At 40.3% G+C, this 1,153,433-nt stretch overlaps 8 protein-coding genes and 4 pseudogenes across 31 annotated transcripts; 7 read left to right on the top strand and 5 right to left on the bottom strand.

Annotated features, from left to right (window-relative positions):
- Positions 1-97,579: 97,579 nt before the first annotated feature.
- On the top strand, positions 97,580-97,934 carry LOC119507244 (60S ribosomal protein L36-like). Its single transcript, XM_037800384.1, has one exon. The coding sequence runs from the start codon at positions 97,596-97,598 to the stop codon at positions 97,911-97,913; it is 318 nt and encodes a 105-aa protein (XP_037656312.1). The 5' UTR covers positions 97,580-97,595; the 3' UTR covers positions 97,914-97,934.
- A 140,448-nt stretch (positions 97,935-238,382) lies between these two features.
- On the top strand, positions 238,383-670,847 carry FRY (FRY microtubule binding protein). Of its 6 annotated transcripts, none has more exons than XM_037799978.1 (64): positions 238,383-238,553; positions 330,718-330,890; positions 468,072-468,271; positions 490,872-490,925; positions 496,815-496,954; positions 502,666-502,756; positions 502,951-503,030; positions 503,144-503,224; positions 509,758-509,926; positions 513,009-513,101; positions 513,197-513,295; positions 514,904-515,005; positions 527,178-527,281; positions 527,736-527,844; positions 529,429-529,515; positions 533,017-533,188; positions 534,965-535,097; positions 539,296-539,403; positions 549,526-549,784; positions 551,072-551,254; positions 553,096-553,182; positions 555,281-555,540; positions 555,957-556,146; positions 556,762-556,886; positions 559,135-559,192; positions 560,031-560,122; positions 560,405-560,577; positions 561,693-561,853; positions 563,144-563,254; positions 568,024-568,178; positions 574,239-574,338; positions 574,655-574,826; positions 588,082-588,335; positions 589,246-589,392; positions 590,454-590,622; positions 599,882-599,972; positions 603,678-603,760; positions 611,642-611,792; positions 612,311-612,414; positions 613,465-613,650; positions 615,548-615,746; positions 617,097-617,218; positions 623,868-624,055; positions 625,059-625,153; positions 626,209-626,816; positions 627,671-627,768; positions 628,137-628,307; positions 629,673-629,813; positions 632,204-632,383; positions 634,147-634,317; positions 636,305-636,379; positions 638,847-639,017; positions 641,691-641,699; positions 644,876-645,076; positions 645,586-645,747; positions 648,087-648,235; positions 649,470-649,659; positions 651,843-651,992; positions 652,977-653,075; positions 654,879-654,962; positions 663,039-663,056; positions 664,885-664,995; positions 667,681-667,883; positions 668,419-670,847. In XM_037799978.1, exons 3-64 carry the CDS (start codon positions 468,152-468,154, stop codon positions 668,675-668,677), a joined length of 8,907 nt encoding a protein of 2,968 aa, XP_037655906.1. In that variant the 5' UTR covers positions 238,383-238,553; positions 330,718-330,890; positions 468,072-468,151; the 3' UTR covers positions 668,678-670,847. The 6 variants fall into 6 exon arrangements, with proteins under 6 accessions (XP_037655906.1, XP_037655907.1, XP_037655902.1 ...); XM_037799979.1 differs by lacking the exon at positions 238,383-238,553 and adding an exon at positions 265,480-265,586; XM_037799974.1 differs by lacking the exons at positions 238,383-238,553; positions 330,718-330,890 and adding an exon at positions 419,744-420,830.
- Positions 387,089-390,948, top strand: LOC119506968 (annotated as a pseudogene).
- Positions 548,342-549,053, top strand: LOC119506969 (annotated as a pseudogene).
- LOC119506967 lies at positions 620,144-621,270 on the top strand (annotated as a pseudogene).
- Positions 670,848-679,412: 8,565 nt separating the features above from the next.
- Positions 679,413-685,239, bottom strand: ZAR1L (zygote arrest 1 like). The gene is made up of 4 exons (XM_037799838.1): positions 684,721-685,239; positions 684,057-684,149; positions 682,124-682,198; positions 679,413-679,741 (listed from the first exon to the last, which is right to left on the bottom strand). Exons 1-4 carry the CDS (start codon positions 685,237-685,239, stop codon positions 679,595-679,597), a joined length of 834 nt encoding a protein of 277 aa, XP_037655766.1. The 3' UTR covers positions 679,413-679,594.
- An 8,208-nt stretch (positions 685,240-693,447) lies between these two features.
- On the top strand, positions 693,448-767,081 carry BRCA2 (BRCA2 DNA repair associated). Of its 3 annotated transcripts, none has more exons than XM_037799822.1 (27): positions 693,448-693,556; positions 694,253-694,359; positions 695,663-695,911; positions 700,076-700,184; positions 701,708-701,754; positions 705,318-705,358; positions 705,768-705,879; positions 711,122-711,171; positions 711,460-711,568; positions 714,265-715,377; positions 716,894-721,942; positions 723,905-724,000; positions 733,775-733,844; positions 736,493-736,926; positions 737,372-737,553; positions 738,672-738,859; positions 740,335-740,505; positions 741,064-741,418; positions 745,787-745,942; positions 746,046-746,190; positions 747,113-747,234; positions 749,448-749,646; positions 752,155-752,318; positions 752,455-752,593; positions 761,962-762,206; positions 763,828-763,974; positions 764,806-767,081. In XM_037799822.1, the coding sequence occupies exons 2-27, from the start codon at positions 694,293-694,295 to the stop codon at positions 765,454-765,456; spliced, it is 10,410 nt and encodes a 3,469-aa protein (XP_037655750.1). In that variant the 5' UTR covers positions 693,448-693,556; positions 694,253-694,292; the 3' UTR covers positions 765,457-767,081. The 3 variants fall into 3 exon arrangements, with proteins under 3 accessions (XP_037655750.1, XP_037655753.1, XP_037655752.1); XM_037799824.1 differs by lacking the exon at positions 693,448-693,556 and adding an exon at positions 693,575-694,016; XM_037799825.1 differs by lacking the exons at positions 761,962-762,206; positions 764,806-767,081 and having other exon boundaries at positions 763,828-763,967.
- On the bottom strand, positions 766,890-788,168 carry N4BP2L1 (NEDD4 binding protein 2 like 1). 7 transcript variants are annotated; one of them, XM_037799831.1, is made up of 5 exons: positions 787,575-788,168; positions 772,442-772,569; positions 772,124-772,212; positions 770,131-770,325; positions 766,890-769,258 (listed from the first exon to the last, which is right to left on the bottom strand). In XM_037799831.1, exons 1-5 carry the CDS (start codon positions 787,748-787,750, stop codon positions 769,034-769,036), a joined length of 813 nt encoding a protein of 270 aa, XP_037655759.1. In that variant the 5' UTR covers positions 787,751-788,168; the 3' UTR covers positions 766,890-769,033. The 7 variants fall into 7 exon arrangements, with proteins under 7 accessions (XP_037655759.1, XP_037655764.1, XP_037655761.1 ...); XM_037799836.1 differs by having other exon boundaries at positions 770,249-770,325; XM_037799833.1 differs by having other exon boundaries at positions 770,131-770,199.
- A 2,278-nt stretch (positions 788,169-790,446) lies between these two features.
- On the bottom strand, positions 790,447-873,461 carry N4BP2L2 (NEDD4 binding protein 2 like 2). Of its 5 annotated transcripts, none has more exons than XM_037799828.1 (10): positions 873,299-873,461; positions 870,766-872,024; positions 863,760-863,884; positions 859,980-860,068; positions 859,517-859,593; positions 857,239-857,385; positions 799,550-801,285; positions 793,557-793,642; positions 792,571-792,616; positions 790,447-790,639 (listed from the first exon to the last, which is right to left on the bottom strand). In XM_037799828.1, the coding sequence occupies exons 2-9, from the start codon at positions 872,022-872,024 to the stop codon at positions 792,593-792,595; spliced, it is 3,543 nt and encodes a 1,180-aa protein (XP_037655756.1). In that variant the 5' UTR covers positions 873,299-873,461; the 3' UTR covers positions 790,447-790,639; positions 792,571-792,592. The 5 variants fall into 5 exon arrangements, with proteins under 5 accessions (XP_037655756.1, XP_037655755.1, XP_037655757.1 ...); XM_037799827.1 differs by having other exon boundaries at positions 793,567-793,642; XM_037799829.1 differs by lacking the exon at positions 792,571-792,616.
- On the bottom strand, positions 808,227-810,298 carry LOC119506729 (annotated as a pseudogene).
- Positions 873,462-919,658: 46,197 nt separating the features above from the next.
- PDS5B (PDS5 cohesin associated factor B) lies at positions 919,659-1,117,658 on the top strand. 5 transcript variants are annotated; one of them, XM_037799752.1, is made up of 35 exons: positions 919,659-919,783; positions 969,630-969,756; positions 973,005-973,208; positions 974,423-974,509; positions 974,626-974,723; positions 975,340-975,466; positions 984,138-984,218; positions 988,284-988,424; positions 990,961-991,076; positions 995,394-995,488; positions 999,387-999,532; positions 1,001,696-1,001,847; positions 1,002,982-1,003,095; positions 1,011,897-1,011,978; positions 1,014,697-1,014,745; positions 1,017,228-1,017,367; positions 1,018,829-1,018,944; positions 1,044,449-1,044,554; positions 1,046,919-1,047,079; positions 1,064,824-1,064,947; positions 1,067,498-1,067,656; positions 1,082,255-1,082,323; positions 1,083,681-1,083,817; positions 1,086,585-1,086,708; positions 1,091,309-1,091,513; positions 1,093,804-1,093,918; positions 1,095,707-1,095,839; positions 1,096,084-1,096,203; positions 1,097,225-1,097,287; positions 1,097,867-1,098,012; positions 1,100,791-1,100,896; positions 1,112,509-1,112,942; positions 1,113,011-1,113,121; positions 1,115,159-1,115,297; positions 1,116,734-1,117,658. In XM_037799752.1, exons 2-35 carry the CDS (start codon positions 969,649-969,651, stop codon positions 1,116,767-1,116,769), a joined length of 4,344 nt encoding a protein of 1,447 aa, XP_037655680.1. In that variant the 5' UTR covers positions 919,659-919,783; positions 969,630-969,648; the 3' UTR covers positions 1,116,770-1,117,658. The 5 variants fall into 5 exon arrangements, with proteins under 5 accessions (XP_037655680.1, XP_037655681.1, XP_037655684.1 ...); XM_037799753.1 differs by lacking the exon at positions 919,659-919,783 and adding an exon at positions 936,324-936,335; XM_037799756.1 differs by lacking the exon at positions 919,659-919,783 and having other exon boundaries at positions 969,649-969,756; positions 1,100,791-1,100,890; positions 1,113,014-1,113,121.
- Positions 1,117,659-1,133,760: 16,102 nt separating this feature from the next.
- On the bottom strand, positions 1,133,761-1,143,068 carry LOC119507130 (annexin A11-like). Of its 3 annotated transcripts, none has more exons than XR_005211141.1 (3): positions 1,142,101-1,143,068; positions 1,139,128-1,139,494; positions 1,133,761-1,134,257 (listed from the first exon to the last, which is right to left on the bottom strand). XR_005211141.1 is itself a non-coding variant. In XM_037800234.1 (3 exons), exons 1-3 carry the CDS (start codon positions 1,142,437-1,142,439, stop codon positions 1,134,171-1,134,173), a joined length of 603 nt encoding a protein of 200 aa, XP_037656162.1. In that variant the 5' UTR covers positions 1,142,440-1,143,068; the 3' UTR covers positions 1,133,761-1,134,170. The 3 variants fall into 3 exon arrangements, 2 of the variants coding, with proteins under 2 accessions (XP_037656162.1, XP_037656163.1); XM_037800234.1 differs by having other exon boundaries at positions 1,139,318-1,139,494; XM_037800235.1 differs by having other exon boundaries at positions 1,139,345-1,139,494.
- Between the last annotated feature and the right edge of the window lie 10,365 nt (positions 1,143,069-1,153,433).

Below are 1,153,433 nucleotides of genomic sequence, written 5' to 3'. Positions count from 1 at the left end.
TTATTTGCAAGGGTAAAGGGCCTTGAATTGCCAAAAACATCCTGAAAAAGAAGAACAAAGTGGGAGGAGTTACATTTCCTGTCTTTAAAGATTATTATAAAGCCACAGTGGTCAAAACAGCATAGTATTGGCACTAGACAGACATATTGACTAATGAAATTTAATTGAGAGTTTGGAAATAGTCCCCCAGATCTACAGTCAATTGAATCTTGGCAAGACCCCCTAATCCACTGAACTGGAACAGAACAGCCTTTTCAACAAAAGACTTGGGAGAACTAGATATCCATACCAAAAGAATGAAAGAGGACTCCTACTTCACAACCCCAAAAAAGTTAACTCAATGTCAATCAAAGACTTGATCAGGATATAGAGGACTGGTAGTTTGATGGGCTAAGCCCTCTACCATGCGACTTTCCCTTTGTAAGATTGTTGCTGCAAAGGAGAGGCCAGGCCTGTCTGTAATTGTGCCTAAGAGCCTCCTCCCGAATGCCTCTTTGTTGCTCAGATGTGGCCCTCTCTCTCTAGCTAAGCCAACTTGGCAGGTGAAATCACTGCCCTCCCCGCTACATAGGATCTGACACTCAGGGAAGTAAATCTCCCTGGCAACGTGGAATATGACACCAGAGGAGGAATCTAGACCCAGCATCATGGGATGGAGAACATCTTCTTGACAAAAAGGGGGATGTGAAAGGAAATGAAATAAGCTTCAGTGGCAGAGATTCCAAAAGGAGCCTAGAGTTCACGCTGGTGGGCACTCTTATGCATAATATAGACAATGCATTTTAGGTTCTAATGAATTGGAATAGTTAGCAGTAAATATCCGAAACTATCAAACTACAACCCAGAACCCATGAATCCTGAAGACAATCGTATAAAAATGTAGCTTATGGGGGTGACAATGTGATTGGGAAAGCCATATGGACCACACTCCCCCTTTGTCCAGTTTATGGATGGATGAGTAGAAAAATGGGGGAAGGAAAAAAAAAAGGCACCCAGTGTTCTTTTTTACTTTAATTGTTCTTTTTCACTTTAATTTTTATACTTACTATTTTTGTGTGTGTGGTAATGAAAATGTCAAAAATTAATTTTGGTGATGAATGTACAACTGTATAATGGTACTGTAAACAACTGAATATATGCTTTGTTTTGTATGACTGCATGGTATGTGAATATATCTCAATAAAAATGAATTTAAAAAAAAAAAAGACTTGATCAGGGACATTACAATAAAACTCCTAGAAGAAAATATAGGGAAAATATAGGGAAACATCTTCAAGACCTAGTAATAGAAGGTACCTTAGATCTTAGACCTAAAGCACAAGCAATGAAAGAAAAAATATATAAATGAAATAGATAGAAAATAGATATATGAAAGAAAAAGTAGATAAATGGCAACCCCTCAAAATTAAATGTTTCTCTGCCTCAAAGAATTAGTCAAAAAGGTGAACAGGCAGCCAGTACAATGGGAGAAAATATTTGGAAACTATATATTTGATAAGGCTTTTATATCCAGTATATATAAAGAAAACCTTCAACTCAACAACGAACAAACAAGCCAATTATGAAATGGACAAAAGATGTGGATAGACATTTTTCCAAAGATAAAATACAAATGGCTAAAAAGCACATGAAAAGATGTTTGCCTTCATTAACTATTAGGGAAATGCAAATCAAAACCACAATAAGATATCATCTCACTCATAAGAATGGCTGCCATTATACAAGCAGGAATCTATGAATGTTGAAGAGGATGTGGAAGAAGTGGGACACTTATTCACTGCTGGTGGGAATGTACAATGATACAGCCACTGTGGATGACCTTTCGGTGATTCCTCAGAAAATTAAATATCAAGTTGCCCTACGACCTGGCAATTCCACTACTCAGTATACATACAGAAGAACTTAAAAAAGTGACACAAACATGTATTTGCACACCAGTGTTCATAGCAGTAGAATTCACAACTGCCAAAAGATGGAAACAATCTAAGTGTCCATCGACAGATGAGTAGATAAACAAAATGTGGTACATACATACAATGGAATATTATGCAGCAGTAAGAAGGAATGAGGTCCTGAAGCATGTGAGAATGTAGACAAAATTTGAGGACATAACGTTGAGTGAAATAAGCCAGGCTGAAAAGTAACATGAACCCCCTTAAAATGTAGTTTTTAAGTGTTATTCCCAAATTCTAAAATATGAGTGGTCATATTACTTACACAAAAGTAATATGAAACCACTAAAAATGTAAACATAGAACATTAAAATGTAGAATACAGAGGACCCAGAGACAGAAGCTAGAGAAGGGGAGCAGTTACATAGTAGGCACAGAGTTCTTATGAGGTTGAACGCAAGTGTAAGGGAATGGATAGACGTGATAGCATTTCTTTAGTAGGATTATAGGTAATAGTGCCATAGTGAAGGTGAGTATGTTTGAAAAGGGTTGTTTAAAGTTGCACTTATCACTGATTAGCACTACAAATATAAGGAAGTCCTTACATGAATTATTTCAAAGGTATGACACTTGGTATATAGAGTTAATAACAGAGGGGCATATGGGATAAACTACCTACTGCATGTTATGGACCACAATTAACAAGGAATAGCTCACTAGTACCACATTAATACTAGGGATAAAGTGGGTTTTCTCTTTGCTATGGGTATGTCTGTTAGTTCTCTTCAGAACAATGGAAGTTGTCTAAAATTGAGAGTGATGATGGTACAGCTAAATGAGGATAATCTGAGACATTGTTTTGAATAGAATGCATGCTATGTGAATATATCTAAAAAAAAATCTGCAGTCATAAATAACTAAATGAATAGATATAAAAATTCAAGTGCTAGAGGAAAGATGGGGAGAGAGGTAAACCTATTCAATGTTGGTAGGGGAGTAGAATGGTGCAGCCCCTCCAAAGGGTAATGTAGTGGATCCACAGGAGTCTAAATATAGGGTTGCCTTTCAATTAGGGAATCCCATTTCCAGAAATATAGGAGAAAGAACTGAAAGCAGGGACTGAAACAGACATTTGCACCCTGATGGTGAAGGTGGCATTATTCACGATACCAGTGGATGGAGGTGGCCAAGGGTCTATTGACTGAGGAGCGGGAGGGCGAGCTCTGACGTATGTGGACAGTGGGATATTGTGCGGCTTCAGAAAGGCATGAATTTATGAGACATGCAAAGAGGTCAATGAACCTTGAAGACATTATATTGACCAATATAAGCCAGAAACAGATGGACAAATATCATATGGTCTCATTTAGAAAATACATAAAAGAAAATTGGAGCCTAGAATGGAAGCTCTTACAGCAGTCCCATTTATTCCTGAGTTTTTAAATGTTATTTCTGAATTCTGAGATGCTGTGCTTTATGTGAATAACCTGGTATTTCTGTGGAACTTTGGGTATCTGTGTGACAATTAAGACTCAGAGTTCAAGTTCTGCAGTTCTGAAAATCACACTACTCCATACAACAACTGTTAAAGACGCCAAAAAAGAGATCAGACTTCAATTAGATATATGAACAAAGCTGATCTGGTTGGGATTAAGGTGAATCAGAATATAGGATAAAGGATATCAAGATCTCTATTTTAAAACTTCACCTTCTTTGTGAGTCCAAAGGAAGAGATTTTTATTGTGTACAAAATTTAAACAGTCTGTAGCACACAATATAAATTAACCTGTCTGGCCAATTCATTTAAACAACCTAAGCACATGAAGCCTAGAATACAGAATGAGATAGCAGAATTCTGTGTTGATTAAAGTAAAATTCTTATACATTTCACAGTATATTGGACAGATAATAAAAAAGTATAAGCAGTGTCTCTTGAGCGACTGTAGAAAAAATATGGAAGTATTGAAATTCTGACCTGGGAAATTCCAGCTGCTCTCTCAAGCATTAGGGATTCCCAATTTAGTCAGCCAAGCCCTCGATCATCAGCCTTGCCCTCAGGAAACTTCATACTGTAATGGGGAAGCTAAGCCAACCTATAATTATGACTAAGAATTTTTGCAGAGAATTTATTTTGTTGCTCAGAATTGATTTTTAGAAACTTAGATCCAAATTGGTAGTCCTCAACTTAAATCCTTTAGAGGATATGTCCCAAAACCCAGGGGCAATGACCTCTTCAAGAATATCAACCATACACATCCCCCTTCCCCATTATGTTGACACCTTTCTACAATATGAACAACTTAGGGTGGTCACTGCCCAGATATCTCTGAGGATTGAGAAAGTGATCAAATGAGAGGGAAGGGTAGGAACAGATAAGACAGTATTTAACAAAAGATTATGAACACTGAATCTTTATATAAATATTGTTTTTCACTTTCTGGATATTAGAGTAGCTATAAGTAAATAACTGACATGGTGGAACTTTAACCCAAAACTTTATATTATATTATTCATATAATCCAATCTTAATATTATCCTTGTAAATGTCCCACCTTGGAAAATAACTGTTATAATGTCTACTTAACACTGATACCTGAAAAAGTCAAAGCTGAGAAATAAACTTAATGATTAATTAGAAAGTGGACCAAAGTCAGTTCTTTTTGCTCAGATGAGTCATTTCTGATTTTATATACTGAACTACAAGTACACAGATGTGAAAGAAGGTGTGGAAAATACACAGTGATAGCTAGACCCTATTAATTCATAATGACATGAGAATAAATTGCAGCAAATCTTAGTACTTTATTCACTCTTTAAGAATGACTTTATACACCAATAAATCAAATTACATTCTTAAGGGATTTTCTTCCTGAACAGTGGCTTTTATTTATAAAGCTCCAAAACACAGTAACAGTGTCATTCCAAATATGCGGTCATGGAATCACAATAAATCAGTTCAGGTTGACTGGTGGGAACACTGAGTGTGATAAAGACTGTAACATACAGACCGAACCTTTTCTGAATGCCAGGTGCCTGTTCCTCAGTGAAAACATTTGGGATAAATGAATGGCCATGCAGCATTCCTAGGGTGAAATCAATAGGAAATACGATTTATGAGACTTGTTAGAAATCCCCATTTCATCACATTTAATACAGCATTTTATACCTATAAAATACTTAATGAAAATTAAAAAAAGTTATTATTTTATTCCTTAAATAATGGAAAAATTAAATAAAACAATACTGTGATGGCATATTGCTGGGTGGAAGATCATCACAAGTTTAAAAGCTATAATCACCTTTGTTTTCATAGTGGGTGTATATTAAAAAATATTTATATGAATACTTTTTGCATGCAATATTATCTTATATGGAAAACAAACAAACAAAAAGCAAAAATCCAAGCAATGTTAAGGAGTATTATATGGGTGATTTTTCTTCATCTTTATAATTGTACTTCACCATACACATATACACAATTAATTTTAAAAAGAAAATATAGAGATATCTTCCCTTTATTAGCAAATCTAACTTTAAAAGTTATTTAAAATGTGATTAATCCCACTAATGGAATACTAGGGAGGGGTTGGAATGGGAACATTTAGGCTGTATATATGTTTCCACAATTGGAAAAAAAAAAAAAAAGACAGTCTAAATAGATGACAATTAAATGCCAAGGATGATTCTGGATGGGATCTGAGGATGGAGGAGAGGAGGCTCAAAGGGACACAGATGGGACATAAGAAAAAAAAAGGAAATATAGAATGTAAGCTTTGTATCAATGTTGAATTTCTTGAACTTCTTAGCTGCACTTAATGGGATTGCATAAAAGAATGTTCTTGTTCATGGGAAATGCATATGTGAATTATATTGTTTGTTCAAAGATATCTGCAGCTTGCTCTCATATGTTCAGAGGACAGAGCAATAGATGATGGATGACAGATAGGGAGGGAGGGAGGGAGGGAAAGAAAGAAATGGTGGTGTGACAGGATGTTAAAGTTGGTGGATCAGGGTATCAGGGGAGGGGGGTTGGGGTATGCTGGAGTTCTGTGTATGGGGTTTGTATTGTTTTTGCAACTGCTCCTGTAAGTTTGAATTTATTTCAAAACAAAATTTTAAAAAATTATTTAAAAAAGAACACTAAAAAGACAGAAGAAAAAATAAAAACAAAATACCATGCAATTAGGTCAGACAACAATACCACCACCAAGAAGCCCACAGCCTTTCCTTATATCCCCCTCTCATAGACATTAGCTTTGGAATATTGTCTTTGTTGCATTTAATGGAAGCAAATCAGGCCAAAGGGTAAAGGATGATACTGACTGTGTGTACAACTTCAACTTCCGTGGAAGAATAAAGGGAAGAGATTTATATTTGGTGCAGGATCTGTACTTTCAGTGGCACACTAAATAATTTCACATGTATCATCAGTTTATTCAAACACCATAATTACAGGGGACTTTGTATAGATTTGTACAGGTTAGTGTGACATCCCGATACATCCCAGAGTAATTTGGGCAGAGAATAAAAATCTATTTTCAGGGCCTCCCTGAGGAACTGGGGAAGAATGCCAAAATATTAAACTTACCCACCTGGATTACTACTGATGTTCTAGCAAGCATTGAGGACTACCAATTTGGTAGGCTGGGCCCTCGATCTTGGGGCTTGCCCTTATGGAGCTTGTTATTGCAAAGGAGAGGCTAAGCCCAATTATAATTGTGCCTAAGGGTGTCCCCCAGAGAACCTCGTTTGTTGCTCAGTGTGGCCTCTCTCCCTCTAAACCCACTCAGCAGGTAAACCCACTGCCCTCCCCCATATGTGGGACATGACTCCCAGGAGTTTAAATCTTCCTGGCAATGCGAGACATAACTCCTGGTGATGAACATGGACCCAGCATCATGGGATTAAGAAAATCTTCTTGACCAAAAGAGGGAAGCAAAATGAAACATAAGGTTTCAGTGGATGAGAGACTTCTAATGGAGTTGAAAGGTCACTGGAGGATATTCTTATGTGCTCTATAGATATCCCTTTTTAGTCTTTAGTGTACTGGAATAGCAAGATGGAAATACTTGAAATTGTCAAACTGCAACCCCAAAACCTTGATTCTTGAGGCTGATGGTATAATTCTGTAGGTTACATGGTGTGACTTTGTGATTGTGAAAACCTTGTGGCTCACATTCCCTTTATCCAATGTATGGAGAGATGAATAGAAAAATGGGGATAAAATTTAAATGAAAATTAGGGTGGCATAAGAGATGGAGTTTTTTGGGTGTTCTTTTATACTTTCATTTTTTCATATGTTTATCTTTTTCTAGAGCAGTGGAAGTATTTAGACATTGTGGTGATGAACGCACAGCTCTATGATGGTGCTGTGAACTGACTGCACACCGTGGATGACTGTATGGTATGTGAATATATCTCAATAAAACAATATTTAAAAAAAAATTATTATGAGTGGCATGTAGTGGGTCTATGAATTTGTCCATATTTGCCTCTTTATATGGTAATCAAATAATTACACTAAGATTAATTAATGTATAAACACCTGGCTTAAGAATAACCTACCCTATTGTTAAAAAAGATTTCTTTCCTGAATGTGTATTTCCTTTTAAAGATTTACACAATATTAAAATTCTAAGGCATGCTTGCTCAGTGAGGGTAGTATCAGCCCCAAGGGAGTACAAATTGGCTATATATAGTTTTAAAATTTCATTGAGTGAGAATTAGAAAAATTAAAATGCAGAATAGATAGCTTATCTTAGTGACAACAATGAAACTACTGTATATATAATTTCAAGTTAAAGCACCTTGTAGTAAAAATATGAGCTTTATATGCATATAAGTTGCTCTTCTTTCCTAGAAAATGAAAATGAGCTTTTCTCTTCTTGCTGAGTGACTTAAAGGCATTCCTCCTCAAGATGTGGCCAAAAGCCTGCACTGCATAGGAGACATATCCACTTGATTCTACCAACAACCTGAGAAAGGTTGTTTGAAGATCTATGGGTCATTTTTTTTTTAATTCAGTTTTATTGAAATACATTCACACACCATACTATCATCCATGGTATACAATCCACTGTCCACAGTATGATCACATAGTTATGCATTCATCACCACAATCTGTCTCTGAACATTTTCCTTACATCAGAAAGAACCAGAACAAGAATAAAAAATAAAAGTGAAAAAAGAACACCCAAACCATCCACCCATCCCATCCCATTTGTCCTTTAGTTTTTATCCCCATTTTTCTACTCATCCATACACTAGATAAAGGGGATGTGATCCACAAGGTCTTCACAATCACACTGTCACCCCTTGTAATCTACATTATCATATAATTGTCTTCAGGAGTCCAGACTGCTGGGTTGGAGTCTGGTAGTTTCAGGGATTTACTTCTAGCTATTCCAATACATTAAAACCTAAGAAGTGTTATCTATATAGTGCATAAGAATGTCCACCAGAGTGACCTCTCGACTCCATTTGAAATCTTTCAGCCACTGAAACTATTTTGTCTCATTTTGCATCCCCCTTTTGGTCAAGAAGATACTCTCAGTCCCATGATGCTGGGTCCAGATTCATCCCCGGGAGTCATATTCTGCATTGCCAGGGAGATTTACACCCCTGGGAGTCGGGTCCCACGTAGGGGGGAGGGCAGTGAGTTCACCTGTTGAGGTGGCTCAGAGAGAGAGGGAAAGAGGGCCACATCTGAGCAACAAAGAGGTACTCAGGGGGAGACTCTTAGGCACAATTGCATGCAAGTTTATCCTCTCCTTTGCAGTAACAAGCTTCTTAAGGGCAAGTCCCATGATCAAGGGCTCATAACATCAAACCGCCAGTCTATGGGTCATTTTTAAAGACCCCTCACAACTGATGGGAGAATTACTCCCATATACATGGAGAACATCTGGGTATAGAGTAGGAATTGGCTGGTGTTTAAAAATGTGATTCTCCAATGCAGGAGCTACAAAGACTTTTCTGGAGCTGAATGAGGGACAGCACCCTACCTACCCTATCTTCATTCCACTCAAAGCTATTAAATGGGACATATGGCATTCTGAAAGCATAAATGCATTGCATCTATTTGGAGTTTGCCCAGAAAGGATAAAAAAAAAAAGCAAAAGGAAAAGCTTCAGTGATTTAAAACCTAGAATAGAGGCAAAAAGACTGTATCTTACGTGATTTATCTGATCTCTCCAAATTAGTCTGTGTGTATGAAGAAGGGCCCAGCATCAAATTTTATCTAGAAAGATAGGATCATTACAAAATATTAATAACATATTACTCAATGCTGCCCAGATTTTCTCTCTGATGAATTATACATTACTATTAATCATAGAAATAAATATTAACTTTATTACAAATTAAACAGAAGCATATCACAAATTAAAGAGAAACAATGCAACATGTTTCATAGACACAAACTACTCCAAAATTGATGGGATTAGGAAAAGACTAGACACAAACTAAATGTGGGTTAACAGAAAAGAAGTGGTTACATAAAGTATGATACCTCCATAATATGAAATCCTTGCAGCAGTCACAAAGAATAATGGAGGGAGAGTTGGATGGACTATCACAGAACTCTAAGGCAATAGCAGGGAAAAAAGCAATTTGTAGCATATTGCATACAATGTGTGTGTGTGTGTGTGTGTCCCCAATCTACATGTGTGTGACATTATACATATGCATCCATACATAATTATTAGGAAAAAGGTCTTAAAGGAATCACGGTGATTTGTTAACAATGATTATCTCAAAAAAGGAATGAGGAAATGGGAGGAAGGGAAGCAAATGGCCCCTTTTGTATTCTTTACACTTCAGCATTGACTGAACTTTTTACAATGTGGTGGGATTCGTGTATAGCACATATAATTTTTAAAAACAATTTTTAAATAATAAGAAAATCCAGAAATAAACACAAACACATGCAGGAGTAAGTGCAGATGGACAGTCAATAAATGGCACTGGGATGACTGAGTTGCCAAGTAGGAAAAAAAATGAAGTTGGATTTATACCTAATTTATTGTTACAAACTAAATTCTAAATGGGTTTATCATTTAAGAATAAAAAAGAAAATTAATTATAAAATGACTAGAAAAATATGAGAAAGGAGGTTTTTCAAAGGGAAGCATTAAACCCATCATAATTTGGAGAAAAGACTGGTACACAGAAGCCCCACTCACACACACAGATTCCTCCTGGGAAGTCCACAGAGGCAGAGACAATTATGAGATGGCAGACAGGGAAACAGAATTGTAACATAAAAGACAAAAGGTTCATTTCCTTTTTAAGTATTCTTACAAATCAAGGAGAAAATAGCCTGTAATCTACTAGAAAAATAAGGGAGGACTACTCACAGAAAATTCACAAAACAAGAACTACAAATGACTCTTCAACACATTAATAGGTGTCCAACCTTGCTAATGATAAGAGAAGGCAAATTAAAAGAACAACATTAAGATACCCCATGGGCCTGACAAAGCACCAAAGGCCTGACAGCAGTCTGCTGCTGAGATGTGGGAAAGAGGCATTCTCATGTATTCACGAATGGAATGCCATCTTTCTTTTCATTGCTTTCTACCTGTCATTTTTTTTTCCTCTCCCTTTTTTCATTTTCTTTTGTCTCTCTACCTTCTTTGACTCTTCCTCCTTCTTTGGGGAAGAAATGGAGATGTCCTTATATAGATGGTGGCGCTGAATAAATAAATACGTGCTGAATAAATAAATACGTGACTATACAGGAACCCAACGACTGTTTACTTAAGATGGAATTTATGAACAAAACTGTTTTAAGATAAATAGGTTGATGAAGAAACCCTGAGGGACTATATTGAGTGAAATAAGACAGACACACAAGGACAAATATTGCAGGGTCTCACTGATATGAACTAACTATAATATGTAAACTCATAGACATGAAATATAAGTTACCAGGATATAGAATGAGGCTAAACAATGGGGAGTGGTTGCTTATTATGAGCAGAATGTTCAACTAGGGTGAACTTAAATGTTTGGAAATGGACAGAGGTGACAGTATCACATTGTGAGAATAACTAACAATGCTGAATGGTGTGTGCAGGGGGTGGAAAAGGTAAGCTCAGAGTCATGTATGTTACCAGAAGGAAAGTTGGAGGTTAAAAGATGGTAATGTATAAAATAGTGCATCTTGTGGTACACAATGCCCATGATTAAATGGACAAATATTAGAAATCTCTCTCATGGACTAGAATAAATGTATTATGTTATAAGTAGAAGTTAATAATAGAGGTTCATATAGGAAAAAATATATATACCTATCACAAACTATATACAACAGTTAGTAGTATTTTAACATTCTTTCATCAACGGTAACAAATGTACTATACCACAACTATGAATCAATAATGGAGGGAGGGTGGTTATAGGTATGGGAGGATTTGAGTTTCCTTTTTTTTTTTTTTTTTGATCTTGATCTCTTTTCTGGAGTAATGAAAATGTTCTGAAAATTGAAAAAAAATTAATTGTCATGATGGATGCACAGCTGTATGATGGTACCATGGGCAACTGATTGTACACTTTGGATCTTTGGATAGTTGTGTGGCATGTGAACAGAATAAAAAAATAAATAAAACAAGGATTTTCACGTCAGGAGTGTAAGCATCCCCAGGTGGGGGGTAACACACGGGGCTCTTGCACTGTCACAATGTCTCAGCATCCTAGACCCTCAGTGACCACCCCCAACACCTGCTTGAACAAGACAAACAGCTTCCTCCTCCCCTTGCTATGTCCCACCTGGGTTGAGCCCCTGCAAAAGTCACATGCACACTCCCCACCCCACTTCTGCTTGATCAACTGCTGTGACTGTAACTCTGTAAGCACAGGCCCAGGACTGCTGTAACCTCATTGTCCCCACAAACTTGGCGGGGACCACACTCCTGACGTGTTTCCCTGCACAGTCCTGCAGGGCGCACCACTCCGTGTTCCAGGACCTCTGAGGTTTAAAAAACTTTTGTTTCACAAATCTCTGGTGTTGCTCATCCTTGTTCCACCTGACTATCTAGATAAAGAGCTTTACAATGGAAATATGTTTAGAAAATTGTAATTAACATCCAAAAATAAAACTTGGTACTAAACAATGTAAAACATAAAGCTTATTAAAATCTTCCAAAGTAGATAAAGACACAAAAGACAAAATCATGGCTCCTTCTTTCCCACACTCTTTTCATTTATGAAAAGAAAGAGGCCTGTTCTAAGCCCAGGAGATCTGGTCAAGGAGCACGGGGTGCCCAGCTCCCTCCCATGGGTGCCTGCAATTGCTCCAGGGAGTGAAGGCTGACCACCTTAGAGATCCTTGAAGATGTCCTTAAATTTGAAAAATTGGCAAAACTGTTTCTCAAATTCCTAAGTCATCACCCATTGTGATGACCACAGAGAGCACTGGAACATCTGACCCTGGCCCCAGGGTGTCTTGGGAGAGTTCACCGTCCTCCTAGCCCTGGAGAGAGAACAAGTCAATCCTGACCTCACCTTGAGTACCAGGAGGGCCTTTGGTCACCTGGCTGGATGGCGTGTCCCCATCCACAGCCAAACCTCAGCCGCAGCCATGTCGCCATCCACATTCACGAGGCCACCAGAGGCCTCAACCCCATTCAGGTGTGCCCCATCCCCATCTGGTCCCAAGTTCCCATCCACAGTGGTGACCACATTCATAGTCATGTCAGCATCTGGAGAATGTCCTCACCTGATGCTGACTCCCTGCTCGGAGCTGCATCCTCTTTAGTCTTTTGCAGTTGTTCCTGCTGACAGCTGCAGACCTGGACAACTTGTCACTCCTCTGCTTCTTGCTGATGCTAATGTTGACCCCAAACTGTGGGGAATCTGATTACTCTGGATGGCATCCTGATGCTTTGGGGTCAAAGCAATGGGGCTGCCAGAGTTCAGCAAGTTCAACATCAGGGTCTCTCCAGGGCCGAATCCTCGGGCAAGGTCTCCTTGGAGGGTAGCAGCAAGGCCTGCAGGTTGAAGGACCCCAGGGGGCAACATGGAATGCCTGGCAGGCAGGGCAGCTGTCCTACTGCAGAACAAAGAAAACACAATAAGATGCTACGAGGAAGCTCTTCAGAAGAGGGGCTGTGTCTTTCAAGCGCCCCAGGTCCCTCAGAGCACAGGTGGAGCTTAATGCATTTGGGAGGGGGCCCAGGACATGGCTGCAGTGCACAGAAAAGCTAATCAAGGTGCACCTTGGGATGGCTGCTGTCAGTTTGCTGGGGGGGTTGGAGCTGGTTTCTGGATGGAATCCCCAGGTTCAGGCAGGGAGCCCCCATTCAGATTGCCCCCTCACCACCAGCAAGGTGACCCTCCTAAACAGACCTGATCCATTTTGCTCCAGCTGCTAGAAAGTGTAGAAATTACTTTATTGCCTACACATAGATTATTTTCTGATATTCCTATTGTGAAATATATCTTATATACAGAAGAATGGATAAAATATTCATTTACAATGACAAAAATAACCAACTGAAAACCCAGCTGATCCCCACCCCCAATATGTAAGAAACCTGAGGCCTCCGTGCTTCCTGGAGGGTCCCTTCCATCTCTGTCCAGGGGTCAGCTTTCTGCCCACCCCCACCCCTTGTTCCCTTCCTCTCCTTCCTCACCTGGTGATAACATCAGATACAGTGGGTATGTGAGAAGCATTCCTTTCCTTTTCCTAATATCTAGTTTACCACTTATACAAGCATCCCTAAACCACTCGTCTAAGTAACAGAACTAGAAAAGAAAAACAAAAGCAAACAAAAGAAAGATGTACACACCCATAGGAAAGGACATGATATAAGAACATGACTTTCTCAGGTACAAACAACTTCAAGTCATCACACTGTGCAGGGATACACATCTCTCCTAGCTCTACCATGTATGTTCATGTAAGCAGGGGTGTGTGTGTGAATTTTCCCACCCCTCCTAGTCTACTGTGTGTGCACACCCACCCAGCTGTCCCATGTGTGTAGTGTGTGTGTGAGAGAGCATGTGCATAGCTCACAGTTTAATGCAGGAGTTTGTGTGTGGTGCATGTGTGTGGGGTCTGAGGCTGGACTTCCCAGTGGAGAAGCCTGCAGGGCAGACACCCCAGATCACTGACCCAAGCCAGACACATGGGATCACTGACCCAGTGGAACGCTCAGGACAGCAGCTCTGACCACTTGCAGGTGCCGTGAGGAAGATGCAGCACCACGCTATGATGTTCCTGCCAGCGGGACTCACCCCACTGCCCCAGGAAAGGGGGAGGCATGACACCTGGCATGTGATGGACATTTAATATGGCCACATGAGCTGGAGGATCAGACCCTGCCTGGGGCAGACCGAAAGCTATGCACAGTTCTGAACCAGGCTCTCCTGTGATGAAGGACCTTCCAGGGCAAATGGGAGAACTACAGTGGGGTGTGGAGACTAGCTGGTGGTAAGGCATCAGTGTTAGCCTCCTGACTCGGATGGCTGAGCTGGGGCTTTGCTGGCAAATGACCTGGTGTTTTGAAAATACTCACTGAAGTATTTAAAGCTGATGGAGAACTGGTCCCCAACTTACTCTCAAATGTTCTATACCAGTAACCTTTCCAAAGTTTGAGACTGTTTTAAAGGGAAGCCTAAATAAACTTGTCACTGGCTAGAAAACAACATCCCATTTGAAAAGCAGTTTGGGAGAAATGTCACCTCTTTGTGGGAGGCCCAGCCCACCTTGCTGCCTGGGAGGGAACTTCTCATCCAGTCTGAGATCTCGGTGGACACGTCCTCCAGCAGCACCAGCATGGGCCCCTCCGCAGCCTGTTCCCCAGCTGCAGGCCTTCCCTTCGGGCTCACACACGCAGCTGCAAGGCCGGGAGCACCGGGAGAGCAGCAGCGCCCGGGCCTCCTCCCCTCCTCCTGCCTCCTCTGTCAGCCTCCACCTGGAAGACACGGAGAGCACTGGAAGGAGAGGCAGAAAGGCGGCCTCCAACCCTCCCCTCCTCACAGCATCCTTCCTGGTTGTCACCAGAAAAATCAAGACGATTTTATTAAAATGAATAAAGGAAGAGCAAGGGAAAGCCAAGTTGACATTCCATATTTTCACATCTCACTTGAAACATTTCAGCCAATTTTGGGGCAACAAGGTGATAAGAGCCTTGCTAGCTACAATGTCATTAAAGACACATGTGGATAAAGCGACAAGAATCCTGTGCCAGGGGAAGGGAGCACAATCATGGCAAGGCCGGGCACAGGGCAGACAGGGCTCCCAGGCTAGTGGTGGGAGCAGCTCCAGCTGCGGTCACCAAGGAGAAGCCACGTGGACACAGAGGCCTTCAACAGGCAGGACTCGGCTCCCGCAATGGAAGGCTCTCGGTCCCACCAGCTGACAGGTACAGGCCCCACCCTGATGCACGTGCCACAGCTGACTGCACCCCAACCACACTGACATCCAGCTGGGACCAAAGACCCGCACCTCTCAAGCAACACCATACAGGACCTTATGGCTGGATCATGAGCAGGTACAGACAGAGGAGTGCCAGGCGGGAGGCTGTGCGTTTACTGATGTAAACTCTGTGAACAACGTAAAATAAACATCTTATAACGCAGAATACAGGGAGCCTAGACAGAGACAGAAGCTAGGGAAGGGGGAATGATGGCCTCATATGGACAGGCATGATGATGAGGGTGAGCTCAAGGGTATAGGAATGGATAGGGGTGACGATTTGTTAATGGGATTATAAGTATCAGTGAAGCTATTCCTTTTACCTGAAGTGCTCCTTTAATAAATATATGTAACAATTAAAAAAACAGTCTCCATGAGGTCTAAAGTCCAACAATGTTTTTCTTTTCAAAAGATTCATGTTGTATGTTTGAAGCCCCGAGAAGCTAGGGCAGGATGGGAAGCTGATGCTGACTGTCTACCTTGTTGGGGGACCCCTGGCCCCCACCCACTTCAGGAGACAAGCTGTGCCCTCCTGGACCCTCAGGGCACTGGGCAGTCCCACGGGGCAGGAAGGGAGGGGGGGAGGGCATGTCTAGGGTGGGGATGGAGCTGACGGCTGAGGGTGGCGAGGCCCCTTCACGTTCCCAGCGGCTGGACCTTCCCCAGAGCCTGGACTGAGAGCAGGGAAGAGGGCATGTGATGAACGGGTTAGGGCTTCTCATAAACCAACAAAAAACCAATAAAGGAAAAAATAATGTCTTTAAAATAAAGGCGCAGCTCAGGTAAGGCTGGCAGCCTGTCGGTGTATGGCTTCCTTCCCCAATACCTCAAAAACCAAATACCAGAGAAATAAGCAAGGACCCTGCGGTTTCTGCCAGCTAAGGGCCCACAACCACCCACTGCCACAATGGCCCCGAGGGGAGCAGGTGGGAGCTACTTCATCCCGCCTGTGTGCCCGCCCACGGGAGGACCCCAGTCAGGAAGGGAAGGAAGGAAAGAGAGGGGACATGGGGTGGGGATGGGAGGAAGCCACCGTGGAGCACGCTGGAATCATCACTGCAGACATCCCCTGGAGAAGAGGAGGATGGGGTGTTCCAGACAGAGAGTCTCCCGGAAGAGGAAATACTCAGTGTCCCTTCACCAGGGAGAGAAGCAACCCGAGCAGCCTCCTGGGGGACCAGAGGGGCCCAGCCGCCCTGCAGCCCCTGCCCACTCCCAGCCTGGGCCACCACCATCTCCCCAGGAGGGCTGTGGGAGGTGAGGGCACAGGATCTTCAGAGGACAAGAGCCCAGGCTCAGGGGCTTGGGCAAGAACATGCCCAGGTCTGGGGAAGGAGGCAGGACACAGGGCTCAGTATGGGGGGTGGTCAGAGCCCCCCACCCTCACCTCTGAAGCCCAGAGCACCTGCCAGCCCCACCTGCTCAGGACTGCACTGGGCCACGGCCACAGGTGCCCAGGCATGGAGCCGAGGGTCCTGAGGTCAAGGCCAGGCCAGGCCGATGGTTCATTTGCAGGGCATGGAGGGAGGACAGGGTAGAAGCCTAAGGGAGCTGGAGGGGACCGACAGGGGCTCCATCACTGGAACTGACAGTGCTCCACCCTGAGCCAGCCTCACAGGAAACCCAAAGATACAGTCTCCACTTTCTCCCTCAAGCCGGAGAAAAAGTGGCCCTGAAAAGGTGTTTTATTCTTAATTATTTGTTGTCAGAGGAAATTCCCTGTACAACTGGTTTTGTGGGAGAGCCCTGAAACCCCTTCCCTTTTCCACTTCCTTGGATGCTCATAGGGGACAGGATGGGAGGGGGCACTTCTGGGCAGAGGAAGAGAAGGGAGAGACCCCAAAACTCTGCAAGCCTCAGGCCCAAGAGGGGAGCACACTGGTGTATGATGAGCAGCCTCCCTGTTTCTGCCATGCAGCTCTCACCCACTGTTCCAAATGAGGGCCTGTCACGGGAACTCAAGCTCCCCAAGCCATCACAGAAGATGCCGTTGGTCAGCCCTCCTCTGCAGTCCTTGCCAACACCTTTCCATGGGGGCATACCCGAGCCTTCTTGCTGCTCACTGAAAAGTGTTCCTTTGGTCCTGCCGACCTTGAGTTCTCTTCCAAATGCATCAGATGGGTGGCGGACCCCCTTGCTAAAGAAAAAGATTCTGTTCTCATTTGAATTCAATTTATGTCTCCCTATCCAACTCCATTCTCCTAGAAACAGATGAAAAGATGCAGAAAGGCAGGAGAGGGGAGTAGGGCAGCAGGGGAAACACACCAGGACAGTCTCTGCAGCCCCCCTGGTGGGGTGAGTGTCCACATGGCAGCTGGGGTCTGCAGTCCCCTCCTCTGCTCTCCCAGATGCTTCCTCACAAGCTTTGGAAGTTGAAGGCTCTTGCATAGTTTGGAGTCGACGCTTTCCAAGGCTAAGGAGGTTTGCCACAGCACCTGCTCATCTCCATCCTCCGGTGTCGCAAGTCCTGCAGATCGGTGTGCTGCACATGCCCAGCAGACAGATTTTATTGTTTGGCTCCAACCTACAGCTGTGCATCCAGCACCTGCCAATCTCTGGCATCACCTTTTTGTGCTCTGTGGAGCCTGTGACCCTCGTAGTCCATGGAAGGCCTAGTGAGCATAGCCTGACCTCTTGATGTGGTTTTATCTCTCAGTCACTGCCTCTGCTGCCCACCAAATGTGGTGGGAGCATCTCTTTTCACTTGTTGCTTTTGGATTCAAAACTAGAAGCTCTAGAGCCCTGGCCACAGGCTGCACTGGAATGTCTTCTCTGGATGGAGTCCAAGTGGGGATTTCCTGCTTTGATTTGTGCAGGTGTTGAGGTCACTGTTCCCTGAGGAAAGAGAGGTGGTGGTCTCCATCACCATGAAAAGGAGGGGCTTTGCAAGCACGTAGCTTGGGCTCCAGGCCTACTGACATCTCTGGCCCTCCATAGGTGACTTGCGTTCTGTGTACTTCTCAGTAGTCTTAGCATATTGACTGGAGATGCTGATTGACGTGGCTCAGGCTTGGCAGAGATGCTATGCTGTCTCTTGTTGCCTGGGGAAGGACTGGGGCCATTTTCATTTTTTTTTTCTCTTCCACATTGTCTTGTTGTTCAGTTGTTGGAGTTCTTTATATATTCTGGAAACTAAACTCTTATCAGATACACAATTTACACTTATTTTCTCCAGCACTGTAGCTTGTCTTCTCACATTTTGATACTCTCTGGAAGTATTAATGTTTTAGTTTGGATCAAGTACCATTTACCTGTATTTTTTTGTGGCTTGTGGTTGTGATATCACATCCATTGTTTAATACAAGGTCATTGACCACAGACATAGGGGACTGGTGGTTTGATGGGTTGAGCCCTCTACCATAGGTTTTACCCTTGGGAAGACGGTTGCTGCAAAGGAGATGCTAGGCCTCCCTATAACTGTGCCTAAGAGCCTCCTCCCAAATGCTTCTTTGTTGCTCAGATGTGGCCCTCTCTCTCTAGCTAAGCCAACTTGAAAGGTGAGATCACTGCCCTCCCCCCTACGTGGGATCAGACACCCAGGGGAGTGAATCTCCCTGGCAATGTGGAATACGACTCCCGGGGAGGAATGTAGACCTGGCATTATGGGACGGAGAACATCTTCTTGACCAAAAGGGGGATGTGAAAGGAAATGAAATAAGCTTCAGTAGCAGAGAGATTCCAAAAGGAGCCGAGAGGTCACTCTGGTGGGCACTCTTATGCACACTTTAGACAACCCTTTTTAGGTTCTAAAGAATTGGGGTAGCTGGTGGTGGATACCTGAAACTATCAAACTACAACCCAGAACCCATGAATCTCGAAGACAGTTGTATAAAAATGTAGCTTATGAGGGGTGACAATGGGATTGGGAAAGCCATAAGGACCACACTCCACTTTGTCTAGTTTATGGATGGATGAGTAGAAAAATAGGGGAAGGAAACAAACAAACAAACAGACAAAGGTACCCAGTGTTCTTTTTTACTTCAATTGCTCTTTTTCACTCTAATTATTATTCTTATTATTTTTGTGTGTGTGCTAATGAAGGTGTCAGGGATTGATTTAGGTGATGAATGTATAACTATGTAATGGTACTGTGAACAATCGAATGTACGATTTGCTTTGTATGACTGTGTGGTATGTGAATATATCTCAATAAAATGAAGATAAATAAATAAATAAATAAATAAATAAATACATACATACATACAAGGTCATTGAGATTTATTCCTACATTTTCCTCTAAGAGTCTTTTTGACAAAGGTCTTATATTCAGTCAACAATCTATTTTGAGTTAATTTTTGTTCATAGCTTAAAGGAGGTATCTATCTTCATTTTTTGCATGTAGACATGCAGTTGTCCTATTGAATGGAGTTGGAATCCTTTTCAAATAACAATTACTCATGGATGTCTGAGTTGATCTCTAGGCTCTCAATTCTATTCCTTTGGACTATATGCTTCTCCTTAGGCCAGTGCAATATTGTAAGATGACAGTAGCTTTGTAGAAAGTTTTGAAATACGGAGGTGTGACTTCTCCTAGTTGCTTCTTTTGAAAATGGTCTTATCTATGCAGTCTCTTGCAATTTTGTACAAATTTGAAGAACTGCTTTTCCAATTCTTAAAAATAATGCTTTTGATAAATCTGAGATGGTGTTAAGTAGACTGCTCTATGTTCCATACACATTACACTGTAAGAAGTCTTCCCACCCATGAGCACATTTGTCCTTCAGTTCATATATGTATATCTTTAATTTCATATAGCAATGCTTTGTAGTATTCAGCATATAGATCTTTAATCTCCCTGGCAAAATTTATCCCCTAGGACTTTATTCTTCCAGATGATACTGTACATGCAACTGCTTCCTTAATTTCCTTTTTGAACTGTTCATTGCAGGTGTATAGAAACAAAGCAGACTTTTTTTTTCTCCCAGACCCACTCACTAGCACCAGGAAACAGAGACAGGTGGCAGCAGAGCTCACAACACCGCATCAGGGACTCCAGATGGCCCCATAATACTCACAAGGAAGGGCTGTGATCCAGCAAAGCCTGCAGCATGGTCCCGTGGCCTCCCACTCATCCACAGCAGCAACAGCAGGAATGGAACTCCAAGGAGGACCACTGTCCCCTGGGCTGAGTCGCAAGAGAGCCCTGTCTGTGCTGGGCAGCTCCCACAGGTAGGGGGGACAGGAGAGTTTCTTCTTGCTCTACCAACAGCCGGGGCCAGCATGGGGCTGATGGGCTTTTCCTTCAGGTTATATGCAGAAATACGCATGTCAAGTTGGCCAGAAGGAAACCCAAAGGAAATACCTACGGGAGATATTCAATCCACAGGAGGCCAAGGTACACTCGCTAGACTTACCATTGAGGATGAAGATCATGAGCCCAATGGAAGCCAAAGAGATGTGGGAGATCGGCAGTGGCTGGATGCAAACAGCCATGAGTGGGACCTGAACAATGACCATGTGCTGCTGTGACATGTGTCAAGCTGGGCTGGGGGAAGTTGAGCAGGGCAGGATGGAGTGTGAAGATGCACTGGTGGGGTCTCAGGGGGGTTCCACTGAGGAGAAGTTCACAACCTCCGGAGCCTTCAGAAACACTGCCACCAAATCACTAAGGAGCTTCTGCTTTAACAGGCTCCCAGGAGACACAGGAGAGACAAGATGAGGGCCACTGGCCCTCGCCACCATGCTGGAAGGACAAAGGAACAGGACCCGAAGGACAAAGGAACAGGACCCAGGAGGGGTCTGTTCTCCTAGTTGCTGCTTCTTTTGAAAAATGGTCTTATCTGTTCTGAGTCTCTTGCAATTTTGTATGAATTTGAAGATCTGCTTTTCCAATTCTTAAAAATAATGCTTTTGAGTAATTTGAGATAGTACTGAGTAAGGAGATTGCGCTATGTTCTATAGACATTACACCATAAGACGTTTTCCCACCCATGAACATGATTTGTCCTTCAGTTTATATACTGGTGAATGGGGGCTGGTGAGTAGGTCTGGGAGAAAAAAAAGTCTGTTTTGTTTCTATAAACCTGCAATGAACCATCTGAAAAGGAAACTAAGGAAGCAATTGCATGTACAGTATCATCTGGAAGAATAAAGTCCTAGGGGATAAATTTTGCCAAGGAGAATAAAGACCTGTATCCAGTCTCTGGAGCTCCACCCAGGCAGTGTGTGGAGTGGTCTGCAGGCCCCTCCTCTTGTCTCCCAGTCGTCTCCCACCCTTTAAACCTGAAGCCATTTCTCTAGGTTGGTGGCAATGTTTTTGAAGGCCCTGGAGGTCCCAGATATTTTTTTCACTTGGACGCCATGAAGACCCTGCCACGGCAGTCTGCAGACCTCCACCCTCCACTGAACGAAGTCCTCCCGGCCCGGTGTCCCACACATGCAGACCAGCCTGTAGGGCTCGGTCAGGTCCCACTCACAGCCCAGCGCATTGAGCACTCGGCAGATCTCACCCAGCATCTCCTGTGGAGCCAGGGAGCTCATGATCTTCATCCCTAATTTAAAGTACCTTGAGCGTGGCTGATCCTCCTCACGATAGACTCTCTCCTTTTGGTATTTCCTCTCCCCTCTCTCTTGCTTCCCCCTGGCACATCCTTAGCATGCACCACTGCAGATGTCCTGCAGGAACTGCCTCATAGCCCCTCGCCTGCCCTGGTTGTTACCAGAAGGGGAGACTGGCCGTACCTCACAGGGAACATTCTGCTGCCCCCCCAAGTGGCACTGCCCCCCAGAAACAGAGTCTCCCCAGGAAACACCTAGGGGGGAATTGGTGCTTTCAGGGTGGCCCTCCCCACTGCAGCTGCTGTGGGCAGAGGGTGAGGCCACAGGGCCAAGCTGGGGCCTGTGCTGGGCTGGGTTCCTTCCGAGGGATTCTCCCTGGGGCTGAGCCCTGATGCCAGGCTGGGCTGCACCGTGTCCGTCAGGGATTCCTGGTGCAGGTGGAACAGGAACAAGCCTTCACAGGTGAAGCAGCTGTTTTGAAGGTTCCTGCCTCTGGTGTCTTTTGTCTTTCACTGACCTCATCAGTGAGGGCCTGCTCCAGGCTGATCCTCTCTATGAGATGGACATCGCACAGCTGACCACTGCTGGTGGAGAGGTTGTGTGTGCAGGAGACAGTGGTGGGCTTCTCCCAATCCTGGCCTGGAAGGGAGCTGGCAGGAATATTGGCTGTGCTCCAGGCCTTCCTCCTGGACTTGAACTGCATGTCCTTCTGTCCATTTTTCACGAAGGAATATGAGGGGAGGATCACGGGCTCACTGTACCTGTGCTACATGTGCTCAGCAGACACACCTTGATGTTCCTTGTGTTTGGGGGATGGAGAGCGACTGCACTTCTGAACAGGTGAGGGCTGGGGCTGCAGGGTGAGGGCAGAGTCCTCCTGCTCCTGACTGCCCAACAGCAGATATGTGCCCCTAATTTCACCATGCTGTTGCATGCTTAGGGATTCCCTAATTTCGTCGGTACTGTACCCCATTGATAGCAGCTGTGCAGTGTGCCATGCATCTTCATAATCGGGGAGGGGCTCCACATAGGGCATTAATTCTTCTTGATAGCCCAAATTTACCCAAGGGTCGCTGACTATGATCTGGAGGGTGGCTCTCTTACTGGCATCTATCGTAAGACATTTTTTTATCAGGCTTACACAGTCCACAGAAGGGTATGAGGGGACACAGAACTGCCCACTCAGTACCTTATCCTGCAGGTCATCAAAGTTGTTGGCATCAAAGGGCACGTCCCCACTCACCATAGTGTAGAGTATCACGCCCAAGCTCCACACGTCGGTGGCGGGGCCATCATAGTTCTTTTTTTTTTTTTTTTAATCTTCATTTTCTTGAGATATATTCACATACCACGCAGTCATACAAAACAAATCGCACTTTCGATTGTTCACAGTACCATTACATAGTTGTACATTCATCACTTAAATCAATCCCTGACACCTTCATTAGCACACACACAAAAATAACAAGAATAATAATTAAAGCGAAAGAGAGCAATTGAAGTAAAAAAGAACACTGGGTACCTTTGTCTGTTTGTTTCCTTCCCCTATTTTTCTACTCATCCATCCATAAACTAGACAAAGTGGAGTGTGGTCCTTATGGCTTTCCCAATCCCACTGTCACCCCTCATAAGCTACATTTTTATACAATTGTCTTCGAGATTCATGGGTTCTGGGTTGTAGTTTGATAGTTCCAGGTATCTACCACCAGCTACCCCAATTCTTTAGAACCTAAAAAGGGCTGTCTAAAATGTGCGTAAGAGTGCCCACCAGAGTGACCTCTCGGCTCCTTTTGGAATCTCTCTGCCACTGAAGCTTATTTCATTTCCTTTCACATCCCTCTTTTGGTCAAGAAGATGTTCTCTGTCCCACGATGCCAGGTCTACATTCCTCCCCGGGAGCCATATTCCACGTTGCCAGGGAGATTCACTCCCCTGGGTGTCTGATCCCACGTAGGGGGGAGGGCAGTGATTTCACCTTTCAAGTTGGCTTAGCCAGAGAGAGAGGGCCACATCTGAGCAACAAAGAGGCATTCGGGAGGAGGCTCTTAGGCACAACCATAGGGAGGCCTAGCCTCTCCTTTGCAGCAACCGTCTTCCCAAGGGTAAAACCTATGGTAGAGGGCTCAACCCATCAAACCACCAGTTCCCTATGTCTGTGATCATGTTAGCAACCATCGAGGTGGGGTAGGCCAATACCCCTGCATTCTCCACAGGCTCCTGAAGGGGGCACTATATATTTTTTTCCTTGTTTTTTTTTTTTTTTCTTTTTTCCAACTCTTTTTTTTTTCTTTTTTTAAATTAACTGTATGGAAAAAAAATTTAAAAAAAAAAACATACAATAAAAGAACATTTCAAAGAGACCATAACAAGGGAGTAAGAAAAACACAACTAACCTAAGATAACTGCTTTACTTCCAACCTGTTCCTACTTTACCCCAAGAAAGTTACCTAATATAGCAACATTTCTGTGAACTTGTTCCTACTATATCCATCAGAAATTAACAGACCATTGTCATTCCTGGGCATTCCCAGAACATTAAATAGCTTATCTGTTCTTCTTGGATTATTGTTCCCCCTTCCTTAATTGCTCTCTATTGCTAGTTCCCCTACATTCAACATTATAAACCTTTTGTTTTACATTTTTCAAAGTTCACATTAGTGGTAGCATATAATATTTCTCTTTTTGTGCCTGGCTTATTTCGCTCAGCATTATGTCTTCAAGGTTCATCCACGTTGTCATATGTTTCACGAGGTCGTTCCTTCTTACTGCCGTGTAGTATTCCATCGTGTGTATATACCACATTTTACTTATCCACTCATCTGCTGAGGGACATTTGGGTTGTTTCCACCTCTTGGCAATTGTGAATAATGCTGCTATGAACATTGGCGTGCAGATATCTGTTCGTGTCACTGCTTTCCGATCTTCCGGGTATATACCGAGAAGTGCAAACGCTGGATCGAATGGTAACTCTATATCTAGTTTTCTAAGGAACTGCCAGACTGACTTCCAGAGTGGCTGAACCATTACACAGTCCCACCAACAATGAATAAGAGTTCCAATTTCTCCACATCCCCTCCAGCATTTGTAGTTCCCTGTTTATTTAATGGCAGCCACTCTAATCGGTGTTAGATGGTATCTCATTGTGGTCTTAATCTGCATCTCTCTAATAGCTAGTGAAGCTGAACATTTTTTCATGTGTTTCTTGGCCATTTGTATTTCCTCTTCAGAGAACTGTCTTTTCATATCTTTTGCCCATTTTATAAATGGGCTGTGTGTACTATTGTCACTGAGTTGTAGGATTTCTTTATATATGCAAGATATCAGTCTTTTGTCAGATACATGGTTTCCAAAAATTTTTTCCCATTGAGTTGGCTGCCTCTTTACCTTTTTGAGAAATTCCTTTGAGGTGCAGAAACTTCTAAGCTTGAGGAGTTCCCATTTATCTATTTTTTCTTTTGTTGCTTGTGCTTTGGGTGTAAAGTCTAGGAAGTGGCCGCCTAATACAAGGTCTTGAAAATGTTTTCCTACATTATCTTCTAGGAGTTTTATGGTACTTTCTTTTATATTGAGATCTTTGGTCCATTTTGAGTTAATTTTTGTGTAGAGTGTGAGGTAGGGGTTCTCTTTCATTCTTTTGGATATGGATATCCAACTCTCCCAGCCCCATTTGTTGAAAAGACCATTATGACTCAGTTCAGTGACTTTGGGGGCCTTATCAAAGATCAGTCGGCCATAGATCTGGGGGTCTATCTCTGAATTCTCAATTTGATTCCATTGATCTATATGTCTATCTTTGTGCCAGCACCATGCTGTTTTCACAACTGTGGCTTTAAAATAAGCTTCAAAGTCAGGGAGTGTAAGTCCTCCCACTTCGTTTTTCTTTTTAGAGTGTCTTTAGCAATTCGAGGCATCTTCCCTTTCCAAATAAATTTGATAACTACCTTTTCCAAGTCTGCAAAGTAGGTTGTTGGAATTTTGATTAATTGCATTGAATCTGTAGATGAGTTTGGGTAGAATTGACATCTTAATGACATTTAGCCTTCCTATCCATGAACATGGAATATTTTTCCATCTTTTAAGGTCCCCTTCTATTCCTTTTAGCAGAGTTATGTAGTTTTCTTTCTATAGGTCTTTTACATCTTTGGTTAAGTTGATTCCTAGGTACTTGATTTTTTTAGTTGCTATTGAAAATGGTATCTTTTTGTTGAGTGTCTCTTCAGTTTGTCGATTTCTAGCATATAGAAACATTACTGACTTATGTGCATTAATTTTGTATCCCGCTACTTTGCTACATGTTTATTAGCTCTAGTAGCTGTATCGTCGATTTCTCAGGGTTTTCCAGATATAAGATCATATCATCTGCAAACAATGACAGTTCTACTTCTTCTTTTCCAATTTGGATGCCTTTTATTTCTTTCTCTTGCCGGATTGCCCTGGCAAGCACTTCTAGCACAATGTTGAATAACAGTGGTGACAGCGGGCATCTTTGTCTTGTTCCTGATCTTAGAGGGAAGGCAGTCAGTCTCTCACCATTGAGTACTATGTTGGCTGTGGGTTTTTCATATATGCTCTTCATCATATTGAGGAAGTTTCCTTCAATTCCTACCTTTTGAAGTGTTTTTATCAAAAATGGATGTTGGATTTTGTCAAATGCTTTTTCAGCATCTACTGAGATGATTATTTGATTTTCCCCTTTCGAATTTTTAATGTGTTGTAATACATTGATTGATTTTCTTATGTTGAACCATCCTTGCATGCCTGGAATGAACCCCACTTGGTCATGGTGTATGATTTTTTTAATGTGTCTTTGGATTCGATTTGCAAGTATTTTGTTGAGGATTTTTGCATCTATATTCATTAGGGAGATTGGCCAGTAGTTTTCCTTTTTTGTAGCATCTTTGCCTGGTTTTGGTATTAGATTGATGTTAGCTTCATAAAATGAGTTAGGTAGTGTTCCATTTTCTTCAATGTTTTGAAAGAGTTTGAGTAAGATTGGTGTCAGTTCTTTCTGGAAAGTTTGGTAGAATTCCCCTGTGAAGCCATCTGGCCCTGGGCATTTATTTGTAGGAAGATTTTTGATGACTGATTGGATCTCTTTGCTTGTGATGGGTTGATTGAGGTCTTCTATTTCTTCTCTGGTCAGTCTAGGTTGTTCATATGTTTCCAGGAAATTGTCCATTTCCTCTACATTATCCAGTTTGTTGCCATAGAGTTGATCATAGTATCCTCTTATAAATTTTTTAATTTCTTCAGGATCTGCAGTTATGTCACCTTTCTCATTCATTATTGTGTTTATATGGGTCTTCTCTCTTTTTGATTTTGTCAGTCTAGCTAGGGGCTTGTCAATCTTGTTGATCTTCTCAAAGAACCAACTTTTGGTGATATTTATCCTCTCTATTGTTTTTTTGTTCTCTATGTCATTTATTTCTGTTTTAATACTTGTTATTTCTTTTCTTCTACTTGGTTTAGGATTGGTTTGCTGTTCATTTTCTAGCTTCTTCAGTTGATCCATTAGTTCTTTGATTTTGGCTCTTTCTTCCTTTTTAATACATGCGTTTAGGGCTATAAATTTCCCCCTCAGCACTGCTTTTGCTGCATCCCATAGGTTTTGGTATGTTGTGTTCCCATTTTCATTCGTCTCCATATATTTAGCAATTTCTCTTACTATTTCTTCTTTAACCCACTGATTGTTTAGGAGTGTGTTGTTTAACGTCCAGGTATTTGTGAATTTTCTAAGTCTCTGATGGTTATTGACTTCCAATTGTATTCCATTGTGGTCAGAGAATGCGCTTTGAGTAATTTCAATCTTTTTAAATTTACTGAGGCTTGTTTTATGGCCCAGCATATGATCTATTCTGGAGAAAGTTCCGTGAGCACTAGAAAAGTATGTGTATCCTGGTGATTTGGGATGTAATGTCCTGTATTATGTCTGTTAAATCTAATTCATTTATCAGATTGTTTAGGTTTTCAATTTCCTTATTGACCTTCTATCTAGTTGATCTATCTATAGGAGAGAGTGATGTGTTGAAGTCTCCCACAATTATTGTGGAAACACCAATTGCTTCCTTTAGTTTTGCCAGTGTTTCTCTCATGTATTTTGTGGCACTTTGATTGGGTGCATAGACATTTATGATTGTTATTTCTTCTTGTTGAATTGCCCCTTTTATTAGAATGTAGTGGCCTTCTTTATCTCTCAAGACATCCCTGCATTTAAAGTCTATTTTATCTGAGATTAATATTGCTACACCTGCTTTCTTTTGGCTGTAGCTTGCATTAAATATTTTTTTCCATCCTTTCACTTTCAATTTCTTTGTGTCCCTGTGTCCAAGATGAGTCTCTTGTATGCAACATATTGATGGTTCATTTTTTTTTGATCCATTCTGAGAATCTATATCTTTTAATTGGGGAGTTTAATCCATTTACATTCAACGTTATAACCGTGAAGGCATTTCTTGAATCAGCCTTCTTATCCTTTGGTTTATGTTTGTCATATATATTTTTCCCCTCACTCTATTAATATCCTTTATTGTACCCATACCGAATCTCTTTAGTACTGAACCTTTCTCCAAGTCTCTCTCTCCTTTCTTTGTTTCTCTGTCTGCAGGGCTCACTTTAGTATCTCCAGTAGGGCAGGTCTCTTGTTAGCAACTTCTCTCAGCATTTGTTTGTCTGTGAAAAATTTAAGCTCTCCCTCAAATTTGAAGGAGGGCTTTGCTGGATAAAGTATCCTTGGTTGGAAATTTTTCTCACTCAGAATTTTAAATATATAGTGCCACTGCCTTCTCGCTTCCATGGTGGCTGCTGAGTAGTCACTACTTAGTCTTATGCTGTTTCCTTTGTATGTGGTGAATTGCTTTTCTCTTGCTGCTTTTAGAACTTGCTCCTTCTCTTCCATGTTTGACAGTGTGATCAGAATATTTCTCGGAGTGGGTTTATTTGGATTTATTCTATTTGGAGTTCGCTAAGCATTTATGATTTGTGTATTTATGTTGTTTAGAAGATTTGGGAAGTTTTCCCCAACAATTTCTTTGAATACTCTTCCTAGACCTTTACCCTTTTCTTCCCCTTCTGGAACACCAATGAGTCTTATATTCAGACGTTTTATATTATCTATCATATCCCGGAGGTCCGTTTCGATTTTTTCAATTTTTTCCCAAGTCTTTCTTTTATGCTTTCATTTTCCATTCTGTCACCTTCCAGGTCACTGGTTCGTTGTTCAACTTCCTCTAATCTTGTACTATGAGTGTCCAGAATCTTTTTAATTTGGTCAACAGTTTCTTTAATTTCCATAAGATCATCTATTTTTTTATTTAGTCTTGCAACGTCTTGTTTATGCTCTTCTAGGGTCTTCTTGATATCCTTTGTATCCTGTTCTATGGTCTCATTGTTCTTTAGTTCTTTGAGTAGCTGCTCTAGGTGCTGTGTCTCTTCTGATCTTTTGATTTGGGTGCTTGGGCTTGGGTTATCCACCTAGTCTGGTTTTTTCATATGCTTTATAATTTTCTGTTGTTTTTGGCCTCTTGGCATTTGCTGAACTTGATAGGGTTCTTTTAGGATTTGTAGACCAATTGAAGTCCTTATCTCTAATTTATCCGATCTACAGCTTTGTGGAGTACTCTTTCTCTAACTAACCAGCAGGTGGCATCCACGAGCCACCTGTTCTCCACAAGCCAGTTCTCCCCTGCTTTGCCTTTGTGGTGAGTGGGGGAGTGAGTCTTGTGGGGTCCAATTGGTGTACCAAGCTTGCGTGTGTAGTTGGTGTTGCCTGCCCTGTATATGGGGTGTGTTTCTGGGCAGTTGGGGGGGGGTGGCTCTAACAATCAAATCTCCCTGGTGATCCTGGAGTTTTAAAGCTGCTGCAATAGTCTAATCCTTCAGTTCAGTCCTGCCAGTTTGTCTCTGCCACTGACCCACAACTCGTTGGTATTGGCATATGGCTCCTGAGACTTGTAAGTGGTTCCCTCTTCCAGACCATGCACCCCCTGGTCCTCTGTTGAGGGATGACTGTGCTATGTCACAGGTGAGGGCCATCTCCCCAGGGCGGTTCTGGGCTGCTGGGCTGTGTAGGGAGGCTCCCAGTCTGCTGAAATGATGGCTGAATGGGGCTTTGTTAATTCTCACTGCTCCACCTTCCCAACTCTGGGACAATCAGTTGAGGTTGCAGGGAAGGCTAATGTCCATGCCCAGTTTTGTGGTGTGTGCCTGTTATTTGAAGCACTTCCGTCACACTGGGTTGTCTGGGGCAGCTCTGGGCTATGGGGCTGGCGATGGGCAGGAGTGTTTCCTGTCCACCAGGATGATGGCTGTGAGCGGACACCCCCTTTTTCTTGGGAAGTTGTGGTGTTTAGTGAATTTTCTCAGCCACTGGAGTATTGCCTTTTGTCTCAGAGCTCCCTTAGTTCTACTCTTGTCTTGACCTGCCCAAACTGCAAGTCTTTGAAGCTTTCTGTATTGGGCTTCTTAGAGTAATTGTTTTAGAAAAAGAAAAAAGGATTTAAAAAAAAAAAAAAAAAGGGGCCCTCCTCAGAGATCTAATGGGTTATTGAAATGCTAAGAGACAAAGCAATTAGGGCCATTAAGGAAAGGTCCACAGGGCAGAGAGATGAGCTTTTCTTCGGGATTTGCATATGAGCCTCAGGGCCTGAGCTCTGCCCTTCCCCTTTCTATGTTCACCAGAATTCCAAAAATCCTCCGCTTTTATTTTGGAGTGTTTCGTGCTGTTTTTTTCTATGCCTGTCTCCTCTCTGCTGGGCTGGCTGCTCTCAGATTCTCTGGTGTCTGGTCTCAGTCTATCTATGGTTGGAGTTTGGATCAGGAGAATGAGTTTCCGATAAGAGCTGCCACTGCAGTTCTCCCTTCTCCTTCCCGGAGCTGACAGCCCCTCCTCCCACGGGACTGAGCCTGGCAGGGAGGGGCGTGGGTCCCCTGGCCGCAAAAATTTACAGATTTCGCTGATCTCAGCAATTCCACGTTTTCATGAGCGTTGTATGAAGTATGCCCAAAGTCAGATTGCTCTGCAGTGTCCAGTCCACGCAGTTCCTGGCTTTCTACCTACTTTCTTGGAGGAGTAACTAAAACATACAGCTCACCAGTCCGCCATATTGCCCCGCCTCCTCCGTCATAGTTCTTTCCCAGCAGTATTTCAGGGGCAGCATAAAGGATGCTGCCGCACAAGGTTTTCAGCATCTGGCCGCTGATGAAGGGGCTGCTTAACCCAAAATCTGCTACTTTAACATGCCCACTGGCATCCAGGAGCAAGTTTTCAAGTTTTAGGTCCCGGTGCACAATACCTTTTCTGTGGCAGTAATATATGGCCGATAACGTTTGCCTAAATTTGGCTCTGGCTTCCCGCTCTCCCAGAGGGCCTTGGTCCACTATGAACTTAAAGAGCTCTCCTCCTCTTGCGTACTCCATGAAGAGGTACAGCAACTCGTCTTTCTCGATGACTTCAAAGAGCTGGATGACATTCGGGTGTTTCAATATCTTTAAGATGCTTACTTCTCGCGAAAGCAAGCGGAGGCTGGTGGAGTGAGCCTTGTTTTTATGCATGATCTTCACAGCGACCTCACGGCCGGTGAGCAGGTGCCGTGCCAGTTTGACTTTGGAAAAGGCACCCTTTCCAATGGTCGTCAGGAACCGATAATTCCCAGCGTGGGTCTCCTCCTCAGCACACAGGGCTGAAAGAGCCTGCAGCATAGTGAGCTACTGCCCGGCTGGAGACCCAGCAGCTCTCGGTAGACTTTCAGATGGAAGAGGTGGTGACAAGTTCGTGAAAATCACCAAAAACACAACTCTTCCCAAGTCTACCAGATGAAACTATAAACAATGAAACAAAATGGAAGAGGAAAAAAAAAAAAGAACAAAATAAAAAAATAAAATAAAAATAGAACAGAAAAGAATAGGATTGAAAAAGGAAAAGGAAATTATTTTTAAAATAAACAAAAGAAAAAACAAAAATGGAAAAGAATTTAAAAAATAACAGAAAAACAAAAGAAAATCTGAGGAAAAATAAGTAATGGAAAAATAAAAAAGATGGAAAGAATAAGGAAAACAAAAAGACTAAGGAAAACAAAGAAAGAAAAAAATCAAAATAAACAAAAAACCACAAGAACAAGACATAAATGAGCTACAGTTAGTCCTAGTGCCACAGGTCACCAAAAACAGCTTCCTGGGTGAGCGGACCACAAACCAAAGATGCGGGGCCTTATATAGGGGCTCAGAGCCCTCTAACAATGGCTCCTTGTGAGGTCATCATAACCAGTGGACCAATCCGGTCTGTGGATCAACCATAGTGGCTTCTCCTTACTTTTCAGTCTCAAAATCCCTTGACACTTTTTTTTTGTTAATGAACATAAGCTTTATTACATCAAATAATAAATAAATACAAAGATCCAAAGAGTGTTAGTCATTTTTTCCCAGACATTTTGATCAACTTACAGGAAACACAGAACAGAAATCTACATATAGTCTCAGTATGAAAATTTTCAGGGATCCTTGTTACCTATGGTAGGATGCTCTTTCTCCTGTATTTGTAATGTGTGCACTTTTTAATTGACTTCAAAGAACTAATAGTTATGCATATGCTTAAGCAAAGAAGCAGCTCTATTAAGGAGACTCTACATTGTACTGCAAAACTGGAACCAGCTACTAAGTAAACTATACTGTCAGTATTTACTAAAAATAGAATCCTTAAAGTTATATTAGATTGTGAAATGGAACAAAGAACAATTTAGGCAACATCAGGACCCAGGGCCTGGTACCAAATTTTAAAAGAAACTGTTGTAACTAAATCTTGCAAGAAACTCCTACAGTCATGAACTTTATAAGACCCCTCCCCTTGGCACTCCTCTCTCTTCTCTCTCTCTCTCTCTCTGCACAGAATGGTGGGACACTGACTGCACTTTCCCAACCCACTGCCATCTGGGAAAATCATCTCCTGTAGTGTAAGCCCCTAACTAAACTGATGGGTAACTCCATGCTGGGTGTGTTCTCTGGTCTTGGGTCTAATCTGGGTTGGCAGATCCGGTGTGCCAGCTGGGAGACCAAGGAACTGTCAGTGGTAATGGGGGGAGTCCCAGAAACGTCCATGTGGGGAGGAGTGGCAGTCTTTCTGGACGAGAGAGGGCCACTGAGGGAGCCCCCACTCAGCAGCTGGAGGTAATGTGAGGATGCTGCCATGCTGGTGGAAGGAGCCTGGACACTTCCAGCCATGTTGAGGGGGGTGGCAGGCATGTGCGCTTTCAAGTCAGTTTCTCAGATATCCCCAGAGGCCGCAGGGTGCAGGGCATGCCTAGAAAAGACCTATAGTAAATTTGAAGCTGATGCAAAATCCTGAAGAACACACTAGCAAAAAAATCCAATGGCATATTTAAATACTTACACAACAGAGCCAAGGAAGATTTAACCCAAGGATGCAAGAATGGTTCAATATAAAAAAATTAACCAATAATGACTCACTATAAAGCTTTAGGGATTAAAACTCTATGGTAGTGGTGAAACACCAGACAAGGAGAAAATTGGAAAAGAGAGAGAGCAAAGAATATACAGTCAACAGTCAAATAAACTTTGAAATGGATCAAAGGCAATTCAAGGGAGGAAGTAGTTTTTAAAACAAACAGTGCTAGAAAATGCAACACAAAATGTAAAAAAATGGAACTTACACATAGACTTTACAGCTTTCACAAAAATTCACTCAAAAACAATCATAAATATAGAATTAAAAAAAAATACAACTTATACCACATAAATCATGGGAGAAAATTTAGGTGAAACTGAATATGGCAATAACATTTTATACCAAATACCAAAAGCATGATTTGTGTTTTTTAAAAAAAGATAAATTTGACTTTATTAAAATAAAAAAGAAAAAGAAAAAAACTTTGTTCTGCAAGAGACACTGTTAAGAAAATGAAAATATAAGCTACAGCCTGGGATGAAATATGAGCCTAAGTTTTCTATAAACTAGAAATTCTCTAATGAAAATTTTTGAAAATACTCTGTAAAAAAGCAAAGTAACATGCAACATTAGTTCAAGAACAAAAAACAAATGTAATCCCATGAATTGCTGCAGAAAATCCTTTTGAGAAAATCCAATACACTTACACGATTAAAAGCAAACACACAAAGCAAAGAATGCATAGCAAGTATCATACTCAATGATGAAAGAATAAATGCTTTCATGATAAGATTAGGGATAAATCAAAGATGCCTGCTTTCATCACTGCTATTCATCATTGTCCTGGATGTTCTGGCCAGAGCAATTTGGCAAGAAAAAGAAAGAAAAGGCATCCAGATTGGAAAGGAAGAATTAAATGCTATATGCAGATGACATGATTTATATATTAAAAACCCACCACAAGAAAGAGGCAAACTTACTCACTGTTGGTGGGAATGTAGAAAGGTACAACCACTCTGAAAGACAGTGTGGAGTTTCCTCAGGAAGCTAAGTGTAGATTTGCCACATGACCCAGCTGTTCCATTGCTAGGTATATACTCAGAGGAACTGAAACTTAAGACACAAATGGACATCTGTTAAGCAATGTTTATTGTGGCATTACTCAACATTCCCAAGAGATGGAAACAGCCCAACTGTCCATCACTGGACAAGTGGATAAACAAACTGTGGTATACACACATGATGGAATATTATGCAGCTGTAAGACAGAACAAAAACATGGAACATAATAATGTGGATGAACCTTGAGGACATTATGTTGAACAAAGTTAGCCAGAAACAAAAGGACAAATGCTGTATGGTCTCACTAACATGAACTAACATTAATGAGCAAACTTTGAGACTTAAAAGCTGATAACACATGCTACCAGGAGATAGAAAAAGGGTAGAGAACAGGCATTTGAGGCTGAAAGACTATAGAACGTTCAGCAGGATTGATTGCATAGATCCAGAAATAGATAGCATAGTACAGTATGATGGTAGCACAATATTAGAAGTACACTGAACAAAGATGTCTGTGAGGAAAGCTGAAATAGCTGGGATAGTGGAATGTAGGACACCAGAGGTAAAGATGGATGATAAAGACTGGGATTGTGTAACTTGGCAAAAATTGGAATGGCCAATGACTGTCACTAAATGTACCAATATAAACATGTTTTTACATGTGGTAGAACAAATGTATGTCAACCCATGCAGAGTGTTGAAAAAGGATGGTATTTGGGAAAAAACATAATCAAAGCAAACTGGAGTCTACGGTCAACAGTAACTTTGCAATATGCTTCCAATAAATGCAACAAAGGCAATATACCAAAGCTAAATGTGTATGAGAGGGGGATATAAGGAAGGGATACGGGGTTCTTGGAAGTGGTGTTGTTTTCTGTTGTTACTATCATGCTGTCTTTATGACATTTTAGTTTTCTTTCTACTATCTTTTTTGTTTGCTAAAAAAACAGCCTGTTTTTGTAAAACCCTCCACAATTCACAAAAACACAATTAGTTATAATAAAAAATGTCACCAAAGGTGCACAAAAATGTGTTATTTGTATACTACAACAGCAAATCATCCTAAAGGGAAATGAATAAAAACTACTTCTTTTACAATAGCATAAGAAAGAACAAAATAATTAGGAAGAAATCTAATGAAAGAGATGCAACCTTTGTAACCTGAAAACTATAAAATATTGCTGAGATACATTAAAGGAAGGGGACCTTCAGAAGACATTTTAGGAAGCTAACATGAATGAAAACATATTTACCACCATTACTAGTTCATGAGAAATTTTTAAACATTACAATTATGCCTACTGAAAACACGAGCAAAAATAAGAAAATTTAAAAATATTTTTGAGAAGTTAATTGTCACTAAGTGCAAGAAATTAACATTACAATAAATACAGGATTTGTAATAAATACAGTTATAACTTAAAATAATGTTTTATTTCAAATTTCACTTAGTTCTCAATATTTCAATAAATTTCAACAATGTTGCAAAAAAAAACTGCCATTACCAATTAACTGTAGTAAATGAACAAATATAAAAATGTTCTCACACATGGGAGAACAAACGAATGTTAACCATGCAGAGTGCTGAAAAAGGGATGGTATTTGGGAAAAAAATAATCAAAGCAAACTAGAGTCTATGGTCAACAGTAACATTGTAATATGCTTCCATTAAATGTAACCAAGGCAATATACCAAAGCTAAATGTGAATGAGAGGGGAAAATAACGGATGGCTATGGGATTCTTGCTAGTGGTGTTGTTTTGTCCTTACTATTTTACTGAATTGTATGACATTTTATTTTTCTTTTTATTATCTTTATTGTTCACACACACACACAAAACACAACTTTTTCATAGTAATCAGTATGTTCAAGTGCTGACTCTGGTGATAAATGCACAACTAAATGATGACACCATGAACAACTGTACATGGTGGATAACTGTATGTTAAGTGAATATAAATATAAAATTGTAGGAAAAATATAAATGGGGTAAAAGCACTGGAGAAAACATGGAGAGAGGGATGTACCTATTTAATGCTGATGAGGAGGCAGAATGGTGTAGACTTTCTGGAGGTCACTGTGGTGGTGCCACAAGAACTAAGTTTGTGGGGCCATAAGGTCCTGCAACCTCATTCCGGGGCATGAACTTGGAAGATCCGAGAGCAGAGACACGAATGGACATTTGCACATGGATGTTTATGCAGGCGGTATTCATGATTCGCAGTGGGCTGAGGTGGCCTGAGGGTGCACTGACTGAGGAACGGAATGGTGAACTGTGGTGTGTGCATACAATGGAATATTGAGCAACTGTGAGAAGGAGTGAAGTTGTGAGACAGGTAACAAGGTGAATGGCAACTGTAGGCAGCATTCTGAGTGAAGTAAGCCAGAAAGAAAGGCAAACACTATAATTTCATCACCAATATGGACTAACTACAATGTACAAACTCAGAATTGAATCTCAGAGCACAGCCTAACAGGGAAATGATTATTGTAATGGTCCCTTGATTGTAAGTTCTTACAGCAGTCAAATCTACTCCTGAATTGTAATGGCTATCTCCAAACTCTGAGATGTTGATCCCTTAGTGTATAACCTGATGGGTCTCTGGAATATTGGGTATCTGTGTGACACCCTGAAACTAAGAGCTAGAGCTCGGCAGATATGAATGCCAGTATTAGTGCATATAGCAACTGTTAAAAAAAAAAAAAAAAAGCTGAAAAAGAGCCCAGACTTCAATTAGAGATATGAATGAAGCAGATCTGTTTAAGACTTGGGCAAATAGGGCCAAAGGGTAAAGGTTGAAACTGTGCGTGAAAACTTCAACTTCCATGTGAGACCAAGGGAAGAGATGTTTACTTAGTGTAGGATCTATATTTTCTAAACAATATAACTTCTACAGTCAGTTTGTTCAAACATATTTTACATGGAACGTTGACTAGGAAGTGAGATAGGGTAGGTCTGTATAGGTTAGAGTGAAATAGCAGCACATCCCAAAGTAATTTGGGTGGAGAATAAAAGTATATATTCGGGGTCCCCCTGAGGAATTGGGGAGGATGCGGAGGTGTTGGACTTCCTCACCTGGATTGCTGCTCTGGTGGACATTCTTACGCACTATACAGATAACCCTTTTTAGGCTTTAATGTCGTGGAATAGCTAGAGGTAAATACCTGAAACTTCCAAAGTCCAACCCAGTAGCCTTGACCCTTGAAGATGATTGTATAACAATGTAGCTTACAAGGGGTGACTGTGTGATTGTGAAAGCCTTGTGGATCAGTCCCTTTATCCAGTGTATGGCTGGATGAGTAGAAAAATGGGGACAAAAACTAAATGAAAAACAGGGTGGGGTGGGGGGATGGTTTGGGTGTTTTTTTTATTTTTATTTTTTATTCTTATTCTGATTCTTTCTGATGTAAGGAAAATGTTCAGAAATACATTGTGGTGATGAATGCACAACTATGTGGTGGTACTGTGAACAGCTGACTGCACGCCATGGATGACTGTACGGTGTGTGATTCTATCTCAATAAAACTGAATTAAAAAAATTAACAGAATGGGCAGGGCAAGATGGTGGAGTAGTGAGCTGTGGAGTTAATCACTCCTCTAGGGTAATTAGCCAGGAACTGCATGAAACAGCGTTTTCAGGGTCTCCTGGGACGAGTCACGCATCGGACAACAGACTGGAACGGGTGGAACAGCTGAGATCCCAAACTTGTAAGCTCCCTGGCCACGGGTCTCATGTCCCTCGCTGCCCAGAATTAACAAATTAATTAATTAGCTTTTGAAGTTGGGGGACTTCAGGGTGCTAGAGAAGGGCTAGGCTCTGGGAAGGGGGGGGGGGGCACATAGAAGTGGACACCCTTTCCTTGGCACCAACACTTCTTGTTTTTTTTTTTCTACATTTTGTCCCTTTACTTGCTCTCTGACCCCTTATCCTTCAACACTTCAGTAGTCCCCCGGTAAGGGCCAATGAAAAGTGTTGCAGAGCAACTATCCAGACAACAACCTAAAGCACTAGGCAAGGCTTGGGAGCTGGGGAAGAGCCCTAAAAAGGGATTTCTTCTTTTTCCTTTCCTTTTTCTTCCTCTTTTTTGTGAAAATACCTATTTCAAGTAGCTCTTTACAGAAAGCTGAGCTCCCGGAAGCGGGGGTGGATGGGGTGGGAGAAGGGGGCACCCATTAGATGGCTCAAAAAGGCTTGGTATTTTTTCGACATCTTCTTTCTTTTCCTTTGTCACTCTCTGACTCCATAATAGCCCCTTGGAAAGGGTGGAATTAAAGCTCTTGGAAAGTAACTACACAGCCTAAAGCACCAGGCAAGGCCTGAGGGCAGGAGAAGAGCCTTAAAAAGGGATTTCTTATTTTTTCTTTCTCTTTCTCTCTCCCTTTTGTTTAGAAGCAAATATTCTAAGTAGCACTATACAGAAAGCATCAGGTATTTGCAACTGGCCTCTGCAAGAGAGAGCTGAGATAGGTCCGACAGAAAAAGCAATGTACCTAGTGGGGGAGACAGTTCCCTGAAGGGGATACCTTCTCCAAGAAAAAGGGGGCATGGTCCAGCTCAACAGGCTGCCCTCCAAGAACTCAGATCCCAGGGTCTGGAAATCAGAAACCACCTTCAGTCAACAAGCCTCCCAGTAGTAAGAGAGAGAGTCAGCTGGAAAACTAAAGGCCCTGCACCTCTTCACACTGGTGGGGGAGTTGTGGGCTGGCAAACGCCACCTGCTGGACAGGACAGGAAAAACACAGAGTCTAAAGACCTCACAGGAGGGTCTCATCCTCAGGGAAACTCCATAGCCTCCTCCTGAGCCCAGGGCCTCTATGGATTGGGAAAAACTGACTGCTGTCAACCATATCTGAGGAGACCATATCACAAAAAGCTACATATAGGCAGGGCAAGAAACAGAAAACCAAGAGGTGAAAATACTGATCAACAAAGTAGAACCTAAGTTAGAGGTCCGGAATAAGTTGAACTGAACACCAAAGGACAGAGAAAAAAGCCACCCAAGAAGAAATCCCTAGTTAAGAGAGTGAAAATGAGTACCCAAATAAACTAATCAAGGAAATCAGATGCCTAGACAACTTAATATAATGAGCCATACTAGGAAACACGAAAATATGGACCGGCCAAAGGAACAACTAACAGTTCAACTGAGATAGGGGAGTTGAGACAACTAATTAAAGATGTTCAAACAAATCTGCTAAATGAATTAAAAAAAATCAACTCAATGAATTTAGGGAAGATATGGCAAAAGAGATGAAGGATATAAAGAAGACACTGGATGAACATAAAGAAGAATTCACAAGCTTGAAAAAAGAAACGGCAGAACTTAAGGGACTGAAAAGCACAACAGAAGAGATGAAAAACATAATGGAGGGACACAACAGTAGATTTCAACAGACAGTAGATAAGATCAGTGAACTGGAAGACAAGACATTTGAATTCATAAACACAAAAGAACACATAGCAAAAAGAATGGAAAAATACGAGCATGGTGTCAGGGAGATGAATGAGCACAAGAAGTACACAAAGTGTTATGAGTGTCCCAGAAGGAGAAGAGAAGGGAACAGGGGCAGAAAAAATAAGAGAAAAAATACTCACTGAAAATTTCCCAACTCTTATGAAAGACAGAAAATTACAGATTCAAGAAGTACAGCGTACCCCAAACAGAATAGATCCCAATAGACCTACTCAAAGAAACTTACTGATAAGATCATGAATGTCAGAGACAAAGAATTCTGAAAGCAGCAAGAGAAAAGCAATCCATTACACACAAGGGAAGCCTGATAAGACTCTGTACAGATTTGTTAAGAGAAACCATGAAGGTAAGACAGTGGTATGATATCTTTAAGATACTGAAAGAGAAAAACTGCCAATCAAGAATTCTACATCTGGCAAAAATGTCCTTCAAAAATGAGGAAACAGGGCTAACACTAGCCACTACAGACTACAGGTGGTGGGTCTATGGCTCTTTTCTATAGGATCTTTTCATCTTTTCTGCAATTGAAATTTTTCAAAATGAAATGCTGGGAGAATAACTGTGTGGGAAAGAGACGGGGAATAAAGATGGTGTGTGTGCATGTGTGTAGCCGATGGGATAAAGATGAGGCATGTGGTGTCATACATGGTGCCCACAGAAGGGACAAAACAGAAGTACCCCAGGTGGAACCCCAGCCTGGGTGACAGGGTAGGAGAGAGAAGCAGGTGAGAGCAGAGACTATGGGGAGACGACAGCAGATCCAACTGCCTCAGGCCTGAAGGGACCACAGGTACCCCCAGGTCTCCTGGGTGTGCTCGTCTGGAGAGACCTTTGTGGCCAGGCTGAGGACACATGTCTTCACCAAACGTTCTCTTCAGGCACTGAGGCCTGGATGTTGCTTCTCTGACACAACATATTCCTTCTTAATCATGAAATCATGTATCTCTATTTACTGGTGACCTCCTTCATTTCCCTTAATAATATTTTACAATTTTGTTCCTTTGAGGTCTTGCATGACTTTGGTTACATTAATCTGTATATATTTGCTATATTTTGAAAGCATATACATTTTCTAGTTTGTGCCATCAAGATACAGAAATACAAATGATTGTCTATATTATTCTTATCGTCACTTACCTTGTATCCTAATACTTTTCTAGTAGATTCTTTTGAGTTCTCTATGTAAATTAAAATATAATACAAACAATTTTATTTCTTCCTTCCCAAATCTTTTGCCTTTACTTTCTTTTTCTAATCTTTTTTGCTCTCCCTAAGGACTGATAATATAATGTTGAATAGACGTCTTACAGAGCATCCTATTCTTATATCTTGTCCCTGGCATTAAAGAGAATATGGTCAATGGTCTAGGATTGTGTTTTCTATTGATATTTACCTTTAAATCAGATTAAAGTAGTAACCTTTGTTTCCTAATTTAATAAGAGGTGTTTTTCAAAATAAATTGATGTTCAATTTTGTCAAAATGTTTTATTGAATCTTTTATTGAGTTAAATATATTAGTATTTTTACTTTTTTAACTGTTTGCACAGTAATAATAACATATTGATTTTCTGCTATTAAATTATCTTTGCAGACCTGAGATAAATATAATTGGTTAAGAGGCATTCTACATTTTATGCACTGATAAACTCATTTTGTAATATTTTATTAGCTTTTGAAAGTTTGCTTCCAAATGGTTGGTAGCACCTGCTACATGGTGGTTGTGGAAAAGAAATAAAGTCATATCCTAGCCATACCCAACTGAGGTAAAGGTTAACAGGGAAAGGAGAAGAGAGACCTCAATGCCTTAGATGGAAGAGCCTGGTGCAAAAAAATAGATGGAAGCATGAAGGTCTTGCCAAGCTCCTCTATAAATCAGGGAAATAAGGAAGAAAGTACATGTCCAGGGCTATATATATGCTCAGAAAATACCAGGAGAATATTTCTCTTGGTTTGTTTTATTTCATTTTGGTTTTGGATCTATACATTTATGGAAATATCTTTCTAATAATTGCTACCCAGTAAGGAAATCTGACAAAAATTCAGCGACCACACATGACATATATATGTCTTTAAAAATAGTTTAGAAAAGTCACAAACAACTACAGACAACAAGCAGCAACAGAAACATAGGGAAGGGAGAAAAAACAGACTCCCACATTACAATAGTCAAAATTTTCTGTTTTCAAAAATAATTAGGAGCCATGCAAAGAAATAAGAAGTTATGGCCCATTTTCAGGAAGACTAAGAAGGAACTAACAGACACTGTCCACAAAGAAGCACAGACACTGGATCTACTAGAAAATTACTAAATTTATCTCTGAAATATTCTAACAGATCTAATGAAATCATAGGCAAAGAAATAAAAGAAAGCAGAACAAGAGTGTTTTACCAAATAGGGAATATCCATAAAGGGAAAGAAATTATAAAAGAAACAAAACTCTGGTGCAGAGGAGTACAATAACTGAAATGAACATTTCACTAGCGACCTACAGAAAAAGATTAGAGCACTCAAAATAAAAGGAATCACAAGTGATTCAGAATGTTTGGAGACAGTATTGTCCAGTGTGAGGCTCAAAAACGAAGGAAGAAAAGTACAGCCTATGGGACATCATCAGGCTTACAAAGTTTGCATGCACATGTCCAAGAAAAACAGGAAAGAGAAAGAGGTGGACAGAATATGTGGGAAAATGTGGACAAAACATCTCAAATTCAATGAAAGCCACTATCTACACATCCAAGAAGCCGAAAGAACTTCAAGGATGATGAATTCAACAATATTCAGATGTAATATAATCAAAATGTTACAAGACAAAGTCAAAGAGAATTTTGAAGGAAACGAGGGAAGTGACTCATCAGATAATTGGGTTCCTTCATTACATTAGCAGCTGATTTCACAGCAGTAACATACAAAGTAGAATGGCATAAAACTATCAAACCAAAATTTCACATCCAGGAAAAAGAAAATTCTACAATATAAAAGAGGACTTAAAATATTCATAGATAAACAAAGGTGAATGAGTTTTGTGCTAGCAGTCCTTCCCTACAAGAAATGCCAAAGGAAGTCTTCCAGACTCACAGGTGAAAACATAGGAGAAAAACTAGGGAACACTGAGTTTGGTAATACCTTTTTATATACAACATAAAAAGCATCAAAAGATTTCTGTAAGAAAACAGAAGTTGGACTTATTTATTATTAAAGCTGTTCTGCAAAAGAAACTGTAAGAAATGGAAGATAATATACATAGTGGAATGAAATATAATGAAAGCATACATCCCATTAAAGATTTGTATCCAAAATGCACAAGGAACACTTAAAACTCAAGAATAGCAAAACAAACCACCCAATTTTAAAATGCACAAAAGCTCTGAACAGATACTCCACACAAGCAGATATACAGATGACAAATAACACGATTAGATTCTCATCATGTCATTAGCAAAATGAAAACTTAAAGAAATGGGTTACCACTACAAACCTACTCAAATGATTAAAATCCCAAAATCTTAGAACTCCAAAAATGGGGGAGTATCAGGAGCAACAGAAACACACATCCACTGCTGGTGGGAATGTGAAATGGTACAGTCATTTCCAAAGACAGTTTGGCCGTTTCTTGCAACAAAGGAGAGGCCAGGTGTTGTAGTTTGCTAATGCTGCCAGAACGCAAAACACCAGAGATGGATTGGCTTTTATAAAAGCGGGTTTATTTGGTTACACAGTTACAGTCTTAAGGCCATAAAGTGTCCAAGGTAACGCATCAACAATCGGTACCTTCACTGGAGGATGGCCGATGGCATCCAGAAAACCTCTGTTAGCTGGGAAGGCATGTAGCTGGCATCTGCTCCAGAGTTCTGGTTTCAAAATGGCTTTCTCCCAGGACTTTCCTCTCTAGGCTTCAGCTTCTCTCCAAAATGTCACTGTCAGTTGCTCTTGGGGCATTTGTCCTCTCTTAGCTTCTCCAGAGCAAAAGTCAGCTTTCAAAGGACATCTCCAAAATGTTTCCGTAAACTGAAGCTCCTCTCTCAGATCCAGTGCATTCTTCAAAGTGTCCCTCTTGGCTGTAGGCAACACTGATAACATCTGCCCACACAAGATTACATCAAAGATAATGGTGTTTGGGAGACACAATATATTCAAACTAGCACAACAAGCCTGCCTAAAATTGTGCTGAAGAGCCTCCTCCCGAATGCCTCTTTGTTGCTCAGATGTGGCCTCTCTCTTTAGCTAAGCTAACTTGGCAGGTGAAAACACTGCCCACCCCTCTATGACATGGTATCTGACACCCAGGGGGATGAACCTCCCTGGCAACATGGAGTATGACTCCGGGGTAGGAATCTAGACCTGGTATCTTGGGATGGAGAACATCTTCTTGACCAAGAGGGGGATGTGACATGAAATGAAATAAGTTTCAGTGACTGACAGATTCTAAAAGGAGCCGAGAGGTCACTCTGGTGGGCAGTCTTATGCACAATACAGATAACCCTTTTTAGGTTCTAAAGAACTGTAATAGCTAGCAGTGATTACCTGAAACTATCAAACTACAACCCTGCACCCTTGAATCTTGAAGACAATTATATAAAGGTGTAGCTTATGAGGGGTGACAATGTGATTGGGAAAGCCATGTGGATCACCCTCCCCTTTGTCCTGTGTATGGATGGATGAGTACAAAAATGGGGGCAAAAAACAAAACAAAAATAAACAAAACGAAACAAAAAAACACCCAGTGTTCTTTTTTACTTTAATTGTTCTTTTTCACTTTAATTGTTATTCTTATTACTATTGTGTGTGTGGTAATGAAAATGTTCAAAAATTAATTTTGGTGATGGATGCACAACTGTATGGTGGTGTTGTGTACAGTTGCTTGTATGCTTTGTATGACTGCATGGCATGTGAATACATCTCAATAAAATTGAATTATTAAAAAAGCAAAAACAAACAAAAAAGAACAAAGGAAAGAATGAGGAAAAAATCAAAGAAATTGCAATGGACCTCACGGATATGATAGATAACATCCAAATATAAGACTAACTGGTGTCCCAGAAGGGGAAGAGAAGGTTAAAGGTCTAGAAAGAGTATTCAAAGAAATTGATGGGGAAAACTTCCAAAACTTTCTACACAACATAAATACACAAATCATAAATGCCCAGTGAACTCCAAATAGAATAAATCCAAATAAACCCACTCCAAGACATATTCTGATCACACTGTCAAATACCGAGAAGGACTGTCAAATACTGAATGAACATTGGTTCATTCAAGGACAATGAGAGAGAGAGGGAAAAAATATATCTGACAAACATAAACCAAAGGATAGGATGGCTGATTCAAGAAATGCCTTCATAGTAATAATGTTTAATGTAAATGGATTAAACTCTCAAATTAAAAGATATAGATTGGCAGAATGGCTCAAAAAATATGAACCATCAATATGTTGCATACAAGAGTCTTCTTAGACACAAGGACACAAAGAAATTGAAAGCAAAAAAGCAGCAAGAGAAAAGCAATTCACCACATACAAAGGAAACAACATAAGACTAAGTAGTGACTACTCAGTGCCACCACGGAGGCGAGAAGGCAGTGGCATGACATTTAAAATTCTGAGAGGGAAAAATTGCCAATCAAGAATTCTTTATCCAGCAAAGCTCTCCTTCAAATTTGAGGGAAAGCTTAAATTTTTCACAGACAAACAAATGCTGAGAGATTTTGCTAATAAAAGACCTCCCCTACTTCAGATACTAAAGGGAGCCCTACCATCAGATAAACAAAGAAAGGAGAGGGCGAGATGGAGAAAGGTTCAGTAATAAAGAGATTCAACATTGGTTCATTCGAGGACAGTAAGAGAGAGAAGGAAAAAATGTATCTGACAAACATAAACCAAAGGATAGGATGGCTGGTTCAAGAAATGTCTTCACAGTAATAATTTTGAATGTAAATGGATTAAACTCCCCAATTAAAAGACATAGATTGGCAGAATGGCTCAAAAAATATGAACCATCAATATGTTGCATGCAAGAGATTCATCTTAGACACAGGAACACAAAGAAATTGAAAGTGAAAGGATGGAAAAAATATTTCATGCAAGTTACAGCCAAAAGAAAGCAGGAGTAGCAATATTAATCTCAGATGAAATAGACTTTAAATGCAAGGATGTTATGAGAGAAAAAGAAGCCCACTACATACTAATAAAAGAGGCAATTCAACAATAACCATCATAAATGTTTATGCACCCAATCATGGTGCCACAGAATACATGAGACAAACTATGAGAATACATGAGACAAACTAAAGGAAGCAATTGTAGGAGACTTCAATACATCACTCTCTCCTATAGACAGATCAACCAGACAGAAGACCAAAAGGAAACTAAAAACCCAATCTGATAAATGAATTGGATACAACAGACATATATAGACTATCACATCCCAAATCACCAGGATACACATTCTTCTCTAGTGCTCATGGAATTTTCTCCAGGATAGACCCTATGCTGGGACATAAAACAAGCCTCAATAGATTTTAGAAAATTGAAATTATTCAAAGCACATTCTCTGACCATGATGAAATACAATTAGAAGTCAACAACCATCAGAGACTTAGAAAATTCACAAATACCTGGAGGTTAAACAACACACTCCTAAACAATCAGTGGGTTAAAGAAGAAATAGCAAGAGAAATTGCTAAATATATAGAAATGAATGAAAATGGGAATACAGCATATCAAAACCTATGGGATACAGCAAAAGTGCTCCTGAGCGGGAAGTTTATAGCACTAAATGCATACATCAAAAAGGAAGAAAGAGCTAAAATCACAGAACTAATGGAGCAACTGAAGAAGCTAGAAAATGACAGCAAACTAATCCTAAACCAAGTAGAATAAAAAAAAAAAGAATAAGGATTAAAGCAGAAATACATGATATAGAGAACCAAAATAAAATAAAATAAATAGAATCAATAACACCAAGAGTTGATTCTCTGAGGTCAACATGATTGACAAGCCATCAGCTAGACAGACAAAATGAAAAAGAGAGAAGATCCTTATAAACCAACCAACTAAAAACTGGGCAAAAGACTTGAACAGACATCTCTCCAAAGAAGATATACAAATGGCAAAAATGTACATGACAAAATGCTCAACATCATTTGTCATCAGGGAAATGTAATTCAAAACTACAATCAGGTGCCACTGCAAACCCATTAGAATGGCTGTTATTTTAAAAAATGGAAAATAAGTATCTACATGATGCAAAGAAATAGAACACTCCTTCACTGCTGGTGGCAAAGTAAAATGGTGCAGCTGCTGAGGAAGACAGTTAGGAGGTTCCTCAGAAAGCTAAGTATAGAACTACCATATGACCAAGAAATCCCAGTACTAGGTATATACCCAAAAGAAAAAGGAGGGACTAGAACAGATATTTGCACACCAATGTTCACAGTAGCATTATTCATAACTGCCAAAAGATGGAAGCAACCCAAGTGTCCATCAACTGATGGATAAATTAAATGTGGTATACACATACAATGGAATATTATTCAGTCATAAAAAGAAATGAAGTCCTGACATATGCAACATAATGGATGAACCTTGAAGGCATCATGTTGAGTAAAATAAGCCAGACAGAAAAGGACAAATCTAGTATGACCTCACTGTTTTGAAACAATTAGCATAAGCGAACTCCTGGGGTTAGAGTCTAGAATATAGGTTTCTAGGGGAAGGAGTTGGGGATAGAGAATGGGAAGTGAAGGCTTAAAACGTACAGAGTTCTATTTGGAATGATGGAAATGTTTTGGTAACAGATGGTGGTGATGGCAGCACAACATTAACGATGCAATTAACAGCACTCAAATATACATCTGAATATGATTAAAACGGGAAAGATTACATTTGGTAAAAGAAAAAAATCTATGGAACTATACTACTACTACTAGCAGTGAACCCCAAGTTAATCCACTGACTGTAATTAATAGTGCAATTATGAAAATGTGCTATCAATTGTAACAAATGTTCCACACCAATGCCAGGTGTTAGTGGGGGAGCAGTATATGGGAAACCAGTATTGTACGCATGACTGTTCTTAAATCCACAAATTCTCTAAGTAAAAAAAATATATAGGGCAAAACCTTGTATACTTTACAATATTGTCTTCTATCATATTAAGAAACAACAAAAAATACACATATTCCTAAGTCCAATTTTCTTCATAAAGAAACTTACCTCAATCTGGCCATGTTCTTTGAAGGAGAGTTTGATATAGGAATTCTCACTACTTTGGAATGGACCTGGTTCTTTGTGAGGAGGTGCTGGGTGAAGATGAACCACTATTTTGGCACTAAAGAAAGAACAAATAGAATGCATTTTGTTGTCTTTTTAAAAATCATTAATTCTATTATTACAAATTATAATACACTGCATATCTCTTTTAAAGTTCTGGTAGAAACAAAGATGATCCTGAAAAGCATCCTTTTAAAACTGTATTAATTTGAAAGATTTCTACATAACACTTACAAGTTATGAACCAAAAAGTTTCAAGTTACTAGCTCTATGGATTAAATAAAAATGTGATTTTAGAAAATAAGTTCAAAGAAAGCCAGCTAAATTTTGGGTGGTGTATGATTAGGGTTTTCTGTCTACAGAGTCATTGCCAGAAGTTATAAAGGGGACTGTGATTTCTGCCAAATCATACTACCATACTCATTTTGAAAACAAAATGTAAAAACTTATCTGTGTTTAAATGGCCAGCTAACAATTCATTAAAATTTCCTCCAAGACTAACATTCTACAGTGTCATTTGTTGGAAAATTCACTAAGTCAACAGCATGATTTAGAAAGATACCCAATAGCAAAAGCAATTCTCAAAATGCTGCTGCTCTTGGAAAACAAACCACCATTATCTTTAGGACTACATTCTCTCCTATGCTATTAAAAATGCCACCAGATTTATTCAGCTTTATAAATCTGTTTTCTTCCCTTTATTCCCCATATATTCAATACACAGTGCTCTATAAAGATTAGAGAAATCATGAAACTCATAATTCAAAATATTCTGAATATCTACTTTACAGCATTTTCTTCATGATCACATTATAAATAAACCTATTACTAAGTTCTACTTTCTGTTGTTTAGACCCACATGGTTGCCTAAATATCACTGTAAAAAGGAAACCACAAGTTTTAGGTCTTTTCAATGTAACAAATGCTTTGGTTAGCAAACTCTGGCCAGCCTTGTAAGGACTCTTCCTCTATTACTTTGTGGTGAACATCAGTAAGGGAAGTGAGCAAATTAGCAGAATAAGCAGAACAGGACTCTTTGAAAATCATTATTTAGTGATCTTCATCATCCTTTTTACCTTAAAGTCAAATCTGTGTACTTCTGTATGGTTACCTAGTTGTTGCTGTTGTTGGGGTAGGGGGGCAGTGGGACTGCTCACAGCCTGGCTTATTCTCCAGCATTTTGCCACCTTGTATTTCTTGTGAAAGGCCTACACCTTAATTCTCCCACGGCACCAGCTCAGTCGTGTACAGTTACATGCAGTGCACTACCATTTACTGCAATTACTAAGACAGAAACTTTTTCTACCACCTTTGTGCTTTTCATCCATTTTCTATTCATTTTTCTCCTTTCTTGCTATTTTTGGATTGAGATTCTGAATTGTTAATCCACTTCATTATAGTCAGAGAATTCTGTTTTTATTATTTCTACTCTTTGGAATTGACTGAGTTTTTCTTATTGCTCTATAATATATTCAATGTTCATTACTATCCATTCTACCTGCACTTAAAATCAAGATGTAGTCCTCTAATATCAGCATTTACAATTTTTAAGGTATTCTATAGACTTGCTAATTTTTCATGAATTTGATCTGTCTTGGGTACAAAAAGTCTCCAATTATTCATTGTCTGCCTCTTTCTCCTTACCGATCCTACAGTTTATGCCATTTGAGAGCTGACCTGATGCAGGAGGTGTAAGAGTGTTTCCCTTATAGCTTCACCAGGAATTGTAGCTTTTTAGCATTACAAATTGCCTTTCTTGGTCTCTTAACGGTTTTTTACCTTTCTTCTACCTTCTAAGAGATCAAGACTATAACCCCCTGCTTTCTTTTTATTTGCATTTGTCTGGTATTTCTATGATCATCTTTGTATTATTAACCATTCACAATCATTTTGCTTATACATGCCTTTTATACATGGCATAGATTTGAATTTTGTCTTATTAGCCATGTTGAAAATTTTTATTTTAGTAAGTAAGCTAAGCTCATTAATTTTTATTGTTGGGATCACTGTTTACTCTCAGTTCTATCGTATAGCTTTATAACGTCTTTTATAAATATTTGAATTATTTCAAATGATGCTCCACTTACTGCTCTAAATCTCTATTTTGTATTTCTTGTGGTATTAACAAAGGTTTATATTTTCTTCTAGCAATCTCCTTTACACTAATATATTTATATATGTTTACATAATACCCCTAATCCAGTCTAATAGGTACTCTTAATGATTTCCACTGTTATATTAAAATTAACTAGTAACTTCTTCATCCATTCCTCTCCCTATCCCAGAACATCTATTTTTAAGTAATATAATTTATTCCCAGGAAATGCCTTAACACAAGCAGCAAGCTTACTCTCCTTTCCATATACTTTCCTTTTTTTTTTTTTTACAATTATGTGATGTTCTTCACAAATTAAATTACAGTAAACTAGTTTTGGATTATACTAGCCTATAACCTTTGTCTCATTATTCAATCTTACTTTTCAGTGAAATATGTTCAGTGCTCATCTGCAGTCTTTATGCTCTAATCGTTTTTATTTTTTATATGAAGCTTGTTCTCCGGTTGACTCCTCAGGAAGGGCTTGGGGGAAAACAGTCTCTGGGTTCTTGCAGGTTCCTGTTTGTGACCTTTATCCTCGAATGTCAATTCGACTAGACATAAAATCCTTGTCTTCTACCATCTCTATTATTTGCCCGGATGCCCAACGTACTTTTTTTCTTTGAAGTCTAGTAGTTGAACTAAAATACATCTGTCTTGATGATTCTGGCTCTTCCAATACATAGATCCAAATCCTCTATTAGTTATTTTTCTTAGATTGCAGTTTTAAAACTCGTTCCGTTCCAGTTCTCTATAATTTTCTTCCATTGGCACTCTATCAACCATATTTTCTTCCTTGCCTGTCTTCCATACTTCCTCTAGAGTCCCTGTCTTTCCATCAGTTTGCTTTTTCCTTCTCTTCCTTTTCATCCCACGACTGCCTCGCTGCACTCCGTGGCATCTCTTCTCCCTGTGTCCCACCCAGTTGAGTCTTTACTTCCGCTGGTCTTATTTTCACTTCTTCCCAGGGTTCTGTCAGGTACCTTTTCCCGTCCACTTGTACCACCTCCTCCATAGGCTTCCCACCACACTCACCGTGTGCGTCAGAGCTGCTTACTCTCCTTAATGTCCAGTATCTCAGCTTGTGATTTCTGACTGGGTCCTTCTCTGCTTGTGGCCATATATTTCTCCTGTCCACGTTTTAGGTAGACATGTTATCCAGGTCATCATCATCCTCCTTTACCTTACAATGCATTTTATGGAGATGGAAATGCACTCAATTGCTAATGCACGAGAAACTGAGATGGTTTCACCCTATCTATTAGAAGGACAGAGCCGGGACGACAGGATTGATTTTCTAGCTTCACCGCTGTAAAGCCTCTGCAGTGCTTTCTAAGACAGTCATCTGCTGAGGAGATGACAATATTGACAAAACTAGTTACTGTAGGAAGATGACAAAAACAGGATTGGGCTGGAGCACACACTGGTAATACTCTCAATCACAAGTTAGAGAGTGGGTCCGTGGATACCATTTTATTACTGAGAATGGGAGTGGATGAGGAACAGAAAATAATCACCAAACGCCTACCATCTGAACTCCTCGACTCAAGAGTTCCTGCCCTGATCAAACTGTGTTCTACTTCCATAGGTTTCTCCTCACTGCAGGACTCGGCCCTGTGGGTATTTCAGAACTGTCCACAGTGCCCCTGCTCACAAGCCACAACCTGCAATGCACCCCTCTTCTGGAAGCGAGCCTCGTGGGGACATCTGGGTCACCCACAGTCATCTCCCTCCACTGCCCCCGGACAGCGGCTGCTCCAGCACAGCTCCTGGCCCCTCTCTCTGGCCCCATCCAGGCATGGAAATCAGGGACCACCATCATCCACTTTTATTGAAAATGCCGTCCAGGTTTTTTTTCTTCTTTTGGTCTCCTAGTTGCTCTATTTTTTTTTTGCGAGAAATTCAAAGAGATTTAAGAACACTGCCACCACTGCTGGCACCTAGCCAAGTCTCTCTCTAGGCTTTTATTTTTATTTTTTGAAATTAAAAATTACACAAAAGTACAAAGAAGGAAATAAAAAATAAGAGTTAATTATATATTTGGTATATTTGCTGAGACTTTTTTCCTTTAAGGAAAAGCATTTTTTTTCCTTTAAAAGCCTTTATAAAGATAAAAATAAAGTCCCCCCCCCCCCAGCCTCCACAATTCCCCATATCAATTCTTTCCCCTCCATTTCCCAAAGGACTCATCTGTTAAATACTTGATAGGTCTCCTAAGATGGGTTCACGTTTTTAAAATATTTAAAATATATGTATATAGCGTCTTGTAACTCATGTAAAAGATTTACAAAGTATCTGGCTCAGAGTAAATGCTTAGTAAATTTAAGTGGCATTATTATTATTATTATTGGCAGTTTATACTTGGGTTTATTTTTCTTAGCTAAGTCTAATGTTAGCAACTTTTCTACCTTTTTGCACCTGGAACCGTCCCTTAGCTTACTCTTTTCTAAAGTTTACCCTCTCCCATCTCCCATGTAATTTTTTTCAATTTTATTTGGATTTAACATGTTTTACTGCTCTCTTTGTGCATCACTGCATCCTCTGTCACATTATTTTATCTCGGTTCACTGCTCTCTGAGCTAGAGTACATCCGTTAGTAATTCTTCCAGCAGTGATACATGGACAGTACAGTTTCTGAGTACCTGTACGGCTGATACATACACCTTATTTCTATCTTATTCTAAAATGTTAATTTGCCTAAACAGGGCATTTCTAGATTTGAAGTCATTTTCCCTTAGTGCTTTACAGACAGAACCCATCTTCTGGAGTCCAGTGGTGCTGATGAGGAACATCACATCCCTCGGACTCCCCATGCTCCACGGGAACCTGCTGGTACCGTAAATGCATATAAATGTGAACGGACATGAAGATGGGTGGATACAGGCACATCCACAGCCTGGAGGCCTCACTTTTTAGTCTGCACTGCCCTGGGTAGTGGTTAAGGATCTGGGCTTGCACAGACAGCCTGTGTTAAACTGCAGACAGGGACACTCCTAAGCAAGTTACTCAGGCACACGTGTGCTCAGCTTCCACACCTGTGAGGCACACGCAATGACAGTACCCATTGCACAGGGTTATTGTAGGATAAGGGGAAATGATCAAATGAATGAATTCGAACCCAAGACGTTGATTCAAAAAAGAGAATCACAGAAAAATTCACACATAGGCTTCATTTTTGTAAAACTTTTTTTTAAAAATCATAACTAAACAACAAATGGCTGACATGAGAATACATCTTAAAAACCATGTAAAAAGGAAGGGAATGATAAATACAATACTGACAAAACTAGTTACTGTAGGAAGATGACAAAAACGGGATTGGGGTGGAGCACACACTGGCAATGTTCTCGATCACAAGTTAGAGAGTGGGTCCGTGGATACCGTTTTATTACTGGGAATGGGGACTGGATGAGGAGCAGAAAATAATCACCAAACGCCTACCATCTGAATTATTACCACAGTGCACCTGACCACAAGGCTTTACATGCACTGGCGGTCCCAGAGTATCTGCAACAAGAACTTCAGCATGGCAACTCTTAGTAACAGAATCAGAGCAGATACTATTTTGAGCTCTATTTCCTAAATTTTCTGCAATAGGCACACCACCCATGCAATAAATAGAAAACAAACACTGAAAATTACTGGGAGACACTAAGAGTCTAGGTAAGATTGGAGACACACATTTCTGACAACACAGTCTACATGACGGTGTCAGGCAGCCCAAACCAAGTACAGAGAGCACACAGATACATGTCTCCATGGGACTGTCCAAAGCGGGGGGGGGGGAGGGGGGGACGACTGGAAAGGGCAAACATGCCAAAGAATCCTTCATAACAGCACTCAATTAGATCAGAATTTGGCATAAAGAAGAACGAAGTCAAGAGACTGAAGAAATCAGATGTCTTAATGAGAATAAACAGCAGGTTACTGGGAGGGGAATGTGGAAAGATACAAGGTTAATACAATAGGCAAGTAAACAGCATTCAAGACTTTGAAAACCACAATTTGGGTTGGAACAGGGAGGGACTGAGAGCCGTGCTCTGCACCCATGGAGTGCAATTACCTGCAGTGCTGGGGGCGAGGCAGGACACACAGGTGAGCCAGGTGTCCCGAGTCCTCGAGTGACAGCACAGAAATTAACAAATGGTGGCAGTATATATAGGAAGACGAGGCAAAGCACAGATTTCAGTGTGAGAAGAAACTGTTAAAAGAAGTTGATAGACGCAAAAAAAAATAAATAAGAATTTTAAAAGTGGTCTGAAAGCAAATATTAGGACAATGCTCTTGAGGTACAGAGGCCTTGGGGAAATGTAAAGTACTCAGATCTCAGGTAAGCAGGTAGTAAGGGTACTGGAGGGAATGGGTGAGCTACAGAGAAGCTTTTTTATAGAAAAGGAACCAACAATGGAGAAACGGGGCAGAGAAAGAAAAGGCCATGTAGTCTCACACCTCTAAACTTCTGTGCATGTCTACATGACTTTTTTAATCCCCTTGATCTCGCTGACAACTCCTCATCTTTCAGGATTCAGCACAGGAGTTATTTCCTGCAGGACAGCATTCTCCAGCCTACCGCTCCGCTTTAGTGCCATTTCCTAAATGCTTTTACCTTGTGCTTGTCTATGAAAGCACTCACCACTGTGCAATGGCAACCATTTCATTATGTGTCTCCAAACAGATTAATGCGTCCTGAGTGGAAACTGGGCATTACCGACTGTTTGGAACCTCTCCTAAACGGCAACCACACGCCGCATCACTGACCTTCACCGAGGCCACAGGAGAGGGAGGAGAGCCGGCCACTGTGGGGTTTCTCTTGGAGGAAGCCCACAGAAGGGTGGCACCTGGGGCCGCAACACGTGCAAGCCTGGCTCAGAATTAACCTCGGGGTGCCTACTGTAAAGTAGCACTGCAGTCAAATTTAATAAAACTTACTTTAATTGTTTAATGCATTTTAATCTTCAAATCTGCATCCATATTTTAAAATATTGAGCTTAACAAAAACTAAACTGAGTGTTTTCTATGCCCACTTTACACTTAGCTTTGTCACCCCTGAGTCAGTGAAGGACACAAGCAATGGGTTAAATAACTCACTGATCAAAAACATTTTAAAATGCTATTCTTATAAAACATCTATTGAAGAATCATTGCAAGTTTAAATATTATCCAATTTTATTTGCTTTTTGTCCGAATAAGCAGTTATATTTCTCCAGTTCTACAGTAAGACAAAAGCATGCTTTATTATAATAAGTCACATAATGTCACCAAGATCACACGGAAAAATGCCTGATAAGCACGAAGCTGAGGTATGCCCATGTAAATAGGGTAAAAGTGAGCCAAGTGGGCTCTGTAAAGGGCATCACAATGCATCCCAACAGCTTCTGCACTGGTAGAGAAACACAAATGCTCGTGGATGCTAGGAAACCCCTCTTTTAGTGCTTAGTAAGAACAAGTAAAAGCACCTGACAGTAGAAGATGGATAAGGTGACAGCAGTTACAATAATGAATGCGAATACGAACACCGGTGTGCCGGTTTATATACACTATGTCCCCCAGAAAAAGCCATATTCTTTGATGCAGTCTTGTGGGGGCAGATGTACTAGTGTTGATTAAGCTGGAACCACTGGATTAGGTTGTTTCCATGGGGATGTGACCCCCCCCAACTGTAGGTGATAACTCTGGTTCGATCATTTCCATGGAGGTGTGGCCCCACCCATTCAGCTTGGGCCTTGTTTAGTTCACTGGAGCCCTATAAAAGCTCAGACAGAAGGAGCTCATAGCTAGCTGTTGCTGAAACAGACATTTCTGAAGACAGCTGTTGGAAGCTGATGTAGACATTTTGGAGAACGCCATTTTGAAATGCAGCCTGGGAGCAAGCAGACACCAGCCACGTGCCTTCCCAGCTAACAGAGGTTTTCCAGATGCCAATGGCCTTTGTCCAGTGAAGGTACCCTTTGTTGACAGACACTTTATGGCCTTAAGACTGTAACTGTGTAACCAAATAAATCCTCCTTATAAAAGCCAATCCATTTCTGGTGTTTTGCATTCTGGCAGCATTAGCAAACTGGAACAACTGGCTTCAGAGTAATCTGCCTCAAAAGTGAAAACCTCACAAAACAACAAGATTTTGGGATACGAGCTTCAGAGTTATTTGGTTGGGAGAAGTCAGTAAAAATACAAAAAAAAACTTTATGCTTAACTATTAGCATAAAATGGATTATTAGGCCCAAAGAATATGATAAATTTGAGGACTATGATTTGTGTAACTCATAAATTACTTACATTATGCAAAACAAATTATTAAATAACCATGTTCATATTCAAGAATTTTTGATACATTAGCTTGCGGGTTAGGAAAGCAAACTAATTACCATTTTAAGAATAATAATAAGGAAGAATGAGTTCATATCCCAATATGCAATGGAATCACAACATCAGCATTTCAAATCTGGAAAATATTTTATAGACCATCTACTCCAACTGTTCTCTTCACAGAGCTCCTAAGCCTTTAGAGAAACAAATGAGCATTGCTTAACCTACCTTTAGTATTTCTCAAAAGTCTGGCATTCCATGAACTCCGGAACTAAAAATACATGAAATACGGGACTTCCGGGAAGATGGCAGAGTCAGTGAGGCTAAACGGGCTTCTCCTCAATGAAAGAAACGAGAGAGGGGCTGCAGGACACCCAGCACTGTGGTTTTGGGGTGTAACCAGCCATAGAGGGACCCCTACAGTACACAGTTGGGACATGGACAAAAACGTGGAGAGACGGCACCTCAAGGAACGTAGTAAGTGCCTTTCGCATCCAGACCACAACCCCACCCCAACCCCCAACCAAGGTCGGCAGCAGCAAAACCGCCACCAAGCAAGGGAGTGAGCAACGGCTCTCCACTCCTGTGCACCCACCTTGATAGTTTACTGGGAGGTGACCCTCCACTGTCAGACAGGTGGGAACTCCTGTGACGGAACCTGGGAGGCAGCAATGACTTTCCCCCACGGAAGTCTAAGGGTGCACTGGCAAGAAGCGGGACAGGGAGGGGCGCCATACTGATGATCAAGAGCCCCTCCCACACCCCAGAGGCTTGTGGGCGCAAGGAAGGCAGGGAGCAGGGCATGTCTGACCTGGAGGGTGCCCTTCAGTGGACTCCCGACCTGCATGCACAGGGTCCATATTGCAGCCCCAGACTGGGATTCTGCAGTGCACAGGGAGAACAGGTGCACTGATTGGTTCTCCACCCAGTTTGGAACCCACCCAGTGTACAGGTGAAGTTTGGGGAAGGCTGGCTTGAGAGTAAAAGGTGACTCAAGAATGCCACCTGCTGGTAGGACAATGAAGAGTGCACTCCAGCAAGCTGTAGCTCTGCCAAATCATATATAAATGCTCAAATAATCCAGCATTTCCCAAAATAACCTTATCAAGACATGCAAATGCCCCAAAGCAAACAGAAAGTCATAAAGCACCTGAAGAATCTAGAAGACATGGACAAGCCAAACCACAAATTAAAAAACAAGAAGAGTCACAAACTTTGGAGCAATTAATTAAAGAAGTGCACACATATCTCCAAAACAACCTCAATGAGATGGCTAAAGACATAAAGGACATCAGGAAGACACTACAAGAGCACAGACAAGAATGTGAAATAGTAAATTAAAAAGTAGCAGAACTTATGGAAATAAAAGGTACCATTGGTCAAATTAAAAATATAATAGAGACGCACAATAGCAGACTTTAAGACGCAGAAGAAAGGATATGAGAACTTGAGGACAGCAAAATTTAATGCAAAAACACAAAAGAATAAATGGTGGAAAACAACTGAAAAATCTGAAATGGTTCTGAAGGAAATGATGGACAACATAAAGTGAACAAATATAAGAATCATTGGTATCCCAGGAGTAGAAAAGGTTAAAGGGCTAGGAAGTGTGTTTCAAGACATAGTTGAAGAAAACTTCCCAAACCTTCTAAATGACATAAATATGCAAATCAAAGATGTCCAATGAACTCCAAACAGAATAAATCAAAATAAACCTACTCCAAGACATACTGATTAGACTGTAAAATGCTGAAGAGAAGGAGAAAGTTCCGAAAGCAGCAAGAGAGAAGCAATTAACCACATACAAGGGAAACCACATAAGACTAACTACTGACTACTCAGCTGGCACCATGGAGGCAAGAAGGCAGTGGTATGACATATTTCAGATTCTAAAGGAGAAAAAATGACAGCCAAGAAATCTTTAACCAGGAAAGCAATCCTTCAAAAGTGAGGGAGAGTTTAAAATTTTCACAAACAAATGCTGAGAGGATTTGTTAACAAGAGACCTGCCATGCAGGAAACACTAAAGGGAGCTCTACCAGCTGAGAAAAAAACAAAGGAGAAAGAGGTCTGGAGAAGGGAACAGAATTGAAGAGTATTAGTAAGGGTAGCTTAAAAGAAAAAAAGAGAGAGAGGGAAAAAACAGATCTGACAACTAAACAACCAAAGGATGACTGATTCAAGAACTCCCTTCACAGTAATAATTTTGTGAATGGATTAAACTCTCCAATTAAAAGATAAAGACTTGTAGAATGGATTAAAAAGTATGACCCATCGATATGCTGTCTACAAGAGACTCATCTTAAACCCTGTGACACAAAGAGACTGAAAGTGAAAGGATGGGAAAAAAATATTCTATGCAAGCTGCAACCAAAAGAAAACAGGGGTAGCTATACTAATATCAGACAAAATAGACTGTAAATGCAAAGATGTCATAAGAGACAAAGAAGGACAATATATAATAATAAAAGGGACAATTCACCAAAAAGAAATGACAATCGTAAATGTTTATGCACCCAATCAAGGAGCTCCAAAGTACATGAGACAAATATTAGCTAAACTGAAAGGAGCAATAGACACGTCTACAATAAGAGTGGGAAGCTTCAATACAAACCACTCTCTTATATAGATAGAACTAGACAGAAAACCAATAAGGAAATTGAGAACCTAAATAATACGATAAATGAATTAGACTTAACAGACATATATAGATCGTTACATCCCAAAGTACCAGGATATCCATTCTTCTCTAGTGCCCATGGAACGTTCTCCAGGATAGATCATATGCTGGGGACACAAAACAAGTCTTAATAAATTTAAAAAAGATTGAAATTATTCAAAGCACATTCTCGGACCATAATGGAATGCAACTAGAAATCAACAACCACCAAAGAACCAGATCTTTCACAAATGTATGGAGGTTAAATACACAACACACTACTGAACAACCAGTGGGTCAAAGAAAAAACTGCAAGAGAAATAGGTAAATATTTAGAGATGAATGAAAACAAGAACACAACATATCAAAACCTATGGGATGCAGTGAAGGCAGTGCTGAGAGGGAACTTTATAGATCTAAATGCATATATCAAAAAGCAAGAAAGAGCTAAAACCAAAGACCTAACTGAATTGAAGAGGCTAGACAATGACCAGCAAACTAACCCTAAAGCAAGTAGAAGAAAAGAAATAACAAAGATTACAGCAGAAATAAATGAGCTGGCAAACAAAAAAAAAAATAGAGAATAAATAAAACCAAAAGTTGGTTCTTTGAGAAGACAAACAAGATTGGCAGATTCTCAGCTAGACTGACAAAGTCAAAAAGAGAAAAGTCCCAAATAAACAGAATCAGAAATGAGAGTAGGATAATTACTACAGATGCGGAGAAATTTAAAAAATCATGAGGATGCTATGAACGACCGTATGCCAACAAGCTAGACAATTTAGAGGAAATGCAGAATTTCCTGGAAACATACAAGCAAACAAGACTGAAGACAAAGACCTCAAAAAACCAATCACAAACAAAGAGATCCAATCAATCATCTACCTACAAATAAAAGCCCAGGGCCAGATAGCTTCACAGGGGAACTTTTACCAAACTTTCCAAAAAGAATTGAGATGATTCCTGCTCAAACTCTTTGAAAAAACTGAAGAAAAGGGAACACTACCTAACTCATTTTATGAAGCTAGTATCACTCTGATACCAAAAAAGATAAAGATTCTACAAAAAAAAGAAAACTATAGGCCAATCTCCATAAGAAATACAGATATAAAAATTCTCAATAAAATACTTGCAAATCGAATCCAAAGGCACGTTAACAGAATTATACACTACAACCAAGTGGGTTCACTCCTGGCATGCAAGGGTTGCTCAACATAAATTCAATCAATGTAATACAACACATTCATAAATAGAAAGGGAAAAATCAAATGATCATCTCTAGAGTAGCTGAAAAAGCATTTGACAAACTTCTACATCATTTTTTGATAAACATTTCAAAAAAGGAGGAATTGAAGGAAAATTACTCAATATGATAAAGTACACATATGAAAAACACACAGCCAGCATAGTACTCAATGGTGAGAGGCTGAAAGCCTTCTCCCTAAGATTGGGGACGAGACAAAGATGCCCAGTATTATCTGTAATATTCAACACTGTGCTAAAAGTTCTAGCCAGAGCAATTTGCTAAGTCAATGAAATAAGAGTTATCCAAATTGGAAAGGAAGAAGTAAAACTGTTATTATTTGCAGATGATATGATTTTATATTTGGAAAATCCTGGGAAATTGACAACAAACCTACTTGAGTGAATACACAAATTCAGCAGAGTAAGATTAATGCACATAAATCAGTAATGTTCCTGATTTATGACCTAACTGAAGAGGCAATCAAAAACAAAAAAATTCCATTCACAATAGCAGTTAAAAAAATCAAGTACCTAGGAATAAACATAACCAAAGACAGAAAAAACCTCTACACAGAAAATTACAAAACTTTACTAAAAGTAATAAAAAAGAACCTAAATAGGTGAAAAGATATTCCATACTCATGGAGGAAGGCTAAACGTCATTAAGATGTCAATTCCACCCAAAGTGATCTTCAGATTCAATACAATTTCAAACAAAATTCCAACAACCTACTTGCAGACTTGGAAAAGTTAGTCATCATATTTATTTGGAAGGGAAAGGGGGCTCAAATTTCCAAAAACATCCTAAAAAAGGAAGAACGAAGTGGTAGTACACACATTTCCAGACTCTAAAGCCTATTATAAAGCTAGAGTAGTCAAAACAGCATGGTATTGGCATAAAGATAGACATATTGATCAATGGAAATGAATTTAAAGTTCAGAAATAGAACCCCAGATCCATGGTCAACTGATTTTTGATAAGGCCCCCAAATCCACTGAACGGGGACAGAACAGTTTCTTCAACAAATGGGGCTGGGAGAACTAGATATCTATAACCAAAAGAATTAAACAGGATCCCTACCTCACACCCCACAAAAAAATTAACTCAATATGGATCACAGACATCAATATAACAGTGCAATAAAACTATTAGAAAATTATACTATAGGAAAACATCTTCAAAACCTAATAATAGGAGGTCGCTTTTTAGACCTTACACCCAAAGCACAAGCAACAAAAGAAAAAATAGATAAATGGGAAATCCTCAAAATCAAAAGCTTCTGTGCCTCAAAACACTTCGTCAAAAAGGTGAACAGGCAGCCAACTTAATGGGAGAAAATATTTGGAAACCATATATCTGATAAGAGACTGATATTCTGCATATATAAAGAAATCCTACAACTCAAAAACAATAGTACAAACAGCCCAATTATTAAATGGGCAAAAGATGTGAAAAAGCATTTTTCCAAAGAGAAAATACAAATGGCTAAAAAACATGAAAAAATGCTCAGATTCGCTAACTATTAGAGAAACACAAATTAAGACCACAATGAGATACCATCTCACACCAATTAGAATGGTTGCCATTAAACAAACAGGAAACTACAAATGCTGGAGAGGATGTGGAAAAATTGGAACTCTTATTCATTGATGGTGGGACTGTATAAGGGTACAGCCACTGTGGAAGACAGTTTGGCGATTCCTCAGAAAACTAGATATCGGATTAGTCTACGATCCAACAATTCCACTTCTCGGTATATACCCAGAAGATCTGAAAGCAGCAATACAAACAGACATTTGCACACCGATGTTCACAGCAGCATTGTTCACAATTGCCAAGAGATGGAAACAATCCAAATGTCCTTGAGCAGATGAGTGGATAAACAGATGTGGTATATACATACAATGGAATACTACACAGCATAAGAAGGAACAAGGTCCTGAAACATACGGCAACATGGATGAACCTTGAAGATAAAATGCTGAGTGAAATAAGTCAGACACAAAAGGAGAGATACTGTATGTTACCACTACTACGAACTCCCTGAACAATGTAAAACTAATGTTTTTTAATGTAGAATATTGGGGACCTAGTGATAGACACAGGCTAGTGAAGGAGGAATGATAATGTTATATGCTCACATATGTTAATGAGGGTGAAATCAAATTATGGCAGTAGGGCTAAGGATTGTTTGTTAATGGGATTATAAGTATCAGAGTCTATTGAAGGCGAATAGGAATGAAAGGGGTTGTTAAAAGGCATATATCCCACAGATCAGCACTACAAATATAGACAGTTGATTACATGATACACTTCTAAGGTATGACACTGGTACAGAGTGTTGAAAACTGAATGGTATATGGGAAAAATCTACCTATTGCATACTAGGGACTATAATTAATAGGAATACCTTACTAGTAACACACAAATACTAGGGATAAATATTTGAGGGTTGAAAAGAGCTACAGAATGTTTTGGGTAATGAGAATTGCTTAAAATGGAGAGTGATGAGGACTGTATAACTAAGTGATACTAATGTGAGATATGGATGGACTATCATGGACACAACATCTGCTATGTGAACTTAGGAACCCCTTGCTTTATAAGTCAACCCCTCAATCTTAAGGCTTGCTCTTGTGAAACTTATAGTCTTAAAGGGAAGGCTACGCAATTTCCTCCAAAGAACCTCTTTTGCTGCTCAAATGTGGACTTTCTCTCTCTAACCCTAAGCCTGCAAATAAATTCATCACCCTTCCCCTAACATGGGACAGGACCACCCAGGTAAATGAGTCTCCCTGGCAACAAGGGACACGGATTCTGCGAATGAGCCTGGCCCTGGCATCAACAGGTTGAGAATGATTTTTACTAAAAGGGGGAAAAGAAAGGCAGCAAAATAAGGTTTCAGTGGCTAAGAGATTTCAAATCGAGTCAAGAGCCTGTCCTGGAGGTTACTCCTATACAAGCTTTGGCTAGATATGCCAAATGGCCAAAGTACAATAAGCCAAAGTCAACAGTAGTCCCAAAAACCCTAAAGAATACCCGGATTCCTGTCTATGACTTTATAAAAGTTTCACTCACTAAGTATATTCTTCAGAAACTTAAATCCTCCAGAGAGCTCCTATGCCAGCTAAGTCCTAAGGCAAGAACTGAAATGGTGGAACTGTAACCTATAGCATCCTTTGAAATTTCCTCTACAGCTACTTAAGTTGTAATTAGAAAGTTATCACATTTTTGTGTATATGGTATACCTCACAATAAGGAAATAACTGAAACTATGGGACTGTTAACATAACATTTTTGGAAATTTCCTATATAGCTACTTGTTAAATTGTACTTTGAAAGTTATTACCCTTTTGTATATATGTTATATTTCACAATAAGGAAATAACTGGAACTGGGGAACTGTAACCCATAACATTCTTCGAAATTTGCTAACTACTTGTTAAATTGCACTTGGAAAGTTATCACTTCTATGTACATATGCTTTATCCCAAAATAAAAAGTGATATAAAAAACCCCACATGAATTAGCCTGAAGACCACCTTCCTTGTTGTTTGCTTAGTGTAGATGAATTTAGCGTTGTTAAAATAGTTATATAACAGGAAATCAAAGTAATGCTTATTTAATAAATGCAATTTAGTAGAACTCAAAAGACAAAGGAGAGTAAAAAAAAAAATCCTTCATGATTAAAAAAAGTAAATTAACAGCCATCCAGAACCCCCAAGGAGAGGGACGGGCAGAATGCCCAGGACTCCTGCTTTGCCATCCAGGGTCTGGTGTCCACACTGCTCTGGAAACAGGACTTAACAAATGGCATTAATAAGCACTAAATGTTTACAGTCAGAGCCATGGAGGGACGAGACCACTGGTAGTTTTTAATGTCTTCTTCACATACACATTTTCAAAATGATTTGCACTGGGCATATATACTGTTATAATTCGGCGGGGGGGGGGCATGTTTAAGACTGATTCTTCCTAAAACCCCATCTTTTAAAAATACACAAATCATGTTCAGAAGTACGATTTTCCCATGGTCCACTATGATGCTGTTCTCATAACCTCTGTGTACATTTCCTCATTCATAAAGCAATGATACTGGTTGCTTCTACTTTTATGTTTCAATAATTATTACCATGACAACTCAAGATCAACTGTCAAAGTAAAAGTCTACGACAGATCACTTCTAAAATCAAATTAATTTTTACTATGGTTTACCCCTTCATGGCTACACCATATCTAGATTTATATCTATACCCTCTACTTATAAAGAACTCTTTCAAAGACCCAACACCTCTGACTACCATTTCAGGTATTAGCATTCATTCAACATTTATTGAACCCTAGCACTGCTTAAAGATCAATAAAAGGTGGCAGGGATCCAGGTAATTACCACGGAATAAATATGAATGTAAAACAAATAATAAAGAAACACACCAAGAGTTCTGCGTCCCTACTTTTCCAAACGCCAACAGCACAGGCGACAAACGCTTGGGCACTAAGCTGTGTGGCAGGCGCAGGAGAACGGTGGAGCACCAGGTCCCATCAGCAGGTGGGACTGAGAAGAGTCCTTCTGCCTTACTCACCAATCCGGTTTTCTAAGGGTGAGCCTTTAACCCCAAGTGCTCGCTGGATTTACTTCATTCTGGAAAATCAGTTTCCTGAGCTGCCACAATGTCAGAGGCAGGGCCACCTACAAGCTCTCAGATCTGCCATCATTTCCAGCCATCAACTAAATTTCTATTTAATACTTCTTCTTTGCAGCCATTGAGCCACCAACAACTCAAACATGAATATTATCACTTGCCATACTACTGGGTCAGACCCTTTGGATAGCACAGCCAGCCTAACACCCCACAGACATGGTGATGAACGGTTAATCATGATTATCACATATTTCAGCTGAATTCTCTGTTGCATAAGGGCCCTTCCAATGCTGACCAATCTGAGAGTTACCTGGTGGCCAAGCCTTACAGGAGTCACGATAAAGAGCCTCATTTTGTCATTATGTAAAGGTAAAGGTAGAATTTTCTCCAAATCAGGAGGTGAAAAAAAAAATTAAGAACAAAAATTTGTTATGTAGCTGAAAAATAACCATTAAAACAAATTACACCTATAAAAACAAGTATCAAAATGTACTGCAAATTTGGTTCCAAACTGGAAAATGCAAGAAACAATTCCTTAAAAACTATACCATAGGCAGTGATACTGTGAGCCACTAATTGTATACTTTGGATGGACTGTAAGATGTGTGACTATATCTCAATGAAATTGCATTTTAAAAAATGTTTTAATTGCACAATACTTCTGTAAAGCAAATTGTAATATGTATGAAGAGCCATAAAAATATTCCCTTATTTTAACCTAGGACTTCCACTTTTTGAAATCTAGCTTCAAATAATAATCCTAATGATGAAAACATATTTATGTAAAAAATTTCAGTGTAGCATGTCTCTAATAGTGTACAAATGGAAACAACCTAAATTTTCAAAGTTAGAAGAATAATATAAATGCATCACATATCCAATTAAGTAGAACACTACACAGCCATTCCAAATTAGGTTGACACAGGGTAGGTAATAACAAACCCATTCATAAAACAGAGGAGGAGAGAATACTTCCAAATCTAGTTTATGAAATCCCTTGTCAAAATCTGACAAGGACACTGCAAGAAACTAAAATTTCACACCAAAATCTCTCACAAGCAAAAATGCAAAAATCCTTTAAAAATTTTAGCAAATTGAATCCGGAAATATATAAAATGGAAATAAATCCTGGGGTTGTCATAAAAATGCAATAACTGTTTTAACATTCACAAACCAATGTAACAGTTGGTACAAAGTCAGGAACTGCGCGGACCGGACACCGCAGAGGAATCTGAGACTGGACAAACTTCATACAACACTCACGAACATGAGGAACAGCTGAGATCAGTGAAATCTGTAAGTTCTCATGGCCAGGGGTCCCATACCCCTCCCTCCCAGGCACAATCCCGAGGGAGAAGGGACCATCCATGCTGGGAACCAGGAGGGCAAACGAAAGCTGCAACCATAAATAAACCAAGAGCAGACACCGGAAAATCTGGGAGCAGTCAGCCCATCAAAGAGGAGAGAGGGCCCGCAAAATAGCAAGAAAAAAATAGAAAACGAGATAAAAACAGAGACTTTTTGGAGTCAGGTGAACATAAAAGGGAGAAGGGCAGGGCTCAAAGAGAATCTGACATCTGTGCAAATCCAAGGAGGGAGACCCCTTGTCTGAAAAGTCAGCTTCTCTGCTTTCTTGATTGCTCCTTAATCGCCCTTAACTCCTGATCTTTTAGTATTTCAATAGCCCATTAGAGCTGCAAAGACTGTAAATCAGTCCATACCAGGCCCTTCCTTTTTTTTTTTTTTTTTCTTTTTTTTAAAATTCCTTTCTCTTTTTCTAAAACAATTACTCTAAGAAGTCCACTACAGAAAGCCACAAAGACTTGCAATTTGGGCCCAAGCAAGAGCAGAGCTAAGAGAGCTCTGAGAAACAAACCAGTAAGTATAGTTGCAGAGAAAATTCACCAAACACCACAGCTTCCCAGTCCTTTCGGGAACTCAGATCCCAGGGTTTGGAATTCGTTAACTAGCTTCAGTCAGCCATGTCCTGGACTGGGTCAGGGTCACCTGGAGAACTAAAGGCTCCACACCTCCTTACACTGCTGGGGGAGCTGCAGGCTGGCAAGCACTACCTGCTGGACAGCATAGGAGACGCACAGATCTAAAGGCCTCACAGGAGGGTCTCATTCTCAAGGAAACTCCTTACCCTCCTCCCGAGACCTGGGCCTCTCTGGACTGGGAAAACCTGACTGGGGCTGACCATATCTGACGAGATCACCACACAAAAAGGCTACATAGAGGCAGGACAAGAAACAGAAAAACAAGAGGTGAAAAACTCTGATCAACTAAACAGAATCTAAGTTAAAGGTCTAGAATAAGCTGAACTAAACACCAAAGGTTAGAGGACAAAGCCAATCAACAATAAAATCCTAGGTAAAAGAGTGAAAACAAGCTCCAGGATAAATTAATCAAGAAAGTCAGATGCCTAGACAGCTCAAGATAACAAGCCATACTAGAAAACACGAAAACATGGATCAGCCAAAGGAACAAACTAATAGTTCAATTGAGATACAGGAGTTGAAGCAATTATTGCTAAGTCAATGCAATGAGCTGAAGGAAGAATTAACTGGAGATGTTCAAACAAATCTAAATCAATTCGAAAATCAAGTCAATGAACAGAGGGAAGACACAGCAAAAGAGATGAAGGATATAAGGACACTGGATGACCATAAGGAAGAATTCGTAAACTTGAAAAAACAAATGACAGAACTTATGGGAATGAAGGGCATAATGGAGGAGATGAAAGACAATGGAGGCATACACAGTAGATCTGAACAGGCAGAAGAAAGGATCAGTGAATTGGAAGGCCAGACATCTGAATTCACACACATGAAAGAACAGATGGTGAAAAGAATGGAAAAATATGAGCAGGGTCTTACAGAGCTGAATGACAATATGATATGCACAACCATACTTGTTATGGGTGTCCCAGGGGGAGAAGGGAGGGGATAGGGGCAGAAAGAATAACAGAAGAAATAATCACTGAAAATTTGCCAACTCTTATGAAAGACAGAAAATTAGAGATTCAAGAAGTACAGAGAATCCTAAACAGAATAGCCCCAATAGACGTACTTCAAGACACTTACTGATCAGATTGTCCAATGTCAAAGACAAAGAGAGAACTCTGAAAGCAGCAAGAGAAAAGCAATCCATCGCATATAAAGGAAGCTCGATAAGACTATGCAGATTTCTCCACAGGAACCATGAAGGTGAGAAGACAGTAGCATGACATATTTAACATACTGAAAGAAAAGAACTGCCAATCAAGAATTCCATATCCAGCAAAAGTGTCCTTCAAAAATGAGGGAGAGATTAAAATCTTTTCAGACAAACACACACTGAGAGATTTCGTCAATACGAGACTGGCACTGCAGGAAATACTAAAGGGAGTACTACAGGCTGATAGGAAAAGACACGAGACACAGGTGTGGAGAAGAGTGTAGAAATGAAGATTATCAGGAAGGGTAAAAAGACAGAGAGGAAAAAATAAGACATGACATATAAAATCCAAAAGACAAAATGATAAAAGAAAGTACTGCCCTTACAGTAATAACGCTAAATGTTAATGGATTAAACTCCCCAATAAAAAGACATAGAATGGCACAATGGATTAAAAAACAGGACCCATCTATAAGCTGTCTACAAGAAACTCACCTTAGGCACAAGGACAAAAATAGGCTGAAAGTGAAAGGTTAGAAAAAGATATTTCATGCAAAAAGCAACCAGAAAAAAGCAGGAATAACTATACTGATATCAGACAAAGTAGACTTCAAAAGTAAAACAGATAAAAGAGATAAAGAAGGACACTATGTATTAATAAAAGGGTCAATTCATCAAGAAAACATAACAATCATAAACATTTATGCACCAAGCCAGAGTGCCCCAAATTTCATGAGGCAGACACTGAGAACACTGAAAGGAGAAGTAGCTAACTCAACAATAATAGTTGGAGACTTCAATACATCCCTCTCATCAATGGACAGAACATCTACACAGAAGATCAACAAGAAAACGGAGATGTTGAATTGCATGATAAATGAACTAGACGTGACAGACATTTATAGAACGCTACATCCCACAACAGCAGGATACACATTCTTCTCGAGTGCTCATGGAACATTTTCTAGGACAGACCACATGCTAGGTTACAAAGTAAGCCTCAACAAATTTTAAATATTGATATTATAGAAAACACTACCTCAGATCATAATGGAATGAAGCTGGAAATAAATAACAGGCAGAAGACTGAAAATTTCACAAATTTATGGAGACTAACAACACACTCTTAGAAAACCAGTGGATAAAAGTAGAAATTACAAGAGAAATTAGCAAATACCTCAAGGCAAAAGACAATGAAAACACAACATATCAAAACATGGGATGCAGCAAAGGCAGTGCTGAGAGGGAAATTTATTGCCTTAAGTGCCTATATTAAAAGAGAAGAGAGAGCAAAAATGGAGGAACTAACTGTCCACCTGGAAGAACTAGAGAAAGAACAGCAAATAAACCCCAAAGCAAACAGAAGGAAAGAAATAACAAACATCAGAGCAGAAATAAATGAAATTGAGAACAGGAAAACAATAGAGAGAATCAACAAAACCAGAAGCTGGTTCTTCAAGAAACTCAACAAAATTGATGGATCCCTACCTAGGCCAACAAAAAAAATAATAATAAAATAAAAATAAAAATAAAAGAGAGCAGATGCAAATAAATGCAATCAGAAACGCGAAAGGAAACATTACTGAGTCTGCAGAAATAAGGGAGATAATGAGAAGATACTACAAACTATAAGCTAATAAACTGGACAACTTACATGAAATGGACAACTTCCTAAAAAAGCATAAAAAAACAACATTGACCCAAGAAGAAACAGAGGACCTCAACAAAGCAATCACAAGCAAAGAGACTGGCTCAATCATCAAAAAGCTCCCAAAAAAGAAAAGTCCAGGACCAGATGGCTTCACATGTGAATTCTACCAAGCATTCAAGAAAGAATTAATACCAATCCTGCTCAAACTCTTCAAAAAAACTGAAGAGGAAGGAAAGCGACTTAACTCATTCTATGAAGCCAACATCACCCTAATACCAAAATCAGACAAAGATACTACAAAAAAAGAAAAATATAGACCAATCTCTTTAAAGAATATAGATGCAAAAATCCTCAACAAAATACTTGCAAATTGAATCCAGCAGCACATAAAAAGAATTATACACCACTACCAGGTGGGGTTTATTCCAGGTATGCAAGGCTGTTTCAACATAAGAAAATCAATTAATGTAATACACCACATCAAAAAATCAAAGCAAAAGAACCACACGATCATCTCGATCGATGCAGAAAAGGCATCTGACAAAATTCAACATCCTTTCTTGATGAAAACACTTCAAAGGATAGCAATAGAAGGGAATTTTCTCAATATGATAAAGGCAATATATGAAAAACCCACAGCTAACATTGTACTCAATGAGGAGAGACTGAAAGCTTTCCCTCTAAGAGCAGGAACAAGACAGGGATGCCCACTGTCACCACTGTTATTCAACATTCTGCTGTAAGTTCTAGCTAGAGTAATCAGGAAAGAAAAAGAAATAAAAGGCATCCAAATTGGAGAAGAAGAAGTAAAACTTTCACTGTTGGCAGATGACATGAGTCTATATGTAGAAAATCCAGAAAAAATCTACGGCAAAGCTATTAGAGCTAATCAGTGAATACAGCAAAGTGACAGGCTACAAGATCAACACACAAAAACCTGTAGTGTTCTTATACACAAGTAATGTGCAATAAGAGGAAGAAATAAAAAAAAAAATTCCATTTAAAATAGCAACCAAAAGAATCAAGTATTTAGGAATAAACTTAACAAAGGCCACAAAAGACCTATACAAAGAAAACTACAAGAAATTGCTAAAAGAAATTGAACAGGACCTAAAAAAAACTGAAGAACATATCGTGTTCATGGGTTGGGAGACTAAATATAATTAAGGTGTCAACTGTACCTAAACTGATTTATACAGTCAATACAATACCAACTAAAATCCCAACAACTTACTTTGCAGAAATAGAAAAATCAATAACCAAATTTATTTGGAAGGGCAAGGTGCCCCAAATAGCCAAAAACATCTTGAGAAAGAGGAACAAAGTGGGAGGTCTCACACTACCTGACTCTGAGGCATATTACAAACGTACAGTGCTCAAAACAACATGGTACTGGCATAAGGAAGAGATACCGACCAATGGAATCAAATTGAGTGTTCAGAAATAGACTCTCGCATCTGTGGACAATTGATCTTTGATAAGGCAGCCTCTTCAACAAATGGTGTTTGGAGAACTGGATATCCATTTCCAAAAGAAAGAAAGAGGACTCCTACCTCACACCTTATACAAAAATTAACTCTGATTAGATCAAAGACCTAAACATAAGTGCTAAGACCATAAGACTCTTGGAAGAAAATATAGGGCACTATCTTAAAGATCTTGTGATAGGAGGTGGTTTCCTAGACATTACACCCAAAGCGCAAGCAACCAAAGAACAAACAGACAAATGGGATCTCCTCAAAATCAAACACTTTTGTATATCAAGGGACTTTGTTAGAAAAATAAAAAGGCAGCCTACACAATGGAAGACAATATTTGGAAATCACATACCAGATAAGTGTTTAATATTCCGACTATATAAAGCAATCCTACAACTCAACAACAGAAAGACAAACAACCCAATTAAAAAATGGGCAAAAGACATGGACAGACACTTTTCCAAAGAGGAAATACAAATGGATCAAAAACATATGAAAAAATGCTCAACTCCACTGGCTATTACAGAAATGCAAATCAAAACCACAATAAGATACCATCTCAAACCTACCAGAATACCCATTATCTAAAAAACAGAAAATTACAAGTGCTAGAAAGGATGTGGAGACAGAGGCACACTTATTCATTGCTGGTGGGAATGTAGAATGGTGCAACTACTCTGGAAGACAGTGTGGAGGTTCCTCAGGAAGCAAAGTATAGATTTGCCATATGACCCAGCTATTCCATAACTAGGTATATACTCAAAGGAACTAAAAGCTAAGACACAAACAGACATTTGTAAACCGTTGTTTGTTGCAGCACTATTCACAATTGCCAAGAGATGGAAGCAGCCCAAATGTCCATCAACGGACGAGTGATAAACAAACTGTGGTATATACACATGACGGAATATTATGCAGCTTTAAGACAGAACAAAGACATGGAACATATAATAACGTGGATGAACCTTGAGGACATTATGTTGAGTGAATAGCCAGAAACAAAAGGACAAATACTGTATGGTCTCACTAATACGAAATAACACTAATAAGCAAACTTTGAGAGTTAAAAGCTGATAAGACAGGCTACCAGGAGATAAAAAGAGGGTAGAGACCAGGCATTTAATGCTGAAGGACTACAGAAATGTTCAGCAGGATTGATTATACAGATCAAGAAATAGATAGCATAATACTGTGTAATGGTAGCACAATATTGTAAGTACATGGAAGATGTCTGTAAGCAAAGCTGAAAGAGGTGGGATAGCAGAATGTACGACACCAGTGGTAAAGACAGATGATGAAGACTGGGACTGTATAACCTGGCAAAAACTAGAGTGGACAATGACTGGTGCTAAATGTACAAATATAAAAATGTTCTCCCATGTGGGAGAACAAATGAATGTCAACCATGCAGAGTGCTGAAAAAGGGAAAGGTATTTGGGAAAAAACATAATCCAAGCAAACTGGAGTCTATGGTCAACAGTAACATTCCAATATGCTTCCATTAAATGCAACAAAAGCAATACACCAAAGTTGAAATGTGTATGAGAAGGGGATATAAGGGAGGGATATGGGATTCTTGGTAGTGGTATTGTTTTTTATCCTTAGTATTGTATTGACAACATTTTATTTTTCTTTTTATCTTTTTTATTATTCACCAAAAAAAAAAAAAAACCACATTTTCATTATAATCAATATGTTCAAGTGCTGACTGTGGTGATAAATGTACAACTATGTGACGAAGCCATGAAAAAATGATTGTACTCTGTGGATGGTTGTATGTTATTTGAATATCTCTCTGTAAGATTGAGGAAAAAATATAAATAGAGGTAAAAGTTCTGGAGAAAACATGGAGAGAAGGATGTACCTATTTACAGTTGATGAGGAGGCAGAATGGTGTAACCTTTCTGGAGGTCACTATGGTGGCTCCAACAAAGCTAAGTATGCAGGTCCATAAAGTCCCACAACCTCATTTGGTATATGTATTTGGAAGATCCAAGAGCAGAGACATGAATGGACATTTGCACACTGGTGTTCATGCAGGCAGTATTCATGATTTGCAATGGGTGGAGGTGGCCTAAGGGTACACGGACTGAGGAACAGAATGGTGAACTGTGGTGTATGCAAGCAATGGAATATTGAGCAACTATGAGAAGGAGTGAAGCTGTAAGACACGCAACGAGGTGAATGGATCCTGTGGACAGCATGTTGAGTGAAGTACGCCAGAAACCAAGGCAAACACTATAATGCCTCACCAATATGGACTAACTACAATGTGTAAACTCAGAATTAAATCTTAGAGCACAGCCTAATAGGGAAATGATTATTGTAATGGTCCCTAGACTGTACGCTCTTACAGCAGTCAAATCTATTCCTGAATCGTAATGGCTATCTCTAAACTCTGAGATGTTGATCCCTTAATGTATAACCTGATTGGTCTCTGGAACATTGGGTACCTTACAGCAGTCAAATCTATTCCTGAATTGTAATGGCTATCTCCAAACTCTGAGATGTTGATCCCTTCGTGTACAACCTGACTGGTCTCTGGAACACCGGGTATCTGTTGTTACACCTGAAACTCAGAGCTAGAGCTCGGCAGATATGAATATCAGTAAACAGCAAACAGAACTCTTAAAAAAAAAAAAAAGGTGAAATAGAGCCCAGACTTCAATTAGAGATATGAATAAAGCAGATCTGGTTAAGACTACAGCAAATCAAGCCAAAGGGTAAAGGTTGACACTGACTGTGTTCAAACTTCAACTTCCATGTGAGACCAAGGGAAGAGATTTGTAGGATCTAGATTTTCTAAACAATATAACTTCTACAGTCAGTCGGTTCAAACACTACAATTACATGGAACTTTGAATAGGAAATGAGCTATAGTAGGTCTGTATAGATGAGAATGAAATAGCAACATATCCTAAAGTAATATGGGTGGAGAATAAAAACATATATTCCGGGCCCCACTGAAGAGCTGGGGGCAAATGCAGAGGTGTTGGGCTTCCTCACCTAGATTGTTGCTGATGTCACAAACACTGGGGACTGAGGGCTTGATGTGCTGAGCCCTCTGTCTTGGGACTGGCCCTTATGAAGCTTGTTGTCCCAAGGAGAAGCTAAACCTGCTTATAATTGTGCCTAAAAGTCTTCCCCTGAGTGCCTCTTTGTTGCTCAGATGTGGCCCCTCTCTCAAACTAAGTCACCTTGGTGGGTGATCTCGCTGCCCTCCCCCGTACATGGGACCTGACTCCCAGGGGTGTAAATCTCCCTGGCAAGGCAGGATATGACTCCCGAGGATGAATCTGGACCCAGCATTGTGGGATTGAGAACATCTTCTTGACCAAAAGGGGGATGCGAAATGAAATAAAAGAAAGCTTCAGTGGCTGAGAGATTTCAAATGGAGTTGAGAGGTCACTCTGGTGGACATTCTTATGCACTATATAGATAACACTTTTTAGGTTTTAATATATTGGAATAGCTAGAAGTAAATACCTGAAACTACCAAACTCCAACCCAGTAGCCTCAATTCTTGAAGATGATTGTGTAACAATGTAGCTTACAAGAGGTGACAATGTGATTGTGAAAACCCTGTGGATCACACTCCCTTTATCCAGTGTATGGATGGATGAGTAGAAAAACGGGGACAAAACCTAAATGAAAAATAGTGTGGGATGGGGGTGTGTGATTTGGGTGTTCCTTTTCTTATTTTTATTTTTTATTCTGATTCTGATTCTTTCTGGTATAAAGAAAATGTTCAAAAATAGACTGGGCAATGAATGCATAATTATAAGATGGTACTCTGAACAGTTGATTGTACACCATGGGTGATTATATGGTATGTAAATATATCTCAATAAAACTGAATTAAAAAAAAAAAAAAACAATGTAACAACAGTGGAAATATAAAGTGGTACAACTACTCCTGAAAACAGTTTAGCAGTTTCTTAAAAAGTTAACATAGATGTACCATATGACCTAGCAATTCCACTCCGAGGTTATCTATGAACGCACGGGCCCGCACTAAGACAGACATGTATGGAAGTGTTCAAAGTGTTATTTATAAAAGCCAAAAGCTGCAAAAAATTGCATGTCCATAACTGGTGAACTGGTAATCAAAATGTGGCATATCCATGCAATGGATTACTATTAGTGGCAAAAAAAGAACAAAGTACTGACACATGCCACATGGCTGAGCCTCGGACATATCACACTATACAACAGGAGCCATACATAAAAGACCACGGGCTGCGAAATTCCATTTACATGACATGTCCAGACAAGGTCAATCTGGAGACAGTGAAGTACTGGTTTCCTGGGGCTTAAGGTGAGAATGGGGCTGACTGCAAATGGGCAGGAGATTTCTTTTTGTGGGTGAAGGTTTAGGAATATCGAAAATTTAGAGACTGAAAATAGCTTTCAAAAACATACATCTGACAAAGGGCTGGTATCCAGGATACATAACCAACTCCTACAACAGAAAATAAGTTCTTTTATTTTAAAAATTGGCAAAAGATTTGAACAGACACTTCACAAAAGAAGATTTACAGCTGACCGATAAGGGCATGAAAAAGCACTCAACTTCATTAGCCATCCCAGAAATACAAATTAAAACCACAATGAGATACCATTATAGACTGACCACAGCAAATGCTCGGGAACCAGATCTCACCCACATTGCTGGAAATTGAAAATGTTTCAACAAATTTGAAAAAAATGTCTGGCATTTCCTTATTTAACCAAACATAACCAAATCTGATGGCCCACCAATTACATTTTTAGACGTTTACCAAAAGAAATAAAAAATATATATATCCCAAAAAAGACTCGAGTTGCGCCTGAATGTTCAAGGAAGCTTTATTCATAATAGCCAAAAACTCAAAACAGCCTGGAATTCCATCTACTGGAGACTGGAGAGGGCTAACCCAACTGTGGTGCATTCAAGCAAGGTCTCCTGCTCAGAATACAAAGTACAAACTGCTGATACACACAGTATGGACAAATCACAAAAACACCACACTGAGTTCAAGAAGCTTTACCCCAAAGAGTACATGTGTACTGTGGATTGTTAAGATTCTACAGCAGCCGAAACTAATAGGGGGGTGCGGGCAGGGTGGGGGGAAGGGGGCCGGGCATAGCAGACTGGATGACTCTGGAGGGCTCAAAGCAGGGACTAACCGGGAAGCCACAAGAGAGAACTTTCCGGGGTGACTGCAATGCTCTTTATTTTGATAGATGTTTGTATTACTCATTCCATATCCACTGAATAATATATTTAAGATGGATATATTTCATTGTATATAATTTATAAAGGAGGGGGAATCAAATATTGAATCTGAATTAATAGATACACATGTTGAAGAGTTTAATAATATGCATGTTGAAGTACATCTGTCTGCAAACTTAGTTAGAAATGCATATAAAAGAAAAGGGGGAAGGAAAAAAAAAACAGATGCACAACCTATACAATATGGGAGAAAACAGCTGCAAATCACATACCTTGTAACAGTTTAACATCCAGAATATACAAAGAATGCCTATAACTCAATCACAAAAAGACAAACAATTCAATTTTTAAAATGGGCAAAGGACTTGAATAGACATTTCTCCAAAGAAGATACACAGATGCCCAGTAAGCACATGGAAAGACACTCAGCATCATTAGTCATTAAAGAAATGCAAACCAAAACCGCAATGAGACTCCCCTTCACAACCACTAGGACAGCTGCGATTTAAAAAACAAAATAATAAATGTTGGCAAGGATGCGGAAAAACTGGAACCCTGTACACTGCTGGTAGGAATCTACATTGGTGCTGCTGCTACATAAAACACTTTGGCAGTTCTTTAGGAGGTTAAACATGGAATCACCATACGACCCAGCAATTCCACTCCCAAGCATATACCAAAAAAACTGAAATCAGACTCAAGCAGACACATGTACACCAGCATTCACAGCAGCGATGTTCACCACAGCCAGGAAGTGCCAACAGCCCAAGTGCCATCAACAACAGATGAACGGAAAAACACAAGGTGGTATATACACAGCAGGAATATTAAGTCATAAAAAGGAATGAAGTTCTGATAAATACCACAACATGGATGAACCCTGAGGACATGATGCTAGATGAAAATAGCCAAACACGTAAGGGCACATGCACTATGATTCCACTTAAATGAAATATCTAGAAATATGTAAATTCACAGATACAGAAAGGAGATTAGAGGTTACCAGGGGTCAAGGGGAGAGGGAATAAAGAGTATCATCACTTAATGGATACCGGGTTTCTGTTTACAATGATGAAAAAGTTTTGGTTGTGGATGGTGGTGATGGTAGCACAACATTGTGAATATAATTAACACAGCTGAACTGTACACTTAAGAATGGTTAAACCGGGCAATTTTGTGTTATATATGGCACCACAATAAAAATTGTTAAAGATGAAACAGTGGGTGGCCAGAGGAATTGGTGTGTGACAGAGCAGGCCTAGTAAAATGTGGCGTCTACATGGTGGGCAAACCCTGACTGGCAGAGGCACATGAGCCCGCACCAAACCTTGCCAATAACAGATGTGGCCAACAAAGAATTGTTCAGAATTTCCCCAAAACTCATTGTTACTCACGTTTACTCACTGTTTAAAATGCCTATCCAAACGCTGGAAGACTGGCTAAAGAACAACTTTTAATTAAACGTACATGCTTCTGTCCTTGGCACCCTCCTCTCACAGTGCCTGAATGCCTACTGTGTGCGTTGTAAGACGCCTTGGATTGCTGCACAGTGGCCGCGCCAGCCTCTGGTCTGCCCACGGCAGCCATGCACAGCCCACACCCAGGTACATCCACACTGGACCACACAGGCAAGGCCTGCCGCTGAGCCGGAGGTCCTTCCAAAGCAAAATGGCACTGAGCTGGAAAGCCTCAGGAATCCCAACACTTTTCTGGAAGAAAAGAACGGCAGGGAAGGGCTTGCAGTAGCCCACAACTAGCAGCGGGAACAGCCCCAGGCGGCGGGTGACTCCAGAGCCTGCTGGCTCAGGCCTCACCTTGCATTTTCAGGTCACTTTACCTGGGTCCTCAGGAAGCTGTCTGGAGGCTCTGTTCCCTTAACAAGATGGTATCACTCCATCCTCAGGAAGTCCAGAATCCTTTATTTTTCTTTTACTAAATTTATGAAATCGTGTCTACTGGGGAGGGAACTGTTAACGATTTGGGCCTCGGGCAGCCAGCTCTAGCTGCATGACTTGGATTAAATTACTCACTCCTGTTTAATATCTAACCGTGGACAGCAGCAGTTTCTCTCACAGGGCTACTGTGAGGCCACATGCTCTGCATCACACAGAAACCGCCGGGTAAAATTGCTATTATGACTCTCCTATTATTATTTCCCACTGGCCTAACTCAGTACCAACACTATTTAACAGGCATTCCATTAAAAAAATACCAGAAAGAGCAAGTGAACAAGCTATTTATGTGTTGCTGACTGACAGAATATTTCTGTGGTCCATATGTATAAACATATTCAAGTAATCACCCTTCATATTCAAGGATACTGCTACTAACTCTTCTGTGTTTACTGGCAAAAAAAGGATGAGCTCTATCCCCAGCTTCCGAGATGTGGATCCCTTTGTATATAACCTGATTGATCCCTGGAACTTTGGGTATCTGTGTGACACCTGAAACTCAAGAGCTAGAACTTGGCAGATATGAATGTCAGTATCAGCATATATCACAACTGTTTAAAAAGCTGAAAAGGAGTCCAGACTTCAACTAGAGATACAAATGAAGCAGATGTGGTTAGGACAAATCGGGTGAAAGGGTGAAGGACAATACTGACTGCATTTTAAAACTTCAAATTCCATGTGAGACAAAGGGAAGAGATGTTTAGTTGGTGGGAGATCTATATTTCCTAAACAATTTAACTTGCACAGTTTGCTCAAATACCATAATTACATGGAACTTTTAATAGGAAGTGAGACCTGTAGGTTTGCGTAGGTTAGTGTGAAATAGCAACACATTCCAAAGTAATCTGGACAGAAAATAAAAATATATATGCAGGGCCTCCCTGAGGAGCTGGGGGAAAATGCAGAGGTGTTGGGCTTCCTCACTTGGATTGTTGCTGTTGTTCTCGCAAACACCAAGGACTGGTGGTTTGATGTGCCAAGCCTTCTATCATGGGACTTGCCCTTATGAAGCTCATTACTCCAAAGAAGAGGCTAAACCTGTTTATAATTGTGCTTAGGAGTCTCCCCTTGAGTACCTCTTGGTTGCTCAGATGTGGCCCTCTCTCTCTAGTTAAGCCACCTCGACAGGTGAACTCACTGTCCTCACCCCCGCCCCCACGTGGGATCTGACTCCCAGGGGTGTAAATCTCCCTGGCAACATGGGATATGACTTCTGGGGATGGATCTAGACCCAACATCGTGGTACTGAGAATATCTTCTTGACCAAAAGGGGGATGCGAAACGAAACGAAATAAAGCTTCAGTGGCTGAGAGTTTCCAAATGGAGTCGAGAGGTCACTCTGGTGGGCATTCTCATGCACTATATAGATAACCCTCTTTTGGTTTTAATGCATTGGAATAGCTAGAAGTAAATACCTGAAACTATCAAACTGCAACCCAGTGTTCTTGACTCTTGAAGATGATTGTATAGCAATATAGCTTATAAAGGGTGACAGTGTGATTGTGAAAACCTTGTGGATCACACTCCCTTTAACCAGTGTATGGATGGATGTGTAGAAAAATGGGGACAAAAAACTAAGTGAAGAATGGGGTGGGAGAGAGGGATGATTTGGGTGTTCTTCTTTACTTTCATTTTTTATTCTTATTTTCACATTTTCTGGTACAACGAAAATGTTCAAAAAATAGATTGGTTCTTCTGAGTTTTGTTTTCATTCTACCCCTAAAACACAGGATCCATTTCCCGTCCCCCTCTCATTTCTGCATGCTCCCTCTACTTGCAGCCACATCTCCTAAAATGCAAGCCTCTCCATTCCTGCTCGAGTCAGTTCTCGCCTACCCCCACGGTCCTTGCTTACAGGACTTCCAAATGTTTATCTGTGGGAACAGATGAGGATCCCAAACATACAGGCTGACTGACTTGGAACATCTCGTTTAGTAATACATGAAATTAACAAGTAGACAAGCTATTGTGTCTGCATAATCATTCATCCCATTGTGAACGAAACCTCCAGGCAAGAATGGGGGCGACTTTCCATTCTGGCAAAAAAAAATGGCAGAAACCAAGCCTCTCAGCGTTGGGCCTGGGCCCATCACCCCGCAGTAACACCGACTTCTACTCCCTGGCTGGCAGTTCTGGTAGAGGAACCTGCCCACCGTCTGGCCCGTCTGGTAGAGTGGCACAGAACCCCAACCCAAGGCTCTGGCTCCTGTCACAGCTTTGGAAATAAAAGAACGAGCAGCAAGACAGCAATGACAAAATCACATTCTAATTGGAACAGATGACTCAAAGTATCACTCAACAAGGCATGAGATGGAAAGCATGGATGCCCGGCAGCTGTGACGGCATTTCTGAGCCTTCATGATCACTAGAGCTAAGGAGGGTCAGCGGCTCGGAGGAAGAAGGTCTTCTCCAGTTGGATGATATGACACGCGTCATCAGGGCACACATGCTGAGAAAGGTCCTTGGTCGCTAAGCACTGAAAATATATAAATATCTCATCCAATCTGTCGGTTGGTTCTGCCAACGAACTAACAAAATTCTCTTCTGAAATTATATCACTGGGGTTGTAACATAGCATTCTTTAAATTCTGTAAAATAGTAGAGCAGTGACAAAAAGTTCAAGAGAAACAGAAGATGCAATTCAAAGTCACCTTCCTTGAGCAGCCTTTCCCATTTTCCAGAACAGGGTCTGCGAACCACCGCCTCAGCCCCGTCCTGCCACCCACACACCCATTCATCTCCTACAACCGCAGCCTAAAATTCCTGGATCTTTATGGAAAAACGTGCCTCCCACTGGTCCTAGACTCTCTCACAGCCTCCTGTTTAACGCCGTTTTGTCTTTATTTCTAACATATCACTAGTACATGCATATATTTACGAGCACATATATATTATATTTACTTATATCTCCCGCACAAGATTACTACTTGAGGACAAACAGCATCCTTTAGCACCAACTTCCAGGCATACAGTTTACAGGGATTTAATAATACACCTATTTCAAAATAAAAACTTCTTAAAGCATGTTTCTATTCCAGTCCTTCTCATCTTTTACTTTAATACCAGGCCTATGCTCTGCTAAAAAAATAAAAAATAAAATAAAAAAACTTTAAAAATCATAGATTATTGGAAAGAAGAAGGCAGCACAGAGAGGAGTGGAAGTTAGTTAGTCCCCCTAGAACAACTAGTAAATAAACCGAAATAACTGCTGGGGGACAAACGTGACAACCTGAACTGGGAGAAATGCCCGAGATCACAGAATAAATCTGTAAATAAAGACTGAGGACCCGCACCGAGAGCCACTCCCCCATGGCAGCCTGAACTGCAAAACCTCTCTGTGACAGAGAGCAGCACTCTCTGAACAAGTGACTATACCTCAGCCCAGCTCCAACTAGGGTTTTGATTAACAAACGTGGACTGCTGAATACAAGCTACAAATCCCCAACAAGCAGACAGAGGCTTTTGGTGACGACTGACCTTAAAGAGCCAGCGGACTTCTCTGTGCCGGGAGGGGGAGCCCAGAGGACACGGTGCTGTCTCTGGACAGCAGGTGAAGCTGGGGCGGCTGTGAGCTGGCCCCGAAGAGGGGCTTTCTGTGCCTTTTTCTCTCTCTCTCAACCTGAGCAGTTCAGTGGAGAAAGCCGCAACCATTTTCGGTTCGCAGTGCTCTGACCCAGACAAGGGTGGAGACAGGAGAGTCAGAGAGACAAAGAGCCTATTTAAATGCAAATGAAAACTCCCTAGATGGTATCTTCTCTATGAGGAAAGAGGTGGTGCCCAGCTTGACTACCCACCTTCCATTCAGAACCAGACCCCAGAGCCTGGGGGGAAAACAGCCACGGGCCACTCCTCCTTACACCAGTCTGGAGCTACAGGCTGACAGGCACCACCTGCTGAGCAGAAAAGCACAATGACTTGAGGCCTCACAGGGTGCACCAATCTTCTAAAACACCCTCAGGGAGACCTGATACTATTGCCTCCTTCTGAGACCTGAGCCTGCTCTGGTCTGGGAAAACCTGATTAGGGTAACCAAGGAAACCAGATGCCTAGACAACAGAAAACTACAACCTACACTAAGAAAAACGAAGCTATGGCCCAGTCAAAGGAACAAAGTTACATTGAGATACAAGAATTTAAACAACTAGTACAACTAGTACTAAGTCAAAAAAGTTTAGGGAAGACATGGCAAAAGAGATGAAGGCTATAAAGAAAACACCAGGTGTACATAAGGTAGAAAGAGAAAGTTCCAAAAAACAACTGGCAGAATCTATGGAAATGGAAGGCACAACAAAAGAGATGAAAGACACAATGGAAACATATAACAGCAGATCTTAAGAGGCAGAAGAAAACACTCAGGAACTGGAGAACAAGACACCTAACTCCTACACACAAAAGAACAGATCGGGAAAAGAATGGAAAAATATGAGCAACATCTCCAGGAACTGAATGACAACATGAAATGCATGAAAGTGTGTGTCATGGGTGTCCTAGAAGAAAAAGAAAAGGGAAAGGGGGCAGAATTACAGATCCAAGAAGCACAGCGTACCCCAAACAGAACAGATCTGAATAGGCCTACGCCAAGAACACTTAATAATCAGATTATCAAACGTCAAAGATGAAGAAAGAATCCCGAAAGCAGCAAGAGAAAAGCGATCCATCACATACAAAGGAAGCTTGATAAGACCATGTGCAGATTTCTCAGTAGAAACCATGGAGGCAAGAAGGAAGTAGGATGATATATTTAAGATACTGAAAGAGAAAACCACCAACCAAGAATCCTATATCCAGCAAAACTGTCCTTCAAATATGAGACAGAGCTTAAAATATTTTCTGACAAACAGACAATGACATAGTTTGTGAACAAGATACCTTCACTACAGGAAATACTAAAGGGAGCACTACACACAGATAGGAAAAGACAAAGTGAGAGATTTGGAACACAATCTTGGGTGATGGTAATACAGCAATGTAAGTACAACAAAGATGACTGTGAGTAGGGTTGAAAGATGAAGGTTAGGAGCATGTGGGACACCATAAGGAAAGATAAAGACTGGGACTGTGTAACTCAGTGAAACCTAGAGTGCTCAACAGTTGTGATAAAATGTACAATTGTGATAACTGTACAATTGTGATAAAATTTAATAAAATGTGATAAAATGTTTCTCCCAGGTTTGGGCCCATTATCACCATGTGGACACTTCAGCTCCCACTAACCTTACACACATCTCCTCCTTCTCTTCCCCACCAAGTGTTTAGGGATCCTTCGGAGTTTAAGACCATCCAAGAATGCTGCTGAATGCCCCACGATGTTAACAAAGACCACAAGAAGTACCACCAGCAGTCAAAAAACACAATTACCCAGAGGTATAAGTTGTCCTGTACAAGTCATGCACAAGGCACTGCTCTGGAGCACCAAAGTGCCACTTTCCACAGTCGTTCCCCCAGCCCACGGCTCCCAGGCCTCCTGGTCTTAATTGGCTGCAGAACGGGCTTGATCAAGCTGGGGTCAAGGATCTGCAGGCTGACTGACCCAGGAAGCAGATCCTGCTCTGCCAGCTCTCCGCCTTTAGGCTCAGTTGGTTGGAAACAAAAGGGTATTGTCCACATCTGCCTGTGAAAGTTTCCTTTTTGATCCTTGAGCATTAAGTATCTTTTGGGCCCCAATATCACTCTTAGGAGTGCAGAGACAAAAGCAGCATTCTTGCACACAGCCTCAATAAGGTCAATGAAAAGTTCCTGAATGGAACTTAGGGACAGGCACAGCAGCATGGAGCCACAAATAAACTCCAGAAAATAAAGGTAGCACATCTTGGCTAACGTGTGTAGAGCCCACAGAGGAAGGCTCAGATGCCCAGTGTGGGGCAGGTGGTGACACGCCAAGCGAGCCAAGCTGCTGAGCCTGGTCCTCCTTGGTCAGTGAAGGGGAGACACGAGTGATCTCATGGCCACAGGCCTCAGTGTGCAAACATGAACCAAATCTTCAACGTTTAAATTCTTGCCATAGCAAACAACAAAGTTATTTCAGAAGCTATCAACATGGGATGCTATTTGCATACCTTAACGAAGGGCAGTTAGGATTTGAGACAGTGGCAAATTAAACTTTTAAGAATTTGGAAAAAGAGACGTTAAGAATTCTAATTTAACACTGATCAGCTGTTAAATCTTGTTAAAATCCTCAACTTCTTTAAGCCTGGTTTCCTCATCTGTAGAACATTACCAACTTCAGAGAACATAAGCTATTTAAGAGAGAAGATGCATGTAAAGCACTCAGCCCAAGGCCTGGCACTTAAGAAAGATCAACATGGCTTCAATACTATTTTTACTATTACAGGAGAGCGAAGACCCCAATTTTCTACAAACACTGCAGCAGATAATTTTACTTTCTTTGTAATTAGCGGAAAAAAAGACTCAAAACTGTTTGGAGTGAAAGTGACATCAGGGAATCAGAAATGTGTGTGGTTGCACAGATGAAGGCACAGAAGAATGGAAACATGAGGGAGTAAAAAGTACAAGAAAGGAAAAGGATGAAATAATGCAAAGTAAGAATGTACCCTGTCTACATAATGGAAAACAGTGTCATTTTTTTAAAGGGAATTAAAGTTAAGCATTACTGAATAGACGATGTTACATTTTTATCACTATCACTGATTTTATCCTTATTTTCGCTTTGGTTAGAACCAGCCAAACCCAAGATAATACATATTAATATAAGAGCAGGGATAATTACTAGCCTAGGAAGTCAGAGTCCTGAAACCTACTCCTAGAGGACAGAAACGTAAAACCTGAGTAGCCCAGATTAAGTCACTAACTTTTCTGTGCCTAAGTTCCCCCTCTGAAAAACTGGATAATCTTAGAATCTTATCAGCCCTAGCCTTCCAGAATTCTAGTATTCAATTGGAGTCCTGTTTAAAATATAGAGCTCCTGATAATTAACATCAAAAGTAGCAATCAAATAAGAGCGGGGACTCATGTTCCGATAAGTCAAGTAAACTTTCGCAAAGTCTACATTGGCTTTCCAGGTAAAGGTAAGGGCTCCATTCCAGGCTTTGGTGACTAGGAACGTGCGGATTTACGCAGAAAGCTTATTTTCACTTACATAGTTTCTTTCTAGTAGCTCACAATTAACAGTTGTTTATTTCATTATGAAAATGAACCTACAAATAATATAAGCAAAGCATACTAAAAATAACAGTACTTTCATCCAACCGTAAAGCAGACTCCTATATTTATTCCAATAATTGTTTCCTCAACTCTGCAGCAGTTTACAATTTGCCATCCAACAGCATTTGCTGACAATGAAATGCATTTTAATTTGTTGCCATATTGATTTCCATGAATTATTTAGGCAACTTTTACCAGAGCAGGAAGAACAAGTTTTCCCCAATGATATGTGGTTTTTAAATTGTTGCTATTAAGAGAATTCATTAGTTACGATGAGGTTTACTGACACATAACAGGAAAACCCAAGTTATGAGTAACTCATACAATATTATACAAATATCTGTGAGTGTATATGTGAACACACACACACATACAGAGGGCACACTAAACTATTAGTTTCTTTCTATACTTCAAATAGTCCATCAACTTTAGAGATGTCTCCTCTGGACCAGTGCTGCCCAATAAAAACATAATGCAAGCTGCACATGCAAGACTCATAGATAATTTTTAATTTTCTACTGGCCACCATAAATAAAAAATGTAAAAGATGAAATTCATTTTAATAATATAGGGTATGTAACCTAATATATCCAAAATATCACTTCAACATGTAATCAATATTTTTTAAATTATTAATGAAATACTTTTATTTTTTTCATACCAAGTCTTCAAAATCAAGTGTGTGTTTTACACTCAGAGCACAGCTCCGTCCGGATGAGCCGACACAGGGCTCAGCAGCATCGGTGCCGCGCGGCTCCCAGCAGCCCGGCACTGCCACCTGCATGCAGCCTGGCCTCGGCCTCCCACAGCAGATTTCTCCCTGGGTGGGCTCGCCTCACCCTCTTCTGCTTCTGTGGTGGGTGCACACATTTCATGGCCTCCCTGTCACCCTCTACAGCACTAAGAACTCCAGGGCAGGGAACGCGGTCCTCACTGTATCGTAATGATATATACTCAAAAAATACTCGTGGAATAAAGTGCATTCATGTTCAGATAGGGGGTTAGATGGAAAATGAGTACACACATTCAGACCCAAGAAACTAGTACCTAAATAGTGGGCAGGGGAGAAAGGCAGGGGGGAGGAAAAGCAACCACAGAACAAAGAACTAGCTAAACTCCAACTTAAATATAGCCATCCATCTGAACATCTGAACACAACTGCAGAGTGATGTAATTCAATAACTTAACAGTGTATGTAAAACCCTAACATCTAACCATGTGCTGGTCATACAATAAAGCCAAACTATTGTAAGACGCCTGGATTTTCTCTAGGAACAACCTGCACTAAAACGAACAGCACAGTCCACAAGTATGATATGCTCTTATTAAATACTATTACCATAAGCTCCCTATTGATATACCTTTAGATACTTCACAACAAAGGTAAGTAAGGTGCTAAGATAAAGAATGCATTACCGGAGGTGGGGCAAGATGGCAGACTGGTGAGCTGTATGTTTTAGTTACTCCTCCAGGAAAGTAGGTAGAAAGGCAGGAACTGCGTGGACTCGACACCACAGAGCAATCTGTCTTTGGGCATACTTCATACAACACTCATGAAAATGTCGAACTGCGGAGATCAGCGAAATCTGTAAGTTTTTGCGGCCAGGGGACCCGCGCCCCTCCCTGCCAGGCTCAGTCCCGTGGGAGGAGGGGCTGTCAGCTCCGGGAAGGAGAAGGGAGAACTGCAGTGGCAGCCCTTATCAGAAACTCATTCTACTGATCCAAACTCCAACCATAGATAGACTGAGACCAGACACCAGAGAATCTGAGAGCAGCCAGCCCAGCAGAGAGGAGACAGGCATAGAAAAAAAACAACACGAAAAACTCCAAAATAAAAGCGGAGGATTTTTGGAGTTCTGGTGAACATAGAAAGGGGAAGGGCAGAGCTCAGGCCATGAGGCGCATATGCAAATCCCGAAGAAAAGCTGATCTCTCTGCCCTGTGGACCTTTCCTTAATGGCCCTGGTTGCTTTGTCTCTTAGCATTTCAATAACCCATTAGATCTCTGAGGAGGGCCCTTTTATTTATTTATTTATTTTTTAATCCTTTTTTCTTTTTCTAAAACAATTACTCTAAGAAGCCCAATACAGAAAGCCTCAAAGACTTGCAATTTGGGCACGTCAAGTCAAGAGCAGAACTAAGAGAGCTCTGAGACAAAAGACAATAATCCAGTGGCTGAGAAAATTCACTAAACACCACAACTTCCCAAGAAAAGGGGGGTGTCCGCTCACAGCCACCATCCTGGTGGACAGGAAACACTCCTGCCCATCCCCAGCCCCATAGCCCAGAGCTGCCCCAGACAACCCAGTGTGACGGAAGTGCTTCAAATAACAGGCACACACCACAAAACTGGGCGTGGACATTAGCCTTCCCTGCAACCTCAGCTAATTGTCCCAGAGTTGGGAAGGTGGAGCAGTGTGAATTAACAAAGCCCCATTCAGCCATCATTTCAGCAGACTGGGAGCCTCCCTACACAGCCCAGCAGCCCAGAACTGCCCTGGGGGGACGGCACTCACCTGTGACATAGCACAGTCATCCCTCAACAGAGGACCCGGGGTGCACAGCCTAGAAGAGGGGCCCACTTGCAAGTCTCAGGAGCCATATGCCAATACCAAGGACTTGTGGGTCAGTGGCAGAAACAAACTGTGGCAGGACTGAACTGAAGGATTAGACTATTGCAGCAGCTTTAAAACTCTAGGATCACCAGGGAGATTTGATTGTTAGGGCCACCCCCCCTCCCCGACTGCCCAGAAACACGCCCCATATACAGGGCAGGCAACACCAACTACACACGCAAGCTTGGTACACCAATTGGGCCCCACAAGACTCACTCCCCCACTCACCAAAAAGGCTAAGCAGGGGACAACTGGCTTGTGGAGAACAGGTGGCTCATGGACGCCACCTGCTGGTTAGTTAGAGAAAGTGTACTCCACAAAGCTGTAGATCTGATAAATTAGAGATAAGGACTTCAATAGGTCTACAAAGCCTAAAAGAACCCTATCAAGTTCAGCAAATGCCACGAGGCCAAAAACAACAGAAAATTATAAAGCATATGAAAAAACCAGACGATATGGATAACCCAAGCCCAAGCACCCAAATCAAAAGACCAGAAGAGACACAGCACCTAGAGCAGCTACTCAAAGAACTAAAGATGAACAATGAGACCATAGTACGGGATATAAAGGAAATCAAGAAGACTCTAGAAGAGCATAAAGAAGACATTGCAAGACTAAATAAAAAAATGGATGATCTTATGGAAATTAAAAGAAACTGTTGACCAAATTAAAAACACTCTGGACACTCATAGTACAAGACTAGAGGAAGCTGAACAACGAATCAGTGACCTGGAAGATGACAGAATGGAAAATGAAAGCATAAAAGAAAGAATGGGGAAAAAATTGAAAAAATCGAAATGGACCTCAGGAATATGATAGATAATATGAAACGTCCAAATATAAGACTCATTGGTGTCCCAGAAGGGGAAGAAAAGGGTAAAGGTCTAGGAAGAGTATTCAAAGAAATTGTTGGGGAAAACTTCCCAAATCTTCTAAACAACATAAATACACAAATCATAAATGCTCAGTGAACTCCAAATAGAATAAATCCAAATAAACCCACTCCGAGACATATACTGATCACACTATCAAACACAGAAGAGAAGGAGCAAGTTCTGAAAGCAGCAAGAGAAAAGCAATTCACCACATACAAAGGAAACAGCATAAGACTAAGTAGTGACTACTCAGCAGCCACCATGGAGGTGAGAAGGCAGTGGCACGATATATTTAAAATTCTCAGTGAGAAAAATTTCCAGCCAAGAATACTTTATCCAGCAAACCTCTCCTTCAAATTTGAGGGAGAGCTTAAATTTTTCACAGACAAACAAATGCTGAGAGAATTTAATAACAAGAGACCTGCCCTACTGGAGATACTAAAGGGAGCCCTACACACAGAGAAACAAAGACAGGACAGAGAGACTTGGAGAAAGGTTCAGTACTAAAGAGATTCGGTATGGGTACAATAAAGGATATTAATAGAGAGAGGGAAAAATATGGCAAACATAAACCAAAGGATAAGATGGCCGATTCAAGAAATGCCTTCACGGTTATAATGTTGAATGTAAATGGATTAAACTCCCCAATTAAAATATATAGATCCGCAGAATGGATCAAAAAAAATGAACCATCAATATGTTGCATACAAGAGACTCATCTTAGACACAGGGACACAAAGAAACTGAAAGTGAAAGGATGGAAAAAAATATTTCATGCAAGCTACAGCCAAAAGAAAGCAGGTGTAGCAATATTAATCTCAGATAAAATAGACTTCAAATGCAGGGATGTTTTGAGAGACAAACAAGGCCACTACATACTAATAAAAGGGGCAATTCAACAAGAAGAAATAACAATCGTAAATGTCTATGCACCCAATCAAGGTGCCACAAAATACATGAGAGAAACACTGGCAAAGCTAAAGGAAGCAATTCATGTTTCCACAATAATTGTGGGAGACTTCAACACATCACTCTCTCCTATAGATAGATCAACCAGACAGAAGACCAATATGGAAATTGAAAACCTAAACAATCTGATAAATGAATTAGATTTAACAGACATATACAGGACATTACATCCCAAATCACCAGGATACACATACTTTTCTAGTGCTCACGGAACTTTCTCCAGAATAGATCATATGCTGGGACATAAAACAAGCCTCAATAAATTTAAAAAGATTGAAATTATTCAAAGCACATTCTCTGACCACAATGGAATACAATTAGAAGTCAATAACCATCAGAGACTTAGAAAATTCACAAATACCTGGAGGTTAAACAACACACTCCTAAACAATCAGTGGGTTAAAGAAGAAATAGCAAGAGAAATTGCTAAATATACAGAGACGAATGAAAATGAGAACACAACATACCAAAATCTATGGGATGCAGCAAAAGCAGTGCTAAGGGGGAAATTTATAGCACTAAACGCATATATTAAAAAGGAAGAAAGAGCCAAAATTAAAGAACTAATGGATCAACTGAAGAAGCTAGAAAATGAACAGCAAACCAATCCTAAACCAAGTAGAAGAAAAGAAATAACAAGGATTAAAGCAGAAATTAATGACATAGAGAACAAAAAAACAATAGAGAGGATAAATATCACCAAAAGTTGGTTCTTTGAGAAGATCGACAAGATTGACAAGCCCCTAGCTAGACTGACAAAATCAAAAAGAGAGAAGACCCATATAAACAAAATAATGAATGAAAAAGGTGACATAACTGCAGATCTTGAAGAAATTAAAAAAATTATAAGAGGATACTATGAACAACTGTATGGCAACAAACTGGACAATGTAGAAGAAATGGACAATTTCCTGGAAACATATGAACAACCTAGACGGACCAGAGAAGAAATAGAAGACCTCAACCAACCCATCACAAGCAAAGAGATCAATCAGTCATCAAAAATCTTCCCACAAATAAATGCCCAGGGCCAGATGGCTTCACAGGAGAATTCTACCAAACTTTCCAGAAAGAACTGACACCAATTTTACTCAAACTCTTTCAAAACATTGAAGAAAAGGGAACACTACCTAACTCATTTTATGAAGCTAACATCAATCTAATAACAAAACCAGGCAAAGATGCTACAAAAAAGGAAAACTATCGGCCAATCTCCCTAATGAATATAGATGTAAAAATCCTCAACAAAATACTTGCAAATCGAATCCAAAGACACATTAAAAAAATCATACACCATGACCAAGTGGGGTTCATTCCAGGCATGCAAGGATGGTTCAACATAAGAAAATCAATCAATGTATTACAACACATTAAAAACTCGAAAGGGAAAAATCAATTGATCATCTCAATAGATGCTGAAAAAGCATTTGACAAAATCCAACATCCATTTTTGATAAAAACACTTCAAAAGGTAGGAACTGAAGGAAACTTCCTCAACATGATAAAGAGCATATATGAAAAACCCACAGCCAGCATAGTACTCAATGGTGAGAGACTGAAAGCCTTCCCTCTAAGATCAAGAACAAGACAAGGATGCCTGCTGTCACCACTGTTATTCAACATTGTGCTGGAAGTGCTAGCTAGGGCAATCCGGCAAGACAAAGAAATAAAAGGCATCCAAATTGGAAAAGAAGAAATAAAACTGTCATTGTTTGCAGATGATATGATCTTATATCTAGAAAACCCTGAGAAATCAACGATACAGCTACTAGAGCTAATAAACAAATTTCGCAAAGTAGCGGGATACAAGATTAATGCACATAAGTCAGTAATGTTTCTATATGCTAGAAATGAACAAACTGAAGAGACACTCAAGAAAAAGATACCATTTTCAATAGCAACTAAAAAAATCAAGTACCTAGGAATAAACTTAACCAAAGATGTAAAAGACCTATACAAAGAAAACTACATAGCTCTACTAAAAGAAATAGAAGGGGACCTTAAAAGATGGAAAAATATTCCATGTTCATGGATAGGAAGGCTAAATGTCATTAAGATGTCAATTCTACCCAAACTCATCTACAGATTCAATGCAATCCCAATCAAAATTCCAACAACCTACTTTGCAGACTTGGAAAAGCTAGTTATCAAATTTATTTGGAAAGGGAAGATGCTTCGAATTGCTAAAGACACTCTAAAAAAGAAAAACGAAGTGGGAGGACTTACACTCCCTGACTTTGAAGCTTATTATAAAGCCACAGTTGCCAAAACAGCATGGTACTGGCACAAAGATAGACATATAGATCAATGGAATCGAATTGAGAATTCAGAGATAGACCCTCAGATCTATGGCCGACTGATCTTTGATAAGGCCCCCAAAGTCACTGAACTGAGCCATAATGGTCTTTTCAACAAATGGGGCTGGGAGAGTTGGATATCCATATCCAAAAGAATGAAATAGGATCCCTACCTCACCCCCTACACAAAAATTAACTCAAAATGGACCAAAGATCTCAATATAAAAGAAAGTACCATAAAACTCCTAGAAGATAATGTAGGAAAACATCTTCAAGACCTTGTATTAGGCGGCCACTTCCTAGACTTTACACCCAAAGCACAAGCAACAAAAGAGAAAATAGATAAATGGGAACTCCTCAAGCTTAGAAGTTTCTGCACCTCAAAAGAATTTCTCAAAAAGGTAAAGAGGCAGCCAACTCAATGGGAAAAAATTTTTGGAAACCATGTATCTGACAAAAGACTGATATCTTGCATATACAAAGAAATCCTACAACTCAATGACAATAGTACAGACAGCCCAATTATAAAATGGGCAAAAGATATGAAAAGACAGTTCTCTGAAGAGGAAATACAAATGGCCAAGAAACACATGAAAAAATGTTCAGCTTCACTAGCTATTAGAGAGATGCAAATTAAGACCACAATGAGATACCATCTAACACCGGTTAGAATGGCTGCCATTAAACAAACAGGAAACTACAAATGCTGGAGGGTATGTGGAGAAATTGGAACTCTTATTCATTGTTGGTGGGACTGTATAATGGTTCAGCCACTCTGGAAGTCAGTCTGGCAGTTCCTTAGAAAACTAGGTATAGAGCTACCATTCGATCCAGCGATTGCACTTCTCGGTGTATACCCGGAAGATCGGAAAGCAGTGACACGAACAGATATCTGCACGCCAATGTTCATAGCAGCATTATTCACAATTGCCAAGAGATGGAAACAACCCAAATGTCCTTCAACAGATGAGTGGATAAATAAAATGTGGTATATACACACGATGGAATACTACGCGGCAGTAAGAAGGAACGATCTCGTGAAACATATGACAACATGGATGAACCTTGAAGACATAATGCTGAGCGAAATAAGCCAGGCACAAAAAGAGAAATATTATATGCTACCACTAATGTGAACTTTGAAAAATGTAAAACAAATGGTTTATAATGTAGAATGTAGGGGAACTAGCAATAGAGAGCAATTAAGGAAGGGGGAACAATAATCCAAGAACAGATAAGCTATTTAACGTTCTGGGGATGCCCAGGAATGACTATGGTCTGTTAAATTCTGATGGATATAGTAGGAACAAGTTCACAGAAATGTTGCTATATTATGTAACTTTCTTGGGGTAAAGTAGGAACATGTTGGAAGTTAAGCAGTTATCTTAGGTTAGTTGTCTTTTTCTTACTCCCTTGTTATGGTCTCTCTGAAATGTTCTTTTATTGTATGTTTGTTTTCTTTTTAACTTTTTTTTTCATACAGTTGATTTAAAAAAGAAGGGAAAGTTAAAAAAAAAAAAAAGAAAGAAAGAAAAACAAGGAAAAAAAAAATATGTAGTGCCCCCTTGAGGAGCCTGTGGAGAATGCAGGGGTATTCGCCTACCCCACCTCCATGGTTGCTAACATGACCACAGACATAGCGGACTGGTGGTTTGATGGGTTGAGCCCTCTACCATAAGTTTTACCTTTGGGAAGACGGTTGCTGCAAAGGAGAGGCTAGGCCTCCCTATGGTTGTGCCTAAGAGTCTCCTCCTGAATGCCTCTTTGTTGCTCAGATGTGGCCCTCTCTCTCTGGCTAAGCCAACTTGAAAGGTGAAATCACTGCCCTCCCCCCTACGTGGGATCAGACACCCAGGGGAGTGAATCTCCCTGGCAACGTAGAATATGACTCCCGGGGAGGAATGTAGACCCGGCATCGTGGGACGGAGAACATCTTCTTGACCAAAAGGGGGATGTGAAAGGAAATGAAATAAGCTTCAGTGGCAGAGAGATTCCAAAACGAGCCGAGAGGTCACTCTGGAGGGCACTCTTACGCACACTTTAGACAACCCTTTTTAGGTTCTAAAGAATTGGGGTAGCTGGTGGTGGATACCTGAAACTATCAAACTACAATCCAGAACCCATGAATCTCGAAGACAGTTGTATAAAAATGTAGCTTATGGGGGTGACAATGGGATTGGGAAAGCCATAAGGACCACACTCCACTTTGTCTAGTTTATGGATGGATGAGTAGAAAAATAGGGGAAGGAAACAAACAGACAAAGGTACCCAGTGTTCTTTTTTACTTCAATTGCTCTTTTTCACTCTAATTATTATTCTTGTTATTTTTGTGTGTGTGCTAATGAAGGTGTCAGGGATTGATTTAGGTGATGAATGTACAACTATGTAATGGTACTGTAAACAATCAAAAGTACGATTTGTTTTGTATGACTGCGTGGTATGTGAATATATCTCAATAAAACTATGATAAAAAAAAAAAGGTAACAATTTATTAATTATACCCCTGCTCTGTTCCAGAAAGGATTTAAACTTACAACTATTTATTAAAATGGGACCTGATAGCATAAAATAAATGTCGGAGAAACAGGGTGAAACATATTAGCATTAAGTAGAACAGAAACCCACCTTCCATATAATGGAATTCTTGCTTTGGTAGCATTCTGTTTCAGTTGGTCAAAATCTCCTATGACATAAAGAGTTAATGAATCCTTAAAGTTGAGAATAAAAATGACAGAAAACAATTTTCAAATTTCAAAACATTACCTGCTCTGAATGTGTCTCCACTGATAATAATATGCTGGCTAGGAAAGGAAGATTAAAATAAACTTATATCAATAAGCATAAACTATTATACTTATAATTTCTTTTGTTTATCCTTTTTATTCACTTGAAGAGTAAATTAAAATTGCTCATAATTCTCTTGAAAGCAATATTTTTAAAGATTTTCGAACACAGCAAATTTCCTAAGGAGTTTAAATTCTAATTATCATACAGTCACATTCAAAGGATGTAAAATGATCAAGCAGCAAATGACCAATGTAAAAAATGTTAACTACTGTTAATTAATTAAAAACAAACAATAACCTCATAAGAAATCATTCCATCTTTTTGTTTGTTTGTTTTTAACTGTAACATATTTGAGGTTTGTGAAAAAAATCTGGTGACAAAGTTGAGGCAACAGGGTGATGGGGTAGTATAATGAATTTTAAATTAGCTAAACATATTCAAAATTATATGTATTATGTGGGACACTGAAGAGTCTTCAGCCATAGGAGATAAAATAAATAAATTTTCCTCCCCACCTGGGGAATTCCAGATATTCTCCAACCATTGCAGTAGGTCAAGCCCTCTATCTTGGGGCTTGCCCTTATGAAGCTTGTTACTATAAAGGAGAGGCTAAGCCTACTTATAATTGTGCCTAAGAGTCACCCCTAGAGAACCTCTTTCGTTGCTCAGATGTGGCCTCTCTCTCTAAGCCAACACTGCAGGTAAACTCACTGCCCTCCCTGCCTACTCCCAGGGGTGTAAATCTCCCTGGCAACGTGGGACATGACTCCGGGGGGTGAGCCTGGACAGGGCATGATAGGATTGAGAAAGCCTTCTGGACCAGAAGGGGAAGAGAAATGAAACAAAATAAAATTTCAGTAGCTGGGAGATTTCAAATGGAGTTGAGAAGTCCTTCTGGAGGTTATTCTTATGCATTATGTAGATATTCCTTTTTAGTTTTTAGTGTATTAGAATAGCTAGAAGGAAATACCTGAAACTGTTGAAATGCAATCCAGTATCCTTGATTCTTGAAGACAATTGTTTAACTATAGAGCTTATATGGTGTGACTGTGTGATTGTGAAAACCTTGTGGCTCACACTCCCTTTATCCAGTGTATGGACAGATGAGTAGAAAAAAGGGAGACAAAAAGTAAATGATTAATAGGGGGTGTGGAGGAAGGAGTATGGGATGTTTTGGTTGTTCTTTTTTACTTTTATTTTTATTCTTTTTCAAAAAAATTTTTTTGGAGTAAAGAAAATGTTCAAAAAATTGTGATGATGAATGCACAACTATATGATGATACTGTGAACAATTGATTGTACACTTTGGATGATTGTATGGTATGTAAATATATCTCAATAAAATTGCATTTTAAAAAAAAAAAAAAAAAAAAAAGAATGCATTACCACACCAATCCCCAACTCCTCGTCCCCTGGAAGGGAAACCTCTGTTGGAAGTGTCCATACTCCACATTTTCTAAGCAGGTCATCTTCCATTTATCCTAGAGTTTGGCAGCATAATTTTTCGAAGTAATTGGGTTCAGCTGTCACTCTGAATGACAGTTTGTCATGCAGCAACTAAAGTACATTAGTTTTCTTTTTTAGAGTGCAGATCACTCATCAGGTTAAACATTTCTAGAACTGAAAAAAAACTCCAATATAATTAATGTAAAAATCCAGAAAATCTGACCGAAATCTAGTTGTTCAACCTACTCCCTATAAACATACCTGAGAATCTTTCACAGAGAAAAAAAGCTTCTTAACAGCCACCCAGGCCACTGCTAAGGCCTAGATGAGACGATGTGCATGGTGCACACGCCCTCCTGACAAGTCAAGCGATTTGCTCGGCTAGTCCCCACGTGGGGCTGGTCAGGCTGAGGACACCGGTGACATCTCCACCTTGGGAACCTCCCACCTGGGCCTGCCGCCAGCCAGGTGGGCGACTTGACAAGGACAGCAGTGAGCCAAGCACGGGAAGAGACAAACACCTGAAAGAAACAGGAACCCTCGCCTTCGCCTGACAGCATATCTGATTCCTGGGAACGGGCAGCCCAAAGAACCTAAAATGTGCGAAGTCACCAGTCACACTCTGGTAAAAAATGAAACACTAACTCCCAAGACAAGCACGTATACTACTTGATGGACAGGTGCTGCCTTTCTACACACGGTATCATGTGACCTGGCTTCTAACATTTTATTTCCGGAACAATTTTTTCAATTTTGTAACACAAGTTAATAAAAAATATAATTTGATTTACAAAGAGGAAAAAACCAAGCCCTTAGGGAGTGAGGCCAGGGCAGGACGAGAGAGGAAGGAAGATTCGTCTAAACAGTTCTGATACCAGTTGACAGGTGCTGCCTTTCTACACACGGTATCATGTGACCTGGCTTCTAACATTTTATTTCCGGAACAATTTTTTCAATTTTGTAATTCAAGTTAATAAAAAATATAATTTGGCCTTCCACCGTGGCAGCCACTGTGAAGCAGCAACCATGGCTCTGCGCTACCCCATGGCGGTGGGCCTCAACAAGGGCCATAAGGTGACCAAGAACGTGAGCAAGCCGAGGCACAGTCGCCGCCGCGGGCACCTCACCAAGCACACCAAGTTCGTGCAGGACATGATCCGCGAGGTGTGTGGCTTCGCCCCCTACGAGCAGCGCGCCACGGAGCTGCTCAAGGTCTCCAAGGATAAGCGGGCCCTCAAGTTCATCAAGAAAAGGGTGAGGACACACATCCATGCCAAGAGGGAGAGAGAGGAGCTGAGTAACGTCCTGGCTGCCATGAGGAAAGCAGCTGCCAAGAAAGACTAAACACCCCTCTCCCTGTGTGTAATAAAAGACTTTGCAGGAAAAAAATACATATATATAATTTGATTTACGGAGAGGAAAAAACCAAGCCCTTAGGGAGTGAAGCCAGGGCAGGACGAGAGAGGAAGGAAGATTCGTCTAAACAGTTCTGATACCAGTTAGGGAAAAGAGCTCAGTCGTGGTGATCCAGAACTTATAATGAACCATATGAGACCAACCTGAATTTTCTTCTAGATACTAGTAAACCATTAACTCCACTTTGATAAAATGTTACAATTTTTCAGAATCCTGATTTCATGAGACCGTACCTTCTCAGTTCACTTCCCTTCATCCCGTCCACCACTTACTCCCTGGTTCAAGAGCCACCAAGTCCCCGACAAGACCGAGCTCCCGGCCCCAAGACTGACAACCAAACACACCGCCGCTCTCCCCAGGGCCCAGCTGACACCTGTGCACGACAATCATAACCCCACCCCACTCGGAAAAGGTGGGCTGCACGCTCCCTAACACCACTATCCTTCTGAATTTCAACACACACTTTGGAAAGTGAAGGGTGTGTGTGAGGGCTGCCTCTGCGTCAGGCCAGTCCCCAGGGCACACCCTTCTCGGGCAGGGGCTCGGCGGTCTCTTCCCGTCGTCCTGCCCCCCAACCGCAACTTAAAAATCTGAATCTGTCATCTCTTTCTTACTGATGAACATCTTCTAATTTCATTAGAGGCAAGAGTGAAACTTTTTTTCTCTCAAGTTAAGATAAATGACTCCGTAATAGTTTATAAAAGCATGCAAAATATGGATGTTTCCCAAAATCCTCAATGTAAGACCAGCATATGAGCTAGCAGAGACTAGTGCTGCCCAGCAGAAATACAACAAGCCACATATATAATTTTAGGACTTTTAATAGCTACATTAAAAGAAGTAAAAATACAAGTAAAATTAATTTCAATAAATATATTTTAGTTAACCCTACATATGCAAAACATTTCAACATGTAAACTATATGAAAATCATTAATGATATATTTTACATTCTTTTTTTCAAACTAAGTCTCTGCAACTTGATATATATTTTATACTTAAAGCACATTATCAGTTCACACTAGCCACATTACAAGTCCTCAACAGCCACAAGACTCAGTGGCTTCCATACTGGATAGTGTAGTTGTAGACAAACAAAAGGAAGTAATACTCTAGAGCAAGTATTACATAAAAATAAATGTGTGTGTGTATATATATATTAAATGAGACAAAACTATGAATAGGCTCAAAAAGGGCATAAATACAGCCATGGTTAATAGACCTATAGTAACTTATTTAAGATACCATTGGAGTATACTGCAATGGTATTAATAAAAGTGATCAAACGTATGTTACCATTTCTTCAAAACACAAAAATAAAGGGCTAAAACTAAAGCAATCATCTTCAGAAGCTACAAGCTATATAAAATGATGCCGAATGAAATAAGCCAGACAGAAAAGGACAAGCACTGTGTGATCCCACTTACACGCAGAGGCCAACTCAGAGTGGAAGCGAGCAGGTCAGAGGCTATCAGGATGGGGAGAGAGGGAATGGGGGTTCACTGCCTAACAGCCACAGAGTTTCTGTTTGGGGTGGTCAAAAAGCTTTGGAAATAGACTGTGGTAATGGTTGCCCCAGATTGTGAATGTAATTCATGCCACAGAACTATACGTTTAAAATGGTAAAATGGAAAATTTTGTTATATGCATTCTGCCACATTAAATTTTTTTTAAAAAGAGTTCAAACAGATATGGACCATGCTCTCTAGAAGCTTGTTATCCAGATAAGTAAGATGAAAGGTAAATTATGTAAGTAAATTTATGTTTTTATTAAAATCTGTGATAAAAAGAAACTTTCACATTATAAATAAAATTAACACATCATAGTTATACAGCATTTTCCTTCAAGGAAGGAAAAAACCTCATGCAAACAGGTGAAATACATTCACAAAAGAAGCACTAGATGACATAGCATGCTTGTTTCACACCTGAAACAACTAACAAAACCCATTTTCTGTAAACTCTTTGATACTGCCACTTTAAACAACATCTCCCAGGGTCAAAGTGGGTTGATGATCACTCTCTCACCCTGATAAAACTACAATGCAAAATCCTTGGCAATATTCTTTGTTACTAATGTTATTTAAAACAAACTTACTCATCTTCTCAAAACTATACACCTCATGTTTGAATATTTTACATAAACTACAGCATCACTATATAAAATACACAGCATCCACAATTAATGTCATTCATTTTGTTTTCTCATCACATTGGTGAATCTTCAACAGACCCCAGCACAACCGGGTGGTGGAAATGACTCTCCCCTTTTAGCATACAAAAGCAGAAAAAGTACAGCCACAGCCGTGGTGAACAAGTGATGTACTTGACTTTACTGCAGGACTAAACTTTACTCTGTAAAACTTTTCATTTTGGGGGCAAGGCACAGGAGAAACAGCACCTAAAAACCAAGTATTAGTATTTCCACATTATATATGGAAAAACAATGTTCAGGGTGAAAGAAGAAAGAAAACTATTTTGACAAAGCATTATTTAAGGTAGAAACGCTATTCTGTTTCTTGAAGTTTCATTAGTTCCCTTTCTTTCTTTTGTCATACAAAGCACTTTGATACATAATTTTCCTATTTCTACCTTACATTATCATTTAATGTTTTAAATTCAGATTGAAAATTATAAATTCATTCTACAGATATTAGAGGATTCTAACCTCTACTAAGCCACTGAGTGCCCTAAATGGATTTTATTCATTTACTTATTAAATAAGTAGAATTAAGTTTTGATCATTGTTTTAAAAATGTCTATGATTTTAAAATATGTTCGGAATTAGCTTAAATTTTCACATGACACTTTCATCATAAGTATACTGGAAAGATAAAGTCCCAACATTACAGTGCAAGAACTACTGCACTTCAAATGACCAATTCATATTCTACAAGCAATATAATTAACAACAGCTCCTTTTGTCATTCATTCTTTTCCCCAAAAGTTTCCACTTAAAAAATCTACTGCATTCTTAAAACGTCCAAAAATAAATTTTAAACCTAACTTTTTTATTCCAAAAATCAATGCAATTACAAGCCTTAAGTGGATATGGGGATATACCATTTCGATATTGCCTTATTTCTAATTACCCAAGCCTAACAGTGAAGTTAATCTCTAAAATAATGTTGCAATACTTCATGCCAGATTTTCATAACACTGAAGAAAGTAAAATTTCTTTTTACATGAAAATAAGTATTTTGCTTCCTTTCTTAGTCTACTATGTATCTACAGAACCCCCATCCGTTAAGAACTGATCCAGCATATATTGCTCCTGCTGCAGAGTCCCAACTGGTTACACATTCAGATCAGTTTCCAGCTTGGAGAGCTCTTACTGCCTCTTACCAGGCTAAAATGTACTGAGTAAGTACACAAATACTCATCAGAATAACCTAATATCACATCATCTAAAGTAAAAATTGTATTATTTAGATGAAAACTGGAAGAAACGTAAAATGTGTTCCCTTAAATTTACAGAAATACAGTACCTGCTAACGTATTAACATTTTGAAATGTCATCTCTTTTCTATGAAAAAGAATAAGGGGGGAAAAAAAGCAAGCACTGACCTCCTATTTGCAGCTGGTTAAAATTAAAACTCCCAAGAAAACAATGTTTGCGGTCGCGGTTACTGCTTCTAGGGGGAGGGGCGGCCGGTAGCTAAGCCCTCAGCTCTCGGGGCTGCTTAAAGGGTACCGGCGGCGGGGGCTCTTTCCCGGAGGCGAGGGCGAGGCGGAGGACGTGGCCGGGGTCCTCGGCGGGAGGCGTGCAAGGTATGGAGGGCGGCGATAGGGACAAGACACTCTTCATCCAGTAGGAGTATGCGCCAAAGAGATTTATTCAGGGGTGATTACAGGTTATATAGGCTGGTAAGAAGGGCAGGGCTGGAAAAGAGGTGAAGTAGCCTTAAATGGCAATATTGAAGGGATAGGGGCTAGGATTGGTTCTGAGAGAACGCCGGAGCCGTTGCAGCGGGGCGGGGGTTGTTCTGGCCACGGTGCATGCGCGCTGGCGGTGGCAGGAGTGGCCTTGGCACCAGGGAGTGAGTGGGTAAGATAAGGAAGTGGGGAAAGGGCAGTTGGGAGAAAGGCGGTTTCCTCCGGCAAGCCTCCCCTGCCAGTGGCATTTTGGGTGAGGAAAAGGGAGCTGCCTTGACCTCGCTCCCCAGGCTCGGGGGGGCTGCAGAGGGCACTCACGCCCGTACCTACTACCCTCCCCAGGGGGTGATATCAGGTCCCCTGGCCCAGGCCTGGTAAGTCGAGGTACAAGCTCAGTCACCCGCAAATGTTTCTATTAGTGTTTTAAAAAGAATTTGGTTTTATCTACGAACATAGTGACATTTTCCCAAAGTTACATTTGACTTTGTGTAGTGATGTATTTAAAGGGAATGTGCCTCAAAAGGAGAAAGTGGTGTTTTGTGTTTAAACAGCAGTAAACATAACAATATTAAGACTGCTATTTTCTTAGCAAAAAGAAAAGAAAATCAGTTTAACTTTTTTGTGAACTTAAGAGGTTCATAAACCGAAGACATTATCTAATCCAGGTCTCAAGGAACCACTGCTGTAGCTGCAGCTTTCTTTCAGTTCTCCAACAGATCAAATAAAAATAATTGCTTAGCCAAAAATTCAGATGGCACAGGCGTTATAGAATCCCCCGGCAAGCATATTTTTATATCCTTGTGACTCCACATCAAATACAAGACTCAACTGATTGCTCCTGACTCAAGCCTTGCCTTCCAAAACCCAGCCTCACAGCACGTCAAAGACTAGATATTGTAAATGAAATTGTCTAAAAAGCTTCGCTGCATGCAGCAAAAACTGCAATCTACAAAACACTGAAATCGAACTAGTCTTAATTGCCTGCAATTTGTGAGTCTCCTCTCCCCACTCCTCTCCATCTCTTGCCCTGACACACTGTAGCTTCCTGGCCTATCCACGGACGGCGCAGAACATTAAGTCATGCTCAGTCCTGCAGTGACTCTCTCGTCGGCAAAGAACCCGAACCGAGCGCGGCGCGGACGCCTTTCCGCTGCTCTCCATCCCCAGGCCACGCTCTCGCAAGGCAACCGAAACCAACCTGTGCGATTGGTCTTCCCATTTTAACACCTTGTGCGCCCAAAAATGGCTAAGAGACGCGAGGACTGGGGGCAATATGACAAAGGAAGGCAGACTGCCCCAAAAGGGGGTGGGGGAGGTGGGAGGACAGCCTCGGAGGACATTTAAGGGCCGAGGCAAGCTGCGGCGCTGCCCTCCCGGCTGGAGAGCATCACGCCCCGGCTGCTCAAGTTGGAGCCGACGCGCTCCTCGCGTCTCGGCAGCGCGGGGTTCGGAGTCCAGGGGCGTTCACCCTCCGGGCGCAGCCCCGCCGACAATTCAGAGTGGGGAGCAGAACCCGGGGGGGAAGGCGGCCTCCTGCCCCCTCGCGACCTCTCCCACCGACCCCAAGCCCTAGCGGCGCGGGATGGTGCGCTCGCAGCCGTGGGGGTGCTCACAGCGGAGCCGGGTGGCGGGGAGATCCGCGGCGCGCAGGGGCCGGAGGGGAGCTCGCCCGGGACCCCGGGGCGCCGGGGCGCGGGCCCGAGGGGCGCGCAGTGGGCAGAGGAGAACTGGCTCGCGACCCAGGGGCGCAGAGGCGCCAGCCGGGGAGGCCGGACGCCGCTCGGGACCGCCGGGCGTGGGCCCCAGGGGCGCGCAGGGGACCCTTACCAGGTTGAGCACGGTCTCCACGATGTCCCTGTTGCTGACCTCTCCGACCTGTATGAGTCCGATAAGCACGGCGAATTTCATGCGGATGTTGCGGATCGGAACCGAAGGGTTAATCATGCCCGCGGGGAGCACCACCGCGCCGGGGCCGCACGCGCCCCGCGGCTCCCCCGGGCCGCCGCCCCCGACGGCGACGAGCGCCGCGGGCGGAGGCTCCAGCCCCGGGCCCGGGCCCGGCTTCTCGCTCGCCATCTGCCCGCGCTCGGGCAGCGGGCACGAGCCGCCTCCGGGACCGCGACACCCGCCTCGGCCCCCGCCCCCGGCCGGCGTCTCGGAGCCCCGGCATCCACTGGCGCCGGGCCCGGCCGAGGAGGGGTTCCCGGGAGGCTCCCCGGCGCTGCCGGCGGGCGGCAGTGCCCGCCCCGGAGCCGCCGCCTCTGCGCTCCCCGGTTGCGCCCGGCCTGGCCCCGGCGGCGATGCGCGAGCGGCCGCGAGGAGCCCCGGCGCTGGCGCTCGGGCTGGGCCGACGCTGGGGACGCTGCGCCCGCGACTGCGGCCGCCACCGTTGTCGCGAAGCCCCGACGCCGCCGCTCACGCCTCCATGTTGCCGCCCCCCCGCCTGCGGTGGGGCCGCTGCGCCTGCGCGCCGTCTGGGGGCGGGGCCTGGGCGCGCCCCCTCCCCGCCCTGCGCCCGCCCGCCGGCGCCCGGCGTCCACCCCGACCCCTCGGAGCCGGCCGGCAGGTGAGCGGGCGCGCCGCGGCGGGGGCGCGGGCGCGGGGGCCTGGGGGCCCGTCCCGTGCGCCGATTCCCCTGGGGGCGCGCACGGCGTGCGCCCGGCCGCCGCTGCCCTGCGCGGGTGGGCTCCGCTGGCGGGGGCGTCGTGGTCTCGGCGCTGGCACCCGCTCGGGCGCGCCGCACGTGCCGGGCCAGGTACGGGAGTGGCAGCCGCCGCCGCGTCCCCTCGCCCTCCTCTCGGCCGGGCCTCCCCGGAATCCCCCAGAGGAACCCTGGCCGCGGGAGCAGGGAGCGGCGCCCCGCGGGGACGGCCTGCGCTGTCGGGGGAAGGAGGCAGACGGTGGCCCGGGCTTTTCCCCAGCCGTGAGAGGCTGACTCCTGCCCGCGCTGGCACGAGAGACAATCGTCCCACAGCCGCGCGCTGGCACCCGCCCGGCAGCCCGAGAAAGGCTGCGCTGTGTCACTCTTGGGGTAGGTCAGTGGGAGCTACAAGCCCACCTTTTAAAAATCCCCAACATCCTCAGGTCTCAGGCCAGTGAGCCTCCTTCCTGGGCACGTACAGTTCAAAGGAATTTTGAAATTATGTAAAAATATGGATGATTCTCACTGCCAGCCATGATCCGAAATAAAACTAGATTTCTGACTCTGCACAGATCTAGAAGCAGAAAAAAAAGGAATTTTAATAAAAAAATGAAAATATACACAGTCATCTTGCTGCTGGTATTGAATAAAAGCTAAATAAGCATGACTGTGGTTTCATCCTCAAAATGAAGGATGTCATTTTCTTTCATCTATCATGAGGTATGCCCTTCTCAATAAAGATGCATTACAAGCTACCGGAAATAGTATGTATACTGAGGTATATTCAAATCATTTTAATTTTCATTTCCATTGAAAAAGTCAATATACAAATCCATTATAATCCAGTTTGTTTTTCTCCATGTGTAATCTAATTCCACTAATCAGATTGACTCCCATGATATGCACAGGCTATGTATAAAATAATTCCTCAAAAATAGTGCTAAGGATTCATTTTTGGTTGTGTGTTTGTTTTAACTTGCACTGAAGTGAAAGAATTATTAAAATAGTGAAGAAGAAATTTCTGAAAGAAATGGGTAACTGGTATATCCATTTAAGTTAAATAGTAATTATCAAATGCTAGAATAGTTGAAAGTGTATGGGAAATTTAGGAAACCTGTAAGTATTGACAGTGTCACTTGAGATATGATGTAATTGAAAAATCCTGTGACATTTATAGCCCTCTGTAGAATTTTGTCTCTCCCAAGTATCACCTACTGTCACCAGCATTGTTTTCATTTGCTAATTTAAAATGATATATCTGTTTTAAATACATAAATCCAGACTGAAAGGTATCACTCTTGCTTTATTTCACTCCGCTGTGTATATACTTGGCAGCCGGTTCTACTTCTTGCTATTTTTAGATTTCTACAGCGTGCTTTCAAAAGCAGTGACAACCTGAACTTCCTGTTTCCTTTCTGAATGAATAACTTAACATCATTTAAATATTTTCACTTTGATTTGTCCACTTTTGTTTCCTAAGAAGTATGTGTGTGGTGTTGTTTTTCATGTTTGTTTGTTTTTTTTTAGTATAGATAGGGAGTTGGTAAAGAAGATATTGGTATTTCGAAGTAGGAAAACGTCACTTCTTTTGTACACTTAATTCAGTTTTAAAGATAGTTAAGAGTCTGCCAATTTAAAAGTGCTCCCCAGTGGAATATGATTCAGCCATAAAAAGGAATGAAGTTCTGATACATGCTAAAACATGGATGAACCTTGAAGACATCTCATGTTGAGTGAAAAACATCTCATGTTGAGTGAAAAAGCCGGACACAAAAGAGCAGATACTGTGTGATAGCACTTAGGTGAATATCTAGAATAGGCAAATTCATAGAGATAGAAAGTGGGATAGAGGTTACCAGAGGTGAGAGGTGGGGCATAATGGGGAGCACTGGCTTAATGGATACAAAGTTTCTGTTTGGGTGATGAAAATGGTTTAGTGTAGTGGATGGCAGTGGTGGTAGCACAAGATTATAAATGTAATTAATGCCACTGAATTGTACACTTAAAAAGAGGGAAACTGTATTTTATATATGTTACCACAATAAAAATAAAAACTAAAAAATACTCTCCAGAAGACTGTCAGCTCCTCATCGGCAGTATGGCACCATGGGAAAGTGCACAGGCTTTTGAATCACACTCACAACTTACTAGCTGTGTTGTTTACACACACTATTTGAGCTTCAGTCTCTTCGTGTATTAAACAGGGATGATCAGTCCTGCCCCACAGGAAGTGAGACTCCAAGGCAGTAAATTAAACTCCAGCACAAGTGTACAGTAAATGTGTCACCGTGTCCTCAGCACCCAGGCTCAGTATATGTCAAGTGACTGCAGATGCATCTAAGACCAATTATAGCCATAAACAAGTCTTCATAACTGCAGTTATACACTTTCAGTACTATTCCCCAAAGCATGAAGATTAAAAAAGAGAGCATGTCTGTTTCCTTCTGGCTTACAAAGCTTATTACCCTGCTAACGTGCAAATAACTTTTGCATCTGCACTGATTTTTTTGAAATAAAAGACAGCTATATGATAATAGAAGCTACCTAAAATGTTCATTTTTAAATCTCTAGATTTAAAAAAAATTATGTGTGAATATTAATTTTGTATAAATTTTTGCCTTAATAGATATACACACATAATTCCAAAGATAAGAAGCCCATGAGTCTGGGGTTTCACGAGAAACTGTTGCTTGATGGCCGAGAACGTGTGCTCCAGTTACAAAGGAACCTGGGTTTAGATTTCATTTACACTTTTCTGTGTGATCTTGGGCAAATGACTTAGTTTCAAAACCAACCAACATCTTACAAAACCCAGAGTAAGGGTATTAGTACTACTTAAAAGAATTAAAGGAGAACGTTTAAAGTACTTAGTAGAGTACCAAGTGTCAATAAATAATATTTCCCTTTGTTTACTGTGTGAAAACGCTATGGTATAGTTATTTTTGTGTTTTCAGCATCTAATATACCTGGTGTGTAATTTACATTTAATACATGTGTTCAAAAAATAAATGAATGGATAGATAAATAAAAACAACAGTTCTCCAGGTTAATATTCCCATGTTTAAAGATCAGGTTTCTCACTTTCCTCTAAACTTTTATTTAATTCATCCGAACACAATACTCCAAATTCTAAGTGGGTTCTCATAAATATAAATCAGAGGGAAACTCTTTCATTAACGTTTAGAGATATAACTTCTGATAATGTAACCTCAGATTGAATTAGTTTGGTTTGGCTTGGTTTGGTTTTCTCTAGCAACATGACACTAATAGTTCAGGTAAATGCAAGCTGCCTTGTGTTTGTCATGATATCAGCTCCCCAAAATTGTTGGTTCCATTCCCCTCTCATGTTGAACTTACTGTCAACTCAAACGACATGGTTTTTGTTTTGTTTTGTTTTGTTTTGTTTTAGATATACTGCTGCTAAGCCACATCTCCTCCAGTCATTTTACATGTTGATTTGAAGATCTAAGTGCAGAATTGCACATATCTATTTAAATTTCCTTTGCTATTCATTATCTTCTGCTAAAGTCTTCTTAATCCTGATTATATCATGAAAATCATTTACTGTCTTATTATTCTTATTATCTTGTTATCTGCAAATTTGAGAACATTCCTTCTACATCATCCAAATATTAGATTGAATAGGATAAAAATAGAGCTCTCTAGTCACTAAAACATTCTGGTTAAAATCAAATCACATTCTTTAAACTGTGGGTCCCAACCGTTAGTGAGTCATGAAATCAACTTAGTGGGTTGCAACCAGCAGGGTTTTGTTTTATTTTTTAATGAAATAGAATAGAAAATCTAACATTGGAAATATCAATATGCATCCATTTTGTAAGGATAGGTACTGTTTTATAAAACTTTTGTTTTAATTGTGTACACACATAAACATACATATATATACATATGCTTACTGGGTCATGATAGAAAAACGTGTATCTTACTGTGGGTCATGGTCAAAAAGTTTGAAAACCACTGATTTAAGTTGCTTGTAAACAATCGTATGCTTTAATTGTTCAACTGTTAAGTTAGTTACCATACTGTGCTAACAACTAGCCCATATTTCTCTAACTTGTCTGAAACGATGTCATAAGGGATTTTGACAACCAGTTAACTGGGGTCTGGATACACTCTGCCTACCTCCAGTTGAGCAAAATTAAAATAAGAAATACATCAATGCAAATTATCATGATCAGTTTTTCCAATAATTATATTAAAAACCAAACAATGAGTTTATTCTCCTTACACAACTCAGTGCTTCCTTTTCTGATGAGCTAACCATCCTCTAAGCTCACCTAGAAGTGATACCAAGCTACTTGCTCTGAATTTTCAAGAATCTACCTCCTCCTTCTCCCTGTGGCACTTCTGCTTTTCTGTGACTCCTCAAATGCCATTGAGAGCTGTTCAGTGATCTAGTTTTCAGATTCTTTCAGGATCAATAGGTATAATTTGTCCTGTCTCAGAGTCTTGAAGGCATTTAGTTAAGTGCCTATTTATGATTTCCTCACCAAACTTAAACTTCAGTTTCTTCCAATTGCTATTAGTGCTGCCATTTTCACTCCTCTACTTTTTCTCCTGAATAGAGAGCAGAGACACAAAATAGAAATTCACTATTTATTACCTAATTTAACCCTGTGTGGGAATGATGAAAATGTTGATGCTTAAAGATTGGAATACCTACTGTGTGCAAGAAACTAGATTAGTTGAAATAGAGAATGCCAAAGTTTCCATTTAGAGAAATATTGGGTTCACACATGGAACATCAATCAGCAAGTCAGTACAAGAAAAAGGTCAGATGAATGGTACAGAAACAATAAGTACCCTGGAATTTCAAAAGAACCAGAGACCATAAAAACATCCTTTGCGCACATGTACCTCACACCTTTACTTGAATATCCACACAAATGCACCAAACACGCATTCCTATTCTCCATCCAGTCAGCCAGTCTGCCCGTTCTCCCTTGGCAAGAGGGCTGGCGGGCTCGGGTTCTTTCCTTCTCACCGCCGTCATCCCCGTCCTGACTCAAGTCCTCGTCACATCGTACCAGCTCTCATCTCCACACTCTCCCTTCTCCAGTCCACCCTGGACGTGGCTGGTCTCCCAACAGCTCCACCTGGGTAGATGGATTGGTGCTCAGGAATTACTTTATTAATCACAACAGTTTCTACATGGATACATGTCATCAGCTCAACTGATGACATGTCTCCACACATTCTCTCTGCCTGGCAAATGAAGTCCAGGGTCCTCTCTCTTCCCCATCGCACCCAGGCTGCATCGAGACCCAGCCTGAGGCCACTGTCACATTTATATCAAATTTGCCAGATGGAAGATACTAAAGGAGATCAGGAAAGGTCATTAACAAAAAGAAGAAAACCGTCTTGTTTTGCCTGTTTCAGGAAAAGCTGCTCACCAAAAGACGATGTCTAGAACCAATCTGGTTTTAGACTTCTGTGCCTATCACCATTCAGAAAATTCCATCAACCATTTCTTTCCCTAGAAAACATTTTAATTTTGGTAAAGTATATTGGACAAAAATCACTCAGAATAAACAAATTGTTTTTAATTATATTCATTAAAATTAACCAAAATCTAGTTTCATACTTCCCTTAATATATTACTCATTTTGCTTTTCTAGCAAAGATTTTGTGTGTCTAACTAACCACAAATCTCCTACTTCCTCTTGAAAAGTATCACCATTAGATTTCTATATAGTGAGAATAAAAAGCACAGACCATGAGTGGAGGGAGAAGAAGACATGCAAAGTGGAAATGTCCAAGTGACCTTTAGAATAGTCAGGCACTGACCAGAGTCTCCTCAGAATAAGAGATGGCATCTTATAAAACTGTAGCCCTACTAAGAAAGAGCGCGTAGGATCAACCAGAGCCTGTCCTGGTGCATCGAGCTTTGTGTTGCAGCCCTTCTCGGGTACCAGTGCCATGGACAAACCAGTGGAAGAAGGGTGTAAGATGGCCCCTCGGTGGTCCGTTAGCAGCTGGTACATGGAGAACCTGAAGCTTGACTTCCCAGGGCTATGACAGATCTCCTGTCGCTTAACAGGTAGAAATGTAGGATCAGGGTCAGAAAAGAGAGAGAGGTAAAAGGAAGGTAGAACAGGGAATCTGACCCATACCTTCAAACCAAGAGTTTAATCGCATGTGTGTTGATGTATACATTTGATATAGCCCCTTTGTTAATTGAAAAACAGCTAAAAAAGTAAATAGCACAGATAATCATATGGTTAAAGGGAGAGCTTAAAGGATCAAGATGCTTAGTCACATTTAGTGTTTGAGTATCTGTTAAATCTACATGACCATGTATATAAAAATTCATTTCTATTTGGCTAATCTAAGCTTGTGAGAAGTTGCTGGAAGGTCATATGTGGGCCAGTTTTATCACTCATTTATTTGTTTATGGTAAAACAAGCTCAGCCAGATTTCTTTCACAGTGGTGAGAAGACTATGTTTCAGGGCTATTTGCATTCAGTGAGGCATAGTAAGAAAAACCACCTGGTTGCCCTCATAATTCATAAAAAGTGTTTTCTTTTATAAGCACAAGAAATACCTCATATGGTTATGTTATGAAATTAGATGCTTCTCCCAATCATTTCACTGCTTTTTTACCATCCCCATCCTAATCCAATATAATCCTTTGGCATATGGTATATAACTTAAGGAATCAGTTTTGAAATCAAATAGATAGGGTTCAAATCCAGACAAATTGCTTGTGAGCCTATTTCTGCACCCGTAAAATGTAATTACTTCGGAGGCGGGGCAAGATGGCAGACTGGTGAGCTGTATGTTTTAGTTACTCCTCCAGGAAAATAGGTAGAAAGCCAGGAACTGCGTGGACTGGACACCACAGAGCAATCTGACTTTGGGCATACTTCATACAACACTCATGAAAACGTCGAACTGCTGAGATCAGCGAAATCTGTAAGTTTTTGCGGCCAGGGGACCCGCACCCCTCCCTGCCAGGCTCAGTCCCGTGGGAGGAGGGGCTGTCAGCTCCGGGAAGGAGAAGGGAGAACTGCAGTGGCAGCCCTTATCAGAAACTCATTCTACTGATCCAAACTCCAACCATAGATAGACTGAGACCAGACACCAGAGAATCTGAGAGCAGCCAGCCCAGCAGAGAGGAGACAGGCATAGAAAAAAACAACACAAAAAACTCCAAAATAAAAGCGGAGGATTTTTGGAGTTCTGGTGAACATAGAAAGGGGAAGGGCAGAGCTCAGGCCCTGAGGCTCATATGCAAATCCCAAAGAAAAGCTGATCTCTCTGCCCTGTGGACCTTTCCTTAATGGCCCTAATTGCTTTGTCTCTTAGCATTTCAATAGCCCATTAGATCTCTGAGGAGGGCCCTTCTTTTTTAATCCTTTTTTCTATTTCTAAAACAATTACTCTAAGAAGCCCAATACAGAAAGCTTCAAAGACTTGCAATTTGGGCAGGTCAAGACAAGAGCAGAATTAAGAGAGCTCTGAGACAAAAGGCAATAATCCACTGGCTGAGAAAATTCACTAAACACCACTATTTCCCCAGAAAAGGGGGGTGTCCGCTCACAGCCATCATCCTGGTGGACAGGAAACACTCCTGCCCATCGCCAGCCCCATAGCCCAGAGCTGCCCCAGACAACCCAGTGTGACGGAAGTGCTTCAAATAACAGGCACACACCGCAAAACTGGGCGTGGACATTAGCCTTCCCTGCAACCTCAGCTGATTGTCCTAGAGTTGGGAAGGTGCAGCAGTGTGAATTAACAAAGCCCCATTCAGCCATGAGTTCAGCAGACTGGGAGCCTCCCTACACAGCCCAGCAGCCCAGAACTGCCCTGGGGGACGGCACTCACCTGTGACATAGCACAGTCATCCCTCAACAGAGGACCCGGGGTGCACAGCCTGGAAGAGGGGCCCACTTGCAAGTCTCTGGAGCCATACGCCAATACCAAGGACTTGTGGGTCAGTGGCAGAGGCAAACTGTGGCAGGACTGAACTGAAGGATTAGACTATTGCAGCAGCTTTAAAACTCTAGGATCACCAGGGAGATTTGATTGTTAGAGCCACCCCCCCTCCCTGACTGCCCAGAAACACACCCCATATACAGGGCAGGCAACACCAACTACACACGCAAGCTTGGTACACCAATTGGACCCCACAAGACTCACTCCCCCACTCACCAAAAAGGCTAAGCAGGGGAGAACTGGCTTGTGGAGAACAGGTGGCTCATGGAAACCACCTGCTGGTTAGTTACAGAAAGTGTACTCCACAAAGCTATAGATCTGATAAATTAGACATAAGGACTTCAATTGGTCTACAAATCCTAAAAGAACCCTATCAAGTTCAGCAAATGCCAAGAGGCCAAAAACAACAGAAAATTATAAAGCATATGAAAAAACCAGACGATATGGATAACCCAAGCCCAAGCACCCAAATCAAAAGATCAGAAGAGACACAGCACCTAGAGCAGCTACTCAAAGAACTAAAGATGAACAATGAGACCATAGTACGGGATATAAAGGATATAAAGAAGATCCTAGAAGAGCATAAAGAAGACATTGCAAGACTAAATAAAAAAATGGATGATCTTATGGAAATTAAAGAAACTGTTGACCAAATTAAAAAGATTCTGGACACTCATAGTACAAGACTAGAGGAAGTTGAACAACGAATCAGTGACCTCGAAGATGACAGAATGGAAAATGAAAGCATAAAAGAAAGAATGGGGAAAAAAATTGAAAAAATCGAAATGGACCTCAGGGATATGATAGATAATATGAAACGTCCGAATATAAGACTCATTGGTGTTCCAGAAGGGAAAGAAAAGGGTAAAGGTCTAGGAAGAGTATTCAAAGAAATTGTTGGGGAAAACTTCCCAAATCTTCTAAACAACATAAATACACAAATCATAAATGCTCAGCAAACTCCAAATAGAATAAATCCAAATAAACCCACTCCGAGACATATTCTCATCACACTGTCAAACACAGAAAAGAAGCAGCAAGTTCTGAAAGCAGCAAGAGAAAAGCAATTCACCACATACAAAGGAAACAACATAAGACTAAGTAGTGACTACTCAGCAGCCACCATGGAGGCGAGAAGGCAGTGGCACGATATATTTAAAATTCTGAGTGAGAAAAATTTCCAGCCAAGAATACTTTATCCAGCAAAACTCTCCTTCAAATTTGAGGGAGAGCTTAAATTTTTCACAGACAAACAAATTGCTAACAAGAGACCTGCCCTACTGGAGATACTAAAGGGAGCCCTACAGACAGAGAAACAAAGAAAGGACAGAGAGACTTGGCGAAAGGTTCAGTACTAAAGAGATTCGGTATGGGTACAATGAAGGATATTAATAGACAGAGGGGAAAAATATGACAAAAATAAACCAAAGGATAAGATGGCTGATTCAAGAAATGCCTTCACGGTTATAACGTTGAATGTAAATGGATTAAACTCCCCAATTAAAAGATACAGATTCACAGAATGGATCAAAAAAAATGAACCATCAATATGTTGCATATAAGAGACTCATCTTAGACACAGGGACACAAAGAAACTGAAAGTGAAAGGATGGAAAAAAATATTTCATGCAAGCTACAGCCAAAAGAAAGCAGGTGTAGCAATATTAATCTCAGATAAAATAGACTTCAAATGCAGGGATGTTTTGAGAGACAAACAAGGCCACTACATACGAATAAAAGGGACAATTCAACAAGAAGAAATAACAATCGTAAATGTCTATGCACCCAGTCAAGGTGCCACAAAATACATGAGAGAAACACTGGCAAAACTAAAGGAAGCAATTGATATTTCCACAATAATTGTGGGAGACTTCAACACATCACTCTCTCCTATAGATAGATCAACCAGACAGAAGACCAATAAGGAAATTGAAAACCTAAACAATCTGATAAATGAATTAGATTTAACAGACATATACAGGACATTACATCCCAAATCACCAGGATACACATACTTTTCTAGTGCTCATGGAACTTTCTCCAGAATAGATCATATGCTGGGACATAAAACAAGCCTCAATAAATTTAAAAAGATTGAAATTATTCAAAGCACATTCTCTGACCACAATGGAATACAATTAGAAGTCAATAACCATCAGAGACTTAGAAAATTCACAAATACCTGGAGGTTAAACAACACAATCCTAAACAATCAGTGGGTTAATGAAGGAATAGCAAGAGAAATTGCTAAACATATGGAGACGAATGAAAATGAGAACACAACATACCAAAACCTATGGGATGCAGCAAAAGCAGTGCTAAGGGGGAAATTTTTAGCACTAAATGCATATATTAAAAAGGAAGAAAGAGCCAAAATCAAAGAACTAATGAATCAGCTGAAGAAGCTAGAAAATGAACAGCAAACCAATCCTAAACCAAGTAGAAGAAAAGAAATAACAAGGATTAAAGCCGAAATAAATGACATAGAGAACAAAAAAACAATAGAGAGGATAAATATCACGAAAAGTTGGTTCTTTGAGAAGATCAACAAGATTGACAAGCCCCTAGCTAGACTGACAAAATCAAAAAGAGAGAAGACCCATATAAACAAAATAATGAATGAAAAAGGTGACATAACTGCAGATCTTGAAGAAATTAAAAAAATTATAAGAGGATACTATGAACAACTGTATTTCAACAAACTGGATAATGTAGAGGAAATGGACAATTTCCTGGAAACATATGAACAACCTTGACTGACCAGAGAAGAAATAGAAGACCTCAACCAACCCATCACAAGCAAAGAGATCCAATCAGTCATCAAAAATCTTCCCACAAATAAATGCCCAGGGCCAGATGGCTTCACAGGAGAATTCTACCAAACTTTCCAGAAAGAACTGACACCAATCTTACTCAAACTCTTTCAAAACATTGAAGAAAATGGAAAACTACCTAACTCATTTGATGAAGCTAACATCAATCTAATACCAAAACCAGGCAAAGATGCTACAAAAAAGGAAAACTACCGGCCAATCTCCCTAATGAATACAGGTGCAAAAATCCTCAACAAAATACTTGCAAATCGAATCCAAAGACACATTAAAAAAATCATACACCATGACCAAGTGGGGTTCATTCCAGGCATGCAAGGATGGTTCAACATAAGAAAATCAGTCAATGTATTACAACACATTAACAAGTCAAAAGGGAAAAATCAATTGATCATCTCAATAGATGCTGAAAAAGCATTTGACAAAATCCAACATCCGTTTTTGATAAAAACACTTCAAAAGGTAGGAATTGAAGGAAACTTCCTCAACATGATAAAGAGCATATATGAAAAACCCACAGCCAGCATAGTACTCAATGGTGAGAGACTGAAAGCCTTCCCTCTAAGATCAGGAACAAGACAAGGATGCCCGCTGTCACCACTGTTATTCAACATTGTGCTGGAAGTGCTAGCCAGGGCAATCCAGCAAGACAAAGAAATAAAAGGCATCCAAATTGGAAAAGAAGAAGTAGAACTGTCATTGTTTGCAGATGATATGATCTTATATCTAGAAAACCCTGAGAAATCGACGATACAGCTACTAGAGCTAATAAATTTAGCAAAGTAGCGGGATACAAGATTAATGCACATAAGTCAGTAATGTTTCTATATGCTAGAAATGAACAAACTGAAGAGACACTCAAGAAAAAGATACCATTTTCAATAGCAACTAAAAAAATCAAGTACCTAGGAATAAACTTAACCAATGATGTAAAAGACCTATATAAAGAAAACTACATAACTCTACTAAAAGAAATAGAAGGGGACCTTAAAAGATGGAAAAATATTCCATGTTCATGGATAGGAAGGCTAAATGTCATTAAGATGTCAATTCTACCCAAACTCATCTACAGATTCAATGCAATTAATCAAAATTCCAACAACCTACTTTGCAGACTTGGAAAAGCTAGTTATCAAATTTATTTGAAAAGGGAAGATGCCTCGAATTGCTAAAGACACTCTAAAAAAGAAAAACGAAGTGGGAGGACTTACACTCCCTGACTTTGAAGCTTATTATGAAGCCACAGTTGCCAAAACAGCATGGTACTGGCACAAAGATAGACATATAGATCAATGGAATCAAATTGAGAATTCAGAGATAGACCCTCAGATCTATGGCCGACTGATCTTTGATAAGGCCCCCAAAGTCACTGAACTGGGTCATAATGGTCTTTTCAACAAATGGGGCTGGGAGAGTTGGATATCCATATCCAAAAGAATGAAAGAGGACCCCTACCTCACCCCCTACACAAAAATTAACTCAAAATGGACCAAAGATCTCAATATAAAAGAAAGTACTATAAAACTCCTAGAAGATAATGTAGGAAAACATTTTCAAGACCTTGTATTAGGCGGCCACTTCCTAGACTTTACACCCAAAGCACAAGCAACAAAAGAGAAAATAAATAAATGGGAACTCCTCAAGCTTAGAAGTTTCTGCACCTCAAAGGAATTTCTCAAAAAGGTAAAGAGGCAGCCAACTCAATGGGAAAAAATTTTTGGAAACCATGTATCTGACAATAGACTGATATCTTGCATATATAAAGAAATCCTGCAACTCAATGACAAGAGTACAGACAGCCCAATTATAAAATGGGCAAAAGATATGAAAAGACAGTTCTCTGAAGAGGAAATACAAATGGCCAAGAAACACATGAAAAAATGTTCAGCTTCACTAGCTATTAGAGAGATGCAAATTAAGACCACAATGAGATACCATCTCACACCGATTAGAGTGGCTGCCATTAAACAAACAGGAAACTACAAATGCTGGAGGGGATGTGGAGAAATTGGAACTCTTATTCATTGTTGGTGGGACTCTATAATGGTTCAGCCACTCTGGAAGTCAGTCTGGCAGTTCCTTAGAAAACTAGATATAGAGTTACCATTCGATCCAGCGATTGCACTTCTCGGTATATACCCGGAAGATCAGAAAGCAGTGACATGAACAGATATCTGCACGCCAATGTTCATAGCAGCATTATTCACAATTGCCAAGAGATGGAAACAACCCAAATGTCCTTCAACAGATGAGTGGATAAATAAAATGTGGTATATACACACGATGGAATACTACGCAGCAGTAAGAAGGAACGATCTCGTCAAACATATGACAACATGGATGAACCTTGAAGACATAATGCTGAGCGAAATAAGCCAGGCACAAAAATAGAAATATTATATGCTACCACTAATGTGAACTTTGAAAAATGTAAAACAAATGGTTTATAATGTAGAATGTAGGGGAACTAGCAATAGAGAGCAATTAAGGAAGGGGGAACAATAATCCAAGAAGAACAGATAAGCTATTTAACGTTCTGGGGATGCCCAGGAATGACTATGGTCTGTTAATTTCTGATGGATATAGTAGGAACAAGTTCACAGAAATGTTGCTATATTAGGTAACTTTCCTGGGGTAAAGTAGGAACATGTTGGAAGTTAAGCAGTTATCTTAGGTTAGTTGTCGTTTTCTTACTCCTTTGTTATGGTCTCATTGAAATGTTCTTTTATTGTATGTTTGTTTTCTTTTTAACTTTTTTTTCATACAGTTGATTTAAAAAAGAAGGGAAAGTTAAAAAAAAAAAAAAAAGAAAAACAAGGAAAAAAAGATGTAGTGCCCCCTTGAGGAGCCTGTGGAGAATGCAGGGGTATTTGCCTACCCCACCTCGATGGTTGCTAATATGACCACAGACATAGGGGACTGGTGGTTTGATGGGTTGAGCCTTCTACCATAGGTTTTACCCTTGGGAAGACGGTTGCTACAAAGGAGAGGCCAGGCCTCCCTATGGTTGTGCCTAAGAGTCTCCTCCCGAATGCCTCTTTGTTGCTCAGATGTGGCCCTCTCTCTCTAGCTAAGCCAACTTGAAAGGTGAAATCACTGCCCTCCCCCCTACGTGGGATCAGACACCCAGGGGAGTGAATCTCCCTGGTAACGTGGAATATGACTCCCGGGGAGGAATGTATACCCGGCATCGTGGGACAGAGAACATCTTCTTGACCAAAAGGGGGATGTGAAAGGAAATGAAATAAGCTTCAGTGGCAGAGAGATTCCAAAAGGAGCCAAGAGGTCATTCTGGTGGGCACTCTTACACACACTTTAGACAACCCTTTTTAGGTTCTAAAGAATTGGGGTAGCTGGTGGTGGATACCTGAAACTATCAAACTACAACCCAGAACCCATGAATCTCGAAGACAATTGTATAAAAATGTAGCTTATGAGGGGTGACAATGGGATTGGGAAAGCCATAAGGACCACACTCCACTTTGTCTAGTTTATGGATGGATGAGTAGAAAAATAGGAGAAGGAAACAGACAAAGGTACCCAGTGTTCTTTTTTACTTCAATTGCTCTTTTTCACTCTAATTATTATTCTTGTTATTTTTGTGTGTGTGCTAATGAAGGTGTCAGGGATTGATTTAGGTGACGAATGTACAACTATGTAATGGTACTGTGAACAATCGAAAGTGTGATTTGTTTTGTATGACTGCGTGGTATGTGAATATATCTCAATAAAATGAAGATTAAAAAAATATATATATGTTCCTTAGACAGAAGCAATGTGTGGAATCCCATTGTTGTAGATTGAATTGTGATCCACACCCCCATTAAAAAACGTATGTTGAAATCCTAAAAAAAAACAACAAAAAAAAAATGTAATTACTTCATATGCGTTGCTGTGAGGGTTTGAAGAGATAAGACATGTGAAGCATTTAGAACAGTGCTTGTAGTCAGCCCTCAAAAAATATAGAAGTTGTGATTATACATCAACACAAAAAGAAGGCTTAGCAGAGCTTTGTGAGATTTCAAATTATATAATTAGAACACACTAATCTTCTCCACATATTTTCTCTAACTCATTGACTCAATTTTCCCCTCTTCAAATAGCAAATAAAACAGTAGTGTCTTCTTTAGTTGTTTTTTTTTTTTCCTAATTAATAGCCCTATGTGTATTCAACATTTGTTGTCAAGGTTCCTAATAATTTGCAGTCCTATCTCAAACTTAAATGGTATACCTCTTAAGTACATTAAACCAAATTAGCAATATATCATTTCTTTATCTTTAGCTAATCACAGGGAAAGAAGGCATATTAAGAACTAGGTATTTTTCTCTAAGGCTTTTTAAAAATAAGAAAGCTAAAATAATAAACAAACAATAACAATCATCCTTTATAATTTGCTAATCCACAGAAGTAAACAGTCTACCAAAATATATCTGAGGGATTAAAACATACTTTCGTCCTCTTGTTTCAATATCTGACTGTTTCTCTACTTTCAGTTTTCATTAAAATCTTTTGTAAATAAATAATAAAGTTCAGCACTTTAAATTTATCCCTAGACAGAGAGCTTTCCTTGACTTTCTTTTTAAAGGGACTAGCAGGATTTCATGGGATTAACATTTCCAAATTCTTTCTTAGGTGTATGTGTTTAATTTTGACATCACCATGAACACACGACACTAGTAGCTTCAATCATATGCCACAAACTTTCTTGTTCTTGTTATCCACAGAGCTTCCAGTTTTTAAAATGTGAGTCAGCAATGGATATTTTGGTACCCCTGCTTTCTTTTCCTATCTATTATTTCTTAGAAATTTTCCTACTCAGGAATATTTGTAAAATTCACCATGCCTTTCGTTGTCCCAGCACCTCTGCTCAGTGCCCGGATAGAAAATGTCTTATCCCCAATCACTGTAAAGTATATATTAAGTTTGCACTTAATAACACTGTTGACTATTCAAAAAGCTAAATCCAGAGACATGGTCTTGGCACTCGAGAATTGTAAACTGTGGTAGATTTAATTTTTAAGAAAGGAAAATGCCAAGGAAATATAATCACATGGAACAGAACAGAGTGAGAGCAGAGATGCAATGGAACTTAGACACAGAAACTATAAACATTTTTAAAAAGCCAGTGTAATTGCATCATCAACCCTTAGAGCTTTTTGACCACCTATTACTCAATCTCTATTAACCTAAAATGGTAAATGAATAAAAACTTTCCTCCGAAATTATTGCATAAACAAACAGCAATTCTAACAATCACAGATTCATCGAGGGCAAACTAAAGGGCCTCAAGCAATGAAAACATGCAATGAGACTACTGTAAGGAGACATCCTGTATTTATAACAGGACGTGTGTGTGGGTGAATGGATGAAGGGAATTCAATGTTTAAAATATTGTGTGTCCATTGAAGAGCATAACACATGTGGCCTTGCTAATAAGGCTAGAAAAACTTAAAAAGAATTTCAACATAACCAAAAACTTAAGTGAAATATATTGAATTCATGTGTCTAATAAGTAATCTTCATTCACTAGAAAAGAAACATGATTAACATTATTTAGAAGGCGTAGAAGAGAACTGACATTTTATTTCTGACTACACTTGTCTGTCGAGTGCATTCTGCATGCCACGGAGACTTCCAGGGTTTGGGAAATAAAGCAGTGAACACAAGGTCTGTGTCCCCATGGACCTTACCTTCTAATAAGGAGCACACCCACTTGAAGGCAAAGACTATGTCTTTCTTACAAACAAAAGCTTCAGCAATATGCTGTGCTCATTGGCCAATGCTCGGCACATACTCCAGAGATGTTCGAATGAGCGAAAGAAAGGAGGAAAGAAATTAAAGGGTAGAAATTTTAACAGTTCAATATTCAACCATTTGATACTAATTGTTCACAATACAAGGCAATCTCAGCTATTAAAGGAAGAACAAAGACTTTTTAAATCAGAATAAAATCACTCACCTGAAGGACTAAGTGCTTTATAACACTAATTTTGAGAAGTGCAAACTTCTTTAAAACATGAATTTTGAGGAGGGATAAGTTTCTTGAAATTAGAATTCAAAGTATCAGATCTCCACTATGTGGTATTCAGTTAACTATCCAACCTCTTTGAATCCTGGTTTTCTTAACATTAACTGGGAATGTCTGGTAGGGATGCTGTGGGCACAGATGAGATAAATTGGGACAATTCTTTGAAGAGTATGGCGTCTTAGAGAGAAATCGATAGCACAGATTCTGGAGCCATCTGGGGTGAGCACTTCTCACGATTCTGCCAATACAGGCAGTCCACCGCAGGGTTGCACACTCAGAGCACAAACCTGGTTTTAATCAACTCTATGACAAGCTGTGGGGGTGAGGTTTAAATGGGGGTATATGGGCAGGTTCAATGCCCAGAGCCAATAATGGTCAGGAATCACAACTGGTGAGACAAGACACAATTGGGGCAAACCTGCTGTGGTGGTTGGAGCTATATGTACCCCAGAAAGCTATGTTCTTAAATTTAATCCATCCCTGTGGGTGTGAACTCATTTTAAGTAGGACCTTTTGATGAGTCTACTTCAGTTAAGGTGTGGCCCACCTCATACAGGATGGGTCTAATCCTATTACTGGAGTCCTTCGTAAGAGAATGAAAGTCAAAGAGATAGAGGAGAAAGCCATAGACAGCAAGAAGCTGAGACAGAACACTGCAGAAGGAAGAAACCAGCAGACACTGTCATGTGCGTTGCCATGTGGCAGAGGAACCAAGGATCGCCAGCAGCCGGCTCCAGAATGCCATGGTCTTCAGGGAGAAAGCATCGCCTTGATGATGCCTTGATTTGTACATTTTCCCAATCTCAAAACCATGAATGAATAAATTCCCATTTTTTAAGTCAAAACCATTTCATGGTGTTTTCTTGAGCCGCCCGGGAAACTAAAACACCTGGCAAAGTAGTGTCAAGGCAATCACAAATTCTGGAGAACAGGGCAAGCAGGCAAAGTTGTGCAAATGATCAAGAATCTGGAAGTATAAATGAACAAAAAGAAAGATAAAGTAAACAAGAGACCAAAGTTGAGATCCTAAAAAAACTCTGCAGGCAGCTTTCCTGCCTCAGTTTCCTCGTACTCATGGTTCCTTTGGTTGAAGGCATCAGTCCCCAAGGTCAGATGCTCCTGACTGCATGGGATGGAGCCAACAACCCAGTTCTCACAGGAAGATTTGGCAATAAATAGCCAGTTAAAAAAAAAATCCTATAATCCATTTTCTACTGTGAGAACAGGGAAAAGCTTTGCAGAGTATAGACAAATTCCCCTTGGAATTTATGTTTTCTTGCCACTACAAACATCCTTTGAAAGGAGAATTATTGGATGCTCAATGTGCCTGATTTCACCTGGGATAGAAACCATTGGCTCTACTCTCGTTTCCATTGCCTGAGTTCACTCACATGGGCTACATTTAGGAGGTGGATGAACCGCACTGTAGCAATGCACTGCACGTGTGAATGCTAGACCAACCCTCGTGTGGGTGGGGACCAAAGCCTGCCACCGGTCACTGCTGCTTTCTCCCTCTGACCAACCAGTGCAGCCAGCAAAACAATTTGCAGCCGCCAGCGGACCCCAGCTCGCCTCTCTCAGTCTTGATTCTCTCTAGGGTGGACGAGTGGCCAGTAAAGGTCAGGCCTCAGCATTAAGTTATTTGTTCTGCAAGTATTGTGTGCCTCTTCTCCAGCAACTTTAGTCCCTTAGTTCATGGGAACCTCTCAGTTACTGGCTGTTGGGTTAACAGACCATTTTTGTTGAGGCCACCGAAACCCGACATATTGTTAATGGGTGGAACCACCATCTCTGCGCTGAAATATCGTGGTTATTGCACTCAATTCACAGCCTATTTCCTGAACGCTGGCATTCCACCAAGCATCCCTGGTCCTTGAGCTTATGAGTCCCAGTTTCCCAAATCCAGCATCCTACTCAGATACCGATTAACTGTGAATTGGTGTGAAAAACCACGATATTTCAGTGCAGAGATGGTGGATCCACCCATTAAAAATATGTTGGGTTTTGGTGGCCGCCACAAAAATGTATATTTCTTGCATGCATATAAATAAATATTCTCCTGCTTAATGTATCTACCCAGTTCTGTATTCCTGACTAATAAAATCAGAAATATAGTCTAACCTCTCTTTATGGGTTCTCTTTTCGTTAATTTTTATGTGATCTAAGAGGTATGTGTGTATCATATAAAAGTTTCCTGTGAATGCTATTTAACCATTCATTATTTTATCGTATAAAATTTTAAGTGTTTTCTTCTACAGCTAATTTACTTGTTAGTAGTGAGTTTCTTTATTTCTAACTTTACACCTGAAGCAAGACTCTGGGTAACCCTTGCAAACTGAATTGGACCTATATTTGTTACTGAACATGTTAATTTCTTTTACTGAGTTCATAAGATGTGATTTTACTAGGTAAGCAACTTTTTCAAAGCCTGTTTCTCCCCTATACTCCTCCGTCTGTGGCTGGTGGCCCCCGCCCCTCTAGCCTACCTCTGCTCTCTGTTACCTGCGAATTTCTCACACCTGTCCTTCCTCTCGGCTCTAGATTAGGCTGATAGTCCCTTTCTCAGATTGCTGTGATTCTTGTAATAATCAGAGTCAGTCTCTTGACCTCAGGCCTCACATCTTCTGCTCTGTTCATTGAAAACCCACGAACCCACACTTTAAGCCCTTCCGTAACATCGTGATTATACAAAATAGGAGGCACTTCTTGATCTGGCCTCCACCTGCCGATCCAGTCTTGTCGCCTGCCGTCGTCCCCCTTGCACGTTACACCCCAGCGATTGCAGAATAATCGTGTGTAGGGAGCTCCTCCAGGGTTCGCACCACTGACGGCTCACCAACATCCTCCGGCAGTTGCTGGTATTGTCCACAGTGTGGATAACAAAAGAGAAGCTGGACATTTGTCAGAGTCCATGGCCACTCCCTGAACTTGACATTTCCTCTCAAACCCACACAGCTTTCCAGGCTGTCCCCTCGTCCGGAAGGCCGCTCACACCCGCTCACACCGTGTCTATCGTGGACCACGCTCGTGCCCCCAGCCCTAACTCCAGCTCTCCCTCCCGCACTGACGCTTCTCTGTCCGCAGACAGGGGAAGTCGCAGCAGCCCGGCCCTCGCGCCCGGGAGACCTCGCGGTCCAGTGGGAAGAGTGAGGCTGGCCAGTGGGTGCAGGGCTTCGGGAAAGTCACTCAGTCTCTTTGAACCTTAGTTTCTTTGGGGAGTAATAATGCTTTTTCACAGAGTTGTTTGGAGGTTTGCATGGGTGACTCTCATGAGAAGCATCTACTGTGGCAGCTGGACCATGACAAGAATCCGTTGTTCTGTCCTCGCCGTCGCTCCACGGCAGCCCTGACCACCTGCGTTTGATTTTTCCTCCTGACTAGACCATGAGCCACTTCTCTTTCCATCTGTCTCTGCAGTGCCTAGTGCCAGGCAGGTGCTGACGAAATGTGTTAGATGAGTGAATGAACAACGGAATGCTTAATACTCAATGACATGATTAAATGAACCCTCCTGTTCATTGTGTGGCCTGGAAGTAAGTAATTAAGAAATAGCAGTTGGCAAAGAAGAGAAACTTCAGCTCACCTCTGTCCTTTCCTCACACAATATCTGAAACTTTTTCCTTCTGATTAAAAAATTATAACTAAATGATCTCCCTGAATATGTCTCAAATTCTTATGTAAATAAACTAGATGGCTGCAAACAAACCAGCATAAATTTAAAAGATCATGTGATTTAAAAATTCAATTCATACCATTGGATCATATACACACATATGTATGTAAATGTGTACGTGTATGTATTCTTATATATATGAAATCTTCTCATCTGTTTAAGCTGCTTTGCTGAGGCTATTCTATCATTTCATTTATTTTTTTTCAAGATTTGATATTGACTAGATATGTATTGGCTCTAGCTGCCCAGGGTTGGAGAAGAAATGTCCTAGGAATAGCTCCCCAGGATTTTGAATTAGGAGATAAGAAACTAGACATGAAGGCAGGTGTTGGGGATTGAATCACATCCCCCACAAAACACGCGTTCAAGGCCTCACCACCCTCCCGTGGGTGTGAGCCCATTTGTAAACAGGACCTCGAAGATGTGACTGTTAGTTAAGGTGTGCACTCATTTGTGAATAGGATATTCAAAGACCCTGTTAGATGAGGCTACATTGAATCAGGGTGGACTTTAGCCACTGATGAAGGCTGAAGTCCTTAGAATAAAGGAAATCGGGTGCGGAAATAGAAGTCAGAAGTGGGAGAAGCCAGAGAGAGAAGCCACCAAGTGACAAAGGCTAGCCATTGCCAGAAAGCTACAGATGACACCTCAACTCTGGAAGTCCACTCTCCAAAACTGTGAGCCGATGAATTCCTGTTGCATAAGCCAACCAATAAAGTGGCATTTGTCATAGCAAACCAAAAAGAAGGCCACTCAGGTGGTGTGTTTGAAAAGGCCGTATATTGATGCTTCTTGCATCAATTTGTCCCCAGCCATCTGCATACCTGAATAACATGCATTCCAAGCCCTGTGTCTGTGTCTGGGTGGGCTGTGGGCTCAGACCATCTCCCGTTAGAAGACGCCGTGCCTGAGAAGAGGTGGATGGTCATTTGTGAACAAGTTAAGAGACCTACAAAATTAGAGATCATTCCAGGACAGACTTAATTGCTTTTTACAGGAATTAAACCATGGATAATCAGGAGACAGACTGAAATAGGTCAGGTTTTCTAAAGATCATTTTATGTAAATTTTCTACATAAATACATTAAAATATGAATTATTTGAAAATGAATAGCAGGTCCTCAGAACAATCTTCTGTGGAAGTAAATAGTAAGAGCACGGATTCAGGAGCAGAATTCTAAGGAACTGCCTGTCATGGTTAGATTTTTCCATTCTGCCTTCTGAATCTGTAGATTATAGTCCCTTATAAACCTTGCACTGAGTTAAAAGTAAGCCTTTTTCTTCTTTTTTCTCTAGTTCCTGCTCTTCAGTCCTAAGAGGTTAAAATATAGTTGTAAAAGCCCATCTTTAGTTCTAGAACATTTCGGTGTGAGCCCAAGAAAGGCTGGGAGGTGCTGAATTTGATAAACTGAGCTCCATTCTGCTGAGAGTAGAGGCTCATTGTTATTTCTAAGATCTATGCATTGACAAAGAATAGAAAATAAGAAACTAGATGCCCAAGAAGCTCTTTAAGCACATGAAATACTGCTAAATTTAAAAATAACAAAGTATCTACTAATACAAAGATACACAATCTCATTTCTCAAAGAGTTATTTCTAGGATTATGTTGGTCACATGTGATTTGTCCTGAGAGTTGAGCCTTAGGTAAGGGAAGTGGAAACGAACAGTGTAAGGGATACATTTTGGCTGGAATCCTGACACACATTAAATTCAATAGAGGGACTTTGTGGAATATCCTCTAGGGGGATCTTTTAAAACGGGAATTATCTATGAAATCCTAAATGCACCCCTGCCCAGACACAGAGGGAAGAACCAAGTAACTGTTAAGTGCTTAGCCAACCTTTTGATTCAGTCATCGGGAAAGGGTTTGGGGAATAAAATCAAGTCCAAATCTTGCTGTTTGGCTGACCTCTGACTCATCTCTGAGGGCAAAACTCCATCAAGGACTTGGGTTCCGCGAAGGGGAAGGAAAACACTCTCTGGTTTGTTTGTGCATCTTTTCCTTTACTATTCTAATTTGCATAATGTTTAAAATGAAAATTAAACTGATCACCTATAGCTCTCAGCACCGGGGGTGGCCCACTTGCCCCTCCCCCCTGGAATTCTGACTCACGGGATGCAGGTAACGTCTTCCACCTCCCCTGGGGCTGCTCAGCCACGTGACCCCACTCCGCACATGGTACGGGAGATGAAGTGAAGACTTCTCCTCTTCTCTCTGGAATGGAAGCCAGAAATGGGTTCAGGAGGGAAGGGGTATCTCAGGAACCTTCAGGCACCTTGAGGTTCCTTGGTTGCAAAAGAGAGAAGGACAGGTGGCCTAACCTAGAGGCGGACATGTGGGTGAATAATCTTGAGGTGAGAGAAACTCGAGCCTGTTTATATATGCTAAAGGGGAAGCACCCCTGAGAGTGCTGCTGGGTTTGGAGACTGCACGATCTTCTTCTGGATTTTCCCCACCAGTTTTCAGCAACTTGGGTATAGGAATGGAGGCGTCAACAGTAGTATTGACTCGGGATTAAGACTTTCCTGGCATTCATGGCAGAACAATCAAGAGTTAGGGAGTGAAAGGCATTGGCTTGAGTGCAGTTGTAATGATGTATCATGTGGTTTGTTCTAAAGGAATAGGAAAGTTAAGACAGCAATACCTGATACCTTTGGAAAATAGATTTGGATCACCCTGAAGTCAGAGAACAGGTAAAGTAGAAGTTAGGAATAAGATATTTTGAAAGATAGGTCAGAGAATAAGGATGCTGACTGAAGCTTATGATTTTTTGATACAGATTAGTTGTGGGCCATAAAAAGTATCTAGAATATTGGTGGTGGGAGGTTGAATTTGAAAAGTTCAGAATCTCGGAGCTGAAGAAATCAAGAAACTGTGAGGTTAGGGTGGTAGATGTGTCAGCCTCATGGGCATGGAAGCCAAATAAGACAATTGTGGGACTTGGGAGGAGAGGAAGTTAAAAAATGAATGGGGCAGTGGCTGTTAGAAGATGATCTCACTGGATGGCAACATCCTCAAAAGACAGAGAGTGTTTATACCATGGTAGAGGAGCAGTGATTTGGAAGAGATGGTGTGGGGCTAATTTTATATCAACCCCCCTTCTAAATCCTGTGATTAACTAGTTGTGGGAACAATGAGCAGTCTCCAGTTGAGAGAGATTCAAAGGAAGCAATATTCCTGTAGAGAAAGCTGGAGTTTAATTAAAGCAAAGTACAGTGAAGATTCTGTGATGAGGTTTCCAGAAATCACAGAAAAAAGGGTTTGGAAGGGAGGAAGGGTTTGATTCAGAAGTAAAGCTCAAAGGAGTATGGAGATGGGAGAATGGAGAGGCTGGGTGACTGGCAGGCTCCAAACAATAGGATTGTGCCGGTTTGAATGTATTATGTCCCCCAAAATGCCATTATCTTTGATGCAGTCTTATGTGGGCAGACATACTGGTGTTGAACAGATTGTAATTCTTTGAGTGTTTCCATGGAGATGCGACCCACCCAACTGTAGGTGATAACTCTGATTGGATAATTTCCATGGAAGTGTGGCCCTGCCCATTCAGCGTGGGCCTTGATTAGTTCACTAGAGCACTATATAAGCTCAGACAGACAGAAGGAGCGAGCTTGCTACAGCCAAGAGGGACACTTTGAAGAACGCACAGGTGCTGAGAGAGGAGCTTCAGCTTACAGAGACATTTTGGAGACGGCCTTTGAAAGCAAACTTTTGCTCTGGAGAAGCTAAGAGAGGACAAACACCCCAAGAGCAACTAAGAGAGACATTTTTGAGGATCTGAAGCCTAGAGAGAAATGTCCTGGGAGAAAGCCATTTTGAAACCAGAACTCCAGAGCAGACACCAGCCACGTGCCTTCCCAGCTAACAGAGGTTTTCCGGACACCATTGGCCATCCTCCAGTAATAGTTGGTGACTTACCTTGGACACTTTATGGCCATAAGACTGTAACTTTGTAACCAAATAAACCCCCTTTTATAAAAGCCAATCCATTTCTGGTGTTTTGAGAAAAGGCATCATTAGCAAACTGGAACAAGGATAAAACTATTTTCAAGCTATTTGCCTGTTGCCTTCCCTCATGGTACTGAGGAGGATGTAATTAGAGGGCCTCCAAAGAAATCCTAGTCTCTATAGGGTACAGAATAAATTCATTTCCAAGATCCCCTCCTCCAAGAATTAATATTTGACTTAAGCCAGGAGATTGGATGTAAATAGTAACAAACCTGTCTCGGAAATTAATTCACTTTTTAAATAAATAGAATCTTTTCTACAAAGGGGGATGACCCACTGCCAATTTTAGGGATAGTCTTCAGATCCGGAAATGCTGTTCCCTGAGCACCTCACCAGGCCTTTTTCAGTAAAACTGAAGTGCTCCCTGCAGGGGACACAGCCCCCGTGAGATCAGTAAGATCAGCGAGAAATCTGATGTCTATTTGTCAGGAAAGACGGGCGACGTGTGATGGGTCTCTCGGGACTGGACCACTAGTTAAGGATTCTAAAGCAAAATTAAGTGGGGCACGGATGCTGCAAATCTCAAGAGACCTTTGAAGAACGACACATGAAGTGTGGAGACAAATTTAGAGAACTGCTGCTGGAGTAGATCTGAACTTTCAGAGGAAGGTGGGGATGGTATATCATAGAAAGAAAAAAAGAAGAAAATATTAGCAGTAGTCTATTGCAAAAAAGGGTAAGAAAAAGTGTTGAAGAAGGTCTTTTGAAAATGTTTAAATGAATAAATGGTGAAATTTGAAGAGGAATATCCTTTTAGTGTGATTTTAAAAAAAGTCATTCTTCAGTAGCTCCTGCCTAATTCCTAAAGCATTATTGTGCCAGTTTGAATGTATTGTGTCCCCCAAAATGCCAGTATCTTTGATGTAATCTTGTGTGGGCAGATGTATCAATGTTGATTAGATTGTATTTCTTTAAGTGTTTCCCTGGAGATGCCCCACCCAACAGTGGGTGATGACTCTGATTGGATAATTTCCATGGAGGTGTTACCCCACCCATTCAGGGTGGGTCTAAATTAAATCACTGGAGCCATATAATGAGCTGACAAACAGAAGGAACTCAGTGCAGCTGAGAGTGACATTTTGTAGAGGAGCTACAGCCAAGAGGGACACGTTAAAGAATGCACAGAATGCAGATGAGAGACAGTTTGAAGACGGCCGTTGAAAGCAGACTTTTGCTCCGGAGAAGCTAAGAGAGGACAAGCACCCCAAGAGCAACTGAGAGTGACATTTGGAGGAGAAGCATCCTGGGAGAAAGCCATTTTGAAACCAGAACTCTGGGACGGATACAAGCCACGTGCCTTCCCAGCTAACAGGGGTTTTCTGGATGCCATTGGCCATCCTCCAGTGAAGGTACCCAATTGTTGATGCCTTACCTCAGATACTTTATGGCCTTAAGACTGTAACTTTGTAACCAAATAAACCCCATTTTATAAAAGCCAATCCATCTCTGGTGTTTTGCATTCTGGCAGCGTTAGCAAACTAGAAAAATTACCGTTAAAGGAAGCTAAGTATTTATACTCATGTAGGTTAGGAGAAACTATTTTCAAATCTTTAAAATTTATTTTATTAAATGTTTTAATTAATCTACTTTGGAATACGTATTCATGACCCAAGATTGGTTTATCCCCACCCCATCATCCCAATGATTTACTTTTATAACATCCCCAAACCTGCTATGAGCTCTGCCAGCAGTTCCCTTCAAAACCCAACATCTCAGATTCTTCCTCTTTATAATCTCTCTGTAGGTAATAAACTGTAGCCCTCTTTTGTTAGAATCATTATAGGAGAAATATTACTTACTTAAGGTAAAAGACCAACTTAAAGGTAATCCTTTTGTCACAGTAAATGGGCTCATCCTAGCAACTCGGAAGTATTAGGAAATTTAACACAGTTTAAAAGGGGGTAACACAGTTTGAGTCCAGGCTTAACTAGACAGTTTGCAAACTGTGCAGTTCGGGTGTCACCAAGCCTTGGTCACAGCTTTCCGGAGGCAGCAGCGATTGAACTGCAGATGTTTCTTTCAGATGTTCTATTTCCCTGCGATTGTAGAGGCAATCCTTGAACCTGCAATAATGGCATACCTATTTTTTGTTCCTGTTCGTGGGCAGCACTAAATAAGATAAAATCTCCAACAAAGAGATCCTAAAAAGAACCCAGTCTCTCATCACTGAAGTTATAATCTCAGCAACTCAGCTATGAAAACAGAGGGTGCCAGGATCCTTGACTGTGCGTCTTGTGATTCGCTGAAGTGAAAAGCTGCCGGTGGAGAGCAAACACAGGAGGCCGGGCAGCTCACCACACTGGTCTCAATATATAAATCCGATTAGAGTAAACCCAGTGTCTTCTCTGTCCCTTGGTGAGGACCTGCTTCATTTAGTTAGTCAACAAACTTCCAGAGGGCCCCTGTTCCGGTTTGCTAATGCTGCCAGAATGCGAAACACCAGAAATGGATTGGCTTTTATAAAAGGGGGGTTATTTGGTTACACAGTTACAGTCTTAAGGCCATAAAGTGTCCAAGGTAAGTCATCAACATCGGGTACCTTCACTGGAGGATGGCCAATGGCGTCCGGAAAACCTCTGTTAGCTGGGAAGGCACATGGCTGGTGTTTGCTCTGGAGTTGTGGTTTCAAAATGGCTTTCTCCCAGGACGTTCCTCTCTAGGCTGCAGTTCCTCAAAAATGTCACTCGTAGTTGCTCTTGGGGCGTTTTTCCTCTCTTAGCTTCTCCAAAGCATAAGTCTGCTTTCAACAGCTGTCTTCAAACTGTCTCTCATCTGCAGCAACTCTTCTCAGATCCTGTGCATTCTTCGAAGTATCCCTCTTGGCTGTAGCAAGCTTGCTCCTTCTGTCTGAGCTTATATAGTGCTCCAGTAAACTAATCAAGGCCCATGCTGAATGGGCAGGGCCACACCTCAATGGAAATTATCCAATCAGAGTTATCACCTATAGTTGGGTGGGGCGCATTTCCATGGAAACACTCAATCAAAGAATTACAATCTAGTCAACACTAATATGTCTGCCCACACAAGATTACCTCAAAGATAATGGTGTTTTGGGGGACATAATACATCCAAACCAGCACAGCCCCCTTGTTCTAAACACTGTGGATACAGCCATGCCAAGACAGACACCATCTCTGCTCTCACGGATTTGGGACAGACAACAAACAAATATATAAATCCAGTCATGATGCGAGCTATGAAAAAAAAAGAATGATGATGCGTGGTGCTACGATAGGAGGGGCCAGGTGGGCTGGCAGTTCTTTAGTTGGAGTAACTCTCTGAGAAGATCGTTTGGAAATCAGGAAAAGCAGTAGGAGCACCTGAAGGAACAACATCTAGATCTAAATCCCAGATCTAGAATGAGCGTGAGTTTGGCTTGTTGCAGGAGCAAAAAGAAGGCCAATGGTGGGCAAGTATTGACTAGTTACCAAACTACACCTGCCCATGACCACACATTGCATCCATATGTTACTGAATTTCCCGGAACAGTCTATCAACTTTTAACCAGGTATTTGTTGATTCTATTTCAGGGAGCATCTTATGGGCTGGGCTAGCCATCGGGGATGTAAGGATGAATCAGACATGGCCTGATTGTTGCAAGACAAGGAAGGCACGAAGACAAGAATAAAATGTGATAAGCACTTTATCAGAAGTGGTTGAAAATGCACTGGGTACAACAATCACACATAATTCTGCTCATTTGGGTCAATGAAAGCAGCCATTTGAGTTGGGCCTTGAAGAATCAGTGGAGTCGACAGTCAGACACGGGGCTAAACGGCCTAGACTTCTCAATTGGGTGCCTGACTCATATCCCAGCTGCCTGCTGGACACCTTCCCCTGGATATCCCACCACATCCAGAAGAAAGAGTTCTTGCCCCAAACGTGTATTCTGTACTTTAGTGAATGGTGCTGCTCTGAAAGCTGTTTTCAGTTTAACTCCTCTCTCCCGGCCTCCACATGGACTTCGTCACCAGATACTGCCAGTTCTGCCTCCACACAGCTAGTCCACCTGGCTCCTGTCACTAAGCCCAACCCTCTAACTTTCACCTGGATTCATTCTCCTGTCTGAAACGCCTCTCACACCTCCAAACCCAATTTCAGTTCAAGATGCCTAGAACATTAGATATGGTCCCCTGTAACTGGAAAGCACACGGGGCTGAAATGTAGGCCGCCAGAGTCCTTCCTCTCGTCTCCCAAGGCCTGCTGCTGCCAGCCCTCCTCTTGGATCTCCATCACCCAGAAGGAGGAAAGGAAATCAAGGGTCAGAGACAAGGTCTTTAGGTCACGGGTTTCGACTCAGCAGGAAGACTGTCGAGTTCGGAAGCTGGGCCTTGTTTGTCCTGTTATAACTTTGGTCTCTGGTGTCTCAGATGTAGACCGGATAGTGCCTCATCTTTGGGCAAGTCCAGTCAGGTCTCTCTCTTTCTCCATTTCTGACTCCTTCTACATTTGCCTCTGCTTGATAAATGAAACCAAGTTGCTAAATTCAACTAGGGCTTACGCGAGATAGTTAGCCATGCTTCTTCCTTTCTTTAACTTCATTGCTCACCCTGGAAAGCTATGTAGTTGTGTGGGTTGGGAGGGCGGGTGTGGGGCCTGGGTGTGGAGTAGGGGCTCAGGATAGGCTCTGTTCTTGTTTGCTAAAGCTGCCGTTATGCAAAATGCCAGAAATGGATTGGCTTTTATAAAGGGGGTTTATTTGGTTACAAGTTTACAGTCCTAAGGCCATAAAAGTGTCCAACTAAGGCATCAACAAGAGGATATCTTTACTGAAGAAAGGCCGATGGCATCTGGAACATCTCTATCAGCTGGGAAGGCACATGACTGGCATCTGCTCCTCCTTTGCTCCCAGGTTGGGTTTCAAAATGGCTGTCTCCAAAATGTCTCTGGGCTTCTTTTGTCTCTTAGCTTCTCTCAGCTCTCTGCTTGGTTCTCCCAGGGCAGTTCTTTCTAAGCATCTGGGGGTCCTCTCTTAGCATCTCTAGGGTAAACGCTGGGCTTCTTCTCTTAGCTTAGCATCTCCAGACATCCTTCTGTCTGCATCTCCAAGCATCTCCAAGTGTCGTCAGGCATTTGTGTTGGCTTGTGAGCTCTCTTAAGTACTCCAGTGAACTAATCAAGACCCACCCTGAATGGGTATGAACTAATCCACATCTCCATGGAAATAATGTAATCAAAGTCTCACCCGCAGTTGGGTAAGTCACATCTCCATGGAAACACTCAATCAAAAGGTTCCACCCAACAAGATTTGATTAAAAGATCATGGCTCTTCTGGGGTCTGTCACAGTTTCAAAACTGGCACAGGCTGTCTAATGTAAATCTTGGTCTCCAACCCAACCTTGTTTAAAGCTCTCCTAGGTGTGTCAGATACTTGTTCGGCCATTAAAAAAGTGTTATTTTGTTCCCATTTTGCAGTTGTTCTTTCTCAGTAGAATTTGTTTGGCAACCTCATGCAGCTGGGCTTGGGGGTGGGGGGTGGTGCCAGGGCGGTGGTGGATGGTGATGAATATTTGATGAAGACAATTTGCAAAATGCTTGTGAGGTTCCTGTGGAAAACAGTGTGCCAAGCAGATAGGGGTTAATCTGTGGCCTTGGGGCTCAATTTCTGTGTTTCAGGGACCATAGCAATAAATTCCTTATTATATCAACAAACTCCCTTCCATTCCTAATTTTTCAAAACTGTACAAGGCACCGTGCTAGCCTGTTAAGGGAAATGATTTTGGTCCATTCCACTGTGTCGCTTGGGTCAACTTAATAAGCCTGCTAATAAAGAGATCTAAAGAAGTAATATTTCTTAATAAGGAGGACTATTAGCATTTTGGATGAGACAGTTCTCCTTGTGCCAGGATATCCCAGGAATCGCGGAACCTTTATCATTCCTGCTGTCTCCCCCCACTAAATGCCGGTAGCACCCCACAATCATTGCAGCTATGGAACTACTCCTTCCCATTTCCAGATGCTTCTGATGGGGGTGGTACTACCCTGAAAAGGGAAGCAATCAAATCTGTTACGGGCTTCTAGACTAGCTTTGGAAACATGGACCTTAGGATCTGAAGTCAAACAAATCATCAAATAGAAAAACACGTTCAGGATTGCAGAAGAAAGCAGAGTCAAATTAACCATTTTAAGGAAGATATGAAGTCAACGAAGAGAAGTAAAGACGATTCATAAGCCCAAACAGAGGGAGGTGAGACAACCAATTATGAATACAAGGGAAGGAAGGGTCTTTATCCCCTTGGGCTTTTCCTCTTCCACCTGACCCAGATCCACAGGCTAAACCCTGTTTGCTTTAGTGCCCCATTCCCACCTTCCCCCCAACACACACAAGGGCTTCACAGCCATTTTGCAAATCATCTTTTCCTTATGAACTTGCATTGTTATCTTCCACCTATTGGAAATGAGGGAAGTGGAGGAGAATAAAGCAATATGTCCAGACCTGTGGCTCATTGTGAGAACAGTGATTCTTTATGTATAAATTATATTAAAAAGTCATTCAGGTCATTTAAATTCAGAATTTCAAGCCTTCCTTACACTAGCCTCTTCCTCCTCCATGTCCCTTCGATGCCGTCATTCCACCCACACCTTCCTTTCCCTTCCTCTCATCGTCTGTCCAAAACCACCCACCAAGGCTTGGCTCCAGGGCCACTTCCTACAAAAGCCCTTTCCAAACTCCCATGGTTCTTTTCTTTTCTCTTCTTATGGACATCAAAGCATTTTGCTTTATTTTATAGTTTTTGGGTATAGTGGACTGATGCCTTTTTCATTGTCCTTGCCTCCACACCTGCTACTTCAGAAGTCCTTAGCTGCTGTGCTGAAACCTCACAAGGACGCCACCTGTTTTAGTGGTGGATAAAATTGATTTTGCTATAACTAAGGGCAGACTTTGTTGCAGCAATATCTGCAGATGAAACAGAGTTCATGGCTCGTGCCTGAAGTCCACAGCAAGGTCTAATTTGCTGCAAATAAGAAAGAGCTTTAATATTCTCAAAATTGCATCAAAGAAAGATCATCAGAATAACTGAAAGAAAAAATTACCATTTAAGACAAAACTGACTGCAACTGCTTCTGCCATCTTGGACAGTGACAAAATTCATTTCTTGGGTGAGTGGTTACTTTTATTTAGAAAAGTACCTTGACGGGTAAAGACAGGAAAACAAAGGAAGCTGAATTGCTCTGCCAAATAAAGCAGGCGTGGTTTGCCATCTTCAGGAGGCAGAGCGAGTGAGTCGGGTGATTGGGGGTGGGGGCTCGGGCCCTCACTTGGAGACGGGCTGGTTTGCAGGTGAAGAGGACTGAGAGAGGAGGGCTTTACACAGTGGAGCCAGGAAAGACCAGCGCCTGGATGACACCACGAGAGAACCCTTAGGATTCCTTGATTTATGGGAACAATCCCAATTACCCTTCGTTTTGAGAGTTTCTTCCTGTGTTATTATATCCGTGATTATATACAAGCCTTTAAAAAGAAGTTTGCTGTACATTAGAGCTTTCTTTTAGTCAAGCCTGGAGAATTAAGAAACAGGCTGATACACCAGGCAGGACAGATGGTATGGAAAAGGGTGGTGATCCAACAAGCTTCTCCAGTTATTTATTTGTCTATTGCCTCATCCCTGCTCCTATCTTCCCAGCTCCCTTTGAATCACAGGGGGTTGAAAGGATGCAAATGATAGATCCCAAATCTCCTTGCCGAATTGTTTAGGATTAGGTCCTGCCCAAGGGGGGCATTGAATGGAAGTTTGGAGGAAGGGCAGAAGAGGGGCGAAACCATTTGTCCTGCTTTGGAGCAGCACCTCTGCACTTAGCAGCAGCGGCAGCTCCTGGGTTCCTCCTCCTTCGTGTTCTGGAAGGCTCTGGCTTCAGCAGCAGCCACGGGATGACGGGCATCATCTGCAGGGGCAGTCGGAGCAGCCCAGCATCACAGGGTGCTGGGCTCCAGGTAACGCTGGTTCCCCTTCGGTCCTTCCACCCCTGGTCAGCCACACCTTACCCCTTTTGGCTCCATCACCCGCCAGCATTTTTGTGATGAGTTCCTCGTACTGAGTTCCTGTGTTTCAAAAACCTGGACTGGTCTCTGTTTCTTTGATTGGACAACAGCTAATAGAGAAGCCACAAATAATGGTTCCAGGTTGAACAACGGGGGAGAGCAGCTGCAATGCAGACAAACTAAGGCAATGTACACCTCCCAGAAGTATGAGAAAATATGGACGGAGGGGAAGGGATGGAGCTGGGACCCCTACAGAGTGGGGAATTTTGTTTGGATAGTATCAAAAGCATGAGTCAGACATTTAGACAGCTCAGGGACATTTGGATTGCATGTGTCTACTATAACATGAAATAACCCTTGCCTTGAAGCATGGCGGAAATAGACAAACACCCAAATGAAGGGAAACAAAGGCTGTTTATTCAGAGCTGACCATACAGCAAGGGAGTCATTGCCATCACCTGTGTTTCCTGGAGACTCAGAGGCAGGCAGGGGAGTGGGAAAGCTTGATGGTGGGAGAAAGGGGAGACTTCAGGGTGCCCTGATGGGGACTGCGGGCTTGGGGGGACTGGAGGCAGCGACCAGGAGCCGGACGTCCTACGCCACTGGTCAGGGGAGCAGACTGGGCTTTCTCCGGCAGCTCCTCAGCTGGAAGTGGGGGCGAAAAATTAGGGAAGCTGCCAATTACGATCCAGGCCTGGCTCTTTGGGGCTGGTCGTTGCAGGGACTGTGGCTTGGCTTCCGGGACTGGCTCTAGTGCAGAGTGGCCGGCCGCTGGGGCAGTGGCTGCAGGTGGGACAGGGCTCCCTGGCCCTCGTCCATTCGTATTTCACCCTCTCACGTATGAAAGACCGTGGCCATAGAAGCAACAATTTCTTTCATCAAATGCTCCGTGAAAAAGGGCAAACAGCTGAATGGTGTGGTGACCACATGCTTTCCTAGACTTCAGGAGGCGTTATAGTCTGGGACTGAGGTGTAATTATTGCTGACTTGTGTGGGGCTTTAATCTTATCAAGGTTGTTGCTCCAAACACTTGTTTTCAAATACCCAACCAAAAACAAAGAGGTTGAGAGCCAGAGTTGCACACAATGGATATTTAATAAATATTTGTTCAATGAACTCTGAACTTCACGTTATCTAAGAGGTTTCAAGAAAGAGATTACAGGCGTAGCATCACTATAATTTTTCTGTTATCTAAAGAATGCTTCAATATTTGCCTCTGTACTACCGACATTTATACTGAACAATAAGAAGTTATGTCACTATGATAAATAAAAGAAATATAAAATGTTATCAATTATAGCATATCTGTGGCATCAGAGTGAAGAGTTATAAAAGTCCATCTTAGAAGTGGAATTAATGTTCAAAAGGAACAGCTAACACAAAATGCTATAGGTTTTTATTTTTACTGAATGAGCTAAATTGGGAGCATTATAAAACTAATAGAAATTATTTAAAGAAAATTGAAAGTATAAAACAGAAACAAAAGCACCAACTGACAATTGTAGTTTTTAGAGTCTATGAATCAGTGGTTATAATATCACAGAAGACTTCTGGGAAAGTGCAGGAAAAGAAATGTAAAACTGTTTTATATAAGCCACTTAAATGCTTGACTATATAATCCTTCATATTTAGAAAATGTGATTTTATTTGTGGACCCTTTAAAAGCAATGATAAATTACTCACGCTGTCTTTTTATTACAGATGTTATTCAAGTACCTCAGCTAGCTTAACTAGCTTAATTATTAAAAATTTCTTGATATTCCCCAGTTGAAGTCCTCAACCTTACCTACCTATGGAAGGCAGAACTTCCACTGAATATTATTTGAAGATTGCTAAGGAACTCCCCTGTAAAATTTTTCTTCCCTACGTTATTGGATCCCACCCCCTCTTCTGCTCTATTGCTTTAAATCCCACCATTAAAACTTCATTTCATTGTCTTAGCAAGTGCTTCGCTTGAAAATATGAATACCTTTTAGAATTATATTGAACTGTAATTAATTATCAGTTGATTAGCTCAGTTTCATCAGTGTCAGCAAGCTAATGGGGCTGTTTAGAAATTGGGATTTTTAATAGAGGAAGAAATAAGATAATCATTTTGAAGTAAGGTGCTTTTCTGAAGCCCCTGAAGAAGGGAAATGACTCATTTTTTAATTCACCCAAACAATCATTTACTGTAGTTTCACAAGATGAAGCACTGTTTCTGGAACTGAGAGTACAAAGTTGTGCCCTGCCTTTAAGGAACCCGCGGTCTGGTATAGGAGAGATAAATATGATCAGTATAATCCAGGGTATTGCGTTTCAGGTAACTGTATCTACAAAGAGCTCTGGAAGCACACGGGGAGCTGAATCAGATTGGAGCGGAGAGGTCAAGGAGGGCCTCCTGGAAGATGTGACAAGAGAAGATACTTAAAAATAAGTGGGCATTGGCTAGATGAAGAACGGGGGGAGGCACTACAAGCAGAAGAAGCAGCACTGTGAGAAAGCCCAAAAGGAGGCTGTATTTGGAAATGTTGAGTAGCTGTGTATGGCCGATGAAGGGACAAGAAGGGAGATGGGTGAGAAGTATGGTAACAATGGCAGCTGCTTTCAAAATCAAGCCACCCACTGGGCGCCAGGCACTGCTGTGAGTCTTTACATGTCTTGCCTCACTCAGTCCTCATAACAATCCCGGGACACGTGTGCTGTCAGCATCTCTACTGTACAGGGAGGTTAAGTGGCCTGACGCCAGGTATTTAACCCCGTGCCTCGGCTCACAGTGGGCTGTGTGCCAGGCTGAGCAATTCGCTATCCATCCTGAATGAGTCTGAGCCTCAGGGGTTTAAGCAGGAAGGTGCCAGACAAGAGCTGATTTACAGTTTTAGGAGAATCACCCCCGGGGCAGTGTGGAGGTGGAGAGAGAAGGAGCTTATCCAGTCTAGGGACTGAAGGAGTGACATTCCAGCCAAGAACAGCGAGGTGCATCGAGAAAGTGCATACACAGCCTAGAGAAAATGGGAAGAAATAGTTGCTAATCATATATCTGATAAGGGTTTAATATCCAGACCTATAAGGAATGCCTATGACTCAACAACGAAAAGACAAACAATCCAATTTTTTAAATGGGCAAAGGACTTGAGTAAACATTTCTCTGAATAAGACACACAAATGGCTGGTAAGACCATGAGAAGATGCTCAACATCGTTAGTCATTAGGGAAATACAAACTAAAATCACACGAGGATGGCTATTATTTAAAAACAGAAAATAACAATATTGGTGAGGATACAGAAAAACCCTTGTACACTGTGGGAATGTAAAATGGTGCAGCTGTTGTGGAATTTAGGCATTTCCTTAAAAAGTTAAACATAGAATTACCATGTGACCCGACAATCCCACCTCTAGGTATATACCTAAAAGAATTGAAAACAGGGACTCAAATAGATACTTGTACACTGTAAAAAGCAAAGGGAGCCTAAACCAAGACCATGGCAGCTCCACTGGAGGAAGAAAAAAGCCTAAATATATAAATATTTAGAAAGTCAAATCAGATTCTTAGAAGAAGAGGAAATAAGGGATAGAGTTTAGAATGACTAGAATACTTGGTTTTTTGGATTATGTCTTCAACTCTGGGAACACACCAGGAAAAGGGGGTTTTAATTCACAATGAGTATGGAGTATTGTCCTAGTATCCTATAGCTGCCCTAACAAAGCAACACAGCTGGTAGCTTAAACAACAGAAGTTTATTGTGTATAGTTATGGAGACGAGAAGTCTGGACTGGAGGTGCACAGTGGGCGTGCTGCCTCTGAAATCTCTCCGGGCTTCCCGGGGCCCTGGGGGCCTTGGCTGACAGATGCGTCAGGCTCGTGTTCTCAGTGCCCTCCCCTCTCTCCATCGGGTCTCCTCTCCTCTTTGGAAGGACACCAGGCACATGGGTTAAGGCCACCCCTCCACAGTCTGACCTCAGTTTAATTTGCCTAATTCCATCTGTCCCGCTATGTCTCCAAGTAGGGTCAGATTCTAAGTTCTGGGGATCAGGGCTTCAACCCATCTTTTTCAACCCATAGCAAATGTCTCTTCAATTTTCTGGTAAAAATGATTAGATGGCAGAGACCAGCAGCCATATCCAAGATGGACACGAGAGCTGAGAGCATGAGTGGGGGTGTGTGGAGAAACAAGCACTATCCCTAAAAAGGAAAAATGCTCACCCAATTGTGGAGAAGAAAAGAATTTATTCACCAACTTGCAAGAAGGTACACAACCAAAATGTGGGGGTTGGCGCACAGAACAATAGACCCAGCAGTATTTATTCCTACGCCTACCTTGCAAGTCCTCCCCTGTTTCTCCAGTGGCTGGATACTTCAGAGGTTACATTCTATTTGACAAGCCTAACTAGCCCATGCAAATTTGAAACATGCAGCCCGCCCAAATTGGAAACATTTGAAAAAAGTCTGCAGAGCAAACTTGAAACATTTGAAACAAGTCTCCACCCCCTTTCCTTTGTTCTTTAACTGCAGAGCCAGTCTGAGCTAGTTTGGTAACAACTTATGAAGCTATTTTAGGAACCTCTATCCCCCCCAGTCTCCATCTTGCAAGGACAGTGGGCGGATAAACAGCAGGACTGGCCACCAATTACAGCTTGGCTTCTTGACCCTCTGCCATCCCCCCAAGCTGCCCCCACCCTGTGTGAAAGCTAACTTAATCTAATTCTCACAGTGGGAGCGAGGAAGGCTTGGGCACAACTGGTCGCCCACGAGGACACACGCTGAAGGGCAGGGCCACACCTCCATGGAAATAATCTAATCAAGTCTCACCTGCAGTTGGGCTAATCCAAATATCCCACAAGATTGGATTAAAGAATATCCAAACTGGCGCATTCCACCCCCTGGATCCAAAATGACATGTCTTTCCATTTATAAAATGCACTCATCCATCGCAATATCACAAAAACTTAAATCCTTTCAGTAACAATAGTTAAGTCCAAGATCTCAAAATCAGTTACAGGCGTGGTCTGTCCAAAAGCAAAATTCCCCTCTGGCTGTGGACCTGTGAAACCTAGAACAAGTTATCTGCTTCCAATATACAAAGGAGGGACAGTCATAGGATAAACATTCCCATTGCCATAGGGAGAAACTGAAAGAAAACGGTTCAAGGGACCAAATAGTTCTGAAAACCTGCAGGGCAAACTCCATTAGATTTCAAAATCTGAGAGTCACTTATAGACTCATGTTTTATCCTTGTGGCTTGAGAGACCAGCAGTCCAACCCTTTCCGAAGGCCTTCCTGGCAGCCCTTTGCTGGGGTGAGTGCTCCAACATACCTGCGCATTGGGGAGACCACCTTCTTCCGGCCCCACCACCTCAAACATCGGGGTGCCACCTGGACTCTTGCTGAGGGTTGCCTTGCAGTTCACCCCATCGAGGGAGCTGCCACCAGGCCCTTCTGGGCTGCTGTACATGACCTAATGGACGGCTCCAAAGAGCTGGCAGGGATAAAACCCCCTGCCGGAGCCGGGCCAGGGAGGACTCCAGAAGCTGGTCTAGCTGTGGAAACGCGGCCGTCACACACGAGCTCCTTTCTGCTGCTGTGGCCGGGGGACGGTCCGAGACCCTTAGAGGACTCCCAAGCATTTGAGGGGCAGAGGGCTGGACTGCAGGCAGGGGGAGCACCGACTGGACAGTGCCAAATAGGAATGCTACCTGCCCCGGACCGAGTGCTCACCTGGGAGAGGCTCAACTTGAAATGAGCAGCAACTGGAGAAATTCCTCGCCTGAGATGTTTTCTGGTTGGAGAAGTTCTCGTCTTTCTGCGTTCAGCAGTAGCAGCTTGTCAAAGGGAAGTACACGTGGTCTTAAAGTAAAGTGGGATTTATCTTTCCACGGAGCTAACTGGCGACCTTCAATTCATTCTCACCCAGCCTTGCTAAAAGTTGCAAAGCTGTAGGGAAGTTTGGGGCACTGCAGGAGGAAGCTGAAAGACTGTAGAGAACCCCCTGAACATCGCCTTTGGAGAATGGAGCTGGGTCCCTAGTCTGGCTGCAAGTCCTCAGTTTCTCAGAGCTGCATGGAAGGATGATTCGTGCCCATCTGCTCACAGGGGGCCTAAGAACTGGGACAGTCAACTCTAGATCCAGGAGCACTGTGTCCCTTATCCTGGGGATGTGTGCGGGGAGGGTACCCAGATCAGACGGATCATCTGAACACGGATGAGTGAGCGTGGAGAGGGGTTCACTCCTCTGCGGCGAGGCCGGACCACTCATCCCTGCTCCACTGACAGCTGCATTTGCAGCTCCTGGGGGCTTCCTCTGGCCTGCTTTTGGTGTTTCTCTCTGGGGAGTGAAAAAATGCTCCAAGTCCCCCCACGTCTCTCCTCTCTGACCCACACTGGATCCATGTACTTCCGATGTTCCCTTCCAGCTCATCAGTGCCCTGCCACCAACAGCTCAGGGTGGGTGTGAACTGCCTGTTTATTGGGTTGATTCCCTCTCAAAACTAATCCCTCTGGGGCAGGACGGTTGTGCTGTCATCTTGCTTATCTTGCCCCCACTGCTGATTCCGGACTCGTCGTCACGCGAAAGCCCCTCTTGGACTGATAATTCAACACAGTGCTCTTCTCTGCTGTCCCAGAAACAGCCTCAGATCCTTCTAAACACAAAGCTTGGAGCAGCCACCACAAATGAATCAGAGCTGGCGTGCAATTTAGAAATTATTTCCATCCCTACCCACCTCTTGATTGTGAATCTCAGTCTCCCTTCAACACCATGAAATCAGCACCGACTGATGGGCATAAAGCTGGCTCTTCCAGAAGATACAGGAAGGAGCCCCAGGCCGAACCCAGGCCACCCCCAGATTTTGTTTGGCCTAATTGAAGAGCAGTTTTTGTTTTTAGTGTGTTTTATTTTTCTTTTGAATTATTTTTTAAAAGAAATATGTAAGCTTTCATGCAAATATTCAGATTTCTGTCTTTTTAAAAATCAGATCTGGCAACGGGACCTTTATTTCCAGGCGGCAGCACCCGGCGGGCCTGAGAGGCGGCTCTTGTTTGCTGGGGCTCCCCCTCTTTGGGAGTCGGGCGTGGCCGCTGAGGTTGGACGGTGGGGCCATCCTGTGCCGCTGCCACCCGGAGCCTTCGTCCCTCCGGCGCCCAATCTGAGGGACAGACTGTGGGGGCCCCTTCGTGGGGAGGGCAGCTTCGGGGTGAGGAGGGAGACGACTGGGAATTCCTGCCCGGCAGCCTCGTCCCATCAGAGTGGGGCCCACGTTTCTCAGCAGAATGAAGAGTCCAGCGGGCCCAGGCCCCCAAAGGGCGACTGGTGGAGGGTCCGCAGCCCCACACCTGTCCATGAGAGCACAGCCGGGGGTAAGAAAACACAAACGTCTTATGGTGGTCCCCAGGCTTAGAGGAAACGGTGAAGCAGCTGTTCTTAAACTGGCCTCAGCGTCAGGAGAAGTTGAAGGAAGCTTCTAGAGAGTTCGCTCAGGCCACTGAGTTCCTAAGGCCGCCTGAGATCGCCGACAGTGGGCAAGGAAGGCGTCAGGACACGGGCTCCCTGCAGTCGCCTTGTATCACGCTTTCCTGCTCTGAGGAGAATGGGACCAGGAGGATCTGTGGGCTGCGTGTCTGGGTTCTCCTCTCCGCCTGCTCCCCGTCTTTCTAACTCCAGACGCACCCCATTGCAAGGCCTGAGGCCATCCTGCCTGTTGGTCTCCGCGGGATGTCCCCACCCCGCAGCCCCGTCCCCCTCCCTGCCGTGTCTTCCTCGGGGCACCGAGAGCTCGCTAATGTGCTCAACTTCCCCAGGTTTTAGGGTCATCCATCCCCCAGCTCAAGGAGGGGAGGAGTTTTTGTCTTCTTGTTCAGGGATGGATCCCGGGACAGGGGGATCACAGTCAACACTCAGCAGACTCTTGTTGAATGAGTGAAGGCTGCAGGAATGCAGCTAAGGCAGAGCACAGGGCCTGAGGGGCTCGCAGAACTCGCATCAGGGTCCCCAGGCCCATGAATCTTGAAAGAAGCTGCGGGCAGGGACGGCAGAGTGCCAGCTCCCCTCTCTCTCAAATTCCATCATTTACAAACTAAGTTTTTCCTAGGTGAGAAGTGGCGACTGCAATCCACCTTCAAGGTAAGCTGCTCCTTCATCATGAGCTAGAGAGCTTAAAGTTATGCAAATGCAAAAAAGATCTCATGAATAGAGAAGGAGGTCAGAGGAGCTTAAGTGCTTTGGTGGTGACAGTGGGGCCAAGGCAGAGTGGCCTCTTGATGGAGAAAGAAGCAGGGGGTCTTTTTGTGAACAGCAAAACAAAACATTACAAAACAAATCAAAACAAGGGGTGGCCCACTTTAACCTTTGTACAACAGGTCTCTGTTTTATAGTTACTCCAACTGTTCTCTTCCATTTTAATGGAGAGGAAAGCTGGTAAAAGAACAAAAGATGTTTCATCCTTCCTCGTTACTTGGTTGGGTGGTTGGGGGCTGACTTGCCCCACTGGCTAAGGTTAAAGGTTGCTCTCCAACTTGTTCGGAAGGTGCTTAACTTCAGTACCTGTGGCTTCTGGCATCAAAGCATTTGCTGTCAGGGAGTGGTGTGCAGTGGGCTCTAGCTAAGAAAAGTTGCCAGGCTGAAAAAGATCACCTCTAATTAACTTGAAAGTCCAACTTGGAGGAATCTAGAAACACGAATTCTTTTATATTGTGGGTCATTATCACAGTGTCCAATCCTTCAGCGGCAGACAAAGGCCTGTGAGAGGGCTGAAACATACTTTTAAATGATGTGCCCATCTATTTTAATATGCTGTGCAGTGATCATAACAAGAGGTTAACAAGCAAAAAATCACCATGACTATCAAAAGAAATCACTGTGTTTGGTGGCACAAGAGTATGACCTTCTGGAAATGTTATACAGCAGAGGATATAATGGCATACCATCTGGTTATCCCTTATTTCTATAAGAAGTGAAAAATAGGGTGTCTCCCTGTGCCAGTTTGAATGTATTATGTCCCCCAAACACCATTATCTTTGATGTAATCTTGTGTGGGCAGATTATCAGTGTTGATTAGATATAATTCTTTGAGTGTTTCCATGGAGATATGATCCACCCAACTGTAGGTGATAACTCTGTTGGATAATTTCCATGGAGTGTGGCCCTGCTCATTGTCATGGGCCTTGATTAGTTTACTAGGGCACTATATAAGCTCAGACAGAGGAGTGAGCTTGCTACTGCCAAGAGGGACACTTTGAAGAATGCACAGAAGCTGAGAGAGAAGCTAGATGAGAGACAGCTTGAAGATGGCTGTTGAAAGCAGACTTTTGCTCTGGAAAAGCTAAGAGAGGAAAAACACCCCAAGGCAACTAAGAGTGACATTTTTGAGGAACTGCAGCCTAGAGAGGAACATCCTGGGAGAAAGCCATTTTGAAACCAGAACTTTGGAGCAGACACCAGCCACGTGCCTTCCCAGCTAACAGAGTTTTTGAACACCGTTGGCCATTCTCCAGTGAAGGTAAAGTGTTGATGACTTACCTTGGACACTTTATGGCCTTAAGACTGTAACTTTATAACCAATAAAACCCCCTTTATCAAAGCTGATCCATTTCTGGTGTTTTGCATTCGGCAGCATTAGCAAACAGAACACTTCCCAAAAGGAAAAATGACAGAATCCAATAAATTAAGCTTAAACCATGAGTGCACCATTCAAAACTCCATGCTAAGTGAACAAATATTGTAACACCAAAGAGGAAAACAGAATTGGCAACCTGGAGAAGACAACTGGGATGCCCCAATATACCAGACTATAAAATAACTATGAAATAATAATGGAAGACTTTGAAAATAAGCTGACACTCTACTCTGGAGAAGTAATAAAAGAGGAAACAGTAATTGCAGAAAAGGAATTAGCAGATGAACCAGTCGTATTTCTGCAAGACACAAAGAGCAGTGATAAAGCAGCTGAAGGAAACCTGACCAGAGCCACGTGCCTCATCACGATGAAACACAAACTAATTACAACAACTCAAAGAGAAAATGATAGAGCTAGCAAATAATTTGAGGAAATTTAGTCTACAAATAGAATTAAAAAATTCAATGATTTAGAAAGTCTCATTTGAAGAATAATTTAAAGCTTTTTCTTGAACTGGAAGACCAATTCATCAAAAGAGTACCTGGACCTATTAAAAATATCATCAAAGGCAATAAAAAAGGTATTCAGTCATATAAAAATGTAAAGCTTACCAGATGAATTTACTGAAATGCAATACATATTTAAAGAAGAGTAACAGAAATTGTTATATGGCTCGTATAAGTAACGAAAGCTTATTGTTTTTGCTGATGTGCTCACAGACATAGGGGACTGGTGGTTTGATGGGCTGAGCCCTCTATCATGGGACTTGCCCTTGGGAAAACAGTTGCTGCAAAGGAGAGGGTAGGCCTCCCTATAATTGTGCCTAAGACCCCCCCCTAATGCCTCTTTGTTGCTCAGATGTGGCCCTTTCTCTCTAGCTAAGCCAACTTGGCAGGTGGAATCACTGCCCTCCCCCCTATGTGGGATCAGACACCCAGAGGAGATAATCTCCCTGACAATGTGGAATATGACTCCCGGGGAGTCATGTAGACCCAGCATTGTGGGAGGGAGAACATCTTCTTGACCAAAAGGGGGATGTGAAAGGAAATGAAATAAGCTTCAGTGGCTGAGAGATTCCAAAAGGAGCCGAGAGGTCACTCTGGTGGGCACTCTTACACACAATATAGACAACCCTTTTTAGGTTCTAATGAATTGGAATAGCTAGCAGTAAATACCTGAAACTATCAAACTACAACCCAGAACCTGTGAATCTTGAAGACAATTGTATAAAAATGTAGCTTATGAGGGGGGACAATGTGATTGGGAAAGCCAAGTGGATCACACTCCCCTTTGTCCGGTGTATGAATGGATGAGTAGAAAAACAGGGGCAAAAAAATAAAAAATAAAAAGGCACCCAGTGTTCTTTTTTACTTTAATTTTTATTCTTATTACTGTTGTGTGTGTGGTAATGAAAATGTTCAAAAATTAATTTTGGTGATGGACGCACAACTATATAATGGTACTGTGAACGACTGAATGTATGCTTTGTATGACTGCATGGTATGTGAATATATCTCAATAAAAATGAATTAAAAATAAAAGAAATCTTATTGTTTAAATGACATGTTTCCATCAATTTTATGGGTGAAGTCATGAAAGCCCAGAGCCCATGTGAGAAAGGATCAAAAGAGAGGAAAGAGACTTTAGAGCCTCATTTCCTGAAAGCGAATGGCATGCTTCGTTTCTAGGCGGGGAAGACACCGACACCCAGAGTAGGGGAGGGGAGGGAAGGGCTAGGAGAGAGGGTTTTTCAAAATATCCATGAGGCGTTCTCTCCTGCTCTTTGAGAATCACTGCATGTAGAGAGAATATTTTGAAGGCATTGGGTTGTATTTGTGCACAGTGTGCAGGGAGAAAAAAAGACAAAGAATATCTGGGTTAGGCACAGGGAAAAATAAGCAGTAAACGATCATTACAAGTAAGCAACTTTGCCAACCACTCATACACAAATTAACGTAGTTTTAGGTATAGGTTGGCAAAAGTAAATGAAGGAGGATCCGTTATTGTAAACACATTTGTGTATGTAGATCAATGAGCTAAGCATCCAGCAACCTGAAAATAGAATTTAATTGTACGTAGGCTCTTAATTTGTATGTGCTTATGTTTATCTGTGTGTGTGTTATGTACGGAGAGAGAGACGCACAGAGAAAGTGTGAGAGAGGGAGCACCTGATTAGAAAAATTAGTAAACAGGCCTTTAATAATATATTAAGTTCTACTCTAGTAGCACTTATTTTCCCTGGGCCCTTTCGTGTTCCTTTCTTTATGTATCAGGCCTAATCCTGAAAGTGATGCTCAGAAAAGGAGGACAAAGTAGAGATGAAAACACCATGGGGCGTTCACAGAACTCAGGGACCGTTTGGTTGGGCCAGCGGGCTGGGGTTGAGAAAACTGTCTCCTGAGGCAGGTGCCCCCAGGGTGTTCCCAGGAGAGCTCTTGAGATGGTTGAAAATTCATACCCTTGAAATTCATCCTCAGGATGAATTTATTCTTTTCTAAAGCAATATGCTTGGAAAGAGATTTTCTTAGTGGCAGCTGATATAGAAACATTTTCGAAATAAAGCAATAATTCAAATTTCAGCTTTTAGTGAATTCTAAACAGGGCAAATTTGGAAAAGGGGAATTGAAGCACAGAGTGGAATCTAGGAGATTAATATATTAAATCTCATAGAGAGGGACTTAGAAAAATGGAAGAAATAAGCGCCATCTGAAGAATTCCTGCTCACTGCTCTGCCTGCTTCTGCTGATGGTTTCCAGATCTGAGTTCATCTAAGAGCTGGTGGTTCTAGTTCTTTCAAAAAGGCTCCCAGAATTTTAGAGTCTGGCTGGAGAAAAATTACCCTACCTGTTTTAACTCTTTGTTGCAATAGTACTTATCCTTTGTGAATAGATTTCTGTGTCATTTGCAAGAACATAGCAAAAGCAACCACTTTTTAAGAATAAGAAGAAACAATAGTCCACATTATAATAGGAAAAATATATTCTTTAAAGTGATGATAGATATTGTGAAATTTTTAAAAAGAAAAAAATATGGTACACAAACCTTCTCAAATAAACTGAATACAGATTAATGACCCTAAAAATGTCTCTGCTGTATTTTTATACCCCTCTGATTCTGCTTTGTATCCTTCTTTGCACTTGTATGAAGGATGCGATTTAGGTAGAAGAGATACTTGTAGAATGGAAATAAGGACGAATACAACTTTCTGTAAATATCCTGGGATGGAAGTAGCTGAAGAAAAAAAGTAAGTTGCTAAAGAACTACAAAGTATGCTTTTTTTTCTGAGGACAAGATTTATAGTTCCAGATTGCATTTTTGAGTTTATAAGCGCCAACCAAACTTTAGTGAAATATGGAATATATTGGGCCAAAGAGATTTTTAAAAGAATCTTGTTCTAGTTTGCTAATCTGCCAGGATGCAAAACACCTGGCTTTCTTTTGTTGTTGTTGTTGTTGTTTTGTTTTGTTTTTCTTTTCTAGGATTTATTCCCTAAAATATTTTAGCTCTAGCCAAAATACTTTCATACATTTACGTCTGAATGACTATATTAGATTAATAATCACTGCATTTTTATAAAGCTTAATATTAAATTGATTTTTTTTGAAGATTTGCATTATGTATGGATGACAGAGCAAATAGTCCAAGGTATATTAGTGTTATTCTGATCTTACAATTTTTATAAAAACATAACTTAAGATCATGAGTCTACATTGTATTACAATTAGTATGCATTTTTGAATCATAAAACGATTCCAAGAACAATTATTTGAAGGTGAAAAGGTTTAATTCTTTGAGGATTTTATTATTTATAAATGCTAATGAACATGACTGTTAGCCAAATTCTTGCTTCAAGATGTGCATAGTAGTATTGAGTCATAGTTTTAAACTTTGAATAATCTATTTGTTATGATAAGTATATAAATAATTAGTTTCCTATACTATAAATTTCATTCTAATAAAAATCTATTTTATTCTTTAATAACATGGGTTCCCTTCTTTTAACATGCATAGCTTCAAATGCCTTTTTTTAATTAAATTCAGCTTTATTGAAATACATTCACACACCATACAATCATCCATGATATACAATCCACTGTCCACAGTATGATAACATAGTTATGCGTTCATCACCACAATCTATCTCTGAACATTTTCCTTACATCAGAAAGAACCAGAACAAGAATAAAAAATAAAAGTGAAAAAAAACACCCAAACCATCCCCCCATCCCACCCCATTTGTCCTTTAGTTTTTATCCCCATTCCTCCACTCATCCATACACTAGATAAAGGGGGTGTGATCCACAAGGTCTTCACAATCACACTGTCACCCCATGTAATCTACATTATTATATAATTGTCTTCAGGAGTCCAGACTGCTGGGTTGGAGTTTGGTAGTTTCAGGTATTTACTTCTAGCTATTCCAATACATTAAAGCCTAAGAGGAAACACCTGGCTTTTATAAAGGGGGTTTATTTGGTTACAAAGTTACAGTCTTAAGGCCATAAAGTGTCCAAGGTAAGTCATCAACAATTGGGTACCTTCACTGGAGGATGGCCAATGGTGTCCGGAAAACCTCTGTTAGCTGGGAAGGCACGTGGCTGTAGTCTGCTCCAAAGTTCTGGTTTCAAAATAGCTTTCTCCCAGTACATTCCTCTCTAAGCTGCAGTTCCTCAAAAATGTCACTCTCAGTGCTCTTAGGGCGTTTGTCCTCTCTTAGCTTCTCCGGAACAAGAGTCTGCTTTTAATGACCGTCTTCGAACTGTCTCTCATCTGCAGCTACTCTCTCAGCTTCTGTGCATTCTTCAAAGTGTCCCTCTTGGCTGTAGCTCTTCTTCAAAATGTCACTCTCAGTTGCTCTTCAAAATGTCACTCACAGCTGCCCTGAGTTCCTTTTGTTTGTCAGCTCATTTATATGGCTCCAGTGATTTAATTTAGACCTACCCTGAATGGGTGAGGTAACAGTCCATGGAATTTACCCAATCAGAGTCATCACCCACAGTAGGGTGGGGCACATCTCCAGGGAAACACTCAAAGAATTACAGTCTAATCAATACTGATAGGTCTGCCCACACAAGATTACATCAAAGAATATGGCATTTGGGGGGGCATAATATATTCAAACAGGCACATTCCACCCCCTGGACCCCAAAATGACATGATCTTTCCATGTACAAAATACATACATCCCACAACAATATCACAGAAACTTAAATCAAACTTAAACAATAGTTAAATACAAGATCCCATCAAAATCAGTTGCAAGCATGGTCTGTCCTAAAGCAAAATTCCCTTCAGGCTCTGTACCTGTGAAACTTAGAAAAAGTTATCTGCTTCCCATATACAAAGGAGGGACAGTCATAGGATAAACATACCCATTGCCATAAGGAGAAACAGTAAAGAAAGCAGGGTTTAAGGGACAAAAACAGTTCCTAAAACCTGCAGGACAAACTCCGTTAGATTTCAAAGTCTGAGAGTCATTAACAGAATGACATTGCATCCTTGGGGCTTGAGAGAGAGGGAGTCTAACCCTTCCTAAGGGCCTTTTCGGCAGCCCTTTCCTCTCCAAACACTGGGGTGAGTTCTCCAACATATCCACACATTAGGGAGACCACCTTCTTGGCCCCACCCTCCTCAAACATCGGGGCTGCTCCCAGATTCCCTTCCATCTCTGGGGGACACACTCAACCTCTTCAGAACAGTGTGGTGGCAGCCAGGCTCTCCCCATTCCCCTTGGAATGTGCTCCACTCTCTTTGGGTCCTGGGGTGGCAAAACTCTTCCAGAGCATTGAGGCGGAAAGCCCACCCTCGACCTCCGGGGCAAACTCACCTTTTCCATGCGTGTGAGCCACTCTCCTCTCCAGCCTGAGACCTCTTGACTCCAGACCTCAACCTCCATGGCTCTGTCTTTGAAGAAAATTTTCCTACACTTTGTTCCTTGTCTGTCCCATCCAGTTCAGACTGGCAGCACCTCCATCTATAAAGATCTCACAAAAATTCTGTTGGCTTCACACGAAGCACACAGTGGTTAAAGCTGTGAGACAATAGGACTTTCCACAAATCCTTTCTGGATAACTCCATCTCCAATCTTGGCTTGTACTGAAATGGCATCTGGATTCCATATTTGGTTAAATCCTCACATTGGGCTGTTGCTTCTGGGGTTCCACCCCCTGGAAGCCTGGAATTTTCCAAACCATCAGTTTCTGGTTTCTTTGAATCCAAGAGTTCAGTTCTAAGTTTATCTCTGTCCTGTCGCATTTTACTATAAACTGCAAGTAGAAGCCAGGCTACTTCTATATTTTGCTTTGAGAACTCATCAGCTAAATATTCCAGGTTGTTGCTTTCAAATTCTGCCTTCCGTCCAACACCAGGAGTCAATTTTACCAAATTCTCTGCCACTTTAAAACAAGGATCGCCTTTCTTCCAGTTCACAACAACACATTCGTCATTTCTGCTCAAGGCTTCATCAGAAGAATCTTTAGAGTCCATATTTCCACAGTCTCTTCAAAGCAGTGTAGGCCTTTTCTATCACGCCCCTCACAATTCTTCCAGAATCTTCCCCTTATCCATTTAAAAAATCATTCCAACGTGTTTGGTGCTTGCAAACTCAGAGGCAACCCACTTCTCTGGTACCGAAATCTGTTCCAGTTTGCTAATGCTGCTGGAATGCAAAACACCAGAAATGGATTGGATTTTATAAAAGGGGGTTTATTTGGTTGCCCAGTTACAGTCTTAAGGCCATAAAGTGTACAAGGTAAGTTATCAACAATCGGGTACCTTCACTAGAGGATGGCCAATGGTGTCCGGAAAACCTCTGTTAGCTGGGAAGGCATGTGGCTGGTGTCTGCTCCAGAGTTCTGGTTTCAAAATAGCTTTCTCCCAGGACGTTCCTCTACAGGCTGCAGTTCCTCAAAAATGTCACTCTCAGTTGTTCTTGAGGTGTTTGTCTTCTCTTATCTTCTCTGGAGCAAGAGTCTGCTTTCGATGGCTGTCTTCAAACTGTCTCTCATCTGCAGCTTCTCTCTCAGCTTCTGTGCTTTCTTCAAAGTGTCCCTCTTGTCTGTAGCTCTTCTTCAAAATGTCACTCTCAGTTGCTCTTCAAAATGTCACTCACGGCTGCCCTGAGTTCCTTCTGTTTGTCAGCTCATTTATATGGCTCCAGTGATTTAATTTAGACCCACCCTGAATGGGTGAGGTAACACTCCATGGAAATTATCCAATCAGAGTCATCACCCACAGTTGTGTGGGGCACATCTCCAGGGAAACACTCAAAGAATTACAATCTAATCAACACTGATAGGTCTGCCCACCCAAGATTACATTAAAGATAATGGCATTTTGGGGACATAATATATTCAACCCGGCACAAATCTCAAATCATAAAAAACACAGAGGAGAGGAGCTAAGATGGCAGTACAGAGAGGAGTGGAAGACTGTTGGTCTTCCCCTGGAACAATTCATAAATGACCAAAAATCTAGTAAATAACCTGGAATAACTGCAGGGAGACAAATATGACTGACCACTCATCATTCACCAACCTGAATTGGGAGGAATGCCCAAGATCACAGCATAAAATCTGTAAGTAAAACTGCGGACCCGCACTGACAGCCGAGAGCCCCTCCGTCATGGAAGCCTCGTGGTGCTAGAGAGCACCACTCTCTCATCCCAGCTCCTACTGGGGTTTTAATGTTAACTGCTCAATACAGACAATCTAATCCTCAACAAGCAGACAGAGGCTTTTAGTGACAACTGACCTTGGGAGAACCGGGGGACATATCTGTCTCAGGACAGGGAGCCCAGAGGATCAGGTGCTATCTCTGGCTGACAGGTGAATCTGGGAGTTTTTCTCTCCCTTTCTCTCTCTGTGGAGAAAACCTCAGCCGTTTTCAGCCCACAGCACTTTGCAGTAAAGAAAGCCTCAGCCATTTTAAAATCACAGCACTTTGCCCAGCAGAGTCAGAGAAACAAAGAACTTACTGATATGCAGATGACCTCTGTGGAGGGGGCATAGCTTTCCAAGAGGAAAGGGAGGGGCCCAGGTCTTCTATCTGCCTTACTGGAATCAGACCCCAAAGCCTGGGGGAGGAGAGCCATGGGCCACACCCTCTTACACCAGCCGGTGACAGGCTGACAGGTGCACCTACTGGGCAGAAAAGCACAGGTGTGTCAGCCCTCTAAGAAAAACCATCAGAGAAACCAAATACTGAATATTTCCCCCTTCTGTGACCTGAGCCTGTTCTTGTCTGGGAAAACTTGATTGGGGTGGCCTATGAGGTCAGATGCCTAGACAACAGAAAACTACAACCTACACTAAGAAAAACGAAGTTATGGCCCAAACACACAAACGTACACTTCAACTGAGATACAGGAATTTAAACAACAAATGCTAAATGAATTCAAAAAGTTTAGAGAAGATCTCACAAAAGAGACAGAGGCTGTAAAGAAAACACTGGTCATACATAAGGCAGAAATCGAAAGTTCAAAAAAGCAACTAGCAGAATCTATGGAAATGAAAGGCACAACACAAGAGATGAAAGACACAATGGAAACATACAACAGCAGATCTCAAGAGGCAGAAGAAAACACTCCAGAAATGGAGAACAAAACACCTGAAAGCCTACACGCAAAGGAGCAGATGGAGAAAAGAATGAAAAAAATATGAGCGACGTCTCCAGGAACTTAAGGATGAAACAAAGTACAAGAATGTACGTATCATTGGTGTCCCAGAAGGAGAAGAGAAGAGAAAAGGGGCTGTGCCAGTTTGAATATATTGTGTCCCCCAAATGCCATTATCTTTGATGTAATCTTGTGTGGGCAGAGGTTATCAGTGTTGATTAGATTGTAGTTCTTTGAGTGTTTCTTTGGAATGTGCCCCACCCAGCTGTGGGTGATGACTTTGGATAATTTCCATGGAGGTGTTGCTCTACCCATTCAGGGTGGGTCTAAGTTGATCAGTGGAGCCATATAAATGAGCTGACATAACAGAAGGAACTCAGTGCAGCTGTGAGTGATGTTTTGAAGAGGAGTTACAGACAAGAGGGACACTTTGAAGAAAGCACAGGAGCTGCAGATGAGAGAAAGTTTGAAGATGGCCATTGAAAGCACTCTTGCTCTTGAGAAGCTGAGAGAGGACAAATACCACAAGTGCAACTAAGAGTGATATTTTTGAGGAACTGCAGCCTAGAGAAGACTGTCCTGGGAGAAAGCCATTTTGAAACCAGAACTTGGAGCAGACGCCAGCCACGTGCCTTCCCAGCTAACAGAGGTTTTCCGGACACCATTGGCCATCATCCAGTGAAGGTACCCAACAGTTGATGTGTTACCTTCGACACTTTATGGCCTTAAGACTATAACTGTGTAACCAAATAAATCCCTTTTATAAAAGCCAGTCCATCTCTGGTGTTTTGTATTCTGGCAGTGTGCTGGTTTGAGTGTATTGTGTCCCCCAAATGCCATTATCTTTGTGGTCTTGTGTGGGGCAGAAGTTTTGGTGCTGGTTGGATTTGCTTGGAATGTGCCCCACCCAGCTGTCGGTAATGATTCTGATGAGATGTTCCCATGGAGGCGTGGCCCCACCCATTCAGGGTGGGCCTTGATCGGTGGAGCTATAAAGGAAGCTGACTCAGACAGAGGGAACTGAGTGCAGCTGGGAGAGATGTTTTGAAGAGGAGCAAGCTTCCTAGAGAGGAACGTCCTGGGAGAAAGCCATTTTGAGGCCGGAGCTTTGGAGCAGGCACCAGCTGCCTTCCTAGCTAACAGAGGTTTTCCAGACGCCGTTGGCCATCCTCCAGTGAAGGTACCCGACTGCTGAGATGTTACCTTGGACGCTTTGTGGCCTTAAGACTGTAACTGTGTAGTGAAATAAACCCCCGTTTTATAAAAGCCTATCCATCTCTGGTGTTTTGCATTCTGCAGCATTAGCAAACTAGAACAGATTTTGGTACCAGAGAAGTGGGGTGCTTTTGTTGCTGAGTTTGCAAATACCAAACATGTTGGAACAGCTTTTTAAATGGATAAGGGGAAGATTCTGGAAGAATTGTGAGGAGCTTGATAGAAAAGGCCTAAACTGCTTTGAAGAGACTGTTTGTGGAAATATGAACTCCAAAGATACTTCTGACGAGGCCTTGAACAGAAACGATGAATGTGTTGTTGTGAATTGGAAGAAAGGCGATCCTTGTTTTAAAGTGGCAGAGAATTTGGCAAAATTGAGGCCTGGTGTCGGATGGAAGGAAGAATTTGAAAGCGACAACCTGGAATATTTAGCTGAGGAGATCTCCAGACTACGTGTGGAGGATATACCCTGGCTTCTCCTTGCAGCTTATAGTAAAATGTGAGCGGAGAGAGATAAACTTAGAACTGAACTCTTGGGTTCAAAGAAACCAGAAGCTGATGGCTTGGAAAATTACAAGCTTCCAGGGGGTGGAATCCCAGAAGCTACAGCCCAATGTGAGGATGTAACCAAACATGGAACCCAGCCACCATTTCAGTACAAGCCAAGATTGGAGATGGAATTATCCAGAAAGGATTTGTGGAAAGTCCTATTGTCTGATGGCTTTGATCCCTGTGTGCTTCATGCAAAGCCAGCAGAATTTTTGCGAGATCTTTATAGACAGAGCCATTGCCAGTCTGGACTGGAGGAGAAAGACAAGGAACAAATTGAAGGAAAAATCTCTTCAAAGACAGAGCCATGGAGGTTGAGGTCTGGAGTCAAGAGGTCTCGGGCTAGGAGAGTGGAGCAGCCCACATCCATGGAAAGGGTGAGTTTGCCCTGGAGGTCGAGGGCGGGCTTTACACCTTGATGCTCTGGAAGAGTTTTGCCATCTGAGGTCCCAAAGAGGGCGGAGCACATTCCCAGGGAATTGGATAGAGCCTGGCTGCCACCACACTGTTCTGAAGGGGTTGAGCGTGTGCCCCGGAGATGGAAGGGAATCCGGGAGCTGCCCCGATGTTTGAGGAGGGTGGGGCCGAGAAGGTGGTCTCCCCAATGTGTGGGTATGTTGGAACACTCACCCAAGCGTTTGGAGAGGAAAGGGCTGCCACAAAGGCACTTAGGAAGCCTTAGGCTCCCGCTCTCTAAAGCCCCAAGGATGCAACATTGTTCTGTAAATTACTCTCAGACTTTGAAATCTAATGGAGTTTGTCCTGCAGGTTTTAGGAACTGTTTTGGTCCTGTGAACCCTGTTTTCTTTTCAGTTTTTCCTTATGGCAATGGGAATGTTTATGCTATGAATGTCCCTCCTTTGTATATTGGGAGCACATGACTTGTTCTGAGTTCACAGATCCACAGCTAGAGGGGAATTATGCCTTAGGACTGACCATGCCTAAATTGATTTTGATGGGATTTTGTACTTAACTTTTGTTGCTGAAATGATTTAAGTTTTTATGATATTGTGATGGAATGAATGTATTTTGTATTTGGAAAGATAATGTCATTTTGGGGTCCAGGGGGTGGAATGTGCCAGTTTGAGTGTATTGTGTCCCCCAAATGCCATTATCTTTGTGGTCCTGTGTGGGGCAGACGTTTTGGTGCTGGTTGGATTTGCTTGGAATGTGCCCCACCCAGCTGTGGGTAATGATTCTGATGAGATGTTCCCATGGAGGCGTGGCCCCGCCCATTCAGGTTGGGCCTTGATCGGTGGAGCTATATGAGCGAGCTGACTCAGAGAGAGGGAACAGAGTGCAGCTGGGAGAGATGTTTTGAAGAGGAGCAAGCTTGCTAGAGAGGAACGTCCTGGGAGAAAGCCGTTTTGAGGCTGGAGCTTTGGAGCAGGCACCAGCTGCCTTCCTAGCTAACAGAGGTTTTCCGGACACCATTTGCCATCCCCCAGTGAAGGTACCCGATTGCTGAGGTGTTACCTTGGACGCTTTGTGGCCTTAAGACTGTAACTGTGTAGTGAAATAAACCCCCGTTTTATAAAAGCCTATCCATCTCTGGTGTTTTGCATTCTGCAGCATTAGCAAACTAGAACAGGCAGCATTAGCAAACTAGAACAGGGGCAGAAGCAATAATAGAGGAAATAATCAATGAAAAAATTTCCCATCTCTTATGAGAGACATAAAATTACAGATCCAAGAAGCGCAGCGTACTCCAAACAGAATAGATCTGAATAGGACTATGCCAAGACACTTAATAATCAGATTATCAAATGTCGAAGACAAAGAGAGAATCCTGAAAGCAGCAAGAGAAAAGCAATCCATCACATACAAAGGAAGCTTAATAAGACTATGTGCGGATCTCTCAGCAGAAACCATGGAGGCAAGAAGGAAGTGGTGTGATATATTTAAGATACTGAAAGAGAAAAACTGCCCACCAAGAATCCTATATCCAGCAAAGCTGTCCTTCAAATATGAGGGAGAGCTCAAAATATTTTCTGACAAACAAGACAATGAGAGACTTTGTGAACAAGACACCTGCCCTGCAGGAAATACTAAAGGGAGCACTACGGAGTGATAGAAGACAGGAGTGTGTGGTTTGGAACACAATTTTGGGAGATGGTAGCACAACAATGTAAGTACACTGAACAAAGATAACTATGAATATGGATGAGAGAGGAAGGTGGGGAGCATGTGAGACACCACAAGAAAGGAGGAAAGATAAAGACTGGGACTGTGTAACTTGGTGAAATCTGGAGTGTTCAACAATTGTGATAAAATGTACAAATGTGTTCTTTTATGAGGGAGAACAAGCAAATGTCAACCTTGCAAGGTGTTAAAAATGGGGAGGCATTGGGGGAGGGATGCAATCAACATAAACTAGAGACCGTAAGTAACAGAATCGTTGTATTATGCTTCCTTTAATGTAACAAAGGTGATATACCGAGGTAAATGCAGATAAGAGGGGGGGATAGGGGAGGCATGTTAGACACTTGACATTGGTGGTATTGTCTGATTCTTTACTCTACTTTGATTTAAGGTTATTTTTCCTTTTGCTGATTCCTAGCTGTCATTTTTTTTTCCTCTTTCTTTTGCCTCTCTACCTTCTTTGACTCTCCCTCCTGCCTTGTGGAAGAAATGTAGATGCCCTTATATAGATAGTGGTGAAGGTGGTGAACACATAAATATATGACCATACAGAGAACCATCAATTATTTACTTAGGATGGAATGTATGGTGAGTGAACAAAACCATATAAAAAAAATGGGTTGATGACAAAACCTCGAGGGCAATATACTGAGTGAAATAAGCCAGACACATAAAGACAATTATTGCAGGGTCTCACTGACAGGAACTAATTATAATATGTAAACTCATAGACATTAAATATAAGGTACCAAGATATAGGACGAGGCTTAAGAATGGGGAGCAGTTGCTTAGTATGAGCAGAATGTTCAACTAGGATGAACTTAAATGTTTGGAAATGAACAGGGATGTTGGTAGCAAGATGTGAGAGTAACTAACAGTGCCGAATGGTGTGTGAATGAGGTGGAAAGAGGAAGCTCAGAGTCATATAAGTCACCAGAAGGAAAGTTGGAGGTCAAAAGATGGGAACATATAAAACTGAATCCTATGGTGGGCAATGTCCATGATCAATTGTACAAATACTAGAAATCGCTTCCATGAACCAGAACAAATGTATGACAATACAATTAGAAGTTAATAATAGAGGGGCATATAGGGAAGAAATATAGACCTATTGCAAACCATATACTACAGTTAGTAGTATTTCAACATTTTTTCATAAATAGTAACAAATTTACTATACCAACACTAGGAGTCAACAATTGAGGGGGGTTGGTTAGGGATAGGGGATGATTCGAGTTTCCTTTTCTTTTTTTCTTTTTTCATCTTTCACTTTATTTCTTGTCTGGAGTAATGAAAAGTTTCTAAAAGTTGAACAAAAATTAAGTGTGGTGATGGATGCACAGCTGTATGAGGGTACCAGGGGCAAGTGATTGTACACTTTGGATCTTTGGATGATTGTATGGTGTCTGAACAATCTCAATAAAAATTAAAAAGAAAACAAAAACAAAAACAAAAAAATAACATAGTAGGCTTAAGAGAAGCAAAATAACTTCAAACACATGAACTTAACACGTGCTTGCCCATCCTTTGGTTTAGAGCCAATATCTTTCATTGAATGTGGATTGGCTATGAGAGTCCTCATGATTCATAAAGCATTTCCTTATTGCCTCACCTGCAGTTTTCAGTTTCAGTTTTCTTAAAATGTGAGCTGAATGCAGAATCCTTCCAGACTCTTTTCCCAGTTTTTTACAGTTGTCTCACCCTCACCTAATTTGATAGCAGTTTATTTTAGTGACTTGTCTGCTTAAAGCCTTTCAAAACTTTTCACTTATTTGTCACATAATCAACATTCTTTTAACACTCATATTTTGTCAATTGACATAATATTTAACTAAATTATGCAATTAGAGTGATAAGTACCACTGACATAGAAAGCTGGTAAACAAACACAATCGATTCTTGGTGTGTGGAGTGCTGGGGCACGGTGGAGGCGGGCCCCCCACCCCGAGCATTCAGTGCATCACAGCATCAGTACAATCTCAAGACACAGGGAGAGTGATAATTAATTCCCTTAATTAATTAACTGGAGGTCAACTACAATTTCTACTCTATTGTCATTATAAAAGTTATTTTTTTTGGTTTTTAATCACTTTCAGAAAATAAGAATGGCAAACTACATAAAATATTCAAATAATTTTGTCTTAGAATTCTTATACAAACAGATGACAACTTTCATTAAATCAGATTGAATGGAAGTCCACAGAGCAACATGAAGTCCTTGTGACTTGATTCATGAAAGCCAGGGTCTGGTAAAAGAAAGGGCAGAGGGAGGCGGGGCAAGATGGTAGATTGGTGAGGTGTATGTTTTAGTTACTCCTCCAGGGCAGTAGGTAGAAAGCCAGGAACTGCGTGGACTGGACACCACAGAGCAATCTGACTTTGGGCATACTTCATACAACACTCATGAAAACGTGGAACTGCTGAGATGAGCGAAATCTGTAAGTTTTTGCGGCCGGGGGACCCACGCCCCTCCCTGCCAGGCTCAGTCCCGTGGGAGGAGGGGCCGTCAGCTCCGGGAAGGAGAAGGGAGAACTGCAGTGGCAGCCCTTATCGGAAACTCATTCTACTGATCCAAACTCCAATCATTGATAGACTGAGACCAGACACCAGAGAATCTGAGAGCAGCCAGCCCAGCAGAGAGAAGACAGACATAGAAAAAAAACAACATGAAAAACTCCAAAATAAAAGCGGATGCTTTTTGGAGTTCTGGTGAACATAGAAAGGGTAAGGGCAGAGCTCAGGCCCTGTAGGCTCATTTGCAAAAGCCAAAGAAAAACTGATCTCTCTGCCCCCTGGATCTTTCCTTAATAGCCCTAATTGCTTTGTCTCTTAGCATTTCAATAACGCATTAGATCTGCTGGGAGGGCTGTTTTTTCTTTTCTTTTCTTTTCTTTTTTTTAATCTTTTTTTCATTTTCTGAAGCAATTACTCTAAGAAGCCCAATACAGAAATCCTCAAAGACTTGCAATTTGGGGAGGTCAAGACAAGAGCAGAACTAACAGAGCTCTGAGACAAAAGGCAATAATCCAGTGGCTGAGAAAATTCACTAAACACCACAACTTCCCAAGAAAAGGGGGGTGTCCACTCACAGCCATCATCCTGGTGGACAGGAAACACTCCTGCCCATCGCCAGCCCCATAGCCCAGAGCTGCCCCAGACAACCCAGTGTGACGGAAGTGCTTCAAATAACAGGCACACACCACAAAACTGGGCATGGACATTAGCCTTCCCTGCACCCTCAACTGGTTGTCCCAGACTTGGGAAGGTGGAGCAGTGTGAATTAACAAGCCCCATTCAGCCATCATTTCAGCAGACTGGGAGCCTCCCTACACACACTGACAGCCCAGAACCACCCTGGGGGGATGGCAATCATCCATGACATAGCACAGTCATCCCTCAACAGAGGACCAGGGGGTGCAAGGCCTGGAAGAGGGACCCACTCACAAGTCTCAGGGGCCACACGCCAATACCAAGGACTTGTGGGTCAGTGGCAGAGACAAACTGTGGCAGGACTGAACTGAAGGAGTAGATTATTGCAGCAGCTTTAAAACTCCAGGAACACCAGGGAGATTTGGTTGTTAGAGCCGCCCTCCCCCCTGACCACCCAGACACACGCCCTTTATACAGGGTGGGCAACACCAACTACACACGCAAGCTTGGTACACCAACTGGACCCCACAAGACTTACTCCCCCACTCACCACAGAGGCAAAGTGGGGGAGAACTGGCTTGAGGGGAACAGGTGGCTCACAGACGCCACCTGCTGCTTAGTCACAGAAATTGTACTCCACGAAACTGTAGACCTGAGAAATTAGAGATTAGGATTTCAATTGGTCTACAAATCCTAAAAGAACCCTACCAAGTTAAGCAAATGCCAAGAGGCCAAAAACAACAGAAAATTTTCTAGCATATGAAAAAACCAGAAGATATGGATAACCCAAGCCCAAGCACCCAAATCAAAAGATCAGAAGAAATACAGTACTTAGAGCAACTAATTAAAGAACTAAAGATGAACAATGAGACCATGGCACGGGATATAAAGGACATCAAGAAGAGCATGGAACAGGATATAAAGGATATCAAGAAGACCCTAGAAGAGCATAAAGAAGACATTACAAGACTAAATAAAAAAATAGATGATCTTATGGAAATTAAAGAAACTGTTGACCAAATTAAAAAGATTCTGGATACTCAGCACAAGACTAGAGGAAGTTGAACAACGAATCAGTGACCTGGAAGATGACATAAGGGAAAATGAAAGCACAAAAGAAAGAATGTGGGAAAAAAATCGAAAAAATCAAAATGGACCTCAGGGATTTGATAGATAATATAAAATGTCCAAATATAAGACTCATTGGTGTTCCAGAAGGAGAAGAAAAGGGTAAAGGTCTAGGAAGAGTATTCAAAGAAATTGTTGGGGAAAACTTCCCAAATCTTCTAAACAACATAAATACACAAATCATAAATGCCCAGTGAACTCCAAATAGAATAAATCCAAATAAACCCACTACGAGACATAGTCTGATCACACTGTGAAATACAGAAGAGAAGAAGCAAGTTCTGAAAGCAGCAAGAGAAAAGCAATTCACCACATACAAAGGAAACAGCGTAAGAGTAAGTAGTGACTACTCAGCAGCCACCATGGAGGCGAGAAGGCAGTGGCACAACATATTTAAAATTCTGAGTGAGGAAAATTTCCAACCAAGAATACTTTATCCAGCAAAGCTCTCCTTCAAATTTAAGGGAGAGCTTAAATTTTTCATAGACAAACAAATGCTGAGAGAGTTTGCTAACAAGAGGACTGCCCTACTGGAGATACTAAACGGAGCCCTACAGACAGAGAAACAAAGAAAGGAGAGAGAGACACGGAGAAAGGTTCAGTACTAAAGAGATTCAGTATGGGTACATTAAAGGATATTAATAGAGAGAGGGGAAAAATATATACAACAAACATAAACCAAAGGATAAGATGGCTGATTCAAGAAATGGTTTCACGGTTATAACGTTGAATGTAAATGGGTTAAACTCACCAATTAAAAGGTATAGATTTGCAGAATGGATCAAAAAAAATGAACCATCAATATGTTGCATACAAGAGACTCATGTTAGACACAGGAACACAAAGAAATTGAAAGTGAAAGGATGGAAAAAACTATTTCATGCAAGCTACAGCCAAAAGAAAGCAGGTGTAACAATATTAATCTCAGATAAAATAGACTTTAAATGCAGAGTTATTTTGAGAGACAAAGAAGGTCACTACATACTAATAAAAGGGGCAATTCAACAAGAATAAATAACAATCATAAATGTTTATGCACCCAATCAAGGTGCCACAAAATACATGAGAGAAACACTGGCAAAACTAAAGGAAGCAATTGATGTTTCCACAATAATTGTGGGAGACTTCAACACATCACTCTCTCCTATAGATAGATCAACCAGAAAGAAGACCAATAAGGAAATTGAAAACCTAAACAATCTGATAAATGAATTGGATTTAACAGACATATGTAGAACATTACATCCAAAAACACCAGGATACACATACTTCTCTAGTGCTCATGGGACTTTCTCCAGAATAGATCATATCCTGGGACATAAAACAAGCCTCAATAAATTTAAAAAGATTGAAATTATTCAAAGCACATTCTCTGACCACAATGGAATACAATTAGAAGTCAATAACCATCAGAGACTTAGAAAATTCACAAATACCTGGAGGTTAAACAACACACTCCTAAACAATCAGTGGGTTAAAGAAGAAATAGCAAGAGAAATTGCTAAATATATAGAGATGAATGAAAATGAGAACACAACATACCAAAACCTATGGGATGCAGCAAAAGCGGTACTGAGGGGGAAATTTATAGCACTAAACGCATATATTAAAAAGGAAGAAAGAGCCAAAATCAAAGAACTAATGGACCAACTGAAAAAGCTAGAAAATGAACAGCAAACCAATCCTAAACCAAGTAGAAGAAAAGAAATAACAAGGATTAAAGCAGAAATAAATGACATAGAGAACAAAAAAACAATAGAGAGGATAAATAACACCAAAAGTTGGTTCTTTGAGAAGATCAACAAGATTGACAAGCCCCTAGCTAGACTGACAAAATCAAAAAGAGAGAAGACCCATATAAACAAAATAATGAATGAGAAAGGTGACATTACTGCAGAGCCCAAGGAAATTTAAAAAATTATAAGAGGGTACTATGAACAACTGTATGGCAACAAACTGGATAATGTAGAGGAAATGGACAATTTCCTGGAAGCATATGAACAACCTAGACTGACCAGAGAAGAAACAGAAGACCTCAACCAACAATCACAATCAAAAAGATCCAATCAGTCATCAAAAAGCTTCCCACAAATAAATGCCCAGGGCCAGATGGCTTCACAGGAGAATTCTACCAAACTTTCCAGAAAGAACTGACACCAATCTTACTTAAACTCTTTCAAAACATTGAAGAAAATGGAACACTACCTAACTCATATTATGAGGCTAACATCAATCTGATACCAAAACCAGGCAAAGATGCTACAAAAAAGGAAAACTACCGGCCAATCTCCCTAATGAATATAGATGCAAAAATCCTCAACAAAATACTTGCAAATCGAATCCAAAGACACATTTAAAAAATCGTACACCATGACCAAGTGGGGTTCACTCCAGGCATGCAAGGATGGTTCAACATAAGAAAATCAATCAATGTATTACAACACATTAACAAATCAAAAGGGAAAAATCAAATGATCATCTCAATAGATGCTGAAAAAGCATTTGACAAAATCCAACATCCATTTTTGATAAAAACACTTCAAAAGGTAGGAATTGAAGGAAACTTCCTCAATGTGATAAAGAGCATATATGAAAAACCCACAGCCAGCATAGTACTCAATGGTGAGAGACTGAAAGCCTTCCCTCTAAGATCAGGAACAAGACAAGGATGCCCGCTATCACCACTGTTATTCAACATTGTGCTGGAAGTGCTAGCCAGGGCAATCCGGCAAGACAAAGAAATAAAAGGCATCCAAATTGGAAAAGAAGAAGTAAAATTGTCATTGTTTACAGATGATATGATCTTATATCTGGAAAACCCTGAGAAATCAACGATACAGCTACTAGAGCTAATAAACATATTTAGCAAAGTAGCAGAATACAAGATTAATGCACATAAGTCAGTAATGTTTCTATATGCTAGAAATGAACAAACTGAAGAGACACTCAAGAAAAAGATACCATTTTCAATAGCAACTAAAAAAATCAAGTACCTAGGAATAAACCTAACCAAAGATGTAAAAGACCTATACAAATAAAACTACATAACTCTATTAAAAGAATTAGAAGGGGACCTTAAAAGATGGAAAAATATTCCATGTTCATGGATAGGGGATAGGAAGGCTAAATGTCATTAAGATGTCAATTCTACCCAAACTCATCTACAGATTCAAAGCAATCCCAACCAAAATTCCATCAACCTACTTTGCAGACTTGGAAAAGCTAGTTATCAAATTTATTTGGAAAGGGAAGATGCCTCAAATTGCTAAAGACACTCTAAAAAAGAAAAACCAAGTGGGAGGACTTACACTCCCTGACTTTGAAGCTTATTATAAAGCCACAGTTGTCAAAACAGCATGTTAGACATATAGCTCAATGGAATCGAATTGAGAATTCGAAGATAGACCCCCAGATCTATGGCCGACTGATCTTTGATAAGGCCCCCAAAGTCACTGAACTGGGTCATAATGGTCTTTTCAACAAATGGGGCTGGGAGAGTTGGATATCTATATCCAAAAGAATGAAAGAGGACCCCTACCTCACCCCCTACACAAAAATTAACTCAAAATGGACCAAAGATCTCAATATAAAAGAAAGTACCATAAAACTCCTAGAAGATAATGTAGGAAAACATCTTCAAGACCTTGTATTAGGCGGCCACTTCCTAGACTTTACACCCAAAGCACAAGCAACAAAAGAAAAAATAGATAAATGGGAACTCCTCAAGCTTAGAAGTTTCTGCACCTCAAAGGAATTTCTCAAAAAGGTAAAGAGGCAGTTAACTCAGTGGGAAAAAATTTTTGGAAGCCATGTATCTGACAAAAGACTGATATCTTGCATATATAAAGAAATACTACAAGTCAATGACGATAGTACAGACAGGCCAATTATCAAATGGGCAAAAGATATGAAAAGACAGTTCTCTGAAGAGGAAATACAAATGGCCAAGAAACACATGAAAAAATGTTCAGCTTCACTAGCTGTTGGATGCAAATTAAGACCACAATGAGATACCATCTCACACCGATTAGAATGGCTGCCATTAAACAAACAGGAAACTACAAATGCTGGAGGGGATGTGGAGAAATTGGAACTCTTATTCATTGTTGGTGGGACTGTATAATGGTTCAGCCACTCTGGAAGTCAGTCTGGCAGTTCCTTAGAAAACTAGATACAGGGATACCCTTCAATCCAGCGATTGCACTTCTCGATATATACCCGGAAGATCGGAAAGCAGTGACACGAACAGATATCTGCACGCCAGTGTTCATAGCAGCATTATTCACAATTGCCAAGAGATGGAAACAACCCAAATGTCCTTCAACAGATGAGTGGATAAATAAAATGTGGTATATACACACGATGGAATACTACACAGCAGTAAGAAGGAACGATGTTGTGAAACATATGGCAACATGGATGAACCTTGAAGACATAATGCTGAGCGAAATAAGCCAGGCACAAAAAGACAAATATTATATGCTACCACTAATGTGAACTTTGAAAAATGTAAAACAAATGGTTTATAATGTAGAATGTAGGGGAACTAGCAATAGAGAGCAATTAAGGAAGGAGGAACAATAATCCAAGAAGAACAGATAAGCTATCATGGGTAAATTTAATGTTCTGGGAATGCCCAGGAATGACTATGGTCTGTTAATTTCTGATGGGTATAGTAGGACCAAGTTCACAGAAATGTTGCTATATTAGGTTACTTTCTTGGGGTAGAGTAAGAACACATTGGAAGTAAAGTAGTTATCTTAGGTTAGTTGTCTTTTTCTTACTCCCTTGTTATGGTCTCCTTGAAATGTTCTTTTATTGTATGTTTTTTTTTAATTTTTTTTATTTTTCATACAGTTGATTTAGGAAAAAAAAAGTTTAAAAAAAAAAAAAAAAACAAGGAAAAAAATATGCAGAGCCCCCTTGAGGAGCTGGTGGAGAATGCAGGGGTATTCGCCTACCCCACCTCGATGGTTGCTAACATGACCACAGACATAGGGGACTGGTGGTTTGATGGGTTGAGCCCTCTACCATAAGTTTTACCCTTGGGAAGACGGTTGCTGCAAAGGAGAGGCTAGGCCTCCCTATGGTTGTGCCTAAGAGCCTCCTCCCGAATGCCTCTTTGTTGCTCAGATGTGGCCCTCTCTCTCTGGCTAAGCCAACTTGAAAGGTGAAATCACTGCCCTCCCCCCTACGTGGGATCAGACACCCAGGGGAGTGAATCTCCCTGGCAATGTGGAATATGACTCCCGGGGAGGAATGTAGACCCGGCATCGTGGGATGGAGAACATCTTCTTGACCAAAAGGGGGATGTGAATGGAAATGAAATAAGCTTCAGTGGCAGAGAGATTCCAAAAGGAGCCGAGAGGTCACCCTGGTGGGCACTCTTACGCACACTTTAGACAACCCTTTTTAGGCTCTAATGAATTGGGGTAGCTGGTGGTGGATACCTGAAACTATCAAACTACAACCCAGAACCCATGAATCTTGAAGACAGTTGTACAAAAATGTGGCCTATGAGGGGGGACAGTGGGATTGGGGGGAGCCATAGGGATCACACTCCCCTTTGTCTAGTTTGTGGATGGATGAGTGGAAAGGTGGGGGAAGGAAGCAAACAAACAAACAGACAGACAAGGGCGCCCAGTGTTCTTTTTTACTTTAGTTGCTCCTTTTCACTTTAATTATTATTCTGGTTATTTTTGTGTGTGTGGTAATGAGGTTGTCGGGGATTGATTTTGGTAATGAATGTACAACTACATAATGGTACTGTGAACAATCAAATGTATGATTTGTTTTGTATGACTGCGTGGTATGTGAATATATCTCAATAAAATGAGTAACAAAAAAAAAGAAAGGGCAGAAACTGGCACAGGAATTATTGAGAGTGAAGATGTGTCATCGTCATCATCATCATCATCTTAAGTCATCTTCATCATCGTCTTCGTCATCATCTTCACAGCAATTACAATAACAACTAACATTTATTGAGCTCTTCCCATGTGCCAGCACTATTATTCTAAAGAGCTGTACACACATCATCTCTTATTCTTTAGGTGAGAAAAACAAGGAGCAGAAAGTTGAAGTAAGTTGCTCAGGGACCCCCCAGTGCGTAGGGTTTGGGCTGGGTTTTGAACTGAGGCAGCTCCGACTCCAGAACCAGGCTCTTGGACAAACACCATGTGGTATGACCTGTGAAAACCACTGGGTACCAGCTGCCCCTGCACTCACTACTATGCACTATGCATTCCGTGCGTTTATCTGAGGCTTGTTCTCTGACCCCATCCCTTCTTGGGCTTGCAACTCATCTGTGGCTGAGGGAGAAAGAGAGGGAAGGAGGAGGAAAGAGAGGTAAAAAATCTCTCTCTTTCTTTGAGCACTCTGATTCACAATCTCTTATTTCCATTGCCTCTACCATTGTAGTTACCCTTAGGGTCTTTATAAATTTCTCCAGCACTTGGTGCTGTGGACAGCTTTCATGGTGCTGTGGAATGCCTGAGCTCTGTGGGGCGGGTCTTGCTTGGCAGCTGGATAGGGGTCATCTGAAGGTCCCAAGAGATGGCTGGCACTTGATGCTGACTCCCAGCTGCGAGTTTAGCTGTGGACAAGAGCACCTCCACGTGGCCTGTCCACGTGCCTTGGGCTTCTTCCCGGAAAGATGGCTGCAGTGTAACCACATGTCCTTCACAGGCTCAGGGCTCTAGGAGGGTGGGGTGGAAGCTGCCAGCCCTCTTAAATGCTAGGCCTGGAACCAGCAAAGCGTCTAGTCCTCCACACTTTATTGATCAAGCAAGTCTAAGATTAGTCCAGATTCGAGTGAGGGGACTGGACTCCTGTTCTCAATGGGAAAAATAGCAAAGACCTTGCAGCCATCTTTACTCCGCCACCCCTACCAATGCCTGCCAGTTGTCAATATCTTCTGTGTCAAGGACCCCAGAAATGTCAAATCATGCTCAACGGATTTAGGCATCTACCTTAATGAATTAAGTTATCAGAAAGTTAGGAAATCATTTCAGTGCACTATAGCTGTATTTTGCCTTTGTATTTAAAATGCATTCTTTTCAGAGACCCTCTTCTTTTTATTGCAATTTAGATAGTTTTACTGTAAATATGAAAATGCACATTGTGAATGAAAAATGTTTTTTTTTTTAAAAAGCAAAATTAGGAAAACATTTACAGCAAGCACACACACACACACACACACACACACACACACACATATAACATATGCATACATATAGTCCCGACAAAAGTTTTTTAGCTACAGGTTGTCCTAAACACATAGTAGACCATCAGAGTTTGGATGCCCAGTTCAGCTTTAAGTACTCAGCTGCCACCTGCAAAGGGGTACCTGCCAGAGATACCCCATCACCCTTCCCAGCATGAGAACTCCTGATTTTAACAAGGCACTGGCTTTCTTTTTCATATGAAAAATACTTCTCTGCAATGCATCAATCTCTCTGATAATGCATGGCTATTATGCCTATTTTATTTCTCTTTATAAAAACTCAATTTTGTGTCCTGGGACATTTAAATGCTACATGTCAAGCTAATGTGCAAAATACATACCCATTATTACCTATTTACTTGGGTTGTTGTCCTAGGTAAGGTGTAATTTTCCACCAGGCATTTGCTTAGAAATTTGGCAGCACACAGAGAACATTTCCATATTTAAAAAGCATCCAGAATTTAGAATGACATCCAGTGATATTAAACAAGTGTAGATAACGCTCTCAAACTTCATCAAATATTCATGATTAGTTATAGTCATAATATTTATGTTGCTGTGAAAATTAAGGTTGCGAGCCTCTTGTATGCTGGCTAAAATACAAGCTTTACAGACTGCTCTTGCTTACCCCTTTCACTATCGGAATTTCTCATTGTCATCGAATCGAACAACAAGCGCCGTGTGCTTTGGCTCGCGACTTCACGTGGCAGGTTTGGTTCCCCCATAATGGGCTGCACAGAATGTGTCTAAAGAGTTGAAGAACCCTAAATCATCCCTCTCAAGAGGAGAAGTATGTGGTTGGAGGCCCAGCAGCTACATTTTCTGGAACAAAACTCAGAACACATGGGCCAACACTTCTGAGAACACTTTGGGTAGCCACAAGACAATATTTGAAATTCAAAGAGTCTTGGAAAATGTGAGCCATATGGTTATCACATATGAAGGCAAATAGGATCCCATGGTACAGAAGAAAGAAGGGTTTGAAATGTATCTTCTATTTTCCACTCAACAATTGTTGGGAATAAAGGTGCAATTGTAAATTTAAAAGACAGTTATGGAAAAATCTTTCCAAAATGTGTATCTGGTGTTAGTGTCTGTCTCTGAAGACTGCCAATCAGAAATAGTCTGAATTTCCTAGAAAAACTTAAACGTTACCTTCTCTCCTTGCCTCCCACCGTTCCCTTCTGAGCATTTGTAATTCTCAGTCTGTCACACCTCTGGGCCATTTCCTACTCTATTCCTACTTTTAGGAACATCCATTTCCATGTGGCCTGCCAGGCAGAGTTCTGCTTATCTTTAAAATCCAATATCTGTATCCTCTGCACTGTGGTTCCTGAACCTTCTAGAATCTAGACAAGCTGAGCCAGATGCACATTCTTCCAAGCTCCTTTTATACCTGTTCATGTCATCCTAAACTACTTAGCACCTTTTAATCTAGTCATGGGTCTGCATGTTTGTCTCTATTAACAAATAGTCAAATCATTCATTAAATTTAAAGATGACCCATATTTTGGAGAGCTGATGAATGCATTGAGTGACAAAATTAAGTTTCAAAAAGATCTTCATGCATCAAAATGACTAGCCAGGACCTGTGTGATGAAATTCATTGAAGTAGACGTAGCATTCTTCACTGGCTTCCCAAATAGACACTGCAAAATTCAGTGGAGACCTAGCAGTGAATTTGAGAGAAATAAGTGTAATTTTCAGTTCATTGTCATAAATAAACCAAATAAGCCAAACTGGAGCCATCCTCAGTTGTCTTAATACATGTACATATTCAGGTAGAGAAAGGTTACGGTCGTCCCACGCTCCATGCTGGATGCACTGTTCTAGAATACATTGTCTAGTCTAGAGAGCAGCAGACGAGTCCATTGACAGGCACTACTGGTTGCCTAGCAATGTCAATATTTATTCACCACCTTCCTTACAATTTTTTCAAAGAGATAATGTTCCCAGATCAAATACTGTGTTTCCCAGCACCCCTTGCAACTCTGTGATGCCGATGTGGTAAGTCAGATGATTGAGAAAGTCTTTCTGAGAAAGCCCTTTAAAGAGCACATTTCCCCAGGCACAGCACACACCTCGTGCTTCTTGCCATTTCTCTTCTGGTTTGCATGGAGATGCTGTCCTCCAGTGTGGCCATGTGACAGCAACAGCAGTGGGTGCAAGAGCTGCATGCTCAGGATGCCTGGAGGCACCTGTGGATCTGAGGGCATATAGCTGCTGCCAGGACCCCCCAACTCCAGATTTCCTGCTACTTGCAAAATACAGCTCTAGTGCACTAAAACAGGATTTCCTAATCTTCTGGTGATTTAAGTCATTGAGGTAGATGCCTAAACCCACTGGCCATGACTTGGCCTTTCTGGGGTCCTTGGCACTGAGGAAGACAAAGAATGGAGGCGTTGGTAGGGGTGGCAGAGTAAAGATGGCTGCAAAGCCTTTGCTATTTCTCCTATTGAGAACAGGGATCCAATTCCTTCCATCTGATCTGGGCTGACCTTGGCTTTTAAAATTCAGGGACATTTCACTTTGTCTTTCTATATTAGCTCTCTCAGCCTCCTGCAATGCCTCAGAACTCAGCAAAGTCTTGTGCGGATAATCAACTTTGTGTTTGAGGCTTCTCTATATTCTAATTTGTCATTCTTGCCCTTCGTGGCTGCCAAAAGCTCTCTTGATTTCTCTCTTCTCCAGTAGAATTGCTCTTTTTGTGCTAAGCCTGATTCTCAGCTCACAGTGAGAGCTGTCAGGTGACATCAAGGAAGAAGACAAACAGTGATAGTTAGCTCACATAGGAAGGGGCCATTTGTCTCTGGAATTTTAGCTCATCTAGTCCTTGTTGATTCTACAGCTCACTGATATCCTTACAAATATGATCTTTGCAATGTGCCAGTGTTCCACAGTTGCTGCAGAAGGAGTATTCACCTGCCATTGACTCAGTGCATCTACCTTGAAGCAAAAGCCAAGAGCAGGTGTGCTCAATGCACCTCTCTCAGTAACTGAGAATAAGGCAAAAAATCATGAAGGAGATAAAAATTTGAACAAGGATATGGACAGGTTTCATCTTATTTACATTTGTTTATAGTTTACACCCAACATGTGCAAAGTAAATGATCTTTTAAATTGCATTTGAAACATTAAACAGAACTGACAATAGGCAGGGTTATAAACTAAGTCCCAAAGGTTCTTTAAGAGTTAAATTGAATATATGTATGTTCTATGATCAAAGTGGAATTTCACTAGAAACCAATAAAAAAGATAACTAAAGGGAGGTGCAGTGAAGGGCAGAGACTTCGTAGAGTAAATGTACTTACTGAAAAATTAGAATTTTCTTTGTCATTTATTCTTGTATCGCAGACCTTCTTTCAGGTTTCAATTTTCTTCTTCATTAAGTACACCCTTTAGAGTGCCTTTAGTTACGGTGCTTATTAGTGGTGAACCATCCCAGATTTTATCTATGAAAATGTCTTCATATTGCTACTTTTGGCTTAGCATGGAAGGCAACTGTAGTCTGAGAGTTACCTCACTCATCACAATAAAGGTATGTCTCTACTGTTTCCTGGCTTTTGCTCTTACTACTGAGAATTCCCCTGTTAACATAATTTTTCTTTTAAATATTTTGCCCTTGTCTCTGGCTGCTTTTAAGATCTTCTCTTTGTCTTTAGTGCTCTAAACTGCACTTATATGATGTATCTAGTTGTAAATTGTGTTGTGCTTCTTAAATCAGAAGTTTCATTGCTTTCATCAGTTCTGTAACATTCTCAACAATTATCTTATCAAATCTCTCCTCTCTCCAGTTCTCTCTGGCTCCTCTTTCTAAACTCTAATTAGATAATATATGTCTTCTTCTATTATCCACGTCTCATCTCTTTATTTTTCTTTCTTATTTTGCATCTCCTGAAGTCATTGTGCTGTTTTCTGAAAAACTCATTAAGATCAATGTTACAGTTCATCAATGTTTGCTTATTCTGTTAAAATCACTCACTGAGTTTTAAATTTCAATGATGTTTTTCATCCTAGAAGTTCTTGATTTATCCTTCAAACTGCCTAGGTTTTATAAACTTATATTCTCCTTTTTCTTTTTTATTAATTCTTCCTATAATTTATCAGCCATTTAAACATCTGCTTTGTAATCTGTATCCAAGAATTTTGTTGTCAAAATATTCTTGAATTTTCATTAAATTCTGTTGTTTGTTTCCACTTAATCTATCATGTCTTATTTGTTTCCTACAACTTTTGAAATTTTGTGATAGATTCCCAGTCCAAGATTTCTTAGGCCAATTAGGAAGTGAAAATCCCCAGAAACTTGGTAGTTACAATTTCACAGTGGAGAATTTTCTTATGCAGAACTCAGGCCAAAGCTGACGAGTTTTCTTGTTATCTTCTTATGCTGAAACATTAATAATTTTTCTGGTCAAACCTTTTCCTGAAGATATAACCATCAAAAGCTCTGGATTTATGTGGCATTCTCATTTCTAACTCCCTACCTCCTATCTTTCTAACAAAAACCAAACAGCTTTGTTCCCCAGGTCTGCGATCAACTCCAGGTAACCTACCACTTTGGTTACAGTCCACCTCTCCATTTGTTCTTCTTAAATTCTTGACATCACAGCCTGCCCTCGTGGTACATGAGCCTCCTCCAAAGAATGCAGCCTTATTAGCATGGCCATAAACATTCGTTGCTATTCTTCTGTCGGATTCTTCCCTTTGCCATCAGGAGATTTGACTCCAAAACATCAGCAGAGAGAAAATGTCCCTTCTGCATCCTTCCTGGATTGACCTTGAAGCCAGGCCTGCTCTGTGCGGGTTGATGGCTTCCATCCACGGAGCTGTGACTGCCGTTCCGGATGCAGACCACACACCAAGTCCTGCTCAGGGCCTCCTCTCCCACAGCTCCCACCTGGGACGGGACCCGAGGAACAGCTGGACACCAGCGTTCCTGCTCCCCTCGTCAGAGGGGTGCATCTGTCACAGGGAACTGTGAAGCCAATGACGTCAGCTTTTCCCAGGTTTTCGGTACAAAAAAGGAAGGAGAGAAGGGGAGAGGGAGGGATGGAAGGGTGGAGGGAGGGAAGGAAGGAAGGAGGGAAGGAAGGAAGGAGGGAAGGAAGGAGGAGGGAGGGAAGGAAGGAGGGAAGGAAGGAAGGAAGGAGGGAAGGAAGGAAGGAGGGAAGGAAGGAGGAGGGAGGGAAGGAAGGAGGGAAGGAAGGAAGGAGGGAAGGAAGGAGGAGGGAGGGAAGGAAGGAGGGAAGGAAGGAAGGAGGGAGGGAGGGAAAGAAGGAAGGAAGGAGGGAGGAGGGAAGGAAGGACGGAGGGAGGGAAAGGGGAGGGAGGAGGGGGAGGAAAGCTGCCGTTTCCCGTGTTATGTAACACCAGAAGAAGCTGTTGGGAAAGAGTCGATGGAGGCTCCCACGGTCCACGGGACCTCTTGGCGGTTACCTTGAGTGAGCGTGGACGGTCACTGGGTCTGTTGGTTTCCCAGGGCCGCTGTAACAAAGCCGCACAAGCTGGGGGGCTTAAGTCAACAGAAACGTGTTGTCTCCCAGTTCTGGAAGGCAGAAGTCTGACGTCAGGGTGTCGGCAGGGCCCTCTCCTTCTGAAGGCTCCAGGGACCCTCCCTCCTGGCCCCTTCCAGCCTCTGGTGATTGCTGACGGCCCTCGGTGGTCCTTGGCTGGTGGCATCCCAACTCCTGCTCTGCCTGTGTCCTCATGTGGCTGGTTCCCCCGTGTGTGTCCTCTTCTTATAAGGACACCAACCACTGGATTAGCCCCCACAACCCTGCAGGGCCTCATTTTAACTGACTGCGTCTGGAAATACCCTATTTCTAAGTGAGGTCACATCCACAGGCTGCAGGTGAACATGAATTTTGGGGTACACTACTCAGCCCATTACCCTGGGCACAGACCATGCCTGAGAGTATCCAGCAGCCTCCTGTCCTTGACAAATCATCAACAAATAACGATGGGCTGGTTTCTTCCTGTCGGCCGTGGAACTTGAAGGCAAAGACTGCAAGCATCAGCATTTCCGAGAGGTCACCTGCGCTGTGCGTGGTGCTCCTGGTTACCATGACGACCTGGACTTGCTGGACTCTCCTGCTGTCCGCTCACGAGGGGCCACGTTTACTGGATGGGGAGGCAGCTCAGGATTCAATGCTTTGGCCTCCTATTTCTCAGCAAAATAACCACTGCTCTTGAAAAATCGCCTTCTGTTCCATCACCTTTACTTTGCCCATTGTTAATATCCATAAAAGGAAAGACAAACTTCATCTGAACACTTTCCACATCCCTTTAAATGATGCAATGTATCAAAAACAGAGAATGTTAAGCAAATCTGAAAAGCATATTACATACTTGAGTTAACAGCACAGAAAAGAAGTGTGACTTGTTCACTGGCACGGAGCGGAGATTAAGCCTGATGCATCTTTCTGCACACTGTCTCTATCCGTGCTATCTTCGGCTGACCCTGTGGTTCTCTCCGATGGTTTCTAAGGGAGGAAGTTAATAAACTTCCTCTCTCTTTTCATTTAAAATCCTGTGTTTTGTGATTGCTTTAAGATAATACATCTCACAGGGTGTTTTTCACCTACTGAAATATAAGAACAGTAATAATTTTTAAAGAAGCCATCGAATATGAATATTGAAATCAGCTTACTGTCATACAGTTTTGCTCATCTGACTGTTTTTGCAGATAATTGAAACTATATCAATAGTTTCTGACAATTTCTGAAGTTGGCAATACAGCAGGGACCAAGCCTTACAGTGAATGTTTCAAAGGTGGTGTAATGTATCTCTGGAGAAGATTTTGGACCAAACAATAAAGCATTAATCAAGTCATGGATAATACAATTTCCTGAACCAGAAATCTGCAGAAACTTAATTCCATAGAGAAGAATGAGATTTTCCTTCTCGCTGGCAGCTCAGGTGATGAGAGTGAGGGATAAAACTGGTTCTTAATGGATGGATAGTAAATGGATGGATAGTTGTGTGGCCCATTCATTCTTTTGGGGACATTTTTGCAGTTGATGGAGAGTCCAGGGCAGTTGCTATCCACAGCAATTGTGATGGAAAACAGATAAACTTGCCGCCTTGTTATGAGATAAATGATTGTTTATTTTGGCAAATTATAGTCACCACTGGATTCCTGATATTTAAATTGCCCATTTAGACTGTATCCATTCATTTATTCGGATAAACAGCGCATCTCTAGCTGATACTGTGTAGACAAATGCTTCTGCCATATGACCTTTTTTTTTTTATCTTCATTTTATTGAGATATATTCACATACCACGCAGTCATACAAAACAAATCGTACTTTTGATTGTTTACAGTACCATTACATGGTTGTACATTCATCACCTAAATCAATCCCTGACACCTTCATTAGCACACACACAAAAAAAGAATAATAATTAGAGTGAAAAAGAGCAATTGAAGTAAAAAAGAACACTGGGTACCTTTGTCTGTTCGTTTCCTTCCCCTATTTTTCTACTCCTCCATCCATAAACTAGACATATGACCTTTTATTACTAAAGAGACAAAATATTTGGTACTTTCACTGCATTAGATTTAGTCTTGAGGGTTAAAAAAAATGATGCTGTGTATTAGCTGTCCAACTACATGATATCAGTTCTGATGAGGCAATTCTTCGTCTCAGGTAACAGTCTCGTTGGCAGGCATCATGTAAGCTCAGATACAGTGATTAGTGGTAAAAAAATCTCCAGGCATTAATGCACACCCAATTCAGCCCTTAGCCTGTCAGAGTACATCATTTCCAGGGAAAGTCACCAGGGGAAGCAAAAATGCTCAGCATGAGGGTGTTATAATTAATGTTGTAAGCCAAAAACTTCATGGCCAGTTCAAATACTAATTGACTGGGAGGCACTAGACTCACTTTAAAAATTTCATTTAATGCTATGATGAATATTAGTTGTCTCTAAAATTTGAGATGTCAAAACATTATATACCATGCATAATTTACATACTAACTTATTTTATTTTTGAAGGCAATTGTAAGGTATGAAATTATAAGGAAAGTACAGTTTCAGCAACATAACAGGCTCTGATGGGAGAAATCCTTAATGCTCTTTCCAATAGGGTAATGTATTAATGACTAAACTCCTCATGTTTATTGTACCAATTATTTCTAAAGACTCAAATAGAACAACAGTATTGGTGTTTGTGAGGGAATGAGTTGTGGTTTTCAAGCAATAAATTGAATTTTTTAATCTAAAGTATCTCATTTGAGAAAGAGCAACCAAGCTATTGAGTAAATAATGGAGTGCAAAAGATACAAATAAGTGTGTCAGTAGCATGCTGCCCCGTGAAAGGAAAAGGAATTAAAATATTTTGAAAGCCAGAAGGCTTTATGAATAGCATCTTGCACAAGGAGGTGATTGATTCATTTACTGAATTGGTTTGAACTGAATTAAATTAATTCAAGGAAGAAAAGATTCATTTTAGAGTTTGAGTATTTTTATAACCATGATGGTGAGAACAAACAAGAATCCTTCACATGCATTCCCATTAACAGGTCATGGAGAACAACAGAGACCCAATTTCCTACTTCTCATCAGAAGAGCTGGAATGCTAATTTTTTATCACATGCATTTTAAAGATTAATGATTTAAAGGCAGATACTTAAGAGTGAAAGTCACATCTCCAGTGCATGTTCATACTTGTTTAGTGGTTTCTAAATCTGTGCTTGTAAACAAAATTATTCTTAGTCCTTTGACAACTGTTATTTGTCCTGTAGAAAAATTACTGCCTAAGGAGACGCAAATTGTTTGGTGGTACTTGATGGCTTTGTAGTAATTACCATGCTATCAGACAGCTCAGAATTAAGATAAGCCTTGGCATCAAAATTCCATATGGTTGATTCTAAAATAAGATGGTTAGACGGGTAGAATACTAAATGACATGCATTGAATAAATACAATTCTGGGACAAGTCCATCTCAAACCCGGGGCTACTGCAAGTTGAATCTGGGATCAAAAAAAGGTCAGTTGAATGCTTCCAACATTTAATAAATGGTTGAGAAATTCGGTGTTTGAAGAAACTCACAGGTCAATAACATTAATTGCTACATAATTCCTATTCCTATATATCTTAGTTCCCAGCTGCTAAAACGAATACCATATTTTGGGTTGGCTTAAAGAGTGGGATTTTATTGTCTCACAGTTTTAGAGGCTACAAGAAGTCCAAAATCAGGGCATCAGCAAAACAACGCTTTCTCCGAAATGACTGGTATTAGGGGAGTGGGTGCCAGAAATCCTGGGGGTTTCTTGGCTTTTCCGTCAGATGGTGATGTCCTCTCCTTTCTCTTCTGGGTTTTGCCAACTTCCAGGCTCTCCTCCTCCATGTGAAGGGGCTTCAAATAGTCAGACGGAAGGACTTTCCACAGATCCTTCTTGGATAGCTATCTCCAAACCTGACCACTGAAGTGGCTTACTGGATCCATGATCAGCCACATGCTCTTTAGCAAAGCGTTTTGTTTTTAATCTTCATTTTATTGAGATATATTCACATACCACGCAGTCATACAAAACAAATCATACTTTCGATTGTTTACAGTACCATTACATAGTTGTACATTCATCACCTAAATCAATCCCTGACACCTTCACCAGCACACACACAAAAACAACAAGAATAACAATTAGAGTGAAAAAGAGCAACCGAAGTAAAAAAGAACACTGGGTACCCTTGTCTGTTTGTTTCCTTCCCCTGTTTTTCTACTCATCCATCCATAAACTAGACAAAGTGGAGTGTGGTCCTTATGGCTTTCCCAATCCCATTGTCACCCCTAATAAGCTACATTTTTATACAATTGTCTTCGAGATTCATGGGTTCTGGGTTGTAGTTTGATAGTTTCAGGTATCCACCACCAGCTACCCCAATTCTTTAGAACCTGAAAAGGGTTGTCTAAAGTGTGCATAAGAGTGCCCACCAGAGTGACCTCTCGGCTCCTTTTGGAATCTCTCTGCCACTGAAGCTTATTTCATTTCCTTTCACATCCCCCTTTTGGTCAAGAAGATGTTCTCCGTCCCACGATGCCGGGTCTTCATTCCTCCCCGGGAGTCATATTCCACGTTGCCAAGGAGATTCACTCCCTTGGGTGTCTGATCCCACGTAGGGGGGAGGGCAGTGATTTCACCTTTCAAGTTGGCTTAGCTAGAGAGACAGGGCCACATCTGAGCAACAAAGAGGCATTCGGGAGGAGGCTCTTAGGCACAACCATAGGGAGGCCTAGCCTCTCCTTTAGCAAAGCGTTTTTGAGTTAAACACACACGGAGCCCTGTTCTCCCAGCACTCACTCCCCAGAGTGCAGGACGGTCCCTGGTAGATCCGCTTCTGGCCCTAGGCTCAGAGCACACTATCCGGTTAGGCATAGAATTTTCCATATGATCAATTCCCGGTTCCTCTGTGCTTAATAGTTTAATTCTCAGGTTATCCCTTTCCTCTTGCACTTTACTATAAGCCGCAAGGAGAAACCAGGCTTCACCTTCCACATGCAGTTTGGAAATGTCCTCAGTTAAATACCCAAGTTCATCGCTTTCAAGTTCTGCCTTCCACTCCATATCAGAACTCAATGTCACCAAGTTCTCTGCTACTTTATAACAAGGATGGCCTTTATTCCAGTTTCCAAGTACAATGCATCCTTTCTTTCTAAAGCTCCATCAGGGGTAACTTTGGCATGCACATTTCTACCAACAGTCTCTTCTAAACCATTCAGGTGATTTCTAGCAAGTTCTTCACAATTCCTCCAGCCTCCACTATTACCTTCCGCACTTTTAGGTATTTGTAAGAGCAGCACCCCACTTTCCCGTAACAAAGACTGTCTTTAATTCCCAGCTGGTGAAACAAATGCCATAGAATGGGTTGGCTTATGGAAAGGGAACCTATTGGCTCATGTTGGGGACAATTAAGGTAGCATATATAATATTCACCTTCAGCGATACTGGTAACATGCAACATGGCCGCCAGGGCTGATGCAAGAACAGCCTAAGCTATAATTAGCCTTCTTCAAGGAAGTAACGGTAGTTCACGCCAAAAGCTCTAACCGTATTTCTGCCGCCCGCCCTAGCAACAGCAATCACCAATCCTAGACCGCCACCCGCCCTTTGCAGCCACCAATCCTAGGCCACCACCCGTTTTTACTAGCCACTCCCTCTACCTTAGAGTATATATACCCTGCCTCTTCAATAAAGTTTTGCAGCTTGATCAGAAACCTGTCTTGCTGTCATTCCTCGTGTCTCTTGTCCCATACCATTCTTCCCTCACAGGAGTCAGAGCCTCCGTTGATCGTCCCGCGGGCCGGGACAGGCTCAAGGTTTCAGGGCCCTGGAGAAGTCTGAAATAGAGGCGTCAGCAAAGAATGCTTTCTCCCAGAAGACTGAGTTTTCTGGTGCTGGCTGCTGGCGATCCTTGCTCCTTGACTTTTCTGTCATGTGGTGATGTCCTCTCCTTTCTCTTCTGGGTCCCGCTGACTTCCAGCTTCCTCTCCACGTGGCCTCGTCTTCATAAAGCCTCCGGATGGAGGGTTGAAGCCCAACCTCGCTCAGCTGGCCACACCTTGACTAAAAGGAACATCCTCACAAGGTCCTGCTTTCAAGGTGGGGGATTAAGAGTGAGAACATGTTTCTTCCGGGGTTGATAATGCAGCCCACCTGTACTTAGAGGAATCTGCAAGCCTACTAATCACAGTTTATTAGCATAGGAGAAATGATGATGGGAGGAGAAGAAAATTAAATATTTCTGAGTTCTCCTTAAGTAATCAATGTGGGAAATCACCGTACTCCGTTCGTCTTTCTCTGTGTGCCCTGTTTACAGAGACTGATGATTCCCAGGTGTTCTACACCATTTTTATGGGGGAACATTCCTAAGCACATAGCTCTGGACTTGGTCACTTATTTGACATTAATCATTCTTTCTTTCAAGAAATATTTGTTGAGCATTAACTCCGCATTAGGCCCTGTCCCAGCTGTTTGGGTTATTTTGGCAAACAAGCAGGGAAAAGCCCCTACATGTATTTTTTTTTTTAATTTTTTTTTCAAATTATTTCAACTTGCAGAAAAGTGGGAAAAGAAGTACAAAGAATTATATTGTATACTTTTTACACAGATACTCAAATGTTAACACTTATCAGATTTGCATTATTATTCTTTCTCTGTCTATATATGTATGTATATTTGTGTATGTATATATATATTTGTAAATTATACATGTATGGAAAACTTTTCCTGAATCACTTGAGAGTAAGTTACAGTCTCTTATAATACCCCTTTATTCTTAAATACTTTAGTGTGTATTTCCTAAAACAAAGGGCATTCTCTGATACAGTACAATTATCAAAATCAAGACATTATAATTGATGTGGTGCTATTATTCAGATTTCTCCAATTGTCACACTGGTGTCTGTTATAGCAAAATGAAAATATTTACTTTTTTTTCCTGATCCAGTTCAGCATCTCATGTCGCATTTATTTATCCAATTTCTTTAGTTTCCTTTAATCTGGAACAGTTTCTTAGTCTTTCATGAACTTGATATTTTTAAAATGTTCTGACCGGTTGTTTTGTAAAATGTCCTTCATTTTGGGCTGGTTTAATGTTTCTTATGATCAGATTCAGGTTGTACACATTTTGGGAGGAATAACAGAGAATGAAGGTGTGTGCTCAGAGCATTGTATCAGCACCTGTGTGATATCTGAGACTGGGCCAATATCGATGCAGAAGTGTTGACGTCTTGGTTAGGGTAGTGTCTGTCAGGACTTGCCACTGTAAAGTTACTATGTTTCCATGTATAAGTAAGCAAGTATCTGCTAAGGAAAACCTCATAAGTTTATGAAATTAATATTATAGGAAAAGGGAAGATGAAAAAATAAAGAAGATAATTTTAGGCACCAAAATGAAGAAAATAAAGTAATAGAATAGAAAGTGTACTCTAGGGGTGTTAGGGACATTTCATTTGCTTGTTTACAATTTTAACAATTTTTTAAATAGGTAACACATTATAAACTAGATATTGTTACCTGAGACACAGAGTTTGAGAAACATATTCAAAGTCACACAGCAAATAAATGATACAAATAAGATTTAGATCACCTGTCTGGCTCCAAAGCCAGACTTCGTGCTTTTCTGATTACACATGCTGGATAGATACAAGCTATGTCTGATGGGCTTTATCTGGGCTCTAGGTCTGAGACCATAATGATCAATATGGGCAGGGCTTTCTGCAAAAATATATAACGCCATCGATCGTTGGTTTCTCATTTGACAGCCTTTGGTGAGGGTGCGGGAAGGTTTGCAGTGCCTTTGCCAAGTGTAGATCGTGGAAGTGTGACGCGAGTTTGCCTTCAGCCGTGTGTGACTGGCGGTCATGAGTCAGCATTCCGTAGCTGCGGATCTCCACCTTCGGAGGGCTCTCTTGTCACATGTGTTTCTGGCTCTGCATCTCCAACGGGGCCCACAGGGCTGCACGCACAGCTCCCAGCTCCTGGGACACATCCGTCGTGGGGCAGTGGGAGGAGGAGGGGCCGGGCATTCAGGGTCACAGCTACCAGCTCTGTGGTTTTAGGACGGAGCTCTTTTCAAGATAACAGGATTGATTATCTGGCTCTGGCCCATGTCTGTCTGCCCCAGCGTTTTCGTCAGCATCCTCCAGCCCCCCGCTTGCCGGGTCTCTTCTCAGTGGTTAAGCCTTCTCTGCTGCGCCCATCGCCTCCGCCTCCCCATCCTTCCATCCGATGGCAGCCACGAGAGCAGGGCTGTGTGTTTCCACCGACCAAGGATGCGGAAAGGTTCTCCATCCATGTTGTTCTTTACATCTCGTTTGTTGAATGTCACCAAAGCAGGCCTGGCATTGCAACTTCCTTATAACTTCAATGCCTTTTTTTTTTTTTTTTTTTTAGCAATTGGAGCATGATCTTCCCGAGCAGAGACAGAGGAGTTGCAGTGCAGGCTCCCTGGACTCACTCTTGCCTGGGGGGTAATTTCCCTGGACTCTGGATGCTTCCTGAGGGGTGGGCTCAGTGACTGTTCCCACTTGGATTGAGATTCTTAATCCCAGTGTCCCAGGGCCACAGAGTCAGTCTGAAGCTCCTGAGTTCCTGTTTCCAGGAGGCCTTGAGGGTGTCCTTCCCAAAGACCCCTGCAGAGTTCCCTGGCAAAATGCAAACCCCCTCTGCCTCTCCTCCCACGCTCCAGGGCACTCTCGGTGTGGCTCCTTGCAGCTCAGCCAGCCTGGTCTCCCTGCCCAGGTGGGCACAGATCGACGAGAACGATGCTTTGGGAAGTCAGATGGAGGAGGCTGTACAGAAACAGCCTTGTTCCCCAACTACACTTCAGGTAACAGCCTACGGTCACGGGTTCTCCCAGCCGCTGTCTCTGCCTTGGAGGCAAGAAGCCTAGAAATATTTGCAGCTCTGCAGCTCACCTGTAAGGCAGGAATAACAGTGTCTGTCTGTTCGACTGAGTGAGCCTGGCCCAGGAGCAGCTCACGTTCCCCCAGGTCTAACGATTAACGGATTGGCAGGGCACAGGGCCCCGGACGCAACCTAATAAACGGAGTCACTGACCACGTCCCTTGTCTCAGCAGAAGCTGGAGATGGTGCGTATATCTTCTGTGCAGGGAAAATCACCATCAGGGGCTGGTGCAAAGTGTGCCTGAGGGGGCCTCAGCAGGGAAAGCGTTACTCATCGTGACAAACCCTCTGCTCCCCGGAGGTGATAACGCAGCCGTTATTGCTCTTTATAATTTAGCCAAGAACCACTAACACAGAGATTTTTATTCAAGGATTTAGCAAATTCAAAATAACGGAGCATACTAACAGAGCAAATTGTACACACGGTCAATACAATTTTACTCAGATAGAAAACTTGCATTATATTTTTTGACGTTAGGTGATATATTGGAGTAATGAAATTTTTAGTCCTTGGTTTTCAGTTTGTAGAATATACTTATTATTTTGCCTTCCCACAATTCTTTATCCACTTAACAGAATCTTGGAGAATTATAAAAGGACTTCATTAATGCTAGGAGTTTGCTCATATAAATTAAGCTCAAAGAAAACTACCTGGGGTCACATTTATTTAACAAACTGGTCATAATTGGAAGTTTCATTTTCTATTTTCGTTCAATATTTCCTTTCCTTACATTGCACAAGAACCAAAGAGAGATATGCATTTAAATTTTACCTCCATCAAAATGGGCAGCAAGATTGTGGATAACTAATTTTGTGCATGTGTGTTGGGGGAGTGTGCCAGATTGCTTATGGGTTTATTTAAAATGTGTACCCAAGAAGAAAAATGGAAAACACATACAAAACAAGGTCTTGCAATGTCAGCATCTGAATAGAGTCAGGAACTTTTAATTTAGCATCATCACTAATACATATTTAAAGAGTACACAGACACATGACACCAATTACATGTTTTTATTTTGGTTTAAAATTGAAATAGAAATATCAAATACTTTAGAATTTAAATGGAAGTAGTTCAGCCTGCAAGAAGCTGCAGATTTAATCAGGAGAAAATAAGGTTAATGCCATTTATTCAATGCTTTTATCTTTTTCAAAGCATTTTTTAACATGTGTAATCTTATTTTATTTCCAGAATTCCCTGGGACTTAGGGAAAATGATATTTATTATTAACCACTTTTGCTCTTGGTGACAGCAAGACATGTAAGAGAGAAGAGAGAGCAAACTAGCATTTACCAGAATTTTTACCAGCTATACATCGAATCTATTTTAATTTTCATAACTAGCCTGTAAAATAGACATTCTTGTTCCAATTTCTGGACAAAGAATCTGAGACTGAGAAATCTTCAACTTTTTACCCAACATTACACAGCCAATTGGGGGTGCAACCAAGGTTAAAAACCCAGGTGGGTCTGATTTCAAAATCTACTACACAAAGTTGCCTCTACTAGATGCTAAATCACATGTAATACAATAGCATCTAACAACTTAATTAAATTCTACCCAAGTCTAAAGGAGTGCTTCTCAAACTTTGGTGTTCATCAGAATCATCTGGGGAGCTTGTTAAAAATACAGATGCTACCATACAAATCAACTTGTAGGAATTTAGACTAAAGTTGCATTTCCCCAATTGTATGTCATCTGAGGAACCAAAGTATGATCTGGGAAAAGAGGTTTCCATGGACAAATAAGTATGGGAAACGGTGCTTAGTGTAAATTCTACAAGCTGGTTTTATATTCCAATAAGCTTCCAGTCCATCCACTCGAGATGAAGAACTAGATATAAGAGGTAGGGTCCTGCAGATCGGGCAGCCCGAGGAGAGGATCCTGGCAGCTTTAGCATCTCTGAGCTGGGGAGAAAAGGCAAAGCTGCGGCCAGCAAGCTAAAACAGGATCAGAGGCTGAGAGAAATTGATTTGTACACCAGCCTGAAAGGGCTTAGCCAGAGGCAACAGTAAAGGCTGGGTCAAGAGCAGGAAGGAGCAAGATACAGGGCAGGTGAAGATAACTGGCTCAGGCTCTTAGCCCAGGAATTAATTGTTTTTTCACTTGCTTTAATGTGCGTACATGCTTCATCTCAGTGAGTGGAGACAGTCAGACCTGGTCACCCTTGGCCACTGGCCTAAATACTACCCATCCTTCAAGACTGGCTCATGGCTCCGCTCCTAGACGAGGATTACCCTGAATATTCGAAACACCCCTTCCCCAGGGACCTCCATTTTTGAACTGACGTTACGTTTACCTTTTCCCATTTCCCCTTCTCACTTGGTCATGTATTGTCTGGTATAGGTCAATAATTTTCCACACATCCTTTCCTTGCCAACTAAACTGTAAGTTTTTTGAGGGTGGAAACCATATTTTTGACTTCCCGGGAGCCCCATAATGGCTAGGACGTTGGCAGCCAGCTGCTTCAGTTATCAAGTGCCACGCAAGACACACTCCCCAAACTCAGCAGCTCAGAACAGACACCCTGTTATTTCTCCTGGTTCTGGGGCTCAAGGGTAGCTCCTCTCCTGGGGCTCTGGGAGGGCCCGTGGGACCCAAATGGCCTCTAGTAAACAGTTGGCAGTTGGTGCTGGCAGGGTTGGCTTCCTGGGCACGTGTGGGATCTGCGTGAGAGCAGAGGGGCCCTGCACGTGGGTGTGAGGCTCTGTGGCCGCCATCTTGAAATCCTTCATAGTTTTTCCTTTGGGTTTGTAAAGGCTGAGCCTGAGGTGGAGACCCAAGTCCCAGCTCATGCATGGCCAGCCTCTCCCTGCTTCCCTGGGTGGGGATCACCATGGCCTGCTGCCTCTCCCTGGCTCCCTGGGTGATGCAGGGTTAGAATTAGGGCAGTAGCTGACTAAGCGAAGGACAAAATCCCAGAAGCATCAGGTACCAAGGAAAAAGAGATCTCTGAGAAGAACAGCAATAAACAGCACCTGGGGGCCAAACGACCCTACCTGAGTGAGTCACCTGTGGAGAGGGGTGAAGCCAACTACCCACCCCAATGCACCATCTACCACCAGCTCCGCCCTGGAGAGAAGGGAGGGAAAGAGAAATCCCGAACAAGGAAGGGGGAGGGGGAGTAAGTAAAAATGATTCATGAAAGCAAATGGCCCCGCACTGCCGGGGCCTCTCACCCCTCTCCCCTCTGTCCCGGCGAGAGTGCCCGCATGTCCTCTCACTTGCTTTCTCTTTGGTCCGTGCCCTTGAATTCTTTCTTGCGGCATGGCCAAGAACCTGGGAAGCTGAAATCTGGCAACATGGGCACCCCACGACCTCCCCCTGTGACCCCGTCCCCTCTGCCCGCTCACAGCGAGAGGCCAGCCTCCAACAGTGCCCTCTGCCGTGGCAGGGGTCTGGGCTCGGAATCCGGCCAGCCCGGGCCGGGGAACTAGCAGCATCTCGGGCAAGGTAAAGCGGCCTCCATTCCCCAGGCTGGCAGCACCTGGCGCCCTCGGTGGCCAGCTCAGCAGGGCCTCCTGTCCCCAGGCCGTGCAGGCGCTGAGCATGTTGAGGCACAGGTTGCAATCCCTGGGGGAGAAGGGATCGACCCCTCTGACCTGGGCTAGTCCCACACTTTCATTTTGCAACGGGCCCTGCAAGTGATGTCGCTGGCCCTGGGCGCTGGCCTCCACCTGGGGTCTCAGCTGGGGCAGTTGACTGGGGGTCACATGGGCCCTCTTACCTTATGGCAGATGGTTCCAGAAGGAGTGTTCCAAGGAGCCGAAGCAAAAGCTGCAGATCTCTTAAGGATCACTCTAGGAAGTTACAGTTTTACTTTTGCTGCATTTTCTTCATCCAGTCACAGGGACAGCCCAGAGTCGAGGGGAGAGGAAATATAACCTAGCTCTTGAAGAAGTAGGGGCAAGGTGGCAGGGAGAACATGTGGGATGGGAGAGAAGGTGAGACCCCCACACAGCCGAAGCGCATCAGAAGAACGTGATGGTTGAGAACACGTCCTTTGGGGTCAGTCTGACGGGGCTCGTCTCCGCTCCACAACTGTCTGACGTCCCACAGCTGACTAGGTTTCCTTTCCTCGTTTGTAAGATGAAGCTGAGGACGAGGTACACGGGGCTTGGCACAGGCCCAGCACCCAAGAGAGGTCAGTTATACTCACGTAGGGCCAGAGAGGACCTTCCCACAAGGGTGTGATAAATTCTACTGCAGAAAACTTTAGTAATTAGCATTTCATTATTCATTCCTTTGGCTAGTGTTTGATGGTGCTTGGAAGTCCAGCTGGCTGTGGCTAAATATTGACTGAAGATGGTGCTCACTCTTGGGTACCTGAGAGGGGTCCTATTATTTGAAAGCACAAAGAACCCTAGCAAAGGCAACTTTCTAACATGGAGTAATTTTTCAGAATTTGACCAACAATTTTAATAGTGGGAGAGGGAGCACCAGGGGATGCTGGGTATCTTTCCAAGAAGCCGGGGCCTCACTGAAGGGAAACAAGGAGAGTTGGGGAATTGAAGACAGTGTTCCCTTCCTGAGCAAGTATGGTGATGAAGAAATAGGCATTGGGGGACTGATCTTTAGCTTAACTTGAAATCATGCAGCACACACCTCTTAGTAAATGTTTAAGAAATTTGATGTTTTATTACCTACTATTTATTCTCTGACATGATGTTGAATGCAGACAATTGTTGCTAAACCCTAGGATCTCTGACCTTTAGCTTCTGCTCAAGCACTGCTCACTTAAACAGCAACAAAAATCTTTCTCCTCTAAACCTAAAGTGTAATTCCTACTATCATTTCAATAACAGCAATTGCTGATGATAACTTAAAGTAATGTAACCTCTCAGGCAATCTGTCACTGTTATAACTGGAAATGAACCAGTGAAGAAAGGTGAAGAGAGACCCTTCTGGCTAAATTGACTGAAGCATTCAACAATGGAGAATAATAAAATACAATTAAGATTGCAAGTGACCCGAGGCTTTTCCGCACCCAGGCATTTAATGGGACGTGAAGACCATTTACAGGTCAGCAGCTCAGAAGTGACCTCCTGGCTAGAGCACAGAGGCTCAAAAGGATCCAACCTCTTGGAATGTTGTAAATTATCACTGGAGAAATAGAAATTTGACTCAATTTTCAATAAGATGAAGTAGGATTTTTCATTTGCTAAGTTGACAAGGATTTTGAAACTGTAGCCACACTGTGAAGATGGGGCACGAGGAGCAATGAGGCTGGTGGGAGTTTCCATTTTTAAAAGTATCAAGTACCCCAAGAAAGTTTGTGCCTTTGCATTCATATTTCTTCTTCTAAAAAACTACTTTGAAAAAAAAATAGAGCTGTGGAAAATACATGTGTGCAAAAATGTTCATTATAGTAGCATCCGTGATTGCAAGACTTGGGAAATGAATTAAACAGCCAACAATAGGAGAATGGTTGAATTACAGCACATTCTGGGGGTAAAAGGTACTGCCATCTAAAACCAGGTTTTAGAAGACTGAAATGGCACAGCAAAAATTCTCACAGAATAATATTTGGTTTTAAAAAAAGCAGGACATAAAATTACAAAGCAGTAAGCTTTTCATTAAGTCTCCTGAAATGAAACAAGTGGAAGAGAGAGAAGCGTGGAGATGAGTTGGCAGAGAGCGTGTAGACACTCTGGACAAAACCCACGCTAATAACACAGTAAAAGCCTCTTCCAGGTAACGTGGCTCTGCTCCAAAGAACTGAGGCGTAACTCCTGGGGCCAGGGTCCCCTTGGGAGCAGCAGTGGGGTGCAAGGGATTAATGCAAACCTGCAGTAAAGAGGCAGCACCTTGGACAGAGGTGAAGAGAGAAGCCACATGCCCCAGCAAGGGACAAAACCACTCGTGGCCACACCCAACAGGGACCGAGAGATGCAAATCTCTCTAAAGAAGGTCAACTGTGAAAGCTGCAATTAATAGTTGTTTCTATCAGAAATTCTGTTTGGTAAAGCCCACTGATAGGCATTATGCTGAATATAAATTTCACAACCCAATATTTACTTCTAATTCATTAAAAACAGTTTAGTAGTATCTGAAGAAAAGGTCAACAGATATCATAAGAGGCTGTCAGACTTCCTGCCGGTGCAATTTATTCTCCAGGAACATTAACGCTGCCCTCGGGATACCTAATGAGTCTTGAATATTGATCATGAGAAGCCAAATGTCATTAAAATCAGCATGTAAAATCTGATGGCTTCCAAAAGCCTATTAGGAAACCTTGGATTTAAAAGATAGGGTGCTATCTGCTATCAGTTCTACACTAATACAATGAAATGAAAATTTCCATACACAGCATTTTTGCCGCAAAGTCTTCAAAACTTTAACGAATGTGTCACCCGGAGTTTAAGTTGAAAAGACGAGCCCACTCCATCTCAAATAACCTTCTTTACTTCTGGGGAGCATGGGCTGAAAGATGATTTAGAAAATAACATGTACAAATCACATTTCCCACAAAAAATGAGCGCATTGCTTGGTTAAATATTCATAAAATAATGTCTAAAAATGTTCATCTTCCTATGCTAGCTTACATCCTGCCAATAACAGTGCTATGAGAGTCGTAGTATATTTTAATCTCTAGGAGAGTACACATGCTTCTGGAAGTATATATGGTGTAAATCTTAAATGGGGAAGGCTCTAGTCAAATAATATCAGTATGGTCTCCCATCCACAAGGTTGTCCTTAGTTTTGCCCCAAATCCTTATTTATGGGTGAGCTAGTCATTCATTCAGCAACTAAAGCCTATTTCTTGTCTGTCCTGTACCACGGTGAACAGGAGGGACATGGTCTGGACTTACCATGGATTATGTCTAGTGGGGATGATAGACAGTAAGAGGTGAGGTAAACAAGTAAATAGAGCCATCACTGATCTTATGAGGCCGATGAAGAAAACTGCTAGCCTGGACTCAGTATACCACGTAGGCTTGGGCACTGAACTTGGATTTGAGAAGTATTTTCTTTCAAATATCTTTACCACATTTCACTGTAAGAATGGAAGACTCTGAACCCAGAGGCTGTAGTCCAACACATGCTGAAATATAAGGATTAGATTCCATTTGGTACCTATTTTGAGACAAATGAGATGTCTGGAAGATCCAGGCAGAATTCTAGTGCAGGTCAAGGTATGTTGGAAATTACATAGTGTGGTGGATTGAATTGCGTACCCCAGTTTGGACATGTTCTGAACATGTGGCACCACTGAATCAGGCTGGGCTTTAACACGGATTACTGGAGTCCTTTATAAACAGAGTGAGAGTCAGGTGGAGAGAGAAGCCATGGGGAACAGTAGAAGCTGGAAGTCAACAGAACCTGGAACCCAGAGGAGAAAGGAGAAGAAACCACCATGTACATTGCCGTGAGACAGGAAAGCCAAGGACCAAGGATCGCCAGCAGCCAGCCCCAGAAAGCCACAGTCTTTGGGGAAAAAGCATAACCTTGATGATGCCTTGATTTTGGACATCTCCTGGCCTCAAAACTGTGAGCCAATAAATTCCCATTGGAATTTGTTTTAGCAGCAGGGAAACTAAAACACAGGTTCTGGTGATTCATATAGGGTTCAAATTTTGGGGTTCAAGGGAGGTTAAAGCCAGAAAAAGGCTAGATCATACTCTTAGAGAGCATACATGATTGATTGTTAGCAATTATGCTGGGTCTGACTGCTTGGTTTGTGTCACACACTGTCAGATGGATCTAATTTTGTTCCCAGGTTCCAATCTTGTCTCTCATCTACTTGTCAAAGTAGCAGAAGTTTGCCATCTGGCATGGTCATTTTGAAATAAGGATTCCTGGTGTAGACATGGAAATCCTTGACTAGGGGCTTTGAAGAGAGGCAGGAAGGGTGTTGGAGTGGAGAGCAGAATGGAGAAGGTGAGCAGTATCACCAGGTGGGTGGAGATGTATCAAAATCTCAGTGAGGAAGAGCATGCATATTCATTCGGTCATTCCTTCTTTTCTCAGTATTTCAATAAAAACAAAGAGAGGGTCTACTATATGCTTGATTATTCTGAAATACGTATCTCACTACCTACTCTGTTATCCACGGTTACATCCTTACACAGGAGAACCAAAGCCCAAACCTCACAGCTATTCTCAACTCCTTAATATACAAACTTGTTTCCAAATAGGATAGACTAACCAAAATATAACCTGTCTTGAGAATGCTTTGGCAACTTGTGTTGAAAGTGTTAGAAAGGTTCATATTTTCTGACACAGAAATTCCCCATCTCAGTAAATGGCAGCTCTCAAAACCTTGGTGTTATCCTTAACTCCTCCCTTTCCTTCAACTCATTTCCAATCTATCTGCAAATCCTAAGACCTTATATCTGCAAGAATCCAAACATCTTTCACCAGCTCTCTCACTAATAGGCCCCCATGATATCCAACTGAAATCCCTACTTCTGTCTTAGCTCTCCATCTCCCTGTGGCCTCACACAGCCAGAGGGATTCTTTTAGAATCCAAGTGTGACTTGCTCATACCTGGATGTCTGCCCAGGACCCTGTGCCACCCTGTCCTGGGTGGCCTGCTGGCCTCGTCTCCTACCTCTCTCTGTCTCACTCTCTCTGCTCCAGCCACAGTGTCCTCCTTTCTGTTCCTCAGATCTGCCAAGCACACGTAGGCCTCGGGGCCATGGCACACCTCATCTCTTCATCTTGGAATGCTCTTCCGTCAGGCACCCACGAGGCCCATTCCTTGCCTTAGTTTACCAGAGCTGCTCTGACAAGTACCGTACGTGGGCTGGCCTGAACAGCGAGCATTCATTGTCTCGTGCTTTTGAAGACCAGAAGTCCCAAGATCAAGGTGCTGGTGAGGCCACGCTTTTTCCTGGAGTCAGTAGCTTTCTGGTGAGGGCAGGGTGCCACGTGGCGCTATCCTCCACTCCCCTGCTTATGATTTCTGGTTTCTTCTAACTCTCTGCATCCGAATATCCTCTCTTTGTCGGCCTCCAGTCAGAGGGATTTAGGCCCACCCTGATTCCATTTGGCTGCACCTTAAGTAATAATAACATCCTCAGCAGGCCCTGTTTACAGACGGGGTCACACCCGCAGGAGCGGACTGAGATGCAAACACGTCTTTTGTGGGGTTATGACTCACTCCCCGACACTCCTCCCTTAGTTCAGAAAGACCTCCAGACTCACCGGGCGTCAGCTCATCACTCAGCCTCTGCCAGGCCCTTGCCTTCACTCTGCTTTGTTTTGCTCCATAGCCCCCATCACCCCCGAGTTCTGCATTTGTTTACTTCTCTCTCTCCTGGCTGGAAAGTGAACTCATGGGGGCAGAGGATTTGTTTTGTTCTCCGCTGAATGCCCAGGACTGAAACAGTGCCTGGCACATAGTAGAACTGCACTAGACATCTGGGGAATTATCAAGCGGGCTTTGTGAGATTCCTTTGGTCCCTGCCTCCATCCTTCTGGGTTCTTCTTCAACGCACGCATCAGGGCAAAGTCCAGGTCAAGGTGATGCTCGGAGCTTTAGGCCAAGTGTTTGTCTGGTTGCAGTTACAGGGGTTGGCTCTGCTGCTCTTCAGAGAATACACAAGTGACACGGATTCCAGGGATTCATGAAAATCACACCCTCCAGCTTTGGGGTTTCTCTTCTTCTTGCAACACCCCCCACCCAATGCCTTGTTCATTGCTTTCAGGTGTGAGTGTACAAGCCATGTCCTGTAGTTCCTCACCCCTACTTCCAAGCCCACCCCTAGATACATTATTTTCCTGCTCTATGTTCCACAATATTTTAGTTTCCCCTAACAAAGGGGAACAAAGCACTGGCCACTTTTCATTTTTATTCATAGGTAATGATGGTTCTTGCCACTGGGCTGTCAGAGTTCAAATAGCAGAGACCAAATCTATCTTGCTCGTCAATGTCCCTTTAGCGCTAAACACAGCGGAATTTAGACCATTTTGTCAGATGAATTAAAAACAGAATAAGTGAGTGAAAGGAATGAATGTACAACTGCTCAGGGCCCTGCGTGCCAAGTCCCCTGTGCGGTGATTACTGGGCCTCCTTTGGGATGTAGAGAAGCACTGGTTTCAGTTATGGTGGCTAATATTTCTGGCTCCCACAGAAAGCAGCTCCCCTGCGGGTGGGTGTCTGGCCAGTGGCCTCACCTGAAATCTCTGACCAGGACATGCCCTGGAAGTGAGCAGAAACCTGCTGCTCCATCCCCTCTGTGAACCGTCACAGATGGTTCTCTATCCAGCCCAAAGGTGCTTTATCTCAGGGTAATTTCTCCAAAGTATTTTCAACTCATTCAACAGTTTGCTTAGTGACTCCTGCTGTGTAGGTTTGAGGTGTTCTCTGTGTTGTCAAGGCTATCGTAGAGCAAAGTCATGGAACAAGGTTCCAAGAGTCAGAGGCAATCCCCAAACCCAACTTTAACAATCCCCAAATGCAACATTTTAACCCAGGTCTTGATAAAGATCACAGAAAGATTTGGCAAGAGTTGCAGAACTCATACTATGAAATGTACTGTAGAGACTTACTAAGACAATGTTGGCAGGTGTTTATGTACATTCTCATATATGATTCTAATATTATCCTCTAGGAAATTGGTCTGGCTCTGTCTTGTCCTCTATGGCCTCAGCTGGACTGCTTTGAAACATTGTCTTCCTTAGAGCAGGTCTAACATGTAATTTAGAAAATCATCTCTCTTTCTTCCATGGGAGCAGAGTATTCACCAACGTTATTCCACCTTTCTAGCTTGTAGCTCCTCTTGTTCCTAATTGGCTACTGAATAGATTAATTTAATGCTAAAAAAATTCAATGTGCCTCTTGTGTTTTCCTGGACAACTTTTTCTGTATGTTACTCTCCCCCTGCTTGCCTTATTTTGTGTATTCTCTCTTTGTGATGACATTAGTGGTGAGAATTATGTAGTGTTCTCTGGCTTTTTGCCTAGAAGAGAGCAATTTTCAGATTGATGTACTTGAAAAAAATTCTCCTTATCTGCACAGAAGTCGCTGACTGTGCCACTGCACCTCCTGTGATGTTTGATCAAAAAGCCCAGTGGCTGCAGCCGCCTTGGGCTCTGCTGTTTAACCATTTCCGGCCCAGCTCATGTGGATTATATGTACTCAGTGCTGACTGACCTTACGGTTCATTCTCAGAAAGTTTGAGGAAGGTTATAATGTTTTGAGTTAAATGCAACTCACTTGAGTCTTTGCTTTACTTTAGCCCTTTATCCATTCAAAATATAATGAGGGTATTCTGTGCACCAGAACTAAATCCTGGAGATACAAAGATAGAAGTTACAGGCTAGTGTGGGAAATAGGAAAGAAGACAATCAAGCTCACTGCAACAAAGGGGCAGTAGTCGAGATGGTTACCGTGTTTAGGGGCACTTAATCTATACCGGACATTTCCCTAGGGAGTATTGTTTTGCGAGAAGGATGTATGTGACATCTTTTTATATATGTATTTTGGAAGCACCGAGTTTGATAATACAAGGATATTTGCTTTTAGTGAGGCCATCTCCCTGATTCTCTGGTGTGTTCCCCTCCTGCTATCTTGTGCTATAGAAAGGTAACAATCCAGTCGAAGAAATCCCAGTTCTGTGTCTTTGGTCAGGTCTTTCCTCCTTTCTGGAATGTCCTCTTCTTCTTCACCACCTGTCCCATGATCTCTGCCCCTCAAGGCCCAAGGCAAGCCCTGCCTGAAATCCGTCCTCTTCCATGTTCAAATCACCCACTTCAAGGAACTCTCCTTAAACTTGAGGACTGCACCGTTCACTGGGAACTCAGCATCTGTCTCCTTGCAATGCTATTCTACCTTTACTGCATCAATCCTATCTCACCAACAAGGTTCTCAATCCCTTGAGGGAAGAGACCAACTTTTAATAACAAATAAAGTAAGAAAGATAGAACCTTCAGCATGTATTTAGAATTTACTGAGCAAATAGAGTGTGCAGGGCATCATATTAGATACCGAGGATAGAAGATGTAACCCTGTCCTCGAGAATCTCACTACACTGTGCTTTCATTGACATAACTCTTTCCTCTTAAAAACATCTGTCTGATACTTAGGGAAGACCTTATTATACTAGTTTTATGATAAAGATGCAGGGACTGAAGATTTCAAGTGATCTGCTGAAGGTGGAGCCCAGCCCAGCACTGTTTCCCAAGCAGATACAACACAGCAAGGTGGAGGGGGTAAGGGTTCTGAACCTAGAGACACAGGGTTTGGATCCCAACTTGGGTTAATTACCATATGAGTGAATTGGGGCAAGCCATTTAAAATCTCAAAGCCTCATTTACTTCACCCATGCAATGGGGATGATAATGCCTACTTTGTAGAGTTCTCTGGAAAAGTAAATGAAATAAAGGGAATATCATGAGCAGGTTCCAGTACCCAGAACCCCCTCAATATTAATGATAGCTATTCCTACTACTGCTACTGCTATGACTAACACCACCACCACCATCATCACTGCCATCACCACCATCACCACCACTGCCATCACCGCCATCACCATCATCACCATCTCATTACCACCTCCACCATTACCATCATCATTACCATCACCATCAATCACCACCACCATCACCATGACCATCACTGCCATCAACATCATCACCATAACCATCATCACCATCACCACCACCACTACCATTACCACCAATACTACATCACCACCATCACCATCATCACCATCATTACCACCTCCACCGTTACCGCCATCACCATCACCACCATCACTACCGTCGCCATCACTGCCACCACCACCATCACCACCATCACCACCATCACCATCACCATCAATCACCACCACCATCACCATGACCACCACTACCATCAACATCATCACCATAACCATCGTCACCATCACCACCACCACCATTACCACCAGTACTATATCACCACCATCACCATCATCACCATCATGACCACCTTCACTGTTACCACCATCACCATCACCACCATCACTACCATCGCCATCACTGCCACCACCACCATCACCACCATCACCACCGTCACCATCACCATCAATCACCACCACCATCACCATGACCACCACTACCATCAACATCATCACCATAACCATCATCACCATCACCACCACCACCATTACCATCATCATTACCATCACCATCAATCACCACCACCACCATGACCACCACTGCTATCAACATCATCACCATAACCATCATCACCGTCACCACCACCACCACCATTACCACCAATACTACATCACCACCATCACCATCACCATCATTACCACCTCCACTGTTACCACCATCACCATCACCACCATTACCACCATCACCATCACCGCCACCACCACCATCACCATCACCACCACCAGCCCTGCTACAACTGCCACTGTAACAGGCTTCTCTGCCTGCTATCTGTCCCCAGTGCCCAGCATAAGTGCCTTGTGCATGGCAGGTCTTCATTAATGGTAATTGCTTTTGATAGCTGCATATTTTGACAAGCAAGGTTAGTATTTAAGCTGTACATGTCAGCACAAGTGCTGATTCCTTACAGCGGGTGTCCATTCTGACTGGTCCAGGGTCTGTTTTGATTGATAGGTACCTCTGGGAAATATTTTGCACCACACCCCACTTGTAAGTGCTGGGAAACCATCATTTTATGCACTTTCCACAGCGTGGCTCCACCTTTCTCCTTCAGGCCACACCTGTCACAAGAAGCTTTCCCTCCCAGAGAATTCTGAGAGTAAGTAACACAGTTTCAAAGGTTGTACAGAATACTTGGCACACAAACAACCTGGGCCATGGAGAGCCAACTTGGGGTATTGAGTCTCTACAAATACTATCCCAGGCTGCAGGGTAGCAGAGAAAGACCTTGCAATTGGGTCTAATCAACCACCAACCATGGAATTGATTTCCTTATCACCCTGGTTCAGTAATTTCTGCTTGGCTATATTTCTGACAGGGCTGACATTTCCTACATGTTATTTTACTTAATTCAATTTACGATCCTTTTTCAATCATCATGACTCCAGGCTAACAGAGGTTTGAGGAGGACACAGAGCAGCAAGTGGGCCTTTCAGACACCTCAGAGCCCCCCTTCAGGTTTCAGGTCATTTCCACCACACCTCTGGCCTTTACAGAGCCAGGTGGGTTTTCTGCAGATGTGGGCAGAAAAGGATCCCCATTTAACATCTAGGGACTGTGCAAACATAAAACCACTAAGCTGGACGGGACCTCATCAATTAACTTGTATAACGTGACCGGCAGTAACGTTGATCTTTTGAGCGAGGCCTATGGCCAGTGGCCCAAATGCAAATGCACACAGAGGCTTTTCAAACTCACTCTACCCCAGGTGCCAGGAGCCAGGTCCCGGCCACGCAGCCTCCCAGACCCTCGCTGCAGCCCCTCTCTAACAAAGAAGGCTTGTCAAAACCCGAGTGGGGAGACGGGCTGCTTGGGGAGCAGAGACAGGGATTAGGGCCATAAAATGCAAGTGAGCACTTGTGATGAAGTTGCCCTTACTTACTGCCTGGTTAGTGTCTGTGATTGCCTGCGGTGCCTCTGTCATCAGTCTCAGCATAATGAAAAATAGCAGCAAACCATATAAAATGGCTTATATTAGAGTAGTTGGGAGTGTTTTCAAGGCTGAGGTGGTAATGGAGGAGAATCCCTGATGCAGGGAAGAGCGATTGACGCTCCTTCGTGGGGAAAGGAGAGCTTCTCCGTGTGACTGACGCATTGGCAGTTGGACTCCTGCACAAGGTCTTCCAGATCCAATGTCTCTGCCCAGATGTCAAATTCTTACCGGGTTTCTGACTATCCCATCTTCCTGATAGATTGTATCATGTACATTGAGAAGTAATACAGCTTTACTGCAGGTGAGAAACTAGAAAGGTACAACTTTTCTGAAATAGGATTTAACTACACACGCGCGTGCATGTGTGCACACACAGCATGAAACAGCGATCCCACATCTGGGTATTTGTCCTAAGGAAATATTCACGGATGTGTGCAAAGGTTTAATTGTAAGGCTATATATTGCAACACTTTTTTTTAATAGTGGAATAGACTTTTCCCCCACCCAGATGACTAATAATTGGAAATTGGTTCCATAGATCATGGCACTTTTACATAATGGAATATCATGTGGGAAAGAAAATACGTGTAGAGACTGTTTAATGACAGGAAAAATGTTTCTAATGTATTATTTAGTAAAAAATATATGTGTAGCTACAGTAGATGATAAAGCTGGAAGGATATAAGTAAAACGTGACAGCAAGTGTTTTTGGCTGGAGGATTGTGACTGCTTTTTATTTTTTTACTTTTTTCTTAATAATATAAGAAAATATATAACCTCTCTTGTCTCTTTACAGAAAAAAATAAAGGTAACTACAATAATAAGTTTATGAATCAATTGTGGACATATATAGACTGTTGGGCTAAATGCATATCTATGTTCATGAATATGACTCTACATTAATATATAATATATTTTAAATTTTTAATTTTGTCCATAATTATCGTGTTTCTTAGGCCATGCACAGAAGAAAATTTGTATGTCAGACTAAAATGCTTTATATTTGGAAGGTTCTTAACCTTTGTGCTCCCGCCATAGTGGATAACTTACCACTTCCCAGAAATGCCCCTATTTTCCCATCTTCTGTGCTGTTTCCTCCCCTTGGAACACCTGTGCTCCCTCATCCTCACGAATCCTCCCCATTCTTCAGGGCGGGGTCCATACCTCATGTGGTAGGATTTGCTCTGATCCTCCTCCCTCAGAAGTGGATTCTAATGCTTCATCTTTATGGACTTTCGGCATTTTACATTATGAGTTACCCATGTACATATCCCAACTTCTCTAATGGATCGTAAGTTTATGGAGGGCAGAGGCTTTACTCATCTTTGTATATTCTAAAAATGGAAAAAATTCTCAGACTAGGTATTCAGAATTGGCTGAATATATAAGTGAATTAACTGAGTTTTCAGAATATAGAGAGATTCTTAAGTCTGATTGATCGAATTTTTACTGCAAGTCTGACCCTCCTTAGCACTGATCTTCATGTGAAACCAAAATTAAATGTACATTCCTGGCTATTTTGTGATTTTTAGAAATGTTTTTTGGTTTCATTAGGACTCACTTTTTGAAATTGTCCCTAATAGAGACAATATAGTTTATATTTTCGTTGTCCATGTCAACTGTCCATTGCAGTTGGTGAAAATAGCTTCTTGATAGTGAGGAGTTCTAAATGCAATTGCACAGATTTGAGCTTTTATACACAGTTGGCAGTGTCACCTTTCCCCACCCTCTCTTTGCACCCCACTCTGAGGCTTTGTGCACCTGGTCTCCAGAGCAGCAAGGGGCCACTGAAAGCTGAGCCACACCCCAACACTTGCCTCTTAAGGATGACTCTGTTGCCAGATCACAGCTGTATTTGGTGATTTCTACATGTCTAGTCATGCTACAGTTTCAAAAGTTTATCTCACCTAAGGTGATTCTTCATTCTGCTTTACTGATCAACTGTCCTCCAGTTAGCAAGCCATGCACAAATCCCGATACTGCATGACAGAAATGAGAGACGATAGAATGTCATCAATTATCTCTACCTTCTCCTTATGTAAATGCCCCAGAGGAGTCTGAAGGAAATGTATCTTCCAAAATTAGCCAGGAGTACATGTGAGACATATTTCTTTTTAGTTTTTTTATAATGTCACATAAATGGGCATATGGTTATATTCAATAAATAGTCTTAGGTAACTTTACACAAGAAACTAAGTATTGAGGGCAAGTATTCATATTTTCTTTCTCCCCTGCCCTGGGGAATAAGAAAGGAAAAGTAATTTGAAAGATCTCTATTTTTTTTCTGTTTAGTTGTCAGAAAGATGAAAATTAAAGATAATGTTCATTTCTGAATATTAGACTATCATTCTCCTTTTAAATAGCTTTTCAGTAGAAGACCTCAAATTCCTTGCAAAATACTACCAAAATCCCTCTATATGGATTAAAACCTATTACTCAATATATTTCATTAGAATAGTCTGCAGGATATTTCCCCACATGGCACATACGACAGAAAAAAACCACAAACAAAGAAATCAGGAACAACAAGGCTGCATTTAGAAAACTGCAGATCCAGGAGCACACACAGTCCGAACCAACAGCCTTGCCCAGCCTGGTGAAATCCCTTACCTCTGAGCCCTGAACAAACTCAGAACCATTATGAGTTATAAAGTCATAACTAGTTAAGACTCAAGAAGAATTATTTCTGGACCATCTGGGAACCAATAAAACTTTCACCTGTTTAGCAAAATTATCTGAATTCACGATTCTGGAGTTTTAAATTCAGTATTGGTTTTATAACAGAAGCCACATCTTATCCTACTACAGCAATGCCAACTTAGCGTGAGGAAAAATAGAACTGAGGGTCAGGAGGCTGGTGCTGTAGTTCCATGTCAGCCACCTTACATGACCTTCCTTGACCTTAGACAGATTATCTTTAAATCTTTTCCCTTCTCTGTAATTGAGTTTCCTAAAGATCTTATCACATGAACAGCTGTCTGTTCCCCTTTCTGGTAAGATCTATTATGTGGATAACACAATACACTGAACCACTACAAGTGGTTTAAAAATCCAAAATTCCACCTAAAATGCAAGGAGCGGGCAATTCTCGATTCCCCTGGGAGATCCCACACTTTTCAGGAAGAATCCATGCACAAGGCACCAGTTTTCAGAAATGCACTTCTTACCCTGGAGGCCTGCGGGGCCCCTTCCTGCTCCGGGAAAAATACTGAAGCAACACCTCGGCGGGAAGCTTGTCTAAGAAATGGCGACTTTCAAGAGGACAACTGTAAATACGACCTGAAAGTTAAGTGACCCGTTGCTAGCAAAATTTAGTAATGCAGAGATCAGAGTGATTAACCACCAACGCATTTAACTACAAATCTAAGACCGGTCTCTTCCCATTAACTGTCAAAGTATCTTCTATGCTATCCTCTAAAACAGACATAACTGCAGCGGCATGTCCAGCCCTGTTGACTGCGTGTGCTCCTGGAAACGTGTTGTAAGACAAAGGGACAAAGACAACTCTAACTTTCCCACGGAGCCAGGGAGGGACATATTGTTCCTGACCCACGATGACACCCACCTTGGACCTTACGTCATCGGCCATCCCCTCCCACTCCCTGCACTGGCTCTTTCCCCTCAGCTCCCAACACACATTTCTCACAGCTAAAAAGCTGCACCCTCCTTTGGCTTCTGCTTTATTCTCACCTTCCCTTGATAGCTGAACATTTCAAATTGATGGTAAACTCTTTGTCATCGACATCTCACCTTGCTTTGACTTCTCATCCAGCAGGACACGGGCTTCTACCGTGATACCAACCAAATGGACATTTTTCTATATTTAGCAAAGGTCTCCTCTCTGAAGAATATCTCACTGGAGATCACTTCCTCTTTCTTTAAACACCCCTCTTGGACTCTAGGAAACCGCTTTTTCCTGAATTACACCACCTCTCTGGAATTTCCTTCCAGTACCTTCATGAGTGTCCTCTTCTTTCATTCCTTGAGATTATACATACGATTCTGGGATTTTATTCTTGGCTCTGTGCTCTTTGCCCTCTCTACACCCCTTTCTGGCTTCAACCTCTCTGTAGCTGTCATAGCTAAATAAATTAATATTTTAAAACTCTCATTAAAAAACATAAATACAAAGGAAAGAAGCTTATTTTGGCTATTGTTACTGAATCCTGATACTCATATTTTTTTTTATCTCACCCACCAATCATACTACAATTTTTGTTGACATTTCTATCTTCCCTTATGAGAACCAGTTATACTTGCAAACTCATCCAATGACATTTTTATATGTTTAATAAATGGGTTCAAGCCTACCAAAACTATTTGGAAGATTTCTCAAAAAGATAGAAAATTCCATAAGCTTAAACCAAGTAAGACAGCCAGGAGGAAATAAGGATTCCGGTGGCTTGACATATGAATTCCCTCTCAATTTCCCTGTTGTTAGCCCAAGACCTCAGTTTACACAAAATTCTTCTTACTTCCCCTTTGTTTTTACTGGACTACCTTAAAATGTGCAGATCTCTCCCCTGGAGGTATAAGCTCCAGAAGGGAATCAAGGAAAAGTTTTACCGACATAACTGAAGTGACACTCGATGGGGTGGTGTGGTGGATTGGATCATGGATCCCAATTTAGACATGTTCTTAATCTTAATCTGCATTCCTGTGGGTGTGGGCCATTGTAAACAGAATTTCTTGAAGATATTATTTTTAGCTAAGGTGTAGCCCAACTGGAAGGGGTTGGGTCTTAACCTGGATTACTGGAGGCCTTATAAAGAGAAAGAAACCAGAAACGACACTTAAGAGAAAGCCACAGGGAGGATCCAGAAGCTGGAAGTCAATGGAATCTGGAAGAGAAAGGAGAAGATATCACCATGTGGTGCAAGGCAGGGATACAGTCCAAGTGACCCCAAGGATACCCAGCAGCCAGCACCAGAAAGTTACAGACTTTGGGAAGAAAGCATCACCTTTCTGACATCTCAATTTTGGACTTAGCCTCAAAACTGTGAGCCAATAAATTTCTGCTATTTAAGCTAATACAATGCATGATGATTTTCTTAGCAGCCTGGCAAACTAAGACAGTCAGGGAGTTAGCTTCCAATCACATTATAGTGTTTCTAGGGGCAGGGATAGAGATGGTAATTAATTTGTCTCCTCTGTTTTTACATAGCAGGCAATAACCTTAGAGATTAGGACTGTATTGTTCTGTTGCTTTTGAAAGAGCAGATCTTTTTTTAATGCAATTTTATTGAGATATATTCACATACTATACAATCATCCAAAGTGTACAATCAGTTGTTCACAGTATCATCATATAGTTGTGCATTCATTACCACAACCAATTTTCTGAATATTTTCATTACTCCAAGAAATAAAAATGAAAATAAAAATAAAAATAAAAGTAAAAAAGAACACCCAAAACATCTCCTACTCCTTCCTCTCTCCATTATTCATTTACTTTTTGTCCCCCTTTTTTCTACTCGTCTGTCCATACACTGGATAAAGGGAGTGTGAGCCACAACATTTTCACAATCACACAGTCACACCATATAAACTGTATAGCTATACAATCATCTTCAAGAATCAAGGACACTGGATTGCAGTTCAACAGTTTCAGGTATTTCCTTCCGGCTATTCTAATACACTAATAACTAAAAAGGGATAGCTATAAAATGCATAAGAATAACCTCCAGAATGACTTCATGACTCCATGTGAAATCTCTCAGCCACTAAAACTTAATTTTGTTTCATTTCTCTTCCCCCTTGTGCTCAAGTAGGCTTTCTCAATCCCATGATGGCAGGTCCAGGCTCATTCCTGGGAGTCATGTCCCATGTGACCAGGGAGATTTACACCCCTGGGAGTCATGTCCCACGTAGAGGGGAGGGCAGTGAGTTTACCTGCAGTGTTGGCTTAGAGACAGAGGCCACATTTAAGCAACAAAAGAAGTTCTCTAGGGGTAACTCAGGCATAATTATAAGTAGGCTTAGCCTCTCCTTGGCAGTAACAAGCTTCATAAGGGCAAGACCCAAGATAGAAGGTGTGGCCTACTAAACTGGTAGTCTCCAATGCTTGCAAGGTTACCAGGAATTTCCCAGGTGGGGAAGTTTAATATTTCCAATTTTTCCCCAGTTATACAATTCCAGTCATAATCTTCTATTTTTCCTTCTGGTGTCATACATGCCATTAGCCTTCCTCTTTCAATTGTACTCATACTCATCTTTGTTCAGAGTACTTAAAATATTGTGTGACCATCACATAGCATTATCCTATCCATTTCTGGATCTATACAATCAATCCTGTTTACCTTATTTACTCCTTCAGCACCAACTGCCCAATTTCTACCCTCTTTCTATCTCCTGATAACCTGTGTTCTCAACTTCAACTCTCAAATTTAACTCATCAATTTTAGTTCATATTAGTGCATCCATAGAGTAGCCATCATTTTGTTTCTGGCTAATTTCACTCAATGTAATGTCTACTGTCTATCATTTTCACTATTCTATTCTATTCTATTCTATTCTATTCTATCCTATCCTATCCTATCCTATTCTATTCTATTTTTTTTTATTTTATTCCACCCTCTCTTTTTACTCTCACTGATAGTCTTCATTTCTACTCTTCTCCAAACCTCTCTCTCCTGTCTTTTCCTGTCTGCCTATAGTGCTCCCTTTACTATTTCTTGTAGAGCAGGTCTCTTCTTAACATACTCTCTCAGTGTCTGTTTGTCTGAAAATATTTTTAACTCTCCCTCATTTTTGAAGGACAGTTTTTCCAGATATAGAATTCTTGGTTGGCAGTTTTTCTCTTTCAGTATCTTAAATATATCATCCCACTGCCTTCTTACTTCCATGATTTCTACTGAGGAATCTGCAAACAGTCTTATTGAGCTTCCTTTGTACATAATGGATTGCTTTTCTCTTGCTGCTTTCAGAATTCTCTCTTCGTCTTTGACATTTGATAATCTGATTGCTAAGTGCCTTGGAGTAGGTCTATTTGGATCTGTTCTGTTTGGGATATGCTGCACTTCTTGGATCTGAAATTTTATGTCTTTCAGAGAGATGGGAAATTTTCAGTGATTTTTTTTCCTACATTATTGTTTGTGACACTTTTTATTTCTCTTCTCCTTCTGGGACACTTATGACACGTACATTCATGAACTTCATGTTGTCATTCAATTCCCTGAAATGCTCATATTTTTCCATTATTTTCCCTACTGTTCTTTTCTATATAGGATTTCAGATGTTCTGTCCTCTAGTTCCTGAATCCTTTCTTCTGCCTCTTCAAATCTGCTGTTGTATGTATCCATTGTGTTTTTCATCTCTTGTATTGTGCCTTTCATTCCCATAAATTCTACCAATTGTTTTCTCAAACTTTTGAGTTCTTCCTTTATGTTTACCCAATGTCTTTATGTCTTTCATCTCTTTTGCCATATCTTCCCTCAACTCATTGACTTGATTTTTCAATTGATTTAACATATTTGCTTGAAGATCTTTAATTACTTGTTTCAACTCCTGTATCTCATTTGAAGTGTTTTTTCCTTTGATTTGGCCATATCTTCATTTTCTCTAGTGTGAACTGTAATTTTTTTGTTGTCTAGGCTTCTGGTTTCCTTGATTACCACAATCAGATTTTCCCAGACCAGATAGGCCCAGGTCTCAGGAAGAGGGTATATTCAGCATCAAGTTTCCCTGAGGATGAGACCTAGAAAGTTGTCAGACTTTCCTGTGAGGCCTCTAGACTCTGTGCTTTTCCTATCCTGCCCACAAGTGGCACTTGTCAGCTTGCAGCTCCCCACTGGCATAAAGGGGGGTGGTGCCTTTAATTCTCAGTATACCCTGTCCCTGCCAGGGGCTGAGAGTGTCAGAAGCCAAGCTTAAGCTGTTTCTGTTGCTTTTTCCCCCCAGGCCCTAGGGTCTGAGTTCTCTGTGGGACAGTAGACACTTGAGTTGGGTCCTGCCTCCCCCTTTTCTTAGGGAAGATAAGCCCTTTAGGGATTTATCTCCTTTATTTGGTGTCTTCCTTTGTCTCTCTATCTTAACTCCACCCTTGTCTGGGTCAGTGTTGACAATTAAAAGTGCCTGGGGCTTTCTCTAATGCATTACTTAGAATGGGAGGAAAAAAAGAAAGAAATTCCCTTTTCAGAGACAGTCCCCAGCACCCCAGTTTTGCCAGTCACCTGGTATTGGTACCCAGTTCTCTGTGCCCCTTTTCTTGGCACACAGTCCTTTTTCAGTATTCCGAGCTCAGCTGACTTCAAAAGCCTCTCTTTTCATTTATTCATGTATTTTTTTCCATCAGCCCTGCCTCCTCTTAGCTGAGAGAAAACTCTGGGTTCCTTTCCTGCTTGGTCCAGAGTTATCTGTGCTCATAACTTGTATTCAGTAGTCCAAATTCATTAACTAAAACCACAGTTGGAGCTTGGTTGAGCTACCTTCCCTTCTCATAGTAAACTGCTTCTTTTTCCCACAGGGAATATTTCAGCTCAGCCTGCTATGCTGATCAGGAAGGGGCACCAGCTCCACAGTTTGGGGAGGTTTACTTACAGTTCTTATGCTGCAACCTCAGCCATTCCACCCATTCCAGACTGGTGTACAATGTGTGCCTGGTAACAGATATCCCTAAACAGTTGTTTCAGACTATTTACTAGTTGTTCCTGCCTATATGCTAGTTGTTCCGGAGGACTAACTAAATTCCACACCTCCCTATGCTGCTATCTTGACCCACCAATTGAAACAGCAAATCTTTTTTGTCTTCAGTGTTCACTTCTCTAAGGCTTAACTTCTTCCTTAAAAAATGTTGGTTTCCTCACTTGTTTTGAATTTTCATTTCTACCTCCCTTATATTATTATTATTCAAGACATTTTTAAAAAAAGCCTCAAGGGTTTGTCATGAATTGAGATGAAACCTAAATACCAACTGCACTGAGTCTGATCTTGATTCAAAAATCACATCTCTCCATCTCTGCCCTAAGTCCTGCCCTTTTCCCTACAACCCTGGACCATTTGAAGTGTTTTTTTCCTTTGACTGGGCCATATCTTCATTATATGTAGTGTGAATTGTAATTTTTTTGTTGTCTAGGCATCTGGTTTCCTTGATTACCACAATCAGATTTTCCCAGGCCAGATGGGCCCCCATCTCAGGAAGAGGATGTATTCAGCATCAAGTTTCCCTGAGGATAAGACCCAGAAAGTTGTGAGACTTTCCTGTGAAGCCTCTAGACCCTGTGCTTTTCCTAACCTGCCCAGCAGGTGGCACTTGTCAGCCCACAGCTCCCCACTGGCATAAAGGGGGGTGGTGCCTTTATTCTCAGTAGACCCTGAGACTTGCCTTGCTCCTTACCAGCTTTTTAGAAAAATCTTTCTTAAGATTTTTAAGAAAGTTAATTTCACCAGAAGGCAGACACCTAAACCTATGTTGTGATTCACTCATTCATTCATCAGCAAACAAGCACTGCAGAGCTACTTGGAGCTGACTGCCAAGGTCATTCCCAAGGGCATGTAAACTCACATTGCAATGAAATAGCCATTGTGTGACAATGGTGGAACTTCTTTAGTGTTCCCTTCAGAGATTAAGTCCCACAAGTTTACTGGTCTTATTAGTTTTATTCACAGGATACACCTCTTTAGTGCAACACCATTTTCTCTCTGTTTTCCTTCCTCCTCCCTCTTTCAAACTTTTTGCTGGCACTTCTTCCCTTTTTTCTCCCTCTCACTGTACACATATGCACACATACATGCACATACACCTCTTTACCTCTCTCAATGGCTTTTTTTTTTCTTTTCTGCCTTTCCATCTCTGTCCTATCACTGTCTTTCTGTCCCTCCCCATGTATACACAGTCTCTGGGTTATGAAGCCAGACTCAGGTCCCAGCCAGATGGACATTTGTGTTGAGTACATCCTTTAATAGACAATTGATTTAAGTTCATTTTTATGCTCTTGGCTGCTGTAAGTGCCACAAATTGATAATGTGGGTCTGACTGGCTGACAAACAACATGCAGCAATAGAATAATAATAGAAACCCATTATATCAGCATGGCACTATACAGACTTCCATATGCTTTCACACCCTTAATCTGCTGGAGGTCAAGCATTGTTTATTTATGAGTGCTTGCATGCACTCGCAGACATGTACATATACAGAAACACCTCACTAAGTTAGAATTAATTTATTTGGCAACCTCACCTATTTGGAACATGGCTAATTTAAAACAATAAATTCATAAATTTTTAATGGTCTCTAGGGAACTAAAGACAAAACAGTTGTCACATACTCATAAATTAAAGTTCAGAAGTAGAGTAGTGTAGGAAAAAGCACAGAGCATCTCACTTGAATCTTTCATTCATTCACAAATATTTATTGAGTGCCCACTATGCAAGGCACTCTTCTAGATGGTGGAAATGCAGCAGTTAACACATAGACCAAAACTAATTCCCATCTTAATGGAGCTTGCATCCTCAGGGTGGAGAAGAGAGGAGTAACACACAATCATTAAGAAAAATGAGCCAAATGTAGAGAAATACATAGGCTACTAAATAATGAAAAGTTCCACAGAGAAAAATAAATAAATCAGAGGTGTAGGAGAATTAATATCAGGAGAGTGGAAATTGGCCATGGAAGTCCTCACTTAACAGTAACATTTGACTGACTCCACCATTCTTCCTCAGTTTAATTAAATTTAAAATGGATAAAATAATAACTATCTCACAGAATTACTGAAAATTTTAAGTGAACAAATATATATATATATATATATATATATATATATACAGACACACACATGCATATATTCCAGCATATAGCCTGACTTATTAACTACTCAATAGTACTGTTTCCTCAATATACAACTCTACTCTTTAATTCCTATAAGAGTCGGAATTCAATTTAATAAGAAAAGGGCATTGTTCTAGTTTGCTAATGCTGCCAGAATGCAAAACACCAGAGATGGATTGGCTTTTATAAAAGGGTTTTATTTGGTTACACAGTTACAGTCTTAAGGCCATAAAGTGTCCAAGGTAACACATCAGCAATCAGGTACCTTCACTGGAGGATGGCCAATGGTGTCCGGAAAACCTCTGTTAGCTGGGAGGGCATGAGGCTGATGTCTGCTCCCGAGTTCTGGTTTCAAAATGACTTTCTCCCAGGACGTTCCTCTCTAGGCTGCAGCTCCTCAAAGTGTCACTCTTAGTTGCACTTGGGGTATCTGTCCTCTCTCAGCTTCTCCAGAGCAAGAGTGCTTTCAACGGCTGTCTTCAAACTTCCTCTCATCTGCAGCTCCTGCGCTTTCTTCAAAAAGTCCCTCTTGGCTGTAGCTCCTCTTTAAACATCACTCACAGCTGCACTGTGTTCCCTCTGTCAATCAGCTCATTTATATGCCTCCAGTGACTCAACTTAGACCCACCCCGAATGGGTGGAGCAACACCTCCATGGAAATTATCCAGAGTCATCACCCACAGTTGAGTGGGTTGCATCTCCACAGAAACACTCAAAGAATTTCAATCTAATCAACACAGGTAACCTCTGCCCACACAAGGGTACATCAAAGATAATGGCATTTGGGGGCACAATATATTTAAACTGGCACAGGCATATTTCCTGATAATGGACATTCAAAATATAAAGACATAATGTGGGAAAACAAAAACAACATAAAGACAGGAATTGGAGGGATGCTGGAGCAGAGAACATGTATGCTATTGAAGTTAAGTAGATATACTTTCAAATTAGTAGGTTATAGATATAGGTTGTGTAATACAAACCCCAGGGTAAACACAAGAAAGTATCTAAAAAAATACGGGAACAGAAATGAGAAAGAGATCAAACAGATACATCACAAAAGATCAGCTATACAGAAAAGGAGGTTACAATAAAGGAAAAGGGAACAAATACATACATATATATATATATGACATACAAGAATCAAGGGACAAAATGGCTGAAGTGCTGCCTTTACAGTAATAACACTGAATGTTAATGGATTAAACTCCCCAGTAAAAAGACACAGACTAGCAGAATGAATTTAAAAAACCATGATCCAACTATATATTCTTTACAAGACACTCACCATAGACCCAAAGACACAAATAGGCTGAAAGTGAAGAGATTTTGGAAAAAGATATTACATGCAAATAATAAACAAACAAACAAAAAGCTGGGGTAGCTATACTAATAACAAAATAGACTTTAGCCAAAAGCTGTTACAAGAGACAAAGAAGGATCCTATATATATTAATAAAAGGGACAATCCACCAAGAAGAAATAATCATAAGTATTTATGAACATAACCACAGTGCCCCAAAATACATGAAGCAAACACTGGCAAAACTGAAGTGAGAAACAGACACCTCTACAATAATAGTTGGAGATTCAATACACCACTCTCATCATAGATAGAATGTCTAGACAGAAGATCAGTAAGGAAATGGAGGATTTGAATAATATCATAAATGAACTAGACCTAACAGACATATACAGAACATTGCATCAAAAACAGCAGGATATACATTCTTCTCAAGTGCTCATGGATCATTCTCCAGGATAAAGTACATGTTGGGTCACAAAACAAGTCTCAATGTATTCAGAAAGACTAAAATCATGCAAAGCATCTCCTCCTACCATAATGTAATGAAACTGGAAACTAATAAAAGGCAGTGAACTGGAAAATCCACAAGTATATAGAAGTTAAATAACACCCTCTTAAACAAATAGTGGGTCAAAGAAGAAATCACAAGGGACATCAGTAAATATTTTGAGATGAATGGAAACAAGAACACAACATTTCAAAACTTATGGGATAAAGCAAAGGCAGGGTTGAGAGGGAAATTTATAGCCCTAAATGCTTATGTTAAAAAAGAAGATCTAAAATCAGAGTCCTAACAGCACACCTGGAGGAGCTAGAAAAAGAAGAGCAAACTAAACCAAAGCAAGCAGAAGGAAATGACAAAATTTAGAGCAGAAATAAATGAGGTTTAAAAATAAAAAAACAAAACAGTAGAGTGAATTAACAAACCAAAAGTTGGTTCTTTGAGAAGAGAAATAAAATTGGCAAACCTTTAGTCAGACTGACGAAGAAAGAGAGAAGATGCAAATAAATAAAACCAGAAATGAGAGGGGAGACATTACTACTGACCCCACAGCAATAAAAAGGATCATTGGAGGATACTAGGAACAATGGTTTGCCATCAAATTGGACAACCTACATGAAATGGACCCATTCCTAGATACACACGTACAACCTATGCTAGCTCTAGAAGAAACAGAAGATATGAACAGACCAGTTACTAGTAAAGAGATTGAATCAGTCATCAAGAACCTCCCCAAACAGAATAGCCCAGCACCAGATGGCTTCAAAGGGTAATTCTTCCAAACATTCCAAGAAGAATTAATACCTATCCTGCCCAAACTATTCCCAAAAATTGAAGAGGAGGGAACACTACCTCACTCATTCTATGAGGCCATCATTCTAATACCAAAGCCAGATAAATATACTACAAGAATAGAAAATTACAGACTAATTTCTCTTATGAATACAGGTGCAAAAATCCTCAGCAAAATACATGCAAATCTAATTCAACAGCACATGGAAAGAATTATACACTATGATCAAGTGGGTTTTATCCAAGGCAGTCAAGTGTGGTTCAACATAAGAAATTCAATTAATGTAATACATCACATGATGATCTCAATTGATGCAGAAAAGGCATTTGACAAAACCAGCATCATTTCTTGATAAAAACACTTAGGAAAATAGGAACAAAAGGAAACTTCCTTAATATAATAAGGGCATATATGAAAAATCCACAGCTAACATCACATTCAATGGTGAAGTACTGAAAGCTTTCTCTCTAAGATCTGGAACAAGACAAGGATGACCACTGTCACCACTGTTATTCAATGTTGTACTGGAAATTCTAACCAGAGCAATTGGAAAAGAAAAAGAAATAAAAGCATCCAAAATGGAAAGGAAGAAGTAAAACTTTCACTATTTGTGGATGACATTATCCCTTATATAGAAAATGCCCAAAAAATCTACAATAAAGCTACTGTATCTATAAATGAATTCAACAAAGTGACAGGGTACAAGATCAACATACAAAAATCAGTAGTGTTTCCATACACTAGTCATGAGCAGCTGAGGAGGAAATCAAGAAAAAAATTCTATTTACCATGCAACTAAAAGTATTAAATATCTAGGAATAAATTTAACTAAGGATGTAAAGTATTGGTACATAGAAAACTACAAAACGTTGCTAAAAGAAATTAGAAAAGGCCTAAAAAAATGGAAAGATACTCTGTGTTCAGATTAAATACTGTTAAGATGTCAATTCTACCCAAAATGATTTACAGATTCAAGGTAATCTTAATCAAATTTCCAACATTCCACTTTGCAGAAATGGAAAAGCTAATTATCTAAGTTATTTGGAATGATAAGGGAACCTGAATAGTCAAAAACAGCTTGAAAAAGAATGAAATTGGAGGACTCACACTTCCTGACTTAAAGCACATTATAAAGTGTCAGTGGTCAACACAGCATGGTACTGACCAAGGGTAGATATATTAACCAATGGATCAAATTGAGAATTCAAAAATAGACCCTCACACCTACAGCCAATTGATTTCTTAAAAGGCTGTCAGTCCACTAAATTGGGAAAGAATAGTCTCCTCAACAAATGGTGCTTGGAGAACTGGGTATCCATATGCAAAAGAATGAAAGAGGACCCCTAACTCATACAATACACAAAAAGTAACTGAAAACATATCAAAGACCTAAAATATATAGCCAGGACTATAAAAATCCTAGAAGAAAATGTAGTGAAGCATCTTTAGGATCTTGAATTAGGCAATGGTTTCTTAGACTTTACACCCCAAGCACAAGCAACAAAAGAACAAACAGATAAATGGTACCCCCTCAAAATTAAAAACTTTTGTCCATCAAAGAGTTTGTCACAAAAATGAAAAGATAAATATTGTATGGTCTCACTGACAGGAACAAATTATGATAAGCCAACTTTAGAGTTAGACTCTAGAATATAGATTACCAGGGGATAGACTGGTATAGTAGAGAATGGGGAGTTGATGCTTCATTTGTGCAGAATAGCTATTTGGGTTGATTGTAAAGTAAAGGTTTGGAAGTGGATGGTGGTGATGGTAGAAATTACTGTGAGTATAATCACGAGTGCTCAATTATGTATGTGAATGTAGTTGAAAGGGGAAGTTTTGGGTCATGTATGTTACTAGAATAAAAGTTAGAAATACAACATAGGACTGTATAACATATAAGAATGTTCTTTCATGAATTGTAACAAACATACGACACTAATGCACGGTATTGGCGATGAGATGATACATGGGAAAAAAATACACCTAAGGTAAATTATGGAGTATAGTCAATAGTACTATTTTAATATTCTTTCATCAATTGTAACAAAAGTACCACACCAATGCAAAGTGTCAACAATGGGGACATATACAAGAATGTTGTATTTTTATGTGGTTTTTCTGTAGACCTACAATTTCTCCAATTAAAAAATAATTTAATTAATTAATTAATTAAAAAACAAGTTATAGACTTATGTAAATAAAAATACACAGTTTTCAGAAATATCAGAAACACCTACAAATCGATAGGGAAAAGATAAACATGCCAGTTTATAAAATGGACAAAGGACATGAACAAACAATTCACAGAATAAGAAAGCCAAGTGGCCAATAAATATAAAATTATGCTCTTCACATTATTAATCAGATAAAGCAAATGTGCACAGTTATGATATACTGGTTCACACCAGTAGATTAGGAAAAATTAATGTCTGAACACCAAGTTTTGCAAAGATGTGGTGAAACAGAAAATCTTGTATGCTGCTGGGTAAAAGTGTAGAATGCCACAATTTTGAGACATACTATCTAGTGCCAAACATGTATACCAAGTTGGACATATCTTATGGACACATCTTACATGCCTCCCCAAATCCTCCTGGATCATCAACTCCTTGCTCATGCTTGGTTGCTATCACCAAAACCAACACCATACAGGCCTGTGAAGTTTTCCGTCCTGAGAGCAGCTCCTGAAGGGGCCGGGTGATGCAATCTGGGAGTGCAGGACAATTTATTCACCTTAGAACTAATGTTGTCCATAGGAGAGAGAAGTGAAGTGGGAGCCAGCAGGTACTGTCCTCTTTTCCTCCTCCAATGGACTGTTCCTTCAAATAGCGTTCCTTATAGCCTGGTCGGTGACACTCCATTGGCCAAGTGGGCTCACCTAACCAGACGCCTGCTGCATCTCTTCTGGGCTTGTTGTGAAGCGGTGGCATTCGCATAATTTTTCATTTGCTTCTCTGCCTTCCCTGCCTGGCTTCCTGCTTCCCTCACTGTCACTGCTAGAGTATCGGTTTCCTGATAGAGCCTTACCACTTAAGCCTTGCCTTGGGCTCTGAGTTTTTAGGGTTTCCAGGCTAATGCATCCTACAACCCAGCAATTCAACTTGTAGATGTCCACCTAAGATACACACACACACACACACATACATACTCACACACATTGTCCCTGCTCTGACTGCCAGCCTCCAAAGTTCTGCTAATCCCCTCTGCAGAACAGGGGATTGCTCTCCACCCGTGCCCCAACTAAGTTTCAGTCCTACCTTTGCATATCCAAAAAACGAAGCTGTGGTGCCAAACAGAGGGCTTCTTATCAGGGTCCTTACCTTTTAGCTGAACAAAACACAAGGAAAAGCATAGCTTTTCCTTTAGCATGATCAAAGTACACGAAAGATAGCTTCCAGTCATAAGAATGTCTCTAAGCAGAAGGGAAACAGTATGAAAATGAAAACTCCTTCTGTCTCCTCTCCAGCCAGAATAAGTCCTCAAAAGTGGTGAGTCACTGTCGTCCCCCCCCCCCCCCACACACACACACAGGACATGACTCCAAGGGGTGTAAATCTCCCTGGTGACATTGGACATGACTCTCAGGGATGAACCTGGACCTGGCATTGTGGGACTGAGAAAATCTTCTTGACCAAAAGGGAGAAGAGAAATGAACAAAATAAAGTTTCAGTGGCTGAGAGATTTCAAACAGAGTTGAGAGGTCATTCTGGAGGTTATTCCTATGCATTATATAGATATCCCTTTCTAGTCTTTAGTGTATTGGAATAGCTAGAAGGAAATACCTGAAACTGTTGAACTGCAACCCAGTAGCCTTGACTCTCGAAGATGATCATATAACTATGTGGCTTACATAGCGTGACTGTGTGATTGTGAAAACCTTGTGGCTCACACTCCCTTTATCCAGGGTATGGACAGATGAGTAGAAAAATGAGTATGGACAGATGAGTAGAAGAACTCAAAAAGTAAATGAATAATGGGGGGAGGGGTATGAGATGTTTTGGGTGTTCTTTTTTTACTTCTATTTTTATTTTTATTCTTATTCTTATTTTGGGGGTAATGAAAATATTAAAAAATTGATTGTGGAGATTAATGCACAATTATATGATGACACTGCAATCAACTGATTGTACACTTTGGATGACTGTATGTTACGTGATTGTATCTCAATAAAATTGCATTTAAAAAGAAGTGATGAGTCTCCCCCAGTCCTTCCACCCACGATTTATCCAATCCCACTCCCCTACACATAAAAAAAGTTAAAATCTTTGAGATCTTTGACCATATACCTTGCTTCATAGTAAAGAAATGTCTATACAATTTCCCAATATTGAAGTAAATATCTATAATGATGGTGCCTTAGGTGGAACTTTCACAAAAAACAACCTATAAAGAAATATATAAGGTCCCACAAATAATTTTTAGCTGTGCTAAACCAGTTCCCTTGACTGCTAACAGAGGGCCTTGTCCATGCCACCATGCTGCTCCTAGCCCCACATCACCAAGAAAAAGTTAGATTAATATCAAAGTACTACAGAAAAAAATAAAGGGAAAGGAAATATTAAAGGTTTTAGAAAGGGTTCATTTCAAAGTTCAAAATTTGGTGGATAAATTTTTCTAGAGTAATCTCTAACACATAATTGGTGTTTAATAAATATTTATTGAGTGAATGAATGAAATACATATATTCTCAGTCATCCAAAATCACAATCCAGTTATCCAGAATGATGCAAGGGTTTTACCTGCTGAAATGCTGTTCTACAGGACAGAGGGAGATATGTATATATGTAGAGATATATATGCATCCATAAATTCTCCATCCCCAGGATAGATTGCAAAGAAATAAGAAAATGTACCTAGGGATATGTAAACCCACTTAGAGGAAGACACTGAGATTCATAACAGTTTTTTTCTTCAAATTTTCTTACACATCATATAGAGCATGTAATTTTTTTCAAATTTTCTTACACATTATATACAGCATGTAATCTGCGGTGAAACCAAACCTCCTAGAAAGATGCCTGACATCTTGTTTCCTAGTACTGGGAGTGCTTGAGGCTGAGCAGAACTCAGAGAAAAAGGAGGTGAAGTAAAACCTTTGACTCTGGCTCACAACAAGAGGGGTCAAAATCTGATCAGAAAATGGGACACATCAGGGGACAGACCTCAGTTCCAGGCTCAGGAGGACTTCCAGATGGCTGAGCAAACACCAGAGAGTAACTTAGCAAAATTTTCTTCCAAAAGTAAGAAAAGAGGGACAGGATTCAAGGAGAAAAAAGTGAAGATCAAATTCTAAATTCCTAATACAAATACTGGAATCAGATGGAAGGACACTAGAGAATTTGGAACACCAACCAAAATACAAGCAATGTCCATCTAGTAAAAATGACGGAGTATTATTAAGACACCTACAAAGCACATACAGGAAAGGAAGGGGCTCTCCATTTTCATCAAACCAGAATAATCGCTGAATGGGTTCTTAGTATACATCCATCAGAAGCTTCTAGAACACTGCCAAGGATCAAATGTGTTGTATCATCATGTTGAATTAAAAACTTGTGAAAGGATTCAAACATCCTGTGATAACTTAAAATGAATACAAAGAGAAACAAAGTCTCTTAAATTCAATGCAATTTTGAATCAGTAGATATTAAAGATACAATTTAAAAGGTAATGATTTTGGAACAGCCTCTAGCAAAGGAGAAGTCTTTCCTGCAGGTGGTTTTAGGAAATAAAGTATAATTTTCTCGGCATTCTGCAGTGGCTGACTGCCCACCCCCCCTCGCTGCAGCATTACTAGCTACATGTGGGAGCTGGGGGCCCCCAGGCTCACACTCAAGCCAGCTGCGGTGCTGAGCCACAAAATGGGGGTTTGCTTTCTTTTTCTTTTTAACAATGTAATTAGTATTATACAAACTAAATTGTGACAACAATGAAAGAAATTTAAATAAAGAAATGCAATTTACCCATAATCCCACCATTTGAACATAATTACTATTTTCATCTATTTTACTTGTTGGGTCCTATATATATGTTTTCTGTTATTGAAAACCCAGCATACATACAATTGTATTTGTGATCTTTTCTTCTGCAAGACTGTGACATTTTTTTCATGATACAACACGATTTCTACAATTGTTATTTTTATAGAGAGAGATGCATTATTTTCCATCGAAGTGTTATTCTTACTGACATAACCGTTTCTCTACTGTGAACTATTTCGGTCCTCTCCAACTTCATTCATTCATTCAGTAAACATGGATCTTGTGCTTTTCATGCCCCAACACTCTCCTAAGCCATTAGGGTTATAAAGATAAATAAGACATAGTCCTTGCTCTTGAGAAGCTTGTGGTGAAAGTCTGGGCTGCTGGAGGGCAACCACAACACATGGAGAGGTCAAATGTATGGACATGTTTAGGAGTCTAGTTGGCATTTCCCAAAATGCTTTGGAAGGGGTATAATAAATAGATGTCATGAGAAAAGGGGGTTCCAGCATTAGATAAGCCTCAGGAGAAATAGAATGAAACCAAGTCAATCGGTGTTTAAGAAGTGTGTGCTGGTAAAGAGCCATGTGCACCACGCATCTCCAGGAGGAGAGACCTGCAGCCTCTTCCTAGTTATTCAATCTCAGGGCCCTTTGCAAGATGACCTTGAGACCCACCAGTAGACCCTGAGAAAAGTCTCCCAGGATGCCAACTGCCCAACGGACGCCCAGACTGGGCAGGGTAAACAGATCATCCCCGAGTCTGAGTTTGCCGGTTCCAGCCACACCATTTATCATCTAGAATTTTATGAATTAAATACATGTAAAAGGTACCCTAGTACTGAACTGATTTACTGCTAATGCTTCCTCAATTTTTAAGTTTCTTGCTGGAATCCCCAACTATGAATGTACATCACAGAAACAACCTTCAGAAAACCTGTGATAATGAGAAGGCTACCTCTGGATCCTTTACTCTCTACACTGAGCTGTTTCACCCCAACTCCCAGCACCCAAAATGCTGCCTCCTTGCAAAACCCCTAGGTGCCCAGTACCTCTTCCCCTTCTGCTTATAAACACCCACACTTAGGACACTTTCTGGAACTAACACCCACTGCATTGTAAATGACCCCTCACAGCTAAGATCAGGGCTGTAGCAAGGGTCAACTGTACGTTCACCAGGTTCTGCAGGTCAAATGATTAGCGGTGAGTGAGGTGGAGATTCGCCAGCTGGTTAAGCAGGCCCTCCCACCACACTGTTTGGGTGAAATCTGGGCTCCATTTTTCTTAGCCTTCTGAGCTCTACCAAGTCTCTTGAAACTTGCTGGGGCTTGGCCTTCTCACCCCAAGCGTTATTTGGAAGATTAAATGAATTAATATAATGTAGCACTTAGAAGAGTGCTGGAACATAGTTAAGTGCTCAGTAAATGCTAGTTGTTATTATTTCATTCAACAATGAAGATTGCCCAGGGGTTCATTTTCTAGAAAGAGTGTTTGTTTTATTTGTTTTGTTTTGGTTTAAGAGGTGTGGTCAAGATGGGAAAATAACCATAAAAGAGGAATGAATATTTGGTTTGGTTTTTGACTCTGCCACAAATATGCTGTTAAACAAACCTCAACTTTTCCACCTGCCAATGGGGACGGCAAATACTTGCCATAAGAATTCTGTAGGAATATCACAGAGGCATGATACAGTGGAGAGAGAGTTACTTTAGAGCTGTAAAACAAACGTCTTAGCTCCGGATTCCCTTTAAATAGTTGTATGACTCCTTGCACCTTTTCTGAGAATTAGGGGGTTGGATGAGGTAATATTCAAGGGTGTCTGCCTATGCCGCAAGCTTATTATTATAACAGAAGTGAGCTGAGCACTAGGGAAGAAAGACTCTATGTTAATTCATGTTATTACTAAGTATGCATTTTGGAAAGGATCCCAAAACTTTGGTTAGGATAAAATTTATACCTTAAGAAAATTAAAGAATAACAACCCAGAAGTCAGTTGGCAACATAACTGTCTCTGGAAGACTCACCTTAACATACAACTAAAAGAAAGAAAGAAAGTCCCAATAATTTCTGAACCAGTGGCTAGTGAATACAAGCACTTGGATAGCCAAATGGACATGCTCTTTCTCATGACACTGCTCACTCCGGGCCATCACACGTGGGGCATCGGAACAGGAAACTTCCCTGCCAGATAGTGTCTTAGTGTCCCCGGCTGTCATAACAAAGTACTGCAAATGGGGAAGTATAAACCAACAGAGATGCATTCTCCCACAGTTCTGGAGGCCAAGAGCCTGAAATTGGGGGGTCAGCACAGCCACATCCCTTCCAAAGGTTCTAGGGAAGAGTCCTTCCTTGCTCTTCCAGCTTCTGGTGGCTTCCAGAAATCCTTGGCATTCCTTGGCTTGCAGATGTGTCACCCCAATCACTGCCCCCTCCATTGTCATGAGGTTTTCTCCCCAGTGTCTGTCTGGGTCTCCTCTCCCTTTCTCATAAGGACCCCAATCACATTGGATTAGGCTCCCCTTTAATCCAGTCTGGCTTCATTCACATCTTCAAAGGCCCTATTTCCAAATAAAGTCACAGTCACAGGACGGGTGTCAGGACTTGAACATGTCTTTTGGGGGAACACAATTACCCCATAACAGACAGCACTTAGGAAGCATGGCAGAGGCTGATTGAAGGTGTGCAGTCAACACATCTTGAAGTCAGACCCGAAATTTCCATGTGGATTAGGGCCCTGGGGCCTGGCTACTCAAAGTGTGTCCAAGACCCAGCAGCAGCAGCCCCAGAGCACTTGGTAAGATTGTGGGAGCTCAGGCCCTGGCCCAGCCCCGCTGTGGCAGAACCCGCATTTTCACAAGATCCCCAGCTGATTGGCAAGATCCTACGTCTTCTCAGAGCCCTCCAGGCATTCCAGAGAGGGTCGCCGGGCTCCTGCTCTTTATGGTGGAATTACGTTTAGCATAAAGCCTTCTCTTCTGACTCTCTTTTAACATCTCTCTGGACTTAGCCTCTTTTCCTTGGGAAGGGAGACAAGCCAAGCTGAGACGACGATGGTGAGGTTTGCAGAATGTGAACCAGAGTTTTCTGTTATTCTGTGTCCATCCTCAGCAATTATTCTCCAGAGCTGCTAATTGAGGCTAAGGGTGCCATGAGCTGCTTTTCATTTTTCTTTCTGGAAGCTAAGCAGAACGAGCCTCCACCCAGCCCCTATTCACTCTCTGTGGTGGCGATGGAGATGTGCCACCCACCCAATGCCTTTCCCAGGAAGGCCCTGCCCTGCTGCTGAGAGCACAGTCACCAGCCTTCAGCTCTCCTCCACCCCCTAGGTCTTGTCCCATCTGCAGGGAGCCGCCTCGCCTGCACTCATGCCCTTCAAGGGCAGCTGCAATCCACTAACTGTGGAGATGGGGGCATAGAGGTCCAGCCATCCTGGCCCAGTGCAGCCCAGTGCATGACAACACCGAGGGTCATCTCCAGAGCAGAGTCCCCAAGGCTGTGGCCGAGCTGTGGCTGAGCTGCGGGGCCTACATCCTAGTTCCTCCTCTCCCTTTGCCTAATCTACTTTCTTCCTCTGCCTTCCACCAGTGGTGACCCCAAGGGCACTCCCTAAAAACACCCTGAACACTAATCTCTGTCTCAGAGCCCACTGTCTGGAGATTCTGGCCTGGGACACACTGTGTTGGTTTCCTAGGGCTGCTGTAAAAAATTACCACTAACTGGGTGGCTTGAACAACAGAAATGTATTGTGTCGTAGCTCTGGAGGCCAGCAGTCTGAAACCAACATGCTGGCAGGGCGGTTCCTTCTGGAGGCTCTGAGGGAGAAACCTCCCCTGCCTCCTGGCTCTTGGCAGCCGGCCATCCTTGGCATTCTTTGTCTTGCAGAAACATCACTCCGACCCTTGCCTGTCTTCACATGGCCTTTTCCTCTTCATCTGTGTCATCTTCCCTTCTATTCCCTCCTAAGAACACTGGTCACTGGCTGAGGACCCACCCTGATCCAGGATGATAATATCTCAAGACCCATAACCTAATTGCATCTGCAAAGACAGAGTGAACAAGTTATCGTTGATGTTACTCCCCCAAAATATCAGTGAATGATGAATAGAGAAAGTGTGTTGGCTTGGAGCTGTGTACCCCAGGAAAACTTGTTCTTAAACTCAATCTATTCCTGTGGGTGTGAAAAGGACTTTTTGATGAGGTTACTTCAGTTAAGGTGTGGCCCAGGATGAGTCTTGATCCAGAAGGGTCTTCATCTTTTGTAAGCAGAATGAAATTCAGATACACAGAGAGCCATGGGAAGAGGCAGGAAGTCAATGGAACCCAGAGAAGCCAGTAGAGGTTGCCATGCACATTGCCGCAGGACAGAAAAGCCAAGAACCAAGGATCACTAGCAAAGCCAGCCCCAGAACGCCACGGTCTTCTGGGAGAAAGCAATGCCTTGATGACACCTTGATTTTGGATTTCTCCTAGCCTCAAAACTGTAAGCCAACAAATTCCCATTGTTTAGGCCAAACCCATTTCATGGTATTTGTTTTGGCAGCCAGGAAACTAAGACAGAGGGTGAAGGTCAATTCAATAGCAGGTAGAATAAGGCTCAGGCTAAACTGAAAGAAAAATGAAAAGATCAAAGACTCTGGTTCTCTCTGCTTTCTCTCCTCCTAAGGGCCTCCCGACCTTTTTCTCCCATTAAAGATCCCTCACAGCAATTTGGTTTTCCTTGACTCAGTATCTTTATTTTAACCCCACCTGCTCCCAACAGTTGGTGCTTGTACTCCTTCCCCATCCTTAGCCCTGAACCAACAGTTATGGGTCCCATGCCCTTAGGACTTAAGGCCTAACTAGTGAATCCAGAGCTGAGTGGATTTGGGCTGGCACAGACAGCACGCAGCTTGTGCATGTTAAAAACAGCCCCGTACAGACAAATGGCCAATGGGAACCCTTGGCGATTCTAATGGGGGATCTTTCAGACATGACAGCTGTGGAGAGCCAGACTCTGGGATCATGGGGTGGGGGGAGATAACTGCAGCCAGATGGATAACCTTCAACCCCTGACTGAGGAGGCTCCTCCCAGTCCTAATCTTTTGATGTGGAAGTCTTCACCTGCTCGCTTCCTTCCTTCAAAGTTCTGGGAAGTTGATGCTATCTTGCCAAAAGCCTTTTTGATTTCTTTAATTCCCATTAGTCTAGTAGTGTACTTGGCTGTAGAACAGAGATTCCGATATGTTGGTGATGGTCTCTTCTGATCTAGCAGTTCTGAAGGATAAACTTGCCACAAAATGAGAAAATTAAATGTGGCACCCTACCCAAAGGAACAATTAGGCACTGTGTAACGCCCAAAAGAGATATCGTAAACATAAGGACCCAAATACACTTACAGTATTTTAACATTCATATTTTAAAAATCATGCACCTTCTCCGTTTACACCATATAGTCGTTCTGCATTGCATGGAGTAGAAGCCGTGTGAAAAGAGGGACACTGTCAGGGGATATTTGGGAGCTGAACAGCACTGACAGTAAGCAGCAGTCTTCCAGGAGACGCACAACACCTCCCATTTAGATGAGATGGGAAGGCAGGAGACCAAGCAAAGAGGACCTGAGGGAGGAGCCACTGCTCTGGGAAGGGAGGAGGGAGATGGAGAAGCCATAAACCACAGGCGGGAAAGCACCAGCCCGGAGTGCAGCAGACCCCACTGCACACAGCGCACACCACTGCACACAGAGCACACCACTGCACACAGCTCACCCCATTGCACACAGCGCACACCACTGCACACAGTGCACACCATTGCACACAGCACACACCATTGCACAGCGCACACCGCTACACACAGCACACACCATCCGCTCATCTTTTATGTCTTTTAGCACATTTACATGGCATGACCTATGGAGAGGCCCTGATCCCAGCGTCTGGAGCACAAAAGCCAGTGGGGTCCAGAATGGCACCTTCCCTCCCACTTTGGTTCTTGCTCTCACGAATGGCAAACAGAAGGCCTGCATCCCTCTGATTATTCCTGAAAGGTCCTGAGTATCCAAAATGACTGAATGCAACATTTATTCATTCATTCGGTGAAATGAATGAAGAGGAAAAGGGGAGCCCAGGGGAAGGAAAGACAGGTTTCACCAACCCGCACATATTCTAGAATGATCCCTGGGTCTGCCTCCCACTTGGATGTGACACATGAACATGGTTTAAAGAGAGATTTCTCTCTCCGTTAACATGTCGGTAGGTACGCTTCACATGATTAACTTTAAAAGAGTTATGTCGAATGTCTCAAATCTGGTCAACTTTGTCATAAAGAAACTTCATTCCTGGAGGATATTTTCCTTGAGTTATTACTGTATCAAGAAAACTTTAAAATACAAGACAAAAAAAAAAACAAAACCTCAGATTCAGAAGTGCTATTTACCTTTGCTTAATATCAGATTGTCAAAATTAGTAATCATCAACTGTAAGAAAGAAATAATTCAATGTGTTTCTTTATAAATCTTGAGTAAAGATTCAATTTTTCCATGGTAGAGCATAAGTTATATGGAATTTAATAATATTTTCTCTTGGGATCTATTTTTTTCCACTTACGAAACAACATTTTCAACAAAAAATCGACTTTGTCAATGCATATACTGGGTGTTATAAAATAAAGCCAGATTGCTGATTTGGTATCTCTTTTCTAAAAGAAACAAGAATGGACCACGAATCGATGGACCAAAATTATGTAGTGTTTTGATTGCCTAGAATGTAAAGTAGGAATATTTCCATGTATTTGTCTATTAAGCAAATGTATAATGTGCATATGCATCTGATGTTAAATTGCTCTTAAAGTGAAGTACATTTTTTCTCTGATCCAGCAGCTTTTACTGAGTATGACAGAGATACCTCATACTGTGTTTGGAAGCACAACATAATTGTTTCTAAAATGTATTTTTAAAGTCAATATCTAAAAATATTCTAAATGTACTCTTGGGCATTCCTCATCCTAGATGAGTACACTTCTCATTTTCTAGAAAAATCAGAAGCATAGTCCATCAAAACAAAACCTGTATTTTCAATTCTGTTTACATGATTTGATTGTGCAGGAATAATACTTAGGATTAACCAACCTAAGTGGTTAAACTAAAAGATGATATTAAACTTGAGTAGCTTGCCACAGATTTTATATAGCTAGAACTCTGTCTCTTACTAATGTGTAAATACCAGAAATACTGACTAACAAAGAAATGAATAAAGTAAATATTAAGTATAAGGTTCTTTTATCTTAATATTTCTAGAAAAAAATAAGGAAAGTCAGTTATATTATGCATGAGTTCAACATTGTTATCCTCCAATTATATCTTTTATTTTTGTAAGGTATATTTGAAGAAACAAGATGACTTGATGTTGTACAAATTAAATCAATGAAGAGAAACTGCTAAAGGATAAAGCAACAACATTTATCACAACAAGTATAATTTCTTTTGGTTTTAAAGTCACTAGGAATTTTGGAACACTGAAAGTAAGACAGAGCAAAGAGATTAAAATATATTTTGCTTTAACTGACGCTGGCAATTTTTCTTTCCCTGCATATTTTTAGGGAAATTAAACTCATCTTTTGAAAAAATATTTATTCTATAATTATAATTGCTCTAAGATTTTAAATTCATTCTCTGGCATGTAAATACGATTGTAATTAAATCAATTAATACATTATTTGGGTTTAAAGCAAATCAGGCTACAGTTGGTTCACCACCCATTACACTTTCATCTTTAGTCTACAGTTGAATCTATTTTTTTTTTACTGAGCAAAAAGGTAGTGAGAATGACGTTTTTATTTATTTAGAATCAACAGTCCCAGATTCATCCGAATAATTTATTTTGCTGATTCTTTGGCACTTCAAAGCCTTTAGTTTGTGTGTATTTTCAGCACATGCCTGAAAATCTTATGTTTGCAATTTGGTGGTGGTTTTAGCAGGCATTTAATTGTGACTTCAGATCGGATGCTTTACTTATAAAGTACTTCGAGCCTCTTACTACAGAATTTGGGAGACACTGGTTTGAAAAGACAATTACAGAAATACATCATGTATAAATGCATAGTCCAGAGGAGGAAAATAATGAAATACATAAATACATCACAAGCAGTGAATAACGTTTCATGTCTTTAGGCAAACCTCATGCATGGGCAACTACCTCCTTAGAGCAACTTTCAAGGCGGTGCCAAGCCACTGCCAGCCCACTCCCAGCCCCCAGAGGGGGTGTGCAAGCAGGAGTCAAGAGCAGTTCTACCAGATGGTGCTAAAAAGTCCTGGAGTCACATACCTACAAACCTTCTGCCCCTGAAGCCCAATTGGGAAGGAATTCTCCATGCCCCAGCCTCCCTACCTTTCTCAAGCAGTACTTTAACCTTCTGACTTCAAGGTGGTTGTTAACCTGATTTCACTGCCACAAAACTGTTGAGGGGGAAGCACATTGTTGGACTTTATCGTGCTGCACACACATAAAGAGACAGCCCTGCCCCAGTTTTTACCTCTCCAGGCCTTTGCTGCTGGCCAATTCCCACATGAGTCCCCTAGGCTGCCTAGCCAACAAATATCTGATTTTATCAGCAAAGCTCCAGAGTTTGCTCTATTTGTAACATTCCTGAGGTTACTCTCTGACAGCTACTGTAATTCAATGCGTCCTAGTTCTGAATCAGGCTGAGGGCTGTGGATGCAGAACATAGAACCCACCTCAGGAACTACGCTGCAGCTGCTTCTCAGAGTAGAATATTTACCTGGCTCCTCCAGAGGTTCAGATGCCGTCAGCCTGATGAAAGCTGGACGGGAGGGCTGCATCTGCAAAACGAGCTCAGATGATTCACACGCCCCTGAAATATTTACCCCGACTCCAAACCGATCCTGGACAGCACTGCCCTTACTGTGTTCTCCTTTAATGTCGGAGATCTGCTTGTTTCATTTCATCACTAAAATGACAAACTCTGAAAGGAGTAACGGAATGCTATCACATTAAGCAGTGGAAGACAACCTGCAATGGCACATTTTTAATGGCAAAAAGATAGAAATTCTGGTCTCCAGCTTCTCTCAAGATTTCCATTTGCCTACATACCGTGTATTATTTTCCGTGCTCCCACTGCCATGAATTCTCATAATTCTTTACAGCTGGCCCTGTATGTGCATGGCAAATACATTTACAGTTATTCTGCAAACTCAAATGCCCACCGCTATCAAATAAAACAGTAACAGAGACTGGAGGTCAAGTTTAATTTCAATTCACTCTTCTTGTTCTTGCATCTTTTAAGAAGGAGAAACATAAATTCATTTACTTATTCACTTGTTACATGTTTTAAATCTCCCTAAAATTCCCTATAAAAACAGACTGAGTAACCATTTAGCAAACTAAAACCCCATAAAAGTCAACATTTAGAATAAACCTAGGTAGGGAAAAAACTACAGACAGCAAGAAGCCCTCCATGTGTTAGCAGCTGTGCAGTGAGAAGCAGAGGGAAGCAAAGGCATATCTGACCGACTTAAGGAAAACCCCACACAGTCAGCAGGTAGTCACAGGGAAGTACGGCAGGCCAACTTGAGAGCAGCTGCTGAAGCCGAGAGAGGTTCTGTCCACTCCAGTAGCCTGTGGATGCAAGGGGTACACTGGAGAAAGTCTGGGGGGACTGGGACAGTCTCAAACCTGACCAGCCAGAGCTCCCGAAGAGAAATTGCAGAGGAGAGTCAGGGAGACAATAGAGATGAATAAGGGAGACTGTACAGAGAAGTGCAAGAGAAGAGCAGAGACGGGAAAATCAGAAAGCAAGTTGTTACACTTTGCAAGACCACAGGAAATTACAAACAAGGGGTCTCTGTGAAGTTAGACAGGGATCTTGAATTCTGCCTCCTTTTAACAATTTAGGAAAACTGCTTTCACATAAAACCAAGCACCAGAGAACTACTGAGGTCAAATTCCATAAAAGGTTATTAAAATAAAAATAAAAAAATGAAAAGCAAATAACATCAGTGCAGGCAATGAAAGCTTGTCAGATAGTCAAAGCCCACAAAACCAATCAAAACTGCAAACTACTATTTCAAGATGATTTAAAAATATGAAGATGATGTAAGAAGATAAATCAAAGAAAAAATCAGAAATAAGGAGATAGAGTTGAAGAAGAAATTGGTAATTTTTAAAAAATAAAAATAACAGATAATGCCTTAAAAGAAATAAAAGGTGAAAGGTGAAAATTTTTAAATCAGGAAAAAATGAAGAAAGAGACAAAGGATTTGAGAGAGAATCACAATTTTGAAGACAGGCAAAGAAGAGCCAACATAAAGATAATAGGATTCAGGGGTGGTGGTGGTGAGCAGTGGGAGGGCACAGGAAAACAAAATAAACTCTAAAACTATTATTTAAGAAAAGTTTCCAGAAATTAATAAAAAATATTTAAAACTGTTTTCAGTGATCATATAATTATTCTGTTCTGTGTATATTTCTAGATTAAAACAAGTGAATAACTAGGGGATGTGCTAATTCTAATAACTCCTGTGTTGGTCCTTGCGAACCAGATTCTCAGCGGGTAATAAAACAGATAGAGTTGTAATATGAAAGAGGTTAAATAAAATCCCTGTAGACTGTATTTGAATTCTAAGTATCATTTACACACTTATAAGTCAAATATGTATTTATTATTACATATATAATATGTCGTATATATTCTATACATCATTCTATATATATATATTTCTATTTCTGTCCACTGAAAAGACCTAGGAACAATGATCAACCCAATACCAATGAGCAGTCCTAGCATACAGACTATATCTTGAAATACTTTTGCCAACTAAAAGAAACTAGATAAGCCTGGAGCATCTTGTCATAAAATAGCAAGAAACCTATGGAAAACTGCTTAGCATCTTGTCAAAAGACTCTGGATAGAACAAAGGAAAAAAAAATGCAATCATTTCAATTGACACTGAAAAAGCATTTGACAAAATCCAACACTCTTTCATGATTAAAAAAAAAAAAAAAACTCAGAAAACTAGGAATAGAAGTGAACTTCCTCAGTATGATAGAGCATCTCTAAAAAACCTCCCCCTCCCCCCTCCCCTCCCCCTCTCCCTCCCCCTCCTCTCCCTCTCCCTCTCATCATACTCAGTGGTGAAAGACTGAAGGTTTCCCCCCTAAAATCAGGAACAAGACAAGGATACCCACTTTTATCTCTACTATTCAACATTGTGCTGAACATGCTAGCCAGAGCAATTAGGCAATGAAAAATGTATTCAAATTGGAAAGGGAGAAATAAAACTATCTCTATTCACAGATGACATGGTCCTCTATGGAGAAAAGCTGAAAGAGTACAACCTACTAGAGCTACTAAATGAATTCAGCAAATTGCAAGCTACAAGCTCAACACCCCAAAATTAGTTGTGCTCACTGGCAATGAACAATGCAAAAAGCAAATAAAAAAAAAATTCCATTTACGATATCATCCAAAAGAATAAAACACCTAGGAATAAATTTTATCAAGAAGGTGCAAGACTTGTACACTGAAAGCTACAAAATATTACTGAAAGAAATTAAAGATCTAAATGAATGGAAAGACATCACTTGCTCATGGATTAGAAGATTTAATATTGTTAAAATATCAATACTGCCCAAAGCATTCTACAGATTCAATGAAATCCCTATTAAAATTGCAGCAGCCTTTTTTTCCTTTCAGAAATTGAAAAGCCAACCTTCAAGTTCATTTGGAATCCCAAAGGGCTCTGAATACCCAAAACAATCTTGAAAAAGAATCAAGTTGGAGGATTCACACTTTCCAATTTTAAATCTTACTTCAAAGCTACAGTAATCAAAACAGTGTACTACTGGCATAAGGATAGATATATAGACCAAAGGAATAGAACTGAGAGTCCAGAAATCAACCCCAAAATTTATGGCCAACTGATTTTTTGGCAAAGGTATCAAGACCATTAAATGGGGAAAGAAATGGTTTGGGGACAACAGGATAGCCACATGCAAAAGAATGAAGTTGAACCCTACATCACACCATATATAAAAACTAACTCAAAATGGATCAAGAACTTAGAGCTAAAAACATTAAAATCATAAAGAAAACATAGGGGTAGATTGTCATAATCTTGGATTTGTCACTATATTCTTAGATACAATATTAAAAGCACAAGCAATAAAAGAAAAAAATAGCTCAAATAGACTTCATCAAACTTAAAATGTTTGTGCATTGAAGGACATTACTAAGAAAGTGAAAACATAGTCTACATAATGGGAGAAAATATTTGAAAATCATATATCTGATAAGCATCTAGCATTCAGAATATATAAAGAACTCCTACAACTCAATAACAAAAAGGCAAACAGCCAAATTAAAAATGGCAATGGACTTGAATAAACATTTCTCCAAAGAAGATATACAAATGGCTGAGAAGCACATGAGAAGATGCTCAACATTATTAGTCATTAAGGAAATGTGAATCAATACCACATTGGGAGGAACATTTCAGACCCACTAAGATAACTATAATCAAAACAACAACAACAACAGAAAATAAGACGTGTTGGCAAGGACATGGAAAAATATGAATCCTCAATGTGAGAATGTAAAATGCTTCAGCCATCATGGAAAAGAGTTTGGTGGTTCCCCAATAAGTTAAATGAAAAATTACCATATAACCCAGTCATTCCACACCTTGTTATATACCCAAGAGGACTGAAACAAGGAAGCAAACAAACACTTGTACACAAATTTTCATAGCAGCACTATTCACAATAATGAAAAGGTGGAAACAAATTAACTTTTTTATTTTTTAAGCCAGTGTTGGTGAATGTCTTTGTAACAACAGCTTAGTCTGTATCCTACCTCATATTCCTATGGTTGCTAACTCAAATGCTTTCAGGTGCTAAGCAGTGAACACAAATATATGAAGAGACAGGGTTAATACAGCAGGAACTGTGGTGAGCTGAAGAGTGCATACTGTACTAAAAGCACTGAAATTAGAAAAACAATTTTTTCCAATACACTCTATGGAAAACAAAATAGCTGTAGTGCCAAATCCACCTGAAGACTATTGTCTACACTCCTGCTTAATCAGCACGATTTGGATAATGTTATCCTTCCAGCTACAAATTTACTTAAACGTCTTACACACATTTCTTCTCTTTGAATAGAGTTTTGCAATTCTCATAGGAAAATTAAGCAAATATCTTACTGAAGTTCATATATTTTTTTAACAAGGATATGAACTCTTATTACATGGAGACTCAAAAATTCAGTGGCTCAGACAAAATAGGAGTTTAATTCTCTCTCTGTTGGATTTTCTTCATAGGGTCATCTAGAGACCCACCCTCCCCTGGATGTTAGTCTCTCCTACTGGGCTGAAGCTTCCTCACTACCTCCAGCCTGCAGAAAGGGAAGAGGAAGTGGAGGGGAGCGGATTCCTTATAAAGATGAGCCAGGGATGGACCACATCACTCCCGCTTGCATCCCATTGGCCAAAACCTAGTTACGTGACCACACCCAACCACAATGGGGTCTGTGGCATCTACAACTCTCTAACTAGGTTGCCATGCTCAGATAAAGCTCAGGGGGTTCTTTTAATAAAGAAGAAGATGGGGAGAATGGATATTGGGAAACAATGAACAGTTTCTGCCATGTAGACTCTAGTCTAACACATTTCTGGCTTATCTGTGTAATCTGAGGGAACTCAGAGGGTAAATACAACATGATTCCTTCTTCCGTAATGCTTGCTGGATTCTGCTGATCATTACTTTCTAGTAGGTGCTCACATGCAGCCTTTTAATAATCAGGTCTAGACCCTAATTCAGAATCATGGTTGTGCCAGTTTGGATGTATTATGTCTCCTAAAACTCCGTGTTCTTTGATGCAGTCTTGTGTGGGCAGATGTATTAGTATTGATTAGATTGAAATTCTTTGAGTGTTTCCATGGAGATGTGACTCAATCAACTGTGAGTGAAATGTTTGATTAGATAAGTTCCATGGAGGTGTTACTCCACCCATTTGGGGGGGGGGTGTTAATTGGTTCACTGGAGTCCTATAAAGGAATTCACAGATGAGGACCTCTGAACAACTGAGAGTGACATATTGAGGAGGAGCTGCAGCTAAGAGAGGACAAAACAGCCCACAACATTTTGGAGAATGCCATTTTGAAATGCAACCTGGGAGCAAGCAGATGCCAGTCACATGCCTTCCAAGCTAACAAAGGTTTTCTGGATGCCAATAGCCATCCTCCAGGGAAGGTACCCTATTGCCTATGCCTTACCTTGGACACTTTATAGCCTTCAGACTGTAACTCTGTAACCAAATAAAGCCTCTATATAAAAGCCAATCCATTTCTGGTATTTTGCACAACAGCAGCACTAGCAAACTGGAACAATGGTCAACCTTAGTCTTACTTTGCAAAACCTTTCTCTTTTTGTTTTGGAAAATTGGATTTAAATTTTATCTTTTCTCGTCTTCCTAGAGTGTGTTCATAACTCAGATTCTTCAGAGAGCAACTCCTTCCTGACCATGTTCAAGGCCATAATTATAACCCTTACAGGCAAAAGACAGAAAAAGACAGCAGCATAGAGGAAAGCAGTAAAACCATTTCAAATGGTCTAGGAAGTAAGGAGAGAGTGAGGTAGTGTGTCTGAGAGAGAGAGGGCGAGGAAGAGAGGGAAAGAGAAAATTAAGAAATAAAAAATAAATTAAAATCCATCATTGAGAGAAGTTTAGCTACATCAAGAAAATGCTTCAAGTCTTTGATTTAAAAGATGGATTAAAGTGTTCAATGTCAATCTCCTTTATACATATGCACTCATTACACACACACACCCACACACACACACACACACACACACACACACTCATACCTGAAGGAAACTAGAATTGTAAGCATCAGCTTCTCTGAATCATTACCTTGAAGTCTTTCAAAAGAAAGGCAAGAGCTAGAATCCTAGTCTAAATTTTCAGTTGTCTTCCCAGCTAAATGTCAAAACAGTAGCTTGCTTTTGGGATAACTATTCTTTATTCTGCTGAATTCTGAAAAATTACATATCAAGCTTGACTTTCCTTTCACATAATATGAGTATTTTCTATTTTCTTATTCTCTATTGTAACTGCTAAGTTGCTTCAACTCTTTTTCTTTTCTCTCTTAAGTACGTACCTATTTGCCTGGGGCAGGGGTGAGGAGGATCTGCATATATACGCAGAAAAGATAGTTCAAGCCGTTGAGGTGAACGGAAACATGAACTTCCAGATTCATCTCGCCATAGCCCCTTCACACTTGCTCCATATCACGGCTGCTTGCTTCTTCCTGAAACCTGTATACATGGTTATTCCCTGCACCTTTCCACCCACTGTCTCCTCTGCCCCTCTAATTTCAGATTACTGAACCTTCACTCATTCTTCACTGCCAGCTCAAAAACCACCTCCACCATGAAGCCTCCCTTGATCATCCCAGATAAAATCAGGTGTACTTGTCTCAGCTCAGGAAGAACCTGCCACCATTAATTTATTAAAGAGTATGCAAATGTAGCATTATTTTTATTTTAAAAACCTTCATAGTTATCAAGTTCATACTACTTATAAAAATTTTTCTTTTTCAACACGTTCCCTACTTTTGTAGTCACTATCTGCTGGTACCCTCCCTTTCCTGAAATTTAGGCTCCTGAGCCACAAGGTCAGCTGACTTTCCTAGAACAGCAGGGAACCCCAGGCTGGCTGATTTAAAAGCTTCACAGACAGCTCAGCAGGTCAGCATACGGGGTCCGCCCCTCCCTCCTATCCAGAGGCAGTCCCATAAGCATCCTAAGGGACAGCAGATCGCCAACCTTATAACTCATTCCTGGTGAACCGGGAAGGAGAAAAAGGCTGCTTGGAAAAGCTGAAAAGCCATGGCTGTGGAGCGGAGTTGACAGCTGACAGCCAGCTGAGTCCGCTCAGGAACACACTTTCCACTTGTGAAGACTTTTTCCCCATGCTATCACGTGTGGCCCAGTTAGGTCCATCCTTTAGCTCATTTTTTTTTTTTTCCTGAATATATTTAGGAAGCTGAAATGCTCGTCTGCTTTTACTTTTATCAGTAAGGAAAACTTACTCATTTAGCTATCTAACTGGCTGGTGCTGATGATATTTGATAACATTCACAAAGTAGCCTGTTTATTTTCATTATCTCATTTCTTTCTATCGGTAGTAACTCCTCTGGGAAGGACAACATCTGTTCCTCCAAAAGAAATAGCTACAGCCTTCTGGTTGGTTTTATCCAGGCTTTAGACTCCACAGAGATTAGCACCCCCAGTCCCCACCCCATTCTTTTTGATTCCCTAGATTTCTGCACAAAAATTTATGGAAAAGATAATTGTAATGCAGAGGTGTTAATTAGATATCAGAATCCTATGAAAGGAAAAAAAATGTGACTAAGAGGTACTGAAAAAGGAAAAGAAGAGAGGGAAGATTTAGAAAAGATTTCAAAGACCTTTAAAATCACTAGTAAATTATCTCTTTAGGAATTAAAAATTTTATAAAAACGTGACTTTCTGCTCCCAAGTGTTCAGGTTTTTTATTGCTAAAATATTAATATTGTGCTTTCCTAGAGAGAGATTCAATTTTAAATTCCAGGCATTTGGATTTACAGTTCAGTTCTCAGTTTATCAAAGTGTGGAAAATGTTTGTGTAATTCTCTAATGTTCTTGCAGCGAGGTCCCAGAGCTCCGGAGCACAAATGTTATGTGGGCCAATTAATACCCAAATTTCATAATGCATGTCAGCACCATAGACAATTAGTATTGGGGAAAAAAAGACTCCCCTTCAGATGATAACATGAAAGTGAACATTTAGCAGTCACTCACTGAGAGCCTGTTGGATCCCAGGCTCTGAGGATGGGAAAGAGGGTAGAGAAGGGGTGAGTTGAGAATGGGGACACAAGGAGTGCAGTAAAGAAATTAACACAGCACAGTGCCTGCCTTCAAAGGTGTTTACAATCCCATGAGGAAAACAGACCTGTAGACAAATGACACAGATGAGGGAAGGCCACATGGAGGAAAAGGAAAGTGCTGTCGCTATGCTAACACTAGTATCCTGGCAATAGACACAGGTAGCTTCCAGTTTTCAGATTGCAGAGTCACATTTCGTTAAATGCTGCCCAGATCCCATAAAGTTACTAAGGAGATCAGTAGCCAAGCTCTCTTCTTTGGGCCTGCAATATTCCTACTTCCCAACCAGATAGTAGATAAAACTGGTTTTCTTTGCACTTGTACAGGTTTACAACTTGGGAGGCTGAGAATATCAAGAACCTGGGACCCATGTCAGCAGATGGAGGTCTGGTCCGAGCTCCACCCCTGAAGCCAGGGGGCCCTGAGTGAGTCCCCTCACCTCTCTGAGAAGGCTTGGCAGTGGTTTGTATATTTCAAGGTAGAAACAACCATCAGTTGGTGATGGATCAGGGTATAAGTGAAGACGATTCACCTAGCCCACACACTCCAGTAGGCTAGGAAGAGACCCAAAGAGGAATCCACATTTTCACCTTCTAGTTAGGCTATCCCTCCTGAAGTCCACAGCTCTCCTTCATCCTGGGAGTAACTGTCCAGCTTTACACTCGGCCATGTCAGCCACTGCTGAAATAACTCTTTGTGACCGAGCCGAGCTCCTGGGGTCTTAGTGCTCTGGGTAGGCTGAGTTAGGAACCAAGGTGGGGAAAGTTCTAATCTTAATCCCATTCCTGTGGGTGTGAACCCATTGTAAATAAGACCTTTGGAAGATGGTATTTCAGTTTAGGTTGGAGAACTTAAGATCTGGGTGGGTCTTAATCCATGTGGCTAGAGAGAGGTATTATAAAGAGAGAGCCACAGGGATGAGCCAGAAGCCAGACATCAACAGAACCTGAAGAGAAAGAAGAGGATGTCCACATGCGACAGGAAAGTCAAGGAACCCAAGGACTGCCAGCTGGCCAGAATGCCAGTGAACCCAGGAAGAAGCAAGCCTTCCAGTCTCCAAAACCCTGAGCCAATAAATTCCTGCAGTTTAAACCAAACTGTGGTATTTGTCATCCAGCCTGGCAGACTAACTACCCAAAACAGGCACTTCGCTTACCTACTTAACCTTACTTTATCATAATGACTGCCCCTCAGAGGGCTGCAAACTTCTTGAAGAGAGAGACCTTGTATTACTAGCCTGTGTATCCCTGTCTGAGCACTCGGTAACCATGGACATGATTTACCAAATGAATGGATGGGTACAAGCCCTAATTTCTGCCCACTAAGAACAGAACCGTTGCATACTCCAACACTGTGCTTACATGCATTTCCCTATAGGACCCATCAGACTCTCTATATATTTTTTCTTATTCTGGTAAAATGCACATGAATGAAATTTACAATTTTAACCATTTTAAGTGCACAACTCAGTGGTGTTTAGTATGGGCAGAGTTGTGCATCCATCATCACTGTCAAATTCCAGAACAGTTTCTGGAATTTGTAAAGAAGCCTACAAAGAAACCCTATATCCAGTAGCGGTCACTCCCCTTCCCCTCCCCACACCCCCTGACAGCCACTAACCTACTTTCCATCTTTATGGGTTTTCAATTAATTTCTTGTTACACAGTATTCGTAGCGTCGAATATTAGAACACATCTCTTCCCACGACTGAAGAGAAATAAAATCTGGAGCCGCTTTGATTTAGTATAGAAGTATAGATTCGATCTCCAACTCCTCTATGATCTTGGGCAAGTTGCTTAGCTGAATGTAGCTTCTTCATAAAGAAGTTTAGACGGTGTGAGGGCACTTTCAAGTTAACAAACGAACAAAATAATAAAAGCAAAAATCTCTCTGGCTATAATTTGACGGTCTACCCTGGGGATCCTCCTCCGGGCTTCCTTAATGAAAGACTTCACCTAAGTAAGATTTCGCACCAGGGCTGCTGCGGCCACGCCCCGCCCGCGAGAAGATTCTTTTTCTTTTCTCTCACGTGGTCTGTTCATCTCTCGGTACGGAAGGAGACCGACCCCAGCACCGCAGGAAGCCGGCGACAGCCGCCCGCGCTCTCCCGAGGCTGCAGGGCGGGAGGTAGTGGGCCAGGGCCGGGGCGGGCGGGGCTGGCGCTGTGGAGGGGCGGGGCGGGGCGAGCGCGGAGGTGGGGCCAAAGCTGGGATGGGGCGGGGCTGGCGCGGAGGTGGGGCCAAAGCTGGGATGGGGCGGGGCTGGCGCGGAGGTGGGGCCAAAGCTGGGATGGGGCGGGGCCGAAACTGAGATTGGGAGGGGTCGACGCGGGGCGGGGCTGGCGCTGAGGTGGGGCGGGCACTGGAATAGGGCGGGGCCAGCGCAGGACGCGACTGAAGCAGAAGCGGGGCGGGCACTGAGATGGGGCGGGGCCGGCGAAGAGGCGGGGCCGGCGCGGGGCGGGGCCGGCGCGCCCAGCCAATCGCGGCGGCGGCGTGTCCCGGGAGGGCGGAGGCCGGAGGACGCCGGGGGCGGGGCTCCGCTTGACAGCGGCGGTCGCGGGCAGCTGAGCCCGGGCGCCGCGGAGCCGAGCGCAGCGCAGGGATCGCGAGAGGCGGCGGCGGCGGCGCCCGGTTCCCGCCGGCTCCTGCTCTGGGCGCGGCCGAGTCCCCTCCCGCGACGGCGGCGGCGGCGGCGTCTGGGCGATGCTGCGGGCCCCTCCGGCGCCGGTGCCCCGGCTTCTTCCTGAAGGTACCCCCTCTCGGCCCTCCCGGGGGCGGGCGGCGCCGGCGGCGGCTGGTGGAGCGCGGGCGCGGCGGGCAGCGGGCGGCGGGGCTGCGCGGTCGGGGGCGCTCCCCTCGGAGGAAGAGGGAGGCGGCCTGGGGGAAGAGGGCGGTCTCCGGCGTCCCCGACGGCCTCCCCGCGCTGCACCCCCTCCTGCCTCCGAGGGGTTCCAGGAGGTCTTGTTCCAGCAGCAGGAGCAAGTTTGGCGCCGGGACGCGAGGGGGCAGCCCGGTGTCCCTGAGGCATCTTGAAGGAGCGTGTGGGCGCGCGGGGACCCGTTCACTCCGACCCAGCGGCGTTCCTGCCGAGGTAGAACCCCCGCTGTGGAAATTCCTCGGGGCCATTCCTTGGGGAGGGGGCTCTCCTGGGGCAGGCGGCCCGAGAGCTCCCACAGGACGGCCTTTGGCTGCACAACAGGGCAGCAGGTGGTCAGTGTCCCGCTCCTCTCCGCGTGGGCTCTACCAAGGTCGCTTCTCTTAGAACTTCAAAATTTAACTCTACCCCCCCCCCCCGTCTAATTAAAGACCCCCAACACCAATGTGCAACGATTACCTTCGAATCTTTAATGTGCTCTTATTTTCCGTGGGCGCTGGGGGGCGCAACAGTGGATGTAGGAGTTAGGGTGAGATTGGGATTGGTGAATACAGAATGCATGCACCCCCTCAGCAAGTGAGAAAGTTTCAACCTTCAGAACAAGTTAGATTAGGTGAGGATTATTTGCTTTACAAAACTTCCTCTAATGCAGAGAAATAGTTGTTTGAGTTCGAGTTACAACTGCCTTGCACAATTCATAGGAATACATTGACCATAAATGGTTCAGAGTGGAGATGGTACATGGAGGTGGCACATACAATTGCAATTAGCAGACCTCAACAAATTGATGTTGAATTCTACTTAATTGCAGTACATCTGGTACCCTTCAGATCATACATGCGGATTCTCACATTCACTCTATGCATTTCTTACCAAGATGCATTCATACCGATAGACAATTTCATAATAACAACTTCCGTGCCCTTGAAACACCCTTAGCCAGTGACATCACCGTCTTGTTCTGGTCCACATGATTTACCCCCATACCAGGTAACAGGGAAGAAGCTGTAAGAACATTTGCATCATAAAGGGAAGGAAACTTCCTTAGTTAAGGATAACACATTGAACACATACTATGTGCCAGGGATATACTATCGCTTTAATTCTCATAGTCACCCCAATGAGGTATTATTTTCCCCATTTTAGAGTTTAAAGAGCTTTTGTAACTCTCCAAAGGAAATATGGCAAATAAGGAATAGAGGTGGGATTTGAACCTGGATCTGTTTGACTCTGTGTCCATGCACTTTATCACTACCCTATGCTGTCTCTAACCCCCTCTTGAGAGAAACTTGCACTTATTAAGATATATTAAGGAATCCACTTACATCACCCTATCCTGTCCCTACTGGCCTGGAGCATCAGCCCCTGTTGCAGAATGTCTTCACTCTTGGGGAATCCACTACTTATGCCATCTCAGTCATCCAAATCTATTCTAGCTCTGCAAGTTTAAGTATATCCCACAAATTGGCAACAGCACATCCCCTGCTGTATCCTCCTGGCACACTCGTCCTCCTGTACCAACTGTCAGAGAATTCCTAACACGGGCCGACCTACTTAGGAGGAGAGACTGGAGTGAGGTTACTAGGGAGGGTGATATTAGTCCAAGAATCCCTGAATTTTCCACTGCTGACCATAAAGGAAATTAATGTAGGGCCCTTGGAACAGGAAGCAGGCCTTCTGCATAGGGTGAAGTGCATATATGGGATAGCTCACTGTAAGCTCTATTAAAGATCATGTGTTCACCATTTAGACCCCTTTACTCATTGTCCTGGTGGTGGATGTGGCCACATGTCTACTCCTGATTCGATTACTCTTTAAAACTAATGCAGTTATTGCTTGGCTGAACAGTATCAAAAATTGGTATAATGGTTGTGTCAGTAATTTTTGAAGCCATGTCTAAAAATTTGTATCTATTATAATCCATGGTATTTGTTTTATCATTTCTCTTCCTGAAGAGGGGTGTGTGTGTGTGTGTGTGTGTGTGTGTGTGTGTGTGTGTGTGTTTTATCCCTTGGTAGAGTTTTCAACCAGATCTGGTTCCAACCTGATTTGCAACATTAAACTTAAAAAGAAATAAATGCACTTTAGAGCTGTGACCATATGCCGCCTGGAAACATATTCCTCCGTGTGGCATTTTACTCATGTTACTCCAGTGCTAAGAATCTCAAAGTCCCATATCCATGCTTTGAGATTTCAAATGGGCTTTCCTGTCTTATCATTTCATTCCATCCTTTGTAGTAGTGGTAATGTTTGAGATTAGTATAGCGCCCTGGAATCTCCTCTCTAATGTCTCTAAATTGACAAAAACTGAAGCAGCACCAGTTAAAGATGGGAACATAGACAATGATGTCTAGACAAGAATGGAAGATGGAAGATGTACCAAAAAAGTGCCAGGGATCAGGGATGAAGTATACTTCCTTACTTGTGATCTATAGAACTATTCAAAATTATTAAAATCATGCATTTTGACTAATGGCAGATGCATGCAAATAACTTGTTGACTAAAAACTGTCCAGAATTAAGTAACTTCCACTCTGCATTCTCTTCTATATAAATATCTTCTCACTAATGAGCAATACATTTTTATTTCCACATTTCATCAACTCTTAAGTTTCTGTCAATTATAAGACATAACATTACTTTTATATAACAAGAAGAAAGGAAAAAATACACCACTTTAACAACCGTCTTTTCCATGACATAGCATGCATTGGCTACACCTTGCTTTCGAGTTTCCTTCATCTCTTTCATGGGTTTTGGTACTTTTCCCTGCCGGTGTCTTCAGGAGTGTTGCTTGGCATGGGACGGGCAACCCGTTTGCTAATATCTCAGCAACAAACTACACCACAGTTCCATCCACTTGTTTCTTTCTTCAATCCTGTAAAGCACTTGGACATTGCTTTGCAAGGTATTATGGGAATGCTGTTCGTTCTCCAAAGATAAGTCTCCTTCAGGAACGTAACATTTATGCCTAACTGTCTCTGTGCACTCATGCATACAATAATGCCTCCGTTCAGGGCCAAATCAGAGTGCAGTCTTTCTGAAAACCACTTAAATAACAGCCAAGCAGAGCATGTACAGTTGCAACAATGCCCTAACGTGGTCAAAGTGATAAGGTGCCAAGCTAAGACCAAGTTTACGCATGTGCGGGGAAATGATGAAAGTGTTGTGACTGCTAAGTTGTCAGCAGTTTGAAAATACCATCAATATTAAGATTCATCCTAATTTCAGAGATGTTAAAGTGTGAAAAATAAATGAGCCTTATCATCAATGTATATGGTCATCTGTCTCCTTTTAGGATGAGCCCTAACATGTCTGCCTTCTTGAATGTATTCATGTGTCCATCGTTCATCCATCCAACCATCCATCCAACCGTCCATCCATCCACCCACCTGTACATTCTTTTTGTTGTTGTTAGATGTGTCAAACTCCAGGAGGGCAAAGACTTTTCCTTCTTGTTCTGTACTATATGCCAACCATGTAGGACAATCCCTGGCACACAGAAAATATGTGTAAGAGCAACATATTAGTAGATATGTGCTAATGAGTAGTTGTGGAGTGAATGCATGACTAGCCTCCTAAGGAAGGTATAAAGGTACATCAGGTAGCTCCTTGCCCTCCTGCTGGTTAGAAAACATATTCTTAAAATTATGACACTGACATGGATGACACACATAGAAAAAGGAAAAAGTCCAGCATTGTGTCTTTGGTTTTATTTACAGAACCCTATTCAAAATAGTTGATCCACTACTAAACCAGTATAGAGTAGAAAGAATTTCTTTGCAGCTTTTATTGATCTTTGACTACTGAAGGACTTTATAACAACTTATATTTTTTAATATAACTCAGAATCATAAATTGTTTGAGTTCTATTCTTAGTCTTATTTCATTTGCATGTCTTATTTTATACTTACATGTATCGGAAGTAACAGGGAAATACCTTTCCCTTCTCTGAAACAGAAACTCAGTGCTGGTGACCTTGTCTGGATGTACGTCCCCAAGAAGATGTAAATCAGCTTAAGGACCTTGCCTTAAAGTCCATTTTTTAATCCCCCAAAAGGCCATCTTTACATTTTGGTCTTTTACAACAAAACAAAATAAAACCGAAAGACTTGATGGGCGACACAGACCTCCATCGGTCAGTGTCTCTGCTTCCCTGCTGCCCCCTGCTCAAGCCGTGCACTTCCAGACCCAGGCCTGAGAGCCAGATCTGGAGAGCAGAGGAAGGAGTGGCAGGAAGCTGGCTTGGCTTAGCTTAGCCACAGGCCCCGGAACAGCCCTGAGGCTCTGGTGTGAAATAGCATTTGCCCCCCAAATCATACAGGCACTGGACCTACAAGGGCACACTCAGCTTCTGGTGCAATGTCATTTGGGACCTCTGAAACACACACCTAATAAAATAAGGCCAGTCATGGGTTTCTGAGATATATTCAGTCTTCTAGATCAAAAGGAGGGTAGATGATGTAGGCAGAGGGCCATTACTGCCTCCCCCCAAGTACAGTTGAAGCAGTGTGGCGTGGTGGTGGATGCCGTGAAGTGACAAGACCGGTAGACCAAAGCTGGCTCTTTCACATAGTAGAAAATGAGCATTAAGCCTTTTTGTTTCTACGCAAAAAGAAAGTGCCTATAATTACTTTTATTAAGTATTGTCCGCATGGGCCAGATAGGATAGCACAGATGACAAATGATTTTACTGAACACAGAGGGTGGGATGAAAGAGAAACAGAATGATCTTAGTTGCCCATTCTATGATTAGGTAGAATTTTCTTGATGATCAGCTAATGTATCAGGCCCACGTGCAAATGGAATATTCAGCCAAATAAGATAATGTGCAGAAAAGCCTCTCTCAGGGTCTGACACATGGAACTCACTGAACAAGTTAGTGCGATCTGACTCTTGGTGCCCACATGGCCCAGCCTTGTTAATAGTCAGTCCTCGATGGTTTCTGCATCCTCTTGAGAAAAAGGAATACTGACAATCTGCACACCATGAAAAAGATCCCCAAAGAAGGATGAACCGCCCAGTATGAAAAGGAGGCAAAACCTTGTCTCTTAAAACATAATTGAACCCTTAAGCAAGTTCATTTTTAGCTGTGAGACCTTAAAACCTATAAGATAATTATATGTTTTGGGGACCCCTTATTGATTGTGGATTTTGAATATCAATTAAAGTCAGGAAAAATGAAAAGTTACTTGCAACTTTAAAAAAAAAAACAGGTTTCTCCGAGTAAACTTTGAGTTGCAAAATGAATTATGTGTGTTGCAGGTGTGCTCAGGAGTATGCTTCTAAGTGTTAGGTACTCAAAACAGCATGAAATATATTTTTCTTCCCAACTGCATGTCAGTATAGGTTGAGTTATATGTACACACATAAAGTAATGATGCTGGAGAGGGTTATATGTTGCCAATTAGCAGGATCTTTGTTAGTAGGATCTGTGTAGCACCTAAGCCTAGGCACAGAATGTTTAAAACATACCTGTATAAACACTGCCCACTCTGATCAGTGATGGAGATAAGTGGGGTGTACCTGGCGTTAAACTCAAGTCATTGCTTATAATGTCGGGGTGCGCTGCTAAGTAACTGAATGCCCTGTTTCTCTGGTCAGCCTCAAGACTTTTCTTTATGTGGTTGGTTAATGAGTACCTTTAAAGTCCTCCTATTTTTCTTTACAATCTTGACCCTGTATTAGGAAATAATGGGAAAACATAAACAGTAGGTCAGTCTAATCTAAGGAAGGCAATTCCTTCACACCAAAAACTCCTAGATTGCCCTCGGCTTACAATTCCTTCCACCTGGTGACTTTGCACAAACCTGTTCTGCATTGTGTAGGAACTTATCAATGTTGTTGGGAATTCTCTTAATATTTTCAGGGGAGCACGGTCATTTGTTCCCCCATTGTGTTCCAAAATGACATCATAACTCTAATTAAGTAGCAGTGTTAGCCTAAACTGGCCAATGAAAGCATTTTTGCCTGTCTGCTTTTGCTGACCCAGGTTTGATGCTGATCAGGATACTCCTTGGATTTATCCATTACCAGTGACACAAGTCTCCTAAACCCTAAGACACATTTTACAATCCAAGCTTTTTTGGCCTTTTAGCCTCTGATTCCATGCATGAATTAGGCCTGTGTACAAGTGGAGTATGGATGTACTCTGTACATGTGTACAAAAAATGTTTCAATTGTTTAAACAATGTAATGAACGGTTAGAATGACCTGAGCACTGCGTCTTGCTTTTAGGTATTTCTTGGCATTACCAACACCCCAAGTCCTTTGCTTCACAGAGCCCTTTCTTTATGTTGATTCTATAAATGAGACTTCAGGATTGGGGAAGGGGGGGGGGCCTTCCTGGAGCTGTCCTAGGTAATTAGGTATTTGCATCTCTTCAAGCTTTCACTTTAATGAATGTTAATTACCCTCTTTTGGGAGGGTTGAGGGTTGGAGAAGAGGCATACCTTCTTCACCTCACTAGAGTCTAGCAAAGTGCCTGCAGATAGTAGAAGCATAAAAATGTATGAATTAAAATGTTAGTTGAAGTTGACTAATTGATGCAGGATTTCCTAATGTTCTTTGGCTCAAAGCTTCTTATTATGAATAAAAGTCCTCACAAAATAAAAATCCTCACAAAATTTCTTGGACAAAGGACCTGTACTTAAGGTAGCTTACTAGAACAATAGAATAACAGTTTGAGGAAGAAATAACAGTAAGAAAAAGAAATGCTTACATTTTGGTCATAACCAAATATTGCAATAAATTCCAGATGGGTAAGAATGTTAAATATTGAGGAAAAAATGAAGAGAGAAAGAGAGAGAGAGACAGAGAGGAAGAAAGAGAGGGAGGGAGGGAGGAAGGGAGAAAGGAAAGGAGGGAGGGAGGGAGGGGAAGAAGGAGGAGGAGGAGAGGGAGGAAGGGAGAAAGGAAAGGAGGGAGGGAGGGAGGGGAAGAAGGAGGAGGAGGAGAGGGAGGAAGGGAGAAAGGAAAGGAGGGAGGGAGGGAGGGGAAGAAGGAGGAGGAGGAGAGGGAGGGAGGGAGGAAGGAAGGAAAACCAAGTAACTTATTTATCACAACTATGAGGGCAATTAAGATTTTTCTGAATATTCATGTCATCATACAAATGACAGATATATTGGAATATAGAAAACTGGGAAACATGTAAATAATAAAATATAATAATTCTGAAAGGCAAAGTGACAGAAAAACCTTGGCTGATGAAAATTTATCTAAATATGTAAATAATTGATATGAATATGGAATATGTGGCAAATATACTCAGATTCCAGTCCATGGTGATTGAGGGAGATGAGCAGATATATTTGGTATTGAAATACAAATGTTAGCTCATCACATAATAGGTCCAGGGTATAAAATAGGCATATTTGCCACCACTTAAAGGTGTAATTTGTGCTTTGACAAAAATCAAAAGCAATTTATATGGCTGGAATTTTATGACCACTTACTTCTTTATTCATTGAACTAGCAAAACAGAAATAACAATAATACTTGACCTATCACTAAAGAAAATAAATGATAGGGACTTGATTCAGAAATTACTTGAGAAAGAAATACACATCAGCATTTTCTTCTTTTACTTAGATATTTTTGCAGATAAGAGGAACCAATTCAATGTGACAATTCAGTTTGGGTACTCAGCTTACACTAGTAGCACATTAGACAGTGTGTCTCAAAAACACACGCATCCAAACACCATGTTAAGACTTTGAAATTTGGTCCCAGTCTCCACAGAATGCTCACTTCAGCATTGTTTTACTTTTGTGGGAAACAGGTGGAAACTGTCTCTGTGACTAGTGCATAGAAGTGGAGAATGACTTTCCTGACCGTCAAAAGGATGAGACTAAGCACTGGGAGACCCCCTTGAGCAGTGGCTCAAGTAGCATTGTGGTGGGACATGTGTTTGGAATGGAAAGGCTGGTCTGGACTTGCCAACCCCCTCCTCCACTGAACGAGAAGGAGCCGTCACTCCCTGTTGAAGGCTAACCGTGTGGCGAACCCCAGGCTAAGGGCTGTGCATGATCTCCTTATCTCATTAATCCCCACAACAGCCCCCTGCAAAGCAGACCCTGTTACCATCTCTAGCTTATGGATCAGGAAACTGAAGAATGAAGATGTTAGGTGTTTTGCCCCAAAGTCACCCTGCTAGCTAGGAAAGAAGCTGGGAGAAGAATCCAAAGGGTCTAACTGCGGATACAAGCTTTTAAGCACAACACCACAATAGCATGGAGGAGTGTTTAACATCCCTCATCCTACAGTGGCTTTCTGCAAAGCAGGGCTATTTGTTTCTACTCGACAGGTTTGTTCTGAGTTTGTAAGATACGTATAAATTATCTAGCGATTTCTAAGAAGTATCTAGGGTACTAATGGGTAGGCAAAGAGTAGCTGCCCCTCATTGTTGCTTTTGGAACTGGTGATATAATGGTCTAGTGACAGTTGTAGCTTGTCTTTTTTTTAACTTTTTATTGTAATAATATATATTCAACTCCAAAATACCACTGAGCCATAGTATTCTTATCTCGCAGATTTAGCCCGGTTGCGTCCATGCTATAGCAACCACCCAATCTTAGCTGCTCAGCCTCATCCTGAGGAGCTTCCTCAAGTCCAGTCTAGAACCCTCTCTCCTACACCTGGACCAATCTTTTTTGCTTTACACGGAGTGACTAGGTGAGTGCAAAGAAGATGAAAGGAGTGGAAAAGGAAGCACCTTGAAAGGGAGGAGGACAGAGTCACATTATTCTTTGCAGGAGTCTGCACCCACTCGGCAGTAAAGTGGAATTCAATCCACCAAAAGTAGAAGAGGAGGAAAGTTTCCATCCAACACTCATGCTAGAAATGAGGGAACTTTCATCCCCTTCTGCTATCCTTTGCATCCTGGGTATATTATCTTCTCAAGTAAGGAAAAAACAAAAGGTCACCTCTAGCTTATTCTTGAAGCATTGACTAAATAGAAAGAGTGCATTTAGTTACAGGTTCCATAAGATCTTAAGCAGTTAGTAGAGTTTAAACACTCTTACAAACCTGTTGTAGCCATTGAAAACTACATTGTGTTCCCCCTGACCTTTCCTTAAGGGGATTCTGTACATACACTTAGTAGTTTTAGGACTCCCCTATAAAATTACTCCTTTTTTCTCACAGGTCCAACATCTTAGAATGTGACACCTGAAATTTATACATTTAAAAATATTTTTATTATGCAAGCAATGTGTTCAATGTCAAAAAATTAAAAGATTTAGGTTAGCAAATAGAAGAAAATAAAAACCAATCCTTCCTCTTAAATATAATCATTGCCATTTTGTATACTGTATGTCCTCCCAGATTTTTCCAAATATAGATCTAATTTTTAAAATGGAACTGAATAAACCTTTTTCACATAGTGCAACTTATCCTAAATGCCTTGCCATGAAAGTAAATCATTAGATATACTTGCAGACAAACTGGAAGTCATAAGAACTTGGTGCTTATGTTTTGAGACACTAAAAAAGCCTCCGTTCTACCCCTGAAGCCATGGACTTTGTCCATCCCTGCAGAAGATTAGCACTCCCTGTCCTGTGGCGTTTTCACAGAGCCCAGGCTCGGTTTTACTTGCAAGGTGAGCCTCTCTGGGCTCCCGCCTCTGCAGGTGGTGCTCGTTCTGGGATGTCCAGCATTCTTGTCACCATGAGCCTCCCATTATTCTCATGATCTACAGGGGCTCCAGCCATCCCTGTGGTTCTGGCATGGAAGCACAAACGAGCTACTCCACCTTGCATCTTGTGATATATGAGTGTCAGGAGACACAGCACTGCCAACTGGCCTCTTAAAACCAAGCCCATCTGCTGATAGAAAGCTGCAATTCACATTGCTGACACCCTCCCCATCTTATAATTTCCACTTCTACAGCTGTGTCTCTACTGCTTCTCCTGGGAGACAAGTTGCCAATGATAATGAACCCCACAGATAATAACCAAACTTCATGATAGTTTATACCCCCTTCCCATCAATCCTTCAACTGGAGCTGTCCACAGATGGACCAATTTGAGTTTCTCCTCCTTTATTTCCCCTAATTAGCCATGGATTCAGAGCCTAATGAGCAATTAGGTAGCCAAAATTTGGTTGCCACAGAGAAAAGGAGAACCAGGGTGTCTTTATAATCCAGCAGTTTGCATATATCAGCCTCTGTACCCTCAAGTGACTAAAACACGAAGAGCAAGACATTCTGTTCCAGTAGCATCAGACGCTTACCCTTCCTTCTTGTTTCTTTATCCAAATACTTTACCCAAGAGAATATATGACTTTTTGTTACCTAGGTTCTCCAAAAGCCCATCAAAGCTCTGCAAATGTTCCAACTAATTAATGTTCTTTTTTTTTTTAACATAATACCCTGACCTCCCATTTCCTCAGTCTTCCTCCATTTTGTACCATCCTTGTGCAGAAAAAAAAATATTGTGTATGTGTATTTGTGTGTATATGTATACACATATGTAATACACACAAATGCACATTCTTAAAATAAGTCAGAGTCATCATTCTCTAACCTCCAGTATTTTTCTACTTTTCACTTCCACACATGGCTCCTGTGGGACCTGAAACCCCCAGCCGCCGCGTTTGCCCACGAGTGTACCAACATCCTCTGCTCCCTGCCGACGTGAGGCAGCTGCTCACCTCTTCAGCGCTCTCCACCCTTTCCTTCCTCCCCCAACTTTGTCTCATTTGTGAAATCCTCTCTTTTCTCAGCATTTCCATTTCTTTTCTCCCCTTTCTTGACTTTCCTACAATGCCTGTTTCAATTCCCCTGACTTTTTTGTCCTCTCAGCAAGGACATAGGATGTATCTGAAACAACAAACCTTAAGATCCCGGTATTTTATTGTGGCCATTACAGCGAATACAGTTTCCTGAAACAGTGCTACCTATTCAACAGATTTCTTTTTCTTAAGGAAAGTCATAGGGCAGTTGGCTTCCAGGACACCATGCAGCGAGCTGATTGTAATTGTAAGAGAGGGTTACTGCCCTCTGGGGTTACGTCCCACAAGCTAAGGAGGGCCATTTTGATTTAGGCATTGTAAAGCGCTTATTTCCAACCATGTTCTCTACATCCTTGCTTTTATCAGTGGCTTATTCCTTAGAGGAGCAGTGATTCAGGTCCTGTGGGACCACTCCAGCCTATTTCAATAACATTAAAAGCCTTCCCAGACCCTGCCATTTGTCAGCACTTACAGGCTAGTGCAAATCGGATGAGTCTCTTTTCCTTATTTGCCCTTTCTCTTCAATGTTTGTTAAACAGTTGAGGTATTTGTCAGGAATGTCAATTAAACCCAAACACATTGTAATACGTCCTTTTAATTGTACTTTCACTGAAGCTTTAAAATTTAATCCAAAAAAAAAAAAAAAAAAGAAAATCTCTTGTTGGATCATGTCCTTAGCATTGGAAAGGAGTACCGAAAGTGTTGAAACGAAATTGTATGTGAATTACTCCCATTTAGTAGAAGACAGTCAGAGTTGACCCAACCTTTTATGCTTCCAGCTGGGACTGAGTCCTGGGGACAATTGGTTAGGAGCAGGGAGGGGAGGAGCCCAGCATGGGTGCCCTCATTCTCTCACTGACAACCCTGGAAAGTGCCCAGGCCACCGATGCAGCAAGGGGCCCCAGCCTGCAGGGCCCTCGACGAGAATACAAGTAATACAATAATGGGCCCCGGGAAAATGGCCACAGAACTATTGATTCCACCTGGAGTTGGGATTCAGGGTGGCAATGATTTCTCCCTTGAAATCTGTATGACCCTTAAATGCATTTGCTTTTTCCCCCCAGGGAAGGTTGCCTATAGCTTTGATCAGGTCCTTAAAGGAATCCATGGCTAAAAACTGTTTAAGAACCACAATTTTAGTTTTTCTCCCTAGTTTTAAATAATATCCTCTTTGCTGACTATGAGCAAATTTTAGTCAAGTTGTTCCTGGAAGGAAAGAAACTTGAGGTGGCCTCCCAAACTCCCAAGTTCAGCAACCAGGGAGAAAGCAAAAGAGCTTTTAGACCCACAGCACCTGGTGAGTCCAGGAAATTACAGACTTGGAGGAAAGCTGCTCTGCTGAAGCTGAGAAGTGTGGAAGGTGGTGCCTTCCACTCCCAGCATGGTCGGTGGTCATGGGGAGCTCTGAGCTCTCTGGCAGACTGGGTGCACTGGGCCACCATCCAGCCCTGAGAATGGGCCTCTATTGTTTTGCTCAATTGGGCATCCATTCTCGCAACTTTGGCTGTAGCCCTGTACAACTGTAGGTCCAAATACACCTTCAGAATTCTAAATTCTAAAATATAACCAACAAACATAGTAACTTTTAAAATAATGACTTTTTGGCTTATAAGTGCAGTGAGAATTGATTATATTTATTTTGTTTTCCATTCAGGATATAAGTTCCTCAAGAATACTGAGTTTGGTCTGAGGTTGACTGGGTACTTGAATGACACAGATAAATTAACAGACTGTTCTTTTTAAAAATGACTGCTCTGAAAGAATATACATCAAAATGAAATCAAGTCCTGTTTCATATGCCATTAGGTTTTGAGGGTTTGAAGATTGTCCTTTATTGCATCTCACATTGTCTGTGATGAATTAATCAGATATATATGCAGGGTTCAGAATTAAAAATGAGAAATTTTCAGTTTTGGAAATTATTAATATCAGTATTGTAGAGAAAGCTCTATCTTATTTTAAAAGGGAGATTCTAAGTAAACGTTTATTTTGAACTGCTTGGTTGGCTCAATTCCCTTTTGCTAAACTTTTGAATTATCGGGTCTGTTCATGAGTTTTTATCTGTGATCTGGAGTGAACTTACTTGATTTTTGTGAATGGATTTATTTATTTGAAAATATGGCCAGTGAAACTCTGTAAGGAGCTCTCTATGTTACGTGAACACTCGGTAAATAAGAGCGTATGCTTTGCTGAAAGGAGAAGATCTTCATTGAGCATTAACTAATCAAAGCAGAAGAAAGTGATGAATGACTAATGTTTATCTAATTGCTCTGTGGTCGATCCTAAGCCATTACATCATGGGCCAAATAGAGCCCTCTGTTTACAAATAAGGTACTTTGTTTGACATCGACAGTAGCTTAGTGTACTGTTTGGAGGGCTTATACTTTCTTTTTTTAGGACAGACTACCAAATCTGCCACATACCATATCCCATGAAGCCTCATTTAACCACCATCACAGGGGAATGTGTTCCAAATATGTTAGTTTTTCAGATAGTTTAAGCTTCTACTTTGTTGGGGATCTTGAAGACACTTTCCTCTATGTTTTGAAAGAGGGATTACTGACGCTCACTTGACCTCTTTTGGATGAGCTGGGCCACCGTTGTGAGCATGGCCATGTGCCTTCTGAGGCTGTAAAACCCTACATATGTAGGACTATTTCCCCATTAAGCTAAGTCATCCCATATGTCTGTGCTTTCGTACCTATTCTCCCTGATGTCTACAGACCTTTTTCCTCCACAGGTCATTATGGTTACTTTTCATACCTGTCAGAGTTAATATACAACTATTTTCTACAGTTACCTGGGAGGTGCCACACCTCTCATGCTATAAACAGCACTTTCAACATGCTACCATTTAAAAAGAGTATGTCAGGATTGACAACACTCAATTCAGGGCAGTGAAGCTTATTGGTTTAAATTCTTCTCATGAACCCAGTTTGAAATGAGTTGAAGTTAAAGAATAGCTTCTGGTTCATTATAATGAAATCGGTAAAATTCTAACGTAAACCGTACAGTTTTTAAGTTTTGAACTCTTCAGAAATTTTAAGTGCAAAGCCCCTTAACCAGCTCTACCTGAAGTCAGTCTACTAAGTTTACACTGTTCAAAGTTCTTGTTTGAATTTATGTCATGTATTGTATATTGCAAATAACATGAATGACCAAATCATGCAAATAATAAGGGCCTGGAGGGAATAAAATGAGGTTTGAAGAGTTCACATCACTATGCCTGAAAATATAAATTTTCGATAAATAGGAAGAGATTCCAATGCATTTAGAGTTGTGTGTCTCCCACATACAAAGTACTTGCCACACACCAAATGTCTTGAGGGTGATATATATTTCCCTACAGAAATAGTCTTTCTTGGCACATGCTTAATAATCCCAAAAAAGGTAATTTTTATGTATTTTCAATTAATTAACTCTTTTGTGGAATAGAGATAATACCTCCCTATTTTATTGCACCTCTGTAATGTTTATTTACTTCCAGTGCTATTTTCAGCATTACAGCAGATATATTTTAGCCTGTAAGAATTTATACATCTACAGTTTGTTTTCTCAAAACTTGTATAGCTTCTGGTGGCGGTGGTTGTCCATAGCATAATTAGATGCTCTTTAATTAGATGAAAGCATATTTTAGTTATACAGAAAAGTCTGGTTACTACAGCAGCAACCACTCTTTTCCTAGAGTAGCATTTAATTTTTGTTTTTCTTTTCACTTCCAGACTAGAGTTGTTCATCTTTTTCCCCACTAATGTAAGTCGCCTAGAGATAAGGCAGTTGTGCAACAAAACTGGTTACTCTGCAGCTTGTAACCAGATAATTTGGGCTTCCTTACCATTCTGGACCAGAAATATCTAGTTGCTTTTTTCTACTACTCAAGTTTGTAGGATAAATATAAATCATCCCTTTACATTTTGGGTTTTTTTAATAGAACAAATGTTTTGTTTTCCCATTAAACTATCCATTTGATTCCAACAGGAAAACATATCATCCAGTAGTTTCTATGTTCCATTTACCGAAATGATACTTCTAACTGCCTCCCTCATTTCATTATTAACCAGCCCTGGGGTTTACTGTGTAAAATCCTATGTACTGCTGGACCCACCTTGGGAATGGGAACGGAGAGGCAGAACCCCCCAGATAGTGGTCACCAGCTCAAAAATTTGATTTGGGGGCAGACTTTGCAGGCAGTTCAGTAGTAGTCCATGCAACACTGTAGACAATCCAGATTTGTTCCTGATTGTAAGCCTCTGTCTTGAGTCTGGCTGTTGGGTTTCCGAGAGCTGGTGAACTTAGCAGCCTCCTGCGTGGTGGACCATGAGTTGGCTCCAGCCCCTTGCTTCTATTTGTGCAAGCTACTCTCTTCCCCTGCACCTTGACCAGGGCCTGGCACAGAGTCGGTGCCTAGTTCCCTCCTTCATAAAGTGGAGGCTATAGTGCCTGCTTCATGGGTTTGCTGTGAGGAGTAAATGAGAGTACACAAGAGTATGTAAAGGATCCCGGGCTGATCCCAACACAGAGCAGGCTCTTGTTCTAGAAATAAAGTCAGAAGCTCCTAACTAACTTAGCTACATATTATCTGGGGCAATTGAGTCTCTTGGCCTGGGATGGTGATGGATGGAGGAGGCCCTCGCTTTAATACATTTAAGTTGTCCCTAAACTATCGTGAATGCTTTCAAGTGTTTTTGGGTCTAAATGTTCTTAAAACAAATGTCATGCAAAAAAATTTGAAAGCCACAACATAGATTCCAGTGATAAAGCAGTTTGATCCATTGCAAGTAGGCCTGGTGAAAACCTCCTTCTTCTTGCTCCGAGACCAACAGAAGTTCATTTAAACATCTCTCTAACATGTATGAGAAGCTGCAGGACCACTGCAGGCCTCTCTTCCTTTTGGGGGGTGGGGAGAGGGGGGGGACTCGATGTAAAATCGTGAAGCTCTGGGTTTGCTAATTAGAGCCTTATCACAATTCCTCTTAGCAGGTTCAGATGGGAGCCTTGGTAATGCAGGCTAGCCATCTAGAGGAAGTGAAAAATCAATAGGTTAGAGCAAGAATGAGATTTATGGGGATCCTCCAGCATCATTACTGTTAGAGAAAGGCACTTAGGGGCCCCCACTTTATCTGCTCCACTGATGGGGGAAGATGACCTCATCACATGTGACTTTTGTTATAATGCTTTAGTGAACTCTGCAGTGAGGGGAAAATGAACCTCGGAGAATGGGTTTGGGGAGTGTGTGTGTGTGTGTGTGTGTGTGTAAGTAAGTAGCATCCTAATGATTCTGAAAATTTCACAAAGAAGCCACTGTAATCAGCTAGACCACGCTGGCTTATCAACATCAAGCCTTGTATTGTGTTTCTGCATTTCTAATTTCATTACCTGGAAACTTGTGTCATCAGACTAAAAGGCATCCACATTTTTTGCTTTGATAGGAAAAGAGAAAGATTAATGATACTTTATGTTAGGAAATGATCTGTCTACTTTACCCAGGAAATGATCTCTCCTCACTAATTTTGCATTCCAGCCTAAAACAGCTCTTTCCCCGACTCCATAATTAGAAATACAATACTCAAATGCAGACATGAGGAAAATTGTTGGACTCATTTTCTCCACACCCCTCCCCCATATGCTATATTTGTTCAATTTATTGTCTCTTGCTCAAAGAAGAAAATTTATTTAAGTATGAAGGTCAGAAAAATAAAACTAAATGACTCACCAAATTTACCATTTAGGATATTTTCCAGATTTTATATTAGCTAATTGTGTTTTGAGACATAAGGCACAGCTTTCCTATAGTGTTTATATAGGAACTTTTAGAAGTATGTTTTACTTTGAACTCACATGACAAGTAAACATTTCATCTGAAAGTTATTCCTGTCCATGACAATGTGTCTCAAAACACTGACATGAGGATTACAAGGCTTCTTAGTTTTGTCTTCAAACCAACATCAAATCAAGAGAAATTAAAAATTAGCTGGCATAAAGCAATGTATTGTTTACTAGAAATAACATTTTAAAAGGTCCATAGCCTAATAATCTCTTCTGATAGTATTTATTAGGTACTTTCCCACAAGTATGTTGTGGTCTGGTGCTTGGACTCGATATTACAGCATTGCAGACAACTGCTTTCTAAGAGGAGGAGGAGAAAGAGAGGCGGAGAGGGGGAGAGAGAGAGAGAAAGGAGAGAATTAAACCACCTCATTTGCATGTTATTCTTCCAAGGAAAAAAATTTTGCTGATTGCAGCTTTTCCTAACTCAAAATTAAGAAAATAAATGTACCTGTGGTAGACAATTTAATTGACTTTGGTATGTATATTCATATTATTTGGGGCAAAAATACAATTATGCGAGGAGAAAATGTGCCCTTGCAAGCATGCTTCACCCTGCCTCTTACTTTGGAATATATAAGGTGTTCATCTTGAAACCTCTCTCATGGAGATTTCAAGTTCCCAGTGGGCTGCACTGTCTTTGACTGCTGGGAGAAAGCAGTGTGGATTCATCACACTACATTCACCTTTTTGGCTATCTGCTATAAAATGATTTGGGCCATGTTAGTTTCCACAGGCTCCCAGGCTTCACCTACAACCTTTTAGTGTTCGCAGATGATTTGCTAGAGTGTACAGTGAAATGATGCAAGGGGTCTGGTTTCTTGTTTTGAATCACCTCATTCCTTGCTTAAAGTACTTTTCAGTGGGGACAATAACCAGAGTTCCATGTAAACAGGAAATCTGGCAGCAATAACTGGACCAAGGACTAACTTTGGAAGCCAAGTTTTAATGAGTAATTTGCAAAGTAATTAATGAGGAGGCCATTGTCACTAGCAAATGGGGTAAATGTACCCCACACTGACTTGGTGCCTCTCTTGGCTGCCTGAGGCCACCGTTTTCTATGAACCTTCCCACTTTATAACCAGTGAGCGTCTCTGAGTTACCCAAAGTTTACCAGGATCAGAGAGAGGGAAAGCTGTGGACTCCAGAGTTCACTTCTTCAGGGTTGACAAACTGCAGATCATAAATCATTAATGACTCACAAATAGATCAGAAAATCACTTTAGTGGTCATGGCCAGCTCTTCTCAAAATATTAAATAAAATAGACGAGAAATATCAGAGTACGTTGTGAGTTTTAAGGTAAATATTTTGCATAATTTTTTCAATTACACGGAAATATGTGAATACCTATGCAGATGCTGGATTGTTATATATGTATTTCTTACTGGGGGTCTTAGTCAAAAAAGTCTGAAAGCCGTTAGGTTATTTAATATTTTTTTGAAATATGGAATGATAGTATTTTTCCAATTACATTTTAAATATTGATAGTGACACAGGGGATAGTTTATTCTTGTGTTCAGGAGGGAATTACTCATTTGGGTAAATAATGAATTTGATTTAAAGTTGCTATATTCAGTCAAAATAAATGAATGTGTTTCTATAATCCTTCTTCCAAAAACTATGACATCAGGTGCAAAGTGTTTGATATCTTTCACTATTAATTCAAGTATCCTGAAAGATTTCAAAGCTATATTTAAAATTATATTCTTGTAGACACCATTAAGATATACGCAAAAGCCATTATGATAATTCAAGTAATTTAAATATTTAAGCATTCTAAATAGCATTTCAAAATTTAGACTACTGACATCAAAAAGAAAAATATAATCTAATAGAAAGGCACAAACAGGGCAAGTCTACAAATTCTTTCAAGCAGTTGAGAACACAATTGAGCTGTTTCAAACCTCTACTAATAGTTTCTTCCATTCATTGTCATAGAAATTCTAAAAACTCCTGTTACTTTTACTTCGGTAGTTTGCTTCACTTTGTACAATGACACATTTATTTCCTTTTTTCTGGGGGGAGTGCATTTTGTTTTAAATATTTACTTGTAGTTTAAATATATAAAACAGAGAAGCACATAGTGTGGTGATTAGAAATAGATACTCCCGAGCCAGACTGCTTGGGTTATGTGGCCTGGGGCTGGTTATTTAGCCTCTCTGTGCCTCAGTTTTCTCATCTGTAAAGTGGGAACAATAGCAGTATCTATCTTAATGAGCATTAAATGAGCTGATATTTGTAGTCTGGCACACAGGCAGTGGTCTCTCAGTGTCTGCTGTGGTTATGGCACTTGGTCAACTATCGTTCATTCAATAAGCATGCATTGAGTGCCTAGACAATCAGGCGCTGGGCTAGGGAGAAAAAGGTGACTTCCAGTATCTCAAGGGTACGGTGGGAAAATCAAATTTCTAAGCAGGTTTAGATAACAGTGACATAAAGTTAAGAGCCAATTTGGTGGTGGTGGGATGGGTGTTTGGATTTCAGTGGGGGTTAAAATAAAAGTGTTATTTAACCAATTGAAACTTAGTCTAAATGTGGACATTTATTTGGGATTTTTTTCCCTCAGCCAAGCAGCCTAATTCCTGGCCTTTTGCCTCCATAGCAGCTTATAGAAGTTTCTTGTTGCCATTTCCCTAGTCTGCCTTTTCTCTGAGTCACCCTCCTAGAGCTTCGAGGGGCTGCAGTTGTGATGGAGCTGCAGCTGACCACACAGCAGCCCTGGTGGCAGGTGTGGTTTTCTCAGGGCTGATCCATATGCTGGCATGGGATTGGCCTACCTGTTAGAGATAGAAAAGAGGAATTACTGCTTTAGTTTACAGACCCCATACCACTTCCCCACCCCACAAGCCGACAACTGAACTTGTGAACTGTAACACATAGTCACTAATCATACTGGTATATGGCACAAATCCTCTTAAGTACATTTTACCCATGAAAATGGAAGCCCTGGACTCTTCTGATTTCCCCAACGACGTCAATATGACCACATGGAAATTGAGCACTGGGGCCCCGGGTTGAGAGGAAAGAAGCCCTTGCAGGGCAGTAGGAGTCATATTTGTTAATCACACCTTAAGGCCCAACAGTAGGGATCCAAAAGTGGATCAGACACTCAAGGAGCTCTTAGCTCAGCAGGAAACAGATGTGGCCGCTAGTGTTAGGAGCACGTAAATGGACTCACAAGCCTGGTTCTGTGGTGACTCCAAGGAGGGAAAGGTCAATTATGCTTAGGGTGGGGAGGTACCATTAGAGACCCTTTATGGATCATTATCATGCCAGGCAGCAGCACATGTCACTGGGGACCTACTGCACGTGGGACACAGCACCCAGGCACCCAGGAGCTGGGTCATACACCAAGGTGGGACAGTGGGGAGGTAGACAAGGAAGCTGCCCCCATAGCCACATCTACCTCAGTCCTGTATGCACATCTGCACACCTGTAGTCACACCATTTCTGTCCCTACAGGGATGACTTAGAAGTTATATTCCTGTTTACTGAGATGGTGACTATTTTTATCTTATATAAGATGTGCAGAAGGTGCTAAAAGAAGAATTGAAAAGGTAAAACCCTACCCAAATGGCCAACATTATCAGCAAAGCAGAAACTTGATCCGAAGATAACCACAGAATGTTAACATTGGAAAGGAACAGGGAGAGAAGCTTTGGGAAAGAACTGAGTCAAATGAGATATGATTCATAAATGAGAATAAATGATAATTCTTAAAACTAAAAATGAGATTAATTTGATGCAAAAGGGGAAGCATTATGATAAAGTATTCAAGTGACTAATTGCAGTGGAAATTGATACAGCTGGAAACTCAGTAGTCCCATCTGGGGGAAAAAAAGGAGAAGTTTACCTATTCTAAGTGATCTCCACTGCCCAGCCGGGAAAATAAAAGAGCCTTGGCAGGAAAAATAAGGGAATTTTTAACTATGCATAGAAGAAAAGTTTCCAGGTTGGGATAAAGAAACCAACATGATCAAATCAATCCAGAATACTGTGTGTAAATATGAGGGGTATCTTCTCAAACTGTCTCCTGAGCAAGGGAAGAGCCAAGATGGGGGTGGCAGAGATACGTGCAGATGATAGAAAATGACTGGTTTTAAAGAGTTTAGAAAGGTGGCAATAAACAAAAACAAAACAAAACAAAACAAAAAAACAATGACAACAACAACAACAACAAAACCTTTACATACACACTTCCCCACGTAAGGAAAATTTAAGAATAAACTCAAAGGTACTAGACTGCCTCTTTCCAAGCCACCCCAGGTGTATGTGTATGCTTGGTCACCTGTTTCATGAGCCAGGAAAGGCGCCAGATCCCCAAACAAAACATGGCCAAAAAAAGAAAAAACAAAAACAGAAAACAAAAACAACAACTAAAGATTCAAGATGGGAGGTTAGTTGATTCAAACCTGGACTAGAAAGAGGGGGCAGAAATGTCGTAACCGAGATAAGGAAATGGTCACTGGAACGTGGGCCGGTTTGGCCATGGACTGGGAACTGGGTAGCCAGGGTCCCTGAATTCTATTTTCATTTCTGCGCCAGCCTAGCTTTGTGGCCTCTGGAGGGAGCTGGCCAAAGTGTTTCTGCTTCCATGCTTGTAAAACAAGGGGATTGGATTAAATGAATTCTAAGATCCTAAAGCCCTTATCCTTTGAGGATATAAGGAATAGAAGAATATAAAGTGACTCCAATTCTCATGACAAGTTCAAAGTGAATTCGCCACTCAGGAAGTAAGGATCAGGTTTCTATCAATTAGTCATATACTTATTTCTCTTCTTTTTTGGATTTCCAACCCAGTCTTGATCTAGGTTCACCAAAAACCTATTCCGTCCTTTCCTCAAAACTTTCCTGGAAAGCCATGTTGTTTTCACAATACTTCTCTCCCAATTTCAACAAGAAGAGGCATGTTTTGAATCATTAAAACCAATTATGTCTAAAGTTCATACATATTCGGCCTGTTTTGCTCCTCCCTGAACTTCTGTTGAAAATGCTGGAGCCTTTTGTTTACCCTGCTCTGCCGATGCTACCCTTTTGGGAATATACTCACCAGGGGGTTTAAACAGTGTCTGCTTAAAGTTGCATCGTAGAATGTGTATAGAATATTACTTGATGACATCAGTTATGTTTATAAATTATCAAATATAAAACGTGAGAGACAAATTGCCCTATTTCTGCTGTAAAGTCAAGCATTCTTTCTCTTGTTCAATGTAATTAAGCAATAACACACATCAGAAGCCGAAGGATAGAAAAGTTATTTTAGCCTGCTAGTATTATCATTTATTCCATGTTAATGGAATTGCACTGACTTTGTATCCCTAAGGAGCAAATGGGATCCTGAGGAACCAGGATAGTGGGTCCCCTCTCTTTTCTGGAGGTTCCCCCCAAATGGCAAGGTATTTAAGAATATTGTCCAGCCTTCCATGAAAATACACTTTTGTTAAGATTGAAAGAGGCTGCACAGCCAGAAGGGCAAATCAATGAGTGTGGAGTTAGGGTAAGATGCAAGAAAGGCATGAGTCAGATGACAAGACTGAGTAGCAAGCGGGGAAAGTCCTGGTAAGTTGCAGACAGCAATCTTCGTCAAGTTACACTTGAATTGCTGATGAGCTGCCTGGTAGGAGATGATGCAGCAAGAACAGGGAGGCAGGATTGCACAGGATGAAGAGATCTGGGGTGGGCAGTAACATTTGGGACCTGTAAACGCAGAGCGGATGGTAGAATTTGAGTTCAGGCAATCAAAAAGGGTTGGCAGTAGACCCACGGTGGACTCTATTTAAAACACACACGCACGCACGCGCGCACACACACACACACACACGCAAGGAAAAGCAGAGTTTCAAAGGCTATGTCTACACTAAACTTGCAAGTGAAGTTGAAGGGTCTGGAACATCTTTTGGTGCTCACTGCAATCCTACAACCTGGAGTTCCCCAAGAAGTTTTTGAAACGGATGCTCCGGCTGCATTCCAGGTAGGATATTTTATGGTGGGTGCTATTACTTTGTGTTTTGGTTCCCTTATTGGATAATCCACCAGAATGAATTCTGATACTCTGTTGGGATCGTTAGACCATTGGAGTTCCATTGGAATCTGAAATTTGAGCCTTCTAGTGGGTTTAAGTTTATAAATGACCTGACTGGAAAGTGCAGTTGGGAATACTAGTGGGAAATCCTGAGAAGACAGTGTCATTGAGAAAATTCCAGGAGAGAGAATCAAGGATGAGGAGAGTCTCAGCTAGAAAAATCTCATAGTTTGATGAGGATAAAAGTAGAATAGAGACAGTTAGCATTGTTTGCAAGAAGCTAAATGCTGACTTTAAGAAAATAAAAGGCATTGGTTAAAGAAAATTTTTTATTATATTCAATAATGTAACAGAGAGGAAAATGATTATCACTGAGTATATCACAGGCTTCTGTTAAAGGGGAGGGGAAAAATGAGCATTAACAGTAATGACCATTTGTGTCAAAAGAGGCTTTTATGAAAATTGGTTAGAGAAAGTAACATTCATAATTGATGACAGGAAAGGTCATAAAGTATTTCCTGCACTTTCATATCTTTTAATTTAATTACTCTGCATTCTCTGAGGTGTCAGGACGTTAACGATTTTGCAACATTGGTTTTCTGTCCAAGTTAAATACCGTAGATGGACATGTATATGCATGTGCATTGCATAACAGAGCAAGAATTTGTGTCTGAAATTTCTGTTTCAGTTCTGAGATTCTTAGCCTGGGTTGCTTCTCATTAATAGAATTTAAGACATCTTAAATGGTAGTCAGCTGATTATATCCTAATCCTTGAGATTCAAATGAGGATATGTCTTTTTTCCTTTTTTAAAAAATTTTCTACTTTAATGGCATAGTGGGAAATTCAAGATGTTGGCAGAGGGAGAGTCCAGTTGAAATTTTAACTCTGAACTAGACTCATTTTTCTCTTGAGAGTGTAGGGAAATCTACAGGGGCCTTTTGTTGCTGGTCAGATGGAAAAAAATCCTATTTTGGGAATCAACTCTATTTTTAAATAGTTCTTGGACATTACTTAATCTAAGGCATTGCTCTTGGTCCACTGCTCAAAGGATTAAACAAAATTCTGGGCTTCGAGTGAAAGGTCAACAAATGTCACATACGCCCCATGTTCTAAGAAGGCCACGTCCGGTGGTTAATTAACACTGGTCCATCAGAGATGCATTTGTGTGAAACTAGCTATTCGTCTTAAGCTTTTTTGGTAAATGTTGTATTGATCACATTTTAACAGTTTGATTTATTTAAGATTCTGTAAGGAGGTATCCAAATTCAGTGTGATTATTATTTACCTTAAAGTCTCTTATCTATAATAAATAAGTCTGGATATGGCTAAAACACAGTCTTCAAAGTATAATGTCTCAAATCATGACCATGATTGATGGCTGGATGTATTTGCAAATATATCCATACCTTTGGCTTTAGAGTAGTTTAATTGACTGCAGATTGAATAACAAGTAGAATTGAGATGCAGTGGAAACTTGAAGCTAAGTCCGATAAAGAGCCCTATCATTACCCTTGAGTGTGGACCGGAGGGGAGGGGGACTCTGGGGTCCTGATGTCCTGATAGCTAACCCTGAAACATGATTCCTTCAGTCTATGAAGAGACCTAATCATGTTTATGCAAAATATTTAAATATATGTACTTTAAAGGACTATGTATGATACACATATAAACAGAGAGAGAAAACATTCTGTGGACAGATATGAGTATTCATTTATATGGATATATATATCTCAGATGGCTGGAAATCATTTTCAAATTGTTTCCATGCTTTTCAAATACATTCCTGGGTAAGATGGAAGTTGTAAATAATTGGAAATACCCAGATACCCCCAGGCTCACAGAACATGTAGATGAAAGCCAATTCTGGGTACATATTGCCTGAGTTTATTTATTAAAGCCTATCTTTGCTTTGTCTTTAACAGATTTTTAAAAATAAATAGATAAAGGCAGCAAGAAGTTTTTCCGGGGGTTTTTGCACCTGAAATTAACTGTCGACCTCAGGCCTAAGAACCTTAGGGCAGATATCTTAGAACCCCAGAGCCATCCTGCCATCCTGAGATTAGGTCTCACTTTGAAATATAATTTCTGTAGGAGCCCATGGTTCAAATTTAAGGTGTTCTGAGCTGAATATGGAATTTTCAGGTCATCATAGAAGTAAAATTTATTTTGATGAGAAAAACCTCTGCCTAGTAGGAACATCAGCTCAGGGACTCCAATATTCATCTGTATCAGGGTCTATTGTCAACCTGTAAATGGCTATTTCTGAATCTGTACCTGTTCAGCAAGAAAGTCTAGAGATTTACTTTCAAATTAAAGATTATATATATAATGGTATTAAAGATACGTTAGTCTGGATCAAGTGAGTTATCACTAAATATTGTCTTAAACTATGACTGTAAATATATTGGAAGAAAAAAGTTGTCACTGAGATAATGTAATTAGCCTTTGGGTTATTACTATAATTATTAATGCAGTGAAATGTCATGATAGTTATTTCATGAGACTGTGGCATGTTTCTAATTTTTATTTTTAAATAAAAGAAGAAATAAATTATGTAGATAAGACAGGCCTGCGAAAGCAGAGCACGATGGTGAGTGTTTTGAAGACTTCAGCCCCACAAATGTGTGACCTAACTTCATAATCACAGGTAGCCTGGGAGGTAGATGATATTATATATATTTCACCAATAAGAAATGTGAGGCTTATGGTCTATGTGACTAACGAAGGCCATGCAGCTAAAGAAATGGACTGAAGTTTTGATCTCGGGTCCTGAGTTTGTCTGAGTACCATGCCTCTCTCTAAATCCTTAGAAATTTTCATTCCTTTCTTCGGTAGCTATTTACTGAACAACACCGTGGGCTTCACACAACGCTAGGCATTATTCTTGTGAGCCATAATGCTTATTGTCTTCTTTACAAATTCTTCTCATCTGGGCACTTGAACAGCTCTCTCAAGGACGTCAATGTGCTAGCACTTTCCTTGACTGGCAGACTCTGCTCGCACATGTGAAATGTTCATATCACAGTCATTTATACCAGAATCACTGGTCTAATCAGTGCTAACTTACTCCGTTTATGTTGTGTGTTCATGGGACTTCTTCCTCCCTAGAAGTCAATATTCACCGTAGGACAGAATTTAAGTCCAGACCAGAGAGTTGCCACTTCCTGGTCCTGTTGTCTGCAGAGGCTCTTACTGACCCTAAACCCTGAAAATGCCCCCGGAATTTGAGCTGATGCTAGCACAAGTGAATGCCAGATACAACTTTAAGGTAGACTCTTTGCTGAGTGTCCAGTGGGAGGAAGCAGCTGTGAATATGTGTCATTTTAGAAAAGGTTTTCTCATGTTGTGCTGTCAACTTCGTGTTTCAGAAAATAGTTTGACTCTTTTGATAGTCAAGTTCATAAAGGAATGTAATGCATCCTTCTCAGCTGAGACTTCAGTAGGCTTTCAGGTTCTTAGAGGTGTCTAAAATGTCTCTCTCCCATTTAGTGAGGCATAAACATTCTCCTCAGTCAAATGCCCAGAAGGCCCAGCACAGGTCCTGCCATTGTGTAATTAGTACTCAGCAAGGCAGTCTTGACTTTTTTATTACCACTGTTGTGTAAATCATGATTTCTTTAGAGCCTTTTTTAACCTTTGAGATACACTGGATTCTAAATGTCCCTGTGAAACGTCAGTGAGTAGAAGTAAGCAGAAAATTAAGCGGAGACAAGCTACAATGGCATAACTAGACTTTATCCTGTATGTTTTAGGAAAAAAAAAAATAGCTCAAGAGATGGAAAAGTTGAAGTATTTTAAACGATGCTTAGTATTTGTTAGCAATTTATGCTCTATCGTACTATTTTTTTATTCCACACTTTTTATTGAAAGAATGATGGAGTTTTACGATAAAGACTTCCCTAAGCTTCTGTGATGGTTAGGTTCATGTGTCAACTTGGCCAGGTGATGGTACCCAGCTGTCTGGTCAAGTAAGCACTGGCCTAAGCATTGCTGTGAGGACGTTTGTGGCTGGTGAATAAACCAACAGGCTGGTTTATTAAGTCATCAGTCAACTGGCTGCAGCTGTGACTGATGACTCACCAAAGGGCGTGACTTCCACAATGAGAGAATGCTAGTTGGCTGGATTTATTCCAATCAATCAGTTGAAGACTTTTAAGCAAGACAGATAGAGGACCTTCACTTCTTCTTCGGCTGCCCAGTGAAGCGTTTCCTGAGGAGTTCGTCGAAGTTGCCGGTTCATTTCCTGAGTTCCTCGAGCATCTTCATTGGAGTTGCTAGTTTGCTGACTGCCCACGGAATTTGGTCTCGGGCATACCCACAGTTGTGTGAGTCACTTTTATAAATCTTATATTCATAGATATCTCTCATTGATTCTGTTTCCCTAGAGAACCCTAACTAATACAGCTTCTAACAAGCAATTGGCTTTTATTTTCTGTCACTTCTAACAGACATAGGCCTTCTCTGCTCTCTGCCACAGCTTCATCTGTCCAGTTCCCAGTTCATGAAGCGTGTCCTTTCATGTCCCATGACCAAATGGAAACACTTCCAATGAGAGCTTCACACGTGGAGGAACGAGGCATTGGTGGGCATTCAGGGGTCTAGTCTTTCCTCATCTACTTGCTCGAAAGTCAGAAATAAATAGCCGGTGGACCTAGAACCTGTAGCATCAGGCTGTCTACATCATAACAGAAATATCCCTTATAATAGCAAGAAAAATTGGAATAGAGATGTTAGAGTGGTTAAAGTAAGAGAAAGAAGGGGAATCAGAAAAGAGAAAGGAGGAGAATAAAACGAAACTTCTATAGTGCACCAGTGAAGTGTTAGAGGCTGCACCCCAAGGATTTCTCTAATAGTTACAAAGGTGAAGGAAAGTGGGGAGTTACGGATGAATTACATCAGTGTAAACTAGCAAACTGGAAAGTGACTGCAAAATGTGGTTTTGCTTTAGACTCGTGTTCTCCTTTTTCAGTTACACCTAAATTGATCATGCAGTTGCCGCAATCCTTCATTTTCCTTTATGCGCCTGTCGAGTGAGTGTCATCTGGAAGCTTCTGCGTCAGCTTACACATCTATGTATTCTACACATTTGAAGTTAGAAACTGACTGAATTTTAATCCACCTTATTTGTTAAGAAAATAATAGTAATTTTGAAAGTTGTCTTTGCCACAAAAACAACTGACCAATTGGAATAATACCTTGTTCTTGGCTTAGCACCCTGTCCACACTGTTGGAAGTTAATTTTAATAGACAGTCATTTATATGAGTAAATTATAAGAGTTTTGAAAAGTAACTTATCCCATAAAATGCCCCTGTGAAATGCTATGCATGCCAGCAGTCTTTAAGCTTTTAGCAAAAGGAATTGTGAAAACGGTTTACATGAATGGATTAGATTTCATTTTAAAGTGCATTTAGTGATATGGACAGACAAACATGAAAAACTTACCTCATAACTCACCAAGTAACTTAGGTTACTCATGTGCTGAAATAGAAGTTAAATCTCTGAGTAGTAGAGCAGGGTTTAGGTATGTTATTTTAATATATCCACATGAGAGAAATAAGTATGTTTTAAAATGATGTAAGGCCTGTCATGGCAGATTTTTTATGTGCACATCACTTTCTGCAAATGATCAGTTTCCCCTTTGGGATTGTTTCCTTGCTTAATAAATTGAATACGTGGTTATGAATTATAGGAAGAAATTAATATGACACCGTTCACATGACGATTCCTTATGGGGAGAAAGATCCCAATATTCTGTGCTGGAAGAGGTCCCAGAGCAGCACTGTCCACAGAAATACGATGTGAGCCATATGTGTAATTTTATATTCTCCAGTGACATTTTAAAACAAGCAAAAAAAAAACAGGCAAAATAATTTCGATAATGCATTTTATTTAACCCAATATATCAAAAATATTTTCATCTTAACATACAATCAATATAAGAAATTAATAATGGGATATTTCCCATGCTTTTTTTCCTACAACAGCTTTATAATCGGTGTGTGTTTCATGCATACAGCACGTTGCAGTTCAGACGAGCCACACTTGTGCGCTCACTGGCCTCGCGTGGCCCACGGCTTCTGCCCTGGAGAGCGCAGGGCTAGGGCAAAGACTTGCAGGAACCAGGGAGGTCAGGCAATGCGCCCAGAGGCCAGCCAGGCCTGTGGCAAGTGGCGACATTCCCAAGTGGGCAGGGCTCAGCCGGATTTCCCCATCTTTCCAGGGACGCCAGAAAATGCAGAGACTTATGGGACATTTCTTGATTCTTTGGGTGTGGCAACTAATTCAGAACTTTTAAAACACTCATACTGGTCCAGCCCTCAGATTGCCAGTTAGTGGCAAATTTTAATCCGTGTAAAGCTTCCCTGGCTCATCTAATATGCTATATTGGGCTTGGTTAAGGATACTAAAAGGCTCCCCTTTTTTCATGAGTGCAAATGTGTTTGAGTATATTTCAAAATGTATGGAATGTGTGCAGCATTAGAATCTGTTCTGTGATTCCCTTGCCAGCTGAGCTAGTGCCTTCCGGAAAGAAGATTCCGTGTGTTCTAGAGCCGAGGCAGGAAGGGCCCTCGGATAAAGTGCATCATCGTTCTGCTGAGTGCTCACCCCTTTTTAAAGCATGCGTCCCACCCATAGCTGCATGCTCAGCATCTCTATTCATGTCGGATGGCAGGCCTTCCAAGGGCAGGCAGAATCTGTACCCCCAGCACCTGGTCTATGGTGGGCTTTGAGCCAGTAGTTGCTGAATGAATGAGCAAGTAAATGAACAAACAATTGAAAACCCAGGGAGGGTAAATGGCTCAGCCATGGTCACTGTACACCTCTAAAGGACTGGTGTATTATTAAGCTGGAAACTTTCTGGTAACAGCACATTTGTAAGAGTCTTGCAAAGTGATGCTCCAGGATAATGATCTCTCAGTTCCATCAAAATGGTGGACCGAATGTGAAAATTTACTTCAGTGGCTGAGTGAGTTTCTTTTACTTTGTTGCTGTCTTTAGGATGATGGTTTTATGTCAGAGACGTCTTCCAAGTGTGCTTAAATGCCCTTGGAGTCAAATTCTTCCTCCCTTCCCCTCGGGGTAAGGTGAGGTGGAAGCGAATCCACATGCAGTAGGGTATCCAGTCTCAAGATGCTTGGCCACCAACCCCGCCCCGTCCCCAGGCTCAGCGGCCTCGGGCGCCTTCACTGGCTCTGGGGCTACCCGAATGTCGTTTGTTCAGAATAACCAGTTTATTGGAGAATAATGATGCACACGTGTTTCAACATTGCCCTTCTCTAGAGATTTGCCTTCTTAAAAAAGCAAGGCTCTCACTTTTCTGTCACATGCGGTATCAACTCTTACTGTCAAAGGAGACGGACACTATCTTGAATGTGAGAAAGCAAACAAGAGTCTCTACAGTTCTAAATCATAGATGGCCCAATTTATTCACCCTCATGTTTTAAAAATGAACGCAGCTAAATGCCTTGCAGGTTGCTCCTTACATATCATATGCCTCCCGTTGTTCTTAGAGCCTTAGGTTACATCGTGACCTAAAATAAATTCAAGATTGGTTAAAACAGTTGAATGCAGGAAACAAAACTAGAAGAAAATATAGATGAAAAGCAAATCTTAGTTTGGGGAAAGACTGTTGAAGAGTAAAGTCAATGAAAAAAAGTTGCAAAAGAAAATTAGGTAAATCTAACTGCGTACAAACTCAAATTTTCTACGTATCAAAAAACATGATAGATAAAATTAAAATGTGAACAACAAATTAGGGAAATATTTGCAACAACATTACAGCTAGAGGATTAATATACAAATATCCTTTCAAATCATTTAAAAAATAAACCTTACCATCCCAATAAAATAATGGACAAGGGACATGAATAGATAATACTCAAAAGAAGAAATATAAGTGGCTAATAAATGTGAAAAAAGTCAATTTCTCTGGTGACTAAAGAAATGCAAACTATTTGATAAAGACAGGTTCTGTTTACAACATAATCCTCAATACTGGCTGCATTACAGGGAGGTGTTAATGTACTGCCTGGAAGGTATAAGTTGATAAATACTTTCTGGAAAATTATTTAGCAATAGGTCAAAGAACTTTAAAAGTGTTCCTGCACATAGACGCAGCAATTAGTTAGTGTCCTAAGGAAATAACTAGAAATGCCAACAAACATTTATATATAAAGATGTTCACTGCAGCATTATTGGCATTAGTGCAAAATTAGAGATAAGCCAAAGGAACAACAGGGAATTTATAATATAAATTATGGTTCATCAATGATGCTGACATTAAAAACCAGATGTTGAAGAATTTTTATTAAAATGGGAAAATGCACACAATGTAAATTGTGTATAATTGTGTAATTGTGTAGATGCATAGTATTGGTATACTCTTTAGCTTAAGAGTATACCAGTCGTGTTAAATATATGTGTATGTACCAAAAAAAGATGAAGTGAAAATCGGCAATATGTTAGAAACAGTTATCTAGATTTCCTTTATACTTTTTCTTATAATTTCCTTTATGCTTTTATTCCTTTTCCAAATTTTCTAGAATAAACATGTATTTTAAAAATGGAAAAATAGTTTTTAATAAACCAAGTTGCTAACACAACCAATTTATCATGAAAAAGACTCTTGGTCTTTCTCCATAAACTTTCTCCTCTCACCATTATCTACTTCATAGTTAATGACCCCATTTGTCCCCTAGAGCCCCCAAATTGGCAAGTTCTATAAATTCTTCATCTTCAGTGCTTCCCAGACGTGTTCCTTCCTTTGCCTTCCTAGAGTCAGCGCCATCCTTTGCTTTGTTTCCTTACTTTTTGCCTGTTGGAAAGCCTCGGACTCTCCACTGCCCTTGGTGTTAAATCCTGATTCCTAGGCCTGGCTCCACCATCTCAATCATACGCCATGATCTTAGCTCTCTGGAGTTAGTCCTGAAACTGCCCTCCACACTTCAGCCAGACCATCCCCACCATCTACGTTACTGCTACTTGCAATGGCCTTTGTTCATTTATTCATTCACTCAACTGACAGTGAAGTTTCTTCATGTACCAGGCACACAAAAATGAATGACAGCAAGTCTCTGCTTTACAGGGGCTCTCAGTCAGCTTGGGAAGACAGACAAATAAGTGGTTGCATGTTCTATGGTTCATACTAGTTAAGTTAACTCCAGTGGTGGAACCAAGATTTGAACCCAGGCCGCCTGCCTCCAAAGCAGGAAAGATAAAAGCAGGGCTACTTTAAGAAAATGCAAGTGCAGGTGATATGGCTGGAGGCTGGGGATGTGTTGGGGAGGAAGAGGAGAGGAGGCTGCAGAATGGCCTTTTATGCCAGGCCAAGGCATTAAAACGGAGTCCTCTTCATAACTGAAAGAAGGTAAGAAAGGTGCCGCTCTGTTCTAAGGGTCTGCATTTAATAACTTAGTTAATTATCACTACATCTTTAGGAGGTAAAATAACTTTATCTTTCTATATATGAGGAAACTGAGGCACTGAAATATTGCACAGTGCCACAACTGGCTGAGAAGCTGAGCTCTTCACTGTCCTTTACTAATCTCTTGTATATGCTCAGTTATCTTAATCTCTGCAAATTGATTATAAACCATGTAAGGTTAGAGACTGTCGGAGGTACTTTTGTATCCCTAGAAGACAGACCTCTCCTTATCACCCCACAAGCACACAATGGACACCCAGTAAATGTGAATTGAATTGAATTGAACCAAGAGTTTTCAAGGATAAACTCCACTTGTTTTGATAATTACGCAGCCCTATGATGGAGTGGGGGGGGGGGGTGAAGAAAAAGAAAGGAACTGTAAATTCCACCCTTTGAATTTGGCATTGCATGTCCTTCAGAAACAGATAACATATCTGTGTTGGCTAAATTTGCGCTACATGGTCCCTTGCCTCACAGAATTGGGGTCTCTCCCCTTTGGAAGGGATCATACAGTCCCGTAGCAGTCGCCTTGTTGAATCTCCCACTTCACTGACTGAAAACTGTAACTTGACTGAAGGGCTCTAGAAACATGACTTCTAAATGTGGGAAATTCTAGCTTTTTAAACTCACTTGTTTTAAGCCTTGGTGGGAAAGGGCAAGCTCTGCTAGGTCAAATTCCAGCATAACGGAGTCATAATCTGTAAGTTTAAAGGGGATGTTATGCAAATACACACTTGGTTCCTATTGAAGTACAAAGATATGGCAGCAAGTGTATAATGTCTAACATTTTGCACTATGGGAATTGGGTGATGGAGGTGCACAGCTGCAATAAGGCATGCTGCTAGCAACTTGCACGCCTGTGTGCACAGGAAGAGCGGACTCTGTTAAGCCTGTTCTCTTCACCCCTTACCCGCTCAGGCTCATTCACAGGTGTGGAAGGAGCACCCTGCCATGAACTCAGCACGTCTCCTTCCAGCCTCCGCATCGGGGATGGCTTTAATGGTGGGAGGGTGGGGAGCAGACAGGGAAAAGCAGCACCACAGGCCCCCACGCCCATGCCCTGCCTCTGCCCTAGCATTCCCCGTCATGGGGAAGGCTACGCCAGCCGTTCCGCATTCCCCAAATCCAATCATCCTTAGCCTTTGAGACCAGACTCAACAAAGGCCTCCTCTTTAATAACGATAATGACAGCTGGCATTGATTGAGGACATTTACCAGGTGCAAGGCCCTGGGATCTGTTGGGGCATCAGTACATGCAACCCTTGCTCCTGTCTGCATTTATGCATTGCAAGAATAAGGTTCAAAGCAGTTTGGTGAATTGCCTGAAGTCACAAAGGCAACAGATGGAGGAGCCAAGTTCAGATCCGAGCTGTCAGTCCAAAGCCCAGGCTTTCAGCCTTTGTACCACATTTTGTCGGCAACAAAACTTCTGGCCTCCAAATTCTCCCTGCTTCGATCTCCAGCCAGAAATCGTTTACCCTTCTAACAAATGCTCACAGTGCTTTGTCTGTGTTTCTTTCATGGGACTTACCAGTTTTTTTTTTATCCTATTGTAGTTATTTGTATACAGTGTTTACTTTTCCTAGTAAATGGGGGCATGAAGGCAGAGTCCATTTTGTATTCCTTGGTGAATTTTCCTTGGCATCCGGTGTAAAGCCTGGTGCCCTCAGATGAGAATAAGGGTGTTTCTTATCAGATCTGCCCATTATGAGCACCTGTATCTTGATAGGAATTTGGGGATCTGTAAAAATACTCGAAGAAGTCCTTCAGCTCAGTTTTCCTCAAAGTAAGGATTTAGCTGAGAAAGATGGAATCCACAGTAGGTAATCATGATTTTCCTAATAAAACGTTGCAAATCACATACTGTGGTCCATCTTACGGTTCCTTTCCCTTCCTGCCCCTTGATGGTCCTCTGTGGATCAGAACTCATCAGCACTCCAGACAAGAGTCTGCTCAGAACCTCTTGTTTAAGGTTCCAATTTGCAAATCCTGTTCTGCGAGTCTCGTTTGTTTGGGGCATGGTGGAAGCTTCCTCGAACCTTTTGTGGCAGGTTGTGGAGGTGCCTCAGTCTTAGCCCACGTTGCTTCAGACTCAGACTTTAGAGAATCCAGTTGCCATTAACTGTACTTTGAAGTTCTTGTATTACATAAATTTATACACTCCCGAATTTCAAAACATCCTGTGAAATACCTACTGCAGCTTTTTATTGTGCCAGGAATGCCCACTCTCTTCTGTCTCTTCCCCACCCACCCCCCCTTTCTGCTGGGTTGCTTCTCTCTAATCTTGGTTCTTGGGCTGTGACAATTGAGAAGGGCTTTAAGTTCATATCCTGATCTGGTTTTTGGCAGAAAGATAGATTTTGAGAATGAACCCAACTCTATAATGCTTCTCGCATTCCACCCTTAGACATCTTTCTGTGTATCTTGCTCAAGGTTTTATGTTTTTCTCTTTATTCTTTTCATAATCACTGGTTCTAAGCTATACCAGCCAGTATTTCACTCATAGTAATTATGCATAAATATTTGCCAATAAAGGAAGCAGCAACAGAAAAAGAAAGCAAAGGAACTAGGTCCAGGTTCACCAGGGTGAGAGAAACTGTCCCTGCTCCTCAAAGGACAGCCCTGAGCTTGGCGTCCTTCCTTTCGTGGCCGCACCACCATCACTCATTCCTGATCATTTCAGTAAGTCCCAGAAGTGCTTGCTGTCATCCTAGGGTCAGTCTTGATATCTGTGCTATGAGACAAAATCCAGAGCTGGCCCAGATGTTGCTGCCACCACCTCTGCTTCCCTGTACCAGCCTAGCAAGGGTTCTGGCAAGTCTCTAATGCTGTCCTTGCATCTTGATGCAGAGCCACACACTGCGTTCCCCATAACAAAGGAATAGGGTTCCCTCTGCGTTAGACTTGCTTGAGACAGGCAGGAGACAAAGGAAGTACCCTAGCAAAGCTGCTTGGGCCCCTTTTAGAGACCCAGCTCTTGCTGTCACCACATATCCTAAGGGAAGTGAGTACCTGGCACCCCCCATGGAGATGGGGTTCTGGTGGAGCCACTCAACCCTCATGGTCCTAATTTCCATTCACTCCTGTGGCTGAAGAAAGAGATCTGGTCTTGCTTCTTACTGAAGTTCAGGGCCATAGGGAGGTAGCCCAGTAGGGCCACAGCTGAGTCACAATGACAGCTCACCAGCAGTGCCCCGCTGCAAGTCCTGCTGTTCACCCAGCTGCAGCTGCTCCTCGAGGGGCGAGAGCAGATGTGTCTTCCTCAGAGTTGCAACCCATCATGAGTCCAGTGCCATGGCTGTTTTATTTCACTCACGGAGGCTGAGAGCATCATCCTGCCACCTGCCTCCACCTGCCGTGGAGCAGACTCTAAAATAGGCCACTTCTTGGGCCTAGACTAACGTCCCCTGCAGTGCCCAGACCTTGGTGCCAAGGCCCTGGTCCCTTCTCCTCCTGCCTTCAGGGGGTTCCCCTCTCAGGAACCTCTTTGTCCTCTTCCATCTAGCCATGTGCAGGTGCTACCATCAGACAAGTTTAACTTTGACTCTGAAAGGGAGGACTGGGGCTCAGATCATGCTGCTCCTAAACGACCTGTGTGCTTCCAGGTAAACTAGTGGTCCAACTAGATGTGTAGGCAGAAGACCCCACCTGGCAGTGTAGGGAAGGGGTGAGGCTCCTCCACTCCCCCACAGGGTCTGCACCCAGGCCTTGGTCCCACCAGATGGACGGCCATATAGAAAATCATCTCATTGCTTATAAAGGAGGGGAAATCTTGGTAACAGAGTCCCAGAAGTTTCTTCCAAGGAGGTTATTTACATTTGCCTCTTTTAATTTAGAAAAAATATTTATTATTGATAGAAATTGTTCATAAGTAAATATTAATAGAGAATTTTTTAAAAGAAAATTTCCATATGAAAAGGGCATTTGAGATAGAAAGCCTTTTTTCCAAAGCAATACCGTAATCTAACACGGTAACTGGGGTTAATCAAATAAATCAAATTTAGATGCCACTGTTTTCTACAGAGAGGATTATGAACCATGGGTGGTCATGATCGGCATTTTTAATGGCATAAAATAGAATGAAATAGAAAGCATGAGCGCCTTACACCTAGCAAGGCTAGTTATAGTTCCATGCGACTTTTGTTTCAGCTACATGTCTGTGTAACAGTGAGTAAGTACATAGGTCACCTGTCTGTGTGCCCTGGGCTACTGTGTGAAACGCACGTCTTATCATGGGCCTGTGGTCAAGGAAAGGCAGAAAGTCTCAGCTCACAGGGCTGAAAAGTTAGCAGAAACTAGATGAATGGCATTTTGTTTTCCCCACTTGAATATCATATTTAAAAGAATTCCTATTGCTATTCTAGAAAGTTTTTCAATTTGACAGGGTGTTTCTGCTGTTCGGATTGCACACGTGCTCATAATGCCAGCCAGTGCTGCGGCACCTGGGCCCGGCCTGAGTGACGTCTGCCACGTTCCACCTGCCTGATGTCAACTGAGCCTGGTCGATACAGACAGGCCTCAAGCATGCTTAGGGATGTGTAGGACAGCCATTTTCACAACTGAATTCCCTTTTGGGGGCTCAGTGGACTCTGGCTGAGCAGGGGCACTGGTGAACAAACCAGTGAATGTTTGTCAATTGAACCAACAGTTAAGCTCCTACTAAGTGCCAGCCCCTCGGGTACCGGATTCCTGCAGTGAGCTGCTGGTGGCTTGCACAAATGAAAGGGTACAGAGGCCCCCTCTCAGATGCCAGCCCTCATCTCAGGACCGGATGCCTTTGGAAAACATCACTATCAGATATGGCAACTCATTTCCTTAAGAAGAACTCTGAGTTGAAGGGAGGTTAAATGAAAAGGAACCCAACAGGGCCAGGTTTCCAGTCTTTTCTTTTGTGCTTAAATATTAATAGATACTTGGCAGAATCATCTAGCTTTTGGAGGACAGTTGTCCCTCATGACTGTAACAGAACTTGGGCTGGGTGTGCACTATGAAGTCTCCATTTGCTTGTCTTGGGTTACTCAGCATTTGTCCAGGTCACCAGATGACAGTGTGACAAAGCAGTGCAGTCCAGCAAGTAGAAGCAGGGGAAGGTGAATCTATGGCCTGGATTCTAGACCTTTGCTCCTGGAATTAACAGAACCGTATTTAGCTGGGGATGGGAGGAAGTGCAGGCTTTGCGTTGTGAATGCATTCAAAGTACTTGTGTTTATCTAAAACTGAGGGTTGACGTGAAAACATCCCCAAAGCAAATTTATATCACAGGGGCTTATTTTCCAGGGAGAAAGGGAGGGAAAAGGCTTGCGTTCTGTGCTGGCTGCGAGAGGTGACCTTGGCCCAGCACTAATCCTTCTGAGACACAATTTCCTGATTTTTAAAGTGGCAGTGAGTGTGCAGCCCCGTGTGTCTGACGGAGCAGCTGTTGAGCACCCAGCGAGCGGGCTCCCTGCAGTTGTCTTTTGATTGCCTAATTGACAGTCCCGTGTAACCCATGTAACTGAAAAGGTAAAGCAGTTCTGCTTTTCCCCTGTCTGCAACACGGTTCTCTGGGATTAATAGCACAGGACTCTGAAAACTGCATTACGTGTTGCCAGCCCGTTGCTCGCTCATTTGAGACTTTGTCGTGCATGCCACATAGGAACAGCCTGTAAATGAGCTTTCTAATCTTAGACTCATATCAATTATGCACCGGCCTGGCTCCTCTTGTACTTAATCTTAGAGACGTCACCATGGCAACATTGCACGTCACATATAAATCTTAATCAGAAACTGATACATTAATACTATGTTTTGGGGGCCTTCGATTATTCTACAAGTCAGATGATGCTGATAAATTTTTTTCTTTTTTTCTACCCCGCCTCCCCCTTACTTAGGTGAAATTTCATATGAAGGTTAGGAAACTAACAGCTGGCATCATTTTCTACTTTTCAGTTTCAATTTGGGATCATACTTCTGACATATCAGGCATTTTGCTTTTGAGATAAAGAGAATATATCAGCCAGAATTCTGTGTAAATTGATTTTACATTAAACATCAGGCTGTTTGCAGTATTGAGTGAAATAGTGTGAAATGAATGTACTGCTCTTTTCAAATAAATGTAATTCAAAATTACATATATTTGAGTTATCTTCATTGCATAAAGATAAAATAGTGTGCATAGCAGCTCTCAGATGTTTTCATATGTGAAGCACAATTTATAATATTAAATCCATGATTGTCAGAAAAGTGAGAAATTCATCCTGTTCATGATTTTTTTCCTTTTTTTTTTTTTCTACCATGGATGCCAGAAAAGTAAACAAAACCCTGTTGAGGCAGAAACTGTATAATGTCGTTAATTGGCTGTTTGACAGGGCAGATGATTATCCTCTAAGCATAAAGGATATGACGACTCCTGAGACAGTCTGGAAGCTCCAAAGAAAACACAGGGAGTGCTGTGGAAGGGACAGTGTCAGGCAGCACGTGTGGCTGGAAGTGGACAGCGTCAGGCAGCACATGCGCTGCGCCTTTGGGTGGACAGGTGCCCCTTGGGTCCTGCACAGCTCAGCACAGCCGAGCGACTGCCCTGGGTGGTCATGGGGATGAGATGGTGCGTGATTTCTCGTGGGAAAGGTAACGTTCTCATGGGGACATCACAGCAGCACAGGTGGGCCTGTCACATATCTAGAAGTGTGTCTGATGTGCCCGTCTTGGGCTGTGGCCCTTTAGTAAAATTGCCGCTAAGTCAGTAAACACGCACACAGCAGCCAATGCCCCTCCGTGAGGGGTGGGCAGAAAATCAGATGTAGTAAGGGGCTATCACAGCCTGGAAAGTCAGGTGTTTGAATTAGTGACATTTTGAAAGACAAGTTAAGGTTTTAGTCAATCAAGGGTCTAATTGCATAAATCAATGAAAACACCATTGAACACCATGGAACATTTTGCCTATAGTTTGACATCTTTAGAACGTCAAATGGATTCTAAAGATGTGTCTTCAGGGTCTTTTATGATAACGCAGGATATTTTACTCTGCCCTTGGAGAGGTTAGACTATATTGAATAAAATATTCTGATACCTTTCTATATATTTTCATGAAGCGAAATTTTGGGCAATATGTATCTATTCAAATCTTTCCATTTCTTCCTAAGAAGTTTTTCGTATTAAGAAATAGCCATTTGTTCAGTAAAAATTTTATAAGCATTTATTGTAAGCTAAGCACTGTGTTAGGGTTAGGGATATGGGTTCCATCACCTGGCTTAGTGCTCAGTGCCTAGGGGACACTTGATAAGTGTGGGAAAATTGCATAACAGATGAATAAAATGCATCCTTGAGAAACTTGAAAAACTCATAATCTCGTAGGTGGGTCAGGAGATGTGAATCAAAGAACCACAATGAAGCAGAGTTAAAGGCTATAGTAGAGACCGAAAAGTGCCCCAAGAGTGAGTGGCAAATGAAACATCATCTGAAGAGATTAAGGTCCAGGGGTATCATATTTTATTGCAATTTACATATAAAAAAGTTCACCTTAAGGGGTACTCAAAGTCACAGCAAGTTATATTTCTAGGGAAAAAAATTTAAATGAGGTATGTTCGATATGATTTTCTCAGAAATAATACAATGGGGATTGGCATTTCTAATCAAGGTCTTACTACTCCATTTGTTTAAAAACATGGCCACAAACATTGCATTTAATCAATCATTTTAGCCACTATAAATTACATAACTTTTCATTATACAGATTAAATATTCTACCATATGAAACCATGTTTAATATGACACGGTATTATGCCCAGTTCTCATCTTTATCATTCTTGCTTTATTTTTCTTACAACTATTGAAAAGGTTGAGTGATTCACAGGGTGGTAGAATTGAGAGTGACTTGTGACAGGCACCTTTGAGGGGCTTTATGGAGATGCTTAGTGTTTCTTGATGACTGTTTGAGAAAGTCCTATGGTGTGTTTTGGTTATTTTTAGTTTTAGGTTTGTTTTTTCCCCCTCCTTCCCATGTTGAATTGTTCTGCAGCACGTATATAGATCAGAGCTCAATCGGTGCTCCTTCAGTGGGGTATATGAAGACAAATCCTTTCTTTAGGGGCTTCTTGTCTAGAGCAGCTGTTTTACCTTGAGCCCCAATAAAACACATCATACCAACAGATATGATTTCATATTCCAATTTTATTACTTGTGCATTATTTGCAACAGCATATGGCTTCCTACTGTTGTGTTGGGTTCGTTGCAAATATATAGTGTATTAGCTACATTAACCAGATGTGGGTTGGAGTGTGGATTCCAGCTTACTTACTAACTGCATGACTTTGCACAAGTTACCTAACCTCTGAAAATCTCAGTCCTTATCTGTAAAATGGAAATAATCAGGTGTTTGTGGGTAAATAAAGGAACTAATTAATCCATATGGTATGCATAGCACAGTGCACATGGTACCCTCAGTAAATGCTAGTTACAGGACTGGCATAGAGCGTGCCCCTTGGAACTGTACAGAGCTCAACCCACACAGCTCTCTGCGGTGGTCCTGGTGGGCTGTCATGGTTGTTGCTACTGTTATCTGTGCTATGGAAAAATGTGTCCTGAGTTTGAAACACCTGAATTACCTAGAGACTCTAGAGTGTGACTTTAAGTGGAAACTTTTTAACTTAATAGTTGGGAAGACCAATGTTAGGGAAGTCCAGGCGTGGGAAAGCCCTGTTGTTGCTGGAGCAATCAGGGAAGCATCCCCAAGGCTTTGGTCCATGAAGAATGGGCAGCAGGAAGGGCTGTTTGAGTGAAAGGAGACTGCTTTGTGCTCACGCGAGTAAAGGTTAGATGGGGCTCAGTGCTAAGTGCCAGGGAAAAGGTCCCTTCGGGTACTTTTGACTGGCAGAAAATTGGAAGGTCACCAACCTCTTGGAATTACGCTGAAGGAGTCAAGTGGACAGGCTTGTTGTGTGGAGAGCCCTGGAGGTGGGAAGTCTGTTCGGATGGCACACAGCTGGAGTGACACTGTCAACCAGAGGGAGGCCACAGCCCGGAGACCGTGCCCTCAGAAGGGTTTCCTCTCGGCAACTCGGGCGGTTGTGGGCGAGGCAGAGCCTCTGGCAGGGAAGGCAGCAGGGCGGGACCTCTGCTGGCTCCTGGGATCATCCTGGGAGTAATAACATTTTTCCCACCCTCAGAACAGGAACTCCGCCCTCAGAGTAAAGCTCTCTTCCTAGCTGCCTCCCGAGCAGTCCCAGCGGGCTCCTGGGAGCTAAAAACCACAGCAGGGCTTTCTCAGGACTCTAAGAAAAGAAAAACAGGTCATCTCAGACCACAGACTTTGACCTCAAGAATAGGAGAATGATGTAAACAAAAGAAAATATAGTGGGAGAAACACATAACAAGCAGAAAAATGGTAGGGTTTTAGCAATCATCTATCAATTTAAAATGCTTTTTAAATTAATTGTATTTTCAAACACTCCCTATCCACCAAGCCAAATACAATTTTTAAATCCCCTAAAACCTAAATACCAATGAAACCTTCTCCTAGCTGTTGTTACTTTTGTTTGTCTAGGAGCTGCTTACTATTATATGCTGTGTTGACACCTGTTATTTCTTTACAGTTTGCTTTGTGCAGACAGCCCTGCATCGAGGGGCACCTCCCCATGCCTGTTGTCCAGCTCAGGCTGCACTCTCCCTGGGGGTTCTAGGGGAGAATCCTTCCTTGCCTTTTCCAGCTTCTAGCAGCCACCTGCAGTCCTTGGCTCGTGGCGCCTTCCTCCATTTGCAAAGCCCTCACTCCAACCTCTGCTTCTGCCATCAATCTCCTTTGCTGACTCTGCTCCTCCTACCTCCCTCTTCTGAGGACCTTTGTGACTATGTTGGACCCACCCAGGACCATCTTCCCCCCTCAAGATCCATAACCTAATCACATCTGCAAACTGCTTTTTGCCATGTCAGATATTCCTAAATTCCAGGGATTAGGATGTGGGCTTCCCTGGGGGCCATTGTTCCTTTGGGAGGCCTTGGAACATGTTAGACCAACAACCTAGACTGAAATCAATCCATGGAGAGAATGGCAAAATATTGAAAGTGAAAGGTTGTGCAAGGCCAGTTTGACCCTGTACAGAAGTCTGCAGTTCAGTCCATTTTAACGTTATGTGGTAAATGAAAGTGCATTCAAGCATTTTCTTCGGAAAGAGGGAGCTCCTACCTTAACATTCTCTGACTATTTTCTGTGTGGTCCAGAGCCTCTCCGACATGTGCTTTGCAGCATTGGACCCCTTACCCAGCCTAACCAAGGGCCCACGCCACACTAGGTGCTACTGTAATCTCCCAGAAAGTTGAGTCAACTCATTTCCTTTGGGTGTTGAGTGTGTCTTTTCCTTTATTTAGCTCATAAATTGCTTGTCAGCTAAGCCATGGGGCAGTAGCATTAACATGCAGTTTAGCACAGCATATCCTTTAAAGTACTTTAATTGTTTTTCTGGCTTCCTCTCGTGGTGGTGGCAGCAAGATGGTGTGGGGAACAGCAGGAAGAAAGTTCTCCGTAGACAGCTGCCCCGGAGCTGAGGGCAGAGTCAGCAGATGTTACCCTGCTGCAGAGACGGGTCCCTGGGGGTTGGCGGGTGACAGTACCCACGGTGGGCGCCTGCAGGGACTCCACGTGGAGAAGAGTGTGGGATTTGGGGCTGGACCAGGGCTCCTGCATTGAAACAGATGGAGGGACCCCCTGTGGAGGCTCCCAGAGGCTGGGAAGGGGCACTTGGCACAGATCCCACCTGCAGCTGCTTAGGCGCTGCTAGCAGTCATGCTTTCCTCAGACAGCAGGTGCTTGTGCCAGTCCAGGGACACCCACCAGCCCTTCTTCTATCCCTGCTTCTGCACACGTGAGCAGTGGGGAAAGCCACGCTGCCCGTGGCCTCTGCTCTCAGGATGGCGAGGAAGCCACTCACGCCTGGGTGCCTCCCCATGTATAAGAGGGATGTGTGGATTCCTAATTAGAACTCATGTTTACTGAGTATTTACTAATGGGCTCTTCATGTGAATGATATCATTTAATCCTCAGAACTATATATTGGAAGTGGTCCTAATATTTTACAGAAAATGGGCCCCGAGCAGTTAAGTAACTTGCCCAAGGCCACACGGCTGGTGAGTAGTAACATTTCCACTGCACCCAGGCGGTCTGACGCCAAAGCCCACACCCTGGCCTGCACTGTCCCCCCACCCAGAATGAGATAATGAATGCTGTCGTGTAAAGATCTTTAAGAAAATTCTAATGATGATGCAAATGCTTGTGAGGGCTCTACATATATTAATTCATTTAATCCTCAGGAAAACCCCAAGGGAGGCCCTGTTTATAGGTAGGGAAGCAAAAGCATGGAAGGGTTAAGAAGCTTGCCAAGTTCACACAGCTGGTAAGCAGTGGAACAGGGATTTGAACCCAAACAGCCTGCCTGTGGGTCCTAGAAAGAGAATACAACTGCCACTGGCTATAAAGACAACACCCAATTTAGAGGCTAAAATGATGGAACTTGTTCAGATGGGAGAAGGCAGTGTGATTGGAGCAATACACAAATGAATCCAGGAACGATAAAGCTCCTTTCCATTTTCCTGGAGTTTACACCCCGAGATAGATGGCGCGGATCAGCCAATGATGAACTCAGTGCCTTTGGAGCGCAGAAGACACCATGACAGGAAGAAAGAGGGGCTCTGGTCCTCTAGGGACCCTCCTTCTGAAGAGCCAGGCCGATGCCCACACGTCACAGCCCCTCTGCCTCCCACGTCTGATCGCCCCTTGGCATTCGGTGCTCGGTGGCACCGCTTCCCGCAGGAAACCAAAGTCCCAGGGGAAACTGAAGGTGATGAAGGTGCTGGCTTCAGCTGTGAATGAGGTGAGGAAGTTGAAACCACCCCAGGTGTGGGGACCCTGGGATGACAGTGGCGTGAGGCCGAGCACCCACAGGCATGCAGTCAGAGGGGCAGAGGACAGAGGGTGTAAAATGGACTCGAGGTGGACAATAACAGTAAGTTCCTTAGAGGCCTTTACCAAATGGTGCAAGAAATAATTATTAACTGCAGAAGTGAGAAAATCAATTAAATACACTAAAGATTATCTGCTCCCCTGACTTTGGGGTTTATGTTTTTGCATAGGAGAAACAAGTTTCCACAAAAATCAAAGTGGACAAAAAAGAGAGAGAGAGACAGGCAGATTTTATTACACTTATTTTTGTCCTTTTCCTTAGTGTGTCCTGATTTATTTTAAACCCTAATCACATGGGGCCAGAATTTATATTTATGCCTAAATAAATAGAGCCATTAAGCTTCAGTCCATAGAAGGAAAATAATGCCAATCTTGATTTGAGTGTCAAGTGGTATTTTAAAATTTTAACATTCTGGATTGGTTTAGTAGCTTTAGGCTGGTTCTTTTTTTATTTTTTTAATTAAAAAAATTTTAAGGCTTCGTACTCAAATATAATTGCCATCTCTTCTTCATCTTTCTCATTTCTTGTATCTCCTTAAATTTCAAAAGGGTGCCTTTCCTTAGAGGACAGTATTCTCTTCCCTCCCTATTCCTCCTTTATCCCAGTCTTGACTTTCTTCATTTGCCATATATCTCATACTTCCCCTGGGAAAAACTCCTTCTATTTCAATGGATGGAGAAGCCAAGCACAAAACTCCATCCTTGGAGTAAACTATTGACCTAATTTATATACCAAAGTCTCTTTGAAAAGTCCACAGTTTCTCTTTGAGCAGCACATTAGTTAAATTCTAAATGTCAGCAAGTGCTATCAAAGGCTGATAACTACATACTTTTCAAGATGAAGCACTGCTGTTGGCTGTAGTTTTCACATTTGAGCAGAAAGCATTAATCGTCCCTTACTTCTGCCTCAATTGTCACGTGATCCTTTGCTTGAAAATTGCATGAAGATGACTGGGTTTGGTTGATAGTGAAAGAAGGCAGGTCTACACAGAATACCAAAGACCTGTGCAGACTGTATTTGAGCTGTTCTTGCTACAGACACACTTCAACTCCTGTGCCAAATCTGATGTGTTTGAAGCCTGTATTGAGAATCCTGTGTCTGTGATCAATTAGTAATGTCTGCATGGCTGCAGAATTGGGGAGTGGAAATAGGAAGTGTATATGCCATGGATCTTCCATCCTTGCTGAATCTTGATGAAGTCAGCATAACAGTTTTTGTTTTTGTTTTTTTTAAAGTTAACATCGATTAGTGGAAAGTACATGGGCTTTGGAATCCAACCAATCTATGTGCGAATCCTAACTGCTTTTTTATCTAGTTGTATGACAGTGGAAATGTTAGTTAACTCTTCTGAAATTTTATTTCTTTATCTATGAGATGACATAATAATGCCTGCACTACCTGTTGTGAAAATAATTAATCAGAATAAAACATGTAAAGCACCTGGATGCCAGTAGAGCCTCAATAAGTGACAGCTGTAGTGGCTATTTCCTGTTTTATCTGTCCAGCCTGGCACCTGCTTTTCTTCCAGAACAGTCTTCATCAGGCCATGTGGCTCTAGTGGGAGGGAGGGAAGTTCCAAGTTCAGCCAACCCTGTTCCCATCTTCCCAAGCCACAGCTTTTGCTCAGGGATAAGCTTTCCCCAGGAAATGTGTGAAATGAAGCTGAGGGAGGAGAGCTGATTCCTCTGTTAGCACGTGGTCCCAGGAAGCCACTTCTCCTCCGTGTGACAGAGCCTGTCTTCCGTGGAGAATGAAGTCAGCCTTTGAGAGTCTAATTCCGGTTACTGAGGCCCCTGGAGTAGCCTGTGGCCCTCTCTTTCTAGAGCCTGGGTACTGGGTCACCTTTTCCTTTGATTCCTTAAGTTCCAGCCCTTACCCCTGCCCCATACACCCTCAGTAGACTTCTAAGCCCACCCCGTTCTTTGTGGAAAAGTTAGAGAAGGATTGGTGTTAATTCTTCTTTGAATTTCTGATCCCCTTTTAACCTTAAACTAGATACAGACCCAAAACAGTTCTAATATAATAACTGCTATTGTATCTGTTTTTTAAGACGCTTGATTTCTGTATAGATCTGTAGATCTATCACATAATCATATCATTGTTCTTCTCTTGACTTTTTTTCCATTTTAGTTGTTCAAGGCCTCAAACTCCAGACTAAGTGGCTTTTGAAGGCTCTGCTTATAAGCACGTCATATCAAGTAGCTATGCTATAAATATTTATGGATGATTACATAGTGAGGAAATGTATTTCTTGTGTTGGAATAAATAGATTAAAAATCTATTTCCTAAATTAGATGTTATTGAGTAGTCCATCAGAAAAGTTTGGTAACATATGATGCAAATAAAATCACAGTCATCATTTAGAGCCTGTTCAGGTGAGTTAGTTGGAGAGGTTTGTTTGATCAGAGCCACAAATATAGAGAGAAAAACACCTTCAATGAAGGCATCTTTTCCCTGAATCTCATTGCAGCCATTGCCCCTCCCTCACCAATATCCTCAGGCTTCTTCTGTCTAAAAACCCCTTCCCTTTTACACTCACAAATGCTGTTCTCAACTCTCTTAAAAAGAAATTTCACTTCCCCTGGTTTTTCATGCTAAATTAAGGACAATGATTTCCTATAAAATATATAGAAAAGTCAGATCTAGTGCTTTCAACTTATTACTCATTTAAAAAATAACCCTGCCTGTAAGAAACTCCCCATATTATTATAGAAATGAATATGCATGAAATGATTGGAAAATTACAAATTCAAATTCATAACCAGGAAAACTGAAAATGAGGCAGCCATGGAAGGGTCCTTTTTTATTTTCCATTTTCCTCATTATAGTGCAAAGAACTCATGAGTAGAACAAACATTTGCTCATCACCTTGCACTTTAATTAAATGCCTATATAATCCTTTCTGTCTGTTCCATCCAATTCTGCTTTTCATTGATTTTTAGTTGTTCCAACCTGGTTTGTGTTTTATATATTATTTTTTATAACCTTTTCATGAACTGCATTTGAATTGTTTCTAGAATTATCTCTAAATTCCTAGATGAATTAATTGATACTTGATAACTGAGTAGAGCACTACAAATAAAATAATGTCTTTCAAAAGCTGAAAATCTAGTGGAAACCCCAGGATAAACTCAAAGATGTCTGTAATTCCCCAAAGAGCAGTAAAATTAATAACTTAATAAGCTTTTGCTTTTAGAGCTAAACTATATTGCATCACTTGGTGTGACTGAAACTGCTTTTTGCCACCAAACCATTGAGAAATACAATTTGTAGTACAAGCATAGTAGGTGAGTAGAATATTCTGGTCATGTATTCTGGTTAATACAATTTCATAATTGTGGGAGACTTTAATTCAGTCTTCATTTGCAGATGAGGAAACTGAAGTAGAAAGAAAAGGGACCTTCCCACGATCTTCTGCTTAGTAACAGCCAAGAGCTCTGCCTCCAGTCTAACCCCGTTAACCCTTTTCAAACAACAAGGATAAAATAAAATTGACCTACTCTTTTTTATCACTTTATCTTCTTCACGTTACAGAGCTGTGGCATGGTGAAAAAGAAAGTGGACTCAGTCAGAAAATGTGGTTTTGGGTCTCAGCAGCTTTTTTAATTGTGTGACCTCGGGAAATCCTTTATGTCTCTAAGGCTCGGTTTCCTCTTCTGTAAAATGGAAGTGACAGCTGCCCCACAAGGGGATTTGAGTATCAGATGAAACAACATGTGTGAATATACTTTGTAAACGAGGAAGCTCTGAGTAAATGCGAGGTGTTTTCGTTTCTGTTCTTGGGAACTTGTTTCACCTCAAGGCCTTTGTATGATCATCAGTTATGTGGAATTCCTGGCAGTAGAGAGGGCCAGATGAGAAGATGCAGAAGACACCGATTTTCCTCTATACTTAATTCCTAAGTGATATGATTTGAAAATATCATGAAAGCCAAGGCTGCGTTGAGAGTTAGCTTTCAAGAGAAGTGTGATAATTTTTCAAAAAAATGGCTCTCCATCCAGCGCAAGAAAGAAAACAAACATTAGAAAGTGTTCTGATTAGTGTCTTAGCTGGGAGTCACAATTTTTATTATTTCCTCTAAGGAAAAGGTCTATGAATTAACTTATTTTTTCCATTGCAAACTGAATTTTCAGCTCTGTTATTTTCCTGCTCAAATCAGGCAGCCTGTTTGAGTTAAGGTAACTGAATTTCCCCCACTCCCCACTGACAAATGGTGACCACATGCTTCAACTGCTGCTTGGATAGTACTGTGGTAGGTACTCGCAATGTGGCAGTTGTGGGGAAATTTTAAATTGTCCCAGCGACAGCAGCAGCTTGTGACTGGGCTCTCTCGGAGGGACCGTAGGGGCAGCCAGCATCTTCTCTTGTGTTCAGGGGACAGACAGGGACCACTCAGGGGCACTACCACCAGTAACTCTTCTCAGTGGCTCGCGAACTGGGAATCCCTCTGGTTCTGAAGGTGGAGACTGTACAAAATGAAAAGACTATTGTCCAGATAAGAAGGAAAACATATGAATTCTTGGGCAGAACACGCAAGTCCCCCTTCCAATACATACTGAGATTCCACTGCAAGATTACCCAACGTTCACCCTGCTTTTTGTGTAGCAAAAAAGGGATAATGTAAGTTTGAATTACTGAAACCGAGGGACAATTGCCAAACTTTATTTTAGCCAACAGTTTCAAATTTCTTTTCAGGAAGAAATGTTTCTGCTAAGGAGGAACAATTGATTGATTTGAATCTTACCTCTTTTTCTGCATTAACTGTCCTTGATTTGAAATAAACTAATTGCAAGTAAGAAAGGAGAAGGGCAAAGAGACTGACAATGTCAAGTCTCCATGTATGTATTACAACATCTGCTCATAAGGTTGGAAATTCATAAGTTCGTGTTTAGATGGTGGGTTTGTTTCCTAGGGCTGCTGTAACAAATTACTGCAGGCTGGGTGGCTTAAAACAATGGAAATGTCTTCTTGCACAGTTCTGAAGGTGGGTAGTCTGCAGTCAAGGTGTGGGCGGGCCGTGCTCCCTCCAAAGCCTCTGGAGGGGGGAGCTTTCCTTGCCTCTCCCAGCTCCTGGTGGCCCAGGTGTTCCTTGCCCTCCATCTTCACGTGACCAACTTCCCTCTGTGTCTCTGTGTTCAAACTTCCTTTTTCTTATAAGGACACCAGTCAAATTGGATTTAGGGTCCACCCTAATCCAGTATGACCTCATGTTAACTAATCACTTGTACAAAGACCCTATTTCCAAATAACATCATGTTCTGAGGTTGCAGGTGGACACCAATTTTGTGGAACATTATTCCACTAGCACAGATGGTTTTAGAAATAAGAAAAGACGTGAGCTATAGGAAGTGAAAAGATCTTCGTATAACTTAGAAAAGAGAACGTATGCTTCTAAAACACTGCAGGTATTTGTAGTTGTTTGACTTTTTTAAACACTTTTTTTTTAGACCCCATCTCCATTCAGTCTGGCATGCTGTCAAACCCACCGGTCACCCTTCTCTTCCTGTCTGACTGAGATACCTGCTAGTATTGGTATGTTCCCTCCTCCTTTCCTCACGGGTTCTCTGGACACCATCCTCTCCTCATGTGCTCTGTGTCACTGTCTGCTCCTTGCCATCTTCTTCTGACTCCTCCTCCCTCCCAACCACCTGGAGTGCTCGAGGACTCTGGGTCCCACGTCCCCTCCTCTCCGTTATCTACACCCATAAGCTGATGAGACCTGAATCCTGTCTGTGGCCCTGGCACCTGCCCCAGATTCTCAACCCATGTTCTGATGGCTCTATCAGGACGTCTTAGAGGCATCGCAGACTTGACACAGCCCAGCTAAAAATCACTTTTCTCTCAAGTACCTCTCTTTCAGTAGACGGACATTATCCAACATCATCCAAACAACTCTTAAGAGTTACCCCTGATTCTTTTCTAACCTTTACCCTCCACATTCAGTCCACCAGTGAATCCTGTCAACACTGCCTCCCAAACAGTTCCCAACCCATCCGCTCTTTCCTATTTCCATTGTCAACTAACCTGGCCCCAGCCACCCTCGTCTCTGACGTCACCTGCCAGAATAGCCTCCTAACCACTCCCCCTGCTACTGTTCTTGCCTCCCTACAGGACTCTCCACCCAGCAGCGATGGTGATCTTGTAAAAACATAAATAAAAGTGTAGTGCCCCCCCATTTATAGAACCCCAATGGCATCCCAGCTCACTCCCAATGAAATCCAGACTCTGCCCTGGTTTGCAAAGCCCCTCCATCATCTGGGCTTTGCCTTCTTTTCCCACATCATTTTGCATCCCTCTTCCCTTTTGACACCCAGCCATATGGGTTTACTTATTTCTCTGACCCATCAACACGCCCCCACCACAGCACCATTACGTGGCTGGATCCCTCTTAATCTTCTTATCTCAGCCTAATTCATCCGCTCAGAGAGGCCTTCTGTGACACCCAGTCCTAAGTGGCCACTCTCTGTCATGCCACCCTGCTGTAATTCTCTGCAGAGGAGTTGTTTCTGACATGTTTGGATTTATCTGTTGATAAATTTGTACTCTGTTGATAAATTTTTACTCTTTAGTCAGTGTGCACCTATATGCGTGCACATGCACGCAACTATAGCTACAGTAACCTCAGTGGTTGGAAAAATGCCTGACATATAGGGGCTCAAAACAATATTTTGAACAAGTCAATGAATGAATTTAAACAGCTCAGTGGGCAACTGATGACATTTTCAGTTTATAGTACTAAGAGCTCCTCTATCGGATGCCCAGATCCTTCCCCCCGACCCCCTGCCCTGCTTTCTGCTGATGCAAGATGAAATGGCAAGTACAGCAGGCACAGTAGTGGGATCTGTTCTCGCTCAGAATGAACTTTATTGGGGGTTCTTGCCTGTGGGGTCAGAGCTCCTGTGTGAACATAAGTTTTTCTGACTCTTAGCCAAGCTACACCCCTCCCCTAAGATTTCTGAGGCAAAGTGCACCGACCCATTTAGAGATTAAGGGTAAGGAACTTTTTATTTATTTGTCATTAAAGCACTATTTATGGCATTCTAATCACGTGGGCTCTCAAGGCTATAATTATGGAGTTCGGGTTCAGAAGAATATGGAGCATTTCTCGTTTTGATTTATTCTTAGGGGATTTAGTGCTTGATTCCCCACCCCCACTCTTTCTCTCTCTTTTACCTCGGAGCTAATTTATATGGCTTCTAGCCAGGTCCCCATTTTTCCTCTCACTTTACAGTTGCAGAATGCTGCTGGTATAGCTTGCCTCTGTTTTGAGCCCCACCCTTCCTGTTGCTAAGCAAATAAACTGGGTTGCATAAATTATCAATTACTCAGCTGCCACAGTGGGAAAGACAGGGCAGCAGTAGCTACTTCTGGCACATTGGATTTAGGATTAGATGATGCAGAGAGAGTCAAAAGGCAATATGTGAAGTTATGAATAAAAAGCTGGCTTTATAAAGTTAGCAGTTGGGAGGATTTGGAAACAGGTCAAAATGCCCCTCCTCTTGTCCTAATGTCTTTCCATATGTTTTCAGCAAGATCTGAGCAAGTGGTTCTCCTTTCAGAATATTTATTCAAAGTTGGTTTTGTCTCCATTACAAAAGCAATTTCCCACCATGATCAAAAGGAAAAAAAAGAAAAGAGAAAGAAAAAGAAATTATAGAAGGGAGAAAAAGGAAATTATAAAAGAAAAGAACACATAAGTCTTCTATTTTAATACAAACCCTATTAGCATTTGAGTGTATTTCCTTCAGAGATTTGTACACATTATATTAGGGTGGATTGATTGATTGATGTCTAGTTATAATTTACATACATTTTATCCTCTTAGAATATTTATTGAGTGGCAGTTATTAGTTTATTTTAATATTTCAGGGCAGGTTGAACCCTAACTGAAGTCGGCTGTAAATCTGCATGTTTTAAGGGGGCATATTTGCATTTCTGGCATGCAAAAAAGGGCTCACATTGCTTTTGGTGATAATTTGTCACTCATTTATTCAATGTCCTTTTTAAATACAACAGATTTAATCACGGCAGGTCCCAACTAAACGTCAGCTCTCATCTGATCACCCGTGGCTTCCCATGGACATTTTCCACAAAGCAAGCACTGAATAGGATTACAGAGGTTTCCTTCTCACGCCTCATGCTTCCTGCCTCCGCTCACCTGTGCAACTGAAGAAGCGCAAAACCGGGAGCGGCTCCCCGCGGCGAGCATACTTAGCACACCTTCAGGCTGTAACATCCAAGTGCTGGGTTTTCTTCCGTGAGCCCTTCCCTCCAGACGCATTAGTGGTTTCCCCGAAAACCTCCTTTGCAAATCGCTGTACAAACAGCGAGGAAAGAACGCAGAGGCGCGCTGCCCCTGCGACGCCAGAGGGCGCCAGAGTCTCGTCGGGGAGGCGGCTCTGCTTCCCGGCCGGGGAGGCTGCAGCGCCGCGGGCCGAGGAGGGTGGAGCTGGGAGTCCTGCGTTTTATGCTTCGCTGTCCGGTAAACCCACAACTTCTCCGGCAAAAAAGTAATAAAATTTTAAAAGCAACAAGAAGCCTTTATTAATGCATTACTTGTCTTGAGCACATTTGTTTGAATTGATACAATGTAACTTTATGGTGTGAGGCAAGCATTGTTATTCTGATGAGTTTCTTCTCAAAAGCAGGTCTTTTCTTCCCAGGCCGAAGTTTAAAAGATGTTCTAACAGGAGTCTCCTCTCAAAGTAAAGGTTTCTATTTTAATGAAAACAGATTATTGTTTTTCCAAGACTGTGACTTTACACTGCCCCCGCCCACAGGAGACAATCACAGTTGTTAACACGTTCAGGGGTTCTAATCTCTTAGCTATTGAGGAAATATTTCATTTCCAAACTTGCTGTTAGAATCTTAGATTCGATCATTTGCTCAGTATGTGCCTACTGCTGAATTTAAAATAAAACATGAATGCATCAAGATAAAACAGCAGTGCTGAAAAAATGTAAGTATAGGTAGGTAGAAAATTATACTCTACTTACTTGTAAACAATCATTTTAGCTTAGCCAGGAGGTTTTATTTTTCACTGTTAAGCTATTTTAAAATCTGAATAAAGTATTTTGGTTCTACATAATTTACTTATAAAGTACATATTTAGTGCATAATGTGTTCCTAGACTTGTCTTACAAACCATCCCTTCTCCCAGTGACCTTGCAATCCCTGAGGAGACAAGATTCTCATGACAACTTATTCAAGAGATGAGTGATACATACCGAACACCATAAAGAACTAAAGAACGGTGTGCTTAAAAGATGGAGATACTACCGGACTGGGGAGTTAGGGAAGATTTTGTTGACTGGGTGGAACTGGTTGTGCTTGAAGATGGGTAAGATTTGGTTAGGCAGAGAGAACAGGCAACCATAATCCAAAATCTTAAATGTTTTTATGCTGCTAGTTTTTAATGTTGTGCTTTGCTTTGGTTTGGGGTTTTTGTTTGTTTGTTTGTTTATTTGTTGTTTGTATGTTTATTGTAGTGGTGTTTCACCAGGGAAAAAAAAGTAGTCCCAACAGTCTTTAAGATGGGAAATCATTCCCCATATCCCATCTCACCAGTGCTTTTCCCAGCTTTTCACAGCTCTGTTCTAAGCAGTTGTGCGCATGCTCAGCTCCTCCACATTCCCACAGCACTTCATGCACACGGATAAAACCGCTCTTCCCAGCCGTGTCCAGTGCACCAGTGCGCTGTCTCCCTCCTGGGACTGAATTCCTTATGGTGGGATGTGGCCTGATTTCACCTTTGTCTTCCTAATGCTCTGTGTTCATGAAGAACTGAATAAGTATTTCTTTTTTTATTAAAAATATTATTACAGGAGCACTATAAGTACATAGAACATTAGAAAAAATATATAAGCAAAAATAATTTTTGAGAAGCAGCATATTCCTACTAGTTGCTGTTAACGCTTAGTGCCTAAACTTATCCAAACTTTTTCCTATGACTATCTACATTAATCTGCCATCTGTCAAGGTTTTTTTATTTCATTTTTTTAATTAGAGAAATTGTATATTTACAGAAAAATCAAGTAAAAAATAGTGTTCACGAATACCTGCCCCGATTAACATTTTGCTTTAGTGTGGTACTGATAAAATGCATCAGAGAATATAATCGTACTATTAACTATAGTCCATAGTTTACATTGGGGTGTATTTTTTCCCATATACCACACTATTATTAACACCTTACATTTGGTACATATGTGGTACATTTCTTATAATTCATGAAAGAACATTTTTATAATTGTACTGTTAACTACAGCCCACCATTTACAATAGTGTTCATTGTGTTGTACAGTCCTAAATATTTTGTCTTTTAATTTTTATTCCAACAACATATATATAACCTAAAATTTCCCCTTTTAACTACATTCACAGATGTTAATTTACTGCTGTTAATTACACTCACAATATTGTGCTACCATCACCACCATCCATTTCCAAAACTTTACAATCAACCCAAGTAGAAATTCTGTACAAATTAAGCATTAATTTCTCATTCCCTACCCCCAGCCCATCCCCTGGTAGCCTATATTCTAGATCCTATGAGTTTGCTTATTATAATTAGTTCATATCAGTGAGATCATACAATATTTGTCCTTTTGTCTCTGGTTTATTTCACTCAGCATCAGGTCCTCAAGGTTCATCCATGGTGTTGAATGCATCAGGACTTCATTCCTTTTTAAAGCTGAGTAATATTCCACTGTATGAATATACCACATTTTATTTATCCATTCATCTGTTGATGGACACTTGGGTTGCTTCATCTTTTGGCAATTGTGAATAATACAGCTATGAACTTTGGTGTGCAAATATGTGTTCAAGTCCCTGCTTTCAATTCTTTTGGGTATATACCTAGTGAGGGATTTCTGGGGCATATGGTCAGTCTATAGTTATCTTTCTAAGGAACTGCCAAACTATGTTTCAAAGTGGCTGCACCATTTTACATTCCTCCCAGCAATGAATGAGTGTTCCTATTTCTCTATGTTCTATCCAGCACTTGTAATTTTCTGTTTTTTTAATACTATCCATTCTAGTGAGTGTGCAGTGGTATTTCATTGTGCTTTTGATATGCATTTTCCTGATAGCTAATGATGTTGACCATCTTTTCCTGTGCTTTTTAGCAGTTTATATATCCTCCTGGGAGAAATATCTGTTCAAGTCTTTTGCCCATTTTTCAATTATTGGTTTGCCTTTTTGGTACTGAGTTGTGGGATTCCTTTATATATTCTGTATATTAAAACCTTATCAAATACATGGTTTCCAAATATTTTCTCATGTTGAGTAGGTTGTCGTTTCCCTTTGTGATAATGTCCTATGACGGACAAAACTTTTTAATTTCGATAAAGTCCCATTTATCTATTTTTTCTTTTGCTGCTTGTGCTTTGGGTGTAAACCATTGTCTAACACAGGATCCTGAAGATGCTTCCCTACCCCTTTTTCTAGGAGTTTTATAGTCCTTGTTCTTATATTTAGGTCATTGATCCATTTTGAGTTAATTTTTGTGTATGGTACGAGATAGGGCTCCTCCTTCATTTTTTTTGCATAGAGATATACAGTTCTCCCAGCTCCATTTGTTTAAGAGACTATTCTTTCCCAATTGAGTGGAATTGGCAGCTTTGTCAAAAATCAGTTGGCCCAGGTGTGAGGGTCTATTTCTTAATTCTCAATTCAATTCCATTGGTCAATATATCTATCCTCGTGCCAGTACAATGCTGTTTTGATCACTGTAGCTTTGTATTAAGCTTTAAAGTCAGGAAGTATGAGTCCTCCAAATTTGTTCTTCTTTTACAAGATGTTTTGGCTATTTGCTAATTGGCTTTTCCATTTCTGCAAAATAAGCTGTTAGAATTTTGATTGGGACTGCACTGAATCTGTAAATCATTTTGGATGGAACTGATATCTTGAAAATGTTTAGTCTTCCAATCTATGAGCATGGAATGTCCTTCCAGTTATTTAAAAGTTCTTTGACTTCTTTTAGCAAAGTTTTGTAGATTTCTGTGTTTAAGTCCTTTCCATCTCTTGGTTAAATTCATTCCTAACTGTTTGATTCTTTTAATTGTTACTGTAAATTGAACTTTTTTCTTTATTTCCTCCTCAGTTTGCTCATTACTAGTGTTTAGGAACACTACTGATTTTTGCGTGTTGATCTTGTACTGTGCCACTTTGCTGAATTTGTTTATTAGCTCTAGTAGCTTTTGTTGTAGTTTTGGGGACTTTCCATATATAGGATCATGTCATATGCAAATAGGGAAAGCTTTACTTCTTCCTTTCCAATTTAGATGCCTTTTATTTCTTTTTCTTGCCTAGCTGCTAGAACTTCCAGCCCATTGTTGAATAACAGTGATGACAGTGGCCATCCTTGTCCTGCTCCAGATCTTAGAGGGAAGGCTTTCAGTCTTTCACCATTGAGTATGATGTTAGCTGTGGGTTTTTCATACACACTCTTTATCATGCTGAGGAAGGTTCCTTCTATTCCTCGTTTAGTAAGTGTTTTTATAAATGTTTTTGTCAATGCCTTCTTGTGCCAATTGAGATGATCATGTGTGTTGTTTCCCTTCGTTTTGTTAATGTGGTGTATTATATTGAATGATTTTATGTTGAACCCCCCCACCCCTTTCGTACCTGGGTTAAACCCACTTGATCATGTGCTTTTGGATTCAATTTGCATGTATTTTGTTGATATCTGCATCTACATTCATTAAAGAAATTGGTCTGTAATTTTTTATTCTTGTGGTATCTTTATCTGGCTTTGGTGTTAGGGTAATGTATGCCTCATAGAATGAGTTGGGTAGTGTTCCCTCCTCTTCAATTTTTTGGAAGCGTTTGAGCAGATTGGTATGTATTCTTGGAATGATTGGTAGAATTCACCTGTGAAACCATCTGGTGCTGGGCTCTGCTTTGTTGGGAGGTTTGTGATGACTGATTCAATCTCTTTGCTTGTAATTGGTCTGTTGATGTCTTGTATTTCTTATAGAGTCAGTGTAAGCTATCTGTGTGTTTCTAGCAATTGGTCCATTTCATCTAGGTTGTTGAATTTATTGGCATACAGTTGTTCCTAGTATCCTATTGTGAGCCCTTTTATTTCAGTGCAGTATGCTGTAATGTCCACCCTCTCATTTCTGATTCTATTTATTTGTATCTTCTCTCTTTCTTTGTCAGTCTAGATAAGTGTTTATTAATTTTACTGATTATTTCAAAGAACCAACTTTTGGTCCTGTTAATTGTCTCTAATGTTTTGTATTCGCCATTTCATTTCTTACTGCTCTAATATTTGTAATTTCTTTCTTTCTTCTTACTTTGGGATTAGTTTGCTTTTCCTTTTCTAGTTCCTCCGGGTATACAGTTAGGTCTTTGATCACAGCTCTTTCCTCTTTTTTTAATCTAAGCATTTAGGACTATAAATTTCCCTCTCAGTACTGCCTTTACTGAAGCTCATAAATTTTGAAAATTGTGTGTTTGTTTTCATTTGTTCCTAGATATTTACTGATTTCCCTTGCAATTTCTTCTTTGATGCATGGATTGTTAAAACAGTGTGTTAATTATACATCTGTGGATTTTCCAGATTATATATTTATTGATTTCCAGTTTCATTCCATTATGGTCAGAGAAGATGCATTGTATGATTTAAGTTTTTCTGAATTTATTGAGACTTGTTTTGTGACCCAACATGTGGTCTATCCTGGAGAATGATCCATGTACACATGAGAAGAATGTATATCCTACTGTTTGGGGGTGCAATGTTCTGTATATGTCTGTTAGGTCTAGTTCATTTATCATATTATTCAAATCCTCTGTTTCTGCCTTAATGTTCTATCTATTGATAAGAGTGGTGTATTGAATTCTCCAACTGTTTTTGTAGAAGTCTATATCTTGCTTCAGTTTTACCAGTGTTTGTCTCATGTATTTTGGGGAACTGTGGTTAGGTGCATGGATATTTGTGATTGTTATTTCTTCTTGGTGAATTGATCCTTTTATTAATATACAGTGTTCTTCTTTGTTACTTATAACAGCTTTTGACTTAAAGTCTATTTTGTCCAAGATTAGTGTAGCTACCCTAGCTCTTTTTTGGTTATTATTTGCATGGAATATCTTTTTCTATCCTTTCACTTTCAAACTTTGTGTTTTTGTTTCTAAGGTGAGTCTCTTGTAAAGAATATATAGTTGGATCATTTTTTTTTCATTCAGTCTGCCAATCTGTGTCTTGATTGGAGAGTTTAATCCATTAACATTCAGTGTTATTACTGTAAAGCAGTACTTATTTCAGCCATTTTGTCTTTTGGTTTCTATATGTCATATATATATTTTTTATCTCTCTTTTCCTTTATTGCATCATCCTTTTCTGCATAGTTGATCTTTTGTGATGTATCTGACTGATCCCTTTCTCATTTCCATTCCTGTATGTTTTTAAAATACTTTCTTTGTAGTTACCCTTGGATTTGTATTACACAACCTATTTCTATAACCTACTCATTTGAAAAGATACCAACTTAACTTCAACAGCATATATGTTCTCTGCTCCTATATCCCTCCAGTTCCCCACTTTATATTTCCCCCATGTTACCTCTTTATATTTTGAGTGTCCATTATCAGGATATATGCTTTTTCTTGTTCAGTTGTATTCTGACTCTTGTCGGAACTAAAGAGTAGAATTATATATTGAGTATACAGTACCATTTTGTTTTGCATTTACCCTTTAAGTTACCTTTACTGAAGATCCTAATTTATTCACACCCCTCCAAGCCAGTCTCCTGTCTTTCATTTCAACCTGCAGAACTTCCTATAGTAATTCTTGTAGGGCAGATCTTTTGTTGACAGACTCTCTCAATTTCTTTTTACCTGTGAATATTTTAAACTCTCTCTCATTTTGAAGGACAATTTTTTCAGATAAAGAATTTTTGGCTGGAAGTTTTTCTCCTTCAGTACCGTAACTATATCATACCACTTCCTTCTTGCCTCTATGTTTTCTGATTAGAAATCAGCACGTAGTCTTATTGAAGATCACTTGTATGTGATGAATTGCTTTTCCCTTGTGGCTTTCAGAGTTCTCTCTTTATCCTTGGCATTTGGCATTCTAATTAGTATATGTCTTGGAATAGATCTATTAGGGTTTATTCTGTTTGGAGAATGTTGCCCTTCTTGGACATGTATGTTTATGTCTTTCATAAGAGCTGGGAAATTTTTGACATGATTTCCTCAAATATTCTTTCTGCCCCTTTTCCCTTCTCCTCTTCTTCTGAGGAACCCATGATACATATGTTTGTGTGCTTCATACTATCATTCAAATCTCTGAGCCACTGCTTAATTTTTTTCTATTCTTTTCTGTCTTCTTCTAACTGTGTGATTGCACTTGTCCTCTAGTCTTATTCACTGATTCTTTCTTTATTTTTTCCTGTTCAGATTTGCTGTTGAATGCCTCTAGTGTATTTTTAATCTCCATAATTTTGCCTTTCATCTCCATAATTTCTGTTATGTTTATTTTTAAACTTTCAAATTCTTCTTTATGCTCATGTATTGTCTTCTTAATATCCTTCAGCTTTCTATCCATGTTTTACTTCACCTCCTTGAATCGATTTAGGATATTTGTTTGAGCATCTTTGATTAGTTCCAAATACTGAGTCTCCTCTGAAGTTTTAATTTGTTACTTTGACTGATCCGTAGCTTTCTCTTTCTTAGTACGGTTTGTAATTTTTTGCTGACTTTGGGCATCTGATTACCTTAATGAGTTTACCCTGCAGGTCCATTTCTCCCTCTTGTCTAGGGTTTTATTGTTGATTGGCTTTGTGTTAAGGTTCTTCTTTGATACTTGGTCCAACTTATTCTGGACCTTTAGCATAGCCCGTGTTTGTCTGTTCAGTTTTTTTCAGCTCTTCTTCATCTAATTCTTGCCTTGAATGTGCCATATAATTTTTGTAGGAGTGCCTTTTTTGTGCAACTATTTCACCTTCAGAAGAGAGCTTCCTTTCCTCCATTTCTGCTCTGGGAATCTTGACCTGTTCTGTTTGTTTTTGTGGAGAATTTTCTCCTCAGTTTCTATGATTTGTTTCAATTCTCTCCCTCATTAGCACCCCTCTTTCCTTACACTTTTCAGTTCTGGGACCCAGACCCCCCCCCCCCACCTTTTTTTTCTATGATACTTTCCTGCTCCTATTTTCTTCCCCATTAGGGTGTTCCACCCCATGGACTCAGATGGAGTCAATTCAGAATCATGGGTCAATGCAGAAAAGTCCGTTGTGCGTTTAGGTGGTCCAACCAACAGAGGCTGGAGTGAGCACGTGCACCTGTTGCCAACAGTTCTTCTGTGCCCTCCTCCCCCACCTGGGGGCACTTTTGTATGCAGCCCTCCTCAGCCATTTGTGTTATGTCCTGGGTTTCTGTGGATCTGGGTCCCTGAACCTGGATATGTGTGGGGTTCTAACTCACTGCTGTGAGTGGCTCTGTGTTCTGCATCCATGACAGGGGGGACCCAGGCTGTGCTGCCTCTGAGCAACTGTTAAGCTGTTTGTGACTGAGTGAGGGGAAGGGGTCCAGACTGGTCCAGGATGGAAATCTCCTACCTGGTCATGGAGATTGTTTTCCTTTATTCTATCATCCTCTAGAATTCTAAGCAAGAGGGTTTTGTCCTTTTATTAGTAGATTTTGAGGGGAGACATTCCCAGGGGATGTCTTACATTGCCATGTTTATGACATCCTATCTGGGTATTTTTTTAATGAGATCAAACTGCACATACTTTTTATAGCCTGTGTTTTTCTGTTAATAAGCTCCATATTCCTATGTGAGTAAGTATTCACCTCCACACTCTGATCCCCTTTAACAAACCGGCAGCATAAACATCCTCCTGCAGATGCTAATGAAATGCAGATTCCTGGACTCCAGCCTGGATCTGCAGCTTCAAAGTCTCCAGGGTTATTACTCTGAAATTTGTAATTTTAGAAAATACTTGCATGCTTATATGCCATGCACTTGTCTACAGCATCAGTTTTGGCCAGAACAGATTTCCATTTTATACACACACACAACACGCACAGTAATTTATTTAACCAATTTCAAAGGTTAAATTATTCATTATTATAATTCAGGTGATAAACATCATAAGTTTAAGTGATGAGCACCACAAGTTGTGAGGATAAACATGCTAAGTGTCTGTAAATTTCAACACATTTATCTATTATGTGCTACCTTAAAAAATTAAAACCTGGATGTGCTATTGATAGAAGGAGACCCTCTTTGGTTACAACGTGGTGTGATCCCAAAGCCTCACGAAACAGACTGAACTGAAACTACAGCCTGGGTGTGTGTTGCTTTCTTCCTTTTTTCCCCAATCTTGGGCCACAGGAGCATGAGTCCATGTGTGTTGCTAGCCGGGTGACTCAAGCCCCTAGATTTAATTCTCCTTCCTGTAGCTCGTGCTGAGCACATTGCCCAGCTTTGCCTTTATGAACTCTTTTGATGTCTGTTGAAAGGTTCTCTCTTAACATCACTGATTAAGTTATAATACAACAAGTCTGCCCAACCCATATTATTTCATCCTGATATGTGTTATAATTGGTTCAATACTCCAAGTTCTGGACTGCCTCAGAGAAAACATCTGCCCAGGTTTTTTTGTATCTATTTTTCTCCCTTCAATTATTTTCATACTTCCCCCAGTTTGATGATGTAATGTCAGTGGAATTAAACTTGAGCAGTGTAAAACTAAGTAATTAATTACATGTAGATTCAATTATAATTACTAACTATTCCTGCCTACCTGCATGACACCAGGTGACAGTGAGTTTTACGATGGTATGAAGGACAGATTTTGAAGCTCCATTTGGCCTGCAATTTATAGCATTTAGGTAATTAGGTGAAAAATGTTTTACAGAGATGGGCCATCTTTTCTATTAGACTATATCTGAACACTCAAACATCACTAGGTTTCTATTTCCTAATCTATTAGGCATAACATTGCAGAATGCCCTCCACACAGAGTGGATGGCACTTGTCGATCCGTTTATTTACTCATATTCTCTAAGTATTTATTGCGCCCCTACCAAGCACCAGGCACCACGCCAGAGAGCTGGTGGTGAGCAGGTAAGGCATGGTTCCTGACCTCACACAGTATATGATCTATAGGGATCAATGAAGAAAACAAATAGGCAATTCCTACAAATGCAAGAGAGCACTTGGGAAAAATGAGGAGCCCAGACCCAGTGTCAGGAAAAGCTTCTCCCATGAGTGATGTCCCAACAGAAACATAAAGGACAAATAGGAACCAGTCATGAGCAGATAAGTCATGTCTATTGCAAAAGGAACGGCATATGCAGAAGTCCACGAGACATCATGCCACAGTTCAGGGACTGAAAGAAGTTCAGCATGTCTCGAGGACGGGGCTTGACCAGAGATAAAGCTGAATAGGTCAGCCGGGCCGAATTACAGGTCCCTGGAGCCCTGGTAAGGAGTTTGGGCTTTATTATAAGAGTAATGGGGAGCCACTGACGGTTTTCAAGATGAGTGTTATAATCTGTAGGAAAAACGGATTGAAACAGGGCAATACAAGAGGCAAGGAGAGTGGATGGAAACGTCCTGCTGTCATCCAGCTGAGAGATGCAGTTGACTTGAGAGAAAGAATTCATTCATTTTTTTTTTTACATTCATCAACTATTACCATTTGGTTTATAATATGACACTTCACTCACGCTATTACTTCCATGAGCCTGGCACTGTTCTATGTTACTGTCTCCATCCTTTTGGAGCTTAAATTCAGGTGAGGAGAGACAGAAAATAAGCAAGTTTTAAAAATTTATACAGATTGTGGTAAGTTTGCCTGAAGAAATGAACCAGACAATGCAGTAGAGAGCAATGTGGCAGGGCAGGCTGGATTGGTCTGTCCTTAGTTGAGGTGGTAAGAGAAGGCCCCTGAAAAGGTGACATGTAAGCTGAGACCTGAAAGACATCCCTGCTCAGACGTCACAAAGGAAACTTCTAGGCAGAGCGAACAGAAGGGACAAAGGCCCTGAGGTGGGGATGAACTTGGCAGAGATAGAATGTGGAGCCTGCTGCCATCACCCTGGTGTAGGTGGCAAGGCTCTGTGCTCACACTGTTGAGGCCTGGGTCCTGCTTCTCGACAGGGAGGCAGAATTTGGGAGGAAACATGGGGTAAAAGTTAGGAGCAGTGGTTTTGGGGTCAGCGGCTTGGGTTTGAGTGACAACCACTTAGTAACTTGGAGAAAGAGGCTTAATCCATTTGGACCTCATTTTTCTTGTTTGAAATGAGCCTAATAATATGAAATCTGGGTGTAATAGGGCCCCCAGAAGTGACTGATGCCCCTTCCTTCTGGGAGCTCCACAGCACTGGCCTCACCAGACGAGAATTATGGGCTCAAAAGTGAGTAATACAAGGTCTCAGAAGATGGAGAGATGCCTGATTCTGCACTTCCCAAAGGAAGCGGAAAAAGAAAACACACTGCATTTGCCTGCTGCCCGCAGCTATGCCTTGGGGAAGCTGTAAACCCCAGCTGCCAGAGACAGGTCAACCTGCACAATTTGTTTTTGGCAACTAAAAGAAATTTAAGTAACGGAAAAAAGAACTCATTCACAATAATACCAAAAGCTAAAGTGTACCTAGGATTACATCTAAAAGATTCTTAAGTCCTGAATTATGTGCTGAAGAAAATAAAATACAATGCAAATAAAAATATTTTTAGATGGGAAGTTTCAATATCAGAAAGAGTCAGCTTTTACTCAATTGATTTAAAAACTCAATGAAATTCTGATCATACTCCCAGCTGGCTTTGTGTGGGTTTGCGAGAGTGTGGAGTTTTATAAACTGATCTTAAAATTTGTATGAAAGAGTCATGAAGATGACTATCTGAAGAAACTTATTCTCTCAGATATCAGAACTTATTTTTAAGCCGTTCTAATGTATTCAGCATAGAATTGATGAAAGGGTGGAAACCTCGACCCAACAAAATAGGGGGCTGAGAAGTACTTTCATGCATAGGGTGAAAGTCAGTATTGGCTTTGCAGATCATGTGGGGAAAGTGAATGATAGGCAATAAGTGATGCTAAGATATTTGGCTTTCTGTATGAAAAAAAAAAAATTGATTGTTCTCTCCTCATACCATACCCAAAAGTAAATTCCAGAAGGATTAAAGACCTAAGTGTGGACAACAAAAATGTAAGAAAATATCTTCAAAATCTCATCATATGGAAGGGTTTCTCAGACAGGACATAGAGAGCACACTCACAATTGATAAATCTGGCTACGTTAAAATGAAGGATATCTGTTTGACAGAAAATACCATAAACAAAATGAAATGGTAAGCTATTTAATGGGAGAAGATATTTGCATTGAATGCAATTGATAAATGATTAGTATCCAGAATATAACTTAATACTATAAATCAATAAAATATAGAAGTATAGCCTAATATAAAACTGAGCACAGAAAATGAACATAAATTCACAGAAGAAATTTAACTGGGTATGAAAAGAAGCTCAGCCTCCCCAGGGATATAATACATAAAGTGATGCAATTGCTCAAAAACCTATGACATTTGTGGTCGGTCCAAGACCCAGAGATCTTTAGGAGTTTACAGAGTAACAGCATGATTTAGAGCAAGATGCGTAGTTGATGCCCAGCTCTGTAAACTTTGCCAAACCTTAGGAGGTCAACAGCCAGGGAAATGTGGAACTCGTGTCTTAAGCTAAACCAGACAGGGTTTTGGAGAAAGCAGAATTTGCATGAAGACTTGGTAAGACAAGGAGACCTAAGGCTGTAGGCATGAAAAACCCAGGAAGCCAGGTCATGAGCTGAAGTCCATTCCACAGCAATCCCAAAGGCCTTTAGGGTTGGGCAAATGAAGGCTGGAGCCTAAAGTGAGCTGAGCACCCCAGCAAAGACACAACACTGAAGATGATCCGGCACCAACCAAATCCACCTGGCCACTTTGGTCCTGGCTGCAGACTTTTCTCAGCCTTAAAAAGTCAGCACTGTCTCTTGAGCAAGGTGATTTCCTCAGAGTCAGAATTGGTATCCTCGCCCAGTTAGTGTTGAGGCTTCTGGGTAAAGTCATTTGCTCATTCACCAAATAATTATTGAGTGCCTTACATGCACCAGACGAGGCTCTGGGTGCTTGGGGTATGTCAGTGACTAAAACAAAGGGCCTGCCCTCCTGGAGCTCACATTACAATGGGAAGGGGAACATTATACCTAATCACAGTAAACCAATTATTTATCTCAGGCCCACCCCAGACCTACTGAGAAAATAATCTGTATTTTAGCAAGTTTCTCTAGGGATTCGTATGCACATAAATGTTTGAGAAGCATCATGACTCGAGGAATCACTGACTTTTCCGCTTGAAATCGACAACTGAGCTTTCTGCCAAATCCATGCGGAGCCTCTGCTTGGTTACAGACCCTCAGGTATGGCCAGGTGGCGGTGGTAGGGAAGAGGGCGTGTGAGCAGACATTACAGGCTGCATTTCTCAGGCCGTCTGAATTCAGGGCTGCTTTCTTTGTTATAAACATGCCTATATCTTATACTGAGCAACCAGGGGATGTAATTAAGGCAACTTTAATAGCAGCCAGTGGTTTTGTATTTTATGTACCTTGCTATTTTGAAACAATTTATTTTAGTTCTGGTACATGTGGCTATACCAAAAAAGCATAGAATCCTTTGCTAAATAAAGACGTTCCTGCTATTTTCTTCATCACAAATGTAGAGAAGACAAGCAGGTACCAGTGGGAGTGGAGAAAGCAGATATGGCCTGAAGTGCTTTTGCACCTCCACACTTCCGCTTCTACCATTCACATTTCTAGAATGTTCTCTTCATGTTTCTCTGCAAATCCTATCCATTCTTGGATATCGAGTTCCTACTTAGTCTTTTCCATAAATATTTTCCTACCCATCCCCAAATGAAGGAATTATATTTCACCTTTAACTCCTATAACAGCTACTCTCTCTGTGTTCTATTTTTAAATGAATCATCTACTGACTGAGAGCAGCTCCTTCACACTTGCCGTGAACTGTCACTTAAGTCTTGGATTGCTGTTTGTATTATCACACTTTTATATCATGTCTTCTAGTGCAGAGTTTAGATTCCTTAAGGACAGGAATTACATCTTACGTATCATAATGCACTTTTCTTAATACCTTGCCTGATACAAAACAGTCATTCAATAAATACTTGTTGATTTTAGTATGTTGATCTATGGGTAAAAATATTTTTCTTTTGAAAGGTCAAGAATATGGTTTATAAATTATAAAACTGGATGCTGACATCACACAAACATTTCCATTTCCTAGTGGCGTAGAGCTTTATAAAATATTTTAAGAGTTGTAGCTGAATCATACTGAGCTTGGTGCACACATTTCCCAGGCTGCTAAGTACAAGGCTTTGACTATATACTGGTTTGTTCTCAGTTTCTGAGATGACAGGAGCAATATTACTTTTTGAACAGCAAGATACGCGGCCTCTACCATTAGAAAACAGGCAAAAAAGGAATTTGAAATTCAAATTGAATGCAATTTATTTTTGGTATCTTGTCACTTGTATAATGTTATCACCAAACATTTGAAAAGTTATAACCCAAGCCTAAACAGAGTTGTCACAAAAGCAAAGGGAATGTGAAAAGTATACAGAGAATTTTTTTCCCATAGCAATAGTTTTCAATACTAAAAGTGCACATTTCCTAAAGATTTGGTACAGATCAGTACATTAAGCATTTAATCAGTTTACTTTTAATCATGCAGTTTACCCAAAAGAACAGACCAGTAAGTACTACGGAGTAGTTGAGACGTTATGCTAGAGCTAAGAGAAAAGGATACTTTCCCCATGTATTCATTTTTTTTCAAAAGACACACATTCTTGCTGTATCTGTTTTCCTTTTTCCAAAGATTTCTCCTTTATATTGATGAAATGAAAAAATGGGCTAGCCCATTCTTTGATTTATTTTTAATGGCTTAGCACATCAATCTATGCTACATTGGTCCATTTGGAATCTTGTTACAAACTGAATTGCCAAACTTCTAAGTGGGATGAGCTGAAATTGTCTACAGAACTGAATTTTTGGAAGACTTTGAAAACAATAACTCCAAACACTAAGAGCTTATTTTGGAAAGCTCATAGGCTCCTTTTATTCCATGACTTTTCCAGAATTTTCACATTAACTGTAAAGTTTCATATTCTAAAAATATATCCCCTGCTCATCTAACTCATAGTAAACTGCAACCAGTGTTTTTATGGGTTTAAACTGTGGAAGGAGAGCATCAATACTTAGGATTTTCAATAATCGGGCTGACCCCACTTCCCAGACTCAGGCACATCTCAAGAGAGAATGGACTTGGAGTAAAGGCCAAGGGTTCAAGAATCCCATTACTCCCAAACCAACCTTCTTGTTCGTACATTACTTCTCAGAATGAATTTGTTCTTCCTTTCATTTGGTTCTTCAAATTATAGATGTCTTTATCCACATGTAAATTCCAGGAGAAAGGTGAAAAAGATGAAACTTGGTAACTTTTGCAAGATGTTTCATATGACCTTCATGTGAGTTGAAAAATCAGTGGCCATCCACCCGATCAAGATGGCAGAGTGAGACGCTGCAGGACTTCGTCCCCACATAAGCTTTGAACAAACAGCAAGTACTCGCCAAAGCATCTTTCTCAAAGCCCCAGAAACAGTTAAAGGACTGCAGGAACAGGACGAGCACCGAATCACGGAAAAGGCCATTTGAAGGTAGTAGGATCTCATGGCTTCCTGGTTCTGGAGGGAGCATAGTAATCCTCGTGCACAAACTGGGATCACGTATGTCTGGCCCAGTCTGTCTGGTGGTGGCCTGAGGAACTCTCCGTCCCAGAACTTGCCTTGCATGTGGAAGGTGGCTCACTGAGCTCTCCTGCAGAAGGCTGTGGGGGAGCAGTCACGGAGTGCTGCCTGGGGCAGGGGATTGCTGGCTGCAGGACATACAGCGCAGTGCCCGGGACCACGAGGAAACCGTTTCCTAGGGAATAGGGGACATTCAGAACCATGTAAACATGGGAATTCCTGGGACCAAATGTGCATGCTCAAGATAAGACACGTGTACACAAAAGATCGGGGAAAAGGATCGGGGAGGCATCTACACTTTAGCCTGGAGCAGTTCTTTAAACTCATTGTAAGGATAAACCTTCAAGGAGAGCACTCTTGCAGGCCAATCAACAAAGACTGGGAAGGGTGTTCTCTTTTTTCCATCATTATTATGATTGTGATTATTATTATTATTATTATCTCCTGGATTCAAAGAAAGCTCTGTAAAAACACCAGCTGGATACAATCTTAAGGAACAGATGCCTCAAAGTCTAAATCCCAGCAATAACACATTAAGAAATCAAAATGTCCATGGTTTCAATAAAAGATTACAAGACATACAAAGAAATAGGAAGCAATGACCCAGGCGAAGGAGAAGATTAAAGCATTAGAGGCCATCAATGAGGAAGATGAGACCTGGGAGATTCCACACAAAGACTTTTTTAAAAATGGGCCTCAATATACTCAAAGAGTTAAAGGAAAATGTGGACAAAGAACTAAAAGAAATCAGGAAAAAGATAGATGAACACAAAGAGGATATCAATAGAGAGATGGAAATTATGGAAAGGAACCAAACAGAGCTGAAGACCACAGTAACAGAAATGGAAAAATTCCCCAGAGGGGTTCATTGGCAGATTGGAATTGGCAGAAGAAAGAATCAGTGAACCTGAAGATAAGGCAATTGCAAACATCCAGTCTGAGGAGAAGAAAGGAGAAAGAATTAAGAAAAGTGAACCAAGTCTGGAGAACCTGTAGGACACCATCAGACATATACCAGAACACAAAGAGGATATCAATAGAGAGATGGAAATTATGGAAAGGAACCAAACAGAGCTGAAGACCACAGTAACAGAAATGGAAAAATTCCCCAGAGGGGTTCATTGGCAGATTGGAATTGGCAGAAGAAAGAATCAGTGAACCTGAAGATAAGGCAATTGCAAACATCCAGTCTGAGGAGAAGAAAGGAGAAAGAATTAAGAAAAGTGAACCAAGTCTGGAGAACCTGTAGGACACCATCAGGCATATACCATTCTACTCACTGTGGGAGTCCCAGAAGGAAAAGAAAGAAAGGAGCAGAGAGAATATTTAAAGAAATTGTGGCTGAACATTTCTCAAATGTAATGGAAAGATATGAATATTCACATCCAAGACATTCAATGACCTACCTCCAAACAGGATAAACCCACATCATGTTATAATCAAACCACTGAATGTCAAAAATAAATAGAGAATTCTGAAAGCTGTAAGAAAGAGGCAACATGTCATGAACAAGGGAGCCTCAGTAAGATTAAGTGCCAATTTCTCATCAGAAACCATGGAGGCAAAAAGGCACTGGGATGACATATTTAAAGTGCTGGAAGTAAAAACAAAAATGCCAACTAATAATTCTATATCTGATGAAACTGTCTTTCAAAAATGAGGGAGAGATTAAAACATTCCTAGGTAAACAAAAGCTGAAGGAGTTCTTCACCATTAGACTGGCCCTACAAGAGATACTAAAGAGAGTTCTGCAGGTTAAAAGGGAAGGACAGTAGACTGTAGATCAAAGCCATATGAAGAAATGAAGATCTCCATAAAGATAATGAGATGGGTAAATATAAATACCAATACTATTGTATTTGTGGTCTGTAATTTCACTTTTTACTTCTTACAGGATCTAAAAGGCAAATGCCTACTGTACTGATAAATCAGTGGTTTTGAACTCATAACGTATAAACCTGTAATTTGTGTCAGGAACTACATAAAGGTGGGGGGATAGAGAGGTATAAGAACATAGTGTATGTATACTAACAAAGTTAAGTTGGTAACAAAGTAAATGAGATTGTTAAAAATCTAGGATGTTAAATTTAAGCCCATGCTAACCACAAGAAAAATATCAGAGAAAATGTAAACTCATAAAAACAGAAGGTTGATTACAGGTGATGAGGGGTAGGGGACAGGGGCAATAGGAATTTGATCCAAAATGAATGTAGGTTTCTGTTTGTGAACATGATTAATCCCACTGAACGGTATGCTTGGGAGGGGTTGGGATTAAAGATTTATGTTGTATATATATATTTTCACAATTAAAAAAGAAAGAAAGGGAAACTAAGGAGATAATGACAATTAAATGTAATACATAATCTTGGATGGGATCTAAGAATAGAGAAGAAAAGGCTCAAAAAGACATTATGGGGACATAAGAAAAAATTAGAATATAGAATGTGAGTTTTATATCAACATGTGCTGATTTGGATGTATATATGTCCCTAGAAAAGCCATATTCTTTAATGAAGTCTTGTGGGGGCAGACTGATTAGTCTGTTGATTAGGTTGGAACCTCTGATTACATTATTTCCATGGAGGTGTGGACCCCACCCATTCAGGGTGGGTCTTGATTAGTTCACTGTAGTATTTAAGAGAGAAGTTAAGAGCTGACACAGACCCAGATGCTTGCTGATGCTTAAAGATGCTTGGAAATGTGGGCAGAAGGATGTTTGGTGATGCTAAGCTAATAGATGAAGCCCAGAGTTTGCCCCAGAGAAGCTAAGAGAGGACCCCCTGATGCTTAGAGAGAAATGCCCCAGGATAACCAAGCAGAGAGCTGAGAGAAGCTAAGAAAGACAGAAAGCCAGAGACATTTTGGAGAAAGCCATTTTGAAATGCAACCCGGGAGCAAAGGACCAGCAGACACCAGTCACATGCCTTCCCGGCTGACAGAGGTGTTCTGGATGCCATTGGCCTTCCTTCAGTGATGTCGCCTTAGTTTGGACACTTTTATGGCCTTAGAACTATAAACTTATGTCCCAATAAATCCGCATTATAAAAGCCAATCCCTTTCTGGTATTTTGCATAACAGCAGCATTAGCAAACTGGGACACAACATAACGTCTGGAACTTGATAAAACTGCGCTAAAACTTCTGAACTGTCAAATGTTCAGAAGATCATCAGATTAGATAGATAGATGATAGATAGATAGATACATGGAAAGATAGTGTTTGTTTCCTAGGTTACTTAAAGCAAATACCATGAAATGGGTTGTATTTAAACAATGGGAATTTATTAGCTTACAGTTTTGAGACTGAAAAAATATCTCAAGCCAGGCGTCATCAGGGTGATGCTTTCTTCCTGAAGAGCAGCTGCCAGCAACCTTTGCTCCTCTGCCTCAAGGCCAGGCACCTGGCGGTGTCTGCTGGTGTCTCCCTTCTCTTCTGGGTTCCATTGCTTTCATCTTCTTGCTCCCATGGCTTTCTCTCTGTTTGTCTGAATTTCATTTTCTTATAAAGACTCCAATAAGACGATTAAGACCCATATTGAATGAGGTGGGTCACACCTTAACTGAATAGGCTCATCAAAAGATCCTACTTACAATGGTTTCACACCCATAGAAATGGATCAGATTTAAGGACATGTTTTTCTGGGGAACATACAACTTCAAACCACCATAGATAGATAGATAGATAGACAGACAGATAGATAGATAGATAGATAGATAGATAGATAGATAGATAAGAAAGAATGATACTGTACAGGTGGCAAAATTCTAGAATTGGTAAATCTGTCTATCTGGGGGTGGTAGGGGGTACAGATGGGGTTTGTATGACTTTTTCAACTGTCATGTAAGTTTGAAACTATTTCAAAATAAAACCGAGAGCATTTCTCATAAAAAAAAATGAATGGCCATATTGCAAATGATTTAATAGGGTTAGCACAAACTACATTTAAAAATGTAAACCAAAATTTTTTAAAAATCTAAATTACTGATTATTTGACTTAGGCAGCCTAAGTTCTCTCTGAAATATCAAATCCATGGCTCACATATTATTTGAGGGAGTTTTGCAAAAGTTGAACTAAATTTAGAGGAGTTTGTCATTAAACCACAAGATATTTAAGCCACTTGTCATATGACAGAAGATTTTAAGAAAGCAAGCTCACTAACAGAGGTTCCACAGTCTGCTTAGAAGAGAGAAGGGACTATTTACAGAAGGAAAGAATGAATTTAAGACATTTCAGGGTTGATTTATTTCTATATTAAATTATTTTTAAGATACTTTCATTGTATCCCCATCCTCCTGAAACTTAAAGAATCAAATAATTTTACTTTCTTGGCAATGTGGGCTACCACTAACTAACTTAGCTGCTTTATATCATAACCATTTGGGTAGAAGAAGTTCCTTCCTCTGAACCTAAATAAATTGATAAAATAGGACAAAGAAAGCAAGACTAGGAGACATTGTTAGAAAGACCATTTCACACGGCAAGGGCCAGGCTTCTCTCCACTATTTATTATTAAATGCAGGAAACAAAGAAGAGGATTTTATTTCAACGAGCTGACACATGTTTTGGGTTCAGGTTCTGACATTAAACAAGTCAGTTGAAATTAATTTCTTCATTCAGTAGATGCTTACTGAGAACCTTCTTTAGAACAAGCACTGTGCTCTCCAGTAGTTAGGGTGCACACAGTCCTGCCCTCACACAGCTAGCAGGTGACTGGGATGTTCCTTTGGAGGTTTTCTGGGTTCAAAGGGCAGAGTCACTTTCCAGCCCAGGGATTCTACACAATATTTTACTTTACTGACCCCTTGAAAATCTTTTCTCCCGTGAATTCTGTGATACTGTCTTCAGATCTTTTGTAACTCCAGGGGCTGCTTTTTCTCTTTATTTTTAAGTTAAATGTTGCTGATACTGCATTTACTCTAACCTTTCTTGTTTTTCTAAATGCTCTTTGGGGACACTTTTCTATTCTCTTTGGTTTCAACTATCACCTAGGTCTCATTGTTATCAGGTGCTGACAGCTCCTAATAATCTTCATCCCTGACACTCTGGAGCTCCAAATCCACGCATCAGTAGGTCACAGAAGATTTCATCATCTTGTCTCTCAGGTACCTCAAAGCCAACATATCCAAACTGAGCTCATCCTGTGCTTTCCCCAGTGTTCACCTCCTGTCTTATGCATCTTAGCAGCGTTATCCATCTCCCAAGCAAGAAATCTCAGTCATCCTTGACCCTCCCTTTCCTACAGTGTGGCTTCCACCCATTTTGCCATTTTGTCCTTTATATCCTAATTGTAAATATCTTTATATTTTTAGTTCTCTACACCTGTATTGCCCCAATCTCAGGGGCTCATCCACCATGTGAGTTGCTTTGTGACTGGTCCCCGGCCATCAGCTTTCTCTGAGTGCCCCTGTCCCTTGGTGCCATGAGAAAACACGGGTGTGGAGATGGGAGAGCTGTTTGCCACTAGCATAATGCCTGGACCTTAAGTAGTTTCGACCACTACTTCCACTTATTTTCTCATGTTTCTAAATCAAGTTATCTAAAACACTGATATATTAATATCATTCTATTTTTTGAAACTTCTCCCATACCATTTGTCTTATATAATGGTGTGTATTATGTGTGCACACACACATTCACATGCATCTTTTTACTAAAACAGGATCCTATAAAATATAACATTTCATAAATTCTTTTCTCTTTTTTGTGCTTTTTAATATTTTTTATTCTTTTTGTTTGTTATTTTTTCTCTTCTCTTTTAAAAGAAATTTGCTCAGCATCTCCTTTGAGCCAGCCATCAGTAGCAGACGCTCGTTGTGCCCTGTTCACTTCCCTGCAGGCCCACGTCCGCAGTCTGCACACGCCAGCTCCCTATCTCAGGCACACGCAAGGTTTAGCCCCGTGTTTCCACCTTGGGCTTTTGATGATGCTCCAGAAGCTCACTCTGCTCAAACACAGGCGCATCCCAGAAGCAACCCTCAGTTGGTGTGGATGGGAGCTGGAGGATGTGGCGGCTAAATGCCGCCGTCACTTCATGGAACACTTGGGAGGTGTCCTCAGCAGAGCGGAGCTCCAATTGTCCACAGACTAAACCAGCTCAGGAATCAGCCTTTAGTGGCTTGTCCTCCTTCCCCGTCTCACTCTCTCCTCTTCCTTACTCCTGTGTCCTGGGGCCACCTCCCAGATAAAGCCCCTGCACCCAGGTCCTTGTCTTCGTCTCTGCCCGAACTAGGACACCTTCAAACAAACATGATTAATTTAAATTGTGGTGAGTGAGGATGATGAGCATAAGAGTCTGTGAGTGTACATAACCAGGGAGAGGTTTTTGGAAAGGGATGTTGAGGCCATTGGGACATTACAATTTTTCCTGACACACTTTGGTAACAGCTTCTGTACAATTGCCTATTTCTTACAAATTTCCGAATCTGCTAACATAGAGTGTTAAGTATTATTCTGTGTCTATATCTGTGGATACATCCACCTTTTCATTTCTAAATTAGTGTGTTTGTGCATTCTCTTAAGTTCTCAAAGCTTCTCGAGTTTTGCTCTTTTATTGTCTTTTTTTACATTTTTTATTGTGAAATATAACATATGTACAGAACAGTGATAACTTTCAAAGTACAATTTAATGAGTGGTTAGAGAGCAAATTTCAAAGAATGTTATGGGCTACAGTTACACAATTTCAGTTATCTCCTTATTGTGAAATATATCATATACACAGAAAAGTGATAACTTTCAAGGTACAACCCAATGAGTAGCTATAGATCAGATCTCAAAGAATTTTATGGGTTACAGTTCCACAATTTCAGCATTTTCTTCTAGCTATTCTGATACCCTAGCATCTAAAAAAAAAGTCTTAATATAAAGATTCAGTATTTGTAATCCTTTGTTAAATTCCATCTTGTTTGTTGCTACCCTTCCTCTCGCTTAATTATTTTCTTGGTCTTCGGGGATGTCTAGGCAGTGACCACCCTAACTTGTTCATATTGAAAAGGGTGTCAACATTATGGGGAAGTGGGCTGCATCTGGTTGGTGTTCTTGAAGAGGCTATTGCCTCTGGGTTTTGGGACTTATCTGTCATAGGAACACTCAGGAGGATTTAAGTTTCTGAAAAATAAACTGAGTGAGTGAAACTTTTATAGAGTCTCAGATAAGGACCTAGGTATTTCGAGACTACCGTTGGTTAGGGCTTGGCATACTGTGGACATTTGGGGATATCTAGCTGTAACTTGCATAAAAGTAACCTCCAGGATAGCCTCTTGACACTATTTGAAATCTGTTAGCCACTGTAACCTTATTTTGTTACCTTTCTTTTCCCCCTTTTGGTCAAGAAGGCATTTTCAATCCTTCGATGCCAGGGCCAGGCTCATTCCTGGGAGTCGTGTCCCACATTGCCAGGGAGCCTCACTCCCCTTGGAGTCATGTCCCATAAAGGGGGGGAGTTTAATGAATTTATTTACAGAGTTGGGCTTAGAGAGAGAAAGGCCACATCTGAGCAACAGAAGAGGGTTTTTGGAGCTGCCTTTTGGGCATAATTTTAGATAGGCTTAACCTCCTCTAAGTTTCACAAGAGCAAGCCTCAAGATTAAGGGCTTGACTTATTAAGTAGGGGATTCCTAATTTCACGTAGCATATATTTGTCCAAGATAAAAAATCATTGTCTCACATTGACTTCACTTAGTTGTACAATCATCATCACTCTCAATTTTAAACAATTATCATAACACAAAACACCTCAAAGCTCTTTTCAGCCCCTAATTATTCATCCCTAGTACTTAATGTAGTACTGGTAAGGTAACCCTATTAAATATTGTCTATAATATGTAATGGGTAGTTTTTCCCATGTACCATTCTGTTGTTAATTCTTTGTGCCAGTGTCATTCCTTAGAAGTATTTCATGCAAACATTTATTTATATTTGTAGTGCTAATCTGTGGGTTACATGCCTTTAAACAACCACTTTTAATCATTTTTGCCTTCAGTGCAGCACTGTTGCTTATAATCCCATTAACAAACAATCATCACCCCTGTCCATCCCCATACCTTTAGGTTCACTCTCATTAACATGTCTTTACATATTAGGTAATCATTCCCTCTTCAGTAACTTCTGTCTATCTCTAGGTCCCCTATATTCTGCATTATAAGATACTGATTTTACATTGTTCTGGGAGTTCACATTAGCAATAGGATACAATATCTCTCATGTGTCTGGCTTATTTCACTCAGCATTATGTCTTCAAGTTTCATCCACGTTCTCATATGTTTCATGACCTCGTTCCTTCTTAACTGCTGCATAGTATTCCATCATGTGTGTATACCACATTTTGTTTATCCACTCATCTGCTGAAGGACACTTGGGTTGTTTCCATCTCTTGGCAATTGTGAACAATGCTGTTATGAACATTGGTGTGCAAATGTCTGTTTGTGTCACTGCTTTCATATCTTCTGGGTATAGACCAATTTTATTGTCTTTTCAGAGAATCACATCTTAGTTTCATCCATTCTTCTATTGTCTAACTCAGTTTGTGGTTATATATCTTTAAAATCTTTCCTTCCCCATTTTCTTTAGATTTATTTTTTTTTCTCTGTCATCTTAAGTCATCTACTTTATTTATTTTAATTTGTCTCAACTTAATAACAAGAATATCAATTTCAAAATTTTATATCATCTCTTCTAGAATTATAAATGTTTTGGAACTGATGGGCATTGTCAAAAGACAACCTTTCATTTTCCAGACTGGGAAAGCAAACTAAATAGGTCAAGAGGCTTCTTTCACAGCTAGCAAGTTGTAGAAACAAAGTAGGGTTTGAACAGTTTTCCTGATCCTCTTTTCCCATTGTACCACTCTCCCTGGCTGCCTAATCAAAAAAGATGTGGAAACAAGGTAAAGGCAGCTGCCTTGCCTGGAGAACATTTCCAGTGGGAATGTAACCTGTTTGCCGTGACAGGATGAGAAGCATCTCTGAGTCGCCAGGACTTAGAGCAGCCAGCTGGGTACTTTAGGAGCAGACTCATTTTTCCATCCTCTGGGACAGAGGCTCATTTGTGTTGACACAAGCTGAATAAATAAACCTTCTGTTTATTCAGGTAGGGTGCAGGGCCCATAGAAGGCAGGGTTTTCTAACCACCAACCCATCCCCCCACCACCCAGCCACACCTGCCTTAAAGGAACAGCACATTCCTTCAACTGCCCAGCTCTGATCCAGACCTCCTTGGTTCTAGAACCTTATTCTTTCCACTCAGTGTTCCAGTCCAAAACCACACTCCCTCCATTCTGTGTATTGTTGCCCCATCACAACCTGATTGGATGTTTATCCCAGAGCCAAATTGGAGAAAGATTTCCATCTCCTTGAATTATAGTTCTCAGAGAAGAGCCAATAAGCTTAACAGTGAGTGAGGAAAGGAGAAGAAGGAATGGAGTAAGAGCTGCTTGATTAGTAAACAACACAGCCTGCTCTCCACGCTTTCCTTCCTTGCCCGGACTTGTATGAGCGAAAAGGTGGAGTGAGGTGAAGCAAAAGCAAAGGAAGTGTAGACACTGAGTCAAAAATAAGTTTTCCTCCCTTTTTACTCAGGATTGTTGTAGTTAAATAAAGTATTTCATTTAATGTGGGATATTGATGATCTCTCAAAAGGATGAAGCTATAAAACAATGGGTGTGTGTATACAGATATGTAATCATACACATACATTTTATGCACACTCACCCACCCACACCCATGCACACCGTGGAGGACTTGTGTCATAGCATCTTTATGTAAAGGGAAGAGGGTTTTAGTAGTAGGAATAATTTCACCTCTTCCTTAAGTGTCTGTTTTGTACAGGTTTGTACTGAACATTATATATAGAATAATACTCAATATGTTTGTATCTCTGTTTCTTTTTTTCTTAAACTTTTTATTTTGAAATAATTTCAAACTTACAGGACAGCTACAAAATCCATGCAGAGGCCTCCAGTGTAAGCCCCCCTCCCAGAAACCTAGATCCACCAATTTTTTTTGCTATATTTGCTGTATCATTCTGTGTATCTATCTATCTGTCTGTCTGTCTGTCTAATCTATTCATCTATCATCTATCTTTTATTTCTGTTTGTTGTCTTGCAAGAAGGGAGCATCCCTTTGTCACTTGGAGTTATCTATGACATTCAGTGTGACTCACAAAGATTCAGAGTGAACTGTTGTTTATTAAGGCCCAACTCCGTGCCAGTGCCGGGGGCTTTCACCAGGATGGTCTTTTCTGCTCCGCCCATAACCACTTCCTACACAGGTGATGCCATCATTCTTTATAGATGAAGAACCAGAAGCTCCGAGAGGTTAACCAACTTGCTCTAGAACACACAGCTAACAAATGCCGGAATCTGGAATCAAACCCAGATCTTCTGATTCCAACTCAGTTTTCTTTCATCTGCCTCCAAGATCAAGGCAATTTTGTACCAGATGATAAATTCCTTGAAATCCAGGAAAAAAGCCTTTGTATGGCATCATGTTTACCTTCACATGTTGTCTTAGGGTTCTCCAGAGAAACAGAACCAACGTACGTCCATGTGTGTGTGTGTGTATGTGTATGCTTGTGTGCATGTGTGTGTGTGTGTGTGTGTATATGCCTATGTGCGGTGTGTGTGTGTGTGTATGTGTATGTATATGCCTATGTGCAGTGTGTGTGTGTGTATGTGTATGTATATGCCTATGTGCAGTGTGTGTGTGTGTGTGTATATGTATATGCCTATGTGCAGTGTGTGTGTGTGTGTGTGTATATGCTTATGTGCAGTGTGTGTGTGTATGTATATGCCTATGTGCAGTGTGTGTGTGTGTATGTGTATGTATATGCCTATGTGCAGTGTGTGTATGTGTATGTGTATGTATATGCCTATGTGCAGTGTGTGTGTGTGTGTGTGTATGTATATGCCTATGTGCAGTGTGTGTGTGTGTGTATGTGTATGCCTATGTGCGGTGTGTGTGTGTATGTATATGCCTATGTGCAGTGTGTGTGTGTGTATGTGTATGTATATGCCTATGTGCAGTGTGTGTATGTGTATGTGTATGTATATGCCTATGTGCAGTGTGTGTGTGTGTGTGTGTGTATGTATATGCCTATGTGCAGTGTGTGTGTGTGTGTGTATGTATATGCCTATGTGCAGTGTGTGTGTGTGTGTGTATATGCTTATGTGCAGTGTGTGTGTGTGTATATGCTTATGTGCAGTGTGTGTGTGTATGTGTATGTATATGCCTATGTGCAGTGTGTGTGTGTGTATGTGTGTATATGCCTATGTGCAGTGTGTGCGTGTGTGTGTATATGCTTATGTGCAGTGTGTGTGTGTGTGTGCGTGTGTGTGTGTGTGTGTGTAAATATTAAAGGGTGTATTATAGGAATTGGCTCATGCGACCGTGGGGATTAACAAGTCCAAATTCTGTAGAGCAGGCTGCAAGCTGGGAACTCCAGTGAAAGTTTTGATGGATTCCCTATGAGAAGCTGGCTGCTGAAGTAGAGCTAGAAATTCTTCTTTCTGACTCCTGAAATCCTCAAGTCTCCCTTTAAGGCCTTCAAATGACTGGATGAACCTTCTTTCATTGCGAAAAGCAATTTCCTTTGTTGACTGTAGGTGTAATCAGCCTTAGAAACAATCAACTGACTAATGGTTTAAATCTATGAAACACCCTCAGTCCATTGCTTGCTTGACCCAACAACTGGAAACCATTACCTAGTCAAACTGACTCGTGAAATTAGCAGTCACATATGGTGTGTGGTCAGCAATTTTTGTAGTTTATCTTTTATTAATTTTTATTTTTATCTAAGTATTATATAAGCATTCTTTGAGATTATCAGTAACAACACTGTAAGACCTTTAAAAACTAGCCACCCTGACTAATATGTTTTTACTAGAATTATTCCGTGAAGTTTGTTATAATGTGAAAGGGGAGTGAAGAAGAAATTGCTTTGACTTAACAGCTCTGTTCCGGTTTGCTAATGCTGCTGGAATGCAAAATACCAGAAATGGATTGGCTTTTATAAAAGGGGGTTTATTTGGTTACACAGTTACAGTCTTTAAGGCTATAAAGTGTCCAAGGTAATACATCGGCAGTTGGGTACTGTTCTAGTTGGCTAATGCTGCCGAAATGCAAAACACCAGAGATGGACTGGCTTTTATAAAGGGGGTTTATTTGGTTACACAGTTACAGTCTTAAGGCCATAAAGTGTCCAAGGTAACACATGAGCAATCGAGTACCTTCACTGGAGGATGGCCAATGGTGTCCGGAAAACCTCTGTTAGCTGGGAAGGCACGTGGCCGGTGTCGGCTCCAAAGTTCTGGTTTCAAAATGGCTTTCTCCCAGGATGTTCCTCTCTAGGCTGCAGTTCCTTAAAAATGTCACTCTTAGTTGCACTTGGGGTATTTGTCCTCTCTTAGCTTCTATGGAGCAAGAGTCTCCTTTCAACAGCCATCTTCAAACTGTCTCTCATCTGCAGCTCCTGTGCTTTCTTCAAAGTATCCCTCTTGGCTGTAGCTCCTCTTCAAAATATCACTCACAGCTGCAGCTGCACTGAGTTCCTTCTGTTTGTCAGCCCATATATATGGCTCCACTGATCAAGGCCCACCCTGAATGGGTGGGGCCACACCTCCAAGGAAATATCTCATCAGAATTATCACCTACAGTTGGGTGGAGTGCATATCCATGCAAACAACCTAATCCAAACATTCCAACTTAATCCCCACTAATATGTCTGCCCCTCAAGATTGCATCAAAGAGTATGGCTTTTTCTGGGGGACATAATACATTCAAACCAGCACAGGTACCTTCACTGGAGGATGGCCAATGGACATCCGGAAAATCTCTGTTAGCCGGGAAGGCATGTGGCTGGTGTCTGCTTGCTCCCAGGTTGCGTTTCAAAATGGCATTCTCCAAAATGTCTGCATCAGCTTCCAATGGCCATCTTCAAAATGTCTGTCTCTCAGCTGCAGCTACTCTTTCAGCTCCTGTGCTTACTTCAAAGTGTCCCTCTTAGCTGTAGCAAGCTCGCTCCTTCTGTCTGAGCTTAGATAATGCTCTAGTAAACTAATCAAGGCCCACACTAAATGGACAGGGCCATGCCTCCATGGAAATTATCCAATCAGAGTTATCACCCACAGCTGGGTGGGTCACATCTCCATGGAAACACATAAAGAATTACAGTCTAATCAACACTAATAAGTCTGCCCACACTAGATTGCATCAAAGAATATGGCTTTTTCTGGGGGACATAATACATTCAAATTGGCACAAGCTCTATGTCTCAGGCTGTGTGTGCTGCGCTTTCCATAGGGTATCTAATCCTCAAGACAACTCCTAGGCATCAACTAACCTATTATGGGATTCCAGCCCCTTTGCTACTTTTAGCTCCCCAGGTGCCATCCAGTACTTTCATTATAAAGTGGCAAGAATATTAACAGGATCTTCTATATGCTATTTAAAAATCCAGCTGAAGGTCTTCCCTCTAGTCATGAACTGATTGATCAGCAAGATGAGAAACATGAATTGAAAGCACATCTTTGTTAGTTTTTCACAAAATCTAAGTATTCATTCTTGCTCTCTTCCTCCTGAAAACTGATGTACATCTTATCGCTTTATTTTAATTTTTGTAGTTTTTTAGAAGCTATACAGACTGAAGTATTAGATCACTTTAAGTAAATGTTCTTAATTTGGTGTCCAAAATATTGCATTATTTTTCCTGCCTGCAGAGTGGCACAGAGATGATGACCCTTTGAACTTGTGAGTCGGCAGCATGGTCTGCTGCATTTGTGAAATTCAGTGCAAATGCTGGATCATTTGTTGGCACAGAATATGTTTACTAAGTTTTGCTTATATTCACTTCTGTGTTTGCATTGTTCATTAAATACACCTGATGGAAAGGTCTTCTCTCCTCCTTTTCTTCCTCCTTTTCTCATTCAAGGTGTTCCCTGGCTGCTCTTGATAGTATACAGACAGTTAATCAGGTCACACAGGGTTATTCTCCTTGGTTCATTAAATTGTAAATTCCTGAGCTTGGGAACTCGGCCAAATTCCTTTATTCTCCACCTCCCACCCCTGAACTTACATGCCTGATACATAAAAGAGCTCAATACATGTCTGTTGCATGGAACAGAGTGGAATTCTAGCAACCATGCACCCTCTGATATCCCTGGCAGTTGTCATTTGTTCTTCCCCAGGCCCCCGTGTGTGCCCAGGAGACAAGCAGTCGCAGAAGGGAAATGGGTTCACTGGGAAGCACAGTTCTCTGTGGCAGATGGTGAAGCCTTGGGTTCTGCAGTCCAGCCCACTTGCCCCCTTCCTCTTGCCGTAATCAAAGCCTTATCCTTCTTTGCTCCTGCCTCTTCCCTTGGAATGAGGCAGTCAGTGGCCAAACCTGTCAGGTATCATTTAGAGTCTGGAAACGTCCCCTGAATGAAACACACTAAAATTCTTCCTCTTTTTTATATGTTACTAAAAGAAGCTAACTTTGTCATTATTTCTTGCAGTCACTCATTTTGAAACACAACCAAAGCAAATGTTGGGGATTGGACCTCAGCTATTTGTGAATCAGGAAAATCCAGAGTCATGCGTTCAGCTCTTATCCCACCATCGCAGTCTTTTACCTAGATAGTTCACTTTGTCTTGAACCCTTCTTATTATTTTTCTTTTCTAAGTACCTTTCTTCTGCTGATGTATTCATGTCTGTTTAAGTGTATGAAAATATAATGTCAACAGCCCCAACCTGTTCTTGGAAGTTGCAAGAGTTTAGAAGGCGCAGCGCCCCTGGTGCCCACCATCGGCCCTGGTGTCTGCCTTTATCCTCAGAAGCCTCTGCCTTCTGCAGGGCAGGTGCCCTGGGCAAGGCCGGGCCTCCCTGCAAGCCAGTCCCAGGGTTCAGCAAACATTTGCTGAGCACTTACTGTATGCCAGGTACCATGCCAGCTTTGAGGGTACTTTACACAGATGAGTAAGAAATGAGATATTCCAGCCAGGGAGACTGATACATAAGCAGACAGTTATAAAACAGCTTCCGAATGCAGAGGTAGATCATGGTTTAGAGTGAGGTAGGAGCACAGAGGAGCAGCGAGCTGGAGAGAGCCAAAGATGGTTTCTTGGGGAGGTGACACCAGTACAAAGTCTTAATGGAACCTGGGAAACAGGGGTGGGAAGGAAGGGGAGGGAATTAATGAGTGAGAAGAAGGTAAAGAAAGGACTCCAGCAGGAGGCAGTGACATTGAGCATAGGCGCCAAGTGAGACAGGGCCTGTGGGGAGCGGGGGATAGTCAGGGACTGACCACCAGCTGTTTATGATGCTGAAGAGGCGCGTGCCACACAGGTGATGGTAAGGGGGAAGTGAGAAGAAGTCAGCTGAGCCAGTTCTGAGGAAATTCTTGGTCAAGTCAAGGTGTCGAAATGGAGATAACATGGGATTTCTAGTCTGTAGGCTACAGGGAGCCCTTGAAATGCAGAGTGGCAGGTCCCTGCGGCGTCAGCACTGAGGGCACCTGCAGGGGGGAGAGGGGGATGGCAGAGTCCAGGCACGAGCGAGCGGATGCGAGGACCGAGGAGGTGGACTTGGCAGCCCCTGGGGAGCAGAGCGGGTGGCGTGGTGGGAGGGGGGTTTCGAGTCGTTCCTGGGTGAGAAACAGTGGCCATGAAAAGGCAGCAGCAGCAGTTGAGAGAGCACGCCGGTTTCAGTTCTGGATGCCGAGTTTGGGGCGACCCTGAGCATTCAGATAGAAATGTCCATCGTGTAGGTCCATATCTGAGCCCAAATCTGGGTAGAAATATATAGATTTGAGAATTATGTAGATGTGGATATATAAAAAACACACAGCCAGTATTTGAGAAGGAGAACACAGGAGTTGATAAAATTATATCCATCAGTTAATAATTCCTGTTTAAAAAGTCCAACGCCACTTACACCCCCACATCTATGTAGATAAATATAGATACATATAGAATATAGATATGTAAATATACATGCACACGCACATATATATAGCATGTAAATATATACACACACATATATATGTGCACATGTGTGTATACTGTTCCCCTCCCTCTAAGGATTAGTAAGATTGTGAATATTCTGTGAAGCACTGCGTGAGTAGAGAAGCTTGCAAGGATTGTAGACAAAACAATGTAAACCAAAACCGCGCATCTCCTCCAAAAAAGCGTGGTGCCTATTTAAAATTACCGCTTTGAATCCATGTCAAGAAAGAGTGTTTGACAGCTCCAGGATATGAAAAGGAGATCCAAATGACTACCTTGGTTGATTTGGGGAAAGAAGAAAGAATGTTCACAAGGTATCTTCTAGTAACTAGTGAAGTTGCCATTAATACATCCCACCCCACGCCTTAACAATTTGTGTTTACCCCACTTTTTTTTTTTAAACCTCATAGTAAGAATGAAAGTACAAAATGCTGTCTCTTTTTAGATAATGTTTACTTTAAGTCATTTCAGTGTTTCAAAGTGGAAGTTAAATTTTAGATATTTTCTAGGGAAAAGAAGAAGCTATGCATTTCTCTATAGTGTGATATAAATGACCTTCCAAAATGGCAACTGCAGCCACACAGGGAACTGTCTACTGAGTGTTACAAAGGATTTTGTTTCATCTGGTTCATCTCTTGGAATGGTAGAAGAATAAATATTTGTAACAGTGGGCAAATACTGTATTTTATTTTCAAATAAGGATTACATTTGAGGATTCCAGTATGGATTTTCCACAATTCATTACTGTAGGCTCCTTGAGAATTATCTCTCAACTTAAAAAAAAAAAAAAAGGAATTTAGAAAATCCATAGTTAATTACCTGACCTTGAAGATAAATAATAAATAGGAAATAAAGGCCTGACAAAAATAGAGACATATTAAGCTCAAGTTGATGTAGAGGTTCATCTCTTGAGAATTTTAGAATTCTTGTGCAAAAATGTAACACCATAAAGTAGTTTTTATGAAATTACTAGTCAAACTTCTATGTCTCTGTAAAGTCTGAAAGGAAACCACAAGCAATCACAGATGGAAAAAAACTGACCTCCCTAATAGGATATCTTTTCATAAACATGGTGTGATAGCTGATCCTTTGTGGAGAAACTTGTTCAGCAACAAGAAAAATACAGGTTTGTGTATAATCAGAGCAATTACTGATTTAGTGAGAACATTGCTAATTGTCAGTTATTTTCTGCCTACTTAGAGAACAATCTACAGAAAAATAAAAATTTCATTTTGACTTCACTTGCGCCTTCCATCCATTGCTGTGTGCTAGAGGAGTACAAATTCATCTCTTTATTTGCCTATATAAATTATAATTATAAAGACAACATTTGGCTTGTATTGGGCTACCGAGGCTCATAGAAATTATTTGAAAATTTCTCTGGTACACCTACTTCAGCACAGGTAAAAGTGACTAATCGTACATTGGTTACACCTCGCCTGCTTGCAGGGAAGGGGCACTTGGTGAGCAACGTGCAGGAATTTAAGGGACATCAAAAAGCTTGTTTCAGTTGCTTCCCACCATGGCCTGCCACGGCCCCTAATTAGAATAACAGCTTTGTGCTATGGCAGCACTTTCCAAACTTTGTTTTACAGAACATCAGAGCTGAAGGATATCTATAATTACTATATTCAAATAAGTTTGGAAAAAGCCAGGTTAAATGAAGTTAAGCAGGGTTCGCAAGTCTCAAAAGCTTAAAACATGCTCCCTTCCGTGGTGAATCGCTAAGAGGAGATGATTGTTTGCAGAACTTCCTAGACATTTCTGGCCTGGGAGCACTTCTGAAACTGACTTTCAAAGACCCGCAGTTTGAAAATGATGGATTAGGGCCTTGAATCCAGAAGCCCTGAGAAAGTATAACTGTTTTAGCCCAGGGACAGAGGTTAAACCAGAGGTCTCAATTGCTGCACAATTTTGATTTATTTGGCCTATATAGTGCTTTTAAAACCCTGCAGCCAATATTTAAAACTCAGAATATTTCAACATAAAAATCTGGGTTTCCAAAGCATTGAAAATAGGGACTCACACAGATCCTTGTAGGCTCATGTTCATCGCAGCATTGTTCACAGTGGCCAAAAGTTGGACGCAACCCACGTGTCCATCACAGATGAACGGATAAATGAAATGTGGCACATACATGCACAGAAATTGCTGTTCAACTACAAAAAGGAACAAAGTTCAATACCTGCTAAAACATGAATGACTCTTAAAGACATCACGTTGTGTGAAAGAAGCCAGATGCCAAAAGACAAATATTGCATGATTCTACTCATATGATGTATCTAGAATAAGCAAATTCATAGAGGCAGAAAGTAGATTAGAGGGTCCCAGGGGTGGGGGAGGAGCGGAATGGGGAGTTGTTGCTTGATGGGTATGGAGTGTCTGTTTGGGTTTGATGAAAAGTTTTGGAAATAGACAGCGGTGATGGTAGCTCAACACTGAATATAATTAATGCCACTGAATTGTACAGCTAAAAATGGTTAAAATGGCAAATTTTATGTTATGTATGTTTTACCACAATTAGAGGGTTTTTTTTCAAAAAAAGGAAATCCGGGATTCAAGCTGCTCTTATAAAACCAGAGGATGAGACAAGTATGGGCCTCAGTCCCCCGCAGCCCCAGGCCAATAGAAGTCAAGAAGGCACTGCCCCTTTGGGGGCGTGGGGCCTCTGCAGTGTCCCAGTGTCAGCTGAATCCTGCTCATTTGTCCCACTCGAGCTGTGCCCCTGCCTCCCCCCAGCCCCGTGGGACCAATCACATGGAGGACAGCGTTTGGGTGGCTCAGGGCCAGCCCTGAGGGTGAATCAGGGTGGGCGGTGGGTGGCAGGAAAGGCCTGGAATCTGGAACCAAATACACCAAAATGTTGACAGTGGTTGTCTGGATTGGTGGGGTTTCAACACTTTTCTGCTGCTTTTTATTTCCTTTTATTATGCTTTCCAAATATTCTGCAACAAATAAGTTTTTCCTCTGCAATCAGAAAATAGAATTCAGAAAATTCACTGTAAAGAAGGAAGTATGGAATGTTTTTTGAGATTTAGCCTCTATGGAAATGTCTGTCTTCCTCTAAGTTGTAATTGCTAATTACTAATATTAATAAAATGAGTAAGAGAAATATGAACTCTGCTATGAGAGTTAAGATCCTGTCTCTCAGCTATTCATCATAAAATAGTAATATAAATTTACAGTCATCTTTTATAGGGATAGAAAGATGTTGGTTTGGCTTATACGAAGTTGTTTAGTTTCTAATATTTGGTCCTTCAATAGCTTCTAGAATATGATATAAAGTAGACCACTTTTTCATCTAGAAACTGATAAAAATAAATAAATAGATGGATAGATCAATCCACCTGAGATGATAGGGGAGCCTGGGGCAATTGAAGTGGAAATTAAGGCCCACCTTTCTGGCTACGCTAGTTCCAACTTTTGATCAAGTGTCCTTGAAGCTGGCGGGGACTCCGTAGTGAGTCACACCTTGGATCTAAGGGTATCGACCATCACTTAGGTAAATTCACACAAGGCCTTGAAAAAAGAAGCAAACATGACTTACTTTTTAAAGATCAGAAAATCAAGACACTAGGAAATCAAATAGCCCCGACAATGATTTATTTGTGAATTCTAAGTCCAAAATGTATAAGTTTGGATTTTTAAGATCAGAGAACCCTTTTGGAATAAAAATGATTAAGAGAAGCTTATGAATACTACCCTTTATGCCTCCCCGATAAAACCCTAAACATGTAAGAGAGAGAAAAATCTGGAACCAAGAACCCAAACCAACAAAGTGAAATGTGGTCGCGGTAACATAAAAGACTCTTGGTTCCCGTCAGAGGTCTTCTGCCCAATTCGGAGCCACGTTTTTTAAGAGGAAAATGGACTCACCAAGGGAAGCTTACGAAGATAGGAAGGATCAAATGCCATCAACGGTGCAATGTGTGAGGAAGTCCAGACTGCTTGGGAATCTAAAGCAATAGCCCAGGGAGGAGAGCATGAAGGCTACCACTGGCTGTGCCTGCAGGAGTGTAGACAAGGGAGGAGAGCATGAAGGCTGCCACTGGCAGTGCCTGCAGGAGTGTAGACGAGGGAGGAGAGTATGAAGGCTACCACTGTCTGTGCCTGCAGGAGTGTAGATGAGGGAGGAGAGAATGTGGGCTACCAGTGGCAGTGCCTGCAGGAGTGTAGACAAGAACACAGATGGGCGGATGTGTAAGGGTAAAAATGACATGATGCAGATCGTCATTGCCAGGTTTACAGCTGGAGTCATCAGGTAGATAGATGGTGATGCCATTTTAGTGAGATCAGAAGTTCGGAAAATTGGGAGCTGCAGGTTAGGAGAGTCCAGTTTTGGAAATGCCGAGATCCCAACAGGAAATGTTCAAGATGCCATTGAATGTGCAAACCTAGAACTCTACGAAGAAGCTTGGGATGGAACATGGGCTGGGATGGCCTTGGCACACGGGTGGTAGTTAAAGCATAAGTGAGACACCTGACAGGTGCTGTCAGTCCCCAGGCCATTCTCAGCCACCGCAGTTGCTTGCCAATCTGGTTTTGCCAACCACACCTCTGAGTTTACGTTGTCTGGTTTTTGGACAAAATATTTTAAAAGCTTCCATTCTTGGATAATGTACATTTCAGTTCAATCCCTCAACAGAAGAATAAGACAAAAACCGTGACTCCTTCCTCCAGACGCTGTGTGGTGTGTCGGAGGTGTGGGGTTAGTATAGAGAGGGATTTTCGTTTCCATTGGATCCTCTCACCAGAGCGATCCACAACCAAGCCCAGAAAAATGTGCCCTTAAGCCTTACCTGAATTTGAGAAAAGGCCAGGCAGTTACACTGGCATTTTGCTCAGACTTGCAGATTGCATGAGGAAGAATGCAAGTGGAAATGAGTGGATTTCAAGCCAGTAAGGGCTGGTTCTAAAGCTTTTCTAAAAAGTTTACAGTCTGAGTGACATTAAAAACTTACTTGAGACTCCACTTCTGCAAATTCCTGTGTCACAGTTTCTGGAATAAATAAAGATGATTCAGAAGGAGTGTTACTTACTGGAGCCAGATTTTTTATAATTTCTTTATACATTTTGTTAGGCATTACCAACTTGTTTGAGTAAGTTGGAGCCAGTTTTTTAATACAGATCATTCATTGTTTTTGTTTTTGTTTTTTTAAGTGGGTACATTCCAGCTGTCTAAGTTATAGTGGTGTTTAAAAAATATATAATAATGCCATCTTATTGTTTTTCCTTCAGCATCCTATTCTCCAAGATTGACCAATTTTTTTTAACTTTCTATTTTAGTAACATATATATGTAAATATATACAACTCAAAAATTCCCATTGTAGCCCCTTTCAAGTGTACAACTCAGTCGTATTAATTACTTTCATGGTGCTACCATTACCAATATCCATTACCCTGATTTTTTTCATCACCGCATACGGAAATTCTGCACCCACTAAGCAATAATTCCTCTTTCCTCTCTGCTCCCTGCCTGATCTTGCTTGCTGATTTCTGTTCTTTTGCACGATACAATGTCCCATTGTAGGTACAGGATGGCTACCACTGATACTCCTTGGGCATTTTGTGCTAGGACACTCAGTGCCTTTGCACGTTTCCCATCATCCGCCTTGTAACCTAGCTCCCTCTCACCTATAGAGAGGGTAGTCTTCTCCTCTGAGAACGTGTGGCCCCAGGCCTTGGGGTACACATCTGTAAAACGGAGTGAGTAAGAGGAATCAACGAGACAGGGCATGTCAAAGGCTCAGCGTAGAACCCATAGAACCTGGCCACTAGCATTAAGCATGCAATAAATTATGCATGATCATCATGCATTCCAGACGCAAATGCACTGGACTGTGCTTCCGGCCAGCATCCCAAAGACAAAGGCACGATGATATGCTCATGATGCAGACCTACCTGTTGCACACCGTGTGTGACAACACCTTTCCTCGGAGACTCCCATTTTATCCCAGATGCTCTTATTCAGTCCCATGATGGTGCCATGAATTGGGAAACAGTTTTTATCATCTCTGTTTCACAGTTGAGGAAACTGAGGCATGAAACATTGAGGGATCTGTTAAAAAGTCCCAGGGCCAGGCTGGCAATGTTGGGATTTCAACCCCAAAGTGTTCTTACGGGGGTGCTGCCCTCTCTTGGCTGTGAAAGCCCACTGGGGACTCTTTTGAATGAAATGCAGAATGTTAGGGGTTAGAGATTCTTATAAATGGACCAGCTTGTGTCTGCCTAGAAAGAGTCACTGTGGGGCTTGAGTTCCTGCTTGTCTCTTGCCATTTTCCTCCCTTCTAGCATTTGATCCTTTGAACCCTGAGACTCTTCCCTGCTCTATATTTGAAAATGAAACACTTTTCTTGAGGTTTTTGAGGTTCTTGAGGAAGTATATTTTTTCTGCTATTTAATCATTGTCTCAGACTTTTAAATATGCATTACTTTTTATTTCTTTACTAGAAAAAAGGTACATTCATTAAGCAAAGGGAAGTTCAAGCAGTTTCATGGGCTTTAAAAAGTAGTTTTGTATAAGCCACTCATTGTTTTGAAGTTCATGTGTAAGTTCCACATTGACAAACTAGTTCTAAGTCCTGGGAGGGAAACGGTGCAGGTGGTTCTCAGAATCGGTGAAATAGTTTAATAAGCTAATATGTGAATAAGACTGCAGGATTATAATGCCCCTTAAGGGAAAAGAAAAATGCATCTGGACCAGGGTTGCCAGATTTAGCAAATAAAAAAGTAAGAGGAATCAATATTGTGTGATATATATTTATACTAACTATATAAATTTTATATCTGAAGTCCAAATTTAGTTGGTATCCTGTATTTTATCTGGCAACCCTACTTTGTAAAAAAATAAGTAAATAAATAAATGCTTTTCTGTCTAGAAAATCTGTTGTAGTTTGAAGAACTGTTGACTGAAAGGAAACGAGGAGAATAGAGACTGAAAATGCTATTAGTGTGGAAGCACGTCCTCAGTTAGGTAGAGAGACCCAACTCCTGAACTTCAACAAATAATGAAACCTACTTGGCATCCGGGAGACCAGAGGAAACAGTGATTTCAGAAACAACCCCTAAATCCTCCATAGTTTTATGTATCTGTTGATCCGAGGCACTGGGAAGGGGGAAGGCAGATCTTATCTCCTGACTCATACTTCTGCCAGACAGAGCACAAGAGGGGTGTGTGTGTGTGTGTGTGTGTGTGTGTGTGTGTGTGTGAGTGTGTGTGTGTGTGTGTGTGTGTGTGTAAGAGAGAAAGACATGAAGGCCCCAGCCCTGGGGGCTAGCTGGAGAGGATTGATTATGGCATTGTGATTTCTGCCAGGTCTGTTGCAGAAGAGAACGCAGGACATTTCCACATAAATAGAGCAAGGGGAAGGGAATAGAGTTCACAAAAATGCAAAATCCCAAAGAGAAAGAAAATATGTGACAGGTCAAGCAGAAATCTTTATTGAGGAAATGATGTTTGTTTCTCAGACCACCTAACCACTTGCCCCTTTAGTTTCCCTGCAGGGATAACAACACTGGCTTCTATTTGTTGGGTGGAGGCTGTCGTCACGTCCATGGCTAAGTCTCCTGTGCTGGACTCTGACTTCCCTGCCAGACAGCCTGAACTTTCAGAGAGGCCCTTGCCAGCTGGGGCACCGGATGGGAGGGCTGGGGTGGGGAGGGGAGCGGGGCTGGGTTCCCGGCACTCACAGCAACGGCTTCCTTCCTGATCACGTCCAGCCGTCGCTCATCTCCTTCCATCCAACTCCCAGTTGGCTGCCTGCCAAGGGAGAAATTGAATAAAGAAGGATGTTTGTTCCATGAATGTAGTTTGAAACACCAGAGTATGGGGGGATGTAGGAACGATGGCTGAAAACTATTTAAAATCCCTAAGAATGTGAGAAATAATAAGAAAAATTAGACGTGCAATTCGTTCTTAAATAGTCAGCTGCGTTTGCTCTACGGCATTGCCCCAATAAGCAGAGAAACTTCATGAAACTTCACACAGCAACGCTTACACCACTTGTGTTACTGCCATATCTGTTCAAATTCCCCCGTCTTCTGCACCTAATGATTTTTTTGGATCGCTCCTCCCCTGTGCTATTAACTGTTGAAAGGAGGGGTTACTTAGTAATTCTACACCTGTGTGAGTCCACGCCTACTAACTTGCTAAGCTTCCCAGACAAGTGCCAGCTAAAGCAGGAGAACATCTGAGTCCGGGGTGGTGGCAGCAGTGGCTGCGGCTGCAGCTGGGTTTGGCTTCTCAGATTTGGGGGAAGAGTCTCAAATGTATTCCTATAATGGCAGTTGATGACAGCAATTTATATTCCAGAACGAAGAACAAACTAAATTCGTCTCAAAATGATTATAAATCATCAAGACGAAGTAGCCTGCCACCTGAACTGCTCATAGGAAATGACATTAGAGGAAGACTTCAAAGAAACATTAAGAACTTGGAACCGGTTCACCTAAGGCGCCCGAGAAAGAGACCATCCATTTTTCCAGGTAGGAATTTTTTTAACTTTATGTCTGCTGGTTGAACAAATAAGGGCTATATTTCATGGTATGATTGGACGTGATACCTTTAAAATTAACTTGGGATATGTTTCAGAGCTTTCCATAGCCGAGAAAACATGTTTGAGTGGAGAAAATTAGAATAATTCTTTGAGTTGAAAGCATTGATCTTCGTCCTTTTATTTTCTTTATTTATTGTAAAATCTTTATGGGTCAGTAAATAGAGCTATGTTGTTGATTGTCAGGATCAGCCGGACTAGGGAGCTGCTTTGCTTGCAGTCCTGAAGAATTCCACGTTGCATTTCTTCCTCTGGCTTATTTTCTTTATTTTGCAAGATTATTGGCTTGTTGAGTGAAGCTGATGTTAGTGTGCACCAGAAATTCACACCATTAAATACTCAAATGCATGCTTCAGATTCCTGTCTTGCATCAGAGCCTAAAACTATTTGTAGTGAAGGACTCACTAAAACAATGTGGACTGCGAAGTGTGTTCAAGCACAAGAGACCCTTGGATTCTGAGCTTGATAAAGGGACTCCAGGGTCTGCCTTCTGTGTCCATGGGTGGACATTACAGGTGTGTGGATCATGTAAGACACCTGTGGCGGAGAAGCCTAATGGAGGTGTCGAAGTGATCTTTGGAGGACACAAATTATTGAGTCGATTTCATTTCAAGACTCTGCATTGGAATTTTCAGGAAAAACTGGAAGTGGTTTTTTTGTGTTGTGATTCATTGATTGATTGATGGATTGATTGATTGGAGTCTTCTTTATAGGATAAGTTAGACCCAACTGCTTAGGTATTGATGATGATATAAAATGAAAAACATAATTCATTCAACTTTTACTTTATAGAAATGATATTGACTCCCCTGACAGCTGACTCTAGACTGCTTTGGGAAATAGCTCAGAGATAACTAAGAGATGCATGTCTTAAGGAAGCTGTTGTCTTGATAAATTTCTTCTGGGTTTGGTGATGCTGCCCTGATGTCAAACTCTTTTGTGGGGAAAAAAAAACAAAAGCAACCCTAGCCTACAATGGACCACAGGGTGTAAGTTTGTGTGTTGGGAGGAAGGGAATGGGGTGACATGGAAAATGCTGAAAGGAGGAACATTCAAGTGTCTAAAATATCTTTAAAAAACAATTCAGTCACTTTCTGCCTACTCTTTGATCTCCTGAGGGTACAAGATGCTCAGGCCTGCCTTGTTTTCCTGAAATCGCATGACATGAAACACTTTCTGTTGAGTTGCCTGACTGGCACTTCTTCCGGAGCCTTCTCCCAGGCCTGCTCTTCACTTTTGACTTTTTGCTCTCTTCCTTTATTCTCTGTTTTAACATTTGGACCCATGCACATTATAATTTACCCTGCTTTTATCTACCACCACTGACACAAGCTACTCCCATTTTTCAGGAAATTTTCTCCTTCTTTCAAAGCAATCAAATCCCAAGAGCACACCTCCCCACCTACAGCCAGGAGTCCTGGTTTGCCGTCTCTTACCATAACGTCATCTAGCTCTGGGCTCTTAGCTACAGCTACAAAACTGGGACAGTGCCTCATTGCTTGGACCTCACACAAGTTATCATTTCTAAGATCTTGAGCAATCATAATTATATCAACAGGACAGAGTAGTGGAAGGACACTGAACTTAGGAGAGCCGAGTTTTGTCTAGATGGTGTCCCTAAATGGCTGTATGTGTTTTCCATGCCCCTTCACTGACTCTGGGGCCTTCAAGTGTGTCACATGTCTCTGCCTATTTCAGTCCCCATTCATTCCTCTCCTCGGGGACAGCAGCAGGAGGGGGCACTTCCCACCCCTCCTCCAACCTCTGTTGCCCCATAACTGTGGAGTCGTCAATAGAAAACTTAGAGTTACCTGCACAAACTTTGAAAATTATTGATGATTAGATTTCTAAATCCCCTTTAAACTAAACTATGATTCAATGCCATGCAGTTGCACTAACTTCTTTCTGCTGCGAATGACTCAGAAACCCCACTGGGCTGCAAATCCCACCACAGCTCCCAAAGACCACTTGAAAACAGAAGTCTACACAGATTGTGGTCATCATTCACATTGTCACATGTACACTGCTATATAGTTACAACACAAGGAGAGGTCCAATGGGTGTGAGATCTGAGAGTCAGAGAAATAATGAAAAGACATCTCAAAATTAATAAATGGCAAAACTAGGGCTCAGATCTGAGTCTTTGACTCCATCGCTGAAGGTGCCTCCCCTCTGTCATATTGCACTATATTGTCAGCTGTTGTTTTCATTTGTCTGATGAGATTGAAGACTTGAGGACACATCAGTGTTTCAATCAGCTTTCACTCTGACCTTGCACACACACACATATGTGCACGCAACTTTATTTTCTTAAATCCTCCACCTCAGGTCTCATATTTTCAGTCCTGATCTGAATGACTGATTGATGGATCCATTCATTCATTCATGAAATATTCATGTCGTTCTTGCACTGTCTTTAAGATAGTCCTTCACGACTCTAGTTCCATGTTACCCTTCTCTTCTTATCACCTACTTCTCCTCTGAGGGCCATCTCACACTTCACATCATTATCTATCTAAAATGCAAATATGTTTGTTTCATTCCCTTGCTTAAATTCAGTGGTTACCACTGCTGTTAGGATAAAGTCCAAACTCCTTCAGGCAAAGTACCCAGGACTGCGTAAAATGCCCACTCTTACATCTCCAGCCTCATCTCTTTCCACTTCTTTCCTTTGCATTCCAACAAACTCAGCCAATTTCTGCTCCCTCCGGGCCTTCTCACTGCTGCACAACCCTACTCGCAGCTTCACCTAATTCCTACCCTGGTTTTAGATGTCGGCTTGACATCCCTTCTTCTGAAGTTTTCTGGTTGGGTCCATTCTATGTGCTTCCCATAATCCTTGGACTTTGCCCTTTGACAACACTTATCTCAATGTATTGCGATGCAATGACCTGTTTGCTTGTCTGTATCTCCCATTAGCCAGCGAGCCAGGGACCATATCAATCTTGTTAACCATTATATCCCTGGTATCTTTCACAATACCTGACGTGTAGTGTGCACTCAGTATGTATTTATTCAGTTGACCCAGATTGCACTGAATTACTCTTGGCATGCCTCCTAAGTATATCTTGTGAGCTCTGCCATCTTTCAGATATTGTTTATGCCTTTCTCCCTCACCTCCCAACACACACACCCACACCCACACACACACAGCTGTGTACATGTTATGTCTTTTCTTCCATTTTCCACATGAGCTTCAAGGCTCAATTCAATTCTTCTGTCTTCTGCAATCAGCCAGCCTTCCTCTCTGACCTCTGATAGTTCTTTATGCCTGCCTCCTCCTTGGCCTCAGTATTGCTTTATGCTGTTAACTCTCAGTTTGTACAGAAACTCTTTGAAAACCGGAATGATTTCTTATACTTCTTTGAGGGTCCCCATTGTCTAGGAGGAGGGAATTGTACAAAGTAGGTGTCTAGTCAACATCTCGTGTTAACTGATTTTCTGTGAAGCCGCGTCTGTTCCATAAGGCCTGCCTGATTCGAGCTCCATAGAGATTGTTGGCAGATAGCGATTGTCGAGGGGGAAGGTCTTTATACTGATTTCCACCATGGCATGAGCTCCTGGTGGGGGGGGGCGGGGAATGCAGGTACCAGTTTTCTCAGTGTTGTGCCATCATTCCACGGATTCATGCATTTAATCATTGAAAAATGTGTTAGGATTCTACTACATGCCAGGAACTCTTCTAAACCTTGGGAATAGTGTAGAATATAGGACAGCTCTGCTCTAGGCTGATGGGAAAGAATTTTCCCAGCAGGAGGTTCTGCACATTGTGCAACTCAGTAAATACCTCTTGAATAAAGAAATGAATGAACATCATACTCACAGCAATGACGCTATATAAAGGAAAACCTATCCATTTGAAAATCATATTTGTGCAAAAGCTAACATTTTTCTCCCCTTAGAGACCCATGCAGAAGCCTCCACACTAGAAAGCGAGGGTGAGCTACCATGTGAGGGGCCAGAGGCTCGTGTCCCAGGGGGCCAGTTGGCGCGTCCAGCTCTGTAGCGAGCAGCCCGGTCCCTTCCTCCCCCCCGCAAGGACTCCGGCAGCTCCGTCCACTGGCGTGGGCTCCACTCCTTCAAAGAAAGCAAAGTGGGGACAGAGATGTGGTCCTGGGGCGCACCACACCCCTGCCACCCGTGGGACTAAATGAGCATCTCGCCCAGTGCCTGGAAGTTGTTCATTCACTCTTGAGCAAACAAGGTGGTGTGTTTAATCAGGCAGTTCTTAAAATATCCTCCTGATTTTACAGTCACCTGTTGTGAACGGCAAGGAGTCATCTGCTTGGAGGAAGCAGGCGGCTCGGTGTACTCCCTTCTTGCTTAGTCAGAGGACGAGCTCTCTGAGGATGGCTCACAGCAAAGGGGGTAGGGAAGCCTGTGTAGCCTCTCCCGGCTCAGATACCAGCATGGAGGCTAACACTGAAGCTCGCTTTTAATTCAAACTTCTGTTCCAATGGCAAGGGTTTTTTTTTTTTTAATCTTAAAAAATCTAAAAAAAAGTTATTTAAAATCAGTTATTTTTATAAATGAACAAATTTTGAACCAATCTAAAGCTTTATTCCTTTTCTTGCTGTGTGTAGGATATTTTTTGTTTCTTTACTCATTTTAACTACATTTTATTACAACATCAAGGAAAATATTTGCAGGGGAAATGGGACTGGAGATAAACACAGATTAAGTGACTCATAATCTCATTGTCTCACACCGTTCTACAAGGGTAAAAGCATCATGGGGTTCTGTACGTGCCTTTTAGGTTGGCTGGGTGTGTGCAGGTCATGTGAGTTTGCCTGCTTTTTAAGGTGTTGTTCTTTTTTTTTTTTTTTTAATTAAATTCAGTTTTATTGAAATACATTCACACACCATACAATCATCCATGGTATACAATCCACTGTCCACAGTATGATCACATAGTTATGCGTTCATCACCACAATCTATCTCTGAACATTTTCCTTACATCAGAAAGAACCAGAACAAGAATAAAAAATAAAAGTGAAAAAAGAACACCCAAATCATCCCCCCATCCCACCCCATTTGTCCTTTAGTTTTTATCCCCATTTTTCTACTCATCCATACACTAGATAAAGGGGATGTGGTCCACAAGGTCTTCACAATCACACTGTCACCCCTGGTAATCTACATTATTATATAATTGTCTTCAGGAGTCCAGACTGCTGGGTTGGAGTTTGGTAGTTTCAGGTATTTACTTCTAGCTATTCCAATACGTTAAAGCCTAAGAGGTGTTATCTATATAATGCATATGAATGTCCACCAGAGTGACCTCTCGACTCCATTTGAAATCTCTCAGCCACTGAAACTATTTCGTCTCATTTTGCATCCCCCTTTTGGTCAAGAAGATACTCTCAGTCCCACGATGCTGGGTCCACATTCATCCCCGGAAGTCATATTCTGCATTGCCAGGGAGAGTTACAACCCTGGGAGTCGGGTCCCACATAGCGGGGAGGGCAGCGAGTTCACCTGTCGAGATGGCTCAGTTAGAGAGAGAGAGGGCCACATCTGAGCAACAAAGAGGTACTCAGGGGGAGACTCTTGGGCACAATTGCATGCAAGTTTAGACTCTCCTTTGCAGTAGCGAGCTTCATAAGGGCAAGTCCCACGATCGAGGGCTCAGCACATCAAACCGCCAGTCCCGATGTTTGTGACAACATCAAGGTGGTGTTCTTTTAAACTCGACAGATGAGGCTTGACTGCGTTACCTTGCTGACAGGGCTCTCACTGGTCCTGAGACCCAGCCTTTTTCTTCTGAGTTGTTTGAACTGAGACTGAATGGCCACCATCCCGCGTTCTGTCTCTGGCACATCCATGTCAATGTCACGTTCTTCTTGACCTTTCTTCTGCCCGTTGTTCTCGCCAGATGTCTTGTGCTTTCCATTGGTTGCCCCAGCACTTTGTCGCTCACTCGTGTTGACTTTAAAACAACAGTCCCCGTATCTCCACAGCTCAGCAGAGGGGACTGGTGGCTCTGTGTGTAGGTTTTGATTGGAAACACAGGGTGTCCTAAAAACAGTGGCGGCTGGGTGCCTTCTGGCCTCCCTCAGGGGAACGGCCCCCCTCCAGGTGGCTGTGGGGATGGGGCTTCTATCCCAAGCACAGGGGCAGTCGCTCTGCAGTTAGACACGCTGCCTGACTTGTTCTGTCATTCCGGAACCCTGGAGACTAAAGCGTGTGATGACATTTCAGCCGTGCCGTCAAACGACACGGAGAGCTTGGTCGGGTCCCCCAAAACATGAGCTTTCGGAAGGGTGCTTCCCATGATTGTTTCAGTCGCACCAGGTTATGAATCGGTTCCACTTGGTGACGACAGAAATGTGTTGTCATTCCCCAGACACCCACCACGGGGCTTAATGCGTGCTGGTGCTTGAGAAGAGGTGAATGAGTCAGGCGAGGTGGAAGAGGAGCTGGCGAGAAGACGTGTGTCACCAGCAGGTGCCACAGCCCTGCTTGGCTGCTCCTCGGGCTTCCTTAAAGGGCTCCTGGGACTTCCTGAGGCAGCAGGCGAAGCTGAGGCCCAGCAAAGGGAGTCTGAAAGGCCATAGTTCGAATCTTCCCTGTCGTGAATGGATGTCAGCCCAGGAATTTCAGAAAGTAGATTCTACTCACAGCTGGGCTCAAATTCTGATCCCCCATCCTACTTAACACGTAACTAGGACAAGTCACTTATCTCCCAGACTCTGCATCTTCATCTGTGAAATGGAAATGAAAACACCAGTCTCTGAAGTTGTGTTAAACTCAAATGGGATAATGTGTAACTATGAAATGATATAGAACTGGAGTTTATTATGTTGCTCTTATTTATGGTAGTATTTAAAGGTTGTGTTTTTAATACACACAGTACTTTTTTTGTAATGGTGTGGGAGGGCCATTGTAAAACTTTTGCAAATCTACACGGTTGGAAATTTATCCAAAGTTGCTAATCAGGCCCTCTGCTAACCTAAGTTCAATATAATGAGACACTACTAAAAGATCTATTAATTTTCACTTTCTCACAAAAAAGGATGGCATGGCAACGTCTTCATATATAGCTATCTATTTCGTTTCTCATAGTGAACCATGAAACTTGAAAGTATTGTCAGGTATTGTCTCTGAAAGTTAGTCAATATCAGAAACACTGATGACTGTGTTTAATAAACTTACTTGCAGCCTTGCTGTGTTTACTTTAAAGCCTTGCTTTTTTTGAACTAAAATTTGTAATAGAAGGGAAAGGAGATAATTTATTTATACTTGTGATTTAAAAAAATAACTTGTATATAATATTATATATGCATTCACCACTTGAAATTAACCTAATATTGGAAGTGTTTGGACTTTGAAAACTTTTTGAAAGTTGACATTTGACATTTTTATTTAATAAGAGATATTTATGGCATTTCTTACTCAAAAATACTGATACAGCAGAAAGCTAAGGTAGCCTGTTTATTTAAATAATCAGATGTATTTATGGGACAAATTTATTAAGGGAGATGCAGTTTCTGGTTTTATTTTGAATTTTTTTAACTTTGTTTTGTTTTCCTAAAACAAAAACAAACTTTTAATGAGGTAATTAGTAATAACCTAGTTATTTTTAAGTAAGGAAAATAAAAATCCTAATACTCTAATATTTATCGGAAATAAAACACACGAAAATGGGGTGCATGATTCATAAGCAAGGGTAAAATGGTTCTATCCATCTGCAGGAACTGAATGCAATGCCAATATAAGAAGAAAGTATTAGAATTATTAGCTTGACTTCAGGTTTCTCTCTGTCATTTAAGAACAATAGTAATAATACAGGATCCTGAATTCAGGATATACCATATGAGTATATTGCTAAATGGATTAAACACTTCTGGCCTGAAGGGAGAAGTGATCTATAGCAAATATACAGTTTTACAGATTGGACAGCTCCTCTCCCCCACCCCATTTTCTTCACATTCTTAATAATGTTCTAAATGTGTATACACATCCAGACTGCGAAAACAGTATTTTTACATACATGGAATTTTATGTTTTCTCAACATACTTCAGTGTTGCTTTTTTAAGCACTTGTAATTGTTTGTATCAATAATGTACTTTAAAGAATTGTTTGGCAGGAGGTGAGGGGGTGGGGCATGACTGTCCAGTTATTCAGTTGCAAAAGAAATAGCCATGCCCCAACATTCTTTTGCTTAATACTTTGGCAAAAGTAACTACCTGAAGAATCTTTGCCTTCAAAATTTAATTAGAATGCCTTCATCTTTTCTTCATAGTCTGGAAAAATATGGACTGGGAGTAGGGGTTTAAAGAATGATTCTAAATGGATGCTCATTTTTAGGTGACAAGTACGTACATGCTCTAATTACAGGATGGTCAGGGTACTTGTCAGTCACCGTTTTAAAACCTTCCAATCCTACGTGTGGCACAAGTTAATCCTTACATGCTGATCAACTGATGGTAAGATACACCTTTGATCATCCTGGGAGTTCAAAGCCCCATAGATGGTGAATCACAAAGTGTGCACTTCCATCATTGGATCCGATTTACTGATGTTATTCCCTCCACTGTCAAATAATGTACTCTTCGCCCACCCTGATACTTTAGAAAAATGAAAGACATCTTAATGGGGTAATCAATACTGGAGGGGTTTAAGAGTAGTTGACTTTTCCAAGCAAGAGAGAGACAATTTAAAGAAACACTGATTTTAGATTTTGAGCAACGAAATAGATGCCCAAGGGTAAATGGGAGATAGACGTGAGAAAGACAAGCACTGATTCAACAGGGTCTAAAATTATCCTGTCAAGTGTCATTTGGGTGCCAGACGCTGGGCCAGGGAAGGGCCAGCTGTAGCTCTCGCTGATGTGCAGCAAACTGTTTTCATGCCTGTTTTCACTGGGAGAGCCGGGCCGGTTGATTTGGGTGTTCATGCGTTTCTGGTACCGACCCTTAAGACCCCTGTCACACCAACTAAAGGCAAGACTGACGCCGCGTTCTTGGCACAGAAGCCCCTCTTGGCAATCAATATTTCGCTACAGAAAGTCCCAGGGGCGTTGATTGTCCTGTTCGTCAGGTTTTCTTTGTTGGGGGGTTGTTTACTTTTTGTAATTTGTGCCTCTAAAGACAGCCGAGTGGGAAAGGGTTGTAAGTTAAATGTCCCGTCATAAGGCCCAACTTAGGAAGTGTTTCCAGTCTTCTGAGGGCTTCGAACTCCAGCTTAACTAAGGGAATATTAACTTATCGACTTAGGGCAGTGGTTTCCAAACAAGTGTGAAAGTCTGAATTATTGGAGGAGTTTTTTCAGAAGCCTCGGGCGCTGGCCCTGGAGATTTTATTTAGTAAGGGTGGGCTGGGGCCAGGCTTCGAGCTGCCGTGTGAAAATTCTTCCTAGGGGAATCTGATGTTTGTCCTATTTGCTGGTCAAGAGCTATTGACTTATGGGAAGTGGGAAAGATACCCAAAGATCAAAGCTATCCTTGAACTATTCCGTGTTTTACATGTAGGAGGCAGGAAGCAGCTATTGATGGGAGACCCCATTAAGTACCCGAGCTGTCCCTGTGTTCCCCTCCCCCAGACACACACCCCACACACCCAGCCACCACCACCCCCGAAGCTCCTCTCCCAGGAGGAGAGCCTGTGTTTTCTTCCCTAGCACTGCCCTTGTCTATGCCCACATCATAAACAAGCTCCCTCCTGGGCCCCACACCTATTTCAAAAGGCAGATTGGCAGAGACAGGTCAAGACCCCCCATCTCAAGGTCTTTGTCCCACCTCTGCTCACACCATGGGGTAAAACACTAGGACTTTATCTGTCTCCTCCTAACCAATTTTTAAAATGCCTGTTTTAAAATTGTTTTTACAATGCCTCTTAGAGGCAACCAATTAGAATAAATTACATGGATGAGAAACATTTTAACTTCTTAAAAATGAAAGCTCTCCAACAATACAAGGAATATAAAATATAGAAATGTTCAATGAAGAGAAGTTAATGAATACCAAACATAACATTGAGAGCTGTGCAGAACGTGCAGTCTTCAGAAATAGGGTAAGCTATAGCAACGTGTTACTAAATCACATTTGTCCAAAATAAATAGGAGTGTCTGCAATTTCTAGAAAGAAATATTGCTGAAATGAAATTACTTTTAATGAGGTCACACAAATCACTATATTTCCTATATAATTAACTAAATAAAAGGCAAGGCAGTTTGAGAAGAATGTAAATATTCCAAAGGTATGGCCTTGCACCATTGTCTTAAAATTTCTGCTAAATTAGAATGGACTTTGCTGTTTCAAATGTACCCTTGCTGCTCAGTCCTTCTTCAACACAAAGAAGAATGAAAACTGTATGCTTAACCCTAGTTAATGTTTACAATAATGATAGAAGGCATTTTATTGGCAATAAAATCAATTTCTGGTTTCCACACCAAGTACCCCACATGCACACATATGGACAGGCAGGAGAGAAGAAAGTGGTTGTGCTGGTTTAAATATATTATGTCCCCCAGAAAAAGCCATATTCTTTAATGCAATCTTGTGGGGGCAGATATATTAGTGTTGATTAAGTTGGAACCTATTGCTTGAGTGTTTCCATGGAGATGTGACTCAATCAATTGTGGGAAAGACCTTTGATTGGATAATTTCCATGGAGGTGTTACCCCACCCATTCAGGGTAGGTCTGAATTAAACCATTGGAGCTATATAAAGAGTTCACAGACAGAAGGAGCTCAGAGCAACTGAGAGTGACATTTTGAAGAGCAGCTGCAGCTAAGACTGGACAAAATGCCCCAAGAGCAACATTTTGGAGAATGCCATTTTGAAAACGCCACCTGGGAGCAAGCAGACACCAGCCACGTACCTTCTGAGTTAACAGAGGTTTTCCAGATGCCATTGGCCATCCTTCAGTGAAGGTACCCCATTGTTTATGCCTTATTTTGGACACTTGATGGCCTTAAGACTGTAACTGTGTTACCAAATAAACCCCCTTATAAAAACCAATCCATTTCTGATATTTTGCATAATGGCAGCATTAGCAAACCGGAACAGTGGTACAGGATGATTTCCTTCAGAGACAATTTGAAATGAAAATGCAAAAAATCTGCACCAGTGGACTGGGTGGGGGAAGTGCGGGCGGCAGGGGGAGGTGCGGAGAAAACCCAGAGGGAATTTGTCTAACATTCTCGGCATAGCCAAAGGAACTTAAAAAATGTATATGAGCAGAGGGAAACTAATGTGGCACCCACTTCCACCAACACTCCCCTGGCGGGGAATATGGGAGTGGTTTTTATTTTGAAAGTGGTGTTGATAACCTGCTGGACAAGATTACCTGTAGATGTGAAACTGGGTTGTGCTTGCCTGTGGGAAGAGGGGAAGCTAAATGTCACCTGGATGGCTAGGATGGAGGGCGGCATGAGAGTAATAATTGCTTATTCATTAAATGATTGTTCCCTCTTAAAAAAGGTTCTTTCAAAGTTTCCAAACCTTGAAAATAATGATGAGTTAACACAAGATTGCATCGAGTGAGATAAGAAAGGTAGAAGGTTTCTGTTTCATCCCTACTCTCCAACTCCCCCCCCCCAAAAAAAACAGCAAAAACAAAAACAGATTATACAGCTCAATTGAGATTGATTGAAGCTGTTAAAAAGTTGATTGGATTCTTCTTAGGTTCGTCTCCTCCTTGAAAGTCCCCCCTGCTCAGTCTACCCCTTGTTGCTTTAAAATAATTAGGATCTATCTGTCTTGAATTTGGGTAAAAGAGGTAGAAATGGCCAATATACAAAATTTTGCTGTTCAGACAGAAGTCCAGCATTGCCTACTGCTTTCACTGTGTTGGAGAATGCAGTGTATGGAAGGAATGAAAATGTTACCCCAAAATCCACCACACTTTCAGGAGTGATAGGAGAGTTGTCTATTTATAATTTGGCTTCTTTTAAATGTAGAACTTTGAGATTAACAAACACTATAAAATGGATTAATAAGGTAAAAGTCGTGAGCAAAATGCAAATTAATCTGCTGACTGGGCTCTGCCCCTACTCTGGATCCGTGTGTTTACAAACCCCTAATCTCCTGCACCCTACAATTTTGACCTTGGTGTACTGCTCTGCTGTATACTACTCATTGCTGAATGGAGCTGTGCATAACAGCTGTTTAGATGCTGTACAGAAGGACCATGGCATGGTTTAGGACTTGGAATAAAAGTCATAAAATTTGAAATGCCATGGCATTTCATCCAAAACAGCAGTGTTTCTTCAATCAGCTTTTAAGGAATATGATTAGGCAAGAAGTATTCTCCACTTTCAAAAAATTTATTGTAATTATTGGGCAAATTAGGAAGAATTGCACTTTTTTTTTTTAGTATTAGATCGTAAGGATTCTTCAAGCTGGGATCTTACCAACTCAGGACATCAATGAGCTATTACAGTTTGTCTTTGCTGTGGTTGTTTGGTCAATGACATGGCATCTTGGAAAATCTCTGGCATTTCCTCAAAAGTTTTATTCTTAATTTCCTTCCTAATTTTTCTTAGAGATCTGCCTGGGGATTTACTAGTTTTTCATGGTTCAAGCACAGAGAGTGGCTGAGAGTTGTGGCCCTGATGTACATAGACGAGAAAATAATTCACTATACACCAACACCATGGAGAATCCCAGACTCGATGAATTGTGGACCTGATGGGAATCTTGGCAAGCATCTGCTACAATGCTCTCACTTTACAGATGGCAAAATACAGATGACAGGTTGCTCACTTCCAGGCTCTCCTGAGTCCCAGTCTAATGCTCCGTGACATCCACCATCTTTTGCTCATCACAGAAGCCTAGGTCAAGAACCTCTGGGTCATTGTTGTGAACACGGCAAGTGAGGAGAAAATGACACCCACAGTTTTCCTTGCAGATCCCAGAGACAAGCCATCAAGGCACCAACTTGCATTCATTAGGCACCTGCATGTCCCCCTCTCTGTCCCAGTCAGGTGGTCAGAGGAGTGCGCAGGTGGGGACTGGAAGTTTAAAAAGTAGTGTCAGTCACCATTATTGAGACACCTAACTGTACAGCACTGGGATCTCAACTGGTTTTATTTTCCATTAATAGTCTTCAGAGATAAAAGTCTGTTTCTTTGAAGGAAATAGCCATCAAATGAGAGAGAGGGAATTTTTAGTTCAAGGTAACTTTAGTTCAGGGAAACACACAAAAAATTATGATTCTCCCCAGAGATTTGATCCAGGAGAAAACCAGGAATATTTCCATTTTGGAGGTAAGAGTCTACCTTTTGAAAAGTAAGAGTCTATTATTGGGGATTTCCCAATGCTTGCACTACCGGATCCTTCAACCTGTGCCCTGTTGGCAGCTCCTTTCTCCTTTTCTTCTCCCATCTGTTGGTGTAAACGCCTCTCTCCCACAATATCCCTGAATTCCACTTGGCTCTCCCTCTATTATATGGAGCAGTTCAGCTCTTTCAAGGCCTTTCCCGAGCCTTTCCTCAGACCTCTTGCTGCATATCCAGAGCCCATCAAGGTGCTCATCAGAATTCAAGGACCACCTGTGATGACTCACCTTATACTTTAAGGGTACAAAAGAACCATCTGCACATCTCATTTGAAAATTCAGATGCTGGCTGATCAGGTTTAGGGTTGGCCTCGCAATCTGTACTTTCAGGAGTCACTCCCCCTCCCCATGCTTTGGATAGGGGGAATCTTCAGCTCATTCTTTGAGAAACACTGCTTGTCTAACAAGATTCATCCTCCATGGGGGGCAGCTGGAGTTTTATTATTTCTGTCCCCTATTTCCAGTATACCTTATTCTAAACAGAGCTCTGAAAAGACCCCCGTATCACTGGAGTTACACATCTCCCCGTCATCCTGTTGCTCAGACCATCATATGGTATAAATCAAAGATTACTCTCTTGTTAGCAGCTCTGTCCATGAAAACTTTGGCAGACTCAGTAGGGGATAAGACTCATATTTCTCCTGTCTTAAGAGAACTTACTCTTGCCAGAAACGTGTTTGTATTCACTTGAACAGGCTCAGTGACCCATGTAGCCAAGTCACATGGAGGACAAAGCCTGCTCTGGGACACGCTAGGGGACTTTGCTGATGATCTCCCAATGGGTATGTAACAGAAAACAGTCGTAAAATTCAATGAGTAAGACCATCTTGAATTGGCAAAGTACTACCTGAGTTTCTATTTTTAATACCCAGCATAGTTAGTGGAAAGATCACATTGAAATGGGCAGCCTTACTCAGTAAGGGTGGCTTTGTTTTCAACCTGGTTTACAGTCTAGGTGTCCCTTTTAAAAGATGATTTATTTACAGGATTAGAAAGCAATCAGAGGTTTGTTATAAATTACATAGCTCATCCATACTATGAATGAATAAATTCCCTTATATAATGCATTTTAAAGAATTTGTTTTACACTCTTCAGAAGACATCAACTCTAGCATATAAAGAAATGTTATGTCTATACTATTCCTCCTAATAAGTTTGCTGTCTTTTGTCATGCTTCTGTCGTCTTTCTACCTTAGTTCTCTATTTCAGCCTCTCCCTGAACCACAGTGGGTACTCAGGAAGTGCAGATGCACTCGAGTGCTGGAGCACCCCCCTCCCCCCTTTCATTAGCAACAAGAATCTAAACAAGCAATTCAGCCGCCCCGGATACCCCACACTCTTCCCAGTGTAAAGTGGGATAAAAATAACAGCTGATCCCAGCAATTTTCCCTGTTTAAAGGGCCCCTCTGGAGCCTAAAACTGCACCTCCAAAGCAATTCTCTTGTCTGCTGGTCAATACTCTTCTCCCGGACATTGAGACGTTACATAACACCCTGCATTTTCTTTGTGATAGTGCCTCCATCATGTTTAAGCCCTTTATTTTCAGAATCAAGCCCACACTGTTGAACCTGGCACTGGAGACCCAGGGCCCCTCCCAGGCTGACCCGGTGCACCAATCGAAGGCTTTGTCTCTCCCCGGCCCTTCTGCACCTGCTCCGGCCACACCGACCCCTGGCTCTCGGACCCTGCCACGCTGTCGCTATGTGTGCATTTGCACAGGTTTCCTCATCCGCTACCCTTCTCCTCTCCTTCGAGGCCACATTCCATTTCAAGGCTGAGCACAAGTGTCACCTCATCTCTCAGACTGTCCCTTCCACCTGACCTCAGATAATTTAGTTGTAGCCCACCCTTTGTTCTGTCGGTCTTTACCCATCAAGCTGTTATAGTGTTTAATTCTGTACGTGTATATTTGTATTGCCACCCCTCAGGCTCTGAGCCTTTGAAGGCAGAAACTGTGTATCCCTTGAATGAATGAATGAGTGAGTGAGTGAGTGAATGAGTGCTTGCCTGTCTGCATTAACCTAGCCTGCTCTCTCTTAGCCATCAGTAACATGCTCAGAGTTAAATTATTTTCTAATCAACAGTTTTCCTTAATATAAGTTTTCTGATAAAATTACTTCCCCCCTTCTCCCCAAATCCCTTATCACTCGGACTCCTGTTTTTCTACTCTTGCCTTAATATATCCCAGTTCTACAATATTTTTGTCTTATAAGCTACCTTAAATCCCATGCAGATTTCAGTAAGTGATCAATATAATACAATGCCTGTGAGCATCATCTGAGCCAAATAAAATCATTTTCCATCGAAGGCATCATCAGTTTTTCCACTTCCCTTTCTCCACTTACTGAATCCTAGATAAGGCCAACGTCAGTTTGTCACGTGTCAGTTGTTACCTAAAGTTTTTTGATTCAGTAGCCTTTACTAATTTATTTTTCTTCTGCATACATGATTGACCACAATTATTTGACAATGTCTTTTTTGGCTAACGCAGATTTACAAAATCAAAACTCTCTAATGCAATTTTTTTTTTGCTGGTGTCGTGTTTGCTGCAAGCAAGAATTGCATTTTATACAATAGTGTAGGAGAGTAAAGTAGAAAGAATGGAGAAGGGCTCAACAAGGAGAGAACCATAAACTTGTCAGAGAATAAAAGTGAATTGCCTAAAAATTAGTAATATGGTGACAAGTATATACAACTTCCACATTAAATAGTCAGAGGTAAAGACTTATTCCTAAGAAAGCTTGTTGGAATGCAGATTCTTTGATATATGGGATGGATTGTTTACCTGATGAAGCAACATAACGAATATCTCAGGAATAACCAGCTTTTCAACTAACATCAAACTCCTTAGGGCAAGGACTTTATATGTTTGGCACAATTATACTTATTGTACATCGGTGCTATGTAAATATTTAATAACAGTTCCTCCCACATCTACTCCTAGCAGATCTAGCCTTCCTGGCTTTTCAAATCCATAATCCAATATGGATTTCTGCATTAATCATTGTGGGTGTGGTGCCACTTTTAGGCTGGTTTCTCTGGACTGTGCTATCTTTTCAAGGTCTGGGTGTGGGTTATATGTCCGGAATACAGATAATTAGCTGTGACTATCCAACTGTACTTTATTTTTTCTTTCTTTTTAAAATCTTTTCATTTGCAGAAATGGGTGACTGACAGAATGAACTATATTTTCTCCTGAAAGTAAGGCATTCACTTTTTTTTGAAGCTATGCTAACACCTGGGCTTTCTCATCCCAGCCTTACAAATAACCGTGTGATCTCTGGCAGCCCCCCGTAACTCTCTGGAGGTCAGTTTGCTCATCTGTAAAAAGATCCTCCTGGATCCATTGCACATGTTGTTTGCAGCCCCAAAGTTCTGGTGTATCACCCATTTCCAGGTGTAATATTTGTACTTATGCACTTAGAAGAAATAAATTTGCTTCTTTTAAGGTTTGTCTTTCTGGGGCATGCCTCGTAGTGTTACTACTTGTCTTATTTTCCAGGCTGCTATGACAACAGGAGTTTATTGGCTCACAGTTTTGATGCTGGAGAAGTCCAAAGTCAAGGCACTGGCAAGACCACACTTTCTCTCCCAAAGACCCATGTTCTGGGGCTGACTTGCTACAGTCCTTGGGGCTCCTTGGCTTGCATCTTGCCTCCTATCCCATGGCAATATCTTCTTCTTTCCTGCTTTGGTGACTCCAAATTGTCTTTATAAGGCCTTCAGTAGTCTGAATGAAGGTCCATCCTGGTTCAGTTGCCAACCTTAGCTGAAAATAACACCTTCAAAAGGCCCTATTTACAGTGGGTTCACATCCACAAGGACCTGGACTAGGATTAAGAACATGTGTTTGCTGGGGTACATAATTCAACTGATATTTCTTCTTAAAGTGTAATTTACCCAATATTTATTATATGGAAGAGATTCTTTGGGCAACAGTTTGGAATTCAAAAGCACCTATGTAGAGAATAAGCTAGCTCTTTAATTGTGTGAATTTTTTTAAAATCAAGAAAAAAGCAGAAAGAAAAAAAAAATCTCATAGATCTGGGAGACAAAAAACAACAAATTGTGTGAACTCTGTCTCTTGGTTTCTTTATCAATAAAATGGGAATCTTGTTTTTCTGTTTACTCGAGATCAAGAAATGAGATAAAGACATAAAGGTTCGCTGCAGTTATAAGAGTTTAAATTGGAGTTTTGCATGTGCAGAGATGCTGTTCCAGTGTGGTGCATCAATTGTTTCCAATAGTGGGAATGCCTTTGTCTCCATCCGTTCACTTTCTCTGCCAACCACTCCCCTGACTTTTGAAGCAATTTGCTTATTTGGCTGCCTTTGGAACTGCTATCTTTGCTCATGCAAAGTGATTGTTTGTTGTTGTTGTCCAGCAACACTAATTAGCCCACTTAAGGGTTTAATCTGTTTTTTGTTCATCTACAAGTTCTTCCAAAGGCCCAGGCTTAGCTACCAAAAAATGAAGTCCTTAAGGCCCCATGAAAGTGTTGTACAAATCCTTTTAGTTTTACTCCCCTTTGCTTCCTTTCCTCTCTGGGAATTCTCAGCCTGCAGAAGTTCTGTGTTTGGGCATGCTGAGGTTTCCAAGGGTGACTCAGGTGAATTGGAAAATCCCTTGGCCCTGGCCAGTATCAGGAGACTTTCTACCTTAGCCACTTTCACTTTTGTGAAGTTAAGGGGTCTTCCAGGGAGGTGAACCCCAGTTAGGTTTTTCTGCAGGAATACTGAGGGATCTGATTCCACCAAATTGTCAGAGTTAGTTAACCTTCAAGACCTAGTAGCAAGTACTTTGCTTCTCATCATATGTATTTACATCTATGTCACTCTTGACTTTGAATTATTAATATTATGTATAGATGCATGGATACACCCAGAAGCATATAAACCATGGACACATTTTAAATTCCATTTTATTGAGATATATTCACATACCATACAATCATCCAAAGTGTACAATCAACTATTCACAGTACCATCATATAGTTGTGCATTCATCACCCCAATCTATTTTTTGAACATTTTCCTTGTACCAGAAAAAGTGAAAATAAGAATAAAAAAATAAAAGTAAAAAAGAAAACCCAAGAGTCAAGGCTACTGGGTTGCAGTTTGATAGCTTCAGGTATTTACTTCTAGCTATTCCAATGCATTAAAACCTAAGAGGGGTTATCGATATAGTGCATAAGAATGTCCACCAGAGTGACCACTCATCTCCACTTGGAATCTCTCAGCCACTGAAGCTTTATTTCGTTTCACTTTGCATCCCTCTTTTGGTCAAGAAGATGTTCTCAATCCCACAGTTTGGGTCCAGATTCTTCCCCGGGAGTCATATTCCACGTTGCCAGAGAAATATCCCCACGTTGGGGGGAAGGGGGGAGAGCAGGGAGTTCACCTACCAAGTTGGGTTAGCTAGAGAGAGAGGGCCACATCTGAGCAACAAAGAGGTACTCAGGGGGAGACTCTTAGGCACAATTATAAGCAGGTTTATCCTCTCCTTTGCAGTAACAAGCTTCATAAGGGCAAGTCCCAAGATAGAGGGCTCAGCACATCAAACCACCAGTCCTCAGTGTTTGTGAGAACATCAGCAACAATCCAGGTGGGGACATCCAACATTTCCACATTTTCCCCAGCTCCTCAGGGGGGCCCTGCATATATGTTTTTATTCTCTGTCCAAGTTACTTTGGGATGTGTCTCCATTTCACATGAACCTGTACAAACCTACCAGGCATGGACACTGTTTTTAAGTGTAACACTCCTTATTTCTCTCTTGTAGCATCTTTAAAAAATGTATACTTCTTCCTTGAAGTCTCTCACTACTGACTGACCTTTAATCATTGCCAAAGTTCACCTTGCCTGCTCCGACTTTCATTGCTGTATCAGAGATGCTTGTGATTTTTGTTATTATGATCATCATCCACATCAATTTTTTTCCCCAAGGCTGTGATCTGCAGAAGAATCACAGCCCAGCTCATTCATTCATTCGTTCAGCAAACATGCATTGAATACCTACTGTGTGCTCGGCACTGGACTAGAACTTGCTCATAAGTAATTCATAATTCAAGGGGAAAGAGAAATGCAAAAGAATGACATAAACACTTTGTGTTTCGGCAAAAATACCTCTTAAGATTATATGTCTTTGTACAAGAAAAAATAAACTTCGGAGCAGGGTGACCACCAGATGTGTGGGTGTTGGACTAGGTAAGAGGTGGTAAGGCTGAATCAAGATAGAGACAGACTTCCCCAAGGTGGTTAGGAGGTAGAATTCTAAGACTCCAGAGTCTATTGAAAGCAGAGTCTATTGAAAGGCCAAGGAAGTGAAGATGTTGGAGATACAGGTATCAAGAAATAGACAAGAAATATATGATTACCCATACGGCAACTGTTTAAAAAGCTGAAAAAGAGTTCAGACTTCAATTAGAGATATGAATGAAATGGATCTGGTTAGGACTAAGGCATATCAGACTAAGGGGTAAAAGACGATATTGATGGTGTTTTACACTTCAACTTCTGTGTGAGACCAAAGGCAGAGATGTTTATTTGGTGCAAAATCTCTATTTTCTGTAGCACTCTAAATAATTTAACTTGTATGGTCACTTTATTCAAACACCAGAATTACATGGAACTTTGAATAGGGAGTGAGATCTGGTTGGTTTGTACAGGTTAGTGTGAAGCCCTGATACTTCCCAGAGTAATTTAGGCAGAGAATAAAAATGTATTTGCAAAGCCCCCTTCAGGGACTGGGGAAAAATGTGGAAAAGTTAAATTTCCCCACCTGGGGAATTCATGATATTCTCTCAAGCATTGGGGACTACCAATTTTGAAGGCCGAGCCTTGATCTTGGGGCTTGTCCTTATGAAGCTTGTTACTACAAAGTAGAGGCTGAGCCTACTTATAATTGTGCCTAAGAGTCACCCCCAGAGAACCTCTTTTGTTGCTCAGATGTGGCCTCTCTCTCTCTCTCTCTCTCAGCCAACTCAGCAGGTGAACTCACTGCCCTCCCCCCTACATGGGACCTGACTCCCAGGGGCGTAAATCTCACTAGCAACACAGGATATAACTCCCAGGGATGAGTCTGGACCTGGCATTGTGGCGTTGAGAAAATCTTCTTGACTAAAAGGGGGAAGAGAAATGAAACAAAAAGTTTCAGTGGCTGAGAGATTTCAAAGGGAGTTGAGAGGTCACTCTGGAGGTTATTCTTATGCATTATAAAGATATCCCTTTTTAGTTTTTAGTGTATTGGAATAGCTAGAAGGAAATACCTGAAACTGTTGAACTGCAACCCAGTAGCCTGGATTCTTGCAGATGATTGTATAACTATATAGCTTACATAGTGTGACTGTGTGATTGTGAAAACATTGTGGCTCACACTCCCTTTATCTAGTGTACGGACAGATGAGTAGGAAAATGGGGGCAAAAATTAAATGAATAATAGAGGGGGATAGGGAGGATGGGATGTTTTGGGTGTTATTTTTTACTTGTATTTTTCTTGTTTTTTTTTGGAGTAATGAAAATGTTCAAAAATTGATTGTGGTGGTGAATGCACAACTATATGACCGTAGTGTGAACAATTGATTGTACACTGTGGATGATTGTATGGTATGGGAATATATCTCAATAAAACTGAATTTTTTAAAAAAAGAAATGGTTCCATTAACTCTGTGATTTTAGCCAAGTTTCCTAGCCTTTCTGAACTCATTTCCTTCTCTGTAACATAGGATTTTTTTTTTGGCAAGGTTTATATGCAATAACACATATAAATGCTTAGTATATAGTAGGCAACTAATAAATGTTAACTTCTCTTCTTTCCCCCTTCACCTGCCCCTGACCAAGTTTTCCAGATCATGCAGCTAAGTGGCTGGCGATGCTACTAAATGAAACAGAGACTAGGAAAGGTGCAGCTGAACTCTGAAATCTCTGGGCTTTTAAAATTCCTGCTTTTCAGTAATAATACACATTAGACAGGCTCTATATAAGGAATTTTTTGCATGTATGTTTATCCTTCTCAAACAAGCTGTTCTGAATGTCCAAAATTATTATCTGATTCCCAGAAATATTCTCTTTAAATTGGGAAGGAAGCAAGGTCAGTTTTAGAACACTGGCTAGTTCCAGGTTATTCAGTAAATTTGGAGCAAAGGGATAAAAATAATTCCGGTCTCCTGGATTTTGAGCCAATGCATTGTTATTAACACTGAGGCCTTTTAAAAATGCTGTGTGAATATTCCCCAAATGGCTCTAATTTGACAGATTTGCAGCCATGTAAATATGTGAGTGCATTCATGATGACAGTTTAAATGATATGTTTAGAGATTATCAAAGGAAAATAGTAGAAGGAATCTCAACTAACCCTTTTTTTTCCCTTAAGGGACCTTTTTTTTATAGAATTATGTTTCTATAGGCTAACATTGAAATTGCTATCAATACTGAGTATGTAGATTTTCATGTAAATAGTGTTTTATGTGGAATACATTTCTAGCTTTATGAATCACAATGTGGCAGTGTTTAGAGGATGAAAAGGAAACAATGTTAAAATCTATTCTCGGCATGTTATCGTTGGAATAATCAGGATAATGTGTGTAACCCTTGATAAATAGCAGTGCAGTTATGATATATACATCACATTTTAAAAGACGATAATTAGGGATCTAGATATTCTATTCTGATATGAGGGAAAAAAAACTGTTGACTTGTAAAATATGGAAGCCCAGGGGATGGGGTGATGCTCCTGCCCAGGGAGTGATGTGAGCTGAACTCAGGCTTTTTCTAAAGTCGGAACTCACCCTCCCACACCACCAAGAAATAGCATTTCCCACAGTCCTGCATTCGATTTATCCTTTTATATGCTTTGAGTGATTTCTTAGGAAAAAACAGTGGTAAGGATATCAAGTAGCAGCATTAATTCTTTTCTCTGATCCTGTGGCTGTGGTACGTTCCCTGCATCTCATTTCTTAGCCAGTGAAATAGCCAAACATGTCAGCAGATGTCACAGGCACTCCCCTGCCCCCCACCTTGCCCCATGGAGAAAGCAATAGATACTTTTTTTTTTTTGGTACTGGAAATGATGAAACACTGATGGAATTCTTATTATCATTCATTCTCTGTTACACACACAGAGAGATTGTTGTTTAGAAAAGCCCTGATAGCTGGGAAGACACAGTCGCTGGCTGGGTGGTGCCTGGTCTATTTTAACATGTGATATTGTATTGTTCAGAGATTTGACTTAAGAGCAGCTCCTGTGGTGGCTGCATTTGTGCGAGTTGACACGTGGACGTGCACAGACACAGATCATAGTTCTATTGAGTGGAGCCTTCTCTGTGGAAACCACCTCTCAGGTGAGCAGGTTGCCTTAGAGGAGCTGAGGTGGGGGGGCCAGTGCCTGCTGACTTCCCAGACTCCTCTCTGCGCTCGGGCACGCTGGACGCGAAGCCTCTCCAAGCGGACACGGCACACTCTGCCGCAGCTCATCCCACCGCCCACCTCCGTGCTCCCCTCTGCCTGGCACAGCTGCTTCCCTCCCTGACCCAGCTCATCCCCAGGCTCCTCGGAACTCTGCTCAGGCACGAGCCCTCTGGGAAGCTCCTTGACCCCCAAGCCAGGCTGGGTCCTTTCCAAGCCTCCCCAGCACCTGTACAAACCTCGGTTCTACTGTCCTGGTCACTGGCCCGTCCCCTCGTTGGTCTGGGAGCTCTGTGAGGCCAAAACTGTCAAATTTGCCTTCTTTCTAGAATACCTAGGATTCCGCCTGTCACTGGGCAGGACTCAATGAACATGTGCCAAGTGAATGTGACGCATCCGGTTCTACAAATGCCACACTGACCTGCCTACACCAGAAAAGTCGCTAACTCTTTGCAAGTCCCTTCCATGTCCAGGCACCACTCTGGCTTTTCAGAGGTGTTCACTCATCGGATCCTCTTCCCAGCCAAATGCTGTAGTCCCGTTATTTCCCGGGTTCTATGGATGAGAAGGAGTTAAAACGACCAAGGTCACACCATGCAGCCAGGCTGCAACCTTCGATTGGCTGGGCCCTACACACCAGGCTGAACTGAAGTTATATGACACGAATCATCAAAATCCTTTGACATTTCCAATGCTGAAGTAATAGCTATGACTCTGATTACTGCTATTTGTACAAATAGAGAAAAGGAAAAATCAATAATCCTTAACATGACATACTCTCTAATATTTTGGTTCATTTTCTTCAATCTTTTTTCTTTGCACTAAAAAAAGTATTGCTGTTGTCTCCTGCATGTATAGTTTTATATTGTTTCTTTTCATTTGACACTATATTATCTTCATATTTGTGTTTTTACATTGTCTTTATAACCATAATACTTAATGGTGTGATAATATTCCTTTGTGATTTGACATACTTAGCCAATTACCTGCCACTGGACATTTTACATGTTTCTCTCTGACGATAATGGGATGAGAATATATGTGCATATAGGGATTTTTGTATAACTTTTCCTTAGCTTTTCAGAAAGGGAATTTCAGAATGGAAGCCACACTAATTCTTCAACAGGAAAAGAGTCAGGACCCTGACAGCCAGCTCTATTTCTGGGGTTTACAGAGACCCCTTGTGTGGGAAAAATGACTAGTGCTGATGGGGTCCATGGTCCCACCGTTGACCCTCATTTACTGGGAGATCTGCCCGGTGGGGAAATGCCCCAGATCCAACAACCCAGGCAGAGCACAGCCCAAGCAACATCCATATAGCCCGTTACACGTGGTAATACAGATTAAAATCTCGTTAAAACTGGCCTCGGTGGCAGCCACAAAAGAGGAGGGTGGGGAAGAAATTGTCCAAAAAGGGCAGAGTACATTGTGAAAGATTTGCATGGAAAGGAGGGAGAAGCCTGCATTGGTTTGGTGGTCCTGGGGTTTTAGACTATCAGTATCTGGCTTTAAAAAACAAAAAATAAAAGCACGAAACACCAGCTGGCGTCACTGATGGCTGCATCCTGGCATAGGCAGCTATGGAGCCATCTTAGATGGTGGCTTCTTGGAATGTGTCAAAGGAGGGTGTGGGGCTCATGTCAGTCTTTGGGTTTTTATCTGATGCTGTGTGCCTAGCACAGAGCACAGTACATAGGAGGTGCTGGGTGAAGATTTGTTCAATGAAGGAGTAGGAAGGGTGGAAAGCAGATGATTTAGAATGAGAAAGATTTGGGGTTGAAACTTGTATCCATAACTTAACTAATTGGCCTTGGGAAAGTTACTTTACCTCTGAGAGATTCAGTTTCCTCATGTATAATGAAGACATATGATTTACTTTATGTGCTGGATTGAATCTGTTATGTACCCCATAAAAGACTATGTTGTTTTAATCCACTCTTGTGGGGGCAGACCTATTGTGGGTGGGACCTTTTGATTAGGTGTTTTCCATGGAGATGTGACCCCTCCTATTCAAGGTGGGTCGTGATTAGTTTACTGGAGTCCTTAAGAGAGTTCAGGGAGAGAGAGCGAGCTTAGAGCCGACATAGACCCAGACGCTTGGAGATGCAGACAGAAAGACGTTTGGCGGAGCTAAGCTAAGAGGTGAAGCCCAGAGTTTGCCCTGGAGGAACTAAGAAGGGCTCCCAGATGCTTAGAGAGAAATGCCCTGGGAGAACAAGCAAAGATGTACAGGAGCTGAGAGAGAGAAGCTAAGAGAGACAGAAGCCCAAGCAAGGATGCACAGAGGCAGAGAGAGAGAACGTGAGAGAGACATTTTGGAGAGAAGCTAAGATATGTAATCCAAAGTTTGCCCCTGAGAGAAGCAAGGAAGGACCCACAGGGGCTGAGACAGAAGCCCAGAGACATTTTGGAAAAAGTCACTGAAACCAGAAGCTCAACCCAGGAGAGAAGAATCAGCAGAGCCAGCCATATGCCTTCCCATGTGACCGAGGAACCCCGGATGCCATCAGCCTTTCCTTAGAGAAGGTATCTTCCTCTTGGTGCCTGACTTTGGACGTTTTCATGGCCTTAAAACAGTAAATTTGTGGACCAATAAACCCCCATTGTAAAAGCCAATCTGTTTCTGGTATTTTGCATTCCAGCAGCTTTAGCAAACCCGAACACCCTACTTAGCAGTTCATTACCTTGCTCAGGTGAGTGTGATCAATAAATGGTAGTCAAATGGGGAGATTTCAAAGACAGCCTGTGGCACAGCAGTGTCTGGGGTAAGAAGTGAAATACACGGGAAGAGAGGGGGAAGTGGGCAGGGAATGGGACCATGACCTTATCCAAAAGGAAGAGAGCTGCAGGAAAAATAGGAATAAGATTTTGGAGGAATTTGCGAGAAATACAAAAGAAAGTGAAAGAGCCAGAATTTTCCATTATTCCCTCGGATTCTTTGCAAAGCTGATTTTATTTCCCACTTGTTGATATTTCAGTCCCTCCTTTAAGTAGTCTACCATTGTTTCATATGGGTTCCTTTTTTTACCCCTAGATTGGTTATAATTATAACTCACAAACATGGGAAACAGATTTTATAATAAAGAGGTTTTAAAGTATTGTCTTTTAATAGATCCTGCCATTTAAAAAAATATGTGAAATTTATCTTGAAACGCCCATTTGGCCTCCAAAGCACTTCCTAGAAATATTTTTAGAAGATTAATTTGGCATAAAATAGAAATTACAATTTGGTCAAAATCCTAGAATCCTAACTTGTTCCTTGATTTAAGGATATAATGTTAGTGTACTCCATTTAGGCTTGTTTTGTTTTGTTTTGTTTTGTCTTGTCTTGTTTTGGTAGAATTCCTCAGAATACTATTACGTATTGCTAATGCTGGATAAGGACTCTTAAAAAACAAAGACTAAAACTAAACAACAACAAAAGCCTCTTAGCTCTTGCTGTGCTGACTGACCTGCTAAAGGCTCCTTCCTCTCCAGTCAATTCAAATTCAAGGATAGCTGACAACCCTGAACCTCCTGTAGAACACTTCTTTCTGATTTTCCAAGCACTCTTCCATCATTTAAATAGCACCTACAATTTCATAGTCCAAACACTGATTAGAAAAATAGCTGATGGGTTTCCATATACACCTCAAAACTTTCAGGATATCAACTCTAAGAATGGATGTGTCTTTCCCTTCAACTCGTAACATATGTTTTCCTTGTTTCAGTTGTGGATTGTATAGCTTTATATATTTTTTCCCATAAATTAAAAAGAAATAACTATGAAACATTTCAAAAAGAAAAGGATAAAAATACTATAACAGACACCTACACACCTGCCACCAAAATAAAACAGATGTTAATAGTTGAAAGATTAAAACCTCACTTATACCGCTAGAACTCTATGTCTACCCAGTCTTCATTCCTCTCTCCCAAGAGATAACCACTAGTTCCTGACATTTGTGTATTTCCTTCCCATGAGATGTTTTAGTATTTTTACTACATATATAAATATCTGCAGGAATGAATCTTCTCATGAGCACAGGGCCTGATTTCCTGTCCCCTCGTGGGCCTTAAACTCAAGCTCCTGGGTTCCTGAGGCCAGCCCTGCTCCCCCACACCTTCTCCTTGGGCTCCCACAGTGCTGCCCCACGTGCTCGCTGGTTTGCAGTGCCGGGTGCATTTTTTGGTACCCACTTTCTTACAAACTCAGCTCTGCATGTTAAAAACTGTGTACTACATTTTAGCCAGCCGATCGAGGTGATTGTAATGGGAAGGCTTTCGTTCTCCACAACCATGTGTACAGTTTCACACTCCTTTCACGTCTGGTTTTAATGTTTCCTAGAACTATGCCTAGCACCACGCTCTTTGTCAGTGTGTATCAGTGTCCCGGCCCGCGGGACGATCAACGGAAGCTCCAAGTCCTGTGAAGGAAGAATGGTATGGGACAAGAGACACGAAGAACGACAGCAAGACAAGTATTCTGATCAAGCTGCAAAATTTTATTGAGGAGGCTGGGTATATATACTCTAGGGAAGGGTGGGGGTGGCTAGTAAGGATAGGTGGCGGCCTAGGATTGGCGGCCGCTGTTGCTAGGGTGGAAGGCAGATGTAAGGTTAGCACTTTTGGTGCGAACCACTACTTTTGGCGCGAACCACTTCCGTAAAGAAGGCTGAGGGCAACCCAAGTTGTTGTTTTAGTCCTGGCGGCCATGTTTCCGGCATTGCTGACAAGTGCACTTCATGCATGCTACCTTAATCGCCCACATATCAGGGCCTCTGTCTAGAATAGCAAGGCCCCCAGCCTCAGTTTCCCAGTAATTCTCTGAGTGTAAGATTCTGTGATTTTCATGAACTGCCACATAAGAATTTAAGTATTTAGAACCCAACAAATGTTTTGAATATAATATTAACTAAATGTTAGCATAATCACACAAGAAGTATTTTATAGAAATTTTCCAATAAAAACAACTTTTATTTCTTCTTTTGAAAAGAATACTTCCTGAAAGTGACTATAGATCTTTTCTAAGAAAGACCCCTATGATCGTGAGGGGAAGCTATCTGTTAAATAGGGAATATGCTCGTTTTAGCATACTGCCTCCAAAGTTTACATTCTTTTCCTTAATATTGGGTATTTTGTATTTATTTCTTAATAAAGCTGGTTTTGTCCATAGCCACTCCCTGGTCAAGACTACTTCTGAGTTTTTAATTATATGTTACTTATTTCATAAGTTGAGGGAGTTAGATGGTTACTGATGACTGGAAGGATGAAACTAGAAATCCAAGTTCAGTACAGTTTCACCAGAACATTCTGTTCTGACAGAGTCACTTCTCCTTGCAGAAAGTCTGGCATTGGGCTCTGTCATCTGAGCCAGGCTACACCTGTGCTCCCAGGTTCCCAAATGCTTTGCTAAATCCACGTGCCCTTTGCTTAAAGGCCAGTGAGCTTGAGGTGTACAGCAGCTTTTAGCCAAAATGAGGACTAAGACTGAGCAATTTAATATTACTCCTGATTAAAATGTGGAGTTGTGAATTTGGGGAGATAATGCTCTCCTTGGGCTCCACCGCCCCCTAACCACACATACATGCTCAGCCCCACCCTTGTCCCTACAAGCTTCCCACCGGAAACTGCAAAAGGTATGATATTTACTCACAGAGCTCCAGGGCCACTGGCACAGCTTTCTGCCTCCTCCCTCTTCCCAGCACTAACATTGGCACAACGTTTCAAACCGTGACTGAATCTATTTTGGTATTTTTAAAATGCTACTGGTAGTTATATTTCCTCCACATTTTCTATCACTTGGGGGAATGAGCAGAAGCTTAGGAAAACTGATTATGATGGAAAGTAAAGAGCCTGTTAAAGGGGACTCTAGAGTAGGATCATCTTGGCTAATGGTTTTGGAAGGTTTAAGAAAACCATGAGGTAGAACTGTGCACAGTCCCAAGGACCTGGGGAAAGCAAGCCCTTGAGGTCCCTGGTCAAACAAGGATTGTGACTGGGGCTCCCTCTTGGAGCGCAGGTCAAGAATTGAAGTGGCACCCACAGAAGGCAACAGAAAAACTGGATTCTAACGCTGGTTCTTCTGCAAAATTCCATCAGATGGTGCAGGGCAAGACCCAGACAGTTCTCCTTGTCTGGAAATCTGCTAAGTTAGATTTTGGTGACCCAGTGAGTTCTTTTCCGTCTTTTTGTGTGTGTGCACAGCAGACACATTTCCAAATACAGTATAGTGAGCTTTAATTTTATTTCCTTTAGTATAGGTACAAATGCTATGGAAGTCTGGCACATATTTGCCTCTTTGCTTCTCGTCAACAGACTACTTTCACCTCATTGACTTACACCGGGGTTGAGAAACAAGTTCCTCTGTTCACTATAAGCCATTTCATTTCCTTTAGCATCATTTCTTAATGTCTTTACTTTATTTCAACACTGTCATAAACTTTTTAAAAAAAACTTTTTGTTGTAGTAACATATATATATACAACTCAAAGTTTCCCATTTTGACCCCTTTCAGGTGTATAATTCAGTAATGTTAATTACATTCACAATATTTCCTACCATCACCACCATCCAGTACCAAAACTTCTTCATCACCTCTAACAGAAACTCAGCACCTGTTAAGTGACAATTCCCTCTTCCCACCCCACCCCCACCCCTACCCCTGGGCCCCTGTTAACCTGTAATCTATTGTCTCAATGAAAATTGCCTCTTCTAGGTATTACATATAAGGGAGATCATACAATATTTGTATTTTTTGTGCCTAGTATATTTCACCCAACGTGATATCTTCTGTTGTAGCATGCATCAGAACTTCATCCCTTTTTATAGCTGAATAATATGCCGTTGCATGTATAGATCTCATTTTGTTTATCCATTCATCCGTTGGTGGACACTTGGGTTGCTTCCACCTTTTGGCTATCATGAATAATGTGCAGTAAACACTGGTGTACAAACATCTTTTTGAGTATATACCAAGAAGTGGGATTGCGAAGTCATATGGTAATTCTGCTTTCAACTTTCTGAGGAACTGCCAGACAGATTTTCACCATGGCTGCACCATTTATATTGCCACCAGCACTGTATAAGGATTCCTATTTTTCTGCATGCTTGTCAACACTACTTTCTGTTTTTTAAAAAAAATAGCAGTCATCCTAGTGGGTGTGAAGTGGTATCTCATTATGGTCTGATTTCCATTTTCCTAATGACCAGTGATGTTGAGCATCTTTTCATGTGCTTGTTGGACATTTGACTCTCTTCTTTGGAGAACTGTCTACTCAAATCCTTGTCCATTCTTAAATTGGGTTATTTGCCTTTTTGTTCTTAAATTGTAAGAGTTCTTCACATATTCTGGATTTTAAACCCTAATCAGATATATGGTTAGCAATTATTTTCTCCAATTAAGTAGGTTGTCTTTTCACTTTCTTAATAGTGTTCCTTGACATACAAAAGTTTTTAATTTTGATGGAATACGTTTTATCTATGTTTTTCTTTTGTTGCTTGTACTTTTGGTGTCATATCTAAGAAATTACTACCAAATGCAAGGCTACGAAGGTTGACCTTAATGTTTTAACACTTCTAATCTAGTGGGATTACCAGAGACATCTATTGCTGAAGTTTCAACCTTCCCACCATGCCACTGACCTGGTTCTAGGTCCATTGATTCATTCGTGTATTCATTCAACAAACATTAAGCATCTCTAATATTGCAAGCCCTATCCAAGGCTGGTGCTAGGGTTGCAAAATGGTAAGAATATAATCCTAGTGATAATTACAACATCATAAAAACTTTTCTAGTAGAAGTAAATAAGATGTCATAAGAGCACACAGGAGGCACCTCTTCACCCTATTATGTTCCTGAAACAGAAGATTCCAAATCTGACCCTTAAATGTAGTATGAGCCAATAGACTACATTTCCATCATGCCTCTTTACTTTTTTGTATTATGTATTTTTTTGTTTATGTATTATTAAATTTCATCCTGCCTTATTTTCCAGTTAGTCACTGAAACATAGTCAGTCATTTACTTGTCTGTCTGCCACCTAGTTTCTTCAGATAATGCTACTTACATTTATTTATAATTTCCCAAATGGATATCATTAGGAAAATGGCAGGAAGTTGGCTACATTTGAAACCACTCTGCATAGAAAAGTTGTCCTCAAAGACATTGTACTTCTAATAAAGACATAACAAAAATTACAGATAGAAATGTAATACTCAACCAATTCTATTTAGAGATGGTTTACTTGTATATATTTGTGTTCTTAACAGCATACTCTGGAGATATTTGAATGTCTTGTTGGTTAGGATAAGTCTGGAGATGTTAGATTTGTTTATAATGTCATTAAAAGTGAAGGAAATGAGTTTGTGGAGAAGAGAAGCAGAAAAAGAACTCTGGATAGAGATATGCTGAATGATGGCAATCTAAAAAGAAGACAAACTCCTTACCTAAGTCCTTTAATGTCAAAAATAGGGGGACACTTAAATCTGAGCAGACCACCATCTACCGGAGAAAGGGGGTAATTGAAGGTTAAAGTGTTTGCTTATAATTAAACACAGCATAGAATTAGAGACAAATAGTTTGGCCAGAGTTTTCCAAGAATATTACAAATGTTCATATTCAAAGGCTATGACTATAGAAAATATAGGGATAAAAAACCTTAACATATTAAAGACAGTTTTTACTAACAAAGTTTAAGATGGAGTATACAGTGTCTATAATGGAAATTATACAGAAATTTGAAGTATATAAACTGAAGGCAATAACAGAATAATGCCTAAGAGGGAATAATGCCATTGAAGCCAAATATCAGAAGGATGCTTGGTAGTCTTGTCTTCCAATACAGGAATGCCCTCAGTAATAACCCCTGAGATTTCTGTTGGATTGTTAAATGGTCATAGACTCTCCTGGAGATTTTGAGAGACAAGTTGCTCCCTTCTTTGCAAAGCAGTCCATTCTATTAGTGAGCACCTCTAATTGTTCGCACCTTTTCCTCACATTGTATCCAAATTCACTTACCTGCGTCATTTACTGGGTTCTGTGCTCTGAAGCCACATAAAGTAAGTCCATCTTGTAAATACTTGAAGGAACTGGTCATGTTCCTTCTAAGTTTCTCTTCTCAACTTAAGTATCCCCAATTTCCAAATCATTCTTCCTAGGAGCTTGTTTCCATACTTTTCAACATACTGGGCCTCAGTTTGTTGAAGTCCCTTTTAAAATATGGTGCTGGCAACTTTAGATGTAGTCAGGGCACCACCAAGATGGCCAGTGGGCTCTTTATTATACCCATCCAGCCCAAGACAGCATTTCTTGTCACATTATTATTTACAAAGAGAGTTTAGTACATTTAGTCCCAACCTTTCTAAGCCTTGGATATTCTACTTTTTAATTTATTTGATTCACACTGTGCATTGTGCTTTTTCAGACATAGTTTTGGTCCCTGGGGACAACAGATGAATAAGACTCTGGCTGGAGGATCTCATGATGTTCTAGTGGGAGTGTCAGACACATAAAAAATAATTACAGTATGATGTGTGATACACATGAGGACCTCAGTGCTCTGAGAACAGAGGAGAGGAAATGAACTGCCTGGGGAAATTGGTAAAGGCTAATCATTCATGCATCATTCGATAAATAAGTATTTACCAAGTACTTTCTTGGTACTTTTATGCAAGGCTCATAAAAGACACTCATTTGTATAATTATGAGTAATCTCCCTAAGTATGGTATCCAGTCTATATTTTTCTAGATTATTTATGAAAGTGTAATGAAAGGTTTTTGTGAACTACCTTGCTACATTTCTTTGATCTTTTAATCTGGTAATTCTACCAAAATATGAGAGGTGGTTAATACAGTGAATAACCTTTGGTTTCCAACAATTACCAATTTCTTTTCGAAGTGCTTAAAGTTTATTTGTTTTATAATATGTTCTGGAATTGGACATAGACAAAAGTCAACCATATTATGTCATTTCTAGAATAGGCTTTTCTCTTTCATTGAAATTTACCACTTCTCATTTTTGTAATTTCTCCAAGACAAATAGCATTAGTTTTGTGATCATGTCTGTAGGTTTTTCAGGATAGTCATCATGATTCATTTGGGTCTGAAGACTTGAACTCATTTTGAATGGCCAGTGCTCCCTTACTATCTTGAACTTATACCCAAGTTGTATTTCCTTTGACTCATAGTGGTTATAACTTAAAAATAAGGTTCACTGATGGAGAAGATGGACCCCAAATACTTGTGACCACAGTCCTACAGCCACCTCTTCTTTCAGCAGACACTGATGGGTGTGAGCTGTGTTCCAGATGCTGAGCTTTGATTGTACCTTAAATAAAACATTTTTAGTTTAAACAAATCAGTCTTTTGTGCCTTTAACTTTGGTTCATCCTGAGCTTTAGATTTCCTGACATAGAATGCACAGATTTGGGTCCCTTTTGTGGTACATCCTAGTTATGTGCCTGACTCTTAGTTTTCGTATATCTGCTTCCGAAATCCTTGCTCCCAAGAAAGTTGACTTTGCAGGCACATCATTGTCTTTATATGTCTCTGCTTTCATTTGTCTTTAAGATAACTTGAGAATTTTGTAGTTTAAAGCTTTCTTTAAGCCATATTCCCTTTAGAATCTCTGGCAATAAAATTGTGCTCATCTTTTCTTTGAAATAGTAGTGAAGGGTAAGAAAAGAATAGAGAGAAATTTTGGGAAAATTGTTGGGGAAAAGCATCACAGGGTTGTGGGAAAGAAGAGTCGATAGTCTGGGAGTAGCACTTGGTTGAAGCAGGTCTCTACATGATAAGGAGCTGTGCGTGGCCCCAGGCCTGGGTAGCTCCCTATCTTAAATACACCTGATTTTTCCCCCTTAGTATTTAATTTATGTTTTGGATATACAGTTTTGAATATAAAAATATATTCCCATGGCATGAAGCAAAAAAGTGTAAAAACCATGCAGCGGAAAGCCTCCCTCCCATCCCTGTACCCTGTCTCTCCAGCTCCCACCTCCCCTCTCTTCCCCAGGTGGCCACAGTTGTTGGTTTCTTTATGCAATGCAAGTAAATATAAACAGAGATCATTATTCCTCTCTTTTACACCAAAGGTAGCATAATATAAAAATGGTTTTGTATCTTGCTTTTTGTCACATAACATATCTCGGAGATTTGTCCCTATCGGTACATAGAGAACACCTTTGTTATTTCTAACAGATATTTGTTTTCCATTGATAGATGCACTGTTATTTACTTACCTACCACCTTGTTGATGGGCATTTGGGTGCTTTCCACCAATTTACTATGAGAAAGAGCACTGCAAGAGTACCCTGGTGTGTAGGTCATTTCCAGTGGGAGCCAGTGTATCTGTAGAGCCAATTTCCAAAAGTAGAATTACATGTATTTGTAATCTGCATGGAAATTGCCATAATGACCTCCATTTCGATCTACCAGTTTACACTCCTACCAGTAACTTGTGAGTGTTCCTATTTCCCCATAACCTCACCAACAGAATGTATTCTCCAACTTAAACTAATTTATTATTAGAGCTTATTATAAACACGTTTTAGAACTAAAACATATTTTTTTAATTTCTCTGGTGCCTACAGCTATGACATTTCTTCCTGTCACTGCTTGCCTCACTTTCTGTCGTCTCCGAGTTTCCGATGCCCCTCCTCATTCCCCCAAATCCATCAGGATTTTTCTAATCGTCCCCTTTCTTGTCTGGCTCTTCCATATGTCTCTTTCTATTCCTTCCCCTATGCCATGAGCTTGCTGCCAGGCAGCAGACCTTGAGGGGTGCTCTCGTGTGAAGACATCTGATTCAGAGAGGTTGAGGATAATTGTTTAATAAATGCAAAGTAATCTATCAGAGTTCTTACTCTTCTTGTAAATCATAAGCAATTCATTTCTGATCCTGTTCTCTATTCCTTGTCACTGAAGAATCCCCAATCTAGAGCTCCAGCACAGATGTCTTCAAATGCCAATCCTGTTAGCTAATTTTCTGCTAGACATCTCCATGTGGATGCCCCGCAGTCCTCTCATCTCAAACTCAACATGCTCAAAAGCAAACTCAACTTCTCATCTGAACTGGTCGCCCTGGCCCTCCGGCCGTTGGCGAGATCACTATTCATCCAATCACTCCATCTCACAAGCAGGGAGTAGTCCTTGGCTCATCTTTCTCCCTCACTCTCCAAATCCAGTCCTTGCTTTTCAGTTACCCCCTAGGTTCTCGTTGACCCTGCTCTCCCTGCACCCCCACTACCACCAACCTTGTCAGGCCCTCATCATCTCCCTGCTTCCATTCTTGAACCCTTTATCCATCATCCACCAGGCCGAGTTCCCTGATATGAAAACTTTCCCCCACTTCTTAAAGCCCTTCACGTCCCCCTTCCACGTGCAGGTAAAGGGCTGCTGAAGGCCTGGCTCCTCCAGCTCCCCAGTCTCCTCTTGGAGACTTCTTGCCCCTGGATCTTTATTCCAGCAAGCCCAGTTGTTTTAAATTCACTCTTGATGTCATGTCTGCTCTCAGCATCTGGAAAAGCTTTCACTTATTGAACACTTAGTGCGTGCCCAGCACTGCGCATGGATGTGATACCCACTTCCCCACCTGGCAGGTCTTTCTCACCCTCATTCCCTGTACCCAGCTAGCTCCAGTCCTTCCAAACTGAGCTCATGAGTCCCCCTCCAGGAAGTGTTTATCAATCCCCACTCACCAACCCTCGCCATCCTGCCCCACACAGGTTTCCTGTTTCCATAACACCCTGTGGCTACTTCCTTCACTCCCCACATTATCATTATTTCATCCCTCGACTAGCAATATAGTGAAAGCCACATATGTAACCTTACATTTTAAATAAATTTTCTCAAAGGCACAAGAAAAAGGAGAAACAAGTGAATTGATTTTAATAATTATTCCCTTTAACATGTCAAAAATGCTGTCATCAACACGTAATCATAAAAATCATTGGTGAGATACCTGACATTTTCTTTCATGCTAAGTTTTGAAAACAGGTGTGTATTTTACACAGTAGATCCCAGTGCTCAGTCCCACCTCCAACTAGTGCCCATATTGGATCGCACAGGTCCAGGCTGACTCCATGTGGACATGCACCAGGCCAGGCCACGGGTCCCCAGTCCAGAGGGCAGGGCCTGGTGTGTAGTAGTTGCTCAATAAATGTGGCAGTGGAAGAGAGAAAGGGAGCAGCCTGCAAAATCTTTGTGCACACACAAGGACTAGCTGAGTTAAGCTGCTTTTCTCTTTTGCATTTCCTTCTACTCAGCCTCTCCCTATTCTGCAAGGGGCATGTTTATTTCCAGAGGATTAGGTTTGTTGCAGTAGAGATACAAAGTGGTATAGAAAGGAATTGATATTTAGCTTTCTGACATCCAAAGCCAGGCATTTTTTATGGAAGTAAAGGGATTTTCTGAAACTTTCTTTTTTGTGCTCATTGACATATTAAAATTTATGCCTTTCTGTTTAGTGTTTCAACACATACAAAAAGGCCCTGATGCCTATCCTGTTTCCTGTGAAAATAAAAAACATTTTGTATGCAATATATATAACTATGTGTAGATTATTTTTAGTATATGAATACATTAAGAGACAAATGAGAAATATGACCATGTGAGGCAGTCAAATGACGCCAAGACCTGATCACATAGTGTTTAGATAGAAGATGTATTGCTGAGTCAAGGGAAAGGATCATTATTTTTAAAAATCAGATTGGAGTATAGTAGAACACATTCATTACATTCTAGATATTTTTCTCATCCAGGCAAGAGGTGCTTTACCATGTGGATTCTTTCTCCACCTTTGACCTCATTCAAAATGTTCTAACACTGAAAAAATGCTGCAAGATGAGAAACCCAGGAGAGCGCTAGGGAGGGAGAGTGGGGTTCAGCAGTTTTTGAATGAAGACAAAGGGCTGGTTTGTTGCTCTTTTAGTTATGAAAAAAGATCACTAAGGCCAGGTGGGCTGCACCCATGTAAGGAAGGCACCTGAGCAAACAGGTATTGAATTGAGAGGATGCTGCCGAGTCTGCACTGGGCTTGGCTCCCAAGGCAGCCGCAGGAGGGGCCTGCCCTGCCAGGGCCCACGATGCAGCCCCCACCAAAGGGAACATTTTCTCCATGACTGACTGAGCTGCCTCCTGAAGGCTCACGTCTGACTTTTTCCTACCTCCTTAATTGGCACAGTGCTAAGTGTTGACTAATCATATTAACCGGGTAATTTATGATAGTGGAATGAATCCAGAATTCCCAGAAGCTGTACTAATGGACCCATGTGGGGGACTCACTTCATCGCCATCTCTGTGTACCTGCAACTACCTGCAGGCCTGTGGCCCCTGGAGAGAAGGCAAAGTCACCGTGACGTTGAAGACGGTTGGGAGATGCCATCTGGGGCATCAGAAGCTGAACTCCTTATTTATATTCTTGGTTGTCTCTTAGCCCTCTACTCAGAATTGTGAAAGAGAGATGCCTGGCAAAACATTCTGGAATAAACTACTTTGGCTCCAGATTTCAAAACTGAGCTTGAAAGATAATGTCAGATATCTCATTAATAATTTCTATATTGATTGCATGTTAGTGACAGCGTTTTTGACATGTTAAAGGGAATATATTATTAAAATCAATTCACTTCTTTCTCCTTTTTCTTGTGCCTGTGAGAAAATTTATTTAAAATGTGAAGTTATATATGTGGCTTACACTATATTTCTAGTCTAGGAAATATCTTTTCCGCGTGATCTTGTTATTTCATTCTTACAGAATATGGACAACACGCTGAGTGCTGCACCCCCACTATTTTTCACCCCAGGCATTTAACAGGACCTCGTTTTTGAAATGCATGGTCCTGCCAATTGCTCCTGCACCTGCCTCCTGCGTGGCAGGCTTGGAGGTGAGCATTTCCCCCACTGGGGGCTCCTCCCAGTACCCCACGGCCTCAACACTCTATCCCTCTCGAAATGCTTTCCAAAACTATGATCTGAAACTTTTACATAACACTAGTGGGGCCAAGTATTTCATCAAAGTCTTGACTAGTGGGTTGACCAGTTGTGAATTCTGTGACTGTGTGTACTCACGTGCTTATTTCTAATGACAAGGGGTCTTGCTGTCCATCCTTTCCATGGGATGAGGAGAGGGCTTGACTGGGAGGAAGGATTGTGGGTTATCAAGGACAATCAGCTGTTCTTTCTAGGACTAAGAATAGGCCTTTTAGGTGGGGAGGGGGAGTTCTAAAAGCTAGCCCCTTTTCCTGCTGAGCTGTCAAGTGTTACCATCTGAAAAAAGGGATGAGATGAATTTTTGGGTCGGGGTGGAGGGCGGGATGGGGGTAAATGCAAAGCAGCGGACTTGGTCACCACCCTTTTGGACTCGAAGGGGAGAGCTGCAGGTGTGCGGAGAGGTGGATGCCCAAGGGTGCTTGCATCGGGGCTGGGAGGCAGGACCTCGTGGGAAAGGGCTTTGGGCTCCCTGAGAGACATGCCCCAGAGCTTCATGCCCTCAGGAGTCAGAGCAAGGGGAATCTGTGGGCAACTTCAGGCACAGGGAGTGGAGTTACTGTGGGGAACTTCACCCCATTCTGGGCAAAATGTGACTCCCACATGGAGGAGCAATAACGTATAGTAGGTGTATTAGTTCCAGAGAAATAGAACTGACAGATGTATATATAACTAAATATTAAGAGATTTATGGTAGGAATTGACTCACATGACCTTGGGGATTGGCAAGTCTGGATTCTGTAGGACAGGCCACAAGTTGGAAACTCAACAAAGGTGACACTGAATTCCCCAGGAGAAGCCGTAAGCTGGGAACTCCGATGAAGTTGATGATGACTTCCCCCGGGGAAGCTGGCTGTCTTAAGTGGAGATAGAAATTCTTCTTTCTGACTGCTGAAATCTTCAGTTCTCCCTTTAAGTCCTCCAGTTAATTGGATGAGGACATTCCCTGCATTGTTAAAGGCGACCTCCTTTGTTGATTGTAGATGCAATCAGCCGTAGATGCAATCAAATGACTAATGATTCAAATCCATCTATGATATACCTTCACAGTGACAATCAGGGCAGTGCTTGCTTGACCAAACAACTGCATATCACCATGTAACCAAGTTAACACTGAAATTAACCATCACAATGGACAAGCGAGACTTGACTTCCACATGGGTTTCCACATGGAAGAGAATGTCAGACAGCAGAGTGGCCCTGTGCCTAGTGGCAGCATTGTGGGGCAGCTATGCTGTCAAAAGGTTTATTGGTGAGGATTTAACCCTGCTCAGGACCTGAGAGTCTGACAAACATTTGTAGGGACTGGTTGAAACTCCCAGGGGTTCTCAGATGATCCAAGGGAAGGGGAGGAAACACCAGAGACTGAGTGACAGTGGAAACAGCAGCTGGTTCTGGCTCTGATCTAGTTGAAGAAAATAAAGAAGTGTGATATTGTATCGAGCAATTCATATCCATGGCCTTTAGAAATAAAAAATCTGAGACTATTATGTGGCACTTAAGGCTCTCTATGTGAAGCTTCTACTCTCCCCTTTGAGTCTTGTTTCTTGCCTTATTCCAGCCACCTGCTTTCACTGCCACTCCATAGCTCGCTGCCTTGCTCCTGTGGTGACAATGGAAAAAGACGCCAGTTTGGAATTGCTGATGGCTCAATGTGTGACAAACAGCAGACCTATTGTCCAGCTCTGTCTTTCCTACCTTCTGTTTGTCCCCTACCTGCTACCTCCAACCTGATGCCCTTCCTGTGCCTCATAAATATTTGATATCTCAGTGAAAAAAAACTCTCATCCTGCATGTTATCAGACAATCACTTTGTTGTTTCTTGGCCTGATATATTCATTCATTCACACAATAAATATCTAACAAATACACCAGGTACTATGCTTGGTCCTAGGAATTCAAAGTTGAATAGGTCATAGAGCCAAAAAAGTCCTGCTGTCCTGAAAGAAAGAGCCAGTTCCCCAAGAAGGAAGGCTCACCTTCCATTATGAAAGTCAAAGTCATTTCACTCTGTGGATGCTTGCTTGTGTTTATTTTAAAGGCTTAGAGAGTACAAGTGACCTAAAGATAGTTTGAAAAACTATTTTTATTTTTATGCACCTCATTGGCCCAGGATTTGTTTGCTTTAAGTATTGAACAATGAAAAATAATTTCTCATCATCCATTAGGGTGCCTTATGTCTTTTAAGTAAACACAATGGCTAAAAGTCTACATAATCTGAAGCAGGATCATTCAAAGTCCCTTTTTCCAGTCCATTGCATCACTAATTATGAAGTGTGCAATGCCTGAAAAAGCAAGTCATAGGAGAGATGGTTTTGCCAGAATAGGGCATCAAACAGTGTTTGTGGTTTTAAGCTGAGAAAACCTGGATATGCCTAGGCATGTGAGCATGTTGTTTTTTTTCTCTTCCAACCTATGTGCAAAGGGAAGGAAGAACGATAAATCAGATTTACCAATTAGGATAAAAACTATATGAGGAAAACAAAGACTGACCAGGACTCTGATTTTCCAAAGAGATAAAGTCTGGGTGGGTAGAGATGATGAGTGTTCTCCAAGAGACAGAAACATTCCCTGGAGAGATGCTGAGTACTTCTCAAATTAATATCTCTATTCCTATGCTAGGATTCTTCTGTTAGGTGGAATATGTTAACATTCTAATTTATTCTGAAAAAATAAGGGCATAAAAATACATCTTTATATTCTGTTATTTCTGTGATGTGATTTCGATTCATTTCCCATTAGTTTTGTTCTTTTCTATAGTGGTGTTTACTGGGCTTGTCATGAGAGGGAAATGCTCTGTTACAGGTTCATCACCTGGGCAAGGGTAAATAGATGATGTGGAAACTTAGCTCACACAAAAAAGTACAATTCTGGAATGTAAATTACACTTTCTCCATGGCATTGTGTTTGTGACTTACTGTTGCCTATTTGTACTGATCTTCCCAGCCCCTAGAGTTTATAAGGAAGAATAGCTGTTTGGGTTTGGTAGAGCAGCTGGAATGCAATATATCAGAAACAGGTTGGCTTTTACAACTGGGATTCACTCTTAGCTTACAAATTTACAGTTCTAAGGTGTGAAAATGTCCCAATCAAGGCATCAACAAGACGATACCTTTTCCGAAGACCGGTTACCCTCAGCTTCGGCTACTCTGTCGGACAGCAAGACACATGGCAACGTCTTCTGTCCTCCTTTCCTGAGTTTCATTGGTTCAGATTCTGGCTTCTCTGTCTGTGGCTTTTTCTCTAGACTTCTACGGGTGTTTATGTGAATTTCATCTCTTTGCTTCTATAGTTTTTTTTATCTTATAAAGGACTCCAGGAAGAGGATTAGGACCCACCTTGAATGAGTTGGGTAACATCTCAATTGAAATAACTTAATCACAAGGTCCCACCCACAAAAGATCTCTATCCACAGGAATAGATTAAAAGAACATGGCCTGATTTTGGAGAGAACTCAGAGAAGCTAAGATATATAATCCAGAGTTTGCCCCCAGGAAAAGCTGAGAGAGAATTGAAGACGGAAGCCCAGAGACATTTTGGAGAAGGCCATGGAAACCAGAAGCCAAACCTGAGAGAGGCCCAGCAGACTCTGGCCTTGTGCCTTCCCATGTGACAGAGAGCCCAGGTGTCATTGGCCTTTCTTTAGAGAAGATCATCACATTGAATGGATGCATAACTATGATTATGCAGGTAAAGAACAGCAGCATGTTGAAACACATCTTTGCTAAGAAAAGTTTTCAGCATCAACAAGAGGGAAGCCCCCTATTCCAAAAAAACAAAGGACTTGAAGTTGACCACAGGAATGAGATATGACAGCCATGGTTGCTGATACCTGATGGGCCAGCTCATGGGTGATGATTTTGGTAACCAGTTTTCTATCCGTCACTGAAGAAGTATTATTGTCATACTGAAGTCTCTCTTCTCAAAAGGCTGAGTGCATAAGTTAAACACATGAAGTGACAACTGCAAATGTCTTATTCAGTGGATATCAAAAAGCAAAATTTAACAACTCAACAATAAAAAGACAAACAATCCAATTTAAAAATGGGCAAAAGTCATTAATAGACATTTTTACAAAGAGGAAATACAAATGGTCAAAAAACACATGAAAAGATGCTCATTCTTCACTAGCTATTAGAGAAATGTAAATCAAAATCACAGTGAGATATCATTTTATACCTATTACAAGGGCTACTATTAAAACAAACATGACAACTCAATAACAAAAAGACAACCCAATTTTAAAATGGTCAAAAGAAATAGACACTTTTCCAAAGAGGAAATACAAATGGCTCAAAAGCATATGAAAAGATACTCAACTTCACTAGGTATTAGGGAAATGCAAATCAAAACCACAATGTGATATCATCTCACATCTACTAGAATTGGCCATTATCTAAAAAACAGAAAACTACAAGCGCTGGAGAGGATGTGGAGAAATAGGTACAGTTATTCACTGTTGTTGGGAATGTGGAATAGTGCACCTGCTCTGGAAGGCAGTTTGGTGGTTCCTCAGGAAGCTAAGTATAGAATTTCCATATAATCCAGCAATCCCATTGCTAGGTATATACTTGGAAGAACTGAAAGCAGAGATACAAACAGATACTTGCACACCGATGTTTCTAGAAGCATTATTCACAATTGCCAGCAGATGGAAAGAGTCCAATTGTCCATCAACTGATGAGTGGATAAACAAATTGTGATATATACATACGATTGAATAGTACGCAGCTGTAAGACGGAATAAAGTCATGACACATGCAACAACATGGATGAACCTTGAGGACATTATGTTGAACGAAATAATCCAGAAACAAAAGGCCAAATACTGTATGGTCTCACTAATATGAATCAACTATGATGAGCAAACTGAGAGTTAAAGTTGAGAACCCAAGTTATCAGGAGATAGAAAGAGGGCAGAGATTGAGCATCTGATGTTGAAGGAATATAGAATGTTTAACAAAATTGAGTGTAAAGATTAAGAAATGGATAGCACAATACTGCATGATGGTAGCACAATACTGTAAGTACACTGAACAAAGCTGAGTGTAAGTATGGTTGAAAGAGGAAGGCCAGGGGCATATATGACAGCAAAAGGAAAGATAGAGGATAAAAACTGGGATTGTCTAACTAGTGAAACCTACAGTAGACAATGATGGTGGTTAAAACATAAGAAAGTTTTTACATGAGGAAGAACAGATGAAATGTCACCATTGCAAGGTATTAAAAATGGGATGGTATATGAAAAAAATATAGTAACTCCAAACTAGGATCAATAGTCAACAGTAACATTGTAATAGTCTATCATCAAGTGTAACAAAGGCAATATATCACAGCTAAATGTCAATACGAGGGGGATATAAGGGAGAGGTATGGCATTTTCATTGCTGTTTCTACTTTTTTTTCTTTCTTTCTCTTCTTCTTTCCTTGTGGAAGAAATGGAAATGTTCACATATAGACTGTGGTGATGAATGCATAACTGTGTGATTACACCAGGAGCCACTGATTATACCCTTAGGATGGACTTTATGATGTGTTAATAAAACTGTTTTAAAAATTAAAAAAATTTAAAAAAAAGAATATGGCCTTTTCTGGGGTACATGACAGCTCAAACTACCACAATAGCTCTGACAAAAACAATATTTTTCCATCTATTCTATTGGTTGGCTAAATATTTTTACCTTGAATTTTCTGTATGGAGTTCTGTTTTATGCACTAATGGTTTAGCCATTAGTTTTGGAATGGTTAAACAGTTTTACTGGTCATAATAAGTCCAATAATACTACCCCAGAGCACATAAAAGCTAAGGAAGATAATAGTAAGGATAACATCCTAGCTGTGTTGCACATTATACATGCATAGGCATTGTCTTATTTAATTATTAAGGTGAGGAGTCAAATGTATCACTACCTATTTGTAAATGAAAATCCATTTTCATTTACAAATTTCAGTGATGGTACTGTATTTTACTAAGACACCCACTTATAGATGCCAGCTCTGGGTTCAAGCTAAATTCTTTTGACTCCAATTCCAGCACTGAGTCCATCTTTTCCCTTGAAAGTTATTATTATTTCTGGTTTTGATGCAATACAGCTTCAGCATCAGGAGACCTGGGTTTGAATCCCAGCTCTCCCAAAGACGAGACCTGTGGCCTTGGACAAGGAGCTTCGCCTCCCAAAGCCTCACCTATCTTGATGTTGTAAAGTCTGGCCAATGATTCACCTGTTTCTTAGGGTTGTTGTGAAGATTAAATGAGATCATGTTTGTATAGCTCAAGCATGCTGTTGCCACTCAATAAATGTTGCTTGTTTTTATTATTATTCTCTGAACGGTTCTTCAGGAGACACTTTAAGTGTTGATATGACTAATTTCCATTCTTTTAACTCTCAAATCTAACAATATTTATCTGGCCTAGCTCTTCAACTTCTTTTCTTGTTGTGCAGGTTTGAAACCTATGGATCCCAGAAGAACCAAGATCTTTTAATTCAATCTTGTTGGGTGGAAACTTTTGATTGTTTCCTTGGAGATGTGACTCACCCAACTGTGGGTGAGACCTTAGATTAAATCATTTCCATGGAGATGTGGGCCCCTCCATTCAGGGTGGGTCTTGATTAGATCACTGGAGTCCTTTAAGAGAACTCAAAGGAGTAAGGAGCTCAGAGAAGCTGAGAACCAGCACAGACCCAGATGCTTGGAAATACTGGGAGATGCAGACAAAAGGACAATTTGTAGATGCTAAGCTAAGAGACGAAGCCCAGAGTTTGCCCCAGAGAAGCTAAGAGAGGACCCCCAGACACTTAGAGAGGAATGTACTGGGATAACAGAAAAACAAGCAAGGATACACAGGAACTAGGAGACAGAAGCTAAGACAGAAGCCCAGAGGCATTTTGAAGAAAGCCATTTTGAAACACAACCCAAGAGCAAAGGACCAGCAGATGCCAGCCACATGCCTTCCCAGCTGACAGAGGTGTTCCAAACACCATCGGCCATTCTTCAGTGACGTTTCCTTTTGCTGATGCCTTAGTTTGGACCCTTTTATGGCCTTAGAACTGTAAATTTGTAACTTAATAAATCCCCTTTATAAAAGCCAATCCATTTCTGGTGTTTTGCATAATGGCAGCTTCAGCAAATGAACACTTGTTATTTCCGCCACTGGTTTTCTTAGGCAAAAATGCTTCTAACCATGTGCTATTGCACATTATTTCTGTTTGGTCCTCTTAGCAAACAATAGCATTGATCTGGTATTCATCTATACCACACTGAGGGTCAGTTCTTTCTTTCTACATTTCTTTCACAACATGAATTTACCCTGCCTGTAATTCAATTTAATTGACAGGCACAGTAGGGTAAAGTCAAAATGTCAATTCTGGAACTATGTGTGCTTGAACTTCTCTTTCTGTCCTCTTTGTTCTGAGTACCTCTTTCCTACTTTCTGCCTCTCCCTCTCTCTGTGCTGCATTCTGGATCGTTTCTTCAGATATATCTTCCAGTTCACCAGTTCTTTCAGCTGTTTGAATTTGTTGTTAACTCTGTTCTTTTATTTTCTAATTTCAATTATTGTACTTTTTATTTCTGGAAATTTCTTTGTTTCTTCTTCTAATCTACTTGGATATTCTTTAATGTTTCTGGTTTTCTTGCACATATTTTCCAACTTTTATTTGTTCAATTATAGTAAATACAGTTATTTTGGAGTCTGTATTTAGTGATTCCATTATCTAAAATCCTTGGGGGTCTGATTCTGCTTCTGCTGCTTCTTCAAATTGTTGCTTGGGATGCCTTGTTCCCTTATATGTTTAGTTAGCTAGTTAGCTAGCTAGTTAGTTTTTAACTGTGAGCTACTTATTTTCCTTGAAATTTTATTTCTGGGAATTCTTTAGATCTAAGAAGAAGACGCATTCCTTCAGAGTGATTTTGCATCTGTTTCTACCAGGGGCACCACTTGGGGGAACAGCCGGGCCAGGGTCACTCAAACTCAAACTTTTGGTCTGAGATCCTTTGGACTATGCAGGTAAAGTAATTTGAGCTCCAAACTAACATGGGGACCAGATGGTGTTTCCAAATTCTCAGCCGTGATTCTTTTACTCTCTGCTCCATGCCTAGGTTTGAGAGCTTACTATTTTCTCCTGTGGGATTCGGGGTGGGATGTCATAGTCCATTCGCTTCCACTGAGTGTGGCACTTTAGAGTCTCAATTTTATGTTGCAGGGGAGGGGGATTATTAGACTCTTCCCCAGCTGGGGTACTCTCTGGGGTATTTTCCTGCACTCTGTGAGGTCAAAAAAATCAAAGCCAAATTTCTTCCAGTTTAGGCAAATGCCCCCAGAAAAGAAGTCGGCTGCAGTGCTCCACTTAACTTAGTTCTTTCACTTTAGGTTTTAGATCTAAGGATTACTTACTGCTTTACCAACTCATCAATGAATTTAAGATGTTTTTTATCTTGTATCTAAAACTTTTAACTTGTTTCCAGCAGGAGGGTTGGTCTATGTACCTGTTATCCAAATTACCAGAAACAGGGTCCTCTCCTCATATTTTTATCAGTTCAACCTTTTGTTTCAAATTTGGTTCAACTTTCTGTTTCAAATTTGGCACATATTTCATGAAATTAGCAATTTGTGGAAAAAAAATACAATCCAATAAAAACCAGGAAAAGGTGGTTAAGCCATCAACTAAGTTACTCCTTTAGAAGATTATACTTTCTGTGCACCTGAGCTCACTCCACCACCACCGTACAATAACATGTCTAACGGAGATGACAACCACAACTGTCCATGCGCAAAGGGCAACTTCAGACTGATCCCGTAAAGGCTCGTGTTGTTCAGTCACCGTCACTCTGCAAGGTATGGCGGATCCTCGACCTCTGGCTCGGCCGTGTCCAGGACTGCTGAGTATCAGTCTGAGGGTTGTCCATACTGGAAAGGCCAGTGGACAGTGGGTAGGGATGGGAGGGGGAGTGGGGGAAGATGAGGGGGTGGGGGGTGGTAAGTAGAACTTTGGGGGCACAGTGGAGCATTGTTTTCAGAGAAGCAGCTCAGAGAGCTAAGGGCTTAACCTGCCAGCCAGTGTCCTCCCCAGAAAATAACAAGACAGATGGGCCTGGGTGGGTTAAGCTTCCCCATAGCTCTCTAGTGCTCCCGACCGAAGAGCCGTCCGCCTCGACTACTGCCGCCCGCCCTCGCGGTGCTCAGCTCTCCTTTCCTAGCCCTCTATTATTTGTCCAGCATAAAAATCTGCCTCTATTAATAGACATTGAACTCTTTCTCTCTGGAGCAGTTTTGAACCTTTTGAGCAGGACAAAGACATACTTGGAGCTGGGGTTCAGGCTATAGTTCCAAGGTATTTTTATTTCCTGTACCAGCCAAATTTTTAGAAAATTATAGGAACTTGCAAAGCATTTTTTAACATTTTTGTTTTCTAGGTAAGAATATTTAAACAACAACAACAACAACAAAAAACTACATGAACTACCATCTGCTATTGTCCCACTTGCCTTTCTCTGCATATGAACCCACCCCCAAAACTTAATGGCTTAGAACACCACCTGCTTCATATTTGCCTTGGTTCTGTGGGTTCTTCTTGTACTGGACCTGCTTGCTGGGGAAGGGTGGTCTCGGAAACTCTCAGTCACACATCTGGGTCCTTGGTTTGGGCAGCTACGATGGCTGGGCCTCTCTCTACCTGGTCTCTAATCCCACAAGGCCAACCTGGGCTGGCTCACACGGTGGGGAAAGAGTTCCCAGCAGCAAGAGAAAACCAGTGTGCAAGCACTTTTAAAGCCCTGGCGTCACCTTTACTCATGTCCCATTGGCTGAAGCAAGTGGCTCAGCCAACCTAGATTCAGGGGGTGGAGAAATAGATTCCTCCTCTTGATGGAAGAAGCTTTTAAGTCCCCTTGCAAAGAGACCATCAAACAGGGACGAATTTGTGACCATTGGTGCTGCAATTACCATATCAGTTCACAGAAAAAGAACATCTTAACAGAAAAGGTAAAATAAAATTTCTTCAAATTTGTTATGTTTAGCTTGATGGGAAAAAAAAAAATCTCACTGCATTCTCCTTTCTTTTTCTCCTAATGCCATGGACTGGTGAAAATTTCTTTCCTTTCAGTATTATTCTGGAGAGCAGTGTTTGGAAATCTGATGTTAGGAAACTGAATCTGCATTGCTTAAAATCAGAGAAAACAGTGGGGTGGCTGGGGCCAAGGAAGCCAGATAAGAATCAAGACAGAAGACAGTGAGAACAGGAAGTGGGTTAGTGGCCACTGGAATAGTGAGAGTGGGGATAAATGTGATAAAGAATTCAGAGTAGAATTTGACACCTCTACAGGACTTGGGGAGAGGGAGGGTAAGCGAAAGGATGGAGTCCTAATTCTGAGGCCTCCACTTTGGGATGATCCAAAACTTTGATAATTGTTTCAGTTTCCTTGGCTTCTCAAGCAAATACCATGCAATAAGGTGGGCTTAAACAATGGGAATTTATTGGCTCACGGTTTTGAGGCTAAGAGAAAGTCCAAACCAAGGCACCATGAAGGTGATGCTTTCTTCCCGAAGACGGCTTCTCTGGGCTGGCTGCCGGTGATCCTTGGTCCTGGGCTCCTCTGTCACACGGCCATGCACATGGCGGCTCTCCCTTCTCTTCCGGGTTCTGTTGACCGTCAGCTTCTTGCTCCCCGCGGCTTTCTCTCTCTTTGTCTGAATTCCATTCTGCTTGTAAAGGACTCCGTGAGTAGGATTAAGACCCATCCTGATCAAGTTGGTCCCATCTTAACTGAAGGAGCCTCATCAAAAGGTCCCACGTGCGATGGGTTCACACCCACAGGAATGGATTAAGTTTAAGGACATGTTTTTCTGGGGTACATAACTCCTAACCACCAGAATAATCATCTCTATTAGTTCTCTATGGTTGTGTGACAAGTTGCCACAAACTTAGCAATTTAAAACAACACCCATTTTGGTGATGGCAGCACAACAGTGTAGCTGTGATTAATACCATTGAATTGTATCCTGAAAAATGGTCAAAAAAGGAAATTCTGTGTTCTATATATGTTACTACAACAAAATTTTTAAAAAACTTAAAACCTTCATCCTCTACCCTAAGTCTCACAAGTGATAAATCTGGCTCTCACCTGGAGGCTCTGGGGAAGAATCCATTTCTGAGCTCACTCCGGTTCTTGGCAGACCCAGTCCTTGTGGTTGTAGGTCTGCGGTCCCCGTTTCCCTGCTGGCTGTCAGCCAGGGGCCATCTCCCGCCCTCCACCCCCCAGGGTACCCGTGTTCCTTCCCACATGGGCCCCTCCACCCTCAGGCCCGCAGTGGTGCATGGAAGCCCCTCCTGCTCTGCTCTCAGATTCCCTCTTCATCTGCCACCAGCCAGAGAAAGCTCTCTGCTTTTAAGGGCTCATGTGATTCGATTGGGCCCATCTGGATAATCGCCCTGTTTTAAAGTTCACGGATCTGCAGTTTGGGATCCTCCATCACTCACAAGCTGGACGATCGTGGGCAGGTCAGTGGGGTCAAAGGTCTCTCTCCTCTTGGTTTTATTCTCTGCTGCTGCTAGATGTCACAGTTGGGGGGAAGATAAGCTCTCTGTGGCTCTTTCCTTTGTCACTAGGGATTGGTTTGGCCTGAGACCAGTGCATCCCCAGTGCTGTGGATTCCAGAATGCACAGCTCCTTGTCCTTGAGGGATTCAGAGGCCTGGAGTAATCTTGAGAACTCTAATTTTTCCAGAGGTGTGAGCCACTCATTTACTGTGAGATGGAGCTTATCACCAGTGCAGTGGGGGGAAAGGGGCAGGGGAATCCCTTTGTCATGCTTTGCACCACCCCACTAAGACCCCGTGGCCCCGTGGAGTATCCTCTTACCCTTCCGGACTCAGCAGTGTGGTTCGGCACTGTTGTTACAGGAGCTGGGTGGGATGAGCCAGCGTGAAGTCTAAAATGCTGGTCTGAGGCACAGCGGTAGAATTCCGTGTTGCAGAGGACCACGTGAAACTCGGCTTTCAGGGCCTGGGCCATGTTCTCGGTTCTTTTCTGGGTCAGACAAGGCCCTGCACCCCCAGGTTCTCTCCAGATCAGGAATCTGGCACAAGGGGGCAGAGCCGCTTCAGGAGACTTGAGTCCAAGCCTACTGCAGTCGGTTAATGGGATAGGGCTCACTTACAAAACAGAAAACTTGCCATGAAATGCTTTCTGCCTGCATGGTGTGGAACACACACTTAGAAAGACACAGCATCTCTAAATGTATGCTTATCATCTTCAGTAGTTATATGAGTTACAGTGTGAGAGAAGAATCATATATACTTTTTTAGCCTAGACCCTAATTATCAAACTTATCTAGAAGTAATTGCTGCATATATCCTTACAAACCCCATGCCACTAAGGAAAATATAGACTTCACAAATTAAAAAGTATATTTTATTAATTCATATAATCTCTATAAAGAAATCACTGATGTTTCAACAACTTAATGTTACATGGAATGACTAAAAGAAACAGAAAAATATAAAAAGTGAATTAGGAGGAAAACGACTTTTTTTTTTCCTTAGCAGGTATTATGAGAAAATGTTACTCTTGGGAATTATTCCTAGAAGCTGGGTCTGTAACTTCTTATGCCATTTTCAAAAGGGCATTAAAATATGAGGAAATAGACAAACAAATAAGTTGTGTTTTTTTGTTTTGTCTTTTTTTAAATCTCCCCAAGCAGCTAATGCAACAACTAAATAAATTAGTCAAGGGCTGCAAAAGACTTCCCATGAGTTGCAAGCATGCACCAGCCATCTGAAGTGAGGCCAGGGTCAGGCCCCAGACCCTTCGCTTGGCTGACTTGGTCTCTGGTGAAGACTGTTTCTTGGGAAAGGAACTATTTCTCTGTGCCAGTGAGCCTTGGCTTGTATCTGTCCATAAGGGAACTGCACAGAGCAGCGTACAGCCCCACCTGTCATCTGCACATAGGCCCATCCCTGCTCTTTACGTCTTATAATCAGATCCTGTCTCCAGGGAGCCTGGTTTGGGTTCTGCCATGGTGGGCCTAAGCCTCGTTATTGGTTATCGTTTGTAAGTGTTTAGTCATGAGAGAGCTTTCCAGTGGTACTTGCAAAAGTAATAATGATGTCTGGCATATTCAAGTTTTTACTGCGCATTGATGTAATCCTCATAATGGCCCTGAAAAAGACGCTTTTATTGGCACTTCCTACTTTATAGGAGACCGGGGCACGGGGAGAGTGAGTAGGTGAGTGACCTTCCCCGTCCCATGTCACAGGCTATTTGTGAAGGGTCACTGACCCTTCAATTGTACGAGATGGGCTTTCACCATCATAGGTACTTTCCACTACCCATTTCAAAGATGGAACTGATTTTTCAAAGCCTCAGTTTCCTCATTTATAAAATGGGCCTACTTTTAGCTCTGCTGAAAACTCCAGAGGGATATTATGAATTTCATTCATAATATGAATTATGAGTAATGTTTACGCACTGCTCTTTAAACTATAAGGCATGGTCTAATTCAGGTATTATTGCTATCATGATTATCCCTTGGAACTCTGCTTTAGTGAACAGGTGAGGCCTAAATTATATTTTTCCTTGAAATTATCATTCCAAGGAATGGTAAGGAATTACTGTTAGAATTTTCTAAAAACCCCAGATTGTATTTTGCTTCTTGACAGACATTTTCTGGGTTTTGTTTTTCCTCTGGAGGGAGCAAGGAAGCACGTCATTAGGAACCCTGCTAGAGAGCTTTCTGGCTTGTCTCTAAGAGCATTTAATTCAGAAACTCTACTCCCAGGGTTGTGCTGATATCCTCATTCAGCCTAGTGCATGAGGACATTTTGAGATAAATTCTTAATCATGTAGAATGAATTCTTTTCAGAGCAGAGGCCAGGGGAAAATATGCTTCCTGGCTTTAATGATTACTGTTCTAGTTTGCTAATGCTGCCAGAATGCAAAACACCAGAAATGAATTGGCTTTTATAAAGGGGATTTATTTGGTTACACAGTTACAGTCTTAAGGCCATAAAGTGTCCAAGGTAACGCAATTGGGTGCCTTCACTGGAGGATGGCCAATGGCGCCCAGAAAACCTCTGTTTGCTGGGAAGGCGCATGGTTGGCATCTGCTCCAAAGTTCTGCTTTCAAAACGTCTTTCTCTTGGGATGTTCCTCTCTAGGCTGCAGTTCCTCAAAAATGTCACTCTCAGTTCCTCTTGGGGTGTTTTTCCTCTCTTAGCTTCTCCGGAGCAAAAGTCTGCTTTCAACGGCTGTCTTCAAGCTGTCTCTCATCTGCAGCTCCTTTCTCAGTTCCTGTGCGTTCTTCAAAGTGTCCCTCTTGGCTATAGCTCCTCTTCAAAATGTGACTCTCAGCTGCACTAAGTTCCTTCTGTTTGTCAGCTCATTTGTATGACTCCAGTGGTTTAATTCAGACCCACCCTGAATGGGTGGGGTAACACCTCCATGGAAATTATCCAATCAGAGTCATCACCCACAGTTGGGTGGGGCACATCTCCATGGAAATACTCAAAGAATTACAATCTAATCAACACTGTTACCTCTGCCCACACAAGATTACATCAAAGATAATGGAGTTTTGGGGAACATAATACATTCAGACCGGCACAGCTACCTTATTTGTGCATGATGAAAGTGCTTGCTTGTAGGCTGCTTTTTCTCCCAGAACATTCTAGAATGTGAGTTACATGATTGAATTACAAGAACACTTGAAGTCACAGTAAATCAAACGCCATCACCTGAACCTCGGCGAGGGCTGCGGCAGGTGCGGGACCGAGTGGCCTGGCTGCACACTGAGCTGGCCGCGTGACGGCCTCTGGCATCAAGAGGAAGAATCGAGTATCACTGCAGAGATGGACAAGGGGCCGGGATGCGCCTCTTCCCAGACAACGCTCAATCCCATGCAATAAAGAGATAGGGAATGGGGACCAATTAGGAAAGATCACCTTTCTTAAACTCGGTCAAACCATTTTTTAAAAAAGAAGAAATCAAAACTGTGTTAGTCTTTCAAAATGGGGACTTTTTTTGACTCCACAAGTACTCAGGACTAGATTTGTATACAAAATGCTTTTTAGCTGGTAATACATCAAGACCATTTTTGTGGGTGAGTGTTTTCCTTTTCTCCCCCCCCCCCAAATAATTTTTGAGCTACAACTTTTGCTCAAATTATTAATTTGTCAGATTTTATAGCCACACCAATGTGATTTTATTTAGTCTTGTTAAAGTGCTATGAAGTTCAATGTGACTCAGTTCTTCCTTAGACTTCTCTGTCGGATTCAATATGCTATTCATTCATCATAAATTAATCCTAAAATCCAAACTCATGTAGCTAGCTCAAAGGGATCAGCATGCAAATAATTTATTTGAAAAATAAAGTTTCCTCTTTGAATGCTTAGAACCTCATCTGTACTTGTTGTAAAGTAACTTAAAACACAAAACTGTGCAACTATCCAGAATGAATCTTTATTAAATTTACTGGGTATATATAAATATGATTTTGTTTTTGATGTTGACATAAAATCAGTCTATGCAGTTATAGTCTTCATGTGGATATTCCTCATGTCGACGTCCCCCTTGGGTGTGTACTGCCTTGTTCTCCTGTCCACAGTTCAGCCTGCTGCACTTTTCTAGATGAGCCCCCCACCCCCACCCCAGGGCCCTAGACACACCCTGGGGACGGGATTAACCTTCTCTATCAAATTCAGTTTCTTTTATTTCAGGATACTCCTAGTTCTCAAGAAACTGCATATAATCTTTCCCATTTGATTATGTTTCAACCTCTCGAAGGCAGTGGAATATTTTATACCTCTTTCAGTGCCCATTGCTTAATAGACGTGTCTTTATAGTATGAATTATTATGTCTTCTTACTTTCTGACTCCTCTCAATTAAATTTTTTTTTCCTCTTGGGCAGACAGTAATGGCTTCATTTGTGTCTATCTTTCTTCTCTTTTCTCAAATCCATCCCAGCGTCACCCATTGCAGGAAAAATTCAGAGATCAAATGGAGTCTGCTGACATTTGCCGTGACACAGAAGTATAACTGACCATAGAAGGCCCTTTCATGGCAGTCAGAGATAAAGGGGGAAAAGCTTAAAAAAGAAATGTGATCTCTTAAGTTAGGAACATTGTCTTTAAATTTCTTTGAAAAGTCTAGAGCTGGTGATTCTCAGCCCTATTGAAACTAATTCCCCCTTTTATTTCCAATTTTTTGCCATGTCTCCTTTACTATCCAAACATACTCCAATACACCCATACATCTAACTTTTAAACAAATCTATATTTAAATACCTATCTGTAATATTAAAGGGAAAGGTAAGGAAAGTAATTCAGGGTAAACTGACACTGTTACAGAGGAAGACATGCTGAACTAACTGAACCCCGAGGCCACCGTGAATGCACAGCCCCCAGGCAGACCAACACAGGTGTGGGCCATACGTGAACTAGACATGTCACAGTTTTCCAAATTGATGACTAATTCTTGTTAAAGCTCTAAACAAAAAAGTACAGTCTTCCCTCAACTTGCATAGTAGTTGCATTCCTTGAAACTTGAAAAGATACTGAAACTGTAAAAAAAAAAAAAAACACTTTGTTTAGATGTCAAACACTTAGATTTCAGGCTTAGATACTTGTAAATGAGTTTTTCATTTACAGGTTTGTCAAAGGGAGGTGGGACATGGGACAGCTCTTCATTGCGCAGGTAGCTCCCTGCTTTGCAGGACAGCTAGCAGTTCTGCCTCCTGCCCACGAAGTGCCAACGACACCTGCCCCCATGACAAGGATGACCGAAAACATCCCCATAGATTTCAAAAAAGTCCCCTGAAGGGCAGTATCACACTCACTGAGAACCACTCCTGCAGAGCATTGACTTTGCCTGGTGGTAAGTCAGGTGACGATTATAGAAGCCCACCTGTGATGGCCACCGTGCTGAAAGATCACCATTGGTCTCACCACTAGACTATAAGCATCTCGAGTGCCAAGACAGTATCTTACTGCATCCAAGGGTCCAACACTGTGAAGGCAGTTAACTGGCGCTTGATAGCCCTCTGTTGAATGAATGAAACTCCTGTCCTCTATCCTATTTTCAGAGGAATTGATATCACTTTCCTTAATAATACATACCAATTTTATGAAACTTCATTGTTAAGATGTTACTATCAAGCTATTAAATGCTGGATCATATAAACCTAGAAAATAGCCCTTGATCTGTGCCTAAGGAGCAGATTGTCCTTCTTTGCATATTGGATTTTTTATTAATATCATTTTAACACATGTTAAAAGAGAGAGAGAGAGAGAGATGTTAGCAACATCTACAGACCCCGTGGGGTATTTTTCCTTTTTTTTTTTTTTAATTCTTTCCCATTATTATGCAGAGCTTCTTAAGTCCAGTAGGGCTTTATTATCTATTTGGAGAGGTGGACTACCAAATGCAAAACCATTAGTCAGCAGCCAGGTGCCCGTGGAGTGTTCATCATTAAATTCAGCAAGAGACGAGGGAAGAGATTTTCATGAGCAATCAGGATGGTCAGAAAGTTCATAGGATGGTAGGACTTGAACCCTTCGGTGATGGATAGAATCTCAAGTAGTGCAGAGGACCACATCCTAGACGAAGGGGGAGGGATGTGACAAAGGCTTGTAGTTGGAAAGGAACGTCATAGTTTTAGAAGGGGGGCATTGGCGGCTGGAGAGAGGATCCTGGTGGTGGTGGTGGGTGGGAGGCGGGGGTAGGCAAGCAGGCCTAGACCAGAGTTTGCCTGCAGGGAGAGAACGGTAGGGAAGATGGGTTGGCAGGGTGGGGACCAGATCTGGAAGATTATTCAGACTTGATCAAGAATTACTTTAAAAGACTTTATGTTAACTATGTTACTTTTTTATTTTTTAATATTCTCTTCAGAGTTTGCTTGTTTTCCATTTTATGTGTTGGTGTCAGTGAAAATGTTCTTGGTCAGAGTTTGGATAGAATGCTGAGTGGTCATATTAAGCAAGTAGCCAAAAGGAAGAATTAGATAAGAGAAAATGTTAACTTGTGTTATTATATTATATTTTATTATCACCATTCTTGCTTTCATTAACACAAATATTTTCTCCTTACAACATTCTGTAAATGTTGAATTTGGGTGGCAAAAGGGACAAGAATAGGGGGGATAAGAGGTGTATAGTTTAGGTTTTCTTTTTTCTTTTTCTTTTTTCTTATTTTTTATTGGAGTAATGAAATGTTCTAAAACTGATTTTGGTGATGAATGCACAACTATGTGATGACACTGTGAGCCATTGACTGTATACTTTGGATGAATTGTATGGTATGTGAATATATCTCAATAAAATTGCACTTAAAAACCAAGAGGATAGGAGCTGCCTTTCAAATGTTCTGGAAGTCAGTTCTCCAGTTATGCTTTTGCAATTGGTCAGGTTTTTTCTGCTGCGTGCTTTCAGTTTTAGAAGAGTCTGATAAGATGAGTAAGCACCGTTTCTCAAAGTGCCCTCTTGGAAATGCTGGTGGCGCTCGTGTTCAAGCACAGCCCCCTTGGGTGGCTCTTGGGCAGCAGCCCCGGCCCTTCCCACCCGCCCTGTCCCGGGCTCCGTCTTGGGCTGCGGGCTCGCTTAGAATCTGCTCGGAACCACCCGGCAGCCTGTCACGTCGGGGCCAGGCCACCTCTTCTGCTTAAAGGGCTGCATTTCTTGGTGGGGACCTTATTTATCCACCTCAGGAGGACCACTTTATATGATATGATACTAGGAATGTCGGCAAGAAAGCCGAGAATACATTAAGGACAGACTCTCCCTCGATTCAACAGTGATGATGGACATGAGGAACTTTTGCTCTCCCTTTTCCGCTCTCCCCAAGCCCCGTGGGACGAGCTCCAGCACGGACTGGCCCTCTTTGGGGGCCTTGAAGTAACCTGGAAGTAAGGCCAGTCAGGGAGTCAGTGGAGTCATCTGGATTTAAAAGGCTGTAAACGTTATTCCGGACAATATAAAAGATCCTTTTCCCAAAAATTTTCAGAGAAGGATATGAAATCCAAAATATATAAGGGCAAAGACTGACAGTGGCAATCTAACACAAAATTTTAAGATATTCTGATTGGCTTAAGATACCACTTAAGAGAAAATATTTGTAATTTATATAATATACAAGGGTTAAGATCCTTAATGTACAAATTAATAAATTTGTTCCTAAGATCATTATGAAAAAGACTAACAGACCAATTTTTAACATGGACAAAGAAAATGAGCTGGGAATATACAATAGTGTAAACAGAAAAGGCTAATCATTATATGAAAAGATGCTCAAAATCAACTGTCATCACAGAAATATAAATTAAGACAACAGCAAGGTCCCATTTTTACCCTTATCAGAATCAGAAATATTTTTAAAAGACTGATATATCAAGTGTTTGCAAAGATGTTGGGAAAGTATATTATTGATAAAGTCCAAGTTTCTACAGCCTTTGTGGAGGACAGTTTGGCGGTACCTATCAAAATATTGAATGTGCATAAACTCTGTCTCAGCAAATTGAAACCATTCTCAGGCCCTATCTTTTTTTAATTTTTTAATGCAATTTTATTGAGATATAGTCACACACCATATAATCCATCCAAACTATATAGTCAGTGGCTCACAGTATCATCATATAGTTGTGCATTCATCACCACAATCAATTTTAGAATATTTTCATTACTCCAAAATAAAGAAACAAAAAAGAATGAAAGAGGACCCCTGCCTCACACCTTATACAAAAATTAATTCAGCATGGATCAAAGATCTCAATCTAAGAGACTGCACCATAAAGCACCTAGAAGATAATGAAGGGAAACATCTTCAAGACCTTGTTTTAGGAGGTCACTTCTTAGACCTTACACCTAAACACAAGCAAAGAAAGGAAAAACAGATAAATGGGAACTCCTCAGAATTAAAAGCTTCTGTACCTCAAAGGAATTTGTCAAAAAGGTAAAGAGATAGCCAACTCAATGGGAGAAAATATTTGGAAACCATCTATCTGATAAGAGACTGATATCTTGTATATATAAAGAAGTCTTACAACTCAATGACATTAGTACAAATAGCCCAAATATAAAATGGGCAAAAGATATGAAAAGACATTTCTCTGAAGAGTAAATACAAGTGGCTAAAAAACACATGAAAAATAAATGTTCATCTTCGCTAACTATTAGGGAGATGCAAATCAAGACCACAATGAGATACCATCTCACACCAATGAGAATGGCTGCCATTAAACAAACAGGAAACTACAAATGCTGGAGAGGATGTGGAGAAATTGGAACTCTTATTCATTGCTGGTGGGACTATATAATGGTTCAGCCACTCCAGAAGACAGTTTGATGTTTCCTTAGAAAACTAAGTATTAAGTTACCCTACAATCCAGCAATTTCACTTCTCAGTATTTACCCAGAGGCGCTGAAGCAGTGACACGAACAGATGTGTGCACACTTATGTTCACAGCAGCATTGTTCACAATTGCCAAGAGATGGAAACAACCCAAATGTCCTATATCAGATGAGTGGATAAACAAAATGTGGTACATACATATGATGGAATACTACTTAGTAGTGAGAAGGAACGAGGTCATGAAGCATATGACAACATGGATGAACCTTGAGGACATAATGTTGAGTGAAATAAGTCAGATACAAAAAAGAGAGACATTGTATGTTACCACTAATGTGAACTCTATTGTAGAATATAGGGGACCTAGAGATAGCAGTTAGTGAAGGGGGAACGATAATCTAATCAGAATGGATAAAATATTGAGGGTAATCTTAATGATATGGGAATGCTCAGGAATGACTATAGTTTGTTAATTTTCTTGTGGTATGGTAGGAGCATATTAAAAGCAATGAATTTATTTCAGGATATTTGTTTTTCCTATTCCTTTGTTTTATTTTTGCTGGATTTCTTTTTTAATAAAGTTAATTTTTAAAAATTCATTTAAAAAAGAACACCAGGCTTTGGGGGTCAGCGCAGAGATTCAGTCGTGAAGTCTTAGTCAGGGTTTCTCCATCAGCGACGCGGTGAGCTAGCCTGCTTGTCTTCTGGGGCTGGGCTTCCAGGTGATTTTACGAGGTGCTGCTCTCCGTAGGATGCTGACATTGTTGGCCGCACAGGTCTACACCATCTTGACTGTCCAGTTCTTTGCAATCTTAAAACTGCTGCCTGAAGAAACAGACATTTTAGCATATAATTTTGAAAATGCATCTCAAACATTTGATGAATTTCCTGCAAGATTTGATTATAGACTTCCAGGCAAAGGTTTAAAGGGTTTTCTGATTAACTCAAAACCAGAGAATGCCTGTGAACATATAGAGCCTCCACCACTAAAAGATAATTCATCTGGCACTTTCACCATATTAATTAGAAGCCTTGATTGCAATTTTTTTTCCTTTTTTTTTTAATTCAGTTTTATTGAAATATATTCACATACCATACAATCATCCACGGTATACAATCAACTGTTCACAATACAATCATATAGTTATGCATTCATCACCACAATCTATTTCTGATTGATTGAAATTTTAATATAAAGGTTTTAAATGCACAGAGAGCAGGATTCAAAGCAGCTATAGTTCACAATGTTGATTCTAATGATCTCATTAGCATGGGATACTGCTACATTGAAGTGTTGAAGAAAATTGACATGCCTCCATCTTTACTGGTGAATCATCAGCTAATTCCTTGAAAGATGAATTCACATATGAAAAAGGAGGCCACATTATTTTAGTTCCAGAATTCAGTCTTCCTCTGGATACTACCTAGCCCCCTTCCAAATCGTAGTGGGCATCTGTCTCATCTTGATAGCCATTTTCATGATCACAAAATTTGCCCAGAAGAGACACAGAGCTAGAAGAAACAAGACTTCATAAAGAAAATCCCTATACATAAATTCAAGACAGGAGATGAGTGTGATGTGTGTGCCATTTGTTTGGACAATTATGAAGATGGAGACAAGCTCAGAATCCTTCCTAGTTCCCATGCTTATCACTGCAAGTTTGTAGACCCCTGGCTAACGAAAACCAAAAAATCCTGTCCAGTCTGCAAACAAAAAGTTGTCCCTTCTCAAGGCGATTCAGACTCTGACAAAAATAGTTAAGGAGAATATGAAGTATCAGAACACACCCCTTTACTTAGACCTTTGGCTTCTGAGAGCACCCAGTCATTAGGTGCTTTATTGGATCACACTCACATCAGAACGTGACGGAATCTTGAGACTATGAGGAAGATGACAATGAAGACACCGACAGTAGTAAGGCAGAAAATGAAGTTAATGAACACTGTGTCATGGTTCAGCTGCAGCCTAATGGTGAACGGCATCACAACATAGCAAATACAGTTTGGCCTTCAGAGGGCATTTGGTTTATTTCCTTTTAAAATGTTTATTTAGCTATTGTTCCGGTTTACTAATGCTGCCTTTTCGCAAAACACCAGAAATGGATTGGCTTTTATAAAGGGGGTTTATTTAGTTACAAAGTTACAGTCTTATGGCCACAAAGTGTCCAAGATAAGTCATTAGCAATCGGGTACCTTCACTGGAGGGTGGCCAATGGTGTCCGGAAAATCTCTGTTAGCTGGGAAGGCACGTGGCTGGTGTCTGCTCCAAAGTTCTGGTTTCAAAATGGCTTTCTTCCAGGGCGCTCCACTCTAGGCTGCAGCTCCTCAAAAATGTCACTCTTAGTTGCTTTTGGGGCATTTGTCCTCTCTTAGCTTCTCCGGAGCAAAAGTCTGCTTTCAACAGCCGTCTTCAAACTGTCTCTGTAAGCTGCAGCTCCCCTCTCAGCAACTGTGCGTTCTTCAAAGTGTCCCTCTTGGCTGTAGCAAGCGCGCTCCCTCTGTCTGAGCTTATATAGTGCTCTAGTAAACTCATCAAGGCCCACACTGAATGGGCGGTGCCATGCCTCCATGGAAATTATCCAATCAGTTATCACCTACAGTTGGGTGGGGTGCATCTCCACAGACACACTCAAAGAATTACAATCTAACCAACACTGATATGGCTGCCCACACAAGATTGTGTCAAAGATAATGTCATTTTGGGGGATATAATACATTCATACTGGCACAGGTATATATTTTGATTGTTTTGCTCCCTTCAGAGATTTCTATAGAAACAAATTATTTGGTATTCTACAGTTTAATCAAATGACTGAAACAGGTTTTTTGTTCCAGTATTTATCTTCAGGAGTGTACTTCCATTTTCATACGAAGTAAGAGAAAGGTGCTGTTCCTCAAGCATCAAATCAATTCTCCTTTTGGAGTGAAATATATAGCCAAAATGTTTAAAAAAAATTCCTTAGTAAAGCTTGCAGACCTAGATCACAGTATACCAGTGTTTTCTTTTACCACACAAGGTCCATGCTGCTGCCACCTAGCATAAGCTAAGCTAACTGCCATCTGCATAAGTCACAGAGAGTTGCTGAGCTGAATAATTTCTGTTTGGTATGTCCCCAAATTGCCACCATTAGTGAGAGGCAGCAAGGTACCGTTGTAATGCTTTTTTCCTCCCATCAGTACCACAAAGAAAAACATATACGTAAAGCTGTGTTTTTCCCTCCTATTCCCAAGTAGTCTGTTCCTGACAGAACAGTCTATACTAGTGCAGATTTCAGAAGTTTAAGGTTTTTAATACTATAGTGTTACGTATGAATTTGATTCAGCAGCTAAAGTAATAAGTCTCTGAACTTTACTTACTGAATTTCAGTATTATTAAGGGTTTTATGTGGTTGTGATCAAAGTAAAAAGAAAACTCTGCATAAACATAACAAACTTCAACTGTTGACACTCAAATCGTATACCTTTTAATAAAGAGCATCTTATGCTTATTAGTGCTGTAAACTATGTACAGAAGAAAATCATTTATTTCAAGTATTGGATTTGAAAATAAGTGCCTATGTTTAACAGAATTAAAGATGTATTTAACAACATATTATGAAAAGTTAAATTATATAACATCATAACTACGTAAACTATATAGACCTATGTATAATCAAAAATCTAAGGATTTTTACATGGCCTTGTATGAGGGGAGTTTGAATGTTAATAAACACATTTTCCACTTTAAGAACCAGCAAAAAGAAAAAAGTAAAAGAACACCCAAAACATCCCATACCCCTCTCCCCCCCCCATTATTTATATATATTTTTGCCTTTATTTCATTGCTCATCTGCCCATACACTGGATAGAGGGAGTCAATCACAAGATTTTCACAATTACACAAACGATAAAAGCTATATAGTTATACAATCATCATTAAGAATCAAGTCTACTGGATCACAGTTCAACAGATTCAGGCATTTCCTTCTAGCTATTCTAATACACTAGGAATATCTGTATAATGCATAAGAATAACCTCCAGAATGAACTCTTGACTCTATTTGAAATCTCTTAGCCACTGAAACTTTTGTTTCATTTCTTTTCCCCCTTTTGGTCAGGAAGGCATCATCAGTCACATGAAGCCAGGACCAGGCTCACCCCTGGGAGTCATGTCCACATAGAGGGGAGGGTAGTGGTTTATTTGCAGAGTTGCATGAGAGAGAGAGGCCACACCTGAGCAACAAAAATGGTTCTCTGGGGGTGACTGTTAGGCATAATTATAAGTAGGCTTAGCTTGTCCTTTGCAGGAATAAATTTCATAAGGACAATCCCCAACACCTAGGGCTTGGCTTATTACATTGGGAGTCCCTAATGCTTGCAAGAATAGCAGGAATTCCCCAAGTGGACAAGCTTAATATTTCCACATTTTCCCCCAGTCCCTCAAGGGGACTTTGCATATATATATATATATATATATATATATATATATATATATTTATTTTTTGCCTAAAATACTCTGGGATGTGTCTGGGTATTACATTAAACTGTATAGAATGACAAGATCTCATTCTCTATTCTAGGTTCCATGTAATTATGTTGTTTAAATAAACTGACCACACAGGTTAAGTTAGATAGTGCACTACAGAGAATATGAAATTTGTACCAAATTAACATCTCTTAAATAACAGTTAAAACTCAGGAGCAGATGTGATGCTGAAAGAGCTCTCAGTCTAGGAACCTTTACAACAAGCCTCACTGAACACTCCACACTCCCGCATCATCGATTGCCCAATCTCTGTCCACATTCTGTCCCCTGCTACCTACACTCTGGGACTCAAGTCTCAGCATTTGCTCATTATAGTAAGTTTATATTAGTGAGGCCTTACAATATTTGTCCTTTTGTTTCTGGCTTATTTCACTCAACATAATGTCCTCAAGGTTCATTCACCTAGTTGCATGCCTCACAACTTCATTCCTTCTTGCAGCCACTCAATGTTTTGTTGTGTGAAAACACCTCAGTTCGCCCTTCCCTTCAGCCGTGGATGTACCCTTAGGCTGCCTCCATTCATTGCAAATCGTGAATATTGCCTTCAAGCCCTATCTTATAGCTATGCAAATATGACATTAAAGATGTTAAATGCCACATTATTTGTAGTAGCTAAAATTCCTTCATGATCTAAATATTCACCAGTAGGGGACTGTGAACTCTTACTATTCAGAGGTTGTAAAGATGGAGTAGATTTTGATGTTGAATACAAAAGAAACAAAAGAAAAAAGAACCTTCTCCTTTAGGGCATATGAATGAATAAATAGTCCTGTAAAAACTATCACTGCTTGTGTAAAGTGATTGATTCATTTGGTCTTTTATTTGATAAATATTTATTGAGTGCCAAATAAGTGCCAGGCACTCTCTTTTTCTTTTCAAAGGTGTCTGTATTTTTGACCTACAATATAGGTTCATACAGCAAAACACCCTGTGATGGTTAATTTCATGTGTCAACTCAGCTAGATGATGGTGTCTAGTTGTTTGGTCAAGCAAGCAAAGCACTGGCCTGATTGTTACTGTGAGGGTACTTTGCAGATGGATTTAAATCATTAATTGGTTGATTGCATCTATGGCTGATTGCATCTACAATCAACAAGGGAGATTGCCTTGAGCAATGAGGAGGAGATATATATATATATATATATATATATATATATATATATATATATATATATATATCCTGTCAGTTCTGTTTCTCTGGAGAACCCTAATATGTACTCTCATCTCATTTTTGTGGGTTTCTTCTTCTCCCTATTTTCCTCCATTCTAAAATGATCTTTCCACAGGAACTGCCAGCTCCAGCAGAGCAGAAAGTATAGGAACGATGATGAGCAGAGATGACCTCTTGGGGTTCCATTGCAAACATTCTGGAAAGTGAGGTTGGCAGTAGGAAAAATATATGTACTATATACCCAAAGCAGACATCAAGAGAGTAATAACAATTGCCCTCTTTAAAGTGCTTGCTGTAAACCAGATTTTATTCTAAGCTTTTTATATATGTATGACTTTTTTTTTAATTCTTGTGACGACTCCACAAGGCAGCACTGTTATTACCTCCATTTTAGAGATGAGAAGGGGCACAGAGAGTGCAGGAACCTGCCCAAGATACACAGTGGAGCCAGGGCATGGGCTCAGGCAATCTGGGGTCAGTGCCCACTCTAGAAAACAGACCACTCAAGCGAGAAATGGCAGGTCTTGGATTTGACTCTTTAAACAACTAGGGACCCAGTGATTCTGAATCCATTTTTTCAATCTCCCTCTTTCTTTTCTTCCAAGTTATATTTCCAAATGAATGTGTGTTCAGCATGGCAGCCAGCCTCACACCTTTTCTGGATTGACTCACAAGCTTTCCTGCCTCCCCACATAGTTTGCCTTGAACCACTCCTGCCAAGTTTTCACTTCTCCCATTACCCTGAAATTGCTTTTGACTGGGTCACTAATGAGCATGTTCTAAATCCAGGGGCATGTGCTCAGCTTACGTGTCCTCTCAGCATAACTTAACGCTTTTCTCAGTTGGCTTCCGGAACACCATAGCTCCTGGTTGCCCCAGCCCGTGAATATCTGCTGAGACCCTTGACTGCTTCTCCTCTCACCCGCTATGTAATCCAATTCAATGTCAGCACTTTAAATTCCATCTCCATGTAGATGATCCCCAAATTTATATCCCCAGATCCAACCTTTCCCCTGGACTCCACTCATATCCAAATGCCTGCTCCTTGTCACCACATGGACAGTAAATAAGGTCATAAATTTGCTCTACACAGACAAATCTTCTGAAAGCCCCACAGACAACTCCTAATCTTCTTCCAGTCTTCCCATTCCTTTGCATTCATCCAGAAGCTCAGGCCCCAAAACTCAAAGTCATCTTTGACTATTCTTTTTCTCTCCCACCCAACATTTAACCCATCAGAAAATTTCTCAGCTCTATTTATAAAATATTTCCAGAATCTGATCACTTCTCACTATTTTTAGTACCATATCCTAATCCAAATCACATCATCTTGTCTGCACAAACACTTAGCCTCTTCACTAGTCTCTCTGATTCTCCTAGAGCCCTCACCCCGCCTCACTTTCTTATCCCTCTGCTCCAGCCTCACTAACCCGCATGCTGTTCCTCAAACACGCCAAGCACATGCCCATGCCTGCCTCCAGGCCTTTGCACGTATCCCCTCGGTGTGCAACACCCGTCCCACACACACCCACACTCCCACAGTTGCAGGGCTCCCCCTAAATCCATTTGGTTCTGGGTGCTAACCTCATCTCCTCATTGATAATTTCTTGTCTGCTCCACCTAAAGCCTTTCCCATCTCTCTTTGTTATTCCTGCTTTAAAAATTTTTTTTCCCATTCACACTCATCCCTTACTGACACAGTAGCATACATCTGTCCAATCTGTCCATTTATTTGAGCTCTGTCTCCCTGCAACTGTCAGGGATGTGTCTGTTTAGCTGCTACTTTACCCCCCACACCTACAGCAGTTCCAGGCACACCGTAAGCATTCAATAATGTTTGTTAAATAAATGGGTGAACATAGTTGATAGTTTCAGCTGCCTTGATAAATAAAAAGTGAATTTTGAAAGTTTGGGGAGGCCTTTTTGGCTAATATTTGGGGCAGATAAAATTTGGTTTAAAGGATTAACTCTCAGTTAACTAACATCAGAACAGATGAGAACACAGTTAAAGGAAGGCTGTGTGCTCAGCTGACCTTGGGTTTTGGAATCAAGCCTCTTACAGCTATGTCACTGTAGGCCATAACTTAGCCTTAGGATCCTCAGTTTTCCTGTCTTTAAAATGGGGACAGTGCCTGCATTTGTAAACATATACACAGTTCTGTGATGAAATGCAATTAAAGATTAAAATATTTAGTCTATAACCTGGCACCTAGAGGACACTTAATGAATTAAGGATTAAAATAAAGAATTTTACCCATTTAAGGTTAGGTTCAATTTGTGTTCAGTCATGGAAGTATCAACGTGCATAACAATTACATCTCATCAGTCAAACAGGTCTTTATTATCCGAGTGACCTTGGATTCCCCAAACCCAGTTTCTTCATCTATAAAACAGAGATATTATACCAAGCTCATAGAGTTACCACGAGGTGATGCATGAAAAGCACTTAGCCTAGTGGTACACACATAGCAGTCTCCCCAAAACTACTGTCATTATTATAATTGTAGCGTTGTTACCATTATGATACCTACTACGTGCTGTGCCATATACTGTCTCTTTCCATCTCCGGTCCTAGGTGATGTGTACCATTAATGTTCCTACTTTTATACGGGCAGGAGCTGATGTGTAGGGAGGTTAGTTAAGTGACCTTCCCAGGATCACCAGTTGGCTGTGGGGAGGTTGGACTTGAACACAGATCCTCTGATCCCAAATCTGGTACCGTTTCCACCATGCCAACTCCACCCAAGCCTTTGTCACATTCAAGGATCACCCTTTCCTTCAACCGCCCCCCCGCCCCGAAAATGATCCACAGAACAGTCCGGAAACCACGGGACAGCTTAGTCAGCATTGCTTGAAGACCCAGAGTCTCTAGTAATGTTTTTTATAGTAGTGACCTGGCCTCGAGCTGCGTGCCCAATGAAAAAGTCGAAGATGACGCAGATGGCCTCATAGATAGCAACTCTCCTCTGTCAGCAATGTCTTTCTGCCAGTGCCTTCGTGCCCACATCACGGACTGTGGGAACTGGGTGGGAAATTTTAGTTATTATCTACTCAGCATCATTTACTTTTCAATATTGATCACTGCTACCTAGGAGTATAAATATGATTGATTTATCACCATCCATTTCATAGCAAAGTTTTAAAATCTGTTTGCCAATCAGTGTTAGTGAATACTTTCTTTGGCTCCGATTAAAGTGATAATTTTCCCTACAAAAATAAATATTTTGGATGCACAGCTAGAATGTGAGCAAATGTGGAAGCAGAGGTTCCCCGTCAGCTTAGGCATCTGTTGGGTTGCAGGAGCCCCCGTGTTGGATCCATGTGTACTATTACTTTTGGCATGTGGCAGAATTTTAGCCAGTTGGAAATAAAGTTTAAGAGAGCAGGCAAATGTTAAACATCTGCCCAAGTGAATTATGAAATGGAAATTGTATTCATTGAAAATGTTTGCATTTTTCAATTACTGGAACATTGTGATGATTGGTAGTTCTGAGCGATGTGAAAGGACAAAAAAACTTGGCATTGAGACTGGAATTCCTCAATCGGATGGAATTAGACAAGTGTTCTCTCCTACTTCTTTTGTATTCAAGGACACATATATTTTTTTTTTTTAGATCTCTATAAGGTCATCCTGTGACTTTTTTTTTAACTGAATCACTTTGAGAAAATATACAGGCTCATCTGCTGGGGCAGAGTCTTGTGCCAAAAGATCCTTTGGAACAACAACAAAATTCAATGAGATTCTTGTGACTTTCACTGTGTTCTTGGAATGCTGACTTCTTGAAAGGTCTGTGGGCAGCCACAGTTACAGCCAGAATTAGGCACAGCCAGAGAATTCGCCATCTGCCACTGCTCTTGGAAATATGAGAAGAAGATGATAATTCTTAATATTATTGATTATTCATTATAGATGTTTATTAAGTCTCCACAGTCTTCTGCTGTTGGAACTCATGTTCTAAATTAAACAGACATAAGAAACAGAAATGGAACCAAAAGAAATGCCTATCTCCTTAAAAGAAAAAAGCAGAAAAGAGCTGGCCTCAAGAAAACAATTTATAGTAAGTTTTATGTGAAATTTTATTATTTTCTCTTGTATTAGGAGGTTCAAAGGATGAGTAATACATTAAAGTCAAAGAAATGCAAAATATGAGTATATGGCCCAGATACTTTGCCTAGAATCCTTGTATGAGGACAGAGGTTTAAATGTGGACCTTTTCTATGAGGTGTGCCTATAATTTAATTCCTCAGTAGAAGTAGAATCAGATTAATAAAATTTCAACTTCCAGAAACAGCTTGAAGTAACCTAACCCTGGGCTCTCAGCAAGAATCTTCTCTAACCTTCGTATATGAGGTGGAACTCGAATGAGAAATATCAGCAAGAATACAGCTGCTCACTGCTCTGTTTCTTTACCACTAGCCTGAGCCTTAAGGTCTTAGTCTCTGGCTGTGCCACTTTTATCACAAGAAGCCTTGAAAATTGTCTGCCTAGTGATTTTTAATGATGAGTCTTCATTAGTAATGCAGGAAATAAAAGTTGTTTTTAATCAAACCAGAAAGAACAGCCCCAAGGGCAAAACAGAATGCCTACGTTTGGCAGTGCCAAAGCTCAAAGTCATGCCCACTCGAGAAGCCTGTGGCAGCACAGGTTCCTTTCCAGAATGTACCCAGATCTTCTCTCCCTGATGCCGTCTCTTCTCACCTTGGGATCTAATGGCCAGCTCTGCCCAACTTCGTCTCCCCACAGGTACCGTCCCCACACTTGTCTTCTGCCACCACACTCAATGTTTGGGACCAAACGCACCCCAGATCTCACAGTGGCCAGTCCACTCCACCAACTCTCTTTTTAGTCAATCAAACTTAGAGAACTGAGCAAAATCATCCAGCAGGCAAACCAATCTTGGCCACCACGGGGTTCCCGACAAAGAAGCTATGTCACCCTCACATACATAGCAGCAGAGAGCAGTGGAGGAAATGCTTTCTGAGAGTCAAACCTGACCGTTAATTTAGCATGGAGCAGAGCTTGCCCAGGTTCACGAGCAGAGAGATAGTCTTAAGTATTTGTTAATGCAGAAATGATTTGACATTAATCTACATAATATAAAGTGATTTGGCACTTAGTATTACATGATAGAGAGTGAGTTAAATTGCAACAAAATTCATTCATCCATTTATTCATTCTTTTCATATTCCTTGAGCACCTGCTGATCTGAGTACTGGACTGGGGTTATTCTGGAGCATTGTTCCACGTCCTAAAATAACAACAGCGAATAAAACAGACAAAGCCCTTGTCCTTGCAGCTCTTATATTCTGGTACAGATGGGAGACAGACATGTAAATATATATTATTCAGAGAGTGAAACATGCTTTGAATTAAATAAAGCAGGAGAAGGAGGATAGAGGGGCAGGAGAATGAAATCCTACCCTGTGTTTGGTGGTCAGAAAAGACCAGGCAGAGAGCTGAAGGAAGAGAAGGAGCAAGCCACGCAGACATCTGGGGAGAGAGCTCCAGGCGGGAGGAGGAGCACGTGCCAAGGCCCTGTGCTAACCTGCTGGGGGGTTGGATCACAGACATGTGCCTGATCTTAATCCGTGTCCCTGTGGATAGGAGCCCATCATAAATAGGACCTCTAAAAGATGTTATTTTCAGTGAAGGTGCCAACTGAACTAGGGTGGGCCATCATCCAGATTACAAAAAGGCTTTATAAGGAGAGACCAGAAGCCAGAGTAGGAGCAGGCCACGGCGAGAAGCTGGGAGTCAGCAGGGAAACCGAAAGAACAGACGAAAGAAGAGGACATTCCAAGTGATGTAAAGCCGGGATTCAAGCCAAGAAACCCCGAGAATTGTGGCAAGTCAGCACCAGAATGCTCCCACCCCAGAAGGAAGAAAGCCTGCTAGCCTCCAAAACCATGAGGCAATGAATTCCCGTGGTTTAAGCCAACCTGGCAAGCCGGGGCACCTGCTCATGGAATAACAAGGAGGCCATGACGGCTGAAGGGGAGCCAGTGCTGGTTCCTCCTTGCTGGTGTTGCAAAAAGTATAACAAAGAATTTATTGATCCTTCACTAGACTTTCCCTGTTTAATTGCTGCTTCTCTGGCTGTTACTGTTTACTAAAGCTACATGAGAACGAGTATTCTGTTTTACTAAGTTTTTGCTCTTAATTGGTTAAGGAGTTAACCCCCAGGTGTATGTGTGTGCTGTACCTACACCCATCCACATAGACATGTTTAACACAATCAGGAGAGAAATGGAGACATATAATTTTATGCTTGAATGTGAGAGTTACTAATCTTAATGGACATAAAACCCCTTTGTAGCCTCTTATGCAATCTGTTCTTAGCAATCACTCCTGCATGTGCTATTATTTTCCATTTTCCGTCCATCTAAAGCATAGGAGTTGGATAAGGGCCAGAGTAGTTGGAAATTTGAACAAGAACTCTGATTCTTTACAGGTTTCCCCCACACCTATGTTTACCTACTGCAGGGGCCAGCCCCTCGGTGGCAGATAATTTAATAAGCAAAAACTGGGGTAAGTTTGCTTCCTGAAACCAGTCTTGTTTTCAAGCATAGTTGGCTTGCCCTGAGCTACTCATTGCCCAGCTCTGGGCACTGTGCATCCTGAGAAATGCAGGTACGGAGAAAACACTTCTCAGACTTCCAAGTGCTTGCCTGTGTCAGGGTCTAAGAGATGGCCTGTGTTGGGCCCAGGGTACGTGTGCAAGGTGGGTTTGGCTCACCTGGTCCAGCCCGAGTGGTTCCCCCATCCCAGCAGGGCCATGGCTGCCAATGTGCCGGCTACTGCAGAGGACACTCTAGCATTGCAGGTTCAAGAAGAACAAACAAATAAGAATATAACTGGTTGGTAGTTGGACTCTGAAATGTCACCAGCATCATTTCAGTTGGTCTGAAGAGCAGCATCTACAAAAGGAGGGAGAACCCTTGGACTCATCCTTTGGCCATAACCAACTTTTTTAAATGCCTCCATTTCACCATTTGTGAAACTCAAAGACATGGTGGACCTTCATGTGATGTCAAGGCATTATTAATTAGTTAGTTCCTCCTTGGAAAAGAAAGCCTTATGGTGAGACTGGGTGGTCTTTCTTGGTTGGAGCTGCTGCTGCTAAATGACCAGCTCGGTTAAGTGTAGTCCAGCAAAATTAAGCCTTGTCACTGACAGGTCTTTGGAGAGCATTATAAGATTTCTTGGGTCACAGCCTGCGCCTGGCCTTGTTTTGTCAGGGATGAGCAAAACGGCATTGAAGGGAATTTTGCAGTAACAGCAGAACATTTCAAAAACTAATCTCCAGAATTTACATCACCCTGATTGGATAGTTTAAACAAAACAAGATATTCCATCCTGTTCTGTAATTTTTAGCCCTTGGTTTATATGATACTATTCCTTTGCTATCCTTTCATTGTTTCTGTAGATTCCTACAGAAAATCACTTGACAGATAGATGCACAGCAAAAGAATATATATCATGTATTTAATGGCTTGAGAGGGATGTATCTTACCCATTGCTTCTGGGCTCACCTGCAAAAATAAACGTCATGCTTATGTTTAAGTTCACTTATTCCTCTAGCATTTTCTACACTCTGTTATGTGCGAGGCAGTATTCTAGAGCTGGTAATTTGGAGATGAGGGGCACAGCCTTACGCTTCCTCCAAGGAGCTCACAGTCTAGTGAGAAGACAGACAAGGAAACAATGACTACAGGTCCTTTACCAAATGCTCCCAAAAGTCGGAGGAAGAGCGTTTTCCTTGGCGTGGAGGAGGCCATTCAGAGGTCCTCCAGGAATGGAAAAGGTTAAATCCAGAAAGTCAGAATGTGTGGGGCACAACAAGATGGGTCAGCCTGAAGGTTGTTGGTTTGTTTTTTTTAAATCCCTGCCACTTACTGAGCTAATACGTGCCAGTAAGGAACTGTCCTTCCCATGCAGTTATGTTTACTCTGTACAACGATCCAGAGAAGCAGGCTTTATGAACCCCATCACAGATAAGGAAACTGCTGCTTGGAGAAGTTTCCTCATTAGGTCATAATATGCTTTCATAAGTGACCCGGGGCTGGAGACACAGGCTGCGCTCCAGGGATTGCCTTTAAAGTCTCAGGAGTTTGTTGTAGCCCCTGAGGCCATCGTCGTCAGGGGATGAGAAGAGCTGATGGGCAGGAATGAATTGTCCCTTAGCCAGTAATTAACTAGAGAAGCCGGATGTTTTTGAGGACTTTTGCAGACAGTTCCCTGTGGCTGAAGCACAGGGCTACATGTGGAAGCCATGAGGTGGGAGAAGTAGGCAGGGATCTTCCAAGGCAACCTACGGTTGGTTAGACGTCATCCTGAAAGAGATTTGGAATCACTGAGCCATCTGGCAGCACAGAGAGGATGGAGAACCAATAAGAAGACTCCTGAATTGAGCTGAGAGAGGAATTACAAATGCCTGACTTAGAACAGCGATGGTGAGAATGAAGATGAGAGAGTTGACAGGGTTTGCTGAGTCCTTAGCTCTGGGGGTGAATAAGACATTTCTTGAATTTCTAGCTCAAGTCACTTAGTAAACAGAAATGCCAAGGTAATAAGGAAGTAGCTGGAAATCTGGGAAGGAAAGTGGTGACTTCAGATTTCACCCACATTTAGAACCTGAGCAGTATCCAGATGGAGATGGACAATAAAAGGTAAAGATGTCCATATGGATGTGGGCCTCAGCAGTGAGGTCAGAGCTGAAGGAATAATGGAGAAATATCAGGCAGGGGGTGAAGGGATGGGTTGAGATGAAGGATCCTGGACAATATTTATATATGAGATGAAAAGGGACTGAATATAGAACTCTGAGTTTCTCCCACCCTTTAAGGGAGGGCAAGACAAGGAGCCCTAAGGAGATGAGACCAAACAGTCACAGAGGTGAGAGCAGAACAGAGGATAATGATGTCAAAGAAGCCAAGTGAAGTGAAAGCATCAAAAAAGAAGAATTGGCCAAAGTGCCAGATGCTGCAAGAGGCCAAGTAAGGTGAGAAGTGAAAAGAGTCCATGGGGGACAGGTGATTGTAGCACACTCGTTTCCAATGAGCTGGAATGGCATTAAGTTGAAAAGGAGGGGTAGGAGGGTGGTAGTAGGAAGGAAAGATGGAGAGGGTGTTCTTTTGAAAAACTTGACAGCGATGAGGAAAGAATGTTAAATAACTCAGTGTGACAAGGCAGAGTTGTTACGTGTCTCATAAGCTGACACTGAGTACGTAACACCGACCACTCCCAGTGTGCTAACCAAGAGCAGCAAGTGCCCTAACCCTCTGTCATTCCAGCCAACGGGCTCTTAACAGCTTGGCTTGAAGGATAAGGGTCAACATTTTTACGTTAAAAGTCAGACACCTGCTCTGGGAGGTTCTAACACCCCCAGAGTTTCAGAATCTTATTAGAGATGTTATGGCCTCAATAAAAACAGTACAATCCTGCTTTGAATAGCACTGATCTGAAGTAGCTCAAATGATAAACCTCTCCCTTACATGCAAGAAGCAACAGAAATAGTGTCCTGGCCATTTGGTGATGTGATTCCAGTCCCATCCGGTTCTCCCACCAGTGGATACTTGGCTGAGTTCCTTACATCTCAGGCTTGAGTTTTTCATCTATATCACAAGTAGATTTGACTCAATGACGTATAAGATCCACCCATTCCAGGCCTACTGGACTTTGATTCTCTCTTTATAGCTTCTTTTCGTTTCCCTTTCTGCATGCCGCCCTGCTCTGCCTTCTCCACACGCAGCTCCCACGGTCTCCAGGTCTACAACCCACGGCTGGGAAAAGAGCCTCATCTATTACTGACCTAGTAATGATGCATGGTCAGAGGTTGTGTCAGGGGAGTAAGGGGTCAAATGCCAAGAAAATAGGGGCTCGTTTATCCCAACTGACAGTCCCGCTGGCGTCTCGCTTCCCTTTCCTGCCAGTTTACTCTCCATCAAGGCTTTTCTTGACCAAAATGGGAGTTTGTTCAGATATCTGAGAGCGTGAAAACATATGAACAGCTGCATGGAAAAGAATAAAAGGCCTGAAGTGAGCCACGTGAAGTGTCCAACCTTCTCCATCTTCCTGTCCCTGATTAGAATGTTGCTCATTCATGCACTCACCTATTTGTCCATTCCATAATTCCTTATTGATTGCCTCCTATGTGCTATGTTTATTGTGTTCACCTGGTGTCCTAGGATGCAAGGAGCAAAACGGTGAGCCACGTAACCATGGACTCTGCCCTAGTGGCGTTGAAAGTCAAGAGAGGAAGAAAAGTATATTGGGAAAAAAAAAAAAAAAGCACACAATTAGTGTGTAACTATAAATTGTGATGAGGACCATTAAAGAAAAGTAAGAGTCGCAATGAAAAATTTTAACAGTGGGACTGAATTTAGACCAGGGAGTCAAAGGAATCTTCTTGGGGAAGTTAGACTAGACTGATGGAAGGACAAGCAGGATTTCGCCAAGTGAGGAGAAGAGAGAAGAGCCTCTGGGCAGGTGGAAGCCCTGTAAGTCCCTGCGGTGGAGGAGCACAGGGTGGCCACAGAGCTGGGAGGCAGGGACCGGGAGCAGAGATGAGGCTGGGGAGGAAGGCAGGGGCCAAACCCAGCGAGACCTGGAAAACCAGGCAGGTGTGACGTCATGGAAGGGAAGAAAAGAACAGCAAGGAAAGGGTGCAGTTCCGCAGTATCGGATGCTGGAGAGACCATCTAAGGTAAGCACCAAGACACGCCCATTGGCTGGAAGGAGGTCGTTGATCACCTCAGCGGGAACGTGGCCTCGGGCATCTGATGAGAGTGGTCCGAAGGGGACATGGAGGTGAGGAATTGAAGGCAGCCGTGCCAGGTGGCTAGGCTGTGGTTGGGAGGCCAAGAAAATAAGGTCGAGATGGAAGAAAATGTGGGATAAAGGGAAGGCTTTTGTTTTGTCTGTTGTCTGTTTTACAGATGAGAGATATTGAACGTGTTTTGATGAAGAGGGGAAAGCCCTCAGAGAAAGAGAAAGGTGAGATACAGGAAACCGAGGGGCGGGAAGTCTCTGGAAGAGAGGCAGTGATGGGATCAGGAGAGACGGAGCAGGAGAGGGTGGGAGGCCGGCTGTGTGGATTTGGTGGCAGAAAAATGGAGGGTTCCCAGCTGGCACCATCTATGAAGCAAGGTTGTCCTCGGGAAGCAAGATGGATGGAGGGAAGTGGGAGGACTGCTGAGCAGAAGAGGCGAGAAATGATTTCTACAGAGTGAGGGAGCGCAGGCTTGCTCTGGGAACGCGTGGCGTGGAGACCTGGTTCTTCACACCTATTTGTGTGATTTTCTTTTCTACTCACCACCTGGCTGTGGTGCCTGGGAGCATTTCTTAGAAGGAGATGAGACTTGTGTTGTGATTTTGTTTCTGAGTTTCTGGCAATACCTCAAATGTCTGATCCTTCTTTTCCTTCTGTCCTCCCACTCCTCTTGCACACCTGGCTCTCCCCAGTTTCCTGCTGCTTTCCGTCTCTTGATTGTGGATTATCTTTAGTTTCTGCTCTGTGTTCTATGCTTGTGCTCTCTCTTCTCCTTTTCACAGTCACTCAGATCCCTGCCACTCCACCTACATCCTTCTTCCAGCAACAATCTGGACAGGTGTCCTTCTTGGAGGTACGAGGCCTCTCATTTAGGGCTCATAAGTCCATACCAAGTATCTTTAGAACACGGAAGCATGAGGAAAGAAACGAACATTTTGTGAGCATCTACCTTCACTGGGTGCTTTCTTTTGCTATCTAAAGTTAACCCTTGTAGTAATAATCCTGCAGTAGACAGTGGTGTTCCCATTTTACAGACAGGTAAACCGATCCCAGAGAGAGAGATTCAGTGACTTCTTGAGAAATATTTCAGGGCCAGGACTAGACACCTTCCTTTGTTCCTCCCTAAAGCTCTGGGTGGCTGGTGGTTATCACTGTCACCCAGACACTCGTGAAATACCCGCCCAAGCTAGGGCTGGGCCTTGGCCTGATGTCCGATCTTGAGCCCTGTGCACGCTGCCTTCTGGGGAGGCGGCGTCTTTGCTCCTGGAATCCCCGCGGAAGGCGCCGTCACCACTAGGTTCACCACTAGGGGGAGATGGAGCAGCGTCTCAGTGGACACAACGCAGGTGCAAAGCCGGCCTGGTAGGGACCCCTAGAGCCAGGGCTTTCCTTTTTTTTTTTTTTTTTTTTTTGTTATAATTTATCGAGGTGAAGTTCACATACCATAAAACTGATCATTTTAAAATGAACAATTCAGTGGTCTTCAGTATATCATAATGTTGTGCACCTCGATCAAGTTCCAAAACATTTCTACTACTCCTGAGCAAGACCCCTGACCCATTGAGCTGTCACTCCCCTTTCTCCTCCCTGCAGCCCCTGACAGGCACCGATCTGTGCTCTTTCTCTGTGCGTTTACCTATTCTGGATATTTCATATTTGTCCCTTTGTGTCTGGCTTATTTCACTCAGCATAATGTCCTCAAGGTTCATCCATGATGTGGCACGTATCAGTACTTTATTCCTTTTTATGGCTGAATGATATTGCATTGTATGTGTATACCAAAATTGGTTTGTCTCTTCCTCTGTTGATGGGCACTTGGGTTACTTCCACCTTTTGGCTATTGTGAATGATATTGCTGTGAACATTGGTGTACAAGTAGCTGTTTAGTCCCTGGTCTCAATTTTTTGAGGCATATACCTAGGAGTGAAACTGCCCAGTCGTTTGGTAAATCCATGTTTAACTCTTTGAGGAACTGCCGAACTGTCTTCCACAGCAGCTGAACCATTTTCAATTCCCACCAGCAGTGTACAAGGGTTTCAGACATTTTTGATCATGACCCACAATAAGAAATACATTTTGCATGGCAGCCTAGCATTCTTATAAATACTTGTAACTAAACAGAAGTTTCGAGACACTGAACTCACTCTTACTGTCTATGACGCATGCTGATGTGTTCCTTCGTCTTCTATTTCATTGGGAAAATATGCTGATTGCAACCCACCAGATTAATTTCACAACTCAAAGCAAAATGAAATCCTAAAAATGAATTCACTGTTAAGGTCAAAGTATTATTCTATGTGTATAAAATAACATAATATGTCTTCTTTCTATTTGTATATTCAAAGAATTTAGGAGCTCTTAATCCAACTGAAAATTGTATCAATACATGTAAGTTCCTTAGAGATGCTCATTCAACTTGTGAGGATAGCTTGCTTTTTTATATATTATATTTGCAGACATGGACAATGTGGGTCACGTACAAATGTGAATTATACTGCATTTGGCTAATATAATGTGATTGTCATTTGTTACATTGTCAAACAACAATCCCATTTTCTGCAAGTATTGGCCTGTAGTTTCTGGGAAGAATCATATATTTTGTTATTTACTGCATGGCTCAATTTTTCAAATATCACTTGGGTATTTCATACCAGAATAAGAATCTGAAGGGTATGGTGGGGATGACAAAAAGAAACCGGGATAGAAGCAGTGGGAGAAAGAAGCAGAATGAACAAAGTTGGGAGAAAAGCATGGGAAGCTTCTCATGTGCACAGCAATTATTTATGACCATTTTCTAGAATCATCTAAAATGGTGAGCTGTCCTGGAAAGAGGGGTGGTCGGGGGGGTGGGGGGCATTAGGGGATAGTGGTTAGAGCACACGCTCTCCAGTGGCTCCATGGATGGGATTAAGGGGCCCATGGACGTGCATGGGAAAAATTTACATTTTTCTTTTCACTAACCTCTAACTGAAATTTAACATTTTCTTTAATTTACAAACATAGGCAACAAACTACAATAGTATTAGCAGCACCTGTGCCTTTACTTTGGTACCAGTTGAAATCACAGATATTTTTATCACATTACAGTTGCTGCAGATATATTGAAATATTGCCTGTGCTCATTATTATTCTCATCATGGTATTTTAAATTATTGTAATTAGTAGACCTGCCTCTGAATAATGTTATTTAATGTGTTATTAAAGAAGCTCATGTATATAACACCACAATTTTGTGGTTTGTAAGATAATTCGATGACTGTATTTAAAAATAATTGGCTTCCTTTGTAATCCTATGTATTTTATTTTATTCCTTTAAACACACTGTTTTGAGACGGCGCTCATGGGCTTCACCAGACTGCCAACAGAGTCTGTGGTACAAAAAAATATTTAAGAAAATGGGGACAAAAATTAGATGCAGAAGAAGGTGGGATGGGGGGGATGAAAAGATTTAGGTGTTCTTTTTTGCTTTTATTTTTATTTTGGAGTAAGGAAAAGGTTCAAAAATTTATTCTGGTGATGAATGCACAGCTGTATGATGGTGCTGTGAATAATTGTACACTGTGGATGATTGTGGGGTGTGTGAATATATCTCAATTAAACTGTATTTTAAAAAAGTAAATGAACAATGGTGAGAGGAGGGGAATGGAATGTTTTGGATGTTCTTTTTTATTTTATTTTTTGGAGTAATGAAAATGTTCAAAGTTTCTGGTAATGAAAGCACAACTATATGAAGACACTGTGAACAACTGATTGTACACTTTGAATGATTGTATGCTATGTGACTATTTCTCAATAAAATTGCATAAAAAGTAGGTAAGAACCCTTCAGAGCTCTCCTGTCCAATAAGGGAGCCACTGACCACAACAGGTATTGAGCACTTGGAAGGTGGCTAATCCAAATTCAGATGTGCTGTAAGTGTAAATACACACCAGATTTTGAAGATTTAGTGCAAAAAAATGAATGTTAAATGTCCCAATAATTTTTATACTGATTGCATGTTGAAATGATAGTATTTTGGATCTGTTGGGTTAGATCAAATACATTACTAAGGTAAATTTCAACCATTTATTTTTAGTTATAGTAATGTAGCTACTAAGAAATCTGAAATTGGAAATGTGGCCCACGTTACATTTCTGTTGGACATTCCTGGCCTGACAGCAGACCTCAGCTGCACACTTTGCTCTTTCACGTAACCAGCAATTATTGTCATTATTGTGATTTCATGACTCTGCCGTGTCCTAGCTGTGGGATCCCAATAAAGTTCTTCTGTCTTTGGTGACAGAAGAGAGTATTACCGTGTTTATTCCAGATTCAGCCTTTTTGCCAGTGCTTTCTCACTATCAGCAATGCTCTGCCATCTAATCTTGTAGCCAAAAGTCCAACAGAAGGTCCACATCTGTAGCCCTTTCCCTTACCTTCCTGCTACCCAGTGTTTTAATGAAAAAAAAATTTAAATTTTCTCTGTAAAAGTTATATGCAAAGGTATGGATGTTGGAATTCATAGACGAAGTCTATTTTTTAAAAACTTTTAAAGAATACAAAAAAAAGTAAAATACCCTTGGGTAGCAAGGACGATGGAAAATAAGGCTTGAGGTGGGGTGGAGTAGACGGCAGACTGCGGTTGCCACCCATCCTGTATTTATCCAAGAGGCTGGAACTGCATTTGAATAAGACCCAGGCAAACCACCAGCAACTTGTGGAGTTGGGGAGTAGCCACTGAAACAGCAGGACAGCCCTGCTGTGTCCCTAAACCAAAAACTGAAAGCCCAGCAGGCTGTGTCCAGTGGCCGGGCAGGTGAGGGTGTGCTTCTTTAAGGGTTGAGAGGGAGCTTCTCCTACCACCCCAACTTTTCTTTGTCCATCCTTACACTGACAGTGCCCTGAACACCCTAATACCAGCACCCTGGAAATAAAAAGCCCTTCCACCTCCATGATCTCCCTTGAGATAATGAGACAACTTGATGAAGAGCCAGATAGTACAGCATCACGTGCACCTTATAAATGAGAAGGGAAGAGCTCAAACAAATTAGGGACTCGCTGCAGCCAGCACCTGTGCGAGGAGGGGCTGACCATGAGCTTGGCTTTCTCCAAGTCTGACGCCACTGGGGGCAGAATCACGACCCTGCAACTCCATTTCCCTGGGCTTCTCACAGTAACCCCACCCACCCCGACTGTCTGCAAAGAACATTAGTCACCACCTCCTTTTTGACTCCAAGGCTGAGCCGTGCATTTGGAAAGCTCCCTGGCAGCCTCTGACGCTGCTCCGCCCTGCCTCACAAAGACCTGTCTGTCCTGTCAAAGTAAGAAATCGCCACCCTTTCTGAAAACATGCCTCGCAAGATTTTCTCCATCCTCCAAAATATACAGATGCCTCGTGTGTAATAACATGAATGAAGTCACATTTTCTATATGTTTAAAATCATGCCCGTGGGTTGAGAAGGTGATGTATGAGTTTCCCTGCTTCACTGTTGTCAGGCTTAGACCAGTCTTCTAGAAGGCAGCAGTCTGTACCGCTTTACTGAATGCCACTTGGAAGATTTTGAAGGTGAAAGCTCAGTGAGGTATGTCTTTTTTAAGAATGAATTCCAAGTGAAGCAATGGGGTGTATACTTTGAATTCCTTAGTTTAACTTTTCTTAATCGGCAGTAATAGCCTGGCCTTGGGCTATCATTTATCCCAGGTTTACATAATGTAGGACTTATCTTGCAGAGTTTTATCAGTTTTTCTCTAAGCCAGGCAAAGCACTTTGGTATTGCCTCATTAATTTCACAGTCATCAAGTCTATCATTTTCATGTTGATTTATCTCTTTCTAATTCCCAATTATTTTTTGGTCCTATGTCAACTTCTTTCTATCAGTCAGCTTTTGGTACTAGCTTTATTAAAACATAATTGAGAAGGTAAATCTGTTGCCAAAAATTCAAAAATTTATGCCAAGGACTTACATAAAATAAGTCATTACCCGGTGTTTTGCTTTTACCATGCCATGCTTCTTCCCAATAATCAAAGGTTAGCCTGCCCCAAGAGATGAAACAGTTTGGTTATAAGAAGCGGCATTCTGCATTTAGTGGAGAAACAACTTGTCTACAGTCATACCATCAGGGTCAAAATAAGTAGCAGAATAAAGATTTTCCTGATTGCCAGTCCTTCAGCCTTTGTTGGTAGGTAACTGTAAACATGGGATCATACCTAAAAGAAAGGAAACGGTTTTAGTACATATAAAGCCTAAGTAGCTAGCATACTAAAAAAAAAAAAAAAAAAAACTAATCAAAATTTCTAATTTTTCTCAATTTCATTGGTTTTAAAATTTTAGATTTCAGTCACTATGCAAATTAAGTGGTACCTTTGAGAAAAAGTTGCCCCTTTTGACTTAAATGCTAATATTTATTTGTGTGTATGAAATCAGAAACATTAGTAGGAATATTAGCTCTAACCCCAAAAGGTACTTAATTTTTATCATCGAATAATGGAAATATTCTACTGCCCAGTAGTTTTAATGCAACTGTGAGCCTGCCACATTTTAGTCTTGTTAGATTATCATTCTTATGTGGAAGAACCAGTGTTCTCTTAGTTCTCCTTTATATAGCAAATAGTGCTTTGGGAAGGGTAAGAATGATTGATATAAATGTAATTGTTTTTTTATCCCATTAAGGGTTATCTACCTGTGCATTGTTGGATAAATAGTAAAGTGCAAAGCAAGTCCCATTTTTTTCTTCTTCAAAGAGGCCTTAATATTTTATAGTCATTAATTGTCAGCCACTATTGCCGTTAGTTATACTGGATCTGTTTGTATCTCTGTACGAATGATTTCTCAGTTTCCTGGTGGTATTTGAAAACAGGAGTAGTAACATATTCAGTACTATTGTGTGCTTTCACATGAGGGGCAGTGGGGCGAGGGAACCTTCCATTTTTTTCTCTTTGCACATGCATCTATAAAACAATATTAAATACTAAGTGTGCCTTGCCTTTACTCTGCAGAAACTGAGGTAGAACCTTTATATTTATAGGTACAAATTATATAAACCTGATTAATCTGCTGGTTTCGGCTCTAGGTTAATAATATTCAAATATACAGGGCCCACCTTGAAAGGCCGATAGGAAGATTAAATTAGGTAGCTATTGTAATGACACTGAGTTAACCAGAAACCCGACTCAGACACGGTGACCCCAGCTTCACCCTGAGCACCAAAAGTTAGACGAGCTCCCTTAGTTTGCCTGAGCTGCTGTGACAAACACCACACAGAGGTTGGCTTCAGAGGCAGGAAGTTGTGTCACGGTTGTGGAGCCTAGAAGGCTTGCTTCCTGCCAGGGTTGGTAGGGGTCTCCAGCTGTCTGCTGGAGTCCTTGGGGTTCCTTGGCTTTGATTTCTGCTTCCTGTCCCTTGGCAATGTCCTCTCCTTTCCCACTTCCGGTAACTAAGTGGTTCTCTTCCTAAGGCCTCCAGTAATCTGAATGAAGACCCCGCCTCGTTCAGCTGGGCCACACCTTAGCTGAAAATAACATCTTCAAGAGGTCCTATTTGAGTTCACACCCACAGGGTCATGGATTCGGATTAAGAACGTGTTTTTTGGCAGTACATAATTCAACCTACCACATGAGCTAAATAATTAAAATTAAATAATATCTTTTGTATATGCAAAATGTTTAAGTTTTCTTTACCTTTACCAAACTGCCTCACCCTGGCAGCCAGCAGAGGTGGCTGGAGACGGAGCCCTCTGTGATGAGCAGAGCCCCTCTCTCTCCTTTTCCTAATCTGACATTGGGGTTGGGCAGCATTTTCCTGGTTGCATTGCTAGCTGTAGAGCTGCGCCTTAATGGGCGTTAACTGCCTCGTTACAGACTTGTGTGAAGAGTATTATTTTACAGACGAGGACACTGAGGCTATGAGCTGCTCAGCAACTTTGCCAGTGGTCCACAGCTGCTACATGGTAGAGCAGAGACTCGAGTCTGGTATACAAACCTCCTTCCAATTCTGAATATTTGTTCTTTAAGTTGCTGTATTAGTCAGGGTTCTCCAGAGAAACAGAACCTATACAGAGAGAGAGTCAGAGAGACAGAGAGAGAGAGAGACTTATTATGAGGAATTGGCTCACATGACTGTGGAGCCTAGTAAGTCCAAATTCCATAGGTCACGATGTAAGCTGAAAACTCCAGTAACGTGCTTCTGAGATCTGGCAAGTCTGTATTCCCCAGGGAAAGCTGACTGACTGAAGTTGAAGCAAAAACTCTTCTTTCCGACTTCTAAAATTTTCAGTTCTGGCTTCTAAGACCAATAACTAATTGGATGAGGAAACCCCCCACACTGCTGAAGATGACATCCTTCATTAGTTGTAGATGCAATCAGCTGACTAATGATTTAAATCTATCAATGAAATGCCCTCAAAGTCACGTCAGACCAGTCTTGCTTGCCCAAACAACTGGACGCCATAGCCTTGCCACGTTGACACATGTCATTAACCATCACAACTGCCATCCAATTGTCCGGAGCAGTGTTGGGGGAGAGGCCCAATTTTCATTTCATGGATTTTGAAGGTGCTAGGGGTGGCGACCTGAACTAACTGGCATCTTATTTGTAACTCATTCTAATGAGGCCTCGGTGCCCGTTTTCGAGGGGAGCCCAGCAAGCACCCGGCAGGTGGGCCCCTTCGTTCAGCTTTGTCCATACAGGTCCTCAGATGCAGTCGAACACAGTACTCGACATTAAGTGCTCAGTAAATGCCAATTCCCCTACCCCACTCTAAACTCGTAACAGATGCCTTGGGTGACAGTGGGGGTTTGGAGGGGCCTCCCCTGTGTGGAGCAGAAGTAGGGTGGACTCTGGTTTTTTCCCACTGCCTGCTGCCGCTTCTCAGCTTCTGTGATTGCCTTCCCCTGCCGAAATCCTTCCCACTGTGGGCTAACATCCAATCTCTTTGTCATGGCCTGCAGTTCTTATAAGACTCCTTTGCAGGGCCCAGTGGGGAGAAGAATGGGTTATGCTGCTATTTTTTAATGAAAATGACCATTTTAGGGGACATGATTTTCTTTTTTTAGTCTGAATCTAAAATAGTCTCTGCTTTAATTTACATGTAAATTCCAAAATTTTACATGTATTTCAATTCATTTGAAAAACATTATACTGGGTTCTATTGGAGTAAATGTTTTCAAAACTTGGCAGAATCTATGTTTGTGAAGATTGTACTGTGGGTTGGAATTTTTTATGGGAATGCTTGTGAAATGAACATTGAGCAACATCATATCCTATTTTTTCTCTGATATTTCCAAGAATGGGATAGATCTGCCCAAAGCATACATCTAAAATAATTCGTCTTGACACTTTATTCTTGAGGTTATTGCTAAAAGGCCTCTTATTCTCCTGCTTAAAGGAAAACAAAACCTTTTCTCCATACTTGTCACTGTTCATCTCAGCTGCTGTCTTTGTGACTCAGTCCAGGTGAGGCTAATTTGATTTGGAACGGTTCTTATGACGAAACAAGGTATAGCAGTAAGAATAATATATCTAATGCCTTATTGGGGTTTGAAACTGCCAATCAAAAATTAAAGCGATTTTTTTCTTACACGAAGTAATTTTCCTTTGTTTCCTTGAGATGCTAGTAAAATTTTCTCTTCTGCCTCACTCTGTTAAAATAATTACACGTGTGTACCCATGTACACCCATCCATTGGGAAAGGGGGTGGATCACAATACTAACCCAATCAGATCAGTCAGGTGCTTTAAAATCGTAAAATCGTTAGGTCGCAGTTCTTGGTGTTGGCAAGCATCCAGATTGTTTGCCTAGCTTTGTTTTCACTTCTTTTTTTGAACACTGCACATTAGTCTCAGACAATTGCCAAAAATGCTCTAGAAAAGGGACGATTAAATATGAATTAAAATGCAAACCGATACACTTGTGTTCATCTGAATTTAGTTCTTTAGAGGTGTATTAGTTAGGGTTCTCCTTGGAAACAGAATCAATGAGAGACGTCTCTTATTATCAAATTGTAAAAGTGACTCACGCAACTGCGGGAGCGCACGAGTCCAAATTCTGCAGAGCCGTCAACAAGCTGTCAACTCCAAGGAAGACGTCCGACGAACTCCTCGGGAAACGAACCGACAACTTTGACGAACTCCTCAGGAAACGAACTGGCAACTTCGACGAGCTCCCCAGGAAAAGCTTCACTGAGCAGCTGAAGAAGAAGTGAAGGTTCTCTAACCGTCCGGCTTATAAGCCTCCAACTGATCACCCGGACCAAATCCAGCCAATTGCATTCTCTCACTGTGGAAGCACGCCCCTTGATGAGTCATCAGTCAGCTGCAGTCAACTGACTGATGATCCGACAAACCAACCAGCCTCAAATAGCCTCACAGGAATCGTCAGGCCAGTGCCCGCTTGACCAGACAGCTAGGCCACCTAGCCAAGTTGACACATGAACCCAACCATCACAAGAGGATTTTTCCATTGGCAACAGTTAACGATAGGCAAGTACGGCAGGGCAAACGCAATGCGTTCACTCAGTATGCGTTCATTGCATGTGGACTTACTGTGGAGGATACAAAATTGAATAGGGTACAGTTCTTCAGGAGGGAGATGTGGGACAGACAGCTGTCACAGGAATCAAGGCAGGACACGGGTAATGCCATGGACTGTAGGGCGCCATCCTGCCACTCGGCAGTCTGCGGCATAGCTGACCAGTTGACCAGATGGCCTTTCCCTTCCTGAAACACTCTCATCTCTTGGCTTCTCATGCACTGTGCAGGACTACTACTAGCCTGTGAGGTATCTGTATGTGATCAGGAGACATCCCTTCCTCTGTATTGAGTATCGGGTGGATGTAGCCCCTTACCAGGGTAGACAGCTCATTGCACCCATTTGACAACAAGGGGAGTGGGGTTCAGACTAGCGCTCCATCCTCACCCACTCCACCCCACCCCAGGTCAGGCATCCTTGTTTAGTGCACAACCTGCACAACATTATCCTGGATAATCCCCTGCATCTTTCCCCTCTACGTCACTGCCCACTTCATTTCAGGCCCTTCTGTTGCCTCCTCCTGCTTAAATCTTTCAAGGCCCTCTCATTGTTTTAGACCAGAAGTCAGCTGATTTTTTTCTGTAAAAGGGCCATATTGTAAATATTTTAGACTTTGTGGGTCATAGGATCCCTGTCCCAACTACTCAACTCTACTGTTGCAGTGTGAAAGCAGCTGCAGACAATGCATAAGCAAATGAGCATGGCTGTGCTCCAATAAAACTTTACTCATAGACGCTGAAATGTGGAATTGCATATAATTTTCACACATCACAAAACATAATTCATCTTTCTGGCTTTTTTTCAACCCTTTAAAAATATAAAAAATCATTCTTAGCTCTCAGGCCTTGTAAAAACAGGTGATGGGAGGTCAGATCTGGCTGCGAGCTGTCACCTGCCAACCCCCAGGTTAGACTAACATCTACTGTCCTATCAGGGCCTGTGAGCCTAGCACCCAGTGTCCCTGACATGTCCCCACCCTGTCAAGGACCTGCTCTCTCCTGTGGTGACATTTCAGCCACCCGCCAGCCTGGCCTTTAGATGACTCCTTCTCAGGGTTTAGGCTCCCCTTAAATGTCACCTCCTGAGGGGCTTCTGACCTCCACCCACACACTACTTGTCATCTTGTCTAACTGCATTTGACCACGTCCTTAACGGCACATACCGCAATCTGCTGTTTTACTGGTTTCTGCATTTGCTCCCTCTCTCCACCGGATTCGAAACTCCCCGAAGTCCAGAAGCATTCTTGTCCTGACTATCATTGTATCCCAACATCTGACAACGTGCTTTCATTCAGTAGACACAAAATAAATATTTGTTGAAGCAATGAGTCAATCAAATTAATGTGAAAAATAATAGCATCTCTAGTTTCCTTTGGAAGGGGGCTACAGCCCCTGGGGAACAGTCTCTCTCCCCATGGGCTGATGCTGGGCAGGAGGCAGCAGTTAGGGGAGAACCCCTGGGGCCAGAAGCATCCCCTCTCATCATAAAGAGGGTCTTAGCATCTCTTCCTGAACTTTCTCTAAAGAAGCTGTTAACCACGGATCTTGCCTTGCTTGTGTTTTGGGCAGTGAGCGGTGGGGGTGGGGAGTTGGGATAGATGACTCAGGTTCTGGAATTTGATAGACTGCCAATCTAGGAAGTCCTGTTTATATGTTGACCTGAATTTTACCTGCTGTGTGACTTTGACCTCATTTTATGCCTATTTAAGCCTCAGTCTTCTCATCTGTAAAATGGGGCTATTGATAGTACTTAAATCAAATAGGATTATAGATAAATTATAAATAAATTATAGATTTATTTTTATATAAATACATATATTTGCTTATAATTAAATAAATAAAACATATATATGAACTATGTAACACCCGTAAATATAAGTTTATTATAGATTATAAATAAAATCTGTATTTTTAGCACAATATTAATACCCAGTAAGGGTAGATGTTGCCATTAATTGTTATTGCTTATCTCAGGTCACTTTCTCTCTTCTTTCTACCCTTTGATACTGTTTTCTGCAGCCCACCGCTTTTCCTGTGTTACTGTTACCCCTTGATCCCCCATCTAGGCCTAATTCCTTGCTTAAAGATTAATTGTATGTTTTCAAAGATTTTTAATGAAGGGTCCCAGATCTTTACAGAGATAGGAGCTAAGCTAGTTTCAGACTACCAGAAATGACTGAACTGAAGTCCAGTAGTAAGCCAGAGACAATGTCAGATTTTATTGTGTTTTAAATACCTCTGTCCAGGTGACCGTTCTGACCTCATTTTTCTAACCCCTCAAAGACACGGAGAGAAAGAAGGACAGAGACAGAAAAAAGAATAAATGTTTTGTCAGAGCTTGCAGCAGGTGTCACACTATTTGATTTGCAGAACTTTCAACAAAACAAAAGGCCTTTCAGTTCTTTTACAACATATGCTCTTTTTAAAGATACTCAGAGAAAGAAAAAAAGCATACGCCAGAACAGATTTTGGGTTTTAATGGTCAGAAACTGGGCTCTTATGATTCACTCTTCACAGGGAAAGCTAGATGCCGTTAAAACATTCTTTCCTAAATGTAAAGCTGTATGATAGTTTCCTCTTGAAATATATTTATAAGCAGTGGCATTCTCAGCAAAGTAGTATTTTTATTGTAAGCTTGAAAACTTTTTAAAGTCAGTTAAGATTTCTTTTTGCAAAGTCAGTTGAGGGAAGCTCTATATGTTTGAGTGACAATAAACAATAGCATCTTTGCTTTTTGTAGCTGTTTTTAAACGTTTCTAACTTGCTATCTTCAAATGGTTACCATTGGTGTTTAAAAGTAACATACCTTCTAAGTCACATAAATGGTACAAAAATCTGTTTAACTTAAAAAAATAATGGTTCTGTTCTGGAGTCCTTAGAGCTCATAATGATAGAAATCAAAATAGCTAAAGTTGACTGGAATGTTTACTATGTGCAAGACACAGTGCTGAACACTTTTCATTCATAACATCATTTCATCTCCTCAACAGCCCTAGGAAATAGAACCGCTATAATTCCCATTTTACAGATGAGGAAACTAATGTTTAGCAAGGTTGATAACTTGCCTGAGGTTTCTTAGCTATGAAGTTACAAATCAGGGCTGTCCACATTGAGAGCCTGTGAGCTCATACATTATTAATTCCAAGTGCTTGGGGGCCTTGTGCTCATTCATTGAACTTGCATCGGCCGTTTACTGTGGGAAAGGCAGTAACTGTTTCAAGTTAGAACATCTGGGTCCTATTTCACCTAGAACCCATGCATTCAAAGAACAGGTGACAAAGTGAAATTCGTTCATCAGCTCTAGCATGTGTGTGAACGAAAAAGAAGTCAACCTGATCAGAGATTTCATGAGAATAAAGTGCTCTTGGTGGAGCTGGAAATCTTATTGGTTGAGTGCCTGCCTTTTGTGTAAGTTTAAGGAGTTTGAGGAGCTCCTTATATTGATAAAGCGTCTCGGGGCATTTCAGGACATAGCCCTAAAAAGTTCTCTTTTGTATTGAAGGTCCTAAATTATCAGTCTAATAAAAAGGCATATTGTACCCTTTCCATTGCTAATCTAGGAAGTCCTATTTCTATGTTGATTTGGGGGGCGGGGGTGCCCAATATTTGTTATGTTCAATAATTACCAACATGGTTTATTAATTCTTTCAGAAAACATTAATAATAAAAGTACTGGGTGGGGGCAGGAGGAGAATTGCATGGTTTGTGGGGGAGTCGGCTAGGGCCCACCCACCTACATTAGCCTGTCATTATTAAAGAACAACAGTCCTATTTAATCCCTAGTCAAGCTAAATCATAACGTGAAACAAAGCTACCCCAAAGCAGGGAACCTGATATCAAGAATCCATGAAGTAAAAAGCCATGGTACATGGTAATGCCTGTGCTTCTTATCCTTCTAAGAGAAATAAAATAAGCCCCGTCGGCCTGGGCGACTATCAGAAAGGAGCGGTTTGAGAACCAGATCCAACGTGGAGTCTGGGGCATCCTGTGGACAAGCCCACCAAGCCGTGCGCGCCGTCCTCTAAGGACGCATCTGGTGCCTCCCCAAATGACTGCGATCCCCGGGAGGGAGAAGCCCAGAGGGCAGGTTCTCTCGTGCCCTTGACCGAGGGGGAAGCAGCAGCCCCCGCGCCCGTCTCACTGTGGCCGCGCTTTGCTACTGCAACCAGGGGCCCTGCAAACGTCACCGCCGCCACCTCCAGGGGCGCAGCCCGCTCGCCGCAGCGCGGGGCGGTGGGTCCGGCTCCCCAGGCGGACGCCAGGGGCGCAGCGGCCAGGGCGCACGGAGGATGCTCACGGGGCGCGTGGCTGAACCGCGGGGACCCCGGGCGCCCTGAGAGTCCTCCCCCGGCAGAGCGAGGGGCTGCGCGGTGCCTCGGGGTGAGCCGGCGGGCAGAGAGGGGGCGGCGCTGCAGCGGCCCCGAGGCCCCGAGGACCCCCGGCCGCGCGCCCCCTGCAGCCGGCGCCCAGGTGGGGCCTTCCGGAGAGCGGCACCTGGCGGCAGCGGGGCCCGCGGGAGGCCGGCGGCGGGCGGCGCTGGGGATGGCAGCCCAGAAATGAAAGCCGCGGCGGCCGCCGCCTCCGAGCACTGCGGGGAGAGCGGCCCCCAGCAAATGGGAAGGCAGCCCTGGGCCCGGAGGAGGAGGAGCGGCCGAGCATCTCTCCCGCCCGCCGGCGCCTTTTGAGTGAGGATCGCTGCCAGGGCGGCGGCGGACCTGCAGCCCCTTCCTCTCCGCCCCCGACCTCGGGCCGGCCTCGCCCACCGGTGACAGCCGCCGCGCCGCTCGCCGACCTGCTCCCCGGCCGCCGCCAGCCCGGGGCGCCTCTTTGTGCGCCGCAGACATGGCCAGCCAGCAGGATTCCGGCTTCTTTGAAATCAGCATCAAATATCTACTGAAATCCTGGAGTAATAGTGAGTAATAGAAAATAACCTGTGTGTGTGTGTTTCCTGAATGTTGCATAAGGATCCAGAACGACAGCCTCAACCCTGGGTACATGTTTGCGAGCAGAGGAAGTTTTGGGCTTCCATCTGCTGTGAAAATCAAAATGTCAGAGATTGCACTAGCTTTCCTGAAGTGCAGAGCTTGCCATGGAATGACAAGTAGATTTGGTTTGATTGAATTCTCAAGTTAGTCTGTCTTCCAGACGCGGGTGGGAGCCGGGGCTCAGGGATTCCAGCCTGCATTTCCTCCCTCTGTTTATTTGATTTGTCCAGGTTTTATCTAAATATTTGGTGAGTGCCATTTAATCAAAGGGGTGTGGCAGGGGTTTCAGAGTACTTTGTAGTTGTTTTATCAGGGTATTGTCTAAGAGGGGAAAGTACTTAGCCCAAAACCAGAGACATCTTTTTTGTACAGAGAGGTATTTGCAGATGTTTGATGGCTCCCTTGTCCAGGTGGATGATGTTTGGAATGCTATTTAATATTTGAATTTTTGAAAATCCTATCATTTGTATAGTCTCTGTAATGTACTTCTTCTGAAATGTAAACAAGTGAGGTCGTGACCCTAATCATTTATTAGAATTAGATATTAGAATATCAGAATATTGTGGCTTCTGAAGTTCCATTTCTGACCTACTTAAAGATTTTAGTCTTATGGTATTTCAAAAAGACAATCTGGAGCTAGAATCAAATTAAAATTAGGCCTTTAGGTGATCAGTGATGCCTTGGATTTTCTGTACCCTTTAAAAACAAAGTCTTCTCTATTTCACCAGCAGCCTTTGTGCTCGCTTTGGATAAAAGACCAGCAGATGATACAGATCCTTAATTGTTTGAAATTTTAAAAAAATTTTCCAAGAATATTCTGATACTGTATTACATGCATGCCAATTAATCTACCTGTGCTGCTAGAACTAGCAATTAATCATCTCCTGTACAAAATGACCTGTGGCCAAGATTGTTCTTATGTAAACAAAACCTGGGCAGGACAGCCTATGCTGCAGTTGTTTGAGAAAAGGGCCAAAGTACCTCCACCCTTAAGGTATTTAGGGATCTGCATCACTCAATGATATCCATAGAAACCCTTCCTCCCAGTTCATTTTGCACCACTGTATACACTACAGGCTTGTCTGAAGCTGTTTCTCTGCAAGAGTGAAGCCATTTGGGAGCAGCACTGTTGCCTCCAGACTGCAGTTCTTTATTTGTTACAGTCGTAAATCATCTAACTTAGACTCATTGTTTGTGTAAACTCCACACTCAAGGACGAACTATCGTCTATCCACCCTTCAATTAATGAAAAGAGTCTGACACACAGCCCTCTTTATACAGCCATTATCCAGTAACTGAAAAGCTCCCTTGTCCTGGACATCAGTGTGTGGCTCCTAACCTTCATTTTGAGTATCCCAAGGCCAGATTACTTTCTTCCATCATTTTTGTCACGGCCTCATTAGATAGGAAATTCTGTCAAGACAGGACTGAAACCAGCGGATTTCTTTTATAATCTCTCTCCCCTTGAATAATTTCAAACAACTGTAGACAAAGTGCATGTTCTCTCCACTCTCCCTAAACTCACCCCCCACCATGCATCAGGAAATGGTTCCAAATGACTTGTTCATTTCTACTTTGAGAGTATCTGCGATACAATTATGCATTCTTTCAATTCATTCAGCAAATATTTCTTGAACGCCTACTGTGTGCAAGGCTGTGGGACTACAAAGGTGAAAAAGACACAGTACTGCCCTCTGTCTTAATTTCTTTATTTCTGAAGAGTGACCCTGGCGATTCTCTAGTGTTCTATTTATTATTTTATTTATTAATTTATTTTGCTGGGGGGTAGCGGTCAAGTTTTGCAGCCCTTGCTTGCAAGAGGAAGGGGAAATGTACTTGTTGCTCTGTCTTCCTTTAGCTTGTTGCAACACCAACCTGCTTACAACCTAGCGTAACTCTTAACACCAAGTTTCACATATTTTCAGTAGTGGAGAGAGAAAGGAATTCGTGTGCAAGAAGGACTAGAAGAGAGAAGCCTCAGGGCTTCAGCCTGATCAGTGTAACCTCCCCAAGGGTTGCCCCCAGGGCCAGCGGCCGACTGTGCTCAGGCCTGCCCGGCATCTCTTTCTGGGAGGAGCTGGACAGAGGCTCAGCTTACTGACACAAGTGCAACCATTAAAAAGCAATAAAACCGCGTCTATGCCTGTGGCTGACTGCTTTGCAGGGCGGTGGTGATCACAGGAAAGATGACCCCATAAGCACTTTCGGTTTAAGGTTTCCCTTTAAAACAACACAGGTGGGGGGAATGGAGCCTTCTGTAGACCTGTGTCCCCTGAAGAATTAACAAGCCATCTCAGCCAGTCCTTGCCTGGTGAGATGAACTAGCTCTTTATTCAGTGTTGGTTTGCATTCTCTCCGTTGGCACACGCTCTCTGCCCGGCTGCCCTTTCATGCTATTGTAGTCAGGAATTCAAATGGCCTTGATGTCCGGACCTGAAACGTCCTGTGTGGGCCTCTGTGCAGAGGCTTTCCCTGTCCCCTTGCACACCTGTGCTCCTGCTCCTTCCCCATCTTGTCCAGGCCACTCCAAGGTACTCGCAGCTGCTGCCTCTTGGGTTCCCATGGTTGCTGCAGATCCTCCTCAGTTTAACCTGGGATGCCCAGTGGTCCCCTAACGGCACCCCTGCTTCCAGTGTCCTCTGTACCTAAGCCCCTGACACAGAGCCACCTGAGGAGCCCCCCAGCATTCTGCTGACTGTTGCCCTGCAGTGGCAGCGACTCAGGACCCTCTCTGAGCTGCTCCTCAGCCATCCTCTCTTGTGTTGCTTTTCTGCTCTGTGGCCAGGCATCAGCTTCTTGTCCTCCTCTGTGTTTAATCCACTTGCTCCCCGAAGCTCGCCCGTGCCTGTATCAGCCCCCAACCTGGGCTGCTGTGCCAAGCATGCATGGTTCGTACCCCTGGGACAGTTAATCACTTGCTTGGCCTCAGTTTCCTCATCTGTAAAATGGAGGCAGAAAGAATGGGTACCTAATTGGAGTAGATGCGGTGTGAAAGCACTTAGCACAATGTCTAGCACATTGGAAATGCTCAATAAATGTCAAAATACATTGATGTATTTTCATGCTCCCCTCTCTTCTAAACCCATTTAATACCAGACTTAGATCATTCCTTCCTTTAGCATTTACATCCTCAATGGATTATTCTATGAAAAGCCAATGCTGGCTACACTCCTCCAAAGGGAACTGCATGAATAGATGCCAAAACAAGTTGCTTGCTTTGGGCCATTTTTTTCCAGAAGTACTTTTTATTCTTTCCCTCCCTTTTCGGCCTCACTACTATTAGAATATTCCTGCCTTCCCTAATTGCATACTTCCCTGCAGCTTGGGAGGTGGCCTGGGAATTTTCTCTGGGCCAGAAAATCACCTTGGCCTTTCTGATATGCTACAGAAAAAGTTTACAGCAGATAATCCATAAACGGATGATCAGTACTAACCTATTTCTTGGGAAAGGAGGGCTTGCTTCTTATTGACAGAGCTGGTAAGGGTCCTCTCCCACCAATTCAAAGCTCTTACGGGATTCTTTTGTATTTCTATTCACCCCATGATGCATTTGAACAAGGGTGCCTATGACTGATGGTGTCCTTCAGAATCATTTAACAAGATCACCCTGATCTCTTTAAGGTAGTTTGCATCTTTCCTATAACTTTTGGGAAATGTTGCTGTCCCTTCGAGCCCTTCTACCAGGGAAACTTGAATGCCCATTTAGCTCTTGAGAATTCCATTGGTAAATAAACTGCAATGGGCACTGGACAATCCCTTTGCAACAGGAAAGGGTCAGTGCACATTGTGAGATGTCTAATGTTGCTATAGAAAACCTTGCATCAGTTGGGAAAACCAGATGCCGCACTTTTCAGGTATGTTGCAGTGAGATAAGATGTGGTGATAAGGAGATTATTTTCGTACAGTGTGGAAATGCTGGCTAGTCTGGGGTCAGCACCGGGGCCAGGGAGAAACCATGCACAAGTGACGGTTGCAAAGGCCTCTGATTCGCTGCAGAGCAGCACTCTCTGATGCCAATTTATGTGAGGCGTGTGCCTCAAGGACACAGAGAAAAAAGCTTAAGGAAAATTGCCACTCTGGCTAGTTTTAACCTCTCTGTAGAGTTGATTTAACAGAAGTGGAAATCTCGGGTGGTACCAGAGCAGCGCAGCCCCAAGACAGCACCCCAAGAGTAGTTACTCTGGGTCCCCGCGGTACATTAGCTGCTCGGCAGGGGTCAACTCTTTTAGGCCATGGTCACTTCTGCCAAAGTAGTTGATAGCCCTAATGAGAAACAGAACCCCAGATCAGTTCTGGGTAGAAAAGCTCTGTCCCCGGGTTTTTTGATGGAGACAAACTAAAGGTATTTGCTCATATCAGTGCATCATCAGTCCTAGAAGACTTTCTAGAAGGACCCACTTTCCATCAGATGTTAGGCTAGGTGGTTTATATGTAGGACAACCAGATAATTATTTGTCCAAACTGGGACGGTTCTGAGAATGAAAGTTAATAATTACACTGGAACTGATAAACTGGGACTGCCCTGGGGGCCGTATGACCCCTCTGTTTATTATCTTCACTCCTTCCAGTAACCCTGCGAGGTTGGTATCATCCACGTTTTACAGATGAAAACAAAACGAGACTTGAAACAGTGATTTGCTGAAAGCCAGTAAGTGCCAGGGTGAAAGCCAGAACCCCCTCCCCCAGGCCCACCGATCATCCCATTGATTTCTTACCGGATTGAAGGATCAAGAACACTTCTGGTTACCTTTAGAGGCACTTCGATTATTGTTTGTTGATGCTGCTGCCCGTTCACCTCCTTCTCCCTCTGTCCCTGTGCCTGTGAATCGGTCTCCCCGCCCCCCCAAGAACCAGTGCTGGAGAACACCATATCCTCAGCACAGGCCTGCTCTCAAAGGCTGAGCATTCACTCATCTCCTCCATCACTGTTGCAGAGAATACAGAGGTAGTTCTATGGCCTGGGCTCCACTGATTAAAACACACACACACAATACAATCGAGCCATTCCTTCTATTCAGTGTGTTTTATGCTGATTTTTCCCTATTTTTAACAAAATGTATATAAAGAAATAATTTAAATGGCTCCAGTAAGTGCAATAAATAAAAACATATTTATTATCTTTACTTCTTTTACAGTGGTGTTTTGCTTCTCTTCCTGAGCAGCTGGTTTCTCTGATGTGTTACATTTCTGTTTAGGAAATGGTAGCAAACTTTTAATCATCTTCAGCAGTGAGAACAGGGGGAATATTTTCAGGGATAATAGAAATCTAACTAGAATCCAAGTGTTTCATTTTACCTGATAGCTTCAGTCTCCTCCACCATAAAACCATCTATGGAACTGACAGCACAAAATGATTGAATTTCAACTTCTTTGCCCACTTTTGCATGCTGCACGGTGAAGTGGCCAACAAGAGCTGAAAAAGTCAGAAAGGCAAGAAGCGATAGGCAAGAAGGAGGGATGACCTGGATAATTTTACAAACTGAGAACAGCCCAGGAGATTTGAGAAAATTGCCAGTATTTAGATTTTCAACTGATATAACATGCAAATAGTCTCTTTATTTAAAAGATACCACTTTTAAAGCATTTTAGTACCTGTGGCTTATTAGTTCACTTTGGGGAACAGTTCAAGAACTGATTAGTTATATGTGTCCCAATCACTGCATTAGTAATGCCAGTGTCTTTGATCCCTGTGTGATGTTCAGGTTGAGCTGAGCTCAGACGTGAGCTTGGGGTAATGAGAAATGACATTTTCCTGGAGTGGGGCTGTTCTGTGGGTTGACAGCTCCTCTACAAGCTTTCTGGGCAGGTTCTGTTGCTGGTAACTTAAATTTATTTAGTGCCTTGTAGTTTGCTCAGCACCTTCAAAACACATGAACTCATTGAAGAATGAAATGCATTGATTATGAATAAATAAGCTTCTTTTTAAATGTTCCTGGTTTTCAGTGATAAGATCTAATTCTCCATAAGTTCAACATCCGTGTAATGAGATACCCGTTATGTCATCACATCAGTATATTCTGTGAAGTTTCAGATCAGATGCAAATGAACAAATAATGATCTTAGTCCATGGTCTTTACCTTTGGATAGGACTTTTTATGCAAGGAAGCCTGGTATTTGTCACTTAAGGTATACCACGGTGAGTTCATCCAAAAAGTACATGTATTAAGATTTCCTGGATTTATTTGTACCCTACCATTTCTCTTAGCCCTCTTCTTTAAATTCTGAGGTGTTTCTACTTTTCCAAAAGGGGGTGCCCTCTGGGAATCACCCACCATTTGCACGCTACCCCAGTGCAGAAGTTTGGGCAGGCAACCGCTTCCTGGAAACGTGAGTGGCATTTGTGGAAGAAGATAGTACATGATTTAGCCTCATTTTTTCCCTTACTGATCTCTCTCATTCGGTGCATCCCACTCATTATTCATTTAAATATTGCTCTGCTGTAGAACTGTTGGCTCTGTGAATAAGAGAATACTTTCTCTTTCTTTGAGTTGACAGGTTGTAATTCCCAGGCTTGGTGGAGCAATGGGAATAGCCTTTTCCATAAAAACATCTTTACGTACTTCTCAATGCTGGATTATACTCAAAATCTTACTACCTTGGCATCAGGTTTTTTTTGTATTATTGCTTCAAAATGCTAACTAGTTAAACAGTGTTGGAGAAGCAAGACAAACGCTACCATGTACAAGACACACTTTGCTTTGCGAGATTGATAGATGAATCATTACCATGAAGGATCTCAGAGCCTCCCTCCCTTCGTCATTGGGTGCAGAATTCAGAAATATTAATGCAAACATTCCCAGTTCTTAAAGAACCCTGGGGAAGGGTAACAGATGGTGTTTCAGACACAGTGCACATCACAGAGAACTTTATTTGGGATGGTGTGCTTGAAGGCTTCTGATGAATTTGTACTTTCACTGCATGAGAGAACTATTGGAAGCCCAATGTTTGCAGGCAAAGTTCAGGAAGATAGTCTTCCAATATTCTTCCTAGAGGATAGCTAAAGAAGGGGGAATGTAAACAATTTACCCTAGGACACTTAACCAGATTTCAATATATGGAGAAGCAAGCATTTCAGATAGGCATTCTTTATATTAGAAATGTGTGGATAATGGTTGCTGTGTTTATCATTATTTTGCAAATGGGACAAATTTTAATTAAGCAATCCTTCATTTTGCATGTTCCTTTTACTCTTCAGAATATTTGGAGGATTAAAGAGAAGGTGTGTGTGTGTGTGAAACAGAGAGAGAGAGAGAATTTAATGAGTAAATATCTTAACATATTCTTACAAACACGTTTCTTTTTTTTTTTCATAGAATATACAAGCACAGCATTTAAATGTTAGTCACCCAAAACTCCAGATGCTAAACAGTGAAAGTTTATATTCTACCAGCATATCAGACTTTGTAATGAATCTGATTTGGTTTAATTCCTTTCTACTGTATAGTCATTTGATGAGCTGCAGATGGAAATTTAAGCCAAAGCCATAACATTGTAGCTAATACATTTTACGCTGCTTTAAGAATTTGTTGTCGTGTCAGTTTAAGGGAGTTGAGATCTTTTTTGAGAAGACATTTAAATCTACTTAAGTGCTTTTATAAACTTTAATTTGATATACAACTCTGACTGCTTCTGCTGTTTCAAAGTGCAAGTAGTTGAGCAGTGGAAGCCAGCTTTGAAATTTCCAGGATTTCTCAGCTAATGCCACAAGCACAACATTGTAGAAATATACAATTAAATTTCCAGTAGATTAGCAAACTCATAGGGTTAGAATCTAGAATGTAGGTTACCAGGAGACAGGAGCAGAGAATGGGGAGCTGCTGCTTAATTTGAGCAGAATTTCTGTCTAAGTTGTTGTAAATATTTGGAAATGGATAGAGGTGATGGTAGCACATCACTATGAGTGTAATTAACAGCGCTGAGTTATGTGTGTGAATGTGGATGAAAGGGGTAGTTTTGTGTCATCTATGTCATTAGAAGGAAATCTAGAGGATAAAACATGGGGCTGTAAAACACAGTGAACACTGTGGTGGACAATGTCTGTGGTAAATAGTAGAAATATAAGAATGTTCTTTCATTGTCTATAACAAATGTATGTCACTCTTACAAGGTGCTAATAATAGTGGTAGATGGGAAAAATACACTTGATGCACACTATGGACTATAGTTAAGAGTAATATTTTAGTCTTCTTTAAATATATATAAATCTGTAAAGACAGAATTAGATTAGTGGTATGCAGGGATGGGGAAGGGTAGAAGGATTGAGAGGTGTCTGCTAAGGGATATGGTTCTTTTTTTGTTTGTTTGTTTTGGGTTTTTCTTGAGTAATGAAAATGTTCTAAAGTTGATTGTGGTGATAAATGCACAACTCTGATTATACTGAAAGCCATCGATTGTGTACCTTGGATGGATTGTGTGGTGTGTGAATATATCTCAATAAAACTGCTAAAACTTTCTTTAGAAATTTTTTCCTAAGTTAAGACACACTAGGCTGACTTCTTTGAGTTTAGCCTTAAACAGGTAAATATTTACTTTGGCAGCCATAAAAAGGGCAGGGTATTCAGTTAACTAGGGCAGTGCTTCAGTAAAATTCCATTTGAACGTTGTGCTTAAGTAGAAAAGATTCAGCAAATCAATAAAATGGTTTATTACACAAGAGTCAAATCAATAAAATGCTTCAGTTATACAAATACATGATTTGGTTTTCTTCCCAGTTTTTCTCTTATTTTTCTGAGTGTGACCTTCATCGTCCCCTTCTCTTACTTCTCTATATAAAAGGAACAAGCATGATCCTTTGTTTCTAGCTGATTAATGGGAAGAGTTTTGAACAATGCTACTGCAGAATGAGCGTTATGTAAACTTCATTACATTTGTCAGCTATTTTCTCCTACACCAGTAATGCCGGGACTGAAGGAGGCTGAATTGTACATTATTGAACTTGTCTGCTAAGTAGAGGATGGATTTCAAGCCTGACTTTCTAAGCTTGGTCAATTTCTTGGACTTGCTTGCTTTTGAGTATTCTGAATAAGAGAAAGTTGTCATACTAGACAGTCTATCACTTTCTTTTTATTGTTGTTTTTTACAAGTAAATGCCTGTGTGTCTGTCTCAGTGAATTGGGACAGGGTTGTCTCTAATCTAAAGTGCCAGCATTCTTGGGCCTGGAAACTGGCATTTTTTTCCTGTAAAGGGAGATAGGGTGTTAATGGAAGTTGCTGGAGGTTTTATAACATATGACCATGTAGCCAAAGGACACTCTTCTAGGTTTTTTGGTAGATATCACATTCCAGTTGAGTCATAAGGATCCAAGATTCTATTAAGATAAACATACTGGTTAACTATACATGAGATTAATGAGGCTCTGGTAGGAAATATACTCTGTAGTAAGTTATCACAATATATGTCAAAAAGCTGTGGCACCAGAAGGAAAGAGGAAAGATAAAGACTAGGACTTTGTAACTCAGTGAAACCTACAGTTGTGATAAAATGTAAAAATGTGTTTGTACATGATGGAGAACAAATGAATGTCAACCTTGCAAGGTGTTAAAAATAGGGTGGTATTGGGGAAAAAATACAGTCAATGCAAACTAGAGACTATAGTTAACAGAAACATTGTATTTGCTTCCTTTAATGTAACAAAGGCAATATACCAAAGCTAAATGCCTATGAGGGGGTCATAAGGGAGGGGTATGGGACTCTTGGCATTGGTGATGTTGTCTGACTCTTTTATTGTACTTTAGTTTAATTCTATCTTTCCTTTCATTGCTTTTTAGCTGTCTTTTTTTTTTTCTTTTTTTTTTTTTTCTTTTGTATCTCTACCTTCCTTTGACTCTTCCTACTGCTTTGTGGAAGAAATGGAGATGTCCTTATATAGATAGTGCTGATGGTGGTGAATGCATAAATACGTGATTATACAGGGAACCATCAATCGTTTACTTACGATGGAATGTATGGTGGGTGAACAAAACCATCTTAAAAACTGGATTGATAAAGAAACCTTAAGGGCACTATATTGAGTGAAATAAGTTAGACACAGAAGGACAAATTCTGTATGATCTCACTGATAGGAACTAATTATAATATGTAAACTCATAGACACGAAATATAAGTTACCAGGATATAGAATGAGGCTAAAGAACGGGGAGCAGTTGCTTATTAAGAGCAGAATGTTCAACTAGGTTGAACTTAAGTGTTTGGAAATGGACAGAGGTGACAGTAGCAGTTATTGTGAGAATAACTAACAGTTCTGAATGGTGTGTGAAGGTAGTGGAAAGTGGAAGCTCAGAGTCACGTAGGTCACCAGAAGGAAAGCTGGAGGTTAAAATATGGGAATGTATAAACAGTGAATCTTGTGGTGGACAATGTCCGTGATTAACTGTACAAATATTAGAAATCTCTTTCATGAACTAGAGCAAATGTATGACACTGTTCTAGTTTGCTAATGCTGCCAGAATGCAAAACACCAGAAATGGATTGGCTTTTATAAAAGTGGATTTATTTGGTTATGCAGTTACAGTCTTAAGGCCATAAAGTGTCCATCCACAAAGGTACCTTCACTGGAGAAAGGCCACTGGCATCCAGAAAACCTCTGTTTGCTGGGAAGGCACATGGCTGGAGTCTGCTTGCTCCCAGGTTGCGTTTCAAAATGGCGCCCTCCAAAATGTCAGTGTTGGCTTCCAATGGCCATCTTCAAAATGTCTGTCTCAGCTCCAGCTAGCTATGAGCTCCTTCTGTCTGAGCTTATATAGGGCTCCAGTAAACTAAACAAGGGGTGGGGCCACACCTCCATGGAAATTATTCAGTCAGAGTTATCACCTACAGTTGCATGGGTCACATCTCTATGGACACTGAACCAGTAGGTTCCAACCCAATCCACAGTAATATGTCTGCCCCCACAAGAATGCATTAAAGAATATGGCTTTTTCTGGGGGACATAAATATACAAACTGGCACAGACACCATGACTAGAAGTTAATAATAGAGGGTCATATAGGGAAAAAATATACCTATTGCAAACTATGTACTACAGTTAGTAGTATTTTAACATTTGTTCATCAACAGTAACAAATGTACTATACCAATACTATGAGTCAATAATGGAGAGTGGGGTGGTTAGGGTATGGGAGGATTCGAGTTTTCTTTTTTGTCTTTATGTCTTTTCTGAAGTAATGAAAATGTTCTAAAAATTGAAAAAAAAATTATTGTGGTGATGGATGCACAGCCGTATGATGGTTCTGTGGGCAATTGACTGTGCACTTTGGATCTCTGGATGATTGTACGGTATGTAAACAATCTCAATAAAATTAAAAAATACATAAATAAATAAATAAAGGCAAAAAAGGCAGTGCCAAAAATTTTTGAAAGTATTTAAAATAAAAATTCTGTATCTCTTTGCCTCCAGTTTCAGAAAAAAAAAATAGGGAGCATTTTCTGACGCTTGCTTTCTTGTGCCCCCTTAAAAAATGTTGTCTGTTTTTATTGCTGATTGGGAGGCTGGCATTAGATCGATAACTTGAGTCCTTCAAGACTGCTCCTCGTTTAAGTTCTCAGCTGGAGAGAAAAAACAAAGAATATATTAAGTTTACAGAAATATGTTGTCAGGTTGAATTAATGTACACAGTATTATTTGCTTGCGTGCCATTCAATGGTAGCAGACGAGATGTCCTTAATATGTCCCTTTGATACCAAAAATGACAAAGTATTTGCCTGTTTCAGATATTTCCAGTATTTTCCAGTGAGGCTTCAATTTCCATCTAGCTGTTCAGATGTAGCTCTTCACTTCAAGGTCTTTATCATTGACTCACACCCTATCCACTGCGTCTCTAAGTTGGACCTCCCCGTGGTGTATCAGACAAGCAGCCACCGTTTGTGACGTGGCTATTCAGCCACTGCACTAAGCACTATCTCATTTAAACTCCATCATCTCCTGTGGAGACAAATACCATTTCATAGGTGAAAACCCTAAAGCTCATAAATAAATAAGGATTTTCCCCAAGGTTATACATCCTTGAGGCCAGCAGACAGATTCAAGCCTGCGTCCGGCCCCAGCAGCCATTCCCGCCGGATCTTCTGAACAAGCCAGGTGCTTGCTTGGCCTTCCTCGCAAGCTTGCCACTGGGATTCAGTTGCTGGAAGAAGTTTGGAACGTGTTTTTTAGTCCTCAAAATAGGAGAAATGCATCTTTTGCACCTTGTCCTTTGGACAGAGTTTGTTTAGACAGCAGAAAAATAAAAAAATTTCTAAGTTTGAGAGGATTTTCTGCTGGACATGAGTCAAGTTCCTACCCTTAAGAAAGAAACCTAGATAAAGAATGACTACAGTAAAATATGACCTGTAATCAACCCCATGAAAGAGTTATTGTGTGTGTGTGAGTGGGAGATCATTTATGCATATGTATCACTCATTGGCTCTTTGACCAGATCTCCCCCATTATGGCTCATTGCCGGTGTTCGCCTCCAAAACGGGATCTTTTCTCTCCAGCTGGTGAAGCGAGGATGCCATCTCTGTCCTCCAGGTCCCTCACTGCTCCCAGCTTCCTCATCGTGAGTGCTGAATTTCTCTCTAGGTCAGCCCCAGGCAAGAAACTAGAGTCCTTTTCAACCCTTCCTCGTGGTTCATTCAAAACCTTGCTGAGGCTTGTCATGTTTTCCTCCCCAAATGACATCTTCCCACATCTGGATCTCCGTTACCACCACCACTGCCAAGCCCATGCCAGACCTTAATCACCTCCCATCCGGAGCGTTCGAACTCCTCCTCGCCGGCTGTCGGCTGCCACTGCCTTTCTAGCACACTCTCGCCCTTCCTGCCGCGTGGAGCGTTTTTCCCCTTGAACCCCGTAATTGTGCTTCAGCACTAAGGGTTATGTTTCCGTAGACAGATAGTGCAGGGCAAATGCTTTTGATCTTGATGGTTGCAGATACATTGAATAATTAAAATATCATTATAAACTGAAAATCATTATCTGAGTTCATTTTTTTTGACCATATATAGCTACAGCGCTCGTTTTGGTAGATTTAAGAGTTCCACGGAATGCAGAAATGGACTCAATCCCTGACCCTATCATCTAAATACCAGTGATATCCTCAGAGTATTACTCGGGGCCCTGGGCCCGGGGTAGGATGAGAGCACTCTTATAATGCTGGGAATGCATGTTAGGGTGAAAGGAAGAGGACCTTCTGTTGTGTATATTTTTACGCATGTGAGATTTAGGAGACTGGGTTTGATAGGGCATGATGCAGAAAGTAAGGAAAAGCTTATCTAAAGTTAACAAAGAGCCCTAAAACCAAGTATAATTATTGGATTGATCTACTAAAGGGTCTTGGACAGAGGATATCACTACCCATGCTGTGTGCACCCTTCAGTGATGGAAGGCCCACTCAGCAATTCTCGAGTGTCCCTCATACACAGAATGACTGGCCCCAGTGAGCTGGTTCAGTATCATATTGTTCGGCCAGACAAGACCCTTGCTTTAGGGAGTGACTAAGACACTGTCACTTCTTGGGCCAGGAGGATGAAAACACTCTTTGGCTCTGGGAAAAGAGATAAATTGTTGATTCTGTTCCTAGGATGTTCCTCCTCATTTCGATCGGCCCTGACTGGGCTGTGTCTTATACTGAAAGATGACTACTCAGCTCATTCGTCAGGCTCAGAATTTTCTGCCACTGACCATGCAAGAGAGAGGTTAGAATGGCCTCATGGACAGTGTTGAATTATATGCAAAGATCTACCCAATGCCTGATGGTGCCGGGCCTGACGGAGTGTTCAGTCTGAGTCCCAGGCTCCGTCTCCCCTACTTAGAGCGGAAAGTTGATAAGTACAAAAGAGTCAGCCAGGAGGATCATCCCACTTGGGTTATTGGCTTTTATTTTCTTCTTGCTGAAAACAGAAATGAGTCACACTCTTCGCCAACCACTGCTGCCAAGGGAAATGATGCAACACTGGTCACGTGGCACAGAGAACAAAGGCCCGTTGTGCCAGCCGGGTCCTGCGTGGCGTTCCCCTGGAAGGAGAGGTTCAAGACCCAGACTGGGCAGCAACACAGACCTGCCGTTCCTTAAATGGGGACCCTTCTGTATGGGGAGCTGTGATGTTCCACTTTTATGTATTTATTTATCTGGCCTTTTTTCATTCTTCTGCCTTTTTGACCATTGGACTCATAATTTTGTATGTGATACAAAATGTGGAAAGGGTTGGTTTAAGTTTGTGTGATTTACTCTCGACCAAACAGGAGTTTTCTATGTAATTTGTGATGGTTACAGACATGCATTTTTCTTCAGTCACTTACTGGCTATGTGACTTTGGACACATTACTTAAACTCTCTGATTTACTAACATAATGTTGGTAATGCAAATGTACTAACATAAAGGGACTATGTATGATATATATGGATATATTGGTTCTTATAAATAATATATTGATATATTAAATTAATACTATCAATTAATAATAGAATTGTTGTTATGATTATATATTGTATTGATGGAATATATTAAATATTTATTAATTAAATACATTAAAATTATCTTCAGTTATTTTAATTATATACACATTAATTAATATATCGTTTACATTGCTATATATTATTGTATAACATATGACAATTGTATATATAAATTAATTATATATAAATACCTACCTATAGAGTCATAATAATTAAATGAGTTAATGTTTCTGAAATGTTTAGAATATAACCTCACATAGTAAGTGCTACAATAAATGGTTGCTGCCAGTATTATTATAAATTGAATCACTAGTAATGAATTAATTGCCAGGACAATAATGCCAGCTGAGAAGCCCTGGCATCCCTTCTGGAACTCTTCTGGGCTTGGAGACTTGAATGTTACCTCCCCTTTGGGGGCTGTTTGGGCAGATGGGTGTGTCTCTGGAACTTCAGAACACAGAGCATCTGCAGGTGTCCCAGGTAGAAAACTGTCCTTCCAAATTCCATCAATACCCCTGATGTACAGTGCCTGGCACTAGTGTCTGGGGTAATGGAGTATCCTCTGTGAGCCCACAGGAATTGACGCTTAGGCCTGTGTTTTCTGGACCCAAGCCACACTGCTCCCCTAGGGAGGACTTCCAGCATCCCCTTCCCAGCAGTGTCTCCTCTGGCTGGCCCAGTTCCCCACCCCCCTCCATACCCTACTGAGGCTGTGGTGGCATCCTTGTCTAACTGCGCCTTGCCTGGCTAAGTCCCTCCTTGGTGGAGAATCAGCTGTCTTTTATTTTCTATACCTTGGCACATTCCCGGGCACAGCGGCTCTTGTTGATAGTCTGCCATATACTGACTGAGTGAATGAAATTATTGGGTGTGGGGGAGGTTTACAGCCAGACTTAACTAGCATTTGTCACAAATGTTTTCCTTTTGGGGTCTCTTTGTCCTTTACTCCAAGCATAACTGAGCATCTCACCTTGGCTATACAGTCTTTCCTTCTGCGACCCTCACCTGTTTTCTCTGCGTGCATTCAGCAAGCTAAATTCCACCCTGGTGTGGACAGAATGCTGGACAAACATGCTTATGAGATTCAGAATGAAGTTAGCATGAAACAGTTTTGTGTTTATGTAATGATCAGCCAAACTTGAGAGGATATGCCTGAGCTAGATTTTCTTTGACCAGTCAACACTGTCAAGGATTGCTTTCTGTAAAAATATTAACTTCTTCCTATACATACCTAAATGTCATTTCAATTATATAAATTCAATTTGTTTACTTTCTAAACCTTCCAACCAGTTCTGCCAAACTGGAAGAACCACTCTCCAGGAAATCCACTAGGTAGGTTTAATTCTTTATTGATCAAGATCTTTTTCGAGGTAGGGAATGCTGCTGTTTCACATTTATTTGGAGAACCTATTACCTTACTAGGAAAAAAATAATTATGAACCCAGAGACTGTATCATGATGATGAAGGTGCATGTGTCAAGGCATCAGTCCAAACTGGATGCACCTGAATAAGATTCCAGACGTAGCTGAAAGTGAATCAACAGTCCTGACTCTCCCTTCTTATCAATTAGTAAATGCCTACGTGTGGGGGCCCCCCCAGTAGATAGCGCTCACACTGATTCCACAGGCCCAGCTCCTGCCTTCCATGGGCTTCGCCAGCCAAGCCTCCCTGCTTTGATGAGAGAGGAGACCCGGGAAGTGGCAGAGTGAACAGAAACACAGGTGGAATGAATGTATTCCTTGTGTCAGGCACGTGCTTGGATCTCGGGGTACTGACATCAGTAGCCACCCCAAGGAGAAGTGATCCATCATTTTGGGTGACCTGGGGTAGTTTTATAGAGGCTGTGGCATTTGAGCTTAAAGAGTGCTCCAGAGCACAGGGGAGAGTGTGAGCAAATGCAGGGAGGGCGGGGTGGGGGGGGGGGTGCCGGGGCAGTTCCGGGAGTGAGCTCTGGAGCCCGGGGTGCCTGCGGGAGAGGACAGTGGTACCATGCAATGGCAAGTTGGGTCAGATCAAAAGGATCATGAAGGACCCAGGTGAGGACCTGGCCTTTATCTGGAAAGCACCAGGCTTTTTAAATGGGAGCAACCTGGACAGATCTGTGGTTTGATTGCTGTTTCTTGGAGTTTGGGCTGAGAATGGAAGTAAGAATAACGGGGAGGGAGGATAACTCTGGAAGGAGAGAATAAGGACTCAAAGAAAAGTTGTAGCAGAGGCACTGGAGAGGAGGGAACAGATTCAGGTGTCTTGTTTGAGGTAGAAGTGCAGGGTTTGGTATTTTCCCTGCACCCAGTCTGCTTTTCACTTTATGCGTGATGTAAATGGGTATGATTACGTACAAGCTGCTTTTAAAAATATAGAGAGACAAAAGCAATTACCTGAGGAACAATGTTTTGAAATTATACTTTACATAGAAACTGTGCTCTTTAAATAGAATATTTGTGTTGAAGGTAAAAGGTGAGCGTCGAGTTATCTCTTGACAATACTCGGTTGATTTAATGCTCCAGAAGAACACACCGGTGGTTTGAAGCTGCTGTCTAGAGCCCTCTTGAATTTATTTCATGGTTATTCCCAGGTTATAGATAGGCAGGGGTTTTGTTTGGTTTTGATTTTCAATGAAATTTATAATGTATATGACCAAACAATCTTGAATCATTTAAATGTACAAATAAACACTTAATGGATGCCCCATAGCCCACTGGAATCCTTTGGGATAGTTTTGGGGCATCAGTTCAATAAGTTGTTGGACCACATTTTATGTATGGAAGTCTCCCAGGAAAATGTAGTGGAGTCTTCCCAGGAAAGCAGAGCATCGAGAAGGTCATGAAGATAGCACCTCTTAAGAAACCAGGCTCAAGATCATCTCTGTTGGCTGTTGTTTGTTGTATTAGTAGCCATACATCATGTGGTCCTACTTCGACAGACAGATATTGTCAGTTGTCTGACTGTTACCCTGTCAGCGCAGCCGTGTACCCTGGTCTGAAGCCTCTGTCTACTCCAAGGAAGTTGTGAGGGAGAGCAGAAAATTTCTCCTTGTCCCACGTTGACCCATGGAGCCATAGTTTCCTGTGTTTTTATACCAATTCAAAGGCTATCGCCTTAGGCCGATGGAATCCAGTGCTCCAACTGCCTCCTCCCTGCCCATGCAAGACGAAACTTTTGTAAGTTGCATTAACCTTTCCTGGCCTGCCAGGGCATGACGGGAACTGCTTCAGAATGCCACGGGGCGTCCTGGTGACAGTCAGCAAGTGGTGACAGTTCATCAGCAAGTAAGGAGGAAGGCGGAGAGGCCCCTCATTGCTGAGATAAAGCAGAGGGTCGCCAACCTGACACCTGTACTCTCTGGTGTTCTTTCAGATCTCAGAATGAATATTGCAAAATAAAGGAACTTAAAATTCATTTTTGATTATATATCCACCATGTACAGCCCTTCAGGAAGACATGTCAATTCTGAAAAAGCTGCTTACTGTTAAGGATTATTCAGACGCACCTATGGTGACACGGCTGAGAACAGAGATAATAATTCAGCCTGGAGATTATGCAATTATAAGACTCCATTTACATAGATATATGCTTAAATATTCCCATCCCTTTGTGATTCGGGAGCTCAAAGTTCTCTCATTCCTTGGTTAAGGAAAATAACCGTTTCCCTTTTATTTGGTTAAGGGAGTTTTTGTGGTACCAGTGAGATTTGTAAAAGGTCTTTGAAGGAGAAGATGGGTTGGCCGGATTGGGGGAAAAGGCTTGTGAAGCAAAAAGTGTAGTTTGGAGTAAAAGAAGCAGAGGACGGGAGTGGGGAGGTGGCTGGGAGAGCAGACGGAAGTTACTTAAAAAACTACCCACCGAATGAAAAAGCAGCCCAACAGAATTCCATAGCACACTTGCCAGTTTAGCTCCCTGCTCACACGCTGAACCCATTTTTCCTTGTGCTTGGATAACTCCTGAGTTTTCAGGGGGGTGTTAACTCTGAGATGCTGAGCTGTGCATGCAGTGTAAATGACCCCCCCTTCCTCACAGTGAAAATCCTAATAGAGATTCCCTTACCCTCTGCCTGGTTTTGCTAATGCAAGTTTGTATTAGGAATTCACATTCTTCTCAGTGCAATTTTACTGCCTTTTCTTCACACACAAATGTGGCTTAAAAAAATAAAAATGTAAACAAATCAACAAATATTCATAGAGGCCCCACTCTGTGTAAAACTCAATGGTAGGAACCACCGTGAATTGCAAAGAAGTGTGGAGTGCTCGCCACAAAGAAGCAGGCAAGGCAGAAATGTAATGAGATGTGTAGTAAGGAAGATGGCAGTACACGACACAAACAGTGTGCGATCAGTTGTAACGTGGATGACGTCACGTCGTTGGGCAGCGCTGAGAGAGGAGTAAGATGCTTAGAAATCTGTTCCCTAGTCAGTTTTATATTTTTGGTTTGATAGGGATTTGGGTGCCATGTGGAAGCATTTGATATCAGAAATGTCTTCTCTGGTGTTTTTCCTTAACTCCTAGGAGGCAATCTGCTAGAGTGGGAAGAGGACACGCTCTAGAGCCAGAAAAGCTGTATTTGAGTCCTTTCTTTTTTTTCTGGCATGTAGTGGATGTGTGATCTTGGATGAGTTCATTCAGTTTTCTCAGCTGTAGTGTGGGGATAAAGGTAACCATCTCTCAGTCATGCCCAGACTGACACTTTTTGAAGTGATTAAGAAATGTTTGCTTATTGAATCAATATTTTCTTCACTTATTTGTGAATACATATAACTACATATATTTAGTAAAACATGAATATACCACACTCTGGCTTTCCTTAGTGGTTTTGCATGTTTATCCACAAAAAAATTTTTCCCCTGTGTGTGTCTAAAGAACAGTACATCCAACAGAAATATAAGACACATATATAATTTTAAGCTTTCTAGTAGCCCCATTAAACAGTTTAAAAATACTGGAAATTAATTTTTATAGTGTATTTTACCTACTTCAATATACCTAAAATAGCATTTCAACTTAAAATAAACATTAAAAATTGTTGATGAAATATTTTACATTATTTTTTTAGGTTAATTCTTCAAAATTCATGCTGTAATACATCTAAATTTGAATGCCACATTTTCATCAAAATACTTAATCTGTATTTAGGTTTCATAATATTCCCAGGTGAAAAGTGGTTTCAACCTATGCAAATTGTTCCAAATATACTTACTTAAAATGTTTCCAATAACTGAATCAAGTGTCAGTTTTTAAATTTGAATTTAAATCAATTAAAATTCAATTCCTCAATTGCGCTAGCCACATTTCAAGCAATTGATAGCTGTATGTGGCTAGTAGCTATTATATTGGACAGGGTAGGCAGGGAAAGATCTTGAATTACTTTTCAATAGCTCCCTAGACATTTAGGTAGTAGAATGATTTTGTCATATAAAATAAATGCATTCTGAACCTGGATCTCATTTTGGGAGTTGCCTTATGTTGACTATGTTTGATAGTAACTTCTTACACTCAGCATGTCATTCTAAGCCACTAGATTTAAGAGATGTCCTTTGAATGACGCTCTCTAGACTAACCCAAGGAATGCTTAGTTGCTTCTACAATGCTACCTAACGATCGATGGTCTCTCATAGTACACATCTGTATTCATAATCTTTTACAGATGAGCAGTCTGTGTCTCAGGCTTCAGGACTTGCCCAAGGTCCCCCAGCTGGTCCAGCAGCAGGGACAGCCCTTGAACCTGGATTTATGGTTCGATGGTGCCGTGGAGTCTGTATTTTTGCCTCATTGAGGTGCAGGTGGGCCCCTCGTGCCCAGCTTTGGACACTTAGAGTCTAGGGAAGAGCCTTTCTCAGCTTATAATTTTTGATCTTCAAAACTATCACCAACCCCAAAGACCCAAAAGGTAGAGTTTGGAAAGAACATAATGTAGGCTGTTTCTCACAGCATTCTTCTTGGGCAGTACAGGGTTGTGGGGGTGAAGGTGGTGGGGAAAGAAGCTTCCTTAGTAGTAAAAAGCTTGTGGCTATGTGGTCTTCTGTCTACTCTATTCTGCACTTAACTGCAAAATTTAACTAGACAGAAAAACAACCATATAACCCAAAGAACAGTACTTGCTCTTACTATGTACATTTCTATGTATAAATTTCTCTTTGGGGTTTGCTTCTAAATAAAACCGTCAAGGATGATTCATAAGTATTGTGTGGTTATAGATACATGATATTTAGCTGAATGGTTCCCTAAGAGTCAACATAACCCATTCTTAAGCCCTACTGGATCCTATATGCTTAACAACTAGACAAAAAGGATGCAAGCTCATTCCCTGAGCACTTGGCATTAACTGTTTCACCAGATTGTGCACACTTTATAGAAAAGGTTAGTGTTTTAAAGACCAGTCAACACTTCAAGTTCCAAAATCTTGGTTTGTGATGCTTTCTTAGATGCAAATAATTGTTTAATGTCGTTAAATAACAGAGCCTACTTGGACCCTAGTGAGCAAGTCGTTCAGAACTGAACTCTCACTGTCAGGTTTAATTTTTAAGTGTTTAGATGTTTGGATGAAAATTCTTCTGAAGTTTCCACCCTTTATTGAGCACAGCCTTTTTTCGCTCTGGCAGCTATTCAGAAATATCCTTAGAGACTATTAAAGGGGAAAGGAGCTTTAAGGGAAGGTAAGTGGCTCCCCTGCCTTGGTGGTGGTCATCGTGGTTGTGTGAATGCTTTTTAGAATCTTGGCATCTATCAAGTGATCATTTTGTTACATCTTGCCTTTTGATTTTCTGCATCCAATTCACTGATGGTTGAAAACCTAGACAGATAAACTTGCTTGAATAGTCTGTAAGTAAGAGTTAGGCTTTGAGTGAGAACTTTGCCTTAGTCTATGTATAAAGTGTATGGATTTGGTAACACCTATTTGGGGCAGAAAAAAAGCAACCTGTGAAACTGTTTTAAATTAAAAAGCAAATTAAAGACAGTGTAGCAAATACCAAGTTGGTTTGTTTTTTGTTTTTTGTTTTTTTTTTTGAATTTACTTCCTGAGTCTTCACTGTGTTTTGAGTAGGAGGTGTGAGGTTACCAGCTAGATATCTCCGTTTGTGATAGTAACTATTTTAAACCCTCCCAGGCATTCCCCTGTCTGGGGAGCCAGTTTACTGGATACTCAACAGTCATTTATTTATTAAATATTTCCAGGGGCCATCAGTAGATGCCAAACCTGGCTGCACATCAGTCACGTATGGAACCTTTAAAATAACAGAGATTCTAGCCTCATTAGAGGTTTAGATTCGATAGGCCTCCTTGCGGCTCTGAAATCTGTACCCTTTACAGAGCTCCCCAGCTTTGGGCAAACATATGTCAGGCCCCTCTCAAATAATAAATGAGGTAAACTCAAGATATAAGGTCAATGCACTAAGCCTCAGAGGTGACCAAAGCCTCTTTTGGTCCGGGAAAACCTGGAGTAACCAAGGAAACCCACCTAGACAATAGAAAACTACAACCTACACTAAGAAAAATGAAGTTATTGCCCAGTCAAAGGAACAAACTTACACTTCAACTGAGATACAGGAATTTAAACAACTAATACTAAGTCAATTAAAAAAGTTTAGGGAAGATATGGCAAAGGAGATGAACTGTATAATGAAAACACTGGGCGTACATAAGGTAGAAATTGAAAGTTTGAAAAACTAACTGGCAGAATCTGTGGAAAGGAAAGGCACAACACAAGAAGTGAAAGACACAATGGAAACATAAAACAGCAGATCTCAAGAGGCAGAAGGAAACACTCAAGAACTGGAGAACAAGGCACCTGAAAGCCAACACACAAAAGAACAGATAGAGAAAAGCATGGAAAAATACAAGCAACATCTCCAGGAACTTAAGGACAAAACAAAAATCAGAAATGTACGTGTCATCGGTGTCCCAGAAGGATAAGAGAAGGGAAAAGGGGCAGAAGCAATAATAGAGGAAATAATCAATGAAAATTTCCCATCTCTTATGAAAGACATAAAATTACGGATCCAAGAAGTGCAGTGTATCCCAAACAGAATAAATCTGAATAGGCCTATGCCAAGACACTTAATAATCAGATTATCAAACATCAAAGATAAAGAGAGAATCCTGAAAGCAGCAAGAGGAAAGCAATCCATCACACACAAGGGAAGCTTGATGAGACTATGTGCAGATTTCTCAATAGAAACCATGGAGGCAGGAAGGAAGTGGGGTGATGTATTTAAGACACTGAAAGAGAAAAACCACCAGCCAAGAATCCTATATCTGGCAAAACTGTCCTTCAAATACGAGGGAGAGCTTAAAATATTCTCTGACAAACAGACAATGACAAACTTTGTGAACAAGATACCTGCTCTATAGAAAACACTGAAGGAAGCACTGCTGGCAGAAAGGAAAAGACAGGAGTGAGAGGTTTGGAAAACAGTTTTGGGAAATAGTAGCACAGCAGTGTAAGTACACTGAACAAAGATGACTGTGAATATGGTTGAGAGGAAGTTTGGGACCATGAGGGACACCAGAACAAAAGAGGAAGGATAAAGACTGGGACTGTGTAACTCAGGGAAACCTGGGGTGCTCAACGATTATAATAAAAGGTACAAATATGTGTTTACATGAGGTAGAACAAATGAATGTCAACATTGCAAGGTGTTAAAAATAGGGTGGGATTGGGGGGAAAATACAATCAATGCAAACTAGAAACTGTAATTAACTGAAACATTGTATTATGCTTCCTTTAATATAACAAAGGCAATATATCAAAGCTAAATGCATATGGGGAGGGGGGGAAAAGGGGAAGGGTATGGGACTCCTGGCATTGGTGATGTTGTCTGACTCTTTATTCTACTTTAGGTAAATGCTATCTTTTCTTTTGTTATTTTCTACCTCTCATGTTTTTTGTTGTTGTTTTCTCTCTCTTGTTCTCTTTTCTTTTGTCTCTCTACCTTCTTTGACTCTTCCTCTTTCTTTGTGGAAGAAATGGAGATGTCCATAAATAGATAGTGGTGATGGTGCTGAAAAAATACGTGACTATACAGGGAATGAATGATTGTTTACTCAGAGCAGAATATATGGTGTGTGAACAAAACTGTCTTAAAAGGAAGGGGTTGATGAAGAACCTTGAGGGCACTATATTGAGTGAAATAAGACAGACAAATAAAGGCAAATATTGCAGGGTCTCACTGATATGAACTAATTATGATATGTAAACTCATAGACATGAAATATAAGTTACTAGGATATAGAATGAGGCTGAAGAATGGGGAGTGGTTGCTTATTATGAGCAGAATGTTCAACTGGGGTGAACTTAAACGTTTGGAAATGGACAGAGGTAATAGTAGCAGGTAGTGAGAATAACTAACAGTGCTGAAAGGCGTGTGAAGGTGGTGGAAAGGGGAAGCTCAGAGTCACATATGTCACCAGAAGGGAAGTTGGAGGTCAGAAGATCAGAATGTATAAAACAGTGGATCTTGTGGTAGACAATGTCAGTGATTAACTATGCAAATATTAGAAATTTCTCTCATGAACTAGAACAAATGTATGACACTATAACTAGAAGTTAATAATAGAGAGGCATATAGAAAAAATATATATACCTACAGTTAGTAGTATTTTAACAGTCTTCCATCAACAATAACAAATGTACTATACCAAAACTATGAATCAGTAATGGAGGGGGGGTGGTTAGGGGTATGGGAGGATTTGAGTTTCCTTTTTTTGTCTTTATTTCTTTTCTGGAGTAATGAAAATGTTCTAAAAAATTGAAAAAAATTAATTGTGGTGATGGATGCACAGCTGTATCATGGTATCATGGGCAATTGATTATGCACTTTGGATCTTTGGATAGTTGTATGGTATGTGAACAATCTCAATAAAAATATATATATATGAAATAATGTAACTGAAAGCCTGTGTGCAAGGGAAAGATCAAGTTAGACACCACACTTAGAGTGGTGGAATTTGGAGGATTATTGTGAACTGATTCCTGCAAACCATCAGAGAAAACCTTTTGAGGAAAAAGCAGAGTATTTCTACACATTTAGGTTCTTTCACTCCTCTTAGCACAGAATTCCTCCTGATTGTCTTCTCCACAGATGAGTTTAAGAGCACATGGACATTTACAAGAGAATAATGATACCAGGAGGTTCAGAGTGAGCCTCTCAGAAGGTTCGGGGCGTCTGGACCCCTAAGCATCGTGCACCTGGTTCTCACAACACTGGCTGGCTTCCAGAGGCGCACCCTGTGCCAAAATAAACCCATATCTTCCTAGAGGCCCTCCTGGTAAACACTTGCAGGTTGCAGTTCGTTGCTGCACGCATCTTTAGATAATGGCATGTTTGGCAAATGCTCCTGACAGCTAGAAGCCTTTTTGATAGCCCAGTACCTCCAAGCACAATGGTACATTGTCTTTTGTGGGTCCTCTGCCCATGTTAGGTTTTCCACAAGGAAGAGTCATGGCTGCAGGTGATGTCTGCTGATGTTGAAGGCGGCCTCGGAGGTTCCTTGTTGCTAAAAGATTTGTTCATACGAGTGAGTGAATGTGCTCTACTATGTCATGTCATGGAAAAATAGTGAAAAGATATAATCCTTTGGCACTAGCATCTATTGTTAATTGCCATATTTCTGTACTGATATTTTAACATTTGCATTTACTAAATTTCTTGGAAAACTCATACATATGTAGTAATACAGATACAATGTAGTCATTTTATTACTGAAATATTTCATTAAATATTTCATAAACTTATTCTGAAACCTCAGCGAGAAATTTTGAATTTATAAGACCAATGATAAGAAAATCAATCAATGTATTACAACACATTAACAAGTCAAAAGGGAAAAATCAATTGATCATCTCAATAGATGCTGAAAAAGCATTTGACAAAATCCAACATCCCTTTTTGATAAAAACACTTCAAAAGGTAGGAATTGAAGGAAACGTCCTCAACATGATAAAGAGCATATATGAAAAACCCACAGCCAGCATAGTACTCAATGGTGAGAGACTGAAAGCCTTCCCTCTAAGATCAGGAACAAGACAAGGATGCCCGCTGTCACCACTGTTATTCAACATTGTGCTGGAAGTGCTAGCCAGGGCAATCCGGCAAGACAAAGAAATAAAAGGCATTCCAAATTGGAAAAGAAGAAGTAAAACTGTCATTGTTTTGCAGATGATATGATCTTATATCTAGAAAACCCTGAGAAATCGACGATACAGCTACTAGAGCTAATACACAAATTTAGCAAAGTAGCGGGATACAAGATTAATGCACATAAGTCAGTAATGTTTCTATATGCTAGAAATGAACAAACTGAAGAGACACTCCAGAAAAAGATACCATTTTCAATAGCAACTAAAAAAAATCAAGTACCTAGGAATCAACTTAACCAAAGATGTAAAAGACCTATACAAAGAAAACTACATAACTCTACTAAAGAAAATAGAAGGGGACCTTAAAAGATGGAAAATATTCCATGTCATGGATAGGAAGGCTAAATGTCATTAAGATGTCAATTCTACCAAACTCATCTACAGATTCAATGCAATCCCAATCAAAATTCCAACAACCTACTTTTGCAGACTTGGAAAAGCTAGTTATCAAATTTATTTGGAAAGGAAGGTGCCTCGAATTGCTAAAGACACTCTAAAAAAGAAAAACCAAGTGGGAGGACTTACACTCCCTGACTTCGAAGCTTATTATAAAGCCACAGTTGTCAAAACAGCATGGTACTGGCACAAAGATAGACATATAGATCAATGGAATCGAATTGAGAATTCAGAGATAGACCCTCAGATCTATGGCCGACTGATCTTTGATAAGGCCCCCAAAGTCACTGAACTGAGTCATAATGGTCTTTTCAACAAATGGGGCTGGGAGAGTTGGATATCCATATCCAAAAGAATGAAAGAGGACCCCTACCTCACCCCCTACACAAAAATTAACTCAAAATGGACCAAAGATCTCAATATTAAAGAAAGTACCATAAAACTCCTAGAAGATAATGTAGGAAAACATCTTCAAGACCTTGTATTAGGCGGCCACTTCCTAGACTTTACACCCAAAGCACAAGCAACAAAAGAGAAAATAGATAAATGGGAACTCCTCAAGCTTAGAAGTTTCTGCACCTCAAAGGAATTTCTCAAAAAGGTAAAGAGGCAGCCAACTCAATGGGAAAAAATTTTTGGAAACCATGTATGTGACAAAAGACTGATATCTTGCATATATAAAGAAATCCTACAACTCAAGGACTATAGTACAGACAGCCCAATTATAAAATGGGCAAAAGATATGAAAAGACAGTTCTCTGAAGAGGAAATACAAATGGCCAAGAAACACATGAGAAAATGTTCAGCTTCACTAGCTATTAGAGAGATGCAAATTAAGACCACAATGAGATACCATCTAACACCGGTTAGAATGGCTGCCATTAAACAAACAGGAAACTACAAATGCTGGAGGGGATGTGGAGAAATTGGAACTCTTATTCATTGTTGGTGGGACTGTATAATGGTTCAGCCACTCTGGAAGTCAGTCTGGCAGTTCCTTAGAAAACTAGATATAGAGTTACCATTCGATCCAGCGATTGCACTTCTCGGTATATACCCGGAAGGTCGGAAAGCAGTGACACGAACAGATATCTGCACACCAATGTTCATAGCAGCATTATTCACAATTGCCAAGAGATGGAAACAACCCAAATGTCCTTCAACAGATGAGTGGATAAATAAAATGTGGTATATACACACGATGGAATACTACGCGGCAGTAAGAAGGAACGATCTCGTGAAACATATGACAACATGGATGAACCTTGAAGACATAATGCTGAGTGAAATAAGCCAGGCACAGAAAGAGAAATATTATATGCTACCACTAATGTGAACTTTGAAAAATGTAAAACAAATGGTTTATAATGTAGAATGTAGGGGAACTAGCAATAGAGAGCAATTAAGGAAGGGGGAACAATAATCCAAGAAGAACAGATAAGGTATTTAATGTTCTGGGGATGCCAAGGAATGACTATGGTCTGTTAATTTCTGATGGATATAATAGGAACAAGTTCACAGAAATGTTCCTATATTAGGTAACTTTCTTGGGGTAAAGTAGGAACATGTTGGAAGTTAAGCAGTTATCTTAGGTTAGTTGTCTTTTTCTTACTCCCTTGTTATGGTCTATTTGAAATGTTCTTTTATTGTATGTTTGTTTTCTTTTTAACTTTTTTTTCATACAGTTGATTTAAAAAAGAAGGGAAAGTTAAAAAAAAGAAAAAGAAAAACAAGGAAAAAAAAAGATGTAGTGCCCCCTTGAGGAGCCTGTGGAGAGTGCAGGGGTATTTGCCTACCCCACCTCCATGGTTGCTAACATGACCACAGACATAGAGGACTGGTGGTTTGATGGGTAGAGCCCTTTACCATAAGTTTTACCCTTGGGAAGACGGTTGCTGCAAAGGAGAGGCTAGGCCTCCCTATGGTTGTGCCTAAGAGCCTCCTCCCGAATGCCTCTTTGTTGCTCAGATGTGGCCTTCTCTCTCTGGCTAAGCCAACTTGAAAGGTGAAATCACTGCCTTCCCCCCTACGTGGGATCAGACACCCAGGGGAGTGAATCTCCCTGGCAACGTGGAATATGACTCCCGGGGAGGAATGTAGACCCGGCATCGTGGGACGGAGAACATCTTCTTGACCAAAAGGGGGATGTGAAAGGAAATGAAATAAGCTTCAGTGGCAGAGAGATTCCAAAAGGAGCCGAGAGGTCACTCTGGTGGGCACTCTTACGCACACTTTAGACAACCCTTTTTAGGTTCTAAAGAATTGGGGTAGCTGGTGGTGGATACCTGAATCTATCAAACTACAACCCAGAACCCATGAATCTCGAAAACAGTTGTATAAAAATGTAGCTTATGAGGGGTGACAATGGGATTGGGAAAGCCATAAGGACCATACTCCACTTTGTCTAGTTTATGGATGGATGAGTAGAAAAATAGGGGAAGGAAACAAACAGACAAGGTACCCAGTGTTCTTTTTTACTTCAATTGCTCTTTTTCACTCTAATTATTATTCTTGTTATTTTTGTGTGTGTGCTAATGAAGGTGTCAGGGATTGATTTAGGTGATGAATGTACAACTATGTAATGGTACTGTAAACAATCGAAAGTACGATTTGTTTTGTATGACTGCGTGGTATGTGAATATATCTCAATAAAATGAAGATAAAAAAAAAAAAAAGACCAATGAGGGGGGAGAAAGAGAATTGTCAGCTTTAAGTTTCTAATCACTTTAGGTTTTTGAATGGTACAGGTAGTGTCACAGTGTGACTATTTTAAATGTTGACTTTTCCTTCAAGCTGTTCACAGTAAAAACAAATGGTTGTGTTGGCACCTAAAGGATGTTTCTTGCTTCCCATAGCAGAATAGAGTTGATTGGTTGTACATTGAGGTAGGTGAATAGATTCCAATGAGTTAGAACCAGGGAGGGTGGCTCTGAACTTCTAACCTTCCTACTGATACTCAGTCTGCCGTGGCTGATGAGCAGGTTGAGTTTGGACTTTCATTTACTCTTAATAATATTTTCAATCATGCCACCATGTCACCCACGAGTGGAAAGGAAAGTTTTATGAATGTTAGATTAGCCGTTAAAGAAAGAAAAGCATCAGTTTTAAAGCCATTCATTTACTTAATATGTGGGGATTATTAAGGAACTATCAATTAAACCTGCCAGCAATCCAGTTTATTTTATTTATTAAATTTAGATGATGTTAAAGTAGTTTAAAATACATGACATTTATTTAGCATCATCTGAGAACAAGTGATCTATGAGTAAATTTCTTGCAGTCCTGATGCTTATCCCTTAAACTGTCAAAACAATTTCAGTTTAATAATTTTGAATAGAATTCTTTCTAACTGGATCTTATTGTTCTCTGTGTGATCCGGGATGCTCTCATAATTTGAACCACATTTAATTATGAATTCAAAACATGAGGAAATGTATCAGTTATTCTTAAGTGTTAACACGATGTCTTTGGCCTTCTTGAAATGTGAAGGGTTGTTTTTTTTAGTTTCTAATTTTATTGTTATAGCATTATATATATCATATATGTATACATGCATATATGTATATCTATCATAAAATTTACCATTTTAAATGTACAATTCAGTGGCATTACTTAAAATGACAATCTTGCTTGTCACCACTATCCATTATCAAAATGATAGCATCGTCCCAAACAGAAATTGTATATCCATTAGGCAATAACTCCCCATTACCTCCTCTCCCCCCTGCCCCTGTAACCTGGGTCTACTTTCTGCCTCTGAATTTGTTTATTCTAGATATTTCATCTAAGCATAATCATAAAACGTTTGTCCTTTTTGTGTTTGGCTTCTATCACTGAGCATAAGTTTTCTAGGCTCATCCATGTTGTAGCCTGTACCAGAACTCCATCTTTTTATGGTTGAATAATATTCCATTGAATGGAGTGACCACATTTTGTTTATCCATTCATCTGTGGATGGACACTTGGGTTGTTTTCCACCTTTTGGCTACTGTGAATAATGCTTCTAGGAACTTTGGCATGCAGCTATCTGTTTGAGTCCCTGTTTTCAATTCTTTTGGGCATATACCTTTGCATAGAATTGCCAAGTCACGTGGTTCTATGTTTACCTTTTTGAAGAACCACCAAACTGTTTTCCACAGTGGCTACCTGTGGAACATAACAATCATATGTATGAGGTTTCCAATTTTTCCACATGCTTGCCAACACTTATTTTCCTTTTTTTTTTTTTCTAATAGCCACCAAGGTGGGTATGAAGTGGTATCTCATCGTGGTTTAGAGGGCTGTTTCTGTACTAAAATATCCTTGAGCTTCCATGCTTCATAAGTTTTCTCTCTGCTTTTTGTTGTTATTGTCCTTGTTTTTTCTGATATTTTCTGTCGTTGTCTGCTGTCAGTATACCTGTCTTTAGGAGCCTTCATCTACCCTGATTTGTTGCTTTTAATTTAGCATAAATTGGGGTCAAAAAAACAAGGTCATTAGAATTATGTCTCATTAGGAGAAAATAGGCTCCGAGTGAGGATGGGTGAAGTGAGGTGGGGCCTCTCTGGTAATAAAGACTCTGAGTTTCAGTAGATGTAGATGGACTTTGTGGCACCTGCTTTGACCCTTGAGAGACCTTTTATTATTCATTGATTCGGCTTTTACTAGACCCTCAGAATCCAAAGATAAGAAGATGTGTCCTAGCCATTAGGGCACCCTTAAAACCAGTGAGGGACCTGGGTTAAAAAAGAAAAAGTAGATTATTTTGTGGCAACTCTTAAATGTATACAAAGATAAATACTCTAAGGTTATCATTATACAGAAGTCCCAGTCCATCTTAGGGAAAGTGCTATAATAAAAATGAGCACATGTAATGGCCCTGGAGTCTGATGTACCTGTATTTGAAATACCTTGGGCAGGTGACCCCACCTTATCTTTACTCCTTTCCATGGACTCTAAAAGGAAGTGAGGACCTCATAGGCCCACCTTTCAAGGTTGCCATGAGGACTGAATGAAACTGTACATGCCAAGCACTTGGATCAAGTTCCGTGCTCCATACATTTTAGTTCTCTCTTCTACTTTTTCCCCCTGCACTTTCCTTCAATGTTGTTTGTTAACTGTTATCTATAAGAAAGGTGAAAAAATAAAATGATAGAAAATATTTTTTTCATATTTCAAAGAAGCTTTCTTAAATCATGATACAGTCACATCGTTTGAAAGGTTGATCTAATACTAACATTAGAGCCTTGAAGCTGACAGCGTGCAAGTTTTCAGCTGAGTCTGACTCCAGATGAGATCCAGGAAGAGGAGAATGGAGAAGACTTATTACTGAAAATGCAGACACAGATACCTCCATGAGCACGCTATTGTGTTATAGTTGCATTAACCCCTTTTAGTAAAAATGTAAACCAAATGCCACCTATCTACCTCTTCAACTCTTGAAATGGCATTGTAATCTCCAAATGCGTAAAACGCAGTGGGACGTCTTTGTGGGCCTTGGTTTGCCAGAATCACTTGAAGTGTTCACTTGGGTAACTTGGACATTTTTTCCTTCCTGTTAAACATTTCCAGTTCATCAGTCAGTGCTCTGCAACCTGCTGTTTTGTGATTCCAACCTAGGCTGCTAAAGGAAACCTGTAATTGCCCTGAGTAAATCAAGAATAGAAAATGACTCGTGTTTCATACGCTTCACAGCTGTGCTAGTGGAGAAAGAGATTTTCATTGACCCTCACAAAATTCTTCCATCAGAAATGATGCCCCCTGAAAGATCAGTTAGTCGTATTTTCATTTTGTTTTTAAGTAACTTTTGTCTCCTCCATCTCCTCATTAGCCTAAACTTGCTTTCTTTTGAAGGGTAGAGCGCTTAACATTTGCCAATATTGGCTCCTTCTTGGTCTTATAAATTGTTTGCAACGAGTCTGTTTATGCCGCATCTTTTAAAATAGTAAAATTATGTATTTAAACCCAGTCACCTTTCTTTACGACACAGCAGGTGTTCTGTGTTTCATTTTCCTCCAGGGTGTTTGTTTCTCACTGACTCTTGGCTACCAGTAGGGTTTGTCTGCTGTTGGTTTTGCCTGAGAGAGTCTAAGCTGCTTAAAAGCTGTTTGGACTTGTGGCCAAAAGCCCCCAGCTCCCCAAGCAAGGGTTCATCACCCCTGCTGTGTTGTCTTCACTCTGACACTTCAGTCCCGGAACCCGACAGCCGGGCAGCTGGGATCTGCGGGGCCCTGCATGTGTTTAGTGCATGTGGACAGACCCCAGCAGACAGGGCAGCTCGGGCTCGTGTTCCTGGAGTGCCCTGAGCTGCTTTGCTAATCTGTCGGCATAGTATGTTCTTGGGGATAAATATAGACGCACGGGCACTCTGCGAGTTGTGGGCCACTGTCTCACTGTGCAGCTAAAAATTGTCCCATTGGAATGAAGAGCCTGCCCTGGATGGAAGGCCTGTTTTAGTTCGTCTTCTACTGTATGTCTTTAGCACCTGACTAAAAATACACCTTGAGCCCCAAAGAAAAGAGGCTTCCCCGGTGGCTGAAGCCCTTGGGGTGGCGGGTGGGCCCTGGGGTCGTGGAGCCCGTCATGATGGTGTTTTGCTTTGGAACGTAGTCTGCTGTGCAGTTCCCACCGTGCGTTTGGGTTCCTTTCCAGGCTCATGGAGATTACAGCAGCTTGTTGGAGACGATCCTGTGTGATCAGCTTCATAAAAGGGCTTGGTAGGTATGAAAGACTGCTCAGGGGGTTGGGGGGTGACCCACTGGAAGGATTCTCCTAGAGGGTTCAGAAGATGGGGGTGGGGGTCTATACGTGCAGGGGTTTCCTTAAAATGCCACAGGCAGGAATGACACCTGCTGGGTTTGCTGTTTGTGGCTGTAATACTTCAGGGGTGAGATTTGCACCTTTGTGTACCGGCTTGTGTAACAACAAGCTGTGATGTGATGGGATTTTTCCGTGCACTGAACTTTCACTAAAAGATTTGGTGGAAAATTGCTCATCTGTAAAAATAACTATTACATATTTAGAATATAGTTAATATCATCATATTTAATATTATTGCAGAGGTGGGACTTATGCTTGATTTCTTCTAAATATTAACGTAACCACCCTTATTTGTTTGGTTTTAAACTGGTTTAAAGCAGTTTTTCTTCTGCTTTTGGCTTTGCCTTCTCCAACGTTTAAAATGTAAAATGCTTTTCCTTCTTGTGTGTGAATTGAAAAGCAGGACACCATGTCTTGACCAGCATTCAATTGGTCCAGATTACATACTGCTGCTTTTCCTTTATCAGAGTAATAGCGTGGTTACATTTTGTTTTAATATTGTGCAAAAGTTCTGAAGAATGACTGAGCGGAAACTTCCGTGACATGGGGTTGATTACATGCACCTTGGATATTGACTGTTTAACTTTTTATTTGTAGGAAAAGTTAATTTGTAAATGTTTAATGCACAATATGTTGCTCCAATAGGGGTGAAACATTTTTTCTATTAAAGATTTGGAAGATTTAATTATGTGTTAGTTATTCCACTGTAGTCTCGCTAATGAAACTGTTAGACGATGACATATGATAGCATATGGTTTCCTGGGATAAAATCCCTATTAGACATTAATTTATCCCCTGCATTTGTGGTTTATAGAATATGTCAGGGAAGTTTTTTTTTTCTCTCTTAAGAGATTTTTTTTTTTAATGTATACCAAGCTTACAAATTATATGATGATGAAGGGTTTTACGTATTTGGAAAAAAATGCTGCATCATGGTAGGATTTACGTGAAATGCTTAATGTTTCTGTTATTTGATATCCTTTGGAAATGTCACTGGCCCTAATTGTGTTTCAGCTGAATAGACCATCCCCATGGTCTGGAAATTATCTTAAATTCTTTTTCACTCATTGCCCTTCTAGCTTATAGTACATAAACTTTGCTTTAATAATTGATCAGTAACAACTAATTTGTTTCTTTGGATTAGTAGATTGATCACTGTCTTGGATAATAAACTCCTGACATATATCAAATGAATTATAGGTGATCATTGTACATTTCATTACAATAATACTTAAAATCTTTTTTTAAGTGAGCTGGCATCTAAATAAGCATATATAAACCAGGAATTTAATAAATATATTGAGGTCAGTAAGATATAAAGCCCTCCAGGCTGTAAAGGATTTCAGTTATTCATTTAACAAATGTTTACTGAGATTCTATTGCATGCCCTGCACTGGAGGTCCTTCCCTCACTAAGGATGTTGGAAATTTATATTATCATGTATATTATATTATGTACATGCATAATGTATATTATACATGTGCATATCATTGTATAAATAGGTAAGTGTGTATTATTTTTAATGGTTTGCATATTATAACACCCATTGCATCTGGGTGTATGTACACTATTTTATGATATACACTATTTTATCAAAGACATCTGAAGGATTGGACTCTTCTTCCAGTCACTTCCCCCATCATATGATTCTGAAAGGGATGCTGGGGATGCTGAGGGGTGCTGGGGGTAGGGGGTAGCGATCCCTTTGATTTGTGACTCTTGTTTGTCAAGATAGGGCAGTTCCTGGCCCCGCCCTCTGGCAATGGGTGCCCACACATCCATATGTACTGCCTTCATTGCCATTTTATGTTGGGTCCCTATGTGATCTTCCCACTAACTCAGCTGCAAAATCTCCACCACCATTCTTCTCTTGCCCTTTACGTTGGGCTTGATATGCTTCTAATCAAGTAGCTCAAGAATCTGGGTTTGTGTAACACCGAGATAACTGCTTGCAAATGGCTGCTGTTCCCTCAGCTTCTAGAGCAGCGGATCTCACATTTTTGGCCATGACCTACCATAAGAAACACAGTTTACATTGTGACCAAGATCATGTGCACACACATATCTATGGACCCAGACAGAGAGACTGAGCACAAGTCTCATGAAACAGTGCCAACCTAACTATGTAGGATGTTGTCACCTTGCTGTTGTCTTTTCTGTTATTTTCTGTTCTCTTTTCATTCACATCATCCTGGTCATCACCCACTAACCTGCTTTTATGGACCAGTAATGGGTCAGAACATGCAATTTGACAAAGTCTGACATTCCCAGTACACCTTTAATCAGGTTCTCACCTGAGATGACATGCTGTCATCTCCCATATGATTTTATCCCCCTTGGCATACTCATGCATTATTTGTCAGAGTACTGCTTGTTGCAGAAATAGCTCTTTCTCTTGATATGACTCTTGGGTTGCATGTTGGGTTTCCAGGATGGAGACAATTCACAACCTGTACTTCTGAATGTTTCCTTAGTCCTTAATGCAACACATATTTATTGAGCGCTCAGTACTTGCCTCGCACTGAGCTGGCGGTTGAGGCTGCAAGAGTGATACAGCGAACTCCTTGCCCATGATGTACTAAGTGTTGTGGGGGGAGATGGATAGGAAATAGATACCTAATATGGATAAAGGTAAAGCTGGGTAAAGGGGATGGGGAATGTCGGCAGAGGGAAGTGCCAAGGAGGGGCCGTGTGGGAAAGCCTGGAGGAGAACCAGAAGGAAGGGTGGGAGGGAGAGAGCCAACCATGAGGCAGTCCCTCAGTTCCCACTTGTACCATTCCTATACTCCTCCTACCTCAGCTCCCCCTCCACCTTGAAGCCTTCCATGACTTCTATCATCAGTCATCTCTAGGTCTCTACTTCCAAGTCACATTCCCAGAAAGCCCTGCCCTGGACCCATAAGAGATAGCCTTCTGGTTTCTCCCTTGTGGCACCTTCATAGCTAGCACTTCCCATTGTGTAATTATGTTTCTTTGTACTTATTTTAATGCTGCCTCCCCTTTATAGGGGCAGGAGTCACGCCTGTTTTGTCCCAGTGCTTGGAGTAGAGTGGGCGGGCCTTCAGTAAGTATCTGATGACTGAATAAATGAATAAGTGGATGAATGAATAATCTACATCCATATGTCCTGTCCTCTTCCATTGAGCGTTCACCCTACACTGCCTTGTGGCAGCTTGGGCTGAATGTATTAGATTTTAAACACCTTGTGAGTTATTTCATTTTAAAATTTATCTTTTTAGTCCCCACCAAGCTTTGTAGAGTGCCTTATGCCCATTAGGGCCTCACTGGACATTTGTTAATTAATGAATTGATTAATTTATGATACTCATAGTCCTTGGAGACAAAAATTACTTCTTAAAGGATCCAAACTGTATTATAACTCAAGTACAGTAAAGGATCCTGTTTCAGTTTGCTGAAGTTTCTCTGAAGAAAGGCTGCTGGCATCCAGGGCTCCTCTGTCACATGGGAAGGCACAAGGTGATGTCTGCTGGTCCTTCTCTCCTGGGTTCTGGTTTCAATGGCTCTCTCTCTCAGCTCCTGGGGGTCCTTCTTGCTCTCTCCAAATGTCTCTGCCTTTTATCCTCTCGCAAAGGACTCCAGTAAAGGATTAAGACCCACCTTGAATGGGCTGGGTCACATCTCAAGTTAAACAACCTAATCAAAAGGTCCCACCCACAATAGGTCTGCCCCCACAAGAATGGATTTTAAAAAATGGCCTCTTCTGGGATATGTAACAGCTCCAAACTACCACAGATCCCTATGTCAACGATCCCACCTGCTTCCTTATTGTTACATGTTCTAAGTGTAGATGCCCCAAGGTCACGCCATTCAGCCCAACACATTCAGTTGTGCAGAAGGATATAGTTGGACTTGAAATCTTGGTGGGTACTTTTGATCATCCAATCCTATATGATGGAACCCAGATTACAGATGGTGTTACATATGCATATATGCGTGTGTGTGTGTGTGTGTGTGTGTGTGTATACATATATGAACTTATTATTTTAAAGTGAGACTCAAAGATAGTACTCCTTCATTGTTGCCATGATGAGAGGTAGACCATTTTTTATAAATGAGCCTTATGTTCAAAAAATGCTTTATTATGAAATTTTTCAAACACAAAAGGAGAAAAAATACAGCAGTAGTAGAACATATTCCCATCATCCAGACTCAACAGTTATCAAGATTTAGTCATGTTTGCTTCATTTATAAATTTTTTTTTCTTTAAAGAGTATTTAAAATCAAATACAATTGTAGTTTCATTGCATCTCATATAAGCTATATGTATTCTAAAAAATGTGGATATTTTCTTATCTACCCATACTGCTATTACCATACCTAACCAAATGGACCATAATTCCTTGGTATCACCCAATATCCTGTCCATATGCACATTTCTTTGATTGTCATAAAAATAGCAGTTGAATCAACTCAAATCAAGATTCAAACAAAGTCCATACATTGTACTGGGTTGTTCCATCTCGTTAATCTCCATTAATCATCCTCCCCATTTTTATCCCTGCCATTGACTTGTAGAAATCAGTTCCATTTTCTCCTAGGATGAATCTAATTGTGGATTATCTCTTTTGCTTCCTTGTGGTGACATTTAACTTGTTCCACTGATTCCTGCAAGTGGAAGTTCATCCTGATGTTTAAAAGCTTGATGAACATGGCTCAAGGGCAAGACACAACTCCCTCTTTGCCAACCTGCAGGGTCCTTTCTGTTTGGCTGCAGGGAGGCTGAAAGCCACACGGCTGTGGCCAGGACTACATCGCCAAGAGTTTTCAGTGCTTGGTACAAGAACTCTGATCAATGGCCTGCCACAGGTAGAAAGAGAATTTGGGAAAGGCTTCTAGAGTCAGTATTCTTAAAAATCTTATTAAACACTCTTATCATTATAACATCTCACCGGAAGTGTATTTTGAATGTTTCTTTACTGGGAAAGGGTGATGGGCCAGAATTTATCTATTTGTGTGCAAAGCAGGAGCTTTCTTTCTGGTTCATTGCTTTTCTTCTGAAGATGCAGTCATCTTTTAATTTGTGGTGCCCCTTGAAACAGCCCTTTTTTATCCCGTCCTATACAACATCAGATCAACCTTCTAGGCTTTCATGATATCATCCTCCTTCTCAGAAATTTGCTAGCTCCAAGTGCCCTCCAAATGAAGTCCAAACTCATTAGCTTACCATTCAACACCTTCATTCTAATAATATGAAGAATTTAAAACCTCTGTGTTTGTAAGGCTTAAGAGTTTGTTAGCTTTTTCCTATGCATTCTTATTTAATTATTTCATCCACACAAAGAATGTATTGTAGAATCATATGGGTTCAAAGCAGCAAACATTAATTAAGCACAATTCATTGATTTAATGTGCCCTGTGCTAAGTGCTTGGGATAAAGACAAAACATAGTTGCTGCTTTTGAGGACCTTGCAGTTCCTTGGTGAAGACAACATTTGGATATTTGTGCTAAGATCAGGATGCGTCCAGGTGATGGGGAGGACAGAGGAGGGGAAGAGGAGAGGCAGGTAACAGATGTCCCCTTTCTCATCTCTCCCTGTCACATCCTACCTGTCCTTTAAGACCTGGGTCAGATGCCACTGAATCCACACTATCCATCCACTCGGCCTGGAACAGAGATGATGGCTCAGTCCTTCACCAAGCCTCGCACAGGATATAAAGTGATTTTTTTTTTTTAATGTTAAAATGAATCTTCAGTTTACAACTGGGAATGGAGAGGCCTTGTCAGGTGTCTGCATATGGTCTCAGAAAGGTGAGTGGAGGGGTCAGTGGAAAGGTCAGGGTTATTTGCAGTCTTTCCTCTGTAAAGAGAAGAGATGATGGAATCTCACTAATTCATGTAAATTCCAAGGAAATTAAGGTCAATTGTTGAGGGTTTGAATGGTGGAAGTTTTAAATAACTGATGTTTCCTTGCATTTTCAGGGCATGTTTTTGTCAGGCCATAGAACACTAGAGCTAGAAAGCAAAGTCTGATTATTTCAAATCCGTGAGATCATACAATATTTGTCCTTTTGTGTCTGGCTTATTTCACTCAACATGATATTGTCAAGGTTCATCCAGGAGATAATTAGAATAAGAAAATTCATAGTATCAGGAGCTAGAATACAGGTTCCCAGGGGCTGGGGTGCAGGTGGAGAATGGGAAGCTAACGTTTAAATTGTAGAGTTTCTGTTGGGAGGTGGAAGAGTTTTGGTGATGGATGGTGGTGATGGTAGTGCAACGCTGTGAATGTAATTAACAGCAGGAAGTTGTATACTTGAATGTGGTTAAAGGGGAAACTTTAGGTTGTATATATGTTACTAGAATAAAAGTTTTTTAAAAACCTATAGGGCTGTACAACACAAACAATAAACCCTAATGTCAACGATGAACTGTAGTTAAAAGTAAATTATAATATTCTTTCACCATTAATAACAGATTTACCACACTAATGCAAGGTGGTAATAATGGAGGGGGTACATGGGAACTCTGTATTTTCTGCATGGTTTTCCTGTAAATCTACAACTTCTCTAATAAAAAGAAAGAAGCAAAGAGAGAGGGGTGGGAGGGAGAAAAAGGAAGTCTGGCCTGGCCTCTTCAGGAGTAGTAGATAAGGAAACCCAAGCCCAGTTTGTGTAAGTACCTTCTCCAGAGTCACACGGGGCAACACGACAACTCAGACCTCTGACCCCAGACCAGCGTTCTTTCGTCTCTACATTTTGCCCTGAAAGTGTTACCTTAGCTGGAGTTAATGAAGCTTATTGGCTTTGTTATAGGTAAATGGGATCAAAAAACAGTCTTGTCAACTAGCCTAACTGGTCCCCCCTGCCTTCCTGTTTATTTACATCAGTGGTGTCAGAGTGAGGTCCCTGGACCAGCGGCCTCCACAGCCCCTGGGAACTTACTAGAAATGCAAATTACAGAGCCCCACCCAGAGCAGCTGAATCACGCGCCCAGCCTGCCAGGGGATCTGCTGTGCTGAAGATCCCCAGAACCACTGATTTACACTGTAGGTCAGCAAATCTTATTTCAAAGTTCACCAAAAAACACAAAGGCCTCATCCAAATTATCCCACATTTTGAATTAATGGGAATCAAATTTATGAGATGTTGCTACATAAAATGAGCAGGAAGAGAGAGAAAAAAAGAAAGGGGGAGAAAATGGAGAGAAGAAAGGGAGGAGGGCCAGCCAGGGGCAGGTGAATGAGAGCAGTTTGTCATTTCAGTTGGGGAGAAAGACGGAGTTGAAATTCAGGATTATCTTGCCTCTGGCAGGCTATCCAATCTCCTTTTGGTGAGAAAGGACCTTGAAATGTCAATGTAACCTCATCTTCCGTTGCTCACAGACCTTGGCAGGCGTTCTTTCAGGCTCTGATGACAGCACCCACTTTGGAAATTGGGGGAAAGTCCATGTAATTGCATCTTAGCAGATGACAGACATTTATAAAGGCTATCACTGAAATGTTACTGTCATTTCTCTGAGATAAAGTACTGGAAGGCCGAGGAAGAGAGAAATAAAATAGGGCAGTGGCTTTATGTTAACTTTCTCCTTATTGAACTGCTTCATTCTCTCCAAGGTATTCAGTCTTCAGAGACCAAAGATAAAAGTGGTTTTGAGAGGCCCCCATTTAAATCAGCACAGAAGGCTTGTACCTTCAAATACATTTGCTCATTTTAGGCCAACAGCCAATTAAAGGTTATGTCATTGGTATATCGAGGAAAGAACAGTCTCTAGACCTTTCTAAAGTTTGTCATTAATCAGATTTCATATATTTTTATGGGTCCTCAATTCTTGACCCTTTTTTGTATGCTGGGTTTTCCCAAAGTCCTTCTAATGGCTGAAAGATGCATTTAAATTCAAGAGAGCAAACAACCTTGCAGGAGCGACACCCCAGGCCGAAGATTATACTAGTCTTTCCGGAAAATAACCAACCATATAATCTACGTGAAACCTCATTCTCCAAATTGAAACATATGTGTTTTTTAATTTGGCATCCCCCTAATGCCCCCAAGCTAGCCTAGGCTAGGGCAAACTCTGGGGCAAGGGGACTGTAAGTCCATCTTCATCATAAGCAGCTGGTTTGTTTTAAAAGGCCATGTGATGTGGAAAGCTCATAGAGTATGTGGCCAGGCGACAGGGGTTCAGAGCCTGTGTGGACCTCTCCGTGACCTTGGGCAAGTCACTTAACCTCTGTGAATCTGCATGGTCTTATCTGTAAAAGGAGATAATTTGACTTCCTAGGATTCAGTTAAGAATTAAAGAGATTAATTACCATGTGCCTAGCAACATATCTAACCCATCCCTAGAGACGCCTTGTGGACCCTAAAACTTGATGGAACAGAATTTGAAAACTATAGGATTAGAACTGAACAGTGTAAGAGAAAAGAGAAATGTACTTAACTAGCAAAAATTGGAAGAACATTTCATATCATCAGATTTTTATGGAAATTAATTGAGCAGAAGTTAAGGTATCATTGAATGTATTTTTCATCCAAGGCAAAAGTTGTTTCTGGGTATTTTTCACAAGATATCCTTTTCCTGACCAGCTTCAAAACATACAAAAATTAAGAGTCATCCATCTCTTTGTTAAGAAATCTTTTCTGTAGCTGAAGCTAATTATTTCTTCTCATCCCAACATTTTCCATTTCTTAATAGTATTCTTCAGAGTAAAATAATAATTTCTGTCATGTTTGGCAGTTTGGTTTTTTTTTGTTGTTGTTGTTTTTTTAATCCTAATTTACTTTGCATGACTTTCAGGTTTTCTGGTCATTTTGAGTATTTGCTGTACCTTTTAAAATGCCATTTCTTAAGCACCCTCATAAATGCATTAGTGGGCAATTTGTTATTGCTCTATACACAGTGTGACAAGTTCTCACAGTAGCTGCGTCATCCTTGGTTTGTTATGTTTTATAAAATGTTCCTGTAATGCCAGTAAAGGACAAAAGTCTTACGGGAAAAGAGGCATTGTGGATGGAAAACATGTCCCTGGCGAAGGATCTCAGCTTTATTTACTAAAGAGGCTTGCCCTCAGGACCTCCAGAATGAATGAGGTGCTGAGACCTAGCAGAAGGAACAATTTATATCAAACTGTGAAAAAAATCCAATAATTTGACTCCTGTGTTAAACAATAAGGTTGCACCGATCTCTAGAAGGTAAAGTTGTCTCGGGTGGAATGCATGGGGCCATCACTTCTACCACCAGCTCTCTGAAGAGTTCCTACTTCGAAAAGTTACCACTCAGAGTCTCAGGGACACCTTTAAAAAGGAACTCATTTTTCATTTCAAATGTTCAGGGTCAGATTCCAGGAATAGAAGCATCAGAAAAAGCACTGAGTGTTTTGAAAAACTGGCTCTATGCACGTCTTTCCTTGGAAGCCAGTGAAACACAGGTAAAGACGTTCCTCTTTTCTGAGCCATGGACTTTGTCAAGAGAAAGTGGTGGAGAATCCACGTGTACACTGGGCATTTGATTCATGCCCTTCCCAGGCTGTTTAAAATCCTCGTTTCTCCCAGAACTGACACACACACACACACACACACACACACACACACACACACACGGGGCAGGCCAAAGGATGGAGCCCAGGAGCGGATCCTGCCCAAGCCAGGGTGTCTGGATTTTCTTTGGCACCAGGAATCCAGGAATGCATTTTGCTTTCGTCCCTCTCCACAGCATATCCCATCTGGTTCTCCTTGAGTAGATAGAGAGGATCAGTTTCCTTTATCTACCCTGTTTAATTTTTCCTTTTTCTTTTAGAACTTATTGCAACCTGACAAGCTGTGTGTGTGGTGTCAGAGAGAGAGAGAGAGTACACACCACAGACTTGCTTATTGTGTCCTCAAGCCTGAGCGGACGTGAGCTCCATTAGGGCAGGAGCCATCTTCTCTGTTCACTGCTATCCTCCATGCCTAAACAGTGCCCAGAATAAATGAATGAATAAATGATAGCCTGTTATGAGAGATGGTATGACTTCTCTACAAATCTGACTGAAAAAAAATTTTAAAAAAACAGAAAAGCACTGCTTTCCTGTGATATCCTTAGCCATGTTAGCTTTTAGGACTCTTACGTGAGAAAACTCATTACAGTATCCTAAGTGTAGCTTGATGATGAGTTTAGAGGTTTTGTATTTATTGGTGATCCAGTTAGAAGGTCCATTATTCCTGGAAATGTTGGTGACTTAGGGAAACTGTTTATACCTTAGCCAGCTAAGAGCAAACAGCCTAAAAACTGAGCTATTGCTCGAGAAAAACAAATAATGAAACCGTATTCAAAAGATTGTCATCTGCTCTCAGAAATAGATCTAGGAAAGAGGAAATGAATGTGCCTCCAAAGCCTGGGGTAAACTTCTCATAGATGAGGGAACGGACTTTGCTTGATATAAAAGACCGAGACCCAATTAAAGAGGGAGAACACCACCCAGAACCATCCAGCCAGCCAAATAGAAACAGAATATGGAATAAATATAATAAAATAACATCAACAAAACCCATTTAAGGCAAAAGAGGGCTTGGAGAAAAGTGGGAATGTGTTTAATCCAAGATTGAAATGTAAATTAGAAAATATTTTAAAAAGCAAATTCCAAAAGGATTCAATAATGAGAACCTGTGTGAAAGTAATGCCCTTCTTCTCGGCTCCCCCTTCACTACCCACCCCGGCCCCAGAAGGCAACGTCCGCAGCTCTTGGTTTGAATGACTTCCTAGGGACACTGATTTGTTGGTGACAAGAGAAAGATGGAATGAGAAAGGAAAGGAGAGAATAAAGACAGATGAATTCAAAGCTAAAAAATTCATGACATGCAAGAAATTTCAAAAGAAGCTTTTAGTACCATCAACAAATATTTGGATGGGGAAGATGAGAAAAGCTGGCCTGGCAGGACCATTTGTCATGAAGGATCTGAACATCTCGGGGACCCAGAGAAAAGGAGAAAGACCCAGAAAAGGAGAAAGCTATGATGCAGGAGGCAGCTGGGGCGGCAGGGCCCAGACTCAGCCAAGTGCCCGAGGTGATGTCGCCCTTGAAGGAGGGGACGGAGCAGGGAAAACCCTCCGGGAGGAGAGGAGTAGACCCATATAGTAACTGCCGACATTTGCAAAGCTAGGCCATGGAGCCGCCCTGTGGCTATTACCCAGTCGATGCTTTTTCCCGTCAGAAATAAATTTCACTTCAAAATCGGACATGATAAACCAGATTGAATTCTTAAGAGCTAAATTCTTTGGAACTGTGAGCATTTGCCCTTTTATACGCCAAAACTTTCTTTTTAGTTTTATCATTTTGCCTAGAAATCTTCTGGAAATTTACACACTCTTTTCTCTGCCTTCTGAAATACAGGACTGTATATCAGACTTATTTGAATCTTTCCATGGGACCCAGCGTCCTCATTTTGGGCATCAGCTGGGACAACAGGCTGGCTGGAAGGATTGAAACTCTTGAGCCCAGGAGAGGTGTTGGATGCTGCAACCCTGTGCTAAATGGCTTCAAACAACTGCACTTCTTAAGTTCTTGCAACATTTGTTTCTTCTTTTTCTGTTAGTGTTTCTACCACAGGGGTATCACAACTCCCTTATAATTATAATTCTCCTGATAATTTTCTGTTTCCAGACCACTGTGAACTTAGAAACTAGACCATCACTCTTAATTATGTATAAATTAAGAGTAAGCAGGTCCTGGGGGAAGATTTGATGATTTTTCTCATAGTAGTGTTCTAATGGTTAGATTAATATGGACTTTGTGACTAAATTTTGACTACCAGGGAACATTTATTTCCTGGTCCTCAACTGTATTCTAGATAGTTAACATCACCAAATAACTGAAAAATGCCATGTCAGAATGTTTAGTTTTGAAAATGTCCTGACGGTAGGCAAGGATTTGTTATGGATTAATTACATTAGGATGAAGAGGGGTTACTGAAATGGGATTGGCCCTGTTCAAGGACACATACCCCATTAACTTTCCCAGCCTCTCCTTCTACACAGGCAGATCTGTGCTGGAAACCCAGAATGATTGCCAAGGGCCCCGGTGTCATTTTCTGCTCTGGCACAGGCCTCAACTGGGCTAGGATGGTTCCGGCTCACGGAGGCTATTCGCCCAGCCCTTGTGCTTGCAAACATGCCTGACTTTGAAGGAATGATGGATAACATGTTTTAGGATAGCGGTGAATTGGTACTTTGGCCTTGTAAGATTTATCTGGGACATATGCGGGTATTTGGCTTTCTGCTACCTGGTTCAAAATGCAGCTTTGCAGGAGGGCTCCCTCAGGGCACACTCATGAAAATGCTCTCGCTCTGGTTAGGATTTTGATGCCCCAGAATCTTCTAATTATGGAGCTGGTCTTGCAGTTATATACTACAGCAGCCCAGTTAATTGTTGTCTTCTAGAAGTGGATTAAATCCTTTGGAAAACCAAAGATGAGCAGGTGAGTTGTCCTGCAGATAGACTTTGCAAAAGGTTCCTATTCCAGCGTCCATTCCTGTGCTATGACACCCTTGATATATTAGGAAGACATCTTGCAGGGATGTTATCCCCTTTCTTAGGTAGTGTACAACGTAAAAGGCAAAGCAAAATACCAAATGGCTTGGGTTAAATGTTTAAATCCTGAAAGACAAACTTACTAAGTTTGTAGGCAGGATTTATGGAGATGAGACCAGAAGTGGCTCTGAACAAAGAGGAAGTTTAGAAGGCTAGAGAAGAATGGAAAGGAGCAGCAGGAGAGAGAGAACGAGGGCCTGAAGGAGAATGGTGTGCTCCTGAGCCCGTCAGGACATCAGTGTGGCTTGGGCCCAGATGGAGGCAAACCATGGAAGGCTCTCAAAACAGGTCCATGTGTTTGAGGCTTGACATCTTGGCAATTGGAAGCCCTTGAAAATTTTGTGCAGAAAAGTGTTATGATGACAGCCATGCTGAAGAAAGACCTTTTCATTACATAAAATGGATGAAACAAAGTCAGCAAAGAGGCTGCTGTGCTAACGTAGTCACACATTCCCAAGGGCCTAGATTAGGGTAGAACTAATGGGAGTACAAAGAAAATGAAATAATACATGCTTTATTTTATTTTTATAATTTGACAGGTCCTGTTCTTAAGGTTTAGTGGTAGTTCAGATCCGGAAAGATCTTCCAGATGTAAGGGGCCCCTCAACTATCTATGGGGCTAAATGAATTAGTGAAGAAGGGGCTTATGAAGGGAGAGGCCAAATGAGGGCCAAATGTCACTGAGGACACGTTTGTAATTCAATAATATAAATACAACTTTTGTATGGCTCCCTTGGCATTTGACTTGGGATAGAAAGAAAGAAGATAAAAGAAGCCTTAAATTTATTTGTAGATTTAAGAAGATTCTGCAGCTTGCATGGAGAACTTTGTTCCCTATTAGCAGTGACACAGCATCATTCTCTTGCTATCCAAACCAGTAGCAAAACTGGGAAGCCACCTCTTTCTTTACTCTTTTCCTTTATCTTCTGTATGTGGTCACCCACCCCTGTGCAGCCCTCCTTGTGCAGGCCTATTGTCTCGTTATCCTGTTCTCAGCATCCTAACGTCTATATCCTAAGCCCTCTTTCTCTTACATTTCTTTCACTGAATGTTGGTAACTGACCTTTTTACAATATTTGGGTGAAAAGGGATGGTGCAGGTTTGAATTTAACTGTAGAAAGTGGAGACACACAGAATTTGTAATTGTGGACAACAAAAAATTATTTTTCAGTAACTCTCTGGTTAAAAGAGTTGCCTGGCTTGCATTCTGAAGAATGCACCAGGTCTCTGTTCAGGATCTAATCCAGGGAGGCAATCTACCCACTTTATAAAGGATGGAGACAGGCACCCAAGGTGAACCAAAGAGTAGGTGGGGAGAGGGGTAAGTTAAGCCCACACTGGGAGCACTGCCTGACTCTTTTATCTTTCACGAAGTACATCTCTTTCTGGAGCAAGAGCCAGCTGAGTTTCTGAAAATTAGTTCTCGGAAGCTTCTAGAAGGCATTGACCCTAGAGTCTTTTTTCATTATTAGAATGAAGCAGAGAAGACAGAGATCTGGCCATTAGGGAAACCTGAGCAAGAAATCACATTTCTTTCCATAGACATTTTCTTAATTCATTTCCCTGGAGCATTAAAAAAAAAAAGCCCAAAACTTCTTAAACTGTACGATTTATCAGCTGTGTTATGGACTTGCAAAATAATTTACCTAAAGCAATGTAGTGAGCAGAAGTATTCTGAGCTTATCAGATATTGTGTAACACAAGCATAATGGAGTCAAAACAATTAAATTTTGATGCCATTGCTGAAGTAAAAGACTGGGTTGTAAGATTAAATGTGACTCTCTTGATCTGATTCCTATCATTATATTTATGATTTAACACAGCCTATCTTAGTAGTTGTGCTGTTCTATTTTGCCAGTAAGAATATCCATTCTATCTTTCAGCTTCTCCAGTTGGCAACGGTTATATCAAGCCCCCTGTCCCACCTGCTTCTGGCACACAGAGGGAGAAAGGGCCACCAACAATGTTGCCCATCAGTGTGGACCCAGACAGCAAACCGGGAGAGTACGTCCTCAAGAGCTTATTTGTCAACTTCACCACGCAGGCCGAACGCAAGATCCACATCATTATGGCGGAGCCCCTGGTGAGTGTGTGCACGAGAACTGCTCTGTGTAAACTCATCTTTCCTCTGAATACAGTAGGCTTAACTGCTTTCAAAATGGTAGACTGCTCTTCTCCTCATTTCCAAAGGTTTTTGTGATGCCATAAGGTGGTTTTTAAGAGATAGTAGCTAGGCTTCTTGAATTTAAAAAAATAAATGAAGGCCTGGGGGCTTTAAAACAATCCTCAGCAAATTCAGTTCAATAGTGTGCTTCACTGCTGCATTTAGGACTAATAAGCATAATTCGACAATAAATACTAATCACAGAGAAATTGTGTTCAGAGTCTCTGCTATGAATATACACCTTTGTCAAAATCTTTTGTCCCATTTTTAAAGTAATTGAGAAAAAATATAAAGCCTTCCAGTGTGAGAAGGCCTGGACATCCCCTGTGAGAACACGCGTATATAGGGTCTTGCTGCCATTTTATTGGGGGACTTTTTTTGGTAAGTAATCTGGAAGAACCACCTTTGATTTCTGAAAATGGGAAGACAGGAAATTCTTGGCTCACCTGCTTTTTGGTCCCTTATTAGACAAACTATGTCCTTGGACGTCAGTATCTTTTTTTGCAGGTGTTTTTGTTAGAAAAGAAGGAACGCTCAATCTCATGTTACTTGCTCTTCCAGGGCTCTAAGATAGCATGCCGAATCTCCAAGGGACACTCAGGGAGGAAGACAGTCCAATTGGTAGATTCAGATTACTTGTTGTCTGACCTTGGTGGGGCCACACACAATAAGAGAAAAGGAAAGGAATTCAGCGTGACACAGCTCTCTCTCTCTCTCTCTGAAGGTTGCCGTGTGCTTCCTATGAGGAATATAGGGCTGAGGAGAAAATGATGTGAGTTGTGCATGATCTAATAACACAGCATAAACTAATTGATTCCAAACTGCAAGTCTCTAAAAATGACCTCTGCAAGAATCACAACTTAGAGTTTGGGAATCAAAATTCAAGAAAATTTGTAAACTGTCTGGTTACCTGAAAGTTACAAACTTGGTGCTTTAGGGTTTTTATTAGACCAATGGAGGTTAGCTTTTAAAATTCTGATTTCTTAGAATGGAAAAATTCTCTTGTTTTTGCAGTTTAAATTATTTATGTTAAACCTTGATACAGTACCTTGTTTCCTTTTGCTCTGTTGTTTTATTTTTTAATATTTCTGCTACTGTTACTACTATTAATAGCTAATATTTATTTATTTATCGGGAACTGTCTTAGTTGCCAGGGCAGCTGTAAACTAGTACCACAGGCTGCTTGGCTTAAACAACAGGACATTTTTGTCTCACAGTTTTGGAGGCTGAAAGTCTGGAATCCAAGTGTGAGCAGGCCATGCTTTCTGCAAAGTCCACTGGTGATCCCTAGCTCAGTCTCTGCCTCCAGCACATGGCCGTCCGTCTCCCTCTCTCTTCTCCTCCCCACCATGTCCACAGCTCCCTGCTTATCAAGACTCCAGTCAGATCAAACTCCCTGATGCAGTTTGGCTACCCCTTAACTGACAGCTTCAAAGATTGGATTTGCAAATGGGTTCACATCCGAGGACTATGGGTTAGGATTTGATTAGTCTTTGTTGAGGACGTGGTTCCATCCACAACATGAACTTACTGAGTGCGGAGCACTGTGCTTAACTTATTGTTTCCTTTAACCTTCGCAGTGACCTTAAGCAGGTACTCTTTTTTATATATACCTGCTTTACAGCTGGGAGGATATCTTCTCTAACTTCTTAAAACAAATCAGCACAGGCCTCCCCTGAAACTTGAGTCAGCCAAGTCATGGACCCAAATTCCCATTGCCCAAGACAGTGGTGATGCTGGGAACTCTCTGTGCTGCTTGAGAGATGAGGAGGCAGCCTGGACACCTTTCCCCTGGAGGAGGAAGGGAGGCTGCCTTGGCTCCAGGGAATGGGGGCAGGTTGCGTGGTGCTGCAGTGATTCATTTCACTCCTTACAGTAGAAAAGGACAAACATGGCAGGTCAGTGCTATCTGAAATTGCATAGCATAGTCGAATTTTCTTGAGGAACTGGGAAATTGTACACAAGTTGAAAGAGCCGCTTAAAGGCTAGGTCCTGATGACTTTTGAGCCAAAATAATAGTTTAAATACTGTTATTTAAGAATTTATGAAGCAAAATAGTTTGGAATCTTTACTCAGCTTTGAATTTGTTTGCAAGGCATTTTTCTTCTAGGGGAAAGCATTATATCTGCAAAACTAGCCAGCATCCTTTTGTCTAGAGGTAGAAATTACTGTTCCTTTCAATGAGGTGGCTTAAGTATCCCTAAACTATAAAAATTGAAAGACAAAAGTATAAGTTATCTTCTCAGCAAATCTTTATCATGTGTCTAGTGGGAGAGACGCTGCTAGTGCTAATGGCCAAGTAGACATGCATTATGTTTTTAGCTGAAGGAGCATAACTTCCCTGCCATATCTGTTTCTTGTCTGTTGAAAAAGTGCTTGGTAATATTTTGTCCTTTATTTGCTTACTTAGGGGACAGTGAATCCTAGAGGATTCTGTGGCTTGTTCTTCCAATCTAAAAATGTAAATGTGCATTTGACATTTGTTCTGTAGCCATAACAAAGAGTCTTATTTTTGATGTGTGTATGGTATATATAAAGTGGATTCTAATAAATGTCCCCTACTTTTTCTCTTGCTGGGTGAGTTTCATTTAGGAAGACATTGACACCCTCCATTTATGTGGGTTTGTATTAAATCACAAAATTGTATTCTATTATCTTTAATGTAACAGATTTTTATAGGGGTGGCAAAGGTAATTTTCAAAAATTTCAATTTGGAAGTGTAGATTTATTATTTATGGGGGTATTCATGTATCTGTATTTTTCAGTTTTATTTTTAAAAGGCTAACTCCTTCCAAATTCCACACCAGTTAGACTCTGTGGAATAACTTATATACAAGATTAAATGAAAGTCCAAATAGCTAACTTGAAGGGAGAAAAGGGACAAGCAACAAAAAAGTTCTACCAAAATCAAATTTTAGGTGGCTTTTCTTCATAAGTATCTTTGTAAACATCTTTCACTGATTCAGCAGTATGGTTCTTTGTACCTGAAATATGCTGAGGTCATATTCATTAATATGGATGGGCAAGACAGTAATTTTATTCTATTTCTGTTGCTTCATGCAGATGTTTCATAGTATTTACTCTTGTCCAGCTTTCCCAAGAAGAGTGTTCTAAACAAACTAAATGGGGTCACACCGCAAGTACAAATATAAAATAATGGATACCTTTCCTTCTTGCATCCCACTCCTTCCCTCTGGTTTCTGTTTTCTTCTTCCCATAGTGTATCTTTCTGTAGTTCTTTAAGCTAGAATCAGTGGATAGTAAGTCTATCAGTCTTGTTCACCTGAAATGTCTTTATTTCCCTTTCACTTATCACTGATGGTGTAGCTGGGACTAGAATTCTAAGTTGATATTTATTTACCCTCTATTATTTCACTGCATTGTCTATGTCATTGTTGTTAAAAAGTCTTTGGTTGGTCTATTATTTCTTTGTCGGTTATTTACTTTTCTCCCTGTTTGCTTTAGAGTTTTTCTCTTTGTCTTTGGTGTTCTCCAATTTCACTACACTATGTTTGGGTGTGGATTTATTTTATCTTCCTACTTGAGACTCTCATGATTCTTTTATTTTTATTTTTATTTTTATTTTTTAGTTAAAGTATGACAAGGGCTTTTATTTTATGACTATAACCAGATATACTAGAGGATTTGTTGCTGATGGAGATTCCCTACCCAGTTCCCCTTCAGGAAAACACTCGATCATCATCTGCAAGGACTGTGGTTAGTTGACAGCCTCCAGCTGTCAGTTTCATCAGAGTCCGTCTCAGCTTTTCATCCAAGGGCACAGTCTTCTCAGGGTGGCCCTGAGGCCATGATTGAGCAAGAGCCTGGCTCTTTCCACCCAACGCAGGACTCCTCTCAAGTGCACCCTTTGCTCAGAGCTCCTGGCTGGGCTGTTGGACACTGTGTGCTCTGCTTGGCTATCTCATGGCTTCCCTGCCCAACCACTTCTGCTTCCTCTCTTTTCTTTGCAGAGGTGTTAGACTGAATAAACCTTTTGCATCCCTAACTCCACCTCAGAGTCTGCTTCCTATAGAATCCAACCTGTGACAGAATTTGTCTGAGATTTTACTTTGGAAGCTAAAGAACTAGCCTGCATGTTGATTTTGCAGGGGTAGTTGGTAGAATAGTTATTTTTTGCTTACCCCTTATCTATTCCAGTTTCTTACATGTATAATAGGAGTCATGGCTCACCACCACCGATTTGGGGTTGTGGTGCTTTCTGCTCAGTGCTCTGCCATACTTGTATCTAGTGATTCTTGATTTGAGTATGCATATCTTTCATCAATTCTAGAAAATGTTTAGCCATTAATTATTTGAATATTGTCCTTTCTAAACTTTCCTCTTCTCTTTTTTTGGCACTCTTATTAGATGTTTATTGGAGCTTCTCATGCTATATTACATATCTTCTTACCCTTCTACCATCATTTCTACCTCTTCACCTTTCTCTGCTACATTCTGAATAATTCTCTCAAGTCTATCTTCTTATTTATTAATATTTTCTCAGTCTATGTCTAATCTATTGTTTATCCTGTCCATTGAGAATTTTAATTTTGGTGATGATATTTTACATTTCTAAAAGTGCTGTTTGCTTCTCTTTTAAAATCTATTTAGTTTTTTCCTCATTGTTTTTTATTCCTTTTTAAAGTTTATTATTTTCTCTTTTCGTCTTTTATGACCTTTAATATACATTTTATATCCTCTTTTAGATTATTCTTCTATTATGTCAATATTTGGGAGCCTCTACTTCTGTTTGTTGTTTCTGCTAACTCTTGCTTATTGTAGATTGTTTCTTTTATGTATTTGAAAATTTTTCTTATGCGTTCTTCAGTGGGGCTTATTTTTCTGTGAGTCTTCCCCAGCCATGGTTGGGTGAGAGCTCCTCCAGCATGGTTTTGCTTTCGTTTCTTTCTTTTGCCTCCAGGTTGTCACAGTCTGGGGCAAGTATTATGTTAATTTCTCAGCTTCAGAGTTTCTGCACCGAGCAGATGACGTAACTGTAAACCCCAAACCAATGTAAGACTTGGGCACATGGTTTCAAATTCTCAGGGCTCATTTTTTGTTGTTTTTACCTAGAACCCAGGCAGTGACCAACAGAATATCTTGTCACCTTCCTGTACCAGGGGACAGATTTTTCCCTAGTCCATTGTTTCACTGTTTAGGTCCAGACTTTTTGTAGGTATCTCAGTTCCAGTTTCCCACCTCACAAGGTCCACAGCTTTGCTTCCTGCCCCCAAGTCAACTATAAAACAAAGCATCCAGAATAAAGTCCTTTTCCTGGGCAACCACCATGTCAACTCATCTCCACCTGATTTTCTTTTCCCTTTGTTCTTTCTTGTGAACTCTTTTTTGCATTAAAAAAACAAAATGTTATATTCCATTCAGCATTCCCAAGTGTTTGTAATGTGTGAGATTTGGTGTTTTATGAGTCATCATCTTGCCAAACTCCTCTGCAGAATTCTTGGTTTGCTTCTCATGCAGATAGAGCCAGGGTGGACTCTTGTACCACGGGGCCTGTATGCAAGCAAAAGTTCCCAGGGCAGGGGAGGGTGCCACCAAGGGGGATAAAAGGAAGAGTGAGGGGTTTGCCACCAATTCTTCCTCCTCTGATCCTATCTGATAAATCATTCTATAAAGAGGGAATGTCCCTTTCATTCTCTTGCTCAGAAGTCTTCATTACATTTCTTTCATCCTTGATTTAGACACAAGCTATCAAATAGCCACCACCCACCTTTATGGACCTCAGGTTTCAATTCTGCACTTACTTGTCACCGTGATGTGCCCTCTTCCTGGATGGCCACTCAGCCCTCACCCTGCCGGTCTCTCAAGGCCAGCGCAAACACCACTTCCTCTGAAATGGCTTATTGGGTGTCTTCCGTCTTCCCTCCTGTCTCCTCAAAATTACCCAAAGGCGGACGTACTTGTAAATCTCGCCTTCTTCTGATCCACCACATCATTCCCTCAAGCAAACCGTGCTATCTTCATTGCAATCGAGTCTTTATGTAATTGTCTTACGTCTTCTACTAGGCCAGTGTTTCTCACAGTGTAATTTGTGACACTTCTAATGAATAATGACCAAACAGGAATCATGTACTACTATTCAAAATTTAGAAATTTTTTAATGAAAAAAAATGGTCTGGAATAGAAGATATCGGAGTACATTATAGGTTTTCAAGGGGTTAAAGTTTTGTTGTTTTTGTTTTAAGTTGGAGAAACACTCTACTAGCCCATAAGCTATTTGGAGGCAAGACCTGTGTCTGATTCATCTTGTTGCCATCCCCCATGTCCAAGACAGTGCACTGCACATAGTAGACAGTAAATAGTCCTTGAATGAATGAGTATATGAATGAATGAATAAAACATTAATATAGTCAATTGAGAGGAATGTTTTTGTAAGAAATTCTGTTTTTCGAAGGGTCATCTTTCCAACCCTAAACAGATAACAGTGGCTTTTGTTCTCACCTTTGTACTCAGCAGATGGATGCCCTACAAAGCGCTGAGCACAGGAGCCATTGATTCTTATTCCTGCCTTGGGGCATCTAAGGATACCTCATTAATCATTGATGTAGTCATCTGCTCAGTCCCTTCACCTCCCAGCCCCTCCCCCACCACACACACACACAATATGTGAAGCAGAGTCAGGTTGACTCTTAGCAGTTGGACTTGGAGTCTCAGAATATACTCTCATTATCCACACACCTCTCTTTAAAGAGCATCTGTCACTGTAGTCACTGGCAATTACCTTCTCAAAAAACTCTTCCAAACACCAAACTCTCCAGCTTTTCAAAATTCAAGCCTCCTATAATCTTTGCTTTGTAGATTTAATGGACAAGAAGACATAAAGTAAAAAAAAAAATGACTTTTCATTCCGACAGATTGAGATTTGAATCCTGATTGCACCTCTTTAGTGTTGTATGGCCTCGAGCCAGCCAGGCATTTGCAAAGGGGGAGCCCCAGTATATAGCTCCCTGGGTGCTGGAGAGGATGAGGGGTAATGAGTTGGAACACCTGATGTAATCCTTAGTTTGTGCTAGGTTCTCAGTCATCATCATCGTCATCCTTATCTTTATCATGATCATCATCATCATCATCATCATCATCATCATCATCATGGGGGAGCTGGAACCAACCAACCACATTGCCTGGTATATTTTTTCAGAGTCAGCCTGGTGCTCCCACTCTTTGTGTTCACTCACAGGGAACGGGGGCTTGAGCAGGGCTTTGCCACTCATCTTTACCATCAGGTGGTCATCCTCAGCTCTGCCACCATGTGCAGAGGCAGAGCTGAAGGTGGTTTAAGCAGACCCGGTCTGGGCCCTTTGGGGACATGTGCTCTAAGATGTGACAGAGGCAAACAAAGGAAAGTTCCCAAGAGAAGACAGCACCACCACTCACTGTGTCTCCAGCGAAATCCTGGAGGTGCATCCAGCTGGGAATCATGAGGGCCTGGGCACGGAGACCAGCCCACCTTGAGTGGTTTTCAGAGGCACTGAAAAGGAAGTTTTATGGGCTCTTTTTTTTTTTCCGCGTAATTTTACTGAGGTATGTTCACACACCATATAATCCTTCCAAAATATGCAATCAGTGGTTCACAGTATCAGCACATATTTGTGCATTCATAACCAGGATCATTTTTTGAACATTTGCATTACTCCAGAAAAAGAAATTAAAAGAAAAAAGAAAACCACAAATATCTCATACCCCTTGCTCCTCCATCTTATTGACCAGTAGTATTGCACTTTACCCAATTTTAAGACTTATACAATAGAGGTAGGTTAACTAAGACAGTGTAGTATTTTCAGAGATAGATATATAGATCAATGGGACAGAACAAAACATCCAGAAGTAGATCCATACAAACACGGGCAACTGATTTTTTTTTTTTTTTTTTTTTTTTTTGCTATATAGTTATACAATCATTATCAAAAATCAAGGCTACTGGATTACATTTCAACAACTTCAGGTATTTCTTTCTGGCTGTTCTAAAACACTAGACACTAAAAAGAAATATCTATATAATGAGTCAGTATTCGCAGCCATTTGTTAAATCCAAATTTCTCAGTTACACCTCCTCCCTCTCATTTGATCTTTCTCTCAGTTTTCAGGGATATCTGGGCCATGACCATTTTAACTTCTTTTTGCTGGAGAGGGGTGTTGACCTTATGAGGTAGAGACATGAAACTGGTTGATGTTCCTGGAGAGACTGGTACCTCTGGACTTCAGGGCTTATCGGGCATAGGATCAATATGGAGGCCTTAAGTTTCTAAAAACATAAACTTACTAAGAAATACTTCTATAGAGACTAGATGGAGCCCAGTGCACTCCCTAAGGTTTTCGGGAATATTGTTGATTGGGGCTTGGCATATCGTGGTAGTTTGCAATATCTGGCTAAAGCTTGCTTAAGAGTAACATCCAGAATGACTTCTCAACTCTGTTTGAAATCTCTTAGCCACTGAAACTTTATTTTGTTCCATTACTTTTCCCCCTTTCAGTCCAAGATGGCATTCTCAATCCCACAATACCAGGGCCACACTCATCCCTGGGAGTCAGTCCCACATTGCCACAGGGATTTAATCCCCTAGGAGTCATGTCGCACGTAGTGGGGAGGGCAATGAGTTTACCTGCAGAGTTGACTTAAAGAGAGAGGCCACATCTGAGCAATGCAAGAGGCTCTCTGGGGGTGGCTATAAAACATAATTACGTGCAAGCCTAGCTTTGCCATTGCAGAAATACGTATCATAAAGGCAAGCCTCAGGAGCGAGGGCTTGACTTAATCAGTTGAGGTTCACGGGTTCTGGAGCGTAGGAGTCCTGGAGACAAATAGGAGCACTGTAGGGCCAGGTCACTCTGGGAGCCCAGAAGCACTAAAGCGTGATAGGCCAGGTTATTCAGCTAACTAAAGCAAGCTCACGGAATTTTAAGACTCTTCCTCCACACTTCCCAGGCTGCCTCTTTTGCCTGCCTCCCTTCCTGTAACTTGCCCAGTATACCAGAAACTTGGTTTCTCGTCACAGCCCTGCCACGAGCCTGTGTTTCTGACAGACTCACTTACCTGTGACCCATCGTTGTTTTCTCTCCTGTAAAATGGTAAATCGGGCTAAGTTGTAGCTCTAACGCATATAACAAATAAAGCATAAGCATTAACTCTATGCATGTCTGGGCTTGTAAGTCTTTGTGAATCTACGTTGGTTTAATCTTCCATTGCCCTTGTGAGGAGTTTCGCTGGAGGCTAAATCGGGGATTGGTCGAGAGATTTCATCTTTATCTGCAATCGAGCAACATAAAACATCAACAGGAAGAAGGAGAAGAAATTTTAACTAGGCTGACAAAGAATTACTCATAAATCAAGTAATTTATTCTCTTTCAACTTTGGTTGAAACCTGGAAAAAGGAAAAGATCTGCATGACTTCAAAAGAAGACGAAACACTATCTAACTTTCATCCTGGCCTGTAGCAGAGACTATGACAGAATGGAGAGCAGTGGTCGTCTTCCTTTAATACCCTGGAATTCCAAAACACTTTTATTATGGGCATTGCTTGAGCCTTGGTAGCCCTTGCTCATGAAATAGTCAGTGGATAAGATGCAGGCAGGATCTTTGAGATGTTACCCTCGTGTTGAGTGTGGAGCACAGCTGCAGGGGGATCGACACTGTGATAATTCATGCGTGGGATAACTGTGTCATACTGGAATGGAGGTTTACAAAAACAGAACATGATCTAGCTGGTTTGCTAGCAATTAAGAAACAATTAAGGGGATTGCTATTTTAAAGTCAGATTAAAAGTAAACTAGAAGTAACGCAAAATATTTTGGGGATGGTACAAAGTCTTTGAAGAATCCAGGATTCCAAACTATTGCAGCACACAGCATGAATCTGTAATGAAATATGTCATGCTTAAAGACCAAGCCTACAAGGACGCTGGTCGTGGCCAGCTGGCACAAGCATCCAAAGGCCAAGCAATTAGCTCATGACAGCATCACAGCACCCTAATATTCTTGGTTCACAGAGTAACATCTGTTGGCATGCGTTTGTTCCTTGCCCTGTGTGTCCAGCTTCTAGTTCCTCCTGGTGCTGATGTTTCAGGGCTGGCACCAGGGCAATCTTCTGGTGGACCCTGAAGTTATCCAGGTGTCATAATGACCGGAGTGGCCCACCACCACCAAACCGTATTTTGTTGAGCTATAGTCATTTCAATGAATCTGATTATGGCTCTAAGTAAACAAGGATTTGGCAAGTGAAATGGACACTCACCCCAGCTTCCCTTTGTGATTTTAGACCATATCTGATGAGAGATAATGGACCAAGGTTGGGATACAGTGTATTTGTAGTTATGAAATAGCTGTTTCCCCTCTGGTCCACATAGAGACTGAACATTCAGCTCTAATTGTGTTTCACCCCTTAAGATAGCACGGCTGTCTGCAGACTTCCAGATATCAGAAAGTATCAGGTATTGGAGAAGATCCTCTATTTTAGAACCCTCTTTGATAAGGAATTTATGGATTAGGAAATCCTGCTGCACTTACTTAAGTACAGAATGACTGCCTGTAATTATGGTGGATCTTCATGAAGCCTATTTTCATTAATCATGTTCGTAGCCTTATAGCCCTCCAGCAACCTCAACCGTGTGATAGTTCGTGACAGTATTTCATCAAGCCCAGATTTGCAAGTTGGTGATTTCTGTGTCACCTGGCTGTTTGACAAAGGAAGTGTAAATAGCAGGAACTCCTGCTTTAATGCCACGCACTCTGCACTGTGGGTTCAAGTCAGCCTCCAGAAGGACAATCAGCTAGTCTTTTTTGGCCAAAATCCTCTATTTAAAGAGGATCTGATGGCTTCAACAAACCTAATAAGGGAAACATAAAGAGAATAAAAAGCTTTTCTAAATTTAGTTCCCTGTTAAGGATAGTAATGGAATTAAAGCAATGTTGTCCTGCAAGGAGACTAAGAAACAGTTTTGGTCAGATAAGGGATATTTATATTAGACTTGACAAAATACAAGCTTATTTTCCAAATTATCTATAGATAAATAGATAGATAGATAGATAGATAGATAGATAGATAGATAGATAGTTTTTAAAATAGCCATTTCTTAGCAGAGTGTATCATCCTGCTTCTTACTTAATCTACAAAGGCATCCCCCAGAAACCTGGAAACTCACCCTAATCTAGGAACAAAACATTGTTAATAGCTAAAACCAGAGGTGATGGCGGAAACGTCTCACTTAGCTAATGAATGAGGATGCTCTTTCAAATGAGCTCCCAAACTTGCTTTTTTCAGCTCACTGTTTGTCTTCTTTATTATAAAGATGCTTGGATACATGAAAAGCATTTCTTTTGTGGTTCCCAAATCAGACTTTTTCAGTTGTGAAATGAAATTTAATGTTCCACAATAGTAAAAGTTTGAACCTTATATCAAATAAAACATTTGAAAAGTATCTGGAAGTAATAAAATATATCAAAGCCCTTTTTACTTCAGTTTAATAATATCTAATTCAGTTAATCTGTGGATAAGGCCATAATTTTTTTTCCACTAACCTATTTCTATCTCTATATTTATATTTACATTTTATATAAATGTAATCATACAATATATAGTAGTACTATATATCTGGTTTCTTTTGCTTAGCATAATGTCTTTTTTAATTATTTTTTTAATTACAGAAGTTGTAGTTTTACAGAAAATCATGTAAAAACTGTAATATTCCCATATGCCCCCCATTGTTGGTGTTTACATTAGTGTGGTACCTTTTTTACAATTGATGAAAGAAAATTAAAATAATACTATTAAGTATAGTCCATAGGTTACATTAAGTGTTATTTTTTCCTCTATACCACCCTATTATTAACACCTTGTATTAGTGTCATACATTTGTTATAATTCATGAAATAACATTCTTATACTTGTACTATTAACCCCAGTTACTGTCCCATGTTTTATCTTCTAACTTTCATTCTAGTAACATACACAACACAAAATGTCCCGTGACACTGTGATAAGATTATCAAAGTTCCTCCTCTTAGAGAATATGAAACCCCAAGCTAGAGTTATTCCTCAAATGATTTCAGTCTAGTTCTTTCTGATTATGTTCTTCTTTTTACTATATGTGGAGCCATCATTTTTAATGCAAATAAAATGGGATCATTTGACTATATATCACTGTGTTTTTAGAGTGACAGAAAATGCCAATAAAATATGACATGGTACTAAGTACTAAAGGCCCGTTCCATAGATTACTATGATATACTATAATGCATTTTGCATTTTTATATTCCTGAAAGTCATTAATTCAATTTCAGACAGCAGCAATCTTCACTGTAGCATTGAAACAGTTTTAACCAGCGTAAGTCTTGATTTCCATGGGTCATGCTAGCAATAATAATAGCTTATGTTGTATTAGTTGTTTCTGATAGTAGTGTGTAAACTACTACTACAGTATTTACAACTGAAAATATTTATTAAAATACATTATCCCATTTGATGATATTTGTATGCCTTTGGGGATTTCTACCCAATTCATAAGTTGTAATCATATAGGTTGAGGGAAGGCAGAGCTGGAGTGTTCTAGAAGTCACCACAGGCTGTGCCCAGGAATCAAAAACACCAAATAAAAAGCCAGGTGCTATAATTTTTAAATACTTTCAGTTGACCTCAAATGTGTGTATTGCAATTTTTCATTTGGATATAATTCACATGCCATAAAATTCACCCTATTTGAGCATGCAATTCTGTGGTTTTTAGAGTAGTCACAAAAGTGTACAACCATCACCACCATGTAATTCCAGAACATTATATATTGCATTTTAGTAGCACTTTAAAGATAGAGTCAGGTTTTCACTTGCAGATAAGTAGATTGAGATTCACTCATTTTTTTTTTCTATTCTCCATCCTTTATGGAGAATTTTTCCTTTATTTTGCCAAAAACTCAAACCTTTTTTGTTTTTTTTTTTCTCAAAGTAATTGGATCGTTTAAGTTTTAACTGAGTTGTTTTTTTTTTTTTTTTTTTTTTTTTGCTGCATGCATTTGGGTTTGCAGTAAATGGTATATAAAGAGAATCATGAAGAAGATGCTGTCTGTGATACTGCCTCTTTCAGCTCACGTAGAAATCAAAAACTCAAGGTGCTTGAGGACTGCAGAACTTTAAGAAGAAAACTAGCCCTGGTTGTGGGCCCCATTCCCATCAGGACCAGCAGAGCCCCCCTGAGGGCTCCCCCCTCGTGGAGAAGCCTCTGCACACACAGTGAGGGCCTCGGCTTCCCCGGCGCCAGCTCCCCGCCTGTGTCGCCACCCTGAGAGGCACTCGGCCAGAAAGGCTGGTAGAAAGGGCACATCGTTCATTCCTTCCCATCTGAATAATGCCTCATGCCGGCCAAATTTGGTCAACCCAAAGCTCTAATTCTAGAGATTCCCAGCCCTGGGTTGGGAGCAACGTCTGTCCCAAAGGCAGGAGTGGCCGGGGTGCAGGCAGCACCCTTGGGGACCACCCGCCCTGCCCCTCCCACCTTGTGGTCTCCAGGGAAATAAAATGCCCCTCAGACAGTAGGAATTCCCATGCTCATTCATTTGATGAGGAGTTTTATTTTAAGTCAACATTATTGAAGTGTAATTCACACACACAGTAAAGGGCGCCTGTTTTAAATGTACAGTTTGGTGAATTTTAGCAAATGGAAACACCCGTATCATCGCCATCACGATCAAGATACAGCGCCTTCTCGTCACCTCGGGAGTGCCCCGTGCAGGCCATCCCCACCAGCACTGCTGGCCCGTTTCCCGCCACAGCACACTAGTTTGCAGTTTCCAGCTCTTCATATAAATGGAAGCCATGTGGTGTGTGCTCTTTTGGGTCTCATTTCTTTCACTCAGCATAATGTTTTTCAGTTGCATCCATTTTGTTGTTGTTGTTTATCAGCACTTCATTTTTATTGGTGGGTAGTAATTCATTTAATGGAAATACCACAATTTGTTTATTCACTCACCATTTGATGGGCATTTGGGTCAACATTTCATTTTTGATCCATGTTGGGTACAAGTGGCATAGTACTTGAGGCTATGCATGATACAAAGAGGAATGATAGACCTCTGGAATAACTGCCATGTTTTGGGTGCTCTGATTGTCCCAATGACCCTGAAGGTAGGTGACAATAAGGACAGTCATTGTTTAGACAGTGCATGCTAAGTGCCAGGCTCTGTTCGTAATGCCCACCAACATCACCTCACTCTGTCTCCACCTCAGCATCCTGCGGTACAGAGAAGGTCACTGAGACCTCAGGAGGTTCAGCAGCTTGTCCCCATTGCACAGTTAGTAAGTGAAGGCACTGGCATTCTGTGCAGACCCTCTCCCTTTAGGGTCCTTGTTCTTAGCCACTGCACTCATGGCTTCTCTGTTAGCCTTAGTTTTTGGTCAAGAAAATTAGAACTGAGAGATTCAGTATAAATTACCGAGCTGACTCAGTTCATTAGAGTTAATGTTGGGATTCACATCCAGTTCTGACCAACTCCCAAGTCCAAGCTCCAGTCTACTCGAGAAATGAATGTAACTGAAGACACTGGGTGAGCACACGAGGGCTGGAGAGAATACCAGAAGAGCTACTGAAGGGTCAGCCCGGGCAGTCACTTCCTAGAGGAGTGATGAGGGACAATGTTTGGAGGAAATGAACCGTGAAGGACAAGTAGGATTTTTGGATAAGTGGTGATTTGGCTGGGTCTGAAAAGGATGAGTGTGTGTGTGTGTGTGTGTGTGTGTGTGTGTGTGTGTTAGTAGTACCAGAAGATAAATCAGAACATGACTGATTTCGAGTTCCCAAGGACAGCCCTGGGGCATACACACAAGCAAGGAGAAAGACCAGGAAGGACACAGAGAAGACATGGCCAAAGAAGTACCAGGAAAATGGACAGGGGGTCGGGTGATTAGAGTGGAAAGAAGAGGGGAGCAGCTGAAAAACCCAGAAAGGAAAGTAATGAACCATGGCTCCTGGGTCTGTCGTTTGGATAGTCACTGGGGCCTTAGTGGTGAGAAAAAAGGCCAGATTGTAGATGGTTGAAGAAAGGTTAGGGGAGGAGAAGACAGAAGGCATAGCCCACTCCTCTACATGACCTAAAGATGAGGACAGGGACAAGAGGACCAGGAGCTGGAGGTGTGGCCACGGAAGGCACTAAGATGAAAGAGTCTTGGGCATGTTCATGAGAGAAGGAGCCAGGAGGGAGTGGACAGCCCGGAGCCCGCAGCTGGAGAAGGGCCAGGGGCAGGAAAAGGCCAGTCCGCGGGGGCTGGTGCCCCCTCAGTGGCCTTGGCATGCATCATGGGGGGCACTGGGACCAAAACTTTGAAAATACCAACAAAAGAGAATGCAACCAGGGAGTGACGGTGATAACTTACACTTCTTGGTAGCTGCTGTAGTTAAAAAGAAGCAAAAAAAATCTGCCTGTGAGAGCTGCTCTTTTGTTCCCTTAAAATGCAGATTAACTTTGTAGCCGAAGTTAATTGAAGTTTCCCCTCCACCGTTCAAATAATGGGTTTGTACTTGAATTGTTAAATTTGGCAGAGAAATAGGCTTTGCCAAAATGTGCAAAACCAGATGTAAACACGGTAGATTACCTCTAGAGTTTCAGTTAAAAAAACAGTGCCCAAATGTTCTTGCTTTGTAGATTTTATGTCACGGGTACTGAGCAGCCTCTTACTCACTGGCTCCTTTAACCGACTTCAGACTCTCCCCATGTCAGTCTCTTGACAATGGTTTTCCCCCAATGTTTTGGGTGGAAACCAGCATTATTGTTTTGTTTAAGGAAATTCATTTTAATAACTGAATGGAATAAAAGGGGAATAGGGTTTCTTCCATTTGGAGAAGCACTTTTCTTCCACAGATTTCCAAGGATTTTTAACCAGCAGTCGCAGGTTCTGATTAGGAAACTTGTCAGAAGGCCACGTGATGATGTTCGTTGTCACCTGTGGACAGATGGAGGTGGGCGTAAAGGGGGTTCAGTCTGCCGCCAGAGGTTCCATAATCATGCAGGAAATCAGCCTGACTGGATTATATCCGCAAGACAATCCGGATTCCCAGGTCCTTGATGGTCCCTGATGTCGCGGTCATCTGGGGAGAACAGGTCAGAGTTCAGTGCTCAGGCTCATTCCTTACTCTGTTTCCAACGTTGAGTCAAGCACAGGAGAGCCGGCACAAAGGAGATCTGAGGAGAACAACTTCTGGCCGACGTGAAGATGTTTTGGACCTCGCTTTCCTCTGGTTCACCTCGAAGCAGGAGGTCCACCACCTTCGTGCCGATAGGACCGGATGACGAGCTTGAACGACGTTTCAGCAGTCGGTCCTCCTCCGCTCCCTGCTCTGACCGAGCGGTCCCCAGTGCCCCTTCTCGGCCTCTTCCTGGGGTTCCGATCCCAGCTGCAGCCATTCAGAAGTGAGTCTTCATTAACCACTCAGGCTGGACATTTACATGCTAAAATTCACTGCGATGCTATCCAAACTTCAGTCATCTATGCATAAACATGTTCATATAATGAAAAACACCATAGTTTCAGGACTCAAGATGTTCGTTTGTTTTTTAACTGGGATGTTTTTACAGCCACCCCGTTATTAAATTAAAAGGTTTCCTCTAAATTATATATTGAGTTAAATTCATTATAGGAATGTTAGGTTTTTTTTGTTTTTTTGTTTTTTTAAGAGAGAAGAGCAATTACCCTTTATAATGTTTTCCCTATGTTCTGTAACACAACTTTCTAGCTACTCTTGGAAGCTTCCAGGAAGCTAAAATTAAAGTTTTAATTAACGTTAGTGGGAGTGGGTACACTGCCTCAGGAAAATGCATGGACGTGCGTTTCAGCTCCTGAATATGCTGAAAGAGGTTACAAGTTTTAATTTTATCTAATTCCAGTGGTAATGATGTTAAATGGAATTTTAGTCATGATAATCACTTGAGTACCTTATGCCACTTATCTTTTAGTTCTATGCGGTAGGTTGGTCTCATTTATTCCCATTTTACGGGAAAGGTAACTGAAGTTGAGAGAGGTTACGTGAAGTCCGTGTGTGCTAAATGAGGGGACTAGGATTCCCTCAGATTCCCAAGTCCTGCATTTAGTGACTGTTAAGATAATTAAAAGGCGTGAAAATAGCATCTGTAGTATGGTTAATGATATATTTTAGAAAGCATATAATTCCACATTAACTACAGTTGCATTTCTAGGTTAAACATGTTTATGGAAAAATCTCTGATAGCCGTAATAGTTTGGATCTCTCTAGATTACTGAAGCCCTGCCTGTGAGGGGCATGCTTGGAATTTTGTTCAGGCAATGAAAAAGTCAGAAGTAGAAAGTGATTTATTAAATGAGCCCTTTGTAGCCTGTGAATCCTGCAACGAAACCCCCTTTAGATCCGTAAGACCCTTGCTAGACTTCTCGGGCATATCTGCTGCACACTGAAATTGTGCAAAAATTGAGGTGGAACTCAGTGGCTCTCGTCTGCCCCTTTTAGGCATGTATGGACACAAAGAGCTTTTAGAGCCTGTATTTTCTTAAGGCGAGGGTGGGGAGATTTGGAACTGGCCAAGGTGTGAGACGCACAAACAGGGGCCTTGCTCTTTCCCATGGAAATACTGAAACCCCTACAGGATCCTCCATGACACAGAAAAGCTCCCCTGGGTGCGTCCAGACAGCAGTGCTCTTTGATTCAGTGGGAAGTGAACCCAAAGAAAAGCCCACTGTGCAAGCCGAGAACTGAGCTCACCGCTCACACAGCAGACAAGATATTGGCCACTCAAATCCTATCTGTAAATGGGAAGAAATGAAGAGTGGATCCTGCTTACAGCTTCATCAGGAGAAGACAGAAAGTCAGATAAATGCTATCAAAATAAGTTTTAAGACGTGGCTTGTACCATCCTGAAAAGTGAGACGTTGTAAGATTTTTTTAACAATGACAGAAATAATGCATCACGTCCTTGATGTTTTTATTGTTTTACTTTTTGTATTGGAGACTTTCGAACGTATGCTTAAGTGGACAGAACTGCCTGATGAATCCCACGTATGCATCATCTTCAGCAATTATCAGCTCACGGCCAATTTGTTGCATAACTCCCTACACCCTGCCCCCCAATATCATGTGAAGAAAATACCAGAAATCATATCATTTCATCTTTAAGTATTTCAGTGTGTGTCTCCAAAGAGTAAGATTCTTCTCTAGACAAAACTGCAATTTCATCACCACACCTAAAAAAAGTAACAATAATCCCTAAACATCATCAAATATCCATGAAGTGTCCAAATTTCCAACTATCTCATGAACAACATACTTTATTTTAACAGATTATTTGAATCTGGATCCAGATAATTTCCACACTTTGCAATAGTCTTTTAAAAAACCAATAGGATCCCCCTCTATTTCTTTTTTTTTTTTTTTCTTGCAACTTATTTATGGAAGAAATTTTTTTCCTCCACCTTCCTTCAATTTAGATTTTGTTGACTGCAGCCCTGTGGCATGGTGAACATATTCCTCTCCTAAAAACTGGTAATTACATCTAAAGTCTTGATCAAATTCAGGTTTGATTTTTTTTTTTTTTTTTTGCCACAACTATTTCATCGCATTTTTTTTTTCCCATCATAAGGGACTTAGTATCTAGTTTTCTCCCTTTTTTGTGCTGTTAGCAGCCACTGATGCTCAATGCCTATGTTTCCCAGTGTTTTGAGTTTCCCCAGATCATCTCTTGATCACTTTCACCCAGTGAGTTGGAGCTTCAGGGTAAAATAGAGTCATGGACTTAGCTTTCCCAGCTCTGGAAAACTAAGTTATGTTTTTTAAAAAAAAAACAAACATATTCAATTAATGAACCTTTGGTAAGTAAATAAAATTGTACCAAAATATATAACAAAGAGAAATAGAAAAGTATAAGTCCACTGTTCTTATTTGACAAGTGATGCCATTATTTTGAGCCTGCTCTGCCATAGTCTGTTTCCACTGGTTCTTTAAATACCCACTGTTTATTCTGCGTTAGTTTTGCCTTCCTCCTTATTTAATGTTCTTAGAGAAACAGAATCTCTTGAACATGCAGACCTTGGATGCGTGTAGCTGGTCTTCCCAGGAGAACCTCCAGCAGAACCACACCTCTGGGCTTCTCTTTTCCCAAGTGGCCTGAGCACCACTGACCTTTGCCCTGTCATCACAGGGCCTCTCGTCTAAGCTGGAGCAAGCTGGCTTCCCTCCTCTCCTCCTCTCTCTCCTTCCTTCCTTCTTTCTCCCTTTATTTTTTGGCCAGCATGATATTCTCTTCCCCAGGTCTGCTCTTAAACCCTGTGACACTGACAGAATCTGTATTGGTACAAAGATAATCTTGGTAACACTCAAATGTGAACTTGATTCTCCGTGCCTGAAGCTGTCTTTCCAAGTTCACAGGGATATACTGTCATTCAGCAAACCCCAATGAGTTCCACCTGTGTACCTGGGGTATGGGGGACAGAGAGATTATAACATGGCGGACAGGCTGACAAGAAGCGATGCAAACAAGGTGCCCTGTGGCAACTCAGGTGACCCTGCCAGGTAAATCGGAGAGAGACTTAATCTTGGAAGCGACATTTGAACTAAGCCTTCAAAGAAAATGGTTAAGCAAACATATTTGTGTGAAAATAGGTAAGGAAAACTTAATGTAAGTGTATGTTACTTTATTGAGACACTGAACCCAAGTTCTTGACTAATAGACCTGAGTTTCGTGTATATCAACAACTTATACCAACTTTGCCTACTAGAGAAAGTGAGACTTGCAACATGGTGCTTCCTTCATACGTTTATGAAAATGTATAAGCATAAAATATGTTTATTAGCATTCCCACCCAATTGGTAGTGGGTGGAAATAGCTTTCAGGGATGGGAAGCTGGGTGGTGTGGGTGGACATGGTCACTCTCCCTCCTACCTTGACCGGAGCTGTTAGTTTGGCAGCATCTTTTAGGCGGTGGTGATAGAGGACACTGGTTCCCAAGGTCCCAGCTCCTGAGTTACTGCAAGAGGTCTACAGCTCCATGTGTACTAAGCACTGTCTTGGGCTGCGTGTAGATGTGTACTATGATCAGATGTATATGGAGTACAGAGGTATTCCCATTTCTCTAATGTCTGTAAAATAGATTCATTGCTATGATAGTACAAAGCCACGTGAAGGTATTCTTGAAATCATAGTATTAACTCTTTGTCATTATGTATGCTCTTAAGCAACAAATACCAAAATAGAATTTCTATTATCTATGTTTTGGAGTGTGAGTGTGTATTTGGGGGGGGGGGGGCAGATTTTTTTAAAACTTTTGACGTTGATCTCAAAAGAGATCCTCCTAAGGTCTGATACGTGCTACAAGTTGGATGAACCTTGCAAACATTCTGCTAAGCAAAATAAACCAGATACAAAAGGACACATACCATATGATCCCACTTATATGAAATATCTAGAATGGGCAGATTCATAGAGACAGAAAGTAGATTAGAGGTTACCAGGGATCAGGGAGCAGGATGGGGTAGGATGGGGAAGATATTGCTTAATGGTACAAAGTTTCTCTTTTAGGTGATGAAAAAGTTTTGGTAATGGATGATGGTGATGGTAGCATAACATTGTGAATGTAATTAATGCCACTGAATTGTACATCTAGAAATTATTAAAATAGCAAATTTTACATTATATATTTGTGTTGTTACAACAGTAAAATTTAAAAAAATTTAAAAAATGGGGTGTCCTCATATTTGAAGAAACTGGGCACCACTGGCCTAGAGCTTTTATTAATTTGGCAAACGTTCAGCCAGCACGAAGCGATGGTCTGCCCTGTGGCTGTAGGTGTTGAGAGAAACAGAGAGACCATACAGCATTTCTGAAGCTTGCAGACTAGTGGGGGAGGCACTCAACCCGTCACTCATGAATGTGAAACTGGACAGTGTGATTGCACTATAGGAAGTAGTAGGACAGCAAAGCAGACGCGCTTTGTGGACATAGAACAAGGGTCCTGACCCGGTACTGGGAAGAAAGCTTCCCTGACGAAGTGACAGTTGAGCTGGGATTTGAATAATGAATGAGTGCGGCTGACACCGATCAGAGGCCCTTGACCACTTCCAGGCTCTCCAGTTCTTGTGAATCACCTGTGTGTTCTTCAGCATTCCACCCAGTGTGCAGCATTTGACACACTGTCAGCCCTCAGCTACTCTTGAGTGATGAACAAATAAAACGTTGAGTAGACATGTTTATACTGGGTTTTTCCCCAAGGGTGTTTGTTGGAACTGGTACCACCCATTTTCACTGCCTTAATTTCCATATTTGGATTTTAATTGGTTTCAAAAAGAACTTCAGATGACTTTTTAACTTTCACATATACATGAAATGCTTTCAAATGTAATGGCTGAATTTGTCTTCTTGTACAATCAGTTAAATCTATTGCTTCTTATATTGTTCTTTTCTTTTTTTTTGGTTCTCACCTATATTTTTTTATCCACTGCCCTATGAGCATGTTGTGGATAGTGTACTTTGAAGAGAAAATGTTTATTAGCCCTTACGAAGACAGTAGTCCCTTCATTTTAGCTGAATGCACATTTTGAAGCTGCAAATTGCAAATGAGACAGAGCAGTGCATTCATGTGACTCTTGATGAAGCTCCAGAGCCCCAGGCTGAGACCACCATGTACATCTCTTCAAGAGCAAAAGCTCTTTGGGTTGGGGGTGGGGTCTTGCATTTGACTTACAGAATATATCATATCAGTGGGTGGAACAGAAGATTGAAGAAGATGATTTGATCAACAAAATGGAAGTGTAGTCTTTCTAGGGCATCTAAACTGGCTAAAGTAAAAGCATTGTTTTTTCAATACATAACTGTTGCATGGTTTCTAGTCCTAAGTCAAATTCTGGGTCAGTGTTAACTTCCATACTAGAAAATACATGTATATGAATAAGGATAAGTAGTTATAAAATGCCCACCTGGAAGGTCAGTTAAGGCTTCTTAATGTAAACAGAGATGTAATAGGGAGAAGTATTCCTGTCGACCCTTACCACTACCTAGATTATTTTTGCAGAGATTTGGATGTAGTGCAAACCAAATCACATGCCCCAAATATACCAATTACATCTAGTAAATGTATGGTTGGTAGGTTGTCCCTCATTACCAGTATAATGAGTAGACTTTATTTTATTTCTAAATCCAGAGACTTGGAGCAGTATGTTCATTTTGAACATTTTATTATCTGTTGAGTCCCAAGATAGATACTAAAATATTTCAAATGAATTCCACAGTTTTTATCATGTGGTTCCCACGGAAAATGCAGAACCACTTGGAGCAGCAGGTTTCTAATGTTTTGGTCCGAGATGGATGTGTTAAAATGAAGAGCAAGAAGCACCACATGTTCAAGTCAGGAGAGCTCAGGGGAGTTTCCCCCTCATTTAAAGGCTGACACCTCTTCATCCCGTAAAGGGGGAATGAATGAGGAAAACAGTAACAGTAATGGCATTTCTTTGATGACATGTCAGAGCCACTAATAATTATTCTTACATGCATATTCTTTTTCTTTCTAGGAAAAGCCATTGACAAAATCTCTGCAACGTGGAGAAGACCCTCAGTTTGATCAAGTACGTGATGGGTTCTCTGTGTTGTATACGGGTTTTTATTTATTTCAGAATGCACAGAAGACCAGGTGTGGATGCTGGCTACGCATGAACTTCCTTACAGAGGATTCGGGTACATGATCTTAGGAAGTGTGTCTGATTTATCTCAATGCCTGTAGCACCTACAGTTTGGGCTTATAGTCAACAGTCAATAAATGTCTATTAATTTAAATTGGTAAGAACTGGAAAGCATTGGAATAATATGAGTAGCCCCCAATTAATTTGTTTCCTAAATCTTTGTAAACCAGAATTAAAGAAGCTGAGGAAAGGTAGTTTAAAGGAAATTCCATTCAAAATGTTTATTGGGATTCTGCAGAATAAATGGCACTGTGGGATAATCAGATCTCTGCACAAAAACTTAATCATGTTTTCATCCAATATTTTTTTTTAAATACCTACTATTTGTTTGACCCAGTGGTTAGGCACTGGTGATAGAAAATCTGGGACAAGTTTTGGCCCTTCAGGAATTAAGTCTTACGAGAGAGGAATCGTCTAAACAATAATTATAAAACAAGGTACTAACTTAGATGCAAATAGAGAAGATAATACATGACCAGAACAATTGAAGACAGAACAAATACAAAGAAAGCCCTCTGAAAATAGATCAGGACAATGCTGAACAGCAGGTAGCAAAGAGTTGAAATCAGGATCCAGTAGGGCATGAGGAAGCTGATTCAGGAAGACTTTAGGGGAGTTGAGAATTGAAGCATCAGAGGACATCAAAGGAAATCGGAGATGTGCTTGTGGTATTTCCCTAAACTTCTGAAGTCAGTGACAAAGAGGACGGCGTGCCAGAGACAAAACACCACTGGATACCATGACCTGAACTACTATGGCGTGTTTTGTGTTTATCGTCTTACCATCTTACAGAGAATACACACGGAGTACAGTTTCTGTAGGGCTTTGAAACTGCCTTCAGCGTGGAATCAAGAGGAAATTTCTCTGGCTGTTAAAGTCCACACTTGTGTGATCCAGAAATAGCAGGACTGACTGTGGAGTCGGAATCCGCCATTTTCTCTGAGCTGTTCTCTGAGGCTGGTGCTCACACCCAGCTCCCGAGGCCGGATGCCCCTGGGTTCACCCTGTGGTGGCCGAGCTGGCTGCTCTGTGGCACACTGGTGGAGTGGAGGATGGACAGAAGTCCCGTCTCCGTGTCCTGGCCCAGTCTCCTCTGGTCACATCATCCTTAGTTGTGTTGTCACCTGGCAGGTGCTGGGATGAACAGCAGCCCTGGGAGAATATGGTACATGATTCAGTGGTTCTTAAATTGTCCATTAGTAGAACAGTGTGTTCCGCAGAATGGACCAAGATGCTAAAATCAAATGCCAATGATCTTTTCCTAATTTGCAGGAAAAGTATATTTATTGTATAGAATTTTTGCCATTTTTAAAGTTTTTAAAACCCTTCATGTCTGTTATTCATTGAATGCTATACTCTAGCCATAGGATGATACAGGATTTAATACAAAATTAACTTACTTTAATTGGTCAGTATTTTGTGATGTTACACAGAGGGTACCCTGAACCCCAGTTGCTTGGCCACCTGAACTACTTGGAGAAATTAAACCATCAGTGGAGTTACTTTAAAATTATTCATTCCTGACAAGTCAGCCTTAGTACCATAAAATATGGACTGACTCCTCTGAGTAATTATTCAAATATTTATGTGTGAAGTTTCCTTCTTTGCATTTAGCAAGTATAATAAAATGCTTATGAAAAATTAATGTCTTAGCTATGAAGTATAAAGGACAGTCTCTTTTAGCCTATTTATACACAAGATGCCAAAATAAACATTAAGAAAACCTTTACAAAGTACATTTAGTCTTCCCCTCCATGCCCCCAAGAAAGAAAACACCAGCCTGAGCTGGTTCTGTGATTCCCTGCGTCCCCTTCCCATACTGTCCAGCCCCCAGCTCATCCACGGTAGAAGAATAGGGTCATTTAAATGCAACAAGGACATCTTTGTGGCGGTGTCTGCCCCCTCCAGCAGCAGCACAGCCGAGAATCCACCTCACCATCGGCCTGGCTGCCCGTAAATGAAGGAGGTGAGGAGCCAAGAAGCCAGCTAGGCCTGCCACCCTTCCTGAGCATAGAGGCCCTGGGCTTGGCGAGTCCACCCTTCCTTCCTGGAAGCCTGCGCTCCAAAGGGCCGTCACCGAAAGATGGAAAAAGCACACACATCCACCCCGGGCTGGCCTGCAGTCCTTCCAAGATGGTCTGGCTGAACGTGGCCATGGAAGGTGTGCCCAGTGCATGTAAGACCAGAAGTGGCTTCAGGGTGACTTTCTAATGGGCAGATAAATGATTCTAGCTGGGGTTTGAAGAACATGATTGACTTTCTCTGTGGAGAAGGTGGGTCACAGCTAAGTGAAATAGCTGAATGTCGTGGGCTACCCAGAGGTGTTGGGCGTCAAACTTGAATTTAGCTCTCCTTCCTGGGTCCGCAGTGAATCATGGTCTATCCCAGAGGAGGATTCTTGATAACCTTTCATTTTAGATCAGCTTTAGGCTGACAGAGAAGTTACAAAGATAGTACAGCGAGTTCCCAATGCCCTGCACTGATTCCCATATGTATTCATATTTGTTACAGTGATAACCGAGTTTCCTCTATGGGTACATTTGTCACGATTGAGACATCAGGACATTCATATTAACTGAACTCCGTATGTTATTTAGATTTCATTAGTTTTCCCTGGTGCCTTTACTTCTGTGCCAGAATCCCACATTCCATTTAGTCGTCATGTCTTCTTGGACTGCTCTAGACTTACACAAGGATTTTCACATTATTGAAATATAACAGTCAATGCTTTGGGATTTTTTTACATCTGTAATAATTAAAACAAAAGTAACACTGGTCAGGGACTCTGGGTCTGGATCTCTTTTTCCCCTGTGGGAGGGACCCCCTTCTTTTCCCCGCTTAAAACGTTTCAGATGGCAGTGACTTAGGAAAATAACCTTGCTGTGCTGGAGTAATTGAGAGAGAACTAGTAAACTACTCCCATCTCATACCATGATTCTCTCTCCTCCTAAAGTTTTCTCCTTTCTATCCATAGCTACAACCCGAAACTATGTCACGGCTGTGGATATTACAGTGTGGGAGGTAAAGGGATGGTTTTTAGACGTAATTAGATTTTTTCAATTAAAAAAAAAAGTGGTGACTAGAGTCACAGAGCAAGCTGTAAAAGCCTGTCTACTTAATTCATATTAACCTATAACTAAAGACAATGTACAGTTTCGTGTATGTATAGATGACCATCATTATAGGACAGAGAGCAAGAATCAAGAAATAGAATCTGAGGAAGGAACCAACCTCTTTTTAAAATCTTGGGCCTTCTTTGAAAGGTGACCAAGAAAGTCCTATTGTCACAAAGCACTTTCACTCCCTTTCTCTAGTTTCCTGCGTAATAAAAGGAAGTGAAGCTGAGCCTGCTTAACTTAAGAAATATTTTAAGTTAACTAAGGTTTTCCGTTTCTTCTGCACTTCCCCAGATCAGGCTGGGTCCCCACCTCCTGAATGGCTCCAATACTCTCATTCATTTAAGCCTGTGTGTGCGGAAACGCCTCTCGGCGCAAACCCCTGGTCCAGCCGACACATCGCTGCTGGGCTAAACCTCCCTAAATGCCATTTTCACGCACTGATTTCTCTATTCAGAAGTCTTCAGGGGCTTCCCATTTTCTAGAAAAGAAGATTGAAAATTTTCAGACTGGCATTGACTACCTTCTGGATTTAGATCCAACTTAAATTTGCAACAATGTTTTCCTCTACTCTGATACACCAAAGCCCCCACACCAGCCAGATATTTCTTCTTTTAGTCTCTCAAAACCTCCACCACATGAATCATAATCATTGTTATCAACAAACAGTTACTTTGCATCTTTACTGCCATCAGTCTCCTGCCTTGAGTCATTGCTTGCTGTCTTTCTAGACCCTCATCTCAAATTTCTACCCTTTCTAAAACAGCCCAGACAAAACCCTCCCTTCATTTCTCCAGAACCCTCCACCTGCTCTCTCCTCCTAGTGATCTGTCTCTCCCAAGTGCTCCTAGTTTCAGGGTGCATTTTCAATCACGTTATGCATGTGTAGACGCCCCAGGGAGCCTTGATCACACCCGGGGGTGTGTCGGGAGCTCCTTTCCATGGGTGCTTGTCACCTCCCCTTCTAGGAGCTCAGCTCCCTGGTGGCAGGTTCTGGTGGCTACCTGTGCTTCCCTTCCTTCTGTCATCTATTACTGTGCCTAATTATAACATAAGAAGCCATTAATTGAGCACCTACTATTTGCTGAGAACTGCAGTGGAGTTCCTTAATCTACTAAACCACGATGCTAGTAAAGCCCAAGTTCATAAATTTATTCCCTGAAGTCAATTCCCTCTCTCAGTTTATGGTCCAACATTGTAACTTCCACCACAACAAAGCTGATTTTTGTTTACCAGTATTTCTCAGATTAAGAAAGTAATATATTTCATGGTAAAAATAAAACATCAAAATTATAATAGAGGAAATAAAAATCACCTATAATCTTGTCATATACTTATAACCACTGTTAATATGCTAGTGTATTTATTTCATCCTGGTCTTATTTTATGTATAGGTGTATGTATATATACATGTGTATGTATATAGTATCTATATCAAATTGGGATCGTGCCAGTTAACTGGTTCTTCATTCTTTTTTTGTTCAACATATCATGAACATTTTCATGTCATTAAATATTTTGAGATGTGACTTTTAATGTTTTCATAGACAATCTAACAAATGGATGTGCCACAATGTATTAAGGCCTATACTTATAGTTGGACATTTAGGTTGTTTCCATTTTTTTTTGTTCTAATAAGTAATTCTATCCTAAATGTTGTTGCTCATCTCTTATTATGTCCTTGAGATACATTCCTAGCAGTGGGCATATTAAGAGTAGTTTTTATTACACTCTTTATATATGTGTTTCCAAATTACCTTCCAAATATGCCAATTTTTTCTTCTATCAACAGCATGGAAACATGCAGTTTACTGTCAGCACTGAGCGTTATAATTTGCTTATGCTATTTGTTAATTAAATGATTAAAACCTATCTCATTATTGTTTTGTATATTTTGGATATAAGACTTTTATCAGTTATATGTTATGCAAAAATTTTCTCCTTGTCTGAGGCTAGTCTTTTCATCATCATTTTACACAATATTTAACAATATTAAGAGCAGACTTTTAATTTTGACAAAGTCCCATGGATCAACTTTTTTGTCATGGATTTTGCTTTTGGTATCATATCTATGAAATCTTTGCCTTAACCCAAAGTCATGGAGATTTTCTTCTCTGGATTTGTTTTTTTTTTTCCCCAGAAGTTTTATAGTGTTCGGTTTCATATTTAGGTCTGTGACCCATTTTGGGTTAATGTTTGTAAATGGTATAAAGTATGGGTTGAAGTTCACTTGTTTTGTGGTCCTTAGTAAAAGATCAGGAATCTTTTGGGATAGATTTGCAAATTTTTCCCAAACAATGAAGGTAATTGCATGAATTAATGTATCTATTTGTACAACAAGTATTTTTGAGAACCTAAGAAATCCAAGGCCCCTTCTGAGGGGAAATCATTTCTTTGCAGACCCATCCTTAACTTCTAAGCAATTAGCATCTGATTTCTAGCATGAAAGGGGGTCAAAGTAATTCACTTTCTTGAACCACAAAGTTATAAGGAATATCTGTCAACACTAAGATGAGAATGAACTAAAAAGAATATTAAAGTCTGTGATAAATAAGAAAATATCATAGTGAAGATAGCGTGAAAGTTACTTGTAAAATGGAAGTTTCTTGGTCATTGGCGGTGCCACGAAAGCCTTTTAATCGACCATCTTTCTCTGCAGGTCATCAATTCTATGAGTTCCCTTTCTGAGTACTGCCTGCCGTCCATTCTCCGCACACTGTTTGACTGGTACAAAAGGCAAAATGGCATTGAGGATGAATCACATGAATACAGACCAAGAACAAGCAATAAATCAAAAAGGTACATTTGTTGTGGTGTAAGGACTGTGGTTTCTTTTTCTTTCCTTTCCCTCTCCTTCTTTTTCTTTTAAGAAACACAAATCACACCCAGCCCTTCCTGGTGACACTGCCCTTGCCTGCCGCCGTTGGCACGAGCTGGGTACCCACTTGCTGCCATGCCAGCTGCTGTTACCTGTTGAAACTTCATTCCCGACCTTGTTGCCGCCTCAGCGGGGACCGGGTGGAAAGGGCCTCAGCTCCCCCCCAGCCTGCCTCTGCCCCTTGCCCATTGTCCTCCCCACCACGCTGCCTCGGTGTTGGGGTCCTCCTTGGAGTGACCTTGGCTCAGTGGACGGTGGTGGGCAGGAGCCAGCCAGGTGTCGCCAGGCGCTGGGGCCGTGCTCACAGGCCTGGGATCTGTCCCCAGGGTCCTGGAGAGCAGACCTGGGGGTTGGAGTGCACCATCTCCAGCTTCCCTTGCAGCTGAGAGTTATTGTATTTGCTTGTTCTGTGGTCCCGTTCTCTTGTGGATTTGAAAAGTGGAACTCACCACCCAAGCATTTCAGCAGCCATAAAATTTAAGACTCTTATACAGTCAAATTAATGTGTATCCTCCAAGTTTTAGGTAAATATATATGATTTCAGATGTTTGAAATGAACCTCCTTAAAAAAGGTAGTGAATATAAGGAAGTTTAATACATGTACCTTTTTTAAAAAGGAGATTATTTGAAAAGCAGTTAGATTTTTCCCCATGAATCGGTTATGTATTTTTTATGCCTTTAAAGAAAACAAGCTGAAATTAATCACTCAGAAAATCAGACATTAACTACTTCTTGTGCATGGTTTACCCCTCTCAATTTTCTTGACAGTCCTAATACATTTTTTTAGAGACTTTTCTTGAAATGAAGGACCTGCAATTTTACCAAATTACATTTCATCTGAAATTGTGATTTAGTTTTATAATATGCTTGAGTTCGTGCAAGATTCAATCATTTATTTACCATCTTGTTGGGGTAAAAGATTAGGAAGATACTAATAACTCTTTAATATTGAATAGCTTTTTTGTTAAAAAAGGAATGTTTTTTCAATTAAGATATAATTCACATACTGTAAAATTCACCCTTTTAAAACATACAGTCAGTGTTTTTTGGTATATTAATGAGGTTATGCAGCCATCACCACTATCCAATTCCAGAACATTTTCAACATCTCGAAACTAAACCCCATACTCATTAGCAATCTCTCCCTATGAACACTTTTTGAATTTACCAAATATACAAGGTAGAATTTCAATTCTTTATCTTAAAATGATTCAGATTAATTGGTTCCAATTAATACATTAATGGGATCATATTTTTTCCCCATAATTTTAACTGCAAATGGGGAGCTGGGGTGATTTTAATAAGTTGAATAGAGTGAGTTTTAGTTTTGCTCTTCCCTTTTATCAGAATTTAGTTTTCAAAGCTAGAATTTTAATTCATTTATTTCTTTATGGATTGATAATGATGAACTTTTTATTCGTGTTAATGATAATTTTCAGGAGATCAGAGTGACTGCTGAGATCAAATACAGAATCAGGACAGTGAAATTAGACTCATTGGCATCTTAATTAGGCTTGGAACATTTGAAATAAGAGAATGTTTAGCGAAAGCCAAAAGAATGAGGGTTTCTAGAGCAAGATGTAGCTAATAATGTGGTTTTCTGTTATTAGCAAAAAAGGAAAGAGGAACTTTAGGGAAGAGCATAAACAACTGAAAATAGTCAAATGTGACGGGTGTGCATTTGGGTTATAATTTCTAAGATTAGTATAATATCAATATTTTAACAGCCAAATGTATTTTGTCATATGCCTCTGGCTCCTGACAGTTAGACCTCAAACCAGTAATAGAATTGAATTCATTATTGGAAAAGTTTATGTCTTGTACTTTATATGAAAACATAAATTGGCTTATTAAAAAGAATGGAATCAGTTTTTTTAAAATTTTCTTTTCTACAAAGAATTACTACTCTCCTTGGGACATTTTGAAGACCCTATCAATGATCCTGCACAATCAGTTTTCTCTTTCTTGCTGCTAGCTGTCTTTCAGAGTTTCTTCCCTTTATTTCCTGGCTCCTAATTCCATGGCATAACCTCTAAGTCATATTCCGAGAGCCCTTCATCCACTTTCCTCTCCCCCTGGAGGGCAGTGGCATTTTCTGGTTCTTTCAGGGATGATTTTTTCCCACTGCTCTTCCTCCTGGCAAACTGTCCCAAAGGATCTTAAATGAATGCGTCCCTTCCCTCTCGGTAAATTTCTCCTTGAAAGTCAAAACTGCAGCTTCCCTTGCTAACCCATTCTGTCATCCATCAGCCTTAATTTGACTTGGTCAAGGAGGCAGAGCTCCTCCAGAAATTCTTTTTATATCTTATATATCAGCTCCTTTATTCCTACTCCCCTTTGAATGAAGAGGAAAGCATTCAATACTTTACATGATTTATCATATTTAATATTTAAGCAAACCTGTGTATAAGTACTATTACTCCCATTTTATAAATTTGGAAATTGCTGGTAAGTAGAAGAGACGTAATTTTAACTCAGGATTGTTATTCTACACCAAAGCCAATAAATGCCCTCACCATTATTCTGTACTAAGGAACTCAGCAATCACTTCATTATCTTTTTCTATTCAATTCAAATTAGCCCTAAGTCACTGTGTAGGTAAGCGGAAAATGGAAAATGGGGTTGGAGGAGACAGGAAAGGGGCAGCGATGGGTGTAGACACATCTGTCCTTCTGACAGTGCTAATTCTGCTCCCCTCTTTTTTAAAAAAATGTATTGTGGTAACATGTATAACACAAAATGTCTCATTCTAACCATTTTTCAGCATATAATTCATTGGTATGAATTACACGCACAATGTTGTCCTATTATTGCCACCTGTCATTACCAAACTCTTCATCACCCCAAACAGAAACTCTGCAGCCATTAAGCAATAACCCCCACCTCATCCCACCTCCCTGCCCCTGGTAAGCTCTATTCAATTTTCTGTCTCTCTGATTTGTTTATTCTAGATATTTCATATATGTGGAATCATAAAATATTTGTGTCTAGATTATTTCATTCAGCATGTTGTAGCATGGATCAGAACTTTGTTCCTCTGTTATGGCTGAATAATATTCCATTGTGTGTATATATATGTGTACATTTTTATCACATTTTATTTATCCATTCATTTGTTGATGGACACAGGTTGTTTCCATCTTTTAGTTATTGTGGATAATGCTGCTATGGTCATTGGTGTGCAAGCATCTGTTTGATTCCCTGTTTTCAGTCCTTTTGAGTATATACCAAGAAGTGGGAGTACTGGATCATATGATAATTCAATGTTTGACTTTTTGAGGAATTACCAACCTGTTTTCCATAGCAGCTACCTCACTCTACATTCCCACCAACAATGTACAAGGGTTCCGACTTCTCTGTATCATCTCTAACACTATTTCCCAGTTTGTTGTCATTTAATAATAGCCACCCTGGTGAGTTGAAGTGGTATCTAATTGTAGGTTTGCATTTCCCTAGTGACTAATAATGTTGAGCATCTATTCATGTGCTCATTGACCATTGGAGAAATGTCTATTCAAGTCTTTTACCCATTTTTAATTGGCTTGTTTGTCTTTTTGTTGTTGAGTTGTAGGAGTCTTTTAAATATTCTGTATATTAAGCCTTTATTGTGTATGATTTCCAAATATTTTCTTCCATTCTGTAGGTTGTCTTTTTACTTTCTTGATAATGTCCTTCAAGGCACAAGAGTATTTTGATGCAGTCCGTTTTATCTTCTTTTTCTTTTGCTGCCCATGCTTTTGGTGTCCAGTGCCCAATCCAAGATCATGAAGATTTTTTTCTCTATGTTTTATGGGTTAACTCTTATATTTAGGTCCTTGATCCATTTTGATTTAGTTTTTGTATATGGTGTGAGGTACGGATCTAACTTCATTCTTTTGCATGTGGAAATCTAGTTTTCCCAGCACCATTTAATGATGAGACTATTCCTTCCCCATTGCATGTACTTTGTACCCTTGTTGAAAATCAATTGGCTGTAAATGTTTGGATTCATTTCTAGACTCTTAATTCTCCTTCATTGGTCTGTCTATCTTTATGCTGGTACCACATTACTTATTAGTGTAGCTATGTAGTAAGTTTTGAAGTCAGGAAAAGTGGGACCTCCAACCTTATTCTTTTTCAAGATTGTTTTGTCTATTCAGGGCCCCTTGAGATTTCATATGAATTTTAGGATTGGCTTTTCCATTTTTGTGAGTGAGTCTACTGGAATTTCGATAGGGATTGTATTGAATCTGTAGAGCACTTTGGGTACTGTTGACATATAAACAGTATTGTCTTCTCATCCATGAACATAGAATGTCTGGTCTTTTATTTAGGTCTTCTCTGCTTTCCCTCAGCTGTGTTTATAGTTTTCAGTGTACAAGTCTTTCACCTCCTTGGATAATTTTATTCCTAGACAATTTATTCTTTTAGATGCTATTGTAAATGGAATTGTTTTCTTATTTTCCATTTTGGGTCTTCATTGCTGCTCCCCTCCTTTCTTTTAACTCAGTTTTATTGAGATATATTCACATTTCATACAATCGTCCATGGTGTACAATCAACTGTTCACAGTGTCATCATATAGTTGTGCATCCATACCCCAATCTATTTTTTGAACATTTTCCTTATACCAGAAGAAGTAAAAATGAGATTAAAAAATAAAAGTAAAGAAGAACACCTAAATCATCCCCTCTTACCCCCCATTTTTCATTTAGTTTTTTTGTCCCCATTTTTCTACTCATCCATCCATACACTGGATGAAGGGAGTGTGATCCACAAGGTTTTCACAATCACACTGTCACCCTTGTAAGCTACATTGTTATACAAACATCTTCAAGAGTCAAGGCTATTGGGCTGCAGTTTGATAGTTTCAGGTATTTATTTCTAGCTATTCCAATACATTAAAACCTATAAAGGGTTATCTACATGGTTTGTTGAGTGCCCACCAGAGTAACCTCTCAACTCCATTTGAAATGCTGCTCCCCTACTTTTCAATAAATGTAAATGATTCCACTTTGCCTACCCCACCTCTTCCTCCACATGCTTTGTTTTACTCTTTCTCTCCTCTACTATCCCTTCTCTTCTGCTTTCCTTTCACTAAATCTCAAGTGGCAAAAGGGTAAGTGGAAAAGGACAGGTTAGGAAAGGAAGGAAGGAAGGAAGAAAATTCTGACCCTTTCTCCCTACTTCTAGTCCTGTCCCAGTAGGGAATAGTACTATTTCCTTACATTCTTAGCTCCTCATGAAGGCTTTCCCAAGCATCACTTCTTTTGTTGTTTGATGCACACCTCCAGTATGGAAACCCTGCCTTGTGTTTGCATCACATTTTACAGGTGATAGAATTCTTGGGTTGAAAGGAAAGGTACCTTAGAAAAGTCCACAAGATGAGGACAGAGATTCACAGATAGCTCTGTAAGTTAATGTAGCTGAAAATGTAAATTTGAAGTCAAATATCCTGCCTTCAAATCCGATGTTTGTCTTCTGCACCATACCTGTAACAGGAACAGCTTTTGCAAGTACTTAACACTGCAGTCTTGTGGTAATAACAAAATTGGTTTGCAATCCATTGGGGATGCGTCCTAGATTTTTGATGAATTATATCACTCTGAGAATATCTTTAGTGATTTTAATTTGGATATTTTAAATTTTTCAGTGATGAACAGCAGCGAGATTATTTAATGGAAAGACGGGACCTCGCCATTGATTTTATTTTCTCTTTAGTATTAATAGAAGTTTTGAAACAGGTAGGTAATTAAGCTATTTAACTTTTTTAACACTCAGTTTATTAAATCACTCATGAATTCTGGATATATTGGGTGATAGTAATTATGTTTACTGATCATTAAAGGTCAAACACAGTTATTGGAAGTACCGTTACTAATTTGATCTTTAATGTTTCTTCCAAGTTGAAAGCCGTATTTCTTTTTATTTTTTTCAGATTCCACTTCATCCTGTTATAGACAGTTTAATCCATGATGTTATTAATTTGGCTTTCAAGCACTTTAAATACAAAGAAGGGTAAGGTTATTTTTCACCTGAGAATTTGGAGGAGGTTGGGTGTTCAAGCTAGATGGATAGTTTGCTCTTGGCGGATGACCAGATGTCCCTAATTGTCTGATCACGTCACCTAGGTACCTGGGTCCCAACACGGGCAACATGCACATCGTGGCCGACCTGTACGCAGAAGTCATCGGAGTGCTGGCACAGGCGAAGTACGTGAGCCTCAGGACCCTTTACATAAGGACAGACTGGCCTCTTCTACACCCACCCTGAACCTAGGAGGGGGTTGTGTGTCAGGTGACGGGGAGCCGAGCTTCTTTTTTCCCACGTGTGCCTTATCTCTGAAACTAGTCTAGAAGCGCCTCCACGCAAGTACCACATCTTTTTTCCACTGTGATCTTTTTCACTTTTCAGTTAGGCCAGATCCTACCCAGGGCCTATGGATTTCAGTCTACCTCTTCAAAGAAACCCAAGGTCTAACCAGATCAGTTTTTTCTCAGCCCAAATGTTCCAAAGCTTATCAGTCTTGAAAGTTTTGTTTTCTATATTCTGTGAGTGGGTGGTGACGATATATCATCCATGAGTGGGAAAATTCCATTCTGGCATGTCCCTTTACTATTGACCTAACTTAACTCAGCTGAGCTAAATAAGTCCCAGGCTCTGTCACCCTGTCATGGAAACAAGTTGGGGGTGGGGGATGGGGTTGCTAAATTTACTTATTTGGCCTCATAATACTACTTAGCAGGCTAGAACAAAGTAGTGTTAGACTTTTAGCAATAATATACTTTTTCCAAAGATGATGCCCACCCGACTCATCCTTCTTCATCTTATCCAACCTGGAGGCAAACAAAGCAAGATCTAGTGCCTTTAGTGTACACAGAATGAGCCAGAGAAAGAGTGAGAATTCAAACTGGGAGGCCAGCTCACAGCAACACGGATGCCAGAGCCTTGTGAGATGATTTCTTCATAGACAGAGACAGATATTTATCTCCACGAGATAGAGGCTCCTACGTATAAAGCAACCCCCTCAAAAAAAACAAAAATTACTCACCAACCTTACCTAGCCAACACATAGTCAAGAATCAGGAAATAGACACCCCCACACCAGAAAAAACTCCTTTCCATGATTTATTTAATCTAATTCAGTTTTTCTATTAAGCCCTGCCACCTATTAGCCCTATGTAATGCATCTGGGTTAGAAGGAAGAAAAGGCACTGCTGGTGGTGGATACTGATGCTGGTGGTAGATATACTGATGCCAAGGAGAATGGCTCAAGGACTAACAGCAACAAGAAAGAAGGAAAAACCGAAGGAAAAAAAAGAAAAGAAAAACTGGCCAAAGCACACATAAAAACTAAACACTAGAATTTATCTGGGCCATTTTGCATCAGACTATATATTATACTTTTATTGTAGCATTTTATAATAATTACAGTTCATTAATATAATAAAGGTATAATGCATTTTGAAGAGATTTCCATTTCAAGTGAATAATAAAAGTATTAGCATTTTGAAGAGATAATCTGCAATTATCTGACAAATTAATTCATGTGTATCTACCTCGTTCCTAGAAAAGACCAGAAGAGTGAGGTGCTGCAATGCATATTTGCTGATATGTCAACCCCTGAAAACCCCAACATGCTCCTTGGCAGTTAGTCCTACCATAATTCTTTTATGCTATCATTTGGAAAGTTTAATAAGCCAAAAAATGGCTTTTTGTGTCTTTCTTAGTTTTCATGGATTTTGCACAATGATATTGGTTACTGTGGAAAGACCTTCCTCGGCCACGTTGATTCAGGATTGGTTGTCAATGAATTGAGAGCAGCATTCTAAGGTGTAGGGATTTCCACATTTGGTCAGATTTATGTTCTACTAAGCCAGAGTTTTCTTGCCAACCATGGCTTTTAACATTTTTCTAATGTCAATATTGGTCCCATTTCTGCATGAGTACGTGTAAAAAAATGCCTCCATTTGGTCACTGCCCCAGTCACCTCTAATCCCTAGAGAAGCCTCGGCCAGTCTTTAAAGTAATCGCAGACTCAGATAGCCTAGGCTGAGGTGTAGTCAAGCCAGTGTCACACCACAAATTAACGCATCGCTCCCTTCTCCTGACAACACCTAGAACATTCCTTTATCATTGCCATAGTGACGTCAGCTTCCTTTGTTCTCAGGAAGGAAAAATAAAATAAAATTTATGTTTGTCTGGCACAGTACAGTTTTTTTTTTTAATAAAGTTAAGGAGTTAATGTCACAGCTCTAATTTTCGATTTTAAATCTAGCCCCCAATGGTAACAAAGCATAAGACGTATTTTCCTTATTATGACTTCAGTTATTAATGCTTAGATTGGTCTTTACGTTTTAGCAGAATCACTCTTTTCAGTCTTACTAGTGATAATGCAGCTTAATTCCTGTTGTTTAGGAATTTTACTGTTAAGAGATATTCACACTTAGTATTGAGCTTTTCAAAGTCAATTAATTTGAAATTAGTTTTCTTTAAAGTACTTTGGTTAAGATCTAGCATATTCATTTAAATAGTGATAATTGTTTCTAAGATTCATAGATTTTAAAACTTCTTTCTCTTTGTGACATAATTTTAATATATACTATATATTCTTATATTCTTGCTTTTATAATATACACTTTACATTATAAAGCAGATATTTATTTTTATGTTTATTTTACAGAAAATCAAAAACTGAATAATCATTTAGCTACTGTATTCACTTAAGTTTAATGGCATGGGTATTGAAAAAAATTAATTTTCCTCTAAAATTATTTCAAGGGACAATAGAGTTATCTGAAAATAAATTGTTAAATTACTTTTAAAGTAAAATAACATTTTTATGTCATGTGGAACTTTTTAAAGTAAAAGTTAGCCATATTTATTTTTAAATGAGGAATAAATAGATTTACAGCCGCTACTCATCAGAAAGTTGATACAGTGAGTTATACAAATAGTCTGCCTCTCCCTAACATTCCTTGTTATAGTCATAGATTAGAAATGGAAAACAGACTTTCCAAAGTATTATATGGTCTTTAAAACTATACAATTCTGACCTATAGTATAACTTTTTCCCTTTAAACTCTTACAATTCAAATTCAAACTACAGGCATTTTTTAAGTGCTTAAAAATAATTTTAATTAAAACATAATTTTTGGAAATCCAGTTTGAAGTTGCTACATTTTTGTCATTTTGATTGAAAATGCCACTTCCATTGTTCTCCTGTTGCCATTTCTGCTTCCTGCCCTTTCTCCATCTCTGTCTGAAGATGCCGGCACCCTCCACCCCAACTCAAGGCTTCCTGAAGTCTCCTCTGATTTCCCAGCTGAAAAGAGTCTCTGGGCCTCCAATGCCCTGTAGCCTTTTAAAGTAAATTACTCACACAAAAGGCAGCGTGAATTAGGAGAAAGTGGTGGGACCGGAATTAGGAGAAAGTGGTGGGACCTGGGGCTCCGGGTCTCCCTGAAGGGTCAGAGAGGCCCAGAGGGGCCCGGGCATGGATGTTAGACCCAGGGCTGCTCCATGCCAGCAGGCCCTGGAGGTGGCAGATGACAGTGTATTATTATCGATGGGGCTCAGTCGTGTGGCTGGGTCGATGCTACCTGGTTTTGTCTTCCCAGTTGACTGTAAACCACCCCAGCAGAGCAGGGTCTCCATTTCATGGCCCATGACTGGAAATTCCTGGAATTTGCATCGCAAGTCCTGGGTTCGAGCCTCTTCTGGGTCACTGTGATCTTCCAAATATGTTTCTTCCTTTGTGAAAGGGACATGCATTCATTGCCTGACTCACAGGATGGTTGTGAAAATAAAAATGTAAAACGCTATAGCATGTATACAGCGTAAACATCATACTGATGTGCCTTTTTATCCCTAAACCCATCAAAACCAGTGGCTTCTCAGACTTGAGTGCGGCGGAATCACCTGGAGGGCTTGCTGAGAGCCAGGTGGCTGGGCCCTTCCCCAGAGCTTCTGATTCCATGGGGTGGGCGGGAAGGTGTGCGCTTCTGGTGGCTTCCCAGGAGATGCTGCTGCAGCTGGTCCAGGGACCCCAGTTTGAGAACCACTGCTCTGGATGTAATGTGCATGTTGTGGAGATTAAGAGCAGAGGGATTCACAAGGGTGCAAATCCCAGCTCCACCACCGGCCAGCTGTGTGACTTAAAAGTTACAATTCCCTGCCTCAGTTTCCTCCTCGGTCAAAGGATATAAAAGTAGTACCCTACTCACAGGCTTGTGAGATTAACTGAATTTCTCTATGTCAAGTGCACTCAACTGTCCCTGGCATATAGCAAGTGCAGAATGTTTACTTGCTGTCATCACTATCATCATCATCCATTTTTTTTCTTTAAGAAGTAAAAAAGAATGATGACACTGGGCTTTAGAATTCATATTCTAAAATGTTCAAGTTTGTAGTTTCAAAAGCCTCAGATCAATGTTACCTGACACGGAATAGATTATTGTAAATATAATGAATAAAGTTTGTATTTAATTTTTGCTGATTCCCTAATCTGAACAATTAATACCTAATTTTGCAGTAAATCCCCATGATCTATTACCTCAAATTAAATATGACTAGTATTTTGAATCAGATTTTCATATTTTAGGGATGCCCTAATGAGCCAGTTCAGGCTTGTGTCCTGAAAGCGGGTGTTTTGTGGAAAGCCACAACGTCACCACCAATGAAGAAGATGCCCTAAAATACCCTCCCTGCCCCAGCAGCCCATTGGGGGACAGCTCATTCATAAAGTATTTAAATCTTCTTGAAGCTTTTAATATTTCGAGCCCTGTTGCCTTCATAAACTCCTTTTTTGTAGTGAAATACATACAGCAAACACAGAAAGTCCCTACAACATAAATATACATTTGAGCAATATACAGTGAAGAAAATGAGTACATGTCCCCCCCCCCACTCTGTCAAGAACTACTCCCTGTTGGGGTCCGAGACACCCCTCACACCCCACCTGACAATCGTCAGTCCCTTCTTCTGCCTTGTGGTGAAACAATACCCATGTGTTTGCCACCTACGTTACTTGTCCTGAAATTTCTATTTTGAGGTATCAAGAGTTGTTCCAGACTTCAGGGATTCTTTCCGTTTTCCTTTTACTTGAATAATCAAAGTCGCCCTTTCCGTCAGGCCTTGCTCCGAGCTGACCCTTTTCAGCTATGTGGAGCATCAGGCTAAGAGTCCCAGAAAAAAAAATGCAATAGCCTCAGAATGTTTTCCTTGTTTCTTTGTTTTAAACTGAATCAAAACAGCCATCTCAGAAGTAATTTAGATAAGCTGCATGTAGCTACCCTTAGGTACTCTGAAGATCTGCTACTGCTTTCTGCCCTCTTTGCCTTAAAATCTATTCTTTTTTCTAAATTCTGTATGGTATTTTATTGTCATTGTAGCTACTATTATTTTACTTTCAAACAATGCAAATACTTTATGTTCCTTGGGGATAGAGACTGTCTTTTCTTCTTTTCCTTTTTTTTTTTTTTTTTTGGTACCCACCAGGTCAAATTGTATAGTCTCCATGTGTGTTGTAGAGAGCCTATTCATATTTTAGATATGATTTGAATTTTACCATTTATTTGATTTTTCTTTAACCTAAAAAATATATTCTTCAATAATCATTAGCCTAAAACTGTAAAACAACATTAGTATATTTTACAACAATGGAAATGGCTGAAGTTGTAGAACTGACCCGTGACATTCTTTAAAATTTGTTCTCTAACAACTTGTGAAATTGTACTTTGAAGGTTATCACTGTTATGTATATATGTTAAAGTTCACAATAAAATATATATATTTAAAAATTAAAATTAAAAAAAAATAGTATCAGGACTAGCAAGTACTGAGGTAGCCTATTTTAGGGGTGGAAAGATCACCAACATTAGGGCCAATGAGACCTGATGCCTGAGCTGAACCCAGACAGTCAGCTCTTGCCAGCTGGGGACCGTAGGCAGATAGCTTGCCCTCTCTGAGCCTCTGTCACCTCACTCATAAAATGCGGATAATGTCCAAGTCCCAGAAGTGCTGCTCAAGGATAGCAGAATGCATGGAGAGCAGAAACTCTGGGGTCAGATGCCTGATTTGAATTTTGGCCCTGCCATTTATTTGCTGGGTGCCTTAGGTAAATTACTTAACTTCTCTAGGCACCAGTTTCCTTATCTTAGAAATGAGGATAAACAGAAACTTAACTCTATCATTGTCGTGTTGATCGTGTTGGATAGAGTCAATAAATATAAAGTGTTTAGGATAATAATAATAATAAAAACAACCACAAAAAAACTTTAGGAATGGGTGTAGGTATATTGCTTGTCATTATTTGGAATACAAATCCAAAATCATTTGCTGTCACTGTTAGAAATAGCTGACCTAGCATGCTATTTCTCAGATGCTCACAATTGGATATCCAAGCCCCCTGGGTCTCAACGTATGTTGGAAACTGCAGATTCTGAGGAAATGGAGCTTTTCATCATGCTCAGTTTAAGAGCCTGGCCATTTTGAGAGCATCTAAATAACCGTGTATCTGCTCCGAAGCCGGAAGGAGATGTTGAGCATCTTATACAATAAGAGAGGGGAGGAGAAAATCGAACACATTACCAAATGGCAAACAGCAAATCCTTACAAAATGAGGTCATTACCCTTCAGCTCATTCAAAGGATCACATCACTTGTTCTCTGTCACTCTTAGATGCTTGAGGCTCTGTTACAGTGGCTTTCCTACCCATTATTTGATAAATAACATGTTCTCTTAGATTCCCTGCTGTAAAGAAGAAATTTATGGCAGAGCTGAAGGAATTACGGCATAAGGAGCAGAGTCCGTATGTGGTTCAGAGCATCATCAGCTTGATAATGGGGATGAAATTCTTTCGAATTAAGATGTACCCAGTGGAGGACTTTGAAGCTTCTCTCCAATTTATGCAGGTAACGTCCCAGGCAGGAGAGCCAAAGACTATCAACTGGAGCAATTCCTTACCTCTGACTCTCAAATAATTATTGTTTCATTTGTTCGAGGTTTTCCCTTGTGGTCTGTTCTGCCTAGCTGAAACCGGGGGCAGTAGTAACTTTTCATTTTTGTGTTGCACTGCAGGAATGTGTTATCATGCTTAATTCCTCCATTGCTAAATTAATAATCTGTATAGAAAACAATACAATAGCTTTAAAAATACATAATTTGGAGTAAAACAAACATATTTGTGCCCAAGTCCAAGATTTCTAGAGGCATTACTTCTTGTTCTCTTGCCATACAATTAATTTATGTTAACAAGAAGATTCCATTTGCAGAAATTTAATTCCCAAATTAAATTTAATAACTGAACTTGTTCTCTTATCATGGTATCATTCCAATACATACATGAAAGCAAGATAATATACTGAAATAATGCACTAAAACTGATCCTAAGATTTTTAAACTCTGGATATATAATAAATCAATTTAAAGTTAAAAAATAAAAAAATAAATAAAAAAAGACTGACCTAGAATGTGAAAATCCATTCACTTGTCAGTATGGAAAAAATCCTACTTTCTTCTCAATAATTAATGATGTGCTTTGTAACAACAACAAAAAATAGTATCAGGCACATCATTTCATTTTAAAACTTACATATTAGCTTTGGAATAGGGTGTACAGTGGGATGTCTTGTCAACTATTTTTCCTCTTTTTCACTTATTGGCTACATATTGCTCTGTCAATGCAATTGACCTGATCTTTTTTACTTTTTAGAATTGATAGCATGGAGTTGGCTTTATTGACATTCATAGGTGCAAGAACTTTAATTGGATGAAGAAATAAGCCTCTTTCACTCATACTGTAGAAAGGAATCTTAGCTAAAAATCAACCAGACGGTACAGATTTACATGTTTATTGCACAGTTTTCAACATCGTGTACTAATAAAAGAATTCTAACAGGAATTTATCAGAATGTGCAGCTCTATTAGCACTGACACACCTTTAGTATCTGAAAGGAATTTTTTAATGCTACTGTGAATTGGGTTTAGATGAGGATCTTAATAGGGTTTAAGAATATAGCTGTACCCCCTTCACATCCACTAGGATGGCTATAATCTAAAAGACAGACTATAACAAGTCTTGGCGAGGATGTGGAGAAACTGGAACCCTCAGACACGCTGATGGGACTGCAAAATGGTGCAGCCACTTAGGAAAACAATCTGGCAGTTCCTCAAGGGTTAAACGTAGAATTATCATATGACCCAGCAATTCCACTCCTAGTATGTACCCAAGAGAAACAAAACATATGCCCATGCAAAAATTGTGCATGATTATTCATTGCACCTGTATGCATGATTGCCAAAAAGCAGAAACAAAGTAAATGTCCATCAACTGATAAATGGTTAAACAAAATGCGATACATACATACAATGGAATATTATTTGGCAATTAGAAAAAGGAAGTGCTGATACATGCTGCAACATGGGTGAACCTTGAAAACAGTGTGCTGAGAAAGAAGCCAGTCACGAAGGACCACTGATTATATGATTCCATTTATATGAAATATCCAGAATAGGCAAATCTTTAGAGACAGAAAGTAGATTAGTGATTGTCTAGAGCTAGGGAGTAGGATTGGGACACTGCTAAGAGGTGTGGAGTTTCTTTTGGGGGTGAAGAAAATGTTCTAAAATTGATTGTTGTGATGGATGGATAAAAAAATGCTGAATATACTGGAAATCACTGAATTGTACACTTTAAAAGGGGAAATTGTATGGTATATGAATTATATTCCAATAAAGCTGTTAAAAAAAAAAAAAGAAAGAAAGAAAAAGTGCAAAGTTTGAATTCAAGCCCCTTAGCAAGTCACATTAAACAGCCCCCATTCTCTGTTACCGTATCTGAAAAGTGGTGATAACGACTCTAGCTATAGAGTGGTTTTGTGAATTCACTGAAGTAATCCACATAAAGCCTGGCACATGGTAAGCACACAGTAACTGTTAGCTATTCTTATTATCCCTCTTGTATTAATAATTCACATATCTATGTACTTGGATGATTACCTGGGAGAGTATTTTCATACATGTGCAATATAACGTAGGAAAAATGCCACAATCCTTCTGGGAACTGGAAAGTTCCTTGTGGTCCTGGTAAAACAGTCCCAGTGATTTTCCATGCTGCTGTTACCAACTTCAGGTTGAGGTCTTAGTGTGAAATTGATAGACTGAGGACGTTAGGGACCTGCTTTGTCATGGTCCCAACATTTACAAATGGTAATAGCTGATGTGGGTATTAACATGTTATCAGATACACACTTGGCATTGGACTCTTTCCCATGAAAACAATACCTGCTCTAGACCATGGCAAGTTACCCCCAAAATAAGACCAGAAAGCAGAAAGGCTGGCAGGTTTCTGAGCAGACCAACTTCCCCCCAGAATGTATTCCTGTGCACCCCTGTCGTAGGCTGGAGCCCACAGACACGGGCAGCCTGGCTTGAGGAGCTCCAACGGTTTCCTCCTCTGAGTGGGGAGGGGATGCATCCCAGGCTTGCTTATGAAACGGTCTAAATAATAAACACACCTAAAATGTCAGGGAGAACAAGTAAACAGCTCTGTGCCCAGCTGTCAGGCATAGGGCCTAAATTAATAAATTTAATGTCTTCTGCCTGTTCCCATGTTTACCTTCCCACGTTTGTGGGCTAGTTAGGAGCCCAGGGCCCCACACACATAGGGGCTCAGTAGAAATTTGTTGACAACGAATGACTGACTTAATGAATGAGTGATTCCGTGAGTGAATGCCTGCTTGCTTTGTCCTCTCAGTGTAGTGATTTGAGTTGGAATTAGGAGGGAAAGAAAATCAGCCTTGTCAGATGGCATGGGCATTGTAGGATTACATATGAATGTTTGAATCCAGTGATTCTTTAGTAGGTTATTTGGTATGTTATTTTAATATAGTCACTGAATTAAGAGTGATTTGTTTAAATGTGTTTAAATACTTTTGTGTGTGTGTGTGAACATTTCAATCTCCTCCCCCTCTCAACTCCTTTTCTGCTTCCTAGGAATGTGCACATTATTTCCTCGAGGTCAAAGACAAAGATATTAAGCACGCCTTGGCTGGGCTTTTTGTTGAAATTCTTGTCCCAGTTGCTGCCGTGAGTTACTTTTTTTTATTTTAAGAACTTCTTCTAATTGGATTAGCAAGTCAAAGGCTTGATTCATATAATATTACCGTGCATCTCTATTTCAGGCTGTTAAAAATGAAGTGAATGTTCCCTGCCTTAGAAACTTTGTCGAAAGCCTCTATGACACCACGCTGGAACTTTCTTCTCGAAAGAAGCATTCCCTGGTTAGTAACTATGAACAAATCCAAGAGAAAAAAAATCTATGGAGACTAAAATTCCTAAGCAGAAATCTCTGAGAGTCGTGAGGGTTCCATATGGGAAAATTGCCTGCAGCCCCCTCCAAAGAGGCAGCATTTCAAAATTTGGAGCTTGTGTTTCATATTGACTGTGACTGAATCTCTGTCATCTAAGAGGCTGAGACCATGTCCCCTCCAGAGGCCCTTCTGGTCCTGTTGTTTAGTTTTAACATGGGCTTAACTTGATTTTTTTTTAATTTCTGAGAATTTGCTTCCAATCTGAAGACTAAAGTTTCTAATCACAGTTTCTCATCTCAATCTCCATGTGTCTTCACTGCATAATTCTTAGACTGGACTTCGGAATCAAAATGGAACCTGGCAGGAAAGGGTGTTGGGAAACAGGCAGGAAAGATTCTCAGAAGGCTGGGAAAACAGTTCTTGGGAAGCCCTTGGTATTGAAAGGTCTTTTAAATTGCCACACTGTTTTGTCCTCTGTGGCCAAGCTCTGGGTTGTGAATCGGCCAGTGGTTTACCAGCTGTCGTCGTGACAGTCTGGGAGGTGGCTGCTTAGGTAGCTGGTTACTAGTAAGGCTTACGCGAGTCTTCAAAGTATGAATGCTGCCGCCATCTTTGAGCACGTATTTGGGGTTGCTTTCCCTGCAGTGGGCATGAGTTTGCTCATTTATCTACTTTCTCTGATTTGGGGTCCACTGTGCAATTGCATGCACTTTTTTTTTTTTTTTTTAGATTACTGACTAGAATTAGAGTTGCATTCAAAAGTCAGTTTAAAACTAAGTTAATAATTGTTAAGCACTGAATCTCATTATGACATTGTTTCTTGCTAATGCAAATTAATGGATGAGTCAATTACATTTTTAACTCTTCATTAGCTTAATTTATTGGGAGCCCTAGATAAAGATGTGTGCTATCTGATTTAGCAAAATGGTAAGTGATTCTGGCTGCATATTTTTGCGGGGTGGCCACCCATTAGCTTCTCTGACATCCCCAGTTTCTGTGGGAGACCAGTCCAGTCGGCAAGGAAAGCACAGGGGCACCTCTGTTTATTTGGTCATAAGCAAATTCCTCCTGCGGTTAAATTTGTCTTGGTAGAGTTTACCAATGCAATAACAATTTCTTTTAGGAATCTTCCTTAATTACAGGAAGGTTGTAGGCAAATGAAAATATATACGCCTACCTCTAAGACAGGAAAAACTAGTAGATGTTTATAAGCACAAAAAGCCAGTAACGTTTTCAAACTTGGTATGCTTTTCTGTTTTTGGAGGGATTGAAATAGTGAATTAAGATGGTGAGCTTGTTTTTTAAATTCGTAATTGGGGGCTAAATCGGTGAATTCAATTCCCACATTATTATACAGAAAATTTACTATACATCATTCATAACTCCATTGTCATCAAAAAACACTTGCAAATGCTCGCCTCAGCCCGGCACCCATGGGCCTTGTCCTGTCGGGAAGTCTCCTGCCTGTCCTGGCTGATGCTGCCCCAGAGGGAGAGGGCTGGAGGGTGGCCCCGGAGAACGTGTGACGTGGCTGGTGGAAGTACAGACCATCCGTGACCTCCTCTCCTTGCTCCTCAGGCCCTGTACCCGCTGGTGACCTGTCTGCTCTGTGTCAGTCAGAAGCAGCTGTTTCTGAACAGGTGGCACATTTTCCTCAACAACTGCTTATCCAACCTCAAAGTTAGTATTTATTGTTTGAAAAAACTTTTGTGAAAATGTACAGTATGATTCCCAGGCTGGTATGTGTGTTTCTGAGAATGATTCCTACTGTGTTTTTTTATTTTCTCTGGGGGGGGGGGGTATTCTGTACTATTGAAATCATGAAAAACAAGTCTTCTCTTTACTAAACATAGTCAGTGTATAGAAGATTATGGATAAGAGAAAGCACTTCAGACTTGGAAAAGATAGTTCTCATAGGATCATTTTCAAGGTAGAATTAAATGCCCCTTTTTATTCATCTATTTTCACAGTGTATCTGAATGAGTTAAAAAATCAATGGGGGTCACACTTAGCTGACAAAATCATATGAATTTTCAGACGCTCCCCTGTGTCTTCCCACACCCTTCTTCCACCTGTCGCCAGTCCAGGAAAACTATTTTAGAGGAAAAAAGTTCCATTCTGTGGGAGCATTGACCTAGTAACAGAGAACACTGATTTCCTTGACTGTTATTTCTGATTATTTGACGGTGTTTTACTCAAGCCACAGGACAGTTCCTTAGCCCTAAGCATTCCCCGAACACCTGTTTGGCAGGTGGGGAGCACAGGTGCTGGGTGATGTGAGGGATAAAATCACACTCCCTGAGGTTGTGGACCCTCCAGTTAAAACAGCTGTAATGACAAGTTTTAAGATCAGCATTAAGACTCTGAAGTGGTGAATAGGCTTTCAGGTTTTCATAACCTAACAATAAAAGAAAACTGAATGAAAACACCCCTAATGAAAGTGCAAATGGGATGTATTTTTCACAGTTGCTCACAGTTTGGATGGCATTTCTTTTCCAGGTTTGCTATTTGATGACTTAGGGTTTTTTAAATAGACTGACTTATAAAATTCTGTATGTGCTTATACTGGTTATCTTGTTTTTTTCTAAGACACTTTAATTTTGATGAAGTGGTTAAGATTAATTATATTATTTGGGCATTAACCATAATTACACAATAATCTGCATTAGAGCTTTTACTATGTACTGGCTCTAAAAGCTGATTGTGAAATCTAAGATTACTATCACTCATTTTCTTCAAACTGGCAGTGAACTCTAAATAGCAGTGGATAGAATAATTAAGCTTTTAACTATTTCAAAAATTGAAATGCTTTTTAGGGTTATCAGCTATTATACAATGGCCACTTTCAGATAGTTTATTTTGTGGCTTTATCCATCTATCATAACTCTAAATCACAGCCTAATGCCATTTTAGTCATTTGGTTGACTTTTAAGTTAACTAGTTATTTATTACTTCTATTTAAATATGTCATTTCTTTACCTGTCATGAAAATAGAAGATGGTCATTTTGTCAAAAAAGAGGTGATAAGAATTTTTCACAATGCAATGTCTGCATTTATTATGCTAAACGTGTCTGATGAATTTTTGATAAGAATTAAAAATAATAATTTGCATGACAATTATTGCCATGGCCAAAAAGGCCAAACATATTTGGTCCAATGTTGTTCTTGAAACATAGCAGCATAATCTCACTCTGAAAATTAATTATTTCAATGTTAGCATATTGTTTGGAGCTGTGGCCAAAGCACACCAGAAAGGCTTACTGGGAAAGTTATAAATCGCCAGTGAGGGAAGCAGGCCAGGGCACTGAGGGTGTTTCCCCATGCAAACAGATTTCAAGCTTCAGTATTCTTTACAAAGAGAGGTAATAAGATTGTGAAGAGTATACAGAGTGAATAGTAGAGAAAGACTGAACCACATTCCAGAATTCAGGTCAATTCACCAAGCACTTGTTACTTGCCCACTGTGTATGTGAGGATTAGAGAAGGGGCTGGACGTGGGAAGGATGAGAGGAAGGCGATTGTATAAAAACAACATATGGAAGATTGCCTCTGTCCCAGAGGAGCCTGGCATTTCATTGGAGAATAAGTAATGAAGTCTCAGACTGCATGATGTCGGCAGTGAGAGATGCCAGTGCGTGGAGAAGGGAGAGCCTTGTGATTTGGAGAGAGCTGGTGTCCAGTGAAGCCTGAAGGAGGTAGCGACTGGGCAAACTCAAGGCAGTGCTCTTTTACTTTATGGGTAATGAACTGTTGGAATTCACTATCTCAAGGCTAAATGATATAAAAAGATCCTTGATGAATAGTAAAATGGAATGAAACTGTACCATGTATACTTGGAACTGAACCCAGTAGGTATTGGAATGGGAACATTTCAAATTGGGAGGGCTGTGGGAAGATGGCAGAGTAGGAAGCTGCAGGAATCCATCCTTCCACCAAAACCACTATTGAGCTGGAAGAAATTTCTGAATCAATGTTTTGAAACTCTGGAGTCTGTTGGAACACTGTGCAGCATTCAGGGAAGAGCTGGAGGAAAAGGCTGGTAAATTGTGTTAAATTTTGGTAGTTTCACCTTTCACACAGCAGCTACCAACCACATGGCAGGCAGCAGTGGGGAGTCAGCCCAGGCTCCTGGAGCCACTTGCTAGTGCCAGGACGGGCTATATGGATCTAGTCCTCCGAAATCCAGGGGTGCATGGTCTGATCACTGATCACTGCTTCTTGTCAGCTTCTGATCAGCTACTTCAGATCACTGAAGGAGGCCAGCTCTGAGGTGGCTTATTGTTCCAACCCCCCACCCCCACCCCAGGCAGAAGCAGAGGAGAAGTCTTAAAGGGGCAGTACCTTTTTTTTGTTCCTTTCCATTCCCTAATTGTGAGCAACACACAGTTTGGAAAAGTCACAAATTGAAGGCTCCAGTCCTCTACCAAAATAAAAATTAAAAATTAAAAAATTAAAAAATCAAACTGGCAATCAATCACAGAGGAATGGGAGAACTAGATTTCCAGAGTTGTAACAACATGATCCTCAGACTATCCAATTCCCAATGAAAAGATACAAAACACACAAAGAAACAGGAAAATATGGCCCATCCACAGGTAAAAAAGAACTTGCTAGGAACCATCCCTGAGGAAGCTTATACATCGGAACTATTGGTTTAAGACTTTAAAACAACTGCCATAGATGTGTTTAATGAACTAAAGGAATCCATGTACAAAGAACTAAAGGAAATTAGGAAAACTTTATCTGAACAAAACAAAGAAATGGAAATTATAAAAAGGAACCAAACAGAAATTTTGGAGCTGCAAAGAAGGTAATTGAAATGAAAAACTCATTAGATGCTTTCAACAGCAAATGTGAACAGGCAAAAGAAAGGACTGGCAAACTTGAAGACAAGACATTTGAAGTCATCTAGTGTGAGGAGCAGAAAGAAAAAATAAGAAAAATGAACAAAGTCTGAGGGACCTGTGGGACACCATCAAGCATAAGAACTAAGGCATCATTAATCCCAGAAGGATTAGGGAGAGAGAGAAAAGGGCAAGGAAACTATTTGAAAAAAACATAGCCAAAAATTTTTCCCAAATCTCATGAAAGATATGAATATGCACGTCTAAGAATCTCAACAAACTCCAAGCTGGAGAGACTCTAAGAGATCTAACCCAAGACACATTATAGTGAAATTGTCAAAATCCAAAGACAGGATTTTGAAAGCAGTGAGAGAGAAGCAACTTGTCACATATAAGGGATTCCCTAGTAAGATTAACAGTGTATTTCTCATCAGAAACCAGGGAGGTCATAAGACAGTGGGATAACTATAAACTATCAACCAAGCATTCTATATCCAGCAAAATTTTCTTTTAGAAGTGAAGAAGAATTAAGACATTTACAGGTGAACAAAAGCTGAAAGAGTTCATCACAAGAAGACCTGCCCTATAAGAAATGATAAAGGGCCAAAATAAAAGGACAGTGGACAGTAATTCAAAACCATAAGAAGAAATAAAGAACATTGGTAAAGATATTTACATAGGTAAATATAAAATCCTGTATTATTGTACTTTTGGGGTTGTAACTACTTTTCCCTCCTATGTGACCTAATAGGCAGACGTGTAAAATGACATTTTAATTATATTAATGTGTATATAATGTACAAAGATGTAATTTGAGACAATAACAATATAAATGGGGAGGGAAGGAGATCTATAGGAGTAGGGAGTTTGTATATGACTGAAATTAGGTTATTACTAGTCAAACTAGGTTGTTGTTATTAGTTTATGATACTAATTGTAATTATAAAAGTAACCACTAAGAAAGTAACTAAAAAATGTAGACAAAAGGTAAGTAGACAGGAATCAAAATGGTATACTACAAAAAAGCAACTAAGTACCCCAAAAGGCAGTAATGGAGTAATTGCAAGGAAGTTTTGGATTTTACACAGAAAGCACAAATAACAAAAGGAAAAAATATATAAAATGGTCTTCACCAAAATTAAAACTTCTTTGCATTAAAAAACGTTATCAAGAAAGCAAAAAGATAACCTACAGAATGGGAGAAAATATTTGGAAACCATATATCTGATAAGGGTTTAGTATTCAAAATATATAAAGAACTCCTGCAACTCAACAACAAAAAGACAAACAGCCCAATTTAAAAATAAGCCAAGTATTTGAATAGACATTTCTCCAAAGAAGAAATTCAAGTGGCCAATAAGTACATGAAAAGATGCTCAAAATCATTAGCCGTGAAAGAAATGCAAATTAGAACTACAGTGAGATACCACTTCACTCTCACTAGGATGGCTATTAGTTTTAAAACTGAAAGTAACGAGTATTGGCATAGACACAGAGAAATAGGAACATTTGTACATTGTTAGTGGGAATGCAGAATGCCACAGCCTCTAAGGAAAACAGTTTAGTAGTTCTTCAGAAAATGAAACATAAAACTACCATATGCCCTAGCTATATACCAAAAAGAATCGAAAGAGGGGACTCGACAGATATTTGCACAGCAATGTTCATTATAGCATTATTCACAATAGCTAAAAGGTAGAAACAACCCAGTGTCTGTCACTGGATGAATGGAAAAACAGAAGGTGGTATATCCAGACAATGGAATATTATTCAGCCATAAAAAGAAGTGAGGTGCTGGTACGTGCTACAACACAGATGAGCCTTGAAGACATCTTGCTAAGTGAAAGAAGCCAGACACAAAAGGCCACACATTATAAGGTTTCTCTTATATGAAGTTCTTAGAATAAGCAAATTCATAGAGAGAGAAAGCAGAGTAGTGGTTATGAGGGGTGGGGGAAGGGGAGTTATGGCTAAATGAATAGGAGTTTTGGTTTAGAATGATGAAAATAGCCCTGAAATAGTGGTAAACGTTACACAGTATTGTCAGTATACTTAATGTCAAAGAATTGCCACTTAAAATGCTTAAAATGATTTTCATGGTTATGTGTTTTACCACAATTTTAAATTAATTAGTTAATTATTTAAAAAAAAGCCTCATAACTATAAAAGAAAAACTTTCCAGCTTCCCCATGGAGTGCTCACAAAGGAAGAAATAACTGAGGAAAAACTTAACATGACTTCAGAGGCGTACTTACCGCAAATAGCTCCACTATGTTAACGGGATTTAGAATTGGCTGTATCGTTTCATAAGGGACCACCAAACCAACCCCACCTGCCTTTACCTGTTCTAGAGATCTCCCCCCATTCTCCCTCCAGCACCCTTTCCCCGCTTTGCTCCCACCCCTCCTCCACATAGGTGCCTTAAGAATCATAAACGCGGTGTTTGGATCCTAAATGACTAACTTTGGTAGCCATATTTGATATCTTCTGCAGAAGCAAGTCATCAGTGTGGCAGCTTGACATAGAGCAGAATAAAGCGTGTGTGAGCAGTAAAACTCTTCTGCTTTCAAAGTAAACAAGCTCTTGGCATCGACTCTCATTTAGCATCAGTGCCCTGATTTATCCTCAGCGTCAGTCGGTCTGCAGCAGGCTGGTTTAGGAGCACAAACTTGACTTCTTTCATACTCACACTTCATTAACTTCATCAGCCATGTAGTAGCAATACACCATTATAAGGTGGCGAGAAATTTATGGCCCCTTCTTACCAAGACTTTTGCATCTTTCAGGAGTGGACCTTCAGTGACCACTATTTTTTCTTCCATGTACTTTATGTCATAATCTGAAAATATTGAGCTATAAAAAAGTCATACAACACCTTCATATCTGCCATCACACCTAATTCTGAAAAAGGAAATATGCTCTGAGAACTTGATTTTAGTAGTACTTTAAAATTTAATATTTAGTAAGTGTTCAGAACAACTACACGCTAGTTTCTGATCCTTCCAAATAGATGTAATTGGGAGAAGGCTTCAATTTCTTTTCTTTTACAGTAATGAATATAATGTAACAGTGAGGTCCAGATTACAGAAACAGAACAAAACCAAAAAAGAAATCTCAAAGTTAACAAACATGTTTATCATATGATTGACAACAACGACTCTCATCAATTGGAGATCTCTTCTAGGCCAGGCAAGCGCAGGAGCATTCGGACACAGTGGATCACCGTGACTAGGCCGCAGGCCACTCTGAGCTCTCCCTGTGCTTTCACAGGCATCCTGAATGTTTTTCTGAAAGTTTCAGATAGCAATACTCCATGTGAAAAGTCAGGCTTTAGTCAGCCTAGTTTCACAGTCAGAGAAACCAAGATACAGAATTAAGAGCGATTCTCCTTTTGTCTCAGTCACAGCTTGAGCTAGCAGTTGAATTCATTCATTGATTCTGTCTGTCCATCTGGTCATCAAGTCTCTAGGGTTCCATGCCAGACACCATTCTAGGAGCTAGCGATAGTAACAAACAACACTAATCCTCCCTGTTCTCTGGGACCTTGCAATTTAGTGGGGGAGACGGACAATCAACAAAGAAACAAATGCATAAGCAAAAAAAGTTCAGATAGTGATGACACTATAAAGAAAAGTAAATAGAATGGCTTTTGCTCAGCAAGGGTACAAACAAGGTCTTTTGATTTCCAGTACAAATCTCAAGAAAAGTGTGTTGCCATAGATAGATGGACGAAATTTGTCTTCAGCACTTAGTAAACATTTTGGTGTAATAATCACAGTGGAATTTAAGGGTTGCTTTTTTTTCTTAGCTTTTAATATAATAATGTTATGAGGATTGATACCTTTATTTTATAATTGAGTGATACATTAAGGATTCCACAGTTGTTGCCTGAAAGCAGTGAAATGGATGGCATCATTTCTTTTAAAATAGCTACTATTCTCTTTGTAAATATCAAAGTTAAATGGTACCATATTAGCTGTTTCAAATATTAATTTTCAAGTCATAGTTAATCTGCTTTTATATAAACCTCATTTCTAACCTTGAGAATATCTCTTATCATCTATGTTTTCAAATCTGTCGAAATAAAGACAATTTCAAAGTGGAATTTATGAAATCTAATAGTGCACATGAACTGGGTCTAAGAATTAGTGGTCAGATGACAATGCATGGTTTTCCATGAATGCCTTTTCCAGCCTTTGAATAGAAAAAAATAGTCTCCTTCGATTGTTGCTATGGTAATTTTAGAGATTATCCTAACCTGCATGCATATGTAATTTGCATAATACACAGTCATCAAAAATATCAAATATGATTAAAGTAAATTGATTTGAATATCCAAAAGAAATACCAAAATAGAAGGGAGGTGTTGACTATGATATGCAAAGAAATATAATTTAAAGAAATAGATTTACTTAAATGCCTTTAGCTAAAAAGGAAGCAAAAACCAGAAGGTATTTGATTATAAAAAGATCAAAAGATGACTAAAATTGCTTGATTATCAATCTATAGCAGTAGTTCTTTAACACTAAATTGCTGTTAACTAAATTAAAGGCAAAATTTTGAGGAGGTGGGCGTATCGTTCAGCAGGCTGACATCACAGGGAGCATGTCCGTGGCTGCTGCCGAGGTGTGGTTGGTCAGGGGACATTCTGCTCAGTGCGCTGTCCTAGGTTTTTTTTTTTTTTGGCAGCAGGTTGGAACATGCCACTGAAGCCACTAGTTTCTTGAACAATTTTTTCACTATAGCCTCAAAGTCATAATTAAGTAATAAAACAACTGAGCAGATTCCAACAGTGAACTTGAAGCAGAGATCTGTGACAAATCAATGGTTTGAGGCATGTGCTAAAAATGTGTACCACCTGAAAAGACACGTTGAGCCTTGCTGTGTTAGATGTATGGGGGTACAAAGACATAGGGGGAGGAGCCCTGTCTTCAAGCAGGGTGCAATCTACCAGGCCCCAGCAGCATTTCTAAACAGCTTCCATGTACTATTAAGCTGAAGAGGGAAAATAAAGCTTTGAAGACACTGGGGCCAGACTACCTAGTTTGGATTCTGGTTCTGCCATTTAGCTGTGTGGTCTTGGGTAAGTTATTTAACTTCTCTGTACCTTGGTTTTGTTATCCTTGACATGAGAACGATAAAGTGCCCACTCCGTAAGGTTATTAATTAACCACAACATGAGAATTAAAATGAGTTAATATGTGTAAAACGTGGATGACAATGCCAGATGTAGTAAGTAGCTATAAGCCATATGTACTGGTTGCTAGGATTGGAGCAAAAGTCAGTTCCCGACCCAGCTGTCATTTACTAGCTTGATGACCCCAAGCAAGTCATTTAGCTTCTCTCATTATTAAATTCCTCAAATGTCATCATGTTACATGAAAACACTTTTGAAATAACCAAAATGCCATCCAAGTGTCAGATGATTAATGATATCATTCTATTATGAAGATTAGCTTCAGCTACCTACCAAGGGCAGCCTTGTGTATAGGTTCTGTGTAAAGAAATCTTGCTTATGCATCAAGTCTTTCAGATACTACACACAGTCCATTTTTTGTTTGTTTTTTTTAATATTTTTCATAAATATTTTTAATATTTACTGATACTGAATTATTTATTTAATATTTACTGATGACCATTCCTGAGGACACGCAGATGAGCACACCCAGAATCCTGGAGGTTACTGCCTGCAGGAAACACACAAGTAAAGCAATGGAACAGCCTCTAGGAAACACGGCAGGTGGCTCCTGGCTGCCTCTTGAGGATGGGGGAGGGAGTGGAAAAGCAGGGAAATGTAATAAAAGGGGGTGGCATCTATACTGAATTTGCCAGCTGAGTAGGAATTTTCCAAGTAGACCAAAGGTGGGAAGGCATTCCGGGCATTCAGGGAATTGCAGAAAGGATGTCAGAGCATGAGGTGCTGTAGCAGGCGGAGGAGGCAGAGCTGGCGATGGAGGGGCCAGGCCACGAAAGGCCTGTCATGTGCCATTTTAAGGAATTTGGGCATCGTCCAGGAGATGCTTGGAAGCCACCAAAGGACTTTAAATGCAGGGAGGTCAACCATCAGATTTGGATTTTAAGAATGTCATTTGGCAGTGTAGATAGTGGAAGAGAGGAAAGAAAATCCATTTAAGAGGCAACTGCAGTGATCTGCGACATCATCTGGAGATGCGAAAAGTCAATTACCAGTCCGAGATCCACAGGCAAAACGAAACAACTTAAAGGCGGCCGTTTGCTCTTCAGTCTCTGTGGGAGCAAAAATCGACCATTCCAAATATAGTCCTAAAAGTGAAAGGACGTCAGTCACAATCACCCCGAAAAGGTAATTGGGGGCAGGAGAACAGGGAAAAAAAGTATAAAAGAAGTATAAAAGTATAAAACAAAAGACACTAATGTTAATCATGTAAACAAGAGATCTCAATTAATTGGAATGATACTTGCGTTACTTATCATGCTATGAGGTAGTATACATGAAAATGCTGAACTACGCGCTCCAGAAATAGAAAACACTGTTGATTACTCTGGTAAAGGGAACGATCCACAAAGGGGGAGCCGTTCCTGCTAGAATGGACGCTCCGTGAAGGCAGGGGCTGCCTTGCCTGATCCCCACTGGATGCCTGGCACCCCGCACGGGGGAAGAGCCCTGGTGCTGGGAACGGAGCCGAATGCCTCACGTGCATTAACACATTTAATTCTGTAACTTTCCTGTCAGGTAGGTGCATTTTTCATCTGCATTTCAGACTGAGAACATGCAGCCCTGAGAGATGAGCAGTTGCCCAAGGTCGGCCACATGGCTCATAAATTAGAGACCTGGTTAGTCTGAATCCCGAGCCTGCTCTTAACCACCGTGCACCCATGTCATAGACACGGGCTGATTTGCAGTGATCGGAGGAAATTTTTTAAGGATGGAATAGTTTCAGTGCAGCTTCACTAGTTTCAAGTCCTTTTTGTTAACTAAAATTTTTGACGAATAATGAATTATATCAGACCAGTCTTACTAATAGGCAAAAAAAAACAAAACACAAAAAAACCCACTCTCTAAATGTGCACTTCTAAAAAGCTGTTTTATGACAACATAGACATAAGAAATCCGTATTTCTTAAATCTAAAATCTACTCCTTGTAGTCTTTTCCATAGAGTTCATTTGCTTGGTTCTTCTTTTTTCAGTAAATAGTTTAAAAGTAAGCTTTATCCCCGATTATTTCTTAACAGTTGTTAAGTCTACAGAAATCAGTGCCCTAAGAAGAAAACAGCTAAAACAGTTATAAAAAGATAAATAAATAAATAGAGGAAGAGATGTAATATAAAAGCAAAAGACCTATAAGAAGGTCAAGACCATCATTTAAAGACTGTTTGGCAAACTGTTAATGATCCCCTGCCAAATGCCAGGAGCTGTAACAGATGTCAGGGAAAAATAAGTTTTGCCCCCTCCCTTCTGAGGACCCACCATTTATGTGGGGGCTGATGTCTAAACAAGAAACCCTACGTAAAGAGTTGAAAGGCTACCGTGGAGGTGTGGATGAGGGTCAGAGGACACGCAGGAGGGAATGGTTTTAATAAGAAGAGGTTCAGAACATCAGGGAGGAACAGAGAAGGATGCAGGAAGGAGGGGACATCCAAGTGGACGGTAAAGAATGAGTAGGTGTCACCTGGTAGGAAAGGGGGGTGGGGTCTGACATGGAAATAGAATGAGTCAGAGTTTCTGGAACTTGTAGGAGGACAACAGGATGGGAGGCAGAAAAGGTAGAGTTAGAGCCAGATTGTGAATGGCCAGTTATGTCAAGAAAGTTTACCCTGAGCCCCGAAGCATCAGGGAAACCGCCCAATGAATGATCTTTAAATAGGGAGGATTATAACTGGTGTAAGTTGGGACAGTGGAGGGGGACCCCATTAAGGAGACTGATGAGTTTACTGCAACAACCCAGGAGATAGTGCTGAAAGCCTGAGCTGTCGCTGAGGAAGTAGGCATGGAGAAGGCATAAAACTGAAGAGACATTTTGTGGATAAATTCTTTAGAATCAGGTTGAAAAGATGGAGCGAGAGTCAGAAGTGAAGGAATGAAGGAGCTGTCCATCTGATGGTGACAGCCATGCCCTTCTCTCTGGCCTGACTTGGCATTACCTGGAGGCCACAACTGCACCCCAGCAGGTCCCCTGCCTCGACTCCATCCCCTGCAGACAGAGGGCTTCATACACAGGAGCTCAGTCTCAGTGGCTCCCTGTTGTCGTCATGACCAGAAGCCATGTAAAGCCTTCACAGGCCCTCCACCTTCCTCTCGGGCCTCATTCATTCCTCACGCCAACCTACCAGCTGTTCCCAGGCTCTGAGACAGGCATGGCCCCTCGTGGCCAGTGCTCTTTCCTGGGTGTGACTGTCTCTGCCTGAAGAATTTTCCCTCCCCCTTCTTTTTCTCAACACCTTTCAAAGGTTTTAGTGCCAAGCAGTGCTTCACACAAAATAGGCACACAAATATTTGTCAAGTGAATGAATATTTGTTAAGCGAATGAATTTAAAGTTCCTGAGTTGTCATCTGCACCTGGAAACCTTTCCTGACCCCATTCCTGGGGCTGGCCATAGGTTGCCCCTCTTTCTGTCCCTACCTTCTGTCCCTACCAGTTTGTCCTACTGTCTTCAAGTTGATTGCTGATTGTCTGGCACCCGAACCCCATAGATGGTGAACATATAAGGGAAGGGATCATCTTTTATCTCTCTGTATCCCCAATTCTACACAGTGTCATGTATCCATTAGGCACTCAATAAATGTACAAGGGTGATTCAGTGGTGAGTCAAAGTGATAAGAATGTTTCAAAGGACATAATCACAGTAGAAAGAACAGATTGGTTCTCCTCTTGGCACCAGGGGATGTGCATTCCCTGGGCTGGCAGGGAGAGGATGCAGCGTGAGCTGCAGGCACCTGCCCCTCCTTGGCCCCCCATTTCCAGGTTCTCAGAACAGTCACCATCCATTACCACTGAATTGGAGAGCTTACATTTGGTTTTTGTTGCAGAATAAAGACCCCAAGATGGCCCGAGTTGCACTGGAATCTCTGTACAGATTACTTTGGGTGTATATGATTCGAATTAAATGTGAAAGCAACACGGCGACTCAGAGGTAAGGAGTTAGCTTGGGTCAACGGCGGCGACCACAGGACCCGGCCAGTGCAGAGGGTGTTTTCTTTTTATTGCTGCCTGTGCTAACTCCATGAGAAACTGTTTGAGGCTGACCGTTTCCAAATGATCTAAATCCTGAGAACATTTTCAGGCTGCCCTTGGGCCTGAGCAGATAGTACAGGCACAACAGCCTCTGTCAGGACCCACGAGTTCCGCGTCAAGGACTGCATTTGTCACTGTGACACAGGAAACAGCCGTCGTTTCCCAGCTGCCCTTAGTTTTCCAGAAAAAATTTTCAGAGTAATTACGCTAATGGCAAAGGGGTGAGGTGGCTTGTTTTTCTTTTTCTGAATCCTCCCTGATGCTTAGATAAGATGAAACATCTGACATTTTCTCTTAAGGAACTGGAGCTCAGCCAATCTTGCTTGTTTTCTCTTTTTCCCCTTATCTTTCAGCCGACTTATAACCATCATCACAACACTTTTCCCCAAAGGGTCCCGCGGTGTGGTGCCAAGGGATATGCCCCTGAACATCTTTGTGAAAATCATCCAGTTCATTGCCCAGGTAATGGAGAAGCCTCTGGCAGTGAGAGTCTTCTAATTGCTGCTGTGTAGCCAGCTCCTTCTTATGAAATACTAAGAAGCAAAAAGTCTAAAATAATAAATATCTTACATGTATAGACTTTTCAGAAAGATTTTGAAAGTATTTTCACACATCTTATTTTTTTGCTTCAAAACAAATTGTGATGTGGGTGAGTCATATATTTTCGGCATTTGAAAAAATGATGAAACTGAAAGTCATTTGTGATTTATCTGCGGCGATAAAGCCCATTAGGTAACGACCCTCTCAACTCTTAGTGCCTCTTTTCCCCCCAGTTCTCTGCCTTAGATTCGGCAAGTAAAGAGGAGGCAAAGTTTGAAAGAGACCGGGAGAATATAATCTAGTGAAATTTGAGGAATAATATGCTCTTTCACCCTGTGAAAAAGAATACTATTAATGAGTATTAGTTTTTATCAAGAACTTACTCCTTGCCAAGAACTGTTGTAAACACTTTACACATATTAATTTACTTAAAAACTAGTCTAATAACACTAAGTGTAGTTTAGTGTGCATTTGATTTTTTTAGACCCAAGATTTGTACTTTCAAAGCACTTTGTGAGTGAATGGTTGACCCCAACTTGTGATTTTCAGAGGAGAGTGGAGAGGCCATTTTGTCCAGTCCAGCCTCTCTCTGCCACGAGGCAGCTCTGTAACTTTAAGCAAGTCTGAAAACGTCTTTTTTCTCAGTTGCTTGATCTGTAAAATGAGAATGAAAATGCTTGCCCAGCATACCTCAGAATGTTGTAGAGCTAAAGTGAAATAATAATGCATGGAAATACTGTTGAAGTACAAGTGATTTAAAGATGCAAGTTTCCATTATTTAACAGATGACTTCAATATATGATATCTCTTTGTGTGTTTGGTACAATGAAATGCCTTTTTAATATTTGTACTTAGGAATAGGACATTACTTGCTTCATAGGCAGGTGAATTGATGTAACTTTTGTACATGTAGTTATCAGGTGGTTAAGAATGGGCTTTGATTATTCCGGAATATGTTACATAGCATTAGCCAATCATTTCTTGGTAGCCACTGTCTCATATTATTAGAATCTTGCTTAAACATTCTCATTTTTGAAAACCTTAATATGTCTTGTTTGTTGATTTTTCATCTCATTTTCAGAATTGTTTGTTATGAGCAAAAGGATTCTCAGTGTTACAGAACAGAGGAAAATGGTCATTTTGCAATAGTATTTTTAAAAATACATTTTAAACTGAGTTTCAAGAAGTTACCAGCATTTGCAGTACATACATGCAGAGTTTAGATTTATGAACAAGACATGCCAGGTGTTTTTTGTTTGTCTTTAGCCATTCACTGCTTTAGGGGCTAATTACGTCTTAAATGACAAAGACATTTCTGCAGAAAGACATTTCAGCTCCACCACAGGTCCTGAGGGGCATGGCCTTCAGGGATTCTCCGTGACCCAGAAAATGTATCCGTACCCCTCTTCCTTTAGCGTTCCCCTATTTGTGCATATGACCAAAGCAACCATTTCATGTTGAATTAGTATTTTAATGCTTTGTTTTGTTTTCTTGTTTTCACTACAGGAACGTTTAGATTTTGCGATGAAAGAAATCATTTTTGATTTTCTTTGTGTGGGGAAACCAGCAAAAGCTTTCAGCCTCAACCCAGAGGTATGAAAGGCCATTTTATGTACTTCTAACGCAGCAGCTTTTCACCTGGCTGTAACTTTGAGACTTTGGGGAGTGGGTTGCAAGATGTCTTCTCTGATACTTCTTCTCTTTGTTCGTGTCCCATGTATTTGACTAACTAGTACAGATAATGGAATTTCAGAAGTGAAATTTTGGATGACTAGACTTAGAATAACAAAAGGTAGATGTGCTACCATTTCTGTCCCTTTATAATAGTGTATTTCTTGTCCAAAAAGATCATCTGTCACTACCAGTCAGGTTGTTTTATTTAAGAAAACTCAGCACATTTAAATATAACTATTTTGGTGCAGATTAGCAAGGTTGGTATTGAGAAGTGATGAAACAGAGAAGAATAGGCACCTGTATATGAAAACATAGTGAAATTATACATGCACATAGGTTTCTGTGGCAGGATCCCAACTCAAGAGCCAGGCAGATCATGGAAATGAATAGATATGTATATAACAGGCATTATATGCAATATGGAATGGGGGGGGTAGCACGATGCAAATGAAAAGCAGATTCAATTTCAAATTTTTGAAAAACACCATCAGCCAATAAAAACATGCCTGCCACTGCCTCTCTGCAGAACTTTCCCTTGGGATTGTAGAAAGAACGCTGGACGCAAGTCAGCAGAGCTGGATTTTCAGTTGCCGCAGACCCTGCCACTCTTACTAGCTATGTGACATTGACTTCTGAACACCAGCAAAATGGCAAAATATTGGCCTGACCTATCAAACAGAGTAATTGTGATATTGGGAAGACTACATTACAAACTCTTAAGCAAACAGATATGGAATAAATCCCACACCATAAAAATTACAAAGTAAAAGAGATTGTTCCTCATTATAATATAATCTGGCTCCTTCATTCCATTAGGGAGGCGGGAAGCCCAGAAAACAGAGGCTCACCACAGGCAACTTGTTAGTAGCAGAGGGAACCCTGGGCTCACCGTTTCTTGCCGCCACACCTGTCACGTGACTAGTCTCTATCTGGTGTCTCATGACCGTGGAGGCTTCTGGAACGGCTGCGGCCAGGGGTAAGGGGTCACCAGGAGGGGCCCAAGCCAGTGCAAGTTACCAGGGCCTTTTACCAGGGGCCGGTTGTGCAGAGGGTCTTCCCGTCCTGGGGAGGGTGTCACACTATTTTTCACTTCTCAATAGTCATGGCTGTAGCATCATTAACAGTTAATTCTCAGAATTACCCAGGTTATTCATCTGAAAAGAACATGTTGACAGCTACTACCATCATTATCACTGTCTAAAATTTTATCCTTGACTCGTCCCCCAAACTCCTCATTCAGTCAATGATTCATTAGGTAACCTTTCTGTGCAGAGCAGTTGTATTTGTGTTTTTAAAAATTGGAGGAGATATTTGGGTATTTCTGACAAAAATAGGAGAAAATTGGGTATCTTCTTCCATTTGTCTTGATCTTATAGGGTTATGGAAGAATTTATTTGTCAGTAGTTTGTGATTATACGCCCAAAGACATACCCAGGCACCAAAGCAGGCCAAGGATGAGAATAGTCTATGAGCAGATGTCAGACATTTGACCAATGAAGAACAGATGTGGGTGCAGATCAGATGTGGGTGTAGATCAGGGTGTGGGTGCAGATCAGATGGGGGTGCAGCCTCTCAGGAAGCAAATACAGATTGGGTCTTAAAGAATGGTTTGGGGGAAGGAGCTTGTGGACAAGGCCCAGAGATCTAAAAGGTTATCGTAATACTACAAAGTCTGCCTTGTGCCACCGCTCAATACTTAGGTGACTTCCAGATAATCACCTTGTTTTAGGTAAGACTTAGATAATATCCTGTGTACACCCTCATCATCGTAAGAGCTTGCCCTTCTGTAAGGAGATTCTTGGTCATCTATTTCTCAAATTGTTTTCTCTGATCTAAAATAACATGGAACTTGAGGTCCTACCCAGTGCAAGAAGGCAAGAAAAAGAAATAAAAGACATACAGATTGGAAAGGAAGAAATAAAACTGCTTCGCTTGCAGACAAAAGGATTGTCTGTAGAAAACTCCAAAGAATCTGTAGAAAACCTGTGAGAACTGATAAATGATTTTAGGAGGTTTGCAGGATACAAGATAAATATGTAAAATCGATGTATTTCCATATTCTACTAATGAACAAATGAAAACTGAAATTTAAAAAAAAATACCTTTTACCATAGCAATGGAAATCTTGAAATACATAGTGGTAAGGATAACCAAATGTATGTGAAACATTTATGACAGAAATCAAAGAAGACTCAAATAAGTGGAGAAATAGTGAGTTTGTGGATTGGAAGACTCAATATTGTTAAGAGGTCAGTTTTCCCCAAATTGGTCAATATAGATTAAATATAACCCCAGTCCAAAGCTCTGTAGGTCTTTCTATAGAAATCAGCAAGCCAATTTTAAAATCTACACTGAAAATCCAAGGAACTAGAATAGCCAACACAATTTTTAAAAAGAAAAATAAAGTTGGAGAACTAGCACACCCTAATTTTAAGACTTACTGTACAGCTGCAGTAATCAAGGCAACGTAGTATTGGTGGAAGGATTAACCTAAAAACCAGTGGAACAGAATGGAGAATCCAGAAATAGGCCCACTCACATATGGTTAATTGATTTTCAACAACAGTGCCAAGTTAATTCAGTGGATAAAGGATAATCTTTCCAAGAAATGGTGCTAAACAATTGGACATCTATATGCAAAATAATGAACCTTGGTCCATAACTCCCTCTGTATGCAAAAATGAACTCAAAATGAATTGCAAACTTAACTAAAGCCCACCACTATAAATCTTCTAGAAAAAAAAATAAGAAAAATGATTTTTTTTTTTTACCTTGAAGCGGGCAAAAGTTTCTTAAATAGGACACAAAAAGCATAAGTCAAAAAATTTAAAAATTGATGAATTGGACTGCGAAATAAAATCAAAATTGAAAATGTGTGATCTTTGAGAAAACACTGTTAAGAAAGTGAAGAGCCACAGAGTGGGAGAAAATATTTGCAAAATACATATCTGAAAACATACTTCCATCCAGAATATATGAAGAACTCTCATAACTCAGTAAGAAAATAAATAACCCAATTTATTGGACTAAGTGAACAGCTTCTTCACCAAAGAAGAGAAACAAACAGTCAATAAGCATATGAAAAGATATATAACATCATTTGTCATATACATGACTTTTTTCCCTCAGGCTGCCTTAGTTGCACCTGTTTCAGAGGATGGCCCTTCCAGGTGCCCCCAGGAAAACGTACCCTCCAAACATGGCAGAACCACCCCAGTTGCTTTCTTGGGATGCAGCATCAAACAGTGACAGAAACCTAATTTTATTTTCATAAATTTCCCCATACTCTTGTCTCTTTGTATTCCTTTCCCTTGCTGATCTAGAAGGCGAGCCAAGCTGAAGTTGTCCAAGAGACTGATGTTTTAATCCCACTGAAATAACTGGGTCTTTGTTTTTACTGTGACATCCTGTCTCCCACAGAGAATGAACATTGGTCTCCGGGCCTTCTTGGTGATCGCCGACAGCTTGCAGCAGAGGGACGGCGAGCCCCCCATGCCCGTCACAGGAGCTGTGCTCCCTTCAGGAAACACCCTGAGAGTCAAGAAAACATATTTGAGCAAAACTCTAACTGAAGAGGAAGCCAAAATGATAGGTGGGTTTCAAAGGTGTGAGAGCCGGGCCCTGTGAAGCCTTGAAAATGAGCGGGAGATACTGATCCTTAACGAGATGCACTTTTAGAACAACTTTTATAAAAGCAGCTGAGGCGACATTCCAACATGAATGCTTTTGACTGATTCTTGCTGTGTTTTGTTTTACTGCCCTTTAAACCTTGTGGAACTTCCTGGTAAATATTTTGCTGTTGAAATGTTAGATTTTTGTCTGTGGTCTTTTCTATCCTCTACTATTGATTGTCTGCATTTTACAGTTGATTTCCCAGACATCTGTGTAGTTTGGTAGATAATACTGTTTATCAAACAAACCCGCGTGTGTGTGTGATATTAAATATATATAGTCTTTCACTGATTCATTCATTCATCCACTCAGTTTTAAAGTTCATTTCCTTCCTTTTTTTCAGTAAAATTAGTCTAGTCTACATTTTAAATATCCCCACACCCACAGCAAGCCAAATATATCCTGAATTTAGTCTACATGAGATTTTTTTGAATCTGTCTCTAGTAATCTAAAGGGATGATTTTTTCTTGCATTTATTTATTTCTACTAAGTACTAGAATTTAAAAATCAGATACAAACTTTGTTAACATAGTTCCTGGATTCCAAAGACATGAAAGAAACATGAGGAACCTTTTTGCTTTTAAATATTTATCTTTAGTTACGCAAACCTTAGGTGATTTGAAAAAGATTTAATGCATGAGAAATAACTATTAGTAATTATTTTATTAAAGTACAAATCTGAAATACAAAGCTGTTTGTTTTTTATTTACCTACTATATATAAAATACATATACATATATAAAATATGCATGCTATTCATATTTTCTTGCACGTAGGACATTGACACTATATCTAATGAGAGTAGTAAAAATAATATAGCTAAAATACATTTTTGCTTCACATTAAAAGTTATAATGTGAAGTTATTTTTGTTTATTTCACTAAAAAAACCACACATGTATTTCCGAGAATAATATAAAGTTACTAAAATCCTAACCCAAAATGAGAATTATTCTTTATTCACATGATCACCAACGATGGTGAAGTTTCTTATGTTATCTAGGAAGTTAAATATTCTAAAATGAAAATTACTACTTCCTGTTTACTTTAACTCTTCTATAAATTTTTTCCTTTGAATATCTGAATTGTGGTTAATTGTTTTTAAATGATTATTTGTGGAACACATGCTAAATGCAGGGCACGATGACAAGAGCCACAGAGAAAGAAGTTGACTCAGATTCAGGCCCTTGGCTCAAGGATGTCATTGACCCATAGAAAGTTTTCAGTAAAAAACTGCCACAGAGGACAAACAAAAACATTCAGCCATAGAAAGGAAGGAAGTTCTGATCCATGCTATGACATGGGTGAACCCTGAAGACATCAGGTTGAGTGAAGTAAGCCAGACACCAGAAGACAATTATCGTATGATCTTGCTTACATGAAATACCTAGAATAAGCAAATTCATAGAGACAGAGTAGATTACAGGCCACCAGGGACCAGAGGGTGAGAGAAGGGGGAGTTATTGTTCGATGGGTGCAGAGTATCTGTTTGAAGTGATGGAAAAGTTGGCGTGATAGATGTTGGTGATGGTTGCCCCATGTGAATATAATTAACACCACTGAATTGCACACTTGAAAGTGGTTAAAATGGGAAATTTTGGATTGTATATATGTTCCTACCAAAAAGAGTCTAAGAAATGGGATGTCATCCTTTGGTAGATTTAGTCAAAGGTGTAATTATAATGCATGTTTTCCAGGTATGTCATTATATTACTCTCAAGTACGAAAAGCTGTGGACAACATTTTAAGACACCTTGATAAAGAAGTAGGAAGGTGCATGATGCTGACCAATGTCCAGATGTTAAACAAAGAACCGGAAGACATGATCACGTGAGTATTAATGAGAATAGGTTTACAAAGAATTAACCAAAAGACTGTAGCACAGAGTCTTCTCATTTATTCTTCCCACTTATATTGTATTTTGTTTGCATCCTCTTAGAATCTATATTCTAAGAAGTGTTAAAGATGGTAGAAATACTTTGACAGTATTTGGCTAACTATAAAAATGAGGTCAAACTTGAGATTGATCTACTTTGGCTAAATCTCAAGTATCAATAGACCAGGAAGGTAAAAAATGGGGCCCAAGAAATCATAGACTGGTCCACATTTTTCAGAAGTAATGTGTAGTTCCCAAACTCTATCACAACCTTTGGGATAGAGTGACATCACCTATTTACAGATATTCCGTCTTTGCAAACCTTAAGTTTGCTTGTTTCCAGTGACAGTTCCTGAACTCTGAGAGTTAAGCCTGCTTGATACTCTCCACATAACTGTCAGAGTTATCATGTATTTCAAGGAAACATTTGTAGCTTTGAATGTAGAAATCAAATGTTCATAGCCAAAATCTACAGATCTAGTTTTCTAATTAGAGATTTGCAGAGGAAATTTGAACAACTTGTCTTCATTATTTTTAATTAATTATGGCAGGAACTAAGATTAGGTTATAATTCTACACTTTAAGAAAGTTTGGACTTTGTTGTAGGGTTGTGGATTAAATTATTTTTGGCAGCTATGTCATAAATTTCCAAAAATATAATTAGGAAAACTTCCTTTGTCACCCAGCATATACAGCACCAAATAGCAGAATTAAACTGAAGGTTGTTACTTATAGAGACAATTTCATAATGTGAGCTTTTATTTTTATAACAGTAGTAAAGTGTTCATAATTTTAAAAATTCAAAAATACAGAATCATTTTAAATATATATTTATCAGTATATGAAGTTAAAATGAAAACCTCCTCTTCACATCCCACTTGATGTCAGCAACCATTCCTTGGCTCAGTGTAATTCCTTCCAGACTTTTTCCTATGCCAACACAAATATATACATCTATGTAAACATACACATTTTTCTACAAAAATGGGATTGCACAATGCATGTTTTCCTGCAGTTTGCCAATCATTTGATTTAAATGATATGAAGATCATGTCACTTTAGATTTTTCTGCCAAAATGATAGCAGACTCAAGATTGGCCAAGGCTAATAACAGTAAATACATCATCTAAAACTCTGGTTCTTACTTCACAAATTGCCAGATTGTCAATAAAACCTTTAACCTCATTATTTCTTACTTCTTTTTTTTTCATTGAATAACATTTAGTGTTTTTTTATTGTAGAATATCACATTTATACATAGCAGTGATAACTTTCCAAGTGCAATTTAACAAGTAGTTAGCAAATTTCAAAGAATGTTATAGGTTACAGTTCTACAGTTACAGTTATTTCCTTATTGTGAAATATAACATATATGCAAAAAGGTAATATTTTTCAAAGTATGATTTAACAAGTAGTTATATAGAAATTTCCAAAACTGTTATGAGTTACAGTACCATAGTTTCGTTTATTTCCTTATTGTGAAATATATCATATATGAAAAAGGTGATAACTTTCTAATTATAATTTAATGAGTAGCTATAGAACAAATTGCAAAGAATGTTATGGGTTACAGTTCCACCATTTCAATTCTATCCTTCTAGCTATTCTAATACCCTAGCAACTAAGAAGAAAAAAATTATTTAGAGATTCAACATTCATAATCCTTTGTTAGCTTTCATCTTGCCTGTTGCTACCCCTTCCTCTCTAGTTTAATCACTTTCCTGATCTTCAGGGATGTCTAGGCAGTGACCACCCTAACCTGTTCATGTTGAAAAGAGGTGTCGACATTATGGGAAAAGGGACACATCTGGTTGATGTTCTTGAAGAGGCTGTTGCTTTTGGGTTTTGGAACTATTCCTTACTTCTTGAATATAATGAAACAATTTACAATTTAATATGTGGAATATGTAAATTTAATATAGATGAAATGTCTTTAAAACTTCTGCCATAATGTTTCCTCTAAAAAATATTGAAGAAATTAAAGACCTTTAAAGATGAGCTATAATCAATATACATTATAAAAAGAAGTCAAGACCGAAATAATAGTTATTATCAGTAGTACAGGTTTAACTATAAATATAAATTTAAATAGTTCCTTTGTATTTTAACCAACACTTGAAACTTTTTCAGATTCTTCTTGACTTTTTCTGTTCAGCCATCTTAAAACTCCAAATAAGGCTAGGAATATTTTTCAGCTAGACTTTAAGGCAGATCCCTGAGTGGAAAATAACTAATTGCTGCATTTCTTAAAAAAAAGGAGAAACATTAGGGAATCATATAAGCATTTAGGAAAGCAGGGTGGAGGCCCACGTTAAGCCAATGGAAACACCCTGTAAGCGGCTATTTTGCGACTGGCCCACCACTTTCCCAGGCCCTGCTTAGGGCACGAACTTGCACACTGAGTGTTCTGTGTTGCGCCATCTCCATTCCTCAACTCTTTTGTGATTCATGCTAGCAAAAAAAAAAAAGTAAATAAAAAATAATAATTTTAACATCTGTTAATAACTTTTTCTTAATTATGTTATTTTGTGGGTTCACATGCTTCCCATAAAAGCCCAGAGAACAAGGACTGCAGTAAAAGGAAACCACACACCGATTACAGTTTCTAATCCAGGCTTGCTTTATCAGTTTGGAAGTCTGGCAAAGTTTGCCTTACCCTTCAGGCCAGACAGGATCATCCGTTTTCCAACAGATATGAAAATAGCCCCAGCTGTTGAAACACCTGGCGAGCTACTCTCTGAGTTGCAAATGAACAATTAGGAGACATCACTAACCCTTCCCCGCAGGGCTATTGAGGATGTCATCTGAAGACTTCCTTTCCTTGAGCTAGTTGAAGACCACTGTGCAACTGCTCCTTACGGGCAAGGAGTATGGCAAAGGAGAGAAAATAACCTTACGATTTCCCACAAAAGTAGAGTGATTTTAGAAGTCAACCTGTATATGCTATATTTTTCACATAAACGGTTTTGTAATTCATTCTTAACAAACTTGCAAAAGCACACTGAAAGGTATTGCCACAGAGCAAAACTGCTGTTTGATTATGATCTTGAGATGACAAAGAGAACGGGTTCTGCTTGTTGCATTTCTATTCTGTTTACAGTTTATGTTCCAAGAGTGGATTAATTCTCCATAGAGTTCAAGCCCATCAGTGTAATTTTAAAATTAAAAATGATTGCACAATTGGAATAGCTAGAAGTAAATACCTGAAAATATCAAACTGCAACCCAGTAGCCTTGACTCTTGAAGCAATGTAGCTTACAAGGGGTGACAGTGTGATTGTGAAAACCTTATGGATCACACTCCCTTTATCCAGTGTATGGATGGGTAAGTAGAAAAATGGGGACAAAAACTAAATGAAAAATAGGGTGGGTAGGGGGGATGATTTTGGTGTTCTTTTTTTATTTTTTCTTATGTTTACTTTTTGTGGTATAAGGAAAATGCTCAAAAAATAGATTGGGGTGACGAGTGTACAACTATATGATGGTGGTGTACAATCAGCTGTGAACAGCTGATTGTACACCATGGATGATTGTATGGTAGGTGAATATATCTCAATAAAAGCAAATTTTTAAAAAATGGATGCACAACTATATACATTACAAGATTTTACTTGTCATTATGAAAGGCTTATTTTGAAAGAATTTTTTTTAATGCATAGAATGAGGATCTAGAGGAAGAAGCATAAATCCTCAGGGAGAGAAGCTTCCAGTTGTCATTCCTGTTAGAGGCATCTTTCTTTGTCTTCGTCAAAATCCCATTTTAAAATACTGATTGTGGTAACTACTGCAACCTTTTTCTTACGTGCTGATGCATTTAGGCATTCTTATGAATCTGATAATTTAAACGCTGCCCCAAAAGGACCAAACCCCATGGGTTTCAACTACATGGCAGTCAGATGGTACAGTGCTATTAATATCTGCATTTTTCCTTCCAGATTTATACCTCTGTATTACATTTCCGTTTTTAAAGGGACTCTGAGAACTGGCCACGCTAAAAGAGCATAAGCATTTGAGAGTGATATGGGCGTAACAACAGCCTGTGCTTCAGGAGACACAGATTCTAGTCTTTGTTCACTGATTTGATTGACAGATATATATTTTTTTTATTTCCATAACCTATTGACCTATGTTTAAACTTTGTTTTTAAATCTAGGGGTGAGAGAAAGCCAAAAATAGATCTTTTCAGGACCTGTGTGGCTGCGATTCCTCGGCTGCTCCCCGATGGGATGTCAAAACTTGAGCTTATTGACTTGCTGGCTAGGTAGGTGATAACAGTGGTGGGCCTTAAATGACCAAAAGTGGTTGGAATCCTTTGTCATGATTCCTAACAAATAGAATAATCAACAACAGATTCATGTTTACTGAATGAGGCATTGGCTAGGCACTCTATACAGGCAGGGAGGAATAAAGAAATACATTTTTTTTAATTTTCACATGGTCAAGGGGTTAAAAAATCCAATTTAGAGGCTAATACATAAGCATATAAAGAGGAAACCAACAACCCAAAGCCCAGAGTTGTGCTAATTATTGGCACAAAATGTGTGATGCTTGAGTTCAGCAGGGAAAGGGATTACCGTGGACTGGGGAAGCCCACAGAAAGCTCCTGGGAGAACCACCATACAATTCAGAAAGGGAAGGAGAGTGACGTGAGCAAAGACACAGAGGTGGTACTGGGAAATGAGATGAGCCTGGCAGGAAAAGAGTTAATTCAGAGTCCAGTCCCCAGTTGGAGATCCACAGAATCCCAGGAGCCTCCAAGGTGGCTAATGGGGACCTCAGGCTGGTTTTAGTACTTAAGCATCTGTTACCACCCCAGCCCCCACAAACATGCACAGTCCAACTAGAACCTGAAGTGTATTTGCTTTGAGTGGAATATACCATGGTAGTTTAGTAAGCTTGGTTATCTCACGTTGATCTGAAGCTCTGGTTAACAGTTATCCACGTCTTTAGTTCAGAAATAAAAAGTGAATCATTGCCCAAATGCAATTTGGAAGGAAAGACCATTGGAAACATGGGGGGCATGGAGGGAATGGAATGAGGAAGAACTAAAGTCCTCCTCGGCTTAGAAAACAGGAAAGACAGAAGTGCTAGGAAATCCAGAGATGAAAGAAGATAGAAAGACCTAAGACTGGAGACTCTGTAGAGTCTCAGCTAATCTTGACCGTTAGCTGAGGCATTTGGACTGATGAAGTTTTTAAGCAGAGGAAGAACATGATAAAAATGTCACTTTAAGCTGGCTGACCCAATGGTGGTGGAATAAAGGAAAGCCTGGAGGAGGGTGACAAGTCTGGGTATAACGTAGCTCCCCACATCCTCTATTCTTCTCAGAGCACCTTCTATCAGTGTACACATGAAATAACTCCGTCCTCCATCCCACAAAACTACAGGTCACGAGTGGCCTCCACAAGGCTCCTGGGAACCCCCTGGAGTCTTCTGTTCTCTGGGTTATTATGGTTCTCTCTCGTCCTGGACAGCCAGATTGGACTGCTCTGTTGGTCACTTCTAGTTTTATAGCCCATTTCTCTTCTCTCCCAATGTGGACACAGCCATTCCCTTCCCTCTCCCAGGCACCCCTAGCACAAGGACGATGCTGGAATTTGAAGTTTACTGAAGGTCTGTGGCTTTTGAAATCACTAATTCAAGAACTATTCTCTCTGACCAAAGCCTGCAACCCTCCTGCTGGCCTTTCCCACCTGTTATCACTGTAACCTGTTTTTGCTCTCATCAGCAACCTCTAGACTACTGATCCTTCTTCTTTCTTTCATGCTATGTTTAGGATCTACTTTTAAGAAGAAAACAAGCTTTAAAAATCACAGGCTAGGTCTTTGTTGAGGGAAGTAGAGTTTAAGCAACTAGTAACCAGAAGGAGAATAAAGAGCATGTTTCTTGAAAGTAGGGAAGCAGTGGGAAAGAGGGAAAAAAACTTGGACCCAAAAGCAGTTTCCAAAGTTTGACAGTTCCTCAGAAACTTTAGCATTAAATTCCCATAGGACCTGGCAATTCCACTCCTAGATATACTCCCAAAAGCATTGAGAGCAAGGGCTTAAACAGATACTTGTACACCAATTTTCATAGCAGCATTATTCACAGTATCCAAAAAGTGAAAGCAACCCAAGTACCCTTCAAAAGATGAATGGATAAACAAAATGTGGTGTATACATGCAATAGAGTATTATTTAGCCTTAAAAAAGGAATGAAGTTCTGATAGATGCTTCAACAGAGATGAACTTTGAAGACATCATACTGTATGAAATAAGCCAGCCACAAAAAGACAAATATTATAGGATTCCACTTATGTGAAATAGCTAGAATAAGCAAATTCATAGAGACAGAAACTAGTTTAGAGGGGCTGGGAGAGGGGGAGATGGGGAGGTAATGCCTGATGAGTACAGAGTTTCTGTTTGGGATGATGAAAAAGTTTTCGTGGTGATGGTAGCACAGTGTTATAAATGTAACCAATGCCACTGAACTGTACACTTGAAAGTGGTTAAAATGGAAGAGTGTATGTTTCATACATATGTTACCACAGTAGAAAGGGGTGTGGTTTTCCAGAGAACTCAGTGGTGCCATTATGATGAGAAGATCCAGGACAAAGGGTGGGATTTCCAAAGAATAATAAATAAAGGGTGGGGGAGGCTCAGATACTGTGTCGGACACAGGATGAAGGCAGGGATTCAGAATAAAGAAAAATGATGAGACGAGGACCACGGTTACCCGGAAATCTGATGGAGCAGTCGCGGTCATGGGTGAGAGTGCAGAGGACGTGCTTCCAGGAGACACGTTTCCACGAGGGGAGGAGGGCTGCCAAGTGAGCAGGCCGGACGTGGCCGTGAGAATCCGGAGCCAGAGGCCTGCCTGTGAACCCAGGAGAACCAGCCGCCACCCTGGGAGAGGCTTGGAAGAAAACTGGCTTCAGAATCATCTGGAAATCCTGAACTTCTCATCCCTGCTTTGCCTTTTTATTAGCTGTGTGATCTAGACAAATTACTTAAACACACCCCTTGCCAGCTTTCTTCTTGGTAACGCTGGAATAATACCACCTACCTCAGAGGACTTTGGGGGCACTAAATGAGGTAAGGGGTGTGCACTCTTTGGTGAATCGGAGGGAAAATGTTAAAGACAGTTATCTGTTAGATTGAAGCGTGGGAAAGTTCACTCTTCTCAGTAAAGTTCCGTTTGGTGATTAAACATGCCAAGGCCTGAAATATTATTTTTACATTTTGCGTAGCATTCTGGTACAACCTCTAACGTGATTTTTCTGTGATTCTGGGTGGGATACCCTGACCTCTGGGAGCCCCTCAACAGCCTTACCCGGCGATGCAGGAATCTGCAGCCCTGATGCCCGGCGGTCAGGAGGGAATTCTGTCGGACAGGGAGGGAATGGGAATGCTGTTTATAGCTGGCAGCGTCCATTAGTATGTAATCTTACAGAGCCGAAAACAAGGGTGCTGCTTTTATTAGGGAAAAGAACAAATAAATACTCTTGAGAGTTCAAGTCTTAGGGAAGAAATTAAGAAAATGACTGGAATTATTTGGGAAGCCTGAGAAGAGGCCTTTTCATGCTCTTCAAAAGCAGCCAGAAGCCACTCTCCTCAGGGAAGATAAGGAGCTCACGACCTGCACATGGGGGCTGTTAACCGATGAGAAAACGAGCCCCTTCAGGTCTCCTTGAGGGGGTCAGAGGACACACGTGAAGCAATTCAGTAGCGACACGTGGTTTTCAAGTGCCACACAAGACGTCTTTAGTCACTTTACATCCCCATGATCCAATCACTGTTGGATTAATTTGATTCAATATATGGTCTCCTCAGAGAGGTGTGAGACTTTTTATTTCAGGCATTCACAGCCACATTCATGGTACGTTTTTACTGGAGAAAAACTTGGTTTTCTTCACACTTGGCAAGAGAAGCGATGTTCACACAGGCTCCCCTCCCTCCCAGCTCTGTTCCCAGAGTAAGGGGTGGCACAGCAGTGTCCCTCGTAACTGGCTTATGGCCCCTTCCCTGAATTTCCGGTCATGTATAAATACCACAGCCACTAACCACTGACTTACATTGGTAAGTTCAGATTGTCAGTGGTGTGTGGAATGCAGCTGGCAAACCCCTTTCTCCAAGCTGCTAACTTTCTGAGTGTGTATGTGTCGGTCAACTAGCAAGAAAGGCTAAGTGTGAGGAATCCATCTTGTGGGCTGTCTGGCTGCCCAGGCCTTCCTGACATCCAGATAAGATCCCTGGAGGCACTTCCTGCCTGCCCACGCCAGAGCCGGCCCTTCTGCACTCTGGGTCCCTGAGGGCTCCCCATGTGGAAGGGGGAGCATCCTTTCTTCCTTGGCAGCCTCCATCTTTTTTCTCTCGCTCCTCCCAGACTCTTCCTACTCTATCCCTAGGCCAAGGAAGGACATTCTCCCCCAAAGGCCATATATGTGCCAGGGGTTTGCTGTTCAGCACTTACCCTCCCCTTTTAAAAATGTGACTGCTATATACACTGATACCCACCTCATAGGGTGGTGAGAAGTGGATTAAATAGTGTGTATCAGTCGCTGGGCATGGCGCCTAGCACACAGTCAGCTTTTAGCAACTATCAGTCGTTATTTTTAGGTATGTTTGCATTTGAAAAATGGTGTACCATTTTGTACAAAGTGTTTTCATGTACATTAGGTGAGGTAAGCTGGGCATCTCTTCATCCCTATTTTTCAGATTAGGAGATGGAACTTTAGAAGGGTTAATTCAGTTGCCCAAATTTATAGAATGTTCTTGAAGCCAAATGGAAGTGATGTGTCACTGGTTTTGTGCAAAATAACCATTGACACATTCTAGGCACTGTTTCCTTAAAAACTGTGGAAATTTCTGAGGTCATACATACTTAATGCTGCGACGGTCTGTGATATCTGATAAATATTTAATATTTATTCTGTTTTTACTTTTCAGCTGAGGGAGAGCTATGTTCTCAGTTGCATGGATTGCTTAATAAGCCATTTCATCTTGTTTCTTTATTTTCAATTGCTCTTTGGCTCAAAGCATTGAAGATACATGGAAGATCATTCTTGAATGCCTCCAGAGAAGGACTTCTCACCACTTGTGGTGAACTAGCCCAATAGCCAAGATCGAACTTGTCAGCAAGTTCATCCTTTTGGAAACCCTGGTCTCCACAGGTTTCACAAGTCTTCGGAATAAACTTTTGTTATCTTGCCATCTTCTAGAGGAGGATGTTTCTTCTAATTGATCTTTTCGTTTAGATATGGTTTGTGAATTTGAAATCACCCTTTTTATTCATGCACCTCTTTACGACAACATTATTAAAAGCTCCTGTGCCGATTGGAGCTGATTCTGCAGCTCGCCTCTACAGAAGTGTTTCCCATTAAGTGTGCTTTGTCCAACCTGGCCAACCAGGAGGGTAGCTTTGTTCAAGTTCTGTTTTTTCCCCATTTTGTAGCGTGTCCTCGCTTATTGGACCTTGTAGATCCGCGCGTGTCCTGTGACCTCCCCACTTGGCCACCCCGATCATTCCACACGGGGCTGCGGGACTGTTTCCATCCGCACACCGCAGCAGCGTGTTGGCCGGCTGAGCTGAGCGATTACAACCGCACAGGCCTGCTCGGTGCCCCTTGCGCCAGCTCCTGGAAGGGGCAGCTGCAATTTAGGCTGGCCATACTGGTTTCTTTGGGGGACTTCTAATGCCGTGTCACTGTGGAGGCTTTTTAAGCCCCCTGGAAAGCTTCATTCTTGTGTGACCGTGTATCCCGTGAGCCGGATTTAGATTCCTGGCAATCAAATCATCTTCTAGGACGTTTTGCCTTGGTTGCACGTAGTCAGGCTTCTTCATGAGCTGCTGTGTTCAAGTCTCGTTTCTCCTTCATTTGCTGCCTCCAGCTCCACTCTTGCAGAAGTTGTTTTGCTTTATTTTAATTGCAGTTGTTTATTTGTGGCTCAAGAACCCGTCCTTTCTTTCTGGTCGGGTTTCTGTATGTGATGGCCCAGCCCCCAGAGGGAAATGGGGGACACTGGGTGATTGCCCTCTTCTCACCCTCCATCCTCAGTTTTAAGACAAGGGAACATCAGAGGACCTGCAAATACGCCACCAGCACTACTCTGCTTTCCCGTGGGTCCTCGATACACAGAATGGCGCTATGTCTTTCTCAATGCATTCTGAGTCTCCTCTTCCTCTTTAGATGGCTAATTATCTTCCTGTTTCCTGTTTTGTAATATTAAATCTCATGTGATTCCCAAGATGATCTGTAATAATCTGGTTAAAATCTCATAAATCTAGAAATGAGAAAGATCCGGGTGGAAGAAACGGCAGATCCGTTTAATAGGCAGCTCTCTAATCCTGCTCTTTAGTGAACACACACTGGGAGGGACCCTCTCCCTGCTCACAGTGTCCTCCTTTTTCCTCCTCACCCGCTGCCGCACAGACATGCCCGACAGCTCTCAGTTCCTTGGCGGTTTGGGTCTTTTTTTCAACAAACGTTCCACTTTGATTATCAGCTGGGTCTTGTGTTCCCAAAGCTCCTTCCCCTCCCTGGCCCTGTATGTCTCTCAGGCACCAGGCCTATGTTTTTGACCTTTTCACTGGTCGAGTGTGTGAACACCCTCATCTCAGGAGGAGCCGCCCAGAATCCAAGGAGCTGGGGCTGCCCTGGGGCTCCAGGGTCCTTGAGATGATGATCCTTCCTGGTGATGATCCTTCCTGGTGGGTTTGAAGTTAAAACACATTCCAGATTGCAAATTGTGCCTGAGAGCCAAGTGAGCTGGAGAATAGAATTAATCTCATGTGGAAAGCTGAAATCTCAGCCCTCGCTTAAAAGCTTCATCTGAATAGACCATGACGTGGCTTTTATTCTTAACTCTAAAGTTAGATGCTTGGCTAGTTTCATGACCAACATGGTCATCTGTTATCTTCGTGTGTGCCTGTAGTCCCTATATTACTACCTGGCCTAAAAAGGTGTGGATTAATTAGGGTTCTCTAGGGAAACAGAATCAACAAGAGATATCTATAAATATAAGATTTATAAAAGTGTCTCATGCAACTGTGGGGACACACGAGTCCAAATTCCATCCGGCAGGCAGCTAACTGGCAACTCCAATGAAGATGTTCAATGAACTCCTCAGGAACCGAACTGGCAACTTTGACATATTCCTCAGGAAATGCTTCACTGGTCAGCCGAAGAAGTGAAGGTCCTCTGTCTTATTTAAAACTCTTCAGCTGATTGGATTAAATCCAGCCAACTGCATTCTCTCATTGTGGAAGACACGCCCTTTGTTGATGTCATCAGTCACAGCTGCAGCCAATTGACTGATGATTTCATAAACCAGCCTGTTGGTTTATTAACCAGCCACAAACATCCTTGCAGTAATTGTTAGGCCAGTGCTTGCTTGACCAGACAGCTGGGTACCATCACTTGGCCAAGCTGACAAGTGAACCTAACCATCACAATAAATAGGAATAAATAGGAATAATAAACTTAAGATGGGAAAAGAACTTCAAGGGCTTTTCATCCACAACTTTCTTCACACTATGGACTGCAGATACCTCCACGCTTCTTGTGGAGTAAAAGAGGGTTTCCTCCCCAAATGGGTGGGCTTTGGGCCCTTTATCTCAGCTCCTACCAGAGGAGCTCAGGTTTTATGCCTTACAGATTAGAGTTATACCTGAGATTTTCTTGGGAAAAAAATGAATCTGCTGCTAATAGAAATAAAAAGAAAATTTGAAAGTTCCTGCCTCTGATAATCCTTAATTGAAAGCCCAGGTTGAAGGCCTCTAACTTTTCTTTCAACAACTCTGATCTATTTAAGCATCATCGAACTAATTGGGTGAGTCTTCCCTAAAGAATTACCTCAGATCTTCCTTCTCAGTGTCTTTGTAGAACTTTACTTGCTTTCTGAGACAGGAAATATATTTTCCCTGACTTGGTATAAAGTCTGCTCATTAAAGAGCTTTTTGCCTCATTTGTTTTGTTGGATGGATCAATTAGTGTACATTATGCTTTAGGGAAAAGGAAAGGTGCTTTCTTATTGACCTTTTGAAATACTATCAATTCAGTAATAACTGAGACAACTTGTACCAGACTTGTTTTGTGGAGAAAACTTTGGATTAAGGATTAGAAGTCCTGGGCTGAATTCCTTTGGGCAACTCACTCTGGGCCACAGTCGCTTCTTGTGGGAATTGTGTCTGTCCCGTTTGTGGGACCCTCACTGACTCAGTCACTTCCTTCTCTGACGCCGAGTCCCTCCAGGCTACACGTCCTGGCAACTCTATCTTCTCAAGACCTTTCATATCCATCTCTTCCTTCCTTTCCTGCTCCATCTCTGCCGTGGGTCGGGCCTTCCACTGGATGCCTCCATCCCTGCAGTGACCTCCTCACTGGTCTCTGCCCCCGGTCTTGCTGCTTCTCCAAGGCATCCTCCTTTCTCCTGCCTGATGTCTTTCTAAACTGTGACCTAATCTCATTTCCTCCCCATGGCTGTCAGGATAAAGTTCATTTACTGAGTGCTTTCTCCATGCTTGGCCTGGTGCTAACCACAAGGCAGCCCATCTCAATGACCCTCACGACAGGTTTGTGAGATGCAGTAACAGTTTCAAGTGAGGGATCTGGGGCCCAGAGATTCAGCAACTTGCCAAGGTCACATAGCAGATAAGTGACAGGCAAGATATGGGTCCAGGCCCTCTGATCCGAGAGTACACGCTCGTCACCACTTCCATGCTGTGCCATGCTGCGTTGCCTCTGGGGAATCCGCAGGCCCCTCAGGCAGCTGCCCCTCCTTCCTCTCCAGCTCCGTCTCACATCTCGCTCTTGCAAGCACCCTGCCCGGAAGACCCTCCAGCCACACTGAACGAATGCCTTATCCTAAATGCTGGGTACAATCAGAACAATGCCTGAAGCTTAGGAGGGGCTCACAGAATATTAGTCTAGTAAACAAATGCAAGAATGCAACAATCAATAAAAAAACATTGCGTTTACTATAAGGCTCCAAACCAATGTCAAGATTTAATATGATTCTGATGTTCTAAGTTTAACCCCAAAGAAATGATATTCTTTAATTGCCTAACTCAGGGTTTCTCAGCCTTGGTGCTATCAACATTTTGGGCCAGATACTCCTTTGTTGTGGGGGACTGTCCTGTGAATTTTAGTATGTTTACAAACATTCTTGGCCTCCACCTATTAGATGCCAGTACCTGACCCCAAGCTGTGACAACCAAAAACATCTCCAGACTCGGCCAAATATCCTGGTGGGCGGGGGAGGTGTGGAAGAAGGGGAGGGAGCAAAGCCAGGTGAGGCCCTCTGGTCACCTCTCGCTGCTCACTTGTACTGAACTTCTGAAGAAGTCCTGAAGCTTCTCCAGTCCTCAGATTTTTCATCCTTAAAAGTAGTAGGCTTTCTTTCCTTCCCTCTCTCCTCCTCAGCGCTGCCTACGGAGGTGGCAGCCATCTCCTACCCGGCGTCATGGCTGCCCTCAGACCCCTTGCGAAGCCCAAGATCATCAAAAAGAGGACCAAGAAGTTCTTGCAGCACCAGTCAGACTGATACGTCAAAGTTAAGCGTAACTGGAGGCAACCCAGAGGCATAGACAACAGGGTGCAGAGAAGATTCAAGGGCCACATCTTGATGACCAACACTGGTTATGGAAGCAACAAGAAAATGAAGCACATGCTGCCCAGTGGCTTCCGAAAGTTCCTGGTCCACAATGTCAAGGAGCTGGAAGTGCGGCTGATGTGCAACAAATCTTACTGCGCTGAGACTGCTCACAGCATTTCTTCCAAGAACCACAAAGCCATCATGGAAAGAGCAGCCCAGCCATCAATGTCCGGCTTCACGGAGAAGAAAACGAATAGATAGCCCATGCACAAGTTTTATTTGTGTGAAATAAAACCATAAAACATCTGCCAAAAAAAAAAGGTAGTAGGGTTTGATACTGATTTATTCTGTAGTGAATAATGTATTAGGAAGTATTCATATACAGCTAAAGGCACGGTGGCATCCTAGATTGCATTCTGAAGTAGAAAAAAGCCATTAGTTAGTGGGACACTGGTGACATCTGAATGAAGTCTGTAGTTTAGTTAATAGTGTTGTACCAGCGTTACTGGTTTTGACAGACGTACCATGGTCACATGGATGTTACCATTAGAAGAGGCCGGGTGAAGGGTACAGGGAACTCTTTACCCCCTTTGCCACTCTTTGGTAAATCTAATGTTGAATGGTTTTTTTTAAGTACTCATATAAATCATTTACTAAACAAAAGGAAGGGAGACCCATTTCTCCAGACACAAGTAGAAATAGAGATCTATATATTTTCTTTCCTTTGATCCCATGTGAGTAAAAGAAAGATGGGCTAGAAGACAAATTAATAAAATAAACGGTATTATTGTGTTCTGTTCCCTTCACAGGCTTTCCATTCATATGGATGATGAACTGCGACACATTGCACAAAATTCTCTTCAGGGTCTGCTGGTCGACTTCTCAGACTGGAGAGAAGACGTGCTGTTTGGCTTCACCAACTTCCTGCTCCGGGAAGTGAATGACATGCACCACGCACTGCTGGATTCGTCCCTGAGGCTGCTGCTGCAGCTGCTCGCCCAGTGGAAACTGGCCACACAGACTCCGGGAAGAGTCTGCGAGCGAGGCAGCAGACCCAGGGACTCCGAGGTGGTCTTGGCTCTTTCCCCGCCAGTGTGCTCCCTTCTGTGTAGCCCGTATGTAAATGACCCGCAGCCTAGAGGGGCTCTGGGGGTCTTACTGGGGCCCCCTGGGAGCTTTCTCCCTGCTGGGGGCCTTAGCTCTTCCATCAGCACCAGTCGTGACCCAAAAACTCAGGTCAGGTTTCTGAGCTTGGCAAGGCTGTTTAGGGAGTAGACACTGCCTTTCCCAGAGAATTCGGTTTACAGATCTGTTTGTAAGAGCAAATGACTCGAGGCCGTGGAGATAGAGCTAGACGTGGACATGGATGTATGGAAGTTAGCTGCTCACCAGTTTTTTCCTAGTCAACAATATATTGGTTGCTTTGCCCATTAAGGATGGTGAAGAAAATGCAGCTTTGTGGTTTCCTTTTTCTCTCATGTCTCAGGCCCGAGTGTAAAAGTGAATGCTGCTTCTGGGTGACCTTTTGGAGGGCAGGTTGTGGGGGGGTTGTCAGAGGAGAATCCAGAGCAGTGATGAGACATTGGCCATGAGCAGGTGGAGACAGGGGTCTGGCTAGAGCAGAGCGTGACCCAGAGTCCGAGGGTCAGGGAGACCCCGGGCAGCCGAGCAGTGTGTGGGCCACAGTGAGGGTTCCGGACGGGCCAGCCTCAGAGATGCCCTTCAGCCCCGCTCCTTCCTGTGGGTCACACACAGACCAAACGGCGACAGGTAGAACAGCAAGGAAAATACGCTCGTAAAGGGAAAACGGAATTCAAGGTGGAATCCACATTATTGTCTGCTTTCTGTTTTGTTTTAGACTCACTTGTTTGCAGTTTGGGCACTTTCCAAACCCATCTCATAAATTTTCCAAACCTAGATTAGCATCTAACAAGCAAACAGTTAAACAAGTCAGAATAGAAAACAGATGTTTCAAAATTTACTTAATAGTCTCCAAAAATCTATAGATAATCACAGTTAAACAAATTAGGCCACTTTGTACGTATAGTATAATCTCGAATATGGGATAGAAGCAGTTTGGTTTTTATTAATGTCAATATTAATATTCTTTGAGAAATTATTTCTTATCAGAGGTAACAGTGTTAATGGCAATCCAGAACAACAATTGATCTGAGAAATAAAAAGGGGTCTATGATATTTTGTGCATAATAATGAATTCTAATTTATAATTGTATTCTATTTTAATATTACGTGGTCAAGTTGGTCAAAATATACCGAAAGCCACGACATATAGGAGCATTTGCTTCTCCTTCCATCGTGATTCTTCTGCAATGTTCTGTTCTGATTGCCTGGCAGCTCATTGCGAACGGATCCAGCCACAGAGGTCAGTCGGAACGTGGCCCTCACTGCAGCGTGCTCCACGCCGTGGAAGGCTTTGCCCTCGTCCTGCTCTGCAGTTTTCAGGTTGCCACACGCAAACTGTCAGTTTTAATCCTCAAGGAAATCCGAGCGTTGTTTATGGCCCTGGGTCAGCCTGAGGTATGAGTTTTCCTTCTGAATTTTCTGATTCGTATCTTCTTTCAGCAATTTTGAAGTTTAAACAAAAACTATCAATCCTACATTACTATTCTGTGTACTTTTGTTTCACACAATGTCAACAAATAATCTTTTACTCGCTGTTGTGGTTTTTTTATTATGTAATACCACTCTTAACATACCAGAGAAAAATCATATATCCTGAGAGTAGTAGAAGAGGTAATTCCTGGTTCTCTAGGAGATGATGCTTTGCTGAAGAAGTGAAGATGTTTAAGATTAATTCAGGTTATCAATTGTTTTTCTTCATAGTCTTCCACATATGTCTGATTAAGATATGATTGCATTTATAGTAGAGGATGAACTTGAGAAGGTGCTCCGTCTCACTTATAATGATCGAGGCACCAAACATCCTGACTGAAGGAACGTTGTTTAATCTTGATGGGGGTAGAAACTCATCCCCTTGAGCTGGAAGAAGCAGCCATTTATTGAGCACCATCAATGGCAGCTAACCTCGTGCACTGTCAGGGGCTGCGCGCCTGGATGTGCAGCTCTTTGCCTGCAGCCACAGATGGTCCCATCCTGTGCATGAGTTGATGACAGAAGGCCCATCTTTCCCTGTCACCTGCTTCCTTAGGAAAATGCTACTTTCCATTTTCTTGTTTTAATGTACTGGACTTGGTTTCACGGTCCTCAACATGGTTCTTGTCTCCTCAAAATATTTTCAAGCTCTTCATGATCTTTCCCACTCAAATGGCTTCCAATATTATTTCAGGACCCCATCTCTGGTGTCCATTACCTGGATCTCTAAGATTTGCTGGTTTGGGGTAAACCTCCATTAGGTCTCTAATTAGGACAGTAACTAGAATAGCAATCCCTTATGGATGTGTGAGGCCCTGTGCTAAGTGCTTTAGACATATTATCTCATTTAATCTCACGATAACCTTGGAATGGGTACTGTGATTGTCCCCAGTGTGCAGATACCGAGACTGAGTTGTGGGGAAGTTCAGTGCTTTGTCTAAAATCAACAGCAAGCATTTGACTGAGCCAGGATTCAAATCCAGATACATATGCCTCGAAAGCCCCATGTTCTTCACTGCTGTTCCGCCAGACTGTGTGAAGGACGTTTCTTGTATGTTGTCTTCTTTGACCAGCCACAGCTTTCTGAAACCTCTCTCCTTTATACATATCCCAAACTTTCCACTCCTATAAGGTTTCTAAGTAAGCAATTTTGCATTGCTTCCTTTTGCTATAATAAAGGATGGCAAGCATGTAATATTCATATCCATATGCACTGTTCATGTAGAAGAATTTCCTATGATGCTCTAACTTGTGCCCTTTGTAATATGTTTGTTTTATCAGATAGCTGTATACAACATAGCTACCACAGTCCCCAGCGTAGTGTCATTTGGCACAACAATTCACTCACAGTCAACAATTTATCAGTTATTTTATCAGGGGCTAAAATAAGTATCATTTTCATAGTCTGATAATGCACATTCTTATAAGATTTCTGTTCCTTAAAATTAATGACCATATAAGCCCTTTAGTGAATAACGTACTGTTCTCTTGTACACATGCAAGTCTTTGCAATGTAGGTAGCAGCTCTTCAGTGCAGTGTGAAACTGGGGCTGTATTTATCTTCCACTGCAACTTGAAAGGCTAACCACAGAATCACAGGGAGTTGTATCCACTGCCCTCCCCCATGCTGGTGCTGTCGTTTCTGTGAGGGAAGACATCACTATCTTGCAGGCTGTTCTGCTTGGTGTATTGGACACAGGCAGTGGGGGTGGGTGGGAGGCTCCATTTTCCCAGGGAGAGTAATTAATTGCCTGTCATTTGTGCAGGACGATGACAGGCCTATGATTGATGTCATGGATCAGCTGAGTTCCGCCATCCTCGAAAGCTTTATCCACGTTGCAGTTTCAGATTCAGTGAGTACGCACTCGATCCTGGTTGCTAGTAGTTTGTAAATAAATGCTTTGGACCTGTCTTTAAAAGAGAGACAAAGAAAATTTAGGTGGAAGAATTTCTGGGGTCTTATGTCAGAATAGTCAACTGACACAAAGGTGCTTAGGAAAAGAAGACTAGCTCAGGAGATACTTGGACAAATCCCAAATGTTATTGATAACATTTTAAAACTGCAGTTTCAAGAAAGAATTGCTCAGGATTATTCAAGAAAAGTAATTTGCCTGTTGACTATACTTCAGCTATATGTAACTTACATTTATGTGGCATTTTACAGTTTATACAGTGCTTTCAGGTTTATTGTCTTATTTGACTCTGTTATTGCAACTCAAAAATGTTATGTGGCAGGGCCACTGTCACACCAAAAGACAGCATCCAAGCCAGGATTTGAACCTGTTTGGATCCAAATCTAGTAGAGCTTTATTGCCTGTATAAATACATTCTTCCTTTTAAAAAGCATATTAGCAGCTTTCAATTTCCTGAATAAGTAGAGGAGAAATTGAAACTGATTTTAATTATCTGGTTTTTAAAAAGCGAAAGTACAGTAAGGGACCCTGGATTCATTTCAGCTGAGTAGCTGGAGAGAGGCAGGGTGGTGGATCTGAGACTGCAGAAGACATTGCCGATGCCCCGTGCAGAGAATTGTCAAATAGCTTTCAATGAACACAGAACTATGAGCTTTTCTTGGCCTTCTCTAGCTGAGATTGAGCACAGATCCCTATTTTTAGTAGCCCCGTTTTTCCTCAGGGTATTAATAATAATAATATTTGCTAAAACCATCAGCCAGCACTGCAGACCTTAGCAGTGATATTGACGATGCCCTCCTTCTTCTTTTAGCAATTCAAATTGTGCTAACGAGGAATGGTCAACTTTAATTGTTTTTCCATGCATGTCTCACACACCTGCAGATAATGCTATTCTCACTTGTTCATGTGATTTTGTTCTGTGTTTATCTGAATCAAAGCACTGAGCCATGGATAACTAAATCTGCATTTAGGAAGATGCACAAAAAAAGGGGAGAATAAGGATGTGGGAAAGCAGGGCCTGCTTTGTGCTAGGCGTTTTCACATGCGTTATCTCATGTCATTCACTTAAACATTAGGTGAGCTCCACGTTGTAATCCCCAAGTCATTAATTAAGGAGACAGAGGCTCTGGGATATTCAGTAATTTTCCAAGTCACACAGCTTCGGGCACAGCCTGATTTGGAATCTAATCATTCTTGCTCAGAAGCCCAAGCTCTGCCCATTACAGTCCATGAACTACTGAGGCTGCTAATTGTAGCACTCTCATCCAGGGCACTCAGAGTCCCAGCAGAGCACATGGATCACTTTAAATGCCCAAGAAATGTAAAAGCGGTTTCCTCTCCTGGTATGCAAACCAGATTATTTGAAAATTGGTCTCCTGTAAGCTTTGATATTCTGGACCTACAAGATAATGAACTAAAATCATATATGATTATGTATATACTTTCTATCTTTCAAGAGTTTTTGGAATGTATTATTTTGGCTTGGTATTAGAAGACAAGAATAGTTAGGTGTCACCTCAAATGTACCAGTAGAACACCCTTCATAGAAAGAATTGCACTTAGTCATCCTCCTAAATGAAAGGGAAGATATTTCAGTCTAAGTAAAGATAACGAAGATTATGGCTAAACTATATTATTTACAGAGATAAAACCACATTCATGACTCTCATAGATCCCTAACTTTTTCTGCATTTCAGAATGGTAAATTCATGGTCAAGTTGAAATGAACTAAGGTCATGTGTTTATTCAATAAATATTTAGGGAGCACCTCCTGGGCACGAGTGCACAGTGCCATTAACATCTAAAACTGTAAAATCCAAGCCCTGCCCTTCAGCTTTGCCCTTAGGCTGCTGACATCTAGCATAGGAAGCACTGATGACAGTGGACCGAGGCCATATGTGGTGAGCAAGGACAGGGAGTTCAGGTTCAAAGCCAGCCCGTGGCAGAGGGGGTCAGCAGGCGGGCGCTGAGGCTCAGCCCTGAAGGGGTGTGTGGCCGACCATTCGTCTTGAAGGGTTGCCCGTGTCTGTACCCACAGGCGACGTTACCGCTGACACACAACGTGGACCTGCAGTGGCTGGTGGAGTGGAACGCAGTCCTGGTCAACAGCCACTATGACGTGAAGAGCCCATCCCACGTGTGGATATTCGCCCAGTCCGTCAAAGACCCCTGGGTCCTCTGTCTCTTCAGTTTCCTGCGGCAGGAGAACTTGCCCAAACTCTGCCCCACGGCCCTCGGCTACGCCTGGCCCTATGCCTTCACTCGGCTACAGTCGGTCATGCCCCTAGTGGATCCAAAGTAAGGCACCCATGGGGCTTTTTCCCCGCATTGCTTGCTCTACCATTTGGCTTCTTGCATTATAAATGTGTATAAGGGTTTGGCTTATTATTATCCTCTCTATTTTCTGAACTGCCTAATGCAGAATTCTTCATGTTGGGTAAAAACAGATCCAGAGCCCTTGTCTAGAGCTAATTAACTTTTTTTCTTAATTATCAGTATGGTTGTCTGCATATAGATTCTGAAACCCTTAATGGTGAAAGGGACCTCAAAGCTCATCTGTTCTACTTCCCATCCAATGCAGAAATTCCCTGTCCAACATCCTGCACACACAGTTAGTCAATTCTATTTGAGCTCTTCCTAGGAGCTTGATTTAATATGGGATATTTAAAATCAGGAGCCTAGTTTCAATCTTGTTTTCAATTCCGTGTTTCCAGTAGCCCGATCAATGCCAAGAAAACCAGCACTGCCAGCAGCGGAGACAACTATGTCACCTTGTGGAGAAATTACCTTATTCTTTGTTTTGGAGTCGCAAAGCCCAATATCATGAGCCCAGGACACTTACGCGCATCCACGCCGGAAATAATGGCAACCACGCCTGACGGTACAGTGAGCTACGATAACAAGGTGACGTGACATGCTTCAGAAGAATTATTCTGTAAGGTTTTTTTTAGCTTGTTTGTCTAGAGTTCACGGTGCAAACTGCCCTGTGCCTGCCATCTGGACTGTATGGGATCAGATTTTCATCCTACACATTTCTAAGTTCCACTAAGAGTCGTTGTGAATAATTTATTATTCCTCTCTGACAAGTGGACAACTGAAGATAAGGAGAAATTAAGCAATTTGCTTAAGACCATAGAGTGGCTTGTATTTGTTAGTGCCCTGAGGTTGGGTTTGTGTCCTACCTACCATATTTGACACCCTGTTTGCTAAGTATTCACCTTTAAACCATTCCTTGATTAAATTATTTTGCTAAAGATGGTTTTATAGATTTAAATAGTTTAAAGAAAAAGAAGATTGTTATAATAAAGATGTTCTTTAGTGTTTGAATCCCAGGTGAGAAAGGCATTCATTGTGCTGTATTAAACTAGTGGGTTTGCTGAGTTTTCTTTCCTGAAATGATGGCAGTGCTTTGGGATGTGGTTCAGTACTTTGAAACTGTTGTAATGGGGACATCGTTTGAGTAAAGGAACCGTCAGTTACGACATGACCTTGTTTTCACTTTTTATCCACTTGTTTCAGGCGATCGGCACCCCGTCCGTGGGAGTTCTGCTAAAGCAGTTGGTGCCTTTGATGAGACTAGAGAGCATCGAGATCACAGAGTCCTTGGTTTTAGGATTTGGCAGAACAAATTCTCTTGTTTTCAGGTACAGTGGTCTCAATGAGTTGCTCTAATTCGTCCGTGCTGCTGCTGTCGGGTGTTTTTTCTAACTCTTTTTTTTGCGTTTGCACACTGACTCGTGCCTGGAGAGCATGTAGGCTTTGCACAGTTTCCTTTATGTGTTCCTTGGTTGATGTGTATGTAACAATCGTTCCTTGCAACTGCCTTCCGTTTGACTTTTAGTCCCCGCAACTGATGAAACCACTCAGATTCTATCTCACTTGCCAGCTTTCTTTTAGATGACTATAAACAAAGAGATTCAGTGTCAAGTCCCGGTTAGCCAGACTGCTCAAGGGCTGTAACAATCAAAACAATAACAGGTCCTGTTTATCGGCCATTTACACAACAGACTCTCAAGGGTTGGGAGCTGATAGGATGCTCTTTCAGATGTGTTCAGTTACACTGGTTGATCTTTCTCCAAGGCACTCTACCTGCCTTAATAGAGCCAGTTTATATGGCTTTCTTTATTCTTTATTTCAAATCTTCGATCAAGTAACCATTCCATCTGTGGCAGCGTTCAAAGCCTTTTGAAAGAGGCCTAATAAAGTGTTAGTTCAAACTGCCTCTGATGACTTCAGCTAAGCAACAAAAGCCTAAAAGGACAAAGAAAATCTTGAAGTCTTTCATGCAGATAGAAAAGGGAAAGATCCAGGCCTCTGTGAGAAACCGTAAGTATTTCAAAAGTAATGATCCATTAGAAGTTTTAGAGGCAATTGGGAAGGAGCTGTTACATTATTCCAATAGAGAGTCAAGTTTTATCCTGGTCTCAGTAAGTTGCTCTAATTCCTATGTGCTGCTGCTGTCGGGTCTTTTTTCTAATGATTTGGGGTTCTGTCTACTTCAGTGTCAGGTAGCCAGTGTGTTTTACTAATTATGAGTTAATGAGCTAAGACAAAGAATCATATAGAAATACTACCGGAAAACAACAATTCCCTGGAATTACCTAACATTCTTTCCTTAAGAACCTGAGGCTCTTTTGCATATCCTACGTTCTCAAGATTGCTAGAGGTAGGTAAGATTATGCAAATCACTCCTACTGTGGCTCTGGAAAACTTAATCTCCCAGACCCTCGGTTTCCTCACCTGTAAAAATGGTAGAATAAATAAAAAGAAAATGCATCTTTCTTATGAAAAAAGACAAAATTGGTATAATATTAGAATCTGTCTCTTAGATGCGTCATGGGGATCAAATGTAAAATGCTCATAGTGAATATTCAGTAAATGATGGCTTTAGGTAGAGGAGACCATTAATATTATTCCCATTTCAGTGATGAAGACATTCTAGCACCTGATTTTTATTAGAGAAATGGAGAGTAGAACCCAGACCTTCTGTCTCTCAGTGCAGAATGCCCGTTTACTTTTCTGTCCTTGGGTTTTCCTGGAGGGTGATGTCTAATAGCACAAAACATACTGTCAGAAAGTAAAAAATTCTGAAACATGGTGCATACTACAGACAAAATACTTACATACTAGTCTAATGACAACTTAGATCTCATAATTTGGTCTGGTTTGACATAGCAGTCCAGAACTTACTTCCTAATGAAGACAGCTAATTGGATTAACAAGTATGCAGCTGAGAATTGGAGATAATGGGGACAAGTTATGTATGTGTAATATAAGATACATATTAATGTGATCGAAACTTTTATTTTACTACACAAAAGTTTTCAATGAGAATTTTGTTATTATAGTACTCACCATAATCTTTATTTAACTTATAGCTCAAATAAGACTTCATTTTAAAATGAATTATAGTCTCCCGAGCACAGATCCCCAAGATAATGTCCAAGTAACTGCACCTGTCCCTTTTCCTGTAACTGAACTGGAATTTTCTCATGTGCAGAGACTCCATTTTATTTCTCTTCAGTCCCACAGCTTGTGGTAAAGTGCTTTGACTTTAGTAAGCACATGGTAAATACTGTTTGTTTAATTGCTCAGATAGAGTTATTTTTTGCAGTTGAGGTCTGCAGAACTTTAAACCAAAAGCAAGTCAACAAAATATTGAACAGAAATGACTTGTCTAGCCCTGAGACTAAGACCAGAACAGAAAGTATAGGCCAGTACCTTCCTCCTGGTTCACCAAAAGATTGGGAAATGGAGAATCCAGGGGAGATTTGCATGTCAGAGGCAAAGCGAGAAAGGCAGGTAGTTTAAGAGTCAGTGGATATATATATTTGGTGGCAAGTTTGGTGTCAATAGCAAGAAATTTCAAATGCTGACCCTTTTTCTCCACAGAGAATTGGTAGAAGAACTTCATCCTTTGATGAAAGAAGCCCTAGAACGGAGACCAGAGGTAAGATTTTGAATTTAATTAAATTGAACCCCATGGTTCCCCTAGGGAATACAAATATCCCAACTTGCTTTTAGCAATGAATCTTAATACTTTTTGTTATCTTCATTGTTAATCAGTATTTAGTGAGTACTTAATATAACATGGTTCCTATTTTAAAGGATTTTATGTCCTAAAATTGTAAGAGCAAAACAACTTAAGTAGTCACAGAAATGAAAAGTTGTTTCATCCTTTTACAGGGGGATAAGAGTTGAGACTGAATTTTGGTTTTTAGTTTGCTTTCCTTTTACAAGAAATTAAATGGCAAAGAATATTATTTGTCTCACCCGGAGTATAAAGCATTTCTCTCAACATTAATTTCCATGAAGCGACTTCTGGAAAGAATAAACTTATAATGGATAAAAAGATAAAAGAATAAGACAAAAAAGAAACTTCACATAGAACAGATATGATACAAGAAGTAGCAGAAATTCAGCAGTTTAAATAAGAGAAAGCAGTGTCGTCTCCATGACCAGATCTGGCGAGATTTATCCATGTCCCGTATCTCTTTCCACTAGTTTCAGATGCTTCAGTCTTTCACTAGACAGTGGGAGCATCTGGGAAATGAGCCTTGTTATTTCTCAACATTTCCATATTATGAATATTTACTGATCTGTTTCTCCTACACCTTGTAACAACAAGCATTTTCTCTAATGTTTAGGAAGAAAGAAAAATACATTTTGTCTTTCATGCTTAGAAAATTGAAAATGGCTAGACTACAACTTCCTGGAATGCACTTTTCTGAAGCAAATTAACGTTGGTTTTCCCATGTCTGTAAGTGGCATTACCTCTTTCCACACAGAACAAGAAACGCCGAGAACGGCGAGATTTGTTAAGGCTGCAACTACTAAGAATTTTTGAACTTCTGGCTGATGCTGGTGTAATAAGTGACAGGTAGGGTCAGAATTTTTCTGAGCTGATCTCTCCTCACGATAACACTCCTATGGCCTAGCTATCCCTCTCTCCCTCCCTCCCTCTCTTTCTCTCTCTTTCTCTTAATATACCAGTTCTTACTGTTGTTCAGAAAGGTCTGAGAAAGCTTACTTTCTTCCGTAGTCTACTCCCACTGCCTATAGTTCAGGAACAAATTCCATGACCATGACTCTCAGTTCTCATTCCTTGCACTGCTTTGATGAAGGACAAACCATCTGAAGGTTTGCTCTTCCTTTATTCCAGCACAAACGGGGCCTTGGAGCGGGACACTTTAGCCCTCGGAGCTCTGTTCCTAGAATACGTGGACTTGACCCGCATGCTCCTAGAAGCCGAAAATGATAAAGAAGTCGAAATTCTTAAAGACATCCGGGCACATTTCAGCGCGATGGTTGCCAACTTGATCCAGTGTGTTCCAGGTACCGTGATCGACTCTGAAAAACCACTCATGTTCTCCGTTACCGTCCTACTGGCCTCTGTACTGGTCTGGGATGGAATGGGTTCTTTATTCTGAAATGCTTGGAAGTATGTACGAGAACAGCTTGTGGTAATTCAACAGAGCTGGAAAGGGAAGAATAAGAATTAAAGTTAGCTTTGTGCTTGTCATTATTTTTATATTTTGTTTTGGTCCCCATCTGAAAGCAAACCTATGTGATTTCCGTAGGAAGGAAGTAATTCAGAGGGAGCATTCACAGAAATTCACTTGTTCTCACTGTCTCATTGTGCAAATCTGTGAGCCCATAATCACATCAGAACTCCTGCACTCTGACTCTATCAAAGCCACACTTGACGTAGAATTCTCTATAGCCCGATAAAGTTTACATTGGAGAAAGAATTATCTTTCACAGAGCAAAAGGGTTTGAAACATTTTGAATCTAATGGAAGCATGAAGAATAAAAAATAACTGGTCTGTTTGGTTAATTAATTAAAATTAATAATGAATTGAATTGAATAGAGGGGATTAATTAAAATGGATCCCTTTAATTAAAAGTTTGGGTATATTTGCAAAAAGCAGCAACTCAACTAATATTTCCACTGTTTCATTATTTTGATGTTTGATAACCTTTCCTTACCAATTCTCCTCTTTGATGGCCCTAAGTTAAGATTTGAGTTGATTTCTTCAAAGTGTATCTGTTTGAAATAGACAGTCTGTACATTATTTCATGGTTCTTCCTAAAGACAGGCAGCAGCAGTCAAGAAAACATTTTCTGTGTCAGCAGCAGCTGAGTGGAAAGCGCTGTGGTTTTTCTGGACGTTGATGAGAAGGCTGCGCTCGCCAGGCCCATTTCCTACCTCTAGTTCCCACTCTGAGTCAAAGGCCTTTCATTACTGTACAGTGAGGGAGGAAGCGTAGACACGTAAAAGGAAAATTAGTCTTGACTTTTTAATTGCATGTTTCATTACCTAAAGAAAGCCTGAGTTAGGAAATGACATCGCTCCTTTCCCCAACACGTAGAACCGTGTCATAGTACCGTAGACCGTGTTTGCTCTGCTTGCAGTCTGGTAGACTCCCAACTCTTTGTTTTCCCCCCAGTCCACCACAGAAGGTTCCTGTTTCCCCAGCAGAGCCTGAGGCACCACCTTTTCATCCTGTGCAGCCAGTGGGCAGGGCCCTTCAGCATCATGTTCACCCCCCTGGACCGCTACAGCGACCGCAACCACCAGATCACGAGGTACCAGTACTGCGCACTAAAGGTAGGTCACGATTTCCTCGCTGCGTGGCTTCCGTCACGGTAGTCTCCTTTCTTAAACTCTGACAGCCGTGCCTTTAGAAAAGGCTAAACCCTGTAGTGTGTCTTTATTTGATACATTATCATATAATTTGGTATAGTATACTATATTAGAGCCACATCCAGAAAAACAGACAGACACACAGAGAAACCCACAGACATATATAAATGCATAAGGTGACTTTAAAAGTCCCAAAATACACACAGTACACATGCATAAACACAGACAATGATGATAGACAGCTAGATGATAGATAGTCACAAATGTTTAAATACATCAGTTGGTCCCAGAGTTTCAAAATGCCAAAATTTCCAAACTCCCAATTTTGTCTAATGTTTCACCTATTCAATTTGGCTTTTTTTTTAATCCCTTAAGTGGCTGCCTTTTCAATTAACTTCTAGCCTGAAATAAAATTTACCTCAAGTTCCTGCCTGCCAAGAGCCACAGACCCATCGTCATTCCCCTTGTCTTAGAAGACTGCCAGAAATAACTGTCCACACTGCTGGGCTGATCAGCATCGTCAGGGACAGGATTCCTTACAGCCTAAGTTCCCTCAGGAGCTCACCCCTGTATCCGCGCTGCCTTATATACCATAAGTGTCTGACTCTGGGGTTGACTTTTGACTTAATGGAGAGAATATAAACCAGGGCCTGATATTCAGCAGGACCCGCTAATTGGAAAGTTGGTCCAGATCACCCTTCTCTCACCTTCCCTCACTTCCTTACTCCACCCAGCTCCCTCCCACTCTCTCTTAAAGGAACAAAAGTTTACGTTCTTCATTTCCTTTACCTTTGATTCAAGATAACAATTATTTTCCAGTTTTTCATAGTTTGTCAGTTCAGTACATTAGTCAAAGCTTCATTTTCAAAGCAAAATTTGAAAAGTTCTATTTGTCTTATAAGCAGAATTCATTCACTTCAAATCTTTGGAGAAAAGTTTATTTTAAATACTGTGAAATAGTGACTTTGTTTTGAATAACTTACTCTTTCATCATGTGATTTGTTATAATAATAAAAGTCATGTTCACAAAGCTGAGTTTATGAGTTTTTAAACTCCCATGAAAATGAGCCCAAATTTGGACTCTGGTATTTTATATTGAATCTGCTAAGGAATGTTTTAGAAGCTTGTGGAAAATGACTTCTTTCAAAGGACTCCTGTCATTTATAAACCTGATGATCACATTCTATAAAGACAGTTAAATGCCATTAGATTATTCTGGTTTCCTTCCATGTTTCGCGGTGTCTTTATTACCAGGCAATGTCGGCAGTATTGTGCTGTGGCCCCGTCTTCGACAACGTCGGCCTTTCCCCAGATGGCTACCTCTACAAGTGGCTCGACAACATTCTGGCCTGCCAAGATTTACGGGTAAGTGAAGACACATTGTTCTGAAATGTCTTTGGTGTTCTGCGTTGTCTGCTTTGCCGAGATGTGTAAGCATGGTTCACGCCACCATCTCTTCACATGCCAGCGCACGAGTGCAGATTTATCTGTTGTTCACATTATACCAAGATGTGTCAGGATCAAGGAACATTTACCAGAATGGACCATCAGCTGGGTCAGAAAGCAAGTCTCAACAAAGCTTAAAGGATTGAAATGACACAGAGTAAGTTCTCTAATCACAGTGGAACAAAGCTAGGGGTCAACAACAAGAAGTTAATTGAGAAATGCACTTGCAGATAACCAGTGAGTCAAAGAAGAAATAATAAAATGGAAAGTAGAAAATATTATTAGCTGAAGAAGAATGAAAACAAAACATACTAAATTTGTGGGCTACAAATAAATCCGTGCTTAGAATGAAATGTATTGCTTTAAATGCATAAATTAGAAGAAAGGGAGCTGATAATCAATGACCCAAGAATCCATCTCAAAAAGTTAGAAAGAGAGTAGCATATCAAACCCAAAGAAAGTAGAATAAAGGAAATAATAGTAGAGATAAGGGCATAGGTTAATGAAAGACAAATTCAATGATGGAAAGGATCACCAACACCAAAAGTTGATTTTTATAATGATTAATAAAATTGATAAATCCATGGCAAGGCAGATCAAGAAATAAAATAGAGAAAGAAGGCACATGTAACCAATATCAGCAATGTAAAGGAACATTACTATAGATCCTACAGACATTAAAAATAAAAGAGAACATGTGGACACCTTTGTGCCAATAATCTTGAAGATTTAGGTAAAAGAGACAAATTCCTAGAAAAGCACAACACAAGAAAGAAAGGAAAATCTGAATAGTTGTTTAAGTAATAAAGCGATTCGGTAATTAAAATAAACCCACAATGAACACTTTAGGGCCAGATGGCTTTATTGGTGAATTCCACCAAACATTTAAGGAGTAAGTTGCATTTATCTAACATGAATTCTTACAGAGAACAGATCAAAAGGAAATATTTCTCAATACATTTTACAAGACAGCATTGCCTTGATACTAAAAGCAGACAAGGGTATAACAAGAAATAAAATGAAAAGTCAATCTCATTCATCAGCATAGATGCAAAAATTTTCAATGAAGTAATAGAAGATTGAATTCAGTGATATATTAAAAAAGACAACTTTTCACAACCAAGTTGAACCTAGTCAAGAAATGCAAAGTTGATTTAATACTCAAATATCTATCAGTTCATTAGCATATTAACTGTATTAAAAGAATAAGGGGGAAATATATGATAATCTTGATGGATGCATAAAAAGCATTTGATAAAATTCTAAATCCATTCCCAATAAAAACACCTAGCAGAACTAAGAATTAGAAATAACTTCCTTGATTTGATACAGGGTATCTTGAAAAAAAGTATCCTGCAGTAAACATCATAATACTGAATATTGAAGGTGTTCCCTCTGAGATTAGAAAGAGGAAGGTTGTCTACTTTCACCACATCTATTCTGCATTATGCTGACAATCCTAGCCAATGTATTAGGAAGGAAAATAATAGCATACAATATAAGGAAAAAATAAAACTCATTATCCACAGGTGACACAATTGTGTATGTGAAAATACAAAAGAATATATAGATAAAGTGTTAGAATTAATAAGTGAATTTAGCAAGTTTGCTACAATGAAAGGTCAAAATAAAAAATGAAGCATATTTCAATATAGATAGAAAATAAAATTATACCATTTACAGTAGTATTAAAAAATTAAGAATTAGCATTAAATACCTAGGAATGAATCTAATCAAAATGTGCCCAATGACTTATACAGAAATGTATGAAACATTAATTAGAAAAATTAAAGACCTAAATAAATGGAAGAATATATCATGTTAGAGAATTGGAAGATTCACAAGTATAAAGATGTCAGTTCTCCACCAAAATGATACATCGAGATAGTGCAATCCCAGTCAAAATCCTAGCAAGATATTTGTGGCAATTGAGAGGTTTCTTTCAAAATACATATGGAAATGCAAAGGACTAAGAGCAGCTAAGACAATTTTGAACATAGGAAAGGAGGAAGGCATGCTTTACCAGAAACAGAGACTTATCATAAACATATAGTCATTAAGACACTGTGGTACTGGCCCAAGAACAGATAATTAAGCCCGTGGAACAGAATGGACAGGCCAGAATATAGACCATGCATATGTGGACACTTGATTTATCTCAAAGTGACACTTTTGAAAAGGAAGAAATAAAACTCATTATCCACAGATGACAAAATTGTGTATGTGAAAATATAAAAGAATCTATAGTGGTAGAGTTATGGGGAAAGGAAAGTCTTTTCAATATATGAGTTGAGATCAGATGAATAGCCATATTTAGAAAAAAAAAAAACAAATGAAACTTGACCTCTTCCAAATACTATAAGCAAAAATGCACCACAGATGGATTGGAGATTGAAATGTGAAAGCTAGGCTGGTGAAGTTTCTAGAAAATGACACAGGAGAATATCTTCCTCCCTGAGGTTAGGGAAAGATATCCTGAACAGAATGCAAAAATTACCAACCATCAAGAAGAACTAATTCAGAAAGTCTCTTCACCAAAATGCACCATGAGAGTATGAAGAATCTTGATAGGGAGAGGGAAGGCTTGATAGGTGAGGGAAGGTGAACCCCTCAACAAAGGGTTTCTATCTAGAATACATGAAGAACCCTTTTCTAGAATGTATAAGGAATTGGTACATAAGACAAAGACAGAGCCAATAGAAAAGTGGGCAAGAGACTTAAACAAGCAATTCACAAAAGAGAATAAATGGCCAATAAACATAAAAAATCCTCAAACTCATTAATAATCAGGGAAATGCAAATTAAAGCCACATGAGTAAAAAACCACATGAACTATTACCCGGCATCCACCAAAATGGCTAAAATGGAAAAGATGGACAGTGTCAATTATTGAGGAGGATATGGGGCAGTAGGACCTCTCATAATTGTAATTGTAAATTGGAATAACCACTTTGGAGAACTGATTGTCATGTTAGATAGATAGATAGACAGATAGATAGATAGATAGATAGATAGATAGATAGATAGATAGATAGATAGATAGAGGGATGGATGTAGATAATGATAGATTGATGGATAGTTAGAATGACATGGCAAATGTGATAAAATGTTACAATTGGTGGATCTGGGTATATGGTGGGAGAGGAGTTCTTTGTATGGGGTTTGAATTATTTTTGTAACTGTCTTGTATGTTTGAAAGTATTTCATACTAAAACATTGAAGATTGTTTTTGAGAAAAGTTAAAAAAAATAGTGGTTTAATCTATTCAAGTCAAACATAGCATAACCCTACAGCCCCACAATTTCATTCCTCTGTATTTACAGCATCCAGTATGTGTATCAGAATATATGTACAAGAACAGTCAAGGCAGCATTATGAAATAAAAATCTGGAAACAACCCAAATGTCTGTCAATAGTAGAATAAATAAATAAATTGTGGAAGAGTCATAGATCAGAATACTCTACAACAATGAAAATGACTGAATGTAGATGACGCTTGCAAACAATTACAGCTAAAACTAACCAGTGGGGCTGGAAGTCGGGAGAGGGTTGTGTTTGGGGGAGGAGAGTGGGGCTTCCCTGGTAGGAGTCGCTCAAATGCACGCAGTTCAGATAATCCCCTGTATATTTTACGCTTCAATATAAAGTTTCTACAGCACAATAAAAACCTGCTAGTTTTCTTCCAAGTCAAGCTAACATTTTCATAAATATTATTTTTAAGCCTTTGCAATAGTATCATCAGCTTTTATATGCTGCTAATTATTGACCATTCATCTAGGACATCACTCCCATCTGGGCCCAGACCCTGTAAGCAGAAAAAAAAACGAAATTGGGAGCCCAAATCTTTTCTTCCTTCTCTGCCTGATGGCAGTTCCAGGGGGAGGCAATTTACTTTTGATTGGGGTATAGCCTCCAAGCACCAGGCTTCTCCTGGACAAAGGGACAGATGTGTGTATGTCACTGACCTTGCAGTGTTTGACAGTGGTTTCAGGAATCATTGATTAATTATCCAATAAATTCCTTCAAGCATCATGGCTTTTTTCATATGAAAGGCTCTGATTAAGAAGAAAGATTCTATATTTCTTTTTGAAAGATTGCCAGCTAAGTTTTACATGGTATATTTAATAATCAACCCTCATAAACATATTCCCTCTGCTTTTCTTTTCCTTGAAAGACTTTGCATACATAAAGGATATCTTTTGGTATATATGACTTTTTTAATCAAGTAGATGTATTTTTCAGAAATGTTGGAAATGCAAAAGTGAGGCAATGCCAGTAATGGTTGCCACCTTTTCAGAGTTAAAAGTCAAGAATGAGTGACCCTATATAACAGATTTACATAGAGTCAAATTTAATTTATACGTTTCAGTTGCAACACTGCACCCTTATAAAGGGGAATACACTGCACAAAAATTAATCAAAATGTGTTAAAGTTGGTGGATCGGGTATCGGGGGAGGGGGGTTGGGGTATGCTGGAGTTCTGTGTATGGGTTTTGTATTGTTTTTGCAACTGTTCCGGTAAGTTTGAATTTATTTCAAAGTAAAATTTAAAAAAAAAATTAATCAAAATGAATACTTGGTCTCCACTTTCATTGTACCTGATCTACACTGGCAAACCTTGATTGTATTTCTTTCCCTGGGATATTCTTGCATTAAACATGAACAATTGATTTTCTGCTTGAATTCAGGTTCATCAGCTTGGCTGTGAAGTTGTCGTCTTGCTCCTGGAACTTAATCCTGACCAGATAAATCTGTTTAATTGGGCGATTGACCGATGTTACACAGGTTCCTACCAGCTTGCATCTGGCTGTTTCAAAGCCATCGCAACCGTGTGTGGAAGCAGGTAGGGAATTTCGCAAAAGGAAGACAGTGGACAGGTGGGTGCTCTTTGTGATAGGGGCAGTTGAAAGCTTGGCAGTGATCTGAACAGAGTGAAAGCTGGGAGCGCACAAACGGCCTCAGGTTCCCCAGCAGAGAGATGAGTGCCCCCTGTAAGTCAGCAACTGTGTGGATTTTCCTCAGGCAACCAAGAGAGTGGTTGGTTGCAATAACCCCCTTCTTTTGAATTGCATGTCACAGTGTTATATCTATATACTTCAATATTTGAGGAGGGTCTGAAAATGATAAATAAGACACATTCAAGGAATCTCTAGAAATGTTTGTGGTAGATTCATCTTTAGACCAATCTAAACCCAAGAATTGATCTAAAAATCTTAATGCCCCTTTGTCCAAAACTTTAGAAAGGAAGAAAAGAAAATGTGGTTCTCCAGAGTTCCATAGAACACACTTTTACAATCATTGTCCTGTTATATAATTTAGTACACTGAAGTAATCCAGCACCGTAATGTAATGAATGAAATAATTAATTTCAGAGTGAAGATGAGAGTGTTAATGAAGATTCCCCAAATTGCATAAGTTATTCCCAAGAAAGAGTCTATGAATTGGAAGAATCCGGAGAAGACACTTAATGTTTATTTTTGAAAAGATTCAAATAGACTGTCAATTTTCCTTTTAAATTTAATGTTGTATTTTCAATACAACTGGATGAAGGGAATGAAAGAGAATTGGTTTTGCAAATGTGCCTCAGTAATGCAGGGTATTAATAATAGGGTGGTATATGGGAACTCTGTATTTGACATATTTTATGCATGATAGTTGTGTAAACCTACAACTTCTCTAACAAAAGTAATAAAAAATAAAATAAATAAAAAATTTTTAAAAAGTGAATTCATTTTAAATTCCAACCTATTAAGATTCTAAGTTAATTAGAACAGAATTTTAGAAGACATCTGATTTTGGTAAGTCTAAACGGAACTTGCCAGTTAGTTAAAGAGGTAGGTTTCTCTTTAAAAATTTTTCTTGTTTATAAAAATAGTAGATAACATTTCATGTCTAAACCTTTCATTTTCCACAATCTAAGCAGTAGAAATTTTCTTAAACACTTTAAGCTCCATAAAAGTTATAGCACATGAATATAAGCTAAACTGGCTGGTTTTCCATTTTTATTTCTTGACATAAACATTACCAAAGAATATTAATATCTATAGGATATTACCAAAATAATGTTTTTGCAAAAATCTCCTTGCTCCTGAGTGGGTTTTTGTTGTTTTTTGTTTTGTTTTGTTTTCACTTTTCACATATTTTGATATTCTAAAAATAAAGTTTTGTTCAAACAACCCTTTGATTTTTAAAAATGTATTTAGAATCTGTGAATTTGCATCTCTTTCTCTGACAAAAACAAGAGTAATAAAAGTTGCCCCTCTTCACTGCCCTTCTCCCATTGAACTTGTTTTGAACTCCCCTCCTCAAATTGGCCATCCCATAAAATATCACACTGCATTCCTCTAAATAAATGTAGGTATTTTTCCTTAGGAAATGCAAAGAATTACTTCAATCTAGCCTCAGTTTCAATAAAAATATCACCAATCACAAAAATATTAGGTCATAAAACCCTCTATGCTTATAGTAGGCTTTTTAAGAAATTATCCTAAAATACTTTGGTTTCTTAGACAAATGCATATTGATTTACATTCATGACACATCCATTCTTTAACCTGGGAAGATCCCAACCGTGGTCCCTCCATCAGAGGCCCAGCCACCATTTCTGCCATTTTTCCCCACAGAGCATATGCAAAATGTGGCGTTTCTGCTCCCTTTCCCCACAGAGTCTCAGCCTGTGTGGTCTAAATGGGCCTCCTCATTTGCTGGAGCAATATTGGCACTTATGTTTCCAGTACGTTTCGTCCAAAAGCAATTCTAGTGTTTTAGCTTTTTCCCCAGTTGTTTTCTATAAAGTCTGCTTCTAGAAAGCAACTAAATACCTTATCTTATGGTATAATATGTTCCTGAAAATCATAAATAAGCTGAATCATATTTTAAATGTCTCAAATAAGTTTCCTGTTCAGTAGCTCATGCAACAAATCATTTTCTAAAGTGAAGAGTCCTCTTTGCAAAGCAAACGATTACCTCCTAGTTTTCAGGTAGGATTTGTCATATTCTGGGTTTATCTCCCGTGGAATATGACAGTAATAAGCAGGTTCACTTATTAAAGAACCACTTATAATTGACTGCAAAGTACCTATGAGATGTAATATTTTTTAAAATGCTCTTATCTGTTTAAATTTTCTTTCTCTAGTTACAGAAGAGGGAATTAGCCATTTTTGAGTAGTTAATATAGAGAACCTAATAGTCATTAGCTGTGATAATGGAAAAAAAAAAAAAAAGCTGATTCTCCACATTCTTCTTTTTGGATCCTTTTATTTCTGTAAGAGATTGTAAGACATGCTATCCCTGGACTGTTCATTCCCCAAGATAGCTAACTGAAAAATATATTGTATGGAACCATATAAAACAGATCGTTATAGTAGAGGTTCCTCCTGATAAAATAGAATTTTAAAATATATATGAATTTCAAATGCCTTTTAAATAATTATCTAGCTTTAATTTATTCTTCTCCAAAAAGATTATTGTGCACTTGCAATTCTTATTTTTCAAAGCCACGTAAATTAGCATAAGCTCAATGTTGAGAAAAAAATTAACTTAAAGAAAAAAGCTATTCAGAGCTTATTAAATGAAACTTTAAATCTTCTGGATTTTTGCTCTGTGTGTGTATGAGAGAGAGAGAGAATTTGTTGGTCTGGAGTCAAAACTATAACTATCACTGTGATGTGGCAAAGGTAGCAGTGTAGGACCAGGGGAAGTAGAGATTAAAGAATCAAGTGATAAAACTCACAATATTAATTCTGAGGGATTTTTCATAAAATATGTCTATAAATTTGATTTAAAAAAAAAAAAAGCTATTAAATGCAGCTCAGTAGTACACTCACACACACACAAACAGCTCACCCTGCCAGGCAGATTTATCTCAAATAACTATTTTGCTACTTTTTTTTTTCTTCAAAACACCTCAGAGTTACCCTGAGCTCTGTCGTTAGTTCTAGGTAAGCCAGCGCTAGTAGGCATTTCCCAAATCCTTCAAAAATCTCTTTTCAGGATTGAAAAAAACAGTTTCTTTCTTGTTAACTTTCTGAGTCGTATGTACCTCTCATATTTATTTTATCATTTGATTTTTACTCTGTATGATCACAGCTATTTATTTATCTTTTACCCTTTTACATCCTATCTTGAATAATTAAATACTGAAAGATTTAAGACTCTGTTTCCAAGCAGATCGTAAACATTTAAGTACAGATGTTTTATCTGCAGTCTCTCGCTCATTTGAAATTTTTCCTTTTTTTTCCTGCTCTGGATTTCTTTCATTTTCTTTATTTATGTTATTTCTTTCAATGAGTTCCAAAGATCAGGGCAGACTTAAGCAGCAAGTGGAATACCTGAATGACGTGGTCAAGAGTGTGGTCCCACAAAGAGGGAAGCTTTATCTACTCGGTGCCCGCTTTTGAGTCCACGATGATCCAGCAGTATTGCCCACTGCTCCTCTTTTATCCAGACACTTTCACCAATTTCCCATCAGATACGTCAACCTCATGCTTTATTGATGTAAAAATAAAAGTTCTAGAAAAGTAATCATTTAGGAGTGTAAATTAATGCAACTCTTTTGGAGGACAATATGGCAGTATCAAAATTTTAAATGTGCCCTTTTGCCCCTACATGACCTCTTCCAGGAATCTGTTCTTAAGAAGTACTTGCACATCTGGTGTTTGTGGCATCGTGATAGTGAAAACTTGAAACCTGGCTTAACTGTCTACCAGTGCATGTCAACGGCTGGATTCCCCAGAACACAGATCTGAGACAGATTTGAGTGCAGGAGATTTGTTAGGGAGTGTCCTTGGTGTTGACAGCGATGGGGACGTGAAGCAAGTAGAGGGAGTAAAGCTCCTCCAATGCAGAGAGGCCGCCATGGGGGCAGGCGTGGCCTTGGACCTCAGCTGCTCTCCTTGGCGGAAGGCAAGTTCCAGAGAGAGATTCAGCTTAGAGCTGCCAGCTGCCAACACCTTAGCTGGAGGACGGAGTGTCTTGGTCCTGAAAGGGGGATCCAGGTGGCACGTCACAGCACCCACCACATGAGTCACTTATGGAGTGGCTGTGCCAAGGAAGGCCGTGCAGCTGTGCAGATGGCTGCGTGAGCCTTATGAGGTGAAAACGCAGATCTCCAAACAATATATGCGGGTAGTATGCTCACATTTATGTTTAAAATCTTGTGTTGGAAAAGGTGTATTTACCTGCACAGATTTGTGTAAATACTTAGAAAATGGCTGGAATACACACCCAATGTCGACAGCAGTTTTTCTGGGATAGGAAGTAGGAGTTGAGCAAGGGAAGGAGATGGGCACTTGCGTATTTTATTCTGAACACCTGCCTACAGCCAGCGCCAAGCTGCCCGCCAAGAGTGAACCATCTCCAGAGAGGATCCTCCAGCCGGATGAGTTACTTGACTCTTTTAAAAGAAGAAAGCAGCCATATGTTACTAGTCTAATACGTTACAATGATAATATTTGAGTAATAGCCAAAAGAAAAAGTGAAAAGTTATCCTTTTCCTTGAGTTCAACTAATTTTCACTAAAATCTTCCATCAAACTTCCTATTAACTGGGGATGTATTCTTAGTAGGATGATGCCTTTGCAGAAGGGTGATTGATTGCTCTAAAACAGAGCTTCTTAGACAGTGAAATTATATAGAATTTAAAAAGGAACCCACAGGGAAAACAATATGTTTTTCACTTCCATCCTATCTTCTGCTTTCTGAAGGTTACCCCCAACTAAATACCAGTCACCCACCTTGTACACACACACCCTTCGCTAATTGCTCATCTCACCCAGTTTTCTATTTGTGACTTCTTTTCCACTAGAGATACAGTGAACAGATGCCATCTTTAAATAGTGTAACATAGCAAGAAAAAATGGATTGAATCCCTGTATTCCATTTGGTAATCCTGCTAATGGCCACATCATCCATTCTCCAGGTTCCTGTTCTCCCCTAACCCCCATCGCACGCTACAGACAAATACCAAATCCTGCTGGTGATGTCCCTTCCCAAGGGTTTTCTGCTCCCTCCCCTCCTCTCTGCCTCTCCTGGGTCCTGACTCAAGCCCTCCTCCCTCCCCACGTGGTTACTGCAGCGGCTTCTGCTCTCGGCCTCTGCAATCCGTTCTCCACGTGGCAGCAAGAGTGAGTTCCCAAAACCAGCCCCATCGCCTCACTCCCCCACTTCGCATCCTCTGGGGGTTCTCCATAACTCTCGGGATGAAGTCCATGGCCAGTCGGGGTCTTCCCAGCCCATCTCCTTCTCCTCTCCTTACTTCTTTCAATCATCTGCACAGAGAGTCTTCCCTTTTCCAGAAGGGCCTTGCTATTCCATTCCGCAAATCCTCCGAAATGCGTCCCCTCTGCTGCTCGCCCCTTCCACAGCCTGGTGGTTCTTCTGGTGTTTCCTCCCAAGGTGGGGTTGGCGTCCCTCACCCGGACCCTTGTCCCAACTGTGGACACTCCGATCACAGCACCACCATGTCTAGACTGTGTAGTTTATCCCTCCAGCTAAACTCCGGTATATGTTCAGTGCTTAATAAGTGTAGATGGATTGACTGAAAGTATTACGCCTGTGAGCAGTTGAGAAATTCAGTGACACTATCCTCTTTTGTCTTTTTCACTTGCATTTGATTTTCATTAAAATCTCTTTCTTTAATATCTATGTGCATCAGATTGATTTTTTTTTGTGTTCTTTTATCCTGGTGTGACAATATTTAATTTTAAACAGAACAGAGTCATTTTGCTTCATCTGCTAATACATGAGGGAGGCAACAACAACCACAAAAAGGCCAAATGGGGGGAAGAATGTCATTAGTCAGTGTGACTAAGGCCGGTGAACCATCTAGAATTTTGAGAGCTGTTGATTTATCAAGATTACTAGCCAGTCTGTCTTATAAATTATGCTATTTTTTTTTTTTTCAGGAACTATCCTTTCGACATAGTGACATTGTTAAACCTCGTTCTGTTCAAGGCCTCGGACACCAACAGAGAGATTTATGAAATTTCTATGCAGCTCATGCAGGCATGTATCATTTCCTTGCTTAGAAAACCTCTACCCTTGGACACGGAAAGTAGAAACAGTAGTTGAGCACTGATTTGTCGTTCATTCATATGCATTTATTTATTTCTGCATATCGTTGGTGGATATGAACAGTGTGAAAACAATTGCTTCATCTTCTGTAAATCTTGGACTTAACTGATACTTTTCCTTTGGTGCTTCATTAGAATATGTACTAATCTGTCTTATTGCTACTAAACTTTGTTAAACATAAATGCTCTCAAGGTAGCCAGCTAATATTTTTTTTTCATACAGCTTCTTCTTTCCTACCTCTTTTTAGATCCTCGAAGCAAAACTTTTTGTGTACTCGAAGAAGGTTGCCGAACAGAGACCTGGCAGCATCCTGTATGGAACGCACGGGCCGTTGCCCCCCCTCTACAGTGTGTCGCTGGCACTCCTGTCGTGTGAACTGGCCAGGATGTACCCCGAGCTCACCCTTCCTCTCTTCTCAGGTACCAGGCAACACGAAAGAGGACACATGCGGTCACTTCTCCACTGTAAAAGCAATTTGCTTTTTAAAAGTTCCAGTGTGATTTGAGAGTCAAAATTATTGATGCTAAACTTGTAGATCAGAATTGCTGGGAGCTAAGTCCAGGTACATATAAAAGTAAGTTCTAGAATCTTTAAAATGTAAAAATGCATTTCTATAAAAAAAAAAGTGCAGGTATAAGTAAATACATGACATGCAAAGATGCCAAGATTAATACTAATACTTTCACATATTTGTGTATGTAAATTTCTCCCCAAGAACTTAAACACGGGTATTGTAAGTACTGCTGCAAATTATTGTCATTATTTTGTAGCTTATATGTTGCTATATGTATAATTTCTCAAGGGTTTGACTCTTGGGCACATCTTTACAAGTACTCTTCATGAGTAATTCTTGTGAAGATCCGTTTTTAGAGAATTGCGCTTGTCGGTCAGCTTCTTGCCTGAGTTCACATAGCTGCTTGCCTTTGGCCTCTTGACTCCACCCTCTGTTTCCCTCTGCTCCCCGCTGCCTTGGCCCAGATCTCATCAGCCACCCCCACCTCTGTCATCGCCCGGTGACAAGCCATCCTCCAGGCTGCCACCCATCCACTATACCAGACCAAACAGGATCCGGCACTTCTCAGCTCTGACTTCTCTACTCAGGGGTCCTAAAAATCAATTGCTGATAACACCAGCTTCTGTTTATCAAGTGCTTAATATGTGCCGTCTTCTATCTCAGGCACTTTATGTGCATTTCATTCTTCATTGAATCTTTACAACCCCATGGGGTGGCTTCTGCAGCAGCGCTGTCCTGTAGAGGTTAGAAATGAGGCTCTGGAGTCCAGCCGCCTGCACTCAAGTCCTGGCCCTGCCATGCACTTTTTATTCACTTGGGCAATCACAGAAGCTCTAAACTTCATTTCCTCATCTGCACTAATAGTAGCTGCCCCCTGGGTTGAGAGGATTACAATGAACCAGTGAAAATCAAGCCCTGGCCAGGTCCTGGATGCAATTAGCAGCAGCAGCAGCCCTCTTTTACAGATGAGATACTCCAAGGCTTGGAGATGGTAAATAATTTGCTCAAGACTATAGCTAGTCTTCTTGACCAAAAGGGGGATGCAAAATGAGACAAAATGGTTTCAGTGGCTGAGAGATTCCAAATGGAGTCGAGAGGTCACTCTGGTGGACATTCTTATGCACTATATAGATAACACCTCTTAGGCTTTAATGTATTGGAATAGCTAGAAGTAAATACCTGACACTACCAAACTCCAACCCAGCAGCCTGGACTCCTGAAGACAATTATATAATAATGTAGATTACAAGGGGTGACAGTGTGATTTTGAAGACCTTGTGGATCACACCCCCTTTATCTAGTGTATGGATGAGTGGAGGAATGGGGATAAAAACTAAAGGACAGGAGGCGGGGCAAGATGGCAGACTGGTGAGCTGTATGTTTTAGTTACTCCTCCAGGAAAGTAGGTAAAAAGCCAGGAACTGCATGGACTGGACACCACAGAGCAATCTGTCTTTGGGCATACTTCATACAACACTCATGAAAACGTGGAACTGCTGAGATCACCGAAATCTGTAAGTTTTTGCGGCCAGGGGACCCGCGCCCCTCCCTGCCAGGCTCAGTCCCGGGGGAGGAGGGGCTGTCAGCTCCAGGAAGGAGAAGGGAGAATTGCAGTGGCTGCTCTCATGGGAAACTCATTCTACTGATTCAAACTCCAACCATAGATAGACTGAGGCCAGACACCAGAGACTCTGAGAGCAGCCAGCCCAGCAGAGAGGAGACGGGCATAGAAGGAAAACAACACGAGAAGCTCCAAAGTAAAAGCAGAGGATTTTTGGAGTTCTGGTGAACACAGAAAGGGGAAGGGCGGAGATCAGGCCTTGAGGCGCATATGCAAATCCCGAAGCAAGGCTGATCTCTCTGCCCAGGGCACCTTTCCTTAATGGCCCTGGTTGCTTTGTCTATTAGCATTTCAATAACCCATTAGATCTCTGAGGAGGGCCGTTTTGTTTTTTTTTTTTTTTTCTTTTTTTTTTTTAAATCCTTTTTGCTTTTTCTAAAACAATTACTCTAAGAAGCTCAATACAGAAAGCTTCAAAGAATTGAAATTTGGGCACGTCAAGTCAAGAGCAGAAATAAGAGAGCTCTGAGACAAAAGGCAATAATCCAGTGGCTGAGAAAATTCACTAAACAACACAACTTCCCAAGAAAAGGGGGGTGTCCGCTCACAGCCACCATCCTGGTGGACAGGAAACACTCCTGCCCATCGCCAGCCCCATAGCCCAGAGCTGCCCCAGACAACCCAGTGTGACGGAAGTGCTTCAAATAACAGGCACACACCACAAAACTGGGCGTGGACATTAGCCTTCCCTGCAACCTCAGCTGAATGTCCCAGAGCTGGGAAGGGGGAGCAGTGTGAATTAACAGAGCCCCATTCAGCCATCATTTGAGCAGACTGGGAGCCTCCCAACACAGCCCAGCAGCCCAGAACTGCCCTGGGGGGACGGCACTCACCTGTGACATAGCACAGTCATCCCTCAACAGAGGACCAGGGGTGCACAGCCTGGAAGAGGGGCCCACTTGCAAGTCTCAGGAGCCATACGCCAATACCAAAGACTTGTGGGTCAGTGGCAGAGACAAACTGTGGCAGGACTGAACTGAAGGATTAGACTATTGCAGTAGCTTTAAAACTCTAGGATCATCAGGGAGATTTGATTGTTAGGGCCACCCCCCCTCCCCGACTGCCCAGAAACACGCCCCACATACAGGGCAGGCAACACCAACTACACACGCAAGCTTGGGACACCAATTGGGCCCCACAAGACTCACTCCCCCACTCACCAAAAAGGCTAAGCAGGGGAGATCTGGCTTGTGGAGAACAGGTGGCTCGTGGACGCCACCTGCTGGTTAGTTAGAGAAAGTGTACTCCACGAAGCTGTAGATCTGATAAATTAGAGATAAGGACTTCAACTGGTCTACAAACCCTAAAAGAACCCTATCAAGGACAGCAAATGCCACGAGGCCAAAAACAACAGAAAATTATAAAGCATATGAAAAAACCAGACGATATGGATAACCCAAGCCCAAGCACCCAAATCAAAAGACCAGAAGAGACACACCTAGAGCAGCTACTCAAAGAACTAAAGATGAACAATGAGACCCTAGTACGGGATATGAAGGAAATCAAGAAGACCCTAGAAGAGCATAAAGAAGACATTGCAAGACTAAATAAAAAAATGGATGATCTTATGGAAATTAAAGAAACTGTTGACCAAATTAAAAAGATTCTGGACACTCATAGTACAAGACTAGAGGAAGTTGAACAACGAATCAGTGACCTGGAAGATGACAGAATGGAAAATGAAAGCATAAAAGAAAGAATGGGGAAAAAAATTGAAAAACTCGAAATGGACCTCAGGGATATGATAGATAATATGAAGCGTCCGAATATAAGACTCATTGGTGTCCCAGAAGGGGAAGAAAAGGGTAAAGGTCTAGGAAGAGTATTCAAAGAAATTGTTGGGGAAAACTTCCCAAATCTTCTAAACAACATAAATACACAAATCATAAATGCTCAGCGAACTCCAAATAGAATAAATCCAAAAAAAACCCACTCCGAGACAAATACTGATCACACTGTCAAACATAGAAGAGAAGGAGCAAGTTCTGAAAGCAGCAAGAGAAAAGCAATTCACCACATACAAAGGAAACAGCATAAGACTAAGTAGTGACTACTCAGCAGCCACCATGGAGGCGAGAAGGCAATGGCACGATATATTTAAAATTCTGAGAGAGAGGAATTTCCAGCCAAGAATACTTTATCCAGCAAAGCTCTCCTTCAAATTTGAGGGAGAGCTTAAATTTTTCACAGACAAAGAAATACTGAGAGAATTTGCTAACAAGAGACCTGCCCTACTGGAGATACTAAAGGGAGCCCTACAGACAGAGAAACAAAGACAGGACAGAGAGACTTGGAGAAAGGTTCAGTACTAAAGAGATTCGGTATGGGTACAATAAAGGATATTAATAGAGAGAGGGAAAAATATGGCAAACATAATCCAAAGGATAAGATGGCCGATTCAAGAAATGCCTTCACGGTTTTAACGTTGAATGTAAATGGATTAAACTCCCCAATTAAAAGATATAGATTCGCAGAATGGATCAAAAAAAATGAACCATCAATATGTTGCATACAAGAGACTCATCTTAAACACAGGGACACAAAGAAATTGAAAGTGAAAGGATGGAAAAAAATATTTCATGCAAGCTACAGCCAAAAGAAAGCAGGTGTAGCAATATTAATCTCAGATAAAATAGACTTCAAATGCAGGGATGTTTTGAGAGACAAAGAAGGCCACTACATACTAATAAAAGGGGCAATTCAGCAAGAAGAAATAACAATCGTAAATGTCTATGCACCCAATCAAGGTGCCACAAAATACATGAGAGAAACATTGGCAAAACTAAAGGAAGCAATTGATGTTTCCACAATAATTGTGGGAGACTTCAACACATCACTCTCTCCTATAGATAGATCAACCAGACAGAAGACCAATAAGGAAATTGAAAACCTAAACAATCTGATAAATGAATTAGATTTAACAGACATCTACAGGACATTACATCCCAAATCACCAGGATACACATACTTTTCTAGTGCTCACGGAACTTTCTCCAGAATAGATCATATGCTGGGACATAAAACAAGCCTCAATAAATTTAAAAAGATTGAAATTATTCAAAGCACATTCTCTGACCACAATGGAATACAATTAGAAGTCAATAACCATCAGAGACTTAGAAAATTCACAAATACCTGGAGGTTAAACAACACACTCCTAAACAATCAGTGGGTTAAAGAAGAAATAGCAAGAGAAATTGCTAAATATATAGAGACGAATGAAAATGAGAACACAACATACCAAAACCTATGGGATGCAGCAAAAGCAGTGCTAAGGGGGAAATTTATAGCACTAAACGCATATATTAAAAAGGAAGAAAGAGCCAAAATCAAAGAACTAATGGATCAACTGAAGAAGCTAGAAAATGAACAGCAAACCAATCCTAAACCAAGTACAAGAAAAGAAATAACAAGGATTAAAGCAGAAATAAATGACATAGAGAACAAAAAAACAATAGAAAGGATAAATATCACCAAAAGTTGGTTCTTTGAGAAGATCAACAAGATTGACAAGCCCCTAGCTAGACTGACAAAATCAAAAAGAGAGAAGACCCATATAAACAAAATAATGAATGAAAAAGGTGACATAACTGCAGATCCTGAAGAAATTAAAAAAATTATAAGAGGATATTATGAACAACTGTATGGCAACAAACTGGATAATGTAGAAGAAATGGACAATTTCCTGGAAACATATGAACAACCTAGACTGACCAGAGAAGAAATAGAAGACCTCAACCAACCCATCACAAGCAAAGAGATCCAATCAGTCATCAAAAATCTTCCCACAAATAAATGCCCAGGGCCAGATGGCTTCACAGGGGAATTCTACCAAACTTTCCAGAAAGAACTGACACCAATCTTACTCAAACTCTTTCAAAACATTGAAAAAAATGGAACACTACCTAACTCATTTTATGAAGCTAACATCAATCTAATACCAAAACCAGGCAAAGATGCTACAAAAAAGGAAAACTACCGGCCAATCTCCCTAATGAATATAGATGCAAAAATCCTCAACAAAATACTTGCAAATCGAATCCAAAGACACATTAAAAAAATCATACACCATGACCAAGTGGGGTTCATTCCAGGCATGCAAGGATGGTTCAACATCAGAAAAACAATCAATGTATTACAACACATTAAAAACTCGAAAGGGAAAAATCAATTGATCATCTCAATAGATGCTGAAAAAGCATTTGACAAAATCCAACATCCCTTTTTGATAAAAACACTTCAAAAGGTAGGAATTGAAGGAAACTTCCTCAACATGATAAAGAGCATATATGAAAAACCCACAGCCAGCATAGTACTCAATGGTGAGAGACTGAAAGCCTTCCCTCTAAGATCAGGAACAAGACAAGGATGCCCGCTGTCACCACTGTTATTCAACATTGTGCTGGAAGTGCTAGCCAGGGCAATCCGGCAAGACAAAGAAATAAAAGGCATCCAAATTGGAAAAGAAGAAGTAAAACTGTCATTGTTTGCAGATGATATGATCTTATATCTAGAAAACCCTGAGAAATCAACGATACACCTACTAGAGCTAATAAACAAATTTAGCAAAGTAGCGGGATACAAGATTAATGCACATAAGTCAGTAATGTTTCTATATGCTAGAAATGAACAAACTGAAGAGACACTCAAGAAAAAGATACCATTTTCAATAGCAACTAAAAAAATCAAGTACCTAGGAATCAACTTAACCAAAGATGTAAAAGACCTATACAAAGAAAACTACATAACTCTACTAAAAGAAATAGAAGGGGACCTTAAAAGATGGAAAAATATTCCATGTTCATGGATAGGAAGGCTAAATGTCATTAAGATGTCAATTCTACCCAAACTCATCTACAGATTCAATGCAATCCCAATCAAAATTCCAACAACCTACTTTGCAGACTTGGAAAAGCTAGTTATCAAATTTATTTGGAAAGGGAAGATGCCTCGAATTGCTAAAGACACTCTAAAAAAGAAAAACGAAGTGGGAGGACTTACACTCCCTGACTTTGAAGCTTATTATAAAGCCACAGTTGCCAAGACAGCATGGTACTGGCACAAAGATAGACATATAGATCAATGGAATCGAATTGAGAATTCAGAGATAGACCCTCAGATCTATGGCCGACTGATCTTTGATAAGGCCCCCAAAGTCACCGAACTGAGCCATAATGGTCTTTTCAACAAATGGGGCTGGGAGAGTTGGATATCCATATCCAAAAGAATGAAAGAGGACCCCTACCTCACCCCCTACACAAAAATTAACTCAAAATGGACCAAAGATCTCAATATAAAAGAAAGTACCATAAAACTCCTAGAAGATAATGTAGGAAAACATCTTCAAGACCTTGTATTAGGAGGCCACTTCCTAGACTTTACACCCAAAGCACAAGCAACAAAAGAGAAAATAGATAAATGGGAACTCCTCAAGCTTAGAAGTTTCTGCACCTCAAAGGAATTTCTCAAAAAGGTAAAGAGGCAGCCAACTCAATGGGAAAAAATTTTTGGAAACCATGTATCTGACAAAAGACTGATATCTTGCATATACAAAGAAATCCTACAACTCAATGACAATAGTACAGACAGCCCAATTATAAAATGGGCAAAAGATATGAAAAGACAGTTCTCTGAAGAGGAAATACAAATGACCAAGAAACACATGAAAAAATGTTCAGCTTCACTAGCTATTAGAGAGATGCAAATTAAGACCACAATGAGATACCATCTAACACCGGTTAGAATGGCTGCCATTAAACAAACAGGAAACTACAAATGCTGGAGGGGATGTGGAGAAATTGGAACTCTTATTCATTGTTGGTGGGACTGTATAATGGTTCAGCCACTCTGGAAGTCAGTCTGGCAGTTCCTTAGAAAACTAGATATAGAGCTACCATTCGATCCAGCGATTGCACTCCTCGGTATATACCCGGAAGATCGGAAAGCAGTGACACGAACAGATATCTGCACGCCAATGTTCATAGCAGCATTATTCACAATTGCCAAGAGATGGAAACAACCCAAATGTCCTTCAACAGATGAGTGGATAAATAAAATGTGGTATATACACACGATGGAATACTACGCGGCAGTAAGAAGGAACGATCTGGTGAAACATATGACAACATGGATGAACCTTGAAGACATAATGCTGAGCGAAATAAGCCAGGCACAAAAAGAGAAATATTATATGCTACCACTAATGTGAACTTTGAAAAATGTAAAACAAATGGTTTATAATGTAGAATGTAGGGGAACTAGCAGTAGAGAGCAATTAAGGAAGGGGGAACAATAATCCAGGAAGAACAGATAAGCTATTTAACGTTCTGGGGATGCCCAGAAATGACTATGGTCTGTTAATTTCTGATGGTTGTAGTAGGAACAAGTTCACTGAAATGTTGCTATATTATGTAACTTTCTTGGGGTAAAGTAGGAACATGTTGGAAGTTAAGCAGTTATCTTAGGTTAGTTGTCTTTTTCTTACTCCCTTGCTATGGTCTCTTTGAAATGCTCTTTTATTGTATGTTTGTTTTCTTTTTAACTTTTTTTTTCATACAGGTGATTTGAAAAAAGAAGGGAAAGTTAAAAAAAAAAAAAAAAAAAAAAAAAAAAAAAAAAAGAAAAAAGACAAACAAGGGGAAAAAAAAAAAAAAAAAAAGATGTAGTGCCCCCTTGAGGAGCCTGTGGAGAATGCAGGGGTATTCGCCTACCCCACCTCCATGGTTGCTAACATGACCACAGACATAGGGGACTGGTGGTTTGATGGGTTGAGCCCTCTACCATAAGTTTTACCCTTGGGAAGACGGTTGCTGCAAAGGAGAGGCTAGGCCTCCCTGTATTTGTGCCTAAGAGTCTCCTCCTGAATGCCTCTTTGTTGCTCAGATGTGGCCCTCTCTCTCTGGCTAAGCCAACTTGAAAGGTGAAATCACTGCCCTCCCCCCTACGTGGGATCAGACACCCAGGGAAGTGAATCTCCCTGGCAACGTGGAATATGACTCCCAGGGAGGAATGTAGACCTGGCACCGTGGGACGGAGAACATCTACTTGACCAAAAGGGGGATGTGAAAGGAAATGAAATAAGCTTCAGTGGCAGAGAGATTCCAAAAGGAGCCGAGAGGTCACTCTGGTGGGCACTCTTATGCACACTTTAGACAACCCTTTTTAGGTTCTAAAGAATTGGGGTAGCTGGTGGTGGATACCTGAAACTATCAAACTACAACCCAGAACCCATGAATCTCGAAGACAGTTGTATAAAAATGTAGCTTATGAGGGGTGACAATGGGATTGGGAAAGCCATAAGGACCAAACACCACTTTGTCTAGTTTATGGATGGATGTGTAGAAAAGTAGGGGAGGGAAACAGACAGACAAAGGTACCCAGTGTTCTTTTTTACTTCAATTGCTCTTTTTCACTCTAATTATTATTCTTGTTATTTTTGTGTGTGTGCTAATGAAGGTGTCAGGGATTGATTTAGGTGATGAATGTACAACTATGTAATGGTACTGTAAACAATCGAAAGTACAATTTGTTTTGTATGACTGCGTGGTATGTGAATATATCTCAATAAAATGATGATTTAAAAAAAAAAAAATAGTCAAGGCAAAAAAAAAAAAAAAAAAAAAAAAAAAAAAAACTAAAGGACAAATGGGGTGGGATGGGGGGATGATTTGGGTGTTTTTTTTTCACTTTTATTTTTTATTCTTGTTCTGGTTCTTTCTGATGTAAGGAAAATGTTCAGAGATAGATTGTGGTGATGAACGCATAACTATGTTATCATACTGTGGACAGTGGATTGCATATCATGGATGATTGTATGATGTGTGAATGTATTTCAATAAAACTGAATTTAAAAAAAAAAAAAAAAAAAAAAAAGACTATAGCTAGTAAGTGGCCAAGTCGGGGAATTAAATGTAGTTCTCTCTTCCTCCAAAACCAGTGCCATAAAATTGGAACTCCTTAACCTATAGAAAAACTTCCTTTCCCAACTTTGTTTTCTACCTCTTCATGCAAGAGCCCTCTATCCCAACCTTTCGTTGACATGCTAGGCCCTTTTGCTGCAGTTTGAATAAAGAATAGAAATTTGCAGAACAGACAAGTAGTTGGTGGGCACTGCAGGCCAGTCAAAGAGCCTATGCACTGGCTTAGAGGTAAAAAATAGTATGATGCATTTAGAACATGATTTAGAGGTCAGTTTGGCTAACATAGCTTGCAGGAAGGGGAAAAGTTAGAGATGGTCATGGACAGAAGGAGAGGCAGACATCAACTCTTGGAAGGCTTCATATTGCAGGCTAAGGAATTTGCAGGCCAGTGATTTTCTCTATCTGCTTCTTGAAACCCCTTCAGAGCCCTGGGAACAGGGATGTCCACTAAGCTGCTAGGGTTCTGGAAGCCACTCTTGAGTTTTATACAAGAAGAGGGACTGGCAAGCTCAGAATGCATCTTAGAAAGACCAGCTGCAGTGTGGAGGACAGATTCGAGAACATCAAATCTAGACAGAGGAGACCAGTTGAGAAACAATGGTAGTAGTCCAGGGAGGAAATTATGAGGGCTGGCACTAAGGCAGCCCAGCAGAACCCAGAGGCAGAAGAGACCCAGGGCAGAGTCCACAGAGAGCGTACATGGTGTGATATTTGGGAAGTAGATGGTGATAACCTCATCATGATGGCCCATACAGGGAGAAGTTTTAGGAAGGCTTAACCAGGGAGAGGGGAGGCCAGGCAGCTGTCAGACATCCCCATGGACATACAGACCCGGACTCCAGAGAAGGTCAGCCCTGGCAACCCACCACAGAATAAACACAGGTAGAAAGAACCCAGGGAACAGGTCAGATTGTGAATGGAGAGAGCACAGCCGGAGAAGAAGGTGCAGAACAGGAAGAACCTGGACCCCAGCTTCTGAGGGCTGGGCAGGGGGAGAGTGAGGGCACAGCAAGGAATGAGAGGTGCCAGGAGGCAGGTGGCATGGAAACCCAGAGGGAAGAGAGGATTTGGAGGGAGGGAGGGAGGGGACAGTCCACAGTCTTGAATGGAATAGGACGATCCCTGGAGGAAAGGTCCAAGAACTGCCCTTTGGATTTCACCAGCAATTGGTAAGTGCCAATAGTTTCCATGGAGAGGGAGCAGTGGAAGCCAGATTTCAGTGGCTTGGCTGGGAACAAAGGAAAAAATATTGGCTGGAGCTACAAAGAGGACTGCAGAGTCCAAGGAGGAGTGTTTGAGGATGAGGGAGATATTTGTTGGCTGAGGGGGAGAAGCAGACAGTGGGGGATTTGGACAATTCCAAAAGAGGAGATAAACCTTAAAGCAAGCTTCACAAGAAAAGAAGCTCATACCAGTATGCTGCGAGCAGGTTCAAGCTAAATTCTCTTCAAGAATTTACCTCTTGGCTATTTTGATTTATGAAGAATAACTTTTTTTTTTTTTAATTAACATGGAAAGGAGAAGAGGTTATAATAGGTCCCTAACTCGTGCTTTTACTCCCTTTGCTCTTATAAACCCTGTGGTGAGCATTTTATTGCCTGTAGTTTCAGCTGAACTAGTGACTTGTAAGCAGCCAGGCGGTGACTCAGGTCTCACACAAAGGAGCCATGAAAAGTATAGCGCATCCCCGCAACACCGCCTCAGGTTTTATTTCACTTGTTTCTGGAGAGGTGAGGGGGGCTGTTGGCAGGCTGCAGCACTGGTTTCTCTCTTCTCCCTTCGAAACCTCCTCTTGCCTAGAAGCTTCAGAAACCCCCTCCCTCGCAGAGCTTTTAAGTTCTAGCAGACAAGGCTCAATAAACACAATAAATAAGTACGTTACTTTATGTGTTAGAAGGTGGTGATTGCTATTAAAAATATGGAGATGTTTATGCCATTAATAAAAGATAAGTATTTTTGACAGCTGTTCTCCCTCTGGTGGAAATGGCCTTTTTCTCTCCATAGTCCAGATCCTGTCTAGAGGAGTTTAAATACTTCTTCCTCCAGAAACAGTCCCCAGACTTCGTAGTTCGTTGTCATTTCCCTGTGCCCAAGCCCCACAGCACTCCCTTTGTGCCTTTCTGTGTCGCTCATCACCTCCTTCCTCATCCCAGGGTTGTAAACTTGGCACTCACGGGTCTCGGCCCCAGGGTTATTTGTCGCATCACCTGTCTAGGCATCCTCCAGGTCTCCTCCTCCAGGGCAGGAGAGGGTCGTCGCTCAGTCTCTGCTGCCCCTGTGGTGCAGAAGGGGCTGGTGCCAGGAAGTGCTTCCTGTGAAGGATCCGGTACATGCTCTAACTTCATCAAGCTCCAACTTCATCAAGCTTCGACATCAGTGTCACAACCACAAAATTTAGAAGTATATTTTTTGTTTGACTCATGTGAAACAGAACCTCTTAATTGCCTGCATATTGTGATACGGTATTAAATATATTTTTATTCTTCAAAATAAAAAAAAAATGTAACTTTAATTTTAGGCAAAAGGCTAAAATCAACTACAGCTACAGTTTCAGGGACCCAGTGATTTATTTTGGTGCAATTCCTGGCAGCTACACTGTTCTATTCTTAAGCAGCTGTGAGCTCTAAATGACGCCACAGGCTATGCTGGATAATAACAAGTGCATCAGGACAAGCTTCCTAATTTCCCTTGGGATGAACAGTTTCTTCTCTAGATATTAGAAACGGGAGATAACTTTAGAGCTTACAGCGTGTACATAAAGCTAGGCTTTTCTATTTACAGAAAACTTATTCCTATCATAAATGTTAAATGCTGCGGGCATTGAAATAACACAAAACATTATCAGAGAAAGTGACGGTGAAGTGAATGGGTTGGACATACAGCTTTACCCTTTTTAAAGGGTTATGTCGCAGCACTTAGTACCCTCCCTTCCACATTCTTCAAGGAGACTCCGAGATCACAAGCAGAGCAGGAGGTACTGCCTTTATTTCTCTCAGGCATTTGCATCTCCTTTTTCAACAACTAGTGTCTCATGGAAGGCCCTTTGTAAAGCACGGGTTCAGTGACCAGACAACCACCATCATATTAATCCTACTCACCATTTATTAAGACCATGCTAGGGGAGAGCACCGTGCTGCGTGGATTGTGCACATGGTGATTTTATCTTTTAATCCCCATGTTAGCCCAATACGGGGCCATATCATCCCATTTGACAGGTGAGGAAACTGAGGAAATGCAGGGTCAGATAACAGCTGGGGTCCCTTGCAGCTAGTGTACGCTGGAGCTGGGAGTGGACCCCGTATTCTGCTGACCCCAGGGCCTCGTTTCCTCCACTCCAGCATGCGCCTTCCGGTTGCACTGGTTTGGAGTCACAAGTCTCCCGACTCACCCGCTTACACACGGCTGTGCTTTCTCCTCTGGGTGGTGCCACTTGCCCCAGCAGAGCACCAGCCGTGAAGCCAGAAAGCTCGAGGACCAGCCTCCGTGTGGCCATCCTGTGGCCCTGGGGACAGGCTGTCCATGAAATGCTTGGTAGACTGAAGGCAGCGTTGGTTCTCTAAGTTGGTGTGAACCCTCTCGTTTATCTTGATGAAGTAACCTGCCGCTGCGATTCTCTTTAGAGGTGAGCCAGCGGTTCCCCACGACGCACCCCAACGGCCGCCAGGTCATGCTCACCTACCTGCTGCCCTGGCTGCACAACATCGAGCTGGTGGACAGCCGGCTCCTCCTCCCGGGCTCCAGCCCCAGCAGCCCCGAGGACGAGGCCAAGGACCGGGAGGGAGCGAGCGCCTGCCCCGGGCTGAAGGGGACCGGCTGGGGCTCTCCGGAGGCGACGTCACTGGTGCTGAACAACCTCATGTACGTGACGGCCAAGGTACACGCAGAAGAAATGCGCCCTCAGGTGCCGCGGCTCCGTCCGCAGAGGAAGCCCCCGGGTTAATCGAACCCCGTGCTGCACACCCAGGGGAAGGGGCATTGGGCAATAAAACTGCATGACTGGCTACCCCCTTCCCTAATGTGGGCATTGTAAATGGCTCACTACTGAAAAATTGTGTCTTTCCAATGAACGTCCCTGTTTCCTTCTTACGACTCCAAGATAATGATGACACTTAGAACTGCTTCACATCAGACGTTTTGCTTCCTTACATTTTTTCCCATTTTTTTATTGTAGAATATAACATATGCATAATAGTGACAACTTTCCAAGTGCAATTTAACAAGTAAAGAGCAAATTTCAAAGAATATTGTAGGTTATAATTTCACAGTTTCAGTTATTTCCTTATTATGAAATATAACATATATACAAAAAGGTAATATCTTTCAAAGTATGTTTTAACAAGTAGATATATAGGAAATGTCCAAAGCTATTATGAGTTATAGCATCATAGTTTCAATTATTTCCTTATTGTGAGATACAGTATATATACACAAAGGTTTAGCTTTCAAATTACAGTGTAACAAGTAGCTATAGAACAAATTTCAAAGGAAGCAATATGTTACAGTTCCACCATTTCAATTTTTTTCCTTCTAACTGTTCTAATACCCTAGCAACTAAGGAAAAGAAAATTATATAAAGATTCAGTATTCATAATCCTTTGTTAAAGTCCATCCTGCCTGTTGCTACCCCCTTCCTCTATCTAGTTCAATCACTTTCCTGGTCTTCTGGAACGTCTAGGCAGTGACCACCCTAACCTGTTCATGTTGAAAAGGATTGTTGACTTTATTGCTTCCTTACATTTTTCACACATTTCTCCTGTGCCTGTCTTTATTCTGTTTTACTACAGTATGGAGATGAAGTGCCTGGGCCCGAAATGGAAAATGCTTGGAATGCTCTGGCCAACAACGAGAAGTGGAGCAACAACCTGCGCGTGATCCTGCAGTTCCTCATCAGCCTGTGCGGGGTCAGCAGCGACACGGCCCTGTTGCCCTACGTGAGTGTCATCAGCACCTGGCAGGTCCGGAGGCGCTCTTTGCTCCGACCAAGAGAGATGTCACCTGTGTCCCTCATGTCAGTCTCCCATGAGCTGTTGTCACCCAGCAGCTCCCATTCTGTCCCCTGAGAGTCCGTCCCCAGGGGGCCACTGATGTCTCCTTCAACCACCTTTTCTAAGCCTTTGGACACAGACGCTTATGAATTGAGAAGCCAAAAGGCACCGTCCATAAACATTAGCCCCATTATATAGGAGAAAGGTTGAGGACCATGTAGAACGTTGGATTATAACTAATAACAACTGTTTAATGTTTACATCACAGTGCTCTTGAAACAGAATTAAAACACAGAGTATCCGCATTGTTCTCTTCAGATTTAGGTGTTAGAAGAGAGAAATAAGTGGAGAGCAGTCCTTGGATGTTAGAGAAATTTCATTTCTGTGTTTAAGGGTTGCATTCTGTGTTGCTTCTCTTTTCCAAGAGATTTTATACCCCCTGCTGCTTGGAGCCACGTAAGTTTCATTGCAGATTGTGTGCTTCAGGTTCAACTATGAGGCCTATTACGATGTAGAATATTGATCCATAGCTATTTTTAAATTTTAAAACCATAAAAATAGCTAAAACTCATTTTTTTCTAGGGGAGAAGAGAATAGCAGGGGACTGGATTCCTTTGAAACAAAAATAGCTAGCAGTGTTTTCCCCAAGATTTTGTATAAATAAAACGCTTTCTTCAAATAAGACTTAGATATCAAGGTTTCAGTTTAGACAGACTCTGGGGCCCCGAAAGTAATTTTCTTCAATGCTGCCATTACAAAATGTTAGGCCTTCAGAACCACACACTCCTGCCAGACATACGTGTCAAGATGAGTGGGTCGTAATCCAAACACTTGGTTTATCCCAGGCTGGCACAAGTTTAATGATCAGGAATCCAAAGTCCCAATGGGAGTTTCCTAGATGAGACACTTATCCCAGTGAGGGGTTCACTGGCTTGGCCATGGGTAACCTGGACTTCTGGTTGACCAGGCTCCAGCAAGCATCCCTTCTTTCCTTTTATTCTCCTCAGATTAAAAAGGTGGCGATATACTTGTGCCGTAACAACACCATTCAGACCATGGAGGAGCTCCTCTTCGAGCTCCAGCAGACAGAGCCAGTGAACCCCATCGTCCAGCACTGCGACAACCCCCCCTTCTACCGCTTCACGGCCAGCAGCAAGGCCTCCGCTGCGGCCTCCGGTAAGGAGATGGGGGGTGGGGTGGGCTCCTTGGCGCACACCTCGGGATTGTCTCTGAAGTTGAGCAATAAAAGGATAGGAGTATATGTCTGTTACTTTTTTTATTCCTGTGTATATATTTATTTAAGAGATAATTAGACAGTGGAACAACCCAAATGTCTATCAACTGATGACATCATAAAAAAATGTGGTACGTTTGTGCCTTGGAATATTATAAGCTGTAGAGAGGAATAAAGTTCTGATAGAGGTGACAACATGGGTGAATCTCGAAGGTGTCCTGCTAAGTGAAAGAACCAGCCACAGAAAACTATGTATTATGTGATTCCATTTATATGAAATGTCCAGAATGGGCAAATATATAGCTATACAGAGACAGAAAGTAAATAAGTGATTGCCAAGGAATTGGGGGTGGGGGGAGGTCAAGGGGCAGGAATGTGGAGGGTGACAGCTAAGGGGGGCAGGCTTTCTTTTCGAGATGATGAAAATGTTCTAAAATTGATTGTGGCGATGGCTTCACAACTCTGCAAATTTAAATTTTGAAAATTTTTACAACCTTAGTTGCCTGAAACAACAATAAGCATTTATGATCTCAAAATAGAGGGAGAGAGATGATCAGAGACCATCTAGCTTAAGAATAGCTAAGCGAGGTAATCTTGTAAGGATGATCAAGAGTGAATGGTCCTGGAGGCGGGGCAAGATGGCGGACTGGTGAGCTGTATGTTTTAGTTACTCCTCCAGGAAAGTAGGTAGAAAGCCAGGAACTGCGTGGACTGGACACCACAGAGCAATCTGACTTTGGGCATACTTCATACAACACTCATGAAAACGTGGAACTGCTGAGATGAGCGAAATCTGTAAGTTTTTGCAGCCAGGAGACCCGCACCCCTCCCTGCCAGGCTCAGTCCCATGGGAGGAGGGGCTGTCAGCTCCGGGAAGGAGAAGGGAGAACTGCAGTGGCAGCCCTTATCGGAAACTCATTCTACTGATCCAAACTCCAACCATAGACAGACTGAGACCAGACACCAGAGGATCTGAGAGCAGCCAGCCCAGCAGAGAGGAGACAGGCATAGAAAAAAAACAACACGAAAAACTCCAAAGTAAAAGCGGAGGATTTTTGGAGTTCTGGTGAACATAGAAAGGGGAAGGGCAGAGCTCAGGCCCTGAGGCGCATATGCAAATCCCGAAGAAAAGCTGATCTCTCTGCCCTGTGGACCTTTCTTTAATAGCCCTGGTTGCTTTGTCTCTTAGCATTTCAATAACCCATTAGATCTCTGAGGAGGGCCCTTTTTTTTTTTTTAATCCTTTTTTTCTTTTTCTAAAACAATTACTCTAAGAAGCCCAATACAGAAAGCTTCAAAGACTTGCAATTTGGGCAGGTCAAGTCAAGAGCAGAACTAAGAGAGCTCTGAGACAAAAGGCAATAATCCAGTGGCTGAGAAAATTCACTAAACACTACAACTTCCCAAGAAAAGGGGGGGTGTCCGCTTACAGCCATCATCCTGGTGGACAGGAAACACTCCTGCCCATCACCAACCCCATAGCCCAGAGCTGCCCCACACAACCCAATGTGACGGAAGTGCTTCAAATAACAGGCACACACCACAAAACTGGGCGTGGACATTAGCCTTCCCTGCAACCTCAGCTGATTGTCCCAGAGTTGGGAAAGTGGAGCAGTGTGAATTAACAAAGCCCCATTCAGCCATCATTTCAGCAGACTGGGAGCCTCCCTACACACCCAGCAACCCAGAACTGCCCTGGGGGGATGGCACTCACCTGTGACATAGCACAGTCATCCCTCAACAGAGGACCCAGGGTGCACGGCCTGGAAGAGGGGCCCACTTGCAAGTCTCAGGAGCCATACGCCAATACCAAGGACTTGTGGGTCAGTGGCAGAGACAAACTGTGGCAGGACTGAACTGAAGGATTAGACTATTGCAGCAGCTTTAAAACTCTAGGATCACCAGGGAGATTTGATTGTTAGGGCCACCCCCCATCCCTGACTGCCCAAAAACACGCCCCATATACAGGGCAGGCAACACCAACTACACACGCAAGCTTGGTACACCAATTGGACCCCACAAGACTCACTCCCCCACTCACCAAAAAGGCTAAGCAGGGGAGAACTGGCTTGTGGAGAACAGGTGGCTCGTGGACGCCACCTGCTGGTTAGTCAGAGAAAGTGTACTCCATGAAACTGTAGATCTGATAAATTAGAGATAAGGACTTCAATTGGTCTACAAATCCTAAAAGAACCCTATCAAGTTCAGCAAATGCCACGAGGCCAAAAACAACAGAAAATTATAAAGCATATGAAAAAACCAGACGATATGGATAACCCAAGCCCAAGCACCCAAATCAAAAGACCAGAAGAGACACAGCACCTAGAGCAGCTACTCAAAGAACTAAAGATGAACAATGAGACCATAGTACAGGATACAAAGGAAATCAAGAAGACCCTAGGAGAGCATAAAGAAGACATTGCAAGACTAAATAAAAAAATGGATGATCTTATGGAAATTAAAGAAACTGTTGACCAAATTAAAAAGATCCTGGACACTCATAGTACAAGACTAGAGGAAGTTGAACAACGAATCAGTGACCTGGAAGATGACAGAATGGAAAATGAAAGCATAAAAGAAAGAATGGGGAAAAAAATTGAAAAAATCGAAATGGACCTCAGGGATATGATAGATAATATGAAACGTCCGAATATAAGACTCAGTGGTGTCCCAGAAGGGGAAGAAAAGGGTAAAGGTCTAGGAAGAGTATTCAAAGAAATTGTTGGGGAAAACTTCCCAAATCTTCTAAACAACATAAATACACAAATCATAAATGCTCAGTGAACTCCAAATAGAATAAATCCAAAGAAACCCACTCCGAGACATATACTGATCACACTGTCAAACACAGAAGAGAAGGAGCAAGTTCTGAAAGCAGCAAGAGAAAAGCAATTCACCACATACAAAGGAAACAGCATAAGACTAAGTAGTGACTACTCAGCAGCCACCATGGAGGCAAGAAGGCAGTGGCATGATATATTTAAAATTCTGAGTGAGAAAAATTTCCAGCCAAGAATACTTTATCCAGCAAAGCTCTCCTTCAAATTTGAGGGAGAGCTTAAATTTTTCACAGACAAACAAATGCTGAGAGAATTTGCTAACAAGAAACCTGCCCTACTGGAGATACTAAAGGGAGCCCTACAGACAGAGAAACAAAGAAAGGACAGAGAGACTTGGAGAAAGGTTCAGTACTAAAGAGATTCGGTATGGGTACAATAAAGGATATTAATAGACAGAGGGGAAAAATATGATAAACATAAACCAAAGGATAAGATGGCTGATTCAAGAAATGCCTTCACGGTAATAACGTTGAATGTAAATGGATTAAACTCCCCAATTAAAAGATACAGATTCGCAGAATGGATCAAAAAAAATGAACCATCAATATGTTGCATACAAGAGACTCATCTTAGACACAGGGACACAAAGAAACTGAAAGTGAAAGGATGGAAAAAAATATTTCATGCAAGCTACAGCCAAAAGAAAGCAGGTGTAGCAATATTAATCTCAAATAAAATAGACTTCAAATGCAGGGATGTTTTGAGAGACAAAGAAGGCCACTACATACTAATAAAAGGGGCAATTCAGCAAGAAGAAATAACAATCGTAAATGTCTATGCACCCAATCAAGGTGCCACAAAATACATGAGAGAAACACTGGCAAAACTAAAGGAAGCAATTGATGTTTCCACAATAATTGTGGGAGACTTCAACACATCACTCTCTCCTATAGATAGATCAACCAGACAGAAGACCAATAAGGAAATTGAAAACCTAAACAATTCTGATAAATGAATTAGATTTGACAGACATATACAGGACATTACATCCCAAATCAACAGGATACACATACTTTTCTAGTGCTCACGGAACTTTCTCCAGAATAGATCATATGCTGGGACATAAAACAAGCCTCAATAAATGTAAAAAGATTGAAATTATTCAAAGCACATTCTCTGACCACAATGGAATACAATTAGAAGTCAATAACCATCAGAGACTTAGAAAATTCACAAATACCTGGAGGTTAAACATCACACTCCTAAACAATCAGTGGGTTAAAGAAGAAATAGCAAGAGAAATTGCTAAATATATAGAGACGAATGAAAATGAGAACACAACATACCAAAACCTATGGGATGCAGCAAAAGCAGTGCTAAGGGGGAAATTTATAGCACTAAACGCATATATTAAAAAGGAAGAAAGAGCCAAAATCAAAGAACTAATGGATCAACTGAAGAAGCTAGAAAAAGAACAGCAAACCAATCCTAAACCAAGTAGAAGAAAAGAAATAACAAGGATTAAAGCAGAAATAAATGACATAGAGAACAAAAAAACAATAGAGAGGATAAATATCACCAAAAGTTGGTTCTTTGAGAAGATCAACAAGATTGACAAGCCCCTAGCTAGACTGACAAAATCAAAAAGAGAGAAGGCCCATATAAACAAAATAATGAATGAAAACGGTGACATAACTGCAGATCCTGAAGAAATTAAAAAAACTATAAGAGGATATTATAAACAACTGTATGGCAACAAACTGGATAATGTAGATGGAATGGACAATTTCCTGGAAACATATGAACAACCTAGACTGACCAGAGAAGAAATAGAAGACCTCAACCAACCCATCACAAGCAAAGAGATCCAATCAGTCATCAAAAATCTTCCCACAAATAAATGCCCAGGGCCAGATGGCTTCACAGAGGAATTCTACCAAACTTTCCAGAAAGAACTGACACCAATCTTACTCAAACTCTTTCAAAACATTGAAGAAAATGGAACACTACCTAACTCATTTTATGAAGCTAACATCAATCTAATACCAAAACCAGGCAAAGATGCTACAAAAAAGGAAAACTACCGGCCAATCTCCCTCATGAATATAGATGCAAAAATCCTCAACAAAATACTTGCAAATCGAATCCAAAGACACATTAAAAAAATCATACACCATGACCAAGTGGGGTTCATTCCAGGCATGCAAGGATGGTTCAACATAAGAAAATCAATCAATGTAGTACAACACATTAACAAGTCAAAAGGGAAAAATCAATTGATCATCTCTAGATGCTGAAAAAGCATTTGACAAAATCCAACATCCGTTTTTGATAAAAACGCTTCAAAAGGTAGGAATTGAAGGAAACTTCCTCAACATGATAAAGAGCATATATGAAAAACCCACAGCCAGCATAGTACTCAATGGTGAGAGACTGAAAGCCTTCCCTCTAAGATCAGGAACAAGACAAGGATGCCCGCTGTCACCACTGTTATTCAACATTGTGCTGGAAGTGCTAGCCAGGGCAATCCGGCAAGACAAAGAAATAAAAGGCATCCAAATTGGTAAAGAAGAAGTAAAACTGTCATTGTTTACAGATGATATGATCTTATATCTAGAAAACCCTGAGAAATCGACGATACAGCTACTAGAGCTAATAAACAAATTTAACAAAGTACCGGGATACAAGATTAATGCACATAAGTCAGTAATGTTTCTATAAGCTAGAAATGAACAAACTGAAGAGACACTCAAGAAAAAGATACCATTTTCAATAGCAACTAACAAAATCAAGTACCTAGGAATAAACTTAACCAAAGATGTAAAAGACCTATACAAATAAAACTACATAACTCTACTAAAAGAAATAGAAGGAGACCTTAAAAGATGGAAAAATATTCCATGTTCATGGATAGGAAGGGTAAATGTCATTAAGATGTCAATTCTACCCAAACTCATCTACAGATTCAATGCAATCCCAATCAAAATTCCAACAACCTACTTTGCAGACTTGGAAAAGCTAGTTATCAAATTTATTTGGAAAGGGAAGATGCCTCGAATTGCTAAAGACACTCTAAAAAAGAAAAACGAAGTGGGAGGACTTACACTCCCTGACTTTGAAGCTTATTATAAAGCCACAGTTGCCAAAACAGCATGGTACTGGCACAAAGATAGACATATAGATCAATGGAATCGAATTGAGAATTCAGAGATAGACCCTCAGATCTATGGCCGACTGATCTTTGATAAGGCCCCCAAAGTCACTGAACTGAGTCATAATGGTCTTTTCAACAAATGGGGCTGGGAGAGTTGGATATCCATATCCAAAAGAATGAAAGAGGACCCCTACCTCACCCCCTACACAAAAATTAACTCAAAATGGACCAAAGATCTCAATATAAAAGAAAGTACCATAAAACTCCTAGAAGATAATGTAGGAAAACATCTTCAAGACCTTGTATTAGGCGGCCACTTCCTAGACTTTACACCCAAAGCACAAGCAACAAAAGAGAAAATAGATAAATGGGAACTCCTCAAGCTTAGAAGTTCTGCACCTCAAAGGAATTTCTCAAAAAGGTAAAGAGGCAGCCAACTCAATGGGAAAAAATTTTTGGAAACCATGTATCTGACAAAAGACTGATATCTTGCATATATAAAGAAATCCTACAACTCAATGACAATAGTACAGACAGCCCAATTATAAAATGGGCAAAAGATATGAAAAGACAGTTCTCTGAAGAGGAAATACAAATGGCCAAGAAACACATGAAAAAATGTTCAGCTTCACTAGCTATTGGAGAGATGCAAATTAAGACCACAATGAGATACCATTTAACACCGGTTAGAATGGCTGCCATTAAACAAACAGGAAACTACAAATGCTGGAGGGGATGTGGAGAAATTGGAACTCTTATTCATTGTTGGTGGGACTGTATAATGGTTCAGCCACTCTGGAAGTCAGTCTGGCAGTTCCTTAGTAAACTAGATATAAAGTTACCATTCGGTCCGGCGATTGCACTTCTCGGTATATACCCGGAAGGTCGGAAAGCAGTGACACAAACAGATATCTGCACGCCAATGTTCATAGCAGCATTATTCACAATTGCCAAGAGATGGAAACAACCCAAATGTCCTTCAACAGATGAGTGGATAAATAAAATGTGATATATACACACGATGGAATACTATGTGGCAGTAAGAAGGAACGATCTCGTGAAACATATGACAACATGGATGAACCTTGAAGACATAATGCTGAGCGAAATAAGCCAGGCACAGAAAGAGAAATATTATATGCTACCACTAATGTGAACTTTGAAAAATGTAAAACAGATGGTTTATAATGTAGAATGTAGGGGAATTAGCAGTAGAGAGCAATTAAGGAAGGGGGAACAATAATCCAAGAAGAACAGATAAGCTATTTAACGTTCTGGGGATGCCCAGGAATGACTATGGTCTGTTAATTTCTGATGGATATAGTAGGAACAAGTTCACAGAAATGTTGCTATATTATGTAACTTTCTTGGGATAAAGTAGGAACATGTTGGAAGTTAAGCAGTTATCTTAGGTTAGTTGTCTTTTTCTTACTCCCTTGTTATGGTCTCTTTGAAATGTTCTTTTATTGTATGTTTGTTTTCTTTTTAACTTTTTTTTCATACAGTTGATTTAAAAAAGAAGGGAAAGTTAAAAAAAAAAAAAAAGAAAAACAAGGAAAAAAAAGATGTAGTGCCCCCTTGAGGAGCCTGTGGAGAATGCAGGGGTATTCGCCTACCCCACCTCGATGGTTGCTAACATGACCACAGACATAGGGGACTGGTGGTTTGATGGGTTGAGCCCTCTACCATAAGTTTTACCCTTGGGAAGACGGTTGCTGCAAAGGAGAGGCTAGGCCTCCCTATGGTTGTGCCTAAGAGCCTCCTCCCGAATGCCTCTTTGTTGCTCAGATGTGGCCTTCTCTCTCTGGCTAAGCCAACTTGAAAGGTGAAATCACTGCCCTCCCCCCTACGTGGGATCAGACACCCAGGGGAGTGAACCTCCCTGGCAACGTGGAATATGACTCCCGGGGAGGAATGTAGACCCGGCATCGTGGGACGGAGAACATCTTCTTGACCAAAAGGGGGATGTGAAAGGAAATGAAATAAGCTTCAGTGGCAGAGATTCCAAAAGGAGCCGAGAGGTCACGCTGGTGGGCACTCTTATGCACACTTTAGACAACCCTTTTTAGGTTCTAAAGAATTGGGGTAGCTGGTGGTGGATACCTGAAACTATCAAACTACAACCCAGAACCCATGAATCTCGAAGACAGTTGTATAAAAATGTAGCTTATGAGGGGTGACAATGGGATTGGGAAAGCCGTAAGGACCACACTCCACTTTGTCTAGTTTATGGATGGACAAGTAGAAAAATAGGGGAAGGAAACAAACAAACAAACAGACAAAGGCACCCAGTGTTCTTTTTTACTTCAATTGCTCTTTTTCACTCTAATTATTATTCTTGTTATTTTTGTGTGGGTGCTAATGAAGGTGTCAGGGATTGATTTAGGTGATGAATGTACAACTATGTAATGGTACTGTGAACAATCGAAAGTACGATTTGTTTTGTATGACTGCGTGGTATGTGAATATATCTCAATAAAATGAAGATAAAAAACAAACAAAAAAAAAAAAAAAGAGTGAATGGTCCCATCCTCCTAGGCCACAGGGCTTCGTAACTCCAGGCTGCATCCAAGCAGCACACTGCAGTTAGTTAGGAATCTCATTTCTGGGCCCTCTTTCTTGTATCCTTGGGATTCCCTTGGTTAGTTCTCTCCAGGGTTGACTAAGATACCACCTAACAGTATTATCACTTTCAACAATTTGGTCTCTGAGCACGAGTTCATGAAATATATACCATCAGCCAGCTTCCCTCTGATTTACCTGGTGTAACTGCCTCCAGCTTTCTCTCCTCCTCTGCTCTCCTATCTCCTCTATTTGCCCTGTACACGGCTGCCAGAGGAGTGTTCTTGAAGAGAGGCACTAGCCTAAAAATCAAAAGCCCTAGGTACTTGGCCTCGCTTCCCTAACAGCTGTGCAGTGCCCCTGGGGCCTGGGAATGAATGCCCAGGTGTCCACGGCAGGCCCGGCCGCGGTGAACAAGCTCGTGGCCGACGTGCGCAGGTGGAGCGGGTTCCAAGAATGGTGCGGCCTCGCTTCCCGAGCTCGCCGAGGACTTGGGTTTGGCCAGAAGAGATGTCTGTGATTCTCCCACTTCAGTGGTCTGGGCTTTGGGGTTTGTTCCGAGTACCTGAGATTCTGCAGACGATGTAAGGAGTCTTTGAAACATGGGGTTTTATAGGAAATCCTTTCCCAGATGACTGGAGACTTACTCTGGAGCCCTCAGGCTGCCTCTTCCTCTAAGTATCTTTCTTCAAATCCCAAATGCAGGGACCACCTCTAGCAGCGAAACCGTGGTTGCTGGGCAGGAGAGTTTCCCCGACGCCGAAGAGAGCAAGATACTGAAAGAATCTGATGAGAGGTTGGTGCAGGGATTTGGCTTAACATTCAGTGTAACTTTCAGCAGCAGTCTGTGCAAGGGCACCGACAAAAATGTGTGGGGTTTCGTACATTTCACATGCACCCCAGAATCCTTCATTTTTTACAAAAACACAGACTGACTTTCTGCCCCTGCTTTATATATCCATAATGATAACGATTTCTTCCAGAGCAAAGCAGAGAAGAGAGAGATACAGGGGTCCTGCTCTGGCAGCCAAGTTCCACTTACCCCTGAGCTTAATAAAAACCACTAGTTGTTCTAGTGGCACAACCGTCTAAAATCAGGGAGATTTGCCACATGAACTGTTCATATCTGATTAAGTAATTTCTTAGCGGTAGAGAAGTTGCCTTGAGGTGAGTCTTATGATGCATCATAATTCTTACTTTGTCTTACTACTCGGTGAACCAAGAACACCACATTTTCCTGCTAAAAGAAGGCTCCATTTCCTTTAGACTAGTTCTTTTAATGATAATATCTCACTTGCCACGTCCCTGCCTTCTCACTGCCCACAGACTTCTCAGAAGTAAATAGAATCTGAATCACCATTTCTGCGGTTGATTGTGAAGAGCAGGGAAACAGATGAGAAGTGATCAACACAACTCAAATTTAAAAATAAAAGTTAGGATGAGCCTCATGGTGGTGAATTTTCTAGTGAAAATTAACAAGGGCGCCCTTTTACTTAAGAAATTATTAATGTATAGCAGTTTTCTAGAATGTGCAGGAAAATAGCTTCATAAATATTTTTAATACCTCAACTCTTAATAAAAGCCTATTTCATACATCTGCAGTCTACTATTTATGCATTTGCAGTTCCATGAGAAGAATTTTCACAGGGTGCTAAAGCAATGAACTTCAGCTGATAAGTTTCTGGAGATCTGCACTGATAAAGGAATAGAGATCAGAGAATCTACGGACAGTTGCCTAAGTATTAATTTGAGCTACATCAGCAAGAAAAACCTTAGGGGAAACATTTCATTCTTCTAGTTTTTCTCTTATCAGAACTGTTTTCATGATACATTTCTTAAAGCATGTCCCTTTGACATGAAAAAAAAAATATTCAGCCTACTTAATCCTTGAAATTCCTCCAGGGCTCAGACCCAGAATTATTTTCAACAACCCAGGAAAGCAAAGGAAACATAACAGGTTTTACTCCTGGGAGCCATGGTTTACTCTTCCTTTGCCAGGTGTGCACACACTGCACTCAGCTTTCCGTTTTCCCTAGAATCAAGAGAGCATTCTGGAAGGTGCTCGCTCCTCCCTTTTGTACTGGCCTCATTAAACCCTTAACTAACACCCCCGTAGACCTATCTGAAAAAGGAAAAGGCATTCCGTTCTGTAATGCCTCCCCACCAGGGTTCTCCTGAGCATGGCTTAAAAGCTGACGACTGTCACAGTGCGTCGGTAGCCGCGAGAGCTCTGCTGCTCCCCATTCCCTGGACAACTCCAGATGTGGAATTCTTTCTTCGCCCAGCTTTTGTTCCTTGCTGAATGGTGTCTGGGCTCAGTAAATGTTGTTTATTACTTTGCACTTATCAGCATAAATATGATAAAAGAACTTCTTCAGAAGGTAATAGATTTGTTGCTTTCTTAATGTCACAAGTACCAGTCTGATTTAGACTTTGCATGGCCCAATTTGTATGAAACTAAGCAAGTGTCCTAGATAGTTTTTTGTTTTGTGAATTCACAACAGAATAGCCAAAAAATATGACAGAGAAGAATGCCTACAGTACAAAGTTACTGGAAACAAACAAACAAAAAAAAAACCTACTAGAATATCTAAGGGAATAAAACCAGTCATTACAGCCTGTCACTTTTCTATAATTTAGCAAATGCAAATCACTGATGCTGTGCTCTGAGGTTACACACCTGGGACAAGGTAGGCATCTTCCTGGCACATCCAGTACTTTTCCTGAAACGTCACTCTTTCTCTGTACTCTAGTGAGAGACAGCCATGTCCCTGTACCCCCAGTGTTCCAGAGGGAAATGGAGTGTTGATCTGTTGCTGGTTTGGTGAGACTACCCACTCAGTAATTGCCACAGTTTTGTCAAGCTGCAGTTACAAATACCACAAACTGTTTTGGGCTTAAACAACAGGAATTTATTGGCTCACAGATTCAGAGGCTGGAAGGCTTGCTTCTTCCAGGGGTCCTCTCTTCTGGCTGGCCGGCAATCTTGGGGGTTCCTTGACTTCTGTCATGTCTGTCACATGGAAATGCCCATGGCTGCATCTTCTCCTTTCTCTTCTGGGTTCTGTTAACCTCCAGCTGCTTGCTTCTCCAGGGGCATCTTTCTGCCTGCCTCTCACTCTGCTTATAAAGGCCCCCAGTGATCTGTATCAAGGCCCCCCTCATTCAGTTAGACCCCACCTTAACTAAAAATAACATTATCAAGAGGTCCTATTTATGATGGGTTCACAGGAACTAGAATGCAGATCAAGACCGAGAACATATCTAAATCAGGGTACATAATTCAATCCACCTCAGTCAGGTAGGGAGACACACTTACTTTGAACTGAGTTTTCCAGATACTTCTAGGTAGCCTGAGTTCTTGGCTTTGGTTGCAAATATATGAAGTAGATAAAACTTGCTGTGTATCATTTTATATAAAATAAAGGTAGACATACTAGTTTACCCACACTTCCCTTTAGCCCTCTGTAGAGGTCTTTGGATGATAAATAAGTGCTGATATGAAAACCTTTGGTGCTCTGAGGACAAGGTGTCCTAGCAATGCAAGGACATATAATAACTAATACTTCCTATCCGTGTGGTTTCTCCCCACTTTGAAAATGCTTTTGCATCATTTCTCTTGAGCCCCAAAATAACCCAATGAAATAAACAGTGAATATTATTAGCTCATGTCAGCAGGCGAGGAAACAGAATTCCCCAGGAGTTAAATGACCTGGCCTGGGTCACAGAGCCACCGAGAGCTCAGTCTTCAAGTCACTGTGTGGAGGCAGCTTGGCCCTGGAAATCCCCTGCACTGCCACCTACCCGCTCTGTGACTTGGGACTCTTGTTAGGCCTTGCTCAGCCTCAGTTTCCGTGTCTGTAAGATAAAGAAAAGGATGCTCATCTCAAAGATGAGAGGGAGGTGAAATGAGATCATGTATGGGAACTTACCATACATCAACTTGCTTTTTGCTTATTTCTTAATCCACAGGAGGAGAGAACAGGCAACAAGGGCCCATCTGGTCATATTGCATCACAACTAAAACACTCAGGTCATTTTAAGGGAAACTTTAAAGCCAATAAAGCCAAAATTTGTTATGAAACTACTTGTTTGTTTAAATTGGAAATACTGTCTCTTTTCACTTATTCAATCATTCAACAAATATTTATTGACCACCTACTATGTGCCTGGCCATGTGAATAAGGGATTCACATTATTCACCATTATGTCCACTTTCTCTCCAAAGCATATGTTATAATTTTCTCATTCAATTACAATGTTAGCTTTAAAATTATCCTTTCAAGGTTTGAACTTGGATTTATAAGCAAGAGTGACCACTGGCCCTGTCAAGGAACAAAGAAGTGTTTGGGGATGAACCTTTTACAGCATTCCGATAACAAAAGCACCACTGGAGCTGGCTGCTGAAAAATCAACTGCTAAATAATGTTGCGTGTTTATGAGTAATAGCACATACACCACAAGTGTCAATATTTCATGGCAACTGTTCTTTTATTTGCAGGTTTAGTAATGTCATCCGTGCCCACACTCGCCTGGAGTCAAGATACAGCAACAGCTCTGGAGGGTCCTATGATGAGGATAAAAGTAAGTACCAGCAGACTGGTCGGAGAATGGTCGGAGAATGTAGAATCAGTATTTTAATTACTCTTTTTCCAACTACTCCAAAGAGGCCCATAAATATTACGTAACTGTTTAATCCCACAATGCAGGTGAGTGTAGAGTCAGAATCTTTAAAAAAGAAATTCAAGCTGTGGACAAATTGAAAGATAAACAACTACCCACTCCTCTGTTTCCATATTCTTGGCATTTTTCCTTGGCAACCCAGAATCAACAAGACACAAGAAGGCTGGGAAAAGGCCAGCAAAAAAATTGTCCCATTAGGAAACAAACGTTGCTGTTTGATTTTTCTACCTATCTTGCTAGTGGTTGTAACCTTTGTGCTTTGTGACACTGAATCTCTCAATGCACAGCCTCAGTAGCCCAGTGAAAACCTCACTGAACTTGGAGATAGCTTTGTTGCAGGAATGTATGAGTTCTTTGGGCATTTGGGCAATAAAAATATCAATGCATTCACTGATTTTGTTTAAGCCCCAGACGGTAGCGTCTGAGCAGGTACAGAGTATGACTTGGCCACGAGTTACAGAAATTCTGGAACAAAAAACACTCCCAGTGACATTTAGGTGTGCTGAGAAAATCAGTGGACTACCTTGTGGAATGTGTTTTTCTGTTTTATTGGAAATTATGAATATGGTGATATTCCATGAGTTATGTTCGTTTTGTATGTTAGTACGTAGGGCCTTTGTAATCGTTGTCTTGAATTATTTTGTTTACATGGGAAATGTGCAGAGTGGGGAAGGACTAAGCAGTTCTAATGACACCACTTTTCAGCTGCCCTTATCCTGCTTCTTAATGTTTAGATAGACAGTTCTCCACCATCCAAAATGCTAATGGCAGGAATGCCTAAAGACTCTTAGATTAAGTTTCCACTTCTTCCATGTAAGACTTTATGGTAGAGCTGCCACTGTTTGTATTTTCTTGCCTTTCTGTGCCCCTTCAGGGAAACTAATTGTCCAAAAAATGAACGTTTGCTTCTCAGAACCACAGAACATTATTCCAGCAGGACCAGACTCTACAGGGAATAGTGCCTGGGAGATGGAAAATTGTTGGTTTGAGAAACATCTGGTTACTCTGGCAATATTTGGTAACCCAAAATTTGAAGACAGAGAAATTGTATCACAAAGGGGTTAATCAGTTACATATCCTGACTGCCCCGGAATGTGATATCCATGGTAAAACAAAACACAACACTCGATAGCAGAGGATTTTACATTAGGGAGATTGCTGTACTTCGACCAGTTGATTCCTTTAAAGGATATCTCTTTATTCTGCATACAGAACATAGAATTTGGCAGAAACACTATAATAACTCTTGTTTTGAAAATACATCTTTAGAGCCCTCTGGTATTAAAATTTCACATCCCTTACGTTCATTAAAACAGTGAATTTCAGAAGGCAATATAAATAAACAAGGTAATTATGTCATTATAAAAACACAGATCGCTGATGTTAGGGACAAAAAGGAACAATAGGGCAATAAAAGTACTGATGAAGGAGAGAAAAGGTTGTGAATTCAGTAAAGGATAAAAAGAAATCTCCTCCTGTCAAACAGGCTCCGTTTTGCCTAGAAATGTTTATAAATGTGTGATACGAGCAACATTTGAACAGGAAAATCTGGGTACAGCATTTGAGTTCAGTTCATCGCTGAGTCGTGTGCCGATGCCATCCTTCACCTGATTGTTGTCACCGACCAGAGAAGTCAGAGTTCGCAGCATGCCACTTTGACACTGCACTTGTGTTTTAACTTATTCATTATCAGAGAAAATGAAATCAGGCTGCCCAAACAGAGGGTCATCACAGAAAGCCCATAACATACTTCCTAAGATCCTTTCCAGGGTGTTCGAGTAATAGAACTTGACTTTGGTTGTCTTGCAAGGAGCAGCCTATCTAATATGGCACAAGTGTCCTCAGGCCTTCTGGGCCCCCCTCCTGTATTCTTGGTTCCAACCACACAGTTCTGGGTGTAGACGATGCCACGAAGGAGTGAAGGTTAGTAGGCTCAGCTCGGAAACCGCACAGCTGGTTGTCTAGTATATGTGAAGGGTGATTTTCCTCCCTGAATTCCTAAGGGGCTCAGCAGAGGTAGGAAGAGTGAGAAGGTTTAGGAGAAGCCTGATGCCTCAGTGCTGCACAGTCTGGGTTGATCTACAATGAGGAGTTGAGTGCACCCTCTTAAATGTATTTTATTTTTAAAAACCTGGGAGATGTGATGGAGAAAGCAGAGAGAGATTTGAAGATGTTACACTGCTGGCCTTGAAGATAGAGAAAGAGCCCATGAGCCAAGGAACGCAGATGGCCTTTAGAAGCTGGAAAAGGCAAGGAAGCAGACTTTCCCCAGTGCCTCCAGAAGGAACACAGCCCTGCTAAACCTTAATTTTAGCTCGGTGAAAGCCAGTTTGGACTTCTGACTTCCGGGACTGAAAGATTTCCAAGAAGGGAACTTTCTCCAGGAGACTAATTTGGAGACCTCTCTTTGCTAGAGAAAGGGTTGTCATGAGCACTGTCACTGTGAGCCTGGGTCTGCGTTGGAAGCGTTTGGGATTTCCAGGACTCCTCAACAAACAGGGTTTTCCATATTCCCATTGGCTTCTCAAATCTGGATACTTCCCATGTTCCTCAGCATCTCCAAAGTTTAAACTCCCAGTTCCACCTCTGAATTCTCCTCTTCTGATCCAGGACCTGGGCAAAGCCTTAGAGAGTAGCTTAACCACAACAACCCAAATGCAGACACCCGAAATGAAGAAATGCATGGACCAGAACTCAGAAGCTGAGCCCCCAAAACAATATGTTGAGGGAAGTAGGAGGGAGCCTTTGATGAAGTAAACTCATATTACAACTCCAAAGAGGAATAGAAAGCTAATAAGAACACAGAGAAGACACCGACAATGGTGGAATCTCCCTAAAGGCAGCAGACATAATCTGATCCTAGCTCCTTTGATTAAAAAATAGGGGAAAAAATGACTACAAATGGGAACTAGCAGGGATACCAAAAGACAGCCCTGAACTTTTAAATGTGATAAGAGACCTAAAGGATCACTGGAGAACTTTCACCAGAGTAAAGAATTAGCTGCAGAAGCTCATGCATATTCAGCCCATGGCCCACAAAATTGTAAGAACATTGGATACAATGCAAAAGAGAATGGAACTTCCGGGAAGATGACGGATGAGGAGAGACAGAGCAAAATCCTCCTCTGTGAAAAACACTAGATAAAGGATGGAAAGTGCTCCAGAACACCAGTTCCAGGGTTCCACCGGCTGGGCAGGGACTTCTACACCCATGGTGAGCGTGGACTTGGAAAAAGCAAGAGAGTGCATTTAAGACTGGCGACTGTTCAGACCAGAACGTCACCGGGGAACGGACAGTTGGAGCCAGCTGATGAGCGGTGGAGGGGAGCAGACTTCCACACCCCAGGCACCCTCCTCAGGACAGGCGTGGATGATAACCCTTCACAGACTCATGGCCAAGAGCCCCTGTGCCAGGGATTGGCAGTTGGAGCAGACAGACGAGTGCAGAAAGGGGCAGCTATCCATGCCCCATGCAGCCATCTTAGCAGTTGGCTAGGAGACACCCCTTCACAGCACCATGGCCGAGAGCTTCCTTGAGGGAATTCGGGATTCAGCGAAGTTGTGATGGTGTCCACTCTTCCTCTGTGGAAGCCCGCAGTGTGCACAGCCTAAAGGCAAGGGCACTGCACGGAAGTGCCAGGAGACCCACCCCAACCCCAGGGACTTGCAGGCACATGGCAGGCAGGGACTGTGGGGCATTTGAGCTGGAAGATGAGATGCGCAACTCTGCAGCCCTCAAGTACTCCACCCACAGCCGTGGGAATGGCCGGGGCAACTGTGTCCTAGGGCAGACACCTGCCAAGCTGCACAAGGCACGCCCCCCACCCACAGGGTTGGCAGTCCCCAGTGCACACAGAAAATTAGTGCACTGATTGGATTTCCACATGGTTTGAACATCAACTCAGTGCATAGACAACGCTGGGGGACAACTGGCTTGAGGGTAAGAGGTGGCTTGAGAGCGCCATCTGCTGGTAGGACAGGGAAAGTGCACTCCACCACACTGTAGCTTTGCCAAATTACAAGGACAAGGATGCCCACTGTCACCACTATTATTCAGCATTGTGCTAGAAGTTCTAACCAGAGCAATCCAGCAAGACAAAAAAGTAAAAGGCATCCAAATTGGTAAGGAAGAAGTAAAACTGTCATTATTTGCAGATGCTATGATTGTATACTTGGAAAATCCTAAGAAATCAGTGACATGGCTACTTAAGCTAATAAGCAAATTCAGCAAAGTGGTGGGATACCAGACTAATGTGCAAAAGTCAGTAATGTTCCTATACACTAGAAATGGCCTAACTGAAGAGACACTCAAGAAAAAGATTCCATTCACAATAGCAACTAAAAAAATCAAGTACCTAGGAATAAACTTAACCAAGGATGTAAAAGACCTCTATACAGAAAATTACATAACTTTATCAAAAGAAATAAAAGGGGACCTAAAGAGATAGAAAAATATTCCATGTTCATGGATAGGAAAGCTAAATGTCATTAAGATGTCAATCCTACCCAAACTGATCTACAGATTCAATGCTATTCCAATCAAAATTCCAACAACCTACTTTGCAGACTTGGAAAAGCTAGTTATCAAATTTATCTGGAAAGGAAAAGGGCCTCAAATTGCTGAAAGCATTCTAAAAAAGAAAAACAAAGTAGGAGGATTTACACTTCCTGACTTTGAAGCCTACTATAAAGCCATGGTAGTCAAAACCACATGGTATTGGCACAAAGATAGGCGTATTGATCAGTGGAATTGAACCGAGAATTTGGAAATAGACCCCAAGATCTGCAGTTGACTGATTTTTTATAAGGTCCCCAAATCCACTGAACTGGGACAGAACAGTCTCTTTAAAATGGGGCTGGTAGAACTGTCTAGCCATATCTAAAAGAATGAAAGGGGATCCCTTCTTCATACCCTATACAAAAATTAACTCAAAGTGGATCAAAGACCTCAATATAAGAGGCAGTGCCATAAAACTCTTAGAAGATAATGTAGGGAAACATCTTCAAGACCTAGTATTAGGAGGTAGTTACTTAGACCTTACATCCAAAACACAGCAAAAGAAAACATAGATAAATGGGGAATCCTCAAAATCAAAAGCTTCTGTACCTTAAAGGAATTTGTCAAAAAGGTGAAGAGGCAGCTAACACAATGGGAGAAAATATTTGGAAACCATGTATCTGATAAGAGACTGATATCTTGTACGTATAAAAAAAATCTTACAACTCAATGACAATAGTACAAACAGCCCAATTATAAAATTGGCAAAAGATATGAAAAGACGTTTCTCTGAAGAGGAAATACAAACGGCTAAAAGACACGTGAAAAAAATGTTCATCTTCACTAGCAATTAGGGACATACAAATCAAGACCACAATGAGATATCATCTCACACGAATAAGAATGGCTGCCATTAAACCAACAGGAAACTACAAATGTTGGAAAGGTTGTGGAGAAATTGGAACTCTTATTCATTGCTAGTGGAACTGTATAATGGTACAGCCACTGTGGAAGACATTTTGGCAGTTCCTCAGAAAATTAAATACCGAGTTACCCTACGATCCAGCAATTCCACTTCTCGGTATATACCCAGAAGATCTGAAAGCAGTGACACGAACAGATATTTGCACACTGATGTTCATAATGGCATTGTTCACAATTGCCAAAAGATGGAAACAATCCAAATGTCCTTCAACAGATGAGTGGATAAACAAAATGTGGTATATACATACAATGGAATACTACACAGCAATAAGAAGGAATGAGGTCATGAAACACATGACAACATGGATGCACCTTGATGATGTAATGCTGAGTGCAATAAGCCAGACACAAAAGGAGAAATATAGTATGTTACCACTAATGTGAACTCTGTGGAAAATACAGAATAAGTGTCTTATAATGTAGAATATAGAGGACCTAGAGATAGACAGAGGCTAGTAAAGGGAGAATGACAGCTCTGCAAACTGTCAAAGCTGGTGTTTCTACACTGGGCAGGAATGTAAAATCAACTCTTTCACAAATATGTACAGATATGATAATGCAGGTAAACATAATGATATGGGAATGGGCAGGTGTGACTGTGGTTTGTTAATGGGATTATAAGTATCAGTGATGTGTTGAAGGCGATCATGTTCCTAAATGGTGGTTTAAATGCAAGTAACCCACAGAGTAGCACCACAGACCTAAATAAGTGTTACCAGGATATACTCATAAGGTATGACACTGCTGCAGAGAGTTAACGACAGAGTGGCATATAGAAAACTACCCATTACATATTATAGACTATATTTAATAGGAATATCTTACCACCACTACATTAATACTAAGGATGAATAATTAGCAGCTAATTAGAGCTCTGGGACATTTTGTGTTATGATAATTGTTTAAAGTTGAAAGTGATGATAATTGTCCAAAAGTGAAGATGATGTAAGAAACTGACCATTTATCCTGAGATAGAATATATAGTAAGTGAAATTAGGAACCCACTACTTAGTAAATCAGGCCCTCGACTTGAGGCTTGCTCTTGTGAAATTTAGGGCTGTAAATGGGAGGCTGAGCCCTCCTGTAATTATGCCTGAGTGACATCTCCAGGGAGCCTCTTGTTGCTCAGATTTGGCTTTCTCTAAGCCCAAATCAGCAAATAAATTCATTAGCCTCCCCACCCACTCCCCACCCCCACCCCCCAAAAGGGTCATGACAGGGTGGCTTAAAGTCACAGGAATGTCATCTCTCACAGTTCTGGAGGCCAAAGTCCAAATCGGGCTCAGCAGGGCCACGCTCCCCTGAAACCTGTAGGGGAGAATTTCTCCTGGCCTCTTCTGGCTTCTGGCATTTTCCGGCCATCCTAGGTGTCCCTGGCTTACAAGTGCACATCACTGCCAACTCAGCTTCTGAAGTCACATGCCCTTCTCCCCTGGGGCTGTGTCTGTTGGATTAGGGGGCCGCCCTAGCCCAGTCTGATCTCTTCTTGATTTAACTAAATCCATCAGCAACGACCATATTTCCAAATCACAGCACATCCAGGGGCCTGGGGACTCGACCCTGAGCATGTCTTTTGGGAGACACAGTTCAGCCCATGACACCAGGAAAGGGATAATGGTGGCTGAGACGAGGCTCACAGTGATGGAGATGGTGAAAAGTCGTCGTATTCTGGACTTATGTTGAAGATGGAGCTAATTGAATGTGTCGATGATGGCAGGATACTTAACCTCAGTTTCTCCATCTCTAAAATAGAGATAATGACTGTTACCTATTATGAGGCTGTTCATAGATGAGATGCTCAGGACAGTCAGCAAGTACTGTATGTGTGATCTCGATGCTGTTATTACTATACTGTCCTCATCTTCCTCATTACAGGTTGGTTGTGACATGCGAGAGAAAAGTCAGGAGTGATTCTAGGGCTCCTTTTCTGAACAAACAGGAACTGTGGGATTGCATTTTCCTGGGTGGAGAAAATTGGAGAAAGAGCATGTTTTCGTAGTGATGGGAGTTCACCTGATTTAAAATTTTTCTTTTTGCACATCTGTATTTTCCAATTGCTCTCGAATGAATAGCCATAAATTAATTATCAAAACATAAGGGGCCAAGAAAATCAAATCAAGTCATTTGAACCCATTTGATCAGACAATTTATATTCACCAAACTGAATGCTTACAAAGTTATTTTTACAAGCTAAAATTTGTAAGATTCTTTTGAGAGAGAGAAAAAAAAAACACCAAATATAGGAAACAAAGTTTCTCTCTCCCTGAAAATAAAGCGCATTCCTCTTTCCCACCCTGCAGATGATCTGGTGACTCCCTACATGAGCTGGCTGCTGAACATCACAGAGGCCAAGCAGCCACAGCCTCTGCCGATGCCGGGTACCGGAGGCTGCTGGGCCCCCCTGGTCGACTACCTCCCCGAAACCATCACTCCCCGGGGGCCCCTCCACAGGTGAGCAGCGCGTGTGCACGGAGGGAAAACACCACGTAGCTTTGACTGGACTTTTCTTCCTGGGAGAAGAGGGACGCCTCTTCCATGTCCCATCCAACGAAATGACCTTTGAAACCAGGGGGCCCATGGCTAAAAGCCAGCTGCACACATCTGGGCAGAGTCCCTGGAATTTTCCCTTGATACAGTCTTGCTATGGATGGTGACGCTGTGAAGCTTTTTGAGTTTTAAGCATCTGGAAGAGAGGGACCCCGTCTTCTATTTCTCATCCTCCCACAGCTCGTTTTACCTAGTGGCAAGTAGACGCTCCATTCTGAGATTAGGTTGGCCAGTGTTGCTGCTTCCTGGGGAGACGTATGGCACTGCTGAAGTTAACCTCCATTTCCCTGGAATACAAGCCTTGCACAATTCATAAATCTTCAGCCAGGTTTAAGAGTTATATTCAAAGGTGACTTAATGATCTATCAATGTATTGCTCTCCTCTGCAGAAATTGCATTAATCTCATCGTTTCCTTGATCAGGTGCAATATTGCTGTAATTTTCATGACTGAGATGGTGGTGGATCACAGTGTACGAGAAGACTGGGCCCTTCATCTACCATTATTACTTCATGCTGTCTTCTTAGGTAAGACTGGATCTAAGAGGAATTCTAGCCAGGAGGGTCACAAGCATACAGAGGTAATCCACAGGGATTTCCTTTCACATTGGCATCTTGCTTTCCTCATTTCCAAAATATTTGACCTTTTCTGTTTTTCACTGCCTTTTTGTAATATCGCATCAGCCGATCCATCATCATTTAAAATTATCCTGTTACCAGAATGTAAATATAGTGTACCTCACAGTTGCTGTATCTGTAAAGATACCCAAATGAGTGGGGCCGTTTTGAGGGTCTTTGGCTAGAGGTGATAAATTTAAAGCCAAGGGACATGGTCAGAGCATAGAGAGAAAACAGAGAGAGCATAGAAGGCCAAGGACTGAGTTTCTAAAATACCCAAGTTATACAAATGTAGTATACCAACACTACGAGTCAGCAATTGAGGGGGGTTGGTTAGGGATATGGGAGGATTTGAGTTTCCTTTTCTTTTTTTCTTTTTTCATCTTTCACTTTATTTCTTCTCTGGAGTAATGAAAAGATTCTAAAAATTAAACAAAAATTAAATGTGGTGATGGATGCACAGCTGTATGAGGGTACCTGGGGCAACTGACTGTACACTTTGGATCTTTGGATAATTGTATAATATCTGAACAATCCCAATAAAAATTAAAAAGGAAAAAAAAATACCCAAATTATAGAGAAAAAAAAAAATGGGAAGAGGAACCTGCCAAAGAGACTCAGAAAGTTCAGTTAGAAGGAGATGAATAAAGTGAGAATCTTTGGAAAAGGCAATCCAGGGAAGAGAGCCTCTAAAGAAGAAACGCTAACCATGCCCGATGCTACAGAGGGGTCCAGGAAGGTCCCTCTGTCAGCAATTTATGAGAACAGTTGATTTAAGAAATGCAGCATTTTATTCTTCCTAAGCCCAACTTCTTTATGTTGGTAACACAAATAGTAACAAAGAAAACTAAACATTCTTTTAACATGTTCCCCTTGGGTATCCTGGAATCTTTACTATCCCTGGAATCTAAACCAGTTTAAAATATGTTTACACCAAGAGATTCCTCCATTTCCTTCCAGGTTTGGACCATTACCGGCCTGAAGTCTTTGAACACAGCAAAAAATTGCTCCTTCACCTCCTGATTGCCCTGTCTTGCAACAGCGACTTCCACGCCATTGCTTCCGTGCTCCTGCAGACCCGGGAGATGAGTGAAGCTAAGACGCTGACCGTGCAGCCCGCTTATCAACCCGAGTATCTCTACACAGGTACCCGGGTGGGCACAGAGAACCCCAGGCAGGGGCACAAAAGCAAACAGAAGGCATCAGTGGAAAGCAGGTTAACTTCTCCAATGCTACTACCTCCCACTTGCCAGGGGATAAAATAACAGCACGAGATATATGCACGTCATTCAATGTCTTCTTGCCTCTCAAAATCATCCTTCATTATTGAGTATTTTTAAATATATTTCCCTTGTTATGATGATCACTGCTCACATTGAATATTGATGTATCCACAATTAAGATGTCCATTGGCCAAGAGCACATGACCAAAATGAAAAAAAAAGTTTCATTCATAGAAACTTACCCAGAAAGTTTGACCAGTGGTTTTCACTTAGAATCAGAATGTTTAAAATATCTTACAATGATGGTAGAGATTACCAATTAACAGAGTTTAGGGGCTACTTTATTACTTAATTATTTTATCCATCACATTTGCATTGGATGTGATGTGACACTGCGTGGGTCACCACAGACTTTCTTCATTGCTTTGGAAAGGAGGTACCTTTTCTTCATCGCTTATACTCAGCACTGTTTTGTCTTCTGACCAGCTAACCTCTTTCTAGGGAAAGCACATAAGAAGTCATCAGTAACTCTGAGAATGAAGGGTCACTGACCTCAGTTTTAAGTTCTTTGTTTTGAACCAAGCTACATGTAATTGAAAGTAACCCATCAATAGCCTCTCACAGAGGCCCACATTACTATAGGCACTTAAATTAAAAGAATCTGAAAAGTTTTAATGTGGCTGTTCTACCTCCCAAGGATAAGCACCATCACTTAATTCTCAGCCCTAGGCTGAGAAAATTGTAATGGCTGTTACGTTGTATAAATGTTGCATTTATTACACCACCAGTGTGCTGTAAGTGGTTTGGAATACAGATTTACTATACATGTAAGTAAACATTGTCTTGCTCCATAGGCAAGACAAACTGCAAATAGCTGAAATGACTGGATTTACAGCAGACATTGAATAATTGCTCAAAGGGTATTGGAAGTTTTAATGTTCACGTATAAATATTCATTGGCACCACGTTTCAACTATAGCTGCTTTCAAATCCACACTATAAAGCTGTGTGATAGGAATTGTTGTCCTCATCTCACGTAATGGAAAATTGGAGTTCTAGAAGCTCTCTGATGTCACTCAGTAAGTGGCAGAGATGATACTCAGACCCAGTGTGCCTCACTCCTAATTTGGTGTATCTGTCAGACACAGCCACTTCTGTGCTGTTTATGATTATTAAGGAGGGGGAAAGAGATGATCAAGTACACAGATTTTCAGACCAGTGACATACCCAGAGATGTGTAACATCAACCAAATACGGTGGGGAAAAAAAAGTAGTCTTTGCTCATACCAAATTTCCTTGAACACCATAAGATGTACTTTATTAAATCATGTTAATGCACACTTAATATACAAGCTTATGAGCAAATTTACTCAGAAACATTACATATAACTTACTTGTAGGGCGTTAAGTGATGGATAGCCTCGAAACCACTACCATTTCACATGTTAAGTAGTCTAACACCCAGGAATAACTTACAGGGTAGGTAGGTACAAATGTGTAGTCAAACTGTTCATCAGCCTGCATGCACACACACACACATACACACAAGCTTTCACACATGAACATGCACACGTGCGCGCACACACTTGTTTTGCAGAGAGCATTAACTAAAGCACCAGAGTAGAAAATAGCAGAATAGAAAGGAGTAGAGTACACACTGGCTTACGTGACGGTGCAGCTGATCCCAGGCGAGGAAAGGTTAACGGTCTCATTTAACCATAGCCATAGCCAAAATCAAGTGTTTTCTCCAGCAAAACGTCAAGGGCTGCCTGCTTCTGGGTGCTGGTCCCCCAGCCCCACCTTGCCCTTCCTCCTCCCAGGTGGCTTTGACTTCCTGCGGGAGGACCAGTGCTCCCCAGCGCCGGACTCGGGGCTGAGCTCCAGTTCCACCTCCTCCAGCATCAGTCTGGGGGGCAGCAGTGGGAATCTCCCGCAGATGACCCAGGAGGCTGACGACGTGGACGCCACTGCCGAAACAGACGAGAAGGCAAACAAGCTCATTGAGTTCCTGACAACCAGGTAACGAGGGGCCAGGAGTCAGGTTGCCCTTTCCAGAAGGGTCTTTTGGGAAAGTGCTAACACCTGAAACCAAATGGATGGAAAAGCGACCCCAGATTCAAACAGAGTCCTAGTTTTCTCTTCTAACTTGCATCTGCTGGAGTCTGTGTGAAAGGCAGACACTGGTAGAGGTCGTCTAAGCTCCCTCTGACGTCCCCACTGAGGGGCAGGGGTTTTTGTGACCACAATGCAGCACGTGCAGGCAACGGAGCAGGACTTTAATCGTCCATCCCAGCTGCTGGATCTGGGAGTTCTGGGACCTGGCAAAGAATCTCACCCTGGAAACCAAGGATCTGAGCCACTGTCAGCCAGGAGCAGCTGCCGAGGGGAACATGGGCTGCCCATCAAGTCGAAAGAGCCATTTAAAAAGAAGTCAGAAACCAGAAACAATAGGAAGCAAGATAGGAACAGAATCAAACTAATAATAACGCAGAATCAGGAACAACTGTGAGCAATCTTGTTTTCTCAGGTCTTCTGGTTCTTCTGATTAATCATTTCGGTTGCAAGGCTTCCATTTCTGGCCGCCGGGGGCCCAGTGTGTGTGTAAAGTCGCGCTCCTCTGCAACTTGGGGGTCTGCTCTCCTCTCTCAGGCTCCATGTCAGCTAATAGCTCACATCATTTCTCTTTTACCCCAGAGAGCACTTTCTTTCTTCAGTTGATGAAGGAGAAGGGAGCGCAGGCGGGAGGCTGAGGTCCTGCCCCTGCACACTGAGCGGGCATCCAGAGACTGGGGTGGCAGGTGGGGAGGGAGGGTTGCCCAGCACCATCCGTCCACATGGCTGCCGGGGCCTTGGCCAGGAAAAGCAGAGCTCGGGGTTTCTCACGCCTGGCCCCATCCCCTTCCTACCCTGGAAAACCAAGTTGGTGGCAGAGGCTGTGTCTTCAGTTCGGGTCTCCAATATTTGACAACTTAATCAGGGGACCCTGATAAAAGCCTCAGCTCTGCAAATGCTAAAATGTGCAAATCAAGTCCATGTCTAAATCTATATTTTATTTAACATCGTATATCCTTTTACTAAAACTAACACTTATGGATGCACCTGTTATATGCCAAGTACTATTCTAGTGATTTGAGAAGGTTCTGATTTTGGAAATAAATTCCATTCAAAACAGGAAAAAAGTGTGCCTCCATAAGTTAGTTAGAGCCATTCTGAGTATGCTGTTAAGCTTTAAAACACCTAAATTTACCCCAAAATTAATTAGCAAAAAATGTTAAAATATATTGCACTTCTGGAGTTAGAACTGATTTTATGGTTTTAAAAATGCAAGATGATAGTCTTATTTCTGACATTTTCTGTGTTCTGTTTTAGGGCATTTGGTCCACTTTGGTGCCATGAAGACATCACACCCAAAAATCAAAATTCAAAGAGTGCTGAACAACTCACTAATTTTCTACGTCACGTTGTCTCTGTATTTAAAGATTCCAAATCAGGTACCTCATCCTATTTCCCCAAGTCCCACTTTCAGCATTTTTCCATAATAGAACTCACCATCCCCATGTGACCACCCACCTTACATCAGCGTCCCGACACTCTGCAGTGACAGCAGAAGCATATTCTATGGAGAGTTTTTTTTTTTTTTTATTAAATTCAGTTTTATTGAAATACATTCACACACCATACAATCATCCATGGTATACAACCCACTGTCCACAGTATGATAACATAGTTATGCATTCATCACCACAATCTATCTCTGAACATTTTCCTTACATCAGAAAGATCCAGAACAAGAATAAAAAATAAAAGTGAAAAAAGAACACCCAAATCATCCCCCCATCCCACCCCATTTGTCCTTTAGTTTTTATCCCCATTTTTCTACTCATCCATACACTAGATAAAGGGGGTGTGATCCACAAGGTCTTCACAATCACACTGTCACCCCTTGTAATCTACATTATTATATAATTGTCTTCAGGAGTCCAGACTGCTGGGTTGGAGTTTGGTAGTTTCAGGTATTTACTTCTAGCTATTCCAATACATTAAAACCTAAGAGGTGTTATCTATATAGTGCGTAAGAATGTCCACCAGAGTGACCTCTCGACTCCATTTGAAATCTCTCAGCCACTGAAACTATTTCGTCTCATTTTGCATCCCCCTTTTGGTCAAGAAGATACTCTCAGTCCCACGATGCCGGGTCCACATTCATCCCCGGGAGTCATATTCTGCATTGCCAGGGAGATTTACACCCCATGGGTCCCACGTAGCAGGGAGGGCAGCGAGTTCACCTGTCGAGATGGCTCAGTTAGAGAGAGAGAGAGGGCCACATCTGAGCAACAAAGAGGTACTCAGGGGGAGACTCTTAGGCACCATTACATGCAAGTTTAGACTCTCCTTTGTGGTAATGAGCTTCATAAGGGCAAGTCCCATGCTTGAGGGCTCAGCACATCAAACTGCCAGTCCCAATGTTTGTGACATATGGAGAGTTTTTGACAATTCTTTCATATGCTGCCTAACTGAATAATAGTTAATGCTATGGACATTTGCATTATGCTCTGTCAAATAATTTCCCCAGGGTCACTTGTTCTCCTTGCTTCATTTACCTTATTAGAAGTAATCTGTGCTCATAAGATTAATTTCATTCAAAGAAGGCCATGAAAAATAAATCTCATTAAATGACTGTCATCAGACTCAAGTATGAGAAATAGTCATCCTTGCACACTGGTTGAAACAACAACAGAACCTGGGATAAAATGTTTTTGGCTTTGAAAGTGTTTGCTAACCATTCCTTTCCAGGCCTTGTACTGTAGGCCTGTGTGAATGACCGTTTAACATTGTGCACGCACTCTGATTCCTGTTTAGGCTTAATAGCAACAGAATTTTTAAGCATTTACTCTCAGCTGAATTCCTTTAAGATCCAGTGGGCCTGGGCTGATTTGTGTGTGAACTTTAAATCTGGTTCCTCTCTACCTTTTTTCATACAACAGCGTAGAGATATTAAATCTGGCTCACCAACCTTCCCAGCTGCTCAGATAATTAGCACATTTCACAGTCTGAAACATTTCAGATTAGCCACATCTCTTTTCATTATCGTAGGATTACTGATAAACCGAAATGGGAAAGTCATTCCAGGGATAGGAGTGCCATTTATTATTTTGCGTTTCTCCTTTGGACATTCTTGAAATATTGAGACCTCTTATACTGATATTTTCCTCCACTTAAAAATCACTTAGTAATTGAACACAAATCAAAGGGAGAAATTCACTAGCTGTATATGGATGATTAATTTGTCTAAAACCCTTGATTGAATGAAGATAATTTAAAAATGGGAAAATATATGAAAACCTTAGACTGTATTCTCAGGGTACTTCAGGAAACCTAGAGTCTTAAATCTTTTCACACCTTGCCAAGCTAGTTTTACCCACTATAACTCACTGCTTTTGGCCTGTTTCCATTATAGCACATTAAAATGTGTTCCAGAAAACACTCATATTAGTCAGGGAAGCATAGCTGCTATAACAAACAGTCCCCAAAAGTTCAGAGGCTTAGCCCAATAGGTTTTTTCTGGCTCACATAGCAGTTGAGTGTGCTATTTGGCAGGCAGCCTCCCATGTACTGCTTCTTCTTGTGTTCCATAAGAGGCCAAACTACCTCTAAGAGCAGTGACCCTGAATGATCCCTCCTGGTCCACTTGCATGGGACAACCAAACGGGGCGTGAAGCCAGCCAACCATTTTCACTGGGTTCTCTGACTTTCAAAGCCTGGTTTTCTACCTGCAGAGATGTGCAGAAAGTGCACAACTTAATGACCCAGAATTCAATCTGGGTTTTGTCTTACATCTTCATTTCCGTCTGAGCAAATGCTTTTCTCATGCCTGAGATCACCTTCATGCTATTGGGAGAGCAGACATTCAGGAGAAAGTCTAGATCCCAGTTGCCTTCTTTGCATTTTCTGCATTTCTCTATGTGCATCTTTATAGACTGTCCCAAGGTGCAGAGGCCTTGGTTGTGCTTAGAGCAGACAAAATCCACCACCATCTTTACTCAACATGCACATGTACTCTGAAGATGCGTTTCTGCCAGACTGTCTTATGGAAAAAAGGAGTCAAAGCATTCTACATAAAAAGCAGTACAGAAGAATAATGCAGAAAAAAATAGCTGGGTAGTAGATGATTCATTTTGAGCACGTTATGCCAGATTCTGTACAAAGTGCTTTATAAGTTTAATTTTCACAGTAATATGATGAGATAGATACTATTATTCACAAGTTAAAGATGAGTAAACAACATTGTGAGTGGGATTAATGCCACTGATTTGTATGCCTGGGAGTGGTTGAGTTGGGAAATTTTAGGTTGTGTGTGTTAACACAATTTAAAAAGAGGGAGGACCCGTGAAGGGGGGCTGGTTGGCTCACACTTCCTTGGGGGTACCTGAGGGAGGAGGGCCAGTGGGTACAGGAGCTTCTCCTATGGGTCTTTGAAGGTGAATTGTGTAACCTCATTATGCTGGATGTAGCTCACGGTCTGCTTGAACACCTTCCAAAGGAGATTGAAAACTGCACGCTGATAACCAACCTTAACTTGCAGCACAGTGAACTGCTACACTTCTCAGATACTACAGGAAACCTGTCCAGTTTAAGTCGTCTTGGTCTAAGATATAACATACATTGGCAAAATGCAATGCACCTGAAGAATTAAATTTAGAAAACAATAATATTTCTACTTTGCCAGAGAGTATTTTGTCAAGTCTTGTGAAACTGAATAGCTTGATCCTAGATAGAAATTGCTTCCAGTTATATCCAGTGGGTGGTTCATCTCAGTTTTCCAACCTCTGTTCTCTCAACATAGAACACAAATCAATAAAGTCCCATTTGGAATTTTCTGCAGAGCAAAAGTATTAAGTAAGCTGAATATGAAGGACACTCAGTTAACATCACTTCTGTTGGATTTTGGAATTTGGCCCAGTATGGTAGAGTTTAATTTAGCCATTCATCAGCTCACAAAGATTCCTGAGGATGTGTCTGGTCTTGTTTCTCTTGAGGTCTTAATATTATCCAATAATCTTCTGAAGAAACTTCCCCATGGTCTTGGAAACCTTAGGAAGTTAAGAGAGTTGGGTCTAGAGGAGAACAAATTGGAATCCTTGCCAAATGAAATTGCTTATCATAAAGATTTACAGAAATTAGTTTTGACAAACAACCAGTTAACCACTTTTCCCAAAGGCCATTGGTCTCCTTACCAATCCCACACATCTAGGCCTTGGCAAGAACCTACTTACTCATCTCCTGAGGAAATCGGTACACTGGAGAATGTTGAAGAGCTGAATTTGAATGACAACCTCAACCTGCCCTTCTGTTTGAGCTGGCTCTCTGCAGCAAACTTTCAGTCATGAGTATTGAGATCTGTCCGCTCAGTCCCCTTCCACCTCGGATTGCTTCCAAGGAGGCTGCTTTCATCATCCAGTTCCTAAAGATGCAGGGACAGTACCATGCCGTGGTCTAATCCAAATCCTCTGGTCCCACACACTGTCAAAATGGACTGCCATTAATGTTTCGTATCTATATCTGTATCTATTTATGTAGATATATATGGCAGATTTATAAAGACCACATCATGTGTTTCTGCTAATAGAAGAAACATAGCCATTTAGTTGTTTTGTGTTTTTTTTTATTCTGTACAAAAGGCTTATATAAGTAAAAAAAATTGCTGACTATAATGGATTTTTTTTGGTTGTTGTGTGAGCTGATATGCCAGTTTGCTTAACACATCTGCCAACAAATTATGAAGTTATTAAATTTAAAGGACGGAGGTAGTATAGTTGACCTACCTTCTCTTAGGAAAAGTAGTGGGCAAACAATTTTGTTGCAAGTTTTCATATACATTTTCCCCTTACCAATAGTGAGATCTCTCTAGTATGATAGGCCCTAAAGGTAGAATAATTGTTTTGAAATTTGAGATTTAAATTTTATATATTGTTTACAGTTAGGGTAATTCACTGGATTTCTTTTTTTGGTGGGGGGTTTGCTTTCCTCTGTTTTAATCAATCAAATCCAGAATTTATATCATCTGCTAAAGAATTTGTGTCAGCTTATTTAATTATTTAAAGATATTTGCTCATTGAAACAACTGGCAAAGTGAAAAGATGCAGTCAAAAATTCTAGAATTCATTTCATTGTGCTTCTCTGACCAGTGGTGAAGCAAAATATCTGAAGAGAGTGTCTCTGGATGGTGGGAGGGTATTGAGACTTTTCTAGTATAAATATCTTCTGAAGTTTAGGGACAAAAACTTGTCATGAAAAGGAGTTTTCACTCCTAGAAACTGCAGATCCAAAAAGCCTAAAAGAATAATTTGGCAAAAAAAAAAAAAATTTCACATGCACACACACGTTCTATAGATGTATATACAATGCTGTATAGGTATGTATTTATCACATCATAAACTACAGTAGATAACTCTAAGGATTTCTCCCTGTCCTTGGACGATGAGATGAATGTCTTTCTTTGAACACTGCAGTATATGTACATTTCAAGGTAATTTAGCAGTGTACTATGGTTTTATATCTTGACTTGCCTTGTGCATTTTTAAATTTTGGAATATTGCATCCCAACTGTGCTGTATTACTGCTGAACTGAATGCACTTTTCCCTACATGTGGGGCACTGGCTTCAAACAATTCAGTACAGTATCATTAGCTTTACTTTCATCTTTCCTTTCTTGGTAGTTAATACAAGTATGGAAAAGAAGCATATTGTGTAGAAGGCACTAATAGATCAGTGGAAGTTCTGTAAGATGTGCACGTGCTATTTGACTATTTAATATATTTTCTTTCACTTTACTGCTTTTAAGACTAGCAGTATTGTAAATGTGTGCCCCTTACCCAGTACTCTTACTTTTGGCAGTGTCTAAGTCAGTGTAATTATTGGGGAGACTCAAAAAGCAAGTGTATTCTAGATCCTAAAAACGCTTCCCATTTAGTGAATATTATGTATAATTATGCATTGCTGCTTGGTTTTGTGTTTTTGTTTTTGTTTTTGTTTTTGCCATTTAAATGGGCATTGTGTTTCAAATAAGAGACCATTTTTGAAACAAGGTGTTTTAAGAGTATAGTTTTGCTTTTCCAGGTACACAAATTCAGGGCTAGGTTTGAGGTCAAACCTGTATTCTTAATTGGCATTTTTAAAAGACTCAACTTAGAAATGGAAGGTAGGTGAAGATACAAAATGCCAGGATGCTTAAATGTGCTCTAAAACTATTGTAGATGTCACTGGATTTTACCAAGTAATATCTTTTCTTTTTTTCATTCACTGTGGTTTTTCAGTTAAACTTTTGTTTATAAAAGGAATTTGTTTGTTACAGCTCAACCTAAAAAAGAGAGAGAGAAAGAGACTAAAGAGACAGTGATAATTAAATGCAAATATATGATTATGTGATCCTGGAATGGAGGAGAAAATGCTCAAAAGGACACTATTGGGACAATTAAAAAATTGGAATATAGATTGTAATGCTTTTTATCAATGTTAAATTTCTTAAACTTGATAATGGTACTTAATGTGGTTATAGAAGTGAATATCTTTGTTCTTAGGAAACATACATGGAAGTATTAAATGGCAAAGAAGCATGATATATGCAACCTACACTCAAAGGTTGGAAAATGATAAAGCTAGGTAGATAGATAGATAGATACATAGAGAATGCTATAGCAAATGTGGCAAACTGTTAAACGTTGGTAATGCAGGTATCTGGGTAGAGGGTGTATTGCATTTCTCTGTATTATTTTTGAATTACATTTGTAAATTTCCCCTTAGTTTGAAATTATTTCAAAATAAAAATTGTTTAAAGAAAAAAAAAGATGAGGAAACAAGTTCATGGAAAAGAATAAGTTTCTTTCCCAGAATAAGTCACAAAGCCACAAATTCAAAACTAGGACCATCTTGCTCCAAGTCTTGTGCTCTTTACACTGCACCAGGCCTTCCTAACATATATTCAAAATTTGCTTTTTTTTTTAAATGATTAGTTTTTCAGTAAGCCCCACCAGCAGGTAGTTGTGTCCAGTTAGGCTGTTCTAAGCTTATGGGTAGCTCTGATGCCCCAGAGTTGGATGCAGTTCCGAGGCTGACCGGTTCTCCTGGCCCTTCTTGTCCTAGGTTTCCATCTGGAGCAGCACTTGAGTGAGGTGGCCCTGCAGACTGCCCTGGCGAGCTCCTCGAGGCACTACGCCGGGCGGTCCTTCCAGATATTTAGGGCCCTCAGACAGCCTCTGTCAGCCCATGCCCTGTCTGACCTTCTCTCGAGGTTGGTGGAGGTGATCGGAGAACATGGAGATGAGATTCAGGTATGGAAGGAAAGACCAAGGAACTCACCCTTCTTCTCTCCATTTCAAATATGACCAGTTGACAGTTTTCTTTGAGCCTCCTTTCTCTTGCCAATTATTCCAGCCATTTGGACATGTGCAATTTATAAAAATGTTCTTTGAGGTTGACTTTTATATTTACAAAAATCACTCCAAGGAGCATTGGTCTAGAAATGCAACAGATTCTCTGTTTTACTCAAGCCGACGCCTGAAAATCCTTTGGCACTTCCTTCTTTCTTAGTTTTGTTGTTGGTTTTTGGTTTGTTTTTTGCTGGGGGGTAGGATTATTTTATATTCTTTTGGTTTTTTGCCACCAACCTAGGTTGCAAGTTGTCCAACTCCCCACCCAGGCCAAGGATCTCCATCCTATCTGTGCAAAGTACTTCCACTCTCAGTATGGGTAGCCTGAAGAAGGTCAACCCCCAAGACTGGGGAGCTGGGCAGGTTGAAAGTCAAGGGCCTTACACGTTTTGTGGCTTGGCGCAAGGCTTTCTTTTCCTTGAAAAAAAGTTCCTGCACATCAGGATGCTTGCAAGCTTGTAGCCCTTAACTTCTTGTCCTCCTTTCAGCCATGGGAGGTGCTGGCTGAATACCACTGAGGCACAGCCCTTCCCATACTTCATCTCTTCGCCTCTGACTTTCAGAAAATCAACTCTGTATTTCACATGCACCTCATTCCCCTCCACCATCAGCCTTGCCCCCCTCCCCTCCCTGTTGTATTTCACTAGATAGCTCAGTCAAGGACGTTGGGACCTAGGGAAATACTAGATCTTCATGTGTATCTGCTACCTCCTAAGCCATCGGAATTTCCCAGTGGCCCTTACAGACTGTTTTTAGACTTAGTAAATTAGAACAGTAATGACCATCTAGCTTTCAATGGCATTAACATTATTTGAATAAAATTTGCTTTAATTAAATTTTTCTTCAGGAAGTTAACAGTAGCTATAAGAAGTAAAAAAAACTCTTGATTTTGTGTGTTTGGCAGGGTTATGTAATGGAAGCACTCCTTACCTTGGAAGCTGCCGTGGATAATTTGTCAGACTGCTTAAAGAACAGTGATCTCCTAACAGTTTTATCTCGGTGAGAATTAGCTCAATGACATTTGAAAGCAAGTATGCAGTACGGAATATTTGGGAAACACCTGGATTTCGGGCAAAATCCAAAGAACAAATATAATTTTTGAAGACTATTTATGACATGAAAAAGCATTATTTTCTTAAGTTAAAAAAAATGGAAAATACAAACACACATACTTTACACAAATATTTTAAAACACCAGGAAGATGGACACCAAAGTGTTATCTCTAAATGATATCAGATTTGGTGATTTTTAATTTCCTTCTTGATATCTTTGAATGTTTTTTCAAATTTTATACAATAATTATCCTACTTATTACATTGGTAAACAAAAACTAAAACTAAATTATTGAATAAGTATTAATCTCATTTGTACCATCACTATAAAAACATAAATAAATGTTGGCTTTAATAACTTATCTTGTGATCTTTCTGTTTTTTTTCTCTTCCCAGAGTTTAATAACCCATTTCATGACTCCATATTCTCTTTGTTTAACTGAGCTCATATTCCTTCAAATTCAGTCAGAAATGTTTTCTTATACCCCACTGAGCCTTGTTTTGGTCTTAATTGCCCCTACCAAAATTCAAAGAAAAATAAATATAAATTCCACAAACTTGAAGTCTGATTTCTTCAGACTTTCAATTAATGAAGTCAGTATTGGGTGTTGTTTTGGTTTTGTTAGTGGAAAGAAATTAACAGAAAATTGTGATCCCCAAGAGTGGTTTCCCTCCCTTTATTGTTCTTCATTCTCCTGAAAGGACTGGCTTTTTGCTGAAGCATGTTGACATTCTAATGAATATTTTTCATCTTTCTTCTTTCCTTCCTTTCTTCTTTTTTCTTTCTTCCTTCCTTTCTTTCTCTATCACTTGACAATAACCTACAGATTTCTTTTTTGTAATATATATACTTTGTATTAGAGAAATTGTAGATTGATAGAAAAATCATGCAGAAAATATAGGTTTCCCATATACCTCCCCTATTATTTATTCCTTGCGTTAATGTTACAACTGATAAAAGAATATTATTTAAATTGACACTTGTTTATTTTTATACCCAGCTCATCATCACCGGATTTAAGCTCCAGCACAAAACTAACAGCAAGTAGAAAGAGCACAGGACAACTAAATGTGAACCCTGGAACTGCTGGTGGCAATACAACTACTGCAGAACGTAGCCGGCATCAGAGAAGCTTCTCTGTACCCAAGAAGTTTGGTGTTGTTGACCGATCTTCAGACCCACCTCGAAGTGCTACACTGGACAGAATTCAGGCTTGTACCCAACAAGGGCTCTCCCCAAAAACCAGAAGTTCATCCTCCTTGAAGGACAGCCTCGCTGACCCATCCCACATAAACCACCCAACCAACCTGTTGGCCACCATCTTCTGGGTCACAGTGGCCTTGATGGAGTCTGATTTTGAGTTTGAATACCTAATGGCCTTAAGGCTATTGAATAGACTGCTGGCACATATGCCACTCGACAAAGCTGAGAATCGAGAAAAACTTGAGAAACTCCAGGCACAGCTCAAGTGGGCTGACTTCTCAGGGTTGCAGCAGCTGCTGCTGAAAGGATTCACATCCCTCACCACCACAGACCTTACTCTGCAACTTTTCAGTTTGCTGACACCAGTGTCCAAAGTATCCATGGTGGATTCATCCCAGGCTATTGGTAAAGCCAACATTGCTTGTTCCCTTACTAGTCCTGGTGGTTGGTGCATTCACGTTTAGTGTAATAAGACTTGCTGTTTTTAACAATTCTGCTTAGAAATGGCTCTTTGGGAATCGTTTTTTTGTTTTTTGTTTTTTATTTTTTTTTCTTTTAGACTTCTGTATTGTGTAAGTCTTAACTATTTATGTCATTAAAGAAATTTTTAAGACAATAATGTAAAAGGGGAAGATATTCACTTCTTCATCTTTCAGGATCAAATAGTAGCTATGGTTAGTTCTTGTATAAACATTTTTCTCCTTAATTCTTAACTCCCAAGTATTTTATTTTTCTTTGCTTTCCTTTTCCCCTTGAAATTGTCCCCCCTTGAAAATGTACCATGATATGTGGCCCAGAATTCTTTTCTTGATGTTAGAGCTTAACACTGTGATGCAAAAGCATTCATCATCATTTGAAAATCTTTTCAATTACATGAGTAAAATCTAAAATTGGTTGGCCCATTTCCTCTTATACCAACTTTTCTTAAAGTAGGCATTTAATAAAGAACTTCAAACCAGAGCTTCAGTTAATTTCAATCTGTTTTTTAAATTCTATTCTACTTACCTGAATTCACAAAGAGTCCTTAACAAGACACCCATTGTATCTTAGAATTACAAGTCTTCCTCAGTGCCTCCTTTGTACCTGCCGCCATTGGGGTTATAAATCTTTCCTGGATTTGTGTTAGACCATGTTAAAGCTGCTTCACGAGGACTCCTTTTGCATTCTGTCAGATGCAAATCTGTAATATGCCTTTTCATTGTTAGCCGTTAAAATGTACCTTACCTGCAGCTATCTCCATTGTATCTTCTTTAATCCAGGGTTTCCACTGAATGTCTTGTGTCTCCTGCCCCAACTGATTCAGCATTTTGAAAATCCCAATCAGTTCTGTAAGGAGATAGCCGAAAGGATTGCTCAGGTATGAGTTCTAGTTTCTCACTCAGGCAGATCTTCGTGATACTTCGGGAAAGCATGATGTCAGACAAAATTTCCAGGTCCAGAGAGAGCAGCAATTTTCACAAAACCTGAAAATACTAACTGCTCTCAATAGTAATGTACATTTCTGGGTGGCTGGTGCAGATTGTCCTTTTCAGATTCATTATGGAGACAAACAGGTGGAAAGAGTGTGTGAAAATTTTATTAGCTAATGAGACAGCACTTCTGCAGCCTACCAAAAAAATATAAACCAACTTTCCAGACTGCTGAGACTTATCGTAAAGTTGCTAACATGTCTTCCTATTCATCAGGCTATTATTTTACACCTAATCGACTTTCTTTCTTCACAAGGTTTGCTTGGAAGAGAAGAACCCAAAACTCTCAAATCTTGCACATGTTATGACTCTTTACAAAACACACAGCTATACCAGGGACTGTGCCACCTGGGTCAACGTGGTCTGCCGCTATCTTCATGAAGCCTATGCTGACATCACCTTGAACGTTGTTACCTACCTGGCAGAGGTGAGCTGTTCAGTTAAGGTTAAAATCTGATAGAGCTTCCATGGGTAAATGTTTACATGGAACTGAGAATACTACTCTTAACTTCCATTCATGGAGGCCTATTATATATTATAATAGATGCTGTACGGCAACATTGCAAATGCTTACAACCACCCAGTACTGTAGATACTATTAAAATAAAGAATCTGAGGCTGTGCCAGCTTAAGTAATTTGCCACAAGTTTAGGGAGGGAGAGCCAGCCTAGAAATTAGACCTAGGTATAGCTGACTCCAAAGCTTAAACGCCTGCTGTTTACTACACTAATCCCTGGCAGCACATGTATTTCTGATTACTCTGGGTGTTCAAATATTATTTAAGGAGTTCTGTGGCTTGATATGTTTCCTGGTTTTTGCTCTGAACTAATTAACAAAGCACATATTTTGAAATAAGCTTTCATATTTGCTTTTTGTATGTTTTTAAAACTGGAATGGGATTTTTATCCTCAGACAAATGTATTTCTAGCATATTCCTTACAAACCCCTACTCTGACTCTGTGTATATTGATGCTCAAAATGCAAAGCATATTGGGCAAATGATGAAACGTGTTCCACTTAGCAACTCCAATCCCCAACAAGGTCATGAGATCTAGGAGGCAAATGATTGATTCAAGAGCTACCTTGTTTCAGCGTTGTCCACATCGCTTTTCCTTTGGGGATGTGCATTTGTACCTCTTCCTAGGGCCCTTTAAGAAGACGTTAGGACAGTCACTCCCAGTTTTTCCTTTAGTTAAGTCACCAATGCAGGGACCAGCTAGATCATAGATCAGCCACTTTCTCAAAGGCTCCACAAGGCTGAAAGGCTCTACCTATTCAGCACCCCATCCACCCTGCACTGGTGGACCCCCACCGTCCGCATTCGGAGCAGCCCACGCAGGATCTCGAGGTGCAATGTGGTGCAGCCATGTATGGTCAGCGTTCAGATGATCATCGGTCCAGACCCCACCCCTGACATTTAAAGACCCTCTCATAAGTGCCACTCTGATGCTTTTTGATAGTCACCATGCTTGCACCTGTCCCAAGAGTTGCCAAGCAAGCACACACGACCCCTACACACATGTAGCACTGGGATAGCCACGGCAGTAACCCACTTATGAAGGCACATGATGCCTGTTTTAAAAGAAGGTAAAGTGTGAGACAGCAAGGAGGCAAAACAGGTTTGAATCACTAAATATAAACGTTTCTTCAGTTTCTTCATTTCTTCAGTAGTTAGGGATTTATTTTCACTCCCATGGAAATGTGCAGTCCTAAAATACTGAGAAACACTGGTCCTTCCCTGAAACTCAGGGTAACACTGACTCACCCCTCTCGCCCTCTCGCTGCCCCCCAGCTGCTGGAGAAGGGCCTCCCCAGCATGCAGCACTGCCTCCTGCAGGAGATCTACAGCCTGCTAAGCTACATGGACCTTTCCGTCGTCCCCGTAAAGCAGTTTAACGTGGAAGTTCTGAAGACCATTGAAAAATACGTGCAGGTGAGTATGTGAATACCTTCACTTCTGAACTGGGATGTTTCCGGAGGGTTGTTGCAGAGGGACCGCGGCTTTGCACGTAGCTCGTACTTGACTCTGCACCTGCACAGTGGCACAGGGCCACGCCAAACACTCAGCCACCACATCTGAAACACTCTGGGCATGGTGCAGAGTGGGCACTGGCCCCTCTGTAGACGGAATGCTGAAGAGAATGAGAAGACAAGGCCAGGCCTTCCAGAGCCTTCAGAGGGGCACATTCTGCCCCTTTGGGCTCACAGGCTGCATGTTGGAAGACCACACCTGGCTGGGCGGGCAGGAGGAAGGCCTATTTATTATCCCATTTCAAAGCAATAGAGGCAGGGGAGGGCACTGGCCCATGCCAGGCGCTCGGTCAGGTGTTTCACACACAAAGGGTTATTGGGAGGTTCAACCACCACTTCAGAGTTGAGAGAACTGAAGTTAAGACACTTGCATAAATGTACTTTAAAAGACTCCAGCCAACCAACAAAGAGTGTTGGGGAGTCAATAAAACAAGATGGCACAATGCGAATAAGTGAACAGTGTGCGGGGCTTCGTTACACTGATCTGTCTGTTTCTGTGTATATTTGAATATTTCCATAATAAAATGTTGAGAGAGAAAGAGAGGAGAAAGAAACTGGCCCCAGATTCAGTTAGGAAATGGTGGAGCTGGTGTTTGGGTGCATGCCGCCTGGCTGCAAAGCTGGTACATTTGTCTCGTTGTAACCGGCAGCCATCCTAGCCGGACACCTGGGTGAATATCACTGAATTGATTCTTTAAAGCCTGAGACTACCAGAAAAAGAAATAAAGGAAAATAAAAATAAATAAGTATCAAGAGAGCAAAACCAACCAGAACAAGTTTCTGGAGCCTGGAAGCCAATCTGCAACAAGACTGGGGGAGCAGGGCAGGGCCCCCGCTGGGGATGAGTGGGGAGAACCAAGCTCAGGAGACAGGCACCCTTTCCCGGCGTCACCTTTGGTCTCTGTCCTTCTCAGCAGTGTCCGTGATGAGTTGCAGAGTTCAAGGGCAGAGGCTGGGTTTCCCGTGGACACACTCATTGACAGTGCAACACCTTTAGACATTTCTGCCTCCACTTTACCAATCACATTACTTGCAGAAATTATTTAATGCTAACGTGATCTCCAAGCATTGTTTTGTTCCTATTTCAGGTGGCTTTGCTCAAATAACAGTCGTGCCTCCTGGTAGGCATTCCCAAACAGCACCCGAGGCAGCACAGATCTTGCTATTTGCAGTATGCCCGGTTTCCTTGTTCCGTTTGGCTGCCCTTCTGCCTCAGGCCTCGGAGCCATCTCGGGGACTCCATATCTTATCTTTAACAGCAACTAATTCCACATTCAAATCATGGCCTCCCTTGGGCAGAGTTTAACAGCACAGGAAATATGCTTTATTTTCAGTGCCTTGGCTCCAACACCTTGGCAATACGTAACTAACTTCCACCAAGTTGTTTCATCTGTGTCCAGTTTTTGTGGGAGAAGCAGATCAGTCTGCCTGGGTGTTGCCAGGGAACAGGGATGGTGAACAAACTGTCTTAAAGGAAGAGCCGGAGTCTGATCAGCCGGGAAAAGGAGAAGATGGGGGAAGAGCATGGGTTAAGGTGCAGAGGCTGAGGGATCTCGCCCCACAGGCGAAGCTCAAAGAGTGGGGGCTCTACCCCGGCTGAAATGGGGAACGCTCAGAGGAGTTTGGGTGGGGAAGTGGCATGGTCTGAAGAGTTTTAGAAAGTCCACATTAGCTGGAAGGGGTGCGATGGGTTCTCCTAGGGCCTGGAGGCAGGGGGCAGTGAAGACGCCATTGAGAACGTCCAGAAGCTGGAGAGCTCTGGACTGACCAGTGTCACAGGGATGGAGAAGAGTGAACAGTTACCAGGAGGGAGGGAAGGAGGAGACTTCAGAATGGCTAAGACCATGAGGAAGACAGAGAGTGAGATGGGAGATGGCTGATAGCCCAGGACAAGCAGCCCAGGACAGAAATGGTGCAGGAGAAAGCAGAGAGCAAGGAAAAGGACCACGGCTGAGAACTGGAGGCGGGGGGAATTCTGAGAAAGGGTCGGTGGTCAACAGCGTGAAATGCACTATAGACTCTTTTCCTCAAAGTAAAGCAGTACCTCATTAATGAAAATGGTACCTCGTGATTTTAAACTTTCGCTTATTTGAATACAGACTAAATTTGGTCATTTTTTTTGTTTGCTTGTTCCTGAAAAATAGCTCATCTTATTTAAACTGTCTTTTCATGCTATTTGTTTTTATTTATCAGGAAATTTCCTGGGCTGCTTTAAATCTGTGACTTCCTAGTCATACTTTAGCTTTAAAAAATGAAATTATTTTTAACCATCGAATGTTTTCTTTCCTTCAGAGTGTTCACTGGAGAGAAGCCCTGAATATCTTGAAGCTGGTAGTTTCCCGGTCTGCCAGCCTGGTCTTGCCCTCCTACCAGCACAGTGATCTTTCAAAAATAGAAATCCATCGCGTATGGACTAGTGCGTCTAAGGAATTACCTGGAAAAACCCTGGACTTTCACTTTGATATTTCAGAGGTACTTAGCACGTTAACTGTTTCCTTGATGAATTTATGGTAGCAAAGGTCCAAAGTGGTTTCCTGGGGAAAGGCAGACTTAATCCTTTTCCATTTATTTTAGATAAAGACTTCTAAGGCCCCAGTTTGGATTCTGTGTATTAAAAACCACCTCGAGTGAAACATTCCCTGGAGCTCTGAATTGGTAGCTTTTAAAAATAGAAACTAGCCTCAGTTCTATAACAATGAATTTGAAAAAAAAAATATTTAAAAATGGAATGATTGTAAGCATTTTGAACCATGACCTTCATTCGTTTTGTGTCTACAGCTGTCATGTCGTGTCTGTAGATCCATAATCTTTCTCCCTGCACTTAACCAGACCAGCCAGGGGCTGAGACATCCGGGAACACCAAATCTGCCCTAACTGTGGTTTCCACGCCACACTGCATTTTAAACGAGTAAAATGATGATTCTCTGGCGGGGGGAGGGGGGCAGGGAAAGGGACCAGGGCACCAAGTTAGGGAGAGGGGGAAGAAAGGAGAGGGCAGAGAGTGGTCGGAGATACTTGCTGGTCCGTGACTGAGCACTCGGGAGGCCCGTACTTAATTATTTTGGTCTCAGGTGCAAAATGTCTTTCCTTTCGTGGCTCTCTCACCCCCATCCCACGAGTCCCCAAAGCAGAAACTGCACCCTGTGCATCTTTGTATCCAGAGCCGGGTACACTGCCTGGTACATGGGAAGTACATAATAAATGTTTTCTAAACATTGCTGAGTAAATAAACTCACTAAGGAATCAGCCTGACCCACTTCCATGGAGCCCATTATACTGTGAAATAGGTTCTCTGCAAGCTGGGTGTCTGGACATAATGGTACTCATTGGCCTTTTATCACTTTGGAATTCAGGACAAGATAATTTTTTGCTGCCATGTGATACCTGCGTCTATATTTAGCATATATTTGGTATTAAGTTATTGATTCAATCCTTTTCAACTTTTAACATTTTTTTACATTATTAAGGGGGAAAAAAGGTAATTTTTGCTTTGACTTGAGTTTATTCTGTTCCAAGGAGGTAAGAAAGCAGGCCGTCTCTCAGCTGCATGCCTCAGAGACCCGCACTGCCACACAATTACAGGCCTTGGGAGCAGGTGCAGAATGGCCAGTGTCTGCCCCTCGGGGGGCAACCCTGCCGCCCATTTCTGCGGAGGATCCCGTTGGGGCTAAGGTCCGAGAAGGTCACCCACCCAGCCATCAACCTCCAGGACTCTCTGAAAGTAAAATTTCTAAAGCTCTCCCCGAGAACCTGGCCCTGATCTTGTCCATTTAAATAATTGAAAGCATATCAGTAATTTACATAATTGTTTAAATAATTGAGAGCATAGAAAAATTGGTGACTAAAGGTTGGGAAGAGGGGAAGGGGCTTTGGTCCCTTGTCATAACTATGACGGATTCTCGCCAAGCTTCAACATCTGAAAACTGACTATCTGCTTTCCTGAGTGTGTTGCTTCTAAATCTTTAGCAGTGGTTTCCAAAGCCTGTTTAAGGACAAGCAGTTGGGTTTGTTTTCAGCCACTCAAGAGGATGGGAAAACGAGGAAGATGCAAAATTATTCAGACTGTAGCTTTGAACATCAGGAAAATGAGCCCGTTTGGAACACAGAACAAACAGCCTCTCACCTGATGTTTAGTCACGTGCACAGGGCTTGGGTGCTTCTGAGGCAACAGCCCCTTTACCACGCAGCCACTGATGCACTAGCAGAACCTGTGCTTTGTGCTCTCTGTCCTCCAGACGCCGCTCATCGGGAGGCGGTACGATGAGCTGCAGAATTACCAGAATTCCTCCGGGCGCGACGGGAAGCCCAGGGCCGTGGCCATGACCCGAAGCGTGTCCTCGACTTCTTCAGGCTCCAACTCCAATGTCCTTGTTCCCGTGAGCTGGAAAAGGCCTCAGTATTCTCAGGTAGAGAATCCTAGCTTCCCAGGAAGCTGTTTAGAAGGGATTGAACCCATCCACCAGGGCTCTCCGGGAATCCTCTGTTCAGCTCCCAGTGTCGCCCATCCCGGCTTCGGTCCTTCCGGGGATGAGGCTCTCAGAGCCTTCCAGAAGAACCCGTTTTATCTTTGAACAGCTCAGCATGGTGAGCCGAAGTCTGGCTCCTTGTTGCTGTACCCAATAGTCCTAGTTCTCTTCCTTGTGGATTAGAAAATGAAATCTCTCTTCCACACGGCAGCTCTTCAAGCATTTAATGAAACACTGACCCTCTGATCATGAATAGCAAGAATCTTTTCTTCTCCAGATTACACATCCTTAGTTCTCTCAACTTTTAGAAAAGGTTCCATACCACTTCCCCTTCTGGCTTCTGTCCTTGAACTTGTACGTATATCAGGGTTTCCCTGACAGAGCACAGTGGGCTGTAGGTGCCTCCGTGCTTGTTATCACCCCCTGCACTCTCTGGGTCCCTGCATCTCGTGTTGACTTTACTCTCAGGCAGTCGTTCTCCGTGGGAGGTACCAACAACCTCTGGCACCTCCAGATTTACCTGGTCTTTGGCTCTGATGATCTTGGAAGGACAGAGGCCTTCCCTCCCCTGACGTCCATAGCAATCCTATAAAGAGCACTTGCAGGGTACCTGAGGGAGGCAAGGCCCTATTTTGGATACTGTGTAACCAAAGAAGGGGTCGTGGGTGCCGAGCAAGGAAAAACCCATTTGCATGGACTCCCCTCACTCTCAGGGTTTAGGGGAATAGACTGTATGGGGTTGTGCCTGCCGAAACATAGCAGGTTCTCAATAAGTGAGTGTTGAGTTGAGTTGTCAAATAAGGGAGCCCACCATACTTTGTTGTGGATCTGGAAAAGCAAAGAAAATTTACAGTCCAGTTTTGTGGTTTTCTATATTGATTCCTTCCCAGAATTGCAAAATGACCACTAACTTAGGGAAGTAGTTTAGCCAAACTCCTGCCACCCTCTCAACAGCAAGGTCCTTCTACCCTCTGACATGAAAAAATACCATCAGGAGTATCCCTTCTACAATTTGGAAAGAAGAATGCAGCAAACGAGTGCCATTAAGAAGGAAAATCCAGGAATGGTACTGGCCTCTAGCAGTCTTCACATAAAGGGGAGAAAACAGCATTCTAAAGAGATTAGGAAGACTGCTTTAAGAGCAGTTCTGAAAGACATTAACATTTTTTAGGCTCGGATTCCTTTCTTTTCATTTTCAATCAGCAATAATTCTGAGACATCTGTTTATCTGTGTCAGTGGATAATGTGATAGTTTATAGAAGATTCTCAATGCTTAAGGGGCTGGAAAACAAGGTTTATGAAGAAAAACAAAAGGAATGGAATCTGCTTAACTTTAGAAAGAATAAATTAAGAAAGATTTAACATGGCTTTCAAACAATTGAGTTTTCATTCTGCGAAGGAATTAAGTTATTCTCCCGTTTGAGGAAAATAGACTTGTGCTGTAACATAATAGATTTAGTTTAGGTGCGAGGAAAGCCTTGCTAATACTTCAGTTGTAACATACAATAAACAATTATCAAGGAGAGTAATAGAATATCCTCTGAAGAAGTTCTGATTTTCACCCTCCTAGAATAGCTTAGATCAGCACTGTCCAACAGAAATGTAGTGTGTCTCATTTTAAATTTTCAAATAGTCACCTTTAAAATAGTAAAAGGGAAAAGGTGAAATTAATTTTAATATTTTCTTTAACCTAATATGTCCAAAATATTATCATTTCAGCATGTAATCAATATTTAAAAAATTTTGAGATATTTGATATTTTTTGCATACCAAGGCTTCAGAGTACAGTGTGTGTTTCACATCTCCAGTTCTCACTGGCCACAGTTCAAGTGCTCAGTAGCCACGTGTGGCTAGTGGCTACAGTCTTAGAGCAGATTCGGATCACAGGACTCCACAACTGAAACCCACCTGCATGTTTCTTTTCCAGAAGAGGACAAAAGAGAAGTTGGTGCATGTCCTTTCTCTGTGTGGCCAAGAAGTAGGACTAAGCAAAAACCCATCGGTGAGTTGTAACGTGTTCTCACGTTGATTTTGGAATCGTATCTTTTTTGCCTTTGTTCTGTTCTTGGTTTTGGTCGTAGAGTTGAGGGGATTTGACTATGAGAGACAAGTGTTGGTAATATAGCCATCACCTAGATCAAAACCCAGGTCACTTTCCCCACTCCAAGGTTTTCAATTTCAGTTCAGAAACAATGAAAGATACTGTTGGCTGTTTGCTCCAGTTTGTCTGGGACTACTCAAGTTATATTTTATTTTTTAAACTTATTGTGTTTTTTGATAAACCCACCCAGACTTCCTTAAAATATATGTGCTACTACCTAACGCATCACCATACCTGGCACATGTGCCTTTGGGATGTGATTTTGCTTTCTGTCCACATACATCTTACTGTGATGTCACTACATGCTCACACACAACAAACAGGAGAGTAATGACATATCATCATATGTATTTTTTGCATATAAAGTTTTACTGATGCTTTAATTTTTTAATGCAATTAGGTTTTAAGTGAATGAAAGTTTGAAATATTAAAAGTACACTTCTGAACCTTTTATAACACTTAGAAAATTCAAATTGCATGTGTGTGTTTGAGTATATTGTAGCAAAAAAACAATAAAAATCTCAGGATCTAGATTCTCCAGGTGTTTTTTTTCATCTGTGTCACAGCATCTTTATTAACCACATAAGAACTAGCAAACTGAATAATATCCCAAATAAAGTAAAAATTATCCAGCAAGATCCTCTGCAGAGCTATTTTTAAAATCCCAGAATGTATCTTTTAATGTCGTTCATGAACAGGTGAAATATTAGAGGCTCATAAGTACTTGCTAAACTGTAAATTGATATTTCTTATCATCTGGAGAAGCGCCCAAGCCTCTCTCAGCCAAGCTTTGTCTGCATTTAAGTAACCTTTTTAGCGTTATTGATTGGGGGTTTGTTGCTGCCCCAGTGGCATTGTTTACAGCACAGGGGACAGGGGACACGGTGACAGAGGCCTGAGCAGACAGAGCCCCCAGGCCCGCAGAGAGAAACAGGCCCTTGGCCCCTGCCTGCAGCCGCTGACAACCAGGGCCGTTGCAGCCCCCTTTTTCCTTCAGACCCCCAGCCCGCCTCTGGGCTGTGGCCCTTCTGGCTAGAGAAGGAACTAGAAAAGAACACTGCAACTGAGGACATCAGAATTCTAGTCTCCCGTCTCTCGCCGACTGATTGACTGACCCTCGGTGCACAATCTCTGTGCAAAATTATGTGTAATGCACCTTTTTATGAAAATATAACACATATAATACATTCTGCAACACTGGAGAAGAAAAATACAGTTAAAATCCATACTTTTTTTTTTTTTTACTTTTGAGAGATGTTCATTATATTTAAATTCTTATAAATATTACCTACTTTCCAAGGAAAACTGAGACGTTACAGCGGTTATACAAAAAGTACTATTGATCTTATTTAGTAACAATCTGCGCTCAGTAGGGGCTGGGTAGCAAAACATTTAGGTTCATTTGCAGTTTCTTATTTCTATAAAGTTCTATGAAAATGACCCAGTGGGAAAGAATTCTCAACACAGAAGTGAATTTAACAATGTTAGCATACTAAAGATTTTAATGTAAAAATGTTAAATATTTTTGTTTCAATCAACAGGACAGGAAATTCAAGTATAAATTTAGATGCATGGTTGCTCAGCTACTCTCCTGTAATTCAAACAAACAAGCACTGTACTTATTGGCTTCTTTTCCTAATTCCTTAGCCAGTTCCTGGTTTCTTTCTGAAAGGGTTAAATCCTTTGCTCTCACATTTCATTCTACAATAACATATCTTGGTATCTTGGTCTCAGTACCCCTTAAACCATTATTTAAATGTATGTGGCGTGTATGTGTGTGTGAAATAATTTTTAGCCTCAGTCAGTTCAGAAACAATGGAAAATTTTGTTGGCTGTTCCAGTTTGTGAACACCGGCTCAGTTTCATACACTCACACACATAAACACACACTCAATACACACACACGCACTCACCCCTCACACTCAGACACCCTCACACACATACCTATGCTTACACACACACACACACACACACACTCAATACACACACACGCACTCATCCCTCATGCTCACACCCTCACACACATACCTACGCTTACCCCCACACACACTCAATACACACTCACTCCATACACACACACACTCACCCAGTCACACACGTGCAAATCCAGGTAGGATCCAGCCTTCGTGAAGAGGCAGCAATCTGACTCTCGAACATTTTCCTGGTGCATGAACCGGCGTCTCTGCAGCCGGTTTAATCTGAAGGCACCTGTCCAACATAAATAATACAAGAATGTTCTAAAAATACCCACTTAAGGAATTAGGTGTGTACTGGAAATACAGTGCTATGAAGAGTAACTGCCGTTTGTCACAGCACAAACAACTCTAGGGAGGAGGGATTCTCAGGAGAGGGCTCCTTTCATCCGTAGGTGATTTTCTCGTCGTGTGGGGATCTGGATCTGCTCGAGCACCAGGCGAGTTTGGTGTCCTCCGAGGACGGCGCCCGGGAGCAGGAGAACATAGAGGACACCAACAGTGAGCAGCAGTTCAGAGTCTTCAGAGACTTCGATTTCCTGGACGTGGAGCTGGAAGATGGAGAGGTACGGGGCACTCTCTGTAAAATAATCTGCTTGATCTCTTTCTTGACTAACAGTTTCTCTTTACCTGCTAAATAATGAGTTTTGGTAGCAACTGTAAACTTCATTTTGAATCCACTTATTCAAAATGCAGCAGCTTAACTCTGGCGGCCGGCCCCCAAACCCTTCCTGCCGCCACGCTGCACACAGCAGACGGCTTCCTCAGCTCCAGAAGCACACAAAGGCTGGGTGTGTGTCGTCCAGAAGGGAACTTCCTAACGAATCACAAAACATTCACATTCTGAGCCTGTTCTTTGGTGCCTGAGGAAAATATGCGAAGCATTTAGTTATTGTCAATGCGAAATTGCTCTAATTCAGTTACTTCAAAGCTTGCCTGCCACAACAGATCAGAGCCTGCAGGCTCCAGCATTTTGGGGCTGTGTTTGATGAAATCATTAAGGCTTTAAGCGAAACATAGTGCACCGGGAAGTCTTCCTCTGCTTTAGGTTGGTAGCTAGCGTCCCAGACACGCAGCGCGGCGGAAGGCAAGTCTCAACGGGCCAATGCAGACGCGTTCATTTTGAATGATCGATCAGTGTCATGAGATGCTTTCAGTTACGAAGCACGTTTTTCCACACTAGGGGTGGACAGAGGAGCCTCACCCGTCCCCATCCCATCAGTGGCTTGGGGCAGGTTGCAGCTGGGGTGCTTGCTGCCCACGCTACCCCAAGCTCACTGGTTTCCCAGCCCAAGAGTGCTCTGCCCGTCTTACTGTTAAAACGGAGGCCCACATTCAAAGTTTATGACATCCTGTAGCTGGGAGGCCCCTTCTCACTTAACTGCAAGCTTTTGGGAAATGATGTTTTGAGCAGCCACTGGCCTTCCCTAAAAGGATATGATTTCTGGCCAATCCGCTTACATTAAGGTGAGGCCAAAGAGCCACCACTGTCAACCACACCTCCCTCCCCTCCCCAGATTCTTTCCCTGGAAACAAGTTTAGCTGACACAGTCCTTAAAGAGTATGAAGGCACTGCCTGGTAGGAGCCCTTAAAATAAGTGTCGGCTTCCCTTCCGCCTTGAGCTGTTCCATTGCCAACAAGCAGTTCGCTGGCCGTTAGCCCTAACTGGCGATAGAGAAAGCATATGCCACATGTGGCGAGGAGGGTTTAAAAAGTCTAAAGCAAAGTGTGGTTGTTTTGAACACTGTCAAAGTACCTCTCGCCAGAGCTGCATGGAGTGTCCAGTATTAGCTCCCTGATGCTGGCCACGGACCGGATCTCAGCTCTTAGGTGAGACTTTAAGTCTGGGCTGTGTCTTCACTCCAGAAGGGAAACCGGGGAGGAAAAAGCTGATGAAGCAGCAGAGGCATCACTTTCCTGTCTCGACCAAAGATAATACGTGACGGGACCTAACAGGAATGATGTAAAGTGGAGAAATCAGGCACAATTTTAGAGCAACCAGCAAATTTAATCTCATCAAAATAAAGGTAGAAAATCTGAAACACACATTACTTGAAAATAAATATGACACTAATGTTTTTCAGGGAAAATATAATGAATATTATACCTTCTTATCTTCTCTCTGTTTTCCTACCCAACAAAAAAAAATCAATGATTATTTTATTGATAAAGATTTTATAAGAAACTCAAGCAGGTGAGAGTGCACATTTTATCCAGATAACATGAACCATTTGAGAATACCCTGCCACTTCTCAAGGTAGTCTGATGAGGAGCTCACAGAGAGGTGCAGGGGAAATGGTTTGGGCTTTGGGTTGGGCAGATTCAAGTTTGAATTTCACCTCTGCTGCCTTCCTAGCTGGCTGACCTCAAGTATGGATGCAAGTTCTCTTGGTTTCTGCTTCCTTCTCCATTAAATGGGTATCATGATACCTACTATAGAGTTGATGTGAGGATTAAATAAGATAACCAATAGAAAGCTTAGTGTCAGGCACAGAGTTTTGTGTTTTGTTTTGTTTTGTTTTGTTTGGCATTCCAAATATTAGTTCCCTTGTATTCCTGCCATTGGTGGATAATTTTAATATATCCTCATCTGAGAAAGTTAAGCATCTTAGACTCACAGATCAAAACACTGTTGTCAAAATGGAAGACAAGTTTATTTATTTTTTTCATGTCTATTCCTTTTCAGAATTTATTGAATAACATCTGTCAGGGCTTGTTTGCCCTTGAACTTTTCAAAATCTTTAAAAGGTGCTGGGTCTGGGCTATTAATTGCACATCAGCAGTAAAAAGATCATGATCAAAAACACTTTTAGCTTCGTGAGCAGTATCAGGTGATGACATTTTTTCCCCCATTTGATGACCCTCATTCTTTTTCCCAAGACATTTAACAGTTTTCCCACAAATAGACATTTAAGCATTCCAAAAAAAAAGGTGTCAAGGAGCCCAAAGTTGTCAGTGAAGTGGAGAGCTATTTCAGAAATTGCATTTATCTTTACCCCAACTACATTGTCCATCACTAAGAGGTTTTGAATTTCTGATGTTTCGTTACTGATTTTTCTCTTTGGAGTTGGTGTGTCTTTACCTTATTTTTGTAAGTTGCATCTACTGAAGTATAAATTGTTAATACTGTTAGTTGCTATCATGTTAAAATTAAGACAAATGCAGCTTGAGAATCTTTAATATAATCATTTTAAATAGACCTTTTATTTGTTTTTCTGTCCATTCAATCTGCTCCCAGGAACTTCAGGTAAGATGATGCTATTTTTAATTCAGTTACACTAGTAGATGTTTGGCATCATTGTGGATTTGTAACAACATAATTGCTTTTTCCCTCCTTTCTAGCATATGTATGCCTATTTGCCTGCATATTTACATGTAGGTGTGTGTGTTTTTAAGGGCATTTTTCTTGGCTACTCTAGAATGGAAATATTTCTAAAGTCTAAATACAAGATTTCTTTAAAACCATCTTATGCCTAGTTCTGGTAGATATGACAGTATCTCTGGAGAGAAAGTCGGTTTTTAAACATGATCCTTGGGAAGCCTACAATTTCTGATTAGGCAGTTGCACAACTGGATTGCTTTTGTCACTAAATTTGTTTATTAAAAATGAAATCAGCAATCTACATGTAAGAATAGGCCATATACACTTCCAGTGGAATCCTTTTATTTTCTAGGAATTAGGAGCTCGCTCTATATATGATGACTATATAATTTCATCCAAATCAGGACCTGTTTGCAAGCAAAAGCAGGTGCTAATAATTCCTCGCAGACAACAGGCCTAAGCTGGGATCCTGCCGGGCTTTGGGGGTCCCAGGCTCACCCATCCCCTCTGTCATATCGGACTCACCCTAAGTTGTCACCCTTCAGGGAACATACTTTGGCACGATGCACCAGGTTTCCTCAAGAACAGCACTTGTATGATGGCGTGCAAATATTTATATGTACATGTGAAAAAAAATTACTTCAAAGAATAGTATTTCCAACATTTCTAAAATGTTCAACCATTAATACTTTCTCATCTCAGCATAAATCCTGAGTGGTTTGTTTTAGTTTGATAACCAAATTGATAACAAATTTACCACTAGGAATAGTTTGCCATCATCTAAATTTTCTTCACACAGAAAATCTTAGTCAATAAAACACTGTTTTGACTTTTAACCTCGTATAGAGCATAAAATGCAAAGAGCATCTTGCCGTCAGAGAACAAATCTGAGGTTCTTTTGGGGGGGATCTGGGAGTCTCTCCCAGTGGGTGTATTCCTGTCCCACACTGAGAAAGCCTCATTATCTCGTTATCATCGCGGACTTGACGTTAGGGCCCTGGTCTTCTCGACCCCCTAACCACACCAGGGAAGCATCAAATTTCAACACTGCTGCCTCTCAGGACGCAGCTGCATCCTCTGGCAAACAGCAAGAGCTTCTTCCTGCAAGAGCAGGTGTCCCCAGCTCCCTGTTCTCGTGCCCACGTCGGCTCTTCAGCCACCCAGCCAGCAGCACCCGCAGTCTGCACCCTGGGTGGCCTTCTGTCACCCCAACGTCTGCACCGCCCCAAGTGCAGGGCCCCATCTCAGGGGCGGCGTGGGAGAAGCCAGACTCGCTGCTTCATTTAGCCCGTCTGCCCCATCCCTTGGTCTGGCACCAGAGAATCGGTTTTGTGCACTTCTGTTCATACAGTTCTCCCAGTTACTTTCGCATTCTTCCTTTTTTTCTCTGTAGAGTAGTCTCATTTTTCTTCATTGCTTTCATTTCTTCACACGTCATTTTCCTATTCCTTCCAGCACTCTAGCCTCTTGGTCTTTTTCCCACTGCAACTGTTATTTTAAAATCCCAGCAGAATATTTGGCCATCTCTCCCAAGGGGAAAAAAATGATTCAGTGGTAATTTATCACAGCAGATACAGAGAAAAGGTTCAGAGACAGATAAAACAGCAGATGCAGATACAGAATATGGAAACCGTCTTCTGAGTCTGCTTTCTCTTTATCATCAAACAGCCCTAAAAGCCACCGTAAATAATCATAAATGGGATGAATAAACATAATTTCTGTCTCATATCCAGAATGTATTTAGGACTCTTAACCTGTTACCTTCTACCATGATTAGCTCAAACAGACTTTGGAAAAGCTAAGCATCTATTATATGAAAGATCTGTGCAGGGAATGACCAATTTTGTCTCATTAGAAGCCAGGAAAGATAGACCCTTAAACCAGGGGCAAAGTAATATATTTTATATTCACTAATCTTAACATAATTTGCATCTTCCATACTATAATGTTTTGCTGTTCATAGTCCTCATCAGAAAAAGTTATTTTTCTTTTCTCTGTCTACATAGATGTTGCTGCAAAGTCAGTTAAGCTACATCTACTTATTGCCTGTCAACAGGCACAGCCCATTAGTTTCAGTGGATTCCAAATCAACCTCTCCTTTTCTTTTCTTCCTTTTCTTTTTTTTTTTTTGGCTACCAAAAGCCTTGACCATCAAAGACTTTTTAATTGTGAACCATCAGACAGTGTTTCAAATTACCAATGAGTAAAAGTGTCTTGTAATAGATTGACTGTTTGTTTACATTAAAATGTGCTTATCGGTGGAGCTGGATAATATTTCTCTTCCTTTCTTTTTATCTTAAGAAACAGAAGAATAAAGCCCAAGTTCATTTCTAGGGAAAATTATTTATATCAGACAAATAAATGTACTTACTATCTGAGGGTTTGTAGAGAAAGTTTGAGATCCAACTAAAAGCTTTCTTTAACACTTCCATGGCCGTTTAGCCCGGTTCTCGGTAGCTCAGAATGTACAAGCAGCAATAATATTTTACCAAGCCAATCAATCGCTTCATGTCCAAGAGGGTGACTATTGTCCATTTTGTGACAGTTATTTAAAAATGAGCATAAAGCAAAAGCTGAGCCCCACTGCTTTGGCCTTTGCGTTGTGCATTATCCGACATTGTCCAGCTGCTCTCTGATACTCTGTGAGGCTGCATTTTATCCATGGAAATCGCTGTGGCAAAAGCAGGCTGGAATGTTTACCTAATGCTCTTCTACTTAATACCGAAAGGACATGGAATGTGCTACAAGCAGAGCGCTGCGGGGCGGGGCGGGAGGCACTTTTGAAGTCCTTTTAATTTTAGCCTCTTCTTTACAGATTTTCAAAACAACAGATTCTTTAGAGTTTCCCAAATTCAACCTTTAAAAAACGTAGTATTCCCCACCACGCCAAAGAAAAATGTGTCATCGTTTGCACCTAGGGTTCAATATGCGTTCATGTGAAAAGAGCATGCTTGTCTTGTTTTTCCCACACCAGTGTGGGTCCCGGAGTGGGAGGGTTTGTGAGTGTGTAATGGAAACATTTCTCCCTGAGCTGTGGCTGCGGGCGGTGAAGGTGAGCCTGCCGCTCCTGGCCTCTGACCAGCGGCCGGGTGTGCTTGCAGGGCGAGAGCATGGACAACTTCAACTGGGGGGTGCGCCGGCGCTCCCTGGACAGCCTCGACAAGTGCGACCTGCAGCTGCTGGAGGAGCGCCAGCTCTCGGGGAGCACCCCCAGCCTGAACAAACTGAACCCCGAGGACTCCGATGAGTCATCCGAGGAGGAGGACCTCACGGCCAGCCAGCTCCTGGAGCACTCGGACCTCGTGAGTAGGAACTTTCCCACTGCGGGCTTTTCACTAAAGCAGTCTTGTCATTTCCAGCTGCAGCCAAAGAAACTTTCCCCAGCTGCTTAACTAAAATCTGAAAGGTCACCCACAGATTCTAATGGGCCTCCTCTCTGTGGGTTGCAGATGTCAACCAAGGCTGGGCCGTTGGCTGTAAACCCTGAAAGCTATCACTACTGTGAGGCCTAGAATTTCCCAAGTAACTTTCATTGGGCTGGAAACTTTTGGTAAATAAATCGGACAGATATCTAAAGATTTAGGAAATCCAACAGACATGTTGGTGTGGTTATTTGAAAATCTAGGCATTCACGTTTTCGAGAGCTGCCCCCAAATCCTGAATTGCCCACTGCCGCGTTTAAGGCCCAGGAATGAATGAAATGTGTCACCGCACAGCGAGCGAACAATGGTTTGTACTCTTACGCAGGGAACAATGAGAGCTTTTAAAGAAGGGGAGCCTCACGCTGTGTGTTATTTCCTCTGCTTTTCAGATGATGGCGCTCTCCCCCTCTGACCGCACAGACCACATGGACTCGCTCACGGCCACCTGCGCCCTCACCGGCGCCGACACGCAGCCCTTCAGCACGAGAACGACCAGCTTCGACGCGTCTCTGCCCGAGCTGAACGCTCTGCAGGTTGCCGAGAGTTCCAAGGTGAAGAGAATTGGGCAGTTCAGATTGTAGTTGCCTTAAAAAAGGAAACAGGTCTTCCGAACTTCTGCAACTTCTTAGGGTTAAAATCAGAGGGACCGTCTTTTTCTCTTTCTGGACGTTTGTACGAGTGTGGACACTGCTGACTGATGGCAAAACTAATGGGTGTGTGTCTGAGATGAGTGGGGGTGGGCACTGCTGTTCTTGGTTGTGACTTTTATGAAACAATCTGCTGAGTGAAGTGTGGGTGTACACACATGCTTGAGGAAATTTTTTCCCACGTAGGAGCCAATTATACAATTTGTTCATTGATTCAGTTCACACGTTATGGCAAACTATTGGAATTTTCAGTTCAACCACAGCATTATACTTAGATTTGCATAGAACTGTCCTAGACAGAGTCTAAGGGGAAAAGCGCCTAATGGATATAATTTTCTTATTTAAAAAGGTTGGCTTGAAAAAAAACTTAACAGTTTATATTTTATTTAAATTTGATTTCATCAAAATTGCCTATCCATAAAACTATCCAAACTCCCACACTTTGCTCACATATATGCCCATCATATTGAATTTGATTTTTTTAAATTAGAACTAGCAAATTAACCTGTTGCTGGTAGGATAGGGTAGTTTTCTTTATCCTGAGTTTACTTCTGCACATGTAAGTTTGAAAGAGAAAATAAAATGGAAAAAAAATTATAAAACTATTTTCTTTCTGAGACTTTGAAAGGAAAAAAAAAATGACACCAACTACTCTGTATTCTCTTTCAGTATAGTAAAAGCAGATCCAACATTAGGGGAAGTCTGTACTCTTTAAAGCAGGTGCTACCAGATTACAGTGATCTAAAAATGTTGAAGCTTAAATGGGAATTATTTCTAATATTGTCCTATTGCTAAGGGACTGTGTGTGATCAGAACTCCTAGAGCTAGCAGAATCCTCCTTTCAGTTCAAAAAAAAAAAAAAAAAAAGGCCAGGAAAAAATTTATCTGAGGTTAAAATGCCAGAATCCTGGAATTAAGAAATTAAATTTTATGAAAAAGACATCACAAAATAAATGTGGAGCTTTTAGAATTTTATTCTTCTCAGTCTTGGTATGGTCATTCTCACAATTTTTCTATTTTGAATCCTAAAATATATAGATTTCTCATACAAAGCACTACCAAAGAGGTAATATTTTATGGACTCATAAAGAAATCGTCTAATTCTATCAAGGAAAGGTTGAGTCTCATTTCTGAAATGCTCCCTCCCTTTTCCACATGAGCTGGGTTTCTGCAGTGTTTGATACATCTATGATGTTAGGAATAGAAACTAAAGGACATTTTCCATAGATAGATGGAGTCAATGCACACTAACAGCCTGTGCCCATCACCCATGGCCAGCCACATGGGTCCCACTGTAGTTTTAAAGTGCAGCAAGAAGCAGATGGGGATAAGCCTCTGAAACTCAGTTTTTATTAGCAAATCCTTCAGTGACCTGAGAAATCCTGCCTCCCTAACATTACTTTATTCCTGTTGGTTGCCCTCTTCATCCTAGATTCAAAATACTATGTGCTATGTGGGCATCCAGTTGTTAACTCAGAAAAATGCTCTCATTCATGTACATACACGTTTTTATTTTGCCCCGATTTTGTTTTCGTTTCAGGAAAATGACTTACTGAAACGTGTATGTTCTTCTCCTCTGTCATCCAGCGGCCTTCCTTCCTCTCGTAAAGAACGGTCCATTCTCTAGCTCATTTCCCTCTGGCCCACGCTCAAGCCCGGCCTCTTTTTCCCATTTTTTTTTTGCTACATCTTCTTCCTGTCCCTCACTGCTCTGGACACTGATGGGTCTAAGTTCTCGTTTCCATAGGTGAGGGGATTCTGTATCAGAGGCTTGTCTCCAGATAGGCCGGCTTGCCAGGGCTGGGTGGCACAACAGAAAGAGCTGAGTCCAAAGGGGGCTGTCTCGTCCCAGCTCCAACTTGTTATCTGCCTGACATTAGATGAATCCCTTTCCCTGGTGGAGCATCTGTTCCCTCATCTGTAAAATGCGGAGGTTGGATCAGGGATTCTATGGTCCTTTCCAAGTTTAAGCACTTTAAGCCTGGGCTGAATGTGGTAATCTACTGCAAGCCCCCTTGGAAACTATTGTGGAAAAGATTAAAAAGAAGATAAAGCATGAACAGTACTTCAGAGACTTCCTGTGTCCAGTTATAGAAATGGATTGTATTGTACACTAGAAAACAAATGCCCCAGACTCAGTCACTCTCAGGATTTCAGTCTCTGCTTTTTCCTTTCGTTGAACAGGTTTCCCAGTATAGATTCTTACGTGCTGGGGGGATTGTTTTCTCTTTTTGTCCTTCCAGGCTGAAGCTGGAGGTGAGCAGGAAGACGAGCTTTCCGGCTCTGTCAACGAGCTCCCCGCCACGTTCGAGTGCAGCGACAGCCTCAGCCTGGATACAACTGAGGCGGAAGAGAAAGGCGATCCGGCCCTGGACCAGTTTACCCTTGCGAGGTACGGATGTCGTGGGTGGAAACGGGTGGTATCTTTATACTGCGTTCACTCTTAACTCAAGTTAAATGGCTCGCTGCACTGCTGGGGCTCCCTGATGAAGGCGTCCAAGCTGACACCCCAGCTCTCAGCTGGACAGAGACATCTTACCCCAGTGCAGGCCTCACATGGAACCAGAAAAAGATACTCCTGTGGAAACTCTGAAAACTGCAGAATCACATAAAAAGCCAAAGAGGGCCCTGGGGACATGGTCCAGGCCTTGTTAGTGCTGAAGATAAGCAAAATTTGTCAAGCCTTGGAAATGAGGAGTTCTTTCCATTTTAAGTTAAAAGACCACAACAAGAGATTCTTTATAAGCTAAATACCTACTTCTTTTAAGTGGGTGACTTTCAGCCTGGTGGCAGATATTTCTGAGACAAGTGAGACATAGATATAAATAGAAAAAGCATATAAGAAGAATGGTTTAAAATACCATTGGCTAAAATAATGCAGCATCTAGGAGAAATCACAAATAATGCTGCACATTTACTTGAGGAGAAGAAAGTTGAGCTCCTAAAAGTCACTGTTCTGAAAGGTGAACCTAAGAACTAAGTAAAACCTTCTGATATGGCTGGACAAAGGCCTTTTATTGAAGTGAGAAGTATCTGTCCATCAAAGAAAAAGGAGGAGAAGGTAATATCTAGAGAAGAATTTGACTTTTCCCTTTTTATTCATTCTCTTTCCTTTCTTCCTTCCTTTTCTGCCTCTCAAACCCTGCATTTCTCTCTTGTCATTCCCTTCTCTCCTCCTCCTCCTTTTATCTTTGAGGGATTTGGGCATATGCATTCATTAATACTCTCCCTCTATAGAAGAAAATTAAAAGATTTGTAATTTTTAGTACTTTTTCATAATTAAAAATGAAGAGGAAAGGAGGTGCCAGAGCCTAGGAACTGATGTTTTACCTTGTCAGGGGAGTGCCCCCCGCCCCCAGGAAATTGAAAGATAATTCATACAGGCTAAAAGAGGGGCCCAGTCCGTATAATGGAAGTCAGAAGTGGAGGAATTCCAGAAATTCTAAAAGTGAAAATTCCGTTTCCCAGAATCGAAAGAGAATGGCGGAGCGCTCTGAGTGAAAGCCGGGCCCCGGCACGCTCAGAGGGAAGGACGGGCAGACGTTTCCCGTGAGCTGACTCAGGGCTGGGATTTTAGCTCGGGGTGAAGGAGCACGTCGTGACTCGGTCGTTTCCATCCTTCCCAGCTCTGGGGACGGGGACCGGGGCGCGTCCCCACCGCCCTCGCCCTTCCTCTCGGCCATCCTGGCGGCCTTTCAGCCCGCGGCCTGCGACGACGCCGAGGAGGCCTGGCGCAGCCACATCAGCCAGCTCATGTGCGACGCGGACGGCTCCTGCGCCGTCTACACCTTCCACGTCTTCTCCTCGCTGTTCAAGGTGCGGAGCCGGCGCGCTGACGCCGGGCGGCTTGCGGTGTGGTCCTGGGGGGCGCCGTTTCCTCCCCCACGCGCCCCTAGAGCCCCCAGGCTTCGTCCCGCCTTCCCGGGGGGGGCGTCGCGAGACCGGTCCCAGCTGCAGGCCGCGCCCCTCCCGCCTGCCGCCCTGGCTGTCCTGAGGGCCCCCACCCGGGCGGCTGGGCCGAGGACCCCCGCGGGCCGCCTGTCGGGTCTCTCCACCCCCGCCTCGTCCTCCCTCCGAGACCTGTCCTCGGACTCCCTTTTCTTCTTTGTTCTCCTTTCTTCCTCTTGTGTCTTTTTCCCCACTGAGGGCTTTAAACATTCCAGCCGCAGCAACGCCCCCGAGTTGCTTCTGAACAGAGGACCCGACAAAGGTCACTCTGCATCTCCTGTGTGAGCAGCGTCCCAGATGGCAACTGCACAAACCAGAAACCAGCGGCCTCTGTGCAGAGGGCCGTGGCGCCACGCCCGGCCGGTAGAGGGCAAGCAGTGGCACGGAAAGGGGTTACAATACGGTCTGAGTGAAAACTGGTTTTTAAAAATGCTATGTAAGGTAGTGTTCCTTTTTAAAAGCATTGAAGGTGGTGAAGATCATACACTGGAGTTTCATCATGATGTTCTCAGGGTAATGAGATTATGGGTGTCTCTTATTTTCATCCTGCTTTCTTTCAAGTTTCTGTTTTCCTATAGTTAAAATGCTTTTCTTTCAGCATTTATCTAATCTTTATATTTAATAACCCACAAAACAGAACTACCACTAATAATATAAGGAAAAAATGGAAAGAAACTGGCAGGTTGATACTCCCTAAATATTGCCTGCTCTGAAGTTCCCAGACAGATCTAGCTGTCTCAGTATGACTTATAAGAAACCCAGATCTTGCCTTGTCCTTAGATAAGAAGTCAAACCCTCCCCCCCTGTCTGGGAGACCGGAAACTCCTCCCAGCTCTGCCTCCCAAGTAGATGTGTGTTGCTAGACCCAGCATCTCAGCCGTCAGGTTCCTTTCTGCACTAACATTTTGTCGCTTTTTGGCATGTAATTTAATTGCACCTAAAACTAACCGAGCACCGTAGAGATGTATGTGCATTAGTCATTCTACCAAGATTCTCACATATATTAAATAAACAAATAATATGCAACACAGTTGGCTTCTTTCTGAAGTAACTTATAAAGAATCTGCAGTCATTTCAGAGACACATTAATTTCCCCATGACAGTGCAGATAGTGTTTTGCATGGATTAGGTTCTACCGTGTTCTACAGAGTTTCCACAAAGCCAATACCTAGAATTGGAATGATTTTTTATTAAACATTTTGTTCTTTTTGTTAAAGATGGGGTGTGCCGAAAGTTTAAAAACTTTCTCAATGACAGAATTTTCATTGAGATACAAACTTTCTCAATGACATAGGCATGTGAGTTGGAATCTTTCTAATTATAAATTGCCTTTCAAACAGAGTGGGAGGAGCAGAAGCTTTGGGGCAGCTTTTAGGTGCATGAAAGGAATGTGGAGTTGGCATCAGACTGACCCTTACTCTCCTGCTTCTGGTTAATGACCTTTCAAGGGTCATTGAACCTCCCTGAACCTCTCTTTCTTCTTGTTGTGAGAGTAATGAGTCGATGTATGTAAAGCTCTAGGACAGCGTTTGGTACATTAGAGGCTCCTGATCAGACATGCTATGAAAGGAAGCTATTAGAAGAGGTCCCAGGGAGCAGTTACTGTCATTTGTTGCTCAAAGGCTCAAGATGCCACTGTTTCAGTGCTCCTTCTCTGGCAGCTCTAATCTGGGGAAACAGGAAAGAGTTACGTCTCAACCTTTTTCATCTCACCCACATTGATGTAATCTCAGTAACTTCTCACTGATCGGGACAACCAGCCAGGAAGACTCAAGCTGCCCACCAGCCCTGCCCATCAGCAGAAAGAAATGCCACGTTCATTAAAACGATGGCACGAGCCTCCACTCATTGAGAAATGACATTTCAGGAACAAACTTTGTGCACCCTGGATGACTCTTGAGTTGATTGGAGGCAAACACTCAATCTGCCCCTTCTGTACCCCGTACCCCAAGGACCCAGGCTCATTGGATAGTTGAGATTAGAAAAATTGTTTTTTCTGATAAGTAAGTTAAAACCTGGCCTTTACAGACGGTGATTATTTTGCCTTGCAGAATATTCAGAAAAGGTTCTGCTTCCTAACCTGTGATGCCGCCAGCTACCTCGGAGACAACCTCCGGGGAATCGGGTCCAAGTTCGTCAGCTCTTCCCAGATGCTCACCTCCTGCTCGGAATGCCCTACGCTTTTTGTGGATGCCGAAACGGTGAGCGTCCCCAGGCCCGCTCTGACAGCGTTTAGCTTTGAAGACACCTTGCGTGTTTGTGAGCAGCACTGTGTTGTGACGGGACTCCCAAAGGTTCCTGGGTTTCTGAGCTGGCAGAGTAGTTTCTGCACATTGCCAGCCCAGACCAAGGCATAGTCATTTCAGAGAAGCAGAAGGAAAACACCCATTCTGTCCCCTCCACGTCCTTGGCACCTCTGCCTTATGACTTTGTCTTTGACCTTGAGGCTGCGAAATCATTGGAGAACCCAGTGCCTGAACAGTAGAAGATGAGTTTAAAGGATGATTAAAATAGCCTGTATCCTAATGTTGAATCATGACTTTATGACTATAACTAACTCTGCAAATCCAACTAGTTCCTGGAGGGCAGGGTGTGTGGTACCTTTTTTCAATCCCCCATGCAGGTTATAGACCATCATATTTGCTGAATAATTAGCAAGGTTTAGAACCAAGGAGAATGTGCTTTGATTTTCAGTCTCTGAAAAGAATCAGGTCTTTCAGAACTTCATCGGTGGTTGGCTCTCTTGCAGCAAAAACTATAATATGAGAAATCATTCTGTTTTAAATTGTTTGAATTGTTGACTAAATACAGAATAAGCTTGAAAGTCTCTTTGAGGTCTGTTTCCACACTACATGGAGTCTTATTGCATGACGCTACTAGAGTTCATGACTAAATAGAGATGTATTAACGTGGGCTTTATGGGTAGTTGTTAAGGCTTGTCCGTCTATACTAATATGGAAAAATTAATATTTTCATGGCATGCTTGGATTAGCAAACTAGTATTCAGTTATAACTGCTGCTGATAGTGAAGCAAAATGAAAAATATTGCAGCTATTGAAATGGATGCCATTGCCGTCCCTTCATGTTACTTCTAAAGATACTTCTCTTTTCTATCTGTGTTGCTGTGCCTTTCTGTTGGTGTTTCTCTCCAGTTATTTTAGTAGAAATTATTTTCCTGTCTTTAGCTCCTTTCTTGTGGACTTCTGGACAAGCTCAAGTTCAGTGTTTTGGAACTGCAAGAATACTTGGATACCTACAACAACAGAAAAGAGGCCACTCTCTCGGTAAGTTTTTGTTTTTCTGTGCAGATACACTCGGTTAAAACCGATTGAACCCAATCACTATGGGCTCTTGGGAGGAGCTGGGACCAACCTCAGACAGGCCCTTTGGGAAGAAGACAGATTTCATCTTTTCCTCGATAGGGATTCAAATTCCAGTTGAACAGTGGCAGAGCTGTCAGAGTATTGATTATTCAAGTGATAGCTACAAGAAAAGAAACCAAGATATTAGAAAAAGTAGGCATCTGCTTGAGAGGTTGCTTTGTCAATGTCATAACTTTTATTCAGAGATTTGAAATTGCTGATTACTTACTTCCAGTAGTAGCCACCCCAAAAATTAATGATGGTGGGTCTCATCTCTCTCCTCCTCTTAACCACTCTTGGTAGCCGCTCCTCCTGTCCCAGTGGCTTGTTGGCTTCTGTTGGCCTTGACTCCTGCTCTTTGCTACATTGAAAATGTTAAGAGACAAAAACGCTCTAGAAGCCTCCACTTAAATCCCTGATTTCCAACACAGCACAGTTTGAGGCCCAGAGAACTCACGTGGTCCAATAAGGAGAATATTTTTTGAGCACTCGCGTGAACATGGGTTTTGAAGTCAGATGGACTTGAGTTAAATCCCAATTATTTAAGGTCAGGGACCCTGGGGTGAGTGACTTCCCCCTCATCTCAGATTCCCCATCTGTAAGAGAGTGATAATAACAATATGCAGGGTTGTTGTAGGAATATAATAGTTATGATGGTCAAAGGTGCTGCCGTTTGCTGCATTCTCTCTATGGCTCCCTCAACCCCCTAAGAGTTTTACACACATCATCTCACTTAATGTCTACAGCTACCCCATGAGTCACTGGCATTATCCTCATCAGCTGGGAAGTGGGAGAGAAGGATTCAAACCCAGGTCTGTGAGAGTCAAAGGTCCCTGTTCCTAGCCACAATACAGTGTTGCCTGAAAAATAGAACCTCACCTGTAAAAGGCCCAGCAGTGCCTCGCACACTGGACCTGTTCACTGTAAAGCTGGTGTGTTATTGTTTATTATGGCTGTCATGACTGGTCTTCTCGTGTCCTGCCTGAGGGCACGAGTTCTGCTTTTCTTCCTTAATGGCTTGTTTGTCTTCTGCTCCTGTAGCTCTTTACCAGTCACTGTGTTCCTGCTTCTCAGTTGTCAGCTAGAAAAATAATCCTTTCATTCTGGTTGATGAACAAGCCAGTCTTTTCATGTCAGGTGTGAATTTCAGTGCTAGTTGTTTCTGCCCAAAGGTTTCTTTGCACATCTGTGTTAGTTTCTGTCTCAGAGGCTTAAGACAGGCATAGCTACTATTATGATAATAGCTTTTCTTACAGTGAGGAGGACCTGCCCCATAGACGTCATTGCAACAGGAAGTGTGTGCCGTGAGCAAGGAACCAAATATGACAATATAACGTAAAAGTTTGAAATCATTCAGCTGGTCCTATCTTCTAATCTCAATCATATAAGAGGTTTCTAACCTAGTGCAAATTTGTTTTAATGAATAAGTAAATCATGAATGGTCTGGAGAAACCTGTTCCAGGGGGTGATTTATTACAATGTTGAAATTATATTTTTAAATGACTATCCTTGAGCCTACATAAACAGACGTTTCATTTCAAACAATTAATCTTAAAAAAAAAAAGAAAAGAAAAAAATCAGATCTTTTCCAAAAGTCACTAGAGGGAAATTTTATTTTACTGTGATTGGGGGCTTAATAAGTTTTCCCTCATGGAACTGATGTTAAGAATGTTCTCAGGACAGCACTGAGTTGACTTGTGTATGTGTCTCTTTCTCTGACAACAGTGGCTTGCAAATTGTAAGGCAACATTTGCAGGAGGATCAAGAGATGGAGTAATTACCTGTCAGCCAGGGGACTCGGAAGAAAAGGTAATAAAAGCCTGTTAGATTGTGTCTCCTCTGTGCGCTGACGCTGTGTGTTGATTGTGACCTGCCCAAGAAGCTGGAACTTGAGAAAGGAAGAGGCAGTGAGTCACCCCTTCAGACATTCTCATGAAACCAATAGAGTAAGGCAGAGTGACACTCAAGACAAGCATGGCTGTGCACTGGTGTGACTTGGGGTTATTTTTTCTTCTTTTGGGAAAAGTAGAGGTGTAAAAATAACCTATTATGTTGCTGGACTCTGTCTAACTATACTAATTACTTCCTAATAAATATGTTCTTGATTCAGAAGACAAAACGAAATTTCATTAATTCTTCACTGAAGCACTTAGTTCCTTCAATGAAGGAAGTCTTTCTCGATCTTTCACCAATCGCTCTAAAGCAGATTTCCTCATTTAAAGTTGCTTTGAGTACACACCTTGGGCTTGCTAGCTTGTAAAGATATGCTATCGTAAAAGAAATCAGGGAGAAGAGTGTGAATGGATTAAAATCGTTCATTCCACAGCTGTGTGCTGAGAGCCTTCTCTGTGGCCCACGCGGTAGATGCAACAGTGAACAGTAGATGCGATAGTGAACAGTAGATGCAATAGTGTACAGTAGACGTGGGAGCTGAGGTCTTGTTAGGGAGAAAGGTGCAATCAAAAATCATTCATGTGTTACCTGCGATGAGCACCATGAAGGAAAGGAAAGAGCAGATAGCAAGGGAACCTGATCAAATGGGAAGGGTATTCTGGGATGGCTTCTCTGTGGAAGTCCATGAAGCTGAGATCTAAACTCTAAGCTCCGAGTTCCTGAAGTAAAGAGGGGCAGGAAGAAAGCCTGTGTAAAGACCCCGAGGCAGGAGAGAACCAGCCCCTCGTGAGAACTGAAGCGAGCCCATGGCTGCTGGCGTGCAGAAGGCAACATGGAGAAAATTTGAGAAGGGTCTGAAGAGGCTGGCAAAAGTCGGCCCGTGCAGGGCTTGGGTGTTTATCTTGGCAGCAGTGGTAAGAACTGCAAAGTTTTAACAGGGCCATGGGATTAGATTGGGGCTCTCAGGCCCTACTACAGAAGCAGACTGAAATAGGAGGCTGCTGTAGAGGGTAGCGGGGAGAAGGTGTTACTCAGAATTACCCCATCACTAGTGGAAGAGCATTTCAGATGGTGCACACTCCAGAAATCAGGAGTCATCTTCCTGGGTTAGAAGCAGGGCTTTACGGGAGTGGAAAGAACCAAATTAAATTTGGGGTAAAAATTTTCCACTGAGTAACCGTGGTTCAATTACAACGTTATAGAAGAAATTTGAGAGTAACTCTGCATGTCATCTTTGAGTGAACCTCTGGATAAGTTTTAGTGAAGAGAGCAGAGACTGAACAAGCAAACGACAAGGCTGAGAAAGATCTAGATAGCATATTAAAGGTGAGGAAACCGAAGCTTGCCTTATCCGAGGCTACGTGGCTGAGAAGTGAGAGCTTGGCCACAAAGTCTGGAAACGTGGGCAAAAATACATAAGAATTGGTTTATTTATATTATATTTTAAAATATGTGTTTTAATGACATTACATAACACTCTCTACTGCTCTTTTAAACAATGTGTAGTTCATTGTGCAGCTCAAAATTGCAATGAAGTCGGTGCACTAACCTAGCAATTCCATCAGTCTCTGCATATTGCTCTGCGGTGTGAGCCTCAGAGAACTTGAGACTCTGATTTTCACTGAAATACTCCGGAAGAAGTAACCAAGGAGGGTCAATATATTAAAAATACATATATTATCAGTTTCAGTTTTCATGGCCACACCGTAGCCCTCCCATCTTCTGATTCCAGGCCCACCTCCTTCTCTACTACATTCTGAAGCCAGATTATGAATCAGCTGAATGCTCAACTGTTCCTCATTTTTTTTTTTTTTTTGTCTGCTAGCTTTCTGAGAGATTTAGGAAAATTACAGAAGTTCAGCCTCACAGTAGAAATTTTGTCCAGAAAACAGCTACCAGGTTATGACTTAGAATTTGCACTAACCTAGTCCAGTTCACATTGTAGTTTGTATGGTGGTATATAAAACTAATTAGCTATCTAAATATTTACCCTCAATCATCAAATTCTATTCTATTCTCTATAATGAAAATTCAATCAGGAGAGTGCATTAATACTTTGCAGATTTTCCCGAAGAAGGATTGGAACCAGGTCTATTATTTGTTTGTTTGTTTACGGTTTCCTGGTTAACCCTGAGATAACCAGAAAGTCTAGTTAAATACCCTATTTCCCAAACATTCCAGTTTAAAAATATGTGATTCTCTCGTGGTTTTAGTTTATTTCTGTTGAGTTATTTTTCTTTGTTTAGTTGTTTCCTTTTGTTTTTTTTTCCCCCCTGGATTTCTCCATCCTCCCTGAACCAAGCTTTCCCTTGTTTTTGCCTCTACTTCTTGCTTCCTACTTATTTATTCTTTCTTGTTTCCACCTCACCCACCTGTATCTTTCCTTGCTTCTATTTTGCAGAACTTGTTCCTCCCCATCTTTTGACTTGTGTTTTTACTAAATCCAAGGATTAAGAAAATAGAGTTCATCTATTCATTTATTTATTTATTTATACATGGCAACTTTTTTGACGTTTAATTAAGACTTAAGAATACAAAAGTGGAAAGAAGGAATTAATGTTTTCAAGCAATATACATTAAAAAGCTCATTTGATCCCTTTCAACAATCCTTTGAGGTAGGGGCTGCTCTAGTTTTGCAGGTAACATGCCCACATTTTCTCTAATTTAGTTTTGGAAGCAAAATGTGCACATAGGAAAAAGCTAGAGAATAATTTCTAGCATACATCTAAATGACTAATATGGTTTTAGGAATCTGCATGAAACACTGAGGAATGACGAGCGAGGATGGGATTTGTTAGGAAAGGATTGATGGAAGGGCAAATGCTAAGTCTGGTGTTTCTGAAGGTTTGGCAAAACCAACCAGGCTGTGGCCCCATCATTGGTATTAGCTCAATGTTTCAGAACTTTTCTGAGCAGCTGGTACTCACTGGTGACCAGAGAACTCAGGCATAGAACACGTCTTGAGGAAGAGGTTTATGGCCCTATGTATGTGACAATTCTGGGGTCTGAGGCTGGTCCAGAAGGTAAATTGAATGCCTCCTAAAGAGACAGTTGACTCCCCTCCTAAGTCAGAGAAGGCTGCATGACTTGTTTAAATTATCTGGATACTTGCTTAAATTCTCTGTTTTAATTTGGTAAAATTAAAGTACTGTGGCCGCTGGGCATTCGGCTCCCACACATTCTTCTAATTCTCTCAGCCTTGATTGAACTACTGCTGCATTTGAGGCATGGCAAGGCCCGGTGGGGAGTGGAAAATTAGGAATATGTAGTTCCCATCCTGGGCAACACACAAGGCAGAAAACGGGCTATGAGAGCAAATCAGTAAGAAAGCTGTACACACTCACGGCGGTCTTGGAGGAGAAATGGTGGCGTCACTCCATTTAAATATCAATCTTATGTTCAGAGTCAGTGGAGAAACAATTTTGCTGATGAGAGCTACCATTTGACTTCCATCCCAAAGCAAAAGCCAACTAATATTTGACCTTGGAGTACTACCTACCTTCAAGTGATTCTCTTCAACTCCCTTTTTTAAGTCAGGTCCTCTGTCTTCTGGAATAATCTGATGTGGCCAATTATCCTGAGAACCCCCTGCATGGGGACCAGTGGAATGGAACCAGGAAATGAACTTGTAACTTGCAGAATCTATGTCTGGATGTAAATTGTGAAATATCTATTTCAGAGACGTGTGTCCTATGAAAGGGTTAGTACCCACCTTCCTAAATCTAGCAAATCAAGCTCTTGAACAGTTGGAGCTATCCCTCGGTCAGAGGTAACGACAGTGTACAGACAGGAATCAGAAGTCTTCTTACCCCCCAAGCCCTATGCAGTTTGCTCTGGTTTCTGCCAACAGCTGATTTGTAGCCACCCTTAGCAAGTGACATGGTGAGGATTGCAGCAAAATTGTTTGTCAAAGAGACTATAACAAACTTGTTTCTGGGTGTTGAATCTTTGTTTTCCAATTTCTCTTCTACTCCTTCAACATGAAGCCGTAGCCATCAATACAATGAAGAGAAGTTACGTGGCGGTGGCCTGTAAGCTGTAACCAATTCATAGACGTGTTTTATTAAGCTCGCACAGTTTTTATTAAGCTTGCACAATGATTTTTTAATTGACTCTACATCTAAAAATTAGAAGCCCCCCTTTCCCCCACACACACACACCCAAAACTGGATCTCTGGCATCTCTAATGAAGATGATCTAGCAACGCTGGGCCTGCCTTCCTCAGTGGCAGCCATCAGCTGGAGCTCGATATCAGTTGCTGCACGTGAACCGTTCTCCACGGGCCCTGCGGCCTGTTGACTTCCTGCACTCGAGGCAGGATCTGGTACCAGCCATCACCGTGCTCAGACTGTCCTTCTTATAGTAGGAAAGCATGTCTCTGCACCTAAATACCAAAATGAGAAATGAAAGCTACAAAAGAGGGTTGTGTGTTTCAAGACAAATGGGGAGAGCATTTTTTTTTTTTTTGCAGATGTGAGAAACTTTTTTATGTATAAACTATGCAGGCACCTGTCTGCTTAGCTTCCTGACAGAGGGACATGCTGGAGGAGTGCTTTCAGTGCCTGAATGAAACAGTGAAACACTGTTTCTAAGAAAAGTGGTTTTAATACTTGGGAAAGTATTAAAGTTTTCAAAAACACAGAGAAGATTAGTATATGATTTAGGCTTCTTGGTGATTATGGTATCAATTCTCCTAAAATAACACAGCAGAGAGTAAATAGGACAGAAACAGGGAGTGTGATTTGCATGTGTCTCGTGGAATCAGTTGTAGACTGTTTTACAGGTGTTTTCTCAGCCCACACACATCAGGAAGAGAGAAAATCTCTTCAGAACTTAGAACCAGCACTTCTAATTAAGGATTTGGGATTCTGTTGATCTCTCCACCTCTCATGGAATTCATTCTGGAGTGACTTCAATTAGGTGGTTTAAGTTCATATAAATGCAGATTAGGGAACAAAGTCTCTAGATAGCTCAGCTCTGAGTTCTCCAGGCAGTGGCTTCACTCTGGGCCCTAAAACTAGTTAACACAGATCATCTCCCCAGTTCTGCAGAGCTGACCCTCGGAAAGCTGGAGAAGGTTCCACTTCATTTGTTACAAGAGATTTTAGTTGACACATTTATAATTTAAGAGATATTCCTAGCACCTACTTGAATGCTTAACGTTTTTTGGACTCAAGTGCAGTAATTGACATTCAGCCCTCCTACATTTCAACTTATTATATTCAGATCCTCATTCTGACCATTACAGTCTTTTTGGATGTTCACCCTCTCAGTTACATATTTGCTGTCCCTGCATAATCCATGAACGAGAAGCCTGTCTCATACGAGTTGATAAAAAATGTTGAACAAGATGAGATTTTTTTCTCTAGTTCATTGGGAAGATATTAAACATCAGCCTTCGGGTACAGTCAATGCATCTTCCTTCTATTAGGAATCCTCTTCTCTAAATTAACTAAGGAAATGCCTGCTGAAGGACACATTGTTCATTCCTGCCTAGGAGAGTAGATGCATAAATGTGTTGTGGAACAGAAAAGCCATGTCATTAGGCCAGATTATCTAAATTTTATCCTGTTTAGTTTAAACCAATGACTTTAAGAGATTAAATGTAAGAATAATAGCCTCTACCGTGGCTCATCTTGTGTCGTGTTGGAACTTTCTTAGGTAGGTATTCACTGACTCATTATGTTACAAACATAGGACCCATCAGAGAGCAGAAGACTGAGAAACAAGATATGGTTGTGCTGCTATTCATCCACAAGAATTAGGCTGTTCTGGGCTTTTTAAGCTTCCTTTGCCCGTGGTCAGCAAGAAGTTGGCTTCTTGATCTTTTTTTCTCACTTTGAGAAAACTTTCCTCTAAATCAGATTTCTAAATCCAGCCATACCAGGAGCACAGGAACAGGCCTGCCTGAAGAAAATCCTTGTGTCCAAATGAAGCAGTGACTTTCCCACCACGCTCTTCAAAAGAACCTGAAGCCACTGAAATATATCAAAGTTTATAATGATGGGGGTGATTTTTAAAAACCGGACGCAGGAAAACATTAGCACAGGAAAAAAGTTTTAACGGTTTCCCTGAAATGGCCCCCTAAAAAGGCATTTTTCACTCTCTCTTTAAAGCTCTAAATTGCAAACCAGGTCCAAGCCTGCGGACCAGGAAAGAATTCTGAGATAAATATTGAGGCGGCTTGCACTAGCCTACCTAAAAAGGAGAGTTTAGGAAGGACACTCTGAGACTGGTGTTCATCAGAGCTGGCCATCTCCCCAGAAATACACTGTGCTGCGCTCTAAGAGCTGAGAAGGAGACACTCCTTGGCAGGGAAGTTCCCTAGCACCAAACTGGAGTCGAAAGGTTTCATTTACCGCCATCGAACAGAGATTTTACTTTAACTTATTTGGTTAACTTCTTGGATTACAACCTGCTTTTGGAAAATGGTAAAAAGATAGTCTTCTTCACACAAGACCACGTAATTTACTCAGCATTTGCTTCATTCCACGCCTCTGAAAAGTAAATTCCATGGTAGAAGTAGTTCCTTCCTAAAATGCATACTAAACTTTTTGATCAAATTTAAAGTTTTCCTCAAATTCTTCACAATGGATATTCTGTGGACATAGATGTAGGCTCTGGCCTGTTCTCCTTTCTGGTGTGACATCAGATTTCAGTGCATATGGTTTGGTTATAAAACCTCTACATGTAGTTAGTTCAGAGTTATCTTGAAAACAGTAAATACCTCAGGCTGTGTAACCTACATTCAGACTTCTATTCATTGGACATCATATGATAGTCATCAGTGTGCCAGACTCAGGTGATAATAGCTACAGGTGAGAGAAGAGGAATTCCTTGGAATTGGAGGACTGTGGCAGGGGTGGGGGTAATCCTTTAATTATTTTTGTAGAAACCAATTAATAATAATCCAATCATTTTATTTGTTCTTATGCACTGTATCTTATGTTACTCTATGATATGTTAAACTGATGATATCCCAGAAATTTATTGAAAGAGCTTTAAAATGTGGGTTGTTGTTGTTAAGGATGAGAAACTGAGTTAGGTAAGTCCTTAAACATTTTGAAAATTCAAAATGCAGATATATTAGTCTATAATTAGGCATGGGCAAATCAATTTTCAAAATAATATTCTAAGCCAAGTTGTGGTCATCTCTTCCCACCTACTCAAACTTCCCTTAAACTGATTCTATGTTTATGATATGGAGAAACCAAAAAATGATCCTCTTGTGGACATAGATAAACATGGCCCAGTTACAAATTTAGATTATTTTAGACTAACCATCAGTTCTGGCTTACTTTTAGAAATTTTCTATTTTAAAAATAATAAAAAATAAAATGCAAGAAAATTATTTGTCTTATACCTCACATTTGAGAGTGTGCAGACAATGTTGAGTCCTTTGAAATTCCAGTATCTAGCAGTCCTATAAAATATTCTCAGTGTGGAAGGCAATCTGACTCTGTAAAGAACATGCCACTTAGATTGTTAATCATCTAGATAGCAAATGTATATTCATGGTTTAGTAGATACGAAACAATATTTTGAAGACTCTGCCTTAACTAAGGTCAAGCAATATTACAATGTGTTTGGGGCTATAGTTCTTCAAACATCCTATATTACTCCATTGGTCTCTTCACAATTTTACTGTGTTCACATATCCACATTTATACCCTATAAAATCTTCAAGCAATGGAAGTTTGTGACTTCTAGTCTCTAAAACTGACAAAATCTAAACCAACTAATCAGAGAATCTAAAGATTACAGACTCTATTTTTCAGTGACATGTTTCCCATTAGAGCTTGTTTTTAACTGGACTGCTGTGCATGTTGAATGGGTACAACATTTCCAGCCATGGATCAAGTCGGGGCGAGCAAGCTAACACAGCTGACAGCTCTGCTCTTGGAAGAGGGCCGTGCTTTCTGTTGCATGCATTCCACTGACCCTGTACTTTCTTTCCTTTCCTTTGTTTCCCGTGCCGTGCTTGCTGGGTAGCAAATGGAATCTCTTGCAGTAAGTTCAAGTTCTTTCATACTCTGTGTCCATCTAAACATGGACTCATAATAAACCTTATTTTTACTGTTACTATTATATCTCTTAGCATGTTTTCCCTTTTATGTTTCATTTTGTTTTATTTGGTAGATTAAAACATGCAGTTACTAGTAGCATTCTGGGCTGCTTTTGTCCCAAAATAGAAACCTATGTTGCTATGAATTCTGATCTTATCGGTGGGATACTTTGAATAAGAACTACCATTCTCTGGTATTTAGAAAATTCAGAGTATTCATAGCTCGGTTTCATGATAAATTGTGAAGGTGCCATTATGTCTGTGAACAATATTTTTTTATCTGTGTCTCTGGCAGTTATTCATCTTAAAAGGTTTCTGTAAAGAAAAGTTTGTTAAATAATCATTAAATAAATTGCGTTACTAAAATAACCAAAGATTCAGGCTGGGTTCATTAGTGAATATAGCTACTTCTTTAAATCTGGGCTGGTTATCAGACAGAGAGGTCAAATAAATTTGAGAAACTTTTTCCCCTAAGGGTCAGGGCAAGGGTGGGAGAAAGGAGAAAAAAACTTCATTTGACATAGTATTAGCGTGCATTTTGGTAACATTTTTAAATTAGCATCAAAAGTCTGTTAATATTAATATAACATCGTTTCTAAAGCCTAAATGTAGATTCTTGTAATTTCTCTTCTTAGACTGATTTGAGGAACAGTTTTTCAGTTGGGTCAGAACCTCTGAATTATGAGCCCAGTTCTTGATAGTCTCCACCCATTAATAAAAGAAAGCGCCTGTTTATCCTTACTGAACGCCATTTGCAATCTCAACAGTGAAGGGTTTACTGTAAGCCACATATCAAACCCTGTTCACTGGTCACTGCTGAGCCATGAAATCCTGTCTGGTGGAGGCGGCTCCCTTCCTCTCCCAGAATCCCATTCACTAGCCGGGAGCTAACCCGTCTTTGGAATAACTTGGGCCAAGTTCAGAGGACAACACACAGACGCAGCTGAGAGGGTAGCGGGAGCCCTGGCGTTGGGATTACTTGTGGTTCTTTTTCACTCGTAGTATATGGAAATGAAAATATTTTAAATTCTGGAGCTATCTATGGGACTCTAGGGCCATTTTCTTGGATTGTTTTTTAATGCTCTTTCCACAGAAAATGTTGAATGTTTCCATAATTTCTCCTCTATGTAAAAGCATTTTTAGCCCCATTTTCAAATCTCCTGAATTCAGAAATACTTGTTGAGCGCTGAGTGGAAGCCCAGTGAGGCAGACTATCACGTGACCTTCGCGCGTGACCTTCGCGGCTCGTGTGACTCCTGTTCACACACTTAGGATGCGTGGCTGTCCCCTCCACCAGCCAGAGCCGGCAGCAGGGTGCTGGCCCTAGCCCAAGCGTCTGCTCAATTTATAAATGTAACACTTAGAAATGTGTTTATAAGCAACACTTATAAGGCTACTTAACGTCTTGCCTTTGAAATATACTTTTAATAAAAAGAAATTCTTCATTTTTAAAACACTTTATAGCTTATAAAAATTAAGACAGCCACGCCACTATAATTTGCAGCATTTAATTGGCAAATGTAACGGAAATTTGGCAGCTCACTGGGTTCCTTTATAACCACCATTCCTCTCTAATTGGTCATCTCTCAGGAGCTATTTTATTCTGTATTCTACTGTGAATGTCTTATTGGTATTTGTCTGGATTTTGTTTTCTGATATGTTTCCTTAATTTAAAAAAATGTATTTGTCGCCACTGAGATTTCCTTTGTACAGAAGGAGCCGGGGCACCTGCTCCGTAGTAACTGCTCCGGCCCCTGTCGATTCTCTCCCTAGCAACTGGAGCTGTGTCAGAGGTTGTACAAGCTCCACTTCCAGCTGCTGCTGCTTTTTCAGTCCTACTGCAAACTCATCGGCCAGGTGCACGAAGCCAGCTCCGTGCCCGAGGTGAGTCTCCACCACCTGCCCGCTCCTGCCCTCAGACTCACTGTCTTTTGTTCTCTAGATTATTCGGTGATTTCATTCCCACAGAATTGTTTTCCTCAGGCGCCCATCTTAAATGAGTGCCTCAGATGCATCTCTGGTCACACTTTTAGGACGTTTCCTGGTGCAGGACCAGGTCCAGGGGAGGCGACGGAGGCGCCGGGGACTCTACGCGCCAGGCCTGCCTGCGGGGAGGGCTCCCTCGAGTCCGCGCCCTGGAGCGGGGGGGAGGGGGCCTCCCTCGAGTCCGCGCCCTGGAGCGGGGGTGGGGAGGGCTACCTCGAGTCCGCACCCTGGAGGAAGAGTAGGGGGTGGGGGGGGCGGAGGGGGCCTCCCTCGAGTCCGCGCCCTGGAGCGGGGGTGGGCCTCCCTCGAGTCCGCGCCCCGGAGGCCGCGCCTGCCTCCAGCTCACCCCGGGCCGGTCTGGCCGTCCTCGTTTGCAAACATTCCTCGCATTATGGTTTTTCTTCCTTGCCTTTGGCTTCTCATCCTTGCCCTTACCCTGCGACCAGAAGGAAATGTTTATGTGATCCCTTCGATTCCCTGCCTGGCACCAGGGCATGTAATATTTTTAAATGTAGAAAATGTAAAATAATTTAAAGATCCTGCTTCCCGAGTGAGCCACAGCCTTGCTGGAAGTGAGGGAGCGCTGCCCCCGCTGCGCGCCGAGGCCGAGCCCCCGTGCGGGAGCGCTGCGGGGCAGCTGCGGGAGCCGGGCCGAGGCCGCGGCGGGTCCGGGGCGGCGGCCGGCGGGGGCGGGCGGGGAGCGGAGGCCGGGACGAGCGGGGCGGCGCTGCTGGGCCGGGCGTGCAGCCCGGGAGGGGGCGACAGGCCGAGGCGCCGGGCGGGGTCTGCTGCACTGCGGTCTCCACGTGGAGGGCGGAGCGGGGACGGGGAGCAGCTGGGAGGCGACCGAGCGCCCCGGAGGGGTGAGCGCTGGCCGGACTGAAGCGCCAGGGACAGAGGGGCGGGAGGAAATGGGAGAACCTTTCGGGACAGAGGCGGCGGGCTGAGACTGGGGGTGGGCGGCAGGGGGCAGACGGGGCCGGGAGGATCTGAGTCGGGGGCGCCTCGATGGTCGCCGGGGCGGTGGGCGACACCTCCGCGGACCTCGGAAGGAGACCCTCGAAGCCTCCTCGTTAGACGACCGAGGGGGCCAAGAGGGAGGATCCGCAAGAGGCCGGGATGGCAACGATTTTATGGTATTTACTACTCGCTTTTTAAAAGGGGAAAATAGTATGTAACTCAAGCATATTTTCCAACGCTAATTTCAAGGGAGGCCTGAGTTAGACTTCTGTTTGTGAGGCTCACGCTCAGAAACCAGTTTTCCTCCCAGGAATGACAGATTATCGAGTAAACAAGGAAACAGTTGATAGTTGTTATTCCCTACCTTGTCAAAATAAAATGTACTTGCCTTACTCTTCAGGGGGCATCTTTGTTCAAGAAATAGAGGACATGCAAATGCAACTCATTGTCACTTGCCATATTAAAAAGCATGCTGTTCACATTTCGCTTTTGTAGGTTATGTGTGACATGCCGTGGATACACACGTGTTTATATATTTTGGTACAGTGTTTAAAACTTTCCCAGATTGAAAATAATTTAGGAGAAACTCATTTTCAAACTTAAAATCTATATACAAAATCAAGAGACTCTAATATCTCATTCAAAAGAATTTCCTCAGTAAATTTTAAACCTAGTTCTGGAGTCTGTTAGATAGGATTTAGGTGAAGAAAACAGTCCTTCTAAGCGTCAGTTCTGTGGCAGGTACAGTGAGTGCCCCGGGTATGAAAAGGAAAGATAAAGGTGTTGGGTAAATCACTTTTCCAGAGGAAACAGGCTTATCAATGTGCATTGCAAAGGCGGGGGGGAGCATTGTTTTCATGTCTGACTTTTTAAAATTCTCCTGAAATCTAATTGCAAAACAGTTGTACATTTTGAAGGGGCACTAAAAAGTGGCATAAGTCTCTTCTTAGAACTCTGGACCTTTGGTTCCAATCATTTTGCAGGAAGACCCCACTTACCTCTGTAACATTAATAATAAGTTTACTTTGAAATTTTTCCTAGATCTCCTTACACTCTTTTCCCAGGGCAAAGAATAAACAATGAGAAAGGAGGCTATTGTTAGAGCAGAGTCCCTTATTTACAGTGGCATTCATTGATGCCAGACTATGCTAAGCATTTGACACACACATGATCTCGTTTAATAAAGTAGCCCTAAAACAGCCTGATGAGGAGGCAAAGGCTTCTATCTACAGATGAGAAAATGGAGGCCCATAAAAGTCTGTTTACTTGCCTCGTTGTCCATCTCAGTTGGCATTTGGATGCAGACGTACCCAACTCCAAAGCCTGCTCTTGGGTGCATTTTTTCTCTGCTTCTCTGCCCTTCTAACTGAATCAGAAACCTTTTAAGTGAAGTCTTGATCTTTTATGTAAGAAGAGCATCCCAGCTGTTAGTCCATGAACTTACCCTGTACACACAACCTCCCGCACACTCCAGATGGAACAGTGTCACCTGTCCTATTTCGGCTTACCCCGATTTTAAGCTTGCGCTTAACCCGACACCCATATGATCAAATTTCTTTCCTTTTGGGATGGAGAATCCAACCTGCAACTAAATACAGTTAAAAAGACATTTTTTTGTGACAGCTGCTGAATATGTCCAGGGAACTGAGTGACTTAAAGAAAAACCTGAAAGAGGCCACCGCAGCCATCGCGGCTGACCCCCTGTGCCTGGAGGGCGCCTGGGCTGGGCCAGCCTTCCCCTCCACGGAGGCGGCCATCCAGTCCCTGCTGGAGTGCCTGCGGAGCAACGAGCTCGGCAAAGCCCTGCAGCAGATCAGGGAGTGCAGGTACCCGCCCCGCTCCTCGGAGGAACAACTCGACCTTGTGACTTCTCCTTCTTGGGTCTCGACCCATTGCTGTGCCAGAAACACTCGCATTTCCTAGTTCAGATGTTTGAAGTATTGGTGTTAGTTCTGGCCATCCCTAAAAGATCAAAACATTTCCAAGTATATCCCCCTGTAATTTGTAAACTGTTTGACCGTGTCCTGTTTGTGTGTGTGTGCGTGTGTGTGTTTCCCCTACGTTTGATGCTGTGTTGGCATAAGATAAGTGTTTTTAGATTATCAGATTCCATTCTGATCTTTTTATCAAAAGTCCTAATATTCAGTGTTCTGAAATTTATTATGATTGCACAACTCTGAATATACTAAAACCCTTGAATTGTATCATTTAAATGGGTGAATTGTATGGCATGTGAATTATAGCTTCATAGAGCTACTTTAAAAACACAAAACCGATATCCTTATGCCAACAAAGACACAGAACCTCCCAGCTTTGTGGCCAGTGGTGCCCCTAAGCAACTCGATTCTTTTTTGACTGCAGAAGCCTGTGGCCCAACGACATCTTTGGGAGCAGTGCCGATGACGAGGTGCAGACGCTCCTGAATATTTATTTCCGCCACCAAAGCCTGGGGCAGACGGGCACGTACGCGCTGGTGGGCTCCAACCAGAGCCTGACGGAGATCTGCGCCAGGCTGATGGAGCTGAACATGGAGATCCGCGACATGATCCGTCGAGCTCAGAGCTACCGCGTCCTCACAGCTTTCCTCCCAGACTCCAGCGTGTCTGGCACCAGCCTCTGACAGCAGCCTCTGGGCCCCCGGGGGTTCCAGGCTGGGGGTGCTGCCGGGCCGGGCCCACGTCGTCTGGTGTCCTTTCTGTCTTCCGAGGGCTTGGTCAGACTGTTCTCCCTCTCGCTGCCTGCAGAACTTTCTCTGAAGAGGAGGGCAGAACCCCCACCGTGTAGCAATACCACAACCACCCAGGTGGCCCAGGACACGCGAGGACAGGTGCCGTCCGTCGTGCTGATGGGTGCCCGCTTTGCTGAGCAAATGCAACGCACTGCTGAAGAAGCAGCACCCATTGCGTACCAAAGCCAACCGTACCGAACGATACCTTCCTTTCTAGAACCTGTTTTAGATTGGCCAAAGTGCAATGTTTTCTTCACGAAAAGAATATTTTGTATTTGGGAACTTGTACATTCTTTCCCTTTCTTTTTCCTCTTTTTCTTTTTTTAATCCCCCGTATTTTGGTGGGCTGAGAAAGGGGCAGGCAGAATGAAGCTGGCCACTGAAAATGGTAAGACGGTCAAAAGCTGACAGCCTGTGTAGGCAAAAAAGGAGTTGTGAATGGATTACAAGTTAATGTACACTGTAATTTGAGTACAATTACTGTATCTGAAAGGAGCTGCTATGAAGTACTTCCTTGTGTTGCTAGGCTACTGTTCCTGGAGCCCCTGGGTCTCTTTGCAAGGGGTCTGTAGTAAGCCCCTAGTACCAGAAATGGTCCAGATAGACTTTTTTTTAAGGATCTTGGCTGCTTTTTACCAGAAGGTTGCTTTTATGAGCATATTTATATTATCGAAGGATGAGTGTTGATTTTAATTAACTTTGCCATTTTGTAGGAGAAAAAGACATTCATGTATAAATTCCAAGCCTTGACCTGTCACGCATGCATATTTTAAGATCCTTTTGGATTGCTGAAAGTAGAATCATAAAGGTAAGATGTAAGTTCTCACTTTGTCGCTTAAGAAATGTCATATTTGATTTGTAATATATATGTAAAAGGCCATTCTTAAGTTCTCTCCTTAAACCCAATGCTGTCAAGTGTTAGATGTGTGCATGTGAACCTGTTGCACATCAGAAAACTTATTCAAAGTTTATGTAACTTATTCACTCTGTAAATACATTTAAAGGTTTTGTGACGTAACCTGGTTGATATTCTGTTCAGAACTTCTTTAGACTGAAAAAAAAAAGACAAAATACTTATTGATCGTGGGTTTGATTTCTGGTCAGTGAAGATTTCACTTGGACACACGTTTACAGTTTGCACGAGGGTTGCCACAGTGACAGGCGGAGGGCACAGTTGGTGTGAGCTCTGCCGACGGCCGCTGGGCTGTGCCACACGATGCCCTGGGAAGCAGGAGGTGCCTATGATCTCTTCAGAAGGGGGCACAAAGCAAAGACCATCACCCTCATCCGTTTCTCTCTGTAATCAACCAAAGGGAAAAATCAGGAGCGAGCGTGAGTACTAGTATTCTGCAGCCTACCATTAGCATAGCCTCCTTAAATGTTTAAATAGATGCTGTAATGGGCAGGAAAAAGTAGGAGGAGTTTTAACTGTCACCATATCTGTCCATTCTCCACCCCCATAACAAGCAGCAACACGGAGACACATAATCTCATTTACGCAGTGTCTTCCTGCTCGTATTTTGCTTGGTCTAACAAAAATAACTGCCTTTCCTTACAAACCACAGCTGGATCACCAAGGAGCAGTTTTTCCAGGAGTATCCTGGAGTCAGGAGTCTGGTCCTGGAATTTTTTTTTTTTTTTTTAACGTTACCCTAGATACAGCTGTTAATTATAACTAATTTCCGGATGCTGCTATAAAGATATTCTGAAATATCTGAAAGATCATTTACTACAATTTATAGAAAACAACTGAATCATGATCTCTCTGAGAAATGCCTCTTTAAATACAGGTTTCTGAACCACAACAGTCAACGATCAGAGCGCATCGTTGGCACTCATGGTGGAAAGGAATGTCAGCTCATGACAGACTTTTCACCCACACCCTCTTGACCAGCAAAGAACCAACATGATTGTTTCCTCTTAACAGCAGAGGATATCAATAGTACATTGCAATCTGGTATATCACACTGTGGTCATAGGAAGTAGTGGATTTTGGTTTTTGTTTTGTTTTGTTTTTTACTTTTTTCTTAATGTATTAAAAACTGAGATTTATTCATGTGAACGGTTTCTCCGACTTTTCCCTTGTTTCTTCATCTGCTCTCCCTTGAGTGGAGTTGTGAAACACTGAGTAGAAGGGCACTGGAAAGCTGCAGCCCTGGCTTGATGGACCCAGAAATAGCAGCAATTAAATCAGGTATTTAATCTCCCTGGGTGATTTGAGCAGCAAAAGACTCAAGCAGTCAAATGTCCCTGGGTGTGGTGCTGTGCATCTCTTACTGACCCCTGAGTCCTCACTGCCTTCCCCAGGAGAGGAGAAATAGCTGACAGAGGCTTCTGTGATGAAGGGCAGGAAGTCCTCCACGCTGCTCAGTGCTTTCTGGTGCCAAACATGATTCGCTTTATATCCACTGGCTTCATTCATCATTCAGCTCTGTCACCTTAGGCATAACTTGATTAAAGTTACAGTCTCCAACATGGCATTTTAGCAAAAGAACCATATAGGCTTATTCTTTAAAAAACAAAACAAACAAAAAAACTTTATTTTGAAATACTTTCAAACTTGCAGGACAGTTAAACAAAAAATAATACAAACCCCATACAAAGAACAGCATATGACCACACCCCTAGATATGTAGATCCACAAACTTTAATATTTTCCACATTTGCCAAATCATTCTATCTGTCCATCAATTTATCCGTATATATATCTATCCAACTATTATTCCATTTTCTGAACACTTCAATATAAGTTGTATATATCCTGCTCCTTGAACACTTAATACTGCCATGTATATTTGCTAAGAACAAGGATATTCACTTATGAATCCACCTTAAATGCAGTTATCAAGTTCAAGAAATTTAACACTGATACAAAGCTGACAGTGCATATTCCAATATTTCGTATGTTTCAATAATGTCCTTTAGAGTCTTTTCTCCTCTCTTGCTAGATCCCACCCAGGATCATGTTTTACCTTTAATTGTCACTGTCTCTTTTGTTACTCTCATTTTTTTTAATTGTGGGAACATTTACACAACACATACTTTCCCTTCCCAGTCCTTCCCAAGCACACCATGAATTAATTGTACTCACTATTTTGTGATGCCCTCACTACCTTCCACTACTGAAACTTTCCCGTCTCCCCAAGCAGAATCCTTGTACCCATTTTGCACTAACTCCCCACTTCTCCTGCCCCCTGCATATTCTCCAGTGTTTTCTTTGTATTTACCATGGGGCTTAAATTTAACATTCTATATCTGTAACTATCTCCTTTGCTTTGAAACCAACTTAACTTCAATGGTGTACACAAACTATGCTCCTATACCCCTCCATCCCCACATTTATGTAGTTTTTGTCACAAATTACTTGTTTATACATTGAGTCCAAAACCACTGATTTCTTATTACCTTTTGTGCATTTACCTTTTAGACCCTGTAGGAAGTAATGAGTAGAGATACAAACCAAAAATACAATAGTGTAACTGTACATTAATGCATGTCGTTAACCTCACCAGAGAAATGTATGTCTTCATGTTGCTTCGATCTATTGTCTATTGTCCTTTCCTTTCAACCTGCAGAACTCTCTTTCGCATCTCTTGTGGGGCCAGTCTGGTGGTGACAAATTCCTCCAGCTTTTGTTTATCTAAGAATGTCTTAATCTCTCCCTCATTTCTGAAAGACGGCCTTGCCAGGTATAAAATTCTTGGTTGGCAGTTTCTTGCTTTAAGCATTTTAAATATGTCTTCCCTCTGCCTCCTTGCCTACACAGTTTGCAATGGGAAATTGGCATTTAATTTTATTGAGGCTCTCTTACACATGACACATTGCTTCTCTTACAGCTTTCAGAATTCTCTCTTTGTCTTTGGCATTCAACAATCTGATTATTAATAGGCCATGGCCTGGTTCTATTTGGATTTATCCTGCTTGGGGTTCATTGAGCATCTTTGATGTACGCAGTCATGTCTTTAGTTAAATTGGGGGAGTTTTCAGCCATTATTTGTTTGAATACTCTCTTTGCCCATTTCTTTCTTCTCCTTCTGGGACTCCGCAATGCGTGTGTATTGGTCAGCTTGACAGTGTCCCACAGGTTCCTCAGGTTCTGTTCATTTCTCTGCATTCTTTCTTTCTTCTGCTCCTTAGACTGAATGATTTCATTTGTTTTATCTTCAAGTTCACTGTTTCTTTCCTCTGCCAGCTCCAATCTGCTGTTGAACCCCTCTAGGGAATTTTTAATTTCTGTTACTGTGGTCTTCAGCTCATGTTTGGTTCCTTTTGATCATTTCCATCTCTCTATTGATATTCTCTTTTAGTTCATCTATCATGTTCCTGACTTTCCTTTAGTGCTTTTTCTGTTTTTTTCCCCTAGCTCTTAGCAAATTTATGACCATGTTTTCAAAGTTTTTGTCTGGTATGACCCAGGTCTGGTCCTCCTCATTGACAGTTTATAACACTTTAATCTTCTCCTTTGCCTGGGCCCTCACTTCCTATTTCTTTGTATTTTGTAATCTTTTACTGAAACCTGGATGTTTTGATATTTTAGTGTGTTATCACTGGAATTTAGACTCTGAGCCATCTGTTCCTTAAGTTTGTATCCAGCTACTGTACAGAGCTTTCCAGTCTCCTGTTGTTAGCCGGGAGCTAACAACGACAACAAAAAAGATAACACCTTTCCCAGTCTGCACCTTCACGTGTACAGGTGCTTATCTATACAAGGGGCTTGCAGAAAAGCTCCAGGCCAAAGTGGGGGCCTCCCCAGTCCTTTCTTGCATACATCTTGTCTTGGGCATGTGTGTGTGGCCCTGGGGATTCCCCCAAATGCCCCCTCTTCCTAAGAAACAGTTTCTTCACAGTCTGGGCACTGCACCGAGGGTCCTACAGCCAAGAATCCCCTGCACCTGGCAGCACAATTTGACTGCTCCCCCACAGCCTTCTGGAGGAGAGCTCTGTGAGCCACTGTCCACCCACAGGGCGAGTTCTGGACGGCAAGTCCCTCACGTACCACCAGACAGCTTGGGCCACTCATCCATGCCCCAGCATGTGCACGAGAGCCACTCGCTCCCTCCAGACCCAGGACCAGGAATCCACAGTGTGAGCGCAGGTGCCTCTGCCCCAAGCCAGTGAAAGTGGAAGAGAGGTACAGCCAGGGCAGCACGAGATCCTACCACTTTTAAGTGGCCTTTTTCTTGGTTCAGCACTCACCCTGTTACTGCAGGCCTTTAACTGTTTTCTGGAGCTTTGAGGAAGATGGTTCTGCCAGTTCTTGCTGGTTGTTCAAAGTTTCTGTGCGGAGACAGAACCTGAAGCATCTCACTTCACCATCCTGATCGGAGCAGAGCCAACCATATGTTTTATTGGCTTTTGAATCCATCAGTAAGTCAGTCCAGGTGAGAACATTAAGAAAATGTGTCAGTGTGTCTGTGAAATAAAAACGCTTGAACTGTCGGTATCACACATACGGGGTTAGGTCTTAGGGCTCTTCTGGTTCCAAATCCTAACAAACACTGGTCTTTTCAGTGAATTTAGTAGAATTAAAGGAAGGAAAGGGCACCTCCAGACTCCTTACATCAATGGGTTGCACCTACTTCCAAATACCTGCCTGAAGAGCAACATAAAATTTCTTTTCCAAGGGTGCATTTGATGTCTGTTAATTATATCTCAACTAAGCTATTTTTAAAAAAAGTTTTCAGTTCAATAGTTAGGTCCAATTAATATTTGAAAACTTATCATGAGCTGAGATTTTTTTCCATCATTCAGCGAATATTTACTACCAACCCACTCTCTGCCAGGCCCTGTTTTAGGGGACACTACAGCTATCAAAGCAGGTAGGGTCTTGGCTCCATGGAGCCTACATTTTAGTGAGGGACTGTTTGGGACTGAATCGTGTCCCCCACCAAAGGCCTGTCTGGGTCCCAACCCCGGCCCCGTGGGTGTAGACCCATTGGTAAATAGGGCCTTGGAAGAGGTTGTTACTTGTGGTGCCCAAACGGAAAGGGAGGGGGGCATTAATCCAATAAGCAAAGGAAATTGGACACAGAAAGAAGCCCTGGGGGCAGCCAGAAGTGGGTTGAGAGTCACTGGGCCGAGGTGCTGCTTTAGCGAGGGAGTGGGAGAGGCCTCTCCGCTGTGCGATACCCAGTGTTGACGCGGAGTCTGAGTGAAGCGGGGTCCGGCATGGCTGCCTGGGGGAACATGCATTCCGGCAGAGGAGCGCAGGCACAGACTCCCGGGCTCCAGCGCGGCTGCCTGGGGGAACATGCATTCTGGCTGAGGAGCGCAGGCACAGACTCCCGGGCAGGAGGGCGAGGCCCCCATTTAAGGCACAGCAAGAAGTCAGTGCTGGAGTGAAACAACGGAGAGGAGAGTGGCCAGAGAGGAGGGAGGGAGCGGGAGAGAGAGGGTGGAGAGGAGTAGAGGAGGTTTCATGGGCCACAGGGAGGACTTGGTCCTTGACAGAGGGAGACGGGGAGCCACGGGATGATTGGGGAGGGGAATGACTGTGTTGACCTTTGACCTATGTTTTTAGAGGACCGCCTGGCTGCTCTGTGCAGACTAGATGCCCCAGGGGCAGAAGCAGAAGCGGGGCGCCCTGTTGGAAGGCGCTTGGAACTGCCATTGCCTGGGATGAGGAGGCACAGGTTTGGGAGGTGGGGATCGAAGTTCAATTTTTAGACGTGCCTGTTAGACATCCGAGACAAGAGGGTGAGCAAGCAGCCCCACAGGGGAGTCTGCTGCCGAGGACAGGAGTGTGGGCTGAGGACACATGGATTGTATTTAAAGTCCCTGAGGATAAAAATGGGGCACTCATCTGTTTGTCGAGTTTAGTGCCATGGATTTGAAACCTTAGCTGCACTTAGGTGAACATAAAACAGCAACCCCCAGACCCCTCCGGAGATCAATTTAACTTGTCTGAAGTGACACCCAGACTCCAGAACTTTCTAAAGTTCCCCAGGCAATTCCAATTCGCTGCCAAGGGGGAAGCCCGGCTTTAGTGGTTCTCAGACCTAAGAACCACTCAAGGGTGCTTGTCAAAAATGCAGATTCCCTCGGGTTGGGTCCCCAGAATCAGCATTTTAATAGCCACCCCACTTTGAAAGACACTGAACTAGGAGAAACTTAGTATTCTGCCACTGCTGTTTCTTCTTAGGCCCACTGCCCATCGTTTTTCCACGTAGACTGTGTACTGATTGTAATCTAAATCTGATAGTAATTGTTTCATTACTATGTTTTATATTTGAGGTCACAGGAAGTGAGTGACTAGAATTTATTGCAGGCAGCTTGCAGATCTGCTTCCTGGCAGCCGTTTCCTGTGTCACCATCTCCCCTCACCCGGACCCAGCTTTTAACAGCAAACCTGTGCTCTAGTATCATGTGCTAACTTCTGGTTCCGAGAATGCAAGCCACCTGCCCCAAAATTCCAGAAATTCCTGGGCCAGCAGGAGGAGGAAACCCCACCTTGCTCCCCTCTGCTCTTGCAAAGCCTCCCTTTTCTATTTCCAAAAGGCCGTTGGCTGAAATTCCCTCACCCAGCTGCACTGGCCATCCTCCTGCCTCAACCCCACCATCATCGTCCTCAGCAGTGCTTGGAAACCTTGGCTGCATCTCCAGCTTTAAAAACTTCTGAGGCCCAGGCCTTCCCACCGAACCCCTCAATAAAAAGAGAGCGAGGCCCTGGCTCCGGTTATTTTCAAGTCCCTGGGATCCATCCGTCACAGGTGAGAACCGCTGATCTGCAGCTCCCCGCACCTGCCCCCCTTATCACTGAGTGAACTTGACTCTCTCGCTGTCTTCCTTCCCACCCCTACTTCAGACCCCAGGCTCACCAACTTCCACACCCTCATGGAGAAGCCACAGGAAATCTTTTTCCTCTCAGTTTTATATTCTCACCTCCCAGACTCTTTGTTTCTCTGTCTTTTAGCCTTCTAAATTTCATGGCTATTCCAAAAACCTTATCCACAGCGGTGGGTGTGCCATCTCCAAATCTCACTTTCAAGCATCCCTCTGAGGAATTCTTCCAGTTGCCTTTTACTCTAGCATATCCACACACCCCACCCTCCACCCACTCCGACAGTCCTTCTCCCCATCATGAGCAACAGTCTGGGGACACCAAGACTTCTCCCACCTCCGAGGCCTGTCTTCACTCCTCGGAACAAGCTTGGGTTCTGCAGATCAATTAATCATCCCCTTGCTGATATTCACAAATCGCTTATCCCTCTGTCCGACTCACCTGGTTAAACCCCTACCTTGGTTAGTTCCATGATATACCTTTCCCACACCTACACCAGAAGTGCTAGAGGGTGACATGACAGAAGGTAACTGCAACCCCAGCTTGCTGGTGGCACCAGCAAACCTCAAGTCGTTCCAAATCTCAAATGAGCTCTCGCCTATGGATGACAATCTATGATGATAGGTTCATGTGTCAATTTGGCCAGGTGATGGTGTCCAGGTGTCTGGTCAAGCAAGCACTGGCCTAACCATTACTGCAAGTTCATTTGTGGCTGGTTCATAAACATGAAAGTTGGTTTATTCAATCATTAGTCAATTGACTGCAGCTGTAACTGATTATATCAACAAAGGGCATGTCTTCTGCAATGAGAGAATTCAATCAGCTGGATTTAATCCAATCTCTCCTTTTAAGGAAGAGAGAGAGAGGACCTTCACTTCTTCTTTGGCTAGCCAGCGATGCGTTTCTGGAGTAGTTCATCAAACACCTTCATCGGAGTTGCCGGTTCACTGTCTGCCCTACAGAATCTGGATGTGTACATCCCCACAGTTGTGTGAGAAACTTTTATAAAATCTCATATTTACAGATACCTCTTGTTGGTTCTGTTTCCCTAGAGAACCCTAACTAATACACAATCCTATTAAATAACCATGCCTCCCTGCTAATTTCTACTTCCCAAGTCCTGAGATAGTTATTCCAGACATTTCTCTTCCTATTTACCTTAGCTGATGACTTTGCTTCATAATTCATTGACTAAACACAACAAGCCAACGGTGTCATCTTTACTACCAAATCTACAAACTTTTTATGTGACTAAGCGATGTTCTTGGTTCATTATTTTACGATGAAAGAACCACCACTGCCCCTAAGAAGGACTACTATCTCCACTTGTGCTTGGGACCCCATCTCTCCTCCCTTTCGGAGGGGTTTGCTCCAACAGCATCCCCTCTCTGGCTGGATCGTCATTCCTCTCTATCAAACTATTCCTATCAAGATTCACATGCTCAGTTCTTCCCTTTCCCCAGATATCCTTCCAGTTATCATATTTCTCCGCTTTTTAACAGCAAAACTTTTAGAAGGTATTACCTATGTTTATTGTCTTGACTTTATTACCTCCCACCTAACTCCAGCTTCCATCTCCACCATTCCAATGGAGCTTCTCTTTCAAGATCACCAGCAACCTCCAAGTTGCCCAACCCAATGGACACCTCTCTCCTCCATCTTTCTCCGTTTCTCAGCAGGATTTCATTCAGTTGACCACTCCCTCCTCAAAACACTGTCCTGTCTTGGCTTTTGTGACATCATCCCCTCCCGGTTTTTCTTCCTATTCCTTTTGTCCACTTAGCTCTGTCTCTCCTCTAGATTCTCACTACTCAAAGTGTGGTCTGGGGACCAGAAGAACTGATGGCCTCTGAGAGTTTGTTAGATTTACAAGGTCTCAGGCCCCAGACCTACTGCAGTAGATTGAATTACGTGCCCCGGTTTAGACATGTCTTTAATCTTAATCTGCCTCTCTGTGGGTGTGAACCCATTGTAAATAGGACCTTTTGAAGATGTTATTTTAGCTCAGGTATGGCCCAAATGAATCTGGATTACTGGAGTAGTTTAGAAGCAGAAGTTCAAACATGGTAAGAAAAAGCCACAGAGAGGATCTGGAAGCAGGAAGTCCCCAGAAACCCAGAGGAGAAAGTAGAGGACATTGCCACGAGCAGGAAAGCAACGGAACCCAAGGCTCATCAGCCAGCCAGCCCCAGAATGCCACAGGCTTCAGGGAGAAAGCAAGCCTTGCCAATTCCATGATGTTGGACTTCTGGCCTTTGAAACCTTGAACCAATGAATTCTTGTGGTTTAAGTGAACCCATTGTGTGGTGTTTGTCATGGCTACCCGGCAGACTTAGACACCTACTGGAACACGAGAAGGACATCCCTCCACCCCACAGGTTTTTGCTTTCACTGTTCCCTTGGATCCAAACTGTCTTCTCCCATCCCCACTGCCGATCCTGCAGATCTCCTCTTCCTAACACCCGAAAGGGGTTATTCTGCCATAGCACCTTGTTTCCATCATAGCGCTTACTACAATCAGGATCTGAGAAAGTACATGAACGTGGTTGTTCCAACCATGAGCTAGGCCTAGTCAGACCAGGTTCAAATCCTGGCTCTCCGTGCACCTCCATCATCTCTAAACGGGTACAGTAGTTCCTATTCACAGGCTGCTCTGATGAGTTACAGCAATGCCTGGCACATGCTAAGTGATATTTAAGTGTTTACTGCAGTTATTACAACTGCTTTTTCCCTTGATCATCTTTATATTCCCATTGTACAGGTGTCCCGTTTCATGGAAGTGATGGTACCCACCATTTCCCAATGCCATATTGATGTTTTTTTACCCCTAATTAACATTCCTTCATAGTCTATTTTATATGCATTTATTTTATCCTATTTACAATGTACAATTATATTATACAATCTACAAAAAATACAAAAGCCTAATTCATTTTCCATGCTGAGTCAGAGCCAAGCTGCAAAAAACATCAACACATGGCACAGTTAGTTACAAGAGCTGAGGTGTCCCGTACAAGTGACACTGCCTGTCACAAGATATAGTTAGAGCTGTAAACTGTGCCGCCACAGGAGAATCTCTTGTCTTTGCAGCGACCACACAGCTCCTGCCGATGAGGCCTCCTTAGATCGACGTGCCTTTTCTTTTGAGGACAGGAACAGTGAGACTTTGAACAGGTCTGTAGAAGACAGGGGACAGTTCAAATGATCGAGTTAGCGTTTCATAGCTAAGCCCCAAATCGAAATACTTCTCCCCATCCCCCAGCCCCGAGGCCTTCACCCTCCTTTGAGTCCTACGAGAAACCCAGGACTGAGTTGTACAAAATCACGTTTATCCCTTTAAATGTCATACATTTTTCAAGATGAATGACCAGAGAAGATGATCAAGAGAATACTGCTGAGCCAATCAAGAAGGTATAATTGTATGAGAAAAGTTTTAAAAGTTAAAGAGTTTTGTAGAGGGTCTTCACCATCTAGGTTTTTACATTTGTAGCCAGGTGGGAATGAGAGACAATGGCTGGCATAAAGGGATCGATTATCTAGACTGGAATGTTTAAAAGTCCTAAAGAAGTGGTTCTCATTCAGGGTTTTCCTCTCCAGAGGACATCTGGAGATATTTTAGGTTGTCACAACTGGAAACAAGAGGAAGCTAAATTTTCTTTTCTTTCCAGTTATATCCAATCTTTACTAGGATTTAAAACCATGTTTTTCAACCATTACCCCGTTCTGTCTTCTCATAAATAACTGGCAACCATTGCAATTAACAATCGCTGCCCTATTTTCTGCATATGTCTCATAGCCAAGCAGAATTAGTCAAGTTTTACCTTTTTATATTGTGAAAATAAGCACTTTTACTTTTCAAATGAGATAGTCTTAAATATGCCTTATCAAACATTATATAACATCCACATCTTTTCTCCTTCAAATGAGAAAATTCTCATAACTAATATATGGTGTTTACTATATGCCTAAAACTGTTCTAAACACTTTATATAAATTAATTCACTTAATTCTCACAACATGCCCATAAGGAAGAAAAAGGCTCCCAATAAAGGATTTAGTCTAAATGTCGATGTCTCGTTCTGGCCATGGGGAACCAGGCCATTCTGACCAAGCCCCCTGCTTAGGACAGCTAGAAAAGCTGAACTTCAAAAAAAGAACAAAAACAAAGAAAAATCTGTTTGAAGACTCTAGAAAGTTATCAAAGCATTCTTAGACCAGGAAACCCAGAAAAAGAGGCGAGTCTGATATTTGGGACTATTTTCCCTCAAAAAAGTATCTGCCAATTCCGGAAGAGGTAAAAGACAGTAGTAAGCTACAAAAGATTTTAACAAGTTGTAAAATCTTAAATCTGCCAACTCAGGCTTTGTGCCAGACCCTGAAAGCTACACCCCGAAAGCAGGGACAAGGCACAGGCTCCCCTGCCTTCACAGGCGCTGACGCCTAGTTTCCAATCAGACCAACTCGGATGGAAAAATAGTGACCTGAAATTGCTACCGTTTCTATCTGCCTGCCAGAAGCAGAAGTTAAGAGTGTGCTAAGGTCATTGCATTGTGAGGGAGAGGTAAAGTGAACAATTTAGAGTAGACTTCGATCAGTCAAGAAGTCATGTTGCAATCTCCAGAATGACCATAAGAAAAATGTTAAAGACTGTCAAGCTAATAGACGGAGAAAAATGGAATAATAAAAATCGACCCAAGTGAAGGCAAGAAAAGAAAGAAAAAGAAGTATAGAAAAATAGTAAAATAGATTTAAACCCAATTTAATTAACCATAAACTGAGAATGTTGTACTGGAATGTCAGAGGATAAATCATTTGTGAACTACTAGACAAGTTTTTAAAACATTTATTTCCACTAAGTATACAAACAGAAGAAATGTTTTTAACTAAAGCAAAGGATTTAGTTTAAAAAAAAAAAAAAGTGTTAACTCTGAAAATCAACTGTATCACACTTTCCTGAAAAGCTTAAAGAGAGATTTCCTTCAAGGTGTTTCCTATGGGTTTTTGCCTAAACTCAAGAGGTAAAGTTAACAGGAAGTTAAGGGCTCATCCAGTTCTGTGTTCTCCAGACACTGGAATCACTGTGGAATCCAGTTACAGCTGTAATACTTACTGAGCCTTATTGAACTTTAACTTTCTGATCTGTAAAATGGGAATAAATCCTACCACAAAGGTTGGATTATAGGAGATAATGTATGTAAAGAACTTAGCCGAAGGTTCAGCACATAGTAAAAGCTTAATTAGCTTAACTATTATATCATACCTCCCAATTATACACAGGGTGTTTTGGAGAAACACACACAAATGCCAAACACACACACACACACACACACGGCAATTTGAAATGGTGACTCTCCCCCTGCCACCCTAAAAAATGCAAACTAGAATTTATGCCCTTCTTTATTTTTCTGAAGTATTTATTGTGAAATTTCAAACGTAGAGAAAAGGTAACACTCCTATCCCAATATCCAATTCTAACAGAGCCTGATATTTTGCCATCTGGGATTCGTGTCTGAGAACAAACACGTGACAGACACAACGAAAGGGTTCTGTATGCTTACCTGGCACTGTATTGCTTCCACTTTATAAGGGTTAAAGCTCTTCTGGCATTTGCGACAGAGTTGTTTGAAATAAACCTAAACAGAAAATGTCTCATTAAGATACAGAGATTCCTAGATCCCAGTTCTTAACTTACATACGTAATCCATTCCCAATCCCCGAACCTCGCTTTTGCCCAGCCTCTACCTTAGAGGCTCTACTGGTGCTATCAGTCACTTTTTCTTACTCTTTGAACCTCATTTCTCTTACCTGCAGAATCAGGATACTATCGTAGTTCTGACATTGACCCAAATGTACACAAAGTACCATAGTAAGTTTCAATGGGAAGTAGCTGCTCTTATAACTTTACTCGTGTGTGTCAAATGCTTGACCTTCTGCTTTTGTCCCAGTCTACTATTCTGTTTTCCAACATTTCCCACCTGAACTTTAAAACTCCTTCTAGCTACCTGCCAATACCAGGGGGTTTTAAGGCTTTGTGCCTTTTCACATGCATATTATCTGGGTGCTTTACATGGTAGACGACCCCTCCTTAAAATCCTGCTTGGACAGTGTGACGCCATCCCACAGACAGGCTTAACCAGCCTCTGTGATTTCTGAACCACTGCCACACCCTGATCGTGGGTGCCACCGTGCGTATCACCAAATCGCATTTTGTCTGTGTCACTCCTATCAGAGGAAATGCCTTGAGGATGGGTTCTATGCCTTGTTCTTTATATGCTAGTGCTTTGGAATGTTTGAATTAAACCCATTGTTTTTTCTTCTGGCAAGAGAAGGAGAGTAAATTTAATTTAGTTTAAAAAATATATTTGCCTCCAGGGTCTCGTAAATGACTAGTCTGGAAAGTCAAGTTTTCATTCCGATCTCGGCTTACTTCCTTGCCCTCTCCCTCCACAGTCATTTATCCTGAAAAGCATCTAAACATGCAACAGCACAGAGGACAAACTCAGGTGCTCATGGAAGCTGGTGATATGGGCCAAGTGTAGATTGCGGAAAACAAAGGGCACAAACCAGCAGAAGGAAACAGCAGCTACTCAGCCCCAGGCCACTGTTCTCATACTGAAATGAAGGCCTACTTTTTTCAAGAAAACCCAGAAATGCAGAATTTACTGTAACATCTTTCCTAGTCTTAGTATGTTGGCAACTAACCCAAACGAGGAAAAAAAGAAACTGATGAGCTTAAACTGAACTTTACAATAAATTATTTCTCTTATTGCTCCCTCTTGTGGACAAAGAGTGGAAATTCCCTACACTTAAGGCCCACACCTGTTCAAAATAATAGCAAATAAAAAACTCTTATAGAAAGTCCCAATGTAGACAACTGTTCATGCAAATAACCTGGCATTTTGCCCAACAGAACTACCAAGCCAAATATATCACCAGGCTGTGTGGTTCAGGAGCCTCCAGACGGCCTGGCTGAGAGCCACTATTTGCAGTGGGGGCGAATAATCTGGAGCACACAAGTTGTGGGATTACTTTAAATCTAAGTCACACCCAAATGTGCTGAGAGAAGTTAGCTCTCTGAAACAAAACACGAACGTGTTGTTCATCTACTAATGAATGGCAGAAAAGACACTCGACTCTGGTATGAAATATTAAGCATACTACTCGAGAAAGATTGTTTTTTTAAAAAAAACAGCTTTACAAATTAAATTTTAATATCACAAATTTGCCAATTAATCTTCATTGAGACCACTTCCACCAATTCTGATCATGAGTCTTGTTTAGTAACAAATAGTAATGAAAAAGCTTGTGTGACTGTCCCATTCAGCTCAATTCCAGCATTTACTGAGCATCTATTACAGGCTGGGCACAGAAGTTGCAGAAATGAATAAGACACAGTTGTATCCATTCTCCATTCAGAAACAAATTATTCCTCCAAATATTTCTCTCCCCACCCCATCCTCCTCCTTCCATGTCCCAATCAGTTTTACTTACCTTATTAGTTCCCGAAATGCACCACACGTAAGCACTCTCCCATCTGGTCTTACAATCTTTGCAGTGAAAGTAGCCATATTTTGGATCCAAGTACTGCAATTAAGGGGAAAAAGTCTTTAACCATCTGAGAGAAAGAGAGAGAGAGGGAGAGAGAAAGAGAGAGAGAGGGGGGGGGTGGAGAGAAGTAAAAACTAAAACAGATCCTTTTTATTTTGTGGCTTTGTATGAGCAACCAAAAACAAAAATCTTGGCCTCACTCATCCCTGCTGCAGAGCTACAGTCATTTAGCTTCCCACGTCTCTCGGGGCTTGCTCTGGGTTTTTCTGCCTGCTGCCACTCACACTTTTCCCACCCATTCCCCACGATGCCGCCAGCACAGTCTCCCCCAAACGAAAATGTGACCCCACATTCCATGTACTTAAACCCCTTTTTTGTCTCACCATTCCCAGAAGCAGTGGTTCCAGACCTGGTTTTCACAGGTTTAGGGTTGCCGCTCATTTCACCAAAAAGTGGCAATGCACAGGGCATGTAAAAATGCACATTTTCGGAACTCCCTCGCCTTCACCAAATAGCGGGAGGGCGCGAGAGGCGTTTTGGCTCCTCTACGCGCCCAGAGAGGGGAAGGAGGCGGGAGAGCGCGCCCAGCGGAGGGAGGAGGCTTCACCTGGAACTTGGGCTTCCGGAGCAGATCGGCTGCGCCTCCCGGTGCCTGCGGGCTCTGCCTTCCCCGGGGCCCCGGGGCGTCTTCCTCCCGCGGCTGCTCCGGCAGCCCGGGGTCCCCCTGCCCGGCCTCGGCGGGGCGCCCCTGCGGGTCCCGGCGCCCGGGCGCCCAGGCGGGGCGGCTGCGCAGCGTGCGCGGCCCCAGCGAGCACTGCACGGCACGGTCCACCCGCGGGCTCACCTGCACGCCCGCCTCGCGGGTGTGGACCCGCCCCAGGCGCAGGCCCAGCCCGGGGTTCATCTGGGAGAGCACGGCCTTGAGCTGCGCTCTCCGGAAACTGTCCATGCAGTAGTTGGGGGCGTTGGCGGGCACCAGCAGCCCCGGCCTGGCCAGGAAAGCGGGGGGCACGGGGGTTTGCCTCCAGCCGGGCTGCTTGGGCTCCGAGAGAGCCGGCTGGCCCAGCGGCACCGCGTTCCCGTAGCCCTGGTACAGGCCGCAGGGCACGCGCACCAGACGCTCCATCGCGGCCCCTGCGCCCGGGCGCGGCCCGGGGTCCCGGCGCGCTCGGTGCGTTCCGGCGCCTCACCCTCCGCCCTCATCCAACCCCTCGCTCTCCCTGCCGGCTCGGTGCCGCGCCCACCCGACCCCTCCATTTATTTCAGATTCTGATGGGCGCTGCGGCCTATTACCCTGATTGAGGGCGGTGGGGAGTTGCTTCCTCTCCGCCTAATTGCCACCTGATCCCTAATTGCTTCTCCCCGCCTCTTCAACTCACGGTTCCCGGATCTTTTTCCCAAGGCTGTTTTTCATCTATGACTTCTTATTCACACACATGCTTTAATTAGAAATTCATTCATTTACTCCTCTGGTGACTTTCCGTTTTAGAGATCCTCTTTTTTTAAAGCATATAGTAAATCGAATACAAATAGGGAAAAAAGTATATTAGGGCAGAGCAAGTGAATGTAAAGCTCCCAGGACCATGAGGCAGGGAGCATAAAGTTAGGCGGCCGTGTTCACAGCGAGAGGAAATACTTCAGAGGGTTGTGTGGCATAAAACAGTTCTCATTCGGTCACTCCTAGCGAGACCAAAAACCAAAAAAGGATGAAAAAGCCCATTGTTCTGATTTGGAGAGTAGATGCAGATGTAATTGCAGGGCCCCTTAAGTATATGGGGACCCCAAAGTCAAATGGACTTGAATGCAAACCTGAGCCTTGTTAACTGGCAAGCTGCTTTACTTGATCTGGTATCTCCAAGTGACGCCCTAAACAATGTGTAGGTTGTTGGGAGAGCAAACGTGCTGGTTTTGCTGGTAAATCACAAAGCAGGCTGCTTAACTCGTGGTAAATGTTCGGGAGGTGGTAGCTCTCGTTTGTTAGGTAAGGATCACTGGCCTATGCTTCTCTGCTCTCTGGACCTTCCAGATCAGACGCTTTGGAATCCAGCTCCCGTCAGAAGGCTCCCGCAGCACCTAAGGGCTATTGATTATCAGCCTAAAATGATACCGAAGACTCAAGTGGGGTCCACCTTTTTCTCTAATCCTCTTCTATTGTTTACTGCTCAAGAGCGTCTGGAAGCAGCTGTCACCTCCTGGATCCAGTGGAAGGCTTTCTAAGGTCATGCAGCAGAGCCGAATCTAGCCCCATGCTAGGCATGGCACAGAGACGAGGCCGGAGTTCTTCTACTGGGTCAGTGTGGGGGGGATACAGGCAGGAACCAGGGCAACCAGTGCCCCAAGCATGGAAAAGATACTTGGGAAGCCTGTGGAGAGGAACTCCTGATGTTGCAGGGGTGGGTTAAGGGGGCTTCACGGTTTCTCAAGCCCGGGAAACAGGTTCTGAGAGGGGCTTGAAGCCCTTCCACCTACAGGCCACCGGGGACTAGAGCTCGCATCCTCTGACTTCCCGCCTCAGCTCCTTCCACTCTCTGAGAACTTGCAGCTGCCAAGGGAGCCAGCCAGGACCTGTGTTGTGGGGACTTCTCAAGAAATTCCGGAAGCTTAGGGGTTACCAGGTCAGCTCACTTTGGGGCAGACAATCATCACACACCTGAGGGAGAGAACAGTGGCCTTTTAGGAGTCCGGGGTTGTGTCCCCAGGACGAGACTGAAGGGGGCGGATGGGGCAGGGAGTAGACAGGAGCGGGCCCCTCCAAGTGGGTGCCTGGCACTCGGAAGGCTCAGGGAGAAGAGACCAGCATGGCTGTCAGGGAGTCAGACAAGGAATCCTCCTTCGCCACGCTGAGATGCAGCCGAGGTGGCAAATGGTGGTGGAATGTAGCAGTCTCACCAAGCTGAAATAAAACCATATGCATCGCCTTGGGCCCTCCGGAATGAGACAGGTTTAATTCAAGATATAGAACCAATAAAAATAGCTTACCTGAAGGATAAAGTATGGCCATGCATAAAAAGATAATGTTTGCTGAGGGCTCAATTAAAAAGAATAAAGCCAGTTATAAAAGAACTAGAAAATCAAGGGTTAATAGAAAAGGACACTCACGCTGTCAACTCCCATACTTCCAGTAAAGAGGGGAAGCAAATTTGATAAAGATGGTCAACCACCATAACAACTCGTAAAAGATCTCAGAGAAATCAATAAATTTGCTCTCCCATCACCTCATCCTGCAACAGTGTTCTGACTTTGATGTCATTGTCTGCAAAGTTTTTCTCTGTAGTTGATCTATGTCCTGCTCTTTCGATTTTTTTCTTTCTTTCATTCCTTTTGCAGACTAATTCCTCTTAGCAAACCAAGGCTAAATTCTTTGTGTTTGCTTATGAGGGAGTCCAGTATTTATGGCAAAGTATTTCTCGAGGGTTTCTGAACTCTCCTACTATTTTCTCTAGGGATTTACAGAAAACTTGAGAGAAATCTGTCCCATCAGAGGAATCTGTAATTTTCAATAAGTAGATGATTTGCTGGTAGCTCCAGAAACCGAAGGGCAATGCAGAACTCACACCTTGGCTTTATTATAATTCCTTGTTTCACACAGCATAAGGCCTCACTAAACAAATTGCTATATTCCCAACTGAGGTACAATATTTAGGACATTGTTGTCAGCTGAAGACCACAAAGTGTTACATCTTGGGAGTCAGACCATCTTGCCGACAGAAATGGCCTATTGTGTTCATAATGCATATTTGATCATGTTTACTGACGGGTCACATATGCAGGATAAAAGGGGCCAACTTAAGGCTTCCTGTGAAGTGGTGACTTCTCAAGAAATTATGGAAGCTTATGTTTTGTGTGGAAGTAGGTTGGCACAAGTATCTGATTAACAGCAGTTACTAGAGCTGCAATTCTTGGTTCTGAATTTAAAGTGAAAGATAGATAGATAGATAGATAATAAATGTGTTTAGTGTCTGTCATACAACAGGGCAAATGTGGGAAAACAGGAGATTCTTGACTTTGATGGAAACTAAAAAAACCTCAGGGAAGAGCAATACTGATGAGAGGCTTTACAACTGCCTGCCTTTACAACTGCCTGCCTTTACAACAGTAATTCATTGTCGAGTTCATACTGGGAAGAATGGCAAAGTTTCTAAAAGCCATGATTTTACTGACAGAACCACTGTTAGATGGTGATAAATCCAAACTTAGAAGCCCCACTCTTGTTTTTTGTGGTGACATGTATACAACATAAAATTTCCCATTTTTATGAGTTTCAAGTACACAATCAAGTTTACCTGAATCAAGTAATCAAGTATTAATTACTTTCACAACCTTGGCTAAAACTTTTCCATCACCCTAAACAGAAGCTCTGTACCCATTAGGCAAAAGCTCCCTCCCAGCCCCCTACTTTCTCCCTCTATAAATTTGCATATTCTAATTACTTTGTGTAAGTGAAATCATACAATATGTGTTTTTTGTCTGGTTTATTGCATTGAACTGATGTCTTCAGGGTTCATCCATGTTGCATATGTATCAGAACTTCATTCCTTTTTATGGCTCATATCCCTCCCACTGAATGTATAGATCACGTTTCGTTTATCCATTCATCTGTGGATGGACACTTGCGTGGCTTCCACCTTTGGCTATTGTAAATAAAGCCACCATGAACATTGGTTTAAAAATATGTTTGAGTCCCTGCTTTCAATTCTTTGGGGTATATGTCTAGAAGTGAGATTGCCAGGCCATGTGATAATCTATTTTTAAATTTTGAGGAACTGTCAAACTGTTTTCCACAGCAGTTGCACCATTTTACACTCCCACCGACAGTGTAAGAGGGTTCCTATTTGTCCCCAGTGCTTGTTATTTTTCACTTTTCAAACGATAGCCTTTCTAGTAGGGGTGAAGTGGCTCTCATTGTGGCTTTGATTTGCACTTTCCTGATGGCTACTGATGCTGAGCATCTTTGCATGTGCTTATTGCCCAAGTCCTTTCTCCATTAAAAAAAAAAAATGTGTTGTTCGTCCCACTTTGACACAAGAAACTTTTGTTCATTTTCAAAAATATACTTCATAAAAGGTAATAGAAAAATAAATTGAAAAGGAGGCCAAAATAAATTCGACTGAGCCATGGGAATTAGCTAACAAAATAATTCCTTATTTGTTTGGTTAGTATTGTTGTGTTGTGGTTAGTAGTGTTGTGTTATCAACAAAATCATCTGAGTAAAAGAAGGATTTTAAGGGCACTAGACTCTTCCTATGCCACCAGAAGGATGAAATTATTCAAAATATATTAAAGAGACATGTTATTTGTCAGCAGAATTCTTTACAGGACACTCCCAAGGTAAGTGCAGGATGTTTTCCCAAACAACTTTACCAGGCAGTTGGATTTCATATAAGTAATCCTTATGGAAGTTAAGAATTTTTGTCTACTTATAGAGTATATGCTGGATGGCCTTTCTTTTCAACAACCAATACTCATGCAGTGGTAAAGACTTCCTTCGTATACATAATCACACTCTTCGGATACCAGAGCATATTAAATCAGGCAGAAGAAGTCATTTTATTTCTGCTGTCACCCAGAAATTGTCCTAGTTTGCTAATGCTGTGGAATGCAAAACACCAGAGATGGATTGGCTTTTATAAAAAGGGGGTTTATTTGGCTACACAGTTACAATCTTAAGGCCATAAAGTGTCCAAGGTAACACAGCAGCAATCGGGTACCTTCACTGGAGGATGGCCAATGGCGTCCAGAAAACCTCTGTTAACTGGGAAGGCACGTGGCTGGCGTCTGCTCCAAAGTTCTGGTTTCAAAATGGCTTTCTCCCAGGACGCTCCTCTTCAAAACGTCACTCACAGCTGCACTGAGTTCCATCTCTGAGTCAGCACGTTTATATCGCTCCACTGATCAAGGCCCACCCTCAATGGGTGGGGCCACGCCTCCATGGAAATATCCCATCAATTATCATCCACAGTTGGGTGGGGCGCATCTCCATGCAAACAACCTAATCCAAACTTTCCAACTTAATCCCCACTATTATGTCTGTCCAAGATTGCATCAAAGAATATGGCTTTTTCTGGGGGACATAATACATTCAAACCGGCACAGTAATTAAGCTAATGTTTTCAAATTCCTACAAGTCTTGGCCATCTGGACAACTAGAGCAGATAAATCAAACTTCAAAAATCCAATTGGCTAAGTCCCTAAACTCTATTGAGTTAAGTAGCTTTACCACTAGCCTTGTTAAAAAAATAATAAAAGCCCCTACAAGCAAGAACAGCATTGCTTTGAACTTTGAATAGGTTTGTGTCTGCAACCATGTCCTGTGCATTTTCTGTCTTCCTAGAAATCCTGAGACATGAAGTCCAAAGGACCTGGAAGGACCCAACAGGAGGGCTGTCACTATGCTGGGAGGGCCCCTTTCCAGTGCTGCTGATCAGCCTTACAGATATGAAAGTGAATGAAAAGTCCATCTGGATTCATGCTCCCAGGTGAAGCCAACACTTCAGGAGAACTAGACTGTGGTTTCCACAAAGGACATGAAACTTTTGTTCCGGAGTAACCGATAATGGCACTGATTGCAACTGAAAGGAGGTATTCTAGTGAACTTACTACCTTTCTCAAGGATTGCCTTGCTGTCCTATTCATAGTGGTGATTGCATCAAATTAAGAATCACATTACTAGAAAACAATAGGGTATTTGTTAAAATTTGGAACTGAACTGCTTGGATGGTTTAATGCTGGAACAACAACAAAAAAAATCCCACAAGCTCGCAGAGACACTCATTTGTCTAGTTCAACAGCAATTTGCTATGAAACAGTTAAAAGATAACATCACTGGTTCAGAATTAGAGGACTGTTCATATTTTGGTATTGGGACTTTGACTATTCCAGAAGCAATGGAAGACTTGTGTAGAAGAGAATCTAATCAATAGACAACAGAAATATGGCACTTATGGAGAAAGACTGCAGAAGACAAGTCTAATGTCATTTAGTTAACTTTGGGATGCAAGTTCTCTCCATTCCCAGCACAGACAGATAAAAGCAGATGCCTATTTTTCATGGAGATTTAATTGACTATTGTAACTACTGATTTAGACAAATGCAAAAAAAAAAAAAAGTTGCCATAGATTAGGTTTGTCTTCAAGATTTAAAACAATTAGAGTTGTGTACATTAAACACTGGGCGATCAATCTGTATCCTTGACTGAGACTAGATAATGGCCATGAGTGTCTCTGCATATGGTATCCGGAGAAAATTATTTGGGAAGCTGGAACAACTATACTGAAGGGTCTAAGTTGTCATGTAAATGTGATCTTACTAACTCAGGAGAAATTTATTAGGCCTTGGGAAAAAAAAAAACAACTTTTAGTTAAAAATTTAAATTATCAGTCTCCAGAGTTAAGCTACTCTTTAAGCTTGGATTGAATAAGACCTCCTAAGACACTACAAAATAATATTCAAATAGTTAATCATTTAAAAGCAAGCAATAAAGAAATCACAATTTGTAAAATTAACTTAATGACTAAGGAAAATGTTTACACACTGCTAATTAAGAATCTAGTTTAACCATTCTAGTTGGTATAATATACTGAATTTTAAAGTTCATCCTATTGAGATTCTGATAATTGCTTTGCTTTGTATTTTATTATGAACTTGCTGGATATTTAGATGACTGCAATTTGCCCAGAGAAAGGCAGAAACAGCAATAAGGATCATTAGAAAATTAGTATTACTATTTGTTCTAGCTTGTTAATGCTGCTGGAATGCAAAACACCAGAGATGGATTGGTTTTTATAAAAGGGGGTTTATTTGATTACACAGTTACAGTCTTAAGGCCATAAAGTGTCCAAGGTAACACATCAACAATCTAGTACCTTCACTGGAGGACAGCCAATGGTGTCCAGAAAACCTCTGTTAGCTGGGAAGGCACATGGCTGGTGTCAGCTTCAAAGTTCTGGTTTCAACTTGGCTTTCGCCCAGGACGTTCCTCTCTAGGCTGCAGTTCCTCAAAAATGTCACTCTTAGTTGCACTTTGGGTATTTGCCCTCTCTCAGCTTCTCCAGAGCAAGAGTCTGCTTTCTACGGCCGTCATCAAAATGTCTCTCATCTGCAGCTCCTGTGCTTTCTTCAAAGTGTCCCTCTTGGCCACAGCTCCTCATCAGAATGTCACTCTCAACTGCACTGAGTTCCCCCTGTCGGTCAGCTCATTTATATGGCTCCAGTGACTCAACTTAGACCCACCCTGAATGGGGGGAGCAACACCTCCATGGAAATTATCCAATCAGAATCATCACCCACAGCTGGGTGGGGTGCATCTCCACAGAAACACTCAAAAGAATTACAATCTAATCAACACTGATAAGTCTGCCCACACAAGACTACATCAAAGTTAATGACGTTTGGGGGACACAATATATTCAACCTGGCGCACTATTTTACAATAACAAAGAGGAGGGATTTTTGTGTCTATACATTATCTTTAATAATGATTCTCTTTGGTGCAGAAAAGGGAGACTCCCCACTTTTTCTTAGAGCATTTACTTTAGAAAACCTATGGTAAATTATTTTTCTGCCTCTTGAGATGAAGTCTTTTTTAAAAGCTAGATGAGCACTTGCCAACTTTACAACCTAAGAAAATTTTTCTTAAGGACCTGGGAGCCATCTCTGAAATGTAATCAAGGGAATTAACTCTACATCCCAGTTTCTGTGGGAAGGTAGTTGAGGTTCAGCAGGCGCCTGGCTCCAAGTAGCAAAAATGCCTCCTGTCATAGATCTGAGAAATTTGTTTTTCCTTTGGATAAAAGCAGTTAGCAAACCCAGATAGTTAATTCAGAATGAACTATGGGCGACAAACGATGCTCTGACGTCCTTTTACTTGAGGACAAATCACCCTGCGTCTTGAGCACAGTCTTGGCAATCTTTTTAGCGGCCTGCCTGAGATGTGCACCACATTCTGGTTTGTTTATACAATGACAACAACACTGTTTTCTTTTTCTTCTGCCTTTGTGGAGACGCTTTCTGACTAGCGGGAGATTTCGTTTTTAATTATAGCTCCCCAACACCACTCCAAGGCGAAAGTGGGCGGTGGGGAAGGACGAGAAGTAGACGGGGGCGCGGTCCCCTCCAAGCAGGGCGGCCTGGTCCCCAGAGGACTCAGGGAGAAGAACACAAGCACTCGGGGCCAGGCCAGCCAGAGAGCGCCTATTACAGACTCGAAGAAGCAATTGGCTCAGAGTCCCTGAAACATGGAGGCGGCAACAGCCTGACTTCCGGGGCGCGCACGCTGCGTCTTGCGTCACGCGCTGTGCGTCACGCGTCACGTGCCCGGACAGCGGGCTTTGGGCGCGAGCTTCTGAAAAGCGGCGCGCGGAGGCGGTGCTGCCGGGACTCGGTGCTTGGGGACGCGGCGGAGAGGCTTGAGGGGCTGCGTCTCGGTTTCTGCGCGGCTGGAGTCGGTCAGTGGCGGCCGGGGTGGAGGCGGGACGCCCGTGCGCCTTGGCTTCTCGGCCTGTCGGCTCTCCAGGCGGCGGCCGGCGGGGAGCGCCCCTCGCCCGGGATGGGTGCCGCGGCCTCGGGCCTCCGGGCTGTCCCTGCCACCCCCGCCGCGGGCGGGAACAGGGCTGGGCCCCTCCTGGGACGGCGAGGGCCGCCCCAGGGCCCCGCTCGGGCTCTGCTCTCCCCCGGCCCACGGTCCCCGCCTGGAATGGCCTTTCCTGGAAACCCGATGATGTTACTTTAAGGGGATGTTTCCTTTAGAAAATGCCTTACTGCATCTGGCCGCTCTCTCTTCTGCCTGACTTAACCCCCGCCAATGGCCGTATCCCGAAGATTCCCTGCTCTCCGCTTGTCAGGTGGTGGTGATATCTGCAAGATACCCCGTAACCGGGCAGCCACCAACCACGCGTGGCTGGTTAGGTTAGTTAAAATTAAATAACGTCAGAAATGCTGTTCCCGAGTCGCACTAGCCTCGGGGCTTCGTGTGGGTCAGCACAAACAACGTTTCCATCATCGCAGGAGGTTCGAGTCTTGGTATGAAAGGTGGGACCGAGGCAGACACATCGTTTAGGCAGGTACCAGCGCCGATGATTAATCCAGAGTCACTTAACAAGGACTGCTCCCCGCGAAATGTATTTTGGTTTTCTCTTTTGCAGACTTATTTGCCAAGCGTTGGAGTAGTATTATTAGATAAAAATGCCTGTTCGAGCCAAAAAGAGGCCAACTTTTTTTGAAGTTTTTAAGATGCGGTGCAGCAAAGCAGGTATTGACAGGTTTCATATAACTTGAAAAATTTGTAAGGATGCATGCTTGCTAAAAAGAAAAGACTTCACTTTCTTATTTACACTTTGAGCTATTCCCTATGGGATCATAAATCCAATTCAGAACATGACAGTTTACAGTTAACCAAATGATAAATACAGGTCTCCTGCCTGGTGGATAAAGAGGAGCTTGGCCCCTTGAGCAGCAGGAGGATTTTTAAAGCAATACCAGCAAATCAGAAGCATTGATAGTATTACTTTATGGCAGACGTCTGCTTTTTGGTCTCAGTCCCCCTTTACAAAACTCCTAGAAATGATTAAGGACTACAGAGAACTTTTGTTTATGTAGATTAGCAAATTAAACCTAAGAATGTTAAAAAATATTTTTTATTTCCTTTAAATTTGGGCCCATTACATATTAACATTAATAGCAGATAGTTGCATTCTCATATCTGTGTCTGCATTTAATCTGCTCAATATGCTCTTTTTGTTGAAGTATATGAAGAAAATCCAGCCTCACACAGCCATGTAGTTGGAAAAAGGAGTATTTTAATAATCTTCAGTTCATTGTCAATATTTTTCTCTTATACTGCACTATAATATGAGACAGGTTGTGAGTTTCTTAAAGGTTAGTTGCAATGTGGAATCTAAAAGCATATGAATGAACTTTTCATACTCTTGTTACGTTAAAATCCATTATATTTTATTGTATTTTGAATGGATCTTTAACCCACATATGATTTTATCATATCATCCATTGGTTATTTGGAAAATATTGATGTTCTGAATTACCTAGCTCTTCCGAATGTTACATTATACAGTATCAAAAAAATTACATTCATTAATATCACCACTGAGCTCATTAGAAAAGTCTTTTTAGTATTGGGAAGTTGTTGAGCTCACAGCAGCAGAAAAGTGTTTACCAGAATTCTAATTTTTATTTGAGAGCTCACATTTTATCATTGGCAACAGATTCTTTTATTTTCCTTGCATTGACAGGCTCACTTCATTCATTTACAAGAAAATGTCTGCCAAATTACCCAAGCATGAATAATATAATATGTCATAAATTGTAGAAAAGCTGATATAGCTAAGAGCTATCTCCTTGTGAACTCTTGGTGTACTTTACTACAGATTCATAAGAGATTGGTTTAATGGTCTTGTTTAATTAATATGCCTCAACAAAAATGATCCACAATCAAAATCTCAAGCATCTTTTTCTTTATTATGGTTTTTAATTACTGGCTTACCAACTTTTCTGCGTCACTGGTTAAAACCAAAATGGGATTCTTATTTTTCTTACAGATTTAGGACCAATAAGCCTTAACTGGTTTGAAGAACTTTCATCAGAAGCTCCACCCTATCATTCTGAATCTGCAGAAGAATCTGAATACAAAATCAGCAGTTATGAACCAAACCTATTTAAAACACCACAAAGGAAACCCTCCTATAATCAATTGGCTTCAACTCCAGTAATATTTAGAGAGCAAGGTCTAACTCTGCCACGACACCAATCTCCTTTAAATGAATCAGATAACTACAGATTAGACTTAGGTAAGTAATGTGATGTGGTAGACTCAGGAAAAGCAGGAAAGCAGGAAGTAGGAATTGAGGCAAACCATTGCTTAAAATCTCAGCTCTATCATTAATTGTGTCATGGTGGACAAATCAGCCTTTCTGGTCTCAGTTTTCCCATCTGAAAAATGAACACGATGATACCTGATAGGTTTGGATTAAATGAAATAATGTAGGTACTTAGTAAATATTCCTTTTCCTCCCTCCTTGGATTAATATATCCAGCCTCCTGAGATTTGCTAGATTATATCTCTCCTACACAGAAAAACCAAGGAGTTGTTTTGATGTTAAACTAAACTATATTTTTTTAAGCTTTCATAGAAGACAGAGAAAATTATTTTTGTCAGTTTGCTATAACTATCTTTTGATTTGGTAGCAGTTTCCCTAGTGCAAGTGCTGGAAATTTCCAAGCAGTTATGTTGTAAGAATATGCATATATTTGTTTAAATATCTGCTACCTACTTGATGTAAGTAACGTACTCTACCTTTCTTTGAAGTATCACTCTCTAGGAAGGGTAATATATGGTACACAGTATACAGTTGAATGTTGTACCTGCCAAAAGAAAAGTATAAAAAGTATACTGAGAGTTGAGAAAGAAGACAGAAAATAGTACTGGGGGGAGTTAGGGAATGATTTCATTTCAATTGAACCAGGAAGGATGGGTGAGATTCAGAAATCTGAAGATGCGGTAGAGTGATGATGTTCTAGGCATAGGAAGTACCTTAAGGAATAATACATGATTTTTTCCCGGAATAGCAAGTCATTCAGATTGGTGTGGAGTGTTGCATGTCTGAAAGGGACGACAGAAAACCTAAGGCTGAAAAAGAGACTAAAGGCAGGTGTTGAATGCCAGACTAAAGAAATTGAAATTTTTTGATAGGTTGTTGAGCAGTGAAGTCACATCCAAATTTGGTCCTACTATTTCCTACTTCAAAACTTTGATGACTTCTCTTTGCCCTGTTGATAAAATCCAAACTCCTTAATATGATTTACCAGGTCCTTTGTAATCTGATTCCTCATTAGCCCTCCTGCCTCATCTTCAACCTCTCCCTTCCCCCCACCATGCCTCCCCTAACCCCCAGGCTGCCATTCATTAATACTGAATTTCTTTTAGTGTATAATACCAATATGCTCTCTAGCTCTTTACATGTACTGTTACCACTGCCCAAGATTTATTTTCCTCTGTTTTGTTTTACTCATCTTTCAGATCTTGGCTTATCTGGCTCTATTTCTAGGACACACTCTCTGTCTGCCCTCACTGAACTTTTATTGAAGGAGATATACATTAGCAATTATAATACTATGTAATATGTGCTATAAAATGAAATTTATGGTACTAGAAAGTTTCAAATGAGGGGATAAAGGTAATGGGCAAAGAGAATCCTATATGTTATTGGATACCGAGTGGCACACATAGTATTCAGTAAATATTTGTAGAATAAATGAATATTAATTTTGCCTTAGAAAATCTAATAATCTGGCAGCAGTTTTTGGAGCTCTGTTTTTCAAAATTTGATGTCTGAACCATCAGAATATCCTGGAATGCTGATTCAAAGGGCAGATTCCAGGCCCCACGCTGAATCTGTTGGACTAGAATCTCTGGAAATGGAGCACATGAATCTCCACTTTAAACTAATTCTGGGAGATTCTATGGAAAAGGATGAGTAGAGGTAGAGAGACCTGTTAAGAGATGTATGAGGCTCTCAGTGATAGAGGCAAGTAATGGCAGTCGAAGTAGAAATAGAAGGTAGAAACCACGAACTCTGCAATAGCCTAGAAAGGATCAAATCACAAGTTTAGGGCATGACTAAGTTAAAACGTAATGTCGACATTCATAGAAATTGGAAGCACAGAAGGAATAGGCTTGAGAGGGAAAAGGTTGAAAGAATGAAAAAATTAAGTTGTGTTTTGGACTGCAGTTTGAAATAGCCATGGAATGTTCCAGTGGAGATGTCCTGCAGGCTTTTGGCAAGAGGAGGCTGAAACATAGAGAAAGAGTTCAGGCAGGAAAGAAAGCTGCAGGAATCAGCTTTCTGTTTCAAGAGTGACAGAGTCATCATGTGTGATTCGAAAATTGATTACAGTGAGGCTTAGGGTAGAGTCTTAGGAAATATTTAGCAGATGAAATGCAGACGCGAATGTGGCATTAAATATTTCAACAAATATTTAATGTTTACTTTGTGCCTGGCAGTTTTACTTTGTGCTTGACCCAGTAAGGATATAAATAATAAGACAGATGGCCCTTGACCTCTAGGAACTCAGTCTTACATAGGACAAAATATATAAATAAATGTACTAGGGTGGTACATGTTATACTAGGATTCTGAACAAACTGCTATGCCTGTAGGGAAAGGAGCAGCCATCTGTCTTAGTGTGTCAGGAAAAGTTTTTTAAGGCAGTCGATACTGAATCTACTAAATCTTGAAGGACATGCTTAGAGTCAGTAGGCTATTCTCTAATTGTAGCCTGCTGGGATTAGTCTATCTATAACCAGGGAAGAAGAGGAAATAATTAATAAGGTCCACTCTGGACCTTATTTTCAGATTATAGTGCATAAGTAATTCTGTTGTCTGAGGTCTCTTGAGACCTCCTTTTGCTTTTAAGTTGATTTTAAATTCGGTATTGAAATGTAAGAGTAATAGACTTAAACTGTGTTTTTAGCCTACTTTTTTTCAGTTCTAGAGAACAGTTGTCCCTAAAGTTTCTTGGAGAAATGTACTGTTTCTGCTTCCCAACAGCCCTTCCTTCTGCATGAAATCATGAGTTTATCTTACCCTTCTTTAGCTTGTAATGTGCGCTTTTCAAGCTATTTGGGAAACGGTTACTTGGGAATGAACTTGGTTTTGCCTGGTCTATTTTTTTAGTCCATGCTCTTCCTGATTAAGTTCTTTATTAAAGTGAACAGGGAAAAGATGAAATTTCAAAAAATTGGTTTAGCTCCTTTTTTGTATCTAAGTATCTCCTTAGAGAAGGAGATTGGATATTTTGTTGAAGTGGGGCTTTTAAATTACATGTACATTTGGTTTATTAACGATTATCTCTAGTCTCTGTTAGTTGAGAAATGAAAATATAATGAGGTATTTTGTATGTGCTGGTACAGATAGTTTTAAATTAGCTTGGTCTTCATTTCATTGTTATTTTAAAAACACTGATAATGTTTATTTTTCCCAGAGCTTCTCTAAGTTGGGATTTATTGGATCAAATCAGTTAAAGTGACTATTTTTAAGAGCGTTTTTAAAGAGTAATAATAAATTAAGTGCCTTGAGTGCCAAATTTGTAGTCCACCATCAACCAGTAGAACTACATGAGTACTCCATGCCCTGGACAAATATATTTTTTAATACAGAAAATAGGCATATTGAAAACTAAATTGGATTTGGTAGAGCCACATATACCTTTAGAAACCCTGAGTTATATTTTCTTAGAAAGTAAATATGGTCCATTGAGAACAGAGAAGTATTATGTTTTGTCATCTATACCACTTTCTCTAATTATTACTAATTCATTCATTCAGCCAGTATTTGTGGAGTGACTGTTACATATCAGGCATTATCATAGTGACTAGAGATACAGTGATGAATGAGGTGAAACCCCTGCCTCAAGGAGGCAGTCTACTAGGGGGAAGCAAGAGCAGTGTGTAATAAATCTGTGGCAAACCTACAGGAGAGGCAGGCACTTAATCTCATCCAAGGGACTAAGTGGAAGCCTGAAAGAAAACTAAGAACCAAGAGAACCAAGGGAAGAGGGAGGAGGATGTTCCAGGCCAAGAGAAACACAAAAATACCTTGTACAAAGGCCTGCAGGTAACACAGAGCCTTCTTTCAGGATACACATGAGCTTGAGAGTGGAAAAGTGGAATGGTGCGAATTATGTACTCTTCAAGTTAGACTTGCATCTTAAATGGCATCCCCTAAAGTGTCTTAGGTATATTATGTGCTTAATGTGGTCATGATTGGAGGGATATCCCTTGAGACATCCCTTTTGGGAGAATCATCAAACTGGAAAATCTCTACAGGCTGAACTCCCCATACATTCTCCTTCCCAATACAGCTGAGGCTTTTTGCTTTTAAATACTAACAAAAAATGAAAATTCATAATGCAAAGCATATACATCCTCACTGAATTTTTATACTGTATTTCAGGAAACGATATTGCCCACAGTAAACATAGAAGTCACTGTACAGTGAGGGCTAAAATGGACCAAGCAAGTGATGTTACCAGTCCACCTCTAAATTCTTGTCTTAGTGAAAGGTATGATGACACTATTATATTACATAAATGAAACTTTTATATTAAAATAAATAAATCATTGGTTTTTCATATATTCTAAGAATTTTTAAGTAACAAAAATATTGATGGAAAGCATTAAGTTCTTGAAATACCAGTTTTAAAGGGTTTATTTGTTTATTTTGAATCTTTGAACAGAATATGATGCTATTACAGATTTACATTCACTTTACCAAATTTTTAAGTTCAAAATACACAAATTCCTAGCAGATGGGAAATTTGTGAGTATATTATACTTTTCTTCAGTGGTCATTTTAAATATCACTTAGTGGTTACTTAATTCTTCCAGAGGTATTTTTTTTTTTTTTATTAAATTCAGTTTTATTGAAATACATTCACACACCGTACAATCATCCATGGTATACAATCCACTGTCCACAGTATGATAACATAGTTATGCGTTCATCACCACAATCTATCTCTGAACATTTTCCTTACATCAGAAAGAACCAGAACAAGAATAAAAAATAAAAGTGAAAAAAGAACACCCAAATCATCCCCCCATCCCACCCCATTTGTCCTTTAGTTTTTATCCCTATTTTTCTACTCATCCATACACTAGCTAAAGGGGGTGTGATCCACAAGGTCTTCACAATCACACTGTCACCCCTTGTAATCTACATTATTATATAATTGTCTTCAGGAGTCCAGACTGCTGGGTTGGAGATTGGTAGTTTCAGGTATTTACTTCTAGCTATTCCAATACATTAAAGCCTAAGAGGTGTTATCTATATAGTGCATAAGAATATCCACCAGAGTGACCTCTTGACTCCATTTGGAATCTCTCAGCCACTGAAACTATTTCATCTCATTTTGCATCCCCCTTTTGGTCAAGAAGATACTCTCAGTCCCACGATGCCGGGTCCACATTCATCCCCGGGAGTCATACTCTGCGTTGCCAGGGAGATTTACACCCCTGGGAGTCAGGTCCCACGTAGGGGGGAGGGCAGCGAGTTCACCTGTCGAGATGGCTCAGTTAGAGAGAGAGAGGGCCACATCTGAGCAACAAAGAGATACTCAGGGGGAGACTCTTAGGCACCATTAGATGCAAGTTTAGACTCTCCTTTGTGGTAATGAGCTTCATAAGGGCAAGTCCCATGCTCGAGGGCTCAGCACATCAAACCGCCAGTCCCAGTGTTTGTGACAACATCAACACCAGTCCAGATGAGGATGTCCAACACATCCGCACCTTCCCCCAGATCCTCTGGGCTGGGGAGGGGGAGGCTGTAAATATATTTTTTATTATCTGCCTAAATTACTCTAGGATGTATCACTACTTCACTCCAGCAAGAGGTATTTACTTTTTAAAAAATAAAATAAAAATAAAAAAAACAACAAAAACCAAACAAGTAAGATACAAAAATGTAATTATTTAAAGTGGTATGATTGAGATTTTTAAAATAAGATTGTTAACTAGTGTTTTGTCACTTTTTGCCATTTCTGTTATCTTTGGAATAATGAGAATGATTTACTTTGTTTTGTTTTAGTCCTGTTCTACGACGTACACATGTAACACCACAAAGAGAAAAGTCAGGTATGATTAAAAACAAAGCTTTGTATTCTTAGAATACTAGAATTTTGAAACAACTCTTAGAGCTTTATATATAAAACTTAATGTGGAGAACCTAAGATGGCGGCTAGTTGAGACAGAGCAAAGAAACACCTCCGTGAAAAATACTAGATAAAAACCAGAAAGTGACCCACAACACCACTTCCAGCAATGCACCATATGGACAAGGTCTGCTAAAACCACAGGGACTGTGCACTTGGTGAAACCGGGAGTCTGCATTCTGAAACAAGTGAGTAAGCTGGCTGAAAGTCCTTCGGCCGCGCTGCGGTGTGGGGAAACCAGGGGTTGGTGTTTGGAGACGGACTAGTTCTTTTCAAAAAAAAAAAAAAACTCCAGGAGCGGCTGCAGTTACAACAGTGAGAACCATGCAGTGAAGCACAGCAGGAGCGGGCTGTGCCAACCTCTTGGTGTCTGGCATGGAGGATAGACCACTGTTGATTCCCTCAGGGCCAGGGGGACAGAGGGGAGTGCCAAAAGGAGAAAGAAACTGCGCTGCTTGCAGCCGGGCTCCCTGACAGGCTTGAGACACTCCTGCCCGGGGCCGGACCCACAGCCCAGAGCCACACCAGGAAACCCAGTGTGATGGGGAGTGTATCCCACGGCACTGCGCACACGCCACAGTATCGGCCGTGGACAGTGGCCTTGGGTGCACACACAGCTAGTTGTCCCAGAGCTGGTAAGGTGGAGCTATGCGAAAAGAGGGGGCTAGGGTTGAGATGCCCCATTCAGCCACCTTTGCATCAGGCTGGGAGCACCCCTGGACTGCCTGGCGGCCCGGGGCTTCCCTTGAGGGACGGCGCATACTTGTGACGTAGCACAGCCTTCCCTCAGCAGAGGTCCTGGAACATCACAGCTGAGGAGGGGGGCCCGCTCAGAAAACCCAGGGATGCTACGTCAATGCTGGGGACTTGTGGGTCAGCGGCGGAGAAAATCTGGAGCAAAACTGAAATAAAGGCTTAGACTCTTGCAACAGCTTGAATCTCTGGGAACACCTGGGAGGTTTGAAGATTAAAGCTGTCCTGCCTCCCTAACCACCTAGACACACGCCCCACATTCAGGGTGTCCAGTACGAAGAACACACCCAAACTGAGTTCACCAATTGAACCCCACAAAAATCATTTCCCCACACACCACAAAGACAAAGTTGAGGAGAACTGACTTGAGGGGAATAGGTGACTCGTGGGGACGCCATCTGCTAGTTAGTTAGAGAAAGTGTACACCACGAAGTTGTAAATCTGAAAAATTAGATTGGTATTTTTTATAACTTCAAAGAACCCTATCAAGCAAAGCAAATGCCAAGAGGCCAAAAACAACAGAAAATCTTAAAGCATATGATAAAACCAGACAATATGGAGAACCCAATCCCAAACATCCAAATCAAAATTTCAGAAGAGACAGTACTTGGCGCAATTAATCAAAGAACTACAATTAAAGAATGAGACCATGGCACAGGATATAAAGGACATAAAGAAGACCCTAGAAGAGCATAAAGAAGAAATTGCAAGAGTAAATAAAAAAATAGAAGATCTTATGGAAATAAAGGAAACTTGGCCAAATTAAAAAGACTCTGCATACTCATAATACAAGATTAGAGGAAGTTGAACAATGACTCAGTGTCCTAGAGGACCACAGAACAGAAAATGAAAGAATGGAGAAAAAAATCGAAAAAATTGAAATGGTTCTCAGGGTTATGATAGATAAAATAAAACGTCCAAATCTAATACTCGTTGGTGTCCCAGAAAGGGAAGAGAAGGGTAAAGGTCTAGAAAGAGTTTTCAAAGAAATTGTTGGGGAAAACTTCCCAAACCTTCTACACGATATAAATACACAAAGCATTAATGCTTGGCGAACTCCAAATAGGATAAATCCAAATAAACCCACTCCAAGACATATTCTGATCAGACTCTCAAATGCTGAAGAGAAGGAGCAAGTTCTGAAAGCAGCAAGAGAAAAGCAATTCACCACATACAAAGGAAACAACATAAGACTAAGTTGTGACTACTCAGCAGCCACCATGGAGGCAAGAAGGCAGCAGCATGACATTTAAAATTCTGAGAAAAATTTCCAACCAAGAATACTTTATCCAGCAAAACTCTCCTTCAAATTTGAGGGAGAGCTTAAAATTTTTCACAGACAAACAAATGCTGAGAGATTTTGCCAATAAAAGACCTGCCCTATTCAGATACTAAAGGAGCCCTACCGACAGAGAAACAAGGAAAGGGGAGAGAGATACAGAGAATTTTAGCAGACATATATAGAACCTTACACCCCAGATCACCAGGACACACATGTTTCTCTAGTGATCATGGATCTTTCTCCAGAATAGACCATATGCTGGGACATAAAACAAGCCTCAATAAATTAAAAAAAAAAAAAAAAAAGCAATTGAATCTATTCAAAGCACATTCTCTGACCACAATGGAATACAGATAGAAGTCAATTTTTGAATTGTAACTCCACTATTTACTTCCTACATGATATAAAATACACAAACAATAATGACAAATCAGTGGTTTTGGACTCAATGTAAAATATGTAATTTTTGACAAGATCTATATAAAGGTGGGGGAATGGAGGAGTATAGGAACATAGTTTATGTGTCCTATTGAAGTAAAGTTGGTATCAAAGAAAAACAAGATTGTTATGGATTTAAGAGGTTAATTTTAAGCCCCACAGTAAACACAAAGAAGTTATCAGAGAATATGACCATAGAGATGAAAAGTAGAGTATGGGTTATGAGAAATGGGGGAAGGGGCAATGGGGAGTTAAGAAATGAGTGTAGGGTTGCTGTTTGAGGTGAAGGGAAATTTCTCGTAATGGATGGTGGGAAAGAGCATTACAACATTCTAAATGTGATTAATCCTACTAATGGAATGCTAGGGAGGGGGTGGAATGGGAAGATTTAGGCTGTATATGTTTCCATAATTGGGAAAAAAAAAAAAAAGAAGAAGACAGTCTAAATAGATGACAGTTGAATGCCAGGGATGATCCTGGATGGGATCTGAGGATGGAGGACAGGAGGCTCAAAGGGACACAGTTGGGACATAAGAAAAGAAAAAAAAAAGGAAATATAGAATGTAAGCTTTGTATCAATGTTGAATTTCTTGAACTTTCTTAGCTGTGCTTAATGGGATTGCATAAAAGAATGTTCTTGTTCATGGGAATTGTATATGTGAATTATGGTGTTTGTTCAAGGATGTGTGCAGCTTGCTCTCTTTATGTTCAGAAGACAGCAATAGATGATGGATGGTGAGGGAGGGAGGGTAAGAGAAATGGTGGTGTGACAGCATATTATAGTTGGTGAATCGGGGTGTTGGGGGAGGGGGTCAGGGTATGCTGGAGTTCTGTGTATGGGGTTTGTATTGTTTTTGCAACTGTTTCTATAACTTCAAATTTATTTCAAAATAAAATTTAAAAAAAAACAAAAACTTAATGTTTCCAAGCTTTTTATTCTTAGAATAGTAGAATTTTAAAACATCTGTAAGCTTTACATTTAAAACTTAATATTTTTTCCTTTTCCCCCCCAGTGGTATGTGGAAGTTTATTTCATACCCCAAAGCTTATAAAGGTAAACATTCTGCCTGTTTATTTTTATTCTCGCATTTGCCTGGTTTATTTTTATTGTGGAATAAAGGAGAATTTGACAGCAGTATCATATTTTTGGCCTGAAATTTAAAGATACATACCTAGCATATTGCTTAATATAGGCTTCAGTAAATAATAATGTGATAAACATAAATAAGTAAAAAAATATTCTTAATCATGAGTGCATTTTGTGCTTTTCTATGAAATAAATATTGGACACTAATATAGTCCATTTTAAAGTTAAGAAAACTAAAGCCTTAAAAGTGTGGGACTTAACAGAGTTAGATGATATTTTGGAAGCAGAACAGAAATGGAACACCACGCTTAGCATCCCTTATTGATGGGAGCATGTTAGAAGTATGTATATGTTTAATAAAATATTTTATTTTCAGGGTCAGACACCAAAACGTATTTCTGAAAGTCTAGGAGCTGAGGTGGACCCTGATATGTCTTGGTCAAGTTCTTTAGCCACACCACCAACCCTTAGTTCCACTGTGCTCATAGGTAATGCTTGCAAATGTGTATGACATGAGAAAAGGTAAAGGATGTAAAGGATGTTAATGAATTGCCATCTCTAATAGAAATCTTTCTAAAAGGAAAATATGAAAATAAAATGTTATATGATACTGTTTTTGTTAAATGTGTTAGTATTTCAAAATAATTTTGTTCTGTTTAGTTTGGATTGGGATAAGTCACAAGTACATTAAGTGGTATACTGTAGGGATCAAGCATTATGTTTTAGTATTGCATCAGTAATCTAGAATATCTTTATAAATACTCATTTACCTATAAAAGTAAGCACTTAAGAGCCAGTATTTGTATGGAATTTTGAAGTGATTTTGCAAATCATTTTGATACTTTGGGCACTAAAGAAGCATTAAATAAGTTTTTCTCTCTACTTTAATCTCTTCTACAGGTTTACATTACCAGTGTTACTGAATTGAAGTTTTATGTTTCACAATTGTAATTGTAATCCATGTACTTATCTGAAGTGTTTATCATTCCCATCCAAAAGACTAAGCTCTCTTGCAGGCTTACCATGGTTTCTTGACACATAATTAGTATTTGAAAAATCTGCAGGCAAATGAGTATATGTTAAATATTAGACTGGAATACTTCTGATATTTGAATAAATGGGTCTGTGAATAAATTAATAATTTCATTAACTTACTAGAATCTGGAAATATTTCCAAAGGTAAAACAACTTGAAATCCCTGAGGAATTGAGATTTAGCTAATCATGACAGCATTTGAGGAGGCTATCACCATTCTTTTTTTTATATATATACATTTTTTTATTGTGAAATTTAACATCTGTACCTAACAGAGGTAACTTTCAAAGTATGATTTAACAGGTAGTTAGAGAGCAGATTTCAAAGAACGTTATAGGTCACGATTTCAGTTATTTCCTTGTTGTAAAATACAACATATATACAGAAAGGTGGTAACTTTCAAAGTACAATTTAATGAGTAGCTACAGAGCAAATCTCAAAGAATGCTATGGGTTACAGTTCCACCTTTTCAGTTATTGCCTTCTGGCTATTCTAATACCCTAGCATCCAAAAACAAAATTATTTAAAGACTCACTATTCATAATCCTTTGTTAAATCCTATCTTGTTTATTGCTACCCCTTCCTCTCGTTTAATCACTTTCTTCATCTTCAAGGGTGTCTATGCAGAGAGCACCCTAACCTATTCATATTGAAAAGGGGTGTCAGCATTTTGGGGAAGGGAGCTGCATCTGAGTGTTGTTCTCAGAGAGGTTGTTGCCTCTGGGTTTTAGAACTTGTCTGGCATAGGAACACTGGTGAATTTAAGTTTCTGAGAGATAAACTTAGTGAGTGAAACTTCTATAGAATCTCAGGTAGGGACCTAAGTAGTTTGGTTAGGTCTTGGCATACTGTGGCCATTTGGGATGTCTAGGTGGAGACTGCATAAGAGAAACCTCCAGGACAGCCTCTTGACTCTATTTGAAATCTCTTAGCCACTGTAACCCTATTTTGTTACCTTTCCTTCCCCCGTTTTGGTCAGAAAGGTATTTTCAGTCCCTCGATGCCAGGGCCAGGCTCATTCCTGGGAGTTGTATCCCACATTGCCAGGGAGCTTCACTCCCCTTGGAGTCATGTCCCATGTAGGGGGGAGATTAATGAATTTATTTGCCATTTGGGCTTGGAGAGAGGTCACATCTGAGCAGCAAAAGAGATTCTTTGGAGGTGCCTCTTTGGCATAATTATAGGAGGGCTCAGCCTCACATTTACAGCCCTAGGTTTCACACGAGTAAGCCTCAAGTTGAGGGCTTGACTTGTTAAGTATGGGGCTCCTAATTTCACATAGCGTATATTCTGTCCAAGATAAACAATCAGTGTCTCACATTATCTTCATGTAGTTGTACAATCATCGTCACTCTCATTTTCAAACAGTTATCCCAGAGCTCTTATCAGCCACTAGTTACGCATACACTATTCAATATTAGTGTAGTGCTGGTAAGATATTCCTATTAAATATAGTCTATAATATGCCATGGGTAGTTTTTCCATATACCATTCTGTTGTTAACTCTTTGTACCAGTGTCATACCTTAGACATACTATCATGCAAACATTTATTTATATTTGTAATGGTACTTTGTGGGTTACATGCATTTAAACAAGGACTTTCAGTCATATTTGCCTTTATTGCAGCACTGATGCTTATAATCCCATTAACGAACAATCATCACCCATGTCCATTCCCATACCTTTAAGTTCACCCTCATTATCATATCTGTACCTATTAGGTTATCATTCCTACTTCACTAGTTTCTGACCATCCTTTTTCTCCTTTTTTTTTTTTTTTTTGACAATTTCATTTCTTTTATTTAGATGTTTTTTAATTCTGTTTTACTGATATATGTTCACATACCATAGAGTCATCCAAAGTGTACAATCAGCTGTTCACATTCCATCATATAGTTGTGCAGTCATCACCCAAGTCTATTTTTTTGAACATTTTTCTTGTACCAGAAGAAGTAAACATAGGAATAAAAAATAAAAGTAAAAAAGAACACCCCCCAAAAATAAAAAATAAAATAAAATAAAAACACCCAAATCATCCCTCCTCCACCCTATTTTTCATTTAGTTTTTTGTCCCCATTTTTCTACTCATCCATCCATACACTGGATAAAGGGGGTGTGATCCACAAGGCTTTCACAGTCACACTGTCACCACTTGAAAGCTACATTGCTATTCAGTTGTCTTCAAAGAGTCAAGGCTACTGGGTTGCAATTTGATAGTTTCAGGTATTTAGTTCTAGCTATTCCAATGCATTAAAACCTAAAAGGGTTATCTAAATAGTGCATAAGAATGCCCACCAGAGTGCCCTCTTGACTCCATTTGTAATCTCTCAGCCACTGAAACTTTATTTGGTTTCATTTTGCACCCTCTTTTTGGTCAAGAACATGTTCTCAATCCCACGATATCGGGTCCAGATTCATCCCTGGGAGTCATATCCCATGTTGCCAGGGAGATTTATACCCCTGGGAGTTGAGTCCTATGTAGGGGGGAAGGCAGTGAGTTTACCTGCTGGGTTGGTGTTCTAGTTTGCTAATGCTGCCAGAATGCAAAATGCCAGAGATGGATTGGCTTTTATAAAAGGGGGTTTATTTGGTTACACAGTTACAGTCTTAAGGCCATAAAGTGTCCAAGGTAACACATCAGCAGTCGGGTACCTTCACTGGACGATGGCCAATGGTGTTCAGAAAACCTCTGTTAGCTGGGAAGGCACATGGCTGGTGTCAGCTTCAAAGTTCTGGGTTCCAAATGGCTTTCTCCCAGGACGTTCCTCTCTAGGCTGCAGTTCCTCAAAAATGTCACTCTTAGTTGCTCTTGGGGCTTTTGTCCTCTCTTAGATTCTCCAGAGCAAAAGTCTGCTTTCAACAGCTGTCTTCAGACTGTCTCTCATCTGCGGCTACTCTCTCAGCTTCTGTGCATTCTTCAAAGTGTCTCTGTTGGCTGTAGCTCCTCTTCAAAATGTCACTCACAGCTGCACTGAGTTCCTTCTGTTTGTCAGCTCGTTTATATGGCTCCAGTGATTTAATTTAGACCCACCCTGAATGGGCGAGGTAACACCTCCATGGAAATTATCCAGTAAGAGTCATCACCCACAGCTGGGTGGTGCGCATCTTCACAGAAACACTCAAAGAATTACAATCTAATCAACACTGATAGTGTCTGCCCACACAAGATTACATCAAAGATAATGGTGTTTTGGGGGACATAATACATTGAAACCAGCACTGTTGGCTTAGCTAGAGAGAGAGGGCCACATCTGAGCAACAAAGAGGTACACAGGGGGAGACTCTTAGTCACAATTATAAGCAAGTTTAGCCTCTCCTTTGCAGTGAAGAGCTTCATAAGGGCAAGTCCTGAGATAGAGGGCTCAGCACACCAAACTGCCAGTCCTCAGTGTTTGTGAGAACATCAGCAACAATCCAGGTGAGGAAGCCCAACACCTCTGCATTTTCCCCCCAGCTCTTCAGGGAGGCCCTACATCTATATTTTTATTCTCTTCCCAAATTACTTTGGGATGTCTGGCCATCCTTTTTTAATTGTATAAGATTTCAACAAAAATACAAGTTTAAAGAAATGACTCTGAGTACAGTAATCTGGATTAAATTTGGAATTTCATCCAGAAAAAGTTGACAATTTATAGGCTAGGCATAAAAGATTTAGGAATAGTAATGGAAAAAAAAGTAAATATTGACCCACAACATTGTTCTTTTTTTAGAAGACATTGGACTAGATCATTGTTTTTCACATTATAAATTATGGTCCATTAAAGTTTGTGAAATTTATTTTGGGATTCACACAGACTTTTTTTTTTTTTTTTAATGAAGTTAATAGACTATAAAAAATCAGAGTGCATTACACATAAATAGGGTTGCCAGATTTAGTAAATAAAAATATAGGACTCCCAGTTGCATTTGAATTTCAGATAGATGATGATTAATTTTTTAGTACATTATTACATGGGACATATTTATACTGAAAACTTATTTATCATTTATCTGAAATTCAGATTTAACTGAGAATCCCCTATTATAATTTCTGGCAACCTAATATTTGTGAAACTTTTGTTTTACTTATATGTGTTATACATATGTATAGTCATAAAATATATGTATCGCTGTGGTTTGTATTCAAAAGCTTGAGTTTAAACTAGTTGGTACTCAAATCAGGATTTTAAAAAATTATTTTGTTTTTTCTAGCAAAAATATATTCCATTTCAATTTCTCTTTTACTGAGTGTAATTTAACTGTCTTTTTTTGTTCTTCAGATGAAATAATATGTGTAAAAGCATTTTGAAAAGAAAGAAGTGTTTAACATGATCTGCCTTTAGACAGCACAGTTGTCTAAATAAATGCTAAATAAAGTCTCCAAGTTTTAGCATTTATGTTTGACCACACATCTTCATCTGAATTTTCAAGTCTTGATGGACAGTTACGCTGTAAAATCAGAATCACCAAGCCATAGTTCCTTACCACCTTAAGAGTGGTAATAAGGGAGTGTAGCTTATTCACTGTGTTGATTGACTTTTCTGTTGCTATACTTGGGTCAATTCATTTTGTTTCAAGTGTGTCATTTAATTCAATGATGTATGTGCTTTTTGAAGTCTTACTTAAAAATGGGTAATTAACCATTTAGTAAAAGTTTTTTTGTCAACTTTCATATGTAATATACAGTACAGGCAAATTGAATTTTTTTTTACAGTCAGAGATGAGGAAGCACCTGAAACCATCTCTTTTAATGATACTACTGATGTAAGTAAATAAGACAAATTGATTTTGCTATTGAAATTGCTTGTAATTTTATAATGCCATGATAAATTATTTATCTTGTGTTTTTCAGTCCCTATTTTTTGATTTACTAAGCCTTGGTGAAAATCTCTTAATCTGTTCCTATATGTGATTTTATTGACTTCCCATGAAACGGTGTCTCACTATTTAAGAATAAATTGCATGTATATGCACATTGAACACCCTGTATATATTTTTAATTGCAATAGTTGGAGTTTTTACACTAGTGATTTTTAAATATAACTTTCGCAGATTTTGAAAAGCTGTTTTTCTAACCAAGATGAAAGTCTGAAGAAAAATAAGTTTATCCCTTCAATGTCAGACAATAAAAACAAAAATCAAGTGGAAGCTATACATCATGGTAAGTCCCTGTGTTCAGTTGAACTTCTGTTTGTGTTTGTTTGTTTTTTAACTTTTTATTTTGAAATAGTTTCAAGCTTTTCCTGTTGTCTTTTCCTTTCAACCTCTAGAACTCTCTTTTTTTATCTCTTGTAAGGGCCAGTCTGCTAGTGATGAACTCTCTCAATTTTTGCTTACCTGTGAATGTCTTAATCACGCCCTCCCTTTTGAAAGACCATTTTGTCAGATATAGAATTCTTGGTTGACCATTTTTGCTTCCAGCGCTTTAAATATCTCATCCTGTTGCCATCTTGACTACGTGGTTTCTCATGAGAAATTGGCACATAATTTTATTGAGGCTCCCTTACATGTGGCACTTTGCTTCTCACTTGCAGTTTTCAGAATTCTTCTCTTTATCTTTGACGTTCATCAGTTTGATTATAATATGCCACAGCAAGGGACTGTTTGGGTTTATCCTATTTGGAGTTCGATGAGCTTATTGGATGTGCATAGTCATGTCTTTCATTAAATTTGGAAAGTTTTCAGCCATTTTTTATTTGAATAGTCTCTCTTTCTCTTCTCTTTCTGGGACTCCTGCAATGAGTGTGTTGGTACACTTGGTAGTGTCCACAGGGTCCTCGGGCTCTGTTCACTTTCTTTAAATTTTTTTCTTTCTGCTTCCCTGACTGAATGATTTCCATTGCCTTATCTCCAAGTTCATGGATTCTTCTGCCAGCTCCAATCTGCTGTTGAACTCCACTAGGAAATTTTCAATTTCCGTTACTTGTGGTCTTTAGCTCTGCTTGGTTCCTTTTCATAATTTCCATTTCTATTGATATTCTTTTTGTGTTCTTCTGTTGTTTTCCTGATTTCCTTTAGTTCTTTGTCCATATTTTCCTTTAGCTCTTTGAGCATACTTAGGCGCATTTTTTTAAAGTCTTTGTCTGGTATGCCTAAGGTCTGGTCCTCCTCATTGATGGTTTCTAATGTTTTAATCTTTTCCTTTGGCTGGGTCATTGCTTCCTGTTTCTTTGTATGTTTTGTAACCTTTTCTTGAACCCTGGACATTTTGATATTTTAGTGTGTTTTCACTGGAATTTAGACTCTGAGCCATCTATTCCTTAAGCTCATAACCAGTTAGTGTTATTATGATAGAGCTTTCCTTGAATGCCAGAAGCTAAGAAAAAAAAAAGAAGAAGAAGAAGAAAAACAGAAAAAGAAGAAAACTCCTTTTCCAGTCTTTACATGTTGACCCGTGTGAATGTTCTCTGTCAGGGCTTATCTATACAATGAGTTTAGAGAATAGCTCCAGACCAAAGCATAGGGGCCACCCTGATTCTTTGTGCACATATGTCTTGTCTTGGGCATGTGTGTGTGACCCTAGGAATTCCCCCATTTACGTGCTTCCGAATTTCCCCTCTTCCCTAGGAAACAGTTTCCATGCATTTGTGAGCACTGCACTGGATCCTATCGCCAACAGTCCATTTCCCCAGGCACCCAACTTGACTGCTCTCCCACAGCATGCTGTAGGAGAGCTCTGTGAACTGCCTTCTACACCCAGGGCAAGTTCGGGGACAGCAAGTTCCCTCAGGCCATCCCTAGACAGATTAAGCCAGACAGACATGCTCCCAGTTTGAGCACAAGGGTCACTGTGCGCCCTCAGAACTGGGGCCTGGAATCTGCACTTTGAGCCCAGGCTGGCTCTACGCTGACTTGGGGAAAGGTAGGAGGAGTCCAACAAGAGCACCATGAGATCCTACCGCTTTTAAGTTGCCTTTTTCTTGATTTGGTGCTTGCCTGTTTCCGCAGGCCTTTAAGTGTGTTCTGGAGCTTTGAGAAAGATATTTCTGCCAGTTCTTTCTTGTTGTTCAAAGCTTCTGTGGGGAGACGGAGCCCTGGAGCTTCTCCTCCATCTTTATTGGGATGGACCAAAAAGACCAAACTTCTGCTTTTAATAGACATCATTGAAATATTGCTTCTCTTTTCTTAAAGAGAAAACACATTGTTTCTCCTTTCTTGATTACCAAAGTAGTGTTTTCATCTCAAAGTGTTGAGGGTAGAAGCTAACTTAATTTAGATGAAAATGTTTAAACATTGTACTAAGACACTGCTATTTAAGATTCTTTTGTGACAGAGAAGAGTCATTAGTGAGAACCTTCAGGATGAAGAATTAGACTTAAAATTAACAAAATGCAAATGCTTCATTTCCTAATTAGGAAATACATATGGGTGTAGATACAAAATTCCTACCTAGTTAGGTCATTGTAACTTACAACTTTTCTTAGTATGTGTGTATGTGTTTATATTTGTGTAGGATTGGGTATCTCTGTGTGTGCTATCATATATGTATATATCAGATTTTACTCTCAATTGTTATAGGGCCACAAAATTGATTTGGAACATCTAGTTTGGTATGTTTTAGAATATTAAAATGTACGTATAATTAAGATGAAGTGAATTTTAACTGTGGAGAGCTGGTAAAGAAAGGTTAATAAGTATTGGAGTATAAATAAAAGGCTTTGGGTTCAGTGAGAAGAACAAGGACAGGGTTACTAACCAAGAAAAGATAGCTAGCACTCAGATAACCTTTACATGCTAAATTCTGTGCTGTTTAGCATACATTACTTCTAGGAGGAAGGTTGTGAGAGTACTATCAATTGTATGATTACATTATAAAATGTTTATTTCTTAATGTACTTTTGTTTTAAATTTTAACAGAATTGGAGAAAACATTAGAGAATTCATTTGATGAAGTGAATAGCTGTGAAGACCATTTTGGAAAGTCAGTGCCAAATGTCCTAGAAGATGACATACGTGAAACAGTTGTAGACATTTCTGAAGAAGATAGTTTTTCATTATGTGTTACTAAGTATAAAACAGAAAATATAAAAGAAATAAAAACTGGCAAGACTAGGAAAAAAAAACTGAGTAAAACTGTAACTGATAAAGAAGCTAAAAAAGAAATGCATGAAAATAAACATTCATTTGCATCTGAAATGGAACCAAATAACAGTGATCCATTAGACTCACATGTCACAACTCAGAAGCCCATTGGGAATGGTAGTGACAGAATTTCCAAGGAGGTTGTACCCCCCTCAGCCTCTAAACAGTCTCAGCAAACCCCCTCAGGTCCAAATAGAACTCAGATAGATAAAATACCCCTAATCTGTATTTCTGCTTGTGACCAAAATAATCCCAAAAAAGACCAAATAGGTACAGAAAAAGAATGTGCCAACTTTATTTCTTCAGAAAATTCTTTGCCACATATTTTAAGTCTTCAAAAACCAGAGAAGATACTGAATGAGGAAATAATGATAAATAAAAGAGATGGAGTGCAGTATCTTGAATCTCATGAAGAGTGTGTTCTTGCAGTACAACCAGCAATATCTGGATCTTCTCCAGTAGCTTCTCCATTTCAGGGTATCAAAAAATCTATATTCAGGATAAGAGAATCACCTGTCGAGACTTTCAGTACAGTTTTCTCAGGTAATATGAATGATTCAAACTGTAAAGGAGAACTTGAAGCCTCTGAAAGTGGATTGGAATTATATGCTGTTTGCTCCCAGAAAGAGAGCTCTTTATGTCCAAGTTCAGTTGATAATGAAAGCAGGCCCACTCCTAGCAAACAAACTTCTGTAACTTCAAAGAATGCAGGTCTAATATCCACTTTGAAAAAGAAAACAAAAAAGTTTATTTATGCTGTAAATGACAAAACATCTTGTGAAAGAGAAAAAGTACAGAAAGATCAAGAATCAGAGCTGACTAACTGTTCAACCCATCATGAAGTAGATGCTTTCGAAGCACCACCTACATCCACCCAGGCTGGTCCAGGTACCTCTTTTTATTGCAAACAGTGCATATATGTTTATGCACGGTGACTGGTTCTCTTTTTTTTAATATGCAACTTTCTTTTATATCTTTTAAATCGTTAACATTTTAAGACATATTGCCAGCTTTCTCTCTGAAGTCTTTTTTGCTTTTGTTTTTGTTCTTAATCTATATGTCCTTTAATCAGTCTCAGGCAGTGTCTTGATACACTGTTGTTTAGGCATTTACTTACCAGTTTCCAAAATCAGTCACTTCAAACTTGTTGGATCAGTTTACATGCTTGAGATGGGGCATGTGATTCACAAACATCTAAAGCTTAGCTACTAAATTCCTGCCTTAATTTAAAAAGGCTTTATTAATATATGGTAGCAAACTGGACAGCTCTGTAAATAGGTTGTGTTGTTTTACTATGTAGTTTCTCTGCAGCATGTGGGAAAAAAAAAAGAAGCTAATTACTACCTACATTTAATGTAAGTCAGTCCTAAAATAAAGTAGACATAGTTTTCTTAAATATTTAGAGGTTACTTAGAGTTATTGCTATAGCTTGGAATATCCAGAGTATACACAGTGAAACTCATTTTTTTGTTTTACTAACTATTCACTTGGTTGTTAAACTGTATTAAAAAGGGGTAATTTTATCTCCCTACTAGAAGATTTTAGTGAGTATTCTAATGAATAATAGGGTTGGTAGTACTGGAGTACAGAAGAGCTGTTTTAAGTTTAGATTAATTTCCAGAGAAAAATGAAAATTTTTTGATGCTATGTATATATCAGCCTTAAAGCCAGTGAAATAACTAGTATGTGGTAGTGGCTGCTGGTTAAATTAACTGAGATTAAGGAATTTTGACTTGTTTATAGAAAACTCAGTGGGTCAAGAAAATTAATTAAACAATGCATATAACTCACTTGACTTTATAAATGAGATTAAGTCATCTTTCAGGCACTTCATAAGTGTAACCTGCTTTTAAAAATTGTTGGATTTTTTTTCAACATCCGTGGAAGAATTAACCAAAGGAAATGGTTACTTTTCTTATCCCGTTCTTCTGATTGCTTTTCTATCTCCTTTTATACTAATATTAAGAATGGACTTATTGTCCAATAAAAATTACTTTTGAGGGTTTTTTTTTTACATTTTTATTGTGAAATATGACATATATACAGAAAAGTGATAATTTTCAAAGTATGATTTAACAAGTAGAAATTTAACAAATTTCAAGACTGTTATGGATTACAGTTTACTTTTGAGTTTTATGTGTGGTAGCTTTCTTGAACTACCTACTAATTTGATTGACTTGATACATTTTGCAAAAAAAAAAATACTTGGTTGCATTATCTTCAACTGGAAAATGTAGTACCTTCAAAATAGTGTTTAAAATTCTTTCTGTTTAAATCAGTGGCATTCACTTCTTTTCATGTAAATCTCATTTTAGACACTACCTTTTTAACATAGTGAAAATATTTATTGAATGTGATTGTTGGTGCTTAAATTTATTTTGTAATTTTATTTCTTTATGCTTAGGTATATTGCATTCTTCTGTCAAAAGAAACTGTTTACAGTATGATCATGAAAAACAAACCTGGTCCCTAACCAGCTCTTTCGGGATGACTCTGAGAAAATGTTCCAATAATGAAAGCATTTTTTCTAATAATAAAATAACAGCTCAGGATCTTGATTATAAAGAAGGAAAAAATAATAAGGAAGAACTCCAGTCATTTATAGCCACAGAAGCTGATCATCGGTCATGCCTACAGGGAAGACATTGTGAAGATGATCCAAAAAGCCAAAGAATTTCAGATATAAAAGAAAAAGGCTTGGCTACAGCATGTCACCCTATAATACAGCCTTCAGGAGAAGAATGTAGTGACATCCACATTCAATCCCAGAAAAGCCTTTTATATGACCATAAAAATGCCTGCACTTTTCTTTTAACTTTGAGTTCCAAGGATCCTCCATCAAACCCAGTTATGATTTCTAGAGAAAAGGAATCGTATAAAATGTCAGGGGAACTAGAGTATAAGAATTGTGAAGCCAATTTTGAATTAACCAAAAATATTCCCACAGAAAAGAAGCAAGAAATACATGTTTTAAATGAAAATTCTGAAGAAGCAGAGCTCTTGCTACCTAAAAAATTGGTAAAAGTTACATCACCTTCTATGAAGATACAATTCAACCAAAATACAGATCTCACAGTAATCCAGAAAGACCAATCCAATTTCAAAAAAACTAGTCTAATTTCAAAAATAATTATCAGTGCAAATTCGGAAGAACTTTTCCCAGAGAATGAGAATGATTTTGCCTGTCAAATAACTAATAAAAGGAATATGACTATTTTAGAGAATACCAAGGAACTTAATGAGACAGACTTTAGATGTGTAAAAGAACCTGTTCTCAAGAACTCTACCACGGTAGTATATACAGACAGAGGTGACGAACAAGCAGCCCAGGCATTCATTACAAACAGTCTTGACTCACTGAATGTAGTTCCTCACCTCACAGAGAAGGACGGCAATAGTGTAAAGCAGCATCTAAACATGGCTCTAGGTCAAGGCTTAAAATCATACATCTCCTTAGATATAGAAGTGAAGTCAAACAGAAATCATGATTACTTAAACAGATGGGCAGGTCTCTTAAATCCAATCTCAAGTGATAATTTTGGATGTGGCTTCAGAACAGCTTCTAATAAAGAGATAAAACTCTCTGAACACAACATTCAGAAGAGCAAGATGCTCTTCAGAGATATTGAAGAACAGTCTGCTAACAGTTTAGCATGTATTGAAATTGTAAATACCTTGTCATTAGATAATCAAAAGAAACTAAACAAACCTTGTGCACTTGATTCACAGGCAGCTAATAATGTATCCGTGGATGTGCAGAGTATTGCATTTGTTTCTGATAGTGAAAATATTAAAACCACTCCTCAGAATTTATCTTTAAAGCAAGGTTTTAATTCAAACTATAATTTAACACCTAGCCAAAAGGCAGAAATAACAGAACTTTCTACTATTTTAGAAGAATCGGGAAGTCAGTTTGAGTTTACACAGTTCAGAAAACCCAGCCACATAATGCAGAATAATAAATTTGAAGTATCTGAAAAGCAGATGACTGTATTGAATAACACTTTTGAGAAATGGGAAGATGCTGATCCCGATCTCACAATTAATGCTCCACCTATCACTCAAATAGACAGCAGCAAGGAATTGGAAAGGACAGTCAGGAATAAACAGAAGAGTGCTTATTTGTTGAAAAATAACTGTAACAAAAGTGCTTCTGGTTGTTTAACAGATAAAAATGAAGAGTTTAAAGGCTTTTATTCTGCTCTTGGCACAAAAATTAGTATTTCTAGTGAGTCTCTGCAACATGCTTTGAAACTGTTTAGTGATATTGAGAGTATTAGTGAGAAAACTTCTGCAGAAATTGATCCAAGAAGCTTTTCTTCACGTAAATGTCATGATTCCATTTCAGTGTTGAAGACAGAAAATTGTAACAATGATAAACATTTTAATGAAAAAGATGATAAAAGCCAGCTAATATTACAAAATGATATTGAAATGACTCCTGGTGTTTTTGTTGAAGAAAATACTGAAAATTACAAGAGAAACTCAGAAAATGAAGAAAACAAATGTACTGGTACCAATAGAAACCCTTGTCACTTAGGAGAATCTGATGGCAGTGATTCAAGTGAAAATGATACAGCTTATATTCGTAAAGATGAAAATGGCTTGCCATATATTGATCAGCATAACATATATCTAAAAATATCAAGCCAGTGTATGAAGGAGGGAAACACTGAAATTAAAGAAGGTTTGTCAGATTTAACTTGTTTGGAAGTTGTCAAAGCTGAAGAAACATTTAATGTTAATACTTCAAATAAAGAACAGTTAACTGCTAATAAAATGGGGCAAAATGGGAAAGATTTTGATATTCTTTATTTACCCTTTCAGACTGCAAGTGGGAAAAATATCAGAGTCTCCAAAGAGTCATTAAATAAAGTTCTAAATTTCTTTGATGAAAACTGTACAGAAGAACTGGAAAATTTTTCAGCTTCTTTTAATTCTGAATTACTTCCTGGCATAAAGAATGAAATGGACATTTCAAATCTCAAGGAATCGAACTTGGTTAAAAACAACATACAGAAAGGAAGTATCCCAGTTGGTACTGAAAATCAATTACCAGTTCTCCAGCAACAACCTGAATGTGAGCTGGAAAAGATCAAAGAACCTACCATGTTGGGTTTTCATACCGCCAGTGGGAAGCAAGTAAACATTACAAAGGAATCTTTGGACAAAGTGAGAAATCTTTTTGATGGAAAAATGCAAGATAACGTTACTGAAATCACAGACTGTAGCCATCTAGGGACAGAGACTCTAAAGGAGAGAAAGGAATGTAAAGAAGGGCTTGAATTAGCATGTGAGACCTTTGAGGTAACAACTCTCCCAAAGCAGGAGGAAATGCAGAATTCTCTAGATGATAATGAGAAAAACCTCATTTATACCGAGACTACAATGCTACCCAGGCTCTTAAATGATAATTTATGTAGACAAACCAAAATTCTCAAAACATCAAATAGTATTTCTTTAAAAGTTAAAGTACACAAAAATAGAGGAAAAGAAACAGCAGAGAGTCCTACAGCTTGTTCCACAAATCAGTCCACTTGTTCAGCCATTGAAAATTCAGCTTTAGCGTTTTACACTGGACATGGAAGAAAAATTTCTGTGAATCAGAGTTCACTATATGAAGCAAAAAAATGGCTTAGAAAAGGAGAGTTGGAAGATCAAACAGGAAAAATAAGTGCTGTCAGGGTTATACATTCAAATCAATGCCCTAAGGATTGTGTAGAAAATCCCTCATACGAAAATAGTTTGAACAGTATCATAACTGGAGATGACAAAAACCATCTCCTTGAAAAAGCAGATTCAGTTTATTTAAGTAATAGTGGCATGTCCAACAGCTGTTCTCATCATTCTTATTTTTGTCATTCTGATGAGGTATACAATAAATCAGGATTTCTCTCAAAAAATAAGATCGATAATTCAAATATTGACCCAGTAGTGGAAAATGTCAAAGACAGAAAAAATACTAGTTTTTCTGAAGTACCATCTACACTAAGAGAAGCAAACGCGTACCCACAAACTGGAAATGAAGATACTTGTATTCAAAAACCTGTTTCTGCCTTTTCTCCACAAAAAAGTAAAAATGCAACCCTTAAATTGGCCATATCCGATTCAGATAATTTTGTTGTGGGGCCTCCTGCATTCAGTACAGCAAGTGGTAAAATCGTCTGTGTTTCACATGAGACAATAAAAAAAGTGAGAGAGAGATTTACAGAGAATCATGGTAATGTCATTAAACAAAACACTGAGAGTAAATCCGACCCTTGCCAAACAAAAATTGTGGCAGGTTGCTATCAGGCATTGGAGGACTCAGAGGATGTTATTTTTCCTAGCTCTCTAGAAGGTAAAGAAGGTGCTATGCATTCACATAAGGATTTTGCTGACATTCAGAGTGAACAGATTTTAAAATATAACCAAAATATGTCTGGATTGGAGCAAGTTTCCAAAATATCATCTGGGCAGGCTAATTTGAAAACTCCTGATACATGTAACTTTAATATAGGGAAGCTTCCTAAGTCACCCACTTCTACAAATGCTTGTGGGATTTTTAGCACAGCAAGTGGGAAATTTGTACAAGTATCAGATGCTTCATTACAAAAGGCAAGACAGGTATTTTCTGAGATAGAAGATAGTGCCAAGCAGTTCTTTTCCAAAGTATCCTTTAAATGTAATGAAGAACATTCAGACAAATTCACAGAAGAAAGTACCATGACACACACCAACAACAATTTACCATTACCCCAAAAAGATTTTTTATATAATGTGGTAAAATCATCTGCTTACTCTGGATTTAATACAGCAAGTGGAAAACAGGTTTTAATTTCTGAAAGCTCCTTAAACAAAGTTAAGGGGATGTTAGAGGAATTTGATTTAATTGGAACTGAGTATAATCTTCAGCATTCACCTACATCTAGACAAGATGTATCAGGAGTACTTCCTTGTGTTGATAAGACAACTCCAAAACACTCTGTAAATTCCAAAATGAAAAAAACCTGCAATAAAAAATTTGAGTTATCGAATACCTGCAATATTGAAAGTGGTTCTTCAGAAAATAATCACCCTATTAGAGTTTCTCCAGATCTCTCTCAGTATGAGCAAAACAATCAACAGTCACTATTAGGAACCAAGCCATCACTTGTTGAGACCATGCATCTTTTGGGTAAAAAACAAGCTTTACCTAAAAATTTAAAAAAGGAAATTGGTAAACCTGAAACTTTTACTAATCTTCCTATGAAAACAAATAGAGAAGTTTGTTCTACTTACTCCAAAGATCCAGAAAACTGTTTTGAAACAGAAGCAGTAGAGATTGCCAAAGCTTTTATGGAAGATGGTGAGCTGACAGATTTTGAACTGCTGAGTCATGCCAAACATTCTCTTTTTACATGCCAAAGAAATGAAACGGTTCTGTTAAATCCAAGAATTGGAAGAAGAAGAGGAAACACACTTGTCTCAGTTGGTAAGTATCTTTTTTTTTTTTTTCCTTTTGGTTTAAATGTGACGTCCTTAGTAGCCTTGATAAGCTAACTTGAAGTTACAGCGTTCGGAGTATTACAAGCTAACTGTATTCTCTCAGACTTTTATCTGTAGTTTGGGGGAATATGCTTTGACTCTTGATATGTCTGAGTCTGTGTAGCAAGAAGTCATGTTTTGAGGATCTCTTAAGGTATTTTTAGAGATTATTAATATAGTTATAATTGAGAAATTACTGTTAAATTTGAGGTTTTTTTTAGAAAAGTTGAAATCTTGCCTTCTTCGTGTTATAACAAAGTCTGCATGATACCAATTTATTAGCTGTTCTTTTATATATAAAGTAAGTTCAGACTGGTTCTTGTGAACTTTTTAAAAAGTTGGTTTCCAATTGTACCATTAACTGGATGGTGTAAGTTAGTTTCTCTGAGCCTGTTTCCTTATCTATAAAATGCCCATAAAACTCTGATAAGGTAATTATGAAGATAAAATAATTAGCATATCTAAAGCACTTAGCACTGAACCTAACACATAGTATACCAGTAGTATTTGGTTTGCTTCCCTTTTTTTCATCTAAAGTCACTTAGCCTTAACAAATAGTATCCTGGTCTTAATGACAGTAGGCTATATTCTAACTTCTCTTTAAATGTGTATTTCACAATTTAACTTTGTGCTACTCTTACGTTAATTAGATGTGTGATTTTTTTCTGTTAGTGTCTCTGAATAGGAATAATCTGAAATAATTGAATCTGTTGATTTACAGTTGAAGTAAATGCCAAAATTAATCTGTAACTTTTAAGTGGATGATCTTAAATGCTCTGCACCTTCTAAAAAAGTTACAGACTCTTCGAATATTTGATGAGAAGTCTTGTGCAATCCCTTTTTACTACAGAGAAAGAAATTGAAGACAGTTTATTCTTAACCACTTGGTACCTTTTGCCCTTCAGCCATCCTGAAGGATAGTTTTACTTAATCCAGTATTATCCAACTTTCTTTTATGGGCACAGTAGTTTGTTTATAATGTTTACCTTAGACTATTTTCTGTTTTCTAGTGCAGAATTCTGAAATGCAGATGCTTGAAGATATTCACAGTTCTTTTATAGGAAATAATGGCTTTATTTATAGGAACCGTGTTCTTCATATGTATACTGATACGGGTTGGCCTTCTGCTGGTAAAAAAAACAACCCAAGACTAGAACATTCTCAACAACATCGCTATTTAATTTTTCTTTCTTCCGTTATATATAAAAGTATGTAGCTTCTGAGCAGTATAGGTTCTTGTTAAATAATTAAATTATTTTATAATGATATAATGCATAATAAAGCCTTGCTTGGACATTTTTACTTATTAAATCCTACAAATTCATTCCCCTTAATAAAGCATTCAAAAGCAAAGTACCTGTTAATCACATATTATCTCAGTATGACATAAAAGCATAACCTGAGTTATGGCTTAATGTAATTCTCTCAGCCTTTATAGAATTGTTAATAAAAAGTGTTAGTTTTACTAATATTTTTATGTAATTTGATCATTAAAATCCATTCTCCTACTCTTGAACTCTAATTTAAGAACCTATATAATAAATCCCTCCTTGACTTAATGTCAAGAAGTTGTTTCTTTAGGGAAATTTTGTTTTCCTTATTGCTGGTAAACCTTGAGTTATATTCAGCAACAATTTATTAAAAAGTAATTTATTTGTGGTACCTTGTAACTTCTGTTTATTCCTAACACCCATTTGATTAATGGTATTTTAAACAGTCAAAAATAATCTAAATTGAATTGATATTGAAAAAAGAATTTTCTTTTTCCAGATACAGTGGTCACTATTTATAATTATGTATTTTTTACTTAACGTAAGAGTCGGTGCTTTACTTTTAATAAATGGACTAGTCTTTGAAACATAAAGTAGATATCATTTGCTTTAAAAACATGTATGGAAATTTCTTTTAGGAGAACCCCCAATCAAAAGAAACTTATTAAATGAATTTGACGAGATAACAGAAAATCAAGAGAAACCCTTAAAGGCTTCAAAAACCACTCCAGATGGTAAATGTTGCTTTTTCTATACCTTTTCTCCCTGAACAGATGCTATACGCAATATTTTTTGGTGATCTTTCTCAGTTCTCTTGAGTATATATGTATTTTGAGAAGGATTTTGCAGTGTGGTTTAATTGTTAAACTTATATCTTGCCATGTTTCTTATTTCAACTTTTTCTTTGTAATGCCTGCTATAACCCTGAAATTCACTGTTAATAGGAAGCATAAAATGATTATAAAATGACATTTTTGTATTTTTTCCAAATTAAATTTTATTTTGTTAAAATATACATGACACAGAATTTGCCACTTTAATCATTTTTAAGTGTACAATTCAGTAGCATTAATTACCTTCACAATGTTGTACAACCATCACCACTTTCTGTTTCCAATACTTTGTCATCACCCCAAACAAAAACTCTGTACCCATTAAGCAACAACTTCCAGTACCCCACTCCAACTGGCTCCTTGTTACGTGTCATTTACTTTGTCTATGAATTTGCCTATTCTAGATATTTCAGGTAAATACAAGCCTACAATATTTGTCCTTTAGTGTCTGACTTATTTTACATAGCATAATCTTTACAAGCTTCATCCATATTGTAGCATGTATCAGCAGTTCTTCATTCCTTTTTATGGCTGAATAATATTCCATTGTATGGATATACTACATTTTGTTTATGTATTCATCTTTGATGGACACTTGGGCTGTTTTAATATGTTACCTCTTGCATTTAGGTCTTTGACCCAGTTTGAGTTAAATTTTATATATAGTATGCGGTAAAGGTCCAACTTCATTCTTTTGCATGTGTATATCCAGTTTTCCCAGTCCCATTTGTTAGGAGACTGTCCTTTCCCCCATTGAATGTGGTAGGCACCCTTTTGAAAATCAATTGGCTGTGGATGTGAGGGTTTATTTGTGGGTTCTGAATTCTATTCCATGGTCTGTTTGCCTATCCTTATGCCAATATGGTAACTTTGTAATAAGTTTCTAATTCAGAAAGTGTGAATCTTCGAACTTTGTTCTTCTTTTCCAGGTTTTTTTTGTTGTTGTTGCAGGGGTTGGGGGGTGGTAGCTATTTGGGGTCTGTTGAAAGTCCCTATGAATTTTAGGATGGAATTTTCCATTTCTCCAAAAAAAATGCCATTGGGATTTCAATAGGGATTGCATTGAATCTTTATATTGCTTTGATCATTATTGTCATCTTAATGATATCAGGACTTCCAATCCATGAGCATAGGGTGTCTTTCCATTTATTTAGGTCATCTTTAATTTCTTTCAGTGATGTTTTGGAGTTTTCATTGTGTGAGTCTTGTGCTTCCTCGGTTAAATTTATTCCTAAGTATTTAATTCTCTTTGATGCTATTGTAAATGTAATTGTTTTATAATTTCCTTTTTGAATTGATCATTGCTAGTGTATACAAATACAACTAATTTTTGTCTGTTGATTTTGTATTGAACATGTTTTCTGAATTCATTTATTACATTTAAGTTTTTTTTGGTTTTTTTTTTGTTTCTTTTGATGGGTTCTTTAGATTTTCTATATGTAAGATCACATAATGTGCAGTTACAGTTTTACTTGTTTCTTTTCAATGTGAATGCCTTTTATTCTTTCTTTTGCCTAATTGCCCTGGCTAGAACTTCCAGTATTTTGTTCAGCAGACGTAGTGCAAACAGACATACTTCTGTTGTTTCTGATCTTATTGGAAAAGCTGTCAGTCTTTCTCCATTGAGTGTGATGCTAGCTGTGGGTTTTTCATATATGGTCTTTATAAGCTGAGGAAGTTCCCTTCTATTGCCAAGTTATTGAGTGTTTTCATGAAAGTGTGTTGGATTTTGTCAAATGCTTTTCTTCATCAAGATTATCATGTGGATTATTTTCTTTCATTCTATTAATGTAGTATATTGCATTGATTGTTTTTGTATGTTAACCAACTTTGCATTCCTGTTACATAAATCCCACTTGTTAATGGTATATAATCATTTTAGTATGCTGCAGAATTTGGTTTCCTAGTGTTTTGTTGCAGATCTTTGCATCTATATTCATAAGAGATATTGGTCTGTAGATTTCCTATAGTATCTTTGTCTGGTTTTAGTATCAGGGTAATGGTGGCCTCATGAAATGAGTTACAAAGTGATCCCTGAGTTCCAACCCAGCTCTTGAAGGGCTGGGGTCAGCACAGCCCTAAGATCAAACAACACGCCAGGCACAGAGTGAAATACAGGTTTATTTGGACTTACGAACAGGAGAAGATTCTTCTCGGTGGCAGTCAGCCAAGGAAAATGGAATTAGCAGTCCGCAAGGTGGGGAGTGCAAGGGGCAGCTTATAAGAGTTTAGGACAAAGACGTTCCATAGGGTATAAGAACAGAGTTTCAGCAATCTCATGACACAGGGTTCTGGAGATGTGTTATCAACAAAGGGGAAGGGAGTAGCAATGCTTTCTTTATGATACCATTTGTGCAGACTTTTCCTTGAGGAGGTCTGATGACATTCAGCTTCTGTCCCCATCACGCAGACTGCCATGTGCTGTGGGGCCTCATTCCCCATTAGAGAGGGGAAGCCCCGGCCCTGGGTCCCCACACCCTCTTCCTTGGTTTTTTAGGAGAGTTTGATGATATTGGTGTTTATTTTTCTGTAGTTCATGGGTAAAGCCATCGAGTCCTAGATTTTTCTTTGTTGGGAGGATTGATTCACTCTCCTTACTTGTTAAAGGTCTCTTCAGATTTTTTTAGTTCTTCTTAAGTCAGCTTTGATAGTTTTTGTGTTTCTAGAAATTTGTCCATTTCATGTAGGTTATCTAATTCATTTGCTTACAGTTGTTCATAGCATTTTCTTATAATACTTTTTATTTCTGTAAAGTCAATAATAATGTCACCACTTTCATTTCAGATTTTAGTAATTTTGAGGCTTCTTCCATTTTTTCTTAGCCAGTCTAGCTAAAGATTTGTCAATGTTGTTGCTCTTTTATAAAGAACAAATTTTAGTTTTGTTATTCTCACTATTTTTCTGTTTTTTTACACACTTATCTCCACTCTTTATTATTTTTCTCCCACTAGCTTTAAGTTTAGTTTTCTCTTCTTTTTCTGGTTTATTAAGGTGTTTATATAGGGTATTGATTTGACATCTTTCTTCATTTTTAATGTACACACCAACAACACACCAACAACAATTTACCATGTATTTACTGTTACAAATTTCCCTCTGAGCACTACGTAGATTTGCTGCATGCCATAAGCTTTGGTATGTTGCACTTTCGTTTTCATTCATTTAAAGGTATTTTCTAATGGCTGTTGAGATTTCTTCTTTGAACCATTGGTTGTTTAAGAGTATATTGTTTAATTTCCACGTTTCCTTATTGTTCTTCTGTCTATTCTGTCCATTATTGATTGTGAGGTATTGAAATCTCCAGCTTTTATTGTAGGAAGTGTTTGTTTCTACCTTAAATTCTCTCAGTTTTTCATTAATATATTTTGGGGCTTTACTTTTAGATGTGTGTGTGTTTATCATTGTTATAGCTTCTTGATAGAGTGAACCTTTTACAGTATATAATGGCCTTCTTTGTCTCTCATAATCTTTTTTTACTTAAAATCGATTTTGACTGATAATTATTAGCCACCCCACCTCTCCTTTGGTTACTATTTGAACGAAATATCTTTTCCGTTCTTTTTCTTTCAACCTCTTTGTATCTAAAGTAAATCTTATACAGACAACATATAGATGGATCATGTTTTTTATCCATTATGCTAATCTCTGCCTTTTATTTGGACAGCTTAATCCATTTACATTAAAAGTAATTACTGGGAGAACCTAAGATGGCAGCTAGGTGAGACAGGGCAAAAAAACACCTCCGTGAAAAATACTAGATAAAAACCAGAAGGTGACCCAGAAGACCGGTTTCAGCGATGCACCAGCTGGACAAGGTCTGCTAGAACCACAGGGGCCATGCACTTGGTGAAACCAGGAGTCTGCATTCTGAAATGAGTGAGTAAGCCAGCTGAAAGACCCACGGCTGCACTGCAGTGTGGGGAAGCCAGGGGTTGGCGTTTGGAGATGGACTGGTTCTTTTTAAAAAAAAAAAAAAAGGGAAAAACCCAGGAGCGGCTGCAGTTGTGACGGTGGGAACCGTGCAGTGAAGCACAGCAGGAGCGGGCTGAGCCAACCTCTCAGTGTCTGGCATGGAGGATAGCCTGCTGCAGATTTCCCTCAGGGCCAGGGGAGCAGAGGGGAGAGCCAAAAGGAGAAAGAAACCCCGCTGCTTGCAGCTGTTTCCCCAGCGGGCTGGAGACACTTCTGCTCGGGGCTGTGCCCACAGCCCAGAGCCACGCCAGTTGTCCCAGAGCTGGGAAGGAGGAACTGTGCCATCTTTGCATTAGACTGAGAGTGCCCCTGCATGGCCCGGCAGCCCGGGGCTTCCCTTGAGGGACAGCGCGCACTTGTGACGTACCACAGCCTTCCCTCAGCAGAGGTCCTGGAAGATCACAGCTGAGAAGGGGGGCCCGCTCGTAAAACCCAGGGACGCTACGTCAATGCCAGTGGTTTGTGGGTCAGCGACAGAGAACATCTGGGGCAAAACTGAAATGAAGGCTTAGACTCTTGCAACAGCCTTGAATCTTTGGGAACACCTGGGAGGTTTGAATATTAAAGCTGCCCTGCCTCCCTAACCACTCAGACACACGCCCCACATTCAGAGCGGACAGTTCCAACAACACACCAAATTGAGTTCACCGACTGAACCCCACAAGAATCATTTCCCCACACACCACAAAGACAAAGTTGAGGAGAACTGACATGAGTGGTATAGGTGACTTGCAGATGCCATCTGCTGGTTAGTTAGAGAAAGTGTACGCCACCAACTTGTATTTCTGAAAAATTAGATTGGTATTTTTTTTTTTTTACAACTAGAAAGAACCCTATCAAGCAAAGCAAATGCCAAGAGGCAAAAAACAACAGAAAATCTTAATGCATATGATAAAACCAGACGATATGGAGAACCGAATCCCAAACACCCAAATCAAAATATCGGAAGAGACACAGTACTTGGCACAATTAATCAAAGAACTACAATTGAGGAATGAAAACATGGCAAAGAATATAAAGGACATGAAGAAGACCATGGCACAGGATATAAGGGACATAAAGAAGACCCTAGAAAAGCATAAAGAAGAAATTGCAAGAGTAAATAAAAAAATAAAAGATGGAATTAAAAGAAACTGTTGGCCAAATTAAAAAGACTCTGGATACTCATAATACAAGATTAGAGGAAGTTGAACAATGACTGAGTGTCCTAGAAGTCCACAGAACAGAAAATGAAAGAACAAAGGAAAGAATGGAGAAAAAAAATCGAAAAAATCCAAGTGAATCTCAGGGATACAATAGATAAAATAAAAATCCAAATTCAAGACTCATTGGTGTCCCAGAAGGGGAAGAGAAGGGTAAAGGTCTAGAAAGAGTATTCAAAGAAATTGTTGGGGAAAACTTCCCAAACCTTCTACACAATGTAAATACACAAAGCATAAATGCCCAGCGAACTCCAAATAGAATAAATCCAAATAAACCCACTCCTAAGACATACTCTGATCAGACTGTCAAATACTGAAGAGAAGGAACAAGTTCTGAAAACAGCAAGAGAAAAGCAATTCACCACATATAAAGGAAACAACGTAAGACTAAGTTGTGACTACTCAGCGGCCACCATGGAGGCGAGAAGGCAGTGGCATAACATATTTAAAATTCTGAGAGAGAAAAATTTCCAACCAAGAATACTTTATCCAGCAAAACTCTCCTTCAAATTGGAGGGAGAGCTTAAATTTTTCACAGACAAACAAATGCTGAGAGAGTTTGCCAATAAAAGACCTGCCCTACTTAAGATACTAAAGGGAGCCGTACTGACAGAGAAACAAAGAAAGGAGAGATACAGAGAATTTTAGCAGACATGTATAGAACCTTACATCCCAAATCACCAGGACACTCATTTTTCTCTAGTGATCATGGATCTTTCTCCAGAATGGACCATATGCTGGGACATAAAACAAGCTTCAATGAATTAAAAAAAAAATAATTGAATATACTCAAAGCACATTCTCTGACCACAATGGAATACAAATAGAAGTCAATAATTCTTGAATTGTAACTCCGCTATTTACTTCCTACATGATATAAAATACATAAACCCTAATGACAAATCAGTGGTTTTGAACTCAATGTAAAATATGTAATTTTTGACAAGAACTGTATAAAGATGGGGGAATGGAGGAGTATAGGAACATAGTTTATGTGTCCTATTGAAGTAAAGTTGGTATCAAAGAAAAACAAGATTGTTATGGATTTAAGAGGTTAATTTTAAGCCCCACAGTAAACACAAAGAAATTATCAGAGAATATGACCATAGAGATGAAAAGTAGAGTATGGGTTAAGAGAAATGGGGGAAGGGGCAATGGGGAGTTAAGAAATGAGTGTAGGGTTGCTGTTTGAGGTGAAGGGAAATTTCTAGTAATGGATGGTGGGAAGGAGATAGCATTACAACATTCTAAATGTGATTAATCCCACTAATGGAATGCTAGGGAGGGGGTGGAATGGGAAGATTTAGGCTGTATATATGTTTCCACAATTGAGGAAAAAAAAAAAAAAAGACAGTCTAAATAGATGACAATTGAATGCCAAGGATGACCCTGGATGGGATCTGAGGATGGAAGACAGGAGGCTCAAAGGGACACAGTTGAGACATAAGGGAAAAAAAAAAAAGGAAATATAGAATGTAAGCTTTGTATCAATGTTTAATCTCTTGTACTTCTTAGCTGCGTTTAATGGGATTGCATAAAAGAATGTTCTTGTTCATGGGAATTGTGTATGTGAATTATAGTGTTTGTTCAAGGATATGTGCAGCTAGCTCTCATATGTTCAGAAGACAGAGCAATAGATGATGGATGATAGGGAGGGAGGGAAAGAAATAGCGGTGTGACAGCATGTTAAAGTTGGTGGACTGGGGTATCGGGGCTGGAGTTCTGTGTATGGGGTTTGTATTGTTTTTGCAACTGTTCGTATAACTTTGAATTTATTTCAAAATAAAATTTTTTAAAAAAAGTAATTACTGGTAGGGAAGGACTTAGTTTTCCCATTTAGCTATTCATTTTCTTTACATCTTATGTGTTTCTTGTGCTTGAATTCCCCCACTGTAATCCTTTTATCTATTTAGTTGATTTTTTTTTCTAGTGTACCATTTTGATTTCCTTCCTCTTTCCTTTTCTCTATATTTTTCAGTTGTTTTTGTTAATGTTTACCTTGGGAGTTACAATTAACATCTTTAACTGAAAACCTTGTTTGAATGACACCAACTTAGTTTCAATGGTATTAGAAAACTCTGCTCTATACATCTTTGTCCCTTCCCCTTTAGGTTGATATTGTCACAGATTATATCTTTATACATTGTGTGTCTGTTAACATAGATGTATGATTATTATGTTATTTGCCTTTACCGGTGTTCTTTATTTCTTTGAATTGCTTCGAGTTACTGAATAGTATCCTTTTATTTCAGCCTGAGGGGCCTCCTTTGCATGTCCTATAGAGAAAGTCTACTAGTAACAAACTCTCTTAGCTTTTATTTTTCTGAAATTGTCTTAAGCTAAATTTCTGTTCCATTTTTGAAGGATAGTTTTGTTGGATATAGAATCCTTGGTTGGCATTTTTTTCCTTCACCACTTTAAATGTGTCATCCCACTTCCTTCTGGCCTTCGTGGTTTCTGATGAGAATCAGCTGTTGATCTTAATGAGAATCCCTTGTATGTGACATGTCAGTTTTCTTGCTGCTTTCAAGATTCTCTTCTCTTCTCTGTCTCTTGACCATTTGACTGTGTGTCTCAGAGTGGATATCTTTGAGTTTATCCTGTTTGAAGTTCATTGAGCTTGTTAGCTATGCAGATTCATGTCTTTCATCAAATCTGGAAAGTTTTCAGTCATTGTTTCTTCAAATATTTTCTTTTGCTCCTTCCTCTCTCTGTTCTCCTTCTGGGACTTCCATGATACCTATGTTGGTATATTTGATGGTGTCCCACAGGTTCCTCAGGTCTCATTCATTTTTTTTTCATTGATTTTTCATCTACTTCTCAGACTGGAAAATTTCAGTTGCCTTCAGGTTGGCTGATTATTTCTTCTGCCTGCTCAAATCTGCCACTGAATCCCCGTAGGAAATTTTTTACTTCTGTACACCCCTAAAAATTATTGAGGACCCCAATAAAAGCACATTTGTTTATGTGGATTATATCTATAGATGCTTACCATATTAAAAATTGAAACTGAGAAATTTTTATATTTGTAACATTGTATATTGGTTATTGTTAGTGTGTGCGTGTGTATTCATTATTTGGAAGATATTATTTCACCAACTTATACAGATCTTCCAAGTGTTGACATATTTCATTATATAATATCCAACAGTCATTCTCGTTAATGTCACCACTGATCTCATCAGAAAAGTCTTTAAGAAGTTGTCTGGCTTACAGAGCTAGATACTTATTTTCCAGAATTCTAATTTTTGCTTAAAAGCTTGAATTTTACCACTAGCAACAAATATTGCCACTTGTTTCCTTGTTGTAGCAAGGTCTTTTCATTCATTTTGAAGAAAATGTCTGCAGAATAGCCAAGTCTGTATAACTGTAATTTGTTGTTTCTTCTTTCAATTACTAATGGTATTCTGTGAAAAAAGCAGCTAGTGTTACTCACAACTCAATCATCTGAGGGCATTTTCTTGAGAAAACCATCACACTAAAGTATGCAGCAGAAGTGCTTTATGCACCAGTGGTGCATATGTCAACATGGTGAAACAGGCGGTTATCATGGTATTATTAAAACAGTTTGGGCAGCCTGGATCCATTAAAAGGGTTTTGGGTACCCGCCCGGAGCCCATGATCACCCTTTGAGGACCACTTTGCTATGGTATATAAGTAATAGTTTCAAATTTACAATATCAATGTTACTACTAACAATAAAGCTATTAAGGTAAGTTAAAAAATCCTCTGCAGTTGGCTTTATCCTTAGTAGATACATCATTAAGGATATACATTCAAAGTACTTTGTTCGGACATCACTTAAAATACTTCTGTATGTGATCACCAATTTGATAATTAGATTAGGTTCATTTGTTTCTGTTTATTTTCAGTTTTAGGATTTTTAAAAAAATTTTATTTCATTTTTGAGTATGTAAACCTTTACGTAGTTCATACTTCAAAGCTCTGGAAAGGTAAACTTGGAGAAGTCTTGTTTCCATCCTTATCCCCTCCATGCTATTTCCCATCGCCCCAGATCCCCACCATCTGCTCACCACAGGTAACCATTTTTAATAGTTCTCAATTTATCCTGCTAGGGTTTCTTTTTGTAAACATAAGCAAATATACACATATATATTTTCTTCTTCTCCTTCTTTCTTATTCAAAAGGTGTTATACTATATATACCATTTTGTACATTGTTTACTTTTACTAAAGAATGTATCTGAAGATCCCTCCTGTGAGGAAGTATATGGAGATCTTCCTCATTCCATTTTACAATTGCATAGTACATCATCATGTGGCTGTATTAATGTATCATGATTTATTCAACCAGTTCCCTACTAATGGACTAATTAAAGGTTTCATTGTCATTTACTGTATGCGTTGAAAATTTAAAAGTCTATAATTGTCTCAATTTCTTTTTTGTGTAAATATTTTACAATAACATAATAAATGGACATAGGAAATAAAATCTCCCGTTAAATTTTCATTAATGTATAATGTAAAATAATTTTTTCTAGGCACAATAAAAGACAGAAGATTGTTTATGCATCACATTTCTTTAAAGCCAGTTACCTGTGGACCCTTTTGGTAAGATATGCTTAAACTGATTTTTAATTATCATAATATAGTGTGTTTTTTTAAAAAACATTCTAAAAATAATGGCTATTTTGTGTTGTTAATGCATGTTTTACACACACACACACACACACATCCCATGCCCCAAACATAATCACCCCCAAGGACAGGAAGAATGGAGAGGAGACCATAGCCACTAAATTTTTGAAAGCATGCAGTTGAAAACAGTCAGAACTGGTAGTGGGGAGAGATGACAACCAACCCCACCAGCCCATTTCTTTGTTCCCCTTTACAGCCTAGGTCATATGAATTGTCCCTATGCACCCTCTCTGCTTTGTCTCTACCCATTCATTCCAGAACTCGCTCTGGACAGCCTTTCTCCCTACCACTAGCACTCATCAAGAGTGCAGTTACCTCCACATTGCTATCCTATCAGCTCTTGATTTGCAGCCTGACCTCAGTAGCATCGACAGTTGATCTGGTCCCTCCTGCTTTCTTAACAGTTTTTTCACTCTGTTTTCCGGGACATTTGTCTAATTTCTCCTCCACTGGCTGATCTTTATGTCTCCTTTGCTGGTTCTTCCCCTTCCGCTAAATGTTGGATTCCTCCAGGCTTCACTCCAAATGTCTCCTCTTCTCACCCTTCCTCCCTAGTGATTTCATCCATTGCCTTGGGTTATATACTGTTGATTCAATGATGGCTCCAAATTAATATCTTTAGTCCAGATATCTTCCCTGAACAACATACTTTTTCATGAAGCTACCTACTTGAAATTTTTATTTTGGTGATTAATAGGCATCTCAAACTTAGTATCTCCAAAGCTGATATCTTGCACCATAATCTGTTCTTCCTGTAGTCTTCCCCATATTAATAATCCACCTCTGATTCCTGGTTCAAGCCACTATAATCTCTTTTCTGGATTATTTCAATAGAACTTGTCTCCCTGCTTCTGACTTTGCCCCTTGCCCCTTATACATAGTGAATTCTCAAAAAAGAAGACAGAGGGATCCTTTTAAACATGTCATTTCTTACTCAAAACTATCCCATGGCTTCCCATCTCAAGGTAAAAGCCCAATGCTCTATCTTTGCTGCCCTTCCAGTCTCATGTACTAGCTTTCCCCTCACTCACCTGCTCCAGGCACACTTGTGTCTAAGCCTTCACACATGGTATTCAGTCTGCGTGCAACACTCTTGCTCAAATACCTGCATGGCTTTCTCCCTCACCTCCTTTAGGTCTCTACAAATGTCACCTGTCAGTAGTGTCTTCCTCACCACCCTGTATGAAATAGCATTCCCCTTAGTTCTGCCGGATACTTCCTATCCCCCTTGCCATCCTTTGATTTTCTCCATAGCTTTTAATACCAAATAGCATATTTGTCTCTTTCTCTCCACTAGAATGTAAACTCTCTGATTTTATTTTGTTCGTCAACTAAATTCCCCAGCCAAGACAAGGCCTCACACACAGTAGGGATTCAGTATTTTATGGATGGTGAATGGATGACTGTTGAATTCCAGAGTGACTTCAAGTTCCATGGTCCAAAGTTTGGTAAAAGAAAGAATGGGGATTTTCAACAAGATATCAAATCTTAGGAAGAGCGTGTGTGCTGGGGGAGGTGATGAACTTAGCTTTGCTGTGAGTGTGGAACATCAAGGTGGGGAAACCATGCTATGTGCAGTTTAAAATGTAGGAGTAATATCTAGGGGAAAGGTATGGTATGAGGACATAGATTATTTTAAGCCATGGAAATGAATTACATCAACCAGGAAAAGTGTCTTGGGAAGAAATCCAGCTTTGGAGATACGAATATTTTTAAGAATAAAGAAGACAAAAAATCAACAAAGGAACCAGAAGAAATAGAGGGACAGTGTGTTGTAGATATTAGAGGTGAGAATTGAGAATTTTAAGGAGGAACCTGTCACAACTGTCAGATCAAGTAGAATGAGTTTACATAAGAAGCTTTTTTTTTTCTTCTTTTTTTTGGACTCTTGGGAGGTCTTAGTGACGTTATTGAAAACAATGTCTCTAGAGTCGTCGAAGAAATAAGTTGAATGAGCAGAAATTGAGGAAGTAAAAAGTCTAGTATACTCATTCGATAGGTTGACCATGAACAGTAAGTAATAGTATTAGTTTGAGTGGGAGATAATTCTGAGAAAAGCAAAGTGTTTTAAGGGTGGGCAAAGCTTTCAGGCTAAATGAAAGGAACACTTTAAAAAAAATGATGTAACGGGGCGGAAGAGACAGAAAGGAGAGAGTTGGAATAATAAGCGAAGGAGTGGGGTTCCTGGGAGACTGAATTACTAGATGAGGAGTACAGGTGCAGGTGCTGGCCGCAGAGGTGGGTAGCCGTTTCTTTGACAAGGAGGTAAGGAGCACTGGGGTAGAAGTGGACTGGACACTGAGAGAGAATCCACGTTTGACGAACTCTCTATTATGTGAAGTAGGTGATACAGTCAAAGGCTGGAAGTAAGAGTGTGCAAATATAATTACAGACTTGAAGTGTGATGTTGACTTGCAGTGGTAGCCAGGATAAATATAAAACAGTTACTAGATAGAATTGCTATGTAGCAATTGAGAGTCTGCAAAAAAATGCATATTTCAAAACATTTATATGTGTACATTTACTGATTAATCAAACCTAAATATTTTTTCCCCTTGTAGCACAACTAAAGAAGGGCAAGAAATACAGAATCCAAATTTTACCCCACCTAATCAAGAATTTGTGTCTAAATCTCATGTTTTTAAACACCTGACTTTGGAAAAATCTTCAAGCAATTTATCAGTTTCAGAGAAGCCATTTTATAAAGTTTCTGCCACAGGAAATGAAAAAATGAGATACTCGATTACCAGCAAACAGACCAGAGTCTTTGTCCCACCTTTTAAAACTAAGTCACTTTTCCAAAGAGATGAACAGTGTGCTATTAGGAATATAAATTTGGAGGAAAACAAACAAATACAAAAAAATACGGATGAACTTGCCTCTGGTGGTGGTGGTGGAAATAATATTAGTGATGGTGAAATTCATCTATTTAACAAAAATAACTCCAGTCAAGTAGCAACTATAATTTTCGGAAAATGTGAAGAAGAATCTTTAGGTATTGTATGACAATTTGTGTGACACATTTTTACCTTCTTAGATATTAGATAATGCTTAGAGTGTTTTTCCTCTGTTGTGATGATTTATGATTTCAAAACCCTTCTTAATGCTTTAGGTTTTTCTAATTCTGAATAAATATTTGTGTTCTAATGCTTTCTTTTCAGAAATAACTATTGTGGAACACACAATCTATACTGAATTATATTTTTTATCAGGCTACTAGTTTTCTTCCAAATTTGAGATTCAAGTATAGATCTATCTCTACTCTTTATGCATCTTTACAAGTTGAAACTTTTTTCATCTCTGAACATTTAAAAAGAGGACTATTTTTTCTGTGCATTTAAAATTAAAGCAAACTGATACATTCGATTTTTTAAAACAGCTTTTGCTTTTTAAATTTTATAATCAATTTTATTTTTTGCTAATTGTTTATTCTTTAATAGATTTTATTACAAAGCTTCAGAATGCCAGAGATACACAGGATATGCGAATTCAAAAGAAACAAAGGCAACGAATTTGTCCACAGCCAGGCAGCCTGTATCTTGCAAAAACATCCAGTCTGCCTAGAATCTCTCTGAAAGCAGCAGTAGGAGGCAAAGTTCCCTCCACGTGTTCTCATAAACAGGTATGCTTTTGTCTACAAACTATACATAGCTTTTGTATAAAGCAATGTGTAATTTTATTTTATTAACCACTGTCTCCGTGTTGTTTTGTTCAAAGAATGAACAGATTAATGCAAGAATGGATGAATGAAATTGTCGTACTTCCTAATTAGCATCTCCTGGTAGCCTCTCTCTACCACAGTGATCTCTGCTTCAAAATTATTATTTCTCTTCCACCATCAGATCTTTCTTATCTTATTACTGCAAGTGCTGTCAGCTACACGTTAAAGGAAAGTAGTCTGACGGAATTTCAAATGTAAATAACTCAGAGCGCTGAACTTTCTAATAGCTATTTACAGTTTTAAAAGAGGATTCTTGTTAACCTAGTACTATGTAGGTAGAATTTTAGGCAATGGAGCGGTGAAAATAATGTTGATAATATTAATAACTAAATAACGTGTTGAGGATTTTCTATATGCTCGGCCATCTTCTGAGCACTTTACTTCCATTAACTATATCTCACTGAATCCTCACAACCACCCCAAAGGAAAGCCTCCATTGTTTTATTCATCATTTTACAGATGAGAAAACTGAACACAGAGAGGGTTAAGTAACTTCCCCGAGGTACCAGTAAGTGGGAGAGCCAGGATTCCAAAGCTAGGGGTCTGACTCCAGAGGCAGGCTCCGAACCAGGGAAAACCTCCTCGGGGGTTAAGCCTGCTGGGGTGAGAGTTAGCCGGTTGGAGGTAGGCCGGGCCATGTAGACATCTGACCTCCTGAGGTCATGTTCCCTGAGATACGTTCTTTCCTTTCTAAAATTTTGAACATAAGAGATGTCTTTAAACATTAATTTATTTATTTTTCCTCACAATGACTTTCTGTGGCAGATATGGCAGGTGGCATCACACCAATAAAGGGGGATGAGAAAGGTGCAGCAGACTCTTGAATGTATGAATCATTTATATTAAAATGTTTAGCCTCTGATAAATAATTATTTTTGCAGTGAATATTTTAATATTGAAATGAAAATTTGTTAAATTTGCTTTTGATTTTTATATTGTATTCATTCTATTAAATGTCCATTTTGGTTGATGTTACTTTTCATTCATTATCAGACTTTTCTCTCCTTTATTTTGTGCAGCTATATATGTATGGTGTTTCTAAACATTGCATAAAAATTAACAGCAAAAATGCAGAGTCTTTTCAGTTTCGTGCTCAGGATTATTATGGTAAGGAATGTTTGTGGGCTGAGCAGGGAATTCAGTTGGCTGATGGTGGATGGCTTGTACCCTCCAATGATGGAAAGGCTGGAAAAGAAGAATTTTATAGGTACTATATTAAAAAAAAATATTTGGGGTTAACTTTGATATATTCCACCTTCCCTCTTTTCCCCACAAGTTTCTCTTTCTTTTCTTCCCAAATTTTTGTGCATTGAATCATTTTAAATGCATTGTGGACCAGGAGCATTCTGTTGGACTCTTTAGAAAAGTGAATTATGGTTTGTCCTGGGATTGAATGATTTAAGTTTTCTTAAAGTAGGTCATTTTTAGACCTTTTTAAGAACCTTGGTTTTTACACTGATGGAGATGGAAACCATTAGAGGATTCAAAGCAGAGAGCTGGCATGATGTGACTTTATTTGTAAAAGCGTCACGGTCTACTTGTCGAGATTAGTCTGTGGGGAAGAGCAGAAAGACCATGAAGGAGGCTACTGCAGTGATCTAGATGAGAAAGGTTGCTTGGACCAGGGAGGTGGCAGTGGAGTTGGTGGAAAGCATTTGGATTCTGGCTATGTTTTGAAGGCTATGTTTTGAAGGTGGCACCATGAGGATTTGCTCAAGAATTAGGTGTCGTGTAAAGGAGGGGAGTAAGAGTGACTCCAGAGTTTTTAGGCGGTTGGAAGGATGGTGTTTACTGAGAATTGACAAGACCAAAGATGGAAGGGAAATCCATTTTGGACATTTGAAGTGTGAGATATCATTAGACCTACAGGTAGAGATATTGAGTAAGCAGTTACATATGCAAGACTAGAGTTCATAAATAAAGTATAAGTCAAAGAAATCAATTTGCAAGTCATCAGCATATAAGTGGAAGTTAAAGCCATGAAAAAGAGACTGAGAAAGAGCAAACAGAAAGCCAGGAAAACTTTTTTTTATGCCAATGGAAATCATCCAGTAGAGAGGAAAAAAGATGATGATGCAGGAGAAGGGTGTAGGCAGAGGCAGTTCCTAGATCAGTGTCCTTGAGTAGGAAGAAGCCAGTATGCAGAAGGAGGGGTTCATCTCTGATAACAGGGAGAAAGGTAGAATGTGAGGAAACAGGTGCTGGTGGGTAGGTAGAGGTGAGGGTGGAAGCTTCTGGAAGTTCTCTTGATTCTTTTTTCTTAATACAAAGAGTAAGAATGAGGAAGAAAGAAGAGTTAGAGATTTGAGAAAAGAGGGGAAGATATCAAAGAGAGCACCAGGACTAGGAAAGGGAGCTATTAGGAGTGATTTATAAAAGCAATCTCTATAATAAAAAAAGTCTAAAATATGATTATCTTAAATTAAGGATCTTATTTTCTAGTAACAAATTATGTATGAGTTGAAATAGTTATATTGACTAATATGTTATGTGGAAGTGTTATTAGCCTGCTATTTTGATACATGTTAAGTCATTTTCTACAATTATTTATTGATATAACTCATAAAAACTTACTGTTGGATCATCTTGTACATTGTGGGTTTTTGTGCAGAGAATATAGTTGGGGAATTCAATATCATCTTAGGTGGTTTTCAATATATTTATCTACCTTTATTTGTTCAGGGCTCTGTGTGACACTCCCGGTGTGGATCCAAAGCTTATCTCTAGATCTTGGGTCTATAATCACTACAGATGGATTATCTGGAAACTGGCAGCTATGGAATTCGCCTTTCCTAAGGAATTTGCTAATAGATGCCTAAGCCCAGAAAGGGTGCTGCTTCAGCTGAAATACAGGTGAGTGTAAAGCATTGCGTTGTGTGATCACATACGTGCAGCCCGTAGCGTCCAGGTCAGGTGGTCCCCAAGCCCGGGGTCAGTGACAGCTGCCCACCTCCGCTGCTCTCGTGCTTTAAAGCTGTTCTCTCGAAGGACGAAGGACGAGGGACACACATTCATGCCCCTCTTGATCTCCCCCTCCTTACCCTCTTGGCCTAGGAGAAGAATAGGTGTTAATCAACTTGATCTGCTCTTCGGGGATCGCTGACAAAGCATTTTTGCTATTTTGTTTGTTTTTCTAGTTAATTCATATTTTAACAATATAAAACTTAAGATATTGCTAGCTACCAAGTTTTAGATTTCCTTCTGTCTCAGAATTTATTTGATGAAGTTATTTAATCTTTTTTTATTAGTGAAGTCATGGGTTTACAGAAAATCATGCTAAAATACAGTATTCCCATATACCATCCTGTTATTAAGTGTGTTCAATTTTTATTCTCAATTATTCAGTGATTTTTTTCTTACAATGAATTCTAGATTCACAATTCCTAAATGTGCATTTTTGTTTATTCTTAGATATGATATGGAAATTGATAGAAGCAGAAGATCAGCTATAAAAAAGATAATGGAAAGGGATGACACAGCTGCAAAAACACTTGTTCTCTGTGTTTCTGAAATAATTTCATTGAGCACAAATATATCTGAAACTTCCAGCAGTAAAGCTAGTAGTGTGGATACCCAAAAAGTGGCCAATGTTGAACTTACCGATGGCTGGTATGCTGTTAGGGCCCAGTTAGACCCTCCCCTCATGGCCCTCATCAAGAACGGCAGGCTGGCTGTGGGCCAGAAGATAATTGTGCATGGAGCAGAGCTGGTGGGCCCTCCTGATGCCTGCTCACCCCTTGAAGCCCCCGAATCTCTTATGTTAAAGGTAAGTTGCTGTAAAGTACACTCGGGAAAACTAGTCCCTGATTCAGTAAAATTCTCGAGCATTTTTACATCTTAAACTTTAAGTTCACTTATGCCTAGTCTAAGGATTCTACATTTCTTGAAATCATTGCTGGAAATCATAGTAAAGGAAGCAAATTCTTCAGGTAATTAAAATTTTTTGTGCTGTTTTGAAAGAGTCAAATTTATTTCTTGAACTAATGTGCAGTTGATCAGTTTACTCGATAGGATCACTATCTCAGTAAAGAATTAAATTACAGATTAAATTAATTACAGATTAAAGAATTAGATTACAGTGCTTTGCGATATCTAGTAATCAAGTAGACCTTTCATCTCTGTGAATGTTAACCTACAGAACAGGACATTGTCCTGTTAGATCACCTGCAATATTGCTACCAGTAATTACTAGAAATACTGCAATTAGATTCACTTATGTGTTGTCCTTGTGGAGAATTTACTTCTGTTGTATTCTGCATCAGTCTAATTTAGAAAAGCATTTTATAAATCAGACATTTTTAATGTAAAGAGATATTTGCCATTAAGTCTACATTTGATTTTTACTTAAAGCCTTCAGTCAAGCTGAAATAGGCTTTTGCTTTATGTTACTTAGAATATGAGTTCCAGTGGCTTTCAACGTTGTTAGTTTATACATATACATAATTTCAGAATTCAAATATTGTAAGTCTTAAGACCAAATAAGTAGTCATGGTGCACCTCCTCACCCCCATTCTTGCTCCCTACAGCCAGCCACTTCCAGTCCCTCTGGCTGTTCTTTTTCCTTTTCAGTTTGCACAGTCAGTATTAACTTCCTACTGTGGAAGATGGGGGGTTAGCTCTGTTACACCAACATTGCCACATGTGTTTCTCCTCTTGTCTTCCCTGAACTGACAGACCATAATATTTGGTGAAGTCTGTATTCAGTGTTTACTTATACTGCTATGAAAGATATTGTTTGCAAGTGCGCACCTAATTTGCCATGATTACATTTCCTTTCTTTACAACTTATGGCTTTGCCTAGAATCACCAACTGTCCTGCTTTTTTATTTTCTTAATTTTCTGTATCCTTATACAGAAATTTATCCATACACAGGAGCTATAATAATGCTCTCAGGATAGTAAAATACCTCTATCGGTTTCATTTCTTTTTCTTGGAGACCTCCTGGGCTGCTCCATACCCCTGCTCCATTCTGGAGTGGTTATTTCCTACATATGATGTATAGCTTTCATTCTGGAAATTCCTTTCACCTCTTTCCTGTGTTAGAAGCCCTATTTCCTATAGTCCATGTCTTCTTCCTAGACTCACTCTGTAATTTTGAAGGGACACAACTCCCTCCAGCTTCTTGAGAAAGGGAGCACGCAACCTTTTGAAACCTTATTGTAAGGTTGGCTGAATTCTAAGTTAAAAATCATTCCTTCTAACTTTTCAGTATAGTTCCTGCTAAATTCAGTGCAATTCTAATTCCCAGTCCTTTGTTATGTGAACTCTTTTTAGGAAGTTTTAAAATCTTTTTGTCTCCAGCATTCTGAAATTTTACACTAAGGTACTTCAGTGCCAGACTTTTTTTATTCAGTTACTCAGCACTCAATCTAGAAACTCATGTCCTTCATTGAGTTCTGGGAAATTTTCTTGAAGTGGTTCTTTGATCATTTCCTCCCTTCCATTTTTTCTTTTTCTTTTCTTTTTTTTTTTTTTTCCTGGAACTCCTGATAATTGGGCAATTATCTCGGTTGCTTCTTTAATTTTCTAAGCTTTTCTCATATTTTCAATTTCTGGTTTTGGTTTTTTTTTTTCTATTTTCTGAGATATTTCCTAGCTTTATCTTAAAATCTTTAAACTATGCTTTTGGCTGCTGGCACATTTTTCAGTTTTCAAGTGATCTTTATTATTCTCTAATTGTTTCTTTTTTTTTTACATCCAGTTCTCATTTCATAGATAAAATATCTTCTCACTCCTCTCTGAGTATGTTGATTGTTTTATTTTAGATTTTTTCTGCTCCCTGTGTTATTTTTCTGTGAGAATTTCTGTTCTGGTTTCTCTTGCTGGAAATTCTCGTTAACGGCTGATCCTTGGCTGTTCTTTTCTCTTCAAAAGTGGGTTACTACTAAACTGCTTACAAGCTCTGTGAGGCGGGGCTTGTTCACCTGGCATGGTGGTAAGGCAGGGATTTGACTTTTTCAATAGGAAAATCTCACCAATTAAACACTAACTACCCATTTCCTTCCTCCTCTGGCCTCTGGTAACCTGTATTCTAGTTTCTGACTTCATGAATATGCTCATTTTGCTTATTTCATGTGAGATCTTACAGTATTTGTCCCTTTATGTTTGGCTTATATGACGCAACTTGTCACAGTTCATCCATGTTGTAGTATGCATCAGAACTTCATTCCTCTGTATAGCCAAATAATATTCTGTGTTTGTGTTTGTGGGTGTGTGTGTACACCACATTTTGTTTATGCATTCATAGGTTGGTGGACACTTGGGTTGCTTCCACCTTTGGCAATTGTGAATAACTCCACTGTGAACATTGGTGTGCAAATGTTTGTTTGAGTCCCTGCTTTCAGTTCTTGGGAATCACGTTGAACCATCCTTGCTTACTTGGAATAAATCCTACTTGATTGTGGTGTATAATTCTTTTAACGTGCTGCTGGAGTTGATTTGCTAGTATTTTTAAAGGATTTTTGTGTTTATATTCATGAAGGATATTGATCTGTAATTTTCCTTTTTTGTGTATCTTTATCTGGCATGGTATTAGGGTGATGCTGGCCTCACAGAATACGTTGGGAAGTATTGCCTCTTCGGTCTTTTAGAAGAGTTTGAGCAGGATTGGCGTTAATTTGTATACTGAACCTGTAGAGCAGCCCGTTTTTAACAGTGAGATTTTCGCAGGTCCTCTGCACTGTCTCTTGCCCTGGCCATGTTTCCCTGTGATGTAACTACAGGAATTTTACTTTGCTCTCTTCCTCCTCTGGGGGGTCCTGGCCTGGGCCGTTCTGTTTGCTTTTATGCAAAATTCCTCCCCAGTGGCTCCGATTTGCTCAGCTGTTCTCCCATACTCAGAGCTGCCTTTTCACTACAGCTTTCTGCCCTCAGTTTGCTCTGTCTTACAGCAGTTCAGTTTCCCCTTTCTCCTATGTGGCTTTTCTGCCTCCAGGAACCTCTGTATTAAGTGTCCTGCCCCCAGGAGCCAGACAGGGTCAGCATTCATGGCACCCATGTTTTCACTTAGGTGCACCAGCAGTTAAAGGCCAGGAAGGGTGAGTTCTCTGCTTGCATTTGTGGAGTCTTTCTCCAGCCTTTATCGTCCTCCAGAGTTCCAAGCATGTGGCATGTGCCCTTTTATTTAGTTGTCTCTGGGGAAACTTTCCTGGGGATGTCTTATGCCGCCATCCTGATGACATCCCCGACTTCAATCTTGTCTTGTTTTTAATATAGCATCTCACTCCCAGCTGTAGCTGCCTGGTATTCCAGAGTCCATGAGATACGTGGCACTCCAGGCACTCCAGAAAATAAAGTCCCTTGGGTTCTTTTTAGAGTGAGGGATGGCAGCCACCTGGATGCTTGGGATAGGAGAGGAAATTTGGAGTCTAGCTTTCTTTAGTCAAAATTTCAACCATTCCTCCTATTTTCAGCCGCTTCTCATTGCTCCTGCCTTTAGAGGTACCTGTTGCCTCCGATTCCTGAGTGTTTTCCTTAAATTATTTTGCTTCATATTGGCTCCCTACAGGAGGTTGAGTCATGTATGTAATTTCCCTTGCAGGTTGAGTCATGTATGTAATTTCCCTTGTTCTTCAGTTTTAGCCTCTGTAAAATGGGGATAATAAGGCTTAGGGTTGTTGTGAGGATTAAATGTTAATATATGTAAAGTACTTAAGCACCAGGCCAGGTACATAGTAAGTGCTCCAGAAATGTTTGCTGTGCTTATTAGGTGTCCAAATTGCTTTGTCATTTACCATTTGTCCAGTAAATATTTAGCTTGCAAAATTTAAGTGACATCTCTTTACTGTCCTCTTCTCTCCAGGTTTCCTTGTCCTTACAGGTTTTTTGAGAGAGCCTAGATAAATAAAATATATTTTAATCCATCATGTTTAAATCAAAGTCTCTCTTATCCATTTTCTAATAGAAATATTTGATTAACATTGAGGCTTTATAACAATATAAACGTTAATTTTTGAGAAGTACTATATTTTGAAAATATTTTCACTTTTGTACAATTTTTCTGCTTATTTTCGTGAGACTTTTAAAAGTGAACGTTTTTAATCTAGCCCTAAAAGAATGAAAATGTTATGAAATCTGTAATAGAGTTGAATATATATTTAGCTTCTAAATCAATTTATTCATCAATTTGTCTAGATTTCTACCAACAGTACTCGGCCTGCTTGTTGGTCTGCCAAACTTGGATTCTTTCCTGACCCTAGACCTTTTCCTCTACGCTTGTCGTCACTTTTCAGTGATGGAGGAAACGCTGGCTGTGTTGATGTTATTATTCAAAGAGCATACCCTACACAGGTATGAAGTGTTCTTGAAACTTACTGTGGACTTCTTTCTTTTGAGAAAAGTAATTTGAATGTTCCCTCCCTATCATATACTTTTGTTTAAAACATCATAACAGTGGATGGAGAAAACATCATGTGGATTATACATATTTCGCGATGAAAGAGCAGAAGAAAAGGAAGCAGCAAAATATGCAGAGGCCCAACAAAAGAAACTGGAAGCCCTGTTTGCGAAAATTCAAGTGGAATTTGAAGAGCAAGAAGGTAAAATGAGTTATATATTATAAGTTTTTACTTTTTTATATGAGAACAAGTTTTAGAGTCTTCTAATTTAATATTTGTAATTGGGTGAATTGTCTTTATTTTGGTAATAAATTGGTTTGTTTTCTAAATCTGAATATGAATTTTTTTTGACATTTAAAAAATCTTATTAGATAGATACAGATAAGCATTGAACTGGCCCTAAATTGTTACATTTTTATTCAACACACTAAGCTTTTAGGTACTATATTTATAACTGTCTTAGGTAAGAAAACATTACACAGCCATAGCACTTTTCACATGTCTTAAGGAAACTCCCTCTTAAGCTTCAGTACTAAAGTATTTGTGGTATCCTTGTTCTTTTCAGTATTAGAGAGAAAATAGCAACAAGGAGAAAACTATCAAATAGTTTCCCCCTAAGCCATTACGTCACTGTTTCCTCAACATCCGTGTCTATATTATATAACCTTTGCATTTTTGTTGTTGTTAATTGATTTTCGTTTGTTACTATACGTGCAGCTAGAATTTGTTTTCCCTATGGCATCAGTTTTAATAAACGTCGTAGTGTTTTTATGCTGAAAGAACATGAAATTTAACTTTTTCTATTCTTTTTTTATTGCCTGATGATTTAAATTTTTTCCTGTATTCCTAATTTTCATATTTAACATAAATTTAGAGAAAAAATTAGACTCTGACTATTTTATTTGCTTCAAATTATCACTAACTCATGTTATTTTCATACTTCCAACTGTGGTAAACTCTTTTATGCGTCTTTTTTAACTGTGAGTACACTAGTTTCAAATTTTCCTAGAAAGTTTTTAACATATAAATGGGTTCTTATTTTTTAATCTCTCTGTTTTGGATGTTTTTGTTTCTATAGTTTTCAGTATTTTTAGTTTTGTGATGACTTTTTTATTTTACCTAGAAAATGCAACAAAACCATGTGTGCCCTCACGTGCACTAACAAGACAGCAAGTCCATGCTTTGCAAGATGGTACAGAGCTCTATGAAGCAGTGAGGCATGCCGCAGACCCAGAGCACCTCGAGGTGAGAGTCCGAGAGCTGTAGTGAGCCTCAGGCTCTGTCCCCCAGTGGGTCGCTGCACTGGCCCTTCTGGCCCTCACGGGAGAGCTGTCCACATGTTGAAATGTGTGCTTCTCGAACGGGGGTCCTCAGTGATGTGCCAAACCAGTGTGGTGCATTTTTTATTCTAGACCAAGTGGAGGATGGGAGAATGAAATATTATTTATATCTTAAGGTAAATACAGTTTAAAATACAAATTTTTTATTTTATTTATAAGGTGAAACAAGTATCTTCAAAGCAGTGTCTTAGCTTCTATGGTCTCAGCTTTGTCTTAGGTGCTCCTAGTGTTTATTTCCTTATCTTCTACCTTAAAGGTGCATAGATGAAATAGATTCCCAAGCACTAAATTGTGTTAGAAATAGCCCAGGCTTTAAAATCACAGCTCTACTGTTTGTTAGCTTGGCAAATTCATGATTAAAATAACTATAAGATACATTGTTTTGTATCAAATGAGAAAATGCATGTAAAAGTGCACTATAGCCTATAAACTTCCATATAAATGTTACTGTTATTAGACAATTATTTCATACATTAAGGTAAGCTACTACTTAAACTAAACTATTACACACCTGGGTATCTAAAATAATTAATGCAATTTCTAGAATTAGTTTGCTAGACTGGGAGGCTAGTGCAAGTATTTTAGGAAAGCCTTTGGGGTTTATTATTGATTAACCTCATTTACCTGATGACTTAATAAATCTTATCAATGTAGCCCTTAAGTTTCTTAGATAGTGGAACTATGAAATAAATAGTAGTCCACTAGGAATGTGAGCAGTGCTGATCTGAATAGAATTCCCTCATGATCCCAAACGTTACAGCTTGGGTTCTCTCTGTGAAAAGTGAATCCAGTTTTTAAACCTGTGCATATATTGCTGCACGTCTATACGTTAAGGTTTTATTATACTTTCCTGAAAAATTATTTGACTCTTCTCTTACAGTACTGCATTGTTGAAGCTTGTACTTCCTGAAGATCATCATGAAGATAGTTTATTTTATCCACAAAATTTAACAAAATGTTTATTAGTCTCATTTCCATTTATAGAATAACCAGTATTAGGAGAAGGAAAGGAGGAGGCAGAGTGAGAGCTGGAGGGCTGAGGTCTGGCCCTGGCCCCGCCACTGTGTACCTGGACCAGTGGTCTATGTCTTTGGGCCTCTTTCCCTCCTTGTTCAAGGAAAAGTCTAAGAGTAGGTTGTCTCTAAAGTTCTGAGATTTGACTTAGATAAAGTTACCATTGTAATTCTTGGAGGGAAAAATAGCTACCAATTTCTAGAATAGCCCTGTTAGAGGATTTGTTTTAAGGGATATGTTGAATGTTGTGGGATATCTGAAATCACAGATTTAAAAAAAAAATCATGGTTACACCAAACACTGTCTGCATATTCCCAAAGAACTTTATGGGGTACAAAGATCTTATGGTTTCTATTCCCAGTATTGATTAGGACACTAAGATGTGTAAGGCAGCAGCAAGCAGTCTAGTATGTTACGTGTCTAGATTCTATTTCCTGTTTAATTTGTTTGTTTATTCATTTATTTATTTTTGTTACACTGGATGAGATTCCCAAGAGGTTCAGGCAGTAATTTGCCAAAATGCTTGGCAGAGAAATATAGAAGCAAAGATGCAAATGCTTTGTAGTACATGTCTGTTTTAAATTGTACCTACTGTTCCAAAGAGTCAGTGAAATTACACTACAGGGGCCAAGAAGGAGGGCTCTTGAGCCAGCCCCTACCCATGTAGCCCAGGCACGATATTTAGCCTCTCCGCGCTTCAGTTTCATCGTCGACCACGTGGCAACCATAGTGTCTGCCTCACAGGGTAATGTGAGGATTAAATGGATGAGTCCATTTACCACAGAGATCCATTCCTCAAATATGGTGAGCACTCAGCTGTTGGATGTTAGCTATTGACAATGATGATTGTGGTGATTATTAAAGCACATTTATAATTAGGGATCATGTGGCCCTAGGGGAATTTGTCACAAGGATTAAGGCACATAAGAATTTTTGTTATGTGATAAACTGAGTACATTAATCTCAATTTTTATATTGTCACACCCTTAAAGTGAACTCAATTCTATTGTATTTTATCCCCATGTCAAGTGATCCAGATGAGATTTTTCTTTTGTTGGCTTTTTATTCTAATATTATCTGCCTTAATATTTTAAATGGTCACAGAGTTGTTTTAGTGAAGAGCAGTTAAGAGCCTTGAATAATCACAGACAATTATTGAACGATAAGAAGCAAGCACAGATGCAGTTGGAACTCAGGAAGGCCATAGAATCGGCAGAACAAGGGGTACAAGGTTTATCAAGGGATGTGACAACTGTGTGGAAGTTGCGTATTATAAGCTACGAGAGAAAACAAAAAGATTCAGGTCAGTATGTTAATGTTTTGTTTTTATCCACTTTAAAATTTTTAAATTATTAACTTCCTTATTAATAAAGTGATTTCAAATGCTAGATAAAGTTTCAAGTTAGTGTATATCAGAACTGCAAATGGGCCACCATTGGCCACAAAGCAACAACATAACCCTTAGATCTTTGTTGTTATAACCAGTTATTTTAAAGTGATAACTTTCCAAGTGCAATTTGAGTAGAGAATATTATAAGTTACAGTTCCACAGTCTCAGTTATTTCCTTATCATGAAATATAACATATACAAAAAGGTATTATATTTTAAGGTTTGATTTAACTAATAGATATATAGGATATTTCCAAAGTGATTGAGTTATAGTAGCATAGTTTCCGTCATTTCCTTATTGTGAAATCTAACATACAGACACAAAGGTATAGCTTTAAAATTACATTTTAACTAGTAGCTATGTAACAAATTTCAAAGGATGCTGTGGATTACAGTTCCACCATTTCATTTCCTTCCTTCTCACTATTCTAATACCCTGCAACTAAGGAAAAGAAAATTATATAAAAATTCAGTATTCATCATCCTTTGTTGAATTCCATCTTGTCTATTGCTACCCTTCTTCTGGTTTAATCACTTCCCCAATCTTCAGGGATATCTAGGCCGTGACCACCCTAACCTGTTCATGTTGAAAAGGGGTGTCAACTTTGTGAGCAAAGGGGACATATCTAGTTGATGTTCTTGAAGAGGCTGTTGCCTCAGGGTTTCACAGCTTAGCTGGCATAGGGGCATTCTGAAGAAGTTAAGTTTCTGACGAATAAACTTAGTGAGTGAAACTTTTATAGAATATGGTATTCCTATGAATTATAGTCCCTAGTACTCAAGGTGTAGATTTTTCATGTAGCCTTCTATTGTCAACTCCCTATGCCAGTACCGTACCTTAGAAGTATATCATGCAAGCACCTGTCTATATTTGTGGTCCTGATCTGTGGGAAACATGCCTTTAAACAACCCCTGCAACACTTTTCATTCCTATTCGCCTTCAATACAGCTCTGATGCTTATAATTCCATTAACAAACAATCGTCACCCCTATCCATTACCACACCTTTGAATTCACCATCATTAACATATCTGAACATATTAGACTATCATTCCCCTCACTAGCTACTGTCGATCACTAGGTCCTCAGTATTCTTACATTATAAGACATTGATTTTACTTTGTTCAAATAGTTCATAGAAGTGGTAACATACAATATCTCTCCTTTTGCATCTGAATTATTTCACTCAGAATTATATCTTCAAGGTTCATCCATGTTGCCATATGTTTCAAGACCGTATTGCTTCTTACTGCTGCATAGTGTTCCATCATATGCATATACCACATTTTGTTTATCCACTCGTCTTTTGAAGGACATTTGGATTGTTTCCATCTCTTGGAAACATTGGTGTACAAATGTCTGGTCGTGTCACTGCTTTCAAATCTTCTGGGTATATACCAAGAAGTGGAATTGCTGGATCGTAGGGTAATTCAATATCTAGTTTTCTGAGAAACCGCCAAACTATCTTCCACAGCGGCTGTACCATTATACAGTCCCACCAGCAATGAATAAGAATTCCATCTTCTTCACATCCTCTCCAGCATTTGTAGGTTCTTGTGTGTTGGGTGGCAGTCATTCTTATTGGTGAGATGATGCCTCATTATGGTCTTGATTTGCATCTCCCTAGTGTCTAGTGAAAATGAACCTTTTTTCATGTGATTTTAGCCATTTGCATTTCCTCTTTGGAGAGATGTCTTTTCTTATCTTTTGCCCATTTTATAATTGGGCTGTTTGTACTATTGTCGTTGAGTTGTAGGATTTCTTTATGTATGCAAGATATTAGTCTCTTATCAGATATGTGGCTTCCAAATATTTTCTCCCATTGAGCTGGCTGCCTCTATAGAAGCTTTTGATTTTGAGGAGTTCCCATTTATCTCTTTTTTCTTTCATTGCTTGTGCTTTGGATGTAACATCTAAGTAGCTACTTCCTAATACTAGGTCTTGCAGATGTTTCTCTACATTATCTTCTAGGAGTTTTATGGTACTGTCTCTTATATTGAGGTCTTTGATCCACTTTGAGTTAATTTTTGTATAGGGTGTGAGGTAGGGGTCCTCTTTCATTCTTTTTGTTATGGCTATCTAGTTCTCCCAGCATCATTTGTTGAAGAAACTATTCTGTCCCAATTCAGTAGATTTGGGGGCCTCATCAAAAATCAGTCAACCGTAAATCTGGGGGTCTATTTCCAAACTCTCAATTCGATTCCATTGATCAGTATGTCTGTCTTTATGCCAATACCATGCTGTTTTGACCACTGTAGCTTTATAGTAGGTGTCAGAGTCTGGAAGTGATAGTCCTCCCACTTTGTTCTTCTTTTGTAGAATGTTTTTGGCAATTTGAGGCCAATCAGTATTGTTTTTGAAACAAGAATTTCAATGACGGTCTTTTCTTCCACTGTATCTTTTTCATCTTTCACTGAACAGTTATATTGAGTATCTGGCGACCATCATCAGATTTATATTCCCTGTTAACGGAGGGAAGGAGATACAGAATCTATCATCTTGCAACATCAAAATCTAAAAGTAAATCTGGAAGAGTTAATATACAGTTAACAGCAACAAAGAAAACTCAGTATCAACAACTACCGGTACAAACTTTTTCCTTTTAATTTTTCAATTTTGAAAAATACATATTGGTTTATATAATCTACATGTACTAAATGTTTTTCTGTTTTTGTTGTTGTTGTTGTTTTTGTTTTTTTTGTTTTGTTTTTTTTTCTGTAGACTTCAGATGAAATCCTATTCCAGGTTTACCAACCAAGGAAACCCCTTCATTTCACCAAATTATTAGATCCAGACTTCCAGCCACCTTGTTCTGAAGTGGACCTAATAGGATTTGTAGTTTCTGTTGTGAAAAAAATAGGTAATGCACATTATATTTCATTGTAGCTTTTTACTGATTCTTTTGAAAAATATAATCTTTAAAATCTTTTGGTCAGTTGTAGCTACCAGTTGGCAAATTCGGTAATTAGAGATTTGAAAGTAGGCCTGTTTTAACCTTTGATTCTTAATGAAAGCAATTCTACATTATTTCAAGGTAACAAAACTTATATCCCATTCTGTGCTGCTTAATTTTAAAGAAATCAGTAGGACGATGTTTTGCAGCATATTAGTGATTACTAAACAGAGTGATGATCCACCTCTGCTGTTAGCTGAACATTCAGACCTTTACTCTACATCCTGTTTTTACTACTCCCCAATATCTTAGCCAAATACATCTGTACTTTATTTCTTAAACGTGGCATTGTACTTTTATGTTTCCATACCTCTTTGCATACACTTTATCTAGAAAGCCATGCTGTCTTCTCTGCTGTAGATACTGCACAGGTGACAGGGCTCTGTTTAGACCCCCTACTTAAGCAGAAAATCTTCCATTTACTGATTATCGGTTGTGTGCCAGGCACTTCCGTCTCATCTGCTACCACTCTCTCCCCCACTCCACCCAGCCACATTGGGATCTTTCTTGTTCTTGAGCCCACCAAGCCCACGTTCATCTCAGAGCCTTTGCACTCAACTGCTTCCTCTCCCCGAACCCTTTCCCCCAGACACCACATGGCTGGCTCTCTGACCAGATGAAACTTTATAAGAGACTTTCCCTGACCACCCATTGTAAAACAGCCTCTACTGCCACCACTACCTCCACCACCAACCCAGCACACTTTCCTCCCTTCACCCTGCTTTACTTTTCTCCATAGCACTCATCAACACCTAGCATTAGGCGTTGATCTTTTTGTCTCCCTCCTCAGAATTTAAGCTCTATAAAGGCAGGGACTTTGTTACTGCTCTGTCCCCAGCTCTGAGAACTGTGTCTGGTACAGGATAGGGTTCCAAATATTTGGTGAGTAAATGGGTTCCTTGTTTACCAGCTGCCCTGTTGTGGCTTCTCCTTTCCCCAGTTCTTTGGCTGTTTGCTGTCAGTATTTTTTTTTTCCCAAGAAGGCCGTGTTTTCATGCCATATTCCATGGGTTTCTCATATTTGAAAATGTGTACCTCTTGCTTTAATATGGAATCTGTTATCTAGTCTAGGTATAATATTGGGTCTGGCCTAATTCCCACCTCCCCTATTTGGATTATCTTTTTCTGTCCAGATACCTAAAGAATATTTTCTTTATCTTTAAAGTCCAGTAGCTTAACAAGGCTGTATTTTAGTATACATTCTATATACAGTTCTCATGAACTCGGGATGCTTTTATAATCTACAGATTAAGTGCTTTCTTTGGAGAAATTCCTTTATATTTTTTAAGATATCTACTGTTCCTTTATTGGAATCTCTACTTCAGAGATGCCAGTTAACCTTATGTTGGATTAATATTTTTGTTTTTTATCTCTTCTCTAATGGCTTCTATTTATGTGTCTTTTCCATATGCATTCAAATGATTTTATCAAACGCTTATGTCAATACTTTTATTTTCTGCAGTATCTGTTTTATTCCTTGTTTTTAATTCATGTATCTTTCCCATTATGATGATATGTTGGTGTCCTCAGGTGTTTCGTTGGTCCTGTTCTCTCCTTTTCATCTCACAGGACTATTTCTCATCTCATAGTCAAGCTTTTATTTTATTAAAAATACATTCTTGTTAAGTTCAATAGCGTGAGTCAATTGAGAAGGAGTTTTCCTTGGTGTTTTCTTATGGCTTGGGCTCTTTGTCCTTTGCTATGCTCTTTTCTCCTTTTTTTTAAATATGATTTGTTTGGTTAGTTGTGTTTTAGTGGTTTTTGGAAAGGTTGGATGTAGTATGTTAATATGCTACATTGTTGCTATGGCATTTCATTGCATCTTGGTAGTATTTAGGTGACTCTCTCCATGCCTTATATTGTTTTTATACGGTGTGGGTAATTTTTATTCATGAAGTCAATCATATTTATTGAATGCCTTATTATGTGCCAGGCACTGATCTAAGGGCTGGGTGTGTAGCAATGAACAAAACAGGTAAAAATCCCTGTCCTCCTGGAACTTACTTAATGGCAGAGGAAAGAACAAACAAAATAAATAAGAAATATACCCACTTTTCTTACTAAATCCTGAGTTAAAAGATAAAGTAACGAAGAGGCGGGTAGCACATTTTGGGGAAAGAGGGGAGGATATAATTTTTGATAGGTAACAGGAAAGACCTCATTGAAAAGTTGGCATTTGATTGAAGACTTGAAGGAATCAATGGGGGTGAGGCATGTGGACATCTGAGGAAAGAACACACCAGGCAGAAAAAAATGGCAATTACAAAGGCCCTTGTGAAGCAGGACCCTGCCCGTTGTGGTGAAGCATTGAAGCAGCAGCCAGAGAGTGACTGTTGGCAGATGAGAAGAGAGGTGGTGAGGACCAGATCACGTGGTGGTCCTTGATGGACTTTGGCTTTTATTCTAAGCATGACAGGAAGTTGCAGGAAGGTTTCAGCCAGAGGAGGGACACCATCTGACAGGTTTTAACAGATCACTCTAACAAGCTGCTCTATTGGGAATAGACTGTAAGGGGCATTAGGGTAGAAACAAGGAAACAAGTGTGAGGCTATTGCAATTATTTAGGCAAGAGATGAGGATAGCTTGGTCCAGACAAAAGCAATGGAAGTTGCTAGAAGTAGTCAGAATCCAGCTGTGTTTTGCAGGTAGAGGGACGGTGGTGTGACAGAGAGAGGAGCCAAGGAGTCCGTGCCAAGGTTGCTGGTCTGTGCAGCTGGGAAATCAGAGTTCCAATTCCTGAGAGGGGAGGACTGCCAGAGGAGCAAGTATGTGGGGAAGATCACAAGCACAGTTTTGGAGAGTTAACTTTTAGGTGCTTATTAGACATGTAAGTTGAGATGTCTTCCTGACATTGGATACATAGAAGTCTCTTTAGAGAAGTGGTCTGGGCTGAAGGTGTAAATTCGTGAGTTGTCAACAAGTGGATGCTGTTTAAGCCCTGAGACTGGATGAGACCACCATGATAGAAAAAAGATTCAAGGCCAGAGTCAAGCACTGTGATGCACAGGGGCAGGGGAGATGTTAGAAGAACCAGTAAAAGAAACAGGAGTGGCAGCCAGGGAGGTGGAAGACGCTCTTAAGAGAGTGAGGTATGCGGAAAGCCAAGAGAAACATGGATTTCAGAGAGGTGAAAGGGATTCACGCTGTCACCTGCATTATTCTAATAAGGTGAGGCCTAAGAAGGTCAGTTGTTGGCAGAGTGAAAGACTGGTTGAGTGGGGTAAGGGAAAACGGAAGGAGAGGAAAACAGACAGTGAATATCAGCATTTCAAGGGTGTTTTGCATTAAGGGAAGAAGAGAAATGGAGCAGTAGCAGGAACAGGAATTGGGATCCAGAAATTTGTTTTTTTCACGAGAAAGTGCCAAAAGCAGACTGATGAGATACTGTATGCTGATGTTTCCCGGAAAGAGCCAATAAAGAGGGGAAAGCAGTAACATTCTTCAAAAGCCATGTGGGGATGGTACCCGATGGATATGTGGTAAGATGGGCCTTACTAGCTAGTAGCAGAGACAGTTCTTCCATAGTTAGAGAGCAAAAAAGGTCAATTTTATGGGTCCAAATGCAAGTGGAAGCGTTGACGTAGAAGTGCAAATGTGGGGCAGTTCCCCTCTGATTGCTTCTGTTTCCTTGCCAAAATAGGGAACAAAATCATCAGCTGAAAGTCAGAATGGAGGAAAAGGTATTGAAGGTTTGAAGTGAGAAGAAAGGCATGAAATAGTCATCAAAAAGTGAAGAATGAATGGACTAAGTAAATACGTTATGGCTGCCAGGGTCCAGTGGAGGTTAATATTCATGAATTTAAAATGAAACGGGTCAGCATGGTTGTGTGCTACTACTCCAGCCATGTTCAGCTGCGATGGGACAGGCATGGAGTCGGTGGAGAGGTGGATTTAACCAGGGTTGTAGTTGAGCCACGTGAGTAATTCCAAGCAAGACTGACAAAGCATTTGGGGGTGTGTGCAAAGGAGGGATGTTAGTGATTGACCATGGAATTTAATCAGGATCCAGAAGACAAAGAGGACATTTTGGGGACTGGGGGAAGGACAAGTGACCAGAAGATAAGAAAATGGATTGTAGGTCCTGGTGGAGTTGAAGGATTGCTTAGCTAGGGCTCTGCAGAGAGTGTGCTGGAAGGATAAAAGATGGTGGTCAAAGGATGAGATATTTGAAATTGAGATTATGGAGGGGATAAAGTTATTGGAAATAACAAAGTCTTGGGTATATCTGTTGGAGTGAGCAACTGACAGAGAATGCAGGACCATATCCTTCAAAGAGAAGAAAAGAAGGAACCTGGGAGCACAGGATATTGGAAGGATAATCTATGAGGATATTGAAATCACCAAGAAATATGGCAGAAGTGATGGCAGAATGGCAGTGAGTTATGAATTAAAAACTTCATGGTACAAAAGGGAGTGAGTGACCCAGGGGTCTGTAGATGCTACAACAAGGAGAGTTAGTGAATGACCAAATCTGCAACAAGAGATTGAAAACTGAGTGTTTTTAGGGAGGGAAGAGCTGTAGCAAGAAACAAGGAAGACATCCACCCCATCACAACCTCCAGGAGGACAGGAGGTCTCCGGGGCGTCTGTGTCATCAGAAGAGAGGCAAGTTTCCATTACAGCAAGAAGGGAAAGAGAACGGAGATGGGAAAGGCTGCAGGGGTGGAGCTTCTATGCATGAGAGGCTGGGTTGCAGGCAGCCCAGTGAAATGGTTCCAGGAGGCAGTGAGAGGTAGGAGGTCGGTCAGAAACGGCACTGCACAAGGTCTTCTGCAGACTGAGTCCAGAGAACACAGACTGACATGAGATTAGTTCCGTGGTGCCATGGCAGATGGTGTTAGCGCCGGGCAAGGCTTCTGGGGAGAAGAAAAAGTGAGGATACTTGCCAGGGTCCCATGTAGTTCTTGGCTCTCTTCCTACTGTATCTAAAACTAATTTGCTTTTCCCTCTTAAGTACATTGTGAGGGCTGGGTATTTGGGTTTCTATCTACTGTATATATGTATCTCTGGAAGATACTATCTCTGGTTCCAAATCATTTCCCCCAGTTCAGTTGGTAATCCTGGAACTGAATTCTGTCATTCAGTCTTGGGCATCTGTTTTTCTCCTGCAGCCATTTTTCTATTATTCCTGATCAGAAGAGGGAAAAGATAAGGATACCCATTTTATTTGCTTTTCTTCCAATTTAAGGTTACCAGAATTCTCTACATTTTTGTCATTTCCCAGTTTGGCTTGGGGAAGGAGAGTAGAAGCTGAGCCTTCCTGTTCTTCTTGGCTGGACCCACAATTTCCTGTTTCTTTCCATAATAACTGATTTTTAAGTTTTAATAGCAGGATATTCCTCATTTGGAGGTTTTTGGTGAACCCGCCCACCTGCCTGCCTGCCTGCCTGCCTTCCTCCCTCTGTTCCTCCCAAATCAGTTCAAGGAGATGAAGGAAAATGGCTGAAGAGTGAAAGGATATCAAGAAGACAAAGTGTAAGCGTAAAGAAGAATCTGAAAGTATAAAAAGAAACAACAGAAATTATGGGGATGACAGGCACAACAGAAGAGACTGACAGGCACAACAGCAGATTTGAACAGGCAGAAGAAAGAATCAGCAAACTAGAAGAAAGGATGATAGAAATCTTACAGACAGAAGAACAGATAGAGAAAAGAATGGAAAAAAGTGAGCAGTGCCTCAGGGATTTGAATGGCAAACATACGTGTCACGGGTGTTCCAGAAGGAGAAGAGAAGGGAAAAGGGGAAGAAAGAATATTTGAGGAAGTAACGGCCAAAAATTTCTCAACTCTTATGAAACACATAAATATACATGTCCAAGAAGCACACCCTACTCGAAACAGAATAATTCCAAACAGACCTACTCTAAGACACATACTAGTCAGAATGTCAAGTGCCAAAGATAGAAAAAGAATTCTGAAAGCAGAAAGAGAAAAGCAAGTCGTCGTATACAAGGGAGTCTCAATAAAACTAAATGCCGATTTCTCATCAAAAACCTTGGAGGCGAGAAGGCAGTGGTGTGATATATTTAAGGAACTGAAAGGGGAAAACTGCCAGCCAAATATTCTTTATTTAGAAAACAAGGGATTGTGTAAAATATTCACAGATTAACAGAAACTGAGAGAGTTTGTCAGCATGAGACCTGCCCTACAAGAAGTGAAAAAGAGAGTCCTACAGGCTGAATGGAAAAGACAGGTCAGAGAGGTGTGGAGTAGAGTGAGGAAATGAAGATTATCAGTAACGGTAACTAAAGGGGGAAGAGAGACCAAAAAAAAAAGTATAAAAACCAAAGGATAAAATGGCCAAGTATTTGTGGCCTTTACAGTAATAACATTGAATGTTAATGGGTTGAACTCCCCAATTAAAAGACACAAAAAAGTATGCTCCAACTATATGCTGTTGAAAAGAAACTCACCTTAGAGCCAAGGACAGAAATAGGTTGAAAGTGAAAGGTTGGGAAAAGATACTCCATGCAAACAGTAACCAAAAAAGAGCTGGGGTGGCTATACTGACATCAGACAAAATGGAATTTAAATGCAAAACTGTTTAAAAGACAAAGGAGACCATATATCAATAAAAGGGGCAATCCACCAAAAAGAAATAAGAAGTAAATGTCTATGCACCTAACCATGGTGCTCCAAAATACATGAGGCAAACACTGGCAAAACTGAAGGGATAAATAGATTTATCTACAATAATAGTTGGAGACTATCAAACACTGCAAATCAAAACCGCAATGAGATATCATTTCACACCTACTAGAATGGCCACCATTAAAAAAAAATTACAGGTGTTGGAAAGGATGTGGAGAAGTAGGAACACTCATTCATTGCTGGTGGGAATGTAAAACGGTGCAGCTGCTATGGAAGACAGTTTGGCAGTTCCTCAGGAAGCTAAGTATGGAGCTGCCGTCTCCTCCAGCAGTCCTGCCACTAAGTACATACCGGAAGAGCTGAAAGCAGGGACTCGGACAGACATTTGCACACTGATGTTCATAGGGCATTCTTCACAATTGCCAAAAAGATGGAAGTGCCCCAAGTGTCCATCAACCAAAGAATGGATAAATAAAATGTGGTATGGACATATGATGGAATGTTATAACCTGTAAAAGGGAATCAAGCCCTGAGGCATACAACATGGATGAGCCTTGAGGACATGATATTGAGTGAAATAAGCCAGATACAAAAGGACAAATATATGATTTCACTGTTAGGAACACATTATAATAAGCAAACTCATAACATTAGAATCTAGAATAGAGTTTACCAGAGATAGATTGGGGTTTAGAGAATGGGGAGTTGATGCTTAACTTGCACAGAATTTCTACTTAGGCTTATGGTGAAGGTATGGAAATGGGTGGTGGTGATGATAGTACATTATTGAGTGTAATCAACAGCACTCAACTGTATCCATGAATGTGGTTAAAAGGGGAAACTTTAGGGCGTATGTATTACTAGAATAAAAATTAAAATATAAAACATAGGACAGTACAGCACAGTGAATCCTTTTGTAGACAATGAACTATACTCAATATTATAACTATAAGGATGTTCCTTTCACGATTTATAAGATGGTAATAATGGAGTGGTATATGGGGGAAAACACCTAACGTAAATAATGGTTGACAGATAGAACTATTTTAATAATCTTTCATCGATTGTAACAAAGGGAACTACTGTTAAAAAAAAAAGTACAATTTATTTTAAAAATGCTATCATTAATAGTAACAAAGGTTCCACACCATTGCAGGGTGTTGGTGGTGGGGTGGTGTACGGGGATCTTGTATTTTATACACAATTGTTTTGAAAACTCACAACTTCTCTTAAAAAAAAAAAATTATGTACCTTAATTAAAATGTGACACAGAGACGTGACAGTGAGTACATGCTATTAGACTTGCTTGATGGCCCAATGTAATGCGGTATGCCTGTGTTTCTCCTTAGTCTCCTCCAATCTGTAGCAAATCCTTGGTCTTTCCTTGTTGTTTTCATCTTTTCATGACATGACTGAAGGGACTGATAAGTTGTTTTGTAACACTCCCTTAATTTGGGTTTGTCGGTTGTTTTCTAATGATTGGAATCAGATTTGCATTTCTGGCGAGATTAATCTAGAAATGATGATGGTCTTTCTTGGAGCATCTTTTCAAGGGGTTGTGACACTGACGTATCTTATTCCTGGTTACGGTGACCTCAATCAGTTGGTGAGGGTGGTGTCCCAGGTTTTTAATGTGAAGTAATAAGCATCCTGGAGGAGAATCTTTGGGACGATGCAGCTCTTACTTCCTCCTCAAACTTTCACCCACTAATTTTAACATCCATCAGTGGATTTTTTTTTTTTTTTTTTGCATCAGTTATTACTGTGATATTTGCCTCGTGATTTTCTGTTTTCTTTTTTCATTCTACATTTTTATTAAGTGGAATTATACTGTAAGGAAAAGCTGCCCCTTTTCTACAAATTTATTTATTCAATTATTTGCATCAGTATGGATTTAGGAATATTTATTTTATTCCATGGGTGAAAATTCTTTGCATTCATTATTTTGTTGCTCAGGTTGTTTCAGCTTTGGCCATTAGGAGCTTTTTCAGGTTGGCTCCTGTTTTCTTTCAGCAAGCCCCTTCCGGCTAGGAAATATGTATTTGTCAGTAGCCGCCACATATACTCACATCTCTTCCCTGGAAATGAGTTCAGAGAGGTCATCTCGTTCTTTTTACAGCTGCATGATATACCGTTGTCAGGATGCACCATGGTTTATCCAGCTGTCCTCCCATGTCTGGGCTGTTAGGTTGCCTCTAATATTTTGATATTTTGCAATTACAAACAATGCTTCAGTGAATAATCTTATTCACAGCTTTTTTCATGAACCACGTTCATATGTATTTTAATGTCGTTAGAGGTTATCTTCAGAGTAAAGTACAGGAACTGGGATTGCTGGGTGGAAAGGTAAATGTATATGTTGTTTTGTTAGGTATTGCCAAGCTTTTCTCCAGAAGGGTTGTACAAATTTGCCTTCCCATCCCTAATGTATGAGTCTACCTTGCAATGCTTCCCCTAGAGCCTCAGTAACAGGATGTGTTGTCATGCAGTCATTGGAATTCTAGCACCATAAGCAGCAGGTAATTGGGGGAATCCTGAAATCTCCCTAAATTCAATTACTTTGATTTGTTTTTAACATTAGCATATACCAAAATAATTGGGCACATTAGGGATTTCTTGCATTTTTAAATCTACCTGACGTATGTAATGAAAACATACTTTTTTTTTTTTTTTTTTCATTCTAGGTCATGCTCCTTTGGTCTATTTATCAGATGAATGCCATAATTTATTAGCAATAAAGTTTTGGATAGATATTAATGAAGACATTGTTAAACCTTCTATGTTAATTGCTGCGAGTAACCTCCAGTGGCATCCAGAATCCAAATCAGCATTTCCTACTTTAGTTGCTGGAGATTTTTCTGTGTTTTCTGCCAATCCAAGGGAGGGCCATTTTCAAGAAACATTCAACAAAATGAAAAATACTGTTGAGGTAAAATTACTTTTCAGTATCACCACATTTATGGTATTTTCCTATTTCAACAAATATCAAGGAATGGCTTTTGTGAAAGTCAGGTAGTTGAGAGAAACTGTAAGATGAGGTTTCATCATATATTAATTGCCCATGAAGCCAGGTGGGTAGGGGGGTGAGGGGGTGGGGAGGGTTGGGATGACAGTTCCCAGGGATAAGAGAAGATTCCGAGGAGATAGAGGTAGGAGGAGCTGGGAGAAGGATGTTTGGAGCTGCAGACCCTGTAGGCGAACTGGAAACAGGAACTCAATGTGTGTATCCTGTGGCTTGTGGCATTTGGCAGCGTAATTAGTTAAAACCCTCATTAATATGTAAACTATGAGTTTGCATTTAAACTCCTACATCCAGTGTCTTATATAGCTTATGTCTGTCTTTGATTTGAAGTAATCCCAAATTTGAGAACATTTACACTTATTTTCCCTGGATCACAGATGCATTGTGTACTTAAATCTATATACATGATACGATAATGTCAGCTAACATTTATTGAGTACTTTACTGTGTGCCAGGTGGTTTTCTAAGCCTGTCTCATTTAATTCTGCCAATGACCCCATGAGGTAGGGAACTGTTTTTCCATTTTCTTGGTGAGAGACAAAGAGGTTAAGTGACTTGACCTAAGTCACACAGCTGGGTGGTGGAACCAGGATTCAAAGCTAGGCCAGCTGCTGTGCAGTGCCACCTCCAGTAAAACGTCGGTCTCACACATCGGTAACTAGTGAAGAATCCACAAAAGATAGGCCGCTTAGTTCTACTGTTCAATATCTGAAATGTTTGTTATTCTACCTCTATGTAAATAAAATTATATTTCAAATATATTAGGATAGCTGGCTGTGTAGAGGAAGTTTGTGTTGATATTTTACCTGAAGACCCAATCCACATGATAAATATCAGCTTGGTTTACGTAGTTTCTGACTTGGTGGCAGGTGTGGTGTCGCATTATTCGGCTCATCAAGGTCCTTGCTGTTTCCACCCAGGTTTTCTCAGAGAGGCTGCTTGGGGGGAGTTTGTTTCAAATTTACTTTTAACTGTCAGTAACCCGCCAAACAGAGAACCGATAACTGCCATTGGCGTGGCATTTTATGAATTAAGTAAAACCGTATGAAAGTGCTGATATTGACCATTTGTGACTTCAGAAACAATGATTTAGCTTATATGTTATTTAATTCGTAAAACAGAAGTGAGGTAGGCGAGGCAGTTAGCTCATGTACTAACCTAAAGCGTTCTGTGTCGGTGTTGGGTGACTCGTGGTGTCCGACTCCGGGCGCTGTCTCACGTGATCCCTGCCGCTCAGGCTAGAGCTGGGGAAGATCCTGGCACACCCACACGTTCATCCTCTCTCCTCCCTCCTCTCTCCCTCCCCCTTCTTTCTCTTTCTTCCCAATAACCTAGTTCCTCTATAGCACTGTTGCTGCTTTTGCATTTTTGTATTGGTATATTATATGAGAGTTGCTATCAAATTCAGGGTGTCTCATTAATTGTTTTGTTCTGGTCTGGATTTTTAATTTCTGGTCTTAAACACTTTCTGAAAACAAAGGTACAGGTTTGCAATTTACAAAACAGCTTTTCCAATTTATTTTTTTAGAACATTGATATGTTTTGCTGTGATGCAGCAAACAAGCTTATGCATATACTTAATGCAAATGGTCCCAAGTGGTCTACCCCAGCTAAAGACTACACTTCAGAGCCATACGCTGCTCCAGCAGTTCTTGGTACAGGAAATAAGTTTCTGGTAAGTTAAGTAAATTTACAGAATATTATAAAATATTATGTATGGAGGCGACAGTGTATTCTGATGTATACCCTAATAAACATGGCAAAATATAATTAAACTTAATTAGAAAGTCGGTTGATATGTGACTCCTCTATGTATAGGATTTCTGGAAATTACATCTTGTTTATTGAAGCAAGAGCGTAACACTGGGAGTGGGGGGGTCAGATTTTACAAACGTGCTTTCTAAGTTCAGTTTGATTTAACTCTTTAAACCACAATAGATGCTTCCATGTATTAAAAAGTAAAGCTAAGTTCTGTAATATTAGGTAATGACTCATTCTTACATAGCTAACATTTGCTAAGTGTTGCATCTCTGTTAACTCATTTAATCTTCACAGCGCTATGAGGTAAGAACTATTATCCGTGTTTATGGATGATGAAGCTATGGCATGGACAGGTTATGCACTTTGCCTAGTGTTTACAAAGATGGTAGATTAGGTGTATGAAACCAGGCAGTCGTGCTCTTAAAATGGTTTAAAAAATGTTTGCCTTTGTTTAACCTGTTAATAAAGAAAACATGAAAGCATAAGTTCTCTTCCCTACCCCTTTATCTTTTATTATGATTAGGCTTTCTCTTTCTCTTCTTTTCTTTTGATTGACATTTCTGTGTCCTCTTGTACAAAATTCTTACTTCTGGAATAGGAATAATAAATGAGTGTCTCTGAAATCATCTGACCTAACAGAATGTGTGTGTTATGTGTTTAAATATTTTTAATAAAAAGTTAATTTGATTTTGTTTTATATGTTAGTACATAATTATAATAGTCTGCATTTTCATTTTTTTATTAGATGTCTCCTCCTATTAATGACACAAATTATCAAAGTCCTTTATCACTTTGTAAGACAAAAGGGAAGTCTGTTCCTACACCTCTGTCAGCCCAAATGACTTCAAAGTCTTGTAAAGGGGAGAAAGAAATCGATGACTCAAAGAACTGCAAGAAGAGAAGAGCGTTCGATTTCTTGAGTAGACTCCCTCCACCTCCACCTGTTAGTCCGATCTGTACATTTGTTTCTCCAGCTGCACAGAAGGCGTTTCAGCCACCACGGAGTAGTGGCACCAACTATGAAACACCTACTAGGGAAAAAGACTTGAAGTCTCCTCGGATGACTCCATCTCAGAAATTTAGTGAAATCTCTCTTTTGGAAAATGACTCAATAGCTGATGAAGAGCTTGCATTGATAAATACCCAAACCCTTTTGTCTGGTTCAGCAGGAGAAAATCAACTTATTTCTATCAGTGAATCCACAAGGACTGCACCCCCCAGTTCAAAAGATTGTCTCAGACGGAAAAGGCGTTGTGTTGCGTCTGTGACCGCAGAACAGAGTTCCCAGATCGGCACCGAGGAAGGGCAGGCTGCTCTGCAGACCACAAGTACCACAGAAAACGCAGCGAAGGGGCTGCCACGGCAGCAAAAACGGAAACGGGTTGTTGACTGTTAACCTTTCCAGCTGTGAAGCAAGCCCAGTTTCAAACTGCACATCAGCATTTGCATGAGACAAGAAACGAAATAGTTTCAAATGTACCTAAATGTTTCTGTTGCAGGTGTTCTCTGCCTGCTTCTGTATCGGTGTCCTTTTATTGCAGTGGTACACCTTAGAACTGACTTGTACATTTGTTAACTGATAGAGAAAATACAAATCTAACTCTCTAGGACTGGATTTGATCACTGCAAGTATTGCTTTGCAAATGAAGGACACACACCTTTTGCTTTTGGAGTGTGCTGTTGATTAAATGAACCTCCGTTTCTGAGTACATTTTGCCTCACATGGTTCCTTTCAGTGTTAGTTCCTACTTGAGGTTTTTTTTAGGAGTAACACCTGGGAGCCAGCTTCCCTTCGTGCACACGTTCATCCTGCTGTGTCCCCCCCGTTCAATGTCAGGCCAGAGAAGACAGCACAAAGGTGGTGGCTTTTGACCAGTTCTTCATCCTTAAGTCAGCATGACTCTAGGAAAAATAAAACCCTCAATGTAATTCCTTTTTTTTTTAGCGTGATCTCTGAAATTACTCAGTTAAAAATTCAAATACGTTGTCAGAAGCAGATTTTGGAATGGGTTTGAGGTTTTTTGTTTGTTTTAACAAAATGATCATCTGGATTTCAACCTCAGAGAATGTCTTGCTTTCACATTGGTACTGACTCTTCCTGCATTGTCTCGTTTCCTCTTTAGCACTAACAGGACCCCCTTTTAAGCCTAGTTTTCTCTAACCTCCAAGGCAGAAGAAAAAAGTTGAGTTTAAGATGATATTCTCATTGTTTTCTTTGTGTTTAGTAGACAGAAGGGAGCAAGCAGTTCTAACTAGGAGCTAACAGCATGGAGAAGCTTTTAAGTTGGGTCTTTTTAAAATTTATATATAATATCTTGTTTTCAAATCTAGTTATAAACACATTTCAAAACCAAAATAGATCCTTTTAAAAATCAATTTGTTTCCTTCCATAAATGATTAACTGGAATCTCATTTTTCTCTCCTCAAAATCATTAACATAATTGTCTATTCTGCTGCTGTTTTGTTTTTTTTAATTTAAGTAATCTGTAGTCCTATTAATGTGATTTAAGTTTTGTTCACCAAATAATTTGGTCCTAACATCCTAATCACTTTCACGGTGATCCACTCTAAAATAGGGAATAAAACTTGAGTCTCAGGTGAACAAAAAGAATCACAACAATTTCATTTTTTTTTTTTTTTGAATCCTGGAAAAACTGCTATTCCCTCCATTCTCCATTACTGTTCACTGCACACACTCCTTTTTGTAAATTGTAATACATCCAAGTCATGTGAGCAAATATGATGCTTGAATATATATGGATGTTATCCTCCCCCAAAAAATGACCAATTTAATGATTATAAAGTCAACAATGTATGCTGCATAAGAGATAAATGGTAAAAACAATTTATTTATTCAGTAATCACTTAATGAGAGCCTGTTGAATGTACACAGCAATATGCCAGCTCTGTGAATGATGCAAACATCAATAATACATGAAACAGTTCAAGTCAATGTTGGGTGTTCAAAAAAATGTATGAATCAGGAGCCATGGGATTCAAGAGGACAAATAAATCACTTCTCGCTGGGATAAAGTTGGCAGCATTTAATCAATTATTCTTATGCTTCCAAGCCGGTCTTCTAGGAAAAGACAAGGCAGATCAATAGCCTGGGAAACTCTCATTCCGAGCTCTGTGACATTCCAGAGCCCTGCTCCAGGAGCGGGCCTCCCTCAGCGGAGGTGACCCAGCGCGCGCAGAGCCACACGGGCCAGGAGGCTGGGCCCGCCCCTCGGGGCTCTGACACTTCCCTCCTGACCTCGACTGGCCCCGGTCCATACCGAGCTGGCTCCACAGTGACCCTGCCGGCAGGAGGCCTGCGGTGACCGGGCCAAGCCGGAGGAGCCAACCGAGGAGGGCACAACTGTGCTTGGCACCAACAGTTTAGTGGAAACCAGAGTAACACCTTAGGGTGATTCAAATTTACTGTATTTTCATTTTCTCAGCCAAACTGTTACTCAGAGGAGGTACCAGGTGACATAGTGTTCAGGAAGAGCATCACGGCTTGCGTTGCTGGCAGCCACTGAGACGCCCGGTAGAGTACAATATTGTCAGACAATGGAATGTTAAGTAAAAGTCTGAGGTGCACAGTCAAATCATTTATATAAGCAAGTAAAATATAACGTTGCTTTCATCAGTTTATTTTTGAGCCTCCTATTTATAAAGTAGAGGGTCAATAAGTTTTTGATATAGAAAACTTTTCTATATTCTTTGAGATTTAGGTAAATTTTTATATTTTTGGAATTTTAAAAAGCTTAGATTCAGTAGCAAATCTGTAGAAATGCAATACCATATATAATTTTCAATAACTAACAAAGCACCATTATATGAGACACTTAAAATAATACTTCACGGAACTTTAGAAAGCTGTTGGCCATCAGGAACTAAAGCCCAGTACCACATGGTCTTGTCTGTCGTGTCACACCAAATTAATCTGATTGCAACCTGCTGGAATTTGATTTGGATTCATTAATTCGCTATTGGTATAAGGGACACTCCAGAATTATGGTGGAACTTTGTAGTGAATAATGAGATGTAAAACACCAAGACTGATCGACCATCTGTGGGTGAGCACGGCTTTTCACGGATCCTTCTCTGTCTGACATGTTGTGGGATCCTTACAGCCTTGCAGTCCCAAATATTGAGGCTGCCAACTAACTACACACATTTATAGACATAATTTTTTAAATCCCTTAATTATTCCTTTTAAAAAAATAGTGCTTTATGAAGGCAGGCTTGTTTTATTTACACTACTTGAGCAAAAGCCGAAAGTTACTCAGGTTGAAGCCTCTTGAATAAAGTGGAAGTTAAAATACAAGGTGTGACTTCAGATAAGGAGACTGATTTTCCTCGGTAGCTTCTATAGCTATTAAGAAGGTTTTGCCAGACATTTTAAACCGATAACATCATTAAAATAAAGGAATAACTTCCCAGAGTCTACTTGGAAAGACTATTCACTTAGATGTATATTTTCTGGCATATTGGTTTTAAACTCAATATCATCATTAGAGTCACACATCTCACGCTTTTGGCGTCGTAGATATCAAAGCAGCAATGGAACTAAACCTTCCCCGCCCACCACCACTCCACTACCTTTCCAACTTTCCTGAAGGGGATGGATTTCCTGAAAAAAACAAAACAAAAACAAAAACAACATGACTTCAGCGCAAGTGGTACTGAAGTTCATACATAATCTAAACACTTCATTTCCTTTAGGGGCCTATGTGACTAATTGACTGTGTTCCTGGGTATGTTCTGAGGGTTCCATTTCAAATTAATCTCCTCCCTACAGAAACGGACTTTGTTGTATCAGCTCTGCAGAACTCCCAGCATGGACCGTGCAGAACGGAGCCCTCCGACAGGTGCTGCCGGCGCCGATGAAGAGGAGGAGGACCGCTGAGGACCCGCGGGGCTCGGCGACTTACACCGCAATTAGAGCTCGGGCTAAAACTGAACGAAGAATAAATACCAAAACTTTACATAAAACCCGACTTAGGAAAACTGACGCCGCAAGGGCAGGCGCAGCAGCCGGGTGACGCCTCCCGGGTCACAGGGGCCCCCGGGCGGGCCGTGCGCGCTCCTGGCTGCGGCTCCCGCGGCTCGGCCTCTGGGCGCGCAGCACGCTCTGGAAGGTCACGTTGTGCTCGTACCGCTCTTTCATTCGGTGGATCTTTTCCCGGGAGACTCCGTGAATATTTCTTCTACATGGGAAAAAAGGCAACCATTTAGTCCCGGCAGCGGTTGCATCTCACCAGCCCTGCGCTGTCAGACGCCGCGGGCTCCCTCCAGGCCGACGCCGCGCCCGGCTCCCCCAGACCCCTGCGGCAGGCGCGCTGCCGGAGCGCCGGAAAGGCTCCATCTCGGCAAGGCTCCAGTCTGAGACCGTATTTCAGCTCATTTTCTGCCTGTTAACATGCATATATATATCTATCATCGATTTATAACAACCGGTTTTAGAAACTTCTAGATGCTTATTAAAACAAGCTTCTTAAATTCCAGCAGGCGCAAGAATCAGGGAATATGGTAAGTACCAGAGATTCCAGCTATGGAATGGGGTCCACCACCTAGGATTTTTCCGATGGCGGTCGTCCACGGAACCACTTTTATAAACACAATCTGCCTGTGACCTTAAAAATGAACTAAGCTCATTTCTAAAAAGGAAACTCTGGTCCCACTGGTTTCTTTACGTCACTGGCTGCTCACATTGCACATGGTGACCAGCAGCACCCACGCATTCAGTGGACAAGTCAGCGCTAGCTGGACATTTATTGCTTTATCAATCCGAAGCAGCTTCTAGGCTGTAAATGCACCACACGCTGTGCCTGTCAGCGAACGACCGTTATTTATTTAGCCTAAATGCACAAACACCGACATGTACAATCCCATGCAGAGGAAGGTGCTTTTCAATGTTCATTAATGACGAAGCATTTTAGCAGAATGTTAAACGTGTCCTTTTAAAGGATCAAGTCAAGCCAAGACTTAAGATTTAGCATTTAGCATTATATTAGAAAACTGACCCCAAACTAAAGTCTCCACATTAATAATTCCAAAGTTATCAATTTCCAAGAATTACCATTTCTGGCCTGAAAACTACCATGTCCATTTCCAGCCTGAAAAGATTCTTTTGTTCGGTCTGAAATACCTGAAAATAGCAGGATACATAATGAGAAACTAGAAAAACAAAGAAGTACCTTGCTAACTCTTGAACGTTGAATTTCCAGCGAGTGTCAGGTTCTCGGAATATAACTTCATAGTTATTTTCAAGTGCCTGATTTTTCAAAAGTACATAAAACATTGAAGACATGGTATGTATGTTTGGGAATGTTTATGCTGCCATTTAACATTCACTACAAATCTTTTCTAAAATTCCTTTTCTTTTACCAGTAATCCAATGCCTTATTTAATTAAATATAGTTGGTTCATTCCCGCACTTAACTACACTCTGATGTAGATTATGGTTCCCAATGATAGATTTTGGTCAGTTTTATCTAGTATGTAGGAAAATTTTAAAGGTTCTTTGTTTTTAAAACTAGATGGCTGGATTCATTTCAATGTCCTGTCCATGGGTAAGTGAAGTGGACACAACGGCTTCTCAACGGTGTGGTTACCATAGATTTACTTTTGTCAAATGACTTGTCCTGGTCTCCATGCTTGGGTCAGAAAGTGAGTGTGCGATGGGGACATCGCTGATGAAATAAAAGTAAGTTCCACCTACTTTATCTACACACTCGTCCCTCCGAGATTAGCTCTCTCTGCTAGTCAGTACAGTTTGGCCCAGCTCTGTACCCCACCCCCCTTCCCTTGATTGCAGAAAAGTATTACAGTTGTCCAGCTATGCCTTACATTCATAAACTGGCTACTCCTTTTTCATCTCAAATGGTGTTTTCCATTATTACTCCTGTTTATTGTGTTATAAAATACAGAATGAAAAGAGTAACATAAAAAGATTTCTTCTCCCTTCCTTAGATGGACATTTCTACTTGGGGAAGGATTCAAATATTGTATCTGGAAAACACAATTTCTGGGTGCTAATAGCTGTGGATGGCTGAAAAAGACTGTACATATCCAGAAAATAGAAAGTAAAAGGACTTCCCTAAATCAGTTAATCCCTGACTCTTGCCTTATTTCATTTGATGAGTCCTGCCCAGTTCCTTTCTCCTCTGACCGGACTCTGAAGCCCTAAACTGAATAACGAACAGGTGAGCCTCATTCTTGCTTCCTGTCCTCAGAGGCCCACAGTCTGGGCCTTTGTAAAACAGATGGAAGTCCAGCTGGAGAGAGGCACGCTTGGAGTTGTGTGGTTTTGTCCAAAATGTAAAAAAATAAAATTAAAATACAGTGCCACGAGTGCGGTTTCGGCGATATTCATGTCGCAGTTAACTGAGTGGGGATTAAGTGTGACAAAAGCAGACTATGGAGCTGTCCCTCAACTCCCCACCCCACCCCCAGCCCCGTGTGTTTCTGGATCTCTTCTCCTCCCTCCAGCCAATAGTAAATGACTATGTTATTAGCATAAAAGATGAAATAGTCTGAAAAAAAGATCAGACGTATTTCAAAATTTAAAATGCTCATGTTTTATTCATATCACTGCTCTCTGTTACTTCTGACAGTGGAGAGCTATCTTCATACGTGTATTCACGTTGGTATTCTAGCGTCTTGAGAAGGTTACGGTGCTGATCCTAAATCTGTTTTTAAACTAGAAAGTTCTCTCGCGTTGGAATCCCAGGCAGCCACGGAGCCTGGGGCCGAAACCAGCTCCCCCAGGCAGAGTGAGCTGCGGCCCCCGGCGCGCACCTCCCCGCAGCCCCGGGGCCTCCCGCCTGCCCCCACTCAGGGGAGCGAGCAGGACAGAGGCGCTCCGAGAACTGGGGCCGAGGCCCGCTCGCCGAGGACTGTTCGGAAACTGCAGCCCGGGTGGGATCAGCACTCGGCATCTCTCGGCCATTCGACAGCAGAGACCCCGAAAACCAGCGCTGCACCTGCCGCGCGGGAGACGGTGGAAGGAGAGCGGGCCGCGCCGTGCGCCCCTCAGCACCTCCCGCCCGGAGCCCGGGGCGCGTCCCTACCATGGCCGCGTAGGGCTGCATCTCCCAGGCGTGCAGGTTGGTGTTGTCGATGATGATGGGGCTCGCGCCCCCCCGCATGGCGCGCCGCGCTGCAACGCAAGGGGGGCCGTGAGCGCCGCGGACGGGGGCCCCGCGATGCCGCCCCTCCCCGGGCACCTGGCTCCGACCCCGCTACCAGAAGCTCCGGGAGCCCAGCGAGGCTATCAGCCTTCCGCTTGGGGAACAGAACGTTCCTTCCGCAAAGCACACTCTTTCTGCAGCAGCTACATCTATGGATGCGCAGCGGGGCCTCGCGAAGTTTGGGAAGGGGGTCGTCACCTCTTTTCTGATTCCAGTCGTGCGCCTCCTCCAGGAAGTCGGGATTGAACTCATAGGTGCCATCCTCCCGGAAGAAAAAGTCATCCGTGCTGAAAACCAGCGCCCGGGGGAAGTCATGTTGCAACTGTCTGGAAAGTGGGGGGTAAGAGGGAAATTACTCTATTTGCAAAGTCGTGATAGAAATCACTTCCTTCCATCTCCACCATTTATCAGTTTATAATTCTGAGACCACCATCGTTTGAACTGCGGAAATTCTCTTGAAAAGAGAGATGGGTATTGTCTCTAAAAAGAGATAACAGGAGGCCGGAGAGGGCTCCGAGGGCACCGTGTGTGGCGCCAACCCAGGGGATGGACAGGTGCCCCTCGCAGCCCCAGGGCCGAGTGGACAGAAGTCAGAGGCTGCGCCCAAGGCTGGGGACGCGGCTGCCTCCGGGCCCCGGGCCCCGTCACCGTCCTCCTCAGACCAGCCAGAGCCCTCGGGCACCCCCAGGCTGCAGCCCTTCCCTGCACCCCTAAACTCTTACCTGTCCTGGGTCCCATTTCCTTGGAGCTCTGTGAGGACACCTCTGAGAATCGAGTTTGCTCTGAGGTGTGAAGTGTAGAGAAGGGTGGCGTGGGCATGTCACCCCATTAGGCAACAAGTTTACAACCAAATGACAAGGGCACCCCGGGAGAAGGAAAGAGACGACCCACCAGTCCCCAGGCCCTCCTAAACCTCCCTCGCTCCGCTGTACAGTATGAAATGTTTTGGAAAAAAGAAAAGCCATGATGTAGTACTCTTTTTAGAGAAAAATAAAAGTAAAAAGTAATAATAGTAGTGCTGCACAAAACTTCACAGAGACGACATTTCCACTTGAAGCCTCCTCCAGACCAGGTTTTGGCAGGAGGTGGGTCTGATGCGAGGCGCAAACAGGAGATTCCACCTGTCTCTCTGGGTTTGAGCATGACCTGCTAACAGGAAAACATCTTGTGCAGCCTGACACATCACCGTGTTTCTTCCCTTTTCCTACAGCGCCTGCTAGCGTAATTCTAGGTTCAAAACCAATTCAACAGGCAAAGAGAATACATGGCCCCGTGGCCGTGCTCGGGATAAAAAGAGACTTGAAAGTTGGGGAATGACAAGGGCAGGAAATGCAAAGAGAAAGCAGAGCTGTTCGGCTCATTTTTTCCTCATTCTTGTCTATCAAGAAGAATAATCTTTAATTAGGAAAGAACAGATTAAACCTAGTTAAGGCCCCGAGCCCTGGGTGACACGGGAGCCCCTAAGTTGCTCTGCACACCTGAGTTTGGGCTTCCACTCAGTCACGTCACCTCCTGAGCTTCTGTTTTCTGACCTGGAAACGCAGGTAATCCCCACCCCCGAAGCAGGTCTTCTGGAAGCGTCCACAGGAGGTGGGATTTGGGAAAACATTTTGTAACTGACAGGGCACTTCATTTCACCAATGTAAAGCACTGGTGTTTTTATGACTAAGAAAAACAAATGAGGTCAAATTTGCCAACCCGGCTGTTGACACACCATGGTAATAAGTCCACTGGAGTTCGTATGTTGAGCAAGAGCTGAGGAATTGCAGTGAAAATCAGAGGTCTGCAAGACCAAAATAAAGCAAATGCCTCTATTTTCAAAAATGACTTAAAACATACACTTAAAAACAGTGAACAAACCGATCAAAATTCTTCAGGTTTGACTGCATTAAAAAGGAGGCAGCAGAGAGCGCTGTAAAAGTATTCTAAATGAAATATTTTCTTTTTCGATGGGTTATGATGGTAGACGGGGAGATTTAAACAGCAGTCTGCCAGTCTCTCTGACAGCCTTGGGGGGAGCGTGGGCAGTAGATAATGTATTTTAATGCCCAAAGAAAGCGAGTTAATTACCCACTCACCAACCTGGATGAAGCGTGGAGCGGGTGCCTGGCACTGTGGGACGCTTTATGGTCCAGTAAGGAAATAAAGCGGCTGCTTCCGGGAACCACAGCCGCCTGGGTCAGGCCTGCCCCGGGCAGCCAGCCGAGGGCAAAGAAGAGCCCAGAACACAGGTCGGAGGGACAAGCTCGGTCCGGGCGGGCAGCCCTGGGAGGCAGGTGGCCCTGTCCCTTGAGGGGGACAGTTCTGAGCCGAGCAGTGGCAACGAGAGATGAGGGGACAGGCTGCAGGGACTTCCAAGCTGGGGGCGTAGGGGAAAACAGGCAGGAAGGGGCCAAAGTGGCGACTCACATCCGAAACCCCAGTTCTGAGCACCCCGCAGTTCAAGGAGCAAGGTGGCTGGCAGGGACTGTCCTCCGAAGAGCAGCCAGGTAGCTGCAGGGTCCTCAGGCCACGGAAGTGACAGCAGAGGAGCAGGGTCTTCAAGGGACGCCGCAGGGCGACGCACAAAGGGACTCTGGTTGTCCCCACCATGTGGCAGGGGGACAGGTCAGCACGTGGGGGCCTTGGCAGGAGGGTCTACTGGGCTAGCCCGGGGCCCCCACAGCGGACACCCTAGGGACTGCGGGGTCTGGGGGGCCTTCCTCACCACGGCCTGGCCCCAATGACCCCGGGCCATGGGGGTTCCCCAGGGCCGGGTTTTGAGTCTCTGGGGTGACCACTGCAGGGCACGGAGATGGCCTGGGCCCCCCGAGTAGGGCAGGAGGGCAGGGGACGTGGGGCTGCGTCACACCCACCATGGATGCAGACAGAGATGGAGGAGAGAAGCATCCGGAGGACACACAAATCCTCTCCGTGCCCATCCCAGTGACTCTAAGGGCTCACTGGAAAGGCCAAATCCTACGTCTGAACCTTGGCCTCCATCGCAATCAATTACAGACACCTCAGAAAATCTGAGGGCAGCCCTAGAAGCACTTCAGCTGTGCATATTATACATAAATATTTTAACTTTTATAGTTTCTAAATTATTTTCATCAATATTATCTACTCTAAATAATAAACATTACATTCACTTTATTCCTAAACCTTTGTCAAGCATCTCCTAAGAATGAGAACATTCGCCTACATAACCATATTTTCATGCCTTTAAAAATTAATATTAATTCACAGTACCTAGTAATGGATTTTTAAACTAAAAAAAGTTTCATTCCCCTGACAGTGCCCAAAGTATCTTTTATAGGTTCAGATATTGCATTTGGTTATTAGTCTCTTTAGTCCCTTTAATCTCCAGCTGTCTGCTTGCCCTTTTGTGTTTTCTCTGCTCCCTTTTTGAAGCATCCTTATCAGTTGGCTTGAGAAGACCCCAAATTCTGAGTTGACAGACTGTCTCATGATGAGATCCAGGTTAAACGTTTTTGGAAGAAAAGTACAAAGGTGATGTTTGTGTTCCTTTGATTGCACATGACAGTTTGCTCCCATGATGCTAAGTCTGACCATTGGGCTCACAGGGGTGTCAGCCAGCTCTGTCACACTGCACGCTCCCTCCTGTGTGATCTTAAGTCACATGGGGGGGGGGGGTCTGAGAGCTCACAAAGACCCTGCTCCCCAGCACCCTCTCCTCAGTGCCGTCATTGCTGATCACTGCCCAAACCGAACATTACACTGGTCATTGCAGAGTCTTGGTTTTCTAATTCTGTAACTTCTCCATTTATTAGGTGGCATTGTCTTGTAAGGAAGAGCTTTCTTTCTCCCTCCTTTTTTATAATCCTTGTGATCATTGTTCTTTATGAAGCTCAAATTGTCCCACATTTGGCTAGTCAGTACCCCTCAAGCTGGCTCCTGTGTCTTTGTCTACAGAAACCTTACAAATACTGTTTTTCCTTTCTAATTAGGAAAGAAATGCATATTCACTGCAGAAAATTTTGAAGCAGAAAAATACAAAAAAGGAGAGGTTTCTATATTCTCCCATCTAAAAACATCATTTTGGTCTTCGGTCTTCAAGGATTTTTTTATGTGTATCTACCATTTGTTTTGGTTTCGCCTGTTTTGTTACATAAAAACAGGAATCTAGTGTACACAGCATCCCGAGTTTTCACCAAACTCTTTTTCATTGAAAATTATTTCCCACCTCATGAAACATTCTTTCATGACACTATGTTCAATGATTATAATGTGCTCATTCATAGGGACGTGTCATAATTTAGTTAACCCGTGCTCTGTGGTTGGGTAATTCGTTTGTTCCCAACTTCTCTGATTACCAACCAGCAAGATTAATATTTCTTCTTGCATGTGCTAGTCATTTCTAGATATTCTTTTACGAACTTCATCTGCTTGAGAATAAAATCTTTTTGGCAGGTTTATCTCCTTTTTATTGAATATATTAATTTCTTATTGAGTACATCAGTTACTTTTTAATTTTGTTTATAATAATCCCAAACATATAAAAGATTAATTTTTAAAAATGTTGTGTAGTCACATATATCCATCTTTTATCTTTTATTTTCAGCCTTTGATGATACATTTAGATTATGTAAATATTCATCTATGTTCTATTATATTTTAGTCCTCAATCCATCTAAAATTTAATTTTTATATATGGCATTAGTTAAGAATTTCCACAGGGTATCCTGGTTATCCTAAAACCACTTGAGTAATTCATCTGTTGCCATTGTTCTGAAATGCTTTTTTTATATACTCAATGATTACAAGTAATTAGTCCTGTTATTGGGCTTTCTATTTTCTTCCACTAAGCTTGATGTCTAAGAGGTTCTTCATTATCTTCCTTTTTAACATTTTCTTGATTAAGTAGTTGAAAAGCTTTCCTTTATAAAATTTAACTTTTAATGTCCTTTCTTACCTTATTTTGTTGGCTAGACATTTTAAACAATGTAAAATAAAAAGATACCCCCTTCTTGGTGTCTTTGAGTCTTCTTATAGTTGGCTGGAGCAGTTTTTCCAATAAATTTTCTTTCTTTTTTTTTTTCTCAAGAGTGCTGAGCTCTATGCCAAGACTTCGGCATACATTCTCTCTCCTTCACCTTTATAGTAATTTCATGGCATAAATAATATTTTCCTCAGTTTATAGATAAGGAAACTAGGGCTTCAAGAGGTTAGCCGACTTGCCCAGGTCTACACAGGTGGTAGAATTTTGCGCCCATCTATACAGATCCGGGGCACGTGGCATCATAACTGTGAGTTCTTTCGCGTCCGAGGAGGCCCTTCTGCTGTCCCCACACAGCAGCTGCTCGGTTGGACGAGAATCACTGGATTACATCCTTTTTCCCACAGGCATTTATAGTTCAAATTGGTTTCACTAGAAGTGGGTTCATCTGCATTTAACAGAAAACCCAAATAACAGTGCTTTAAATAAAATGAGTAGTTCATACCTCACACGTAGAAAAAAACCCAGAAGTACAAATCCAGGGCCCGGGTGGCGACTCTGAGGTCAGCGTGGACCCAAGAGTTTTCCATCTTTTCTCACCAGTGGCTTCCATTCCTCAGGGGGCCTCCTAGTGGGCACATGGTGCCACTGCAGCTCCAGCCCTCGCATCTGTATTCTAGAAAAGCACAGGCTTCCGAAGCAGCAAGAGAGCCCTGAAAACACCGTTTCACACTTGGGCACAATCCGCCCCCAACAAAACAGAGTTGCTAAGGAGGAAGGGGTAGTTAATTAATAGCATTTGCATCAGCCTTATCAGGATATCTAGGTATTGGACATTATTTAATCACTTTTGCTTACTATCTTTTTATAGACTTAGGTCTTAAACCTAAGAAGTCTGTTTTGTTATATCTGCAATTGTTGTTTTGAGTTATTTATTGTGGTTATAGCTGGTTATATTTATTCTTGCATCTTCAATTACCGTTTGATTTTGTTGTGATTCTGCTCATCTCTATTTCTGATGGACTTTAAAATTCCAACATTTACTTTAGATGTCTTTAACTATATCTTTCATTTATCTCCTTTTTAATATTTTTCTGCTTCTTAGCCAATTCCCTTTATATTTCAGACTCCATGTCATCTTTCTTTTATCTTATAGGAATTTTTGAGGAAAAAAATTTAAATATAGAAAGGTGTGCTGGTTTGGATACATCATGTCCTCCAAAATGCCATGTTCTTTAATTCAGTCTTGTGGGGGCAGACATATTAGTGTTGATTAGGTTGGAATCCTTTGATTGTTTCCGTGGAGATATGACTCAATCAGTTGTGAGTGAAACATCTGACGGAATAATTTCCATGGAAGTGTGGACCCTGCCCATTTAGGGTGGGTCTTGATTTAATTTCTGGAGTCCTACAAAATATCTCATAAACAGAACCTCAGAGCGTCAGCCAAGAGAGACATTTTAAAGATGGCCATTGAAAGTAGACTTTTGCTACTCCAGAGTTTGCCCAGAAGAAACTAAGAGAACACCCCCAGACGCCTAGAGGGAGATGTCCTGGGAGGGCGCCATTTTGAAACACAACCTGGGAGCAAGCAGACACCAGGCACGTGCCTTCCCAGCTAACAGAGGTTTTCCAGATGCCATTGGCCTTTGGTGAAGGTACCCTACTGTTGATGCCTTACCTTGGACACTTAATGGCCTTAAGACTGTAACTTTGTAACCAAATAAACCACCTTTAAAAAAGCCAATCCATTTCTGGTGTTTTGCAAAACAGCAGCATTAGGAAACCAGAACGAAAGGCAAAAGGAATATATAACAAACACCTGCTTCCCCACCATCTGGAGCCAACTGGCTGAAAAATCCTACCAGCCCCAGCCCTAACCCTGGCACTCCCAGACCCCCTCACTACGCTGCTTTTCCTTCCTCCACAGCACCTCTTGCCCACCACCACATATAATCTCCATAGTTTTATAGCTGTCTCCCTACCTCTGGCCTCCAAGGTCCATGAGGGCAGGATCTTAGTCTGTTTTGTTCACTGCTAAATCCCAAATACCCATGACACTGCCCATAACTTGGTAGGCCCTCAAATATTTGCTGAATGAATAAATGAGAGACCATCCTATTTTTCAGATCTCTTCTTGTTGCTATATAGACTCAACCCATTCCTTTAACCTCTATGGAATACTCTGTCATCAGTATAATAATAAAAATAGCTAGCATTTATTAAGTGCTTACTGTGTGCCAAGCATGACTTTAGTGCTTTTACACTTGCCCTAGACTGCTCAGATAAACCTGAGAGGTAAGAGCTGTTATTCGTCCCCATTTTACAGGTGAGGACACTGAGACCAGTAGGTGAGACAGCTGGATGATACCTGGGCCCCGGGCCCCAGAGCCACACACCAAACCTCTATTGAGGGCCATAAAAGGGACAAACCACATCTATTTGTCCTTTTCCCTATTTGGCAACCATCATTTATCTTTTTCCCTAGTCACATTAGTTGTCTGCTGTTTTCCTTATCATGAGCAAATTCTGGTGGACACCATGTGTCACATGTGGGAAGTTCCCCCAGGGACGTGGGGGCACAGCAGGGAACCCTTTTATCCGGGGGGTGGGGGAGCACAGAGCAGAACAGATGCTGTCTGAAATGTCCCCCTTCCCTTCAGAAATGTTTTCTTTCTGTGCTGTAGTGTCTAGGGTCCGTGAGGACAGGGATTTTTGTCCTTTTGCGCGCTGCTCAGTCGCAAGCCCCTGGAAGGCAGCCAGGCCCCGGAAATCCTCATAAACACGCGGAGACTGCCTGGCTCCGGGTGCTCAGCTCTGTCGCCTTCTGTTTACAAGCTCTTCCAGGGGGGCCCCAGGTGGAGAGGAGACTTTCTCTTTTTCTCATCCTTGTACACTGAGAACTCCACACCAATCTCAGCTTGACCCCCGAAAAGGCCTGGGAAGGGGGTTCTTGGGCTCCGGGCCTTCCTCAGGTGCTGCTTCAATTCCCGGGCGCCTTTCCCTGCAAGCTCCGAGCTCAGAGGGAGACGCGGGCGGGGCAGGGGCCAGGCTGGGTCCGGGGACGGGACTCGGGGTCCGCAGCCCGGGGACACCGACAGCCGGGGAGGGGCCCAGCCTGTCCCCCGCCCGCTCCTCCTCTGGGGACGGCGCAGCTGGAGGCCCCAGCAGGCACGTGGGGGGCCCTGCCCGGTCCCCGGGGCCAGCTCGGGAGGCGCAGCTGCGGCCCCTCAGGACCGGCCTTCCCCGCTGTGTACTCCCAGACGCCGCAGAGGAGGACAGTGGCCCCGGGGGAGACCAGGCTGCAGAGACGGAAGCGTCTGAACTTGGTGCCGACTCCCTGGTCCCCTCTGGGCGTAACTGCTGAGCACAGGGGCCGGCACACCCGTGTCCCACGTAAGGACAGTCGTCGTCTTCTTGTGCACTGAACAGAGGACACTCCGGGCTCCACTCCTGCCTGACCGTCTGTCTCTTCTCCACGTCCCGCTGGTTCCTCCGCGCGTCTCCGCACGGGGACAGTCGCTCTCCTGGTGGGTTTGTTTCTCCGCAGGCGCCAGAGCCGGGCAGACGCGGACGTGTGGCCCCAGGCAGCTCCGCGTCGCTTCCAGGGGACCCCGCGCGGCCAGGCCCCGTTGGGGCGCACAGAGCCCAGCCCAGGGCGGCGAGGAGGCCCGGCCTCGGGCGGTGCCCGGCGGGGAGGAAACGTCCAGGGACGCGCGGGGAAAGGGGGGAGGCACCGCCTTAGGGCAGAGCGGGCGCCTCCGGGACGCACCTTCCCGGACCTCAAACCCTGTGGGAAAAGAACGGGGAGAGCACCCAGGTCCAAGTCGCCCTCCCCAGGGTCCCATAAAAAGCGGGTGGAGGCGCCTCTGTCCATGAACACCCCCTGGGAAAGCCCTCCGGGTGGGGGGAGCCCCGGGGACTCGGAACCAACCGCGGGTGACCCTCGCCCCCTGGCGTCCCCGTCTCTACACTGGAACAGCCACCCCGCGGGGCCCGGGAAGACCCCATGCGCCGCCCGGGCCGGCAGGCAGGCGTCCCTCCCTCTTCCCACGCCCGCCCTGATGGAGACGGGGAGCCCCTCCCCAAGCCACATGCGAGACCCAGAAGGGACCCGATGAAGGAACGATTAGAAATTGGCCTCGGTTTTTCTTTAAGCACTCTGTTCTCAATCCCACTGAGCCTACCATCTTAGGTAACTTCAATCGATGGGAGACTCTCACTGGGCCCACCCAGCGTCTGAAGGGGCCCCCTGCAGAGAAGAGGGACCGAGAGGCCCAGAAGCCGGGCGTCGTGCTGAGCTACAGCACCCATCAGAGGAGGAAGAGACTGGAGACGCCCTTGGGAGCCGGTGTTGGCTGCATCTCCACAGCAAGTGATACTCAGGGTAAGCGCATTAAAAAATCCAAACCTCATCCCCAACTGGCCTCAACGGTGCCATGTTAACAGACTATAAATTCCCTGGTGAGTATTTTTTGATACTGGGAGAAACACATCTCTAATACTGACAAGTGGCTTCCTTCCCCTGACAGTTGAAACCCAGGCTGACGAGGGCCCCGATGTGGCTGTCATCACCCCGGGGACGAAGCCCAGCCTCGCCCGCTGTCACTAGGGTGCTCCCGTGAGCTCCGGGCGGGAAGTCAGGACTCAGCCCTGGGCCCCTGACCAAGATGCTCAGCTTCTCAGAGTTCAATGTCTTAGGAACTTCCTGCCTCTCTCCTGAGCTTCTCCCGTGAAAACACTCTTCCCCTTTCTTCCTCCATTCCCACCTCTCAAATCATGACCCACACCTGCAGTTACTGTTGCCTCATTGAGCAAAGTCTTCTGCTCCTTGAGCAGCTCCAGGACATCCGGAATCTCCTTCCAGGTGGGCGCATCTCCTGACTGAGGGACTATAAACACATGCTGCCCTGGGCGTTCCTACTCTGTGAAAACAAACAGCATTCCCAATCCTCACACATCCCAACTTCCAGAGAGAGGGATTCCAAGGACTCTCCGTGGTGGGGAGAGGAGATTCAGGACTCACCCAGGAAAATCATTAAAAACATATAAAGGTAATGGTGGTTCTCCAAGCTAACCCAAGTAAAGATCTGGGATGCCTGCCTGAGACTCCATGGTGATAGGCACAGATCTGCAAGCTTTCTGTTTTGACCCTGCTTTTATCTGTGCAAGGCTTGGCCTCATAAGTGCAAACACTGAGGTCCATCCAGGTCAGCAGGCTGGGAGCAGAGGACACCTTGGCATCTAACGACTCACCCGTGAGCTAGCCTGACTGGTCCCCTGTTCTCACTGCCTCCCAGAGGTCCCTGTGTTTATTTGGCTGAAAAGTGTACCTTTGTCCCCTGTCTCTGTCTTATTGTTGCATCACATCCAGCCAGGAAAGTTCTGGTGCCAAGAAATAATGGAAAAGTATTTCTCCTGACAGAAAATTCCACATTATCTGGAGACGTGAATGAGGAGAAAAGACAGGTGTCAGCAAGTGTGCCGGTTTGAATGTATTATGTCCCCCAGAAAAAGCCATATTCTTTGATGCAATCTTGTGGGGCAGACATAATAGTGGGGATTAAGTTGGAATGTTTGGATTCGGAGATACGTGCCACCCAACTGTAGATGATAACTGAGGGGATATTTCCATGGAGGTGTGGCCCCGCCCATTCGGGGTGGGCCTTGATCAGTGGAGCCATATAAATGTGCTGACTCAAAAAGACTGAACGGATTGCAGCTGTGATGGTTTGAAGAGGAGCAAGCTTGCTAGAGAGGAATGTCCTGGGAGAAAGCCATTTTGAAACTAGAACTTTGGAGCAGATGCCAGCCACGTGCCTTCCCAGCTAACAGAGGTTTTCCGGATGCCATCTGCCATCCTCCAGTGAAGGTACCTGATTACTGATGTGTTACCTTGGACATTTTATGGCCTTAAGACTGTAACTGTGTAGCCAAATAAACCCCCTTTTTATAAAAGCCAATCCATCTCTGGTGTTTTGCATTCTGCAGCATTAGCAAACTAGAACAGCAAGCATCCTTTGAGCTTAGGTGACTCCACATAGAAACCAGCTGTGACTGCGCCAAAGGAACGAGCAGATTACGCAGGATGCACCATGTACCACAGAGAGGCTCTCAGACTTTGCTTTGATTGATACATAAGATCCAAAAGTAGTCCAGGGACTGATGTAAAGTGGAAACATAATTTTTCAAATAAGGCCATGAAAGAAAGGAGGACAGAGAGACCACCTTCTACTGCTGCCATTTCATCTCATCTCCCAGGGACATTTCGACACACACACACAAAGCGGAAAGCACAGCGGTAAAGGCATCGTCCACAGGTGCACTCACAGAGGTAGGTGGGAAGGGCGGGTGCAGGTCCAGGTGGGTGTGTCAGTTCAGCTGTGGGAAAAGAGACAGTTCTAGATCATCTGCTGAGTGAAAAGGTATTGGGATTGGAATCTTGTTTCTTCTGACAACAAATCTCGACTACTTTATCTCATTTCCCATAGCTTTGTCTAGCATTTTCCGTAATCTGGCCCTGGGCTTACCTAGTTGATGAGTCACGATAGAAACCTTCCATGAGTCAAGCCATGTTCCCCACTAGCCTGGAACCCCAGATCTTCCCCACCTCCACCTCCACCGCCCTACTCATGTGGTTCTTCTCTTTCCTCTGCTCAGCCACATCCTCCCCATCTCCAAAGCCAGCTCAAGGGCCATCCCGCATGGAGGAGACCGTCCCTTCCCTGATAGCCTTAGTGCCCCCACTGACGCCCTGGCCTTGGACACCAGCAGCCCCTAGATGCTCGTCACCACTAGACCTCACTGACCTACAGGAGCACAATCATTGTGGTTTATCCATTTTAGTCTTGAGGAGGCGCCGTCTCTTAAACTGTTTGGTATAGACTCACTAAGTGGGGGCTCACAGGCTGCTAAGCACCCCGTGCATACTGTAACTGTCGGTCTGTGAGTACTAACTAACCCTGGTGTGCTCCATGGTCCCTTCTCACGTTCTCATAGGGTCAGTGTTGACCATAGTATCTTGAATCCTCATAATAAACTAATGGGATAGTAGTGCCATTTTTACAAAAAAGAACCTTAGGGTGTTGGAGAATTAAGTAACTTATGCTAATTCATATGCTAATTAATAAAATAAAAATTTAATAGGTAATTAAAAAATCAATTCCCTCATGATAAAAGAGATTCCTAGTAAATGTCCAACTGAGAATAAACCTAGGAAAGTCGGTTTCTATAGAAAATGACATGTATTTCATTATTTAATAAATGCTTTGTTGCATGATCTGGGTCTATGTAGCCACGTCATTTATTAAAACTATTTAATAGTCTCTTTATTTTCACTTTTAAAAAGTTAACAATATAATTTGTTGTAAAAAAAAATTAGAGAATAAATCGGGGGGAAAACAAATCCCAGCCCCACTTCCTAATGTCAACAACTATCTATCTTTCCATATATTTTTCTGTGAATGTATGTAGACCTCTATCTTTGACAAAAAAAAATGGGATTTTTGTTTATATATATGTAGCTTTGTTAACAGCCTTTTTCAGTTAATGGAGTGGGGGGTGGGGAGGTGAGTATATTTGAGTGTCACATACACCGTTACGTCACCAGTAACAACTGCCAGACTTACAAATCAGTCCTCTCTTTTTGTATATTTCAGTTGGTTCACACTTTTTCCATCAAATATAAAACTCTGTGAGAACATCCCTTTACAAGCAGCTGCCCGATTACTCCCTTAGGAGAATTCCCAGAAACAGAACTTCCAGGTCAAATGGTTAAGCACCTATTAGATGACTGGTGATAAAACAGATTTAAGGGACACCTTACTTCTAGCACTATGATCTGCTTAAGAATTTTTAAAACCCGATAAAACAAAACTTTAACTTAAAAAAAAAAATAAATCCAAATAATTTAAATAGAGGTTTCCATATTCTGGTCACTTCAAACTATGAAACCATTCAGGTTAAAAGCACAGAAATCCAACGGTGATTTGGAAGACAAGACATATTCTAATTTCCAGAAAAAAATTTTATTAGTTGATCAAATGAGAAATAAAGGTTAAGCAGAAACAAGATGAGCAAGCATTTGTAAAAGCCAATTACCTCCAATTTTTAAAGAACTAGTATTTATTTTCCTGATTCAGTAAGTACATGCTCATTATAGAAAATGTGGAAATACAGAGAAAATAAAGAAAATATTAATTTCCCTGAATCCAACAATAATAAGCTAACTTGGAGTTTACTACTGGCTGCACCTGAGCATTTCAAACAACGGGCGCCAGTTCCCTGAGTCCACAGCCCCGGGCTTCAGCGTCTCATCCTCAACGAGGGCCTCCCGCTTGGTCCTCTCCCTCCTTCCCAGACATATGAATGCACAACCCGCCCAAACAGTGCCCAGTCCCCCTCCCCGGAACCGCCGAGGCGCACCTTCCAGGCCGAAATCCCGAAGTTCAGCTGCCTCCTGCTTGGAGCCAAGGCTTCTCCCCATGGACACGCTGGGGATTTATCTCAGCCCATCAACATCCTGAGCGTTATCTCCTACCTCTTAAAATTTATACAGCGCTTTGAAGTTTAAAGTTATTTCACACACACCCCATTTCGCAGGAGGGAAACTGAGGCACAGGGGGGTTGCGTGCAGACCAGAGCTAGGGAGTGGCAGGCCGGGAAGCCGCCACTGGCTGGGGTCAGAGCTCCTCAGCAAACACTACTAAGGCTGACGACTGCAATGGAGCCAGAGGATCCCCGGTCCGCCTCTAACCTAATCCCCGCCGACTACCCACACGGGAGAATATTTGGTTTGGGTGATGGCTCAAAGTAGCAGCTAGTTAGTGAGGAAGCCGATCTGAAGCCGCCACCCTCAGACCCAGGCCGGAGCTCTCTCCAGCTGTCCCTGGAGATGTCCTTAAAGCGCTGGTCTCTCATCTGGCGTCTCCCGCTTGGCCGGATGTCAACCAGGTTTAAAATCCTAAAAGTGTAGGACATCAGGGGGACGGGCCCCCGCAGAACACCCGGGCCAGCCCGCTGGCTCTGCAGAGGACGTGCTGTGGCCCGGGCAGGGGGCAGAGCCCAGGCCGTCGAGGTTCAGGTCTGTGGCCGCGCGCTCGTGACACGACTTCCCTTCCGCAGAGGCAGAAGCAGAAGCCCAAACAGGGGATGTTGACTTGCTTCTCTGAGACTCAGCCTGTGACAAGCCACAGGTCAGCAAAGAGTGAAACTAAACCGGAGATGACTTTCAGAAGATACCTGGTTGGTAAAGACTGCCAGGACTGTATCACAAAATAACCAAGTCCTTCTGGTTTCCAGGCGCTCCCCCGCCCCCACGCCCCGCCAGGGAGAGCGCCTATGGGGTGCAGCAGGTCCCTCTTCAACGCACCCGTTCTTGCACCTGTGGCAGTGTGGCAAGAGTCTATTGCTGGAGACTTCTCCACAAATCAGCCCGGAATCCTAACCAACACTGGGCGCCCAGGAGCGGCGCCGCCACGGGGCCCGCACGCTGCAGCCCCTGCGCCGGGCGCCTCGTCCCGCCGCCGGCCAGCCCCGCACGTGCTCCACGGCGCGCTCCTCTCCCGCGGGCGCGCGGGTCTCCGGCTGCTCCTCTCCCCGCCAGGCGGGCCGCGCGCGGAGGCCGGGGGCCGCTTCTCTGGGCATCCACTGTGGGCCGGAGGGCGCTCGGCGGAGTAACGCACGGCCCCGACCTTCCAGAAACGCACAGGAGGCTCAAGAAACCCAGGCGCCGCAGCAGGCGCCGTCACCGAAGGTAAACGGAGACCCCAGGAGCCCGGGGACGCATTTCCTGGCGGATCGGGGCAGCTCCCAGGTGCCTGCTGGTGGCGGCGGCGTCACAGAAGCGAGGAGAGGAACACAGGGTCCAAGCGCTGGGGCGCGAGGCGGACAGCGAGGGGAGCGCGGGCGGAGCGCGGGGCGCCGAGGGGGGACCTGCGGCCACGCCACCCGGGGCCCGCGGGCGGGCGCTCGCGCGGAGCTCCGGGCCCGCGCCCCGCGTGGCCGCCGCCGGCCAAGCGCCAGAGGGGGGCCCCGCCCTCGCCTGTCCCAGCGGGCCGCCAGCTCCCGCTGCCCCCGCGCCGCCCCGCGCCTCGGCCCCCGTGGGAGACCGCCTGTGGACGCGCCGTGACGGGCGCTGCGGTGGCCGCCGGCCTGGGCGGAGGAAGAGCGCCTGGGCCTCCCCGCCCCGGGCTGGGGGCAGCCGCCGCCCGGGCCCTCGGCTGGCGGGCCCTGCGCCGGGGTCGACCTCTGGGGCTGGCGCGGCGCGCGGCGCCGAGGTCCGTCCTCCCGCGAGGCGCGGCCCGGAGCCCCCAGGCCGGTGGTCCCCGTGCCCCCGGGCCCCGCGCGCCGGCGGCCGCAGGCGACAGGGGCCGGGCGGGCCGCGGTCATTACCTGGCCAGCGTGGTCTTCCCCGAGCCCGGGAGGCCGCGCAGGAGGTAGAGGCGCTTCCTGCAGCCGTGGCGGCGTGCGGGAGGCCCGCGCGCGGGAGGTGGCGGCGCCTGGGGCGGCGGCGGCGGCGGCGGCCCGAGGCTCAGCCTCCCGAAGGAGCGGAGCAGACCGTCCTCCATGGGGAGGGGGCGGCCGCGCGGGCCCGGGCTCCCTGGGCTGGAGTCTGGGGCTGGGCCAAGGCGGTTGTTTTTGTGGCTCCGCGGCCATGTGATGGAGCGGGGGGCGGGCGCTGCGGCCCAGCCCCTCCTTCCCGGCCACCGGCCCCGCCGCCTGGGAGGGGTCCCCACCTGCGCCGCCGCGGGGCCGCGAGACCCGACGGGGGGCCCGGGGGACTCCCCCCGCCGCCCGGGCGCCAGGACCCGCGCCACGGCCGCCTCGGCCTCGGGAGTGCAATGCTGTCGGTTGACACCGAGAGGCCGTGAAAAGCCTTTTGAGTTGTGACAGGAAAGGCCAGTGTCGCCCCCAGTCCGCGAGCACCCGAACCCGGCTGGTGCCCCAAGGCCCGACCCCACTCCCAGAGCTTGTCTTTTCTAATCTCTCGCTAAAACTTGCCGTCAGAAATGTTCCTAGAAAGCTTCGTTGCCTCCACACAGCTTCAGGTCTCCTCTTCCTCCCGGAATCTCGGAGGCGCCGGGACCAGCCCCCCGGAATCGCTCCGTTTCCCGGGGCCCTGAGAGGAGCCCGGAACCAAGTTCCAAGTGAGCTGGTCACAGAGACTCGACAATGTGTCACACTCGGGAGTGTGGCAGGGTGATCCTGTTTTCTGAACCAAGATTCGAAATGCTTGGGTTGGAAGAGAGAATATTCAAAATTGACGCCATCCTGGAAAATCCAAGCTTTGCTTTTGGCCTTGGCTATAATTCTTGGAAAGTAAACAGAGTTTGTTTCTGGCAGCTGAGAATGAAGATCATAGAAAGCACCTTCCTTCTAAAACAAAATCCTGAGACAATAGCTTTAGGAAGGGGTAGCCCAGTAGGGAGGCTCCTCTCGGGTTCCCCTCTCCACGGGGAGGGGGCTGCTCTCCCTGGGACTCCCCGTCCCACTGGAAAGGGGAGGGAAGGGAGCTTTCTTGATTCCTCTTAGCATGACTGAGGAATGAGGGAATTTCAAAAAGCTTCTACAGGCATTGGGAAAACCACAGGGAACAGAGACCACCCGTGAGTCCTAAAAACAGGTGCTCAGAGCATGTATCCCACACACTTAGAGGTGCCCTGGCCCGGCCTCCTTTGCACTCCAGGGCTGGTGTCCACTCTGCTGGTCTGAGTTGAGATGGCAGATACACACTGGGCTTAAAAGACTCAACATGATAAAAGAATGTAAAATCTATCATTAATTTTCTCATGTTGATGACATGTAGCAGTGGTAATATTTTGACTCCGTTGGGTTAATGTGCAATTAAAATTAATTCCACCTATTTCTTTTTACTTGTTTTACTGCAGCTACTAGAACATTTTTAATTAGCTCCATGGCTCGCATCCTCCTCCTGGCCACTGCTGCTCGAGACGTTCACCCAGGTCTGTTTCCTTTCACAGGGGTGGTCCCGGGCAGCAGCTCCAGGGCTGAGAAGGGCAGGTGTCAGTCTGAGGTACCTGTGGCAGGTGGAGCTGGTAGAGGTTGGGAAAGAGAAGCCTGAGCTGGAGAGTGCTCTGGAAACCCTCCTCCTCTGCTGCAGGAAACACACAGCAGACCAGAGGCTGCAGCACAGCCCTGAGGACGCCAGCACTTGGGGAGGGTGCCCCAAAGTGGGTCTAGTGAAAATGACCACAGCCTGACCAGCCAAGTCCCCAGAACACGGAGACCCCAGGGCACTGTGGAAGCCAAGGGAATGAGAGTTTCCAAGAGAAAGTGGTTAGCAGTGCCTGGGGGCGGCCCCTCACCCCACATTTATGAATAAGTCAACAAGCACTGGCTGTTTTCCCTCATTTATTCCTCTTAACTCATGCTGTTTGGAAGTCACCTGTTGGTGCATCTCTTTCCTGCCACTGGACGGTAATTTCAAGGGCAGGCGCAGCGTCTAACCCTTGTCTCCCAGGATCTAACCCAAGCATTCAGAAGGTGCTCAGTAATTATACTTCGAACTGAACTACTTCTTCAGCAGATGCGCCTAAGCTTGGGATTTACCAACAAGTCCGACTGAGCACAGCCAGGGGGGATGCTGGCTGAGGAGGGGCAGGCAGAGGCAGGACTCAGCAGCGGGGCTTTGCGGGAGTGTGTACACGTCACATGTTGGAAATGGAGACAGTAATCATCCCTTAATTTGTATTTTTTTCAAATATGAATGTTCATATTTTAAGTACAATTAAACTAAAACAAAATAAAAAATAATAATTGCCTCTAGGGTAGCTCAGGTCCATAATCCATCACCACAATCCTTGCGGCCACGTATGTTTCAGAGCTCAGACGGTGCATGGGTTGCTGGCGGAGGGCAGGACAGGACAGTAATGTGTCCCACGCAGGACATCTGGGGTCCAGGCGGCACCGCATTTAAACACTAACGTGTGTGGTGAAATGTGTGACTGGCTACGCTAAGTGGGACCAACAAGGCGAGAATCAGCTTCCTGTCAGTTTGAGTCAGGTTTCGCTACCAAATTAATTCTAATGGCTTTTTCCCCCCGGGTTTTCAGAGCACTTGGATTTCAGAATTCTAAAGATGGGATCATGGGCTTATACTTGGATTTAGCACCTCTAATCCTGAGGTAATTTTAAAAATAATCTACTCAAGTTTTCTGTGTCTTATTTTCTTCTATAAAACAAATTAAAGTCCCAGCAAGCATTTTCAAGGTGAAATTTTAAAAAAAAATGTTCAAATTGTTACCTTTTCCGATGAGTGTTTTTATTCAGATAACTGACCGAGCATGGTGGGACGCACTAGCCCAGCCCAGCCTGTCACCCAGCGGGTCCACCCTGGAACCAGTCCTGGGTGGGCACCGCACACTGGCTTCTGCAGCTTCAGGGCCTCCAGCTTCTCTGGACGGTCACCTCGGTCACCTCGCATGCGGGGACACCAGCTACAAACAAACAGAAGCCCGGGCCAGCCCAGGCCGAATCCCAACATGAACAGGGTGGGTTTGGGGGCCCACCCTTGTCGCCCTATCTCTGCCACTCCCCTGGCTTGGAGTCCTGGCACCCTGTCCCCCAGTGGGCACCCTCCCTGCCTCCACCCCCACCCTGACCTTTCCCAGCCTCCTGCCCCTAAATCAAAACTGGTTCTTTACCCCATTCCTTCAGGAGCCAGCTATTTACATGTCTAAAAGTTAAATAAGCTAACTCACACAGAAGTGTCAACAGGTTGATTGGGCCAGTACATTCCTCTCCAAGATAACCACATTTTAATTTTCCCACAGGGGCATTTCAAACACAATGCTTTAACTGAAAGAGGTATTTAGGGGAAGGGAATTAACACTTATTAAGTGCCTATGTTTTTCTCAGGCTCCAAGGTAAGTACTTTGCACTTTATTTTGCTTCTCCCTCATTTAATGTCCCCATTATAAGCTGGTATTATCAATCCATTTTTCCCTGGCGGAGACTTGAGGCTCTGGGGGTGGGGATAGGGTCTGTAATCTCCTCCAGCCGCACAGCCATCAGCATCCTTTCCAGATGGGAACCCACCCAGATCTCCAAGCCAACCAGATTCTCCTGCTACAAGTTCCCTCTTTCTCAGTTCCTGTTTACCCCATGAGGCCCACTGACAAGTACACTGTGCCAGAGAGCAGGAGGCCGTTTCTTATCATACTGGTAAAAAATTTGCACAGACAGAGCTCAACATTCATAAATTCCCCAACAAGAAGAGATTAATTAGGGGCACACCGTGACAAATACGACTAGGTACACAGAAGAAACACATTGAAGATCAATATAAACATCAAAAGTATGGTCAAGAAAGGGTCCTTGACAGGAAACATCCAAATTTAGCAGATAGAACAGACACCTGAATTGGCCACAGCAAAATGTGGCCTGCCTGCTGCCTGTGCTGGGGTCCCACACGGGGCACCCACCGCGGGGGTGGGAGTAGGGGAACAGCTCCCCTACATCACTCCCCAGGACACCAGCTCCACGAGGGCAGGGCTGTTTTCATTGCATAGCCTCAGGGTGCGGAACAGTGTCTAACAGGAGGCAACTCAGTAAATAGTTGTGGAATAAATTAACGTCATTACCTCCTTTCTCCAAAATCCCTCACAACCTCTCATCTCTTTCCATCCTACATTTATCCCACATTTTCTAGTGGCCCTTCCCAATCTCTAAACTATTCTCTCAAATCTTCAGCCCTCTTCTTTCAGCAGAGCCAGGTTTAAAACAAACAAGAATATTGTTACTGGGTATACATGTATTTCTAGTTGAGAAATGGAAACACAAAATAATCTTAGAATTAAGAGTTAAAATGAAGAGAAAACATATGGTAAATGCACACTGCATTCAATTCTTATCAAATGCAGATACATATACACTGAAATAATGGCAGCTGTGTTTATTTCATAATTTAGGCATTTAGAAAAAAAGTGCAATGTTTATTTTCATGTCAGCTTGATGTCAAGTTTAAAATATAGTATGAATTTGCCTACATGTTTACCTCTTTTCCTAGAGAATCTTTTAATACATAAATATAACTTATGTCCTAATTCCCAGCCATCATCAACCACCAACCTGGGTGGAAAATCCCTCATAAACTGTGTGTTGACAGAATTCTCAAAAATGTGTTCTCACCAATAAAGTAGGAAAATAAATTCGGGAGTAACCATCTAAGCTTTGTTGTATTTCACAAAAAGATCACATATGAAGGAAATAAAAACATCACGTGCAACAGCAGATGGGGTTGCTATGGTAACTACATTTCTTATATTTCACTCTTCAATTGTGGCACATTTGAGCTATTATGGTCAAATAATATCAACATCTACTTCCTTCTGATCATATAGAGGTGTCTGGAATAGGTTGTACTTACAATTCAAGGAATTCTCATTTTTCTAACCAATCTTCTTCTGTTTTTTCTAGAATTTATAATTAAAATACATACAATGAAGATTAATATTTGGCATTGGGGTTAAGTTTGCACTGTCATTTAACGCATATAGGGATACTCCCCAAATGACAATAGAACATAATAACTACAGATGTTATAGGAAACAGTTAAAGTACTGCTTATCTTTTTTAAGATAATAAGGTCTCTGTGGGGAATGAGAAAAAATTGGAAGTTTAGAAAAATGTATTCTGTTTTATTAACTGGACTAACAAAACTAAGCTACTTTTCCCACAGCTGTGCTTATATGAACCATGAAGAAACAATGCTATTCTTAGTTCTATAATTTTTCATTAAAGCTGAATTTTACTATTTATTTCCAAACAAATGTCTAGCATCACCTCTGGCCACATTTAAATAATAATTCATTCACCATCACTATCAACGCCTGTGAACAGAATCCCGGCCCCTTCTCCCCGTGGCGTATTTATAGGGTCCCGGCTTCTCTAGCATTTCTAGCCGTCCTCTTTCTAAGCTTCCCAGCCATCCTGTGCATCGAGACCACACCAATAATGAGATGCTTCCCAAGCAGGCAAACATGAACCGAACTGGTGGCTGTCCCGCTGTCCTAACAAGACAGCAGTGAGGGGCAAGGCGGGGCAGAGGAGGTGGCAGGTAAGGGGCCCTCAGCTCGACGCCCGGGCACCCACCGCAGGCCTGACAGCAGCTCGCCCACAGCTGAGCTCAGGGAGGTGAATGCAGCCGCCTTCTGGGGCTATAGGAAAACAAACATCCTGTATACTGTACATTCTCTAAATGAATAAGCATTCAGTAAGATATAGACATATATATATTTTTCACCGCTGAGTTTGAAGAACAGGTTTTCTCCTTTTCTCTAGTGTGTGTGTGTGTGTGTGTGTGTGTGTTTCACCAGTTAGGGAAGGGCCTCTCTGAGAGCCATAAAGAGATACCTCTACTGACATCTTCCACTGCAAATAGATCAACTTCAGTGTCTTCCAGTCAAGGGGAACCACATAGTCATCAGGCAACAAAGATTCTGCAGAAAGAAAAGGGGACCAAAGTCATCTCTAATGTCACAGTTTTACCCTAAATGTGAAGATATTTACACATGATATATAGATAGACCCCCGTAATATTAAAAGGCTGGTTTTGAAGATATTTCAGTGATGGCTAAAGCAGGAAGTAGTCTGTCTGAATTAACAAACACTATCCAGACTCCATGAAAATGCTTATGGTGGATATGTGTAACATGCCAGTATACCTGTCTCCACATAAATACACATATCTAAAAGCTTCAAGCAGAATGGACAAAGGGCATACAACTTAAGTCATCATGCTTTCCTCTGACATGTATAAAAGATCGCAACTACAGCAAGTTTAGTCTCCTTGAAAATTGCTCCCCTACACATGATTATCTGGTAAGAAAAACCCTCATAAATAATTTAGACAATTGAGATTATCTGGTGAAAGTAAACCCTCATAAACAAGCCAAAACATTAATATACACATCTTAGCCATACTAAACAACAAAAATAGTTCTCCTATGCCCACACAGACCTTGTACCATGACTTGGTTTCTGAGGGCCTAGACGTGGCGCTGGTGTACTATACCACGTGTCTGCAGGGCTCCTGAGAGCAGGAGCCATTTGAGCTCTCTGCCTGATTTACCGACCACTGACCATAGACAGATGCCAGAACTTGGCTTGTGCCACCTCGCCAAATAAATTGGTTCACAGTCTGCACTCACTGTTTTCTCCTTTCCCTTTTTATGCACATGCCATTTTCAACTGTGCATCTTTCCCTCTGCTTTTCTTTCAAACCTTCTTATGTAAATGCTGCTTATAATTCACTTCCACACTGAAGTCATCCCAGGTGAACTGTAATCCCATATTCTCTTCAATAATCCCTTTAGCACTGCTAACTTCATAAAATATTCATAAGTTTGTTGCTTATATTTTCTATATAAGTAATTCTGTTTTGTGTTAGTCTTGTGTCATTTAGAAGGTAAGCTATATGATGAATGAGGTTCATTTCCTTTAAAATACTTTCTGCAGTTTAATTAATGGATGCTTGATCATTATGGTTGATTATGATGTCCTTGTATATTCAAGGGAGAAGGAGGTTTAAAGTCTCTTCACAACTGTGCCTTTGTGCCCTTTGGTGCCAATCTAAGGCAGTGATTGTTAAACTTTTCCAGTCATGGATCCTATAAGAAGCTGATAAAATCTATGGACCTTCTCTCAGAAAAATGGTACAAAATGACACACAAAATATCTGCATACATTTTCAGAATACTGACATTGGGCTAAGATCCCTGACCTAAAATGTCTTCATTTATCTTTTAGAATTTTCCAAAGCAAAAGAATTTTAATGCTTAAAACTTGGTATGTGCCTTTGGTGCATTTATCAGAATGGAAAAACCAAAGCACACAGTAAGGTGGGATTATTCACTAAGTTTCAAATACGATAAACAGGTGCCAGGACTCCACGAGCAGGATGACAATAAGACACCAGCACCCCGAGCGCTGAGGCCTGGACAACTCCTGGGTCTGAGCTGCTGGGGCCAAGGCTACCAGGACCAGCAGAAGGTTAGGGGCCAAGTGGAAAACTCAGGGAGACCAGCTGAGGCCCGGGCACTGCAGCAGGTGCAGGAGAGAGAGAATAACAGGAAAATACAAGAGAATGGCAGGGGCTGGAGCTCTGGCCTCTCGCTTTTACAGCTTCTGCCTCAGAGGAGAGACAGCAGGAATTATCAGCAACTGAGTTACAGGCTCAGGAGAGCCAGGTACATGCTCACTTTCCTCTCAAAACCTTTTGTGCCTTAAATATGCTTGTTATTGAGAAGACATTCACTTAGATTTTTACTTAGCATACACTAAAATCGTGTCATCACTCTTTTCATTCATATGTGGATTTTTTATTTCTACAACAACAATCTTAAGGGCAGGAAAGAACCTTCCAAGTCAACTAGTCAGACTCTCCCATCTTCTTCTCAGGACCCTTCTCAGACAGGCTTTTGTAATCTAGCTGAACTGTAAAGATGACTGTGTTCATCATCTAACCTTTGCTGTCCCCTCTTTACTGCTTTACCATTCTCGTACCTGTGAGTCATAATCATTAGTGAGAAAGGAAAGAGCCATGTACCAAAGAGGGGAAATGTAGATAGAAAAAAGATTTTTAAAAAACCCAAGCAGAGATGGAAGAAGATGGCAGTATACAGAGGAGTGGAAGTTAGTTAGTCCCCCCAGAGCAACCAATAAACCACCGGGAACAACTAGTAAATGATCTGGAATAACTGCTGGGGGATGACCGTGACTGTCCACACATCATGCACAAACCTGGATTGGGAGGAATGCCTGAGACTGCAGTGCTGAATCTGTGAGTAGAAACTGTGGATGCAAGCCAGGAGCCCCTCCCCCATGGCAGCCCAAACTGCAAAGCCTCGCTGTCCTAGAGAGCAGCACTCTCTGAACAAGCGAACATACCTCATTCCAGCTCTAACTGGGGTTTTAATTGGCAAACGTGGACTGCTCAATGCAAGCTGCAAATCCCCAACAAGCAGACAGAGGCTTTTCGTGACGACTGACCTTGAAGAGACAGTAGACTTCTCCGTCTCGGGAGGGGGGGCCCAGAGGACCAGGTGCTATCTCTGGTCGATGGGTGAAACTGGGGGCCATGGACTGACCCTGAAAGGGGACTTTCTGTCCCTTTTTCTCTCTCTCAACCTGAGAGGATCAGTGGAGAAAGCCTCAGCCATTTTCAGTTCGCAGCACTCTGACCCAGACAAAAGTGGAGACAGCAGAGTCAGAGAGAGAAAGAACCTATTTAAATACAAATGAAAATTCCCTAAGGGGTGTATCTTCCCTAAGAGGAAAGAGGTGGTGCCCAGATCTACTACCCACCTTACATTCAGAACCAGACCCCAGGGCCTGGGGGAAAACAATGAAACCAGAAACAAGCTGAGAATTAAAGGGGCCACACTTCCTTACACCAGTTGGGAGCGACAGGCTGACAGGCACCACCTGCTGGGCAGGTTAGGAAAACCACAGCACCTTGAGGCCTCACAGGGTGTGTCAATCTTCCAAGACACACCCTCAGGGAAATCTGGTGCTGAATATTTCTTCCTTCTGGGACCTGAGCCATTTCTGGTCTGGGAAAACCTAATTGGGGTAACCAAGGAAACCAGATGCTCAGACAACAGAAAATTACAACCTACACTAAGAAAAACAAAGTTATTCCTCAGTCAAAGGAACAAACTTACACTTCAACTGAGATACACAAATTTAAACAACTAATGCTGAATCAATTAAAAAAGTTTAGGGACGATATGGCAAAAGAGATGAAGCATATAATGAAAACACGGGCATACAGAAGGTAGAAATCGAAAGTTCAAAAAAACAACTGGCAGAATGTATGGAAATGAAAGGCACAACACAAGAGATGAAAGACACAATGGAGACATACAACAGCAGATCACAAGAGGCAGAGGAAAACACTCAGGAACTGGAGAACAAGGTACCTGAAAGCCTACACATGGAAGAAGAGATCGGGAAAAGAATGGAAAAATATGAGCAACTTCTCAGGGAATTGAATGACATTATGACATGCTTGAATGTATGTGTCATGGGTGTCCCAGAGGGAGAGGAGAAGGGGAAAGGGACGGAAGCAATAATAGAGGAAATAATCAATGAAAATATTCCATCTCTTATGAAAGACATAAAATTACAGATCCAAGAAGTGCAGCGTACCCCAAACAGAATAGATCTGAATAGGCCTATGCCAAGACACTTAATAATCAGATTTTCAAACGTCAAAGACAAAGAGAGAATCCTGAAAGCAGCAAGAGAAAAGCGATCCATCACATACAAAGGAAGCTTGATAAAGACTATGTGCGGATTTCTCAACAGAAACCACGGAGGCAAGAAGGCAGTGATGTGATATATTTAAGATACTGAAAGAGAAAAAATGCCAAGCAAGAATCCTATTCTGACAAAACTGTCCTTCAAATATGAGGGAGAGTTTAAAATATTCTCTGACAGACAATGAGCGAGTTAGTGAACAAGATACCTGCTCTACAGGAAAATACTAAAGGGAGCACTACAGACAGATAGGAAAAGACAGGAGTGAGAAGTCTGGAACACAATTTTGGGTGATGGTAGCACAGTAATGTAAGTACACTCAACAAAGATGACTATGAGTATGGTTGAAAGACGAAGGTTAGGAGCATGTGGGACACCAGTAGGAAAGAGGAAGGATAGAGACTGGGACTGTATAACTCAGTGAAACCTAGAGTGCTCAACAATTGTGATAAAATGTACAAATATGTTTTTTTCATGAGAGAGAACAAATGAATGTCAGCCTTGCAAGGTGTTAAAAATAGGGAGGTATTGGGGAGAAAATACAATCAATGCAAACTAGAGACTATAATTAACAGAAACATTGTATTATGTTTCCTTTAATGTAACAAAGGCAATATACCAAAGCTAAATGCATATAAGGGGGACATAAAGGGGGCAGTATGGGACTCTTGGCATTGGTAATGTTGTCTAACTCTTTATTCTACTTTAGTTTAATGCTATCTTTCCTTTTGTTGCTTTCTAGCTGTCATGGCTTTTTTTTTTCTCTCTTTCTTTTTTCTTTTTCTTTTGTCTCTCTACTTTCTTTGACTCTTCCTCCTGCTGTGTGGAATAAATGGAGATGTCCTTATATAGATAGTGGTGATAGTGGTGAATACATAAATACATGACTATACACGGAACCATCAATTGTTTACTCAGGACGGAATTTATGGTGTCTGAAAAAAAACTGTCTTAAAAAAATGGGTTGATGAAGAAACCTTGAGGGTACTATACTGAGGGAAGTAAGTCAGACACATAAGGACAAATATTGCAGGGTCTCACTGATATGAACTAATTATAATATTTAAACCCCTAGACACAAAATATAAGTTACCAGGATATAGAACAAAGCTAAAGAATGGGGAGCGGTTGCTTATTATGAGCCGAACGTTCAACTAGGTTGAACTTAAATGTTTTGGAAATGGACAGAGATGATGGTAGCACTTTGTGAGAATAACTAACAGTGCTGAATGATGCATGAATGTGGTGGAAAGGGTAAGCTCAGAGTCACGTATGTCACCAGAAGGAAAGTTGGAGGTTAAAAGATGGGAATGCATAAAACAGTGAACCTTGTGGTGGGCAATGTCCGTGATTAACTGTACAAATATTAGAAATCTCTTTCATAAACCAGAACAAATGTATGACACTATAACTAGAAGCTAATAATAGAGGGCATATAGGAAAATATATATACCTATTGCAAACTATATACTACAGTTAGTAGTATTTTAACATTCTTTCAAGAACGATAACAGATGTACTATACCAATACTATGAGTCAACAATGGAGGGGGCTGGTTAGGGGTATGGGAGGATTTGAGTTTCCTTTTTTTTTTTTTTTTGTCTTTATTTCTTTTCTGGAGTAATGAAAATGTTCTAAAAATTGAAAAAAAAAATTGTGGTGATGGATGCACAGCTGTATGATGGTACTGGGGGGCAATAGATTGTTCAAATTCTACACAATTATCCAAAGATCCAAAGTGTACAATCTCAATAAAAAAATAAAAAAAACCCAAGCAACCCTGGTCTACATATTACATCACCCGTTACCTAGCTCAGCCTTCATTCCTCCCAGCGTCTGTCTGCAGTGGGATTCCAGTTATTCTACGCTCTCAAAGGCATTTTAGAAGATGGTGGTGGGGATGGGGGAGGCTAGGCCCTGAAGACCAAGCACTGTTTGCTGGGGGTCCTGCACTTCCACTGTTGAAAAGCACCTTGACTTCTACGGACACATGAAACCACTACTATTAGGCAGGAACTCCTCAAAAAATTACTCCTGTACATTAAACCAGAACTTTTACTTTGAGCAAATGAAAAAAGATTACCCATTGGAACTCCAGGAGATCCAAAAAGCTTCACCAGTTGACAGGCAAACCCTTGTGATAACGGAAGCCCAAGGGAATAAGAGTTATTGCTTGTTAGATTTTGGTTATCTTCAGTTTGTAAGCACTGCAGTGGCTGAGGTTCTCCCCATCTCTTCAGCTTTTCACCAAACCCTACATTTAAAAAGTGACGATCAGAAGTAATTTCAAAGGGGTACAAAGTGTAAGGTCGGCTACTAAAAATTTCTGAAGAAATAAATCCTACATCGTTTAGTTTTTTATCTACTCTTGTCTGAGATTTGAAAGTCAAAGACGGTTTCTTGCTTGCAAAAGGTAAGTTCCAAAATCTAGGTGAATATTGTAGCACAAGAGAAGGAATGAGGTTGTTGTAAAAATACACCGAGCATCTTAGCCTGTTAAAGGACAGGCAATGGGAGTAAAATTGTCCACCAATATTTAAAGGGGGGTGTTTGATAATATCAAGACAAAACCATAATGGATAATGATTGAAGGCCGCAAGTTTCTGCTTATTCTCTTCTTCATTATTTATTACTGAAATACTTTTTTCTTCTCCCCAAATAATTTTCAGTGCATGGCTTTCTGTTAAAAGGTCACCTTTCTCCCTTCCTTTTGCACTGATATTAATATGTCTGGGCAAGTCAAAGTTTGGTGCTAGATTGACAATCCTCCTCTGCCTCCTCTTCTTACTCCCTGTTGACACCAAGGCATTCTCTGGGCTCTCCAGTTTAGGTGAGCAGCTGCTGAAGAGATGTGTTTCTGTTTCTATTAATGAATCTCTATTCTCCGTTGGAGATGACAAAGTTTTGTCTTCCATCAATCGCTTCTCCTGCATCAATATTTCCGGACTGCTCTCTGGTACTGATGCTCCTTCAGATGTGGAGATCAATTGAAGCAACCCTCCCCTCTCGTCAGGACAGGACAGCTTATGCCATCTATCTTTCTTTGATTCACATAGAAACTTATAAGGTCTCTCAGACAAGCTACCAAAATACTGTTGTCCATCAGAGCCCAGCTGTAATTCTTCATCTGATAAACTGATTGAGAAAAATGCCCAATAATTGATTTTAGTTGTATTTGCTCCTTGACCCTCTCTCGAGACTTTATCTGAAGTTTTGGATCCATCTTGATGGCCCAGAACTGTTTCCCCTGGGAGACTTTTACCTCCCCTCTGTCCCCCCTGCATTACTGAGCAGAAGGCTTCGACAAACCTATCCTGGCAGGCTAATGCCACGGCATGCCTGTTTTCAACATGCTTTTCTCCCTTTGTGCCAGAGCAACCATCGCTTGTTACACAGAAAAGGTTTTCTGTCACTGTTTGACAACTAACAGCGCTTTCATTTGGAATCAATGAAAAACTTAGAAACAAGTTATCACCTTCCTTGGGGAGGTGATTCCTTGGTGTATTGTACAACTCAGCTACAGACATACTATCTGGAAAACTTTCTTCAGGATTTATGTTTTTCTCTCTTTCTTCTTTAGAGCCATTCACAAAATCTCTTAGGTTATGTCCCTGACCACCAGTGGAGTTGCACCCTGATTCTAAATCCTCCTCTTCACTCTGAGATGGATTCTGGTCTCCCGGAGTAAGAAAACTTAAGGTACCAAGTGAGTTTTTCTCCATGAGTTTACTAGCACTGGTCTGCTTTTTGTTTCTTTTTCTGTTCCTCTTCTGTTTGGTTTTACTGAGCCTGAGTCCACTTTTCTTCAAATCTCTTTCTCTAAAATACAAAAGAAATAAGAAAATTTATTACATATTTGTGAAATGTTAGCCAACTGTAACATAATCTTAATGTGCAGATTTAAAAATAATGAGTATAAGATATTCTATATGATAGGTGTACTACCTGAATTACTCATAAAATATAATTCAGGTAGTAGGTACTTTGTACTATTTTTTAAAACACTTTCAAAAAGAGTTTCAATCCTGTAAATTAAAAATGAGTACACTTCAAGGTGTTCGAGTCCATTTTCACATATTCATTTCATAAACCAATAACTTTATGAAAACCTAATGTTTTCCTTAAACGATTTTTCCTTATATGTAGGAAGCAATGTAGGTTATTTGTTTTTCTTATTCCTTTGTTTTGTTTTGTTTGAAGTGTTTTTTGTTTGATTTTTAATTTTTTGATAAAGTTTAAAAAAATATTGTTCCTTACTAAATTGTTTTGTCATATTATATTAATTATTCTAAATATTTTAAACTTACCAATAAATGTACTATATTTCCTAACATCTTTAATTTTGAAAAGTGAAAAGAAGCTAGTCTAGTCTCAGAATGGCAGAACTTTAGTGGCTTCAGTAGCTAGGTTTTTTTCTAGGCATAAAGAAATTTGGCTACTGAGTTTTTCCATCAAATTATAAGGAATGGTTGATGAGCAGTAGAGTTCAGGATTTGGGTGATATGCTTGTAATAGTCTAGCAAAGAGTGATGCTAAATCAGAGGCTACACACTAATTCTTGGGGGTGTTTGGAAATGTGTGTAGGCATTTTTTGTTGTCACAATGACTGGTAGTGTATTATTAGCATCTGGCACTGAAAAACTGGCCCACCCCAAGAAGCAATAGCACTCTCACCGAGCACATGGACAATTTAGAGCTTCCCTTAATTGAAGAAGGAAGTTCTTTGATCCTAAGCGGAAAAAGGAGGATCTTGGAAATCCCTTTCTTCTGCTTTAGAATATAAACATCTGGTTATCCTCTCTTCCACACTGGATTATCAGAGTCAGGGACAAATACACATGGAGAAGTAATAAAATGCAGTGGAGGACAGACAAGAGATACAGGAGGGAAAAAAAATCAGGATAGAGGAATAGAAAAAAAATCAAACAAGCAGGCAAACACAGGAGAAAGTGACAATCAGAAGAGAACAGTTAAATCGATTGGGCATTGGACAAATGAACTTTAAACCTACCCCTGGCCTCTGGTCTGGTTTATTCCATTCCATGCTGTTGGGCAATTTTCAACGGAGAGAAGGTATGAACACCTTGTTCTTTTTCACCTAACTGTTGGTACCCTGATTGATAAATTCATGGATATTCTAAATTACCTAGAAGCAGTTGTGATGGGGCTCCTGAAAAGCATATATTGGATAAAGAATGCCATGTTTGGAAGAAGCTCTCCTTCAGTGCCAGTTCTGATTTCAGTGAAAGCTCCAGTTGAAGTCTAAGATGCAACCACAGTTACAAAATTCATATTGCATACTAGGATGTTGTTCTGAAAAATTCCACTTTCTCTCCCAAACTTGGAACAACCATCCTTTCCAGGGCAAGGAGAAAAAGAACGGTTGGAGTTCGTTTTTGCTTCACTTGTGAGACTGAATGGTAACATACTAAGGATGGTGATTCTGTGGAGCTCAGTGGAATGACTCGTGTAGCCAATGTCCCTCTGAACAGCTCTCTACTGTACAAGAAAAAGAGCCCTGATCTAGGAAGAATACTACAGTACAGTTCATCACAAAATTTTTTATAACTCCCTATACCCATCAGGAAGGTGAAGGTCTACAATCCTTTGAAAATTGGCTTTTTTTAAAAAACTGAACCAACATTTACTGAACCCTTAACTATGTATCAGCGCTGCTTCACATGTACTAACTCACCTAGTCTTCACAACAACCATATGAGGTAAGCACAAATACTAATGCTATCCCAGTCTCACAAAGGCAACTGAAACAGAGAAGTGTCCTTGCCCAGGATCACATGGCAGAGAAGGACAAGTGGCACTGGAGCCCACACTCTGAACCATTATGAAAAACCACCTCTCATTTTTAAAAGAGTATTAAAAACAAAACCCTTTCCCTCTCTGACTGCCTTCTCCCTTTCCCTTCCTCCTCTCATCTTCAAACTCTCACTGGTGCACAGAGAATCTCGTGGGAGATGATGAGTCCTTTCCATGGAAGAGCCTTTTATTATCACAAACCTAATGCTGTCTTGAGACTTTTCTCCTCTCTCCCCCTGGGTCGAACAAACAACTGGAAACAGAAGGTGAGCAGGTGGTATGCAGGAATCCCTCTCTCCTGCCCTCATTTCAAGGCTCCATATGAGCAATAGGGACCAATCAAGGTGACCTGCAACTTAAAACTGGCAGATGGGCACAAGCGGCTCCTCCTGGAGCTAATTTAGTCACCATGGGGTGAAGGCAGTGAGAAGCGACCACATTCTGGGTATATTTTGAAGGAAATACCAGATGGACTTGAAAAATAAATGGTATGTGGGGTCTGAAAGAAAGATAAGATTCAAGAATGAGTGCAAGGATTTTGGCCTGAACAGTGGGCAGGATGGAGTTGTCATTTACTGAAACAGAAGTCCAGAAGTTTGGAGAGGGGACTGCTCAATCAGTTGCCTCGAGTTCAGCTCAGAGCCTGAAGCATAGGCTAATGTGTCCTTACAACAGAGGCTGAAAAGTGGAAAAGCTGAGGGTTTCTCTAATATTCAAGGGTTCTCTTGTTTCCTATCTGGATTCCAATCTGATGGCTACTTAGAGAAAGGATAGTAGACAGCTGCTAATGATGCCAACCCTCTACATCTGGGAGAAAAGGAATTAACTCTGGATCAAGAAAGAATGAGGTGACTTAATATACCATCAGCAACTGGAGATCAGTAATCTATGAAGGCAGTTTGCTAAAAGAATCAGTCCAAGAAGTCTGCAAGGGCTGGAATTCCAATTGAAAATACAACACAATGTGAAGAGGTATGGTAACCAGAAAACTGGCACAACGGGGCGGGTGCCAGAGATGTGCAGCAGTCAGCACCACTGAGGCTTATAGAAGTCCCTGCCTGTTCCCGAGACAGTGAAGCAGGCCTTCCAGAGAGGAAACACAAAGAGCTCCTGAGAGATAAGAGACGTGATGTGGTGACAACTTCTCTTGAAGTGTGTGTGCATCTGTTATGGCTAACCAGTTAATGTATTTTCTTCAGGGACATCTACACAGAAAGTGGGAAAAGCTCATCAAACCTGGGTCAAGGCTCATCAAACCTGATCTCACTTGTGCTGATTCATGTAGGGATGGCACCACTAGAAGAAAAGAGGCATCACTAAGAAAAAGTTAGACATGGAGAGGCTACCAAGCGGGTTCAAGGCATAGGCTTTAGTTTTAGAAAAGAAAAATGAAATGAGAAACAAACACGTGGGAATACATCTGTGACGAATAAGATTTTGCTCTCTAGATGATGGCTTAAAATCCAAGCTCCTGTCTAGGGAAGGAGTGTACTTCTCAAGAATTAGAAGAGTTGCCCCAGAGACAAGCTAACCTGGCCAAGAGAACTGTGATCTGGAGAAAAAGGTGAGAGAACATTCAGATAAAGCCAAAATTGGTTACTATGGAAAATTTCAGGTATGAATGGAGAAAAAATAACAATAGCATAGTAAGCGCCTGGTGATCTTCATGAAAAAATAATGAAAGGGGCTAGAAACAATATTTCCCATTGCAGAGGCCCTATATAGTAATTCATGAAGGATGGGCAATAACAAAGTAAATCTGAGGCTAAAACCACAAGCAGATGATAAAAGAGACATCTCACAGCTCTGTGGAGGCTGGTTTGGAATTACCCAGGCCTGGGTCCTGGTCCTGGTCCTGGTCCTGGCTCGGGAATGAGCTAGAAAATCAGGCGTCCCCTCTAAAATGGGGGTAGTATTACCTCCTTGCAGGGTGATTATAAGGTTTATTAATACAGAAGCTCTTAAATGACCTCCAACTTAATTTATGTGCAGACTGACTGTCTCCATTGCCTCTGTACAACATGATGACCAATGCCAACGGCACAGGAAATGGTCCAGCCAGCAGTACTGGCTGCTCTCCAGTACACCTGCACCCTTTTTCCCATTGCTTGGAACTGCATATAGAGTCAGACTAGTTTATTCCCAAGTCTCTTTATACCACTCATGTCACTGTAATTAGGTAGTTTGTTAAACATTATGTCACCAATGGAATTAAGGTACAGGAAGATTCCATGCAACATTAAGTTGAAGGAAGTGACTAAATAAAAATGAGGTGCTAAACAACTGCCATTGAGTTAGGTGTAGGCAGGATAACTATAAAAGACTGGTTAAAACATCATAAAAACCTAGGATTCTGTACTCATATTCCTTCAAAGATTTCTTTAGGTTCTCCCTCCATGTACATCAATAGAAACTAGAAATTCCTGATGATGTACTTACTACAGGTATGGTTTATGTAAGAAAAATTATACTCTCCACTAAATAGGATTATACATAAAGGCTGTAAATGAAATTACATATAAGCATGTATTTTAAGTTCAAATAAAATGTTTAAAGTATGTATAATTTCTTAATGATTCCTTACTTTAATCAACGTTTTAAAGGAACTAACCAACCACCTGTCCCAATTATGTTAGATAAGAGGATTTGTATTGCAAATAAAGCACCTAGCACAATGCATGGCACAATGGTGGGTATTTCATAAATGGCAGCTCTTATTATTACTGAATATTAACAGCAAACAAAACAATCTTACACATTTTACTAAAACTCCAGGATGCAATTCAAGATTAGAATGTGGCAATGGCTTTGTTCAAAAGAAACAGTTGAGTTAGAAGAGCTGGAAAATTCTTAAAAATATGATTTATTTAATACAATTGCAAATGGTTAGAAGTGGAGAAACAAACAAAAAAAATTAAGTGGCTATATATAAATTGGCTAATTCACCTTCTTTACACACCTAAGTAAACAATAGAACAAGCAGACCAAAAAAAAAAAAACTCAGCACATAGATATTATAAACAGCATAGGTAACAGGGCTTGCCATAAGGAACAAATATGGACCACTGTACCTGACAAATGCAGAAACCACATTCCTTTCAAGCCCGCATGGAATGTTGACAGAAACTTACCAGGTCATCAGGCTAGGCTCCCCAAAGTTCAAAGAATTGCTCAAGTACTGATCACATTCTCAGACCATAATGCAATTAATTTTTAAATTAGTGATTGAAAAGTAATTAGAAAAAAATCAACATTTTTGTAAACTGATAAAACAGCTAAAAATTCTTAAGTAGAGGAAGAAATTATAATGAAAACATTTAAAGCTGAATGACTAAAAAATTACATATAAAGTGGTAATTAAAGAAATATTTGCCATATATGTTTACATTTAAAAAAGGAAAGGCACAAAATTAAAGGTTAACCACATAATTGAAAAAGTTAGAAAAAGATGGGCAGATAAACCTCAACAAAGTAGAAGGCAGGAATTAATTGGAGAAAAAACTTAGGAAACAGAAAATAAACATACTATAGGCCATATCAACAAAAGCAGAAACTAGTCATTTGAAAAGATTAGTAAAATAGACAAACCTCTGGTGAGACTGATATCAAGAAAAAAATAACAAATTAGTATGAAGTGTGAAAAAGGAGATCCAATTGCAAATCCAGAAGGGATTTTAAAAGATAAAAGGAGAATTCTATGAATAACTTTATACCAATAAATTTGAAAATTTAAATGATATAAACAACTAGAAAATAAACCTTATCAAAACTGACTGAAAAAGAAATAGAAAGCCTAATTGTGTCATAATGGTAAAATAATAAAAGTTTAAAATGTTTCCACCAAAAAAGCTCCAGGTTCAGGTGCTTTTTTTTTTTTTTTTTTTTTTTTTTTTTCCAGAAAAGTCCTACCAAATTTTGAAGGAACTGATAATTGCAATCTGATGCAAACTTTCCCAGAGAAGAGAATAAAGAGAAAATCCCTAGCTCTTTTCACGAGGCTGACATGGCTTGATAAGAGTAAGGAAGCAAACAAAAATGGAAACCTTCAAGCCAGGCTTAGTCTGAAAATAAATGCAAACATCCCAAACAAAATATTAGCAAAACGCCTCCCGTAATGTATAAAAGAGATAATACATTATGACATAGCTGGGTTTATCTCAGGAGTTTGCAAGACTGATTTCATATTAGAATATCAATTAATATAATTCACATTAATAGGTTAAAGGAGAAAACACATTAAAAAGCATTTTGCTAGATGCAGAGAAATGTGGTTTCTTCATTTTCTAATTATGATTTTAAAAAACTCAACATCCAATCATTTTTCGTTTGTTTACAATATCATGTGTATTTTATTAGTAAAAACTAACAGTGCCAGGTTAAACAAGTCAAACCATTAAAGGCTCTTTATATTCCATAAAATTTTACAGAAAAGTTTGTGTTTCAATAAAGAGACTATTGTTTTAGAACAGGCAGCTAACAGCAACTGTGCAGTTTAAATGTTTTGTTAATAACTTTTAAAAGAGACTACTGCCTGTCTGGAAATTCTTTTTTCTTTTTATAAAAAAAGAACTATTAAAAATGATTGACACATTCTGAGTTTAAAAAACTGTTAAAACATTCTCTATATTTAAATTCAACTTTATTATAGATTACAGGAAGATGGTTGTGCAACAAATACATTTGTTTCAGTATATGTCTTTAACTGATAGACTTCTTATAAGTATGTAAACAAGAATATAATAAAGTTTCCAAACGTTGCCTGTGAGCAATCAGGCAACTTTTACAATAAATAATAAGCCATTACATGCCTTCAGGATGGTTTATAGCTATACCACCATGGCAGTAAACTCTTACGAAATAAATGAAAACAAACAACAAGAAACCTTTGTAATTTGCTGCAAAATAGAGCAAAAAAAAAAAAAAAAAAGGTGTTTAAACTTGGTGGAATCTCAATAATCAATATAATTAAAGGAAAATAAAGGCATAATAAAATGTATGGTGATTAATGTTTTAAGAAGTAGAGCTTTGCTATTTTGCTTGGTTCTTTGGACACTGCATGATTTAACAAAATAAAGTCTATGTAAACTTACTATCCATCAATTAGCGGCACTTTTCAAAAAAACACTGCAAATAAATGCCCATTCAGTGTACCATTTTCCACAAAAGGATAGCATTTTTTATTTTCAGTGATGTGGATGAAGTATAATCTCTTCAGCAAGAAATTAAGGGGCAAAAATGTACTCTGACTTCAAAAAAAAAAAGGAAAGTGAAAAAGTGAAAACACAAAATCCTAAGAAGTAAATAAAGACTGTATCAGAATACTAGTGTCAAAACACATCCACACCACATTTTAAAAATCCTAAGAAAAACCAACTTAGCTTGCTTATTGGAGGTGCGTATCTAAATTCAACAGCTGACTAATATCTTTTTGGGAGTAGGCCAAAAAGAGACAGAAAAACCCACATTAATAAAAAAGTTTCTCTTCCCTAAACAGTTTTTTCCTGAAGCTGAATCTGAAGGGGGATGGGGGAGTCTACAAGCCAAGAAAATCAGTCTTCATTGTTATTTTCATTAAAGTCGTCATCATCATCATCCTCTTCCCGATGTTTAAGACACATGTGTCTCCACCTGGAGCCACTGTACGGAGACCCATCTGCACCACTGGTCAAGTCATGGGTAGAAAGCCTTGTGCCATTTGAAGTTGAACCTGATGATGAGACAAATGCACAGCTGACGGATCCCTGAGCCATTTCTGCCACATAAGGTTCAGGAGCTTTAGGTACCAAACTTCTTGCCACGTTCAGGTCTTCAGCTGAACAGCTTCCCGATTCTACTCCGCTAGCCATTCCCATTCGCTTTAATACTTCTATGTCATCATGAATTTCAAATGTGTAATCAAAAGTAAACAGATCCTCAAATTTGTCGTTAGAAATACTGCAGTCAAGCACTGACTTCTTCCTGGCGTTCACAATGATGAACGGCAGGTGGATGACGGAGGTGGAGGGAGGCAGCTTGACAATTTCTCTGCACCAAATTCTAGAAGGTCATTTGCTGTAGAATAAGCTCTGTAAGTTACGACTATTTCTGTTTTATTCTTTCAAGTCTTCTCTGTCTCTCTACCTCTAAATTCTGACATTCCTGAGACGCATCAGGAGGCAGACCAACCCATTTGATTTCTTTCTTCACCTTAGAGATAATGTTCACAGTCATTAAGACATTTACGGCATCACAGACTCATCGTCTTATATTCTTCTGGTCATAAGCTGATTCATTTGGTAAAATATGCTATCAGCAGCACTGAACTCCACAACCAATTCATCTGTCACTCCTTACATGATGTGGTTCCTTTCCTCTGAAACTTCTTACAAACCTTCATTGAAAAAACGCCTTGGGCCGTAGCCATCCCTCTCTCCTTTTCTGTTACACCTCCCAGCAGACCCAGGTGAGGAGTCTGAAGCCTGGTACGGTGATCCAAAGTGGGTTAGGGGCATGTGTATTATCCTACCAGGATAATACTCGGAGTTGCAGGTCTCCAAGGTGTACCAATTACCACTTGCTGTGCGATGTTGACATTGGACCATTCAAAGGTTCTTGGCAAGAGTTGCTTTCCAAAAGTATTTACTGTAGAAGGATGAACAGCTACTAATGATACTACAACTTTTCCAAGACTGGAATTCTGGTCTATAAAGACCTTTAGTTCTCCACTGGCTGCCATCAGACCAGGCTCATGGTGAAGCCAAGCAAGAATCAATTACGTGTAGTAAGAAATTATTTTCAGTTTTTCATCTTTTGCTGTTTTATCAGATCCATGAAATCGATTCTATAGAAACAATGATTTTTCTGGCTCGCCCAGTCTGTTCTGGTACATGGGGACAGAGGCCCCAATCATTAAAAGAAAAGAAAAGAAAAGAAAAAAAACACACACACTCTTAGTAATCTAGGAATAGATGGGAAATTTCTTAATATAATACTAGACACTACAATTCTATCAAAACATCATTCCAAATGGGGAAGTATTAGAAGCATTATCTTTAAATCAAGAACAAGACAAAGATGCCTATAATCACCATTCCCATTCAATATTGTACTAGCGAGTCCAATTAATATAATTAGACAGGAGAAATGAAGACATGTAAGGATTATAAAGAAACGAAACTATTATTCTTGGAGATTATATAACTGTGTAGATAATTTTAAAAACCTACTGATGAATCAATAGCATTAATAAGAGAGTTTAGCAAGGTTGTGGGATACAAAATTAATATTCAAGAGTCAACTGCAAGAGTGACATGAGCAAAAATGGCAGAATAAAGAACTCCAAGGCCCATCCCTCCACAACAGCAGCCATTAAACTGGCAAGGACAGTCAGACCAACTTTATAAGAACTCAGGAAACCAATCAAGGGTTCACAGCAACCAGGCAAATGCTTAATCAAGAAAAAACAAAAACAAAAACAGCTGAGTCTCAGTAAGAGCACTGTGTGGCATTTTAACTTCCTCTCCAGCTTGGTGGGGATGAGGAGTGTGGGAACTCTGCTCCCACGTCAAGCGCTTAGACAGAGTTTAAAACACAGATAAGGAAACAGACAACTAGAATGGAATAGAGAATCAAGAAACAGACCCAGATATATAGAAATTTGATTTGTGAAGAAAAGAAAATGCAGATAAGTGGGGAAAAGACTCATAAATGGTGAGGGAGCAAATGGTTACTCAGGGAAAACACCGTAACAGAATCACTAGATCAAACTATACGTAAATTCAATTCTAAAAGGTTTAAAGTCTTAAATGTAAAAAGAAAAACTATTAAAATTTCAGAAGAAAATGTAGGAGAATATGTTTTACCCCCTTCTCAAGTAGGGAAGGATTTCTCAAAAAAAGATATTTTTAATTGACATAAACATTAATAAACTAAATTGATAAATTTGCTTAATTAAAATTAAGAACTTCTGTTCATCAAAAGACACCATAATAAAGTAAAAGGACAAGCCACAACCTGGGAGAAGATATTTTGAATATCATGTCATATAGTATCTGTTGCCTTTCAGCTGCACATAAACCCTTCTATACTGTCCTCTCTATTCCCAGAATGAAAAGCATGCAAACTACACTTCCCAGACTTCCTTGCCAGATTATTTATGAAGTTCTCCCAAGAGAAAGTACTGGCAGAAAACTAGAAATAGGAGGAAGAAAAAGACCTTTTTTTTTTTTTGGATTTCTGATATCACTTCCAACAGGGAATGTAGCTACAATGAAGGAAGCCTTCTGGTACCAGTTGAGGACGTTGACTTTCGACAGTGGAAGGCTTCCTGGCACAACAATCACGGGCTCTGCGTAACAGCATTTTCTGTTTCACTCTTCTAGCCCTCAGACTAATAGTGCTTCTTGCATAAACTAATCTTTAGATAACTTATCTATTTTTTGCTTCTCCAGCCCTTCCGGTGACCATGTAACCAATTCCTTATATTAAATTCCTTCTCTGTAAAATAGCAAGAATGGTTTCTAGTTTCCTGATTATTACTGCCACATAACATATATTCAGACTTCATTAAAAATCCTACAAATCAATAAGAAAGATAAAAAAAACTGAATACAAAAATGAGCAGGAGACATTAAATAGGCATTTTTACAGAGGAAACAGAAACGGTCTATAAATACATGAAAGTTCAACCTCATTAGCAAGAATAGAAATGCAAAGTAAAACCACAATAAAATAAAATTTCACATCTGCCAGATTAGCAAAAAATTTTAAATCATACAATAGCAAATGTTAGTAAGAATCTGGAGTAACAGAAATTTTTATTCACAGCTGGGAGTACAAAGAGGCACATTCACTCTGGGAAAGGCTGACATTACCCAGGAAAGACGAATATGTCCCCACCCCAAAATCCAGCTACTCCTAGATATATAACCTCAAGTAACAACTTTAAAACTTTTTGACTGCTACCCACAATAAGAAATGTATATTATAATCCTTCCCGATATACAGATACATACACATGCACAAAACTTTCACAAAACAATACCTACCCTTACTAAATACACTGCAAATATCTATGTAAAACTGTATATATATGTAAATAAATATGTAAAACTACAACACATACATTAATACAGGAAATGTATATTTTCGGTTCCATATTTTAATATGCTGTTTGCAAACTACCAAACTGACTTTATGACCCTAATGGGTCATATCCTGCAATTTAGAAAAATACCACTCTAGAGAAACTCCAGCACATGTCTACAGTTCATTCTCCATAACAGCAAAACTGGAAACAACCCATCCAACCATCAACAGAATGGATCAACGAATAGTTGTACGTTCATAAAACGGAATGCTGCTATACAGTAGTGAAAATGAATAAATGCATTAATATGGCTGAAAAACAATGTTGAGCAAAAGAAGGAAATCAGAACACTTGCACAATGGTTCCATTTATAGAGACAATAAAAAACCGGCCACTGTTTGTAAACATTACACTATTTGGGAAAAAACTATAAGGAAAAGGAAAGAAGCAACAAATATCCAATTCAAGACAGTGAATTCCTTTAGGACAAGGGAAGGAGACTAGCATGGTGTTTCTAAGATATTGATAATCTTGAACTTCTAACTTAAGTAGTGGTATCACAGATGCCCATTTTATTATCAGTTTTTAACCAAATAGCTATGTCCTCTATGTTCTTTTGTATGGCATATTTCAAAATAAATATATTTTTAAGCAGAAAGGGGAGACTTCCATAAGAATTCACATGGATTCATAAATTGATTTATTCCCTTTTTTGATATAGGCCCCAACGTTAGCAGATCAGAGATTTTAATAAGGCATTTTAAATCATCTCTAACAATAAACTTTTAGATAAAATAACATATACTTGATGTAATACAGTTTGATAAGTTATTATGTAGAGCCACTTAAAACTGCTATTCTTATAAATCAAAAACAATTAAGTGCACTTCTGGGGTAGAGGGTGGAGTAGGGAGCTCCAGGTCTCAGCCTCCACCGGCAGCCATTGAACAGGCAGGGTCTGTCTGTAACAACTGGGCAGGGGCTCCAGAGGCCAGAAGAACACTGTACGGCATTAAGACGAGCGGGAGGAGAGGCCGATAAACTACAGGAAAGAACAGTGAGTTGCTCTGTCTGCACAGCAGCTGCCAGCACCCATCCTTCACTCTTATGGTGGACCACCGTGGAGTCCAGTCCCTCCCTAGCTTGCAGGGAACAGGAAAGGACATAAAAATCCTCTTCCCCAAGAATAACGGTGGGCACAGCTGAGCACTTATCATGGCTTTTCATTAGCAGATTCAGATCACTGTGTCCAGGCTCTGAGCTAATGTTTCAACCAAACCCAGACAAAAGTAGCAGCAGCCATTGGTTTTAACCCTACCTTAGACAGGGGTGGAGGCAGTGGAGATTTAAAGACGCAGTGCTTCCTCAGGGCTACGGAGGATGGTTAGCTGACAGACTGCATCTGTTGGCAGGCCAGGAAAGCACAGCCTTGAGGAGCCATCAAAGAGGCTTTTGGTGCCCTTCCTTACCCACTTCCCAGGGCACTTTTGTGCCAGTTTGAATGTATTGTGTCCCCCAAATGCCATTATCTTTGATGTAGTCTTGTGGGGCAGATGTTTTGGTGCTGATTAGATTTGCTTGGAATGTGCCCCACCCAGCTGTGGGTGATGACTCTGATGAGATATTCCCATGGAGACATGGCCCCACCCATTCAGGGTGGGCCTTGATCAGTGGAGTCATATAAATGAGCTGACTCAAAGAGAAGGAACTCAGTGCAGCTGTGAGTGACGTTTTGAAGAGGAGCAAGCTTGCTAGAGGAAAGTCCTGGGAGAAAGCCATTTTGAAACCAGAACTTTGGAGCAGACGCCAGCCACGTGCCTTCCCAGCTAACAGACATTTTACGGACACCATTGGCCACCCTCCAGTGAAGGTACCCGATTACTGATGTGTTACCTTGGACACTTTATGGCCTTAAGACTGTAACTGTGTAACCAAATAAACCCCCTTTTTATAAAAGCCAATCCATCTCTGGTGTTTTGCATTCTGCAGCATTAGCAAACTAGAACAACTTTGTAGCCAGTCTGTACCCCCTTCTTGGGTCCCTGAGGGTGTTTTGGCTGGGAAGTACTGACTTGGGAAAGTCCTTTCAAGGGTGACCCTGCTCCCAGAATCTGTCCTCTAGGCAAAAGCAGCTAGAGACAACGAAAAGAGAGTAAAAAACTACAGAGGCAAAAAACCAACAGAACAGACCAAGATTCCTGGAGAAGGGACAGAGGAAAGTAAGGTTTCTCATGGAAGTGAAACAATTGCACAAAAAGTGCAATCTTTAAAATTGTACCGCATATTTAGGGCAAGAATCAGATGAAGAGGAGCTGAAAAAAATCTGAGCAGTTAAACACAGGCTATTCTAAAGATACACAGTAGAGCAGACTAAGCATCAAAGTAGAGCCTTAAGACAAAGCCAATCAACAATAAAACCCTAGGCAATTGAGAGAAATTGACCTTCAGAGTAAACTCATAGAGATAAGCAAATGACTAGACATAATCAAAAAAATTACATGCCATGCTAAGAAAAGGGGAGTATGGCCCCATCAAGGAAACAAATTAAAACTTTGGAGGAGACACAGAATTTGAACTAATCAAAGATGTTCAAACAAACCTTCTAAATCAATTCAAGGAGATGAAAGAAAATATGGCTAAAGAGATAAAGGATATCAAGAAGACAATGTGTGAGTTTTACAAAGAAGAATATGAATGTATAAAAAGAAACATCAGAATTTATAGGGATGACAGACACAACAGAAGAGATTAAAAATACACTCAAGACATACAACAGCATTTTCTTCTGCTTAGAAGAAAGAATCAGCAAATTAGAAGACGGGACCATCAAAATCTTACAGATATAAGACAGAGAGAAAAGAATGGAAAAATTGAGCAGTATCTCAGGGATTTGAATGGCAGCATGAAGTGCACAAACATACACATCATGGGTGTCCCAGAAGGAGAAGAGAAGGGAAAAGGGGCAGAAAGAATATCTGCGGAAATAATGGCCCCAAATTTCCCAACTCTTATAAAAGACACAAATAAACTTGTACATGAAGCACAACATACTCCATACAGAATAAATCCTAATAGACCTACGCTGAGACACATACTAATCAGAATGTCAAATGCCAAAGATAAAGACAGAATTCTGAAAGGAGCAAGAGAAAAGTGAGACATCACATACAAGGGATTTGCAGTAAGACTAAGTCCCAATTTCTCATCAGAAACCATGGAAACAAGAAGGCAGTGGTATGATATATTAAGGAACTAAAAGGGAAAAACTGCCAGCCAAAAATTCTTTATTCAGAAAAACTGTACTTCAAAAATGAGGGAGACTCTCTCTAGCTAAGCCAACTTGAAAGGTGAAATCACTGCCCTCCCCCCTACGTGGGATCAGACACCCAGGGGAGTGAATCTCCCTGGCAACGTGGAATATGACTCCTGGGGAGGAATGTAGACCCGGCATCGTGGGACGGAGAACATCTTCTTGACCAAAAGGGGGATGTGAAAGGAAATGAAATAAGCTTCAGTGGCAGAGAGATTCCAAAAGGAGCCGAGAGGTCATTCTGGTGGGCACTCTTACGCACACTTTAGACAACCCTTTTTAGGTTCTAAAGAATTGGGGTAGCTGGTGGTGGATACCTGAAACTATCAAACTACAACCCAGAACCCATGAATCTCGAAGACAATTGTATAAAAATGTAGCTTATGAGGGGTGACAATGGGATTGGGAAAGCCATAAGGACCACACTCCACTTTGTCTAGTTTATGGATGGATGAGTAGAAAAATAGGGGAAGGAAACAAACAAACAAACAGACAAAGGTACCCAGTGTTCTTTTTTACTTCAATTGCTCTTTTTCACTTTAATTATTATTCTTGTTATTTTTGTGTTTGTGCTAATGAAGGTGTCAGGGATTGATTTAGGTGATGAATGTACAACTATGTAATGGTACTGTGAACAATCGAATGTACGATTTGTTTTGTATGACTGCGTGGTATGTGAATATATCTCAATAAAATGAAGATTAAAAAAAAATGAGGGAGAGTTTAAAATATTCATAGATAAACAGAAACTGAGAGAGTTCATCAACAAGAGACCTGCCCTACAAGAAGTACTAAAGGGAATCCTGAAGACTGAAAAGAAAAGACAGGAGAGAGTGGCTTCAAGTAGAGTGAAGAAATGAAGATTATCCATACTCCCCAATCAAAAGACACAGATTGGAAGAATAAATGAAAAAGCATGATCCAACTATACACTGTTTACAAGAGACTCAGCTTAGATTCAAAGACCCAAACAGATTGAAAACAAAAGGTCAGAAAAAGATATTCCATGCAAATAGTAACAAAAAAGAGCTGAGGTAGCTACACTAATATCGGACAAAATGGACTCTAAATGCAAAAATGTTATAAGAGACAAAAAAAAAAAAAAAAGACACCATATATTAATAGAAAGGGCAATCCACCAAGAAGAAAAAACAATTATAAATATCTATGCACCTAACCATGGTGCCCCAAAATACAGGAGGCAAACACTGGGAAATCTGAAGGGAGAAATAGATGTCTCTACAGTGAGAGTTGGAGACTTCAATATGCCACTCTCATCAATAGACAGAACATCTAGACAGAGGATCAACAAAGAAACAGAAATCTTGAATAATATAATAAACAAAATAGACCTAACAAACATATACAGAATATCACACCCCAAAACAGCAGGATAAACATTCTTCGCAAGTGCACTTGGATCATTCTCCAGGATGGACCACAGGTTGGGTCACAAAACAAGTATCAATGAATTTTAAAAGACTGAATTTGAGAGAGATGTCATCAACATGGTGAAACAACACATCTACTGAAAACATTTCAAAAGAGATTCAGTGAAGAAAAGGACAAAAATCACAATTCTGGGGTTGCGGTAAAGACTGGAAAAGGATCCCACAAATGCTGAATCAAAGGGAAAGAAAAATATCAGGTAGGAAAATTCCATCCTGGACCAGCCAGTCTCCTTCACTTGCCCTCACTCGGTCCCACACAGCTCAGGAAGTGCCCAGAGGCAGTGGTCAGGATCCCAACCACTGCCCCAGGAGACAGAGACTATGAAACATCTCACAGCAATGATATAAATCTCCATGTATATCCAGACATGGCGATAGATAGATAGATAGATAGATAGATAGATAGATAGATCGATCAGTGGAACAGAACAAAACACCCAAAAGTAGATCCATAAAAACACAGGCAACTGACTTTTTTTTTTTTTTTTTTCGGCTATATCGTTATACAATCATTACCAAAGATCAGGGCTACTGAATTACAGTTCAACAACTTCAGGTATTTGCTTCTGGCTATTCTAAAACAACAGACACTAAAAAGAAGTATTTAAAAATTGAGTCAGTAGTCACAGTCATTTGTTAAATCCTAAGTTCTCAGTTACACCTCCCCCCTCTCATTTGATCATTCTCTCAATCTTCAGGGTTATCTGGGTAATGACTATTTTAACTTCTTTGTGCTGAAAAGGAGTGTTGACCTGGTTGATTGAATTTGATAAGGTTCCCAAGTCCACTCAACAAGGACAGAACAGTCTCTTCAATAAATGGTGTTGGGAGACCTGGATGTCCATATCCAAAAGAATAAAAAAGGATCCCTACCTCACACTCTATACAAAAATTAACTCAAAATTGATCAAGACCTAAATATAAAAGCCAGTACCATAAATCTCCTAGAAGAAAATGTAGGAAAACATCTTCAAGATCTAGTGATAGGCAGTAGTTTCTTAGACTTAAACCCAAAGCACAAGCAACAAAAGAAAAAATGGATAAACAGGACCTCTTCAAAACTGAATACTTCAGTGCTTCAGAGGACTTTGTTAAAAGAGTAAAAAGGCTACCAACTCAATGGGAGAAAATATTTGAAAACATATCTGATAAGGGTTTGATAGCCAGAATATATAAAGAAATCCTACAACAATTAAAAGACAAACAATTCAATTTAAAAATGGGCAAAAGACATGAATAGAGGACAGAAGAAGATGGTGGCATAGAAAGGAGTGGAAGCTAGTTTGTTCTCCTGGAACAACTAATAAGCAACCAGGAACAACTAGTAAATAATCTGGAATAACTACGTGGGGACAAACGTGATTGTACACTCATCATACACCAACCTGAATTGGGAGGAATGCCCAAGATCGCAGCATAAAATCTGTAAGTAAAAACTGTGGATCCAAGCCAGGAGCCCCCTCCCACCATGGCCTGAACTGCAAAGCCTCACCATGCTAGAGAGCAGCACTCTCCCAGTAAGAAAATATAGCTCAGCTGAGCTCCAACTGGGGTTTTAATTGACAAGTGTGGACTGCTCAATACAAGATATGAATCCAGAACAAGCAGAGGCTTTTGGTGACGACTGACCTTGGAGAGCTGGAAGGTGGCCAAGGACTGGCCCTGAAGGGGGCTTTCTGTCCCTTTTTCAGCTCAGAGGAGAAAGCCTCAGCCATTTTCAGTTTCCAGTGCTCTGACCCAGATAAGGCTGGAGGGAGCACAGGCACAGAGTTTATTCAAATGCTAATGACCTCTCCCTAGGGGGGTATCTTCCTGTTCTAGTTTGCTAATGCTGCTGGAATGCAAAATGCCAGAAATGGATTGGCTTTTATAAAAGGGGGTTTATTTGGTTACACAGTTATAGTCTTAAAGCCATAAAGTGTCCACCAACAAAGTGTACCTTCACCGGACGATGGCCAATGGTGTCCAGAAAACCTCTGTTAACTGGGAAGGCACGTGGCTGGCGTCTGCCCTAAGTTCTGGTTCCAAAATGGCTTTCTCTCAGGACATTCCTCTCTAGGCCACAGTTCCTCTTCAAAATGTCACTCTCGGTTACTCTTGGGGCATTTGTCCTCTTTTAGCTTCTCTGGAGCAAAAGTCTGCTTTCAATAGCTGTCTTCAAATGGTCTCTCTTCTGTAGCTACTCTCTCTCACTTCTTCAAAGTGTTGCTCTTGGCTGTAGCTCCTCTTCAAAATGTCAATCCCAGCTGCACTGAGTTCCTTCTGTTTCTCAGCTCAATTATATGGCTCCAGTGATTTAATTTAGACCCACCCTGAATGGGCAGGGCCACAACTCCATGGAAATTATCCAATCAGAGTCATCACCCACAGTTGGGTGGGGCCCATCTCCACAGAAACACTCAAAGAATTACAATCTAATCAACACTGACATGTCCACCCCACACAAGATTACATCAAAGATAATGGCGTTTTGGGGGACATAATACATTCAAACTCATTTTCCTAAGAGGAAAGAGGTGGGGCCCAGCTCTACTTCCTGCCCTTCATTGAGAACCAGACCCCAGAGCCTGGGGGAAAACAGCCATGGGCCACACCTCCTTACACTAGTCTGGAGCTTACAGGCTGACAGGTGCCACCTGCTGGGCAGAAAAGCACAGTGACTTGAGGCCTCACAAGGTGTACCAATCTTCTAAGACACACCCTCAGGGAGACATGATACTATTGTGTTCTAAGACCTGAGCCCATTCTGGTCTGGGAAAACCTGATTGAGATAACCAAGAAACCAGATGCCTAGACAACAGAAAACTACAACCTACACTAAGAAAAACAAAGTTATGGCCCAATCAAAGGAACAAACTTACACCTCAACTGAGATATAGGAATTTAATCAACCAATACTAAATCAATTCAAAAAGTTTAGGGAAGATATGGCAAGAGATGAAACGTATAATGAAAACACTGGGTGTACATAAGGTAGAAATCGAAAGTTCAAAAAAACAACTGGCAGAATCTACGGAAAGGCACAAGACAAGAGATGAAAGACACAATGGAAATATACAACAGCAGATTTCAAGAGACAGAAGAAAACACTCAGGAACTGGAGAAAAAGGCACCTGAAACCCTACACATAAAAGAACAGATGGAGAAAAGAATGGAAAAATATGAGCAATGTCTCCGGGAACTTAAGGACAAAACGAAATGCAGGAATGTACATGTCACTGGTGTCCCAGAAGGAGAAGAGAAGGGAAAAAAGAAGCAATAATAGAGGAAATAATCAACGAAAATTTTCCATCTCTTATGAAAGACATAAAATTACGGATCCAAAAAGTGCAGTGTTCCCCAAACAGAATAGATGTGAATAGACTTACACCAAGACACCTAATAATCACATTATCAAACGTCAAAGATAAAGAGAGAATCCTGAAACAGCAAGAGAAAAGCGATCCATCATGTACAAAAGAAGCTTGATAAGACCATGTGCGGATTTCTCAATAGAAACCATGGAGGCAAGAAGGAAATGGGGTGATATATTTAAGATATTAAAAGAGAAAAACCACCAACCAAGAATCCTATATCTGGCAAAACTGTCCTTCAAATATGAGGGAGAGCTTAAAATATTCTCCAACAAACAGTGACAGAGTTTTTGAACAAGACACCTGCTTTACAGGAAACACTAAAGGAAGCACTGCAGACAGAAAGGAAAAGACAGAAGAGGTTTGGAAAACAATTTTGGGAGATAGTAGCACAACAATGTAAGTAAACTGAACAAAGATGACTGTGACACATGATTGAAAAAGGAAGGTTAGGACCATGTGGGACACCAGAACAAAAGAGGAAAGATAAAGACTGGTACTGTATAACTCAGTGAAACCCAGGGTGCTCAATGGTTGTAATACAAGGTAGAAATATGTTTTTACGTGAGGTAGAACAGTTGAAAGTCAACAATGCAAGGTGTTAAAAATAGAGTGGGATTGGGGAAAAATACAACAATGCAAACTAGGGACTATAATTAACAGAAACATTGTATTATGCTTCCTTTAATATAACAAAGGCAATATACCTAAGCTAAATGCATATGGGGGGGAGGGGCATAGGGAAGGGTATGGGACTCCTGGCATTGGTGACATTGTCTGTTTCTTTATTCTACTTTAGTTTAATGCTATCTTACCTTTTGTTGCTTTCTAGCTCTCATGTTTTTTTTTCTCTTTTTTCTTTTTTGTTTGTCCCTCTACCTTCTTTGACTCTTCCTCCTTCTTTGTGGAAGAAATGGAGATGTTCTTATATAGATAGTGGCGATGGGGCTGAATAGATAAATATGTGACTATACAGGGAACCAACAATTGTTTACTTGGGACAGAATGTATGGTGTGTGAACAAAACCATCTTAAAAAAAATGGGTTGATGAAGAAATCTTGAGGGCACTATATTGAGTGAAGACAGACAGACACATAAGGACAAATATTGCAGGGTCTCACTGAAATGAACTAATTATAATATGTAAACTAATGGACATGAAATATAAGTTACCAGGATATATAACGAGGCTAAAGAATGGGGAGCAGTTGCTTATTATGAGCAGAATGTTCAACTAGGGTGAACTCAAACGTTTGGAAATGGACAGAGGTGATGGCAGCACAATAACTAACAGTGCTGAATGGTGTGTGAAGGTGGTGGAAAGGATAAGCTCGGAGTTATGCATGTCACCAGAAGGAAAGTTGGAGGTTAAAAGATGGGAATGTATAAAACAGTGAATCTTGTGGTGGACAACGTCCATGATTAGCTGCACAAATATTAGAAATCTCTCTCATGAACTAGAACAAATGTATGACACTGTAACTAGAAGTTAATGATAGAGAGCCATATAGGAAGAAAAAACATATACCTATTGCAAACTATATACAACAGTTAGTAGTATTTTAACATTCTTTCATCAACAGTAACAAATGTACTATACCAATACTATGAATCAATAATGGGGGGGATGGTTAGGGGTATGGGAGGATTTGAGTTTCCTTTTTTTGTCTTTCTTTTCTGGAGTAACGAAAATGTTCTAAAAATTGAAAAAAAATTGTGGTGATGGATGCACAGCTGTATGATGGTATCCTGGGCAACTGATTGTACACTTTGTATCTTTGGTTAATTGTATGGTTTGTGAACAATCTCAATTAAAAAAAAAAGACATGAATAGATATTTTTCCAAAGAGGAACTACAAATGGCTAAAAAGCGCATAAAAAGATGCTCAGCTTCACTAGCTATTAGGGAAATCCAAATGAAAACGACAATATCATTTCACAACCACTAGAACGGCCACTATTAAAAAAAAACAAAAAAACACGAGTGTTGGAGAGGATGTGGAGAAATAGGAACACTCATTTATTGCTAATGGCAATGCAAAATGCTGCAGTCCCTGTGGAAGACAGTTCAGCAGTTCCTCAGGAAGCTAAGAATATACTTACCTTATGATCCGGCAATCCACTCCTAGGCATATACCCAAAAGAACTGAAAGCAGGGACTTGAACAGATATTTGCACACCATTGTTCATGGCATCATTATTCACGATTTGCAGAAGATGGCAGCAACCTAAATGTCCATCAACTGATGAATGGATAAACAAAATGTGGTATATACATGGAATATTATTCAGCCATATAAAAGGAATGAAGGTCTTGATGTATGTGACAATACAGATGGCCCTTGAGGACATTATGTTGAATGAAATAAGCAAGACATAAAAGGACAAATATTGTATGATCTCATCATTATTAACTAAATATAATAAGCAAACTCAAAGAATTAGAATCTAGAATATAGGTTCCCAGGGGTTAGCTTGGGATTAGAGAATGGAGAGTTGATGCTTAGTATGTACAGAATTTCTACTTAGATTGATCGTAAAGGTGTGGAAATGGATGGTGGTGATGGTAGATCATTATCGTGAGCTCATTATCAATAGCACTGAACTATAGAGGTGAATGTCACTAAAAGGGGGAACTTTCGGATGCATAAATTACTAGAATAAAGATTAAAAGATAAAATATAGGACTGTACAACACAGTGAACCCTATCGTAGACAACAGCTATAGATAACAGTACAAGTATAAGAATGTTCTTTCATGATTTATAATTAATACAAGATGTTAATAATAGGGTAGTATATGGGGAAAAACATACCTAAGGTAAGTTATGGATGATAGATGATAGTACGATTTTAGTAATCATTCATCAATTTTAACAATGGTTAACACTACTGTTAAGAAAAAGTAAAATTATTTTTAAAATGCTATCATCAACGTTCCACACCAATGGAAGGTGATGGGGGTAGGGTGGCGTAGGGGAATCCTGTATTTTATTTATTATTGTTTTGTAAACCCACAATTCCTCTAATTAAAAAAAGAAAAGACAGAATTACACACATGCAGAAAAGGGTAAGTACTGGCCATTTCATATGATTCAACCTAATATACTCACAAGAGATGATGTCAGGATAGAGAAATGGCAATTGACTTGAAATATATGGAAGATAGACTTTATAGGCTTGGTGATTAAGCATCATTGTGGACATAGGGTATTATTCCAGAGAAAAAAGATTCAAGATTCAGGCAACCAGGAAGTTGGTCATAACTTGAATTGAGATAGATAATATAGGAAAGAGAACTGTTTGAGGGTTATAAGTGAGCTGAAAAATAACGTATTTGCTTTTAGACATGCTGAGTTTCAGTAGGCCTTTAAATTAAAAAATGGAAATGTCAGGCCGTAAGAAACAGGCATTCAAATCCCAGGTAGGAAGCAAGAGCTAAAGAAAAAGCTATAGGAGACATCAACACAGAAATGGCACTGAAGTCATGGAAATACTTGAGATGGCCTAAGGGCTGGTAAGGCAGGGAAAAGGCAAGAGTCCAGAACAGAAACCTGGGAACCAAAATTTAGGTTAATGGTGCAAAAAAGTGACAAAGGAGACAAAACAGAAAAAAAATAAAGAGAAAATGAGAAGAGGAATATTCTAGAAGCTGAGAGAAGATACAATTTCTAGAGTAAGGGAAGTTGTGGTAGACTGAATCATGTCCCCCAACAAATGACGTTCTTAATCTTAATCTGTGTTCCCATTCTTAGTCAAGGTGTGGCCAAATTCAATCAGGGTGGCTCTGAGTCGGTATTACCGGAGGCCTTATAAGGAAAGGAAGTTCGGATGCGGTCAGAGAAAGCCATGTGAAGAAGCAGGAAGTCAGTGGCCACCAGAAGAGGAGACACGAGGAGGGAGAGAGCCCTATGTGATGGGTGGCAGAGGTCCAAGCCAGGGAACCCCAAGGATTGTGGCCAGCCAGCCCCAGAACTCCAAGGACTTTGAGGAGAAAGCACAGCCCTGCCAATACCTTGATTTTGGACTTCTAGCCTCTGAAACCACAAGCCAATAAACTCCTGTTTAAGGCAACCAGTCTGGCAGAAGTTGGCAGCAAAACAGAAGTTGGCAGTGAAAAATTATTTTAACAAAACTCAAGCGCCTACTATGACTGAGAAGGTGAGGTATGGTAATCATAGCTGATCTCTTTCCTTTATCCCCCTAGTGAATCTTTTCATCAGTAACCTGAACAAAAGTGAAGGTGGGTTTTATGAAATTTTCCAAAAACACTCCATTAGCCTGAGATGATGGGCAAAATCTTACATAAAGATGTTAAGGGGGGCATAAAAACACATCACTACCAATGAAGAATTCTTGCCCAAAATATTTAACTAGAATTTAATCAAGCCTCTAGGCCTAACTTTCACTTTATAAGAAACACAGAGGCTAGAGTAACATGTTAAATGATACCATGAGAAAAACAATCAGACAAATCCAGAAACGGGAAGTTCTACAAGACAATTAGACAATACTCTTAAAAAGGACAATATCATAGGGGAAGGGAGGTATTAAAAAAAAAGGGTTGAGAACTTTAGATTAAGAGACCAAATTGTGGGGGAGGCAAGGTATGTGGGAACCCTCTCTATTATCTGCTCAAATTTTCCATAAACCTAAAACTGATCAAAAAAAATAAAGCCTTAGAAAAAATACAGAGTCATGCTGCCTTGGTGACTCAGAGGAGGAAGAGTTAATATGAAGATTTCTTTTCTGGTCTTTGCTCATTTGGCATTGCAAACTCAGTGGTTAGAAGTGTAACACCTACTTCCGTTTTGTGGTACATGTTATTTTTCTTGTGTGAAGCCACTGGCAAGCATAAAGAACAGTTTTGTTAGATCCCAGAAAAAGAAACTAACATGTAGCAGTTTCTAACCCAGGGGCCCCCACAGCTTATCTCAAAGAAAACAGGTGCCCCATAAACTAAAGAATGAAGGCTGTTTAAGGCTGTTCCAGCCACAGTGGCGCCCCAACCTCAAAAAGGCGGGTAAGGCAAGGTGAGATATGTCCAGAAGATGAACAACTAGAAAGGCCTGCTCTCCCAAGATAGACAACGCAGCTGCTTTTCTAAGAAGAATAATGTGTCAGAACCCTAGCAAACAATCAGCCCAAAAACTGACAGGCACTTACCCACTCGAGGCACAGAACACCACAGCAGGCACCCTTCCCAACGTGGGTTCCTTTTTTCATTAAAAGATGCGGCTCCCAGCAGAGAGCCGGAGCCATTTTCTTTCTTTCCCACCGGCTCCCACCCGCTTTCTTCCTCTAAATAAACTCTATACTTTGACTCACTGCATTGTGTGGATTCCTGAATGACTCCAGACCTAACAAGTTTGTTCTTTTTTCTTTCCTCATACTTAAGGGAAATCAGAACAGTTCCAACTCTTTTCTTATTTCCTAATACTTAAGGGAAATCTAAACAGCTGAGTCTTCAGCCCCAAGTGAGGCATGTTCATCTCCTGGTGGCAATGCCCAGAGCCAACCAAACACCCGAAGGGTTCCCTCCTTATGGTGACAGAGACGCCACCCAGTCCAGAGCTCTGAGCTGCCAGGTGGACAGTGCTTCAGAGGTGACCTAATCCAAAGTTTCCATCCTGCAGAGGAAGAAAGCAAGGCCCAGAAAGGGAAGGCTGTGGTAGGAGGTTGGCTCTGCCTGGGCGAGGAGCTTGAACCCTGACCCTGAGCCCACTGCTCTCTCTACCCGGCACATTCAGTATCTCTCCACACTGTAACTGCCTTTCAGAAAGTGAAGCAATTCCTGATTATCTCAGAACTATACTGTCCAATATAGTAGCCATTTATATGAGGCTATCAGCCCTTGAAAAGTGGCTAGTTGGGATTGAGATGTGCTATAAGTATAAAATACACACTGGATTTCAGAGTTTATATGAAAGAAATGTAAAATATCTCAATAATTTTTAATACTGATTACATGTTGAAATAATATTTTGATAAACTAGATTAAATAAAATATATTATCATTTAAAGAGAGAGACTAAAGAAAACTAACAATTAAATTCAAAGGGTGACTCTTGATTGGCTACAAGTTTGGGGAGAAAAAAAAGCTATAAAAGATAGTGCATTCTTTAAAAAGGTTTATGTTATATATATATTATGACAATAAAATAAAATTTAAATTATCTGGAATTCTGAAGCTGAGTAGATCATGGTGAGGAGAATTACAGCTGAGGATCTGGAACCACAACTTGTCTCTCACAAATGATTTCAGCCAAAATTCTGCTCCTTAGAGAGTCTAAAAAGCCTCTAATAATTTAGAGTGATCCCAGGCTGGTACTGTCCCCAGGAAACTGAAAGAAATACATGTAATCCTTGCTAGAGAAATCTATCTTTATCCAGGGGCTCAAAATATTACAAGTAATAGTCCAAGAAACATGAGTAGCTCATACTCAAAAAGAACAACACACAAGGAAACAAGTTATCATGAATAAGGTACAACAGAAACAAACCTGAATATCTTTAGAAAGACTTCTGGTAATCACGGTATAAAATAACCATATTCATTATTTGTAAAGGCACATTTAAACTAATTTCAGGAAATAATGGACTCTAAAGAATGACAAATTAAGTAAATGTAAATATGTAAAATCTAATCATTGAAATTCTAAATTCAATGGACAAGTTTATTAGCAGGTTAGGGACAGTTGATGAGAGAATTAGTGAATGGAAACACATATCTGAAGAAATTCCAGAAAGCAGCAATAAGAAATAAAATGATGGGATATATGAAAAAAAAGTTAAGAGATACAAGAGAGAATAAGAAGTTCTAACATATATTCATTGGACTCTGAGGAGAACAGTTTAAGAATAGAGCAGAGATAATGTTTGGAGAGAAGAAATTTATGACTGAGAATTTTCCAAAACTGATTAAATACACCAACCCATAGGTTCAAGAAGCCTAGCAAAACCAAGTAGGATAAATAAAAAGAAGTCCTCACCTAGACACATGATGATGAAACTTCAAAACATTATAGACAAAGGGCAGACATTAAAATCAGTAAGAACTGAGCCAGAAAGCAGTGGAAAGGTAACTTCAATGTTCTGAGAGAAAATAACTGTCAACCTAGTATTCTATATCTAGTAAAAATATTGCTGACCAATGGGAGCAAAATAAAGATATTTATTTTCAAACAAACAAAAAACCAGAGATTTAACCCAAAGATTTCAGGCAGAAGGAAAGTAATACCGGATAAAGGGTCCAGAAATTTATTTATATATAGATTTGGGCATAGTCTGGAAGATCACCTGGCAAGAACTTTTCAAGCAATTATTGATAGCTGGATGGCATCACATTAAGGTCTCTTCCAATAGAGAAGAGATTTTATCTATGACTTTAAATCTTTTGAGGGCCAAACACTAGTCCAGATATAGCATTATTTGGAGTTTTCATCTCACCTGAGTCACTCCCTTACTAGGTAACCTTTGACTTTTCTTCAGTCAGACCTGGAAATGAGATACTATTTAGATTGTGCTTTACAATTTTTAAATTATTTCACAATCCTCATTTTCATGCTTATGGTACTACTGTTTTCATTTTACAGACTGAAGAAACTGAAACTCAGAGCTGCTGATTTCCCCAAGATGACACAGCTAATTGTATACAAACAGGTTTTCTGCCCCTACACACAGCACTTTTTAGATCAGGTTCTGCCTCTAAACTTCCTCTAAATAGGAGTACAACATATCTATTACACAAAAACTTTAAATGGAAACTCCATATATAAACAGGTAAAAGTGAAGGGTCCTGTTCTGACTGAAGAGAAGCTGTGGATCCAAAGCCCTACTTGTTCTGTCTTCCTCTCCCTGCCTGCAGCAGCTCCTATTCTGTGGAATTGTTTGAAACCCACTGCCTGAAGCAATCTTCCTGCTCTCTCCTTATAAAATCTCAGACTCACTGACATTATTTAGTCTCTGAACCAAATTATTTGCTCTGATCCATTTTGCACACACCCAACTTGTTGCCAATATTCATTTACAGGTAATCCAAAACTTCAGAAAATTTGAGAAGTCTGAAACTGTACAACATAGTGTGTATGTGGATATGTATATGTACGTAATTTTTATAGGGAGAGAGACCATTATATTACATTGGACCTAACAGTGGTCCCTACCCAAAAAAGTTTAGTCCCTTCCTCAGGCACGTAACACCATGGCTTTAATTCACACCTCAAATCTTATGCTCAGGACCAGTTTTCATGGCTTTTTCTTTTTCTTTCCTCAACCATTATTCACATTCTTCTCTAAATACCTCACTCAATCTAACCCAGTCTCTGGAACTTTTTATCTCAATGTAGATGGTGATTCTGTCACATATCAGTCTTGGGAGCTAGACACATATGTGGGCCATACTGTGTGATTAATTTTATGGCATTCCATAATTCAAAATTTAAATATATGTCCACATATCTGTACAAATATATATATCATTTAAACTTTCAGAGATCTGCTGCCTGTATCTTCCAGTGTATGGGGCCTTCAACTATATTTGTAGTGTTTTCTTTCTTTAAACTGACCCGTGAACGAATGGACACTGCCAGCCTACCCTATCTTTTTGTATATCTTAAATATTTCATTAAGATTTCAATAAAAGGTATAAAAAACTTAAACACAAGCCATACCCTCCAGTATCCTAGCCTATAGCCAATGCCTGATTGCCTGATTCATAATAGGCAATCAGTATTTATTTGTTGGAATAAATGAACACTTATCTATGGTGGGTTTAGTTCTTATATCAGATTGTCACTATATTTAGATGGCAAAGAATGTACTGATCTACAATATAGCTGAATGTTTACAATGAGCTGTGTTCCAGTGGGGCTTCACATACCTATGTGGTATTAAAGGTATTGCCTATAATTAGACTCTACTTGATTGTCATGTTTCATACAGCTTTCCAAACAGTAGATGGGTATCTAGTAGATTCTATTCCGAATTCTAGATAACAAAGATGTAGTTTTATAGACCTTTTCATGTTATTTCATCTGTCACTGTAAGAGTATTTAGGGTGTTTGTCTGGCTACCAAATTTGTTTCTTACACTTATTCCATATGACAGTATTATCTTTTGTGCCAAATTTTGGTATTTTGGTTCTATCTACTGCTTGTTTTTTAAAACGAACACTTATTTGGATTTTCATGTTTTCTATTGGTGTACTCTAGATTTATTTTTCAACCTCTATGAATAATTCAAATTATCAAATTAATGTGATAAACCTCAATACTGATATCTGAAGCACTAGACGTTATCTTAAGTTCATTAGCTCACTTATAGCCCAAGCACTAATGCTTGTTAGTAAAGCCAAGTCTCAAAATGGGAAGCCGTCTTCTTACACATGGCCAGAGGTTATATCCCATAGACAGTATTTTCACAGCAATGTGGACCTGTGAAGACCTGTGGGAAAATACAGACAGGCAAATCCATCAGGGCTACGGAAAAATAAGTCACATTCACATGCTCTTGGCAGGGGAGAAAAAAGTGCCATTACATTTTTTGAAAGGATAAATTCAGGTGGCATTTGATGACTGGCATGTTTCTCTTCAGCTTATTTTAACCCAGATAATCTATTTTCTACTTATTAAGATTTCCTACCTTAAAACTATAAAGATAATCTACAGGACATTTCTTGCTGGTAACTACTCTGCCTGGTAAAGATTGCCCATCACTAAATTTTAGACATATCTTGGCAACCAGGCTGACAATCTGGTGAAAGATAGGAACATGCCAGGTGGCCTTTATTCCTACAAACCTGTATGGGAGTGTATGGGGAAAGAAATGGTACTACATGCTAAATTAAAAAAAAAAAAAAAATCTAGTATCTTATGCCACAGGTTCCCTTGCTGCCACCCACAATATTTACATAACATTTACAAGGCAACACTGATACTGTCAGGCTCACTTTCAGGAGTTGGTTAAGTACAGTTCCAAGGAAAATCAGTATGAAGTGCTACAAATTACATTTCACTTCACATAAATGAACTGAAAAAATCTGGCTAAAGGTTTTTCATCCTTTATAAAGTGCATTTTCTTCTTTAAAATGTTATTTTGGCAATTAAGATATAGGGTAGTATTTTCAAATAACTAAAAAATCTAAAATTAACTTATTCTTAAGTACATAAAATACTAGTAGAGTATGTTGGATCATTTCTACTTACACAAACCTCATAATTAAATTATTGCCATATGAATTATCTTTATAAACTTAAAAGCACACTAAACAGTGTGTAACAAGTATATAGAATACTTCAGATTCAGAGAATTTTCAACTTTGAAAATCATTGTTTTCTAAATGGCTGTGAGATCTCTGACTTTAAAGCAGACTGACCTATTGACAGACTGCTACAAAATAAGATTATTATATTCTCAGACTAACCACAAAAAAGATTTCATTGAAAATGCATGAGAGAATACAGATAGGCAGATCCATCAGGGCCTTCCTTTCTTCCTTCCTGCCTTCCCTCCTTCATTCTTTCCTTTTCCTTTTATTGTTGGAGTTTTTTGGTTTTTTTTTTTTTGAAAACGGTATATAACGTGACTATAATTCTTGTCAAATAAGATGAGTTTTGTTTTGTTTTTGCTTCTCACCCATACAATAAATAAAGAGATAGAAAGTAATGAAGTAAATAATGACCAACATTTGGAAAAGGGAAGCAAAAGAGATTTAAACAGATGTTCAGAACTTTCCACAAAGAATGCCCAGCCCAGATGGCTTCACCAGTGAATTCTACCAAACACTGTTGAAAGAAATTAAAGACCTAAATAAATAGAAAAGCATTCCATATTCATTAATCAGAAGACAAAATGTTAAGACAGCAATACTCCTTAAATTGAGTTTACCCATTCAATGCAATCTCTTTCAAAATCCCAACTGCTTTTTCGCAGAAACTGACAACCTGTTCCTAAAATTCATATGGAAACTCAAGAGACTCAGCATAGTTAAAAAAAAAAAAAAAGAAAGAAAAGAAATCTTGAAAAAGAACAAAATAGAAATAGGAGAACTCACAATTCTCTGATTTCAAAACTACTACAAAGCTACAGTAATCAGGACAATGTGGTACAGGCCTAAGGATAGAAATACAGATCATGGAATAGAACTGAAGATCCAGAAAAGACCTATTGCATTTATGCTCAGTTGATTTTTGACAAGAGTGACAAAACAATTCAATAGGGAAAGAATAGCCTTTTCAACATAACGTACTAGGAAACTGGATATACACATGCAAAGAATGTGGGACTTATACCATATACAAATATTAACTCAAAATGGATCAAAGACCTAAACATAAGAGGTTTAAAATATAAAACTCTTAGAAGAAAACATAAGTGCAAATCTTTGTGACCTTGGATTAGGCAATGGTTTCTTAGATATGACCCAAAAGCACAAGCAACCAAAGAAAAAAGAGAGATTGAACTTCATCAAAATTAAAAACTTCTGTGCTTCAAAGGACACCAAAAAGAAAGTGAAAAGACAGCTCCCAGAAGGGGAGAAAATATTTGCAATTTTTATATCTGATAAGAAACTTGTATCCAGAATATATAAGGAATTCTTACAAGTCTATAATAAAAAGACAATCTAATTAAAAAATAAGTAAAGAATCTGAATAAGCCTTTTTCTAAAGGAGATATACAAATGGCCAATGAGCACAAGAAAAGTTGCTCAACATCATTTACCATCAAGGAAATGCAAATCAAAACTTCACACCCACTGGATGGTTATAATAAAAAAGATGGACAATAACAAGAATGGAGAAACTGGAACTCTCATATATTGCTTGTGGGAATATAAAATGGTATAGCCACTTTGGAAAACAGGCTAGCAGTTCCTCAAATAGTTAAACATAGAGTTACTGTATGCACAGCAATTCCACTCCTACATACTTGGCCAAGAGAAAACATAAGTCCACACAAAAACCTGTACGTGAATGTTCACAGCAGCCTTATTCATAATGGGCAAATGTGGAAACAACCCAAATGTCCATCAACTGGTGAATGGATAATCAAAATGTGAAGTATCCACATAACGGAGTATTATTTGGTAATAAAAAGGAATGAAGTACTGATACATGCCACAACGTGGATGCCCTTTGTAAACATGCTAGCAAAATACGTCAGACACAAAATATGAAATGTCCAGAATAGGCAAATCTGTAGTCACAAAGTAGACCAGTGGTTGCCAGGGGCTTGTGGTGGAGGTGGGGTGGGGTTATGGGAGAATGGTGAGTGACTGCTAAAGGATACAGGGTTCTTTTGGGGATGATGAAAATGTTTTGGAATAATCGGTGATGGTTGCTCAACTTTTTGAAAATAGTAAAAACCACTGAATTGTACTATTAAATTGAACGGTATGTGAATTATAGCTCAATAAAGCTATTTTAAAAAAGTGTTCAGCTTCAAGAGAGAAAAGCATTGTCTTTTTAAAGGGTTTATGTATATACTGTATCCTCTTCCTCTCCCCTTTAAGGAAGAAAAACAGCATTGCTGAAATTGAGTCAGTCAGTCACCTACATGAACCATCAGGAGGAAATGTAGTCCAAGGAAGCTTAGTTGCTATCTTAAATTGTCTCCCAAGAGACAGGAAGTTAAAAGTACTGTGCATCCCCAAGTAGAGTTCTTATAATTCAAGAAAATGTCTGAATTAATTACCTCCCACTGAATTATGTAACCCTTTGGCAGTGATAAAAATGTTTGAACATAAATGTTCTTTATGTAGAAGCAAGTTATTACAGTTACAATATTTATGAAAGTCATTGGTTTATTCAAAATTCAAAAAGTAAAAGATGAAATATTCAGATAATAAACCTGAGTTAATACTATGAATCATTATTATCCAGGAAAACAAAGACTGAACTTTAAGAAATGCTCACGGCATATTAAGTGAAAAAAAAAAAAAAACAAAAAACCAAGATATAAAATAGCAATAATGCTAATACTTCTTATATAGTTGCAAACTCATTTAATCCTCACAACAAACTATAAGGAAAGTTACTATCACCATTATCTCCTTTAGTAGGTAAAGAAATTGAAGCTTAGAAACTTGTCTAGTTCACATAATTAATACATGATGGAGCTGTACTTAAACCCAAATCTCTACTTCAAAGTTGATGCTCTTACCATTATTATGCTATATAGTCTGTCAAAATTATAAATCCCACAATTACAATAAAGGTGTGTATGTCTACTTCTATTTTTACTTAAGCATATACATTTATTTATGCGTAAACACAGGGTTATACAAAATGTTAATGATGGTGAATTACGGGGTTGATTTATTTGTGATCTTCTGTGTATCCAGTATTTTTATATTGAGCGAATACTACTTAGATAAATAAATGCACTCCTAAGACTTTCCTCAGCAAATAAAACAAAGAAAAAAAAAACAAATAAATATGTATAGTTTTCTCAACATTTAAGCTCTATTCTAGAATAATAAATCCACAGTAACTTAATAGACATAAACCTATCCTAGAGCAAAAACAGCATGTGTGCCAATTCAGTTCTAGCTAATAAGACTCAATTATCATTAGTTTCCATCTTCTGAAAAAAACCTTGGTTATTTACGGGGACCTCACTAAATCCTCATCAGTTATAAACAGGAATTATTTCCATTCCAGCTGCAGTGTGGTGTACTGAATAAATCTGCCTGTTTGTCAAGTGAGCTCTCAAGATTTCACTTTTAGATTGTACAACTTTAAGGCTTCTTATTGGCAGTAATAATAATAAGTCCGCAAAGTTAACATCTAGCTTATTCTTAAATATATTGATTTCATTCTGCCTATATTTTTTAGCCAACATTTTTTAAAAGTACAAAGAGATAAAGCAGTGTTCATTTAAAATGTGAGGGGGGAAAAAAAAAATCACCATTTTTCTGAAATTTAAATTCCCCAAGGAACTAATCAACTTCCAAACCTTCTAAGACCTTCTCAGGCAAATTCTGTGCTTCAACTTTCTTTTTCCTGATAATATCACACTGCTGCTTGCATATAATCTACAAGTAACAAGAAAAATGAACTCAATAATCTAACACAGCAACTCTAGTTCCATCAATTACATTTCCACTCTTCTATCTCAAATCTAGTTTGCCAACATTTGGTTTACTCTCTCCCTGATACTTTAAAAACTTGTAATTCATTTTCATTGCTAAGAACTGAACAGCTCACTAAGAAAAATGTACAGCTAAATGAAATTAATTTTATGTGGTCATTTAATAAACACTAAAAATCTTAGGCTTGAATTTGTTGTCCAAAAATATCCTTAGTAACTGTTCAGTCCAAAACTAGGACAACTCAAGTGCTCAAATATCACCTTCTCAGGTAAGGCTCACCCTAACCCCCTTGTTTAAAATTGCAACCCACCCACCAGCCCTTACCCTGGGCCAGGCACTCTTCATTCTTTTCTCATGCTTTACTTTTCCTCCTCAGCACTTACCATCTGCTGGCATACCTCATGACTGACTTGTCTTGCTCCATCTCTTGCCAATTTTGGTCTGTTTTGTTTCCAGCTGCCTCCCAGTTAGAGCAGGACCCATGACTTACTAAGTACTTGGGATGATCATTTTACCACTAGTTAACAATGGGAGCTGTTGTTTTTATCTGAGCTTATTTGGTGACTTATACAAATCAGTAAGAAATGCAATGTTTGTTTTTTCTAATTAGAGTAGGTTCTCATTTTTCACCCTGCTAAAAGCAGGAAAATACTTTCTCCAGCAGCGTCAACTGAGACCTACTAAAGTCTGAACAGAAGTTTACACCCCTTGGACAGGGACTCAGAACCTGAAAAAAAAAAGCAAAACAGAACAAACCCAGGCAGAGAAAATGTCCAGATTTGGGATTTCCTCTTCCATATCCTCAGGGTGCAGTCATCTCAGTGTCCTTCCTCATCCTGCTTACCACGGATGGTTTACATATAGTGTCTCCTCTCATCTTCACAACCACCCCACAAGGTAGGTGCCATTGAAGTCCACTTGACAGATGACTTGAGGAGACTGTTACTGCCCAAACAGCTGGTGGGTGGGAGAGATCTATGAGGTTTAAAGTTTGCGCCGTTAAACACTATGCAATACTGTCCCCTCTTCAGTCCAGGGTGGATTACTAGGATGCACAGATTCCAAACATCACTATCATCACCTGACTAACCAGCTCATGTCATGCTAAGCAGAGACCAAACACAAAAAGGGGAAACGAGCTCTGTAGATATAGAACAGGCTCTAGTAATTTGAAGTGATTAATTTTTTTGATGGACTATTCATACCAAAGAACCTTTAGTCCACAAGGTAGTTAAGCCAATAATCAATAAGGAAAAAGATTTTCAAAAAACCTGAAGTTGACAATAACAAAAACAGCAAAAAGTGATTTTGCATACATTTTAAAAATATTACATTGTAAAAAAATCTTTTCACATATGCCCAAAAAAGACCTAACACTGACAATGTGAAAAGCAACAAAATAAACACTAAAACTAAATGACTTTCTGAAAACTATAAGCAAAGAAAAACATTCTATTATGTAGCTTGTTTAATTTTACTTCTTGTCCTAAGCCTGAAATGTGGTATGTGGTATCCAGGCTTTAGCACTTTCAAAAGATGCTGTTTTAAACATCTTAAACTCAAGACAAATCAAGTAAATAATTTTTCTACATAGCAAGTATCTTCAGACCCAGCATCTATTTTCTTACCAGAAATTAATATGATTAAAATGAAAATTCATTAGTATGCTATGCATTAAAAAAAGGTATTAACACTTCATATCGCAAATTTACACTTGTTTGGTAAATCCCAGCACTATTAAATGAGTCCTGATTTATTCAGACTTTTCAAGATCTTAACATGTTGGACAGATTTAAAACAATCACAGCTGTCATTTTAACACAAACTACATTTCTAAACTTTTTCAAATGTGGTTAAGAAAAGAATCATACCCTCAAAGAATACAAAATTTTCAAAACTGGATGGCTTTAAAAGTACAAATTTAAGTTTTTCAGTATGGGAGCTACTTACTGGCTCTATTTCAAGCAGCTCTGCATAGATTTAAGTTCTCTTACCTGCATTTTAAAGTGTTTTTTACCCTCAGATGTTTTCCGGCTCTTAGCTCTAAAGCTCTAACTTCTTATTCCCCTCTCTGGGAATGCCTCAGAGAGACTTTTCACTGCTACTTGTTACTGCTAAAATCCTTAGGAGAGAGAAACCATTGAACTATCCTTACTAGAATTTTGTACAGAAATGTCACGGTACCTCAGAAAGAGAGCTTTGAAAGGTACTGCAGAGGGACTTGGGTGTGCAGAGCATGTGATATCTATTTTAGCAGATCAGAAACCTCTTTTTCACGTTAGAGATTTTAGTCAAGTTCCAAAGTTCCTAAGGAAGTGACTAATAAATCAGTGAGCTGTTCCTGTATTTGTGTTCGGTGAGAAAGAGCATCTAACACAGGGCCTGGAAAGCAACAGACCCTCAATCAATTACATATATTCACACAATTTCCCACCATGACACAAGAGGCTTGGAGTATGCACACCAAACTGCTAACCCTGTCTACAGAAAGTAGAATGCAAAGGGATGAGTAATGGAAAGGGCTTTTATGTTTACTTCACCTTCTGTATCAATTTGTTAGATGTTTTTATTATTTACATGTGGAATTTATACCCAGGTTTGTATGTGTCCAAAGACAATGAAGGAGAAGCACATCATTTCCACACTGTGCACAGGAGGTGACTGTCCTCACTTGTGTGCCTGGCAGGTGCGCTAGACTGAGTTATCTTCTTACCACAAAAAATGCTCAGATGGAGCAGCTCTCACTCTAAATGCCACGCAGAGCTAACCGGAGTCAAGCGGCATGGTTTCAAGTCATGCTTCAGAGCACACCTACAGGTTGTTTTACTTTCCTGCTTCCAGTTGTTCACTTTTTGATTCACAACATATTCACATGTCATTACCCTGGAGTCGCGCTCCAGAAGCTAATTTTTGTGATAGGCTGGCTGCTCTCCCGGACCTTGTTAGCAGCTTTATACTTCCTTTAATTCTATGTTCCAATGGAAAAACTGTCTAAAATGTGGAATCTCTGGTGGGTCCAAGTCTGTGGCCCAAGAGGTCAGGGAATGCCATTCCTCTGTGGACCGTGGGCATTTTTTTTTTTTTTAAAGAGATGGTTCAACCACATTTTCTGGCCATCCAGCACACAGCTTGATTTCTTTGATTCAGTTTTCACTCCTCTATCTATTCAAGCATCACTTTCAGTTGTGTAAGTGATCAAAGTCTTACCTATGTAGAGTACATTCATATTTTAAATTGGTACATGACCTCAGAGTCTTTAGACTGTTATCATCAGCCTATTATAACCATAATCATCCAACAAAATAGTTAACAAAGTATTATATAACTACTAATTCTTTTAAGACTATCTGAAGAACTAAGGATGCTGGGTTTTGCTGCATTGGAATAACTCTCCCCCCCCCCTTTTCACTCTCAAATTATAACCAAGTTTCTTATTAAAAGTATCTTATTAAAATCTTAAATATAGGAACAAAAACAAGTGACTTTCGGTGGCTAAGAGAATTCAAATAGAGTCAAAAGGCTGTCCTGGTTACTCCTATGCAAGCTTCACCTACATATGCCAAATGACCACAGTATGATAAGCCCAAGTCAACAGTAGTCCCCAAAACCCCAAGGAATACCTGGATCCCTATCTGAGACTCTATAAAAGTTTCGCTAAGTTTATTCTTCAGAAACTTAAATCCTTCAGAGAACTCCTATGACAGCTAAGTCCCCAAACCCAGCGGCAATAGCCTCTTTGGGAACATCAACCAGATGTGTCTCTTTTTCTCATAAAGTCAACACCCCTTTTCAACATGAACAAGTTAGGGTGGTTACTGCCTAGACATCCCTGAAGATTGGGAAAGTGATTAAAATAGAGGAAGGGGTAGTAACAGACAAGATGGAATTTAACAAAGGATTATGAATACTGAATACATAAATTTATTTTCCTTAGTTGCTGGGGTATTAGAATAGCTAGAAGGAAAAGAATTGAAATGGGAGAACTGTAATCCATGGCATCCTTTGAAATTTGTTCCATAGCTACTTTTAAATTGTAATTTGGAAGTTATCAACTTTTTGTATATATGTTATATTTCACAATAAGGAAATAACTGCAACTGTGGAACTGTAACCCACAACATTCTTTGAAATTTGCTAACTACTTGTTTAATTGCACTTGGAAAATTATCACTTCTACGTATATATGTTATATTCTACAATAAAAAATATGATTTTTAAAAAAGTTCATACTGTTTTAATACAGACATGAAGGAAATCAGCCTTCACATAAATGCCTTGAATCTCCACAACCATCAAGGATTCAGCCTTTGATGGACTAGCAAAACACTACAAGTTAATGTTACTCACCATTAAACTTGAGAGGATTTTTTTTTAATGCAATTTTATTGAAATGTATTCACACACTATTAAAAACCATCTAACGTATACAATCACTGGCTGACAGCAACAGCAGAGATTTTTGGTACAGGAAAGAAGTGACTGAAAGGCAGGAGTCCTGGATCCTAGTCCTGGTTCTTCATCTAGCATTAGGCGGTTAGTTCTCCTCTCTGGTCCTCAATTTCCTCATCTATAAAACATGGGATTTGAACTAGATCCCCTGTAAATCCCTTTTAGCCCTATCACACTATTTTTTAGCATGTTAAATACTTTATATAAAATAGAAACCAATAATATGTTAATGTTTTTTAAGGAATCCGTAGTCTACCATAAACAGTATCTTGCTAATGGTCCCAGTATTCACATGAGAAAACAAAAAGCCATCATAATTATATCTAACATTTGAGTCACAAACTGGCAAAGCCATTTGTAAAAGGTCACAAAACTGCAGCACAATGAGAACAAGGATTCTAATTTCTTTATCGTGATTGCAGAATTCTATTCACCATACTATCTTTTTTTGCTGTTTTGTTACACTTAGAAAGCAATGTGTTTTAACCCTTCTTGACACCAATTAGCCAATCTGTGCTCTATTGCACTCAATCTTCCTTTGCTCAATTTCTTACTCCTAGAAGTCTGCTCAATGTTCTCTTTCCCCTTCAGTTTTACCATCAGAATTATCATCAATGATTCTTTCTCATCTGTTTCCTCAGGATATATCTTAGGGTTCCAGGTGCAGCTTTTTGTCTCCTTTTCTCCATAAGATTTTATTTTCTATAAGACTTGCAACCACACAGAGAAAGACTCTGTCACTACCATCTCTACAGTCATCAATGTCTACTTGGACCTTGGACCTTTAATCCAGTCTGCCCAAGCATCAGGTGGCTGAAAAAGACACCGGCGATCCTTTGTGCTCTTTGCTACAGTGGTTGTGGGCCTTCCTTCCTCTGCTCTGACCTTGCTTCCCATTCCCTTCCAGGTCTCCCAAGCTCCTGGTCCTTGACGCCAACAAATGAACTTGTTTTCCCAAGCTCCCTAAGACTTTGCCTTGAATGCCCCTTCTGCATCTTTCACTCCTGGCTTCTTTGAACAGGATATCCTGCCTGCCTTAGTTTTCTATGGCTGCTGTAACAAAGTACCATGAACAGGGTGGCTTAAAAACAACAGAAATTTAACATCCCACAGTTCTGGAGTCTAGAAATTCGAAATCAAGGTGTTGGCAGGACATGCTTGTTTTGCAGACTAGTTACCAGCAATCCTTTGTGTTTCTTGGCTTGTTGAAGCCTAATTCCAACCTCTGCCCCCATCTTCACATGGCCATCCTCCTTCTGTATGTGTCTATCTTCACATGGTCTTCTATGTCTCTTCTCTTCTTACAAGGACAGCTGCCATATTGGATTAGGCAATATGACCTCAGCTTAACTTGAACACACCTGCAAAGACCTTATTTCCACATCAGGTCACATTCATAGGTAATGGGGGTTAGGACTTCAATATCTCTTTTGGGGGGACACAATTCAATCCATAACACAGCCTTAGCTGTGATCTCCAGGACCTAAGCTCTATCATTAATCTTCTGGCCAGAACTTGAACCATGTCCCTCTGTCTCCACCTTCTCTGCACAAGTTCTCAGACTTGTCCCTAAAACCAGCAGAAATCTCCATTAACACACTACTGTTAATTCAAAAGACACAAGCAAGAGACTGCATCTTACTCCCTGTACCTAACAAAGAAGGGGTTTAGGGTGCAAATTTGAACCTCCAGGAGGGAGCATTTGGTTCTAGCCAAAAGCAGAGGTGAGGGAGACACTGTACACCTAGGGTTGGACACTCTGGTCTCTTGTCTCAGTTTCTCTGAAAACCAATCCCAAAAGCAAATGAGAAGACTGGAAAAACACAACTTGCCTATGCATGTAAAAACTGCCACGGAAACTCTAGTTCGTGATTCTCAGACCTCAAAAGGCCTAATATTCAGCCAGTAAATTTTTGTTCCACATGGTTTGTTAAAATACTGTAATTCTTCTGCACCATTTGGCAAATATTGACCAGAGCCTCCGCCTAACCCTGCAGCCCAGCCCCTTCTTCAGGATCCCCACTGATCTACCAATTCAAGGGTTAATGGCTGGCACCCCAAAGCGCTCACAAGCTCCCTCTCTAGCACGGTACTCAGCCTCCATTCTAACTGGTTGGTACATAAGTGATCAGCCACCCCCCCAAATTGTTCCTCCTGGACACAGACACTGGCTCCCTCAAGGGACCCCCAAGGACCAGCCTGTACTTCCCCTGCCTTCTCCGCCCAGGCCTGGGGAAACGCAAGAGGCTTGACAAGGAACAGACCTGGAACTAGCCATCCCAGCAATCAGCTTGCCATCTTGCTCCTTAGTGACCCCTCTACCAGACCTGAACCAGAACCCAGTGGGAATGATACCAGTGGCAGTTGTAGCCCAACAGGTAAATAAATGCTTGGTGCCCATTTGACCCCAAGGCTGAGAATAATCACCACTGGTTCCCAAGAGTTCTCTTCATGTGGTACTTGTGGGAACCTCAGCCTCCCCAGGATTTTGACTGAAACAGCCAGTAAGAGAACAAATGGGATAGCTGGCAAAATGGCCTATGATACAAACTGTTAAATAATCTAACATAACCTATGCAAAAAAAAGGTACATGTAACCAAGCTGCCTCTGGTTTTGATCACCCTTCTGCATATCTGATGACTAAACCCTGACCAAAGACACTTGTTGACTGTGCCAAGGGGAGAAGTCAATTAGGTGACATGCCACAAAACTCCATATTCCAACTGCATATTCAGTATCATCCTGTAATGACCCATCACTTATTTCCAAAGATAGGAACTCCTGAATCTGTCAGCTACCCTAAGAATATGGATTCTTCTCACTATTCTTGCCCATGAGTCAAGAGGCCAGCCCAAATTAGCATAGGCAGGTAGGTAGGCAGGCTTGGGATAAGGAGAGCAAACAAATGAAGTAGACTCCTGCTTCTCACAGACAAACTCTTCTTTAATCAAGACAAGAGGGGCTGTGACTAAATGACAAAAATAGTAATCTGACATCCTGTCAAATGTATGTATTCACTTTCAGAGTGAGGGGTTCAGCTCCTCCAAAACACTTAGAGATAAACACACAGTTAAGAAGAACCTCATCCTCCCCTGATGAATAATGGTGCTTTTCAACAGGGAAAAACAAAAACAACAAAAACAGAGGAAGTCTGGATCTACTAGGACAAAGATAGCCTCAAGCACTGGCTATGTAGAAGGGCTAACCATTCCACTCACCCCTAATTTGCTTAGCTGATTCAAGGAGACTCCCTTTCTCCCAAGTTTTGAGGTTTTTATTACCTACATACTAGACAGATGAAATAACCAAGCTGATTCTCCATCACATGATCTAGAAAATTAGGCAACAATGGAGGTTACTCCACCCTGAGAGATCTTCCTCCCAAAGTCCCTTGTAACTCTCTGGTCACCAGTGAAACTAATACAAATAATCAAACTGTTTGGCCAGGAGATGGCTAAACATTAGCAATGTGTAACTCTGGAACGGCTCCGAAGAGCAGAATGCTGCAGGACAAATGGAGAGAAGTGACACCAACAGACAGCCAGATGTGCGATTCAGTAGAGAAAGCCTCACACAAGTTTCATGCGTCTCCCAAACCAATGTCCACTCAAGGAACTCCACAAACACTTCCAAACGTCTGGTGATCTCCCAACTGATAAAATGTCCTCATTGTTTCCTTCTATCTATCACTACTCTGTCGAATATGCCCTATATCCAACAGTACTCTCACGGGTCGGCCACAAACTGTTTCCAGTCCAGCAACGGTTTACTAGTGGTTTGCAAGAAGAGAAGTACAGAAATTGAGAGTTAAGTTTTTTAAAACTTTAATAGCAATTTGACAGAGTAAGTTTTTATGTCTGTTGAATTTAATAAATATTTGGCTTGGCTTAAAAAATTTTTTTCTAGTAGTTCACTTTTTTACTGCACTTTACCAAAGTAGCAGACTGTGATGAGTTGGAAATTTTTAAAAACTTGTCATCTCCCACATAGAGTTTCAGAAGCACATAACTAAAACAAATGTGACTGTCATACTTCTGCTGAAATCTCTTCAGTGGTTCCCCAATATCTAAAAGACAAAGTCTCAGTTCCTTACCATGGTATTTTCAGGCGTTCCTCAATCTGGCCCCTGAATACTTCTTTAGAGCTGAGTTTCCCAGTGTGTGTGGCGAAGACTTCAATGGGTGACAGAAAAGACCACAAAGCAGAGACTGAGGCGACTGGAGTCTGGGGCAACTGGAGTTCCCAAGCCCCAAGACCAGTGGATTACCATACCTAACTAGTCACAGTTTCCACCCTTGCCTCTCTCTAATTGATTAAGGCAGCATACTTAAGTGAAGTTACAGCGTAAGTCAGAGCATGTCATTCCTTGCTTAACTCTCCAATAGCTTCCCACCTTCAAAAAGTGACAAAGTCCTACATTACTATCTAGCTTCCTACTCCTTTTTGACCCCCTCTCCTACTACTTTGCCCCTTGCTCAGCTGACTCCAGCCAAACCGACCTCCTTGCTATTCCTTGACAATATCAAGCATCACCCCACTTCAACAGGGCCTTGCCCTGCATGATCCTCTGCCTAGAACATTCCTCCCTCACTGTTCTCTTTGCTAATCCACTCTTTCACTTTCTTCAAGTCTCTGCTCAAATGTCACCTTACAAGTCAGAATCACAAATCACCCCAGGTAAAATGGCACCCATTCCCCTGAGCCCCTCCCTCCCTATCTCCCTTATGCTGCTTTATTTGACTTAGTAGCACTGATCATCATCTGACCTACTGTATACTTGTTTACTGGGTTAGAATCTGCTTCCCAACACTGACTCCAGGAGGGTAGAGATCTTGTCTGTTTTGTTCACTGCTTTATCTCTATCCTCTAGAACAATGGCTGGGAAATAGTAGGCACTGAATAAATGCTGCTGAATGTAAAAACACAGGCATGAACAAAGAAAATACAATAAACTGCTGCCTGAGCCTTTGATCAATCAGCTGGTATCGCCTTGAGGCCCTTCTCCCATATTCTTCCCCCCATGCTAAGCCCCACTTTGAGACTAGGCTTAGACATCAACTCCTCCAGGAAGGCTTTTATGAACCTGGTCCTTCACTGACCAAGCCATTATTTGAACAGTGGAAAAGTAACTCTGTTGCTTCCCGTTCACAGAGACAACACAATTTTACTACCTCCCCCATCACTGGTTCATTTTTATCAACCATATTCTCCAACCAGCAAACACCACTTCATCCTTAGTAACTCTGGCTTCCACCTGTTGCTTCCCTACTGCACTAAGCACTTCTACTACACAGCTGGAGAGACTGTCCCAAGAATCAAGATACACCTGATAGAAAAGGTGTAAAGCATTCTGACATGCACTAGGCAAGACAATTCAACGAGGAAGCCTTGTTTTTTCTTCATACTTCCCATTACTGCCAAATTAAGACTTCTTCCTGGGCCTACTCAAAGTCAATCCCATTAAGCAATCATTCCAATTTACAACCATCACACACACTTCATGCTATCCTCGGCCTACAAAGACTCCAATCTTCTACTCTCTACCCTGGCTAAGCCCTAACAACTTGAGATCAAGAGTCATTGTAAAATGTGGACATTTCCCAAGCTTTTTCACTCCCATCTCACACCCCATGACCAATCTCCCATCCTTCAAGGACAAACAAGGTAAAACCCTTGTTCAGGGCAAGGAAGGCAGAAAGGAAGTTTCTGGTACAACCCACACCAAGAAACCATATGGCCAACAGTCGGAAAAGCAAGCCTTGACCATCCCAATACCCTTCATGGCCAAGACCCAGGACCACCCTTCTATGCACACAACCTCACTCTCGGTTCCATTTCTATTCCTACCTCCTGACATTCTGGGCTTCCACCCTTGTTTCTTATTTGTTAACTGAACTTAAGTCTCCTTAGCATAATCCTTGGTATTTTCTGAGACTTTCAGTCAGTACCTACTGTAGCTTTTCACTGTGGCTGCCTTGGGCAAGATTCCTGTGTGAGCTTCAGCCCTGGGAAAACACTATTGTTTGTTCCTCCAGTGGCTCTACTTCAGCTCCCACATTGGACCTCTCCAATGACCAAACACACATTTTTGGAGTGTTCCACCATACCACAGCAACTTATTACCATCTTGTTTAGAAATCCTCAGTGGCCAATTGTTTAACTAATTAAAAACTGATGAGCTGCTTTTTCTTCTTCTGTTTCCTTTCTCCACCGAAATTTAACTATTCTGCCTAGAAATGACCTCATATTTTTCTCTAAGTAAATTCTTTCTAAATATAAGAATTTGTTCTACATTAGTGTAAGAGTAGAAAACAATCTAAGCAGTGAGTCAAGATAAACAGTATGCCATTAAAAACTTACAATACCATCTTTCGGGAAAAAAAAAGAGGTACCAATAATTATACCTTACAATATTATACAATGCTTCTCTTACCCCTCTAACACATGCCCCCTTCCCCTTTCTCTACCGAATCTTCTGACAGCTCTCTCAATTCCCTAACTGTATTATAAAAAGATAAAGTCTTGAATGACTCATTTCATAGGGGCCTAGGATGCAATTTACTAACCGTTTCAAATAATGACAAGTAGGGTATCACACTCTGTTACGTGAACACTGCACAGAACATTGTGTATGAAAACCAAGGGGGAAATGTCTCCATTAAAAAGGACGAGAGAGGGAAAAGGGCTCACTATTCTCATAATGCTTAACATTAAAATAAGAAAACCTTTCAAAAAAAAAAAAAAAAAGAAATAGGTTCATATAGGCAGGCTAATACACTGCTGTGTGAACTAACCCTAACACACCTGTCAGTCAACATGAGAATAGCAATTTCATCAGATCATATCAATAGTCCATACAACACAGCTGAAAAAAGTGACAGCATTCATGAGACACAGGAATCATCACAAACTGTTGTGAGATATACCACAGGTTAACTTCTCACTAACCATGCAAATGAGAAATGTGTATCTCTGATACACTTAATAACCAGATAATCAAATTTCATCCTCTAGACCTCTCACAGAACTTTTTTTTTTGCTATTTGGGGCACCCTGCTCTTCCAAATACCTCACAGCATTTCTAATTAGTATAAAAGCCAACTGGCCTTTTGGTTTCCTTCTCTTTGTCTATCCATACTGTATATTAAAAGCAGAAGAGGAAGAGATGGAAGATGACGGCATAGAGGAGTGGAAGCTAGTTTGTCCCCCCGGAACAACCAATAAACAACCAGGAACAACTAGTAAATAATCTGGAATAACTGCAGGGGAACAAAAGTGACTGTCCACTCATCATACACCAACCTGAACTGGGAGAAATGCCCAAGATGGCAGCATAAAATCTGGAAGTGAAAACTGTGGATCCAAGCCAGGAGGCCCACCCCCCATGGCCCAAACTGCAAAGCCTTGTGGTGCTAGAGAGCAGCCCTCTCCAGCAAGTGAACATAGCTCAGCTGAGCTCTAACTGGGGTTTTAATTAACAAATATGGACTGCTCACTAAAAGCTACGAATCCCCAAACAAGCAGACAAAAGCTTTTGGTGATGACTGGCCTTGGAGAGTTGGAGAGTGGCCACAGACTGGCCCTAAAGGGGGCTTTCTGTCCATGTTTTGGCTCAAGGGAGAAACCCTCAGCCATTTTCAGTTCCCAGCACTCTGACCCAGACAAGGGTGGAGATAGCACAAGCAGAGTCTATTCAAATGCTAATGATCTCTCTCTAGGGGGTTGGGATCTTCCCTAAGAGGAAAGAGATGGGCCCAGCTATACTACCTGCCTTCCATTCAGAACCAGACCCCAGAGCCTGGGGGAAAACAGCCACGGGCCACACCTCCTTAAACCAGTCTGGAGCTACAGGCTGACAGTAGCCACCTGCTGGGCAGAAGAGCACAGTGACTTGAGGCCTCACAGGGTTACCAATTTTCTAAGATACCCTCAGGGGAACCGGATACTATTCCCTCCTTCCAAGACCTGAGCCCGTTCTGGTCTGGGAAAACCTGATTGAGGTAATCAAGGAAACCAGATGCCTAGACAACAGAATACTACAACCTACACTAAGAAAAACTAAGTTATGGCCCAAAGGAACAAACTTACACCTCAACTGAGATACAGGAATTGAAACAACTAATGCTAAATCAATTCAAAAAGTTTAGGGAAGATATGACAAAAGAGATGAAGCGTATAATGAAAACACAAGGCATACATAAGGAAGAAATCGAACGGCACAACACAAGAGATGAAACACACAATGGAAACACACAACAGCAGATCTCAAGAGGCAGAAGAAAACACTCAGGAACTGGAGAAAAAGGCACCTGAAAGCCTACATACAAAAGAACAGATAAGGAAAAGAATCGAAAAATATGAGCAACGTTTCTGGGAACTTCAGGACAAAACGAAATGCAGGAATGTATGTGTCTTTCGTGTCCCAGAAAGAGAAGAGAACGGAAAGGGTGCAGAAGCAATAATAGAGGAAATAATGAAAATTTCCCATCTCTTATGAAAGACATAAAATTAGATCCAAGAAGCGTAGCATACCCCAAACAGAATAGATCTGAATAGGCCTACAACAAGATACCTAATGATCAGGTTATCAAAAGTCAAAGATAAAGAGAGAATCCTCAAAGGAGAAAGAGAAAAGCGATCCATCACAATCAAAGAAAACTTGATAAGACTATGTGTGGATTTCTCAATAGAAACCATGGAGACAACGCAGTGGTGTGATACATTTTAAGATACTGAAAGAGAAAAACCACTAACCAAGAATCTTATATCCGGCAAAACTGTCCTTCAAATATGAGGGAGAGTTTAAAATATTCTCTGCCAAACAATGACAGAGTTTGTGAACAAAATACCTGCTCTACAGGAAACACTAAAGGAAGCACTGCAGACAGAAAGGAAAAGACAGGAGTGAGAGGTTTGGAAAACAATTTTGGGAGATAATAGCACAGCAATGTAAGTACACTGAACAAAGATTACTGTGAGTATGGTTGAAAGAGGAAGGTTAGGAGCATGTGGGACACTAGAAGAAAAGAGGAAAGGTAAAGACTGGGACTGTATAACAGGGAAACCTAGGGTGCTCAATGATTGTAATAAAAGTTACAAATATGTTTTTACATGAGGTAGAACAAATGAATGTCAACATTGCAAGGTGTTAAAAATAGGGTGGGACTGGGGGGAAATACAATCAAAGCAAACTAGAGACCATAATTAACAGAAACACTGTATTATGCTTCCTTTAATATAACAAAGGCAGTATACCAAAGCTAAATGCATATGGAGGGGCATAGGGGAAGGGTATGGGACTCCTGGAATTGGTGATGATGTCTCTTTATTCTACTTTAGTTTAATGCTATCTTTCCTTTTGTTGCTTTCTAGCTCTCATTTTTTTCTTTCTTTTTTTTCTTTTTCTTTTGTCCCTCTACCTTCTTTGACTCCTCCTCCTTCTTTAAGGAAGAGATGGAGATGTCCTTATATAGAAAGCGGTGATGCTGCTGAATACATAAATACTTGACTATACAGGGAACAGACTGTTTACTTAGGGTGGGATGTATAGTGCGTGAATAAAACTGTCTTAAAAAAATGGGTTGATGAAGAAACCTTGAGAGCACTATAATGAATGAAGACAGACACATTAAGGACAAATACTGCCGGGTCTCACTGATACTAACTAATTATAATATGTCAACTTATAGACATGAAATATAAGTTACTAGGACACAGAACAAGGCTAAAGAATGGAGAGCAGTTGCTTATTATGAGCAGAATGTTCAACTAGGGTGATCTTAAATGTTTGGAAATGAACAGAGGTGATGGTAGCATGTTATGAGAGTAACAGTGCTGAAGGGTGTGTGAAGGTGGTAGAAAGGGTAAGCTCCAAGTCACATATGTTACCAGAAGGAAAGTTGGAGGTTAAAAGATGGGAGTGTATAAAACAGTAAATCTTGTGGTGGACAACATCAGTGATTAACTGTAAAAATAGAAATCTCTCTCATGAATAGAACAAATGTATGACACTATAACTACAAGTTAATAATAGAGTGGTATATAGGAAAATATATACACCTATTGCAAACTATATACTACAGTTAGTAGTATTTTAACATTCTTTCATCAACAGTAACAAATGTACTATACTAAAACTATGAATCAATAATGGAGGGAGGGTGGTTAGGGGTATGGGAGGATTTGAGTTTCCTTTTTTTTTTTTGTCTTCATTTCTTTTCTGGAGTAATGAAAATGTTCTAAAAATTGAAAAAAAATTAATTGTGGTGATGGATGCGCAGTTGTATGATAGTACCGGGGGGCAACTGATTGTATACTTTGGATCTTTGGATAACTGTACAGTATGTGAACAATCTCAATGAAAAAAAAAAAAAAAGCAGAAGAGGTGAAATCATCAAAATAGAAATAAAATCCAGAATTTAAAGGCTAAAACAAGTATGTTTAAAAAAAAAAAAAAAAAATTATCTTTTCACTGAAATCAAGGTACAGACATTTTGAAAAACGTCCTGAGGACAACAAAATAACCAAAGAAAGGTTAAAGTAACTGAGATTACTTAGCTTGAAGAAGACAATAATGACTCAATATATATTATCTGCAAATAAAGGATAATTGTATGTGCCAGTACCAGCTGTTCTTTATTGCTGACTAAAGATGTTTTCACACTGAAATGGGATTAAAAGGAAGAAAAAAAAAGCTACACTAATGATCACAGCTCTTTGGAAGAAGGGTTCTACAAAAGATTATGAACTTTTTGTTGGACTACTTCAAGATTAGGATAAATAGCTAATAAATAAAAAAAAATTAGTATTTTTTTCAGATTGTCTGGAACTGTGCAAAGTCTTAAGGCAAAAACAAGAAGATAATCTCTAAATGACAAAGTAATAGGCCATCAAGAGACTCAAGATTGCTCTAATTACCTGAATTCTAGGGTTTAATATTTTTTTTTACAATAAATCACAAATCTAAAGACTACTGGTGAAGTTTAAAGTCCAGAGCAAAAGGCTCTGATTTGGCATTAGATTCACCAACTGTAAATGGATGAATGCTCCTCTCTGCTAGTCTGGGTACCCGCTCCTCTAGCAAGTATCACACAACTAATTCTCTCTTCAACTCCATATTTCCTATATTACAAACTGCTCTAGAAAGTTCTCTACTCAAATTAATGCCTTTTTAATATCAAAAGGTTGTTCCTGATTGTCCTCAGGAGAAGACTAGGCCTAATATTCAACAAATAATTTATAGATTCTTACCAAAGGACCAAGCTCCAAAGACACAGTAATGACCAAGGAAGACAAGATTCCTGTTCTCGTGGGGCTTATATTCTTAAGAGTAATCTTTCTTAATCTAATACCCTGGCATCTACTAGTCTTTAAACAGCAAAGGGAAGATGGGAGAAACACCAATTTTGACTATTATTCCTCTAGCCCTAACAATTTCTTTCCAATCATCCTCCAGAATTTAATTTTTTTACTCACTTTTTAATTAATTCAAAATGTCTAGTCTAGACCTCCTATATTTCCAGTAAATACTTCAATAAACAATTCTAAATGAAATGTTCTAATCCACATTTTTGATAGTTACACTGTACTATCTTCCTAAAATCTCAATCCCATTATGTACTACTGTCTAGTGTCCTGAACTAAAACCATCTCCATCTATACATGAAATCAATGTCATTTTTTCTTTCATTTGGTCTTCCCTATTCTAACAAAAAATTCATCTCTGGTTTGACATTCTATAACAGGGGAAAAACCACAAGGAATTAGTAAAATTAATAAAAATCAAACACAACACAGTCCTTCAAAATTTTTTAACTTAATAAAAACAAATTAAAGCAAGCATCCAAGACTAAGAAAGAGTTCTTCATTCTGTACTTCAGAGATTTTCCTTGTAGAATCAAATTAATTTGTTATATTATTTATGAAGCAAACATAAGTAGCTGGCCACTTTATTGTTCTTCAATTTTGGAAAACTAATTTAAAACACCATGAAAGAAAAAGGATGTTCCTAAGGAAAAAAAATTTATTTTTACAGAAATTCAGAAAATTGATATAATTTCCATGACATCTACTATTAGCACATTGAAGAAGTAAGCTGTCATAAAAGATAAATAAATAAGACCACCTACAAAGTGTTGACCTATTTGAGGATACACTGCCCGAAATTAATCAGCAAAACAAACAGATAGCTTATGTAGTGTAACAATCCATTTATTAAATACCAGACATTTCATATGCTAATTATACTGGAAATTATGGAAATAAATTTTAAATATTTAAGCAAAACAGCATATGTAAACAATTCAATTGAAAAGATGTTGCTGAAATGATTATCAAATATATCAACGTATAATTTGTAGATTTAGATATTAAATGGTATAAACTTCTCTACTTTCACTCTTGACTTTAAAACATAGCATTCCAAATGGTTACTTACGGATTTCTTCTTTGACAAGTCAATATACCTAATAAACCCTATAAATTAAAAAGATGCACTCAACTCTTCATTGGAATTTCTTTCCCACCTTGAAAAACAACTAAACTAAAAAAGATGACTATGGTTTAAAAGATAAAATAGACCTAGCGGAAAAAGCATGTCTGACCTAGATTTGAATCCCAGTTCCATCCCTTCCTAGAGAAATCATATATTGGTAACTGCTTTAAGTTTTTGTTTCCTCTTTACTAAAATTCTTGTAGGAGTGTTATGAGAATTCAGAGACTGTAACCATCACATTTATAATAGGGACTGGCACACAACAGGCATTAAATAGATGACAACTATTTAAATGAACATCATTAAGGCTTGTTACTATTAACATCAGCGAGTAATATGTACTGAGAAATATGAAAAACCACTTGTAAAAGTTAAATTTGAAAGAGCTACCAGCTTTCCTTCAACATCATTTTGCTCTTTAAAAAGGGCAATCCTCCAATCATGAGATCAGTAATACAGAATTCTAGAAGGAAATGTTTTCCACCACTACTATCAGTGTGATACTTAAGTAAACAAGAGTGCTACATAAATCACCTAAAATGTTTAAGAGCAGAGTAAAAAAACTTTTTTTCTCAAATCAATACTCAAGTACTATGTCATGTTTATGGGATTCCTAACCAAAAAAAGTAATATACATTAACAGATTTTTATAAATCTTTACAAGCATTTTCAAATTTCTACCCTAAAAACAGGGTCAGGAAACTAACTACAGAGCAATGGTCTCTCAGCTTAACTGGGTTAAATAAAGTCCATAAGGAACAAGGAGTTCAGTGGAACACAGGAGGGAAAAAGAGATTACCTCCAGTTTTGTCAGTCCCTTGCCATCCTATTATCCTCATTTAAAAAATTGGGGTTGTCACAGGATAGCTGCACAGAAAATGAATAGAAGATAAAGAAAACATGAACAGGAAAAGACTAAGAAACAAGGAACATGATTTCTAAGACGATTAAGACAGAAAAAAGAACAAACAGAGGAACAGAAAGAACCCACAATCCCTTCCCAAATGAAATTTTCTTTCAGTGTGTTACACTGAAACAATTACAGAGAAGAGCCAAAAAAGAGTTCAGAATTACTACTATCTGTAGTACTTAACGCATGGGTAAAACCTTAATTTTACATGTCCTATATGAAAATTCCATTAAAACTGCCAAAAAAAAAAAAAAAAAAAAGGCAAAAAATTCAAATTAAAAAGTGTGTTTCAATGGATTCTACTAAACTTGAATGCAATTTTAACCATGGATGAACATATTTTTACTTATTTTCTTTAGTTACTAATGAAGCTGAGAAGCAAAAAGCCCAGTAGCTCCTCTCAAAATATCTCATTATTCTCATTGATTTTAAAAGTTTCAAATTTTAAAAAACATGGCAATTTTAATAACTACTACAGCACTCCTAGATGAAGGCTCCAGTTACTGAAGTGAGCATGCTACTTGTTAAAATAAGGATGTCTGGTTCTAAGATTAAGGGTCAGAGTATGGCTCAATAAAATAATCTATTCATACTTAAATTTAAGACAGCCTATAGAAGTTAAGAGTCTGTACAGGGAAATATGTTATAATATGTAATTCTTGCAATTATTACAACAGCAATATGATATGGTTATCATTCAGGGAGCAAAATCTGTCAGGAAAGGAAAAAAAAAAAGATGATTTCTAATTTACATGGCTAAAATATACTTGCATTAAATGTATCAAAAAAAGTCAATTAAATCTTCCAATAGACACAGCCTTAGCTTCTAGAACTGAGAGTAACTGTATTAGTATTTACTCTTGTGGCTCTTTCTACAAACAGTTATTTGTGCTCCTTCCCCTTGTTCCTGTGCATAATCTGACAGTGTATTAAGAACTTCCATAATTACACTCAAAATTACTGCTTACACATATATATTCTAATACAAAATATGCCACTCAGTGTAGTCTGAATACAGATACTGAATATAAATTGTAAACATCCAATTACAAGTTCTCTGAACCGAGCTGCCGAAAATTATAATTAGAAACTTTTCAAGGTTTTATCTGAAATTTAAAAACCACGCAAACGTGAAAATTTCTTAGAATATGTGGCAATTTGAATCAAATGAACTGAATCAATTTAAATATTGCATTGCAAAGTAAAAAAGGGATCAAAAACCCCCAAAATAATCACTAATTCCTCCTCTTTCAGAGTCAAACTTAATACAATCCCTTACCATTCTAGGAGAAAATTTGGTATATATAGGAATCTGGAATACATAGGAAGACTAACTGTTTTAATGATACCTTAACTGCAAAAATGGGTATGCCAATCTTATCTAACTTGTAAAGAGAAATAAAACCATCAAATAGCATATTCAATCTCTTAACACAATGTCTCCGTTCCAGTCACAGTTTACATGGGCATGACTAAAAGTTTTAATTAAAAAAAATTTTATTTATAAATTATAACCTAAAACTTGCTCAAAAAAATCACTAATACTCCTTCTCCTTCCACCAGATATTTGTTCTGAATGGTCAATGTAACAAAACTAAGTAATATTTTGTTACGATTCTAAGCATAGTAGCATTATTTATTCTATGTGAGTTGCAGATATAAGAAATTTCAAACCTAATAAATGAATTTAACTGTATTCGTAAAGCTTATAATACTACCTAAAGCTTCAATAGAGTTTGGCAAGTCTACCTAGTGAAGACACGAATACATTAATAACTACATTTCTTCAATATTTTCCAGAGAGCACAACAGCAAGTATTTTCTTTATAAATACTTAGAAAATCAGTCTCAGAAAACCAGTCCAAAAAGAAAAAATTCAAGTACAGTCAAGACATTTTATATCCTTTGAAAAACTTTTTCAAAACTTATCTACATGTAAAATTATAAAATCCCAGTCTGTATTAACTAGACAAGGGATAAGCAAATCTCAAATTTGATAAAACTTGCTCAAAAAAATCACTAATACTCCTTCTCCTTCCACCAGATATTTGTTCTGAATGGTCAATGTAACAAAACTCTATCACTCCAACAAGAAAACAGAAACGAATCTTTTATAAAAATCATACTTAAGACAGTCATAAAATATTAAAAAGCTAACATTTCATTTTGGAAAGGTGAATACTGAAAATAAAGGTTATTTATTCAAAAACCAGTACCAAAATTTCAACATAATTATCCCACAAGTATATTTACTAACAGGATTATGGCTACAGAAAACTATAAATCTGCTTATCTAAAAGGAAAAGTAATCTTTACATCAACCCTATGAAAAAACAAATATAACGTAATTTTACTGAACCAAACTCGAAGCTGTTCTCTTTAATTATGATATATCCTGTCTTAGTTAAATATGATGACTAATGCCCATTTTATTCTCTGTGATGGAGGCCAACTCAGAATGGAGGATGGGGTGAATCTATTCCATTAAGAACATCTGAGAAGAATTTTGATGAAAAATCTATAATGGATAAATTTCTTAATTTTATATTTTTAACACTAAGCATGACTTAGAATAGTGATTTTATTATCTTTTCATTGCCTATTCATTATATTACTGCTCCAAAAAATAAAATAAAATTAGCCAAAATGCTTGGGGAAACCATTAGTTTAATTTCTACCTTAGAAAAACAAAACCAAAAAAAACAAAAAACAAAAAAAAAAACAAAACTTTAAAGTCTTTCAAAATGTTAACCTCCCTACCTCAATAAGAACTTACAACTTTAAAAAAATGGTAATGATTAATGATCTCTGAATGATTATTATTTAGTAGCACAGAAGTATTAGGAGATGAAGTTGAATCTGTAATAAAATCTAGAAGTTTATTTTACACTTAATAACTAACATGAACATACTTACTCTTAATTTGTTTTATTTCTCCCAAAGGCAATCTTCTACTTCCTCAAAATCATACAGTCCTCAAAATAGATTTGGTGAATTAAGAGTCTGTTTTTCAAAACACTACAGATTGACATTACTATTATTCCTATAAAACAATATTTTATAGACAGAGGGAAGGAGACACAAAGTATATCCAATAGCTTTTTCTTAAGATTTCTTAATCCTAAGATTAACTGTAGTATTTTCAAAATGTGCTAATTTATATAACAAAGGACTGGGAAAACACAAGCCAAAATAGCAAAAACATTACTCTGAGAACAGTGGTTGAAGGAGGGGTGTGTGTGTGTGTATACTTTTGCACACAAAACATGAGTTAGCATATTCCTACAACATAGTTAATTAAGATGAACTAAAATACGCAAACATACATATGTGTTCATCAAGACAAAGCAAGGCAATGCCCTTTTCAAATGGAAACAGCATTGAATACTACAAATAAACAGACATATTCTTCTCTTCCTAAAGGCCAGGTAACAAAGACTTTTGTGAGAGTACTGTAAGTGGTTTTGAGTCTCACAACTTAAAACTTAATATAAAAATTTGGGAGAAGATTTAAAGTAAAGTTGAAAAGAACAGCAAAAGGTTTTAAAATAACACATGAAGAAAGATGACGGGATTCAAGATGGGCTGGTTTAGGAGAAAGAAAAAGGCCACAAATACTTCACATAAGACATGTGAAGGATCACAGTTTTTTTTTTTTTTTTTTTTTTTAACTATTGTTTAATTAGCTGGGTTTTCTTAGAAAAGCAAATCAAAGCAAAGCTTAAAGAAATATTTCCTGTAAAACCAGGAATAAAGGTAACAAAAGAGGGGTAGAGTACAAAGAGAAATGCGTGATGACCTAGGATTCATCTCAGGAGAGCTCTGGCTGAAGGCATGGGGGATGAATTACAGGACCTCTGCTGTGAATTCTGCCTGAGAGTTATATTTTCAAGTGAAGGTATACAATACAAAAAAGAAACTATCCAGTGAGAGAAATATAGTTGGCTCTATAGAAAAATTAAAGCCAGGAAAAAGAAAATATCCTATAGGTCAAATCTTGTTATAAATAAAGCTAAGCAACTGCCCCAAATATTTTCTCATATTAGAACTATACTGCGTTAAATTTAATAGAGAGGAGTGCTAACTTAGAATGGCTTGAGGAGCTTTGTCTACTACTTAGTGGCTTCTCTCTTCATCCCTTCTGTGTGTGTGGGGGGGGGTCAGGGAAGAAGGGTGATGAATAAGGTGGATATTTTATGTATTATACAGTTTTACATGTATTACGGAGAAGACTAACCTGGCCTGGTGACTGATCCACCTACTGTAAAGCATTTGCTGGGTAATTTTGTTTGAACTAAGTGATACCTTGACTATAGCTTAAAATATCTGTCACACAGATGAAACTGCTGAGACATAACTTAACCTGTATAATGAACAGGGGAATCAAGAGTTATTTCCTGTATATTTAAGGGAGTCAAGGAAAAATACTAAAGCTTTATGATAAGGAGATTTTGGTATGAACTATAAAAAACTGTTCAACATCATCTACATATAGAAAAAATTAGTTTAAAATTCAACTGTAGAAAAGTAGTCTAGTTCTTACCCATTGTACTCAGGTGTTTCCATAAAAACCAAAGGTATAATGAAAGATTATAAAATACATTTAAAATACAATTTTATATAATTTTTATTTACACCTTAAAATTTAAACAACTTGCTGGGAATATCCTTGTGAGGCAATGTAGTTGTTTTATTTGAAACTATTTAAACGTCAAGAAACGCTCATCAATTTTTTTCAAGGGCAAGCAACAAGTGTGTTAGGTGAAAATGGCCAACTTAATGATTACTTGTGATACCGACTTGATCAAGTGAACCTAGAGAGCCTCCCCACCTCTGTCTCCACTGTGGAGGAGGAGGTCTTTGTGTGCCTTTGTGCGGCGGTTCCACTGAATTCATTACAATAGAGATGGACATTTGATATTCATAACGCTCCAACATCTGAGCAATCTTCTGTCGAGACACACCATGTTTATTCCTCCTACCAAAAAAGAAAAGCATTTTAAACCTTTACTATGTAGGATTAGAGGTTAAACCATTTTAGAGTAACAGCATAGATTCTAAATTATATTTTGCAAACACTAGAAGATAGATATCATTTACCCACAATTTGTAGGCAAAGATTTATATTGGGTCTCAAAGTATTTAATGATTTTTTTTTAAAGGCTTAAGAATACCAAAAGGCACAGCAAAATGTTAATTATATACCTCCTTCACATAGAACCATCTACTCATTGTACTGCTGTGTAAATTCCCCCTTTTAATAACAAAATCAAAGATTGTGAGACACTGATTTGAGAACTGTAGAAAAATCTCATAAGCACAATGTAGAGTGAAAGAAACTATAGACACAAAAAATACACAGTGTAAGGTTCTATTTATATAAAGTCTGAAACATGCAAAATTAAAATATGGGTTTAAGGCAAAAGACAGTACAGTAACACTATAAAGAAAAGTGATTATCAAGTCAAAACAGTGGTTACTTTTGGGGGGTGAAAGAAGTCATGACTGAGAAGAGGAATGCGAGCAGCTCCTGAGCTGGTGGAAAGGCTTTCGTGATGTGGACAATGACTAAATTAGTATTTTTTTTTAAAAATAAGAAACTGTTAAGCAGCATATTTATATTTAATGCACTTTTCTTAATGAATGTTTATATATATGTTTATATATATATATGACAGATAAAAGGCGCTTAAAAATTATTCTTGACACTCAAAGACAGTTTTAAAATTTAGTTTACCCTAATATTTTTTGTAAATTGACTTGGATGGGCCAAAGCAAACAACCACATATTTTATATTTAATACCACAGTACTAGTAATGCTAATTCTTCTTTTCATAGAAAATAGCCACAAGAAAAAAGTTTACTTGTCAAAACTATCAACGTATAGGCTCAAACTGAGGGGAAAAAAAAAAAAAAAAAAAAAAGGAAAGATAAAAGACCAAACCAAGATATCTGAGGTTGAAAATTGGCAAGTTGACTAAATACATAAGGTACCAAAAGTGATAATTCAATCGATTTTTTTCAAAAATCAGTCAAATCCATGCTAGGTATCAGTTGCATGACATGCAAATCAGAAAGGGAAACAATGAAAAGCAATTAAATTAGTTGGAGCCCATACACAGAACAGCTTGAAGCTGGCAGAGGGCAAACTGAAGTGGAAAGGAAAACTGGTATTAGAAAAAGGGTCATGTGTGATAGTTGCACAACTCTAAATATACTGAAAACCATATAAATTGTGAAAGTGTAAAACCCATTACACTTTAAATGGGTGAATTCCATGGCATATGAATTACATCAAGGCTGTTACCAAAAACGTTGGCAGAGGGAACCACAATCCCATAACACAAATTCTGTAATCTAAAACACCCTGAAAACTGAGTTTTTCTGCTGACTCAAGGGCAGCAAAGTCAAAACAGAATTGTACTCATTTGGTGACACAATCTACCCTGAACTGACACTGGATTATTTGGAATCTTTCTTATCTAACCTAGCATGACTTGTTGTGTTTTGCTGCAGAAGTATTAAGATGTCTGATTATGACATGCTGCCCCAAACTCTGCTAAGGGTGTTAGGTTACAAATGGTATATGTACTATATATCTTTCTAAAGCCAAAAAAAAAAAATCTGAATTCCAAATTTGATTCCAATCTTGGATATGGGATTATGGACCTGTACTAGTAAAGATGGAAAAGGGAGCAAGATGAAACGACCAGGTAGCCCAGTAGAAAAAAGGCAATGGGGGCTAAAAGGGGAAGGAGATGAAACTGAATGGGCAATGCAGAGCTGGCCTAGCTAAAAACCAGAGGGAAGTCCTACTTTTTCCCCTCAAAGTTTTGTGGATCTCCACTAGCATTCAAGAAACTGTGGAACAACAGGAATTCACACAAGAAAAAGTAACACACATTTAACAAGGAAAACTCTGTAAAATTTAATGCGACAAGGCTCCTTAAACACCTTTAAAAGTCTATGTTGCTCTTAACAGAAAGTAAGTAGTAGTCTCTACTCACAAGTAGCAACGATAGGACAAACTAAATACAGCTAGTAAGGAAACTGTAAAGGCGAAAAGAAAGAAAAAGACAAGGGTTCAATAAAAATGTGAGTGCCTTACTTTTCTAATTCTTCAGGATCAAATTTCCACCAAGTTTCAGGTTCATGAAACTCTACCTTGTATCCTTTTCCTATGGCCTACACAAAGAGAAGGAAGAAAAAACACCCAGAGAATACTTCTTAAAATACAAAAAAGAAAGACATATAAATTCCACTTAAACAGTACTTCTAAATTTGCCCAACCAATAAAAATTTTACTCTATAAAATAATACGATTTGTATAAATTTTCAGACCACTTAACTGGACAGATTTCAATTACCATTCTAAAGTACAGGCAAAACTAACAAGATGAGCATATTCCTTAATAAGCATCATTTCCAATTTAAAAAAAAACTAAGCAAACCAACAAACTTCTTTAGAAGCAAGGACAAATGTTTACTGAAGACCAAAGCAACCAAATTTTCAGATTATGAAAAACTTGATGAGAATAAAATAAAGTAACTCTCTCATCTCTCATATTTACCATTTCCACATATGGTTTCATTTCCCAAGCTTGTGTATTAGTGTTGTCTATTATAACTGGAGATCTCCCCTGATCGATAGCTTGTTTTGCTAAAATAAAAAAAAATAAAAAAAAAATTAAAGAACAAAAACAAAAAATACAGAAACTATTAGGATAAATACACATATAAAAATAAAATCTAAACTTTCATTAAGAAATTTTCTACATCTCTGGATTTAAAACCAAAACTGCAATCTCTTGAATCAGTGTCATGAAAAAAAGGACTCTATTATATCAAAATAAAATTTACAAACACACCCACATGCAATGTTTGTTCTCTGAATCGGGTGCTGACAAACCAGCTGTAAGGGACGTTTTGGAGACATGCATAATCTCATTTAGGGAAAAAATATAAAAGTCTGAGAAGCTTTACTCTAAGATATTAAAAGTGGTCATCTGTAAGTGGTGGGAATATCTGTATCTTATGCACATCTGTATTTTCTACCATGTACAAATAAGAAAGGTTTATTTAAAAAAAAAAAAAAGATTATGCATTTATCCTTATCAGACAACTTCATATACCAAGTGACTAAATACCACAGTTCAAGTGACTTTGTGCATATTTCTTAGGATTATGATTCTCAATTGGGAGTAGAGGGAGAAAGGGACCTTTCTAAGCTCTTTTCCTATGCCAATGCCATGTCTTGCCCCATGAGGTGAGAATCACTACCACAATGAGCCACTATTCATGACGGGAGTGTGTGTCCCTTTTAGGTGTACCAGAGAAGAAAAATAATTAAGAGCCCCTGATAAAAATTAAAAGGCTAAGGCAAAATACAGTTGTATGGAAGTTTTCTTGGGACAGAGAATTCAAGCCACTAAGTTCTATAGAAGAGAACCATTTATACAGCTGGTTAGGTCAGACAGAATTCTAAAGTTCAGTTAAGCAGTAATGACTATGGTGGGATGCATATTTGGGAGACGTCTCTAAGCACCAAAAGAAATTTAGAATTTGGGCCATAAATAGGATACCAAGGTGTGATCACCTTCCACGGCTGCATCCCCAAACATAAATACTGATCAAACCTTCCATTAAAAAAAAAACTTATCAAAATAATTTATTTCATATCTTCAAGGAATTGTGTTCTGGTAAAGGAGCTTATTAATCAAATAAACCTCTGATTTATGGGACTAGTGAGATTATTCTCTGCCCATAAATAATCATCATTCAACATCACATTCCATTCACTGCACAAGAATAGAGTTCCTATGTAAACAAAGTCCTACTATATTCAAATACATCCCCACCCAAAGAGTCCATTTCTTAGACAAATTAACCACCAAACTCTAAAAAAGAGGATGGCATCTCTGGAGATGTTCTGAATTTACAAGCATTCTAAGATGAATTTAGTGTCTTCTAACAATAAACATGCTGTAACATGAGGCAGACAGGTATGTACAGACTGGTGCCTGGCATTTAAAGGTACTCAAATATTTGTTGAAAATAATAATTTTGCTCTAAAGAAAATAAGACACCTTTGTAATTTTTCAAAATGTCTAATGACCATTGCTGGATGTGGATAAAAAATTACCTTGAAAAAAATCTGTTTTTATTGTATTGGTGATAAAACCAGTTTATCCAGATACCATAAGTAAGTCCACCAATTATAATTTGCATAGTATGAGCATTTTAGTGAAATGTTCTAGATTAGCATTGCAGAGGAAAGATGTCTCAGACTAACAAACTCCCCAAAATGTATACTGGCTCTACTACTGCTTTTATTCATTCCACCTGCCACCTATTCCTGTTCCCTTAACTTTAGGCCAATAACTCCAAGCCTTTTTGGAATTACAAGTCACCATTATTTGATTTGGCTAACAGCATTCTATGGCATTAAAAAAAATAATTAAATGAAATTTTTTTTGAGATCTTTATTCCACCCTCTAATATTTTTGGAGAAATCCTACAGTATCATAAAACCAATACAAGATATAATCTTAACAAACTTATTTGACATTTAAACATTCCTGTGAAAACATGAACTATAAAAGAGCTAAAACTTTATACTCAAAAATATCCTGTTTTACCAAAGCCTTATTTCACCTTTCTGGTAATAAACAGTTGACAGAAATTTTAAAGTGAAGAAAAAATTTCCTTAATGTAATTCCTTACTCTAAAGACTGACAAAAAGAAAAGCATTTACCCATTTTTCCCATACATATTGTACTCGAGGGTAACCCTAGTTGGTAGCTCTAGTTGAAAAGAGGTTCTTTATTACAGGGTAATTCCCACTACTAACCATGAAAGGAATGTAAGACCTAGAAAACTACCCTTTTGCGACCTTTAATCAAATAATTAATTCAGAAAACAAAAGGCTGATAGGAAACCTGGTAATTGAGGGAGCAGGCTGTCCCCTTTGAAGCTACCGATCTCAGCCTCACTGAAAGTGAGACAACAGACCATTTAATGCTTGCCAAAAGAAATACTGAACCTATAGCTAATCAAGCCTCTCCTCCACTTCCATTTATGGGAAATACAGAAGATAGAGGAACAAGTTAAATGATTTCCTCCAGAAAGCAAATGACAAATACAGAATGTGGAACACAGGACAAACAACGTAGTTTCTGCAACAAATTAATGGTATGAGAAAGGAAAGATGGGAAATTGCTGTCGTCTAACATAATTAAAAATGACACAATAACCAAATATACTGCGAGAACCTTGTTTGGATCCTGATTCAAACAAAACAAGCATAGAAAGATATTGGCAACAAGAGGGAAAATTCAATTATGAACTGGATACCAAGGAATTGTTCTTTTCTTTTAGGTATGATCAAAGCATTGTCATTAATAAGATGTGGTTAAGTAACAAGAAAGCCTAAATTCGAAATGCATAGAATATGTCTAAAATTTGCTTTAAAATACTTCAGCAATTTTTTTAAAAGGGGGAGAGAGGTGAAAACAAAAAGGATAGATAAAGCTAATATAGTAAAATCTTGGTAAGTGAAAATTCTGGGTGTTGGATATATGGGGGTTCATTATAATCCCTCTCTCTAGGTTGAAATTTTTCATAATATAAACAATTCATTTAATTATCAATGCATTCTTCATTATTTTTAAAAATTAATTTATAGTGTATGCATTAACTTACATAGTCCTAGAGCAACAGTTTTCAAGCCTGACTGCCCATTAGAATCATCTGGAGAACATTCCAGACCAATTAAATCAGAATCTCCAGGGACTGAGGTACAGGCATAAATTTTTTGTAAAAGGTCCCCAAGTGATTCAAATGTGCAGCCACAGTTAAGAACCACTATTTCAGATGAACACATTGACCCACATGAATCTAAAAAACGTATTAAACAGATATTTTATACAGCAGTATGAGAAAAGCCTTTGGTATCCATAGGCAATATAGTCTTTGGAAACATTAACATTACACTCAGGAAATAACTTTGGGGAATATGGTATTATCAGGGTTAGGTGAAGTTATTCATGAGGTATATAATAAAACCTATCAAAATATCCCACACCTCTATTATTTTACCAGCTTATACTGGTACACTACTTTACAGTTCACAAAATCATCTAAATTCTCTTATTTGATTTTCACCAACCCTGATGAGACAGAGCAATCATAATTATCACCACTTCAAACAGATCCAAAACAAGAAATTGGATCTCAAAGCTGTTGAATGGTCTGCCAAAGTCATTCAGCTGGTAAAAGTCTGAGTCAAAAAAAAAACTTGGTTTTTCTGACCCTCAGTCATTCTATCCCAGGAGACCTGACCCAAAACAAACCTCTGTTCTGGTTCCAGTCATGGGCATCACCAAGTTGAGTAACATTATACCTGTACCCATCCTGTTGACGAAAGTAGTCATCAGTGCTGAACACAATGCCATTCCGACTCTGAGCAAGCAGAACGCTGTTAACAGAAGAAACCGTAAAGGCACCATTTATCAGTTCCATCACCATGAGAAATAAGCCACACAGGAAAGGCTATTAAATGAATTTCTGGCACTTACCTATAAGTAGATAGCAAACAGAATAGCATGGGAGGTGAACACTCCAAAAAGCAATGAGATCTCAACTATCACTTCACACTTAAATCTACACAATTACAGCCTGCATCAAAACTTTTTAAGCATTTGTATTACAACTTTTTAAAACACTCTTCACCCAATTCCAAAATTATGTCAACTATTATCCATGTTTGAACTTCACAGAATTTGCATTTGATGTCTAAAATGCCTCAATTTAGTGCAACAGGTAACCTGAAAGCAAGTAAGTCTAAGCAAACAATTCATCCAGGGAGAACCACAGCTGAGCCAAGACAGCTTTGAGAAACTCATTTTCATGGAGCACAGACACAGCTGATCCTCAAATGGGAGCCAGAAATAGGTGTAAGGTTGTGAACCGTCAAAGTATAATTAAACTTAAAAACATTTTAAGGGATTAAATTACTAAATAAAATTAATTATTAAACACTAAATAGAGAATAAACTCTCAGAATTCTCTTAACTGATGCCTAATGAAAGAGATTCAGAGGCCTGCTAAGGGAAAGAGCAGTAATAATAATTTGGATAAAAACAAAAACACTATTTATTTTGTTGTTTCTTTCCTTTCTCCCAACCATAAGGCAGGTGAGTATCATTTAACAAAAAAATATTCTGACAGTGGGAGGGGTGAGTGGAAAGTGGTCGAAGGGATTCAGAGTAAAAAAATATGATCCCGGGATGATTCAAGAATATTTATTTCCTCCTAAAAAGTAGTAGGACATGGGGTGGGGGCTGGAAAACTTGTTTTTCGGGGGGTTTTGTTTTGTTTCGTGAATAAAAAAGATTCTGCCAAAAAAAAACAAAGTAGTAGCAAAGATTTCAACTATTAAGATGATAAACATGTTATCTCTCCTTTCCTCAACTTATAATAAAATCTTCTATATTTTACAATAAAAATAAAATTGTGTGTCACAATAAAAATAAGTAAAGATTTCCAGTTACAGAATTACAATTCAAATTACTTCAAACAAGCCACACAAAAGTTAAGGGTTGGGTTTTTTGTTTAAGGACTAGAGTTCAATTACTTTTTTTACACAATCATAATTTTTCCAAAATATATCCATCCAACATATTTGCTATCTTATTTGCTTATACAGACAATTTAGAATATTATAAAATGTCACAATATTAGCATTCCAAATTAAAGTCCAATCACATAAAAAGCAATTTTGTTCAATCAAACATATAATACCTTACTTTACTCAAAAGTACTAGATACAGAGATACCCATCCTTCCAAGAACTCTATGCTCATCTTTTTTCTGTTCCATTCCAGATGTTAATAATTCCACACTCCAAGACTTCTGTATCAATTTCTTAACCCCTTCCAAATTTAAAGGGGCAAGGAGGGGAAGTAAATCAATTTACATCATTAAACCAGGTCAACATGAAACATGAACAAACCTCTATAAAGAGTACTCCTTAAAATATCTATATCATAATTATAGTAAATAATTTTAGCTTAGAGATTTTTTTTCTCCCAGACACAGCAGACTGCTCATGTATCTTTTTAAAATTTCCTGAATGACCTCAAACTATGAGGCTTTCTTTCGGTGACTTATATTTAAATATACATATATATGAAACTGAAGATATCTAATACTATAGCAAGCATTTAAACCAAAAATAAAAAACTTAAGAACCTGAGTATTTTCAAAATTCTTACAGCCAGATGCCATCAGAACTCCCTCAAGTTAAGTCAGGTACTAAAACGGATTCTCAGAATGTCAAAGTGTGGAACGTGGAATAAGTCAAATATCTAATAAAAAGTGAGATCTGAGTGCAATGACCACTCATTCTATATGTTCTCAAAGCAGCTACTATGTACCAAACATTTTATATACTTCTATGACCTCATTTAATCCCCACAACCATCCTGCCAATTAGACATTAACCCATATCCAGAATAGAAAATAAATGCAGAAGTCAGGGCACCCGAGTCAAACAGACAGTGGTAGGAGAGCCAAGATTCTGCAGCAATTTGACCCCAAAAACCAGTGGCTTCCAATGATTCCCCACTTCTTGGTATTCATACCCTCGTGTAATCCTCTCCTTTTGAGTGTGGGCTAGATTCTGACTAGTTTCTAAGAAGGTGGCAGAGGTGATGGAATGTTACTTCTAAGATTAGGTTACCAAAAAAACAACTGTGGCTTCCATCTTGGGGAAATCTGTGTTTGTTTGTCTCCCCACTTCTCCTTGCTTTGAGGGAAGCCACCTGCCATGCTGTCACTGGAAAGAGGCTCAAGCAGCAAGAAACTGAAGGAGGCCTCCAGCCAACAGCCAGCAAGGAACTGAGGCCCTCAATCCAAGAGCCCACATGAAACTGTAAACCACCTCATGAGAGACCTTGCAAGTATTCTCCCTTCCCAAGTCAAATCTTCAGATGAGAACACAGGCCCAGTCAACACCTTGATCAGAGTTGTTAAGAGACCCTGAACCAGATATCTGACCTATACAAACTATGAGACAATAAATGTTTGCTGTTTTAGACCACTAAGTTTTAAGGTAATTCATTACACAGCCATAGATAACCAATGCACTCTTAAGTAAGGAAAAGGTGAACTCTGGTGTGTAGCTCAAAGGGCCCACTCTGAGAGAGGTAATTTTCATGGTTTATATTTAAAACTTCTAAGAACCAAACATTATTCTCTTTAATCCATCCATGTAGAAATCAGGGGAAAAAAATCTCTTCACATCTCTTTTAAGCTTGGCTTGTGGCCCCTTCCTCCATCTTCAAAGCCAGCAGTGTTAACTCTCTCCTCTCTGACTCTACTCCAATCCTTACATCAGTTCTGTCTGACTTTGATCTTCCTGCCTCCCTTGTGGACCCTCCCTTATTAAGGACCCTTGTGATTACACCATGCCCACCCAGTAAATCCAGGATACTCTCTTCATCTCAAAATCTTTAACATAATCACATCTGCAAAGTCCCTATTATCTTCAAAGATTAGGATGTGGACATCTTTGGGGAGCCATTATTCAGCCTACCACAGAAAATAACCCCAATAATTAAAAAAACAAAGTAAAAAGCAAAACAAAACAGAAGAAACACTCCTTTCTCAAGCTCTCCTCTCTCTCTTTTTTTTTAATTTCCTGGATGCTAAGAAAGAACTTACTGGTTTCCAGACTTATAGCCAAATACCCTAATATCATTTATTGAAGATTTTTACCCCTGCTGATATAAAAATGCCACTTCCTCATATACTAAATTCTCTTATATGCAAGTTTGATTCTGGATTCTCTAATCTTATGTTTGTTTATTCTTTTGCCAATTACAGCAAAGTTTAAATTACTGTAGCCTTTAAAAAATTTTGATATCTGGTGGGGTTAAGACTCCTATTTTTTTTTTAATTGTCCTTGTTATTCTCACACATTTATATACCAAAAAAAAAACTTTAGAATTGCCTTATCAAAACTCATTCACAGATCCCCTTGTGATTTTGATTAAAGTTTCACTGAATTTATAAATTAATTAGAAGGAGAAATGAAGTGACATTTTTACTTTATTGAGTCTTCCCATCTATAAACATGCTATAGCCATAGCCTCTCTCAACACCATCAACGATTTCTTGGGCATTTACCATCATGGAAACAATGGGGAGGGGGGTGTCCTCATCTACAAAATGCGAAATTAACACCTAATTGTCCTGAGAATAGTGTCTTTACATTATAGGTACTCAACATATAGATACTATTACTATAAGCTACTGGGAATTACAAAGTTGCCAGCTTGGATCTCTATAATCTAGATGAGTAGATTTGAAGTATATTCAGTATAATAATGACTGTAATTTAAATACTTTTGCACAGTGTGAGATCTATGGTACATGATTTAACCCACATCCTAAGCACAGTTACCCTAATCATGAAATCATAACCTGGGGTGGTCATGATAATGAATTAGAAAGGCTACTCTCCAGAGCTGGCTATGTGGAGCTATTAGAAGTACTTCAACTATCTTTATCTCTGATCTTTATCTCCAGACACTTTGCTAATCAGCATAATAAATTTTAGAAGTGGGTTTTCATTTATGAAATTAATAGCTTATTAGTCTAAAGGATGTTGAAAACAGACTCTCATTGGTGACATCAGTAATGTACAAGAAATAAGATTGTATTTCATAATACATAAATATAAAACATACATTATATATCTATATCATATTATATATAGGATATATATAAGATTCCCCACCCTTGCATGAACAGGGTATAAGAACCTAACAAAGTCTTATAGCCTGCACATCAGGGAATGACACCCAAGACTTGATCCCTAAACGATCCTGAGTCCAATCACTGGGTCAGAAGATTCTGTTCGCCTGATGCCGACTACAATGTACCTCTAGACTACTACTGGATTCTGACTCAAAAGAACCCTTCATCATCAGTGTTCTCAGGTTCTCTAAGAATCAAATAGCTAGCATTTTATCATACCTACAAAGGTTGTATGAGCGGTTTTGCATGGGCTTACTCATAAATATTTAAAGTCCGTATTTGTGTCAGAATGCAGCCTAAGACTTGCTTTCATTAAATCTGGTAGTGAAGTTGGGGGAAACAACTAACTCTCTACTTATAAACAAAAGTAGCTATCAACATCTGCCAAAACAAACCTAAGAGCTGTTATCTGTCCAAATTGGGTTAAGTCAGTTATCAATGTATAGAAAGATAATGCAGTCTTGTATAGTTTATGCAGAAAGAGTGGTAAAGGCAACTACTACATGAGTCCAGAAGGAGGATTACTAAGGGTGAGATGATTAGGCTAAGTCTCAAAAAATGGAAGCATTTAAGAAAGGCTTTGAAATAGCAGTCTAGAGAACAATGGAAGACAAGCCATTAAGTCTCCTCTAGTAGAAGACAGGTGCAAGCTCAAGTGTAGAATGATATGAAGATAGAGGTGGATGAGGACTAAATAAGGAAGAGGGGGACTTGAACACTATCCAAAAGAATCTGAACATTATCTAACCCCCCTATTCATCACCATATATCAGAACTAAACAGTGCCATCTTTTCCATTCCTCAAATCAGCTCAATTCTGATCTACCACATATTTACTTCTTTCTTTTTATAAAGTGCATTTTGAAAGCTAATTCCTTTATGCAACCATTCATTACTAGAGAGTATCTAGCATAATACCCAATCCCAAATAACCAATAATGACTCCATTAAAAAAAAAAAAACTTAAGTATTCCTGCCACTTTAACCAGGTTCCCTGAAGTCAGGAGTCACGTACAGGGCTATGTATGCAACAGGAACTGGAATGAACTAGTTTAGAGGAAATGTACTTAATATCACTTATATCCCTAGTTTGCTGTCTTGTCAGCTTTTGTAATCTCTTCCAAGTCACTTAACCTGTTCTTCCCTTTAGCCTCTGCTCCGTCTATACAATGAAGAGAACAGAACTTATCTCTTGTATCCAAAAGTACTTGGGAAACTGTAAATCATGACACAAATGTTAGTTGTTGCTAATATATAACATCCATTCTTATATCATTTTCAAAGATATATACATATTATATATAATGCCCTCTATCATCTCCAACTACAACCATGTCTCTGAAATTCTTTGTTCCCATCTTAACCCTTCTTTCTCATGTTTTTCTATACCACTCTGAATCAAGCAGCCTCGGCGGGAGACCCCTTCAACCAATTTCCAAATCCCAACTGTTTATTTTCTCTGATGTTGTATATCCTACATCTGGAAGACTGGATAAAGACAACCTCACTCTTTAACTTCTATCTTTTCTAAACAGCTGAAATTTCATCTTCTTAACTAAACTAAGAAGAAGCAAAATGCTAACCAAAATTTCAATTCATTCACAAAGATTATAGCTTTAAATATAGCATGAAATGACTAGCGAATTTAGTTTTTCTTTAATTTGTTTCTGAAGAAATTTTTTTTGTTTAGATTGTTCAGAAATTAGAAATTAGAGGTTGCAAATAAATACAAAGCATTTGCAAAACTTTTTTATCCTCACCTAAGAATATCAAATAAATTTTCTTTTTCTCCTAACCTGGTATAAATCTTGAATCATCCCATAAAAACAGCAAAAAAATTTGTATGGTTTTTCTTTGCACTATTTTTCAAGATTAATCGAACATATTAAAGTGCACCAACATTCTTTGTTTTAAAATGTAAATAAAAACACGAATTTGAAAAATTTGTAATACAATAAAACATCATCAATCTAACTCAATTAATTCATATTTTGCTTCCTTTAAATTCCTTAAATTTTAAGAAACCACAAAAGGGCTTCCTCTGCCAATCAACAATATGAACACGCTTAACACTTTCAAAATTTCTTTCCTTGGGTTATCTCATTTGCTTCTCATAATAATTCCAGCAGGACAGGTATCATTCATTCCGTTAAACATAACAAAACTTACCCAAGGTCATAAAATGAAACAACTAAGTCAAAATCCAAATCTAAACCCATGTCCAACTCTTCTTAAACAGCCAACTTAAAAGGAAAGGCCAGCACAGTCATCAAAAGCATCTGCTTTCATCACTGTCATAACGACACATGGTGTACCCATTTTTGAAGACCTTAGCAAAATATAAATATTTATGCCATTCTCCTTTCCCCTGAAAGAAAACATCTTTTTAAACATTTACACGGAAGTCATTCTCAAATATAACAAATTAAACGTTTTATTCTACTAGAACCATGACAGCATTTGTCACTGATTACTAACAGTCTTGATTTGTAAGTAATGAATTATCAAGTATTCATAGTGACACTCTTTACTTACCGAGACAATGTCGTTTTCCCAGAACCTGGCAGGCCTCTTAAAAGGATAAGTAACTTTTGCAATTTATTTAGTTTTTCCTCTTGAAACTGTTGGTTCATAAACCTGTCTGTTCCATTAAGCTTGTCCACAAAAGGATCTTCCCAGTATTCTTCTCTGGTTTCACAGAAACCATTACTCACACGTCCATCTTCTACACTGTGGCTATTTCTAGAGGGATGAACACCACTGCTATTCTGAATACAGTCGGTAAATTTACTGTTCTGATCAGCAGTCAAACAACTCCAGTTAAAGTGACAGCTATCTACAGAACATTCACTTGTCACCTGAGAGTCATCTTGGGCACAGAAAATATTTGGAGGTGGATTTTGTGGCACGTGAAATCCTTGAATATTTAAATGATAATTAAAACTGGGAAGTGCAGGAGGACCACGAGGTACTATAAAAGAATGCAGTGATTGCCACTCAGGCCTGAAAGAAGTACATGAAATGTCGCAAAATGTAGGTACTACTTGTCCAGTACAGGGGTATCTGCCTGCGTCATTCCCCAAGTACTGCTGATACTCACAAGGTGACTGAAGAGCATTACCAACATCTCTTTTCTTTTCTTCATCACATTCTACAAGATCATTATGATGGCCTTCATAATATGCAGTAAGCTGTTCCTGAAAGGGTTCGGGTTCCTTACAACTGCCTTCCAAATCATCTTTTTCATTTTCAAGCTCTTCAATTTCTTTGTAAAACTGGAATAATTCATTGTCCATCTCTGATTTTTTGGAATTAAATTTCATTTTCTCTTCTTGACCTCCTCTGCCATTTATACCACTGATAGCATCTGCACGATTCCTTCTTTCATTACATTTCTTCTTCTCAGGAGGTTTGTAAATGGGTCCTATAAATGCTTTACTAGTGCTATATATCCCATCATCTGAGGATACTACTGGAGGACTTGCATTCTGTAAAACTTGTGAATCAATGAATTCAACAACATCTTGTCTATTACCAGGCATCACATCATGCAAAGGTTTCAATAACACAGTTTTGGTTTTGTCCTGCTGAGGATGACCATTTCCTATGACGTCAACGACAGCCACGGGGGCCCCATCAGTTCCAGTATTCTCTTGGATTCTGTGAAAATTAGCACTACCGTGATGGGAGAAAACATGAGCTTCTTCTATTGGTTTCAATTTTTTACAGCATGGTTCACTTGTTAGTTCTTTTCCACGTCCCAAAGATTTAGCTTCAATTTCACCATAAGGCATCTGAAGAGCAAACAAATCATATAATGAATAGCTAATAGCTTAAAAATCTAAACAAAAATTTCTCCAGAAACAAGACATTAGAAAAAGACTAAATTTGTGATATAAGCATTTAAGGCTAAAATCTTGCCCCAAATTGTCAGTTTTATAATTAAAATTTAAGTAGTGTCATAACAAATCAATTGAAGATAATTCTCATTAGATTAAGTAAATACCCTTAAAAAAATATATATAGCTCACCTTCAGTCTAGAGGATTCATTTCTGAATTTAGAGAAATTAAACAATTTAAGTAAGCTTGGAAAGCTAAACCAATAATACAATTTAATGATACAGATACATAATTGTGTACTAAGAAGTAAAATTGCCAACGAGGTTGATACTTATACCTACACAGGATTGCGGTAAATTGCATCATAAACGTCTACTGTTTAAAATCACTATATCCTTGGGAGTGAAAAGCTCCAGCTCCCAAACCTCAGATAACCATACTTCCTAACACCCAAACGTTAGGTTAACTGAAATGCCAGTCTTTACACGGGTCCTTCTCCAGTGAATAGTATAATAACGTCCCAAATGGGCGTATTGCTTTAATAAAGAGAATAAAGATAATAATAACTTCAACTGCACCGAGAATGACGCAATTATATTACGCTAAGAAAAAATCTGGCAATTCCCCCAAATGAAAGTGCTCATCTTTTCCAGACGTTTTCCTTATCCCGGACATAAATTCTACTTCCCTTGAAGGACGGGGAACAATCCAAAAGCCTGTTTTACTCAATACTCTTCATTTCGACCTCTCTGGTGTCCAACATGAGAGAAAAGGAAAGGGCAAAAAGACGGACTAGAAAATGAAGGGGTAGGCCGCAGAGAGACTGAAAGGAACCACAGCGATAAAGAAGGCCACCCTCTCGGAAGCAGCCCCCTCCCCGGCCACCCCAGGCCTTCCACTTCCTCAATCGAAACCTGGGAAAAGTCCCGAGGAAGAAAAGCGAAGGGGTTGCGTTACGACCGTGGCCTATAGGCAACCTAAGCCCCATGCCCTCACTTAAAACGAGAAGCTCGGGCAAAAGTGCCCTCACCCGGTTTCTCTGTCCCAGTGGAAGCATGTCCAAATTCTCTCTAGGAATTCTGGAGGTCTCGAGGTTCAAAGGTTCTCTCCTGTCTCCCATCTTTACGGCTAACCTAAGGAGTCCTGCCAAGCCAGCGAGCACCCGAGACGCGAAAAGAAGAAAGGAAGGAAAAACCGAAAACCAACTTAAAATGGGTTTCCACTCACCTTACTCCACAGCTCTGCATTGACCTTTACCTCCCAATAAAACCTCCTTCTAGAAAGCCACGAACCTCTGCGAAAAAAAAACGTGGAGAACCAGCACCAAAGCAAAGAGCGGAAGGGACTCAACGTCCAGCTCTCAGACTCGGACAACGAGCCGCAAGATGGCGGCCATCTCTCACTGACCCAGGAAGGGATTCCGGTTCGCGCCGGGCATTGTGGGCATTGAAGTCCGGCGTTCGCTAACGCCCTATAGACCTCCACTAGACGGAGACTCGGACTCCCAGAATCCATTGCGTGATGCACGCCCCTGTTTGGCAACCTCCCCAGGACCGGAACTAGTTCCTGGATCTGGACTGGGAAGTGGTTTATGAATACCAACTTTAGCGAAAAAAACAGGCACCAGCAGTGCTGTTCACGCCTAAAGGAGAACAGAGCATGCGTGCCGGGCGCCCCACATGGGTGCGCCAGCTGCCTTTGGGGCGTTTTAAGGATTTCTGGGAGACGCAGAATGAGCAGGCTTTTGAAAGAAGACTCAACATTTGGTATCTCCAAGTAGGGTATCGTCTAGCATTTTTGGATCATGCTCCTCTATCGAAAACGAGAATCACAACAGCTGTGGATCTTACGAGGCTTGATAAAAGATAAAAATCATTTAGTGTGTGATTTTTTTGGAAAAAAAGACTGTTCTCTGAGATTCCCCGTTAAGAGTCAATGTGTGAAAAGCGATTAGGAAAAAATAAGTGCTACGTAAACGTTAACTTGAAAATAAATACAAGCAGACTAGCTGACAATCTTAACTCTCAGCTCAGGCCCTCCCCCCGCCTCCGCCAGACCTGCTCCTACTCCCCGATTCTTTCCTGTACCCACAAGGGAAACTGCTGAACTTCATATTTTAAAAAATCTTCCTGTGGATATGTGTCCTCCCCCTCATTGCAATAACCCTTTCATTTATAAATGTAAATTATATATTCATAAAATAAGTTGTTTACATCTGTATCATTACTTATTTTGATCCTCTTGATCTGAATTGGACTTACTGCGACGTAATAAAGTCTCCTGCTTTTGGGGTGTTTCTTTTTTTTCTTTTCACATCCCCTGTATCATCGAACTTGTTTTAGATTGGTGTAGATTTATGAATCCACCCAAACCCTTAGTTTTAATGTTTCCATGAATGCTGCTAAGCCACATCCTCCCGTTCTGAACTTGAGCAATTGCTATTAAGAGCCCAGGTTCAGGACCTAAGTTCTTTCCTGTTAAATTTAAAAATGCATACATTCTTTCAAGATACCCAAGGACCTTGTCATCTAAAGTTTGCATTGCTTTCAATATTGTTACATTTGTAACTTCTATGCATCTATATGTTCTATATCTTCATCTAAGTTGTTGAAAGAAGGTTGAGGAAGAATCAAAAATAGGGCTGGGAGAAATTGTCCCTCACATAGGCATTGATATTTAATTAATTACTGATCCTATTCACATGGATCCAGTTCAACCCGTATGTTCCCATCTTGTTCTCAGGGAGAAAGTATTACTAATTTAATCTGACAAATAAGGTTATATCCATGGTCTAGTGCAACAGTTCCTAACCAGAGGTATACATCAGATACACCTGAGGAGTTTTGGAACATTATGTATGCTCTGGGTCCCAGTGTTTAGGTATGCTGAATCAGTCCAGCTGGGAAGTAGAGTGCCATGTGTATTTTGAAATAATTACCAACGTGATTCTGATATGCACCCCAGTTTAAGGAGGGGGGAGGGGCACTGATTAAACTCATGACTAATTTTCTAATTTTATTTCTCAACACAACCTTCTCTTTTCATTTGAATGATAAGGTTTCTAGGGTGATTCCTGAAAATAAGTATGCCAAATTAACAAAATTTAATTTTAAAATGTTGACTTTTAGCAAAAATGTTTTATCTGCTGTAATCAGAATGTTCAATATTTGTTATTAATAATAAAATATACTGTGCACTCTTTTAGCATTCATCTTTAGGAGTTTTAGAAGTTTTAACTAAGTTATTGTTTATTGTCCTTCACAATTTAATATTTAGAGTTAATGCATATCGCATTTCAGATAGTAAACATATGATCCATTTTAATAATACCATTTGGGCTTTCTCACTCTCTTTTTGCTACTTTGAGTGATTTTATCTTTCAAAATCTAATTTTTTGCAAGCCCTCACAATTTAATATATCCCACTTGTCTTTTGTTAGAAACCTAAGGTCAGCATTCTATATATGATTAGATTATTTTGGTTAGTTTTGATTTTAGATGCTTTTGAATTTAAATGTAGAATATCAATTTTAAATAAAATTTAATTTAATTTTTATTGATTTTAATTTGACTTTAAATATTTTAATCTAAATTTAAAATTATGAGAAATATGAAATTAAGGCTAATGTGCCACTGGATAAAAAAATAATAAAAATGGCTCACATTTGTAAAAACAGAATTTTTTTACTATTTTGTATATATTATAATAATATTGGTTTTATTCCCAAAGCTTTTGAAATATATGAAAAGTAGCCAAAATAAAAAATGCTGATTATTTTTTTATTAGAAACAAGCATTTCACCTGAAAATACTTTATATTATGTCTCCTATTTAGCCAATCTTTTAGCAGTTTTAGGATTTTCTCACCAATTTCTCTGTAGCATATTCATCTTAGTTTAATTAAGAATAGGAAAAGTATATTTATTCAATAAACATAATTTAACTTTCCTATTAAAACATTTCTGTTAAACTTATTAAAATTTTTATTTAAGTTGCTGTTCCGGTTTGCTAATGCTGCCAGAATGCAAAATACCAGAAATGGATTGGCTCTTATAAAGGGGGTGCTCTAGTTTGCTAATGCTGCCAGAATGCAAAACACCAGAAATGGATTAACTTTTATAAAATGGGGTTTATTTGGTTACACAGTTACAGTCTTAAGGCCATAAAGTGTCCAAGGTAACACATCAGCAATTGGGTACCTTCACTGGAGGATGGCCAATGGTGTTTGGAAAACCTTTGTTAGCTGGGAAGGCACGTGGCTGGCATCTGCTCCAAAGTTCTGGTTTCAAAATGGCTTTCTCCCAGGACGTTCCTCTCTAGGCTACAGTCCTCAAAAATGTCACTCTTAGTTGCTCTTGGAGTATTTTTCCTCTCTTAGTTTCTCTGGAGCAAAAGTCTGCTTTCAGTGGCTGTCCTCAAACTGTCTCTCATCTGCAGCTCCTGTACTTTCTTCAAAGTGTCCCTCTTGGCTGTGGCTTCTCTTCAAAATGTCACTCTCAGCTGCACTGAGTTCCTTCTGTTTGTCAGCTCATTTATATGGCTCCACTGATCAAGGCCCGCCCTGAATGGGCAGGCCAACACCTCCATGGAAATATCTCATCAGAGTTATCACCTACAGTTGGGTGGGGGCACATTTCCATGCAAACAACCTAATCCAAACTTTCCAACTTAATCCCCACTAATATGTCTGCCCCATAAGATTGCATCAAAGAATATGGCTTTTTCTGGGAGACATAATACATTCAAATCAGTACAGGGGGTTTATTTGGTTACAAAGTTACAGTCTTAAGGCCATAATAGTGTCCAAGCTAAGGCATCCACAATAGGAAACCTTCGCTGAAGGAAGGTCAATGGCGTCTGGAAAACCTCTGTTAGGTGGGAAGGCACATGGTTAGCATCTGCTTGCTCCCAGGTTACATTTCAAAATGGCTTTCTCTCTTGGCCTCTGGGGGGTATTCTCTTAGTTTCTCCCAGGCAACCTCTGGACTAGCAAGTCTACTTTCAATAGCCATTCCAGAACATCTGTCTCAGCTGTAGCTGTGAGTTCCTTCTGTTTGTCAGCTCTTTTATATGGCTCCAGTGATTTAATTCAGACCCACCCTGAATGGGTGGGGTGACACCTCCATGGAAATTATCCAGTTAAAAAGTCTTGTCCACAGTTGATTGAGTCACATCTCGATGGAAACATTCAATCAATAGGTTCCAACCTAATCAACACTAATACATCTGCCCCCACAAGATTGCATCAAAGAACATAGTATTTTGGGGGCATAATAACATCCAAACTGGCACAGTTGTTAAAAGCACAAATGGTATATATCCACTTCTCATGGTGTGTAATTCTTTTACTGTGCTGTTGGATTTGACTTGCAAGCTTTTTGTTGAAGATTTTTGCATCTATATTCATAAGAGACATTGGTCTCTAATTTTCTTTTCTCTGAGTATCTTTATCTGGCTTTGGTATTAGGGTGACACTGGCTTCATGGACTGAGTTAGGGAATACACTCCTCTTCAGTTTTTTGGAAGAGTTTGAGCAGAATTGGTATTACTTCTTCTTGGAATACTTGGTAGAATTCCCCTGTGAAGCCATCTGGTGCTGGGCTTTTCTTTATTGGAAGGCTTTTTTTTTTTTTTTTTTTTATTAAATTCAGTTTTATTGAAATACATTCACACACCATATAATCATCCATGATATACAATCCACTGTCCACAGTATGATAACATAGTTATGCGTTCATCACCACAATCTATCTCTGAACATTTTCCTTACATCAGAAAGAACCATAACAAGAATAAAAAATAAAAGTGAAAAAAAACCCACCCAAATCATCCCCCCATCCCACCCCATTTGTCCTTTAGTTTTTATCCCCATTCCTCCACTCATCCATACACTAGATAAAGGGGGTGTGATCCACAAGGTCTTCAAAATCACACTGTCACCCCTTGTAATCTACATTATTATGTAATTGTCTTCAGGAGTCCAGACTGCTGGGTTGGAGTTTGGTAGTTTCAGGTATTTACTTCTAGCTATTCCAATACATTAAAGCCTAAGAGGTATTATCTATATAGTGCATAAAAATGTCCACCAGAGTGACCTCTCGACTCCATTTGGAATCTCTCAGCTACTGAAACTATTTCGTCTCATTTTGCATCCCCCTTTTGGTCAAGAAGATACTCTCAGTCCCACGATGCCGGGTCCACATTCATCCCCGGGAGTCATACTCTGCGTTGCCAGGGAGATTTACACCCCTGGGAGTTGGGTCCCACGTAGGGGGGAGGGCAGCGAGTTCACCTGTTGAGATGGCTCAGTTAGAGAGAGAGAGGGCCACATCTGAGCAACAAAGAGGTACTCAGGGGGAGACTCTTAGGCACCATTACATACAACTTTAGACTCTCCTTTGTGGTAATGAGCTTCATAAGGGCAAGTCCCATGCTCGAGGGCTCAGCACATCAAACCACCAGTCTATTGGAAGGCTTTTGATAACTGATTCCATCTCTTTCCTAGTAATTGCTTGTTGAGATCTTCTATTTCTTCTTGAGTCAATGTAGGTACTTTGTGTGCTTCTAATAATGTGTCCATTTCATCTAGGTTATCTAATTTATTGGCATACAATTGTACATAGCATTTATTCCAGCATGATCAGTAGTAATGTCCCCCTTTTCATTTCTTATTTTCATTATTTGTATCCTCTATTGTCAGTCTAGCTAAAGTTTTGTTGATTTTATTGATCTTTTCAAAAAAATAACTTTTGGTTTTGTGGATTCTATTTTTGTTTGTTTGTTTGTTTTCTATTTATCTCCACTCTGATCTTTGTTATTTCCTTTCTTCTGCCTGCTTTCAGTTTGGTTTGCTTTTCTTTTCCTACTTCTTCCAATTTTGAGTTTGGGTCTCTGATTTGAAAGCCTTTCTTATTTTTTAGTGTAAGCATTTAGAGCTATACATTTCCCTCTTAGCACTGCCTTGGCTGCATCCCATAAGTTTTGGTACATTGTATTTTCTTTTTCATTTACCTCAAGATGTTTCCTAATTTTGCTTCTGATTTCTTCTTTAACCCATTGGTTGTTTAAGAGTATGTTGTTTAATTTCCACATATTTTTGAAATTTCCCTTTCTCCTTCTGTTATTGATTTCTAGCTTCATTCTCTTGTGGTCAGAGAATAGACATTGTATAATTTCAATATTTTAAAATTTATTTAGACTTGTTTTGTGACCCAACTTATGGTGTATCCTAGAGAATGATCCATGTGCACTCAAGAAGAATGTGTATTCTATTTTTGTTGGGTGCAGTGTTCTATATATGTCTGTTAGGTGTAATTATTTTAGCATATCATTCACGTCCTGTACTTCCTTACTGACTTTCTGACTAGATGTTCTATCCATTATTGAGACTGGTGTGTTAAAGTCTCCTACTTTTAATGTAGACTTGTCAATTTCTCCCTTCAAATCTGTCAGTATTTGCTTCATATATTTTGGGGCTCTGGTGTTAAGGGCATATATATTTATAATTGTTACATCTTCCTATTGTACTCTCCCTTTTATCAGTATGAAATGACCATCTTTGTCCCTCATAACCATTTTTTTAATTAAAGTCTTTTATCTGACATTAGTATAGCCACCCCAGCTCTCTTTTGCTTACAACTTGGGTATTTTTATTCCCCATTCTTTAACCATTAACATATCTGAAGTCTTTGACTTTAAGGTGGGTCTCATGCAGACAGCATACAGTTGGCTCATGCTTTTTTATCCATTCTGCCAATCTCTGCCTTTTGACTGGAGAGTTTAATCCATTTACATTTAAAGTCACTACTGATAATATAAGACTCTAGCTGCTTTTTCCTGGAGGGCAAATCTGGAAGGAGGGTCACCCTGGAGAGGACTTTCCCAAGTCAGTAATGCCCAGCCAAAGCAGGGCCAGAAATGCATGAAAGGGGCACAGTGCTCTGGGGAGGGGATCAGGAAGGGCTTCCAAAGCTTCTCCAACGGCTCACCAAGCTGAACTTTCCTGGCCTGCTCAGCAAATGCAGCCCTTCAGCTAACTGTCCCCCACAGCCCTGAGAAAGCACTGCTTCTTATAATCACCACTACCTGCACCCCTGTCTGGGGAGGGTTGAAACAATGTCTGCTACCACCTTTGTTCAAGGGCAGGTGGAAACAATAGCTGTCCTCAGAGCCAGGACCCAGGGATCGGAATTTGCTAATCAAAAGCTGCGATTACTGATGGCCTATGCCCAGCCCTGTTCTTGGGGAAGAGGATTTTTATGTCTCTGTTACCAGCAGCTGGCCAGGGACTGGACTTCCCCACCACCCCTCAACAGCAGCCTACTGTGAAATGGGGATGGGCACCAGTAGCCACTGCAGAGAGAGCAATTTATAGTTCTTTACCAAAATTTGTCTGCCTCTTCCTGCCACTCTTCCCTGGATGCTGTACAGTGTCCTCCTAGCCTCTGGGGTTTCACGATAGCTGTTTCAGACAGTTCCTGCCTGTTCTGATGGGAGGACTGAGTCCTGGAGCTCCCTACTCCACCATCTTCCTGACATATCTTGTATTGCCCTGCTTCTGAGATGACTGTGGAAGGCATTTGGTAAATAATTGTCACGGCCCGAGAGGGCTTTGGCAGCCAAAGGACTAAAGAAAGCCCCGGACATGTTCTGAGACATGAGCTTTTATTTTGGTACTTACCTACATCGTGGGAAGTCCGTCGTGTTGGCCTGAATTCAGAAGCTTCACTGAATGGATTCAGGAGCTGCTCTGAGTGGCAGCAGGTTCAGAGCTGAACGTGAAGGTTCTCCACAAAAGCAGGGGGGTGCCAGGGAGTGGTTTATAAGGGTTAGGACAAAGACATTTAAGTGGATATGAGAGGAGCGGGGGTCTTGTGAAGTAGAGAGGGATTGATTGTAGTCAACAGGGGAGAGGGGAGGATTATAGATTATCTCGTAGATGATAGTACTTCAGGGAGTTCCAGGGATGAGGTAATTTCAGGTATAGAATACATTTAGCGCCTGATTTTACAAGGAGGGTGGGTCAAACCTTAACTGTCTTAGGTCACGCAAGCTGCTGTGTGCAGTCTTCAGGGCCCTCGGGGAAAGCCCTGGGCCTGGGGCTCCCACAATAATAAAATCATACTGTTTGTTTCCTTATTGTGCTTATTGCATTTGTATCTGAAAGTGATATTTGAGTAAATCCTAGACAGAGAAGTAAGGGAAAACATTCCTCACTAGTAGTGGTGACAGCAAGGAAGTCGATGAAGTCAGGTGGTTTCTCAAATTGGCTGAGACCTTGATCTGTCCATTATTAGAACTTCTCACAAGTAACCTCCTGGCTGTGGGCAATATCCCCCTCGCTCAGCTTTCAGTCAGTTTTCACAGAGAAACCACGGCTTTACAATGGGTACAGAGTACCTGGCCTCACACAAATAAAACCATATAAAATAAAATGGAAGAGAAAATAAGCAATCCTTTCCAATGAACCATAAGGGAACTCTGCTTAAAATAAAAGGAAATGATCTTGCTCACTGCTGTGGTTAATTTTATGAGTTAACTTGGCTAGGGTGTGCTGTCCAGTTGTTTGGTCCAACCCTGGCCTAGATGTGGCTGTGGAGGTGTGTTGTCGATGGGATTAGCATCTGCAATCTGTTGATGTTAAGTAAAGGAGATCACCCTCCATAATGTGAGTGGGCCTCACCCAAACAGTTAGAAAATTTAAATGCAAAGAACTGAGGATTCCTGAAAGAAGAAGGAATTCTGCATCAAGGCTGCGACCTCTTCTCCCTCTTGGGTTTCCAGCCTTGCTGGCTCACGCTAAGAAATTCAGACTCAAGACTTCGGTAACTCTCTTACCAGGAATTTCCATGGAATTCTGCGGAAGGCAGGCTTGCCAGTCCCCATAATTGTGTGAGCTAATTCCTTATAATAAATCTCTTAATATACATATATCCTATTGGTTTTGTTTCTCTGGAGAACCCTGGATAATATGCTAACAAAGCCTAATAAATTTTTATCTTATTAATAAATAATGCCTGCCTTTGGTAATTTCTATATCTAAGCTGCAAATTGTGTGGGGGAGTGGGGGAGAGAAAATTAACTTCCACAGCAAAATATCTTATAGTTTTATTTCATAGAATGTGGTTAGTTTCCACTAATGATTTTTTACTTTATACATGAAGCCATTTATTGTTTCTAATCTTTCCTGGCCATTTAGTGCTAAGGTAATTTGAAACTACACCTGAAGGCAATCTTTCAGAAGAATTTGTCAATATATCTGCTTTTTAAAAAATATACAGCTTCATAAATGGTAGTAGAATAAATTTTTTTTAAAGTACACAGAACCGGACAACTAAGTTAAACTATGGACTAAAATTAAACACTACAATTATAAAAATGTGTTTTCATCAATTGTAACAATGTGCCACACTACTGTAAGGTGTTAATGAGAGGGTGGTATATGGGAATTCTGTATTTTAAGCATGATTGTTCTGTAAACCTACAACTTCTCTAATTAAAACAACAACAGCAACACATATGTGCCAGGCCAATATATACATATATAGTTTCACTAAAAAGTTAGGTATGAATTTTCTGGCTTCACTACTTTTCTGTCAGTGATGTCATCTACTGATTTCTCCATTTTGATTATTTGCACTTACCATGCAGTAAAATTTATTTTAAAGTTAGTGATATTTCATCACATAAAGATGAAGTTTCTTTGTTTAGAGCCTAGGAATGCAGAAGTTGAATTTATTTTGAATTCATTGTTTCAGACAGCTTCTGATGGGAGAGTGATTGGAGAAAGATTTGGCAGTTTTCTCAAATTTTCAAATTTTATAGTATATACAAAACAGTAAAAAAAATTCTCTCATTACAAATGTGAGCCGTTTTTATTATTTTTTTTTATCCAGTGGCACATTAGCCTTAATTTCATATTTCTCATTATTTTAAATTTAGATTAAAATATTTAAAGTCAAATTAAAATCAATTAAAATTAAATTAAATTTTATTTTAGATTGATATTTGACATTTAAATTCAAAAGCATCTGTTCTAGTTTGCTATTGCTGCTGGAATGCAAAACACCAGAGATGGATTGGCTTTTATAAAGGGGGTTTATTTGGTTACACAGTTACAGTCTTAGGGCCATAAAGTGTCCAAGTCATCAACAATCAGGTACCGTCACTGGAGGATGGTGAATAGTGTCTCTGTTAGCTGGGAAGGCTCGTGGCTGGCATCTGCTTCAGTGTTCTGGTTTCAAAATGGCTTTCTCAGGACATTCCTCTCTAGGTTGCAGTTCCTCAAAAATGTCACTCTTAGTTGTTCTTGGGGCGTTTTTCCTCTCTTAGCTTCTCTGGAGCAAAAGTCTGCTTTCAACAGCCATCTTCAAACTGTCTCTCATCTGCAGCTACTCTCTCAGCATCTGTGCATTCTTCAAAGTGTCCCTCTTGGTTGTAGCAAGCTCACTCTTCCTGTCTGAGCTTATATAGTGCTCTAGTAAACTAATCAAGGCCCACGCTGAATGGGCGAGGCCACACCGCCATGGAAATTATCTAATCAGAGTTATCACCTACAGTTGGGTGGGGCGCATCTCCATGGAAACACTCAAAGAATTACAATCTAATCAACACTAATCACGTCTGCCCACACAAGATTGCATCAAAGAACATAGCGTTTTGGGGGACATAATACATCCAAACCAGCACAGTGAGAAACTCCAAAATCTACACCTGATCCAGGTACCAGGTGAATTCAAGCTTGGCAGCTGAAATCCTTTGGGGGACTCCCACCCACAGTGGAATGGGACACTGGGCCCTTGGGAACGGGCCATGGGCTTCTCTGACTTTGAGGCCCAGTGCTTTGGTCCCAGCTGGTAGGAGGGGGAACTGGTACTCACACACACACCAGGTCAACAGGCAGCCCCCTGGGTGCCCGCGAGGGCCTGCATTCGCCCTGCAAGTATCTCTGTGCCAGAGAGAACACGGCATTAAACAGCAAATGATACACACCGAGAAAGGAAAAAGTTTAATATCTTAGTATCTTCAATGGCATGTTTTTCCTGCGTTTTGAATAAGGGGCCCTGCATTTTCATTTTGCCCTGGCACTGCAAATTATCCAACCAATCTAGACCAGATTCCAAGTATCTTGACCCCAACTGGAGCCTGGCTTTCCAGATTCCTCTCACTCTCCCGCATCTCTTAACATTCAGTTTATTCATCAATGTTCCTCTTCCTTCTCTGATGAAATCATTGCCTCCCCTGAAGGCCTTGCCTGACCTTCCCATGCTCAGCTTGTTTCTTTGCTATTCTTGAGTCAAGTCAGCAAATGTTATGGAAGGGCTGCTCGGTTCACTCCAAGGCCTCAACCTGGTCAGGAAGAAGGGGACTAAATATAACTATACAAAATAAAAGTGTAGCATGGTGGGGCGGCATGTTTAAAGTGCTGGAAAAAAAAATTCTCAACCTGGAACGTTATTCCCTGTGAAAATATGTTTCCAAAACAACAGTGAAATAAACCCTTTTTCAGACCTACAAACTGATCACCAGCAGAGTCACACTACAAGAAATGTTAAAGGAAGCCCTTCAGGCAGAAAGAAAATGATCCCAGATGTAAACCTAGATCTACATAAGGGGATGTAGAGCACTGGAAATGCTTATGTGGGAAAATATGAAATTTCGCGTTACTATTTGAATCTCTTTAAAAGATAATTGAGCAAAAATAATAAATGTATTGTGGATTTTATAACATATGGAAGTAAAGTATATGGCAAATAGCACAGTTTTAAATAATTCACTAGGAAAAGGCGACATCAAAGGGAAATTAGGAAGTATTGTGAACTGAGGAAAAATGAATAGTACAGTATATCAAAATGTATGGGATGCCCCTAATGAAGCAGAGGAAATTTTAAAGCATTAATATCTGAATTAGAAAAGGAAAAAGGTCTCAGATCAATGACTTCAGCCCCTACCATAAGAAACTAGAAAAAGAAAAGCAAATAAAACTTAAAGTAAGCAAAAGAATGGAAATAATAAAAAAATCACAGTGAATATCAATGAAAAGAAACAGAAAAACAAGAGGCAGTCAATGAAAGAAAAAGCTATTTCTTTGTGAAGTTCGATAAATTGGATAAACTTCTAGCAATAGGCCCACCAGATGTCCTTGCTTGTGCTGTAAAGCAAGAGAAAGAAGTAAAATATCCTATTGGAAGGAAAGAATATAAATTATCTTTATTCATAGACAATGTGATTGTTTAGATACAAATTACCATGGAATCTACAACAAAAAGTTACTAGAACTAATAAGTGAGTTTAACAAAGTTGCAGGATTAAAGGTAAATGTACAAAAATTCAATGTATTTCTATCTGCAAGCAACAAAATCAGAAATTGAGATAAACAAAATCATTCAAAATCACATAAAAAATATAAAACACTTTGGGATAAATCTGATAAAAGATGTGTAAGATCTGGGTCCCTAAAGACTACAGAACAAAAATGACCTAAAAATATGGAGACATACAACATATTTATGGAGTAGTAGACTCAATATTAGTAAGATGTTAATTCCACCTAAGTCAATTTATAGATTCAATGGAATCCCAATCAAAATCCCCGCAGTTTTTTTTTTTTTTTGTAGAAATTGACAAGTTAATTTTAAAATTCATGTGGAAATGTGAAGGACCTAGACTAGCCTCAAAAACTTTGAAAAAGAAGACAAATGTAGAGGATTTACACTGCTTGACTTCAAGACACATTATAAAGCCATTAGAGTCAACACAGTGAAATATTGACATCAACATAGACAAATAGTTCAAGAGAATAGAATAGGGATTGCAAAATAGACCCACATGTATGTGGTCAATTGATTTTTTTTTTTTTTTTTTTTTTAATCATCATTTTATTGAGATATATTCACATACCACGCAGTCATACAAAACAAATTGTACTTTCGATTGTTTACAGTACCATTACATAGTTGTACATTCATCACCTAAATCAATCCCTGACACCTTCATTAGCACACACACAAAAATAACAAGAATAATAATTAGAGTGAAAAAGAGCAATTGAAGTAAAAAAGAACACTAGGTACCTTTGTCTGTTTGTTTGCTTCCCCTACTTTTCTACACATCGATCCATAAACTAGACAAAGTGGAGTTTGGTCCTTATGGCATTCCCAATCCCACTGTCACCCCTCATAAGCTACATTTTTATACAACTGTCTTCGAGATTCATGGGTTCTGGGTTGTAGTTTAATAGTTTCAGGTATCCACCACCAGCTACCCCAATTCTTTAGAACCTAAAAAAGGTTGTCTAAAGTGTGCGTAAGAGTGCCCACCAGAGTGATCTCTCGGCTCGTTTTGGAATCTCTCTGCCACTGAAGCTTATTTCATTTCCTTTCACATCCCCCTTTTGGTCAAGAAGATGTTCTCCGTCCCACGATGCCGGGTCTACATTCCTCCCCGGGAGTCATATTCCACGTTGCCAGGGAGATTCACTTCCCTGGGTGTCTGATCCCACGTAGGGGGGAGGGCAGTGATTTCACCTTTCAAGTTGGCTTAGCCAGAGAGAGAGGGCCACATCTGAGCAACAAAGAGGCATTCAGGAGGAGACTCTTAGGCACAAATACAGGGAGGCCTAGCCTCTCCTTTGCAGCAACCGTCTTCCCAAGGGTGAAACTTATGGTAGAGGGCTCAACCCATCAAACCACCAGTCCCCTATGTCTGTGGTCATGTTAGCAACCATGGAGGTGGGGTAGGCGAATACCCCTGCATTCTCCACAGGCTCCTCAAGGGGGCACTACATCGTTTTTGTTTTTTTGTTTTTTTTTTTTTTTCCCTTGTTTGTCTTTTTTCTTTTTCTTTTTTTTTAACTTTCCCTTCTTTTTTCAAATCAACTGTATGAAAAAAAAAGTTAAAAAGAAAACAAACATACAATAAAAGAACATTTCAAAGAGACCATAGCAAGGGAGTAAGAAAAAGACAACTAACCTAAGATAACTGCTTAACTTCCAACATGTTCCTACTTTACCCCAAGAAAGTTACATACTATAGCAACATTTCAGTGAACTTGTTCCTACTACATCCATCAGAAATTAACAGACCATAGTCATTTCTGGGCATCCCCAGAACGTTAAATAGCTTATCTGTTCTTCTTGGATTATTGTTCCCCCTTCCTTAATTGCTCTCTACTGCTAGATCCCCTACATTCTACATTATAAACCATTTGTTTTACATTTTTCAAAGTTCACATTAGTGGTAGCATATAATATTTCTCTTTTTGTGCCTGGCTTATTTCGCTCAGCATTATGTCTTCAAGGTTCATCCATGTTGTCATATGTTTCACCAGATCGTTCCTTCTTACTGCCGCGTAGTATTCCATCGTGTGTATATACCACATTTTATTTATCCACTCATCTGTTGATGGACATTTGGGTTGTTTCCATCTCTTGGCAATTGTGAATAATGCTGCTATGAACATTGGCGTGCAGATATCTGTTCGTGTCACTGCTTTCCGATCTTCCGGGTATATCCCGAGAAGTGCAATCGCTGGATCGAATGGTAGCTCTATCTCTAGTTTTCTAAGGAACTGCCAGACTGACTTCCAGAGTGGCTGAACCATTATACAGTCCCACCAACAATGAATAAGAGTTCCAATTTCTCCACATCCCCTCCAGCATTTGTAGTTTCCTGTTTGTTTAATGGCAGCCATTCTAACCGGTGTTAGATGGTATCTCATTGTGGTCTTAATTTGCATCTCTCTAATAGCTAGTGAAGCTGAACATTTTTTCATGTGTTTCTTGGCCATTTGTATTTCCTCTTCAGAGAACTGTCTTTTCATATCTTTTGCCCATTTTATAATTGGGCTGTCTGTACTATTGTCATTGAGTTGTAGGATTTCTTTGTATATGCAAGATATCAGTCTTTTGTCAGATACATGGTTTCCAAAAATTTTTTCCCATTGAGTTGGCTGCCTCTTTACCTTTTTGAGAAATTCCTTTGAGGTGCAGAAACTTCTAAGCTTGAGGAGTTCCCATTTATCTATTTTCTCTTTTGTTGCTTGTGCTTTGGGTGTAAAGTCTAGGAAGTGGCCTCCTAATACAAGGTCTTGAAGATGTTTTCCTACATTATCTTCTAGGAGTTTAATGGTACTTTCTTTTATATTGAGATCTTTGGTCCATTTTGAGTTAATTTTTGTGTAGGGGGTGAGGTAGGGGTCCTCTTTCATTCTTTTGGATATGGATATCCAACTCTCCCAGCCCCATTTGTTGAAAAGACCATTATGGCTCAGTTCGGTGACTTTGGGGGCCTTATCAAAGATCAGTCGGCCATAGATCTGAGGGTCTATCTCTGAATTCTCAATTCGATTCCATTGATCTATATGTCTATCTTTGTGCCAGTACCATGCTGTTTTGGCAACTGTGGCTTTATAATAAGCTTCAAAGTCAGGGAGTGTAAGTCCTCCCACTTCGTTTTTCTTTTTTAAAGTGTCTTTAGCAATTCGAGGCATCTTCCCTTTCCAAATAAATTTGATAACTAGCTTTTCCAAGTCTGCAAAGTAGGTTGTTGGAATTTTGATTGGGATTGCATTGAATCTGTAGATGAGTTTGGGTAGAATTGACATCTTAATGACATTTAGCCTTCCTATCCATGAACATGGAATATTTTTCCATCTTTTAAGGTCCCCTTCTATTTCTTTTAGTAGAGTTATGTAGTTTTCTTTGTATAGGTCTTTTACATCTTTGGTTAAGTTTATTCCTAGGTACTTGATTTTTTTAGTTGCTATTGAAAATGGTATCTTTTTCTTGAGTGTCTCTTCAGTTTGTTCATTTCTAGCATATAGAAACATTACTGACTTATGTGCATTAATCTTGTATCCCGCTACTTTGCTAAATTTGTTTATTAGCTCTAGTAGGTGTATCGTTGATTTCTCAGGGTTTTCTAGATATAAGATCATATCATCTGCAAACAATGACAGTTTTACTTCTTCTTTTCCAATTTGGATGCCTTTTATTTCTTTGTCTTGCCGGATTGCCCTGGCTAGCACTTCCAGCACAATGTTGAATAACAGTGGTGACAGCGGGCATCCTTGTCTTGTTCCTGATCTTAGAGGGAAGGCTTTCAGTCTCTCACCATTGAGTACTATGCTGGCTGTGGGTTTTTCATATATGCTCTTTATCATGTTGAGGAAGTTTCCTTCAATTCCTACCTTTTGAAGTGTTTTTATCAAAAACGGATGTTGGATTTTGTCAAATGCTTTTTCAGCATCTATTGAGATGATCAATTGATTTTTCCCTTTCGAGTTTTTAATGTGTTGTAATACATTGATTGTTTTTCTTATGTTGAACCATCCTTGCATGCCTGGAATGAACCCCACTTGGTCATGGTGTATGATTTTTTTAATGTGTCTTTGGATTCGATTTGCAAGTATTTTGTTGAGGATTTTTGCATCTATATTCATTAGGGAGATTGGCCGGTAGTTTTCCTTTTTTGTAGCATCTTTGCCTGGTTTTGGTATTAGATTGATGTTAGCTTCATAAAATGAATTAGGTAGTGTTCCATTTTTTTCAATGTTTTGTAAGAGTTTGAGTAAGATTGGTGTCAGTTCTTTCTGGAAAGTTTGGTAGAATTCCCCTGTGAAGCCATCTGGCCCTGGGCATTTATTTGTGGGAAGATTTTTGATGACTGATTGGATCTCTTTGCTTGTGATGGGTTGGTTGAGGTCTTCTATTTCTTCTCTGGTCAGTCTAGGTTGTTCATATGTTTCCAGGAAATTGTCCATTTCTTCTACATTATCCAGTTTGTTGCCATACAGTTGTTCATAATATCCTCTTATAATTTTTTTAATTTCTTCAGGATCTGCAGTTATGTCACCTTTTTCATTCATTATTTTGTTTATATGGGTCTTCTCTCTTTTTGATTTTGTCAGTCTAGCTAGGGGCTTGTCAATCTTGTTGATCTTCTCAAAGAACCAACTTTTGGTGATATTTATCCTTTCTATTGTTTTTTTGTTCTCTATGTCATTTATTTCTGCTTTAATCCTTGTTATTTCTTTTCTTGTACTTGGTTTAGGATTGGTTTGCTGTTCATTTTCTAGCTTCTTCAGTTGATCCATTAGTTCTTTGATTTTGGCTCTTTCTTCCTTTTTAATATATGCGTTTAGTGCTATAAATTTCCCCCTTAGCACTGCTTTTGCTGCATCCCATAGGTTTTGGTATGTTGTGTTCTCATTTTCATTCGTTTCTATATATTTAGCAATTTCTCTTGCTATTTCTTCTTTAACCCACTGATTGTTTAGGAGTGTGTTGTTTAACCTCCAGGTATTTGTGAATTTTCTAAGTCTCTGATGGTTATTGACTTCTAATTGTATTCCATTGTGGTCAGAGAATGTGCTTTGAATAATTTCAATCTTTTTAAATTTATTGAGGCTTGTTTTATGTCCCAGCATATGATCTATTCTGGAGAAAGTTCCGTGAGCACTAGAAAAGTATGTGTATCCTGGTGATTTGGGATGTAATGTCCTGTAGATGTCTGTTAAATCTAATTCATTTATCAGATTGTTTAGGTTTTCAATTTCCTTATTGGTCTTCTGTCTGGTTGATCTATCTATAGGAGAGAGTGATGTGTTGAAGTCTCCCACAATTATTGTGGAAACATCAATTGCTTCCTTTAGTTTTGCCAAAGTTTCTCTCATGTATTTTGTGGCACCTTGATTGGGTGCATAGACGTTTACGATTGTTATTTCTTCTTGCTGAATTGCCCCTTTTATTAGTATGTAGTGGCCTTCTTTGTCTCTCAAAACATCCCTGCATTTGAAGTCTATTTTATCTGAGATTAATATTGCTACACCTGCTTTCTTTTGGCTGTAGCTTGCATGAAATATTTTTTTCCATCCTTTCACTTTCAGTTTCTTTGTGTCCCTGTGTCTAAGATGAGTCTCTTGTATGCAACATATTGATGGTTCATTTTTTTTGATCCATTCTGCGAATCTATATCTTTTAATTGGGGAGTTTAATCCATTTACATTCAACGTTAAAACCGTGAAGGCATTTCTTGAATCGGCCATCTTATCCTTTGGATTATGTTTGCCATATTTTTCCCTCTCTCTATTAATATCCTTTATTGTACCCATACCGAATCTCTTTAGTACTGAACCTTTCTCCAAGTCTCTCTGTCCTGTCTTTGTTTCTCTGTCTGTAGGGCTCCCTTTAGTATCTCCAGTAGGGCAGGTCTCTTGTTAGCAAATTCTCTCAGCATTTCTTTGTCTGTGAAAAATTTAAGCTCTCCCTCAAATTTGAAGGAGAGCTTTGCTGGATAAAGTATTCTTGGCTGGAAATTCCTCTCACTCAGAATTTTAAATATATCGTGCCACTGCCTTCTCGCCTCCATGGTGGCTGCTGAGTAGTCACTACTTAGTCTTATGCTGTTTCCTTTGTATGTGGTGAATTGCTTTTCTCTTGCTGCTTTCAGAACTTGCTCCTTCTCTTCTATGTTTGACAGTGTGATCAGTATATGTCTCGGAGTGGGTTTTTTTTGGATTTATTCTATTTGGAGTTCGCTGAGCATTTATGATTTGTGTATTTATGTTGTTTAGAAGATTTGGGAAGTTTTCCCCAACAATTTCTTTGAATACTCTTCCTAGACCTTTACCCTTTTCTTCCCCTTCTGGGACACCAATGAGTCTTATATTCGGACGTTTCATATTATCTATCATATCCCTGAGGTCCATTTCGAGTTTTTCAATTTTTTTCCCCATTCTTTCTTTTATGTTTTCATTTTCCATTCTGTCATCTTCCAGGTCACTGATTCGTTGTTCAACTTCCTCTAGTCTTGTACTATGAGTGTCCAGAATCTTTTTAATTTGGTCAACAGTTTCTTTAATTTCCATAAGATCATCCATTTTTTTATTTAGTCTTGCAATGTCTTCTTTATGCTCTTCTAGGGTCTTCTTGATTTCCTTCATATCCCGTACTAGGGTCTCATTGTTCATCTTTAGTTCTTTGAGTAGCTGCTCTAGGTGTGTCTCTTCTGGTCTTTTGATTTGGGTGCTTAGGCTTGGGTTATCCATATCGTCTGGTTTTTTCATATGCTTTATAATTTTCTGTTGTTTTTGGCCTCGTGGCATTTGCTGACCTTGATAGGGTTCTTTTAGGGTTTGTAGACCAGTTGAAGTCCTTATCTCTAATTTATCAGATCTACAGCTTCGTGGAGTACACTTTCTCTAAGTAACCAGCAGGTGGCGTCCACGAGCCACCTGTTCTCCACAACCCAGATCTCCCCTGCTTAGCCTTTTTGGTGAGTGGGGGAGTGAGTCTTGTGGGGCCCAATTGGTGTCCCAAGCTTGCGTGTGTATTTGGTGTTGCCTGCCCTGTATGTGGGGCGTGTTTCTGGGCAGTCGGGTAGGGGGGGTGGCCCTAACAATCAAATCTCCCTGATGATCCTAGAGTTTTAAAGCTACTGCAATAGTCTAATCCTTCAGTTCAGTCCTGCCACAGTTTGTCTCTGCCACTGACCCACAAGTCTTTGGTATTGGCGTATGGCTCCTGAGACTTGCAAGTGGGCCCCTCTTCCAGGCTGTGCACCCCGGGTCCTCTGTTGAGGGATGACTGTGCTATGTCGCAGGTGAGTGCCGTCCCCCCAGGGCAGTTCTGGGCTGCTGGGCTGTGTTGGGAGGCTCCCAGTCTGCTCAAATGATGGCTGAATGGGGCTCTGTTAATTCACACTGCTCCCCCTTCCCAGCTCTGGGACATTCAGCTGAGGTTGCAGGGAAGGCTAATGTCCACGCCCAGTTTTGTGGTGTGTGCCTGTTATTTGAAGCACTTCCGTCACACTGGGTTGTCTGGGGCAGCTCTGGGCTATGGGGCTGGCGATGGGCAGGAGTGTTTCCTGTCCACCAGGATGGTGGCTGTGAGCGGACACCCCCCTTTTCTTGGGAAGTTGTGTTGTTTAGTGAATTTTCTCAGCCACTGGATTATTGCCTTTTGTCTCAGAGCTCTCTTAGTTCTGCTCTTGACTTGACGTGCCCAAATTTCAATTCTTTGAAGCTTTCTGTATTGAGCTTCTTAGAGTAATTGTTTTAGAAAAAGCAAAAAGGATTTAAAAAAAAAAAAAAAAAAACAAAAAAAAAAACGGCCCTCCTCAGAGATCTAATGGGTTATTGAAATGCTAATAGACAAAGCAACCAGGGCCATTAAGGAAAAGTGCCCAGGGCAGAGAGATCAGCCTTGCTTCGGGATTTGCATATGCGCCTCAAGGCCTGATCTCCGCCCTTCCCCTTTCTGTGTTCACCAGAACTCCAAAAATCCTCTGCTTTTATTTTGGAGTTTTTCGTGTTGTTTTTTTTCTATGCCTGTCTCCTCTCTGCTGGGCTGGCTGCTCTCAGAGTCTCTGGTGTCTGGCCTCAGTCTATCTATGGTTGGAGTTTGAATCAGTAGAATGAGTTTCCGGTAAGAGCAGCCACTGCAATTCTCCCTTCTCCTTCCTGGAGCTGACAGCCCCTCCTCCCCCGGGACTGAGCCTGGCAGGGAGGGGCGCGGGTCCCCTGGCCGCAAAAACTTACAGATTTCGCTGATCTCAGCAGTTCCACGTTTTCATGAGTATTGTATGAAGTATGCCCAAAGACAGATTGCTCTGTGGTGTCCAGTCCACGCAGTTCCTGGCTTTTTACCTGCTTTCCTGGAGGAGTAACTAAAACATACAGCTCACCAGTCTGCCATCTTGCCCCGCCCCCGGTCAATTGATTTTTGATAAAGTTTCAAAGGCAGTTCAATGGAAAAGAACAGTTTTTTCAACAAATGGTGTTGGAAAAATAGGCTATCCATATGCCAAAACAAAAACAAAAACAAAAACAAACTAAGATTCGTAATTTGCATCATATGCAAAAGTAACTCAAAATGGATTGTATACCCAAATTTAAACCCTAAAACTACAAAACTTCTGGAAGAAAATACAGAATTTTTTTTTACTTTGGTTTAGGCAAATATTTCTTAGATACATTATCAAAAGCACAGTCCACAAAAGAAAAACTTGGATAAATTGGACGTCATCAAAATTAAGAACTTCTGTTGTTTGAAAGACCAAGTTAATAGAATAAAAAGACAAGCCACAAACTGGCATAAAAATATTTGCAAATCACATAGCTGATAAAGGACATGTATCTAGAACACACAAAAACCTAAAAATATATAAACTAATATATAGTGACAAAAAGTACATCAGTGGTTGCCTAGGGGGTACGAGTGGAGGGGTGGGAGGTAGGGACTGAAAAGGGAAATTTTTGGAGGTAATGGATATGTTCTTTATCTTGATTGCAGTGTTGGTGTCATGGGTGAGTATGTATGTCAAAACTCATCCAAATTGTACACTTTAGATATGGGCAGTTTATCATATGGGTTTATTAACTTTATGTTTGGCCAATCTTATCAGCTTTATGCCTTCCAAAATATTCCTCAAACGATCCGGTCTGTTCGTGGCATCCTTCCGGGCTTCAATTTTAAACTGGAAGCCAGACGGTAGTTTGTATATTCACCTAAAGCCTTAGATATTCTAACGAGGGATTCTCCTCCAGAAACTAAATTCTTCACTCAATATAGTTAACCTCAGCCCTGAGAGATGAAAAGGTGGACATTCATAGATACAGAGCTCATTTAAAACTTAAAAATAAAAAGCTCTAGGCTTCCAGCACCCGTGTCTGCCACAGGGTTTTCTGCTGTCTCTGGATTCCTCTTCCCCTTTTCCTTCCTGGCATGTCTACATTGCCTCGGGGTGGCCCCTCGGTGGGAGAATTGGGGGGTGGGGGGGGTGGAGCTCCCTGTGCAGTTCACTTGGGCAGTGAGCAAGAGCCTTCCCATTTCCAGCCTCTTGCATTCGCTTATTGTGCCAGTTTGAATGTACTGTGTCCCCCAAATGCCATTATCTTTGATGTAATCTTGTGTGGGCAGACATTATCAGTTTTGATTAGATTTCTTTGAGTGTTTCTTTGGAGATGTGCCCCACCCAGCTGTGGGTGATGACTCTGATTAGATATTTCCATGGAGGTGTGGCCCCGCCCATTCAGGGTGGGCCTTGATCAGTGGAGCAATATATAAATGAGCTGACAGGCAGAGGGAACTCAGTGCAGCTGAGAGTGAACTTTTGAAGAGGAGCTACAGCCAAGAGGGACACTCTGAAGAATGTCCAGAAGCTGAGAGAGGAACTGCAGTTTGAAGACAGCCGTTGAAAGCTGACCCTTGCTCTGGAGAAGCTGAGAGAGGACAAATACCCCAAGTGCAACTAAGAGTGACATTTTTGAGGAACTACAGCCTAGAGAGGAATGTCCTGGGAGAAAGCCACTTTGAAACCAGAACTTTGGAGCAGACACCAGCCACGTGCCTTCCCAGCTAACAGAGGTTTTCCGGACACCATTGGCCATCCTCCAATGAAGGTACCCGATTGCTGATGTGTTACCTTGGACACTTTATGGCCTTAAGCCTGTAACTGCATAACCAAATAAACCCCCTTTTATAAAAGCCAATCCATCTCTGGTGTTTTGCATTCTGACAGCATTAGCAAACTAGAACACTTATTTTCTTGGAACATTCTAGTGCTGTGGCCATGCCATCTGCTCCTGAACAAGCTTTCTCTTTCTCGGTGGGGCTGCAGGGAGGAGATCAGTGCAGGCTCCCTGAACACCACAGGCAGCAGGCCTTTGGCCTGACAGAGGCTCCCTCCTGCTCTACTGAGAAAGTCAAGGTACACGAACAGGACGTTTCCTTCTCAGAAACTCCACTCTCATTTTCAGTTGATTTTGATTCCCTCAGCACGACTGCATCTAACACCCGAAGGAGACGAGCTCAGGAGATCATCTTGTAAAGGTCCTCGGTGGTGTGAGGGGTGTAGATCAAAGGGCATCTTAAGACAGATGCTCTCACATCCCAGGTGATGTTCTCTCAGATCTCCCTGCCCGACTGCACAGCTCTGGGTTTTCCATGCCTGGGAGTGCAGCTGCTTGTGGAGAAAACATTAGAACTTCACCAACATGGCAATGGCAGCACAGGTGTGTGTGTGAATAAGTGGGGGGGAATCTGAAAATTAACACCAGCAGCCCTGGGGGGGGGGGATCTGTTTTATTTGAGATATGCTTAGTTTAAGGGAGCAAATTCTTGTAGAGCAAATTCCTGGTAAGTAGTAAAGCCATAATTGAACAAGATGTACCAGGGAAAAAATACAGACAGAGACAAATGAGAAGCTGAGAATTAAGTCGTTACATTATTTCTAAGACAACTTAAATATCCATCAACAGAGGACTTATTAAGCAATTACGACACATTCACACTGTGTAATACTGTGTATCAGAGAAAAAGAATGAGGAAGCTCTTTCTGTTCAGATACAGAATGATCTTTGAGTTACATTGTAATTTGAGAAAAGCAAGATGCTTAAGAAGGTTACTATATGCTCAAGAAGAAACATGTGCATATTATATATACACACACATATCTAATATATAGACATATGTTCCCAAAAGGGAGGAGATCTGCTTACTGAGTGGAGGAAAGAAAAGTCTATAAGCAATGTCTTGTACGTGGTTCTTACTCAAGATGTTTTTGCTTCTGCTCTCCTGGTTAGAGAGAAGAAATTGGTGAAGCCTAAGAAGGCAGCCCCAAGCCCCACTACTGTTGTGTCAGCATCCCACCTGCTGCTCTGCACCCGCCAGGATCTTCCCACATCTGTTCCAGAGAAACCAGAAGAAGCTGAAACATCTGACAGTCCTTACACTTCATGCTAATTTTCTTAATGCAAATTTTATTTTCATATAACAATGTACTTGCTGCCTCTTTTACTCCATATTTATCATATATGTGATACAATGAGAACCTTCTTTTATTATCAAACATCCTAGTAAATATTTGTGATGGTGGGGTTCATGTGTCAACTTGGCCAGGTGATGGTGCCCAGGTGTCTGGTCAAGCACGCACTGGCCTAACCGTTACTGCAAGGACATTTGTGGCTGGTTAATAAACCAGAAGCTGGTTTATTAAATCATCAGTCATTGATTGTATCTATGGCTGATTACATTTATAATCAACTAAGGGAGTGTCTTCCGCAATGAGAGAATCTGATCAGCTGGATTTAATCCAATCAGCTGAAGACTTAAGGGAGAAGAGAGAATTTTCATCTCTTCTTTGGCCAGCCAGCCTCTCCTGGGGAGTTCACTGAAGCCTGTCATCAGAGTTGCCGGCTCGCGGCCTGCCCTATGGAATTTGGACTCATGCATCCCCACAGTTGTGTGAGACACTTTCATAAAATCTCATATATACAGATATCTCCTGTTGGTTCTGTTTCCCTAGAGAACCGTGACTAATACAATATTCAAGCTTTTAGTATAATTGTTATACAGAGTGTTTTATTTAAAATTCATAGTGCATAGCTGTTTTATGTGCATTCTGCACAAATAGATTACTACAAAGGTTTTGAGTACATGGCAATAAAAATATGCTGTATTTCAAAAACCACAGCTACAATAGTAAATGATGCATGCTCAATGCAGAGAGCTTGAAAGTAACACATAGTGCCTACTGTAGGCCAGCCGCTATTCTAACTGCATTACACCCCTCAACAGTCCTATGAAGTAGATGCTGTTATCGTCCCTATGTTACAAACCAGGAAACTGAGGCTCAGAAGGGTTTTGTAACTTGTCCAAAGTCATACAGCCGAAAGAGGCAGAGCAATCTGCCTTTGTGTCCATCCTCTTAACCACGTGACTCTAAAGTTAAAGCAGTATTGTAAAGGTTCCTAGATTGTAGGCTTAACTGTTATTTAAGAGATGTCTATTTTGCATAAAATTTATATTTTCTGTAGCACACTATCTAATTTAAACTGTATGGTCAGTTTATTTAAACAATGTAATTACATGGAAACTAGACTAGGGAATGAGATCTTGTTATTCTGTACAGGTTAATGTATTACCCTGATACATCCCAGAGTATTTTGTGCAGAAAATAAAAAAGTATTGCAAGGTCCTCTTGAGGGATGGGGAAAAATGTGGAAATATTAAACTTACCCATCTGGGGAATTCCTGATATTCTCACAAGCTTTAGGGACTCCCAATTTAATTCGTCAAGCTCTCAATCTTGGGGCTTTCCCTATGAAACTTATTCCTGAAAAGAAGAAGCTAAGCCTACTTGTAATTATACCTAGGAATCACCCCTAGAGAACCTCTTCTGTCACTCAAATGTGGCCTCTCTCTCTAAGCCAACTCTGCAAATAAACTCACTACCTTCCCCACTACATGGGACATGACTCCCAGGGGTATAAGCCTCCCTGGCAACATGGGATAAGACTCCTAGGGATGAGCTTGGCCCTGGCATCATGGGATTAAGGATGCATTCTTGACCAAAAGGGGGAAAAGAAATGAAACAAAATAAAGTTTCCATAGCTTAAGAGACTTCAAATAGAGTTGAGAGGTCATTCTGGAGGTTATTCTTATGCATTATACAGATGTTCCTTTTTAGTTTCTAGTGTATTATAATAGCTAGAAGGGAATACCTGAAACCGTTAAACTGTAATCAAGTAGACTGGATCCTTGATGATGATTGTATAACTATACAGCTTTCATCATGTGACCGTGTGATTGTGAAAACCTTGCGATTGACACTCCCTTTATCCAGTGTGTGGGCAGATGAGTAATAAAATAAAGACAAATAAATAAATAAATAATAGGAGGGGTTAAGGTGCATGGGATGTTTTGAGTGTTCTTTTTTTTTTATTTTTTTGGAGTAATGAGAATGTTCTAAAATTGACCTTGTAACAGGTGACATTGTAACATTGTACCATGTAACAGGTAAAAAATACAGAGGTGTGTAAAGGAAAAGCTAATCACCCTTCTGCCTCCGAAGCCCTCCGCCCATCCACCGCCTCTGAGGCAATCAATGTTGACATCATGGAATGCAACCTTTAAAATTATTCTTTGTGTTTATACAGTACATACCCAGATAAGTGGGGTTTCCTCCTTGTTTCTTCTTTCTCCTTCTTTTCACAGAATGGGGTGGTACCACCCACAAGCCCCGGCAGCTTTCTCTGGGACTTGGAAGCGCAGGTGGGCTTTTGCGCTGTAACCGACCGCCCTGCAGAGACTCCCCCTGCTGAGGCCGGGGCTGGGCAGACGGGCCTTCGGGGCCGGCGAGTGGAAATCGGGCCGGGCTGGGAGGATCCCCGGGCCACCGCAGAAGGGCCAGCATGACCACACGGGACAAGGGTTGCCACGCTGTGGCATCTCGGGGATTGTCTCTTTGGTACATCTTGTTTCCCCTTTAATTGCAACTAGCAAAATCCATAAAACAAAAGGCGCTTGTGTATTTGTCTTGGGGAGGAAGGGCAGCTGGAGAATCCTCCCTTCTGACAGTGAGGCCGATTAAGTTGGTGGGCACTGGCTGACACTCTCGTCCTGAACAGGGCCCCAGAGAGCCAGGAAGCAGACAAGGTGCAGCAAAGAGGCCAGGGGGTTAGCTACAGAAGGCTCACGGGCAGGGTCAGTGATATAATTTGTGGAGCCCGCTGCAAAATGAAAATGCTGGGCTTCATGTTAACAAATTATTAAGATGTTCAAGATGGCAACAGCAGAGCACCAAACCAAGAACAAGACCCTTCCGAGCAGAGAGAGGCCCTGTGGGTCTCCAAGAGGGGAGTGAAGGAAACTTTCATTAGCTTGCCTTTCGGTCAATTAATAACACTGGACCTTTCATGGTTACCAAAGATTGATAAAACTTTCTCTTTTCTTTAATTCTCATTCTAATGACATTTAAGAAAAAAGATTGAACTTTGATCCTTAAGAGTAATTTTTAACATAAGCATCAAGGCATAGCCTCCTCTAAAAACACATTTTCTTTATTGCCAGGGGTTGCAGAGGTTAGGTTTTATGTCCCACCCTGCTCAGCAACACAGCCTGAGACAGACCATGTCGCTTCTATGAGCACAGTGGAGTCCCAAGACCTCCCAGATTGGAAGCATCACCTTGATGATGCCTTGATTTTGACACTTTCTGGACCTTTGAAACCATGAGTGAATAAATTTCCATCACTGAAGCTGAACCACTTCATGGTATTTGCGTAAGCAGACTAGGAAACTAAAACAGGTAAGGTCAGGACAGTTGCAATGAGGCAAAGCAGCTAGGACCACAGAGAGAGAGAGAGCCTTCTCCAAGCCCCCAAACCCCTCCTGCTAGGGCACCATCTTTCCCCTCTATTTGTACTGTTAACTGACCCAAGCACACTTAATAATACTCAACTCCCAGTTCTTTTTTGACAGGTAACATTGACCTTCAAATCAAGTGAGTGTTATCTTCTCTGCTGTAACCTTGAAAGCAACTTTCTGCCTCACAGACAGATATAGATTAAACACCATTTTGTTTAGCAAGCAAGCACAGAAGAGTTTATAAAGCCTGTTCTGTAATCTTGATGACCAGTTCTTTGTCCTTTTAGTCCTCTGACCTTGCACGAAAGTTCTTTTGAGGCAGATGCACTAGTATTTTGGAGGCAGAATTCTTTGACACTTCCGGGTTTGCATCAGGCAATCAGAAATCCTCCTGGTCTATGGCTGAATATCATCTAACCTCAGCCTTCTTTTCTTCGTCTTTATACTCTCCTTGATTGAGCTCATCTAAGCCCAAGGCTTCAACTAGCTCTCCCACATTGAAAATCCCCATATCCTTATCTTCCTCTCTGACCTCTCTCCTGAATCCAGCCACATGCATCCATTCAACACCACCTCGTGAAGGACTTTTGGACAAACTGACTGCATTGTATACAAAGTTGAATTCATCATCTCTTACCCCCAGCACAAGGCACATTCCTCTCACTAGTTTTTCTTTCCTGATTAAAGACTCCCCATCCACCTAATTCCTCAAGCCTCACACCTGTAAGCCTTGACTATTTCCTTTTGCTCACCCCCTACATCTAATCTGTCACCTTCTAAATAGCTCTTGATCCTCTTCCCTGTTCTCTGTTGCCATGGCGATGGGCCTTCACCATCTCTCTCCTGGATTACTGGAAGGGCTCCTAACCAGACACCTGCTGCCATTCTTTTCCTACAGCCCATTTCCTGCCGGGTGACATGTTATTTCCTAAACAGTAAATCTGGCCATAAATTTATTCAATATGTATTTATCACATGCCTACAAGATTCCCGGTAGGGCACAGAATGTACTGCACATAATTTTGTAAAAAGACACCGACTCTGTTCTCAGAGAATAGCAATCTAGGGAGTTGCTCAGGCAAGTAAGCAGGCAATAAAAATGTAGCATGAAAAGTCCCTTGAGGGGTGAAGACCCCAGGGCTACAGAAACACGGGGGGGGGGGGGGGGGGGGGGGTTGTGGTGGGGGGCACCTAAGGCAGACTGGAGGGGTCAGCAGAGGCGACTTCTAAATCCAGGTTGGTGAGTGGATTTGATTGCAAGTACCCCCGGAGCCAATGGCAGGGACCTTTCAAAGGACCGGAAGCCATCTCTGAATGGGAGTAAAATAAACTATACGACAGAAGTGGTCACAGTGCCCACACTCTTGGGGCACACAGACTTCACCGCAGGCGGCTCTGACATGCCCCTGGCCTGCCTTCATTTGTGCAATAGTTATGAAGTCCTCCTTAGGAATAGAAAGACAAATAAATTACAGGCCTCACCTTCAAGGAGCAAATGGAACAGCGGGAGATAAGATGCAGGTGATGGGTTGAATCATGTCCTCCAGGGAAAAGCATTGTGGTGGTTTGAAGCTGTTACGTACCCAGAAAAGATCATGCTCTTTGAAACCGTTCCTGTGGGTGTAGACTACTGCGGGTGGGAAACTTTGATTAGGTTATTTCAGTTAAGGAGTGCCCTAGGTGAGTCTTAATCCTCTTACTGGAGTCTTTTATAAGAGGATGAAACATGGAGAAAAGCCCGGAGAAGCTAAGAGAGGACCCACAGAAAACAGAGAGGAGGTCACTGAACCCAGAAGCTGAAAGCAACAAAACCCAGGAGAGAAGGACCAGCAGATGCCGGCCACGTGCCTTCCCGTGTGACAGAGGTGTCCCAGATGCTGGCAGCCTGGCTTCAGAGTCCAAGTGTCATCTTGTTGATGCCTTGAGTTGGACATTTTCATGGTCTAAGAACTGTAAATTGTGAGTTAATAAATCCCGTTATAAAAGCCAACCCATTTCTGGTATATTGCATTTCGGCAACTTTAGCAAACCAAAATGAGGACCTTTGGAAGGTGTTATTTTTAGTAAAGATGTGGCCCACTGAAGTAGAGTGGGCCTCAGTGTAGGCTACTGGAGGCCTGATAAAAAGAAGAAACCAGAAGCGAGAAGTCAGAGAAAGCCACAGCAGGGAGCCAGAAGCTGGAAGTCAGTGGAAATAGGAAGAAGGGACCCAGGAGCGAGCCCGCCATGCGACGGAGATGCGAACCAAGGAGCCTCAAAGATTGCCACCAGCCGTTGCCAGAACGTCACAGACGGCCGTACAGACACCTTGATTTGGGGACTTGCAGGCTCCAAACTGTAAGCAATAAATGCTTCTTGTTTCAGCCAACCCATTGTACACAGTATTTGCCATAGCAGCCAGGTTAACTAAGACAACATACAGACAAATAATTAACGAAGGACAGGGACAGAATGTAATTAGAGCAAAAACAAAGTTCTGCTGGGCAGGGATGGTGGGCGGCACAGCGAAGAGACTGCCTAGCTCAACCTGGGCGTTGCAATGGGCTTCGCAGGGAAGGGGGTGTTTGAGTGGAGTCTTGAAGACCGTCTAGGACTTTTTCTGGAGGAGAAGAGCATGAAACATTCAAAGACAAGGAGCTGAGAGAGACAGAATTGGATAAAATTCCATAAGGCCAGAGCACAGGCTGCACACTGCATTAGAGGGACAAAGGAGTGAGGGTCACAATGAACTCTGGAAAACACACTAAGGGGTTAGGGAAGGGAAGCGGGGGAATGGCAGCATAGGGACGGCTTTTAAGGACTTCGGGAGTTTGGTTAGGAAGGGGTTGAGGCTGGAAAGGGGAGGCTATCACACTGGGCCAGATACAAAAATAACGAGGGTATGAAGCAAAGCCATAGACACGAGGGACTGGGTAAAGTCAGTTGCTGGTTTTACTCCCCCCCAGGTGCCTGGCTGCTGACGCAGTCCTTTCCTAACAACCGGACAGTCAATTCATCCCTCTTTTTTCAGCAACTGATAATTAAGCTGTTTGCTGACTTCTCCTAATCCCCAGGTCCTTTCCTTTGCCAACTTTGCATTTTCAAAGGGGATGCCTCTGAAACGCTGACAGTGCCACCTGCAGCCCGGTGAGGGCCACAGCTACTACCCCCATGTCCTTCAAAAGAACTGCAGCTTCCCTGCTCAGCCATCTTTGAAACGTTATCAACTCCCCTTCTTTGCCATATTTACAAAATACAGTAAATAATGATGACGATATGCCAGTATTAGTTTATTGAGAGATACCTTGTAGAAGATAACATTACTCACCTATCAAATCTAATATTAATTCCCTTTTATTAAGTAGCTACCACATGCTGTGAAGTGAATTTGGAACTCCCCATATAATACTTCGAATTAGCAAGACATCTATGAAATATGGCTAAGATTATTGTGCAGATTCTACAGATCATTAACTGAGCATTTGAAAGGTTGAGTAGCTTGCCTAAGGGTCATGATACCGGGGTCAGGAATCCAACTCGGGTTCATGGGATATAAAAAGTCCGCTCCCTTTACATAACCCAGTGGTGCCTGTACCAGTTTGTATATATAATGTCCCCCAGAAGAAACCATATTCTTGAATGCAATCTTGTGGGGGCAAGATGTGTTAGTGTTGATTAGATTAGAATCCTTTGATTGAGTGTTTCCATGGAGATGTCGCTCAGTCAACTGGGTGAGACCTTTGATTGGATAAATTCCATGGAGGTGTTGTCCCACCCATTCAGGGTGGGTCTTGGTTGGATCACTGGAGTACTTTAAAAAGAGCCACACAGCCCAGATGTCAGAGCAACTGAGAGTGACATCTTGAAGAGCAGCTGCAGTGAAGAGAGGACAGAATGCCCCAAGAGCAACACTTTGGGGGATGCCATTTTGAAACACAAACTGGGAGCAAGTGGATGCCAACTGCGTGCCTTCCTAGCTGGCAGGGATTTTCCGGACACCATTGGCCATCCTCCAGAGAAGGTACCCAGTTGTTGGTGACTTATTTTGGACACTTTGTGGCCTTAAGACTGTAACTGTGTAACCAAATAAGCCCCCTTTTATAAAAGCCAATCCATTTCTGGTATTTTGCATCCTGGCAGCATTAGCAAGCTAGAACAGTGCCTTTGTGTGTGAATGTGAGTGTTCTCATATGCTCAGTTCAATGTGCTGACTCATATTTTTAATTAGCCTTCTTCCTAATTTACTTCCAATTGTCTCTAGGTAATAGGCTTAATTCACTAATCTTTCTTTAATGAAGGAATATATAACCATTTCTAATGACTTGCATTATATTTTATAACGTTGCACCATGCAAAAACTCAAACTAATTGGCTTATAACTGAAAATACCCAGTGAGGTCATTATCTCAAAGTACACATCCATAAAATTGCATGAATACTGGTTATGTGTGGGGTTGATTAACACTGCCAGTGCTGTGCATATTCAGTCAATTTTTCTGGAGGGCAATTTGGCAATATGTACCAAAACTTTAAATCTGCACATTTAAAACAACTTGTTATTCTAGAATGTTTCAAATATTTACAATACAAAGATACATGGAAAAGTATAATGATGAGTCCATCATCCAAATGCAACAATTATCAACTCATGGTCAATTTTGTTTCATCTCTGCCCAAACCACTTTTTCCCCAATTTGGATTATTTTGAAGCAAATCCTAGGGACCATAGCATTCCTTTATTATTTTTTTAAACCATTTTATATATGTCATTGCTTTTTATTTGCATTTATATTTTAAAATTAATATTTAAACACACCATACATATGGAAAATCATGCTGCTCACTGAATTTTCACAAACTGAACACACAGGTTTTACTAAGGCACAGATTAAGAAAAAAAATTACTCTGTCTGTGCCAGTTTGAATGTATTGTGTCCCCCAAATGCCATTATCTTTGTGGTCTTGTGGGACAGACGTTTTGGTGCTGGTTAGATTTGCTTGGAATGTGCCCCACCCAGCTGTGGGTGGTGACTTTGGTGGGATACTCCCATGGAGGTGTGACCCCACCCACTCAGGGTGGGCCTTGATCAGTGGAGCCATATAAAACATGCTGACTCAAAGAGACTGAACGGAGTGCAGCTATGAGTGACATTTTTAAGAGGAGCAAGCTTGCTAGAGAGGAACATCCCGGGAGAAAGCCATTTTGAAACCAGAACTTTGGAGCAGATGCCAGCCACGTGCCTTCCCAGCTAACAGAGGTTTTCCGGACGCCATTGGCCATCTCCAGTGAAGGTACCCGATTACTGATGTGTTACCTTGGACGTTTTGTGGCCTTAAGACTGTAACTGTGTAGTGAAATAAACCCCCATTTTATAAAAGCCTATCCATCTCTGGTGTTTTGCATTCTGCAGCATTAGCAAACTAGAACACTGTCTCAGTGAAATTTTTTAACATAACCATTATACTATTATTACACCTTAATTAGTAGCAATACTTCTTTGGCGTCATCACATATCTAGGGTTCAAATTTCCAAGTGTCTCATAAATATCATTTTTTTTTTTCAGTTTATTTTCTTGGCTCAGGATCCAAATTTGTCCACACACTGCAGTTGATTGGTTAATCTCTTTTAATGCTTTGGTTCTCCCTCAGTCTGTCATTTTTCCTTGGACTTTATCTACATTTCTTGTAAACTGGTACCTGCAGCCATAGACTTGAGCAGATTCAGGTTAAATTTTTTTATGTCAAGACTTCTACATGGATGTTGATGTTCTTCCATCAGGGAGCATCTAATGTCAGATAGCTGCTCTGTGTGATGTTAGCAGCCATTTATGTACAATGTCTAGCTCTATTAATTGCATTAGGATTGTTCTAGTTTGCTAATGCTGCCAGAATGCAAAACACCAGAGATGGATTGGCTTTTGTAAAAGGGTTTTTTTTTTGGTTACACAGTTACAGTCTTAAGGCCAGAAAAGTGTCCAAGGTAACACATCAGCAGTTGTGTACCTTCACTGGAGGATGGCCAATGGTGTCCGGAAAACCCTTGTTAGCTGGGAAGGCACATGGCTGGTGTCTGCTCCAGAGTTCTGGTTTCAAAATGGCTTTCTCCCAGGACATTCCTCTCTAGGCTGCAATTCCTTTTCAAAAATGTCCTCTTAGTTGCACTTGGGGTATTTGTCTTCTCTTAGCTTCTCCAGAGCAAGAGTACTTTCAACGGCCATCTTCAAACTGTCTCTCATCTGCATCTCCTGTGCTTTCTTCAAAGTGTCCCTCTTGGCTGTAGCTCATCTTCAAAATGTCACTCACAGCTGCACTGAGTTCCTTCTGTTTGTCAGCTCATTTATATGGCTCCACTGATCAAGGCCCACCCTGAATGGGTGGGGCCATGCCTCCATGGAAATATCTCATCAGAGTTATCACCTACAGTTGGGTGGGGTGCATTTCCATGCAAACAACCTAACCCAAATGTTCCAACTTAATCCCCACTAATATGTCTGCCCCACAAGATTGCATCAAAGAATATGGCTTTTTCTGGGGAACATAATACATTCAAACCAGCACAAGGGTTTCCAAAATGATGATATTCTAATTCTATTGTTCCTTCTTCATTTATTAGCTGGCTTACTTCTGTTTGCAGGCTATTTGATTATCCACTGGTACAGTTTATATAGATCAGACAGGCAAATGATTGCTTCTTTCCCTTTATTTGCTTGCTGGCTTTCAAAATTAGGAGTTGGTTCATTAATAATCTCCAACAGTAACTACGTGTTTTTATTTTTATTTTTTAAATTTTAATTGAAAAAACTTTTAATTTTGAAATAATTTCAAAAATAATATAGAATCAATACTGGGAACTCCCACATACCCTTACCTAGAGACTAGACTTACCAACTTTTAACACTTTGCTGCATTTGTTATATCATTCTTCTTCCTATCTATCTATCTATATCTATCTATGCCAGTTTGAATATATTGTGTCCCCCAAATGCCATTATCTTTGATGTAATCTTGTGTGGGCAGACGTTATCAGTGTTGATTAGATTGTAATTCTTTGAGTGTTTCTGTGGAGATGCGCCCCACCCAACTGTGGGTGATGACTCTAATTGGATAATTTCCATGGAGTGTTGGCCCGCCCATTGGGTGGGCCTTGATCAGTGGAGCCATATAAATGAGCTGACGGGCAGAGGGAACTCAGTGCAGCTGTGAGTGATGTTTTGAAGATGAGCCACAGCCAAGAGGGACACTTTGAAGAGAGCACAAGAGCTGCAGATGAGAGACAGTTTGAAGATGGCCGTTGAAAGCAGACTCTTGCTCCGGAGAAGCTAAGAGAGGATAAATACCCCAAGTGCAACTAAGAGTGACATTTTTGAGGGACTACAGCCTAGAGAGGAACATCCTGGGAGAAAGCCATTTTGAAACCAGAACTTTGGAGCAGACGCCAGCCACGTGCTTTCCGTGCTAACAGAGGTTTTCCGGACGCCATTGTCCATCCTCCAGTGAAGGTACCCGATTATTGATGCATTACCTTTGACACTTTATGGCCTTAAGACTGTAACTGTGTAACCAAATAAACCCCCTTTTATAAAAGTCAATCCATCTCTGGTGTTTTGCATTCCAGCAGCATTAGCAAACTAGAACACTATCTCATCTATCCTAACTAGCCATCTAATTTTCTAGACTTTGGAGAGTAGATTGTGTACATCATGCTCTTTGAACAATTAATACTTCCAGGTATATTTCCTAAAAACAAGGATATTCCCTTGTGTAACCTCCTTAAGTACAGTTATCAAGCACAAGAAATTAAGCATTGATAGAAAGCTTCTGTCTGTATTCCTTGTTTTTCTCTCAGTTGTCCTAATAATGTCCAGTCCTGGAGCATGCATTGCATTTGTCACTGTCTCTTTAGTCTCTCTCTTTTATAAATTGTGGAAACATACACACAACATAAACTTCCCAGTTTAAACCACTCCCAAGCATGCAGTTAAGTGGGATGAATGACATTCACAATGTCGTGCCACCCTCACCACTGTCCACGACCAAAAGTTTTTCATCATTGGGAATGGAAAGCCTGCACCCATTATGCATCAGCTCCCCGTTCCCCTCCCCACCTGGTCCTGGTAACCCGTACTCCACTTTCTGTGTCTGTAAATTTGGATATTCCAGGTATAACATGTAAGTGGAATCATACAATAGCTGTTCTTTTTTTGTGTCTGACTTATTTCCCTCAACATGATGTCTTCAAGGTCCATCCATGTTGTTGCATGTATCAGAACTTCATTCTTTTCTTAAGGCTGAATAATATTCCATTGTATGGGTAGACCACATTTTGCTAAGCTATGCATCTGTTGATAGATATTTGGGTTGTTTCCACCTTTTGGCTATTGTGAATATAGCTGCTGTGAACACTGGTGCACACCTGTCTGAGTCCCTGCCTTCAGTTCTTTTGGGTGTAAACCTACAAGTAGAATTGCTGGGTCATATGGCAATTCTATGTTTAACATTTTGAGGAACCACCGAACTGTTTTCTGTTACAGGCTGCACCATTTTACATTTTCACCAGCAATGCAAGGGTTCCAATTTCTCTACCTTGCTCACACTTGCTATTTTCTGTTTTTTAAAGATAGTAGTCACCTTAGTGGGTATGAAGTGGTATCTCGTTGTGGTTTTCATTCGCATTTCCCTAATAGCCAACAACGTTGAGCATCTTTTCTTGTGCTTGTTGGCCATTTGTGTATCTTCTTTGGATAAATGTCTGTTCAAGTCCTTTGCTCATTTTTAAAAATTGTGTTGTATCTTAGTTTGCCTGAGATGCTATCACAAATAACCACAAACTGGTTTTGGCTTAAACAACAGGAATTTATTGGCTATGTTTTCAGAAGCTAGAAGTCCAAAATCAAGGCATGAGCAAGGCGATGCTTTCTCCTGGGAGTCTGTGGTGGTCTGTTGCTGGCTTGCCACAATCCCTGGGGTTGTTTCACTCATATTTTTACTTGCTGTCACATGACAATGTCCTCTCCTTTCTCGTGTCTGTAATTTCCTGGCTGTCTTTATATGGCCTCCAGTAATCCGGACTGACGCCCACCCTGCTTCATTTGGTCACACTTTAACTAAAAATAACATCTTCAAAAGGTCCTATTTAAACTGGGATGGCTTCACACTCACAGGGACACAGACTAAGATTAAGAATACCATTCAACCTATCCCAGGTTGTTTGTCTTTTTGTTGTTGAGTTGTACGAGTTATTTATATATTCTGGACATTAAGCCCTTATCAGATATATGGTTTGCAAGTATTTTCTCCCATTCTATAGGTGGTCTTTTCATATTCTCCATAATGTCCTTTTGTCTGGATTTGCCAGGGATGCTGTGACAAAGCACCACCAACTGGTTAGCTTAAGCAAAAAGAATTTATTGTTTCTCATTTCCAAAGGCTACAAGTCTGAAGTCGAGGTGTCGCCAGGGCCGTGCTTCCTCTGACGTCTGCAGGGTCTTGGCCGTCGCTTGCCCAGCATCCGTGGAGTTGCGCCTCCATCACCCGGCCATCTTCTCTCTGTCTCTTCTAATAGATACCGGTCCTATCAGATCAGGGCCCGTCTTCACTGATAGCATTTTTAAAGATCCTATTTACAAATGAGATTGCATTCGCAGGGCCACAGGCTAGGACTTGAACACATCTTATTGGTACACACAGTTCCATCCATAACACCTTCGATGCACACAAGTTTTTAATCTTGATGAAGTCCAATTTTTCTATTTTTTTTTTGTTGCTTGTGCTTTTGGTGTTGTATCTAAGAATCCATTACCAAATACAATGCCCTGAAGATTTTCCCCTACGTTTTCTTCTAAGAGTTTCATAATTTTAGCTCTTATTGATGACATTTTATTTAAAAATCATTTTTGAATATTAAATATAGGTTCATGGTACCAAAGAGAATATAGTGAAAAGTCTCTTCCACCTTTGTCCCAGGAGTCCATTACTTTTGTGTATCTTTGTATATTCTTCCAGAGATTTCTAGAGCTGATAGTTCAGCTGCTGCATGTGGATGTGGCTATATCAGTTATGAAAATAATGAAATGCTTCTATAAGGTTGGTACATGCTGACTTCCCTGAGCCCTGTGAGTGCTCTCCTTCTTCCTTGCGTACCCCAACCCTTCCCCTGACAGCCCCCAGACTTCACAGACAATCCACCAACCAATGAGCTGATGCCTGGTGCCACGGGCAGTGTGGGGGCTCCCACTCAGGCCACGAGCAGGAATCTTTCTGATAGGTCCTTGCCTGATCTGGGCAGCTGCAAGTATTTAAAATATTAGCCCTGGAGATTTCTATGCCTATATGAGCAAATACATGGTATATTTTTAAGGGTAGAAGGCTGATTATGTAACAGTATGTGTAACTTTTTGAAAAGCAAAACGTAAATGCAAACATGAATAGAATACATTCTGGATTGATACACCAAAACATTAAAAGCAACTATCTCCTCGTGGCGTGATCATGACTGACTTTTTTCCTTTTTAATCTTAACTGCATTTCCAGATTTCTCTACAATAGACACATTATTTACATAGCAAAAAATTGAAGTGTGCTCTGAACTAGTTTATTTCAGCAAACTACACACAAAAAATATTAAGTAATGGCACATTTTTCAACAGCTCCATCTGCTGGCTGCTGAAGAAAGCTCATTTTCAAATATCATGTTTTCTTTTTACTAAACCCTCCAGCCAGAGGAAGAAAAGAATTCCTGTGTTAAACCAAAGGACGCTTCTTACATGTCTTGGAAAAGAAAGTATCAAGAGTCAAGTTACTTTGCCTAGAATGAAAAGTGATATAAACTTGCTTTGATATAGAGTGGTCTACTACCCCATATACAAAAAGAGTCTGCTTGCGTAAAACAGTAACATTAGACTGAAAAATTGATTTGGTGTTTGTTTTGGTTTGCTAAAACTACTGAAATGCAATATACCAGAAATGGGTTGACTTTTACAACGGGGATTTATTAATTTACAAATCAAGTTCAAGGCCATGAAAACGTCCCAACTCAAGGCATCAACAGGATGACACTTGGACTCTGAAGCCAGGCTGCCAGCATCTGGGACACCTCTGTCACAGGGAAAGGCACATGGCCAGCGTCTGCTGGTCCTTCTCTCCTGGGTTTTGTTGCTTTCAGCTTCTGGGTTCAGTGGCTTCCTCTCTGCTGTGGGTCCTCTTCTAGCTTCTCTGGGGCTTTTCTCTATCAGCATCTCTTAATTTCATCTCTCCTCTGTGGCTTTTATTCTCTTAAAAAGGATCCAGACCCACCTTGAATGAGGTAGGTCACATCTCATCCAAAATACCTAATCAAAAGGCCTCACGCACAGTAGGTCTGCACCCACAGGAATGGATTAAAAGACATGACCTTTTCTGGGGTGCACAACAGCTTCAAACCAGTGCTTTTGGCCTTCCTGCATTGGAATGCTGATTTTTTTTTAGTGTACAAAAATAAACATTGATTTAGTGCTTGCATATGGGTATATATGAAATATATCATATTACAGGAATTGATATACTTTTACACAAATATTCACAGGTGTGGTCTAAACTCTCCTATGTTATTCTCATTACTTTTCAAGTGAAATTTCTCTTGGTTCCATATCTCTTTATTTTTTCCTGAAGTTGAATGGATGACAAATGATCTCCTAAAACCAATTCTCTCTTTAGACAGTAACACAGGGTATGATATTTTGGGCAACAATCTCTCAGTCATTTAACTTTGAAACTCTTATAAGATAAGGGGTGTGTGTATGTGCGTGTGTGTGCAATAAATGCATGGGAGGACTCGGTGGAGTCACTGTTTCACTGAAGCAACCACGCCTGACACTTAAGGTTCCATTTTTCTTGTCTTCTCACATGTCAACCAGTCTTTCCACAAATTCATAGTATTTGCTGTGACTTACATGGGGCTTAGTTTAAAAAAGAGATTCAAACATAGTTGTGAGATGGAATGGGATTTTAAAATTACCTTTGGGATGAATTAGAAGATGGTGAGTATCACTAAAAAATTTCCCCTATCTGTGTGCCCTTGGACAAATCACTTGGCTTTTTGGGTCTCAGTTTCTTTGTGTAAAATGAGAGAAGTGAATGAGGTTATCATTTCTAGACTCTATCACCCCCAAATTTCTCCAAGTCTTTCTATGGCATCTTTCTGACACCCTTTCTTAATCATCTCTAAAACAGTAATATATACAAGCAAACTGAAAAGCCACCATCAAGTAACTAAAGGACTGTTGGTGCCTTTTATGCACTTAATAAGAAATTACACTGAGTTTTATCCTATAAAAAAGGAACTCTACCATCTACAATAGGTAAATGTGAAATAAATGTAAAAAGAACAGACTTGTTAAACATGCATACATATATAGAATCGATATAGAATTAACATAGTTCTCATATGCTATTTGGAGAGCGGATTGAGATCCTGGACAATAATGGGGAAACTTTTGTATTCTGCTTTTTTTTAAAGGTGAGGAAATTTTTTTCTACAATTGTAAAGAGCATAAGCATTGGGATAACTAACAAGGAAAGAAAGTTAACATGAAGGGTGAACTTATGAGTAAAGGAGGTGTGCTGGTTTGTATGCATTATGTCCCCCAAAACACCATGTTCTTTGATGCAATCTTGTGGGGGCAGATGTATTAGTGTTGATTAGGTTGGAATCCTTTGATTGAGTGCCACATGTGCTTACTGAGCACCTGAAATATGGTTAGTTCAAATTGAGATGTTGCCGCAAGTATAAAATTCATGGTATGAAAAAAAGAATGTGAAATATCTCATAATACATTTTATATTGATTGAAATGTTAATATTTTGATATTTTGGGGTATATAAAATATTAAAATTAATTTCATTGGATTCTTTTCACTTTTTAAAATTAGAAAAATGTAAACTACATGCATGGTTCACATTATATTTCTGCCGCTTCATGTTGTGTATAAATGCAATTTCTTTCCATTAAGCAGTGGGCCATGAGTGGCACACCCTGCGGAGTGCCCGCTTTGGGGAAGAATGAATGGGAGCTGCTTCGGAGGCTCTGCCCAGCACATTCCATCAGCAAGTTAGAGCCTCAGTCACAGGGGTGGCCTCTGCTATTTCACCCCAAGGGAACCAAGAAGACGCTATCAAGTCTGCACATTTACCCCAAAGATCCTCAGTAACATACGCACATTTCCCCCAAGATCCCAAAGAGCTTCAGAGAAAAAAGTGATGCATTTCAGCATGGCATCTGCACAGGAAATCAGGAGTATGCTTGGTTACCAGAGCAAAGTAGGAAGATGGCCCAGAGCTCTTGAAGGAACTTAATGTACTCAAGATGAGACATAAGGGACAATATTCATAACAAAGGAAGTCAGAAGGAAACTGCCTTGATTTGCCTTTGCCATTAAAAAAAGAAAAAAAAAAAATCCAGATCACGCAGATAATCTGGATGGGTGATATGACAGGCAAAATAATGTCCCCCAAAGATATGCACGTCTGAACCCCGGCACCAGTAAGTATGATAGCTCACTTGGTAAAAAGGGGTTGAGGTTGCAAATTAGTTGCGTTATACTAAGGATTTTAATCTGAATTAACTGGGTGGGTCCAATGCAATCACCAGGGGCTGCTCTCGTCCTTCCTGTCCAAGTCGCCCGCCCACGGCCCGGATTCCAGTTCTGGAACCTGGGGCTGCGCTCTGCGGGGGCGCCCCTGCGCTACCTGCTGCCCCCGGGCGCTCCCTCCCTGCTGGGGCCCCCTCCCGGGAGCAGATGGAGCCACAGGCCACAAAGGAAATAAAAACCAGGTGACAAATTGACGCGAGATGAGATCTCAAGATGCGAGAACATCTCAGGATGCGAGATGAGAAGCACCCCAAAGAGTGGAACACTAACCCATTAACATGGCTAGCAAGACTTAAAAACAGAGATGAGGACTAGGACAATTCAGAAATTAGCATTAATATAGTTTAATTAAACTGCCAAAAAAAAAAAAATGGAGGAGGGAGGTGTAAGAAGAGTCAAAGAGCTGTGACCATGGCATCCGGTTGGAAAGACGCCACGTGGCTGGCTTTGAAGGCAGAGTGTGGGTACCAGGAGCTAAGGAACTTAGGTGACCTCGAAGAGATGGAAAAGGCCCCTGGAAAGGAGGGCAGCCCCGATGCCACCTTGGTTTTAGCCCACTGAGATTTGTGTTGGACTTCTGCACCACAGAATGGTAAGATAATAAATTTGTGTTGTTTTAAGCCACCAAATTTGGGATGATTTGTTCAGCAGCAACAGAAAATACAGGTGGGGACTGGATTTGTAGTTTTTCATAATCAATGACAATCCTAACCATATCTTGTAAACCCAGCATTTTTATAGCATTCACACATAAGTCCTTTTTCTCGGGGTAAATAGCATTCACAACTGATTTTTTAATGGGTTTATATTCTTAACTGTCTTAAATCATGCTGCATCTAATTATATTATTCATGGTAAATTACAACCTGGTTATTTTTAAAAACAGCAAACACAGAAATGACCATTTTTGATGTTAATACCAATCGCAGATTGCAGTTTTCGTAAACAATGCTGCTTTTTTTTTTAAATTCAGTTTTATTGAGATATAGTCACATACCATACAATCATTCATGGTGTACAATCAACAGTTCACAGTACCCTTATATAGTTGTGCATTCATCACCCCAATTTTTGAACATTTTCCTTACACAAGAAAGAATAAAAATAAGAGTAAAAATAAAAGTAAAAAGAACATCCAAATCATCCCCCCATCCCACCCTATTTTTCATTTATTTTTTTGTTCCCATTTTTCTTCTCATCCATCCATGCACTGGATAAAGGGAGTGTGATCCACAAGGTTTTCACAATCACACTGTCACCCCTTGTAAGCTACATAATTATACAATCGTCTTCAAGAATCAAGGCTACTGGGTTGGAATTTGATAGTTTCAAGTATTTACTTCTAGCTATTCCAATACACTAAAACCTAAAAGGGATATCTATATGGTGCATAAGAATGCCCTTCAGAGTGACCTCTCAAATCCATCTGAAATCTCTCAGCCACCGAAACTTTATTCTGTTTCATTTTGCTTTTCCCTTTTGGTCAAAAAAGATGTTCTTAATCCCACAATGCTGGGTCCAGGCTTATCCCCAGGAGTCATATCCTGCATTGCCAGGGAGATTTACACCCCTGGGCGTCAGGTCCCATGTAGGGGGGAGGGCAGTGAGTTCATCTGCTGACTTGGCTTAGCTAGAGAGACAGAGGGCCACATCTGAGCAACAAAGAGGGATTCAGGAGGAGACTCTTGGGCACAATTATAAGTAGGCTTAGCCTCTCCTTTGCAATAACAAGCTTCATAAGGGCAAGCCCCAAGATAGAGAACTCAGCACACCAAACTGCCAGCCTTCAATGTTTGTGAGAACATCGGCCATGACCCAGGTGGGGAAGTCCAACATTTTCGCATTTCCCCCCAGCTCCTCAGGGGGGCCCTGTATACATATTTTTATTCTCTGCCCAAATTACTTTGGCATGTATCGAGATTTCACACTAACCTGTACAAACCTACCAGATCTCACTTCCTATTCAAAGTTAATGTAATTATGGTGTTTGAATAAACTGACCATACAAGTTAAATTATTTAGTGTACTACAGAAAATATAGATCCTGCACCAAATAAATATCTCTTCCTTTGGTCTTACATGGAAGTTGAAGTTTTAAAACACAGGCAGTATCATCCTTTACCCTTTGGCCTGATTTGCCTTAGTCCTAACCAGATCTACTTCATTCATATCTCTAATTGAAGTCTGCACCCTTTTTCAGCTTTTTTTTTTTTTCAACAGTTGCTGCATGCTCTCATACTGACATTCATATCTGCCAAGTTCTAGCTCTGAGTTTTAGGTATTGCACAGAAACCCAAAGTTCCAGTGACTGACCAAATTATACACAAAGGGATCAGCAACTCAGAATTTGGAGACAGCCATTACAATTCAGGAATAGATGTGACTGCTGTAAGAGCTTACAATCTAGGGATGATTACAATAAGAATTTTCCTGATAAGTTCTGCTCCAAGATTCAATTCTGAATTTACACATTGTAGTTAGTCCTTATTGGTGAGGCATTATAATGTTTGTATTTTCGTTCTGGCGTAGTTCACTCAAAATGCTTTCTACAGGTTCCATTCACCTCGTTGTGGGTCTCATAGCTTCACTCCTTCTTGCAATTGCTCAATATTCCATTGTATGCACACACCACAGTTCAACATTGTGTTCATCAGTCAACGTACCCTTAGGCCTCCACCTACTGCAATCATGAATACTGCCTCCATAAACACCAGTGTGGAAATGTCGATTCATGCCCCTGCTCTCAGATCTTCTAAGTGTATACCCCATAATGAGTTGCAGAACCTTATGGCCCCCACAAACTTAGTTTTGTGTATAACCACCACACTGTCCTTCAGGAAGGCTACACCATTCTACCTCCCTATCAACAGTAAATAGGTACATCCCTCTCCATGTTTTCTCCAGCACTTTTATCCTTATATATATTTTTTCCTACAATTTTATAGAGATATAGTCACATACCATACAATTATCCATAGTGTACAATCAATTGTTCATATCATCAAGTAATTGTACATTTATCACCACAATCAGCACTTGAACATATTGATTACTCCTTAAAACAATTTTTTAAAGCATAATAGAAAAGACAATAAAGAGAAAAATAAAATTTAATACAATACAATATAATAGTAAGGTCAGACACCACCACCACTACCAAGAATCCCATATGCCTCCCTATATCCCCCTCTCATAGACATTTAGCTTTGGTATATTGCCTTTGTTACATTTAATGGAAGCATATTACTATGTTACTATTGACCATAGACTCCAGTTTGCTTGATTATAGTGTTTTCCCCAATACCTTCCCTTTTCCAATACATTGCATGGTTGACATTCATTTGTTCTCCCACATGTAAAAACATTTTTATATTTTTATGTTTAGTCACAATCATCGACCACTTTAGTTTTTGCTAAGTTATACAGTCCCAGTCTTTATCGTCCGTCTTTACCTCTGGTGTCATACATGCCCCTAGCCCTCCTCTTTCAGCTTTACTCACAGACATCTTTGTTCAGTGTACTTACAATATTGTGCTACCATCACACATCATTATGCTATCTATACAATCAATGGATCTATACAATCAATCCTGTTGAACATTCTGTAGTCTTTCAACATCAAATGCCCGCTCTCTACCCTCTTTCTATTTCCTGATAACCTGTGTTATCAGCTTTTAACTCTCCAAGTTTGCTCATTATGTTAGTTCATATTAGTGAGACCACACAGTATTTGTCCTTTTGTTTCTCATTAACTTCACTCAATATAACGTTCTCAAGGTTCATCCACGTTATTATATGTTCCGTGACTTTGTTCTCCCTTACAGCTGCTTAAATATTCCATCATGTGTATATACCACAGTTTGTTTATCTACTTGTCCGCTGATGGACATTTGAGCTGTTTCCATCTCTTGCAATGCTGCTTTAAATGAAAGTTTACAATACTAATTTCTGTAAATAAATACTATGTGTTCTAGCTTCCTTATTGAAGCTCCTGACGTCCATTTTATAGCAGAGAGGGATGTCTTGGTTTGCCAGGGCTGCTATAACAAATACACTGGTTGGCTTAAACAATAAGAATTTATTGTTTTGGCTCATAGTTTTGGAGGATAGTTGGTTGGTCATGCCTTCTCCAAAGTCTGTAGCCTTCTGGTGGTGGCTTGCAGGCAATGACTTCCTGCCTCCGTCACATGGCCATCTGTCTCTTGATGCTTTCTTTTGTGGCTTCACTCTTGTGCCCAAATTTCCTCTGTTCATAAGGCTCACAGTGCACTAATGCCCACCCTGATTCAATATTGCCTTTGAAGATCCTGTTTACAAATGAGCCACACCCACAGAACCAGTAGGGGGCATGACTCAATCCCCAAGGAGGGTTAGTGGGCAATTCTAGTTAAAGTACTTTGAAGTTGACATGACACCTTTAGCCATTTCAGAACTCACTGCCACATATAAGTTTTAGAATAACATTCTTACATGATTCAAACATTCCACACAAATGTACTGAGCACCTACTATGTGCCAAATGATGGGGATAAGAGCAGGGGACACTTCAGACAAGAATTCTCACCCTTATTTTGCTGTTCTTTTGAAACTTTCTTGCTCCCTGTCTTTGGAGGTTTGAGAGCTTAAGAGGCAAGAGAAGAAATATAATAAAAACAACCAAAGAAGTAGGGAAGATTTTTCCAGATTGGGACATCGTACTCTCTTCTTTGTGAAAGATTCATGTTGATGGAACAAATAGGAAAGTTCTTGAGATAATTTAAAAAAAGAACTCACTAGAGATTTAAAGAATGTATAAAATTAGTAGAACCCTGCAATTTTAGATGACAAAATCCTGAACAGTGGAATATAGTGTCACACGTCTAGCAGGTACTGGCGAATTGCCCAGGGAACATTGCTGAAATGGAAGAGGTCTTGGTATCTAAAGGTGTTCTGACCCGATGGAATTTTATGACACTTTTTGTTGTTGAATTATTGTGTCCCCTTACCGGTCGCCTAAACAAGTCTTCAAATTGGGAAAACTGTGGGACTTAGTAAAGATGTAACACAGCACAGATAAAAACTTCTTGATGGCATTTTGAGATGACTACGTCAGAGTTACTAAGCAGCAGAGTTAATATTACCAATTTCATTTACACTGCACAACATCAGTACTCAATTTGAGTTTTTAAAAATTCCCAGCCTTTACCCCCAAAATTGGAGATACATAACAACCTGTGACGTTTTCGGTTGCAGAGGTAGAGAACGGACTGACAGCTGCGTGTCCCGCCACCACCGCGGCGACAGCGGCGGCGTGTCCATGTGGCTGGGTGCGCGGAACGAGGCGGGGCGGAGTCAGGCAGGCGCGCGCGGGTCGGGTCGGGTCGGGGCGGGAGCCTGCGCGTGGACGAGGCGAAGCGGAGGGAGGCCGACGGTCGCGCGCGGGACGGGGCAAGGCGGGGCGGGGCAGAGGAGGGAGCATGCGCGGAACAGGGCGGGCGGGCGCGCGCGGGACGGGGCGGGGCGAGAGCATGCACGCTGACGGGGCGGGGGGGCGCAGGGAGGCGGGCGGGCGCGCGCTGACGGGGCGGGGCATGGGGGCGGCGGGCGGGGTGGGCGGGCGCGCGCGGACGGGGTGGGCGGAGAGAGGCGGGAACCCGGCGCGGGGGCGACGGGGCGGGGCGGCGGGACCCATGCAGGAGCATGCGCGCGGGAGGGGCGGGGGCGGGCCGGCGGGCGCGCGCGGGGCCGTCCGGTCAGCAGGGGGCGCTGCGCACCCACGCCACGTCCTGGCTGCCCCGGGTGCAGTCCGCGGCGGTTCGATTGGAGCAGCCGCCGAGGAGCGCTTGGCGCCATTTTGAAGCGGAGAGGCGGAGGAACGGCCGGGCTGGCTGCGGAAGGGGAGGGGGGGAGGAGGCGATTGGATGCGGCGGCGGAGCCCGGCGAGCAGCGGAGTGAGAGGAGACGCGCGGCGGCCGCCTGGAGGTAGGAAGGCATCCAGTTAACGGAAAGAGAACGCCTCCCCTGTCCGGGCGCCGCGCTCCATTTTCCGGGCGCCGCCACCGCGGCTGTGTCTGGCGGGGCTGGAGCGCCGCCCGCCTCCCGGGCTCGGGGCTCGCCTCCCGGGCTCGGGGCTGCGGCGGCGGCGGCGCAGGCGGGGGGCGCGGGCCGGGCCGCGCAGGGGGCCGGGGGCTGGTGGCGCGCTCCCTCCACGTCGCGGGCTCCGCCGCCGCCGACGGAAATTAAACTTGTCGCCCTGCCCGGGCCCGGCCGGCGGCTGTTTCGCGGGCGGCAGGCGGGCGGCGTTGCGCTCCTGTTGAATCCTCCCGCGGGCGGGCTTTCCCCTTTCCGGGCGAGGGGCGGGGAGGGGCTCTGCGCGCGGCCGGAGCGGCGTGCGGGCCTGGGTGCGCGGCCCCTCCTGCGTGTCCGCTCCTCCAGGGTCGCCTTCAACCTGTCCCCTCCTCCAGGGTTTCCTCCACCCGGGTCCCCTCCACCCGTGTCCCCTCCTCCAGGGTCGCCTCCACCCAGTCCCCTTTTCCAGGGTTTCCTCCCCCCGGGTCTCCTCCATCCATGTCCCCTCCTCCAGAGTCCCTTCCACCCGGTTCCCTTCTCCAGGGTCCTCTCCTCCGGGTCCCCTCCTCCACGGTCCCTCCTTCAGGGTCTCCTCCACCCCGTCTCCTCTAGGGTTCCCTCCACCTGTGTTTCCTTCTGCCGTGTCCCTTCCTCTAGGATCCCTCCTCCAGGTCCCCTCCTCCGAGTCCCCTCCACCCGGTTCCCTTCTCCCGTGTCCCCTCCTCCGAGTCCCCTCCACCCACGTCCCCTCCACCCGGCCCCTCCGTCAGGATACCCTCCACCCAGGTCCCCTCCGTGCGGCGCCTCCTCCCGGGTCCCCTCCTCCAGCGCCCGCGCCTCGGGTCCCCCTCCGCCTGGGCCCTGCTGGCTTTCTCCTCGCCGCCTGGCCGCTCGGCCTCGCTCGGGGCGAGGGAAACGGGTCTTCTGCTCTGACATTTGCCTGCTCTTTCTTGGCACCCGCCGGAGGGGAAGCGCACGGACCGCGCCTCACGGGGCTGGCGACGGGAAACTGAGGAAAGACAGCCGAGCCCCGCGCTTTAGCTTTACTCTGGAAGCCTCGGAGTTCGAACGACCACGAAAATGGTTATGCAATTGCAAATAGTTAACATTTTGCACTCTGCTACCTTATTGATACTTTAGAAGTTTTGGGTCAGGAGAAAAGCCTTGTGTGTTGTTGCGTATTTACGGTACAGCGGCTCTCGGGTTATCTTAGGGGGTGAGTCCGAATGCTGAAACCCGGCACTTATACGTTGCTCCGAAACGTATACTGCTCCTGGGAAGAGCAGTTTCCTATCCACGCATCACCCAGCTTGAGCAGCCTAACCGCCCCAGCACAGGGCGAGCCTTTTAGTGTACTATGAAGAGCTTCCTACGATCGCTCCTCTCATACTTTTCTTACAAAATGATGTCTGGGTAGTGGAGTCCCGGGTGACCCTCCTCTTTATTAAATGGTTTCAGAAACTTTGGACATAGCCTTCCATTTCAAAGCTTGGCTGCAGTCTTGAGAGGGTTGGGAATCTTCTGTCTTCCTGATAACCTTTAAACATTCAAGAGTGTTTTATATATAGGAGGTGAACTGCAAAAACATAGTAGTTATTTAAAATTTGCATGGCAATAGAATTGTTGATTTCAGCACACTTCGATGTAGTTCCAAAATAGAGCACTTTCTGTATTTTAAGCTCATGTAGTAAAGTGAATAGTTAAAAACGAATGTGTTGGTCTTGAAAGGATGCTTTTTATAGAGGCAGTGCATATGTCAGAGGTGGTTAGTTCTGTCAGGGACAAGAGATAAATCTATGGTGTATGCATGTCAATTTGTGGTACCAAATCTCATATCCCATGGCAATAGCAGAACACCTAATTAAAATTCAGAGCGGTGGGTATGTAGGTGAGTGGGGCAGTGTGGGACTTCTTTAGGTTCATTCTCAGAAACAGCCATAAAAACATGCCTTAAATCAGAACATCATTCTACATAATGTAAATTCACAAATATGCATAGAAAAGGTGCACTTTAGACATGCTTTATTCCTGCTGAAGTACTAACTTTTGTTTATTTTATTCTGATGATTTAAAAAGCATTCTCAATTAGGTGTGCGTGTCTTTTTTTTTTTTAGAGACTTTTTGTGCCCTTAGTAATTTTCTCTCTTGCTGGTGGAGGGTGATTCTCCTCATGGTCACCTTGTTTTCATAGCAGCTTTTCTTACTCTTTCTCTCCACTTTATTCCTTTCTGGTTATGTCTGTCTTTTTTCTTCCCTTGCTTTTCCAAGAATTAGGGGAATTATGTGGGAAGATAGTGATTCTTGTTGACGAGATGTTTTGACTTGCTTATTTGATTGGTAATTCTACCAAGTTTGCTATTGTATAAAAGCAGTTTTAATTTTTGAATTTATTTTAAAAAATTGTTATATAGCTAACAGTTACAAAAAGTAACGTTTTGAGGACTAGGCTTTATCAGTAAAGCTTAACATAAAGTGAATGAATATCTTGTATTAGATAGGGTTTTTTTTTTCTCTGGTAGAGATGAAATAGAATACACCCAAAACAGTGAGGAAAGGAATATTTTGGGGCATTTGCTCTTTCTTTTTATTCCTATTAGAGAATTTAGACACTATCCTTTGGCTTCCTCAATGCTACTTATTTGGATCCTGTTTGCCTAGAACTAACAGGCAAGCTCATGGAGGATAACTACTGTATTTAATTTATATTGAAAAAGAATGAATTTGCACTTTCTTTGTTAGTGTTAGCTGGGAGAAAATTTAGAATGATCTCCAACTCACTTATCGAACTCACTTACCTTATACATGAGAGTTTAAGTACAGATTGTAATTTAATTGATTTATTCCAGGTCACAGTCATATTGATGTGGTAGAATTAGGGCACCCCTTAGATCCCCTGGAAATTTAGAAGCTTCCCCGTGGTCTGTATTTTATTCAGGATTAAACAATATTTGAAATCATTGTGAGGTACCATATTGTTTCCCATTCTGCTTCACCCCTTTTCCTCCATTCATTCAACTGAGAAATAAAGATTCAACCTTAAACCCTCTGTTTCAGAGTCTGGTTTCGTAGTCTTTGGTCAGGATTCTGTCCCGTTAGATTGTTTCAGAAGATGACCTCTTGCATGTGCCTGTCTCAGAAGCTGCTTGATCTTCCATGGTGTAACATTATTTGACATGGCATTTGAGAAACATGTAAGTCAGAGTAATTTGGAAGAGTTAGAATTGAAGTTTATTTTGTTATCAGATGTATGTATGAGTGTGTGTGGTCTGTATTTTCCCCCTTGTAAACTCCATTTGCTATGCAAGTCTTTTGACATTTCCAATGACGGCATGTATTTGGAGAAAACTTTATTTGACTTGAGTATTCCTGCTTGGGAATATTTAAAATTCCAAAAATACTCCAGTAATTTCTTTGAGAATGTATTTACTTTTTAAGCTTACAAGGCTGCCAAATGATTTGCAGTTTGGACTCCATGGAGTGTGGATATCAGCTCTTTCCTCACACTGTTTTGTTTTGAACCACTTGAGTATCAACATTTCCCCCCACGCTTGAAAAAGGTTTTACAGTCTTTTCTCAGTAATTTGTTCAGAATTAAATCTGCTGCCTTGAGACTTAATTTTTTAAGTTGGCAGGGTTGGGGGTGTGTGTGCGCGCATGCGGTGACAAAATCACCAAGATTAAGCTCAGATGAGTAAAATTTAGTTGTTGTAAAGTAAATCTTAAAACCATTAATCAGATATTTGAAAGTATCCATAATAGCTGTGCTCTAATGAACAGACATTAATAGTAAGCAGTAATTAGAAATACTTGGTTTAGCCATGTAAAACTTAGATGTCAGCTAAGGGGAGTGGAAGAAAGACTGATTAAACAGGAAGCTATTTTCAGGGATCCTTAACCGGCCATAACCTGGAAGCCCTCCACTAACGTGCCTCTCCCATCTTTGACTGAATGCTCTGGCCTGTTTCAATTAAAATGAGCAAATATTAGTTAAGCTTCCGTATACGTACAGTACTGGGATGATGCACAAAACAGGGCCAAGACCCTGCCCAGTAGAAGTTCAGAGTCTGGGGTTTGTCCACCCCCAAGGTGATGTGAACTGGGAGAAAGCAGACAATAAGACCCCCCCTGCTGTTACTTGGTTCTGGAAGAGTTAGGCCTTCCTCCTTCCTCGCTGGCAGCTGAAGCTGCTCTGCTCTATGTGTGAGAGTGAGATTGGCCACAACAGTCTTTGTCTGGATATGACATTCATTGCAGGAGGGGTTATTGTAGCCACGGCCCTTGGCTCTCTCTAGGGGAGGATGGTGAGGGTCCCCAAGGAAGAGAGTGTGTGGATTCTCTGGACAGTGCAAGGATTCTTTTTCTCTTCTTTGATCTCAGAGGTGATCTTAGGAAGTGAAGAGATTTTCAAGTAGAGCCCCATGTCCCAAGATATATCCCTTACCTGCTGAAATTCCATAGGCACTTCCAGTTAGTTTTCAGATCCTGGAGTGGTTGGCGAGTGGAGCCTTGGCACTAGGGTGCTGGCTACGGTTGTGGGGATAGAGTATTTCCAAGAGCTGTATAGTTTAAGTTAAAAGTTACACATGTATATGGTAAAAAATGTAATTCTGACAGTATTGAAAAGTAACAAAAAAGTTACTTTTCTTCTTCTCTTGTAAGGTAACCCACTGTTAACGGTTTCTGGGAAGTTTATTATGCATATAGCTGAACATATACATTATTACTTTTATTTAAAACATGCAAATATTGTACTGCTTGTTTGCTGGTTTGGGGGCTGCAATTTACATTTTCCCCTGAAGTTGCAGAGATGTTTTCATACTGGCACCTATAGATCAACGTAATTGAAAATGATAGAGTATTTTCTATATGGATGTTAAATTTATCTGACTCCTGTTGAGTGATATTTAAGTTGTACCAGTTTACACTAACTAGCACTGTATGTATGTTTGTCACATTTTCACCAGCATTGGACTTCATTAAACTTTAAACTTTTTGCCAATTTGATATGTGAAATTTATATCTTGTTTTAGGTTTTCAGTTCTTTGATTATGAAAGAAAGTAAACATATTTTTCCCTGTGTTTAGTGGGGGAGGGCTATGTGTAGCACGTTTGAGATAGAGTAGCTTGATTTTCTTGCTCCTCTTCCTGCCTCCTCTGAATGGAGAGGGTCAGCGTGGGGGGTGGAAGCCCTGGACTTGGCGTTAACAGAAGGGAGAAGAGAGGCAGAAGCACTTACAAAGGCAGGATGAGGGGGCTGAGAGTAAGGGGAAATGCATTTTGCATGGGGCAGCTCTGCCTCCTACTGTCTGGTTTCCCTTTCTCACCCCCATCCCGAGGGTCATTACGTTTCTTGTCCTACTGTCATCTGGTTGGCTCATCTTCCCTCCCAGGGGTGGCAGCCTGAACTGTGGGATTTCAGCTTCTCCAGAGATGAGGGACGCTTAGTTTTCTCATAGGCAGTCCGAGGGCACAGTGCTCCTGTCTAGCATTCTCGAGATCTGTTTCCTGGTCTCACACTGTGTGGTACCTTGTTGGAGCCGATTTTCTGCTGAAGCGCTGGAGGCTTTGCATGCCTGACTGGACAGCAACGTGGAAATGTTTCGTGGGATCCATGGGCGTTGTCCCTACTGAATCTTTTATGTACTTCCTCCGCCTCCAACTTCACCTCTTTTATGAAATAAGTTATTTTCTTCGTGGGCTTGGGAGGTGATTGGTTTAAAAGACTTTTCTCTCTCCCCAGTTATTCTTATATACCCTATTTTTTGTCAGATGACTGGTCCTTGTGTTCTTGCTACCTGTGGGCTAGGCCAGTGGTTCTCCACCAGGGGCAGTTTTCCCCTCTCCAGCGTAGTTGGCAATGTCTGGAAACAGTTTGGTTGTCCTACTGGAGGGACAGTGCTCCTGGCATCCAGTTGAGTGCTGCTCGGCGTCCTGCAGTGTAGAGGGCAGCCCCCTACGACAAGGGGCTCTACAGCCCCAGGCGTCACCAGGGCCGAGGTTGAGAAGCCCCGGTCCAGGAAGCCTGCAGACCCCCCAGCCGGTTGGAATCACCTGCCCACCCGGCTGCAGAGTGGCAAGCAGGCGGTGGAAACACTTAATGTAGTCTTAAGCTAAACATGGTAAGCTGTAAAGACAGTTCTTGAGCACTTTTTCCCCTCTTCATTTTGATAGCTTTCTTTTCAGTTTTTTTTTTTTTGTTTTTTTTTTTTACTTTCTGTCTTCTCTCCTATCCTTATGGTATAATATAATTAGGTCAAGACTTGGAAGTCCCCAGCCCACTGTTCAAGACTTAAACAGCGATGGGAGCATATTTTAGGCATTTGGTATGATGCTTGATGAGTGAAGGCCCTTTCTAAGGAAGGCAGGAGAGCATGGTGGTCAAGAGGCTAGACTCAGTCTAGAGGCTAGACTCAGAGTCAAGAGTGCTTGGGTGTTTATTCTGTCTCCATCACTAGCTAGTTGTGATACACTGGGTGGATTACCTAATTTTGCCAAGCCTCAGTTTCTTAACCTGTAAAGTAGGGATAATAGCATATATCTTATTTTTTAAATAGCTTTATTGAAATATGATTTGTATATCGTACAATTCACCCGTTTAAAGTGTACAGTTAATTAATTTTTAGTATATTCACAGGTTTGTGCAGCAACCACCACAGTCTAATTTTAGGTTAGTTTTGTCCCCAGTAAAAGAGACCTTGAACCCATTGGCCCCAACCCCCCTTCCCGTCATCTCATTGGTGTTTGTGATAAACCAGGCCAAGTGCTTAGCCTGGTGCCAAATAAGTCAGTAATCAGTAAAAGACTGGTGTAACTGGGGCAGGGAGATACATTTTTTGTGGCACACTCCATTCATGTCATTTCACAGGAGGCAAGGATGGGATAATTGTTTATTGAATGGATATTTGCATGCTATATTGTACAGAGAAATTGTGGCTAGAGATAAAAGATGAAAGTTATTCCTTCAAGCAAGAGATGTATATTCAAGTAGGAGGAAAGAGACCGGTGTAAGAGTAATTATAAAACTAGGCAGAATACAGCTAGTGCTTTCAGGAAGGCATAAACAAAATATTTGAAACTGGAAATTTGAATAGAAGGAGATTGATTGTGTTAGGCTAAGAGGAGCCGTGAAAAACTTCTTGAAGGAGGGCCCCTCCTGGCCAGGTCCTAGGTGATGGAAGTCTAGGCCTTTTGGCACCTGTGAAGAAGGCGCAGAGAATGCTGTACTCTTTGAGGTCTCACCTCAGGCTGCTGCTGCTTGATTCCCTTTCTTGATGTTTCTAGTTTGTTGTGAACCTGGGAAGTCAGGAAATGCAAAGTTTTAGATTGCTTTCTAAATGTATTAAATAAAGTTTTAATGGCAAAAAGATAGGAGTTTTAGTAGGTAGTCTTATGCTGTTGCTTTGAGTTAGTTGCCTTTTTAGATTTGCCTCTGGCTCCTGATTTCATCCTAGGTAATTGGGTTTATAGAATAAGTAATACTTAGACAAGTAAGGCTCATTTACACATTTTCCCTTGCTTGCTTCTCCGGGGCTCTTACTGGCAATCATAGCCCTTGACTTCTCTCCTGATTTTCCTGTCTTTTGCTAGCAGGCATTTCCACCTGCGTGTCCTTAGGGGCACCTCCAGGGCAATGTGTCCGAATCGCAGCTGCCTCTCGCTGCTCTTTAGCATCCTCTTAACTTTTGCCTTGGTTGGTAATCTAAATACTTTAGCATCAGCATGGTTCTTACCCAGTTTCCCAGCATTTCCTTTGACTTCCTTGTACATTTTCTAAACGCTAGAGAGCACTGAACTACTCCCAGCTCCTTGTTACCTTAGGCCCTTGGTCTCTAGGTCTTTGCATGTGGATTTCTCTGCTTTTAGGGGTTCCTTTCTGCTTGGCCATGTGTCCCAACTCCTGCTTATGACGCATCAGGCAGCACCTGGCTCTCCTTTCTCCTCTTAAAAACCTGGGTCCATCTCTGTCATAGAAATCCCCACACTGTGTATTGTAATTTGTTGAAGTATGTTTCCTTGCTCTAGATTGTTAGCTTCTTGAGGGTCTTGATTTTTTTTTTTTTTTTTTTTTTTTTTTGGTTATTTTGGATCCTAGTAGTGTTGGCACATAGTAGATAAGTATTTACTGAGCATGTAACTATATACATACGTACACATATACATGTGACAATCCCCGACTAGAGGAAAAAAGAGGAAAACTAATGCAGTAGTAAGCTCCCAAAGTCATTTTTGCAATTTATTTTAATTTTATTGATAGATTTTTCTTCAGGTCTAATGAAATACAATAAGATGTACAGATCTTAGGTGTTTACTTTGAGGAGGGGTGACAGTTAAACCCATGGAACCACTACCCCAAAGAAGATCTAGAGCATTTCCACCAGCCCGGGAGTCTCCTTGTTCCCCCTTTCAAGTCCATCTCCCTTGCGCCCCCATACTCTGATTTCTAACAGTGCAGATTAGTTCTTTCCTGTGTTTGTACAGTCTGTGTTCTTTTGTAGCTGGCTTCTTTTGCTTAACATATTTTTGAGATTCATTACATGGGGTTGGCCATATCAGTAGTTTTCTTGTTATTGGTGAGTGGTATTTCATTGGCTTAATATAACACTGTTTATCTTTTCTTCTGTTATTGGACATTTAGGCTCCCAGTTTTTGACTGTTACGAATAGTGCTATTATTATAAACATGTCTGTACAGGTCGTTTTGTAAACAAGTGTTTTCATTTCTCTTGGGTAAATACTTAGGAATGGAATTGCTGGTTTTATAGGTAGTATGTTTAACTCTATAAGAAACTGCCATCTAGTTTTTCAAGGTGTTTTTCCATTTACACTTCCATTTTTGATTAGAATTCTAGTTGCTCTACATTCTCGCCAATGTTTGGGCAATAGGTCTGTTTAATTTTAGCCATTCTAGTAGTTGTGAAGTGGTTTCTTATTATGGTTTTATTTTGGATGTCTTTGATGACTCATGAGGTTGATCACCTTTTCATTTGTTTATCGGAACTTAGTGTATTTTCTTTTGCGAGATGACTCTTCAAGTTTTTTGCCCATTTTAAAATTTGGGTTGTTTCTCTTTTTATTATTGTGGGAATACTTAATATATTCTCGATACAATGTCTTTGTCAGATCAATGTATTGAGAGTATATCTCTTAGTTTTTAGCTTTTCTTTTCCTTAACAGTATATTTTGAGGAAGTCCAGTTAATCAGTTTTTTTCTTTTATGGATTGTGCTTTTTGTGCTCTAAGAAGTCTTTGGAAGTCTTTGTCTACCCAAAGTCATGAAAACATTCTCTCGTGTTTTCTTTTAGAAGTTTCATAGTTTTAACTTATACATACACTATGTAAAAGGGCTGTGAGCCATCTCTGATTAATTATTTGTGCATGGGGTAAAGTAGGGGTGGTGGTTCCTTTTAAAAAATACATTTATTCAGTTGTTCCAGCACTGTTATTTGGAACAACATTGTTTCAACTGCACTGAATTGCTTTTGTGCATTTGTCCAGAATTGTTTGCCTTTATACCCATGGATCTATTTTTGGACTTTATATTCTGTTTCGGTGGTAGATTTGTTTCTTCTTAGGCCATGTTGTACTGTCTTGATTATTGTAGCTTTGTAGAAAGTCTTCAGTCAGTGTGAATTCTATAACATTGTTTGGCAAGTCTAGTTCCTTTGCATTTTCTTATAAATTGTAAAATGTTTCTCAGTTTCTTAAAAGATTTTGATTGGGATTGTTGAATCTATAGATCCATTGGGGGAGAAATGACACATTAACCATATTGAATTTGGTGGCCAACCTCTAAGATGGCCCCAGTGATTCTTGACTCCTGCTGTTTGTACCCTTTTATAGTCACCTCACACACTGTTTCAGGGTGAGACTGGGTGATTGATGGAGTATGGCAAAATTGGTGTTTTATCACTTCGGAGATTAGGTTATAAAAGACACTGTGGCTTATGCGTTAGTGCCTCTCTCTCATATCACTTGCTCTAAGGGAAGCCAGGTGCCATGTTATGGAGAGGTCCATTGCCAAGAACAGTGAAGGGTCTGATATTTTACCCTACTTGCATTCTAGCAAATTAACCTGCTACGGTTTCCTGGATGCTGATAGAAGACACAAGACTCTTGGGTCAGAGATGAAGGACAGTTTATTGGCTCACCAGTAGTAGCAGCCAGAGTGTTGGTGATTTCACACCGATTCCTTGAGCTCCAGTTCACACAGGACAACGTGAAGAAGACCAGATGACATCTGCACTCACAGTGGGAGGAGCACTGAGCATAGGGAAACTGTTTTTTAATGGGGAGGAAGCATATCTGTCCTTTGCTCAAGAAGAGACTTTATCTTCCAAGTCTGTTCACTATACAGAGATCCTTGAAAAGATAGGAACAAAGGGCAGCCAGAGACTTGGTCACAAGATGTGCAGAAATGCAAGAGACCCATGGAGTCCTATGGGAGACCCATGTCTCCCAACAACCACGAGGCAAAGAACCGAGGCCTTTTGCCAATAGCCGTGTGCGAGTTCAGGGGCAGATCCTCCAACCTTCGGTTGTCTGCAGACCCAGCTACAGTTTGACTGCAGCCTTATGCGTACTCAGACCCAGACCCACCCAGCTAAGCTACTCCTGTGTTTTTTTTTGTTTTGTTTTGTTTTGTTTTCTGTTTTTTTTTTAATTAGAGATATTGTACGTTTACAGAAAAATGCGTAAAATACAGTTTCCATATTATACCCTGTTATTAACATCTTGCATTAGTGTGGTATATTCATTACAATTCATGCTTCTGGATTCTTTTTTTTTTAATTCAGTTTTATTGAGATACATTCACATCCCATATACTCATACACAGTGTACAATCAACTCTTCACATTGCCATCATATAGTTGTGCATTCATCACCACAATCAATTTTTGATTATTTTCCTTATTCGAAAACAAATAAAAATTGAAATAAAAATAAGAATAAAACTAAAAGTAAAAAAGAACACCCGAAGTGTTCCATCCCCCATCTCACCCTATTTGTCAATTAATTTTTGTCCCCATTTATCTACTCATCTGTCCATACACTGGATAAAGGGAGTGTGAGCCACAAGATTTTCACAATCGCACGGTCACACCGTGTAAGCTACATAGTTATACAGTTGTCTTCAAGAATCCAGGCTACTGGGTTGCAGTTCAACAGTTTCAGGTATTTCCTTTGAGCTATTCCAATACACTAAAAACTAAAAAGGGGTCTCTGCATAGCATGGAAGAATGCCCTCCAGAGTGACCTTGACACCATTTGAAATTTCTCAGCCACTGAAGCTTTATTTTGTTTCATTTCTTGTCCCCCTTTTGGCAAGAAGATTTTCTCAGTCCCATGATGCTGGGTCCAGGCTCATCTCCGGGAGTCATTTCCCACGTTGCCAGGGAGAGTTATATCTCCTGAAGTCATGTCCCCACATAGGAGAGAGGGCAGTGAGTTCATCTGCTGAGTTGGCTTAGCTAGAGAGAGAGAGGGCCACATCTGAGCAACAAAGAGATTCTCTGGGGGAGACTCTTAGGCATAATTATAAGTAGGCTTAGCCTTTCCTTTGCAGTAACGAGCTTCATAAGGGCAAGCCCCAAGTTCGAGAGCTTGGCCTACTAAATTGTTAGTCCTCAGTGTTTGTGAGAATATCAGTAATAACCCGGGTGGGGAAGTCCAGCTTTTCTTCATTTCCCCCCCAGTTCCTCAGGGGAGCCCTGCAAATACATTTTTATTTTCTGCCCATATTACTTTGGGATGCATTGGGATTTCACACTAACCTGTACAAACCTACTAAATCTTACTTGCTGTTGAAAGTTCATGTATTTATAGTGTTTGAATAAACTGACCATATAAGTTAAATTATTTAGTGTGTTACAGAAAATATAGATCCTGCATCAAATAAACATCTCTTCCCTTGGTGTCACGCAGGAGTTGAAGTTTTAAAACACAGTCAGTATTGTCCTTTACCCTTTGGCCTGATTTGCCTTAGTCCTAACCAGTTCCACTTCATTCATATCTTTAATTAAAGTCGGAACTGTTTTTCAGCTTGTTGAACATTTGCTGTATGAGGTAATGATGACATTCATGGCTGCTGAACTTTAGCTCTGAGTTTCAGGTGTCACGCAGATACCCAGAGTTCCAGAGACCGACCAGGATATACACAAAGAGCTTAGCATCTCAGAATTTGAAGATAACTATTACTACTCAAGAATAGGTGTGACTACTGTAAGAACTTACAACCTAGGGACCATTACAATAAGCGTTCCCCTGATAAGCTGTGCTCTAAGATTCAATTCTCAGAGTTTACACATTATAGTTTATCCGTATTAGTGAGGAGTTATAACATGTCTTTTTTTTTTCTTGCAAACTTCACTCAAAATGCTGTCCTCAAGATCCATTCACCTAGTTGTGTGTCTCACAGCTTCATTCCTTCTTGCAGCTGCTCAGTATTCTATTGTATGCATATACCACAGTTCATCATTCTGTTCATCAGCTGATGTACCCTTAGGCTACCTCCATCCAGTGCAAATTGTGAATACTGCTGCCATAAACACCAGTGTGCAATGCTCCCAGATTCTTGAACCTTAGAAACTGTGTGAGATAATAAATGTTGTTTTTGAGCTTCTAAATTTTGGAGTAATCTAGTATACAGCAATGGATTACTAGCCCAATTTTGTATATCTCCTTTTATTTAGATCATCTTTAATTTATTTCAATAGCATATTTTAGTATCATTGTAGAGATCTTGCATGTTAAAGTTATTCCTAAGAATTTTGGATTTTTGATGCTACTACAAATGAAATTTTTTGAATTTCATTTTTCACTTGTTTCCTACCAGTATGTAGAAATACAGTTGATTTTTTATTATTGTCCTTGTATTTTTTGATGTTGCTTAAATTCACTTAGTTCCAATAGTCTTTTTGCAGATTCCTTAGGGTTTTCTTCACATAACAGTCATGCCATTTGTGAATAAGGCAGTTTTATTTCTTCCTTTCCAACCTTTAGGTTTGTATATTTTTTCTTAGCTTATTGTACTGTCTAGGATCTTCAGTACAGTGTTGAAGGGAAATAGTAAAAATGGACATCCTTGCTTTGTTCCTGATCTTAAGAGGAAAGCATTCAGTCTTTCACCATTAAGTGGAAGATCAGCTGTGGGTTTTTTGGGTAGTTTTTTTGTTTTTAATACATGGAGGAAGTTCCTTTCCAGTTCCAGTTTAATGAGTTTTTTTTTTTTTTTAAATATGAATGGGTTTTGGATTTTGTCAGATGCCTCTTTTTGTGATTTATTGAGATAGTGGTATAGTTTTTGTCTTTTAATCTTCTATTATGGTGAATTGTGTTTTTTTAAACTTTGTATTTTGGAATAATTTCATGCTTATAGGAGAGTTGCAAAAATAATACAAACTTCATACAGAGAACCCCAACATATTTCCCCTTCTCTTAGAGTCTGCTGAGATTCCCATTATGACCATGTTTTCTTTAAAGTCTTTGAACATATTTATAATAACTGCTTTAAAACCCTTCTTTTTTTATGTCATATAACATGTTTACAGCAAGCGTAATATTGACAAAAAGCTTATTTCGCACACCACTTAGATTGAATTCAAAGGAAGAATTTCATTGAAAAAATATTTATATCTAGATATCTTCCCATGTGCACATACCTTTGTATATATAAAAATTTCACATATGCAGTACACATACAAAAGACTTTGATACTTAGTGTTTTGATTACGCAGACATCAATTGCTGTATATTGGGAAAATAAAAAAATTATTATCCATAAATAGCATTTTTGATATCAGAATAGAGAACTGTTAATAAAAATGATATATTTGGTATAAGGGGCCTGTCTTAAGTAAATGTTTCTGTGGTCCCATTACATATGTCCATATTCACAGCTGTAATATTTTTATTATTTATATCTGCTTTTATTTTCACTGTATATCCATAAAATTATATGTAGATATCACTTACTTTCTTTACCTTTGTTACCTACCTGCTTGTATTTGTATGCCTCCTTAATGCTATCAGTTCAGTTTCCTCTTCTTCAACTTCTGTTTCCCTTTTTTCTATGCATGTATTTTTCCACTTTCCCCTTTCCTGTGACCACATCCATTCTCATTTCTACTTGTCTGTCCAAGTAGAGCACTTACATTTCTATATCTCTGCTTTTATATATCTAATTCAATAAGTATGTTACTATTATTTTCATGACAGCATTTTCAAAACTGAAAATATCATCTTCCACCACACTCAAAAGCCCACTAATCTTATATAATACTTTATTTTTATTATTTCTATTATTTTTTATAGCTACTCATATTAAAATCACTTATCACAACCCAGCTTAGCTCTAGGACCAAGAACATGTCAGGCATGGAGTCAGACATGAGTGTAATAGGACTGACTTACAGGGGTTATGGTTCCACGGCAGCGGTGGACCATGAAAGATGGAAGTTTGCTCTTTGCAAAAGCAGGGGGTGCCAGGGGATGATTTATAAGGGTTAGGACAAGGAGGGCATGAGAACAGAGTCTCAGCAGGGTCTTGTGACACAAGGGTGTGTAGATTTATCAACAGTGATTAGGGGAGGGGAGTTTCAATGCTTTGTTAACAATACATTTTTTGCCCCCCAGGGGAGGTCTGATGACTTGTAACTTTTGTCCCAGTCAGGTAGGTGCTACCTGCAATCACTATGGAGGGGAGGGGACCCAGGCCCTGGGCCCCCACTACCCACCCCCACATGGACTGTATTGACCATAGGACAGGCGTGGCATCCATAGACAACAGAGCACTAGAAGTCCCCCCCACAGAGATAACAACTTCACAAAGAGTTGCCTCCATGGCCAAGAAAAGGGAGTTAAACCATTTAGACAAGGAGTTAACTGATAATCGCTGAATTCTGCCAGACCAGTAGGATATTCCATGCAGTCCAGTTTGTAGGGGTCACAGTCCAAGGAAGGCTGGTAGCACCTAAATGTGGCAAGTCCATGCAAACCCAGCGTGGGGTTCGATTGTGGGCGTGAGTTACTGCTGAGGCCTACTGCAGGCAGGTGTTTGAGGAGTTATGGTTCCATGGTGGAGGCGGGCTGGGAAAGATGGAAGCTAGCGCTCTGCTAAAACCCTTTTTTTTTCATTCTTTCGTCTAGATTATCTCATGGTCTTTTTCTTTTGACTGCTTATTGCCCCCCCTGCCCCACCCCCTTGTCATGGGTCACGTTTTCCTGCTTCTTTTCTTGTCCAGAAAGTGTTAATTGTATAGTGGCTGATAAGGTATAGCATCTCTAAATTCTCTTCATATTCCTCTGATGAATACAGTGGTACCTCGGTACTCATTGTTAATTGGTTCCAGGAGGTGCAACAAGTACCAAAATCGACGAGTACCAAACAAATTTTTCCCATAAGGAATAATGTAAATGAATTTAATGTGTTCCCAAACCAAAGACAGTGCACATTTTTAAGGCAATATGTAAAAAGATATGGTTGTATGTATTACTTTACATGAGAAATAAACCTAAAAATTAATAAATACTTAGATTAAATAAAATAAAAACTTTTTACCTCTACTGAGAAGAGTCCATGGCCTAATGGGATGGTGGGAGGAGAGTGATGAGGAGGAGAGGTTACATGGAGTGTTGCTTGGAAGGAGAGTCCCCCTACAATAAAACATCAGGCACTTGCACTTCAGGTGTTCTTTCTCTTTTCTGCCTTTTTTCAACTTGGACCACAGTCTCTGACACACTCTTTGTCACCTTCACTAAAAACTTCTCCAATGAGGACTGCTTCTGCCTTCTTTTCAGAATTCCTTGAAAATGTGAAATTGTTTGGTCAATCAATAAACTCAAATTTCTGCTTGTCAGATCTTTGGTTGGTACTTCTCCACAAAGTTTTGAACTTCTGCCCATTTTGCACGCATTTCTTTTATCAAGAAACTGAGGACATCCTCCCTTATTTCCTTCTCACCTGAGGAAATCTCTTCAGCCACCTCTTATTGCTGCTCCTTCTGTAGTTCCTGCAGCTTCTCAGTGCTGAGCTTTTCAGGATGTTCCTCCACTAACTCCTCAACATCAGCAACATCGACCTCTAGACCCATGGATTGGCTGAAAGATACAATGTCCTGCACAACTGTGCCCTCTGTACCTGCAGGCTTGGGGTCAGCCTCAAAGCCTTCAAAGTCTCTCTGAGTCACAGCTTCTGGTCACAAATTGTTCCATTCCAAATTCATTGTCCTGTGAGGGACTTTGTTTGATGCCTTATCAGTAAAGTCAAGGCAGTGCAGGATATTGAAATGCTCCTTCCAGAATTCTGTGGGTCAACTGGGTGTCAGAGGAGATCTCAAAGCACCTCTGGAAAAGCACCTTGGTGTATAACTTTTTGAAGTTTGCAATGACCCGCTGGTCCATGGGCTGGATGAGAAGAGTAGTTTTGGGGGCAGGAACCTTACAGTGATGAAGTTGAACTCCTCCAGGAGGTAAGTCATCCTCCAAGCCTGGAGGGTGGGGAGGTGCATTGTCCAAAAGTAGGAGAGCTTTCAGAGGCAAATCTTTCTCCAGCAAATATTTTTTTAATGAGGGACCAAACACTTCATTTATCCGGTTGTTGAAAAATTGCCTCGGGACCCAGACTTTGCTGTCTCGGGACCCAGACTTTGCTGTTTGCCCTCCACATCACATGGAGTTTCCTTTTTAAGACATGCTTCTTGAAAACTCTTGGGTTTTCACTACGATATTCTAGTAGAGGCTTGAGTTTTAAGTCCCCACTAGCAACCGCACACAATAGAGTGAGCCTGTCCTTCATTGGTTTGTGGCCTGGTAATGCCTTCTCTTTTGTGATGTAGGTTCTACTCGGCATTTTTTCCCAAAAAAGTCTGGTCTCATCACAGTTAAAAACTTGGTGGGGAATAAAACTCTCAGCCTCTATGTGGTTTTGAGATTCACTGACGAATTCAGCAGCAGCTTCTCTATTAGCACTTGTTGCCTCGCCATGCCTCAGGACACTGTGGATGCTGGTCCTCGTTTTAAAATTATCAAACCAGCCGGGGCTGTCCTTAAAAACTTCAGCACTCTCATTATTCCGTCCCAGTTTGTTTTTCAGAAGATCAGCATGCAACACTCGCTTTTTCACATCTCATGGCTTCCGATACACTGTCGCCTGCTATCTGCTTCTCATTTGCCCAAATTAATAACAGCAGTTCAACTTCGAGTGTTTGGGAATGCTGCTTTGTTACTGCTTTTAACTCCATTTGCAACATCAGCCTTTTCTTTATCACTTCTTTATTCTTAATGATGGTGGAGACCATTGTTCTAGGCATACGATATTCCCTAGAAAGGTTAGTAATGCGAACACCACACTCATATTTGCCTGTTTCCTTTTTTTTGCTCAATGGTGATGGCGAAGTAATTTTCTTTTCTGCTTAGCACTATCACTACTCATTTTCCTAGGACCCATGATGAGAAAAAAGTGCAAAAATAACATGAAATGACCACAGATGCTAAGATAAGACGGAAAGGGGATGTGCACAGGGCAAGAGCTACCGCGTGACTGATGCATTACCCTTTTTTTTTTTGGCTGAAAAGGGCAGCGAGTCGTGAGGCAACTGACACCGACAAGTTCTAGCTTGCGCATCAAGTACCAAACAAACGACGAGTAACGGGGTGAAATTTTCATGTCAAAATGCATTGAGTACCAAATTTGAGGAGTTTCAAAGCAGTTGAGTACCAAGGTACCACTGTATTTATTCTTTTTTAGCATAAACAGTTAAGTTACTGGCTGATCGTCCTTGAATTTATGGAGACTTGTCTTATACTTTGTAGAATGTAGAAGATCTAAGGTGTTACTAAGCCTCTGATTTAGCCATATTCAGTATCCCAAGCTCCTGTCTCCTCTTCGGTGGGCTGCAACTGAAATCTTTACTGAGTTCTTTGAACTTTGCAGTTGTTGCTTTCCGCTACGTTTCATTGGAATCTTCCCTGAGTATAATGTGCAGCTCAGATTCAGTGAAGAATTTGAAGGAGTATATATTAGTTTTTTTTTTTTAATAAATGCAGTTTTATTGAGATATATTCACACCCCATATAATCCATCCAAAGTGTAGAATCATTGGCTCCCAGTATCACCATATAGTTGTGCATTCATCACCACAATCCATAATATTAGTTTTGAGGCTTCACCTACTATGACTCTTTTCCTAATTTCTCCACTGAGTTTCCAGCCACTCTGCAACCAGGAACTCCAATAAAACTGCCACTTTCTGCTTGAACGCTAACTGCTGTGTGTTGCTGCAGACTGGGAGTGCCCCCGGAGGTAAAGCTGTATAAACTTGAGTGTACCTCCCTTTTTCAGTGGTCACATCTCCTCCAGTTTCTGCCAGCTCTCGGTTGCTTCCATTGCCTGTATGGGAGGCTTAGTGCAGTCAGGTGGATGGAAGCCACTCCTCCAGTACTGGAACTCCTCACAGACCCATTTCCACTCATTGCAAACTGGGTCTTAAGCAAACTTAAAAAAAAAAAAATAGAGTAGTTGCTTCGGTTACATACACTTAGACCGAATGGGTAACCGTTTAATGGAAAGTGAGGAGCTATAGAACATTTATAAAAGCTTGTGAAAGGGCCAGCTGGATTTCTACTGTTGTCCCCTTTTCCCTTTATTGGCAGCAAACTGACAGACAGCAGTGGACACATGGTAGTAGATAATACTGGAAGAAAATTTCTCTTCTCCACTGTTGTTGACCTTTACCTCTGTTTGTGTTTCTACTCTGAGGGAAAAGTACTAACATATAAATGTTTGTCTCCACTGCTTTTGTTTTGAAATTCAGTATGTGGTAGGCCTGTTGGACATCTTATTTATATTTAAATGGTTAGTTAGGACCAGCTTGGATCCAGAGGACCCTTCGGGGTCAGTCTACAGAAGTTGAGTTGATAGCTCTGGCTTTAAACAGATTTTTTAAGAAGTCGTGTCCAACAGGAAACTAGGTGAGTTGATTTTAGAGATGGCATACAAACCTTCTAGCAGATGTGTTGTTTTGTCCTTTTAACACAAGTCTGAGGTTAACATTAGTGTGGTGTAATGCATTTATTAAGCTGTGTTGACTCTAATTGTGTTCTTGAATCTGGACAGTGCTCATTGTGTTGTTTTAATGTAAATATAAATTTGTAAGCAAGTAGATTTTAAAACTTGCTCTATTAGAAGGTAAATGCATTGAAACTTAATGTTTTTTAGTTTAAATCCTTAATTATTTTTGATGATGGAAGGAAAGTGAGGCACTTGATGACCCATTGTGCACTACTGACTTTCCTGTTTAGTTGGGGGTAATTTGAGGTACAGGAGAAACAAGAGGACTCATCCTAAATTACATTTCCATCCCTATCAATTAGGGTTTGATCAGAGAAACCATTAGGAGTGGAATAAGGGATTTATTGCAGTGATGGATGTTTACCAGCTTGGAAGCTGGTATACTCTCTTGTGTCTGGTACTAGGCTTGAAGTCAGCAGGGCTGGTGGTCTGGAAGGGAAGGTAGACATGAAGTGAGAGAGAGCAAGGCTGTTTTGGAACCTACAAGGAAGATTTAGAATTCATGAAGATGAGATGAAATCCATGAGCACAAACTTGAACCTGCATCTATCTGACAGCATCCAAGCCTCCAACTTTGAGAATGTAGGTAATCTGCAGTAAGGGTGTTGCACTTCACCGTGCAGCTCCACACAAATTTGCCCCAGGAATATTCGGAGAAGCTAAAGAAGGCACTCCAACAGGATTTGGAGTAGCTGTGAACTCAGTTGATACCCCACACCAATGAAGGTGAGCCCAAAGATCCAGGTGTGAGAATGGCAACAGTGCTTGGCCTAACGTTGAGATTTTGAACATAAATATGCCTGCTGCTTCACTCTTGCCTTCCAGATTTCATGGGAATTTCTTTTGAGGCTAACTTGAACCCACATCCATGCAGGAAAGGGAATTTTGGGAAATATAGTTGCAGCCTAGCTAATTTGACACAGTGCAGAGCCATCACCGTTCACCCTTTGTCACTAAATATAGTGCAACTATCCCTTGTTCAACTGACAACACACAAATCCTCTCCTTAAGAGAGGATGGAAAGTCCCTTTTTTGGGTGATGTTCGTTTCTCTTCTAGCTAAGTCACATTTTCCACTTAATATCCTGTAACTTAAATATGAGATATGAGGTTAGCTGCTATTAGATGGTTGGAGAATGGAAGATGAAAAAACAACATTGGTTAATATATTCACAAAATTTTTATACCAAAATAAAGAAGAAATACTCAACGCTATTAGAGTTCTCATTTCTGCAACTGGTAGTAGCTGGTCTTCACTTACTGCTCTGTCCTTGGCAAGCCCCTCAGCTGTTTGTGGTTCCTTGACTGGTGGGTGACCCAAACCTCATTCCTTAAGGGTCTGGGCTGTTAATAGTTAATTGTTTCCATGGACTTTCATCACAGTACATGGAATTACTAAGTTGCATCTCAGAGAAACTCCTGCATTCCAGACTTACTTCTCTTCCTCCACTCCAGTAGTAGCAACCCAGTTTCCCCTCCATAGTTTTGTCCCCCCGGTCAGGTCTGTAACCCCCTTCTTCACCTGTTGATTCATTGTCATGCAGAGCCCAAAGTCACTGAGTGGAACCATTGCTTTGTCTTTTGGTGGGATGTCTACTTGTAGGGACAGAAAGCAAAAGAAAAAAAAAATTAACATGATAGAAATAACATTTATATGCTGATGAAAACACTCTAGTAGAGGGAAAAGTTGATGAAGGCAGGAGAGGGATGGTAGAATTCTGGAGCAGTGTCCTTGGGTAGGCAAGGGTTGCCATTAGTGGAAGAAGTGTCTTTTGTTTAGGAGCATTTACAGTTTCTTATACTAGGAAGAGATTTCAGAGTATATGGATGTAGAAGCAGGTAGGTGGGTAGATGATGTGGTAGGTTATTTAACAGTGAATTAGGAAGCAACGTTGTAAATTAAGAGTAAAAATGAGTTAATACAAATTAATATAGTTACATTTCATAGTTCTTGGGCGATTAATAAGAGTTCCTTGTAAACAAATATTTACTTATATCAAAGCAAGGGTAAATGTATTTAGGAAAGTGCAGGTGATTTTTCTCATCTGTTCTCCCGTATTTAATAAACTAATGGACAAGTGGCTGTAAGCAACTGAGTTCTAGTTCTAGGTCTGATAATGCTTTTTGGTTTTTTCTTTTGCCTAAAGAAGGAAACAAGAATTATGTTTGCTATTTTGAGCTTTCACAAATTAATTGTAAATAATATAAAATAGGATAAAATTTTGCCTTTCATTTTCACAAAGGAAAATGCTGCAGTAGCGTGTCATATCTACTCTGAATCTGGAGGTTATGTAATGTGATTAGGAGGGTGAGCTTGGAGTCAGCCTGGGTTAAATCCCAGCGCTCCTGCTTGCCATGTGTTTCAATTAGCTATTGCCCTCTAACCACCAACCCCCTCTCAACTCAGTGGCTTAAATAGTGAGTGGTTATTACTGCTTATGAATCTGTGGATCACCTGGGTAGTTGTGATCATCTGTGCTAGATTTTGTTGATGTGGACCAAGCCTTTTCATTCATACGTCTGTGGTCAGCTGGCAGGTTGGCTTGGGGCTGGCTGATCTAGGGCGGCCTCTCACATTTCTGGGAGCTGTTTGGTGGCTGCCAGAATGTTGGAGGTGACTGAGGCATGTTATCACTCTCCAGGCTAGCCTGGGCTTCTTCACATGGTGGTGACAGGGTTCCAAGAGGGCCATTGGAAGTGCACAAGGTCTCTTGAGGTCTAGGCTTGGCATTGGCACAGAGTCACTTCTCCTATGTTCTTTTGGCCAAGGCATGGCATGAGGCTGACCAAGATTCAAGATGGGAGAACTCAGCTCTGCCTCTTGATGGGAGGAGGTGCAGTGTCACATGGCAAGGGTTGTGACTACAGAGGAGGTGGATAATCAGGGTCACTTTTATAACCATTCTACCATTCAGTGTGACCTTGCACAGATCTCTTTATCTCTTAGAATCTGTTTCCTAACCTGTAAAATGGTGAGAATAATGAAACTTGATGAAAGATGATTTTGAAGTGTTCTAGTTTGCTAATGCTGCTGGAATGCAACACACCAGAAATGGATTGGCTTTTATAAAAGGGGGTTTATTTGGTTTCACAGTTACAGTCTTAAGGCCATAAAGTGTCCAAGGTAACACATCAGCAGTTGAGTACTGTTCTAGTTTGCTAATGCTGCAGAATGCAAAACACCAGAGATGGATTGGCTTTTGTAAAAAGGGGCTTTATTTGGCTACACAGTTACAGTCTTAAGGCCATAAAGTGTCCAAGGTAACACATCAGTAATTGGGTACCTTCACTGGAGGATGGCCAGTGGAGTCCGGAAAACGTCTGTTAGCTAGGAAGGCACGTGGCTGGTGTCTGCTCCAAAGTTCTGGTTTCAAAATGGTTTTCTCCCAGGATGTTCCTCTCTAGGAAGCTTGCTCTTCTTCAAAACGTCACTCACAGCTGCACTGAGTTTCTTCTCTTTGAGTCAGCTCATTTATATGGCTCCACTGATCAAGGCCCACCCTGAATGAGCAGAGCCACACCTCTGTAGGAGTATCCCAACCGGATACTGGGTGGGGTGCATCTCCATGCAAACAACCTAATCCAAACATTCCAACTTAATCCCCACTATTATGTCTGCCCCACAAGATTGCATCAAAGAATATGGCTTTTTCTGGGGGATGTAATACATTCAAACCGGCACATTCCACCCCCTGGACCCCAGAAAAACATATTCTTTCCAAATACAAAATACATTCATCCCACAATACCACAGAAACTTAAATCATTTCAGTAACAATAGTTAAGTACAAAATCCCATCAAAATCAAATATAGGCGTGGTCAGTCCTAAGGCATACTTTTCCTTTAGCTTTGGATCTGTGGACTTAGAACAAGTTATATGCTTCCAATATACAAAGGAGGGACATTCATAGGATAAACATTCCCATTCCCATAAGGAGAAACAGTAAGGAAAACAGGGTTAACAGGACCAAAACAGTTCCTAAAACCTGCAGGACAAACTCCATTAGATTTCAAAGTCTGAGAGTCATTAACAGAATGACGTTGCATCCTTGGGGCTTGAGAGAGCGGGAGTCTAACCCTTCCTAAGGGCCTTTTTGGCAGCTGTTTCCTCTCCAAATGCTTGGGTGAGTGCTCCAACATATCCACACATTGGGGAGACCACCTTCTCGGCCCCACCCTTCTCAAACCTCGGGGCAGCTCCCGGATTCCCTTCCATCTCTGGGGCACACGCTCAACCCCTTCAGAACAGTGTGGTGGCAGCCAAACTCTCCCCAATTCCCTGGGAATGTGCTCCAACCTCTTTGGGACCTGAGGTGGCAAAACTCTTCCAGAGCATCGAGGTGGAATGCCCACCCTCGACCTCTGGGGCAAACTCACCCTTTCCATGCATGTGGGCTGCTCCGCTCTCCCAGCCCGAGACCTCCTGACTTCAGACCTCAACCTCCATGGCTCTGTCTTTGAAGAGATTTTTCCTTTAATTTTTTCCTTGTCTGTCTCTTCCAGTCCAGACCGGCAATGGCTCTGTCTATAAAGATCTCGCAAAAATTCTGTTGGCTTTGCATGAAGCATGCAGGGGTCAAAGCCATCAGACAATAGGACTTTCCACAAATCCTTTCTGGATAATTCCATCTCCAATCTTGGCTTGTACTGAAATGGCGGCTGGGTTCCATGTTTGGTTATGTCCTCACGTTGGGCTGTAGCTTCTGGGATTCCACCCCCTGGAAGCTCATAATTTTCCAAGCCATCAGCTTCTGATTTCTTTGAACCCAAGAGTTCAGTTCTAAGTTTATCTCTCTCCACTCGCATTTTACTATAAGCTGCAAGGAGAAGCCAGGATACATCCTCCACAGGTAGTCTGGAGGTCTCCTCAGCTAAGTATTCCAGGTTGTTGCTTTCAAATTCCTCCTTCCATCTGACACCAGGACTCAATTTTGCCAAATTCTGTGCCACTTTAAAACAAGGATCACCTTTCTTCCAGTTTGCAATAACACATATATCATTTCTGCTCAGGTCCTCATCAGAAGTATCTTTAGAGTCCATATTTCCACAAACAGTCTCTTTAAAGCAGTTTTTGCCTTTTCTATCAAGCTCCTCACAGTTCTTCCAGAAACTTCCCCTTATCCATTTGAAAAGCTGTTCCAACATGTTTGGTATTTGCAAACTCAGCAGCAAAAGCACCCCACTCCTCTCAGTACCAAAATCTGTTCTAGTTTGCTAATGCTGCAGAATGCAAAACACCAGAGATGGATTGGCTTTTATAAAAAGGGGCTTTATTTGGCCACACAGTTACAGTCTTAAGGCCATAAAGTGTCCAAGATAACACATCGATAATCAGGTACCTTCACTGGAGGATGGCCAGTGGAGTCCGGAAAACGTCTGTTAGCTAGGAAGGCACATGGCTGGCATCTGCTCCAAAGTTCTGGTTTCAAAATGGTTTTCTCCCAGGATGTTCCTCTCTAGGAAGCTTGCTCTTCTTCAAAACGTCACTCACAGCTGCACTGAGTTTCTTCTCTTTGAGTCAGCTCATTTATATGGCTCCACTGATCAAGGCCCACCCTGAATGAGCAGAGCCACACCTCTGTGGGAATATCCCACTGGAGTCACCACCCACAGCTGGGTGGGGTGCATCTCCATGCAAACAACCTAATCCAAACATTCCAACTTAATCCCCACTATTATGTCTGCCCCACAAGATTGCATCAAAGAATACGGCTTTTTCTGGGGGACATAATACATTCAAACCGGCACAAGTACCTTCACTGGAGGATGGCCAGTGGTGTCCGGAAAACCTCTGTTAGCTGGGAAGGCGTGTGGCTGGCATCTGCTCCAAAGTTCTGGGTTCAAAATGGCTTTCTCCCATGATGTTCCTCTCTAGGTGGCTGCAGTTCCTCAAAAATGTCACCCTCAGTTGCTCTTGTGGCATTTGTCCTCTCTTATCTTCTCCGGAACAAAAGTGTGCTTTCAGTGGCCATCTTCAAACTGTCTCTCGTCTGTAGCTTCTCTCTCAGCTTCTGTGCATTCTTCAAAGTGTCCCTCTTGGCCGTAGCAAGCTCGCTCCTTCTGTCTGAGCTTATATAGTGCTGAATGGGTGGGGCCACACCTCCATTGAAATTAATCCAATTAGAGTCATCACCCACAGTTGGGTGGGGCACATCTCCATGGAAACACTCAAAGGATTCCAATCTAATCAGCACTAAAACGTCTGCCCCACAAGTTTGCATCAAAGAACATGGCTTTTTCTGGGGAACATGACACATTCAAACTGGCACACGAGGCTTAGATAAGATAACCTGTGTAAAATGCTTACAATAGCGTCTGATGTCTGCCATTGAGTGCTCGGTAAATGTTAGCTATTAGTATGACTAAATCCTCGTAATAATCCTATGATACTGCCATTTTCTCCTTAGAGCTGAGGAAACAGGCTGACTTGCTTAAGTTACAAATGTGCCTAACATTTGAATCAAGGTTTTTTGCTTTGAAAGCCACCGAGTTGGGGTGGTTAAAATGTGGGCTCTGGATCTTGACTGACCGAACCGCCGCCTCCCTCCTGTCCCCTCTTCAAGCCCTGCAGCCTTGGGCAGATTACCAAATCTCTCTGTGAAAGGCGATTGCTTGAGTTGTGCAAATTTAGTGAGTTAATACACGTTAAGTGTTTATCTAGAACAGTGAGTGCAGGGTAAGTACTTGATGTGTCGTTATTCCTCCTTTTATTATTATTATACCATGCTGCCTTTAATCCAAAGGTTACAAAACCTTTCTGTATTGAAAACTTTAAATGAGGCTGAAATTTTCACTCTTTGCTTTTTAGGGCCATCTAATTTTTTTTCATTAAGCAGTTATTAATCTTTATGGCTGATTGTATAATAATTACAGATTTTATTGATGGGAATTAACTGTATGTGGGCATTTCCGTTTGGAGAAAAACTGTTCTGCACTATTTTGTCTTTGTCTTTTCTTTCTTTCTTTCTTTCTTTTTTTTTTTTTTTTGGCTTCTTTTTAAAGCTTTTTTCTGCATAATGTCATTGATTTCCAGTGGCTACTACTCTATGTTAGCAACTCTCACCTGAAGTTGGACTTCACTCCTGATTTTTATTCCTTAATTGACTTTTCTTCCCTCTCTCTCCAATTAGTCATTAAATTTACTTTCTCTATTACCTTTCAATCCCTTCCCCTCCCCTTTATGCTTGTTGTTTTTGGTTTAGTCCAGGTCCTCATCATTTTTTTTTCTTAAGTTAATTTAGTAGTCTCCTAACTGATCTCTTGACTCCAGTCTTACCTTCTTCAAAATTGTCAAAACAATTTTTCTAAAAGATATTTGATCCTGAGAGATTTCAAATGGAGTTGAGAGGTCACTCTGGTGGACATTCTTATGCACTGTATAGATAACACCTGTTAGGTTTTAATGAATTGGAATAGATAGAAACTATCAAACTCCAACCCAGTAGTCTGGACCCCTCAAGACAATTATATAATAATGTAGATTACAAGGGGTGACAGTGTGATTGTGAAAACCTTGTGGATCACACTCCCTATAGCTAGTGTATGATGGATGAATAGAAAAATGGGGACAAAAACTAAATGAAAAATAGGGTGGGATGGGGGAAATGATTTGGGTGTTCTTTTTTACTTTTATTTTTTATTCTTATTCTGATTCTTTCTGAAGTAAGGAAAATGTTCAAAAATAGATTGGGGTGATGAATGCATAACTATATCATGGTACTGTGAACAGTTGATTGTACACCAAGGATGATTGTATGGTATGTGAATATATTTCAATAAAACTGAATTTAATTAAAAAAAGACATTTGATCATTTTACTCCCTTGATTAAAACTTATTATTTTTAACTTCCCTTTGCCTGTGAGAAAAAGATCCAGCATTTAAGGTTCTTCATGCCTCTGCCTGTGTTTCTGTCTCCAGCAGAGTCTTTAGTTACTTCGCAGCAGAATTTGAGTTCTGGTGATGCAAAATTATCGAAGCCTCATATTCTCTCACGCTTCTGTGCATTTTTGCATATGCTTTTTATTTCAGCAGAAAGCCTCTGCCTTGCCTTCTTCCTTTGGCACACTTTCAGACTGTGCATCTTTTTAAAGATTTCAAGTGTAATTTCTCAGGGACGTTTTCCTTACCCCAGCATACTCACTTTCAGACTCCTGGAATCTTTGCCTGCTTCTGGGATATACTTTTATTGTAGAACTTATTGCATTTTTTTCCCTTTTTTTTTTTAACAGCTTTATTGAGAAGTAATTCACCATATAACTCATCCATTTAAAGTATTCACTTCAGTGGCTTTTATATTCACATCTCTCACCACTGTCAATTTTAGAATATTTTCACTACCCCAAAAAAGAAACTCCCCACCCCTTAGCCATCACCTCCCAATCTCTGCCCCCCATCCCGCCCCCCATCCCTAGGAAATCACTAATCTACTTTCTTTTTCTATAAATTTGCCTCTTTTGGACATTTCATGTTAATGGAATCATACAGTAGGTGGTCCTTTTTTACTGGCTTCTTTCACTTAACATCATGTTTTCAAGGTACAGCTGAATAATTTCCCATTCTATGGGTGTAATACATCTTGTTTATCCTTTTTGTCTCTTGGACATTTGGGTTGTTTCTACCTTTTGCCTATTATGAATAATGCTGCTGTAAACATTCATGTACAGGTTTTTGTGTGGATATGTTTTAATTTTTCTTGGGTATATACCCAGGAGTGGACTTGCTGGTGAATTTGTTTTTGTGTGGTAACTTTATGTTTAATCGTTTGAAGAACTGCCAGTTTTCCAAAGCAGCATTTTACATTCCCATCAGCATTTATGGGGGTTGCCGTTTGTCCACATCTGCAATACCGGTTATCTGTCTTTTGATTATAGCTATCTGTCTTTTTGATTACATCCACACTGTTGAGTGTGAAGTGGTATGTAATTGTGGTTTTGATTTGCATTTCCCTCATGGCTAATGAGGTTGAGCATCTTTTCATGTGTTTATTGGCTATTTGTATATCTTCTTTGGAAAATTGTCTATTCAGATCCTTTGCCCATTTTTAATTGGGTTGTCTTTTTTTTTTTTTTTTTTTTTTTACTGTTGTTGTAATAGTTCTTTGTATATTCTAGTTATCAGTCCCTTAACAGATACATGACTTGTAAATATTTTCTCCTACTTTGTGGATTACCTTTTCAACTTTCTCAGTGGTGTACTTTGAAGCATAAAAGTTTTTAATTTTAATGATATCCAGTTTCTCTGTTTTTTTCTTTGGCCATTTATGCTTTTGGTGCCATAGCCAAGAAACCGTTGGCTAATGTAAGATTAGGAAGATTTATAGTTATGTTTTCTAAGAATTTTAGCTATTATATCTAGGTTTTTGATCCATTTTGTGTTAATTTTTATATATGGTGTGAGGCAGTGATGCAGATTCATTCTTTAGCATGCAGATAACCTGTTGTCCTAGCACCATTTGTTGAAAATACCATTCTTTCCTCTTTGAATATTCTTCGCATCCTTGTCAAAAGTCGGTTGACTGTAACTGTGAGTGTTTGTTTCTGGATTCAATTTTTTTCTGTTTATCTGTATATTTATCATTATGCCAACACCACACGGTCTCGTAAGTGTGTCTTTGTAATACGTTTTGAAATCTGGAAGTATGAGGAGTCCAACTTTATTCTTTTTCAAGATTATTTTGGCTATTCTGAGTGTCTTGAATTTCCATATGAATTTTGGGGTCAGCTTGTCAGTTTCTGCAAAGATGTCATTTGGGATTCATATTGGATTTTAATACTTTACTTATCTGTCTCAAATATTTATTTAATGATTGATTTCTTACGGTAATCCTGTGAAGAAGGCAAAGTAGATCTTAAGCATTACCACATTTATTTTACAGAAGTGGAAAGACTGAAAATGGCCAAGGGAGTTGTCTAAGCTCATGATAAGTGGTGCAAGTTAAATTTTTTTTTTGACTTTTGGCTCCAAACACCAGATTTTTTCCCCTATAACTACTCTTGTGACTCATCTCTTCCTCTATGAATCCCATTAGAGGTCTTGTGAGTATTTCTTTAAGATTATTAGTATTTAAGGTTCTCCAGGAGAGACTGAGTTGGCTTAATGAATTTCTTCTTTTTTATTAACTTCTTACTGATGTAAGTCTATAAAAAGAATGTACAGATTGCAATTGGACAGCTCCTTGTTTTCACAGACTAAACCCACACCCGTGTAATGAGCTTCTGGATCAAAACAGCATTACCAATATCCCAGAGCCTCCCTTGTGGCCCCTTCCAGTTACTGCTCCCCCAAATGGTAACCAGCTTCCTGACTTTTGACATCATTTGCTAATTTTGCCTGTTTTTGAACATTATATGAATAGACTCATATTATGTAATCATTTGTATTTGACTTATTTTGGTCTCATGTTTTTGTGATTCATCCACATTGTTGTATGTAGTGGAATAAGCAGAGGTGCCCCTGGTGCTTTTATTATTAAAGTACTATATGTTATTTTCATTTACTTGTTCAGATGATTTTGAGTTAATTATGTAAATGTGTTGTGCAAAGCTGGCTGGAGGTTTGTGGGAGTGAGAATTTTGCTAGGGTGAGTAGGGTGATGCCTGGTATACAAGAGGTGAAGTAGGCTACTGTGATTTATTATGTGAAGCCTGTGTATTGAACTATTATGAGGAGCCAGCTGCTACTGGGCCTCAGTGCGCTTTATTACATTGTACTTTTTCTGTTACTTTTATCACATTTTTATAAGCAGTATGATGAAAAAGCCTCTATGCTTTAAAGATACATATTGTACTTTTCTGTTTATCATGGTGTAATGAAGGGAGCATGGGCTTTCTCTGTTAACAAGTGTCATGACTTTCTGGGCTGTGGACATGTTGCTTCTTTTAACCTATAAGCGTGAGCACTGCATTGTGCTGTAGCTCGGGATGGCTGGGGTTGTATAGCTCAAAGTGTGCAAAAGTAACATATAGTTCTTGGCAAATAGGTGCTCAGTGAATATTAGTTTTATTCTTTCATTTATTATATGCTAAATAAAATAATTTACCAATCTATAGGTAGATTTTTGTTTTCAAAATACTAAAGTATTTTCATAATGTACTTAAAGCTAAAGACGTTCTTGATACTGTCAAATATAGTTGTATGTTGACTTCTAAAAATATTTCAAGTTATTAAGCTAGAAGTGGTAATTACTTTTTCTACCCTTCTTGCACTTTAAAAAATTTTTGTTTTAAAAACACAAATGGAATCAGGGGTTTTTGCTTTTTCAATTTAATGATATTTTTTGGATTTTGATCTGTCAGCACATATAAATTGCCTCATCAGCTTTAGTTTTGTATGCTTATACCAAATGTTACTTGACTTTCCTGTTGTAGGACATGTAGGTGGTTTCCAATATTTTGCAGTTACAACATCTCTGCATGTAGCCCAGGTTGCCGTTGTCCCGTATTTTGAGGTTGAAGCTGGCAGGTGGAAAAGGGAAGAACCAAGGGAACTGGAGAAAAATGGAGCCGAAGCCTTGATGGGCGTGCTGAAGCTTTCTTTGCTTTGGGATTTAGTTACCTTAGATAATAAACACCGTTTTGTTGTTGCAGGTAATTGGTCTGGGTATTTCTGTTCATTGACACGTCATAGATATCATGGGCCCCTTTATCTTGCTCTTGTCTAAATGGAAATGCTCTGCTCTAGTGTTTTGTAAATAAGCTTAATATTTGTTCTTTACTTTTGAAAACTATTGTTTATCTAATTAAATAGTTTTCTTTCTCTTCCTCCTTTGCTTTAAGAAATTTAAACAAATCAGAAATAATTAACAGTTAAATTTAATTTAGATACCCTGTACTTTTTCTTTTTTTACCTATTGTAATTCATTCATTAATAGATTTTCCATTGTTGACAGTCTTTGCAGAGAGAACTTGTGTGCAAGAGAGTGCTCACACACTAGGCTGCGAAATCATGTGCGTATTACTTGTCTCATCTGAAACAGGTTCTTGGGCTATGGTCAGATGACCTCTGAGTCATTACCTCTGGCTTGGGGATTTGCTGTATACCAGCAGCTTACATCTGTTTTATCTGAAACCATTTATTTACTAGCTAGGGGGATGGAATTATCCCGACCATCTTGACCAGTCAGGACTTACTGGTGGAACTAGGCTTTCGTACTTCCTTAACTTCCTCGCAACTACGTTCCCAGAGTGGAGTGTAATGCCTGTAGGGAGGCAGCTGCATGTTATAGTCACATCATTTTATGTCTTGGCAATATAAGAATTTGAGATAAATAAATAAGAGAGAGAAGTATTGGAAAGGAAGAAACAAAATATGGCATGGTTGTTGGCTTCTTGCCTGCTTATTCATAGCTTTTATCCCCCTGCTTTCCTGCAAATAGAACTCAGATTTGTTCCGTGTATTTGGGAACCATGTGCTTCAGAGACAGCTGGTCTCTATTGAACCCCGACCTGAATAGAGTGGTCTGAACCAACCATGGCGACTCCATTTCCCTTCCTAGCAACTAGTTTAAAAATGGTGTTATTACTTGTTCAGTTTTTGCCAGTTCAGTGCGTATAAAATCCTTTCTCCTTGTGGTCTTAATTTGTATTTTCCTGATTATGAACAAGAGGTGGAGCAAGGTGGTTTTTGGCATTTATGTTTCTTCTTTTGTTCACCCAAGTCTGTTGTGTTCTTCACTGCTTCTGTTGATATTTTGTTACCTTCCCCCAGTCTCCCCCACTCCCGCCCAATTTTGAGTCAAGAATTCTCTTGCTTTACCATTGCTACTTTTCACAGTCACCTACTTTAGCTTTAGGTATGCAATTTCTCTGTTTTTCACTGAGGATACTAATTGAAGTTAAAATTTTTTTTATTTTGTGTCTTTCTGCATTAACTCTTTATTTGACCTGGTTGCTCTGATTCTCAATTTGTACCTCTTTTGTACTATTTGAGTCTCCTATAAGCTTGTTGATTTTTCCTTATGCCGTTATAAGTGGGATTCTAGATTAGTCTTTGTTGGTAGCAGGTGTCAGCTTCGTTAGTAGTCCTAAGGGTTAGGATTGTGTTCTCTTGGTGGGCACTGGGTAGCTCTAGTTTCCTCTGTTACCCTTGGAATCTTAAATGGACCAAGACAGGCTTAAAAGGAAGGATTCCATTCAGGGTCTGAGGGCTGGGAGCATACCACGAAGAAGACAGATGGCTGGGGGAGCCTTTGGGTCACAGAACCCCAAACTGATTTATCTGGTAGTCTCTGCTAAGTGGAGAAGGCTCAGGTGCAGACTCTTTGGCCATCAAGTTTCTGTTCTGGTTTCCCATGGCTTTTCCCAGCCCTCTTTGTGCCTGCTGGTTGCTCCTGTCCACCTCTTACAGTGGTGCTGTGTCCTCAGGGTGCAGGCTAGTAACAGGAATTAGGAAGGGAGTTTCTGGGCAGGAAGAGTGTGCTATTGGAGGGTTTTCATGTGTTTGTTAAGTGTGGTGGCCCAAAGCTAGGAAACCATCCCCCTCTGGCTTCAGTCTTGCTCTTTGCCTAAGCCTGCCTGCTTGCTGTTTAAAGCCAGGTCACTTCTGCACAGTAAATGGTCTCTGAGAAGGAGAGCCTGAGGGTGGTGGGGGATCACCACGTTGGCAGCTCTGCGAGAACATCAGCACAGCTTTCAGGTGAATCCATCACTGCACCCCCTCCTGCCTCTTTCTGGCTGGTGGTTGTCCCATCCCACTCACCTCCCGCTTCTCACCGGGGGTTCTTCTGGGTGGGGTGGTGATCTGACTTCTTACACTAGGAACATTTTCCCCTTAGTTTTGTATTTCTTTGGCCATTTGGGTATGAGAAAGGAGAAAGAAATGCTGTGATGCAGTTGACCATCTGAAAACCAGAAGTTCAACAGACTTTTTCAACTGAGTTTTATTCTCTTATTTTCTAGGTTTGAAAGTTCTTTCTTAACTAAAGATAAGATTTTGATGATATTATTTTTAAAATTCATGTAGATTCACTCCATCCTTCCTCTACCCCCTACACTCCCCACCTTTTTGTTGCTTTTGTTCTATTTTTGGCGTGGACTGCAGTGAAAATCTTACAATTTTTTGCTTATTATTTCCAAAAAAGAATTTTGTTCTCTCCTTTTTCCACTTTTCCCCACTCCCTTTAAAGTTATTTTTGCTAGGTTGAGAGGTCATTGCTATAATTGCTTAGGCCAGAGCTTTGGGTTTTAATTAGCATAGAAAATCTCAGAATTATACACACAATAAGGATATTGTTTGATGAGACTTGTGTTTCAGTATGCATATGTGCTGGGTTCTGTTGTAGTAAAAACTGTTGAAAGCCATTATCCTAGCCTTAGGCCATGGGTTGTAGCCCCTTGCCTCCCTCAAGCACAGATGCTGAGCTGCTCTCCTAGCTGCTCCCCTGGGCAGGGAATCCCTGGAGGAGGTGGGCGGGGCCTGGGGGCTTAGCCACTCCTCAGCTCCCAGCAAGCCGAGCGCCTCTGCTTTTTATGTATTTTGTAACTTAGAATTTGGTGCAAGGTACTGTTTGAAAAGAAGGCTCAGCTGCTATAAAAAGTATTTGGAAACTATTGCTAGATAACCAGGGATTCAAGACTGTGCCGATCTGGATGTATTATGTCCCCCAAAACGCCATGTTCTTTGATGCAATCTTGTAGGGGCAGACATATTTAGTCTTGATTAGGTTGGAACCTTTGGATTGAGTTGTTTCCATGGAGATGTGACCCACCCAACTATAGGTGATAACTCTGATTGGATAATTTCCATGGAGGTGTGGCCCCACCCGTTCAGCGTGGGTCTTAATTAAATCACTGGAGCCTTATAAAGAGGACAGACAGAAGGAGCTTGGTACTACAGCCAAGAGACATTTTGGAGATGGCCATTGAAAGCAGACTTTTGCTGACATTTTGCTCCAGAGAAGCTAAGAGGACAAAACACCCCAAGAGCAACATTTTGAAAAACACACGGGAGCTGAGAGAGGAGCTGGAACACAACCCGGGATCAGCAGACGCCAGCCATGTGCATTCCCAGTTAACAGAGGTTTTTCCAGACTCCATTGGGCATCCTTCGGTGAAGGTATACTTGTGTTGAGGCCTTAATTTGGACGTTTTTATGGCCTTAGGACCATAACTTTGTAACCAAATAACCCCGCTTTATAAAAGCCAGTCCATTTCTGGTATTTTGCATAATGGTAGCATTAGCAAACCGGCAAAGACTGAATTAGCCCTTGTCTTAAGGAAACTAACATAATACAGGCAACATTTTGGGTTATTTTTCTTTAATTATTGTGCCCAATCTTTAGCTTTACCTTCTGCTTTTCTAGCAGGAAATGTGATGGTGAGTAGCCTGTCATCATCCCACATGTCTTTGGCATGTTTTAATCTTCACAGTTTTTTATATTCTTTGCTTTGCCACCAGTGAAGAATGGGTAATGAAAAAAAAAACATTTCTTTTTTATTCTTAAACAGTGACATTTATTTACTAGTTGGATATATGTGTCTGCTGGGCATGTTCAAGTTCCCAAATCTTGGAATCAGATTGGACACACTGCCACCCTCATTCCCTTTTCCACTTTGATTTCGGTGCATTACTTGATTTTTATGACAGCAACTGCCCCAAACCCAGTGCTCAAAGATGCAGCGCTCTCAAAAGGAATGTAGATGATCTCATGCTGAAACTGTCAATTGCCTCGGGCTATTAGTTTGCCTGGTGTCAGCCAGATCTTGAGAATTGCTGCTTTCCTTGAAAATCTGAAATACCCCACAAGCCCTGTAAATTTGCTGTGGTGTCCACGGTATTTGGAGGTCTCGCTGCCCAGGTGGTACAGTTCATATCATGATGACACAGGTAGACGCTGACAGCATTTTATAGAAGAGAAAAAGGGGCCATCTTTATAGAATAAGCTATAGATAGTTTTGTTTGTACAAAGCTGTTCTACTGAGCAGTCTTCTATTTATTTGCATTTCAAAGGCAATCTATATTTTAAAGTTTATTTCCTATTTTCTTTAATTATAATTCAGTTCCCTTTTAGAGGAAGCAAGTTTTATTTTTTTATTTGCCAGGGGTTGAAAATAAGTATCTTCTTTCATAGTAAAAGACAACAAAACATTTACTATACTGAAGTTCTTTCCGTTCTTAGTTTGTTTCTTGGGAAAATGTAGAAAGTGAGATCAAAAGTTAACTTGCAAATGAATAATTGACAGTAATTGAGTAATTGCATTAATGAATCTATAAAGAACCCGTCATATTTAATGAATATCTTTGGAGAGCTGAATAAGAATTGCAGATAATTGGAAGCCTGTGATAAAACAAAAGAATAGATTTGTAGAGTTTTAGACCTAGGAAGAGATCTGAGGTGGGATGGGCATGGAGATGAGGGTTGGGGCATCAGATTGAATTCTTTTGTACCTTCTAGGAGTTTACACTGGGAGGGAAGGTGAAGGAGAAAAAGAGGGAGGGAGACATACAAATAGTGTGTGATTATGTGTGTGTTAAAGGCAAAGCTGCTTTTGACAGTTCAGAAAATTTTTGTTCTCATCTCCTGCCAGGTTATATAACCTGGAATATATTTGTTGCCCAGCCTACATTTAAAGTTCAGTTTTGAAAAATGAGATTTATGGAGAAAAGTTTGAGGGATAATACTTATAGATTATTGACTTGTTTTCTTACTCTAAAGTAAGAAAGCCAGGATTTTTTTTATTTTTTTAAGGATTGCTTTTAAAAAAATACTTAATTACAAATGCTTTGAAGTAACAAATCTATAAAAAAAACTATCTTCCATTCCAAGCTCAGATCATGACCATGTTCAGCTTTTACACATTTATCATAATAGCAGAAATAATTTTGTCTTCTCTGTTTTCCATTAATTTAATTCTGTCCATATTTTTCCATTTCTCTCACCCCCTACCCCTGCCCCTATGGTGCCTTTGTGTGCACGCATGTGTATAGTGGTGGTGGTGCTTGTTTTACAAAAATGTGATCATTATGCTCACATATGTGCACACACATACACACTTGAGCAGAATGCTTTTCTTACTCCTCAGTATCTTAATATAGACTGATATTGATCCAACTTATTCTTTGTAATGACTACATAATATTCCATGGTAAGGATTTACCGCACATCATTTAGCTGTTCCCTTGTGTCATTTAGTTTTTTTCCCAGGTTTTTTTCACTATAAACAGTGCTGAAATATTCTTGTACATTATGTATTAGTACTTATACTAATTATGTATTAGTCAAGGATTGCCAGAGAAACAGAACCGACAGGATATACATACATACATACATACATACATACATACATACATATATATATATATATATATATTTATTTATTATAGGAATTGGCTCATGCGACTTTGGGGATTGGCAGGTCTGAATTCCGCAGGGCAGGCTGCAAGCTGGAAACACCGATGAAGGTGAATTTGAATTCCTCAGGAGTGGCTGGCTTGCTGAAGTAGTAATAGCAATTCTTTCTTAATGCTGAAATCCTCATTTCTGGCTTTAAGACCTCCAGCTGACTGGATGAGCGGACTCCCGTCATTGCTGATTACAATTACATTTGGCTGTACACTTCGTAAAAATACAGACTCTGAAGCCCCTTCCCAAATCTATTGAAACTAAATTTGTAGAGGAGGTCTGGGAAATCTTTATTAAAAGCAAATAAACACAGAGCAAATAAAAACAGTCATCTATGTTTGGGCCACACACTGCCACAGAGTAGAGCTGAACTGATTTTAGCCGGGATGAATTTAAGGTAGATGAGGGCAATTATCTGTTATAACCACAGAAGAATCTTTCTAATGCTCCCTTGGGAATGAGTGGCACACTTTCCAGCCGGGATGATGTATTTGCAAGTTATCCCTAAGAAAAAACTCTTTTGCTTAAAATTATTGGATTTAAATTCAATTAATAATAAAAAGTAATATTATTTAATGAGACTAGATTAAAACACTTATGCATACCCTCAAAATTAATATCTTCAAATATTTATGTGCTTTAATTGTTTTTGGAATGTCTTTCCCATTATAGGGAAATTCATTGAGAAAAAAATTATCAATTGAGTTTTTTGGCAGGTTGGACATCATGTCTGTACCCCCACCCCTAAATTCATTGATTATATTTTATCTACAAGGTACATGATTTTCAAAGCAGATTTGTTAGTTGAATGTTTGATATACAGGGATACTGTATTATTTTTAATTAGGTAGAATTAATGATTGTACTTTCACTTGCTCTGCGTACAGTCTGGTAGGTTGGGTCCTCAGGGGTTGATGCAGAGGCTTGAAGAGATGTGATATAGTGTTATGTGAAGAGTATTGGCGTTTGAATGGAAAGTGTGTGCTGAATACAGCAGCTCTTCGTAATGTTTTTATCCTGGAGTCCCAGGTGGGGAAGAGTGAGGGGAGATAGTGGGGATCCCAAGGAGATAAACAGTCATTCACTGGCAAAGTTTGCCTACTGCTGTCTTAACCTCTTTGTTCCACAAAACCATACTTCTTTCCTGTTTTCTGTTGTATCTTCCCTTTGAATGTTTTTATGTTCTCTTTCTGTTATCCAGAGCTTCCTGTTATTGCCTCTCTGAGTCCTCTGCAGCCCCTTAGACATTCCTCCTGGTTCCCTTTATTCCAGTGGGTGTGTCCGTGTCTTTGGAAATTCTTTTTCTGAAATTTAAATCTGATCTCTCCATATTTTTTGGAAAAAAAGACAAATGATAACTGCCCTATGGGATAAAGATCTAACTCCCTATCAGGGATATAATACGTTGTATAAACTGGTCCCAGTATTTTTTATCATGACTTTCTTTTAATATGTGCACATGGGAATGCACTCACACACATGCGGAGTCCAGTTAAATTACTCTGTTTGCTTCAGTACGTGGTAGTGTAAGGTGAATTAGCGCTGTGATTGGCAGGTAGGGGAATGGTATCAGTGTATTCAGAAGTCTTGTTGGTAATATGTTTTTCTCCCAGCACATTAATGTTTTTGCGGCATTCAAGGGCAGTCTTTCTTAAAAAGATGGCATTTTAACAGTGTAGGAAGATATTCAGAAAAGAACTGAAAATCTTGCAAAAAGCCGCCTTTCTTTAATACAAGCAGAAGGTTTAATAGTTTCAAGAATCGAATTGCTTCTCCTTTTATTGTAAGTTATCTGGTAAAGCCACAAGGGCAGATCAAATACGTAAGGATATTTTCCCCATGTTTAACAAAAAATTGAACAAGGCCATCACTGGATTAAGTTTTCAATTTTGCTAAAATTTTTCCTATTAGGAATAAATACCTTCAAGGACCTACATCCTGAGAAAACCTGAGTGCCAAGGTTTAAGATTGAAAGAGCTTGGTTAAGATGCTGGGAACAAATGCCAGTGTAGATTTAACTCTCCTAGCGTTTTGTTAGGATGGTTATTGTTCTGGCTAATGTTCTGGTCTACCTGTTACTGTGAAAGCGTGATTATGCAGAATGTGAGCTCTTTCTAGGTGCCTGCATGCCATGTTACGGCAGAAAAACCTGCCCTTGTTTTTCTTCCCACCGAGGAAAGCCTGGTGCTTTTGCTCACGGTCACTGCATTTCCTCTGCCCAGAATCCTCACTGAGTGCCTTGTCTTCCACAGCGTCGTCAGGTGGAAGTCCAGCTCTGTGAGGTGCTGCCAACACATTTCTCAACTATCTTTGGCAGAATGAATTGTTCCTTCTCTTGTGTTTCCTTTAAAGCACACATTTTATGTGTGTAAGTGATTGCTTTTTAGTAAATTAATAGAGTTGTGCAAACATTGCTCCCCAAAGATCCCTTGTGCTCCATTGCAGCCACTTCTCTCTCTGCCCCCACCTTCAGCCCCAGACAACCACTAATCTTTCTGTTTCTATAGATTGGCCTTTTTTTGGGTTTCATATGAAAGTAATCATATAATATGTAGCCCTTTGTATCTGGCTTCTTTCACTTAGGTAATGTTTTTGAGCTTATCCTTGTTTCATCTTGTATCAGTACTTTGTTTCTTTTTATTGCTGATTGGCATTCCTTTGAATGGATATACCTGCTTTTGTTTATCCATCCAAAAGTTAATAGATACTTGGGTTGCTTCCACTTTTTGACCATTATGAATAATGCTAGTGTGGATATTACCATAAAAGTCTTTGTGTGGACATGTGTTTTCATTTCTCTTGGGAGATACCTAGGAGTGGAATTGCTGGGTCATATGGTGAAGTTATGTTTAACTTTTTAAAATACTGTCAAACTGTTATTTAAATTGGCTGCACCATTTTCCATCTCCCTTAGCAATGTGTGAGGGTTCCAATTTTCCCACATCTTCACCAACACTTGTTATTTTTTGTCTTTTTATTTATAGCCATTTTAAATGTATCTAATTATACTAAGAGGTCCTTTTGTTTTGAGCCTATGGGTGAGCTAATGTTTTGATATCTGTTCAGTTTGCTCTGGTTTTGTAGCATTCTGATCCTTAATATACAAATCAAGATTCCTTGAAGAGTCCTGAAGTGTAGAACTCAAAAAATTTGGCCTCTTGTCCTGGCTCTGCCACTTGCTAAATGATGGCCCTGTGCACATTTGTAAACTCTCTGAACTTCCTTTTCTTTATCTGCAAAATATGGATAATTCCCAATTTCATTTTATTAGTATTGTGAGAAAAACATGATCATGTGTATGAAAGAACTTAAACGTCAGTCTGTTTGTCAAATGTTTTTAGTAATTGTAGCTGCTGTGCTTCAGATCAGTTGAAGACGATGTGTGTTAAAGCGGCCAGTAAATTAAAATGATTTACATGAAAGGTAATGGAAATGCTTGCAGAGATGGTGGGCGGAATTGGCAGTATATTGTAATATTAAAGCATTGCTTCTTAACTTTTGCATCTAAAAATACCCATGGAACTTTTTTTAAGTACATGTGTTTGGGCCTGAGTATTTGGGGATTCAGGTGTGCTCCAAAGATTGGGAAGCATTAGGTAAAGGGCATGGGCTTTGGGAATCAGGCATGGGTTAATTGCAGTTCAGTTGCTGGATAACTTTAACAAGTAATTTTCTGAGCCTCAGTTTCCTCATTTATAAAGTGTGTATAATTATATAATTCATCCTAATATTAAGAAAATTTTATTGAGCTTTTGGTTTTTGCCTTGCATTCTGTTACGCATTAGTTACACAGCAGCGTATGCCTAATGTCCTCATCAGTTTACAGCTGAGAACGGGTTTCAGGCATTAGAGAACTAATATCTACAATTGTGGTAAATTCTTTAAAGGAAAAGTACAGGGGTGTTGTGAGAAGATGTAGAAGAGATGTGATTTAGACTGGGTATATTTGGGCAGGCCTCCCTGAGGAATTGACATAGAAGATGAGACTTGAAAAATCAGTATTAGCCAGGCAAGAAGAGAAGATGGCAGAGAAGAGGAAAGAGTGTTAGAAGAAAAGAAGGAACTTGGTTTAGTGCCTTAAGGAACAGAGATGTGACTGGAGTGTGATGAGAAAGTGGTCAAATTAGTATATTTGGAACTTATTCTAAGAGCAGTGGGAACCCATTTAAGAATTTTAAGGCAGTATTTTGAAGAGATTAGTATTTTAAGAAGATCATTCTGGCGGCTTTGTGAAGATTGTATTGGAAGTAGCTTAGATTAGGTGGTGGTGATGTGATGGCTGAATGAGCGTGTCTAGACGATTGATTTAAAATGTTGAAAGGGAATTGTGGGTCACTCCCAATTTTCTAGTGGGAACAACTGGGTGCACAAGAGTTTCATATAATGAGATAGAGAAGACTGAAGAGTGAGGATTTCTTTGGAAGGGGAAGAGGGAGAGAGAGTTTTTTGTTTAGTTTGGGTATTTTAAGTTCAAGTTGCCTTTTAGAATACCCAAGTGGGAATGTTAAGTAGACAGTTGTATATGTGGACTGGATTCAAAAGAGAGACCTCAGTGGGACATGCATTTATTATTTTAAAGCTTTTGGAGTAGTTGTAAAAGAAATTGTGATGGTTAGTCTTATGTGTCAACTTGGTTAGGCTATAGTACCCAGCTGTTTACTCACTCACTAATCTAGGTGTTGTTGTGAAAGTATTTTGTAGATATAGTTAACATCTACAACCAGTTGACTTTAAAGGAAAGGAGATGACCCTCGATAATGTGGGTGAACCTCATCCAATAAGTTGAAAGCCTTGGAGGAAGAACTGAGGGTTTCCCAAGAAGAAGGAATTCAGATTCAAGCTTGCAGCATCAACTCCTTCCTGAGCTGCTGGACTCCTGGCCTGCTCTGTGGACATTCAGACTAGCCAACCCCCAAAATTGCGTGAGCCAGTTCCGTAAAATAAATCTCTTTGTGTGTGTGTGTTTCAGTCTGTACACAGTGTCTTAGTTTGTAGAGCCTCTATAACAAAATACCATTAATTACCTTTAGCAATAGGAATTTATTGGCTTACTATTTGGAGGCTAGAAATCTGAAAGTCCAAAATCAAGGTGTTGGCAGGTGTGCCAGTTTGGATATATTATGCCCCCCAGAAAAGCCATATTCTTTAATGCAGTTTTGTGGGGGCAGACTGATTAGTCGGTTGATTAAGGTGGAACCTCTGACTGAATTATTTCCATGGAGGTGTGGACCCTGCCCATTCAGGGTGGGTCTTAATTATATCACTGGAGTCCTTTAAAGGGAGCTCACACAGAGAGCAGAGAGGACAAAACACACCAAGAGAAGCTGAGAGAGATGTTTTGGAGACGGCCATTGAAAGCTGGTGCTTGGAGATGCTTGGAGGGTCAGATGGAAGGACGTTTGGAGATGCTAGCTCAGATTTTGCCCCGGAGAATCTAAGTGAGGACCCCAGACACTTAGAGAAAAACATCCTGGGAGAAAGAAGCAAGGACAGAGAGGAGCTAAGAAAGAGGCCAAAGACATTTTAGAGAAAGACATTTTGAAACACAACCCAGGAGAAAAGGACCAGCTGACGCCAGCCACATGCCTTCCCAGCTGACACAGGTGTTCTGGACGCCATTGGACTTCCTTCAGTGAAGGTATCCTCTTGTTGCTTCTTTAGTTTGGACACTTTCATGGCCTTAGGACTGTAAATTTGTAACCAAATATACCCCCTTCATAGAAGCCAATCCATTCCTGGTATTTTGCATAACGGCAGCATTAGCAAACTGGAACAGCGGGCCAAACCTTCTCTGAAATCTGTAGTGTTCTGTTGGTGGCTTGCTGGCAATCAATCTGTGCCTCCATCCCATGGCCGTGTGTCTGTTCCTCTGGCTTCTGTTTCTGTATACAAATTTCCTTTGCATCTAAGTTCTCTCCTGTCGTACTGGACTAAGGCGCACCCTGTTTCAGTTTGACGACATCTTGATAGGATCTTTAAAGATCCCATTTACAAATGACTTCACACCCACAAGGCCAGGTGTTAGGACTTGAACATGTCTGTGGGGATACGATTCAATCTACTGTAATCCCCACTGGTTATGTTTCTCTGGAGAACCCTGACTGATACAGAAAGCTTAGGGGGAAAAGCCTTGGGAGAAAAGTATATAGAGTAAAAAGAGAATAAAGGGGCCAGAATTGAGCCCTGATGAGTTGCTCATATTTAGAGGTTGGATAAAGGAGAAGGAACCAAAGGAGGCAGGAATGACCAGTAAGGTGGGAGAAAAATCAGAAGTGTGGTAGAAATCAAAGGAGAAGACTGTTTCAAGGAGAAGACTGTGGCCTACTGCTGAGGTAAGTAAAATAAGGGTTGGAAAGTGTTCTTTGGATTTAGCACCATAGAGACCCAGGATGACTTTTGGTGAGCTTTTATGCATAACAAATCATCCCAAAACTGAACAGCAGAAACTAACCACCATTTCTTTAGCTTCCAATTTAGGAGGGTGGCACTTGGGGTTTGGTTGGCTGGGAAGTCCTGCTGATTGGGGTCAGGGTGAGCTGCTCTCAGTAGGGCTCACACATGCATGTTCAGGTGTGTGTCTCCATCCCTGGCTGGGGCTGGCTGTAGGGCTGGCTGGTCGGTGATCCCCTGGGCTGGGATACCTGGGGTCTTCCCTTGTGTGCCTGACTGGGAGCAGCATGCCGAGAGCTGCGAGTCCGCAAACCCAAAGGCACAAGTGCTTTTTAATCTTACCAAAGTCCCATTGGCCAAACAAGTCATAAAACAGCTCAGATTCAAGGGTTGGAAAAGGCTCTACCTCTTGATGGGCAGAGCAATAAAAAAACATATTGTAAGGGAGTAGATACAGGGAAGGGAAAAATTTCTGCCATTTTTTGCAATCTGCTACAAAGTCCATGGCAAAACCATTCTTGTTGATCGCTGGTGGGGTTGGAAATGGGAAGTGAAGTAGTGAAGGTAGAAAGCATAGATTACTCTTTGAGAACCCTGATAGTGATGTTAATTTAAGAGAGAAGACAGTAGTTGGAGGAGTATTTGTAGTACAAACATGAGTGTTGAATTTTCTTTCCCTTCCTGTCTGCACACCTTCCTTCCATCCAAGAACAATATATTCGGAGGCAGAGAAAAAGAATCTAGTACACACTGAGGCTTCTGATGTTGAGGAAAGAGGCGAGAACTAAGGAAATCAGTGGGGTTTGTGCATGTGTGAGGGTTTGGTTTTTGAAGCGGGGAGGCCACTTCCTCTCTGGTAACAAGGAGGAAGCAGGAGAGAAGGGGGTACATGTAGGTAGGTGTGTGGAGTTGGTGCTAGGAGGCTGAGCAGATTCTCTTAGATGAGCTTCTGTTTTCTTGATGAAGAAGAGCCATCTGCTGTGAGTGTATGTGAGGAGGGGAAGGGTGGGAGGGTGTTGTGCAAGAGCGTGTGCTTGAGGTTGGATGGGGCGAGAGAAGCACATAATTTTCTCTCTCCACAGAGTGGGACACTGCGCTGACTACTGCTGGTAGAAACACCATTCATTAAATAAATGGGATATTATCATTATTAATATAAAAATTAGTACTTTTAAGGAACTTAATAGAACATTTTCTCTGCTGTTAGTTAGAAACTGGTGTTAAGATATTCCAGGAGCTGGGCTCTTTTAAGGAACTCATAGAAGAATTTCCTAAGGCATTAAAAAAAAATACCCTGTATTACCAGAACACCTAACATAGTGACCACTGAGCACGCTAAATAAAGCATTAAACACCCTGAATAAAGATGAACTGAAGCTGAATGGTGGACCAGTGGTAACACTGAATATGGAAAAGAGCAACTTTTTGCTCAAGTAGTTGGAAAATTTGTCAGCTTGGCCTTAAGCTTATATACTTAGGGGAGAATAGCATTATCTATCTTTCTATCTGTCTGTCTGTCTGTCTATCATCTATGTAATCTATCTAAGGAAAAAACTTTGCCCCTTAGCTCTTCAGTTGTCCCTTGCCAAAAAGAAGCTCAACTTCCACTGTTTGATTGCTGTGTGCTGAAGGGTTGTCTTTATGGAGGGCACCATCTGCTGGTGTTAAAGAGCACCAGTTGTGGGGAAGGCTTTTCCTTCTGCAGTTAGCAGACTTGACACAATCTTCCTGTGTTTTCCTTCTCATTCCACCTCAAACTTGGAGTGCAGTTCCTGGAGGAAAAATGGCTCTTAATGAATATGGCCAGTTAGGGAGGCAAACTGTGTGATTTGTTTTCTGTGAATATAAACATACTGTTCCATTGCAGATTTTTAAGAAAAACCATCACAAAAAATGACAGTCACTTGTCTTTATTTCTTCCCAGATCAGTGAATAGCCTGTCGTTGCTCTTGCCATTGCTCTGATTTCTCAGGCCTTTCTTTTTTCTCTTAAGTGTTTTGGCTGTTCTTGGCTTTTTGTATTTCCGGTATAAAATTTTAAACAAAATTAACAAGTTTCTTAAAAAACAACCACCACCGCCAGGGATTGATTGGGATTTTATTGACTCTAAGCATTGTGGTCCTGAGTTATTCCATGTCTTCGTAAACCATTCACCGGATGAAGGACAACTGGAATGCCTCCAGCCTTGGGATATTACAAATAAATCTGCTATAATATAAACCTTCTTGTAAAGATTTCTGTATGAACGTAAGCTTTCATTTCTCTGTGATAAATACCCAAGAGTATTATTGCTGGGTTGTATGGTGAGTGCATTCCTACCAGCAATGTATGAAAGATGTAGTTTCTTCACATCCTTTCCAGCATTCGGTGTTACCACTATTTCTTTTTGTTTGTTTCAGCATTCTAATAGGTGTATGGTGATAACTCATGGTTTTAATTTGTATTTCCCTAATGACTTACAATGTTGAACATTTCATGTGCGCATTTGCCACTTGTATAATATCCTCTACATTGAAATGTCTGTTCATTTCTCTTCCCATTTTCTAGTTGGATTGGTTATTATACTATTTTAAGAGCTCTTTATATGTTCCAGAGTCAAATCTTTTTGTCATATGTTGGTTTGCTAATATTTTCTCAGTCTTTCGCTTTCTTTTCATTAACTGTTTTTCACAGAGCAGTATTTTTTACGTTTGAAGTCCAATCTATGATTTTTTGTTTGTTGGATCTTGCTTTTGGCCTCATTTCTAAGAACTTTCCACCTAGCCCTGCATCCCGAAGATTTTCTCCAATGTTTTCTTCTGTAAGTTTTATATTTTGCATGTAAATCCATGATCCATTTTAAATTAATTTTTGTATAAGGTATGAGGTTTTGGTTCTTTTTTTCTCTCTATGAATTTATTACTCCAGCACCATATGTTGACAAGACTATCCTTTCTCAGTTGAATTTCTTTTGCACTTTTGTAAAAAAAAATCAATTGGGTATATTTGTATAGGCCTATTTCTAGGAAGTCTGTTCTGTCCCATCGATCTATGTGTCTGTCTCTCTGTTAATATCACGCCTTCCTGATACTGTAGCCATATAGAAAGTTTTAAAATTGTGTAGAATTTCCTTTCACTTTATTCTTCTATTCCAAAATTGTTTTAGCTATTCTAGTTCCTCTGCCTTTCCATATGCGTTTTAGAATATGCTTGTCTGTTTCTGTAAAGAACCTTGCTGGAATGTTGATAGGATCCCTAAAGATATGGCTCACTCTGTTAAGTCTTCCAGTCCACAAACATGGTGTCTCTCTCCGTTTATTTAGATCTTTCTCTATTTCATTACTGTTTTGTAATTTTCAGCATACAAATCCTGGACTCGTTTTTAAGATTTATACTGAATTATTTCATTACTGGGGGAGTGATTGTAAATGGTATTGTGTTTTTAACAGGCTACCATGTGTTCCTTGCTAGTATATAACAATACAGTTGATTTTTATATGTTGGCCTTGTATCCTGTAACCTTGATGAAGCTTGTTCTTTTGTTTGTTTCTTCTGTTTTATGGTCATGAATTGATGCTGAATTTTATCAGACAATTTTCCTTCATTTATTATCACATGATTTTTCTTTTTAATCTGCTCATTTCCTGAATTCAACCTTGTGTTCCTGGGACAAACGCAACTTTTTATACATTGTTGAATTTGATTTTCTAATATTTTGTTAGGAGTTTTGCATGTAAGTTTTCTAGTAAGTGATTTTTCTTTTCTTTTACTGTTCTCATTTAGGTTTTGGATTCAGGGTTATGCTAGTCAGTCATGTAAAACTGTTTGTGAAGAGTTCCTTGTTTTGTATTGCTTGGAACTATGAGATTGGAATTAATTCTTCCTCATTTATTTGGTGTAGAACTCACTGGTAAAGCCTTCTGGTCTTGGATACTTTTTCCTTGTGGAAAGATTTATTGATTGTTCCCTTAATTGCTGTTTTTCCTTATTTCTTGAGTCAGTTTTGTTAAGGTATATATTTTCTCCATCGTGTCTAAATTTTCAAATGTTCTGGCATAAACTTTGTAAGATTGGCCTGTGATTTTTACTTTGTTGATCCTGTACTTGTTTTCTTTTGATTAATCATTATTAAGAAGAGCTTTAAAATTTTTAAATATTTGGAGATTTTCTCGTTATCTTTAAACTTTTTGTTGAAGTATGACAGATGTTCAGAAGAGTGCACAGATTCTAAGTGTCTTGCTCTATGACTCTATGCTAGGTGAAAACATCTGTGTAACCAGCACCCAAATTAATAAGTATATTACCTGTACCCCAGAAGTTCCTCTCATACTTTCAGTTACCTTCTCCTCATAAAGATGTTTGCTATCCTGACTTTTTACATTATACAATGGGTTTCCCTATTTTTGAACTCTTATATGAATGTAATCATACATGGTAGGATTTTGTGTCTGGCTTCTTACATTCAATTCTGTTGTAATGTTAATCCATATTATTGTGTGAGGCAGTAGAGAGCAGTATTTGTATTCGGTTGTTATGATCCTGTTCATCCTTCTGTTGGTGGACGTTAGTTTTGTGCTCTGGTTTTGGCTATTGTCTTAGTTTGACAGGCTGCTGTGACAGATACCATGCAGTGGGTTGACTTAAACAACAGAAATTTGTTGGTTCATGGTTTTGAGGTTAGGAGAAATCCAAACTTGAGGTGTCAGCAAGGTGATGCTTTTTCCCCAAAGTTTGTAGCATTTGGGTGCTGGCTTGCCGGCAGTCCTTGGGGTTTCTTGGCTGTATCTCTGCGTCATGAAACACGATGCGGTCTTCTCCTTTCTCTTCTGGTTATGTTGACTTTGGCTTCTGGATCCTCCCCATAGCTTTTTCTGACTCTGGTTTCTGATTTCTTCCTCTTTATAAGGCCTCCAATAAACCGGATTAAGACCCATCCTCATTCAGTTGGGCCACACCTTAATTTAAAATTACATCTTGAAGAGATCCTATTTACATTGGTTCACGCCCTTGGGAATGTGGATTAAGAATATGTCTAAATTGGGTACAAAATTCAATCTACCATATCTACGTGAGTGTGTTTCTATTGAGTAAATACCAAGATGTAGGTTCTGGGGCCTACTTTTCTTTTTATTGATACTTGTTTTAAGTGCTTTTATTTAATGTTTACTTGATATACTTTTCCATTCTTTTACTTTCAGCATTTCATATCTGCATGTTTTCATATGTGTTGTAGGTCTTGAAATTGAATTTTAAAAATCTTGATCTTTTAACCTGCTCATATATGTTCATACATGTATGATTATGTATATTGTATATACATATTATATAGCATGTAGCATGTGCCAAACAATGTTTTCAGTGCTTTGTATACTAATCTAATATACCTCTCAATTTTTGTTTGGCTAAAATGTCCTTTTTATACCCTAGTCTCAAAAATTATACTTCTTGGGTATAAACTTTGGGTTTGCAGTGATATTCTTTCTGCACGTTGGAGATGACATTTTGCTGTTTTCTGGTTCACATTGTTGCTATTGAAAAGTCAGTTTTTAGCATAAATGCTGTTCCTTTCAAGACAGTATGTTTGCTTTAAAATTGTTTTGTTTTCTGGAATAACAATAACAATAATAATTTAAAATTTAATCCTGTTTGGCTTCTTGAGTTTATGGTTTGGTATTTTATGAAGATCTCAAATATTGCCTTTTTGTCATAACTCTCCTGATACTCTAATGAATCATTAGTTAGAGTTAGAACTTTGTACTTTTTCTTCTGTATTTTTCATTTTTATTTCTCTCTGTGCTATACCCTGGGTAATTTCTTCTGGTCTGTCTTTCCGCTCACTAATTCTCTCTTAACTTTTTCTAATCTGCTAATAAACCCATCTATTGAGTTTTTTATTTCAGTACTGTATTTTTTTCATTTTTAGAAGTTAAGCTTTTTTCGAAATCTTCTAGTTTATGCTTTATAATTTTTTATTTTGTGCATGTATTTTAAGACTTGCCTTTTCTTTCTTTAAAATTAAAAATATAGTGGTTTTTACAGTGTTTGATAATTATAGTACATGAAGTCTCTGGACCTGGTATTTCTGCTGGTTGTTGTTCATAGTGCTTTGTTTCCTTAGTGCTTTTTAACTGGGTATTTTTTACTGTCCTTGAAACATCAGATGTGGGGATTCTTTGAGGCCTGGGATGAAGGTGCCCTCTTCTAGGCAGGACTTGGATTTACTTCTTTAGACACTCAGGGGCACCTCTGGTCAGGGGTCATGAAGTTCACGGCTTGAGTTTCTCCGGAGCACTCAGGTCGTGTGAGCCCAGCAGACATGCAGGCCCGTGGCCAGAACTGACCTGTTGTTCCTCCTTTGTTTCCTTCGTTACCTTTCTCTGCCGAGTGCCAGGGCAGCCCCCTCTGCTATCCCTGGGGGTGGGGGGTGGGCACATGCTCGTTTCTGGTTGACCCTTCCTTTGGGTGCCTGTTTTTGCAGGGACAGGGGTGTAGTTTCCACCTTACTGTTGGGAGGGTCTCTTACTTGCAGGTGTGGATTTGTTTCTCTCCCCCTTGCCCTGTGAGACCACCAAGACTAATCCTAGGCACATCAGAATTGGCAAGTGCCCTCGGGACATAGGCATATAGGATGCTCCACTGCTTTAGTTCTCTGGGTCCCTGTTTTTGCTTAGATTTTGGTCTGAACAATTGTGATGCTTTTAAGAAAATGCTTTTTTGGGTATTTTTTCTAGCATTTGTAATTCTTTTTGTTTGTTTGTTTTAGTTGGAGGGTTAGCATGTATAACCTAGTTTGCCACCAATGGAAATGAAAATACAAATGTTTATTTGGTAAATGCTCAATAGGGTGATTTTCATTAATTAGATAAGTGAATTATTGTAGATTAGGAGGTAGTTTTAAATTCTTTTGGGGGGACAGGTTACTTCTATCTTTATTATCAATACGGTTTTTCTATATTTTCTGATTTGTATATATTCTTTGTTTTAGGTGTAAAAATAATTCCGTCATGGCTCATTCAAAGACAAGAACTAATGATGGAAAAATTACTTATCCTCCTGGTGTCAAGGAAATCTCAGATAAAATATCTAAAGAGGAGATGGTGAGACGATTAAAGGTAAGTAAAATTGGGTTACAGTTTTTTGGACGCCTGTTTAGAGTAGGGGTGCCCTATGGAAATCACCTCTGGCTGTACTTTGTTAGGGTATCTTACTCAGAGTAGTTAAGTGCAGAGAAAGGATCTAAGGCAATAGAGTAGATAAGGACAGGCTTGGTTAATGGGAGAGAAAGTAGAAAGTTGTGAAACTTAGATTTTCTAGGGCTTTCCATACTTGGTATAAAGAGCAGCAAATCCACAATACATATTCCTTTATGTTGTAGAAAGTTGTCTCCTATAACTCAATTACTTTATTAACAACAACATTTTATTCTGAGTACTCAGTCAATATTTAACTTTTGTATAAGCTATTTTGAGAATGGGTCAAAGGACTTACTTTTAGTTTCTCCCTCTGGTTCTGACGTGCAGCAGTGCATCCAGATCCGTGGACAGTTCCCATAGAGGAAGCCGTCATTGTGTGACTGGGGCTTCTTTCTCTTTTTGAATAATGTTTCGCCTTTTCCTTTGGGGCACTGATGTTCCCTGTGATTGTTGAAATGAAAGGAGCATATTGGGCAAGGAGAACTTTAAGCTGACTTATCAGCTAGTTTGGATAGTCTTTATTTATATTTGAGCATTTTTTTTCCTTCTAGGTTGTGTCTACCCAGACACATATGTTGGTTGATAATACATTGTTATTCACATGGATTTCAAGACTGGAAAGTTTTCCTTAGTTAATCATTGAAGGCTCATGAGCTTCAAAACAAAGCCCTATTCTATAGCCACTACTCCATGGTGTATTGTTGTAAGAAAAGGACCCTAGTTCAATATTATAAACTTCACTTAAAGTCTTAGTATTGTACATTTATGCATAAAGTCAGATATCACATAATTCTTCAAAATAAAAGACATCTCTGAGCAGATTACATTTGCCAGTAGATGGCTATTTTATCTAATTGAGAACTTGTGTTGTATTTTATTAAAAACAGTGAAGCTACAAACCCTCTTCTGTATATGACATTTTCATTTCTGTGTATTTGCATTCTCTCTACCTACTGAATTTTTAGAGAAACTAATACATTTATTTCCTCAGATTGCCTATTTTTCAGGAATGATAAGTAAATCAGTTATTAGCTGATTAGTGTTTAGTGTCATTTACAGATGTTATTTTCTCCAGATCTTTAATGTAGAAGACTCATATATAAGTTATCAGTGACTTTTGTAAGAACATTTGAGTTGTGGACTGTCAGGAGGAATTCAGTATCATTATCTGGCCCTTGAGTAAGCTCTGCTGTTCATCTTGGTGGACTGACTTCCGTGGTGCTCATCCTGAGCAACTGTAGCATATTGTTGTTATTTTGTTAACATTTATGCCTGGATTTCAGTCAGTAATCTGTTAATATACTTGCTCTTAATTCATCTTCCTAACTTACACTTCCCACTGTTTTTACCATCCTTCTTAGAAAATATGAAAAGGATTTTATGTGTGATTTTGATATATACAAATACATGGGTAAGTTTTAGAAATTATAGCAGTTTTTTAAAAATAAGGTGACATTATGTAATTTCTAGTTTTTCCTATAACATTTTATCCAGAATATACATTATCTTCTTTGTGAAGAGGTTCTAGAGAAAGAAATAGTTCCCTACACCTAGCCCCTCTTTTCTTTTTCTCCCTCTGTAATACATACACCACAGCCATCACAACATGTGCCATCAGAGTAATGCCATGGGAAAGGCAGGAGACGGGCCCTGAGCACTGTGCCCTTGACCTCTCCAATGGGGCAGATTGGAGGGGTCAACCTGAGGGTGCCTCGTGGAACTGAGGAGCTGAGAGTTCAGCTGGAAATGGAGCCGTGTTGCTCCGAGGGCTGGCTCCACAGCAGAGTGGAAGTCCTTGCCATGTGTTTGGAGGGCTGCGGCACGGGCCTCGGTGCTGGTGGCCAGCCCTGTGGGTGCTCAGCGTTGTCAGCCCACATAGTGGGTGCCAGCCGGCTGCCCTTGCACTGGAGTTGTGGTTGCTTGGCGGACATTCTTGTGCCTGCTGAAGCTGAAATGAGAGAAAGCCAGTCACAGAATCACGCTGTACCTTTCCTCCCATTCTTGTTTCCACCTCACTTCTTTACTATAAATGTTTTTGAAAAAAGAACCGTTTCCTGTAGCTTCTTTGTGTTCATTGAGTCCTACCAATGAACTATCCATTCCGTTTCTCTTTTACTGTGGTACAAGGAATATTTGATTTGATGTTACGCTAGTCACTTCATGGTAGCTTTTTTAATGTTTAGGATGCATCTTGGACATCCTTTTTGAATCTGTAATTTATTTTGTTTTAGCTTACTAGATGAAACCATGTGTCTAGAGTGGTTTTTGTCTCAGGTGGAAAACTAAATTGCCACCCTAGGTTTTTCTTCAGGTATAATACTTTTTTTCCTAATGAAAAGACTAGAAATGTAGAAAAGGGACATTATTTTATAAATAAGGACGTTCTCATTTTGTCCGCTTGTACAAGTGAGATCAGAAGTATCAAGAAACGTTAGAATTCTTCCAGTAAAATGACCACTGCATGAGGCTAATTTTAAACTTTAAAAATCGAGTTAGCAGAGAGGATGTATAAATGAAAAATATTTTACTTAGTCTTCTACTGAAGAAAAGTTGTTTACACTGGTCTTTTATAATTACTTGTGTCTCTTAAGTAGACACTTTCAGGGGGGAAATAAAAGTATGTTTATTGGGAGCTAATGTTTGCAATTAATGTGCCCTTTATTTTAAATGTATGTATATGTATAAAAAATGCAATTTTATTGAGGTATGTTCACACTCCATACGAACCAAAGTATACAATCACTGGCTCACAGTATCATCACATAGTTGTGCATATATCCCCATGATCAATTTTAGAATATTTTCATTACCCCAGAAAAAAATTAAAATAAAAAAGAAAATCCAACTCCTCCCATATCCCTTATACCTCCCCCTTATTGACCCATAGTTTTGGTGTGGTACATTTGTTACTGTTGATGAGAGAGTATTAAAATAGTACTTAACTATAGTCCATAGTTTGCAGTAGGTCCATTTCCCCCACATACCCCTCCATTACTAACTCCTGCAGTCCTGTCACACATTTGTTCTGGCTCATGAAAGAACTTTGTAATATTTGTACAGTTAATCACAGACATTGTCCACCACAAGATTTACTGTATTACACATCAAATTAATATATTTTTACATGAAACATTTCATTATTTGATTGAGATTTTGTTTTTGTATAGATGGTTGTAAAAACGTTTATGGATATGGACCAGGACTCTGAAGAAGAAAAGGAGCTTTATCTGAATCTAGCTCTACATCTTGCTTCAGATTTTTTCCTCAAGCATCCTGATAAAGATGTTCGCTTACTGGTAGCTTGCTGCCTTGCTGATATTTTCAGGATTTATGCTCCTGAAGCTCCTTACACATCTCCTGATAAACTAAAGGCAAGTACCATTTAAAGAACTGCCAAATTGACTGGTACTTTCATTTATCTTTTTAACTAATATGGGAGTTAAAGTATTTAGATAATTTCTCTGGATTCTTTATCAGTAGCTGCTGCAATCTACTTCTGCTTCTCAGAGCTTACTTTGGAAAATGATTTCTGATCCTGAGGATAAGTATATTCTATACTTTTTAGCTTTTATAGTTTTTTTTTAAGACTTTGATTCCTTCAGTATTACTTGCAAGTCAATTTGTTTTTCCTCTTGAAAATCCACGTGGAAGACCATGCTCATTATTTAAAAGGCAGCAAACACCCTAGTATAAACCTGAATTTGCAATATACGAATCCTAATACATTTAATGAAGGTGTGATGTGATTTTTTTTGAAGAAATAAACAAGGAACAAAATTTTAATGGAAAGATAGAAAAGACCGTGTAGTACTTGGTCATGGTGGTTGTAAGTAAAGCCATATGGACAGGAAACCTTTTCAGTATGAGAAGAAAAGGGGACTAGCATGATTAATCAGTTTGGAAAAAATGCTGATAGAGAAAGCATGAAATAATTAGAGCTTTGCAGAAGGATATTGAATGATTATAAGGCAGGTTAGGTAAGAAATTAAAAAACAGATAAACAGCAGCAAAACATCATTGTGGAAACTATGGGTTAGAGAATGAGTCCATGGAAAAGTTATTAATCTACAGTATGAAAAAAGGTAGAAAGTTAAGGTTTATTTCATTTAACAAATGTTGCTGTTGGCTGTGTGTCAGGAACTGGGTTTAAAGTGGTGAATAAAAGAGACATGGTTCCTTGACTCAGGGAGCTGCTTCTTGATGATGAGTGAGGAATCTGTCCATTTGCTCAAATCTCGTCAGTTCTCTGTCCTTTCAGCATTTTTTTATTCTAATAATGATTGCCCTAAATTTTGGTTAGTTTTCAGGTCTATTTCTTTACTTAGTTATAAGATGAAGTTTTGCTTGCTGTACTATGAGATCATGGTAAATGATTTACTGTTTTACTGTGGAGGATACTAAGATATTTAATGTTTTTTCATATGAGTGCGTGCTTGTAAAAACTTACAGTCAAATACAATTTTTTTTTTTTTACTGGTTCTTTACAATTTATCATAATATATACGTGAATGCTGAATTAGAAGTTTAGTGTTTATTTTCTGATTCGATCTTCCTAGTCTAAGCAATTCTTTTTTTTTTTTTTAAGGATATATTTATGTTTATCACAAGGCAGTTGAAGGGGCTAGAGGATACAAAGAGCCCACAATTCAATAGGTATTTTTATTTACTTGAGGTAAGTAAGCAGTGTATTATATTTTGGGGTGATAACATTTTAAACTGATTCTTGTGCGTAGATATTTTTACTAATTAAAGTGTTTACCTTTCATCTTTTTTACCTCTTAATTTTAGAACATTGCTTGGGTCAAGTCATATAACATATGCTTTGAGTTAGAAGACAGCAATGAAATTTTTACCCAACTATACAGAACGTTATTTTCAGTCATAAAGTAAGTTTATTTTACTAAGTGTATAACATTAAGTATAAAAATAAAGAATTTCTAACTTATAGGAAAATCTGTATCAGCTGTTTGTGATGATGAATATTAGAAGCCTAAGAGTTGTAACTTCTAAAATTATTTTTATAGTTTAAAAATGAGTAGAACTTTGTGTGACATAAAACACTCTACAGCCAATGTAAAATGTTTCTTTGGATTATGTTGTTATTTTTACCAATTTAATTTACATATTATTGACTCTTTAATTCATGTGAATATTTGAGCATTATTGGTACTCTATTTAAAGTTATTTACTAGCATTAACTTTAAGTAGAAGCATTTGACTTTTCTGAATTTAAGAAAAAGTTAAAGTTGCATTTGATTTAATCACCTGTTAGTGAGAATGGTCAAAATTAAGGAAGAGTAGTCAAGGAAATGTAGTAAATATATATTTTAGATACATTTATAAGATTTGGGAGAGATGCTTTAAATGAATATATGGAATTTTATTTAATATTTTAATTTCATTTTTTATAAAGTGTGATGTGGGTCAGTATCATCTTATGACTGAATCTTGTAGATACCAGTTATATTATACTTGAAATAAAATGCCTGTTTTGAATTTCAGCAATGGCCACAACCAGAAAGTTCATATGCACATGGTGGATCTTATGAGCTCTATTATATGTGAAGGTGATACGGTATCTCAGGAGCTTTTGGATACAGTTTTGGTAAATCTGGTGCCTGCCCATAAGGTATGTAGCAATAATGTGTCTATAGCTCATAAATATTAAGGTCAAGAATTTGTGCTTAGATTCTAAATACAGTTTGTCCTGCTTTTATCCTAGGTTTGGAGAATCTGTTTCATTGACTAATTAATAAATATACACTGTGTTTAATGTTTAATGAAACACAGTGCATTTATTAGTCACTAATTAAATGAAAAGAAGTAATAGATTTAGTTCATGTAATAAAATATCTGCTTAATTAATTGCTACTTAGATGCTATTACATAGCCTTTTTATGTTGAACTTTATGAAGGATTTAAAAAAATACCTTGTTTTAAAACTGCCCGTCATATTTATTATTGCCCAAAGATGTAAGCCACCCAAGTTTCATCAGCAGATGAATGGATAAGCAAAATGTGGTACATACATATATTTTGGTCAGGGTTCTCCAGGGAAGCAGAACCAAAAGGATATATATCAATCATGTAATATTATGAGATTTTTAAAATAGGAATTGGCTCATGTGACTGTGGGAATGGGCAAGTCCAAATTCCATAGGGCAAATAGGAATTGGCTCATGTGACTGTGGGAGTGGGCAAGTCCAAATTCCATAGGGTGGCCTGCAAGATGGGAACTCAAGGGAGTTAATCCATAATAGGATTAACACTTCATTAAGAGGTCCTACTTTAATGTATTCACACCCACAGAAGTGGATTACATTTAAGAACATGTTTTTCTGGGGTGCATACAGCCCCAGACCACCGTAACATGCAGTGGAATATTATTTAGCCATAAAAAGGTTTGATGTTTTGATACATGCTACAACATGGATGGACCTTGAAGAAAACATATTGGGTAAAATAAGCCAGGCACAAAAGGACAAATATTGTGTGATTTCACTTATATGAATTAAGTTTAATATGCAAATTCATAGAATCAGAAACTAGAATACAGGTTCCCAGGAATGGAGTTGGGGGTAAGGAATGGGAGTTAATGCTTAATTAGTAGTACAGTTCTGTTTGGTTAATGGAAAAGTAATAGTGGTGATGTAACACAGCATTGTGAATGTAATTGACAGTACTGAATTGTATATCTGAAAGTGGTTAAAATGGGAAATTTTAGGTTGTATATACGCAATCAGAATACAAATTTAAAAAAACTATAGAGCTGTTAAAAAAAAAAATTCTTGGTGATCTCCTAGGATTGACTTAAATTGTTTTGCTTAAAATATTACTTAAATAAGTATGAACATGAAATTTAAGAAAAGGAAATAAAGACTGAATTTAAAGAAATTTATATAGTTAAATTTATGTGTTTATGTAAAAGTGTGTATGTGTATAAGAAAATAAAGAAAAAAATACCAAAAAATGGGAGGAGAGAGATGAAATGAAAAATAAAGGCATAAACAGTCCCCCACCCCTTCCAAAAAGAAAGAAAAACAAACTGCATGCCAGCTGAGTTTAGAAAAGAGAAAAGGAGAAAGAATATAAAAATATTGGAAAGCCAAGTGTATTTTCAAGTTCCTTGCCCCCCCCCCTTTTGTGTGTGTGTGTGTTCAAAAGACCTTTTTTTTAAAAAAAAATTAAGATTTATTCACACATCATACAATCATCCAGAATATTCAGTTGATCACATTACCATCATATAGTTGTTCATTCATAACCCTGATCTATTTTTTTTAACATTTTCCTTGTACCAGAAAAAGTGATAATAAGAATAAAAAAAAAACAGTGAAAAAGAAACACCCAAATTGTCTCTTCCCACCCTATTTTTCCTTTAGTTTTTTGCCCCTATTTTTCTACTCATCCATCCATACACTGGATAAAGGGAGTGTGATCCACGAGGTTTTCAAAATCACACTGTCACCCCTTGTAAGCTACATTGTCACACAATTGTCTTCAAGAATCAAGGCCACTGGGTTGGAGTTTGATAGTTTCAGGTATTTACTTCTAGCTATTCCAATACATTAAAACCTAAAAAGCGTTGTCTGTATAGTGCGTAAGAGTGCCCACCAGAATGACCTCTCGACTCCATTTGAATTCTCTCAGCCACTGAAGCTTTATTTCATTTCATTTTGCACCCCCCTTTTGGTCAAGAAGATGTTCTCAATCCCACGATGCTGGGTTCAGATTCATCCCCGGGAGTCATATCCTGCATTACTCGGGAGATTTACACCCCTGGGAGTCAGATCCCATGTAGGGGAGGGGGCGGTGAGATCACCTGCCAAGGTGGCTTAGTTAGAGAGAGAGGGCCACATCTGAGCAACAAAGAGGGATTCAGGGGAAGATTCTTAGGGACACAATTATAAGCAGGCCTAGCTTCTCCTTTGCAGTAACAGGCTTCTTAAAGGCAAGTCCCGTAGTAGAGGGTTTGGCACATCAACCTGCCAATCCTCAATGTTTGTGAGAACATCAGCAGCCATCCAGGTGAGGAAGCCCAACACCTCTGCATTTTTCCCCTGCAGCTCAGGGGGCTCTGCATATTTTTTCCATTTTTTTTTTAATTAACTTTATCAAAAAATTAAAAAAACACCATAAAAAAACATTTTAAATAAAACCAAAACAAAGAAATAAGAATTGGAAGGAATAGATTGGGGTTAAAATTAACCTGAGAAAACAGTTCCAGCTTTTAAGTTGGTAATAGAGATTGGGAGAGGTATGTTTATTTGCATGTATTTGGTTGATTTTTATTGCATTTGTTGTAGTGCTTGTATATATGTAAGAAATGGTTATAAATGAATATGAAAGCTATTTCTACTGGGTCATGTTAGTAGAACTTTTCATGGCATATGTTACAGAGTTAGAGAATTTAGAATTGGAAGATGCTTTAGCATCTCTAACAAAACCTCTTTATGTTTTTAATGTGTGAAAGTGAGGTCCAGAGAAAATAACTAATGTATGTAGCATTAAACCCAGGGTTAAAACTCAAGTCTTCTTTTATAGTGTGCATTCTACTATAGAACATTATAGTACTACAAATCAGATTCAGATTTCATTCATTCTTTCACCCAACAAATGTTTATCAAGCAGGTGCCAGGAGCACACAGTTCCAGGGAGAGGCAGTAGCACGATACAGTGTCTTTCAGATTAGTAAGTGAGACGCACAGAGCCCAAGGGAAGCATAAATAGAGAAGATGAATTTTGCCTAGTTAGAGGAGAGGGAATGAGAGCATGTCGGGGCATAACTCACAGAGATGGTAATTTTTGAACCTAGTTCTGAAGTTTGAGTAGAAAAGCCACTCAAGCAGATAAGTGGTATGTGGAAAGTAGCAGAGTAAGATCTTCATTCTAGTTGAGAGAATAGCATATGTAAAGATAAGGAATTATTAAAAAATATCACATGTTCAAAGAGCTATAGGCAGTTCACTTCAGTTAAATAGAATGAAAGCGAGAGTAGCAAAGATATAACTGGAAATGACGACTCGGGTTCTCATAATGAAGGCCTTTGAAAATCATATCAAGCAGTTGAGTTTTATATTTGAGGGAACAGGAAGATAATTTGGTAAAGGGCATCATTGTATGTGTACTGTAGAAAGATGGTTTCAGTGGGATAGGGAAGATGGACTGGACTGAGGAGAGGCTGGAGGTGTAGAGACCCATTGGGAAGACACTGCCCCCAGTTCAGACTTTCACTTAAAAGACATTGTGTAGATAGAGAGGCCAGGATAAAATTAAAAGGGACTTCTCTACTAGTTTGAGACAAGGGAGGTGTTGATGATGATGTTTTTCACCTGGGTGATATTAATATATGTTGGTAGTTTTTTTTTTCTTTGTTTTCTGTGTGTGTTTTGTTTTTTGAAAATGTCTCTTGAGTGGACAATTGGAAATATGGTTCTTTGATGTCATCAGAAGAGGTCTGGGTCAAAGAGGAGATGCACAAGAATAACTGGTATAAAAGTCTGCACAAATTTAAGATATCTTTGGCAAGATAAAATCTCAGTCTCTAGCTACCCAGCATTGCCACAATGAAAATGACCTCATAATTCAAAATTTAAAACTCTTGAAGAAAATAGTCCATCATTGCTAAAAGTCAGCAGATATGACACACAGCACAATTAGACCTCAAGAATTCAAATAATGTATTTGTTACAGAGAAATAATAAATATCCTTAAAAGGATTAAAGACAAGGTATACTTAAGGGATTAAGGCAAAAAATAATAGTTAACGAAATAGCTAGGTACTATGAGAAAAGCTTAGGGGAAAAAACTTACTAGAAATGAAAAATGGCCATTGAAATTAAATTTTAATAGGATTAAATATTAAAGATATTTAGAGAACTGATATATAGCGAACTGAGAGAATGATCTGAGGAAACTGTACAGACACAATGAGATAAAGGTAAGGAAAACGTGAAAGACATTAAGACATGAAGGATAGAATGAAAAGTTTAAATATGTTTAGTGATTTCAGAATAGCAAATAAAAGTGGAGAAGAGATGATACTAAAGTAGAAATTAGTTTAGAATGTTCCAGAATTGATGAAAAGCAGGAATTTATGGATTAGGTAGCAGAAGTGTCATAAGCAGAATAAATAAAAATAAAATGCCCATACAGGCACATCCTGGAGAAATTACAGAATATGTAAATAGATACAATCTATATAAAATACTCAAAAGGGAAATGGCATAGACCTTAGAAAGGATTGAAAGTTAAACTGATAGCTGACTTTTCCAGAAGATAATTGAATTGTATTTCCAAAATGCTAAGATAAAATAACTGCCAACCTAGAATCATATATCCAGTCTGAGTAAAATTAAGACATGTAGACAAAAGTATTCACTTGTCAACAGATCTTTCCTATAAGAACTACAGTACTGTGTAATACTTCAGAATGAAAGGAATTGAAATTAGAATGAGTAAGATACAAGAAATAGTGGTGAACAAAGAAAGACCCTGGTAAGTAGAACAGTAGTAGCAATAATTGTAACGACTGATTATAGAGTTATTTTAAAAATTGGTCCTAAACCACTAGATACAAATAATATAAGACCAAATGGTTTAATGGAGTTGATGAGTGCTTTGGTCTTGGTATGGCCAGGAGTATAGAGTTGTTGATTAACTTTGAACTTTAAATGAATTATTCATGTTACATTTTTAAGGATTACAATAAAAGGAGGATTACAATAAATGCAAATGACCTAACTTTACCACTTAAGACAAATTGTTAGGTTGGAGTAAAATTAATCCAGCTGGTTGTTGTTAATAAGAGATCCAATTAGAATACTATGGTCATGGAAAGGCTGAAAGTAAAAGGATGGGAAAAAGAATGTGCCAGGAAAATACTAACTGGAAGAGAACTGAGGTTGGTTATATTCATATGATACATAGTAGTCTTTATATGATGATGAAAAGTTTAGTTCCTTAAATTGATCAGGATATATGTTACTCTACCTAATGGTGAAATGTTAAAGCGTTGTCTTGGTGGTCAGGAACATTGTAAAGGTGTTGCTTCTAATCAGAAAAAGGCGAATATGCCATTTCTAATGGGCATTTTGCTGGAGGTCTTAATAGAATAAAACAAGACAAACAAATAAAGGATAACGGGGTTTAGAAAGAGGAAATGCATCTGAAATTATTTGCAAATGATATGGTTGGATGTGGAAAACATGAATTAGTGTACAGATAAATTATTAGAACAAATAAGAAAATTCTGCAAGGTGGTTTGATACAAGATCAATATTAAAAATTCTGTTAGAAAGCATAATTTCCAAAAAAATTTATAGCTTTAACAAAGACTTGAGATACTTAGAAATCTAACAAAAATGTGCATGACAATTATGTCAAAAATTATTATTCTTGATTGAAGAGCATATAGTGAGAGATTTATTATCTTTATGGTATGTGAGACTCAGTAATGTAAATTATCTGTATACTAATTGCTAATCCAATAGAAATAGACACTGTGTGTGTTTGTGTGTAATTTGAAAAGCTGATTCTAAATCCTCATGGAAGAGCAAATAGTCATTAATAGCCAAACAATTTTTTTAAAAATTCAGTTTTGAGATATATTCACATACCATACACTTATCCACAGTGTACAGTCAGCTGTTCACAGTACCGTCATATAGTTGTACATTCATCACCACAATCAGTATTTGAGCATTTTCTTTACTCCAAAAAAATAATAAAAATAAAATAAGAATAAAAATAAAAGTAAAAAAAAACATTCATAGCACCCCCCCATCCCATCCTGTTTTTCACGTAAATTTTGTCCCCATTTTTCTCCTCATCTGTCCATACACTGAATGAAGGGAGTGTGAGCTACAAGATTTTCGCAATCACACAGTCACACCACGTAAGCTACATAGTTATACAGTCATCTTCAAGAATCAAGGCTACTGGGTTGCAGTTTGATGGTTTCAGGTATTTCCATGTAGCTTTTCCGATACACTGAAAACTAAAATGGGATATCTATATAGCACATAAGATTGCCCTCTAGAGTCACCTCTTGACTCTATTTGAAATCTCTTAGCCACTGAAATTTTATTTTGTTTCTTTTCACTTACCCCTTTTGGTCAAGAAAATTTTCTCAATCTGATGATGGCAGGTCAAGGCTTATTATCCCTGGGATTCATGTCCCACGTTGCCAGGGAGATTTACACCCCTGGGAGTCATGTCACACGTAAGGGGGGAGGGCAGTGAGTTCACCTGTCAAGCGGGCTTAGGGAGAGAGAGGCCACATCTGAGCAACACAAGGGGTTCTCTGGGAGTGACTCTCAGGCACAATTATAAGTAGGCTAAGCCTCTCCTTTGCAGTAACAAGCTTCATAAGGGCAAGCCCTAAGATCGAGGGCTCGGCCTGCTAAATTGATAGTCCGCATTTTCCCCCAGTTCCTTTGGGGGGCCCTGCAGATACATTTTTATTCTCTGCCCAAATTACTTTGGTTTGTATCGAGATTTCACAGTAACCTGTGCAAACCTACCAGATCTCACTTCCTATTCAAAGTTCATTGTATTTATGGTGTTTGAATAAACTGACTGTACAAGTTAAATTATTTAGTGTGCTACAGAAAATACAGATTCTGCACCAAATAAACATTTCTTTCCTTGGTGTCACACAGAAGTTGAAGTTTTAAAACACAGTCAATATCGTTCTTTACCCTTTGGCCTGATTTGCCTTAGTCCTAACCAGATCTGCTTCATTTATATCTCTAATTGAAGTCTGAACTCTTTTTCAGCTTTTTACACAGTTGAGTAGCCAAACAATTTTGAAGAAGAAAGTAAGGGATTATCCTACGTGATGTTAAACCATTGTTTTCATATGTCCCTCTGTCTATAATCAGCCTTTAATAGATGGGAACATAGGGAGATAACAGAAAATTTAGAAATGGTTATGTGGAAACTTGAGACTGTGGGTGTTGGAGGAAATGATGGACTATTAAATAAATGGCTTTAGGACAATTAAATATTTACATGGAAAATAATAAAGTTAGATTTGTACTTCACACCATACATGAAAATAAATTATAGGTGGAATAAATAACCTGAATCTGAGAAGCAAATTGTTCAAGTTTTATTTGAAAATATAAAACATCTTTACAACCTTAGTGTAGAAAGTATTTCTTAATATATAGAGAACACAAGCCATATAGAAAAAGATTGATATGTTTAATTATGTTAACATTAAAAACTCTGTATCTTCCTAGATACTGTAAACATTGTGAAAAGACAAGTAGAGATTAAGATATTTTATGCATGCCACTAAGAAACGTCTAATATATAGAATTTATAGAGAAATCCTACAAAAAATAAGAGGAAAAAAAAGAGCAGTACAATTTGAAAAATGGCAAAATAGAAGATACAGAAAAATTGTTTCTCAAAAGAGATATGCACAAAGATAATTTAATGTCCATGACTAGGAGAATGAGTAAATAAGCTGTAGCATATTATACAGGAAAATACCACACAGCAATTAAAAATGAATGAAATTATACAATGTAAGTGTCAATGCAGGTAAATGTAGAGGTAAATATTGAGTAAGGAATGTGAGTTTCAGGAAATGTACAGTATTTTATTCTCAGTTGTAGTTTTAACTGGAGTAGTGACTCCATTTTAGATGATTGGTCTTGTTTCCTTCTGTCATTATCATAATTTCTTGGAAACATATTTTCTTTAGATATTTTTTCTTGCCCCTTTTTTCTTTTCATGCTTTATGTTGTACTTTTAGTTGTACCTTCGGATTAGGTGACTAGGTATGCTCTGAGATGTGCTGGAGTAAGTCTACTTTTCCACATCTGTCCCCAATCCTTTGTCCTTCCCTACCTTGTGGGCTCCTGTCCCTTCCCCACTAGAACCCAGCTCATCCTCTCATGAGGGTTTGGTTTTTAGGGACCTGCAGTGAAACAGTCTGCATTTGTACTCAGCTGAACTGATTTTTGTCTAGACTGCATTTAGAATGACTAATTCTCTCTCCATCTATCTAATTAATAAACATGTATTGACCATGTCTATGTGGTTTACATTATCCTGTGAATAGATTTGGAAAGAATATGATTGTTATCTACTTGGAATGGGTCTTATGGTTAAATAGGCCACTTAATCCTATGAGAAGAAAAGTGGCTTTGCTCTGTTTCTTTTATTCTAATTGAGTTTTAGACAGTTTTCTGTCCATTTATTCAAGAGTAGCTGTTTGAATACATGTCATATTTTGCTTTTCATAATTAGAGTTATATAATGTAGGTATTATTTATGTTTTTCAGAATTTAAACAAGCAAGCATATGATTTAGCAAAGGCTTTACTGAAGAGGACAGCTCAAGCTATTGAACCATATATTACCAATGTAAGTCTGTGTTGTAATTGTCAGAAGGATTAAGCCAAAGTTTTAGAGACTTACTAGAAGCAAAATTTTGGCAAGTAGTATGTAGTTTTATTGTTCTGTGTTTTTCTACTCAACAAGTAATGCATTTTCTTTCTCCTTCTTACAGTTATTCTTGTTAAATATTTTCTGCTCTCATCCTGTTTGTCCATATGTTTGCTTCTTTTACATTGCCTAGGGACAGAGCTTTTATTTTGATTAGCAAGATATACTGTTTATTTTCTAATATTAGAAATAGAATTAAATGTAAGTAGATAAAACATGTGGAACTTTTCATTATTTAGAGAAGTTGCTTACAGCTTTTTGGAGATTAAATTATTTGTACAAGAAGAAGATTTGAACTAATATCAAGATCTAGAAAATGAAAGCAAGTATGAAGGACAGTAGCAATTTGGTGAAGTTGCTTACCCATTGCTATCCTTGGGATAGATTGCATATAAATCTACCTTTTCTGAGGAAGGGGGAAAATTGCAATGAAATGAACCCTTTCAATATCATCCCAAATCTAAGTATTTACTTTTGACCATCTTATAATTATTTTCTGGAGAAATCTTGCTAGCTGCTAGCTTCATTGATAGAATCTCATTTAAGTTTTATTTTCTTTCACAGTTCTGCAGAGTTGCGCAGCTCTGGGTGGCCCCATGCACATCGCAGTCTGTGTGAATGGGGCCTCCTGGAAAACAAATCTGGAACCCAGTGTTTAATGGTGGCTTCTGGAATTGTGCAGCAGTTCTGTGTCTCTACCTACTTTAAATTTTCAATTGTCTCCTGACACGTAAAGGCTATAATTCTGTCTTCTGGGAAGAGTGATGAAGAAAGGCTTCTGTAATTACTTATGTACTTAATCATCCTGAAATTTATTGAAGCAGTACTTTTCTTGTACTGTACAAAAATTTGAAGTCCATGTATAAAATACATTATGAAAAGATGTATTTTGAAAAGTAACCTATTTTGTAAATCCCTGCTTTTATGTTTCCGGCTTATGGCGTTAGAAAGATTCTAAGCACGTGATTATTTGGAAAGACAAATTTGATATGTCAGGAAATTGTTTTGGAGGATGAACTTTCAGAAGCTGGAGAATTAAATTGTGTAATCAATCTTAATTGCTCCAAGGCTGCCAGGGAACTCCAGATTATTGGTTTCTGTGGATTTGTGAGTTGTGGGGTATTGGCTGGAGTAGATTGGTTGGATTGAGTGTTTTCATTGCGGACTTAATGGCATCTGGATTGTGTAGACCCAGATTTCAGCCTTCTGCTGTAAGTGCCCCTTCCCTTTTCCCCAGCTCGAAGTGCCTTTGGGTGACTGTCTCCATGACCTGCCAGTGTACACTAGGTGAGCTCCACCTGGCGGTCATTGATTAAATTGATATTGCCGAGCCAGATGTTTTGTGGGTGAATACTTACCTTTTGTTGATGTCTTTTTCTGGCATAGAAAGAAAAGAACACTAAACCATGTTGATACTTCTTCTGGGATTGGGAAAAATAGGTTATTTGCTTGGGTGATTTTATAAAAAGGGTCAAGATAAAATGGTGATATTTGTTGGAACTGGATGATTAGGTTCCTTTCAGTATTCTTTCAGCCTTTGCGTGTAGTTGCAAATATTTATAATCAAAATTAACAGAAAGAAAAAAAGCTGAAGGAAATGCTTTTAGCAGTTCTACAAAAATCAAGGTAAAAACATTTCCCTATCACTTATAAATTCTACTCTGTTCTTACTGTTAATTCTCACCTGCAGAGATAGAAACACACCCTCCTTGCTTTCTTTTTGTATCTTCATCAGAAGTTGGGAGTGGGTGGAGGGATGGTGGAAGGCAGGGTACAGGTAGAGCAGTCTGAGCACATTTTCAGTTATATACTTATTCCCAGCAGTTTTCCATTGTTTTCTTATTTTCTCATTTTCCTTTCCCTTGCCTTATTTGAGGTTAGCTAGGAAGTCGGTAAGAATTGCTGTTTATCCCCTCTTTGATTCTTTTATAAGTCCTTTAATTTTCCTACTTCAAACCTATATGGTTACATGGAGAATCACTTACTAGTGAACTTGTTTTGTAGTAGAATAAATTGAATACAGTGTTAGAAATCATTCTCAGCCTTTTTGAAGTTAGAGATGAAATAGCCATTATCTCTTTATCTTGCTGGAGAATTAGCAACTAAAAATACAGGTAAGGTAGTGACAGTAATACCCACCTTTATTTCTTTTCTACTTGTATCTTTTTTACTCCCATGCACAGATACATTCAAGTTTGTTCATTATAGATAGTGATTCTTACATTTTTATAGGGACTTGAGACATCACTGTGCTGGTGTTGTTAAATAGAATTTGTTAAAATGACAACCCAGGAAACTAAAAAGGTAAACACGGTTTTTAAAAAAGTTAAACAGCCTACTAAAAACAAAAGAAGTCCATAGTGAGAATTCAGAAACTTTCCTACTTGGATCACTTCTTGGTAATTTAATTTATTTTTTGTTTTATTATTCCTCACCAGATTTTTCATTTGCAGATTTCAGGAGACTGCATAAAATTATTTTGTCGGACTGGAAAAAATATTTCAAATCCTTTTCGAAATGGATTAAATTTGATTAGCTTGCTTAATCCCCCTGAACCTCAGTTTTTGCACCTGTAAAATGGGATTAATAACACTTGGGTTAGTGGTGGTGAAGAATGCATTGTTTAATGTGAAAACTCTCTTGTTAACTAAAATTGACTGTGTAAATGGAAGGTAGAATTTATTACTGACCTGACTTCCCAGCGCCCCCAACTCCTTTCACTAGGAGGCAATTTTTTATCAAATAATTCACTTAATAGAGTGAAAGTTAAAATTACCTATTTGTAAAGGAAAGACTAATGTTTTTGCCTCCTCTGCTGAGATGTAAGCCTTCATGGAGGGCGTGGATTGTTTTACTCATACTTGTATGGCCGTGCCTGCTGCATAATCTTCATTCATTCACCAAATGTATATTGGATGCCTCCTCTGTATCAGGTACTGTGTTAGGAGCTTGTTATGCAGTGGAGCAGAACCCCTTGGTCCCTGCCTTTACGGAGATTATAAGCGTTTAATAAATGTTTTTGAAGGGATTAGTAAGAAGTTAAACCAGGGAGTGATTGTTTTCCGTTTTAATTGAGATCATTCCCAGATAATGGCTTGACTGCCAAGGTGGCCAGATTCGAAAGGGTAATTGTTCTCTGTTAAGGAAGGGTAGTCGAGGGTTTATAGTTGCTATTTCTTCAAGGAGACCTAAAGGATGCTATCAAGAATATGTGCTACATGTTCTGGGTTAAGGTTTTACGTATTTGGAAGTTGTGAAACACAAAGGAACTGACCATTATGCTATGTATCTTCACCAGTTTCTCTAGTGATATAGTGAATGATCTGAATGTGGAAACCAGTCAGAGCGGGCCGCCTTATAGAAAACAAATGGCTCAAGTTTGGATTTCCTTGCATCTGTGTGAGCTGTTAATTGGATTTTAATTAGTTTTGTAAACCTTCTACACATGTATACATTGTTTATCAGATTGTAAAAGAATACAAAGGAATTAGAGAATTTTTTTAAAATATAAAATTACGCATTCTAAAAACAGAATTGTTTACTGCTATGAATGTATAAGGGTTTGGCTTTAATGCTGTAGTTTCCCATATGTGCAAAGGTGAACAGTTGTGGCCTCTTGCTCTTAAGGAGCTCACTTAGTAGGGAGATTAAGAAAGGAGCAGAAATGACTTTAATACAGGATAGAATACGGTAAGTACCATATTTGTATGAACAAAGTATCTTTAGAGAGTAAGATGTTCATTGATATGCTAATTGTTGAGTTAGTACAAATTACCTGTTTTCTTGTGTAGAGATCAAGTTTGTGTTTGATCTTTTCATGTAGCCAGTAGTGATTTTCCCACCTACTGTTAGAAAATGCTTTGGCATGCCTAATTTAACTTTGCATAAAATAACAATTACTTTGATTCAATAATAAAGGTTTTTAAAAACCCATTTTGTCTATGATGTTTCTATTAATGATAATTTTTTTTTCCTTTTCAAAAGTTTTTTAATCAGGTTCTGATGCTTGGAAAAACATCTATCAGCGATTTGTCAGAGCATGTCTTTGACTTAATTTTGGAGCTCTACAATATTGATAGTCATTTGTTGCTCTCTGTTTTACCCCAGCTTGAATTTAAATTAAAGGTAACTATCGTAAAATAAATGTAGATGTATGATTCTGTCAGCTATGTTAGGAAAACGCATTATATGTGACTTACTAATTCTTACAGATGTTTTGACTGGATACAACATGCAAGGTAGTTTATTACTGCTGTTTATTTACATGCCTGTGCCTTCCCTGTCTGTGTCTGTCATGCACATAGCATGCGGCCTCATAGATGGTAGATGCTTTAAACTTTAATATCTGTCTATGGGTTGATGATTTATGAGTTTAGATTTTTCAGGTCTTGCATTTTGATAATATATATTGTTTTAAGGGTAGAAATTTCTTGTCCCTATACTGTGTTTCACTATTGTTTTAATTTTAAAGTTACAGCATTCCAAGTTTAGTGAGGTAGTATCTATTTCTGTTAGATATACTCTCAATTATTTTTTTGGATTCTGCTCATCTTCCTTCTCAACTTTCATCTTCCTATTCTGAAGACTCCTTCGGTTGGCCTCCACAGCCTGGATCACTGAGCTGTCTTACCAAGCATTCGCACAGTGAATGAGGCAGTGCTCCCTTGAGGAGCTCCCTTGAACATAGGATATTTCCCTCCAAATATTTTCTAGACAAATCTGGGATTTAGGTCATAGATAGATGTTAAGCTTATATTTTCAAGGAACGGTTTCACAGGAGTTCCCTGGACCCCTGGGCCACAAAAATCGTTTAGGGTTCATTATCCACAAAATGTGAGTATTTCCCCCTTAACTCCTGTTCTCTTAGACTTGCCTGTGCTGAGTGTTCATTTGCTTTTCACATAAACGTGTGGAATCTTTTTTGGTATTATGTCTCTGTTGCTTTGACATTAAGCTATGCTGTAAAATTGAGTTTCATTTGTGGATTTGGGGAATAAACTTTTCTCTTTCAAACCATTACAGGAAGATTAAATAAAGCTGGTTATAATTATTAATCTTTGATAGACCCCAGTGTGCCACCCAGAAAAGTTCATAAATGATTTTCATGTTTCTTCTTTCTAAAACTTCTGGTTTGTTTCAAAAACAATACAAAATAAGCAGTTCATGTTAATAGTGTGAATACCCCAAATATTCGGTGAATAATTAATTTTTGTTTCATTCTGCAGAATACCTTTGGTATATACCTCAAGTGAATCATTTGATTCACTAGCCTCTTTTTTTAATTAATGTGTTTATGGAAATTATCATCCTGCTTTTAGCAAACTTAACATTTAGTATAGGAAGAAGAGGAAAGGAAAAATTAAATCCATATCTGATAAGAGGCTAGATATTAAAGTGTCATAAAAGAAATACAACATATTTTTGTTTCCATTTGGGGGAAATTGAAGCAAAGGAAACAGCATGAAGAAGCATATATGGTAGGATGGTTCCAGATGAATTTGTGGAACAGCAAGAATTATGGTTTGAAGGTAGCATAAAGTAAGTTTAAATCACCCCTGGTGGCACATTAGAATTTTCACCTTGGGAGTTTTAATAAACAGGTTCCCTGGCTTTAAAACAGACCAATTAAATGAGAATTTCTGGAAGTAGAGGTCAGGTATCAGTACTTTATTTTTTTTTTTAAATGATTCAGTTTTATTGAGATATTTTCACATACCATACAGTCATACAAAGCGTACAATCATTTGTTCATAGTACCACCATGTAGTTGTACATCCATCACCAAAAGTACTTTGTTTTTAAATTTTAGAAGTGATTCTAATAGGCGGCTGTGGTTGGAAAGAAATTATATAGAGGAATAACGAGAGAAATAATAGAATTGAGTTAGGTCATATTGTGAGGGCACTTGTTGAAAATTGTGAAAGTGTGTACAGTGTGCACACAGCGCCTTGACTGCCGGTGCCTCCTGCTGTTCTGGTGTCCCTCTTGGGCGTTCATGTCCAGGGTTGTGTTTGGCTCACTCGTTTGACTGTTGTGACTTTTGTTGGAGGGACCAGTATCAATAATAGAATTGGGTGCCTGTCTTCAGGGTGCCCACAGTGAATTTAGTTTTCAAATGTGCAAGGCCTCGTCGTGGAGTTCCCTGTGTGAATCTGCTGTGTGTGGATGAACTGATCCTCCTGCTGGGGGACTCCAGCCCAGATTTATGTTTTCAAAGAGCATAGAAAGTACAGCATCACACAGAGCCCTCTGTTTGTTGTAGACCTGGCCTCTGTCAGTGTCTCTTCTTTAAAACCACAACTGTTTTTTCCAAGAGTCCTTAGTGGGTTTTTTAAGAGTTAATTTTAAAATTTGACTGAATGAAAATAAGCCTCCATTGTTTGGAGGTGGGGGGAGGGTGGGTGCTCTAACATTTAACCACTTTGGGGGTGCATTTTCATTTAGGGGGTACTGTTTTAGTGTAATTTGAGATGGTTAGAGCATTTAAGATAACATTTAATTTTGAGAAAAGTATATGGAGCTTTTTTATGTATAATTTTTCTGGTGTTTGTGGAAGGTTTTCTGTGGAATCTGAGAACAGGAAATCATGGGGGGATATGGGTAGCCTTAGTCTGAATCTGTTTACTTCATGGTTTTAAGCTATGGTTGTATTTTGTTTTAGAGCAATGACAACGAGGAACGCCTGCAAGTTGTTAAACTACTGGCAAAAATGTTTGGGGCAAAGGATTCAGAATTGGCATCTCAAAACAAACCACTTTGGCAGTGCTACCTGGGCAGGTATATGCTTTTCGGTCTCTGTTTACAAGTAATATATGTTGATACATCTATGTATTTTAGTCTTAAAAATGCTATCTTCAAGTAAGAGAGTTTTGTTCTCGTCTTTGAAACCATAAAAATTAAAGGTGTTAATATTGAAATTTTTGAATGCTGATAGTGATTGGCCCTGTTTTTTTTTATAGTTTCCCTTTTTCTTTTCATCTATTTTGTTCTCAGGTTTTAAAAGATAATACATTTAAAATGCTATGTCACAGAGTATTATAACCATGAAATTAAAATGTATTCTTGCAAACCAGTGATTAATTCCAACTGAAAATACATTATTGTGACATATAGCCCTTACACATGAAATTCATATTTAATTGCATTATTTGGGGATATTGAATGGATAAGATATCCATAGAGTGATTAAAGAACATTCCTCCTCCTCATCTCCATTCTGTATTTCTCCATATTAAAAGAAATAAACTCAGGTTCCTTTATGGTTTTAGTGATTTAAAAATCTCCTGAAATTGGTTGCATTATTTTGAGTGTATTTGCATAAATCACTTTTGTCTGAGAGGGGCCTTCAGAATTTCAAAGGGTTCTCTGACCTTGAGGATAAAGGAGGATTTTTTTCTTGCTCAAATTATCCTTATAATAGATTATGCAGTTAAGTCATAAACACACAAATAAATAGAATATATAGACTGTTACTCTATTTCCTTTGTGTTGAAATATTTACATTGTATCATTTTCTTTCCATTTCAATTACACAACTGTCAATGGTTATGATTCTTTAAGTCTCTTTGGATCTTGTTCTTCTAATTTGTTAAATGAAGTTGTAAGCTTTTTTTTTTTTTTTTACAAGTGATTAAGCTCTGAATACTTAGTCTGATTTCTTGGCTGCTATTTAGCTCAATAATAACATTTAATGAGATACATTAAGCTAATAAGTATTAGCTCATTGTCATTTTGAGTTTGATTTGTAGACTTTTTCCCTTAAATACAATGGGAAGTTCTTGGGCAATTGGGCAACATATTTTATAAGTTTAATTAAATTATACAATTAAATTTAAATTTAGTTGTTTTTTTTTTTTAAATTCAGTTTTATTGAAATATATTCACATACCATACAGTCATCCATGGTATACAATCAACTGTTCACAGTACGATCATATATGTTCATCACCACAGTCTATTTCTGAACATTTTCCTTAAATCAGAAAGAATCAGAATAAGAATAAAAAATAAAAGTGAAAAAAGAACATCCAAACCATCCCCCCCATCCCACCCTATTTGTCATTTAGTTTTTATCCCCATTCTTCTACTCATCCATCCATACACTAGATAAAGGGAGTGTGATCCACAAGGTTTTCACAATCACACTGTCACCCCTTGTAATCTACATTATTATGTAATCGTCTTCAGGAGTCCAGACTACTGGGTTGGAGTTTGGTAGTTTCAGGTATTTACTTCTAGGTGTTCCAATACATTAAAACCTAAGAGGTGTTACCTATATAGTGCATAAGAATGTCCACCAGAGTGACCTCTCGACTCCATTTGGAATCTCTCAGCCACTGAAACTATTTCATCTCATTTTGCATCCCCCTTTTGGTCAAGAAGATATTCTCAATCCCACAATGCCAGGTCCAGATTCATCCCCGGGAGTCATATCCTGCATTGCCAGGGAGATTACACCCCTGGGAGTTGGGTCCCACGTAGGGGGGAGGGCAGTGAGTTCACCTGCTGAGGTGGCTTAGTTAGAGAGAGAGAGGGCCACATCTGAGCAGCAAAGAGGCATTCAGGGGGAGACTCTTAGGCACAATTATATGCAAGTTTAGCCTCTCCTTTGCAGTAACAAGCTTCATAAGGGCAACTCCCACAATCGAGGGCTCGGCACATCAAACCGCCAGTCCCAGTGTTTGTGACAACATCAACACCAGTCTAGGTGAGGAAGTCCAACACTTCTGCACCTTCCCCCAGCTTCTTGGGGCAGAGGAGGGGGAGGCTGTAAATATATTTTTTATTATCTGCCCAAATTACTTTGGGATGTGTCACTATTTCACTCTAACCTATACTAACCTACCATATCTCACTTCCTATTCAAAGTTCCATGTAATTGTGGTATTTGAACAAACCAACTGTAGAGTTATACTGTTCAGAAAATATAGATCCTGCACCAAATAGACATCTTTTCCCTTGGTCTCATGTGGAAGTTGAAGTTTTAAAACACAGTCAGTTTCGACCTTTACCCTTTGGCCCAGTTTGCCCTAGTCTTAACCAGGTCTGCTTCATTCATATCACTAATTGAAGTCTGGGCTCTTTTTCAGTTTTTTTTAAACAATTGCTTTGTGCACTAATACTGACATTCATATTTGCCAAGCTCTAGCTCTGAGTTTCAGGTGTCTCAGAGATACACATTGTTCCAGAGACCAATCAAGTTATACACTAAGGGATCAGCATCTCAAAGTTTAGAGATAGGCATTACAATTCAGGAATAGAGTTGACTGCTGTAAGAGCTTACAATCTAGGAACTGTTACAATCTAGGGACTAAGCTTAATTAAATTATACAATTAAATTTAAGTTTAGTTTTAACTAATATGTTAAAACAAAAACATTTTGATAAATAGCCATTTAATATATCTTTAAATTAAGACTTGGATTAGCCAGACTTTATCTTTCAGGTTTTTAGGGGGGGTAAAAATCTGAATTTAAATGCATAGGTCACCTTTTCATTATGTTGTAATTTTTCATTTTTAACATTAATGATGTAAAATTCACACTATTACCAATTTAAGGAGCTAGAGTTTTTTTAAAGTACTTTTTTTGATCTTTTATTACATTTATTTATGACAGTTATATGTCTCATATTTAGTTGAGAAATGTTAACGTATACAGAGATTGAGTACCTGGATTCAGAACATTTAGGTAACTTTTGGGTGAGAAGGAGTCTACTTCATAGAGCAAACTTTTTTTTTCTAATCACAAACTTCTATAAGTTGGTGCTGATTTTGAAGACTTTTTTTTTTTTTCCGCCTTATGCTAAATCCTGTTTCTTCCAGTGTTGCGTGATACAAGGTTTAGGAACCTTTTGATTTCTCAAAATTAATACTTAGGAAAATATTGAAAGGAAAATCCTGACTTCACTTTATTGTTGTTATTGACAGTTAAAAAACATTAAAAAAATAAATATATTACAGTCCATAATGAACTAATGTATGTATCTAGGCTTTTGAACTTCAGTGGTTGAGATACAACTGGACATCATGTGCTTCCTGCGGAGAAACTCAGTGCCACCTGTGAGGAAGTTTTGCTAAAAAAATTGAACCTGATTTTGACCAAGGCTCTAGATCTGCCTACTAGGTTGCAGGCTAGAGAACAGAGAAGACCTTATCAATTGAAATCAGAATGATAAAGAGTGAGCTGTAGAGTGATAAAGCAAAATCCAAACAGGGAAAGCACCTCTCACACACACACACACACACACACACACACACACACACACACACACAACAGTTATCCAACAAATAAATTACAAGGTAAAAAAAAGAGATGGAGGGGAAACCTAAGATTAAAAGACACTCAAAAGACCTACCAACCAAAGACACTGTTCTCATCTTATTTGGATACTGATTGAAAAGGAAAACACTAAAAAAAGTTCACATTTGAGACTGGATATTTCATGATGTTAAGGAATTTTAAATTTTTAAAAATGTAATAATGGTTTCTTTTTGGAGTTATATACTAAAATAGTTGGATGAAATATAAAGATAGGTTTTGTTCTGGAGGAAATGTAATAGTTGTGATGTCCAGTGGATAGGAGTAATTCATATATTGGATATGATTTTATAGTCATGTAATGTAAAATAAGAGTGTAAGATCTGCCACACATTTGTCAATGCTGTATATTTAAAAAAGAATATTTTGAGGGAAAATTTTCTTTTCAAATACAATGTGGGATTTATGTAATATTTCTATGAATTATACACACACACGTATACACATTAATTTGATAACATAATATTTATAGAAACATTTTTGTCATACTGATTCTTATATTTGAGCTAAATGTGTTTTGCTTGAACATGTTTTTAAAGACTCCTTAAAATTACCTGGTTCTCATAGGAGAGTCCCCCTAGTTTAAGATAGATGTTCTAGAGCATTCATACATATGTAGTATATCAAAAACTTCATTAAAGTGGTCTGACTCCACTTTGAATTTTCTCACATAAATTGTTTTTTATATAATTAGAGAAATAAATGTAGGGTGCAGATTAAATGCATATATGTTTCTCTTACTTGAAACATTACTATGTGCCTTTCTGTTTTACCAGATTTAATGATATCCATGTACCAATCCGCCTGGAATGTGTGAAATTTGCTAGCCATTGCCTCACGAACCACCCTGATTTAGCGAAGGACTTAACAGGTACTATAAATATGTAACAGCAAATAGTCCTAGTGGTCTTTAGTGGAGAAGTCGGTTTTACAGGAAAAAAAAAATTTTTTATTAATTGCGATAGGTGAAGTGTTCATGATTATTCTCTGGAGCTGGACTTTTTACAAATTGGTGTTTGCTTAGCCAGAGGCACCTCTGGAAAGTTGGTGTCTTCAGGAGCACTATTAGTTCCTTAGTTTATGGACAGTTCTAAAATATTTCAGGTATTTGGTTTTGAATAGGTCTTGGATTTGAATAGATTATGAGACTTTAAGATTCTTGAATATTTTAAAAATTTGGCGAGAGCCAGTGATTTGCAAACTAATTTAACCATGCTAGATGGAGATAACTTCCAAAATCTGTGTAAGCATAAGATAGCTCTGAACTTTGTATTTTTGTAGTAACATCTAGAGTATCATATATCTCACTGTACAATTCTGTTAGTTTTTTAAAATTATGAACTAATTTCAGAAAATGCAGACTGATTTAACAGCTTCCATGTCCTCCCCACAAATGTTAACATTTTGCCTTATGTGCTTCAGATTTAAAAAAAAAAAAAAATTATAGTTACTGTTGAAATGTCCCGCACAAACTCTTCTTCCTGCTTTTACAGAGGCTAACCATTCTACTGCATTTGGTCTGCTTCCTGTTCATGTTTTTGTAGATATACCACATGTTTATCTGTCCGTATGTTATATAGTATTGCCATGTGTTTTAAAATTTTATTCAAATGGTATCATTTGAATTTTATTAATGTAGTTGAATTTCTTACTACTGTCTTATTTTGTGTTTTCTATTTACTATGCTTCTTGCTTTTTTTTCTGTTTTCTTCCCTTTTGTTGGATCGATTAATTTTCTTGTTGTTTTTCCTTTTTCTCGTGGAGTTGGAAGTTAACATCTTTTTGTGCTTTCACTGCGTAAGTGGGTAATGAAGTTGAAAGTTAATCAGAACTCTAGCTTCTTTGTGAGCAGTCATGGTCCCTAGAAAGCTTTAAATCTGATCACACCTCCCTCCCATTGTTCACATGAATGTTTTGGTTATTGAATTATTTGCTCTTTTTTTTTTTAAGCCTTCCCAACTTTTAGTACATTTTTAACAGCTTTCTCTTAGTCTTTTGCTCACTGTTGCTTCTTAAATCTTACTGCTTCCTTCTGAGTTTCTTCTGAGAAAATCACAAATATATCCTTTTGTAATGTTTTTAACAGTAGTTTGTGATAGTAATGCTTTCAGGTTTTGTTGAATTCCTTCCAATAAGGTCTAAATAGCAGGTATCCTGTTACCAGTTTCACCCTTTTTCGGAGCCCTCTACCTTCCGTCCTTTGCTTGGAGCCCTCTACCTTCCCACGTGTATCTGGGCTGTTTGCTCTGCAAGCCTCTGCGTGACCCTGATGACCCTCCTTCCGGCCTTCCCTCCCCACTTCCCACTTTGTGCTTCCTCCCCCCCAGTGTTTCTTTTTCTGTAGTGTCCTTTTCTTGTATTTGTTGAGCTGTACATTGAAAGTTAACACCTTTCTGTATGTATGTTTTATTTTGCAGTATTGGAAATAACTGAAGTTGTGGGACTGTGACCCATAATATTCTTTGAAGTTTGTTCTCTAACTACTTGTTAAATTGTGCCTTGAAAATTACTACTGTTATGTATATATGTTAAAGTTCACAATAAAAAAATGCATTAAAAAAGAAGTGAGGGACTAAATTAAAAGCTGTTTAGAAAGCCCTTGAGTGGGTGCCTAGGGTTGTTGACTCTGAGCTGCTCTTTAGGGTCTCCAGGGCTGCTTCCTTGCTCCCCCTTGCCTTAGGATCTACAAGTCCTGGTGGCCAATTCCTATGCCTTTTGAAGAATGTGTAACATATATTCGGTTGGTTCACCAGTTTCCCCTCTGCTGGTTTGGGATTTTGCTTTCTTGGGACTCCAAACTCAGTTAAATTTGTACATTTGCTTTTCAGATTCCAAATTTTTTTCCTGTTGTCTTTCAACTATTCACACCATTCTTATGGGTTTATTCTTGAAGGTATTTAGGTATGGTGTATCTCTAAAATAATTTTAGTTAAAATTAGTTTTAGTTAGAGTTGATCTCCTCTTATATTTTAACTGCTGATCCATGTTGCTGCAGAAGAGGGTTCTTTCCTTCCTGTTTTTCTCATTCTCAGAAGATTTTTTTTCTTTCTCCCATACCTGATAAGTGGTGGCAGACCTAAAAGTTTCTGTTGCTGGAGGAAGGGATAAAACTAAATGAAGGCCTATAGTAAAGTAATCCTTGCTATTGCTTGGGAGCATTAGGCTTTGATTTTTATCAGTTCCTATCAGATCTTCAATTATCTGACTTTCTTTGACCCTCACACACACTGTCCCATTTGAAATTCCAGGGGTCCTGTTCTTGACCAGGAGGTCGCTGTCCTGGGGTCAGCAACATTTCTGCCCTGTGAACCTTATATGGTGACAGTTCTCAACCCTCTCAGACCCAGTGCCTCCCTTTCTGGACAAATAATTTGTATTATTCCCCCTTATATTCTGAAATGAAATTTATTGACGAAGTTATCCACTTAATGCAATTAAAAAATCAACATTATGCCCTAATTGAAATATGTTAGAGAAACAAAAGGGAAGTAGTTTATAATATAATAGTGCATATTTTATTATGTAAATGTTTGGATATGACTATATGGTGACAACAAATGCCTCCACAGGTTGCTCAGAGGCTGGTTACTCTCTGCTCAAGGGGCTACGGAATGCTCTGTGAATGCTAGTTGGTAGGCCGTTTGGATGGCTACTTAAAAGGGCTAAACCCAGATTAAGCTGCGTTTTGGAGGAAAACCCACTCTATGTTTTATTCTTCATTTTCCTTTTATTTTTTTAACTTAACTTTAAAAAAATTGGGGTATAATTAACTTATAATAAAACATCTAGGTCTTAAATGTTCAGTTTGCTGTGTTCAGGAAGACGCAGCAGGTTTCCATGGCCCCCGATGTATCCTTGTGCCGTTTCCAGTTGGTTCCTCCTCCTCTGACCATTTCCTCCCTTGTGTTACCAGAGACTAGTTTTGCCTGCCTTTGGACTTGAGTGTTTGCATCTTGGAGCATATACTCACTTTTGGGGTGTAGAGGTCTGGCTGCTCTCTCTTAACATGTTTTTGAGTTTTATCCTATATTGTTTGTTTATTCATTTTAATTGTTGCATTGTCTTCCATTGTATGAATGTATCATAATTTGTTTATCCAATTTCCTTTCTGAAGTTTGTTAATTTATATCAGATTCTCTCTGAGCTCCCTTATTGTCCAGGGCTAAGCTCTACATTCTTGACTTTAAGGTCCTTCTCAGTCACTTGTCTTTGTTCGATCTATTTCGTTTTTCCTGACCTTCCCTTTGGCCTTTCTTAGTTGAGTTAAGTGGAATTACTTTATGGTCTTCCTTTTGATCCCATTTCATGGCGCCTAGTATCTCAGTTTTATTCTTTCAAATAACTTTGCTCAGCATTTTCCTACTTAAGGGCTGTAAACTTGAGTCCTCCAGCCTTTTCCCAATGTGACTTGAATGTTTTAACCATTTAAATAAAAAATAAACCCAACAAATAAAAATGAAATGCTTAACGTTGATATACCTCTTGGTTCCTTTATATGGTTTGTATAACTAATGTAGTTAGAAGCTCCTTAATCAACCACCATGTCCCCCAAATGGTGGAGGTGGGGGGCTGTCTACTTAGTTGCATATAAACTCCTGTCTTCTGACTTCCCTCCCTTCCTCCATAACTGGCTCCTTATTTTCTTGAAACAGTGAACCTTTTACTTTGGTTTTGTTTTATCATGGTTTATTTTCAAAGATTTTAAAGTCTTTTAAAACATTTTAATTATTGAAATTTCTGTTTTAATCAAAGAAAATCTTATCTTTCAGAGTATCTCAAGGTGAGGTCACATGACCCCGAGGAAGCTATTAGACATGACGTTATTGTGTCTATAGTTACAGCTGCTAAAAAGGATATTCTTTTGGTCAATGACCACTTACTTAATTTTGTGAGAGAGAGAACATTAGACAAACGGGTAAGTAAGCTGGCATAAATGCTGACTGAAGGGTTGTCATTTTAAGTGTTTAAGGCTTAATACTATTTCGTTTGAAACTTGAGATTTAAATGTAAGTAGTCTTTTCTTACGGGAGGCATTTTAATAGTGAAAATTACGTTTTTGGCAAGGATTTACTTTTTGTTACATTAAATTTAATAGTTTTTCTTTTTTTAAGATTATTCTCATTCAAAAAAATGAGATGATTCTTAGTGGTAGGGTGTTCAGGTGTTGATTGTACAGTTTTGGTGGTAAATGACTTTTGTAAAGGCTCTTCCATAATGTCTGCTGTGTTGTTGGCCTGCTCTTCTCTCTTTACTTTCAGAGCTGCTGTTTATATGGGTCTGAGTTGGTAGTCTTTAGCTGGTTGTATTATAATTGCCACAGAATAGAAAATAAAAGTTGTTTTCAACTTGTCAAAGCACAGCCAACAGAGCAGCCTGCTGGGAGCTTATCTTCCATGACCCCAAACATTCCTCTTTGAGTGAGCCTTACTAGCTCCATTGGTTCCCCGGGACTTCCTTACCTTCGTGTTCCCGTGCCTGGAGTGGGTCAGGCACTCAGGAAAGGCTCAGAGAATGTCTGCTCTCCTGTCCTCCGTGCTGCCTTCTTTTGTGGCAGGAGTTTGATTGATTTGGAAGTATTTTTGGTGAAGGATGAGAATCTTTGACATATTTAGGGGTTGATGAGCTTAGAGAGTGGGAGACCTATTGGTAGCTGTGATTAACTTTGGTTAGATATATAGTTTAAAACATTTTAACAGTCTAATAAGTTTGATTGTACCATCTCTGTCTTTTAATTCTCTTTGATAATGCTGGTTGTGGATAGGGGATGAATTGACAAGAAGTGCATGGTTTTCGCTCCAAATCTGTAGTGATCTGGAACAACTTAATTTAACTGGTAAATTAGACTTACTTTTCTGGGACATTTTACTGGGACATTAAATATTCAAAAGGCCAAAAGGCATACAAAAAGAAAAGGGAATTTATATTCTGTATAGGGTAACAGCCAAGTAGTAAAGTAATCATCTTACTAGTTAGACTTGAAATTTGATGTAAGTTTTTGTGTATTGTGGGGATTATGATCCCCCTAATTTCTTTTTTTTTTTTGTATATTTTCTGATCATCATGTCATAATCATAATAGCTTGGTTCATTGATTTAAAAATTGAGTACCAAAAAATAATTCAATATATTACATGCTCCATATTAGAATATGCTGTATCTTTAAATTCTCTTTGAAGTAGCATTTTGGGGAATTAGAATTAGAGATAACATAGGGAATTAGAGATCTAAGATTTTACAAACAAATCGAATTCTTATTTTATGAGTAAGTCTATTAGAAATATTTTATTTCAGTTTGTATTTGGGGGATGAATGAGCTAAGAACTATTCTTAATGTTCTTGTAATTAATTCAAACAAAAGCCAAGAGAAGAATGTTGCTCTGAGTGAGACACTGCGGAGGAAAAATGAATAATCTATGCAGATTTGTGAAATTCCTGCTGATTATAGTGCTATTTAGGTAAAATTAAATAATAAATTCATTCCAAGATAATTAAGCCATGTAAGATATACTAAAAGAAAATATATTTGTTTAAAAAAAAGCAATTGAATGCTTTTCTTTTATTAAACCTTGGTTCCCAGATATACACAATGAACTCGATGTGTCTTTCAATCAGCATTTGATAAAGCCAACATCATGTGTACCTTCAATCCATCTGAATTTTTATTATCGCTGATGTAGTATAAGTATGCTCAATATAGACCAGAATTTAGAAAACATTTATAAGGGATAGGCCACAGTTTATCCAATTAACTCCATCTTTGCCTTTAAAAATTTGATAGCATGCTTTCCTTCACCAGTTCTAAGTGATGGTATGTAGATTATGATTGAGTTTTTTTTTAAGGGGTAGGTGATAAGTTTAACATATTAAAGCATTAAACTTCTTTATACATGTAGTTGATGTATTGAGAGTTGTGTTTTTTCATGAATGTATTATTTATAAATTGATATACAGTATCTGAGACTTGAAGAAAATATATTTTGTAAAGGAAAGGACAGTTAAGAACTAGAAAACTAGACTTTCCTGAGTTCATATACTGCTAGCATTTTTAAATTATGAGAAAACTTTGTTTTTATTTTTAGTGGAGAGTGCGCAAAGAAGCCATGATGGGACTTGCCCAAATTTATAAGAAATATTCTTTACAGTCGGCAGCTGGAAAAGATGCTGCAAAACAGATTTCATGGATCAAGGACAAATTGTTACATATATATTACCAAAATAGTATTGATGATCGGTAAGTTAAGTACACTTTATATAAAATATTTGATAATATTGAGTAGTTTATTATGTTGTTGGTCTGTGTTTGTGGGCAAACTATTTTCTCTATAACTTTAAGCACCCTCCTCAGCTATTACTACCAGGTAAAGGTAGCAATTGATCAGTTTCCTTCCCATCAAAGCCATAATTGAAGCCCTAATGAAAATATACCTTGAGGGATGGGTACAGTTTTTATGTTCATTTTCATATCTGTTTTTGACCAGAGTAATATTTGATAGAAGTGTATATAGTTATAATTTTTATTTTGTTTCATCAGTAATTCTGTAGGGGTCTTCATTAATTTTTTTTTCCTTTCTCATTAATTTTTTTTCCTTTCCATTTGAGGGTCAAATATAGTCTTAATATTTTTCCATTCCAGGCTAAGGTTAAAACTTTTATGGATCTTGATTATTTAGTAAATAATAGAGCTGCAAATTCTTCTTACAGCCTGAATTAATTTGACCAATTGTTAGTGGGATTCAAATGTAGTGGGTCAAGGTAAGAAAATTAAGAACCAGTAGGTCATATTACAATTTCAAGAGCTACAGAAACTAGAAACCGAGTATCTTTAGGTTAATAGTACCTAAAAAACTTTATAGGGAGTTTCTTTATAAAATTAAAGTTTCTAGATTTTTTGGGTATGTGGCATCTCAGTGCACAGAGATTTGCATTATAATTTGATAGTATTTTTGTCAGTAGTTTTAACCAGGTCTTTTTTCATGATATCACTGTGAAAACTCAAAAGAATCTTAAAGTTTCTCTCTGTATAGTTTTTAATTTGTAGAAATACAGAATTTGGCACTTAGAAGGACCTGATGTAGTGTTTTTAAACCTCTTATTAATTAGATACGGAATTTGAATCTCAAGCACAACTTGCCCCAAGTTATGCAGGGCTAATTGTTGTCTTAACCGGATGTAGGGCTGTTGCCAGTCCATTCAGCTAAATCCTTTTTTGGCTCCTCTTCCTACAGAAAAAAGGCTTTGATTTGGAAATCTCATTTCCCTTCAGGAAAGCGGGAACTTCTTTAGTCTGTGTTCTTTATGAATTTTGAAATTTTATATAGAAATTTAATACATGCATTTACAGTGATTTCTCTCTGTTCTTTTGTAGATTGCTTGTTGAACGCATCTTTGCTCAGTACATGGTTCCTCACAATTTGGAAACTACAGAACGGATGAAGTGTTTATATTATTTGTATGCCACGCTGGATTTAAATGCTGTGAAGTATGTTTCATATATCAACCTCTTTATTCTTTTCATCTTTTGCAGGGTACTTAATTTTATGAAAAACAAACCACAAATAATTGTTTTAGTTGTAAAACATTGCCTAAAGGGTCAGATGACAATAAAATACTTGGCCATTTTTTCACGAAGTACTACTATCAGTATGTAATTAGCAGTGTAAGCCATAAAAAACCAGAGCTGATTGACATGGAGTCTTTTAGGATTTTATTTTTCTCTTCCTTGATTTTTGTATTATAGGCATCTCAAGAGATGCTGCCTGGTATACCTGTTCATTCTTTTTTTCTTGCTGTTTTCTTTAGGGTGTTTGAAAGGTCCATGTTGTGAAAATACTACCCCCCCAAAGCTCTTCTTCTCAACCTGGTAATGGTTTGAATTATGCTATAGGCCTGTATTAGGGTACAAATTTTTGTGTTGCACAACCTCAACACAATGTTGTAGTTTGGCAGATGGGTAGGCACAAGTATATTTTAATGATGATGGTTCATTCAAAAAATACTCTTGATGTCTAGGTAAGGAATTGGCATTTTAGATGTGGAAGAGACATTGCTAATCTAATTGAATCACATTCAGGCTTGACAGTTGAGGCATAGAGATTTGCCCTAGGATTTAGGAAATGCATATCCTTGGTATTCCAGCAAACATAGTTTACAACTGTTGGGATTTAACGTAGTTTGTTTGGAAGTAGTAATGTTGAGGAAAGTATTGGAGAGGGAAATAATGTACACTTCTTGATAACCAGTGTTTTCCAGGAATTAGAATATGCATTGTCTGTGGGTGCTTTTGTACCCCAGTGGCAGAGGTGAATGGTTACCACAGAGGCTGTGTGGTCCATGGGTACTGTACGGCCCTTTAGAGGAAAAGTTTGCCAACCCCTGGCATAAGTGGTATTTTTCTTGCTTTACACATTATGAACTGAATCAACAGATTCAGTTAACTTGCCCAGAGTCACATAAGTAGTAAGAGACAGAGCCAAGATTTGAACCCAGCCCTACCTGGTTCAAAAACTCATTCTTTTTCCACTATAAATTGTAAAATACATTACTACCCTATTTAATTGATTCAAAAACATAAAATTTTTGTATGTTAACATCTCTGGAATTGAAATGCTTCCTAAAGTGCTGGTTTGCCATAGTTTGACAACTCTTTTCTCTTGGTATGTAAAGCAATGATGCATCTTACAGTCGATGGCACCTTAGGTTTGATGAAATACTGTGTGTCTATAGAGTGTGTGTGTGTGTGTGTGTATGTGTGTGTATATATATATATCCCATTTGAAACAAACTACTTGAAATCATAGTCAGTTTACACTTTTTGGCTCAACTATCATTCAAGAGTAAAAAGGAAATAAAGATACTTTCCAGCAAAAAAAATGTGAGTTTACAACTCAAATCCCAGTTAAAAAAAAATTACTAAAGAAGAGTAATTACATGTGGTAAAAAAGGAAATTAAATTCAGAAGGATAGCAAAGGATGCAAGGAGCAACCAAAACCTCAAACATTCAAGGCGGGAAAACCCACCAAAGAAAGCAGAGCTTCCTTTACAAGTGGTGGGGGGATGGATTAGAAACTAGGTAGCAACTAGGATGATATTTAGTCGGAACCACTGCAAGAGTATCCAAGCTCTCTGCGTGTCCCTGGGATCCTGCTCGCATACCTGGGCACAGCAGGATCCTCCAAGACTTTATCCCACTGTTAATTGTTCTAATTGGTTGGTGCAGTGCCTTTGTTAAATATTTTTGAATAATTTTGGGACCTATCAGATGGTAACACGTGAGATGGCATATTAATAATGAGCATGAAAGTGCTTTAAATTCCTTGTATCATGCAAGAGCAAGAGCAACGATGTTGATTAATTGGCATGTACTTGTCAAGTGTTGCATGTTAAAAATTTATATTCACCCTTAAAAAAACAGAACTAGAATGTATAGATTCCAAAACCTGTAAAGATCTGAGAACTTTTAATACGAGAAAAGACCTAAAAGAAAATAAAAGAAAAATGAAGTAAATAGAAGCAAAAGATAAATAGCGGTTATAAAACCGGATACATCAGATTTCACTCATCATATAAATGACAAATATGATTGAGTTGAAAGAATAAAATGCTAATCATAAATGAGATAAACTGAAAAATAAGGCCTAGAAAAAGTTAAAGTAAATTCCTATCAGTGGATCAATACTCAAAAGAAAAGGCCTTGTTCTACAGAAATGGTTGGTGAGTGAATGCATATTTATCTGTTTCAGGTTAAAATATTTAAGGAATGTATTGATCATTTTCAAAAACTTTTCAGTTTGAAATATTTTCAAACTTTTAGGACATTTGCAAAAATAATTCAAAATTCATACAGAGAACTCCAACATATTCCCTCCCCCCAGATACCCAGATCCATCAACTTTAAACCTTTTACCACATTTGCTGTATCATTCTATCCATCTGTACATCTGTCTGTTTTCTAAACACTTGAGAGTAGGTCATGTATATCATGGACCTTTGAACAGTTGATACTTCCATGAACATTCACTTTATATAACAACTTTATGTTTAACATTGATAAAAGCTGTGGTCTGTATTCCAATTTTTTATGACCCAGTAATGTCCTTTGGGGCATTTTTTCCTCCATTATTAGATCCAGTTCAGGATCATGTATTGCATTTTTTTGTTTGTTTGTTTTTGTTACATAAAACCAAAACTTTATTCCTGTTTGATAAACCCTCTCAATTTTTAAAAAATGAGGTAAACTGAAAAATAAGGCCGAGAAAAAGTTAAAGTAAATTCCTATCAGTGGATCAATTTTTTAAAATTGAAATTATTCATATACCTTACAATTATCCAAAGATTCAAAATATACAGTCAGTTGCCCATGGTACTATCATATAGCTTAGCAGCCATCACTAGTTAATTTTTTTTTTCAATTTTTAGAATATTTTCATTACTCTAGAAAAGAAATAATTTAAGACAAAAAAGGAAACTGAAATCCTCCCAACCCCCTAGCTACCCCCCCTCCATTATTGATTCATAGTTTTGGTATAGTACATTTGTTACTGTTGATGGAAGAATGATAAAATACTACTAACTGTAGTATATAGTTTGCAATAGGTGTATTTTTTCCCTATATGCCCCTCTATTATTAACTTCCAGATGTGTTGTCATACATTTGTTCTAGTTCATGAGAGAGATTTCTAATGTTTGTACAGTTAATCATGGACATGTGTTCCAAACCTCTCACTCCTGTCTTTTCCTTTCTGTCTGCAGTGCTCCCTTTAGTGTTTTCTGTAGCACAGGTATCTTGTTCACAAACTCTGTCATTGTCTGTCAGAGAATATTTTACGCTCTCCCTCATATTTGAAGGATAGTTTTGCTGGATATAGGATTCTTGGTTGGTGGTTTTTCTCTTTCGGTACCTTAAATATATCATCCCACTTCCTTCTTGCCTCCATTGTTTCTATTGAGAAATCCGCATATAGTCTTATCAAGCTTCCTTTGTATGTGATGGATCACTTTTCTCTTGCTGCTTTCAGGATTTTCTCTTTATCTTTGACGTTTGATAATCTGATTATTATTAAGTGTCTTGGCATAGGCCTATTCAGATCTATTCTGTTTGGGGTACGCTGTGCTTATTGGATCCGTAATTTTATGTCTTTCATAAGAGATGGGAAATTTTCGTTGATTATTTCCTCTGTTATTGCTTCTGCCCCTTTCCCCTTCTCCTCTCCCTCTGGGACACCCATGACACGTACATTCCTGCATTTCATGTTGTCATTCAGTTCCCTGAGACATTGTTCATATTTTTCCATTCTTTTCTCTATCTGTTCTTTTGTGTGTAGGCTTTCAGGTGCCTTGTTCTCCAGTTCCTGAGTGTTTTCTTCTGCCTGTTGAGATCTGCTATTGTATGTCTCCATTGTGTCTTTCATCTCCTGTGTTGTGCCTTTCATTTCCATACATTCTACCAGTTGTTTTTTCGAACTTCCAATTTCTACCTTATGTACGCCCAGTTTTCATTATATGCTTCATCTCTTTTGCCATATCGTCCCTAAACTTTTTGAATTGATTTATTAGTTTCAATTCCTATATCTTAGGAAGTGTAAGTTTGTTCCTTTGACTGGGCCATAACTTGTTTTGCTTAGTGTAGGTTGTAGTTTTTTTGTTGTCTAGGCATCTGGTTTCCTTGGTTACCCCAATCAGGTTTTTCCAGACAAGAACGGAGTCAGGTCTTGGAAGGAGGCAGTAGTATCCTGTTTCCTTAAGGGTGTCTTAGAAGATTGCTATGCTCTATGAGGCCTCAAGTCACTGTGCTTTTTGCCCAGCAGGTGGCGCCTGTCAGCCTGTAGCTCCCAACTGGTATAAGGAGGTGTGGCCTGTGGCTATTTTCCCCCAGGCTCTGGGGTCTGGTTCTGAATGGAAGGTGATTAGTGCAGCTTGGCACAACCTCTTTCCTCTTAGGGAAGATACACCCCCTGGGGAGATATCATTTGCATTTGAATAGTCTCTGTGTCTCTGCTATCTCCACCCTTGTCTGGGTCAGAGCGCTGGGAACTGAAAATGGCTGAGGCTTTCTCCACCGAGCTGAAAAAGGGACAGAAAGCCCCCCTTCTGGGCCTTTCCACGGCCACCATCAGTTTCACCCAACAACCAGAGATAGCACCTGGTCCTCTGGGCTCACCCTCCCTCCCAGAGAGGTCCTCAGGCTCTCCAAGGTCAGTCATCACCAAAAGCCTCTGTCTGCTTGTTGGGGATTCATAGCTTGTATTGAGCAGTTCATGTGTGTTAATTAAAACCTCAGTTGGAGCTGGGTTAAGCTATATTCGCTTGTCCAGAGAGTGCTGCTCTCTAGCACCGCGAGGCTTTGCAGTGTGGGCTGCCAGTGGGAAGAGGGGGCTCTTGGCTTAGGTCCACAGTTTTTACTCACAGATTTTATGCTGCAGTCTTGGGCATTCCTCCCAATTCAGGTTAGTGTATGATGAGTGTACAGTCACATTTGTCCCCCCACAGTTATTCCAGATTATTTACTAGTTGTTCCTGGTTGTTTATTAGTTGTTCTAGGGGGACTAACTAGCTTCCACTCCTCTCTATGCTGCCATCTTCTTCCGCCTCCATGTATTGTATTTTAATTGTCTGTATAGAACATTTTTTAATTGATTTTTTATTTTAACCAACTTTTTGGAATTACCTGATTAAAAGTCTAGTACTTACCAACATTTTAGTATTTTAATTTTAACTTTACATGTATCTGTGATAATTTCCTTCAAAAACATGTAAGTTTTTTATTGTGTAATATTAATACACACAAAGAAAGATATCACATATATGTAAGTTGGGAAGCATAATAATAAAATTCACATCCCTGAATTTACCACCCAAATTGTGAGTTCTTCTTTTCATCCTACTGTCTTCCTCTTAGAGATAACTGTTAGCATTCATTTTGTGTGTATTATTTCCTTTTAAAAAATCGGGGTGTGTGTGTTTATCCCTCAGCAATATGTTACTTGGTTTGCTTGTTTTTAAACTTTATGAAAATAGAATAATTGTATGTATAGTCTTCTATGACTTTTTCACATAGTCTATTATGTTTCTAAGATTCATTCATAATATTACATATAGCTGAGGATCATTCACTTTTACTGTGGTATAGAGTTACATTATGTCATTATGCCACACTTTATTCATTATCTTGACATGAGAAATTTGAATCAATCAAGGATGGACATTTATGTTGTTTCAAATTTTTGATAGCATAAACAGTGCTGCTATGACATTTTTCAATAGAGTACACACACACACACAGTTTTCTCTCTAAGGAATGTGTTCAAGTGGTTCTTAAATTTGCCTACTTATTGGAATCACCTTGGGGAGGTTTAAACACTGTTGATAACTGAGACTCACCTTCATAGATTCTCATTTAATTTCTCTGGAGTTGGAGTGTAGTCTGGACACTGGAATTTAAAAAAAAAGTGTTTTAGGAGATTCTAGTGGGTGATCACGGTTCTGAATCAGTGGTGTATAGCTAGGAGTGGAATTGCTGAGTATGTGAATTTTCAGCATTATGAACTAGCATCAAGTTGTTTTCCAGCATGATTGTACTAGTTTACACTCCTATCAGTGGTATGTGATTCTCTGCATCCTCCTAAATATTATCAGACATCTTAATTTTTGCTAATCTTTTGTATAAAAATTTCTTACCACCTTTACTTTGATTTTCCCTGAATACTGTAATAATAGTGATCTTCTCATAGATTTATGGCAACTTAACATTTCTGTCACACCACAGTCCACACCATTCCCAACTATAATGCCAGCCCTGCTTTACTCATTTAAATTACCAGAGGTCATTGGAATTTGTGACCTCTCATTAGTTTGAAAGAGGCTTGAGAAATAGCTGCTTAAGGCAGGTACCTGGGTAGAACTTGTTTGGTGAGAAGTCTTTCTTATTAGTTGATAGAGCTAGCTGTATGTTTTATTCTTTTGCTTTGTTTTTGGGGAATGACAAAAATACTTGGCCTTTGGATGACCCCTTCGTTAACGAAACGTCTTGATTATTGCAAAAGAAGAAAGAGGCAGGCTTGAGTGCTCCCCAGCATGGTGGCATTTCCTGCTCCTGCCAGCTTCCCAGAGCTGAAAATTCACATACTCAGCAACACCACTGATTCAGAACCATGATCACCCACTAGAATCTCCTAAAACACTTTTTTTTTAAATCCCAGTGTCCAGACTACACTCCAACTCCAGAGAAATTAAATGAGAACCTATGAAGGTGAGTCTCAGTTATCCCAGAGTTCCCACGAGGGATAAGCAAGAGGTAGTCTTGGTGTCTGGGAAGACCTTCTCTTTCCCTGGGCAAAGTCCTCATCTGGACAGTTTTGAACTTCTGAGTCTGATGGGTAATTTGCTCACCTGGGAGCAGAAGGTGAGAAGGGAGTTTCTCTCCAACATTTTGACAGATCCTTGCTGAAACCGTTTCATTGGGAGCTGCCTTTATTAATTAATTATTTTATTTTTTTTTTTTGCATTGCTGCACGCTGGGCTGCAGTAACAAGGAGAGAAGCCTAGTGGGGGAACTGTTGTGTATAGGTGATAATTTAAATGTTAAATAACAAATGTAGAGAATGCAGGCTCTAATCAGATTGTTCATGTTGATTTAGTAACAGAGCAGGGAATTCAGACTTAAGAATAAATAAATGGATATTTGTCTTGTAGTGTAGTAATGCTGTTTCTATTAGTACAACTTTTTTTTCTTTTTTAAAGAGGGAGTATTTAGAAAGACAATATATAAGGACATGTGAGCTTGAATATTGATTTCTCAGTCTTACCAAATTTAGTATTTCTTGCCACTTAATATAATTTTATCAAAATATTTGAGAAAACAGTTCCTCTAAATATCAACAAAGATCATTTTTTGATTTAAGTTATAGCTATAATACTTTATAATGGGTTTTTGAATTGCCTAAGAGTTCAGTTTTAAATTGACTTAATAACGATAATTAGGGAAAATAATTTCACTCTGTTTTAATTGAAGCCAAGTTTCAAAACCAGGCATTTTCGAAGTTGTAACTGAAGATAAAGTATGTAGGAGAGAGGAGATACATTTGATTTTGGAGTTCAGAAGTAATACCATTGATGACTACTCTGTTTCTTTAGAAATTATTGTTTTAATTATATAGCTCTCATCTAGCTGTTTGGTTTTTCATGCTTCGCGTACAATGGTCATTTGGTTTCAAGGCTTGCATTCTTAAATTATGCCTATTTAACTTTTTTTGAACTTTAATAACTTGAAAATGGTAAAGTGTAGCTATTTAAAGTATAATTTCTGAAACAAAAATGCCCCAGTACTGTTCGTTTGCCCACACCATGTGAGGTGACTACAACTGTAAAGGAATTTGTGTCCAAATTTCATCAAAAATATCTCCTTAAAAAATCCAAAGGTATTAGTTAGGCATTTTGTTAAAGAGAAGAATGAAGGAATCAAGCAATTAATTATCTATCAGAGGAAAAATTGTTGTTTTCTAGGCCTCTGTTTTATATTACTGTTATATGGCATTGCTTCATTAAATGTGGGAACCGGTTAATAGAAGTATAGATAATTGAAAGCAGAAAATAGTGAAAAATATTATTTGGTTTTAGAAAATGTCCTTTTTAAACTTTAAAATCTGTGTGGTTCTGATATTCTTTATCTCATCATTTCAATAAAATTAACTGTTCTCCTTTCTCTGATTTATATGTTTTTTGAGTACCTATATAATTTATTCTGAGATTTAAATATCTACCTGAGAACAGTACTTTGAAGATATCATCTAGATTTTTGCCACATAAAAATAATTTTCATTCATGCAAACATAATTCCAAACAGTTTAAAATTTAAACATATAAAATTTCTATCTAACACATTTTCTCATGGCTATTTCTCTTCGAGTTGTATGTTTGGTTCCATTTCATCCTGCCTATTACTGGGCCTCACTCCACCAATTACTGCTTTCCTTCTCAAGTTTATAATTTCTCTCTCCAGTTAACGCTTGCTGCATTAACTACAGACGTGCTCCGGTGATGATGGTCCCTCCCCATTTTTGTGCAAAGGACAACAGCTTCTTGCTGTACTTTTAATTGGTTTTATCTGTTATAGTTGAGTCCTCTCTTTCCCGCCACACCTCTTCACTTGTTCAGTCCTGTGAGTCTCACTCCCTCTCTGTCATCTCCTTTTGTAATTTGAGCTTTTTCCTTTTAGGTTATATGGTTGAAATATTCTGGAAGAATTTTCATCCTTTTTGTTACTTAAATCTGTTTGTGTGTTTCAGAGCATTGAATGAAATGTGGAAATGTCAAAATCTACTCCGACATCAAGTAAAGGATTTGCTTGACTTAATTAAGCAACCCAAAGTAAGTTAAATTTTAAAGAAAATTTTTCCTTTGGTAATTGTTTTCTAAAACACGTGTATTTTATTTATTTCCTATTTCCTGCTGTTTAATGTTTCCATTGCTGCTGTGTGTTAAACAGCTGTTTCTGTGTGGAACAGTTTTGTCTTTAGGACTACCATTCCTAACTTAGAAAACTTTAATTTTTAAGAAACTCATTGCCAGAAAAATTTTAAACATTTATTATATCTACCAAAGGTGACAGCCAGCAGGAAAGAGAATGTTCTTCTGTGTACTCAACATTAAAGATTTTTTTGGCAACTTTTTTGTAACTTTAAAATAAAGAAATATGAACAGTAACTCAGCATTTTTGAAGGCATATAAATTAGAATAAAGTTATACTTTATCTTGCCACACAAAGATGCTGCCATCATCTTTATATAGTCTTGTGATTTTAGGACATTTGAGTAATCATATAATTATCATTCAGTATCTTATTTTAACTTAAAATTAATATTAGTGCTCATAATTATAATTTAGTAGTGATAGTCATCCAGTCATGTTCTAAATGTCCATATTCTTGGGCTTTGAGAATTATTCTCGGTTTGTTTTGTTTTTAGTTTGGGAATGCCATGTATAGGCTGATAAAAGGTATAATTCATTAAAAATCAGTATCTTGGTAATTTTAAGTTGCATTTGAGGGAGAACAGTACAGCATTTTTCTTCATTTTTTTTTCCGTCCATAGTGTTCCCTACCCTGTCCCAGCGTGTGTATCCCATGTCCACAGCACAGAGGCTGATACAGCACCTTGTTTGACTGGTTTATATTGGCCCTCTTGCTATTTTTTTTTTTTAATCCAAATCAAAGTGATAAAGCATCTCATACCACTTGTTTGCTTAATTGAAGCTTACAGCTGAGTAATACTTTCACGAACTGACAATAATGTCTTTGGTCTATTGAACACAAGTAAACCTTTTTTTCTACGATTATGTTGAACCTGCTGGAGTAAGTTTTCCCTTATAATAAATGATGTAAACTAATTTTAGTGATTCTGCAATTTTCTTTCTCTGGCAAGGGAGGAAATGGGAAAACCCCAGTTAAGTTAGGAATGTTTAACTGCGTGTGTTTCAGTCACTAAGCTCTGGCTGAGTTGCCTGTCTGCCTTCCTGGAGCCATGTTAATTTACTTTCTCTGACTAAAGATACAAACGTGTTAATTAAAAATGAGATGTTTTTATGTCTGTGTATAAAATTATTCCTGATTTTAGACTCTATTATATCATCATAGCAGCCAGGTAGTTAGTCAGGTTAAGCGTGTAAATCGTTTGTTGATCAAGCATAACATGTGCGATGTAATCAAATATGCTTGCTTTTGACTTTCACTGCCCCATTAGTATTTATTTAATGGAAGCTGTTGCGTATTGCCTGTTGATACAAACTTGGGAGGGTCTCATGACTTTCCTGCTCAGTGCTAAGTGAAATGACAAAATGTGATCTTAATTCAGTTTGAATGTTCATTCCATTCTACTTTGTGGAGTTTTCCCTTTGCTTGGCCTAAAATAATTGCTGAGTGATCCACATTGAAGAGGGAATTCTCAGAAACAGTGGAGGAGTAGAGTACCCCAAATTGGCATTCTAGTTGGAGAAGGAGGAATAGTTCTCTGCTTACTCAGTGTTCCCTTTATACCAAGAACTGTCGTAGACATTGTAGAATTGAAGTGAGAAAAAAATGCAAAGCTGTTTAATGTTCGTGTGTTTATGTTTCCTTCTGTTTTACCAGGAAGACTCTTAGATACTTATTAATACGTTATATGCTTTTTGCCTTCTTCATTACTCAGTCTAATTAAATTTTATTCTTGGCTCAGCAGTGTAACCCTTCTACTTCATTTTCTAAATTGATTTGCTCAGTTACAAAACTGACTTTGAAATTTCTAGTACTGTACTTTTGTTGGTGCTCTGTCTTAGGCTGTTTTTCATATGGGTCAGCTTCTTGAAAGCTCAGCACCACCCCTTTCTCCAAAACAGAACACAGAAATTGTATGTCTCTGGACAGACCTCAGATACTTTAAATTCCAAATTCTTACACTCCTGTGTATTGCCTCTCACTTCCTCTTAGCAAGCTTCACCTTAATAGGGGCATCACTTTTTATTTATTTATTTATCATTCATTCATTCATTCATCCTTCTCCTTCCCCAAGTTACCTAGCTCAGTATTGCACGCAGAATTGCTCAATGACATCTTCTTATTTGTCTTCCTCCAATGTCCTCCCCGTAAGCTTCATGATTATGCCTCATAACGCTTAGGCTTAAAAATTTTTAGAAATACCTCAAGTCAAACAGAATTGTACACTGACAACTTTGTGTTTGAGATTAGGCTAAAAACTTGAAAACCAACATTTCCTGGATGTTTTGTTTTGTTTCTAAACTTAGTTGCTGTGTTCTTTCAGCGCTGAAGAAAAACAAAATGTCTACCTGCCCCGAAACAGTGGTGCAGCAGTCTGTTTTTTTGTTTGGGGGCTAACGAAGTAAGGTGAGGTAAGCAGTGACAACGGCAGAGTGTGCGTTCTCCGCCTGCTGTTCCGTTCACATGGAGTTAAAAATAGTGAATAAGTTGGATCCACTAGTGGAAAGGACATGGGCTCTGGAGCATTAGTAGGCTGTGCTTATCTAATTTTCTGATAAGTGTAATGTAGATTCTTGTCAGGAAATTTAATTCTGCATTTTTTTGTGTGTGATTTACAGACAGATGCCAGTGTCAAGGCCATATTTTCTAAAGTGATGGTTATTACAAGTAAGTTATTTTGAATATTCCATGTAAAATTTAAGATTTAATTGAAGCATTTAGTTCTCATAAGTGTTTCCTGTAGTTCCAGTTTAAGCTATGATAGTACAGGAAAAGATGAAGGTGTTCTTGATTGAATTCAACGGACAGCCCATCCTCAGCTTTCCTTATTTTCTGATTTCCATTGACATTGCATACTACAGAGAATTTTTCGTATTCTTCAGTGTTTCCTATAAGCAAGTGCTGGAGAAAAGATTTATTTTATAAATTTATTCTGGGAATTAATTTAAATCATGACATAAGCTTATTGTTAAAACAGAATCTGTACTTTGGTGTCACTTTCTCTAATATGAAACTATCTGAAGTATGTTTTATACTGAGTCAAAATTTAGATTGGAGGATATGCCTCATAGCTACTAAAGAGTTCCTTTAAAAAAGTTTTTTTTTCCCCTCAGTTTTTAAACAGCTGTATTCACACACCATACAGTCCATCCTAAGTAAACAATTAGTGGTTCCTGGTATAATAATCACATAGTTATGCATTCACCACCACAATCTAGATGAGGACATTTCTATTTGAAAAAGTTTTAGCGTGCTTTACTGCCTTGAGCAATTTCAACTGGCATTTAATTGGATTTAACAGCACACTCAAAAGGGTTGTGTGCCACATCTCCTTTATTCAGTGCAGGAGCAGGAATTTTGCTTTTCTTGGTGTGGCATTTTCTCATGAGTCCCCAGAGGAATGCTCCTCTTGAACTTCTGTTGGTGGTGATGGAGAGATCTTAAGGGAAGTTTCCAAGATGGTACCCAGACTCCAAGACGTGTGTAGGAGTAATGCTAAGATGCTGAACAGAAGCAGTAACTTAACCTGTTGCATTTTGAATCAAGTAATAGTAGTTATAGCATGAGTATGGTTTTGAGACCAAATATATCTTTTAGACCTGGGAAGTTAAACATAAAACTAGTGTTTGATCCCTTAGGATAACTTAAAACAAGTGGTTTTGTGCTCTTGCATTTTTGTAGCTGTCTCCCCAGTAGTTTGGCTCTAGACACTATCCCCTAAGAAGAACCTCTCCTATACTCTTCCTGTTATTTTTCCCCTGTCCATTTTCTACCAGCAAGGATCATATTTCCTAAATTTTGTTCTGAGGAATGCTGGTGTCCTGCAGGTATTAATGGTACTGTGAGAGACAAGGATCCCCTGGTTATGCAAGGTTGTAGAATGCTGCATTAAAGTTTTTGTTCTGTCTCCCTCCTCTCTTTGTATATCTCTTATTTTTTGTATCTTAACTAGATGGTTTTTTATATGATGCCTATCTATTTTGGGATTTCAAAGAGGGACTATAAAATGTAACATTTTCCAAAATTATTTGAAAACAGTACCCTTTTCCTGGACTCTGTTAAGCACCACTGAACTGCTAGCGATCCTTGGAACACAGTTTGGAAAGTGCTGCACTAGCAGTTTTCCAACTTGCCCTCATGTTTCCTTAACATTTAAACATTTAGTTTTCTTCCCTAAGTGATTGTGTTTGCCTGTTGTGCCCATGTAGATCTCTTTCTTCACAACAGATTTTTCATATTCTAGAAACACGGAAAGGTCACACAGTCAAGTATTTAAGAATATTAATTTATTCTTACTGCATTCAGTGATTGATTGTTGTAGCCAGTACTTAAATGGAATTACAGAGTTGTATAGTGAACTTAGAGTGCATTTACTGTATCATATTTTAAGATTCAGTTGAATTTCTATTACTGTTACAGTCCCAAGTTCTAGATTACAATTTCTGTTATTAGAGGTATCTTAGTTTAGTTCTCTAGCAGTTAAGTAGCCAGAAAAAAAAGATGCTAGGATCAAAATTTTATTAGCTCTCATATTTTTTTTTTTTTTTTTTTTTTGATACATGGAAACAATAGGAAAGTAGAATAAAAATCACCTTTGATGCTGCAGAGGCTAATCCTTTCTCACACAGTAAAGTCTGGAATAGGTTGCTCAGTTTATCAGTGCCAGATGTTTAAGTAATGTGAGTATATAAATGAATTAGCTCTGTATTGGTTTAACAATAAAAGCACAACACGGGATAAGAGTTTTTCTTAAGGTAAAACTTACTCATTGATCTCTTGATATGAATTATATAAAAAAGCAGTGTATGCAACAAGCTCAAGGAGTCAGTAATGATATTGGTATTATTTAGGTTGACATTTAATGCTCTTAAATTTCATAAGGAGTTATTTAGAAATAGCCAGTTCATTCTCTTCCTATATAGACATCTTATAAATGATCTCATTTTATGGTTACTAGAAAGCAGATTTTTACGTATAAAAATGGTCTATTGAAGATGCTTCACAATTTATCGTTTCATTAAACTAAACTGAATTTGTAGGTTAGGATTATTACTGATTAGAGTAATGAAAGGAGTCAAAAATGTTTATCTTTTATTATTTTGAGAAATTTTAAAAATTGTATTCTAATTGAATTTTAATTTATTTTAAGGAAATTTGCCAGATCCTGGGAAAGCTCAGGATTTCATGAAGAAGTTCACGCAGGTTTTAGAAGATGATGAAAAAATAAGAAAACAGTTAGAAGTACTTGTTAGTCCAACATGCTCTTGCAAGCAGGCTGAAGGTTGTGTGGTAAGGACAGAAATGAAGAGCTCTTTTTTTTTTTTAAACCCAAATCTTTTTTTGCCCAACCTTATAGCAAAGTAATTTATATTCATTATGAAAAATTTAGAAAATATCACAAAAATAATGTTACAGGAAAAACTATAAGCCAACTGTTAATATTATGGAGTATGTCTTTTCAAAATGAGATAATGTTGTACGTATACTTTTGTGTATTTTACTTCATTTCCATTTTATAATATATTTTAATAGCTATGTAGCATATCTTTGAATACATATGCCATACTTTATTGAATAGTCAGCTTGAGTTAGACATTTAGGAATTGTTACAGTTTTCTATTAATGTAAAAGACACTGCAATTCGTATCTTCATAGCTAAATATTTACATAGACTTGATTATTTCTTTCACATAAATCCTAGAAGCACGGGCTAAAGGTCCCAGTTTAAGGCCTTTAAAGTATGTTTTACCAAATTGCTCTGTAGAGCTAGAGTAGTTTTATACTCATCACAAGTGATGAGAGTAATGACCATTTTCACACATATAACAGTACTGGGCAGTATCATATGTGCTGGAATACAAGCAACAATCAAAGAAAGTAATAAAAGCATACTTATTTTGATAAGATTTGTATTGCTTGTTTAGTATTTTTTCTCCTTGGATTTACTGGCCATATGTCTTTTGTGGACTGTGTATTTACAATCTTTGCCCATTTTTTCCTGCAGTGGAATTTGTCTTTATTGTACTGATTTGTTAGTGTTTGTCATAGGACATTGTCAATTAAGTTAGAAATAATTTTCTGTCAGTTTTGGTTTGCCCTTTCATTTTATTTATGATGTTTTTTTCACATATCACAGTTTCCCTTTTTATCTAGCTAAATCTGTATCAGTATTCTCCTCTGGATGTTTGTCTTTGGTGCTATAGCTAGAAATTCTGTTCTTTTGCAAATCAGTGAAAATACTTAGTAATATCAGTGTTTCTTAATCTGTTGCCTAAGGATCCTCTGAGCTGCTTTTTAAAAAAACGATGATTTGTGGCCCAACTCCAGATCGAGTAAATCAGAATCTTTGTGATGAGGTTCAGGAATCTTAATGAGCTCCGCTAAAAATTTTGTTTGCTGAGGTCTTTTTATTCACTGGTGCTTGGTTTTATTGTTTTCCATTTGTTTTTATACTTCTGAAACATTTTTGATATAAGGTATGAGATAGAGAGGTAACTGTTTTTATTTCAAATGTCTGCCCAGTTATTTCCGTACAGTTTATCAAATAATCCGTCTTTTGTTTACTTGAAATGTTATCTTTCCCATATGCTAAATTCCTACTCTAATCTTTTTCTGGACATGTTCAATTCCTACTGATTTGTTTATTCCAGTACCAGTATTAACCAGTTTTAATTATTTTGGGTTCATAAAATTTTAATTTAATGAGTGTTTAAATGTACTTTTGTAATATTTTAAAAATCTGCCTTACAGCGTGAAATAACTAAGAAGTTGGGCAACCCTAAACAGCCTACAAATCCTTTTCTGGAAATGATCAAGTTTCTCCTGGAGAGGATAGCACCTGTGCACATAGATACAGAATCTATCAGGTATTATATATAAAAATATTAAATTTTTATTAATATTCATTTATTCATGCATTCAATCATTATTGAGTACCTGCAATATACAAGGCACCAAACTCACTGATGAATATGCTTATCTGTGTATATTTAGTTTTTCTTGTGATTTATGTTAATTATAAGTAATTGTTTCAGTCTGTGCCAGAAATTGTCACTCTAACCCTAGGCTTTATTTGTTACCAGTACATCAGTAACTCATTTTCATTACCTTGTATGGAGTAAGCAATACCAACAAACTGTGTTTACACTTTAAGGACAGGAAAACTGGGTGAATTTGTTGCAAAGTAACATGGTACATCTTCAAAGATATATTAGAACTGGAAGTTTTATTTTTAAAACAACCCTCATTTAAAGTTTCAGCTTCAATACCACCTGACTTTGACCTCTAGGAAAATTATTTTTCTTTATGTCTGTACTCGCTTTTGTGTAATGTGAGAAGAGTTCTTTTTAAAAACTTGTTCCTAAAATGTTTTCAACTTGTTGAAACAGTTAAGTACTTATAAAACCTATGGAGTAAAATAGAGCATACTGATATGTAAAGTACTATGCTTTGGTGGAGGCGCGGTATAGTAGAACCTAAACAAATAGTACTAATGATTTTCATCCTGTGCTGATTTAAGTCCCTTAGGGGATGTTTTGTTGGGAAGGGCATAGAGTGTAGCTTTTGATCTTGGAGACCCTACTCTGGATACTTTTTTGTTATTTTGAACTCCTCTGCATGGAGTTTCATTTGAAGAAGGGATTCTGTGGTTACAAAAGCAAACAAAATCCCCCTCTCCCCCCAAAACAAGAATCCTCTACATGAGTTAAAGGAAGACTGAAATTCGTTAATTCAATAATCCCATGTCTTCACTATTCAAGACAATGCTCTAGATAGGTATTGGCAAAGCATATGCCCCACTCTCCAGCAAACTTCTGTTTAGTACTGAAGTAAAGATTAGTACGGTTAGAGTTCAGAGGACTGAAAGAGGATTTCTCTGTGGGATGGCATTTGACTTAGGAGGGAAGGAGTGAAATTTTGTTTCTTTAGAGGTGGGAGAAAGAGTATTATAGGCACTGAGAGGCACACAAACCAAGGTAGCTGGGTAGGAAAGAACATGGTGTATTTAGAAAATGATTACCTTCCATTTGAACAATGTATAGGTGAGGTATAAAAGTGCTAAGATGTGGTCCTAGAAAAATAGATGGGATTCAGATTATGGAAGGTTTTTAAGATCAAGCTTTGGAGCTTTCACTTTATTCTTTGGTCTATGGAAGCAACAGGTAATTGAGATGATGACTAAGAGGAGGGAAATAAAGAGATAGACTGTTAACATGTTGTTATAACTGCCTAATGTTGGTGGTAGTAGGATGGAAACAACGTATTTGAGGAAGGTTTTTTAAAGAATAACCTAAAAAATGTGTCATTTTACTAAACGTTGAGAATAAAGATGAGGAAGGAGACAGAAATTTAGGGTTTAAGTCCTAATGATGAAGAGAAATGAGTTACACAGATATGGAATAACTTTCCTACTGTTGGTAAGTAGAGAACAGCATTTAAATCCAAGAAGTCTACCTTCAGAGCCCACTTGCTTAGCCACCTCACCATAGAGTCGAGTCCAGAAAATTCCACTTGAACTCCAGAAGGATTCTTCTGCTGGTAGTCCCCTCCAGTGGTGACAAGTGTCCATTTTACCTAACTATTCCAACAGTGACTTTTAACATTTTTGTAGCTGAATGATGGTCTCTTTTTTTTTAAAGTCATATATTACTACAAAGTTGAACATTTATTAATAAGGTTGAACTTTTTGTTTTTTTGTTTTTTTTGGATATATTCTCTTACTGGATATTCTTTTTGTTTCCTTTGTCTTCTGATGTTTTTATGATACCTTGTTTTTTTTTTTCATTGTTTCAAACATTCATGCAGAAAGAAATAAAACTTTCATTCTTTTAAAATTCCACACACAAATGAGATGCTGAAAAATCCCTTGGCATCTCTGACAGAAAAGCAGAACAGCTATTTCATGAATGACAGCATAGTTAAAACAAAAATAATGTAAAAATCATCTGAAAAATCCATTTTACTATACATTTTCAAATAAAGTAAGAAAGTTAATTTCTTTTCCTGCTAGACAGAAAATGTATTTCTGTTCATTTGGGTTTATATAACCTTTGAGATTATGTGTATATAATCTATGCAGTGTAGTAGCCTGTGATCTTCTCATCTGATTTGTCTATTCATTAAGTTACTTACCAGTTGGAATAGTATTAAATATGAAGCATTTTTATCTCATTTGCTCTCACCTAAAATTTATTGGTTGTTCCTAATCATTGATTTTTTAAAAAAAAATTCAGTTTTATTGAGATATATTCACATATCATACAGTCATCCGTGGAGTACAGTCAGCTGTTCACAGGACCATCATATAGTTGTGCATTCATCACCCCAATCGATTTCTTGAACATTTTCCTTATACCAGAAAAAGTAGAAATAAGAATAAAATATAAAAGTAAAAAAGAACACCCAAATCATCACCCCCTCCCACCCTATATTTCATTTAGTTTTTGTCCCTGTTTTCTACTCATCCATCCATACATTGAATTAAGGGAGTGTGATCCAGAAGGTTTTCACGGAGTCAAGACCACTGGGTTGCAGTTCAACAGCTTCAGGTATTTACTTCTAGCTCTTCCAATACATTAAGACCTGAAAAAGCTTGTATATATAGTGCGTAAGAATGCCCACCGGAGTGATTTCTCAACTCCATTTGGAATCTCTCAGCCACTGAAACTTTGTTTCATTTTGCATCCCCCTTTTGGCCAAGAAGATATTCTCAATCCCACGATGCCAGGTCCAGATTCATCCTCGGGAGTCAGATCCTATGTTGCCAGGGAGATTTACACCCCTGGAAGTCATGTCCCACGTAGTGGGGAGGGCAGTGAGTTCACCTGCAGAGGTGGCTTAGTTAGAGAGAGAGGCCACATCGGAGCAACAAAGGTACTCAGGGGGAGACTCTTAGGCACAATTACAAGCAGGTTTAGCCTCTCCTCGCTGTAACGAGCTATATAAGGGCAAGTCCCGAGATAGAGGGCTCAGCCCACCAAACCGCCAGTCCCAGTGTTTGTGAGAACATCAGCAACAATCCAGGTGAGGAAGTCCTACACTTCCGCATTTTCCCCCAGCTCCACAGGGGGGCCCTGCAAATGTATTTTTATTCTCTACCCAAATTACTTTGGAATGTAGTGGGATTTCACACTAACCTGTACAAACCTACCAGGTCTCATTTCCCATTCAAAGTTCCATGTAATTATGGTCCTAAGCGTTGATCTTTACCGATAAACTGTAGAATGTGCCTGTTGAATCTTGTCCCAGAGTAGTTGTGTTTCCCTGCAACAAATTGCCATTTGTATAATTGTGTTTCCATCTAGGAAAATATTTCTGGTGAATTATTCAAATCTCTTATGCCCCCTCCGTGTACCTTTGGAAGTTACTACAGATTCTGTGCACTTAAAAGTTTTATTCCTAGGTATTTTATATATTTTGACTTGTCTTTGTGAATAAATTTCCCTCTCTCTGTAATTTTTAGGTCACTTTTGCTCATACAGAAAAGTACTGTTGATTTTTGATTATTTTGTTGGTTTTTTTTCACTTCATTGTACTCTTAATATTTTTAAATAGGTTTTTGATTAATATCTTCTTTTATATATATGTATATTTATTAGAGAAGCTGTAGGTTTATAGAAAAATCATGTAGAAAATACAAAGTTTCCCTTTACCCCCATCCCACACATGCAGTTTTCCCTATTTTCAATACTTTGCATTGTTGTGGTACCTTTATTACAATTGATAAAAGAATATTATTGTAAATGTACTGTTAACTATAGTCCATAGTTTCTTTTAGGGTTTACTGATTGTTGGTACAATACCATGTTTTTGAAGTTTTTAGTCTAGTAACATTTATACAACCTAAAATATCTCCTTTTAGCCATCTTTAAATACATAATGCATTGGTGTTAATTACATTTACAATGTTGTGTTACCATCACCACCACCCATTTCCAAAACATTTCCATCATTGCAAACAACGTCTGTACTGGTTAAGCATTAAATCCCCATTCCCTACCCCTGCCCAGCCCTTGGTAACCTGTTTTCTGGTTTCTGACTATGAATTTGCTGATTTCGAATTATTTCTTATCTTTTGAGTATTATCCAAATATCATAGAGTATTTGTCCTTTTGCTTCTGGCTTATTTCACTCAAAAGTATGTCTTGAAGGCTCATTGATGTTGTTGCATGCATCAGGCCTTTCTTTGTACAGCTGAATAATATTCCATTGGATATGTATCCGTTGGATAAACAAATTGGCTGGTTTGTCTTTATGTTGTAGTCTTCTTTATATTAAACCCTTATCAGGGGAGAACCTAAGACGGCGGCCAGGTGAGACAGGGCAAAAAAACACCTCTGTGAAAGATACTAGATAAAAACCAGAAAGTGACCCAGAACACCAGTTTCAGTGATGCACCAGCTGGACATGGTCTGCTAAAACCACAGGGACCGTGCATTTGGTGAAACCAGGAGTCTGCATTCTGAAACGAGTGAGTAAGCCGGCTGAAAGCTGCGCTGCGGTGTGGGTAAACTGGGGGTTGGCGTTTGAAGACGGACTAGTTCTTTTAAAAAAGAAAAAACAACCCAGGAGTGGTTGCAGTTATGACAGTGAGAACCATGCAGTGAAGTATGGCAGGAACGGGCTGTGCCAACCTCTCAGTGTCTGGTGTGGAGGATAGACTGCTGCTGATTCCCTCAGGGCCGGGAGGAAGAGGGGAGAGCCAAAAGGAGAAAGAAACCATGCTCCTTGCAGCCGGCTCCCCGACAGACTGGAGACACTCCGCCCTGTGGCCATACCCATAGCCCAGAGCTGCGCCAGGAAACCCAGTGTGACAGGGAGTGTATCCCACATCACCGTGCACACACTACAAAATTGGCTGTGGACAGTGGCGTGCATACACAGCTAGCTGTCCCAGAGCTGGGAAGGCGGAGCTGTGTGAAAAGCAGGGGGGTTGAGATGACCCATTCAGCCATCTTTGCATCAGGCTGGGAGCACCCCTGCACGACCCGGCAGCCCGGGGCTTCCCTTGAGGGACGGGGCGCACTTGTGACGTAGCAAGGCCTTCCCTCAGCAGAGGTCCTGGAAGATCACAGCTGAGAAAGGGGGCCTGCTTGGAAAACCCACAGACGCTACGTCAGTGCCTGTGACTTGTGGGTCAGCAGCATAGAAAATCTGTGGCAAAACTGAAATGAAGGCTTAGACTCTTGGAACAGCCTTGAATCTCTGGGAACACCTAGGAGGTTTGATTATTAAAGCTGCCCTGTCTCCCTAATCACCTAGACACATGCCCCACAAGTTGTATTTTTTACAACTTGAAAGAACCCTGTCAAGCAAAGCAAATGCCAAAAGGACAAAAACAACAGAAAATCTTAAAGCATATGATAAAACCAGGCAATATGGAGAACCCAATCCCAAACACCCAAATCAAAATATCAGAAGAGCCACAGTAGTACTTGGCGCAATTAATCAGAGGACTACAATCAAAGAAGAAGAGCATGGCACAGGATATAAAGGACATGAAGAAGAACATGGCACAAGATATAAAGGACATAAAGAAGACCCTAGAAGAGCATAAAGAAGAAATTGCAGGAGTAAAGAAAAAAATAGAAGATCTTATGGAAATAAAAGAAACTCTTGGCCAAATTAAAAAGACTCTGGATACTCACAATACAAGATTAGAGGAAGTTGAACAACAACTGAGAATCCTAGAGGACCACAGAACAGAAAATGAAAGAACCAAAGAAAGAATGGAGAAAAAAATCGAAATAGATCTCAGGGGTACGATAGATAAAATAAAGCATCCAAATTTAAGACTCATTGTTGTCCCAGAAGGGGAAGAGAAGGGTAAAGGTCTAGAAAGAGTATTCAAAGAAATTGTTGGGGAAAACTTCCCAAACCTTCTGCACAATATAAATACACAAAGCATTAATGCCCAACAAACGCCAAATAGAATAAATCCGGATAAACCCACTCCAAGACATATTCTGATCAGACTGTCAAATACTGAAGAGAAGGAGCAAGTTCTGAAAGCAGCAAGAGAAAAGCAATTCACCACATATGAAGTAAACAGCGTAAGACTAAGTAGTGACTACTCAGAGGCCACCATGGAGGCGAGAAGGCAGTGGCATGACATATTTAAAATTCTGAGAGAGAAAAATTTCCAACCAAGAATACTTTATCCAGAGTCGGGCAAGATGGCGGCATAGAGAGGAGTGGAAGCTAAGTAGTCCCCCTGGAACAACTACAAAAAACCAGAAACAACTAGTAAATAATCCAGAATAACTGTGGGGGGACAAACGAGACCATCCACTCATCATACACCAACCTGAATTGGGAGGAATGCCCGAGAACACAGCATAAAATCTGTAAGTAAAACCTGCGGAACCAGGTCGGGAGACCCCCTCCCCCATAGCCCGAGCTGCGGAGCCGCGTGGTGCCACAGAGAAGCTCTCTCCCAGCAAGCGAATACAGCTCAGCTGAGCTCCAACTGGGGTTTTAAGTAGCAAGTGTGAACTGCTCACTACAGGTATGCAGCCCCAAAAAACAGACAGAGGCTTTGGGTGACGACTGACCTGGGAGAGCCGGAGGGTCGCCTTGGACTGGGTCTGAAGGGGACTATCTGTTTCTTTTTCGGCTCAGTGGAGAAAGCCCCAGTCATTTCCAGTTTCCAGGGCTGTGACTCTGGGAAGGGTGGAGACACCACAAGCAGAGAGAGAGACCATTGAAATGCTAATGACCTCCACCTGAGGGGTCTATCTTCTCTAAGAGGAAAGGGGTGGGGCCCTTTCCATTCAGAACCAGACCCCAGAGCCTGGGAGAACACGGCCATACCTCCTCACACCAGTCAAGAATTATAGGCTAACAGGCGTCACCTGCTGGGCAGAAAAGCACAGTGACCCGAGGCATCAAAGGGTGGAGCAATTTTCTAAGACACACCTTCAGGGAAACCAGATACTGAATATTTCTTCCCTCTGGGACCTGAGCCTGTTCTGGTCTGAGAAAACCTGATTTGGATAACCAAGGAAACCCATGCCTAGACAACAGAAAATTACAACCTACACTAAGAAAAATAAAGTTATGGCCCAGCCAAAGGAACAAACGTACACTTCAACTGAGATACAGGAATTTAAACAACTAATGCTAAATCAATTCAAAAAGTTTAGAGAAGATATTGCAAAAGAGATAGAGGCTGTAAAGGAAGAACTGGACATGTATACGGCAGAAATCAAAAGTTCAAAAAACCTACTAGTAGAATCTATGGAAATGAAAGGCACAACACAAGAGATGAAAGACACAATGGAAACATACAACAGCAGATCTCAAGAGGTAGAAGAAAACACTCAGGAACTGGAGAACAAAACACCTGAAAGCCTACATGCAAAGGAGCAGATGGAGAAAAGAATGAAAAAATATGAGCAACGTCTCCAGGAACTCAAGGATGAAACAAAGTACAATAATGTACGTTTTATTGGTGTCCCAGAAGGAGAAGAGAAGGGAAAGAGGGCAGAAGCAATAATAGAGGAAATAATTAATGAAAATTTCCCATCTCTTATGAAGGACATAAAATTACAGATCCAAGAAGCGCAGCGTACTCCAAACAGAAGAGATATGAATAGGCCTACGCCAAGACACTTAATAATCAGATTATTAAATGTCAAAGACAAAGAGAGAATCCTGAAAGCAGCAAGAGAAAAGCAATCCATTACATACAAAGGAAGCTTAATAAGACTATGTGCAGATCTCTCAGCAGAAACCATGGAGGCAAGAAGGAAGTGGTGTGATATATTTAAGATACTGAAAGAGAAAAACCACCAACCAAGAATCCTGTATCCAGCAAAGCTGTCCTTCAAATATGAGGGAGAGCTCAAAATATTTTCTGACAAACAGACAATGAGAGACTTTGTGAACAAGACACCCGCCCTACAGGAAATACTAAAGGGAGCACTACAGGGTGATAGAAGACAGGAGTGTGTGGTTTGGAACACAATTTTGGGAGATTGTAGCACAACAATGTAAGTACACTGAACAAAGGTAACTATGAATACGGTTGAGAGAGGAAGATGGGGAGCATGTGAGACACCACAAGAAAGGAGGAAAGATAACGACTGGGACTGTGTAACTTGGTGAAATCTAGAGTATTCAACAATTGTGATAAAATGTACAAATATGTTCTTTTACGAGGGAGAACAAGCAAATGTCAACCTTGCAAGGTGTTAAAAATGGGGAGGCATTGGGGGAGGGATGCAATCAGCATAAACTAGAGACTGTAACTAATAGAATCATTGTATTATGCTTCCTTTAATGTAACAAAGGTGATATACCAAGGTGAATGCAGATAAGAGGGGGGGATAGGGGAGGCATGTTAGACACTTGACATTGGTAGTATTGTCTGATTCTTTATTCTACTTTGATTTAAGGTTATTTTTCCTTTTGCTGCTTCCTAGCTGTCATTTTTTTTGTTTCCTCTTTCTTTTGCCTCTCTACCTTCTTTGACTTTCCCTCCTGCCTTGTGGAAGAAATGTAGATGCTCTTGCTTAGTATGAGCAGAATGTTCAATTAGGATGAACTTAAATGTTTGGAAATGAACAGGGGTGTTGGTAGCAAGATGTGAGAATAACTAACAGTGCCGAATGGTGTGTGAATGAGGTGGAAAGGGGAAGCTCAGAGTCATATATGTCACCAGAAGGAAAGCTGGAGGTCAAAAGATGGGAATGTATAAAACTGAATCCTATGGTGGGCAATGTCCATGATCAACTGTACAAATACTAGAAATCACTTCATGAACCAGAACAAATGTATGACAATACAATTAGAAGTTAGTAATAGAGGGGCATATAGGGAAGAACTATATACCTATTACAAACTATATACTACAGTTAGTAGTATTTCAACATTTTTTCATAAACAGTAACAAATGTACTGTATCAATACTAGGAGTCAACAATTGAGGGGGGTTGGTTAGGGATAGGGGAGGTTTAGAGTTTCCTTTTCTTTTTTTCTTTTTTCATCTTTCACTTTATTTCTGTCTGGAGTAATGAAAAGTTTCTAAAAATTGAACAAAAATTAAGTGTGATGGATGCGCAGCTGTATGAGGGTACCCAGGGGCAAGTGATTGTACACTTTGGATCTTTGGATAATTGTATGGTATCTGAACAATCTCAATAAAAATGGAAAAAAAAAAAAAAAAAAAAAAGAATACTTTATCCAGCAAAACTCTCCTTCAAATTTGAGGGAGAACTTAAATTTTTCATAGACAAATGCTGAGAGATTTTGCTAATAAAAGACCTGTCCTACTTGAGATACTAAAGGGAGCCCTGCCGACAGAGAAACAAAGAAAGGAGAGAGAGATACAGAGAATTTTAACAGACATATATAGAACCTTACATCCCAGATCACCCGGACACACATTTTTCTCTAGTGATCATGGATCTTTCTCCAGAATAGACCATATGCTGGGACATAAAAAACAAAAATTTGAATATATTCAAAGCACATTCTCTGACCACAATGGAATCCAAATAGAAGTCAATAATTTTTGATTTGTGACTCCACTGTTTACTTCCTACATGATATAAAATACACAAACTAATGACAAATCGGTGGTTTTGGACTCAATGTAAAATATGTAAGTTTTGACAAGAACTACATAAAGGTGGGTGAATGGAGGCGTATAGGAACATAGTTTATATGTCCTATTGAAGTTAAGTTGGTATCAAAGAAAAACAAGATTGTTATGGATTTAAGAGGTTAAATTTAAGCCCCACAGTAAACACAAAGAAATTATCAGAGAATATGAACATAGAGATGAAAAGTAGAGTATGGGTTATGAGAAGTGGGGGATGGGGCAATGGGGAGTTTAGAAATGAGTGTAGGGTTGCTGCTTGAGGTGAAGGGAAATTTCTATTAATGGAAGGTGGGAAGGTGATAGCATTGCAACATTCTAAATGTGATTAATCCCACTAATGGAATGCTAGGGAGAGGGTGGAATGGGAAGATTTAGGCTGTACATATGTTTCCACAATTGGGAAAAGAAAAAAAAAAGACAGTCTAAATACATGACAGTTGATTGCCAAGGATGATCCTGGATGGGATCTGAGGATGGAGGACAGGAGGCTCAAAGGAACACAGTTGAGACATAAGGAAAAGAAAAAAAAGGAAATACAGAATGTAAGCTTTGTATCAATGTTAAATTTCTTGAACTTCTTAGCTGTGCTTAGTGGGATTGCATAAAAGAATGTTCTTGTTCATGGGAATTGTACATGTGAATTATAGTGTTTGTTCAAGGATGTGTGCAGTTTGCTCTCATATGTTCAGAAGACAGAGCAATAGATGATGGATGATAGATAGGGTGGGAGGGAGGGAAAGAAAGAAGGAAATGGTGGTGTGACAGGATGTGAAAGTTGGTGGATTGGGGTATTGGAGGGGGGTCAGGGTGTGCTGGAGTTCTGTGTATGGGATTGTATTGTTTATGCAGCTGTTCCTATAACTGAATTTATTTCAAAATAAAATTTTAAAAAAAATCCAAAAAAAAAGCCCTTATCAGATATGTTCTTTCCAAATATTTTTCTCTCATTCTGTAGGTTGCCTTTTTACTTTTATGATGAAGTCCTTTGATACGCAAATTTTCTTGACGTTCCCTTTATTTAATTGGTCTTTTATTTCTTTTGCTTTTAGTATAAAATCTAAGAAATTACTGCATAATGCAAGTTCTTGAAGATGCTTCCCTATGTTTTCTTCTGGGGGTTTTAAGATTTTGGTTCTTATATTTAGATTTTTGATCCATTGTGACATAATTTTTTTGTATGGTACGAGATAGAGTTCCGTCTTCATTCGTTTGCATATGGATATCCAGTTTTCCCAGCACTATTTGTTGAAGAGACTGTTCTTTCCCAATTGGATGGACTTCGCACCCTTGTCAAAACTCAGTTGATCATATATGTGAGGGTTTATTCCTGAACTCTCAAGTCGATTCCGTTGGTCTATACCTCTCTCCTTGGGTCAGTACCATTCTGTTATGGTTACTGTAGCTTTGTAGTAAGTTTTAAAATCAGGTGGTGTGAGACTTCTAACTTCATTTGTCTTTTTCAAGTTGGTTTTGGCTATTCAGTATCCTTTACCTTACCATTCCATATGAATTTGGTGATTGGTTTTTCCATGTCTGCAGACAAGGCTGTTGGAATTCTGTATTGAATCTGTAAATCACTTGGGGTAGAATTTACATCTTAATAATATTTAGTCTTTCAATCCATGAGCATGGAATATCCTACAGTTTGTTTAAGTCTTTGATTTCTTTTAGCAAGGTTTTGTAGTTTTCTCTTTGTAAGTCCTTTACTTCTTTGGGTAAATTTATTCCTAGATATTTGCTTCTTTTAATTGCTATTGTAAAATGGATTTTTTTCTTGATAGCTTCAGTTTGTTTGTTACTAGTGTATAGAAACAGTATAGAATTTTGCATGTTGATCTTGTATGATACCACTTTGCTGAATTTGTTTATTACTTCTGATAGCATTGATATGGATTTTTCAGAAATTGCTGTGTATAGGATCATGTCATCTGTAAATAGGGTAAGTTTTACTTCTTCCTTACCAATTTGGATATTTTTATTTCTTTTTCTTGCCTAATTGTTCTGGCTAGAGCTTCCAATACAGTGTTAAATAACAGTGGTGAGAGTGGGTATCCTTGTCTTGTTCCTTATCTTAGAGGGAAAGCTTTCAGTCTTTCATCATTAAGTATGATAATAGCTGTGGATTTTTCATGGCCTTATCATATTGAGGAAGTTAGTTTCCTTCTGCTTCTAGGTTTCTCAGTGTTCTTATTTAAAAGGGTGTGGATTTTGTCCAGTGCCTCTAATGTGTCAAGTGAAATGATCATGGGTTTTTCCCCTTCATTCTGTTAATGTGGTGTATTATATAAACTGATTTTCTTATGCTGAACCACTCTTGCATATGTAGGATAAATCCCACTCGATCATGGTATATGAATTTTTAATGTGCTGTTGGATTTGGTTTGGTAGTATTTTGTTCAGGACTTTTGCATCTATATTCTTAAGTGATGTCAGGCTGTAATTTCCTTCTCTTGTGATATCTTTACCTGATTTTGGTATTAAGATGATACTGGCCTCACAGAACAAGTTAGTGGGTGTCCCTCCTATATAAGGTTTTGGAATAGTTTGAGTAGGAATGGTGTAAATTGTTGGGATGTTTGCTAAATTTTTCTGTGAAGCCATCTTGTCCTGGACTTTTTTCAGCTGGGAAGTTTGTATTATGGTTTTAATCTCTTTACTAGTTATTGTTCTGTTGAGATCTTGTTTCTTGTTGTGTCACTTTAGGTAGTTTGCCTGTTTTCCAGAATTTATCCATTTCATCTAGGTTATCTAATTTGTTGGCATACAGTTGATCATTGTATCCTCTTATAATCCTTTTTCTTTCAATGGGGTTGGTAATAATGCCCCCCTCCTACTGTTAATATAGAACCATCTGTTTCTCCCTTCATGACTGTCAGTGTTTGCAGCATATATATTGGGGCTCTGCCAGGAGTCACATATATATTTATAATTGTTGTGTTGTCCTGTTGAATTGATCACTTTATCAGTGTATTTTGACTTTTTTAAAAATTCAGTTTTAAAATTTTGTGATATATTCACTTAACCATACAGTCATCCAAAGTGTGCAATCAGTTGTTCACAGTACTGTCATATAGTTGTGCTTTCATCACTACATTATTATTTTTTTTTTTACTTTTTATTTATTTTTTATTTTGAAAGAAGTTCAAACTTATGGGAACAGTTTCAAAAATAATACAAACCCCATACATAGAACTCCAGCATACACCACTGATACCCTAACTACCAACTTTAATATTTTGTAACTTTTCCATTTCTTTCTTTCCCTCCCTCCCTGCCTCCTTCCGTCTATCATCCTTCATCTATTGCTCTGTCTTCTGAACATCTGAGAACAAGTTGCACACATCCTTGAACAAATAATATAATTCACATATACATTTCCTATGAATAAGAATATTCATTTATGTAATCACATTAAGTGTAGTTAAGAAGTTCAAGAAATTTGACATTGATATAAAGCTTACATTCTGTATTTCATTTTTTCCCTTATGTCCCAATTGTGTCCTTTTGAGCCTTTTCTCCTCTGTTCTTAGTTCTCGTCCAGGATCATCTATGACATTTAATTGTCATTATGTATTTACACTGTCTTTTTTTTTCAATTGTAGAAGCATATATACAGCATAAATCTTCCCATTCCAACCCCTCCCAAGCATTCCATTTAGTGGGATTATTCACATTTACAATGTTGCAATGCCATCACCTTCCCACCATCTATTACTAGAAATTTCCCTTCACTCCTAACAGAAACCCTACACTCATTTCTTATTAACTCCCCATTGCCCCTTCCTCAGCTTCTTGTAACCCATACTCTACTTTTCATCTCTATGATCATATTCTCTGTACTTTCTTTGTGTTTACCGTGGGCCTTAAATTTAACATCTTAAGTCTATAAGAAACTTGTTTTCTTTGATACCAACTTAACTTCAATGGGACACATAAACTATGTCCCTATACTCCTCCATTCCCCCACCTTTATGTAGTTCTTGTCAAAAAGTACATATTTTACATTGAGTCCAAAACCACTGATTTAACATACACTTTATGTATTTTAGATCCTGTAGGAAGTAAATAGTGGAGTTACAAATAAAAAATACAGTAGTATTGGTATTTATATTTACCATGTGATCTTTACTGGCAATCTTTATTTCTTCATGTGGTTTCAGTCAATTGTTTAGTGTTCCTTCCTTTCAGCCTGCACAATTCCCTTTAGCATTTCTTATAGGACTGATCTACTGGTGATGAAGTCCCTCAGCTTTTGATTATCCGGGAATGTTTTCATCTCCCCCTCATTTTTAACCTCCAGGTGTTTGTGAATTTTCTGAGTCTCTGATGGTTATTGACTTCTATTTGTATTCCACTGTGGTCAGAGAATGTGCTTTGAATAAATTCAATTTTTTTAAATTTATTGAGGCTTGTTTTATGTCCCAGCCTATGGTCTATTCTGGAGAAAGATCTGTGATCGCTAGAGAAGAATGTGTGTCCTGGTGATTTGGGATGTAATGTTCTGTGTATGTCTGTTAAATTCCTCTATATCTCTCTCTCTTTTCTTTGTTTCTCTTGTCGGTAGGGTTCCCTTTAGTATCTGAAGTAGGGGAGGTCTTTTATTAGCAAACTCTCTCAGCATTTGTTTGTCTGTGAAAAATTTAAGCTCTTCCTCAAATTTGAAGGAGAGTTTTGCTGGATAAAGTATTCTTGGTTGGAAATTTTTCTCTCTCAGAATTTTAAATATGTCATGCCACTGCCTTCTCGCCTCCATGGTGGCCTCTGAGTAGTCACTACTTAGTCTTATGTTGTTTACTTCGTATGTGGTGAATTGCTTTTCTCTTGCTGCTTTCAGAACTTGCACCTTCTCTTCGGTATTTGGCGGTCTGATCAGAATATGTCTTGGAGTGGGTTTATTTGGATTTATTCTATTTGGAGTTCGCTGGGCATTTATGCTTTGTGTATTTATATTGTGTAGAAAGTTCAGGAAGTTTTCCCCAACAATTTCTTTGAATACTCTTTCTAGACCTTTACCCTTCTCTTCCCCTTCTGGGGCACCAATGAGTCTTATATTTGGATGTTTTATTTTATCTATTATATACCTGAGATCTGTTTTCATTTTTTCAATTTTTCCCCCATTTTTTCTTTTGTTCTTTCATTTTCCATTCTGTGGTTCTTGAGGTTGCTGAGTCGTTGTTCAGCTTCCTCTCATCTTGTATTATAAGTATGCAGAATCTTTTTAATTTGGCCAAGAGTTTCCTTTATTTCCATAATATAATCTATTTTTTAATTTACTCTTACAATTTCTTCTTTATGCTCTTCTAGGGTCTTCTTAATGTCCTTTATATCCTGTGCCATGCTCTTCTTCATGTCCTTTATATCCTGTGCCATGCTCTTGTTGTTTGTCTTTAGTTCTTTGATTAATTGCTCCAAGTGCTTTGTTTCCTCTAATCTTTTGATTTGGGTGTTTGGGTTTGGGTTATCCATATCGTCTGGTTTTTTCATATGCTTAAAATTTTCTTTTGTTTTTGGCCACTTGGCTTTGCTTTACTTGATAGTGTTCTTTTAGTTTATAAAGGATTATTGAAACCTCAAACTCTAATTTGTCAGTTCTACAGCTTGGTGGCATACACTTTCTCTAACTAACCAGCAGATGGCATCCGTGAGTCACTTGTTCCCCTCAAGTCAGTTCTCCCCATCTTTGTCTTTGTGGTGTGTTGGGGTCTGGTTCTTGGGGGGTCCAATTGGTGCACCAAGTTTGGGAGTGTTGTTGGTGCTGTCTGTCCTGAATGTGGGGCATGTGTCTGAGCGGTTAGGGAGGCAGGGCAGCTTTAATAATTAAAGCTCCCAGGTGTTCCTGAAGATATAAGGCTGTTGCAAGAGTCTAAACCTTCATTTCAGTCTTGCCACAGATTGTCTCTGCCGCTGACCCGCAAGTCCTTGGTATTGGCCTATGGTCCCTGAGATTTCCAAGTGGGTCCCTCTTCCCAGCCATTCCCTTCCAGGACCTCTGCTGGGGGAAGGCTGTGCTACGTCACAAGTGTGCGCCGCCCCTCAAGGAAAGCCCTGGGCCGCTGGGCTGTGCGGGAGCGTTCTCAGCCTGCTGTAAAGATGGCTGAATTGGGTGTGTTAACACTCCCCTTTTTGCACAGCTTCGCCTTCCCAGCTCCGGGACAACCAGCTGTGGGCGCGTGAAAGGCCGCTGTCCATGCCAGGTATTGTGGCGTGTGCGCTGTGTTGTGGTAAACCCTTCCTGTCACACTGGTTCCCTTGGTGTGGCTCTGGTCTGGGACTCTGGCGCCAGGCAGGAGCATTCCCAGCCCGCTGGGAAGATGGCTGCAAAGGGCATGGTTTTTTTCTCCTTTTGGCTCACCTCTGCCCTCCCTGCTGTGAGACAATTAGCAGTGGGTCCACGCAAGGCTATCTTCCACTCCAGATAATGAGGCATTCGCACAGCGTGTTCCTGCCGCGCTTCACTGTGTGGTTCTTGCTGCTGTATCTGCAGCCGCTCCTGGGTTTTTTTTTAAAAAGGGACTAGTCTGCCTCCAAACGCCATCCCACGGTTTCCCCACACCACAGTGTGGCTGCCTGACATTCAGCAGGTCCACTCACTTGTTTCGGAATGTAGACTCCCGGTTTCACCAAGTGCACGGTCCCTGTCGATTTAGCAGACCTTGTCCAGCTGGTGCATCGCTGGAACTGGTGTTCTGGGTCACTCTCTGGCTTTTAGCTAGTATTTTTCATGGAGGTATTGTTTTGCCCTATCTCTCCTAGCCACCATCTTAGGTTCTCACTACATTAATTTTTGAACATTTTTGTTATTGCAAAGCAAGAAAAAAATAATTATAAAAATTATGGTAAAAAAGAAAACCCACAACATCCCACCCCCCCACCCCCATCTCTTCTTCTTATCATTTACTTTTTGTCCCCATTTTTCTACTCAGCTGTCCATACACTGGATAAAGGGAGTGTAAGCCACAAAATTTTCAGAGTCACACAGTCACACAGTGTAAGCTGTACATTTATACAATTGTCTTCAAGAATCAAAGCTGCTGGGTTGCAGTTCAAAAGTTTCAGGTATTTCCTTCAAGCTATTCCAATACACCAAAAGCTAAAAAGGGATGTCTATATAACGCATACAAATAACCTCCAGAATGTCCTCTCGACTCCATTTGAAATCTCTCAGCCACTGAAACTTTATTTTGTTTCATTTCTCTTCCCCCTTTTGGTCAAGAAGGCATTTCATCCCACAATGCCAGTCTAGGCTCATCCTTGGGACTCACGTCCCATGTTGCCAGGGAGATTTACACCCCTGGGAATCATGTCCCGTGTAGTGGAGAAGGGAGTGAGTTTACCTGCAGAGTGGGGAGAGAGGCTACAACTGAGCAGCAAAACAAGTTCTCGGAGTGAGGGACTCTAGGCACAACTGTAAGTAGCCTTGGCCTCTCCTTTGCAGTAACAAGCTTCATAAGAGCAAGCCCGAAGTTTGAGAGCTTGGCCTTCTAAATTGGTAGTCCCCAATGTATGTGAGAATATCAGTAATTCCCCAGTGGGGAAGTTTAATATTTCCACATTTTTTCCCAGTCCCTCAGGGGAATTTGCCAATAGATTTTTATTCTCTGCCCAAGTTACTCCAGGATGTATTTGAATTTCACACTAACTTGTATAAACCAACGAGATCTACTCCCTACTTAAAGTTCCGTGTAATTACGGTGTTTGAATAAACTTAGCATACAAGTTAAATCATATAGTATGCTCAGAAAATACAGATTTTGCACCTAATAAACATCTCTTCCTTTGGTTTCACACAGAAATTGAAGTTATAAAACACCATCAGTAGCATCCTTTATTAAAGCCTTAGTCTGATTTACCTTCGTCCTAACCAAGTCCATTTCGTGCGTATCTCTAATTGAAGTCTGATCTCTTTTTTCAGCCTCTTTAACACTTGTTGTGTGGGGTAATGCTGACATTCAGTAGCTGCTGAACTTTCGCTCTGAGTCTCAGGTGTCACATCACACAGATGCCCGGAATTTCAGGGACCAACCAGGTCCAAATAGCAGTTTGCTTTCTACATTTGCTGCTGCATCTGACATCCTGAGACCTTCCTTCCTTCCTTCTGTTTTAGATTTTGTTTTCTGAGTCCTCTACCTTCCTCTTCATTTGGTTCTTTTTCTTGTTTTAGAGGAAAACAACCTTCAGGCATTTTCTTGGGGAGGGTGAAGGACAGGTAAGTTTATGGCCAGTGCTGGGCCCTTACACCTGAATCAGCATCTGGCTGCAGACAGTTTTCCATCAAAAACCACCTTCCTCAGAAGCTTGAGTGCACTGATCTACCTTCTTATATACCTTCCATTGCTGCTGCTCAGAATTCCCAGCCTTTGTGGTGTGACTAAGCTACAGTTTTCCTCTGGAGGTTTTTCTGAACTTCCCTTTATGTCTGTGGTTCTCAATTTTCTCAGTACAATTTCTTGAGGAAGGTATTTTTATATTCATTATGCAGGGGAATTGGTGAGCCATTTCAATTTGAGTTGTGGTCTGGGATCTATTTTTTTGAAAATTTCTTCCCCAATGTTTTCTCTGGGCTTTCTGGAAATCTTTTTAGTTGAATGCTGATTTTCTGGGTGGATTTCTTAATTTTCTGTCTTAGTTGTCCATCACTGTTTTTTTTTTCCTACCTTCTGGGAGATTTCCTAAATTTTAGCTTTTAACATATCCACTGCATTTTTATCTCTGGTATATTTTAAATTTAAAGCATTTCCTTATTCTCTGAATCTTGTGTTGATGCAGAAGCTTAAGATAACAAATGAGGTACTGCTCCAATAGTGAAGGTTTTTAAATACTGGGAAAGACTTTTTATTTTATGGAGTCTCAGTATAAGATTATAAAACAGATTAAATTCCTTACGGGAAATGATCATGAATTTATATTATACAACACTTCTCTTGTTTGAAAGATTGTAACTAAGCCAGAAGTTTTGAAAAGTGTGAATGATAGAATCGGGAAAGGAACATGTACTAAAAAGAAAATGAGGGCTTCTGCTCAACTGAGATGATGGTGTAGGACAGTTCAGGGCAGTATTCCCCCGCAGTATATGTGAACTACTAGCTAGAACTGGCAGTGGCGATCTTCCTCAAAACCCTGGAAAACAGTTAAAGGACTGCTGTGAAATCAGGAAAACAGAGCAAAAACAGTGACGGGGCCAGCGCCCGGCACATTGTTGTCTGCTCCTCCAGCCTCTTCACAGGGCGTCTCGACACCAGCCTGGGCTCCTGTTGTGGGGCCTTGGCCCTGTTCTGGAGAAGAGTAATCCTGATGAGATAATGTGGTGCCTGCAGGGCCCTTCTCATCTGCAGGGCGGCAGCCTGGAGGACTGTACCAGGAAAGTCCTTTCTGACTCGCCCTCTGAGAACCTGTCCTGTAGGCAGTAGCAGCTCGGTGATAACCAAAGTGGTGGTGTATGAAATAAGCAAGTCGAAGCAGCCGCAGGCAAAGGACTTCCCAGATTTCAGGTATAGGGTTGAGCAATGCAGAGAGAAAGTGTACCTCATAGGGAATCAGGGAGAGACGTTCTGTGTTCCTGTCTGGAGGGGGATATTCCTAAGGCCAAATACAAGCACAAGCCCAGGACAAAATGCAGGCTCAGAACATTGGAGAGGGCCCTGCGACTCACTTCGCCTTGGGCTGATCTTCTGGATAGGGGGCTCACCCTTGAAGGAGAGCTCCAGCCAGTGCAGAGCCGGTTTGGAAAGATAATGAAAGGTGTTTTCTGTGTTCATTTATTTTTTTGGCCCTTGGCACTCAAGAAAATCTTCCATATCACTACTTCTGTAACAGCTCAGGAAGAAAATCTCAGAGTTAACATTTTAAAATATTGAAATGTATACTGTGCAACAAAAGATTACAAGACAAACAGGAAATGCTGGCCCATCGAAAGGAACAAGGATGCAAGTCCAGACACCATCAAGGAAGACCACCACACTTCAGGCAAGCCATACAGAGGCCTTAAAATTGGTCCTCATTATCCTCAAGGAGATAAAGGAAAACACAGAAAAAGAACTAAAGGATATAAAGAAAATGGTGTATGAAAGTTATGTGACTGTCAACAAAGAGACAAATTTTAAAAAGGAACCAAACAAATAGTAGAGTCAAAGACCACAATAACTGAAATGAAAAATTCTCTGGAGGATTTCAATAGTAGATTGTAGGTGGCAGAAGAAAGAATCAGTGAACTCAAAGACAAAACAAATGATTCAGGCCGAGGAACATAAAGAAACATAACTTTAAAAAAGGAACAGAGCCTAGGAGATACATAAGGCACCATCAAGCATACCAACATACGCATTATGGGAGTCCAAGAAGGAGAAGGAAGAGAGGAAAGTAGAGAACTAATATTCAGAGAAGTAATGGAAGAAAACTTCCCAAATTTAAGGAAATACATGAATGAGCCCATTCAAGGAGCCCAACAAATCCCAAACAGGATAAATGCAATGAGAACCATGCCCAGACACATGATAGTCAGACTGTTCAATGCTAAGCAAAAGGGGAGGTTCTGAAAGGTGCAAGAGAAATGCAACTTGTTATGTACAATGGAGTCCCCGTAAGATGGCAGTTTCTCAGGAAGAACCATGGAAGCAGGAAGACAGTGGGAGGAAATTAAGAAAGGCTGAAAGAAAACAATTGCCAACCAAGAATTTTATATCTGGTGAGAATTTTATATCATTCATAAACGAGGGAGCAATTAAGACAATTCCAGATAAACAAAAGTTGAGGGAGTTTGTCACCACTAGACCTGCCGGACAAGCAGTGTTAAAGGGAGTTCTTCACACTAAAAGGAAAGGATATTAAACAGAGGATCGAAGCAGCATGAAAAAAAAAAGTCTCCAGCAAAGGTTACGATATGGGTAATTATAAATGCCAATAGTATTGTGTTGTACTTTTTGTTTCTAAAATGGAAATACATAAAAACTAAGGATGAATCTGTGATTTTGGAAATATAATTTATAAAATATAATTTGTAATGAGTGCCACAAAAAGGTGGGGGGACAGAAGATTCTAGGAACAATGTAAATAAATGCTATTTTAGTTAAGTTGGCAGGAAATCAAATGTGATTGTTGTAGATTTAGGATGTTAGCTTTAAGCCCCATGGTAACCGCAAAGAAAACGTACAAATATACAGAGAGAAATAAGGAGGGTCTCAAAATGGTACAATACAAAAAATCAATGAAGAGGAAGGTAGAGGACTCAGAAAATGGAATCTAAAACAGAAGGAAGGAAGGTTTCAGGATGGCAGTTACACCAGCAAATGTAGAAAGCAAACTGCTCTTTGGACAGGACAATGCAGAGTTCTGGGAGTATTCTTTCTGAATATGTTTGACCTTGTAAAACTAGTATTCAGGATGTTTCACTATTGTGCTGTAGAATTTGGGAAAAATTGTGATGATCAGATAGAAAACTGATCAAACAAAAAAAGCAAAAGGATTATTCTAGAAAAAACAAAGGAGAACAAGAATATGCAGTCACAGTACACAGCAGGGTATGGCAGGATAAGCAGTATTTTATTTGGTCCTCACAGGGCAAATAGCTGTGTACTGTGTGCTCTGTAGACTTCTGCATAGGCAGCATGGTGTAGAGGAAAGAACCAGGATTTTGGAGCCAGTCCGCTAGGGCTCCACCATCTACCAGCTGGGTAACCTACATACAATACCTAACCTCTCTGAACTTTAGTTGCCTCGTATGCAAAATGGGGATAACTTTATTATAACACCTTCTCCATGGTGGTTGTGTGGAGTAAACAGTAGTGCATGTAAAGTGCTTAGAAGGTTGCTTAGTAATAAATATTAACTGATAATATCAGTATTAAATTGAAACTTGTGAAATACCCTTGGGAATCCTGAAAGAGGAGAGGAAGACAGATTGTTAAGTAACTCTGGGGAGAAGAGCGAGTCGGTTGGGACTGCTGTTTTTCATTATAATTCTAGAAGAGAAAATGAACACAGAAGAATAGGAAAAATTTTCAAGGAGGTTTTGAGGAATGGCCAGTAGTCAGGTTTGAGTGGAAGACAGACCTAGAACAGTAGATTAGTTATAGAGTGGTGATTTGCAGCTGGGGTTTTATCAGAATCCTGGAAGGTGAGGGGAGAAAGGATTTTCAACTTACACAAATGATTTTCTTTTGTACGTTGAATAAAAATCACTTAAATTGATGTAATTAATTGGTGTAATAATTGAATTGATTTAATTAATCAGCTGTTTCTTTGGTGCCTCTAATGTTCTAGGACACCATTTATAAGTTCTTTGGACACAGCAATGACGTACAAATCAGGCAGAATCCCCTACCCTCAAGGAGCTTACAATCTAGTGTAGACGTTGGCACGTTTTCTGTAAGGGCCAGAGAGTAAATCTTTGCGACTCTGTGGGCTGTAAGGTCTATGTTGCAACAGTGCCGTTCGGCCATTGTTAGCTGGAAACTGGCCACAGACAGTATTTAAATGAATGGACATAGCTGTGTCTCAATAAATTTTAGTTGCAAAGACAGGCCACAAGCCGAATTTGGCCTTTGGGTGGTAATGTGCTGATACCTGATCTAGTGGGGAAGGCAGACAATAAACGATTAAAAAAACACTAAGGATTTTTTTTTTAATTCAATTTTATTGAGATATAATTCACATACCATACAGTCATACAACGCATACAATCAGTTGTTCATGGTACCACCATATAGTTGTGCATCCATCACCAAAATTAATTTTTGAACATTTTCATTACCACACACACAAAAGTAGTAAGAATAAAATTAAAGTAAAAAAGAACAGTTAAAAGAAAAATTAAAGTAAAAAAGATCACTTTTTTTTTTTTTTTTTTTTTTTGCCCCCGTTTTTCTACTTATCCATCCATACACTGGGCAGAGGGGAGTGTGATCCACATGGCTTTCCCACTCACAGTGTCACCCCTCATAAGCTACATTTTTATACAATCGTCTTCAAGATTCAGGGGTTCTGGGTTGTAGTTTGATAGTTTCAGGTATTTAGTGCTAGCTGTTCCAATACATTAGAACCTAAAAAGGGTACCTATATTATGTGTAAGAGTGCCCAGCAGAGTGACCTCTCGGCTTCTTTTGAAACCTCTCAGCCACTGAAACTTACTTCATTTCATTTCACATTCCCCTTTTGGTCAGGAAGATGTTCTCCATCCCACGATGCCGGGTCCATATTCCTCCCCGGGAGTCATATTCCACGTTGCCGGGGAGATTCACTCCCCTGGGTGTCTGATCCCACGTAGGGGGGAGGTCGGTGATTTCATCTTTCAAGTTGGCTTAGCTAGAGAGAGAGGGCCACATCTGAGCAACAAAGAGGCATTCGGGAGGAGGTTCTTAGGCACAATTATAAGCAGGCCTAGCCTCTCCTTTGCAGCAACAGTCTTCCCAAGGGCAAGTCCCATGATTGAGGGCTCAACTAATTAAAAAGGGATTAGTATTTTGTGGAAAAATCAAGCTGAGGGAGGATCGCTATTGTAGAAAGCCTCTCTTGTCCCCACTGCCCATGTCTACTACTGTCCCTACTCTGGCCAAAAGGACCTCATTGCTTGTGTGGGTGTAGCAGGAACCTCCCAAGGGCTTCCACGCGGATGCTGCCACACCTGTCCTCCCAGAGTGCTCTAAAGGAAGGTGGAGCTTGGCCCAGGAGGCCCTTGGAATCTGACTCTTCAGTCTCATCTCTTCCCACGTTCTTTGTCTCTAGCCAGGCGGACTTCTTTCTGTTCTCCAAACTTGTTGAACTCCTTCTTTAGATCTTATGCAGTTGGTATCCTTGCTGCTTAGAACGTTCTTTCTGCTGATTGTTTTCCTATGACTGGCTCGTTCTCTGGTTATCTGGTTATCAGCTTAATTGCAGCTGCTTCACAAATGCCTTCCTGCACTGGCTGGCTGTGGGACTTTACTTTATCATGGCCTGTTTTAACTGCTTTGTAGTCCTTAATTTCAGATTTTCATTTTTTGTTTGTATTTGTTTACTTACTTTTGGCATTTACTAGACTGGGAGTTTCATATTTTTGTTCACACCTTTATATTTCCAGGGCCTGTTGTGCTCTGAATTTGGTTTACTTTGAACTTTAGTGAACAATAGTAGTAAATATGTAGCTAATCTGTATTGAGTTGAAGCTGTGTGTTAGCCTCTCTGCCCTGTGTTTTATGTGTATATATATATTCTTTAGGCCTCACAAGAATTCTGTAATGTAGTTATTCTTGTTTTACCAGTAGAAATGGTAAGGGTCACAAAACTTAAGTGAGAGTCAACGAAGTATCTTTTTCTCAAAGTACATACTCTTTTCACCTACCCAGCTGCCTCACAATTGCAGAATTGAAATCATTCATTGAATGAGTAGTTCCTGTGCATCTCAGGTGTACCTTACTGTATGAGAATGATTTTATTTAGTTAGTAGAGTAGTGAGAATTACAGATGGGCTAGATGATGATTCCTAAAACTATAATAAGGGGTCACAGATTTTTGTTGCTTATGGAGTAGAGAGCAACACAATCAAGTTTTTAAGAAAAGTTCTCTTGTAAAATGTGGATGTTCTCTGTTAAAACCTGGATCTAATTGTAGATCAGAGTTTAGGTAGGCGGCTGTCATAAAAACCCTTCAGGAGGTCAAGTGTTTAAAGAAGAGACTCGGAATGGCGGTGGAGGCAGGGAGGAGGGCTGCAGCTTGGTGACTGGTGTGGCACGGGGAGCAGCGAGGGACAGGAGTGTGCTGAGGGTGCTTTTTACATAGAAGGGGAGTGAATGGGAACTCTGCGCTCTCTGTGAGATTTTTCTATAAACCTACAACCTCTCTAATTAAAAAAAAGTGAGTGAATGACGACATCATTTACAGGCATAGGTGTTAGAGAGGAAAGATAGAAGAAATAATTATTTTAATTTGGACGTGGTATTTTTATTCCTGTGTACATGGAGGGAAAATTCTTGGAAAGAGCATTCAGGTTGGAGATGTTTATTTGTGAAAATTGAAGATACGGGAATAAATTAATCAGGGAAAATTGGCAGGATAAAACCACTCTTAGAAAATACCAGTTTTTAAGGGGATGATAAATTGAAGAGGACCCTTAAAAAGGACAGGTAGCATTTGATTCCTAGCTTGACCTCAAATTTGAATACATAATATTGCTATAGAAGCATAGCTCTAGTAAACATTTGAAGGAGCATTGAATAATTGGATTTTCTTGTATTTTGATGTGCATTATGTCTTTATGTAACTTAGTGTTATTTGTTTTTTGTAAAAAGAACAGGTACATATCACTGTGAAGGATTATTTTAGGTAATTGACAATGCTTTACAAATGTTTGTTTTAAAGTAAAATAAGCTTGTGATTTCTTAAAAAAATTTCGAAACGGTTAACTTTTTTATCTTCTGTAGTTCCTTTTCTAACATTCTAGTGATATTGAATGTCTTACATAGATATTTTTACAACTTTCTGATTCTTAAAATAGTGCCTGACACACGGTAATATTTGGTAAATGGTTTGAAAGTGCTTAGCGTTGCCATTTATTCTTTATATCAATCTGTATTGTTGTTATTGGGCTAATAGTGAATTTTAGGTAGTTTTTAAAAAAGTCCATCTTTCATCTTAGCATTTGGCATAGACTGTCCATGGAAAAGGCGGTAATAAAAATACAGGTAGCATTACTAAAGAGCAAATTGGTTGGCTGTGGTCTAAGTATAAAATATTTTTAGGTATGTTTTTCTTAGACATTGCTATTAAATGACGACTTCATTTCTTTCATCCTTTAGCGCTCTTATTAAGCAAGTGAACAAATCGATAGATGGAACAGCAGATGACGAAGATGAGGGTGTTCCAACTGACCAAGCCATCAGGGCAGGTCTTGAACTCCTTAAGGTACATATCTATTTGAAATTAAGTGCCTAATTAGGTAACTGTTAGACATATCTAGTTTCTATTTTTATTCTTGAGCTTTGCTTCTTAAAAAGTTTATGTAGGCTAAAGTTACATTTTCTTAACCGTTTTGCATAATTTGAAAGTTGCATATTCATTCTAACATGGAAGCTCAATATTTTCAGGTTTAAAATTGTATAATCTAGCCTAGTATTAATGATATTAAAATGGTGGATTATAATTAAAAGGTCCTAACTGTACTGCAGATGTAACTGAATTCTTCCTAAAAATCCATTTTGTTTTTATTTTGTTACTGATTTTAGAAATATCAGTTTGTTGTTGACAGTTGAGAAAATGTAAAATCAAAGAAGGAAACACTCGGAATTGTACCATTAACAAACATTATACATTTCTCTTGTCTCCTTTTAATCTTTTAAAAGTGCATATTTTTTTTGGAGTTGAAAGCAAACTGAATATACAATTTTATATTCAGACTATATTCGCTTATTAAAATATGAGCATTTTTTCTCATTGTTTTTAAAGACTGTTTTTGAGAATGTCAAAGAACAGATCCAGTTTTCGGCTTTCATGTATAAACTGTGTGCTTTTGGGCAAGATACTTTCCTCTACTTCCTCATCTGTAATGGAAATAATAGAAAGAGTACTTATCTTAAAGAATTAAATTAAATCATGTATGTAAATTTCTTAGTACGGTGCCTGGCTCTTAGTAAAAGTAATAACAAACAATGTTTTTTGAAATGGTGATTAGTCCACTTTTGGGGGTAAGTCATAGTGTTCAGAACTATCTTCCTATTGTTGCTTGTTAAGATTTTTCCAGTTGTGTTTCTTCTATCAACAGTGTTAGGATAAATTTCTCCATGTAAGATTTTTTTCAGTGTCTTTCTTTCTTTTGAGTCTTAGAAGGACATTACTAAGAATGACTATTTCCATTGCCAGATTCTTTTCCAGAGTAATTGCACCCATATATAATCCCATCAGTTGTATAAAGGTGCCTACCTCTTAACCTTCACAAGCATGAAATATTGCATATTTTGAAAGATTTGCTAATTTGATAAGCCAAAATAATATATTAATTTGCATAACCATTACTTGTGAGCTCCACCTTCCATAAATCAGTCATTTGCATTTCCCTTATGTGAATTCATTGTTTCTATCCCTTGTCCATATATATACTGGCATCTCAATCTTTTACTTTTTTTTAACTGATTTAACTGAGCTTTTTGTACATTGAAGATACTAACTCGGATACATTTATTGCACAGTTTGTTTTGCTTTTATTGATTTGCTGGGGTTTTTGTTTTTTGGGAGGGGGTGCTGGTTTTTTAGTTCCTTTTGGTATGTAGTAGTTACTATTTATGTAGTGAAATTTATCCATGTTTTCCTCTGCTTTTTTTATAGGACATATTTGATATGTAAAAATATCGTATAATTTTTTATTATACATTGATATATAAAAGAATGTAATGTAAGTTATAAAGTATAGTAATAAAATCAACACCAGTGAAAATTAAATAGAATATTATCCCAAATTAAATAAAGTCTTAACAATACTACTGGAGTCCCTTGTGTGGTTTTTCCCATTCACATGCCCCAGGTATAATCATCCTACATTTTGTATTTATTGTTCTCTTACTGTTCTTTTATAGTTTCATCATCTATGTCTGTGTCTATATTTCCAAATCATGTATTGCTTATTTTGCTTGTTTTTGAATTTTATAAATATAGAATATGTTTTTGTTGCCTTTTTTGATAATCATATTGCAGTCTGTATAAATTCTTGTATATGCTAGAGTCTGTTTATTGGTTTACTTTTTCTGTTCCATGATTCTTCTAATGTAAGTACCATGTTGAATTGATTATTTTAACTTCAGTATATACTATCTGGTGTTTTACCCCCCTTCCCTGGCTTCCTTTTTCAAAAATGTTCTTAACTAGTCTCTTTTAATGACCTTTATTTAGAAGAATAAAGGCATTTTGTTACATTATTTCTCCTTGTACCCTCTTCTCCTACCCTTAGTCTACCTGTCATGCCCCCTCCCCCCTCAAAAAATAGCACAAACATTAATCAAATGGAAATTATTTTGACTAGAACTAAATTAACATGTAATTAAATTTTGGAAGAATTGACTTCTTTAGCTCATGCAGTCTTCCTACACAGGAACATTTTGTTTTCTGCTACATATTTGATTAAGTTTTAAATTTTACTTACAGTGTTCTCAGTTTCTTGCTAGCAAAATTACTTTTGCATTGACTCTGTGTTTGTCGTATTTCTCATCTACTATTTTAAAGTTAATATTTATAAAGATGGGAAGAGTTTAAAAATCATTTTTATGACTCATTTTATAGGTACTCTCATTTACCCATCCTATCTCATTTCATTCTGCTGAAACATTTGAATCTCTCTTGGCTTGTCTAAAAATGGATGATGAAAAAGTAGCAGAAGCTGCGCTACAAATTTTCAAAAACACAGGAAGCAAAATTGAAGAGGATTTCCCACATATCAGATCGTGAGTTGAGTTTATTCTTATAAATATTCTGGAAAATAGAAAAATAATTTCATGTTTTTTGATTTATGTGATACTTGCATTCTTTCAAGTTTTGAGGAAAAAATGTCTAGGTTATCTTAGATTTGTACTGTTCAATTTGGTTCTGTTTCCTGGGAGGAAGCATTTGCATTTTAGAAGATTCATGAAAATGTGGAATAAACATGGTGTGTCTTTTTAAAGTGTCAGTACTGCTTAAAGATTTTGGTGACAGCTGATTTTATACTAAAACAGTCCCTGATATATTATGGTGTAGAATAAACAATTCACTTGAATTTAAGGTAATGGGAAATTACAAAGGAATTTCAGCAGGACTGTCTGTGGCGCTCTCCACTTTCCTCTGTGATTGAGTACTTAACAGAAAATTCTCTCAAGCTGTGCTTTACCTGACCCAGGGAAGTGGGGGAGCATACAATACTCATCATATCATCAATATAATTTTTCCTGGTTTTAGTATTTCTAAGAATAGGAGCTTGTGCCACTATGATGGGAATTCTAAGAGTGGTTGATCATTGTTCAGGATTCTCTAAGAGTTCAAGAGATTAAGGTTTCATTCTCTCTGGGTCCCTATCTGTTTTTTCTACATCCATCTCTCTCGCCTGTTCCTGGGGAGGGGCTCTGATGGTTGGCTCTGTTGTTGCACTGTGGTTGATGGTGGGGTCCACCTCTACCTTGTTACTTCTGGCCCAGCCCCTGGGCTAGTCAGTTGTGATTGGGGTGACCTGCTTCTTCATGCAGAAGGATCCCCCATGGCCCTTTTCCTCAGAGAGAGACTGGACAAAGTGAGCTTTCAGTGCCTTAAGCACAATTTTTCTTGTCCCTTTCTGTTCATATGACCTTAATCAATTCTGGGAAACAGTGATAAATAATGACAAAGGCATTATTTAAATGGTAATTGAAATATACGAGAATTTTGTGACAGTATTTTCTCTGCAAAGAGTAAAGAACCTTATTGCCCAGAACTGACTTTAATTTGTAAGTGAGTCTGAGTATGAATTTCCCTTTGGAATGGTGCTGTTGCTATACAATTCACATCAGAAACTCTGCAGTCTTGCTAACTGTGTGTTGTTTCTAAATGCCCACTTAAACTGTGTAACAATCCAGTGGATATTTTCTTAATCTTCTAAATGAGGAAACTAAGGTAAATGGCTCTAGTGCATAGCAGATGGTGTGTCCAGGAGTTGAGTTTAGGTGCGTTTGGCTCCATTGCCTGTGGCCTATCCAGATGGTACAGTTCCCTTCTTAGTTAGAACTCTGAACAAGTTTTAGTTTGATGTGCTCACTGGAGGTTTTAATTATTTCCATTCTTGACTTTCTTTCCTAGAACTTTTTATGTTTTTGATATATTTCCTAGAACCCTTTATGTATTTGGTATATTTGTAGGAGAACTGCAAGAGCAAGGTGGAAATGTGGACGTTTTAGAACACACCAGACCATTTTAAAACATATGCTGCTTTAATATGGAACTGGAATACTTAAATTATTTGATTTATATGCCGACTATATCTCAGATGTCCCTCATGAGGAGAATTAATGCAGCTGATACTGAGAGCCTGCTGGGTGCACTCACAGTTCTAGGCGAAGTATCTCATAGTGTATGTGTTCTAGGAGTTAAAAGTGTTTGCAGATTTTGTATTTTTAATTATTAAATTGGGTGAATTGGTATTGAGGAGAAGTGGCAGTTAAGTGAATGTTTATTACCTTATCTTCCCTAGAATTCACCAAAATAATTTAAAAGAACCAAAAAAAAAAAAAAATGTAGTTAAGCGGAAGCTGCCAAACTGGATAGAATTGCCACCAGATATAATGCCGTTCAGACTGAATTGGCTCTGAGAACACTGGCAGTTGATACAGATATACCTGAATCAGGTGTATGAGACAGTGTTGCGTGCCTAAGTGTCTTGTCATTTGCTAATTTAGAGGGAGGAGAGATTGAGGTGTGGGCAGTCTTTGAGAGAAAGAAGGAACCCAGTTTCAGTTGAAACAGAACTAATGGGAGAGCCTTTGTGGGCATGCCATTTCTCTTCAGGCTGGCGCATTTTCCTCAGCAGGAGGAGCAAAACTAGGGAAGATATAAGGCTAAGAGAAGAATTGTGACCCAAATGTCTCAGTACTAGCTTTACCAGACCAGTGCCAACCCACTAAACAAAAATGATACTGAGTTACGGGGTGTCATTCTGACCCAGCCTGTCCGTCAGCAGTCTGACTCACCCCAAAGTAGGCAAGTGTACCAAAATCAAGGGTCCTTGTATAGCAGAGGATAATACCTTGTAGGCCAGTGGAGCTGATTCTAGTCATTGTAAGGCTTTCAACAAACCTGAGGAGAAGTTACACAGAGATAAAGGGCTCACAGCCTTTAGTCCTAACTCCTGCCCCAGGCTGTTGAGCCAACTGATTGAGCAAAGGTAGCCTGAGGTAGGAACTTTGTCAGTTTTTTAAGAGAGGTGTTCAGTGTCCAGTCATCTGAAAGACGCAATCTGCATTTTTGTTCAAAGAGCAGAGCCAGAGAGATTTCTCCTATTCAAAGATTACTTAACAGAAGACAAACACATTTACAAACATGAATCCTATGCATGTATTTTAGGATTCAAAAGAGAGATGGTAAGCACTTTTTAGAATTATTGAATTTTTCTAGGAGACAAGAAAATTTCAGGCAGAGGTGCTCAACTGCCAAGGAAGATAAATAGCAAATGACATCTAAAAAAAAGAGAACTAAAATAAGATAATATATAGAAAGGGAAATGGCAGAGCTAAGGATAAAGATGAACAGAAACATATTTACATTATAGTATATAATTTATTACAAACAGCAATGAGCAAAATTAACAGTACGGAAAATGGAATCAGTACGTTAGCAACTGGACTTGAGGAAATTGCATGGAATGTGAAGAAAAGAGGCAAAGAAACAAAGTCAGTTAGACAAAATGAATGGCAGACAGTGAAGAGCCATAACTGGTTTCTCTGCCGTTCATTTGGAGAAGACAACAGAATCAAAGGAAAAGAAAATATTCAGGAAAATAATATTAGTAAACTCCTTTAGAATGAGTGAAATTGTGAGTCTGCAGATCAAGAAAGCTCATCATGAGAAGATCCTAGTCGAATTTACTGAATTTTGTGGAGTTATAGAAGTGATTTCACAAACATCAAGGAAAGAAATAGGCCATATGCAAAGGAAAAATAATGAGTCTGACTTAATTTCTTTTCAGTCACACAGGATTTTCGAAGATAATGGTTCAACAGGTAGAGTTTTTAATGGACAAAAAGAACGTGATTAAAGAATTCCCAAGACAATCAAGTTGTGTTTAAATAAGGACATGTTTATACAAAGACCCAAGAAATCACCCCTTCTTTATTTTGAGGTTACTGCATCTATCTAGTTATATGCTTCTCCTTCTTAAATTCAGGATTAGCTTATACCTCTAGATCCAGTTTTTGTTTTCTTTTTGTTGACATATCCCTAGTTTGTCTTTGCCCATTATGTTACTCTCAGTATTTAAGTTTTTGATGCAAATACATACAAATATATTTGAAATCCTGGATGGTGATTTTTTTTTTTCCCAAAGGATGGTGTAAATTAATAATATTGGCTCAAGAAGAGGAAAGAAAATCCTGATAGTCTATAATTATAAAAGAAATTGAGAAAATCATTCTAAAAGTGTCAGTAAAAGTTGTTTCATAATGGAGGTATTTCAAATCTACAAGGAACAAGAAATTCTAATTCTTTTCAACTGTTAAGAGTCTGGAGGCAAAAAATAAAGCATTTAAATTACTTCTTATAAAGCCAGGATAGCTATTAGGAATAATAAAACCTGATAAAATATATTGCCCCCCACCCAAAAGAAAATTAAGACAAATCTTACTAATACTGATGTGCAAATCGTAAGTAAAGTATTGACAAAAAGAGAGTTTACTACAGTGAAAGTAGAATATACTGTGGCACAGTATGGTTAATACAGGAATACAAAGATGAATTGTTATTTATTAACCTAATATTCATTTAAAAAGGGGAAACACAATATATCATTTTGATAGATGCTGAAGGCGCTTCTGATTAAGAAAAGCAGTCTATTTCTAATTAAATCCAATAAAATAGGATTAAGTGCTTTCATCACATAATAAATATCTCCTTCAAACCATTAGGCACCATCATGTAGTAAAATAGTAGAAGTATCCCCAGGAGGAGAACAAGATGAGAAACCTCTCCATGTCTGCCATTAATTCTCATTGGTTTGGAAGCATTAGCAATGTAATTACATAAGAAAATAACATAACAGGTACTAGTGTTGAAAAGGAGGAAGTAAAATTATCAATTTTCTTGGAAAATCCAAGAGATTCAACTGAAAAACTACGAGAAACAGGGTAGCCAAAATAAATATGTACCTTATATACCACTAACAACTATTTAGAAAATATTCCAGGAGTCAAGATCAGAAGGCCTAGAATTAGAGTACACAAGAAATATACAACCTTATAATGATGGCAGGGGTGGGGGGCTGGGCGAGTATAACATTAAACAGAGAAATTGATCGGGAAAAGTTAGGTCACCCAGTTAAATATTTTGAAACTACCTGGCAAGTCATTTTGAAAAGAAAAAATATTGCACACCGCTTACTGTGATTTTTGTATATATTCCAGACGGATCAAAGATAAATCTTGATTTATCTGAGATTATTAAGTTTATTGAATGAATTAATTAAAAACTAGTGGAAACCAATACTTCTTTTTTGTGTGTGGGGGAAGGGGTTACTAATGCCAAGTCATAAATGAAATAGTAATAGTTTTGATTATTTCTAAAAAATCCGTTTCTTGAAAAAATATTTATGGAGTCCCCAGTGTGTATGAGATACTGTTCTAAGTGCTGAGGGTGTTATAATGAGGACGTTAAGTCCCTGCCCTTATATTTTAGTGAGGGAGAACCGTTAGTTAGACAGAAGCAAAAATCATGAAATGAGTTGGAAACACAAATAATATGCTGAGAAACTATTTTCAACATACATGACTTAGAAGAGGGTAATATTTGTAATATATAAAAGACTTAACAAAGGAAACAAATTTAAGTTTCACAGTAGAATCCTAGTATAGCGAATCAACAAGAAGTTCAGAAGGAAGAACTCTCCCCAACCCCCCAAATCATGAAAAGGCATTTAAGGCTACTAAAATCAAGGACACACGAATAAAAACAATTGTGTGCTATAGTCAGTGTTTGCTAGCATAAAGTGAGACTCTTGGTTGGAGTATAAATTTGTGTCTAGTCTTCAACCCTGCAATTTCATTTTTAGAAACTTATCCCAAAGAAATAGTTAGAAAAGATGCCCACAAAATGATTAAATGGGGGCAGTTTCCAGTCAGAGAAATAGAAAAATACTTACATGGTATTTTAAGCAGAAAGAAATCAGTATCTGTATTTGAAGGCTGAAAGAGCAAACAAGGTTATGAGTGGTGGAAGCAGCTTGCATCCCTGGGGCTGGTGGAACAACTAGGAAGAAGTGGTGATAAAGGGTATTGCTCTCTGGGTGAAAGAGGTCTGCGTGCCCAGACTGACTGCCAAGGTAGAGGTTGGGGGGCACTGAGGGGCAGCTCAGTGCCTAAAGCAGTGCTAGTGTCTCTTATTAAAAAACCCTAACGGGAAGCCGGCTGGCAAGGGAGCGTGGAAAGCCTAGTTTGTGCATTTACTGCTCTAGCATCTCAGCAGGCCATAGGGAGACAGGCTTAAAGCTCAGAGACGGCAGGTAAAGAACCAGCATGGGGAGGTTCATGGTGTTGTTAATGTTAAAAAAGTAAACCAAGACCATCTAAATGTTCATCAGAAAGAGACTGGTTAAGTTCATTCTGGGTAGTCATACACTAAAGAGCTATGTGACTGTTAAAAAGAATAATGTTTAGCAATATTTGACATAGGTTCTCCATGACATTACTGTGCAAAAAAATAGGTTTTCAAGTAGAGTAGGTATTATGTATCCTCATTAATTTAATAATTAGTATGTCTATGTAGAGAAACTTTAGGAAAGTGTTCACCAAACATTAATTAGGGGTAGTGGGATTTTGAGTGTTAACATTTTTAAGAGATTTTTCAGTATTTGCATTTTTTACATGTGTATGATTATCATCGGGAAAACACTTGAATTTGAAAGAAGAAATGAATTTAATGAGGAAATGAGGGCATCATTTTAAAAGGAATTTCTTACTAAGAAAAGCAACCAGAGTAGGCAGTTTCTTCATTTATGGTTCGCTAACTTCTAACACCCTGCCTAGTACTTCACAATTCTTGAAATTGAGTGTTCTTTCCCCTTCCTTATGTTTATTCTATTTGGTTTATTTCTGTTTTCTGTGATTACTACTTAAATAAATAAGCAAAACCTGGGATGAGTTTAGCATGTCATATAACTGTCTTTAAAAATGCTAACCAAAATTGCTGCTTCTTGTGTGTGACCAGTAATTTTTCTCTTGAATATTGAGAAAAAAGAGATTATGAATGGTTGTATTGTACAGTATGATTTATATTAAAGTAGGTCTTAACTTGGTAGTTTAATTACCAAAGTAACCATAGAATAATAAATTTCCATTTCACAAGGAAGCCATAAACCATAGTCTAAAAGGGTAGCATTTTAGTGAGGCTCTAATTTTTCAAAAACGTTTATTATTGAAAATTTCCAACACATACAGAAGTAGATAGACTGCTATAACGAACTCACACTTATGTACCAACCACCTTTAACAATGAACAACTCATGGCCAAATTTGTTTCATCCATACCTCTGTCACATCTCTGAAAATCTCAGCCACTGTCTCGTTTCGTCTATATATACACATACAAGTGTCTCGGAAAGATAAGGACTCTTAAAAATCATCACAATACCTTTATCACAAACACATGCAGATTACAGTAATTACTTAACATTAGCAAAATCCAGTTGATTTTCTTAAAAAATGTAGCAATTTTCTTTTTTTAAACTATTTGCTTTTTCGAATCAGGATCCAGATCAGTTCACACCACTGTGACTGGCTGATGTGTCTCTTAAGCCTCTCTTCTCTCTCTCTCAGCTGTTCACAGTACCATCATATAGTTTGTGCATTCATCACCCCAATCAATTTTTGAACATTTTCCTTATACCAGAAAGAATAAAAATAACAATGAAAAATAAAAGTAGAAAAGAACACCCAAATCACCCCCCATCCCACCCTATTTTTAATTTAGTTGTTGTCCCCATTTTTCTACTCGTCCATCTATACACTTGATAAAAGAAGTGTGAGCCATAAGGTTTTCACAATCACACTGTCACCCCATGTAAGCTCTCTCTTCTCGCAGTGTGTTTGATGAAGAAACCAGGTATTTTCTCTTGTAGTGTTTTCCCACAGACTGATTTTTTTTTTTTTCCAGGAGAGTCTTCCATTTTCTTTTCTCTTCTTTTCTTTTCTTTTTAATTTCTATCAGCTTAATAATTTACAAAATTAGTTTTAAACACTTACCCAGATAATTACTAGCATCAGTATATAACTGTTTTCTTTTTCTGCATGTTTTTTTTCTTTTTAATTTTTATTATTATTTTTTTAAATTCAGTTTTACTGAGATATATTCATATACCATGCAGTCATCCTTGGTGTACAATCAGCTGTTCACAGGACCATCATATAGTTGTGATTTCATCACCCTAGTCAATTTTTGAACATTTTCTTATACCAGGAAGAACAAAAATAAGAATTAAAAAAAAGTAAAAAAGAACACCAAATCATCCCCCCCATCCCACCCTATTTTTCGTTTAGTTTTTGTCCCCATTTTTCTACTCATCTGTTCATACACTGGATAAAGGGAGTGTGAGCCAGAAGGTTTTCACAATCACACTATCACCGCGTGTAAGCTACATAGTTAACACAGTTGTCTTCAAGAGTCAAGGCTATTGGGTTGCAGTTTGACAGTTTCAGGTATTTATTTTTAGCTATTCTAATACACTAAAACCTAAAAAGATATCTATATAGTGCATAAGAATGCCCTCCAGAGTGACCTCTCGACTCCATTTGAAATCTCTCAACCACTGAAACTTGACTGTTCTGGAGTTCGCTCAGTAATGTTCAAGCCAGTTTTCTCCTCCTGCTACTCTTTCCACTAAATAATGAACACAGACCTAGTTACAGAGGTGCTGCCACAAGGTTAAGCACTTTAGTAGGTTTCTGACTTAGGGTGTTTCTTTCCCAAGAATTTCTGCTGTAAGAGTTAAACTTCTTTGTAAGGGAGATGGGCCAGATGGGTCTTGAGCATCTTTTGGTGATTTGAACATATGATTTGAGTAAGGGGAAAAATACTGTGGTTCAGAGTATTTTTGACCCCTCTTGGTCAAGATTTTCTCAATCCCACAATGCTGGGTCCAGGTGCATTCCCGGGAGTCATGTCGTTGCCAGGGAGATTTACACCCCTGGGAGTCACATCCCATGTGGGGGAAGGGCAGTGAATTCACCTGCCGAGTTGGCTTAGAGAGAGAGAGGGCCACATCTGAGCAACAAAGAGGTACTCAGGGGGAAACGCTTAGGCACAATTATATAAGCAGGGTTAGCCTCTCCTTTGCAGTAACGAGCCTCGTAAGGGCAAGCCCCAAGGTTGAGGGCTCAGCATACCAAATTGTCAGTCCTCAATGTTTGTGAGAATATCAGTAATAATCCAGGTGGGGACATCCAACATTTCTGCATTTTCCCCAGGTCCTCAGGGGGGCCCTGCATATGTATTTTTATTCTCTGCCCAAATTACCCTGGGATGTATCGCTGTTTTTCACTAACCTGTACAAACCCACCAGATCCCACTTCCTATTCACAGTTCCATGTAATTATGGTATTTGAATAAACTGACCGTACAAGTCAAACTATTCAGTGTGCTGTAGAAGATATATATCCTGCACCGAATAAAATCTCTTCCCTTGGTCTCACACAGAAGCCGAAGCCCTGAAACACAGTCAGTATCATCCACTATCCTTTGGCCTGACCTGCCCTTGTCCGAACCAGATCTGCTTCATTCATCTCTCTAATTTGAAGTCTGGACTCCCTTTCAGCTTTTTTAACAGTTGCCCACAGGCTGATTTTTGCTAATTGTATCACTGTAACATAAATTAACAGGTTCCTTGTATTTTCTGTATGTTGATAGTTGAATTTAGAGGCCTGATTGGATTCTGGTTCTACCTTTTTGTCCTTGCATGTGGTGGATGCTCTCCTGTCAGGAGGCCCATGGTATTTGGTTGTCAGCTTTATGAGCTAGCAGCTGCTCATACTTGGTAATCAGTGGTGATATTCTTATTGTCGTTCCTTATTAGCTAAAATACTTTTTTTTTTAAGCTAAGTACTTTTTAAAAGAGGATCTTCTCATCTACTCTGATTATGCATTGTTAACACTTAAATAGAAAAGGCAGGTTAAGTGCTTGATTCTTTTATGTTATCTAACAGTTTTCTGAATAATGAGTGGGTTTACTAGCATCCAACAAACATGAGTAATTAAGAGTTATTTGTTTTTTGAAAATATTTATGAACTCTTGGATTTACACATCTTTGCATGTGTGTCTCCTGCAATCAGCACTCTTCTTAGAGCCCTGATTGTCCCGTCTGTGATCTTGGGGGCCTATTCCAGGTGTTGCCTGAGTCCTTTTGAAAATCAGCCCCAAGTAATCTTTGGCCACTTCTTGGCTGTCTGGTATGATGAGTTGTCCCAGGACCATCTGTGCTTCCTCACTCAAAACTGGAATCAGCCATTTCCCCAAGGAGGACCTTGGTTCCTTTTAATGGGAAATGGCATTAAGAAATCAGAATGTGAATGTTGTGGGTATTAATTGCTACTGTGTGTGACATGTTGCTAGGGCGATTAAGTGGACACAGCTTTAAAAAGTTTTTTTTTTTTTGAAAAATAAAATGTATCATGTGTTTTTACTGATATTTTCCAGTTCAGACTCAGAACTTACAGGGTTTTTTATTGAACCCCTTCAATTTTACATTTATATTTTATTTTTCTCCATGCTGAGCATTCCATTTTTCCAATGGCATAGGATGATGAAACTATGATATTACATAGTAACTCATTTTTACTGTCCCACAATCCATCCATAACAGTCTCACAACAGTGTAGCACCACTTATGACTCCTAAAAACTTGTTTCTTCTTTTAGGTAATTCTCTTTTGTATCCCCGTTAGGGATTTACAGTTAAATTCCTGTCCTTTAAAATTACATGGGATAATTCTTCCTTGGGTAGTTAATGTCACCAAATGTATACACACTTTCTTTCATTTGTTTCGTTTTTTTACAGGTTCTTTTAAAATTTAGTTTTCTTAATTATGTCAGATAATTTGGATTATTTCTAGTGTTATAAGTAGTCCTGTACTGAACAGCCTTGTGTGCACATGTCTGTGGGTTTTTGGCAGTGATCTTCATCTGGGATTCCTAGAAGTAGAAGAGTAAATGCCTGTGTACTTTTGCTAGCTGTTGCTGCTTTCCCCTCCAGTGTGGTTCATTTTGCATTCCCGCCAGCATTGTATGAGAGTGCCTGGTTGCTCACTTGTGTTCTTACCAGCAGACTATGTTGTTAAGCTCTGCAATTTTTGTCTGTCTGCTAGGTGAGAAGTGGTATTGTAAATTCAGCTTCATTAAGGTATGATTTACATTAAATAAAATTCATCAATTTTAAGTGTGCAGTTTGGTGAGATTGGTACATATATACAGTTGTGAAACAGGCACCGCAGTCAAGATAAAAAGCATATCCCCTTCCCACAGATTCCCGTTGTTCCCCTTTGCAGTCAGTACTCCTCCTCCTCCTCCCCTGTTCCTGGCCACCACCAATCTGTTTTTTTTTTTTTTTTAATTTATTTTTGTCTTTTCTGGAATTTCGTGTAAATGGAACATTCAGTATGTGATCTTTTTTATCAGGCTTCTGATGCTTTTGAGATTCATCCACATTACTGCATATGTGTCACTTGTTGCTGTTTTTTTATTGCTGAGTGGCATTCTGTTGCATGAATACAGCACAATCTGTTTATCCACTCACAGTTGATGGACATTTAGATTGCTTGCACTTTGGGGCTATAATGAAGAAGACTTCTATGAATATTTGCATATGTGTTTGTGTAGACTTATGTTTTCATTTTTCTTGGATAAATGCCTAGGAATGGAATAGACGTTAACTATGCATTTAACTTTATGAGACATTGCCAAACTGTGTTCTAAAGCAGCTGTACGATTTTGCATTCCCACCAGCAATGTCATTCCGTATTCCTACCAGCACTTGGCATTGCTTGTCTCTTCAGGTTTAGCCCTTCTGTTGGGGGTTGGTGGTGGCTAGTGGTGTATCATTGTATTTTTGCTTTGCGTTTTCCTAATAACTAGTGATAGTGACCGTCTTTTCATGTACTTTTCGGCCATTGGTATATCTTCTTTGGCGAAGTGTCCATTTAAATCTTTTGCCCATTTTTAACTTGGGTTGTTTGTCTTGTTGAGTTGTGAGAGTTCTTTATGAATTCTGCATATACTCCTCTATTAGATTTGTGATTTGCAGATATTTTTCCCCATTCTGTGTCTTGCCTGTTTATTGTCTCTTTTTTTTAGAAACAAAATATTACAGAAGTTTTATTGAAGTTCGATAGTGAGGAGCTCTAAGTCAATTTTTTAAGCTAAGGATTTGAATCAATATTTAGATCCAGAGGGTTGTTGTTAAGATGTCTCATCCATTAGACTGTGAAAGCATTAAAGTAATATGTTTCATAGTTTACATAATATCTAATGGGTTATAAATAATTCAGTGTTAATTCACAATTATTCCACTGGTTCGAAGATACACATTTTTAAAAATCTTAGTTGTCTTTTGAAGAGCAAAAAGTTTTAATTTTGATTATGTTCATTTAACCCAATTTTTCTTTATATGGCTTGTGCTGTTTGTATCCTCAGAAATCTTTTCCTATTGAAAAGTCACAAAGACTTTCTTCTATGTTTTTTTTCCTAGAAGTTTAAAAAAGAGTTTTAGCTCTAAAATGTCTGTGATCCATTTTTAGTTAATTTTTCTATATTGTTTGAGGTAAGGGTCAAGGCTTATTTTCATTTGTTCCTGTACCATTTGTTGAAAAGATTACCTTTCCCCATTTAATTAACTCGGCACCTTTGTTGAAATTCATTTGGCATATGTGTAGGTCTGTTTCTAAACTCTCTGTTTTGTTCCTTTGATCTGTGTGTCTGTCCTTAACACCAATCCCACATTTGTCTTAGTAATCTTAAGATCAGTTAGTATAAGTCTTTCAACGTCTGGATCCTTTGTATTTCCTGAAATTGTATAATCAGTTTGTTTACTTCTTCAGAAAGCCTCTTGAGATTTTAATTGAGATTGTGTTGACTCAGATTAATTTGGAGAGGATTGACATGTTTATAATACTGAGTCCTCTGATCAATGAATATGGTATGTCTCCCATTTATTTGTCCTTTTAAATTCCTTTTTGCAGTGTTTTATAGGTTTCAGTGTACAGTCTTGCATTTACTTTGTTAAATTTGTGCCTAAATATTTTATATTTTTGATCCTGTTGTAAGTGGTATATTTTAAAATTTCAATATCCAGTTTGTTGCTATGGTATAGAAATATATTTGCTTTTTGTCTTATCTTGTGTCTCTTGACCTTGTTTAATTCAGGTTTTTTTTTTTTTTTTTGGTAGATAGCTCAGGATTTTCTACACAGATGATCATATTGTTTGTGAAGAAAGGCAAAGGCAGTTTTACTTCTTTCTTTTCAATCTGTTTGTCTTTTGTTTTTTTAAATTAATTTTTTAAACTTTGATGCAGTGGCTAAGAACTTCCAGTAAAATAACAAATAAGAGTTATGAGAGTGGACATCTTTGCTCTGTTCCCCATCTTAGAAGGAAAGCATTCAGTCTTTGACAGTTGAGTTTCATTTACTTGTGTGTGTGTGTGTTTTTAGTTGCCATTTATCAGTTTGAAGAAGTGTCCTTTTTCGTTTGCTGCAAGTTTTTATCATGATGAATGGATGTTGAACTTTGTCAAATGTTTTTCAGCATCTATTGGGATAATCATATGGTTTTTCCTTTTAAAATTGCAGTGACATTTGAATGTTAGACCAATCTTTCATTCCTGGGTTAAACTGTACTTGGTCATGATATATGATCTTTTTTAGATAATGTTTTTTAATATATTGATATATTTGTATATGTGTTTTATATATTTTATATACTGCTGAATATACATGTTACCATGAGAGAGATATTTCCATATACATTATTTGTAGGATCTACAGTTATGTCATCCTTCATTCCTGATATTAATAATTTATGTCTTCATCGGCTCAAGCTTCATCAACTTGATTGACCTCTCCAAGGCACTGAGTTTTGTTGTCATTATTTCTTTCTATTATTATACTTTAAATAAAGTTCATTTGTTTCTGCTCTGCATTATTTCCTTCAGTGTGTTTACTTCGGGTTTGATTTGCTCTTCTTTTTCTAGTTTCTTAAGGTGGTGGCTTACATCATTGATTTGAAATCTTTATATTCTGTTATTAAATTTTCACCTTAAAAATTTCCCTTTGGTAACCGTTTCACATGCATCATTCAGCTTTTAATGTGTTTTCATTTTTGTTCATTTCAGAATATTTTCTAATTGGTCATGTAATTTCTTTTCTGATCCATAGGTCTCATAGAACTCTGTTTTAATTTCCAAATATTTGAGGCTTTCTGTAATGGATTTCTAGCTTAATTTTGTTTGGGTCTAAGAACATATTCTGTCTGATTTTAGTTTTTTCAATATTAGTGATACTTTTTTCATGGCCCAGAACATGTTTTATCTTGGTGAATGTTCCATGTTTACTTGACAAAAATGTGTGCTTTGCTCTTGTTGGGTGGAATGTTCAAGAAATGTCAGTTTGGTAGAATTATTTGTCTTTCTTTTTGCTGATTTTCTGTTTATTTGTTCTCTCAATTTCAGCAAGAATTGTGTTGAACTTTCTAATTATGGGTTTCTTTAATTCTCCCTTCAGTTGTATCAATTTTTGCTTTAAGTAGTTTGAAACTCTGATATTAGGTACATATGTTAATAGTAAATTATTTCCTCTTGATGTATTGACCCCATTATTGTTATGAAATGTGCTTCTTTCATCCCTGTTAATATTCCTTGTTCTGAAATCTTCTTTGTCTGAAAATACCATAGCCATTCCTACTTTCTTTTGATGAGTGTTTGTAAGGCATAGCTTTTTCCATTTTTTTACTTTCGTTCTTTCTGGGACTTAATATTTAAAGTGGGATTCTTGCAAATATTCTATAGGTGGGTCTTACTGTTATTTGTTTGTTTTTGATTTTTAATTAAATGTGACTCTTTCTCTTTGGGTGTTTAGACCATTTATATTTAATGTAATTATCAGTATGTTTGGGTTTAAACCTACTGTCTCTATTTGTTTTCATTTCATCTTTTCTGTGTTGCCCTTTCCCTCTATTTCTGCCTTCTTTGGGATTGATTGAGCACTTGGTATTATTTCATTTTATTATCTCCACTACTATCTTATCTACATTCACATAAAATTATGCCACCTAATCTGTCTTATAAGAACTTTCAACAGTATACTCCCATGCCTTTCTCCTCCAGACTTCAGTGATTTTGTTATATATATATGTGTGTGTGTGTGTATATATATATATCTTTATATGTTAGATATAAATTCTACAACATATCTTTGCGTTAGACAGTTTATATCTCAAATTAGTAACATCAGATTTATTTTACCTTTACCCACATATTTACTGTTTTTATCACCCTTCATTTTTTGAATGTCTATCCACATTTCTATATGGTTTCATTTTTCTCTTTCTGAAGAATTTTCTTTAAATTTTTTTTTTGTAGTGTAGGTCTACTTACAATGCATTCAGCTTTTCTTTGTCTGAAAAAGTCTTATTTTGCCTTTATTCTTGAAAAATAGTTTTGCTCAGAATAGAATTCTAGGTTGACAGTTCTTTTCTTTTAATACCTAAAAGATGCTACTGCATTATCTTCTGGATTACATAGTTTCTCATGAGAAGTATTGTATCATTCCTTGTTCCTGTTACATAATTTTTCTTTCTTCTCTGACTGCTTTTGAGATTTTTCTCTTTATCACTTTTTTTTTTTTTTTTTTAACAAATTGATAATTGTTTTAGTTTTTGCTAAGCTGCTTAAAGCAGATACCATGAAATACATTGACTTTAACAGTGGGAAGCTATTATCTTACAAGCTTACAGTTTTACGCCAAGAAAAATGCCCAAATCAAGGCATTACCATGTGATACTTTCTTTCTTCCCAAAGACCAGTTGCCAGCGATCCTGGCCTTCTTGTTGCAAAGCAAGGCAGATGGCAGCATCTGCTGGTCCCTCCCTTCTCTTCTGAGTTTTCTTGATTTCAGCTTCTTGTTTCTGTGGCTTTCTCTTTCTCTCTGTATTCATCCCATTTATAAAGGAATCCAGGAAAAGGATTGAATTCCACCCTGGGGCATGCCTTAACTGAAGTAACCTAATAAAAAGGTCCTACTTACATTAGGTGTACACACAGGAATGGATTAGCTTTTAGAACATGATTTTCTGGAGGGTACATACAGTTCCAAACCCCCACAATAATGATATGCCTTGATATGTTTTTTGTTTCTTCTCCGTGAGGTTTATTGAACTTGGATCTGTGGGTGTGTAATTTACATCAGATTTGGAAAATTTTTAGCCATTTATTTCTTCAGATATATTTTTCTGTGCTCTTCTCCCTGCTTCCTTGTTTTCTGAGACTACAATTACGTGGTTTTTTTCCTGCTTGATACTATCTTGCTTTGTTCTTTTTTTCCTCTCATTTTGTTTTGCATAGTTTCCATTGCTGTAACTTCAAGTTTACTAATATTTTCTTCTGCAATGAATAATCTGCTTTTCATCCCACAAGTATATTTTTCATTTCAGATACTGTATTTTTCATGTTTGTTAGTTCTATTTGGGATGTTTTTATACATTTCATTTCTGTTTTCATCATGTTCATGTTTTTCTCTACCTTCTTGAACATATGGAGCATATTTATGACATCTGTTTTAATGCCTTTCTAACTCCATAATTTGTGTCATTTCCAGGTCTCTTTCTATTGATTAATTTTTTCTCATGGTTAGTTTTACAAGGTCTTTCAACCCTGGCTGTGAAGACGTGAACTCTTACCTACCCTGTATGTGTTCAGGGACTTTTTTGTCCTGTTCTCCAGACATCCTTTTCTTGGTCTCAGGCCATTTCTTGTCATTCATGGCCCAGATGATTATTCTGCCAAAAATTCAGGACCTGCTCTGTGATATGCAGAGCTTGCATTCTCTTTCTCTCTGTAGGTCCTTCCTCTTATTCTCTGCCTTAGAATGAGAGCTGCCCTGGGTCCCAGACCTCCCATCTCGGTCTCACTCAGCTGGGAGAGATTGGCAGGCTCTATTTGGGTTGCTGCTCCTTGCACGGCAACCTGGAGGCACCCTCCAGCAGGGAGTGGGGCTGGAGGTGGGGCTTTCCTCATTTGTCTCCCGTCTCAGGAATCACAGCACTGTACTGCCTAGTGTCCTGCCTACTATTTATCCTCTTTTATGATTGTTTCAGGCTTGAGGATAAGTCTGATCTCAGTTATTCCATCATAATCATAATCAGAGGCAGAAGCCCTCACAGATTAGTTTTAATTTTTATTTCTTTTATTACAAGTCAATGTGAACATCTTTTCACATGTTACAGGGGAACTTGTATATCTTGTTTTGAAGAACTCTCTGTACCTTTTTATGTCTAGCCCAGTTTTCAGTGGTAAAGATGGTCTTTTTTTTTTTAGGTCTTTGCATCTCAGGTCATTTTTTTTTTAGGTCATTGCATTTCTCTGCAATGATTTCCCCCTCAATCTGTCATTTGTCTTTTTGTTATGCTTTGCCATGGGTATCTTCTGCAAGACTGTTCTTAGTATGATAGACTGTTGGGCCTCTGAATTCTTAGTACCAGAGCTCTGGCTGGGTGTTGGCAGTGCACCTTAGCTCTGAGACATTTGAGTGACGATTGACTAAGGCCTTCTGCTTTATCTGGTGGTATGGTAGATGGCTGTTCTTCTGGGTGGCTACATGACCTCCTCTCTGCCTCCTTCTGAACTCTATTCAAATGTCACCCCCCTGCTTAAACTTGAAATAGCCTTATACATACCCCCTCCCAACTCCTCAATTCAGCAAAATACAATTTTTGCTTATTTATAGGTGATCATTTGTCTTATCCCCTAATATGCTGGTAGCATGAAGTCAGGGATTTGGGGCCTTGAATAGAGCTTGACTAATAAGCATTCAACAATTACAGTTCTCTCATACAGGTTCTGGCAGAAAATGAATGGGAAGAGGCAGAGATTTGAGTAGGAACAGTTTCATTCCATCACAGTGGTTTATGTGTAGGGTGGCAGAAGCTTGGTCAGAGTGATGGCAGCAAGGATAAAAGATACAGGCCTAATGGGGATGGCACTGAAAAAGAAGGGAGTGGGTTACCTGCCTTGTTTGTGTTTATAATTGTTGAATAAAAAGGGAAGAAATAAAATACCTATATTCAGATTGTGTATTTATAGGTGATTTATAAGGCAAAATTACAGACCATTGAACATGAGTCTGAATAGATTCCATTAATTAAAAAAGACAAACATTAAAGTATCTAGCCAGAGTCACCTGGATTTTCCTGATTTATTGTTTTTCTTTTTCTTTGATATTTTCTAGAGCCTTGCTTCCTGTTTTACATCACAAGTCTAAAAAAGGACCTCCCCGCCAAGCCAAGTATGCTATTCATTGTATTCATGCGATATTTTCTAGTAAAGAGACACAGTTTGCACAGATATTTGAGGTAAAGATTAAAAAACAATTGTTTCATATGTTGTAGCTAACAAATGAATATAGATGATTTTCATTTGGCATTATATCACAGTAGTACCTTTTTCAGAATTTGAATCTGTATAATCAATAGTAATAAGTGGATAAAGTTGAAAATATCTGTTTGTAGAAATGTTTAATATCAACTCAAATTCAGAAAGCATACAAATGTATAATGTTATTTGACTTTGCTTTATATGTTTAGTAACTGGAGCCTTTTTTTTTAAGTAAGTAATTACATCTAAAGTCATGATTTTTGATAGATGATTACTCTCAGTTTACAGTGTTCAAAAATTTGAATTTTTTATGAGATGATACTGTAATGTAGTGTAAATCAACACTAAATTGTAATATAAATAAGTTTATATCTTTATGACTGACCTCATTTTGAGTCAAATATAAAGTGTGTGTCTTTTCAATATTATTTTCTCTATACTTTCAATAACCTTTACCCTTAGTGTTGTAATTTAATTGCCATCTATTATAATTGAGAACTATCTTTAGCACTGTTATTGCAAATTAAAGCTAAGCAGAAAATCTAATAAAATTCTAATTTATTAGTTCAGAACCTTGAATGAAGCCAAAATAATTTGGCTGAAGCTCCCTACCATAAATAATACTCTCAGATTTATTGTCTTTGTTTTAGGAATGAATATGCTAATTTTGTCATGTTTTCATGCATAATTGTCTCCCTTTCATATTACTTTAAACACCAGAAGGAGGAAGGAAAGAGTGTTTTCTTTATCTGCCACACAGCATCTTTATTGTAGATAGCAAATAATTTATTTTAAATTTTTGTACACAAGGGTGCAGGTATTTTCTGGAATCTGTTTTTGTGTATGAGGATACTTTCAATAAACTCATTTGATTATGGGAAACTTTTGGTTTTCTTGTTAAATCTCCTTTTTCCTTTCAATGATGGAGATGAGGAAGATAATACTAATAATAACTTGAATTTATGGGGTACTTACATATTTTTAAGACACTTCATCTTCGCTAGAACCTAATCTATAATCCACCTTGCATAACATACAAGGTTGGCTGGTTTTCTGAGAAAACTTTTCATAGAGATACCTGGCCTCTAAAAGGCTACCACTAATCTAGGGTATTGTCATCTATTTTGGTTTTTCAGAAATGATCTTACAATCTTAATGTGGAAAATTATCAGACTCCTTATATAAACTAATTGACAATAACAATTTACTGGATCAGATTTTTGTTTATAATATAAACAAGAAGGTGGCACTTAGGCAGGTGTGCAATGGAAGTTCTGAGGGAAGTCTTTAAAGGTAACAAGAAGTAACCTCATTTAAATACAGGTTTTGAATAAATGAAACCTCATATTGTCCTAATACATTGGGAAAGAACAGATTCACATTAGCTTTTCAAAGCTAGTATGGAAAATAGAGCACCAATTTTTCATTAAAATCTGGTGTCAGAATTTTTACAGAGATAATTCACTTGTTTCAAAATGAAAAGATTCAGAACCTTTCTACAATGAAAACTTTTTTTGCCCCACCCATTTCTGTATCCCCAACCACTCATCACACTTTCCTAGAGGCAACCAGTTTCTAATATATTTTTCCAGAGAGATTTGTGTAAGGACATACACACATGTGCACACGTACACACACACACTCTTCACTCCCTTCCTACCCTCCCTCACCCACTCCCCCAGCCCCTTTATTTCAGTGATAGCACACTGTGGTTGCTCTTCTGGTTTTTCTATTTTTAAAACTTGATGCATTTTGAATATTATTTTACATGAGTATATGAAGAGCTTCTTCATTCTTTTGTCATGGAAAAAATGCATGTTAATGGTTGGGTTTCCTATCAGAATAATAAAAATCATTTCCTGACTTACGGCATTTAGTATTTGATGCTTTACTAAAGACCTCCAAACTTCAAGTGACTAGACATAATAAAAGCTTACTTTTATTGCTTGGGATACCGCCAGTGGTTGTTAAAGTGGCCTTCTACATGGTGACTTAGGGACACAGACTCTTTTCTCTCTTCTCTCTTCTCTTTAAGTCCCCTCTGGATTCTTGGCCTTAAGCCAGCCAGTGATACAGAGAGGGTATGTGGGGAAGAACCCCTGCTCAGACCTGCCTCAGTGCGGGTGGGATGCCCCCACTTCCACTCACGTTCCATTGACCAGAACTTGTTCAGTCATCCTCACCTCCTGCACAGGAGGTGGCAGGCGTAGCCATCCTTATGCCCAGGAAGGAGAAGAGAAGACGTGGTCGTTGGTAAGACCTGGCCGTCTCAAACATACTCATAGTCCTAAAATGTCTGCTCCTTACTGTGCTGCTCCCTGCTGAAATGTTTCTGTACCTACCTCTAAAATACACCTTCTAGGCATTATAAATAACGTATAAAAGTCTAAATGGAAGCTTGAGTTATTACCCATACCATGTATATGTAATGAAACTTTTGTAGTTTTTTGCAATTTAAAGTTGAAAAATGTGAACCATCTGTTTGCATCTGTGTGGAGTTGAATGTTGTCTCCACCCCTCATTTTCAGCCTCTGCATAAGAGCCTGGATCCAAGCAACCTGGAGCATCTCATAACCCCCTTGGTCACTATTGGGCATATTGCTCTCCTTGCACCGGATCAGTTTGCTGCTCCTCTGAAGTCTTTGGTAGCTACTTTCATTGTGAAAGATCTTCTAATGAACGATCGGGTAACTTATGTTTTCTAGACTTGTGTTCTTTATAATATTATCTTCTAAAATTTTATGCAACGAAGAGAGAAGGGACATCATGTAAATAACAATTCCATGTGGTTGCTTTTATTTTCGGTTTTCTTATATATTTTTCTTCATTTGCAGTATCTCCTTCTAAGTGAATAATCTTGTGCCTAGGCACATGACCTGAAACACTCTGGTTGGTGAATACAAAATATCACCTGATTCTGCCCATTTCAGCTTTGTAGGAGTCTAATTTTTATGACATCTATTAAGAAAATGTGCCATGCCAACTGGCAGGATGGTTGTCATGACTATAGTTGTTCTTTTCCAACGTACAATAGGAACTCAAAAGAGCCATGGGTGCAAACATTGGGAAAGAAATAATGTTCTTGTTTGGCGCCATTGTGTGTATTGGAGTGGAGGGCATTGGGTCTGGGAGACTTGATCCTTTAGAATCACATGGAGTTTATGTGTGTGTCTGTGTAAGTGTTTATACATACACACAGACACATATATCAACATCAGTTTTGTATCTACTGTGTGCTCAGTCCCATACTAAGTTCTCTGGAGAATTAAAAGAAATATGAGATATAATTTCTTGTCTTGTAACTGAGAAGTTAGGATCTGAGGAATGTTTGTGAATACTGAATCATCCAGATATTCCTTTTTACTTTCTGGTATATTAGAGTAGACAGAGGGAAATACCTGAAATCTCTGAACTGCAGTTCAGCTGCCTTGAACTCTGATAATGATTGTATAGCCTTTATCTTGTGCCCTTGTGATTTGTGAAAACTTTGTGACTAACCGTCACTTGTACCCATTTTATCCAGGTTTTTGGCTTTAGAGTTTTATGAACACTAAAGACAGCCCCTAATGTTTATTAAGGAAGGGTCTTGGGTCAGCCCAGAACTAACTGACCCCAAGTCCAAAGTTATCTTGATAACTGAAGCTAGATCTAACCAAAATGAGACCGCCTGACATGTGCAGTAGCTTAGACTTTAACCTACATGTCACCTATACCTCATTATAATACTAAAAATCACGCCCATCATATTAAGGCCACCATTTTCTTATATACGTTCTGTGACTAAGCATGTAATCAATCTGCACGTGGCTCAATAATCAGATCACTTCTAATTACACCATCTGGAGCCATTGTGCTCATTATCCCAAAACCTTCCCATCTTTTGATACTATAAAACTATCAGAATTGCTGCAGTTTGGAGAGACAGATTTTTGGGCTAATAGCTCATCTGCTCTCCTACTTCATGCCTAGCAATAAACTCTTTTTCTCTTTGAAATCCCAGTGTTTCAGGAATTGGTCATATGAGTGCATTGGGCAAAGAATCCACTGCCTTTGTCCAGTCACAGTCTTACGATATAGTTGAAATTCTTAATATGTGTATTTATTTATATTGTCATGTGTCATATCCATCATTATTCTTCTTTACCATTAATAAATTTTAAAACTTTCAGTTACTTGCTTAACGAAAAATATTTTGTCTATTAGTCAAGAACATTGTACCTATTAAATATAAGATCCCTAATGGTTTCTGGCTGTTGACATCACCTGCCAGAGAGCGCCCTGTGATTTGGAGGCCAAGCGCCTAGTTAGTTGCCATTCTCTACCAGTTCTTTTGTTTGTGCTCTTCAGCAGTGTTTCTCACTTTTCATATGTATCAGTTAGGTAAAGTTTGCTAATCATGTCGTTCAAATTTTCTATATCCTCTTTTCTTTTTAATTAAAAATTTCAATGAGGGGAAAACATACCAGAAAAGTATATATTTTTAGGGGTACAGCGCATTAAATTATCAATAGTTAACATTTTCAATTAACCAATTCCCCAAGTCAAGAAATACAATATAACCAGCACTCCACTCTATGAATTTGCTTATCCTAATTCTTTCATATCAGTGAGATCTTACAATACGTATCGTTTTCTGTCTGCTGATTTCACTCAACATAATATCTTCAGAGTTCATCCACCTTATGTATCACAACTTCATTTTACAGCTGAATAATATAACATTGTATGTATATACAACATTTTGATTATCCATTCAACTGTTGAAAGGTACTTGGGTTGTTTCCATCATTTGGCAATTGTGAATAATTCCACTATGAACATCAGTGTACAGATACCTGTTCAAGTCCCTGCTTTCAGTTCATTTGGGTATATACCTAGAAGTGGGATTGCTGGGTCAAATGGTAATTCTATTCTTAACTTTCTAAGGAAATGGCAAACTATTTCCCACCACGGCTGTACCATTTTACATTCCTACCAACAATGAACAAGTGTTCCTATTTCTCCGCAGCCTCTCCAGCACTTATTTTCCCATTTTTTAATGGTAGCCATTCTAGTGGGTGTGGAATGGTATCTCATTGTGCTTTTGATTTTTGTTACCCTAGTGGCTAATAATGTTGAGCATCTTTTCATGTGTTTATTGGCAATTTGTATATCTTCTTTGGAGAAATATCTGTTGAGTCTTTAATTCATTTTTCAGTCGGTTGTGTGCCTTTTTGTTGTCTCATTGTGGGATTTCTTTATGTATTCTGGATATTAAACCTGTATTGGATAAGTGGTTTGCAAATGTTTTCTCCCATTCTGTAGGTTGTCATTTTATTTTCATGTTGAAGTCCTTTGAGGGAAAAAAGCCTTAATTTGAAGTCTTGTCTATTTTTTCTTTTATTGCTTTTGCTTTTGGTATAAAATGTAAGAAACCATTGCCTAACACAAAGTCCTAAAGATGCCTCCCTATGCTTTCTTCTAGGAGTTTTACAGTTTCGGTTCTTATAGTTAGGTCTTTGATATATTTGGAGATAATTTTTGTATATGGGTTTTGCATATGGGTTGTTCAGTGTTCCCAGCACCATTTGTTGAAGAGAGTATTCTTTTCCTATTGAGTGGATTTGGCATCCTTGTCAAAAATCAGTTGGATGTAGACGTGAGGTTTTATTTCTGAACTCTCAGTTCAATTCCATTGGTCTTATATGCCTGTCCTTGTGTCAGTTCCATACTGTTTTGATTAACATAGCTTTATAACAAGTTTTAAAATTGGGACGTGTGAGTCCTCTAACTTCCTTCTTTTTGAAGATTGCTTCAACTGTTCAGGGTCCCTTACCTGTCCATATGAGTTTGATGGTAGGCTTTTCCTTTTCTGCAAAGAAAACTGTTGGAATTTTAATTGAGATTGCATTGAATCTGTACATTACTTTGGGTGGAATTGACATTTTAATATTTAACTTTCTAGTCCATGAACATGGAATGTCCTTCCATTTATTTAGGTCTTCTTTGATTTCATATAGCAATGTCTTGTAGTTTTCTATTTACAAGTCCTTTTTTTTCCCTAGATGTTTGATTTTTTTTAGTTGCTATTGTAAATGGAAGTTTTCTTGATTTTCCTCTTCAGTTTGTTTGTTACTAGTGTATAGAAACACTATTGACTTGTGCATGTAGTTCTTGTATGCCACTACTGTTAAATTTGTTTATTAGTTCTAGTGACTTTGTTGTGGATTTTTCAGGATTTTCTTTATGTATGATCATGTCATCTGCTAATAGGAAGTTTACTTCATCCTTTCCAATTGGATGCCTTATATTGCTTTTTCTTGCCTAATTGCTCTGGCAAGAACTTCCAGTACGATGTTGAATAACAGTGGTGACAGTGGGCATCCATGTGTTGTTCCTGATCTTAGAGGGAAAGTTTTCAGGTTTTCACCATTGAGTATGATGTTAGTTGTGGGTTTTTCATATTTATCATTTTGAGGATGTTTCCTTCTATTCCTAGTTGTCTAACTGTTTTGTTCAGGAAGGGCTGCTGGATTTTGTCATGCCCTTTCTGTGTCAATTGAGATGATCATGTGTGTTTTTTTTCCCCCTTCATTCTAGTAATGTGGTGTATTACATTAAATGATTTTCTTATGTTGAAAATCAACTCTGCCATACCTGGGATAAATCCCACTTGATCGTGATGTATAATTATTTCAGTATGCTGTTGGATTCAAGTTGCTAGCATTTCCCTGAGGATTTTTGCATCTATGTTCATAATGGTTATTGGTCTGTAATTTTTTTTTTCCTGTGGTATCTTTATCTGTCTTGGCCTCAGATTGATGTTGGCTTCATAAAATGAGTCAGGATGTGGGTTTCCTCCATTTAGACTTTGATGGCCATTTGAGTAGTTTCCACCTTTTGCCTATGGTGAATAGTGCTGCTGTGAACAGTTGTGTACAACTATTTTTTGGAGTACCTGTTTTCAGTTTTTTTTAATGTATACCTAGGAGTGGAAGTGGTGGCTCATATATTAATTCTTTTTTTAAGTTTTTGAGGAACCATCAAATAGCTGCTGCACCAATTAATGTCCCACCAGCAATCCATCCAAGTTCCAATTTATTCACATCCTTACCATCATTTGTTATTTTCTGTTTTTAGGACATGCCTAGAGGCATGTTGCTTTTGCTTTTGAAGTGATATCTTGTGGTTTTCATTTTCATTTCCTTAATGATTAGTGATATTGATCATATCTTTATGTCTTCTTTGGAGACATGGCTGTAAAGCCCTTTCTCCATTTTTTATTTGGGTTGTGTTTTTGTTGTTGAGTTGTGAGAGTTCCATTTATATTTTTGATACAAGTCCCTTATTAGATATGATTTGCAACTATTTTGTCCCATTCTGTAGGTTGTCCTTTCATTTTCTTGATGGTGTCCTTTGAAGCGTAGAAGCTTTTAATTTTGATGGAGTACACTTACTATTTTTCCTTTTGTTGCTCATCTTTTGGTGACCCAAGAATCCTTTGCTAAATCCAAATGAAGATTTTTACTCTTTATGTTTCCTTCTAAGAAATTTATAAGGTTAACTCTTAACATTTAGGTCTTTGAATCATTTTTGTTAAATTTTTTTTAATGCATTTTTATTGAGATATAATCACATAACATACAATCATTCAAACATACAATCAGTTGTTCACAGTATTGTCATATATTTGTCCTCTTTCATAACCACGATCAAACTTTGACCATTTTCATTACTCCAAAAAATAAACTAACAATTAAGATAAAAAAGAACATCCAAAACATTCCATTCCTCTCCTCCCCTCATTGTTCATTTACTTTTTTTTTTTACATTTTATATAGTTTTTTTTTTTTTTTTAATTTTTATTGGGATTGTTCAGATACATTTTGGTTAATTTTTGTGTATGATGTTAGATAACAATACATCTTTTTCTTCTGACTATCCAGTTGTCCCAGCACCATTTGTTGAATGGACTAATTTTTCCCCATTAAATGGTCTTGGCATTTCCATCAATGGGATTTACTTCTACACAATCTATTCTGTTGATTTATAAGTCTGTCCTTGTCCTAGTACTACACAGTTTGATCACTGTTGCTTTGTAGTAACTTTGAAATTGTGAATTGTGAGTCCTAATTTATTCTTCTTTTTCAGGATCATTTTGGTTGTTCTTGTCCCTTGAAATTTCATATTGATTTTAGAATGAGCTTTTTGATTTGTACAAGGAAATCAACTGGGATTCTCACAGAGATTGCATTGAATCTGTAGATCAGTTAGGGGCATAATTGCCATTTGAACAATGTTAAATCTTGCAGTCCATAAACGTGGGATGTTTTTCCATTTATTTAGATCATTTAAAATTTCTTTCAACAATGTTTTCAGAGTATAAGATTTGCACTTCTTTTTGTACTTCCTAAATATTTTATTCTTTTTGACGCTATACTTGTATGGAATGGTTTTCTTAATTTCATTTTCTGATTATTCATTGCAAGTGGATAGAATTCAGTTAAGGTTTATGTTGATCTTGTATCTTGTAACCTTGCTGAACTCATTAGTTCAAGTTGTTTTTTAAGTGCATTCCTGAGGATTTTATATATACAAAATCATGTCATCTGCAAATAGAAGTTTACTTTCTCCTTTCCAATCTTGTTGTCTTTGATTTCCTTTTTTTGCTTGATTTCTCTGGCTAGAACTTCTAGTACAGTGCTAAAAAGACATTGTCTTGTTCCTGAGCTCTTGGGAAAGCATCTAGTTTTTCACCATTACTTAGGATGTTAGCTGTTGTTTTTCCATGGATGCCCTTTATCACATTGAGGAAGTTCTAGTTCTAGTTTTTTTTTTGAGTGTTTTTATTATTAACTGTTCTTGAATTTTGTGAGATGCCTTTTCTGTGTCTATTGAGATGATCATGTGATTTTTGTTTTTTATTCTCTTGATATGATGTGCTATATTAATTGATTTTTGGATGTTACTCCAACCTTGATTTCCCAGGGGTTAATGCCACTTGGTCATGGTGTAGAATTCTTTTTATTTGCTGCTGGATTCACTTTGCTCTTGTTTTGCCAAGGATGTTTGCATCTATTCTTTAGTCATATTGGACTGTAGTTTTCTTTTTTTTTCATGTCTTTGCCTGGTTTTGGTATCACGGAAATACTTACTTGTAAAATGTGTCTGAAGTGTCCCCTCCCCCCCCAACACCTCCCTTCTATTTTTTCTAAGAGTTTGTGAGGACTTGATGTTAATTCTTTAAATGTTTGGTAAAATGCAGTGATGAAGGCATCTGGGTTTGAGCTTTTCTTTCTGGATGGTTTTCTAGTTACTAATACATCTATTCTCTTGTTCTACATCTATTCATATTGTCTATTTCTTTTTGAGACAGATTTGGTATTTTGTTTCTAGGAATTTGTCTATTTCATCTAAACTAATTTGTTGGTGTACAGTTATTCATAGTATTCCTTTATAATCCTTTTTATTTCTGTGGGGTGAGTAGTAGTGTCCCTGCTTTTATATCTGATTGTAATAATTGGAGTCTTCTTTTCTTGGTCAGTCTAGCCTAAAGGTTTGTCACTTTTGTTGATCTTTTCAGAGAAATATCTTTTGGTTTCATAGCTTTTCTCTTTTCTTTTTCTATTTTCGATTTCATTAATTTCCATTCTAATCTTTATTGTTTCCTTCCCTTCTGCATGCTTTAGATTTAGTTTACTCTTCATTTTACATTGCTTTAATGTGGAAGGTTAGGTTATTGATTTGCTGTACATTTCTTTCTAGGCACGCCTTTAGCTGCATCCAGTAAGTTTTAGTGTGATGTGTCATCATTTTCCTTCATCTCAAAGTATTTTATTATTTCCCTTTAGAGTTCTTCTTTGACCTGTTGTTTATTTTGGAATGTGTTGTTTAATTTCCACATGTTTGTGAGAGTCCCAATTTTTTTTCTGCTATTGATTTCTAATTTCATTCCATTGTGGTTGGAGGAAACATTGTGACCTGTCATATGGTCTATCCTGCAGAATGTCCCATGTGCACTTGAGAGGAATGTATATTCTGTTGCTGGACGTAGTGTTCTCTAGATCTAGTTGGTTTATAGTGTTGTTAAAGTCTTTTGTTTACTTGCTAATATTTTGTCTACTTTTCTATCCATTATTGACCTCTCCAACTATTATTGAGGAATTATTTATTTCTTCTGTCATTTTAGCCAGTTTTTGCTTTATGAATTTTGGTCTTCTATTATTAAGTACATATGTGTTTATAATTGTTATAGCCTCTTGATTGCTTGGCCCTTTTGTAATTATAAAATGTCTATCGCTAGTAACATTTTTTGTTTTAAAGTCTGTTTATCTGATGCTAGTTGTATTAGTTAGGGTTCTCTAGAGAAACAGAACCACCAGGAGATATCTGTAAATATGAGATTTTATAAAAGTGTCTCATGCAACTGTGGAAATGCATGAGTCCAAATGCCGTAGGGCAGGTAGCAAGCTGCCAACTCCAATGAAGGTCCTTGAAGAACTCCCCAGGAGAGGCTGGCTGACTGAAGAGAAAGAGAAAGCTCTCCCTCTTCTCCCTTAAAAGTCTTCAGCTGATTGGATTAAATCTAGCTGACTGAATTCTCTCATTGCAGAAGATATGCCCTTCGTTAATGTAATGAGCCACAGATGCAGTCAGTTGACTGATAATTTAATAATGTAGCCTCCTGGTTTATTAACCAGCACAAATGTCCTTGTAGTAATGGTTAGACCAGTGCTTGCTTGACCAGACACCTGGGCACCAACACTTGGCCAAGTTGACACGTGAACCTAACTATCACACTAGTATAGTCACTCTCACTTTCTTGTGGTTGCTTTTTACATGACATATTTGTTTCTTTCCTTTTACTTTCACTCTTTTTTGTATCTTTGAATATGAAGTGAGTCTCCCATAGATAGCAGATAGTTGGATCAAATTTTTTTTTTATACAGGGTAGACAATTTCTGCCTTTCAATTAGATTGTGTAATCTATTTACATTTAATAATATTATTGATATAGTTGTATTTACACCTGCCCTTTTACAGTTTGTTTCTGTATGCTTCATGTCTGTCTCTTTGTCCTTCTGTTCGTCCTCTACTACTTTCTTTTGCATCAAGTGAATATTTTTTAACATAGCCTTTTAATTTTAATGTTCTCTTCACAATATATTTTTTGTTTTTTTGTTTCTTTTTTTTAGTGATTTCTCTAGTGTTTACCATATATGTAGTAGTTTATCAGAATCAGCTTCAGATTTATACGAGCTAAATTCCAGTGATATATGGAAATGTTACTCATATATGGCTCTATTCTCTTCCCTCTCCTTTTGTGTTATTATTGTTATGTATTTATATATATTCCTTTTTAATGCTAAAAACTGAACAATACATTATTATGATTATTACTTTCCCATCTGTACTCATTTCCTTAGTCTGATACAGCTTTGCTCCCACCCAAAGGAAGGAGCTCTGTTATTTACATATGTTTTCCACATATATTACATTTGTATACATTATCGGTCCAACAGTACATTACATACATGTTATTTTATGCAGTGCCCTTATATTGTTTTTTCAATTACATAATAATCTTTAATGATGCTCTTTTGTGTGTGTGTGGATTTGAATTACCAAATGAAATCAATTGCTTTTACCTTTGAGAACTTTGTTTAGTATTACTTGTAAGGTGGGTGTGTTGGCAAGAAATTCTCTTGTTTTTTTTGCTTACCTGAAAAAGTCTTTTATATTTTGCCTTCATATTAGAACGGTAGCTTTGCTGGATTTACAATTATTGGTTGACATCTTTTTCTTTGAGCCCTTGGAATATTCTGTCCCACTGCCTTTTGGCTTCCATTGTTTCTGCTGACAATTTGGCTGTGAATCAATTGTCATATTGTGTTTCTTATGCTACTTTCAAGATTTTCTCTTTGTCTTTGAATTTCATCATTTTTACTATGTTGTATCTGTTATGGAGCTTTTCTGCTGTTATGGTATGTGTTCTTTGCTGAGCTCCCTGGATATGCTGGTTATGCTTTTGAAGAAATTTGGGAAGTTTTCAGCTGCTATTTTTCTTTCTTTTTTTTTTTTTCAATATTTCTTTCTCTTTCCTCTCCTTCTGGTGTTTCCATTATGTGTATGTTGGTGCACTTAATGGTGTCTCACATTTTGCTGTTGCTGTCTTCATTTTCCTAAGTTTTTTTTTTCTGTCTCTTCTTCAGCTTCAATAATCTATCTTCATGTCCTCTAATTCTTTCTAATGCCAGTTTATATCTGCTGTTGATCCCCTCTAGTTAATTTTTATTTCAGCTATTGTACTTTTCAACCTCAGAATTTCTTTTTGGTTTCATCACACCATCCTGTACTTCTTTAACCAATCTTTTCTTTAGTTTGTGAACATGATTATAGTGGCTTCTTTGAAATCTTCTGTAAAGCTGACATCTGGTTGCTCTCCCAGGCAGTTTCTATTTACTGCTCTTTTTTCCCCATTAGTTTCCTGTTTCTTTTGCATGCCTTGAAAGTGTTTGTTGGAAATTGGTCATTTCAGATGATATATTGTAGCAACTGTAGATACTGGTCCCCCTCCTTCAGGGCTTGTTGTTATTTTCTCTTTTATTTGTTTAGTATCTAGCTAAACTCTTTTATTAAAGGGTATCACTCCCTTCACCCCGACACACACGCATGCACACACACACACAGTAGTACACCTCCTTACAGGTATGCCCACAGTTTCCTAGGTATGACAGTGGTAACAGGGCCATCTTCCCCTCTCTCCCAGACCACCCTCATCTATTAAAACCCGTTACTTGCTTGCTGATCAGTTTATCATTTTCAACAATGTCCTGGAGCATGTGGTGCTCTTGAAACCAATCCAATCAAATTGTGTCTCCTCTGAAGATTAGTTTCTGACGTCAGTGGTTGATAATTGTTCTGTGCCCCCCCCCCCCGGGGTGGGGCTCCTCCCACCTGCTGTATTCCTTGGTTCTCTCCTGCAAGCGAGCAGGTCCACGGTTTAGGCATATTTCCATTAAACCTGTGTACTCCTCGCAGTTGCTTTTCTCCACAACTTCCACTGTTCTTGAGAGTGCCCTTAGGCTTGAACTTTCTGCATGCTCTGTTGCAAATGAAGTCAGTTCCTTTGGGGCTGGGGGGATTTGGAGCCATCTGTTCTAAGCCCTGCTTCTCCCCATAGACAATATCTGAGTCAGACAGTGCATGCTTTTATCCGAGTCCCAACTCTGCTCTGAGACTGGAGAACGTCGTGGAGCGGGAGGTGAGGGGTGGGTGGGAGAGGGCAGCAGCCTGTGGTCCTCTGGGCTTGCCTCTCCTGGGGTAGAGAGGCGGCAGGGGCAGTCAGGGCTCCTGTGTTGAGGTGGAACCACACTCATACGGGACCAGCTGCAGGCAGCTGGGGGTAGACAAGAAATGCCGAAGTCCTGCCTCTCCCAGAAAGAAAGCCCTCTGCCTGAGAATGGAGGGAGTGGCAGCCATGTGTTCCCTGCTGCAGTGGTCTGCAGGGGACTCTCCATCTGGCTGATCTGGCAGGGGTGAGGAGCAGAGCATTCCACCTGCAGGTACCACAGATGCTGCATTTCTTACCAAAGTTTTGTAGATTTTCTTGAATAAATATTTTTTCAGTTGTTGTTTGTTCTTAGGACTGTGTCCAAAGGCTTTAAATTTGGGTTTTAAAAATAATTTTCTCCAGCTTCACTGTGGATTAAGTCAGCAGAGCTCCTCAGGAAGTCAGTCTCTTGATCTTTCCACTTTGTGAAGGAGAAATGTCTCCTAGGCGGTCTGTACCTTCTGTCAGTGTCTTTCACAGGTGGTTGTATCCAGGTCTTGCATATATTCCCAGGCATTTGATGTCTTTTGATGCCTTTTTTAAAGATAGTATTTTTAAACTATTTTCTAATTGTTTTTTGTTGGCTTATAGAAATAAAGTTAATTTTGTGTTTTGACCTTGTGTCCTGAGACCTTGTTACAGATCCTTTTTAATTCTGTTTGTTGAAATTTGCATTCTTAAGGGCTCCTTTCACATCATGTCATTTGTGCATAATGTTTTTTCCTTTTCCATCCTTAATGCTTTTTATTTCTTTTTTTCCCTCTGCTTTGGCTAGGACTTCAATTTAATTTTTGAATAGAAATGATGGTAGTGAATGTTCTTAACTCATTCTCAATGTTGTATGGGAAAGTTGTCAACAGTTCAGCCTTAAGTATGATATTTGCCTTGTCAGATGAAGGAATTTTCCTTCTTTCCTAGTTTTCTCACTTTTCCCCACTTTTTAATCATGAATGTTTATTGAGTTTTATTAAAACCTTGATTGTTTCTATTGAAATGATTATATGATTTCTCTCCTTTATTCAGTAAATGGTTTATTAACTTAAGTTGATCATGAGATGTTATTTTTCCTTATTGCTTGATTTGGTTTCCTAATATTTTGTTTAGATTGTAGACAGCTGCATGTCAATATTCCTGAGAGTGGTTGACGTGTAATTTTTTTTTCTTGGAAATGCCTTCTGAAGTTTTGGTGTCAAGATTATGCTGGCCTCATCAAACAAATTGAGTAGCATTCCTTCTTACTCTGTTCTCTGGATGATTTGTGCAAAATGGTGTTAATTTTTCTTTGTTAGAATTTTTCCAGTGAAGCCATCAGTGCAGCTTTCTTTTAAGGAAAATTCTAATTACAGGCTCAATTTCTTTAACAGTTAAATTACTATTACGAATATATTTTTCTAGTGTCAGTATTAGTAAGTCATGTTTTTCTGGGGATCTGCCCATTTCAGCTAAAATTTTTAATATATTGGTATAAAGCTGTTCATGGTATCTTTGATATCTGTAGGATTTGTAATAATTTCCTCTTTTTGCTCCTGATATTCATAATATTTTTCTAAATTCTTGAGGTGGATCCTATTGCTATTGGTTTTTCACCCTGTTTTCTAATATATGCATCTTAATTTATAGGTTTCTTTCCCTTTGAGAATTGTTTTGGTGCATCTTACAGATTTTGAAAAAACAAATAGTTAACATTTTCTAAAAGCTGCAAGATGCTTATAAGACACATTTTAAAGATAAGGAAACAAAAATATAGAAAGTAGAAACATTGGAAAAAACCAACAAAGAAACTGCAGTAGCAATACTAATATCAGACAAAGTAGCCTTTAAGGTAGGAGGCATTGTGTGAGTTTAGTTATGGTGCCAAAAAATGTATAGAGTGAAAGCTTAACTAAAATCTAGAATTCTAATGGCAGATTTTTAAAATACCATTCAGTAACTAACAGAGGACCTGGAAAAGATGGACTAATAGTAACTAATCAAGGATTTGAAAATTTTCACTTAGCTGCAATATATAAAATACCACTCTCTCCAGTTCTGATTTACATTCCATTATCTTTGTCCTGTTTTTTAAAGAACAGTTTTATACTTAAAGAAAACAGAGCAGGTAGTATAGAGATTCCCATATTATATCTTTGTCTTTTAACTAGATTATTTAGTCTATTTATATTTAATGTAAGTATTGATATTTGAGTTACTCTGCAATCTAACTTTATTTCAGTTTGTTCTGTTGGTTTTATGTTCATTTTCCTGTTTTTTTTGTTTTGTTTTGTTTTTGTGTGTGGTTTTTGTTTTTGTTTTTGTTTTTTTTGCCTTCTTTTTGATTAGATATTTTAATTCCATTTTATTTCCTTTACTGGCTTCTTGGTTTTACATTGCACTATTCTTTTAGTTGTCCTAGAGATATGGAACATGTCCTTGAATTACTAAAGGCCAATATAAATTAGTATGTTTTGAGCTTTCAGAACAGCACAAGGAACCTTAGAAACCTTTAAGTTTCTTTATTTCCTGATGGTTTTTGTGCTCTTGTTCACACAGGAATATTAGTGTTGTTATTTCATAGAGTTAATATTTATTTAGATTTACCAACATATTAATAATTCCTGTTTTGTTTTTTTTTTCCTTTTTGCCCCAGGTTTGATTTTCTTTCTCCCCAAAGAACTACTTTAGTATTTCTTTTAGTGTGGATTGCTTTCAGTGTTTGTTTGTTTGAAAATGTCTTTTTTACTTCATTTTTGAAGGCTATTTTCTCTAGGTTAAGAATTCTAGACTGGGTGTTTCCCTCCAATAATTTGGAGATATTATATTGTTCTACTATCTTCCTTTTTAAAAGTTTTTTTTATGTTTTCTCTTGAGGTCAGCTGACAGTCATGTTCCTTTGAAGGTTTTCTGTCTTTTTGCTGTGAAATCCTTTAATGTTTTCTATTTTCCATTGGTTTCTAGTTTCACTATGAGGTGCCTCGGTGGGCTTTTCTTCATATTTCTCCTACTTGAGGCATATGGCTCTTCTTGAATCTATTGTTTGATGTCTTTCATAAACTTTGAATAATTTTGGGGTATTATCTGTTCAAATATTGTTTGTTTCATATTCTTTTTCCTCTCTTACTGAAATTCTAATTACAGACTATAAATGTAATGCTGCCTAAAGCACTGTCCAGTTTTGTTCTGCAAGGGCACTTCTGGAAGTTTCCCGTGTCAGATCCTGGGCATAGAAATGGGATCTTAGGTTTTCTTAGGTTGGGTTTAGCTTTTTTATGCCACTTTACTTTCATTTTCTGATTGCCATTGCAAATCCACATTTCCCAGTGTCAGCAGCTTATGATCTCAGGATTTTTCTGTGGTCATGCTGAAAAAAAAAAAACGTAATTTTCTTGGAGGGTATTTCCTTCTGTGCCTTTATGGGGATGTAAGTTTTGTCATTCTTTTCCTGTATATTTTATGTTTTTCAAAAATTTCCTATGCTTATGGTCTTCTATTGGGCCTTCTTTGTTTTCATGCCCTGCTAAGTGATGTATGTGCGTGCCCATTTTGGAGGGATTTATTTACAGAAATATGAATGTACATTTTCTGTTATCTATGTTGAACTGAAAGCCTTTCTAGTTTTTCCCCTGCCCAAGATTTTTCATATCTATCTTTCCTCTTACTTAAGAACTACTCTTCTTGGGTCCATTGATCATCCTAGTCCTTGCCAGCTGCCTTCCATAATTGAACCATTAGTCTCTACAGGGCAGAGTGAGTGTTAGAGTCAGTCATGTCACACACCTAGAAAGAACCAACTGGTGATGGGTCTGGGGGTCTGTGATGCTGTGTTTGGATGCTAGTGAGCATATGCCTTTCAACCTGTGGTAGTAAATAAGGTGAGACGTGATATTTTAGTCATATATAAGGATGGGCAGTTCAGAAAACAAAGATTTCATTCATTCACCAAATATTAATTAAGCATGAGAATTTGTATTTGTTTTAATCCTTAATTTTTGTTTAGCTTCCAGGAAAAAAGACCACTAAACTTTGGGTTCCAGATGAAGAAGTTTCTCCTGAGACAATGGTCAAAGTGAGTAATATGCATACCTCTGTTGCTTTTAACATATTTATTTAAGTATTCCTCTATGCACTGTAGTTTCTATTTCTGTCATAATGGTATGGCTGTTGAAATCATTCAAGTATTTATCTGTATTGTCTGCTGTTATCCTCTGTCCTGTGAGGTGGTGGGGCAGCCGAGAGCACTGAGGCCTGTGGGCAGCTGCACTTGCTCTAACTTGGGAACAGAGATTTAGAAGCTGTCTCCCTGCCTCTCCTTATAGATATCAGCCTTCTAATTGAAAAAGTTATGTTGGTTTTCTTATGTACATTCTTTTACCCTGTAAAGAAGATTATCCAAGTTTTAAGCCTACTCATCTTTTCCATGGGATGTAATAGAACTATTTTTATTTTGTTTTTTAAAAAATGCAGCCTGTAAATATTTTTGTTTTCCTGGAATTAGGAGGTACACTTTAAAGGCTAGTGTGGAGAGGATGGATTATTTACTAGAGCAACCTACGGTATACCCCGTGCACTGCCCACGATTGAAGGCTGGGAATGATACATTAAGTGTTGCTTGTCTCCTAGTTCTAATGTCTTATAAAGTTTTCAGTTTGTCTGTGTTTTTTATGTGTATTGCTTGTATTTCATACTATGAACTCCTTTTGCTATTTGTGTAGACCTGTAGTGCAGCTGTCCCTGTAAGCTCATTGAGTGATGCCTGGGTACCTGGGGTCCCCTGTACACCTGTTTTCTCAGCATTGGCCTCAGGAGGTAGTTTTGTGCGGGTGGGAGCAGGATGGGTCTGGAAGGCAGGTGCCTGCACGTGGGCCCAGGCACCTGTGAGCCCTTGGCCTTGTCAGCATCATAACCGGTACAAAGAGGGACAGTGTGGACACTTCAGAAAGGGTTGTTGTCAATATTTAAGGCAGGAATGGGTGTAAAAGCACTCCTGTGCTTCATAATTATAAAAGGCAGCACAAACATGAGGTGGTATCACAAAGTCTGTGCCTGAATACTGTGCGGGCTTGGGAACCTAACATTTCTTACTAGGGAATTAAGCTTGATTTTACTCTAGGTTCTAAAGGGTGGAGTGTCAGTTGGGGAAACATTTATGAAATAAAGGGAGAGGGAGAGAGAAAGCTAAAAAAAAAAAAAAAAAAAAAAAAAAACTTGTTTTGAGTCAAATCATTCATTTGCCACCCCTTGGGGGATGAAACATCTTTAATTTAAAACATTGAAAGTTATCTTTACATATAGAAAAAAATAATTCTTTTTTTTTCCTTATAAAACCATATGTTAAAAATATATATTTTTTTTTTTTTTCTTTTAATTGACAAGGAACTTCTAAAACTTAGCAATGTGCTGTCTGTCAACTTTTCTTTATATAGATCCAGGCTATTAAAATGATGGTTCGGTGGCTACTTGGAATGAAAAATAACCACAGTAAATCGGGGACATCTACTTTAAGGCTGCTGACAACAATATTGCATAGTGACGGTGACTTGACGGAACAGGGGAGAATTAGGTATGCAATACTGTTTCTGAGTTCCTCAGATTGCGCTATGTCTCCAGCCTCGTATAATTTTCGGATGGTGCAGTTCCTTTTTTTAAAAAAAAAAGTAATTAACACGGCTTTCTGAGTATGCCTGTAGTTCTTCTATACTATGCTTTTGTTTCAGTCAGTATTTCAAAGTAACAATCACATGTCTGGTACAGGATATTGATATACACGATAAGTGTTTTAAACAGCAACTGTTTTTCGAATATCTACTGTCAAGGTGTTAGTGTAGTAATCAGTAACTGGTGTTATGCATTCTTGTTAATGTCTGATGGCTAAACAACCGACTGGGTGGAAGCTATCTATTGAATATGTGTCCAGAAGTATATGTGTATGGAAAATTTAAAAATGTGCTTGATGTAAATTTTTTAAAACATACAAACTTTTTTATTTGCTTGCTTATTTGTTTTGTTTTCTTTGAAAGATACAGTATAGTGATTAGAAACATGGACTGTCTGGGGCAAGTTACTTTTACCTCTCTGTTCCTGTTTCCTCACCTATGAAATAGAGATAACAATCTTACCTACCTCATCTAGTTATTATGACAATTAACTAAGTTAATGTATTTAAGGCATTTGAAGCTGTGCTTTGTAATCACCTAAGAAGAATTGGTTGTGGTAGTTGTTGTCAGGTCAAGATTAGCTAAAGTTACGGCATTAGATAGTGTAAACGCAAGTGCTATTTAGGGTTCCTTATTGGTTTTATAAATATGAGAATAACTTTTTCCTTTTTCATATGTCTAGTTTACAGACTTTAATGACAGAATATAAAAAGGTGACTGCCAGCTGCTTTCTACTCTTATGTCCTCATTTGTGTTCTTCACAAATGTTTCGGCTCATGCTATTCGCTTTTCTTAGAATATTAACTCTAGCACATGCTCCTCAAACAAAACCAGAAAAAATTAAAACTTAGTAGCTATTCATTCCATCAAGTACAACTTATCTATGCACTTTCCTTTGTCTTCTTTCAGGCTAATAAATTGCCTTCACCCCACTACTCCCATAATTTATACTTTTCAGTGTTTCAGTGTTTACACAAAAATAAGTATGTTTTGATTTAAAATGTTTACTGAATTTAAGATAATTTTGTACTGGTCAGCTTATCCTGGAGGAGAAAGCTTTCTTCCATAATATTAGTACATTTTGTGTTTTAAATTAATTTATTTATCACATCATTTTATGTACACATTTAAGTCTCTCATCTCACCTATTTTTATTCATAGTATTTTCTAACAAAATCAAACTGTGTGTACTTGAATCCTGAAAATGTATGTGAATTTCTCTGGTTCTGAGTTTTAAAACCAGGCTTTAAATAGAAGCTTGGTCTTGAAAAAACATAGTTGTAAAGAATTTAACTATAATTATTTATTTCTCTTGGTGCATAATGACTCCTATAAGAAAAGAAAAAAAAAAACTTTCCTTTAGCTGTAGTTGAGGTTATTACCTTCCTTTGTAGAATATGGTCATGCAAACCAAACTGTGATACTGCTAAATTATATAAGGTATATCAAGTTATATTAGGTTACAGAATAATGTCTGTTTTGTTTTTGTTTTTTACTATAAAAGACAAAAACACTTGAAGTACAACAGGATAAAAGACTGCATATCAAAGATACTAATATTATATGGCAAATTTTTTCAGGAGAGGTTTTTTCGTATAAAAAAAGTAACTCAAACATTAGTACTTTTGAAGTTAAATCAGGCCTTTCTACCATTTTCTCACAAAAGATTGAGGATAACTACATCGAGGATAACTACATTGATTTTAAAAATTTAATCTAGACTCTTGATTCAAGGCAGGTTTTGATAGGAAACTAGAAGAAATACAATAATTGTCTACTTTTCAAGAGAATGCTATCTGCTATTTGATTCTGTAAACTATTTCTGAGGACTTCTAAGAACATATTTTGTTTGGTTGGTTCACAGCACTCAAAATTAGTAAGATACATGATCCCTAGAGAGGTAAAGAGTCTTAAAACCCCTAGATCATTAGCTCTTGGACTAAGCTCTGTGTCTTTCCTGCTTTTCTTTGAAATCCCCTCAGTGCTTGTATACCTGATAGACACATATTTGTTGGTGAGTGTTGAATAGTCGTTTACACTGGGGCTCCTGATTAGGAGCTGTCACTTTTCCTTCCTTATGTTAATATTATATAGGATGAGACATACAGGTGCATTTACTAGTTAGGAACTCTGTGAAGTGAACCTCATTTAGCAGAAGTTTTCTTTCCTTAAACTTAAAAAGGAGCCTTTTTTTCAATTTTTGAAAAGTTGAATTCTAGCTTAGAACAGTGATGTTCTATCAACTGCACTTGTTTTCATTCTACTTTTGTGCTTAGTGCAGTAATGATGATGAGCAAGTTACGGCATTTTTAGGCCTAATCTACAAGTAAACAAATATCCAAAAAATTCCATAGTGGAGCTCTTAAGACCTAACAACTAACATACAAATAGATTTGTTCTAGGCTTGGCTAAAAGCTCTTTTTTGTAGGGTGAGAGTTAAAGACTTTAATGACACAAGCATAGACTTATAGTTAAGAGAAGAATTTTGTAATATTAGATACCATCTTAGTCTAATATGTAACTTAGATTAGCTATAATATGTGATTCAGTAGCACTCAGTTATTTTCTACTTTTTTTGACAGAAGAAATTTTGCAAAATTAAATATATACAAAGCAGGAATGTTTTTGTTCAGACATTTGATAATCTAACCTACATTCTTTCTTATTTTTCAGTAAACCAGATATGTCCCGCCTGAGACTTGCCGCCGCCAGTGCAATTGTGAAGCTGGCCCAAGAGCCCTGCTACCACGAAATCATCACGTTGGAACAGTACCAGCTGTGTGCGCTAGCCATCAATGTAAGGAAGATGCCCCAAGAACAAGACTTGATAAGGCCTTTGGCTTTTAGGAATTAAAATGTCCACTGTGATAGATCAAAATCTTAAATGTCTAAGTCTACTGAAAAATGTTTGCATGAGAAACATCTCAGAGTTCTTAAACAGTCTTGAGTTTTGGGTTGCTAAACATAGTTTTTAGTTCCTAAAGTGAAGGAAAAATAGAGAAATTTGCTTTTTTATAATGACGTGGTGTATGCTAATTTCAGGTCAGAAGCATTCTTTTTACTCAGTGTATTCAATTTTCAAATTATTAACAATGATACTTAAACTTCATATTCTAATCTACAGATTTCATATTAGAGTAACATATTTGAACTATATCACTTCAGAAGTCTTTAGCATTATTGAGAAAATTAAAAAGGACTTTCATATTAGTAAAGATGATATTTCAGTACAAGCTTTTCTCATGATTTGGTTATTTTACACTTAGTTTTCCTGTTCTTTTCCAAGTAGTCTTATGTGTAAGACTTTGGCATTTATGTAAATACTTTCAAGGCTTGTTGTAATTTTTCTTTTTCTCCTCCCCCCCCTCCTCTTACTTCTACTGCCTATTTAAAAAATTGCCATGTGTATAACCCCAAGGCACAAAGCCATCCATTTTTGTCAATTTCTGATAATTCAGTATTGAAGACAGCTATTCCAGATCCTTTTTATGATTAGTTTTAGTTTTGTTGTTGTTCCATTATTAGACCAGCACCATTTGAGAAATGAGGTTTTTGGGGAACCCAGAAGTCAGGTTTAAGTTTTCCGCATTTAATTTTGGAGATAATCCTATTTTGTAAAAAGGTGAAAATTGCTTAAAAAGTGTCTGTTAAATTCCTTAGAAGAAAAACAACTTATGCATTTATTTTTTATAGATTCACATTACTGTGGTTTTGCATTGGCAGTGTTTGATGCTATTGTTTTTGAAGTGGAAATTTTAATAAACCAAGGGAAGTTCAGAAATATATATAAAAATGTATTTTTAAAATATATTTTTGAAACTCACTTGTCTGAATATATAATAAGTATGTGCCAGATATTAGTTAAATGTCTACCATGTGTGCCAAAGAGCCACACTTAGTGCTAAACTTTTAGAGACTTTGCTTCCTAGTTTCAGTGTTTGTAACATATTACTACTTCAGAAACCAGAGTCCCAAGGTGAAAGTTCAGATTGCCTACATATTAAGCTTGCTCTGGAATTTTGTAGACTGTGGAACATGTGTTAATAGTTAAAATTTAATCAGTAGCCTCTTTCCACAACTTAAAAGCATATCAGTTTGCCCCCTTCTAAATAAAACTTTTCTCTGATTCTGCTATTGCTTTAAACCGTGTGGCTTTCCCCTCTTTTTAAAGATCTCAAGAACAAGTAATCAGCACCTGTGTCTTTCTTGCTCTCCTACCCTCAGTGCTCATATTTTGGCTTCTGCTCTCACTGCTTTCCTCAACTGTCCTATTAAAGTCACAAAATCCAATGACCACAGTCTTCATTGTCCATGTCCCTTCTTGTGTATCATCTGACAGAGCTCGTCGTTCCTTTATTCTTGAAACTCTTCTTTGGTTTCTCTTTCCTTCTCTGGCTTCATTTTCTTACTCTTCCTCTTTTCCATGAAATGTGTGTGTTCTGTAAGGATCTGCCCTTGACCACCTCTCCTTTCATCCACTCTGCTGTGCCCACAACATTAGCTCTTTTTCAAGGCCCTAATGCCCCTTCACATGGTGAACAGAAATTTCATGTTTTTATGTTCTGAAACTGTATGACTGAATTCATCAGCTTCCCCAAATTTATTCTTTCCTGGCATTTAGAGCCTCAATAAATGTTAAATAAAATTGAACGGCATTTCTTAGACCTAAACTCATGATTCACATTTGACTCTTTGATTGTCTTTGCAAGTTGTTGCAAAAGCCTAGACAGTTCTCTCCTGTGATAGCTCATCTATCTTTTATTCATATCCTCTTAGTCATTCTCTCTAGACTATTCGGGGTTTCTCTATTGATAGAGAAATTTCCTGAATCACTGCTTTGCTCATTTTATTTCCCAGTTAAAAAATATTTAGGAGCTCATACTTTTTCAACCTAGCATTGAAGCCCCTCTAATATTTTGACCTAACTATACCTTTAAAAATCTTACTTAGCACACTCGTCTTTACCTAGCCTCATTCCAGTAAAGCTGAACAATTTTCTTTTTCTTTTATGGGCCTTTCATTTTGCTTCCTCTAATTTTCTTCTCACCCTCCCATTTCCATACATGGAAATCCAACCTTTTTTATAAGTCAAGGCTCAGACAAAACCTCCACAAAACTTTCTCTCATTCTTATAGCTAGTAGTATATCTTTCTCTTTTCAATTCCCTAAGGATTCTATCTAAAACTCTCTCATATGTATTAAGCTTTGTCTTGTGCTTTAGTTATTTAGGTACCCATGGTTTGTTTCTCTTGCTTAAGTTTAAGTTCTTTGAAAGTGATATCATGTATCAGAGGCCCTTGTCATGTATTTTAATTGTAAGTAAATCCAGAGGAGTAGAAACTGAATGATCTGAACTTTAACACAGTTTAATAGTTGCTTAGGTATTTTAGAATTAGAATTCAGTTCATCAGACATTTACTATATGCTGCTATGTGAATGAATGTTTATAATACAGTGTGATACAAACTCCTGGAAGTAGTTCTGTGGATAGGTTGTACTAGAAAAGGCCACTAAAAATTAATTTTTAAAAGATGCATACCAAAATTAATTTTTAAGTTGAAAGTGAATAAAAGCTTTGACTGGAACGACATGGGGGGTGGGCAACTTTATAGTATTAGGTACCAGCTTTTTTTTCCCCCTTATATTTAACCAATTATTGGTTGTAATTACAACTATGAAAGAATCATGTGTTTGCTTTTTTGAAAGTGTAATTTTTCTGATAAAATTGTGTTAGTATATCCTTTACATTTAACTTTTGTGAAGTAGTCAAAAAGGTAATCATCTTACAAGAACATTGAAGACATCCTCCGTTTCCATTTGGACCTCTTTTAATTCTTTATTCAGGCAATGCTCTTTTTTGTTTTTGTGTGTGGTTTTTGTTTGTTTGTTTGTTTGTTTTCTGATGTTTCTCATTTGAAATAACCTCGCTTGTCATTATTCTTGTTAGCTTTCTCTTCTTCAGTTGTTAACGGTTTGTGTCAGTTGCCTTGCCTATGACTCGGCAGTGCTTCTCCAACCTTGCTTGAATGACTTCTTAAAATCTTAATACTTTTGCCATGGTCCACAGATTGACTTTGTAATTAATTTGCTTTGTATTGTTGGATTCTGAGTAGTTAATGAGACAAGGAAAAAGACATGGTCTTGACTGGGGATAAATATTTTAGTAAATGGTCTGTTCCTTTGTTAATACATTTGTGATGTTTGACTTTTGCTTTCTTATGCCATTTGTAATGGGATATTTTCGTAATAAATACATGTATAACGAAGGGCCCTCTCTCCCATGGGAATAATGCCGAGAAGGAGTTGATTCATTTTAACTGTGTTTTTTTGAGTGTGGGGTTAGATAATGGATACTATTTCATGAAATCTAGACCACGTTTTTAAGAGTAACTACTTGGTATTATAATAAACTGATGTTTAAGTGAAGTGAAATAAGGATTGAAAGAGAAGAGCAAGATGACATGGACTAGGTCTTGAAAAACCGAATGATTGTTCTAGATGGAAGAAACAGTATAGAACTAGTTGCAGGAATACGAGTCTGTGTCACACCTTGTATTGATTGGCCGAGGGTGAGGTGTAGTCGTGGAGGTCTTTGAATGTCACCTGAAAGAGTTGAGGCTTTTTCCTGTGGCCCAGACACTGTGCTAGGTGTTTGAGACTCAGCGGTGAGTGAAGATGACAGGACGGGTGGGATGGACAGAGACCGCTTATCCTAAAGCCATATCCTAATGCCCTGCTGGAGAAGTGCAAATGTCACAGAGGCGGGTGCGCACCTCAGTGACGGCTCACTTCTGGAAGATGTCTGAGCTGCTTTTAAGGAGCAGGTGTTGACCTGGAGAGTGGATACCAGTGGTTCAGGAGAGGAAGTAGTCAAAGGATAGTAGGCCCGGGATAATGAACAGCTTGGTTATTTATAGAACTAAAAGGAATTTAGTGTTTCAGACATTGATGAGGAGCTTGTATGTTTCCAGTTATGTATTTTAATAGGAAGTTTTTTAAGTGATAGAGCTTAATTTATTAATTGAATGGTTTTGTCTTGTGCAGTAAATGAAAAAAGCTGAAAAGGCTATGTTGAAACAGTTGGTGTTTAAGCTTTTTTCCCCCATGTCTTGTTTATTCAAATGAAGATGGATTTATATTTACTAGTTTTATCTGTTTTCAAATTACATTCAGTATTTCTAACACAAAACTGGTAGCTTTTAGGGTCCAGGTGCATTCCAACCTTGAAACCGACTTGTCACGTCGTCTCAGTCTTGTTGAGCAGAAGCTGTCGTTCACAAACTTGGTGCTGTTTACCTTCTATTTACTTGCCACAGCAGATTTCATATTTGAAATTGATACTTACATTACTCTTCGCTACCACATGGGTAATATCTGGAATGATTTTGTCTTTACAGGATGAATGCTATCAAGTAAGACAAGTGTTTGCACAGAAACTTCACAAAGGCCTTTCACGATTACGGCTTCCTCTTGAGTACATGGCAATCTGTGCCCTCTGTGCCAAAGACCCTGTGAAGGAGAGGAGAGCTCATGCCAGGCAGTGTCTGGTAAAAAATATAAATGTGAGACGTGAATATCTGAAGCAGCATGCCGCTGTTAGTGGTAAGTAACTAGGAAAATGAAAAGGACACTTTTCCAGCTTGCCAGTTTCAGTTGCATAGAACAGAAAATGAGATTCCTTTTATTTACTATTTTCTAACTGGTATTAATTAAATAAGAAGTTGTTACCATTTTTCAGTAACATCATTTTAAAAATATAAATTCATGAATATTTAAATATCAACCCATATCTCTCTATGTAAACAAATAAATAGCCAAGGAAAATAAACAGTGACATCAGAAGTGCTTTAACTAGAACAGTAAAATTTGTACATTTATATAGATTGTCTAAGCACTTTTAGTTGGAAAAAAGTACAAGTCTTTGCTTTTGTTGATTGTGTCACCTGTAGCTGACATTGATATCGGGGCTTGCGTGTCTGCATTTGCTCTGCTCGTTTTCCCCACCACTGTTAGTTTGTTTGCCTCTCTGACTTCTGTGACTTGTTTAACAGCATCAAAATTGATCAGTTATCCAGGTCAAAAATCAGAGGCATTCTGCATATCTTGTTTTCCTCTCACCAGTCGCCAAGTCCTGCCAGTTCTTCCTCCAGGTGTATTGAACTTCTATCCCCTACTCTCCTGCCCTGCTGTATTTCACTTGCATTATTGTTCTACACTTGCTCCCAACTGCCCCTTCCCCTGTCATAAATGTCTCCCTGCCTCTGAGCCACCCCCAGCTATGCCACACTGTTGTCACAGTTATCCTTCTGAAACAGATCAGATCACATCACCTTCTTACTTAAAATCTGTTACTGTAATTGCTCATGAAGCTGAAATTCCTTCACATGGCCCTTTATAGTTTGCTTTCAGCCTGAATTTCAAACTTTCTCTCTTGCCACTCCTTACTATAAATATACTCTGTGCCCTGTGTGCCCTGGATTACTTGAAATTTGTGCAGCCATCTTTTGGCTCTGTTGTCATCTCTGTCTGGAAATCCTGCCCTCCCCCCCCCCCCCCCCCGAAGAAGCAGACAAAACCAAGGAGTGTGGCTTGCACCTTTTGAACCCTTGAACGTACAGTTTGGGTGTGACTGCACTCCCGTGCCTTTGCTTTTGCTTCCTCCCTTTGCAGAGGTGAGGATTCTCAAGCCATTGGCCGGTCGTGTTTGGGCAGGTTATTTTATCTGTGCCTTTGTTTCCTCATTTGTAAAATGGGTTTAAGTATACTCACTTCTTACAGTTGTTGTGAGGATAAAAAAATAATAACATATATGAAGCTCCTGGCATAATTCATGACCCAAAGAAGTACCAAGTAGCTTATCTTAGAGCACCGTTCACATTGGAGGGCAGCTTCTGTCTCCGTTGATGCTGTAGTGTGACTCCTCGTTGTATTCTTTTTCACATTTGTTTTCTTACATAGGCCTGGAACATAGTAAGCACTCAGTAAACATTGGATAGGATTTAATTTGAACCTCATTACTTTTCTCTTCTCCTCCTGCCTTGAAATTGAATGGTATTGACCTACGAACTACTGTCTTCCAGTTCAACAGTGGAAACAAAGATAGTTTAGTGCTTTATTGAGGCATATGATATATATTTCAAACTGAGCATCTGTTTTAAGATTTCATTTGAAAATAGGAAATGTGAAAAGGAATTGTTCAGAATACTAGTCCTGGTCTTTTTGAATCCCCTTTATCCAAGTTAGTTAGGATTAGCACTCTGACCTCACTAAGTAAAGGACTTTGCTGATCCCAGTGAATAAGTTTATATTTAAATTAAAGAGCTATTTCTTTGTTACTAAGAATTTCCTACAAACTCTTATTTAAGGGCGTTGCTCTATATCTGTTCTTCTGCCACAAATAGTATCAATCTTTACTTCCTATTTTTGTGCCATGCTGACACTTAAAGATTTACTAGCAGTTTTTCATTTTGCTTAGCAGCTTACAATAAAGAGAGTGTTAAATATGGGGTCGCTCATAATAACAGGAGAAATAGATTCTTCAGTGTCTCTCAAGTCTTGGATGTAGCTTGTTTGGGTCACTTTTTCCATGTGCATTTGAAAACCTGAAATACTTCTTGTAGCTCAGCACATGGTGCATTTAGTAAGGATTTCAGTATTGGACATGAGAATGGGTGGCTGAATGAATAGACTGTTTCATTTACATGTCCTTCAACAGTGGGATATTTTACTGTGTTTTTTTTTCTGGCCATATTTGGGTAAACTTGGGAATCAGGAGGAAATGTAGTATCAAAGAGGGAGCAAAAGAGAGCACACAAGATTTGGTTTTCTAACCTAGATGTTTTGTTTTGTTTTTTCTTTGTTTTTTTTTTGTTTTTTTTTTTTTCTTTTTCAGAAAAATTATTGTCTCTTCTGCCAGAGTATGTTGTTCCATATACAATTCACCTTTTGGCACATGACCCAGATTATGTCAAAGTACAGGATATTGAACAACTTAAAGATGTTAAAGAGTAAGACTTTTTCCATCCCATTTTCATACTTTCTGAAAGTTGTTTTTCCCCTTTCTGCTGATAATGGGATCTCGGTTATAAATTTTTTTCATTTCTTAGAAGTTTAAGGCTCTTTCCCTTATTGGCTTTCTTATTTGTTTTTCTTTTTCATACCATCTCTTCACATTGCATTTCTTATGTAATTTCTCTGAACTTAATTTAGCATAATTACTGTACTTTATTTCTATTTCTCTACCTTGCATTTCTCTTCTATTGAAGCAATCCATTAAAAGTTTCTGTTCTGCTTCTTATGTTTTCCCACCTCCATGTAAGACTTTGTGTAGATTTCTGTGTGCGGTGAATTAATCGTCTCCTTCACTCCCATAGGAAGCACAGTGTTCTTTGAAGAATTCTCTTCCTCCACAGGAAGAGAGAGTGGTCTAATTTAATAACGGACCCAGTTGATAACCAGGAACTATTTTCACTTACTACCTCACTGGTGCTTCTCTGGTAGGAGTTTATGACGGTTCTAATTCTTTCAAGATTATTGTTAAGAGACTGAAAGTTCTCCAGAGTGTGATATAGTAAGATACAGTGATATTTAGAGAAGTCGTCATTAGACCAGCATAGATCTTAAAATAAATTTGAGATCCTGGTCCTTTTTCTGTTATAATAAAGGATAAGCTTTGTGGTTTGGAATAAAGTAATTGTTTTCTTCCTTTAGCTTCTTATTAAAAGTAAATAACTTGGTTCATTCATTCATAGATATATTTGTACAGATAAATATTTGAATATCTCAGAAAGAATAAAATCAGATTACTGATAACTTCACATGGCAAGGGCAAAAACTATTACCTTCTTTTTGCCACAGTTTCCAAGTTTTAAAATAGGCAGTTAGTTCTCCCAAAGAGTGATTATAACTAATGAAAACGTCTAGCCACCTCTCTTTATCAGAGAGCACTGATTTTTTTAAATAGATGGACTATTCCTTGGAAAGTACTAGACATTTTTGGCTGTGTTTCTAAAGAACCCAAGACAGCCATAATTAACTTCCATTTGACCAGAGAGCCACTCCAGAAGAACTTAACATATACCTGAGATTTCAAAGCTTATGTGTTCCTCCTAGAGTGAAACCTTGCCTCACGTTTCTCTCTTTTCCTTCTCTCATTTCTTTTTTCTGTGCATCAACTGTAACTCTGTCCCTTTCTGTCTGTATAATAGAGGGATACAGTACTTTATTAAATCAAATTTTATGTAATTTAACTTTAAAACTGGGCTACCAAAACGTTCTTTTAGTTTTTCCTTATTAAAACAAAGACATTATGTGTGGTTATCAACAATGACCCTGTCCTCTCTAATTTACTGATGAAGATTCTTAGGTATTGAGTTAAGGCAGTTAGGGTCTCGTGAAGACTTCCCATCAGCTACAGTCAGTCTTGAGTGTTCGAGGTCTGGCCCAGCTATGCCTTTTCGTAGTCTTCCACCTGTGTCATAGTCACTAAAATAACTTCATTCTCTCCACCATTTCTGTTCCTTTTTAGCCTCCCTCCATGGGGAAATCAGTGACTTTGAAAAGGGGTCTTATGAGTGCACACCTATATTGCTGCCCTGTTGTGAGATGTGTGTGTGACATATCTTTTTTTCCCAGTTGATTTATAGCTGTTTCTTTCTGTTTAGTGCCCCCCACCCCCGTAGTTGTAATCTGAGCTCATCCTCTTATGGTTTAGAATTATTGTATCTGTATTTAACTAAGGATATTTTTCTTCTATATTTCCTTTTTTCTTGTTTGTTTGTTTGTTTTTTTTATAGATGCCTTTGGTTTGTTTTGGAAATATTAATGGCTAAAAATGAAAATAACAGTCATGCATTTATCAGAAAGATGGTAGAAAATATTAAACAAACAAAAGATGCCCAAGGACCGGATGATGCAAAAATGAACGAAGTATGTAATTCTTTGTCAGTAATCATGGTTCCATGTTAATCTAATCATTTGGTTGTAGGGTATGATACTTCTGAAGTATAAACAGACAACATCAATCAGTTTTTTCTATGAAAAGATACTTACAGTGACTATTGTTTTCATTAGTTTGCTAGTTTATTGGTTGCATGTTCTAGAATTACTTCTCATTCACAGAATCTAAAATGCCAACTCAAGCACCTGCTGTGTTTTTTAAATGCCATTGCAGAAATTGTACACTGTGTGTGATGTGGCCATGAATATCATCATGTCAAAGAGCACCACATACAGTTTAGAATCTCCAAAAGACCCAGTCCTACCAGCTCGCTTTTTCACCCAACCTGACAAGGTAATTATTTTAGAATTCGTTTGTGTAAGCTGAAGTAAAATATATTTTCAGCAGTAGGTTGTGGGAAGATCAGGAAAGGCCAGTATTGAGAGCTGGTCCACTGCTAGTGGCATGGAAGTGTTGCCATGAGTCTTGAAAATGTGGTTCCAGATCAGAATATGGCCCACACTCAAGGACCTAAAAGAAGTTCAGAGGTTAGTTAGGGTGGTCTAGAGTTTGTATTCAGAGTCTGAAAACATTCTAATAGCACAGACAAAAATGTGATCAAAGCATACGGATTTGTGGTCAGTGGCTATGGATCCAAAATGGAGGAAGGAAGATGCTGATAGTGATGTGGTCTGGAGTTATGAACCTTTGATAGGGGTTTATAACCAATTATGAGGAAGCAAGCAGAGGACAGATCCTGGAACAGACCCAAGACTTTGAGAATACTGCAAGGGTTTCCAAGCTATTCTCCATAAAACTCAAGTGCTGTGCAAGACATAGTTGGGTGTTTTCTTTTCGGAGGTTCAAAATGTATCTAAGCATGTTGAGTAACAGGGAGGTATGGAAACCAGTACTATTAACCCTCTTATGTTTTTCTTTTACAAAATACCAATTCAGGTCTTACAAGGTGCTAACACACTTTATGAGATACCCGTGTATATAGAGAATTGAAGCAATCTTGTAGGCTTACCCAGTAGCCTAAGAAGACCATCTGCTTTTAAGTATTCACTTTGTATGAGCAAGATCTACTCCCTGGAGAGCATTATTACAAAAGCATGTGCTTTCTGATGCTCTCTTAGAGCTCTGACATGTCATTAATGGCTAACATCTTGTTAATATTGGAGTTGGTGCGAGGTTAGTTTGTTTATGACAGTACTTAATGGCTAGAATTTTGTGTTTCAACTGATCAGTTTAAATAAATGTGTACTTTTTAATGTACTTTGAAATAAAAAGTTACCCTATGATTTGTTGGCTTTTGAACTGCCTCATAGATATAGTTTTCAATATTCATTGACTACTTTTTCCTTGCTTGTAGAACTTTAGTAACACCAAAAATTATCTGCCTCCAGAAATGAAATCGTTTTTCACTCCTGGAAAAGTACGTATTGAAAATTTTTATTTTTCTGCGGTAATTTATTTTAATTAGTGCTATTGCTACTATTAATGCTAATTTTGTGTTTCTTTTAAAATTTGTGTATCTCAAGGTAGAAAAAAATTAGATATCTTAATTTCCTAGTAAGAAGTAATTTTATTTACTGTATAGAGAGAAGCTGAGATACATGACCTAGTTTTTTAGCTTGTGATAAAGCCCAATAGACCTTGAGTCTTAGATCTCTTATCCTGATATAAAGAGCAAACTCTTAAAATAAAAGGGCATCTTCTTATGTCCTTCCATAGCAAGAGTCTGTTTTCATTGTTGAGTATACATTTCGTTTGTTCTTACTGTGTAAGCCTTTTCCTCCAAATAACTAAGAAGCTTAATCTGTTACACTGTTTATGTACTTTTTAATGTTTGTTCAAGTGATACGCAATGTCTAATCCTTGTTTTGCTTAATGATAGGCTCATTTTTTCATGATTTGTATATAAATACTTTGACAGATTTTACTGGTGGTTTTTTACATGTAAGTTAATTTTGGCTTTAATCATATAGAAAGAGACATGCATTTCTCATTTCAGCCTAAAACAACCAATGTTCTAGGAGCTGTTAATAAGCCGCTTTCATCAGCAGGCAAACAATCTCAGACAAAATCTTCACGAATGGAAACTGTAAGCAATGCAAGCAGCAGCTCAAATCCCAGCTCTCCTGGAAGAATAAAAGGGAGGTATGTATATGAGGCTATGAAATTTAAAAAAATATCATAACCTAAAACATTTAATGGCAGTGAATGGAAATGAATGGTAGATATCTTAAGATTCCCATTTAACCCTGGTGGCCTTTACAAGTTCATATTTAGTTGCTTGTTCATATTAGATAAGTGCTCAGTCTTAGCCTTTCATATTCTAGTTTGTTGTGGTAATCTGTGTAGGTAGACATAAAGGAGGTTCCAATCTAAGTGCCTAGCAGTTCTAAAACTGTAACTTATGGTACATTTGTGCGGTAGACTACAACACAGTCATTAAAAATGATGAGGGCTGAGCTGCTAATGAAGAGTCCCCATGAGACATTGAGTGGAAAAGGCCAACTATGGAACAGTTATGGTATCTGCCCCTTTTAAAAAGGATTGATATTTGCATTTGCTTGTATGTGCATAGAGAGTTTCCAAGCCTACACAAACTCTTTGTACTGTTTGTGGTAATCTAGTGTGTGGGGGAGATCATTTTATAGTCTGGTGTACACTTTGACTTTCTTTTCACCATGTACACGTATACCCTTGTTTGTTTAAAAAATTAGTTTAAAAAACTTTCAAATCATGCTCTCTGGATTTTTTTTGTTTTTTAAAGAAAAAAGAAGAAATGTAATTCACACTTTCACTGGTTTTAGTATGATGCTAGCATTCTATTTGTTAGTAGCAAGCATTGTACAGGGCTAAACTACCACTGTTTATTGGTTTTGCTAAGTTATTATGAAAGACCACTGGTTTTTGCATTGTTCATAACCAGTCAGTACAGAATGGAAGAGACATTACCAATGTATTTTCAGTTTCCTTGTCATGAGTAAATCACTTGATGATATATAGAACAATAGCCATAGAAGAAACATTTATGTCTATAGCTCTTGTCTGTTCTAGAGTCTCCTAGATTAATGCCTGATATTGGCTAATACTTAAGTGACCCTTCAGGTATAAATTAATCCTCAGTTGGGTGTTTTCTAGTGGATGGCCCCATGCTTAACATAGCAAAATGATTTCTGTCCACATTTTGGTTTTCCTTCTTGAATTCCCAGTTATAACTAGAGACAGTCCGACTCAGGCAGACATCCTAGGCCAAGAGTCTCAGAATGCCTCTGACTCGCCCCGCAGTCCCTGCTTCCCACAAGCTGTATTTGTTCAGTTGCTAAGTTTTGCCAACAACCATGTTTTATACTTTTCTACTGTCTCATTTAGTTCATACTCTAATTATGGCAGTGTTTGTCTGTTTTCCCTTTTTTAATCATCTCTGTATATCACCACTGGATAATCTTTTATAAATGCCACAGTTGTTGTTTTTCCATTCCCCAGAAATTTTTGACTCCCTTTGTTTACAGATTGGAGTCTTAACTTTCACCCTGTTCTTGCCTTCCATTGTAATTCAAAATATCTATCTTTGGTATTTTTCCTACTATACTTTCACGATGGACTTTCTTAAAGACTTTCTTTCAGCCTTTGATCAATATATTTTTTCACTTTTTTTCCGCCAAATTCAGTCTTTTCAATTGGACTCTTTCCAAGGGAATGAGGTAGTTGTGTTTAACCAGTTTGGTTCGAGAATAGGGGTGAGGTAAAATGGTGGAGGTGAGGATGAAAGGGAGCCAGATGATGTTTGGATTTTGTGGGTCATGGTAAAGAAATTGGATTTGATTTTAAATGCAACTGGAAGATACTGCTGTGGAGTGTAGTGATCTAATGTGTGCTTTATGAGATTGTACTGATGATTTGTGGAGAGTGGACTACTGAGGAGCTAGGATTGAGGCAGAGAAACTGGGGATGGCTTGGACTCTGAAGATGTGAAATAGTCAAATTTGGGATTTATTTTCAAGGTAGATTCAATTGGTCTTGCTGGTGAACTAGATGTGAACAGTTAAGGCAAAGGGAGGATTTAAGGGTGTATCCTGGGTTTTTTGAGTAACTGGATAGACTTTCGTGCCACTTACTGAGATGTAGAAGCATGGGGAGGAACAGGCTCTGTGTGTTTGTGTGTGTGTGTGTGTTGGGAAAGTGGGGAAGAGAATAATGTCAAATAATTACTGTTTTGACTATGTAAAAGTGGAGATGCCTATTAGAAATTCAAGTGAAGTGTTGAGTATGCAGTTGGAGATATATGAATAGAGCTCAGGATAGCTTCTGGGCCAGAGATAGAGATTTAGGGTTCAGCAATATATAAATGATTTTTTAAACTGGATAAGAATGAGATCACCTGGGACAGAAGACTGAGAATTTACACTTGTGTATGAGAGCCATGTTCTGTGCATTCATTTAACAAGCGCTTACTTGCCAGCCTCTGGTCCAAGTGGATGAGTAAAATTGACGGCAGATCCGTGCTTACCTTCTGGCAGGAGTAGGTAGTCAGTGCATAATAACCACGGTGTGTCGGAGGGTTTTAAGTACTCCAGAGAGAAGAAGGGGAGTGGCATGGACAGGGTGGGTTGCCATGTGGGCCAGTCCAACAGCATAAATAACAGCAACTGAATTTTAATTTGCTTTGTGTTCCTCCCAAAAAGAGAATTTAGGTTTTTTAAAGACTTGGGAATAAAACCAAAGTTGTGCCTTTTGGTTTCCCTATTATGTTAAAATAAATGTGCTTTGTTGCTATGTTGCTCGGTGCTAAATATGATAGAATAAAACTGATTTTTTTTATAAGAATGAAACTTCCCCCCATAAAGCTATAAAGCTACACTAGGGAACACAAAAAGTTTTTTAATATTATTTGATTGAAATAATAATTACAAATATCTTTGTTAAAAGGCTTGATAGTTCTGAAATGGATCACAGTGAAAATGAAGATTACACAATGTCTTCACCTTTGCCAGGAAAGAAAAGTGACAAGAGAGACGACTCTGATCTTGTAAGGGTGAGATATTTGGTTTGATTGTATATTAATTTTAATAATAATAATTTTACTGTGTAAATAACTTTTACACTGAAACAAGTTAACATTACTCTCACATTTGACACTTGATTTTGTTTAGTGCTTTTATTCACAAATTTGACGTTATAATTCTTCCCCCATTGTATAATTTAAGACTGAATCTCTGTATTTCTTGTCATTCTGATAAGTAATCTTAATTTAGTCTTTAGGTCTTTGAAATCAAATGTGCCAGTTCCCTACTCAGAACTGCTGGTGTTGCTTTAACATGTTAAGTTTCAGAGTTAGCCTTAGAAGGGGGTGGATGAAGATCCTTGGAGGTTCTTCTATTTTGTAGAATTCTTAAGCCTTTAATTATGCAGCAAGCTTCTAGTCAAGGTAGGAAGTGCTGCAGTTGTCATGAAGTCCTTGTTCAGTTTTTAGTTTTATTAACAGTGATAACTTACTTGTGTGAAAGACACTATTTGGAAATGTTATTTGAAGACAAGTTTGGGAAGGTTTTAGTATAGGTATAGAATACAGTTATGTATTCCAACACAGCCCGATGACCTGAAAACCTGTATTCATTGTAACTTTCTAGTTCACCTGTAAAAATGTCTTAAATACCCTACTAGGCTCTTTGATGCAGTTTACATCTCTGTAAAATGTAGGCATTTAACTGGTAAGATTTATCAGTATAAATGAATTAGTCCAAACGAATAATTGTCGCTGCTGATTTTTTTAATGCATTTTTTAAAATTGTGAACTTTAACATGTATACATAACAGTGATAACTTTCAAAGTATGATTTAACAAGTAGCTAGCAAATTTTGAAGAATATTATGGGTTGCAGTTCCACAATTTCAGTTATTTCCATTATTGTAAAATGTAACGTATATACAGAAAGGTGTTAACTTTCAAAGTATAGCTCAACAAGCAGTTACATAGATAATTTCGAAAAAATGCTGTACCTGTTTGTATATATCATGTCCCCCAGAAAAAGCCATGTTCTTTGATGTAATCTTATGGGGGCATACATATTAGTATAGATTAAGTTGGAACATTTGGATTAGGTTGTTTCCATGGAGATGCACCCCACCCAACTGTGGGTAGTAACTCTGGATAATTTCCATGGAGGTGTGGTCCCATCCATTCAGTGTGGACCTTGATTAGTTTGCTAGAGTGCTGTATAAGCTCAGACAGAAGGAGTGAGCTTGCTACAGCCAAGAGGGACACTTTGAAGAATGCACAGGAGCGGAGAGAGGCGCTTCAGCTTACAGAGACATTTTGGAGATGGCCTTTGTAAGCAGACTTTTGCTCCAGAGAAGCTAAGAGAGGACAAATGCCCCAAGAGCAACTGAGAGTGACATTTTGAAGAGAAGCCAAAGCCTAGGAAGGAACATCCTGGGAGAAAGCCATTTTGAAACCAGAACTTGGAGCACAAACCAGCCACATGCCTTCCCAGCTAACAGAGGTTTTCTGGACGCCATTGGCCATCCTCCAGTGAAGGTACTCAGTTGTTAATGCATTATCTTGGACACTTTATGGCCTTGGGACTGTAACTGTGTAACCAAATAAACCCCCTTTTATAAAAGCCAATCTATCTCTGGTGTTTTGCATTCCTGCAGCATTAGCAAACTAGAACAAATGCTATGAGTTACAGTTCCACAGTTCCATTCTTTCCTTACTGTAAAATATAGGATGTACACAGAAAGGTGCTAACTTTCAAAGCACAATTCAACAAATAGCTATAGAGCAAATTTCAATGAATGTTAGAGGTTACTGTTCAACCATTTCAGTTACTTTCTTCTAGCTATTCTAATACCTTTGCATCTAAAAGATACTGCATTAGTTAGGGTTCTCTAGGGAAACAGAATCAACAAGAGATATCTATAAATATAAGATTTTATAAAAGTGTCTCCCACAAGTGTGGGTATGCACAAGTCCAAATTCTGTAGGGCAGGCATCAGACTCACAAGTTCAATGAAGATGTTTGATGAACTCCTCAGGCAGCGAACTGGCAACTTCGATGAACATGTTTGATGAACTCCTCAGGAAATGAACTGGCAAGTTTGATGAACTCCTCAGGAAATGCTTCGCTGGTTAGTGGAAGAAGTGAAGGTCCTCTCTCTGTCTTACTTAAAAGTCTTCACCTGATTGGATTAAATCCAACTGATTGAATTCTCTCATTGTGGAAGACACACCCTTCATTGATGTAAATCAGTCACAGCTGTGGCCAAAACTGACTGATGATTTAATAAACCAGCCTTCTGGTTTATTGACCAGTCACAAATGTCCTTGCAGTAACGGTTAGGCCAGTGCTTACTTGACCAGATACCTGGACACCATCACCTGGCCGAGGTGACACATGAACCTAACCATCACAGTCCACCCCTTGTCAACTTGGCACTTATACACATCACCTTAAACCATACTTTATCTCGAAGTAGAGAACAATAACAGACATATTTTGCCTAACAATACTCTGGCTATCCTGCCTACAACCAGAAACATACTAAATCTCTCCAGAATAAGTTGCAAGTCCTTGGGTGACATTAACTCTTAAAATTGGTTTCCTTTAACTTAAATACTGCAAAATGAACAATACAGCTTATGTCATATGATAAGGGGATAAGATAGAGAAGAAAACAAAGATATTTGCTTTACAGACAAGCACAAACATACGCTAACAAAACAAGGAGGAAGTATTCATGCCATCAAAGTGCTCGTTTCTGTAACTGGTCATGTGGCCATAGTTCATATTTATCACTACTTTCTTCCACTACCCATTCCATGTTCCCTTTATCTTCAGCAAGCACTTCAGCTGGCCGTGGTTCTTTGCCTGGTGGGGTGACCCAAACCTTCATTCCTGAAGTTTCTTGGCCATTGGTTGTCCTGTCTGGATTGGGTTGTTGCAGTTTTCCATTGACTTTAATCACAGGGCATGGAAGTACTAAGAGACGCCCTAGGAGATGTCCTGTATTCCAGGAAAACTCTTCTTTACTTCCATTGTGTACTTGCACCGTTATTTCCCCTTGATAGTCAGGATCAGTCACCCCAGCCAGTACAGTAACCCCCTTCCTAACCTGTTGATTCAGAGCCATGAGAAGCCCGAAGTGGCCAGGCAGCAGTTTCAACTTCCAGTTCAATGGGATTATTGTTGTGTTTCCTGGTGGAAGCACCGCTCCTTTTGGAACTAAGACTTGTAGACCAGCAGAGCTTAAGCTTGTAGGGAAGGAAGCAAAAATTTTCCTAGTGGATCACTGGGAGTGATAGTGAGTGGTGCCACTCGTTTCCACCCCTTGATTCCTGGACCCATGAATCCTGGCTTTGGGAGAAACAGCCCCATAGAGTGGACGCTGATTCAGAGCATATACAGCCTCCTGGAGAACACTGCCCCAGCCCTGCAAGGTATTGCCGCCTAGTTGGTGCTGTAATTGAGTCTTCAACAGGCCGTTCCAACATTCTATCACCCCATCTGCCTCTGGATGATGGGGAACATGGTAAGACCAGAGAATTCCATGAGCATGTGCCCATTCCCTCACTTCATTTGCTGTGAAGTGGGTTCCTTGGTCAGAAGCAATGCTGTGTGGAATTGCATGGTGGTGGATAAAGCATTCTGTAAGTCCATGGATGGTAGTTTTGGCAGAATCATTGCATGCAGGGAAGGCAAACCCATATCCAGAGTATGTATCTATTCCAGTGAGAACAAATCACTGCCCCTTCCATGATAGAAGTGGTCCAGTATAGTCAACCTGCCACCAGGTAGCAGGCTGATCACCTTAGGGAATGGCGCCATATTGGGGACTCAGCTGTATTCAACTTAGTTTTCAGAACAGTGTAACATACTGCTTTCGCAGAGTTCCAAGTGACTGCTTTCAATGGGTCTTTGCTGTTGGCAGATTGGGCACTCAGCAGTGGCTGTGTCCAGGTCAGCCTTGGTGAGTGGAAGTCCATGTTGCTGAGCCCATGCATAACCTTCATCCCTGCCACCATGACCACTTTGTTCATTAGCCCATTGAGCAGTGACAAGCATTGCTGGGAAAAGAGGCTGATTGGTATCCACCAAATGGGTCATCTTATCCACTTGGTTATTAAAATCTTCTCCTGCTGAAGTCACCCTTTGGTGAGCATTCACATGGGACACAAATATCTTCATTTTTTTTTCTCACTCAGAAAGGTCTATACCCCTTCCCCAGACTCCTTTCTCACTAATTTCCCAATTTTGTTTCTTCCAAATCCTTGACCATCCAGCCAAACCATTAGCAACAGCGCATGAATCAGTATACAAATGTACCTCAGGCCAGTTCTTCCAAACAGAGTGAACAACCAGGTGCAGTGCTCGAAGTTCCACCCATTGGGAGGATGGCCCCTCACTACTGTCCTCCAGGGACATCCTAGAAAGGGGCTGCAGTGCTGCAGCTGTCCACTTTTAGGTGGTGCCTGCATATCGTGCAGAACCATCAGTAAACCAGGCCTGAGTTTTCTCTTCCTCAGTCAACTGACTGTAAGGAACTCCCCAAGATGCCATAGCTATGGCCTGGGAAAGAGAAAGTAAGGTGTGAGGAGTGGGGGCCATGGACATTTGGGGCACTTCCTCATGTAACTTACTTGTGCCTTCGGGACCCACTGCAGCTCTATCTCATATATACCATTTCCATTTTATGATGGAGTGCTGCTGTGCATGCCCAACTTTATGGCTTAGGGGGTCGGACAACACCCAACTCATGGTAGGTAACTCAGGCCTCATGGTAACTTGGTGGCCCATGGTTAAGCGTTCTGTATCTTCTTAGGCCAGTAGCAGGCCAACAGCTGTTTCTCAAATGGAGAGTAGTTATCTGCAGAGGACGGTAAAGCTTTACTCCAAAATCCTAAGGGCCTGCGTTGTGATTCTCCCATAGGAGCCTGCCAGAGGCTCCAAACAGCATCTCTATTTGCCACTGACACTTCCAGCACCATTGGATCAGCTGGATCATATGGTCCAGGTGGCAGAGCAGCTTGCACAGCAGCCTGGACCTGTCGCAGAGCCTCATCTTGTTCCAGTCCCCAAACGAGAAGCTTTTCTGGTCACTTGGTAAATGGGCCGGAGTAGCACACTTAAATGAGGAATATGTTGTCTCCAAAATCCATTGAGGCCAAGTAAGTGTTGTGCCTCTTTTTTGGTCTTAGGAGGGGTAAGATGCAACAGCTTATCCTTCTCCTTAGAAGGGATATCTCGACATACCCCACACCACTGGACACTTTGAAATTTTTCGGAGTTGGAAGGCCCCTGTATTTTTGTTGGATTTATCTCCCATCTACCATGCAAATACCTTACCAACAAATCTAAAGAAGTTGGTACTTCTTGCTCACTAGGTCCGATCAACATGATATCATCAATATAATGGGCCACTGTAATGTCTTGTGGGAGGGAGGGATGATCAAGATCCCTGTGGACAGTGTTATCACAGGGCTGGAGAGTTGATATATCCTGAGGTAGCACAGTGAATGTAAACTGCTGGCCTTGACAGCTGAATGCAAACTGTCTCTAGTAGTCCTTACTAACAACTGTTGAGAAAAAAGCATTTGCCAGATCAATACTGCATAGCAGGTACTGGGGGATGTGTTGATTTGCTCAAGCAGTGATACCACATCTGGAACAGCAGCTGCAATTGGAGTCACCACCTGGTTAAGGTTACAATAATCCACTGTCATCCTCCAAGACCCCTCTGTTTTCCGCACAGGGCAAATAGGAGAGTTGAATGGGGATGTGATGGGAATCACCACCCTTGCATCCTTCAAGTCCTTAAGAGTGGCATTAATCTCTGCAAATCCCTTCAGGAATCCGGTATTGCTTCTGGTTTACTATTTTGCTAGGCAGGGGCAGTTCTAGTGGCTTCCACTTGGCCTTTCCCATCATAATAGCCATCACTCCATGGGTCAGGGGACCAATGTGAAGATTCTGCCAGTTGCTGAGCATGTCTATTCCAATTATGCATTCCAGAACTGGGGAAATAACCAGAGAATGGGCCTTGAGACCCACAGGACCCACTGTAAGACAGATCTGAGCTAAAATTCCATCGATCACCTGACCTCCATAAGCCCCAACTCTGGTGGACCAGAGTGATGATTTGGGTCTCCTGGAATTAATGTCACTTCTGTACCAGTATCTAATAATCCCTGAGATGTCTGATCATTTCCTTTTCCCCAATGCACAGTTACCCTGGTAAAAGTCTGTAGGTCCCCCTGGGGAAGACTGGGAGGAAGACTTAACAGTATAAGTTTTTTGCAGTGTAAAAGGGTGCTTCCCCAAGGGTACCCAGCCTTCCCCTCATTCAAGGAGCTCTGGGTCTGTAAACTGTCTCAAATCTGGGAATTAATTAAGGGGCCGTGACTCTCTGTTTTTGTAATTCAAGGTAGACTTTTGTTCACTTGACCTAGAATTCTTCTGCTTATACAGCTCAAACAAGAATTTAGTAGACTGCTCATCTGTTTTCCTTCTAGGTACTCCATGATTTACTAGTCAAAGCCGTAATTCTCTGCGAGTCAGATTATTTTGAGTACTGCCTTGAGCCTGTTTTCCCTTATGATAGCCACGCCCACCTTATCTTTGACGATTAACTGCTGCCATGTGGCTTCTGCTGACTCAAGATCTGATTATCCCCATCGTGTTTAAGGATTCCAGCTCTTTGACAGCAGTTCCCACAGTAATATCTGATCTGCAGAGAAGGGCGACTATAGAGTTCCTCAGGGATGATGGAGCTAGTTTCACAAATTTATTCCTTACAGTCCTGGTAAAAGGTGTGTCCTCTGGACATTCCAGGGCTGTATGAGCAGGTCTTCCATGATAAATCCACTCTAACATTCCAATCTCTCTAAGCCTTTGAATCCCTTCCTCTACATTATACCAGGGCAGTTCTGGCATTTCAACCTCTGGTAATGTCGGCCACCTTTTGATCCACGTTTCAGCCAACCACTGCCCCTTGAGCTACAACATTGAATGCAGAATCTCTGCTAAGTGGGCCTATATCAATAAATTCAGCCTGATCCAACTTTATATTCCTTCTACCTTTATCCCACACCTTTTATATCGATTTCCACACATATTCCCCTGATTTCTGTCTGTATAAGTTGGAAAACTCAAACAGTTCTTTTGGAGTATAGTGTACTTCCTCATGGGTCACACTTTGTGCCTCACCCTTCAGGACCTGTTGGGACTTTAGTCTAGTTATGGGTCTTGAAGCAAATACTGGTGGTGGGGCTGGGTCATGAAAAGAATTAGAAGCATCCCTCAAGCCATTTACCTCAGGATGTTCTGTTGCAGTTTCATCTGGTGAAACACAGCATTAATCTCTCCAGACAGAGGAGTGAGGACTGCTTCCTCAGGGGAGGTGATTATAGGTTTAGCAGGCACTGGAGTGTTAATCTCTTTAGGTAGAGGTTGGATGGCAGGCTTCTCAGGGCAGACTGGAGGTTGGGAAGCTGTTTCCTCAGGACAGCCCACTACAGGTATATCTAACAAGACTCAGAAGATTCCAGGGTTCCAGTATCCTCACTGCCATTATTATCAATCCATATGTCCCCATCCCAAGTTTCAGGATCCCATTTGTTTCTAATTAATGCCTTTACTTTTATAGCAGACACCCTGTGAGGTTGAGATTTTATTTTACGCTGTCAGTCTGCTACTTGCACAAGTAGACTTTGGGTCTGGGTTTCAGAAATCTCAAGTCTGTGGCCATAGGTAGTAAGATTTTCTTTCAGGGCACACATAGAAACGTTTACATCTGTCATATGGCGCTTAAGTTTTAAATTTAAAACCTTTAGCTCATCCCTTTCTCTTATAACTTCATCCAATGTATCTAAGGGCAACCAGCTAAAATCATTATACCTCTTAACTTGCAAACTCTGTTAAGGTGTCAAAAACATTGTCACCCAGAGCCTTCCTTCGTACAAGAGTATGATTAGGAGAATCAAACGGTACTATTTTGCTGTCTCCATTGCCGACTCACACCATGGACTGTCAGTGCCATCTTGATTATTGGAAATGGGGTCATTAGTGCCTTGGAATCTAATCAGAGTAGAAAACCAATTGTAAAAGCCCATTTTAAGATTTTGTTTCTCAAGAACCACTCCCAGTACCAAGTTGTATTAGTTAGGGTTCTCTAGGGAAACAGAACCAACAAGAGATATAATATATCTAAATCTAAATATAAATATAAGGTTTATAAAAGTGTCTCACACAGCTGTGGGGATGCATGAGTCCAAATTCCATAGGGCAGGCAGCAAGCTGGCAACTCCAGCGAAGGTGTTCGATGAACTCCTCAGGCAGTGAACTGGCAATTCTGATGAAGGTGTTGATGAACTCCTCAGGAAATGCTTCTCTGGCTAGCCAAAGAAGAAGTGAAGGTCCTCTATCTGTCTTGCTTAAAAGTCTTCAGCTGATTGGATCAAATCTAGCTGATTGCATTCTCTCATTGTGGAAGACAATGAGAGAATTTGTGGATATAATCAGTCACAGCTGTAGCCAATTGACTGATGATTTAATAATCCAGCCTTCTGGTTTATTAACCAGCCACAAATGTCCTTGTATTAATGGTTAGGCCAGTGTGTGCTTGACCAGAAACCTGGACACCATCACCTGGCCAAGTTGACACATGAAGCTAGCCATCACAGGTATATATATATGTTTATATAAAGTTTCCGTATCCGTAATCCTTTGTTAAATCCTATCTTTTCTGTTTTGCTACCCCTGCCTCTTGTTTAATCACTCTCTATCTTTAGGAGTGTCTGGGCAGTGAGCACCCTAACTTGTTCACATTGAAAAGGAGGGAGTATCGACAGTATGGGAAAGAGGCTGCATCTGTTGTTCTTAAAGATGCCGTTGTCTGGCATAGGAATGCTCTGGTGGATATAAGTTTCTGACAGATTAAACTTAGTGAGAGAATCTTTTGTAAAATCTCAAATAGGGTCCTAGGTATTTCGGAACTGCTGTTGGTACATGGCATACGGTGGCCATTTGGGATGTCTAGCTGGAGCTTGCATAAGAGAAACCTCCAGGATAGCCTCTTGACTCTATATGAGATATCTGAGCCACTGTAACCTTATTTTGTTACTTTTATTTCCCCCCATTTAGTCAAGTAGGCATTTCAATTCTTTGATGCCAGGGCCAGGCTTATTCCTGAGAGTCGTGTCCAATGTTGCTAAGGAGATTCATTCCCCTGGGAGTCATGTCCCACGCTGCAGGGAGGTTAATGCATTTATTTCCCAAGTTGGGCTTAGAGAAAGGCCATATCTGGGTGCTCATGTTTTATTGTTATAATTTTTAATCATGATTAATGGTTAACATAATAAGAGTGAATGTATGAATCTACCTGATTATTGGGGGGAGGGTAATAAAATAAATTACATTTGCTTTCTCTAAAATACAACCTCCCGTTTCTTGCTTTCCACTGGACCAACATTACAGATCCCAAGAAGTTTAAATTATTTTCAGTTGATTTCAGGTTTCTCAAGTATTTCATTTTCCCAGATTGTTTCTCCTTCCACTTAATATACATATTTCTAACATTCTGAATAAAATCTTTTACTTGCACTGTAAATTCAGATTTTTACCGGCTGCTTACAAATTTCACCCGAGCAGAATTAAAAATTGATGGCTTAGCCCGAAGGGAATCCTGTATCTGGATTTATAGAAAAGACTCCTCAAATTGTACAAAGTATTTATTTATGTCTTCTAGTTCTACATCTCACTTAGTGCAGAAATTCCTTCGTGTGAGTTGGTGACCACATACCTGGAAATGACAGGCGTGGAGAGTGAGGTTTCTCTCTCTGTTGGAACGGCCATCCAGGTCATCCCTGCCTTTTCACTCACACCCACATTCCCCTCCTCCCCCCAGAATAAAGATGGGCAAACATGATTTGATTAGTTCTTCTTCATAGTTTTAGGTTTTGGAGCATAGCAGGACAAAGTCTGTTCTGTCTTTCATGGAACAGTCTTAAATTTCTGAGTTCTTGAGATTTATTTGCGTAATTGTAATGGATGCCTCTTGCTCTCTGCTGTGGCATGGAAATGCAGAGCATTGGGTCTTTCAGAAGCACCAGAAGGTACTTTCAGGTACTCTAAGATAGTTTCAACTGAAACTCCCTCCAACAGTGAGCATAGTGAAACCCAAGTGCAGTTTAAAGACTAATAGATTACAGTGAAAAACACGTTTAGTTTGCGTTCTGCCATCTTCACATTGAAATTTCACTGCAAAGACATTATTATTCTCCATATACATTTATATTCAAAAATTTGTTTTACAAATTCAACCTTAGTTCTATACTCCGTCTGCTTTTAAAATAATGCAGCACAGAGTGAAAAAACAAAACAAAACAAAACGAGAGAATGTGGTGCTTTTAGGAAACTGGATTATTTTATGGTTTCTTCTCAAGACAGCAGACCTTGTATTTCCTGTTTATTACTAACCTTTTCCAAAGCATAAAGGATTTCAGCTACCTCTTTGGACATCAAAAAGAATTGTAGCATTTTAACATTGGAGGTGACATTTTAAATTTAGATTTAGAAAGGCAACAGGTCTTTCTGAATGAATATATAATTGTAAAATTCCAGTGTGATTTTAAGTCCACATGGAAGAATAAATAGAAGTAGAAAAGAGGAGCAATGAATATAGGAGAAGCCCAATCAAGCACAAAACATTTAGTTTTAATTTTAGTAAAATATTGCGGTACTCTTACAGAAATATTCTTATATTTAAAAATGTAATGTGCTCTAAAGGAAGCATTATGTATCAGTGGTTCTGAAGTGATAGGATGTCTCTTTGAGGATGGGGCAGGGAAAACAATTTGGAATCTCATCTCACTTCCTATTCTAAAACAAGATACAGTAGGAAATAAAATGTCATCATATACGAAAGTGTAGAAGAACGTAGATGAACACACTAAGATTCCAGTAGACAAATGGATAAAGGACATAATACCACGGACTAGTTAGGCAGTTCAAAGACAGGCAAGTTTAAAATTTATTTTAAATTTGAAACTCAATTGATTTTTTTATTTTATTTATAGCTTGTAACTGGGAAGAAGCAGTATATCTGATTCAAGTGTTTTCAAAGTTTTTAATGAATATATTAACTTCCATGTTTTACAACCTCTATTTATAATATTAAAATAGTCCCTTAGGATGTTAAACATTAGTGATATATTTATGTAAGGGTACTTTATACTTTGTATCCTATTATGCACCATGTGGTAATATTAAAACTACCGACATTGATCATCAGTCCAGACCCATTGTGCTTTGGTGTAGTTGCCCATTGGGACCGAGCCCTGCCTTCAGAATTTCCTTTTTCATGAGATAGCTCTTCACTAAAATTCACCTTTTAATAAAATACTGATCTTGAGAGGCTCCCATTTAAGGTTCTCTAGCCTTAAGAATAAAAACTTACCTTGAGAAGTTTTTTTAAATTCAAAAAGTATTAAAGCAATTAAGTAGTTATGGTTCTGATGTATCTGAGAACTGTATATTTTATTTTGGTGCATTTTTATGACTAAAGGGAATAACACATTTTTGTTTCATTTTTCAGATTATGCATACGAACAGTTTTATATTTAATATTGTGATTAATTTTTACTCCTAGTCTGAAATAGAGAAGCCTAGAAGCCGGAAAAAAATCCCCGTCACAGACTCAGAGGAGAAACTGGGTATGGACGACCTGACGAAATTGGTCCAGGACCAGAAACCTAGAGGCAGCCAGCGGGGGCGCAAGAGGGGCCGCGCGGCCTCCGAGTCGGACGAGCCACCGTGGCCGGAGGAGAAGCGGCTCAAGGAAGACATGCTGGAAAATGAGGACGAGCAGAATAGCCCCCCCAAAAAGGGGAAAAGAGGCCGGCCGCCCAAGCCTCCTGGGGGAGGCCTGCCCAAGGAAGAGCCCACGGTGAAAACGTCCAAGAAGGGAAGCAAAAAAAAGCCCGGCCCCTCGGCGGCGGCGGAGGAGGAGGACAGGCCGGGCGGGAGCGCGGCGCAGAAGGCCGGGAGCAGGCAGCCGCGGGCGCCGCGCAGAGCTCCGCCCAGGTACGTGCCGCCCGGCCCCGGGGCCCCGCGCGCGGAGGGCCGGTGGTGACTCGGTGCTCTCCCCGCAGCAGAGCCGGGTCGCCGGACAGCAGCGCGGTGGAGTCCACGCAGTCCACGCCGCAGAAGGGACGAGGGAGGCCGTCCAAAACGCCGTCGCCGTCGCAGCCCAAAAAAAACGTGTAAGTTGAAAAGAGGGCTGTGTGTCACACCGCCGTCAAGCTGCTTTGCAAGAGCTCTTGAACGTGTGGGTAGACACAGGTCTGTGTTTGAATCCCCACTGCACTAGGTGAGAAATGATGTTTATAAACCGACCTCGGTGGTTGATGTCCCAGCTCACCCACTGGTGACATTTGTACGCTTGTACAGGTTGAAGTAAACCTTTGTAAGTGAGTACTAAATGGTTTATTACTTCAGAAGCAGACTTTATGGTACCTAAAGAGATGGTAGGGTGTTTTTAATTAGTAACAGCACATTGACCAGTTTGCCTCTTGACTGCACACTACAGTTTTTCTTCATGTCTCCCCTCAGCAACTTTTCCTTGAAAAGAAATTAAAATAGCTTTTATGTCTACTTTTATTCCCGTGATCTTTAGGAAAGTACTAGACATCATTTTTTGTTAAATTATATCCATAGACATTATCACCTATTGATTTCAACATTTTGATGTCTTGGTTTTGTTTTCTAAGTAATTACTATTTCAAACTATGTCTCTATATAGGTAGGTAGTTTAGGATTTTCACACAAACATGTTTATAAGACAGTAAAAATTTTGTACTCAACATTATTACTGTGACAGGAACATCAGTGCTGTGCTTTGTAGATTTGACGGTATTTTTTTCCTTAGTCCTTTAAGTGAAATAAAATAGCAAATCCTTATCATGTTAGTCAGAAATCCCACATCCTTGTTCCGAGAGTAATCCTGTTCCATAATTATATCAGAAGGTTTATTTATTTATTTATTGCGATTTACCAACACATCTTGGCTGAGTTCTCATTGTCTTTGACGATTTTCCCGTTCCTGTGTATACCACAGGAAGAGGGAAGCTCCCCGAGCGTCTAGCCCATACCTGAGGCCCTCTTTCATTTAATCTTTTCCTCAGGTGAAAAATTAAGGTAGGTATGTTTTTTGTTTAGATTCAACCAAAGAAAATTACCTGCTACTAAACAAAGTTTCCTTAATGAATATTAAATTCCCTTGATTAATTTTATAACCAGGAAATAACAAAGAATAATTATATCTTTCAAGTTGAGAACTTTTTTTGTTTATATTTGGGCATCATAAAATTAAGGACTTAAATGATTATTGCATTTAGCTCCTAAAATTTCCCAAGTCCTCACATGAATGTTCTAAACCAAGCAAATATTTCTTTTTAAAAACCAATACAGAAGGCGATTCTAAACATGTCTTGGCATGGGATTTACTCTCTCTGGGAAGCTCGCTCTTTTGAGCTAGTATAATAACATGTTGCCATTTGTCTGTTTTTCTTACTGTGACCCCAGTGGAACTGGAAAAGATTTAATTATTATTTTCCATGTAATAACTCTGTTATTCCTGAAAAACTGAACCAAGTGAAAAATTCCTTAGTTAGTTTGAGTATGGATTAAACCATATATATTTTGAATTGCTTATAACAGCAATAAGCATGTTCCTAATTTTAAAAAATGAACATTTATCAGGAAGCAAGGATGGTTGTGGGTCTTTACAAAGTCAGGTGACAGCAGCTATTTTCACATTTTTGACAGAAGAGGCAGGAGATGGGGACGGCTTGGAATTAGGTGGTAGTGGTGGAGTTGGAGAGGAGTGAATGGATTCGATCTCTTTATAATTGGATCCATAGGACCAGAAAGAGTGGGGTATTACTAAGAAAGATTTCAGGTTTTCTGTTTTGAATAGCTCAACAACTGTAGGTGCCTTTTACTATCTTGAGAAAGATATAAGGAGGCAGATTTGGGGTTTGAAATCCTTTATGGTATGGTCTCGGTCACACTTATTTTTGGTGCTTGGTAGATCTCTATTTCTAGGATTCCAGGATTAAGATACTAGCTTGGGATTCAGAAAAAAAGAAAGTGATTCCTAGCTCATAAAATAATTCAGGATAAAAATGATAATAAATGAGAATTCATAGAATATTTAAAGCATTTCCTTTAGCAAGGTGTAGTAATCTATTACTTAAAGATCAGAACGATCATTTTCGTTTTCGTGTGTTTTTCTTTAGCCGTCTAGGACGCGCCAAGCAAGCAGCCACTAAAGAAAATGATTCAAGTGAAGAAGTAGATATGTTTCAGAGTAGCTCTCCTGTCAATGATGATATGCCACAGGAAGAGACGGAGGAAGAGGAAGTTTCTACAGTAAATGTAGGTGTTTATTAAACTGGTCTACCATGTGTGGTAGTATGGAATATAGAAATATAGTTGGTAAATATTTGGTTAGATCCTTTTAGCACCCGCTGTTTCTTACATTCTAAGTATTTATATGTTGTTTTTCTTGATTAGTTTGTAGTGTCATTGTTATCTACACACTGAGTTTATTGCCAAGACATGTTTTATAGAAACCAGAAACTAAGTGAGAGGAATAAATGTAGCCTAGTGAAAGTGTGAAGTCAAGTCTAAAAATCAAATATAGAGGAGAACAGTAACTTTCTAACATTGACACGCCAAGCTTTTAAGCTGTACTTTGATTTAGGACCCTGGTATCCATTAAGCACACTATCTTTTTCATTTCATTAACTTTCTGTTTCATATTTTTGTTTGCATTTCACAATAGAAAATAGAATTAGTCAGGCACACACTGAAATTGTATTTTTAAAAATTAGCCAAAGTACAAGCTGAAGAATTCATAAGATTGGGAATGGACAGCTCTTGTGTGAAAGTAGAGATGTGGTGCTTCTGAGAGACACTTTTGTTTTTGCCGGTGGTCACACCTCAGGTAGTTCTCCTTGGAAAAAAATGTAATTATCACATTTAAGGAAGAATTCTTCTCTGAATGTTTGGATTAGCTTAGCCGACTGTCTGTGAGGAACTGGGAGTTGTGCAGTCAGTTCCCAGCATTGGCGTTTGTGGGTCTGCCCTGGTTAGCGACCCAGGACTCCTCCTTGCCCCCAGAGTCAGTTATGGATAGGTCACTGCCGAACTGTAGTCTCAAACAGGATGCACTTGTTTCTTAACACCTTTGGGGATATAAAAGTAAGGCTGAAGGTCCACAGGGACATTAACTGATGTCTTCATTACAGAAAAACCACTGAGGAAATGAAATAATTAAATTGAAACCATGTTTTTTTAATAATTTCTGTTACTAGTGTTCTTCTTTTGAAGGTCAAGTTCAGGTTGTTTGTATATATCTGATAGTTGTTAGGAGCCAAACTCAGTAATTATTCCCCCAGAAAGACAGCTGGTATTCAAGCATAAGTTTCTAAGTATCAAGTGTTTTCTTTTACCAGGGAAATGTAAGTAGAGACATGATTAATCCAATTGCCAATTGTTTTTTTCTTACTCTGGATATTGACTTCTGTTCATTTCTCTTTAGAATTATTAAATAGAAAAGTGAAATAGTTTTCTCTTTTGCTATTCTGGAAAAAAAAATTGCTATTTATGTGCATGTAAGGTTTCAAATATTGTGTATGTCTAAATATGTGATGACAGTGCAGAAAGTTAAAAGGGGAAAGGTTTCAGGTAAAAGAATATCAGGAACAAGTGAGAATAAAGATTGGTTTAAAAAAGAAAAACAGAGTAATTATTGCTATGTCTAATAAATGAGTACTTGTTTGAATTAAGCTTTTTCTTGGTCTTTTAAGGTACGGCGGAGAAGCTCTAAAAGGGAAAGGCGATGAACAAAAGTAATTAATAACTTTCTGCGTGAAAGCTTTGAACAAAATCATTTTTTGTCAAGCTTGAGGCTGCATAAAGCTTTTGATGCACAACATGGGACTGCAGAAGACTGGACAGTCGACCCCCACTGTTACAATCCCGTGTGCTGGTGGTCACACGCTTCAGCCAGGCACAGGGCAATCACGTTGACTGGGGGGGGGGGGGGGGGCTTGTGAAAGTGTAACATGCAATGGCTGTGTAGACATAAACTAAAGAAGAAACTTGTAAATATCTCCCCACCCTTACCCCTTGCCACCCCCCGCTTTTTTTTTTTTAATGTTTCTGACTTCTAAAGTGCTTGTATAGCTTTTACCTGCGGCTTTAAACTGACAGTACCCAACTGTTTATTGGATCTATTGATTTGAAAAGAGTTTGTCAGGATGGATCTTAAGCAGTAATCTCTGTCAGTGTTTGTATTTGTATTCTCTGCAATTTTACTGTGAAATTTTTTTTTTCAACAAATGGAGTCATTTTCTTCATGCCACTGTTTGTTGGAGAATTAAATGGTCTCTTCCCCTTTGTGTATCTTACCTAGTGTTTACTCCTGGGCACCCGTAATCTTCAGAGGTGCTAAATTGTCTGCCATTACAACAGGATGATGTCTCTAATAGGAGGACACCATGCAAATTGTGAAATAGTCCTTACGTTGTTTGAATTATTTTACACCTCAGTATTGGTCCCAGAATTTTCTGGCCATTCATGGCAATGAAAATTTTAAGAAGAGAGATTTAAAATATTTTAATTTTAAAGAGTGTGTTATAAAATAATGTACTGAATTCTTTATCCCATTTTATCATCCCGATTCAGTTTTTATTAATCTACTGTATCAATAAAATTCTGTAATTTCAATGAGTTTTTAATAGTCTAGAATGTTATTGTGTATAGATGTTTCCTCTAGAACATGATGTTCAGAAACGCAAATTATTACACTATGATATAAAATCTCAAATATACACGTTAGAAAAGTTCCAATTCTCCATAGAGTGTAAAGTTAATCAGAGAGAAAAAATTTTATTGATGCAGTGTCTTTATAAAGCTGTTCTTGAAAGCCAAGTGTTTTGTATTTTATAGTGAGTTGCATGTTTATGAAAAAAATGCTGAAAATGCAATGTGCTCTTTTCTGTAAATTCGTATTTAGCCATAGTATATGATAAATTTCCTCATAACATAGTTTTTCATCAAGAGTTTATTATTGTACTTTATTTTGGAACCAAAAATTGTTTTGGGGGAGGGGCAGGGTGGAAATGATATGTCCAACTGTATCAGCTACTGTAAGTATCACAATCTTAGGGACTTTGAATGAAATCCCACTTGGTCCAGATTGGGAAAAGTGGAAACTTATTTGGGTTTAGAGCAGATCTTTTTCTTCTTCTTCATTGTAATCTATGAAATACAGAAACAAATGACTTCTTAAGGCAGTATCCTTTATACAGTTGTATAAACTGTATTTTGAACCAAAATATATAGAGTATGCTTAATGCTTAGCTAAATTCATTTTAGTATTTCAGGTGCTGTTCTTTGGTTTCTTTGTGGTTCTGGAAAAAAATCATACTCATTAAATTTATCTCATTTAATGGAGTATTTTCATATAATACACCGTTATGCTTAAGGTATATTTCCAAAATTGGTTATAATAGACGGGGAATATAATAAAGAAGCTACTATTTTGGAAAATAGCATTTTCCTATTTTCCACTGTATCACAATTGATGTGATTTTTTTTTCTTTTAAAGATTTCTTCATGTTTATGAAACAGCCTTTTAGTTTTAAAATGTTTTGAATTGTGTCTTAATCTCTCAGTATTTAGCTATTCTTCATTTGCAACAATCCTAGCACCAGTGATGATGAGAGGCTGTTACATATATCTAGGCAGCTAATCAAGGTGCATTGGTTTTTAAATATTTCATTAGCTCAGTTCTCCCAAATATGCTATTTCTATTTCAGCAGTACAAAGGCATGTTTTTAAGTCCATAAAATAAAGAACAAAGGATAGCTTTGTAGTTTTGTTGTTGACTATCTTGCACCGAAAATGTTTATGGAAATACATCTTTAAGACCATTTTATAAAACTTATGAAAAAAAAAATGTTCCTGAAACTGATTAGGAAGGATTTTTATTTGCGTGATCACAGTTAACCAAATTTCGTTGCACCCTAATGCTAATCATTAGTTCACTAAAAATGTTCTTTGTAGATTTCGTTTATATTATAATGCCAATGAGTCTGTGATTTTACAACTTACCTGCTTACTTTCTGGGAGGACTGTGATGTCAATGTTTCATTATTCTTTAGAAAAAGAGGTGCAGTTATGAACAAAGTTTGGATGTCCTGAGTCTTCATCTTTACAGATCATCTTATTATTATGTTTAAATGTAACAGTTCATGTACTAACATTTAGAGAGCCACATACTTTAGCTAGAAGAAATTAAGTATGTTTAAAACATTCATTGCTAACACTGGTTAGCAAACTCTTCAGTAATGTTGATTTTGAAAATATGTACTGTAAAACATTAAGGGTATATTTAACTCACTGTAACAAGTTCCATTATGAAAATCTTATGATTTCTCAGTGAGGTTATCTTGCTGCACTCTGTAGCAAATCTGTTTAATCCACATTATAATAAAATTTCTTGCTGCAGTGCAACAGGAAGTTTTTTCAGTGATCTTCACTGTATATGTAAATTACAATTGCGGCTGTAAAACTTGTTACAGGTATTAAAGGTTAAATTACTTTCTATATCTTCTTATAACTTGTAAGTTTTGTTTTTAACATTTCCTTTTGCCCACTTGAAGACTGTCAGGGATTTAGAAATTTGTGTAACTTAAGCATATTTCCTCTGCCACATAGTATTATGTCACCAAAATGAACAATTGGTATTTAGATAGGTAACCAATTTTCAGACACATTTTGGATTTTCTGTGAAGTTGAATAAACATGAAAGTTAACAAAATTTGTATTATTTTATTTATGTGAATCAGTATATATTTGAGAAAGGCACATTTTGGTGGTTTTAAAATTTGGAGCCTTTGTTTCATGCAGAAAAAAATCTGTTTCCCAGTAACATTTTAAAATTTTTTGTTTAAACTTCTCATGCAGAATTTTGGCTGACAGAGATTTGTTAAGTACCCTTTAAGTTCTAGAATTGTATAACTGAAGAAAATAAATATAATGTAAAGTTTTAAAATAATCAGTAAGAGAATAGGTTGCTAATGATCTTTTTTTTTCTTTAATTCATTCTGGAAACATTTATCATGTGCCTAATGTGTGCCAGGCTAGTTACAGGGGATAAAGTGTGAATACCAGTTAAGTCTCTACTCACGTGGAGCTTACATTTTTTGGGAGGTGAGAGGAATAAGCAAACAATAATTAAATATATAATACAGGGTCAGATTGTGAAAAGTGAGATGAATGAGAGGGTAGAAATGATTTGGTTGAGAAGTTATTTCATATACTTTGAAGCTATGTTACTTGATGCATAAAACTTAGAATTGTTGTGTGTTCATGATGAAGTGACACTTTTATAATTGTTTTGTGTAGTAATACTTTGTGACTACTTTGTCTGACATTAATATAACCATACCAGCCTTGTTTTGTCTGTTGTTTGCATGATAAAACCTTTTCTGTCCTTTTACTTTCAACTTATTCATGTTTAACTGTTTAATATGTATTGTTTAAACAGTTTATACTTGGGTCTTGTTCTTTTAATTAATCTGAGAATCTCTGTCCTTAAATAGGGTGTTGAGACTATTTATATTTAGTGTAATTACTGACATAGTACACTTTTAAGTCTACCATTTTGATATTTTCTTTTTTTCTGATTTTTTTAATTCCTTTTTTTTCTCCTTTTGTCCCTTGTCTCCTTCTCTGCCTTTCCCCTGTTTCCAGTCTGTCATCAAGTCAGTTGAATTTGATAGCTGAATAAGTTGAAAAAATACTCAGTATAATTCTTAAGCTGAAAAATGCTTAGTATAGTCTTCAGTAGCCAAAGAAACATAAGTTTATAAGATCACTTCACTCAAGCAGCGTTGAATTATTCTAAGCATAAAAAGTCCTTGTTGAAATAACTTGCTGTTGTTCTAATCTCAACAACAACAGAAAACTTACTCTCTATTCCCAGGGACTTCCCCAGCATTGCCTACAGGAGAATGTAAGCGGTATCACCACATAGTCTGATAACCACTGTCTTCCTGAAAAACAAACCTGAGTGAGGGGAGGACTTCAAGATAACAGGAGATTGTGACTGACCAGCTTTTTATCTTCTTTTTTTTTCCTCCCTTCTGCTTTCTTCTGGATCCTGGCCATTCCTTTGTCTGTTTTGGGTTATAAAAGCTCAAACCAGATTTCTTGCTCTGAACTGGTCTTGGAAAGTTTTTTCCCCTCCATTTCCTTATTGATGCATCTTCAGTAAACTCACCTTCTCACCAGAGCAAGGAGACTTGTTTCTCTGTTTGATATGGAGTCAGGCAGGCCTGACTATATAGGACTGTTTTTTTCTGATGGTGACAAGTTTACCTCCTGATTATCCCTTGAATTTTTCCACTTACTCTGCTAATGTAGTCTCCCTAGATATTTCTTTGCCTCTGAAATGATCTGCTCTCATTTCTGTTTGCCCTACCTCAAATTCGTTTTCGTACTGTTGTCAGCCATTTTCAAAATACAGTGATTCCATCTTCCCTAGCAGCAGCATCAACAAACAGTATAAACCCTTCAACCCTGTAATAATTTTCAATAGCTACCAATATTATTCACTTAACATTGAATGAATAACTGTTAACAAACTTGAAAGTAGTAGTGATAATATTACATTATATTAATAGATTTCATCCATAGAGGCATCCTTGTTTCAAGATGAACCCATTTTGGCCATGCTGCTGGATTCCAGGTGCTAACATTTTACATAGTATTCTTGTTGAGAATATTGAGAAGTGAGACTGGTCTATAATTTTCTTTGTTTTATTTTCCCTAGTATTGGTATAAGGTATTTTGCTAGCCTTCTAGAATGAGTTGGAAAGCTGTCCCTACTTTTCTATGAAACTGTATGTAGTAGGAGTTGTTTATTTCCTGAAAGTTTGCTAGAGCCCACCCTTAAAATTTTACCTCTTTTAACATTTTCTTTTTTAGTTTTTCAAGTAAATATTTCAAACATCCAGAAAATAATATAGTAGACAATCATGGTCTCATTCCCCAAGTTGAAAGGATAGTTGACCCTTTGCCATATGTGATATGTGTTTCAATTCTTACCCACACAGCCACACATTCTCGCTATTGACTCTCTTGAGTGAGCAGTAAAATATCTCGAATGCTTTGCAAGCTATGTTTCTTTTTTTGTGTGTTTTAAGAATAAACATTTCATAATTGTGTGTGTCTCACAGGCTGTGAGTGATTGAGTTTGCCTCTGTCCCATGGTTGGAGGGTGAGCTCACGCTATTCAAAAGCTGCAGTTTCTCTCTCTCTCTCTCTCTCAGTAAGAAATAAAATGTTTAAAGGTATGGCAAAAGCCCATAACCTCTTTCCATTACACCTTTTTGTACCAAGAGAGAACAGCTTTCCTGATATTAATATGTATCATTACCCTACAAGTTTTCATCTTCATTTTCATATGTATGTATATGTTTTAAAATTCTATGCAAAGGAAACATAGCATTTGACAACCTGTTTTTCATCCAACACATTGCCTCTAAGATGTAGCCACAATGATGCATATTGCTCTCTCCATTTCTTTACAGTATAACCTCTAAAATTGGGATGCCCCTTAAATCAGTGCTGTCTTAAAATTGACGGCATTTTCTTTTTTACTGATAAAATAATGGTGCACCTGACAATGGATGACATCCTAGATTTGATTAACTCCTGTAGTTAATTCATCTTAATTGGTATAAAGCACTCTGTTGCTTGAATATACCACAGGTCATCATTTTTCTTACTGGTGGATAATGAGATTGTTGGCACTTTCACTGTTACAAACAGTGCCATAATGAACATCCCTTGTGCCTCCTAAACAAGTATTCTGAATGGAAACGTTCAATTGTGGGGAGTGGTGTAATTTACTCTGTAGATATTGCCAAATGACATCCCAGGGTGGTTGTAATACTTTATATTCCTGCAGCAATATACAAGAGTTCCTGTTTGTTTTTCGTTTTAGACTCATAGCCATTTGAAATTAATTGTGTGTAAGCTGTGGGTTAGGGACATAATTTTGCTTTTTTTCAAATGCATAACCGTGCACCAGCTCATTCAATAGTTTCTTTCTACTTTGATTTGTGATGCCATGTATCTGTCAAAAGCCAACTGCCTTTTTGTGTCGTGGTCATTTTCTCGCCTCCCTGTGTTCCTGTGTGTCCCTGCACCCAGGGATTTTAATTGCTCCTTCGGGCAGCTGCCTTAGCCCTGCTCTTCGACCTCACCTCAGCTCTTGTCTCACTGCACTTCCGTGTGACCTTTAGAATCAGTTGCTACCTTCTGGGGGTAAACCCTTAGGATTTTTATGTGAACTACTTTGCATTTAAAAAATTTATTTGGAGTGAGTGGCCAGCTTTATGAAACTGAGTCTCCCCGTCCATGGATATGGGGGGCCTACCTGTATCTATCTACTATGCTTTCTTTTCTATCCACCAGTGAAGTTTTACAGTGTTCTTCATAATGGGCTTGCAAATTGCATCTTTCTTTAAAATCACTTTTTCTAATTGCTCGTTGCTGATGGATAGGAACACTAACCAGTCTACCTACCATCTTACCAAGCACTGGGAGACTCTTTTGGGCCTACTGTATTTTTAGAAGTTGGAGTTTTGATTACTATTTTAAAAATTTTTTATGGTTCTTAGTTCAGGGTTTTCTCTTCCTGAGTTTTGGTAATTCCTGCTTTCCTTGGAAATCATGCATTTCTAGATATAACAATTTGTTGGTGAGACTATTGCATAGGCTATCTTATTTTTTAAAATCTTCTCAGTATAGATTTTTTCTCAATTCTAATTTTTTGTTGTAACTGGTTTTTTGTTTTGTTTTTGTTTTTGTTTTTCCCTCCCCCTTTGTCAGTGTACTCCCCTGGGATTTTCAAATAACCAGCTTTTGGTTTTATTGGCTGAGAAATTTTGTTGTTATTCTTTGCTATTGCTTTTATTTCTGCTGTGATCTTAATTCCTTCATTCGACTTTGACTTTATTAGTTCACATTTTAGTTTCTTGGGTTGGATTCTTAGTTCATTTACATTTAGTGTTTCTTGTTTTCCAATATGTGCATTTCTTTCCTATGTACTATGATTACATCCCACAGGTATTGTTTTGTGGGGTTCCCTTTGTTACTCATGTCTAAATAGTTTGCCATTTTAGTTTTGATTCCTAAACTCAGTAGTGTTTTTTTCTCCCAGAGGACTTTAAAACATTTACAAATAGGTTTAGGGAGGAGTGGTTTTTGTGATTCTTTTGTGATTAATTTTTAAATTTAAATTGTAAACAAAGCACCTCACTCATATCAATTTTGCTTCTTGAACTGAACTGAGAAGCTTTTTTACATGTGTTTCCACATGAGTCTGAAAAGAAGGTTTGTTAACAGTTTACAGTACACTAAGGGTTTGGGTGGTAGGGGGAGGGTGTTTTAGATTGAACTTGTTTATTGGGTTAGTTAAATCTTCTATCTTGTTTTCACTGTTGTCTCTCTGACCAGTTGATTTTGGGAAGATTTCTGTTCAAGTCTCCCATTAGGATTGTGGATTTGTTCATTTCTCCTTGTATTTCTATCAGTTTTTACTGTATATATTTCAAAGTAGTGGATTTTAGGAGTTCTCTGATTATTATATATTCTTGATGGGCTGTACCATTTCAACAGTAAATGATATCTTTTCCCCCTTTAATTCTTTTTATTTGAATTCTATTTAATTGATTTTCCTACATTTTTTATTAGGATTGTACTTGGTATAGCTTTTTTCTAACACCTTTTCTCCAACTTCCCTGTATCATTTGTTTTATGTTTCATTTTAGGATAGCATATAACTATCTTTATTGTTTCTTTGATAATTTCATTTTCTCCATTTTCTCTGTCATGCTTCTAAAACTCTTAGCTATTTAGACCTTCTAGAGCTGTCTTCCACATCTCAACTTTGTGCTTGCAACACTTTTTTCCAGCTTGTATTTTGGGCCCTGATTCTTTCTAGTTTTGAAAGATCTGCTTTTCTCTCTGTAATTTGTTAAAATGTCTGTATTTCTTTTTCTTGTCATGGATTTATCTGGAGTGTGTGTGTTCTTTACTTACCTTCTATCGTTTTATGAGGGAGGGTAGATGCCAGTCACAAGTGTCTGTCTGGATCCGGTGGAATCCCTCTCTAACTTCAGCACCGATGTTGTATTCTGACCCATTTTTCTTTTTGATTGTTTGAGGGGAAGAAAGTTTTATAAACTTCTTTTAATCCATCATCTTTGATCCTTCCAGGGCTGCCCTTTTTTCTTTTTTTTTTTAAAGCCTAATTATCTTTAGCATGCCTAATTATGCTACTCTAGCTCCTCCCTCTGAGTTTGAGTCACTTTAGTTCCTGAGGAAATCTACTCTCCAGCACATTACAGAGCAACTCGGTTCACTGAACTTACTGGAAATCACCAGCCCCTAATTGTGAAATCCAGTCCTTTTTCTCCATCCTCTTTCTCCATGACCTCTTTATCACTTGCTCTTTTGACTGGCTTTATAACACTATTCTAATAGGGTTTTCTTTCTATCTCTCTGAATGCCTATTTTCACTAGCAGTTTTTTTTCCTTCTCACATTCCTCAATTGATAATGTAACTTAGTGTAAGAATTACCCACTGCCCTCTTTCTAAAGTTAAAAAACAATTTTGCAGGCTCCTGCACAATAGGAATTGTACTTCTAGTATCCATTGTTTGAGAAAATTATATATATTTTTTCATAATTCTTTAGTAGAGCCATAAAATAGATATATTTATCTAAATAGACTTAACTTACACTTTTTTTGAAAGATATGACTCCACTATCTCCTTTAATCCTCATAGCAACATATAAGATTTGATAAATACATAAGAGGCAAGTATTTAAACAAAATGAAATGTCTCGCAAGGAAGTGAGAACATTTTTTTTTTTTTCCTTTGTTAGGGAGATTGTGGGTTTACAAAACTATCATGCATAAAACAGTGGATTCCCATACACCAACAAACCACCAATACCTTACTTTGATGTAGATCATTTGTTAACAATTGATGATAGTGCATTTTTATTATAACTACTGTTAATTGAAGTCCATGGTTTAACTTAATGTTCACTGTTTGTGTTGTGTAGCTCCATGGCTTTTAAAACATTTTTATTCGGTAACCATATCTATAATCTACCATTTCCCCCTTTTAATCACATTCAAATACACATTTCAGTGCTGCTAATTGTGTTCACAATGCTGTGCCACCATCATAAGCATCCATTACCAAAACATTTCCATCATTCCAAATAGGAACCCTGTATGTTTTAAGTCTTAACTTCCCATTCTCTATTCCCACCCCATCCCCTGGTAACCTGGATTCTAGATTCTAACTCTGTAAGTTTGCTTATTCTAATTGTTTCAAATCTGTGAGATCATACAACATTTGTCCTTTTGTGCCTGCCTTATTTTATTCAACATGATGTCTTCAAGGTTCATCCATGTTGTTGCATGTATCAGGACTTCATTCCTTTTTACAGCTCAGTAATATTCCATTGTGTGTATATACCACATTGTGTTTATCCATTGGTTGATGGACACTTAGTTTGCTTCCATCTTTTGGCAATTGTGAATAATACCGTTGTGAACATCGGTGTGCCAACATCTGTTTGAGTCCCTGCTTTGAATTCCTCTACCTAATCATGGAATTGCCAGTTCATATGGTAGTTCTATACTTAGCTTTCTGAGGAACTGCCAAACTGTCTTCCAAAGCAGCTGCACCATTTTACATTGCCACCAGCAATGAATGAGTTTTCCTTTTTCTTCAAATCCTCATCAACACTTGTAGTTTTCTGTTTTTCTTATAGGTAGTCATTCTAAAGGGTGTGAAATGGTATCTTACTGTGGTTTTGATTTGCATTTCCCTGGTGGCTAATGATGTTGAGCATCTTTTCATGTACCTTCTGGCCACTTGTATATCATCTTTGGAGAGATGTCTGTTGAAATCTTTTGCCTATTTTAAAGTTGGGTTGTCTTTTTGTTGTTAAGTTGAAGGATTTCTTTATATATGCTGGTTATTAATCCTTTATTGGATATGCAGTTTCCAAATATTTTCTCCCTTTGTGTAGGTTGTCTTTTTACTTTAATGAAAAAGTCCTTTGAGGAACAAAAGTTTTTATTTTCATGTCCTATTTATCTTGTTTTTTTCTTCTGTTGCTTTTGTTTTAGGTATACAGTCTAAGAAATCATTGCCTAACACTAGGTCCTGAAGATGCTTCCCTACATTTTCCTCTAGAAGTTTGATAGTTCTACCTCTTACATTTTTGTCTTTGACCCATTCTGAGTTGATTTTTGTATATGGTGTGACATAGGGGTCCTCCTCCCACCCCCACAAATGGAGATCCAGTTTTCCCATCACCATTTGAAGAGACTGTCCTTTCCCAACTGAGTGGTCTTTGCCAGCTTTTCAAAAATCTGTTGACCACAGACACGAGGGTTGATTTTCAGCTCTCAATTCTATTCCATTGGTCTGTATGTCTGTCCTTGTGCCCGTTCCATGCTATTTTGATTACTGTGGCTTTGTAATAAGTTTTAAGATTGGGAATTGTGAGTCCTCCAATTCATTCTTCTTTTTCAAGGTGGCTTTAGCTATTTGGGGCCCCTTATTTTCCATGTAAATATGATTGGCTTTTCCATTTCTGCAAAGAAGGTTGTTGGAATTTTTACTGTGATTGCATTGGAGCTATAAGTTGCTTTGGGTGGTATTGACTATTGACATCTTAATGATGTTTAGTCTTCCAGTCTAACATCATGGAGTATCCTTTATTTATGTAGTCTTTAATTTCTTTTAGCAATCCTAGTAGTTTTCTATGTACAAGTCCTTTGTATCCTTTGTTAGGTTTATTCCTAGGTATTTGATTCTTTTACTTGCTATTGTGAATGGAATTTTTTTCTTGATTTCTTCTGATTGTTCATTGCTTGTGTATAGAAATTACTGATTTGGGGGTATTGATCTTGTACTCCACCACTTTGCTGAATTCGTTTATTAGCTCTAGGAGCTTTGTTGTGCTTTTTTGGATACATGCTCATACCATCTGCAAATAGGGAAACTTTTACTTCTTCCTTTCCAATTTGGATGCCTTTTATTTCTTTTTCTTGCCTAATTGCCCTGGTAATCACTTCCAGTGCAATGTTGAATAATGGTGGTGACCCTGAGCATCTTCGTCTTGTTCTGATGTTAGAGGGAAGGCTTTCAGTCTTTCACAGGATATTAGCTGTGGGCTTTTCATATATGCTCTTTATCATGTTGAGGAAGTTTTTTTGTATTCCTACTGTTCTAAGTGTTTTTATCAAGAAAGGATGCTGTATAGTATCACATGCCTTTTCTGTGTCAATTGAGATGATCATGTGAGTTTTGTTCCTTTATTAGTTGAATGGTGTATGACATTAATTGATTTTCTCATGTTAAACCAACCTTGCATACCAGGGATGAACCCCACTTGATCATAGTGTATAATTCTTAATATGCTGTTAGACTTGGTTTGCTAGCATTTTGTTGAATATTTTTGCATCTATATTCATAAGAGACATTGGTCTGTAGTTGATATTGGCCTCATAGAATGAGTTTAGGGAGTACTCCCTCCTCTTCAATTTTCTGGAAGAGTTCGTGCAAAATTGGAGTTAATTCTTCCTCAAATGATTGGTAGAATTCCCCTGCGAAGCCACCTGATCCTTGGGTTTTGTTTGTTGGAAGGCTTTTGATGACTGATTCAGTCCCTTTACTTGTGATTGGGTTGTTGAGGTCTTCTGTTTCTTCTTGAGTCATTGTAGGTAGTTTGTGTGTTTGTAAGAATTTGTCCATTTCATCTAGGTTATCTGGTTTTTTGGCATACAGTTGTTCTTAGCCACTTGTAGACTTTTTTATTTCAGTGGTGTTGGTAGTAATGTCCCCCTTTTCATTTCTGATTTTTGTTGTTTGTATTCTCTCTTTTTTTCTTTGTCAGTCTAGCTAAAGGTTTGTTGATTTTACTGATCTTTCAAAGAACCAACTTTCATTGTGGTTGTCTCTGGTTTTTTTTTTGTTGTTGTTTTCTATTTATTTATCTCCACTCTGATCTTTGTTATATCCTTCCTTCTGCTCACTTTGGGTTTAGTTTGCTTTTCTTTTACTAATTATTCAAGTTTTGAGGTTGGGTCTCTTCCTTTTTCATTTAATCATTTAGAGCTATAAATTTCCCTCTCAGTACTGTCTTTGCTGCATTCCATAAGTTTTGTTATGTTATATTTTCATTTTCATTTTCCTTAAGATACTTCCAGTTTTGCTTCTGAATTCCTCTTTAACTCATTGGTTGTTTAAGAGTATGTTGTTTAATTTCCACATATTTGTGAAATTTCCCTCTCCCCCTCTGTTATTGATTTCTAGCTTCATTTCTTTGTGGTCAGAGAATATGCTTCATATGATTTCAATATTTTTTAATTTATTGAGACTTGTTTTGTGACCCAACATATGGTCTATCCTGGAGAATGATCCATGTGCACCCGAGAAGAACGTGTATTCTGCTTTTGTTGGTTGCAGTGTTCTATGCATGTCTGTTAGGTCTGGTCAGTTTAATGTATCATTCAAATCCTGAACTTCCTTATTGATTACTGAGAGTGGGGTGTTGAAGTCTCCTACTATTAATTTAGAACTGTCCATTTCTCCCTTCAAATCTGTTAGCATTGGCTTCATATGTTTTGGGGCTCTGCTGTTAGGTGTATATATATTTATAATTGTTACATCTTCCTGTTGAATTGTCCCCTTTATCAGTATGTAATGGCCGTCTATGTCTCATGTAACTGATTTTGACTTAAAGTCTATTTTATGCAATATTACTTAATCCTCCGCACCTCTCTTTTGTTTACAACTTGCATGTATATGATTTTCCATCCTTTCACCATCAACCTACTTGCATCTTTGACTTTATGGTAAGACTCTTGCAGACAGCCTATAGTTGGGTCCTGCTTTTTTTTTTTTTTCCAATCCATTCTGCCAGTCTCTGCCTTTTGACTAGAGAGTTTAATCCATTTACATTTAAGTCACTACTGATTATACAGGGCATTCTTCTGCCATTTTGCTATTTAGTCTTTGTAAATCGTTTACATTTTTTGTCCCTCACTTCTGTTAAAGTCTACTTTTATATTTATTTGCTTTCTTGTGTTGTACCATATTGAGTGCCTTCTCATTTCTATCTGGATATATTTTTCATCTGTTTCCTTTGTGATTTTCATAGGATTAAAGTTTAGCATCCTAAATATATAACAATTACATTTGGTTTCATAACAACTTTACTTTAATAACTTGAACATATACTTTTCCTATACCCCTCTCCCCCCACACCATCTTTTTGTACTTGTTGCCACTTATATCTTTGTACACTGTATGTCCAGAAACGTAGATTTATCTTTTTATGCCTTTGCATTTTAGCATCTGTGGAAGTAAGAAGTGGAGTTACATACCCAGCAATATAATATGATAATACTGGCATTTATAATGACCCAAATGGTTACCCTTACCACAGGCCTTTATTTCTTTTTTTTTTAAATGCATTTTTCTATTGTGAATTTTAACATACGTACATAACAATGATAATCTTCAAAGCACTAACCAAAACAAGCAGCCAAAGAGCAAATTTGAAAGAATATCATGGGTCACAGTTCCACAACTTCAGCCATTTCCATCACTGTAAAATATAACATACATGCAGAAAGGTGTCAACCCTCAATGTACAGCTCAACAAGCAGCTAAATAGATAATCTCAAAAGCTGCCATGGGCCACATCTTCAGCCCCTTCCCCATTATGCAATATAGGGTATATACAGAAGGGTGAAGACCCCCAAAGCACAATTCAGCAAATAGCCACAGAGCAAACTTCAAAGGATGCCATAGATTACAGTTCCACCATGCCACCCCACTTCCTCCCAGCTATTCCAATACCCTAGCATCCAAAAAATATATATATATTTGTATAAAGTTTCAGTATTCATAAGCCTTTGTTAAATCTTATCTTGTTTGTTGCTATCCATTTCTCTCACTTAATCTCTTTCTCCATCTTCAGGGGTGTCTAGGCAGTGAGCACCCTAACCTGTTCATATTGAAAGGGGGTGTCAACAGCATGGGGATGGTGGCTGCATCTGATTGTTATTCTTAGAGAGGTTATTGCCTCTGGGTTTTAGGACTTGTCTGGTATAGGGAAACTCTGGTGAATTTAAGTTTCTGAGAGAGAAAACTTACTGAGTGAATTTTTATAGGCTCTCAGGTAGGGACGTAGGTTTTGGGGGACTACTTTTGGTAAGGGCATGGCATACTGTGGCCATTTGGGATGTCTAGCTGGAGCTTGCACAAGAGAAACCTCTAGGATAGCCTCCAGGAATGCCTACTTGACCAAAACGGGGAACAAAGAAAGGCAACAAACTGAGGTCACAGTGGCTGAGAGATCCCAGAGTTGAGAGGCTCTCCTTTATTTCTTTATGCTGCTTTGAACCACTGTCTAGTGTCTTTTCCTTTCAGACTGAAGAGCTCCTTTAGGATTGTTTGTAGGGCAGGTCTAGTGGTGATGAACCCCACCAGCTTTTATCTGAGAACGTCTTAATCTCTCATTTTTTGAAAGAGAGTCTTGCCAGATATAAAATTCTTAGCTGACAGTTATTTGTGTACAACAGTTTAAGTATTTTAACCCACTACATTTTTGCCTCCATGGGTTCTGAGGAGAAATGGGCATTCAGTCTTATTGGGACTCCCTTGTGCATACATGTTGCTTTTCTCTCACAGCTTTCAGAATTCTCTCCTGTCCTTTGCATTTGATAGTGTGATCAGTATATGACAGCGTGTATTTTTCTTCATGTTTAGCCTATTTGGTATTCTTTGAGCTTCTTGGATGTGCATATTCACATCTTTTGCTAAGTTTTGGAAGTTCTCTGTCATTATTTCTTTGACTATTCCTTCTGCTCCTTTCTCTCTTTCTTCTCCTTCCTGGACTCCCATAATGCATGTATTTGTGCACTTGATGGTGTCCCATAGCTGCTTTAGGGTATTTTGGCTTTTAGTATTTCTTTTTTCTTTCTCTGCTTTGGCCTGATGCATTTCAAGTGTGTTGCCTTCAAGATCACTGATTCTTTCTTCTGCCAGCTTCAGTCTGCTCTTAAAACCCTTCTGGGCATTTTTCATTTTAGTTGTTACAGTGTCCAACTCCAGTAGTTCTGTTTGGTTCCTTTTTTTTTTTTTTTAATGCCGAAAGAACTTTCAGGAACCCACAGTAAAGTTTCAAGATAAATTTACAAAATCCAATTTCAGTACTTCACATAAAACATTAAAAAAAAAAAATTAAGTTTAAATACAAAAGCAAATGACTAATTTATGAATTCAAAAAACATCTCTGTATTTTGGAGAACTGTTTTCAAAAGGACATGATAACAACAGTAATTATTTTGTTAGCCACAGGCCAATTAATTGAAAGTTTTAATAAGTATAGTTAATTTTAGATATATATAGTTCAAGAATCTATCAAATCTTTCTCTCCCTGCCTCCCACTCCTCACCCCTCATCTACCTTTTTTTTAAACTTCCCTCTTTCTCTTTCTCCCTCCCTGTATTAATGTGGTTAAAAATATTTATTGAACCCTCACTAATTGCCTAATACTTGCTGGGCTCTTTGGCAATTATAAATGCAATTATGGTTGATTAATGTATTTTTTTAGCAAAAGTTTATTGAGTTTCCATTAAGTATCAGGCAAAGGACTAGTTACCAGGAATTCGACAGTGGATAAAATATGATCCTTCCCGTGTCCCAAGTAGCTGCTTTCCCTTGCACCGCCCCACCCGGAATGAGACAAGCAGTGTACGTGAGCCCAGCTTGCAGCTGGACGGGAGCTGCAGAACTGAGTCCAAGCTGCTCGAGCTGAACCACAGTTGACCTTCAGACCAGTACGCATGAGAACAAGTGATTGTGGCTGTAAACCACTGAGTTCCTGAGGTGGTTTGTTATGTAGCACACTAGCCTGGCTAATCCATATTTAGCAGTTTCCTTGCTCATCATTTTTTCTTGCTTCTCAGATCTATTTGTACTTTCTTTCTGCCTAAACGTTGTGCATTAGAATAAGGGGGCAAATTCTCTTGAGTTTTCACTTGTTTGAAAATGACTTTATTCCTTGTTCTTGAAATACAGTTTTTGTTTAAATAAGGGTAGGCTGATAATGATTTTCTGTCAGCAGAATGAAAGTATTATTCTTCTGTCTTCTGATTTTTGTTGTAGTTATTGAGAAGTCAGCTATCAGTATAATTGTCCATTTGTATGAAATCTCTCTTCTCCATGGCTACTTTTGGTATTTTCTCTTTGTCTCTGGCATTCTGAAATTTCATTAAGTGATTAGATACAGATTTTGACTAGATGTGAATTTCATTTTATTCTGCTTAAAATATCAGTATTTTTTTTTAATTTTAGATCATTTTTTTTAAATTCAGTTTTATTGAGATATGTTCACATACCATACAATCATCCATGATGTACAGTTAACTGTTCACAGTACCATCATGTAGTTGTGCATTCACCACCCCAATCTATTTTTGAAAATTTTCCTTAACACCAGAAAGAATCAGAATAGGAATAAAAAGTAAAAAAGAACACCCAAATCATCCCCCCCCATCCCACCTTATTTTTCATTTAGTTTTTGTTCCCATTTTTCTACTCATCCATCCATACACTGGATAAATGGAGCATGATCCACAAGGTTTTCACAATCACACAGTCACCCCATGTAATCTACATAGTTACACCATCATCTTCAAGAATCAAGGCTACTGTGTTGCAGTTTGACGGTTTCAGATATTTACTTTTAGCTATTCCAATACACTAAAGCCTAAAAAGATATCTATATAGACTCTTATATTGTTCATTGTTTTCCTGATACTGTGTATTTCTTTCTCTATACTTCCATCCTTCTCCTTAAGCATTTTTAAGATCATTGTTTTAAAGGCTTTTTTGGTATGTCTACATTCTTCTTGGTGTTTTCTGTATTTTCATGCTTCTTCTCTGGATGGGCCATCATTTCCTGTTTCTTTGTTTGTCTTGTATTCTTTTGTTTCACTCTGTACATTTTCATATTTTAAAATGTTAGCTCTGGGGATTACTCCTTGGGATGTCTGTGTCCTGCTTCTGTAACCATGTGGTGGTAAGACAGAGATTTTCTTAAGCTCCAGCCCTCCTGTCAGGAAGGTCTGCCCACGGCGAATGAAGTCCTTCCCAGCCCAAGCCAGGGACCCACGAAGAGGACACAGACCGGCTCCAAAGTGCCCTGTGGAGGGGGTCAGAAAGGACATCAAAAACTTTTCTGACAACTCCTATAGCTGAGCTTTCCTGGCCTGCCCAGCAATTGCAGCCCTTCTGCTGACTGTCCGCCGCAGCCCCGAGGAAGCGCTGCTGCTTTAAATCTCCACCACCTCTGCCCCCATCCGGGGAGGGTTGACACAGTAGCTGTCCTCAGAGCCAGGACCCAGCGATACGAATCCACTAATCAAAAGCTGTGGTAGTGATCAGCTGTGCACACCTCTGCTCTTGGAGAAGAGAATTTTTATGTCCCTTTCTGTCACCAGCCGCTAGCCAGGATTGGACCCTGCAGCGGCAGCCTGCTGTGAGAGGCGGGGATGGGTGCTGGGAACCACCTTGCAGAGAGAGCGCTTTACAGTTCTTTACCATAATTTACCAGCCTCTGCCTGCCACTCTTCCCTGGATGCTGTACATTTGGCCCCTGGAATTTCAAAATAGCTGTTTCAGACAGTTCTTGCCTCTTTAACGGTTGTTTTAGTGGGAAGACAGATTTCTGGAGCTCCCTACTCCGCCATCTTTCCCAGAAAACCCAAGCTGAGAACATTTTATAAATCTACCCCTTCTAGTTTTCTTAAAAGCAGAGTCATTTGAATACCTCGACATCTAAATATGCACCGGCCTTTTGTGCCTTGCATAGGTCTAGGGTGTTCATTTTAAAATTCAGCAGGCCTGGAATCACTATGTTTGGTTATGACTATCCACCATGGCGGATCTAAAGGATTTTCAAGGGTAATTTTGACTCTACCTAAATTGGCATGTTAACTTTAGATTTGCCATGCCCAATAAATTTTCACTCTTCTCCATCCACATGCATTTGAATGATATTACTATACATAGGAAAGACGTTTATTGAAACTTCATGTAGATCTCCTTGTTTCTTTCCTTAGTTCTACGTGTAAAGGCAAGTAGAGACAGATAGCTAATAGAGCCTTCATTCTACTGCCTGTGCAAATGCACGAGCCCCGTATTCTTAGGAAAGTCATTTAACCTGTCAGAGATGCAGTTTCCTCATCTTAAAATGGGGAAAAAAAAATTTAAATATTTAAAATACAGTCAATCAAATCAAATATGATAGTATTGTACAAATCTCTGTAATGATAAAGCACACTGTAAGTGATAGTTATAATTGCTTGTTAGCTGTTAGTTGTCAAAGCAAGTGTCAGGAATTCAATTATTGGGATCTTTGCCTACTTTTGGACTCAAGGGTAGAAGTTGGCTCTTAAGGAAAAGAAGAGAACTGAAAAAGTAGGATACAGACATGGAGAACTGTGAGTTACCCTATATATACATATATATATTTACCACAAGACTGCTTTGGGACACAGGTAGGAAATAACAAAATTGTGTTGCCATCTTCTTACTAGCTTTCATCCCTGGTGATTTCTCACATCCCTGACCTCTGCCCATTAACCATACTATAGTTCATCTTGCCAACTGACCCTGCTTTGCTTCCTTTTTAATTTTGTCTCATTCTGTAATCCCAACCAACCTTAGACAACCTGAATTTGAAGTCAAGCCTGTAATGTCAGTCCTACTGTGCTTTCTAGCTTTGCCTTCTGCTTACAACCTGTTAAACTTGAGCCTTATCTTTTTAAATGGCCCAACTGAATTACCCTGTAGATAAAACTAAATATTGTGACAGTGATTCAAAAAAAAAAAAAAAACTCTTCTCCATTGTTGTTACACATTATTGACGTAGCTTCAGCTCTGATAGATAACCCCCAATCTTTATTTCCTTTACTGACTTCTGAACTCTAATCATGAATTTCTAATTATTTGGGCTTCCGACTACTTCAAACTCTCATCTTGTTTCCTGCCACAAACCCCTCTATCCTCCACTGTCACTGTGATACCATTGTTTTTCCAGGTACCTGGGATATAGACCCTTATAGAATCCTTTTTTATTCTACCTTTTTAAACCAGAAGATGTTTTTCTTTCCATGTCTCTGCAACCATTGAAAACAAAAGGACTGAAATAGGTAGGAAGCTTCACATTCAGTTAAGCAAAGTAACAGCTATAACTGTGTGCTACAAATTATGAAGACAATCTGTCAAATATATTTTGACTAAAGCAAGGTGCCAACAGATCTCTCAGACTCGAGAGAGGATTCTCTAAAAGGAAATGTCCCCAGCCTGAAAGCACACTTCAGTATCCTCCAGTGGCAGTGAGGAGGTGACCGCAGGGCTGGGCTGGGCCCCTGACCGGAGACGGACATGCCTGCGGGACTTGGTCCGCATCCTCAATGACAGGGAATGCAGAGTTGACCAACTGTCTCGTGGGATCACTGCATTCCCGCCTCCACATGGGGAGAGAGATGAGCTGGACGCGAGATCTGGCCCTGGGGTAGCAACTGCACAGCCCACCTGCTGGATTCAGCTGAGGGAACACCATTTGGGTCTCTGGAGCCCTGCTGCCACTTTGCCCTGCCTGGGGTCATACGGCAGTCGAGTGTGGATGTGCCCCCCAGCCCCATCTTGGTGACAGTGCATGCTGAAACCCAACCTGAAACTGACAGCTGCTTCAGGTAGCCGACTTTCCCCACCACGTCCCCAAACAGAGGGCCTGGCTAGAACAGCCATCAGGTGGAAAGGAATCCGCAGGAGATTTGTGCTAGCCCTGGCCAAGCCCTGGGAGGCAAGCAAGACAGGCCCCCAGCAGCGGCCCCTGGGCAGTGCCCGGGGAGTGATGCCCCCTGAACTGGCTGGGTGGGTCTGCAGCTGAATCTCTGGGGGAGGAGGAAGGCTCTGGCCACTTTCAGGAGATCTCATCCCAGGGGGCCCTGCCAGAGGCAAGAATTTGGAGGAGTCCAGTGTCCAAGCTGAGTGGGAAGGGCCTGGAGGGGCTGGAGGAATGAGAGGTGGGTGGGGGCTCCGCAAGGAGACGGGAACCCATGGAAGTTCCCATGAGGAAAGAATCACCAGAAGCCAAGCCGGGAGAGGGTGCATGACTCCATGTCCAGGTGAGAGCCTTCTTCACACCCAGTCTCTGGGGTCTTTTTGCACCAGGGGAGCAGGTCCTATGATGCCCCCTGCCCCCTCATCCCCAAGGACAGTCTTGTTTCAGCACTGCTTTGAAAAGTCCTTCTCACTGTGATATCAAAACCCCACATCCCCTCCAGCATCTCAGGCCCAGAAACTTGGCAGGAGGAAGGGGCTGGGGCTGGGTGGTGGTGGTGGTCTCCCCTCTTCTGCTTTCCCTTGACCTCGGGACCGGTCTGGGCATTTCAGAGAGGGCTGGTGGTGTCACCAGGGACATGTTCAACTACGCTTTGGAGGGCCGAGCTAGTGCAGCAAGACAACAAATGAGAATAAAGGTATAAGATTTGAAAAGGAAGAAATAAAATATCTTTACTTGTAGATGACATGATTGTTAACATAGAAAATCCAAAAGAACCTAGTTAGGTGGGTAAAGGATCAATATACAAAAATATATTGCATTTCTAGGCACTAGCAGCAAATACTTAGAAATCAACAAGATTGTCATTTACAAGAGAAATCCTAAGGCATCTGGCAATAAATCTAACAAAATTGTGCAAAATTTACATTGAGAAAATAATAAAATTAATTGAAAACGATCATAAAAGGTAAATTATCAATATACCATCTTAATGGATGGGAAGAATCAATGTAAAAAAAGGTGTCAGTAGAAGAGAAAAGATACAATAACCAAGACACTCTTGAAGAAGAATAAGATAGGAAAATCCACCCTAGGTTTTAAGGCTTATAATGAAGCTATGATAATTAAGACAATATGACAGTGCAGAGACAGACAAACTGACCAGTGATTCCACTGAGATAAGATGAGCCCAGAAAGAAACCCACACAAATATGGAAATGTGATCTATGACGGAGGAGCCATGCGAGTCAGTGGTGGAGGAGAACTACCCAATAATTGGTGCAGGAATCATTAGAAGTAATATTGGAAAAACGTGAAATTGTATCCCTACCTCAAAGCAAACATCAATGTAAATTCCAGATAGATTAAGGATGTAAATGTGAAAATCAAAATTTTTAAACTTTTAGAAGAAAATCTGGATATCTTTATGACCTGGGGATAAGTAAGGATTTCTTAATCATGACACAGAGTGCCCTAACCACAAAGGAAGTCTTAAATTTGACTATTTTGATGTTAAGAACTTCTGTTCATTGATTGACAACAGCAAGAAAGTGAACCTGGGATATGATAATCACCACACATGTAACTGAAAAAAATATTAACATCCAGAATATATGAACATCTGTATAGCACTAAGAAAAAGACAAACAAACCAACAGAAGAACAGGTAAAATCTTGGACATGCATTTCACACAAGAGGAACACAAATGGCAAATAAATATATTCAAGCTCATCAGCAATCAGGGAAAGGCAAATTAAGACCTCAACTAGAAATCACTTCAAACCCTCTAGATTGGAAACATCAAGGTGTTTGCCAATACCTAGTTTAGGAAAGGAGGTGAGTGAAAAAACACGCATCGCCAGTGAGAGAGTAAATTGGTACAACCATATTGAAAAATAATTTGAAACTGTCTTGTTGAGTTGTGCATTTGCTCACCCTGTGACAGAGCACCTCCAGTCCTAGGATATAAACTAGGAAAACTCGCACATCAGCATCAGGAAAAGTAAAAGAGCATTCGCTGCAGCCCTGCTCCCCAACCGTGGAAAGCAGTGAGCACCGCAGAATCGTAGTTCTGCAATGCTGATCGAGAAAGCTGGTCCCAGAAGCCCAAGCACAGGGTGATACGTTTTTATGAAGCCCAATATGCAAAACCAGACCCTATATTATTTAGCAATAAACATTCTTGTACATGTATATGTAAAAAGCAAGGAAATGACAAACCTGAATTTCAAGACATGGTCACACATCTGCTGGCAGGCTCGAGGTTGGGTCCTCTGCTCCTTCTGAAGTTGAGTGTTTTGTTAATGGGCATTTGACGTATGATTAGGCTTTGTGACCCCATTACACATATTCTTGTTTGTGTAGTAAGTGCATTAAAATATGATAACAAGGAGAAACACATGGCAAATACCTGCCCTACACCTGGATTCTGCTTCACCTGGTGGCTTTGTGGGGCCGCCTGGGAGAGCTTCCAGCCTGGCAAGAGGAGGTGCCCCGGCACCGAGCCTGGTTTCCAGGAGCACAAGGCGTTCTCGGGAGGCCGGTGGTTTCTCTCACTTGACCTGCTATGGGCCCTCCACGATGGGGCCTGCAAGTAAGAACAAAGAAAGCTCTATGTCCAAACCCCCCGTCAGTCGCTGGGGTAAAAGGTTTCCTGACTGGGAACACGCCTGGCTGAATGTGCCCTACTGAGGGAGGGGCCCTTTCCCCTTCGCTGCAGAGCCCCGGGTGACCGTGGGGACTTCAGTGCAAGTGCCGACCGGAGGGCGCAGTTCCTGGGGGTGGCCCTGGTGCCCTCCGCGCCGCAGTGCCCCCTGGACACTTCGGGAACCAGCGGACTGGATGGAGGGAGGCACAGTGCAGCGGATGCCATGGCAGAGACGACTCATGCGTGTCCACACCTGACGATACCTGGTGACAGGTGCAACCCAGATGCTATTTCTATTTAAGAGAACAGGAATGGTGACAGGCTGTATTTCTGTGGATCACAGAGAATCAGCATGAGTCATAGCCGTCTGTCCGTCCCTCCGTGTGCTTGTTCTTCTCCTGGTCTCTGTCTATCCAGCTCTGCTTCCCTCTCTCACCAGCTCCCTCCCTCTGTTCTAGCAGGAACTCGGGCTGGCTCTCAGCACAGCTCCCCAGTTATATAGGAGCTCCTAAGTACGATTTTTCCAGAAATCAAGGGTAGAATTTCCCAGGGAAGGTGCAGATGTGCGTGGCAGTGGCTTCCACTTCATCTCTTGCCGGTGGCTGCTCTCTGTCCCCTTGGCCTGGCCAAGCACGACTCACCTCTGCTGGGCTGCTTTCTTCCATGCCCTGAATAAGCCTGTGCCAGGGTTTCAATTCTCCCCATTCCCCCCTTTCTCAGATATTGTGCTTCTTAAATTGACACATTCTAAGTGCATCTCTTCAGAATCTTTACATAATTATCAGTGTTTTATGTGAAAATGCCAAGGTTGACAAACTGCTCTAAGAATTTAATTAAAAACTGAGGAGGCTTATTTGAAAATGGACAAGTGGCATTTGATTTGCTCCTAAATATATCTACACAGAAAGAGAACATAATATGAGACTGGAATCCAAGAGATACTGAGCACATATTAATTGATTCTGATGGCAACATCTGAAGTGTATTGTTCCATTCAAATCAGGGAGATTCAGTCGAGTCCAACAATGCAAATCTCTGCACAGCTCACAGCTGTCAAGCCCCAACAAGAGTCGCGTAAGTCAAGCAATGGCTTAAATACAAGGCACTTCTTAGAGACTCTTGTCATTGTCCTGGAATATAAGGACTGGGCTGTCCCAGAATATAAGGACACCATTTGCTCCAGCAGCCTGCCTGCCTTTCTTTCATCAACTTAAAATGAGATTGTCGGATCAATACAGTGAATCATGAGCCTCCAGTGTGTGAACAGTTAGAGCTGGTGTATAAAACTTGCATTCTGTAAGGTCAGCCATTTACCCGGAACAGTCTGTTGTCATCCTTACATTTTAGTAGAAAGCAACAGCTTCTTTAATTAACAACAATTAATCATTGGGTGACTTCTTAGAACATGACTATGTTTGTGCCAACATTATTACATTATTACAGATACTGTCTAATTACTGGGGCTTTAGAAAACCAATGCTGGGATCACAAATGATACAGGCATGGTGGGGACAACACTGATGTAAAGAGGAGGAATTGCTGAGAAATTTTTAATAGCAAAACTATTTGAACCTTCTCAAATCTGTTTGTTTTTTTTTTTTTTAAAAACTTCATTTTGAAATAATTTGAAACTTAGAGGACAGTTGCAAAAATAACACAAACCCCCTGCCCCTGGGTGCCCAGATGGACCAATTTTGCCATCTTTGCCATATCATTCTGTTATCTATCTATCTATCTATCTATCTATCCATCTATCTAATTTTCTGAACATTGAGAGCAGGTTGCACACATCATACTCCTTAAATAAATAATACTTCCATGTACATTTCTTAGGAACAAGGATATTCACTCATCTAATCACCTTAAGTGCAGTTACCAAGTGCAAGATATTTAACATCACTATAAAGCTTACAGTCTATATTCCAATTTTTTCTTGTATCTTAAGAATGTCTTTTGAGGCTTTTCTCCTCCATTCTTGGATCCCATCCAGTATCACTGCATTTTAATTGCCATTATCTCTTTAGTTTCTCTTTCTTTCTTTTTAACTGTGGAAACATATACACAACAGAAATCTTCCCATCCCAGCTTCTCCCAAGCACACCATTTGGAGGGATTAATCACCACAGTTTCGGTGCCCTCACCACCATCCATTGCCAGAAATTGCCCCACACCCCAAACAGAAACCCTACACTCATTTTGCATTAACTCCCTGTTGCCCCTGCCCCCCAGCCCTGGAAACCTGCACTCTCCTTTCTGTCTCTAGGAGTCTGCATGATCTCTGATATTTTCTTTGTGGTAACCATGGAGCTTAAATGTAGCATCCTAAATCTGTAACAATCTTGTTTGCTTTGATACCAACTTAGCAGCTTTGATAGTACACATAAACTGTGTTCCTATACTTCCCCGTTCCCCCACCTTTATGTAGCTCTTGTAACAAATTACATATTTTACATTGAGTCCCAAACCACTGATTTATCATTACATGTTATGCATTTGCCTCTTGGATCCTGCAGGAAGTAAAAAGTGGAGTTATAAGTCAGAAATACCGTAGGACTCGTGCGTCCAGCTGGCACTGGGCTGAGAGATGGCGGGACTGGCCGTTGACCAGGGGCAGGCCCTGGATCTGAGGGGCTGCAGGCTGCAGACCAGCCCCCCCCGGGAGCGCCCCGGTCTGTCCCGGGAGTGGCCTGTGTTGGGGTGCAGGAGCTGGCCATGCCCCTCCTGGTACCCCAACCACCCACGACCACCGCTGCTTCCTGATGCCTGCTGTCCCCCAGCCGACAGGCCCCCCGAGGTGGCTCGCGGCTGGCATGGGGGGATCTGTTCCTCCACCCAAGGCCCAGTGTCCGTGCTGGGCTCAGCACCCAGGGGTTGCGTCTCTGCATCACCCTGGTCACGGAAGATCAGCAAGTCCAGGCCCAGGAAGCACTCCCAGCTGCCCGGAGTGGTCACTTCAGGGCTGGGTTCACTGCTGAGAGCAGGACACGGTTCATTCCATGGACCTCACGTGGCTGGTCCAGCCCCCACTTCAGTTTACTGTTGAATTTCAGAGCTGAGCAGGGAAACCGGCCGTGAGCATCGTCAGGCCACCGTGCGTCCAACACAGAGAAAGGTGACGCTCTGCTGCTTTCCTGTTAGAGAAAATCCCCTTAGAAAAGTGTGCTGCAATTATGAGACGCTGATGATTTTGGCCTGAGTATCGGGGCAGTCGGGGAGAAGCTGGGAGCCTTTCTGCTGGGCATCTTTGTGCCACGCGTGCCCAGTCCTGACCTGGAGAAGCTCGCATCTTATGGGGTGACGATCATCCGAGCAGGTCCCCAGAGCCAGAGCCACACGAGGCTGTGCATCTTGGCAGAGGCGTGATAGAAGACGCTGGAAACTTCTCAATACCGTCATTCAGAACATCAGGTTCTGGGGTTCCCAAGAAGATTTGAGAGCAACAGGCAGGACTTGGCATTTGGTTCAGGCAGCATGTCTTTACAGACCCAGACTGGCCGGAAAGAGAATGAACAGTTCACATAAATAGTTTATGTATAAGAAGCCTAATCTGTCGTAGTTTGTGCACTTAGGTTTTTAAAAACACATTTTGTGAGTGAAAGATGAACCAGGTAGGTGGTAGCATAGTTTCATTTTAAACTGCTTTAAAGTTAAAGGGTAATTATTTAACCAAAAACATTGCAAGTCTGCTTCAGCTTTTCTTTTCACTAAGTAATTAAATTTGAACCGGGTCAGGCTAGCTCTCTTGTTTGTAAAAATGAATTTGAATAATCCATGCTGAAGTTGGAGCTGAGAGGAGTTTTATAGTTCTGAATGTTGTACATGAACACAATTTCTTATTCCTCTACAATGCAGTGAAGACATAAAATAGCTCTTGAAAACCAATAGGCCCTGGTAGTGATTTTTTTCCTACTTTCAAGTAGTTCTGTTTCCCTCCCTGTTTCATTAACTAAATTTGACCATGAAAACATATTTTATATGTCTGCAAACATTGTCTGGCCTTTCTAATCAATAGGCTATAAATCCTCTGTCTACATTGATCAAACATCCCTGTACACATTTTACCATTTTCATAGTTCGGCTGTCTTAAAAATAGTCTTTCTGCAAGGCAGCCTTGCCCTTTTTCCGTGTAAGCCTTTTCATTTTTATATCAGTCTCACTTGTGATCCTGTCTTCCCAAGGGAGAGAAGGCAGTTACGGTAATTGCTTAACTGATTTCTAATCACAGGGTCACCTCTGGGGCTCTGTTTATCTTAGATCTTTTCTTCTTTCTAGAAAGCACATTTAAAGCTTTGGTAGACACGCTTTATGTTGTACAGTTTCTCAGCTTTAGTCACCAGTCCTGGTGATGAAAATACAGTATCTGCACGGGAGGGTTGTTTACACCATTTGAAAAATAAATTTGTATCTTTGAATAGCAACAACAGAAAATGAAATGGTACTGGCATTTATATTTACCAATGTCATTATCTTTACTGGAAATCTTCATTTCTTCTTGTGGCTTCAGTCAATTGTCTAGTGTCCTTTCATTTCAACCTCCAGAACTCCCTTTAGCATTTCATGCAAGGCCAGTCTAGTGGTGACAAAGCTCCTCAGCTTTAGTGTATCTGGTAATGTTTATTTCCTCCCTCATTTTTGAAAGAGGGATACAAAATTCTTCCAGAACAGAATTCTCTATTGGCAATATTTTGCTTTCAGCACATTAAATATATCATTCCACTGCCTTCTTGCCTCTATGGTTTCTGATGAGAAATTGGCACTTAATCTTATTGAGGCTCCCGTTGTACACGACACGCTGCTTCTCTCTCGCAGCTTTCAGAATTCTCTCTTCATCTTTGGCATTTGACAGTTTATTATGTAACACGGTGTAGGTATATTTTGATTTATCCTGTCTGGAGTTTGTTGAGCATCTTGGATGTGCATATTCATGTCTTTAGTTAAATTTTGGGAGCCATTATTTCTTGGAATATTTTCTCTGCCCATTTCTTTCTTCCCCTTCTGGGACTCCCACAGTGTGGATATTGGCGTGCTTGAAGGTGTCCCATGGGTCCCTCAGGCTTTGTTCATGTTTTTTCATTCTCGTTTCTGCTCCTCAGACTGGATAATTTTAGTTTTCTTATCTTCAATTCCCTGATTCTTCTGTGAGCTCTAATCTGCTATTGAACCTTCTAGGGAAATTTTAATTTCTGTTACTGTGTTCTGTTTGGTTCCTTTTCATCATTTCCATGTCTCTATTTTTATTCCATTTGTCTTCATCTATTGTTTTCCTGATTTCCTTCGGTGCTTTGTCCATGTTTTCCTTTAGCTCTTTAAGCATATTTGGGACCATTTTGTAAGAAGACTTTGTCTGGCATGTCCCAGATCCGGTCCTCTTCACTGATAGTTTATACTGCTTTAATTCTCTCCTCTGCCTGGGCCATCCCTTCCTGTTTCTTTGCATGTTTTACAATCTTTTCTTGAAACTTGGATATTTTGATATTTTAGTGTGTTATTGCTGGAATTGAGACTCTGAGGTGTCTGTCCCTTAAGTTCACATCCAGCTAGTGTTATGACAGAGCTTTCCTTGAGTGCCAGGAGATGAAAGAAAGAAAGAAAGAAAGAAAGAAAGAAAGAAAGAAAGAAAGAAAGAAAGAAAGGAAGGAAGGAAGGAAGGAAGGAAGAAAGAAAGAGAGGGGGGGAAGGCAGGAAGGAAGGAAGGAAGGAAGGGGAAAAGGAAAATGAAAATTAAAAAGAAAGAAAAAAGGAAACACTTTTCCCAGTCTTTACAGATGGACCTGTGCAGTGCTGTCAATCAGGGCTTAGCCATACGATGAGTTTAGAGAATAGCTCCAGGCCAAAGCACAGGGGCCTCCCTGGTCCTTTCTGCACATGCGTCTTGTCTTGGGCATGTGTGTGTGTCCCTGGGAATCCCCCATTTACATGGCTATGAATGTCCCCTCTTCCCTGGGAATCAGTTTCCTCATAGTCCCAGACTGCCCTGAGTGTCCTATCCCAGGCAATCCCTTTCTGGGGCAGCCCCTTGACTGCTCTCCTACAGTGAGCGCCTTCTCCTGCAGGGCAAATTCTGGACAGCGACTCCCTCAGGTACCCCCCAGACCGCTTGGGGCAGACAGCCGTGCCCCCAGCATGTGCACGAGGGTCACTCTGCACCCTCTGGAACTGGGACCAGGGACCCACATGTGCTGATCCAGTGACTGGGTGGAGGGTGGGGAGCAGCCAGGGCACCATGAGAAATTCTCTTCATAGTCCTTTGCATGCCCACTTCCTGTGTGTCACTGATCAGAATTGTACAATGCCATACTTTGACCAGTTACCGATAAGAGGAATAAGGCTACCATGGATAGTTTTATTTAATTGATATTTTATTTTATTTGGCCAGTTTCTACACAGGCATAACAAGAGGTTCTGATTAATACATAAATACCTTCTTTTCATCTAACAATGCTAGAATCACATGGTATTAAGGCTTTAGTATTAACTTCTATGTGAAGGTTTCTGGAAAGCTCCTAGGGTTGCAAATTACTTTTATATGTGAGAAGAATTTTTGCCATCTTAATCTGTAATGTTTTCTAAAGATTTCCATATTTATTAATGGCCTTGTGCTGCCCAAAAAAGGAATTTTTCTTTATGACCAGTCATAAGGCGCAGAGCTGTCCCAGGCCAGTTTTCCTAGGAGGACTTGTACCTCTTATTCCCGTGTGTATGTCGTCTTCGGTCCTTAACTGGCATCGTCAATATCCAATTATACTCTGGTGCAAAAAGGGACACGGTCCTCGATATTAGTTCCCTCCAGAGGTACACAAGCGGATTCAATTTGTGTGGTTAAAAATTTCATTTTCAAATTTATAAAACAGGAACATTGGTCATTAAAAAGTAAAAGAACTTACTTGAAGACGTTTTCCCTATTACTTATTCTCTGCTGTCACTGTTTCGTAGACAAGGTTAATCAATACGTGTCATTTATAATCTACAAAACTGTTACTTTTAATTCGATTCTTCTCCCCGGGGAGCCAGAGGACGGCCGAGGCCACCTGGGCAGCATTTCTGCTTCCACAGGGTCTGCGTCTCCTGTGGCCCCTGACTGAGGCCCCTGGGCTGCGCTGGGCCCGCCTGTCCCGGCTCGGTGCCGCCTCCTGCTGGGCCTTCCCGCCACGTGCTCACGGCTCCCGGCCGCCCACGGCCCTGCTCTGCTCCCACGTGGCTGAGCTGCCTGCGCTGTCAGTGTCGTGGCCGTGGGCAGTGTCTCTCTGCCTCCTGCTTCCTGGCTCCTGCAGCCCCCTCTGAGCCTGCGACCCTTACTCAGCTGCTTCTCTGTGCCACCCTTGCCTCTGGGTTTATGTTCTGCTTCTTTTTATTTTAGTTAAGGCACTTTTTTTTTTTTTTAAGAAGAGTGACTTCCTAACTGGAGCTCCCATTGCCGGATCGTGACCTCACTGCCGCGCCGTGTCCCGCGGCCCGGGTGGGCTCTCCCGCCACTGCGTTCCACCCGGGGGTGGGCTGAGCGGGGACCCCCGAGTCCGAATGCTGCTTACATCACAGGCCCCAGTAAAGACTGACGCTGTGCACGGGTTAACCACTGAAATCGGGAGCCTCAAAAATGGGGTGACCCTCCCAGCAGCCGACGATGGGCCCAACTTGCCTTCTCTAAGTGATACCCTTGAGCCTTTTGGGGAACATAATAACACATTTCCTTATAATCCACCTTTCATCTTTGTAGAAATTTTGGCCAAGGCACTGTATTTAAGGATATCTTGAGTATTGTTTCTGCTACCAGTCTTAATTTTTCGTATATTTCCAGATACATTCCCAGCAAGTTCTTAATGTAGTTAATTTAGCTTATAATGGTTGAAGGGAGAAAATGGCCTCCTAAATAGTGTATCATAATGCCCCTTCTGGAAAAGGATTACAGCAAAAGTTGGACCTAATTGTGAAAGCATTAAACTTACAAGAGCATGAAATTGCATCTTAGGGTGTATGTGAATTAATATCCTCTTTGTAGGGGTGGTTTTTCCACATATGTCACTCAGGCTGAACAACATGCAGCTCTGCTTTTTCACCCCCGAGCACTGCTGAGAGGAAGAAAGCAAAAATCAAAAATAAAGAACTACCCAAAGTCGTTTGGCCAGTGCAGGAGTGAAGGAAACTTTAGGAAAAACGGCCTCCCCCGGGGTTCCTACCAGCTCTCTGCCCCTCCCGGAGCTAAGCCCTTTGGGAGCTCTGGGAAACTGGCCGCTGTCCCCTGTCCCGGCCTCGGGCCTGGCATGGAACTCACGTTCTCACCTCCAGGCGACCAGCTGCCGGCCACACGGCCCAACGTCGGGCAGATGGCAACGTCGCTGCCGCGCAACATGACCGGCGCCTCGATTCGTTTGCAAAGGACCGCTGGGCCTGCAAATGTCACACAGCTCTGCTCTGCGAAGCGGATTAACCCGCCTTTGAACCTGCCGGAGAGCACTGGACACCTTCGTGGCCTTCAGACAAGCCACCTTGATGACAGTGAAAGGTGGAGTGAAAAGAGCGCGTTCCTGCGTAGGTAGCAGTTGTTTATGCTTTTGATTTTAAACTAGAGCAACGTTTTTGGGGGCCAGTAGTTTGCAAATGGCCCTCTTTAGAGAAAGGTCCTCAGCACATGTGTGAGGGGGAGGCCCACCTGCCCGCGAGGGGCTCCAGCTCCCAGGGTGGGTGGGGATGTGCCAACCCCGGCTCTGTGGGCTTGGGTGGACAGCATGACCCCGGCCCCCTCTGGCTTTCTCGTCCGCGAGCTGGAGATGACGCAGTGTGTCTGGGAGGATTGTGGGGAAGATCAGATGAGATGGAAAGGTTTTCTCATGGCACCTGGCACACAGGAAGCCCTCGCTAGACCCTGCCTCCCTCTTTCCACACCTCCATGCGTCGGGGTCCGTCGCTGCTCCTCTCGGGCTTCCCCTCTGCTCCTGGGCTTTCTCTGTTTCCCACTAACCCGTATCTGCCTCTTCCTTGGAGACCCGGTTGAAGACTCCACTTTGCCAAGAAGCTTTCTGGATCATCTTGCTCCCAGGTGGTGTATACCCACCCACTGTCTGTGCTACCTGTTCATCTGCATCTGGTTTTGTGTTTTGTCTCCCAGCACCTCATCAGCTCCTGTGGCCAAGGAGCCTTAGGCGTCTGTCTGGTCTTTACGCACGGGCGGCTCGTCCGCGTGCTGTGGGGGTCTTCCGTAATGACGTATGAGTAAATGAATAAATGTGTACAAGAAGGAACAGAGACACACTTACAAACAAAGCTGGGGTTTCCATTCCCCTGGTGCTAGTCCATTTGAATCTCTCCTGGCCAACTGTGTGCAGGCTCAGTGGGCTTCAGGAAGGCCTGAATTTGGTACTTGATTTGGAGCCCGTGTTGTATGGTTTGAGGGCTTCGTATTTGGCTTTTAACAGGAGCAACTTGTCAGAGTGAAGATTTATCCCCTCAGGGAAACTGGCCATGGAGGAGAGAAGCAGGAACCCAGATGGTTCAATATTTCCATTCCTCTCACTCCAACAAATGCACAATTGAAGGTGACACAGCTTGAATTTTACAAATATTCTGAACTCTGATCCAAGTCCATAACTGGCTAATTTCCCTTCTTTCTACTCCACGTACTACGTAGACAGACCTTGTCTGACATGCCCCTCATAGTCTTTGATACTTTCTTGCTACCATACCTGGAATCGGCCCTCTCTCCGAGAAGCCTTGGACCATAATTCGGGACTTGGGATGGCCATTTGGTTTCCAGGCCTTTTAGGTTGACAGAGCCGAGGAAAATGTACTTGCCCAGCCTCTCCCATGCCCACGGCGACCCAGGGCTCTAGCACTGGAATCTATCAACAAAGGGAGGTGAGCTTGCAAAACTACCCTACAAAGGGTTGATTTAAACCGTGGGAATTTATTGACTCAGTTTTGAGGCTGGGAGAAGTCCGAAATCGAGGCGTCAGCAAGGTGATGTGGCGTTCCGGGCTGGCTGCCGGGGATCCCTGGTCCTGGGCTTTTCCGTTGCATGGCAGTGCACGTGGAGGCATCTTCTCCTTTGTCCTCCCGGCTCTGTGGACTTCCAGCTTCCGGCTGCTCCCCTGGCTTCTCTCTCTCTGTCAGGTCTCTAGTAAGGGGCTTGAGACCCCCGATCCAGACGGCCACACCGTAACTGAAACAGCGTCTTCACAAGGGCTTATTTACAGTGGCCCCACACCACAGGAGTGGATTAAGATTATGAACCTGTTTGTCTGGGGCACATAATTCACCCGAGGCATTCTGTCAGGACTAGAACATTCTAAATGGGCTCCTGGGACCAGGAGGCCACAAAGTCAAGCACTTCATTCTTGGCCTCTTCACCCAATGACTGACGCTGTTTACTCGGAACCGGATGATGACTCTCTCTGGAGGGCCTTCTGCACAGAGAGGAGTGGCCCGTCCCAGCTGCTCCGCCTGCTTCCGCGCTTGCTCTCCGGGTTTCCCGGGGAGCTCCCTGGCCTCCGGGCCCCGACCCCCGGCCCCTGGCCCCCGGCCTCCAGCCCCGGCCCCCGATGGGGGACGCTGGGCGCCGGTTGCTGCCCGGGTGGCAGGCGCTCTGGACTTCGGTTTTCCCGCCTGCACTGTCCCTGCCGAGGCTCACTGTCCCCCGCCCGCCGCTGGCCCCGGTGGGCCTCCTTCTGCACCCAAAATTCCCACTGCTTTATTTTATCCAAGTGACAGCGTCGATTCTGCTGTTAAAACAACCCTGCCTGGGGAGCTCATCTCCCACCGATTCCTACGAGGCCGCTCACCTCTTCCACAGCCCTCAGAGCTCAGGGATTTGCCAGCCCCGACTCCCCCTCCTCACAGACGCAGGTGAGGTCCAGGCCGCTGCTCTCCGCCCCGAAGTAGTTCACAACTGGTTTGGAAGGCAACATCTTCTTTCTTTAATTTATGAGCTCTAAATGCCAAATCTGGGGCTCACAAAGGCACCGTCCAAACTGATCTCAAATGCATATGCTGGGGGTAGAAAATACCAGCCACGTAAGAAAAATGTACTGGGTGGAATCTAAAACTTAAAAAATTCTATCTGTGAGCATCACCCCCCACCCCCAAATGAGGAGCGAGGCCTTAGAAATCCTGGTGGAGGAGCCCCTCGGCAGGGGCTGCCTGGAGGCTGCAATCAGGGGGCCTTGGACGCCTGCAATGGGCCCAGAGAGAGCTGGAGGATGGGCGGGGGTCTCTTGGAAACTTGCCTGCAGCATCTCTGCCCCCTGAGGAAAGCTGTAAAGCTCTGGGGAGGATACTACTAGTTAACTCTCCTAAAGCCTGCGCCCTGTCCCACGCTGTTTTAAGTGCTTTGTGCAGTAATATCTATAACCCCTACTAGATCCCCAAGAGGGAGACGGACTAACATTACCTCCATTTCACAGAAGGAGAAACTGAGGCACAGAGAGTCTGCACCTTGCCCAGTGTTACTTGGTGGAGGCTGGATCTGAACTCAGGCCTCTGGCTCAGAGCCCGGGGTCAACACTGAGGCAGGTTTGCCCATTTGTGCCTCCTCCGCTCCGGGCATGGTGCCCAGGCAGAGCTTGTCAAATAAGGCAAGGGGAAAACGTGGATTTTCCAAGCACAGGGCCCATGTCGCGCCTTTGTCGCTAGTATTTTGTAGCCTTCGTTGCACCCAATTTTCTTTTTTCATTTGGGTGAAAAACGACTTTGGCATTTAAACAGCATGACTTCTTTATTGATTATTTTTCATCTGCCCCCACCATCAAATTCCCCTTTTCGTATTTTGCTACTCCTGTTATGTTTGAAAAAGTCTCCAAGGTCCTTTTTTTTCCTTTTGAATATATGACGCATGTTAATGAGGGGTATTCTATGTATGCAAAATAATTGTGTGTTTATTTTTCTTTATCTCTTTCACTCCATAATAGACGTTAAGAATATGCCCTTTCGATAATAAAGAACTTTCTTACTCTCCTTTCAATGGACTGAATAGGCAAAGAAAACACCGTAATTGTGTGAAATGGTCTGATTTAGAAACCAATTATAAGGAACATAATTATCTACTAATGAAACATGCGTGTAAGTCCTTGGTTTGCTGCTTCTAACGTCACCATAGACAAATGTGGAGACAGCAGTCACTTGCATCCAGCAAATTGAAAGCCATCCATTTCTGCTTGATGTCTGAAAATCTTATGACAGCCAACATCGTAGAATCAAAAATAGTGTCTGTTTTTCTCCTGCAAAGGTCTCGCTGTGTGTGTTTGTGTGCAGGCGCGTATGTGTCAGAAGGCAGTGGCGGTTCGAAAGGGCATTTCCTGATCTGAAGTGAAGGCCCAGGACTTCCCCTTTGTGATGATTATAAAAAATGCAGCCCATCAGTCTCTCTGGACCTCAAAGCCAGAGCTCTAAGGTTCACTTTCCATCACAGAATGAAATGGGAGAAAAGCGCCTTCCGCTCCCTCGGGAAGCTTCCTGTCCCCTGGGTTTGCACCCACTTGCGCGGGGAAGCAAGGCAGCCGGACTCGCCAGCTTTCTTCCTCTCTAGGTAGAAACGAGGCGCCGGGGTCCCCGCTGGGAGAAGGAGTCAGATGAGTCTCCCAGGCTGCCGGGGCCTTTGTGGAAAGTCTGCCGGTGGGGCCGGGGGAGAAGCGGGGCCCGCTGCAGCCACGCAGAGCTGCAGGGCGCAACCGCCTGGGCATCAGGTGCCCGGAGCAGGTGCTGGAGCTCCAGGGGCACCGAGAGGGCCCATTGCCCCCTCCTCAGTCACTGACAGGCAGAGTCCCTGTCCTTGTAGGCGAGTGGGTTCTCATCCGAAGGCCGCCCAAGCCTGCTTCATGTTTGCTCTGGGTTCCTTCTCCCGCCTGCTGCTCCAATCTGCTCTTCACTTCCTCTGTTTCATCATTTTAAGACATTTTTCTCAGGGGCTCGGGCGGGGGCATGTCTCGGTTTCCCAGGGGTGCTGCACTAAAGCACCACCAGCTGGGGAGCTCGAGACTGATCTGTCACTCACAGTTCTGGGGGCGAAGGGTCTGAAGTCAGGGTGTGGACCGGGCCCCCCTGAGGCCTGCCGAGCGGCTTCTTCCTGGCCTCTTCTGGTTCTGGTGTCGCCGGGCACCTAAGGGCGTCCCGTGGCCTGCGATGCACCCTCCCCGCTCTGCCCCGTCCTCCAGTGGCCGTCGTCTTCCCCGTGTGTCCCGCCCTCTGCCTGTGGGGACAGCAGCCGTGTGGGATGGGTCCACCCCAATCCTGACCAGCGACCCTATTTCCAAATAAGGCCCCAGTCACCAACTAGGGTTTAGGGCTTGAACGTGCCTTTTGGGGAACACAATTCAACCCACCCCGGGTAGGTTTCAGCATCTTTGGAATCAGGGTGCATCTCACGGTCGATGGTTTGCCACACTCGATTGGCAGTGTCGAGACATCAGGCGATGGGACGGTGCGGTTTTCCATCCCCGGGGTCTTGGTCTGATGGGCTGTGGTCAGTCGTAACGAGTCCTCCGCCTGGCGTCCCTCTGCCTTCGATGCCTTCCCCGCTGCGTCTCTCCCTGTGGACACCCCTCCTGCCTGTCAGAGTCTCAGATTATCCCCGTCCAGGAAGCACCCTGCCTTCCCCGAAATCCACATGGAAATTGGTTCATGCTTCTTTGTGGCACTTGGAACATTTTTGAAAACTGATAACCAAATTACTGCTGTTCCTTATTAAGTTCTTGCACTTATTTTTCTTGGTGTTTGTAAGCAAAAATAATGTTTAAAGAGCCATGAATGGTTGCTTTTTCATGGGCAATTTGGTAAGGAGTATAAGGCAAAACTAAACTAATCAGATGCAGTATCTGCTACCAAGTTTACATGAAATATTTCTGTTGAAGGATAAATCGGGGAAAATGAAAAGTAATTAAGATGTTTTCTAAAT

This window comes from Choloepus didactylus, chromosome 12, assembly GCF_015220235.1.
Source record: "Choloepus didactylus isolate mChoDid1 chromosome 12, mChoDid1.pri, whole genome shotgun sequence".
NCBI classification, from domain to species: Eukaryota; Metazoa; Chordata; class Mammalia; order Pilosa; family Megalonychidae; genus Choloepus; species Choloepus didactylus.
This window is presented reverse-complemented; position numbering and strand designations above follow the sequence as displayed.

Excerpts from the sequence above, each read along its gene's own strand:
- N4BP2L2 (XM_037799826.1), bottom strand. The coding sequence starts at position 872,024 with ATGCCTTATGGTGAAATTGAAGCTAAATCTTTGGGACGTGGAAAAGAA. Across the intron at positions 857,386-859,516 it reads GATCCTGAAGAATTAGAAAA|GAGGAATAAACATGGTGTGT; the intron begins GTAAGGCACTCA and ends CTTTTTTGGTAG. Across the intron at positions 801,286-857,238 it reads CCTCCACAGTGGAGACAGAG|AGAAAGAGATTTGAAGAAAA; the intron begins GTGGGGAGGCTC and ends TTTGTATTTTAG.
- ZAR1L (XM_037799838.1), bottom strand. The coding sequence starts at position 685,239 with ATGGAGCGTCTGGTGCGCGTGCCCTGCGGCCTGTACCAGGGCTACGGG. Across the intron at positions 684,150-684,720 it reads TCCGGAAGCCCAAGTTCCAG|TACTTGGATCCAAAATATGG; the intron begins GTGAAGCCTCCT and ends CCTTAATTGCAG. Across the intron at positions 682,199-684,056 it reads GCATTTCGGGAACTAATAAG|GTTTATTTCAAACAACTCTG; the intron begins GTAAGTAAAACT and ends TTTTCTGTTTAG.
- BRCA2 (XM_037799822.1), top strand. The coding sequence starts at position 694,293 with ATGCCTGTTCGAGCCAAAAAGAGGCCAACTTTTTTTGAAGTTTTTAAG. Across the intron at positions 695,912-700,075 it reads TAACTACAGATTAGACTTAG|GAAACGATATTGCCCACAGT; the intron begins GTAAGTAATGTG and ends ACTGTATTTCAG. Across the intron at positions 763,975-764,805 it reads GTACAGGAAATAAGTTTCTG|ATGTCTCCTCCTATTAATGA; the intron begins GTAAGTTAAGTA and ends TTTTTTTATTAG.
- N4BP2L1 (XM_037799831.1), bottom strand. The coding sequence starts at position 787,750 with ATGGAGGACGGTCTGCTCCGCTCCTTCGGGAGGCTGAGCCTCGGGCCG. Across the intron at positions 772,213-772,441 it reads CGACTGGAATCAGAAAAGAG|CGCGGCGCGCCATGCGGGGG; the intron begins GTGACGACCCCC and ends CTTGCGTTGCAG. Across the intron at positions 769,259-770,130 it reads TAGTTTTCAGGCCAGAAATG|AAGAAATATTCACGGAGTCT; the intron begins GTAATTCTTGGA and ends TTTCCCATGTAG.
- LOC119507130 (XM_037800234.1), bottom strand. The coding sequence starts at position 1,142,439 with ATGCAGAGACGCAACCCCTGGGTGCTGAGCCCAGCACGGACACTGGGC. Across the intron at positions 1,139,495-1,142,100 it reads CTGGACGCACGAGTCCTACG|GCCCCATCGTGGAGGGCCCA; the intron begins GTATTTCTGACT and ends TCTTACTTGCAG. Across the intron at positions 1,134,258-1,139,317 it reads AGAATCCAGGTGTAGGGCAG|GGCACTTTGGAGCCGGTCTG; the intron begins GTATTTGCCATG and ends CCCCCTCCACAG.
- FRY (XM_037799974.1), top strand. The coding sequence starts at position 420,761 with ATGGCCAGCCAGCAGGATTCCGGCTTCTTTGAAATCAGCATCAAATAT. Across the intron at positions 556,147-556,761 it reads CAGTGAGCTACGATAACAAG|GCGATCGGCACCCCGTCCGT; the intron begins GTGACGTGACAT and ends CACTTGTTTCAG. Across the intron at positions 667,884-668,418 it reads CAGCAGATCAGGGAGTGCAG|AAGCCTGTGGCCCAACGACA; the intron begins GTACCCGCCCCG and ends TTTTGACTGCAG.
- LOC119507244 (XM_037800384.1), top strand. The coding sequence starts at position 97,596 with ATGGCTCTGCGCTACCCCATGGCGGTGGGCCTCAACAAGGGCCATAAG.
- PDS5B (XM_037799752.1), top strand. The coding sequence starts at position 969,649 with ATGGCTCATTCAAAGACAAGAACTAATGATGGAAAAATTACTTATCCT. Across the intron at positions 974,510-974,625 it reads GGTATTTTTATTTACTTGAG|AACATTGCTTGGGTCAAGTC; the intron begins GTAAGTAAGCAG and ends TCTTAATTTTAG. Across the intron at positions 1,018,945-1,044,448 it reads ATAGATACAGAATCTATCAG|CGCTCTTATTAAGCAAGTGA; the intron begins GTATTATATATA and ends TTCATCCTTTAG.